This window comes from Cucurbita pepo, chromosome 1 (genome assembly GCF_057944985.1).
Source record: "Cucurbita pepo subsp. pepo isolate OVF chromosome 1, ASM5794498v1, whole genome shotgun sequence".
Taxonomy (NCBI): domain Eukaryota; kingdom Viridiplantae; phylum Streptophyta; class Magnoliopsida; order Cucurbitales; family Cucurbitaceae; genus Cucurbita; species Cucurbita pepo.
In genome coordinates this window covers 2501-941668 of record NC_141798.1, presented here as the reverse complement: position 1 = coordinate 941668, position 939168 = coordinate 2501, and the positions used below count along the sequence as shown (strand labels likewise).

Here is a 939168-nt window from a genome sequence, read left to right as displayed (position 1 = left end):
TGGCATTGCGCACTCGATCTACCATCCATAGCCTTGGTGCAAATCAAAACGAAATGGCCAGTAAACAAGAAATATTGCATAAACTAGAAATCGTTAAAATTAGCACGCATCCCAGGGAAACAAGAATTACCTAGACCAGAACAAATTCGAAATCGAAATGATACAGAGGCGGCGTCGGAGCTGAATTTACCGGAGCGACGGTAGTCGAACGGCGGGAAGCCGTTAGGGAGGCGACGGCCGGCGAGGGGTGGGGGATCTCCTTGCGACTGGAGGAGGGAGGTTGTGAAGAAGAGGAAAGAAAATTTGAGAGAAAAAAAAAAAAGTTCAGTAAGTTGAAACTTTATGAATTTACTATTTCATTTTCATTTTCATTTTTCTTAAAACTTTTATTGAATTTTACTAATTTTCTTTAATCTATGAACCCATATTTATTTAAATACATAAGAAAATTTAAGTTTTTATTTCACTCACTAAAAAAAATTAATATAATTTTTTTAAAAAAATATATTAAAATTTTAAACTTCCGAGTGTCGTCATGGTTTTGTTTTGTTTTTCATTCGTCATCATCTAATTTCATCAACTCATGCCACCGATTGATGGATCTGAGACGTTAAATTAGTTTATCTTCACAAATTCGTATGACTTTACCTTTGAATTCACGTGTGATGATTCAAATGTAAGGTTTTTGTTTTTCTTTAGCCGCAAACAATAATCAACATTGTCACCTCCTCCGATTAGTATACTTCACAAATCGCTCATTTGAATTCATGTTATCGTGTTCCTTACACATAAACGTTATTCAAATTAAAAGAAATTGCTTGAGAAAACAACATTAGGAGCCAGAGAGCCGCGCAGGTCCAATTCAATTGGTTGGAATTGGGCAAATACCTCTCGTTAAATGGAGATTGGGAGTGGACGAGAAGTTTTTGCTTAAAATTTGACCAAGGTAAAGAACAATAACGTATGCACATGATTGGTCTATGATAATCAATAATTCTACACATCATTCAAATATATTGCAAGACTATTACGAGACCCATGTTTTAACATGATTCGATTGCACGTGTTCAATCGATATAAAGATAATTGCACGTGTAATTGATCAATGTCATCGTACAAATTCAATTAGATTTCCATGTGTTAACTAGGATAAAGCTAGACGATCTTAATTCAAGACAGGTCATAAGCGAAGATCGTCTCTTCTATTTATAAAACTGTATCGTATATGTTGTGTAAATGTCCAACCTCGACACGTAAAATATTAAAATCAACCTTACCCAAATAATAATAACCTAATTCAAAGAAGGGAAACATGAAATAATATATCTAAATATAGGTTGATAGTAAAGACATTTTAGGTGGCAACCAAAATGACAAAAAGACAATACACATTAATTTTCTCACGTTTTAATAATATAATTAAAGGTCAACGAGCATGACTTTTTTTACGTGTTTTCTTAAACTATATAAAAAATAAATCATATTTCAATGTTAAGTTTGAAATTTATAAGCACATTAATTTAAATTTTATTTAATACACGTCACCATTTAAAAAAAAAAAATCATTGGTTTAAATATTTAATTGGAAATAAAAGATTTTAAAATATATTAACAACTTCAATAATATAATATTTTAATATGTTGAATTAATTAATTCCTTTATAAAAAAAAATTAATTAAAAATAATAAAAAAAGAAACCCCTTTTTTCCTCCATATATAGCATTTTTGCCCCCAAAAAAGAAAACTCCATTCTTCTCCAATGGCAGAAACTCATCATCTATGGAGACAAATCCTCAACTACTCCAACACCTTCAAACCGTCGCCATCCTGGGAGGAGAAGGCCTTCGCCGAGGACACCGCCGCCGCCGTCTGGCCGCCGAGGTCCTACTCCTGCAACTTCTGTATGAGACAATTCCGGTCAGCTCAGGCCCTCGGTGGCCACATGAACGTGCATCGAAGAGACCGTGCTCGTCTCCAAAACAATCCCAACCGTTCATTTCTCATCAAACCAACTCCCACCCTCGATCTTCAAACTCACCCTTTTTGTCCCAAAAACAACAGATCAGATTCTGGGTCGTGTCTCAAACGAGCCAAAGTTTGTGTCTCTGAAGAGCAGCTTGACCTTGAGCTCAAGCTATAGCCATGGCTATGGCTAGCTACTAAAGTTTTAATTTTTTTTTTTCTTTTTTCCATCTTCCCTCGTCTCTTTTTTTAATTAAGTACTGAATATATCTGAATGGAAGCGAACAATTTATCAATGGAAAACATCTCGTTCGTTCGTTCATTTATCTCTTTCGATAATTTTATTTCTTTCTCGAAAATATTACGTCATAAATACGAGATAAACAATCGAAAATAGCATAAAGTTATTTTAAACTAACTTATATATAAAAAAAATTTGTTTTACGACCGAAAATTTGAATATTTAATCTCTTCATCGAATTCGAATATATCTTGAAATGCATGCAATCGCGAGTAAGAACGATTATGTTAATATAAACAAGTTTCTCGAATAGACTATTTTTTTTTTTTAGGTTATTTATGGTATAAAATGATAGGGAATTAATTATATTTTTTGGAGGGAAATTTTTTTAATAGTTTATAATTGATTTATTTTTCTTATTTAATGTTAAATCGTTTGGATTTTTTCAATTAATCATTTGTTTGAAATTGATTCTTTAAATATTTTGTATTAATTGAACAAGTTGAGTTTTAATAACAAACAAAACTTATTTAATTCATTTTTAAATTCCTAAAATGCACGAGAATTCTTTTAGTTACTAATTTAGAAAATGTTTCAAATAACTAATTTTTTTAGTTAAAGTAAATCCTCAAAACCCTAATTGAAACCCTACAAAAAGTAAAAGTAAAAAAAGTGACACATTTTAACTTGATTTTGTAAAAAAAAAAAAAATTACCCCATATTTTAGCTAGATTTCACGAGGTTCGAAGAGAAAAACAAGTTTACGATTTGAGTTCTCGTTAAACTCGATCGACCCAGATTGAAGATGATCTGGTAGGGTAAAAAAGTGAGTAAAAAAAGTGTGATGGCTGTGATGTATACTAAAACAGCAAACAGCATTGAAAGTAATGAGAATTTTACAGTGAGGAGAAATGGAAGGCGAAGGCGAAGGGTTTTGTGATGAGATTTGAGAGCTCTTTTGTTTTCTGTTGGCATAGTGAGTAGCAGTGGATTTAACACACGGATCAGAATAAGATTTAAAAAAATAATAATAATAAAATAAAATAGATAGTAACTTCTGATATTAAAAGGTCACAGTCAGCTACATTAACATCCCCCAGATGACTGATAGTAAGGAACATACCTCACCACCTTGAAATACCCTTTTAACTGTTTTATTACCTTACCATCTTCTTCTCTTTTTCCTTTTCATTCCCCATAAATTCCCTTCTTTTTCTCTCACTACATGTCTTCTCAAAATAAGTAAAATTATAACCTACTAAGGCCCGAGATCCATGTTAGTTGGAGATGAGAACAAAGAAGCCTCCCCTGTAGAAACATCTCCCTAGTAGACGTGTTTTAAAACTGTGAGACTAATAACGATACATAACAGACAATATTTACTAACACTAAACTTGAGTCGTTACAAATGATATTAGAAGCAGATGTATGCAAGTGAAACGAAACATTCTCTATAAAAATATGAAACCCTCTCCGCTGTTGAAGCTGATGACGATACATAATGAGTTGAAATGGACAATATTTGTTAGCAGTGGACTTGAGCGGTTACAAACCGTATGTTATTAACAATTTAAAAAGTGGAAAGATTAGTTTATGTAAAAAAGACAACAAAAAAGTCTTGTCTCTCCATCAGTGCCACTATTTACGCGTCCTTTTTGTGGTTGTGTTGCTTTAAGATACTGTGTATGTGGTCTATGTCTTTATATATACACAATATTGTTGATATATACGAACAAACCTATGGTTTTCAAATTCAATACCTATGCATGTAACATTAGAATTCAACCCTATTGTTTATTTTTTTGTTTAAACTAAGGTGGATAATCATTAATCCCATAGCTGGGTGTAGGCATGTGCATGTAACCTTACTTTTCAACTCTTTTCTCGATGTTGTTAAACGTTAATGTTTTCTTTTTTGGCTATCGTTGTTCTGTGTTTGAGGAACTAGATTTGTCTTTCTAAACCTACGACAGCTCCTGTGGTTCTGGATAATGTCTTTTTGGTCTCAACTATGGATCAAACCTAAAGGGTATGGTTTTAGAGACAACATGTAATAGCCTAAGTCCACCGTTTGTCCTCTTTGACCAGTTACGTATTCCTGTCAGTTTCACTGTTTTAAAACATGTATTAGGGAGAGGTTTCTACACCTTTATAACGAATGTTTTGTTCCTCTCCCTAACCGATGATACTAGCGTTCTTGCTTGCACACCGCCCGGTATCTGGCTTTAATACCATTTGTAACAGTCTAAACCCACTGTTAACAGATATTGTCCGTTGTGGTTCTTTACGTATCGATGTCAGCCTCACGGTTTTAAAACACGTTTGTTAGGGATAGGCTTCCACACTCTTATAAGAAATGTTTTGTTCTCCCCTCCAATTGATGTTGAGATCTCACAATCCACCCATTTGGGGCCAACATCTTTATTGACACACCGTCCCGTGTTTAGCTCTGATACCATTTGTAACAATTCAAACTCACTATGAGCAGATATTGTCTGCTTTGACTCATTACATATCGATGTCAGCCTCAGTTTTAAAACGCGTTTGTTAGGGAGAGGTTTCCACACCCTTATAACGAATGTTTTGTGCTCCCTTCCAATCGATATAGGATCTCACAATCCACCCCTTTGGGAGCCAACATCTTTATTGACACACCGCCCCATGTCTAGCTCTGATATCATTTGTAACAGCCCAAGCTCACCGCTAGTAATATATTATCTGCTTTGGCCCGTTATGTATCACCATCGGCCTCATAATTTTAAAATGCGTATGTTAGTGAGAGTGTTTTATTCCCGTACTCCAACCGACGTGGGGAGGATTTCACACAACAACAGAGGGAGGTGGGTAGGGAGGTGGGTTTGGATTACACAGGAGGGGGCATATAGGCAAAAAAGAAAGGAGTGTTGTTCATTCCATTGACTTGTTCTCCATAAGGAAAATTGAGGAAACATGAGTTATGAGTTAAATGGGTTTGTGAGGGGGAGAGAGCATTGGTGTACATAGAGGGAATTTTATGGAACTCACCGTTAATGCCCACAAAGTAGTGGAGTCACTTTGACATAAGAATGGGAGAGAATTTAGAGGAAGAGGCTCAGAATTGCCTGGTGTGTGTAAGAGATATTTGAAAGAGGTGAAAAGAGAAAGAAGGGTCTCAGAGATTGCACATGGCCTGGGCTGGGCTTGATTGATATGCTATATGCCTATTTTGGCTGTTGCAGTGATGCCTATGCGCCATATTTATGGAGCTGTTTTGCTTGGAAGGTTCATTGGGGAATTTCGTCGAACAGGTTGCGGGGAATAAATGCTCACCACCTTTCTTTTCTTCTTCTTCTTCTTCTTCTTCTTTTTCTCTCATTCTCATTTATGGGGTTTTCTTTTTTTGGGGTCTGAAGCTTTCGTTGTATTAGCCTTTGTTTTGGGATTTGTAAACCCTTTTGCTTTTATTTATTTATTTATATTATTTATATTATTTATTGGTTTCTCACGTGAACTTACCTTTTTCTTTTTTTTGTTCTAATTTCTTTGTCTCTCTCTCTATATATATGGCTACAACACTGTCTTCCATGTTTGGTTCACTTGATTTTACTTTTTGGATAACAGCACGTATTTCTTTAAAAAAAAAATTCAAAAATATTTTTATCCGTCAACTTTTAAAAGTAATATTAAAAAATTTTGAGATAATCTAAGATGTTAATATACATTTTTCGTCCATAAGTTGACGATAATGATTGTTTTGAACATTTTTTTTATGATTGTGAAGGAAGTTAATGTTATTTTTAAATTTTTATGGTATTTTTTTAGCTTAATATTAATGGTAAGGGTATTTTTGAACTTTTTAAATTTTTAAATTTTTAAGAGAATTAGTGAAAGGGTATTTTTGAAACACTGTTAAAAGTTAAGTGACAAAATACTATGTTTCCATCCAAAATTAACAACAAAAGTATTTTTTAGACTTCTTTTTTAGTTTAAGCATGTTATTAAAACTTTTTATTACTAGACATCCACGAACATAGCCATGAGATTGGATATAAACAACACTAGTAACAAAGTGAAGTAGCAAAATTGAGCGTTGTTTGTCGACCATTTAAAGTCTTACAAAATTTCTTTATTTAATTAGAAGGGGAACGACACATTTTTTATAAAAAAAAAAAAAGTTAGCCATGGTGGCACAAAAGTGTTGGTTGTGAATGGGCCAAGGCCAATATGAGCAGCCATTGGGCTGCACCCTGGTATGCACATATCACTTGGAGCCTGAGAGTGCCCATCATGATTGCATCCATATTCATCAAATTTGTTTTATGTTTTAAATTTCATTTGGGTCTTTATATTTTATTTTAGTTTTAAATTTAGTTATTCATTTAAGAAAAAGGAAAGAAAAATCGATAAAAAAACAAAACAATATTTAATATCATCATAATAGTGGAGCGTCATCACGGAACAGATAATTTAGTTTATCCAAAAAAGGTAATACTCGATCCAGAAATTAGACACGCGATTGTTGTGCACATGATTAACGAGATTATACGTTATCGTGTTCTAGATTTGAGGTCTTAGGAATCTTCAACCGTTCTTTGATGTCATAGATCACATTTTAATAAATTCGAGTTGATATATATATATATATATATATTCTGATAAATTGGACAAAAAATAAAAAGAAAAAAAAAGAAAATATAAATGACGACCTTAAATTGACCTCTCGCCCTGTACCCAACAACCAACGAAACCCTTCTACCTAAGCAAAGCTCTTCTCGGTACTGTCTCTTCAACTCCATTTGACTATAAAGAAAGTAAGTGGTTAGGCAAGGCCATCTTCACTGGCTGACCCAGAAGATCATTAAATAGCGCAAGAGGCTTCGGGGTATTCACCCTTCTCATCTTTGATTCTCGCCTTTTTGCTTTGGGTAATCGTTTCTTGTTTCCTTTTTTCTGATGAGTTTATCTTGATTTCTCTTAATTTTTGAGTTCTGATTGAAATTCAACCAGGTTTTGTTACGTAAAGTGGGTGTGTTAAATCTTACTTGCTTTGTGTATTGTGTTTGGGATTGTGGGGGGTTTTTAGTTGTAGATGCTTCATCATTCCCATATTAGCTGAATTCTCCGAAACTGGTTTTATTTGAATTTGTTGAGTTGTGGATGCTTGTTTCAGAATTCGACTTCGATTTAGAGCAAGTAGAAGTACTCGAGGAAGGCACTAAATTATGCAGAGAACTTGAGGTGGAGAACAACAATTGCAATTTCATAACGCTTTCATTTTTGTGAGATTAGCATTTTGCTTTAACTTCGTCTGATTCTCTTGCAGATTGTTGCTTGTTGACACTTTGAGATTGTGTCTGTATTTATAGAGAGTCAAAATGAATGGTTACATGCTGGATCGTGTCATCAAGGATATACTAACTGTGGTTGAGCCGTTGCAAGATGATTGGGCAGCGCGGTTTCAAATCATTAACGAGTTGCGGGATGTCGTGCAATCTGTTGAAATTCTGCGAGGTTCTTCTTGTGATCTTCAGAGTTACTTTTTCAAACTTTGTTCAATCAATGACATGACATTGTTACTTGAGGTTGTTAGCTTTTCATATATGAGATTTTGATTATCTGGTCAAATCAGGTGCAACAATTGACCCATTTGGGTCCTTTGTATCTAACCTATTTTCTCGTTGGGGAGACTTGGATATCTCTGTTCAATTGCACAATGGTTCTTATGTTTCAACTGCGGGGAAGAAGCTTAAGCAGACTTTACTGAAAGATGTTCAAAAAGCATTGAGGAAAAAAGGTGCTCTTCTAATACATTTTACTTCTTTCATTTTCCCCCCATAATTTGCTAACTTAGGAACTCGTAAGACGTTGCTAGGAACGTTTAGGTTAAATCTTTCTTCACATGGTGAAGTATTGTTTCCCTTTTACCATATAGAGTTCCCAAGTCATTGACACAAATAGAAAAGGAGGTTGGTATCCTGGTGTATAATGAATGTAGGTTATTTTTTAGCAATAGAATGTGTTAGCCACCTTGCTACAGGACCAGCCTGCCTATTTATAATCGGGTTACTCCGAGTGTGGTGAGTGTTGGCTGCGCGGGAGGATCGATTTCTTTTGGATTTATGTTTTCTTATTCCTTGAGAATTTCTTTCTGCAGGTGGATGGTACAAGCTACAATTAATCGCTCATGCAAGAGTTCCCATTTTGAAGATCGAAAATATTCAGCACAACATTTCTTGTGATATTTCCATTGATAATCTTGTGGGGCAAATCAAGTCTAAAATTTTGTTGTGGCTTAATGACATAGATGGGCGCTTCCATGATATGGTTATGCTTGTATGTTCTTTTGGCATTGTCGAACTTGTCAACTCCCTTTCCAAAAAGTGCTTCAATGTAGTAATTATCCTCTCTAGCTTTGTGTAGGTCAAAGAATGGGCAAAAGCGCATGACATCAACAATCCAAAACAGGGGACTTTCAATTCATACTCTCTCAGTTTGCTTGTGATCTTTCATTTGCAGGTGGTTTTTCTTCCAATGCTGTTATGTCAAATGCTAAAATTTATGAACCTTACATCTTAGATTGCTTGAGCTTAGTACATATCTGCTATGACATACTTGAATCCATTGTTCATGCCCTTCTTGGGCGATCTTCGATTTCTGCTTTTTTTTTTTTCTTCCTTCACTAGCTTACTTGAAGTTTTTTGCAGACATGCTCCCCGGCCATCTTTCCTCCTCTTAAAGACATATATCCAGGAAATGTTGCCGACAATCTCAAAGGTACTTTTGCTTAGAATTTGTTGTCTTGTGCATTCTTAATTGCTTTATCTGGCAAGGATGAGGAATGCTTATGAACATTCGAATGATAGATGTTTCTAATCCTTTAATCAATTAAGCTATGCTAAGGTCAATATGTACTTAGAACTTATGCAAATACATTTGTAACTCAAAGGAATACTCGTGTGTATTAGTCGAGGTGTGTGCATAAAAGAAATGAGACCGATCAATAAGTCTAAAATATTAGTTTATGAATTGAAATACGAAGTAATGTGGCATGTATGTATTTAACCAGGTGTGAGGGCTGAAGTTGAGCAAGAAATTGCACAGACATGTGCAGCCAACATAGCCAGGTTCAAATCAAGAACAGTCAACAAAAGTTCTTTGTCTGACCTTTTCATTTCATTCCTTGCAAAGGTAATATCTTAGTTAAATTATTGTTCTTGCATCTTGTTAGTTTTAACATTTGTTGAATTATAATCTCTATACTTTTGTAAAATGATCCATTTCAGCTTCTAGTTAAATAGAGCATGCAATAATTATATTGTTTTGGCACCTGATTTTGTGATGATAATTAGCTAGCTAGTCATGTTTGTTGTCTCTGTAACTATCACAATCTTTCATTGTTATTGCTTTGTCTTGTGCAGTTTTCAGATTTAAGTTCAAAGGCATCGGAGCTAGGAATTTGTCCTTACACGGGACAATGGTTGGAAATAGAAAGCAATATGAGATGGTTGCCAAAAACATATACAATATTTGTAATATCTCTCTCCCTCTCTTTATGTCATCTCATGCTTTACATAAGCGGCATTTCATTTGCCTATGATCTGATGTTGTGGTGGGGTTCGGGATGGCTGTACAGATTGAAGATCCATTTGAGCAACCAGAAAATACAGCCAGGGGTATTAATGCGAGGCAATTGATGAAGATTTCTGAAGCATTTCAGAGCACCCATTTTAGGCTCACCTCAGCTCATCTGCATCCAAATTATATCCTAAATGATTTAGCCCGACCTCATGTATCGCAATTGATCATTAAGTCATCTGGATCTGCTAGTGTCCCAGCGTTTAATATTGGTAATTACCCCCCAATTCGTCCACAGTTTCACCAAGCCAGAGTTACACACTCCCGTCCATATATTCAACATCAGTTCCAAAACAATGCCCCAAGGTTCACTATGGGAAACTCCCCCTCAATCAACGCACAGGTACCCCATACTGGAACTACACAGTCTCGCCCATCAGTTCAACACAAACCCCCGAATGGCGTACGTGTGAGCAATCCTAATAGTTCGAAAGTGGGGGAGCCCTCAAAACCCTCGAGGAGTTCTAATGGTCAAGGCCAGCAAAAGTGGAGGCCAAGATTTCAGAGACAGGTACTGTGAACTACATTGTTTGACCTTTGCTTTTGTACACATACTTGGCTAAGAAAGCTCAATTGCTCCCCACATGGCCATTCTCTGTTACATTATCCTTTTCGTTGCATTTCTTTGTGCTTACACAGCTGGGGTTTGATAGGGAGGTCACTCAAGCCATTAATATCCCATTTTTAGTTGAGAGACATTGCTTGTAATGATACCCCATTTTTCTGTTAATCTATACCTTTATTCTGTCTCCTCCATCGAGGTTAAAGACCGAGTATGACTAGATGGGGTATAGAATTTCTAGCATTGGCATTTAATTTAACTTGCGAGTTAAACAATTACAGCAAATGGCCTATTCGTGGTTTCCATCATTTACTTTCTCGTTGTCTCACATTAGCATTGTGGCCCTCTGGTTTTCATTTGTCTTTAATTTCTGTTCCTATCTTGTTGGTTTAAACCCTTTCAGTTGATCATCGACTCGAAACATGTCAATAGAAAATAGATTTCAAGTAATGCCCTTCAATTGCACCTGAAGTTTTAGGACATTTTTAGTGATCTACCTTCAAAAGGTCATAAGCGCAAACTGGCCCACAATTTTATTGTAGATATCAGAACAAATGCATATAAACAGCAATGGCGGCACTACAGCAAAATCTTTTCAGAGCGATTGAATGCGTTAATGATAATTGATGAGTATGATGAATTGTTGCACAATCTCTAGTTCTGCAATGATGCTATGTCACATTCTCTTTATACCGAAGTATGCATTAGTTTGATGCTTTCTTGGCCTCTGGAGATGGACATTAGCCTGTGTTTACCTGATTCTCATTTTCAGGAATGAGCTGAAGAAACTGTGCTTAAGATGTCCAGAAATCTTCACGCACGCAGGAGGCGTTTTCCCCCAATCAGTATCCTATAGCTCGCGTGGGATCCTTCGGAGGTAACACGCCAACCCATCGCCTTTCCGATTGCCTGAAGCTCATCCATGATACCAACAGGGCCACATTATCTAAGTATTCTTTCATTCACCCAACTCTCCGTAATCTCAGGTTCGTAATCCCCCACCTCAAATTCATCAGCCATCCTTCCATTCTCGTTCACGATCCCGAATCTCTGCACTCAAACAGGTGCCGGATCTCTACAATAACTTCGATACCGCCAATGTTAATATTTTACACGTTCTACATAATACTTTGTTTTAATTCAACCAATAGAACTAGTGCAATTCATTCATTCGCCCTGCGAACCAATAAAAAATCAGTTAAAGAAAAATTATTTAATCGAGCTAGAAATAGTACATTATCTTAAATATATTTGATATGGCAACAGAGTTCTGTAAGATGTCAAACATATTATTCGCCTATGGTAATGCATGAATCGAGACCATCATCCCAAATATAAGCAGAAAAAAGAAAGGTCAATGCAGCAGATTGAGGACGAAACATATTTTACTCCAAAACCAACATACTCGTCTAACATTATCCACCAAAAGAAAACTTTATAGTGATAGTTATGATATTACATCAAGATTCTTCAAATCACCATTTATAAGCCTAAAACACTTGAATATAAGAGAAAGTGTTCTAACTTATAAGATGTGGTATAAATATAATCTACCTCAATCAGGAACTGCTATCTACTGTCCCCATTACTACTTTATAGGATTTCTTCCTAATAGCCTCTGACCATTAAAGAATGAGTACATACATAAATGTACATGCACATGGATGAAAGCTATTGTCTATGCATTTACAATTGAATCTAACATTTTGAAAGGAGGGGCAGCTAACTAACAAAACTTTGTCCAATGTCGGAAAGAGGGTCGGAATTCAGGTGGGTGATTCGGCCAGAAGCAGGGTGTGCCACCATCCACAGGCAACGTTCGTAGGAGTCCAATTTTCGATCGGGACTTCAACAGGGATATTACGGTCGATTACATCACCCAAACCCAGCTGCAGTGTGTAAATGGAAACTTCTAAGAAAACAACTTATAAACATGCATTTATGAAGAGGACATGAAAAACTGCAGAATATTTGTGACAGTATTTTTAAGGAACAAGAAAACAAGGAATCAAACCAACATACCTGGCCATACTTGTTCCAACCCCAGCAGAACACTTTCCCATTGTCTAGAAATTGGAGAAAGAAGACGTTAGAATGAATATCACAAAAATGAGTATCCAACAATCCAAATTCTTAGTGCATAAAGTTTAGAGAAGTCCAGTTATAACATAGTTCTTTAGAAGTTCTTGGTGACCCTTCGACTTAAACAGGTATATCTTCCTCCTTTCTTCCTTGCGTTCTACTAGATGTCTTCTAAAAACAGACAATTACTTCAGAACCTAGAGGTTTAAAAGAAGAAAAAAAACACAGATCGACTAGATCTTCTATGAAGTTCTAACATAAAATGTCTATCTCTCCCCAACAAATAATGTAACACTTCAAGCCCATCAAGCCCAAGCCCACCATTAGCAAATATTGTCCTCTTTGACTTTCCCCTTCGGGCTTCCCCTCAAGATTTTAAAATGCGTATGTAAGGGAGAAGTTTCCAATTCCCCTCTCCAACTGACGTGGGATCTCACAATACACCCCCTTTGAGGGCCTAGCGTCCTCGCTGACACACCGCCCAGTGTCTGGCTATGATACCATCTGATACAGCCCAAACCCACCGATGGCACATATTGTCTCTTTGGGATTTCCCTTTCGAGCTTCCCCTCAAGGTTTTAAAACGCAACTGCTATGGATTGGTTTCCACACCCTTATAAGGAATGCTTTGTTCCCCTCACCAACCGATGTGAGATCTCATATTTGATGATGACTAGCTTTTAGTTTTAGTCTGTTCCTAAAGTTTTGTGAATTCCCACCGGAAGCACCAACAAGCTTTGGACTTCTGTACCATTATTGCTTATAATTTCTCACTTCTAATTTAAAGTTCAGAAATTTGAACTTTTTCATCCCAGTAAATTAAAGACTGGGTCTTATGAATCAAAAAGCACATAGAATAGTACCAAGTAAACAATGAAGTACCTGTTACTATAGCACTATGACGAGCCCCACACGATACAACCTTTGCGTTTACATTTTCCACACTTGCTGCATCTAGAAGTCTTGGAAGTGTCTGAATGAATGGTTGGAAACAAAAGAAGACATAGCCATAAATTACTTTGTTCTGCTTTAGAATGCATACTATCATAGAAATCTGATCGAGGATGCCTGCTGGCATGATCTGACAAGTTGAAGCGGTTAGTAAAGCATACCTCAGCTTGATCAGCACCTGTTCCTAACTGCCCAAACTGATTTCCTCCAAATGAGTATACATCACCATCAGCAGATATACAGACTGTGTGCCACAGTCCAGCAGCAACACTCTCGATCCGGATACCGAGTAACGAGGATACACATGTTGGACTTAACTCATCATCTGTACACCCTTGCCCACACTGTAAGACATAAATTAAGCCAAAAATATAGCAGCAGCACAAGAAGTAGAGATAAAGTCCAGGAAAAGGAACAGAAAGAATTATCTCTTTTCAATTGAACTTGATCTTGATCTACGTATCTTTTTCTCCACCATTTTCTACTTTACCTACAGATGGATTCTGAAGATTGATCAATTGTCAAAATATTAAACTCCAGCTGATGTTGGGTCGTACAAAGGATCAAACTATTTAACTTGCAAATGAAATAGACATGGCTATTAGGTAATAAGTGAAAAAGAACAGAAAAAGAAATTAATGAATAGAACATGTCTAGCACACCAAATTGTAATAGCGTACTTCACGGTGGAAAAGGCTAAGGCATGAACAACCAGCACAAGAAAGATGCCCACATATTGTCTTACCGCAAATGAAGTACGCATGATCATGTAACAAAAAGGAAATTCTCACAATGAGAAGTGATGGAATGGAATGAAGACGGCAGGAGGAAAGTACTAAAACGAAATGAAGCACGTGATTAACATGATAAATTCACCTGTCCATACAGTCCCCAACCGAATGTTAGCAGCGCTCCAGCATCTGTGGCATAAAAAATCAAATACATGAAGCTTATCACTTAAAGTGGACAATATGACAAACATAGATGTATAGGTTAATCAAGCATCATATTTCATAAGGATACAGCGACTGATGAAGCAACAGAAAGTTTATGCAGCTACTTTATGTCAGGAAAAGAAACATCACAAAACCTGTAACTGCTGCACTATGACGTCCTCCACAAGCAATTCCCTTCACATAGCTTCCTGGAATTCTACTACCGTGACCCTCTAAACTTGCACTTCCTCGAGCAAGAGCCATGGCTCTATCTTTGCCAAAAGAAGGTGACTCGATGCAAGGTATAGGATGTGGAGAGGAAACCATACGTATGCGGGAACCCAAACCTAGCTGTCCTTCTCCACCATAGCCCCAACCCCAGACCTGTCCCATATCTGAAACTTTGAAGACATTAGGGTGCATTATATGCTTTGTATTTCATGTTATTCTAATAAAGTATTCCAAGTTCCTTGACCAATTAATTTTTTATGACTCCAAAATACAACTTAAGTGGATCAAATAGAATCAGCTAGGAAAAGTTTGGACCAAATTGAGTTCGAATACATGAGGGGGACGAGTGGACAGAATTTATATATACTAAACCAGACTTACCTGACAATGCTAGCGTATGACGCCCTCCAGCTGATACAGAGGTTATTCTCACCCCAGGATTAAGAGTGACAAGACAGGGAAGTGCAGAGAGAGTGTCATCACTTGACGACGAGCTCTCAGCTGCAAGCTTTGCCGATGAAACCCGTCTCCTCTTTGTACTTTCTGCTCCACCACCTCTAGCTTCAATATTGGAAACAACACCACCAGTAGATCGTGCAGCTTGTAAACGAGGACTTGCTGCCACAAAGAACATGAAAGGGCAGTGAGAAAAACTTTGAAGATCCCCTTATGATAACTAAGTTCGTGCAGTACCTTGATCTATCACGGAAGAGGACTGCCTTTCTAATACATCCTTTTCATAGCCAGCCCCAACAGACAGATCACCCAAGATCTTTCCAGAGGGAACACATTCTTTCCATCCCCATGTGTAGACCTCTCCTCTATCTGTACATACACAGTAGAAAATGCACTAGAAAGGTTCACTTAGCAATACAATAATCATTCAAACTATCTCACAGATCTCATAGGAAATAAAAATCCTCTTTTCGCTAAATGACAAGCCATCTAATTCCTTCATATATAAAAATTCATTTACATTTTCTATTGTGTGCATTTATTATTATTACCATTATTTGGGGGGGGACTTTGCGCTTAAGGAAATGATGCGTCTCGCACTTTCAAATCACTAGAAATGGTTTACCTGTAATTGCAACACAATGGGCCCAACCAGCTGCTGCTTTTACTATAGAAACTTCTGTTGGAAGAGGAAAAGGCTCCGGAGTTTCCTTGAGAAAAACATTGAAATATGCTCACAGGTAAGAACATTAAGAACTAACTGTAAAACATTTAAATTCAATGCACATTGTGTATGGCTTATACCCCATGCTTCCCAGATGTCACATAGCTTTGACCAAGATCATCTGTAGAGCCCCATGTAATGAGTTTTCCAGATGCTGATTAAATGAGAAAAACATAAGAGTAAATATCAAATAAAAGAAAGAACTACAATGTGAAGAAAACTATATAATCCATTATTCGCAGTCATAAACAATCATTGAAGGCAACAAACGTGAGGACCGGTAGTTAAATGAAGTGTTGAGTACACGATAGAGAACAAAATGTAATTAATAGAACTACACAGATCAAGAACTGAAAAGACATTGGGAAGTAAAATTGTTATGGATTAAAGAAGAAAAACAATGCATAAGAAACAACAATTCCTCGTCAAATAAAAAGAAGAAGATACACCGCTTCAATCTAGAGAAGGGAAAGAAAAAACTCACAGGAAAGAATACAGATTGAGTCAAGACGAATAAAAATCAGCACCTCGCTCAGAAATTACAGGGGAACAAAAAAGAACTCTATTCGCTCTATGCAAATATAAGTTCAATCAAAACAAAACATCGAAAACAAGAAAAAACTCTGAAGCAAAATGAGTTTTGAGTATTAACCATTTCAGAACAAGCATTTTCAGATTTCCAAAATCCCCAAGAACTCAAAACTCACTTCCTCGCTACATTGAACAAAATTTCAGCCGCCAAAAAGCACACCCCACAACATAATAGACTTACATTCACCATATCAACAAAATCCAGCAATGCAAGAACTCACAAAACCCCGACACAAACCAGAACAAGACACACACACACACACATACACACAATCCCAAAAATAATAACAAAAAAGAAAAGAAAAGATGATTCAAAGAAAAATCACCAGAAATGGCCATGGCGAACCCACAACCGCCACCACAGACATCCCTCCAAACTTGACCGTCAGTGCCATCCTTTCCCGGAAGTCGAACCACCACCGGACACAGCAACGGTGTCCTCTGCGGCAAAGCTCCGGGAAGATACCCCCACATAAACACAATCTTGTTCTCTTTAACATCCTCTTCCATTTTCACTATCCCTTCTTCTCCTCTGTTCCCCTCGCCAATCATATCGATTTACTCCAAAGAAAAAGAGTAAATTACGAAAGATCCAACAAAGCAAAGGTGCCAGTTTCTTTCGAGGTCTCGGATTTTGGTGCGGTTTCCACGCAAACAGAGAGCAATTTCAATTTGGAGTTTGGTGGACTTGAGGAAGTGATATGGAAGAAGAATGAAGTGCCCTAAGTTCAACACACTAAAAAAAAAAAAAAAAAAAAAAAAAAAAAAAACATAAAAGGAACCGTATCATTTTCAGGGGAATGGAGAGTGCCACGTCGGATGCTTATGTGGTACTCTTGACACATGGCGCGATTTGAGCCATCAGATCCCTCAATGATTTGTAGCCAGGAATTACCGGGAAGTTTCTGGAAGGTCAGCTCCTTTTTCCCCCCCTCAAACCTTCACAGGCCATGTTTGGTCTGTGTCGTGGCAGTTTCTTAGCCTTTCACGTGTCGGAAATTCGCTCGAAGTCTAATCATTATGAATTGCCACGTTTTGGTTTCAGCTACTGGACCCCTTTAACGCACCTATATACGTCATCGGTGTGGGGTCCTGTCTATTTTGCCAATAGTTCGTTTATTTTATTTATTTTTATTTATTTTTTAATGAAAATTGAGTACCAAAAAGGGGTAAAAGTGGTTAAAATTATTATATGTTAAAAAAGCCTGAATATATCGAATAGAAAAGCGTTACAGAACAACACATGATGAAATCTCAACCACTAAATAAATTGTCTTTTAAAAAATAAAAAATAAATAAAAAGTTAGTGGTGAATTGATGGATAGGGCTTATACAAAGCCACGAGATTCGGGCTATTGACGCTTCTTGATTTTGGGCCTCAAATTATGGGCCCGCTCCATCCTATCGGGCCCATATTTGAATGACGTGTAACTCCGACACCGTTTTGTTCATCGATCAAATGATTAGGTGCGGCTGGTCCCACGGGAAGATCCGATAGGCATTCAGTGGCTTCTTTACGATCATGAATCAAGTGGTGCATAGGGCCTCGACGAATGCATTATTCTTGAGCGGTTGAGATTCAATGATTGAATGGGTCAGCTGAACGACATGTGGTTATAGTCTTAAATTTTCCCTTCGACATGTCGCCCCTACCACTATCACTTAACGCAAAGCTCCCGCTTCTAGCCAATTAGAAATTCTCCCCGTGCATTCCGTACATTTGGGGGTTGAATTATTGAAGAATTATTTTTATTCAATTTAATTTTATTTAAACAATCCCATTTTTATTTTATAAGCTTATTAAAAATAAGTCGAGACAAGCATAGAATTAATTGCAATATAAAATAATTAGATTCTTTCCAAAAAAAAAAAAAAACAATTTTTAGCACGTAAATCTATCATAAAATAAAATTTATGCCTTTTAATGTAAATTTAACGAATAATTCAATAAAATTAAAAATTTAGCGTAATAATTTTAGGGATAAAATTATATTTAACCGAAATAAAATTAATAGTAAATAAAATAAATAAATAAAAAGTCAAAGATCGGCAATTTATTAAAATAATTTTTTTTAACAACTTTTTCTTGAAGTTAAAGGATAGGATATTTGTAATATCATTATATCCCAACAAACAAGTGGATGTGTTTGGTTTTCTAAGACATATTTATCAAAATTTTATAACAATTATTATATAGATTATTTAATATGTCACGTAATTGATTTGTCGGCTAATTTTTTATTAATTAATTATTATCAACAAAATATATATATATATATACTTTTATTATATTAATTTATGATAATTATTGATTAGAAGTTAAAAAACAATTAGAAGTTTTACCTTGTAAATAAATATGTTAATGATGTCTCCTTCAAAGTTTTGAAATTTCGAAGATAAATTAAAAAATTCCAAACTTAAATAAAAATATTAACTTTCAAATGAGACTTAAAAATTAGCAAATTATATAAAAAATATTAAAATAACAAATTTGATCATCTTTAAGGAACCCAAGTAGGGACATTTGTTAAAGGACGAAATAGAAAATGGAATAAATAGAGAAAATGGTGTCTGAGCCCGGGTTCGAACCGGGGACCTCTAGTGTGTGAGACTAGCGTGATAACCAACTACACCACCCAGACTGATATGTTCAATTGTTATTTTTAAAATATAATTAACCATGTCTACACGCCAATGGATACCATCACAAGATGTCTAAGATTTATTAAACTATATTATTATATCAATATTTGAATTGAAATAATTCTATATTTTCAATTCGAGTGCATTATGATTAATTATTATTATTATCGAAGATCATTTTAATTATGGAGAAGTACACCATCCATCAGTTTTAAGATTTTTTTAGATGTTATTTAATTTTAGTTAAAAAAAATTCAAAGTATGATTATTATTTTTTAATTCATTTTTATAATACAGTTTGAATAATTTTAGTTAGTAGATAATCTAAAATAAAAAGAATCTCAATTATTGAGATTAGGGTACACAGTTTTTTTTATTATTTAACAAATATTATTTTTATGCATTTATTTATCAAATATTAAATCATGTTTAATGCCACTATTATTATAATAGATCATCATTAATCACCATGTTGTTGGTAATTAAATATTTTCAGGTTCATTGACGTTCAAAATTATGAGAGAATATATTTTTTAAAATTAAGATCTTAAAATTTAACCAAATGGAAGAGGGGTTACGAAAAGTCATAAATGCCCCATCAGTTCGAAAAAGTAAAAGAAAAAAAAAATACGTATGTCTGAGCCCGGGTTCGAACCGGGGACCTCTAGTGTGTGAGACTAGCGTGATAACCAACTACACCACCCAGACTCTTTTGTTTAGGAGTAACATCTAAAATAATATATAGTATTTTTGTTAATTTATTATAAAAGAATCGTATTTCTTCCGATATATTCAAAATGGACAAGAATTAATAATTAATAATTTTAAAGGAAACTGTCAAAGTTGTGTTTGATTAAGAAAGGTTGAAAATAAAATTTTCTCCGACCATTTTTCTTCTTTAGGTAAAAAAATTAACCTTCTAGTTTAATGAGGAAGAAGAATAGTCTTTCCATTTCTTACCTTTTTTTATCTTTAAATAAGGTTAAGACGAGTTAGACGAGATTAAATTAGAATGTCTTGAAATGGAACACGTATAATTCTTGCCTCTTTAAAAGACCTATAACAAGGTCGACTTCAACGTCACAATGAAACTAACTATAGGATCGACCTAAACTTTACCGGGCAAGATTGGTGAGTTCCATTTGGGCTTCTTCTTCTACTCTCCTCTATATCGTGACTCAATTTTTTGTGTTGACTTAAATTTATCCTCCGTTAAAATTTTCTTATGAATTTCACGTATGATTTTTTTTGTAATTTCAACGTTTATTTCAACGTTTTATTATGTTGAAAAAAATAAAAAACGTGGGTCATGGTTATGGATTTTAAATTTTCTAAAGTTCTTTTAATATATGAATATTATATTTGAAGGTTGATTTGAAGTTTTGTCAAAAACAATTAACTACAAAGACAAACATATATTTAAAATAAATAAATAAATAAATAAATATATATAGATAAACATGAAAGTTGACTAAATATTAAAAAAAGATGAAATAAAATTGAGAGCAATAGCCAATCTGATTCATTAATTAGTGAATCGGATCACATGTGCTTAGCTTAATCCATTTTGTTTTAAAATTGTATGTATTTAAAAAAATATATATAATGAATAAATTGAAGAAAAATACCCAAAATATTACGATAAAAGGCGTAAGGAAAGAGGCAGTGAGGAGGAGGCGGCGGCGGGCAGAGTGGCGTTGCCCGCATTTGACAATTCCAATTTCCAATTCAAAATTCAATTTCCAATTCAAAATTAATCAAATCCCATCTTCTTCAACCTCAATTCCCCTCTGCAACTTCCTCCCTCCCTCTCTCATCCTTCAACAATGGCTTCCTACATCACTTTCTCTCTCCTCCTCTCTCTCTCTCTTCTCTCCGCCGCCTCCCCTTCCCCCTATCTCTCCCCCATTTTCTCCAGAAACTATAACGCCATGTCCACAACGTTAAAGATCTTCACCTACATCCCATTCAAACCTGTCTCCTTTCCTTCCCCTGCCGAATCGCTTTTCTACAAATCGCTTCTCGACAGCCCCTACTCTACTCACGATCCTGACCACGCGCACTTCTTTTTTATTCCTTTTTCTCCCGATACTTCCACGCGCTCTCTTGCGCGTTTGATTCGCACGCTCCGTTCTGAGTTGCCCTATTGGAATCGGACTCTTGGCGCTGATCACTTCTTTCTCTCGTCGTCTGGCGTTCGCTATGTCTCTGATCGGAACATTGTCGAATTGAAGAAGAATGCTATTCAGGTCTCTGGTGGGCCCGTGCCGGTTGGGAATTTTATTTCTCATAAGGACATTACGTTGCCGCCGGTTTTCGATTCGTCGGAGTTTTCTTCTTCTTGGGTTCCGGCTCCGGGGACGGAGAGGGTGTTGGGTTTCGTCGGGTATGGGTGGGTGAGAGATCGGGTTTTGGTGAAGGAGTTGATTGAGGATCCTGAGTTTTTTATGGAGTCTGAGCCGCCGCCGTCGTCGCCGTCGGAGAGGAGGAATTACGGGGAGAGATTGGGGAAAAGTGATTTTTGTTTGTTTGAATACGGCGGTGGGGGTGTTGTTTTGAGGATTGGGGAGGTGTTGCGATATGGGTGTGTGCCGGTGGTTATTTCTGACCGTCCGATTCAGGACTTGCCGTTGATGGACGTGTTACGGTGGCAGGACATGGCGGTGTTCGTCAATGGCGGCAAAGGAATTGAAGGAGTGAAGAGAGTATTGAGGCGCGTGGATGAGGAGAGTCTCGTAAAAATGAAGAGACTGGGTGCGGCGGCGGCACAGCATTTTGTGTGGAACTCACCGCCTCAGCCGTTGGATGCTTTCAATACGGTGGCGTATCAGCTTTGGTTGAGAAGGCATACCATCAGATACGCCGAGAGAAAAGAGTGGGCCCAGAGTTGAAAAATGGAAGTTACGTTTGCATGGGGTTTGGACTTTTAATTAATTGTAATTTTTTTAGTGAATATATGAAAAAAAAAAAATAATAATAATAGTAGTAGTTGAATTTTTTGTTAAAAATATTTAATGTGAAAATAAACATGTACTGCATTAATAAAGTTGGGTTATATGAATTGGTCTAGATTTAAATAAATTAAAATTTTAATGATTTTTTTTTAATTCATGAATTGAATTGAATTGTCTATATTTCTTAATTAAAAATATCTATTTTTATAAGCCATATATTTAAACGTGAAGGTAGGGTAAAAAAAAATTGACATACGCAAATTTGATATATATATATATATATATCATGAACCAAGAGTTTGGAGGTTCAAATCTCCATCTCTACGTATAGTTGAACTAAAAAAATAATTGATAGGTAATTCGATGCAACATGTCACTTAAATTAAGCAAGATGACATAATAAAAACATAACATGAGAACACGAGTAGGTAGGTCATAGTTGGGACATTGATATGATAACAAAACTCGTGTCAGTAAAGTAGAGTAATTACAAACCTAGTGGATGTGAGTAGAAATGTCTATAGATGCACGGAATAGGCATAGCTTGACTTGACTTGTGGAGTCCTCACACCCTTGCCGTTTTAAATAAGTCAATTTAACCCCTTTTTAACTAAGTATTACTCCGCATAAACCATAGTCGGGTTAAATTTTTTTTAGTTTGAGTTAAATTTTTGAAAAACAAAAAATTAGACTCAAGCATATTGCCATTTTTTTTATTTGGTCAACTCGACTGAACGTAAAATTATAATCAAACTCTACCCTACACAACAGCATACATTCTCGAACCCAACAGCTCTTTGTTTGAACTTTCACTGTCCTCGAACACAAACCTCGTAAAACAACTACACATCATAACGTTATCAATATCCAAGCATGTCCAACAACATCATTCATTCAGATTCACAACAAACAATGGAATGAAAGAGCTTTTTAAAAGGAAAAAAGAAAGAAGTGAGAAATATCAGAACAAGGGTAACGAGGGCGACTTTACCGAACCATAGTACGAGAAGTTATTGAGAGGGTTGACCACAATGTGGTCGTCGTTTCTCTCATATATCTAACCGTTATGGAAGCGACAACCACAAAAAACAGAAGCTACATTAAATAATTTCTCCAAGTCAAGAATAATAGAAAGAAATATAGTGCGAGTGATGAATAAAGCAAGAAAAGTGTAATGTTGATTAGATAGAAATGTAGCCACAACAACACAATCTTAGTTAGTACTAATATTCTACAATCATACTCATGCTACCAAAGAAAATTTCATACTCATGCTACCAAAGAAAATTTCTAAGCTCATCATAATTGCATTTGGCCTCACCACTCACACCATACATGTATGTATCTCTCTTCTTGAGTTGCAGAATGTTTTGAAGCTCAGCAACTTTGTTACCCCTCACCACTTCCCCCAGCTGAAGAGCTAAACACGCCTGCCTGCCTGTAAAATTCAAGCATTATTCAACCACCTGAAAATCGATACATTGAGTACCAAGGAAGAAGCTGGACCGAGCACGCATGACATGGTCAATGTACTAACGTTTAAACCGGTTTTGATATTTCATATACATGCAGATTCGCGCAGTGGCTTAAACATTGAAAACGAGAAAGACCTCCAATCTAGAAAAAAAATAAGGCCTTGGTCTCTTTGGGTTTTCCCTCAACGTGTATGCTAGGGAGAGATTTCCACACCCTTATAAAGAATGTTTCGTTCACCTCCCGAACCGATGTGGGATGCAATTAAGCCTATAATAAGGATGAAACGCGTTTACGCAAATAGAAATAGGAGCATTTACCAAAAGATACAATGGTGAGTTTACCTTGGTTAAGACCAGGACAAAATGCATTCTGCCATTACGTTCTTGCTGGCACCATGAATTTACTACCCTTTTTGTCAGCTGGCTTAAGAATCTGGAAAGAGCACATCAATTCTTCGTCAACGCTCATCAGAGCACCGGCATTGTCAAATTCACCACAGTAGTTTGGAGCTGAAAATATCGTGACAAGCCGTCTATCGGCAAAGAATTCATATCCATCCTCCACAACCTAAGCCAACAACATAGTTATCTCAGAACTCGGAGAAGAAAAATCAGTGAGAAAAATGAGCGAGGTCGAAAGTGTTGCTGATTCTACCTGATGCGCACGACAGACAAGATCCAAGTCATGTGTTGTTAAGAACTCTGCCACTTTATCAGGGCCAAAGGTGTATGAAACTCCTCTATCATTCATTCCCCAACCTTTGACATCTTTACAAGGATCCGACCAGAGCAAATCACAAAGCAAGCCAGTGTCGGGAATGACTGTCGGACGAGACAGGTTTCGTATTTGATCCAAGTTTGTGAGATCAGGGGAGAGACCACCGTGCATACACAATATTTTGTCATCAATTAAAGCCGCAACAGGAAGACAGTTGAACGAGTCGGTAAACGCTTTCCACAGTCTCACATTAAAACGTCGCTTACATTCATCATAAAACCCATAAATCCTATTAATAGAAGCGCATTCGTGATTTCCTCTAAGAAGGAAAAAGTTTTCAGGATACTTGATCTTGTAAGCAAGCAAAAGACATATGGTTTCTAGACTCTGCTTGCCACGATCAACATAGTCGCCAAGAAACAAATAATTCGCACTAGGAGGAAACCCCCCATACTCAAAAAGCCTCAACAAATCCGAGAACTGCCCATGAATGTCACCTGCAAGTGCAAAACAAAAATGAAAGCCATTCTTTGTACAAGAACAAAAGATTTCATTCATGATATGAATCCCCATGCTACTACTTCTTGAACTCTAGCTAATCGAAAGTTCATTCTCGGGGGATTCATATCAACAATGTTCATCAAAGACGCTAGCTAATCGAGAGTTGCACAATGTTAACTAGAATCAAGAACAACCAAGAAACGAGAAACAGAAAAAAAGGGAACCCATCAAACATAATCTCATACTTCACACGAACATGTAATCATTCTCAAAGCAACAACTAAATCGAACATATTAATCCAACTCCCTCCAAGAAAACACGAGGGGTCAAAGCTAGGTCAGAGACAGATTGACTTCGAACGAAGAATCAAGTTCATTGTGTTGAAAGAAGAAGAAAAAAAACGAAAGGGGCAGATTAAAACGGACCGCAGATTTTGATGGGTGCTTCGAGCTCGAGCAAATTGGGTTGCTGAACGAAAACCTCCCTGGAAGAAGCACAGAGAAGCTTGATTTCGTTCTCGGAAAGCTGAACCTGTTTGCCTGGTCGCGCTAACCGGACTTCGGTGAGGCGTCTGATAATGTCGTCCAATAAAGCAGGGTCGATTCCTCCCTGCCCTTGCGAGGCCATTCAATACCCAATCTGCGAATTCGAAGTTTCTCGGGTTTTTCTCTTTTTCCGCCCTTTGTTCAACAGACAGAGAGCTTCGAACGAAAACCTAGAAATCGAATCGAATTGAATTGATTTGAAAGGAAGGTTTTTTCTTAACATTTTCGTCTCATCTCTCTCTCTCTCTCTCTCCCTTTTTAATTCTTTTCTATCCGTTTCTTTGCTTTCATTTACTTTTCTTATTCTTATAAATGACCCAACTTACGATTCAAATTTTAAAAATGGCTCATTAGTTCATCATTGTAGCTTTGAATTTGGACTAATTTGAGATCAAAATACCATTTTTCTAGAAATATATATTATTCATTAGAAATTCGATTCTTTCACCTACATATTATAAGATAAAAAGAATGATACAAACGAAAAAATGATGTATACTAAAATATTGTGTGAACCCTTTAAGTCTAGCTAGTTCGATACCTTCTCGGTTTATAATGAACCCTCGTTTGGAATCTATATTCTGTACTAGCTTCCTTCAATCCGCTACTTTTTTCCACCTACAACCCATGTGGGTTTGTTCATATGCACTGAACTTAATACCTATTTCATGCCTTGATAGCCACTCTTTCCTTTGCTATTCCTCACAAACACATCCATGCTTTACACTATTTAGAGTATAGGCGTGGCACAAAGTTTGTCTAGTCCATAGGACAATTGTGTTACAACTATTGTCGAGCTTTCGGTGTTTCTATTAATGTTTGTGCTTAGTTGATAAGAGATCATTGTGTTGATGAAATGTACCATAGTTTGATGTCGTAGAAGAATCTTTGAGCATAAGCTCTCATTGTGCATCCCCAAAAGGCCTCGTGCCAATGTTTTCCCCAACCTATACAAGAAGGGGGTGGTAATGAATGAATAGAGATCTTCCGCCAGCTGTCTTCTCTTCCTATCACTGAACTTCGTTCGAGGGATCTGATCTCATCGGGTCTCACCAAGGCGAATGGATAATATTTCTTGATTATAAACCCATGATCATTCCTTAAATTAGTCGATGTGGGGCTTCCAACAAGGAGAACCTCTCAACAACGCCTAGATGGTGTCTCTCACCGTCCTATTAAACCTCATACAAATATAATCAAATCCAAAAGCAAAAGAATCAAATTTTATGAATATGGCATTTGCTTTGCTTTCTTCAACCAAGAACAAATGCCTATCAAATTGGGACTTTTGTTTATTTATTTATTTATTGGACTCACTTCTTTTTGTTGGGTTTAGTTTATTGAGAGAAGAGACGTAGAGAGATACCTTGTTAATTGGATTGCTTTAAAAGTAGGGTTTTTGACATGATGTGTTGGGTTGTTCTATGTATATATTCTATACAACCTAAAGCCTTGGTTTCGAGGTTGTCAAAAACAAAAGCGTTCTTCCCATTCATTCAAATATGTCGAAGAATAATTTTATGGATAAGATGGGTGACAAAAACTAACGTGGTCGTTGACTTTTAACATTGGTGACAACATATATAGCTTTGAAAATCGTGAATAACAACAAATATGTGACAAAAGTCAACATTAGTTTTTGTCACCACTTTTATTGTTCATTAAAAAAAATCACGATTGTCGTTAGTTCATTTACAACTCAACGCTCGTATCAATTTACATCATTTCTCGCTATAAATATATACGTGAATAAATATTATGATAAATTATATTGAAAAAAAGAAGTAGGAATGTAGAAAGAATAATAGAAGCATGTGGAGAAGTATATAGGTTTAATTAATTTGAAGATTAAAGTGGATTCCTTCTGCAAAATTAGAATCTGTGGTATATATATATATATATATATTTTTTTTTGGATATTGTACTGAAAGTGGTCTTATGGGAGTAGAGATGTAATCTCTCCTTATATTTATTAATCACGGATATCCATGTTTCATTAATCACGGATATCTACAATCATATTTATCTCAACATGCTTCATGCCAGTTATAAACCTACGATCTTTCTTTCTTTTAATGGAACTCTTGTCAACAATCCTCAGCCTGAGGATTGGTTGGGGTTGGGGTTGGGACAAAGTAATGTAATCCGTGTATCCAATCCCCTATCTTGAGTCGTGTTTGAATAGAGATTTCATGTTCCAATTGGATATCTCTAATTACTATAGTCAACTAATACAACCAACTCATTTTCGTGTAAACATAAAAGGTGTCACAAATTCAATAAGATATTAAGAATGAGTAAGAACATAAATCAATTGATAATATGGGTAAAAAATGAAAGAATTGTAGCGGGAAAAGTTTGAAAGGAATAGGTTTAGGCATTGATGGCGACGTCTTTCTTTGTCCTGGCTTGGATTACAAGTCTGATGAAAAAAGGGAACCATGAAGAAGAAGAAGAAGAAGAAGAAGAAGAAGAAAATGGAAGAATATGCTCTGAGAGTATGTCAACCATGGCGCAAAGATTTTCCTGTTTTGTGCGCTGTAGAAAAAGCAAAGCAAAAGCGTGTTCAAACCCATCTTCAATTTCAATCTCCATCTCTCTGTACAAAACCTGGGCGCTCACTCTCTCTAAAAGATGGCTTTTCCTTTATGCCCATTTCATGATTCTCAGCCCTTCTTCCACCGTTGCTTTATTTTATCTTACCCTCTTCATTGCTTTCCCAAGCCAAGAATCTCTCATCACTTCCTTTCTCTCCTCTACAGATTCTCCTCTTTCCCCTTCTCTCTTCGCGCTGCTGCTTTAAACCATGCCTAATTCCTCGTTCTTCAATCCCTTTTCTTCCAACCCCTTATTTCCCTTTCTCTCTCTCCGTGTCCTTTTCGGTTTCTCAACCCCTTTTCGCTCGGATCCTATTCCGCCGATTCATACACAATCAAAGACCCTTTATCGGGTTCCATGGCTCCTTCTGCTGTCAACAATCTATCTCACCCTTGCATTTCCGGTATTTCCAATGCTTCATTTCTAGACACTTTCATCGTTTTTGTTTTCAACTCACTGGAGTAATCTCCCTGACCCTTCATTTTGATTTTTGATTTGAGGGTTTAAGGAACAGCAGTATTTGGGGTTTTGGGTCTATTGGGATTTTTCCTCATCGATTTCTTTTTCGTCTTCTTCCTCATATGCAGAGAAAAAATCTGGGTGGATGAAATGGTTGAGCAGAATTTTCCGGTCAGGACCCAACAGGGGAGGCGGCGGCAGTGGCAGTGACAGTGGCAGTAGCAGTGGCGGCCGCCTTCCACAGCAGCTTATTGGTGATCAGGAAAACATATTCTGGCGAGCTCCGGCGAGATCAACGGTGAACCTCTGTTTTTCCTTCCCCCCACCCTCTCTTGAATTTGATCTTCCTTGATTGGCTTACCATTGAGATAATATTCAACTTTTGGAATGAGGTTTGATACATTACTGGACAAAGCATATGATGTAACTGGCTGATGTTGGTTGACTTTTTCACTTTTTGAGTGATTTTCGGATTATGTAGCTTATTGGAAGTACTTCAAAACCTTTTGTCTTTTTTCTTTTGGAAAGAACTAAAGTTGTCTTTGAACAGAGACCAACTTGATTATTAATCAATCAGTTGCATATTCATTCAGGTTTAGTACTTGGAACAATCTTTGAACCATGTTTTCCTGGTGTGCTTGTGTTGTGTTTAAGCAAGCCCATCATAGTGTAAAACAGGACGAATAAGGAATTCTGTTTCATGTTTCATGTTGGGGAAGGATTTACTTGCTCGGTTGAATGACGATTCTTTATTGAGTTGTTATTGAACAGGACGATCCTTCTAGAGCTCATAAGGAGAAAGAAGAACTAGACCACACAATTGCACTCTCCTTAGCTGAAGATTTGAAAAAGCGAAACCGTATGATTCGTTAACTGAAATCGGACTTGAAACATTTTTCTCTTTTACTGAACAAAATCATTAAGATTGATTCATTCTTCCTTTTGTTCGTCAGGGTATCGTCGACGTACCGAAAATGATGAAGCCATTTCTAGAGAACTGCAGGACAAGATGAATTTATCTCCTTATCCTTCCGTTGCCCCTCCTCAGTTCCATCCTGGCAACTATAGGTATAACGTTATCTTATTCAATCCACTCACTTGTATATGACTCCAGCTTAACTACACAACCAATTCCTATTTGAAACATAGGATTTCGGGATTAGTTCATATAATGGTCTCCTCCTAATCGTTTAACTGATATATACATAATCATGTCTTAATGTCGCAGATATTGCAGTGGCTGCAATCGTGCCATCGGCTATGGAAATTATTTGGGATGCATGGGTACCTACTTCCATCCTGGGTGTTTTTGTTGTCGTTCTTGCGGTTGTCCTATTACCGAGCACGAGGTATTCTAACATTCTATCTTTCCCTTGGCCACAAGATCCTACCTGTGATTTCCTTCTCCTAACATGCACAAATTTACCGCTTAATAACTATGTCGAACATTTGTATTATATAGTTTCTCACTAGTTCCCTTTTTCTCTGTTGATTCAAGTTTTCATTGTCTGGGAAACATCCATATCACAAGTCTTGTTTCAAAGAGCCGACTCATCCTAGGTGTGAAGTCTGCCACCAATTTGTAAGAATTTCATTACTACTGGTAGATTGTGAGAAACAACAACATTGGTATCTTGCATTAACTAGTTTGAAAGAACTTGGATCCAACATTTATTCTTTGATCAAATAGATCTTCTTGATTCTTCCGTTCTCAACTTTCAGATCCCTACAAATCGAGTTGGTTTGATCGAGTACAGATGTCATCCCTTTTGGTCTCAAAAGTATTGTCCATCACATGAACATGACAACACAGCTCGTTGTTGTAGTTGCGAACGTTTGGAGGTATGAATTAAAATAATTGAGATAAATTCCCAAATCATTAATTTTTTACCTCCATACAGAGCTTGGATGAGGATGAGGATGAGGTTTCTCCCTCTAGTGCTGACTACACTTCCATATAATTTTTAGTCTTGGAATGCAAGATATATCTCTTTGGGAGACGGACGGAGCCTATGCCTAGAATGCATGGAGTCTGCTATCATGGACACCGGAGACTGCCAACCGCTCTACCACTCGATCCGAGACTATTATGAGGGAATGAACATGAGAATAGATCAGCAAATTCCCATGCTTCTAGTTGAAAGACAAGCTCTAAATGAAGCTATCGTTGGGGAGAAACATGTAATAAACTACCTTTCCTTTTCCTCCTCTTCTTTTTCATTCTTTATTTTACTATCAAGCATTTCCTCTAATCAGTACTTATTCTTTACAGGGCTTTCATCACATGCCCGAGACCAGAGGTTTATGCCTTTCTGAAGAGCAGACTGTCACCAGTGTATGCTTTCGTAGAGTTGAAATACTCTTTCTATTTTTTTATTAATACTAGTGATTGGGGATTCTATGGGTATTCAACTTGTTCTTGTTAATCATGTGCAGATCCTCAAGAGGCCAAAAATTGGAGGGCATCGACTCGTAGGAATGAGAACTCAACCACAGAAGTTGATCCGTAGATGCGATGTTACTGCCATTCTTGTTCTTTATGGTCTCCCAAGGTAACCATTCTAATATTCATACTCTGAAACACCCATCGATGATTTTGAAGTTTGTATGATTATATTTCAAATGGGAGATAAGATGAACTTATATTGGGAGTACTTAGAATTGGTTTTAAAGGTCAAGATCTTTGAGCTTTCTAAGATTTATAGGCAGAGTGGAACATTGACAATAGTAGAGCATACTTTTATTTTTGGTGTCCACCATTTTTATGCTCTTAGCTTTTACAGATTACTAACAGGATCTATTCTAGCACACGAGCTAATGCATGGCTGGTTACGGCTAAAGGGTGAAGCTCAATTTTTTTCCCCTTTCTCTTTAAATGAATCTTAATCCATTGCTTACCTTGAGTGCTGATAAAACTGGAACTATGTTAGGATATCGCAACCTTAACCCGGAGGTAGAAGAAGGTATCTGTCAAGTGCTTTCATACATGTGGCTCGAATCTGAAGTAATGCCAGGGTTTAGATCAGGACCTTCAACATCAGCTGCGTCCTCATCTTCTTCCTCTTCATCATCAAAGAAAGGTGGTAGATCTTTTGCTGAAAAGAAACTGGGTGAGTTTTTCATGCACCAAATAGCCAATGATGCCTCAACATCTTATGGGGATGGTTTCAGAACTGCTAATGCTGCAGTGAATAAATATGGGTTACGTCGAACGCTCGACCATATTCACATGACTGGAAGTTTTCCTGTGTAATGAAAACATGTCTTTTGGATAGTTTGATGTTGGGAGACATTGTTTATGTTACCAGATTGAGCTCAATATAGAGAGTTTTAGACAGGATCTGGTTCAAAAGCAGTCACTTTTCCATGGTTTCAGATCTTTGGGAAAAGAAAAGAAATAAGCAAAAGGGTTGCAAACTACAAAAACAAAATGATCAACTAGTTTTACTTCACTCATGGACGTGGGAAAAAGTAAAAAGACCAACAAAAATGTTTGGTTGAATATATCTGTTAGATGAGCCTAGAAATCTTCAAAGGCAGATTTGAAGTCAACAAAAAAGATTGTCTATAGTAGAAGAAGAAGAAGAAGAAGAAAAAGAAAAAGGAAGACGTGTGTCTGCAGTTTGCAATTTGCAGAAGAAAGTAATGAACAGAGAGGAACCTCTCAATAAAGCCGAGATGATCTTTTCACCACCATGATTAAATCCTATACAAATCAAATCAAATCCAAAAGCAAAGAATCAAATTTCATAGATATGGCTTTTGCTTTGTTCTATGTATATATTCTGTACAACCTAAAAAGTGTGGTTTTGCGATTGTGGAAGAAAAGGTTAAATCATCCAACTCCCAAGCATACGAATCAATTTTAAAAGGCCAAACTAGAAATAAAACTTTAAAACTTTTTACAATTGAAACCCAACTTCAAAGTGAAGATATTTGAATAATAGAAGCATGTGGTGAAGTATATAGGTCCAGTTACCCTAATTTTATTACCAAAACAAAACAAAGTAGCTACGATATGTGGTGAATAATAGAAGCATGTGGTGAAGTCCACAAAAGCGTGTGCATGTTTTTTTTTTCTTTTTTTCTTTTTTGTGCCCGACTTTGTAGCTTCATGTGACCTTAGGCAAGGTTCCCTATCGTCAACCAAACATAACTAATGTGGAATCTAAGTTTGTTCGGCCACACACATTACTTGTGTATGCATGTTTAATCATCTGCGACTCTATCTAACTCGCTTCTACTCTAAGCCAAGTCAATTTGCTTGACCTTGCCTCTATTCTAGGCCAAGATCTTACAAGACATGTATGCATATACTAAACTTGTCTTTCATAGTTAACCTGTCTTATCAATGTCTTATAAACATAGAGTAAACATACTAACATAATATATGTGGTATGGACATGTGGAGGCTTTATGCCTCATATAAAATTGATATCACAAAGTAGTTTCATAATATAACATAATCATATCATAGTATAATTCATATCCTAGCATAAATCGTCATATCACATATCAAACATCATAACATCCTAAAATATGACACGTAAATGGGGGCCACAAGATATGTGTCATTCATACAGCATACAAGTCATTCAACCAAATTCGTGTCCAACAGTAGAACCGTTTACTTAATTGACTTGAGATGATGTTAATAATTATACATGGGTCACAATATAAGGTTAGAACATGTTAAAGGGTTTAATTAGCCTAATTACATCAATTAGTCATCTACTTTAATTAAAGTATTGACCTCAAATACTTTCAGTAACGCAAAAACAGCTTTGGGACGGTGTAAGATAATAAGCAAAGGAAGCCAGGGTGGAGCCGTAAAAAGCACCACAGTCGAGGTGGAGCCGCATATTGGAGGGAAAACTTTCAAAGGGATAGAATTAGCCATTGATGGCAACGTCTTTCTTTGCCCTTGCTCGGATTATAAGTCTCATGAAAGAATAAATCTCTGTTTGTTGAAGAAGGAAGGGAACATGAAGAAGAAGAAAGACGGGCAATGCAGAAGAAGAAATTGGAAGAATATCCTCAGAGTATATCAACCACTTCTCTGTTCTCACGGCGCAAAGATTTTCCTTTTTCGCGCGCTGTATAAAACGCAAAGCAAAATCGATTTAAGCTGTTAGAGGGAAGGGGAAAAACTCCTTCGAGTTCCAATCCAAAGCGTGTTCAATCCCGTTTTCAATCTCAATCTCTCTCTCTCTGTAAAAAAAAACTTGGGCGCTCACACTTTCTAAAAGATGCCTTCTTCTATGCCCATTTGATGAGCCCTTCTTCTTCCACCGTTGCTTTATCGATCTTCGCCTTTGCAGATTCCCCTCCAGTTTTTTTTGCTCTTCATTGCTTTCCCAGGCCGAGAATTTCTCATCACTTCCTTTCTCTCTTAGAGATTCTCCTCTTCCCCTTCTCTCTCCGTGCTGCTTTTAACGATGCCTAATTCATTGTTCTTCAATCCCTTTTCTTCCAAGCCGTTAATTTCCCTTTCTCTCTCTCTGGGTCCTTTTCGGTTTCTCAACCCCTCTTCTGTTGGGTCGTGTTCCGCCAATTGATATACAATCAAAAACCCTATATCGGGTTCCATGGCTACTTCTGATGTCAACAATCTATCTCATCCTTGCATTTCCGGTATTTCTAATTGTTCATTTCTATACACTTCCATCGTTTTTGTTTATGAACTCACTGGAGTAATCTCCCTGACCCTTCATTTTGATTTTTGATTTGAGGGTTTAAGAAACTGCAGTATTTGGGATTTTGGGTCTGTTGGGATTTTTCCTCATCGATTTCTTTTTCTTCTTTTTGACGAGAAGGGGATTTTTCTTCCTCATATGCAGAGAAAAAATCTGGTGGATGAAATGGTTGAGCAAAATTTTCCGGCCAGGACCCAACAGGGGAGGCGGCGGCAGTGGCAGTGGTGGCCGCCTTCCACAGCAGCTTCTTGGTGATCAGGAGAACATAGTCTGGCGAGCTCCGGCGAGATCAACGGTGAACTTCTGTTTTTCCTTCCCCCACCTTCTATGGAATTTGATCTTCTTTGATTAGCTATCATTGAGATTTTCAACTTTTGTAACGAGGTTTGATATATTACTGGACAAAGCATATGATGTAACTGGCTGATGTTGGTTGACTTTTTCACTTTTTGAGAGATTTTGGGATTATGTAGCTTATTGTAGATTAATCAAGTTGGTTTTCAACTTTCTTGGGATTTTTGGATAATAATTTGTTTGCTCTTTATCCATATAGCTTACTGGAAGCTGAAAACCTTTTTTCTTTTTCCTTTTGGAACGAACTAAAGTTGTTGATGGCGATCATAGTCACAGAAGTATATTGGTCCAACAATGGCTTAGTTGGTCTTTACCGACTTGAACAGAAACCAACTTGATTATTAATCAATCAGTGGTGTGTTCATTCATTTTTTTAACGGGTTTAGTACTTGAACAATCTTTGAACCATGATTTCTTGGGTGATTGTGTGGTAAGTAGGCAAGGGGTTATGTTTAAGCAAGCCCACCATAGAGTAAAACAGGCTTTGAACCATGATTTCTTGGGTGATTGTGTGGTAAGTAGGCAAGGGGTTATGTTTAAGCAAGCCCACCATAGAGTAAAACAGGACGAATAAGGAATTCTGTTTCACTTAAATAATGTTGGGGAAGAACTTACTTTGAATGATAATGGTTCTTTATCGAGTAGTTATTTGAATAGGACGATCCTTCTAGAGCTCAGAAGGAGAAAGAAGAACTAGACCATGCAATTGCACTCTCCTTAGCTGAAGATTTGAAAAGGCAAAACCATATGATTTGCTAACTAAACTTGGATTTTAAATGTTTCGCTCTTTTAACTCTTCTCTCTAACAGAATCATCTGATTCATTCTTCTTTTTGTTCGTCTGGATATTGTTGGCATACAGAAAATGATGAAGCAATTTCTACCGAACTGCAGGGCAAGATGAATTTATCGCCTTATCCTTATATTGCCCCTCCTCAGTTTCTTCCTGGTTACTATAGGTATAATGTCATCTTATTCATCTATATGACTGTATCATATTAGCAAACGAATCTTATTCAATTATCTTTTGAATCCAATCACTTGTATATGACTTTAGCTTAAATAGACAAAAAGTTCCTATTTGAAACATAGGAATCCAAGATTATAGTTCATATAATGGTCTCCTAATCGTTTAACTGATATATGCATAATCATGCCTTCATGTCTCAAATATTGCCGTTGCTGCAATCGTGCAATCGACTATGGAAATTATTTGGGATACATGGGCACCTACTTCCATCCCGGGTGCATTTGTTGTCGTTCGTGCAGCTTTCCAGTTACCGAGCACGAGGTATTCTAATATTCTATCTTTCCTTTGGTCACAAGATCCTAGCAATGCTTTTCTTATCCTAATTATGCTTCCCATTCAGTTTCCTTTTTCCTTCTCATTCAGCACTAATTTATTGCTTAAGAACAATGTTGAGCATATGTATGTAGTTTCTCACCAGTTCCTTTTTTCTATGTTGATTCAAGTTTTCAATGTCTGGGAATTATCATATCACCAGTCTTGTTTCGTTGTTTCAAAGAGCTGACCAATCTTAAGTGTGAAGTCTGCCACCAATTTGTAAGACTTTCATTTGTCTTCATGGCTCATTACTTTTTGTGTATCATGATACTGGTATTGTGAGAAACAACAATATTGGTATCTTGCATTAGCTAGTTTGAAAGAACTTAGATCCATCATTTATCTTTGATCAAATAGATCGTCTTGATTCTTCAGTCCTCAACTTTCAGATCCCTACAAATCGAGCTAGTTTGACTGTACACAGATGTAGTCGCTTTTGGTCTAAAAAGTATTGTCTATCACATGAACTTGACAAGACAGCCTATTGTTGTAGTTGCAGACATTTGGAGGTATCAATTAAAATACTTGAGATCAATTCCCAAGTCATTAATTTTTTACCTCCATATCGAGTTTGGACGAGGTTGAGGTTTCTCCCTCTAGTGCTGACTACAATTCTATATAATTTTTAGTCTTGGAATGCAAGATATATCTCTTTGGGTGACGGGCGGAGCCTGTGCCTAGAATGTATGGAGTCTGCTATCATGGACACCGGAGACTGCCAACTGCTCTACTACTCCATTCGAGACTATTACGAGGGAATGAACATGAGAATAGATCAGCAAATTCCCATGTTTCTAGGTGGAAGACAAGTTCTAAATGAATCTATTGTTGAGGAGAAACATGTAATAAACTTTCCCTTTCTTCTTCCTAAAAAAAACTAGAAACCAATTCCTCTTAACTACAAATCAATTCCTCTAAACAATACTTATTCTTTACAGGGCAACCGTCGCATGCCTGAGACTAGAGGTGTATGCCTTTCTGAAGTACAACATATCACAAGTGTATGTTTTTTGTGGAGTTAAAATATTCTTATTTTTTTATTCAAATTTTTAGAGTACTTGTTCTTAATCATGTTCAGATCGTCAAGAGGCCAAAAATTGAAGGGCATAGACTTGTAGGAATGAGAACTCAACGGCAGAAGCTGATTCGTAATTCTGAAGTTATAGCCATTCTTGTTCTTTTTGGTTTCCCAAGGTAACCATTCTATTTTTCGTACTCTGAAACATTCATCCATGATTTTAAAATTTGTATGATTATATCTCAAGTGGGAGATAAAATTAACTTTGTCAATAGTCGAGCATACATTTATTTTTGCCATCCACCATTTTTATGCTCTTGCTTTTACAGATTACTAACAAGATCTATTCTGGCACACGAGTTGATGCATAGCTGGTTACGGCTAAAGGGTGAAGCTCCATCTTCTTCCCTTTCTATTTATATGAATCTTAATCCATTGCTTACCTTGAATACTGATAAAACTGGAAATTATGTTAGGATATCGCAACATTAACCTAGAGGTGGAAGAAGGTATCTGTCAAGTGCTTTCCTACATGTGGCTCCAATCTGAAGTAATGTCAGGGTTTAGATCAAGACCTTCGTCATCAGCTGCGTCCTCATCTTCTTCCTCTTCCTCGTCTCACTACTCTTCATCATCAAAGAAAGGTGGTAATTCTTTTACGGAAAAGAAACTGGGCGAGTTTTTCATGTACCAAATAGTAAACAGTCCTTCAAAAGTTTATGGGGATGGTTTCAGAGCTGCTAAGTTGCAGTGAATAAATATGGGTTGCGTCGGACACTCGACCATATACGCATGACCGGAAGTTTCCCTATATAATAAAAACACGCTGTCTAGATGGTTTGATGTGGGAAGACATGATTTCTATTACCAGATTGAGCTCAATATAGAGAGTTTTAGATAGATCTGGTTCAAAAGCAACATGTATTTCTTCTTCTAACTTGGCATTACAAGTTTCCACTCTTTTGCTTTCTTCTGGTTACTTTTTCATTCTTTTATTTTTCTTTTTTGTTACCTCTTTTTCAACCCCATTCTTGGCTAAAAGTTTTTAAATTTTATTTTAATCATATGCTAATCATATGCTTTTGTACTCATATTATCTTAATTCTTAAAAAGGTTTTTAACTCATATAATGCTATTACTTTTGACTGTCTAGAGGTCAATTTAGTGTTCCTATCAATCTCAAGTACAGAATTATGAGGATTCCCACCAACAAATTCGCTTTGTTATTTGCCACGAAATCCCATTTCTATCCACAAGTCATTTCAGCCATTTGTATCTGCTAAAAGGCTCTTAAGTGTTTCATATGTCATGAAGCAAATGCCCACCCCAGGCACAACCTTGTAATACTTGGACAAAATACCCCCCGATGGAAACCACAGAAGCCTTCTGTCCTCAATATGTGCCTGAAGACACCAATAAGGCCTGTTGTATACACCCGTGCTCGGCCACAGGCTCCTTCCAACTGCTTCCGCCTACTCACTAGGTCCAGAGGGAAGGTCACGGCAAACTAAAGGGGCAACAATATATAAACCAAGCTGTTCGTTTTACTATTTTGATATGCTTAATTTTAAATCTTATGCTTCAAAAACAAACCGACATATGCACAGAGCACTAAACAAGAATCAACCACGTCAGTTTCAAATTAGAAGAGCAAAATGCAATCATGCCTTGCTAGTTCGTTTGCATCATCACTAAGTTTCCACAAGAACTAGTATATTCTAATACACATATTAATAGACATGACGAAGTCCTCAAAGAGACAAAGATGTACTACTGAGGCCTCAAGGATTGACAAATCCAACAAAAGTAAAAGAGAGCCCAAGTGAGAAGCATACCTCAGATGGGGCACCTCTAACACCTGAAAATGATATTCTAGTCTATGTATATGATTAATAGTGTCAAACTCCACTATAACCCACCGCAATGCTCGGGAAGACTTCTACTAAAACCAATTTTATGCAACATTTCTATAAGTTGACATAAAAAAGTAAAAAAAATAAATTAAGGTGATAATATGGAATTGATGGATTAATTTGAACATTCTTACCTACGAACTGCCAGAAGGACCTCAAGCTTTCATACACTGAAAAGCTGATAGCGATGTTGGGACCGACACCCTGCATCGAAGACAGAATTTGTTGAGCTATATTTTCAAAACAGTGCTTGTATTCCTAATATAACAACTCAGAAACCCATGCCATTACTGTTGCTCCAAGTCCCTTGTAAAGACCTAGAAAACCCTCATCTCTACAAATTGTTCGCAAAGTATGCCAAATACCTTTGCAATAGATCACTTTCGTCTGCAAAGCACACAAGTGCCAATGCTAACATATGATCTAAAATTATGCTGATTCATTCAAAAGATGTCTTAAATAAAAGATGAACAAATCAAGCAAAATCAGATATGAATGTATAAGACCACAGATGTCATCGCAAATGAGCCTGTCTGGCGGCAAACAAGTGAAAATGGGAAGATCACACACTGCCAAGCTCATGGAATTTAAGATCAGTCTAATGACAAATCAAAACTACTGCTCAAGGTTAACCATCATACAAAATTAATTGTAACAAATAGTTGTTTACAAGAAGTTGCAAATCATATGATCTCACCTGAGCAGCAAGGCGAGTCCTTACAAGGTCTAGTGGATATGTAGTTGATGCTGCCGTTATACCTGCCAAGCCACCACCCAGGAAGTGAACTAACAGGTTTGCACTCATGTGATCCCTATGACGTTCAAAACCTGGGATCATGTGTAGTAACTACATAACATATAAACAATTAGTTAAGCCCAAAAAAGAAAATCAAACGGATAATAACTCTACATATGAATCTCTATGATGGTATTTATTTATAAAATGGATAACACCAACCTTTTTGTAGTGCTCATATGCATAGAAATTGATTGAAGAATAAGGCAGACGATGAGCAATTGTAACAGAAAGCTCTTATTCCTTCTTCAAGAGCAATTCGTGAAAGCCTCGTGCCAAGAGTGCATCCCTTGCACCTGATATGGTAACAATTAACAAGGCAATTATACACCCATCAATGAAGAATAAAAAGCACAAGCCGTACAAACTCATTATAGCCTAGACAGAATGACAGCAACCCAAAATGATAACAGAGACATGAACATAACACTAAATTGACAGGCCAATATACCAGTTTTTAAGAAATCAGGACACAGGCACAGTTGAGGACATGTTTGTTACAATGCACTTTCTCTATTTTGTTTTATTTCGAATAACGAAACCTGAAAGAGAATCGTGAGGCGGGCGAGTGGCGCCGTGCAGGTCTTACTAAAAGCACCAGCAACGCCATTAGATTGAAGCTGTGACACCGTCCGAATCTGCGATTGCTGAAGCGATGATGGTTTTTCGGAGCGACAGAAACCACTCCACCACGACCAGAACTGAGAGCTCTCTGCCTTCCTTCCATCATCACACCAACCCTAGCCTCCGTTTGCATGGCAAAATGAACCAATCCCTCTTCAACCCTCTCCTCCGTTAACAAAAATCTCAAATCCGATAGAGATCAGAACTTGGAACCAAGAAATTTGTCCTGTTCTAGGTTTCGAATCTCATTGCTTTGCTAAAACCCTGCGTTAAATTGAAAGCCCCGGGAAGACAGAAACGCTCCATACGTTGTCCGTTAGCGTCAAAACTAGAGATGCCAACTGCGAGGACGTGACCCGCCCAAACGGGGCTCTCCCTTTCCGGGAATAAGAATATAAGTGGAGACAGAGATTATATTTAATATAAATATATTTTTAACCTATATTTAAAAAAAAAAATATATATATATATATATATATATATAATTAATTTTTATAATATTTAAATTAAAGATTATGGGTTGTTTTTTTTTATTATTATTATTTAACCCTGTACTTTTAAATTTTGAATTTTTAAAAATTACGTTGGAATAACCTTGTATATATTAGTTTGGGTAATATTTTGATTTAATATGATTTTTTAAAATTGTTTTAATAAAGATTATGCCGAAGAAAATAAAAACTTTAAAATAATTATATTTTTTAAAAAATAGATAAAGAATAATTATTTGTAAATAATCGGACTAAATAAATAGAGAATTTCACGGGATGAAGAATGAAATAGGTAGTGGGAATAAGGACGAATAAAGCTTTCTTGTCCCTATTCTGCCTCGTGTACCTCTCCAATAAAAACAAATTCTAGAATATCATTATTTTATCACCAATCTTATGAGTCTTAATCTTAATACTATACCGGCATTTTATTGTGTCATTGAGTTGTAATGTGCTTAAAATACTATTGTTGCACTGGATTGTATTAATAAACTCTAAAAACTATTTAACATGTTTTATAACTTTAAATTTTATTACACATTTTGTGTCGAATAGAACATAATTTTTTAATATCAAATTGGTATCAAATAAGTTTACAAAATTTAATATTTAAAAATTAATTTAAGAATTTACTATATTTTATTAAAAAAAATTATTAATTTTTAAATTTAACAAACTTGGAAATTATAAGAATTAAATTTAATTATAGTTTGACCAAAAATCAATCGTTAACTTCGAAAATTATAGCGTCAAAACGAACATGAAGATACTATTATAAATTTTGAAATGGTAATGACGACAAAATCAAAATAAATTTAAAAACTAGGAGCTAAAAGTAAACCAAACTCGAACGATAATCCATTAAATTTATACAAATATAATGTCATACGCATTTAAATAAATTATTCATATTAAATAATATTGACTATAACTATTATATTTTTTAATATAATTAGTAATATAAAATATAGTTTTATATATACATGTCACTTTAAGTTTGTTGATTGGATTATTTAGTCATAACTTTTCTGTAACAGAATTAAATGACTTTTTATAAAATTAATTTACTAAATTTCTTTTATCGACGATTACTATAAAGACCAAAATTATAATATTATAAGGTCAACTCTGGGAAATAATATTTAGTTTCTTAAATTTTCCTAATTCTACTAAATAATATTTAAAATTAAGTTATTAAGAAAAACACGCTATCTTATTTGACATTAAATTTTAGTATAATATACACATTTTTATTTTATTTTATTAGGCGTCTCTTAATATTATTAAATGGACATACCATTTAAATTATTATTATTATACGACATACATTGAAAGAATTAGTTTTTTAGGAGTTGGTTGAGTTTTTATGTGCGATCATATATGTTTTGGTCGGGTTTTGGTCATATTCTTTCATAAAATTTATGATGGAAGGTAAAACATTGTGTTTTGGTCACTCTTACAACTAATTTGAGATACAGTATAGTGTTGTAGCTAAATCGTACGAGAATACTGAAATCTTATGATGAAGGTATCAACGGGACGACCGAGCTAAGAAGGAGACATCGGCATGCCAAATGGTTAAGCTGACACCCGTTTCGACCAAATCAAACCATATTAAAACAAGTTGTCTACTTCAACATGCTCAAGAAGTTGAAGTTCTTGGAGATATGATTGTTTGAAGGCAATAGGGTTGAAAGGGTCAGCTGCTACAACCTGGTCTTTTTTTAATGTTGAATTATATCATTCTGCTTCCCAGAAAGTTGAGTGGTTGGAGATATGACTTTGTTCAAGCTTTGTATATAAAGGCCCTTCCTAAGCTGATCATATTTATGTTTCCAGTCATGATCATGGCAGGAAATAATGCGTCTTCTTCTTTGATCTTCAAGCTCGTCGTTCTAAACCTTGTTTGTTGTCTGCTCGCTTCTAGCTTTGGTAACGATGGCCGAAAGGTATAGAACATTCAAGTTTGAAATGTATATTTGGTTTGTTTGGTATAAAAATTTTGTTGGATAAAACCTTGCAGGTTTATATTGTGTACATGGGAAACAAGCGGGAGGATACGGCTTCAACTCCATCACATCATATGAGAATGTTGGAAGAAACGATTGGAAGGTTCATCATCTTTCATTTTTTTTTCTTTTTTTCTTATGAACAAGAAAGTTTCATGCATTAATTTATGCGATTTTCGTGTTCTTAGCACGTTCGCTCCCGAAGCTTTGCTCCATAGCTACAAGAGAAGTTTCAATGGATTCGTGGTTAGGCTCACTGAAGAAGAAGCTCAAAAGATTTCTGGTATTTATGACTATTCCAACGTCTTTAAATTCTTAGCCTTCGAAACTGTAACAACTCAAACTCACTACTGACAGATATTGTATTTTCTTGTGTTTTCTGGTTTTTAAAACGTGTCTACTAAGAAGAGATTTCCATACACTTACAAAAAATGTTTTGTTCTCTTCCCCAATAGACGTGGGATCTCACAATTCACCCCCTTTGGGGCTAGTGTTCTTGCTGACACACTGCCTCGTGTCCACCCCCTTCGCTCGTATATCACCTTGTGTCTAACTCAAGCCAACCGCTTACAGATATTGTCCTCTTTGGACTTTTCCTCGAAGTTTTTTAAAAGACATTTATTAGGGAGAGATTTCCACAACCTTGTAAAGGATGTTTTATTCTCCTTCCCAATAGATGTGGGATTTCACACGGACTGAATGTATAATTTGACATATTTCAGCTAAGGAGGGTGTTGTCTCTGTGTTTCCAAACGAAAAGAAGTATCCTCATACGACAAGATCGTGGGATTTCATGGGTTTTACTACAAATGTTCCTCGTGTAAAACAAGTTGAAAGCGACATCGTAGTGGGAGTTTTGGACACAGGAATCTGGCCGGAGTCTCCGAGCTTTAGTGACGTAGGCTATGGCCCTCCACCGGCTAAATGGAAGGGCGCTTGCCAAGCCTCTACCAACTTCCGTTGCAACAAGTAAACACTAATAAAACTTTGTCGCTAAATATATAGATTTAGTAATTCACCGTTAAAAATGGTTCGAACTAATTGTCAGAAAAATCATCGGAGCTCGAGCATACCGTAGTGACAACAATTTTCCTCCCGAAGACTTCAAAAGTCCAAGAGATTCAGGAGGCCACGGGACACACACGGCATCGACTGTGGCCGGTGGTCTCGTGAGCCAGGCAAGTTTATTCGGTCTTGCGCTTGGCACAGCTAGAGGAGGGGTTCCTTCCGCGCGCATTGCTGTGTACAAGATATGTTGGTCTGATGGGTGCTACGATGCCGATATTCTTGCTGCATTCGACGACGCAATTGCCGATGGTGTCGATATCATATCTCTTTCAGTTGGGGGGAACGAACCCAAGTTTTACTTCAACGATTCAATTGCCATTGGAGCTTTCCATTCCATGAAGAATGGAATATTGACCTCCAACTCCGCTGGGAATGATGGCCCTGACTTCCTCACCATCAGAAATTTCTCTCCATGGTCTCTTTCTGTGGCTGCAAGCTCCATCGACAGAAAGTTGGTATCAAAAGTGCAGCTTGGCAACAATAATATCTTTCAGGTCATACTTTTTATCTTATGTTCCTATCTCCCTTTGGTTTAAGGATAATTAACAAAAAAAAAAAAATTTGGGTGCAGGGATTTACGATTAACACGTTTGATCTTCAACAAAAACAATTTCCCCTAATTTATGCCGGGAATGCACCCAATATCTTGGGAGGCTTCACTGGTGCTACCTCCAGGTAATTAAGTTCTTGTTATGAATCATGACCCTCCACAATGGTATGATATTGTTCACGCTGAGTAATGTTCCTTGTTTATAAACTTGTGATGTTCCTCTTCATTAGCCAATGTGGACTACTCCGCTTAATAATCATCAACAATTCTCTCATTGAACAAAGTACACCATAGATTCTTCCCTGAGGCCTATGGAGCCCACTTCTTATCTTGAGCCTTCGAATAAAGTACACTATTTGTTCGACACTTGAGTCACTTTTGACTACACTTTCGAGGGTTTCAACTTCTTTGTTACACATTTGAGGATTCTATTACTTGACTAAGTTTAGAGCATGACTCTTATACCATATTAGGAACCACAACTCTCTACAATAGTATGATATTGTCTACTTTGAGTATAAACTCTAGTGGCTTTTCTTTTGATTTCCCCAAAAAGCCTTGTGCCAATGGAGAAACTGTTCTTAATTATAAATCCGTGATTTTCCTCTTAATTAGCTAAGGTAAGACTATTCCTCTTAATGATCCTCAACAGTTGTAGGGTTTCTTTTACCAATATTTTACACATGATTTAAAACAGATTTTGTTCGAGGAACTCAGTCGATCGCAACTTGGTGAAAGGAAAAATCCTTGTTTGCGATTCCATAGTATCTCCTTCAACATTTGCATCCTTCAGTAGCGCAGTTGGTGTTGTTATGAATGATGCTGGCGTGAAAGATAATGTGAGATCCTATCCCTTGCCTTCTTCCTACTTGGGCACAGTGGCCGGTAACAACATCAAAACCTACATGGGATCAAACAAGTACGATTCAACATCCATATTAAATAGTTTTACTAGCGCTATATGTTCGGATATTGACTCGGCTTGATTTCTGAATCGATAGCTTTCCGACTGCAACGATTTTCAAGAGCAATGCAGTGAACGATACATCTGCTCCTATAGTCGTTTCCTTCTCCTCAAGAGGACCCAATCCTGAAACCTTGGACATTCTCAAGGTTACATTCCTCTGCTTGTTTTCAATTGGTTTGTTCAATTCTGTAACTCATTTGTCTTCATGAACTTGCATGCATGCAGCCTGATTTGACTGCTCCTGGAGTTGAAATTCTCGCTGCATGGCCTCCCGATGCACCGGTCTCCAGCGGAATCAGAGATTCGAGGTCGACGCTCTATAATATAATCTCGGGGACGTCGATGTCTTGCCCACATGCCACCGCAGCTGCAGTGTACGTAAAAACATTCCATCCCACCTGGTCTCCCGCTGCCATTAAGTCAGCTCTTATGACAACCGGTAATGTTTCATTTGATAACCATTTGATTTCGCGAAAAATAAACCAAACTAAATTATGTCAATTCACTTTTACAGCTATGCCCTTGAACGTGGAACTCAATCCACAAGCAGAGTTCGCATATGGTGCTGGCCACATCGACCCACTAAAGGCAACAAATCCAGGGTTGGTCTACGATGCCAATGAGACCGACTACGTGAACTTCTTGTGTGGCCAGGGCTACTCCACCGCCATGGTACGGCGTCTGACCGGCGACGGCAGTGTTTGTACCGCCGCCAACTCCGGCAGAGTTTGGGATCTAAACTATCCCTCCTTTGCACTGTCCACCACTCCTTCAGAATCCATCAACCAATTCTTCACAAGAACACTCACAAACGTGGACACGGAAGCCTCCACATATACATCTAAGATCCTTGGCGCCCCAGAAGGGCTCACAATCACAGTGGACCCGCCGGCTCTGTCATTCAATGGCATTGGAGACAAGAAATCATTCACGTTAACCATTGATGGAACCATCATCCAATCCATAGTGTCTGCTTCTGTGGTGTGGAGCGATGGCTCTCACAACGTGAGAAGTCCTATTACAATATATATTGTCAACAAAGCTTAATTTGGTTTGTGTTTTTATTTAAAGTTGAAGCTAATGAGACACTCTTTACATGTTGGAGAATAAACCGGTAATTTCGTTTACCATGCAAAATTTAACGTTGTTTTTCTGTTTTCCTAGGTTTATTACAATAATTATTGGTAATATGAAAATATAAATTGTTTCCCTCCATTTTTCTTCTTTTAAATTAGTTGTACATGTCAAATTTTTTACGACCCAATTTTCAATTTTTCTAGTCACTCGTGCATCGTGTCATTGCAAAACATTTTGAAAATTGTCTTTAATGGATATGCATCCACACATAATAATGACGATTTTTCTTTTAAAAATGGGACAATTACTCATAAATGGCCTTAAATTATGATCTTTTAGTTCAACCCTAACTATCATGTAAAGACGTTAACCATTCATTTCGCATGCTTGGAGTCGGTTCCTAAAAACCATGAATCATCACGATATGCCCAAAATCAAAGCTCTAATTCCCTTTCCGACCTTGGATCACCTTTCTAGTAACCCTAATGGCTAATTATTCAATCAGGGTGCACGTGATACCATAAAATCATTTATAATATGTTAATCAGTTCATGTAAATTATATGAACAAGTGATACATAATCGATATAGAGTTTCATAAATTAATCACATGCATACGAGTCTAACAAGTTTAAAGATAAGAACAATATTTATCGTCCAACAACATTGTTCTCCTTAATTAAAACGTAAATCCATGATAATCTAGTTTTAAATAAGGAAAATCGAGATATGTTATCTTGAAAATCGAACATGGACAAGAAAAAGTGGCATGATCACCAACTGGTTTGAGGTCTAATTGAATCATACATTAAACCAGTACAACCGAATCATCAAGCATAGGATCCAACCATGAAACAACTCGAACAAATTAAGAACATAGTTATTTTGCGAGCTAAAATGAATTGGATGGGTTAAGTTTGAGAAACCCACAAAAAGTAAGTGTCAAAGTTTCGGTTTTTGTTTGGTATATTTAAAAGCAAATGCATGAACATGTAATATTATCAAATTAGGGTTCTAAATAAACCTAGAAACAATGGAATATTGGCATGGACGATTCTCTTTCAATTGCAGCCTTTTGCTAATGGCTTTTGCCTGCACCTTGCTTTTCACCTCCCAAGCAGCTGATGATAATGATAGAAAGGCATGTTATTTTCAAATTTTCAAGTTCCATATATTCAATCTTGTTCTTGATTTTGTCTGTGTTTAATCATTTTGTTTAGAATTTGCAGGTGTATGTTGTGTACATGGGTACATCATTTGAACCAGATTATTCAACAGCGTCTAACCAACATATCAATATGCTTCAACAAGTTCTTACCATCAGGTTACCACGCCAATTCATCAATCAATATGTTTATCTATCAACATTAAAAAAAATAACACATGAATTTGATTATCAACTTTCATCTCAGTGATGCATCCAAGTCTCTAATTTATAGCTACCACCGGAGCTTCAGCGGCTTTGCAGCGACGCTCAACCACGAGGAGGCTCGGAAACTTGCCGGTGGGTTCTCCTATATATATATGGTAAACTGTAATTCAGTACTAAATAGTCTTATGGAGCTTTGAATTTTTAGAAATGGATAGAGTTGTATCTGTGTTTGTGAGTGAGAAGAAACATTTACAAACGACAAGATCATGGGATTTCATGGGTTTGTTCGAAGGAGCTTCAAGAACGAGGTTGGAGAGCGAGTTGATTATCGGAATCTTGGATACTGGGATATGGCCGGAATCTGAAAGCTTTTCCGATGAAGGGTTTGGCCCACCGCCGGCGAAATGGAAAGGCGAATGCCAATCGTCTTACAATTTCACCTGCAACAAGTAATTCCGTTTTTTTTTTTTTTTTTTAATTTTTTTTTATAATCTTTATGTTTATTTAATTATCTAAATTGGTAGATTTTTTGATTAATTAAATGGTTAGGGAATTTAATTTAAAAGTATAAGACTCAACTAATTAAGGAGTTCTAAGCAACGAAAATCATTGTTATGAAGTAAAATAATCGGAGCTCGATCTTTCCGGAGCGGGGCGATCGTCAACTGCGAACACGACAATCTTTCTCCGAGAGATACAGAAGGCCATGGAACCCTCACCTCATCCACCGCCGCCGGAAATTTGGTCACCGGCGCCAGCCTCTTCGGTCTCGGCCTTGGCACCTCTCGTGGTGGCTCTCCTTCTGCCCGCATTGCCGTCTACAAGATCTGCTGGTCCGAGGGTTGCTTCGATGCCGACATTCTCGCAGCTTTCGACCATGCAATCGCTGATGGGGTCGACATCATCTCCCTTTCCGTTGCAGGTTCTGACCTCAAGGATTACTTCGAGGATTCCATTGCAATTGGGGCTTTTCACGCGATGAAGAATGGGATTCTGACTTCGAATGCCGGTGGGAATAGTGGCCCTTTATTTGGTACTATTCAGAATGTTTCTCCATGGTCGCTATCGGTGGCTGCGAGCACCATTGATAGGAAATTTGTGACAAATGTGAAGTTGGGTAATGGAGATTCCTTTCTGGTGAGCCCTAGATTGCTTTGTTCTTTCATGAAAGTGTTCTATCTGTTTTTGCAATATTCAGTCGTTGATTAGTTTGCACACCACCTGTTTGTTAGGGGATCTCTGTGAACACCTTCCAACTTGGAGATAAGTTGTTTCCACTCATATATGCTGGTGATGCTCCTAATACCACTGCAGGCTTCGATGGATCATCATCAAGGTAATTGAAGCTAAAAAGATTGCTTACTTTATGGACTTGTTAGAATAATGGGTGGCTGACTGATGTTACTCTGTGAAGATTTTATGATAAGTGAAGTCTAAATGTGCTGTGTTTTTCCCAAGTTGAAGAACAAGTCTTGGGTTTAAAGGAATTGAATTCTGGTGTTGAAATGCAGGTTCTGCTTCAATGGTTCTTTGGACGTGAACCTAATTCAGGGGAAGATTGTTTTATGCGATGGGATTGCTGATGGAGTAGTTAGTAGTGGCGCGGTTGGTATGATAATGCAAGATGATACTCTCCAAGAAGCGGCCCTTCTTTTCCCACTACCTGCTTCCCAGTTAGACTTCAACGCTGGAAAGAATGTTTTCCAGTACATGAGATCAACCAGGTATAATGGCACCATGCTGAAAGGATACATAGTATTTAAATCCTATATCCAATTTTGAGTTTGTTAGCTTAAAATGGTTTGAAACCATCCTTCTTAATAAAGTGTTTTTACTTTGATAGTAATCCAGTAGCTAGCATAGAGAAGAGTACTGCCACTAAGGATCTATTAGCTCCATATGTTGTTTCCTTCTCATCAAGGGGGCCTAACCTACTTACACCGGATATTCTCAAGGTAACTCTTCTCACTCAGTTTTCTCCTCACGGCTTGTTAATGCTTCATTGGATTTTGACTTATAAGAAATCTCTTGTAGCCCGATTTGGCAGCACCAGGAGTGGATATACTAGCATCTTGGCCTGAAGGTTCAGCAATTACAGGTTTTACAGGGGATAACAGAAAAGCTCCATTTAACATAGTCTCTGGCACATCCATCGCTTGCCCACATGCAACAGGAGCCGCTGCCTATGTCAAATCTTTCCACCCAACTTGGTCTCCAGCTGCTATTAAGTCTGCACTTATGACAACAGGTAATAGTTTGAGCTTAGTTTTTTTAGTACCAGTAATTTAACTTAAATCCTATTTTAGTAGTTAATTCGGTTGCCAGTCTAAGCATAATTCAATGGGTCCTTATGCACTTACCTAATCTTAATCTTTTATCTCTTATCAGCTCTTCCCATGACCCCAAAGGTAAACGCAGAAGCTGAGTTCGCATATGGAGCAGGTCATTTAAATCCAGTAAATGCCACTAACCCCGGTTTAGTCTATGATGCCCAATATATTGATTACATAGAGTTCTTATGTGGGCAAGGATATAGTACAGAAAATCTTCGTCTTGTTACCGGTGACCAAATCAACTGTTCAGATGTTAGAAAAACTGCTGCATCACATCTAAACTATCCATCTTTTGCTCTATTGATCAAATCTCAAAGATTGGCTACTTGTATCTACCGCAGGACAGTCACGAACGTCGGGCTGTCAGTGTCGACATATAAAGCAGTTATTCAAGCTCCTTCTGGGCTCAAAGTTAGAGTATACCCTACTACTCTTTCCTTCAGTTCTCTTGGACAAAAGATATCTTTCACTGTAAGGGTTGAGGTAGAATCTGATGAGAAGATGCTTTCTGGTAGCCTAACCTGGGATGATGGACTGCATCTGGTGAGGAGCCCCATTGTTGCTTATCATTTGCCATCATAGGCTTATTATTGTTGGGAAGTCCCCTATATTTCCTTTTGTTATTGTGCTGAGTTTAAACTTGTTTATGAAATTTGAGTATTATATCTACTCCTAAAAAAAATTCAATCCAAAGTATAATATTTAAGTCATCGATTACCGTTCTAAAGATTAATGATTTGATTCTTCGGTCCATATTTCTTTTACTCTATAGTTCAAAATAGCAACAGCAATTCCAATTGTGAAAGACAATCATCATACCAACTACTTTTGGAGCAAAACCTTCAAATTTCTCTATATACAATGCTTAAAGATACCAAAAGTGTTCCTCATACTTTTCAATTGAAGAATAAAAAAGATGTTGTTACCAACTATTCCTTATTGAATAGGATTAATTATCCTTTCCTAAATAATTGTCCTGGATTTGTTCTGCGGTATCTTTGTTCAGTTATCATTCTTGCCTTTACAACTTAGAATCTTATCCCTGAATCTGAATGCCTTCATGTTTATCCGATCATAAATCGCCACCCAATCCTCTCCCAATGGTCACAACTCCCCACAATCACAAAACCATATATTCCACTTCCCAATTCTCAGAATATTTGCTTCCATAGACATTAGAAGAAGATGCAGTGGGAAGTATATCTGATTTATTTAAGAATTTAGCATATCAGAAGAAATGGGAATCCTTCAAGTTGCCCTCAACCCCCTTATCCAACGAGACGACCACAACTCCTTTTCTCTCGAGGATCAATAAGGCACAGTTAGTGAAGACAGGGGAAAAGGAGGGGATTTGGTGAACCCACAAGATGGATTGGATGGGACAATGAAACATGCACATCAGACAGGGAAAAAACACAGGTCAAAGAGATTGGTAGGGGACGTGGCGGATTTAATCCAGGGAATTGCAGAAGGACCACTTGGAACCATGTTAGAATTGAATGTGGGCACATGGAGCTGAAGAATCATCGATTTGTACTGTCTTTTTTGGGCTTATAAATGGGATTGAACTGTTTCAGGTCTTGCGTGTCTGAAATCTTCACGTGGGTCTGCTTAATCTCTTTCTGTTTTTGATACATATTATCTGTATGTCTGTTTGTCTGACTGGAAAATCTTATCAAGTTCCCTGTTTTGTTTTGTTTTTGGTTTTTTTTTTTTTCTTTTCTTTTGCTTTTTGTGTATATGGGTGTGGGCCGTTAAGAGATAACCATCAGGTTTGGGGAGTAGTTTTGTTCGTTGTCTGACAGAGAAAGCTCCAATTGTTAGCACTATGGAGAACAAGAAGCAAGTGGCTGCCTCTTCATCTTCAACTTCGGATCTTCTTTTTGGTCCCATGGACTCAAATTCAGCGTCTTCAACATCCACCACTGGATATTTTGGCTCTATTTTCCCACAACTGGTTGGTTCTTTAATTTCAACTACTACTAGTTCTTTGTTTTTTTAATCTCCCTTTCTCTCTCAAGATGTGAGTTTCCTGATTTGGGTCATTTTCAGCATTTGCTTCTTGATTTTGCATGTTTCAAGTTGATGATATGACAGCTTAAAAATTCGCAGAATAGGAACGAGAAAGCTTCTAAGCTAGGGAAACAAAGTAATGGAACCTTAATTTCTTCTAGTGGAGATAAAAACTACTTGTTAAAGGGACTCCAAAAGTGGTTCTGTTCTGTTCTGTGTGAAATTTTTTTATGGGATTTCTAAAGCATGCATTGAACTTTTCTTCTCTGGTTTCAGGTTGTGGAAAGAGAGAAAAATCAGGATGTTGGGCCTGGAAAAGTTGGGAATCCAGGTTTCTTTAGCCTTCTAAAACTAGAATTTGAAATTTTGAACACATCTCCCTCACAAAGGATAAGAAGCCTATGTCTACCTTAGCAATCTCTCATGATTTTCTCTGTTGAATGGCTTTACAAACAATATTATCTCCTCCATTTAAGTAAAACTCGTTTTTTATCCTCTCAGATAATGCTTCTGTAAATTGCATGAATGGAACTGGTGGTGCAAATGGGAAAGGTGAAAGCTCCATCTATCTGAACGAAACTATGGAACCAAGTTACTTTAGTTCCTCCATCTTTTACGGTGGCCAAGAAAACTACTCCCCAAGAACTAAACTCTCAGAATCTCACCATAATGTAAGCATTTCAGTATGATGACATGCCATCTTTCTAATAGTTTTCTGTCGTATTTGGATAAAACTAGAAGGCCTTTTGTTGGGATCGTAATGAACAAATAGAATGATTTGATATTGATCGAGTAATATTGGTTTGTTATGTGTCACTGTTGCGTTGATTACTTGATTGCTACTTAATGATGTTATGAACTCAAATACTTTATCAGTTTAAGAAAGAAGAGGACAACGATGCAATTGGAAGCAATTCAAACTCTGCTTCAAGAGGAAACTGGTGGAAGGGTATGACAACTTCCATGGATTTGCTCTTGGAAAAACAAGAGACGATGATGGTTGAGACAATTTTTAACTTGCTATTCTGTTTTTCAGGTTCTCTTTATTACTGACACCCCATCATCCTGGGATTTCCAGCTGCATAGGTAATACCAAACTATCCTCTTCGTTACTCATCGGCGAAACTCGTTCGTCTCTATCATCCATCTAGTTGGCTGACATTCAGTTACTTGATAATGTTTCAGGGCTTGATTATATTATCATTTACAAGTGAAACTACCATATAGAAATAAAGTAGAGTTTGAAGAGGTCCCATGGGTTTGGTCAATGAATGAAAGCTTGTATGGTTCATATAGTGTGGGGATGTTAGTGAATTTTGGCAAGTGTGCGTTCCAAAGCTGAAGAATGCTCTGATGTAGCTTTCTTCTGCATCCAACTTGAACTCTTTTCAATATCTCCATCTTAATCTTTCCTTATTATCTGTTACTGTAATAACTATGTTCACACAGTATCTGATGAGTCTAGTTCAGTTTACTATTATTGTTCCTGCTGCTCCTGCTTGTGATTCCATGGTGATCTAAAGAGAGCCCTTTAAAACCAACCTCCCACTTATGCTTGATGGATATGAACTTCATGAGGTAGGACAATGTTTTAATGATGTGGGTATAACGATAGCAGGTCGTGTTGCTTCGAAACACGATTCGGAGTAATCTTGTTTTCGAGTGCAACATGATAGCTTGTTGGATCGTAACAACTTATTTTCATTTTCTAAGTCAACTACTAATAACTTTCGTATTAAGTTTGGTGTGTTACCTTTTCATTATTGGCCATGATATTTTCTAATCTTCAATCACGAGATAGAGACGATCGTGTAAAATTTTCCTTTTGGATTTTTCGTCAAGGTTTTTAAAACGTGCCTGTTATAAAAAGGTTTTTATTTTTATAGAAAATGATTTGTTGGCACATCACCTAGTGTCTGGCTCTAATAATATTTGCAACAATCCAAACTCACTACTATTAGATATTATCCTCTTTGAGCTTTCCTTTCGAGCTTCTCCTCAAGGTTCTTAAAACACGTTTGTTAGGGAGATGTTTTCACACTCTCCTTAAGAATGTTTGGATCCCACAATCCACCCTCTCCCTTCAGAGCCCAGCGTCCTTGCTAGTGCTCGTTCCTCTCTCTAACTGATGCAATTTAATTTCGAAAATCCAAGAAGACGAAATTTAGTTGAATTATTTTAAAATAATAAAATCCAAGACGAAATTTAGTTGAATTATTTTTAAATAATTATGGATGAGACGTCAAACATTAGTCCTTGAAAAAAGTAACATGTCTTTAAAAAAAATAGTAAAATAGGAAATAATACAATTATTATTATTATTATATAATATATAAAATTGTATTTATGTTTGGTGCGTGAAAAGAGAAGAATGTGGAAGGTGACCGGCCGACAAGACCCACGACCTCCGAAGATGTATGTCACTCAACTCACACATTTTAACATTCAAAATTATTGGACACCCCAAACTATATTATAAATTTTAACATCACAAAACCATACATTAAAATCAACTTTATCATTTAATTTGAACATTTTCTTTATTTCTATATATTATAGTATGATATTTATGATGTACGTCAATATTTTAATTATGCAAGCTAAACAATGGTAAGTTATGTTAGTTTGAAGAACATGGGCCTCGTGTATTACGATCTTCCTTATTAATGTCACAATCTTTTCAGACTTCAACATAATCTACATTTAGACATGCTGAGGATTCAGACAAGGATTCAAAATCTATGTCTTACAATTCCTTTGCATCCCTTACGAAATCGTTACGATACTTGCTACTCACTTCTAAGAGTGAAAATTATCTCCACAAACTAACGCGAAATATTTCAGCATGTTATATTCTCACTCACAGACATCCTATGAAAATTTATAAAAGATCACCCAAAATAAAATTGCATCAAGCAAAATACGCTAAAATCTATAAAGTTCAAATGATTGAGTCATCGAAAAGAATGTGATCTTAATTCATTCATGTACTCATATTTTCCTCGTGTATCAAACTTTTGTCTTTTCTATACGACAATTTTGTCTTTTTCAATTACACGTGAGAGATTCAAATCAAAGGTGGATTGTAATATTTTGTCAAAATTAAAAGAGAATAATGGTTGTTCAATCATAATTATAATTATAATACGCAATAGTAATAACTATAGGGCCCCACAAGTGGCCACTTGTGGCATAAAATACTTATTTAACTATAATTAATAGACGGATTTCGACTCCGGCCAATAAGAGAGGAGTGTTATTTGACGGCGTTGTGTTAAAAGACGGAAACATTAACTGCGCTCCAAAAAAAAAAAAAAAAAAAAAAAACATTTCACGGGTTTTCTGTGACACGTAGATCCTCTCCTTTTTTTAATACTCCATCTTTATCTCAAATTTATTTCTCTCTTTAAATTAGAAAAATATTTATGTTAAATTTATGCCGACATTTTTATGTCTGCTATTTCGACGTCATAATGGGAGAACATTTTAATTATATTTTTAAATATTAAAATGACCCAATACTTTAATTAAATATTTAAAATCAAATTCAAACTTATTTTAAGAGTATTGATATTGTTAATTTAATACTTCAAATAAAATTCAAACTTAAAGTATTTTAATAAATATATATTTCTCTATCGATTAAATATTTTTTAATTAAATTTTATTAAAAGAAATATATATTAATTATCGTTAAATAAAGAATTGTGGGGTGGATAAGGAGATGATTTGGGATAAATCATTTCTCATGATTGAACTTAATCATTCCTGATCACGGTCATAAACTTTAATTATCCACACAAAGAGGAATAATTAAGGGCTGACTTCGTTTAATATTTGACTAAAATTAAAGTTCAAATCCATTAAAATATAATAATAATATATTTTTTTAAATAATATTAAGTCCTTTTCCTATATATTATTTTGGTTACATTATTTAAAATAATATAGATTTGCTAAATAAATATTAAACTGATTTATATAATTAATTAAAAAGAAGATTATTTGAAGAAAAAAAAAAAGTCAAATAATGATAATTATTTAATTTTGCCTCTTAAAATTTGAAACCTTAATCAAAAGCAAACCCTGTCATCAACAGTCACTCACTATCTCTCCGACCTTTTGTTGGGCCCATTTTCTTCCTTCGAACTCCCTCCATTATTAAATGAATCTCCTCTTCCTTCAATCTTCGCCAATTCCTTCTTCACTTTCAAATCCCCATGGCTTCCGATTCCACTTTCTGGCTTCCCCCCCACTTTCTCTCCGATCACCACACCCTCCCCGGAAAACCCATCTCCGCTCTTCATTCTCCCCTTCAATCTGACCTTCTGAACGACGACGATCAGGAAGACTTTCTTGCCGGCTTGACGCAACGCCTTACTCACTCCACCCTTCGTGATCGTCACAAACTTGTCTCTCTCCACGAATTCGAAGTACCCATCTCTTTAATTTTTTGATTGGCTCGATTTTTGTGATGGGTTTCTGATTTTCCGGTGGCTCTGTTTTTTTTTTTTTTTTTTTTTTTCAGGCGAAGACTGGATCTCCTCAGTCTACTCTTAGTGGGTTTGGGAGTTGGTCGGCTTGGAGTTCGGTGTCCAGCGACGGCAGCCCAAACGGGCCATCTCAGGCGCCGTCGCCGCCGGTAACCCCTTTTGGCAGCGATGACAACACTTGGGATCTTATCTATGCTGCTGCGAAACAAGTTGCTAGGCTCAAAGTGAACAGTAGCAGAGATGGGGTTATTGGTCCTTCTCAAAGTTCGTCAAATCTTGTTTCTTCTGTCAAAGACGTTGGATTTTACTCCCACGCTTCGCAGGTGAAGTTCATTAGCTTCGGTTTTTCACTCCCCTGTTCTCTGTTTTGCTGTGTTTTTTTATATGAAGTTGTTCGACTCTGTTTTTTGTTTTCCTCTGTTTCAGTTCGGAACAGAGCTTCCGATTCGTAAACCGGAGAGCAGTGTCAACTGGGGAAGACAAGTGAAGGCTGAGAAACAGCGGATCCATTGCGGAGGCGGAGATTTTCATCATGAAAATGGGAGAATTGTTGTTCGTCCTGTAGATTTTTCTCAATCCACATGGTCATCTATGCAACGCAATCACCAAAGAAACCCTTCTCAATCGTGTGCTCCAGCCGTGCCCTCCACCTTCCATGGAGGCGGATCTGCCCCCAAAAAGGAATGCGCCGGAACGGGTGTCTTCTTGCCTCGTCGATACGACAACAACCCACCACAACCTCGCAAAAGAGCAGGTACTTTTAACAAATTGCAAACTTGGGTTCCTCAAATTTGAACATGAATTTTAATATTTGCTCTCTGTTCCTTCAGATTATGGCTCGATTGCTATGTTACCAAGGAGAAACGTACAGGACATGAACCGATCTGTTCCCCAAATGACGTCGAATCGCCGGAGCCAGGGTGAGCTCGTTGAAACGATTCACCAATCTGGAGATCTGTTAAAAAGTAGTTTCCTAATAAGCTTTTAATTTTGGTTTCGCAGAAGCTATAATGGCTCAAAGAAACGCCATTTTCGCAGAGCAGAGGCTAAGCTATTCCCGGCCGGCTGAGAGAGGCAAAAGCTATGAGTTTCTTCTTCCTCAGGAGTGGACATACTGAATTAACACTTACGAAATCTGAATGTAGTTCAAGTGTTTCTTTAGATTAGTGAACTATAAAGAAATGAATTAAGGGTTGTAATTTAAGAAGGGAAAAGGGGATTTGTTTGCAGGACTTCAGTTACCAGTTAGTTTTTTATAGATGAAGAACAGAGTATGCAGTGTTCATCATTCATCAGACAGCGGGGAAAGAGAAAAGGATATTTATTGAACAATGGGTTTTAGGAAACGAGTGAAAGAGAGATTGTAATAATTTTTGTGGGTTTCTTAATTGAAATACATAGCTATAGCTATTAACCCTTCTAAGATTAATAAATTATTTGTTGATTTATCATTAGAAGCAGAGTTTATTCCACTGAATTTTCAATTTTAAGAACCTTAAACTTGAACATAATATATTCTTGACCAAGAGGTCGAAGATTCCGGCCTCCTCATCTCCATTTGCATAATCCATCAGATAAAACATATATTACTTTCAATAAGGTCAAAAGTTCCAACATTCTATAGCGTTAAAAGTGCAATCTTGATCATCACAATTCTTGAATTCCAAAAGAAAAAAGAACCATATCATTTTCACATCAGATATTCATGGAAGACTACATTACAAATTAAAGTCGAACACTATTCTAAAGATAGGGACTAGTAAAGATACACTCGTTTGTTAATCTACGCATAGTTCAGTGGTTAATGAGGCATAAACCCACGAGCCTCACGACTAATCTCAATGATACTAACTTCAAGTGAGTGTTCGAGATAATTTGTGCATACTTCTATCAATCTTAGATAATTGCCTAAGTTGCTAAGAAACTTGCAGAATATTAAATGTTAGGTAGGTGGTCATGCCCATACCATCTGTCCATGCCAACCGTATGTTTTATGAATAGTTTTTTGTCGGAGAAATGGGACTGTCCTCAGTACTTAAACAGAAATGGCATCCATTTCAATCTGGATCTAGGATGTTGTTTCAAATTTCATGGAATGGATCTAAACTAATAAACAATTATGCAGTAAAGCATTACAAGAACATCCAAATCTAGTTTATATAATTAAGAGTGTATCAAAATCTTCTGCTGCTGTCCTTAAAGGCTATTCACTCTACTTGGTGCAACTCAACCATAAAATCTACTCTTCACGACCAAAAGTATGATATTATGTCATCTATTGAGTTAGTTGGGATTGTTCAAATCTATCTTACCTAACTATACTCACTCCACTTTTCTTTTCTTTTTTTCCATGATCCTAGCAGTGATTTGACCAAAAGCTTGTCTACAACTGTTGCTTCAGAATGAAGATTTAAAGCTTGATGTGAAATTTACTCAACCTTCACTATACCTTTTCTACTGTTTCCATACGTAGGCAAAAGCAAAAGATGTGCAAATCTTATCTGATTTGACAAACGGGTAGTTCATCCCCATGAAATCTACTTGATTCTGACTCCATTTGCTGCTTAGGTCCCACATCGGTTGGGGAAGAGAACGAAACATTCTTTATAAGAGTGTGGAAACATCTCCCTAGCAGACGCGTTTTTAAAAATCTTGAGGGGAAACTCAAAGAGGACAATATTTGCTAACGATGGGCTTAGGCTGTTCCAAATGGAATTAGAGTCAGACACCAGGCGATGTGCCAGCAAGGAGGCTGAGCCCTGAAGGAGGTGAACACGAGGCGGTGTGCCAGCAAGGACGCTGGGCCCCAAAGAGGGGTGGATTGGGGGGTCTCACATCGATTGGAGAAGGGAACGAATGCCAACGAGGACGCTAGGCCCCAGAGGGGTGGATTGGGGGTCCCACATCGATTGGAGAAGGAAACGAGTGCCAACGAGGACCCTGGGCCCTGTAGGGAGGTGGATTGTGAGATCTCACATCGGTTGGGGAGGAGAACGAAGCATTCTTTATAAGGGTGTGGAAACCTCTCCCTAATAGATGTGTTTTAAAAACCTTGAGAGGAAGCCCGAAAGAGAAAATCCAAAGAGAACAATATCTGCTAGCGGTGGGCTTTGGCTCTTACAATACCTCCTCAAGCTAAAAGAGAACCATGGTTCTAGAAAACAAACTTGCTCCAAACATGATAGATAAATTCCTTGATTAACATATACACTACCTTTTTCATATCATATTAATATATTACAGTGTTTGCATTATCTCTGTTACTACTGCTAAGATGTTCAAATAGAACAGAGGAGAAAAATAGACTGCAAATAAAACGCATATAATTAACGGCAATTGGTAGATAAATACCTTGTGAGCTAATCCATGTTGAAGTTCAGGAGTCTCTGCCCTTCAATTCTTTTCTTTCAGTCTGGTTCATTTATCATCTTCATCCCATCCATCTCTTCTCACTCTAACCCTCTCACCCTTGAAATGTATGTATTTCCATTTGCAGCCATATCTTTTATAGACCAGTTTCCCGTTTTCTTCTTGACCTAGTTTTCGAAAGGCGTGGGCTACTCTTCTAACTGTGTCTTCATCTGGCCTTACTCCCAACTCTTCCATGTCTGCAAATATCTGTACCAAGAGATGGAAAAAATTGAAGCAGGTCATTGATATGGTATGAAGAGAAGATTGCATAGGGTGGTACAAGCGAGACGTGAGAGTCCCCACTCCCAATACCTCAATAATCTTATCTTGCAAGTCATGATGGTCATATAAAGAGATCATCCTAGAAAACAGTCGCTTAGAGATGGAACGAGTATGTGCATGCAAAATCATGTTCCATAAAGATTCGGCTTCATCCACCCTCTTGTCCATATCAAATGCTAGAAGAAGAGTGTCATAGGTACCCATTGTGGCTCCTTGACCCTTGCTTAGCATCCACTTTGCCACCTGAGTAATAAGAAGCATTGATTGTATACAGAAACCTCTTCATAAATATTTATAAGCTCAAACTTTACAACGGAAAAGGAAGAACTTTAAGCAACCAACATAGGCAAAAGACAACAGATTTTCTTCTTCCAACTTTTCTTGTTAATCTGAGATAATCTTTTTAAATTCGAACCTTCCCTAATCGAAGGGTTCCAACATCAACCCCTCCACCCATTCAAACCAGTGAGAACCCCCACTCAGGTCACGAGCCCATGTTACCGAACTAGGCTAATCAGAGATGATCCTTTCACATGCCAATCTCACAAGTAACTTGCAAGTCCAACACTGAAGCTTCCAATGCCAGAAGTAGTTCGGTGTTATATTTCGACAAACATTTTTCTCAAAGATAAGAACTCATTGCTGTTTCATCATTCCCAATTATGGAACCAACAACCACGAGTTCTCTGTCCATAAAGCTAAATCTAAAACAGGAATAATAAAATTTGATGCATCAACCAAATCCGAAGTGTTGTCTTGTTTCTTGAGTCATATTTTAAGCACAAGGAAGTCTAAATGACCAAGTTTCAAGATCAAACTTCAATATAAAAACTGAACAAACCACAACTTATCAAATAAATGCAAAACTAACAATGAATAGTTTAGTTTGGCTAGCTTGTCCGTTTCAGACACTCAAACATTCCAACACTTGTTGGACACGTATTGAACACTTGTTAGCACAATAGATATGAGCTAGATGTCACAACCCCGTGACACTAGACACTAGTTGTACAAAGTCAATATAAGTCTATATTAAATACATACATAAAAATATAGGACAATGAGTAAGAGTATACTTTTTCATACTTGAATGACGCGCTTCCATTGACTTCTCTTCCTCAGTATTCTTAAAGCCTTAGAAGCTGCAATCAATGGAAACTCCGTCTCCCAAGCTATCCACTTATTCAATTCTCCATATACAGCTTCTTTCTCATTGGGGCATTGGGAAACCTACAAGATGTTAAACATTCTCATTGTTTCCTCTCAATATTAGAAAGGCACTAAGAGAGAAGATTCAACGAAATGCAGCTTACAATTCTAACAAGATTCAGAGCTTTTTGGCCAGAGCCAGCAGAATCTCTTTTCTTCCATAAATGGTGGGCCTCCTTCCCAACCTTCTTCTTAACAATACGTCTATATTTAATCAAAGCAACATCAAAATCAAAGTTCTGGGGTTGAAAGCAAAATCAGAAAGCAATATTAGAGAAGAAAAACAAGAACACCTCTCAGCTGTGGTGGAACTTGTAAGCGACTGCGCAGCTTGCTTGTGGACACACTTGACACTGGCAGCTCTAAATGCCAATTTGTTGTAATTGTAAATGCAAACTTTCTACAAGGGAAATGGGAAAATTATGTGATTAAACACTTAGATATTGTTAAAACGAAATTGGCGAAGTTGGAAGTTTCCTGCTTACCTTCGGCACGAGGGCATCGAACCCAGTTGAGCTTCCACGGTAAGCAAGCATCAGATTTTTCAAATTTCAGCGCTTAATGTATTGGGTATTAAGTATAATAAAGAATTTGAGCTGTGGCCGAAGGGGTTGATTCATTCAGGATAAAGAAGGGCTCTACGGCTGAGAAGATATGCGAAACAACTACAGGAATTAAACAAAGCGCACCGAAGCTGGAGACATACAAAAACTCTACCTGCACAAGCTTTGGATGATGATCGTTCTTTGGGGAACGAACGAAACGGAAAATTGGAGCTAGCGGCTAGCGCCTTATCTTAGAGACAACCCAGGGACAATTGGGCTGATTTAATTGAAGAAGGACCAAGAATTGGGCTGATTCAATTGTTTTGGGGCTCGATTTGAATGTTCTTTACAAATGTCCTGTCCATGTATTTGTCAATCTCGGGGCTCAAAATATGTAGGCCTAAACTTCAAATAGTCCAACTTCATGCTCTTCATGATCAACTTTAACTATTTCTTTTCAATTATTTCTTTTAATTGTAGTAATATTATTCGTTTTAATTTATAGTTTAAAACGAGTCTATTATGGAGAGGGTCTAACCCCTTTTAGATCGGTGCCTTGTATCATCTAGTGACTGTCTCTAATATCGATTGTTGTGACCTTGTAATGACCTAAAGGTCGCCACTAACCGATATTGTCTGTTAGGGAGAGAAAAACAAAACATTTATTGTAACCATTTACGGGCTCTTATAAAAAATCACTCTCCAAACTAAAATAGTAATAGTATTAATAATTAGCTCAAAATCTTAAGCATTCAAATCGAGTAGTGTTTCATATTAATTAGAAATTTTATTTAATAAAGTAATAATAATCAGTTACATCAAACATAATTATTTAGGAATGTTTATATTGATTGAAGCTTATGACTCTCTACCATGATATGGTATTGTAACCGTTTTTATATCAATTTTACTAATTTGTAGACAAAATAATGAACGTGAAGAACTGCGGAACAAAATATATAACTTTACTAATTTTCAGTGTTGGAGCAGTTGAAGAATGTGTATTGTTCATGGCGTTTAACGCACAATTTTAACCTTAAAAGGCATCGATTCTTGTCTGTTTTTTGTTCGTCCCATGAATGTGGGTTTTGTCTTTTCCTTATTTTTTTCTACTTTATTACAACTAATATTGTTGTTCATTTTCACGTGTAGTTGACGTTGTGTAATTTTCTTCACCTTTCTATCTTTATTCCTCAATCGACCATCAATAAATATACATGGATTTCATCAATATTGTATATCACACGAGCATAGATTGTTTCTCCAGTATATTATATCGCATGCACTATGATATTATACGTGTTTTCTTCTTTTTTATTGGTTTTCGGCCGCACGAGCATTCACTAGCTGTAGTTAGGCCAAAATATACGTATACAAGCTCATCTAATGGATTTGACGTACATACGTGAACCATATGTAGAAAAGTGCCATACATTCAACTTTACTTTAAAAAAAATGAAAATAAAGTCCAAAATAAAAGTAGATCTCACTAATCATGAAGTACGTCGTATATGTTAGCATTGTTCGACTCCAATAGTAGAGTCATTTATCGAGTATTCTCACTTATCTGAACCGATCACATATTATTTTTAAAAAGAAAATTAAAAAGGTTGAATTCATTTTTGATAAATATATTGTCACAATCTTTTCAGATTTGTGGTTTTTATTCCAATCCCATATTGCAATGTTATTTAATGGCTAGAAGACTACGAAAATTCTTTTCTAGCATTCCACATTCAGAATTCTTAATTATAATAAATTTTTTGAATATATTCTCTGCCTTAATTAAATATCAAACCCGGGTTTATAGTTGGTTTGGAAGAACAAAAGATTTATTAATTCAGAGAGGGTTGGTTGATAGCCATGACAAAGATTCACTGACCGTCTCCATAGAACATAAACGTGTAAATTTGTTGCACAACATTTCATGTTTCTTTGCAGCATTGTTGTTTATTTATGAAAAGCAAACTCTGATAAGAAGACCAGCTTCATGCGGTATGTTTGGACACGGTGTTGAGCAATACATCTTTCTTTGCGCCCACGAACTTGTCCACCAACTGTCCGTTCTTGAAGAATTGAAACGATGGAAGGGCGCCCACTCCTAACTCATTGGCCACACTCTACAATGATAATCACGGTTATTGTTACGGTTGTTGCGTCCTTGAAGTAAGTGAATTTCTCAGTTCGAAGAGTTTGGAACATACCATGAGTTCATCAACGTCGACTTTCAAGAACGTCACGTTATTGCACGATTTCTTTGCTAAATCGTCGAGCAGTGGAGCCATGGCACGACACGGGCGGCACCATGTTGCAGTGAAATTGACAACCAGCTGTTGAAAAGAATAGTAGAATGAGATTTGTTGTATGCGTGGTGAAAAGAGAAAGGAAGGAAAAAAGAGTACCAGTTTGTTGTGTTGTTTGGCTTTGAGGAACTGTTTCTTCCATGAGGCAACTGTAGGGCAAGAAACCACTTTCCCCATGTCCGCCATTTTAGTCGCTTACAGAAGAAAAGGAAAAGGAAAAGGAAGAAGAAATGGGAACTGTGTATTAAACCGAATGGAGAGTTGAGAGCTGAGCGGGTGAATTTATAGGAGTTGAAGAGGAGGGGAAATTGAGAAATAGCGATGTGGGACTGGAGAATTTCAGGACCACGCAGCTCTGGAAAGCACCATTCGCCCGTTTCGTAGTTTTATGTATAAATATTTCAAATGCTTTACTCGTTTCCCCATTTTTTTATACATTGAATGGGTATTGTTTGTTTGACTTCTTTATGTATTTCAATATTTCAAAATGTTCTTCACCTTTGTAAAGAAGAGAAAGAATATGTCCCTTCTCTCTTTAATCTTCTGATTGCTTCCACTCTCGCTAGCATTCATATAAAAGTGTAAAAATCTCTCGTTAACATATGCGTTTTAAAATCTTCTTAAGAAGCTTAGAAGAAAGAGTCGAAAGAGAACAATATTTAGATAGTAATGAGTTTAGGCTATTACAAATGATATCAAAATCAAACATCGAACAATGTGACAGCAAATGATGCCTGTACCAAGTGGGTGAATGTGATCCCAAGAAAGGTAAATATGTCAGCGTCCCTGATGGTGTGTTTCTGGCATTTAAAAACAAGGAACAGAGTGTTGCGGTGCTTCTCGATGGATTTGGGCCGAGTGTGAAGAACAGTGGAGGCCCAGTAGATTGTTGGAAGTTAATAACATTTAATTGGGCCTACACTGTGACCCTTTTATTGCTTCCAAGAAGGTTTGTGTAATAAGGGGCAGAATGATGGGGGCCTCTGACTAATGGAAGACTTCCCTCCTCCCATAAACATTATCATTTCTTTTCAAACACACCCAGACATGCACCAAATTTGTCACACCCCCACCATATTATAAAATATTTATTCAAATAATTAACCCATGCTTTTCATCATATGTTCAATTTTCGCATTTTAATCATAAAGTTTAGGCATTTCAACAACATGGGTCCAAACCAAAAACAAAATCTTTTTTTTTTTTTTTTTGTCGTCGTCCTTGAAGCTACTTTGTGCGCTCTGATAGTAAGACATGTTCATTGTAATGACATAAGTTCACTGCTAACAGATATAGTTCATTTTAAAAGCATCTGTTAGGAAGAGGTTTCAATGTTTTATTCTTCTTTCCAACCGACGTGGGATTTCATAGAAGTTAATAAAAAACTAGGGTACATTACAAACTCAAATAAACACAGAAGTTTGAACAAAATGGTTACCCACCGAGTGAAAAAGTTATTATTAGATGGAACGTTAACGAAAAGAGAGTATACCCGTAAATTATTGAAGATAGAGAGCGTAATGAAGGGTGTGGAGAGCATGTGAGAATGAGAAGAGACCGTATCACATTTGAGAGTTGGGGAGTCATGTGTGTTGGATAATGGAAGTCCCACATCGACTAATTTAGGGAATGATCATGGGTTTATAAGTGAGGAATACTAACTCCATTGGAATGAGGCTTTTTGGGGAAACCCAAAGCAAAGCCATGAGAGCTTAGACTCAAAGTGGACAATATCATACCATTGTAGAGAGTCGTGTTCGTCTAACAATGTTCTAACTTACTTTTAAATTTCCTAACTTTTTTTTTTCTTTTAATTCATAATTCATTTCTCGTATAAAAAAAATAATTAAAATTTTATCTTTATAATTGACAGAACATTTTTAAAGTCAAGAAATCAGATCTAGATCTCGACTCATCCAAACGAACATACAAATCTATATCAAAAGAGGTAAGCAGTGGAAGAGAAGGGGGGAAACGTACTTGAGATGCAAAAGCTTTAGTGGGGTTGCCGGAAAGTTTGAGATGGAGGGGCGGCGAGACGGCGGAGTGCGGTGGAGGGTAGAGGGGGTTGAAATTAAAGGAACTACCTAAAGGAGGAATCCGAAGGGATAGCATGATCCAAAATTATATGTAGAAGAAGCTGTAAGTATATATGTGTGTATATATATATATATATAAGTTGGGATCAATGCGATCCCTTTGGATGCTTCCTCTAGTTGCAGAGAATTGTCGATCGGAGAAGAACCTCCATTTTTGTCTCTCTCTCTCTCTTTCTCTCTCTAGATCTTGAAGTTGAAACTCCGTTGAAGGGGGGAGCCTTCAATATAAAAGACCTACTTGAGTGCTTAAACAACGACCATTTTTCTTTTTAAATTTTTAAAAAAAAAATCTTCGGTTTAAATTATAATAATTATTCTAAGTAAAACACGTTTAATATGAAATCTCTATGATTAAGTCATTGAAAATATATTTTTTTTTTGTCTCGATTAAATTTAAAAAAGAAAAGGAGGGAAGTGTTATATAAATAATTTTGAATAGTATAATATTTTTTTTTAAAAAAAAATGAGGATTTTGTAGGTTTAAAAAGAAAATTAATTTGTGAAAGGGGATGTATACGTGGTCCAATATGGTTGGTTAGCCACACCCATAACTTGTGTTTGTTGGTTTGATAGTTTGTGGTAAGGGCAAAAACACATTCCCCTCATAGTACACCTTTTTGGTTCATCCAAACTTATAGTTGAAGAGACAGGTAGAATCTAACCAAACATAATTACATTTATTTTTATTTACTTCTTTTTAATATATTTTTTTATCAATTTTATTTATTTATTTATGGTTGATTCTCCCTTAATTTATTTCAAAATCATTTAATTTGATGGAGGTTGATACTCTCTTCATTAGTATGAGACTTTTTAGGGAAGTCCAAAGCATTGTGCGTGAAAGGATGTGGGAGGATGGAGAAAAACGAGGTGGGCAACATGGAGGCGACAAAGAAGGGGTTGATGGGGTTTTGAAAGCTTCCTCCATAATGCAGAATGGTGGGTAGCTTATAAATGGTGCACATGGAAAGGTACCACCCTAATCTTAGCTATGCTCATGCTCATGCTCATTTTTTTCATACCCTTTGAAAAAGACTGGATTTTTATGATGCCCTTTTAGAATTACTGGGAGTTCAAACCCAGAAATGTGGGGATTGGTGGTGGGAGGGATGAGTGTTCACTATCACAAACACAGTTCCAAAAGAAGAAGCTTGAATCAGGAGCGTTGGATTGGTGGGGCATAGGGTGAAGAATCCTATGAGGGGTTTCTTCTTCTTGTTGTTGTTGTTGTTCTTGAGAGATCATGATGTATGGTGCTAGATCTTGTCCACACTAGTGAAGCACATTGGACCACGAACCCTGAGTGCAGGCTTTTGCAAACAAATGGGTGCTATTCTATTAACACCCCACACCCCACAAATACCCCACAAATACCCCACAAATACCCCACATAATATAATAATGCAATATCAACTCAAACAAACCAAGTGGGGTCAGTTTTGTGGTTGCCTTATACTGCCCCTGCTCATCAGGAACCAAACCCAGGGTGGGTTTGGTTCTTGCTCTCATTATTGGCCCATTCATGTTCCTCATTTTCCGGACAAATTTTGTTATTTCTTCTCAGGCCTTGTAACCCAATTGGTGGTGCATGAAGGACCATCAATCTTTGCACCTCCCACTACCCCTTTCTCTTTCCATCTTTCCTTTTATCTCCTTTTATCTCCAACCCTCAAAATGATGTTTTCTCACTTTTCAACACTCGTATAGCGAAGATATTTGAATCGAGACAACAATTCGAATCACACATCTATCCATGTTAATATGAATGTATGATTAAGTGATTAATTTAGTGGACCAATGTACAAAGATAAAGGCAATTAGTTCGAGTGGTATGCCTTTAATATTTGGATGTACAACATTTGGACCACAACTTGTATTGGTTGGGTGCATCCTCCAGAGTTCGTCACTGAGTTTCTTGCTACCATGCCCCAACATTCATACCTTTCATCGACTCCCAATTATTTTTACATTTTGGCCCTTATACTTGAGAATTTGTAAGAATTAAAGTCCTCCAAATTTTGGATTTTGCAACTTGGTCCTTGTAGTTTAAAGTTTGTAATGATTGAACCTTAACGAACAAAAAAAAAAATCTCGTGAAGGTGAAAAGTGAACTTTTATTAGATTATACAATTGTGTCCCTTTTAACATATAAATGCATGTGGTCCTTGAGTGATCATTGTGTAAAATGTCTGTAAAAGATTGTCGAGATTTGAATTGTTATGAATTAAAAGTTATAAAGACTAAATTGTTATTCGTATATAAATATAAAAGTATTAATATTAATTATTCATAATAAAAATAGATGAGGATGACCATGAATATCCAACCACAAATGAAAATGATAGGAAAAAACTTAAATGATAAATCTTAAGTTATATTCTTGGTCCGAGTCACCATCTATCATGTCAGTTGAGAGAACATATAGACAGACATGTAATATCAATAATTGTTACTACTAAACTTGTTCAATCCACCCCATTTCACACGTTAATGGATATGACTTACACGTGTTCACATAATTCGATAATTCTAACGATTCAAACGGTTAAATTTTTTTTCGATTTGGATTTATTTAAATATTTGCAAGATCGAAAATTGAAATGGGTTCCTGGGTTAGATTTTTTTGACTAATCAACAGGATCAATTTGAAAATAGGGTTACAATCCAACCAAACAATCGAAAATAGGGTTATAATCTTTCAAGTTTGATTATGAACTCTATTTGTGTGACTCGAGTCACTAATGTTTTTTAATAGGTAACCTCGGAGAGGAAACACCGAAAGCATGTTCAAATCTGAAAGAGGTAGTGAAGCCATAAGGGAGGGGGAGGGGGAGGGGGAGGGGGGACTCTCCCTGTTAAAGGACAACTCAATTGAATCAATCCCATATAAGGACACCCTCCACTACCCCACAGCCTGCTTCAACCCCACCTCACTTAATTTGACTTTGGACGAAGTAATGCAGCAAGGAAGTCATAAAAAATTCAATCTTTACAGAAACCCATTAAGAACATATGCGGATCCGAGTGTGACCTCAAAATGGATATCTGCTTTGCTTTGATTGCCATCAGGACAGCATATGCGCGCGGGACATTCCGTGGCGGCCCTGTTGCACAAAATAATAATAAAGCTTCGGCCTTTGGCCCTCTGCATGAGCACCCTTAGTGGGCCTGTTGGAACTTCATGTAGCCCAATTCGGAGGCTTTGAAATCCAAAAACACACCCCAAATATTATAGTGCTCTACCAACAACAAAATACAATCGACGTACAATTTGTATTGTTCTACTTTATATTCAACATGTTCAACTTGTGACGTAATTTTGTATCTCTCACGCGTTCATGATTCAAAAGTTAAATTATAGAAACACGGGTCCCAACGTTCTAATCTTTTCGATGCCCTTTTAAGATCATATTAATCTGTAACAGTTTAAGTTCACCGCTAATAAATATTGTTCGCTTTAGTTTGTTACGTATCGCAATCAATCTCATGACTTTAAAACGTCTATTAAAGATATGTTTTCACATTTTTACAACGAATGTATTGTTCCTCTCTCCAGCCAATATGGTGTCTCACAATCTACCCCCTTAAGACCCACCGTCTTTGTTGGCACACTGCTTAATGTTTGACTATGATATCATTTGTAATAGCTCAAATCCTCTTTTAGTAGATATTGTCTATTTTAGCTTGTTACATATCGTCATCAGTCTTACGATACTAAAGTGTGTCAACTAGAGAGATGTTTCCACACCCTCATAATCGTTCCCCTCTACAATTAATGTGGGATCTCACACAACCTCATGTTCAAGCTGGTCGAGCTTCTTTTACTAGCGGGCATCAGCGTGTCTTTCCTCAACACTCCGATGTCATCTTCCGCTTCTCTTCCTTTCCCCACTTTGGCTTATTAACCATCGAAGCTTCACCGGAGCTTCACCGGAGCTTCGACTACCGCGCGGAGATGTCATTCTCTCCTTTCTGTTCCTCCGATGTCACACTCCCATGCCATCTTTCTGTTCCTCATCTCATTCAAGACCGCCAGCTTTATAATTTTTTTTAAGACAATAGGCCTATATATAATATCACTATAGTTGCTCATTTAAAAATATATTGGTTTCTTTATTAGGTTAAATTAACAAAAATACATTTATCTCAAAATTCTTATAAAAGTTGAATAATGTTTTAATTTTTTTAAAAAAATTCTAAAAAAAAATTCTTACGCTTAGTTTTAGATAGAAATGGTTAATATTTAATTTAAAAATATATGTGAGCTTTTAATATTAGTTTTAAAATATCTCATTAATACTATTCAAAAATTTTAAAAATTTCAAAAATACACTTACAGATAATATTATATTTAAAAAATGTCTATGAAATTTTAAAAATAGTATTACGACCATCTAACTTTATAATATATATATAATTCTTATCATTATGGATAATAATAGTCTATCAAGATCTCGAAAATTATCTCCAAACTTTCTAATATTACTTTTAAAAGTTTAGGATAATTTTGAAACATAACATTATTTTGAACTTTTTAAGAAAGTATAATGGTGTTTTTGAAATTTTTAAACCTTTTGAAGTGTTTTTGAAATAAAATATTAACCATTTTCATTTAAAATTAAGGTAAGGTTATTTTTTATTTTTTTATTTTTAAATTTAAGGGTATATATATATATATATATATATATATATATATATATATATATATATATATATATATATATATTAAAGTTTAACAATATTATTAAAAATTTTATAAATTTAAGATATTTTTAGATCGAATATAAAATTTAAATTATTTTTATCTGAAAATCCTCTCATTTAAATACTTTTATCTACAAATATATAAAACAATGAAAGAAAAAAAGTAATATTATTCTGTTCTTTTTTTTGTCTTAATTTATTCTTTAAATTTTTTCTAGATATCAAATATAAATAAAATGAATACAAATATTTTAAAATTTAGTAAATTATTTAAAAAAAAAAATTAATTACAAGATACTAATAAAACAGGAAATAGATGTACTTTTCATTTTAAATTTTATGTATCCTTATATTTTTTTAATTAAATAAATTAATATGATATATTAAATTGGTGACATCACAACAGATCTATCGTAAAAAGTTATTGAAAATACTTAAAGTTTTAGATACTTTAACCAAAATAGTCGTTAACTGTCATAGTGTACGAATAATGAAACATTCGTAATAATCTTTTTCCATCTCCGACACATTTTTCACCTTCGAAAAAATTATAAGTTTTTCCTCGTTATTTTTTTCCCATGGAATGAAATTTTTTTGTATTCTTAAAAATTGATGCGTTTTTTTTTTTAATTTGTCATTTTATGTTTGTTTTTTATTTTTATTATTATTTAATTTTTACAACATAAATTTAAATTAAATCTATAATTCTTCCCAATATATTAAAAACAATTATATTATTTATTCTAATACAATAAAGTATTCTTATATTATAAATTAATATGATTGAACATGGTTTGATTCCTTAAATCTTTTTTACCGGTAATCTAATCATTTATTTATTTAAATTATTAATTCTTTTTGTAAAAAAATTATTTACTAATTATTACTTAATAATAATGAAAAGGTTATATTTATTCAATTAAAAATGCAGTAAAATTGTAAATTTATATATTTTTAATATTATAGTAAAAAATTTAAAATCAATTAATTTATATAAAATAAATGCAAATAACATTGATTTTTAACAAAAATTTACCCATATAACATAAAAACAAAATAAATTGTTATTAAATATATTAAATTAATACAATTATTTATGCACCTCAATCCTATTAAATTAATAATAATTTGATTATTTGTTCAACTGATTTTCTTTTTACCAAAATTTGTTTGGTGATATAAATTAAAAAATCTAAAATTTAAAGTTTTATTAATTAAATAAAAATAAAATGACTACAATTGTGAAATTTTTTAAAAATAATATGAAATTTTGATTTTTGATGTTATTCTGAAGCATTTTATTTTTATTCAGGCATCTTACAGCTATTTAATTAGTGAACAAAAAACATTATTTAAATCAAATTTGGTGTTTTGAGTAATCACATGAACACGATGGAAGGAGAATCACACACACAAATTCCCCACGTTCTGATCTTTCCACTGCCATTTCAAGGCCATATCAACCCCATGCTCAAGCTCGCCGAGCTTCTTTCACTCGCCGGCATCACCGTCACTTTCCTCAACACGCCTCACTCCCACCGCCACCTCACTCTCCACTCCGACGTCCTCTCCCGCTTCTCCCGCTTTCCCGCCTTCCGCTTCCTAACCATCACCGACGGCCTTCCCCCCGACCACCCTCGGACCTTCGACTACTGCGCCGACTTCATCACTTCATTCGAAACCGTCACCAAGCCCATTCTCAGAGACTTTCTCGTTTCCGGACATTTTGGGTCCGATCTCACTTGCGTTATACTCGATGGGTTCTTTAAGTTTCTTGTTGATGCGGACGATGCTGAAATTAAGATACCCATTTTTGGTTTCCGTCTACTCAGTGCTTGCTCTGTTTGGACTTATTTTTGTGTTCATGATCTCATTCAAGATGGACAGCTTCCTATTCGAGGTTTCTTCTTCGACCCATTGCGAATTGGAAATAAATGTTTATTTGTTTCTTGAACTCTGTTTTATGTGTTGAAATTACAGGAGAGGAAGACATGGACAGAGTGTTGACAAACGTACCAGGAATGGAGAATGTTCTGAGATGCAGAGACCTCCCAAGTGCCTGTCGGGTTACAGACATGAACGACTCTGTTCTGCAATTCAATATCAAACAAACCCAACGAAGCTCTGAATTTCACTCTGTTATCTTCAACTCATTCGAAGATTTGGAAGGACCCATTCTCGAAAAGATTCGTACTCTGTGTCCCAATCTCTACGCCATTGGACCCCTTCACGCCCTTCTCAAAGCCAAACTCCCCAATGAAACAGAGTGTTTGAACAATCTGTGGGAGGTGGACCGGAGTTGTTTGAAATGGCTGGACAATCAGCCGGCGGGATCCGTGATTTATGTCAGTTTTGGAAGCATTACGGTAATGGGAAGGGAGCAGTTCATGGAGTTTTGGCATGGGTTGGTGGAAAGTGGGAGGAATTTTTTGTGGGTTATAAGGCCAGACCTGGTGAGGGGCAAAAATGGGGACGTTGAAATTCCGGCGGAGTTGGAGGAGGGGACGAGAAAGAGAGGGTACACGGTGGGTTGGGCGCCGCAAGAGGAAGTGCTTGCCCACGAAGCCGTTGGAGGGTTTTTGACGCATAGTGGTTGGAACTCCACTTTGGAGAGCGTGGTAGCGGGGAAGCCAATGATCTGTTGGTCTTATATTTCGGATCAGCTGGTGAACAGTAGATTTGTGAGCAATGTGTGGAAATTGGGGTTGGATATGAAGGATGTGTGCGATAGAGGAACCGTGGCGAAAATGGTGAACGAGCTTTTGGTGGATCCAAAAGAGGAATTCATGAGATCCGCGGCGGAAATGGCTAATTTGGCTAAACGAAGTGTGAGCCCTGGTGGATCGTCGTATGCTGATTTTGACCGTCTCGTCCAAGACATTAGATTGCTGAGCCAATAGACAACAGCAGAGAGCTGATATTATTGAGGGTGATTTGTAGCATGCGTGTAAGAGTCATTTGTGCATTTGTTTAACAAAGTACACTTGGTGCATAATTTAACTCGCTCACAATAATGCTTCCTTTGAACAAAGTAACAAGTTTCCTCCACCTATAATTGCTTACATTGAATATTCTAACTACAAAACAAAAAAAAGAAAAAGAAAGGGCCGCCTTCCACCTTCCCCATCCCAATAAAATCCGACCACAATCCCTAACAGAGTCATCCAATTTCCAATGTCAATTGCCATGGAAACACAAACAAACCCTCATGTTCTTCTCTTCCCGGCCCCCGCCCAAGGCCACATCAACCCTATGCTCAAGCTGGCCGAGCTCCTTTCTCTAGCCGCCATTCCAGTCACATTCCTCACCACCGAACACTCCCACCGCCAACTCACCCTCCACTCCGACGTCCTCCTTCGCTTCTCTCGCTTTCCGACCTTCCAATTCCAAACCATCGCCGACGGCCTCCCCGACTCCCACCCTCGCACCTTCTCCCAACACCTCCCTGACATGTTATCCTCCTTCATATCCGTAATCAAGCCCCTCTTCAGAGACATGCTGGCCTCCTCCCATTTCACCCCAAATCTCACCTGCCTCATCCTCGACGGCTTCTTCAGCTTCCTTGTTGATATCAACGACGATTTCGTTAAAGTCCCCATCTTTTGTTTCCGTTCTTTGAGTGCTTGTTCTTCCTGGGCCACTCTCTCCATTCCTAATCTCATCCAACACGGCCAACTTCCTATTAAAGGTACTCTGTTATAATCCTTCGATCACATCTTAATTATTTGAGCTATATCTTAAATTGAACATGTGAAAATTGCAGGGGAGGAAGATATGGATAGGATCATAGATAAGATTCCAGGTATGGAGAATCTTCTCAGATGCAGGGATCTGCCTGGCTTCTGCCGAGCTGCTGACCCAAATAATGACCCAGTTCTGCAATTCGTCGTGAATCAGTCGATTCGAAGCACAAAATTCGACGCTCTCATTTTGAACTCATTCGAAGATTTGGAAGGACCCATTCTCTCAAAGTTTCGAACTTTATACTCCACAATCTACCCCATTGGACCCCTTCATGCCCTTCTCAAAGCCAAACTCGCCAACGAAGAAACAGAGTCGTTGAACAGTATGCGGGAGGTCGACCAGAGCTGTTTGCCGTGGCTTGACAATCAGCCGCCGGGATCCGTGATTTACGTCAGTTTCGGAAGCATTACGGTAATGGGGGATCACGAGGTGATGGAGTTTTGGCATGGGTTGATCGATAGCGGGAGGAGGTTTTTGTGGGTTGTGCGGCCGGACCTCGTGAGGGGCAAAAATGGGGATGTCGAAATCCCGGCGGAGTTGGAAGAGGGGACGAGACAGAGAGGGTACATGGTGGGATGGGCGCCGCAAGAGAAAGTTCTTTCCCACGAAGCGGTCGGAGGATTTTTGACCCACAGCGGTTGGAATTCGAGCTTGGAGAGCATAGTGGCAGGGAAGCCGATGATTTGTTGGTCGAATGCATTCGATCAGCAAGTGAACAGTCGATTTGTGAGCAATGTGTGGAAGTTGGGTCTGGACATGAAGGATTTGTGCGACAGAGAAACAGTGGCGAAAATGGTGAATGAACTCATGGTGTATAGAAAAGAGGAATTCATGAGATCGGCTGCTGAAATGGCTAATTTGGCTAAACGAAGTGTGAGCCCTGCTGGATCATCGCACCTCAATCTTGACCGTCTCATCCAAGACATTAGGATTTTGAGCCGACAACCAAAGATGCCCAATTAGTCGTCTCAAGGGTCACTAGATAGTTGAAGGATCACTAGTAGATACGTGTATGAATAGATATATGTGTTGAAGGGTCACTTACTTTTATTTATTTATTTATATATATATATATATATATATTCTAAAAATACATGTATGAATAGATTCATTAGTTCATAATTAAATAGGTGCATGGTTTTTGGATAATGAATGGTAACAGAGGATGTACGTTGGCATTGGTGGAAGTATTCGTTCATAGTTGTTCAAAGTTCTTTTCACTCAAAGAATTCTATCAAATTTCTCTGTTGTCACTTAGTGACCTTATATCATCGTTAAGCATTATTCAATCATGTTAATAAATGTGCACTTATAATAACCACAAAAATTAAAAAATTTAATTGCATTAATAGGAATAGGATAGCGTCAATCAAACAACATTCAATTAATTAAACCATTAAGAGTCATTGACTACAACAGTCTCTAAGAACAAATAATATTGTATTTTGATTAAATACGAGAATAAGATAATTAAATTAATATTGTATTTTGATTCTTTAAAACATATCTCATTTTTATAATTTTTATTTTTTAAAAACACATCATTAATCTAGTGAAAATTATTTTAGATTGTTTTATTGTTAAAAAGAATTTTTTTTTTAAAGATATTTTAAAACTCATTGAAAATGTCCACCTTTTCAAAAACACCATTAAAAAAATAAACTTTTAAAAAAATTATATATATTTATCAACATTTAAAACATTAATTATTCAACTTTGAAATTATTTTATTATAAATGTGTTTACACATATTTTAAATAAAAACTTTTGACTTTTGAGTTAAAAGATGTGAATGCTTTATATTATACTTTTTTTAAAATTTTAAATAGGGTGATTTTTTTAAATTTAAAATATATATTTTAAATAATTGAATAATAGTAAAAATAATCTTTATATTATTGATATGATATCACGATTTAACGAAAAAGCATTGGAATCGAATTTTTATTTTTATTTTTAATCGAATGGTTCGCTAAAAAGATTCTTTTTTCATAATGGAGCATAAAGTCATTTTAATGGTTACGTTACTATTGTTTGACTTCTTATCAATATTATATATATTATTATTATTATTTTAATTTATATGGGTAAAGTAATTCATTTTAAACATGATTAAAGTATCTATTAATTTATAATACATTAAAATCAAAAAGTCTCGTCAACAATTATTCACATCTTCTTATCACTAATAAAGGTGTTTTTGACAACCGTCTAATTAAATTTGAAATCCTTTTTTAAATTACAAAGAAAATATAGATATAAAGTAGAAGGCAAACACGTCGATATATATATATATATATATTTCATGTCATGTGTGGTATGTGGTAAGGTGAAAATAAATGAATTTTAAATGTTTGTAAAAGTCGAAAAATATTATTAAAATATTTTAAAACAAATATATATTTTGTATAATGGGAAAAAGATTTAGGCAACTGAAGAACTGATGCCAATTAAGTGGGACCATCTGTCCCTTTCCAAATGTGACATTTTGGACTGCCATCAATGGACCAAAAGAAAAACTGTTTTTTTTTTTAAATTTTGATTTTAAATTAATAATATCTCTTGGCGGATTATATATATAATATTATTTTTTGGAAACCGCATATAATCAATTATTTGATTTTAGAATAAATAATTTATTTTGCCTTTATATTTGTAATTTTATTTCCTTTTATGTATCCTCTTGTTTTTTATCCTAACCATTTCCCAAATATAGAAATCAATTAATTTACATAAATTTTAGAAAGAAAAACAATAAAAAACTTACCTACTAAATTTAAATTTACAACTCACTTTTTTAGTTCTTAGTTCGGACTGTTTAAAACATGTCATTGGTTTGAAATTATGGATCAATGGTTCGAAGTTTTGGAGGATCAAACTCAATCAACTGGATCTGTAGAATTCAAGCGGATCTGACCATAAATTCAAGTTCAGGTATCATAGTATGTCCAGATTGAAAAGGAAGTTCAATTATTAAAAAGGATTAAAGGAACGATTCAACTTGAATATGTTTTTTTTTTTTAATCTAAAATACAAATGTGAAAAGAAAGAGTCGTGGTTGGACTATAGTGTTTTTATATTAAGTTTTTTTATTTTTTGCCATTCACAAAATTCAAATATTTCATGCATATTTGAATCAGCAGTTGCTGAAAAGCATATAATAATATAAAATGGGAATCTACTTATGAAAATTTGTAAGGTGTAGAGAGGAGGAATATAAAAAATAATTTTTGTACGTTTTTTAATGAGAAAAGGGAATAGTTATCGTCGACGAAGATATTAAAGAGGCCGCTGCCTTTGAATTCCCACTTGAAATCGGGGAAATTTTAGTCCATTGACGGAGATTCTTCTTCGTTCTTTGTTTTTCGTTCTTGGGTCGTGCAAGAATTTGCGGCCGACATCATACCCGCCAGCGCCTAGTTGATGTGTGAATTGTGAGAAAAACAGGGGAAGCAAGCAGAGACTGACATATTTGTATGTTGAATTTAGATTTGCAGAAATGGTAGAATATTTAATACGGAACTTGTGCTTATTTTGATTTTTGGGAACAACAACGTGCAGCAGAGCCACACCACAACGGCGCCCTCCTGGATTTGACTTGCATATACGAAGAGCGGGGGGCAGATAGCAGATCCCTCGCGGCTAAACGCCGGACGCAGGAGGAACACCCGCTAATGGCACGGACCAATGACGCCGATGTGGAAAAACTGGAGGTTGATGTACCGGAAACTGCCCATCAGATCAGCAGTGGTTCGTTTTTCTTCGTTTTCGTCTTCATTTTTAGCTTTTCTGATGTGGGTCTTTCTGTTTCTGGATTTTGATTCCTTCGGCTCTTTTAGGATGCCCTTTTGTGAAATTAAAGAACGACTATGATCAAACGAAGTTCATGTTCATTTCTTAGAGGATAAACTTCAATTTCTTGTTCGTCTGACATTGGTTGTTTAGATTTCAATGAAATTTTCCTTAAACTTGATCTTAAGATTAGGGGTTTGCCCTCTCCAGACCCCCTTTGAGCTAACTTGATTGGTTTTTGCAATTTCCAGATTCATGGTTTCAAGTAGGTTTTGTTCTTACCACTGGTATCAACAGTGCTTATGTTCTGGGATACTCGGGTACTATAATGGTTCCTCTGGGTTGGATATCTGGAGTAGTTGGATTAATTGCAGCCACAGCCATTTCATTATATGCAAATACTCTTATTGCCAAGCTCCATGAACTTGGTGGGAAGAGACATATCAGATACAGAGATCTAGCAGGCTTTGTATATGGTATGAGAAGAGACCAAACTAAGGGAGTTCTTGCTTTGCTTCCTTTTTCATTACCCCTTTCTTATGGCTTTCTTCTTGCAGGTAGGAGGGCTTATGCTCTTACATGGGGATTGCAGTATGTCAATCTTTTCATGATTAATGTGGGATTCATCATCTTAGCTGGCCAGGCCTTGAAGGTGAGATCATTAGAATTACACTGATCTTACTTTTAAACTCATGAAATTGCCGAGTCTTTGTAACGTACGAGTCGAATAGCTTGAAAAGTATTATTGAAGTGTTGGGGTAGGTGGCCTGCTTTGACTATGATCCTTCCTTTGCTCCATGTTTGTTGGCTTTCGCATAAAAGTCGAGCAAATTACATCGGTTGCCATCTTTGTTTCTTCATATCCAACTTAATATGTCTTTGTTTCCTATGAAAAAGTCTTGGTGTTGGCGTGTATCAAGTTGGAATGAAACTTTTGACCTATTGAAATCTTGTCTGATGAGAGTACCTTGCCAATAATCTTTCGAACTTCGATGGACCGAGATTCATGGAGAAATGGATTAAGAAAGTCAGGGTCCATTCATTTTGCTGTGGATTATAATTAAAGAACGAAAGCAAGCACGAAAACAAAAAGTCGGGTTTTCTTATGAACAATCGAAACAGGTCACTTTTATCGAAAACTAAGTTACTCGACAATTCGTTCTGTTTGTATCTTATGTTGTCTTGTTGGATAAATGATGAAATATGGAATCCTTTTTGTTTTGTAACCCACGAGATTGATTACTTGAATGTTGTGCAGGCTGTTTATATCCTTTTCAAGGATGACAATGTGATGAAACTTCCCTATTTTATAGCCATTGCTGGCTTCATTTGTGCGTTGTTTGCAATATCAATACCCCATTTATCAGCTCTAAGACTTTGGCTGGGATTCTCAACTCTCTTCAGTTTGATATACATCCTTGTTGCATTCATATTGTCTGTTCGGGATGGTAAGTTTCACTTTCCATTGTCTGGGGTTCGTTCAATACAATATTTTCAATGAAATGGATCTTGAACTTAGAGGATCATTATGTATGGTTTCTGCTATTTTAGGAGTTAAAGCACCTGCAAGAGATTATAGCATTCCAGGATCGTCGACGAGCAAAGTCTTTACGACGATAGGGGCAGCTGCTAATTTGGTTTTTGCCTTTAATACTGGAATGCTTCCTGAGATTCAGGTATGGCAAGAACTTAAGTTCCCTGAATAAGATTGTTACCAGATTCGTATGGTTTCGAACTTATCTTCTTCAAACCTTCATTGCTGAAAAAAATTGTTGTTGTAGGCGACGGTGAGGCAGCCGGTAGTCAAGAACATGCTAAAGGCTCTGTACTTCCAGTTCACGGTCGGGGTTTTGCCGATGTATGCTGTTACTTTTGCTGGATACTGGGCATATGGGTCATCCACCTCAGCTTACTTACTCAACAACGTAAACGGTCCAGTTTGGATTAAGGCAATGGCAAACATATCGGCGTTCCTTCAAACAGTCATCGCTCTGCACGTAATTGTCTTCAATCTTGTGTTTGATGATCTATAAAGTTGAGAGATAGATGAGGTTGTGAAGAGGGTTTATATTATTTTGATGCAGATATTTGCAAGCCCGATGTACGAGTATTTGGACACGAAGTACGGGATCAAAGGAAGCGCGCTGAACGTGAAGAACTTGTCGTTCAGAATAGCGGTGAGAGGAGGGTACCTGGGCATAACAGCACTGGTGTCAGCTATGCTTCCTTTCCTTGGAGACTTCATGAGCCTTACAGGAGCAGTCAGCACATTCCCTCTAACATTTATCCTCGCAAATCATATGTACTTTGTGGCAAAGAAGGCCAAACTCAACTCTGCACAGAAGCTTTGGCATTGGATTAATGTTGGCTTCTTTGGGTGCATGTCTTTAGCTGCAGCAGTTGCGGCTTTGAGGCTCATAGCAGTTGACTCCAAAAACTTCAGTTTATTTGCTGATCTTTGATCATATCATATCATATCATATGCCCAATCTAATCATCATTTTCAGCTCTTGAAATCTCTCACAGTTTCTTCTCATATGGATAAGATAGTATTATAGTGTAGCCCAGCTTAGGTTACAATTTCCTCCTTCTCTCATTCTTTCCTTTTAAGTTTCTTTTGATTTTCCCCACTCTTTAATATTATGTGTCATAATTGTAGTTTTGTGCTTACTACTTTGTAAGGATGAAAGGTGGAATATTAAAAAAAAAAAAAGTCAAAATAAAATAAAATAAAAAGATTTAGCTTCATTTGGTTGGCTCGTTTTGATGTGATTGTCGTGTTGGTTCACATAACTAACAATACTGCTAACACAACTTTTTTTGGGGAAACACTTGCACTTTTTCTCAACACTAATCGATAATAGATCACAAGAAACTCTATAGAGACCACTGTCGTGCTTGAGATTTCATCTTGATAGGGTGAAGCCACTTTATTGTGCTCGGGATTTATTGGGATGAAAAACCTTGATAGGATGGAAGAGTATTTATAGTATAAAAACCTCTTTATAGTATAAGCAAAGTAGTATTTATATTCCTAAAATATCTAACCATATCTTTTTCGAAATATATATACCATTGACTCATATAATTATTGGGTTTGACCCTATGACTAATGGTTGATATTTTAATCAATAATGCCTAATATTTTTTTAAATTTTTTTAAATTTTTTAAACTTTAATTTTACCTTTAATGTTTTAAATATTTTTCGGTAGAAGTTATAAAGGATCGAGTAAATGTAAATAAAGTCAAATTTGCAAGAGTTGTGCAAATAAGTATGCTCTTTTTTTTTAATGATACATAAATATGTGATGACATAGGTAATTAATATGATTTTAAAGTTAAATGTAAATATGTGATGACATAGGTAATTAATATGATTTTAAAGTTAAATGGGTAATTTATTGTTATAGTATTTTATGTTGTAATTTATTTAAAGAAGGTATTAAATATAATTGAGATCGAACTCAAATATTTAGCGTTGGGGACGATATATTGATCTGGGCCGAGCCCGAGTTAGAGGTTTAAAGCCCAACTATGTGTTCCCAACCCATCCATCAACAAAGCCCACAAACACGGTGCCTATAACTTCGCAGAATTAGGGTTTTAGAGAGACTGATACGCAAGTTCGTCACTTCGTCGCCCGTCCAAGCTCTGTAGCTGAAGGAGAAACTAGACGCCGAAGATGGTGAAAGGAAGACAAGGAGAGAGGGTCAGGTCTGTAAACTAAACCTACGCAATATCAACTTTCTTCACTTCCTCTTTCTATGATTTTAACCTTATAATTGTTTTCATTCGTCTTCGTGTCCGTTTTTCGTTGGAATCAGACTCTACGTCAGGGGAACAATTCTCGGCTACAAGAGGTAATCAAGCATTGCCGTCTATCCACTTTTTCAATCATATTTTGTTGCTTTCTGTAAACTCGACGAAGGAATTATTGTTATTTTGCCGATATAATATTGGAAAATGAAAGTAGATCATGTCCGAACTGTTAAAAGGGTGTTAATGCCAAGAATGTGATTTGTTCCGAAGCTAAGGATGATTGGTGTTGTGTTAGGTCGAAGTCGAACCAGTACCCAAACACTTCTTTACTCCAGATCGAGGGTGTTAATTCCAAGGATGAGGTTTCCTGGTACCATGGAAAGCGCTTGGCATACATCTACAAGGCTAAAGTGAAGAAGAACGGATCCCACTATCGTTGCATCTGGGGCAAGGTTGCTCGGGCTCATGGTAACAGTGGCATCGTTAGAGCGAAGTTCAAGTCTAACCTACCACCGAAGTCCATGGTATGACTTGTTGTAAAGAAGAAAAAAAAAACTAGCTGATGTGTTCCTCTCTTTGTTTTGGTTTTAACAAGTTTCTAACTTCTCTGCAGGGTGACAGAGTCAGAGTGTTCATGTATCCCAGCAATATTTAAGGTAACTAGTTTCTTTTTATGCTTGAAACTTTTAGACTCTGATGTTTCTCTTTATTTTTCACGCTCTCTGTATTTGTATGTAACATGTTCTGATGCTGTTTATTGTGGATTTTGTCTTTAGTATCAAATGCATTAGTTTAGTTTTCTATCTTAGCTGGTAGTTGCAATGTTCTTCCATAACCATATTGTTGTACAATGTGGGATGTCTGCGTCCCTTTCCCAAAAGGCTTCATCCCTACGAGCCCTGCTTGCATTCATCTGATAGTAGGCTCCATTACATGTTTAGATTTAGTGGGTTTGATCGTTTAGATCTTTTGTTTTTAACCATGTATTTACTAGTCCATAACATTTGTGATATCACCTTTATGGTGCGTCCTTTTCTTACTACCCAATGTTGTCCAATTTTTGGCTTGGTAATATAAAGGGTTGAAGGATGAGTAGGGATAAAAGATGTAGAATATGTCTATCAAATGTCTACTGCACTCCCTCCTTTCTGATCCTATTCAAAGCTTCGTTCTTGGATTTTGACCCAAAAAAATCTAAAGGGTCAAGTGCTCCAGCCCCTTTTAATCATGACTACTAATAAAATCAGACTAAAAGACAAACCCAGATGGAATAGTAGAATCGATGGTTAAAAGGATAGGAAATTAATGAGTGAAATAATACCTAATTTCTCATGTTTTGATTTTGCCTACATACCTTAAAATGGAATGAATGAAAGGAGAAAGAGTAGGTTTGACCTTCATGCGAGGAGAAGTATCAAGATCATAAAGTATTTTCTAGGTAGAGTTCGATGATGGAGAAAACCCAATGTTGCAGCTTGGATGCATTTTGTTGAGTAGTTTATTAGACTACGACACAAGTCATGAAGTGAAAGCCAGTTGTTGGTGTTTATGTAGTGTTTGTATATCATGTTTTGACCAATTAATCAATTTAAAAATATTTTTTTGCCTTGGGTCATTGTCGTGTTTCCTTTATTGGTAGTTCTTGTATTGGTTGTGGTCAGTATTTGAATTTTAGTAAGACGAAATTCATAAATTGTACATGGATATACATAATAAATGTGGTCGTTGCTACATTTAATTGTATTGTTACAGTGACTTCTTTGTTGTTGAGAGAGGATCTTGTTATTGTCAGACTTGTTTTTAATCAGGAGCTACGTATGCTTCTGAGTCCTTCATTTGTTGTATATTGTATTATGATGATGTTGCATTGACTCTTGTTTTTGCTGTTAGATAATTACTGATATGAACAGACGTGATGTTTGAACTTTCTCAGACTAACGGGCTCCAAATGTTTTGATTTTTTGTTGGGGGGTGGGGATGTGGAAATTAGTTCACTACACTACTTAGACAATCTAGTTTTCCATTTCACTACTGCTGATTATATTACTTAGCTTCTGTTTGTTTACCAATGCTTATTTTGTCTTTGCAGCAATGCCTTGCCTGGATGAAACGAGTGGGTGGGTGTTACATGAAGGGATTTATATTTTAGTTACATTTTGTGAGCTAAGATAGAACCATTTTCTGTTTCTGAACTGAGTCATTTTTGCTATTTAGGCAATGTTTCACCGTCATGTAGTTGAACAGAGTTTTAAAACCATTCGTTATTAACATTTTCATGTGTCAAGTTATTAAGTTGCACTCTTCTCAAGTGGGTTTCCCGTATACAAACCCTCGACGTACTTGTGGTCTTAAGTTATTATGAAGTTAGGGCTAATGTTCTCATGGTTAATACTCTGATTTCCCTTTCTTCTCTATCCTATTATGGATAATGGAGGTCAAAGTAAATACTTTGATGTTATCAAGCTTGTGATATTGGTCAATTAGTTAAATGAATTGTGAAGACCTAGTGATCAAAACTCATGTCGAATTTTATAATTGTTGGCATTATCTGGACAACAAAAGGTTGTGTTTGTCAAATTGAACAGAGGATTGGTGTGCCATCTACTTTGTAGATTGGAAGCTACCATGTGGAGAAGAAGTGGTGATATGATGCATTTATCAAAGGAAAGTCAACATATCTATATGCCTTCTTTGAAAGCTATCTGAAGGGATTCATTAAAGTTACGTTCTCTTAGATGTAAGCAACTTGATGAATTTCTCGTAAAGTAAGGGTTGACATGCAAAGTAAAGAGATTTGATGTTTTGTTTGTCACTTGTTATAAAACGCTTTGGTATCTAATGAGCTGGTGATTTGAATGAATTTAAATGCAAGTTTTTCCTCCAGGATCACTCCGAATAATTTAGCTGTCACCTGGTGTCACCTGCCCTTACATTTTTATTTCTCGACTCCTATTGATTAATCATATTACACTAAATTTGATGATATTGAATAGTTTTACTAAGTTGTGATAATCTCAAATTACGGAAGGAAAATTGATGATTACAAACTGCTTCTTTTTGCTTCTAAAACAAGTATGATTTTCTTTTTAAAAATGATTCTACAAATAAAAGATTGGAATTTATGGATAAATAATGGTAAATTTCACCCTAAAAAAGACATTTTTTAATGTAATGAAACTACTCATTATTAGTTATTATTAGTTAGTATAAATAAATATGTGGATGTTGGGATGAAATGATTGAAACATAGGGTTTGAGTTCTGACAGTCTGCATAAATGACTCTCGAACATGGATATAAGGATTCATCCTTAATACTCGGTTGGACAGATGTCTTAATCATCGAAGTTGACTTGTAGATCATTCTCATTAAACGTGTTGGAGTGAGTAGCGAAGGTCGATGATATCCAAAGTTCAAGATGACATCATGAGGTATTAGTGCAACTTGGGAGTTCTGGATTCGTACTATATTGAGCCAAAAATGTCCCAATTAATGGATCAATAAGTTTCATTTTACCCAATTATCTCTCAGTAAGTGTCATAAGTGTCACAATGTCTAAATAAATCTTGATAAGTGTTGAAAATCATTATGTAAACTTCAATGGAGTATTTGAAGGTTGTTTTGATCTAATAAATGGCCTAAACGCAATCTAGTGAAGTTTCATATCGATATGAAAGTCGAATAAAACTTAATTTCGGTAAGTAATATTTTATCGACAAAGAAATAAACTCACTTATGGTTTGACAAAACCGAATAAATAAATAAGTATAACAAGAAAATAAATAAGTATATATTTTCTCCTTACTTAAAAAAAAAAAAAAAAATTAACAAGAAAAAAGTAATAAATAATAATAATTAACATATTGTAGGAATATGAATCCCTCGTCCTTCCCCTTCCTCGTCGGCCATCCTGAAAGCTCGATTGCTTCCCATTTGACGAAGACCCATTTCTCCAATTTCCCCTTTTCAACTTTCTCCTCCTCTCTTCACACCACCCCCCAATTCTCCCATGGAATTCTGTTCTCAGATCCATGGAAAACCCCACCTTCCTTCCTCTGTAATGTGTCTCTTTCTCGCTTCACTTTTCTAGATTTGACTTCCAGATCCATGTGCTAGCGTCCCCAATCGGAGCTCCAATCGACGAGTTTCAAAAATCTCCGCCCTCCATCGAGACCGACAGCCGAAATGAAAGGTTCGAGTCGTTTTTTCACGATCGGGCTTGTCATTTCCTGGTACTCGTCCAACATTGGCGTTCTTTTGTTGAACAAGTATTTGCTTAGCAACTATGGCTTCAAGTACCCGATCTTCTTGACTATGTGCCACATGACTGCTTGCTCTTTGCTTAGCTATGTTGCGATTGCTTGGTTGAAGATGGTTCCGATGCAGACTATTCGATCTCGGATCCAATTTATGAAGATTTCGGCTCTTAGCTTTGTGTTTTGTATTTCTGTTGTCTTTGGCAACATTTCTCTTAGATATCTGCCAGTCTCGTTCAATCAGGCTGTTGGGGCTACCACGCCTTTCTTTACGGCGGTTTTTGCTTACCTCATGACGATGAAGAGGGAAGCTTGGCTCACTTATGTTACTCTCATCCCTGTTGTTACTGGCGTCATTATTGCTAGTGGGGTAAGAAGAACGAACACCTTCTACTTTTTTGCTAATCCAAATTGCTGTGATCTTTGTGCGAGGGTTGCTTGATTCTTAGCTATTGTAATTACTTGCTAATTGGGATTAAAATGCTCCTGTCTTGGTATTTGCTAATTGTTTCAACAACTTCGTTCAGCGAATTTTGTCAGTTTGGTTCTAGGGTTTTTTTTGTCCATGATTCAACAGGATAAGCATATGTAAGTGTCTGATCTGGGGTTGGAAATTTTGTTTGATATTTCTAAGTCAATGGCCGATATGGTTTGTGGCCTTGTGATTCTTTTAGGGGTTGTTTCAAGGATTATTCCGTATGAATGGTCACTTCATGCATTTTTTTAAAACAAAAAAAAAAAAAAAAACAAAAAATGATTGTTGCTTCGAGGAGTATTTCTCTCATCTTCTCTCTTTCTATTGGTGTTGGGAGGACTTTGGGTGGGAAAATGGAGATAGATGAGTTAGTTGTTGTTCTAGTCCTGCTTGAATGATTGTTGCCTTTAGAAAAATTGGTTGTTATAATTAATGTTGTTTCTCTACTTTCCAGCTTTGTGTTACTGATTCTTTGTAGTGTCAATCGATATCAGGGTGAACCAAGTTTCCATCTGTTTGGATTTATAATATGTATCGCAGCTACGGCTGCAAGGGCACTCAAATCAGTACTGCAAGGAATTTTGCTTTCTTCTGAAGGGTAAGGGAGTTTTTGTTTTGTGATTTAATTGTGAATGGGAGAAAAATGAATAATTTGTTTTTAACTGAGAGCTGGGACATTTATCTTATCTTTCTCAGAGAGAAGCTGAATTCCATGAATCTTCTTCTGTATATGGCTCCTATAGCCGTTGTGTTTCTGCTGCCTGCAGCACTTTTCATGGAAGAAAATGTGGTCGGTATCACTCTGGCTCTTGCTCGAGAAGATAAAAAGATCATCTGGTATCTGCTATTCAACTCTGCACTTGCGTACTTTGTAAATCTAACCAACTTTTTGGTTACCAAACACACCAGTGCCTTGACACTTCAGGTATGCCTACTTTCTTCACTCATACTTATGTTTCTCTCATCTTATCCTTAGTAGTTTCTTTTTTTTTTTTTCTGTTTTCTTTTGGAAGTCCCCAGTAAATCCTATTTGAATGATGCATCCTTGGAGGGGGAGGAGTCTTCTTTTTGATCTTTTTGATCCATTCAAATGATGATTCCTTAGGAGTTATTATGCTCTATCCTTTTTTTTAACCATGTTTTGTTTTTTTTTGTATTCCTTTGAGAGTCTCCAACAATTACATCATTAAAATGATCACACCCTTACAAGAAGTGATCTATGTTCTCTTCCTATATTCAAGTGTTTGTTTTTGGAGGGTTGAGACATTAGCATAAACCATTTGAGGTATTGTTATTGAAGGATTTGTGAAAGCTCGCCTCAACAGTTTAATGTATTTGGGCTCTGTAGTACAGAAATTTTCTTTGTCGCTGTGCTTCGAAATATAAGTGTCGTCTCCTCCCTCAAAACCCAAACTCTATCATATAATTCATGAGCTGTTGTTCGTTTCAGGTTCTTGGAAATGCTAAGGGGGCTGTTGCTGTGGTGATCTCAATTTTAATTTTTAGAAATCCGGTGTCAGTTACAGGAATGCTTGGTTACTTACTCACAGTTATTGGAGTTATCCTCTACAGCGAATCCAAGAAAAGAAGCAAATGAGAATAATGCAAACTGAAGTGCATTTTCTCACTCGTTTTTTGCACGGTGGCAGGCAGTAGCCTCAATACCGGAGGCAGTGGGTGTAGATCGGCCTGTTATAACTGCTCTTGACTATATAGCCTCCAAATTCTTTTTTCCCCTGAAAGCTTATTAGCTTAGGCATTGGTTTATATCTGTATCATCCTCACAAGATCTGTCACAAAATAGAGAATTTAATAAGGAAGAATTATGGGACAAGGCTTTACTTCTTTAGAAAGGATTAATAGAACTGATTATTTACATAAAACTCGCCTGTTATTGTCACTCCTTGATCAATTAAGGGGGAAAAACCACGTTTAATATGTTAATTCCTAGTTACTCTGAACTTTGTTACAGGGTAATTCTGCTTGGTTGCAAGAAAATACAGAAATACATCAACTTCTCATTTCTCCTTCCATGGTCAGGATTTGGATGAAATGGTAACCAATCCTGACCCCAAAATATTAGTCTAGATTCTTACAATAGATTCCAAAAACATATAGCCACCAATTGTTGCATTTATGTCACAAAAATTACCCCTTGCTACTAACCTAATCAACAGGAGTTAAGAAGTGGCTAACGTTTCCTACTACCTAACTAATTTCACTTCGGGCATCACTCAAAGTTCCATCGTTTCAATCTTCGGTTCCTTGGGAGTATTAGTTTCCTCTTCAGCATTGAATTCATTTACAGACTCATTGTCCTCGTCAATCTTCATCTCTGATTCAGGTTTAGGCTTGACCTTCGGCTTCAAATCTGCTTTAGGCTTTGCTTTTTCTGTATTCTTGGGCTCTATCTCAGGTCTGCGAATCGCTTCAGCTGCAGCTTCTTCTTCTTCTTCATCGATCTTAGGAGCCAAGTAGTATCTTATATAACCCATACCTTCAATTCTGTATTCAATCACCATAGGTAGGTCTGAAGACATGCTAATGGTCACCTGAGTTGCCAGAGGGGTTGCCTTTGTGAAAGAGTTGAGGTACCTCAGGGCGAAGGTTAAGCTAACTGGTTCTTCCATCTCTATTATGACATCTTCTTCAGGCTGTGAAATTTCAATTCACAAAGAAATAAGCCATCAAAACAATTGATCGACATTGATAAACCATTGTCCTACATTTTTTTAGAACAGAACAGGGCCCATAACATTCCCAGAATCAATTGTAATGAATTGTTTGTGCTATGTGATCGAGTTAAAAACCTTATCAACTGTGGTATTTCGTCTGCAAACGATATTGGCAGTGGCCATATCTCCTCTGGTTGAGAATTGAACTCCTTCCTTGGACACAGAGATCAGAACTGAGACAAATCGGTTATTCGTTAACCTATACATGTTCGAATAATGCCTCCTAAAAGAAACGAAATGATTCAAATGATTACCAGTATCGCCAATGGTGCTGAGATCCCTGCAAATCCTCGCAAACTCAGCTGCTGGCATTCTAACAATTGACTGATATTCGGCATCAGGGATTCCGAGATGCTCGCTATCAATGTCCATCAACTTCATCTCAAAATCAGCTATCTTATCTTGCGCTAAACACGGAAACGAACAATTATGAGTCAGAATAACTATTTCCTAACTCATCACTGAGATTCATACATTGCATTGCTCATTGACGGAATCTAAAACTAGTCTACTAACTTCCATTGAGTTCATTCAAAACCAGTGGATTAGTATTTCACCTACAATGTCCGGAAACATTTCTCAGTAAGTCCTCGTTAGAAATTGTCCACGATCGAAGTACGTCGAAACAAATAACTGAAGCTGCTTTATTAATTCTTTTTTCTTTTTTTTTGTTCTTCGTCTTTTGGTTGTTGTAAATAATATAAATCTCATTGAGTATTTATGAGAGTGATTGCATAACTACTGAATCTTTAAATCTTTCTAATCTATCTCTAAACTTATCCAAAATCGCTGTAGTTAATAACTTGTTTTGGTAAAAAAAATAAAAAGGAAGGAAATGGGGTAGTTTACTGACAAGGGTTTTCGAACATGAAGGTGATGCAATCGCTACCATCATCGGCCTTGAGCGTAACGATGTCGTCGTTGCCAGCGCAGCGAAGCATCTTAGCCATATTGTTGAGGTTCATACCCATGGAGACGTTGCGATCGCAGCGATAGTGCTCGAAACCCTCTGAGCGGAGAAGGAGAGAGACCAAAGCAACGTGACTAGAATCCATGGCTTGGAGAGAGAAACCAGTAGGGGAACAATCAAAATTGGCGTCGTTGACGAGATCCTTCATGGCTTCAAGAACCTTCTTCAGAAGACCCCCTTGGAGTAGACGGAGCTCCAACATTTTTCTTTCGCAGAGAGTTAATGGCGGATTTTGGGGTTTCTTCGGTGATCGAGAAATGAAATAAATCGTACAACGGATACGAAGAGACCCTCGTTGGGCGGGAGTGGGGACTCGGATTCCCGCCAGATCATCTACGACGTCGTTTTAGTTTAAAAATGTTAAAATTAATAAAAATATTTATTTAATGTTTATAAAATACTTTTAAAAATTTCAATAATATTTATAAATTTTTAAAAAATAAAAAATATTTTATGGATGAAAATGATTAACATTTAATCTTAAAAACTCTATCTTCTAAAATTTCATTAATACTCTAAAAAAAATTTAAAAGTAAAACAAATCCTTTAATTTTTTTTTAAATTAAAAAAAATATAATTACAGATAAAAGAAACTATTTGTACCTATTTGTACCATGTTTCATAATATTCATGAATTTTTAAAAGTAATATCAATACCCTTAAACGTATGAGCGGGAAAATCATGAAAATCATGGAAGTTTCTTTTCTGTTTCCCATCACGAACCCGTGAGGATCAAAGTAGAACATACTAGGGAAGGGGGGAGGAAAAGGACAATTGACTCAACGAAACGACAATCGGAAGTTTATAACTCGACCTTTGAAGCGTCGGGATCGGAGATCGCTGCTTGACGTTTCATTGATGCAGACTTGATCAGATGGTTGTAGCTTCCCTTTTCCTTGAAAAGCTGGGAGAAGTGGTGTTTGCAGTACAAAATTCCATCAAGTGCAGCATAGTTTGACGGAGATAAAGAACAGCCACCGTGTGAGCACTTAAAACACGACTTGTGATACGCTTGGCTCTCAACTGTCACCTGCATACAAGCAATTCCCGCAATCCGTCACCAATAAAGGAACATCCGTGCAGATGCATTCAAAGTACCAGCCCAGCAAAACTACTCCTCAAACAAGAGCCACATTCAAGCCTTCAGAAAACCAATTTATTGAAGTAACATTCACTCTGTAAGAGTCTAATCCCACCGCTAGCAGACATTGTCCTCTTTAAACTTCCTCTTTTGCGCTTCCACTCAAGGTTTTAAAACGCGTTTGATAGGGAGAGGTTTCCATACCCTTATAAGGAATGTTTCGTTCCCCTCTCCAACCGATGTGGGATCTCACAATCCACCTCCCTTGGGGGGGGCCAGCGTCCTTGCTGGCACACCGCCCCGTGATTGGCTCTGATACCATTTGTAACAGCCCAAGCCCATGGCTAGTAAATATTATCCTCTTTGAGCTTTCTCTTTTATGCTTCCCACAAGGTTTTAAAATGTGTCTGCTAGGGAGAGTTTTCACACTCTTACAAGGAATGCTTTGTTCCCCTCTACAACCAATTTGGGATCTCACAGCTCCTTTCTTTTAGAGGTCGATATGTAAATGTCGAAAACGATAGCATACAGAAGAAAGTCAAACCCCAGCAGAAAAGATAATTCATTGCATCATAAGACAATGAACAATTGATGCGATTAAGCGGGTTTTAACTGTTTGAATATCTTTCTAACGTCTTCTAAACTAACCTTCTCTAAAGGATATGCAGTTTTTCCACATGTAGCACATTTTTCTTGTGTCCCAGAAAACATGCCGGCAGCTTTGCTTGGTGACCTAGTCTGGAGCCAACAAGAGGCTATGAGATGAGCGGCTGTTTATAAATATAATCACAACTAGTTGCAGCATTGGGGTTAAACTTACCAGTTATGGGGTTGGCTTGTCGGCGGACTTTGCAGCTGTAGAAAAAGAAAAATTTAGAAATGTTGGTAAAAAGCAATAGCTAAATGATCAAATGTAAGTTTGGAACATACGAGATAGAAAGTTCTTGCTGAAATTTCCAGTCTCCTTGAAGAGCTGCTCAAAATGAGGCTTACAGTATAGAACACCTTCCATTGAAGAATAATTACTCAGCTGAAAGCATTGGACAAGTCATTTCAGAAAAGTTCCCACATTCTGACCCACAAAAATGCTCGGTAAACATGCATAATCATGCTGAAGTGAGGCAAGAAACTTAAAGATTTCAATAAATGAGTCCTGAAAATGAAGTGATGTACCTTAAGAGTTCCTTTGCAATGGCTACATTTGAAACATAGCTTGTGGAAAGCAACTCCATCAGCCGATAACTGATCTACAGGGTACACGGTCTTCTCACAAGCTTTGCACTTCTGTTGGGTGCCAATAAACGACATAGCTAAGCCTTGAAGTAGATCCGACTGTCGTCAACCAATCAAAATCTCGTCCAATTCAAACCCACAAAGCGATCCCGACCAAACAAACTTCCTTTTCCTAATGGCATTTCATCAAACACGTTCAATGCACAAAAAACCCAGAATCAAATTCAGACGGAAAAAAAAAGTAATACATAAGAGAAGTTGCATCCAATGATCTGATAATCTAGGAAAACCAAATCCAAGAGCTCAACACACTTCAAAATGTACCGAAGAAAACGATCAAACCCAGAATCATGAACAAGCAAGATCTAGGTCAGAGATGAAATGCAATCGAAATCGAAGATGGGTACCTCAAATCAAGGAAGTAAGGAAATGAATCGGTTGTTTTTAGGATGTAGCAAGTGGAGCGAAGAAGAAGAAGATAGTGAAACGCAAGATGTAGCGAAAGGCAGAAACAAATAATTTATGATATATTGATTATTCACAGCGTCAAATTTGTTTACAGGGAAAAAAGAAAGTGATAAAGTGAAAAGGGATGCGAGAAAATATCTTTGCCGGAAAGACACACATGCTTGCTTAAACTTTACTCCGTCCCGGTGCGACTTTCTTCTTCACCTTTTTCAGTACTGGAGATGCACCATCGGCATCGTGCAAGTAATTGTCGTTTTATCCTTGTTTTTCTGATTTAGCATTCTGTCTTTAAACCAAACATGATTCTCTTTCAGTAAACTGAATTATCTTCATGAAAACAGATCATAAGGTTAAGAAAAGGATGCACTAATTCCATACCTGAACTGCCTGAAGCTTCACATTGTTTACTTGACAGAGGCAAAAACCCCTTAGATCAACCTGAAAAACGAAACCAATCAAAACCCATCTACTGTTAGTCCAGGTAGACAGATATCAAACGATTCACGATCAAAATAGAACATCATATCAATAATTTTGCTGAATAAGCAAACAGTGACCCACTTGAACACACAATTCTATTATGGGTCCTAAGCTATCTAAAGATAGAGCTAAAAATGAAGTGATTTATTTTATATAAAATTATAAATTTTGAATTTGTTTAGTGAGTTTAAAAAACTTAAAAAAGTAATATTATTATGTTTCTAGAGTCAACCTTCGGCCCATCACAAGGAAAAATCCAAGGCCCATTTTCACGTTAATAGAAGCTACACTAAATTCGTCCCACATCGGAAACACGGAGAAAGGAAGAGGTTAGATGCAGTATATAAAGGAAGGAACTAGTGCCGTTGAAACATACTTACCTGGACGGGATCAATGGGCGATCAGTAAGGCTCATGGTCTAGGTTGGTGACCTCCATTGCACTTCGGAGGGGTGCCCGTCTAAGGTCTGCCCAAAGTGGCAGAACCTACGTCATAATTTGTGGTAGTGGGGGCCTGCGTTCGCGCGGCCCCTCCAATGCCAGTATTATATAATATTTTTCGATAATTTTTCTGTGTTCGGTAAGTTTCTTGTGAAATATCTTCTACAACTCGCTCTCTTTTTCTTGTTCTATTTAATCTGTACATGGAAATTGAGGATAGTGGTTATTTTTCTAGTGAACCACCATCCTTACTAAATTTGAGGGTAGTGGTCTATATCGTCACACTAGCTGTGTAAGTCTAAAAATTGTGTCGGACATTTTTCTTATAGCCGCAGGCAGCTCAGACCACTTCGATGTTGAGTCCTAGCCGCAGCTAACCCGTCAAGATGATAGATGATAGCCACTTCAATGTTGAGTCGGGGCACGCGAACTGACTAAAAGACCTTCGCTAAGACGCGAACTGACTACCTTCGCCAAGACGCGAACTGACTAAAAGACCTTCCCTAAGACGCAAAAGACCTTCCCTAAGACGCGAACTGACTAAAAGACCTTCGGAAGACGTAATACGACCCAGGACCCAGGAGCAGACTTCTTTAGTAATATCAGTGTGAAATTCTCCTCCACAAGACTCTTTTTCCAGGACCAGGACTAAAAGACACTTTTTTCACGACTTGGGGACGAGAACATAATGTTTGCAGTTACACTGTAGAAAAGATTATCTATCTGAATGAGTTTCTCCAATTAACCACACTCAAAATACACAAACACTTCCCTTCACAAACTTCAGGCCTTTTTTATTAAGCTTCATAAATATTATGGGAGGCTTGAATGGAAGTTATATACTCAAATGTTCAAAATTTGTAGAACTGTGGAATTTGTAAATACTTAAAAATGTGGCCTGCCCCCCAGAGTTTAGAAGACCTCTCCCCTGCTCACAAGATTCAAGGCCATGTCTACATCCCTGGCCAATTCAACCGCTGCCCCAACATAGCTCTGAGGCGTTAGATCCAACAGATTGGTCTTTGCTTCCTTCGGTATTTCCAACCCTTCAATAAACCTCCTTATACTTTCTTTGCTCACCGTCTTTCCTCTCGTTAATTCCTTTAGCTTCTCGTAAGGCTCCGGAACACCGTATCTTCGCATGACCTGTTGACATGGATAGCAGATGAGATATAATTATATACGAGGAAAGCAAATATACGTTCATCGCACGTTTTTTCTTTCCTTTTGTTATATTCAGGAGTGTTCAAACCAGCTTGCGTGCAACACGAGTATTCTCATGGGACAATTGCCTAATCCTAATACATTTGGTTGCCAAAGTAATTCGTCACAGATTATTAACTCTAAACACATGACCAGCAATAATCCCAGGAGAACTTACACAACACTAGCACAACAGACAGAAGCAATAAATCAGAGATGTACAGAATGACACATACAGTCTGTATTGGTTCAGCAAGGACCTCCCATGATTGGTCCAAATCATCGTTGATACGACTTTCATTAACCTACAATGCAGCAGTAATCAAGTTAAAGGGAAACCCCACATAGAAGATGGCCAACAAGAACCAGGAGGAAGAAACTTTATGTTTTGAAACCATAAAACAAGAGTTAAACAGCATGGAAGATAATAGGTTGCATTGTGCTAGAAATTGCCCAGAATAAGACTGAAAAGACAATTTGTGCTTTCTTGTAGCCAGTTAACAAGCTTCTAAGTTTCATTCGTACCATGTAATCAATAGTTAAAAATTAGTTGTTAACTTGACCGCATATGAAGTGACCAATTTGTTAGGATTCTTCTAGCAAGAAATACCCATAATCGAACTATACCCACCTAAAAAGTAGAAGTTGCTTTATTACATGCCATCAGAGGGAACATCTTTCACAAAACTAATAATGATTATGATGATTATTTTGAGTACCTGAAGCTTTCCTATTCCTTGAAGTGTACTTTTGTAGGCAAGAAGAGAATGTCCAAGTCCAACACCCATGTTCCTTATAACAGTAGAATCAGTCAAGTCACGCTGCAAAAGAGAAGTATTTTTCATCAAACTCCTCCAAGTTAAATACAATCATTGAGTAGCCTACATGAAGTGAAAATTTTTCATTTTTAACACAAAACTTTAGAAAGCATGATTATGTAACACTACAGCCCACATTTACATGGTCACATCTCACATCAATAACCATCTACCGACTCAAAGCATAGAAGATCAAACGTCCAAATAAAGGCATACCTGCCACCGAGATATAGGTAACTTTTCACTTAATTGTGCCAATGCTCCATTAGCCACACCAAGATTACCTTCACTATTTTCAAAATCAATAGGATTTACTTTGTGAGGCATTGTTGAAGAACCGATTTCACCAGCCTTCGTTATCTGCCCAAAATAATAAATAATCATATAACACGCTTTTTCTTTCATAGATATTAATAAGGACGAGACACATTAAGATACTCACCTGTTTAAAGTAGCCCAAAGATATGTAACTCCAAATATCTCTGTCAAAATCAATCAAGATGTTGTTGTATCTCACAATGGTAAAAAAGAGTCTTGCCATGTAGTCATGCGTTTCAATCTGAAAAAGGAGTATATTTATACAGTTAGGATTTCAGGATAATAATCAAATCATTCTATTTGTAAGTCTAATAGCTTATCCATCTAATGTCCAATTCTTACGTCCATAAGTCGTTTTCTGAAGATCATCATTACATCCTCAAACACAGAAACAGATTAACATGCTTGTTATTCAAAGTAAAGGAAAACCCACAAACAACATCCTATATACATTTCGCCACTTAAATGGCAAAGAAAAATATGTAGATTAAAGTATTATGAACAGTTGAATAGATAACAAACGAACAACAGAAGATAAATAAGCCTAGACAAGACTTCTCGTCAAAAAGGAAAACCGAATCTTTATATAAAGACAAACCTGAGTTACGTAGGGATTGAAACTCAAATCCAAAGAGTTTACAAACTCTTCGGCCACTTTAGGCCAGTTAACATTTGGATATGCAACAAGATGAGCATTATAATTTCCAACTGCACCAGCAAACTTCCCCATTATCTTCACCTTAGAAACTTCCAACCTTTCTCTACTTAGTCTGACTGCAAATATTGCCATTTCCTTCCCTAAGGTTGAAGGTGACGCTGGCTACGAAATGAAAAAAGACACGTTCGGGGTTTGTTCACGAGAATAAAACATATTTCAAGTCACTCAAAAATCAAGACCAAGAATGACACAAGCACCAAACCATGAAACAGTTTATATTTTAAACAGTCAAAAGATGAATACACCATATATATCGTCAGCCAAAAACCTGTCCATGGGTACGGCAAAGAATCGGAATGTGAGCGTTATCTTTGGCCATGGTGCTTATTGCATTTGTCAGCTTGTCCATAAAAGGGAGCACAATGTTTTCTAATGACTCTTTCAGCATGAGTCCATGGGCAAGATTGTTAATATCCTCGGATGTGCAAGAGAAATGAAAGAATTCAAGCACCTGAATTGCAGAACAGAATAGTTATAAGAGATCTAAAAAAGTTTTAAGAACACATACAAGAAAAGAAAAACAATTTTTAACAAACGGAGAACAGCAAGGTAAGTCCCACCTTACAAATCTCAGGATGTGATTGACACCTCTGTTTTAAGAAATATTCAACTGCTTTTACATCATGATTCGTGACTTTTTCAATGCTTTTAATCTCCAAGGCATCATCCTCGCAGAAATTATCAATTAATCCTTGTAAAAAAGCAGAAGCATCTTCACTGAATCTTGGGACCTCTACGATTTCAGGAATTTGCGATAGCTTCAGTAACCACTTGATCTAATGACAAGTAGGAAAAAGAAAAGTCCATGATCAATCAGGTATTATAAGAACAAAGAATCAAAACAACACTTAGACATTGAAAAGCACAAACATCTTTCCTCAGCTGTAAAAGAACAATAAATTTAAAAGAAACAGATTTTACAAATCAATCAATCAAATTTAAGAAGTACCTCAACCAGAACCCGGTAGAAGATCAACCCATATTCGCTTAGATAGGGGGCCAAGTCCTTGACCTTACCCCAATAACGACCATCTAAGGGAGACAAAGCCACCAAACTTGAGAGCTCATCTACAACATTGATTTTCTTCTGAGTAAAAGAAAAACAAAACAAAATATCACAACCAAAATATAAGAAACGGAAATAGTTCATTGATCATCATCTTGGAGTAAAAATTCTAAAACACCATCAAGTTGAGCTTAATAAGCGCAGAAGAACTACCTTTTCCACCGGTACCTGGAAATCTTGTAGAATGGCTTTGCAACCAAAATTTCTGTGGGGCTTACGATAAAAGGAACCATTTCGAAAAACACTTGAGGGTTCTTTAGATTTTTGAAAACCCATTGCCGCGCAAATGAATCGGGGCTGGTCCAAAACCCTACAGTTCGCTCCGACCTCCATGGATGAGTAAAGAGTAGTGAGAGCTAAAACCCTTTTTCTGCTTCCTTTCACCTGTGGTTTGGTTCGACCTTTTCAAGAGAACACGAACTTCATTCTTCATGTAAGTGTATTTGCACACGTGTCCTACCACGTCACAATTTTTTAAATTAGAATTTCTCTCTTATACATCTAATTGTACAAGACTATTAGCTTTATTACGGGATTTATTGGTGTACATTTTGGCGCCGCAGTAAAGGAACGGGAGTGCCAATATCCAAACGGTAATAATGAACTCCCAAAAACTTGAATTCTACGAGCGAAGTTCAAAGCCAATAGAGAACGAGAGTGACGACCATATCTGTTTTCAGGACAATAGCAGAGCCACATATGAACGAATGATCCAAATTGGCCTCACCCACTTGAACAGCCCTTCAAGTAACCACAACCCATGCGGCAAAAACTCCTTCACCGCCTTATCTACTCTCATCCCTGCAACTTTGCAGCTCCATGTCCACCTTCCATGTCCAATTAGAATAGTAGGTTGAGAGAATCAGAGTCCAATACTACTTGGGTCGGCTATGGAGACTGGAATTGCTTGCTGTGCTCGTGGGGTTTTTCTCCCCAATCTTTCTTCCCGGCATTCAACTCCTCTCCTGTCTCCTTTCGCCACCAGGGTATGTACAAACGAAACCCATCTCTCCATTTTTCAAGATTTTGGAAATGTGTGGCTGAAGTTTGATGATGGGTGTGTGATGAAATTGCATGATAGAGTCTAAAAGCGAGCTCGCTATTTGGGGAGTCATTAAGGCAAATTCCCAAGTCATCAGTGAAAGTGGCATCAAGGCCAAGGAGTGTTCCTTCCAAAACCAGATGTGAGATTGGTGATAGTCTGGTGAGTGCGTTTGTGTTTTAATGCCTGCAATGTATTGTGATATTGCTTGTTTGATAATGAAAGGAGTATGTGATTGTAGGAAGAGTTTCTCACCAAAGCAACCCCTGATAAGGGATTGATCAGATTGTTGACGTGCATGGGAGAAGCTTTGAGGACCATTTCCTTCAAAGTCAGGACGGCTTCTTGTGGAGGAACTGCCTGTATCAACTCCTTTGGAGATGAACAGCTTGCTGTTGATATGCTTGCGGATAAGCTTCTATTCGAGGTCAGCCTTCGATTAATCTCGAATGACAATATTAGAGTTTTGATTCAGGTGTTGGTTTCTAAGGAGAACATTCTGACAACTATAGTTTATATGAATCCATTTCTCCAAATTTGCTCTTAAGATCCTGTACTAAGTTATGTTTTTAATGAATAGGCCTTGAGATACTCACACTCATGCAGATATGCTTGCTCTGAAGAAGTGCCAGAGCTTCAAGACATGGGAGGCCCTGTTGAAGGTCAGGCATCTCAAATTATAAGAAAACGACCAAATGGTGATTCAATGACTACTAACACTTTGTATTAAAAATAAGCAGGAGGGTTCAGTGTTGCATTTGACCCGCTTGATGGTTCAAGTATTGTTGACACGAACTTTAGTGTTGGCACCATCTTTGGAGTGTGGCCAGGTGATAAGTTAACTGGAGTGAAGGGAAGTGACCAAGCTGCTGCAGCCATGGGAGTTTACGGTCCTCGCACGACATATGTTCTTGCTCTGAAAGACTTCCCTGGCACTCATGAGTTCCTTCTTCTTGACGAAGGTTACTCTTTACAACTAAACTGAATTAAAAGCTTTTTCTTAATTAAGAGAATGGCTGGCAGTTCTCAATCCAAAACCTTGACTTCTTGCTTTAACGATGGCGGTCGAATAGGAAAATGGCAACACGTTAAAGAGACGACAGAGATTGGGGAAGGAAAACTGTTCTCTCCAGGAAATTTGAGAGCCACATTTGATAACCCTGACTATGACAAGGTTTCATTTCATTTTACCACTTCTAAAAGGCTTGAGAAGAGTATTAATGTTCTTTTTAAACCATTTCTTACTGTCTTTTGTGTGTTCCAATTCAACAGCTGATCAACTACTATGTGAAGGAAAAATACACATTAAGATACACTGGTGGAATGGTTCCTGATGTCAACCAGGTTTTCGACTTTTCGGATCAATGTTCTTTGGAATTCTTTTGTTGGAATGATTGAAAAGTAGGAATATTTGTTTGAATCCACAGATTATTGTGAAAGAGAAGGGGATTTTCACAAATGTGACATCTCCCTCAACCAAAGCTAAGCTGAGGCTGTTATTTGAGGTAGCTCCTTTGGGATTTTTAGTGGAGAAAGCAGGAGGTTACAGCAGCGATGGTCGTCAGTCTGTGCTCGACAAGGTGATCGAGAATCTCGACGAAAGGACCCAAGTTGCTTATGGGTCTAAAGAAGAGATCATTCGTTTCGAAGAAACGCTCTATGGATCGTCAAGGTTTAAGTCAGGGGTGCCAGTTGGTGGTGCAGTTTAAACAGTGAAAGAACATTCCCCACCATCTTTTCTTTGCTTGTTGAAAACAGAAATTTAATCGGTCAGCAGAAGCTTATATGACTTGTATGATAGAAATGAAAATGTTGAAGCTTGTTTGAAGTTTGACACCACAGCTTCCAAGGTTAGACCTTTCTTACAACAGTAAAATTCGAAAAGCCAAACGAACTGGCTTCACTGAGCACGGTTTCTGAATAAGATGAATGATGGCTTTATTCTTTCTAAGATATATACTGAGAAATTTTACTGTCATCTGAGATCATTTGGAGTAGAGGGACTGACATGAGCTTGGTGAGCTGAAACTAACTGTTTGTATTATGCCAACAAAACATCCATTATGTTTCAGTTTCCAGATTTTTCCAGTTTATATGAGATCGATACTCGTTCTGCGAAGGCATATCAGGGAAGAACGGGAAATGGCAAGCATTAGTAGTGACCCTTGGTGACTCAATTCCAATGGAGGCTCTACATTCAAGTGGTGTCAGGGTTCATGAAGCGGTTGTCCATGGACATAGAAATAAAATTGTGTTAGGTAGAGGTCGAACCTACAATTTTCTGCTTAGAAAATAGACGCACTATTCAATGCGCTATAAGCACCGATGGTCAAGAGATGGTCAAGAGATGCTCCAACATACAAAGGCGTGTACAAGCACAGCACCAGTACCAACATACAAAGGCGTGTACAAGCACAGCACCAGTACCACATACAAAGGCGTGTACAAGCACAGCACCAGTACCACATACAAAGGCGTGTACAAGCACAGCACCAGTACCACATACAAAGGCATGTACAAGCACAGCACCGGTACCAACATACAAAGGCATGTACAAGCACAGCACCGGTACCAACATACAAAGGCGTGTACAAGCACCCGTTGTCAAGAGATGTACCAACATACAAAGTTCATGTTGTCAAATAAAATCACATTAGATAGGGGTCGAACCTACAACTTCCTTGTTCGGAAACAGACACTGTACCCACTGAACTACAAGCACCAATGATCAAACCTACCAACATACAAAGGCACTAGTGGTCAAGAGATACACCAACATACAAAGGTGTCAAACCTACGACTTTCTACTTAGGAAACAGACGCTCGAGCTACAAGCGCCAATGGTCAAGAGATGCACAAACATACAAAGGCGTCCCATGCTCTACATACAAAGTTCATGTTCGAGAAGCTGTTGTCCATGGACTTATGTTAAAATTAAAATCGCGCCAAGTAGAGGTTGGAACCTACAAGTTTTTGCTTAGAAAACAAACGCTCTATCCACTGAGCTACAAGCGCCAATGATCAAGTGATGCACCAACATTGAACTATAGGCACTAGTAGTCAAGAGATGCACCAACATACGAAGGCACTAGTGGTCAACATACGAAGGGACCCCGATAGGGGTCGAACCTACGACTTTCTGCTTAGGAAGCAGACGCTCTATCCACTGAGCTACAAGCGCCAATGATCAAGTGATGCACCAACATTGAGCTATAGGCACTAGTGGTCAAGAGATGCACCAACATACGAAGACACTAGTGGTCAACATACGAAGGGGCTCTACATACAAAGTTCATGTTTGAGAAGCTGTTGTCCATGGACTTATGTTAAAATTAAAATCGCGCCAAATAGGGGTCAAAACTACAACTTTCTGCTTAGGAAACAAACGCTCTATCCACTAAGCTACAAGCACCCATGGTCAAGAGATGCACCAACATATGAAGGCACTAGTGGTTAACATACGAAGGGGCCCATGCTCTACCTACAAAGTTCATGTTCGAGAAGATGTGGTCCATGGACCTAATTTAAAATTAAAATCAAATTAAAATCGCGCCAGGTAAGGGTCGAACCTACGACTTTCTGCTTAGGAAACAGATGCTCTATCCACTGAGCTACAAGCGCCAACGGTCAAGAGATGCACCAAAATATGAAGGCACTAGTGGTCAACATACGAAGGGGCCATGCTCTACCTACAAAGTTCATGTTCAAAATTAAAATCGCGCCAGGTAGGGGTCGAACCTACGACTTTCTGCTTAGGAAACAGACGCTCTATCCACTGAGCTACAAGCGCCAGTAATCAAGTGATGCACCAACATTAAGCTATAGGCACTAGTGGTCAAGAGATGCACCAACATACGAAGGCACTAGTGGTCAACATACGAAGGGACCCCATGCTCTACATACGAAGTTCATGTTTGCTATTGTCCATGGACTTATAGGTAGGGGTCAAACCTACAACTTTTTGCTTAGGAAACAAACGCTCTATCCACTAAGCTACAAGCACCAATGGTCAAGAGATGCATCAACATATGAAGGCACTAGTGCTTAACATACGAAGGGGCCCCATGCTCTACCTACAAAGTTCATGTTCGAGAAGCTGTGGTCCATGGACTTAATTTAAAATTAAAATCATGCCAGGTAGGGGTCGAACCTACAACTTTCTGCTTGGAAAACAGCTCTATCCACTTAGCTACAAGCACCAGTGGTCAAGAGATGCACCAAAATGACCACCAAAATGACCACCAAAATACGAAGGCACTAGTGGTCAACATACGAAGGGGCCCCATGCTCTACATACAAAGTTCATGTTCGAGAAGCAGTTGAAATTAAAATCACGCCAGGTAGGGGTCAAACCTACAACTTTCTGCTTAGGAAACAGACACTCTATCCACTGAGCTACAAGCGCCAATGATCAAGTAATGCACCAACATTGAGCTATAGGCACTAGTGGTCAAGAGATGCACCAACATACGAAGGGACCCCATGCTCTACATACAAAGTTCATGTTTGAGAAGCTGTTGTCCATGGACCTATGTTAAAATTAAAATCGCGCCAGGTAGGGGTCAAACCTACAACTTTCTGCTTAGGAAACAAACGCTCTATCCACTAAGCTACAAGCGCCAATGGTCAAGAGATGCACCAACATATGAAGGCACTAGTATTTAACATACGAAGGGGCCCATGCTCTACATACAAAGTTCATGTTCGAGAGGGGTCAAACCTACAACTTTCTGCTTAGGAAACAGACGCTCTATCCACTGAGCTACAAGCGCCAATGGTCAAGCAATGCACCAACATTGAGCTACAGGTGCCAATGGTTAAGAGATACACAAACATACAAAGGTGTCCCATGGACTTATGTTAAAAATAAAATCGTGTCGGGTCAAACCTACAACTTTCTACTTAGGAAACGCTCTACCCACTGAGCTACAAGTGCCAATGGTCAAGAGACACTTTATCCAATGGCGCTTCCGATGGTCAAGAGACACTTTATCCAATGGCGCTTCCGATGGTCAACAGATGCACAAACTTACTAAGGCGTTCCATTCTCTACATACAAAGTTCATGTTCCCATAAGAGAAGCCGTTGTCCATGGACTTATGGACAAAATAAAATCACACTAGGTAGGTGTTGAACCTACAACTTTCTACTTAGGAAACAAACACTATCCACTAAGCTACAAGCACCAATTGTCAAGTGATGCACAAACATACAAAGACATCCTAGGCTCTACATACAAAGGCGACTTGTCCATGGGTAAATAGCACCAGGTAAGGGTCAAACCTACCAACATACAAAGGCACCAATGGTCCAGAAGATGCACCAACATACAAAGGAGTCATGCTCTACATACAAAAGAGGGTTCATGTTCCCAAAAGAGAAGTTGTTGTCCATGGACGTGTTAAAAATAAAATAGCCAACAACAAAAGCGTCTCAGGCTCTACATTCAAAGGATGTCAGAGTTCATATTCCTAAAAGATATAAAGGCGAGGTTCTACATACAAAGGTCCATGATCAAGAGATACTCCAATATATAAGGCATTGTCCATAAACGCGAGGTAGGGATCAAACCTATATTCAACATACAAAGGCTATAAGGGTTCATGTAATGCACCAACATATAAGGCACTGTCCAAGACACTAGATAGGGGTCGAACCTATGCTCTACACACGAAGGCTATCAAAGCTATGTGATGCATCAACATATAAGGTGCAGGCGTTGTCCATGAATGCAGGTAGGGGTAACCTAGAAACAAATGCTCTTTCCACTAAGCTACAGGCACCAATAGTTAGGAGATGCACCAACATACAAACGTGTTGCATGAGCTACTAGCATACAAACACATCCCATCTATTCACTGGCACCAGCACCAACATACAAACGCGTCCCAGTTGTAGGCACCAATGGCAAAAAAAACCTTCTAAAAATAAAAGAAATATAATCGTGCCAGATAGGGGTCATACATATGACTTTCTACTTAGGAACTCTATCCACTGAGCTGCAGGCACTCCCATGAGCTACCAACATACAAACGTGTCCCAGCTCTAGGCACCAATGGTTAAAAACCTTCTAAAAATAAAAGAAATAAAATCGCGCCAGATAGGGGTCAAACCTATGACTTTTTGCTTAGGAAACAAACACTTCATCCATTAAGCTAACATACAAACGTGTCCCGGCTGTAGGTACCAATGGTAAAAAAAACCTTTAGCGCCAGGTAGGGGTCGAAACGCATCCCAAAATATAACACCACGCCAAATAGGGGTCAAACCTATAACTTTTTGCTTAGGAAACAAACGCTCTATCCACTTAGCTACAAGCGCTCCCATGAGCTACCAACATACAAACGTGTTCCATCTGTATCCACCAATGGTAAAAAACCCGTCTAAAAATAAAAGAAATAAAACGGCGAGGGTCGAAACACATCCATAGGGTATATTTTAGTCTTAAAACACTAAAATAATGATGATAATAATAAACTATTATGTTTTCTTATTACAGCGTTAAGTAATTTTATACCTCACAATTTGATTTTAGAAAGGAGAAAAGTTCCGTTTTTATTTCTAAACTTGTCAAGTTACTTTCAATTTCGTTAAATTGTAATTAAAAAAATGTTGCAATTGTTTTTACCTCCTAAAAATCTTTTATAAGGAAAAATAAGTGAAAATTTCAAATTATAATTTAAGCTTTTTTTTTTTTTTTCTTTTTTCGAGGAAAAAAATGTTGTCGCTTTTTTATTATTGTTTTTTGGTTTCTAGAAAAATGATAATTTATAATAATGAAGAATTCTAAAATGGGCGAGGAGGAAGAAATGGAATGATTGATGACCAATAAAACCAACGGACTGCGACGAATGTTATCATCATTCCGCAGAAAAGTTGAAGGAAGTCAGCCTCCGCCGCCTCCGCCACCTCCGCCACCTCCGCTACCTCCCCCTCACATACTCATAACTCGTCTTCTTCAATCTTCATCACTGTACTCAAATTTCCACCATTACAGACGAACGGAGCTCCTTCTTCCACTGCGTTTTTGTATTTTACATTCTCACTCTCAATTTCCTTTGTGGGTTTCAATCTCTGTTCTCAAATTCGCCCTTCTCGAACTCTCCATTTCCATTAAACAAATGGGTGAAAAAGAAAATTAAAAGAAAAATGATGATCTGAGAGCTCGAGGGGCATGATTCTTTTCGATTCTGAAAAGCGAGTCGCTCCCCTTTTTATAAGATTCTTTAGCCATTTGTGAAAGGAGATTCTTGATTCCCTCGTAATGATTCCGATTTAAACGCCCCCTTTTCAAAATCGCTCTAAAAAGCCTCAATGTCTCTTGCCCTTTCCCCTTCCTCTTGACTTCAAAATCAAAACCCCTTTTCCAAATGGACTTATAAATGACCTCCTAACCCACACCCTTCACAAACTTACCTCCTTCCGGGCCACACCCATGGAGACTCTGTACCCATCTTCCCACCTCTCCACTTCCGCCTGGTTCCTGCTTCATAATCCAACCACAAAGTGGACCAAGGAAGAGAACAAGATGTTTGAGAGCGCCCTCGCTATATATGATAAGGAAACGCCTGACAGATGGCTCAAGGTTGCGGCCATGATCCCTGGAAAGACTGTGGGAGATGTGATTAAGCAATATAGAGAGCTTGAAGAAGATGTTTGTGAAATAGAAGCTGGGAGATTCCCAATCCCAGGTTATGATCTCGCCTCTTCTTTTTCGTTTGAGTTCGTGGATGATCGAAATTTCGATGTGTATAGAAGGAAATCTTGTGTTGGTAGGGGCTCTGATCATGAAAGGAAGAAAGGGGTTCCATGGACAGAGGAAGAACACAAGTAAATTTTCATTTATGAACTCTTCTGATACCATAATTCACTGTTTGGATACAGATTTTTGATGGGTTTGTTTGTGAATTCGTTTTGTTATAGGCAATTCCTGAGGGGACTTTTGAAATATGGAAAAGGGGATTGGAGGAACATTTCAAGAAACTTTGTGAACTCAAAAACACCAACCCAAGTGGCAAGCCATGCCCAAAAGTACTTCATGAGGCAGCTATCAGGAGGGAAGGACAAGAGACGGCCAAGCATCCATGACATCACGACCGTGAATCTCACAGAAGCCACAGCATCAGAGAATGAGAAACTGTTGCCTTGTTTGGATCAGAATGAGAAGGCAGGCTGCTATCAAAAGGTGTTGTTTGATTGGAAAGGAGCCACCAACGGGGGACTGCTCGGTTTAGGACCTAACTATAGCGATTGTGTTGTGTCATTCCCATCTGGGATTGTTGCAAATGGAGTAAAGAAGGAGCAACATCATCAAGAACTGAAGGATGCATATTATGGAACTTACTCCATATTGCATCAAATTTACAGATAAGGTAGATGCATAGCATATGGATGTTCGTGTTTATGTTGGGTCGATGTAAACGCCAAGTCCAATAATCAATACTTCTTTTGTGATGTTATGTTTATGAAGATTAAAAGGTTCATAGATTCTGTTGTTGATCATTAAAGACATGTATGCCATATGAAATGGAAAGCAAAAAAAACTTAGCATTTGTTCTTGGATTTCCTGCATTCCTGTTTGAAACTCAACACTTTATGAACCATAGATTACATCTGTTATGTTACATACAAAAACGACACGACCATGAAGAACAACACCGAAATCGCTCCCGAACACGACATTATGGAGTGAAAGATGTAAAGAAAGAGAGTGATGATGAATTTGAAGGATGTTGAGGCAGATATTTTGATATAATTGCAGCTTTAATTTGTGGTTTTGCATAGAAGATGCCATGTCAGGAAGTGATGTGGCCAAACCATGCTGAGTCATGAAGCACTTGGACAGCCTAAAAGGGGAGCAAACATCTTAAATATTTATATGTTTGTGAATGGCAATATGGGCAAGTTGACCATGTCTGATCAAATCACTTAGTTGGAGCTGAGTTTGAATCCCACTTCTTTCTTTATGCTTAATATGCTTCTGCATAAATAGTGTTCTTGCATTCACTTTTTTAACCCACCATCATCTCTCTCTTCTTAACCCGACATCCTATATTTTGGACCCATTATTATCAAAGTCAGACACCGAACAGTGTACTACACTAGCTTTCAATAAAGTAAATTGTGAGATCTCACATTAGTTGTAGAGTGGAATAAAACATTCTTTTGTATTAGTTGTGGACTTCAATTGGGTCGTTGCGATTACCGGTTCAATGTCTAATTGTCCAGGCGGTAATGATAGTATCTTGTACTTGAACCGGTGGCTCACTTTTTCTAAGCAATGGGGAAGAGGACCGAAACATGCCATTGAAAGACTCTATTGAGACAAAGATGGATTGTCAAGAACATAGAGGAGGTAGGATGGGCAGTTGGTTAGATCTAGTATGGATCGTACATGGATGGTAGTTGGGGATCCCTGGGTAAGAGGATCAAGTTGGCCCTTGCGAACAGCTTGATACACTATCTCCCTTCAACCCTTTGAGCGAAATGCGGCAAAAAGAAGGAAAATCCATGGACCGACCCCATCGTCTCCACCCCGTAGGAACTACGAGATCACTCCAAGGACGCCTTCGGTATCCAGGGGTCGCGGACCGACTATAGAATCCTATTCAATAAGTGGAACGCATTAGCTGTCCGCTATCCGATTGGGCAGTAAGGGTCGGAAAAGGGGCTGTTACAAAATTTTACTTTTTTTAAAAAAAATTTGTAGTGGATATGGAAATTCAATTTTTTTATTTTCATTTATATCTAATAATTTTATGGACCAATGAAAAATGAACAACAAATACTAAAATAGATTACTTATATGTACAATTTAGGATTAAAGCAACAAATTGGAAAATTTTGATAAATAAAATGGAATCAATTATTAAAGTAATAGACGAAAATAGGTTTAGAATTTATATTTTTCCTTTATTTATTTATTATTATTATCAGAAAATCCCAATTGTGGCATAGTAGGTAGCATCAGCAAGGTTCTTCACTTTACCTATTTATTAAGCATCTTTCTTTATATTTATATTTATATTTATATTTATATTTTATTTTATTTTATTTTATTTCATACATCTTTGTTTTGTAAAGGCTAAAGGTGCGCTCTGATTTCCTCCACATTTCTATGTCTCATTGACATAAAATAAAGTATATTCTATTAAAAGCGTTTGTCTCTCAAAATTAAATAAAGTGGATATCTGGTTCGATAACGATATATTTCTAGTTTTTTTTTTAAATATTTATTTTTGTTATAAATTAATTTTATTCATAAATGTTTTTTTTTCCAACCATTTTAATATTTATTCTATATATTTAGATGTTTATAGAAAGATTTATATGTGTTTAAAATTAAATTGAATATTGTAACGTTATCTAAAATGTTTTAAAGGGATTAGTTAGAGACAGCAAGAGATAGAGATAAAGATAAAGATGAAACACTATAATAAAGAAACCATATATTATAATTATAATATATGCTGTTTACTGTTAATTTTCATGCTAACCATTGTGAATTTTTTGTGTGTGTTTTTTTTTTTTTTTTTTTTTCCCAAGCACATATAAAGCATTTTTTTCCCTTCCAAAGTTAAATAAACAGCATCCATATTTTTATTTACTTTTGTGTGGTAAATCACATAATGAGTGTGGTAAATGAGATAATGAATCATTCATATATACAATTATTTTCATATTATTAATTAATTACTGACTTAGTAAAGAAAATGAAGATAAGGTGATGAAGGGATATGAGGTTGAAAGATGCCATGGTTGTACCACTAAATCAAAACAAACAAAATACCAATTCTACTTTATTATCATTTATTATTTATCATCCACTTTCTACTTTCTTCCATTATTATTATTTTTTAAATATTGGAAATTAGTGGAGCATTTCTCTAAATTTGTTTAATTTGAGTTGAATTTGAGTTAAAAAAATAAATGATTTAATTATCGATTAAAATGAGTTAAACTTTAATATAAATGTCAAATGGGAACATAATTGGAAAAAATAAAATCAATAATTTATAATATAAAAGGATTTGTGTTAAAGCATATAGAACAGCAAATGAAAAATGAGTTTATGCGCTTTAATTTAACTTTATTACATCACAAAATTTTCTTTATTTCTTTGTTTTTTTTGGTTTAATGGACAAAAGATTCCTCCTTTACGAAAAGGGAGAATTCTTACAAAATTTTTAAATGGGTTTTGGTATTCAATATTTCAAAATTTTACTCGATTTAGTAAATTTAAATTATACTTTTAAAGAAAAAAAAATTTAAAAGACAATTGAAAATTCAAAAAATGAAAAGATTAATGGATTTGAAATATATATTTTAAAGGCAAATAAAAGGAATAAAAAAAGAAACAAAATTGAGTGAGAGGGGACCTCAGATTTTAATAGGTCCCAAAAAAAAGTGTATGTCTTTATGATGGGGTCTTTCCCTTTCAACCAAAAGCCACCACTCATACATTCATTTGGACAACCTGAATTCTGTCCCCTTCACCTCATCATCTCTTCCTTATACTTTTCAACTAAAACAACGCTGTCTAAAATTGTATTCGTTTATAATATATATTACTTAGAGGTTCGAATCCTCCCATCTCTACGGATTAACCATAGAGAGAAATTGTGTTTCGTATATTCACAACCGGCACAAACCATACTCCAAACCCCACCATTCAACTCATTCAACTCAGAAAGAGAAATAATACACTAGAACCAAAAGGCTTCTTCAAAATGGGAAAAAGGGAAAGGGAAAGGGGAAGGGGAAGTCTTTGCATAAATAGTCAAACTGCCTTCCATCATAATCATCATCATCATGGTTCCATAACGAAAAACACAGCCTTATTACAACATTAAAATCGTCTTTCTTTGTCTCTCTATCTGTCTGTCTATACGACTACAACAAAATCACATTTGAAACACATTCCTAACTGAATTCTATTAACAGGACGTGCCAAAATGGGGAGGTAGCAAGAAGAAAGGAGAGGTCGATGTTGTTGTTGTTGATGTTGTTGTATGTACAGCCATGCTCTATGCAGCGATCAAGGACGATGAATCTAGCGGCACGACACTGTCTGGAAAATCGGTTCTTGGCCCTGCTAGGGAGTAGTATGCCAGTATATGTGCAGGGTGCTCAACCACCACCCTACCCCCGACTTGATCAACCACCACGACTCGTCTCGATGGAATCAATTCGATGTTCCAGAACGGGCGTGCCATTGCCAGAAGATCTCGGCCTGAGGAGGACCCTCTGTAGCCTTGAACCCAGAGGTACCTGAGGGAAGTGAGTTGCATGACGGAGGCTGCCAATGCATGCTCACTAAAGAAACAGCCTCTCATCTCAAGCTTCTGCAGGCTGGGACAGCCGCGAGAGAATTCCAACAGCCCAGCATCAGACTGCCCCACATAACCAAGAAGCATCCATCTTACATTTGGGCTGTACCTCCCTATGTAACCAAGACCAACGTCCGTCAATCCACCAGGCCGAAGATACAAAGCAAATCTTCTCAGCTTTTCAGAACACCCTCTCAACAGAGCTTGAACTCCATTGTCAAGTGGCAAATCTGTTATACTCGCTTCTCGATCAAGCAGGACGAGGCGAAAATCGCAGAGATTTTTCGAGTACCTGCCGATGTACTCGAGAGAAGAATTTGTGATATCGGATACATAGACAGCCAAGTATTCCAGTTTCAGACAGCCTTGAGCCAAAGCAATCAATCCTCTTTGTGAAACAAGCCCTTCCTCGTCCTCCAATCCCTGCTCATCCGCCCCTCGCTCAATTCTAAGCCTTTTAAGTTTCTTACAATGCCGTGCAAGTACTTCTAACCCTCTATCTCCAATGACGTTTCTAGTCTGCTCAGGGAAACAAAATACAATATTATTACCCAATACTAAAGATTCCAGTACACTTTCTAAAGTTGCTCACAAAGCCTTGGCTCAGGGATTTTCGCCTTGTCCTACCCTTATTGGGAATGCTATTATAATATCAAAGCAAATAGCACATATCCCCATCAGATATTCAGAATTAAACTGAGATGGCAAAGCAAGGACAGATGGGCAAATCAAAGAAAACATAGAAAATGAATGAAGTTGATCAGCAGCATACCTCAAGCACTTCTAAGTTGGGGCATCTCTGAATCAAAGTACAATGGTCCTCCGTATGAAGGAGAGCATACAAGAGGTCCAACTTCTTGAGTAGGTTTGCAAAAGGGAAGACTATTGGCATTTCATTCCTTCCCATGTATGAAAGACCCAAACTGCGGAGACTCTGTGGCAAGGCTACAGCAGCATACCTCTCTGGTTGATCATTGAAGGAACCTCCACAAAATTCCTCCAAAGAACCAACAGCTCGAAAGAACCCCACAAGATCAAGGATTTCACAATCACTAATTTTCACAGAAATTAAGGAACGGCAGTTTCTGGCTATAAGTTCAAGATCTTGAAATCTGACTTTGACAAGATCTGTCATGTAAAAATTCAACGTTTCAAGAACTGTGTTGTTGGTCGCAAGTTCGTGTAGCCATTCCCCATCTTTCTCATCTATTGAGCTCTCCTCCAGAAACAACGTTTTTAAATTCCTGAAAAGACGCAACAAAAAAAAAAAACATAACAAGAAACATTAAAGATGATGAATTATAATGAGCAGTGCAGTCAGAAGTCACTTTATACATTACAACACAGGTAAAGTGATATTATCAGTTCACAGAAGTAATATATTGGCTGAAATTGAAGGATCAATCCAAATGAGGTTTATTTAAGATTACTTAGAACACTTCCCAAAATGTTAAACCTTCTTTATGAATGTTGTAAGTTAGCAGACACTTTCGCTGTGTTTCAGCTTCTCATCTTTTACGTTTAAAAGTTAAGAGCAGCAAAGCATAGAATATGTATATATATATATAATCAACGACCCAGAAAAAGTTAAAAAAAGAAAAAGAAATGGAAACCCCACAACGACAAGAACAAGGAAACAAACGAAATAATATAGTAATACTAACAAGCAAACCAAGAATAAAAGTAAAACATTAATAGAAACTATCAGGTGGTTTGAGCTTTTATTAGTCATCGCTGACCCTGAATGAACATTAATTCGTTCTCAGCATCTCATTATTTTCAATGGCCAGAAATTTAAGGTATAACAAATCCCAGAACAGAAGGTAGAAATTATCTCAAAATTCTCCATAGTACAGTGAAATTGATACCGAGCCTGAACTACAAACAGATGAAATCTGGATTTAAAATCTTGAAGATGGTTTGGAAGCCAGATACCTGCAGGATCGTCCAATATGAAATAGTCCATCTGTGGAGAATCCAGAGCACTTGTCGAGTTTAAGCGAGTGAAGAACACGGCCACGTGCACGAGCAAGAACCTCCAGATCCGAATCGACGACAATCATACGGCGGAAGTGGAGATACTTCAAGCAATTGAAAGAATCAGCAATCTCTTTCACCCAAGGGGTCACAAACCCTCCCCAATCCTCCGGTATCAAATTAAACATCGCCGCCCTGGGTTTGCCCTTCAATTCCAAGGATTCGAGATGGACAAACCGCCGTCGTAGCCGTTCAGGCGTGGTGGTGTAGCAAAGAGCGATGGTAACGTGCTTGCGAGTAAGCGCATCCAGTTCGTGCCATCTCCGGCAAACCTGAGAGATAGCGTCACGATCTTTGGGGTCATGAATATAGGGCATTACACAGCCAAGAACCTCATCCGACATCCCCGTATTCATTCTACAAACGTTCCGTTCCTCCATAACTCGGATTTAATTCAAACAACACTCAGCAGTCCTAAAATACTCCTCAACTCCAAACTCCAAGTAGAATCAGAATATGAAGAACTCCAAGTTGTGGCTTAAAGATCCATCTCTCAAACTAAAATTCTTACAAAAGTCAGCCGGATATACAACTCTTAGAACACACAATAAAATAAAATCCCCCTCCCAAAAATAGAAAAGAAGATTAAGCTACGTGTAAAACAAAAACAAAAACTCCTCAAATCGACGGTTAAAAAGAGAAGACAGCCGAAAATCCGTTAGGGACTAAAAACAATCTAGAAAACTCCCCGGTAGAATGAAGGTGAAGATGCCAGAAAGAGGATCCGAGACGGTGAATTGGAGGAGTCAGAGAAGTGGAGGAGAGAATCGGATCGAGAAGGAATCAGCGGACGCAGCAGTCGGAAGCCGACGGATCATGGAGGCGATGTAGGGTCTGAAGAGGGAGCAGGGAGGGCGGAGATCGGCGGGGGGAAGCATCGACGACGGGGAGAACGGAAGAATTGAGAGAAGTGGGGATTGGATCAGAGCAAAAATTGCGAAGAGTAAACTAGAATGGTTAAGAAGAAGAAGAAGAAGAAGAAGAAGAAAAGAAAAAAAAAAAAAAAAGAAAAGGGGGTTTTTGGGAATGGGAAAATGAGGAGAGTGGTGGAAGTAGACAAAAGAAGAAACGACAAGGATATATAATTCACCAATAGGGTTTCAGCGTTCCAAAAGCTGAGATGCGTTAGATGCTCATTACTGGCCCTTACTCTCTTACGTGGCCTATTCTCATTGCCTCCTTACTCTGCTCCTCTCCCTATCTAATTCCTGCCCCTTCCTACTTTTACTTCTCCCGTTAACTTTATAACACCAATATAGAAATTTTCTCCTTTTTTTTTCTCTTTTTTATTTTTATTTTTATTTATTTTTTTTTTTAATTTAATTCATTACTTAACATTGTTTAGCCCATAACAACTCCTATTACCCCCTTCACTCTCCACCCATGGTTCAGGGTCACCACCTATTAACTTAGTCACAATTGAGTCCACCCACGTAATTTAATTCATATGGAAATTTTGAAATAAAAGACTTCAAATTTTAATTTTATATTTATAAAAATGTATGTCTTTATCAATTTAAGATTTTTAATTGATTTCGAATTTCAAAATATATACAACCTATGTGTCAAATTTGTAAGCTTCTGTAGTCTTAGTTAATATATAGTTGTATGTAACTCGAACATTAACCATGATCTCAAAGATAGTAGGTTGCTTATGTGGAAGATGATCTCAAAGGCTGTAGGTTGCTGATGTGGAAGATGATCTCAAAGGCCGTAGGTTGCGGATGTGGAAGGTGGTACACATCAATCGTAAAGAATAATCAGGTACGATGGGTAGAAAAAAAAACTTGGATACTCCCAAAACATGGATTTATCATTCCACTCCACGTAGTACAATTAAGATCGGTGAAATTTACACGTAATTTACATGTATAAAGAAAAGAAAATATGATACTAACTAATTTGAATATAAGTTCTCGTGACTTTACTTTTACTTTCATCAAAAGATTTGATATAAATATACTCGTGATTTTTCTATTAATGTACCGAGTCTAACCATAAATAATTTCAATTTCAATTAATTCTAACATTTAAAATGGTAGATAATATAATTTTATATTTTAATTTAAAATATTTAAAACAATAGATAAAGCTTCATAAGTAATGGTTGGTAGGAGATAAGGCTTCATGTATGGGTCCAAACAGTGATAATTTTGGAAGTAAAAGGGTACAATTTAAACTCTTTCCATAGGATCTAGAATTAGGGTTTATATAAAGATTTAATATACTAAATTTTAAAATTCGAGAAAATATAATTTTTTTTTTTAATCTTTTTAATAAAATACTCTTAATATTCTTTCGCATCTAATTAATATAAAACTAAAAAATTAATAACAATCAATCATATCTTGTCAACAAAATAAGGACAAATTTTGACCAAACTTTATATACATCAAACTAAATATGAATAGACATATAGATATATGTCTAGAATGTTAAATAGATTAATGACTAATCATTCGTTCAAAATAGATTAATGACTAATCTGGGTTTTATAATCGCTTTTAATCCCGTTAATTATGCTTTTAGCCGCTAAACATCTTTGAATTTTTTATCTTTTTAAAAAAAAGTTATGTATTTTTCAAAACTATATTCTTACACCATACTACGAATGAATTTTCTTTTTTCTATATCATTTCATAGCTATTTTGTATTTTAATTTTATATTTTCTTTTTCTTTTTCTATTTAAAAAAAACGTCAAAATATGATCATTAGACCTCACTCAACATCAAAAGGCTTGACAATGTTATTTGATTCTCACAGTGTTCATCCAACAATGTGGGGTTTTAGTTCAAATAAGATGAGATTTGGGTCACGAGTATAAGGAATATTATCGCACAAAACCCACATGTATTAGTCTAAAGAAGTCAACTAAACATTGTACGTGTAAGTTCAGCATAGTCAAAAGGGTCAGGTCTACAGTGAAGCGTTGATCCCACCCTAATTTGTTTCTCAAATTCATTAATCTAAGGTATTTGCAATGACTTAGAATCACACCAATGGTTAGCCCTCAGTTGTCTTTGCAAGGACTCGGTTTGATTCTCGGGACATATATTAAAATTTAATTAAAAAAAGAAAGTAGAATTAAATTAAGGAGTTGTTGGGAAGTTTGATTGAAGGAAGGTGTAATTATGATATTGATTTTATTGCAAAACAACTTCCATTATTATTTTATTTGACTATTATAAACCAAAGTCATAAATAGCTGAATTATTAATTGTCCTTACCCTATAATATATATTAATAATATATTGCCCTTCAACTTGACTATATTATATATACATATTTTATTTTATTTTTCCTTATTGGACCTTAGAATCTCTTATTCTATGCAAAAAAATGGATTTGGACGCAAATATTATTATTATTATTGTTATTATTTCTTTAAATTATATTTCGCTACGTAATCCTCTTTTCCCTTCCATCTCAACTTTAAAATTATATTTTTAAAATAATTTATGTATTTCTTATTGTATTAATAAATTTATAAATTTTAAAAAATATTGAATACGATCGATTAAAAGATTTATTATTATTCCTTAAAAAAAAAAAGATAGAATAAAATAAATACAAAAAAAGAATATTATTTGAGAAAATAAAATAAAATATTTAGTGGCCAATGTATTGATTTTCGAATTTATTGCAATTTAATTGTTTATTTAAAAAAAATACTAAAATAATTTTCCACGTTTTATTATTAAAATAAATTTTCCGTATTTATTGAAAAAATTCGAGTCCAAAAATGTTTAAAACACACATTCATGTATTTATATAAAATACTCGAGGTTGTAATTTCTAAAATAAAAAATGTATTAAATAACGATAAAATTGTGTCATAAAGTAATAAAAATTTAATAATGTCTGTGTAATTAATATTTTTCCTTTTTGAATATATACAAATAATTTAATTTTTTTAATTATATTTAAATAAAATAATTTTATGTCGATTTTCTGTACCATGTCACGTTTAACATTCTATCAAATTTTAACGTGAAAATAATAAAAATGTAATTAAAAAATTTAGAAGTTTAGAAAAAATAATAAAAATTAGAAATAAATTAGAAAAAAAAAAAAGGAATTAGATGCTTAATTAATTAGAAGAAAGTAAACCATATCTTTGGTAAAATTTTGACCCAAAAAAACAAAGAAAAATGGGTAATGGGTGCTTTTCTTTTGAATTAAATTATATAAATATTTAGATTAGGGAATAATAATTAATCACTTTTAAACTTTTTGACAATTGGTGCACTCCACTTTCACAATTCTTCTAATTTCCCACAATTCAATAATAATAATAATAATAAATTTATTCGGCCCACTAAATAAATTTTAATACGCTCTTCAAACTTTTGTACCAGTCAAAATTTACTGTCGGTAGATATTATCTGTTTTAACTTATTGTGCATTGTTGTTAACTTTACAGTTTTAAAATTTATGAACTCACTAAATTTTTTTTTACGTATGCTAATATGTTTTCTTGGAATTGAATTATAAGGAACCATAAAATTCTACGTTATGGGTAGCTTCACCTACATATGCTATGCTTTATAGCCTTGTAAAAAAATGTAAAGTTTAATTAGAATATATGCTTACCACCAAACACATTTTAGAATATGATTTCTCCTACATTTAGGGTACATTTATTTATTTGAGAATATTCAAATTGAGTGGAGAAGAGCATAAGCTTACTTCTACACTGGTATCCCACATTAGCTAATAGTTTATGGGTATAGACGTGACTGACACTATTTCTATTGGTAAGAGTTTAAGTCTATTGTAAGCAGATATTGTCATTTTTGGGCATTTCCTTTACGGCTTCCCGTTTTTAAAATGCATTTGGTAGGGAGAGATTTCCATACCCTTCTAAAGATTGTTTAGTTTCCCTTTCTAACCGAATTTTTGTGAACGGAGAAGGGTAAATATGGAAGAAATGTGCAAAATGGTCCCCAAAGTGTAGAAGAGATGGAAACTTGCTGTATTCAATTTCAACACAAACTTCCTTTCACTCTAAATTATTATTTGGTTCTACAAACAAACAAATTTAATTTAATTTGATTTAATGGGCATTGGGAAAAGAATTAGATTTCTTATTGCAATAAATAATTGAAGGGGTTGATGTTACCCCAAGTGAATGTGACAAAATAATTATTAAATTGTTGATGCTATTACCTCTCATCAATTTCTAACCCTTTTTTTAGGATTATAAGCTAATTCATTAAATCAGACTCTTCACCCCACATCGCCCACTCCATCATGGGGGAAGTTTGAGTGAAAAAATGATATTGAAAAAGGGGAAATTGAATGTAATGAATAATGGTTGAAATTGGGAAACAAAAATAAAGTTGGAGAGGGCAATGAGTATGAACAGTGAGAATAGGGGTATTGATAATGAGTTGTTGTGTGGATCAACACAATTTCACATGCCTATGCTTCTTATCTTACTACCATATCATATAAATTTATATTCTTTTTATATTACATCAACTTAGGAGGACTATACACATTATTTCTAAATATTAAATATATTGTAACTTTGTTGATACTAAATATTATCCAATCTTCTAGAGGATGGACCATTGCTTTGTTTTCATTTTTTTTTTTTTTTTTTTTTTTTTTTAAATTTTGAGTTATGAGTAAGAATAGAATCATATTTTATTCTCTAAAATCTCACTTTCTATGCTATTGGTATTTTTGGGGGTCGTTACTTAAAATAACTTTGATAATATAGCTTTTAATTATTGAAAAATTAATTTTTATATTATGAAAAAACTCATTTAAAAGTGTAAAATTAAACACTTGGAAATGTATGTAAAATATTGTTTTTTGGGTGGGTCATGCCTAAAAGTGGGCAATAGACCCCATCAGGTCTACTCGATACAAATACAGGTGACTCAATTTGTTACATTATTGTTCAATTAAAGAGCCCAAATTAACTTCTTTATTTATTTTGGCATTTGTTTTGTTTCTAGAATAGAAGTGGTCTTCATTCCCCACTGAAAATGCAATGATAATCTTAATCTAAATAGTATGGCTCAGGAATGGTTTTCTCAGCTTAATTCTCATAAGAAACCTTCTAGAATAAATATTTATCTGTCCTTGAATTCATGGTTCGGGTACGCATAACATTCTCGACTCGACATGAATGATACCGTATGTTCCCATCTTGTTCGAAAGGTACTACACAGAATTTTCATCAAAGCAATCATCAAGGGGTGAAAATTCGACTTTGTTGAAAGGATCGGGAAGAAGTTCAAGAAGCATTTAAAAAACTCAACATTTTCACCTTCTCACAGCATTTTTAGTGTTGAATTCAAACATCATGCACTAGGATGAAAACAGCCATGTCACTTGCTGTTTTCATATGGGAAAAGACTTTCAGAAAGTATTCCTATTAGCATTAAAGAGATTAGAGAAATGTGGGATCATCCTGTTTAGCTTCTAAAGTCTATTAATCAAGGAAACGATAAGTAATATCTTCTGGGGATCTATAAAGCACAATAAAAATTGAAAGCAGTTACTTTCCTCGAACATAAGATCCCCTATAATACGAGGTTTGTGTAAGAAATCACTTGCTCTTCTTCGGTTCATTTGCATAATCATCGATCAGTGCTTCAACATCTTTCCAGAAGAGACCCTCAACTAAAACTCCATCCTTAGTGAACCTGCAAAGATCGTATATTTTGGGTTGGTTATACAGTAAATATTTTAGAAACTAGATTCCAGAATAGTGTAGAGAAAGAAAGAGACCACCGGGTGACACTCTTGGTAAATTCCACAGGCTTATTAGCGGAGATTGATTCGGGATCTGAACTAGATATGCTCAGTGTATACAGATCAGAGAATCTGGGCAACTTTGAAGAGACCACCAATCCTGTGCTGGTGAAGGATCCCTATGTGCAGAGAAATTGCAACACAAGATTACCAATGACCTCAACAAGTTCAGCATGTATGTAGTTTCAGAAAGCAGGATCATTTTCATGCATAAATAGAATTGGCCATCATTACTTTATAAGATGCAGAATCCAAATTGTCCCGAGATTCTTAGAACCTAAGTACACATGATATCATTCAATTATCATCCTTCAAATGAGGGGAAAAAAACATAAATGTAACCCTCCTTTCTTCCCAACCCCCAGAAATATCCAAATAACAAACTCTAGACATGAAAGGACACTGATTAATACAATATACAATAGCTCCAGAAGAAGAAAAAAAAGGCTAAAAGAAAACCTTCCAGATTACTAGTCACTGAGAGGCAAAGAGTTTGATTCTTCTGAAATGTCGCATTTTACTCGGAAAAAATTATCGACAGAGAAAACCAACCCAGTGACTAACTTCAGTGCCATTTGACACGGGGCAGTTCGAAATTTAACATAAAAGTGCAGAACTCAATAACTGTTCTAAAAAGCAGTTCGCTGTTTTTCTGTTATCAAAATTGTCTGTATGAATAACTTTCAGGCAACTAGAAAAGATCAAACTTGCAATTGTTATTCACAAGCCGATGAAATTGGAGGTAAGAACTTTGGTTATTCTAAAAACGTATCATCTCTGTCTTATCCAAACGACGTATTATCTAGGAAAACAAACTAAAAGAGAAAGGGAAAAGGTTGCTTCAGAACCAATTACACAAACAATCTTTCAAATCATCTTCGTTCTAAAAGGCATAAGGGATTTTTTTTTTTTTTTTTTTCCTTTTTTCTTTTAAGAAGCCAAACTTTATTGACTATATGGAAGAATACAAGGGCATATAAAAAAACAAGCCCAAAATGACCTAGTGACCGACGCCAACAAGGTGACATTAAATCTAACAATCTCCAAAACATACTCACTTTTTTTTCTCTTCATTTAAAAAATCCTATTGTTCCACTCATGCCAAATACCCCACAACAATGGAAAGGAGCTAACCTACCACAAATGCCTCATCCCCTAAAAGGAGGATGCATAAGCACCTCTTCCAACATAGAACGTCCATCTCTATCACACGCCCCACTTACCCCAAGCGATCTCCTCCAAAAATCCCAGAGGTTGTTAGCAAACTGGCAATCCCAAAGCATGATCCAAAAGTCCCTCACATGTCTCCAACAAGGATACACCATTGCAGGTACAACACTAAGGAAGAGTATCTTTTAGAACATGATCTAAAGTGTTAACCTTTCTAAATAAAACTTCTCGCGCAAAAAAAAAAAAAAAAAAAAAATCTTCTCTTTAGGAATATTAACATTCTAGAGAGAGGAAAAAGATAGAAGCCTCCAATGCATCAACTGAAGCATGGGAGAGAGACATAGAGTGGAAATAGAAATGACAGGAGAAACCCCTAGAAGGATCAAGGCTCCAAATTCATACATTCCTCCTCCCAGAAATAATAAACTAATGAAAAAAGATAGAAAAGACTCATCAAATCAACCGCCACCCTACCAATAAGAGGACACCAAAAACTGAAGGAAATGATGAAGGATGGGATAACACAGAGACCACTGAATACAACCTCTTCTCCAAAAGGAAATGCAAAGAGGTTTATCGCCCACCCAATGGTCCTCCCAAAAATAAATACCTGAGCCATCCCCAACATGGCTCCACATGAATCCAAGCAATTCATGCTCCACATGAACTCGAAACTGCTAGACCATCCAGAAGACAGAAAACTACCTGAAGAGTTCTGCCAAGCTTATTCTGAAGTCAAAACTCATTCTAAACGCAAGTTGGGCATAGATGATAGAACAACAAAAAAAAAACGTACAGCTTTGGCAATGCTCGTAGAACTTTTGTGGTTCTTTGAGCTTGTTATATCATAAACCCTAAAATGTAGCCAAATAGGCATTACATATCTCAAGAGCCCCAAAAACAATGCACGACTATCATATACAATCATGATGTTAAAGCTTTTCTTTAGTGGTCATAGACATTCAAATGGGCTAGAAAACACAATTGTTATAGAAGTTGAACAAACTTACCGCAGGAGGATAGGTGAACAAAATTGCGTTCTTCTCCTTGGTGTAGACGATAAACTGCAAGATCCCGTTAAATACTACATACTTGCCAGAGTTAAAGATCACATGAGAGCACCAGAAAAAACATCTACATTTACATTTTCATTAAACGAAACAAGACCTAGTAAACTAAGAACATGACGTCAAATTCATCGTACAACACGCGCCCGAACATGTATATGAACAAAAGAAAATAAAGGGGAAAGAAGAGAAAACATCCACCATTTAACCCAATATACATTCACATTGAATAACGGAATCAAAAAAATGAAATTCAATCCCTCAACGGGAGATCTAAACTTAAAACGCGCAATTCAGACAAACCGTGATCATACGAAAAGAAAAAGGATATAATATAATGCAGCCGATCAAGAAATCGCGATTCTCAGGGAATTTCTTTTTGTAAAACTGAGCAACCAAAGCTATGATTATGATGACAGTGCCCATAATCAATTTGACATTACTCAACCTCACGTCTTCAACATACCCGCGACTCGTCACAATCTGCAACGCATCGCGCAAATAAAGGTGGATTTCAGAGAGAAAAAAAAAAAAGAAACCTAGAGAAAAATTGACGCGAAGAGGATCTGACGAAAGCGAGAATGATCGATTCAATTACCTCAGAGACGGATTCGTCGAGTAGGTGTTTGAGGGAGTGGTGATCCAGGAGATTGGCCTTCTTCGCGTTTTTGGTCGCCATTTTTTGATATCTTCGGGTTTCAGTTCTCTTCGCCGCCTGCGAACTGAAAATGCGTTTGTCTGACTTCAGAGAAAGAGAGGTCTTTTTTCTTTAAAAGAAAAATTAAATTGCAAATTTGGTTATTAATAAAAATAAATAAATAAAATTAGTCATTAAACTAATTTCATAAATTATTTTAAATTCTCTAATTTGTTTGCTTAATCTGCTAACCCTAAATAAATTTAATTTTAGAGAATTTGAAAAGATACCATTATGTCTTACAATCTTTCAAATCTGTATTCTTTAAAAATAAGATTAGGGTTAGTGTATATTTAAAGCTTGAGTTTTTTTTTTTTTAAATTATTTTTTGGTACGAGATTATAAAAAATCAATTAGTTCTAATTTCTTCCTAATTTTGCCATTTTAATGTTTATACCACCGACCCAAAATTAGTTCACTATATAATTTTTAAATAATACAATTAATATATGTGTGACATCTACGTAGAGACGTGATACGTGAATTAGAGTATAAAATATGAGTACAATTTATTAATATGAAAGTAACTATATAATATAATCCCAAAATACAATAAGATCTTGTTTATCATTATGACTAAAATATTCTTATTTCCAGCCCAAATCTTAAGCCTATTTTTCCAGGACACAAATTACCTAACAATTTCCAACAAGGGTTTGGTTAAGAATACTTTACTAAGATGAATAGGAAAGATTGTAGAGAGAAATTGCAGCCTTGGATAGCTTCTTAAAGACCTGTAATGGAGTCATATAAGCATTATCAGATCATTGAGGCTTTGATTTTGCTCTGCCAATGGCACCCTTGGTGAGAAGGAATCGAGTACTCCGAACCAGTTCTTCCTTCACCATGAACAAGACTGCAGCAGCCAGAACACTCTGGACGATTTTCGTGCCCATTCCTTTGTAAAATCCGTATACTCCTTCGTATCGGATCATTTTGATGATGGCATCAAATGTGCCTGGATAAGAAGTGTTAGATCAATTTGCAGGACAAGAACATTGGTGACTTGCACCAGAGAATAATGCAGAAAGAACTTGCGACCGACGCTGGTAGCTGCGGTGAGTTTAAAACAACCTAGGCCAACCGATTCGTCTCTCGAAACCTTCCTTGCTTACACATATAACTAAAATGGCCAACTACGCCAACCGGTGATCTTCCCTTATTCATTTTCGTATAATCGTGTTTTTCATCTTTTAGTAGTGGTTTTTAATGGTGGAAGATACCATGTTCAGAATAACGAACCTTTGTACTGATGTCTTTTGTCTCCAGCCACGACCTGTTTTGCCTGAAGCCGAGCCTGCAAAGAGAAGAACTTCGATGAGATAATTTAAACAAATGCATGCGAGAGAAAAATAAACACGAATCAACGTTCGAACATAATATGAAAAAGTATTTACGAACGGATCGAACTTTTTTAAACTATTTTCTTCGCAAGCTTTTGTTTCTAGGATTATTGAAATACCTTCACAACTAGAAGAGGATAGGTTACTACAGTAGCTCCAAGTTTTGCCAAGGCACCAAGTAGAAATATCTGCACAAGTAACCAAATGTGTTGGCTTGTAGTCAACACGCAGTGACGTTGAGAATTGCAGGTGAGGGTAAAGGTTACCTCCAATGCAGTAACTCCACTGCCAACTTTACGTAAGGCGCGTTGTTTCTTCAACTTGTTCAACATTGTTTCATACAGCATGAACTGTATAGAAGGGTTGCTAACCTGTGATCAAGAAAGGAGTATTTAGTAGTGTCTCGTCAGGCATCAACTCAAAAGTTTCTTTCCCACACGTACCATGATCAGTGTTGGGATTACCCCTTTCCAGAAACCCCTGATTCCAGCTTCATCATAAAGCTCCTGAATCTGAAATATCGATTCATGTTTTTTGAAGAAAAAAACTGGGTCAAATATATCCAGATTCAAGTCTGTTTATCATGATAAATCGAAAAAGAGACAACTTCAATGAGAGAAAAGACATACTTTAACTAATAAGTTAGAGCTGAAAGATATAAAAAGAGAAAATGAGTAGTGCTTTTAGGTTTGGGGCTTAAAGAGATATCAGTTAGTCTTTTCAATCTTGAGCAATCGGTTTACTTCAGAGGGACAGCTGCTAGCAGTCATTATTTTCAGCTACTTTGGGACAACCATTCAGATGTCAGTAAAAATTTGTCCACTGAAGGGAGGAAGGGAAAGAAATCGTTATGTGACAGCCCAAGCCCAAGCCCAAGCCCAAGCCCTCCACTAGCAGATATTGTCCACTTTGGTCTGTTATGTATTGCCGTCAGCCTCACGGTTTTAAAACATGTCTGCTAGGGAGAGGTTTCTACACCCTTATAAAGAATACTTCTTTCCCCTCTCCAACTGATGTGGGTCTTATAGTCCACCCCCTTCGAGGCCCAACGTCCTCACTGACACTCGTTCCCCTCTCTAACCGATGTGGGATCTCACAATCCACCCCCTTCGAGGCCTAGCGTCCTCACTAGCACACTGCCTAATGTATGCCTCTAAAATACCATTTGTAACAACCTAAGCCCATTGCTAGCAAATATCGTCTGCTTTGGCCCATTGCATATCATCGTCAGCCTCACGATTTGAAAATATGTCTACTAGGGAGACGTTTCTACACCCTTATAAAGAATGTTTTGTTTCCCTCTACCAACGTGGAATCTCACACATTATGACTAAGAAACCATAGTAGCTGACTATTACTCAAGCAGTTCAGTCCAGATAAAACATGTCTGCCATCATTCATGCAACAAAGATTCATAACTACTACGGAAACTAGTACATAGGATATTTTTTTACTTACAGCATGAGTGGTTCTGTAGGAAGGAGGATTGACTGCTGCCGGAACCGTTTCATCTAGTGGAGTCAAAGGTGCTCCACCAGGTAGAGACGGCTTTGAGACCTTTTTATGTGTCTGAAGAATGAAAACACAAATGTTGTCATTAAAAACTTTAAAATCATGACACTGCTACTTACAGTAGTTTAGTTTACGATGATCTTGAGGAAAACCAACATCAATAAGTGCAATTAAATAGAATTTTGGATGTACACAGATACAAGGAATAGCTTTAAGATTTCTAGCCCCCATCTTTTTCTTTAAACCAACTTTCATTAAGATGAATCGAAGAATCCGAACAACTAAGGAACCAGAAAATGCAAAGCCAAGAGCAGGGCTTACAAGAAGAAGCAGGAGAACAACCAACACTTTGTAGTAGAGAAAATAAAGGCAAGGCTATCACTAGAGGTTTAAATTCAAGTTACTGAATTGAATCCAAAAGGGCTTAGATACTATTCTCAACCCTTAAGGGTAACATGAAGAATACATAACTATATCATTACCTGCATCCGTGTAACAACCACCCATATCGGATTTGTCAACAGTACGTTAACGCACCTAAAGAATCAAAATATTGTAGACAAATTAGAGGGGAAATAATAAAAAACTGAATATTGCAGATGTTTTGCTACCTATTTTAGTTGCATTTGAAGAGGTTTAAACTGGCTGAAGTAGATAATTAAATATAATGGAATAACGCATTCGAAAATGGACACAAGATCTGCAAACATAGGATGCAATCCAAATTCTCCATGTTTAATCTCAGTGCTTTTCATCCGCTTTCTTGTCTATAGTATCCCTTTTCTTTGGTTAGAAATGAAGGTGTAACAGCTCAAGCCCACCGCTAGCAGATATTGCCCTCTTTGGGCTTTCCCTCAAGGTTTTAGAACGCGTCTACTAGGGGGAGGTTTCCACACCCTTATAAGAATGTTTCGCTCCCCTCTCCAACCGATGTGGGATCTCATAATCCACTCCCCTTGGGGGCCAGCATCCTCGCTGGCACACCGCCCGATGTCGGGCTCTGACACCATTTGTAACAGCCCAAGCCCCACCGCTAGCAAATATTGTCCTCTTTGGGTTTTCTCTTGAGGTTTTAAAACGCATCTACTAGGGAGAGGTTTCCACACCCTTATAAGAATGCTTCACTCTCCTCTCCAATCGATGTGGGATCTCACAAAAGGTGTTTACTATGAAAATAATAAGGAACTCAAATCAAAACCACTCTACTAACAAACCCAGATACAGCAGCCACCAGAAGAGAGGAAAGCATCCCAACTGATCCGTCTCCAATCCCCGCCTTCATTCGTTCAAGAGAAGCAGCTTCAGCCTTGCTCCTGAATATTTGGTAGAAATAATAGTAAACACCCTGTACCAACAAAAATGTTTGTTCAAATGTAAGATGTCATGAATGTAAACAAAGAACACAAACTTGTTCAGAAGTTCAAACAAAAATCTCTTTACTGGACCCAAATGGGCAATATAGAAAAGCTAAACATATATCATTATAGTTTTTCCTTCATAGAATAAGTAACAAGCTCAAGAAAGTTCTATGTCATTCATCACTGACAATGAATGAATTGGATGCTTAGAAACACAAGTTGTTGCCTTCTAAATATACAAAACAGATTGAAACTGCTCGTTCTCTAATTCTTTGTACCTATATAATCTTCACATTCTAATCCTAACAAAGATCATATATCAACAACACCCACTTTGTCATTAAAATTTGGAAGTGTATGATATCATAGTATTAAGTAGACCAATCAAATGGGTTCTCACCTGAGACACAGACGTACCCACCAGAGACGGCCCCAAGCCACCATACAGCCGGTCCCATCCTTCATGTTTTACAACCTGCTCATGAATCAATCAGATAAGTCATTTCCCCACCCATTAGGCAGACATTTATACTGTCACTGCTCGAATTGAGTTCGGAAATCAGCAGCATGGTTTTCCAACAAGAACAGTATATCAAATATTGTAGAAAAGGAAATTTCGAAAGCACCTGACACATCAGCTGCAATGTTCCAAGTTTCCTCTTCTCGTTCTTCACATCGCGCTCTGTTTGCTGCCGAGTATTCACCTGCAGAACAAACCAAACGCCTCTTGAATTCAACAACCCAATCAAATTTTAGGGTCTATAAACATGAAATTTAGTGGAAGATTTTACAGTTTGAAGAGGGTATGTGATGAGTTGAGCAATGACCCCTCCTCCAGCTCCAGCCAATCCATTGATCAACGCATCCGACATACTTTCCCGCTAAAACCCAACACGAGAAAGCGAAAAAAGGGTATATCAGAGGACAGAAATTGAAGCAAAAGCGCAATTAATTCCCCGGGAAAGTGCACCGGAGCATTGACGGGAAACAGAGAGATCTAACTCAAACTTATTTGGAGAGAAACCATGTACGACTTTGGCTGTGTTCTACCCGAATGAAATTGACATTTCGATGGCCTTGGCTATGTGAGAAAATCTCGACGACTTGAAGATGGGAAATAACGCATTATTTTCTAATAAATTGAGGGAAAGGGCAGGTTTTAATTAATGGGTTGTTGATTAAAAATCAATTTATTGGTTCTTCATTATTCATGTGCTCAACTTCAAAAATGTGAATCTTTAAAATTTCAAATTAAAATGAACTAATTATATATTTCTTTTTTCACGTTTAAATAGATATAATTTCATATGATATCGACATAAATATTGAATTGACGTTGTTATCCTTAAAAAACTTATTGGAACATGAAAATAAAATTAATAATAAATATTATAATTTTTTAGTGTTATTTTTCTAAGAACATCGATGGGAGGCATCAATATATCAATTTTAATATAATTAGACTGAATTAAGTATTGTATTTTAAATTAAAATTTATTATAAAATGAAAAAGGAAAAAAGAAAATGTTGGACAAAAGTGGAAAATTGACCATTTTACCCTTTAGAATGAGGGTATAAAAGTAAATACGAAAATAGTAGTCAATGGAGTCTATCCGATGAACTTCTTGAGACGTGTGCCGGGACGTGACGTAACTTGTTCCGGAAACGCATTCTGTTATGCTTAGTGACAAAATCCTACCCTTTTTTTTTTTTTTAATAAAAAAATATCTATTTTTTATAAAAATACTCAACCAATAAAAATTAAGAATATTATATAACATATTTTTCTCAATATGTAACTAAATTGAAATCATTTCTTAAATTAACGTTGTGGGCCGAGAAAGGCCCAATGGAATAAATGGGATAAGCCTCGTGGACCTAAGCCCAGCCCATCAGAATTTTAGGATATAAATCCCTTGCCTTGCCTTCGTAGTCTTCATGGGAAAATTGAATTATTGTAAGGAGAAGCTTACTTGCATGTGGTTAACTAGAGATTCAATAATGATCGTGTTGGGTGATGAATGTCCCACATCGACTAATTTAGAGAATGATCATAGATTTATAATCAAGGAATACTATCTTCATTCGTAAAGAAAAGTCATGAAAGCTTACGCTCAAATTGTACAATATTGTGGAGAGTCTAAGAGTGATTTAACAAAATCAAGAAGCTTCTAGCTAAAACAAGCTTGTCTCGCCTTTTGTCTGATTTGATTTTTTTAGCGGGTTTTTTCTCTTCCAAAAATTAAAGAAGAAAAAAAGAAGAGGTAGTTAATGAGTTAATTTTATATAAACAAAGTCTTGAGAATTAATTATTGATTCAATCTTATCCCTTCCCATTATTTATATTTCATTGTCATCACACTATTATTCATTTCCAAAAATAATAATAAATTTAAATTAAAAAAAAAAAAAAAGCATTAATATACAATAATATCCTGTTTGCCACCACAATAGCGATAGAGATGGGTTGAGAAGTAGGCCTATAATTGTCTTTTACGTAACCAATATTCGCACAAAGAAAGCAGGTGGAAGAGAGTGGGTTTCATTATTTTCTCCAATTTTTTTTTTCCCCTTAAATTGACCATACATGCATTCATAGCCACACACACACATCCATAATTACACATCACGCTCCATTCACTTACAAATTGAGGGCCCCACGCTTCGAATCTCCATAAACATACACAAAAACCAAAACACACAAACGAAATGAAGGGCTATGATTCGATCACGTTTCACTTCGACTTGAACGGAATGGCTCTGATCACAACTTGGTGGTACAGAGCTGCCAGAGCAGCGCCAATGAATGGTCCCACCCAGAAAATCCACTGCAGGTAATCAAAATTGAGATTAAGTTAAAATTAAGATTAGGATTAGGATTAAGATTAAGATTAAGATTAAGCAACCCACATGATCATCCCAGGCTTTGTCATTGTTGTAGATGATGGCAGCACCCAAGCTTCGGGCTGGGTTGATGCCGGTGCCGGTGATTGGGATGGTGGCCAAGTGAACTAAGAACACCGCGAACCCAATTGGTAACGGGGCCAGGATCTGTTCAAACATTTTGAATTCTTTTAGTTTTAGCTCAATATATGTTTTAGATTTTGATTTTAATTTTAATTTTTTGTTCTGCTTACGGGAACGTGGGAGTCTCTGGCGCTACGTTTGGCATCGGTGGCAGAGAAGACGGTGTAAACAAGGATAAAGGTGCCGACAATCTCGGCACCGAGGCCATCGCCTTTGGTGTACCCTTTGCTGACCATGTTAGCACCACCGCCGAGCCTGTTGTAGGGCTTGGGTTGGAAGCCCTTTACAACCCCGGCGCCGCAGATGGCTCCTAGGCACTGCATCACCATGTAGAAAATCGCCCTGGTCAACGACAGCTTCCTCGCTAGAAAAAGCCCAAAAGTCACCGCTGGGTTGATGTGTCCACCGGAGATTCCAGCCGTGCAATAAACCAGCGCAAAAATCATACCACCAAAAGCCCAAGCGATGCCCTGAATTCCAACGGTCTTGCACGTGTTGCCGTTGGCTTCATTGGACCGGACGACGCCCATGACAGTCAAAACGGTGATGTAAAGGAAGAGGAAAGTGGCGAAGAACTCCGCGATACCGGCTCTGTAAAAGGACCATGAAGTCAGCTCCTCTGGCTCGAACAGTGGCGCCGGTGGTGGCTCCTTATAGTCCTTAGCATCGTCCTGGCTCTGCGCCGCCGTTCCAATCGGCTGCCTCTCGTTGAACTTGTTGGCTCCGAGCCTTACATCTTCTTCCTTCCCTTCCATTTCTCTAAACTCCTCTGTTTCTCACGGCGGCGGTGGGCTGTGGTTGTCTTTAGCCAATGGCAGTAGTGAGGAAAGCGATGAGGAGGAGTAGGGTTATAAATAGTAACGCAAGTGAATTTAGTGATGAAAATAACGGGACCCATTTAAAATTAAAAGAAAAAAAAAATGGTATTTTCAAGTAATTAAATTATTTTAAAATAATAATCACAACCGACCAATCATTTCTCTGGGGTTTTCTGGAGAACGGTGCAAAATGACAGAGAAGGGCGGTCGGTTTGGCAGATAAGTGTGACACGTGGCAAAATAATAGCCACAAGGGAGTGGTAGAGTGGAATATGTGGAATAATGCGGCCAGACGGTGAACTAATGTCTCATGTAATCATAAGGTTATGATTGTAGTTTCGAGTGTTTACTGGGGGTAATTATGGAATTTCACCAGTTGGGACCGAGTTGGAAGTTTCGAGATGAATCTGTGGCTGGAATTTAATTGGATACGAATATAGACTGAGAATTTTGGAAATTTGATGTATTATTGTTTACTTTAAGGGTTTTAATTGGATAATATTGTTTTTTTTAAATAAATAGCAAATATTTAAAAGCATACATTTATAGACAATTATTGCCCCAATTCTACCGAATTCTTTTGACTTTTTTGTTTTATAAAACTAAATTTATGTTATAATATATAATCAATATTGCAATTCAAATAAATGATAAATGAGACGTTTGAAAAAGAAAAAAATCAAAAAATGAAGTATTGGTTAAAAGAAAATAAATATTCATTATTAGTCGAGAGTAAATAGATAATTAATCTAAATTAATTAATGTACAATTAATTAAAAAACGATGGGTTGGCCGATGATAACTTATGTTATCGACCTCACACAATCTATTTAATATATTAAGGTTAAATTATTAAAAATAAATAGTATAAATTTTTTAACATCTATTAATATTCAATCTAAAAATTTTGGAAATTTATCGAGAAAATTATTGTTATTATTTATTTAGTTTTTTTTTTTTTTTTTAATGACCTCTTATTAAAAATATATGTATTTTAAATTAAAAGTGGAATGAAAAGAAAATATGACCAAATAAATATAATTTTTGAAGGAGGTTGTGGGAAAAATGGAATGACAATGAATCATCCGTTGGGCTGCAGCCGCCAGCTGATGGTTGGCCATACACTTGTAAAGCTATTGGGACAATCACTCCACATGGCATTAGCTGGTTGGGCCTTGATTTTTTAAGTGTATTATTAAAAGTTTTGAAAAATTATGTATTATTTTTTATTTTTTATTAATTTGGCCTAAATATAATATAATTTATATTAATTTTATTTAGAGAAGAGTTTTTATTATCACAAATCTTGAACACTTAATCCATTAAATTCACACTTGATTTCATACGAAAACATAGATCATAAAGAGGTAGGCATAAAATTAAATGGGGATTTCGACAATTGATTGATGATGAACAAAGGCATTATTATTTAACCATAATCTGAAAATCTTCACTTGGACTTGAAGGGTATGGCTCTGATCACCACCTGGTGGTACAAAGCTGCCAATCCTGCTCCAATGAACGGTCCAACCCAGAAAATCCACTGCAAAACACAAAATCAAATACGGTTTAAATAACCCAACATTAACATTAACATTAACATTATGATTAAAACACCCACGTGGTCATCCCAGGCTTTCTCGTTGTTGTAGATGATGGCAGCTCCCAAACTCCGAGCAGGGTTGATGCCGGTGCCGGTGATCGGAATGGTAGCCAAGTGAACTAAGAACACTGCGAACCCAATTGGTAGCGGTGCCAAAATCTGTTCAAAACATTTCCTTTAGTTCTTATAATAAATATTCTGTTGTTTTTAAGCACGATTCTACGATCATATGATATTGTTTATAAATTCATGATAATTACTTAAGTTAGTAAACGTGGGACTTTCATTATCCAATAATTTTTACTTACTGGAACATGCGAGTCTCTAGCGCTACGTTTGGCGTCAGTGGCGGAGAAGACGGTGTAAACAAGGATAAAGGTACCGACGATCTCAGCGCCGAGGCCGTCTCCTTTAGTGTATCCCTTGCTGACCACGTTAGCTCCACCGCCGAGCCTGTCGTACGGCTTGGGTTGGAACCCCTTCACAACACCCGCGCCGCAGATGGCGCCAAGGCACTGCATCACCATATAGAAAATGGCCCTGGTCAACGACAGCTTCCTCGCCAGAAACAGCCCAAAAGTCACCGCCGGGTTGATGTGGCCACCGGAGATCCCAGCGGTGCAGTAAACCAACGCAAAAATCATACCACCAAAAGCCCAAGCAATGCCCTGAATTCCAACGGTCTTACACGTGTTGCCGTTGGCTTCATTGGACCGAACCACGCCCATGACCGTCAAAACGGTTATGTAAAGGAAGAGGAAAGTCGCGAAGAACTCCGCGATTCCAGCTCTGTAAAACGACCATGAGGTCAGCTCCCCCGGCTCGAATAACGGCGCCGGCGGTGGCTCCTTGTAGTCTTTGCCATCGTCTTGGCTCTGCGCCGCCGTTCCAATGGGCTGCCTCTCGTTGAACTTGTTGGCTCCCAATCGTACATCTTCTTCCTTTCCCTCCATTATTTTCACTTCTTCTTAGATCTCTGTGCTACGATCCAGCCATTGGTGAGGGTTATATATATATATATATATATATATATTAATTTTCTAACGATTTATCGAATTTAATTAATATAAAACTTGAAGCAAAAATTCAATTTCCCATAATTTCGTCGCAAATAAGTTATACGGGCTGAGATAGAAAAACATATCGTGACAGCGTGTCATGGTTGAAATTAAATTTGGGGAAAAAACCCGTAATTTGGGGTGGATGAGGTGACAGAGCTACAGCCACCTGTCAGAATATACACATGTGTTATGCACCATTGGGATTCTTTTTTAAATTATTATAGACAACTGTGCCCTCTAATCTCCGTATGATTTGACAACTCTTATCAATAATGCATTTAACCAAAAATCAATTTAATATATTAATAATAGATACGTTTACTATTTTATCCCTATCTCCAAGCTTTCACTTAAAACTCAATAAACGTAAAAATAAAGGAAAAAATATATTGTAATTGTTTAAATTATTAAATAAATTTAAATAAAAATTTGGAGTTGGAAAAAGGAAATAATTATTGAATTAAAAAAAGAAATGGTTGTTAGGGATTAGTGAATGATTGGATAAGGTTAATTAATATAATTAAAAACAAAATTAAAATATAGTTTGGAGATAAGATTCGAAATTCAGCTATACGACAACAATACTTTTTTACGCTTGCAACCGCCTTTTTTTTTTTCGGCCATTTATTTCATTAAAATAATATTACCTGGCAATCACATGATGGTGGGACCCTGGGTCCCAACCACTTCTTTTTCCACAATTTCATTTTTTTTTATTTAAAAAATTAGATTATTATTTATTGCTTACATACCCTAATCTTTTTAAATATTTTCTTCAAATTCTTTCTGCTTCATTAAAGTAGTTGGGATTAAATTATTCGAATATTTAATGTCCGACAATTTCTGGTTAATTTTTTTTTTACTTTAAAAGTTAAAAAAATTTAACTATATAGTATGAGGTTGAAACAGTGGAATTTTCATTAAATTGCAAGTTGCACCAACATTTGTGACTTTTTAAAATTTGTCCCAACGACTCTTTATTCCGACATTTTTGTTTGTTTGTTTTTTTTTTTTTTTTTTTTTGTCAATAATGTTTATTATAATATTTTGGGTGGCTCGATAAGAAGCCAAAAAATAATTATTTTGGTTTCAGGCCTAACCATTGTTTTGGGTTTTTTTTTTTTAATTGTTTTATGTATTTGTCTATTTGGGAGCCCTGAATTTAATTAATTTTAGGACCTTGGAACTTGGTCTCAAAGGTGGTTTTTGTAACTTGTTTTTTCGAACATGAAATTGTCTCGAGGGCTTTACAAAAATTAATAATAAAAATACATGGAGAAACTAAGGGTGTACACTCAACTTGAGAATGCAAAATTCAACCCGACTCAACCTGAATTATAAGGGTTGGGTTCATGTCAGCCCGACCCATCCCAAAACATTAAAAAAAACAAAAAAAAACAAAAAAAAACAAATATTCAATTTATTGGATTCCTATTGGTACTTAATTTATTTTCAAATTTTGGTATTTTCCTATTTTTGTATATATTATAAAGTTTCTTTTAATATTTAATTTTAATAAATTTTAGAACTTTTAAAAAATTGTATTAACTAAAAAGCATGAAATTTAAATTATAAAAAATATATTTACAAAAATTTGAAATTTACTATTTTTTAAAAAAATATACAAAGTATATGTACACTTTTATTTTTTAACAAATGCGCATTTTAGCATGAACATGTTTCGGAGGGGTCTGTTGAGGCTGTGAAACAATGAATAATGAAATAAATCTATTCAAGCTTTGGTTGCATGCACGGCCGGCGCCGCTTGTCACTGTGCGTGTATGCATGCAGCAGATAAACTTCCGCTTCACAAGTCCTTTGAATGATATGAAAAATAACACCATTGCTAAGGAGTTGTTTTTGTCACATAAGAACAAAATTCTTAAAATTCTCAAAAACATTATGAAATCTTAAATTTAGTAAACATATTAATTGAACAAGCTGAAACCCATGTCATCATCAGACTCTTCTGCTGGCTCTTCCTTCTTCTCTTCCACTGCTGCAGCAGCTGCCGTGGCAGAGCTAGAATCAGCAACAGCATAAACGGCCACAGCCGCCGCAAACTTACTTGGATCCTGTACAACAGCAGCTAGGTATCACCAACAGCAGCTAAAGCAAACAAGATAGATTCAAAGAAAGGCATGAACTTTGTAAAGATGTGAGACAGTACCTCGAGATACTCCTTAACTTTCTCGGCTTGTGGGAACGAGTAGTCGGTGGCAACTGCAACAGCAAGAAGATTTTTGTATGCATTGATGAGCATGTGTGGTGCAGCAGCCAGAGTTGGGTATGAAACGGCCAATGACAAGGATGTAACCATGGAAACACCCAAGGCAAACTTCTCGAGGAGATCGTCCTCGGTTAGATCAAGCACCTCAGGGCTGAAGACTGAACAATTGTCATAAGCAGATAGAACGACCAGACCATATGAGAATGGCCTAATTCCTAGCTTGGCAAGGAGAGCAGCCTCAGACGATCCAACCTTCTCACCCTTCTTAATAAGCTCCACGGTAGTGATAATTTCAACAGTACCCTTGTTAATCTAGGTAGGAATGTTAAGAACCTGTATGGCGAAGAATTAAAAAAAACTCAGATATCATTCATGGAAACTGGTGGGTTACTTTGTAATCAAATTTACAAACCTGGAAGAAGGACGTCTGTGATGGATCAAGCCCTGTGTTGCCTGGTGGAACAATGACATCAATGGGAGCAACCAAACCAACACGAGCAGGCGCTCCAACCTACATAATTTACAAAATCACTTGAACTTCAATGATATATCACAGACTAAACATCTAATACTAGGAAGAAAGATGCACCCTACCCAATTCATGGAAAATTTTGAAAAAATTACAAGAAGAGAATGGATAGTACATGATCTCAATCAAATCAATGCCCGCCCAAACACTCAAGTGACGAGACAGAATTTTCAAAATCATTAACGATGACATATTCTACAATAACAATCTAATTGACAATACAAAACCAAAACAGTAACTTCAAGGATAGAATGTGTTGAATTTGAAGCAAATTAACAAAAACAAAATGATTGAATAAATGCATGATGTGAAAGATTCAAAATAATAATTAATCATTCAGCGTTAAAGAGAAATGCCGCTTAGAATCTCAAACTTAATGTGGTTATCCCATTGAAGTATTATCTATATGGAACACTAAGAGAGTATCTATCCAATGTAAACACCGAAAAGAACAGCAAGTAGTAGTCTGCACACCTTGTATTTGGCCACCTCTTCACTGACTTCCTTCAAATCACCCTTTGTGAAGATCAACCCAACATTTCCCTAATACAATCAATTACCAACGTACCATGTCAAACACTTCAATATGACAACAGAAAAATGGAAATTGGAATCAAAATACAAAACCCAGAATTTTACTTACCACAAGAAGGGGAAGAAGACTGAGGTAAGCCTTGTTTCCAGTCTTCTCAGAGTGAATCCTCACAGAACGCTTCATCATGGTGTTTTATCCCATGAGCACAATAGAATCACCACGGAGACCCTTCCTAATGTTCTGGAGCTGGTTTGATCCGACATTGTCAGCGGCCACAATCAAGACCTGACTGTAATCATCGAGAAGCTGGCAGAGCTTGGCGTCGTATGCGACCTTTTTTTCAGTCTTGGTAAATTTCACCATTGAATTGTGTTTCTGAAAGAATTCTAAGATAAAACAAAAAAAGGTTAATGGAATAAAGAACAAAGCAAAACCGAGGGCCAAGACGAAGCCGAGGGTTCTGTCAAGGCGGACAGCGGAAGCTATGCCGTCTCTTTAACCTCAGTTAATTTAGGGTTTTGGACAACTCCTGGGGAGCTTAACAGACTGGTGGAAGATGACAATGGGCGCCGGTTCGGTTTTATATTATGTATTTTGAAAATTCGGATTTCGTATAAACCTAGATCCAACGGTCAATGTCCAATATGGGCCATACGCTTTAAGAGCCCAATAAGATAGGCCCAAGAAGAATAGCCCAATGTAATGACGAATCGGCCCAAGCCCATTAGATTCACCCATCGTCGTCGTTGGCCAGCGATCATCAAGGTGTGTTTCGACAGGTGCGTCTAACTAACCAACGAACATCAATTTCAATCCAATGCCTTGAGTTTTCAGTAGTACCGGCAACGGCAAATGGTTTCCATATATCGTGATCGGACGTCGGAGTTTCGGTCGCTGTCGGATACGTTGAGGAAGATTGCCGGAGTCACAGCCGACGTCCATCCAGTTCAAAATGAACCATCGGCGTCAGTACTCTCCGGATCACCGGGCTTTGCACGGTCTGAATTCAGCAGGAAGGCATCTCTTATCGGCTGGGGTATCCAAGAAGCCTCTCAGAAGATCGCGAGGCTTGCTCAGTGTATGCATTAAAGATATGGCTTTAATTTACCCTCTTTTGCTTCGTGTATCTTTTCCAGTTCTGTTTGGATGGTATCTGGGTTGATTTTCTGTTTGTTTGTTTGTTTGTTTATAATTTAGCAATTACAAACACATATTAAGAATGATAACTAGGGCACTTTTTGTCCTTCTGAACTCTGCAGTAGCAAAAAGATCGTCGATGTTTGATGATCCAATCAGGGAAATCCAGGAAATGACTGCTTTGATTAAGAATGATATTACATCATTGAATGTAGCTATCTCAGATTTGCAAGCCATCCAAACGATGGAGATAGCAGAGGGGAATTATTCTGAGGACAGAGTGGTTCATTCAACCGCTGTCTGTGATGACCTTAAGAGTAAACTTATGGGAGCTACAAAACAACTTCAAGATGTGTTAACTGCAAGAACAGAGGTCTGTGTGAACAATACATTCTTTACATACTCAAATTAGTCGGCTAGCTTCCAAATTATTTCAATCCATGGTGTAGTTATAGTTTTTCTACAGAATATCAAGGCCAATGAGAGCCGGAGACAAATATTCTCTGCAAATGCAACCAGAGAAAGTCCTTTTCAAAATCAAGCTAAAACTGTAACTCAACCTCCACCTTGGTTAAGTAATACATCTGAAAGTGATCAATCATCCTTGTGAGTATTCATTGTGTGACATGATGATAGGACAATTTCCCCCTTTCAACTTTGTTACTTATGCTTTATCTTATTGTCAGGTTGTCATCAAATGGAGGTCAAGCTGGGGGTCAATTGAGGTTTGTTTGATGCTACTTACCATGCCCTGTGTTCTTGTTTGATGTATATCTGGTTGCTTATTGTGAGATCCCACGTCTGTTGGAGAGGGGAACGAAGCATTCTTTATCAGGGTGTGGAAACCTCTTCCTAACAGACGTGTTTTAAAAACCGTGAGGCTGGCAACGATACGTAACAAATCAAAGCAGACAATATCTGTTAGCGGTGGGCTTGAGTCGTTACAAATAGTATCATAGCTAGACACCAAGCAATGTGCCAGAGAGAACGTTGGGTCTCCAAGGGAGGTGGATTGTGAGATCCCACATCGGTTGCAAAGGAGAACGAAACATTCCTTATAAGAGTGTGGAAACCTCTCCTGGTGGACGCGTTTTAAAATCTTGAAGGCTCAAAAAGGATAATATTTATTAGCGGTGGACTTGGGCGGTTATAGTTAAGAAAACTCTTTTTTTTTTTTAAATGTTTTTTATCCTGTTGGTTAGTAGATGCAGTGCAGTAGAATAATGTGCTTGTTCATAACTATTTATATTGTGTCTTGTTAAGTCAGACGAAGGCTAGCTGTGGAGGTCACCCCATCACAGCAAATGGAGATGTCAATGTTACAGCAGGTGGTTCCTAGGCAGGAAAACTATTTACAAAGTCGGGCAGGTGCTCTCCACAATGTGGAATCCACCATCTCAGAACTGGGTGGAATTTTTACACATCTTGCCACAATGGTAGCACATCAAGGAGAACTTGCTATCAGGTATTATGTCCTAATTGATTAGCCTCCGCCCTCTGAATTAAGTTTGATTATTGGTTCATCACTTAATTCAGGATTGATGACAACATGGATGAATCAATGGCGAATGTAGAAGGTGCTCGAACCTCTCTCTTTAGGCATCTTAACCAGATATCATCAAACAGATGGCTTCTTATCAAAATATTTGTTATTCTAATAATTTTCTTGATGCTCTTTATTTTCTTGGCATAAACATCAGCCAACTTCTAAATTTTTTGCCCACTTTTCTCCATGTCTATCCTGTAGATTCAATGATATTCCTTTGCTTAGAGGTTCTGTTAAGTTTGGGTGTACACGAACGCAGCATCTTGTTATATATCTTTTACAAAAGTAAGCATATATAATATACTGTATTGCGGGAGTTTGGACTTGGATTTGTTTGTGCACATATCAGAATCTAAATCATAATAATTTAATTCTCCTTGCTCTATGCTTCATAGCTTGAGAATCATACCAGTTTATATATATATATATAGATGCCTTTTTCTAATTTGTTTTTTTATCACTTATCCTTGAGTTCCCGACCTTCGCCTTAATGATTGTTCAAATAAAGAAAAGTTAGTCTTCGTCTCGGTAGGGCTATTTTTTGTTTTTGATAGAGAGGTAAGACACTAATTATCATTTTAAAAGTTGACGATTCGATCTCCCACTAATTATCTTAAAAAGAGCAATTAAAAGGAGGAGAAGAGGAGAATAATTTACTTTTGCTTTTATGGCTGCATTAAATGTTGGATCTATCTTTGTTTAATATATGATTAAGGTTGGATCTTTGTTTAATAATGATATGATTAATGGTAAAGCTGCCCTTATTGTCCCATACCATACAAAAAATATATAGAAGCAAACCCTTTCCAGCTAGCGTGTTTGACTAACCTATGCTTTATTTTAATTTCGATTAATCTTGTTATGATGATTCGTGACGCGTCGTTAATATTTTCTAAAAGCAAGCGATCTTTGATAGATTACCACTTTTACCTATGGTTGGTATAAAATGATACCTAATAAGTAGCTATCAATTAACTTCGTGGATATCAGACATTAATTATCATTCCAAATCGTCTTCATGTCTCACCATGAAATTGAAAATCTTGTAAAAGAATGAGTATTTAAAAATAATCAATAAATGACTCGATAGCTAGCATTGAAAAATGAATTCACATACAATGTCTCCAAAAAAAAAAAAAAAAAATCTTCACGTCATATTTCTCTTTTTTAATACCCGTGTTAACCTCATAATAATGGAATAAATTAATGTGATATTAGCTTCATCGGATAAGATTCAAAGTAGAGTTACAAAATTTTGGGACCTTTCTTTTCCATATTCTCTTAAGGATTTGTTTTAGAGCACGTTAATAAGTTCCTAATATTATCTATATATATATAAAAAGAGGTTATATGGAAGGATTCTTTCGAGTTAACACTAACACAAAAATTAGGGCTTCACGAGGATTTATTTAGAAGAACTAAGATACTTAAATGTAACCGTTTAATTTAGAACTATAGTGATATATCGTCGATGGTAATAATCCAAGTTTCAAATATAATTAAAATATATACATAAATAATTATTTTAGGTAAATTTAAAAATATGTTGGTGTGACAATTTTTTACATTTTTTAACCGTCACCAATTACCTCTCATCTTATTAAAGAGTTTATTTTTTATTGTTTAATGTTGACCCACTTAGAGCAATAAATAATTAAAAATATTTATATATGGGGAAGTGTGAAAGAAGTTAAACATGAATTAATTTATATGATGATAATTAAATTATTAATTAAAACAAAGGGGGGAATGAAATTGTGAGAATAATATGATAGTAATATTAAAATATGGGAAATTGCATGATGATTTATGTAAAGCATGGAAGAAAATGATGAACATCATCATCATTATTTTGAACTCCTTTTTTAACTGTACCAAAATCATCGTTATTCTCGCTAATCTCAAATATCGTTTATTTTTTAATTTTTTATAATCTCAAATCGAAAATATATATATAGAATTCTAAGAGGGTGCGAAAGAAATAATTAAATTAGATTATCACGAGAGTCCCATCTAACAAAATTCCTTCTTTTTTTTTTTTAAACTTTGAATTATTATATTACGTGAGGCATTGATTATTTGATAAGACGTTTAAAGGAATATGAAGGGGAAAGGCTCATCAATTTTCAAATCTTCTTTACTTTTTTAAACTATAGAGAATGTTTTTGGAACAAAATTATGATTATCGAATATTTATGTAATTAATAAAAAATTTTAAAAATTGCTATCGTTTTTGTTGATTTAAAAGGATCGATATTGCAAAAAAGAAGATCGAATTCTATAAGAACCACAAATTGTAAAGTGAAATATTATAATTTAATCTTGGTATTCACACTTTATTATAAATTGATGATGGAATTGTGCCTAATTTTGTTAAACAAGATTCCAAATAGAAGTCAGTGTCTAAAATAAAATGTGCCCACTTCCAAATCACTCATCTAACTAACAACATTACTTCCATTTTAATCCATAATCCCTTTCCTTAATCATTTTTTTTTGTTCGATTATCCAATAAAAATTTAAAAAGATTCAATTTCGATCCGTATATATATCTTAATTTATTGAGATTTAGGTTTAAATTATGAGTATCATGAGTCCTTAAAATTAAATTAGCTTAATTATTGAACTTAAGCATATCTTCTTTAAATGAAAAATCGTTGAATACCTACTTTAAACTTCGAAACTAAAAAAAATATTTACGACGTTGAAAAGAATGTTTACCTACCCAAACAATTTCATTTCATCGACTTCGAGTGAATTTTACTTCCTAAATCCAACCTATATTTACCACGGGGATTTTTTTTGAGACTTTAAATAATAGTTCACTCTTTGAAGTTTTCGAATTTAATTTAATTTTTTTTTTTTTTCGAGTACTTGATTGATTCGAACTTCTAATTTTTTAATCCGGATGTTGGGGGTAAGAAAAAGGAATTGCTTTCCTGAATTTTATATATTATTCATACCAAGGCACGAAGTTTTGAATGAATGGGGTTGGGGTTGCTCTGCGTAAAGGACTCTCCTCTGTTTTCCTCTGCTTTCCTCTGTTCTCTGCAAACTCTCCAACTCCAACGAAAATCACACAATCCAACGAACCCGAGATGAGGTTCTTTTTTGTTTTTGGGTTTTCTTCTTACATTTCGTTCCTTCTTCTACTTTCTTGAAACTCCCAAAATTCAGTTTTCATTTCATTCCAGTGGGTAACAACCAAGAAAGTAGCTCAACCACAGAGTTTTAAGCTTTAAAGCACTGCCAAACCTTCCCATTTCCTAAAATTCTCCCTAACCTATCTTCTCAAGCAAACCTCTAAATCTTACCTCAAATCCCCCATCGCTGCTTGCGGGTTCCTTTCGAATTACGAGCCACCCCGCCTCTCAAATGCCCCTCTTCACAAGTTTAAACCCACAACCCAACTGAACCCACTTTGAATCTTTCGTTTTCGGTTTCTGGGTTTTGTTCCTTTGAGGGAATAATGGCGCCTGCCAAACAGAGTACAGAGGAAGCCATCGTTCCGAGCTTCAATCAGACGACGGAACAAGAAGAATACAGAGAAGAACAGAGGGAGGAAGGAGATGAATCTTTGGTCGGATTCAAGAGCTTTCTGTGGCATGGTGGCTCTGTCTATGATGCTTGGTTCAGCTGTGCCTCCAATCAGGTACCGTATTACATGGCCTTAACCTTTCAAGTTCCATAGAAAATCACAAGATTTAGTCATTCTCAGCATTTTCTTTTGCAGGTGGCTCAAGTTCTGTTGACTCTGCCCTACTCTTTCTCTCAACTGGGGATGCTTTCGGGGATCATTTTGCAAATTTTTTACGGATTTCTCGGGAGCTGGACGGCTTATTTGATCAGTATTTTGTATGTCGAGTACAGAGGGAGGAAGGAGAAGGAGAACATTAGCTTCAAAAACCACGTCATTCAGGTTAAAAAAAAAAAAAAAAAAAAAAAAAAAAAACAGAGTTTGTAAGTCTGGTCTCTGTTTTTCTTAACAAAATTGTTGATTATTTTATCAAATGTCTGGTGTTTTGACAGTGGTTTGAAGTTCTAGATGGTCTTCTCGGGCCGTGGTGGAAAGCAATTGGATTGGCTTTTAACTGTACTTTCCTCCTCTTCGGCTCTGTCATTCAGCTCATTGCTTGTGCAAGGTCCTTGTGGTTTCTTTTCTTCTTTTCCTCCTCCTTCTTTGAAAACATTTGGACAATGAAATATGGGGTTTTGTTGCAGTAATATATATTACATAAATGACAAATTAGACAAGAGGACATGGACTTACATATTTGGAGCTTGCTGTGCCACCACTGTGTTCATACCCTCATTCCACAACTACAGAATCTGGTCGTTCCTTGGCCTTGGAATGACCACCTACACCGCCTGGTATTTGACTCTGGCTGCGCTCCTTCACGGTCAGGTAATTCCGACATCAAACCAACCAATCCCTATCTATCAACCCCTCGGTAACATGTCGTTTTGTTGTAGGTCGAGGGTGTCAAGCATTCAGCTCCCACTGAGCTGGTTCTGTATTTCACCGGCGCCACCAACATTCTTTACACATTCGGTGGCCATGCCGTCACAGTGTACATACGCCTTGTCATGATCATTGCCGTATGATCTTAATTCCTGTGCTTGAAATTGGAGTTTGTTTTTGCAGAGAAATTATGCACGCGATGTGGAAGCCTCAGAAGTTCAAGTATATATACTTAGTGGCCACTCTGTATGTCTTTACGCTCACCCTGCCTTCCGCCACCGCCGTCTACTGGGCTTTTGGCGACCAACTTCTCACCCATTCCAATGCCTTTTCACTCCTCCCTCGCTCCCCGTGGAGGGACGCTGGCGTTATTCTCATGCTCATTCACCAGGTTAACTAATTTAGAGAATACTAATGGACTTTTAAGACTCTGCTCCAATTGATTTGGTAACAGGGGAAACATTTGATTTTTGATGGCAGTTCATAACATTTGGGTTTGCTTGTACGCCGCTGTACTTCGTGTGGGAGAAAGTGATAGGAATGCACGACACGAAGAGCTTATGTTTAAGGGCGCTTGTTCGGCTGCCGGTGGTGATACCCATATGGTTTTTGGCGATTATATTCCCATTCTTTGGCCCTATAAACTCCGCCGTCGGAGCCCTTCTCGTTAGCTTCACTGTTTATATCATCCCTGCTTTGGCTCATATCCTCACTTATCGATCCGCTTCTGCCCGGCAGGTAAAAAACTCAATCTACTTTGAACTTGATTTTAATCCAAATTGGTCAAATGGGTTTCTTTTTCCTGTTGTAGAATGCATCGGAGAAACCTCCGGCGGTGTTGGGGAGGAGCTGGACGGCGATGTTTGTGGTGAACGCGTGCATAGTCACGTGGGTTCTGGTCGTCGGATTCGGGTTCGGCGGGTGGGCCAGTATGGCCAATTTCATCAAACAAGTTGACACATTCGGACTCTTCGCCAAGTGCTACCAGTGCCATTCCAAAGCGCCGTCGTCCGCGGCGGCTCATGGCTGATCAATTCCATACTTGTTTCTTTGCTGCTTTTTTCTTACACCATAATCTTTTGTTATTATTATCTTCTTCAGTCCTTGTGAATGTAAGTTTGCGTCATCAATATAAACAAACTCTATATATATATATATATATATATATATATATATATATACATATTTGTGTAATACATAAATATTTGTAATACAAATACTAATTTGAAAATTAAATATAGACAAACAAAAATTACTTGGACTAAACATACAGGACAAGAAACTTAGGGAAGGAAAAAAGAAAAAAAAAAAGGTTGAAAAGGGCCCAACCGGGTTCGAACCGGTGACCTCTTGATCTGCAGTCAAATGCTCTACCACTGAGCTATGGACCCGTTGTTGTTCGTTGGTTGATATATTTAATGAAATTAAAATATTACGAATTTCCATTTTATTTATTTAAAAATTAAAACGTACGGCAATTTGATTGGGCTTTGGGGCCCAATACTTAAGTCCTTAAAGTCCCCCTTCAAGAAGATTGAAGCCCAACAACAAGTACGACATGTCGAACTCGATGGCCATGCAAGTTTAGATGATCAATTCAAAACGATAGTAGAAAATAAATCAAACATAATCCCCTTTCTAATTATCCTTATGTTATTTAAACACAAATTAGAAAGCAAGAATTAAAAAAGAAAAATAAAAAGAGGGATATTATAATAGGAACAAGAGAGAGAGAGCACGCACGTGCAGTGCAGGTGTGGCAGGAGGGAAAGAGAAAGGTCAGACATACCCATTGTTGATAATATTGATGTTGATGTGCTCGGAAACCTCCAAGTTTCTCAGCTTACACACGTCTGCTTCAGACCTCGTGTCACCTAATCATAAAGAAATTTAATTAGATAAACACGACTCTTTACATTGGTAGAATATTTACATAAGCTCTCATAACTTTGTTTTGTGCTTCCAAAAAATTGTCATACGAATGAGATAATATTGTTTGATTATAAACTCATGATCATTTTACGGCGGACGACTTTCATCCAACACTTTATCAGTAAGACACCCGTGCGCTCTGCCTCATCCCTGTTTTTCCCTTGAAAACAACAATTCCACACTTTCTCTCTCTTCATCTCTCTCTCTAAAGATCGGATTTTTATTTATTTCCCTTCCATGTCTCCAAATTTGGTCTAGAACCCATTTCCCCTTTTCCATTTTCAGTTCAATCCCCCATGGCTTTCTTCTTCTTCTTCTTCTTCTTACTTTTTTCCTCTCTTTTCGCCTCTTCTCTCTTTCTCTTCCTCCGCTCCGCCACATTCCGGCGAGGGCGTCTGCCGCCGGGAACTCTCGGCCTCCCCTTAATCGGTGAGACCCTTCACCTCATCTCCGCCTACAAGACTGAGAACCCCGAACCCTTCATTGACGAGCGGGTTCGCCGCTTTGGACCGGTTTTTACTACTCATTTGTTTGGCGAGCCGACGGTTTTCTCGGCCGACTTGGAGACGAACCGGTTCATTCTTCAGAATGAGGAGAAGCTTTTTGAATGTAGCTACCCCGGTTCCATTTCCAACTTGCTTGGGAACCATTCTTTGTTGCTTATGAAAGGTAGTTTGCACAAGAGAATGCATTCTTTGACTATGAGCTTTGCCAATTCGTCCATTATTCGCGACCGTCTTTTGGTCGATGTGGACCGGTTGATTCGGCTCAACTTGCAATCCTGGACCGGCCGGATCTTCCTCTTGGAGGAGGCCAAAAAGGTACTCTAAAACCATTTATTTTTTTCCCTTTTTTCTAATTAAAATGGAATTCCATTTCAATAAAAAAAAAAAAAAAAAAAAAAAAAATTATTATTTATCAATGTCGGGAGCCCCCCCAAGAGATTCCCGGCGCACGTTAGCAACAAAAACAAGAAAAAACCTATAATTCTATTTCCAGTACAGATCATGCAAGTTTTTTTTTTTTTTTTTTTTTTTTTTTTCTTAATTATGTATTTTTGTGTATATTAAAATAGAATTTAATTTTTGAAAAAAATTCAGATAACGTTTGAGTTAGCCGTGAAGCAATTGATGAGCTTTGATCGGTGTGAATGGACACAAAATCTGATGAAGGAATATCTTCTGGTCATTGAAGGATTTTTTACCGTCCCTCTCCCTCTCTTTTCCACCACTTACCGTCGAGCCATTGAGGTAACTTTTTCGAGTTGACCCGACACTAGAATTAGACCAAAAGGCATAATATTTACTAACATAGATGTTGACCTCAATCGTAAATAATTGAGATACTTTTTTCACGTAATAATTCTTTCATGGGCCCATATGATTTGGAAATAATATTGATATTATAAGTTCAGTGTATTCTTGAGATTTCATTATCAAACGTCACGTCATACATGAATTAGAGATACGACAAATGAAATGGTACATACGAGTATTTATTTAATTAAGTTAAGCTTTTGAAATTAGGCGCGGAGGAAGGTGGCGGAGCAATTGGGGACGGTGGTGCGGCAGCGGAGAAAAGAGAGGGAGGGTGGAGTGAAGAAGAAGGACATGCTGGGAGCGTTGCTGGCCGGAGAGAACTCCCTCTCCGATGAGCAAATAGTAGATTTCTTATTGGCTCTATTGGTGGCGGGGTATGAAACGACGTCAACTACCATGACGCTGGCCGTCAAGTTTCTGACGGAGACTCCACTGGCTTTAGCCCAATTACAGGTCACTTTCCGGTCCCCTTAATTTATTTATTTTCAATTATGGAATAGTGGGGGCGGAAAATTCCAATATCAATGCCATTTACTTTTCTGTCCTTCACTTCAACCTCATATCCATTATCTCTAATTTCAATATTTTTCTTTTAAAAAAAAACAATATATATATATATCTTGTGAGACCGTAGATCCTACTTGGATATTGATGATGTGGATTTTTGTATTTGTTTAAAGCTATCCACGTGCACCTCTTAATAAACTATTTTTTTTAATTGAAATTAGTTTATTATGTTATTTATTTATTTATTTATTTATGATTATTATTATTATTATTATTATTATTATTATTATATTGACTTAGATACATGAATTTAAAAAAAGAAAAAGAAGAAAAGAAACAAGAAAGGGTAAAAGAGTCAAAAGAGTGAAAGGGAAGAGATGGAAGAAAGTACATAAAATAGCAGAAGACAGAGAGAAGGGGATATTACATTATAATTAATATTTTTTGGTAAAAGTCAAAGGTAAGACCCAAATCCACTTAATTTCTTCTCTTTTTTTTTTTTTTTTTAATTTATAAGAAAAAAAAATGTGAAATTACAAATTTGGTCACTCTGTCCCGTCGCCTGAAATTACAAAAATACCCTTCTATTGTCCTCTACCCTCCTCCCGGGTCACCACCATCCATCCTCAGACGATATTTAGAAACTTTTAATGTTTTAGTAGATAGTATATAACTAAACTAGTTGAGTTGTGTTGAAGTTGATATATATTAGTACTAAAAACGATAATAGGGGCAAATTGGTAATTTGAGATTGTCGTGATTGATGTGGTTGTTGAGGATAATGTTGATTGAAACAAAAGGAATGGGGGTGGTTACAGGAAGAGCAGGAGAAAATCAAAGGAAGGAAGAAGGAATCAGAGCAACAGCTCCTCCAATGGAATGATTACAAGTCCATGCCTTTCACCCAATGTGTGAGTATGTTTTATACCCTAAATTAAATATTTTAATAATTTCATATTCATTCCTTTATTATTTCTTTCTATAATAAAGGTTGTAAATGAAACATTGAGAGTCGGCAACATAATCAGTGGAGTTTTTAGGAGAGCAATCACTGATGTGAATATCAAAGGTAACTAACTACATACTAATTCTTCGATCCTTATTATATGAATCAAACATACGTCTACCTAACAACATTGATTGATTCAGGTGGTTATACAATTCCAAAGGGATGGAGGGTTTTTGCATCGTTTCGTGCCGTTCATATGAACCATCATCATTTCAACGATGCTCACTCCTTCAACCCATGGAGATGGCAGCAACAGGTACAATCTGTCAAATCTCAATCCTCTCTATACTTTACCATTCCTAACTTTTATCTCTGCAACCGAGCAGAACGGCTTGGGGTCGACCACAAATGCATTTACACCATTTGGAGGAGGTCCGAGGTTATGCCCTGGTTACGAGCTTGCCAGAGTAGAACTCTCTGTTTTCCTTCATCATCTTGTTACGCAATTCAGGTATTAGTAATGTCTTGAACAAAGTTTTAAATATGGAAGCAACTCTACTAAAGATCTATGATTTTCAGATGGGTTCCAGCAGAAGATGATAAGTTGGTGTTTTTCCCGACTACAAGAACACAGAAACGCTATCCTATCTACGTCACCCGTAAGGACGAAACAACACAATGTAAAGACACTCATCTATGACTTGGGGTTTCAATCTATCTCTCTCTTGATCTTGTATGAATAAGATTATATGGTAAATTAATGAGTTTTAGTACACACAATATGAAGCAGTAACTCAAACAGTACACAGCCAATGAATCACTTCTCTCGGCGGCCACTTCCCAAGAGCACCAATTTTCTAGCCAATCAAAATCAAACACTGCCTTCTACCTACAAATCTTCTGGTCAGATGATCTCCTGGCTTCAAAATTCAGATGATTTGAGTTGAATATGTGCAGTATGTGGGGTTAGAGACAGGCTTCTTCACAGAAAGTCAGTCAGACAACAATCGCAATTCCATTGCACATACTCAAATACTCAAACACAGAGAAGATATCAGCATCGGTTCGCTTCCTTGCTTTTGATTGTAGATTCAACTAGTTTAACCTTTTTGGCATTCTCGGCATTGAGAAGGGAGAGTTTCTCAAGCGACGATTTGAGTTGGGAGATCTGAGAGCCTTGAACACAGGTGTTTCTCCTGTGAATTTTGTGCTGTTGGTTTACTAGATTGTTGTTCTTTGAAGAATTGGTGTACCTCCTTAGTCTTGCAGTTAGCGTATCGATTGAAGTATGCAAAGCATCCACCTCCACACCTGTAAAGTGGTCTGGATGGCAACAAAGTATTATCTTGTTATAATATGAAATTTATGAACTCAACTCTATATTTGGGTTTCTCTTCATTTTCAAGAAATGGGCAAATCTAAAAGTTCGAAGTTCATAATATATTTAAACCCATTTCTTCTATACATGCTTAACTAAGTAACCAAACACTTCTCACCCTTTCAAATATCAAATGAAATTGATTTTAATAAGTCATAAGCAAGCAAACAGATTCAAGTATCGTGGCTGAGAATTTATTACCAAGTGTCGATTTGAACTCTCTTTCTGCTTTGGACAATGGCCTTTTGTGAGCTCCTGGCAAGTTCTTCAACCGATGTATCCGTTCTTCCAGAACATTGTGCAGTTTGATTGCACGTTCTATCCTGTCCTCCAATAGTTCCTGTTTCCCTCCTACTTTTAAGAGCTTTTGTTGTGCCTCTCTTAAACGAGCTTGCTGATCGTCAATTAACCTCTTCAACTCGGGCCCATGCTGCTTGAGCTCATAGTATACCTGCAGGAGGTAGAAGGTAAGAAGGAAGGGGAAATTTTGATATTACACACACAGCGCTGAACTATCTAAAATTATCTGAAGAAGTTGACAAAACACTTCATAGTTCTGCAGTAAATTTGCAATTACCGTGTGTGCATACTCCACATAATTTTCATGGAAGAGCTTGAAATACTGATGAAGCATGGACCGACCTTCGATCGAATCAGCAGTCACAGAACGCATATTTGATGAGGATTGAGGAAGGAGAACCACCTTAGGTCCGCTGAGAAGATTTTTGCTTATAATTTCGGATCTTTCACTTTCGTTCTTCTCTCCTGTCGCTGTGGCAGCTAATTTCCCCTCATTTAGGAAATTGCTAAACTGAACTGGGACTTGAAGGTTCCAAGTCTTCATTTCTAGAACAATACATTCCTGAGAAATGGTGACTCCCACAATCCAAGAATATCCAAATGAATCGGATAATGAGGCAAAACCACAAAGCGGAAATGGGTTGGAAGTGTCTCCCTGGCAGGTATTCAGAACAGGATGAACAGAGGGAGTTTTCATAGTCTGGTCCTGTCCTCTGCTTTGACTTGTGAATGGGAGAAAATGCAATATAATTGAGTCTATACCTCCATTATGAAGAGCATAAATTCTTTCATCCATAAGTTTATCGACAAACATCATTATCAGAGAACATCTCTCCATCTTCTTTGGAAGGGCCAGATCTACAATAGCCAGTCTCAGCAAAGGGGGAGGGAGCCCCAACCAAACTGTGTAATCAAGTGGTTGATCAAGCTTCACCTCGGAGAGCTTCCCGGTGATCAGTTCACATATCATAGCATGTCCAAGAATATTGTCGTTCGGATCAACATGTACACGTGGGGGACTACCAAGATTCCAGACAGGTTGAATTTCATCCGCAAGGGCGTCTATCTGCAGTTGCCCACCACTCCACGCTGTCACAAGAACTGAGTCTTTGCTGATTAGCTTATATAGTAAACTTACTGCACGACCTTCACATTCTGCACCTTTAATTGATATATCTCCTTCATTTCCATTATTACATGCTCTCCTCAAAGGCCCCTGGAAGACCATGTCATATGAAGATTAAGGATTCCACTAAACCCAGAACTAAGAGTATACTACAACCCATGCACATGCCATACCACTAAAAATTTGATAATAACACACACACACATATAGATATATAGATATATATAATCTAGGGACACTGCCAACCACCAAATGCATCCACTGAAAATGTCTCATACCTGCAATGCAAGTGACGCATCAAATAAAGCACAAGGATGGGCTACTATCACAGTCATATCTCCTCCATCTGTTGCTTGAACTAAGTTTGGAAAAGTTTCTTCCAACCAAGAGATTGCAAGACTGGAATTACTGACAGCTGTTGGATTGGCTGATTTTAACCCAAAGGACTGAGCATCATTATAAATCTCCAATATAGATTCGCACTTGTAAGTGCTGTCAAGGACAAAGCACCGACTTAGAGATAGTAATATATATAGTTCTATCCATTAATCGACTTAGAAACCATAAGGCACTAGTCAGACACAAGATTTTCTTGTAGTTCAAAAGTGGAAACTTGACTCATCATTTATGATTTCATGATAGAAGATGGGGGAAAGCATCCCCTCTGAATATCATCTTGACATGTTTTACACAACTAAATATGTGAAGAACGAGAAACAAATAAGTGTCTGTCTTCAGTAATTGTAATTGAATGTTCTTGATATCCAATAGTCATTTAAAGGATAGATGTGAGAAATTGAGTACCTTCTAAATGGAACAACAGGGCAGAGGATGTAAATTGAACCATCGCTGAATAAAACGAACACCTGCAGGTATAGTGCGTGAGTGGATTTTTTAAATTGTAATGTTGGTCCTTAAACTGTTTAAGGGATGAATCTTAGCCACTCGCCATGGTATAATGAAGAAAGCAACAGTTTTTCATGCATTGAGAAGTAGAACTAACATCAGATTTAAGATCCTACATATTGAGAAGTTTACTGAAATATCCTGAATGTATACATTTTAATGCATAGCAAGATATAAAAATTTAATCTGGCTTGAGATTACCGATTCTAAAGGCATAGTGGTGCACCAAATGGACAGAACATAGAAAGTTAGTAGAGGAGATTGCAAAAAAAGTCATAAGAACAGGTTGAACTTTTGATTTATGTGTTGACACAACATCAAATTAATCATAAAAAATTTAGAATGCTCAAAGTAAATATCTGGGCAAGATAAAACGGAAAGCCAATGAGATAAGTTTTCATCATTATAAAGAAAAAATATTAAATTATCCAAATTTGAGATGACAAATTTCCAATGAATGTTCTTACACTGAACTTATCCCACAAGTGATCTCCCCCAAATGAAAAATCAACAGGGCAGATTGACGAGGCATTTTTAGATTGACCAGGTTCCACTGGCTGTAGATAATATTCTTGCTCTGGTTGCACACCATCTGCAGACAAATTGAAAAGCCTGAAAGGAAAAGGAGTTGAACAATAAGCCACCCCAGATCAGATGTTCAGGAAAAACTAAGTTGCAATGGCAACATTTAGAAGGAATTTGATTTTTATGGTTAATCAACCACGCACGTTGGAGCAAACATAGACAAACTTCATATTTTGAAATATCAGCACCATCTCTACAAAGAGGAATCTTATACTTAATTATTTGCAACAAGCTACATATAGTTTTCTGAATGCAATCTTGAACGAGAAAAAGGGAGTCCATTCAGGACAGGTGATCAGTGAACTGTTCTTAAGCCACAACCGGAAAAGGTGAATAACGAACAAAAATTCTACTCTCCATTCCCAGTAGACTAGTAGTAACAAGATTTTGTCAATGCAAGAGAAAGAGCAAAGAGAAACCATCAATAACTCTGAAATAAAACTAACTGAAAAATGAACCATTCCCCATACGGATGTGTAAGTTGAAACCTAGCCCACAAAGCAACATGAATATGAGTTTAAGTTGGTCTTAAAAAGATTGACAGACCCCAAATTACCAATTTCTATAAACGTAAGAAAGCAGGAAGGGGAGAGCTATGTAATGAGTAGGGGACAGGTACATGCCTTCGTAGTTTTGTGGAGCCCAAAGAATAATTTTAGTTGAGAGGAGAGTTGTGAGGTGAGTTTTTCTTGGGTTTTAAGGGAACCTTCAGCAAAGAGAGGAGGTATATTTTTGGTATCGATAGAAAGACTCGTGCTTTGAGTGTCTTGGAGGGTTGGGGGGTTCTCAAATCTCCCTTTGTTTACTGATCCGTTCATAAAAAAATTGAGTCTCACCAAAGACCTGATCAAAATTTAGCCCATGCAGTTATATTTGGGTCTTTGGCATTAAACATGACATTATAAGGACATTGGTTGAAGCCACATATTGAAATATTTGACAGGAATAACAACAAGAACTCAAGCAGCAAAGCATGACTCCAAACCTTTAAAAAGCTACAATATGTTGAAAACCTACCCCTAAGCCTCGATGATTATACTCAAGTTGACTTGTAAGGCCCATAAAATGTCTAACTAAGTATTCAAAATGAAATTGCAGTAGATATAAGCATTTCCTTCATGAAATATGCATAAAATGTCTTTATTCAGGAAATTTAGTACCTGAAAACAGAATCAGATGAAAGGACTCCAAGATGGAAGTTACTATATGGGTGCCAAGAAACTTGAAGCGTGCGTATGACATCGTGGTCACCATTGTAGATTTGTGGACCAACTCTAACAGTCCTGTAAGCAATTGACAGATTCTTTAAGAAAGAACTTGGTGGAAAACGTGTTATGACATCCTTTTACATAAAATGGGAAACATAAGAACAAGACGTATGAATCTTTGAAGCTTAACATAAGCAAACAACAACATATAAGAAAAAACTTAAAGCATTAACTAAGGCAGTGCCTCCTCCTCACCTACAGATGACAGTGCTACTATCTCTGGTCGAACTGTGACCATAGAGGTACATTATCCACAACCCGCCTGGACCCACAAGGGCTATTGCCGATCCATTCTTATTGATGGAAATCTTATGCACCACGAAGTCGAGTGGCACATCTGGTTGCAACACCTGTTCAAAGCAACTGAGATTATGAAGAATGACTAGAAAAAATGGGGGAAAACATAACATAGAACAGTTCAGAACAAAGGGATTTGCTCTCTAAAATCTGCTTCAGAAAGAGAAACGAGGGAAGTGAACCGACTTTAGAAGGAGAAGCGGCGAGGACGGAGGTGGGTTCAGGTTCTCCGAGGCGGATGGAAATCCGGTGCAAGCAAAGTTTAGTGGAGTCCCAAAAGTAGAGACGAGAGGCGCCGTCCGAGACCAGAAGGCTTCTGAGAGGCGGAGAAACAGAATCGCCATAGTCGACGGCAGTGGCGGCGGTGAAAACGGGGTGGGTCTTGAGAGGAACCCAATCGACGTCCAGTTTTGGGGTTAGAGATCGACGGGGTTCAGAATCAGCTTCGTTCAGGTCCACATTATACCTCATCGTCGTTCTGGAACCGTGTTATCGCCGATCTTGCTCTCGAATGGAGAAGCCGAAGTTCTTGTCGAAGTTAGAGGCGCATTAACTTAGCTTTGATACATTTTTTAAATTAGTCATTAAATTTTGAAAATTTACATTTTTTAAATTCCAAAATATTAGAAACATAATTTAAAAAAAAAAAAAAATTAATAGACATATAATTAAAATCAATTAATTATAAATAAATTAAAATTATCATTAAATTTTTATTTTATTTTTGAGCTGATATTGTTTTCTCCCCGTCTAATTTGCTTTTAGATGTTATTTACGTATCTTAAACGATCTTTAAATATATTCAGTGACTATTTAATTATATAACAATACAAACAAACATCTTCAATTTCATGAAAATTGTATGTCGGCAAAAGAATCGAGAGGGAGATTGAAGCTGAACGAACCATCATAATAAGATCACAAAAGGTTCTTTACCATTTTATTTGTTCTGATCCAAACTATACATTTTACATCACATAAACTTGATGCTTAAATATGAGGTAAATTTATCGTATGTTTCTATATCACCAGTATGACCCAACCAACAAATTTACAGACAACATTAAGATGTTAGTAAGCTTTGCACCTCCAGAATCTCCAAAACCACTGATTTCAAGTCATTACCTAAAAATCTGTATCACAAAAAAACAGGTTGAAATCAGATCCCAAATAAGATTGCTTCGAGAATGAAAAACTTGTGTGCACTTTCTCTATTCTCAACGTGTTTAACATAACTCAATTTTGTAATGTTTTTGTTGGCGGATGTTAAAGAAAATGTGTAGAAATTTTTCATAACCTCACCTGAATCTGAAGACTGGGGTGAAACAAGTTAGATGGAAACAAGCTTTGATCTCCTGAGATGGTGTTTTTACTTCACTCTTTCCTCTTGAAGAATCTTTTGGTACCTAGGAAAACCACTATTGCAAGCCGAAACCTGAGACAAAAACAAGGAAAAAAGTTAGTTTGTGATAGAGTAACATCGCGTCGGTGATGAGAGCCGAAATCAGTTAAAAGTAGTAACGATCTAGGCATATAAAGACAACTCTTTTGGTATAAAAACTCGTAGGAGCTAGAGTCCAAACAAGACAACGTTATAATATGGAGAGGTCCATTGTTCTAACAATAATCAATCTCTCAGAGTCTTTTCTATGTAATCTAGAAGAAGTTGGTCGACAATAATTAGGAAGGATAACGTTCTCCCAAGTCCTTGGAAGCTCAGCTTATGATATGCCAAAAGGTGGCCTCAGAAGCACATGGCATATGATCAAGAGCTTGATGCTATTACAGCTCTATGACAACTACGATTGAATATAATTGCCAACCCATATCAATTCTCTTATTAAAAAGATTATCAATCATGGAGAGAATATCATAATGGAATAAATAAAGATTAGTTTATATCAATAATTCATTGACATAGTCATAAATAAAGATTAGTTCAAAAGAATTTGGAAGCAATGTTTCTCAGAGGCAAAACATCGAACACTTACCGCTTCGATATCAATCTTGTAAACCAGAAGCTTCCTCCTCTCTCTGCAACTCGTTCTATACGCCACAGCGACATGTCCAACAGCCAAAGCCAAAGAGCACATAAACAAAGCCACTTCCATGCCTCTCGCATACCCTCCTCCTCGACGGACATCCGACAAGCCACCATCAAACACAAACGAAGCCTTCAACGAAACATAAACCAAAGAAATCACAGAACAAAACGTCGTGATCCCCAAATACGGCCCTCGTGAGAGCCTGGGTCCATCGCAAAAGCTATAAACACCTACACCCAAACAGAGGAATTGAATCAAAACCCAATCCCAGAAACAAACGAACAAACAAACTCAATTCCACCCACATGGGTGTGTCTTAATTAGAACTTACAAATAATTATGGCGGATCTGGCGAATGAAATCAGGGGGATATCGATAAGGGAGGATCGAAAATCGTAGTTTTTGAGATGGGAAGGGAGGGAGTTGAGGGAAAAAGAGTAAGGGTAAAGAGAAGCAGAGAGAAGGGCATCGGCAATAACGAGAAGAACAGGGGCAGAGAAAAGGAGAAGGGAAATCAACATGGTGATTAAGAAGAAAAGGGTCTTGATTCCTCTCCATAAACGCTTCGATTTCTCTTCCTTTAAGAAACCCATTTGTCCGAATTGGATTGCTTCTGCTCTGTTCTTGGGGGGGTTTTGCTCTGTTTCTTTAGAGCTCTGGCTTGCCCTGTTCTTGGTGCTGTGGTGGTGGGTATGTAGAACGAAGGTGGGTGAAGGAAAATGGGGAGTCGGACATTTTTAAGCTCGTCAAAGAAGAGGACTAAAGAGAGAGAGGGGGGGAAGTTGTTGACTCAAATTGTGGGCATCGCAAATACCTTCAACATTACACAGTCCAAAGGGAACTCCTTTTATTTTCTGCGTGTTGCGCCCAATTCCCCGTCTTAACGGCAATACCTAGATAGGTTACCCTCACATTTTACTCCATCTTCAGGAAAAACTTGTAGAGAAAAACTCAAAGAGAACAATATCCTCCGTCCTAAAAGGGATGGACAAGAGGCAGTATGTCAACAAGGACGATAGAGCCCGAAGGAGATAGATTTGAGAGGTCCGATATCAATTAGAGAAATAATAAGTGTCAGCGAGAACGCTCGATCTCGAATGGAGTAAATTATGATATCTCACATCAATTAGAGAGGATAACCTTATGGAAACTGGGTCCACAAAGGGATGAATTGTGAAATCTTACCACCTTTATAAGCGTGTGAAAGCCTAAAAACGTGTTAACAGTGGCTTGAAGAGTGTAATAATATGACGGTTGCTCTTTTAATTATCACTCTATTTTATTACATTAATAATTTAAATGGAATGATTTTATATATATTATTTACTCTTTTAAGAGAATCATAAATCTTGATTTTAAGCCATGTGATCACGTGGATCAATTTTTGTGATTGAGAATTGTAATTATTTGGAGTGTAATATAATTTTAATATTTAAATCACATCTTAATCAATATTTTAATTCCTTTTTTCTGACTGGATTAATCATAATTTAATTTAAATTTAACACCTACTTCAATATATTCTTTAACGTCGTCGTTTAAAATAATACAATTTTTTAAATTAATTAAACTATATATTAATTTACTGAAATTTGTTAGATTAAAAGAGTGGTTGGATTTGGTATTAAGATCCGTTTATTCTTATCTTAACCAATCCATTTACATGAAATTAAAAAAATATATGGAGATCTTAGTCTCGAAATATTTCACAAATTTAACCATTTTTAATATCAATTAATAAAAAAAAAAATTAATTACTCGTTCAATTATTTTAAATTAATTCATTAAAAATAAATAAATTATGAGTCTTTTTTTTTAAGTGAATAATTAGCTAATTTCTTCTCGAATAAAAAATTAGTATCGTCACAAGGAATGCTAACACGTTTCATTTATTATTTTTATTAAATTAAACAAATTTCCATCATCAGCATCAATATTATAAAAATAAATTCAGAAAAGATTTAAATTTTTTATTAAAAAAATTAGATTTTATGAAATTAAATATATCTATATATATCTTTTAATAAGTTAGATCATTGCGTGTGTCATAAAGCTTGTGGAATTAAGATTGTGTACGTAACAAGATAATCAAAACCCACAATTTTTTTATTTTTTTTTTAATTTTAGAATTTCAAAGGAAAAAAACATTTTTTTCTTGTTATACCAAATAATGATCAAATAAAGTCAAAAATGGATGTTCCACTCCGACACGTAGACGATTATCTCGGTATGAGTCAAAATTAACAACTGATATTATAGTTTTAAAACATGTCTCTAAGTATTTACTATAAATACAGATCGAAAAAATCTGACCAACTACTCTTAATGAATTTTTAGATAAAATTGAAATTATGAAGTTACATAAAGGTTTAAAATTAATTTGTGGGAAAACTTCGACTTCAGAACCTACTTTAGACACTATGAGACACGTTTAAGTTTGTTGTATATCGATTATCGAATCACCACATGATAAATTTGATCAAATTTCAAATTCTAGGGTTAGGTCATTTAATAAATCCAAACCTAAGATGGGATAGTCCACTAATCTTCCCCTAACTAAAGTAACATTTAATTATAATTGACAATTGATTAATCAATCAATAAATAAGGAAACCAAATTGTCTATCAGCTATTTTACCATAATATAGATACTAATTTGATTTTTTTTTTTTTTTTTTTAATTTGGATGGATTTTTAGAAATATAAGTTTCTGTAAATAAAAATATATTATTTTATCATTCTTTAATTCTTTATTTAATGTCGGCTAAATTAATAAAAAATACCCATAAATATATTTTTTTAAATTTGGATAGTTAAATATTTATAAATAATTTTCAACTTTTAATAAAATAAAAATACCTTAATTTTTAAAAAAAATTATTAATACCTATCACAATTTCTAAAAGTTATAAAATACATTTACACGTACTAATAAATACTCATAAAATTTTAAAAGTAACAATAATAAACTTTTATGAAAAAAAAATTAAAAAATTATTACTCTCGGGTTTTAATATTTATTTTTTATTTTTTCTAAATATTTAAAGAGTTTTATTTTTTAAAGTTTATAGATATATTTAAAACGTGGTACTAACAATTTCGTTCATATACTGATCTACCGACATTATTGAAGTTTTTAAACGAGTTAAAAGCTGTTTTTGAAGTTTTTATTTTGAGACAACGTATAAAATTTACCGACATTTTTATTAATTTAGTCTAAAATATATAATAGAACGAGTTATCGAACACTTGAAGCTTTGTTTCTTTTGTACTAAACTCGGCTCGGATTGATATTTGGATGAATATTTTAATCTCTATGTTTGTGTTTTAAAATTGAGCAAAAAATGGAAAAGAAAAACGAGGAATTAAGGTGATAAATATTTGGTGGGGGTTGACAAATTAGAGCAGTCAATGAAGAACGCAAGAAACGATAATAGCCCCCATTTGACAACAATATTATTATATTATCATATATTTATTAATATTTTGACTTTTTTTTTTTTCTTTTTTGCTAAAATAACAACAACAATAATAAATAAAATGACCCTAAAATAGATAATTTGGATATGGCTTCCCTTGTACAAAACGCCACGTGTCATGACGATACAATAGTCACGTGGCACGTGGAAATGTAATCACCCATGACGTTATAAGAACAAAAACATCCACGTGGCTTTGGCTTGACAACACGAACCCCAAGCATACCTCAGCTCAGAAGACACGTGACTGTATGATGTGGCCCACACACGCATACCACACGCATAAAAATTCACCCTCCTTTTCCCTTCACATCTTTACGTGTATCTTCATTTGTAAGTTTTTTTTTTCTTTTTTCCTTTGCTTAATTTCTAGAATACACGTTTTGTGTTTTTTAAAATTCGAGGGTTTTTCTTTTTAATAATAGGGTTCAAATAAATCCTAAGCTCGAACTGAATGATCGACAATGACATACAACTTGATCAAATATGCTGCATTGTCCGTCCGAAACGAAGAACTTTCGTAATTATTTTCTCCTATTCATATAGAATTGATAGACGGAACGAAACTTATCGGTCTTATCTCGAGTATTTATATATTTCATAATTAGGGTTTTGATTGAATACAAGACTTCTAAAGATGGGGTTATATATGGGTAGTTGAATACAAAATGAGCCCAAGTTGTACCAATTATAAAGCCCCATCCTTTGCTGCTCCATTGGGCTGTGAAATCTTCTACTTGATTGTGTGTAAGAGGTTCGAATCCCTACCAAAATTATATATATTTATTTTCAAATGGAAATAAGGACTCCTCATTTAATGATAAGTTGGTTGATTTTAGATAGGTATGGTGGTTTTAAGACATGTCAAACCCTTGACCCATCCATATTTGCTTCTAACTATGTCTGCTTTTTTTTCCACCCCCTACATGAAACTTGCCCCAAACATCTCGATCACTTTCTACCACAAAAGAATCATTATCTTATATCGATTCAGTAGACATGTGTTACAATATCTATTAGGATAGACTTAGACTATTACAAATGATATCAGAACTAGACAACAAAGGGTGTGTCAACAAGGACGTTGACTCCCAGAAGTGGATTGCGAAACCCCACATCGATGAGAGAAGAGAACAAAACATTCAAGGTGTGGAAATCTCTTCCTATTATATGTAATAGATCAAAACAGACAAGATCTACTAGCTTAGGTTGTTAGGTAGAAAATTGTGTTTTGTTTGGTTAGATGAACAAATAATGTATTTATATCGAATGAATGAGTTTGTGTAACGGGTCGAGCCGTACTAGGTTAATTTGTTAATCAAACTAGTACTAGGTTAATTAAATATAATGTAGTAGTTGATTTATTCTCTTATGTCACATCATAATGACTAGCTAATTTTAATGTAACTTGTTGAAGTTATACACTAATATTTTGAGATCTAAATTGTGAGAGGTGTTCAACTAAAATAACAACTTTTTTTTTTTTTTTTTTTCTCTGAAAATTTTAGTATTTTTATGGAAAGATTAAAAAAAGTGAAATCGGTGGGAGGTAAGATATGGCGGAGCGCAACAAGATGAGCGGTTTATAAAATGTGTGAAATGAATGTTGTGGAGCAGCTGCAACCCATTTTCAAATTTCATTTTCAATTTGATCCGTCTTCTCTCTCTCTCGTAGTCGTCGCCTTAACTTTCTCCGGGTAAGAGGGAGTAGAATCGGCGTTTCCTCCTCTGTTTCTTCTTTTTCCTTTCCTCTTTTTGGATGTTTCCGTTCGATTGAGTGACAACCGACATGGTAGGACCTTCCAGACCTCAGTTTGTTCTTTTTGGATCTTCCATTACTCAGTTCAGCTTCTCCAATGGCGGTTGGGGTGCTACTCTCGCCGATGTTTATGCCCGCAAAGTAACCCTTCTTTCTTTTTTCTCTCTATTTTTTCTTTTGGTTTTGCTTTGTTGGAATGTTTAGGCTCTTGTGCTACTTTTAGAATGCCCACAAGGGAAATCCACCACCAGTTTGATGACTCTGTTGAATTTGATTTGTTCTTTTTGCTTTTGTTGCTCTGTGATCTGTTGAATGCTTGATATGAAGGGAGATTGTACATGGAAGCCCTTTTGTTACGTTTGGATTTTGATGCTTCTCCTGTGAAGCCTGAAAATAGAATTTGTGCTCTATTTTATCATCATCATCATCATTATTATTTTACCTAGTTGAATGTGTTCGAGCCATGATTCTCACCTACCTAAGATTTAATATCTCACTTTATTTTGGCAACTAAATGGAGTAGAATCATACTGTTGTCGCATGAAAGTAGTTGAATGGCGTGCAAGCTTAGAGACTAATAGATGTTTTCGAGCGTTGGGTGCCAGCATCCTAGCTAGCACACCGCCCGGTGTCTGGCTCTGATATCCTAGCCGATATTGTTCGCTTTGGCCCGTTACGTACTAGGGTGAGGCTTCCACACCCTTATAATGTTTTGTTCCCCTTTCCACACCTTTTGGGACTCAGCGTCCTCTCTGGCACACCATCCGGCTGGAGAGGGGAACGAAACATTCCTTACATGGGTATGAAAACCTTTCTCTAGTAGACACATTTTAAAACCGTGAGGCTGACGACGATATGTAACGAGCCAAAGCGGACAATATCTACAAACGGTGGGCTTGGGCTATTGCATTCCCCTTGAATGGGTAGAAATCCTTAGCCTCCGGAAAGAGAAGTGGGATGATCCTTAGCCTCCGGAAAGAGAAGTGGGATGATCTAACATGGGGAATGAACATGAAATTGATGGTAGTGCTAAAGGCTTTCTGTCTTGTAGGCTTCCAGACTGAAATCAAATTGTTGCTACTCTGTTTGTGATTTTGAGTTCTGTACCTGCATTATTGTATGCTTTGTGACAATTTTATCTTGAGCCTCCTTCCCTTCAGGCTGATATTCTTCTCCGAGGGTACTTAAGTTGGAACTCTCGGCGTGCCATACAGGTTCTTGATCAGATTTTTCCAAAGGTATTGTGTTAAATGCTTCGGAATTTGTCAGTGTCTGTTTATACTCGCGATATCCTTAAGAATGCTAGAATTATATGACTGTTTGACTATTTTTCCTCCGGTAAAAATTACTAAAAATTGTGCTTACGATCTATATAGTACTAAAATATGTAGAATAATTGAGTTTGTTATCTTATTGTGTCTGTATTATATGAATTATGATTACACCATTGGCACATATAGAGTTATAATACAATAAATATAGTTTGATACCATGTGCATAATATATGGATTTATTATTTATATGATAGATTTTGAATAATGAGTTCTATAATTCTTAATCATTTTAGGGATCAGAGAACAATAGAATGGTATCTGTCATAACTTATCTTAATTATTTGGGTTTTTTAAGTTATTGTATAGTTGTATGATAAGTGGACAATAAAATTCTTTCATCTGATTGGAATGATGTAAATGAAGTATAAAGAGATAAGAGACTCCAACTAAAGTGTAAAGGGATTACATCCCAAGAGAAGTCAAAATTCATTCCTTTATTTTGGAAGATTCCTTTCTCTCCATCAAAAGCTCCCATAGAACAGAAGAAATATGGCTTATCCATAAAACTGAAGAAATGGTCTCTATCTTCCTTGCTCTCTTTTTCCAAAGGACACCTGAGAAAAGGGGATAGAGAATGAAAGGAATTCTTGTGAGATCCCATATTGGTTGGAAAAAGGAACGAAACATTGTTTATAAGGGTGTGGAAACCTCTCCCTCAAAGACGTTTTTAAAACATTGGAGGGAAGCTCGGAAGGGAAGTCCAAAGAGGACAATATCTGCTAGCGGTGGGCTTGGGCTGTTACAAATAGTATCAGAGCCAGACATTGGGTGGTGTGTCAGCGAGGACGTTGGGCCCCCAAGGGGGTTGGATTGTGAGATCCCATATCGGTTGGAAAGAGGACAATACTTGCTAGCGGTGGGATTGGGCTGTCACAATTTGGATTTCTTTTAATGTTACTTTTGATTGCATTCCAACTTTTCTTTTCTTTTATCTTTATTGTCGATACCATAAATATAAGGGGCAGCTTCTTGTTCAAAAATGAATATTTGGACAACTTACACACACTTTAATCTCACGGGAGAATGGTTTGAAACCACATATAGTTGTAAGAAAATTGGTAGGATTGATACTCCATGTAGATGGCTTTGTGGGGGTTCATACTTTGTGTATAAGATTGTACAAGATTTCTATCCCTCCCATATTAATCTGCACAATTACCCATATCAAGAAAAGCGTTGACAGTGATTGAACTTGATATCATTTATCAACAAAGAGAGTACAAACTCAAGGACAATTTGAGGGCCTGCATTTTCCCCTAGCCCTGACGCCCTCAGTTCACTAAAACATACCTTCTTCCTTCCTCCTTTTCAATTTTTATTATGGAATTTGAATTATCTTGGTATGAGGTTGGTATGAGGTTGGTCTATGTAATCCTGAGACGGTAGTATTAAATCGCCAATCAATCCAAAAGTTTAAACAGTTCGTGGAAGGCTGAGGAAATCAAGATCAATTAGTGAGGAACGATCATACAATAGTTCAAGTATAAGACCTTGCTCTTACTGTTGTTGCTATATCATTTATTTATTTATAATCTCAGGATGCTGCTGTACAGCCTTCTTTGGTAATAGTTTATTTTGGTGGTAATGATTCAATGGGTCCCCATGCTTCGGGCCTTGGCCCTCATGTACCACTTCCTGAATACGTCGATAACATGAGAAAAATTGCTACTCATATCCAGGTATTACAAATACAAGCTTGATATTAACATCAGCCCACTATCTTCTTATGTTAACTATTGTTGATGCATATTCTAATGTAAATCCTCAAAAACCAGAGCCTTTCAGATGAAACACGCCTTATCTTTCTAACCTGCCCGCCTGTGAACGAAACCAAAGTTCGTGAATCTCACAGGTGCCCAAAAATGCATTTTTCTCCGACGTTTGTTTACTTACTTTATGTTCTTATTCTAAGATGGTTCAGTTTTGATTATGATTGAGCAGCAAGTTTCTGAGTGAACTGGTGAGAACAAATGAATTGTGCAAAGCATATTCTCAAGCTTGTATAAAACTGTGCCAAGAAATGGATATAAAAGTGGTTGATCTTTTTACTGCCATCCAGCAACGAGACGATTGGATGAACGTTTGCTTCACGTAAGTTCGTATTCGAAGATAGATTGCAATTTATCTGTCTTCATTCTGATTGAGAAATTATTTACTTTATATTTCCCCATTTAGCAGAGATGGGATTCATTTGTCAGCTGAAGGAAGCAAAGTAGTAGTGGAAGAGGTTATGAAAATCCTCAAGGAAGCTGAATGGAAGCCATCTCTCTTCTGGAAGTCCCTTCCGACAGAATTTGCAGAAGACTCGCCTTACGATCTCGTTACAGCTGATGGCACGAAAACCCTCAACGGGTCCGATTGGGTCATTCACCGAGACACTATGTGGGACTAGTTTTGTCATCAACATCCATTTCATTGCCGCCCATTGCAGCTGTCTTACAGAAATCACTTGCTCAGCTCAGCAATGGCAGGCATGCAAGAACTCCATTGAAGAACGAAGGAATTTTGAAGTGTGCAGTACTTAAATCTTTCATTGTTGCAATAACAAGCAGCAGAAAATTTTGATCTATGTGAAACCAGAAATTAGGAATAAGATCTTCATAAACTTGTTAGAAACCTATTTTTACGCATATTAGCTCTCCATTATATGAAATTTATTTGCCGACTGACATTATAATCCAAAAAAATTCCAACGATAATATCAATATGTTGGAGACTCCTTTTTAATATAAGTATAAACCTCCCATTGAAAACAACGATCATAAGAAAATCTCGGAGACTAATTTGTTTTTAATGTCGAGTGAAAGTTATAGAAAACACCGAGAATCTTCCAAGTCAATATTTTTTTTGAAAGTATTGTTTAAGAATATTATTTTCGTGAGAACGTAAATATTCTTAAATAAAAATATTTAATGTCAGAAGTTTGAATTATTTTCTTCTCGTTTACTTTATAAATAAAACAAGAATAATTTTGACTTTTGAAATTACGACATTTTTCTCAGATTTGTTTCGGAATATTAATTTTTGTTCCATTTATTATCAAATTTTAAGACTTTCCTTTCTTTTATTTTTCTTGAATCCAAAGCAAAAAATGAGAGAATATTCCAACTGAGGATGTAAATTAGTATTATTAAATGCATTTCTGATACAAATTTGTTAATTTAATTTAACTTTTAGTATATTTAATTATTACCAAATAAAATAGATGAATATGAGACAACATGAAAGACGTGTAAATATTTTTTTAATATTTAAAGTCAAGGGTCAAAATGGTAATTCAATATATTTATTTTCTAATATATTTTGATGAATGATTATCATGGAATTAATTAGTGTTTGTGATTTAAATAAAAGAAAAATAAAAAATTAAATAAACATAATTAAAAAAAAGAAAAAAAAGAAAAAAGAAAATAATAATAAAAGGTCAACGAAATGGTGGAAAATAAAAGAGGTTACTGGTGGAAGGGAAGGGGGAAAAAGTGGGCCCCACCCTTCTCCTCTATTACTCTCTTAAAAACGCATCTCCATCGCTTTTATTGTCTTCCACTTCGCCCCTTTCCGTTTTCTTCTTCTTCTTCTTCTTCTTCTTCTGCATTTTCTCTATCTCTCTCTAAACCTCCATTTCTCTCTCTCTCTCTCTCTCTTTCCATTTCCAATTCTTCTCTTCCATGTCCAAGCAGACCTACAGAGTGTGTTTCTGCTTCCGCCGGCGGTTCAAGATGACCGCCGGCGAGGCTCCTGACGAGATCAAGATTCTCTTTGACCAGTACTCCGAGAATGGAATCATGAACCCTGATCATTTCCAGAGATTCTTGATCGACGTTCAGAAGGAGGTCGAGACCACTAGAGATGATGCTCAGAATATCATTGAGCGTTGTACTAGTGAGCTCAAGCACTTGAACATCTTCCATCGGAAAGTCCTCAATCTTGAAGCCTTTTTCAAGTACCTCTTCAGCGATCTTAACCCTCCGCTCGAGTCTCTTGGGGTAATTTTCATTCGATTTTAGTTTCTTTATGTGTTTTTGGCTCAATTTTTGGCGGTGGATGACGGGTGTTACTGTCATGTGATGTGGAATTTAATTATTTGATGAATCCACTTTGTGTTCTTGCTTGTATTGAAAAGGATCTTGGGTCTCCTTGTTTTGCTGTCCCTTTCCCTGTGTCGGTGTGTGTTTGTTTATCAAATATAATTTTTGTTTTCGGCATTTCTTGGGGTAAAGCATCTTGTTACTTTGTAAGTTGTACGAGGATAAGTTCGGCATTACCACTGAACATGGAATGGGATATATTCTGTTTTTCAGGTGCACCATGATATGTCTGCTCCTTTATCGCATTATTACATATATACCGGTCACAATTCGTACTTGACTGGGAATCAGCTCAGCAGTGACTGCAGTGATGTGCCCATCATACAAGCCCTGCAGAGAGGAGTTAGAGTAATTGAATTGGATCTATGGCCGAATTCGTCAAAGGATAATATAGATGTTCTTCATGGCAGGTGTGATTTGTTTCTTTTGTTACGGTAATGGGCACCTTTTGTTATTCCACTAGTAAATCCTAATTGGAAGATTGCTTTCCAGGACCCTTACTACCCCTGTGGAGCTCATTAAATGTTTGAAATCTATTAAGGAGCATGCCTTTGTTACATCTGAATATCCAGTTGTAATAACATTGGAAGACCATCTTCCGCCTCATCTTCAGGCTAAAGTGGCAGAGGTGCGCACTGGTTTGGTTTCTGTTGCCCCTCCCCTGTTGATCTTATAATAATTTTCTGAACTGTTCTAGATGGTAACAAAAACATTTGGAGACATTCTGTTCACTCCTGGCTCTGAATGCTTAAAGCAATTTCCTTCTCCCGAATCACTGAAGAAAAGAATTATTATATCAACTAAACCACCTAAGAAGTACCTTAAGACCAAAGATGTTCCTAAAGAGGGTGAGCCACAGAAGGAAAAAACTTCTTCTAATGATAAAGATACATCAGCATGGGGAAGAGAAGTGTCCAGCTTGAAAGGTGGCATTGTAACTGACTACAAGGTCTGTGATGGTGCCCATGAATTTCGTTATCCTTGTGATTTTTTAAACTGGTTTTGGCCTAATGCTTGGTTTCTACATCACAGCCAGATTTGGAAGAAGATAGTAACGAAGAGGAAGATCCTGAGGATGGAGATCCCAAGTCTACAGACTCTACACAGAATATTGCACCTGAATATAAAAATTTGATTGCTATTCATGCGGGAAAGCCTAAAGGTGGAATTGATGCATGCCTCGAAGTGGATCCCGAGAAAGTTAGACGCCTGAGCTTGAGTGAGCAGCAACTGGGAAAGGCAGTGCTTACTCATGGAAAACAAATTGTGAGGTATGAACAAAATCTATGTTTTCAACAAAAAAACATTCGTAGTATTTAGCGTCTAGTTAATGATCTCTGACAAGCAGATATCTAAATGGGCTATGTAAACATACATTTCAATGGGCTTACATTTAGGAGGTCCAAATTCTTTTGAAGTGTTTCTGTGTTTATTAAAAAGTCAGAGTCGGTGTGCATAAAGTCGTTCTTTTCATTGATTGAGATACGGAAATTGTTGGAGTCTAAACGCCCTAAAGTTCAGTGATTGTGTAATTAATGGATGAATAGTTAGGGATAAGGATGGTGCAGTTTTTGTTATCTGTACACCTGTTTAGGCAGAGAACCGTGGGAGGTAGAGGAGTTTGGTATTTACTGTGATTTACAAACATTAGAAAAGAGAAGTTTCTTTCTTTTCCTTTTTCCTATTGAAGTAACATTGTTACGGTGTTTATCTCTTCACATAGTTCATATGTTGTTTCTCTTAGGTTGTTTATTCTAGGAAAATTTTGTTAATTATAGCAAGTTTTCTCTTCTTACTTGCCGTAGGTTTACTCAGCAGAACATTTTGAGAGTCTATCCAAAGGGGATCAGAGTTGACTCATCCAATTATAACCCAATGATTGGATGGATTCATGGTGCTCAAATGGTTGCGCTCAACATGCAGGTCCTTTCGTCTTCTGCCTTATACTGAATCAGAAATCTAGATATAAATCGTTTCCATACCAAATTTCTTTTATTCATTCTTTCCCATTTTTCTTTTTTTTTTGTTTGTTAGGAATAAGGATGTCTGACCCCTAGCAGTTTGAGATGAAAGATTATCTAATATCTGTACTTATTGTTAACCAGTTAATTGGATACTATCAAATGAAACTTAGAATCCCCTTCCTAAACTTTGGCTGCTGACTAGAAATGGGGTTGAATATCATTTTTCTCTAATTAAACTTCTCCAATGACCCAATTTTCTCAGTCAAGCATTTTGTTTCTTTTTATCGGTCATAATTTGTTTCTCCAATTTTTCAATCACTGAAAATAGGATTATGTGTGAATTATCACAGGGTTATGGTAGGTCACTATGGTTGATGCATGGGATGTTCAGAGCTAATGGCGGGTGTGGTTATGTAAAAAAACCAGATTTTATGCTGAAGCCTGGTTCAGATGATCAGATCTTTGATCCAAAAGTTAGGTTGCCTGTGAAAACAATTTTGAAAGTAAGGGCTCCGCAACTATTTTTCGTCCCTCTTATTTGACTGTGCTTCAGATTCCTGTAGCCACTGGTCAAGTGTAAATGTAACTTCGCTTATTGTACTTGACTGTACTGATAGTTTTGATTATATTTCTGTTGAGAAGGTGACTGTGTACATGGGAGAAGGATGGTATTATGATTTCCATCACACACACTTTGATGCTTACTCCCCACCAGACTTTTATACGAGGGTATGTCAATGAAGTTTTGCAATATTCTAATTGAATATAGCTAAAACCTTTAGGTTGTTTCAATAAAAGAAAAATTGCTAAAACCTGTTCTTTTTGCACTGGGATTGTTCGATTATGTATGCAGGTGGGAATTGCTGGAGTTCCAGCTGATACTGTAATGAAAAAGACGAAAACATTAGAGGATAACTGGGTGCCTGCTTGGAATGAGGAATTTGAGTTTCCACTATCCGTCCCAGAACTCGCTTTGCTTCGAATCGAAGTTCACGAGTACGACATGTCAGAGAAGGACGATTTTGGAGGCCAGACATGCCTGCCTGTTGCGGAACTAAGAAAAGGGATTCGAGCAATTCCGCTCCGCAACGTCAAGGGAGAGAAGTACAAGTCAGTCAAGCTTCTGATGGGATTTGAATTCGTTTAACAATGAAGGCAAGTTCTACAACATCAAAAGAATGTACAGCTTCAAATTAGTAAGCTTTTCTTGCTCCTCTCCTTGATTCTATTTTATTGGTATTGGTGTTTAGTTTTCTTTTTGTGAGGATCCATTGGCTGGCCGAGTATCAATCATATCATATGTATTGCTGTAGTAGTTGTTTTGATATGGAAGAAGAGGCTGTATTTCCTTATGTAGAGAAGCTAGTCCATGACAATTCCTCTCACTGTTCAATCAAGTATTTGTTCTTTTTGTTAATTGGCTGTTTCAACATGTGTCTCTACTTTCTTTAAGTGCACTGCAAAAGTTTCTCTGTTGCCCCACACATGTGTTGATGAATTGTTGATTATTAGAAAAGGTTTCTTGGACGTTATTTGTGACAGATGTGTTATTGCTCAACTTTATTTACAAAAATATCATTTTTGGATAAGGTAGCTGAGCTTTCCACCAATCAGCATTCAAATGTCATAACAACCATTTTATCCTGGCTGTGCTACGATCTCCAAAGGTTGTTTAATCATATCATATCATATGGGACGTCCATGGTTGTTACAAGGGAATGACCAATTTAACGCTAGAGCGGCCTCCATTGAATTCGAACATAATAAGGTGCCAAAATTTTCAAAAATGTTGACTCCCATTGAAAAGCCTTTCCCATGGCCGGCCTCCCTTTGATTTTTTTGCCATCACAAATAAATGCAACTCCTATTTCTATTCCTATTCCTCTCAACATTGACCCTTTGGTCCTTTCATTGTCCATTATTCTTATTCATTTACTATTACACATAATACACCTTTCTTCTATTGGCCCACTTCTCCTTTTTTCCCCTTTATTTCATTTGTTGGCCCCTAAATTTTCATTATTCCCTTTTGGGGTCAATATTTTGGAGAACACATGAGGACCCTCCAAAGGCACATGGAATATCATCTCCATTACCCAACAAATCTCATTTCACATTCAATCTCCTCCCTCCTACTTTTCTTTTTGTGTTCCACATGAAATCATTGGCATGTCCTTCATGTTTCCTCAATATTCTTTGAACATAGTGGTTTTTTTATCGATCAAAATGTCCGTGATGGTCCCATGATCTCGAACTGTTGGTTTGGTTGGGAACGGTCGTACCGAACAAAGATATGCACAAACAGTGTGAAATGAAAGGTTCTAGGAAATATTGTGAGTTGCAGAGTGAAAGAAATGATAAGGTTTGTGGGGTGCTGTTTTCAGCTCAAAACTTTCGTTCTTTTCTCTGAAATTTTCATGAAGAATTTTTGAAGAATTTCACTCTGAAACAATGGAAATTCCACCACTAGAGCTGTTGCCATGACTATCATCACAAAGATTCAAAGCTCGTTCCAAATTCACAACAATGTCAATCATCGTTGGCCGATCTTTCCCTTCCAAACGCACGCAGTGCATCGCTGTGTAAGCCACAAGCTCTACTGCCTCTGCTTCGTTCATCTGCGGCGGCCCGACTCTTGGATCCAAAATCCTCCCCAGTTCTCCGATCGTAATCGCTGGCACTGCAAAATCGACCACGCTCACCAGTGTCCCTCCTTGCTCATCATCCTTAAATATAGCTCTCTTCCCTGTCAAAAGCTCCAGCAACACCACCCCAAGCCCATACACATCACTCTTAGCAGTCAAAACGTTCAGTCCATAGTACTCAGGATCAATGTAACCAACTGTCCCAGCTGCCTTCGTCGGTCGGTAGTCAAGGTCTGACCCGGGGCTCATCAACGACAACCCGAAATCGGATACTCTCGCTGTCCAATTCGAATCGAGAAGAATGTTGGATGATTTGATATCCCTATGGATTATAGGAGGGACTGCATAGTTATGAAGATATTCAATTCCTCTTGCTGCATCTAAAGCAATTTTGATCCTCATTTTCCAAGAGTTCACAACACTGCTACCCTTTTCAGAGTTGGTCTTGTCATGAAGATGATTGTAAAGTGCACCATTCTTCATATACTCATAAACCAAAAGCCGCTCATCTTTCTCCTCACAATACCCCACAAGCCTCACCAAATGCTTGTGATGAAGTCTAGACAAGAACGCCAATTCTGAATCAAAAGCACTCTCCTTCTCCTGAAACTTCTTCGTCTTCGGCCCTGTTTCGCCTCTCTTGATCGCAACCTCCCGCCCATCGCCGAGTTTCCCACGGTACACAATGCCAAAGCTCCCTTCACCAATCTTGTTCTCATGGGAGAAGTCATTGGTAGCCAAAGCAAGCTCAGCCAGAGTGAATTCTTCTGCTCTATCGGCGTGCTTCGAGGACGTACCACTCCTTTGCCTCCGCATTATTCGAGACCCTTGTCGCCGAATCGTCGACGACCGCGATGGTGGGCTGTTGTTCGTGTTTGACGTTGTCGTCCCCCCATTTGAACTAGCAGCTCGAGTAATGGTCGGCTGAACAGAGTTGTGTATCTTCTTATGACCAAAACAAACACCAGTCCATAAACAGTAAACAACTGTACAAATCCCAGCAACGGCCCCAACTGAGCCCACAATAGCAAAAGCCAGCAAACCCTTTCTCAATGCCGCTGGAGGAGGTGATGGGGTCACCACCATTGGCGGCGGCGAGGGTGGAGGAGGCGAAAACGGCGTTGAAACAGTAACCAAACAACGATTACAGACATTCCCAGAATCAGAACAGAGCGTTTGAGAGAGAGGATAAACACCACAATCCCGACAAGAAGATTGAACACAAGGACCAGGAAGAATCTTAGGAAGAGAAAGTGAAAAAAGACCAGAAGAATCGTTCGACCAGCCAGGCCCCCAACAAAGAACAGAGAAATTACTCGTTGTTAATCCACAAACGAAATCCGATCCCGAAGAAATTAACTCAAAAGAAGTTTCTCGAATTGAATCCACAGAGAAATCTGAGCTTCCCCAACAAACCACCGATCGATTCGAGAGCAAAATCCCACAGCTATGGCGTTCGCCGAGGGCCAATTCAGAGAACCCTCTGGATGAATTAGAAGGAAAATCCAACTGCCCAAAATCGTTGTTCCCCCTACAAACTAACCCACCGGAGATATTCAATCCACAAGCATGAAACCCACCGGCGACGATGGTCGACATTGAGATATTTCGAAACCCATTTTCGATTAGGGCCGCAATCGACGCATTCCGACCCCAACATCGAACGGATTGATTACCCTTCAAAATTCCGCAAGAAAATCCAAACCCAGAAGAAATTGAATCGAATTGAAGAGAAGAAAATCCAACTCGCACGTTGTTACCATCGCGCCAGCAAGTTGCATTGCCGGCACCGACCACGGTGGCACAGATTTGGTCGTCACCGACGGCGAGATTCTCGAGAAGGACAGTGGAGTTGAAGTAAAGCCTTCTCCGGGAAAACGCAGCGGTATTTTGATCAAAGTCCCAGCAGAGAAGAGTATAGCCGCCGGCTCTTATGCCACAGAAGGTATCCCGACCGCCGGAGACGACGGAGAAGGAGATATTTGGGTCAATAAAAATGGTTTGACCGCGACGGAAGCAGAGAATCCTTTGCGTGGGCTGCTCAGCGACGATGCCGCAGACGGTGGCGGAACCGTAGCTGACAGCAAGCGTGGAGGCAGAGCCGAGAGCTAAGGTCGCCGGAAGCAGAGAGAAAACAACAACGATGAAAGAGAGGACGGGGATAGCGGCGGTGAGAAGGGGTAATCTCGTCATTTAAAAGAGGAGAGAGAGAGAGGAAAGGGGTTTTGTTGCGTTGTAGCCTGGCGTACTTCATTGGGAGTCTCAGCCATGCGCAGAGGAGAGAGAAAACAGGAGACCCAGATGAAGAGAGAGAGAGAGAGAGAGAGAGAGAGAGAGGGAAAAAAGAGGGTATGAATTTATTACAGTGAAATTCTAGAGAAAAACAATCTTAACGGCGACCCAAACTGGTTCTAAGCACAATGTAGAAACATAAACACGTCCACACCAGCCATATAAGAGCCACGTCAGCGATACTGGAGAAAAGGAGAAACACGTGGCATGCAGTCAATGGAGTACGCGCCTACGAGGTGAACCACGTGCGTGACCTTCATTTTGTTTCAGAAACCGCAGCTGCCCGACTTTGACCTTTCAAAACAAGTAAGACTCTGCCACTCACTCCTCCATTATTATTATTATTATTATTATTATTCTAAGTTATTAATTTTAATTTATTATTATTATTTTTTTTAATAAATAAATAATCTATGTCGTTTGTTAGGTTAGTTTGATTCTTTTTATGTTGTTTTATCATTTTTAGTTTAATAGGTAGACCACATTGTTTCAAACATATATATATATATGTTAATTCATCGAGATAATATCTCATGTACCTAAAGTCACATAGTTGGATGGATATAGATCGATGAAGTTGATATTAACACTTGAGTTCAACTTTGTAGCTTCTCGTTAATATAATATAAGAACGTTCATTTTTCTTCTTCTTTATAATCCGATTTAAAACCCATGAGAAAAATAATAAAAATTGAAATTGAAGTTTGGCAGTGGTCAAAAGAAATAAATATGAGAATAAATGGAGCAGCAGCAGAAAGTGAAAGAAAATGAGTTTGATATGTAAAGACTGACTCAAATTCAAATTCAAATTCAAATTCAAATTCAAATTCCTTCCATATAAATATCTCTTCAAAAAGTTCTTTAACATTTAGTGCAGACTTCACAATTTCCGATGCATATCATTCTCTCACCTTTGCTTTTCTTTTCTAACATTATTGTATAGGTAAAATTTTGTATATTCTGGAAAATAATGAAAAAAATTACTAGATAATTAATAAAATTAAGAAATCTATTAGATAAAAGAAAAAAAAATTGTGGAAGGGCTGAATGGTAATTTAAAAATATATATTTGACCAAAAAAGTTTAATTGAAAAGCTGACAACACACAAATGTGGAAAGGACAGAGCATACCATGAAAACAGAATCTTCCAAAAGCAAATAAGAACAGCTCAAACAAACATAATCAATAAATCTTTTCTTTAAAAAAATAATAAAATAGCAATAAACAGCATGAAATGTTGGATTTATTTGATGGGGGAAAATATTAAAATATTAAAATGAAATTAAAAAGAAAAAATGTAAATGGGGTATTGAGTAGAGGGTGTGAGGGCAATCATGGGTGTTCGTGAAGAGGATAGCATTACTTATATATTCCAAATATAATTAGTTCTTCACCAACACATTCCTTTTTCCCTTCTTTTTTACTCTTAACTCTTCTAAATACCTTAATTTTTAATATTCTGGAGAAGCCACAAAACAGTTAAAGCAACCAAAGGGAGGAAACAACTGATATTTATTGGTAAAAAGTTCAAGAAAATTCCTACAAACATATCCAACAACACTGCATTAATAAATTACAAATCAGAATTCCTACAAATTTACAATCTTAATACTACTATGATTTTCAAACAATTGGATGCAACTTTTCAGGATCATATCCACGATGTACAACATGAAGCTATACAGAAGTTCAAGAATCAGAATCTGACTCCTAAATGTGCTCTGCCCTTCTGAACAAGCAAGCTAACTGTGTTAACTGGAGCATGAGCAGAGAAGAATGTACCTTTCTCCTTGGCACAGATTTTCGTTGAATTTAGGTTGGAATTCCATGCTTCTGAAACCATTCAGGCATATGGAATCTTTCGTACAGCACTGATCTGACGTCGTTCTGCAGCGAGAGGTGCTTTAGGAGTGGAAGAATGACATCTAGAAGCTGTATATGGAGAACAAGGAAGATGGTCACTAAATGAATTATTGTGAAGATGTACTGTTGTTGGAAGATTCAGAATTTTCATTGTTTTCCCACCTGTGAATCGTGTGGTTGCCCTGCAGAAAATGGAATGCAAGGAATTCCATTCACAGGTTGCAATAAAAAACTGAAAGGATTGTTATCAACGATGACTGTTCTTCTTAGATCCTTTGATAGGCAGCTGAGATCCTTCACGTGATCTCGATATTCCCTGTAGATTACATACCAGAACCATGGGTTTTACAGAGAATAGACACAATTGAGATACTTAGCTTTGAAGTAAGTGCTTTTAGCTTAACTTGAAATGGGTAAAAAAAAAACACTTTGAAAGTGAGTGCTTTTAACTTCTGTGAGGATCTAAATAATGTACTAAGTGAAAGCTCAGTTTCTTACCAAAATAATAACAATAATAACTCAGGTTCCATCTAATCTTGAAAAAATTAACTTCTGACTAAACAAACTTATCAACAATTGGGGCATGTTTATGTCCTATCCAAAATCACTGCCAAACATATGCACTTAGATCACTGCATTCAATATCAATAAAGAATGGACTTAAGGATATAAATACATGTACATGAACAAATTCTTATTCGAACTCCTGAATAATTCAAACTTGTTTTTGGAAAGGGTGTGTTCAATAATCATAATAGTATAATGTCTTTCCACACTTGAAGCGTCAATAGACTTAAATACTGCCAATCTAGATAAGGAGTAAACATTGCAAATAGTTGCTATGCTGATCGAATAGAAAAGAAGAAAATAGCAGAAAAGTACTTACGTGCTAATTGTTGAAGGCCTATAAAGTCGAAGACTAAATCGATTTTCTTCATCTATCCTGTCAACAAGAGGTCTTGCATATCCTGAAGCATACACGTAGATGACATCCTTCAGATTCTCTTTTATTTTTCTATTATGGGCAAGGATATTACTTGATAATATAATGGATAGTAAAGTGTACAAACCTTCAAGACCAGCCGTGAATAGTACAAGATCTGCAAAGCTGCCTAGTTGATTTAAGAAATCATGCAAACCCGGACGCTCAAAGACAGTGACATAGTTGACCTTAGGCTTCCCTTCACAGTCCTTCAAATAGCAGCATACCCAGGTAAGATGGTTTAACTAAAACTCACAAAACCAAATCAATACAAGGTTACTGGAAAGTAAACTACCTTATCTGAAGAAAAACACTCGAGTTCAAAACACTTCAGTCCAGCTTCTATTGCTTGATTACGAACAACAGCAGGCAGAGTGGATGTCTCATATGCACATATGAGAGTTTCATCCAAATCGAGAACTATCTGTAATTGTCCAATGCCAGATGTGGAATTAATAAAGGAAGCACACAAGGGAAACAAAAGGAAGATAAAAGAGGAATGAGCCATATGTAATTTCTTGAAACGACTTTAACTTCACATCTTCACACGGCATCTCCACAAACTTCTAACATCAGAAGCTTTACATAGCACAGGAAAACATTTTCAAATCATAAAATTCAGTTCTAAAATGGACGAATATAGTTCGTCCAGATTGGAATAATCATTTACAGAGTCCCAGAGCTAGATTCTTTCATCTACTACTAATGAATCATCAAAATGAAATACTGCAGAACCATAGGGAATGAAGTTGAAGCTTTCCTGTCCCTATTTTCATCAAGAAAAGGCTCGTCTCCTCTTCCCCAAAATGATATCAATAATTTTCTCACGTACACCAGGGCCAAGCCGGGTTAAACATTACTCCCAAACTCTCACAAACATTAAACGAACTTAAGCATATCTGTTGAAATCATTGCCATAGACGAATAATTGCAAAATCAAGCAAACCTAATCAGCGCAACAATTGCACAGTTTCATGAAAAAAAACCAGCACAAATAGAATCCAAACACAAATTCTTTCCAGCAAACAAATTTGGGGGGAAAAAACGATGTTCACAACGAGAAATCAACAAGAAAATCACAATACCGTCAGTTTCTCCATAAGCCCGTCGGACTCCTCCTCATCTTCAACAGAGGCAATATCAACGGCAGAGGCAGCAAGAAATTCATGATCAGGAAGCTCAACGACCGGCAAAGGCTTAAAAGACGGAGACGAAGAATCAGAATCAGAAGAAGAAAGAAGCCGAAGGTGTCCAAAAGCTCTGAGGATCTGAACGAAGATCTGGAAGAAGAAAGCCAACCAGTTCAACAACGTCTTCCACACCTGCAGAGTCCTCAGCGAGTAGACCTCAGGCTGAGTCAACTCAGCCATGGAGTAACTGATCGGAACCGCCTCTCCGACAACCAAAATGCACCGAAAGAGCTTCTCCCGCACCAACGGAAGATAGAACCAGTCGATTTTGGAATCTTCCAACCTGCTACGTATAGACAATGGGTCCGCAACGGCGGCGGAAGAGGAGGTGGAGGTGGAGGAGGAGGAAGGTGGGGGCACGCAGGGGAAGAGGGTTGGAGTTTTTATGAAGAGAGAAGATGGCGCGTAAGGAGAACGCGCGTGAGTGAGATCGGGGAGAAGAAAGAGGATTTTTGAGAAGAGGGGAAAGTGAAAGAATGAGCCAATAAGAAAAGACAATTCTGGTCCTTCCTATAATGTCCTTCGTAATTATTAATTATACAGAGACTCCAATTCCCTACTTCCGAGACCACTTGAAACCGACTATTTTAAATAATTATATCCTAATTTTCTTATTTATTAATCATAACACTGTTGGTTTGAGCTTTAAATTTTATTGGTTGACTTTCTTTTATTTAAATTTTTGGTTTTCCTCCATTCTAATTGGTTCATTAAAAAATAAATTAAACAATTCCTCCAATTTTACTTATTATTATTATTTTTATTATTCAAGTAAATATTTATCTAAATTGGATTAAAAATTAAAATTACCCTCGATTATCTTTTAAGAATATTTGATTATGAAAGATATTAATATTTCCATCCATTACTTTGTTTTGGATAAGATCATTGACAAATAAATAATGTATTTTATTATCGTTATTATCTAACACGGTAGCATTTATGACTTTTTTTTATTATTATTTTTTGACAAAAGCAAAGATGTCTATTTAATAAAATTTATTTGTTGCATAAACAATTCATGTTAATCATAAATATAATTAATTATTCTTTAATAAAATTTATTTGTTGCATAAACAATTCATGTTAATCATAAATATAATTAATTATTATATGAGGTAATAAAATAGAATACGTGTAATCAAAATCATTCCAAATTTTGTTATCTATTTTATTTTTATAAATATTTTTTAAAATCCGACTTAATTTTTGAAAAATTTAAAACTACGTTTTGAATTAAAAAAAGAATTCAAAATGTTTTCGTAAAAAAATATGAGACAAAATAATCATGATATTAAAAAAAATTAAAGGTTAAAAATTAGGATACACTTTAATCTAATATATTTCACTTTTGTTGTTTCCTCTCTCGAGAATTCAACAAAATCAACTTTATTTTGAATGTAAAAGAAAAATCATTTAATATTTTTTTTAAAAGCAAAAATGAAAGAAAATTGTAGCAAATTAAGACCATTCAAACTAAACAATAAATAAATAAATAACAACAAAACAAAACTTATATTTATTGAATATGACCTTTAAAGTCATTTAATTAACTACTGACCATACAATTCACAACTCTTTTATTTTTATTATTTTTATTATTTTTTTATTTTTTGAATGTTTTGACCTCATTCTATTTTGAAAATTTTAGATTATATCAGACAAATATATATATATATATATATATATATATATATATATATATATATATATATATATATAGTTAATTATTTTTTATAAAAATTTGATTGTTTTTTGACAATTTCATAGTTCTTAATAAAATATTATAACTTTTAATTAAATTCTAAAATTAAGACAAAATTTAAAGAACTGTCTTTAATTTTCAAACACGGATTTAATTATTTGTGTGGAGTAATATTTATAAATTTTGAAAGGAAAAAAACTAAATAATTATTAAATTGAGTCTAAATTTTTAATTTTTAATTTATTTATTAGATGACTTAATTATTTAATTACAATTATAAGTTTTAAGTTGGATTGTATAATTTAATTTTGATATATACAAAAATATAGATAAGAGTGTTTTAAGCGACAATTGAATGGACACAAGGAATTAAAAATCAATTAAGCATTTTGTGTTAATTAATGATTAGAATTAAGTTTAAAGTACATCATAATTTTTTTTTTTTTTTTTTTTTTTTTTAATTTTATATAAATACTAATAGTGCGGAAGAACTAAAGCCAAAATCATAAGCTATAGCATTCTGACAAACATTTTTCTTTCTTTTTTTGAGGTTCCAAGTTTACTGGGCAGTGATCACTCCGATCTCTTCCACTTCTGCAAATTTCCCTCCAATTCTCTCAAATCAATCTATGGCTTCAATCTCTTTCAGCCCTCGCACCGTCGAAGACATCTTCAAGGATTACAGCGCTCGACGCACTGGCCTCGTGCGAGCCCTTACTTATGGTGATTTCTCTCTCGTACTTCTCACCGTGATGTTTTTATGGCTTTTTTTTTGGGAATGTGTTCGAGGAATTGGGTTTTGATTTTGATCTGCCGTTTGGTTCTTGTCTTGCAGATGTCGATGACTTCTACTCGCTTTGCGATCCTGGTGAGTGTTTGTTCTTTCGAGTTTCTTAGTTTTATGTTTGATTGGTTTGAGAAAGGTGGGATGATTGCGTTGTTGTGAAGTTTTGCGCTTAGGGTTTTAGTTTGCTTTGTGAAAATATGTTTGTGTTTTATTTTATTTTGTTCTGCCATGTTCTTCGCGAGCGTCGAATTGGCGGGAGAAACTTGCGGTTTTGTTTGGCTTTTGACCTAATTTTGGGGTTGGTTTTGATGTTGAGTTCCTGATGTTCTTTTTCCAGAGAAGGAGAATTTGTGTTTGTACGGACACCCGAATGAGTCTTGGGAGGTGACTTTGCCTGCCGAGGAGGTGCCATCCGAGCTTCCTGAGCCTGCGTTGGGGATCAATTTTGCTAGAGATGGGATGAAGCGCAGAGATTGGCTTTCGTTGGTGGCTGTACACAGTGATTGTTGGTTGCTTTCTGTGGCGTTTTACCTCGGTGCTCGACTCAACTGCAATGAGCGGTAAGTTATATACCTTTAGGAGCATGAGAATCTAGTGAATCTTAATTTCATGATGGAGCATGAGGACGGTTTGCCAACTGCTGCCTCAATGATCTTTGTTTCACATCCTCCTGCACTGGTACAATGCGTATAGCACTCATGCATTCCAATTATATGCAGCTTTTTAGGTGTGTATACGATATCCTAATTTGTTTGATGACTAAGGTCCATTTTACTTGGGCTTGATCTCTCATCCTGTTATGGTATATAGTCAGTTGGGAAGTTGGAAAGATCATATTCTTCTCGTCATTGTGAAGAAAATTCTTCTACACAGGGTTGCATTATGCGTTTTAAGACGCCAAGTTAGAAATAGAATTACCTGAGTTAACTGTTACAAACCTGCAATCTTTCCTTCCAATTTGCTTGACTTCCTCAACCTGTTCTGGCTCTTTCTCTCTGTGTGTATATGCATCTCCGCCTCCAAAATTCTTAGCAGAATCTTTCTTTTGCAAGTGAAGAAACAACTGCCATTTAAATATGTATCTGATAGGGTCTCGGTGTCCATGTTGACTGCATGATTGCAGTCTTTAAAATGCTCTTTGAGATAAATGCCTCTTCTATTTTCATTTTCATTTTCTTATGATTGGTAAGAATCATTTTTTGTGGATGAGATGAATTTTGGTCTCGTAATATAAAAATTCACACTTGTAGCTTCCTTACTAAGAGTTTTACTAGGCTTTTGGCTATTTGTTTTTGGGTTCGTGAAGTCACACTGTGGCTAGTTATTTTAGGGCTCATGCATTCACTTGTGGCTAACTATTTTTTGGCTGGATGACTCTCTCATTTCCAATGAGTTTATTATTGAATGGGCTGGAAAGAAGTGAAAGGGGGTGTTGCAATCAAGCCTTATCTTTAAAAAGTTGACGTGGAACATGATAGATTGAGATGTCCTAGGTGCTATTCCTTTTGCAAAGAGCTTTGGACATTGTTGGAGACAATGATTGGGGAATGTATCAGTAGTATCGAACTTTTGTCATCAACAACAAACCCATAGACAAAATTCTACCAAGGGCCTAAAGACAGGCCAGCCCACTCCCCCTCCCTATTGACTAATTGGTGCCTTACTTAGGTAGACTCATTTTACATGGTTCCTTGGTTTGATTAATGGCTTCAATTTGGAGATGCTTTGTTGTTCACCCACTGTACCCAATTTGCAGTATTTGGAGATGTCTTGGGGAAGGTTGGTCTATAACCTGGGTCAATGCCTCTCTTTTGGAGTATTTGACAAAAGCGTTTTATTATGCATCTTTATCTCTTAGTTGGGGCTCTTTCATATAGTTTTTGGTTTCTCTTGGCTTGGGTTGTTGTTGATGACGTTTTTGTTGCTCAGTTGTATATCCTTTCACTCTATTTTTGAAATTTTTGAAGAAAGAAAAAAATATACATATCAACGCCTCTGATTCTAGTAATCTATCCAGGAGAAGATTCTTACACATGCTTGACCATGTGAACTCCCCATTACTCTGAAAATTCAACCAGCCCAAAGTCTTCCGTCAGATTGAGGAATTTTCACTTGTGCTTCTTCCTCAGTTGGGTATCTCTTTTGATGTTCCATTTATGTAGAAATCATCTCCTGAAGGTGTTGACAACTATCTCCTTTAGTCAGGATAGTGAGTGATAGAAGTGAAGTTTGATCACTTTTGACCTCCTCTCACCTTCAGTTCTATTTATGAACCCTCACTAAATTCTTTTTTTCCTTAAAAAAAAAAAGAAACTTTTCTATGTGGAATCTAATATTAAGAATCTTCCCTCCTTTAATTGGAGTTTCTTCTTTTCTGGGACTCCCTTCTTGGAACTACGTAGACTTGTTGAAGATGGGTACTAAATGTTAGGCCTCTTGCTCCATAACAACCTTCTTGGCTATCTCCCAGTCCTTCTCAAGATCCCTAACCCCTTCGAGTACAGTGATATCCTTATTGCCAAGCAAATTTGGATTTCTGTAGATTTTGACTTTCCTTCCTCAATAGCTAGACCCTTCACTGTGCTATCTTATTTATATCCTTTAACCATGTTGACTAGTCAGTTATGTTTCTTATGATGAAGGAAAAATGTTAACAATTTCAATTTAGTATGCCTATCGAAAGTATCTTACGGAAAGGAAGTGGTGAAAGTAAGCAGGAATATCCTGTGCATTGGAAAGCTGTTTTGATGTGTAAATTGTTTGTAGTGTTTGAGGTGTTGATTATGTAAATTTTGAAATAAATTACTCTATTTTAAGTTGTGCTTTATACTAACATCAAACATAACTTATATATATATATATATATTATACTGGACACAGCCTTGAAGTTAACTAAAGAATTGAATTTATAGGAGAAAATTTTGGAATTCCTTTTCCTCAGTAGAAGCCAAGGTCTTTGAAGTTAATAAAATAGTCGAACTTATAGGAGAAATTTTTTAAATTCCTTTTTTTTCGTAGAAGGAATTTAATAAAACAATCAACTTACCGGAGCAAAATTTGTAATTTTTTTTTTCTTCCATAGAAGCCAAAGAATACACTTAATAGCATTAGACCAACGCACCTTAGCATTGACAGTTAACCTCTTACAAAGACAGTGATGCTGTCATCTATCCTTTTGGCAGGGCACCAAATTTAGTAAAAAAAGACTGCAGATAAAATTCCTAACCATTTCTGGCGAAAGAACTGAAGCAAAAAAAAAAAAAAAAAAAAAAAAAAAAAGAAGAAAAAAGGTTTTGTGATTCATCTCTGTTGCTGCACATTTGGCAGATTGGAGGGGAAAATAATTATATGAGGATTACTCCTTTGAACCTTATACGAAGTGTTGTGGCCACTCTGAGTTGGGGAACAAATCAAGAATTTGGCTTTCTTGGGTCTATTGCCTTTTCAAATGAGCTTGCTAAGATTCTTGTCTTGAAAGTGGATTTCTCGAGAGAGTTTGTCATTGGCTAACTTCAAAAAGAGTCTTCTCAGTATTGTTAGGGGTCCAAAATTTTTTATCCTTGGCTTGGCTTGGGAGGATGTCTTGGAACACACCCCAGTTGGCTGGCATTCCTCCATTTGTCTGCCTAGCCAGGCCACTTCTCAAATGAACATTTGAAGTCTTACTATCATCATACCAACACGTATGAATAGAGATGAACTTGGAATTAGCAACAACATAAATAGAAGGGAAGGAAGTTCCAAGAGGCAGTGATGTGACCCAATATAATCCTCCCAAAATTTAATCTTTCTTCCATCACCATGCATAAGACAATTATTCTTTTTAAAAGATTGGCTGGTCTTCAAAATATCTTTTCAAGGGCTGCAAACAAACTTTGAAGCCGTCCACTTGACTTGTACATTTGTAGTGAGATTAGGTGGTGGACTAGTGTTTCCAGATGTAGACAGTAGGTGGAGGAGGTGTAGGGTATGCAATTTAGGATTTAGTTTTGAGGACAGGCCAAACCTCTCAAGGTGCTTGGTAACCTGTCATATCCCTTTCTTATTTCAGGAGCAATTTTACTTAATTTCTATATCATCTTCTGGTTTTCATGAGTTCTATTGGTTGCTTAAGAAAGGGTATCAATACAATATTTCCCCTGCTCCATTTGCTAGAATGTTATGGTTGAATTACGAAAGCTCACTTGGCCAAAATCACCCGTGATTGTTTGGAAAAGAAAAGAGAAAGGAAGTTAATGTAGTGATCATTGTTATTTTAGATCCACTCTCTTTGAAGCTAGGATTCCGGTGATCAACATTGCATTTGGATGTGCATATTAGCTGATTAGCTGGTCCTAACGACTTGGGATTGAGGTAAGGCAGTTGGAAGCGAGGAATGGATATAAGTTGTGATGTTTTCCTGCACCAAATTCATAGACTTTATAGAGTTATAATACATTTAGCAGGGGGCAGAGGTTAGTCATTGTGAATCTGTGATGGGTTTTGAAGTAGGTAAGAGGAAAAGAAAGATCTAATGCCCAATTGAGTTGGGATTAAAATGGATAACAGTAAGAACGGAAGGATGAAAGCAATGTGAAAAACGGGGCCTCCAGTTCACAAACTAAGGCTGAATACTTCAGAACTTCTTCGTTTGCCTGTTGGAAAATAAATTTCATGAATAAATGAAATATTCAAGAGGCCAAAGCCTACTGGTCATGGGTTATTTTAAGACTTCCATACTGATTCTGATTATTGTAATAGTTTTTTTTATTTATTATTTTTATATAGGAAATGATAAAATATAGATCAAAGAGATCATTACAAAAAAAGGGAATAAGCTAATACCTACATGACACTGGTGCAAAAAAGAGCCCTAGTTGGCAATGATACTCACAAGGTCTTAATTACAAAAGTCATTGGAGAGGGCACCTAGTAGAAGCAAAGACAGTCTCTTAAGTCCCAAAAGCCCATGAAGTTCGTCTCCAATCCCTTGAAATTTTTTTGGTTCCGAACCAAACCCTCCATGCTGATTCCGAATTGATTTCACAGAACTGAGGCTTTCCCCTTGAAAGGAGAACTGCCCTCGAGGGAGTACCACATCTTGTAGTCAAAGGTGAAACATTAACTAAAACTGAAAGTATCTAGAAGCTTGCCCCTATTTTTGTTGGCGAACCCACAATGAAAGAACAAATGGTGGGGATTTTCCAGATTAGATTTTTACCCGAAACGCACTAGTAGGAAGAAATCAAGAAATTCACAAACCTTATTTGGAGCTTATCACAAATATTTTAGCTTTCCCTGAATAAGAGTCCATAGGAAAACTTGCCTTACATAAAATGTTTCATTGAATAATGAAATAGAGAAAGGTGGAGGCATTTCTCTAGTTAAATGAATTACTAAAACAATCCAAGACGAGAGGACAATAAATATGTTTTAGTATGGAATCATTTGTGTTTCAATAATATTTTCCTTATGAAACCAGATGAATTTTGTATCCAAGTCCTTTCTAAGGAAAGAATGTTGTAATATGCCTAGAGCTGCATTTGTGCTTTATTATGTTCGTGTACGTGGGCTGTTGAGTAAGTGCTGTCAGCAGGAGTTCTATGAGGCCTGGGTCAACCGTTCTGTAGTGTACTGTCGGGAGTTGGATAGGAGTAAAAGAGAAGTGAGGAAGGTAAGGAAGTAGTTGAGTGTTTTGGGAGAGAAGTAGATCTCTTGAAGGTTTGATAGTTTGTGATTTTCCTTTCTTTTTCAACTCTCGCTTTGTGTGTATGAGAGAAGCTTCATTTTTCTTTTAGCTCAAGCTCATTTAAGAGCATAGATATTTCTCTCGTGTCCACCACATCTTTTGTTTGCCCTGCTCTGAACTTATGTATTATAGTAGGAGGTCAACCGAGGCATTTGAAATCATGCTCTGATTGAATGTGCTCTCTCTCACTGCTGTCATTTTACCAGCTTCTTTAAGTTTAACAAAATAGTTCCATTCTTTGGTGCTTTTTATTTTTGTGGGTAAAAACTTGTTTCATTGAATTAACAAGAGATTTTTCTGTAAATTGGTGTAGAGCCTCTTCTTGCATATTTTCAGGCAATTTAACATCATCCTAAGTCTATGTGACGTTTTAGCACTAGAGATCATGGACGAACTTCATTGTTACTTTCTTTTATCATCCATGTGATTAAAACAGAACAACAATTGGGTTGATCTAACAGTAAACAACATGTGCTCTCGTCTTTCCACAGGAAGCGACTATTTAGTATGATTAATGATCTACCCACTCTATTTGAAGTTGCTTCTGGAAGGAAAGCTGTTAAAGACAAACCCAGTATGGATAGTGGAAGTAAATCCAGAAACAGCTCAAAGGTGAAATGGTCTAGTTTTCCGAAGCTGCAATTTTTATTTTATTGTATGCTTTTTCCCTTGTCTGAGAACTTTAGGACAACAACCAATTTTATAATTGCAGAGGTCACTAGATGGGTCAATTAGAATCAGCAATCCAAAGATAATCGATGAGAGTTATGGAGAGGATGAGGATGAGCATGGTGATACTCTGTGTGGAAGCTGTGGGGGGAACTACAACGCAGATGAGTTTTGGATTGGATGCGACATCTGTGAAAGGTGGTTCCATGGAAAATGTGTGCGGATAACACCAGCCAAGGCAGACAATATCAAGCAGTATAAATGCCCCTCTTGCAGCACAAAGAAAGGAAGACCATAGCGCGCGGAGATACCACAATGTAAAGCATTTTGTGGGAGTTAACCTTTATGTTCTGCGAAAACTCGTGGTAAAGACCGAAAGAAGTGAAGGTACATGTTAGGGGATTTACTTGTGAGGGTTTATTATAGGGTTTATAAAGTTAGCATGCTAACGGATAATTAAGCATGAGTTAAAGCTAGTTTTCGTTTCGGTTTTTTCATACATGTTCGAGCCGTATAGTTCAGAGTTTAAAGATTGATCTTGCCTTCCTTATAATGATATGAAAATATCGTTCATGTTAGGCTTTACTTGTGGGTGGTTTTGGGGCATCATTATTATTTAACATACAAGTGAGCATGGGTTGATTGCTACCTTCCATTACAGAATCTCTATCTTTGCGTTCTTTGCCATGGCCTTAGGTTTCTGCTAGATTTATGGCCTTCAAGTTCTCTCTCTTTTTCTTTTTAACCATTTCATTAGGCTAATTTATAGCAGTCTAAGCCACTCCTTTTAGGCTTGGACTGAACTTATTTGATACTTATCTTCTGGTATGATTTAATGGCTCAAATTGGCCACCAATAGTTTTTGGGTTTCTAAAAAATATCATATCCCAATGACTGGTAGGTTTCATTTTCTTTTCTATTGTCCACAAGTCGAAAAGATATTGTTTTTGTATATGCTTCGCCTTCGTATTCAAGTTAGTTATCAATATTTAAGATGTCATATTCAATTTTGTTATCAGTATCTATTAGGTCTTTTAATTAAATTAATTTTTAATTTTGTGTTTAATATATTTTTGATTTATTTGTTATTTTTAAAATATTCATAGAATAATTTTAGACGTAATCCTGTATCTAATAAATTGTTAATTTTTTTTTAATATACCAAGAACAGTTTATGGTTTAGGTTTTAATATATCAACATATTAAACCTAGAGTTTAGTTTATTAAAGATAAGATTTTTTAACATTTATGAACGTGTTAGACACACACCTAAAAGCTACCCGACAACCCAATTTGGTAATCGATTATATCAATGTTGAATTTTTCTGGGCTACCGAAAATTTAATATGTGAAATAAATTAGGAAAGTAGCTATGTAGATGGAATTCAATTGTGAGATGATTTAGAAAAAGAAATTTGTTATTTAGGTTGAGATATTAAAAGTTAAAAGTGACCTGACATATCTTTTCAAATATTGCAATATGGTCCTTTCTTTTCTCTTAATTTCAAGTAGGTCTTCATGATTGAGAGACGAAAGAAGCGAACTTAGAAGAAAGAAGATATATATCTTCGTCTCTTAATCAAAACTTTGTGAAGTTATGATATGCAATTAATCATAGTACTGAATTAACTATAAAGAGCCAATATTTAATTATTCTCATCATTAAAATATTGATATAAGATTAATTGATCAGAACTCATAAGTTTAAACGACTTTTAAGTTGAGTCATGGTATGAGTTCAAACGTACCTGTCTAACCAAATAAAACACGTAACCTAATTTTCACGTGGGCGTTTAACTAAATAAGATGGACAACTTTACAATGAGGAGAACTTTTAAAGGAATAAATCACAGCGGAAGGAAAAATAATTCAAAAAGAGATGATCTTTTTTAAAAAAAAAAATAGACAAATCATATAAATCTTATCTTTAATAAACTAAAGGAATATGATGGGTAGATAGATCGTGAGCTTCGATAGATTCGCTCGTAGGAATTGCATTTTCAATATGGCGAAAAGCTAACATGATTGGACAAATAACTACGTGTTTATAACGCTTTGTATGAGTTAGAGATTATATTCCTACCCTCTCGACTAATTAAATTTTTCTCTCAAATTTTAAAATATTAAATTAAATTATAAGAACTTTTAAATTTTAAAAAGCGTCTCATCAATTCTTTTTTTTTTTTTAATTAATAGCCTCTAAGACATAATATTGAATTTTCCATAATATACCACACGTGCTGCTTTATTTATTTATTTATGTTTTTTTTTTAATGTCTGCTGTGCACGTGGGTTTTAAGCACTGTGTTCTCTCTTTCCGGCCTATTGATGGAATTGTATTCCCTAACTCTTATCAGCAAACATACCCCACCATTACCTATCTTCAACTCTCCTTCCATATTTCATAGACGATTAGAGATAGGTGGACGGTCTGTCGGTGTTGTGAGAGGAACATCGGGATAGAGACATATTGTGACAGAGACTAAGGAAAAAAGAAGGCTAGTTTCGAGCATTTAATCATATAATGTTAATAACGTTTATTTAATATCTAAGTCACTAATGGGTACAATAATCATCGTCATTTATTTTGATACTAATTCTCAAAGGGACACTTTTCTATTCCTGATTGGACGGAAAGGACCTTTAATACTTATTCTTTTGTCACTCTTTTCTTAATTTCCACCCTATAAAGTGTATGGTTATCGATCTTTATATCCTTTCAATCAAAACGTTCTAACTCGTTGATTGCACGTTTGATTAATCTATGTGATTCTTTTTTATAGATAAAATATATGACCATCGTAAAAAAAAATATTAATTTGAAATTCAAATTCGACCCTGGATGATTTCTGGCACATCTATGATCTAAAATTTAAAAATTATTATTAGGAAATAATATTTTTTAAAAATAAAAAAATATTAGGATAATATATTTATATAAAAATGGTAGGAAATTTCAAAGCAAATAAACTATTCCATGAATCATGATGTAATCTGAAAATTATTATTTTATATTTGTCTCATTTTCCACCAAGGGACATAATTATTACCCAATTATCTTTTTACTATAAAATATATAATTTTTTTAAAAAAAAAAATTCAAAAGGCAATCAAGCACGTGCTAAATTATTTTCTTTATATATATATATATATATATATATATATATATATTTGATGGATTTGATATAATTAATTATAATAATATTTCTTTTTAAATTTGAGCAATTTCCGTTCTTGACTTTTGTGGCGAAATGATTGGTCCGTAGTAATTTCATAATCTACTAAACTTCGTTATTTTCTATTTGCTTTTGGATAAAAATGGTCGAGGAGCGTTGTAGTAGTTCAATGCCTCGTATAAAAATGGTCAAGAGTTGAACACTCAGCGTCTAGGTAAAGATGGTCTCGACGTAACTTGAAGGAGTTGGTGTTAGAAAGTTTCGAGCAAACTAAATATGAGTTTTGAGTTACTCAATGGAGTCGAGTGAGTTAGTTGAGCTTGAGTAAGGCTCGAGTATGCATGGCAGGACGTCTTCGTTCAATGTGATGAACATGCTGAGTGTTTTATTTCATTTATACAGAAGCATCATGTTTGGTATATATATATATATATACAAAAACGTATATGATTTATAATTATTGTTATTGATTAAAATTTTAATTTATAATTTGTACAAACCACTCATAATTATAATTATTTTGGCGACTTTAATGATTCTACTTGAGATTTGCCTTGAGGACCTCTCATCCTAATGTAAACCCTATATTCATCGAATGTCATTGGGGAATAAAGCGCAGGTTTATCCGGTGTGACTAGCTCTTTTATCGGTCCTATCGGAATGTTGCTTTTCGGGTTGTAAAAGAAGGCCAACGAAACTCGTTCCTTATCCGAGTTCACAATCACTCTATGCTCCACGCTTTTGTATATTGCATTACTTAGAACCTGACAAAAAAAAGACACACATTTTGAAGAAATGGTCGAGCAAAACAAGACTCCTCCATGTGGAGATAGACATAGAGGATTTTGAGAAACGTTTCCTTTTGAGGCACGTTTATGTAATTGAGTTAATGATTGACAAAACAAACCTGAACTTGATCGCCCACGTTGACTATAATAGCATGGCGGGCTGGCTTGACTGTGATCCAATTATCGTCCTTTCGAACTTGAAGTCCAGCGACTCGATCGTCGGGCAAGAGTAGCGTTAATCCGCCGGGGTCGGAGTGCGAGGACAGCCCCAACGTGAGGTCGGGCTGGGGGCATTTTGGGTAATAATTGACTCTCAAACATGCTCCAACATCTTCTCCTCCAAATGCATTTTGAAGATAGGCTTGATGAAGCCCCAAGTTGAGTGATAAAAGCTTCAACAATCTTGCCCCTAACTTCACCACTTCTTCCCCATACTCCTCAATCAAATCCCTGCATTATTCAAACACAAAAATCCCTTTAAATTCCTCTAATTTTGTTTTTGTTCGTATTATTAGCTCAATGGATTAAACGGGTTAGGTTGGGTTGGGTTGGATGGTTACCCGAGGCTCGGAGGGTGAGCAGGCCACTTATTGTGGTCTTTGAGGCGAGGAGGAAGATAGTGAAGAAAAAAGTAGTCACTCCAATCAAGAATAGCTCCTTTTTGAACGCCAAGCCGGCTGCCATACCCTTCATAAGTCCTAGGATTGTTGGCATAGCCCTGTTTACTTTCCACCGGCAAGTGGAAGAAATCATACCAGGCACGGCGGACGCCGTCGAGAAGCTCCAGTCGGATGCCGTGGTTGACAATTTGGAAGAACCCCCAGTTGCGGCAGGCATCGGAGACTTGGGCAAGAACGGTGGCTCGAAGCTCTGGCTGGTCGAGATTGAAAGCGTGGACGTCGATGATAGGGATGTTGAGGGCGGAGGTAACGGCGGAGGCTGAGGGGCGGTCCGTGGGTGGCTTGATGTAGCGGCTGGGAAGGAGGGGGCAGCCGCTTTCGGACAGGGATTGGACACGGACAATGGGTTCGGGCCAGTCATGGTCGAGAGTAGTCATCACGCCCAAGGAGGCTTTCCAGATTCCAATGTTGTCTCTATTTATAAAAATCAAATTTTTTAAATCCAAACCCTATTCCTTTTCTTTTTTAAAAAACACAACCAAGTACGATGAATCACTTACCTATATATATATACACACACATACAAACTACTCTTTCTCTTCATCCTTCTAAAAAAAATTAAAAAAATTAAAAATAAAAATAATATTTGAATTGATACGAGTTTGTTAAATTTTTGTTATTAAAATATATTTTTTAACATTTTAGTCGATGATACATATAAATTAACACTGTAGATTTGGATATACTTATATTAAATGATGTTAATTTAGGCACATAGGTGATTAGGTTAGTCACATTTTCTTCTTTCTTTAGTGATAATACTCGTAAATAAAAAGCTACTTTTTGTGCAAAGTTTTGGTGTGATATAGAAGCTTTATAAGTTTAGGAACAAAAGCGAATATATAAAACGCTAGAGATAAAAAAAAGAAATAAGTACGAAAAGTGGAGAGCTACCGAAATGAGACATGTGCTCTTTATTTTGCATTTTAAATAAAAAAAAAATGGATTGGAAAGTTAAATACGCTGTCAAACCTTCTAGATCTTCAAAATTGAAAGTTCAAAGTCTAAAAAAATGTCATCAAAGATTAATAAAGTAAAAAAGGAAAGAAGGACTTAGGTCTAGGTTTTAGGTAGGGTGAGTTAATGGATCGAATTCGAAAACGTGAATATCATGGGACATTGGATCTAAACATCCAGACGAAATTTCGAAATTTTGAATGACAAACTTTAAGTTTCAACATATTATAATTCTAACAGACCCTCGTTTGGTTAAATGTTGATCCAAACGTCGAGAAAAATTTTAATGGGGAAGATTTTGTGATTTTTAACTCTCATATACCCTTTTGAATAGATATTTGAACGGATGAACGAAGTTTGAATTTCTAACTCTGTGTAGCGCTAACACGAATTCTAAAAAGATTTATTGGAATATATTGGTTTGGAGGGTAGTTTGGGGATTTTGCAATAGTGAGTGGTTGATGGGGGCAAATGAAAGTGACATGGCCGACACGCAGCAAAGAAAATTTCATATTCTTTAAACATGAATAAATATGTATATAATTTCGGATTATTTATTTTTTTAAAAAAAGTATTTGTATCAATTTCGACGTAACACGGAACTGTCCATTATTCTAGATTTATATATAAAATAAAGTATTTTTATTTTACTTTTTCCATTTTGTATTTTATTTACTTTTTCCATTTTATATTTGGTCGCCAATAATAAAAAATAGAATAAGATATTGAACTAACTTAATACTAATTCAATGTTCGTAACATTTTTAATAAAATAATCGAAATAAAAAAAATGTTATTTAAAAACGTACGCGTTGCTATTATTATTATTATTATATTATAGTAAATGATCCACGTAACAATCCAACTTCTAAAATATAATTAGACTAAACTGTATTCGCTACCGTATGTGTAGATATTTAAACTCTCAAAACAAAAGATATTTTTATTTGGTATTTAATTCGCTTTGGCATACGCAACACGTAGGCAATATTATTTAAGAATTACATGATAGACTAATGCCATGTAGATTTAGATATTAAACCGGAAATTATAGGTAGATAAAATTAAAAGCGCTATTAATAATTTTTTAAATATAAAAATTAAATAAACAAGCTGTGTTTGGAGACTTATTTATTTTAAAACTCTTCTAATTGTAATAATTAAAATGAATTTATTAATGCGAAATAATTGCATTGACTAAAATAAAATAAGAAATAGAATTTAAATACGAGAACTAAAAAAACTGAATTAAGACATTTATAACTCGTGCCTTTGGATGGTAGGGTCCACACATGGCGCCGTTTCTTTTGATTTTTTAAATTTAAAAATTTAAAATTTTCCAAAAATAACAAAAGAAAAAAAAAATTGTAAATTAATAAAATGATTTAATTGAATTAGAGTAAGAACAATATTGGTTGTTATTTCTGGGTAGCTTTAAGTATATTTAATATAAAAAGTTGGATAATTAATATATATATTAATATTGGGTGTTACTCAAAATTATTTCATTTAATTAATATTTAAACAAAAAATAAATAAATAAATTTAGAGAGGTGGACCAGATTGTCCTTGCCTCGCTTATGTGAAAATTGTAGAGGATGGGCAGACCTACGATAATTTTTATTTAATTAAATATTTAATTTCTTGAAAAAAAAAATACAACCTTTCAAAGGAAAAAAAAAAAAAAGACAAGAAAAGAAAAGTTATTTTTTTATTTATTTAAATGGCATAAATTCCACAATTATTCTTCTCGTGTATGAAAAAGAAAGTTCAAAATTAAGAATGAGAGATACATGGAATAAATCCAAATTAATGCTTAATTTTGCTTCTAATTAACGTCCATATACATAAGTGGCTCTTTAAAAAACATGGATTTATTTTATATTCATGAAAGGATATAATTTGCTATCGTGTCAAAAAAGAAAAATCTTTATAAGATTTGAATTATAAAAGAATTTATTTTAAAAATATAATTAATTTCGAGTTAGCTATATACGTAGAGGAGTCGCCTAAGAAACTTACTAATTTTTTTTTATTTGGGATTTTCGAAAATGATAGTTATGTTTGAATTTGGGAATAAGGAGATAAATGGTTGTATTACTATAAATGTATTTTTGGTGTTATTTCTAATTGGATAAGTTATTTTAATTTTGCAAGTAACTACCCAATTGAGTGGCCATATACATATAAAATATGGTTTATTTAATTTTAATTTTTTAATAAGAGTTATTCGCTCTTAATTTTGATTTTGAATTGAGAGTCGATATCTAAAAATTTGTTAAATTTGAGTAATTTAAAGTTGTTCTATCAACATTACTCGTTGCATCTTACTAGGACGATTGTTATAATATGCTTGTCACTTGCACGGAGCATATAATTGTCATCCATACAATGTTTTTTTTTTTTTTTTTTTTTTTTTTTGTAATTATTACAAATGATTCGATCTAGATCTGTCGTGTAGAGACATGTAGATAAAAGTAATTTATACAATGAATTTGTTGGACCGCAAGATGTTTACTTTTTTATATATATATAAATTTATAAAATTACAAAAAAAAAAATTTGATGTTGTCTGTTTTAAGGGTATTATAGTCTTTTTACTCATATTTTATGTAACAACTCAATATTGTTTTCTTTAGGTTTTACCTTTTGGGCTTTTCGGGCTTCCTGTCAATGTAGGGAGAGGTTTCCTCTCTAATATTTGTAGCGTGTCTTCGTTAGCACACTACCCCGTGTTTGGCTCTTATACTATTTGTAACAATTAAGCCTCACCACTAGCATATATTGTCCTCCTTAGGCTTTTTCTTTTGAGTTTCTCTAAAGGTTTTTAAAACGCGTCTACTTAGAAGAGGTTTCCATGCCCTTATAAAAAATGTTTTGTTCTTCCCTCTAACCAACGTGAGATCTCACATTTAGAAGTTGATACCTTTAGGTCAAGACGATTCTCACTTACTTTTTTCTCGATTTTCTCTCCTTGAAAAGATCGTAACACAAAAACAAATGAGGGTTCATGTCAAAGTCAACTATTAATATCATGAGATGTGGATCAATCGGCACCACATACCGTTATCATTATTTAATCAAACTTTAAAAAATTAATTGACATCTGACAAGTGGTACCTACACCAAAAGGGGAAAAAAAAAAAAAATCAAATTGGCACATGTTTAAGCAATGCACTATAAAAAAGAGAGGTTCAAGTTGGTATTTATGGGGACGACAATAACGTGAAATGGTAAGGGTTTTTGTAGGGTATGGTTTGGTGGTGTCCTGTCCTTATTAACTCTCCGTCAAAAGATATGAACGTTCCGACTTACTTACAAAGCAAATTACTAAGTTTATATTTAAATCGGTAAGATTTATCTTATTTGAACGTGTCGTTCTAACTTATCTTCGATCGTTAAGAATTTAAAAATAAATTAATTCTAACTTCAATTTTGATTACAAGGCTAAACCTAAGAAGTTGATACTGGGCTCCTACTTTAGGCCCAGGCCCATTATACTTTTAAGGCTACAAATAAACCCAGGCCCAATAGCTTAAGAAAGGCTAAACCTAAGAAGTTGATACCGGGCTTCTACTTTAGGCCCAGGCCCATTATATTTTTAAGGCTACAAATAAACCCAGGCCCAATAGCTTAAGAAGGCTACATGCTTGTAGATGAATGAACCCGTTTTCCCATATACCTATTATAAAACATATCACTTATGTCTAATAATGACATCAATTATGTTTTAATAATATTTTTTAGATTAAACTATAAAAAATACTCCTCAACTTTGAGGTAGAGTTCGATTATATTTTTAAAATTTTTTATTTTAACCATCAGAACTTGTTAGGTTAAATTATAAGTTAATTCACGAGCTTCTAATAATCGAGACATGACAAAGCCTGCGAGAGTATGAGCCATGTCAATATAGTATGTCTCCCCCAAAAAATTCAAAAAATGCAGCCCAAAATGTGTTTGGTATATAATGAATGTCTAGAATCAATGATGTTATAACAGCCCAAATCCATTGCCAGTAGATATTGTATTATTTGAACTTTTACATTCAGGCTTCTCCTTAAATTTTTAAAACGCATTAGGGAGAGGTTTACACATCCTTGTAAGAAATGTTTCGTTGTCCTCTCTAGTCGATAACGCTAACCCTGAAGGGGTATAGACGGTACCTATCGATAGTGGACTTGGGCTATTACGTCGGATTGAAGATATTGAGAAGCAAAAAGTGGTGAAATATTAAAATTTTAATTTATTCTTATTATATCAAAAGGTTAAGAGAATCATAATGATAGTGCTCTAATCCCAAAAAAAAAAAAAAAAAGAAAAAGAAAAAGAAAAAAGGACGCTCCTAATTTTTAAAGAAAAAGACAAAATCCAATCAGTGGAAGGCGGAGTCGGATATATTCTGTCAGCCACTCAAATCACTGAACACCACACCCACTCTGGCGCGTCAACGAATCTCTTTGCAGTTCATACAAAAAAACAAAGGATCGGATTGCTTTCCATCTCAGTCCAATTTCAACTTCATTTCCCATTTCATTTGGGTTTCATTTGGATTTCTTGGTGCGACGAAGGAACCACGCTTTGGGTCGAATTTGGATAGCCAATGTGGGGCCTTCATTTCACTCTGCTTTGACTTTGACTGTTGCGGTGAAGCCGCTACGAAGAAAACTCCCACCTTCCTCCCACTTTCCTTCGTTCTTTACCCTTTTGTGTTCTTAATCGTCTGGATAAAACCCCCATTTCCTCCATTCTTAGCTCCTCAAACTCCCTCCTCGATTCGAGGCCTTCCCGATTTCCCTCTTTTTCCCCTTTGGCGCTCAGTAATTTCAACCATTCTAGCTGTTCTTTGGTTCAATTTACTTCAGGTAGGAATGTTGTTTCGATTTTTATCTTGAATCGATCTGTTCTTCTGGCTTGTTTTTTGTGTTTTCCATGTGGGTTTTGTTAATTTTTGAGTTTCTGTTCTGGATTTTCATGTTTTGACTGTTTTCCATCTTGTTCTTCTTCTGGGTCTGTCTAGAAGTTGTTTAAAAACGACATGTCAGTGGAATAAATTTCTTGAATCTCGTTTTTCTCTGGAGGATTCGAGGAAATTTTCAAATAAAGTTCGATTGCGTTTATGAAATGATTTTTTCTTTGAAAACCCATATTTCAAACGCCTGATTTGTATAGGTTTCTTAGCTTTGGGGGTTTAAATCTTGCAGGAATTGGATGTGTAGTGGCTCAAAGAATAAAGTTACTTCCTCGAATTCGGCCATGGACGCCAAGTTTCAGAAGCTTAACCATGGTTCTTTCTTCTCTGCGAGTTCAATTTTGCTTGAACTATCGGCTTCTGATGATGTAGAAGGGTTCAAGAGAGAGGTTGAAGAAAATGGTTTGGATGTTGATGAACCAAGCTGCTGGTATGGCAGAGGAATTGGATCAAAGAAGATGGCTTTTGAAAAAAGAACTCCATTGATGATTGCTGCCATGTTTGGAAGCTCCAAGGTTGTCAAGCACTTAATTGGGACAGGCAAGGTTGATGTCAACAGGGCTTGTGGTTCAGATATGGTCACTGCTCTTCACTGTGGCACTGCTGGTGGCTCTGGTTCTTCCCTTGAGACCATCAAGCTCTTACTCAATGGATCGGCCGATGTTGATTGTGTTGATGCTTATGGGAGAAAGCCTGTTGATTTGATTGTTTCGGCTTGCAGGATGGTGAGTAATTCAGGAAGAAAGGCTATGGAGATGTTGTTGAGAGGAGATGGTATGGCTGGGGAAGGTGATTTGAGCCTTTACCTTGAAGAAGACCAGCAGAAGATTATAGCTTCCCCGTCTGCAAAAGAAGGAAGTGACAAGAAAGAGTATCCGGTCGATGTATCACTGCCTGATATCAACAGCGGGATGTACGGTACCGATGATTTCAGGATGTATACCTTCAAAGTGAAGCCTTGTTCGAGGGCATATTCACACGATTGGACCGAGTGTCCTTTCGTTCATCCTGGTGAGAACGCTAGGCGTAGAGACCCCAAGAAGTACCCATATAGCTGCGTTCCGTGCCCCGAATTCCGTAAGGGGGCTTGCCCAAAGGGGGATTCCTGTGAGTATGCACATGGTGTCTTTGAGTCCTGGCTTCACCCTGCTCAATACCGAACCCGACTCTGCAAGGATGAGACTGGCTGCAACAGGAAAGTTTGCTTCTTTGCTCACAAACCTGAAGATTTGCGCCCTGTATATGCTTCAACAGGCTCAGGCATGCCTTCACCCAGGTCTCTTTCGAGCAGCGCAGCGGATATGTCTACCATGAGCACATTGACTCTTGGTTCGTCATCGTTGTCATTACCGACAACTTCAACACCTCCCATGTCTCCCTTAGCATCAGTGTCTTCCCCTACGAATGGAAACTTGTGGCAGAACAAGATTAACCTTACCCCTCCTGCTCTGCAACTCTCTGGTAGTCGGTTAAAGACCACCTTGAGTGCAAGAGATTTGGATTTTGAGATGGAATTGCTCGGGTTGGAAAAGAACGCGAGCCAGCTACAACATCAGCAGCAGTTGATCGACGAGATATCTCGACTTTCCACTCCTAATTACTGGAGTGGAGATGTAAGCAGGAGTGCCGAGTTGAAGCCGTCAAACCTTGATGACATGTTTGGATCATTAGATTCTTCCTTGTCGTCTCAGTTACAGGGTGGCTCGCTAAAAACCTCTCAGGTTCAATCTCCGACCGGGATGCAGATGCGCCAAAATATGAACCAACTCCGTGCAAGTTACCCGGCTAACTTAGCATCCTCACCTGTAAAGAAGCCCGCCTCTTTTGGCTTTGATTCATCAAGTGCAGTGGCAGCTGCTGTGATGAACTCAAGGTCTGCTGCCTTTGCAAAACGAAGCCAAAGTTTCATCGATCGAGCTGCAGTGCCTCGTCTTCCCGGGTTTACCACAGCTGCAAACTCTGCAGCTACAATGTCTTCCCATCTCTCCGGTTGGAACTCACCCGATGGCAAACTAGACTGGGGAGTACACAGCAACAATCTCAACAAACTCCAGAAATCTGCTTCGTTTGCCATCCGAAACAATGGCACAGGAGGTCCCACAACCTTTGCACCATCCGCAGGGGAGCCCGACGTCTCTTGGGTTAACTCCTTGGTTAAAGACGTTCCCTCCGACAGCTTCGAGCAGTTCGGTGCGAAGAAGAGGCAATACAACCTCAAAAGAGAAATCAACGAGATGCTCCCATCCTGGATGGAGCAGCAGTTGTATGCAGAGCAGGAGCAGATAGTGGCATAAGCAAAAACTGGCCAAATCCTTTCCCTACATTATATTATGCTAACAATATCAAGTTGATCACATTTCATTCAATATTTGATTACAGAAATTATAGCTTAAGTTATTAGTAAAGAGACGATTCTAGTTCAAGAAAAGCCCTGAAGTTTCGGTAGGGTGTCGATCGATCTTCAGAAAGATCAATAACAATCTGATGATCGGATCAGTAAGATATGTTCGTATTCATTTCATTGTATTATATTATATTTGTTAATTTTTTTTCTTTCTCCATTTTGGGGCTGATTATAAGATGAACATGTATCTTTTTCACTCTAGTATAATGAGAAAAACATATAATGTTTCCAGTAACTCTGCATTGTTCTTCAGATTATCTGAGTGACTTAACTAAGACAAGAAAATCATTACCAGAAGAGTGAAGAAGATGATAATGGAGGATGGCAGCCAGGCAGGCACAGACAGAACCAGAAGAGTGACAGCAAACCAAAACCTTTGCTGCTATTATTGTTTAGGATTGGGACAGATTTGAGGTTGTCGGATTGGGCTGTGGCCTCACTTGGTTCTTTTTCTTAGCCGCCCATAACATTTTTTTCTTCAAGATTCCTGTTTGTAGCTGACTTTTCTGGTTCAAAGGCTCCTCAACGGATATAATGTAATATAAGATCCCACGACCGTTGGAGAGGAGAACGAAATGTTCTATATAAAGGGTGTCGAAACCTCTCCTTAGTAGACACATTTTAAAAACCTTGAGGACAAGCCCGAGAGGAAAAAGCTAGAGAGGACAATATCTGCTGCCGGTAAGCTTGGACCATTACAAATGGTATCAGAGACAGACACTGGGTGATGTGCTAGCGAAGAGGTTGAGCCCCGAAGGGGGTGGACATGAGGCGGTGTGCCAGCAAGGACGCTGGGCCCCGAAGGGGGTGGATTGGGCGGTCCCACATTGATTAGAGAAGGTAATGAGTCTTGAAGGGGGGTGGACACGAGGGGGTGTGTTAGCAAAAATGCTAGGCTCCAAAGGAGGTGGATTGGACGATTCCACATTTATTAGAGAAGGGAATAAGTGGCATCGAGGACGTTGGGCCGTAAAGAAGTGGATTGTGAGATCCCATATCTGTTGGAGAGGAGAAAGAAACATTCCTTATAAGAGTGTGAAAACTTCTTACTAGCATTTTTGGCAGACGCATTTTGAAAATCCCGAGCAAAAACTCGAAAGAGAAATTCTAAATAGCTGTAGCCTTAAGCAATTACATTACATTGTAATAAATATATAATTAAAAAAGAAATTGAATTGTGGAGTTAAGCAAACAAGAATTGACTTGTATTTATTGTTTTAGTTTTCTTATTTACTCCAACCAGCATTTATCACAAGACATCTAGTTTCACCTTTCGTTTATGAACACGAAGCACACAGCATTATCTCCAAATTTCCAGTCGCTTTGGCTTCAAATCAGGTAATTCTTTCACCTCATTACGAATCCATTTCACTAATTTCAACGAGGGTTTGTCAAATTTTAGTTGCATTTTTGTTTTTCAGTTTACCCATTGAGAATAAGTTTCACCGGCTAAGCAAATCAATAATTGATTGCTCATTCATTTGAATCATAGTGGATTAGAAATAAGAACGTGAAGAAAAGGGGCAGAACAATGATTTCAGGTATGATTATACAATTTTGTTCTTGATTGTTTGAGGTTTTTCCATTCACCTGCAATGCCCACTAACTGTTCGACGAATTGCCCAAATGACTTGCATTGCATTCTCACTGCTTCTCCACCGCTTTAATATCCCCTCATGGCGGTCATATGAGGGTTCGTATATGATTCACCACTGTCAAATGGAGTTTGAAAGAAGGAGTGTATGCCATTTAATTGTTTTTTTATTTTGTCTTTCTAATTATTTAGAATCTCTTTAATAGATTTATATATTAAATTACCCACACGAACAACTGCATTCTGGAGGTGTTTTCTTTGCTGTTCAAATCGAACTGTTTGATTCTTTGATGGGGTTTCCCAACATTTTCCCATGAACAAATTGCCTTTCCTTATAGTTTAAACCACTGATATCATAATCTTTTTCATATTGCCAGGCTTGACCATTGGAAGCTGCTTTCGGCCAAAAGTTGTGAATGTGTATAGAAAGCACCAGTTTCAAGGTATGTGTTTGCTCCATTTATCTTCAGTACCTCAATATCTGAAGGTTCCAATTAAGATATGCTCAACTTAACAATGTTCACTCATTTCTGAACCACTGCTCTGCCTTTTACTTGGTTTTTTGACATCAATTTATGGATGTTGGAAAAATTTTGCTTTCTGCTCTTACATTAGTTTTGTTTCTTTGCAGGTTTGAATAGGGACAGTTCACGCATTGGGAGAAAGTGGCCTTTTCAAAAGAAAAAGGTTACCTGTAGCGTTTCTAATCAAGAGAATGTATCTTCAAACCTTGAACATCATAGAAAGGACAAGGTTCTTGTTAAGATGTGCGGTATTGCATCAGCGAAAGATGCCGCTTTGGCAGCAGAATCTGGTGCTGATTTCATTGGGATGATCATTTGGCCAAACTCAAAGCGTTCTGTTTCATTCTCAGTTGCCAAGGAGATATCCAGAATTGCAAGACAAAATGGTGCACAGCCTGTCGGAGTGTTTGTCGATGACGATGTCGAAACAATATCTCGAGCTGCTCATACATGTGACCTTGAATTTGTGCAGGTACGTCTCTTTGTTGACCTGATCTCCTTGTGTACAGAAATAGCTAGCTTTCTTACTCCGAATGATTTGGATTCACAGCTTCATGGAGATGAGTCACGGGAAGCAATGCCCCTTCTAGTTAAAGATCATAGAATTATTTATGTTCTGAATGCAAATGAAGATGGAAGCCTTCTAAATGCGATCTCTACTGAGGACTGTTCTTTAGTAGATTGGGTTCTTGTTGACAGTGCCAAAGGTGGCAGGTACCTTCAAACTTCCTCCTCAATGTGCTGGTTTAAAACAAATTTGTTAATATGTCTCCAAATATCTACATGGTGTTATAAGATTTTCATTAAATAAACCACACTACCCTAGAGTTGACAACTTGAGCAACTAGTTAAGGTATCTATTCTCAACTAAATTGTGAGATCCCACATCGGTTGGAGAGAATAACGAAGCATTTTTATAAGGGTGTGGAAACCTCCCCTAGAAGACGCGTTTTAAAAACCTTTAGAGGAAGCTCGAAAGAGAGCCTAAAGAAGACACTATATGTTAGCGGTGGGCCTGGACCATTACAAATGGTATCAGAGCCAGACACCGGACGATGTGTCAGCAAAGAAGTTGTGCCCGGAAGGGGGGTGGACACGAGACGGTGTGCCAGCAAGGACGCTGGCTCCCGAAGGGGGGTGAATCTTGAGATCTCACATCGGTTGGGGAGGAGAATTGAGCATCTTTTGTAAGGGTGTGGAAACTTCTCCCTAATGAGGGGAAGCCCAAAAGTAAAAGTCAAAAGAGAACAATATTATAGACTTAAACCATTACATAAATGGTTAAAAGTTGAAATCTGCACTAACTAATACATATTGCCATACCCAAAAAAATCCAAGAAGTGAATTTTATGTTAAGTTGAATGGCTATGTTAAAATATTGGAAAGCACTGTTCGGAGTCCTAAATAAACAAGGATTTAGACTCTTATTTCCACGACCAATCACATCAGCTACTGGAATGAATTATTTCTACGTGTTTATTTTGATGTATTAGCTACCCATTCCTATCGAAACCCTCTAATAAATTGACAGAGCGTGTTGATTTTGACTTCGTAGCAGCAGCCATGAAATTTTCCTGCATGTCACATGGCCAAATTTATTAACTATTTCCTTCTCTGTTGAATGCAGTGGGAAGGGATTCAATTGGGCCCAGTTTGAGGTACCAATAATTAGAAGTAAACAAGGTTGGCTCTTGGCTGGAGGGATCAATCCAGCGAATGTGTCTCAAGCCCTATCCCTTCTGAACCCTCAAGGCGTTGATGTTAGCAGTGGAATTTGTGGCTCAGATGGGATTCAGAAGGATCTTACTCGAATCAACTCATTTCTTAAGGCTGTTCATTCAGTGAAGTCTTGATCAACAAAGTTGAGTATCCGATTTTCTTAATAATCACTTTGTTAATTTTCTGCTTCTGCTTTGAGTTTAGTTCATGAAATTGTGGGATTTACTGAATGTTTTGGAACAATTTAAAAACAAATGACTCATCCCATGTAATGTAACACCATTGTGATTGGTGTTACAGCATCCATATATTTTCACTAATAGTTATTAAACAGAATTCAAGCAAAACTAATGCCAATTTTTGTTCTATATGGCAATAATAATATGTAAATATGAATACTATCATCATGAACAGAGCTTCTTCTCCCTTGGAAGTTTATTCAAGGTCAAACTCGAATGGCTCACGAACTATTAGAAAAGAATTTTGATATACTGGTGATGAACAGTATCTCAGTCTTGTTGCTTTGATCAAGAAAGGTCGGGATCGGTCTGATAATATACAATGTCCCCAGAATCGCTCACAAAGTGATCCTTTTTCATGCTTTTTACTAGAACTCCCAATAAGTGGAAGGGGAGAGGCCATGATTTCTCTGGTTGCCGATAATACTTTCCGAGCACTGGTTTTGTTGCCTCGGTCTAACACGATAAGATTGCAGTTTCGATGAGAATTTAGAAAATATAGGGTAAAGACAAGTTTTGAGTTTCAGATACAAGATTGAGAAGAATACTCACTGCTTCTAATAGGTGATAGTGTGGGATCTGAGGGAAGAGATGGTGAATGACATGGGTTCCAATGTCGTGGTGAATGTTGTTGATCCATCCGTAATCGCGATCGAGAGTGGTTAATCCTCCTCTTAAGTAACTCCATTCCTGTTCGATCATCAAATATAGAGCCAGACAAGTTCATAAATGGTGTCAAACATAACACTTTATGATGTGTTCTTGTTCAAAAAGATCGATAAGCGTACCTCTCCACGATACCAAGGAAGTTTATCGTCGTGACCATGGTGATGCAGGTATGTGACCACATCCAGCCACATGACAAACATCTACATTTGGAAAACATTCAGACAAGTGTACAAGTGAATGATTGTATCCAAAGAAGTATTCACCACGAACTCGTGATCGAAACTGAACTCACCACGTAGGGAATTCCGTAAAGTTTGAGGATTTGGAGAGGACCCATCACTACAGATAAACACCCAAGCAGAGCAAGCATTGCAGTCCAACATACAGTAGATGTAATGATATCATTCCGCTCGCTCGGGACAAACAAATCACTACTCGGGTCGAAATGAGAGCCCTTCTTACCAGGACTTCTACTCCACTGTAATATCACCAACAGGATGCATTAGAATCCATCATGGCAGAACATTGAAGTTCATACAAAATGATGACGAAACAGAGTGTACCAACCAGATAGATGGGGTATGCAAGCATGGGGAAAGGCAAAGTGAACCTCAATGTTTTTGTTGCTTTATCCAAAGTCTTATAGATTTTCTCAGACAACTACAAAACAGATATGAACACATTGCTATTGAATGAGGCTCAACAAAATGATCATCTCTAGTTACAAACTGCTTCCTTGAGATAAAGAATCCAGAAGGGCTAGACTATAAAGAACTTACAGGATGCCATGATTCGTCGTTTTCGACATGGCCGTGGTTCTGGTGATGAGTTCTGTGGCTTATTCTCCTGAGTTAAAGAACAAGATAAGATATTACAACTTTGAAGAACATTATAACTTTGAAGTGATCAGAAACTAACCATCCATGATATGGAACTAGAATTGAAGAATGAAGAATATGGCCAACAACACTATTGAGTTTTGGATCGTTGGAGAAACTTCCATGGCCACTGCACATTCACCAACCAAAGCAAACCACATAGAGTTCAGGCATAGGAATTCCAAGACAAAAAGCAAGTAAAGATATTCAATAGCTTCAATGGAGAAAGCTTACCAATCATGACCAAGAACAAAAAGAGCCCAAAACATGGTCCCTTGAGCAAACCAGTAAAGAGGCCAAACAACCCAATTGTTGAAGTAAGCAGCAACAGCCGCCAAGCCAAACACCACAACCACATCCCTCACAACATAGCTCATTGATCTCCAAGGATCCTTAACCCAACAATGCTTTGGAATGGCAGCCCGAATATCGGCCAACCGAAACGGCGGTGCAGCAGCCGGGTCGAATCCACCCTCATTCTCAACCCCATCAACCTTATCCTTCTCATTATCCTCATCAACAGAAGCAACTCTCACGGGAGCACTCACATTCAGCGCCCAACTCTTCCCCTTAGTGGAAAGACTCAAAGAAGAACGGAGAAAGTGGGGTTTAGAGGGCACCGACGAGGACCTAATCTCAGACACCATGTAAGTCCTAGAAGCAAGTCCATTCCTAGAAGGGCGAGGGTAGATCCTGGGGAGGGACTTAACACCACATTCAGATAAGACCCACCTCGCCATTAGAGACCCAGATGAGAAAAACACAGGTATCCTCCTCAAGTGGCTCAAGATAAAGAAGAAAAACAGATGGGGCAACACACACAAACCCTAAAATAAAAAGGAAATCAGAAGAAGATATGAGATAACACAGCCAAGAATCTGGCTCATTCACTTACAACCATAAATCCCAACTTGTGCTTCTTGTTGATTGTCCTCTAAATTGGTCCCTCTCTCTCTCTCTCTCTCTCTGTCTAATTTATAGTCCACCATTCATATCAATGACTGTTCCTCCTCCGTCTACAAGGCAACTTTTTAGACGTTGATTGGAATTTCCAAGCAAATGGGTCGGGCTTCAGATTTCAGAGAGGCATACCCACTAAAAGAAAAGTTGTGAAAAACGTAAAAATGTGCAGATTTGAAAGGGACGTAACGATCTGTAATTGGGTAATTGAAGGGTGGGGTGGGAAGGGAGGAGGACGGTGACGTGGTCAAATCGATATCGTAAAATTTGGCCATGTTTTTCTAATTGATTGTATTTTGGAGGCCGACTACTGAGTAGGGGTCGGAATTTGAAAGTCAAGTTTCACACCTCTGGAAAAATTATGATATTCTCCTATGAACTCTGAAGCCTTTTATTTTAGGTTGAATTTGAACCACTTTTCTCCGTCCAATTCTCGAATCTCCCGAGTATTCAAATCTTTTTCATTCCTTCTCCTAGGATCCTCTATATGCATATATTATACGAATTTAGCCTTTATAATTTGAAAACAAATTAAAATTTGATCCACTATTAGTCAAAGGATAATTAATGTGAGCTTTATGATTGTTATTATTATTCTTGTTAAAACATTAACTTTTTCTCTCTTCTTCTCTAATTAATTATCTCAAAAATGTTTTTACTTTTAGTTTCGAATAGAACTATTCGTGCTTTGTTTCAAAAATACTTTTACATTGGGTTGTGCTTTGTTGCTAATAACTAGATGCAACGTTTGGAGGCATGGCTAAGGCATATGACACGCAATCCTGATTGAGCAAAGCAGAGCCAATGGCACCAAGCTGGTTCAATCTAGCAAGAACAAAAGAGTTTTTATGACTCCAACCAAATACCTGCTATCTCATAGTTGCCACCATTTATGAGCCACTTCCTTGCCCATATCTGCGAAGTAAGAGGTATGGATTGAACAAGAAAAGTAAGAATCAAACATGGTATGTTGAATGCTCTAAATTCCACACTAAATTGAATAGGAGCAGAATCAAACATGGTGATCATCCTAACTTGTTTTGCGGTTGGCTATGGCTACATTATGTTGTTTCAGAAGTCCAAAGAAGAGAATCAGTTTGGAGCAAATGCAGTAGTTTGCTATCAGAACCTAAATCTCTTGAACTTAGGCTTCAATATTTCCTGACACACCTAAACGGTAAGATCCCATATTGAGTGGAGAAAAACGAGTGTCAGCAAAAATGTTGGGCTCCGAAGGTGGATTGTGAGATCCCACATCGGTTGGAGAGGAAAACGAAACATTCTTTATAAGGGTGTGAAAACCTCTCCTTAGCATATGCGTTTTAAAAACTTTGAGGGAAAAGCCAAAAAATGGCAATATCTGCTAGTAGTACAATCGATTTATCACTCCGTTAAACAGCATTTTGATGAAATTCATATCTTATGAGCGACCAAAACCTATTATGTTCCTGGGAAGATGTAAAGATAGAAGGAGGTTGTAATTGAAAAACATACATCAAGGGAGAGGTTTCCTTTTGGCTATTATTTCCATTTGGCTTTTCTTTGGGGTTTTTAAAAGACGTCTGCTAGGGAGAGGTTTCCACACACTTATAGAAAATGTTTCGTTCTCCTCTCCAACCGACGTGCAATCTCACAATTCACCCCCTTTCGGGGCCAACGTCCTCGCTGGCACTTGTTCCCCTCTCTAATTAGGATCTCACCATTCACTCCCTTTAGGACCCAGCGTCCTCACTGGATGTTGGCACACGTTTTTCTCTCTAATCGACGTGGGATCTCACAATCCACCCATTTTGGGGCCCATCGTCCTTGCTGGCACACCACTCTGTCTCTACTCTCTTTGGGTCCCAACTTCCTTTCACCGCACGGTGTCACTCCCTTTGGGACTCAGCGTTCTCGCTGACACCCAAAAGGGAAAGCCAAAAAATGACAATATCTACTAGCTGTGGACTTAGGTCGTTACACTAAACGAGCACAGTAAAAGCACAAGAACAGAATCTATAAGCGGTGGAAAATCCAGAGCTTATAGGGAACTGCCTATTCTCCACATCCCAAACTTATCATTATCAAAGACATATGAAGCAGATGAGTTGCTGGTGGAAAAGAAAGTACAGAAACCCAATGCCCATTTGTGGTGGTATGCTAAACACAATCTAAATGACCCATAACATACCTCTGGGTAGGCAACTCCTTGGGAGCTGATATGCAAAACATGAGAATTCAGAAGAAGCACCCCAACCAGACAACAAACAACTTACAGGCTACCTACTACATTTGATTGCTACAAAATTCATTTAAACTTTTGTTAACCCAATTGGCAAACTAGAACATAGCTTAATTAACAGCCCTAGCACTGAGATAAAGAAACCATGCGATCTTTAGCTCAATGTAAGTGTCCCCATGATCGCACCAGAGCTCAAATGGGTGTGGAGCAAGTGAACGTTAAAAACCAGAAAGGGGGGGGGGGGGGGGGGGGGGGGAAATAATTGAAAACAAAAGAGAGGCGAGAGAGAGAGGAGTAAAAGATAAGGTTTTGGAGGGAAGAGGAAGGCCCCGTGCTATACAAAACCTGTTTTTTGGAGGGAAGAGGAAGGCCCCGTGCTATACAAAACCTGCACCAAACACTGCCTCACATTCCTCCAACACTCTGCCTCCCATAATACCTGCTGCCTCCCCAAATTTTTATTTTTATTTTTAATTTTTTTATTATTTTTCTTTAATATCACAAATTCCCATTAATTTAATTTCCTTTAATGCTCTTCTTCCCATTGCTAGCTGTCTATTTAGATTTTTTCCCCCCTATTTTTGTTTTTGTTTTCTACTTATTTTTATTCCTTTATTTTATTAATTTTGTTTTCCAAATGTTGGGGGATGGATATCCCACATCGGCTAATTTAGATAACGAACATGTGTTTATAAACAAAAAAAAATACTCTCTCCATTGATATGAGATCTTTTGGAGAAGTCCAAAATAAAATTATCAGAGAGGGTAGGGACAATATAAATATTTCTTTTTTAATTTTGACTTTTTTTTTTTAATTTTATGATTAGGAAAATGGAAAATTACGCAATAATTGGGCAATGAAAGTGAGGGGACAAAAAAGTCCCTGAAAATAGCACGACTCCCAACATACGTTCAAACTATCTAGAGGTAGTTTGAATTACTTTCTAATTTAAATACTTTTTAAAAGAATATTTATAAAAATATTATTATTATTTTATTTCATATTTAATAATCCATCTATTTACTCATTTCCTACTATAATTTACATTTATTTTATCAACGTTATTTTGAACCTTACTTTATTTTCTTAATTTTAATATTTTGATTGAAGAAATAATGTCTCGTGTTATTATTTTATAATTTAATTTCAAAAATAATATTCAAAGATTAAATACTACCATATCTAATAATTGAAATATTTTTTTAAGTATATAACTTTACACGTGTGAAGTGATTTGATATTAAATGAATAAAGCGACACATATTGGCGTTAGGCATTTTCGTCTTTTCCTTTTATGGAGTTGAAAAAGAAAAAGAAAAAGAAAAAGAAAATTGTTATTTTTTCGTCTTTATTTATTACCAACTCTGAAACATTTTTATTCATTTAAATATTCATTCCTTCGTGTTCTTCTTCACTTCCTCTCAATGGCTTCCTCAGTTGATCACAATAAGTTACCAAACATCTGCGGCGGCGCCACCGCAGCTCCTCCGCCCACCCCTTCCTCACAAACCAACCACCTCTCCACCTCTGCCGCTGCCGAAGCTCTCTCCAGGCTCCTCCATCGCCTCCCCCCCAAACTCTCTCTTCCTACGCGCCGTTCCTCGTCCGTTATATCACCACCAACGATTTCCTTCTCAGATTCTCCCGATGACGAGTTTTCCAGTAGGCTAATCTCCGCCGTCTCCGAATTCGGCTTCTTCCAAATCACTGATCATAAAATATCCTCGCATCTCGTTCTCTCAGCCGAGTCGGAGTCTGCCGCTCTATTCGACATTCAGGCGGAGAAGAAGGAAGCACTGTTTCCGAAGGACTGGGGATTTATAGGCGACGAAGACGAAGAATCGGACGGAGCCGGTGAATCATTCTGCTTCGATCCGAGGCTGTGCTTGCCTTATTCGGACGAAATTTGTTTACAAGCTTTGCAAGAGCTCGTGCCAGCGATGGAGTATCTCGGACTGAAGATCGTCGAGCCTCTATTTCGTGCGATTGGCCTCGAGAATCCAATCGGTGAGGATCGAAGCAGATTCCGGTCGCTGATATGGATATCGAAAGGTTCTCGAAGCGCTGAGCCGGCAGTGACCTGTGGATTTTACCCATACATTGTCGGATTGCATTATCAGAGCAAGAACCAGAGGTGTTCTGTATTAGGAGATTCCGGCTGGGTTGCGACGGCGGCAACGGCGGCGGATTCTGTGATGGTTTCAATCGGAGATATTGCGCAAGTAAGACTATACGCTGTCGTTTTGTTAATTTAATCTCTTTTTTTTTTTAATGAATAGAAAATGATAATTAATGGGTAAGGATATTTGATAATTAATAATTAAAAAGCTGTTTGATTGCACGAACTGAGAGGCATTGGTCACGTGCGTTCATTCGTGACAAATATGCTGCTTGTTTCACAAATCCACACAAACCTAATTTCTCGAAATTATTGATTTAATATTCTAAAAAGAAATTATTAGAGGAAGAGAAATTTAGCATTAAAATTTTGAAAATGTATTTTTAAAATAAAATTATTTCCGATTGTTTATCAAAATTTGAAGGTGTGGAGCAATGGAAAGGTAAAGAAAGTGAGAGGCAGGGCAGTAGCGGCGGCGGCGGCTGACGGCAGCGACAACTCAGGCACCATCTCAATATCACTACTCATTACTCTTCCTTTGGATACCCAAGTCTCTCCTCTTCTTCCACCGACCGACGAAAACACAGACGCAGAAGCAAAAGAGGACGGCGGCGGCAACGAGGCAGAGAAGAAAACGGCGGTGTTTCGTTCTTTTAGCTTTGAAGAGTACGCGTGGAAAGTGTATCAGAATCGGTGCTTTCTGCTCAGAGATCCACTGGCCGGATACCGAATCTGAATCGATGGATCGGAGAATTGCCCCATTGTTGATCAATCGACCCATTGAATTCCCACGGTTTTCTGCAGAGGCGTTGAGTACGTAGTTCTCCTTTTTCTTTTTCTTGTTTATTTTGAACAGTTTTTGGATTATTCTTGCGAGTGCTGTGTGATTTTGTTACAAATTTGAATAATCCCAAAAACAATATATTTAAATATTATATGGATAATCAACTTGAGGTTCATTTTTCTTTGAGAAAATTTGTGTTGGGTTTGAATTATAAAAAAAAAAAAAAAAAAAAAAAAAAAAAAAAAAAAAAAAGTAAATGATTTGTGGTTATGATAGTAGGAACTTAAAAAACTGACCAAAACAGATTTGCATGCCATTGTTCAACCAACTTTCACCACTAGACCAAACTCCACAAATCTATACGCTAAATAAATTTATAAATTTAATCGAATGATTTAAAGACTACCAATAAGAGTTTTATCAAATAATGACTATTTAAGAGCTTTTTATGAAAGAAAAAAGACTTACTGCCTTCACAACTTAGGTCTGGCAGCTGAGTGGGTGAAAATGAAGATTCATTCATCTCAAAACACACAGCATAACACAAATTGAATGAAATGTGTTTAGATATTTTGAAAATTCGCTGCTTGGCTTAAGTAGAGACATCACCATAACTTGCAAAATGAATGAAATGTTAAAAACAAGATTGCTTTTGACAGCAAATTTCAAACGGATATGCTTTTTAATTTACACAATAAAGCTACAACTACAAAAAAAGGGTGACAATGATTCAGTATCAATCCTGAACTTGTGCCCAGTTGAATAGTCAGGCTTGGCACCTACATCTTCACCTAGCTTAACCCGTAAACAGCCTGTTACTTCTCTTCCCAAGCTCATGGACTCGGTTTATGGAGCATAACGAGCAATTTGACTACACCAAATCTGCTACTTCTCTTTGACACTAAGGCATAACTATTCTACAAATATAGTCAACAGCTCCCACCAACATTGACTAATATCCACTGCTCACAGAACGAACAGAGCTATAAGACATTTCTGTTGAAGCCTGCATTGCTCACATTACCGCTTTTAGGTCAGAACTGAATCCCAAAAAACCTACTCAAATTGCAACCGAAGTATCCAAACCACTTGATCCCCCTTTTAACGGAGTCCAACTTCGTTCAAGTCGCCTAAACCTACTTATTCTACCTGGTTCGTTTAGTCCACAACCAATCAGTTCTTGACCATCTGAGAAGAAACTGCAACAATTAATATTATTTGGAGAGAATTTTCACCCACAACTCAACTCCCTTCAACTGACCTCATTCAGGTAGCATACAGGCAACTTAAACTGAAAATAAAGCCTTATCCATCTCGAGAATTGCATTTAAATGGGTTCGTGGGAATAGCAAGCTCAACAAGGGAACTACAGATGATGATTGAAATTTCGGTTTGATTTTTCGCATGGCTATCTTGATTAAAGATGAATCTGGTATGCTATACCACTGAAGATACCAAGATAGGAATACTGTACTTCTCACTCCTTGTATATCTCCACTTGGCCACCTTCCAGAATCCAAGTAATTGCGAAAATCATTCTTCAAGCTCTGACAACAACTTAGAATTTCTTCTACCCGCTTCCTGAGAGACCCCAAAAAATTAGACTGCACAATGCTGCCTCTTGAAGTGGTCAATTTTCCACTCAACAGAGCCTCATTATATGCTATCGCAAGCTGCAAGAAACATAAAATAAGAAGTCACGTTCTCCGATACATATAGATGTAAATTGTAAGAAACTGATAGTTGATAGAACTTTACTAAAATCTTTTATAGATAAACAATTCAAATGGATGATGGAGTGCCACGTAAAGATAGCCAACCTTTAGGTCAAATAAACAGAGTGAGTCACCAAGAATAACCGCACCACCCTTGGCCTGATCAATCATCAAAGAAACCGTTGTATATAATGACAAATAAACCTGCATTGGGGTAAACAGAAAACCACGAAGGACTTAATTCTCAAAGAACGAGTTGCAGCATCCACTTCAGTGGATAGCTTACCAAGCTACACTTTTCTACAATGTGTTAAAAATGACAAGGACTTCAAAAAAATGTAATAGAACTTCCTGCATATTTTCTCAAATTGGAAGACCAAATACATAGAGATGCATTAGAAGCAGTAAAGTTTTCGACTTTTCAACAGACTGCATTTACCTGCAAAAGAGCTGGTCTGTCCTTGCTCACACACTCAAACAGAACTTGCAAGCAAAATTCCTGAAAATCAACGTCCAATCTGCATTCATATGCTCATACCATTTATTATTGATACCTTTGGTTCAATAAACAGGATACTTTGAAAGAGAAAAAGTACTTAGCAGAGGAAACCAATGATATCAAAAGACAAAAGCTGGAATATACATGAATCAGTATTATTTGTCAGGTTCAATCGGTAATTTTTTTCCCAACTAACTGAACGACCTGGCCATTAGGCGGTTAGCTTACCTAATTCAAACCTATGATTCCAAATAGAATCTCTTGAGTTATAGTTCAAAATGCAAAATCATAATAATAATAAAGTTTGAAAGCACTTTATTCATGTTTAAGAAAAAATTAGTGTGGATCATCTGAAATTTTTAACTTCAGGTGTGCAGTTCTCAATCTACTGAGTTACTATTGAAGCTTATGATAGGGCATGATTTGAAGGCAAAAGCAAATCTACACATACTATCTTTACTATTTGTCAATGTACTTTTTTAGTTACACCACAGCTTTCCATTTACATCACAGCCAACCTAAGAAGCTTTACCAAGTCATGACCGACACCACCTGTAGAGCACATTACTTCATGATCTTAAGACTCAACTCGATGCCTCAAATTGAGTTTTTTACTCATGTGGTTAAAGTAAACTTGATTAAAATGGTCATGGTAGCAAAGAAAATAACTGTAATAATACAAAATGTCGTATGATCAAAATGGTCGAGTAACTAGATCAAAATGATTAAGGAAGAAAACTAAAATGTTGCCTAATCAAGGAAAATAGACATCTAAAACAAAAAGGTGAATGAAAATGTGAAGATTTGGACTAAGTAACGAACACACTGAGTTAGGAAATCCAACATATTACTAAATAGCCTACTTGCCTGCCATCCCATGAAGGGTCACAGCACAGTTGCGCAAATGCAATCAAACTAGGATCTGACGAGAAGGTACCAATCAACTGATCTACGCTTGCATAATTAGGTCTGCTAGGGCCACTATTACACAAATTGCGTGATGATAGACCCCTGGACCCAAAAACCTGTACAGAGAGAATTGCGTTATCCACAATGATACCACTAGAACTCTCAATAGATGCAAAGGATGAATTTACCTTGTGCATTACTCGTGATAACAGTGACTGACAGCCTATAGGGTCATCAATGTACGAACAAGCTCCAACTTTCTGCTTGATGTATAAAACACCAGAGCTAAATGGATTATTTTTGTCCCCAACATTCCACCAAGATTTATCTGGTGGAAAAAAATAGAAATTTAAGTATCTGATACACCAAAGAAAATAGAACAGAGAATAAACATGAATGAAAGTCATGGAACAACAAGGTAAGTAATTTTTTTAAAAAAGAATGAATTGGTATGTAAACAAGAAAGAAAAGAAGCCAACCACCAACCTTCGGGGGCAAGTTCTATTACTTGAGGCCAATACCGAGGACTACATATGCGTAGGGTCTTTAACTGTGAGAACAAATAAAATTGGATATTTAATTTCAAATAGAAGGAACAATGCAGACGCTTTTACATAAATTATTGCGGAAACAATGATAACATTGGTGGTCCACTATTTCACATGGACACATCTACATGTGGCATACAAATCAAAACAATGCAAAGGAAAATGACTGAAGGCATTTTTTTAGAAAATAAAATGTGCAGATCAGTCAATTCTCATATAGAACATCTAGAACTTACAGTAGCACGTTCAGGTAGAAGACAAGGAGTAACTTCACAGAAGGTAGTTTCGGCATAATACTCAGTTTCTGTTACAGTGATTTCAAGAGGAGCATAGACTGGCAGACCACTGTCTACATCCACAGTCTGAATCCAGCGAGCCTCAGTTGCAAGAACATATAAATGTCGGAATGCCTGACAAGAGAGAACCTTTCAGTAAAATATGCTATTGATTAAGTTTTTTTTTTTTTTCTTGGATAAGAAACCTGAACATGTACTGCTAGGGAGGAAAAGACTACTGATAACGAAAGTTAGAAAACACAGGAGAAAGATACACAACCACTTCTTTTAAGAGTAATTTCATTAAACGCAGCAAAAGTTTGGACCTCTTTCCATTGAATAAATACCTACTAGAACTACTTGTATTTTGAATATAAAGCTACAAAGTGACTTCACTCTCTCCTTCCCTGTAATGTATATTTGTATGAGCTACATAATGTGATAGACAATATATGAGAGAATGTTTCGATCCATTCCAGTACTCGAGTTTCATATATGTCTATACCTAAAACTATTAGTGTAAAAATACAATAATGAATAGAGGACAAGAAACTAATAAACTCCTATTTACAACAATAAACATGCTCTAACAACACATATGATAGTACTAATGAAGCATTATTACTTTAGTTTGGAGAACACACAAGTGTCAGACAGTATCAGACACTTGAACTAGAGTGTTCAATTATTATTTATTCTTGTTTGAAAATTTTAATGGGTTCATTCATAAAAAGAAATATAAGAAATTAATTTATGGGAGTTAAAAACATCATATTTTTGTAAACATATATAATATGTGAACTAAATGATTTCCAAGTCCCTACCACAAGACTAATAATGAGATTTTATCAAATCATAAGAACAAAATTCTAACTTTTAAGATAATAGGGACTAAATTCTAACTTTTCCAAACTATAGGGACTAAATTTATAATTTTATCTAAAAATATACAAATATATTTAAATATATACAGTTTCACAAATATATTTGCCAAGGCTATGGCCTTATTATCTTTTCATAAATTATGAATCATTGTATCAACATGATGAATCATCACCAAAAATATCGAATGCCCATGATCCATATTTGGGCAAGTGCTTCTCACATCAGACATACGCATCTTGATTGTTGGCCAGACTACGGAAATTTCCATTCGGAATTGGTAGCCGGTTATTATTTTAAGGCTGCAGGACTACCAGAGTGGTTAAGGGAAAAAAAAAAACTTCTCTCCATTACTTTCATAAGAAATTATACATTCCTTTCTCACTCTGCAGCTAGTTATAAGCTGTACAATAAGTAAATAAATAAGAGTAAATTATTATCCTATGAATAATTATACCTGGAGGTGACATCGATTGTCATTTGGACCAGTAGGCAAGCGTGGGTAAAGAGTTATTAGCAATGCAGCAACAGCACCGTTACTAGTTGAAAACGTCCGTGTACCTCCCCCAAGAAACAAGAATCCAATAGCTAAGCTTACCTGAAGATTATTTAGAGTTTCAACAACTATGAAGAGAATTTCATTTTATATAATTCAACTCAGTCTTCCATAAAACCATATTATCTCAGACAAAGAAACAATATCATAAAGTTGATATTGAGTTGATCATTGAATCTTACACAATAACCTATACTTCTGATCCCACATCGAGGTGCAACTATCAAATAACATAGAAATTACTGTAGGTGAAGAAACTTGCAGACTCACAACACTTATCCACTGAGTTATCTGATTGTTTTAGGGTACGATTGTTTAACTTTCCAACCAGTGATCTCTCAAAATCTTTTAAATAACTCTCCAATCTTCTTTCTGAAGTTTGAAATTAAGCATCATTGGAATAATACAAAGCTTAGCCTCTAATTTTTCAATCTTAGATATCAGGTGTGAGCTTGACGATCCGTAAGAAAAGCCAAGAGTAGAAGCAGAAGAGGAAAAGATGATCGATTGTATCTTCCTTTTTGCTAAGAACACGCCAGCTGAGGCTAAGAAGGTGTTAATTTTCCTTTTCAAAGAACAAAATAGGCTGTTCATACTCTACTTTGTTCCCATTGATTCAACGCTTACGTGAACTCCTCAACATAGCTGTTTACTGATTCATTTTGCAAGAGAATGTCAAAATTAAGTAAGCGTTTGTTTCAGACAGTCACACATTCAAGTAGTCCTTTCAATTAATACTTTGGAAAGGAAAGCTTTAGAAACAATGACATGCATGATCAATGACCTAGTTTACACCCTTCAGTATCAGTAAGATTTTACATACTTATAGTTGATTACAAGGATCCTTTTAGGTTTACATGTAGAAAGCAAGATCCAAATTAACTTAGAAAACTTACTGCCATCTGAATGCCGTAGTTAGCATGACCATCAGTAGAATTTCTACTGCGCAAGAATCTTAAGAGGCGAAAGGTTTGTAAATTTCCAGAGCCAGCCATTACCTGTTCACAAAGTCATCACCTGGGATTTAAATCCTACATTTATGAAGATGGGTGAGAGGAAACAAAGAAAGATTCTGCTTACCACGGACAAGGAAAGAGCAATTAAATGGACACATGTCTCCAAAGTGCCTCGATCAATGTAGCGAGACAATCCCTTTGGGAAGGGACTTTCCTTCTCTATGGAGATAGGTTTGATCTGCAAAACAGGAAAAATGTCATACAAGAATTAAACGGCCTAGAGGTGCAACAGCTAGTTCAGCGTCTGACCTCATTTAGAAAGTAGACGGCATAGTTATAAAGTAACTCCTGCGCATCTCCATTCTTTGTACCAGCAAACCTCAAACCTGTCCCAGAGCTCACAATTAAGACTCCCAAGTTTACATGTAAAATGCTTGTCTCACAATAATTTAAAGCAAGAAGGCCAAATTCTAGATTTCTTGAATATGCATTAATCAAAGATAGGTAGGATGCTCTGAAGAAGCACGGACATGGACATTCAGCAATAATATGGAAGAACATGAAGATGAAAAGAAAATAAGGCATAAAAATGCTTGTAGTTACATGCATGTTTCGTGCACATATAAGATGCTACCAGAGGTGCATTTCTGTTTGACATATATCACAAGTCTCAGTGAGATTTAAGCAGAAACACACGTGACTATTGTTGGTCATATTAAATCCATAAAAATGACATCTTACCAATAGAAATACATGCTCCGATTATTATGTTGACATAAGCTTGAACAAATGCTTCGGCATCCAATTCATCATTATCATTATCATCACTCTTGAGGCACTTGACAACATTCTTAACAATTTCAGGAATCTGAGATTCGACCCAGTTTCTGGATGGATGAACCCTACAATAGTTTATTTCATCAACATATGATCTTAATGAAGGAATAGGACATCTGATTGCTGCAAATCTGATTAAAAATTGGTACCTGCTCCACATTATAAGATTTCGAGCTATGACACGAATCATGATAAAGTCAGGTCTCACATATTGCAAGTCAAAATTTGTCTTAGGGATGGATAGCTTTGACATAATCGCAACTGATTCAGTCTGTCAGACACGCCAAGCAGAAAACAAGTTTAATTCCACTCATGCATATAATTATATTATTTTATGCTGTTTCAGACCAGCAAAAATAGATAGTTTCATATAATTACTTTCAAGAACATTAACGCGAGAGCAATAGTAGCTCCAGGGGCAGTGACATCAACGTTGACCACGGTCCCATCCACCATCTAAATGAGAGCAAGAAAACAATATATCAGATTGCTTGCACTAGATACACATTTCATTGACAATATCTGGATGAAGGATTATTTTAGAGAACAGTAAGTACAAAAATCAACCCGTATTTTTTTAACAAGAAATGAAAGTTTTCATCGATGAAATAAGACTAATGCTCAAAAGTGACAAACTCCACAAGGGAGTGAATAATAAGAAAAAAAGGCATACAACGGAGAAGTAAAAGCATGTAAAATGAGACATCAATCTTGGATAGAATGCCCAGCAAAGAGGTTGGTGAGAGCACAGAAAGAAGAAGCCTTCAAACGAGCCTAAATGAACCGATCTGACCAAAGAGGATTCTTGTTATTGAAAATCCTTTGATTTCTTTCAAAACTAACTATCAATGCAGAAACTTTTAACCATATTGATAAGAGTGATGGAGAAGACAACTTGCTCCTTAAATACGACAAAGGAATTTGAGGAATCATAAATACGTGGTTGGATTCTTTGAGAAATTCAAGAGTCCAACCTTAATTGATCCAATAAGATGAAGAGTCGTGCAAAAAAATACCAATAAAGGATTTTAAACATCATATTCTAACGTCACAGTTAGATTAATCAACTCTCAAGAACCCCATCATCGATGCATTAAATGTTTCTTAACCACCAGCAACTCTTCATGCAAGGGACCTAAGAAGTAATAAATAACTTTTCCAAGGAATCTCCAGTAATAGAACTCCCACCAAGGACTCTTCAAACAAGGAAAAAATTGAAACTATTCCTTAACTTCATACAACCTGTGTGATCATACGGTTGTGCTCCTCTGTAGAGAAAAGAGAAATTTCTGGCTAAAGAATAAGACAGGAACAGATTCAGATAAACTATAAAATCAAGTTCATCATACCTTGCAATTTTTCAGTTTAAGAGAAGTACAAATAACAAAATAAAAGATCAAGAGCGTGAGACCTTACATTACAAACTTCTTTTCCACCAATGTAGTTGAATAATCGATCAACTATTGAATCTGTAAAACCAACTGATTCTTTGCCTCGACCTTCATTTGACAGAACAAATTTTAGTATTTACTGTTCACACCTTCAGTTTCCAATTCGCAATGATTAGAATAAAACTAATCATACCCAATGCAACAAGACCCAAGGAAAAGCCTGCTGAAACAGCATAACCCTCTCGTTCAAGGACATTATCACCTCCACTTCGCCGGCCTATTTCTCCCTGTAACATAAATATCAAACAGGTAAGATTTAATGATGAAAGAATACAATTTTTTTCTATTTCAATATATTTATATTTTTTTTTAAATGAAGAAGAATAAGTCTAACTAGGTATAAGTACGTATAGACACCCCCCCCCCGAAAGAAAAAAAAAAGGACACAAGATGCAGGGATAATTCACCCAAACATGTAACCAGCAAAATTTTCAATACTTGGGTTGGATGAAGAATAATGTAACTTTACAGAAATCCCAGAAAATACCAAAAGTATCTGCATTGTTTGTGGATGTGCTGATCCTTCATAAAGAAGTCCCAAGGACATTAGTGCTGCTGACTGGAAAAAGAAAGAAATACATGGTCAAAATCTACTGATTGCCATAGATAGAGATATAGTCATTAACTGTGGGTTAATCTCTACAAAAAAAAAAAAAAAAAAAAAAAGAAGAAGAAGAAGAAGAAAGAAAGAAAGAAAGAACTATATGTATACCTGCAAAAGTGTTGGTAACTCCAACTCTGAGTAGGAATATGGATGGCGTGAAGGTATATGAACATAGAGAGACTGGCACATAATCACAAGTTATATATTGTCAAATAATACACATGAATAAAAAAGAACATATGACTGAAGAATACAGAAAAAGGTAGTTCAGTGGTAATACTTATATAACTATGGACAGTGCAAATTATAGCCATGGTTATCAGCAAAAGTAAAGAAGGTTGACAAGAAAATATTGAAAGACCAAACAAAAGACTAAAGAAAAATTTGAATCGTCAATAGAAACTGAGAATACACCTTAGATATTGAAGGTTGCATTGTGCCCCTGTAAGATGCAGCCAAGCCAAGCATCAATCCAACTGTTGTGGCTTCATGTTGCTAAAAGGAAGTTGAAGAAGAAAATTATAACATTAACTTCAGGACTGATCAAAAATGCCAAAACACAAATATAATTAAAGTGCAATTATGGCATTAAACTAATCCCATGTGGTATACTCATGTTATAGAAACAATGGAACGTGGTAATATGCAAACAACATGTGTGTGTGTGTGCGCGCGCGTGCGCAAAGAAGGATCAAAGTTAGAAGTTACACCATCAAAAGAAAATTAGACAGGTGAAACAACATAATAAAGACACAACAGTTGAGATTTATACTACAGATAATCTTATATACAATATGTTCTGTATTGCCTCAATTCCTCCCAACAATGCTCTACCCATAGAAAACTTTGTAGCTATTCTCCTAACCGGAGCCTAGGACTCACAACTTCAGGAGGTGGCAGGGAAGATGTCTTATCTTCCTTGTTTTCTTTCAATGGAAGTACTTTTTGCCTTCTTGAATGAATAAATGGCAGCACAGCAATTGGAATAACCAAAAGTGGTAAAGTTCAAGTGGGGTTCTGAAGATGGAGTTTGGATGCACACAAGATCAAGCAATTCAAGACTATGATTGAGTAGACTAACGCATCAGTATGAATTAGTAGGAATTTAAATTATTTGAACCAAGGACACCTTACCGGTGCATAGTATTGGTATATATCAGTAATTGTTAAAACACACAGATAACCATGTAATCCCAGAGCAAGAAGAAGTCCAGCATGAACGGCATTAGGCTCCTCAGGTCTATTATAAATAATCCATGTCCTCGACATCTTCCCCTGGAAATAATAATGTTGAAGAATCATTGAAGTCGATGATGTACTAGTAGCATATGACAAAGATATGAACATAAAACAGTTAATTCTTTTTAGAATAAATATTCGTATTAAAATCAAAAAAGAAAAAAGAAGGCTGAGGGAATAAGTATTGCCCAAGCTCAGGATCTGGAGCTCACGAAGAAATTCTCCAATAAGCTGAAATCAGAAATATTTGAAGAGAAACCACTTAATGTAAGGTCACCCATTGCTTTTTTTTTCTTTAAAAAAAAGGGAACAAAAGATAGAACCTGAGTTCTACACAAAGGTACGGAGAAGAAATTGTGCAGTGTTTAAAAGTGGTTCAGCTTAGACGTCCACTGGAATAATCAGTCAGTCGAGATTTTATTACAAGCCCTTCAGAAGAGAAAATAACAATCAACCAGGAATTTTCTCTTGATTGTTCAACAGCATAGGAGAATATGCTGTAGTAACTCACTTTGCTCCTTATTTCTCCTCAGAAAATTCTTCTATTCCAATATTTCTGTCTCCAAACTGCTTTCGTGATTCAATTTGACCATGAAAAAGCTAAATCTGCTGATCCCTTTTGGTACTCCAGCCAAATGGCATAAAATATCGTTTAACGAAAGGACAGTAATAAATAATAAATGGATATGAGGAAATAGGCAATAGCTTATTAAGGAATTTGATTCTTAATATTCTAACAAAGGGACAGTTATAAATAAAATTATAAATGGATGTGAGGAAAGAAGAAAATCGCCTAATAGGCACAACTTTCTTAGTCCTCAGTAAGTGCTTCATGTAATGTAACCACAACGAGGTAAAATATGAAATACAATGGACGGTAAAGAAAAGAATGGATGTTTTACTTCTAGAATGATTTAATTCCAACCTGGAGAGGGGCCAATCTTAGTCCAGCAGCAACGGCATTATGAAACTCAGGCCATGTTCTGATCTCTGCTACATTCCTGACATTTGGATCCAAATTAACCTGTACAGGATAGGGGTGGAGGCATGTGTTGAGAGAAGATGTTCGAAAAATATTCCAATCAAAAGGAAGATAAATAATATAACTAACACGCGTGGAAGTAAATGCAAGGTAAAGAGGAATTTTCCTTCTCACAAAACATTTCTTTCGTTCCATAGAAGGGAAAATATTTTTCCTTGGCTGTATAAGATGAATATTTATAATTTATGAGCAATGGATATCAAACTTTAGTATAGGGTTTCTTTTAGTAACTTTTGTAGCAAAATAATTTCCCATGCATACAAGTCAAGCGAATGATAAACTAAAAACATGATACAGCATAATCATACTCATACCGTTGCATTCTGTTGTGCAGGCAGCCGCCCAGCCAATACAAGCTTTGGTACTACAAAGGCCTACAGAAGTATTTTGACAGATCGATAAGAAAAATGCATCTCAGACAATATAATACAAGTTAAGCTTCGCAAATAGTAAAAAATCACATCCATCCAAGAAGGCTTATGCATGATGGAAAAAGGAAAAACCTCTGTTAGAAGAGTATATATGGTTGCAAGAGTAAATGCACCACGGCCAAAGGGAAGAGAAGTCGTCCTTTGCGCAAGTTGCCAGAGCTGGGCCTTTAGAAACAGAGATATTTATAAGTTGTTCAGAAATCATTAGCAGCTGAATAATATAACAATTATTAACAAAAGACGATTAATTTTATTTTCAATATAATAAAAAAACATACCAATGGAAAATAAAGAAAACAACTATACTGGAATAGATGATTTTCTCGAGTGTCAAAGGGAAGTAAATGTCACCAACAGAAAAAATGTCTGAAAATCCCCATTGAGTTGCTTAAGGCGTTTCAATTATTTATTGATATATCCCTACAGCATCTCTTTCAATGCTAAAAAATATGACTCTTTCTAAAACCCTAGCCTCACTTAGAAGACAAACCCCAAACTGATTAAAAAATCTTAGACAAGGCTCTGACCCCAAGAAAATCAGTTCATCATTATGAGAGAATACTCATTGTAAATTCGTGGGTTGGAATCCAAGACTTCAATAAAGGACAAATGATCAAGTAAATAACTATTTTCGCACTTCAACTATCATATACCTGATTAAGAGTTCTATGATTTAAAAGAGGAGACCAAAGGTTAAACATAGAATTACCTGTTGTAGGTCCTGATCGGAAGCACTAGGGTTAACAGATGTCTGAATTGCTACAGGTCTTGCAGAGCACAGAAGTCTTCTAACCTAGTAGAAGAAAGAACAGCAATGAAAATCCTAGAATATATCATGATATTGGAAAATTATTCAAACCAAGAAAGATCCAATCCCACCAGTCAATTGAAATTCTTGGCAACCACAAATACAGAAATGATGTTAGTTCAATAAAGATAATACAAACATTCTTGCAACAATAAACATGCAGTAGCCATCGGGTCCTAAGCATAACAATTTTTGGTTTTCCTTCCACAACGATTTCAATAAGGCTGCCTTGTTCCAGAACTTCTCCAGGTCTTTCTCTCATTCAGACTAGAAGCAAACTTTGTGGCTCCTTTCTATCGTTGCTATTTGTTGGGTTATCTAGCTAAAAGAGACAAGCATGTTTTTTGTGGAATAGAGAGCTCCTTTAATCAACTGGGGGAAGATGTTAGCTATTTTACGGCTCTGTGGGCTCTCAAATAAAACACGTGTTGTAATTATCTTTATCCTTTTACTTTGCTTCTGCTCTTATATAAGCTCCCACCCTCTGCTCATACCATTATCCTCATCAATACAACTCCCATTATATATCTAGAAAACGCATCCAACATTAGAGACAAAGCACATACCTCATTTAATCTTAGGTCCCGGCCATATTGCAACCGTGTGCTAGAGTTAAAAATATGCTCCATACCATCTGTTGTAGATCCTTCAATAGAATCTGCATCCTCAATCTTGCCGGCGTCCAGTCCCATTGTATCACAAACTGCCGAAGGGATTGTTACCGGATGCAGATGCAGCATGTATGGAGTAGACATAGAAATTAAATTCATATTTGTTTGTGTCTCAAATTCCTTATGTTTGCAAGAACGTGCCAAACTGGACATGGCCAAATCTTCCCGGCCAAGAAGTGCATATGCAGCAGCAGGCCAGTCATTTGGGGGAGATTCCCGGCACTTATCCAATGCCTATGAAGTTTAAAAGCCAATAGTTCAGATAAGTAAAATTGCAATTGAAGAGAATAAGAAACCAATTGGGGTAAAACGCCTAAATTGTTTTTAATAAAAATAAGAGGATATAGAGTTCACTGCATTGCCGTCCTTATAAAACATTAAAGCGATCGAGGATAAAAGAAATTCCTCTTTCATTTATTACCTAGAATAAATACGATCATTTTATTACCTAGAATAAATACATGCATATATGACAAAAATACTGAAATCCCGTAAACAGCACTACACATGCTATTTTCGGTTCATACATTATGAATTCTTGATATCTTTGAAACCAAAGCAATTACATGCATCAATTTCCAGACATGACGGGACGAACATCTTAAATAACGAAACTGCTTCTATAACATAACTTACGTGTCTCAAGGGAAGAGATACACCGGAAGGCAATAGGTCCAGCTGCTGCTGCCCAAATGCCTCCCCAACCATTGCTAAAACCACGAGCTCCTCATTTGTGCTATGTGATCCCGTTGCAATATTACAGTAAACACCGGTAGAGAGTTTTTTCTCTATCTGCTTTGAACCAGCTAGCAAACTATAGAACGAGACTATTTTTCTTGACCAGCTTACCACAGAACTTTCCTCATTAAGGATTAAAGATGGCAGATCAATTAACTTAGCAGAAGTATGACCATGTAGCAAGCAATTCTCCAGCCATCTGAATAAACTAGGAGGCTTTTTCTGAGAGCTTGTGGTCATGCAAACTCCAACTTGTTTAGCAAGAGAAGGGAAATCGCGAATGTAATGATCCAAATAGCTTTGCTGACCCAGAAACCATGAGATATCACATAATAATGTAGACAGAAGTTCCAAATCCCTAGGAAAAAAATAATTAGGGACGAATAAAGTAGAATAAATGCACAGAAGTGAAAAAAAAAGAAGTATTATGACTCATGTATACAGAAGGTTCCGATAAAACTGCAACTGCAATCCTTTAAAAGCACTAAACCCCAAATTCATTCGTCGGTGCAAGAATTATTAATATATAAATGCAGGAAAAATAATTGCTTTACGTGCATATTAAAGAAGACAACCAGCATTCTAGGCATGAAGAAAACACCCATCCTATTCAGATACTTAATGACAAACTTTGATTTCTTTTTTCAATACTCAAGTGCGTACACACAATTGATTTCGTGGGACAACTACCTAACCTTGTAACATTCGGTTGACAAGGAAATTCCTAGGAATCTAAAACCAAGGTAAATAATCATGGTTTGTACTCATTCCATATAAGCCCCTTAACATTTTTCACTAGCCTCAATGATCATTAAGCTAAGGAAACTCATAGGAACCTAAAAGGGGCTGGACTACTGTTGTTGGGCTGGTTTTTCATGTGTCCTTGTATTTATTTTCATTATTTCCAATGAAAGTTTTGTTTTTCCTAAAAAATATAACCATTAGGCCAACTTATTCTAAATAATAACAAGACGTGACTTGAGGCTATTATTGGTTTCCAAGTAAGGAATCACAAAGCATCGTGCTTTTCAATTATAATTTTGAAACTAGAAGTTGCCAATCCTGCAGAATACTGTATGAACACCACTTCGCTGGAGTGACTACCTCTCACTCGCTGGATAACGGGTTATTCAAATATTAAAGCAACAATTTAAAAGAGAAGCGTAAAAGAAGCAACATTCACACGGAAAACAAAATAAAGAGTTACCTTTTACGAAGCTTCTCAAGTTTCAAATTCTCATATACTGCATGCAAACAATCAAGACTCTCTGCCAATAACTGGGAGTAAAACGGTTTTTCTGAACTCTGGGTACTGTCTAGAGTTATGCAAGAAGGCTCCAATTTGTGTGTGTCACTTGACGTTCCAAACCACGTACCATTTATAAAATTACGTTCCCCGAAGCTCTTGTGAAAATTGCTGCTCACTAGAAACTCCCATGATGTGCGTGGCTTCAAATTTGAAAGATCTTTCTGGAGACCATTATACTTCTTACATATTTGCATAATAACACTGCTAAAGGAGTCCCATTCTGTGGTCAACATAGAGTTGGCCCCTGCTGAACTGGAAGATTCTCCATCTTCCCAAAGAAGACCAAAAAAGTGATTGTAAAAGGATGAAGTAAGCCCCTGAGACAATGCTGCAATGCAATCACTGACCAACAAAGACAAAGGACTTCTGCGTAATGAACACCTAAATATCTGCAGAACAAAAAATTAATAGATCTGCTAAAGTCACAAAGGCCCCAAAGAAATGGGAGAAGGAAATGATAAATAATGAACAACAGAAGACATAACAGCCTACCTGACCATTGTTTGTTATTATGTTGAGACGCTCCTCAACGGCATCAGTCAGTTCAATTATTTTGGACTCATGGGAAACAGATGCTGAATCAGGAAGGTCTGAAATGTGGGTTAACGGTCCTTTACACACAGGTGGTAGCATGTAACGGCACAAGCATTGCTTTCCTGACTGCATATTGCCAAATGTATTTGATTATGAACTTCACTTCGATGCGAACTTTATTTAAAAAAAGTTCAATCCACAAAAGGAAAATAGAAAGATGAGGTGGGCAAAAGATTATCAAAAGCCAAGGTAAATTTGAAAAAATGTTGCATGAAAAGTCTTTTTCATGGTCAGAAACTTTCGTGTCAAGAAAAACACGTACTTTAATACATGGCTAATAATTTCTCCATTTAGCTTTTACAAGTAAAACTCACATTATTGTGAACAACAAATTCTAAATGATGTAAACCTGAATGCTGCAGTATCTCTTTCTTTTAACTAAAGAACAAATAGTTAGCATTAGCTGAACAGAAGTTATTCGACCATGCATTGAAATCATACCAACATCAAACCCATTCCCATAAACCTTGGGGAAGTTACCTAGTCATTCCTCAACATAAAAGGAGGAACCACTAGGGAAAACTTCTGAACAGTTGAAGTGCTCAAAGAGATTCACTAAAAAAATTATTTTTCGCGGTCAGTTTCTAGTTGAGGTGTGTTTTTTTTTTTTCAAAATAAGTTCTCATTTCACTGTCCAAATCAATATTCACCATTATTTTAATAGCAATTGGGCCACCTTGTTGACCCAAGACACAGATAGGATCAATGTCACACAATTCAATATGTGCTCACTGCAATGACATTCCTGCCTTTAACTTTCAGCCCACCCAAGCTGAACATAGCCCATTTTTCTAATAGGTTATTCTAAATCTCAAAATAAAAAATAAAAATGCTCTGGTGGTTTGTTGATTTTCTTCCTTTCATCCAAGGAAAGAAAAATATGCTTAGACCTTAGCAAGATAGAGATTCTGACCAAAAAGGAAGCGTAGGCACATACAACAAAGCATGAGGAAGGGAAGATGCAAGAAAAATTCCCAAAAATGTTCGTTAAAAAAACATGGAAAAGAGAGAAGAGAAAGGGAAAAAAAAGGTCCCAACTATTCAGTACCATAAGCACTACTAGAACTTACATATAGAAAAAGAGTACTGTCTGGCGCCAAAGCTATGATATCTGAATAAGGCAAAAGGCCCACCTTAACTCTGGAAGAGAAAAAAATGCAGATGCTTATCTTCACATAGTGGAAATACAAATTGACCAAGAAAATAAACAAAAAAGAGCAATTGCTCTACCTTGGGCGCGTTACACGCACAGATGCAGCTGCAATGGCAGATATGCTCCAACTCATGTCAGGTTTAACCTCGAAGAGTATCTCATTATTTATTTCAGCACTCTGAAGCCTTATACACAACAACTTCTTTTGTTCTTTATGAAGAAAACATATAATAGGAGAATTGTCGTCGTCGGTCGCTAAAAAAACCTATTTAACAATTTGCATAAAAAGTCAGGCAAGGGACAACAAAACTATAAAAAAAAAAAAAAAAAAAAAAAAAAAAAAAAAAAAAAAAAAAAAAAAAAATGATAGTATATATACATAAAGATCAAACAGTGTAGATCAAATATTATTAAAATATAGAAACCATTATGTAAAATGTCTTTATATAACTATGCAAAGAATGTACTGAGTAAATTATTACCTTACAAGCAGCAGTATGGGCACCCTTCCCCTGCCATATTCTTTGAAAAGATAAATATTTTGGCAATACACCATGAGGGACTGCATCCGATGAACTAATGTTTTCCATTATGTGGTTGGAATTCATGTAATGTGCAACCCACACAGAATGTTGCATTTTTCCTACACATAAGATGATAACATGAATGGTATATGTAGGCATAGATGTCTACAATGTAGAAGGAATAAGCAAAATGATATTAATAAACCTCTGTTATAAGATGCCATCAGAGGAATCTGATCACTTGTCCAAATTGTTCTTTCATCAAACTCCTTCATGATATTCAGCTTTCCTCTTTCCTCGATATAAGTTGGCTGCAGTAATCAACAAAGTTTATCTCGAATCTTTTTTTTTTTTTTTTTTTTTTTGGTGGGGTGGGGGGGACAGTAAACAACTTCAGTGATATTTAGAAAGTTACATAGTTTGATTCCCTTTAGGAGTTAGCAAGAAAACACCCAATAATTAACCAGCAATGCATACTGAGAAGAAGCTTGAAAGTTAGCAATATCTATCCATCCCTCCCACTCCAAGAAAAATCTTTGGTTTCTATACCAAAACACCCAGATGATGGCTTTAATGGCATTAATAATGCTCTCAAGTGTAAGAGAGTTTCCTATTTTAATTTATTTCTTAGTACTGTTTCATCTTATGTAAGATTCCCTTGCACTTAATTGTCATAACTACCAATCACCTTAAACATTCTTCTTAATGCGACCCTCCAAATTCTTTAGTTTCCACAAAATTTCAAAGTTTGCAACTTTAGTGCTCTCCCAGCCAGCTATCCTTAACCACTTATACCAACTCCTTAATTAGTAGGCAAGTGTTGACAAACTGAAAATATGAAGGACCCCAAGACAAATTCTTATGATTCACAATTTATTAACTGTCCTAGAATCCCCAAAACAAGAAGCCCACTCATTTGACACTAAGAACTTATCAAACAAGATTGAGTTGGTTAGCCCTGCATATTGTGACCAGGTAAACTTCTCATTAGCAAAAGGAATTTTTAATTGACATGAGCCTTCTATTGACATAAATTTCCTCATGTCTAGTACCAGTTTGGCTTTAATAAACAAATAAACATTTTATACCATGTGTCGTCCTGTCTCCATCAAAATTTTCAGAAAGCCAGTAGGTATCATAGAAACCTCTCCCATACAATAAATTATTAAGAAATAGTAATAAATTAGAGGAGATAGAAAACCCATGAATCCCCGTCTATGATGAAAATTTTATAAAATAGCAAGACTAAATTAAAAAGTATCATTAAATGAGAGAAGAAAACGCTATTAATACAGAATGTATTTCAAGTAAAAAAAAGATAGCCATCGAAAGAGACCTGTGGTGATTCTAAAGGATCCTTCAGGATGAGATGTGTGGATATAGAACTTGTGTCACCTTTGAAAATATGATCAAATGTACTAGGAAAACTGGCATTGCTTTGCGGACTATATCCAGTTTCTCTTCTAGAACGAGCGACATCACGTATCCCTACTAATGGGCTTGAGGATGAAAATGGAACATGAACAGGGGAACTTGCCTCAACTGCTTGTTCCATCAATAGACCAAACGGAAATGACCATATTGATGTAATGGTGCAAGAAATAGGAATCGTTACAACTTCACCTGTCAAAGAAAAATAGCATTTCATTTTTATCGGCAAGCAGAATTCACCTATTAAATTTGGAGAATAAAGAAAACCAATCAAATCAGAAAGAATAGGCTCACGCTTGATTTCATAACTTATTATATAGGAATATTGTGTGCCTTATTATATAGGGACTGGACTACCTACCATATAAAATTGGTGGAAACCTTTTCTTCCAGTTTTTTGCAATTTTATAACTGTTCTATTCTAGAATATAAGTCTATGCTTGCTCCTCAGCATTCCAAGGTATAAAGACCCATCAGTTCTCATGAAATTTTATCAATAGACCACATAACTTTTTATAAGATAAGAAAAAATAACTTTCATGAAAGAAAGGATTGCTGTAGAACGACTTTGATTTTAAAAGAAAGAGGATAACTGGATAAGAAACAAGAACTTCCAAATGAAAGAATGAGATCGAATTAAAGTTGAATAAGGCATCCAGTTTTGACGAGAGCATACACAAAAAGCATGCATGTAAGGTGGAAGAATCTTAGCTTGATGCTAAGAACTTTGGTTGAACCTGAACAGGCCATCACACAAATACAAGGAGCAGCTCAAGTACACTAACGTCAAGTATAATATTAAAGCATCTATAAATTTTTCATCGTTCTTTGATTCCATCCCAACCATATCTTATAGTGGCAGAAAATGCAGCAAAGATATAAACGCTTATAATCAACACACGTGTGCATATATATTTTTTCTTTTCTTTTAGATATGACATAAAGAGAAATGTTAAAAGATGCGTCAAAAACTAAACAATGTTCGTCTTTGGATGTCTCTTGGTCGTTTTACCTGATGTGTTGTAGATTGTTAACGAAGCAGATTGTAGGACACAAAGAAGAGCTTCAGTCATATCCCCCAAACGACACCAGCAAACCTATTTTGAGCCAAAAACAAAGAAGCGGTTGAAGAAAATTAAGCAGGTATAAAAGGTATTAAATCAGATATCAAGGAAATTTGACTTAGATCACCCCCTCGCTGCTGTGCTGAAAACAGTAACTTGAGAAAAAAGATGACAAAGTCGTCTGTTCCTATAACTAAGAAATATGTTTAAGAATAGACGCAAAATGCTGAACCTGTTGACTTAAAGTATAACCATCAAGGTAGAGGCCACTTGTCTTTAAGTCATGACCTCATAAGAATTAAGAACTGACCCAACAGCAAGCAGGAGAATCATAAGGAAGATGACGGGAAAGAGAAAGGGAAGAAACTGAATGCCGAAAAAATGAAAATCTCATCCAGTACAAAATTGTATGTCTAGAAAAAGAATTTTGAACTGGAAAACGAATTACCTTGATAATTGGAGATGGTAAGGTAAATCTCTTGAACACTCTCGCACCAGTAGACCAAATGATTCTGCCATGGACAAGAACCAATTCACTCAATAGTCAAGGACCAAACCAAGAAGCATAACTTCAAAACAACTCAGCTACTTAACAAATTCCATCGACGAAAGCAACACAGTCCAACGAACTAATTTAAGATTATTCCAATCAAATACAGCATTCTGCATTTCAACTCCAGTTTCATCAACAAACTGAACTGAACTGGAAATTAGAAGTAACATTTACCGGTTTCCTCTAATAAAGAGCTCGTGATCACTTTGATTGCTAGTGGAGAGGCAGGATGCAATGGTACCGTCAGTTTCATCGCGCTCCCGAGCAATTTCGGGATCGAAAAGAAAGTAATCGTAGTGGTGAGGAACACTGTGGGCGGGCTTTCCATCGAGAGCTTCGGCGATCAAACCAAATGGCTTGAAGTTGCCAAGCACCGTCAGCTGGCGAACGCCCGGCGACATTTCTTGGAGGAGCCGCAACAATGGGCGCGGGACTGGAGTGTCGTCTTCTCTCCCGCGCTCTGTTTCTGGTTTCATTCTTTTTCTTTTTTTCATTTTTTATATTTCTCAAGATTTTCATTTTTCCCCTCTTTTTCGTTTTAGATATTATTATTATTATTTTATTTATTATTTTGGCTGTTCAAGTCTTGCAGAAGCGGGTAGCGATAGTGGCATGACAAGTTTTAAATTGATAGAACCCTAGAGTTTGGTGTTTGGATGCGCAGATAACTAATTCTTGTCCACGCTAAAAATCCATCCCGTCCCGCTCGACTGGATTTTTCCTTTTTTTTTTTTTTTTTTTTTTTCATTTATAGATCAGCTATTGTGGATATTAAACTTGTTGATGGTATAAAGTTTTTATAAGTTCGAATTATATTTAAATTATTTTTTTTTCTCGCTAAATTCACTTTACATTAAAATAAAATATAATAGTTTATTGATGTTTTTGCGAAAACTTATGGTACTACAAATACCTCTTTCTTATATTCACGTAATAAATTTTGTTTTATACATAATTTTTTTTTAATATAATTAAACTTTGTATGATTTAAAAACAACATTAACATAATTGACCACCGATATAAGTAGGGTTAATGTTGGGTTTTGGTTTGTAAGTCTAATTAGTTATCGAGCTCGTGTTCAAATTGGTGGTGGATTTTGGTTTATAGGCCTAATTAGTTATGGAACTCGTGTCCGCGTGTAGCATCCACCAACTTGTTACCTTGTTTCAAAGTCTCGTGAGCGTTTCAAAGATTAAAATGTAGCGTTTAATCCTGTGGGGTATTCTCTTCTAGATCTTTTGAATGCCCACAATGAAATATGACATTCTAGACTTGGTTCACCTTGGACCCAACCTTTCAACTTGCTTGGGTTTATTTGGGGTTGACCCATTCATCTTCTATGGGCTTGGATTGCTTGAGTTTGCCCAAGTCCTAACACTTTTACTCGCCACATGCCACGATCTTGCATTACTCGTTAAATGTCTATCAATAAACAAGTTATATTTTTTCGAAAGGTGATCTTGTCACGTTTATATATATCTTAACAAATTAATATATGAAATGATAATTAAAATCTCATTAGACGAGATACGGTCAAATTGACTGTATACTCAAATCTATATTTACGAAACATGTTACTTTTACCGAACATTTGAAAGGTTAGTAATAGTAAGTGAGTAAATTATTTTATAGTTTATATTTAAACTTTTGAAGTTTAAGATAATTACACGCGATTCTATCAAATATTCTAAATTTATTCGTGATATTACTTTTGGACGCGTCAAATTTACGACTACTTTTACGAAACACGTTTAAGATTTTAATACGTGATTTTATTAAATTTGAAAATGACGGGAGATTTTCTTCTAGAACCTTCTAATTAATTAATTTTTGAAAAATAAAAAACCAAACTAAGAATAATAATATTGATAGATAAAATGGAAAATTCAAAATGTTTTTTTTTTTCTTCTAAAAAGACGGAATTAGATTCTTTGGTAAACTAATATAAAAGTTGTACTAACAAGATTTTACAAAATCTATTTGGAATATTATTTTGCTTCAAAAAAAAAAAAAACACAATATTTCTATAATTAAAACAAAATAGAGATTTCTTTTAAAAATAAATATTATACGATTTAGAGGATCTAAGACGTAACTTTAATATAAGACAAGGGAAAGTTCTAGACACAAGAACAACATAAATCTGGATCGCACGACACTTATAGCAAACATCTCAATCAATCGTTTTGTATGTTCTTTCTTTTATTTGATTTTTATTTTTGAAAAACCAGTATTATAAATATCTAGTAGGGTTAATATGCATACCCATCAAACAGACATGCACCACACATATGTGAGGCTTAAATCATTTCTGTCTCGCACGTGTCATTTATATGTGGGGGCAACGTAGACAATAAACCTATTTTACTGAGGTATACTAATTTTTTTGTAGTGTATAAATGAGAATTTTGGTAACAAAGTCGTGTCGAGTTATATTGTTTCTTGATATTAAATGGATAACTAAAATACAAGTCATTCACATTCATACATGAAGTTCCATGACTGAGTTATAATACGTGCACTTATATTACGTTCGCATATAACATACATCATCAACAACTTTTGAACGTAGATTATAAGTTAAAAAATAAAAATAAGACTTAAAAGAAGAATAATTTATCCTTATCTTATCCTACAAGGTTACAATGTTTGACGAAGCTAAAAAGTCAAAAGCATAGGTGAAATATGGAAGATTCAAAGATCACATGCAATATTTGATTCTGGACTATTGAATTAGTCTGAACGCCAAAATAAATGCTCAACCGCCATTCCACCACAATGTAGGGCGCCGGAGCTGTATTTTGACCTTTTTAAGAAAACAGGGAAAAATTCAACTAAATTATTTTTAAATATATTTTAGTAAAATTATTCTTATATTTTCAATTAGTTTCCTATTATTTGGATTTTTGTTTCAATTTAGTTGTGAATTTGGTGCTTATTTAAATGTTTGTAATTAAAGAAATTAACTCAATAAATAGAAAGAAAATATTGAGATAAGATGGATAATTACTGTGCGGTATTTTTTGCTTTTTTTTTTCTTTTTTTTTTTTTGTTAATCTGGTATGATTATAAAAAAAAGAAGATAATTTTAAATTGAATTAAGTGAAAATAATAACGAATCAGTAATAAAATATTTTATTAATTTATTTATAAAAATATAAAGTTATAATGGATATAATTATTAGTTTTAATTAATGAGATGAAAGCAAATTAAAAGTATATTAAAAATTGATATAATTTTGGGGTGTGAAATGTGAAAGTCAACAGAAAATAATACACAAGAAATGGATGTTATGGAAAGTAAATAATAAATAAAGAAGAAAAGAATTTATTCCAAGGAAAATAAAAAAAAAGGGGATAAAAGGACAGGCATGTTTTAATTCCACCGCACACCGACGACCGTGGACGGTGCGAAACCACAAATAAAATAAAATAAAATAAAAATAATAATAGTGCTCACTGGAAACAGGAAACTGGAAAAGGCGGTAATCTTTTTAAAGATCTACGACCAACACGTGGAGCAATCAAAATCTGCCACGAACCTAAGTGGGTGGTTGCTATAGTTTCCTTCCAAATGGAAAGGTATAGAGCCGGAGGTGACAAATATAGACCCGGTCAAACCGCTCAGGGCCAGACAATTTTAGACGTGTTTGACTTTTGAATTCTTCGGTTTTTTTTTTTTTTTTTTTAATTTTTTTTATACTTATTACGACTGTTTAATTAAAATTATTATTTTTGAAATGTAAAAATTCAAAATAAGCCCCCACCTACAACTAGAAGCCTTGATATTTCTCAGCACTGAACCGGCGCGTGTTATGCACGACATGTATAAATTATTGTTATTATTCTCCTTTTTAACCATTTATTGAAATTTAAAAATTGGCATTATTTGAGAATTTTTAACATTAGAAATAAAATATATATAGAAAAAACTCGCCCACACACTTATTATTATATTATTAATCAATTATATTAATAATAAGAAGGAAGTTAAAATCTTTTTAAAAAAAAGAAAAGAAAAAAAAGAAGTAATTGGCTACACGGACCCGGTAAGAGCGTGAAGCTGGATCCATTCAGTTCTTCGTGCATGTTGCATCAGACTGCATTGAAAATGAACCATTTAAAAAATCAAAATGAATAATAAATAATAAATAATATTATTAATAATAGGTAAGTAAAAAAAATTGACTTTTATTAGTATGAGAGTCAACCAAAAATATAATATTGGTTCTTGGAGAAATTGCAGCCTAAGAAATCCAAACGCGATTGAGACGTAAGAAACTCCCAGTATAAATACAACTCTCGTTCCCCCTTCGGATTCAAATTCATGGTTCACAAATAGAAATACGAGAGAAAAAGAAACGGAAAACAAAAAGTCTAACAGTATGTGCGCAGTTGCAGTGCCGAAGACGACGACGACGATGACGAATTCATTATTCTCATCTCCAAAAATTGCTTCACTACTCTACAAGTCCTCGCTGAATTATTGTTGTTCTTCTCCTTCTTCTTCTTCTTCTTCTTCTTCTTCTTCTTCTTCGCCGAGATCGGTGTCCAGTCCTAGGAAGCTTCATGTTTCTGCTTCCTCACCGTCGCTGTTGCCATCGACGCCGCAACTTCCGCCTTCTGTTTCGCCGTTGGCTGTTGATACGGTTTTGAAGAGGAAGAGGCCGGCAAGGATCAATGTTCCGCAGTCGATTGATTTTATTGGGTTTGGATTTGAGCAACCGGAGGTGATGGAGGAGGAAGAGGAAGAATACTCGGTTTATTGTAAAAGAGGAAGAAGACGCATCGCCGTGGAGGATCGATTCTCAGCCACTGTTGGAATTCAAGGAGATTCTCGACAGGTATTCGAAAATTCAGATCTCAAATTGCATCTTCCTTCTGTTTGATTTCAACGTCAACACAGAAGATTAGATTTATGTTTATTTTGGTGCTGAACTTTCACTTTCACTTTCAGGCTTTCTTCGGAGTTTACGACGGGCATGGCGGAGCAAAAGTGGCGGAAATCGCAGCGAAAAGAATGAGCGAGAACGTGATCGATCAAGTGACGAGAAGAACCGATTCGGAACTTGAGGAAGCAATCAAAGACGGCTATCTCGCCACCGATCGGGAAGTATCAGAGGAAGGCGTCAGTGGCGGAGCCTGTTGCGTGGCCGCATTGATTCGGAACGGAAATCTCGCAGTCTCAAACGTCGGCGATTGTCGTGCCGTGTTGAGCCGAAGGGGAAAAGCCGAAGCCCTAACCTCGGATCACCGCCCGTGCAGAGAAGACGAGAGAAACCGGATCGAAAATTTGGTAAGAATCGGAAGCTCTTGTTGGTGGATAAAATTGATGGAGAGCTCGTTCTTAATTTGCGTGTTGTGTATGTGTAGGGCGGTTACGTAGACTATTGTCGTGGTGCGTGGAGAGTTCAAGGAACATTAGCTGTATCGCGAGCCATTGGAGACGATCATCTGAAACAGTGGGTGATATCGGAACCAGAGACGAGAATGGTGAAGATTGAGGACGATTGTGATTTCTTGATCCTTGCTTCTGATGGATTTTGGGACAAGGTGAGCTTCATGATGATTTCAACTCTCCAGTTTTAAATTGATCATACAACATACACTCAACGACAATCAGGTTTCTAAAACAACTTTCGATTTTCAGGTTAAAAATCAGGAAGCAGTAGACATAGTACAGAGCCTTTGCGGCGTAGAGATGGAGAAGCCAAAGCTATTCGCAGCCTGCAAAGAGCTAGCCGCCTTGTCAACATCACGAGGCTCAGTGGACGACACCACTGTTATGATCATCAAATTGTCCTCATTTCTCTGACTCAGATACTCTCATCACCACCCCCTTCCTTCTAACTAACAACTCACAGAAGTCGCAGAATGAGCAGTGGCATGATCTAGCAAGGGCGCGGCCCCGGTATGGCAGCACTGGCTTCGACGTTTTCCCATTCGAAACACTCAACTGACGCCATTTCTGACTTCAAACCAACCAAGTGGCTGAATCACAATCTTCTTTCTTCTTCCACAGCGAATTAATTCAAATATGCAATAAACTTCTGAATTTGTGTCTTCTAATACATGTCAGTAACTTCAATTTGACTATTTGACATGTTCAAATTTTTTTCTTAATATGATCAGCATGTAGGTTGTGAGGACCACCTCAACAATATCAATAGAAACCAAAAAGACATAATATATAGATAATATTTTTGTGTTTACACAACAAAGAGTCATTGCGAGAAGAATATGACCAAAATGATAGTTCCAAGCAAACTCTAATGCCAATTAAAACCAACCAATTCCAAAAACCTCATATTTGAATCAACAAGTAATCAAACAAACATCTCCCCACATACTTTGGTTGATTTTCTTCCCTTTGTTTAAATTTTTTAAAAAATTAAATATTTTAAATCCAAACAAACCCATTTAATCTAAATTTCTATCTAGTCCATAACTTTGATTTTCTCTGTAGCCAAACACTAAAATCTGAAAAGCAACCAACCATAAATTGACGGCTAAGAACATAGAAAGGGAAATTACTCAGTATCTTGGACTCCTGAATCCAGCCCAGGCCCAATATTAGGCCCAATTGAAAGCCCACCATGGGCCCGTAAACTGTCTATGTAATTTCGGACCTCCCGAGCAATCATCCTCTGCATTATCGTTGCCATACAACTCTCGTCCATTTCCCTTTTCCGGTTCCCTTTCTCCTCCGCCGTCGCCGTCGCCGCCACCGTCACATGACGCCGTCCATCGTTCTCCTCGCTATCCACTGTCACCTCCTCTTTCACCTTGACACACGCCGCCGGCACCACCACCTCCCCCGGCAATGACAGCCTCAGCGACGTCTCCGGTCCTTCTCCTTCTCCTTCTCCTTCTCCGCCGCCGTTCCGCTCCACAGCCATTCCAAAGCACCTCCGTTTGAACGATCCTTCCGAATCATCATCATCCGACGCCGATCTCGAAACTTCACAACTCGGCCGCTTCATAAACGCCGTGGAATCGGAAGAAAAATCGGCATCGCGGCGGCGCCTGAGCGTCGAGTTCCAGTGATTCTTAATCGCATTGTCGGTCCGACCAGGCAAGAGGCGAGCAATCGTGGACCACTTGTTACCGTGGACGGCGTGCGCCTGAACAATCAGAGAGTCCTCCGCCGGCGTGAACGGACGGTGCTGAACCGCCGGACTGAGCTGATTACACCAGCGCAAACGGCAGGACTTGCCAGAGCGACCAGGAATTCCTGTACTGATCAAAGACCAATTTCTCGGGCCGTGTTCCTCCACCAATTTGATTAAGGTAGCGTCCTCTTGAGGACTCCACGATCCTTTAATCCGATTACTGTTACTGTTACTGGTTCGATTTGAGAGGGGAATTCCGATTAGAACCATGGCTTTCGTGGATAGGAAGAAAGGGGATTTTGATTCATTAGAGAGTTAGGGTTTTGAAGGATTTTTTGTTTTTTTGAGTTCGAAGAAGACGATAAATAAATGGGGCGTTGATTTGGTAACCGTTTCGGAAAGAGGGTTGTTGGGCATGAACCGTAAAACCGCTACTTCAAATAACGGCTTTGTCACTACTCGGAACTTGTAACAACAAAAACAACAACAAACTAAACGCGTTTTCTTTGCCCCTTTAATTTTTTTTTTTTTTAAATTTTTAAATTTCCATTCAAATTATTATATTTCCATCTCTGTCCCCATTCTTCCAGATTTATTTCCAATTCATCCCTCAATTTTAAATTATTTATTTCAATAGTTTGGATTTTGAAAAGTTAGGGTCGAATATGGGAAAAGCCTAATTATTTAGGGAGTAAAATGAAAATAGGTTAAACTATTAGATGGGATGAGAAGAGGAGTAGGTGGAAAGAGTGAATTGGATGGGGGGGGGGGGCAAGTAACAGAAGGATGTAACGGGTAACGAGCATCCGTTACATAAATAATAAGGTTCGATAACACACGCGTAGATTTCTTGGACGCTTCCTAACAACTTTCTATGTTCTTATATTCTACTTTCTACCATCCAAATTTAAACACTTTTTTCCTCCAACACAACAATAGCTGAGGTGGCAGATTTTTTTTCCACCAAAATTTAAATAAAACTCCATTTTTACTCTAACAAAATAAGAGAAAAAAAAAAGAATATTTATGGCCGTATGAATTTCATTTTCTTTTAGGAGTGAAACATTTTTATAGGTTTAGTTTTTAAACATAAAAAACTAAATAGTTATCAAATAGGGCTTATATGACATAAATTTGATAATTTGAGAATACGATTTAAATCGACTTAAAGGGTTTATATTTTATGCCAATATGTCTTGTAATTTTATATACCAATCATTTTGATAATTGGAACACAGATGGCGAATTTTCAGTCTAAAAATAAAAATTAGGAAGAAAATTAGGTTAGAAAATGAATTGGAGAAAGGGAAAGTATTAAGCATACATAAGTAAGTACAATTGCATATGTTTTCCTAGGTTAGTGATTGGTTAGGTGTTGGTGGTTATGACTTTTAACAAATAGTTGGGTAGTGGTTACTAATTAGTTGGATCACTCTTTTTTATAGATATTTCCTTATTTATTAATATATATTTTTTAATGGTAGAAGAACCGTTTATTAAAACTTAGAGTAACTAATTTGAGTACATAATATTTTAATATCCGCTAATTAGATAATGGTGTTTGTATTATACCTGAATTTTGGATGGATAATAATTAGTATCGATTCATTTTTATTTCAACTATTATATATTAGGTCGAAAAAAAATCTTAAATAGGACTATTCCATTTTGGGAAATGTGTGTATATATAAAATTTGATATTTTATTCTTTTAGAGTTATATAGATTTTTTTGGGTCATAAAATAGCATTAAAAAGTAAATATATGGTTGGAAGTTAGGTTTTAAGAACAGCTTTACCTAAAAAAAGAAACCTTTATGTAGAAAACTTGTTTTATAAGATAATTTCTAAACAGGATTGAAAACAGTTCTATTTTTTTTTTTCTGAAAAAAAAGATGCTTTTTAAAATTTTAAAATATATATTTATATAACTTCTAATATACATACATACATTAAAAATAAAATAGCAAAAAAAAAAAAAATAATAATAATAATACTAATAATAAATAAAAATAAAAATATTTATATATAAAAGGCGAACACCGCAATCATTTTTAATGTTTTTTTTTTACATCAACACCTCTTTTTAAGGTTATTTCCATTTTTTTTCACACATAACTCTCGTATATTTTTCTTAATTTAGCCCCCAAAAAAGAAAAAAAAAAGAAAAGGAAAAAACTAAACTCTAACAAGGAATATGGCAAGAGAGGAGTTAGCAGATAAAGATGGATTGTGTAATATCAATTTCTCGACCTTATCATCGAAAACGGCTTCTAATTGCTCGGTGTGTTTTGGGACCATTTTTATTAGCCTAGTCATGAACTACTCTAGTTGGAGCCATGGTCTACCCAACATTGTTTCATATCCTCCTTGCTCTTTGTCTAAGATTAAACTAAAGCTTTAATCAGGGGCATGACATCATGACATCTGAGTTTTTTTTTTTTCTTTTGGCTAAGAAGCTAGTAGGTTGTGCGCCAACCATACGTAACTTGCACTATGATGCCTATAATGCTTAGCTATTGTCAATCGCTAGCTAATGTTTTCCAATGAGTATTGGGGGATGAGGGGTGAGGGGTGGGGGTGGGCTTTTTGAGGCTCCAGCCGAAGAGTTAAAGCAAAAGGCCACGGAGTTGTGAATCATCACTCCATGCCGGTGGATGAAGAGTTAGATGTGGGGCTAACAATCAACGTTCTCTTGGTGAAGAAGAGAGAGACATGATTGGAATCTGGGACACTCACAAGATTGAACCCCCACCTCGAGTTCAGATTCTCTGGTGAGATGATTTTAACGAAAATATTCCAACCCCTAACATTACTCTTTGAATGCCCAAACGAGAAGGAGTAAGTAGCTCGAGAAGAAGAGAATAGGTTCAAGCAATGAAATTGTGAAACCGAGTTGGAGAGGTAAAGATATTTATGGAACAAATTTAAAAGTTAAAAAGAATAGAAAATGAAATTTTTTTAAAGCTTTTGTATAAATTTTTATACAATTTAACAACATTTTGAAAAGTTTCAAGGCCAAATTACCAAGTACATAAAATAGGAACTTCTCAAGACAAAAATTACAAAGTGTAAGGATGAAAATGATGTTTTTTCCAGATGAAATCAAATGAATTCACAAAGTTGAGCTTCAATTGTAGTTTCCTGTTTAAGAACTGGAACAAAATTACAGAAATCAAAATGAGCAAAAGGCTTCTGTACATTCAAGGCTATGAAAACATTAAAGACTGGGATCTAGCAAAATATGAGCATCCAAGTGTTTCATTATAGAGGGAGATCAAAAGAATTATTTGTAGCAAGTGGCAGCTTTAAGAGAGAATGAACTAACCTCTTTGCAGAACACTTCAGTACTCATTAAAATGGATTGCACCAACTTTCCACACAATGTAAGTGGTAGCAAACATTACTGTGCTAATGAAAACGAACGAGAAGGCAATGACGAGCAGATCTGAACCCCCAGGGAACTGAAAAGTCAAGCCTGCTTTTGGCATCCCTCGCTTGCTGTCATCAAACAAATTAGTAGGCGCTTCGGGAAGCCTCGACCTTTTCTTCCCACGATCACTCTCTCGTAACGCTTCCAATACTTTGCTGCCCATGTCTGATTTGGTGGTCTTTGATTCGTTGTAACGGCTAAGAACACGGGCTGCCCTTAGTCTTTCTCTTGCAGTTAGAGGAGATTTTCTTGTGGATTGTGGATCAGGAGATGAACTTGCATCTGAAGACATTACTTGTTCATTGGAAGCTTCAGAAGATTGAGAAGAAGACTCCTCATTGTTAACGTTTAGTTGAGGATTTCTATTCTCATCTGAAGGCGATTGACTCACAGCTGAGGAAATGTTATCAGAAGGAGTTCTTCCAGTAATTCCAGCACTCTTCTCATTGGTGTCTGTGTCTACCTGGTTGCTGCCTGTAGCTGCAAGTGAGCGAGACAGTCTTTGTCTTCTCTCCTTTGCAATTCCTCTTGTTGTGCCATACGTTGCATACAAGGATGTCAATTTGCTGACCTTCGGAAATGTGGATCTCGAAATGTTCTCGTAAGTGGCTTGCAACTTCTGGTGAATATCAATAGGCATAATTAAGGAAACTACATTCACCAAGATCAAATTGAATGTAGCTGAACAAAGAGAAATGAATAGGCATGAGAGGAAGCTTCAAGGCATCAGATGGACCCAGTGACAATTCAAATGAATGTCCAGTACTTGATTTTCTAAGCCAAATTAAGTATTAAAAACTCATTAGTGAGTCAAACTTCTTATTTTAACAGGATATGTATAGGATACGTATAGGAGGTTCAAACCTTTAACCTCTTGGTCGAAAGTATATTCTTTAACTAGTTAACTATGTTCGGGTTAACCATCATACTAGTCGAACTTAAAGCTTGGAAGGATCTTCTTTGATAACTTTTACGACTGGGTTTCTTCTACCGTGGCCCCTAAGTTGTTTATATGGTGTCTTTCTCCTGAATATAGTCTTACAAAAACTTGAGGCTTGGAATCCAGATGTCCTTCCTAGTTTATCATAGCAATGAAAGATGACATAATCTCTACAGATCACTAGCTGTTCAAAGACAGTGCAACCATTGAGTGTATAGATTTGAAATTGAAAGGGCCAATAGAACTAAGCTGCGAAATCAACTTTTCATTGCAATTTTCCCGTTCATCTCAGGATAATGCTCCGGTGCTGCCATTCTAAAGTGAGGCACCTCACTTATTTCCAGAGAGAGTTTCCTTTATTGTTCTAATGATGGAGTTCTCAGATCCTAATTCCATGATTTGGCGGTTCTCTCTGTTAGACGAACACGACTCTTCACAATGGTATGATATTGTCCACTTTGAGCATAAGCTCTCATGGCTTTGCTTTGGGTTTCCCCAAAAGGCCGCATACCAATGGAGTTAGTATTCCTCACTTATAAACCCATGATCATTTCCTAAATTAGTTGATGTGCGACTTCCATCATCCAACACTCTCTACAATATCTCAATCAAGACGAGGAATCCTCAAGCTCATCATAATTATATAATATCACAGATTAGTAAACAAAGCTTGCAGTATAAATATTTGCACTCCCTAGGTTTCAAAGCTCTTGTGCAATCATTCAGTGAATGTTTATAAACTTAGAGCCAAAAGGAAAAAAGAAGTCTCCGCCAAAAAGAAGATAGAAATTGAAGATTCTAAGAAAGGGAATATTTCATTTCAAACCGTCGAATTTCTCAAAAAGCAGCGACCAGTTCCTTTTCTTTCCTAGAGTATGGGAGTTCGAATCATCGTGTTGAACTCGAACAAACCTAAAGCACAGAACCAGAAACACTATGCCGAACACTGAATTCTTCAACTCTCACTGATATTTAAAGCATCTTTCCGAGTTTAGGTCGATTTATCATCCAATTCCAAACAAAATCGCCGTAAAGGAAGTAATAGATTCTCTCCCAAACAAATCGTAAAACACACTTTCGAGCAGAGAAATTCAAAACAAACAATAACGATAATGGAATGCAGAACTCGAAAAGAGAAAATTACAAGAAGAAATTACACATTCGAAGTTCAAAGAAGAGGAGATTCCTCCATAGATATTGAAGAGGGTAAAGAGATCGATACCGTCGAGTTGAAGCCGGTGAGAAGATTCAGAGAAACTGCCATAATTGTGAGAAGTTTTCAAGGCTCAACCATAGAGGAGGATTCAGAGAGGAGGACAGCTCCTCCAATGGCCGATGATTCTCTCTTTTCTGATATTCTTATGGGTAAAATGGTGGATGGCCTGTAATCAGAATCAAGAGGATCAGGGTTTTCCCCGTTCACGCTGCATTTTGGCGCGTGTATCACAATCCTGGTCTGAGCTTGATGATATCGGCTCGATTTTAGGCCAAAAACCGAGAACCGAACCGACCGATTTGCTACAATAGGAACCGAACCAATGTCGAATAAAAGACAAAACCGTCAGTTTGGTTTTCCCTCGGTTCGGTTCGATGAAAATCCTATTGTTGCAACGGTGAGATGGAGAAAAATTGTATACAGACCATATAAATTCCAATATGTTCAAAATATGTTCAAATTCTATCATAAAAATTGTTGGGCTCTTTCCTCGTTAGTGGTTACCTTCATCGGTTATGCACGTTGCCGAGGGAGATGCCGAGATGACCTTATTTGCAATGTCGGTTGTTGGTCAACGTGAGAGAGACAGAGAATCAAGATGGTAGCGAATAGACAAAGGAGTCGGCGTGGCTAAGAGGGAGACAGAGAATCGAGAATGAGATGGTTGATGATGTCATTGGACTAATAGGAAGAATGCATTTATTTGATTTTATGTTTGGTATCCGTGAGTGTCTAAGTCAGTTTTAGTACACTTCGACTAATCTTACAAGACAATCTAACCTTACTATAACTCGTAGAATACTAAATCTCAATTAAGTTAAAGACATGTCAATCCTCAATCATCTCTTCTCAACTCACTTAGTCACAAGATCACAGTTCATACCCGATGAAACATAAAAAAAAAATGTTAGATTTGAGGAAAAGATTTGACTTTTAAGTTATATTTTAGAATATTTCTTTTCTCCAGTCTATTAGAATCAGATCTCCTTTATCTTTATCAAAGTATTTAGATTTTTTTGTTAGCATTTTAAGTTATAGAAATTAGGTTAGAATGAATAAGATGTTAGTTAGCATTTAAGTCAGATCAATAGCCAAACAATTCATTAAAAATTAGCCAATAATATATGTTTACAGAATTAAAATAGTAAATAAGTCAAATCAATAGCCAAACAATTGATTAAAAAATTGACGAATAATATATATTTACCGAATTAAAATAAATATAGGAAAGATTTGATGAATATTAGTAAATATAAGAAGGTAACAAACTTTGATCAAAGTTATCGGATAACAACATCTCTCCCTGAGAATAGAAAATACATATTTAATGAAAATAATTATATATAATAAACTATATAATAATAAAAAAATTAATTAAAAAAAAAAAAGAAAAAAAAAAGCTAGCTTGGGAACTTCAAATTTGAGTTGATAGTCTTGAATATTTAATAAACTAAATCATCCCTTTTATGGCTGAATTTTATAGTTAGCACCTTTATTTTTATTTTATTTTAATAAACTTATATCAATGTAACTGTGGCACGTGAGATAAATAAACTAAAAATAATTCGGTAGAAAAATACAAAAAAAAAAAAAAGAAAAAAGTTTGAATTTTAAAACATGTTATAATAACATGTTGGTGTAGTAACTTTAAATATGTCGAATCAAACAATAATTTCTATAAGACACGGAACACTAATTTTTATAATAAAGTTGGGGAAAAGTTGAATTAAAAATTTTTAATTTAGAGATCAAAATTAAAAAAAAAAATGAAAAAAATTAATTAAAGCATGTGTAGAATAGGACTAAAATAAAATTTCAGCTACCCACATTAATTATATATATATATAACAAATAAAGAATCTGAATAAGGAATCAATGGTTAAGATCATGATTCCATTTTTGGAGTGCGGATGGTATATATATATATATATATATATGGCTTATGATGTAATTACAAATTTTGTATCTTAAAATAAATTAATTGTATTTTTATTAAAAAATGGTAAAATAAATATAAATTTTTTAATCTTTGTTATTCATCAAACAATACTAAAATTAATACTAAAAAAAGCGAACATATAAACTTTTATTTTTTTTAATGAACGTATATAATGATCGACTACTTGAATTATTTAAATTAATTTAGTTTAAAAAACATGAAAGATAAAAGTATATAGTGTATCCTGGGATTAAAAACTATTGGTTTAAATATTATAAACCAATCATTTTTATCTCATGACACAATAATACACATGCATATAAAATGATAATTTTATGAATGAATGTTAAAAATTATTGTTGAGAGAGAACGGACATGTTGTTATAGACATTGAAATTAAAAATTTATTTTCCTTCCAACAAAGCATTTAAGTTAGATCGATGAAGAAGATAAAAGATGCATATGGTATTTTAATATATGATATATCTAAATATTACATATCTCAACTACTTTAGATTATATTCATCGCTTTTTATTTGGATTTTTATATCATGTTCGACTTCAAATGTTCTACCAAGTCAATTATACAAATTATTGAATTTTTAATGAATCACATTTTATATATAAGCTAAAAGACAAAAAAAAAAAAAAAAATCAAAATCAAAATCAAAATTTGGGTACAATTAAAATGATAATTAATTAAAATGGGTAACTGAATTTAGTCTCGTGGATCAAATTTAACCAGAGCTGATAGAAATATGGATAAATTATTGTCTTTTTTTTTTTTGTTTTTTTTTTTAATTTTTATTTTTGATAAAATTAATAGGGGAAGAGCTAGATGTTCAGAGGTTGTATGTATATACTCCATTGACGAAATAGATACCCTAGGAAAGAATAAAAAAAAATAACGAGGTACATGTGCAAAAAAAAAATAATAATAAAAAAAAATAACGAGGTACATGTGCTTATCCCCAAGGGATCCATGCAAGTGGTGCCATCCATCTGATTCTCAAAATGGACGGTCATGATGTTCCCATCTTAGATGCATGATTTTACGTTACCTTCCTTTATGGGTCACATTAAGTCTGTTTAGTCTGTTCAAGAGAAGTTTACACATTTATAATAAGAAATGTTTTGTTTCTCTCTCCTATTTTTCGTATAAGTTCTCATGAATTCTTTTTTTTTTTTTAAATTTTTTTAGACTATACACTTATAAACAATGATAATCTTTAAATATTGCTAATCCGGATTAGATTAAATTAAATTAAATTAAATTAAATTAAATTAAAAAGAAAAAAAGTTTCTCTCTTATTTTGATTTCCCAAAATGTTGCCTACAAATTCACTCCCAATTCTTCTCTCAAATTCACTGATTTCCCATCTTCCTTTCTTCTTCTTCTTCTTTCTTCTCCTCTCATGGCGGCTTTCAATTCCGTCGAGGTTAAGCACGTCCACGTCATCACTCCGGCCGAACCCCCTCCACCGTGTCTCCTCCCCCTCTCCTCCATTGATTCCCAGCTCATGCTTCGCTTCCCCAATGAGTATCTTCTCATTTACAATCCCTCCCCTGCTTTAGATCGCTCCACCATTTCTTCTTCCTTTCGAGCCGCTTTGTCCCAAGTTTTGGTTTCCTACTTCCCTCTTTCCGGTCGGGTTCGGGAGAGGCCCGACGCCTCCGGTCTGGAGGTTGTTTCTCGCTCTCAGGGGGCGCTTTTTCTTGAGGCCGTTTCGGATTGCTACTCGGCCGCCGACTTCGACCGCCCGCCTCCCTCTATCGCCAAGTGGCGGGGTTTTTTGACGTTTCCTGAGGAGGATGCGTTGGATGGATCTCCACCCTTGGTTGTTCAGCTGACGTGGCTTAAGGATGGAGCGGCGGCGGTTGGGGTTGGGCTTAGTCATTCTCTTTGCGATGGAATTGGTAGCGCCGAGTTTCTCAACTCCTTTGCGGATTTCGCTGCCGGGAGACTCCGCGCCGCCTCTGAGTTGAAACCGCCTCCGGTTTGGGATCGGCATTTACTCAATCCGCAACCCCAATTTTGCCGCCGTCGGTATTCATCTCCGCCGCCGGAGTTCCAGCGTGTACCCGATCTCTGCCGGTTCATGTCCCTGTTTACCGACGAACCGCTTGTTCCCACTGCTGTTACGTTCGGGAAAACGCATATCACGAGCCTGAAGTCGCTCGCTCACTCCACGCGCCGCCCCGGTGTATCGGCGTTCACGGCGTTTGAGGTTCTTGCTGCTCATATATGGCGGAGCTGGGCTAGATCCTTGAAGCTCCCTCCAAATCAAACGCTGAAGCTTCTCTTTAGCATTAATGTACGGAAACGGATCAAGCCGAATCTCCCCTCTGGTTACTACGGCAACGCCTTCGTCCTCGGCTGCGCTCAGACCACCGCCGGCGAGCTGGCGGAGAAGAAGCTGGACCATGCCGCCAGTTTAGTGAGGAAGGCGAAAGAGAGAGTCGGAGACGAGCACGTGAGACACGTGGCTGAGACATTGAGCGAGTCGAGGGTGTGTCCAGACTTGATCGGCGTTCTGATACTTACCCAGTGGTCAAGGTTGGGGTTAGAGAAGGTTGACTTCGGAATGGGCCGGCCGGTTCACGTAGGCCCGATCTGCAGTGACCGGCACTGCTTTTTGTTGCCGGTTAACAATCAGACGGACGCTGTAAAAACGATGTTGGCGGTCCCCACGTCCGCCGTTGACAAGTATGAATCAATGGTCAGAAACGTGGCCACGTGAACTCACTTGATCTTGACACGTGGTTGAGTTGACTTGCAAAAAAATGTCTCTTGTTTTTTTCCTTCTTTTTTGCGTTCTAATATTTTTATTTATTTAGTTTTTCTGTCCTTCGATTGCACTTGCAAAAATTGTCAACTAGTACTCAATGTCTCTATGGAATATTTCTGTGTTTATGAATACACAACATGCCCCAGATCCCTTTAATTCTCATTTTACTTTAGCCTCGTCTTTTTGTTACATTAATAACACATACTCCTTTGATATTTATATTAACGTCATTTTCATGCTTTTAGATTGTGTCCTATATCGGTCTAGCGACATGATGCAATATGATCCTCATCATCATACAACATGCTTAATATGGAAAACATCGTTATATTAAGATAAACATCATGTCATCATTATACTCATCGTTTTACCATAAAATGCATCAAACATATCAAGTACGTCATAAATCGAAGTCTATATATTACACACATCATCATGCATCATAACTCATACATCAGCATATACTAGTATACGGCATCATACGATACAACTCATACATTAGCATATATTCATACATCATCATATGCTAGTATACGACATCATACGATGCAGTTCATACATCGTCATAACTCATACAATTTCTAGTCTATCCTATAGTAAGACCACTTGGTTAGTCTTGGCCGAATTACTCCATAAATTAACTAAACGTAAGCTCCTGTTCCTCAAGAGCTACTCCAAAGGTTGCTGGAGTTCATTTCTTATCATACTGTTCGTCACCTTTCAATATTATTTCACAATTAAATTAATAATTCATTAATAAATGTGAAATACAGCTCCAAAATGTCCACAATTACCTTATCGGGGCTAAAAACAGGTCAAGGAGGGTCAAAACAATAGAAACTAGGTCAAAAGTTGAAAACTGAGCTGAATAGCCGTCCGGAGCCACCCTCGCCGCACCGTCCAAGCCGAAGGACTGCTTACGTCGTGGCTTGACACGTGGCAGAACCAGAGCGGGCCACGACAGCGAAGATGTCTCGGGTCGAGGCGCGGGTTGGATCGCGGGTCCAGGCGCGGTTCGGGTTTCGAATTCGGGTTGGCTCGAGGGTCGTCGGCTGTAGATGGGCTTACTGGACTTCAGTTCTCGGGCTGGGCCGCGGATGAGTTTGGGCTACTGGGCTGGTTTTTGGGTTTTGGGTCGAGCCAAAATTGGGCCTCAGGTCTGTAGGTTGGTTTCGGGTTGCAGAGCGGGCGCGGGTTGGACCGGCCTCTTCGACTCTCACTGCTATTTAAAGCATCTTTCCGATTTCAGGTCGATTTATCATCCAATTCCAAACAAAATCGCCGCAAAGAAAGTAATAGATTCTCTCCCAAACAAATCGTAAAACACACTCTCGAGCAGAGAAATGCAAAACAAACAAAAATGATAATGGAATGCAGAACTCGAAAAGAGAAAATTACAAGAAGAAATTACACATTCGAAGTTCAAAGAAGAGGAGATTCCTCCATAGATATTGAAGAGGGTAAAGAGATCGATACCGTTGAGTTGAAGCCGGTGAGAAGATTCAGAGAAACTGCCATATTTGTGAGTAGGTTTCAAGGCTCAACCATAGAGGAGGATTCAGAGAGGAGGGCAGCTCCTCCAATGGCCGATGATTCTCTCTTTTTTGATATTTTTATGGGTCAAATGGTGGATGGCCTGTAATCAGAATCGAGAGGATCAGGGATTTCCCCGTTCACGCTGCATTTTGGCGCGTGTATCACAATCCTGGTCTGAGCTTGATAATATCGGCTCGATTTTAGGGAAAAAATCGAGAACCGAACTGAACCAATGTCGAATGAAAGACAAAACCAACAGTTTGGTTTTTCCTCGGCTCGGTTCTCGATTCTCATTTTTTAAATCTCAATTCATTGAAGAAAAATTGATGAAAATCCTATTGTTGCAATGATGAGATGGAGAAAAATTGTGTACACACCATATAAATTTCAATGTGTTCAAATTTAATTTGGAATCACAACATTTCTATCATAAAAATTGTTGGGATCTTTCCTGGTATGTAGGTTGCCGAGGGAGATGCCGAGATGACCTTACTTGCAACGTCGTTTGTTGGTCAATCTAAGAGAGACAGAAAAGTAAGATGGTGGCGAATGGACAAAGGAATCGGCATGGCTAAGAGGGAGATGATGTCATTGGACTAATAGGAGAAAAGCACGTATTTGATTTTGTTCGATATCCATGAGTGTTTAAGTGAGTTTTAGTACACTTTAACCTTGAGCATTCCACCATTAGAGGAAAGAACCCACACATCTAGATCTAGACAACATTGAATCAGAGTTTACTTAGCCACACCATCCTTCAGAATTAGGTTCTAATATGACAGAACTTAAAATTTTGAAGTCAAAATCAGCTAAGCTAGGCATTAAAGTTAAAAAATGAACTTTTATAATTCATTGCGAGTTTATTGTTCTGTAGAGTTAACTTTTTCTACCATGAAAAATCAGAACTATATAAAACACAATAATACCTAAGAACCGTATGATTTCCATTCCTAATTGTTGGGAGTCCATGGTACAGTGGGAGATGGAGTTTCTAAACCAAAATTTGAGAAATCAGAGTTTGTCACATTACCCGGAGAGAACAACCATACCGGAATCCTCCTGCCTTGTTTAGACTTCAGAAACTCGTATAAAGAAGCAGATCAGTTACAGTGTTCGAGTATTCTCACCTCGAACTTGAGCCTAAAATTGGTCGGATTGCTGCCTTGAAATCTTCATAAAACTTCTGCTCAGAAAATCTCTCTGCACGCCTCCTTGCCGCAGCAGCCATTTTGAGTCTCTCAATTTCTGGCATTTTTACAACCTGTAGAATAGCATCTGCATATTCATTCACATTGGTGGCAAGGAATCCAGTTTGTTGTTCGTCTTCTTCGAGAACTATGTCCATCTTTGGTCCAGCAGAGTTATGAGCTGAAAGTAAAGTAGAAATATGAGCCTCACATTAATACACCTGTAAGAATATTCAGCAAAGATCTTAAACCAAAGAAATATAAATAAAAAGTCTCCCACCAATTGGGATTGCTCCTGCAGCCATGTATTCTACCACGCTTATTCCAAAATGTTCATCTGTCATGGAATGAATTCCCGCCACAGCACCTCCTAGAAGTCCCACCAAGTCTCTGCATGAGTCCAAGAGTTTCAGCGTTTATATAGAAAACAGAAAAGGTTCGCAGTTTGCAGTTTAAGATACAGTAAAAAGCCCAAATCAGGAATTACGGCGGTGCTGTAACCAATGGAGCTGGTCTACCATAAAGCAGCAATGACGAAAGGTCGTAATGGGTACCAGTCAGGGACAAAGGAAATATTTGGAATTTGAGGTAGAATTCATTTAATCATAAGATGTTCCAGTGGCAGCAGAGTCCAGGAAGAATCATCGTTTATCGTTGTCATATATGCATAGGCTTTTACTAGGGAGTGTTTAGATCCTAGGTTGAAAGTTAGCTTGCAAAGTTTACTTGTATGGGGGTTATCTTGTTTCATGGGCTTTTTCATAGAGGCGGTTGACTGGCTAACCAAACTTCTTTGTACCCTTCATTTCATAGATATTTTTCTTATGAGAATGACAAATTGCTCTCAAGATGGTACATAAAAGTATGTAACTGACAATGAATTACTCCCCAATTTAACTAAGAATATTTTGAACTCCACATCCTAATCATGCAGATTAATAGCCATATTACGAGGAACACCAGAGGCCAGTAATGAGGAACCTTTCCTACACTACAACAGTGCTAAAGGAAACTTTTCTCCAGAGGCACTGACCTGTACATTAAATTCTTGTAGAATTCCACATCCTCGTCAACCTTCAGTTCAATAGCCTTGTTTTTCAAACTTTGGAGTCTTTCTTCATCTGATTTATTGCGACAACTGCCCACAAACTGGAGCTTAGGCCGCACTGAACTTGAATCTAATTTCTTGATGGCAGCTGAAAATGCCTCAAGTTGGAGTAAATGCGCCTGAGATGATCAATTTTAGTCATCAAAGATTAGCTAACTGCTGAAGGCCCTAAGAATGAGCCAATAGAATTTTAGTACCTTGGATTATAAGGTTCATATAAGAGGGCCCACCTTTTCTGGACGAAATTGAGCAACAGATATAATTATGGGAGTTCTAGTGGGTCGTTCTAAAGGAAGTGCCTGTGCAGATAACAACTTGTTACACGCAGCTGTTGGAGTCAACTCATCAATAGAGAAGAATGAAGGGAGAGAGAGAACTGAAAACTACGAGGAGCAAATAAAACCCAACAAAATTTCTTCAGGGAAAACCAGAGGACGGACCTGTAATACAGAAGTATCACATGGGGGATAGACTCGTTTTATACGGTCAGGAATTCTCCATAATTTTTCGATGTGAGATTGAGTCCATGAAGAATTGACCATCGCAAGTTGTGTAAATGAGCCCACAAATCCATACATCCAGCTAAAAAGAACATAATAGATAACTTTGCACTGAGAAAGCCACGAGCTGACACAGAGAAAACTTGTTACACACAACATCAAAGAACACAATATTTGCTAGAAAGTTCTCCATGAGACAAACACAATTATATGGACTAAAAGATCACCAAATAACAAGGATGTCAGATGATTCGGAACATGCAAGACGAATATGGACAATAAGATTGCTAAAGCACCAAATTCACAGTTGTTATACTACAGATGAGTAGTCATGTCCCAGCCCAAGGAAACAAGAAGGAAAAAAGAACATAAAAAGTTGGGGGAAAGTGAATCCAATTAAGTAGTACTTGCTATCACATAAATTCAACATCAAATAAAAAGAGTACAAATTTATTGCTAACCATCTAGGCTTTCTAGAAATCCGTCCTGCGATCAGTAATAGGGGACAAATTAGTTGAATGAACACCAAAAACATTAAGGCCACAATCATAAATAACTTTGAGGACATCCACTGTTTCTAATAAGAAGTTAAGAAACAGACCTCTTAGCAATTAAGGCGTCATTGTTATACATTGAACTCCTCCCACGAACCCGAGATAGCATGTCTAAGCTGATTGTCGGATAATGTGTATAACAAACAACAATGCAACCGAACAACCGGGCAAGGGGATAAGTAAAGGCATATCCACTAGTGTCAAAATAATACAGAGGAGTGAATTTGCATAAGGCCTCCCATGAGAGATAGATAGAGCCAAAACTCTGACCAATCATAGTGAAGCGAGGATAAGTTGTTTCTTCAATCCACTTCCTTTTACAAAGATGCACAACCTGAGCGATAAATGAATTGAACAGAAGAACAAAGTAAATCGAATTTCCTTAGCAACACCAGTGAATCGGATATAGTTTCAGTGAAACGAAAAGAGGGAAAATGATATAGAAACTCGCTTCAAGAAGATTCAACTGCACAAATGGTTCCAAACTAGATTATTCTAGAAATATGCCTAATCTAGGGCGGCGATTTCAAAGAAAGACAAAAAATCACCTTAGGTGGAAAAAGAAGTTTGACGCCAAATCGATCGACAGCACGAGCCATCAAGCTCTCTGGTGAAGCATCATGATCGCCAGTGAAGACGACGCATTCAAGGCTAGGGTTTTCATCCTGAATAGCTTTGACGGCGCACCACAGAACTCTCTCACCCCCTCCGCCATCGTTGGTGTAGGGATGGAAGAATCCGACTGCTCTCTTCCGGTTTCGACGGCTGTTCAGAATTCCTAAACTAATTCTTCGAATTATGGCAACGAGAGCTATGAGCAACGCCCACAGCAGCACCTCTCCAGCCATAAGCTTCAAATGTCGCAAGAAATACGATCGGAAGCTCTTGAGATGAATCGAATTCACGCAGTAGGTTATCGATCATCTATCTTTCCCTTTTCAGGCCGGGACATTGCGGTCAGTCGGCAGGGTATATTGGTCTTTACACTTTTCTCCCATTTCCTTTTTTTTTTTTTTTTTTTTTAAATCCATTTATTTCTCTAATACGTTTAAGTAATTTTCACGTTTTGTTCTTCTATTTTTCTTCACTTTTTCTATTTTTTTTTTTACTAGTTTGGTAAAACAATAATTAAACTTTTTAAAAATAAAATCAAGTGAAATAATTAAAAATCATTAATATGACTTTTAGGTGAAGGTGATAATATTTTATCGAGTTTGAACTATATTTTATTTTCCAGATTCGTTCAATATTTCGTACATACTAAATTTCTTATTTATTTTTTAAATTGATTGAACTAAAAGAATTTAGCGGAATTATAGTTGGTAGGTTCATTTATAAAGTCAACAACATACTATAATCCGAACCTAAAGTAATATTTGTATGAAAATTTTGGTTGTTTTCATATTTTTAATTATATTACAAAATATAAAATACAACTCTATTCACGTGCCACAACACATTAGCATGCTTCCCTTGCAACTCATTTCAAAAGTTTTGTTATTGTTATAGAGCTTCCACGCATGTAGTCCACGTGGCATATGTTTACTTTTAATAGGGCGTTTTTTAATTAAAGAAAATCCCAGAGAAAAAAAAAAGAAAGGGTAAAAATGGAATTTCCTTCTAGTTAAAACTATCTTCCAGCTCATTACTTATGGTCATCAGCCTAGTAATTTTAAAACATGTGTTTTGCATAGAGGTTTTCAGACTCTTATAAGCAATGTTTCGTTCCCCTATCCAATCGGTGTGAGATCTCACAATTCACGTCTTGAGGGAGTTAACGTATTCGCTGACACATCATTGTTTAACTCAAATACCATTTGTAACATCAGAAGTGGTATCTCACAAAAAGAAACTCAAATATAGGGTTGAAAAGGATAAATACATTATTTACAAACATGCCTCCAAATATTCTAAGAAAAGTTAAGGATCTACGTCTCATAATCGGATCGGATCAGATTTATAAATATTCTTAGCATTATTCATAAATATTAATAAAAATATAATACAAAAACAATAAATTTTACAGTTTGTAATTAATTATTATTAAAGCAGAATTTGACTAAATTTACAGTAATCTATGGACTCAAATCTTTGAATTCGATTATGTGTAACCTCACACCATTTGAAGATTGTTTGAGTTATCGGCGGCGCGGAGGGAGATCCGACAAAGCGGGCAGCTCGACTGCAACCGGAGCCACTGGTCCACGCACTCTGAGTGGAAACAATGATGGCACAGCGCCAGAATCTTAACCTTCTCCCCGTCTTCAAACACGCCCAAGCAAATACAGCACTCCGCCGCGGTGGCGGCGGCGTCTACTTCCTCCGCCGCCTTGTACAGAGTTATTGATTGGCAGTTAATTGTCGCCTGGTCGAGCCCCTGTTGCGGCGGCGACCTGGAGGACCGGACGCCAGGGACGGAAGCAGAGAAGGTCGTGAGGCTATGGTATCGGCAGACCCATCGAGCGTAAAGGAAAATAAAAGTCACGAGAAGGATGACGGCGAATAGAACGGCGATGAAGAAGAAAGTCCGGCCGCGGATTTGGAAGATCCGATCGTCGAGCTCCGTGAAGTGCCAGTGGACGGACGGGGGGGCTTGGAGTGTCGCCATTACAACCTCCAACTCATCAACACAAACAGAAACAGAGGAATCCCCACGGCGGCGGATACGGTGTCCGGAGAATCGTAGCGGCGGAGGAAAAGGGAAGGAGGAAGAAGGGGAAAGGTTCTTGGGCTTTTGGAACAGTGTCAGATATTTTTTTCCCCCAAAGAGTAAATAATTGAGAGTTTAGATTTTTTTTTTTTTTTTTTTTTTTTTTTTTTTTTTTTTTTTTTTGTCGATAAGGATAGTTACGTTTTGGTCGTACAGATATTATTCAAAATATCATAGCGTGCTCACTCGCATAAAAAGCGCGTGTATAACACGACTTCATACTTTAATTAAGGTAATTATAAAAAAAAAACATTAATTAGGTCGAAAAGTATTGTTAAAATGATTTAACATATTATAAACATATATGGACATATATGTATACAATTTCAACAAATTTTGACCCACGGTCGCAAAAGTCTTATATGTTGGCTGCCTATGTTGTCAAACATGAATTTAATGAAATCGTTAAGGTAAGAATTAAATGTTGTGTTTAACAATTTGGGACTATTGTATTGACATGTTTTGTGATGACTTATGTTTAAGATTCGATATCTAATGATTCTGATATTTTTCTACATCTCTTGTAACATGGTCTTGCTTTTAATAGTGAAGATTATTCCAATACACCAACACAGGTATTTTCAGCATGTTTTTTTTTCACTCACGTGTTTTCTGATGAAATTTGCAAGCGATCATCCAACATAGGATTGCTCTAAGCAAAACACGTTTAAATTTAAAGTTTTTATGATTTAATCACTAAAAAAGTTCAGCATCAGAATGGGTTGGACTTGGAGTAGGCTTGGAGGATCAGCTCAATAGTGGTTTCGATAGTTGAAAACAAATGTCTATAGCATCATTCCGAGAACTAACCCGAGCTTTCATTATCTAACTTTTAAGAGGGTGAGATAAAAAAATAAAAAAAATCAAATACTTATTAGACCTTTTTTAAAATAAAATAAAAAAACGAGGTATCTATTATATATATAATATTCCAAAAAAAGCATTTTAAATATTTTTCTAAGTAAGCATCGAGAACTCTGTACTCTTAGGCCCATGGGCTAATTGTTTTGGTTCTTTTTTCAAACACTATTTTCGTTCATATAAATTATTATATTTGTTAGTTATATAATTCTTTCGGACCAATATGTTCTTTTTTTTCAAACATTTTCTTTTATATGCTTTCCATGAGTATATATAAATATAATAATTTGAGGATTATAGCTCGAAAACTTGATTGTTTATCGGTTGTCGATTTATAACAATTGAGGGTAGACCCCACGTGGATCGTCATTGGTAACTCTCCCTCTTCGACATACACGATGAAACACATGCACCTAATTAAGCTATGAGATCTATGCCAACATGTTTTCAGGCCTATAGACGAAAAAAGGGATTTTTTTTTTTAATCTAACTACCTAATTTATGGGTCGAAATCCTTCGATGAAATCAAGACCTCAATCTTTTAAAAGATATGTTCACCAACATTGACTAAGATTTTGTGAGACATTACAGATCAGACCACAGCTCGACATGGTTAAAATTGTTGGGCAAATAATTGAGAAACAATGAACCAAACAAACGAACGAATTGAGCTACTTTTGCGAGGAAGACACGTGAAGGGTAAAACATGAAACAGAGACAAACAAGTTTAGGCCAAAACAACAGCAAAGACAGAAGTTGTTGCCTATGATCCATGCAAATCCATGCACATAAAATATACACACAACACCATTTTTATTTATTTATTTATATATTTATTTGGGTTTTAATTATTTAAAAAGAAAAAACAGAAAAGAAAAGAGAAAATCATGTGTGTTCTTATCTCCGACCTAAAATCCCATATCTGAGATTGCTTTTGGAAAGGGGTTTATGGCTTTTTGAGAGATATGAATCAATATCTTTTGGGGCCCTACTCCATTTTGACCTCTTATTTGCTTTCTTATCGTCCCTTTTCCGTTCTGATATCATATTCAAAAATGTCTTAAAATATGTGTCGATACATAGATGGATCTACAAATTTACTATTGATATTAGATTATGATCGACGTACGGTACAATATATTCATTGACATATATCTCTATCGCTAATGACTATGATATTAAGTCAGCTTGTACATATCTCAACTAGTTTAGAATATTATTACCTCGACCCTTCTTAAAAGATGTCTTTGCCTTCTCTCTCTAGGATCATGTTGAAAGATGCCTTCGCCCCTTTGTGTCTCTCTTCGAGGTCAGACAGACAAAAAAGAAGATGGTGAGTAATTAGGGGCATTACAAATTTTATTGTAATTAAAATGGTATATATATATATATATATATCATCACAATTACTCCAACTTTAAATTCCATCTTTATGTTATTTTTTTCTAAAGATATAAAGTTAGCAAAATCTTTGAAAAATAAAACCCAAAAAAAGGGGGGAAAAAGTAGCTTACTTGGGAACTTCAATTTGAGTTGATAGTCTTGAATATTTAATAAACTAAATCATCCCTTTTATTACTTTTGTAATTATATAGTTTAAATAAATAATTTTTTTAATTTTTTTTTTAATAAATTTATATCATCATGATTTGATATAAATAAACTAAAAATAACGGGTAGAAAAATACAAAAAAGTTTGAATTTTGAGACATGTTATTATGACATGTTGCTGTAGTAACTTTAGACGTGTCGAATGCAAGACACAAATTTAACAATAATTTCTGTAAGAAAGTTTTCGAAAAGTTAGAATGAAAAAGTTTGAATTTGGAGATCAAAACAAAAAAAAAAATGAAAAAATTAATTAAGGCATGTGTAGAGTACGAAAGTGTAGAGACTAGAATAAAAATTCAGTTACCGACATTAATTTTATATATATATAATTTATAATAACAAATCAAGAATCCTTGCCCTCTATCTTTTTAGGAACTTTAATTGTGATTTTTAATGAACATGAATAAGGAATCAATGATTAAGATCATGATTCCATTTTTGGAGTGCCAATGGTATATATATATGTGGCTTATGATGTAATTAAAAATTTTGTATCTTAAAATATATTAATTATATTTTTTTAATTAAAAAATAGTGAAAGATCTACGCTAAAATTAATATTAAAAAATTTGATTTTTTTTTTTTGTGAAAATATATAGTGATCGGCTAAAACGGACAATATCTGCTAGAGGTGGTCTTGGGTTGTTACAAATGGTATCAGAGCCAGACACCGAGCAATGTGTCTAGCAGTGGGCTTGGGTTGTTACACGTGCAACCCAATAAGCCTAAGAGAAACTCAATTCAACTCTGAGACCAAGTAAAGAATCTACTGAGATAAGAAGCTTGAAAGCCTGCCTCGAATATTATAGGATAAAAATTATTGGTCTATCCCATGGTACAATAATACACACATAAACACGACATATATAAAAATGAATATACGAAGATGATAATTTTATAAATAAATGAACATTAAAAATTATTGTTGGGAGAGGACCAATATGTCACATGGGTTGTTATAGACATCGAAATTAAAAAATTATTTTCCTTCCAACTAAGCATTTAAATTAGATGCATACCGTATTTTAATACATCATATATCTAAATATTGCATATCTCAACCACTTTAGATTATATTCATCTTATTGAACTTTAATATCATGATTGACTTCAAATGTTCAGCAAAGTCAATTATATAAATTATTGTGTTTTTTAATGAATCATATCTTATTATATCTATGACTTAAAATAAAACATTTAAAAAATTATCAACATTTGGGTATGATTAAAAATGATAATGACAATTAATTAAGATGGGTAATCGAGACTATGCTCGTAGATCAAATTTAACTATTTTGAGTCTCTCGAGCGGATAGAAATATGAATAAAATATCGTGTTTTTTTTTTTTTTTTTTTTTTTTTTTTTTTTGATGAGATTCATGTTTATATGAAAGTGGAAATAAGGAGGGGGGGAAGAACCAGATGTTCACAGGCTGTATGTATATCCTCCATTGACAAAATAGATACCCTAAGAAAGAAAGGAAAAAAAAAAGATTTAATGAAGTATATGTGCTCATCCCAAAGGGATCCATGCAAGTGGGGCCGTCTGATTCTCAAAATGGACGGCCATGATGCTCCCATTTCAAGATGCTTAATTAAGGTACATGATTTTAGGTTACCTTACTTTATAGGTCACACTGTTAATTCTATTTTTTTTTTCTTTTTTAAATATCCATATCTCATCTAAATCTACCTTAAGAATAAAGGGTTATCTTGAAAAGACTGCAAATCTAATAAAACCATCATTTTATTTTTTTTACTTGCTTTTTTTTAAATATACCATTTATTTTTATTAATTTTAATGTGAGGAATAGATTTTTCTAGCGAAAGTGACCAAATCTTATGGTATAATTTTATTTATTATTCTTTTTTTTATGTTTATTTCAATCATAAAATAAAATTGTCACACCCTTTCATAAAAGTATATAATATATAAAAATAATCAATCAAACATGTGGCCTAAAATCTATGGTGCTGGTTTCAAATTTTCAACACAATAAAAACAAATCAACCGGTTGCCATCATCACTAATTGGTTTATTATTATTATTATTGTTTTTTCTTTCCCAATTTTTTTTTTTAAATAGTAATAAAATAATTACTAAATAGGTAGAGAAAAATGAAAAGAAAAACCTAGTTAGGGTAAAAAAGATTTAATATTTGAATTTTAAAGGGGGAGTTATAGAATTAAGGAATATTCCAAAGTGGGAAAGATGAAAAAGTAAAAAAATAAAGGGGGAAAATGAAAAGTTTTTCTTTAATGTGATCTCTTGGAGTCATCTCGTCTCCGATGGGTTCCACCGCCCCCCAACAACCGCCGCTGGCCCACCGCTGGCCCACCGCTGGCCCACCGCCCCATCAATATTCTTCTCCCCATCTCATTATCATTTTAATTAAATGTTTTTCCAATTTTATGCATTACAAATAATATCATCAAAATTACTATTTTACATAATCTCCCATTTAAGTGCGGTTACAAGTTTAACATTTTATATTATTATTATTTTTAATATATATTATAATTTAATCTGTTAAGACCACGAAACCTATCTCAACAGCCGATTCTTTCATTGTTTCTTTTCTTTTAGAATAATCCCGCCTACTCAGTTGAATCAAACAAAAAATTTGGCCAATCGAATCGAAAGTTTAGTCATTTTGAAGTTAATCCAATTTATAATTATAATGGTTCGAGACATCATATTATTTGTACATTTTTATCTATATTATAAAAATTATTCGAATAAATGAATTTTTTATCCTAAATATGAAGAATATTTATTTTTGAGATAAAAGAGAAAATATATCAAATGCTTGAGAATAATTAATCTTTAGTTTTTCATTACTTAAATCATAAAAACATTGCAATAATGACGCATGTGGAATAACTTTGCATTCGTTTTCCGATTTATTTATTTTTATTTTTTTTCATGTTAAGAATATGTATAGTGTAGATAAATGTGTGTATTTATCTAAATATTATAATAACTATTAATTTATTTCCGGAATTAAAAAAACCCCACTAATTGGTCAATGAAAACTTGACGTTTATTTCCTTAATTTAACCAAGGTTTTTATTTTATTTTATTTTTTTATTTACTTTGGATCGAGACAATAAATGTTAGTATATTACGGAGAATCTACGAGCCAATTGTAACGATTCCAATTATTTTGCAATCAGGAAATGAAATAGAGGTAGAGACGGAAATTGAAATTCTAGTTCATCCCGATGTTATTCCTAGTGAACGACCATCTTCGTAACATCCAAAAATAGTTTGAAAATAGAAGAAAAAACTATTTGCCAATCTCAAACAATCATCACATGAATTATATTCGAAAGCAATTAAAAGAAGAAAAAAAAGAAAAAGAAGAAGAAAATGAGTTATGTTCATAATAGTTTAGGAATGGTTGGGTGAAAGGGAATCAAACAAGCCACATGGGCAGGCAAATTCTTAGGTCAATTTAAGCAGTACCATCCCCATAAATAATTATTAAAAATATATTTTATTTTTACCCTATTGCCATTAACTTTTCTCCAAAGCAAAAAAAAAATAATAATAATAATAATAATTCCCAAAATGCCATTTTCAATTAATTAGTGGGGCCCACAGAATGTCCAGTGAAAATCACTTTTTTTTTTTTTAATATTATTATTATTTAAAAAAAAAAAAAAAAAAAAAAATATATATATATATATATATATATATATATATATATATATATATAATTAAAAAAGACAAACAAACAAACATTATTCGGAACGCAACACAACTGCGATCACATTCATACTTCCGTCCCCACCTTTTCACTTGTGAGTATCACTGTTTTGTCACTGTGTTTTTTCCTCTTTTCTATTTTTCTAAATTCAAAATTACCTTATTTACGCTTTTCAAGTCTGATTTTTTAATTAAAAAAAATGTTCATAAATGTGTAGACTTGGTTAAAACCAATTTTCAAAATTCTTAAATTCCAATTTAGCAAATTCCTAAATTTAAAATTTAATGTTAAAAATAATTTCCCTATACTATATATATAAAAAAAAGTTACAACATACAATTTTGTCTTCTAGTAAAACAAAAATGTTATTTACGATCCCTAAAGTAATTAATTTTATATATTAATCGAACTTTATGAATTGATTGATTTGATACAACGTGACATAAAATAAATTACAAGCGTTAAAAATTAATACTTAGCCACATAATTAATCGATATATTATATAAACTCATCCGTAACTGAATAAAAATATAATAATAATTAATAACTTTATGTAGGTTAGATATTTAAAAAAAAAAAAGAGAAATTAGTACGGATTATTTATTTGCCATCTTATCAAGTAAAAAGGAATTCCAATATCCCCACAGTATTTATTCGCTTCCTTCACAATTAAATACTCAAAATTACTGATAGGATAGAAAGGCTTAAAAGATACACAAAAAAAGAAACAAAATAAAAGAGGCTTTTTATTTATTTATTTTTGTTTAGAAACAATTTGTCAAACATTTAGCAGTAGACACTAGAAATCCTTGTTTCTTATCTTATCCTACTAAACCTTATATTAACATTAATATTTAATTTAATTAATTTAATTTAATTTAATTTAATTTAATTAAAAGAAAAAAAAGAAAATGGAAATGGAAATGGGAGTGAAGCGCGAGGTTTGAGAATCTACTTGCAAATCTTCTCTACAGTTGTGTTAATCAATTCCCCAAAATGTTGTCTTCAAATTCATTGCCAATTCTTCTCTGTTTCCCTCATTTCTCATCTTTCTTTCTTCTTCTTCTTCTAGCATGGCGGCTTCCAATTCCGTCCAGGTTAAGCACGTCCACGTCATCACTCCGGCCGACCCTCCTCCTCCCTGTCTCCTCCCCCTCTCCGCCATTGACTCCCAGCTCTTCCTTCGCTTCACCATTGAGTATCTTCTCATTTACACTCCCTCCTCTGCTTTAGATCGCTCCACCATTTCTTCCTCCTTTCGAGCTGCTTTGTCCCAACTTTTGGTTTTCTACTTCCCTCTTTCCGGTCGGGTTCGGGAGAGGCCCGACGCCTCCGGTCTCGAGGTTGTTTCTCGATCTCAGGGTGCGCTTTTTCTTGAGGCTGTTTCGGATTGCTACTCGGCGGCGGATTTCGACCGCCCGCCACGCTCTGTCGCCGAGTGGCGGAGGTTTTTGGCGTTTTCTGTGGAGGATGTTTTGGATGGATCTCCACCCTTGGTTGTTCAGCTGACGTGGCTTAAGGATGGAGCGGCGGCGGTTGGGGTTGGGTTTAATCATTGTATTTGCGATGGAATTGGCAGCGCCGAGTTTCTCAACTCCTTTGCGGATTTAGCTGCCGGAAGACTCCGCGCCGCCTCTGAGTTGAAACCGACTCCGGTTTGGGATCGGCATCTACTCAATCCACAACCCCAATTTTGCCACCGTCGGTCTTCATCTCCGCCGCCGGAGTTCCAGCGTGTACCCGATCTCTGCCGGTTCATGTCCCGGTTTACTGACGAACCGCTTGTTCCTACTGCTGTTACGTTCGGGAAAACGCATCTCACGCGCCTGAAGTCGCTCGCTCACTCCACGCGCCGCCCTGGTGTAGCGGCGTTCACGGCGTTTGAGGTTCTTGCTGCTCATATATGGCGGAGCTGGGCTAGATCCTTGAAGCTCCCTTCGAATCAAACGCTGAAGCTTCTCTTTAGCATTAATGTACGGAAACGGATCAAACCGAATCTCCCCGCTGGTTACTACGGCAACGCCTTCGTCCTCGGCTGCGCTCAGGCCACCGCCGGCGAGCTGGCGGAGAAGAAGCTGGACCATGCCGCCAGTTTAGTGAAGAAGGCGAAAGAGAGAGTCGGAGACGAGCACGTGAGACACGTGGCTGAGTCAGTGAGCGAGTCGAGGGCGTGTCCAGACTCGGTCGGCGTCCTTATACTTTCCCAATGGTCAAGGTTGGGGTTAGAGAAGGTTGACTTCGGCATGGGCCGGCCGGTTCACGTAGGCCCGGTCTGTAGTGACCGGTACTGCATTTTGTTGCCGGTTTACAATCAGACGGACGCTGTAAAAACGATGTTGGCGGTCCCCACGTCGGCCGTTGACAAGTATGAATCACTGGTCAGAAACGTGGCCACGTGAACTCACTGGATCGTGACACGTGGTGGAGTTGACTTGTAAAAAAATGTTTGACTCCTGTTTTTTTTTTTTTTTTTTTTTTGCGTTCTGATATTTTTATTTATTTAATTTTTTTTTGTCCTTCCATTTTACTACTTTCCTAATATGCCCCTCGGAGAAATGCCACGTGGATTCCACGATAAGGAAAAGTTTTGTCGATGTGTTTTAAAGCCCGCTGTCCTAACTTTGGGCGGCACAACGTGGCCGCTTAGATGCCCTCCTCCTTTTACTGTTTAACCAAATCTTTTCCGTAAAAGATTTAATAATATAAACACAAAAAGAAAAATGAAAACTAAATACCAAAATGCAAATAATTTAAGTAAACTATCAGGGGACCGGTTGGATTGGGTCGAAGAAATTGTTTTAAACCAATGCAAAAGTTCGGGTTTGTTGGACTGCTAATTCTTGACTCTAAAATAAAATATATTAAAAGTTTAGAGACAGACACAAATTAATCTATAATATATGTTTTATAAAATTTAATAAGTTTGGGTGTTTAATGAACCCGAAATCGAATCAAATCTATTTAGGTTCAGAAAATTAATTCAACCCAATCCAACTCCTATAACTCGGGATAGGGTCGGATAGGGTTGATTTAGGTTGTCGGGCCAATATACACCCGTGTAAAGTATATTATTGAAATGTATATATATATAAATAAATCATAATTTTTATATTATTGATAAAAAAAAAAAAAAAAAAAAAAGAATAAAATATTAGCATTATATTCTCATTCCCGATGATCGGGTTAGAAGGACATCAAATTGCAATTACATTTAGCATCAAATAAACTCCAAAACCCCAATAAAAAGGAACAAAAGAAACACAACCAATCAAAACAGAACACAGAGAGGTTTAATTCGTTGGACGGACAATTTAATGTCCTAATAATGTCTAGAGACATTTTTCAGGGTGGAAAGCCAACGGCCCGGCGGAGTAAACCGCCGCCCGATACTTGGGGCCGATGACGAACTTCTTGTCGTATCGGAGCGGCGCTCCGGCAATGCCATAGTTGAGATTGGTGAGAAGGTCACAGTCGGGCAGAGGAGAAGAAATGGGCTTGACTTTGCAGGCTTGGAGCGGGTGGTCAAGAACCGGGTGGGGCATTTTGTAGCCCACTAACTCGGCGTAAAAATACCCATATTTGTTGGTTTCGTACACCTTGTAGAAGCTCACTTGGTTGTTGTGATTCTTGCAAATCACGCTGATTTTCGCACCGGCGATCGGCTTCGCGCCTGTCAGCGACCAGCTTCCGATTTTCTGGCAGTTTTGGCAGTACACCATGCCCTCCACGGCGATAGCCACTGGCTTGGGGGTGGGTCGGGGTGGGTTTGCGGCGGCGATGTGGAGGAGGAGGAGGAGGAGGGAGAGGGAGAGGAGGCTTTTGGCTGCCATTTTGTGTTTTCTTTATGGGGTTTTTGTGTTCTTGAAGATGGGGTGAAGGGAAATTGGAAATGGAGATGGGATTTATATATTTGAAGGAGTTGAGAGATTTGAAGACGTGGGTGCAACTAATCTGACACCAATTTTGTTTTCTGATTGTACGTGAGAGCCACTTCGATTTGTGATGAACACAGTGATTAATCATTTTGTTCATCTTTTCTTATTAATCTTTCAATTTATCGATTTGTTTGATCTCATTGATCGATCGTGTTTATGGATCGTGTTGGATTGACAATTTGCTTGTTGATCTTCTTGAAGAATTAATCGAATCGAAGTCTTGTATGGTCGTATTCAACTTAATTATCAACGAATTAAGATACATCGACAAAATCACATCATTTCGTTAATGAATTAAGTCGTTAATCAAATCAAACCAAGAACAAAAAAGTAAGGAAAGAGCCTAAAACTTGTAATTTGTATGTGTATGTATATGTATATATATATGAACTATCTCACATATATACAAGCAAAACCTCTAAAGTGAAGATATCCACAGTATGATCCAGCAGAAAACTAGACAACATACAGAAGAAGTTCTGCTCATACTTGCAACAACAATCGAGTTTCGACACCTTATCGTCCTTCCGACGCAATCTCGAGCTCAGCCCACCAAAGAGGAGAAAGCCTCGGGATCGCTTCATCCGGGGTTATCCCAGTTATTAATCTCAACCTTGCAGTGATGAACTTCATTGTTGGTCTCTGCTCTGGATTGGAATGTAAGCATGTTTTTAGTAACTGACCGATCTGCTCCAACTGCTCCTCTTGGAACGATGCGAGAGTCGGATCGACGAGGTCCTTGAGAAGTTGGTCGAATCTTAAGTATTGTATTGCCCATTCTTCAAGTGAACCATTTTCTTCTGAATGGGGAATTCTACCTGTCATTAGTTCTAACAATACTAACCCAAAGCTGTAGATTTGGCTTTCTGGACCTCCTGATGAAGTGTTTAAGAGATGTCCGCTCGTGTAGTTCCGGACCTCTGCGACGATTTCGTTTTGTAAACTGCATTCGGCAATCTTTGCTGCGTAATCCTCGGTCAGATTGACAGCGGATGATGTAAGGTTGAGTTGGATTAGCGGCGCGGTCTGCTGCTCGTGCAAATATTCGAGGCAGTAAGCCATGCCCATTGCTATTCTCATTCGCATTTTCCAGTTCAAGTGCTCGAATTCTTCATCTGCAGAGCAAAAGAGAACGAAAAGACTCGATCAAATTTCTATCGAAACTATAGTATTGCTTGAATCGAACGTGGTCGTGATTACAAATGTGACGAAACGAACTCCTATGTCATCCTCATATAAGGAATAAGAACATAGAAAAATCCCATAGTGTTTATCCATGAATGAATGATATTTAGCATTCTAGCCTCGTCAACATAGTGCTGTTAGGGAACACGAACCTCCACAATGGTATGATATTATCCACTTTGAGCGAAAGCTCTCGTGGGTTTGTTTTTGTTTTTCCCGAAAGGCCTCATACCAATAGAGATGTATTCCTTACTTATAAACCCATGACCATCCCCTTAATTAGTCGATGTGGACTCCCGCCCAATAATCCTCCCCTCGAACAAAGTACACCATAGAGCCTCCCTTGAGGTCTATGGAGCCCTCGAACAACCTCCCCTTAATTGAGACTCGACTCCTCTCTTTGGAGCCCTCGAACAAATATACCATTTGTTTGACACTTGAATCACTTTTTGACTGTTGACATGGCTAAGTTAAGGGCACAACTCTCATACCATGTTAGGAATCACAAATCCTCGTATTGTCCACTTTGAGCATAAGCTCTCGTGGCTTTGCTTTTGATTTTCCCAAAAAGCCTCGTACCAATGGAGATATATTCCTTACTTATAAACCCATGATCATCTCCTTAATTAGTCGATGTGGGACTCCCGTCCAACAATCCTCAACAGCTAAAACTGGCCCACGACTCGGTTTTTCCACTATGCCCACGAGCTATAGACATGGACAGTTTCACAGCTAAAACTGACTACATTTGAATATAAGCATATCAAGCTGATTCTAGCTCGTGCCTGATACTTACCATGAAGATGTTCAAACAGCGTTCCGTTCGGAGCATATTCGAAAACCATCATTCGGCTGAAGGGCTCCTCTTCCTCGCAATACCCAATAAGGTTGACGAAGTTCTTGTGATTTACCTTCGACAGCGTATCGATCTACAACGAGGTAATACGCAATGTTAGAAACATCAGACTTGACAAAGAGGAAATGTGGGTCAGTGGGATTCAAATATCATCTATACCTTTTTCCTGAACTGAGTTTCCAACGCCATTGACCAATCTTTAGAAGACTTCACGGAAATGACGTTCACAGCTATCTCAACCCCGCTCGACAACGTCCCTTTATACACCGGACCAATGGGTGAATAACCGATTACGTTACTGAAATCCTCACAAGATACTTCAAGCTCTGATTTTTTCAGCTTTGGCACACCTGAAAACATATCCCACAAATTAACAAGAAGATGTTGTTGCCATAAACACTCTATCTAATCTATCCATGTAAAACCCATTAAACAGCCTAAGAGATTGATCTTTCTGTTTGAACTCAAGCAAGCCTAATCAGTTTCAAATTGGTATATCCAACAAGAAAGCAAAACTAATGAATGAAGAATACCAGTAACGAATGCTTTCTGAAGCTGTCCGCTTAATCCCGTCGCCCATGGCTTGACAGTGGCTTTATTGCTGGTCCAGAAGTAAATGGCAACGGCCGATGCGATAATGAATATGGCAGCCCCTGCACTTGCTCCTAAAACTACACCGAGTGAAGATGATTTATCGCTTTTTTCGGGTGAGTTTGAAGAAGGCGGTGGTGGAGGTAACACCTTGGGTGTTGCAGGTGAGGGGCTTGGAGGAGGTTGCTGGGACGGTGGATGTGAACTGTTTCCATTTGAGATAGATACATTGGTAGGTGGTGGTGGTGGTGGTGGTGGTTTTGAAACACTTCCATCCGATGATGACCCTTGAGTAACTTTAGCTTCTGCATCTGTAGGCTGCAGTTGCGACTGTATTTGAGTAGCTGGCGCTCGAAGCTGTCGTCTTCCTCTACTTTCTTTTATTTGAACATCATCACTAGCAAAAACGAAACATATAAATAAATTAAACTGTTTCTCAAACCATAAACATCGACAGAACAACGATTTGATTTCAAAAGGACATGTTTTCGAAGGAAGTCATCCATGATCGTGCACAAAAAGGTAGTTCTTCATTTCAATAATCCACAAGAACAGCAAATAACATTTCCAGTCATGGCATTTGTCTTCCAGTTCTTCCAAAATTTAACCAAAACATGCATAAGGTTCATCCTATTCAGTTAAGATCGACCTGTGATCAAATGAACCGTGCTGACATACCATGAAATCGATTTCTTGTTGCATAATGGCCCTTCAGCTGTATTAGAAAGCTGGTTTTCATCAACTTGAAACTCCGAAAGCAATTGAAGCTGATGAATTTCAGGAGATAAGCTAACAAGATGCTTGTTGTTATCCAACAGACTGCACAGATAAGAAACTAAGTTATTAAAGGCTTGGTGAAAGAGCTAACTCTCAAATTGTTGTAGCCAAAACATACAGAATTCCCAGTGAGAGATTGGTGCCAAGATCAGCTGGAAGTGGCCCACAGAAGTTGTTGTATCCTAAATCTAGCTCCTCCAGTTCTTCAAGTCCTCCTAATCCATCAGGGATGGTTCCAGTGAACGAATTGTTTCGCAAAATACTGCACGACGAGGTAGAAATCGAAGGTAAAACCGCGGTTAGCTGTTGCAGCTAGAACAAAACACAACTAAGAAAACAGAAATTGAGATCAAAGAGCTAAGTTCTTACATAGATTTTATATGGATTAAGTTCTTGAGCTCAGGAGCAAGTGTTCCTTCAAGACAAAGATTCTGCAAATTCCTGCATATCATATAATTCTACTTCAATATCATCTTCAGAGGGAAGGGGAGCAGGAACAGGATCAAAAATGAAGAACATACAGGGAAATAACTTTGCCATCTGAACATTCAACTCCAAACCAAAAACATGGATTAATATCTTCTTTGTGATCATTCCAATTTGACAAAGAATCAAATGGATCATTCACAACTCTCTCTCTGAACTTGAGAAGAGTCAAACCTGCCCAAGAACAACACACAAAGCAACTCAAAAACCCTTCAAACGTTCATCAAACCAGGGCATTAAAAAGGTTAAGAACTCACCTTCTTCATTCAGCGACCAACACAAATGAAAACTCTGAAACAGAAGACACGTTACAACCAACCCATAAACCCGAAATCGAAGCCTGAAGCGATGAAAACTCGGATTCTCAACCTTACCCATTTCAATCAAAGCAACGAAAGCCAAAACCAACACAAACCCAATAGAGTTTTAGCCAAATTCAAGCACCCAATGAGTTCAAAACGTCAAAATGAGCACAACAAAATGGGAAAGGATCAAAAGGAAAATGGATGAAACAGCGTTCTAATCAAAGAAAGCTAAAGCAAACCAGCCAACCACCAACGAAACTTCAAGTTAAAACGCGTAGTCCATTTCTAATTCATCTTTGCACAGAGATTTGGAATTTTTGAGGGCGAAAAGAACACATGCGGAGAGAAAATCAGCACGCCGCCGCAAGAAGACAAGTGGGAAGGACTGAGTCTAAATTTCAGAAACAGGGCCGGGCGGGCGGGCGAGGGGCCGAGCATTCAAGTGAACGACAAACGAAAGCTGCCTTTGGATGATGGCAATGGCATATCATTTTTCCCTTTGACTTCGTCAAACCCCATTCTTCTTTATGAGTTGACTGACTTCCGATATACGTATTTCTTCTTTTACATTACCCATTTTTATTTAATATAGTTTTAATCAAAATTTATTTATTTTCCTTAATAAAAAAAAAAAATTATTTGTAAGATTACTTCAAATCACAATAATTCTCATTTAATCAAAAATGGAAATTGACTTAATTAAAATAATATTAAAAAAACATTAATCAATAATTATTATTCTCTATATTTCTTTTATAGTACAAGGTAAGAAAATTCTTTAAGAAATTAAATAAATGTCAATTATTAGATGATATTCTATAATTATTTAAATCATTTAGCTAGAAATAAAAATGGTTTATTAAAGATTTCTATTTTTAAAATAAAATTACTTTAAATGAAAAAAAAAATATTGGGTAATTTCATACATCATGGACTTTTATTTAAAAAATTAAATGATTTTTGGGTATTATTTATAATTAAATAAAGTTGAGTATCTTTCCTGGAAGTTTCCTGCCCCGAATTATTAATTAATATAGATTAAATAAGATGGTGGTATTAGTACATCCAAGCGGGCTAGGACGAGTTCATAATATAAAATTATTAAATTATAATATTTTTAATTATTGTCTTATTGATTCTAAATTAGGTGAATCGGATTTTTTTGTGGGAAAAATTAATTAAAAAATAATTAGTTATTACTTTACGAGATTTTTGTATTAAAGAAATAAAAAGTTAAAATTGCTTCAAATTTAATTTAAATTTTGGCTTGTGTGTCCCACTGTTCCGTAATTTACAAAGCAAAATAATTTTTAAAATATATTATATTATATTATTAGTTTAGTTAGAATTGTATCTCATATATATAATTTTCTTTTAATTTTATATCTAAAAAAATAAATTTAAAAAAAAAAACTACAACTAAACCTAATTTATTTAATATTCAAAGTATGATTATGTTAAATTAAATATAATTATAAAATTATGAGACCATTTTTAATGTTACTACTTTTGAACTTCTAAATGATATAAATTTGTTGTTTACACCATTAATTTAGTTTTTAAATTTTTTTATGATAGAAACTATTTTTTCTTTAAATAATTTTATTGTTAATATTAAACTCTAGCCATACAACTAAGAGGTGTTTATATGATTTTGGGTCAATTCATAGGTCGACATTTTTTATCGGGTCAACTTGATTGATTTGAAAACGTGGTTATAACTCAACCCAACACTACCTGATATTAGTGATCGTTATGAAGTTTAAAAATATTTTATGTATATAATCAATATTAATGATGCGTTATGATTTATTGAATGTTTGATATTTGAACTTTACGAGTTTTAATCATTAGTAAAACATATTTTGTGATTAATATATATATATATATATATATATATTTTTTTTTTTAATCTTTCTTAAAAATAGTGATATAAGCTGCTCGGGTCACCAACCTAATCAACCCAAAATTTTATGTTGATCCAAAAAAAATTCCAATGGACTCGTGTATACACTTATATAAAACATAGATTTAAAAGTTACTAAATAATTTATAAATGATGAAAAAAATATCAAACCTTTTATTTGTGTTTATAAAGAAAAGAAAAAGGCATGGAAATTGATTTAATGATGGCAACAAAATGGTAAATTAATGTATTTGAGGGAAAAAGTCAAATCTTATCCACATTAAATATCATTAATATTTGTATCCAGGTTTTCTATATTTTGAATGGTTAATATTTAAATTAATGATAGCCGACTTATTGTTGAGGTTTGACCAAGTCTTACTCGATTCACAATTGAATATGGAAGTTGTAAGATTATCTATGCGTTCAATGCTGACTAAGACGCAAAATTCTCCTATTTTATTTTATAAACAAAAATTGGTATAATTATCGATTAAAACTATATACTAAGATTTTTAATTAAATTGAGTGTGTATTGAATTATATGGAAGTATTATGTATATCATCTCATTGAAACATAATTTTAATATAGGAACTCCTGCATATTGTATGTCATATGAACACATGTTATGTACGAATGCATGCATCACTACATCATTCACGTTCTTTTCTTTTTGGTTAGTTTTTGGCACAATGATCGTGCACTAGCCTATAGTCAAGTCTAAATGGTTCGTTAAAGTGCTTGCCTAATAGGTTCATGCACGTGCACATAAATTGTGTATAGATAAAGAATATGCATCCATCCTTACTCAAAAAAGAAACTAAAGTCCAAATAACAGTAATGAAAAGTATACCCTACTAATCATGATATATATTATATGTGAATTCATTTTTCGATCTCAATGAGCATTTTCATCACATTATACTGATGATGGTGTTTGTTGAGAGATCATGGAATAAAGCCATAGACCCTTTATTCCTCAATTTAGTCATGTTTCCAGTTAAGAGAGAGTAATAATGTATATCAGTTTTGAACCTTATTATCAAATCATGGATTGCAAGTTTATGAATATTTAATTCTATGACAAATGTTAAAATAAAATATTTTAAAATAGTTTTTCGACCATGGAAAAAAAAAAAAAGTAGAAATTTAATCAAATTTGATGGGCTCCAACAAAAGATGGATAAAGTGGAAGGTGTGCTTTTGTTAGCAAATAGATAATATTCAAATAATATTTTAAAGAACTAAAAAAAACATGGACAATAATATGTGGGCTAATAATAATACTAAATAAAACCACTTAACATTCTAAAATGACCCACTTGGCTTCTAGAAAGTATTTAAAAATTATAGTGTTTTTATTTGGTAAATCCACATAAATTGTCTAATAAATAAAATAGTGAAGAAGAACCATAGTATATACTCTAAAATCCTCTATTAAATGAATAATTAAAAAAAAAAAAGAGTAGAATTATCAAATTAATCCGAGATTAAAAAGTGTTGTTATAATAATAATAATTATTATTATTTGTTCAATTTTACTTGAAATTCATGTAGGTAGGTATAGCTTAGAGATTTCCCCCCTAAGCCCGTGGGCTCAAATATTAGATGAAGCCCAAAATGGAGACCCACATGTTGAAGAGCCCAACACTAAAGCCCAAAAAGATCACATGTTGAAGAGCCCAACACTAAAGCCCAAAAAAGAATCACATGTTGAAGAGCCCAACGCTGAGCGGCCCAATTTTAGGGAAATTGTAACAGATCTATACCTTCTAATAAAAGGAAGCATCAATGTAGGTATAGGGTCGGGTCGGGTCGGGTCCGGGATCAGGGTCAAGACGAGAATTATACAAAATGACACAAAATTAAAAAGAAAAAATTGAAGAAAATTTTTAAACTATAACAAATATGAATGTGGAAATAAAGATTTGAACAAAATTGGAATGTGAAATTAAGTTTAAAAGTTAAAAGGCAAAAATTGAGGGATTATGAAATTGATATTAAGGGAACAAAACTTTTTAAAAATTTGTAAATTTAATGTGACAAAAAATTTTATTTGACTCTAAAAAAAACATACAAAATCAGAATCAAACAAAGGAAAGAGAAATTAAATCTCTCAGACGCTAAAAAGAAAAACATACAGAGATCGAAGATTTCAAATTCTCTACCATTTTACAATTACAATCAAATCTAAACTAAACTAAACTGTGTTACAAATTTCCATGGAAAATGGTTAATATCATTATTGATTTTATTTGTTTGATCCTTTATTTAAAATCTATTGATCAGTGTGTTAAGAACCTGTGTTTCGCAGCCGAATCGATGAACACGAAGGGCACCGAATCAAGCCGTTGATGTTGCAAGCATTGCACGTTCTGAATCCGAGCCTCTTGACGTAGATCTTGTGGCTTCCATCGCAATCTTCGCAAACAACGAATCGAATCCCTCCGCAAATCTCGCAAGACCTCGAAACCGCCTCCGGAAGGCCGTGGATGAGTCTCTTCAACTCACCGTTCTCATTCATCAGCCTGATTTCCTCGGCTCCGCCAATGTATCGTCCGCCGATGAAGACTCTAGGAAGAGTAAGATTCTTCTGACCGATCGCATCCTGCAACTCGTCGAGGAAACTAGAGTCCATGGAGAGATCGCGCTCGTCGATCGGGACGCGGAAGCATCTGAGAATGGATCGAACGGCGCGGCAGTCCTCGAAAGTGCGGCGGACGACGCGAAGGGAGGTGTAGTAGAGGACGATCCGGTGGTCGGAGTCAGGGATGAGGCGGTGGGACCAGGAGCGAAAGAGGGAGGTGGAGAGACGGACGCGGTGGAAAATGGAGGGCTTCTTGGGAGTGTTGGGAGGGGAATCGTAAACAGAATCTTCGCGACAGAGGTCTTGAATGTCTTTGAAGGAAGAACAGGAGAAGTGGCGATGATTTGGCTTGGCCGGAGATTGGACTCTGGCCGGCGAACTCAGCCATTGAGACCACATGGAGAGAAACACAGTGTGACACAAGGGGAGAAGAAGGGGCAGTATTAAGTAAAGGCGAGAGAGATTCAATATTTAAAGATAATTTAATAAAATTACGAAACCCTAAATCAGAAATTTGGGAATTTGGGAATTTGGGTGTCTTTTTAAAGGAATACTATAAATTCACGAGTTTTATGTCCAAATATAAGTATCTAAACTATAATAAAATTTAAAATTCTAACCATTCAAATTTTTTTATAATAATTCCCAAATTTTAAATGTGCAATAAATTTAAAAATTCCAATTTCGTGCATAATATATAATTATGATTTGAATCCTTTTAAGGTAAATATTTTAAAAAGTAGAGTAAACTAAATTTATGAATGAATTATTTTTAAAATTTGAAGATAAAGCACCTCTTTGCTGACGAAGTTATCTTTTTTGTTATTTTGACAGAAATGGTAATTTTGAAGTGAAAATTCGGTATTTAAATTTATACCAAAATTTGTGCTAATTAAATTAAAAATCGGGTTGGTTTAATATTTTGCAGAATTATTCAAAGATCGGACCCAATTTATGATTGAAGTAAAATTTATATGAAAAAAAAAAAGTTATAAAAATATGGATTTTATAATATGATGCGATTCCTTTTCATTTACGGCATGCCGAATCTATATCTAGGGAGGCGAAGAAGATAAGAGTATGGAGAAATTAGTGTGCGAGACCTAACTACCTATGATTTTTTAAAGATGAATTAAATTTATTTAACTTTATTTGTGTTACATGTTATATGATGTTTATTTATATTTAAATAAATAAAAATGAATTAGTTATTTGTGTTACATGTTATATTATGTTATAAAATCTAATTGATTCAATTTTATGACCTAGTATTCTTTACCATTTATGTTACATGTTATATTATGTTAAAAATTACACTTATAACAAACTATAAAATCAATTAGTTAGGTAAAAATAAAATTTAGTAAGATAAAATTGAGTAACAAATCCTTAAAATTTGTATTAAAAAAAATGGTAATAAAATTTTTATTCAAATAAATGGTAATGATGAACTAATATAATTCTTCTAGTGTGGTTGCTTCTTCACCGAGAACCGTTCTGTCTTGATTATTATCTACGTTAAATAGCAAATATTGATAAATTATTTAAAATGCTAGCATTGTAATTATTTTTAGCCAAATATATTTTTAAATTTTAAATAAAGCTAGATATTCAAGGTTAGTAAAAGAACTGTTAATTAGTTGTGTGAAATTGATATATATCTTAATAGGGATTGGGGAAATATTAAAATGATAGGAGGGTCGTGTGAGATGATCTGGGACAAAGAAATATTTCCGAATTAAGTAAGTTGATATTAAAGTGGGATGTGGATTTATATGTTAAACTGAAATGAAGAGTCTTCAAGATTGAGAATTGATTTAATAAATTGAAGAAATTAGCATTTATGGTAAAGTATGCATGCACATGCACATGCCTCATAATTTGTCACAATAATCATTAATTAATTATATATGGAGAATAACATGAGTTGTAAATGAGTGGATAACAAGGTATTCAACCAGAATTTCAATTTAGTGCATAATGGTGTACAACTAGTAGATCAATAATTTGTATAAACTCATCAATATCAGTTTCAATGGTTCATTAATGTACCTGAGAAGAAGAAATAAAACTATCATCTAAAACCCATAAATTATCATCAAGGATGGAATGTGGGTTGTTTCTGAGATTGAGGTGGGAACTGATTGGGGGACAAAAGGAGACAAATAGGACCATCCTAGTCTTGTGGTGTCTATGGATTTGCAGGAATTAGAAAATTAAAGGTTAAAAAGAGGGGTAACCAAAAAAGCCTCAATTTTTTGGTGTTCTTCCCTTTCATTAATCAAAGTAGGACTCCTCTTCCAACAATCTTTTTCAATGGTCAATAAAAATAAAATTATTAGAAATTCAGACCACCACAGAAATAACCATAAATGGATCACTTGTCCTCTAAGTTGAATTCATATGCATCTTGGAGCGAGGAAGCGGTGAAAGGGGGAGTGAGTTGGGTTATTCACGACTCTCTAGGCTCTTCAATTTGCATCGAATGTAAGGAATTTAGGAGAAAATGGCTGGTGAAAATGCTGGAGGGAAAGGCAATGATTGAAGGACTGAAGACTTACCTATTGATTAGAGAGACTGTTTCATATTCTCATCGTCCAATCATATTCCTTCAACTCGCACGGATCCTAAACAATACCCACATGGATCTGATTGAATTGTCGAATGTGGTTGATGAAATCTTTGATTTGGAATTATTGGCAGGGATTATCTCTTTTTTCCAAGTGCCATCAATCAAGAAATAGAGTAGCTCATCTACTAGCGCACAATGCTGTGACACAGTTTTTAACTTTTTTTTTCTATTCTTTTTGTGGAGAAATAGGTCAGTTCTACCCCATGTGGATTTCTTCTTTTAATGAAGAAATTTGTTGTACCTAACTTGGTTTGTGGTTTGAAGGTTTCAGTTTTCAACAAAAAAAAAAAAAAAAAAAAGAAAGAAAGAAAACCAGTGACGGGAACAACTCTGCAATTCCGCTAGATTTTGCAGCAAAATAGAAAGCAGTAACAATAGATTTTACTATTGGACAAGAGTAATGGACATTGATCATATTATATATAATTACAACTCGTAATGTTTCTTTCTGACCTTTTCTAATTTACTTTTGCAAATTCTCAAATTTAAGGCTATAGATCCCGTAATTCTTTGTTCTAAATTTTGATGGAAGACATTATAATATGCTACTTTAGTAAAAATTATAGTGGCAGCATATATGTGCTAGTAGGTTTAAGATACTGACCTGAACACTCCTGTCACATTTTTGTTCCTTTCGAGATGAAAATATCTCCAAATGGAACTTGTTGGTCGACTTTTAAATAATCACTTGAAGCTAGAACTGTACAAGAAAGGAGAAAGTCGTTTGAGGTTAATTTCTTGTGGGTATAACAGGCAAGAGTATAAAGCATTAAACTATCATTTTAGTATTTTGCTTTTTTTATTTAAAAAATAGACAAACCAAATTTATATTTCTAAGCTTGGCTGTATCACTAAAATTAATAATTATATCAATTTAAATTTTTAACTTTCCATATATGTTTGATTTATACATATTCTCTTAAATTATATTTTAAAATGTTGGTTTATAAATGTGTACTTAAAAATGTTGGTTTATAAATGTGTACACATACCCTAAGTGAATCAATTTAAACATTCAAATGAGTGATTGAATTAATAACAAACCATCCTTTTATAGAAAATAAAATAAAAGGTAAATATCACAAAATTTTCTTTTTTTAATCTATTGATATAATAAATTAATGATAAAACTCATCAACCATCCTAGATTAAAAAAAATAAAAGTTGAATAGTTTTTGTTTTATTGATAATGATATATCTATCACCTAAATTTTTCCGTATTTGCATATACTCCTTTTAACCAAATTACTTATTTGCGCAGAGATTTAACCTTATCTGTGAGACCAATGACTCGAGACTTCCTAATAATATCAAGAACAGCAGAGCAAAAATAGAGAAAAATTGAGGAAATTTGCGATAAAAAGATACCGCAAGTATGATAGAAGAGCATGGCTGCTGCTTTGCAGTTCATTCCAGCAGTCAAGTTGTTTAAAGATTCTGTTGGTGCGGCTCCTGGCGTATCAAAATGTGCTTTCATTTGCCTTCATCATTAAAATGGTCAAGAGGGAGATAAGAATTTTGTTAGCAATAAATCATGAAACAACTAAAACGCACACTTCAGAGCCCCCCCCCCCCCCCCCCCCCCCCCCCCCCAAAATAATAATAATAATAATAATAATAAAAGAATTACATTCGAATGGAATCAGTTATCTTGTCAGCAGGAGAATGCTTGATCGCGGGTTGAGTTACTTGAGTTTGCGTCCGTGCAGTTTCTACCAATAAATCTGTGAGAAAATTATCAATTATAGCGTGTAAGTAGAGCTAAGTAGAAAAATAAGCCCAAAGCGATTGTTTAGGCTATGATTAGATTAGTGTTTTACTTACCTGTATCATTTTCAGACAACCTCGCTAACTTGAAATTTGGATCAGAGTGATGCCATTGATTTTCCTCATCTACAGGTTCGAGACCTCCGCTACTATGTCTCGACGAAGAATAAGGCCTTTTCTTGTTGGAACTATTGACCGTTAATACTTCAATCTTAGTGATTTAAACGCAAAACAAATTCTTGTTTTGGGTTCAAAAGGGAATGTTTTGAAGCTAATGTACTACTAACCGTGCAGAATTGGTCTCTGAATTATATGAGAATACACCATGTTCAGATGCTGAGCTTGAAACTGGCCTCATTCCAATTCCTATTTATTCGGATGAACAGTGTTTTTTAAAAAAGAAGTTGTGACCATCTCAAAGTTCTTATTATGGACCTGGAATGAAGTGTGTAACTGTTTAAGCTGAGATGAAGAAAACGGACCAGAATTTCCAGGTGTAACCACCTGATTTCTTTCAGCCAGCCTCATTACATTGTCCATAAAGTTGGGTCTGAGTTCTCCCAGAAGGATCTCGGCTTGAATGTCTTCGTTGACTGGTTTGGTTCTTAGCTTCTCTATTGAAGCTCCAAATGACTGAGAACCAACGCCACTGTGATGATCTTCAAAAGGCTTTATAATTCACATTTAAGAATTCGTAAGATAGAAGATTATATTCGTCCAACATTCAAAATAAATTAAATCTGTAGAGTTGGTTAAACGGCTTACAAAATCCATATGATCTGGAAAGTTTACTCTCTCTGGCTGTGAAGACAGTGATGGCTCAGGGGGTAATACTGCAGAGTTCCTCGCTGCAGGAAATAAATGATCATTTTCCTTTTCCCCCTAAATATATATTTTCAAGGGAAATATCGAGTTACGGAAAATACTAACCAGAAGGTGAGTCACGGGGGTTCCTGATACTTTTCATCCACAACTCTAGCAGAGGAGCTGGATAATAGACTTCTCTACCTCCATCTGAGAATAAGCGACCACTTAACACCACCGGTGGAAGATCCATCAGATTAGCTACCTTCGTAGAGGACCTTGCGCCTGTCCGCTGCAACACAAGAATATGAAATTTCTTTATATCAATCTTATCAGTTGATAGTTTTTGTTATCTATCTTGCGCAATATCAATCTTATCACAACTATCAATGTCACATCAGAATAAGCATCTAAGACATACCATTGCGGTCGGTAGTCAAGCGCACTGATACTTGTGAGAAAATTTCGTAAGAATTGAGTAGTTCATAAGTGTAATTATCTATGTTCACCAATACATAAAATGAAATAAACTGAGAATTGCATGTTGGAGACTAAGGTGAACCTTTCTTTTTCTTCCTCTTCTAGAGACCAGATCCGAGACATCTTGAAGCCAAGATTGGTATATGTATCCAGGAACCATGGTCTGTTCATAGTCCATCTGAGAGGCTGCTGTCCTTTTTGTTTTCCTTTTTATTGCCACCTTCTTCACCTGGTGCGGAATGGATACTTTCATTGTCTGGTAAGCCTGCATTGCGTAGTTAATGTATTCTTTATTAAGTATACTAGTAGAATACCTGTCTGAGCTCCTTGGGTTCATAGGCTTGCTGCATGACATTGCGTTCAAGATGTTGGTCCTGGACTTCAGCATCCGGAGGGCCTGGAGGTGAGAATGCATAAACATGTGAAATTTATTCTAAATTTGACATTCAAAGATGAAAGTCCTTTGGAAATGAAGTAGCAAGTTAAATCGAATTGTGACTATGAATCGATCAGTTTGTGTTCATTAAGTCGAAATATAGCAGACTCTGATCTGTAAAAGATGTTAAAAGGAAGGAAAAGAAGAATGTACTGAGAGAGATGAGAGACAGAAGAGATGAGGCTATTTATAGTTTTTCTTCCCTCAGGCCATGAGCTTGGAACAGATGCCCACATTTCTGGGATGCTGTGGTTACAAACAAGTAGATGAAACGTTCATATGTTCACATCTATTTCATTCCTCACAAGGTAAAAATAAATAGCTTGACATGTACCGACTCCAAAATATAAAACCAGTAAATGATGGGACGAGAAGGTTGAACTTAAAACTGTATGTTCTTACAATTTATGAATATGGAATACTGACTCAATTGACGGCGTTTTAAGTACCAAATCGTGATAATATATCTTACCTTCTAGATAGTTGTCAAGAGGAGGGGAAGATCTTGGAATAACTGGAATTTGTGTTTGATCTACAGAAGCAAAATTCAGCTGTGTGTCCTCATCTTCTTCGATATCAAATCTACAAATCCAGCACAAGAAATAAATGTTGTGGCTTCTTTTTACCATTCCAGAGGGATTTCAAATAGCGAGTTGGATTATCACTACGGTGCAAGTGAGAGCTTCATAATTTGAGATTTGTGTATGTGTAGCAAGCGTCAATGAACACAAATGTTTTGCCCACTCAAATTCTTGAGAAAGCGGAAGTTGCAAAGGAAATTATACAAGTTGTATGCATGCAGGTAAGAATTCACCTTTCAAACCGATTGAACGTATTTGTATTTGATTGATACTCATCTAAACGCTCGAGCAAGGTTATATTTTCAGCATCAGCTGAGAAACAGAATAACTAAGATCATTAGTAGGTAGAACGCATTATGAATTAATTAGTTGTGCAGAAAATAAGTGATAATGAGTTCAAGCAACAGAACAAACTTTGATGGAAGTTTTGTGACGGATCATCTTCCATTGTTTTGTCATTGATATATGGTTCATCCACACTGTCGAGCCGCTGCAAACGCAGAAAGATCTATCAATCAATAGTCGGTAATTGAGCTCCTATAATTTTCTTTGAAGAACATAAAATAGTATGACAATCACCAAACAAATCAGTTCCCTTCTTAGACAATATTCATCAGTGTCATTTTTCTCGTCTTTCTCGTAAGATCATTCTTAGTATAACTTAATATGATTAAAATCTGCCAATTCCACTTCTACAGTGGTCTGGATTGGCATGGAACATATACCTAGATGGGAACTACTGACTGAATTTCTATAAACTGTTGAACCCAAAAAAAAAAAGGCATTCTTCTCTACGGCTTACCAAAGTAAAAAATGCGGTTTGTTGAAACCTCATTGGAGAGGTGCTGCGGGAGAAGTTAATGGACTGTGATTCATGATCTCCGATGTCTCTCGGATCCTTCTTAGGCCGAGTGACTGCCTGCTTCCTGAGTACATGTGGACGTATATAATACAAATCATACCCAGATAAAATATGAGTCAAGATCGCCTTCTTAACCCGCCAAATACTCATTATTTTGTACTGTGGAGATACGAAAGCATAACCAAACAAATTCAGAGCGAAAATTACCCTCTCAACTCAGACCCAAGTCATTTTATTTTCGACTGTGAACCTATGAAAATCACCACCTAACAGAGTCGAAATCATCTTCTTAACCTGCCCCAATCTCATCTTACATTTTGGACAATGGACCTATAAAAAGCATTTCAAAACTGTGGGAATGAAAATCCTAAACAGACAAACTGAGAGTCAAAATCACTCTCTTAATCCACCCCAAGCTCATCTTACTTTGGACTATAAGCAAATGAAAATGATAATCATACAAATTCAGAGCCAAAATCACCTTCTTAGTCCGCCCAGAACCCATCTTATTTTGGGCCCGGAAGCAACCCGGACATCTATTCAAGTTATTCATAGTTTCAGATGCACACGCATTCCTTTTCGAAATAAATAAATAATTAAATGATCGTGCATTTCCATAAGAAGAAGGAAAGGAGTAACGAACTTGGCCAGAGATTTTCCTTTGGGAATAACGGTGGGCTCTGTAACTGTTTTCACCTTCCACGCTTCGTTTATCTCAACCTGAGAAAATTCATTTCAGAAAATAAACTTATAAAACATAGTCATTATAAGATGCAAACAGTAATCTGTAGATAGAACTCAAACTTGAGTAATTACCAGAAGGCGAGTTACATCCTCTGTGATAAAACAGAAAAACAAAGAGCGCAATTCTTCAGAAACAGCGTTTGAACTCTAAAACAATGCACTCCTTAATAAAGGTAATCAAAAGGTTACCGTAAAGGATTTTAACTTTTCGTTCATAGACAATGACAACGCCACCTGAGAATAGTGAAGAAGAGAGCCACTGCCTCTGTTACTTAGATGAAGCAGAGCGTTAAAGTTATTGAGAATTCGAAGAGATTGAAGGACGATTACCCATGAGAATCCCCGAGAGTCTGAGAGCCATTGGAACTGAAGGATTCAAAATCTCCTCACTGCAATATCCCGCACAACAATCAAAACTAAACAAACATCGATCAATTGAAGAAACTTAGCTCCATCTGTTTTTTCCATTACCAAATTTTGATAATGTTCAACTTGTCGAGCTTTCTCCGATTGATCTTCGCGTGCATTGTTGCAGCCATCCTTAGTAACAGAGATACAGAAAATAATAGAATACATCAAAACACATATAATACAATTTGTACAAGCCATCGATGCAGGACTGGGCCTGTCAAAGCAGGACACATCAACAACATCCGAAATAACTCAAACAAGAACACAAATAACCAAATGAAGAGTTTCATAAACACACACTCGTTGATTCGAACATATTTAGATCCAGAAGCGTACTCCAATCCGCTTACCAGATTTGGCCGAGTGGAGCCTTGCGAGCCAGTAGCTGATGCGAGTAAAACATAGTCGATCAACTTCTTTTCGCCGCTGTTGCAACTTGAAACTCTTCAATCAGACTTCAATCAGAAGAAGAAGAAGAAAAGAAGAGAAGAACAAACAAAGTGGAGTTTTCGTTTGCGATCACTTTGGCTTCCGCTAATAACTAACTAAAAGAGCCCGCCATTGTCACAGAGCTTCATGCACAGACGACGCCGTGGACGATAAACTCACTCGGAAGGCACAGAAACTTCTGTACTACCGAAGTAAATAGAACAAACAAACTCACCGTGAAATGTTAAAAGACGCAAGTTTTGGTGAAACTACGGGTGAAATTACCATTGCTAAGTGCTTCAGTTGCTTGCGAGCTCACGGAATTACCCCCCAAGTAATTAATTTCGGTAAAATTTTAACAGAATTTACAATAACCATACAGACTATTTTTTAATTACAAAAACTAGTCATTTTTAGTCACTTACACGGCCAAATTTGTCGCTTCATTTTATTAATTATTAAATAAAAGAGAGAGCATTTACATAAATAGCATAAAAATAAAAAAAGAATACATTATTTGATTCCATATTAATTTATTTTACATGTTTCATGATTTTATTATTTTTTACTGCATGTGTCAATTATTTACAAGAATTGCAATAATAAATTTAATGCAATTTAGGTTACAATTCATATCACTGGTAGAAAAACTAAAAATTCTAAAATTGTAGAGAATTTAATTTACATATTTTATTATATTCTTTAAAGATAAATACAATTTGAAATTAATTTGTGACTTCATTGAAATAACAAGATTTTTTTTTTAGATGGAATCATCAGTAAATTAAAAAAAAAAAATTGAAATATATAAATATATTTATTTAGAAACATTTTAGTTCATGTGATTAATTTTGTAGACTTGGATTTGATTGGATAGTCCAGCTTACCAGTGGAATAAAATTAATTCAATTACATCGATAAATTTCATTTCCTAACTTTAAATTTAAAAATATAATAATTAAATTTGAACATTTAAAAGTACAAACACTAAAATAATGTCAATTCTAAAAATTATAAAATAATATTTTAAACAATTTTAATGAATTTTTTAACCCATTATAAATATTCATTTCCTGAAATTATTAAACATTTTCTAAAATGAAGCTAAAAAAAAGGATGGCTATATGATAACATACACTCAAGATATTAACCTCATATGTATTTTGTTTTAGAATTGAAAATGAGTAAAATATGTAAAGAAAGGGAAAACTATGGCAAAGAGTTCAAACTATCTGTGCTTTTCACTTGGAATGAGGGGCTGATGGCCGCCAAAATCCCTTTTTTCCAACAAGAAACTCATCTTCATATACAGAAACAGACCAGTGAAGTGAGCGAAACATGGGACCAAGCTCCTTTATTACCTCCAGGCTTTCCTGAATCAGAACATATCCGCCTGGCCTCACTATTCTATCCATCTCCACGACCGTATCTACCACGTCGCATCTGAAAGGATAACCGAAGTCGTCGAAACTTAGAAACTCAGAACTCAAGTAACTATGTAAAACACAATGTTCATATCCATGTATCGATTAGCTTAAGCATTGGATTTAGTGTAATTTAACAAGGTATAAAGTCGAGAAATTTGAAGTTCGATCTCGTGTTGAATTCCAAATCAACGGGTGTTAAGAATATGCATAGGAAGATCAAATATGCTATAACATGTCTTACCTTCTCTTAAGAACTGTGAAGAGAAAGCTCGAATGTAGAAGGTCGTAGGTTCGAGGGTAGGTGTTTAAGGACTCGCACCAGTCGTGGTAGAGACCGATCAATCCTCTATCGAAAATGATGGACAAAGTATCCGGTACGTCTATGGGGACAACATTCATAACCCAAAGTGGTAGATCAATTAGTGCAGCTGCAAACCTGCAAATTAGGGAATTATTGAAAGTGAGAGTAAGCATTTGAACTTGAAAGGTTCATAAGAAGAACAAACTGAATGGTAACATCTGGTCTGAGTGTTGCATCTTTCCCACATCAGTATATCCAAAAGCAATGAAACTAAACTAAGATCATACTAGATTAACCGTAAGATCTCACATCAGTTGGAGAGGAAAATAAAACATTCTTTATAGGAGTGTGGAAACCTCTCTCTAGACGCGTTTTAACAATATCTGCTAGTGGTGGGCTTGGACCGTTACATTAACTGGACAAGGGCATTTTAAAAGGAGTCTTCCATAATATAAAGAAGACTTCAAAAGAGCAATTTAACAAAACTAAAGATCAAAAGAGGAACTTAATGCTTATATTAATTATTTGTATAAGTTTTACCCTCCATAGCCAGCATTCATATCCAGCACGTTTCGGATACTCGACCAGTCTATGCCGACATTAACTCGATAAACATCTGATACAACAGTAGACCAATGTTTGGTATCCTCCAAGAATTTCTCCTCAGCATTTGATTCAACAGACAAGCTAAGAGGTTTGCTAGTTAGTCTCTGCGGCCATGGCGAAGGCCAAGCATAATAGTTGCCTTTGCTATCAACTGGAAGCTGGGAAATACATCTAGTCAGGGGCACATACCTATCAAAGAACAGAAACAAAATGATCGTACCCGTTACATATAACCGTGTTGCTGCCAAAGAAAACGGTAGAGACAGGCAAGGAGTTCCAAGAAATACCAAGAATTATTTCTCTTGTTCTTTTCATCACATATGGGAGGATCATTTTCACTACGTTTGTCATAACAAGACGTTGTCGTGGGCTTCTGATATATTACGAGGCCGACCCCAGATGAATCAGAAGTCTTTTTCACAACCTTCCAGCACATCGACTTCGTTAGCAACACCATTGCTGTAAGTTATCAATTCAAACAATCTTAACAATGTCGTCCACTGAAAATAAAATACAGATATTGTTTACGAAACAAACCATTCCAGACATCCTTGTCTCGTTCATCGTCACGATAAACCGGTGTAGCAGACCAAATGAAGTATCCTCCAGGCCTGAGAATCCTATTGAGCTCCAATAATGGTTTCCCACCTGGAATATATACCAAAATGTTCATAAGATTAGTTGATTACTACTGACAAACAAGACTCGGTTGATCAAAGATTACCATCTGCATCCCAATGGACCCTGCAACGAGCACAATGGATCAAATCATAAACGTTGTCTGGAAATGTCAGCCTCTGTGTTCCAATGACTGAAAGAGTAGCAGGAATTCCCCGTTCTAAAGCAAATTGTATCTGTGCTTCATGTTCATCCTTTGGGGCAAAGGACATGGCAAGAACATTCTTCTGCAGTAAATAGCCACCAAAGCTGGCAACACCACAGCCAACATCTAGAATAACTCTGATGTTCTTCCCCCACTTAATGGCCGATAAAGTCTGTCCCAAATTCAGTCAAAGCGATACGAAATCAAGCTTAGATTAGTACAAATTATAGTGAGGGATCCTAAATTACAATAAGAATGTGTTTGCAATTTTGCCGAGTCAAAACACCTTCTGAATGAAGTCAATGTAGCGATCAACTCCATCCTTGAACTGTGTGCCTCCTCCAGGAAAGTTAAGATAATCGCCCGACTTAACTACCCAATGTTGATCTTTCTTGTATTCAACAAGCTTCGGATGAGGAACATTATCATACCAAATCTAAAAAAAACAGGGTTTCCAATATAATTAATAATCACCACCAGTTTCCAACAAGACGAACACAAAACTTGCCAAGAATGACCAGTACAGTGAGCCGCAATTTCAAGGGAAAACACATACACACACAGTAAACCAAGAAATCTTCTAAGAAAAACAAGATTATCAACAAACCTTGGAAAAGAATCAAGCTCACCATGTCCCTACTCTTGGGCCAGGGAACCGGCACCTTATAACCACTCGGAAGAGGAATCAAACAGCGGGGACTGGGACTAGGGCAATGCCGTTCACGGTGCTCCATATGCTTCCTCGACTCCAAAGCCTTGATCGCCTTGAAATTATCCAAACAGGGAACAAAATCAACCGCCACAGAGCCATTACAGAGGTTCCAAGTGAAATTCGCCGCCAAAGAAGAAGAATCAAGATCGTGAGAAAGAACAGAATCCGAATAAACCCCAGAAGAAGATGGGGTTTCAGAAGGGGATCGAAGTGCGGAGTAAGTACGTACGAGAGGGTTGAGAGAAAAGGAGTTGGTGAAGAAGAGAATGAGAAAGCAAAAGAGAAGGACAGAGAGGGTGAAGAAGAAAGGGACTTTGCGTTCTTGAATGAAGGTTCGGAGTGAAACCGCCATTGATGAGCAGAAGCGTGGATCTGAGAGGAGAAAGTGAGATACAGAGAGAGATGAGAGAAGAAAAAGAGCACGGACGTCGTCTGGACAAATGAAAACACGCCACGTCACTTAATTATTTAGTGGACCCCACTGTATTATACGATAAAGAACTGTTTTTATACAATTCAGATAAAATTTATACTTCTGATATTAAATTATAAATTATTATAAATTTGAAAATTAAAAAAAAATATTTCTTACTAATTATAATTTACTAAAGCGTTATTAAAAATTAAAGGCAACTTAATAAGGGTGAGATTATATTTATAAAAAAGAAAAAAAGGTGAGATTAAATTATTGGACTTATTTTCCACCGACAATTGAAGACATTATTAATCATAATTAATTAATACAGGTGCTTGAAAAGGACCACACTCTTTATTCTTCCCAAATTTTGTATACTGTTTTTATTTTATAAATTTATATATTTAGGGCTCATTTGAATCATTTGCTCTTTTTTTTTAAATAAAAACTAAATTAATATGTAAATAAATATCTCGAACTTTATTCAAACATTTGTTATTTAAATGTTGGAAAATTACTTAAAAGTAAAAAATATTTGTTATAATTCAAAAATAATTTGTTATTTAAATGTTCGAAAATTACTTTAGAGTAAAAAATATTTGTTATAATTCAAAAATAATTTGTTATTTAAATGTTCGGAAATTACTTTATAGAGTAAAAAATATTTGTTAAAATGTTAAACGTGCATTATTTTAAGCATATAAGCCACCACCACGTCATTTCTAATTATTGTCACGCCAATTTTGACTTTTTAAAATTTGCAAAATTTGGGCTTATTTTTCACCCTTCTTAATAATATTTTTCATCTTATTTTAAGCAGAAGTAAAAATTAAAAACTTAGCAACAAAATGAAGAAACTTATGATAAAAATCAATTTAATTCCATATTTTTATTGAATTTATTCAAATTTCCAAAAACTACCTATAATGAAAACATATATCTAAATTAATAAGAATACCCCTTAACTTTATAAATATAACTAGAAAAATAAAATGTGTGTCTAAAACGGTCAAAATCAAAATCAAAATCAAAATCAAAATCATTTGAATGTTGAACAAAGACTTCCACAAAGCTTAATCATTGAATATCAAGAAAAAGCATTAAATAAGAGCAATACACAGACTTCCCAATTTACCCAATTGTAATAACTCAAGTATTATAGGTGTCTTACCTCACAAAAAAAGGGGATTTTTCTCAAAATTGTGTCAATCTCTAGGTAAAGTGGCAAGAAAGAATTGAACAGCTCTCAGAACTACAGACCTTCTTCAACTTACAAGGGCAAATGATTCCTGCAACTATCTTTACTCAGTGATCCCAGAACCTGCCTTTTCGACATCGACTTCTCCCATTCCCGTGTCTTCCTCTTCCTCACTATCCTCATCGCCACTGATCTCTTCGTTGTCTTGTCGTAGCTTCGCCATGTGCTCAGCAAGTAATTTGTCGTCTCTTTCACTCACCTACAATAGTAATTGGACAAGATTGGATGTCAGCTGATGAGAAGGATGTAATCATTAATATTAGATATGAACAGATGTTGAGACTCACCGCTCTAGGTGCCTCCTTCACTACAAGCTTTCCCTTGTGATGCTCGATTGCCTCCGTGCAGGCAGTGATTGCTTTTTCAAGAACAGTGATTCCTTGCTCCTATTCAACACAAAATAACAAATGAATAACTTAAACAAAGCTGCCAATCGAAAAATGTAAAATAGTCGAAAACAATTTAAACACGTCAAGTGGTGGCATATGTAGTCATCAGTATTCCAGATATATGGTTCTTATCTCCGTTGCAGAAAAGAGATCCCTTCCCCCCGCTCTGATTGATTGAACTTTAGTAAACGAGGCTGACAGAACCAGAAGGGTCCCTTGTTTCAAAGAGAGGAGGCGAAAATTTGGTATTTGGATATTATTTGCATCAACGGAGAATGAATCTTGAGGATCAGAGAAAGAGAAAGAAGGAATCGAGAAGGAGAAAGAATCCATAGGTTCCGGCCGCGCCTAGGAGGGCAGCGCGGGGACGCAGAGGAGCAATCTTACCTCGGTCAATCAGTCAAAGGTGTAGGTCAGGCAGAGAATAGGGGTTCCGGTTCAATAGTTCAGGTAATCTCGGGGAAGGAGAAAGAAGAAAAAGAAGAAATAGGGTCAGAGAAAGAGTTTACAAGCAATAATACCTTCAATCTTAAAGACTCGAGACCAATCATCTTACTCTCATCGCCAAGCTCATCCCAAAAGAAGAAAGGGGAAGAGACACTTTTTGGTTGGAGACGAAAGAAATTAAGAAGTCACCAAATTAAAGAATATTAAGAACATCTCGAGCTTTTTTTCTTTTCAAACAACCAAGGTGTTTGAGAGTTCACTCCTTGCATTATGCTCATAGCTCACATCCACTAAATGCTAGAGAAAAGCTTGCCTACCCCCATATCAGTTCATAAGCCAACAAGCTTTTTTAAGTGATTAAATTTAGAAAATCCAGATTCTTAAAGAGTACATATCACCAGAGATGAATATATATATAGATGTTCAGGAGATTGATAGTTGGAAAATTCTTTGTATCTCAAATTGCAAATATCTCCATGAATAACAGACAACAATTCATCACATCATGGGAGGACTGTACTAACCTTGTCAAGTGTCTGGGTCGTAAGAACATAGAGTGGAGGAGCAACCAATTTAATCTTAACAGGACAATCATCATTCCCAGCGGCCTCAGCTTTCCGCATTGCTTCCTGCAAATTTAGACAAGTCCGTGTTTACATTTTTCACGAAAGAACTTCAACAAGGAAAACAAATAAAAATCAGAGAAGGTAAAAGTAGTCAAACAAAGACCTTAATGTGAAGAACACCGTCAAACTGGAAACACTTCATCTCAATATCAGCCCGAACCTTCAGGGGTTGAGGAGTCATTCTTCTTCTAATATTTTTTATTAGCGCATCTTTTACATCCTCAGACATTGCGGGAACTACCTTAGTTACCTAAAATACAAGACTAAGTTAGAATGTAATCCAAACTTAGAGAATAGCACCTCAATTTTCTTGGACCAATGCTACCTCTTGCCCATCAGGACCAGCTTCCTTGACTTCACGGGTGAGAGAATTCAACACTGTATCAGGATCAGTTACAATAACCTTGAATGCCTGCACAAAAGATAATTCAATTCCAGTTCAAGCCCCTAAATTCTTCCAGAAGATAAATTGTTCTCTTAGCACACAAACCAAAAAACATACCTCAAAAGCATGACCATATTTCCGGTATAGAGGCCAGCCAACATGGATATACAGGTCCTATAAGAAGAATGAAATCACCTTAATATAATAATTTAGCATTTTGACAACCTTGCTTTAATACAACAGAATATTAAGGCTTTGGAAGATCTTCACATAAAGAAGCATTTTGCATCTTTTTTTTTTTTTTTCCGGAGCTTGTGTGCATGAGAGGAGGGGGGGGGGGGGGGGGGGGGGGGGGGGGGGGACAGATTCTGGAACACGCACAAATCATTTTTTTTTTCTAGAATAGATCATTATTAGCAATTAATGTCGAACTAATATATAGCTAAAACAAACCAAGGGTTAAAGGCCATATCACAATTAACGAGGTACTTCCTTTCACTGTTTCATCAAACTCTAGGTTCCTTAAGGGGGAATGGATGAAATAACTCAAAAAGATACAATACATAGGAGACAATAAAGTGTGCTCGAGGTTTCCAAGGCGCAATGTACAAAGTGCAGACCAAAATGTTGAGCTACTTGATCATTAGGAGACGAGTACATATGCATCACGCAGCAAAACTAAGTGATTTAGTTTACATAAATAGAAGTTAATATAGATCAATGAATCAAAAAGAGAATTAAGCCATAAATAAAGAAATATTAATATCAATACTTAACATATCAATATTCGATACATCACAATCTATAGTTTCTTGAACTTAATATATCAATATTTAATAAATCACAATGTATAGTTTCTTAAACTTATTCTATTCAATCAAAAGAGAGAATTGGAAAGATGGATGCAAGGAGAGACTTAAAACCTATTGGTTTTTCTGTTTAAGGGATGAAAACGAATTCTTTGAGGGAATCAAAAGAAGAAACATTAACATACGAAGAAAGGAGAATTTTGTTAAATTAAGAAGGAAAGTACAACCCCTTTTGCTAGTGGCATTTTTATTTTTATTTTTGGATTTAAAGGCTTTCAAGGCTTACAACTTCAGATAGGGCTCAAAATTTAAATCTCAAGGCGTTCGAGGACTAACACCTACATGAGAATGCACTCAAACAAAGTCATTGTGGCATGTGATTCAAAGAATTTTTATATAAACTTAATGTATATTCTTCAAGATATAAAAGTCCAAATATGAACAAGAGCTGTGGTTATTTGGCCTTTTACTAACTTTACAACTAATACCTAATAAAGTACAAAAAATAAAAATTAAAGAAAAGGTTAATCCTATCAATGATAATAATGATGATGAGAATGACCTTTACAACATGATGGATGTGTTTACTAGTGCATGGCTTACATTTTTACAATTTTTATCATTATTATTATTATTTGTATTTACATCAATGCATACACCACATAGACCTTCAAGTCTTATGCCTCCCCTTCTAAAACAAAGCCTCGAAGCCACCTTAGGAAACTAGTGATGAGTGTCCTGAATTTAAACCCAAGAAAATGGTGATTGCCATTTTCCATGAACTTGGTGATCAAAGTGTGCCCCATTGCACAAGGAATATGCATTTGCTCACCCCTCACTCATCACCGTGTGCTTGAATTCATCGCAGAAACATTGAATAACACAATCTTGGCTAGTTTTAAGCCCTTCACCAATTGTTAAATACCTGCCCCTTTGATCCAATGTTGTTAATCCAAAGGAGCCAAATCCAACTCTCTTCGTACACTAAGGAACTTTTTTCTACATATCTATGTATCGAGTAGTCAACTTAGGCACGCCCCACTAATTAACCACAAGAAACTATTATATTTGGTGGTTGTCAAGAAACACGCAGAATTTTTTAAGTCAAAGGCGACCACTGGCCACCATAGTTTTGAACCACAGCCTAGGAGAACTTCACCTTCCCTTTCCCTACTCCAATAATCACTAGGTCAATTCAGAGTGCTTACACGTATAATATTAGTTAACTCAAACAAAAAGAATACACGAAAACAAATTCAAACATCACCCAAGAAAATAAAACTTCAACAAACTCCTAAAACAGCCATCAAAGCAATACAGCCAATAATGAGAAAAAGAGCCAGCAAAAAGAAAGCCAGAAAACGAGAAACTACCTCCAAATCAATATTTTCAGTCTCAGCAACATGGCGCATTATAGAGTGAACAAGCTTGCTCTTGTTATACCTCTCCTCACATGCCTGAATATCCTCCTCAGAAACCCTCCTCTTACTCAAATCAATGTACCCCTTCTCCTTATCGACCCTGAGGACCATGACGGGCTCGATTCGACCGACCCTAATTAAGCTGCTGACACTACGAATACGACGGCGAGAGAGCTCGGAGAAGAGAATCATACCCTCGATGTTGTTGTACTCAAGAAGAGAGACGTAAGCGCCCATGTCAGCAATGTTCTTGACCTGGATCATGACGGCCATGTCGACCTCGGGGTACTTGGCTTCGTACATCCGACACTCGAGATTAGGGGAATGGGAAGCCATTGAAGAGAGTATTTCAGAGAATTGAAGGATTCTGTGAAGAAGGGTTTAAGAGAAGAAATGGGGTTTTCTTTTGGGGGAATTTAGGGCTAATTGTTAGAGAGAGAGAGAGAGAGAGAGAGAGGGAGTTTGATGTAGAAGATAGAGAATTTCAGACAATCGAATTGAGGCTTCGTTTTTATGGGTGGGGAGATAATGGGAAAAATGAGAAATTGAGGGGTTTAAATGAAAATAATGAAAGAAAGAGGGGGTGGGGGGTGAAAATGAAAATAATGAAAGAAAGAGGGGGTGGGGGGTGAAAGAAAGCGTGGATCTGACGCAACAAGCAAATGAAGAGAGATTAAAAAAATAACAAAAGCGTCGACAGCAGGATTCGAACCTGCGCAGGCAAAGCCCAACAGATTTCGAGTCTGTCTCCTTAACCACTCGGACATATCGACGGAATTGAGAAACCGAAGACTAGTTTATTTATATATTTCTAATTGAAAAACAAGCAGAACGCTTGAATTTTTGAAGTAAATTAATTAATCACCAGGTCTTTAAAAAAAAGGTTTTAATTACCTCATTTTACTTAAATCAATTAAATTTAAGTATATATTTTACACTTTTTATTTACAACCATTTTTTTTAATTTTAATTGATTGAATCGTATTATTTTTGCTAATTAGAAAAATTATTTGTTGCAAATCAATTTAATTTATAGGTGCCGCTAAGAAAGTTATGAATTAAGCTTTTGCACGACTAACTAGGTTCTTTATTTAATTTAAATGATTTCTTTAGGTTCTTTATTTGATTTAAATCAGTTCTTTATTTAATTTAAATGATTTCTTTAGGTTCTTTTATTTGATTTAAATGATTTCAGAAGCTTAGGGTCGAAGTGCTTTCTTTATTTTGTTTTCTTTATTTTGTTGAGATATGCAAAAATTGACAAAGTCTCTCTTCATTACTATAACATAGTTATTTTAATGACAGATATTTTAAAAGAGTTTGGACAATTATGGTAAAAGAATGAACAAGCTCAATTCTTTCTTAGAATATACATACAGATTACGTATTGTAAAGAATAACCTAATCTTGTATAATTTAGGAGTACAGAAGGTGAAGCACGTGCCTTGTGTGGTAAAACAAAACATCCAAGCAAATGCCAAATGCTCAATGTTGAGTCTAAATCTTTGAATCAAAGACGTGTGAAACAGATGCAAGCTCAAGATCCAGATAAAATGAAACTCGAAATTAGCACGGAAAACGAGTAAACTCCTGCCTACAAGTAAAACCTGGGTTTGGTGCCTGTTGATTATATGCACATTAAGAAAACAATGTCAAGGACAAAGATGTATAATTAGTAAGCACCATCTATTACAATTCAACTTTTCGGGGTTGTTTATCGTCATTGCGTGGCCCGAAGAGCCAACGGAACAGTGAGAACTTACTCGTTTCAGGCTCCGACGCAGGTTCTTCAAGATTTGCAGCGCACAATGTGTTGAAATCATGCTTGAGATGAGGAGCTACAATTTTCTCCTGGAAAGAGAGGAAAAGTTTTAGGATCTATTCTTGCAATTATGTGTGCCCTGTACATTATTTCATCTAAAAGCTCGGTTTCTTAATATATATATGGTGTGTGCGTGCGTGGATGTGGTAATTTTACCTTGAAGTCTTTGAAGGAGCAAAAATCCGAACCATCACAACCCTATTCAAGCAAATACAAAAGATTAGTAAGAATTGTAATATGAACAAGGTAATAGGTCAGCTCGAGAAGTGAACTAAAGGAAACTTTGAGATGAAAATCCACAATTCGCCATCGGGAATTGAACGATCAATGAATGTAGATCTTGTGAAACTAGCAGTAGTAACATTTAATTTTAGACATTTTATGCATTGGTGACAAAAGAGTGGAAACTTTATGGAAGTTCAAACATGAGCTAAAAATAAGAAATGGGTTGCCTTAGGAATGGAGAGGATGCTTACCGGCATTGCTATGGGTTCTTCATTATGCAAAACTCGCACGAAGTACTGATCCGACGAGTTAGCAGGGCAGTTATAGAGAACAAGCATGTTATTCCCAGCAAAAGGTGCAACAGCGCTCCCCTTCCATATTCTACTAGCTGGAGGCCGTGGAGGAAGTTCCAAAGGCTGCTCCCTTTGTATTTTTCTGAAATCTGTTATATTCAGGTAACAAAATTTCAAAACTAAGAAAGGGACTGCCACAGACACGCATAATTTACAAGTTATTAAAAGCACTTACCAGGTCCTTCGAGGAAGAGCCCGAGCAAACATGTGAATGGAAGCACAGTTTCGGCATGAGCAAAACGAAGTCTTGCCTTCTCGTAGCTGCCAGGAACTTGCTTTTCTACCAGTACAGAACATGAAAAACTTAGAAACAAAGATAGATAAGAACACTACTTTATAACTTCCAACATTGGTCATTCAGAATTTCCATTGGAAAAAGAAATGGGAACTTGATTATTAAAAAGAAATTGTAGGGTATTTTGTTTGGGATGAAAAACTGAACTTTAATTGAGATAAATGAATGAAAAAAAGGGCATACAAAAAAACCCACCAGAAAAAGCCGACACAACTATACAGAAGAAGAAACCTAGCAGACCATTACAAAAGTCTTTTGAAATGACCGCAGAAACTAAGCCATTAAGCCTAACACTCGGACCATACCTCCTCCCAAGATGTCAGAATAGAACTCAGTGATCTGACACGAAAATTTATAGCTAAAAGAAAATGTACAAAGGTATGGGGAGTGTGAACAATAAAATAAAGCAGCAGATGTATAAATATACCTTCTTTGGCCTTGATAGCTTGCTCCATGGATTGAACAATATCTGCCAACAAAGGAACTCCCATTTTATAGTTTAATGAATTACCATAACCCTTCAATATAAACACCTCCACATCATCCGTCCACTCCAACAAAGCAACCTGAGCACGTAGAAAAAGATTGCAAGCTGAGAATCATGAAATGCAGAACCACCAAACATTATAACTGCAGCATGCTAAGCTAAACCCAAAATAATTCAACAAAAGATTCTTTTATGAGTAGATTAGAAAGAACTGGAAAATCTGGTTGGATTAATAGAAAAATATTCCCTGGTGCAAGCTAAGCTCACATACGAGCTCACTGGCTATTGAAGAAGGACACCACACTCCTGGTGTACTGCTTTCCTAGTTGTTAGAAAAGCAGTATGCTGGTTTTGTTGGCAATAACATTTAAAAGCTTCAATTTCAATGAAGTTAATTTGTTATACTGTCTTTAGATGAATATTTAAATTCTCTTTGTTTTAATGGTTTAATTTGAATTTGATATCAATGTTTAAATATTTCTTGTAGTTCTTTGAAACGCAGGTTACTTCAAATTCATATGAGGTCAGAATAATTTTTTAAAATAATTTTGTTTATGAAGGATTTTGGTCTGTCTTTCACATGTTTTCTGAATTGCACAGTTTTTACCTTTTCAATTGTGTATAATTCCTAATTTGATCAATTTGACACTTTGTTTGGACTTCTATCCTGAAATCTCATAAAATCACTCCTACAACACTCATAACGTTCATAGTGTTCTTAACTTCCATCTTAATTGGAGCATAAATCTTGTGATAATAACTGTCATATTATGTTATTACAACCATGATTGTTTTCCTGGATGCCAAATTGAACTCATCAAGGAATTTAGACATTCGTATGAGATCTTATGCAAGTCTTATTCTCCTTGAAATAACCCCATAACCTAGCACTTTGACGGTGAAACTTTCAAGCTACATAGACTTTCTTTTAGCATCACTCTACGAGCGCTATTGGGATGTTTTTAAATTTAGTCTTGGAAGAAGACTAAACACTCCAAAGAATTCAGTAGACAGTCGACACATAAGGAGCTCATCCAAAAGGAAGGGTGGCAATGAAAAACATTTGGTTGTGTTGTGAATTTTAATTTCTAAACGTGACCCATGGATGTAGCTTCACAGAAATAGAGCCACGTTAAAACATCTCATCGGCCATTTCTTTTCTCTCAACCCTTAAGTTTGAGCCAACTGCAAGCCTTTCAGATTTGAATGAAGGAAACTAGAATACATAAATACGTACTCAGATTTTCTGTTCCTTCTAGTAAAGCTTAATTTTGGCAGCTATATGCATAAGGAAGTGCGAAGTAATAAGCTAAGCCTCCTCGTCAGGTATGAGTCTTTAAAATACATTTGAAACCAATCCTACTATTGGTATGACAGTAGATAAATCCCATTGAGATAATAATTCAAATACCTCGGAAGGGCTGAACAGTCCACAAGCTTGATCCGTTATGTCCAATAAGGATGCCTCCTGCAAATGATAGAAGAGAGTAAAAAAATTAACATTAGAGTAAAAACAAAAATGTATTACATTAAAAATAATTGTAGAGCTACAAAAGGACAAGGGGTTCTCTTAGAGTCATAAACTTATTTTTTTAAAAAGTGTCCATCTAGAAACTAAGAGAAGACAGAGGGTTGAGGGGAGAATAACTGAAGACCTGACATTTCTTCACAAACAATAAGTGAAAATTTAACCTATTTTCAATATTATCGTAAATTAAAGATTTTCTTGTTACTTTCCAAATACATAAACCAAGAATTAAAAAAATGACCGTAAATTTCAAAATACATTTTTAATAGATAGTCTTGCCAAGGGCTAAACTTTTTTGTAATTCTATGTAGTTCAAATTGCATGTTTAGAATCCAAGATCAGTCTTGCTTGTGGAGTGATTCGAATCTCAAACAAGTTCTTGTCTTGAGATATTCGATCAACAAGGTAATCCGAATCGATCCTGAATATTTTACAAGGGGACTTTAACTTCCTGTGTTTAAGTGCATTTGTGAAGAATCACCTGCTTACAGAGAAACCAAAGAGATGCAATGTGCTGCCGTGTAAAATTCAGATTATAACGTTCACTGAGTGACTTAGTTATATCATCAAGTACAGGTTCTTTGAGCTTGTCAACAGCAGGTTCCTGATGCTTCCTATAATCCTGCACAGAAAATTGATAGTGATCAGTGACATCAACCAGTCAACAATTAAATATCTATTTTAATACTTTGATGATTTAAAAATAGTTGGCATGCGTGAAAATTGATTAAGTAATGAAAGAGCTAAACGGAAGGGAAGCCTCCAAGGACAATGAGGGTTCAGAAATCCCCTCAAATATCAGTAATGGATAGTCTAAAAAAACAAAAACATTTTGACGTTTGCATCAAAAGCCAGCAGAAAACAACGATGAGTAAAACTTCTCCCCGTTCAACCAAAAGGTCTGTGGTTTCTCTAAAGCCATGTATTCCTCTTAGCAAATCTAGCCAAAAGAGGCTGCCCTCCTTCTTGGAGGGTTGTGCCAGTAGAAGGATATGAAGGTCGGCCAAAGTTTTTCAATGGAGGGGCATAACCCATCCAAAATTGCCAAGAAGAGAACTCCCAGAAAAAAACATGGGAAAGGAACAGTGGACAAAAAGGTGGCCTTGTGATTCTGAGTTTCGCTAGCAAATATGACATCACATGGGTGAGAGATCAATGGCTATTATATATACAGGCAACAGCCTGGTTTATTTTTATTTTATTTTTAATTCATCACCACGTAATCACAAGTTTTAAAGACCTTGAAGAAATAGACAGCATGAAGAAAAACAGCTGAAAATTAGACATTTTAATACGTGTTCAGGAGGGCATAAGTGCTTGAATATCACGCACAAACTGACACATAACAACAACAGAAGTTCAAAACCGTAAACAAGAACATGATTTTAATAATAATAATAATACGCAATCAAAGTTTGGCCAATTTAGACCATATCAAACAGAAGACAATCAAGAATTCACAGTTACCTCGTATCTTTGACAACAATCAAAAAACCTAAGCATGGTATCACTGGCACGGCTCTCGCTGATGACAGAAAAGGCTCGATGATGATCTGATCCAAGGCTTCCTCGCCCACTAAATAGCCCCATACCATATGCCACAGCACTAGCTGACGCTCGAGGAACCTAATTATTTATGGAGGAACGAGAATAAGCATTCTGATTCTAGTTCAAACAATAAATGGAACTCCAAGTCTACAACTTCCCAGTCCAACAATAATTAATGTGAACAATTAAAATTGGAGGTACACAACAAAAACAGTGCCAAAACAGGAAATAACCTGAGTTGCTTTAATGGTATAAACTTCCGGGTGATAATCATCGCTGAACAAGTCAGGGAACATCTTTCTTGTTCGGATTCCAAGATCATACAATTCTTCCTCTCCTTTAGGAATTAATTCTCCACCCTTCACTTTTCCTCTCCAAGGAGATTTCCATAACTTCAACCAGGAAGGAAGTTTATGCAGAGACAACCCATTTTCTACTGCCTCTCTTATAAGCATCTCCAATTGACTTTCCAAGTTGTTCAACTCTCGAATACGTTTTTTGGTTGGAGCACGGGTACCGTGCCTGGCCTGAGAAAGAAAACCATTAAATGTATAAATTCCTTTGGAATATTTAACTTTCAAAGAAATTAAGTCTAATAAAGTCTTGTTATTAGAAAGCAAGAACACAAATTGCAAGTTAAGCATACAAAAAACTCTGTAATAGAATCCCAAGTTATGCTATGAAGTATTAGTAGATTCACTTACACACCAAACAAACATACTTTCTGAAACAAACCACGGCAGGAATTGAATCTTGCATGCATACCTCCCCCTACAATTAACTACTATTATGGTATCATTTGCCATTTGGGTTCATACAAGCAACTTAATACACATTGAACGAATAACAAACTGACACCCTAATCATTCAAGCCTCTCAATAAAATTCTGAAATATAGATCTTTTACTTTAACCTAATGTTTTTATGCTCATGGAAGGAATAATTCCCTATTAAGAAAAAGCATGAAAGATAATTGACCAAATGGTTCTTGGAAACCAACAATTTTGAAATGTAGCTTACCACAAGATTTAAATGAATTGGAACACAACCATCAGGCGCGGGAGCATAGTTACTATCACGAACACCTTTCGAAGCACCATATCTGTCCAGAAATATCAAAATTAGAAGTTATCTTTTACGCTGTGACACTGAAGTTCATGACTATTGAAAACTGCATCACGCTTCCACATAGAACATAAGGCATTGCCTTTTTTTAAACAAACTTTTTGCTTATATTTGAAAAGTTACAAAAATATTAGACACGCGAGCCCCTCTAGGCTGCACGCAAGTTGCTAGCAGCCTAGGAATACAACAATAAATAAAGTTTCCTGAATATCAAACGAGTAAGCCTCTCAAGACAAATCAAAATTGCAGCCTCATTACAAAAAAGCTTTTCAATTACAAATAACCACATTGATTGAATAATTTTTCAAATATCTGGAAAAGGCGATCACTGTTACATATAATGGCAATCTAAAATCTGGTTGCCGGGACTCGTAATCCCTTACGCAACCCGATATATCAAGTTCCTCCACCAAAATCGAGACGTGAAAAAAAAAAAAAAAAAAAAAAAAAAGCATACGTGATAAGGCCATTGACTTTCTTTTCAATGTTCAAGGAACTTTAGCAAAATCTAAAAATGTAAGGAATCAATCTTCCATTTCACTCGTTCAATTAGAAACAGTAATGTCCAAATCCGCTTACAAAAACACATCGAGATCGAAAGATGTTGCTCGTGAAACCAATCATCAATCACTCACATAAATACTTAAATCCACACAAAAACACACACGCACACAGATAGACTGAAAATAAACCAATTTGAACAGCAGAAAAATCGCGAAATGAGTGAGAAAGATGATTGAGAGAGAACCTGGTGACGGTCGATAGATGTTGCTTGATACCGAACGATACTTCTTCGGCTACAGAATTAGTGAACAAGAACAAGAAAAGTAGAAGAAAAACCGCCATTACAGTTTGCTTCGCTCCTGCCGCCTATCCGTGCCCAGAGAATTCAAGAATATATATAATATAACGGAAGGGAAAGCACCGAAAAATTCTCTCCCACCAAATGTGAATTAAAAAAATAAAAAATAAAAAAATAAATACAGAAGGGCTTTTTTTCTGCAAACGCGGCAAGGCACGACCGAAAGTTAATTGGCGCTATGACGTGGCTTCTCACTTAAATGCTTTTTTTTTTATTATTTTATTTGTACAATAAATTAATTTGAATCTTAATCGGGAAGGCTTGTTAGGTCAATTTTATTTTAACAATCAAACAAAACAAGGTTTGATTAGTATACGAATCAAATATTTAATAATTTTATAAAACACTTATAAATTTCAACGAGGTTTGAGCAATAATATAGTTTTTTATTCCTTCTATTAATTCTATATTTGGAATAATAATTGATTATAAAATTAAAGTTGCGCTTAAGAAATTAAAATTTTAGAGGAAACATTAATACAACAAAAACATTATGTAATTGAGTGGATAAAGTAGTATGGGGTGTATAATAGAACCAAACAACCTGAATCAATCCAACCAATATTACAAGGGTTGGGTTGGGTTGGGTTGGGTTAGATATGTGTTACCAAGGTGGGTTGAGTTTCGTTTTATAGGAATCGAGTGGGTCCAAGTTCAATATGTTTAAGCCTAGTTTGACCCAACTCGAAGTAGAAAAATATATTATACAACGTGGCCTTTGTCTAATGTCGTGCCCTATTCACAATGTCGATACTAGCTTACAGCAACAGTGTAGTTAAACCCAACAAATTAATATAAAAAAAAGTATGTATTTAAAGGTATTTATTGACTTTTGGAATAATTTATTTTGTACTTATCATATTAAAGTTTAAAATCTAGTTGAAACTTTGAACCTTTACGTTCAAGTGGGCCTGCCGTAAGCCCAAGCCCAAGAACCCAAACGATGTAGATTCAGTTCTTCCACAAAGCCCAGCCCAAATCTTAATGACATACCAGTTATTGGCCCAAGAACTTTGCCCTAATTTCAGTTCTCTCTCTCTCTCTCTCAAATAACCTCCTTCTTCTCTGTTTGCTTCAAGCTTTCATGTAACATATAGTACCGCCATTGTTCCAACTCCTTTCTTCGCGTCTGCAGAAGCTCTAGCTCACTCCCCGCAGCCGCCAGCAGCAATCTCACTTCCGTCGAACTTCGTTTTGAAAATATGGTCAGTGGATCTCTTTACAAACTCTCTTCTCCTTTGCTTGATATGCTATATCCATTTTCGTTCTAGGTTAAGATGGTCTATACTCTTGTTTCCATCTCCATCTCCATAGTGATTTTTTTGTTTGTTATGTTTGTATCGTTATTAGGTGATTCGATAGAATGCGATTTTTTTTAATGCTATCTGTTTGAGACTTGCGAGCTCTAACCTGTAAAACCACTACAGTAAAGGGTTCGGCTCATTCATCCACGATTCTCGAACTCTCACTCTCAACTGAGTTTCCAGTGTTCTATATGTTCGCATTATTTAGGGTTTTTTTTACTCTTTTTTTGTGAGAATTGTTGTTCATACAGGAATTACGGGCTCAGAGATGTCTATCAACTGCCTACACGAGTTATTTTCGTGATATATTGCTCTAGAGTGTGTGGATGTGTTCTGTTCTGCTACCATCCATCATTTAAATTTAAGTTCACCATTTCATTGAACCCCAAAAACACAATTAGTTTGGTCGTCCCTCAATCCCTATTCATCCGCATATTTTTGTTAACTTTCATTTCGGTGTTCAGAATTGTTAAATTTGCGTATGAAATTAATGTCTATGGTTTTGACAGGCAAGAGGGTTGAAGAAGCATTTGAAGAGGCTCAATGCTCCTAAGCATTGGATGCTCGACAAACTTGGTGGTGCATTTGTGAGTGAAATTTATAGTTCCCGATTCAGTTTACTTTTTCATTTAGCTTCACATTTTGCTTGTTTCTGACATCTAGTTCTACCTTTTAAATACCTTTATAGGCCCCCAAACCTTCGTCTGGACCACATAAATCAAGGGAATGTCTCCCATTGATCCTTATCTTGCGAAACCGATTGAAATATGCTCTCACATACCGTGAGGTCATTGCAATATTGATGCAACGGCATGTATTGGTCGATGGGAAGGTTAGGACAGATAAGACCTATCCTGCTGGTTTCATGGGTATGATGATCTTAAACATTGTATTTTATACCATTGTTTCAGTTTCAATATTTATTGAGCATTTCTCATAGTTCCATTGCTCCCCCTCACCCTCCTAATAACTACTACCCTTATGTTGTTGTATGTCTTTGTTTTCAACTCTTCTCCTTATTCTTGTTAATCAAAGTCAAAAGAACTTTCAATCAATTTTTTTCCCATAAGGAGTATAGTCTGAAACAAACGAGGCGGAGTATAGGGAATGCATCTTCAACTTTTCCAGCCAAATTTCCATTTGCAAACAAGATACTTAACAGTAACCCGATATACAATATGTTCCAATGATTTGATTGTCTACTCTCATCAAAATTATTATCTTAAACACATGGTATTGCTTTGTCTCTTTGTTGCTTAATATGTGATCCGTTTATTATTTTAGATACATTTTAACTATAATGCTTTTGCTTCTTTTTGTTTTAGATGTTGTGTCGATCCCCAAAACAAATGAGAATTTCCGGCTCCTCTATGACACAAAAGGCCGATTCCGTTTGCACTCAATCAGGGACGAGGAGTCTAAGGTTAGTTGCTGTCATTTGCATGGAGCTCTGATCTGTTATTTCTTATGACAATCCTGTTGTATAGAATCTATTTTAGTATGACTCTGATATTGTTTTTGCAGTTTAAGCTCTGCAAAGTTCGCTCAGTGCAATTTGGGCAGAAGGGAATCCCTTATCTGAACACTTACGACGGACGTACAATCCGTTATCCCGACCCCTTGATCAAGGCAAACGACACCATCAAGCTGGACCTCGACTCAAACAAGATCGCTGATTTCATCAAGTTCGATGTCGGAAATGTTGTGATGGTGACCGGTGGAAGAAATCGTGGACGAGTCGGAGTGATTAAAAACAGGGAGAAGCACAAGGGAAGCTTTGAGACTATTCACGTTCAGGATGCAACTGGGCACGAATTTGCCACTAGGCTGTGCAATGTCTTCACCATCGGGAAGGGGACGAAGCCATGGGTATCCCTTCCGAAGGGCAAGGGTATCAAACTATCCATCATTGAAGAGGCCAGGAAGAGGCTTGCCAGCCAAACCGCAGCCACGGCTTAAGAGTTTGAGTATTGTAGTAGTAGTCATGATTTGAAGACAGTTTTTGTCAAATTTTTGCACTCTTCTTAGTTATTATTATGAGTAAAATAGATCTTAAGACTGTTTAATTCTACTAGAAATGTGATGAACACACTGCTTCTATGATTTTGTTGTTGGAAAACACCGTTATAATATAGACTGAACAATTTTTTTTTTTTTTCCAAGTATCATGTAGTAGGGGTGTACATGGTCCGGGTTGGGAGGTTTTTTTTTATCCAACCCAAAAGTTCGGGTTGGTCGAATTGGTAACCCAACCCGACTTAAAAATTTTCACAACCCAACCCTCTATTTTCGTTGGGTTGGGTTCTGGCTAACTTTGTTTTAAGTTTTTTTAATTTTATTTATTTATTTATAATTCATACTATACAAAATATTAAAAGTTACTAACACAAATCAATTAAGTTCACCAACACAAATCAATTTATTATTAAAAATCAAATTCATCAATAAAAAAAGAAATAGATAGATTATGAAATTAAAAAATGATAAAAATAAACTATTTATGAAATTAAAAAATCATAAAAATAAACTATTCATAACAAAAAAAAAAAGTAAGAACAAATTATAAAATTAAAAAATATAAATAGATTAAAATAAAATTTATAGATAATATGAAATATCAAATCATATTAAATAATCTATCATAAATAATATTTTTAAATTAAAAAATAATATAAAATATTAAATTATATTAAATAACCTATCATAAATAATATTTTTAAATTAAAAAAATAATATGAAATATTAAATCATATTAAATAATCTATCATAAATAATATTTTTAAATTAAAATAAAACTCATTAGAGATTTGTTTGTTCTTGAGAATGATTTGTTTGTTTATTCCTATTATAAATATAATATAAAATGAATAAATCGATATTTGTTAATTTATTCGAACAATATGTTTAAAAATAAAATGAAATATTGAAGTTTTTTTTTTTTTTTTGTTAATTTATTTACCGTTAATGTGAATAAAAAATAATATAAAATATTAAAATAATTTTTTATATTTAAATGAAACTAAAAATACTAAAAAACTCAAATTGCCACCTGACAAACTAGATATAAACAAATTATCAACGTTATTTATAAGTTTACTCAATTTCGGATTTTTTATCTTATGAACCAAAAACCGAACCAAGACACTCTAGGTCCAGAAAAAGTAACCCAACCAAGAGACTAATCCAACCCAACCCAACCCCTATAATTCGGGTTGGGTTGGTCCAGGTTGTCGAGTTAGATGTACACCCATATCATGTAGTCTGTCAAATTTATCCATTTTTCTAATATTCGGGTTGGGTTGGTCCGGGTTGTCGGGTTAGATACACCCCTATAATGTAGTCGGTCAAATCTCCATTTTTCTAGTATTATTATTTTATATTTCTTTTAGGAATTTTTTTTCATGAAGTATCTCCTTTTGTTTCATAGGAAACAAAAATAAATAGGATAATAATATTGTTATTTTTAATTTTTATTTTTAAATTCAACCGGAGGGATAAATGTTCAATCTATTAAGATAAAACATTTGAAACAAAAATAACAAAGAAACACAAATTTGTAACACCTAATATCATATCCATAGCACAGCACAGAACTGAACTATTTTATTTTCATATTTCACTAAACTTAACTCTATGCAGCCCCTACCAAACCAGCACCATTGTTGACTTCCCATCCTCATGCATGGAGGAACATCTGATCGAAGTGCCAAACTCCTGAAAATGTTTTCATTCATATGGGTTAGGATCGACAATCTATTCCGATCAATGTAGAACGAGAAAGACGAGCAGGCGGTGTATTCTTACCGTGTCCCTTCCCCACTCTCCTTAGCTGAGCAACATACTCTGAGATTTTCTTGATTGCTTCCACCTACAAAGTTTGAAGAACAATTGTGAATATTTCAGCTCATTTGTGAACAACCATCATCATCAATAATTAATACCTGTTCTACCAAAAACTCGCTTTCGACAAACTCGGTCAGCTGCACGTCTTTATTCTCTTCAGCTACCTAATGACAAAGCAGATGATATCAACACATTTCAAACACTTACGAACTCGGGCAACACGAGGGGTGAGAACGTGAAAGCTAAACTCTACCTTGTGCAAGTGAAGCAGTTTATCATTTGTTAGCTTCTCAAGGGACAAAGCAAGCTCCATTGCTGAAAAGAGAGAATTCATATTATTACAGCCAACCAAATATCACCAAAGAGGAGAAAAAACAAAGCAAAACTAACCATATAAGGCATCTCCTTTTTGCTCATTGTCATATTCAGACAAGGGCTTAATCATACTCTGCAATATTACTCTTCCACCTCGTTTGTTCTAGAAAACAAGTCCAAAATCATTTAAAAAACAGATTCAAAAACCAATATCAACTTCACTCGATCTTATCTACCTGATATTCCATCAATTTTTCAGCATGACCCCTCTCTTCTTCACTTGATTCCTTGAAAAACCTTTGAATAACACCATTTTTCATCTCAGTTTAAGGATAAAAAGATCAAGAAGAAGAATTAACTCAAATGGGATGAGATGTAAAAACTCACTTGGCCAATCCCTTGAGTGCTACATTGTCTCTATCAAAGTAGGCAAACATGGAATGGTATACATATGACACATTGTATTCAACACTGTTATCAAATCATACCTTGTTAGCTACAGAAACATCAAATCAGATAGAAACGGAACAGAAACTCAAATGGGTTCAAATTATCTATCTCACAAAGGCAGATCAGAAAATATGGAAATAATACAGCAGAGAACTATAAAACCAAGCACCCGAATCTCATGAACAGAAGATCATCACCACATAAAGACCCTTTCCAAAAACAGAACAGAAACCACAAAAAACCAACCAAATACGTGAAAACAATACCATCAAGAGAAATCACACGTACAAATCCATCTCAAAAACAGAACCAAACTCACTTGATTTGCTCGTTGATTGCAGCCTCACAGGCATCGCTATACTTCTGGCGAGCAAGAGAGATTTGAGGGGCAGTAGGAATAAGACTCAACTCCTTCTTGACTTCTTCAAATGGCTCGAAAATCACCCCCGTCAATGGCCGAGTGTTGGAACCTCCTTTCGAGGCCGAAATGACCAATCCACCACCATTTCTGGCCGGAGAAAGCTTCAGAATCGAAGAATAAGAAGAAGAAAACAAAGGAACAACATTCTCCCGACGGGAATTAACGACAGAGAAAGCGGAAGGAGCTGGAAGAAGCATGATTGACGAACTGAAAAAGACCAGAAATGAAAACGAAGATTTGATTTGAGGGTTTGAGAGGAGAGTGCGTGTGGTAGAAGAGGATGAGGATGTAGATGGAAGAGGAAAAGAGAGTTGGGGGAGAATATAAAGGAAACGGAAAATGAAGGAAAGCCGTTGGATTAAGAGAAACGTGGACGGCTGAGATTGAGAAGCGGAGACGAGCGCGTGTCAAGCTCATGCCCTGTTGTGAAATGGATGTGGTTACTCTCTCTTCCGCCGTAAATATCTCGAGACTTTTGATTTTCCAATTACGAATCTCTCCTTTTTCCCTATTTAAACAATTAAATTAAAAATTTTATTTTAAATTAAATATATATTTTAGTTTGCTTTTTTTAGGATAAGGTTTAATATTATTAATTATGCATCAAATTGACTATTTATTAATGATAAGGACAAAAGAAATAGAAATATATAAATAAATAAAAAAACTGTTTTAGTGTCCAAATTTGATTGGTTATCATTATATTTGTTTTTTTTTTAAATTTAATTTTCAAAGTTTATCCTTTTTAAGAAATATGGAAAAATTCAAACACATGCCTTTCAAAGTACTCATTCCTGGAATTTATCTCATTAATAGAATTATTTTCATAAGAAATGAAATTAAAAAAAATAATAATATTTGTATTTTTAAATTGAATAATTTAATAAAAAAATAAAATTAAAAGTTACCTTTAAAACTTCAAAATGTGCTTTACGTATTAAATACGACATAGACATGTCGGTTAATTTTTATTGTTCTCTAAAACGATAAACTAAAATATAAAATATTATATTGAAAATAGTTTTTAAATTTAAATATCCAAAATTTTTAATACATTTTATAATTTAAAAACAATAAAATATTTATATATAAAAAAAACTTTGTCTTCTTCCTCCAAATCTAGAACTTTGGCGATTCGTAAAGAGTCCCATTCCACTTTTTTTCTTTTTAAAAAGTATTTTGAAAAATAGAAACTCGAGAAAAGTCATTATTATAAAAATGAAAAATTAAATATGGTTGACAAACAGACATTAAAAGTTAATTAATAATAATAATAATTAATTAGTTATGATCCATTAAGGTAATACCATTTATTCATAATTAATTTAAGAAAAAATACGTATTATTTTTAATAATTTACGATCCAAGACTGTTTGAAAAAAAATTATATTAAAAATACCTAATAAATAATCTCGAGCATATAACACACATATATGAGACCTAATTATTACTATATAATTGTTGTTTTCTAAAAGAAGAATTAAATATTAAAAATGCATTAATCTCCTTGGTGGATCATTCATAGGGCCCACAATTTATTTCTGAAGTTGGGCCTTGGCCCAAATCAAAAACCCTATTGAGATTTTGAAAGCCCAGCTTACATATAGTCCAAATAAGAGAATGGGGTATTTACCACCAATAATGTTTTCAATATATATATTAATAAACTATATTTGTCAACTAAAGCATTGAATTGCAAGAATTTAATGTAATGTTTTTTTTTTTAATTAAAAAAATATAATATTATTTATCTTCAAGCATCTTTCACTTGTGGATATGATTTAATTTATGTAGAAGACGTGTGAGATTTAGCATAGAGGATTTATTATTTTTAATAATTTATTGATTAATTAATTATATGTCTGAGATTTGGTTTGGAATCCTGTTCTTATGAGTTGTTTTTTTTTTTATTTTTTTTTTTATATAATTATTATAATTTTTGTAACTATTTAGGTACAATATTCCGCATTATCCGACATGATCACATTACCTACTTATTTCTTAAGAGTAAATGCTATATTCACAGACTAATACGAGTCTTTTCAACTTGTTTTGTCTTCACTTACATGCATTCTATAATTTTTTTTAAGAGTTCACGATGACATAGAACTGTTTCAACTAAAACAAGCTTAACCATGAAGTTCCTATAATTAAGCCACCGAAAAAAAAAAAAAAAAAAAAAAGTGCACCGTGTTGGTATAGATAACGACTTTCAATTTTTTAAGTCTTTTCTAAGTATCTTATTCTCAAGATTGCGCTCATTCGCATGTGGTCTTGGTTCATTCATGTATTTTTTCTTTATTCGGTGGTCGTCACAGTCTTAACTTTAGTATACTTGAGTATTTTCGAAATTGCGCTAATAAATATTTTTTTAATTAACTCTTAAAAAAAATATTTCTTTAGCTAATTTTTGAAAAATATATTTTTCTCTCTCTCACGCATTGTGGTTGTTTGTGATCTGATGATAGATATGGAAGCAATCATATTTGATTGGGTCAACTTCACGAGGACTGATTTCTTTTCTTTCTTTACCTAATTAGCACTTGGATTATATTAAACTACAAACAAACATTTCCAACCATATTTGATTTCGGTTTTATAAATTTAAATCGTTGACCTATTACACGTGATCTTGACACGCTCACGATCAGTCTTAAGAGACATCAATAAATAAAATGCTTTTAAAAAAATACATCAAATTAAACTTTAAAATTAGAGACGATCGTTTAATCTATAAGGCTGAATCTTCGCAAGGTTTGAGGTGGAGAATGGAGAGGTTGACCCAGCTGTAATTCCCTACTTGCCTCACATATTGCCCGAGTCATGACTGACTCAAATTCTAGTTAACTAACCCAAAGTAATTGGGATATAGTCAGAGAGAAATTAAATTATTAAAATTTAAAAATTAATATAAAATTTATTTATTTAAAAAAAAAAAGAAGCAATTATTAAGTAATTATCATCTCTATTTTTGTTGGGCAATTAATGTGTAATTATAAGTAATCTATTTTGTGTTTTAATAATCACTCGCTTTTGGCCACACGCGTTGGTCTCCCATTATAAATATACACTCTTCAACCTCTTTTTTCTTCAACAATATTAACTCTCTCTCTCTCTCTTTCTCTCCGCCGTCTGTTTCTCTCTCTTAAATATTTTCCGGCAAAAAACAAGGAAAAAATGGGTGGCGGTTCGCCCTGCGCGTCGTGCAAACTCCTCCGGCGACGGTGCGCAAAAGAGTGCATTTTTGCCCCTTATTTCCCCTCCGATGACCCCCACAAATTTGCTATTGTTCATAAGGTTTTTGGTGCCAGCAATGTCAGCAAAATGTTGCAGGAACTGCCGGTGCAACAAAGAGGCGACGCCGTGATAAGCCTAGTTTATGAGGCAACTGCAAGAGTGCGGGACCCAGTTTATGGTTGTGTAGGGGCAATTTCGTACTTACAAAACCAAGTTTCTCAGCTACAAATGCAATTAGCTGTTGCTCAATCTGAGATACTTTGCTTCCAAATGCAACAAGACCACCTTGTTTTCCCAAATTGCCCTCAGATTACTCCGACGAGAAACCGCCGTCTCTCCAACTCCCGCCGCCGTCTCCTCCCCGGTCTCAGTGCTTCAACTTTGCTTCCTCTCCCAATGTAATCTATGACACCATTTTTGGACATGACATTGTTTCTTAAATTTTTAATTGATAATGTAAAAAAAAAAAAAAAACAAAAAAGCAAAAAAACTTTCTATTAATAAATTTAATGGTGTGTAAGAAAATGTTTACTGCAACTAAATATTTTTTAAAGAAGTTACCGAGATTAATTAAAAAGGTTCCAAACATAAACATATTAAATTAATTATATTATTAAGAAGTTTAAAGATTTTTAATCTCTTTCCTAATATATTATTAAACTAAAAGAGATAAAAAAAAAACACTTTAAAAGTGAAAGAACCAAATTAAAAATATAGTAAATTATAGATGTTATTTGCGGAATAAAATTTAGAAAATTTGGAAATATATTTATATAGTACATGAATTTTATTATAATTATTATTTAACTAATTTTTATAAAAATTAATTTCAATAAAGACTAATTTAAAAAAAAATGGAAGTAAAAGAATTAAAATTAAATATTTAAAAATATAAAAGGAATATAATATCGAGTAAATTGTTATAAGGCTAAATTACTAAATATACCCTTAAACATTCTATTTTGTTTAAAAAGATTATAGTTTCAATAATAAACTTTAAAAAAAATCTAAAAAATATTCACTACGGCTTTATTTCAAAAATATCGTTATCTTTAAAAAGCTTCGTTAATACCCTAATTTATTTAAAAAGTTTAAAAATACTCGTACCTTTTGTAACAGCTCATACCTAGGAATCCAATTCTACACATGATGATCTCGACATTCCTCTGCATCCTTTTCAACATGGTCATGTTACTTACTATTCACTTCTGAGAGTGAAAACTATCATCATAGACCAACAAGAGTCCTTCCAACAGGATCTTTCCTCACTCGCATGCTCATCTAACATAGAATTGTTCGAGACAAAACACACGGTTCCTATAATTTAGGTACCGAAAAGGAAGGTGCACCTTATTTGTATAGGTAATGACCTTTAATTCTTCTAGGCCTTTTTCATTCATATGTGGTCTCAATTTATTCATATTCTTTACTCAAGTGTCACACCGTTATTAATATGTTAAAAAAAATTTCCATGAAAATTTAAAAGTAGCTCGATGATGAAACTATGAACATGTCAATGAAAATGCTTACCTATACCAATAATAATAATAATAATAATAATTGTGACGTATATCTATTGAAACCTAAAATTTAAATACTAAAAGTTGTAATTAAATCTTTAAACAATTAATGGTAAAATAATTTATGAGAATAAAAAATAGTTATTTTTATAAGTTCAAATACAATAAATCTCGAGAATTTAAAAATTAAAATAAAATGTTTGAACAAATTTGAGCATATAAGAATTAAAAAAATTGAAAATAATAACAATAATTAAAAATGGTTGATGTGTTTCATGTTTGAACCATTTATTTATTTCTAGCTCTTTACTCATGACTTGTGATCCATTTTCTACGTGTCCAAATTTAAATCATATATATATATATATATATATATATATATATATATATTATGGTACAATGAAAATGTTTAAGAATTATTCACACTTTTATTTATTTATTTATTTATTTATAAATGAAGATCTTATTTATTAGTGGGATTTAAATATGAAAAATGAAAGTATGATGCTACCTAGCTACTTATATAGTGCAGTCTAGTATTATTGATAAGACACCATAAATAATTGCTATTTGGCCCTTTGTCTTTATTTAATTATGAATGTTGTCAAAAAGTTGACCAACTTTCAAATTTTCATTTCCTTAAAATGGTTTGACTTTTGGGGACTGAATGAGAAATTAAGGTACTTCAAAAAGAAAGAGAATGAGTGAGTTTTGAATGGACAACCTTTTCAGCCATGAACCAACAGCACTAATCACAGTTTTTGGCTTTATTATATCATTCTTCCTCTTTCGATGCAACGAATTTCAATTAAAAAATATTCGAACATTGGTTAGGGGCTCGGTGTTTAAAAAAACTCGATCATCTAAAAATGAGTGGTGAAAGGTCGATTTGATCTCACCAATAAATATAAGTTATAATTGAAATATATAATGAATAAGCCATTGAACCAAAGCATGCTCTTATAGTCTCTTCCAAAATTAGTTTTATTTCTATTCATAAATAGTGTTCAAAAAAGGAAGTTTCTATATTTATTTATTTGTGTTTGGTTCTTTCTATTCATAGCTTACTCGAAGCTTTTGGAGTGAAAAATAGTTTTTCCAATGTTTTTCTTCCACAAAAAGACTAGTACTTTAAAAAAAAAAAAAAAAAAAAAAAAAAAAAAAAAAAAAAAAAAAAAAATATATATATATATATATATATATAGCCTGATTGACTCGACTAATTTCTTTACCTTACCTCATCGATAAAATTATTTAGGAAAACTATGAGCTAGAACATATATTCCTATTTCATTCGTCTTTCAGCTAACTGTCCTCGACTTCTTCAATTTCATGAAGCTATTCTACGCTCAATCGTGTGACTATATCCCAAACATCAAGAGTGAGTTTCAACAGTTCAATAGAACCATAGGGAGGAAGATTTAGATCTTGACAATGTGGGCTCTAATCCACTTGTAGAGTAACGGTCCAAGCCCGCCGTTAGCAGATATTGTCTGGATCTCACAATTTAGCACCTTTGGGGCTATCCTCTCTCTCTTAATCGATGTGGGTAGGCTGCAACATAACAAACAACCTTATGCCTCCTCGTCCGTGCCGATTTCATTAGGCATTCACTAACATTAGAAAAATGATCATCTTTGAAATTGGCATATGTAAATGCCAAGCGTTCAAATATTATTAAGAGAACAGGGCAATCCGCCGGTCTCAATTTATTGCGTCTAACATATTAAAAACTGACACATACCAATAGATTAAGCGCCGTCAGAGCACCACTCTCGAGCGTTTTGAAACATCCGCAACCATGGGCTTGGACCTTCTTTGCTCACATTCCACTGCTTTGGATACCAAGGGAACTGCCACATCAAGAAGCAACGCTCTGGATGAGGCATCATAGCAAGGTGCCTACCATCTGGGGAACAAATTGCTGCAACTCCCAGAGGAGATCCATTCAGATTGAAAGGGTAAACTTCAGTAGGATTCCCATCATCGTCACAGTATCGTAACGGAGCCAAGTCCGAATGGAGAAGACGGTCGAGAATGCCATCATCAGGGAAGTAAGCTCTCCCCTCGCCGTGGGCAGACCATACACCCAAAGTACTGCCTTCCATTCCTCTTAACATTATAGCAGGCGAATCCTTTATGGTCACACTCGTGAAACGACACTCGAACCGTCCTGATTCGTTATGAACGAATCTTGGTTGTGACGGATCCCCACCAACACCATGCACACCACCAACTTGAGGGCCTGGCACCCACCCTAAAAGAGCCATGAGCTGACACCCATTGCATACTCCAAGGCTGAAGGTGTCTCGCCGTTTATAAAACTCTTGAAATTGGTTCAGCAAGGGTTGGTTGAATCGGATTGAAGCGGACCAACCTTTTGCAGAATCAAGCACATCCGCATAGCTAAAACCTCCAACAAATACTATTCCACGGAACTGCTGTAAAGTGATAGCCCCATTCAAGAGATCGGACATTGTCACGTCCCATGGCTCGAAGCCAGCGGCATAGAACGCAGCAGACATTTCCCTGTCTCCGTTGCTGCCTTCCTCACGGATTACAGCTACTTTGGGCTTAGAGGTTGAAGACAAATACTTCTCATCAGTAGAGGAAGGAACAAAAGACAATTCCCATGAAGGTTCATGTCTAGCTTTGAGTCCTTCCTTTTCTGATTCTACACAAGAAGCCAATCTTTGAAGTTTGTCCAGCTCAAAACTAGTTTCTTCCCACATATCTCTAAGTACAGAAGTTCCTTCATTCAAATGAGAAACCCCATCAACCTTGACTTCAATGGAAGGAGTAGCAGTTACTCGTCCAATGATATCAGCAGTAACACCTAGAGACGTTAACTTTCTCGTCACTACATCCAAATTCTCCGTGCTTACCTCGAGTACGAGTCCTAGCTCTTCTGCATAAAGGGTTTGGAAAACACTCTTCCCGCGTGATGCCAAGTCCAAGGTGATGCCACAATTTCCAGCAAATGCCATCTCCAAGGCGGAAACCAGCAAGCCACCATCACTAATATCATGGCCTGCAGAGATCAAGTCTTCAGCAAGAAGGTCTTGAATGCTCTCAAAAACTCTTTTGAAGTAAGGGACATCATCAAGATCAGGACATGAGTCTCCAATTTGGTCAAAGGCTTGGGCAAGAGCAGATCCACCTAATCGTCGCTCTCCCTTTCCCAAATCGATGTGAAGGATAACGCCTTTATCCCCGAGCTTCAAATCAGGAGTGACTGTTTTTGTTATGTCGGGACAAGTAACATAAGCACTAATTACGAGATTTCCAGGAGCCTTGACCACCTCTCCACCAGCTTGGGCTGCCATTGACAAACTATCTTTACCTCCATCAATAGCTATGCCGAGTTCAATCATTGCCTCCGAAAGAGCCACAGCTGCATCATACATGGCTGCACCTTCCCCATCAAGCTTGGCAGCATACATCCAATTTCCACTTGCTTTAACATCAGAAAGACTGGAAATTTTAGCCCAAACAAGATTTGTGAGTGCTTCTCCAACTGCTAATCTAGCCATTGCTTTGGGATCAAGTAGGCCTTTTATGGGCTGCTCTCCTATTGCACATGCTCCTCCAGTCAAGCCTGAATAAGTTTGTGCAATAACTGCAACGTCCGAAAGAGTAATCTGCAATGGACCTACCGTTTGCTGTTGAGATACGAGACCTGTTACACATCTATCTACTTTCGTTGTCAAGAATCGTTTCGAACATACCGACGGAAGCCTCAACACTCTCTTAAGAGAGTCTGCCACTGTCGTTCCAGGAGCGATATCAAGTGGCTCTAGCGCATGAACAACCCGTTGGAATTCAAAGGTTTTTTGAGGCATGTCTCCAAGCACTTTCTCAAGCTCAAGATCCACAGCAGGCGGAGGGAGAGGAAGTCCACTTGAAATGCATCTTTGGGTAGCAATACTATCAACTAGAACACAGCGACCACTACCACTTATCACACCAATTACAGCCATAGATAACCTCTCTCTATCGCAAATTGATTGTAACAAGCTGCGACATTCTGGCTTAACTAAAATAGCATCTTGTTCCTGATATTCTGCACCCCAAATCTCTAACACAGACATTGTATGATCACCGACAACAATTGCTCGAATATCGATTTCAGCTCCTTTTGGATATATAATTTCCTTCACAACGTTACAATTCCCACCGGCTCCCTGGTCATGAATACTAATTATTGGGTTATTTTCCCCCATCTCCACACAAGCACGGACGACACGGTAAAGTTTTTGGGCCATCTCAGCATCTCCACGCTGTACAGCGTTAAAATCAAGTTCAGCATCATTCTGACCACTAACCATGCTTGATGCAGCCCCACCTCCCATACCAATGCGATAAGCAGGGCCTCCAATTTTCACAACTAGCATTCCAATGTCGGGCTCTTCCTTTGAGATGTGAATATGATCAATTTGTCCAATTGCTGCACTGAACATGATTGGCTTCAACCACTCCCGCCTTTCACCACTCGGTAGTCTCATACCGAATGTTCTAGTATAACCTTGAATTAGTGGCTCCCCGAACTTATTACCATAGTCAGATGCACCATTACTTGCATCAATCAAGATCTTCAAAGGCGAAGCCAAGTTTGGGGGATAGGCAAAAGATGAATCTTCCCATGGAGCATAGGACCCCTCCATATTGAGATTTCCTACACAATAACCCGCTGTAGCTGCCACAACAAAAGACCCCTTCCCGGTTGCATGTGTATCCCTTATTCGTCCTCCTACACCAGTTTCTGCACCAGGATAGGGAGCCACTGCACACGGAAAATTATGAGTCTCAGCTGTAAATAAAATATCAAGATCGCGATTACTTTCTTCTAAAGGGCTTGTTGAACCAGGATAAACAGGTCGCAATTGATTAACCAAGAATCCCCGAATTGCGCTTGAATTATCCTTAAATCCGATCACGGAATTGCTAGGATTTGCCTTCAAAGTGCTCTTCACAATCTGCATAAGCGTTCGGCTCATAGGTTTTCCATCAATAACAAGTTTTCCAGTGAAAAACCAATGTCTACTATGCTCACTATTGGATTGAGCAATATCAAACAACTCCACGGTTGTTGGATTCCGCTTTATTTCCTCACTGAAAAGCTTGGTGTAGTATTGAAGATCTTGTTCATCAAATGCCAATCCCATCTCTTGATTAATCTCCTCAAGTGCCTTCCGACCTCGCTCTAAAACAGGCACAATGCGAAACTCTTCAGGTACCACACTAGTCTGAAACGACGTAAGCCTCTGAACATAAACACATTCAGTCATCCTATCATGAACCATTGCAGCAAACTCATTAATCTGATGTTCCTGTAACGCCCCTTTACTATACAACAAATACCTCCTCGAACGTTCCATACGTGCCACCTCTGTTAATCCACATGCTTGGCAGATCGACACGGCATTAGAGGACCAAGCCGTGGTGAAAGACAAACGGGGTCCAACCTCAATTATAACAGAATCCAGTCCTCGCCGCTGCTTCTTCTCAAGAAAGCTCTCAGTCCCCAAATTCTCAGGCTCATAAGTTTCCTGAAGAAGCCATCTAAGAACAGATAGCTTTTCATTTGAAATCTCAGACTGAATACCAACGTTGAAACACTGCTCAGTTTGTAAACCAATAATCTGATTTGAAATCTTTGCTTGGACGGACTTCAGAAGCTCAGAAGTGGCACTTCCCTGAATCAAAGGAACTCGGAAATAATGAATAACCTCTGCAGTGGGCTTCTCAATCAAGCTTGACGCCTCTACTGGATTAGCCACAACCTTACAATCCACAGCTCTGGCTTTGCTCGATGCACGACATCTCAAAGGAACATATCTTCTGCTTGAACTAAGCGATCCTACAGCTGAACTGTGCAGCATCCCCCACAATCCACGTCGTTTACAGTGAGAATAGCTCTGTAAAAACAATTTCTGCCTACGCCCGCCCTATCAAAAGCAGAAAAATCTCCCTCAGCAAAGTGAATATGAGAACAACAACCATTATTTACCTTCCAAAACCCTAAATTAACTTCACAAACTCCATTATGAAATTCCTCAGAAGCCAAAACAACAATCAAAGAAAACAAAACATACTTGCAGGAACTCGGCGGCAGTAATTTCCCCGGCAGTAGCCATTCAGCTAGCCTGTAAGATCAACTCCGCCTGTAAACAACTAAACATCATTTATTTCCGTTCTCTAACAATAGAAATGAAGACATTGAAGACAAGCCCTTTACATGAATATGCGAAGGAATAAGACGGAATTAATCAAATCGTTTCGAAAGCTAAAAGAAAAGGTCGAAACGCTAAAATCTTAGCCACTCACCGTAGAAGCGTAGAGAAAGAGTGACGGCGCCGGCGAGGGTTCAAAAAGGATTTTGATTAGCGAAGGCGACAGAGGGACTGAAGAAGGGGAAGAGATTCCCCGAGTAATTGAAGTATGTTGCCTTTACCCGAGATGACGGCATGTTTAGTGTTTGAAAAATTCAATCATTTTTAATAATAAAAATGGTTTTTTTTTTTTTTTTTTTTTTTTTTTTTTTTTTTTTTTTTTTTTTTTTTTAAATTTAGACTAGATTTAATCAAATAAAATTAGAACATTTTTCCTTTATAAAATATACTAAATTAATGTAATTAGTGTCTTTATCAAAACAATTAATAAAATTATACATTCATTACTAAGACATAAAAAAGACGAAAAAAAAATTCATTTATAATTATAAAAATTAGGAAAACAGACCTCCAAATCTACAATTTTGTCTACTTTGGCCAGTTATATATCGTATCAACGTCATTGGTACGGAAAAGTTCACACTCTTATCAAGAATATTTCATTCTTCTTTCCAACTGAGATATCTCATAATCCACCTCCCTCGGGGGCCTAACGTCATCCCTGACACACCATTCGATGTTTGGCTCTGATGTCATTTGTAACAGTCCTAACCCCACCATGGGCAGATATTGTCTATTTTAACTTGTTATGTAGCAAATATTGTCTAGTCCTAACCCTCCATGGGGAGATATTATCTATTTTAGCATGTTATGCAGCAGGTATTGTCTGTTACGTATCATCGTCAACCTCACGATTTTAAAATGTGTTTGGTAGGAAAAAATTTCTACAACCTTATAAAGAATGTTTCATTCCCCTTTCCCCTCTCTCAATTCCAGACCCACAAAAAATCTTTTGATTTCCACAAAAAAATCTTTTGATTTGGAGGTAGATTGGGGAGAGCGGGGTGAATGAGGCCCATGTCTTATTAGATAACTGATATCTTGTCATTCCAACTATTAAAGAACACAAAATTATCCTCCAGTGAAGCCTGAGAAAGGGGATTTACAAACAAAAACACTGCAAATGTTTTCTCTATAACATACAAATTTAGAAACAAAAAGAACTTAATACTCTTAAGAATGTCAGTAGACAAATCAGTATCAGTTGAGCAAAACCTGTTCCACCTGAAACCAAAGCTTTAAACCATAAAGCTTCCTCCAAAGATTCCCATTGAAGAGCTGGTTCCTTTTCCACAGCATAACATCTCCAAATAAACTTCCAGAATGTTATGAATTCTCTCTGGTTTAAGGAAGAATACCGACCTTCTCCAATGCTCGAGACTCTCGATAGATCGTAAACGTCCTGAGATTTCGCAGGATCTTAGCATTTACTCATACATTTCACAGTAGCTCCTCGGTCCCAGTTAGCTTGGCATATTCAGCTTCATCGATGGTTCCCTTTTTGAGTTTTTTCAACAATCGATATTCGCGCGTCAACTCATCCTCGTCTTCAGCTGTCTGTACAGCACGTCTCTGTCGAGCTGTTTTCTTTCTTAAGATGGGAGCTGCGGCATTTGGATCTTTCTTTGGTTCAGGTTTAGGCTGTTGCTTCTGCGCTTCCTTCTTAGCTTGGAGGTTTTTCTTCCGTTGTTTTTCTCGAGATTTATCCCTAATAAGACACGCTTGTAAGCTAGTGGTAAACTTCTACTTTGCAATATCACATAGAACAAGGAACATCAAGATGGTTAGGCTAATCACAGAAATGTATGTAAGATCTTGCAACACGAAATTCATAAAGCATTTGGTTTATAAGTTCGAAAAGCTCAACTCTGTTTATGGCCTAAGGCCCGATTATATAGCCAAGTTTCATAAGCCTAAATTTACAAATTGTGTAGCTCAGAACGTGAATTTACAAAGCCAATGCAATCTTTTTGTTCCATTCCACAATTCACACACATTCACAAGACTATTTCAATGCATGAATTAACATATCATAAAGAAAATATTGAGATAGTAGCAGCCACTTTCATTACTACCTCTATTTTTCTCTACTCATTTAGTAATAATATTTAATAAGTTTGAGTTGCTATTAAATAGAATTGATTGAAATTAGTTAAGTCTAAATTATTCACTAATGAAGGTTTCGAGTTTTAATTGATACTGGTTGTACTGATTTAACTAGCAAAGTTTTAGGAGTACAAATTGTAATTTTCACTAAATTTTATTACTCGTCTGCAGCACAAAAGTCATTAAAGAACTAGCAAATCAAGAGGAAGACAGCAGCCTATAACTTAAAGACTAACAAATTGCTTGAAAATGTTCAAAAAATAAGGCAGTAAAAGTCAAGATTCTGAAGGCTCCTTACTTGAATTTAACCTCCTCAAAGTTAATATCTTCAATGGGAACAAAACCCTCGGTTGAAAGGGAGTGGCGTTTCACCTCGGACATCAAAGGCAGCTGCAACAAACCATACGCCATGGCCAACTTCCCTATTTCCAGTTCTTTCCACCTGAATGAGGAAGATGAAACCTCAGAAAGCATGAGAATTTGCAGATTGCTTTAAAATATATAAAAGAAATATCATTAGGCACCTGAAAATGAAAGAGCAGTGGTGCTCTTTATAAGCACGTATAAAAGAAACAAATGCCTTGACTCCCTTCTCCATGACATCACGATCCTTTTTTGCTGCAGTTCGTATCTATAACAGGTTTTGTTCAACATTGAGTAGTTTGGTGAAAGTAAAATAACCTGAACTTTCACTGCTAAAATAAACACTAAAAATTTAAGAATGAATGGAAACACTCATAAAAAAAATCAATCTCCTCACCTGTGGGACTATATCTAAGGCATCACTACAACAAATTCTCTCTTGAATGGGAACCCTTCTTATGGAAAGGAATTCTATATAAGCTTCTTCCTACACAAATCAGTCAATCAGAATGTTAGTGTTATATTAACAACCACTAAAAACAAAGAAGAATTTTTTTTTTCAATTTCCTTATTTGAAGGGACTTGGAGGATTCAATGTTACAATGTTCGTTCTTTGTACTAATATATGATGCAAAAACTATTAAGAACCAAACAGCACAAACCACACCTTCGGCAAAAGAAAAACAATGGCATTTCCTTCTCTACCCAATCGAGCAGTGCGACCAACCCTATGTACAAATACATTAGGATCTTGAGGAGGATCATACTGCAATACCAGACAAAAAGTAGATTGATTTAGCGCAAGGATATATGCACGTTCAAAAAAAATCTTTTTTATTAAAGCATAATTTCTTTGGGAGAAGTTTTATATGCAGAAGAATATGGACTGGTAACCATGGCCAACCTGTAGTATACAATCAACGCCAGGAATGTCAAGTCCACGGGCTGCAACATCTGTGCATAGAAGAACACCACTTGAGAGGGATACAAATGAGGCTAGTGCTTTCTCCCGGGCAGTCTATTGAGCATAGAAGATATAGGTCATCAAAATGCAAAACTCATTGCTTGAGCTTTCAAATTTTTAATTATAATGTACATCATATGACCTCTAAAAAGGTACCTGTTTCATCTTTCCATGTAGAGGGATCAAGGAAAATCCTTTTAAAAGGGTAAGCTGTGGTAGAACAACTCCCCAATAGTCAACACATGCACAAGTCATGAAGTATCTGTACAACACCATACCTTACTAAAATGAGGGGAAAACATTGCCAATTTATATATTTTAAGTATTCAAATCCAACAGTTAACTTACACTATGATTTTTTTGGATTTGTTCTTAACAAGAATGTCGACAAGTTGGGTGGATTTCTTGTCTGCTTCACATTCCAAATACTGCAGAATCAGAAGGAAAAGAAAATTTATCAAAAGGAAACTGCAGGACATACAAGCAAAACTGCTAACGAATAATTGTCTTCGAGCATGTGTGCTATGGTTCCAAACAAATCCTCGACTTTTCCTTCTTTACTATAGGGCATAATCCGATCCACACTGCTTGACCACCCATAACATTTTCACGGGCATAAAGTATTGATTGTGAACTTTTCATAGTCCTCCATAAAGAACTTCAATAAGAGCAAGATTATAGTCTTCATAATACTGATCTTCATTATGTATGGACGGAACTAAAGAAGCGTAAATAGAAATCTATAAAATTCACATATACATCATTTACTCCATGCATCGAGTTATTAAATTGAAACATGCAAATTAGACTGAACTGAAAACAAGTTGCATAGGATACCTCAATATGAAGACTAGATGGAGTTCTCGAAGGTGCAAGTTGTGTTTCTGCCCTTACTTCGACCCTGATAGGATTCCTTAGCCCTGCCTTAGAAAGTTCTTCAACTGCCTCAGTTTGTGTAGCTGAAAAAAGACCAGTCCTACGAAGCTTAGGCAAACGAGATATAATTGAAGTTATCTGCCTTTGAAATCCCATGTCCAGGAGCCTATCTGCTTCATCCAATATCAGAACCTGTGGATAGATAACCAAAGCTATATATAACTTTGTGTTCCTATAAATTTAGTTCCAGACATCATATAATACCACGAAAATATTCCAAGAAATCGACTGAAAGGTTGAAAGTATACATGCAAAACTGACTTTAAAGAAAAAATCACTTAATATAAAACATAAACAGGAGAACAGAATGAGAGAGAAGTGTTGGCGTTAATCTAATAATAAGCTCAGACAATCCAGTAGCCAGGAACATGTTCTTGAGGTTGGAGGATACCTCAAAGTTCCGAAAATCCAAGTTCTCCATACGTTCCATCATATCAAATAGCCTTCCTGGGGTCCCAATCAACAAGTTTGCACCTTCTTCTTCTATCTTATTCATGTCTTCTTTTACATCGGCGCCTCCAACGAGAAGCACCGATTTGATATTCGACAATGTAGAAACGATAGGAAGAGCAACACTGTAAATTTGTGAGGAAAGCTCCCTGGTTGGGGAAATTATAATCCCCATTACCTGCAGAGGAACCGTACATAAAGAACCAGTATGGAAATACAATTTGCACGCTCTTTTTAAGTCAATACTAAGACGAATTCACTCAAATGGGCTTGAGACAAACAGAGTAGAGAGACGAACCTGGTGAGGTTTGGGGCGACTGCTAGAACATCGTCGGAGGATTTCGACGACCGGAACTACAAACGCTAGGGTTTTCCCCGAACCAGTGGCGGCGTCGACGGCGACGTCCTTGTGGCTGCATAGCAACGGAATTGTGGCGGCTTGAACTGGAGTACAGAATTCAAAACCTAATTGGGCTAACGCCTCTAGAACTGGTTCTGAGAGGGGAGGTTCAAGGTCGGAGAACCGGGTGCTGGTCAAGGCTTGGTTTCCATCGCCGCCGTCCATGTTTTTCCCGGCGTAGAGCACGTGTGAGAGAGGAAGACGGAAAAAGCGGGAGCTAGGTTTCCACTTTCTCTTCCGGTCTCTTAACTTGTCAATTATTTAATAAGTTTTAAAATTAAAATTTCTCTTCCTTTTAATTGTACGAAGTATTTGAACTATTTTAAAAATTCATAAATAATTAAACACATAATTTTAAAGTTTAATATTTTATAGAACAAATATTTTTATTTTTGTCCAATTTAATTTTAAAATATGTTGGCTATCTCATTAATTTATTAAACACAAAATAATAATAAATTTTAGAAATTTGTTTTTTTTTTTAATATTGCAAAATTTTAATTCACATCATTTTTGAGAAAGAAAGAGTCGTAACAAGGTCTTCGTAGGTGAACCTGCCTAAACATTAAACGACTCGTAAACGCGTTCTACCATTCCATACTTTTTTTAGCACGACATATATGAGGTGTAAGAATTTGAACTTCTAGTCTCAAACAAAGAAGAACACGTCAATTGCCATTGAACTTCCTCATTTATATTTTATATGAAAATACGAGAATTTGAATATTTGAAGAAAAAAATGCTTTAAATATGGTTAAAATATACTCCTTTTTAACCTATTTCATTTATTTATCGTAAAAGTAAAATAATGGTATTATAGAAATTAAATAATCATTTAAGTTAAATTATAAATTAAAGAAAAAAATTGTATTTAATGAAAATTAAAAAAATTTGTAACTTTGTTTTTCAGACAATTTTGCAATTAAACCTATTATTATTAAAAATAAATAAATAAAATAAAATAAAATAAAATGAAAACCCCGCGAATTCCTCTATAGGAACGGCATGGTTCTTTCGACCACTCGGGTGCGGTCTCATTTCTGCAAATCGAGAAATTCGGTTCTCGCAAAGCCATAATCTGTACGGGGATTATTGTTACAAGAAATCAGGCTGCAAGAAAACTGGCACGAAATGTTAGCAGGAGGAAAATGATGCGTAGAATCAATTTTGTGGAATGAGCTACCATTTTCTTCATGATTCTGCGCCTAATTCTGCCCTTCGATTCGGTCTTTTCCATTTGCGAGTTCGGTTTCGTTAACAATGGCAAGATGTATAACTTCGATCCGGCATTGTATATCTCCGAGTTCCCGCATGGAGTCCTCAGCGAAGACGGATATTGCTAATCTTCCTCTGCCTCTGGTTTGATAGTTAAAAGGAAGAGTGATTTATATCAGAATGTTATTTCTCTTCCTACGCGTTGTTCATTTCTTCTCACTTTTCTATTTTATTTATGCTATTCATTTCTGTTAGGTTTTACAGAGTAGCAGAAAATGATACTATTGCCTGGTTTCAGGTTTGCTCCATCAGGTTACAAATTATTTTTTCATTGAGTATCAAATACTTTCTTATAAATTGTCATCCTTCCTGTATATTGACAATTTCAACAGATATGTGAGACTAGCTCAATATTCGGCAAAAATAAGCATATTCTTTGTGTGATTAGGAAACTAGATCTTATTTCCTTTGAACTATAGCTTTGCAGTTTCTTCCTGTTCCTTAGTAGCTCGTATATACACCTACATATTTATAATCAATAGATATGAAAAAGATGCACTCAAGCACCCTGCATATGATAACTCTAGTATCATTCTTATAATTCTTGGCATGATTTTGGAAGTCTATTATTTGATCACTTACTTGTTTTTGTGATCAATTTTAATTTTTGTCTCATATCACAAGCCTAAATATTTTGTACCTAGAACCAGCTGATTGATTGTTTTCTTCAAACTTGACCTCTGAGTATCAAACGGTTGATATGTCTGGATCCTTCGTAAAACTGATAAGATGATAGTTGCGCATGGAACATGAAAAGCTTCATCATTTTGACATTCAGCAGATTTTTTCTTGTGTGTCTTTTATTTAATAAGGTAGTTTACTTGTTTAACTTCGTGATATCTTTTATGCTGTTGTGGAGCAGCTATGGGATGGGATGATTTTCAATCATGATCCACCTATGTATTTGATTGCTTGGTATGTGCACCTCATGTTCCTGCAGGTTAGTTTTTTTGTTTTTGTTTTTGTTTTTTTATTGCATTTTCTAGTATTGTGGGGACACTCGTGGTATATATACCCACTATCTGGTACGGAGTCTGTAAATGACATGGCATGGACACGGAAGGGTCGAATGCCTCGATAAAATCTGGATGGATGGATGTTTGGGATCCCTCGATGGTATAAGCAACACATGAGTCCAATCTTGATGGACATGATCGAGTGAGCTACGAGGATCGATGACATGCCAAGATTTGGGATGACATCAAGACATGTAGACCGTATTAATTTGGGAACCAAGATGACAAGATGAGATGCAACATTGTATGTGAGAGACCTAATTTGGCAACCAAGATGACAAGATGAGATGCAACGTTGCATGTGAGAGACCTTGGCCTCGAGTAGAAGCAAAGCCGAACCAAATACTTGGCCTAGTGTAGAGGCAAGTCGGATAGGTTGCATACGATTGAACATGCACGCATGGGTGGCGTGTGTAGCCGAACAAGCTTAGATTCTGCATGAATTGTGTTCAGTTGACGAAAACAAACCTTACCTAAATTCTAATGAAGCCACAAATACGGACAAAAAATAAATATGGGGCTTAGGTTCTCTTTAAGGCTTGTCATGATGCCGCACCGTTAAAAATGTACTTACTATCTCTACTGCAGCCTTTTCAAGATCATTTTTGATTTATGAACGCAGTTCAGATCTCTACAACCGTTCTAATATATCCTCTCTCCACCTCCTTTTCCTATCAGGTTATTCCCAACCCGGAATTCTGGCTTAGCCTACCTCATAAAATTCAGGTATAATACTGTTTTTCTCTTCTTCTCTGTCTCAATCTCCCTGTATCTCTTGCACATGCTTGGAACTTATATCACATTGCAGAGTTTGTTTGCATCTCTGGTCCAAAAATTGAAGGGACCCTCGCAAGGTCATCGAGATATTTATTCTCCGGTAAACTTCTGATCACACACATTTTGTGCTTCAAATTGCCGGTGAGACTCCTTGTTTTGTTTGCTCTCTTACCATGAATTTTTTGGAGATCAAGTTCTAATGGGTTTGTTTGGTTAGGCAAATACAGCCACAAGAGGTCATCCTGAAATTGCGCCAGCAACCCTATACCTCTGCTATAGATCTGCATCTTGTACTTGAGAAGCTTAGGGAGAGAGAGAGAGAGAGAGATAGCTCCTGTCGGGTAGCCCTTCGCTCCATAACCCAGTCTTCTACCCACTCGAGCGAGAGATCGAGATGCAAATGAACGTGATCACATGCTTATGGTATGTCTATTTTATAACGTAATTCCATGGTTTAAAACTATTTTTATGCTAAATTGTGCAAAGGTTCCTCTGATTTATGTGGTTGTCAAGTATGCACTTAATATTGTTTGCTTTTCAATTTTACCCTCAACCTTTTTAGTTTGTATAACAACAGTCCCTTGGCCATTTCCAACATAATTGAAAATTTTACATCTCTGAAGGAAACTTCCAAACCAAGTACTTAGGTGGTTGAAAATGAAACCAAATACTTTTACAAATTGTCCATAATGTATGCATTTTGATTTTGTCCCTAATATTTTAAAATTTTGTATCTTCATTGAAGGTTTAAATCTCGGTATCGTATTTTTTATATTAATTCATATTGTCAGTATAGTTTAATTGTTAGAGCATACTATATCTATTTTAAATTCTGCTTGAATCTCTTCTCCTATCTTCTTGAACCAAACAATGGAAAAAGAGAACGAATAAGATTTGAACCCAATAAAATAATCTTATATAGCCTTGGCGAGTCAACCATTAAAATGAAGAGATTTATTTTTTCTTTTTCATTTTCATTTTCAATACCTTAAAGACAATGACTTATATACCCTTGGCAAGTCAAACCCAATATAAAACATGCCCTACCCTTGATGCCAACTTTTAACCTATTTACCAATAAGCCTTATTTTAATCTATATTATAATGTATATTCTATTGCTTTTAAGAGCAAATTCATTCATTTAATTGAGGCGAAATTGCCAATAAACCAAAACTTATGGGTACATATATTATTAGCATCAACGTTTTTGTCTAACATTAAAACTTCTAATTTTGCCTTTTTTTTTTTTGCTCTCAAATGAAGCCTCCTCCTCCCAACTCTTCCTCCTCCATCCTCAGGAAATCTCGCTTCTCCCCATACCTCTTCACTCTCGTGGTCTTCATCTTCTTCGTCTCCATCCTTCGTAAAGACCTTGCCTGCGTCTTCAGCCAGCAACTCCAGCTCGACCTCGCCCCCGCCACTGCTCCACCCGCCACAGGTGAGTTCTTCTCCCTTTTACTTTTCATTGAGAATTAATATACCGTAACTTAAAAGCTTCAAAGCCTTCGGATTTAGTTGCAATGACTTTAGAGTTGGAGGTCTTCTTATTAATATTGGATAGTCGCATTTGTTTTATGGTTCTATGGTAGTTTCCATGTACTTAAGCTTCAACGTGATATTAAACCCATAATGATTGAAATCCATAAATTTGAAGTAATTTGATCCTGGTTTGATTTGTGGGTGTGGAGTGGTTAGAGAAGAAGAGGGATAAATTGGCATTTGAGATAGGGAAATTGGAGGAGGGGTGTGACGTGTTCAGTGGGAGCTGGGTTAGGGACGAGGTGACTCGGCCGCTATATGATGAGTCGGATTGTCCGTACATTCCGCCGCAGCTGACGTGTCAGAAGCACGGCCGGCCGGACCGGAGTTATCAGTACTGGCGGTGGCAGCCCCACGGCTGCAATCTTCCCAGGTATCCCTTTTCTCTCTCTGTTTTTTCTTTTTTGTTTGATTTTATTTTCTACCTTTCATTTTCCATCTATGTAGATAAAACGGTTGTTGAGATTTAACTTAATCCCCAAAAAAGAAAGGAAATATATATATATATATATTATTTCTAATGCTTTAAAAATTTTAATTTTAATCCCTTTTAATTTTGGGCATTTAATTTTTTTTAATAGGAAGGTCATTTTCCATGCATATATCTTACCTAAGTTAGCATCAAAATTGTTTTTTTTTTTTAAAGTTAGAAAGAATGAAATAGAAAATAATAAAAAAAAAAAACAATTAGGGAGTATAATAAAAATTATTTATAAGAAAAGAAATTACGAAAATAATAAAACCGAGTATCGGTTCAATGACAACAGGTTTGACCAAAGTAAAACTGTATTATTAATTTCAATTTGTCCAATATTAAAATATCGATTCAATTTTTTTATGAACAAAAAGTCAATGAAAGTTTCTATTAAAATATTATATAGTTTTGAGTTATTCCAGATTTTTCAAATGATTCCGTAAACGGCCATGCAATTATTAAAAAATAAAATTGGGACGAAACGACAACGTATGGTGGCATTAGTATAAGGTCCGGCCGATAGTCACGAGGGTGACGTGCAGAACCAAATTGGAGAATATATGTGGATATTTTTAGAAATATGTGGATTTAAATTATTTGTAGAATTAATATTATATTAAAAATTAAATCTTGATCTAGAAAGAATATCCCATAAATGAAGCAACTTGTTGCAAGTGGTTGGTTTTAAATTAGATTTTGACATGATAATAACTTTAGGTTTTTTTTTTTTTTTTTTTCCTTTTCTTGATTGATTTTTTAGGCTTTGTACAAGTATTTTTGTAAATTTATTTAGGATATTTTGTTTTTATTTAAAATTTAAATAAAATTTATTGGTTAGAAGTTTGTATCTCTTATCCGATAAGAATTAAAAAAAGAAGTGAAATATTAGTAAAATTAAATAATACATATTAAATTGATTGAGCTTTTAAAATTGTTTTGTTTGTTTTTTTTTTAATGAAGGTTTAATGCGAGCATGATGCTAGAAACCTTAAGGGGAAAGAGGATGATGTTCGTTGGAGATTCTCTAAATAGAGGGCAATATGTTTCAATGGTTTGTCTTCTTCACTCTCTAATTTCCAACGATGCCAAATCCATGGAAACATTCGGTTCACTCACTGTCTTCACCGCCAAGGTATGTATGCTAACTTTTATGTTTCTCAAGTTTTTTAGCAAAATATAGACTTTTAATAACTATTAATTGATATTGAATGATATAGGAGTACAATATGACAATCGAGTTCTATTGGGCGCCGTTTCTCTTGGAATCGAACTCGGATAATGCAGTGATCCACCGAATTTCGGATCGGATAGTGAAAAGAGATTCAATTAATAAACATGGAAGGCATTGGAAAAAGGTTGATATTATGGTTTTCAATACTTATCTTTGGTGGATTACTGGCTCGAACATGAAAATCCTGTAAGAGATGTTCTTTCCCTAACCTACTTTCTTTCTCAATATACATTTGAACAGACTATATAATGGTTGTTGAATGAATGAAATGAAATTTTACAGACAAGGGTCTTTCGGGGACGAAGCACAGGACATAGTAGAGTTGCCCACAAAGGATGCTTATCGCATGGCAATGAAGAGCATGTTGAGATGGGTTAGGAAGAACATGGACCCCAAAAAGACTAGGGTTTTCTTCACTGCCATGTCCCCTTCTCATGGAAAGTTAGTTCTCTCTTTTCAGACTCGAATATAATGTGACATCTGATTTTACACGAAAAATTATTTTGAGGATAGCACATATTTGTAGCGGTTATATTGAATAATGTTTTTTTGTCATAGCCATCGTAACATAACCAAGCTTTCATTTGGCTCTACAGGAGTATTGATTGGGGTGGTGAAGAGGGTGGCAACTGCTACAACCAAACGACTCTAATTGAAGATCCAAACTATTGGGAATCCGATTCGAAAAAAAGCATAATGGAAGTGATTGGAGAAGTTTTCAACATGTCGAAGTTTCCTATCACATTTCTTAACATCACACAACTCTCGAGCTATCGTAGAGATGCACACACATCGATTTACAAGAAGCAATGGTCACCATTGACACCAGAGCAGCTAGCGAACCCGGTAAGCTACGCGGATTGCATCCATTGGTGCATGCCTGGTCTCCAAGATACTTGGAATGAGCTTCTTTTTACCAAACTTTTCTATCCTCATTAATTGATGTTAAAATTCATCTGGGTTCCCTCAAATCCTCTTTGTTTCATGTGGGTTTGTGAGATTTGGGATTGGTTGGTTTTGATAAAAGATGAGAAAATCAATTGAAAGATAGAGAGTGAATGATCACTATCACGGTCATATATCTTCAATCGTACGAAGTTGTGATTTTGAGATGCTTACGACAAGTCTTAAGGGGACTCAAGCTCCATTCATATATTTCGTCTGGCTTTGTGGCTTCGTCGTATCGTCGACAAGGTTTGCTTTCACCAATTGAACACAACTTATGTGGAATCTAAGCTCGTTCAGTCACACATGTCGTTCGTGTGTGCGTGTTCAATCACGTCGCATCTCAATATCATCTTGGTTCCCAACAATACAATTCATACGTCGTGATGTTGAATACATGCCTCTAGACACATCTATTCATGTGAAATTCAAAGGGAGAGCTGAGTTTTTTTTTTGGGAAGGGAATTTCTTTTATTAAAACAATGTCTGACATGTTTGTTTTTGGAAAAGAAATGTAAAATTATCAATTAATTAATTGAAGAAAATATAATGATTTAAGTCATCAATCGCACAATTCCTCTAAAAACTAAAATACTTATTTTCTTATTTAAGATACCTAAAAATGCATTAATCTTTTTTCATTATTTTCAAATTTTCACATCTACATATTATGACTAATTAATATCGATATAAAACTATGAATAATTGATAATTTAATTTATTCCCTTTTAGTTGAAGATAATAGACTACAAAAAGTATTTAGAGAGAGAAAAATTATGAAAAATATTTAGAAGAGAAAATTAATAGAGTAGTTTATTTATTTGAAACAAATATATATATATATATATATATATATATATATATATATATATATATATATATATAAGTGTCTTTATATGGGCAAGTTGGTTAAGCAAGTTGCAAAGTTTTTTTGAAAATATGAAAAATAATTAAATTGTGAGAATATTTAGATACATATATTATATTTATATTAAATTAAAGAAAATAAAAACAGAGGCAACTTGCAATGGGCCTCTTGTTTTTCCACAACCTCTTAATTGCAGCTGTTTGATTCCTCCTTGCTTTTATTCGCTATTTTAATTCCATTTGTAAATATTTAAACTATTTAATTTATATTTATTAACCAATCAAATCTCCCCTCCTTGTTCATGCCTCGATTAACTAAATAATTGTACTCTATTGGAATTTGAACTCTGAACCTCCCCCTAATATGAACTTTTCCAAGCAACCATGGAGAAGAGGATTTCAATAAATGGCCAAATTTCAGAAGAAAGAGCCATATAACTGGACGCATAAACGAAGAACAAATTTGTAGATACAACAATTCGTACGGACAAAAGGAAAAAGTAAATCAGGGGGTGTATGAATCTGCAGAGATCGGTTTCAAAGGGGGGAAAAAGAGGCTGCAATCGTGAATGTATGTGTGTGTGTGTGTTAATAATGATTCACAGTGCGATTAAAATCCACTTGCACACCTGTATCACAAAAACAAGTAGAAGAAGAAATGGATCCAAATTTTAGGAAGTTTTGGCCATGTTCTCAGCGATGTGTGCGAGAGATTGGAGATTGCACCGTACGATCGTATCAACGAAATCGCACGTTTCTTCTCTGGTATTGCCTTGCGGTACATCAACTGCATAAGATTCCACCACAACCGTCAACGATTTCGATTCGTTGTTTGAATTTGATGATGATGATGAAATCGTATGCAGTGTGGTAACGGATCGGTAGTTTCGTAGGCGGTGGTCTCCACCTACGACGCAAAAGCTCATCACGTGTCTCTCGTCGTCTAGAATCTCCAGGCGCTCTGTGCTCGAGGCGGCGGGAAGACCGGAGACGACTTGGACCTGCCGGAGAGTGCCGACGGTGCCGTCACCGTAGATGACGTGGCAGCTTTTGAGAAAGTGCTTGTACGCCTGAGGATTGTCGAACCGTCGCACCACGGACCACACTGTTGAAACCGGAGCGTCGATGATCTGGATCACGGCGGAGCAGCACTGTTCTGATCCGACGTCGTGCGCATGGTACCGAGCCACCGCGTCGGGTACCGGCACCGGCGCCCCGTCCCTCAGCGGAATGTTCGTCCTCTGCCGCACCACCTCCACCGCCGCGGCGCTTCTGTGACAGTTCATCATCGTTGCCGCGGAGGCGGCACCTCCGCCGGGATTGTTGCTCGGATTGATCCGGTGAAGGTGAACCGAAGAAGGCATTCTTCAAAAAACCGTGTAGAACCAGTGATTTCTTTTCTCTTTTTGGCAGAGTTAGGGCTGATTTGAGAAGACGAATAGACAACCGCAAAATGGGCCTTTCCCCATATATATATAATCGCGTAATGCGAAAAAAGAGGAGAGAGAAAGAAGTGAGAGAAAGAGATTTTTTTTTTCTTTCTAAAACAATATTCTTAAATTTTTAAAAATTTCAATAATATTTTAAATTTTTAAATAAAAATTATTAACACTTTATTTCAAAAACATCATTAAAAACTTTAATGGTTTCGAAAATATTTTTTTAACTTTAAAATTGATTAAAAATTACCATTGAATTTTCTCAATTTTCATTAATATCTTTTTAATTTTTCTAGAAAATTAAAGTCCAAAATTTGAAAATAATTTATGAACTTTCAATATAAGATTTTCGTTTATATATTGACCGTAAGAATTTTTTTATTTTTTAATAAAAAATAGAGAGTATTAATACTAATTTTAAAATTTTTTAAAATTTAAGAATATTTTTTTAAAACTAAGAGTATTTTTGAAATAAATCAAGATTTTCATTTAAAACTAACTATATTTTTTTTAGATTTTTTTAAAGTTTAAATATTTTTGAAAATTTTAAAGGTTTTTGGAGTATTTTCAATAATTGAATATATATATATATATATATATATATATATATATTAAAAATTATTAATCATAAAGCTTACGCCGGACTTGCAAGTGGATAATCAACTTGCGCGCCTTTGGACACCAACTAATTGCCATTTACTTTACTTAATTGCAACTTTCTCATTTTTTTTATTTTATTTTTATTAAATTTTGTATTATTGTATTTTTTTTAATTATATTTGGTGCTATTAAAAAATAAAAAAGATACGAGCTAGTTGCTGTTTTTTTTTTTTTTTTTTTTTTTTTTCTAATAACTTAAATTGAAAAAAACGTGAAAAGCTAGGAATATGGATACCTTAAGCATGCTATTTTTTTTTATAATGATATTAAAAATTAAAATTAGCCAAAGTTTTGTTTTTTTATTAGGTAGAAAATTTAATTATAATACATAATTTTAAATGGGTTAGAAATTTCAAAAGTTTTATAAATTTTTATAGCTCTACAATTAGGCTATTCCACCATTTTTTTAATACCATCTTCACCTCCATGCTATTTTAAGGATAATATTGTAAATTTGTCGGATTGAAGCAGTCAAATCTGTCCAATTCAACAGATCAATGAGGTCAACACTCAATGCAGTCAAACTGATCCTCTTCTTCTATGCTAATCCCGCCGTGGCAAATACTCATGGCAAAAAAAAAAAAAGTTTCTTAACCTCCATGAAGACAAAACAAAAACGAAAGACGCTTGGTTGACGGTTTGGTTTCCATAAAAGAACACAATTTCGAAACACAAAAGCATTTTTGTGAAAATTTCTCTCTAATATGAACTTTATCGGCTGAGAGTGAGCTTGGACTGTTATAATTTTAAATCTGAAACTTTCTTGGTAAGTAAAGCCCAACCCTATTCCTAGAGGCGTCTTTAATTAATAAATTAATAATTTTAAATCCAAAAAACTGTTAATAAACAATAACAAAGGAATAATATTTTCATTTCAATTGATTTTCATTCCAACTCCAACTTTATGTCAATTGGGTCTTAGTTCTTAATGTTACTTTTGGCACCAAATATTCACCCACTACTACGCACTTGGACAACTTATGTGGCTCTAATTCCGTCCATATTCGTATGAGCACATTAATAAGCATATATGCGACCATGCAATCTATTAAATAATTAATGTGGCAAACTAGAAACATCTTAGAAATTTTAAAAACCAAATTGAGATTTTAAATTTGTTATGAAATAATATATTTATGTGTTATTTCAAATTTAAAGCTGGAAAAAAGTAAGAATTAAGTAAATAAAAAATAAATGCATTCCAATTTCCCAAATTTTCTAACACTGATCCTTCTTCCTACTTTCCATGCTGATGCGTACGGACCACTTTGATCACTATCTCTCATAAATTATTGCCCAATTGAAGCTTCAATAATTCATTAAATTATTGCTGCCTCTAAGATTTCGTACCTATTCATACTCGGAAAAAAAGTTATTATACTAACTTTTTATTTGTAGAATATCCCATCAATCTGGACCGTCAATACTAGAAGTTAGTTAGCAATCTTGCAATTGTCCTCACAAGTGCTTGATAACATAACATGAGGGGAGCCAACCTCGTGTCTGCACCAACTACTAAAATACATAGGTAGACTCAATTTCAATACTGGAGGTTAATTGGTTACTCTCTAATAGTCTCACATAGATACTTGACAATATCTACTATTAGTTAGCAATCCTCTAATTCTTCTCACAAGTGCTTGATAACATAACATGAAGGGAGCGACCACGTGTCTCGACCAACCACTGAGATATATATGTAAACTCAATTCAATACTAGAGGTTAGTTGGTAACTCCCCAATAGTCTCACATAGTAACCTGATAATACCTACTATTAGTTAGCAATCCTCTAATTCTCCTCACAAGTGCTTGATAACATAACATGAAGGGAGAGACCTCATGGCTCGACTAACCACTGAGATATATATGTAGACTCAATTCAATACCAGAGGTTAGTTGGTAACTCTCTAGTAGTCTCACATAGTAATTTGATAATACCTGCTATTGAGATACATATGCAGACTATGTCAATCTAACATACTACCAAGATATATATGCAGACTATGTTAATCTAGACCGTTCAATACTAGAGATTAGTTAGTGGCCCTTTAAATAGTCTCTAGAGTGTAACCTGATAACATGAACATAAGAAGACACATAATCGTACATCAATATCAATATATATAGTTGATACAATTAGTCATATTGCATACAGCTATTAAAAGACGGAATATAATTAACACAATCACGCGTAACACCATAATTAATATAAAAGCATTAGATAATCTTGTTTTAATTAGTAAACAATCTAGAAATTAGAAGAGAGGAAAGGTAACGCAAATTAAATGGATTTTGAGAAGACAATTCAAACCCTTCAGCTAAAGGAAAAAGATTAATAAAGTTGTGAATGAGGCGTGTCAGATGTAAAGCAAATATGGCAAATCAAATTCCCAAAACATGAATTTCCAAGATCAGCAGCTTGTGATAAGCAAAATGATTGAGAAAATAGTTCATCAAGTCACAACTAGGCAGTTAATTCTACTAAAGTTCAAAATTGCACAACAGATGATTATTGGTAAAGAATGACACAATTTTCATCTTATTATACAAACATCTATTTAATAAACATGAGAGGAGAGGAAGCAGTCATTATTCATACATATGATATGATATGATATGAGACAGAGAAGAAGAGAGATAACTTACCAGGATATTGTGAGGCTAATCCTTTTCTCTGATCACAGTAGAAGCCTTCTCGTTTTTCATAATCATATGAAACGATTTGACTCTATCTTCCTCCACCATCTCCCTAAGAACTTCATCTTCAATCTTTTCTGCTTGCCATTTAGAAGGATCCTCCACAAACGCCTCACTGAAAATCATACTTGACACCCATTCCTTCCATGTAGTTCTCTTGTGCTTGTCCTCTTCCAATGTGCCAGTTACCAGTAGTTGATAGACATAGACCACCTTAAGCTGGCCTGGACGGAATGCTCGAGCGATGGCCTGCTTTGTCTTCGAAGGATTCCACTCGGAGTCTAGTAAGATGACTCGTGAAGCTGCAGTCAAACTAATGCCTTCTGCGCAAGCAGTAATTGAAGCAAGCAAGACTTTGGATGGCCCTAAGGGATCTTCAAACTTATCCATCACTTTTCCTCGTTCGAATAGCTCAAGGTCCCCTGTGAGGGCCAAGATTTCTCGGCCTCTCTTCCACCTAAATACGTTCTCAAACAGCTCTATGAATAGTTTGACAGGTGCAATGTTGTGGCAGAAGATTAGAATTTTTTCCTTCTTGACGACACGGTACACAAGATTCAGAACAAACATCACCTTTGAACCTTTCCTCAAATCGAATTTGTATCCTTCTAGTTCCATCAGATCCCTCTCACTGAAAAATTTGCTAGCACAAACCGCAGTTTTTACTAACCAAGGATGGATTGAACCGAGAGTTATGAGGAGCTCTAACTCAAGGGGATATCCAGGGTATTTAGCCATTATTTTATGAAGTTTATTCAAAATTTGTTGCTGTATGTCAGTTGTGTTCATTAGTAAGGTGTAAATTTGTAAACCAGGAAGGCCATCCTTACTTCCACCTTCATAAACATCAATAAACGCACTTGTCATATTTCTTAGCATGTTCAGACCTTCCTGCCTCTCTTCTCCATCACCTGCATCGATTTTCCGAGCTATCTTATCTAAAAAGAATTTCCTTGCCCGAGCTTCTTGCAAGTGTGGAGCTTTTCTTTTCTTCCTCTTGAATTTGGGATCTAGTTTCTTCAACACTTCATTCACAAACCTAGGTCTTGCCAAACAAAGAGTATTGAAATATTCACAGAAATTATTTTGAAACAAGGTACCTGAGAGGAGTATTCTGAGGTCTGTTTCAACTTTCATCAAAACCTTCCTCAGCCTGGACTTAGTACTCCTGGGGTTATGCCCCTCATCCAATATTAAGATACCGGGGCTTTGGCGCAAAACTTTGGCCATGTACTTTCTGTGAGCAAATTTTGCATCTTCCCTCATTAATGTAAGAAATGATGTATAGCCCATAACAAGAACACTTGGATGTGCATGCCACTTCTTTATCTTTTCCAGGCAATCCAAGATGTGCATGACATCATCTGTCGGCCTTGGACCTCCAGCAAATGTGACTGGTTTTGAGTTCGACCGGAAAACTCGGTACGTTCTACGACCATGTATTAGATGAATTGGTACTGGAACTTCCCACTTAATAAATTCCTTATACCATGTATAAAGAGTTGTCTTTGGAGCAAGGACAAGGGGCCTTTTCCCTGGAAACAGTTTCAAGTAACTAACGAGGAATGAGATGATCAGAAAGGTTTTTCCAGCTCCTGGTGTATGGGATATCACACAACCACCTATTTTACGAGATGCTTGATCCATGAGAGCTGGAACCATAGAACCAGCAACATTTTTCCACAGGAACTCGAATGCTTTCTTTTGGTGGAGATGTAATTTCCTTCTGAATTCAGGGATCAAGGCCCAGACATTGTCATTTTCTTCCGATAAGGTACCATCAGAAGAAGGCAGGCCACAGAAAATATTCATCTCCTCCTCATCGTCAGTATTGTGCTCATCTTTTTCTTCAATCCTCCGCTCTTCGGAATTCCAGCTCATGTGTTGCATCTATAGAGAGAAAAAAGTTGTCAATATCTGTTGAGATAGCATAAAAAAGGAACACCAGCCATAATTTACAACATTTTAGAAGCAATATAAGGATGGGATCAAACACAACATAGTTGAAAAATATGCAAATAACAATTTGCACAAAAGAAAAATGAGGGCCAGATAGACCAATGATGCAGAATTACAGAGGGTACAGCCAGAATGAAACTATAGATGTCATTTCAAATCATAAAACAACATTTTACGAGCATATCCTACAGCACATTATTTCATTCGTAGAAGAGTATGCACATGGAGTGATACTAAGATATCAAAAGTTTCACATGGAGCAATACTATGATATCAAAAGTTTCCCAGCCAAGATAGGCGGAGTGAAAGATTACTGAAGAATATGATAAAAACATTCCAGCATTCTAGTGTTTTGAATTTGACTTACAAATGGTGCTGAGACATCTTTAATTTCAGTGCTCACAAAGCCACATATATGGCAGAGCATCCCTATCTCTTCATTCAACTTGAACTCATGCTGGCACCATTTGCTTACTTTCTGTTCAGGCTCCACTGATGTTCCATTACTAAAACCCTGTAAAACCAAATCTTTGCAATCTGAATGAGCATCATCATGAATATCCATTTAACTATAACAAATCTAAGATCATTTATGTTTAATTAGTTTACCTGGTTAGCATCAATAAGGTAACTTGAGGCAAGGGATATTTCCATCTCTCTCCACAGCATTTCAATCTCAGAGTTTTCTTCCTTCTCCTCATTAGAGGGCAGTTCCATCTCGTTCCTCTTATCCAAGGAAGTTTTGTTCTTAAATTCTTTCCATTGATCAATTATCTGTGGCTCTTCTTTTTGAATTGTTGAGTCAATATTCTTCAGGAAGGAATTGATCAAATCCTTGTATGCACCTGCACCTAAGGACCGTTTCTGCCAAGTTCTTTCTTTGGGAGAACCATCCTCTTTATAACATATGGAATGATACCTGGTCTTCCTACCTTTACTACTCGAAGCCTTTCCCCAGCTACCATTCTCAAAGTTCTCGTCTTCAAAGTCTGAAAAGTTTCTTTTCCGGACTTTGCGTTTATTGTTAATGTAGTAATACCTAGCTGACATTTCAGTTATCTGTTTCGTAAAGTTACCACAACCATTGGCATCATCAGGATATGGATCAGATGCTATTGGCTGTTCATCAATTACAGGAACTATAGCAAGTTGATTTTTATCTTCTACTTCATCACTCATTTCCAATGATCTTAGTCTGCTCTTGAAATCAGAGAGATCATCATGTACACTCAATTGATTGAAATGATTGTTGCTTTCATTTTCCGTCTTTACTTTTGAAGGACCTGCATTCGTGGCAAACAGGTAAGCAAGTGGTAATGTCATCTCATCATCATCATTCAATTGCTCTGTTTTATATATCCTGGTTCCGCTGTAGTCAATTTCTGATTCATTGATACTATCACAGCCAAGAAAACGATCAGGTTGGACATTACGGCGTTTTGAACGCCTCAAGTCCATAAGATCGGTGAATGAGTGCAATTGACTGTCAAATGCATCATCTGCAGGAGACATCTCAATCCTATCAGATGAATTTAGCTGATGTATTATTGGAATAAACATACCATCATCATTTCTAAAGTTTACAACGTATAAAATCTTGTCAGAAGCTACTGAAGTGCCCTTTTGATTACTTTCCAACACTTGGTACAAGATCTTGTTATCCACTGATCTTACGTCAAAAGTGACATGTTTCAATGCTGATGTTACTACTAACCAAGAAAGATCGGACAGAAATTTTCCCAGAAGCAGTTTTGTTTTTGGCAACAGTGCGCAGTCCTCAGAGAAATCCCATCGGTAGTGTTGATCTTCACAGAAGTGTTTCCTAACCTTTTGGAGTACAAAGATCTGATCAATTCCCATTGCTATGATTTCTTTACAAAGCGATCCCTTCTCTGAACCAAGGGGTTTTTTATCAGCAGCATATAATTGGACATAAAACTGGCATGAACACCCAGAATCATGAGGCTTCCGCTCAATTGAGCTTATTTTAGCATCGATCCACACCTAAGAAACCAACCCTGTTGATTAAGCTCTAGATAAAGAACAAGAGCTCTCCAAATATAAATCATTCACGAGTCAAAAACATAAATCAATAGGTGAATGAGAGACCACCATCCATTTCAACATTGTAGTGTTGTCTAATAGAAACTTCAGTATTTTAGTAAGTTTATTATTGACATTTCTTTCCATAGACCTGGCAGTGAAACAAAGTCTATATTACACAGTTTGAAGTTATCTTTCTTTTCCTGAATAATAGGTACCATGTTAATCTTAATAGCAGAAGTACCATGTAGATATCATTAGCAGAAGAAATAGCAATCTATGAACAGACAGAGGTTCAGAGAAACTGCAGTTAATTAACCTGTACAAGAAACTTGAAACTTTGAGAAAGGCATAATATGAGCCTACCAAATTTCCATTGAAAATTATTCAAATAGTTAACAAACAAGAAATGACAACACATTTCAAATGAGCCAGAACAAAGCTATAGGAAAAGGAACACACACATGGCATTAACATTAAAAAAACACTTCAAATATATCAAAACTTCAATTAATAGGACAGACAAAGAGCATCAAATCCAGAATTGAAACAAATATGAGACAAAACAAGAATATAGTTTTAGAAGAAATGTTATACTTTCCTAAAACAAAATCATTTCATAAGAAATTTGATGTTGAAGGAGTTCTACTGATTGAATAAAACAAGAACTATTATCCCTCCATGAACCTGACATTTCATATGTTAGAGCACAATAATGGGGGAATGCTATATTAACAAAAAATGCAAACTAAATATAGCTCAGAAAATTGAATAGAAGGTCGCTTACAGGCTCTGAACCTTGCACATCAGTATTTTCCGTGCTGTGAGAGGAAGAGAGGACACAAATATCAACACCAGGTCGTAGAAAACAGGTGCAGTCAGACGAAGTCGCTTGTCTCGACCTAATGCGGAAGTCTGTGTAAGGACCTCTTTCCAGAATCATGAACTGATCATTCACTAAATGAAGGGTGATTGAACCATTCCTAATTCTTATCTTCTCCGCAGCTTGCCAAGAACCACAGCACATCGCCTCGAAAGCTTTCAGAAAGAAATCAGAATTTTAACTGAAAAGTTGAACTTAGGAAATACATATGAAGGCAGAGTAAAAAATAGATGACATTGCCCTAATGAACTGAATGTACTGAATTATGCAATATCTGAAAGGATTTATCAGACATACGAACAACAGAGATAACATGTATGATATTGGATTGTTAACATCCAGATCTGAGACCACGAAATAGTTGGAGGTCATCATATTACTACCATTGCAACATCGAGAACGTAAAAAGAAAGAAGGAGAGGCAAATATTACGGTAATCATTGAATGGATGCTTGAATTCATATAAACGTCTTTTAACCATCCTTTATCGCCACCCAAACAGCAGAGCCGCTTTAACAATTTCCACTAAGAAAAACAAGTCGATTATCTGCAAGAATGAAACCCAACAAGAACTCATGTTAATAACTCTGCTCTTATGTAGTCTTGCACAACGTAAGAATCATCGCAGTTACAAAAATGGTACTCAAATAGTAATTTTTTCTTAAAAAAAAAATCCCCTTCGTATTTCTAAACCTTCTGCGCAAAATTCACAGCCCACTATCACTTCAGACGTTACAACACTAATCATAGCTTTCATTTTAAAAGATAATCCTGCGAATTTAATTCGGAAAAAAAACCCCCCATCATTCAATCATGTAAACTTACAGAAATTCAGCAAAAAATCGAAAATGACACGACAAGCAAGGTCATCGTCATGTAGCTGATTTTCACTGCTCCACTCCTGAAAACACCAATACCATCATCAGTAAAAATGGAGAACCGTTCAATAATAATGTCGTCAGCTGGAAACACAGAAGAAATTAGTATCCCCATAATCGACAGAAACAGAGATATTAAACAAAACACAGAAAGAGAGAAAAACACAAACAGGCATGAAAATACCTATAATTTGAGCTGAAAACAAACAAGACCAATCAACAATTAACCGTCGCCATTACAAAAACAATCATCCTCCTTAACAAAATACACACCGTTCATCACCATCATCGTCACCGCAATCACACTCCACACCAAAAACAATCCAAACAAAAATCGAGAGAAACAAAGTCCGATCAAATCACAGACCTGATTAACCACAATAGGAACTCAACCGGTGGCGATCATCCCCCGGCGGACGAAGAACCGCCACAAAAACGAGACGAACAGAGGTGGAAATGCAATGCGAAAACGAGAGAGAAATACCTGAAAGCTCGAAAGGGAGAGAGAGAGGGGAGTGAAGTGACTGAGGCGGAGCAATCCAAAGCCCAAAAGTGCTAAAAAGCTCCTCGGAATCCGTTCCATTACTTTGCATGAATGGTAAAAAAAAGAGAGGGCCGTAGACTAGTAGCGGCAAAGAGGCGGGGGAGTGTAAATAAGGAAAGAGGGAGAGGGTAATTTGGGAAATAGAAAAATGGAAGATCAGAGGGCTTAGATTGACGTGATCGGAAGGGAATCTGAGGGTCCAGATGATGAAATTGATGAGATAAGCCTGAGAACGGCCACGTGTGATCAGAAACTTGTGGCGTTGGCTTTTGGTTGGAAATTGGGATTGTAAGTCGAAACAACCAATAAATTTGTCCACCTAAGTTCCCTCCGTTTTTCCCAATTTTTCACCTCCTCCGTAATTTTATTTCCTCTAAATTACCCTTTTCGGAGCAGTAATTTTTCAAGTTTCGAGTTTCAACGCTTCCTTTTTTATACTTTTAACATTTATTACATTTACTGTACTTTTTAACTGAAGGATAAAAGGTTACTAAATTTTAACCTAAAATTTAATTCTTAATTTTTTTTTTTACGTAATAACGCACTTTTAATTTTATAATAATTTAGATTTAATGCAAATTTTTAACCTATAAATTGAGCGGTGGTTAAATATATTTATAAGAAAATACCAAATTCGTACGTAATAAAAATTGAATTTAATTTGATCCATCTTTTATGGTAAAGAATAAAAATAGTTGTAAATTTTAAAAACATGGAAATTAAATTGTTGCATATTAAAATTTAAGAATTAAATTTTTTAGGTAAAATAATTATTTATTAAATTATAGAGGATTAATTTAAACATAGAAATTGTTTTCTTAATAATTTTGGTTAAAATACACCGAAATTATTATTTACCAAAATATGTCAGTCGAAAAGGTACTTAAAAAATGAAACTTTATAACAATTTATTCTCTGTCGATTTCTTTCTGATTTTGTTCATCGATGTTTTCTCTATATTTATTATCTCTCTTTGGTCTCTCTCGATTAGATTATCGATGATTGTTGTCACCTCTCTTCTAGCTACCATGCTCACGACCAGCCTTGAAACTCAAGCCCTATTCATATTTTTTGGGCAGCTTTGTGGCTTCGTCAAACTGTCAAACATCATTTGTGCGAAATTCAAGCTTGTTTAGCCACACACACTGTTTGTGCTTGCATGTTCAATCATTGCGATACAACAATTCCATATCTCATTGTCATCTCGGTTCCTAACAACACGACCCATGCATCTGTCGTCTCATGTCCTGGGACACATCAACCTCTTGGCTTGTTCGGACACAACTATTGGGAATTGACATATGTATCAATCATCTCATCGAGACATTCCGAACATCTATCTATTCGGGTTCACTCGAGCGTCAGAGTCGCCCGTGTCTATACTACCGGATTCGCTTGATTGCAGCCAATAAAAAGCTTATCTCATAGAGTTATTGCTTATCATTTGATAAAATTGTGGTATAAGCATAATTCTAATATTTAAAATTACATAGACTAAATTATATATATTATTTTTATTTTTTAAATTTCCATAAAATATTTAATTCGGAAAAAAATAATCTAAAACGGATAAGGTGAAGAAGTTTTAACAATATTTTGTCTTTAAATCCCACCTGACTCACTAAATAAATACACGAGTTAAGACATTCATCAACTCGGCAAACCCGTACACTGAGTCGACTCAGTCTGAATCCCTCGATAACCCTCGAGTTCTTCGTAATCTTATTCTCACCCACGTGGTGACTCACTGCCTCGGCTCCCGTGTTCGTTCGTCTCCATATGCGGGGAAAATTTTCGTATGCTCTTCCATTTCTTTCAACTACCCACCGTTTGCCCCACTAGTTCTTCGAATTCGATGGTGTTTAGACTTCGAATTTGATGAATCTTGTGTTGATTTAGGCCTTTTTTTTTGTTGTCTTTTCCTAATCTCGTTTGTTTTTATGTTATTTTCTCGTTGTTCGATTCGATATGATGATGAGTAATGGAGATCAGGAGGAGGAGGAGGCGGGCCTCCACTCGTCTCGTGAAGAAATGGAGAGTTTGGTTCTTGACGATCCTCCCGTCACCCAATCTCAAGGTCGGAACAGTCAATTGAGTCGGCCGGTGACGATTAACTACGATCCCTTGCTTTCGTCGTCGCCCTCTTATGCGGACCGTCAAAGCCCTGATTCGCCTTTCGATTCGTTTCTTGAGCCTCCTTCTTATGCTGAGGCGATTTTCACGTCTTTTGATTCATCGTCCAATGGTCGCGATGGTAGCCCTGACTTCTCCACTACAGCGAACGCTTTGAGCTCTGAGTTCTTGAGTATTTCGGTTTCGGATCCGCAGAGAATGGATGAGCTGAACAATTCGTTGGTTCCCGGTGGAAGTGGTTTTTACACGTATCTGATTACGACGAGGACGAATCTTCCTGAATACGGGGGACCTGGATCCGAATTTGGTGTTCGAAGGCGTTTCAAGGATGTTGTCGCATTGTCTGATCGGTTGCTGGAGACGTACCGTGGGTTTTTCATACCGATGAGGCCGGATAAGAACGTGGTGGAGAGCCAAATGATGCAGAAACAGGAGTTTGTGGAGCATAGGAGGGTTGCATTAGAGAAGTATTTGAGGAAATTGGCATTGCATCCAGTAATTCGGAAAAGTGAGGAGTTGAGAATGTTTTTGGAGGCGAAGGGGTCATTACCATTAGTTAGAAGCACTGATGTAGCTTCAAGGATGCTTGATGGAGCGGTGAAGCTGCCGAGGCAGCTATTTGGGGAACCAACTGCGGCTGTGGATTTGCAGGAAGTGGCAAAACCTGCAAAAGGGGGCAGAGATTTGTTGAGAATCTTCAAGGAATTGAAGCAATCAATGTCCAACGATTGGGTTGGGGCGAAGCCGATGGTGGTGGAAGAAGATAAGGAGTTTTTGGAGAAGAAAGAGAAATTAATGGACATTGAACAGCAACTTATCGATTTGTCTCTACAGGTGTGAATCTAGTGCTATAAAGGTTTTCATACTTATCTCTATCATGTATAACTAGAGAATTTTAGATACCATGGCGTTTGGATTAGGAGTAATTAATATAAGCATTTTGAGAAGCTATCTTGAACTACAGTTTTCTTGTCCAGCTTGATTTACGTTGGAAGACAAAATTTCTGCTAGGAAGAATAGGATTAAGTTGTGATTAATTCTGAAATATATTGCTGAATGCCCTTCATTTTTTATTGAGAAAATAAATGGGGCTCGTTTCTTTATACTTTCTAGTAATGTTGCTTGTGTATATACCATTGTTTTGAAGGCCGAATCACTTGTGAAAGCTCAGCAAGACATCGGAGAGACAATGGGAGAACTGGGTTTAGCATTTGTAAAGTTGTCCAAATTTGAGACTGAAGAAGCTATCTTCGAGTCTCAAAGAGTACGAGCTGCTGACATGAAAAATTTGGCCACTGCTGCTGTTAAAAGTAGCAGATTGTATAGAGAACTAAATTCACAAACAGTGAAGCATTTGGTAAGTGCTAAGAAACTTGTTGCAAGATGAAATAGTATGCACACTTTGGAAAGTTATAAAACTCGTTTCAAAATGATTGATTAAGCGAATTTTGAAAGTTCTTTGAAGGAGACTGAATCCATCAATTGATTGTTCTTTTCGTGAATCCATTGCAGGATAAGCTTCACGATTATCTTGGAGTTATGTTAGCTGTCAACGGTGCATTTTCTGACCGAGCAAGTGCGCTGCTGACAGTTCAGACCCTATCATCAGATCTATCTTCCTTGCAAACGAGGATCGAGAAGCTTGAGGTTGCTTCGTCCAAGATATTTGGTGGAGACAGGTCCAGGTTGCGGAAAATTGAAGAGTTGAAAGATACTGTGCATGTTACAGAGGATGCTAAGACTCGTGCAGTAAGAGAATATGACCGCATCAAGGTAGATTAGATTGCCTCTTGTTTGTCCCATTTTTCTGTGTGTATTATTTCTACTTAGTATTTCACTTTGGACGATATAAAAAATGATTACATGGAAAATCGAATGCACCCGGTTACACTTCAAGGCATCCGTATTACAAATACCACCCATATGTGTGTATGTAATTGGCTGAATTGTTTGAAATTATAGTCTTCAGATGCTCGAGATCTTTTGGTTCTAGAGAGCTGCATGAAGTGTTAAGTATAAGTATACTTTGAGTGCAGGAAAACAATAGGAGTGAGCTCGAGAGGCTCGACAGGGAGATGCAAGAAGACTTCAAGAATATGTTAAAAGGCTTTGTCCTTAATCAGGTTGGATTATTTTGACAACATTTACACAACCGAAAGCAAGCTTTCGTCATGTAACTGGTTTGGAGTACCTTAATTCAAAGTTCATTTTTGCAGGTGGGATATGCAGAGAAAATGGCAAAGGCTTGGGAGAATCTTGCAGAAGAAACTAGAGGTTATGTAAAAGAGAGCAGCTGAAAAGTATGTAGCTTTTTACAAGTATGTATACAAACATATACCTTTTGCATTTATGAGGAGTTTCTTGTAGATTTAGCGAGCGGTTCGAGCGATTCGGTGTACGTACCTTGTGATCGTGTAAACTCTATATCTTTGAGTCTAAAATATATTGTATTCAATAAAAACTACTTGCAAATTAATTTACTCTCGCAGAAAACACCCTTAAAAGAATTGAAAGAATCACAGAAGCCTCTCTTGTTCTATCCACTAACTAAACTAACTAACTAACCAACACTCTGCTTGCCTATTTGGATATAGCCCAGCAGCCCTTTTTCACTCACTTGTTGAAGGGGGTCCTCCTCCTCCTCCAGCTCCGTCGTCCCCAGAACTGGGAGCAGTTTCTGGCCTAATCTCCTCCAGTTGTTGTAGAACTTGTTGAACTTCTGGTCTTGCCGACGGTGATGGATCGACGCAATGCAAAGCGAGTTTTAGCGTGTTCAGCAACTCATCTCCAATGGTAGAGGCATCCCTCATCAGTTCCATATCGAAAACTTCATTGGTCCACTCCTCTTTGACAATTGATGCAACCCATTGCGGCAAATCGACTCCGTTCATGGCTTCACCGGGGGACTTTCCAGTCAGGAGTTCCAATATGATCACTCCAAGGCTGTAAATGTCAGTTTTCGTATTCGCTTTCTTCAGCTTTGAAAGCTCTGGCGCTCGGTACCCGAGTGCCCCTGCAGTTGCTATCACATTTGAGCTTGCAGCGGCTGTCATCAACCTTGACAGGCCAAAATCTGCAATCTTAGCATTTATGTACTCATCAAGTAGAATGTTGCTGGATGTTAGGTTTCCATGGATGCTGTTCTCGTGTGCGTGAAGGTGACACAGGCCACGAGTCATACCCTGAGCTATCTTCATCCTCGTCGGCCAATCGATGAATGTTTCCGGTCCACGAGCTGTAGATTTCAAAGAAGTTAGAGCAAGCAAGCTTACCGTACATACACACATTATTACCTTAAGACGTAAAACAAGATATGAAATTTGCAGTTACCGTGCAGGAACGTTGCTAGGCTCCCGTTCGGCATGTAATCGAAAACAAGAAGCTTTTCTCCTTTAGGTCCCAAGTAATAAGCCCTCAAAGCTAGAAGATTTGGATGCCTGATCTTTCCAAGTATATTGACCTCTGCTTCAAATTCCTTCTGGCTCTTAGTGATCTTCTCTCTCAATCTCTTTACTGCAACTTGACTTCCATCCTCCAATGTAGCCTTGTAAACAGTCCCATAAGTACTCTTCCCCATTATTTCTGCTGTTGCACACAAAAGATCATCTGCTGTGAACACCGTTTGCCCCTCGAAATGGACGAGCTTTCCTCCAGCATCCCCTCCCGCTTCAACTTCACTGCTCGTCGGAGGGACGCCCTTCTCAGTACTCACAGCCCCGGCTGCTGCAGCCTCACCGCCATCCTTTTCTTTCGAAGCAGCTCTTTTCCTTATCAAGCAGCACAGCAGTACAAAGAAAACTATAACCAATACTACAAGGAGGGATCCTGCTGCTATGAGGATTATATCTTTAGTACTTAATTTCCGATGTCGGGATGTCGAACTTTCCAGCGGAGGAGCAGGAACTTCTTGAGAAGGGGCAGGGGACAGGCACTGAATCGCACCACTGAACCCACAGAGCTGAATGTTCCCAACAAAGGAACTCGCATTGAATTTTTCGGCAAGGGCCACCGGTACCGAACCCGAAAGGTTGTTATACGAGACGTTTAAGGATTGAAGAGCTTGCAAATCAGCAAGAGAAGCTGGGATTTCTCCACTTAGATTGTTCTGAGATAGATCAAGTTGAGTAAGTGTTGAAATGTTCCCTAAAGTTGAAGGTATATGACCATTGAATCTGTTTCTACTCAAGTTGAGAACAGACAGATTTCTCAATCCATCAAAACTTTGGGGTATGCTTCCATTAAGGAAATTATTAGAAACATCCAAAGTTTTGAGCAAAGAAAGCCTACTAAGTTCATCAGGAAGGCCACCATTTAGCCTATTGTGGCTAAGGGAAACCACTTGAACCTTACTTAACTTGCTTAAAGAAGTTGGTATGGTACCTGAGAGGAGGTTGTCATCAAGAGTCAAAGACTTGAGCTGAAACACCTGGTTTCGCTCGGTGGCATCGCTTCCCCACGAGTCGGGAATGCTGCCTGAGAGATTGTTGTGTTGAAGAGCGAGGAAAGTAAGGGACACCGATCGAGTGAGACTCGTCGGGATCGGACCGGAAAACGAGTTATAGCTCAAGTTAAGCCAATAGAGTTTGGTGGAGTTAGCCAAACTAGATGGGATTGTTCCGGTGAGCAAATTGTTACTAATGTGAAGAGTTTGAAGCAGAGGACAACGCCCCAATGAAGGCGGGAGCGACCCCGAAAATCGATTATTGAACAACTGAACTCCTCTAAGATTTGGAAGAAGCCCCAATGAAGAAGGGATGGATCCAGCAATGAAGTTGTCATGTAAACTGAGCTTCCTAAGGGCCTGAAGTTGGCCAATCTTCTCAGTGATTCGACCTCCTAATCCCTTCCATGGAAGCTGTATCACAATAACCTGTCCCTTGGCGCATTTAATCCCAACCCAACCACCAGAACAAGCACCAAATCCACTATCATTCCAACTCTTCAAGAACCCTTTAGGATCATCAAGTTCTTGCTTGAATGCCTGAAGGGATTGAAAATCAGCCTGAGTCACAACCACGCCGTCCCAATCCTGGCTCAAAACAGGCTGAACACAGACAAAACTGACCACAAAAAGGAACAAAACTAATCCAAAATGAAGAGAAGAAACAAACCCATGGGGGGTTTTCCTCGAAAACCTCCGTTTCTTCTCATTCTTCCCTGGAAAACAGAGCCAATCGGCAGTTTCCGACAACAAAACACTAAAATCTCGAAGTGGGTATTTCCAACAAGAGTTGGAATCAAATGGGGTTTGGATTTCATCCATGGAAAGCTAAAGAAGAGGAAAGAAAAACTTGAAAAAAGATGAAAATGGAACGGAATGGAGCATAGGGAAACAAGAATGAAACAGAGGAAGGAGAGATTTTGGTTGGTGGAAAAGGGTTTCGTAGAGAGAATAAGAAGAGGAGGAGGCCAAGTTTGTGAAGAGAAGGGCACGTGAATGCCTGAGAGAGAGAGAGAGAGAGAGAGAGAGAGAGACACAAATGTCAGGTGGGTTGCAATAAGATACCAGAGGCTCTTCCTCTTCCTCTGCTTCTGTGTTTCTCTCTCTTGTTTGATGAGCTTAACGGCTAGTTTTATTTTTTATTTTTTATTTTTTTTATATTTTTGGTTCTCGATGTTTGTTTCTCTCTCTTGTTTGACTGCTTTGGAAGAGTGAAAATGGGAGAGAGAGAGAGAGAGAGAGAGAGAGAGAGAGAGAGAGAGAGAGAGAGAGAGAGAGAGAGAGGGTCTTGGGGGTTTAGTGGAAACACCGCTCCTCCAACGGCTATATCTCTTCAGTGTTTCAGTGATTGGATCCACCGGCTAAGGACATGGGAGTGTATTATTCCTTGGGAAAAGAGTGATATTACAAACTTAATCATAAATTTGTTGCATATTAAATATTGATACTCATCTTCATGAAAGTGTTATCATAAGATTATAACATTATACATTAAATTTCATAAACTAAATTGAACCAAGTCTTAATAAAATCAAATGTGTTTATTTTGGATGCCTTAAGGTTTTGATAATGGGACCCACTACAAACAAAGGTTTCTTCCTGGGAAATGGGGGGACGTTAGAAAGAAGCTCACCCCACCCCAATTGGCTCGTTTGATTCATGAGTTTCTTTTGTCCTTTTCAAAAAGAAAAAATTATTATATTCACTTCGTTTGGTTCAAAAGGTCAAATTATTCATTTCTTTTCATGTTGTCTTCTATTTGTTTAATCATATGGTTAAGTATCTTGTTCTTTTTATAATAAATTTATTTTTGTTGGTTTCGATCTTTATTTATTGTACTACATAAATATAACAAATTTTCACGACATTTTTTTAATAACGTGGGGCTAAACGTGGATGCCCGTGTAAAACCAAAATGAACCAAAGCTAGAGTATGCAAACCGGTTTGGACGTTTAAAAAGGAGAAGAATTAAAATACATAACTATGGGGTAGGATTTCTCATACTTCATAGAGATATATCAAACGCGTCCAAGAACACGAACACGAACACAAACTAGAAAAACATTTGAAACCAATAACTACTGTAAAATTGCATCGAACCTGCAAATTGAAGGATTGAACAAGCCGAAATCTATCTGGATATAACTCATATCAGGTTGCTGACAACAAGTGAAGCCTAGGAAGACTCAAATGGGTTGGAAACTTGATGGTTTTCTCCAGTTCCCCTTCAGCATTAGTTCCTTGAAATAGAGGTCAACTCAACTTGTCCAACCAAGTCACCAACTCAACACAATCACCCACTTACATAATAGCAGTTTTGACCATAAGATTCAGTGAAGGCACGTCTTTGCTCAACTCAGTGTCTAGCCTAAGGCACTTCGACTTGAATGTGGTAAAATGCCTTTGCTTCATGACTGCCATATTAAGTGACAACCAAAGTGACACACTTCTCAAGTAATCAGACAAGAAAATGTATATCTCTACATCCATATGATTACGCTTATTTGCACAGCTATAAATTGTAATACCATGTGAATAAAGCTACATTGGTCCAAATATAAGCCTGAGTCAACCATTCTTGATGTTTCTCATTCTAACAGCGACAGTTAATAGATATCAATCAACCAACCTTGGCCAAGCCAGTTCCACAAATCAACACAAAACTTAGGGGGGCAAACAATGAATGCTCTCAACACTTGCAACACTTACATCCATGTTAACTTGGCACTTTGAGCATTACTTGTTACTCTATCAAATTATTCTCTCGAAATACTGACTCTAACAGAGCTCTTTTAATCAATATAACAAGTCACAACAATGTTCCTAAACTCTCAGACTACTCCACTTTGTGTTGCAAGTGATGAGACATGACAACTTACACTCATTCATGTACAATGCAATCCAATTCAAGCCAAGTAAGCTATTTAGGTGGGGCATTGTGAGATCCCACACCGGTTGAAGAGGGGAAACCTCTCCCTAACGCGTTTTAAAATCTTAAGAGGAAGCCTAGAAGGGAAAACCCAAAGAGGACAATAACGGTTAGCAATGAACTTGGGTTGTTAGAGTCAATGTGAAATGGGTAACCATGTGATTGTTCACAACAGGCAAATCCATCTCATTGAACTAAAACATGAGGTACTTCCAGGCTTCCTTTCTTTCCGGTATGTTGTTCTATATGCCCTAGTATTCTTTCATTTGTTCAATGGAAGTTAGAAAAAAAAGATAAAGGGACTACCAAATCTTGAGTGTGAAGATGTGAATTAAAGGGACTAGAAGGAGAGAAAACATAGGGGCCAATGTATACTGTTACCCTTTTCTTTCTCTCTTCATCATTTCCCTCTCCTTTACCATTACCCTTTCCATTCTCAAAACTCCCCTTCCATACAACTTGAAAGAAAGTGATGCTAAATGAAACGATAATCTGTACAAGATCCCTGAATAAATAATCTGGAGAGCAAGCAATTATGAATTTCACTAAATTCAAAGAAATCTAATCCAAAATCTCCTACAAAAGAAAATGAACATGAATGACAGTGTAACCCCTTCCCAGAAGCCCCCACAACCCAACCCCTGCAAATACACATATCATTTTGGTAATAATATCACGATGTGAAGCGCAGTACACAACCATATTCATCCAGCAACTACATAAAAAGAGCAGCATGAAAGGAAACAGTCCCATAACAACCGAATTATTGACATACTTTGAATTCCATTAGAAGATAACAAAATCTGGCATTAAACATAACCGTAATAGCAACATACATGATAATGGGGTTCTTCAGGCCTTAGATTAAGAGATGAGAGACTATGGTAAAAGAATTGCGTAATAATCGCCCTAAGTAATACCGACTCCAATTTATGATATTGTATATAGAACAAACTAAACAAAATTTGATCTATAAGCTTGCAGAATCTTCAGATACAATCTACATAAGAGAGAACAAACCCTAATCCAGTTCTTTCAGATCACAAGAAACACGATCTTCCCCGCAGCCAAAGAATTCAAATTGCAAAGAGTACAACAGGTAAGACTAACCCATGATTAAACTGCCATCCGGCGCCGATCAGGATCTGGCTATACACGAGCTGCAATTGCAGGACCTGCGGCTGAAGCAGCGGAGGCCGCGCCACCGAGAAATGATAGGAACCCTCCATTTGCAGGCTCTTGGTCATCAAGGAAAAGATCCTCTGGAAGCCTAAACGCACCGTGAATGCACACAATGGAAAATCCAATCATCGACGCCGATATCAGAAGCGATCCAACACTAGTGAGAAACACAACAATCACAGTCAGAACCCCCAACCCGACCAACGTCTCGAAATCGGAAAAAGTACGGCCGCGAATAACCAAAGGCTGATCGGAAGGACGGAAAATGTAGAGAAAACTCCAAGCCGCGAGGAGGGCAAGAAGAGTCAAGAGAGAGAACGGATGGGAGAGGAGAGAAAAGGCGAGAACAAGGGTCAAGAGAGTGATATAATTGACACGGAAATATGAAAAGTTCTTGCGGATCCGGGAATAGGCTTCGGATAGATTGAGGGGACGAGCCAAGGAGCTCCGATCGACGAGCTCCGACCAGGGGCGGCGTTGGGAGAAGCCTTGGCGGACGGAGGAAGTTAACCGAGAGAGAAATGCGCGGAAGGCCGGGGTGGCGATGGGCGGCTGAGATGGAGCTCCGGTGGCCGACTGATGGCCGGAAATCGGAAGTGTCGGTGGAGAAGCCATTGGTGGAGGAGAGTGAGATCTGGCGGTACGCTGCAAAATTAATACCGCTGGGTTTCAGAGAATTTATTTGTTCGTAGAAAAACCCAAAGGAATTGAGACCCTTCACGCGGTTGTCTATATATATATTTATATATATATATATAGGTGGGCAAGTTGCAACTTCGCCCTTAAAAAGAGTTTTTATTTTATTTTTACATCTTTAGAAGGGATCATGAGGTTCATATTTATAGTTTCGATCGCACTCATATTCATACGGTGCATCCATTCAATATATAGACATTGAAGTCTCGTTTGAATCTTAACCAATGTTAAACAACATTTTAAGAATCGAATAATACTGATACATTAAGCATCAAACAAAAATAGAATAGATTGTCATTGTCTAGCTTAAGCTGACCACATTGAAAAAGAAATTTCCAACCATGAACTTAAGTGATAGACTAAAAACCAAGAGACTAATCTCACGGGAGCGGTCATTGGCCTCCATGAACAAAGTTGACCCCTCGAGTGTCGACTGCAAGCTATGAAGTTGAGAGGCTAATAAAGAATTATTATTATTATTATTTTTTGTAAGTTTATAGTTAGCTTTTGAACAATAGAATAATTATATAATATAGATAAGAAGATATAGATGGAAAGAAGAAGGGAATAAAAGAGAAAATATAAATAATTATGACCTAAATTAAATGGGAATCTGTGGGGGTTGGGCAGAATAATGAAAGTATTCATTGTTATCCAAATCAAAAATAACAAAACATTATAAACAAATAAGACAACATTTATAGTAAAAATGTGTATAATTAAAGAGATATGGGATCCCATCATAAAGTTAAAAAATTGATCGCTAAAGTTAAAATATAATTAATTTCATGCAACAATTTAAATTTAATTTAATTTTTTTTATACTTATTTCTTCACAAATAATTAAAAACTTGGGAATTTAAATGCTACAAGTAGATAATTGAATTAATCTTAGAATACATTTGGTTAAAAAAAAAAAAAAAGTATATAAAATCTATAGTGTTTAGCAACCATTCAAAATGACATTTTAATTAATAAATAAATAAATAAATTAGAGAAATAAGTCACTTTTAGAGAAATACTTGAAATAATTTTTTGAAAAAAATATTTTTTAGTGTTTAACATGTAATCCGTACCAATTTTTTTATAGACCTCTCACATTGGTGACCATCAAAGCCCCTGCCGTTGCTACCGACAAGTTTGACGATCTCTGAAGAAAAAAAAAAAAATCTAGCAACCATCTTCCATGTCCACCTCCAGCTACAACCCTAATGACTACATTGACAACGACCTGTTAATCAACTGTTATAGCGTTTTAAATACAATATTTAACTTACTAGTTCATATTAATAGTGGTTTTCTTATGGTAATTTAATATTAATAGAAACATTTTAGATATTGCAAATCAAATAAATTTGTGTCTTAAAATAATTTTGAAAAAAAAATGTAACTAAGCCTACTAGTGTTTTCGTTAATTTATATAAATATTTATGAATAAAAAAATATTTGGATAAAACGAATGAACATTATTGAAGACAGAACATACAAGATAAAAGGCTTTTTTCAATATTTTATAAATATGGTAATTTCTCATTTTTCAAGATTCTTTGAAGTCTAAGGTGTTGTAGACCCCAGAAGGAATTAGATGCCTACTCATATAGACTTCTATTTTTTATTAAAAAAAAAAAAGAAAAAAAGTTAAATATGCATTCATAAACTTTCAAATATATGAATTTGGTATTTTTCAAATTTGGGTCTAAGAAATTTATGTTTTATAAGTTTTTCAACCAAATTATCTATCTAATATAGAACCTAAACCTTCATGTTTTATAGGTGTTTAAACTTTAAGGAGCGTTTAATAAGTTTTTAAACTATTAAGTATGTATCTAATGAGTTTTGTATTTTCAAATTATGGACCTATTAAACTTTAAATTATAAGTTTAAGATCTTGTTAGATACCTATTTCAATTTTGTCTAATATGAATTTTAACATTTTGAAGTTCAGAGAGGAATAACAGATACAAAACTGACAGTTAAGACACATACCTATTAGACACGTTTTAAAGTTCAGGGAGATAAGAGGTTATTAATAGATACCTCTATCAATATAATAAAGATACATATCCATATAATAAACAAATAAATAAAAGATGGGCTGTGGGTGAAGAGTTCTCCCTGATTAGAAGGTATCTGTCAATAACCTCTTCATTTGCACATCTATCCAACCTTATCAACTTCTTTTATATTTTCTCTCCTCATTCTTGATGCCAATGCTCGCAATAATCGCCTTTTTACCTAACTTTTCCTCCAAGAATCTTTACTTTGCTTTACTTCCCTTCATGAAAGAGTCTACAAATATGAGAGAGACAACATCCACATTTGTTCTTACAAGAGAGAAAAGGAGAGTTCAATCTTTTGTTAATTAACTTGTTGCATGCTCCCATGGCCTCTTGTAGCTTTCCTGATGTCTATTCCTGGATACAGACCCTTCCACCCCTTTCTCAATGGAAAACTACTTCCATTTCTACATCCATATGCACTTCAACCTCAAACAGCTCCTCTCTCAAAATTGTTGCTGCCAAAAACCTTCATTCCCCAACCATTACTCTCTCAATTATTGCAGATTTCAGCTTTCCAATCTCCCTGTGGACCTCAAAACCCTTGAAGACCAGCACCAATTCCTCAAATTTATTCGATGAAGAAACCATGTCCACTCTCTTGCTTAATTGTGTTCATGATGTTCTTTACTATGGCTCAAACCAAAGAAAGAATTCTAGCCATTACTCCCTCAAACTCGATATCACTTCCAGCTCAAGAGAAATCTTCAATCTCGCGTTTCTTACTCTCATATTCCTAATCTGCATCTATGAAGCTCCCACCGATCTCCGTTCAAATTGTCTTATGACTCTCAAGCATCATTTGGCAAATTCTACGTCGAGGCAGATATCCAAGGTGCTTATGAAACTGTTGGGGTCGAATCTAGAACAGCAATGGATGAGGTCGATGAACCTTGCAATCACCAACTGGGTATTGGAGCTCAAGGCCAACGGCCGTACTTTAAAAACACCCTCACCTTTGTACTCTTATTCATTTTCATCGCATGGGCTGTGGAAAGTTCAACTCTATTGCCCCATCATTGCAATGGACAACATTGAGAACTCCAGCAATCCTTCAACAGATGAAAGATTGCAATTTTCTTTAAATTATCACCAGCTTGAAGGGGTTCTGCAGTTCAATTACCAGCTTGTGGTTCGAGATAAGTGGATTGATATGAGGGTACACGTTGATAACATAAGGTACGTTGAGTTTTGAAGCTATTACTTCCTTACTGCTAAGAACTAATCCCTTCTCTCTCATTGGAATTACAACAAAAACAGAGGCAATTTCTACAGATGCAAAACTGATCTTTCAAGCTATTAGAAGTAGCTGGTGTTATGTCTTTGATAACTGAGTTTAAAAAGTCTATCGGATTCTTTCAGGTGCGACATCATCAGGCTTGTGAACGAGACTCTCTTGTCAGAACGTGGAGTTGGTGCATCAGAAAAACATTTTCCATCACGAATTTCACTGCAACTCACTCCAACTTCCCACACAAACATAATGAGTGTCTCAGTAAGCAAATCTTCAAATAACCCTAAAATTGAGGTTGGAACTGAAAGAACCTTTGAAGCTGGATTCGAACCCTCAACGCCTTACCCAGGCCTCAAATTATCAGTTGGGGAGACTGCAATGGTGAGCTTGAAGCCATGGAAATTTGAGCAGTTCGTCCATGGGAATGCTGCAACCCTTAACTGGTACCTTCACGACAGTTCGGATGGGAAAGAGGTGGCCTCCACCAAGCCATCAAAACTTGCACTCATAAACCCTAAAGCTTGGTTTCGGGACCGTTACTCGAGTGCTCACAGACCTTTTAACAAACAGGGAGGGGTCATATTCGCAGGCGACGAGTATGGAGAGAATGTGTGGTGGAAGATTGATGGAAAGGCAAGAGGGAAAACTATGGAGTGGGAGATTAGAGGCTGGATCTGGTTAACATATTGGCCAAACAAACATAAGACATTTTACACCGAAACCAAGAGGCTGGAATTCAAAGAGATTCTCCATCTTTCAATTCCTTAGCTCATAAGAAATCATTGGAAATGGATAGAGACTAATCGTCTGAGGTCTCTTTTCCACTTATTATCTTTCTAAGCAACAAACAAGGCAGATCTAGATTTTTATACATGCAAATAAAATTAAACTACACATTGGAATTTCTTCGTCAGTAAAAGTTTATGTAGCTTCATTGATAATTGTATCTAGTTAAGTACATTTTCACTTTAAACTTTTTAATTTATCTTTAATTTTTTTTTTCATATCAGACACAATTTCATTATTGTTACTATTATTATAAAATACCGAACTTTCAATGAGAAAAATGAAATAACAAGCATATACAAAAAAGAAGCCTACAAAAAGGGGTTCAAATTGAGGAAGACAAGGTCTATCAAATAGTTACAAAAAAAGAATCTTCAACTTTGAAATCCAAAAAAAAAAAAAAAAAAATCTAATCAGAGACCACACATCACTAAAAGATCCCCGAAACGATTCCATCAATGATTAAAAAAGAAAAAAAACTCTCCAACTGGATAATAGAGAAGAAAAGATGAAAGAAATGAAAGAAGGGGGAACGTTCACACCTAGAAATAGCCAAAAAAAAAATTATAGCTTAAAGAAAACGAACGCAGGTAAGCTCCTTATCTCTAAAAATTTTGTAATTTATTTCTTGCCTAGTGGGAAATAGAAAGCCTTGATGACGTGGAGCTCTAAAAGCTTTCGATTTCATCCAATGGAATATCAAACTCCTACAAGTGATAAAATTAGAATTACTATGCTTTCATAACTAATTTAGAAGATTACTCCATCACACCAAACACAACAAATACTTAAAATCAAAAGTAAAAAAATGTCCAAATTCAACCCTGAAAATACCCACTATAACCTATTAATGACTTCCTCTGATATATCTAACTTCAAGTGGGATCTACAGACGTATTCTAATAAAAAAGGATTTGCTTTATTTTAATTGATTTTGATAGTCTTTTATTAATATCTCCAGAAGTTGTGTTAAATGTTTTTATCGCTTTTATGAGGATTCTTTTTGGTGTTATAGGCTGCAGCCCCTAAATGCCTAATATTATATAGAGAATTGAACTCTTGATCAAAGATTGTTGGGTTTGTGTGAAGAGTTATCCTCAATTAAAAGGTGAAATGCCTATCATCTCTTTTCTATGCAGAACCATCCAATCTTATCGTGTTCTTTACCTTTTCTCTCTTCTTTCTTGATGCCAATGGATCACTTTTCCAGTTGACTTTTCCACGTTCTAGAAACTTTGCTTTACTAAAATTCCATTCATCAAAGAGTCTATAAATATAGAAGAAAATAACATCCTTACCCCTACAGAGAGGAAAAGGAGTTCAATCTTGCTAACTTACTGCATGGCTCCTTGTAGCTTTCCTGATGTTTATTCCTGGATACAGAACCTACCACCACTTTCTCAATGGAAAACAACTTCCATTTCTACATCCATATGCTCTTCAAGCTCAAGCAACTCCTCCCTCAATGTTGTTGCAGCCAAAAGCCTTCACTCCGCAACCATTACTTTATCGGTTATTGCAGATTTTAGCCTTCCTATCTCTCTTTGGAGTTCAGAACCCTTAAAGACCAGCACCAAATCCTCAAATTTATTAGATGACCAAGAAAGCATATCCAGTCTCTTGCTTAATTGCATTCGCGATGTTCTTCATTATGGCTCAGACCAGCAAAAGAATTTTAGCTTTGGTTTCCTCAAACTCAACATTACTTTCAACCCAAAAGAAATTTTCAATGTTACATTTCTTAACCTTCTATTCCTCATTTGCATTTATGAAGCTCCGACCGGTCTGCGTTTGGATTGTCTGACAACTCTCAAGTATCATTTAACCAATTTTCAGTCAAGACAGGCATCAAAGATGCTCATGAAACTGTTGGGGTCTAATATAGAAGAGCAATGGATGAGGTCCATAAACCTTGCAATCACCAACTGGATAGTCGAGCTCAAAGCCAACAGCTGCATGCTCAAAACACCCTCACCTTTGTTCTCTTATTCATTTTCAACACATGGATTGTGGAAAGTTCAACTCTATTGCCCTGTCATTGCAATGGATTGCATTGAGAACTCACGCAATCCTTCGACTGATGAAAGATTGCAACTCTCTCTAAATTATCACCAGCTAGAAGGGGTTCTGCAGTTTAATTACAAGGCTGAGGTTCGAGAAAAGTGGATTAATCTGAGAGTTCACGTTGACAACATAAGGTATGTTGAACTTCGAAGCTAACTTCTGTGCTGCTAAGAACGAATTTTTTCTCTCTCACACACTAGACGTAACGAAAAAGAAGGATAAATTCTTGCAAAATTGATTCCAAACTGATCTTTCAAGCTATTAGAAGTAATCGATGTTAAGGATTCTCACGCATCTTCCACAATTGAGTTTAAACTTCTTCTCTATTGCACTAAAAGTAACGACTAAGACAGAAAGGCAAATTCTTGAAAAAAAAAACGATTCCGAAACTGATCTATCATGCTGCTAGAAGTAATTAATAGTGAAGATTCTCACGTATCTTTGGCATTGGAGTTCAAAACGTACCTCGAATTTTTACAGGTGCAACATCATCCCGCTCGTGAACAACATGCTCTTGTCCAAACGAGGAGTCGGCGGATCAGAGAAGTATTTTCCATCACGGATCTCCTTGCAGCTCACTCCAACTCTACAAACAAACATAATGAGCGTCTCAGTAAGCAAATCATCAGACAACCCTATAATAGAAGTCGGAGCCGAGAAAACCCTAGAAGCCGGATTCGAACCCTCAAATCCTTACCCAGGCCTCAAATTAGCAGTCGGAGAGACCGTAACGGCAAGCTTGAAGCCATGGAAATTCGAGCAGTCCGTCTATGGCAACACCGGAATCCTGAACTGGTACCTCCACGACAGCTCCGATGGCAAAGAGGTGGCCTCGAGGAAGCCATCGAAACTTGCACTGATAAACCCTAGAGCTTGGTTCCGGGACCGGTACTCGAGCGCTTTCCGGCCATTCAACAGACAGGGAGGCGTCATATTCGCCGGAGATGAGTACGGAGAGAGTGTTTGGTGGAAGATCGACGGAACGGCGAGAAGGAAAACCTTGGAATGGGAGATCAGAGGTTGGATTTGGTTAACGTATTGGCCAAACAAACACAAGACGTTCTACACTGAAACCAGGAGACTGGAATTCAAGGAGATGCTTCATATTTCAATTCCTTAGCTTTGAAGAAGTCAATAGAAATGGAGGGAAAATTAAAAAGTTCGAAACAATTTGTTAGTTACCATGTCATGCTCACTTTCCCAAACCCTTAAATCAATCTATACTCGCTTTTACTTGTAAGTTGCTATCTATTTTCACATGAATAAAGTCCCTAATTTCGTAATTTTGAACCGTCCGCCTCCTCTTTAATGTAAGATCTCGATGTGAGGCTAAAGGCGATACGTAACGGGCCAAAACGGACAATATCTGCTAGAGGTGGGTTTGGGCTGTTACAAATGGTGTCAGAGCCAAACACGCGGCGGTGCGCCAACAAGGACGCTAGCCCCCAAGGGGGGTGGATTGTGAGATCTCATATTAGTTGGAGGGAGGAACAAATCATTCCTTATAAAGGTATGGAACCTTTCCCTTGTATATGCATTTTAAAACTGTGAAATTGACTGAGATACGTAACGGGTCAAAGTGCAGCTAAATTCCTCGGCTACTCTTAGGGTCGAACTTATCATTTGGAGAGTTCGACTCTTTACATCAGGGTTAGACACCTCTTCTTAGGTTTGAGACACCTCTTCTTAGGGTTGAACTCCTCCACTCGGGAGTTAAGAGCACTTTACATCAGGATTATACTCCTCTCATGGTTCGTCTCAGGTTGGCTTTATTCTATGTCTAAATTATCTCTAGTTACTCAGAGTCATGCTCGTTTTGTAAAATAAAAATTATATTCTATTATAGATAAAAAAAAATACATATGCACCCACTAGCGAACAATTTTTTTTTAATTTTTTTAATTTGACTACAACAATAATATATTATCGTTTCTATATATATATATATATATATATTATTATTATTATTTTTTGTCTTTTGTATTTTTTTTTATTATGAAATATTTTCAAGAATGGAAAAAATGAAAATGATCTAATTAATATAAATCAAACATAATATCATACTCAAAATTAATTTTCAGAAAATGCACACCTAATAATAAAATATTAAAAAATCTAACCATATGCTAAAATTTATTAACAAATTGTATAAATTTCATTACTTTAAAACCTCATCTGTTATGGCTAATTCTGGTTTGATTTGGATGGTTAGAAATCAACACTGAATTCCGAGTCGTTTCAGCGAATCGTAGCCATCCACGTGTCTTCCTTTACTCTCACTACAGCTGCAAAAAAGAAAATGAAAAAAAAAAAAAAAAAAAAAAAAAAAAAAGAGTCGTCAAGGTCTTGCGTGAGTGTTAAGAATTTTTCAGTCCAATTTATCAAACCATTTCATTACCTTAGATTCGCCATTGTTTAAGGCAGCAAAAAATGGGGAACGTTCTCAGGTTCCTCTGCGGTCACTTCTGCAATCCTAACGCTGCCGCCGACGCCGATTCCCTCGGTCCTCATGGCGTCTCGCCGGCCACCGTCGGCGTCTCGGCTCTGGCTCACGATCTCTTTGATTTCGAGATCACCTCGCAGGTATGTTCTCAATCTGAAGCTCATCTTGAGCTGCATTTCTGGTTGATTGAATTTTGAATCGGATTCTGTCTGGTGATCTAGTGAAGTTTGTTGTTCAAACGATCTATGCTTTGGTATTGATGATTTTGATTTGATGAATTTTTGAAAGGTTCCTCAAGGACTTAGTAAGCATGTGGTTTCGTCGAAGAAGGCACAGGCGAATTGGTAAAGTATTTCTGATTATTTGGTTACAGAGTGGAGATTTATGAAAGTAATTGTAGTTACAGAGTGGTGAGATTCTGATTGTTTGTGATGATCTGTGTGTGTGTGTGAAGGTATAGAAAACTGGCTGAAGCTTGGAGGTCGGAGAAACCACCTCCTAAAACGCCTGAAGAAGCATCCAGGCTTGTGATTCAGACACTCAAGAGACACCAGAAGAAAGATGTCGAGGTACAAATAGGAATTCTCTTGCTTGTTTTGTTGGATTGGTAAACTGGGAATCTCTGCAGGTTAAATAGTTCAGTTGATAAGAGTCAAAGTTCATTCTGTCAAATATGAGCATCTCTGATGATAATAAGGAAATGCGTTGTTCTTTCCATTTCGAATTCAAATTTTTAGGAGAGAGAAATCAGATCCATGGGGACTTAGCTAGATGGCTTGTGTAGAACAGTCCAAAATCCAGTGGGGTTGGATCTGATGAACCGAAATGGAAAACAGATTACTTTTTGAAAAGTGTCAAATTACTTTTTGAAAATAGTGTTTTCAAGAACGTTTATGTTTTTAAAAAATAGTTAAATGCTTCCTTTAAAAGCATTTAAGTACTTTCTTTTCATTTTTAAAACTTCTTAACCACTTTTGTTCTTGCAAAATCAAGCTATAAGTTAAAAAAAAATAATAATAATAAAAAAAAAATACAACAACAATTTTAGTCCTCCATTAGCATTTTAAAAGGAATGTCAAACACACTCAATCAAGTTCTTTGTTTTTATTTCTGTTGTTCAACAGGGATTATTGGCTTTCTATGGTCTACCTCTTCCTCATACTCTTGTCGAACTTTCTGCTCCGGCCCCAGTGCCTACATCGCTACCAGATGGAGTCAAGTTTGAGCTGCAGACATTGCCAGTAAGTGAGAAAGGATGCTTTTATGGGAAAGGACCAACCATTTTGTTGATAACAGGTGTGTTCTCATTTCTAAATGTTGAATTCATACCAGGTTGATGCAAAAGCTGTAGCAGATGGTGATACAGTGACAGTGTATGTGAGTACAGCACACCCTCGAGAGTCCTCTTGTATTCCAATTGAGGTTAGGAACGCAGCCATTCAAAGATCACAAGCTAGAAACGCCAAGAACTACGCAAAGGCTGATGCACTTCACAAGACAATAACTGATGCTGGTTACAGGTAAATTATATCTCTTCTCTACTGCATACATACACTTGGACTTTTTCAATAAGTTATTGGGATTTGATGCCTGTTTCTTCTCCCTCAAAAGGGTGCTTACTGTTCAGAATGAGGAGATTCTTGCAAGAAAATACAGGATTCGTCTCAGGTAATTAAAATTAGCACCGTGTGATTTGATTCTTGAACTTTCAGTTTTTTTGTTTTTCATTTTGATGTATACTTTTTCAAATCGTTTGTCTATTTTGATTCATGTAATTTCAAAATGTCTACTTTAATTTTTGTACTATTAAAAAGTTCACTTATTTATATTTTCTCTTTTTTTTTTTTTTCATTGCAATTTCACAGCAACATCATTCCGAATTTACTAAAGATACTCTCGTAACTTTTATTAAATGATGATCATTGTGCATGGAATCATTTTGCAAATAGACTAAAGATTCATTTTTCAAGGGCACCAAATCGAAATACGATTTTAACCTGAATAAAAATAGTGATTGTTCCACACTTGAACGATTTCCAGACTCCATTGACCCTTAGGCTTAGTTGAATTTTGATGATGCAGAGGAATAGATGCACCAGAAAGCGCAATGCCTTATGGGAAAGAGGCAAAAGAAGAGCTGAGAAAGCTTGTTGAAGGCAAGTGTTTGAGAGTACTTGTGTACGGAGAAGATCGGTATAACCGATGTGTGGGTGACCTGTATTGTAATGGAAAATTTATTCAGGTAACACTAATTACACTATTTCCACTTTCCACGATGGATCATATGGCTTCATGTTTCTGGTTATGTAAGAATACGTTTTTGGTTCTCTCTACAGGAAGCAATGCTGAAAAAGGGCTTTGCGTGGCATTACACTGCCTATGACAAACGAGCAGAGCTGGCAAAGGTGCGTTACATTTTGATTTCATTCGTTAAACTTATATCCCATAAACTAAAAGTAACACTTTTGATCCTTGAGATTTAAATTAAACTTCTGTTTGGTCCCTAAAGTTTGAACTAGATTTGTAATTAGTTCTGAAATTTGAAATGCTAACGTGATAGTTAAATATACTTAACTTGCCTTTGCCTTTGATGTATGTATGTTTTAAATGAATTAAATATATATTATGTTTTATAAACGTACCAATTATAAATCAATTTCACATCCACCTCAACATTTAGGAAAAAAGAACTACAATTCAGACAGATATTGTCACATTCAAGTTTACAAACAGTTTTAACAGAGGGAAAGTGTTACGTGTATGCTACTTTACATGATCACTTTACTCGATTCTAAATTTCTAATGGATTCTAATTCATGATTCATAACAGTGGGAGAATGAAGCTCGAGCTAAAAGGATAGGGTTTTGGGCTTCTAGAAACCCAGAGCAGCCATGGGAATGGAGAAAGGGAAAGCGTGAAGGGAAATAGTAGCCGCACCGGCTGCCCTGCTACAATACAAAGCCTTTAATTTATACACAATTTATTTCAAGTCTCTACCAAGAAGAAGAGGAAGGGGACCCAAAACCAACCCGAACAAGGTTTCTTCTGTCTTTAGTATTTATCAACATCTTCAACATTGCTTGTAAATTTGTAACAGAAAATTTGACAAGAAATAGATTATTGTTATACTTTGTAAGACCATATCATTCACTTTTAAAGTTTAATCAGCCAGTACAGCATGAGCATGAGGGAAGGTAGAATACAATAGATAACCATAAGCTTTACATGCTCATACAGAGAAAAGACACCCCATTTTGACTGTGAACTTGGCAGTGAACGGATTACTAACTGCAAAATGAATGACATAAATTAGGAAACAATATGAAATATGAAAAAACTTATTTATAGCTTATCCCAAATTACAATTATGTTATTACACATAACTATCTTCTGAAGAATCTCCTAATTAGAGTAGAAATGGTCTCTCTTTGCAGCCTTAAGATAAGTTGCTAGCAATTTTCTTATAGAAAAAAAAACACGGGGCTCGGGCACCCTACCGTAGTTACTAATATCAGCTCCGACAAATACTTGTCCAAGTAAGTCCGTTAATACACGTCTACAAGTAAGCCCGTTAATACACGTCTACAAGTAAGCCCGTTAATACACGTCTACAAGTAAGCCCGTTAATACACGTCTATCTTATAAACTATATGGCAAAATATCAGCACAAAAATGGAATAAATTTAAAAGGTCAGGTACTAATATGGGATTTCAACCAAAAATGTTATAGTCCATCTAAGATCCGAACTATGCTTAAATAGGTATAATAGACCAAAAACATAAAAACTACATACAAATGAAAGAGATCAATCTCAGCAGACTGAGAAACACAAAACTTATTGTATTTTATACTAAATTACACAAATGTGAATTAGAACCATATAAAGAGTCCAACTCTATTCCATAAAGGATAGAATTCAGAACAACTTACTTGGATTAGTGAAGTTGAGAAAAGGATCGTCTGATGTCATCTCGTTTGACTCTCCTATCGCTTGATTCCGAATCGGTGGCTAAGTAAGCTAAAGAACAACAAAAAGTTTGGAAAACTTAGGAAGCAATTCGAAAAGATTACTATCTCAACTGACTACGCGGAGGACTGGAATACCTGGATGTCTATCGCTTGCTTTCCAAACTGATGCCTGATATTTCGAAGCTCGATTGATCCAAGCAAGCCCCTTAATTCAGAAACCCAACATCCATTTAAACATTAGAATGATATTACTTTTTCCTCTAGAGAAATTTAATTTATATATTCAAAAGGGATTCTGAAAATCAGGACACTATATGAACTGTTGTGGGAAAAAGTAAAGAAAAAATCACCACAAAAAGAAGTGTTGTGGCAGTCAGGCAAGTATGCCCCCATCGTCTAGTAGTTCAAGACATCTCTCTTTCAAGGAGGCAACAAGGATTCGATGTCTAATTCAAGGAGGCAACAAAGATTCGACTTCCCCTGGGGTAGGGTACTACAAAAGGAAGTTGATCATAAAAACGACTCTAGTTATATTTTGGTTCAACAATATGTGGGTGTGGGGATTTAAACCGCTAACTCATAGGTGAATAATATATGCCTTAACTAGTTGAGGTACGCCGGCAAAATGACTCTAGTTATAAAGAATAAGAGGCAAAACCTTTAGAGTCAAACACCTTGAAAGGCTTATTGTTTCTCCCAAGCCAAAAATTACGTAATAGCAAAGAACAATGCCCATTAAAGAGCCTCCCCCAATCTCGATTCAATATCGAACAATACAACCTATAGAATAATCTCAGCAGCTCTTAAAATACACCCCCACTAATTCAATGGAATTCTTGAATGAACTTAATCCAGTAAGAACCTACATTCTCTTAACCAACAGATTAACCGAAATATAATCACAATCCTTCAAGGTTCCTCTCAAATCACACAAAAATCGTCTCTAATTCCCCAAATCCATTCATCCGCAAGAAATCAACACGAATACTCAAAATGTAGAAATCAAAACGAAAAGCAAACCTTCCGAGTGTCCTTGGGAACTCCATAGCCAGAGCAGAACATCTGCCCTACCAAGACCTGCATTGCCGTATCGCCGGCGTTTGCCTCCTTGAGCGTGTCCTGGAACCACCGTTTGGCGCAGTCCGACACCACATCGGCCAATGGAATTCGATTCTTCACCTCCATATTCTTCTTCGGCTGCGCCGGTTCCGAGATGACTCGGACGGAATCGGAGATCGGAGTTTCAGGCGGCGAAACTCGGATCTTGGGCTTCTGCCTCGCCGTGGGTGATTGGGGCTTTTTGGAGGAGACGACGACCTTGGCGAATTGTTGAAGGCGAGACGCCAATGGAAGCGATTTTGCCATCAAACAAAGGATTGTTGAGCCGATGGGATTGTGAACCGCCGCTTTTGGCCTCTCCAAATCGCAGGCTTGCTCATGGATTTACAAAAACATTTCATTTGAGAGGAAAGCATTACCAGCTTCCTTTTCCTTTTCCACCTTTTTCATTTAACCTCTAAATTCTTTTAAAATATTAATTTCAGTAATTTTATTCAATTTATTATTATTATTATCATATTTTTATTTACTTCACTATTTAACTTTTGTATTATAGTTAATTATTAAATTTGATGAGTATACTAATTACAATTAATATTTTTTGTATATAATTTTATTAAAAATATTTATTTTAAAAAAATTATTAATAGGGATGGCTAAACAAACTTACAACCTATTTAATGCATATTATTTATACTATATTTATTAGTAAATGAAAATAAAATAAAATTAAAGGTAGATTTAGTATTTTATTAATAAATTATTTCATTTATATAATTTTTTCCATTATATACAAATATAAGTTCACTTAATATTTACTATTAAAATTTATATAATTTTATTAAAATCGTTTATTAATTTCAACTACCTCAAATTTAAGATAAATAATAAATTAGTTAAAATTATTTTGAGAAGGTATAAAGCATTTTGGTAAATTAGTATTAATCAATGTGATTTAATTATGGTAACCAAATTATTAGGGGGAATAATTGTATGAGAAAAAGTATTAACAAATTTTAATTTCAATTAAAAATAATAATAAATATATTAAAATAATAATAAAGTATTAACAAAGCATCTATCCATCATCTTGGCCTCATACATCTCCCTCTCTCTCTTTCTTTTTAATATTAATTTAGTTTAAATATTTTTTTTTTGTTTTTATTTAAAATTTAAAATATATTAAAGAAAAAAAAACTATTAATCATTTTTGCAAATGGCAAGCATCTGTCTATCATCTCGGCTTCGTACATCTCTCTCTCTTTAAATATTATTTGGTTTTTGTTTAAATGTTATATTTTTTTAAATATATTTTAAAAATTAAATTAATAAAAATACTATTTAATTTTAAAAGTTTTAATAATAGATTAAACTTTTTTTTAGATGAAACTGAATATATTTTTTTAAAGTTTTAAAAAATAACTCCTTAGAATATAATAGCCACACCCTACGTCGCAGGAGATTTGACATATTTGCCCTCCCCCTCCGTCTTCTTCTTTTCCTTCTCTTTCGGCGTTTTTCTCTCCGGTTCATCATCGACTCCTCGCCGGGATGTCGCCGGAATACGTACCTCTACTGCCGGCGTCGAGGTCCTCTCCGAGAACTGCGTCGGTCTCTGGCGCCGTGTTCAATGTCTCGACCAGCATAATTGGCGCTGGAATCATGTCGATTCCCTTCGCTCTTAAGATCCTCGGCATTATCCCCGCCCTCCTCCTGATCGCGTTTGTCGCTTTCTTGACAGACATTTCTGTGGAGATTTTGGTCAGATTCACTCATTCTGGCGACTCGACGACGTACGCCGGCGTGATGAAGGAGTCGTTCGGCCCGATTGGTTCGATTGCTACTCAAGTTTGTGTCATGATTACCAATCTCGGTGGCTTGATTATATACCAGATTATAATAGGTTTGTTTTATCGGACACTGGAGTTCTCAATCGCTCGTTGATTTCACTTGTTTTCTAGGCAGAAATTAGTGCACGAATTAGAAATTCTTCATTATGTTCGATTGGCGTAGCAATCATGAGCCATGGAATTTAGGGAAATGATTCGTGAATCGCTAATCGTTTTCGATTCTCTCATTTTTCTTTGATTTTGAGATTAATTTTTCCGATTGATTCTCCTAATCAATTAATCTCTGTTTTTGCTCTGTGGAATTTCCAGGGGACGTGTTATCCGGAAATAAGGAAGGGGAAAAAATGCATTCAGGAGTATTGCAAGAATGGTTCGGTGATCAATGGTGGAACGCGAGAGAGTTCTCGATCCTTTTCACCGCCGTCTTAATTCTGCTTCCTCTGGTTCTTTTCCGACGAGTCGGTCAGTAGCCGGAAACTATCGAATCAATTAAACTGATGATATTATGATTGTTTTAATGGCGATCGTTTTGGATTCTGCGATGTGTTTCAGATTCTCTGAGATTCAGTTCGTTCATATCCGTTGTTCTGGCCGTCGTTTTTGTCGGAATAAGCTCTGTAATGGCGATCATGGCGATCGTTCATGGCAAAACGAAGAGCGCCAGATTGATACCGAAGCTGGACAAGGACACCTCCGTCTTCGACCTTTTCACAGCTGTACCAGTTATCGTCACAGCCTTCACTTTCCATTTCAATGGTACGCAATAGCATCCAACCTTACTCCTTTACTGGTCGGTTTGGGTTCGGTTCGGTTTTGCATTGAACCGAACCGACATAGAGTAGGCCGGGATAATTTGTCCTTATATTTTATATTATATATTTATTTATTTCGTAAATAAATTAATATATTTTTTAAAAGTTTAAAAATACTCTATTTTATTGAAATTTGAGGGTTTAAAAATTATATTTATTATTATATTATTTTTTTGTAAAATATTATTAAATTTATTAGAATGTTATACCTTTTTAATAAAAATTAATCATTAAAAATTTTATTTAAAAAATATAAAAATTAGATAATTTTCGAAAAATTCTTACCTCAATTTCCATAAAAATAAACGGAGAATTTCGTTAGGGATAGACATATACTCACAAGGATTAAAATATTATTTTGATGCTTATGATAAAATCAGTGAGTATATTGTAAAATATTAATATCTTGATGAATATTTATAAAAAATATTAAAGATACCGATTAATCTTTAATGTTCGTGGGTCGAACCAATTGGTCGACTTTTGTCTTTGAATTAGTATCATTAGTTTTGCTGGTTTTAATTCGTTACCTCATTTAAAAAGAAATAGTGAGAATTGTTTTACTAGTTTTGATTTTTTATTTTTTTAGTTGAGAATATCACTGAAAAATATCTATAATTTTTTAGGTTCCATATTCATTTATTGATTTGTTCGGCCTATTAATCAATATTTCGATTGGTATTAAATATAATTTTTAGAAGAACAAAGTTGATTGATAATTAATGGATCTTCTTTTCTCTCGACAATCATACAGTTCATCCAATAAGTTCTGAGCTTGCAAAGCCATCAAATATGATCATTGCTGTTCGAATCGCGCTTCTTCTCTGCGCGGTTATCTACTTTGCGATCGGAATTTTTGGGTACTTACTGTTTGGAGAGTCGTTAATGTCAGACATTTTGATGAACTTTGATGAGAGTGGTGATGCAGGCGGGGCTGTGTTGAATGATGTGGTGAGATTAAGCTATGCAGTTCATCTGATGCTGGTCTTCCCCTTGCAAAACTTCCCACTGAGGTTGAATATAAATGAATTTCTGTTCCCAAAGAAGGCTCCGTTGGGCACAGATAGAACAAGGTTTGTAGCCATTACAATGCCTTTGTTGGTGTTCTCCTCCTTGGCTGCAATTGCATTCCCAAACATATGGTATATCTTTCAGTTCATGGGCTCCACTTCAGCTACTTGCCTTGCCTTCATCTTCCCCGGCGCCATCGCCCTCAGGTACTTCCTTAAACTGAAAATAATCTCAGCCGAGTTGAATATATATTCTGAGTGTTCTTTTTATGAACTTATACATGTCAACATAAGAACATTAAGCTTTTGACTTAATTTTTAACTCAAATTTGTTTGGGCGTGCAGGGATGTGAATGGAATATCAACAAAAAAGGATAAGGTAGTTGCTACAGTAATGATAATTCTAGCAGTAACAACGAGCATTATTGCCATTTCTATAAACATAAATACTTCATTGAAAAGTGAGAATTCGTTACCATGAATCTTTTTTTTTTTTTTTTTTTTTTTTTTTTTTTTTTTTGGAGATTATGATTTGTTGTAGAGTTTGTAAGTATCTTTCTTTCTTCTTCTTTCATGTTCTAAGTTAAATTTTGTACGTTCGATGATGCATAATCGAATTGTGAGTGAATTTTTGCATAATTGAATTGTGAGCAAAAGAGAAAAAAACATTCTCACACACTTGTATTTGGAAATGAGATCCAAAATTGCAAACGGGAAGAGTCTAAATCTAAAATTAAATCTAAGGAGTTCGATTGTAATACTAAACAAAATGTAGAGAGCTGATTGATTAAAAGTTCATTAGTGTAATTACAACACTTGACAAAGTTCATAACATCCTTAAAATTTTATTCGATATGCTAAGAACAACAATGGGACTCGAGAGAACACGAGACTAAATATTTAAAAAAAATTGTAAATTTTGAGAAGTTTGTTCAATAATTGGTCTTTATGGGTTCGCTCATCTTGTCACCAGAGCAATGGTACTGGCTCTGATGGGTTGGCTCTCTACTATACATTCTCTGTAAGGAAGAAGCCTTGATTTTAATCTTAAAAAGCATAACAAAACTAGTCTCAACTTCTCAGTCCTTCCCAAGATCTCTACATGGTTAAAGTATTTTGAGTGGAAACAACCGATCTCGCAAATGTAAGACACCCCATCTCCTTCAAGATGAAACATCATAGCTAAGATCTCTAAATCTCTTCATTAGGTTTGACTTGTACTCGTTTACTTGCGTATCTTCAGCTGAATCCGGGGTCGATTTAATAACCAAGATCGCCCCTGCTTTATGCAAAGCACCAACAGCTTCATCTGGAAAATTAAATATGAAAAAACGAGCGTTTCAAAATGGATGTAGAACCACCTATATCATCGCAATTTCTAGACATACAAGGAAGCTCTAAATCATTGTGTAGTTTCAAGATCAGGACGTAACCTTCTACAGAACATCAGAAATCCAGATGTGTTACATGTTTATGCACCCAACTCCCAGGTTAATAAGATCGAAACTATAGCGTAGATAATAAATTAAAGAAGTATCTGTGGAGATTAGAATTTGAACCTGAATGTGAGATGGCATGTAAAGCCTTCAAAGCTTCCTTACGTGTACGGTCGTCTTTGGCAGCCCCGAGCATGTTTAAGAGCTCTTGAGCCCCACCGATCTCCACTATTTTCATCCTTTTTTCATCTGTAGTTGCAAATAAAGAAAAAAAAAATGTAATAATCAGATCTCAGCAATAAATTCAACAGGCTTGCCCTGACTAGAGAAGTTACCAATAAAAGTGCAATCAGATAAAACTAGAGACAAGACTGTCCAAGCCCACCACTAGAAGATATTGTCATCTTTGGGCGGGCATTTCCTCAAAGTTTTTAAAACGTGTCTGCTAGGGACAGGTTTCCACATCCTGATAAAGAATGCTTCTCGTTCCCCTCTCCATCCGATGTGGGATCTCACATACAGAATGTTTTTTCAGTTAAGAGTCAGGCTGCTAAAGTAGAAAGAATGCAAATCTAAAATCCGTTCTTGAAAGATGCTTCTTTTATTGTCCAATGCAGTTGGAAGTTTCTGACCCAGCAATTTAGCCTGCTAACATTCTTATTTTACCCTTTTCTAAGTTAGGGGAGCAAAGGAGCTTCATCATTAGTTCGAAAACCTTCGTTAGCTATTAGCATACGTATTTACGTCAGTATCATGATTACAGAATCTCAATAAAAGGTCTTAACACAATTTCTTAGAATCCTGGCGAGAAAAAATATGATGGGCTAACAAGATTTACTGCAGCAAGACAGCAGGCAAGGGATTATATGCCCCACGACACAAAGTTTCAACACGATAGAAAAGTTCGAGACAAGTATCTAGAACTCACAGTTACGCAATCTATAGAACAAATCCTGTAAGTAAGGGCAGAGTTTGAGACAAGTTTTACCATCAATAGTTAAAAGCCTTAAACAATTCAGGAGGGGAAAAGGTGAGGAGATACCATCAATCGAAAAGCGAGCCAATCTTGATGCTCCCATCCTCTTAAACAGTGGATCCTTGACTTGCAAGAGGGAAACAGATTGCTGCAACAAGTTATCCCCTATAAGAACAAATTTAACTCAAGATTACACCCTGAAAGAATTGAAAACTACAAACATTTAACATCCAAAGAAATCAAAAGTAACTTAGAGATATAATTTTCTGACCCATGTATGGAAAAATGTGGTAACCCAGAAATGTGGCAGTCCCAGCAAAGATTAGTTTTAATAACCATCCTACTTTTCTTTCAGCCTCCTTCTCGATCTCTGAAATTAACTCAATCTCAATCAGGCATTCAACAACAATGACAATAAGTATGAACTCATCTATTTACTTTTACAGATTGCAAACATTCCTTTTGGATCAAAGAGTAAAACAAAGGCCACAGATAAATGAACATATGAAAATAAGACCAAAAGCGTACTGTCCCCTAACACTTCGTTGTTAGAACAAGTAATATAATGTTCATCAACATAATAATATTTCCATTGATACTATCATAATCAAAGGTTCAACATTGATATTAGAGATTAGCCAACATTGCTAACATACTATACAAATATCAAGAAAGATCAACAGTAGAAATATAGATACTAACAATAAGATTGACTGCTTAATTATGTCCACATCCATATTTTACTCATATTTCTATCAATTTTTCCATAAAATTAAGGGATAAGAATTCCCGTCAATAACGTTTTAATCCAATCTCTGCTTAGAGCACAATGCGATTAATTTCTTTTCGATACAAGCAACCGGATTCCAATATCCAAACAGAAAAACGCAACGATAGCCATCGAATAGGCATCAAACGAAAAAATAAACCCTTAAATTCCATTTTATATGCATCATCTGAGAAGCCGAACAATCCGTCCCTTCAGCTAACAAAAAGAAAAAGAGATCGATAATTTCAAACAAGATTTACCACGTTCGTCGTAAGCTGAAAAAGGGCGAAATTGCAGGGTCCGCGCAGGTTCCCTTCTGCAGAGATGCTGAAACTAATGCAAGTAAGGGGAAAAACCATGGAGGAAATTTCTGAAAACAGAAAGCTCGAGAGAGAGAGAGCAGAATTTTACGGAGGTGAGCTTCGATACAATTATGCGCATGGTGCACAATTAGCCGCCGGCTCCGGCAGTGTGGGTCGACTCCGTTTGTGAACTGCAACTCACTCCGCCGCTACCCAAATTTATGGCTTTGAGTTTTGGGCCGAAGTATGAAATGGCTCAATTTCAGATAAATTTGAATGGAGATTATAAATATAATTTTGTTAATCAGTAATTAATTTAATATATCTTTTTTATTTCAACATTATCATCTAATTTCTATAATCCATTTGTTTTATAAAATTATTATTCATTTCTTCATTTACTTTGATTATTGTTTAAAAATTATGTGCATACATACACTTTAATTAACTTTAAATATTTTTAACCAGTTAATTCCATTTTTTTGTCTTTAAAACTTTTTTTTAGTTATTATTATATTGCATAAAATCGCCACTAATTAGTTCAACCAATCACAAAAAAGAAAAATTGAAAAATAAAATCATGTAATATAATAAACAATTATAAATTCTTTTTTTCTCGACAAAAATCAATTACATACTTCAACATGTATAAGAACAATCGCTAATAAAATTAAAAACCAGAGTAAAACACAAAATTGAAAAGTCAAAAACAATTCAGTATAGGAGGAACCATATATTTAAAGGCTCTTCATGGCGATATATATATTTATGTTGTTCAACCTTGTTGCTTTTAACTATATCTATCACCATTACCCTGTCGAATTCGCCATAGATGTCTTTAGAGTTCTCGAGTTCAACAAGAGAAACTATGTATAAAAGGAAATAAAAACAGAAAACTACGTCTCAAAGGCCCGTCATGTCGATACGTATTTATGTTGTTCAACCTCGCTGCTTTAAACTATACCTATCATCATTACCTTGTCGAATTCACCATAGATGTCTCTCGAGTTCTCGAGTTCAACAATAGAACAAATTTACTTCCATAGATGTCTCTCAAGTTCAACAAACGAACAAATCTACTTCTATTTCCTGTCGAAAAGAGGTGCAATTTCGTAAGAAAGTTACGAAGGTTTCATCATAAAAGAAGCAGAAGATTGTGAAAAGAACTAATTACTAACCTTCTGCTCTTCTTGGCAGTAGGGGCAATTATTCCTCTTTTCTCTAAGCTTTTGAACCTGTCCTTAACAAGGGTGCAGCAGCCCTGCATTTATACAAAATAACCAACCACAATGCTCTTTTAGTAGTTCACATCTAAATTTCAGAACACAACTACTTTGATAGAAAGGAGTGTATTCAGGAATGATGAACATGGAAATTAATTACTGCACCTTCAGCTTACGGAGTGATCCAGTTATTTCCTCGGATAGGAGAACTTGAACCGGAGCAGGCTCGAACCTGAAAGTAACACCATGCAATTCAAAAGGCAACAAATCGATTGATTACTAATCTTTCAATTTAGTACTAAACAGAACTATTTAAGAGTTGTGTAATAGGACGTACTTGTGCCTCCCCAAGCGAGGTGGGCATGACTTTAATCTCTCCTGTTTGGCTATTGTTCGTCGGATAAGTCTGTTTTGTCTCTCCTCGTCCTCTTTAGCTATTTCTTGAAGGATATCAGGCAAGCTTCATACACGAGCAAAAGTAAAGTTACATTGAACGTCTGATAGCTATGGAGGAGAAAAGATACTAATGTATACCTGTCAATCTCTTTGGAAATTCCTTTCAACTTCTTTGATTCGGCTTCCTTTCTGCGCTGTTCTTTGTTTCTAGCTCTCTTATTCAACTCAACTCGAGTCACCCTTTTTGTCCTCAAAGGCCTGTGTAACAAGCTTAGCTTTTTTAGAAAAAGAACAAAAGAACACTTGAAATACATTGTTTCAAAATTGCGAAAAAGATTGCCCTGCTGTTGGAAAAGCACAACACGTTTTAAGTTCTAATAGATCCATACAGAAAATCAATTATGTACACCTAAAGGACAGACTAGCATAAGAGGGCCAAGAAAATTGATCCAAACTACTTGAAAAATCTGCAAGCTTTAAAACAATTATTCTCCAATAAATGAAACCTTTTTTCAATATCATCCTCATCCATTTCGTCCAAATTGGTTTCGTCATCAGTATCATTATCAGCATCCAAAAATAACATCTGCAAAACACAAATTAAATGTAATCTCTTAAATCAAGAAAAGTTACTGAAAGTAAAAAGTATATTTTGTATTGAGGAGAGAGTATTCCAATACAATTCAAGTTTATGGATCAAAATACTCACATCTTCTTCACTAATAGCTTCTCCTGTGACTGTTAAGGGAACTGGCTCAGGCCCCAGCTCATTTCGGTATACTTTCTGCATTTCTTCTGCAACAGCACGGGCAAGTACATCCTGGATCGGTAAAATGGGAAGTTTAAGGGAAAAAGGATATGATAACGACTTTGAGGGGGGGAAAACACACTTTAAACATCAATTATCGAAAGGTTACCAGAACATTCTTCAACTTCTTTCACAAGAAACAAAGGTTGGAATTATTACATCTTACCTGATGACTCTCATGTGGAGGATTGAACGAACATCCCGAGGGCTCAACTTCTACTGCTGGAATAATGGATGGCTTCGATGATTTCTGTCCAAGATTACATTAACGTTACTTGTTATCTTCCTGCAACAAAATCCACATTTCTTTTTCCTTTTTTTTTATATTATTTCTTTTTTATTCCCCTCGTCTTTTCTTCTTTCTGCCCTTTTGCATAAGGATAAGAATCTAATATCTTTAGAAATCAATATTACATGATATACAAAAAATATAAGACTTGTTATTAATTAACCAGTTAGGGTACCGTACCTTACTTTTTTTGCTTTTATTTTCACCTACAGGAACAACAAAAACAAGTGATTAGTGTTTGATTAATTTTTTCCCATTAAAATGGTTGTTGAGAACAAAAGTGAGATACAGATCACAAGAGTAATGAGAGGGACAAAATAAGCACCTTTATCACTCCACATGTCAAACATGCCAACCTTAGCACCATCTTCAGAGGTTTCTTTAGCTTTAGAACCCTCTTCCAGTTTTTTCTTGGATTTCTTATTAATTGAAGAAGGCACAGCTTGGACAAAAGGATTCTTTGTTAATATGCTGTCACAGTAAAGTACCTTTTCACGTTTCTTTTCAATTTTCCGCTTCACAGAAAGATCTACACAGAAAACAGAGAAAACAATTAATAATCAGTTCAAACAATGACATGTCCTTTGTCTATTTACAACTATTGTTAATGTTAACGAATCAGTCCTTCCAAAGTAAATACAGATGTGTTTGCTCGTCCAACCTTCTTTTACAGATTTTGAGCACAAAGATGGAACATAGTGATATTTAGTTCAAAAGGCACCATAAGTATCGTAATGTAAGAAGAACTACTCGAAATTCTCTATTTGAAGTATTCTTTTATAATATAATGGTGAAATTAAGAAGAGCTTTGCCGCAGAAGTTTGATTCAGCGTCCGACGCATTTTACAGACTTTTAATAGCTTTTGTGGATACTTCAGTTAACGTCCTCATAACCCAATGTCAGAATTTTCACTCTACGGTTCAGCACTTCAACTTCAAACTCACTGAAAAACGATAAGTTTTCTTTACACAAAACAGACCACACTACAATTCGGTGGGAAGCATGAATCAAACGCGAAAATAACCATTAGAGAATCAATGCAAGAAATATCAAAATCAACCAAAAAGACAGAACACAAATGCTAGAACAAGAACAGAAACCGGCAAAGTGAAATAGGCAAGATTTCAAGGTAATAGAAATAAGAGTATAATAACCAGCAGTACCTCGAGACTTATCGACGACGAAAAGAGAATCACTGGGAACGGCGGAAAGAGAACCGCCGGAGAGAGCGTCCTTTGTAGACTTCTCGAAGAAATCCTCAATGTCCGCAGAGCTTATATTGGCTCTCCAGGCCTTCTTCCCCTTCCTAGATCCCTTTGATTTCTTTCCCATTGCTCTGAAACTGAAGATTGAAGATCGAAGATTGACAGCACTGGGCGGAAGAGGAGGTGGGTAGGGTTTATGTCGTTTCTATTTTTCTATTTTTCTTTTTCCTTTATTTTAAAATATATCTATAATTACAATTACAACCATTTATTTTGGCCAAATTATATATATATAAATAAATAAAATAAAAATAAAAACATTTTTATTCTTTATTCCGAGTCAAAGGAAAAAAGTCAACCTACCTAATAAGACCGTTTTTTTTTATTCTTTATTCTAAAACATTTTAAGGCGAGTCGAAGCAAAATAGTCAACCTACATAATACAACGGTAAGGAAAAAGTCAACCTACACTATACAGCCGATTTTTTAAACTTAATCTAAGAAAACATTTCAAACATCGTTACATCATTGTACGTCACTTTAGTCAGCTTTTCCTCCAACATTTCGATCCATTTCGAGTTCAAAGTAATTAAGAAAAAAAAAAAAAAATCAATATTATGAAGAATCAGTCTCTCTACATGCTGTTGGAGATTCAACAAAGAAGAATGAATAAGTTTACAACACTACAAAAATTCAACTAAATCTCAGACAGCCACTAATATCTAATTCCTTTAGCAACCTCAAAGAAATGAGCTACATTTTCCTCAGGTGTACCAACTACAATACCATGGCCTAGATTCAGAATGTGCTTCCCTTTACCTGCCTTCTTCACAGTATCATTAATCCTTTTGGTGATGAATTCCTTGGAACCGAAGAGAACGCCGGGGTCGACGTTACCCTGAACTGCTATGTCTGCTCCTAATCGCCTCCTACCTTCAGCCATATCGACCGTCCAGTCTAAGCTAACAACGTCGACACCGGTTGATGCCAGCCTTTCAAGTAAGCCCCCGGATCCACTGGCATAAAGAATCAATGGGAGGTCTGGATGTGTTCTCTTCACAGATTCGACAATCTGCTTTAAGTATGGGAGACTGAATTCTTCGAAGTCCACAGGGCTGAGCTCTGTGGCCCATGAATCGAAGATTTGAACCGCTTGCGCTCCGTTATCTGCTTGGTATTGAATGTACCTCGCCATTGAGCTTGTAAACTTCTGAAGCAATGCATGAAGAATCTGCAGGAGAAATAATAGGTCTATGCTTACTATGCTTGCTTAACTAACCAGAAGGCGGGACGTGGGATTTTGGGAAGTTGGATGAAGGTATCTGTTTATCAACCGAAGATATGGAGACAAATTTACAAATATTGTTTGTTTGGGCTTTCCCCTCAAGGTTTCTAAAATGCGTATGCTAAGGAGAGGTTTCCACACGCTTATAAAGAATGCTTTGTCTCCTCTTTAATCGATGTGGGATCTCACAATCTACCCCCCTTCGGTGCCCAGCGTCTTCGCTGGCACTCGTTCCCCTTTCAAAGCGATGTGGGACCCCCCAATCCATCCCCCCTTCAGGACCCAAAGTCCTTGCTGGCACGCCGCCTCGTGTCCACCCCCTTCAGGTCTCAGCCTCCTCCCTGGCACATTGTCCAATGTCTGGCTCTGATACTATTTGAAACAACCCAAACCCACCGCTAGCAGATATTGTACTCTTTGGGATTTTCCTTTCGGGCTTACCCTCAAGGTTTTTAAAACATGTCTGCTAGGGAGAGGTTTCTACACCCTAATAAAGAATGTTTCGTTCTTCTCCCCAACCGACGTGGGATCTCACAGTGTCTAAGTCAAAACAAAGGTAACTTTACGATGGGTCCCAAGTTATAATGTGGCATTACCTGTGGCTGAGAAAATGCAAGCCTTTTTATTTTCGAGAAGTGCTTCGAAGAACCACCTTCAACCACGTATGATGCAAGGGTAAACGGAGCCCCAACGAAACCTAGAACTGCAGCTTTGTTGTCAACCTGGAAAGAAAAACACATGATAAGTATACCAAAGGTTGAAAAGCTAAGACATTACATAAAATGAACTCTAGACTGAAAACAATACATGACATCTAAGACCTCTTTTCGCAGAATTGTCAAAGCTTCCCCAACATATGGAACATTCTCTTCAGGGACAAATTCCCTCACTTGTTCAACTTGAGCAGCCTCACTAATGGGATTGGCAATGATTGGACCTTTACCTTTGACAATGTCGAACGGAATATTCATCCCGGAAAGTGGAGTGAGAATATCCGAGAATAAGATCACCTGTCGCAAACATCAACACAAATGAAATCTGATTACAATGACAATGAACTAACTCAGCTATAAATGTTAGAACAAAATAATGCTTTCTTGATATGATAGAGCTCACCCCATCAGGCTTAAAGACATTCCAAGGCTGAAGAGAAATTTCCACAACAAGATCTGTATTCTCTGACCTTTGACGAAATGAAGGGTATTTTTCGCAAATAATTTGGTAACTCTGTTGCAAAAGGCGTGCATAATATCAGATCCAAGTTTAAAAGAAGTTTCAAATTTCAAAGAGAACAACAATTCATAGGAAATCATTTTATGCATACTCAAAATCTTTCTAATAGAAATGACAGAATTTCGTTTTCTTTTTCCATCTTTTATTTGCAGATTGTCTCACCAAATATTTTTCAGCAAAGAATTTGTTAAATCTATCAACTCATCTTTTCTGTTCATATCTACATCAATCAGAAGACAAAGACATGTCTAGACTCAAAAGCATCAAGGAAAGCAGCCAAAGGAATGTCAAAACTAAAATGGAGCTATGATTTAAATGACGATGAACAGCATCGTTAGGAGGCTAAATAGAAACAGATTTTTGCAGAAAGGAATTTTGGGTGAACTAACCAAATAGATTCCCAGATCGCTTTATGTGAGATCCCACATCGGCTGGGAGGAGAACGAAGCATTCTTTATAAGGGTGTGGAAATCTCTATCTAGTAGACGCATTTTAAAAACTTTAAAGGAAAGTTTGGAAGGGAAATCTCAAAGAGGACAATATCTGCTAGCGGTGGGTTTAGGCCGTTTACAATGATATTAGAACCAGAATCTCCGGAGGGGGTGGACATGAGGCGGTGTACTAGGAGGTGGATTGGGGGGTCCTCCATCGGTTGGGGAGAAGAACGAAGTCTTTTTTATGAGGGTGTGGAAACTTTTCCCTAACATAAGAGTTTTAAAAACGTTAAAGGAAAATTCGGAAGGAAAGCCTAAAGAGGATAATATCTGAGAGTGGGCTTGAGCCATTTAACTATAACTATCCAGTTCATGGGCTTTAAATCCCACCAAAATCCTCCACAGACTGCAAGAGGTACAGTCTTCTCTAGAAAAATGATGTAAAAGGTACTACAACCATTTCGATTGAGAAAACCGACCATCACAATATAATGAGGATAATCTATAAATTTAGGATCTAGTTTACTCGAACCATTTGAAGAAAAACAAAATCTCTAAGCCAAGGTATGTGAAAATGTTAAAAAAAAGACGGTTTACAGAAATCTTTAGCCAAATAAACCTGCCTTCATGTACCTCCCAGCTTGCCTCATCAACCAAACTGGGGGCCTTTCCACATCTTCTCCACGAACGGCATTAAGCAACAATGGTTCAGTAGAAGTGGTAGATTTTGGCTCTGCTACAGTTCCTGGATGTGATTATCTTGCATTACAATCATTATTCTCATGATGCTAACACATAACCCGAGAAGCACTTTCTGATGATAGCAAAACCCATCCACATTTCCCCAAATCCAACCATTAAAAACCAAACTCGAATTAGGAAAATGAGCGAAATCCAATTCTTAAGAAGGATCATACCTCCAAGAGCACAGTGGATTCGCGGCTTAAAAGAAGCGCATCGATTTCTTCTAGGGTAAGAAGAAGAGGAAGCAGAGAAACAAGGTAATGGCCTATTGTGAATGCACGACATGATCTTGTTGTAGAGCAGAAATTCAAAAGCTCAGAGAGATGAAAATCGTGTATATCATCTCCCTCTGAACCTGCAAAATTGTTGACTGGTCCGATGCGTTGGAGAAGAAGACAGAGGAAAGGGAATGGAAATCGCATTTGGATAAAAAGGATAAGGCCTTTTACCATAAATCGCCTTATCTCTCCCTACCAGTATTATCATTTGCAATAATAAATATTTCAAAATAATTACACCGATGCGACTAATCATCAATTTTTATCTTTGTCACTATAGTCGATTTTTCATTTGTAATTGATCAATTTTATATATTAATCGGACTTAATTTTACCTAAATTATTATAAACGGGTCAAATTTCGAAACTTTTTTCTTAGAAAGTTTTTGTTTTAGCCCTTACAACTATTTTTCTCGAAAGAGTGCGCTATACTCATTGATCGAGTGCTCTTGCACTGAAGATAAACGAGGCTAAACAATTTGCCGAACCTGTAAGATGTAAAAAAATGCATCGGTAGGGAAGCATTTTACCTTGGAGGAAAGCACCCGTGCAAGAATGTCAGCTTGAGTAACACAAACATTGGTGAGAGTCCAATGCCCCGACAAGGTTCATCCACAGAGGGTAAGCCAAGACATGAGATCAAGCCGAAAGGCGTAGTTCCTATATTACCCCTCATTAGTCCCGAGAGACGAAGGAAGCTAGATCACACCCGTGATTATTTTTTTTCGGTCCATCGAACACTAAAGTTTTTTTTTTCCCCCTAAAAAACAATGGTAAAGATGAAAATCCTAAAACAATTGCAATCCATAGATTTTAAGCCATATTCATCTATGAACTATTCTAACTCCATTCGGAAGTTTTCAGGTAAGAGAGAGGTCAACAAAAGAATTGACACACCATGATGAACTTATAAACATGGAAAAGAACTGAGGAATGCACGAAAACGAATCAGAATATCGTATCGATCCTAAGCTTTCTCTTCGACGGAGCTTTCTCGGCACTCTGTTTCTGCAGTTCCATAAACGTCGAACCCTTGTTAGCAAATAGTCTCCGCAGATTGATCACCGAGAGCTCGTTGAAGCTACCAACTGCAAGATCAGCCTGCACTAGATCATATCTGCACATTGTCGTTCAGGTGTCTATATCAGTCGATGATCGAGATGATCGTTAAGAAATGTGCATAGAATTAGGCACGTACGCGGGGTGGGCACCGATTAATGCTATAGCCATCATTGTACAATTGTGAGCAGCGGTTATGCCCCGAGGATCATCCTCGAACACTACACACTTTGAAGGCTTTCGATCCAGCTGAAACAAGTAATCTATGAGCCATGGAAAATGTGCAACAATGGAAAATGTGCTGGTTTTGCTTCCTATGGTCATTACCTTGACAGCAGCAGACAGGAATCTATGAGCCATCGACTCCATATCGTCTTCTTCCGTTACGATTGCCTGCAAAAACGGGAAACCACTCAACCTTGGAACCACCTAATTGTCATCTTTCTATGTAACCATACAACACATAATGATATGAACTGAGAGACAACAATCAAACTTTATTCTTCTTCAATGTAGCATGAATTGAAACATATTTTGATAATTTTGACAATCTTTTCTTCACATCTTCATTGAAGTATATTGTATGATTGATGTCTCTCAGTTCATATCACATAATCTGTAAGAACGCAAACCAAGCTCACTATTAGCAAATATTGTCCATTTTGGCCCGTTACGTATCGCCGTCAACCTCCACAGAGAGGTTTTCCGCACCCTTATAAGGAATGTTTCATTCTCCTCTCTAATCGATGCAGGATCTCACAATCCACCTCTCTTGGGGCCCAATGTCCTCGCTAGCACACCACTCGGTGTCTGGCTTTGATACCATTTGTAGCAGTCCAAACTCACCGCTAGTAGATATTGTCCGCTTTTGGTCCGTTACGTATCGTCGTCAGCCTCACGATTTTAAAACGCGTCCACTAGGGAGAGATTTCCACACCCTTATAAGTAATGTTCCGTTTCCCTCTCCAACCGTGGGATCTCACACATCCCTTATTCCGAATTCTAGCTTTGTACGAAAGAGAAGGTTTGAGGAATCAGTATACCAACCTGAAAGTATTTCTTCAAACTCATTCGGTCTAATGCTTCGAGCATGTGTATCCGATCAAGACTCGAGACAATGGCACAGGGGATGCGAGCTGTAGACACAGCATCCAGCCACTCTTTGAGGCCATCAACAGGCGTTTTAAGCTGAATAACAAAAATATTTGAATTATTTCCATGATCAATGTAATGAACAAGAGAGCGTATAAAAATATTTTAATGAAATAACTCACCGAAAGAAGACCTCTGTAATACAACTCTGAAAACCTCAGTTTCAGTCTATCCAGCTCACTTTCTGCCATGCCCCAAAGTAGAAGCTGAAGGGTCGAACAGAGTTATCGAAAGCGTTTCAAAAACATGAAATTGTTGCTAACTGACAAAAAAGTGCAGGAACATAGACCAAAAAAGTAGACAAGGAACAACGGAACAATGACAGTAAAATAAACAGTTACAATCATCACACCGTATTTGAGCTACCATGATCCAATGTTTTCAAGGCACAGCTGGGTGAAGAGTTAAGAGGTAAACCGGTTACTGTCAGTTGGCTTAGATTATTATGTTGTGGGAGATTTAAACGTACGACCAGTTAAAGGGAGTAATGATTTAATCATTGAGTTCCCAAATTCATCCCCGGCCCACTGTTAGCAGATATTGTCCTCTTTGGGCTTTCCCTTACAGGCTTCCCCTCAGGGCTTTAAAACGCGTCTTTCAGAGTTACATAGTGGAATCGGTGCTCATCCAGATAATGTCCTCTTTGGGCGTTCCCTTATGGGCTTCCCCACTACGCGTCTGCTAGGGAAAGGTTTCCACACCCTTATAAAGGGTGTTTCGTTCTCCTCCCCAACCAATCTGGGATCACATGAATCCATGGCCAGACAAGAGACAACTTGAGAAACTGAAACATCTTAGTAGCTAGAGGAAAAGAAAGCAAAAGTGATTCTCGTAGTAGTAGAGAGCAAAATGGGAGCAGTCTAAATGATGAGAACGGGGTTGTGGGAGAGCAATACAAGTGTCATGCTGCTAGGCGAAGCGATGGAGTGCTGCACCCAAGATGGCGAGAGTCCAGTTGCCAAAAGCATCACTAGTTTGCACTCTAATCCGAGTAGCATAGGTTGTATCCAAGATGACAAAGGTTATGGAAGTTGGTGAACAGAAGCGTCAACTCCTCAAGGACAAACATAGAATCTACGGATTAATGCAATCAAATCCATTCATGTGGTGTATGGAGCTTGTAGCAGGAAACAAAAAACCACAATGTTTTTTAAGGTAAGGCAGAGGATAGTTTAGAAGTATCTGAGAACACAGCAACCTTTTTAATCCCAATTCCCGACCAAACAATCGACATAGAATTTGTTTTATTTTTTTTTTCAAGTGATGGTCAATTAGAGTGCATTTTTCACAAAGCTAACGTCACAGAACACGAGTTACTTCTTCAACAAAACAAAAGACGATGCAAACCTTCTGCAACACTTGATCCGCACCCGCATAAAGCATTAGTTTCTGCACATCACCATCTTCGGGAACTCTTTTTCCTATAGCAATTATAATTCAAAATTTAAAACAAGAAAACAAAAGTTTAAAGGTTTCTTAATTCAAATAGCCTCCAAATAAAGGAAGCTAAACTAGAAAGAGTTCATATCTCTCCATTTCATAGGTTAAGGGACGACTCAAAACTCTTTGTCTCTCCACACCCTTATAAAAAATGCTTCGTTCCTCTCTCTAATCGATGTGGGATCTCACAATCTACCCTCTTCAGGACCCAGCGTCCTTGGTGGCACTTGTTCCCCTCTCCAATAGATGTGGGATCTCACAATCCACCTCCTTTCAGGGCCTAACGTCCTCGTTGGCACACCATCCGGTGTCTGGCTCTAATACCATTTGTAACAGCCCAAACTCACCACTAACATATATGTCCTGTTTGGGTTTTCTCTTTCGGGCTTCCCCTCAAGGTTTTTAAAACGCATATACTAGGGAAAGGTTTCCACACCCTTACAAAGAATGTTTCGTTCCCTTCTCCAACTGATGTGGGATCTCACAATCCACTCCTTCGAAGCCCAGCATCATTGCTATCGAGGGGAACGACTGCTTCTAAGACATGCATCTATACAGTCAATTCCAAAAAAACGTACATAATTTTCTTGTTTCCCTTACTAATTTCCACTTCAAAGACATGCATCTATACCGTCAGTTCCAAAAAAGAAAAAACAATAAGAACAGCACCTTCTTCTGAGGCAAGTTGCTTCCATGCGTTTAACTTCAAAGCTTGAGTATCTGCCTGAAAATAATTGTATCCATCATCAACTCAGAACGTGTGGTTATATGGGAACGAAGTGAATTCATAAGAACATAGAGTTTACCACAACATTATCCCAAGAGAAAACTAAGCCATATGCTTCATCTGGTTTCATAGAATAACGAATTCTTTTAAGAAATCCTTCTTGCAATCTGTCGTTCAAAAAATCCTGGTTGCAACAAGGAAGGACCAAAACTCTCATAATGAAGCTAACCAGAACATTCAAACAAACAAAGAACCAGAAGAAAACTAGCCCAATATAGTCCATTTTTTCTTTACCACGTCCACTTTCATCGGACCATCTGGTCTAAAAGATTCAAATCCTTCCCCATATTCAGCTCCAATTGCCTAACATACAAACATGTTACAAAACATAAACAAGCGCCCAACATAGCTCAACTAGTTAAGAAATTATCTAGACAAATCAGTACCTCCTGCATGAAAAGCTTATTGGGTGTAAGGGGAAACCTAGCGAGGGAGCCATTTTCACCAGACCCAGAAACGCTCATCGCCACCATGGAATGTTTAATCGAGTTCAAACGCTTCAAATTCTACAAAAATTAGAACAATCAACCATAAAAGCAAAAGGGGGGGAGGGGGTGCAAAGAAGGGGGAAAAGGGTACCCGAAATTTGAGCTTCGAAGTGGAAGTGGGTATCCATGAAAAAGGAGCAGTGGAGGTTCTGAAATTGCTGCAAGTGCAGTCCATTGTGTACGATGAAGGGGGCGAGAGCTCGAGAGCGTGAAAGCCCCAAAAAAACGATGTTTGTTGGAGAGGGTTTTGGCCCTTTTTCTTTTGTGAAGGAGAAGCTCGTGGAGTCGTAACGAATCCACCGGACAATCCGTGCCCCGTGTGTTCGCCAAGAATTGGGATAATTGTGGATTTGGATACGGCAGTGTTGGCAAAATTCTCTAATATAATAATGCCACCTCCTGTTTTATTCTCATCGCCCTTATCCTAAACAACATATATCCCAAAATTCTTATTTGACCATCAAATTCGAGCACTAATTTCATAGATAAACAACAATTTCCACTGATTTCATTTGATTAAGTCCAAATTTGGGTGAAATCGAGCACTAATTTCATAGATAAATTACAATTTGCACTAATTTTATTTGATCAAGTCCAAATTTTGGATGAAATTAGGTGATACCCAAAATCCCGTTTACTTTTATATATAATTTCTTGGTCTTTTTGTTTGTAGATCTGTCGTGGAATCCTCGTACACCACGAATGGACATGACCCAGTTCATCTTTCACCATTAAAATCTACTTGAGCTTCACTTCTTTCTATTTCTCCTTTCTTCTTCTTCCCTCTCTGCTTAGCTTCTTCTTGGTTAACTTGAAGAGCAGAGCATGCCAGCTGAATGTCCAAAGAAAGGTAAGAAAATCCATCTCTTTCTCTCTCTCGAGATCGAATAATTTAGTCGACAATTTCTTTTTGTTCCTCAAAATATTATACTACAATTTGAGCTGGACGATTTCGATTATAATTCTTGATTCTCGTTACAATGTCACAAGCACTTTAAAAGATAATAGAAACAATGACTTATAAGGTTGACATTGAGTTATGTTCAAATTAGTTGTATACATGGATGGAGATAGATCGGAGGAGTTGGGGAAGAAGAGAAAGCGAGCAGTATCATCAAACATTCCTCCACGACACACACTGCACGGTCCTCCTAGGACTCTCAACGCCATTACTCCATGCGCAGCCTGCAAGCTCCTAAGAAGAAGATGTGGTCAACAATGTCCCTTCGCCCCATACTTCTCCCCCCACGAGCCTCACAAGTTCGCCTCGGTCCACAAGGTCTTCGGCGCCAGCAATGTCTCCAAGATGCTCAAGGTAACGGTAACGATAAGAATTTATTAATATAAAATTGAAAGTTTAAAGACCGTGATAGAATATTTTTTTTTACAGGAAGTTCCGAAAAATGAAAGAGATAATACTGCGAATAGTCTAAAGCTAATGTGAGGCTGAGAGATCCTGTGTATGGCTGCATGGGCGCCATTTCATGTCTACAACACCAAGTCCAAGCGTTACAAGCTACACTCACTGCAGTTAGAGCTGAGATACTGAGATGCAAATATAGACAAGGTAATATGGTTTCCATTGCCCTACCACCACCGCCACTGCCGCCTCCCGAGCTACCTCCGCCGCCTCTTCAGGATGCTTCTTCCTCTTCCTCCACCTTGTACAACCGGCCCACGGTGGCTGCTGATTCATCCTTTTTCGCATTTTAGTTTTTTCTTTTTTTTCTTTTTTTTCTTTGGCTAAATTATCTTATATTTTTATTTTGATAATAATTTATAGTTTCTTATTTCTACGAGTAAAAAATAAATATATGAATAAACGAAGACAATATACCGATCAGAGTAATTATAAGAATAAGAATATGATAATTAAGAAAATCTAAAAAATAATTAAAATTTATTATCTATACCAACGAAGTATTTTTATTTTTATTTTTCACAATTTCAATCAGAAAACTCCAAAATAATTATATATTGAGTGATTTTTTTTTTCTTAAATAAGTGAATAAAGACAAAACATCTTTCCAGACAAATAGGTAACGTGTTGAAGAATTTTATATATTATTAATTAAAAACATCATATAATACTAAACAATCAATAATAATTTTAATTTTTTCAACTTAACCGAGAACGTTATATATTATTATAATTTTGTATTTATTAAGAAAAAACTTGTCAATCTTTTTTCATCGACACGAGACTTCAACCGCTCGTAGTTGGCAGCTAACAAGGTAGAGTGATAATTGAGAGATGTGAGATTAAATTTGGTTGACTAAAAAGAGTGATAGCACATGGAAGTGAATATGTAGCATTCAAGGATGGGATCTAAAATCTCAATTATTATTGTTTATTTTTAAATAATTTAAAATGTTGCCTAATAGGGAGACAATTTAATTGAAATTGTTGGGAGTGTCTGACTATGATATCATTTATAATGATCCAACCTCACTGATAGTAGAGATCGTCCGTTTTAGCCCGTTACGTATCGTCGTTAGTCTTACGATTTTAAAACGTGTATGCTATAAAGAGGTTTTCACATCTTGTAAAAAATGATTCGTTTCCCTCTCCAACCGACGTGGGACATCACACTTTCGCCCCTTTTTTTCTAGCTATTTTACATTCTCAATAGTAATGGAAAAACGTCCGTGTCATAGAGCTGCTCGTGTCTACTAATACCATTCAAATGCTTGTAACTCGGCGTAAATCTTAAAACATCCCATCTTTTAATGACCAATTTGATTGATTATTTGTCTTAGTTCTAAGTTTTGATGGGTTACAAAGATTGATAGCAATATTAGCCTCCATCAAACTTGTAGCCCAAGAGATGTATCCAACGCTTTGGATTCAATGCCATCTTTAGCTTCAATGGCTTCCTTCTTGTAAATATACAAACTTGACACCCACAAGAACACCCCCAAATTGAGTGTAGATATGACCAAAAGAAAGCCATAGTAGTAATCCAAATGGGAGTCATTCAAGTTGTTCCCAATCCAACTCTTCCTGCCGTTTTCTCCGGTGAGTTTATCGACGACGGTGACGAGAAAACTATTGAGGAAGTTTCCGACTCCGATCCCGCTTGTGAAGAATGTAGTTCCAAGGCTTTGCATGTCTTCCGGGGACTGGTCGTAGAAAAACTCGAGCAACCCAATTGCAATGAAAACGTCTGCAAAGCCGAGGAGGATGTATTGTGGCAACAGCCAGAGGATGCTCATGGGAACGACTTGGTTTGGTTGCGTAATATAGTTGGTTCGAACGACGTGCATCCTTCGAACCTCGATTGCATAGGCAATAGCAATGGCTATGATTTGGATGACGAAGCCGACTCCTAGTCTTTGGAGTAGAGTGATACCTCGAGGGTTTCCGGTTTTTCGACGCATGAACGGGACGAAGTAGCGGTCGTACAATGGGACGGAGAGGAGCATGGAGAGGGTGACAAAGCTGCCGAGGGAGGCTGCTGGGATGGAGAAGGCATGGAAAAGGGTTCGGTTTAAGGTGGTGCCTTGTTTGACAAAGAGGGTGTTGATTTGAGCCCAAATGGTGCTTGGGACAAGGGTGGCTAGCCAGATTATGACCATGCCTAAGACCAGCTTGGTTCCTTCCACTTGAGTCACTGTGCATTTGGGCCTTGAGGAATTTGTGGCATCTTTAATTGCAGCTCGGTCCAAGAACCTGAGGGCAGTTCCAATAACTTGTTAGAAGTGGGTTCATACAATATTGGAGGGTCGGCATAATGGAAAGGGAAAATAGCTGTGGATCATTGAATATGGGGTTTGTTTTGGTGCGCCCACCATGATGCTGCCCACTTAGTGAAGGTGGGACGAAAGCCGAAACAGGTGGTTTGTGTCGAATATTGTTGGGAGAGGAGTCTCACATCCGCTAATTAAAGAATTGAAAGTTACAAAAGTTTATGCTCAAAGTAGACAATATCATACTATATTATAAAGAATCGTGATTCCTAACATGATATTAGAGTCATGTCCTTAACTTAATTATGTCAATAGAATTTTGAACAAATAAGTTTTGAGCTTTGAAGATGCGTCAAAAGTGATTGAAGTGTCGAACAAATGGTGTATTTTGTTCAAAGGCTCTAAAGAAAAAATCGAGCCTCGATTAAGGGGAGAAGGCGTTCGAGGGCTCCATATGTTTCAGGAGAATTGTCCCATATCAGGCAATTAAGGAATTGATGATGAGTTTATAAGTAAGAAATAAATCTCTATTGATATGAGTAATAGTGTCTCGCAGAGGAAAGGGTACCTGAAAATGGGAGTATGCTGGACCAGCCTTTTTCCGGCGCCGGAGTAACCCTGCAGCTCCACCTCATAAAGCTCACTGGGGCTAGCCGGAAGCTGGAGCTTTCTGTTACGAAACGCTGCGAGTGGCACCCGAATCAAGTCCTTGGCGGGACTCCGAGATTTTCTAACCTTATGCCGGTAAAGGGGAGTTCCCAAATAGAAGATGAAGAGAGAAAACAGAAGGCCAACGGTCGGAATACCATAGCCGAGGCCCCAGCCGAGGTTCTCTTGGATGTAGACGAGGCCAAGAGTGGCAAAGAGAGCGCCCACGAATGAGCTAAACATCCACCAGTTGAAAAATGAGACCTTCATCTGCTTCTCAGCTGGGTTGAAGTCGTCGAACTGGTCAGCACCGAATGTCGAGATGTTTGGTTTTGTGCCACCGGCGCCGAGGGCGATGGTGTAGAGAGATATGTAGAAGAAGGTTATTTGTGAGGGCGTGGCTTTGCTGCAGACGCCATTGTTGCACGTTGGTTTTAAGGTCTTTACTGATACTGCCATAGTCAGAAACACCATTCCCTGATACAAAATTGTGTATAAATGCCTCAACTTTAATTTTGATACTAATTTGTATATCATCAATGAAAACATTAGAATTTATTAGGATAATTTTGTGATCGAAAACTCTCACGAACAGAGATTTTGCTCTGTTAGCTAAAATAGATCGGAGACCGAGACTGATAATCTTCATCCCCTCCCCTGCCCCATACCCTGTCTAAATCCCTGACCCCTCACTCTACTCTGATCACTATAAATTTTTCATGGAGAATTCTCGTAAAAGTAAATGAAGAATTTGATGGAGATGAAGATTGAAATAAGAGGAAGAAACGAGAACGGTTTTCGCCCTGCCCTGTGAACATCTCTAAATAGGACTGAACACGAGAAGATGGAGGGTTTACCATGACATAGATGAGAGATGAGAAGGTGAAAGTCCAAAAGCGGCCAAGGAAAGAATCAGCTATGTAAGCTCCAAGGATGGGAGTAAGCCAAACAGATCCCGACCAATTATTAACATTTCTAACCGACGACACCGTGTCTTCATGAAGTTGGGTCGTTAGATAATTCACCAAATTCGAAGCTATACCATAAAACGCCATCCTTTCAAACGCTTCATATCCTAAAAACAAATTAAACCAAAAGCAAATTTACGCGAGTTTAAATTCAAATAAGCAAACAATATCAGTGACTCGTACCTACAAGAAAAGCACAGGCTTTCCATTTTCCAGTCGTCGAAGCAAGAACGGGTTGGCCACGAAGATCCACAGTCCCATCTTGGGTGACATCTTTGGTCTCCATTAGAGAAGCCAAGAGCTTGGCTTCGGGAAAATTAAGATTAAAAAAAAACAGGGAGAGAAAGAAGAAAGAGAAGAATCAAGGTCCTTGGATGTGCTCATAGATCTGTCAAAATGGCTATAAATAAGCTGATACACGTATTCAGTACCTCTAAACTGTGTGTTTGTGACGAGATTTATTAGTGGTGTGGTTGGCTCATGGAGTTGCAATCTTGGGGACCCCTTGCGCCTAAATTGAACCCACTTTTATTTCACCACGACACTAGTCTAACCGACCCAAGGCAACCTATATGGTCTAGACCCCAATTTGGACGATCTTGTCTAACCGACACAACCGCACCACATAGACTTTGGCTCGATTTAACTCAATATACGCAACATATAAAATAAAAGAAAATATATATATCCATAGTAAAAAAAAACGCTTTAATGAACACTGAATTCTTATATAACTTAAAATTGGTTTAAATTATGAGCGAAAATTATTATTAATCTACTTTACTCGAGATAATGTTAATAAATAAATAAAGAAAAAGAAAAGTGTATCCACCAAAAGTATGCCACTTTTACCGATAAGAAACCCATATCCTCATTATTATTTTTTTCCAAGAGAATATTTCTTTAATTAAAAAAAAAAAAATATCTTAGAAATGATTTAATTAAACTTGTGGTTCTTATCATTTAGAAGCTATCCAATGAATCTACGCTCCAATAAGCTAAATGAGACAGTAAATAGGTCAAAAAACAAAAAATGACGAGACGTTTGAGTGATAATCGAAGTGAATCACAAATCCATTAAGTAATAGTTGTAGCTTAGCTAGGACAAGACGAGCAATAATTATATACCTAAACAGTGAGATTTCACATCGATCGGAGAAGCAAACGAAACATTTTTTTTATAAGGGTGTGGAAACCTCTTCTTAATAGATGCGTTTTAAAACTGTGAGGTTGATTATATTCAGTGTTGTCATATTCACCTCTAACTGAGTTGATACATTTAATCAGTTCAACCGAGTCCACATTCAGTGCAACTAAGAACGAAAAAGGTAAAAAAAAATTGAATAATTTGTTTTGGGTTTATAAAATAATGAAAAATGTCCTAAAAAAAGAAGTTATCCCACCAGGCCCTCTCTCCCACATAAGTATGTTAATGTATTGAAAAGTTTGGAAAGTGAGTAGTGGGTTATCTCTCAAGCACATAAAGATGGCTACTCATTTGTCAGCTTATAGCAACTTGTGCAACGCGTGCCTCCCACTCTCTCCCACATTTCTACCGACGTTTCTTATAAGGATGTGTGATCGTTTTAAAAAATTTGAAGCTGACGACAATACGTAACGAGCTAAAGTGACAATATTTGTTATAAATGATATCATAGGCAGACAATGGACGATGTGTCAATGCAGACACTAGTCTTTAACGAAGTAGATTATGAGATCTCACATAGGAGACACCGAGCGGTGTAACTTTGTCATTTATGTAAATTGTTCCCCACTTAGTGTATTCTTCTTTATAAATGATTGTAAAAAGAAACTAAATCAAATAAATCATAAGCAAACCCACCAATATTTTGTAACTTTTCAATTTTTTTAAGATGGATAAATAGTTGATTAGCTTAATATTAAAAGATAAAAGATCAAAATTAACAATTTTTAGAATAGTTTATTCAATAAGTTTCGTAGACATTGACAAATCAACGATATTAAATGTTGGAAGCTGATCTTTCGCCAATCTTTAACTGATATTATTTGGAATCTCTTTATGTTTTTTGTGTTGGGTTTCTAATGCTGGACCGCTGAGTAGGGTTATTAGGTATGGAGTCGTTGAATAATTGATATTTGGAATAATGAGAAACAACGACCTCTATATTGATATGATATTATCCACTTTGACTTTGATTTTCATCTTAATTAACCAACGTGGGGCTCGAACAATCCTCCCTCGAACAAAATACACAATCGGGCCTTCTTGGGTTTCCATAGTTTGTGCAAAACGCACACCACCCACAAGTGAATTGCTCGATTTTTAGACCCAATTGAGTCAAAGATTTGACTTTTCGTCAAGAAAATGAAGAATATAATCAATTCATCGTGAAAATTAACCATAGAGAGATGCTTAAATACACACTACACAAATTGAGTTGTATGTATACTCGGGATTTACGAGTCATTTGAAGAAGAATTTGGTGAAGAAATTGGGCGATGAAGAATTGGATTTTTCCAAACAAGCAACATGAGCATATCGTCCAAGCTTGTCGACTTGTCTTGCCTCGCCCCTTGTGTCTTTCTTGCACACCTTGCATGTCTTGTCCACCCACCCTTCTTCAACGTATTGCCCATCCACTAAATTTCATAAAAACCCCAATTTTATTTTCCTATTTTTATAATTATAATTAATTTAAATAAATAAATAAATAACATAATTTTTTTACTTACCTTCTATGTAGGATTTGAAGAAGTCCTTGTAAGTCCCTCCTATTTTCCTTCTTAGAGCTCCATACTACGTCATAAAAAAAAAATCACTACAAATTTTAATTTATTTTTTTGTAATATTACGTCATAAACAAAATCTATTTGAAATATTTATAAATATATATTTCGTTAAATTGTGAAAGTAATAATTAAATTATGTGTTAAAGTAAGTTTTTAGTCTATTTGACCGTTTTTTAATTATTTTATTAAATATAAAAAATTATAATTGCGGGATTTAAAGTTTTTTTTTTTTTTTTTTTTTTTTTTGTAATTATTTTATATTTTTAATTAGACCGAATAATAAATTAACTGTGAGTAACGTTTACCTGTTCCCGGCTCATTCTACCGCCGGCTTTGGTGGCCTGGCGGGCGTCATCGAGAAGCTCAGCGTCGCGACTCGACCGGACCTGAGAGAAATCCAACGCCTCCGTCACGCTGCTAAACAGCGACTGCTTGTTCTTCCTTTCACCGGCGTCTTCTTTCTCCTCGCCCTTCTCCGTCGCTTTTGCTGATACTCTCAGATTCGAGCTTCTGACGGGAGTCATCTCCCTCGCCGTCTTCCATCCCTGCCCGAATTGCGATGTGAATCCGACGTGCGATGGAGAAATCGCCACCATCGCTGCCGTTTGGTTGAGGCTGAGATTCGAAGAATTGGCGGGGATCTTGACGATTTCGCTGTGGACGAGGAGTCGCTCTGTTTTATAAGTGAGTGAAAAAAGAAAAATAGTGAGATTAGAGGTCGGCAGAGATTGGGCGCTGTGGTTGCTGTGGAGCTACGTGGTTGTGTTTCTTACTCTTGATCTCTTGGTTTTCTAGGGCCACTTGATTTTGTTTTTCTTTTTTGTCGTTCAATTATCTGTTGAGAATGCCACTCTTTCTTTTCTAGGGCCACTTGGTTATGAATCTTAGGAATTTGTTTAGTAGTTAAGTTATGGCTGTGATTGTGGTAGAGCTTGAGTCTTGGATCCACATGTTTGTGTAGGGACACAATCCAAACGAGACTCTAAAGGACATAGGAATTAGCACAATTTCTACGAGGCTTAGTTTCGATTTAGCATCACATATTGGAATTAGCATCGTTTTTAGGTTTAAGGGAAGATAATTCATCTGGGTTTGTAAGAGAATTACATGGTCGAATACTTAGCTTTAATTCAAGGAAGCAGTATCTTTACAAAATGAGCAGAGACAGAGAACAGAAAGAACAGTTGAGGGCTATACAACATAAACCATGCCAACTTCAAGAAGAGACACTGGTGGCACCTTAAGAGCAACGTCTGCGCCTCTGCAGTTCCTTCTCAGAAAGTTATAGCCATAGTTAATGGCCAGTCTCTTCAACAGAGACGATCCCTGTTTAGCTCGGACATGTGAATGCCCGAGAATGAACGCCGTCCCTGATTGCTGGGCTGCTACGAGATCTTCTAGCTCTTCCTGCAGAAGGGCTTCTGTTTCAGCTTGGGAGTCACCTTCAAAGTCATCGTCTATAGCGAACCTGACTCTCTTTTTTTCTCCCAGTGGCTCCATTTCGATCACATCAGTGATGCTGTCGACAGTTTGGAACCCGACTGATCCGCTTGCAGGCTGCATAGTCTCTTCATAAGCAGATGCGCCTGCAAATGCTACGGTTCCGATCACAGCCAGCCTACGCTCACTTGTTGATTCATTTGAACGTGATGCATCGTCCTCACTGCTAGAGTTGCCTCTTTGTTTTCTGTACCAGTCATAGCTGATGAAGTCTGCCAGTTTCTTGACTAATTCAGATTCAAACGAATCCACGTCCTGGTGATTATCACGGTAGCCATATCGAACAATGCACCGGTATGACCGATGTGCTGCTGGGCCTACTCGTCCAACAAGATACCGCTCAGCAGGAGGTACAAAAGGAACTGGTACTGACTTTATACACACAAAGACAAGGATGCGATGAAATGCTGGGAGGTTAGTGACGAACCGGGAGAAGTTGGCAGGAATACCAGAGGTGAGATCAGTGAAGACTAATCCGATGCCAGGGACGCGAGCAATCCCAAGGCTTGGTCCCAATGCTAGCAACCATTCTAATGAAACCTTGTTGTGAAGATCATATTCATACTTCTTGATGGTTGCATAGTGCCAAACAAACATAATGGTCATGAGGAACAGAGCTAAAAGAATGGGGAGCCAAGCGCCCTCCCTGAACTTGGTCAGTGAAGCTGAGAAGTAGAGCAATTCAACAGACCCAAAGAAGATCAAAAAGGAGAGAGCCAAAAGGGGAGTTTTGTTCCAACAGAGAACAATCACCAAAGATGTAAGACATGTTGTCACAAGCATCACAGTCATTACAGCTAGACCTGCAAAGTAAAAATAAGTGGCCAACTGCTATCAGTACTTTATGGTTTCGACCGTCCTTTTTAAACTTTGAAGCAAGCTAATATCTATCATAGGCAATCAGGAAGAATGGAGCAAGAGTCTGCAACACTTGGTAATTACGGTATCGGTGTGGAAAGTTTGCGAACAAGATTGTTAGGAATGGAATATTTGTATTTCAAGTGGGCAAAACCGAGCTTAAGACGTCTGAAAATGAAGTATGGATAGCGACTAACTCACCCGATGCATTTCCGAGGTGTTTTATGTCTCTAAATCCAATGGTAACAGCAACACAGAGAATCATAAGAGCCCAATTGATCTCCGGAATGTAGATTTGGCCATGGATCTTATCAGAAGTATGAACAACCTTCACCTTAGGGAAGCACCCAAGGGACTGGCTCTGGTTAATAATGGAGAATGTTCCACTGATGATTGCTTGGCTTCCAACTACTGATGCAAGTATGGCAATTATAAGCACTGGCCATCTCACACTCTCTGTTTCCAAAAGCCATTATCAGTAGTCTCCTAAAAATAGCTCGCAAGGAATCGAAACAGTTGAAGAACATCACACTACTTCTAGAATGATAGCTTGGAGATTCTTTTATCAGTGATTGATACCTGGAACAGAATCGTAGAAGCCAATGTTGTTGGTGGTGGTGTGATGTTGAGATAAGTAAGCAGCTTGGCCCATGTATGCCAATATGAGCGCTGGATACACCAGAAAGGTGAAAGCAATCTGAAGGGAGGTGAGGCAGACAGGACAGAGCAGGATTGTCAGTCCATTTGTTTATGAGAATGATTTCTATCCATGTTTTGAACCAACTGAAAAGGAAAGTTAGAACTTAAGAAACCATTGAAAACTGAATAACCTGTATTGCAGTGTATGAGAAGTGACCAAGATCAGCAAACATTGCTTCTGAGCCTGCAATTCAATCAAAATTTGTTTTGGCTTTCCAGCACAGGAAACCAATGATAAGCCCGCAAAACCTCATAAGCATTCTATGTATTAATCTTACCTGTTATGCACAACAATATTCCGCCCAATGACATCCAACCGCTCTTCCTTGTCTTCTCCAAAAACTTGAACATGTAATACGGAGAAAGAGCCTGATAAACATGTGGATTCCATTGTATAATATTGTATATGCCAAGGGTACTGATGCAGAGTAGCCATATCAATACAACGGGAGCGAAGAAGAAGCCAACACGATGCGTGCCATAGTGTTGAAGTGCAAATAGACAAACCAAGATAAAGCATGTGATTGGAACCACTGCATCTGCACAAAGGTAACCTCCTGATTTTAGCTATATAACTTGTATTGAGCTATATAATATGTAATGTTAAACATGTTAACATGTATAGCTCATAGATTATTAATACACTCATAGCTTTTATGAACAGCTTGTCCTGATGTTACTTGACCAAGTCCATGAACAGTTTGTCCTAATGTTATTTGACCAAGTCCAACATTCCTACAACATCTACAAATAGTCAGAGGTACACCAAAACAATCATAGTCCTCGATGTTTGGTCTTTTGTTTTTCTTTGGCATGTTTGGTCTCTTGTTCCACTGATGATTGCTAATAGGATGTTAAATCTTCAGTAGGAGGACACTAAGCTTAAACTCATTTTCTCAAAAAGGTGCTTACACTGATGGTGAGCCTTGGTCATGGATAACTCAAGTCCAGAAACAGCTGAGAAAACTGGACAAAACAAAAACCAAAACCAAAACAATCAAATGCTTGAATGGACTGAAAGAAAATGGAAAAAGAAGAAGATGAAGAACAGTACCAGAAATGGCTGGAGTGAGAAGCCCATCTCCAATAACCATACAAGTCCCAACAAGAACAAGAATCAACAAGGCAGTGTGCAGAGCACTGTGCTTCTCCAGCAGCAATTTAACCTTCGATTGCTTCTTCTTCTCCGGTGGATGTTCAAGTAAATAAGTGGAAAGTGCTTCATCTGCTACTTGTCTGTTGGGAAGAAGGCTCACTTTGGCATGTCTGCAAATTAACGAGTACAGAGCAAAAGTCCCACCTGCAATGGCGATTTGAAAGCAATTCATCATCTGGGTATTGGTTCTTTTTCAATTCTAAGCACATCTGCTTCTTCTTCTTCTTACCTTCACCATTGTCATCCGCTCTGAGAACTACGAAGACGTATTTGAAAAGGGGGACAATAGTGAGAGTCCAGAAGACAAATGACAGAACACCATAGATTTCTTCATTGGTCTCTGAATGTTGGATGTCTTCAGCAAAAGTGCTTCTGTAAACGTAGAGCGGAGAGATGCTCAAATCGCCATAGACGACGCCAAGACTTTGATAGGCCAATACAAGAACCGTTCTCCAAGAACCCTTCTGAAAGAAACCCAAAATTAGAGCCGATTCAACAACTGGGTGTTTCTAGAAATGAAGAAAGAAAGTGAAGTTGAAGCACAGTGAGTCGATTGAACACAAACCTTGTCAGTGTCCCAACAGTTTCCATGCTCAAGATCCATAGCTTCTTTATCTCGATCTTCAAGCTAAATCCTGATGTGGGGCTCAGTTAGCTGTAGATCTAAATGAAATTCAAAGGAAAAAGAAGAAAAAAGAGCTTACAGAAAACCCCTCATTCACCTGCAAATGGAGATAAGATACGAAAAGAAAAGTTATATCAGTTATATCCCTCACTTTTCAGTAAACCCACTTGATATCTATATCAGGACCGCCATTAAAACTCAAAAACAGAGTAGTTTTTGTATATTAAGGATATTTTGGCAAAGGGGCTCATAAATGCAGAATGGAGATGATGGGCCCTCATCATTACATGACAAGATTCTAAGCAACTTCTCTCTTTCCAGTTGGTAAAACAGAAAACTCACTGTTAGTGTTAGCCTCTGTTCTTCAGAGAAGAGAAGAAAACAAGCTTCTCCTTCAATGGCGTCTGAAATTCCTCCTCACAATAAAGAAGAAGTGGGAATCAGAAATGGCAGAATGAAAAGGAAAGAAGATCACGTGAGCTCATGACAGTTGCAAATTAGTCTCACACAAACGAAGCGTCCACCAAAACGTCCGTTTCTCTCTCCTCTCTCCTCTCTCTCTCTCTCTCTTCTAGTTTTTTTTTTTTTTTTTTTGCTAGAAACTTCACAGGATGAAGAAATCAAGGCCTACCCGTCCAAAGATTGAGGAAGATCGTGCAGAACATGCCCTTTATTACATCAAATGCTTGTTTCAATGCCCTTCTTCGTTTCAGTGTTCCACCATTTTTTAAGTTTTACTTTGCTGAAACTCTCTAGCTTTTATCTTTCTTTTGGTGGTGATGTTGATGACCCACTTAATCAGAACCTCCATTTTTGGATATACATAAAGCTTCTGAGTTGTTCTTCAATGGTGATGGGCTTGATGATGGCGATGTCAGTTTTTTTTTTCTTTTCCCCCTTTTGGGCTTATATTTTGAAAGCTTTGGGAATGGTGAATGTGGCTCACAGACAAGAAGGCTTTTTGGGGGGAAAAAGTAAAGATAAATTCAATAAAATTAATCAAACCACTTAAGGAAAAAAAAAACATTAAAAAGACCTAAATTTTAGAAAAAATGAATTTAAATCCTACCAAAATTTAAAAAAAAAAATCATAATAATTGAGTTCAAACCTTGATTATGTTGATAAATAAATTCTAATTTAAGTAAGAAAACATAAAAAAAAACATTTAATTAGGGTAGAGTAAAACCATAAATTAGTAATGGGCCAAGATCCCAATGGGCCAGGAATAGAAATTGAATTGGGGACTCATGGCCCATTAGGCCCATTAGAAAATGACTTTTTCGCAAATAATTTTTTTAGTGAGTAAAATTCGACAAAGTTATTATTATTATTATATATTTATATACATAAAAAAAAAAAAGAATTTATAAGAGTTTTATCAAATCATATTAATATTTAATATCTTTATCATTTTCTTCTTATAAAAATATGTCAAATTAAATTTATTATATGATGTTATACAATCAAATGCTACTCTCTCTTAAATAAAGTCATAGGCAAGTCCATTGCATATTTGATTTTGACATGAAAAGATGGGGTCGATATATACATAAAGTATATTATTAAAAGAGCGGTACCAATAGTGAGTACTCATATGTATTAAAAAGTTGAAAGATCCATGTAAGTTTAACAATAATGTGTATGTCATACGTGTGGCCCGATACTCAACTTTAGAACTTCATTAAAGATGGTAGGTATCATTTTAGAGGACCATGTTACGAACACGAGCCGACCCAATAGCTCATATTAATTTAAACCTATGTCTTAGGTTATTTGTGTTAACAATAAAAAACTTGTTATGGATGAGGCTCTAAATAGCTCCGAGAAAACGTAACCTTAACTATTTATACAATATAAAACTGAGTGGGAGTGGTTCAAATTGCTACCTTAAATAAGCTCTTTGCTTTCAAAGATACAACGACCGTAGGTATCTTATCATCAAATATCGACGGTTGTCTTTTAACATTGCCAGCAAGTCAACCGGCAAGTCAAAACTTGTCAAGCAACCGATCTAACTGTTGTTCCCCATTTCAAAAAAAGTTCAAAAAAAAAAAAAAAAAAAAAAAACATAATGGGAGAAGCAATAATATATAACAAACCACTGTATTCATTTATTAATTTACACTAAAACATGAACTGTAATAATTTCACCAAAACCCCACAAAAATTGAAGAAAAAGGAGAGGTAGAAAAAATAAATACAAAGATTATTCCAAATCTGCAAATCTCCCATACACCGTGTATATATAAATATATATATCTATATATATCTATAGATATATAGATATATAGATATGAAAAATAGAAGCTTTTTCAGTGACCAACACCGGGGCTTGGAACATCACCATACATTCGGTAAGGATCATTGTCCTTTGTTTCATCATCCAAAGCTCCCTCTTCCATGTCTTCATCATGTTCTTGAGCTGTGGTGACAGCCACGCCATAGCACGGTGGACGGCAGGCAGCGTTGCAAACTCGAGCAGCGAAGACGAAGACGGTGAGGGCAAGAAGTAGAAGGGCTCTGATCCTGATGATGTTGGGATGAGCCATGTTGGAGGCTTTGGGTATGGAGGAGGAGAGAAGTGGGTTTGCTTTTGTTCCTTTTGGAGATGAAAATGGGGGATGGTAAAGTGGTTTTATAGAGAGGATCATGATGAGGAACAAGGATGAAGATGGTGTATTTATTAGGATCTTCAAGTGGGTCCTTCATTCCATTCATTGTGCTTTCTAAACTTAATTTAGTTCTTTCGTTCTTTCGTTCGTTCGTTTACCCTAAGTTATTATATATTTATATAAAAGAGTGAAATAGGTAGGGCAGCTCGAAACAAGGAATGCAATCTCGTCCCTGTTTCCATTTAGCTCAGGACGGGAAATTCTCTTTTAACACTGAAATTTCCCGTCTCATTAAAAGACCTGTAAGTTAAATGAACGTCTCTGTATACAATATTATAGAACACAGTTTTCATTCTCTCGATTATCATCTCATTCTCTCTCCTCTTTCTTTCACTCATGGACTTTAGAAAACAGAGGAACACTAATGGTGAAAGTAATGATAGAGTTTGACCACATTTTGCTTCTCTTTGTCTTATTACTTTATTGGGTTCAATTACGCCTTTTGTTTGAGTATTAGTAGGTGGAAGTGTGAGATTTCACAGCTATTGAAGATAGAAACGAACCGTTCTTTATAAGAGTATGAAAGCCTCTCCCTAGCAAACGTGTTTTAAAATCGTGAGACTGACGACAATACTTAACGAGCTAAAACAGATAATATTTGTTAATGGTAGGCTTGAGCTGTTACAAATAGTATCAAAGTCAATCACCTGTGTGAGGCACTGGTCAAGCGTTTCAAAACTGTGTAACGGGCCAAAAAAACAATATCTACTACCGATGAGCTTAAAATCGTGAGGCTAACGACGACACGAGCTCGTATGATAGCAACTTACCGTGTTACGATGTCCTCTAATTCCATCAAATTTAAACCACGCAACCAACCTTCCTTTTCTTTTCCCACTTTTGCCTTCCTTTTTTCTAAATGTTTTCTCTTTCTTTTTGGTGGGGAAAGGGAGAAGGTTATGATGATTAGGGTTTATAAGAAGAAACAAATGAGATTCATTCTTATGCATGTCTTTTCTTTCGGCCACACCAAAAAGTAAACCATCGTCTATTGTGTACTCTTTCCTCCAAAATATCTATTCAAATTCTGATCTTTGTAGAGCTAAAGTTGACTTTAGGGTTTTTGTAATTTAGTTTCGAGTTATTATCATCAGCTTCTTGCACCGTTCAATAGTCGAGTGACCACCTACGTAAAACCCTCTTCTTTGTTCATATCCTCACCCTGTTACGAAGCACGAGCACTTGTTACGCCCTACAACCCTTTATTTTCTCCACCGAACGACTCTCGATCATTCCATCACTGTGAATGTCCAACGAGTACAATTACGATGTGTTAGTTCTTGAGACAATTGACACATCGTAAAGCTCGTATTTATTTATTTATAATTAAAAGGTAAAGTTATGAATGGAATTATGATATATGGATGACGTGATTATGCATGCAACAAGGACAGGGACATTTTGGAGTTTTTAATGAAGTTTGTTAAAGATTTGGAGGATTGAGGATGACGGTGCATGTTAATCAGCCACTATAAAATTATTATATTTATCCCAAACCAAATCATTTCAATCCACGTGGATACTTATTTATTGGCTGTCTAATTTCTAATAATTAAAGCAAAGAAAATAATATTTCACTATTTGCCTGCCGCCTTAACGACCTCTATTAAATGTCCCTTTTAACCTTAAATATCATTCATAAAATTAATTGTTTTGAAATAAATTTTATAAATAAGTAATTTATTATTTTTTTTTTGTCAAAATAAATTATTATATATTTAAGTACATTATTACTGATTTATTAATTATAATAATTTAAAATAAAATAAATTAAGATAGAGAATGTTATCATAATTTTAAATAATATATTTTTATTTCTCATAATTACTTGTAAGAATTTTATTGTATTAATTAACTTCATAATAGTTATTTTTATTAAGCAAAATTATTAATAATCAATTACATTTTAATTTAATTTGCAACGCATATTATAAATAATAAGTATAAACAATATTAATAATTTTTTAATAAAATCGTACAAATTTTTAATTAATTTATTTTACTCCTTTTAACACGTCTCCTTCTATAATAGGTTGATACAATTGATATATATCTTAATCTACGTAGGATCGACATCATTCAATATGTGCGATATTAATTACCATCTTTTAAAGATTCTAATTAAGTTATAATATATTTCTTCTGAACTTCATTCTTTTGATTATCATATATGTTCGGCCTATTGTTATAACATAGATGTTCTCTGACTATAGACTGTCAAGAAGTCAAGCTAGCACATCGGGGGAGGAATTTCCTTATCTGTTCGATTGGATTTTGAATTCTCAATCTTTAATTTCTTGTCATTGTATTTTATGGTACTTAGGTGAGCTAAAAAATCAATCGTATATTAAAAAATATATATATTTTGAGTTAAAAGAGTTTTATGACAGAGAAAAAAATATATTATAAAACATTGAGACAAGAATAAAGTTTTAGGCTTTAGAGAAAAATGCACGAAACGTTTCGAACACGATCGAGAATATGTTCATGGAATAAATAAAAAATTATTATAAATAAAAAAAAGAAAAAAAAAAAAAAGAGAGATTAAGAAATAGAAATATGTCTTAAAACGGACAAAAAAGGAATAATAATAAAGTTTAATTACAAATAAAAACAATATCTTTTAACTTTGAAATCGGGTTACCCTATTTTTCAAAAATTAAATATTTCTTTTAATTAGTTTTCTTTCTCAAAACAATTTTCTACAAAAATTAATTCTGAATGTAAATTAGAAAAGAAAAAGTATATATATATATATAAATCTAATTAATAAAAATACTTCTAGAACTCTCTATTTTCTTTGGAAGAAAATATTTTAAAAAGTTTCAATAATATTCTTACATTTTTTTAAATATATATTTTTAAATATCTTTAAATTAAAAATATATATATATATATATATATATATATATATATATATATATATATATATTTTTTTTTTTTTTTTTTTGTGAATTTTCAAAAATAAAAAATATTCGACTTTAGAAACTAAAATACTCATAAAGTTTTTTCTAATTTCAAAAATATTTTAACTTTTTGTTTAAAAATACTCTTACCTTAAATATTCTATTTCAAAATAATCTTGAACTTTCAAATATAATATTAAAAAACGAGATAATGGGACCATATTTAAAAAATAACCTTAAACTTTCAAATATAATATTACAAAAAGAGATAATCTATGAGGTGTGGTCCCGTTCATATATTGAATGTAAGAACTTTTTTGAACATTTTTTTTATAAAAGTTGAGAGTGTTAATGTTATTTTTAAACTTTTATGGGTATTTTTTAAACATAATATAAAAAATAAGGGTATTTTCTAACTTTTTTTTAAAAAATGAAGAGTACCAATAAAAAAATTAATTTAAAGATATTTTTTGAAGCATGATTAAAATTTAGAATATTTTTTAAACATCATCCAAAGTTATTTATTGAAAGTTCAAGTGTATTTTTAAAATAATTTTCATCCAAAATTAATAGTAATAATATCTTGTCGCATATATTTTTTAAAGTTTTAAGAATAATATAGAAACCTTTTCAAATTTAAATATTTTAATGAAGTTGGGGATATTTTTATTAATTTTTTGAAAATGTAATAACAAATTGGGTTATTTAAGGATTATTCCCTAAAAGAATCTAATAAATATTACACAACTTGTCAGAAGTTGATCAGGAAGAATAATTTCGATCACGATCAAAACATGACTAATAAAATATATTGAGCTTTTTTTTTATTAAAAAGAAATTTATATAAAATTATGAGGCAAAAAATAAAATTATACTCTTTAAATTAATAATTATATCCATTAAATTTAGCAACTTTTATATCTTAATCAATTTAGTCTTGTCATCGGGTCATTACTTTCTTAAGTGTATAAAAAGAATTTAAATGCAGGAATTACGATTAAATGTTGGAATCAAATAAATAATTCTTGAAATTAGGGTTATAAATTGATTTTAGCCATAAAATTATTAGGCATCAAAGCGATTAAAGACATTAATTTTAACACATTCAACTAGTTAAGTTATTATAATCTCAATTAAAAAATCAACCGTTTGAAACTTCAATCTAAAGATAAAGATACATTTGCTGCCTAATCACTTAAACATAAGTCGTCATCCGAGAACGCCACTTATTACACAAGCATAGCTTATTTCCTATTCTTTATTAAAGTCTTACAAGCTCATAAAATGGAAATTCTTCACAGTTTTCTCAGCCTGAAGAGCCAGCGGAATAAGAAAACCCTAACTATTTATCAATCAATCGACACCGACATAAGAAAGTTAGAAGGGAAAGGTGTAAAAGTTTGGACGATTAGATATCTTAAACTTTAGGGGACACGAAAATATATAAAAACTTTGACACATATCCAAACATAACATATTATATATTTAAGCAAACATAGTACTCAAAGTTCATCCCTCTTTACATGAGAGTGACCATTATTTATTTGTTACTATTATAATTAGTATTACATAACCCATAAGCTTAGAGTGAAAGAGGGGAAACAAAGCTCAAATCTATGCGTATAGATAGCATTATTACTGAAGGTAAGATTCAAGGCTCTTGGTGAGGCCATTCATGAGATCAATATACTTGTAAGGAGAAGGACAGTCAGCACGTAGTTTCTCATATTTCAGTATCATAACTGCCAGACAATGGTTTGGTCCTTTTGGCACAACTTTATACGTTGCTTTGAAGGATTTGTAATGCTCGAACATATCTCCATCCAATCCAACCAAAAGCATTGCCATATTCTTATCATCGAATTCCACTCGTTCTTTGAAAAACCCAGCCTTACCGTCTTAACAAATCACATGAACAAAAAGAGGTCAATTACTTAGGAGCTAGAGGGCATTCATGAAAGCAAATGAAAACAAAAACAAAAATGGTAATACTTATACATACCGATAGAGTAATGCCAGATCTTGACTGAGCCATGGCCATGGCTGTCCCAATCCCCTTCATGAACTTCAACTTTTTGGATGTATTTTGGACAAATCTTGGGAACATGAGAAACTTCGTGTTTCCAGATTTTGTAGTATTTCTCAGCTGCTACGTTTATTTTTACTTCACTCACTAACTTTCCAGCAAGAGCCATGGTTTCAATGCTTTCAAAACTCTCTCTCACAAGTAGATTGCCTTACAAAAATACTCAATGCCCTCCCCTATTTATTCATCCTAGTGATAAATTATTTTATCATTTTATTACCTTTTCTATTATTATTATATACACATATAGCATATATTCTTCGTTCTTATGGTGTGGATAGGGACTAACACGTAGTGTTTGCTTTATCATACGCTAATCCAATCAACTCTGCTTAACCACCAATCAACCTAAAAGTTTAACCAAATGGGTTATGGTAAATTTGATTATATCAATGTTTTAACACTCTCTGGTCTGATACCATAATCTTGGAAAATGAATTTAATTTTAGCGCCCTTCCAAATGATATCACTAATGGAGGGAGGGCAGCATGTCAGGTTTCGAGCATGGTAAAATGACTAATTAAGAGAACAGCCAATCTAAACAATAAACTGAAAAGAAAAACAATTAAATTAACTCAATAAACATGGTTTGTAGCTCCTTCTAAGTTGCAGATTTGTCGGTAAGTTTCCATTTGATTCTAAAATTCACTTTCATCCACAGGAGATAAAACCCAACTATAATAGAGTGACTATTAACAAAATTCCTACGAATTGCTTATAAAAGCCATAAAAAGACTTCCTTACACACGAGCAGGATTTCCAGCTCCAACAGGACGAGGTGCTTGGCCTGGCTGACCTGGCTGACCTGGCTTTGGCTGATCATCCTGAAACAAACACAAATAGAATAAGGTAACAAAGAATCAGAGGCCACTCCAAGTATGGCTGCTGAATCAAAGTATTAGACAGACAGATGATACATGATCCAATTAAGGAGCTTGACATGTCAAACTGCAACAAGTGTAGGGGAACCATTTGACCAAGTTGTTAAAAATACAATAATTTGTGGATTCATTTGATAACAAGCATGCGAACACAAAGTACCAAATGCAAAAGTCTCCGAGAAGTCTCCATATTAAATAATCTTTTAAAAATTGTGGCTGGATCCTATGAAGAGTTTCACATATCCATCAATGATAATAGAGAAGCAACAACATTATGATGCACATACTCTTTCCGCTGCCCATCATAAAAATTTAAGAGCATCAAATAATAAGAGTAAATAAAGATGAACAAACTTCATCAAATTCACGGTGAACATTGTGACTTCATGATGACTCAAAGCTATAAATATTTTATGCCAAGATCAACTCATTATAAATCAAAGTTAATATGGTTACTTTTCATTTTAAATCAAAGTTAATATGGTTACTTTTCATTTTAAATCAAAGTTAAAAATATTTTATGCAAAGACTAACCCTGCGTCTGAGGAAGCGCTGTGGTGGTTGCCGATTCCTTCTGTCAGTACGAGATCGAACTCTCACAACATGTGAGTGAATAGCACAGGAAACACAGTATTGCATCTTGGCATAAAGCTTTGGTAGAGTGTATTCTGTACAGAAAACAAAAAACTATATTAGACACTGAATAAAGACATCGTTGATATATGAAGTAAACAAAACGATAGTATGAATGGACAGAATAACTTACGATCATAGACACAGGCTTCTTGGACATCCCTCACAGCAGCCTGCTCAACAATATTCCTCACAAGAAATCTCTTGATCGCCTTGTCCTATTCTCATCAATCAAAACTCATGAAGTTAGATTTAATCATCTTCTCACCTCTTGCTAAAGTATAATTGAATTGCTGTGGTTCAATAGTCAATGAACACTCAAAAGTCACTTTGTCCCGAACTTCAATGTGTTTGAAGCTTAGATAGTCAAATACTAAGTGGTAGAATTGCCACAACTTATTTATTAGCATTACATACATATTCGAACCTTTATTATTTTTGAAAAATTGGGGCTAACTATAATTCTTCTAATCCTTTTAAGAATTGTAAAGACTTTAAGCCTTAGTGTTCTTTCAGAGAAGCTCAAGCTTCCGGTACGAGAGGTACAAACCTCTTATGGTCCAAAGAAGCCATAAGTTTCGAGAAGTTAGAATCTTGCCTCCAGGCACACCTCATCGGATAAGCCATAAGCACTGATTTTCAGTTTAAGAAAACTTACAGGAATTGTAATTTTAACGAAACATTTTCCCCACATTCTGGAAAAAAGAATGCTACTGAAGTGTTTCATCGAAGAGCATTTTAAAATGTAGCAAAATATCAAATCTAGCTCTTTAACTTATCGAGAAAAAAACGCAAACTAAGAATAAAAAACTCATAGACATACTAACATTGTACATAAAAAATCATATCCCCTGAACGTGGCGGACACTTGTACTTTGGCTCGCTCGCAATGGATAGATCAACAAAACAATAAATACACCAGCATTGCACTCAATCAGAAAATCAAAACTAATTAAACACAAAAGGACCAAATTTCGCCGGAAACATTTGCGCGCCATAGAGATTTGACTCCCGCCATAACACTATCTATATATTCATGCAAGAACTGCGGAGAAAGATGAGTACAAGAATAACCTTGGGGCAGCACTTGCCGCAGTTGGAGCAGCGGATGAACTTAACGTGTCCACGACCGTGCTTGTTACGTCCGCCATTCCTGCGCTTGAAAGTCTGGAAGAACCAGTGGTAAAAAGATGAACAGAGAACGATTTACAACAAGAATATCCAGAGAAAAGAGCAATGGGCGAATGATCTTACCATTGTTTCAAAGCTTTAGGTCTTGAGAAGCAGAGAGAGAGAGAGAGAGAGAGAGAGAGAGAGAAGAAACAGCCGATTAGGGTTTTTGCAGTTAGATGTTGAGCAACGGTTCGGAGCTTTTAACCGGTAAACGCGTTATATAAATCGCCAGTCCCGCCGAGCACAACCAACAAAGAGAAAAGAAAATTTGCAAAAATACCCTTTTAACTTAAGGTTTAGTACAATGACCCCTCCAAATTTTCAGTTTTATACATTACACCCCTTCGTCAAGTTTTAGAATTAAATATTTGCTCAATTATATAAAGTATTTATGAACTTCATGCATTGAGTTCTTTTAATTTAAATTATGTCCCTATCGTTTCAAAATTTTCATTTTTACCCTAAATCTTTGAAATTATTTCAAATAGTTACATATCATTATTTCATTTTAGTCCTTTTATTTTTCAATTTTAATAATTTTAAATTTTATATTTTCGAGTTTTATCAATTTTAATCCTTACTTTTGAACATCGATCCTTCTAACTTTAAAATTTGAATATTTAGGCCTTTATTTATAAAATTATGAGATAAATTCTATTAACAATAAAAATAGTCGAATAAAAATGAATTTTTCAAAAGATTTATCAACTCATATAATTATCATTTAAAAGTATAAAATAATACGACAAGTTAATTTGGCGGCCTTTAAAAATTAATATTTTTTATATTAAAAAAAAAAACTCTTATGATCATTGCATTAATGTACAAATATTTAAAGCCATGTTATTTTGACAATGATAGAAAAATAATAAAAATAAATGAAATTGACAATTTACCAACTAAAAATGCATTTTAAATTTTAAATATTATTTATATAATCATTATCATTATATATCATATATATATATATATATATATATATATATATATATATATATATATATATATATATATATATATATATATATATATATATATGAGTGTAAAAGCCTAGCGGGTGCCTGATTATAACACCACAGCAATGGAGGTGCCATTACAAGGCAATAATTTCATACAGCATACCCCCTTCTCTATCCCTACCGCCATCACCGCCGCCGCCGCCGCCGGACACTCACCGGAGACTTCTTAAAAAAAAAAAAAAAAAAAAAAAACAGGAAATTTAAAGGTTGTTCCTTTTTTTCGAAAAAAACTTGAAAAGGAAAGGTTTGTGTGTTGTAATGTTTAGAATTGGGGGCCTTCGAAGGTTTGGCCAAACTGCCAATTGGAAGGGACCAGATTGTTGGCTGTGAGAGTGCTGCCATCGCTGAGTGTGACTTGAAAGGAGAGCCCTTGCCCATTCAAATAGTTGTTGCTCTGCCAGTTTTGCCCCCAATTTCGTGACATCGCTTGCCATCCCGTTCGTGACCCCTTTATGGACACGGAGTGAACGTCCCCCGCCCCGCCCACGTTCGTGATCAGGACAAGGTTGAAGTAGGAATGACCGTTAATTGTGAACCTCACTCCCCCTTTCTTCACACACGACACTCTGTACAAGGGCCCACATGTCAGTATAAAATGAACAACATCATACCATTGTGGAGATCTAATACGATTTACCTTCGGAAGGAGACGGGGACGATTCCAGCGCGGTACTGAGCGATCTGGAGGAAGGCGGGCTCGGCCATGTCGAAGTGCTGGAGGGGAGGGTTGCACCAGCCGCCGTTGTTATTGGGGAGGGCGAAATTGGGGGGGCAGAAGTTGGTGGCAGTGACCTTGATGGTGCCAGGTAGGCACCATTTAGGGTCATTTGTGCAAGTCATTTCGTAGCATGCGCCGCAGCTAAGGCCGTTGTTGAATAGCACTGTGCTTAGCGCCACAGTGTTGGTGCCGTACCCTTGGCTGTACAAGTTGCCATACCCACAAGCTCCGCCCATAGTACCGGAGGCGTCACCGCCGCCATAGAAGGTGGCATGGCCGCTCTCCCAGCCGCCGTAGTCGGCGGAGGCGGAGGGAAAAGAGAGGTGGAAGAGGAAGAAAGGAAGGAGAAGAAGAGAGGGAAATGGTGAAGAAGAAGCCATGAGGGTTTGTGGGTATAGAAGGGAAGAAAGGGAGATTTATAGAGAAAGAGGAAACAGGCCATGTGTGTGATATTCAAAATCAAAGAGGCTTGCATTGGAAACAGAGGAGAAAAATCACATAAATTTAGAACAATTTCAAACCCAAAAAATTAGTTTTTAATTTTTTTATTTTTTTTAAATTTTTTTAAATTTTAAATTTTGGTTGAACCCATTTACGAGGGGATCGTAAGAGCACATGCAAATGTTTGGGATAGGGCTCTCAAAGCTCTGCTATGAACCTCAGGCCCCACTCATTACCTCTCTCCTTAGTTGTAGACGGTAATTGGAGATAGCAAATACGACGCTACCACACTTTTAGATAATAATTAGTGTCTGCTCATGAACTATACAATTAGTCTAATAAAATCGCGACACTTCGGATGGTAACTAGTATAAAGTTGATAGAACTGTGATATTTTTAGATAGCAATTAGTATTAGGTTGATGAGCTATAAAATTAGTCTCATACAGTTGTTATATTTTTAGATTATAATTAGTATTGATTAAATGGTTGGATGAGCTATGCTTAAATTGACAATAGCCGTCAGAAAATTTATATTTTTTAAAAAAATTGAAGTAAATTATCTTTTAACTTCACTTTTGAACTTAATTATATATCATAAAAAGCATATTTGAAAGTCAACCAATAAAAAAAAAAAATCAAGATATATATTTCTGAATGTATTTTAGAGTAATTAAAAACGTATGTTTTATTTTTATTTAATACATGGTATTAATCGAGAATAAAATAAATATGGTCTAATTTTTTTAGTTGATTATCGAGAAAGATAAGAATAAGTTAATACAGAAAAAGAATTTAAAATTAAATAAAATTAGTGTAATTAAAGTGATTTTAGAGATTCGATATAAGCCTCCTCACTCTTATTATTCACTCAGTGTTTGCTCTTTGAGAGCCAAATCAATTTGTTAAAGCAAAAGGTTAAAAAGAAATGTAAATGGTACAATCGAGATTGATTTGGGTCACGAAGCGTACCAACAAATTTGATACCGGAAAGTTAGTTAGTACATAAATATCAGTCTAATTTTGAAAGGAACAGTACATCTAAACGAGAGTGATTTTTGTGATTTATACTAACAATGTGCACCTTCTTTTTTCCGTAACTCGATTAATATTTAATTATGAAAACAATATTAAAAATTCATCATTTTAAAATATATTTTGTACCATGAAATAACAATAAAATATAATTTAAAGAATATTATAATTTGTTAATATCTTTGCGTAATCCATAAGACTTGACCTTTCCAAACCTAAATTAATGCACCGATAACTCTGGCTCATTTCATACCAAGATAAAAATTAATATTTTTTTATAAATTAAAAAAAAATAATAATAAATAAATAAAGTTCATATGTGTGTCGGTTACCCTAAAATAACCGCTGTAATCGTAGATAATAAATTAATTCAGTGAAGAAAATTCATTTTTTACCAAAGATAAAAAAAATAAAAAATAAATTATATTTAAATAAATGTTACTATTTTTTAATTTATTTTTCTTTATTTTCTTTTTTTAAGTCAATAATTTAATTTATTTATTTTGAAACAAAATCTTTGATTTTGTCTCTTTATAAACTTTGTAAAGTTTTGCTTTTTTTTTTCTTCAATCAAACTTTTATTTAGTTTTGTCAGTTTGATATACCATTTTATTATTTCTTAATAATATACGTTATGTGAGATCCCATGTCAGTTGGAGAAGGGAACGAAATATTTTTTTGGTGTAGAAACCTCTCTTTCTAGTGACGTGTTTTAAAATTGTGAGACTGACGATGATACATAACAGGTCAAAGTAGACAATATCTATTAGTGGTGCACTTAGATTGTTACAATACATAAATATCGTGGCCTAGTGTTCAAAATGAGTTAAAATGTGTTAGAAGGGCACGTAGATGTGTTGGAAAATGAATGGATGAGAAGAAACGAGGTGAGGTGTGGTGTGGTGTGGCCGTCAATTGTACAAAAAGAGACCGAATTACTGTTCGGCACACACCCATTTTAAAGGCCCTTTTCATCATCTCAAAAAGTGCTTTTTCATTAATTATAAGTCGCTTTGAAAGCAAATCGAAGCTCGATTGAACGAACTTTGAATATAGATACCGACAAATAGCTCGCGCCTTCAGCTGTTGCCATTTTGTACTTGTACGAATATAGTTAACGTTGTTACGTCATAACAATTACAATTTATTGAACACGAAATTAAAAATTGAACGGGTAAGTTTAGCGATGGTGAAGAAAGTCATTATTGAAATGGGCCTAAGAGTAGCAGCCACATATGTCAGTCACATGAGGTTTTCCCTTTGAAGCAGATTTAAGGGCTGTTGGATGAGTGGCCTACCATGTGCCCTTTAATGGCAGCCCCATGAGGGACCCCATGATCCTTAAAACGTGGACAATAATAATAGTAGCAATAATAATAATAACAACAATAAAACAGAGCAATGTAAACAAAAACTGGAGCTGAGATAAATAAAGAATGAAGAACATGATGAATTGCTTGAAAGAGGATCAAGAGTGACAGTAAATGGGAGTATGAAACAGAGATTCAACCAAGAGAGCTTATCTTTCGATCACAAGAATGATTTTTTCTATCCCGTCGAGTATGACGAAGGAACGAACGAACGACATATGAATGTGGAAAAAGATTGTCTGTTAACAGGGTCAATCTATGAACAAGCCACCTTTTTTTTCGTTACGGGGAGGTCGATGCGTAGGTTGGCGAAAAAATTGGGTTAAAATGTGCTGCTACTTCCACAAATGGATATGGAGGAGGTTTCGGGCTATATTTCTGCGCCTTGGCTACCGATATCGAGACCCTGCAATCGGCTGATAGGATCCTGCTGAAACATTTCTGTCAAGGCGTGTGGTTGGTGGGATGCAACGAACATAGCTTGATGCGGGTTTGGTAAACTAGAATGGAATGGATGAACTTGGGGTCTTTGAGTCCTTTGCGGGTTGTGTCGTTCGGGTTGCGGTTGGGGCTGAAAGCAAGATTGGGGATGTGAAACTTGAAGCATTCCGAAGTTATATGAATCTGTAGCTGTCATTAGTTCCCCGGTCGCAATCTTAAGGCGCTCGACTTCCTTTTTCAATGCTTCGTTAAGAGCTGTATTTTAGAAAACGTCGTCACGTTATTTTTCGTTCAATGGTAAAGGAAAAGTAGGAGTATAATGCACAATAAAAGCTGGCCCAAGGCCAAGACTTTCTGCTGTTACCTAAGGGGAAGTATAATGATACCAAACTCATGACCAAATATAGGTATCATCAATAGCTCTTAAATTCAAACATCTACTCAAGAACAATAAGTTTTAGCAAAGGGAGCATCAAAGTAGGCGAATTTAAAGCAGATGAGAGCAAGTGGATATCATATTATTCATGGACATCTGAAAGCTAAACGAGGAGGGCTAGGTCGTTAATAATACGTAGACGGGGTATATGTGGATGCATACCGTCACGTAAATGCGCTTGCTGTTCCATGGTTTGTAAGCGAAGTTTGAGCTCGGTGTTTTCGGTTGAAAGCCCTGTGGTATCTCTCTGGTAGAAAGAACAAGAAAACAAGATGAAATGGTCAAAGGAAAAAAAGTATGAATCGTTTTCACCGACGCTCAAAGAGAAAAAGAATGAAGAAAACATGTCACCGACGCACAAAGAGAACCGTTATCTCGACCACACTCTAGAAAGATTCCTCTAAGGATTCTATGGTACCCTCTCGCCCCAAAGGCCTCACATCGATGCACACAACCCCGTTTGCCACAAAAACCTTCCTCTCGAAAAGGCGGATGAGGAGGAACTTCTCGATCATCTCGTTATAACATCTCTATTTGGCACACCGAAAACCAAACACCTAAAAGAAAAAATCTCCGACTCCATTTATTGTGAAAATCCAAGTGTTTTTCTAGAGCTTTTTGTAACAGTCCAAGTCCACCGCTAGCAGATATTGTCTTTTTTGGGTCTTCCTTTTGTAACGTGTCTGTTGGGGAGAGGTTTCCACACCCTTATAAGAAATGCTTCGTTCCCCTCTCCAACCGACGTGGGATCTCATATTTTAACCATAGAACTTAGAGGGCAACTCTAAACATCTCAAGCCCTCAGCCCTAAACCCTCGAAAAAAAGTCTACAATTTCAAGAGGAATAATTACCAAGTGTATAACGACTAGAACATCTAGTGGTTTCATCGAGGTCTCCGGTTGAAAAGATGGCCCTACGAGTTCGGTTATCACTTTCTAACCAACTAGCCCAAATAACCACACCCACCAAAGATCTTATCAGGGTAGCTAAAGAAACGTAGACTCAACATCGAACCGCTCGGGCCTAACTAAATAGCATCCTACAGAACTGAAGAACCATCAGCCACAAATCTTTAGAAATAATAACAAATCAAAACTCAACGTGAACTTGGCAAAAAAATTAAAACCTGGTACAATGTGAGCTGCGCAGAAAGAGTTGTCGCTTCGGTTTGAAGGCTTTGAACTTTTCTCTCAAGCTCCATTATGTAGCGAGCTTTCCTCTCTTTCGACCGAGCAGCAGACTGTCTATTCGCCAAAATCCTGCAAGCGAAGTTCGGTTCTATTACCGCCCCTATCTTTGAAAAGACGATAAAACCAGCTGCAAATATCTTAACGAACTAGAAACAGGAAATGCTCATAAAGACAGCTGCATGAACAGTTAAACAAGCTCAGAATGTCCAACCAAACATCAGACATAAACGATATTATGAAGTTCCAAGTGCTTAAGAACACTTTTTTAGGTCGTTAGAAAGTTATTCCAAACAAGCCCTATCGTTCTTCTCCGTTTCTTTGATTCATAAGGTAGTGACCCTACAATATTTGGTTGTCACAAACCTAGTAAGCTTTAATCTCACAAGAATCTCTCCTAAATCTCATATATAGCTAAATCCGCCCGACTCGTAACTAATGATCACGAAATCGATCTCCATACATCGGTATTTAACATGGTATCAGATCCGAAGATCCTGAGTTTGAACGTTCCTCCCCAATTAATAGTGATTTTCACTTGTAGGCCAACCATCTGAATTTGAACTAGTTCCCATTTACTCAAACGAAATCAACATTCAGTAATTCGATCTTCCAGCTATGAAGCAAAAGTCCAAGCGACAAGCAAGCAACATATGTAAGGATCAGATTACACAGACACATTGCCATTACAGAGCCTAAAACCAAAAGGGCACATTAGAATAGAATGGTACAGTACCTCTTAGCTCGCTTAGGATCAATAGTCCACAACTCTGCAAGTTTATCGGGATCCATGGCCTTCTTAGCCTCAATAGACTCCATAATGGAAGACCCATCAGCGGAATTGCTATGACGGTGTCTCGGGCGGGAGATTTTCTCCCCATCGACATTCTCCGCCGTAGCACCGCCGCCGTCTGCCATTTCAGATTTCGACGACGACCGATTGTCGATTTTGGATCCGATCTTCTCAATGTCCATAAAGGTGCACAATAGATCATCCTCGAAGCCCAGATCTCCAAATCCAGAGGAGGGACCATCGAAAGGGTCCGAGACGAGATCGAGATCACTCGGAATCCGGAAATGGACCTCGGAATGGGCTCGGCGGTGGAATGAACCGCGAATAGGGGCGGTGGGATTGGAAGAGGAAGCCATTTGGTTGGAAGGGTCAGGGATTTCCATGGAATTGAAGGTTTTGAGCTTCCTCTTACAGAGAGAGGGTGTTGATGGTGTTGTTTGGGAAATCAAAGTGGGTCATGTCCCTCCATACTCGTGCTTTGTTTTTGGGCGCACAGAGAACTTTTTTGGGTTTGTTAGAATTTTTTATTTATATGGAACAGACACAAGAACGCGGCGCAGATGGAAATTGGAATTGGAATATGTTCTTTATTACCAAAATCATATGCAAATGTCTCTCTCTCTTACAGTTGAACTCAAAATAAATGATAAAAAAGTAAAAGATTGTTCTTATAGCATTTCCTTTCTTTTTCAAAAAACCCTTTTCATTTAATAATATGTTAAAGATAAAAATTCGACTCGATATCATATTTGAAATCATGAATTTTTAGAATCGTATGATATTGTCCAATTGATTATAAACTCCATTGTATTTGATATTGTCATAGTTCAATGTGGGATCATTTATCTTTATACATTTTGTTAATTATGATGTTATTTGTTGAATGTTTAAATATCGGATCTTTTGTTGTTTAACCTTGTGTCTGCCATGGGGGGCCTTGCATGGTGTATATATATATATTGTAAGAAACAAATTCCATTGAAGACACGTTAATAATTGGAGCCCTCCATTTTGGCGATGGTGCACTATTTTCAAAATCCATCCCGCTCTCTTCCCATCACTCTAATTCAAATCGCCATTACTTTCTTTTTGTCCTCATCTTAAAAGAAATTTGCAAATTTCAAATTCTGTAGATTTGCAGCTTAAAAAAACCCTAACCCACGACGTCTTTAATCGGTTCGTCAACTCTAATCCTCTTCCATTTTCATGCTTTTCTACACTACTTTGGGATTGCGCGCCAAAGATTTGAACTCGCCTGAAAAATTCGCTCCTATTTCTTCGTTATTCGAACAACCGATGACATTTCTTTGATTTTTTTTTAACGCGATTCTCTGTGATTTTAACTGGGTTTTAAGCTAATGGATGATCGGTGCGATTCCAGACCCGTTTCTGACCCGTTTCCGTCATCACCCAGATCGAAAACTAAGGTGAGTTCTTTGGTTTTACAGTTTTCTTTAGTTTATACTTGTTTGAATCGGTTTCCCCCTTGTCTTAGACTTTGGGCGAGAAGAGGAGTAGCCGTAATTTTGAAGAACAGTGTGAGGCTGATCTTAACAGGATAAAATTGCGAGATTCTGGATCAATGTGTGGTTCTCCAGGTAGGAATTCTGAATCTTGATCTTGGGTTTCTCTTGAAATCAATGAATGAAGCTTAAATTCTCAGAATTTTGGTATGAAATTGCTGGTTCTGTAATTTACTTTCTGGGTGTTCATTTTCAATGGCTTTTCATAGCCTTTTGGATTGTTCTCTTCTGTTCATATCAAGATTGTTCATCTTATTCTCAAACTGGTCTGGCAGCATTAAATGTTCATCAGGGGAATTGTTTGAAAATGAAAGAAGCTAGTGATGAATGTCAGATGTTTGAAGAACGGAGGCCTCGAGCGATTGGTGTGCCTATGAGATTGGCTGAGGAGATTAATACTGAAGTTTGTGTTCCTAAAAGTTCAGGTTCTGATAATATGGATTTGGCTAACATTTCTGAAAAACAACACGAGTTTAGGAATGATAATGGCACTCATTTAGCTCCAAGAGGGATTGATTTAGACCTCAATGTAGAAGATGTTTCTAGCTCTGTAAACCTCGAAATCGCTCGCCCTTTGAAGAAACGTAATGTGTTGAAGTCACAGCGTTCTTCTGAATGCGCTAGCTCTACGGGTCGATTGGGAGAGAAAGATCCATTAAGAATTTGGAAGGAGATGAAGCAAAATGGATTTCTTTCGGCTTCTCATGGAGGCATACCGGCACCGAAGCAACGTGGGAGGAGAAGTAAAAACGATAGTGTTAATAAGAAGATGGAGATTGCTAAAAGAGAGAAAAAGTTGGAGCTTGCAAAGAAGGAGCAGATCGATCGGTTTACAAAGATTGCTGCTCCAAGTGGTTTGCTTACTGAACTGAATCCCGGGATCATAAACCATGTAAGAAATCGAAAACAGGTCCATTCGATTATCGAGGCAATTGTACGGTCTGAGAAACAAGAAAACGAACAAAACGAACGCCTAGCAAATAAGCTTCTAGCAGAAAGGAAACATGCTGCTAAAGCAGGAACCAAAAGGGATCTTGACAATACCAATGATCCTGAGAGGAATGTATTTGGTTCTTCTCAAAAGTATGGCCCTCCACACAATGTTCCTGCTAGCAGGCAAAAAAGTGGATGCTCCTTGACAAGATCTGTAATAACGGACGCCGAAGGTGTGGACTATAGAGAAATCATGTTGGATCGAGCCTCCGAATCGAGCACTATGAACGACAAAGAAACTCTTGCACCCGAGCTGTCATCGTCACATGCTGTGTCTGAGAATGCTTGTCCAGTGTCTAATGATGATGAAGAAGAAGAAAACTTGACCTGTATTTCATCTCTTTCTCTTAAAGGTCAGTAGTATCTCCTCTAGTATACTTCGTTACTCTTTAACCGTTTCGAAATATGGCTTATTACTCTATGTCGTTACACGTGCACGATTGTTATTCAGCTGCTACCGTTGCTTCTCAATGGTTGGAACTGATACACCAAGACATTAAAGGACGTCTCTCAGGTAAGTTTCTTGTTCTTTTGTAGTCTGCATTTGGCTGTTACGAATAAATCCAACCGACATATGTCTTTATGCAGCTCTACGACGTAGTAAAAAAAGGGTTCGAGCTGTAATTTCTACAGAGTTGTCGTTTCTAATAGCTAAAGAATTTCCGTGTAATGAAGAGAACGATCCTTATGTTGCGAAGGGTTCACTCGACAAAACTTCGGTTATGTCCACTGCTGATCTCCATCAAGCAAGATGGGCTAAACTGTTTAATGAGATGGATAAAGCTCTTGCTGAAGAAGAGAAACAACTAGTAAGTTACTACTCGACATTGTTCTATTCGGTTACTTCCGTTCATACGAATTTTCCTCGGCAACGAATCCGATCAATGCGTTTTGGACTCAGGAAAGTTGGTTGAACCAAGTAAAAGAAATGCAGATGCACTCTGATCAGGGGCTGAACCATGTTCAATCGAGGGGGGCGGCTTTCGGCTCGCAGCAATCGGGAGAAACACAAAACGACTCGAGGTTTGGCTCCAACTTTATTCCTTGTGCTTTCAAAAGCTTAGATATCTCTATCATTAACGAGGAATTTCATAAACTCAACCAAACAAAGGTTTTTCAATCGTGTCTGCTAGGGAGAAGTTTCCACACCCTTATAAAAAATGCTTCGTTCTCTTTCTCAACCGATGTAGGATCTCACAATCCACCTCCCTTCGGGGCCCAGCATTCTCGCTGGCACTCGTTCCCTTCTCCAATCGACGTAGGACCCCCCAATTCACCCTCCTTTGAGGCCCAGCATCCTTTCTAGCATACCGCCTCATGTCCACCCTCCTTTCGGGGCTCAGTCTCCTCGCTAGCGCATCGCCCAGTGTCTGGCTCTGATACCATTGGTAACAGCCCAAGCTCACCGCTAGCAAATATTGTCTTCATTGGGCTTTCCCTTTCAGGCTTCCTCTCAAGATTTTTAAAACGCGTAGGCTAGGAGAAGGTTTCCACACCCTTATAAAAATTGCTTCATTCTCCTCCTCAACTGAGGTGAGACCTTCACACATAGAGTACATGGACGACAGTGACATTATAAGGGTAACTCTTGACGGGGTTATGCAGTTTTCTCGTGAGAATAGTTGAGATGCGTGCAAGTGGGCTCGAGCACTCACGGAAATGTTGTTGTTTTTGCAGAACAAGGGAAGAGAGAGCATTAGCTGTGGGGGCAGCTGCAGCTTCCATATATTCAACCTGCAACTTTCTGTTCTCAGAGAATGTGTCCTGTTTCTGAGAAGGAAAGGAAAACAAATCTTTTTTACTTTGCAATTTGCCAACATTTTCTTTTCCTGTTTTTTTGGGGACTTCTTGTTTGCATTATGAGCTTATTTATTGTAATAAGTTAATTTCAAATAAATTATTGTTAATTCAATCAGGACTAATTAAGTTTTTTTAAAATAAATATACAAATTTTAAAACGGATTATTTGTTTAATTTTTTAAACTTTCAATAATACCTTTAAAAAAATTTAAAACGGATTATAATTTGTTTCAAAAATACTTTTAAGCTTTAGTATCACGTTTAAAAAAAATACGTATGGAATTTTAAAGGTTATATTAGAAAGTTTTAAGATAATTTATAAGATGTTGATAGACAGATAAAGCAAGATCAACTCGAGTTAAATTACAAAGGATTCACAACCGAATGAAATGAATATTGAAAAAGCATCCAAACCTCCCAACCACATCAAAATTTAGTTGAGATCTTTACTTAAGAACACAAAAGGCTAATCCTATCTCAAAACTCATCCTCTACCTCTCCTCAAACCCAACAACTATATTTACATAATATCACTCTCTTCTTCTATGTGTGTTCTAAATACAACATAATCAGCCTCGAAAAACTAGGCTTCTAATGCGTCTCGAACTCAAGTTTCTATAATCTTTATATTTCGCAAGGCTAAACCCAATTAGGTGCTATCTTACTTGTTGTCGTTTTTGATGCTCCATCGTTCGGAACCTTCGCAAGCGAGCGGTATTGCAACTTTACACTCTCTGCATTGTCTAGTGTTTTCACCACGTACCTGCAACAAAGAGTAGATACATTCATGTCTTCCTCCTTAAACTTTTCGACTTTTTAAGTCCTTATTTTTCGCTCTTCAACTATCAGATGTTAGGTTTTATTATATCAAAGTTCTTGAACAAGAAGATAAACTATGATCAGATTTAAACCCACAAAAAGATAAAATGATGACTAACCATCCATTCAAACACTGTGTTGTAACAACAGCTTCACGTCCCACGAAACGCAGCGGTGTCCTCTTGTTCCCCTAATCCATTTTTAGTTGCGATATTAGTTTTGACGTGCTATAATATAGGAACTAAATAAGAGTTTGGTTTGTTGCGCACCTTGATAATTACCCGATCTGTCACTGCAAAAGGAAACTGAACGCCTCGACCCCTTCGAGTACCCATAGTCGAATCGCTATAGCCAACCTTGTCCTACATAGAACTTGCCACAAGTGAACTGAATATAGTGGTTGAGTGATGGAAAAGACTAGAAACGTGAGATCCCACATCAGTTAGGAGGAGAATGAAGCACCCTTTGTAAGGGTGTGGAAACTTCTCCCTAGAAAACGCGTTTTAAAAACCTTGAAGGAAAGCCCAAAAGGGAAAGTCCAAAGAGGACAATATGTGCTAGCGGTGGGCTTAGGCCATTACACTATTCCCGGCCTTCCCCTTTGATTTTAGTATCTCATATTAGCAGGCTTAAGAAACTACAGTCCTGAGGTACAATGGAAATACCTGCTCAAACCTCTCCCTTCTCCTTTTCGGTGAGCGGTAAAATAACAATTCTTCTTCCCGACGAAATGCTCGGACTGCAGCTTGAAGAGCTGAAGATACAAATATCACGATATGAAAAAGACGATCACTTAACGTTCACATAATTTTGTAAATAATCTTTAAAGACTATATCGATCTATACATTACTTCGTCGTTCTGGGGGATACAAAACCTTCTCCTATATTTTTATTTTTAAAATGTACTTTGGGATCTAACAATGTGAGATTAGAACAATGGAAATTCTTGCAACCTACAGTCCTGACTTCTAGGAGCACTTACAACAAAACACGAGCAATTAAACCTCGAAAAACATCGAGCATTTTTTGGGAATAGCAGTACAGAGATGTTAAAAGTTACAAGTGCAGAAAAACTCACATAAGTTTTGGGCAATTAAGTCTTCAGAAACCAACTGAGAACACGTGTAACAAGATTTCTGGGAAGACATCACGAGAAATGCAAAAACGCTATGAAACCGAGGTCATCAAGGTACTTAACTGATTCATATCAACAGAGCAGCCAAATAGCAATGCATATCGAGGTGCATAAGTCAGGTAAGACACATGCTTGCAACAGAGAGAACATTCATAAATCGTAGTTTTCAAAAACTTGTTTTTGTTTATGGAATTTGGCTAGGAATTCAAATGTTCATATAAGAAAGATGAAACTCATCGTAGAGAAACGAGGAAAAAAAAAACAAGCACAATATTCAAAGCCAAAAACCAAAAATCAAACGGGACTTGAGAGTTCGAGCGTTTCTGCTGCACACGAGTTAGTAGACTCAGTTTTATAGCACAGAGCACATATTTGAAATAGTTTTTGCATAGAAGAACCTCGACCACGGCGTCGACATATTTCAAAGACTATACTAGACTGAAATTCTGGAAATAAATCAGCATGGATCGAAACGAAGGATGAGTAAAACAACTTCAAATCCAAAGCCAACTTTACAATGTTTTGACATTAATATGCTCGCAATCAATACAAAACGTAACGATACTAGACACCAAACAGTTTCAATGTGCCTCCTACATTTGAATATGTTGAAAAAAAATGGTAGATAACATAATGAAAAGGAATTTCGGTAAATATGAGCAGTAATCTTGGCAGTAACTCACTAGTCTAAGCACATGTTCTATTCCACCGCTACCGAAGGAATGCCCACACGGTAATATCATTGCATCATCCATTAGAGAGCCCCTGATTCCATGAAGAACAATAAACCAAAGTAAATATATTACCAGAAACAATTGAGATGAGAAAAAAAAAGAGTCAGAAACTACACATTTTGATGCAAGAACAAGTAAGAACAAGTAATGAAACATAATGGAAACACTAAGAACTCACGTCACAGGGTCTGTGAGAATTGCTCTGAGAGACTCTCCAGGCTCACCCAAAAGAAAAACATCCCTTCTCCCAAACCCACATCCATTTTCCATAGCCAAATCCTTGTGTCCAGAAGCAGACCCCTCAGTGCCTTGCAAGTATTGGGAATAATACATTTCACTGTCATGTTCGGCAATTGTAACCGCATTTGGGTAATTCCCCAACCTTCCCTGTTGGTGATTCTCACTCTGAGCTTCTCCTGTGTTACTCCCTGAAGGGGGAGCCATCCCATCCTTGACCAACAAAGTTCCACCTAAAGCCCATGAGAAAAATCAACAAAACTTCCCAAATTGGAGCATTCTAGAATCATTTTCTATTCGGGAAATGAAAGTTGAAAGTACAAATCCCTTACCAAAAGAAGAATGTTGCTTAGGCTTCCCATTGCCCAATTTGTTCGTCCCATTCTTCAAGCCCCCACCACTCTGATCGCTTCTCTCATTGTTGCTGCTATTGGGGTTACCAGTTTTTCTGGACTTATTAACATCATCCAAAGAAACAAGTCCTTCAACATCGCCATCGTCATCATCGACTTCATCTTCGTCGTCGTCATCATCATCATCCTCATCTTCTTCATCCGATCCTTTCCCACTTCCAGTCCTCCCACTCCCATTCCCATTCCAATTCCGGCCATCACAAAACAAACTCTGGCGAAAATCGCCACCCTGATGGGCGAAGAATCGATCTCGTTCTGCAGGGAAGAGCTTGTCGTCCATGAAACCGCAGAGCTCGCGGGTTTTGGGAGCTGGGTCGGTGACGCGGCGCTGCGACGTGGTGGAGGAATTGAAGGGGATGGCTTCGTGTTGGAAGAGGAGGTGGGAGTTGAGGGCATTGATGTGTTGGGAGGACATGTTTGAGGAGGTGGGGTTGGATTGGAATTGGAAATCGGATGTTATGGCGAAGGGGGCATGGTGGGTTTTGAGAGAGTGGAATTTGGGACAAAGGGAAGCTGGGAATTGAAGAATTTCTCAGAGAGAAGGTTAAGGGTCAGGTTCTGAAAGAGTGATGGGTTCTGGGTTCCGTCAGAATATGGGTGTGTTCCTTCCAACAAAGGAAACAAATTTGGAAATTGGAACGAATTGCCGCACCGCCCTTCTCCATCTTTTCTCTGATATTCTTTTATTTTTCCTTCAAATTATATCAATTTTCTCTTATTTATTTATTTATTAAAATTCAAGTGGATTTTGAAAACTAAAAAATAGTTTTTAATTAAAAAAAAATTAAATATTTCTTTTAAAAAATGGATGAGAAAAACAGTACCATTTTTTAAAATAAAAAATAAAGCAGCATTATCCGTCAGCATTTAAATAATAGGCTTCCAAATTCTAAATATTCTCTCATATAAGAGATAACCAAATAGCTCCAAGTTGTCATTATACTAATTTTGATTAAATTTTCTCTATTATTTACTTTATGATAAATAAATAATAATAAAAAACTTTTAAGAATTCTTTAAAAGGCACAATAATCAGGGGCTAAATTATTAATTCAACCCCTCTATTATCAGAATTTTATATTCTCTTACACTCTTAATTAAAGAATTCCAAAGGGCCATGTGGTTGATAATTGAATTAATTGTAATCAAATGCCCACTGCTACCTAATATTTGAGTTTTAATGAGTTTCTAAATGGTACCTAAGTAGAGTTGACCACGGGTTGGTTCAAAAAGTAGTAGGTTTGGAAACTCGGAAATCAAATAGCTACTAAAGTTCGAATTTCAATGACTAAAAAGTCTATTTTAGCCTCAAAGAATAATAAGGTGGAGGGAATTGAAAACAACAAGGAAGAAACAAATAAGTTTAATAGAAAATTGGGAGACAATTAAGACATAGGTATTTAAATATTGAAAACAATTAAAAAAAAACTTAAATTATTATAAGATCTCACTCACCAGATTGGATTTATTCCTTTGTTTTGAAGTGGGTTTGAGAATCTTGGCTCTGGAGCCCCTCTGACCTTCTCCATTGTACTTCTTTTCATTTTCCATTGAGATTCAAAACCCACAATTTTGACCAATGGAGATAAGTCAAAGCCTGTCTTTTCCCAACAGAAAGCTGCCAAGAACAGCAAAACCTGAAAAAGAAAAGTTACCTCAGAGAAGAGAGAGTTTAAAAATGTCCTGAGAGAATCTGATGAAGTTGCCTCCTCAGCTTTTATCATAGAAAATGCAGATCATAATCAGGCTGAGAGTAAATCAAAGCAATCCAAGTAAAAATGGCTGAATCCTGTGACTTCTCAAGGAAAATAAATTACAGTAAGAAGGAAAAAAGTACAGTATGCCAAAAACTACTGGATCCAAGCAAATCCCGGGTTAATCTACTGTTGTTTCCTTGGTTGAGTTTATCCCAACTCTTGTAATTCGGATGGGCATTTGATCATCTCCAGTATCTTGACCATTTCTCTCATTTCGGGTCGGTTTGATGGCACGTGGGAGGTGCAGATCAAGCCTAATTTTAATACGGGAACGGCCTCTTCGGCTGGGAAATTCCCCCTCAGCTTACTGTCGATGCATTCTTCGGCTCTTCCTTCGTCCACTGCTACTCTGACCATGTCACAGAGGACTGCTACGTCGTCTTCCATGTACTCGACAGGCCTCTTTCCTGTAACTATCTCCAGAATCAAGATACCAAAGGCGTACATGTCGCATTTTTCAGTTATCTTCACTGTCCTGCAAGCGAACTCTGGTGCCATGTAACCGAGCGCACTCTGGATCTTGCTGCTTAAAACATAACGGTCTAACATTGGGAGCAATCTTGCTAGACCATAGTCTCCCACCTTAGGATGACCATTGCAATCAATAAGAATATTGCTGGATTTTATGTTATAGTGGATTGTGTTTGATTGGTGTAAGTGAGCCAGTCCTTTTGCTGTGCCGAGAATTATGTTGAACCTCTCATTCCATGGCAGGACATTGTCATCCGATGCTTCATGTAGCAGTCCATACAAGCTACCTCCAGAGACATATTCGTATATAAGGAGCTGTAGCGACGGAGTCCAATAATAGCCTTCGAGTGTCACCAGATTTTGGTGCCTGACATTCCCAAACTTCCTAACTTCCCTCTCGAAATCTTCTTGGGACTTGATGAGGCTAGAAACTGTGAGCTTCTTGATTGCAACAGAGTGTCCATCCCGCAGAACGGTATGGTAAACTGCTCCAAACCCACCGCACCCGAGCTCACAATCCTTGTTCAGCAGGGCATGTGCTCCTGCGCTAAAGTCAAGCTCTCCTGACAACACCACAAGCTTTCCCGAATTCGCATCAGGGCTGGAGGAATGACTGAAATCATCCCCTATGGACAATGCAAGTGCAGCTGCAGACAAAGAAGACGTGGGCGGTTTAACACGACTGTTGAGGATGGTGATCAATATGATGCCTATGATGATGAAAGCAGCGGCGCCAATGGCAACCAGTGCAGAAATGCTGAGGATATTTCTATTTCTTCTGAGATTAGTACTTGGAGGCAGTGAGCTGGAAATGGAATCTGAAGTGGAGTTGGGATCGAGCACAATAGGTTTTGGAAGAACAGAAGGGCAAGACTTATTAACGACAGAGCCACAAAGGGATGGATTTCCAGCTACGGATGAAGGGGAGATGGTGTTAAAGAATACACCACCAGGCAGCTCACCCTTGAGGTCGTTATGAGAAATATTGAACAAAAGAAGGTTTGGAAGATTAGACAACTGCTTTGGAAGAGTACCATTGAGGTTGTTAAAGGATAAGTCGAGATTTCGGAGATAAGTGAGTTTAGCTAACTCCACAGGTATCGGGCCAGTTAAGTTATTGTGCGATGTGAACCTGCAAAGTTTCACAAAGATAAATGTATCAAACGGAATCATATTCAAAGCTAAGCAACCTCCAGATTCTAACCAGCCTTTCAGAAACTAAGAACAAAATGAATGGAACTAACGAAAGTCATAAGATTAACTGCAACCCAATCCAAGCAAAAGATAACAGTTTTGGTGCATCTTGAACAAGTAGATATATCCAACAAATGCCTAAGTTTCTTAGTCATAAATTGCACTGCCATAAATGGTTTCGGAGTCATATTATTTAGCTGGAAATCCAACAATGAAATGGTTTATAGATAATGCAATGCTGGAAAATGCATATGGAAATTTAAACAATCAAAAGTAGACAAGAAAACCAGGATAGAAAACTCACAAAGTTGTAAGGGAAGAACAGTGACCAATTGAAGAGGGAAGTTCACCCCCTAGAAAATTTTCATCCAGCTTCAGTTCCATTAGGGACACAGCTCCTCCAATCGCTTCGGGAATGCTTTCATTCAGACGATTTCTGCTCAAATCAAGAACGCTCAAAGCTTTCAGATCTCCAATAGTTTCTGGAATAGGTCCAACAAAAGAATTCCCAGACAGGTTCAGAAACTGCAGCTTCGCTAAACTTCCAATCGCTGGAAGATTACCCATGATGAAATTATGACTGATATCTATTGCCAGAAGGTTTTGGCATTTCATCACAGATTCTGGAAAGCTATCAGTAAAGCCATTTGAAGAGAGATTTAATACTTTTAGATATTGAAGATTCCCCATTGTAGTTGGAATATGACCAGTGAAATTGTTCCCAGAAAAGTCCAGAGTTTCAAGGCCTTTCATTTCTCCTATCCACTCTGGAACATTTCCTTCGAACAAATTCCTGCTCAAAATCAGATCACTACAAAGAACAAGTTTCTGCATAGTCTGAGGAAGGTTCCCAGAGAATGAATTCTCGCTAAGATCAATGGACCTCAGAAGCAAGCAGCTGCCAATACCATCAGGAATCTGTGCAGAAAATCGATTCTTCCTCAAGTTAAGAGTCCGCAGGTTATATAAATTCTCAATTACCTTCGGAATTTCACCCACCAGAGCATTATCAGACAAGTCCAATGATCGAAGCCCACTGAGAGACAAAATCCCAGAGGGCAAAGGACCCGAAAACTGATTCGAGGACAAGTTAACAGCAATAAGACTCCCACACGAGCTCAAACTATCAGGAACTTTCCCATCAAATTTGTTGTTGGCCAAAGAAACAACTCTCAAAGACCCACATTGACGGAAAAAATCATCTGGAACAGTTCCAGACAAATTATTCCCGCTCAAATCAATCACCTGAAGATTATCCACACGAGCAAAATTGGGGCTTAAATTTCCACTGAGATTGTTCTTTGATAACGACAATCTCTGCAGAAACTCCAACTGGAAAAGCCCTCGACCGAGCCGACCCGAGAGAGAGAATCCATCGAGGTTGAGCTCGACAACCCGTTTGGATCTGGGACTGCATTGAACACCAGTCCAGTTGCAGGGACTATCGTCATCTTCGTCCCAGGTCGCGAGGTTCTGCTTTGGATCTTCAACAGCGGCTTTAAACACTATCAGGCCCAAAACGTCGTCGTTTAGAGATAGGTTTAGACATCTCGCACAGAGTGGAGCCAAAACGAACAACACAAAGAGCTCAAGCAGCCGTTTCATCTTCAACAATGCTCGCATAATCCACTAACTTCGAACACAAAGCCAGCACAAAAAAGCCATAGATGGAAGATACTGATACCAAACAGATAAACACCACAATTACAGAGACCTCGGAGAAATTCCTCTGATAAAAAAAAACTCAAAAATGGCGCAAACTGAGAATAAATTAACTAGAAACTAAGCTAGTTCGCTATACACCACATAAATACAAACAAAATCTCAGAAGCCAGAAACGAAAAACGAAAAGGACTCTTCAAAACGTAGAGAAACGAAGAAAAACCAAATCCAAGGTGCAGCAAGAGCACATTAAAAGAAATATCGGTCGGAGTTTACGAAGATTGTCGAAGAGAAAAAGCAGAGAACCGTTAAAGAGAGTTGCAGAGCGAAGATTCTTCAGACTAAAAAGAATGCGGTAACGAACACTGAGAGAAGAAACTCGTACAGCTCCGAAACAGTGTCAGGAAGGGGATGAGGAACCCGGCGGTTAGTTGAGGGAAGTAGTCGGAACAGCCGTCATCGCCGCCGCCGCCGCCGTCGCCGGTGGATTTGTGAAGTTGACAGTAAAAACAGAGTTCTGTAATTGCTTTAGAGAGAAGGGGGAATTTGGGGGGTTTTAATAAGTGGAAGAGCGAGAGAGAGAGAGAACACGTAGATAGGTCGAGACAATTAAATAGGCCGTCTGGCACGTGGTTAGATCTACGCATTTTCAGGGGATCCTAGTTGGATGCTGACGTGGCTTATCTTACTGTAGTTGACCCATCATCAATTTAATTCAACAGGGCTGCCTGTCCTCAACCAAAAGCCTGAGACTGTATTTTTTTTAATAATTTTTATGAATTAATTAAATATTTTTTTTTCTTTTGTAAAAAAATATACTTTTTATGTAATATTTATGTGGTTTAAAAAAAAGATTATTTTTTTTAGACAAAAGAAAAATTAAGCATTAAGTTAAAATAATGTAGAGTAAAAAAACATTAATTTAACCTATACAGTACCTTTAAACTTTAAAAAAAAAATTTACATGAAATATGTTACTACTTTGTTTCAAAAATATCATTATCTTTAAATAATATTTCAAAAACACCCTTAAACTTTAAAAATATTTATTAATATCTTTCAATTTAAAAAAAATATTATTTACCCATTACTATTAATACTGTATTTAGAAAATACTCCAAATTTTAAGAGTAACATCAACACACTTTAATTTTATAAATAAAATTACTGTTGTCGATATATTACGAAAATTGTCTATTAACATCTCATAGATTATTTACGAATGTTTAAATGTTGCTTTTAAAAGTTTATGAGTACTGTGAGATGTGGTACCAACAGTAAATGTATTTTTTTACTTAAAAAAATTAAAAGTTGTTTTTAAAATTATTAAATTTTTTTTAAAGGATATTAATTAAACTTTGAAAACTAGGTGTATTTTTTAAACTACGGTAAAAGTTATAAAGTATTTTTTAAGTAGTGGTGTTTTTTTAGCATTTTAAAAAATATTAAGGATATTTTAAACTTTTTAAAAATTAAAAAAAAAAATGTTATTTTTATTTTTATTTTTAAGACAAGTTTTAAAGTTGTAAGAGTATTTTTAGTAATTTATAATCTAATTTAAAAGTATGAAGAATTTAAATAATTAATTATGTACAATGTTAATTTCGTCAATATATTCATAAATTTGAAATTTCACATAATATCAAAATTAATGTTCTAGAAGAAGAGCACAATAAATGGTAGAAGGTAGGTAATGAGGGTTGGTCGAGGGAATTAATTACTCCTCTCTTTAATTTAATGCAAAGTCCCACACCATTTTGACCCTGTGAACAACACAACTTTGTAGTAATTTATCGGTTTTGGTCTAGGTATAGTTTATATCCACTTTAGCCCATTGAGGCTAAGAACAATACGTAACTGGATAACATGAATAATTTATGTTATTACAAATGATATCAGAGTTAGATACTGGATGGTGTGCGAGTGAAAATACTAACTCCCAGAGGTAGATTGTGAGATCCCACATCCGTTAAAGAGGGGAACAAAAATTCTTTATAAGGTCATACAAATCTCTCCCTAACATACGCATTTTAAAACTGTAATCTGACGACGATACGTAATGGGTCAAAACAAATAATATTTGGTAGCAGTGGCGTTAGACAATTTTTTTTTAGGTTAAAAATCCAAAATATGTTGGCCAGCATTATAAAATTTAAATTAATATTGATAAGATTTAAAAAAAAAAAACATCTAATTAATTTTGTTGTTGAGTATTAATGAAGTGGGGGCGAAGTTTGAAAAATTTAAGAATTTTATTTTAAAATATAGCCATAAATATCAATAATTCGATGAATAAATATTTATGAAAATGACCATTAAAATTAAATAAACTTTACACTACCCATTATGGGCATTCATTATTGGTAGGGAAAGGTTCGAAAATTTAAAAACAATATAAATTAAAAGTGAATTAAATGCATCCCAAAAATGGCCCAAGGAGCCATCTTTTCAGTACACATAGATTGATGTTATTTATAAATGATATTAAACTCCTAGATTGAAGCTTGGTAGTCATTTGAATTTCAAAAAATGTTTCTATTTAAGACAACTTTAATTAATTATTATTTTTTAAGTTATGAACAGACTTAAAATAATTAAAAATTACTATCAATATCAATACTAACCAGATGTATAAAGGAAACTCCAGATAAAATGTGATTTGTTTAAAACAATTTTATGTTGGACGACTTTCTGGGATTATTTTAGGATGCACGCAAATGATGACAAAAACATGTTGGAAAGACTCGTGTTGGTTTGTAGGGATAATCTTCACTAATAAAAATGAGAAGTAGGTAACGTGACATTGCCATAAGAGATGCATAGAAAAGTCAGGAGCAAAATTTTAAAAATTTGAAAAAAAAAAATTATTTTTAGAATTTGATCAGAAAAATATTTTCTTTAAAAAAAAAATGAAATTATTATTAAAAATTTGTGAGAGCTAAAAATATAGTTATAAGTGAAACTGTAAATTATTAGATTAAATGGTGTTGAAGTTTTTTTTTTTTTTTTTTTTTTTTTTTTAAAGCGAAATATATATTAAAAAATTATTAAAAAAATAATGGAACAGAAAGCAGTTATTGGGCCAATTGCTTGATGGGCCGTGCCTTTGAAGTCCGTGACCATAACAAAGAAGAGCCATTAGCAAAGCTTCTGAAAATTGAAAAACCCTATCAGTGATTGATCGACTCACCGAGTAGAAAGAATTCTCAGCAGTTCATCGCTGAAAAGCTTGAAATGGCTGCCAATGGAGGTTCTGCGTTAGATAGGAAGCAGTTGGTCGCATCGGCGCTGGCTAAACACTTCTCCTTAGATTCTGTAAGCTTCTTCTCTCTTAACTTGCTGTCGAACGCTGTGAATCTCTGATCTTATATGGACCAATCTTCTCTCTTGTTTCACTCGACATTTATTGGTATTGGCTGCTCCATATTGTGAAATTCATTTGACTTTACGTGTAGGAGGAATAATTCTATGCACTGTATTATTTTATGGATATGATCATGGTTTGTCTAGTTTCTCTTCGGAGTTAGATGAAGTCGTGGAATCATCTCCAGACAAAGAATTTTCGCAGTAAAATATGTTAATGTAGTTTCCGTTGATTGCCTCGTTTGTTTTTTGAAATGATTCATCCGTCCAACGATTACGAGCTTCGGTACCACTTGTTTACAATCTTTCTTTTCCGTGTTGTGCATTGTCATTGGAATTTTGTTACTGAAGTTAAATTGCTATTTGTTTCAGAGTTCATTAACCGGAGAAAGTATGGATTTTAAGACCTATGTAGTAAACCTCTTGAAAACATCAAGGAATCGTGCTTCTGTCGATGATAATGATGAGGTAAGGTCGAATATTTTTCACTATGCTGACTGTACTCGAATTTCATATCGTTAGAAATTTTTTATAGGGGCACGAATTTTCATGGAAGTGAAAAGAGTACAAATGATAAGAAAAGAATCCACCCCAATTTCACAAAGGAGATTTTCGCAAAGCTCTCCAATTGGGCAAAATTAGAAGAAACAGATCAGTTTCTAGAATCCTTTGAGAGAAGACATCAATGATAACAGTTGAAAACAATAGTGCCTCAAGAGTCCTCCCAAGTTCTTTATGAGCCTTGAAGCTATACTCTTTTCTCAATCCAAACTTTACAAAGATTAGGAAAAATACAGTTTAACTGAAGAGTGTTAGCTTTTATTGTATTGGGGTCAGGGATGCCTGATGACGCGAGGGAAATAGAAAATCTCAAATATCGGTAGACCAACCAAAGTTCAAATTGAAGGTATTAAGGATTTTCTCCCAAACGTGCTTAACCAATGGACCAACCAATAAAAATTAATATGTATCCTCACAAGCAGACTTGCACCAGACACTAAGCGGGGAACAAGAAAATATGTGGGAATTTGTGTTCTGCACTCTCTATCAAATGTAGATTCACTGCTAGAAAAGGGACCAAACGAAAGCTTTAACCTTCTGCATGCACTTAGTAGCGTCCATAGAGAAGATCTTTCTTCCCAAGGAACCTTGCCAATACATGTATTATGAAGGCCAGATATGCAGCCGTTTGAAATTTTTATGTTTTAGATTTCCCGAAGGGACATCTGATAAAATTGAAAATTTATGTTTTAGTGCAACTTTTTGTTTTATCATTACCATAACGGTTATGATGGTTGCTGCAGGTGATGAAATGGATTACATTTGCAGACAGCTTTCCTGTAGATTCTAAGGCATGCCTTGAGGTTCTCAAACAATTAAATGAAGAATTAGTTCAAAAGTCTGTACTTTTGGGTAATGGATTGAAGACATCTGAAGCTGATGTAATTGTGTTTTCAGTACTACACCCTTCTGTGGTAAGCATTCTTGCATTTTATGACAAAATGTCTATATTTAAAATCATTCTTTTCTTTCAAGAATGTCATCATTTCTTCATATAATGTATACACATTTCATTTCACGTTTTCATGCTTAGATCCTTGTTCAAATGGCCGATGGATCTTTTGCATGCGGTTCTTGGATTTCAAGGACTAGTTTTGCATAGGATTTCAAAAAATAACTTTTAGATTGACCAAAGTAGAGATTCCAGTGAGATCTGACCTTATTGGTTACTGCTAGATTGGCCTTTCAACAGCAGAGAGAGAAAAGTTGCCACACATTTTAAGATGGATAGATTATATCCAGGTAGGTCTACTTCTTTAATGCCTTGACTGCTTACCAATTGCATCTGAGAATATTTCTGGTTTTAATTGTTGATTTTATCGCAGACATGCAAAAATGAGTATTAATATTGGTTCTTTAGTCGTTTATTTATAATTTGAATCCACTTTTATTCTGGCTTCAATATTATTGTGGTTTAGTTCCATGACTTGAGCTAATTAATACTTGCATCATTTTGTGTTTTTAACAGAACAAAGAGAATATTGGGGAGTTGTTTCAAAAGATACAGCTAGAGAAATGCAACTTTGATCCTCCAGTAAGTGCGCAATTAATTCTTTTGCATCTGCTAGAGTTTTGCTCTTTAAGGAGCAAGGATGTTAAGTTCCAAAGTGAAAAGTATATTGTTTGCACTATCATACCATTTATCATTAGAAACATCCAAGTTATGCCAAAAAATTATGTTTGGTTCACATAATATGGACTATAAATTTCCAGATCAAGTCAGCTAGTATTCTTCCCTTGTATGACCTAGCTACAATTTGACTTTGAAATTTGAATATTCGTTATTCATTGTTTTTCTCTATTCTAGTTGATTATCCTTGGGTTCTGTACTGTGTTGTCATTGTTCTTTGATTTTACCTGTTTGATATTGTTAACTTCAAACTGCCAGTTGCTTTCACATTGTTTTCACTTCACTCTCAAATTGCAAGTTCTTGTTGGTTTCTAGTATTTGTGAATTTCGTTGTGCTTTTGCCCTGTTTTTGTGAGTTCCTCCATTTCTGGCTTAGCTGAAGCATCTAAACTTTTTAAGGTAGATGGATATTTCATAAAATATATTTTTTTCTCTCAAAAAACTAAAAGCTAGATTGATTTTTTCAAGTTTCATACAAATTCATGGAGTTTGTTCCCAAGAAGTGTGCATTTGAATTACTGATGGTTAATAACTCACATTTTGAGAAATTCCGTTGCATGAACAAATTAAAAGTCTTATTAATTATAGTTGCAGGGCAAAGTTGTTGCCAACAATGTGGAGGAAGATTCAAACGCCAAGAAGTCTTCGCAAAGCACCAAGGTTTCAGATAAGCCTCAACTGAACCCAGACACTAAGAAAGCTGATCCGGGGGTAAAGCCTACATTTCTTTATTGGCCTGCCTACTCATATTTTGGTAATATAAACTATTGAAAAAATGTTGCAAAGACCTTTATTGAAGGGAAATTGTATTCTGTTCTATTTTTCATATCTTTTGAATAGTTTGGAGAGAATTCTCTCATCTTGTGAGAGAACATTACTTGTGCACTGCTTCAAATTTTGGGCAGAATTGGTGCTTTGATAGAATAGTGAAGGAAAATATTTTACAGTTGTTGCATAGCCCAGCCGTGGTTTTAAGAAAAAGAAATCCTTTCTTTGTGAACTTTGGTTAGAGAGGAATCAGTGAATCTTTAACAATAAAAGCAGGAGCAGGGTTGATGTTTTTGAATTGGCCCTGGTTTTATTCTAATCGGTGTACACTTTCAAATTCTTTTGATAATTATACCTCCTTTATAATCAATTTTAATTGGATCAGATTATTGTGATGCCATATGGGGTATGTTGATATAGATCTTTTGGTTTCTTTTATTTTAACTTTTAATAAATTCAGTGAAAAGTTTGTTTAGAAAAAAGAAGTAAAGGTAGAAGAATGTTTTCTTTTGAACCAATATATTACTTACACATAGTTGATAGTTCTATTTTAGTATTCAATGTATATCGACTTGTTGTGACCTGTTCAATTTCTGTGGTATAACTTGATATCCTCTAACTATTCTTTACTCCTGCCTTTTCTCATCATCATCATCTTTTTTGCAATTCATTCATTTACATATTTGTTTTTAATTTTATGAAACTGTTAGAAAAAAGAGAAGGACAAAAAAGAAGCTGCACCTGAAAAGAAGAAACCACTTGAAACAGAAACAACGGATAAAGAAAAGGAAGTTAGCGTTAGTTTGTTGAATATACGTGTTGGGCTTATTCGAAAAGCGTGGAAACATCCATCTGCTGACAGGTATGGTCTTCTGCGATAGCATTATTTACGTTGATCTATTGAAGTTCATTATTCTCCTCTGAGCTTAAATTTGTATCAATCATACTGTGGTGATCCAGTTTGCTGGTTGAGGAGATAGATGTTGGAGAGGCCAATGTGCGACAGGTTGTCAGTGGTCTGGCAAAGTTCTGTAGTCCAGAGGAATTGACGGTATAGTTACATTTACATGTTGGTCATGAGGAACTTGTAATGGATCCGCTGTAGAAACAGAATTCAAAGTTTGATGTATTATTGCATTAATCTGTGCAGAACCGCCACGTTGTTCTTATTACTAATGTAAAACCCGGAAAGCTACGAGATGTGATGTCCCAGGGATTGGTATTTTCTCTTTCCTTGGCAGTCTGTTTTTTTTTTTTTTTTGGACATACCATAATTGATTATTTTTATCTTTTTTTAGGCTCCTGTACTTTACTGTGACGTATATGGATTAATATGAAGTTGCCTTTCATTTTATATGTGAATACACTAAATTCTTAGCACTATTTCTCTAGTTCTGGTCTGGTTTCAGTTATTTCTTCTTACATTTTCAATGTGGATTTTGGATGTTTCATATGTTGTGTGGAAGTTGAGTTGATATGCTCACTTGTACATGGATTCATAAATCCCTCTCTCAGGTGTTATGTGCGTCTAATGAAGATCACACCATCGTGGAGCCTTTGCTTCCTCCTGAAGGAGCCAAAATTGGTGAACAAATTTCATTTGCAGGGTAAGTTTTTCAGAGACAACTCAATTTAACTGCATTACCTGACTTGCACTTCTATGAATTTTTGTGTAGAGTAGCTGTGTATATATATATTATACACTAGAAGATGTTTCAAGAATCTTTTTCTTATTCAAAAGGGGGAAATTAGGTCTTGTCCTTGGTAAATGTAAATTCCCCCTTCGGTGTATCATTGAGTATCTGACTGTTTTTCTTGGTTGTTTTATAATTAATCTCTATTTGAATTGGGTCTCTGCTGTTATGTGGTGTATTGATTATCTCGTAATTTGATTTAGGGTTGATGGGAAGCCAGAAGATGTTCTCAACCCCAAAAAGAAACAACTGGATAAGATAACACCGGTACGTCCACTTTTAACCTTCCCTGTCCAAATAGGTTCAAAAGTTTCAGGATGATGCAAAAAAAAAAAAAAAAAAAAAAAAAAAAGCAACCGTTTTAAATGACAAGGTCATAAAGTGGATGTGTTTTGAACAAAATAGGCAAGGTTGAACACTTACCTTTTATTCTCTGGCTAAAGGGTCGTGGATTGTTGTGCCTTCTTAAATTGCATGCATTTAAACGTAAGAAGGGCGATTCAAAGGTCTTGTGTTGGGCAAACGAAATGAAAGCAGCAGCCAGTGTATTTGGAATAACTTTTGAAAAAAATGATTTTTAAATAATTTTTTTTTAAAGAAAATAATAATCCATTTAACTTATGGAAGGATTTTAGATGACCAAAAGTGTTCTTTAATAAATGATAAGCACTTTAAGAATTGAATTAGTTTTAAACCTATTTTTGAAAAAACATTCGAGATATACATACATATATATATATATATATATATATATATATATATATATATATATATATATAGAAGTCCTGGAAGTGATTAATAAAAAAACAGCAGTAAAAAAAAAAATCACATGTAGTTAATATAATCACTTTTAAATGTTGTGGATCCACTAAACGCACCTTTTATCTTGCTCGCCCAGCTGCAATCTATGCCTACTCACATCTTTCATTTTGCACCTATTATACTCAAATGGTTGTTATTTGGATGGATTCAGCATCTTTTCACAGACGACAAGGGCGTGGCGATGTACAAAGGAATACCGTTCATGACATCTGCAGGAGCATGCACGTCGTCGATCCCGAAGGCAAGCATCAAATGATAGCAGCATAGCCATGGTAGAGGAGAGCTTCACAGCCAGAAGGATCCCTGAACACTGCGTTACTTGGCAAACCAAACTGAGTCACTTTTGAAGAGATTTGGCACTGGTTCATCAAATCAAATGGGCCTTCATTATTTCAGGTAATGTATCCTTGTAGTTCTTTTTGGTCTTAAAAATGACATTCTGTTTTGAATTTATGATATTTAGAATTGACATTATGTTCGTATGATGTAAAAGGGTCACATTTTTGTTTTAGATAAATCTCAATCTCCCAACAACCATATTTTGTTTATCTAACTTCGAATTACCCGTAAATATAATTTCGATTTCAATTAATCTGTGTGTTTTTTTAACGTGTTTGGTAGCATATATAGAATTTGGTTCTCAATTTAATTTCAATTGTTTATATGTGTAAGCCATGAAAATAGTTGGTCAAATCTCTATTAGGCAGTAGTATAAAAGTGGGTTTGGATTTTTTTTTAAAAAAAACCTACATTTTCTGAAGGTGATTTTTGGTCACACAATCGACTAAATGTGACTTTTAATAATTTAGTACTTCAAAAAACCATTTTTTTAAAATCAAACATTTATAGTTACAAAGTGACCCAAATGCAATAATAATACATCACTTTGGGCGAACATAAGAAGTTCAAAAAAGCACTCAAAATTATGTCAAAGTCATAACTTTAATTAATTAATTAATTAATTATATAGTGATTGAATTGGGTTGACTGAAATGAAAAGACTGTTTGGGTAAAGGAATAGGGTACTCTGTCCAAGATTCCCTTAACCCTAAACCTGTTTAGTTTAGGTTTGACTTTACCAAACTCTGACTCCCAAAATCATTCCGTATCTTAAATCAAATAAAATCCACTAACATGTCCCTTTCTTTGGATTTTAGATTCACCCAATCACTTCCTTCAATTTTTTAAATAATAATAATATTATTAGAGTCTAATTCACGGTTTACGTATTCAAATTTCAAATTTTTATTTTGATATCTGTATTAATTCAGCTGTACTTGAGAAAGATGGAGACGAGAAGTCGAGGGAGATGACAACATTATTTGGTTCATACCGTTCGATTAAACCTCAAAAAATTCAACTAATTTATCTTTTCTCCTACGTCGAATAAAAGTCTTCAAACTCTTTTGCTATTGAAATAGATCGTAGATCATAAGGAATATGCAAGTTCCCACATCGTTTGGAGAAGGGAACGAAACATTCATTATAGGTGTGTTCCCACATCGTTTGGAGAAGGGAACGAAACATTCATTATAGGTGTGTTAGAAACTTCTCCCACATAAACGCGTTCTAAAACCATGACGCTAACGGCCATACAAAATGGACAAAAACAAATAATATCTATTAGTAATGAGTTTGATCTTAATCGGTCTCTCACTCTCCATCTCTCTTTCAATTCCTAAGCAAACAATTAGTAAACGGGTATTGGTCACACCCACATAACCCCATCATAGCTATCTGTTTGGAGAGGAGGAAGTTCTTGAGATCATGGGCCAATGTGATTGAATTGTAAAAGAAGAGAAAAAAAGAACAAATATTGGAAGGGCATGGGCATCTTAGAAATCCAACCTATCACATAGGTTTGAAAATTAGATAGCACATTCGATACCTTTCTACATGTGATGTTATTACCAAATGAATGGAGAATGTTAATCCCAATTTTCAAAATGATATCAATGTGCTTATAGTATCGTTTACACTTTGATCTCTAAAATATTCCGATATCATAAATTTGGTACATTGTACCAATTTTCACTATAAAAAGACTTTCGATTTAATCAACTTCGAAAAACATAGTGCAACTTATAAGAGTTTTCCGTAAACTCACTAATTAAATAAAAATAAATAGAAAATTTCAAATTTGTGGATGGATTGAAGAAAGTAAGAGAGAGAGAGAGAGAGAGAGAAAAAGAAGGTAATATAATGTAATGGGGGGAAAATTTAAGGTTGGAAGGTGTCAAAAAGATTTGAACACTGTTTGGTTCTGGCAAATCATTAATATTCGTTTGTGTGTGATGGTCTCCCCATGGTGGCTTTGCAGAAACAATAAAATCTACATAGCTCTGAGCCTCTTCAGACATTCATACAAATAATGATATCATTGAATCAAATCTCCACCCTTACCCACAAAGGATCTCCAAAGATTCTCCCTCTCCCTCTCCCTCTCCCTCTTCTCCATGTTTTCTACATGTTAAATGCTTCGGATGCCTTTCTCGTCCTTTCTTGCCTTCCAATTTATAATCTCGACCACACGGTTTTAATACCCTTCCTTCTCTTGCTCTCGTTTTCAATACCGAGAATAGGGTTCTTGTAACATTGTCATGTTCTAGTAGTATGACGACTTATCTTAAACTTTGACCCTAGGGTTTTAGCTTTTAGGGTTCTGGTAATAATGTACCAAGTTCTAGTAGCATGAGTGTAAGATCTCACATCAGTTGAAGAGAGAAACGAAATATTTCTTATAAAAGCATGAAAATCTCACCTTAGTAGACGCATTTTAAAACTATGAGACTGATGACGATATGTAACAGGCTAAAGTGGGGTATTGAGTTGTTATAACGAGGATTTCTCCTAATCTCTGACTATAGGGTTTTAATTCTCTTCCTTGCCTCGACCCTGTGTTTGAATATTGAAATTAGGGTTCTTGCAATAATGTCGAGTTCTCGTGACCTGTGTGACTTGCCTCGAGCTTGTTTTGAATATCGGAATTCGGGTTTGTTAAAAGGATACGAAGATCCCTAACTAAGAGGGTTACAAAAATGATATAGAAAAAGAAAAGAAGAATCTTGAGAAGTACACCAAACATTTGGCATTAGTTATGGTTTGGGTTACACTCATTTAATCCTATAAATACCCAACAAACAACTCACACAATTCAATTCATCTCTCTCTTGTGACTTTCTGATTCTCTTACGTTTCTTTCTTGCTCTGACAACCTCGTTTTCCTCTCTCTATTTCTAACCCTAAATTCAATTTCCTCTCTATTGCAACCCTTCCATGGAGGCTGCCGGTTCCTCTTCTTCTCAAAATGGGTACCAACCCCATGTTCTTGCTGTTGATGATAATCTCGTTGATCGTAAACTCGTTGAGAAATTGCTCAAAAACTCCTCTTTTAAAGGTAAAAATACAAAAGTTTTCATTTTTTTCATTCAAAACAGGATTTCAGAATCTGGGCAAGAAAAAAAAAGCAATCTTTTTGTTTGTTTGGTTGTTTGTTTGTTTGTTTGTTTGTGCAGTGACAACAGCAGAAAATGGTCGCAGTGCTCTGGAGTTTCTGGGTTTGTTGGATGAACATGAACACAACAACATAGAATGCGGTGATGTAAGTTAAAGATTGTGTTTGGTTGGTGAGAAAACGAAGGAAAATCCCCCAGAAAATTGGAGATGTTTTAATGGAATCTTTGTCGTTATTGCAGAGGTCGAAGGTGAACATGATCATCACGGATTACTGCATGCCCGGAATGTCCGGATATGAACTTCTCAAGAAAATCAAGGTTCCATTTTTATTTTTATTTTTATTCTTTCTTAAATTTATCGAAAAAAAAGAAAAAAAAAAATAATCTTGTTTGTGTTGCAGAGATGTTCTAGGATGAAGGAAGTTCCTGTAGTGGTGGTTTCATCAGAGAATGTGCCCACTCGCATCAACAAGTTAGTTAATTTAGTTAATTTAGTTAATTTAAATCCATCCATCTTTATCCATACTATTATATTTTCAAAAAAAAATTAATAAAAAAAAAAATGAATTTGGTTAGGTGTTTGGAGGAAGGAGCAGAGATGTTCATGCTCAAACCTTTGAAGCAATCTGATGTGGTGAAGCTCAAGTGCCAGCTGATGATGAACTGAACCTTTTTTTTTTTTTTTTTTTTTTTTTTTTTTTTATAATTTTAATTTTTAGTTGAAACATTTGAAATGGCTTAGGATATTAGTTGCATCCAGTTCTTGTGTTTTTTTTTTCTTTTTTGTTCAATGGATTTTAATTCCAATAATTTTGATCTCTATGTCCATCCAATCTTTTCTTTTATTATTTTTAGTTCATAAAAAAAATTAAAACATATATATATATATATATATATATATATTTAATTTAGTAATTTATAATATATATGGATTATTAATTTAGAGATATAAATTGTTTTTATTTTTTAATTTTTTGTAAAATGGTCTGATTTGGTAATTTAATAATTGAAAAAAAGAAAAAGAAAAAAGAATTCCATCTGATATTCTCGACGTTTTACCTGTTATCTTCTTCTTTCTGTGATTCCCAAGCTTCTTGCAACGCTTCACAAAACCTTCCAAAGCTTCTCTTTGTTTCAATGGAGACGCCATTGCTCGATCTTTCTTCCCGCAACGCATTTTTCACGCCCAAGAATTATTCCTTGTACTACACAAAACCTTCCAAATTAACCAATCTTAGCCTCTGTTGTCCCGATAAACCCACCACTTCCCATCGCCGGTTCTGCGCCGATGAATCGCCGCCTCCGATTCTTGAAGACACTGACGTAGTTCTAGATTTGGTCACTGAAAAAACCCCGAACCGCCGTAGGATTGTTCGACTTGCCTGGGAGAAGTTGGTGCGGTGGTCCAGGTCTTGGCGATTCAAGGCAAAGACCGACGTTCTTGAGCGCACGAACAAGGTGGGTTTTAATCCGCTCCTCATCTTTTTCCTAATTTTATCTTTTTTTAGCCTGTTGAAGATGTGGGTTGATCTTTTGGAGGATTAGTCTTGCGTGATTTGATAATGTGACTTCAACCTGTTTGATAAAATGCCGCAGAGAAGTTCGTTGTAGTATCTTGTTTTTTCTTTACTTTTTATTCAATTTGTTACCGAAATCCCTTGTTTTTTCACTGTAATTACCTCATTGTACTCTCTTGTAAGTTATAATATGAACGAGGCCCCTTGTATGGCATTGTTGGGTCTGGAGAATTATGACTATTATTAGTCTGGGAAATGATAACCCCTAGAAAACGAATCAACACCATATTACTTGAATTTCGGCTTCAAAATAAGTATATTAGTCGATGTGTCTTGAACCCAGTTAATTATCAGCAAAAGCTTAAACATTCCATTCGTCATCAAGGTCCAGGCAGGACTATGCTGAACTTGAAAAAGTACATCTTATGTTTTGGGAGATAAATGTCAAACTTAAAGCATTAGAACTATAGACAGTTTATTCACTGATATTTGTTTATAGCATATTCCACTTGCGAAATCTCTGTTCGCTTCATATTTAGAGTTCATTGTCTGAATTCTATCAGGTGGCTGTGCTTGGAGGCGGATCTTTTGGCACAGCGATGGCTGCCCATATTGCTGGTAGAAAGCCACAATTGGAAGTGAACATGCTTCTCCGTGATCCTCAAGTATGCCAGTCCATTAACGATAGTCACTACAATAGGTAAGTTATTCTGCAAAGAACTTCCCTTTTTCACCTATTTCAGCTTAAATCCATGCGTAATTAGCTGAAGTTCACTTACAATACGTATATGTGTTTGTGTGTGTGTGTGAGAGAGAGAGCTTGTGTAAATGTTTGTGTGGTCTCAGATGAAAGTTTGCTTGATTGCATTTAACTTGAGGACATTTATTTTCAGTAAGTACTTCCCAGGGCACAAGCTACCGATAAATGTTATTGCTACAACTGATGCCAAAGCTGCTTTGCTAGGTGCTGATTTCTGTTTTCACGCTGTACCTGTGCAGGTCTTTCACTACTCTATTGAAATTTCTTCATTAATATTTGTTTGCTCTTCGTAATTATGAATTCCTAAGGGGAAAAACTTATAATACAGTCCTTTCTTTACAGACTCAGATATAGGATCTTGGGAATTTTTAATAATTTTTTATCCATTTCTTTAACCGTGGGTGGTTATATGTTTTATTACTATTCATTTACTTTAAGTTGTTTCTTTCTTGTTAAAAGCTTTTATCACGTGGTAAAGGGCTTCTTTATTTTTGGTTAGGTAGCTATTTTCAGTGAGGGTTTTTTTTAGCCTATAAATATGGCTGCTGTACTCTCTTTAAGGCCTTTGAATAGTTGCTGAATTATTTGGAACTTGAGTGCATCAGATTCTTGCAAATAATTCAAATTTCTTTCATATGGTTTTTTAATTGTAGATGTCACAAATAATTTTCATATGGGCCTTCAGTTTTAGATGTCAGAAATATTAATTACTAATTTTGCGTGATTTAAGGATTTTTTTTTTTTTTTTTTTTTTAAATACTATTGCAGTTCAGCTCGTCCTTTCTTGAGAGCATTGCTGACCATGTTGATCCACATGTGCCATTCATATCTCTAAGCAAAGGGTTGGAACTTAATACCTTGAGGATGATGTCACAGATTATTCCCCATGCATTGAGAAATCCTCGACAACCCTTTGTTGCTCTTTCAGGACCTTCATTTGCTTCAGAATTAATGAATAAATTGCCGACAGGTGATATTGACGCACATTTTGCAGTGCTTTTTTGAATTGTATTGTTTTAAAATTGTTATGAACCTCTATCTTGGTTTTCCAGCAATGGTAGTGGCATCAAAGGACAAAAAATTGGCAAATGCAGCTCAGCAACTACTAGCTTCTAGTTATCTAAGAATAAGCACTTCGAGGTAGATATAATTACTGAACAATGAGGCTTACTTTTCTTGAAAATTGTAATTTAAAATACCCTTTGGTAGGAAACTTTGATTTATCCTACTAGTATTATCATCTTATCAAGCATCTAACTTCACATTTAGTCATTTATCCAGTTTCTCCGTTGCTACCTTATTCTTTGTTTATTTCTCCATTGTCTGATCACAAATTCCCTCCCAAAGTATTTTATCTTAAGAAAATAAAATATACCAAAATGAAAAGGTACTTGTAAGCTCTGTAAGCCAGTAATTTACTTAGCTTGTAACTTCTGATGACTCAGTGATGTGACAGGGGTGGAGATTGCAGGTGCATTGAAGAATGTCCTTGCGATAGCAGCAGGAATTGTTGAGGGGATGAATCTTGGTAACAACTCTATGGCAGCTCTTGTAGCACAAGGTTGTTCTGAGATCCGTTGGCTAGCAACAAAGGTATGCTTTTATTCAGTATTACTTGCTTTGAAGATTGAATGTGATTCATTTACGTCACAAGCCCAAAAACTAGATTTTGTTGTTTCTTAATAAAATTGTACATAATTTTAGGAAAAGTCTCAAATGAGAAATGGAAAATGTGTTGCAGTTAACAAATGTTTATATTTTTCAAAACTGAACACAATTGAGAGATACTGGAACGATACCTAATGACCTCTTACGTATTTTTCTCAATGGCATTTCAATATGGTGCTACCGTATGGACCCATTGTGAGATCCCACATTGGTTGGGAGGAGAACAAAACATTCTTTATAAGGGTGTGGAAAAACCTTGAGGGGACCCCTTTCCCCTAGCAGACGCATTTTAAAAACCTTGAGGGGAAGTCCGGAAGGGAAAAATCAAAGAGGACAATATCTGCTAGCGATGGGTTTGGGCTTGGGCTGTTACACCCATTATCGTGTAAGCTAAGAGTAAGAACTTTAATGGAGTCTTTTCTCTCTGCTGCGAATTCAGATTGTTACTAAATGTTCTCTGCCTGATTATTGGCCTCTTACGTATTTTTCTCAATGGCGCTTCAATATGGTGCTACCTTATGGATCCATTATCGTGTAAAAGCTGAGAGTAAGAGCTTTAATGGAGTCTTTTATCTCTGCTGCCAAATCAGATTGTTACTGAAAGTTCTCTGCTCGTTTATTGTTTCTGTTCCAATTTCCGTTGGATGGTCCAGAAGATGTTGGCTTCACGTTCCTACATTCAATAATAGTTCAAGCCTTATCTAATACATCAAACACTCGCCTACTTTTCTTATCTTATCTAATTGTCTGATTGCATTCCTGACATTCTGATAACTTTTGCCTTCAATTTTTTATTAAAGATGGGCGCGAAGCCAACGACAATTACTGGACTCTCAGGCACAGGGGACATTATGCTCACATGCTTTGTCAACCTCTCTCGAAATCGCACTGTAGGAGTACGACTAGGGTCTGGTGAGAATCTGGATGATATATTGAGCTCAATGAATCAGGTACTACCTGGGTAGCCTTTAAGCATGTCTGGAAATATTTGGTTTTCATTCAATGCTAATGTGTTGTTAAGGTCCCCCCCGTATGCAACAGGTTGCAGAAGGTGTATCAACTGCTGGGGCTGTTATTGCGTTGGCCCAGAAATATAATGTTAAGATGCCAGTTTTGACAGCGGTGGCCCGAATTATCGATAACGAGCTAACACCACAAAAAGCCGTTCTTGAATTGATGGGACTTCCTCAGGTAACCCTTAGCTCTCATTGAACTGATAGATAGGAAGTTTATTACCTTCATCAGACTGCTTGAATGCTCATGTGAACTTCATTTAGGTGGAAGAGGTCTGATGATACCTGGGGGCTTCAGAGATATTAAGGCATTGTTATCACAATAAATATTTGGCATGAAACCATGATGCCATCAACCATTTTACTAGAACGTTGATCATAAGTTCTATGAAACTTGCCACTGAAGACCAAAGGTGAAACTATCTTTGGTTCTCATTAATCAAATTCAGTGATTTTGATTTTGTGAAGTCAGTCGTAAAAAACTGCCATCATTCTGTCTGATTTATTTAATTGTTATGTGAAGGATCAACATCGGTATCTATCATTTAATGATCAAATGTGATCATGTAATATGATTCACAATTGACTCAAAAGTTCATTGTCAATATGGCGTTCATCAGGTTTGCATATTTTTGTGACCTTGTTGCAGACTCATGGGCGACCGACTTTTATGATTTCTCTAAGGACCATTACTATGTTACAACATGCAGGTTCGGTAAAATTTCGTGAAAAGGTACTTAGAGGTGTACACTTGTTGGATTAGCATAAATTTTTGGGTGACCCAAACTGGGTTCTTGGTATGTTTTATTTATTTATTATTCATTAAGTATAACTACTCGACTTTTTAAACATAGATAGGTCAAGATCGTTATTAAATGTATGCCATTGTTGTTTCAAAACTTAGGAAAGGAAATTATAAAACTTGATAAGCATGAATAACTTCCAACAAATAACTCCCGTCCTAGAATTAGATATTTAGATATGCATATACATACTAGTCTCTAAACAGAAATCATCTAATTTGTAGTCAAAATCCCTTAAAAAAAATATATAAGATCATTTGGGTTGTGACCCTTCTCAAAAAAATATCGACTATCCAACTTGGGATCAATATTAAATATGAACCATCTAGCTTATGACTAAAAAATCAAAATGCATGTCATCTAACTTGTGACCATGGTGGTACAATCTAGAGATGTGTTATTTTTTTAAAAAAGAAATATAATAGATAAAACTGTTGACCGAACCAAACCATTCAATCTTTTCAATCGTTTTCTTGAACACTCCTACATATGGAGATAAATGGGCACAACTATTAAAACTTGAGAGACCAAACTTATACGATAAGAAATAAAATAGTAATTGATGGACGATTTTGCCCTTTTAAAGATAAATATGCTCTTAGAAAAGGTTGAAGAAAAGTAGGGCATGAGGCCCCACAAAAGCACACCAATTCCTTGTTTCAATTGAGACATAGTTTAACCCTTCCTTCACACACACTACAACCAATAGGAGCAGAAGAAGAAGTCATCAAATTAAAAGTTGCAAATGCTAACACAATTTCCCTCACAAAACTTTAGCTTTTCACACATTTAAATCTTTAAAAAAAAAAAATTTAAAAATGACCTTAAACTTCAAAAAAAAAAAATAATAATAATAATATAGAAATACACCCTACTATGAATCTCATTTAAATTTTAAAATGTTAAAAAAAATAAAAAAGATTCAAATAAAAGTCATAAACAAATACCATAGTTGTTAAGACGTATCCACGCGACAGTGGCCACATAAGATAGTTTCTCCCTTTCTTACAACGTAATAACAAAAATATTTTTCCACGTAGGAAAAAGAAAAAAAAAAAAAAAAGAAAACTCCATAATTGTACTTAGTCTTTGGTCAAAATATTGTAAAACCCTTCAAACCCCAATAGGAAGAATCTTTTTGAATGGAAGAAGAAGAACTGAAGAAGCCCAAAGTCTTCCTGTAGACCAATTCCCCCTTTTTCCCAGTAATAACCACCACCTCTTTATTTTATTCAATTCATTCATTTTTGTACCCTTTTCATCCAACATGCCATACCATACATACATACCATACCATACCATACCATACCATACATACATATATATATATATTTGTTGGCGATCTTCAATTTCTCTCCATTATTGTGGGCTATGGAGGTAAATCCGGGCATGGAGGAGGCCCTTTCTTTGATTCTTCGAGGGTGTTCCTTGGCCAGAGATTTTGAATCCAATCCTTTGAATTTCCGCAATAATATTAATTTCCTCGCTCGTTTTTGTGATGAGATTTTGGGTGTTTTCTCCGCCGCCAAGGAGCGCCTCAGTCGCCCTCAAAACGAGTGCCTCAGGACCAGTACCTCCCAATCTATGGACTTGCCGCGGATTCAGATCAGGCCGCCGCCGCCGCCGCCGTTCGACGATTCCGGGAATCTACCGCCAATGCGTTTTGGTTCTTCTTCTTCTTCTTATTCTTCTTATTCTTCTTATTCTTCCACGTCAACCAAGGCTCGAAGACGGTATTGGTTAAATTATGAATTCTTTATTCATTCGAAAGTAAAAGTAAAAGTAAAAGTAAAAAAAGTTAAGTAAAAAAAGTAAAAGTAAAAGAGATTGTTTTTTTGTGAAATGGGTTTAACCAGAAAAGATGGAATGGCGAAGAGGACGGTGAGAGTGGCGGCGCCGCGCATCGGAAACACAGAGCTGCCACCGGACGACGGCTTCACATGGCGGAAATATGGACAGAAGGAGATTCTTGGCTCCAGGTTTCCCAGGTTTGTTTTGTTACTAATTTAATTACGTTGCTAAATTTGGCTTAAGATTTTATTTATTTATTCAAATTAAAATCATAACAACACAAATAATTCAAAAAAAAGTTGAAATTATTATTCACAAACACATATTTAAATATTTAAGTTGAATTAGAATAACTTCATTTATTATTAAAAGTTTTCATTTTAACAAATAATAAACCAAAAAGTAAATAAAACCTTTAATCATAATATTCAACTTGAGTTCCCACGTTGGTTGGAGAGAAAAACTAATAATTTCGTGTAAGGTGTGGAAATCTCTCCCTAAATGACACACGTTTTAAAATCGTAAGATGAAAACAACATGTAACGAACCAAAGCAGATAATATCTACTAGCGGTGGCATCAGACTATTATAAATGTTATTAGAGTTAGAAACTAGGCGGTATACCAGCGAGGACGCTGACCCCCAATGAGATGAAACCTCTCCCATATAGGGGTGGAGAGTGATTTTTTTTTTCTTTTAAATCGTGAAGCTGACGACTATAGGTAACTAGCTAAAATGAATAATATCTAATAATGGTGATGTAAGGCTCTTATACAGTCCAACTATTAAAAAAAAAAATCTTAAATCAATATAAAATAATAATAATTCAAATTAACTAACTAATTAAGTTGCTAATTTAATATTTATGAATAAAAATTACAAGTTGTAAATTTATATTTATTCTTTGGAAATTTAAAATTTATAAAACGATTTTTTTATTTAAAACAAAGATTTTTTTTTTTCAGTGAAACAAAAAAAAATTATTTTTTAATTTTGTTAGGGGAAATTGATTTATAAAATAATCGAAGGTTTGACCGATTTAATTGAAAACAAATGTGGGACACCTTTGTTGACTTTCTGACTCATTCTTCGGTCAATAATTCTTCAATATTATTATTATTATTATTTGTTTATTATTAAATGTCTTTATCTATTATTAATAAACCCTTTCTATTTTCAAATTTTAATTTTATTTGATTAACCACTCACATTTTACTAACTAATTTCAATAATTAAATTTATTATTAAATATTTAATTTTCACAAAATAAATAAATAAATAAATAAATAAAATGTTGCAGAGGCTACTTCAGATGCACCCACCAGAAGCTCTACCACTGCCCAGCCAAAAAGCACGTGCAGCGCCTCGATCACGATCCCCACACGTTCGAAGTCGCCTACCTTGGTGACCACACGTGCCACATGTCCGCCACCGCCCCCTCCGCTCCACCACCGCCATCGCCGCTGCCGGAAGTTGCCGGGCTACACATGACCCAGTTTCCTCCCCCCTCTGCCGGATGGCTTTCGATGGAGTACGGGGGTCCGGCTACCATCCGGTCCAGCAAAGACGTCGGCGATCAGTTTCCGGTGTTGGACATGGTGGACGCCATGTTCAACTCCGGCACCGGCAGCAGTAACAGTGTAGACTCCATCTTCGGCGCTAATGTGGGGGAAGAACAACATCAGCATCTCAAGTGGGAGAAAGACAACAAGAAGAATTAGTACAATTATTATTTTTCAAATTACAATTTTTGCTCTCTAATATTTTGTTTCAAAATATTCTTAATACGCTCCATAATTTTTTTTAATTATATTTTTTTAGAATTTTAATTATATTTTTTTAGAATTTTATTTTAATACATGTAATGCATCACACAACAATATCTTTCAATTTTATTATACTTGGTTGTCGAAGTTTTATAAACAATTTCAGATCAAATGACAGTATGAATATGACCTTTAAGATTTTATCGATGAAAATGAGTCCTAATGTTAGTGTTACATACATAGAATATCAATTTATGAGACCACATGCATGAACATGAATGATATGTATTACCCTAATTATTTGATGTTTTGAGATATTATGATGAGTAAAACTTAGTTCTACTAACTGAGTGTCAATTCTCATTAGGTGAGAGTAAAGTCTCCCGAAACTTCTTTTTTTTTTTTTTTTTTTTTTTTTTTTTTGCTGATTTTCCGTTGCATCACTACCATCATTGTTGATTTAGGCATAAGGTTGCTCCCTTTATGTTTATGATATTACTAGGTTACGATGTTGGAGCTATTGGAGGGTAGCTAATTAACCTCCAGTAATGAAAAGTTTATAATGATGGACTCATATATCTATCGTAGTTGATTCAAAATGGGGGCGCTCTCCACATCTTTAATATGATTTTTAACGAGAATTGACTTTGTAATTTAGGTGGTCGCCAACCAACTCCTAATAGTACATGATTTATCATGACTAGACCGATATAAAAAAGCCATTAAAGTCAATTATATATTAGATGAGAAGAGTCTATGATATTTCGATGTAACTAAGCATTCTTACTGGTTCCTAAACCTGTATGGCATTGTGACTGGATCGTTCTTCTTTTGTAAAATCCTTAATTTTACAAAAAAGTTAGTTCGTCTTAAGATTGTTAGAAATATATAACTATGTAATTTTCTTTTTTCTTTTTATATAATAACAGTTAGTATGAAAGTTTCTGATGGAAAATATATTAAACATTTTTTTAAGTTATAATATTTACTCGAAAAAAAAAGTCTTAATCACTAAATTTATAATTTTAAATGACAAAAAAAGAGGAATAGTTATTAAAAGAAAAGGAAAATAAGAGAATAAATAATGGAGTGACGGGGTTATGTGGAAGGAAAACTGTAGGCTAATTGACGTAAGCATGCTGACGTAATCGTATACACGTAAGCGCAGTAGGGAGGCAGTAATTGCTTCGGATAGTGGAAGAGGCTGCCACTAATATTTCCTCAAACCATAAGTCTCCCATTTGTTGGTTGTATTATTATTTATATTATAATTTAATTTTAGGGTTTACTTCAAATATAATTTTTTTAGGACCCTAATTTTGTATTTAGTTAAATTTTATTTTATTTAAAAAAATTAAAGTTGGAGAATAGATCAAATTATCCTTTTATGAATGCAACATTTCAACAAATATTATTTTATGGAGCAGATCAAACTTCAAAAAGAAAAAATGTGCACTAATTAGTCGCGATCCTTCGATAAATTGATTATCAATTTTTTAAAAATGAAAAGATTTAATCAAGAAATGAACAAAATGATACAAATCATGGAATTCAAGAAGTTCCACTAAATAATGCTTCATTCTCTCTCTAACCGATGTGAGATCTTACAATCCATCTCTTTAGAGTCTAGTGTCCTCGCTAACACATCACTCGGTGTCTTGACTCTAATACCATTTGTAACAGTCTAAACCTATCGCTAGCAGATATTGTCTGCTTTAGCCCGTTACGTATCTATCGTCAGCTTCATGGTTTGAAAGGTTTTCACACTCTTATAAAGAATGGTTCGTCCACCTCTCCAACCGATGTAGGATCTTACACCCGCTAAAACAGGGGTAACAACCTTAATCTTCCAAATTCACCAAATTCAGTTTGAACTTTTCATGTTTGTATTAGGGGAACCATACAATGAGCAGATCAAATTACCTTTCCTCCACCCTACTTATTCTGTCTTCTGTGTAATATACCGTTTGGAACTTGTTCTTTATTGAATGAACTTTCATGCTCCCACATCGGAAGACTTTCTTCTGTCTCTCTGTTTTTATGACACTTAAGAAACATAGGGAGCTGAAAAGTGATGAGAACAGACAAAGATTCGTGTCACTAAATTTGGTACAAGTATGGTTCGTGTTGAGCTAACAGATAGAAAAACATACAAGAAATGATTACAGGTGAAAAGGGATTGTTGAAGTTCCTCAGCCCAAAGCTCCGGAACCTCCTGCTTCTGTCTGTTCTCTAATGGTACTAGGGAAGGGTTATAAATACTTTTCTTCTCTGTTTGAAACTGAAAAGCTTGCAGCCATTTGGCTGGTTGAAGAAGGTTTGGGAGGAGATGAATAAGAAAAAGAAGTGTTTCAAAGAGCTGTAAAGAAGGAACTCTGATGTGATGTCAAATAAGTTTGGTAACTCCGAATAAGATCTCATATGAACATGTTCATCCTTCTTCTTCCTCTCTCTCTCTCTCTCTTCAGATTCATCATCAGAATGTTGCTTAAGAGCTTGAAAAACTCTAGAACTGGTACTGAAAATCTTAGCCCTCCTATGGTAATCAGTAGGGTCTCGCCCTTCATCTTCCCCCATAATGGCTTCTCTTTCCAAAGATTCAAGCAACTCCACCATTCCTTTTCCTCCACTGCCGCATTTCTCCTCTAGCCTCCCTAGCTTCAGCCACTCTTCTCCCTCCACCGACAATTCTCTCTCCAGCTCCGCCACAGAGCTCCCCCAGCCACCCTGACTAACACATCTCGGTGCCGCAGCCTGACGGCGGAGCCATGGAGGGGAAACCGTTGAAACTGGCCTGAATTTGGGGAAGACGACGGCGGATGGGCGGTGGAAGAAGGTGAGACTTGCATCGTTGGTGTTGGTGGGGTGTTGATAAAGTGATGGACTTTATTAATGTTATGGGGAGAGATTTTGGAGAGGAGTTTGAAATATAGAGAATATTGCGGGGAGAGAGGCGGCGACACTGGCCACCGTTTGACGTGGAAGTCGGAGAATCAGTGGAACGGACGTGGTGGCCAAATCAGGTAAAAATATTCTTTGGTGTAGTGAAATATATTGCTCATGACGTTGATAGACAAATTCTAAATCTTTTAATATATATGTTCTTACTTTTATGAGGGTTGTGGCACTAGATGCCTTGAAATTTGTGTAAGGTACTTAAGATTTGATAGGTTTTTGAAAGCAACAGGAGAGAAATGTGGTCCAAATTAGCAATTTGTCTTAATGTATGGTTCAAGAAGTTCATGAATGTATTCTTCTTTCCTAGGCTCTCAGTCTTACTTCATTTTAGGACTTCAATGAAAAATACAAAACTCAAGTTGCAAGGAAGGACCATTTTACTAGTGATCATTATTCAGAAGTATTCAATACTTACGGTTCTAAAACGCAAACTTTCTGATTATATAGACTAAGGACTGATGTTCTATGCAAAAGCATACCTGTACTGTGTACCCTGAAGTTTATGAACTTTGTCGGCTACGAACACAAAAGTTTGTTCATTTGCCTCTCGTCTACGAGTATATTTGCAGCAACAGCAGTTGAATCTTTCCTTCCTATCGCTATTTCAGTATCCAAATCCTGCGTTGATACAATGAGAACAAATTGATTTAGGATACTTTTGTTAAATTCTGTTCATATACTATGACAAAAAATGGAGAATATTCTTATGAAAAAAGAAGAGATGTTACCTCACTTTAATGACCTTCTAGAAAACTAACATGTTTTTTTTTAGTTAATTTGAATGAATCAAATAAAAGCATATTCCAAAAGGAGCCAAGATCTCTGGCAAAGGCCACAGCATTGACGTCATTGTTCGTGGCACCCATTTGGATGAGGGCAGATGCCATCGGTTCATAATCTTCAGATGAAATTGATGCCAAAAATACGTCCATCGCAGCCCATGTTTCTGGAGATATACACCCAACTATTCCTGTAGGTATATATATATATTTACACATCAAGAAATGTGGCTATCCATTCCGAAGTCCCAAACAAATGGTGGTTGCAATTTGTAAATGGCTGTCTAAGAAAATAAGACTAGAACTTATGGCAAGTAATTTAAGGCATTGGCGAACATCCTTATTAATGGATTCCTACAAACAACTAGCATTTCGTCAAATGTGCTGAGAAATAATACAAGTTCAAGAAAATGGATATCTGTAACTCCAAGAATGGAAATTCAAAATTAACATTGAAGGGAGGGAAGAGGAGTAGAGTTCAGAAAAAAGAGAAATTTCAACCACATTAACCCAGAAAGCTCTGAACTCCAACCCCACAATCATTCTATACATATCCCACAGCCATTTAATTATGGAAGGACGTGGGATTGGGCCAGATGGTAAAAGCGAAATAACCATTCAAATGATACCAGGCATATCAAATGAAATTAACGAACTCTATAATGGAGAAGAATGGTTAATATATTTTTTTTTCCCGAGGGCTCTCTCTCATAAACTAATTCCAAAGTCTATCTAATTCCTTCTCCACCTCTTCTTCCTTCCTATTTTTAACCTCCTGCCCATGTCAAACTCCTCCCATGGCTGGCTTGGCTAACAAACTCATCTCCCATCTTGGATACTCTAACCAACCCATTCTTTTAGTTAAATCTATCAACTGACTTATATAAGTTAGATTCCTAACACTACCTAAATCCCGAATATCAATTCTTTCTTCTTTCTTAGAGAAGAAAAAAAATATCAATCATTCAATGATCAATACTCCAAGACTTTAGATGGTCACCTTGAGACTTTATAGTAAGCTCCGGAAGTGGTCTCACGATGTCAAACTGAATGGTAAGCTGTTTCATTCTTCGTTGTCAGCCAAAACATGAATGTTTTGTAGACTATTCTTCGATCATCACATACAACATCTCAAATTACTTTCATTATCTTAATTAAGACTGATGCGTTTATTTAGAGGGTTGGGGGTGGATTGCTGCTTGTGTTTTTTAAAATCATGTGGTTTCTTTCAAGTCAAGTTACCCAAAAATAATACTGACGCACATTGGCAGAGAGATTTAACCTAATAGGGAGTCGTTCAATGGCTGGAATCATGGACAGAGGATGACACCAACAAACGCTGTACTCTTGTAAAAGAAGATGACAAGGTTCAGAGTAGCTTATACAGTGGAAGAACAGATAGTTTGAATCCTCTAAAATCTAGGTAACAAAGAAGACATATAAAGGAGAAAGCAGCTTTTAGAAATATTTTAAGCGAAGTTCAAGCTCCCCAAAGAGAGGAACCAGGTAGGAATCTTCCTTTACAAGCGACTACTGGTTATCAATAACCTTATAGACATGTTGATTAAGGATGGAGCTCCTATGTGACTAAGAAACATGTACAAATAACAGTTGTAGATGTTAGAATTGAAAAGGTCCCAACTTACCCATCCTCGCCCAAATCAGGATGGTTGATTCAGAAAACAAAAAAAAAAAAAAAAAAAAATCTCACACGTAAACTAGCTATATGTACGAGTTTAGTGAATTCCCTTCATATAAAATCTTCTTTATTGTCAAGAAATGATTTAAGAATTCATTTGGAAGATGATCTCTGCCTAGACAAAAGAGCATGTTAAGAAACGACGATTACGAACACAAAGTTAAAGAGACTGGATAAAATCTGAAAGAACCAATACCTGTGCACATCTGCAGGCCGCTCTCAACCAACTCCAATAAATGCTTGAATACTTTGAGCTAGGCTTATGGGACCCCTTGAACCTGTGTTTATGGATGCAATGGCCCAAGCTCACCGCTAGTAGATATTGTGCTCTTTGGGTTTTTCCAAATTTTCTTTTTGGTTTCCGCTCAAGGTTTTTAAAACGCCTCGACTAGAGGGAGAGGTTTTGATACCCTTATGAGGAATGCTTTGTTCCCCTCTCCAACTAGTGTGGATCTCACAATGGAAGTCTTCGTAATGTCTTCCAATAGTTTAGGCAGATTTTCCATACTAGCTGAGAATTACATAGGCATTTTGTTAGATTTTGACGAGGACGGAGTCAAACAGATGAAATCCAAACACACATTCATTAGGTAGGAAAAAGTTGCCGATTAAATTACAAGTTCTTGCCCGTGAGTCCTGGTTAAAGTGATTTCGGAAAGGGGGAAAAGTTCTCAAGTTCCTTCTTTATTGAGTAGGTAAGAAAAAGTTGCTGTTAACTTCAGGAGTAAAGAAGAAGCACTTTCCTTCTCCTTCTTCCCTAAACATACACACGATTCTCTAGAGGAAAAACAAAAAGTCAGTAGCCTTAATTTAATCCGAATTGTTCCGCACTCTAATCGGAAGATGCAATGAAGTTTTCAACAGACGCCATCGCCTCCAAAGGAGAAAGTTCGAACAATCAAACTCCATAACATTTCCGAAAAGGCAATCGCAATTAGAGAAGAATAAGAAAAAGAAGAACAAGAAGAAGAAGAAGAAGAAGAAGAAGGCAACTTCACCTTGAAGGCGCGAATCGAAGAGGTCCTGAGCTGGAGTGTAACGAACAAGGAGACGAAAGGCGGTGGGGCTGAAGGCATGGTGGGAATTCTTGATAGCTATGGCGGGCAATTAAATTGCTTTATTTAGTTTTCATTTACTTTTTTTATTATTATTATTATAAGAGTAAATTAAAAGGAGGACCCAACGGTTCAACGGTCGGCTTGGTTCGTATGTGTCGCCGAGCCGACTAAGCTGAATTAGTCGCATTTTTTGTGCCTAATACGATACGATATTATTACGATACGATACGATACGATAAGACTCGGCTTCCACGCGCACTCCCTTCTCCTCCACTATTTGCCTCTCTCTACGTTTCGCATTCAATTCTCCATTTTTTTTTTCCCAACCTATTTCTTCGTTTCCTTTTTCCTTCCCCAAATTCCCCCGGCGACCCACCTCCCTCCGCCCCCTTCCGACCGGATCACCGCCATTTCCGGCTCCAAACGCCACATTTATTCTTGCCCATCATCCTTGTTTTTTTTCCTTTCAGGTGGTGGGATTTCGAAGGGGTTGAATCGGTACAGGTTTTGCAAGGAGGGGGAAGGTCGAACATCATTTTGGGCTTTTGCCTTTTGCCTTTTGGTCACTACCAATGGAGACCTCGGCTTCCAATTCTGATCCTTATTCCAATTCTTCTTCACCCACAACTTCTCCTACCTCCTCCAGATTTGGGGTCTCGATCCCTTCGCTCAATTTCTTCCGTTCGCCTCTGTCCGTCATTTTGGATTACTCTGGAATTCTTCCCACTAGGGCTGTTCCTCATGAATCGGAACCTATAATCAACGGCTCTGCCACCCCTGATTTGCGGGTTTATTCTCAAAATCAGAATCACTTGATGACTACCACTTCTTCTTCTTCTTCTTCTTCTAGTACTAGTCCCACCTCCTCCTCCTCCGGTAATACCAGCCCCTCTGGGGAGGTTTCGATTAGGATTATTGGGTCTGGTGAGCAAGATCCTTCTCCGGCTCTGGTTGGACAAGCTGGCTATGAGCAAAATGGTGGACTTCCTGTTTCTGGGGATCAGCCGGAATCCCCTGATGAGGAACGAGTTCCTTTGGTGTCCACTGCTTCTTCGTCTATTCAATCTGGAAGCAGTCGTGTTTCAGAATCTGGAAATGGCGTGGAAGAGAGTGTTAATAGAGATTCGTCTTATCAGAGATACGATATCCAGCAGGTTGCCAGGTGGATTGAACAGATTCTTCCTTTCTCTTTGCTACTGCTGATAGTCTTTATCCGTCAGCATTTGGAAGGTGCTCTCTTTTGTCCTCTCTTTTGTTGGACCGATTATATTTTTCGATTTTCATTGCCCTTTGCACTTGGCACCACTTTGACGTATTGTTCATTTTCGTTATCGAATTTCATATAGTGCTGGTAGTAACTAGTCCTTGTTAAGATCTAATTAAGTGGGAATGCTGGCCATTGTTTACTCAGGACTTCCGTTGTATCTATTAAAATTTCACCCTCGTTAGTTCTTATACCTTTTAGATGACTTACAGCGTGATTGTAGAGGATAATGTTTGATTTGAATACTGGTGTGGTGTGGTAAATTGCCCCGGATGTTTTTTTTTTTTCCTTTCCGTACTTGAGTACTGAAATTGCATCGCTGTAGCCGTAAAAGCTACTGTAGTATATTGTAGGGTTTCTTGCAAGGCGGTTGTTGTAAGATGTAGTGATAGAATCATCCAAGAATTTGGAGACCAGAGTTTTTTTAAAGCGTTGGAACTATCTTACTATCAAATGCATATAATTTTCAATGAAGAAAAATAACTGGATTAACTTTGTTGACAATTGGGTTCTGCTATTAACACATGTTTTCATGTATTGAAAAATAAATATGCGTTGAAAAGGCAGCTCTCGGGAGTGGGGAGGAAGGTGTTGAGAAAGAAGTAGAGGAATACTGTGGAAACAGTTATGTTAGCATCAGATCATTTGGTTTGGAGATGACACTTTGCCATAAATCTTTGGAACATACTTTTGGACACGTTTGTTTGGTAGTCGACATATACATTAATTATCTTCCACTACCTAACCTAATAAGGGAGTTGCATTACACTGTTAGGTGTAATCACAAAGACAAGTAGTGATCATCTTGTAATCTTCTCCCTTTTACTCTCTTGCTGTAACATTCTTCTGATTGGTGAGAATTTATTTCTTTGATATTTCCAGGTTTTTTCATCACAATTTGTATATCAGCTGTTATGTATAAGTCGAACGATATTGTCAAGAAACAGACTGCTCTAAAGGTGGTGTAAACCTAAACCCAAACTTATCTTATCTATTAGTACCTTATTTCTTTTTCAACTTCACTGAGAATCCACTTGCAAGAAATATACACTGAAGAATTTACTCTCCTTTTCAGGGGGAGAGGAAAATTTCTGTCCTTGCTGGGACATCTATTGCATTTTTGGTTCATGTTATTGGAATTTACTGGTGGTGCCATAGTGATGATCTTCTACACCCGTTAGTCATGCTTCCACCAAAGACAGTACCACCATTTTGGCATGCCTTGTTCATAATCTTAGTTAACGGTACAGATTTTCCCTTGCTTTGGCTTATTAAGTTTCTGTAGATATAATGATTGAATTAACATATGGAATGGAGCTTCAAAAAATGTATGCAGAAAATTCTTAAGTGTCACAGTGCGATTTCTAATTAGTTAGCTTGAATGGTGATATAACAAGGGCATAAATATGGTTTATTATCTTTGTGTTATCTATATGGATCTTGCAAACATAGTTTTTAAGACAGGATTCAGGATAATTGCCAAAAATTGAAAGAATGATATTGTGGTTTTTTCTTTTTCTTTTATTATTATTATTTTTTTAATGGTTCAACCTTCCTCTTATTCCAACTTCTTTGTTGTATTTCTCTCACAATTTTTTGTACAATTTTTCATACACTTGATTTTAATGTTCTCATTCTTTGATTTTGGACTCTATTGTGTTGCCATGCCAGATACGATGGCGAGGCAGGTTGCAATGGCTCTCAAATGTCTTCTTCTTATTTACTACAAGAATGGCAGAGGCCATAATTTTCGCCGGCAGGTATTATGAGATCTCAAATTTAGCTTAATCATGTTTTGTGTTTATCTTGTATTAACCATTAATATTATTGAAATGTCTGACAATTACTTTGTTTTAGTTCTTTGATTGTTTATGATTCATGTTTCAGGGTCAAATTTTAACTCTCATGGAATACACTCTTCTGTTGTATCGTGCATTATTACCGACACCTGTATGGTACCGGTTCTTCTTGAACAAAGATCAAGGGAGCCTTTTTTCATCACTGACAACAGGATTGTATTTAACTTTCAAGCTAACGTCTGTTGTTGAGAAGGTATGGTTTAAAACATGAATATTCATACCTTAATAAGCACTAAAAATTTTAATATTATGTCATAGTTCGTGGAAACCAACCTTGTTCATATACTATCTATTTTGTTATTTTCTCTTTAGATTCAATCATTCGTGGCTGCATTTAAGGCTCTATCACAAAAAGAAGTCCATTATGGATCATATGCCACATCAGAACAGGCAAGTATATACATACCTGTCTATTGTAGTCTCTTTCGAAATTTACCATTTTAAAACAGCTTTGTGTTTCTTCTTGCACTTAACTTCACGCATCTGTTTTCACATTCTATTTAATGTATCCCGCAAATAACGAAATAACATAAATATTTGTGGAACCCTTTAAGATGATTGAATGTCTCCTTTTTTAATGCTTTCTTAATGTTACAAGGTATTCCCTCTATAGTTCATGTTAACGGGATTCCCTCATTACATTCTCATGAATACGTGATACTATTACTAGCCTACAGGATATGGTGGGAGAAGTGACCTAGAATTTTTCTTAGATAAGATAAACCAATGTGTCACTATCTTTCATTGGTGTGGCGACATAACTTTTGTACCTTTTGAAGTTACATGATTGACTCTTCTATATGTAACCTTTTTTTTTCTTTCTTTCTCTCTTTCTTTCTTTGCTACTTCCCTTTTATAATTCTGGCTAATTGGAGTGATTCATTTTAAATACCTTTTGGTCTTTATTTGGTTGGGTATTGAAATTTTAGTTTTTATGTTAAAAAGCTGCATTTCAATGAAAGTTTTAGGGGTACAAGTAAAATTTGCTTTTTTCTTTTATATTTCTGTAGTTACTCGTATCAGGCCGTACATCTTGAGATGCTATTTTTGAGGTGTGCTTTTTTCATTTTTTTGATGCATCAAGAGATTAAAAAAAAAAAAGTATAATCGTGATTTGGCAATTAGCGCCCGTAATTTCCTGCGTGTCACCAACATTGAAGCAGGAAAAGTTCTCGACATTAGTATTGTTATGTACATGATTAGTTGAATGTAATCTCTCCTCCCTGATAAGTATCTATGTCCTGTGATTTCTCTAGCATTGCATGATCTAATAGTAACTTCATGCATTAATTAAATTCCTTCAAGTCTTCCTTATACTTTATTTTACAGGTAAGTGCTGCGGGAGACCTCTGTGCTATTTGCCAGGAGAAGATGAATGCTCCAATCCTGTTACGCTGTAAGCACATCTTCTGTGAAGATTGTGTTTCTGAATGGTCAGTATGATGACTTCACATCTCTTGTGTTTTCTGAATACTACCAGCATTGCATTACTATATTCATATCAGACCTCCATAGGACCAATATATAGATTATAACAGGGAGACAAACATTCTAATTTGAACTCTTAGGTACTACAGTAATTATCTACCTTGTTATGAGCCAAAAAGTCGTGCTCTTGGCTGAGAAAAACTGAATTTGTTCATCAGGTATCGAGGAATTAGTTCAGTTTATTTTTAAATTCTTTTACTGGATGGCCTATCATATAAAGTAGAGGTATATAATTTTTAGAGTTTTTTTGCAAATCCAAACACATCACGTTATCATTCCATCTTCATATGTATCTTGTGAATCCTTAGGACTTAACCATGCTGCAGTCATTAATATTAGAAATGATCTCTATGGTCATATCATTCTTATTATTAGTGCAGGGGATTGTCTATGTCTGACTAGTATGGCTACGGCATTTATTTGACTGAGACTATGCTGTGTTGCCCACATTTTTTTTCATTTACTCCTGCGCACGCACACGACAATGGACCTACTCGTTCGCACAGAGATGAAGGAACCAAAAGAAAAAAAAAAATGAAGAAAGGACAGAACCCCTTGAATCTTGATTAATAGTGGCACGATTCTTTCGACTGGGCATAAGTCTAGTGCTTAGGAATTAGTTTTAGCTCTAACAAATGTCATTGCATTTCCATTTACTGGTTCAAGTACTTGTGTTTTCAGGTTTGAAAGAGAAAGAACTTGCCCTCTCTGCCGGGCGCTGGTAAAGCCAGCAGAACTCCGAACATTTGGCGACGGGTCGACCAGCTTACTCTTCCAGTTGTTTTAAACAACCATTTGGCATTTCTGGACGTAACAGCTCTATCAGCTTGACAAAGAAACATATTGTTTATTGGATGGACACAGGGGGGAAGAAAAAGAACAAAGAGAAGGGGAAAGAAGAGAAAAAGAAAAAGGGAAACATAACATAACATCCAGATGAGTTTAAAGATGCTGTCAAATTCAAAACTGGATTAGTATTATATTAATGCTTTGTAATCATTGTGACGAGTTGAGTTAGATGTCCAAACAGAAGATGGATTTAATAAAATCCCATTTCATCATTAAATTCAATGAAATCTAATTCTTAACGAAAAGAATCCCACTGTGAAAACTGCATGTTACTTGAAGACTGATGAGTATTCCCCGTAGAGTTTAGGCCTGGAAACAGCTGCCATGTTGAATGTGTTCAGTCTGCAGTGATTATGTAAACACAAATAATTGTTGTTCATGTACTGTTCTACAGGTTTCAAGTGTGAGGCGTCACCATCTTATGACCTGTTCATACTGTTTCTGAGGCCTTTTTTCTGTGCTCTGAACAGTGAAGTTATGAAATCATCAAAATTGAACTATTTGTTGCAATGATCAAAGCCAAGTAGTATATATGCAACTATTTGTTTCATGTTCTTATTTTTTAAAGTTTGATACTTATGTCTCGGACTAGTGCTTATATCTATTTATTTTGTTTAAGAATCGTTGTCGGTAAACTAGAGAATGATAAAGTTGGGTTCCCTTGAAGAAGATCTAGATCTATCCTGACTCTCGTGGGCTCATTAACAAATACAGAGAATGTTGAGTATTATGATTATTCAGAAAGTGACTCCACCTCTTAGACCATAAAACAAAATCACGTGCAATCATAATTTAGATTAATACGAGTATAGTGGAGTTGATATACGTCACTTTCATACATAGATATATATCACTTTTATGTACATAAAACCCGTAAACATGCATCAATTTCCCATAGTCATGTCTTCCAAATAGAGATGATTGAGAGAGTTGAAAGAGATCAAGAGATAAAACCATAAACTTAAACTTAAAAGTTAAAAGTTAGCACAAGATCAACTAATCATTAGATTACAATATGGGTTAGAGATAAAAATACTTAAAATTCGTTGATATTATGTATTAAATCATTTATAAACCCGTAAACTTTCTGCCTTTGCACTCGAGGGCCAATTTCCGTCTGGTCCGAGGAAACCTTTGCACGCCTCCGTTACCTTTTGGGAGGCCTACGCCCCATAGAAACTGTCTACCTGAGACTGTCCCTTGACCCGTAGGTCCTGACACAAGATTAGAATTCTAGCTCTTCCAGAGTGGTATCTCACTGATGGCTCGGGCCCCCCGGAAGGGGGCCTTCTTCGCCCTCCACCTAAGCTGCACAGGAAAGGCCTAAAGCCAATCCCAAGAAACAGTGAAGCTCCATAAGATTTTTTTGTCGAGGTGCAAGTAGTCAGCATCTTCACAGAGTATATAATTTCATGTGTATGTAAAAAAAAAGAAATACTTTTTACTTTATTTAAAATAAAAATAGCTATAAAATTCTGTCTCTCTCACTTTAATGTCCCAAACTCTTATGGCATGGCAGCCTATGTCCCATCATCTCCATATATTTCCCTTTTCTTTTCTCCTTTATTACCCTTCTTTCTTTTTCCCTCTTTCCCTTCAAACGCTGTTCCTCCATTGTTTAGGGTTTCATGTCCTCCACTCATCATCATGCTGCCTCTTCCAGGTTAAAGCTTCTAACTTTCTTCTTGTTTGTTTGGGAATTTGTGTTTGTATATATTATGTTGATTATAGAGTCATGTTTTGGTTGTTTTGGAGGTTTTTGAGACAACCCATGTCCAAAAAAGTGTGTAATGAAGGATATATTGCATGAAGAAATGGAGAGAGAGAGCTTCCCTCAGCCCACTCATGGAAGGACTCAAAGGGGTTGCTGAACTAACTGCCGACTCATTCACTCAAACACTCAGTACTATTCTTTCCTCTCTACTGTGACTGCGTGAATGAAGCGGGAGATATTTTGCACTCTCTCTTTTTCTTTGCTTGGACTGAAGGGAGCTCCTCCTTTCCTACTTCTCCATATAAAACTCTTAGCCCAATTCAACTCTCGCCTTCTTTGCCCTACCCGACCCTGATGAGTTCCGGACGACTTTTTGGGAGGGTGAACTCACCTTGTTAGCCCTAGTCGACCCTGATGAGCTCGGGACGACTTTTGGGACAATCAACTGACCTTGTTTACCCTAGTCGACCCTGATGAGTTCGAGACGACTTTAGGGAGGATGAATTGACCTTGTTTGCCCTAGTCGACCCTGATAAGCTCAGGACGGCTTTTGGGACAATCAACTGACCTTGTTTACCCTAGTCGACCCTGATGAGTTCGAGACGACTTTAGGGAGGATGAACTGACCTTGTTTGCCCTAGTCGACCCTGATAAGCTCAGGACGGCTTTTGGGACAATCAACTGACCTTGTTTGCCCTAGTCGACCCTGATGAGTTCGAGACGACTTTAGGGAGGATGAACTGACCTTGTTTGCCCTAGTCGACCCTGATGAGTTCGAGACGACTTTAGGGAGGATGAACTGACCTTGTTTGCCCTAGTCGACCCTGATGAGCTCAAGACGGCTTTTGGGACAATCAACTTACCTTGTTTACCCTAATCAATAAGTTCGAGATACTTTTCGATGTTGGACATTGAAATATTCGAGATCTCTCCAGACGTTTCAGATTTTCTTGGATTGAAATGATTTAATAATGGTATGATTTAGAACAATGTCCACAAATGTAGAGGTAAGAATGTATGGAGACCCTAACTTAGCTCAATTATTGCATTTTTCTTCATTTTGTGAGGTTCCCATTTCATTCTTTTTCACTTTTACTCTCTCTGATTGTGCTCTTTCAGGCAAGGCTTTCACAGCTATCAGCAAACCCTGTCCCCAAAAAGGTAACTTTTTGGTACCCATCTCTCACCATTCGCTTTGATAACGAGTTGGCTCGGTTCGGTTCGGTTCAATTCGGTTCCATTTTCATTAGAAACTTGTTCATATGCTCCATTTGTTGAAGCAAATGGTTAGAAAAGTTAAGGCCTCTGAAATGTGCATCAAAAAACAACAAAATCAAGACATGCAAAGAGGTTAAAATTATGCAATTTCAACACAATTTAGTAAAAAAAAAAAAAAAAAAAAAAAAAAATGAAGGAAGAAGTGGGCAATTGGAAATATTATTCCTTTGAAAAGCTTCATGTTTGATGATGGCAGATAAAGTTAGGTTACATGAGAATTTGGCAGTCCTTCACCAGCTTTCTTCCCTTTCCTTTTTTTCCCATTTTCCCTCCCAAATTAATTCAACACTTTACACTAAACCATTAAGCTTTTTAGGAGCGTTCATATGACTCGATTACCCGATTAACCGGATTAGGTTAGATTTTTTCTTTTTTTGAGTTGGGTTGAACTTTTTGAAAACCGAAAATTGATTGTGACTTTTATAACTCAAAAACTGACTGTGAACTCTGATGAGATTAATTTTGAGTTAATATACATTTTTATAACTTTCGATTTTATCAAATTAAATTATAGATACGTGAAGTGGCATTCGAGAGGATATACACTAAGGTCAAAATTAAATATATAAAAAAATATCTAAACCCCCATGAAATTTTGAAAATTTTAATTCCACAAATCAAAAAAGAATCTATAAAAGTAAATAAAATATAAGATTTATATTTATATTTATATTTATATATTATGTTTTATGAGTTTGATTTTATATAAAAACGCGCCGTTTTGGTCCACTTGGATTTATAGTAATATCTTTTTTTTTTATAATATTATTGTAAACAACTGTCATGTTTTTATATATTTCCTTTCTGGACGTTACATCATTTTGTCTCCCATCTCATAATATATTTTCTTTTCTAAAATTCATTTAATTAATTTAATTAAAAATTCAAATATTTTAGTAGCTGGTATAATTAATAAACTTGTACTGTTTCATAAATAAGAGCTCACACTAAACTTCTGATAAACCCTAATTTAAACCCTTTTGAAGATGATCTTCATCCCATTGGCCGGCTCTACGATCATCCTATACGACGGAGAATGACGATATTCAGGAGATAGTGAGAATCTAAACTTGGAAACTATCAGAGAAATAATGATCTTCAACTGAACCAACGCAAAGTTCTTTCCTAAGCATAGTCGAGGTCCTGCCCCAAATGGCACGTACGCTTGAGGAAACTTGCAAGCCTTGGCTATGCCATTCACGAACCGTTCTGGCTTAAACTCATTCGCGTTTTCTCCCCATATTTCAACCTCTCTATGCAAAGTCGGAATCAAAGTCCATAAGTAGACACCCTTTGGAATCACTATGTTCCCTAGTCGCGTCTCAGAAAATGTCTCCCTCGCCACAAACGCCGCCGGTGGGTACAATCGCAATGTTTCTTGGACCACCATACTCACCGATTTGAGTTGAGAGATGGTTGTCATGTTGACACGACCGTCGGGGCAAGCTTGAGTAAACTCGGACCGAATACGGTCTTGCCATTCGGGGTGGAGAGCGAGGAGCATCAAGGACCAGGTGGCGGCGACGGCGGTGGACTCATGGCCGGCGAAGTAGATACTCTTGCAGTTGTCAACGATGAACTGTTTAGGGGACTCGTTACAATTGGCGCCTACGGTTGGGTCATTCATGGCGGCTTCCATTATGAGCTGCAAGAGATCCTTATCCGACGACGTTTTGGAGCATTCTTTTTGGCGTTGTTGAACTGTTTCCCAGATTAATGATTCGATCTCCTTCTCCAGCTTCTTGATTCTTCTGTGTTTGGTTTGTTGAAATAATCGGTCGCTGTTCATAATTTATATTTTAATTTAGATTTTTATTTGAATTAATTAATAAATAAATAAAAAAAAAAAAGAGAAAAAACGAACCTGAGAGAAACGTAGCCAAACAGGAAATTCCCTTCGCTAAGCAGCTTCTGAAGAACCCTAAGCTTGGAAAAAATCCGCTTCCCCTTCTCATACGAGCTCCCAAAGCAAGCCCTAGAAATCACATCCGCCGAGAATTCTCTAAGAGCCTCATCCACGTCGATCTCCGCCGTGGCTCCGTCTCCTTCGCCGATCCTCCCCTCCCATTTCTGCAGCATCGCAGCCGCCGCCTCGGTCATCAGCGCCGCCATGACCCGGACCCGGTCCATGAAGAACTCGGGCGCTATGATCTTGCGCTGCAGGGCCCAGACAGGGCCGTTGGCTCGGACCACGCTGTGGCCGAGGATTGGGGCGAGCTTCTTGGTGACGTAGGAGGGCTTGCCCAAGTGGAGATGGTTGGTGAGGCTCAAGTCCTTTACCAGGTCCACGTGGTTCGCGTACAGATGCTGCCTCGTCCCTGTCGAGTATGTGTATAATGGGCCTGCCAACCAATTTTAGGATCACTTTTGGGCCTCTTTATTTACTCATCCACGGCCCAGTCTTTTATCAACATTAATAAATATTATTGTATTATAATAAGAGATTTCTATTTACTTTGAATAAATAAATAATTACAAGTTTATAAAATTAGTATATTAGCTTGTGTAACTAAATTTAAAAGGTTAAAGGGTTTTTTTTTTTTTTTTTTTTTTTTTGTATGGAATAAATTAATAAAAATAGAAAATAAGGTTGAAAATTATTAATATTTTATTTCAAAAATATTATTAAAATTAAAAATAAATAAAAATACCATTAAATTTTCAATAACTAAATTTTTTAAAAAATTTCAAAACCACCTGAAGTTCTTTAAAAACTTCAAAAATAGTTTAAATTTAAAAAAAAAATATTCAAAAATACTTTTACTCGTTAATGATTAATCATTAGTATCCTGCATTTAAAAATATATATGAACTTTCAAAAGTAATATTAACAAATTTAAATATTTTATTTTAAGTAGATGGATATTAATGAAACTTTTTAAAGTTTAATGATATTTTTAAACAAAAAAATATTAACGTTAAAAATTAATGATAATGTTATTTTTATTTTTATTTTTTTAAGTTTAAGTGTATTGTAAATGGTGTTTTTTTAAAATAAAATATAATGTTTATGGAGATTTTATCAATTTAGACTTTTTGTATTTGAAAATTAAACCTATAAACCCTATTTATATCTATAAAATTTCTTCATTTATTATTTATTATTTACGTATATTTAAAAAAATAATAAAATAAATAAAGTGTAGTCTACTAAAAATATATATTTTTTTCAATTTTTCTTTTTTTAAAACGTCACTAAAAATTTAAAACTTATCTTAATAAAGATAAAGCTTATTATAAATAAATGACGAAAAAACAAGAAATATTTAAAACACTAAGTCAAATGAGTATCAAATAGAACCGTATTTGCTATAAATCGAAAATCTCCACTCATAATATTATAATATTATTAAAAATGATTATAAATTTAATAGATATTTTAATTTTGAATTATAAATAAGAAAAATAGAATTTAAGTCAGGTTACAATTAGTTTTTAATAAATCTTTTATAAATAGTCTTTATTTATGGACGATTTATGACATTTTTATTAAACTAGTAGAAAAAATTCTAACATTTAAAATTATAAAAAAAAAAAAAAAAAAAAAGCATAATTAATTTAAATTTCATTGACCAAGTGAGACGACTTTCACATTTCTCAAAGCTCGGAAAACTTCAAACGTACAACACTATTTAATATAACATTTCATTATCTAAAAATTAAACTTTAAAAGTTAAAAACTTTTTTAAAAAATTATTGAATAATTTTGAGAAATTTTATTTATGTTAATGTTAACATTACATGATTAAATCTGTTTTCTTAAAGAAAAAATTGACACCAAAATATGCACAACATGAACACGAGGAAATTTAATTGTAATTTAACAAAATAATAATAATAATAATAATAATAATAATAATAATAATAAAATAATACCGTATTGTTTTCTCCACTTGACGAAATAAGGGAAGAGAGTGGAGGTATAATCGTGAGCAACAATCACCGACGCATGATGTGGCGGAGAAGCCATGGCCGCCGGCGCCTCCAACTGGATCTTCTGCATCTCCGGCAAGTTTCCGTACAGAAGTGAGGGCGGTGGTCCCGTCACTCCCTGTGCTCGTAGCTTCCTCCTAATCTCCGCCGTCCTCCTCCACACTCCATAGTAAAAATGGACCACCACTGCCACCACCGCCACTGCAACGGCGGCGAAAAGAACCGACCCGAAACCGCCCATTACAACCCCCGTCTTTTTGTTACGCTCAATTGCTTGAATGGTTGTTGGTATTATATAGAAAAAGAAAAAGTCAAATGTGGGAGTGATGGAAGAGAGAGAAGGAGGTGAATGGGGAGTGAAAACTACGTTGGATAAAAGGGAGAGGAACAAAACTACAAGCCCCACTTCACATGTGATCTATTATCATTACCAATCCGTGGTCGAGATCTTATCGGCAATCACATCAATACTTTTACACGGTTCAATATACGATGTTTATGATCGAGTTAAGCTCTTTGCACTCGTGGTCCGTCAATGCAAGCATCGCCTCTTTTTTTTTCCAAAATTTATCTATATTTTGTTCCCCTTTTTAACCGACATCATTTCTCTCGTTTAGATGGAAATGGTTACTATTTTATTTTAAAATTATCTGAATTTCTTTTAATTTTTTTTTTTAAATTGATATTTTATTTCAAAAACATTCCATGGGTTAGAGTATCATAATTTTTTAAAATAAATTAATTTATATCTTGAAAATATTAGCGACTAAAACCTTAAACTAACTATTATTTTAAGATTATTAATACATAAAAATTTTACTCACAAAATATAAATAAATTCAAACCATAAAAGACAGAAATAATAATGTGTCGTATTAATTACTGTTAAGTTTGGATAAGAAAAAAAAAAAGAATGATAAGAATGAAGGAGAGAGTTGGGTGGAAACATTGATGGAGGAAAGTGTATTAAATAGTGTATTAAATATTTGTCACGCATTTATAATATCCATCCTTTTTCAATTTTTTATTTAACAAAAAAAATATTTTTTTTAATCTAAAATACATCGTTCACGAGTTGAATTGAACGGTAAACCTACTGTATTTTTTATAATTTGTTAAAGTTTAGATCTCTTACGTTGTGACACTCTTCTCCAATAATTTATCAGATCTCACTATTCTCTAATAATTTATTATATCTCTCTAATATTAAATATTGAAATCTCGAGATGCGGATAAATTCAACGTAATATTATTTAATTATTTTCATATTAAAAATATTTAAATAAAAAAAAATTCAAGCTTTGAATTTGCGACGCAATGAAGTTGAGAGGTTGACTACAAACTTGAGTTGGATTGGGACCAACCCCCTCTCTCTTCACCATCACTATAATCGGTGTATATATCACATTATTTTTCTTTTCTTTTGCCAAACTTTTTTTTTTTTTTTTTTTTATTTAAATTAATTATCAATATATTAATTCACTAATATAAATAAATTAATGCTTTAACTTTATTATTTATCTAAAAATAACTCAAAAAAAATAAAAATTAAATTAATTTGAGGCGTTTTTGTGGGAAGTTGTAGGGGAGAGGCATAGGCCCCACATAGCTGTACAATTGTAACAACTCCACACCTAATATTTAATATCTCATACATCACTTTCAATATCCCCATCCCTTTTCATATAATAATATATATATATATTAATTCTATGTACATCTATTTATATTCATTGAACCATCACTTCCCTTTCAAACTCCTTTTTCTTTTTATATTATTTTAATACTTATTTTTATATTAACCTCAAAAAATATTTTTAAAAAAAAAAGAACACCATCCAAATAAAGAGTTTTCTTTATTCATTAATTAATTTTAATTTTTTTAAAAAAATTATAATCTATTTCAATCAAGTTGATCGAGCTTTTTTTTTTATTATTATTTTTAAACTCGAACACCGAGTAATTGGTAAATCTTTTTTTGTTGATAAAAAAAATGAAAGGAAAAAAATTTGGATTTGATGTTGAGATTCTAGACGCATATTTTGATAAGATGAGATCGTAGTACATCCACATACAAAGATTGTACGATGAAGACAACTTAAATCAATATCCAAATCGGTAACAATGACCACAAGCTTTAAATTTTGAGTTATCGAAATATTGGTTGACGTGTCGATATGTATATCCACTCTTTTTGTAAAATAAAATGGTCTATGTTCGTTTAAGGATATCATATTAGAAATATGTTCGTGAATTCGAATATAATGTAATTTTCACTTGTCGATAAAAGATTATATCTTTTTTTTCATTTAATAGTGCGTAGATTTAAAAATTTATATATTAACTAGTTGATTTATGTTTAATGTCAATTATACCCTTCTCAAATCAAAATAGGGATTTTGCTTTAAATTAATTAGAAATTACATTTAATAAATACTTCAAAGATATATTTTATCATAATCATAAAAATATATTAAACTAAGTAAAAACAAATTGATACTTAATTCATGATTATAACATCACCGAGATCAAAATGTGACTGTAAAACAAAACTAACCAACACTTGTATAAATCATTTACACTCCGGTGAGATCTCACATTAATTGGAAAGAGGAATGAAACATTTCTTATAAAAGTGTAAAAACCTTTCTCTAGCATATGCGTTTTAAAATTGTAAAGGTCAAAACAGACAATATCTACTAGCGGTAGGCTTGAGTTGTAAAAAATGGTATCAGAGCTCAAGGAGAATGGATTACGAGATCCCACATCAGTTTAGGTGGTGTGTCAGCGAGGACGTTGGGATGATAGGTTTGGGCTGTTACAAATGGTATTAGAGTCATATATCGGGCGGTGTGCTAGCGAGAACACTGGAACTTCAAGGGGGGTGGATTGTGAAATCTCACGTCGGTTGGAGAGGGAAACCTTATAAGAGTGTGAAAACCTCCTCTTAGCAAGCGTATTTTAAAATCGTGAGACTAATAACGATAGGTAATAGACCAAAGCGGACAATTTCTAATAGCGATGAGCTTGAATTGTTACACCGACGCTACGTTTGTAGAGAGTTATATGTGTTTTACCGTGTAAGTTGGTCTGTTGTCATATTTATTTTACGTGGGCCTAAGTTTATTATAATAAATCATTGAGCCCAAAAAATTGGCCCATTTGAAACAACATGTTTAGCTTGGGCTCAATGAGAGTGGACTACGCAGACAACATATCATAATGCATTTATTATTTATTATTATTATCTATTATTTTATTATAACTTCACATTTTTTTTCGGCACATTATTGGGCTGGCGGGCGGGCGGGTTTGAAGTTTGAACTTACAAGTCCAGCAACGTCCACATCCAACAAAACCAACGGTCTTTAAATGCAATATATAATTACCAATAATGCATGCAAATTTAGCAATCGCTTTACGACATGTCGACCTCAATTCCCTCTCCTTCTTAATCATTTTACCTTTTGGTCCCCGCTTTAATAAATGAAACCAGAGATAAATGCACATCTCCAAGAATAGAAAAAATAAAAAATAAAAAATAAAATAGTTAGGAAAGAGAGTATTTTAGTATATAAATAAATATAAAAATAAAAACTTGAAGATCATAAATTTAAATACTTTTTATTTTTAAAATATAAGATAAATGTTCAAACTTATAATTTATTTATAAGAAGTTGAGATATGTTAATTAATAATATAGTTACTGAAAATAATGAAAATGATGTAATGATTCTCCAATGATAACAAAATAAAGAGAGGGAAAAAAACGACAGGAAATAAAAAATAAAAAGTTAATAAGAATAAATGGAAACCGACATAACTCTGCTGATGGAAGCATGGTCGTTTGGAAGAAAAAAAATGGAGGATAGAGCGTGAGCTTCACGCGTTCAGTGGAATTATCAGTTTCGTAACTTCGAAGATTTTTTTTTTTTTTTTTTAATTTTTTAATTTTTTAATTATTAAACTGAAGCTCTCGATCGAATTCGCTCCCCATCGCTCATTTTCTTTTTTCCGATAAATTTCTCCGTCTATGTTCCGCCTTGCTCCGTCATCCCCGGCCGGATTGCAAAACCCAGGTACCATTTCAATGTATTTCATCAATGTAGTTGAAGAATTCGCCGTTTGAGTGAGTTCTGTGCGAGAAAATGCATTTGAAGAGAACTGGGAATTTGCCGTTGCTTTGTTTTAGTGGGTTTTTTCTGGTGAACTGATGGGTTTTGCAGGGATTTTCCAGATCTGGGCTGTGTTTGTTTGCTTGGGTTTGATGGGTAGGATTTGTTTATCTGGAAGTTGTAAATTGTTAACGAGTGATTGTCTAATGATATATGCTTCATGATTTTGACGACCTGTTCTTCTAATTTGTGTTGCTTGTTCTGTTGAACTTAGTAGCATTGTGTTTGTTTCAGTATCTGCTTCTTTGTTTAGCTGATCGAAATGAGTGGTGGAGATGATGATGGGCCTTTAGATTATGCCACCATTCAGATCATACCTTCTCAGAACAGGTTTTCCTCTTTCTTTTTTACCATTTCTGTTTGAAACAACAATGTAGATGAGATTCTGCTTGTACAAAACATGTTCTACCATTACTCTCGGTCAACGTCGATTCAATTACATGATGAACACGAGGAACGAGTATCATAGGTTTTGTGAGATCCCACATCGATTGGGGAGATGGGAAGGAGAACGAAACATTCTTTATAAGGGTGTGGAAACCTTTCTCTAGTAGACGAGAGTCTCCCCGGTGTCTGGCTTCTCCTCACTATCACTTTGTTCAATAAAATTTCATATTTTCGTGTCCTGAAAGTTTTTCCCCTATTTGATGGGAATGAGTGTGAACAGATATGAGGCATTTGCTTCCTGTGGCAATAAGGTAGATGCTCTGGCTGATGGGATTCTGGATACCCTTTTGCCACATTTACCGGAACTACAAGAGCTGAATGCCAAAGAATCTAAAGCGAGCATTAAACTCCAATCACCAGCTTCTTCAGCTGGTTCAGCATGGTTCACAAAATCTACTCTAACCAGGTTGTTCTAACTACATTATTTCGATTTTCAGCTGAAGGGTGCATTTTTGTTAATACTCTTACTTCTCTACTCAGGTTCCTCCATCTAGTTGGCTCGCCAGAGTTAACGAAAATCACGAAAACGATGAATGAGATGGCTCAACTAGAAGAAACCAGGAGATTTCATGTTTCTTTATATGGTCAGGTAGTGGTTCATGCTATCTTTTGAAGCCATTTTCCTATAATGTTTCCTTGCTGGTGAAGTTTAATTTATTGTGTTGACAGTCTGGAGCTGAATTTACTTCATCAGCTGAATCTAAGTAGGTTATTTGAATTCTTAATTATCTGTTCTGTTTCTTACAAAACATAGAATTGGTTTGTTCAACTGTGAACTATGCAAACATGAATGCCAGAAACGAATTGTTGCGAGCTATGGAATTGAGGCTTACAGCATTGAATAAGGACTTCACTGCATCATTTGAAAAGGGTTGCAATGCAACCTGCAGTTCTAAGGAAATCAGTCATTTAGTGAAGTTTATGGAACATTTCGGAGCTACAAATTTGAAGTAGGTTAATCCTGGTAAAAGCTTGCCTGTGTTGTTAACAAAATGAAAACAAACTTCATTTCTGATATATCCGTTAACTCAGTATGTGCTCAATCTTCACAACTCTGCAGAAATTGTGCATACAAATATTTGGAACTAAATCCAAAGAGTGATAGTATCGATCCTGTTGATGACGACGACGATGATGATAATAGGCACACGGTTACATCGAATTCGTCAACTCAAGTGAATTATGGTGTTTCACCTGCAAAAGTTGCACAGGTTGAGCGACAGGATTCATCAGAAAGTGAGGAGTCTGATGAAAATGGGACACTGGTAGAAAGAAGTAGAACAATGGCACGGTCAGCACCTCCGAGAAGGTCAGCATCACCCATGAGAAGGGTTCAGATAGGAAGAACGGGATCCCGCCGAGCACCTGCGATAATGATTAGGAGTCTGCAAACAAGAGACAGTAGTTTTTCTCAAGGAGATATAGCAGCTAATAGTGATGAGGAAGGATCAGAACCTACCAGTAAAACAGCTGATAGCAATGTAGATAGAATATCAGTTCAGGATGCTATCAATCTTTTCGAAAGCAAACAGAGAAACGATGCTTCCGAAGTCGAGAAACAAAGATCATTAACAAGCATAACCATTGGTGCAAATAAATTTGTATTGAGAAGATGGAGTACAGGCATGGGAGATGCTTCTACAAAATGCCACTCAGAGCTTGTTAGTGATGAACCTGATACAATCAGCCGTGATTTTGATGAAGATGTGCCAAAGAGTAAGGTAGCGGAGGAAACAGCTTGTACAACTGCTGGAGTTGTAGAGCTTAAAGCTTCTGATCCACCAGAGGCTCAAGCAGGCTCTCCCATTAGCGAACCACGGGAAGTTGTCGAAAAAGTATCTTCAAATTCAGAATGGAGCCGGAGAAAGGAAGCAGAATTGGATCAAATGATGAAAAAAGTGATGGAAAGTAAACGTGTAGCACAAAATAATACTCAAGTGAATCGAAAGAAAGATGTCTGTTCTGAGCAAAGGGGTGAATTATATGATCAATACAAGGCGAAGAGAGACGAAAAGCGTCGAGCTGAGGAAGCTAAGGTACGTACGAATAAAGAGGTAAAAACGAAGGGAATGCGACGTGTTGCAGATGATAGGAGATCCAAGATAGCCTCTGCTGAAGTTAATGTAACAAAAAAACGTGCTACACGGAAGCCTGAAGTTCTTCCACCAGCAAATTTATCAAAATCAGAAAAACCATCCAAGGTTTCATCTAGAACAAAACCAATAGCTGCCACACGTAAGTCATGGCCATGTTCTGGGATTACACCAGCCAGTGTGAATCCAACTCGTCCGACAGCTCAACCAGTGTTGTCGTTTAATCGATCGAGTGCTAAAACAGAAAGATCCCATGTGCAGAAGAAAAACATCAAGGAAACTAATGACAGTACGAGAAACTCGAGGCGTGTGAATGAGAAGAAGGAAATGGTGCAGACAAAGACTGGAACAATAACAAAAACAAAAGTTACACCTTCTAGAGATGCCAATGTTCCTGTGAAGTCCAGTATCCGTGACAGGATAGCCAAAAAAAGCAGCATAGTGCCACTAGAATCAAAGTCCTTCCGTAAGGGTTCGAGAAATAGCTTAGACAATAGTAGTCCAATGGCTAACAAGACAAAGCCTTCAAAACTTTCTAAGACTGCTGATTCTTCAAAGAACAGCAAAAAATTGACTCATGATCAAGAAGTTGAGGTTGCAGATCCTGATAAAGGGGATGCTTTGTCACCAGCTCGTTGTGATATCGAAACTGTTGTGAATGATGAACAGGATAGTGAGATGCTTACTTCAAATGTTGTAGATGCTGATCATGGTGATGCTCTACATTTACCAAATGAAGAGAAATCTTCTTTGGAAATTGTAGCTGAAGGAGAATCAATGATCCCATCAAAGTCCATAGAGGAAATAGAAGAGTTTGAAGAGATACCAGCCATCAATGATGGGCCACCTCATCTTGCATCACTGGAAAATGCTGCACCAATCGAAAATTGCCCCGTTCGTCTCTCTTTGTCTCAAATGCTGCAGGAAGAAAATAACGAACTTGATAATAATGATTGGGGCATTGCAGAAAATCCTCCCATGATGAACTATCAAAGGGGTGCACCGAAAGGATTTAAGAGACTCCTAAAATTTGCAAGGAAAAACAAGGGAGAAGCAAACAATGGTGGTTGGTCGAGCCCTTCCGTGGTTTCTGAGGGTGAGGATGATTCTGAAGAATCTAAATCTCTGAACACAAAAAAGATGGACAGTCTATTGATGAAAGCTACACTTAACTCTGGTCTTGTAAAGGCTTCTCTTGACAAAAGCTTTGATCATGACAAACTATACTCAGGTTTTGATCCTTCCCCTTATTGTTGCAATTTATTTACTTACGCTTCTCTAGTGTTTTTGTGAGATCCCACATCGATTGAAGAGAGGAACGAGTGCCAGCGAGGACGCTGGACCCCAAGGAGGGTGGATTGTGAGATCCCACATCAGTTGGAGAGAAGAACGAAACATTAGCAGACGCGTTTTAAAATTTTTGAGAGGAAGTCCGAAAGGAAAAATAAAAAAGGACAATACCGGCTAGTAGTGAATTTGACATTAATCTGATTCTTAAAGCTCTAACGCTTGAACTATGAACACAAATGGGGAAGAAAATTCATATATACGCTTAACATGTGGACTCGTTGATATGTAGGTACATATGGTGCACCGAATTTTAGTTCCAAGTTCCAAGAAAGCCATGATCATGCTACAGTTTCTTCTACTAAAGGTTAGAGATATGTATGAGTTGCATTCTTGTTTTCCCATTGCTTGCAAACGCATGGATTTTAACTCTTTGTTGTTTATACTCATGTGGCAGTAGGCAGGTCTTTCTTCTCTCTATCTGCTTTTAGGGGTAGCAAATAGAAAGAATGAACCAAAAGCTGCATTAATTCTGGGATGACAATGGATATTACCATATCATTCTCTGCCATCTTCTTCTTCAAGGTGAATATTGTGAGTGAAGCTTTCCCTCTCTTCCATACTACAAAATTTGTATTGTATCTCTCTGAACATAAAGATTGACTAACACGTAGTATTCGATAGCTTTTCTAAGCATTTTGATCTTCAATTCTTGTGGACCTACTGAATATACTGAATATACTGATGAACACTGAAACTGACTGAGAATTTGATATTAAAAGCTGGAATTTAGTCCTCTTTATAAGGAAGTTCCGGAAATTACCCAGAATGAGGAATTTTTAAAGGCGATGCAAAGGGACGGAAGAGCCCATCCGGCCCGTTACGTACCGCCATCAGTTTCACTGTTTCAAAATGCGTCTACTAGGGAGAGGTTTCCATACCTTATAAGGAATGTTTCGTTCTCCTCTCTAACCAATGTGAAATCTCATCATCCACTTTCGTGGGGGTTAGTGTACTTGTTAGCACACTGTTCGATGTCTAGCTCTGATACCATTTGTAATTGCCCTAGCTCATTGCTAATAGATATTGTCCGCTTCGGCCGGTTATGTGTTGCTGTCAGCCTGATGGTTTTAAAATGTGTCTACTAGGGAGAGATTTTCACCCCTTATAAGGAATGTTTCGTTCGATTTGATGATTTTGTCCTTTTATGGTATTATTATTATTATGCTTTTACGTAACCATCAGACTTTTTGGGCTTTGACTAATTGAGATCGTTATTACATGTATGATAAATGTCATTCTAACTTGACACTTGTGTCTATTTATTCTTTAAACTTTCGGGTCTTAAGTAAGATAGTTACTACATGCATGGTAAATGTCGTTTGTAACAACCCATTTGACCCGTTATGTATCACCATTAGCATTACGTTTTTAAAACGTGTTTACTAGGGAGAGGTTTCCATTCCTTATAAGGAATGTCTGGTTCTCCTCTCCAACCAATGTGGAACCTCACACTCCACTTCCTTGGGGTTAGCATCCTCGCTGGCACACCGCTCGATGTCTAGCTCTGATACCATTTGTAACAACTCTAGCTCACCGCTAGTAGATATTGTTTGCTTTAGCTAGTTACTTATCGTCATCAATCTCATGGTTTTAAAACGCGTCTACTATTGAGAGATTTTCACATCTTATAAGAAATGTTTCATTCGACTAGATGATTGTTTTTTTTTTTTTTTTTTTTTTTTTTTTAATGGTATTATTATTATTTTGCTTTTAATTACTAAAATATATGTAACCATCCGACTTTTTGGGCGTTGACTAATTGAGATCGTTATTACATGCATGATAAATGTCATTCTAACTTGACACTTGTGCCTATTTATTCTTTTAACTTCCGGGTCTTAATCGAGATTATTACTACATATATGGTAAATGTCGTTTGTAACACCTCATTCGACCCATTATATATTACCGTCAACCTTACGGTTTTAAGACGCATTTACTAGGGAGAGGTTTCCACATCTTATGAGGAATGTTTCGTTCTTCTCTCCAACTAACGTGAAATCTCACCATTTATCTTCTTGGGGCCAGGGTTCTCACCGGCACATTACTCAGTGTCTGGCTATTATACCATTTATAACAGTTCTAGCTCACCGTTAGTAAATTATCATTGTCAGTCTCACGATTTTTAAACGCATCTATTATGGAGAGATTTTCACACCTTATACAAAATTCACACCTTATAAAAAAATTTTGTTCGACTTAATGATTATATCTTTTTATGGTATTATTATTATTATTATTATTATTTTGCTTTTAGTTACTAAAATATACACGTAACCATCTGACTTTTTGACTTCCGGGTCTTAATTAATTTTAACCGATATATATATATATATATATATATATATATAATTTTATTTTTTATTTTTTGTAAACCTTAGAATATAATAGATAAATAAAAAAGAATGATGGTGGGGCCAACTTGAGCATAAATAAATAGTGATAAAATGAGTAAAATTATTCGACTATAGTACTATATATTATTATTTTTTTAAAAAGTATATTATAAACTTTGATAATATATTACTTCAATCATTTAAAATGTAATGACTTTACTTTTTACTCTTTTTCAAAAAAATAATTTATTAAAATCAAAATCGAATATTAATAGAGAAACTAATAAAGCTAGAAATTACAAAAAAAATTAAATTAACTTCTAATTTCCGGGCTCAGTCTGCAGACATCTATTTCTATGGGAAGATGATTGTGTGCAGCCTAAGAAAATAAAAAATAAATAAAGGACGACTCAAATTTTGACTTGTGGTGACAATGGTCGCTTCAATTCGTTGTCCATCCAAATTCTTCCCCTCCATTGGACCCTCTTCTTGTAATTTATAGTTGTCCATCCAGTTTCTGTTCTTCACTCTGTTTTATGATCTTCTTTGCTTTTCTGGGTTCATCCATAAACACCCTTTTAAGAATTTCAAGTTTTGGGCTTAGCAATTTGTAGCTCTTGGAGTGTGTTTCTGCTGCTCCTGGATCGTCTCTGGCTTACGGTTTGGTTGATCAATATATACCTGTTTGAGGACATTCATGCGTTTATCTGTGTGGGTTTGTAACTCTGTTCTTCATCATCAAGTCCTGGTGCTCTGCTCATTTTCTTGCCTCTTTTGAACCTTTTTTAGTTGGGGTTTGGTTTCTTTGAGCACCCAAGTTGGAAACTCCAGCATTCAAAATGTTTTTCTTGGTGTCTGTATGTCTCTGTATTTTGGGTTACTTTTCTTTTTCATTCCATTTAATGTAAGACGTTTTTTTCTTTTGTAGGGACTACTTCATGGCTAAGAAATTTTCATTCCAAGTGGAATTCTCCCTTCACAATGGAATCATAACGCAATCATAGAACATAGAAGGGAAGCCTTTTCTAATCTATAGCTTGATTTGGTAAAACAGGGAAGGAGTGAACAATTTGTTTGATCTTATGGGGAAAACGGTTCATATTAGTGGATTTCCTTCACATGCCACGGCAGATTCCGTGAAGAGTTTTCTGGAGCTTCGTACAGGTTTAGGAACTGTCTATGCCATTAAGGTTAGACCACCTAAAAGGGGAGGAAGTAGAGTATATGCTATTGTCCAATTCATTGGTGCTGCACAAGCTGAGTTGATCATTTCCTTAGCTAATCAACGCCTATGGTATGGATCTTCGTATCTTAAGGCTCGAGCGGCTGATGTCGATATTGTACCGAAGCCTAGGACATATGTGCATACCTTGGAAGACTTGACATTGTGCTTTGGCTGTCAGGTCTCCAGTGAAAAGTTTCATGTTCTATGGGAAGGAGATGTTGAGTTGGTGACTTTTGGAGTTGAAATGCGAAAAATGAACTTTCATTTGATTCATAATTTCGTTGAGTACAGGTTTCAGCTTTCCTATGAGAACATTTGGCAGATACAACTCCACCGTCTGCAACATCAGTCTATGAAATGTCTTCTGATTCAGGTTCTTGTCTCGTGTGAAAAGCATTGTTATCCCTTTTAAACTTTAAAATTTTTGCCATGTTTAAGCATTGTTTCAATTATATCCTTGTTGAAAAATATTGCAATGGCTTGAATAAGGGTAATTGTGAGATCCCACGTCGGTTGGGGAGGAGAACGAAGCATTCTTTATAAGGGTGTGGAAACCTCTCTGTAGCATACACATTTTAAAAACTTTGAGGAAAAGCCCGAAAGGGAAAACTCAAAGAGGACAATATCTACTAGCAGTGGGCTTGGGTTGTTACAAATGATATCAGAGCCAGACATCGGGCGATATACCAGTAAGATGGCTGAGTCCCGAAGGAGGTGGACACGAGGCGGTGTGCTAGCAAGGATGCTGGCCTCGAAGGGGTGGATTGGGGGGTTCCACATCAATTGGAGAAGGAAACGAATGTCAACAAGGACGCTGGGCCCTGAAGGGGAGTGGATTGTGAGATCCCACATTGGTTGGGGAGGAGAACGAAGCATTCTTTTTAAGAGTGTAGAGATCTCTCTCTAATATACGCGTTTTAAAAACCTTGAGGGGAAGTTCGAAAGGGAAAACCCAAAGAGGACAATATCTACTAGCAGTGGGCTTGAGTTGTTACAAATGATATCAAAGCCAGACATTAGGCGATATACCAACGAGGTGGCTGAGTCCCGAAGGGGGAGGACACGAGGCGGTGTGCTAGCAAGGACGCTAGCCTCGAAGGGGTGGATTGAGGGGTCCCACATCGATTGGAGAAGGGAACGAGTATCAGCGATGACGCTGGACTCCAGAAGGGGGTGGCTTGTGAGATCCCACGTCGGTTTGGAGGAGAACGAAACATTCTTTATAAGGGTATGGAAACCTCTATCTAGCATACGTGTTTTAAAAACCTTGAGGGGAAATCCGAAAGAAAAACCCAAAAAGGACAATATCTGCTAGTAGTGGACTTGAGTTGTTACAACTTTCTCCTTGAAAAGAAGATAGTTCTTAATATACCCCAAAAAAGAGCATGGAAGAAACTAACGATGACTTCCATGGCCATATATCATACTAAATGTTGATACTAACAACACTGCTTTTGTTATGGTTGACCTTGAACTTTATAGGTGTGTAATTTTGTCATTTTGACTGTTGAATGTAGTGGATTCTGTCTTGACTGTTATTAATATCTAGTAGAGATTTTTGGTTTCTGCCATGATTATTACCATTATCTTAGCTGCTGGTGTTCTTCATTTACAATATCTGCTGCTGGATTTTGATACAGTTCAAAATGATAATTGTTATGTTTTTCTCATCAGTTATATGGAGCTCCTCGGATATATAAAAAAGTTGCACCCTCTAGTGGACAAATCTTTGATGATCCTCTTTTTAACTTCTTTAAAGAAGTACCTGATGATCAATGGGTTAGAACAGCTGATTTTACTCCATCAAACTCTATTGGACAATCTTCTTCTTTATGTTTGAAGCTACCTAATGGCCGTCAACTTCCCAACTTTAGGCGACATTTTGCTTATTATGAAGAATTTGAAGATGAATTCAAACTGGTGGATGGAGGCAACGGTGTTTCTTGCTCCGACGATCTTGTTCCCGTGGTCGATTCTCGTCCTAATGTTCTTCTGCCATATGAAATAATCTTTAAAGTAAATGTATTGGTTCAAAATGGTTGCATTCCAGGGCCATCACTCGAAACTGGTTTCTATCGGTTGGTTGATCCGAGTCGAATAAGAGTTGAGTATGTAGAAAATGCATTAGAAAAACTGTTCCATTTGAAGGAATGCTGCTATGAGCCATCAAGCTTTCTTACTGAACAGTACAAAAAGTATGCAAAGCATCCTTCAAACTCTCCTGCTATAGCCTTGGATGCTGGATTGGTTTATGTCCGTAGGGTTCAAATAACACCTTGTAAGGTGTACTTCTGTGGTCCTGAAGTCAATGTTTCGAACCGGGTGTTGCGCCATTTTTCTCGAGATTTAGATAACTTTCTTCGTGTATCCTTTGTTGATGAAGAGTGGGATAAAATGCGTTCGACGGATTTATTGCCACGGATGGCTTCTTCGATCGAGAATGGTAAAACTGATATCTACAGGAGAATCCTCTCTGTTCTTAAAAATGGCATAGCCATTGGTGATAAAAAGTTTAAGTTTCTTGCATTCTCATCAAGTCAACTAAGAGAGAATTCTTTGTGGATGTTTGCTTCCAGACCTGGCCTTGATGCAGCTGTTATTAGAGAGTGGATGGGTGATTTTCGACATATCAAGAATCCAGCAAAGTACGCTGCTAGATTGGGACAATCGTTCGGCTCATCGACCGAGACTCTTTCGGTTGGTAGACATGAAAGGGAAATCATTCCTGACATAGAGGTTCAACATGGGGAAGTCAAGTATGTCTTTTCTGATGGAATTGGCAAAATATCAAGTGATTTTGCCAAAAGGGTTGCTTCAAAATGCGTGCTAGCGTTCACTCCGTCTGCTTTTCAGATTCGTTATGGTGGATATAAGGGTGTCGTTGCTCTTGATCCGCGCTCGTCTGTAAAGTTATCTCTGAGGAAGAGTATGTGCAAATTTGAATCAGACAACACGAAACTCGACGTCTTAGGCTATAGCAAATATCAACCATGCTTCCTGAATCGTCAGCTGATAACTCTTTTGTCGACTCTAGGCGTTAAAGATGAGGTTTTTGAGAAGAAACAAAGTGAAGCTTTAGAACAATTGGATGCCATTTTAACAGATCCACTGAAGGCTCAAGAAGCCTTGGAGTTGATGTCTCCTGGAGAGAATACTAACATTCTCAAGGAGATGCTCAAATGTGGCTATAAACCAGATGTTGAGCCTTATCTATCAATGATGTTACAGACTTTCCGGGAGTCGAAGTTGCTAGAATTACGAACCAAATCGAGAATCTTTATTCCGAATGGGCGAGCGATGATGGGATGTCTAGACGAGACTGGGACCTTGGAGTATGGACAGGTATTTGTACAAATCTCCAGTGCTAGGCATAGACATGTATCTGATACTTCTGCATTCGATATGAGCGATTCGGAAGACCATTTAGTTATCGTGGGAAACGTAACTGTTGCGAAAAATCCCTGCCTGCACCCCGGCGATGTTCGTGTGCTAAACGCTGTAAATGTACCTCTGTTGTATCATATGGTTGACTGTGTTGTTTTTCCACAAAAAGGATCAAGGTTAGTACATTGACATATGCTGATTCTTTCTTGATTTTGTATTGAAGATTAACTAGATGCTGTACTTGTTAATATAGACCTCATCCAAACGAATGCTCGGGTAGCGATTTGGACGGTGATATATACTTCGTCTGTTGGGACACTGAATTGATCCCGCCTCGACAAATTCCGCCGATGGATTATACTCCTGCACCACCTATTCAGTTAGATCGTGATGTCACAATCGAGGTATCTCCACACAAGCACTGACTCGATCATGTTTCGTTCTTCAAACGTGTCGTCTTTTTAAGTGTTTTATCTCAATTTCTAGAAGAGGAACCGTTCCTATATGTGTGGTTTTAGTACTAATTTGAAAGTACTGTTCTTTACAACAGGATGTTCAAGAATATTTTGTGAACTACATGGTTAATGACAGCCTTGGAATCATTGCCAATGCTCACACTGCGTTTGCAGATAAAGAGCCCTTTAAAGCAAGAAGTGCTCCTTGTATAGAGCTTGCAAAGCTATTCTCCATTGCTGTGGACTTCCCAAAAACTGGAGTACCTGCTATAATACCTTCACATTTGAATGTCAAAGAGTTTCCCGACTTTATGGAGAAGCCCGAGAGGCCCTCATATGAATCAAAGAACGTGATCGGAAAACTTTTCCGGGCAGTAAAGGGCATTGCACCAAATATAAGCTACATTAGGTCGTTTACTCGAGATGTAGCAATGCGGTGTTACGACTCCGATATGGAAGCTGAAGGCTTTGAAGATTACGTTGAAGATGCCATCTATCATAAAACTATATATGATTACAAGTTGGGGAATTTGCTTGATTATTACGGGATCAAGTCCGAGTCCGAGATATTTAGTGGCAATATTATGAGAATGTCGAAGTCTTTCACGAGGAGAAGAGACGCAGAAGCCATCAACTTGGCTGCAAGGTCTCTAAGAAAGGAGGCTAGGACATGGTTCAATACGAAAGAAAGCGGTCCGGATTCGGGCTCGGATGATTTATTTGCCAAAGCTTCGGCGTGGTACCATGTCACTTATCATCATTCGTATTGGGGCTCCTATAACGACGGAATGAAACGCGACCATTATTTGAGCTTCCCATGGTGTGTTTACCACAAACTGATGCAAGTCAAGGAGAATAATTTGAGGAGAAGAGAGAAAGCTTCAAGATTGGCGACTCTTGATAGATTCAGCCGTGCCTTAAATCTCGATGGATGTTGAAGAACACGATCGACACCGGTTGGTTTCCTGTCCTACCTCCCTCTGATATATCTGATGGTCTTTATCTGTAGTTTTGTGAATATACTTGGCTTTGGCTTTGGCTCTGGTTTGCTACTCTTTTGAGAGCTTCTTAGTTTGAATAGTCACCTTTTTCTTTACTATGTAATATCTACTCTATACATTGGCCAGTGTTCATGAAATCTGAAATCTTAGCCTACTTTTCTCAAACACAAGCTCGTCCCCGTCCTGTTGCAGGTATACGTATGACTTGTTCATATCATGGTCCGACGCAAGAAAGAAGCATAAATTTTTCTTTGAGTGATCAGTACTATAATGATGATCGTTTTTTTTTCCAATGAGGTCACAATGTACTTGCCAGCAAGTAATCGTTGAATTCGAAAATCTACGTGCCTTCTAATGACCATCGGATACAAATTTAACTTCTACGTGATTTGACGATTTGGGACTCGACACAACGTGCATATTGACAAAATTCATAGTTTGCTTCAACCCACAATCTAGACATGATTTAGCTTGATCTTTAACTGAAACAAAGTTCATTGATCTTCCATTAAGCTAGTTTCTACAACTCTCCTTCTTCACATTCCTAGCTGCTTGGCCATTAGTAGGTATCAAGTCCAATGCTTTAGTATTAACATTATAACATGATTGATAACGAAGATCGTGTATATAATATCTGAGTTGATATTACTAACTATGTCAAATCTTGTACGTGAGTGTTCAAGCTAGCTTCGCGCACACTTCAACATAATCAAAGAGTCAATATTCTGTCCTTCGGTGTGTTCTTCGGTGCGTTCATAAAGTTATTGAAGTAAAACATTGGATGGAAGAGTTGCAAGAAGGCTAAAAGTGATTAGTAAAAAATAAGGTGTCTGCCACAACTATGCCAAGTTGATTGTTGTTCTTAACTCAAGTGAAATATACTAAAACTTCATGAAGATTCACGGTGCGAGAAACTTACCGATGGCGAGCTCGAGCACCAATCTTGCGCTTCTTGATACGGATGAGCTTGTCGTAAACACACCATGGAAAGCTGAGAAAATGGCTTTCATTCTTCTCCCCATACCAGCCCCAGTAGCTGTAATGATATGTAACAAAATACCATGCTGAAGCTCTTGCATACGCATTGTTGTCATGTCCAAAATGCAAGCCAGCATTCTCATTGAACCATCCCCTCGCCTCCTTTCGCAGGGACTTAACAGCCATGATGATAGATTCCGCTTCATTTTTCTTAGTAAAAGAAGATGATTTTGTCAAACTAACCCCACTGATTAGCTCTGCCTCAGTTTTGATCTTATAATATTTCATCAAATTCCCCAACCTCATGTCGTAATTGTTCTTGTGATAAAGCGCATCGTCGAGGTACTCCTCGAAGCCGTCGACTTCCATGTCGGGGTCATAAGCTTGCCGAGCTATCTCCCGAGTAAACTTCACGGACTTGATGCTAATCCTTGGTTCAATGTCATCCAACATTCTGAACAGCTTCCCCAGTACATTATGTGACTTGTAGCTCTGTTTGTCGGGTTTGTCCATGAAATCAGGATATACTTGTACTCTTAGATCAGCAGATATCAAAGCAGGAACGCCAGTTTTGGGGAAGTCCACTGCAATTGAGAACAGTTTTGCAAGCTTTATACAAGGCTCGCTCATTGCTTTCTCTGGCCTACTATCTGCAAATGCTGTATGAGCATTGGCAATGATTCCTAGACTGTCATTGACCATATAATTTGCAAAATACTCTTGAACTTCCTCCATTGTGACGTCATGATCTAGTAATCTGCTAAGCACGGGGGTATAATCCATTGGTTCGACTTGTTGAGGTGGAATCAAATCAGGATCCCAGCACACGAAGTATATATCGCCATCGAGATCGCTTCCCGAGCATTCATTCGGATGAGGTCTTGTACAGAAAAGAAAGTTTCCAATATCAGCAGAATTACTAGCAGACATGAGTTTAAGCATAAACAAGATTAGATCATTTACCTTGGTCCCTTCTGTGGAAAAACCAGACAATCCACCATGTGATGTAGAGATGGTACATCCACAGCGGTTAAGACACGCACGTCACCTGGGTGCAAGCACGGGTTCTTCGCCACGACTACCGTTCCTGTTACGATGAAATGTTGATTTGATTTGCTTCTTTTAAAGATAATATGATCATTATGCAGCTGCTGGTGAGCAGAACACTGCACAAATACCTCTCCATATTCTAAGTTTCCAGTTTCATCAAGACATCCCATCATTGCTCTTCCATTTGGGATAAAGATTCTAGATTTTCTCCGCAATTCTAACAACTTCGATTCTCGGAATGTATGCAACATCATAGATAAGAAAGGTTCGGAATCAGGTCGGTAACCGCACGAGATTATTTCCTTCAGAATGTTGGTATTCTCTCCCGGAGACATTAGCTCAAGGGCCTGCTGAGCCTTCAATGGATCCATAAAAATGGTGTCCAATTGATCTATCAATTCCTTTTGTTTACTCTCAAAGATATCATCCTGAACTCCAAGTGTAGACAGAAGAGTAATCAACTGACGATTAAGATAACAAGGATGATATCTACTCCAAGATAAGACATCGAGCTTCGTGTCGGTCGACTCATACTTTAGCATGCTGTTCCTGAGCGATAATTTTACGAATGAGGTTGGATCGACCGAAATAACACCTTTAAAACCAGCATAACGAATCTGAAAAGCAGATGGTGTATGCCTGATGCGGCATTTTCTAGCCACTTCTCTAGCAAAACTAGCTGATATTTTCCCAATCCCATCAGAGAAGACATAATTGATACCAGCATCTGATTTAACCTCGATATCAGGAATAACCTCGACTTCGCGTCGACTGACACTTGCAGTTTCTGTGGATGAACCAAAGGATTGGCCTAGTCTAGCAGCATACTTGGCTACATTTCTTATACTATGAAAATCTCCCATCCATTTCCTTATTTTAGCTGCAGTAATCCCATCTCTTGGAGCAAACATCCACACGGCATTTTCCCGTAATTGACTCGAAGAATACGCAAGAAACTCGAACTTCTTATCACCAATGGTAATGCCATCTTTCAGAACTGAAAGGATTCTTTTAAATATTTTCGTCTTTCCATCCTCCAAGGAAGAAGATTCTCGTGGAGACAATTCAGTTGAATACAGTTTATCCAATTCCTCGTCGACAAACGAAACACGCAAAAAGTTGTCAAGATATTCGGGATAACGACGCAATACACGATTCGAAACATTAACCTCTGGACCACAAAAGTACACTCTACAAGGTGTCACTTGAACCCTGTGTACATAGACTAACCCTTCATCTAAGGACAAGTTAGGTGGCTGGGGCGGATTCGTTAACTTGGAGTACTTCCTGTACTCCTCACCTAACCATTTTGAAGGGTTATAGCAACACTCTTTCAAGTCATAGAGTTTCCTTAAAGCACGATCTATGAAGGCAATATTGTGTATCTGAGGATCAACCATCTCATAGAAACTGATATCAAGAGCTGGGCCTGGAAGACACCCCTGTTGTACCAACAAGTTTATCTTAAACAAAATGGCATATGGCAAGTGGATGCTCAGAGGAGGTCTAACTACAGGTACCAAGTTTACATTGGACGAATAAGTAGAGCCGCTGGCCAGTGTAAATTTACCCTTTATTTCTTTGAAGTAAGCAAATTTATCATGAAAATTAGGGAGCAGGCGACCGTAAGGAATCTCCAAGCATAAAGCTCCAGATTGTCCAATACAGCATGATGGAGTGAAATCGGTTGCTCGAAACCATTCGGTGTCCATTTCCTTAGAAAAGCTCAAGAAGGGGTCTTCAGAAATATGTCCAAAAAGCTTTGTATCTCTCTCATAAATCCGCGGAGCACCAACTAACTACCAATACAGAGAGGTCATAGTTAGAATAGTATGCAAAATGAAATGAAAATGGGTAAAGAAAGCATGTCCTGACAGCACCTATATGACGTGAATGCAGGCGAGGACCAAAGGTCCCAAAAACTTAATGAAGCTAAGCATTACTCTATCTACAGCTAAGTTCAATTATTGCTCTTTCCATCTTATGGTACCAAGTCCACCGCTAGCAGATATTGTCCACTTTAGCTTATTACGTATTGCCGTTAGTCACATGGTTTTAAAACGCGTCTACTAGGGAGATGTTTCCACACCCTTATAAGTAATGATTCATTTCCCTCTCCAACCGATGTGAGATCTCACAATCCACCCCCCTTGGGAGGCCAGCATCCTCGTTGGCACACCGCCCGGTCTCTGATTCTGATACCATTTGTAACAACCCAAATCCACTACTAGCAGTTACTCATCATCGTCAGCCTCACGGTTTTAAAACGCCTATGCTAGGGAGAGGTTTCCACACCCTTATAAGGAATGCTTCGTTCCCCTCTCCAACCGATGTAGGATCTCACACCTCTAATCAAGAATAGTACATGCATCATTTGAGTGAAAATTTTCGGTCAAATGTCCTTGTATGAATGCATGATATTTACCAATAGTGAAGAGAAAAGAAAACATTGTTCAAAGTTTATGGATGAACCTGAATCAGAAGATAATCTATAGATTGGCCTGGTGGCTTGTGTAGCTCAACTTGCCAAATGTTCTCATAGCGCAATACCAGCATGTAGTCAGCATGAGAATGAGATATGAAAAACTTAAGATCACGCCGCTCAAACTCGAAATTCACAGACACATTTGACTCTCTCCATAACACAAAAAATTCCTCCCTTGATATCTGACAACCAAGATGGAGTTCTAAGCCTTTGAAATTGTATTCAAAGACTAGTGGATCTTGTAGAATATCCTGCTTCCACTCCCTTGCCTTCAGATAAGAAGTTCCATAGCGGAGGCTTGCATTAGCCAAAGATATAATTAACTTAGCACCTACATCGTCAATAAACTGGATGATTGCATACAATCGCTTTCCTCTTCCCCTTGAACGTTTTACATTTATGGCATCTATACTTCCTTCGCCTGTAAATCTCTCTACAAACGCCTTAACCGATTCTTGTAATACACCAGAAGGGAATCCATAAAGCTGAATTGTTTTACCCATTCAATCCAATGAGATCAACAGCAAACTTTTTCCTGTAATCCCAAACAAATTGATTGTAATGCATACTCATTTGGGGAGGAGCATGAATGCATAATAATGGTAGTTTATGCAGGGCCAAGCACCAATTCATGCTCATGTGAGATTTTAAGCTCAATCTAGTCCTCAAAAGTTGTATGATATGAAGAAAAACTGAGAATAAGTGTAAAAAAGTATCAGGATTCTATGAAAAGAAAGCTTTAATTCATGAAACTAAGGAGAGTTTCTCAAAGATATTGCCTCCCACAAAGCTTTGAAAAGAAATGGGTCTTATCATTTCCATTTTCCTCACATGTTCTGCTTGAAGGAATTAAATCAAAACTCTGTTTCTTCATAAATCAAACACAAAATGATAGCTAAACATGGAAGACAAGGAACAGCCATAGATCATAAGCAACCCAGAAACAGTAAGAATCAGCGAAGGGACAAGATGGAGCTACATAGTACAATCACAGATACAGTACGGAGAGGGAAAAAAAATAGAAGAAAACAAGGATCAGAAAGAACCCAGATGAAGAAAAACAAAAAGAAAGAGGATTAGCTTACCAAAGCAAGAACAGATCAATAACCCATGTGAACAATGGGAAGAACGATTAGGTAAAAAGAAAGCAGAATTTTGATAGAAAGAGCAACACCCAGTTCAGAAAATGTAGTACTATACTGCAAAGCAACGCAGTGGATGAACATAGAAAAAGAAAATGCAGGAACGAAGGCAAATGATTCCACAATTGGCGGGCCCTTACCTTAAGCATAAAGAAAGACTTTCATTTACCAAGTCATCCTTTTCTCCACCACTCTAAAAACCGTACCTCTTAACTGTTATATTAACAATTAACAAGTAATAAAAAAATTCTCTCCTTGAGTGCAATTCTTTCCCTTTTTAAAGAAATGTCTTTAACGCATTTCGCATTCTCTATTAAACACAAATCATTTTTCTCTCTTTTTTTTAATATTTTATACGTAAAGTAATTAGAAAAAGAGAACAAAATGACGTGGAAAATTGTTGGGACATCCTTTTCCCCACCTCCTCCCCTCTAAAAAAAAAGACATTATAGTACAAACATGCAATAATTTATTATTTATGGGTCAAAAAACAATTTTAAAAAAAGTGTTTCAACCTATGGAGGTAAATATTCTATCATTTGATTTTTCTTTACTTTTTTTAATTTTTTTATTTATATCTTTTAATGTATTTATATTTTTACCCTATATTATATATATATATATATATATATATATATTATATAAAGACTTTAGAAAACAGACGTTTATCTATAAAGATAAATAAGATCCAACAGACGTCCATAAAGATAAATAAAATCTAAAGGTGTCATTTAAATAAAAATATAACATATTAATTTATTCCTTAATGATTAGTTTAGAGACTTTTAAATTAAAAATTTATGTTTTCATTGAATTAAATTTATTTTTACCTATTAACATTTTTATCAATATTTTAATTCAATTAAAAAGTATGAAATATTTATTTATTGATTTAAATATCTTTTCAGATTTTTTTATTTTTTTTTTTTTTTAAATATTTTGATGGACGTTTTCCTTAATTTTTTTCAGTACATGCAAGAGTGCTACGTTTTCGTTTCTTTCCCGCGCGTGGTTTCTGGAAGTTCCGCCAAACCTTGGATTTGGTTCTGCTGTCTGGCTTCGATTCATGACACTGTCGTCCGTTAGGGCTCAAACGAGTTCATATTTGAGCCACGCGGCTCTTTTCTCCCAATGCACCAATGCTCGAATCTCCAATCACCGGCATGTGCAACGATCATTCGCGTTTAGGGTTTTGTTGAGGCTCTGCTTCAGTTGATCTTTCTGTAGAGGTACGCCTTCTCCTCCGACAACTTCGTCGAATTTAAGTTTAGTGGTGTTGGGCTCTGATTTATGCCTATTTTAGGGAAATTCAGCTAAATTGAGGTCTTTTCGCAAGAATCACTAATTGGTATTTTTCTCCTTTCTGAAGGTTGTTGAAAAGTAAATAATGGGCCTGTCAACTGCTACTACTGCCGTTTCCGAGGCCATTAAACTCTGCGTATTTGATTCAAGGAGAGGACAACAGGAGGGTCAAGAGCTGGATAAGATATTGTTTTTCTATCCAGCCGATTTACCCTTTACAAAACAATTGTATATTATTGGGCTCAGTGAAGGACTTGTCACATTTACAAGGTCAGTATAATTTTTTCCCCCTTTTTTCAATCGGTAACCACCGTGCAGAAACATTTGAAGAGTAGATATAAGAAATAAGAATGACAGAAATTGCTCATTGAACATCGAGAACAGGTTGTGAAATAATCGAATAGACATTTTCTCTAATAAAACTTCTTGCTTTGTTTATATTGTTAATCTGTCACATTTTTGCAACTTTTAAATTTTGTTGTTTTCAATTTTATTTGTACTCGTATGTTGTAATATATGTATGAAAGACAAACGAACCTATTATTCATGCATATTTTTCTTTTGGGTTGAAAATAATCCTCACCAAACAAGGTCCTTGTGCACTCCTCCAGTTACGTTCTTTAGTAAAATATTTAGAGAGTTACTCAGGCCTGCTTCTATTGTAGTTTTAATGAGATAACAAAGTAAAACCTAGTCGAACTGAGTTATGTTCAAAGATTCCTTAAATATATTTACATTTTCTTGTTTGTTGTTGGTAGCTAAATGAAAAATGAAAACTTAATGCAGAACATTCTCCCCAGAGGCAGCTTGTGAGGTCATTGAAGCAGAGAAGCACTCTCATGTATTTTTTGAGGCGGAGCCAGATATATGGATGGTTTTGGTACAGTTTTGTTTGAAATCGTGTATCAGTAAATGGTAGTAGTATTATTTTGTTTGGGGATCGCATTCATATGGTCTCATATTTTATGTTTATTATCCATGCAAACTTTGATGGAAACATTTTTTTATCTGGTTCAATAATTTCTTTACACATTACTTTAAAACATCGACTACTTTATTTTGGTTTTTTCCCTCCATTCTTTACTGCTAATATTACTTGTTAAATGTCCTTATTTTTACAAAATAACCAGTGTTTTATCCTAGAATTCAGATTTACTTTCAGCCTTGTGGCATTAGAGTTTTGTTTTTAATACTTCTTGATTATTTATGGTGACATCTCTGTTTGTTTTGACATATATTCAAATGAAACGTTCAACGTTCACATTTTACTCTAGGCTTCTTAGGGTTAAAGGAAGTTCAATATGGTAGAATTAAAGGCTTACCACTTATCAAGTTTCTTTTTGAGAAAAGAAAAAGTACCTTACCCTTTTTCTTTGGTCTCTTTTATTTCAACCATGAATGTAGTTGCAACTGATCTGTGCACTGTTTCCAGTCATGCTTGGTAGTTCTCTAAAAAAAACATTCTCAAGCTTTATTTTCTCTGTCTTTCTAACGAGTTATCTATGCTGGGGTAGGTAGTGGAGAAAAACAAGGAGGTACAAGCAACTTGGCGGATGGATGCATTGCAGAAGCTTCTGAAGGAAATTCACTCTCTTTTTCTAATGTTTCACGGTCCTATAAGGTTATTACTTGAGAAAGAACCCACTGGAGAAGTTTCCAGATCACATTTGTATTCCTTCATCATGGATTATTTGAGTGGTAAGTCATTTACAGCCACTTTTCATCTAAATTACCTTTTCATGAAGTCAAGTATATGTTACCGTTGTGTCAAAACGTTGCATTATAAGTTACTAATTGTCAGCATGTCAAAAACGGTCTGCATTGGATAGGTGCTGCTGTGGTAATATTGACGTTGTTGAATGTCAGATTGAGATTGAAGTTACTGTATCTCATGCCTAACTCTTGCATCTCTTTTGATGCAGATTTTCTTGTTGGGAAGAAATTGCAGTTGCCATCATTTGTTGACTGTTTAAAGGAACGTGGAACTGTACATATGCTGACCATAGGGCGGGATGCTGCCATTGAAGTTCAGGTTTGTCCTTGTAAAGAACTTCAAGTACTTGTATGCGTGCCATGCACTTAATTATTATTATTTTTATTCCCCTCCCCCCCGTTTTCTCTTTTTATTAAGAAACAGAGAATCAGAAACAAAAGAATATAGTGATTCTCTGTTTTTTCGCTAACAAGAAACAGAGATGATGTATATTAATACTCAGGAGGAAGAAACAAGAGCAGAGTCTCCCAATCATTAATAATCTTTAGGAGGCTGTAGTTGAAAAAGAATTCCTTGCGGTTGGAGCACCAATGAGATGATATATGTGGTACATTGTTACAAAAAATCCCTCCAAAACCACCTCGTCTTCAAAAGTCCAATTATTTCACTTTGAGTCATAGAGCTTTAAGGCTTTAGATCAATCTGTTTTAATTCCTCTGAAACCACCACAATGTTTGCTGTACATTGTTAAAAAGGAAGGAGCGCTCATGAGAGATCTACATTGTGCCTTTCCTTGGGTTACTTTTGGGATCTTTTTATGTTATTTCAGTTAGAGTTGTAGAGCTTTAAGTCTTGATATCAATCTGTCTTTAAATCTAAATATGAATTGTTGACAATGAATTTGAATTTTAAGAACTGTCAACTTAACGTTATGGAGAAACTATTTGGTTTCAATGCTACCCTGATACGTCAGGAAAAAAGAAAGTAGCTTAGAGTTGGAGCGTCGTTGGCATTTTTAATTTTGTTCATCGGAGTTAATTGCATTATATACTTTTGTGCAGGCACTTGTTAGAACACTTGATTCTTGCATTGGAAACGCATCATGCTGCTCTCTGATTTTATTTCAGGACTTACTGGTGTCTACATCGCTTTCACCTGTATGGTTTGATCTCCAGTATTTAATGTTCATCATAACTTATTGTACTATTCAATTTTCATATTATAAAACCTAAAGCACTTGGGGATGCTAAAGTCCTAATACATATCCATAACTGAATTTTATTTTGAAATATAGTATAGATCATTCAAAATTTTAAAGCTGTTCATTTCAAGCTCTTTTTCAGGAGGATACTACAAATTTATTTTCATATGCTGTTCTGAGGTTAACTCCAAGTGTCTTATCTTCTAGCGCAAGTTCTTGGTCCTATTTAATTAGAGGCAATACTGTTTCTCATGTCACCCAACATGGAGGAAATGTTGGTAATCATGTCATACGACCCTTGCAGCATGGAAAATGGTCAAAAGGAAAGGATGGTTTTCTAGAAACTGATATTTGGGGTATGGAGGCAAGTGGCCGGGTCAATTCTACCCCAAAAATCTGGCCTTTTCAAACAGAGAAGCAAATGTACTTGTATGTACATCAGCATAAAAGCCTGACTCTGATTCTTCTTGTTCCTGCTTCATCAATACCTAATGGGGAACAAGGCATTTCAATCATCAGGCAGTATTTTCTTGAAAATGTTAGTTTCTCATCTCTTCTAATTGATTTTATTATCTTGCTACCATTTTTTTTTCTAAATGATTCTCTCCCTATGTGGATATAGTTGTTGCTTGTGAAATGGTGATTTATGCCAAAGCAGTACATGTTGGACAGATTGAAAGGGAAGAATAAGAACAGTACGAGGACAAGAGAAGAGAGGAAATATCATTTATTTACATTGGGAGAAGAATGTAAAAAATTGGACAATAAATAGAGTTTAGAGGAAGAGAGGAGCACAGGGAGAAAATATAGGGTTCCAATATTTATTGATTCTCAATTATCATCTCGTTTTTGTCTTTTAATGGAGTCTAAACCAAGTTAAGGAAACTTAGAAGAATAAAATTTACCAAAATAAATGTAAAAACGTAGTCAGCATCGTGATAGGTTTAAACTGATTTATGAATCTTCTGTTTGAATTCCTTCCACTCATTGGATGCATTTCTTGCTATCTTCTAGGCTTCCCTGAAGATCATGACCGTTGAAGAAAAATTGTCAAAAGGCTGGGGTGGGGAAAATGCGTATCATGTTGGTGGGTATCGTTATTTACTGATAGATGGTGATAGACAAATATCCAGGGCCTCACCTCCAGGAAAAGTTACCACCCTCACAAAGGAATCTTTACTTGCCATGAGCAAACTCAGAGAAAAGGTTGATCTGGAGAAGAGTGGAGCAAAACAGGATGGTGTTGGTGAGGAAAAGGAGCTGGAAGTAACTATTAGAGCAAAAAACAACGCATGGGTTATTTCTCGAATCACAAGAAGGAAAGAGCTTTATATGGTTCTGGAGAAAGCCAACGATACTGTACTCTATGCCTCTGATATGGTGGAGAAATTCAGCAACAGGTATTGTTTTATGTTTGATTTTAATTTTAATTTTCAACGTGGATGCCTAAAATACATGACATTATGTATGATGAATGATACTAGTAGTCAACTACCATGGATTTATATTCGGGTTAAAAGGCATGTAAATAATAAAGAAGTTAGAGGAGATGGGTTTGGTTACTTACTTAGGTTTTAATATTACGAGTTACCTTAACAACCAAATGTATTAGGAATGTAGAATAAGACAATTGAGTCATGAGAATAATTGAAGTCATTTTCTATTGATTGACGGACGATGAAAGGGCCCTTATTTTACTAAGAGAAATGGAATATGTCATAAGATTGATGAAAATACTGGAGCCACCCCTAAGGCAAACGAGCTTGGTCAGAACATTGCAAAGAGAGTAGTTACATAAAAGTTTACTTAGCCTATGTCAAGAAGCTGCACAAAGAGGATTTTTGCCAAAAAAGATGAAAAATCTCTTTATCTTTGCCTACAAACTGAGAAGTTATTTTGTATTTGGGCTCTACAGGTACTGCAATGGAGCATTCTCCTTGGATTAGAGGCACGTGCTTCCAGTGTCGTGTATACAAACCTGTATAACGAAGAGCAGAGGTTAGAGGGATGTGCGGAGTTCCTAGTTTTTCTGCTTCGTAAATGTAATCTCCCTTCTGTAAATTCCTATTAACAATAAGATGAAAATCCTCTCACTTTCTGTAGAGAAGAGGAAAATGTGAAATGGACATCGGCCTTCAATTATGGAGAGAAAGAACAGCTAAGTTAAAAGCATGCATTTAGTCCAATTCATTTATTTTAGGAGCTGTTTAAAACTCGAGTTTCTTCCTTTTTGGTGAACTTTCTAAAGAAAATTGTATATTTCTTTTAATACTAAAAAATTGTGAAGGATCTAAACGAGAACTCAAAGGATTTACCATTATTTTCGCTTTGGATATTGTATTCCCGGTCTTAAAAGGCGACGTGACTGTGCTAGTCACTTGACCACCCCATATTATGGCATTTTGCGATGTGCCAATTTTGAAGTCCCATGAGGTTCATGACTTAGGTGAGTGATGTACAATTTTTCAGTAACATTTTGGATTGTATATTTCATTTTCTGAGGATCTACTTGCTATAGTCTACAAAATATAGATATGATCTTTAGTGTTGAAAGCCTTATACCAAAATATAGGAATGAATACATAAACGAAACCATCGACAAAGAATTTCTATATTTATCATTTTTCAAGCAAAGTTTTAACTAATAACTTAAAAACGACCAACTTAAAAAGCGATCAAAACATTACAAATATTCAAAGAATAAAGAAAAATGAACAAATATCGTGTGAGATATGTGTGCATGAGCACGCACATGCAAGAGAGATAATGAACATCAAATAAATTTAATATCTAGTGATCATAACAGAGGAGTGTCTGCCAAGCTATACAGAAAAACATATGGCAAAGGCAGGCAAGAAGCAGTTGAGAAACCACTTCTTCAAAATTGATAATATATATATATATATATATAGACTGTGTGTGCATTAAAATTGTAACAATGCCCACAAGATATAATGCTTGCAAGTTGAAACAAAAACATTACCTTGAGGCTATCACCAACAAAAAGATGGCCGAAATTCCTAAACCTGTTTGAAATTCAATACTCTGCTCAAGACATTGAAATAGCAGCAGCAGCAGCAGCCTTATCACCATAACTTCATAGCCAACCAATGGGTACTTGGTATGGATGGTGAAGACAAAAGAAACTTATACTGATCTTTGAGATTTAAATCCATGAAGAAACATAATCCGCCTAAAAAGCATCTAATTCTTTTAATGGCCTTGCATCTTCGGCGGTGTTTCATATAGGATTTCTTGATCAGATGCCATAAGTTCCATAAGATTAACAGTATTTGATTTCTCGATATACGATTCATCCAACCTTGGTTGCAACCCGAAATTTTCACCTTTCTCCATTTGTTTGATTAGAAGTTCGAAATCTTGCAGATTCTCTTCATGAGTTCGAGTATCAATTGTTTCCATATCCAGTTCATGGTCCTCATGGTCCATAGGCTCCCGTTCGTCGTCAACTTTTCTAACATTATCTGAATTACAAGAAACAGTGCTCGCTAAAAGAAGCTGCTCCCATGCGACATCCTGTACATCTGGTAGAACAAATTGGCTGTGATTGTCTAACTTTTCATCCATAAGTACTTTCATGAAGTCGGAATTAAGGAAAAAGTCCTTCATTCCATCAGGGAATGGATCAGATTCTTGTTGTTTCCCCAGACCCGACACTGGAGGAAGTAGAGGTGCTGGCAGTTCATCTATTGGACGTTGATACCTGACTATCAAACCATTTGAAGGTACTTGATTATCATCTGGAATTTGTTCTAACATATTGGCAGCATCAGCCATGCGCCAATTCTTCTCTTTTGGTTGAAGAAACTGAACCAAAAATCCAGGGCTTTGCACTGCCATTACTAAGAATGATAGCATCTGCTGTTGATTCTTTTCCATACCTTGAAGGCGGTCTCTCAATAGGAGCATCTTGTTCTCTGAAGTTTCCTGCTGCTGCCTAAGTTTAACCAATTCCTGCATTACAGCATTTTTATCTATTTTAAGATTCTCAACTTCCTTCCACAGCCCTGTATAATCATGTAGTTCACCTTGTCCCTCAGAATTGTCTTGGGGCTGTGACGCTTTACGCTGATCTGTGCCCTGAATGTTTTTCCTTCGGTAGATGTTCTTCAACAGATGTTTTTGTCCTTTAACGAATCCATCAGTTGCAAATTCCCAGCAATCTGTCTCAATTTTCCGAAAACCCTGAAATATAAGACGCCATTTGTTATATAACTAAGATGTGACAATTCAAAACTAAATGGAGAAAATGTAGTTGTTTCTCCTCTAGTTCGCCATTATGTTGAACAGTTTTTCCCTTTTCCACAAGGGCCTAAAAGTAAAAACATGCATTACGAACCACAACTAACTAGCTTGACTGAAAAGATTTCTCAATGAATAATAGCATCAGGAACAAAACACCCATTCTAAAAAATAAACAAATAAATAAATAAAAGAGAAGAAATAAACAAGGAAAGAAAATGACACTTGGAGTCTATTTCTGCAGACTGCATTATGACTTAATCAAGAGTCGATAAGAAGTATTTGTAGAGAATATACCAGAAAGGGATAAGAGAAAAGGCAATAGACGAAGGAAATATAATTTAAGTAGGATAAAAAGTGAGATGTTTGTGAAATTTCTCCGTCGCCCCAACCCCAACCACTCAATGATCAACCTGCTCGGGGGAATGAATTTAGAAGGACAAAAATTCACTTGTTTAATTGGTCTTCGAGGACTTTATCAGAAAACCTAAGAGCTGCATAAGGCATGCGTCCAAGTAGTGACAAGATAGAGCCATTTCTCTCTTCATCCCTATTTCAGAATGCCAAATACTAAAATCACATGTACGTTGGTGGGGTTAAATAGATCGTGTGGCAATGTTAGGATTTGGCGAACTTCAATGCTTCCTCTTCAGGCTCCTAATTCAAATTTGTTTTATAATTATTCTTCACTTCTGATTAACAAAACCCGATTAGTTCATTTCGCATGGCAAATGCCAAAATAGAACTTCTGATTAGTTTGTCTTTGTCTGGCAAGCCTTGGGGCTCATCCATGAACCAGCACCTAAGAGTGAAACACAAGAAGAATTTAAAAATGTATACTATGGGTAGTGCAACAAGTTTGGGATTCAGAAAATTCTCCTCAAGTATTCAGCCAATCAATACAAGAAAAAGGATGATCTATCATATTTTGATGGCCACCATCACATAGAAGATTTTCTTGAATGTACATGCAGTAGAAAATTATGCACGGGAATATGAACATACTAAAAGAAAAAAAGAGTTAAAATGATTGCTCGGAAATTGTGGGTGGAGGGGACCAGCAGCCTAGTGAGCAATTTCAACTGAATAGAACTCATGAAGAAAGGAAAACACATACACGTCTAGTTGAGGATGAAACATCAACTCAGAGCCAGGTTTCTTCCTCTACCAGAAAATTTGAATAAAAAAAATCTGAAATACCCTCAACGATATACCGAACATAATCAGACAGTAAATAGTATGTTGAAGAGTGGTTTTATCCAAGCGGTTCATTACATTAGCAACCCTGCAAGAATCCCTTAGGAATCACTTTAATCATCCTAGAAAATGAGCTTCTCTCAATGACTACAAACCTTGCCTAATGACCCAACGCACAATGCCCTTTCTGTGGCCAAAGACAAAAACAACTTGGTGAGCATTTATGACAATGGAAAAACCCCAATACGAAACTCCTGCCCAATGGTACTCCACCCAAATCCCCTTTTGACAATAGCCAACCTTCAAAACCTCCATGGACGCCCCTTCAATCCAGTAGCATCATCACCCACGTGCTAGTCCCAACTCCTAATGACAGTACCAACCACAAGCAACCTACGCTAGTAGATGGAAATAAAGAGTCCTTTGAGCTTCCAACTAATACTTTTGATGAAAAGAATTAGAATATGATGATAACGAATTTGAAGAAGAGGAAGCTGGTAACTATGTCATGATGTATGGTGCAGCTCCTCTTATTAGGCCCTGAGCAAGCTGGTTCTAATAAATAGTATATGTTATTTGGCATTTACTAAAAAAAGGATTTGCAATGTTTTTGTTGATAACACAGTACTGAACGTGTTGTTGAAAAAGAAAGGGCTAAGGTTCCCCCTGTGTGGAGGCAAAATTCTCCTCTGAGCTTACCATTAACCAAAACAGAGTAATTAAGCGACCTAACATAATTTCAATCAAGTCCCCATCGAAGCCTTTTCCAAGTCAATCTTGAATATAACTCCTCCCAGTTCGTGAATACCTATAATCCTCAATTGCGTTATTACCAATTAGGGCAACTAGAAAGAAGATGAGTCCACGACAGAGCAACTTTCCCATTTAATCAGAACTCAAGAACAACAAATGACGACTGCATAAACAAGATAAGATATATCGCAAGTCTATTAGAGTGAATACCAGAGAAGAAAAATCAGCAAGGCCAAAAAAAAAAAAAAAAAAAAAAAACAGAACACAAACATCGCATCGAAAATTTCAAACGACAATAAAACAAACAAGAAACTCACATAGATGTTAAGCTGCCGCATAAAGCTAGAGAAATTACTGTGCTTAAAGTACTTAGGAAGCAAGTGGACAGAGAAATGAGTCATGTCCAAAATCGTAAAGCTATCATCCCTCGGACTCCACGAGATAATGGAATTGGTTGCCTCATCGTCGACCATCTCGTACAATTTCTTCAGAAAAGGCGCCACCGAAGATCCCTGCCGCTCCCCCGCGGATTTCACCATCGCAAAATTCTCGAAGTCCGATGAGATTAGATAGCGTAATTAGGAGGAAAGCAAAAGGATAAAGGAAGAAATTAGAAGGAAAGCATAGAAAAATGATTCGGGGAATTGGGTAGAACAGGAAGAATTTTGGGGTTTATCCCTTGTTTGCCGCGTCGTGTGGTTGGGTTATTGAGAGGCAGGCATGTCAGTGGACGCTTCTCTTCTCCGCGGTTTGCTTTCGCCATCGGTGCTGTTCTAAAGAGAGATCTTGTAGTAATTTCACCACTTACATCGTGCCACGTGCATTTTGGTTTTCTTAATCCAATTTCAAACCCTCAATTAATTATATTTCCTTTTTTTGTTCGACAGTTATCTTGGGCAGCACTCAAAACGCTGGTATCTGCCCTGGATGATCTCAACAAATCTAGTGTCACAATTTATGTATTGTGTTTCGCCACTCGAGCTAGTTAAGTTAATTTTGATTCATTTCGTCTACCGTCGAACAACGTATGCTCAAACCTCTGACTATGTTTCACGAATGTGAGGCTTCATTATCATCATCTTTATCATTAAGAAATTGAAAAATGGAAATTCCTGAAAAGAAAATTTCAGAATTTGGGCTGAGAGATTTTGTAACGAGGGTTTGAAAGCAATATTATAGACTATAAAAAAAGACAACAGAACCGCTTAGAAAGCATATAACTTTAGGTACGAAGAATTGACGATTAGGTGCATCCCCTATAATATATTTTGAGGCGATTCACGTATGACAATCGTAAACATGATTTCACCAAACAGTCATACAAAATCTAGGCAGGAGGAGTTGACGACTAGTCGCATCCTTTATGGTACATTTTGAGGTGATTCCGATTTAGCAGGCCTAGACATGATTTTGTCGAATAATCATATAAACAGAAAATACAATAGTAAGACAATACAACATGAAATCAAATAAAGGGTTTAGCATGGCATGGGCATGCAGGACAACATGTCCTGCACGAGCATGACTATGACACCAAGCACCCAATATATCTATTTAGCTTGATGGCTAAAATCACCATTTAAACCAAAAAAATGAGGTAGAAATTTGGAAAGATTTCTTTCTATAAACTAAATGGAGTTGGAGACAAGAATCATATTCTCGGTCTTGCCCCGCCCCAATCCATGAAAAAAATAATAATAATTCGAGATGATAGAGATAGTCCTGACTCACCTCGTGAACATCTCTATGATCTCATCGAGAGCAAGTTGGATAAGGTTTAAGTTGATCAGTTGAAATTCATGTCCTAAAAACTCAAAATTGATATTTTTTTACCATTTATAATATCCATCCATATAAAGATTATAGGTTATTAATTTAATTTTAAATAGTCAATAATTGACATAGGAGAAAATTATACTAACTTAACAAAATTATTACATATGGATAATATTGAATGTTCTGCATTATTGAAACGACCTAAAGTTTATCATTATTGTATAATTAAATTTTATTAAAGAAAAGTTAATAAATATGCATTAAAGAAAATTAAAGCTATCTTGCTTGTACCAAAATTTTAGTATATTTTGTTGAATAATGTTGATTAAAAAAAAATGGTTGAATTTTATTGCACATTAAATTATTAATAATCACCCTTCTTATTGCCATAATTTTTAGGTAAGTTTGCATTTAAAATTAATTTTATAAATTAATCTTCCATTATAAAATTGACTTTGAAATTTTTAAATAAATAATCACAAACATAGTAACTAAATAAATAGTTATAGCTCTAGGAAAAATAAAAATACATGGAAAATATAATATGATAATAAAAAAACATTTTTTTTCACATATCTTTTTTTTAAGTTCATCAAAGCCCCGCTCATTTACATCTTTTACTTTCTTCCTTGCGTGGAACTGCAGCAATATGTACATTGACGAATAAAAAACTTCAAGCTTATGCACCTTGTTCTTCAGCTTGGGGATGGATAAGGCGGGACGTTCGGCCTCGACACCGAAGCCAAACCATGCATCAGCCTAGCAATTTCCGATGGATCGTCGAGGTAATACTTGGCTTTGCTCGGTTTCTTCCCTACCGTACAAGCAAAAATTTCAGCTCGGGGTGCAACCGATGGACCTGCCATGGAACTTGAGATCACCTTGAACATGTCTTCATCTGATCGGTCGTCGCCAATGCAGAGAACAAAATCTGCAGGAGTCCCCTTATCTTGCATTGCAGAGAGTAGTCGTTTCGCTACGAGACCCTTGCTGACGCCCTACGATCATCAGGTCATCCATTGTTAAGGTTGATAGGAAAAAATACTCCTCAGTTAAAATCAACGGTTTTGTTAGTTACCGGTCGATAATCGAACGAATAGTTTCTAAGGATTTCGAATAAAGTTATGACAGTACACATGATTATAGCCAGTCCTAAAGTAACTCATATTTAGTAAATTAATGGACTACGAAGATCAGAAACAATGATAATTAAACGATGATGGCAATGAGTTTGTACCTGTGGTTTAACTTCCACAATGCTTTGACCACTTTTTACGGTAACTGGCTCATTGGCTAGTACGCTTTCGAGATGATCAAGGAGCTCCTTAGCTTGACACGAACCGAAATCTGGATCTGCATCTTCATAACACCATCCGAGTGCAGTTTCTCGATCTTCGATTGTCGATCCATCGGTCGTTTCAGTGTAGAGTTTCATCACTGGCTGCACAATCTGTTTCCAACAGCAATCTGCAACTGGCAAACTGGTCTCCCATTCCTCATCCTGCTTTAGCCTGAAAGAAGAGGAGAACAATCGCTTTAATTTCGGATGTACGATCAATGGAACGATACAAGAGAACGTATTCATCGTGTGAGAATTCACCTAATAAAGTATCCGTGCTCGGCAGCAATGCTGAGTTTTTCGCAAGGGCCAAACCATTCAGCAAGTGTTTTTCGAGTTTTTGCACTCACAATGAACACCGTGTTTTTCTTATCTCGACACAAGGTATCAAGAGTTTCGAGGCATTTTGAAGTAGGGCCCTTGTCAATTGAAGCTTGAGGCATTAACGTACCATCGTAGTCCAAAAGAATAGCCCGAGACTTCGTCCTCTTATAAGTCGAAATTATGTGTTCCATAGCGAGCTTCCTGAAGTTCAGATCAAGGGCCACAACTCTAAAACTTAAACCGAACCCGATACCCCAACATCTCTGCCTCACATGATCCCTACAAGTCCTCTCCAAATCTTGTAGGAAACTCCGAGCCCAATACCCGACGTCGTGCGTGCTCACATATCTAAAATGCTTCTCATGGCGGAGCTGCTTCTCTGCATCTGCCATCTCCAATGCACATTCCATTGCATCAGCTACAGCATCGATATTCCAGGGATTAACTCGAATCGCTCCACTTAAGGATGGAGAGCACCCGATGAACTCGGATAGAACCAACATACTCTTCTTCGGAGCTGATGATTCCCAGCCCATGAGTTTATCCAACTTATCATTCCCTTGACGACTGACAATGTACTCGTATGGAATGAGATTCATACCGTCCCGAACCGCTGTGACCAAACAACATTCAGCAACCGTATAATATGCAATTCTCTCATAGAATTTGAGTGGTTCCTCAATCAACACGATTGGCTCGTACCCAGGTCTCCCAAACGTATCGTTAATCCGCCTAACAGTTGCCTTCATCTCGTCCCGAACTTCCTTAACATCTTTCCCTCTACCTCTTGCAGGGTTGGCAATCTGCACCAACACAACCTTGCCCTCCCACTCAGGGTGCGTCATCAACAACTGCTCCATAGCCAAAAGCTTCAAACTTATCCCCTTAAATATGTCCATATCGTCCACACCGAGCAACATGATCCGATCCCGATCACGAAACTGCTTAATAACCTCACTAACCTTCTCCTCAGTCTTCCCAAGACTCAAAACAGATTGAAGCTGACCCATATGAATCCCAACAGGAAGGATCTTAATACTAATCGTTCGACCGTAATACTCTATCCCGATATAACCCCGTTTCGACTCATACGTTAGACCGAACATTCGACTACAACAAGATAGAAAATGCCTAGCATAATCAAAAGTATGAAACCCTATCAAATCTGAATTCAGGAGTGCTCGTAAGAGCTCTTCCCGGATCGGAAGTGTTCGATATATCTCCGACGATGGGAAAGGGCTATGCAAAAAGAATCCAAGCTTAACCCTATTGAATCTCTTCCTCAAAAAAGTAGGCAGTACCATAAGATGATAATCATGAATCCAAACAAAATCGTCTTCAGGATTGATCACTTCCATGATCTTATCAGCAAAGATTTTATTAACTTTAACATAAGCCTGCCATAGTGGTCGATTGAATCGACCGCCGAGGTCAGGCGACAGAGGCAACATGTAATGAAACAGAGGCCATAGCTGCTGCTTGCAGAAGCCATGGTAGTACCTTGTGTAAAGATCTTGAGTGAGAAATGTTGGCACGCATTTGAAAGTCTCTAGAAGTATTTGAGAGACTTCATCTTGTTCATTTGGGTGAATATCTTCCTTAAGACAACCCACATAAAACACTTCAAAATCATCATCTCCCAGCCCGTCTTTCAGCTGGAGGAGAAGGGAATTTTCATCCCAGCTGAAAGTCCAGTTGGTGGTGGCTCCGCCGTTGCCGGATATCCGGTGGGCTCTGATGGGAAGCTCATTGGCGACGATGATAATCCGGTCGCGAGAGGTGGAGGAGGAGGACGGCTCCGAGGAGACGCTCTCGGATGGGTCGTTGTCGACGTCGGAGATTAAGCCGGCGACGGTCACAATCCGGGGGATTTGGCGGTTTATACGGCCGAAAGACGGCGATTCTCCGGTGGCGAGTTCGAGTAAATTGGAATACGACCTGGAAACCATGGATTCTGAAGGGATTTCAGTCTGTAAGATCAATCCATGAAACTGAGGGAAATGGGTATTTCAAAAACCCGTTTAAAACTAGGGAAAAAGCGACTGAAATCGAACCAAAACCAGAACGAGAAATTGAAAATCCGGGGTTGAAAGAAAATGTTGGGGAGAATTGATTACGGGGGTTTGGTTCTACTTCTAGAAGGCTTCCGACTGGATTCAGACAAGAAAGAAAAGAGAAGAACATGAACACAAACACACACTGTCTCTCCCAGAGTACTGAGATGATGAATCCACTGAGACCCCGAAGAAAAGGATACACAAATCCAAATTTCAACTTTTTTTTTTAAATAATTTACCAATTTGGAGAGGAAATACAAAAAATAAAAAATGAAACAACGCTCAAGTGGTGGGAAGAAGCATATTCGGAATTCAGTGATCCAAAAGAGGAGAGAGAGAGAGAGAGAGAGAGAGAGAGATGAAGAGGAGAATGAACAGATGGGTCAGATCAAATCAGATTGGACGGTGGAGAAGTAAAGAGTGTGGGTTTTGATGGTACATCTGAGTAGCACTGGATAAATTCCCACCCCCTTGTTCTTATCCTTTTCTTTTTTTTTTCTTTTTTTTTTTTTTTTGCTCCGTTGGTGAGTCCGCTATTGCCATTGTTATTGTTGCCAATGCCACGAGCATTGAACTGGTGAGTAGGGCCCACTTAGGAGCCCTTTTTTCCCTTCTTCTAGTAATTATTTAAGAGCGTTGCACAGAGGCAGTTTTATATTATAAATTTTCTACTAATTATTATCTTATAATATCATAAAAAATACTCTGGTTCTCACATTAAAAAGTTGTTTTGAATTTTTTTTTGTAATAAAAGTAAAGAATGAATGTAATATTTAAAATTTTATATTTTAACTTTAAAAAAAAATTAAAAAATATATTAACGAAACTAGTATTTTTTAAACGCAGTTTATATAGAACGTGATATTATTGTTTATAATGAAACACGCCTTGAATGAATTGGTTTATATATGTGAAATTTTTATTTATTTATTAAATAACATTTTTAAAATTACATACTGTCCAAACAATTTTTTTTAATAACAAAAAGTTGATAATATATTTAATTAGTGATTAATAAATTATTTTTTATGCCCGACCATTGTGATTACATAAAATAAAATATACTAATTATAGGATGAGTCGGATAAGTGATTAACATTTTTTTTAAAAAATACTAAACTTTGTAATTGTTTTTTATATTGTTATATTTATAATTATTTTAATATATAAAAAAGAAAATAAATAAGTATATATGGATATTTTATAAAATCAACCTATGTATTTAACATTTCCAAATAAATCACATTCTTATACGCATAGAGCAACCAAACAAATAATATTAAGGGGTGATGATTTGACGTGGCATAGTAATAAGATAATTAATTACAATATCTCAAAACTTTATGGATTAAATAAAATAAAGCCATTCCGTTTCTCCGGCGTGAGATGGTCCTTTCATATGGGTCACATGGATGGGGTTAAAAAAATAATACCGAGAGGTAAATTATTTAAAATTTAAATTCAAATAAAAAGAAAAAAAAGGGGTACATCGGAGATTGGGAACAGCCAGCCACACCCACCTGACTCCAGCTGGACGTCACATTGACCGAAAATGCCACGTAAGCCCAAGGGGGCTCTACAAGTAAGAGGATAAATTGAAAACATGGATAATGTACTTAATCCATCTAATGCGTAAATTGGGGTCTTGGTTTCTGACGTGGATAAGCACGAAGCACAGGATGGTACACCTGGCACGCTCTTCTCAGTTTAGCTATTATTTTTAATTTTATTTTATTTTTAATTTCGCATGAGAGAAAATAAATAAATAAAAATTATGATAGCGATGCAGCAAAATGGATAACGAAGAAATGGGAGTGAAAATAAACCAAAAAACCAGCGGGCAGCAGCACGTTTCTCAACTAAACCGGATAAGGTTTTTGGATTAAATAAGTTGCAATTGTCTGTGCTGCCACTCCATGGTTATTATGCTGCTCACTCCTTACGTGGCATCATCCTTGTCGTTGATCTACTCATAACAACTTTTTTTTTTTTTTTTTTTTTAAATAATAGCGACAATAATTGAGACAAACGAATACATATATTAATTGAAAAGATTTATAATTCATATGCAAAATTAGTTTATCCCTAAGTTTGGAGAATGATTTTAGTTCTAAGCATTGCATATGAAGGGATATGATTGATGTTCCCCTAAATGGAACCCAAGGAGCTCTTAATTAATAAAAGGTTATATATGGATTAATTGCTTTGATTCAATCATTTTTATATGCCTTAATAATATTAATTTATTCGTCTTATCCCTAAGCTTCTTAAAATGCAACAATTTTAATATAGGCTGGATTTTGAATTCGAGTTTGGAATTACATTTTTATCCCTTCCCTGGAATTTACAATAATGGACTTTGGAACTTGGGCTGATGACTGAGATTGTGCTAGGCCCATTGTAGTATAATTGGGCCGATGACTGAGGTTGTGCTAGGCCCATTGTAGTATTAACGGACTTCTTATATAAATGTAGCCTTCAAGTGCCCATTTTCTTATAATATATTACATATATTAAAAAAAACTTAAATAAATATATTTTATGAGGAAAATTCAAGAGGTATTTGGAACAATCAATAATCTAATAGATAATCTTATCTTCTTTTTATATTATCTTTGATCTCATCCTGTTTTTTTTTTTTTTTTTAAATTAAATAAACATATTTTAAACAACTCATATATTTATGACTTGAAATAAACGTTTTTATGTGGATAAAGGAAATATGAATTTTTTTCCATAATTTTTATATAAACAATAAGATTTAATTAGAGATATTGAAATATTAATTTTAGAGGTAATGATTATCTAAATATTTTTTTAATGCAAACATTTTACTACGCTCATTTTGCTGGTTCAAATTCCACCTCTCATTGTCACACCGAATCAATTGTGTTACGATCATTTTTGTCCAAGGTGTGTTGCCTATGGTAGCGTGTCAAATATCTTAGTTATGTTTATTCAGGACGTGTGGTCCATGGTTGCATGTATGTTTCAAAGTCTCTTTTACTTGCTTTCATGTATGACTAGACTTTTACTATTCATGTCATGTCAATAGTGCGCGACTGTTCACTAAAATTATGTTTACGCTCAATAGACTAAAATGCCCTAAAATGTACTATGGAGGATTTGACTCGTCGTCAATTCTTTATACCCGGATTATATGCTATCAAAATTGTGGTAGTTGCTCATTTGCTTTGAGCCCATAACATTGCTTTCTTACCAATTGTTTTTAAAGCATTTCCTCCTCACGTTTTTCAAAACACTTTCTCTCAAACGTGCTCGAGGTTCGATTATACATCCGAATTGTCCATGACTTACAATTTTTATACCGTTGACTTATTTATCATATTAGAACAAGTGTCGTACAATCGTTGTTTTGCTATCACAAGAGTACAATTGTGACACACTGTGCTTTCCCTTGTCAAGATCATTCGAAAATTTTGTGCATAAAAACATTAGTTATTTATGATTTTGTTGGTCTAAATCATTCAATAAAGTGTAACTCACAAATTAATTTGAATATACAGACAAATGTATAAATGATATACAAACATTATATTGATATTTAAGTAATAAATCATAAATTAATTGATGTAGATATGGTGTTGATTATGAGATAATATAGAACAATGATATGATTAATAACAAACTAGTATCCAAATAATCAAAATGAAGCTAATATAAATAAAATATTTGGAAATTAAAAATGAATTAATAACCAAGATCAAGTACGCCCACTCATCTTCAAATCCTAAACACGCCAGACTTCCTAACAGAATACACATGAAGAAAGACTTGTGTTGCACATAATTACTAAAGAGCCTCTCAGAACTCCATTAACTCACTTCCAAATTCCAATTCACAACTTCCATAACTGCTTCTATCACCAAACTCATCTGCATAGCCTCCTCTTCCTTCTCCTCGCGATGAAATCCAAGAAGCGAAGGTCGAAGCCGAAACCGCAATCGGAGTGTCCTCCCAAGAAGAAGCTTCGTTCTCAGCTTCCTCGCAGGAGACGCGCTCGGATTTCTCCTGTTTTCTGCTTGCCGGAGTCGGATTCGGCTGCTCCGTGTACGAGTGTTGGTCTTGTTTCTTCTTCCGTTGCTGCGGCTGAGTCCAGCTGCGGTTCCTTCCAGGGAGGAGGAGGAGGAGGTGAGGTTTCTAGTCAACTCAATGCGGTTTTTGAATTGGAGAGTGGTGCTGTGAACGCGAGGACGAATTTGCGGAAGACGCGATTTGGTTCGAGTGCCGAGTTTATTGAAGTGAATTTGGATTCTGCTTCCAATGGAGTAGCGAGAGATTGCTTTAACGAGGATTGTGAGGTTAAGAAGGGAAGGAATGAGGCTAACGTCGAAGTTTCTGAATCGTCTTGCGTGGAGTCGAATTCTGGAGTTGATTTTGTTGTTCTCGGAAGGAGTAGCTCGAAGTTGAAGATTAGGAGTGGTTTTAGGAGAACCGTAGAGGAAAATGAAGATCAAGCCGATCAAGCGGAAAATGGAGCTCTGAAGTTCGAACTGACTGATGCGGATGTCTCGTCGAAGCTTTGTGGAAAGGGAGCTGTGCCACTCACTCCTTGTGTAGAGTCTTGGGCTGAATCTATCTTCGAGAGCGTCTGTTCGTTCGAAGAGGAAGGATTAGAGGTTGCGGAGAACAGAGTGTGGGAATTTCAGGTACCGGAGATACCGAGGGATGAGGTCAATGAAACTTTCACTATTTCGAAGTCGGATTCGACAATAGAACAGTGGCCTAACAGCTTGAAGTTTGAATCGGATCTTGCTTGCACGGAGCAATTATCTTACGAGGACGTTTCGGAATACTCTAGCCAGGACTTGCGCGAGCTTCAGTCAACTATTCTAATGGGGATTTCTGATACGGACTGCTCAGATTACACTCCTTCAAATTTCTTGGAATCCGGAAGCGACTTTTCAGAGAAATCGAACGAAGATGCAGCTCCTTCATCAGCATTTAGCATGTTACTGCAGTTCAGAAGCGATTTTTTAAGATCATGTGCCTCTCAAGACATCAGAACTAGCTCGTCAATTGAAGAAGAGAACGCAGGTCAATCTTTGGTAATACTCCAATTTCATGATTCCTTAGCGTTTCATCGGCAACAAACCTGCAGCTAATCAAACAACTTACATATTTTTTTTATTTATTTAAAATTAGTTTTTGAGATTGGAAGGATTGGACGATGAAGAAACCTATCGAATATTCAGAACCAGAGAAAGACGCCAATTGATTATTCGCGACTACGTTGATGAGTACCGGTCCACGACGGATTATGGCGATCTCATCCTCCAGCAACGATCAAATATGGTTCAATGGATAGTTGAAGTAAGTCCTTGAACTAGAAACCACCGCGTTTCTCTCAATAATTCGTTAATTAGCATAAGATATTGCACAGAAATTCCATTTTAAACGTTAATAGCTTGCTAATCTGAGACATTGGTAACTGTACAGAGGTACGTTTGAGGCACTGTCATATTTCAGTGTCAACTGAATGACTAAGTCATTCTTAACAGGTCATCAAATTAGTTCTCTGCCTCATTTGATATGAAACTTAATCCAACAATGCACTTTTCTGGTATTGGCACAATATTCACTGCTACCATCTAATGTATTTTCATGTATGCAAATCCTATCGCCTCTTTGGTTTAAACGTAACTGTAATTTATCAGTGAAAATTACTAAGTACTATAATATTTCACTACTTAAAGCCAGTTGTTCATGATTTTGCTCCTGTTAAATAGTTGAACCGTCAAGTTATAATAAGCACTTTCTAACGAATGAGGCTTGCCGCGCGTCCAACGCTTTTGGCGCCTAGAATCAGTCAAGTTTGACGGACTGCGCAGCATCTAGCCCATTTTTTCATTTCATTTCTTACTTCTGCTTGGTTACATTATCAGTTTATTTTTATCTTGATAATATTTTGCATATTCGTAGCAGCGAGATTTGTGTTCATATGGACGGGAAAGTTGAGATTTTCTCAGGAATCCTTTAGTTTCATATCAACTGTTCCAGTCCACGAAATGCATTCTTTATAATTTTTTAATTCCTTTTCATGCTTAGGACTTGTCGACTTGTCATCAATCATTTCGTCAAACTTTTTTCATTATGTAGCTTTATTTTGTTGAATAATGTAGCGATCGAGAGATACCAAACTTCATCAGGAGACGACATTTTTAGGAGTAACCCTTCTCGACCAGATTCTGAGCAAAGGATTCTTCAAAGCTGGAAGACACCTTCAAATTCTGGGCGTAGCATGTCTAACTTTGGCCACTAGAATTGAAGAAAATCAATCATACAGCTGGTAATTTCTTTTTCTTTGTTTATTTGTGTGCATCTCAGTTTTAACTTTAACAAGTGTAGTTGCTATATACTATAAGTTCTTAACTTCGTTGGTCTATTTTTTATGAATATTGTTTGGAAACAAACTGTATGCGTGTTTGTCTTCTTTTGTCGATCTACGAGTGTAAAATTGAGTAAGTTGAGGTCGTGTGATAATTAGTACTAGAGTGTGAAGTAATTGAATCTAATAGTCTTGAATGTCCTCCTTAAGTTCAAATTGCCGGGTCCGATAGCTTTGCGTTCACATGGACAAAATAATGTTGTCACATTGTGATTATATTGTAGGTCCTCTTTCAGCCGCTATGTAACAAATAATAGCCATTTACTAATGACGGTACACCACCCATCCAAGATTGCAATAATAGTATCTTATAGTTCTCAAGTTAACAACTCATGTGCACAGAAGAGACCCGACCCAACAGGGAAACATTTTATAGTGAAACACTTCAATCACATGGTCAGACCGCAGACAATAAAATGCTGATCTGAGCTCTAAGCCGAGCCGAGTCAAATATGAATCAGCTTTATAGCAATTCTTTTCTTCTATTTTCTTTCTTCAAACTTGCTTTATCAGGTCTTCATTTATCTTTGACTAGTACTTCACATGCAAAATGTTAAATTTATCGTCTGTTTCATTAAATAGAGCCTTGAGAATTGAGAAGGTATCCAAGCCAGTGGGTCTCGAGCTTGGTGGATATATTGAAAAAGCTATAGCATATTGATTGGTTTTATTTTCGGCATTTCAGGATGCAGCAAAGGAGCATCCGTGTAGGGGACAACACCTATAGAAGATCTGAAGTTGTTGGCATGGAATGGCTTGTTCAAGAAGTCCTAAAGTTCCAGTGTTTCCTGCCAACTGTTTACAACTTCTTGGGGTACATCTTCCTTCGACTAACTTAACAATTTATGGGACATTCTTTCTCCTTCCGCCCACTTACAATTTGAATCTACTGCGAATAACTTACTCTAATATCGCATTTTGATAATGGGTGTTTGAAAATAATATTAGGTTCTACCTGAAAGCTGCTGGAGGGGACTCAGATTTGGAGAATCGAGCTAAGAACTTCGCAGTGCTCGTTCTTACAGATCAAGTCCAATTTTGTTATTTCCCTTCAACTATTGCAGCTGCGGTTGTCCTCCTGGCATCCCTCGGAGAAACACAAGATTTACCAAATCAACGAGTCATCGAGGTTAAAATTCAAATACCTGCTAGACAAATTCACTTTATCTATTTATATACCTAATAGAATAATAATATAAGTATTTGTTTTCAAATCTAGAAGTAGAAAATTTAAAATTTTACAAAAATAGCATAATCTATATCCAACTAGAATCAATTATAATGTAAAGTACATATTTAAAATTTTCATATTTGTTTTGAATGCATAATTAAATTTATGTCGGTAAAATTTCTATTGTTAATCTCGTGCATATTTCCTACTGACTTGAAGAATATCTAGTCCCGGTAAATCTGGTTCTTGAAAATTCCAGATTATGCATTTTTTTTTTTCCCTTTTCTGAACAAAATTGAAAGTATAGTGGAGGTACATATGGTTCTTTTTTTAAATAATTTATTTTCTTATTCATTTTCTGTGTTGTGAACTCACGAACCTACTGATCACATTGACAAAACTATCACAGTTTTGTTTTGGAAATCTTTCGAGAATTACTACTTCGAAATTTTTCTCGAGTTCTAGAATAATGGAAAGGACCCTTTTATTAGACTCTATGCATCTATCTCATAATATTTGGTGCATTTTGTGGTTTTGCAGACGCATGTCAGAACAGAAAGTGATGATCTTCCCGAATGTATCGAGGTATAAATAGTCAACTAGACAGGATTTGCAAGAACTTTAAAAAAAAAAAAAAAAACTATATTATTGCATTGAACTTGATTCCATAGATTCACTTTTAAGTCAACATGAGCAAAAGTTACTGATGCTGTATTAAATTTAACAGAGCTTGGAGTGGCTATTGAAGTTTGTATGATGCAAGCATCATATCCTGACAGAAATTAGATCTACATTCGATTCTATTCTTTCACCAATAGAATGAAAAGTATATGATGGATTGCCAAAAATCCTCTTTGGCCTAAAGGTCCGATAAGTTTTTCTCAAATTTTTATACGAGAATCATATTAAGACCTACTCAAGTTCATACCAATTAGCATTTGAATTTCATCTACATGCTTCAATAATTCATCAATATCGTTTGTATTTAGTGTTGAATTACAACTTGTATGCGTTTGATACTCAGAGATATGACTCGGTACGATGAGATTTTTAGTACCCAAGTGATTGGCTTTAAAATGTAAATGATTACGATCAAGTTTAGATGTCACTGCTAAGCATACTTAAACTCTGCTAGTTTTGCCATCTTATTAGGTTTGTTTGTGTTTTAGAAGCTTTAGTTGGCTTATTGCTTATTACAGAAAAATCTGAGATGAGATGAAATAGACAACAAAAGTACTGATATTCTTCACAAATCAATTTATGTTCTACGTTTGCAAATATGCCAATTCATATTACCCTAAAATCAAAAGAAACGGTAAAAGAAAACGAGACAATAATCTATATTTGTAAATTACAAATTACATTAGTTAAGTGAAACGGTATACAATCAAGTATCCAAAAAGTAATTTTTTTGTACCCAAAAGAATGTCGCAACATTTCAACATCTAGATGAAATGTATATCATACAGCAAAATGAGTAAGCAAAGTAATTCACAAGTGTAGGATTTCTGCTTTCATGAATATGATGCACAACTTACTGTTTATCTATCAGCTGAATTAACTGGAACAATAGCAGGCTCCCCTGGTAATGGCTCGTCGAGATGGAGCTCGGCGAAGTTGTTGATGATCCCAGTTCTTTCGCGGTATATACTCTCCTTTTTCTCCTCCTCGGCTTTCTCGACTTTCGCCTTGGTCATCTGAGTCACTTCCTCAGCAGCTTTTGTAACAGCAGTTACTGCATTTGAAAACCATGCTGCTCCAGTAAACACATAATAGTTATTCATGAGCGCAGTTCCTGCACTGCTTGCCTTCTGCTCGGCCACTGCGAGAGCGGATTTCGTCTTTTCAGAAACCTGGAACTTTTCATCCATCTCCCTGACCTTTTCATTTACTACTGCTGTGCCTGCAGTTATCTTCTCCGTTATGCCCATCTTGCGATCTATGGACGTGACGGTCGCAGAAGCATTCGATGTCAACTGGTGTCGTTCATCGAACGCTTTTGCCTTATTGACAGCATCCTTCCCCAAGATGAAGCCCTTAGCAAGCATTGTACTTACGACGTCTTCTGCCTGATTCGGAGCATTCCCAGTAACAGTTTGCCTTTTATCCTTCAAAAGATCATTACATTTAAGACAGTGTAAGTAGTCTGAAAGCCCTCTTTCTAGACAAAAACAGCTACTTGATTTCCCTAAGATCCTCAAGAATTCAAAACCTTTTCAAACAGCTGAAGAAGCTGATAATAGCATGAAGAACTTTGAACCAAATGATTTCAAGAACTCGCAATGACCAAAACACGTAATTCGCTTACGTGCATAAACTCGAGCATCGACAATGCATACACACAAGACATTTGATAATGATAAACAAGGCAGAATTACCAGGATTGATGACATTGCGTCTGGGGGAAGATGATAATTCTCAACCAGACCAATTGTTACAGATAGATCACCAATTTTTGCTCCCTGAGATATCCAAAGAGGAAGGGGAAAAAAAAGTTAAAAACATAATTATAAATTAAAAAAAAAAAAGATCAAAGTTCATAAAGGAACATACTGTCAAAAGGATTGCAGTATCTGCTCCTTGAGAATCCTTGTATGTAACATAAGCAACCTGAGTATTTTCAGTTTCTCTACAAACAAAATCAAATTCTTCAGCATGCTTTTTTTTTTTTTTTTTTTTTTTTTTTTTTTCCAAATAAATCAACACATAGAACAGAATCATTAACCTTTGCATTTCAACATAAAGGATTTCACCAGAGAATGAAAAGAACTCTTCGATATCTCTCTCCGAAGTAGCCTTCGAGATATTGCTGACCTTCACAGTTCTCATCTGCATCGGATTTTAAAAACAATGAAGAAATGCAAGTGTTCGTGTTAAGAATATGTATATGTATAAAAGATTAAATTTTCGACATCAATCAATCTAAGATTGATGTTCAAGCCTAAACCTCTGCATTTGAAGTTTTACAATGTTATTTCTTCCTCCATGAACACTGATAATTCTCGAGTCAAATTAATACTCAATTCACATCCTAAGAAAATGTATAAAACAAATTTAAGCTTTTGGGTTTAGAGATAATTCAACAGTTTATAACTTCCACTCCATTCAGTTCATCATCAAAGTGAAAGAACAAGGATTAGATTCAAGTAGCTGATTTCAGAAAAAGAAAATTAAGAACAAAAAATTGGGTTTAGCAGTGAGTTAACCATTAGTAATTCTCACTTCCATTCAGTTCAACATTTCAAAGAGAAATCAAAATAGGAAGGAAAAAGAAGTTGGGAATTGGGATATACAGCTGAGCTGATTTGAGGAGGAGGAATAGACGAAGAGACTGTTCATGAATTATGGATAGAATGAGAATCTAAACCTTTTCTCGATAAATTCCAAATTCCAAATTCCAATAAGAAGCAAATCGAGCGAGAAAAATGTACGAAAGAAGAACGAATGCATCAACAGCAGTAGAAATCTTCTCACAAACTGTAGGAACAAGAGAATACAGAAACAGAGATCTTGAAAAATCAAAATCATAAACCATATTCCACATTACAATCACAAATCCCTAAATCACCATCACAACCATTCACAATGAGGAAAAACAAATTAGCAAACGCGAATGCGGCAGATCTGCATCAAAGATTGACAGACAAAAAGAAGATGATGAACTCACCGACATTTGTGCGCGGCAAAAGAAAGGTTGGAGAGGGAATTAGCTATGGCGGAAGATGATGAGATGAAGGCGGGAAGAGAAGATAATAAATTGTTGCGAGGAAGGGGAAGTGATTTTTGGATTTGGATTTGGATTTAGTTTTTTTGGGTAGTTCGGTTCTGGAAATGGATACGATTTGTTTGCGAAGTTTTTTCATTTTTGTTTGTTCAGTAAGAGCGACACAATTTCAGGTTTGACTTGGTTTCCTATACCTCTCTGATCTGTATATAACTGTGACGCAACTCGATACTTTCTTTTTTTTTTTCTTTTTTTTTTAATTTAAAACTTCTTCTCTAACCATTTAATTCCTTTATTTTAAAATTTGTAAAAATTATGGTTCAAATTTAATATAATTTATTACATAAATAGATTAATATATTAATTAAAAATTTAATAAGTTTAAGTTGTTAAATAATAAAAACGGGGGAGTGGTCTACTTAGCTCAATAAGAACCTTTAGATCTAATCTTTCGATCTCATAACGCTTTAGAAAAAACTATGATGGGCATGGGCCTCATATAAGGTTGGGCTTGGGCTGGAAACTTGGGCCAACTTCCTTCATTTTTCAACTCATTTTATTCTAGTTTTTCTTTTTTTTTTCTTTTTTTTTTTTAATTGTTCTTTATTGTCTAATTTCATTCGTAATATAAAAGATATACTTTGTTAGTGGTAAAAGAAATAAAGAATATACCAAGTGGGAAATATTTCCATGTAACAAATTTACAAACTAATATGACGACTAGTTTAGCCACCATTATTATTTTTCCAAAAAAAATCTCTTTTTAAAACAAATCCAAAATCTTTACTTATAAATCAAACATTTAATAAATAATAATTCAGAGAACTTTTTTTTTTCTTTATTTCATAAATGTCAACATAATATTCTATCTAAACAATTAAGGCATATGCTCAAAGTCGGAGGCCGAATTCCTCACGTGCAAATTGTCAAACAAAAAAAAAAAAAAAAAAAAACACAATAGATTCTACGATTTTAACAAAGAAGCAAGTTGTTTAATCAAAAGGGAAGTATTATTCCATTTAATCTCCCCCACCTAATATGAACTCTTCTTGCACCAAGCTCTTTCTCTATTAGGATTCTTTCATACAAAAAGAAAAAATAAAATAATGTATAGTTAATTAAATGCTATATATGAATTAGTTGTGACAAAGCATTAGTATTAGTGGTGGGAAAGTTGGAGGGTTGTGGGTCATGACTCGTGCTTATATTTAGAATTCTTTAATTGCTCCAAAAACAGCTACTATTAGTTCTACCAGATTAGAGAATGAGTTAGAGATAAATTTCCACCACATGCTTCCTTTTAATAATGATTAATGCATACTTAAAAATTTATATGTGCTGATGTAAAATTATTAACCACATTTAATGGCAGTCTTCTGTGGGTAAAAAAGATATGACCATTTCCATAATTAAGCCGCATTTTAAATTAACAAAATAAATAAAATCAATTGCATGGTACCGACGATGCCTGTCTTTAAGCTTTATCTCCTATTTCACTTGTGGGATTGGCCATATTCTGTCTGCCATATTCTCGTGGAAAAAAAAATCACATAGAAAAGCCTGCTTTCATCATTCAAATAAAGGTGAGGAGGGATAGAGGGGCCCCTCTTTTAATAGCTACCAAATATTGACACACCGACCCAAAAGGTAAAAAGTTTATTACTATTTTGAAATTTATTCTACCTATCTTCAAATTTAGTACCACTTTTTTATTCTTTTTTAATCCTAAAAATTATTGAAAAAGTCTCTAACATCTCCTCCCTAAACTTTAGATTTATTGGATCTAAAAAGATTAAATTAAATAAAACATTTAAAGAATACATGAACCGAAAGGAAGTGAGTCCCAAGTTAGTCAACAAAGACAAAAGGAAGCTCTAATTCCATGGCGGCCATACAGCAAAAAGAGAGAAAAAGAAAAAGAAAAAGAAAAAGAAAAAGTGGGAAAGCAAACTTTCGTGTAAACACATCTACAAACATTCTCATCAATAATAAGACCCATACTCACATGCTAATTGTAGTGATGAAGAATAGCTATGTTTAACCATTTCAGACAGAAAATGCAATCACATGGACATTAAAAATTCTTCAGAATGGGTCAAAAATGTCTGTTCATGTCAGCTTTCTCAAGCAGCTAATGTTTCTAGTCAAAGCTGTAGAAAGAAATTTTAGAAATCATGCGAGTAGTGAGAATGCATTGTGTTCTAAAATTCAGACTTTTATATTGATGATTTCACTACTAGGCATTTCATGTAAAGAGTCATGGCAAATAAAATTTAAGAAGCGTACCATTTGAGAGCCACAAGGAAGTTAAAAAGAAGATGAAAATGTTGGATCTTATCAGAAGGATGGAGATCTGTGAGGGGTGTCTTTCCTTCTGCGTTTTCTTGGCTGTGAAGATGATGAAGGGCTAGCTTTGGTCTCTTCCCTGGACTCTGCAATTGATATGGTTGATTCCAATTCGCTTGCATTTGTTTCGGCGCTAGTTTTTTCCTTGAACGATAAGTTACCGAAATCCGGGCTCAGAGATACGATGGTTCTTATGCTCTGGTCTTTAAGCTTTGAGTTCACAGAAACCTGATGTTTTTGCAGCAGTTGAATTGTTAGCAATATGTGCATGATGTAATTAAATTGCTTAGAATATGGTCTCTTAGTCTAAGCAATCTACCGAGTAGCAGAGTTGTGATATGGCTCATGTTTTTATATACCTTGCAAGCAATTGAACAGAAGCGATTGGGATATTGTACATATCTACCACAGTCTTCACAAGAACCACCGGACTTCGTTTTTGGTGGTTTGGCGTCGACGGATTGACCACGGGAGTTTAGATGAACAGATATTTCACCATTGACTTTATATGTCTGCAGAATCAAGCAATAGAGGTTTCAAGTTAGAAGACATAGAGATGAAATGCCATAGGAGAAAGGGAATGTTAGAAATAGTTCGGTTTGATCATTTTCAACAAGCAGAAAAGAAAGCAAACAAATTGATAACAAACAAACTTTATTCCTAAAACTAAAATGGAATCAGACGGGACTCAGATTAACAAAAACAATATGATTTGTTCATTCAAAATGGTAAAGATCAAAATCAAACTTCTGAGATTTCCTCTACAAACGGTCACCTCGGATTCGATCCTTACAAGAAGTGGTTGAAAACCAGATAGATTCGGCTAAAGAATTAAAAGTTGTGTTAGAATAAAATAAGAACTTATCTCAAATCTCAATGATTTCAACTTCATAAAATCAAAAAGATCAGCAACACAAAGATTGAATTCAGAAATCTTTTCTATGGAAGACTATTAAATCGATATCTTACTGGAGTTGTAATAAGGGAAAAAATGTTTTATACATGAATCTCTGAACAGCGAAAGTATTTCTCCGCGTCCTGAACGCGAACAACTTCGTGATAGACATATTTCCAGATATGAACCTGCCGATGAAGATCATGTACTGTACAATTCTTGCAGAAGCTAACACTACAATCAATGCAGAATTTATTTTTCTCATTTTTCCTGAGATTAGGATGAAGATCGCAAGAACCGAAGAATTTCGTATTCAAAAGCGTACCAAGCCAGTCCGTTTCCATTCTCTTCACTAAAGAGCTCGCATAATTATAACCTACAAAACCAAAGAAATCCATCACTCCGTAAGATTCCGATCCTCTTTCACAAAATTTCATCCAATTCTTGAGAAAAACTGCAGACAAATTCAGAGTTGAACTAATTAATTTAACGGCCATTCAAGTAACCGAGCTCGAATTGAAGTTCAATATACACAATATAACAATCAATCGCATAAGTAGAGAGATTCAAAAATCAAAAGTATCAATCGCGGAAGCCAACAGACACTATAAAGTACACATCATAAAATCTCCCCAAACAAAAGAAAAAAAAAACAGTAAGCAAGTGAATTCAATACTCATTCCCGTGGAAGAATCAAACAAAAACGAAAGAAAAAGAGTTCGAAAACTGCACATTCACCGAAAAGGACTAAAATACTCACAGATTCTTCCGATTGCAGGACGAAGACTGAAACCAGTACAAGGACACAGAGGAAGCGGCGGACAAATTGGATTAAGCGCTGCAAATGGAGGAAGAAAGAAGAGGAAGAACGAAGATTAAAGTGAAAATGGAAACAGAAATCTTTAGGATCTTTTTTATTATTATTATTTGGTTTGATAAACAAAAATCTTTTATGAGTGTTTGCGTGTGTACATATTTGCACTTATTAGGCAACAGAGGGATGTGGGCTACGATCGCCATGAAGGTGAAGGCATGCTGGCCGTTGGATTGTCGCCATCGGACGGCTAAGCTTTTTTTTTTCTTTTCAATTTAGAGTTTAAACAATTCCAATATAGCCTCTCACATTTAACTATTTTGGAATAATTTTTTTTTTCACTTTTCTTTTAATTATTTAAGCATATTTCAATTAATTTAGTCGTATGATATTAATAAAAAAATTATATATTCGAATCAGTCCAAACGTGACTAATTAAAAATTTTGAAGATATATTTGATATTTATTATTTTTTTAAATAAAAAATTAAGTTTTTTTTTTTTAAAAAAAAAAAATTCAAATTTTTGCTTACTAGAAATTTAGAGGAGAAGGTATGAATTTTTTCTTGGTTATTTTCTTGCTCTAAATTTCTATAAGCTCAATAAGAATTACGGCATAAATATTAATTTTAATATTTACCAATTGATAGGGGCAAAAATGGGAATTTTGTAATTTGAAGGACTAAATGGTAACTTACTAAAATACTAGGATTAAGTTGAAAACAACCCAAAAAATTTGTTATTTGGAAGAAATGTGAATGGTTCTTTCCGGTCGTGTGGGGCCGAGAAGTAAAGGTGGTTTACATTGACACGTGGCGACTCATGGGGCGCAGCGAGTCATTGACCGCCGAAAAAGGCGCGAGATTTTAGGACGTGGCATTTCCTTTTGACATGCGGCCGGATTTTTTGCGGTTGGATCTTAATTAGCTATTATTAATTATTAGTTTATATTGTCGGTCTATGTACCTAAGAATAGTTGAAGTAAAATAAATAAAATAAAATAAAACACGTGTTAAATAGAAATTTAAAAGTAAGTATATATAACAATTGAGATGATGTGAGGTTTTAAAAATAATAATAAATTATCAGAAAATTAGAAAATGAAAAAAACATAACTTAAAAAAAAATTCTAATACTTGCGACTTTTAAAAAGAGCATCAACATCTTCGAGCTTTATTAAAAAAAAAATTATCGCTAATATAAATAAGAAATTCTATTTACCTCTTCTATCGTATATTAATAGTAAAAGTATTTTTTAACATTTTAAAAAATATATTTTTTAAATATTAATGAAATTTTATAAAGTTTAAAATATTTTAAAGATGTTTATAGAATAAAGTATTAATTAATTAATTAATTTTTTTAAGTTTAATAATACTTTATTTAAGAATATTATTAAAAGTTTTTAGAGAATGAGAAGTTTATATTCGTTTTATTAATTTAGCCAATTTATTATGTATTTTAACTTTTGAAATTGGACCTTTGACTTACCTGCTTTAATTTATACCCTTTACCCAAATTAGCTATTTTACCTATTAATTTTTAACAAAAAGCAATATATTTTTTACGTGAAAAATGTAATATAAAATATTTGCTAATTTCAACCATATCTATCAATAAATAAATTAACGATAAAATAATACAAAAATGTTTATTATACTAATTTTCAAACAAAAAAAAAAATTGAATTATTAATTTTATTATTATTCTTAATTTCCCATTTTTTGTTTATTACCTAAATTTCTACCCACACAAAATTAATTTCTTCGATTTATTTGTAAATGATACGTGGCTTTATGAAGGCATTGAAAAAAGTTTTTTTTGGTATAAAATAAATTATAATATTGCACGTTTAACATATCCCTTGAACTTAAATAAAAAACATATTTAATAGAATTTTAAACATGAAAGTGACTAGCTCGAGAATGTGGCGAGAATCTCACCTCACATCAAATTTGAAATAACTAAGTAAGAAATGAGGTGTGTAATTAGCTAACCAGTGATGGAGACTAGTGGAGATCTACCTTAAATAGTGGGAGATTCCCTGTTTAGATGGAGACTAAATAAGACTGGAGGCATAGATTATATTTAATATAAATATAAATATATTTTCAAATAGAAATTTTCTAAATTATACTTAATGTGTGGCTTTCAAATATTACATTAATTTAGAAAATAATGGAGGTAACTAAAGAGGAATATTGCATAAAAAAAAAAAAAAAAAGGAAAAAGAAAAAACCTAAAACCCTGTTTTTCCAACACGAGCAAATTCATGTTTACGGTCTATGGGAATATTAAGAACAATACATGAAGTATCTAAGCTTCCAAATTCAGTGGCCCGCCCCTTATTCTTCAGGGGAGTCTGAATAGATAAATCTACTAGGGCCAGAGAGATTTAACTGTGTAGAAGAAGCACTAGCGGCGGCGGCGGAGGATTTGCAGTGAAACAAGAGTAATATGGAGAAGGCAGAGTCGGAGAGAAAGGTAGAGGAATCTGTGGAAGAAGATGATCAGGTTGTAAATCCATGGCAAGTTTCGGCTAAAGATGGAGGAAAAATCGATTACGATAAGCTAATTGACAAATTCGGCTGCCAGAGGCTCGACCAGTCTCTCGTTGACCGAGTCCAGCGCCTTACTTCTCGTCCTCCCCATGTCTTCCTTCGCCGCGGCGTCTTCTTTGCCCATCGGTTTCTCTCTTTCTCTGTCTCTCTCGACATTTATTTTTTCTTTTCAGTTCGACAAATTGTGCTTAACTTTATTTTACTCTCTCAGGGACTTCGAAGAAATTTTGAATGCGTACGAGAGGGGGGAGAAATTCTACTTGTATACTGGAAGAGGACCTTCGTCTGAAGCATTGCATTTGGGGCATCTCGTTCCTTTTATGTTTACCAAGTGTGTTTCAGTTTCTAATGCTTTGGCCTTTATAAGTATATACGTATTTATTTAAACTACTTGAATTGCGAATGCTGTCTATTTCCTGGGGCAATTGACTGGTAAACTTTACGAGGGTGGATGATGATACTATGGATTTCGTGTCTTTTTGAACAATGGCATGAAAATCCATTTGAGTTTTGTGTGACATTTCACGTTTCTTAATTGATTGTGCTTTAACTTGAGTTTTTGGATTACGAGGTCCATTTTTTTTTTATCCATGTTCTAAGTATAGGTGTTGGATGCTTTTGTAGATATTTGCAAGATGCATTTAAGGTGCCCCTTGTGATACAACTCACTGACGACGAGAAATGCATGTGGAAAAATCTTTCTGTGGAAGAGAGCCAGAGACTTGCTCGTGAGAATGCAAAAGACATCATTGCTTGTGGTTTTGATATTTCCAAAACCTTTATCTTCTCTGATTTTGATTACGTTGGTGGGTGAGTATGATATGAGCGAACTCATCTTTTATAAGAGAAGAAACATCTAACAGTCATTGAGTTTGAACTGGCGGAATGTCTTATACATATTTCTAGGAGTGATTTATATGCTCGCTACATGGAGTTGTTTATGATTTTACAAGTGTAAATTTGTTGTTAGATTCAAAAGATTGAAGTGTTTACACTTCCTAACTTGGTTTATTCTGCGAGTTATTTCACAGTGCTTTTTATAAGAACATGGTGAAAGTTGCCAAATGTGTTACATACAATAAGGTACTCACTTATAATCTAATCGTCTTTGGTATTTTTCATTTTTAAGATTTCTTTATTAATATTATTATTACTATTTTGCTTATTTTGATACATTCTTTTGCTAGGTTGTTGGTATTTTCGGGTTTACTGGTGAAGATCATATTGGAAAAGTTAGTTTTCCACCAGTGCAGGTATGTGCCGCAACTTATAATGGGAGTAATGAGTAATTCTTATTGAATTCTATTTTTTTGTCACTACATTAATTTTATATCAGAATGGTCTCATATCCAATCCAATTTATGATCCTTTTTATTTGAGATGAATTACTTTGATCATGCACTCTCTTTGTATCTCTCATGCAATAGGTGCATTGTATATACTTAAGATTTTGAATGAAATAGTTTATAATGAACTTCTCTAAAATGAAACTTATTTGTCGCGTGCCCAATAACTCCATTTCTATGAAGAAATGACTCAGATACGCAAGTGTTTCATCTTAAGAAGAAAACTTGTTAGTACAAAACAAAAAGAATAGCCGATTGGCATAGATCATAAGTATCATATAAAATTTTCCAGAGAGTGCCAAGATAAACTATAAATCTCAATAAGTCAAAGGACTCGTTGAGTTACATTACATTCAAATTAAATGAACTGGAACCTTACCACTGCAACATAAATTACAAAAACAACCAGAGCACTCTTTATACCACAAATCACAAAAACAGTAACAGCACTCTATATACAGTAAGTTACGAGAAAACTAAAAGTGGAAATCATTTTTTGTTGATCTTCTTGAATTTTTCTCCCTCTGCATCATTATGACAGCATTACTACATTGTCTATGGAATTAATCATTTTTTTTTTTCTTTCATCATCATCCCAATCTGATGCAGGCAGTTCCTTCATTTCCGAGTTCATTTCCACATCTTTTCTCTGGCAAGGATGATCTTCGGTGCTTAGTACCTTGTGCTATTGATCAGGTATTGTTGATTGTTTCTCCTAGCACAGGTATTGTTCACCTTGTTAAATAGCATGCACCATGTTGTTGTAGTAATTATATAGTCTGGGTTGGTATTTTATTTATTTGGTCTGTGATTAAAATTTTCTCTAATTATGTGATTTTTTTGGTTGATTCTCCAGGATCCTTATTTTCGAATGACAAGGGATGTTGCTCCTCGCTTAGGTTATCATAAACCTGCACTGATCGAATCTTCTTTCTTTCCTGCTCTGCAGGTAACACCATAATTCTTTTGTTTCATCATGTTAAATTTACCATTCAATATTGATTAATTTATAGAATCTTTTTAGAACACAAGAAAAAATGATTATGAACACGGTTGATATATCACTTGCCAGAATACATGGGCTTCGGTTTAGACTTGTGAATGATGTTTTTGATTGCACGACTATATGTTAGAGTTGTCATGGTCATAGATGTTTTATTTATTTTTCTTGTACCCATTTATTTCTTCTTAAAAAGTTTGGTGCGTACTCAAAGTTTTGCATCCCTAGTTTTATAAAAAGTATAGCACCTGCAATTTTGTTTGGTTAAGATCCCTGATGGTTCTTGTTTGCATAATATGTGTGTTGTGCAATTACTTTCTTATTATGTCAGTGTTTGATCTGCAGGGCGAGACAGGAAAGATGTCCGCTAGTGATCCAAATTCTGCAATATATGTGACTGATTCCGCAAAGGAAATAAAAAACAAGGTCCAGATTCTTTATCTTATAATTTGTTTTCTATTGAAATAGTTCAATTTGTCTCTGAAGCTTACTTTAAGATGTAGAAATTGGGTTGGGTGTCCATGTTTTTCTAATTTTTTTTTTTTTTTTTTTTGGGGGGGGGGGTAATGAAATAATATAGTTACCTAAGGAAAATGTTTCCAAGAAAAGTGTATGAGATATGCTCTAGCCTCGAAAATAGGGGAAAATTACAAGTATGCTCTCCTTCTAGGTTACCCAGAAGTTGTAAGCATTTGTCCAAACAACACACATAAATTGATAATTCTGCACTTCATTTTCGTTTTTAATAGAGTTCCTAACTCACTAGGTTAGGTGTACTCTTCTTGTTCACCCCCTTCTTTTTGTCTGTAATGACTTGTTTCATTACTAGGCTTTTTCTACTACTATTTAGCCCCAAGAAAGTAGAAATATGAATTATCTCACCCTCCCTAATAAGAGCACATAATATGAAGCTACGTTATAATTTTAAAAGTTCCACTCTCCAGTTTTTTGTGATATTGCTAATTTATTTTTATGTCTGGCAATTTTATTATTTGTGATGATAGTAGCATGTATTGTGTAGTTCTCTAGTTATGTGTAGTAGTGATTCTTAAATTTGTATGGCTATATGCTGACATTCTCTTGTTTGTTAACTGGGAAAGTATGCCCATTTCATCCAATACTCTTGCAATGGCATTAATTTTTATTTACGTTTGCCATTGGGGATTATGTTTATTATACAGGTAAACAGATATGCATTCTCCGGTGGCCAAGATTCTATAGAGAAGCACAGATTATATGGAGCAAATCTCGAGGTACAAATTATTTCATTTATTGTTGTCCCATAAAGTTAACATTTAAAAAAAGAAAAAGAAAAAACAATGCTGTATTAAATTTTACACATGATCCACGCAAGGAAATAGACTGATTTTATTGTCTTTAGTCTTTCTATTCATTTTAAGCTTAATGTATTAGTTTGCAATTAAGCACTGTTGACATATAGACCAAGATACAACATGGTACAGAATTACTATTATCTGGATAGGTTCTTATCGTGCATATCACCAAAAGGATTTTATAATTATTCCTCTTTGGTTTCTTCAAATTGGAATGCCCTTTTTACATCCTTGAAATTTCCATATCTGTTTAATTTATTTATTTGCAAATGAAATCTTTGTTTCTTATCATAAAAGGTATTTAAAAGAAGTTTTGATGTTGTTCAAAGTTCAAATGCGTGCTATGCATGGATACATTCTTGTTATGCCCCCCCTGCTTCCAAGAGTCTAGCCAACATTCAAGTTGGGTGTCTGAAGAAAATAGGAACTTGAAAATTAAGATTGCAAATTTCTAATGTGGTTTTTATCAATTGTACTATAAACCATACAGGTAGATATACCCATCAAATATTTGAACTTTTTCCTTGATGATGATGCTGAACTTGAACACATAACAAAGGTGAGATCTCTCATTCTATGGAGTTGGAATTTTATGCCTCCTTTTTCATCTTTACAGAGGCTTGGCATGAGTAAAGAGCCTTTAGAAAAATAAAATAATTTTTAACATATTATTTTTCTCTTCAGGAGTATGGTGCTGGACGCATGCTAACAGGTGAAGTGAAGCAGCGCCTAATACAAGTATTGACTGAAATGGTAGAAAGACATCGTAGAGCTCGGGCTTCTGTGACAGATGAGGTAAGTTTGTTGCATTATTTGTGTGAGGCATATTCATCCTCAAGTAGCCCTTTATCCTCTGCTCATGCCATCATAGTTATAAGCTCATAAGCTTCCGCCTGCTTATAGTTGTTGCATCTCCTTTCAGATGGTGGATGCGTTTATGGCAGTCAGACCCCTCCCTAATATGTTTGACTGAAGTAGTCGACATTCTTCGAACCGCTATTTATCATGGACCTGCATTGGATGCGACACGAAAGGGTGGGGGTTCATGTCTCTCGCTCGACCCACCAGTCGGATTGATTGTCTTAACTCGAACCATTTTTGAACACGAGGGTTTTTTCTTTTCCAACATAAACTTTCTATAGCCTATATTTATCCAAATTTTATATTGTTAGGGAAGCTATTGTTAACATAAACTTTCTATAGACCAATTAAAACCTTTACAAGAAATCTAAATTTGAGAACTAAAAAAAAGCACGAGGGAGACTTGAATAAAAATAAAATATTTTGAAAGAAAAACACAAACGTTTTGATAAGAAGTGATCGGTGCCGTTGAAAAGCAATGGAAAGACGATGGATTTGATGCCAACCGTTGAATTTCTTATTTTATTTTATTTTTCTTTTTATTGCCCACATTTGCCTCGACATTGACTATTTAGCCCATAGATCTTGACCATAACGTTCTTTTTTTCTTTTTGCCTCGTATGAATAATATGTTTTTTCTCTCTCTCTCTCTCTAAAAATATTGTTTCTCACTATTTTTAGTACGGCCTCTTTAGTTCTAACATGACAATTTAACTAATTTTGATTTTGAAAAAAAATATATTTAAAATGTGATTTTCCAACTTTTAAAAATTAATTATTTTAAAATTATTCCTAAATAGAAAATTTTGGGAGCCCACCTAATGAAACAGTCATATATATATATTTTGGTGCAACCTTAGGGCTAGGGCCAAGACTTTATATTGTCATTTTCATTATATGTTCATCTACTTTTCAAAGGATTAAGATTTAATGCTTACGGAAGTGGACTTGGACTAGTTCTAGGTGTCTCGACTTCTTTATAGAGACACCTCGACTTCTATTTGTTTGGTTCCATATGAATATAATCTAGGTACTGATTCAACAAGTTCACGTAAATATAATTTTAAAATTAAAAATATATCTGTTTGGTTATTAAAAATGTATCTAATAGAATGTTAAACTTTCTCTTCTGTGTCTAATATCATTAGTCATTCAACATGTTTGAATATCCACTCACTTTCTAGGCACAAATCTGAAAGTTTAAAAATATTATAATTTTATTTTTTGAAAAACATTATTTTCATCTTCAAATATTCATACGTTTATACTTTTTGTAGTTGATTTATTGACTCCAATATATGTCTTAGTACACGTTTACGAACCTACATTATAATTTTCTAAACAATACCCGTCAAAATGGTCAAAGATTAAAAATAAAATAAAATAATATAAGCTAAAAGTCAAAAAAATGAGAGAGGTTATAAATTTGATTTAGGAAGAAAAAAAAAAACAGGCAAGCTGAAATATGGATTCAAACTAAAAGACTTTGACTAAGTATTTTTCAATAAATAAATAATTTAAATAAAGAAAGAAAAAAAAAGAATTATACACAACTTAGTCATAAATACTATAAAATATGAATGAATCATAAAATAAAAGCATGGGTTATACATTAATAATAATGTCAGTGGGGCCATGCATTAAATACGTTGTGTTTGATTTTTCTACCTACAAGACTACATCTAAAGACCAAGTCTATTAAAAGCAAATGAATAATAATAATAAAAAAAAACTAATTAAAATGTTCTATTTAATTCTTTTCGCTTTTAATTTTTATTTATTTTAGTTATATCGTAAGGTTATAATTCTTTAATACGAGCGTAAGGTTATATTTCAAGAAATTTAGTTATTGTTAAAATTACGATTCTAAAGAAAAGAAAAATAATAATATTTAAAAAATATAAGAATTAAAATAATAATATTTAAAAATATAAGGGTTAAAATGAAAAATTTTGGTTTGTTTTTTTTATTTATTATTATTAAATAAAGAGGCCTCATGCCTAAAAGCTTCAATTTTGACACATGTTTTACACAATAATTATGCTGATTTACTTTGTTCTTCACAAAAATGATTACCTCAACAACCAAAGTTGTTCAAACATCTCCTAATTTCCCATGTGAATTTTGTTTTGCTTTTCAATCTTTTGAAACGTTTTGGCACTATGGTTGAATCGACCTCTGATCTTAAAGAGAGATTCATATGATTGTGTACGTACTCTTAAATAAGTTTTTATCGAGCAAACGTTGATATGTTTTCAAGAGTATACACTATATGCATTGAGGTAATACAAGAGAAGTACGTATACACTACGAGCTCGTTCAAGAAGTCTCGTATTTCTACGCAAGATGCATTAGCATGAAAACCGACCTATTTAAGTTTATGAGCGGTTGTTTTATGTCTAAAATACCCTCCTTTTGTTTTAGTGTTTACAACAACAAAATGGTCATGAATTCAAAAGGGTCTTTTGATACCCTTAAAGTCCAATGAATCAATACATTCTAACCTATCCCTGTGAAGATTATTCAATAGTTTCAACAACTCAGTTGCTTTCTCCTTTGTCCATTCACTACAACCAACTTGCAACAACAACAATAGCTTTTGAAACGCTCCCACTTGAAGTGCTTCTACTTTAACCCTTCCATCTTCTTCTTCTTCTTCACTCTCATGCTTTACAAGCTTCCAAACAATCGACACCGATAACTCCGTCGCTAAATCCGAAACTCGAAGTATCTTTTTCACTATCACGGGCATCGTCAACGCGTGCGCGTACGCCTCTTCTCTTCCTTCTTTGCTCTCGCAAATCCCATCGAACGCTCCCAACGCCCTCTCGCAAACGCTTCTCTCGGCGTCGACGAGCGTTTCGAGTAGCAAAGAGACAAACCCCATTTCTAAAAGGGCTTTTGTGAATCTTTGTGGATTGGAAGATGAAGCTATGATGTGATATGTTATGAAAAGTGAGGCTTTTTTTGATGATGAACAAATGGGCTCTTTTATGAGCTTCACTAATCCCTCTAATGCTCCTTGGATTTCACCTAATTTTGTTGCTTTTTGTGGGTATGATGAAATGATTTCTTTCAATATCAAAATTGAATTTCTTCTTCTTGATAAATCTCCTCCTTTCATGAACAACACGAGGGCTTGCAATGAAGCTTTTGATTTGAGGTTTTTAATGGATTCTTCTTGGAGAGGGAACATGATTGCCATGGCTGATATCATTTCTTCTAAAATCTCTATGCTTTTCTCCAATGGTTCTTGTTTTGACAACGCTTGGAATGCTGATGATATCACATGGCTTGCTCCATTGCCCATAATGCATTTCTTGTTCCTTTCACTTTCTTTTGCCAACATCTTGATCTTCTCGACCGACGACTTACATCCGTCGCCATCCCCCCGCCGTGCTGCAGCGGTAATCTTCTCGAGAATGTCCCCAATCTGCACGGGACTCACCGGAACCCTCGGCGTCGGAATTCTCTCGACCCCGTAATCCTTGTTTTCAACACACCAATCTTGAATCATTTTCCTTATGTTATGATTTGGAATGGAATCAAGGGTTTGTAATGGCTGGTTGGTGATGGGGCAGCTGAAATTCCCTCCTTCTATCCATGTCTCAATACTAGCACGATCATATGTGATTCCAGTAGACAAAGTCACTGGATCTTTCATCATGTCCAGCGAAATTGGACACCGGAAATGGCTCGGGATCGTCAGCTCTCTCATGTCACTGCCGGTGCCCCTCGCTGTTCGCCGGGTGGCCCTCCGTCGTCTCCAAGAGGAAATCATGGTGAAAAGAAGAGATGGAATTGTGTTAAAGAGAAAAATGAGAGGAGATTGAGAGAGAGGGGGGAGTTTATATGTGAATGGAGATTATAAAAATTAGGATGAAGAAAGAGAGAGAGATTAATAGAAGTTTGAATGTTGACCAAATTAGAGAGGAAAAAGAAAGGGAAGTTTGAAATGGTAAAAAGAGTTTTATTTTATTTTATTTATTTATTTATTTATTTATGAAATAATTGTTAAGAGAGAGAAAGAGAAAGGGTCCGAATGGATGAAAGACTTTAAGGATTTTCAAAAAATCAAAGGTTTGACGTAAAAGGAGATGACCGTCCACATAACCTCTGGTCGGTGGCTCTTTTCGCTGACTCTCACTACTAATATTGCTTTCTCAATTCTATATCTCCCATGCTTAAAATCCCCTCCAATTCTTTATAATATATATATATAAAAGGTGGGTGGGACGGGAATTGGAGCGGGGTCAAGAGAGGATGAGAAATATAATCTTTATCCTCAAACCCGTTTAGCTAATGAAAAGAAATCTCTTATCGATCTCTTTCTCATTCCCGATTTAGATGGACATCATCCTTCTCTCATTAGAACTGGGTCCAAATAGATTATAACTCTTAATTTGTTCACCTAACCAATTACAACTATCCTAAAAAATCTATAATCTAACTTGAATGTTGGGTTAGAAAGAACAATAACTTGACTAAGGGGAAGAAATTGTTTCAATAACGTTTTTTATAGGGTGGAATCATCAAATATGTATCGAAATATATTATAAATTGAATTATAAATTTGATGTTAAGAAGAAAAATGTTTGACTATAATGTTTTAATCTTATATTAAGAAGTTTGAATTTGAAGAATGTTGTGTGTTAGGTTAATGAGAAAATAGAAAAAATGGTAAAACAAAGGCGCAATCTGAAACAAAGGCATCTACGCGCTATAGACGCGCAGTTTGAATCCGCGGCTTTCATTTGTTGGGCACTAAATTCGGCTTTCCCTTTATCACACCAAAAATATGTATCTTATATGTTCCAGGATGACCCACAGATACCCTATTTAAACCAACAATTCAGAAACAAACCAAAATGACTTCAAACATTAATTCCAAAATTTTCCTTCAAACAACAGATCTAAATGCAAAATTATGCTCTAAGTTAAGACTCGAGAGACATCCTCCTATGATATCATTCATAGTAATAAGAAACACTTTTTGTAATTGTACCCCGATGATCTGCAATGGATAGAACAAACTACAGTAACATCTCAGCAATCTGAACGGCATTAAGCGCGGCGCCCTTTCGTATTTGATCACCACAGATGAAGATATCCAACCTACATACAGACGAGTCCCGTTAGTTTGTCTCATTTAACTTTTTCAATCAGGAAAATAAACAGAGAGCTATGAAACAGGTTGTGGATGGATGAGTCAGTCTAACCCTTTATTTCCATCTAGTGAAATATCCTGTCGGATCCTCCCAACTGCAACGTCGTCTTTGTTCGATACCTTCAGCGGTGTCGGAAATTGGTTGGCGGCCCGGTCGTCAATAATGACAACTCCAGGAGCATTTTTTAGAATCTCTCTAGCTGCGTCCTGCATAATATAGATATGATATAAGCATAATGAAATTACAACTTCTATAGAGAAGAAGAGGGATTCTGGGTTGATCTACTGATACATGATGTTCGAAATTTGAAGTAATATTACACCGTCTATGACCTCTCCCTAGTAGACTCGTTTTTAAAACCATGAGGCTAATAGCGTATGTAACAGGCCAAAGCAGAGAACATTTGTTAACGGTGGACTAGGATCGTTACAGTTTATCTTTCATCCAACAAGTAAAATTCTCGATTGATTTACGCATCAGGAGTGTGGGTTAAGGAACCAACATTGAGTAAACAAATTCGAGGGAAGAGAGAACACAAAATTTGGCCATGAACATATGCTACAAATTCTATAGAAACTAACTAGCATCGTAATCAATCAAAGAGTTTCTGATACAGTGAATTTCAAAACGTGTTCAGTTCATCCTTGAAAGCATTGGAGCTCATCTCCAAACATCCCAAGCCATTACCTTCAAGACTACCCCTTGGGGGTCCTAACATGATATTTTCACAACTATGGTGGATTTCCGTTCCCCACTCGCAAGTCTGAGAAAAGACACTTCGTTTTCTTTTTATTATAAGAAACCTAGTTTTCATTAAGAACAATGAGAGAAAATACAAGGGCATCCAAAAAAAACAAGCCCACCGATGGAGCCATCAACAAAAAGCACTTCAAAATCATTACCTTCTCAACCAAAAATACTATGCAATCAATAGAATCTCAAGCAGCATATGCAGTAGTATTATAGTACTGATCAAAACAATATTATCAAAATAAAATCTTACCTCATCAAGGGGATTCTCAAATTGAAGATTCACACTCTCAGCATGCGCACGCATGACAGGAACTCGAATACAAGTGGCAGTAACTTTAACATTTGCATCGCTCTTGAGGGGAATAAAGCAGTCAGTCAGTGTAAGAAAGGATTCCATTTACCAATTTCCAAAGGAGAAAAAATTCACAAAAAGGTAATGCAAGTAAGGGTCAGGTCAGGATGTAAGTGGCATCCATATTTCACAAATCAACACTTACCCAAATTTTCCGAGTCTCTTTTACTAATTTCATTTCCTCTTCATTGTATCCATTTGAAAGAACAGATGCATTGTGGGAGAACAAATTGAAAGCATACTGCACCAAGTAGAAGAAGCTAAGAAAATTGCTACAGAAACTTGACCCTCAAAAAAGACACATAAAAGAAACTGACCTGATCCCTAAATATATTACAGGTTGGTGGTTTTCCTTCCAGAACCTTCAGAAAAGGGAAGAAACGAAAAATAGTTTACAGCCATTGGAATGGACTAAATAGAACATCCAAAAGATAAGATGACGAGTAAAATACAATCCAAATTATGAGATAGATTAAGAAAAAGAAAAAAACCTCACGAGTTTGTTGCACAAGCTCTTCCATGGCAGCTGCACCAGCACCACTAGCTGCTTGATACGTACTAACAACCATGCGTAACACCTGCCATTTTCAATAGCAATCAATCAATCCAACATTAAGGGTGAGCTTGAATTGACACTTGGAACTTCTTAAGAATTCCATAGTATTTGGTTAAATAAGATAAATCCATTTAAAAAATACTAAAACCGCTAAAAGAAACACTAAAATGCCTCATCCCTAAGAACATTGAGCTTTCTTCTAGTCTGCTATACAATATTTTCTAATCTTAACATTTAAATGCTTGTAAAAGAAGCATTTCTAGAAGTGCTTCCACTTGATAGCAATATTAAGGGAACATAGCTTGCGTACCGTTACCAAAAATGTAAACAGACAAAAGAAATGAAATAGTCGACCTCAAAACCTTAGCGTAACGATGCAGAGGAGTGACCGCCATCAAGCAAATGATGGTAGAACAATTGGGATTAGCAATCAAAGCGCCCTTGCCGGTCCCGACCTTAATCCCCTTCATGGCGTCGGGATTAACCTCCGGAATAACAAGTGGCACATTCTCATCCATCCGAAAGGCAGAGCTATTATCAACCACAATCGTCCCCTTCTCAACGGCGAGCGGTCCAAACTTCTTGCTGATGGATCCCCCAGCGCTGAAGAGAGCAATGTCGACACCGTCGAAGCTATCCGCAGTGAGCTCCTCAACAATATGCTCTTCGCCATGGAAGTGAACGGACTTTCCAGCGGAGCGCTTGGAGGCCAGCATCTTGATTGAGCTATAAGGAAAGCCGCGATCGGAAAGGACGGAGAGAAATTCCTGGCCGACAGCGCCAGTGACACCGACGACAGCAAGAGAGGGTCCGTTCTCTTGATACGCCATGCGAACAAGTCTAGAGATGCGCCTTGGTTTAGGTTGAGGAGAAACAGGGGAGAAGAAGAAGGTGGTTCGTGAAGAAGCTAGCGCCGCCATTGTAGAGACAGAAAAAGCTTCAACGGAGCTGAGGCGGCCGGGGAACCCACAGAGTATCAGTGAAAACTGGAAGTGTGCCTGGTTTAGGGGTGTTATTATTTATAAGGCCCACGAATAAGAAGTCTTCCTCGAATCAGATGCGCCGAATAAGATGCTTACTCAATAAATAAATATTATATTAATATAAAATATTTTTAAATTTACTTTTTTTTTCTCCCAAAAATATATTCTTAAAACTTTTAAAACCCTTCCATATATTAAAAAATATACTTACCATTTTCTTTTATAAATTTAAATAGTATTCTTAAAATACCCACCTTTTAAATTTTTTAGAAATTTTAATATATCTCTACGTCGGTACTATATTTAAAAAGTATTTAATTAGTACCTTTAACTGTGTTAAAAAAATTTATCTGTACCTCATAGATCATTTTTAAGTTTTTTATTTTTTATTTTTTATTTTTTTAAAGTTAAAAGGGTATTAACATTTTTTTTATTTATTAACATTGTCAAAAAAAAAATTTCAATATATATATATACCATCAATCTACGATAGAAATAGAAAACGTCTTTGAGATATGAATATTTGGTCGCCTCGTTTAGGCACTCTTTCAGATGGGCTTGGGTTTTGCAATTTGAGCCAATGTCAATAGGGCCCAATGGTCCATTTAGCTGCCTCATAATTCTCATTTAGCTCGTCTTAAACTCTTGCTTTAGTAAGTATATATAATCAAATTAAAAGAAAAATAGTATAGATGAATATAAAAATGGTAAGTAAGTAATGTAAGTTCTAAAGTTTTATGTCTAGTTTTATTTCATACTTCATACTTCAATACCATGATCGGAGATCTTAAATTTTCTAGAAACACTAGCCACCAGGCTCTATTAGCTCTTTAATTTGCATTTATTTTGCGTCTTTATAGGGATAGATCGATTATCTTTATATCAAATAGTCGACAAATTAAAAGTCACAATCATGTTTTGTTGTAGGCCAGGCAAGATAGACTTATCCGTACTCAATGGGTCCGCTCAAGTAAATATGGATGCTAAGTTAGAGAATCTTTACCTAACTTTAACATTATGGAAGACTTAAAATTTTGCACAACCCTCTCTCTATTATCTGGGCTTTAATTACATTCAAATGAAATTACTATTTCGAATATGTTGAGCATCTTCTCAATAAATCTAAAAATTTAAGTTGCTTGGTTTTAATGATTCAGGCATCCAAGTGAGGAAGAACAGCATCTTGAAGAGCAATAAACTTTGCCTTTCCACCGTACTCTTCTGGCAATACTTCTTCTCCAACTTCCTCTATCATACTTCTTCTTTCTTCTTCATTGCTCACAATTAAAATCTGAAAATCATCGTTTATGCATGCATATATATATAAATAATGTTACGTATAAGATTAAATGTAAGATTTTAATTTTTTCATATTCTATATTCTATTCATGACATTTTATTCTTTTGTTTCAACTTTTGCCTATTTTTTAACTATAAAAGATGGGGGGGATTCTACTTTAAATTTTAAACATACTTATTTTATGTAGTCAAACAAATTTAATGCTTTATTTTAGTTTCTGAATCAAAATAAAAATGTATTTTAAAATTAGCATAGTATTATAATAATTTTGTCTGGTCCTTTATACGTGTTGTTGTCTTAACAAACTTGGAGCTAAGTGGCAGCTTAATACCTATGGAGGTTTTGTAAGAAAGGAAGAGGTAACAACCAACCAACAAAAGAAATAGATGGGAGGGGCGTAATAAGACCCTAAAGCTTTGAGATGACTTGTCTGAAACAGACGTAACACCCACCCAAAAACTTCAAATACCCCCATAAAACTCAAACCTCAAACGGGTCCATTTTCATTAAATTTTTTCACAATTTGTAAGGAGGAGTTCTATATTAGTTAATTAAAGAAATGATCCCGAGTAAAAAAATATATCTACATGTCAAGGAAAGTTTATGCTTAAAGGAGACAATATCATACCATTTTTAAAAGTCATGATTTCTAATCTGACTCTCTCCTATCAAGGGAATGGAATTGGATGTTTGATATAGGAGGTGGGGACGAACCCGAGTGAGTGAGACAAAAGAATTGGGTACAAAGTGGAAAAATGAAGGGCCTTTGAAGCATATAAGTAAAATGTTTTTATGATTATTATTTTTTTTTTTTAGTGGTAAGACATATAAAGTGAAAGTTGGAAGAAATTAATATTGGAAATGAAAAGAAGGAAGGGAAGGGAAGGGCTTACGTTTTTGAGCGTTGCAGGGTCCACGAAACGAGAAACCATTCTCCAAATGCTAACGAAAAACCATGGCATGTTTAAAATGAAGCATTTACCCAAGCGTTCTGGGTAGTAATTCTGCAACATTTTTTTTTATATGCACACTAAAACGTTTCAATGTACTATTAAATCCACAAGGACTTGAAATTTATTTAAATATGATTTACCTGTAGAAATTGAAACCCTGTTATGAGTCCACGCATATCAACATTCTTGTATGAGATTTGGTGAAGATCGACAATAGCAATCCACTTTTCGTTTCCAATTTCTTTTCCTTTGCTACCACTGTTCACATATGCAAATCCTTAAGTTTTTTTATCTTTACTTAACTTTCAAAATCCATTTGTTTTCCAAAAAAAACTACATTAATAAAAACATTCTTTAATTTTTTTTAGTATCTAAAAATTTTAAAAATTTTAATAATACCCATCAATTAAAAAAAATATCAAAAATACTTTAAACTTTCAAATATACTGTTAATTTTGGATAGAAATGGTTCATGGTTTATACTTTTCTTGAAGAGAACTGTTTCAAAAATACCTTCAATTTTCAAAATTGTTTCAATTATACCTTTAAATTTTCAAAACTTGTGTTAATAATTTTTTTTTTAAAACTTTAAAAACATTTTTAAACTTTTTTGAAAATTTTCAAAAGAATTATTACCTTGTATTACATTTCAAAAATACTAATAAATTTCCAAAACTAATATTAAAAAGTTTTGAGATAATTTATGCGGTTTTGGAGACTATTACCATATATTGACAAGAATAAAAGTGAAAGGTATGAATGAAACTTTTTAAAGCTTAATGAGTATTATGGAGTATTTTTATTAATTTAGCTAATTAAAAAATTATTTCAAAAAACAACTAAAAAAATTAGATTCAATTATCTAGAAGTAGTTAATGATATATTTAAAATCCTGTATAAATGATCTAGAAGTAGTTAATGTTTAAAAACCTATATAAATAATTTGTAAAAAGATGAAAATAACGATAAATTTTTAAAATGCATTTTTTATTCATGATTAAAATTGAGTAGGTCACCTTGCAATGACCTTGTCCAAGAGATGAACCAGGAATTCTGCATAGAACAGAGAGAGGAGTGTGAATTAGATTCAGGCAAACAAATAATCAAAACATTCACAATCTATTTTTGTTTAAACTTGAAGAAAAGAACTCCAAATAATTTCAAAATTACAATTAGAAGAAAAGAAGAAGAAGAAGAACGAAATCAGAACACTAACTCTTGAACTGGAGTGGATCCTTGGAAGAAAAATGGCGTTTAGCCATAACAATCATCACAGCCAGTCCTGTCTTGGACAATCCCTGCAAGAAAATCTTCTTAGCCTCCAACTCCTCCTTCACCTCCGATTCACAAATAAAACCCTTCGGAACCACCGCATCTCTCCATTTCCGCCATTGTACGAACATCTTCGCTCCTTTCGAAGGCTCCATAGACCTCGCGATCAAGAATCTCATCATCGTCGCATCGCAGTACTCCTGTCGAAACACTCACAGAGTCAGAAATCCATCAGCTAATCGAACGAAAAAACGAATAGATCAGGATTTTGATTTCTTGTTACTTGTGTGTTGATGCCTGATTTCTCGACGGCTTTCCTCATCTGGATTAGCGCATTGGCGCGAGAATCCTCCATCTCGGAATCCGTGGAGGTAAGGTGAATCGACGTCGGCGACGGGCAGAGGTTAGGTGATGAGATCAGGCGTGGAACCGAATTGAGGACGAACTGATAGGAGAATGCAGAGAGTGTGAGAGAGGGAATAAATGAGTTGGAAGAGAGGTGAGGAGGAGAGTTTCTGGTGCAGTCGTAGCTATGGTCCCTGGTCTATTTTGCTGATATATATATATATTCCAATTTTTGTAGAAATAAAAAATAACAATAATAAATTTTAACTCCCAATTTCTCAATTTATTTTAAATTTTATTTTTTAATTAATTTATACTAATTCACCCACTAATACTTTTATTTTATAAAATTATCTCAATTTTTAGTCTCATGGCAATATTTTTTAATATTAATCAGACTAATAATTAATAATTTAGTACTTATACATAGTTTCACATATAACCAAGATAATAATAATAATAACAATAGTGTTTCACCTAGAGTTTTGTAAATAGTGTATAATTTTGTCCTTTATTTATGAATTAATAAAGAGGTTGCGGGCTAAGTTTGACAAGGAGGGCCAAATTTAACCTTTAATTTTGGGTAATATATAAATATAATATAGAAAAGTTATGTCCTAAACCATACTAACAAGATGAAGTTTAATATATTACTGGAGTTGAGGAATTAATTTGATTTAGTTCAATTTAACTTTATTTTTACTGTTTTTTTAACGAATTTCAACGAAGGTAATATTGAATACATTATATTATACGTTAGGTATGATTTATATATACATTAGTTTAACATATGTAAAAGTAATTATATAGTATTTGAAATTTAATTTATAATAATTTAATTTATAAATTTTAATTGGGTGAATTTTCAAATTTGAAATTTTAATAAAGAAAAATTATAATTTAATTATCTTATATAAAACTTAATAGAAAGCTCCAAATAACTACTTTCAAATCTCCAAATAACTACTTACAGCTCATCATCAATGCACCTCAATCATAAGACAGTTATTTTGTATTTTAAAATTTTAATTTTATATTTTCAATTAATTTTAAAATAGACACTTTAAAGGGAAGGTAAAGGTAAAATATATGGTTTTTATTTTATTTATTTTTATTTCCTTCAAATAAATGATGCAATTAATGTTATTAATTGCACATTAAATGAAGTAGATGGAGGAGTTGGGGCGGATGAGAGACAACTTGACAACATTTATGTCTATTTCTTTCCCTCTTAAGTTAACCTCAGATCTTATATCGATTAATGAAGAGGACGAATATCAGTGAAGACACTGGTCTTGGGTGGATTGTAATATCTCACGTCGGTAGAAGAGAGGAACTAAATATTCTTTATAAGAGCGTGAAAATCTCTTACCAACCGACGCATGTTAAAACCTTGAATGAGAAACCCAAAAAAGACAATATTTTATAGTAATAAACTTAGCCGGTTACACTTGTTAAGTTAGATATAAAAGTTTAATACTTCGAGAAGGGTTTATGGTTAAGTGAATAAGAGGTGAGTATGATGGTTATTCAAAGTGGTTGAGATAAGGTAGAGGGTTGTAGTCATGAATGACTTGAAGAAGTTAGACCTAACCACGAACATACGTACTCTGGTCGAGTAAACACGTTTTCTTGAGCTATTCTTTTGTCCATGCTATGACGTTGTACATTACCACATGATGTGCATATGATATTATTAGATGCGTCGGTCCAACCATAAAAAATGTGTGTGGAGCAGATACGATACGTCTATAACTATTTTCCTTCACTCATTGTATATCGTGTCCTATGGAGAGTGTTTGAGACATTTTTCGAGAGGATCTTGATTAAGAACTCATAAACTTGCACATCTTTTAATGGAAGTTCAGGATTTTAATTAATGCAACTTTGGTTCATCGAGTTTTGAAGTTGTTTTACTTTATTCCATTCATTTTTTTTTTGTTCTCGTACTTTCAAAACCTTTGTGTTTTTTTCTGTGATAGTTTAGTTTTATTTACCAAACTTAATTTTATAAGAATTTTAGTAAAATTATTGTTGCCAAATAAAATGAAAATGAAAACAATAAAATAGTCATTTTTTTAAATGGTTTACAATAAATTTTGTTTCGAAGTTAATAACGTCATAGAAATCAACCAAACTAAACAAATTAAAAAACTAATTTGACTGGTTATCAAAATGTTACGACAGGTTTGTTGAAATTACACCTAATCTTATGTGCTTGTGCAGGTGACGTGTTTTGATGTGTTACGAACAAATTAAGATTATAATGTAAAGTTTAAAATAGAAATTAGACAATTTCCTCATTAGTCTTAAGATATAAAAGAAATTAATAATAATTTAATTAGTCATTGGTAACAATTTAAATTATATATTTTAATTCTATAAAATATATATTTTATACTTTGAAAGTTTTAGTTAAAATTAAATATTTATTTTTATTAAATAAGGATTTAATCTATAAAATCTAAATTCCACTAATGGTCGTTTTTATAGCTATTTAGTTTTTTTTATTTATAAAAAATTGTAGCTTTTCGCAACGAATTTATTATGTTTTTAGCATTTGAGTTAGGAATTTCAATAGTAAAAAAAATAAAAATAAAAAAATAAAAAAGAACAGAAAAATAAGTTTTTAAAAGGGCACATGTATGAGCATGAGAAAGGCATGTGGCAGATGGTGGGACCACACAGGCATGTCAGAAGGAATTCTGTTCCCGAAGAAAATATCTTATCTAACGAGTTTGATGGTGACGTGGCACTTTCGTAGTCGCCTCTAAAATGTCAGATATTTTCTACCTCCAAATATCATTCCCACGCGTGTTCCCCACTCTCTCTTACGTGGACTCTCACTCCTTTCTTTCACCCCTCTTTTTTATCCTTAATTACGTTATTGCCATTTCTTTTTTACGAACATATACATCTATTTAATGTGTAATGCCTTTAATTATATTTAGTTAAATATTCTATTGTAATAAATATATAAATAAATAATTATATATTTATTTAGTTCATTTTTATTGATCGAAATATATCAAATTAAAGTAATTAAATATAGTTACTAAAAGTATCAACCAATTAATAGTACTTATAATAAATCATTTAATTAAAATGGTTCTTTTATTATTAACTAATTTAAATTTTTAATATTTTATTTATTAGCCTATTAAAATACAATAATTTTTATTCAAATTTTCAAACATCCATTACAATTTTGTCGGAACAAATTATATATATTTAAATTTTATTTAGTAAACAATAAGAACTTGATTAAATAAAAACTAATTATATAGAATATGAAATTTGCATTTAATTTAAAAATTGAAAACAAGGTATTATAATTTTGAATAAGAATCTTGGGGCATAATTTAATGGATAATACTTTTAATAATTAGAGTTTTGAGGGTCTTAGTTTAATTTCTTGAATTAAAAAAATTAAAATGAAAATAATAATTTTAGTCTTGTACTAATGTTAGTATGTGGCAAATTCGTGATTTTCGAGTGGGATAGGGGCATTTTCCTTCACCGCCATTGAGCAAATAAATATCTCGGAGGCCAATTCAATCACTTCCATTTTCAGGCTCTGACGGAAGAAAGAAAGCGGCGAAAGCCAATGGCGAGAAACGATGATGAACCGGAGGTTCAGAGCTCCGGCAAGAGGCTAAAATGCTCCAAGCACGATGACGAACAACTCGAACATGAAGAAGAAGAAGAAGAAGAGCAAGTGAGCGAGCTTCCATTAAAGCCTGGCCTGTTCTTTTACCCAATGACTCCAACTTCCTTCGTGGTCTCCGATGCTCTTGAGCCCGAATTCCCCATCATCTACGTCAATAAAGTCTTTGAGATCTACACCGGATACCGCGCCGATGAGGTCCTCGGCCAGAATTGGTATGACGAGACTCAATTGCGTGATGATTTTTTTTTTTTTTTTTTTTTTTTTGGCTGTTTTTAGCTTTCCGTTTTTGGTATTGGAGGCTGTGGTAATTTTGGTTTACGAATGGATTCAGAATGTAATTTACGGTAGGAGGAACTTTTGGATGCTTGGGACAGTTGTTTGGAATGAATTAATCCAGGAGAATTAGATTTGTGCTTCTGTTTGTTTGTAGTTAAGGCAATTTATGTGCCCTTTTGTGTTGTGATTTGATTCAATTTTCAGTAGGAATTCCTTTTTGCAAAATCAGTTTTTCATGGTGTTTCCTGTTGCGATGTGTTGTGCTTGTTGAGGGTGGCTTCTCTGTGCTGGCTGATTCCTTAAGCAAACGACTGTTGAGTCCCTTTATTTACAAGTTACTATATGAAACAGAAGCACATTTGTATGATTTGAGACTAAATTCTGATTGGCACCCTGTTAGGAAAGATAGAGGGGGAAGAAAGTGGAGCCCATTTTGATTTCCTTGTCTAATTATCTCAAATGGCGATGGCTCAGTGCGAACCTTAGGTGACTCTGATTAAGGAGATTGCTGTAATGTATCCCCTGACTCTATCCAGATCAAGGTCTGTTATTGGTTTTCTCCTCCGAGCTCTTATCTGTCTACAATTGTTGTGCTCTTTTTTTGGTGGGGCGGTGGGGGGATTTACCATTTGATTACCTTAATCCACATTAATGCCTGATTTAGTTGCATTTCAGTGTTTACCCAGCATGACCTGATCCCAGGTTTTGTAATTATTCTTGTTTGTAAAGTTTTATCAACTCATATGGAAACTTTTTGTTTCAGTCGGTTCTTACAATATAGAGATCCTCGTGCACAAAGGCGACACCCTTTGGTAGATCCGGTGGTTGTTTCTGAAATCAGAAGATGCCTTGAAGAAGGTGTTGAATTCCAAGGTGAACTTCTCAATTTCAGAAAGGACGGCACCCCTATGGTGAATAGGCTAAGGCTTGCACCCATACATGATGATGATGGCACCGTAACACACATTATAGGAATTCAAGTGTTTTCTGAGACAAAGATAGACCTTAATCGGTTGTCGTATCCTGTTTTCAAAGAAACTTGCGCCAAAAAATATGATCTATCAGGCAAAAGTGCTCATCTGATTGATCAACCACCTTTTGGTCAGCTTAAAGAAATCTGTTGGATACTGCAGCTTTCAGATGAAGTCTTGGCCCATAACATTTTATCGCGCTTGACACCAAGAGATGTTGCATCTATTGGATCAGTTTGCCGAAGGACTCGTCAATTGACAAAGAATGAGCACTTAAGGAAGATGGTATGTCAGAATGCATGGGGAAGAGAAGTGACTGGAACATTGGAACAAATGACAAAGAAACTTGGTTGGGGGCGCTTGGCCCGGGAACTTACTACTCTTGAAGCTGTATGTTGGAGAAAACTGACGGTCGGGGGAGCTGTGGAACCTTTACGTTGCAATTTTAGTGCTTGTGCCGCAGGTAATCGACTTGTATTATTTGGTGGGGAAGGAGTCAATATGCAACCCATGGACGATACCTTTGTTCTCAATCTTGATGCTGCAAATCCTGAGTGGCGCAGAGTAAGCGTGAAATCCTCCCCACCTGGACGTTGGGGCCACACTCTATCTTGTTTGAATGGTTCTTGGTTAGTTGTTTTTGGTGGATGTGGTAGTCAAGGATTGCTCAACGATGTTTTTGTACTTGATTTGGATGCTCAGCAACCAACATGGAAAGAAATCTCTGGTGGAGCTCCTCCATTGCCTAGATCCTGGCATAGCTCCTGTATGATCGAAGGTTCTAAACTGGTTGTTTCAGGTGGATGTACAGATGCCGGGGTCCTTCTCAGCGACACATACTTGTTGGATCTAACAATAGACAATCCAACCTGGAGAGAGATTCCCACATCCGGGACTCCCCCTTCTAGATTGGGACATTCTCTTTCAGTTTATGGTCGAACAAAAATTCTAATGTTTGGTGGCCTTGCCAAGAGTGGACACTTACGCTTACGATCAGGCGAGGCGTACACCATAGATCTAGAAGAGGAAGAACCGCGGTGGAGGCAACTTGAATGCAGTGCATTGACTGGCATTGGTGGTCAGAGTGCCGTGGTTCCTCCACCAAGACTCGATCACGTAGCAGTCAGCATGCCCTGTGGAAGGATTATCATTTTCGGAGGGTCCATTGCGGGGTTACATTCGCCTTCTCAACTATTCCTTTTGGATCCAGCTGAGGAGAAACCGTCATGGAGGATTCTCAACGTTCCTGGACAGCCACCTAAATTTTCTTGGGGCCACAGTACTTGCGTGGTTGGAGGGACAAGAGTCTTGGTATTGGGCGGCCACACTGGGGAAGAATGGATCCTCAATGAATTGCACGAACTCCGCTTAGCTAGCAAGCAAGACTCAGATCTTTGATACTATTTTTATCAAGCAGCAAACAACACTCCAAAGGAAAAGTTGCTCGAATGGTTCGAGATTCCTCATATTATAGCTACTGTAAGAACAGAAATTTCCCAGTACTTAGCTACATTATGATTTTGTTTTGTTTTTCTTCACTTTGGTTTGTGTTTAAATTTTGGTCTTCTGTATATATGTATTTATATATGATATAGGTCGTGTTTTTGTTACCTTTCTTTGTGGTTCTGTCTTTTACTTCTAAATGGCCATATGTTCACTTTGTATTGGGAAGCACCTTTTGTGTACATGTTTTCTCTTGATTTGCAGAAGCATATACATACGCATTTTTTAAGTTCTGACAAACAGGACCTCCATTTTTGTTTTGATTTGTATTAGTGAAATGTTTTTCCATCTCCAATATGCTGCGACCATAAGGATTGTTCAATCACAAAATGTTGCTTAGATGCCTAACTCGTTTGTTATAAACGTAGATTTGCATTTTGCACTTTATATTGCTTTGAAAAACAATCAAATTTTCATGTTAATGTGCTTGGATTAGACATGTAGAATCAAACCTTATTGAACTTTTTGGCCCTTGTTCTTGAGGGTGGATTTTAGTCCACTGTTGTATTAAGCGTATTCTGTTACTACTACAAAGGAACAATCAATTGTGTGTATTAAATGTATATATCCTGAAAAACAAAGATCAACCTTCAATGGATAATTCTATTTCGATTGAGAGATTCTTCATAAGCAACAATTCCTATGTGTGTGTGGTGTTTATTTGGGTTTACTACAAATCTTCAATGGATTCAATAAAGATTTAGAAAGCTCTGGCTTGCAAGAATAGGTATTTTTCTTCAGTAGCAGCTGACGACTTGAAATTCTCCAACACTACAGCAACCATCAGGTGCCATCTCAAGCAATGTCATGTCTATTCCCAGATCTCATGTTGCAGCTACTCAGCAAGAGGAGAAGAAGCACCAAATCTGCCAAACAGAGAGCATGAGATCATAGAGATGCAAATTGGTTGCGTAGAAGTCTAGAGTTCAATTTTGTTTACATGTGATCGATAGTAGATATCGAAACAGCACCTTATGTCGATGACCCACATGTGAACAGCATGATTTAAAACCTTTGGGAGCATTTGAAACCTGCAATAAGCAACGCAATATATGGAGGAATATATGACTTGGAATCTCTCTAATTTCGATACCGTCTGATGCCAATCACATGCCTCTTGGCTTCTCGTAAGGAAGGTTCCGGTATAAATTGAAGGATTAGACCCGGCATCGAATCTCGTGTATTAATGTTCAATAACAATTCCTCTCGTTCTCATTTCATCGTGTAGACCTGAAATCGCAACTACATTACCCTGATTATGATACCCTCTTATAAGGATGTCATAAGCAACAGAATCTGGAGTGATTCCTGCATTTAACATGTCATCAAAAACCTGTTTGGCTTCTATCATTAGTCCCTTCTCCGCCAAACCACCAATCAGGGAACTGTAGGTTAATAAATCAGGTTCAATGTTCTCTTGAACCATCCTTTTCTTGACCGTGAAAGCCTTGAGCAAATTTCCTTGCTTGCAAAGCTCTGCAATCCAAGAAGTATACACATATTTATCAGGAACAAACCCTGCCTCACACATTTCCTTAATGGTTCTCTCAGCTTCATCTAAATTACCCTCCTTACACAGTGCATCTATAAGCACTGTATATAGAATTTCATTGGCCTTTTCTTTGACCACGTACCGTCTAGCCTCCTGCAAGTATCCGTTCTTGCATAGACCATCTATTAGAGTGGATAGAGTCACGGTATCAGGCTCAAAACCCCTAGCGAGTAATATTCTGTACGCATTCAAAGCTTCTTTTAAGTTTCCAGCTTTGAAATGCACATCCATAATAGCTGTTAGTATTATCCTATCAGGAAGTAATCCATTCTTCACCACATTTTCTGCAGCTTCCATTGCCTTATGCAACCTACCAACTCTACGGAAGCCCGAGATAACTACCGTATATGCTGTTAGATCGAGTCCTATTTCTCGATCGAACATCCTGTTTATATACTTCAACGCATTGTCTACATTTCCCTTCTTAAAATGTCCGTCTATTATCGAAGTATGAACCGTACAATTAGGCAGAATACCAACACTCAACATCTCTTCAAACAAAAAGTCAGCTCTTTCCAACATCCCCTGCTTGCAACAACCATCAATCAACGTTGAATATGTGAACTCGTTCGGCTGAACCGAACATTGTTGCATTCTCTCTAAGTATCCAAATGCAACATCCAAACTCCCAGCCTTGCAATACCCATCAATCAAGGAGCTAAAAGCAACCAAATTAGGCACAACCCCCACCTTCATCATATCAAAAAACATTTTGTTACCCACTTCCATATCCCCCATCTTACAGAACATATCAACAAGTGTACCATAAGTAACAACATTAGGCAAACAGGATTTCCACATCAAACCCAGATACATAAACGCCTCATTCTTCATATAAGCCTTAGCAAACCCATTAAACAGTATATTAAACATAACCAAATCAGGATTCAACACACCCCCACGAACTCTATTAACAAGAAAACAAGCCTCTCTAATCTTATAACTCGCACAATACCCATGTAACAGAGAATTGTAAGACACAATATCAGGCGAGCACCCGAATCTGGGCATTGAATTCAAAATCCGTTCGGCATATTTTATGTTCCCTAATTTACAGAAAAAGGAGATGATGGAATTGAAAGACGATGCATGAGGAGTATACCCTTTGGAGAGAAAGTGGAAAAGCACTTTGGCGGAGAGCTCGCCGCAGCCGGAGTTGATGAGAGAGTGGACAAGCTTGTTGCAGGTGAAAGGGGAGGGAAAGCCGGAGATTCGCCGCAGGTGAGCCAAGAATTGGAGGGCTTCTTTGACCATGCGAAGATGGGTTTGAATGGTAGCGATTTGAGGAAAGACATTCGAGGCTTGAGAGAGCTAGGAGACCGAGATTGAGGAAGTTTTGGGTTTAAGGCCGGGTTCTTAAACCCTAGCGGCCATTCACAAAAGCTTTGGAATTTCCTTTTGAATTTTTTTTCCAATAAAAATTACTTTTGAATTGTTCAGTGTTTTTAAAATATTTAAAAATATCATTTTTTTTTTAATTAATTGGTAATAACATTATATGTTTGGGTTAGCACTTACGTGGTTGTAAGTGGGTCTACAAAGCCAAGTATAACGCTATCGAGTCTATTGAGTGATGCAAGGCTCGTGCCCTTGTAAACGGTTACAATCAATAAAAAAAGTTCAAATTTTTTTAAACTGTCTATCTCGTGACCAAGATTGTAATTACGCGTGTGCTTCTCATTAAGGGGGAGCATTTGGTATGTATGCTCCATACGTCTAGGCATCTCGACAACAACTTGCAAATTCTCGAACTTCGGGTTATATTCAATCCAAGGCAAACTATTCATTGTTCGTTCTTATATCTTACTAGCGACCCTTGCACACACACGACGAGATATGTATTTCAATATTTATATAAGTTCAAAATTTAATTTCGCATCTAAATTTGAAAAAATGAAATTGTTATCCTACGAGATATTATATACAAAAAAAGAATATATAAAACTCGAATCATTATTATATTATAACAAAATATACACATGCATGTGTTGAGACTGACGTATGACCACGTTTATAAAGAGACGGCCCATTAATTTATACATAAAACAAAAAGAAGTCCCACACGCAAAATTAAAACCCTAAACCTAAAATATAAGCATGAAAGATATTTATTGAACAAATAGCACATAGATTGGCGCTATACCCTTTCCGTTATAATGTCAGCATCGCTTATATAGCATTTTGATTCTTTTGCATTATATCTTCAACCAATACATAAATGTTTTTTATCTTTACTGTAACAGTCAAAGTCTACCACTAGTAGATACTATCCACTTCAACTCGTTTCGTATCGATTATGTAACATCAGCTCGCACACCATTTAGAAAGGGTAATGGGTTGAGATTAATTTTGGGCCCATTACCCATAATTCTATCAATCATTATTTTTATTTATCCTTTACCACAATATTTATAAGGTAATATTTTATATTATTGTAATATAAATGAGTTAAACAATTAAAATTTAACAAAAAAAAAAAAAAATTTATGTGTGATGTTCCATATTGACTGGGTAGGTAGGGAGGACAACAAACTACCATTTATTAAAAATCTTGAGGAGAAGTCTGGAGGGAAAGTAAAAAAAAGACTGCTAGCGTGGATTTGAGCTATTACATTATTGATGTTTTCTGTATTTTTATAGCCCTTCCCACACGGGACGAGGAACAAATAAGACAAATACATAAATGAAATATATTTTAAAAAAAGAGGGATTATTGCAGAAACGTCTTTTTCAATATAAATACATTTTAAAGAAAAGTGGAGGGGCAAACATTTTGTTACATAATGTTTAAAATCTAAGGGACAATATTAGTTGGCAATCTATAAGTATATAGTTTTTATTTGCTTTATTAATTACTAATTTTAAATAATTTAAAAATAAAAAAAAACCTAATTTATCTTTTTAAATTTAGATAATGATAATTAACAATAAATTAAAGAGTATATTTTTGATATTATTGTTGTGGATAATGAATTATTAATTAATTAGAGGGAACAAAATTAGCTCTTTCTCTTTTTCAGTCACTCACTCGCTCTCTTTCTATCTGTCTCTGTCTGTGTGTCTCTCTCTAAACAGAGTTTCCCCACACACTGACACGGCCTCTCGAATTTGTAGAGAGAGAGGGAGGGAGAGGGAGAGAGAGAGGGAGAGAGAAACGCGCGGGCAGAGGAAGCAGAGCTCCCATTTCCCATCTTTTTCTCTCTAGACTCATTTATTCCATTCGTAGAGAGAGGATTTTAGCCTTATTTAACGAACCCAATTCCTGATTTCTACTCTCCTCCTTTCTTTTTCTTTTTCTTTTTCTTTTTTCTCTCTCTTTCTTCAGATTTCGTCTGTATTTGTATCCATACCTGAGTTTAAGGGTATAATATTGTTCTGTTTCTCTTTGTTTTTTTGTTCTTAATTATGTGGTGAATGTAATGTACCATTTTTGAGATTGGAGCGGAAGCGTTTTTGGATCCTGGGTTGGACTTGCACTGAATGTGAAGGGGGGGAGAAGGGAGAGATTTGGGTAGATCAGGTTATGGCGGAGATATCTGGTGATGGAGATGGGTTTTTGTCGGAGGTTAGTAACGGACGGGCGGTGGATTCTCAGGCTACGTCGACGCCGATTTCGGCACCGAATCCGACGCCGTTGACGGTTTCGGGATCTTTCAGGGAGGGGAAAAGCTCGTCGCGGCGGCGGACGTCGGTTAGGCCGAGTATGGACGCTGACGACTTCTTGAACTTGTTTCATGGCTCGGATCCGGTGAAGGTGGAGCTCAATCGACTTGAGAATGAAGTGCGAGGTGCGAAATGTGGTTCGATCTGGTGTTTCTTTAGAGGGATTTTAAGGGGATTTTGCTCGTTTTGTCAAGTGTTCGTGTTTGATTCGATATATATATTTTTTTTGAGTGGGGTTTCTGTTTTCTGTTTTTTGTTTGCAGATAAGGATAGAGAGCTCGGGGAAGCTCAGGCGAAGATCAAGGCTTTGAAGTTGTCTGAGCGGCTTAGAGAGAAGGCAGTTGAAGAGGTTAATATTTTGATCACTTGAATGTTTGTGGGACATAAAATGCTGTTAATTTTGAGGATTCTTCTCGAATAGTTTAAGGGACTCACGAAATTACTTGAAATTCAACACCTCTTCATAATTGGAGACCACCACAAAACTAACTGCGGTGTTTGTAAAGTGTAGGATGGAGTATTTTTCTACTAGTAGTTTGGGTTTGCTTTTTGTATAGTTGAGATCTAGGCTTCCCAATAAGAATCCCTTAATTGTTCTTATTTCTATTTTGTGGGCATTCTCTTGATAATTATTGGTGGGTTGTTCCCATTTTTGGTATGCCAGTTTCTCTTTGGCAATGTGGATCGGTAAGTTCCATCCCTAAGTGGGGAAGAAGTATATCCGTATACCAATTTCTAGAACCAAGCATTCTGGAAATTACTTTTGATTTTCCAAGCTTTCCCTTTATTTGTACAATGCTTCTTATGGGTTCCATTCATTCTTCCTCATAGGCCTCTTGATTCTCTAAAATATTTTAAAGTTGGCTACACATTGTAAGTTAGCTTTAGGGGTCTCCTTTGATTTTAGAACTTTTAGTGCTCAGGTTTATCCTTCTTCATAAGGATCTTCTGTCAATGAAGTACCCAGCCCCCTTCCCCTCAAATGCTCTCTCCTCTTTCGTCCTCCATTTTTAGTTCTATCCTCCTTCTCCAGCTGGACTTAACCTTCCTGGTTGTTTCATTTGAGTATCCGCTGCCTGTTTAATTATCATGGAATTAGAGAGTTGCTGTATTCGTAAATTTTCTTGCTGCATTTGGTTTGCAGATGACAAATTCTTTATATTTTATGAGAGTACTTCCTCCATCTGAATTTCATCTTCGTTGGTTTGAATGTTCTTTGGTTGAGCTTCTTCATCTTCCAGTGTGTTTGCCGTTTTTAAACAAGATAGAGATGAGAATGGGACATCTCACTTGGCCAAGTCCAGTTATCTCCATAACATATTCATGGATTGTGACATTTGGCCTCCTACATATCTTTTCTTATCAAGACAAGAAAGGCTGGCCTTCTGGGAAATGTTGAGGACTTTCGTTGAAATATGAGGAAAAGTTGATAGATGTTTCATTTTTCCTCAAACTCCCTTGGTTTGTGCTTCCTCCAAACCAGATCCTATCTATGTAAAGTAGTCTTCATTAAGTTAGGCGGAGGTGGTTCGGTTAAAGAAGGGTGTGCTTCAATCCAATCATCAATCTTCAGTCTTTCAATTCTGGGTTCCGGGTGAAATGAAAATAATGTCTTGTCAATAATTTTAGTAAGTTATTGGTAGTTTCAAGATTATTTTCTCACAGTTCATGGAAGGAAATGCATAGTGTTTTAGAGTCTCATTTTCATAATAATTTCTCCATCAACTCTTTCATGGATGATATGACCTGGTTTTCTTCGAAATCTTTGATGGAAAATGCAAAATTATTGGTGATTTGTATTTAAGGATCAAATTTTGGTCAAGGGAAAAGCATTCTTATCCTGAATTCATTATCGGCTATAGTGGTTGGATTTCTTTGAAGAATCTTCCATTAACATACTGGGAACGCAACACATTTGAAGCCATCAGTAAACGTTTCGGGGTCTGATTCTTCCCAGACTTTAATTTAATTGATTGTTCTGAAATTTGAATTGAAGTAAAGAGTTGGCGAAAATCCAGTGGAAAGGTTATTGAGGTCTGGGGTATTCATCTTCTCACTAATTAACTGACAGGTTTTTGGTTTCAAAAGAATGAGACAATTTATTTGATAATTCCAAGAGTTTGGGGCAGTAATTGAGAAATCTCTCCTTCTAAGATCGTTCTTATTAAAATTTGGTAAAAATGAAGTCAGGGTTAGTAGTTTGACCATTTTTTCTTGGAGGATGAGCACTTTGGTCTGTTGTCCTTGTTGCCACCTTGATCTCTATGCGTATTGCAGTTGTTTCGAATGTTTTTCTTGATGACATTGTTGGAGGTCGGTTCCTGATTTTCTTTGAAAAGAGTATAGTAGCTTTCGGTGTTACGTGACTGGCAGAGATCTTTTTCGCAGCTTCAGTTTTTGTTCGCAAGCTCTCCAAGTCTTTCAGGCGAAGATATTGAGAAGTTTTTGTTTTTTCATTACTTTTTTTCATGGTTAAATCTCTATATGGGTATGCGTGTCTTTGTTGCTTTAATTCTTTGTTGTTTGGTTAAATCTCTTTCGCTGTTACGAGTTATTTTGTATTCATTTTCATTATTTCAATGAGAAGTTGTTTCGTGTTTAAAAAAAAAAAAAAAAAATTATTTTGTAACTTTTGAAGTTCACTAAAGAATTGGCTTTTCTGCTTGGCTTTATTCAGAAAGGCTTTACTGGTTTTCCTTGAGCAACATTAATGATATCCGAGTCACTTACTTTTGACCAATGTATGTATGTTCTGGAAATTTTATTGTATGAAAATTGTTGATTGGGTTTTTTAATTGGCATATAGCTGACGGAAGAACTATCAAAGGCCGAGGAGAAATTAAAGTTGACAGAATCTCTTCTTGAAAGCAAGGTATTCACTGATCCCTTTTTTAACCTTATTTACTCCATTTTTTTTTTTTTTTTTTTTTGAAGATTATAATAATTTATCATGTAACTTCTTTCAGAATCTTGAAATAAAGAAAATCAATGATGAGAAGAAGGCTTCAATGGCAGCTCAATTTGCCGCTGAAGCCACTCTTAGGAGGGTACATGCTGCTCAAAAGGATGATGACATGCCTCCAATCGAAGCCATTCTTGCACCTTTGGAGGCTGAGCTCAAGCTTGCACGACAGGAGGTACTGTTCATTAAATATGGCACGATAAGCATATATACCGAGTGAAAAAGAAAATTACTATGGGCTTATATTTGTTGTCTTGGTTGATTTCAAGATCACAAAGCTTCAAGATGACAACAAAGCATTGGATCGTCTAACCAAATCAAAGGAAGCAGCTTTGGTTGATGCTGAGAGGACTGTTCAAAGTGCCCTTGCCAAGGCCTCTATGGTGGACGATTTACAGAACAAAAATCAAGAGTTAATGAAACAGATAGAGATTTGTCAGGTAATGTTTCTCGGCATGATGCTTAACATTTAAACGTTTCAGCTGTTTCATTCGTTGTTTTATGGGTTGCTTTAGGAAGAAAACAAAATCTTGGACAAGATGCACCGACAGAAAGTTGCAGAGGTTGAAAAATTAACACAAACTGTGAGGGAGCTGGAGGAGGCTGTCCTTGCTGGTGGTGCGGCAGCAAATGCTGTGAGAGATTATCAGCGCAAAGTTCAGGAGATGAATGTAATGTGCCAAGATATTTGAATCAGAATTGTCTTTTATTTTACATGTACTACTTATTTTGGATCTTGGAGCTCATTACCGAAATAGCTGAGGTTTATTTCTGTTTTCTTCAGGAGGAAAGGAAAACTCTAGACAGAGAGTTGGCTCGTGCAAAGGTATCAGCCAACAGAGTGGCTGTAGTAGTAGCAAATGAATGGAAAGATTCAAATGACAAGGTTATGCCAGTAAAACAATGGCTGGAAGAACGAAGATTTTTGCAGGTAAATTGAGTTTGTTGACTCTTTTCAACCCAATATTTTGCTCTGGGCTTATCTTCTTGTTGTTGTGCTATTGCTTCTATTTCTAGGGAGAAATGCAGCAACTTCGTGATAAACTTACTATATCTGAGCGAGCTGCAAGGTCTGAAGCACAATTGAAGGTAACCCAATTTTATCTCAATCACTGTAATTCACTATACATGGTTCACCGTTACCAGAAACTAAAAGCCTCACTGCTACTGTTTGCAGGAGAAGTATCAACTGCGACTTAGAGTGCTTGAAGAGAGTTTGAGAGGGTCATCTGGTAGTAGTAATCGAAGTGCTCCTCCAGAGGGGAGAAGTGTAAGCAATGGCCCCTCTCGTCGACAGTCTCTCGGGGGAATTGACAATGTTTCGAAATTAACTTCCAATGGTCTTTTACCCAAAAGGACACCAGGTTCTCAGTTTAGATCTTTGTCCTCAAGCAGTAGCACAGTGTTGAAACATGCTAAGGGCACGTCAAAATCATTTGATGGAGGCACAAGGTCATTGGACCGAGGGAAGGTGTCATTGAATGGACTTCTACCCAGTTATTCATTCAATCGGTCCTGTGATGCAAGTAAGGACAGTGAAGTAAATAATGATTGGAAAAGTAATCCTGATGAAAAGGGAAATGAGTCTCCAACACCTGGGACTGAAGACAGTGTTCCAGGCATGTTGTATGATTTACTCCAAAAGGAGGTTATAGCATTGAGAAAAGCTGGTCATGAGAAAGATCAGAGCCTTAAAGACAAGGATGATGCCATTGAGGTTGATTGTTTCTAAACAAGTTCTTTGAAGTCTTATGTGATTTATTCTTCATCTATGAGTTAAATAGATGTTAACTTCTATTCTGGCATTGGTGCTCGATGTTTTTCAGATGTTAGCAAAGAAGGTAGAGACACTGACGAAAGCAATGGAGGTTGAGGCAAAGAAGATGAGAAGGGAAGTAGCTGTCATGGAGAAGGAGGTAGCAGCCATGCGCGTAGAGAAAGAGCAGGAGAACAGGGCAAAGCGATTTGGTGGTAGCACCAAGGGCCCCGTTACTGCAGCACAATTACTTCCCGGAAGGTATTAATTCAGATTCCTGTCATGTACAAAACTAATAAATGAATCAACGCTGTTATTCTCAAAACGCTACTGCTGTGTACTCAATGACTGTATTATGATTGCATATCTGTGATGTGATTCTTTTTTTCTTTTGTGGAAGATGCTAATTTAAGTAATTTAGATTGCTTATTATGATATGCTCCTTAATTTATGTAATATCATTATGTTTCTGCCACTTAATCGGTGTCTTCAAGTAATATGATGTATGTTTTGGGATTAAATGTTGGGAACATTCCCAATATCCGGAAGGCAATTCTTGAGATGTTGAGACTGAACTGCTGAAGGAAATGGAAAGTTGTTTCAAATTCCACCTGTGATGTCTTTTCTTTAAGCTATCCTTTTTCTTTCATGTCCTGGGAGATGTGCATATGGACACATGCACATTATGATGCTCTTATTCAAGGTTGGAGATCATGAACTGTAGACTGTTCGTTAAACCATTTATATTGTTCTGATGATACCCAGACCATTGTATGAACTGTAAGTGACCCCAAGAGGACGATAATCCTAGCCATGCTGTTTGGAGTTTGAAATTTTCATTAGCCAAAAGTATAAACATTAATATTAGTAATCGAAGAACCCAAAATGAAATTACAGAATGATCTCGTTCCCCGATCTCTGGCACCTTCTGTCATGAGTTACTGATGAAATTCTCCCATCTCACCTCTAGATCTCTGGTAAGTTCGTAATCACTATGTTTGTCCTGAAGATCTTGTCCACTCTTAACACTACAGGTGGGGCCTTGGCCATTTAATTTAGGAAATCATTTGGCAACCTGAGCCCCAGCCAGCAGAGATAAAGAAAATTCAGAACCTTTGACCTAAAATGGGTAAAAGGTCTAGGCATTCAACTCAACTCTGCTAGTTTACTAGGAGAATCTCTTTTTTTTTTCTTTGAGTTCACACACAGTAGTGATGAATTTCTCCTGAGCTTACAAGCCAGGTAATGAATTGAATTTGTCTTTGGACCATGATCATGCATTTATAGGTATGCCCCTCAACCGAAGGTAGAAAGCTTGTTCCCCCCATTTTCCTATCAGATAGCCCTCAACAAGTGATCTAAAAGAATTTGCAAGGACCATGATCAAGCATCAACAATGGAGAATGATAGGGAAGTTCCTCAATAGATGTAGAGAGCTTGTTCCCAATTTTTCTATGAGATTGTCCCTCTAGTATAGTATATATAGACCCAACACAAGGAGAAGTTAGAACACACTACAGCGAATCGAGTGGCTAACCAAGTAGCTCCACTACTACTTGAGCAACAAATTTTAAACATGATTATTATCATTTGTTGATCTGTGATAATCGTGCCCCAAATTTTTGAATCTTGTTATATTGACTGTTTTCTTATAATACAGTAGAGTTGTACCCCATTCTGGAGATGTCTTAAAAGGTTGACTAACATCTTTCATATTTTCCAGAAGCATTGGACGAGGTGGGTTGAATCGCAGCACTCAATGACACGAAACCAAATCTGCATTTGTTCGACCACGAGTTTCCACATGGCTTATGATCCTTGATCTTTTTTCTTCCTTACTCTATATTCTATTTTCTTCCTCATGATTGATGATAGTAGTGTAACCCGCACGCCGATGACTCCCTGTGTATGTTAGAATTGTTGCCTTACAGAAAAAAAAGGAAAGATTTGGAAAGACGACGCTTCGTTCACGAGGAGGTAATTGGTAACGCATCTGACTTAGGATTGTCATCCCTCTGTTTAAAGATGAGAAAAGAAGGGGAGAAAGAAAAGGTTAAAAGGGAAGAATAGTTGACTTGTTGTCTAACCCACCTTCTGTGAAGTTTGTTTGTGAGTGATCCAGTGATTGTGTGATTTGTATAGGTAGCCTCCCTACTTATTGGAATTTTTTACTTTGTTTCTTCTATTGTCATATTCAGTTGATATATGATTATGTAATCTGCAATGTGTGTTGTTGGTTAATATATTCTTGTTGTCACACCATACTATTGTCTTTTATCCTCTTTTTCTTCATTTACTGCTTCTTCTGCATAGTTTGTCAATCTATGACAAAATTATTGTTCCCTTTTCCTCTTTGATTTACACTCAATAGGGCAGTTTTTTTTTTTTTTTTTTGGGAGTACTATAACAGTTTAAACTCACCGCTAGGGGATATTGCCCGTTTTGGCCCATTACGTATCTTTGACAGTCTCACAGTTATGTGTCTACTAGGGAGAGCTTTCCACACCCTTACAAACTTAGAAGGGATGCTTCGTTCTCCTCTCTAATGAATGTGAGATTTCACAATCCATTTCTCTTAGATCCAGCGTCCTTTGTAACAGACAAAGCCTTTAGCTAATATTGTTCGTTACGTATCATTCATCTTACAATTTGAGGCTTTAAAACACGTTCAGTGGGGAGGGGCTTAACACTCTTATAACGAAAAAAATGCTTCGTTTCATTGTTTCCTCGTTTCTCTCTTTAATGAGGTGTGATCTTACCAGCACCCTAAATGTTTTATTATTTTTTAAAGTTTAGAGATGGGTTAAACCACGAAGCAACAATTACAAAGAGATGGGTTAAACCAAGTAATTTAGTTCAACCTTATCTTTTACTCACGGGTCAAAGTTTCTCAATGCAACGTTAGGTCTCATTATGTTATCTCAGTTTCCAATCAACGTGACACACATGTCTTGATGCTATCCCAAGTCCTGCGATGTTATCGATCATCATAGTTCGCTCAGTCATGGTTATTGAGAACGGACCTATGTATTGTTCGTATCATTGGGGCATTCCGAACATCTATTGATTTGAGTTATATCGAGGCATAGGACCCTCCCATGTCCATGCTAGTTCATTTATGGAAATCCTTCCCGGGTGCATTAGGACCCTCCCATGTCCATGCTAGTTCATTTATGGAATTCCTTCCCGGGTGCATGATCCAACCTTAGGCACATTAACTGGACGCTTCCATACTATTATTGGAAAAAATTTACCAATTATTCCCTATTTTTAATGAATTTTATTTTATTTTTGGAAAATAAAAAGGCTATGAAACGTATCTCCTGAAATGTTTCTAATTTGTTTTTTTTTTCCCATTATTCACTCAAGTTGTAGCCATTCACTATAAAAATGAAATATCCAATTTCCTTTTTTTAAAAAAAAAAGAAAAAGAAAGAAAAGTAAAGGAAAGTAGTTGTGCATATCATGAGAAGTATGTGGTTGATTTTTCTTTTCTCAATCCACATGTATATATTTATTGGTTGTAGGAAAAAAAAAAGTATAGAGTAATTTATATATATACAAATAAGAATAAATTTAATTTTTAAAATTTTGACCGAACGAACAAAACGAAATAAAGTAATGACTATAAATATTGCATAACCCGCATAGATCATACAAAATATATTATAAACATAAATATACACATAAAACTATATTATATAAAACGAACTATATTATATAAAACCATATTATATATAGTATAAGTAATAATCCTATCATAAATACATAAATCAAGCTTGAAATAAATTATTAAACAAAAGTTTTTTTTTGTTTTTTTTAATTCAAGACGGGAAAAGATTCAAACTTGATCGGTCTAAAATGTACAGTTAGGTGAGTAAGAGAAATTAGAAGTAGAATTCAGCTGAAATAAAAATAAAAATAAAAATAAAAATAGGAAGAAAATGAAATTAGGCCTGGAGGAGATTGGGTCCGTTGGGTGAAGAATGGACAAGGCAGAGTGGCCTAAGTTGTGTGTCCACCGGTGTGGTTCCTCCTACACTAACAATGCCATGTAGTTCCACAAAGCGAACACAAAGCGAACACAAAGAGAGAGAGGGAAAAGAAAAGTCTTTGCATAAAATGAGTCAGTCCCCTGAACCCAGAAAAAGAAAAGGGGGCAAAATGTGAAGAAAACTCCTCACGACGAATTGATTTTTATTAATATTTTGTTCTCTTTTTCAATTTGGGTCTTTGTCGGATTGGATTGTATTGGATTGGATTGGATTTGGGTTGCCAACTTTTACTATTAATTCCTTGGAATTTGGCCGAGTTCTAATCCCGATTGCCCCTTTCCATTGTTGGTGTTCTGTTTAATTTCATTGGTTTTGGTTCTTCTTTTTGCAATTTTATTATTGGGAAAACTTCCGAGCAGAGATGTTCCGATTCGAGCAGGAGAAGCTCCGAAAACGCATTTGATATTTCCCTATCGGTTTCTTTGATCACTTGAATTTGTTCAGTGCTCTTAGGGTCTGATATGGCTGATGCTCACTTTGTCATGCCGGCATTTGTGCTACGAAACCTCTCTGATAAACTCTATGAGAAACGGAAGAACGCTGCTCTTGAGGTCTACTTCCCAACCCGCTCCATCAATTTAAAATTTCTAGGGTTTTCATTGTCTGTAATCTTTCAAGGCCTGCATTGCGCTTGTAGGTTGAGGGAGTTGTGAAGCAACTTGCTTCGGCTGGAGATCATGAGAGGATTACGGCAGTTATTAATCTGCTCACCAACGAATTCACTATGTCTCCCCAAGCGAATCATAGAAAGGTATGAGCTGAATGCCAAAATGAATGCTTCTGATGGTTCAGGTTTGCCTTTGAGACTTCGTGTACTTGGTGAAGTCTTCATTTTATTATCATTAAATTTCGGTTTATTATCATTTTAAACTTTTTTTGGAATTTGCTTGATTTTAAACTTCCAATTTCATTTTCTAGGGAGGATTGATAGGACTTGCAGCTGCAACTGTTGGCTTGACTTCCGATGCGTCCCAACATCTCGAGGTTAGATTTTCTTAGGCGATTTTGTAATTGAGTTTTATAGTTTAGTTCATCACTGATTTCTCATAGGCTATTGCCGTCACTTGGTATAAATAAGTATTTAGTAAATGTACTTGAAGAGTTTATTTGTTAGAAGATGGATATGTTATCGACAAAGATTGTGTTTGGTTTATTAGGTGGATATGTTATCCCAACTCTGCTGCTTGTAGCCTCAAACTATTGAATTGTAGAGATTCTGACTAACAATTTGGGAGAATGGCATATGAAACTTGATCTGTTTCTTATCTCTCTTCAAGTGGTGCAATTTTAAGAGCTTTTTCTTGTTGTTGATATATAACTTGTATCGTTGCGAAATAAATCAGACATATTTTTTTTTTCTGTTTTGTTCCATTTTGGCGATGTTATCATGTTCTAGTTTTTCCGTCTAACATGATTAACTTTACAGCAAATTGTACCTCCTGTGCTCAATTCTTTTTCTGATCAAGATAGCAGAGTACGATATTATGCATGTGAAGCTCTATACAACATTGCAAAGGTGAGAAAAATTATCAGATCTGTTAATATGCTTTTGGGACTAAGCTGAATGTACTTCTATTGCTGCAGGTTGTTAGAGGGGATTTTATAGTTTTCTTTAACCAGATATTTGATGCCTTATGTAAGCTTTCAGCTGATTCAGATGCCAACGTACAAAGTGCTGCTCATCTATTAGATCGACTTGTCAAGGTACTCTCAATTATGACTAACACACCCCCCCACCCCCCCCAAAAAAAAAAAAAAAAAAAAATAAAATAAAAAAAAAATAATAAAATAAAAAGAAAAAGAAAGAAGAAGAATTCCATGTTTCAGACATTCTCTGATTCACCATGGACTGAGTGGAACACCACAATATTTGAAGAATACAAGCAGTTGTGTTTATCTTTGGATCTTGTACAACATATGCCCTCTTTTGGGCTGCTTTACATGTATGCATATGGTCTATTGTATTTAGTCTGCCTACCTCGTTGATGTAAATTTTCCCTCCCTAAAGATTAGGGAGATGTCTTGTTTCCTTTCTCTCTGTTTTGACATCCACTTTGTCTGAATGGGAATTTTCCCTTGTTTATAACTAATTTTATAAATTAAATGGAACAGGATATCGTTACTGAAAGTGACCAGTTCAGGTACGCCATCATTTCTCAAACTGCATGGTTTGAAATTGTATTGCAAAGATGTATTTGTTTATACATTCTTTTCTGGTGATCTTCTTTCTACAGCATCGAAGAGTTTATTCCATTGCTTAGGGAGCGTATGAATGTCCTAAATCCATATGTCCGTCAGTTTTTGGTTGGATGGATCACTGTACTTGATAGTGTGCCAGATATCGATATGCTGGGTTTTCTTCCTGATTTTCTTGATGGTGATTGTTTCTGTTAATGACATTTCTTTTAATATGTAATTTCTTCTCTTTTGTTTATTGAATGTAGAGTAAATGGTTTGAAGAGCGATATTAATATAAAGTTTTTTCTGCTAAATGTTTACAATTTACGAATCTGTGATGAATCTCAGGCTTGTTTAATATGTTGAGTGATTCAAGTCATGAAATCCGGCAACAAGCTGATTCTGCTCTTTCTGAGTTTCTCCAAGAGATCGAGAATTCTCCAGTAAGGTTACTTAGCCTGAAATTGATGCACTCTTTTATAATTACTCTGTAACCAGAGGCATTTTCATTATTTCGCTGATGGGAGTTCTTTTAGTTTTTATTAGCTTTTTGGCTCTAGGTGTTGGTGTCTCTTCTTTTGTATTTTTCTTGTTTTGATTGAAGATTTTTGGCTTCTTATATGAAAAGAAAATTAATTTCACATTTTTACTATTGATAATTACAATTTGTATGGCCAACAGCAAAATCAGAAAAAATCACAAGAAAAATTTAGGCTTAGGGATAACTACAATATTTTTTATACTCCGTTTTAGGCTTAGGGATAACTACAATATTTTTTATACTCCGTTTTAGGCTTTTAGGGATTCCTCATCCCTAAGGCCTTTATGCTGCTCTCTTCCTCTCTTGATGTTTATTTGATTTCCTTGTTTCCCATTAAAAACGAGGAATTACGCGCAACCCATGCAAATGTAAAAATTGATTTAATAATTACCATCTATTTTTTCAATTTTTTTCCCTTGTATGTTCAAAATTTATTTGTTCATTTAACAATTTTCTGACTCGAGCAGTGCTACTCTTGAAGTCTGTAGATTATGGCCGAATGGTTGAGATTCTTGTCCAGAGGGCTTCTTCTTCAGATGAATTTACTCGCTTAACAGCCATTATATGGGTATGGGTACTTTGGACTTGACCATCCATCATTTATTATTTTAATTTCTCTAAGATTCAACAAAACTTGACACATTCTCACTTTATTATGGGATCCTTCCTAATTCTCTCAAGAACCGATAGAGATTTCTTTATATTGTGCATTAATTTTAAAAATTTATAGTTTTCTTGTATTTGCAGATTAACGAGTTTGTGAAACTTGGTGGAGATCAGCTAGTACCTTATTATGCAGATATTCTAGGAGCAATTCTACCTTCCATAGCCGACAAAGAAGAGAAGATTAGAGTGGTAAGATTTATCTTCCCCCTTTTTATTGTTACTTGCTATGGACGCATACGATGCACGTAATTTGATCCTGTTATTTATGCTTTTATGTCTGTTTTAACCATCAATTATAGTGTTTATAGTATGTTTTTCATTATATTTTATATAAGATTGTTGCAATGAAATATTAGAGATATATTATAGAGGAGGACTCATCAACCAACATTGAACTTACGAGTTTCTATCAATTTTTTCTTGCACAAACATGATTGGTTGACTAATATTAAATGGGGTGGTAAGGTGAGGATAGTATAAAAACTGTCTTGCACAACAAAATTTTTATTTACAAAGAGAATGAGTGAATGTAAAAATCATATGGAATACAAATTTGTGCTTAGTGAGAAGAAAATCAATATTTACATAGAAGTAGAAATATATGAGAAAACAGAGCCGTTGATTTCATCTTCATATTGTGATTTTATTTTTTCTAAGTTAACAATAAGGAATATTTATGAGCTGAGTATTATTTGTTAGTCAGAATATAATTTTCATTCTAAAATTTGATTTTTTTTTTCTACGTGTTTATTTTTTTTTAAAAAAAGTTCTATATTTATGCATGTACAATTTCATATTTATACTCCAATTTTTTTTAAAAGTAAATATTCATGCTATGAATTGTAAGCGACGGTTCAAGAGAATGATAAATTGAATAAGATTCCAATTTTATAAAAGTTTTTCCTTTTGATTTAAAAATAAAAACACAAAATGTTTAAAAGAAAACTGTAGAATTATATTTTTTTAATTTTTAACTTAGGCCTAGTGGTCTAGAAAGGCCATGCAAAAAGTAAAGGGGTTAGAGGAAACAGATTCAAGCTATGGTGGCTACCTACCTATCTTGGATTTAGTATCATATAACTTACCTTAATAACTAAATGTACTAGGGTCAGATAGTTGTCCCGTGAGAATAGTGAAGATGTACGAAAGCTGATCCAAACACTTATGAATATTAAATTTTTTTATTATATTCTTTGTTACTTTGAAATGATTAACTTTGTAGAGTTTGCAATTGTAAAATCTTAGTGAGTGAATTAAAATATCTCTAACGATTTGTATCCGGCTAGTTTAGACAAATATTTAAACACTAAGGTTAGTTCTTTTGACTTCATATGATTACGAAGGCTAACATGGAGCCTAAAGAGAATTCAAAAGGCTCTCTTTAAGTCCTCTTTGGATATATTATGGTGCAGTATAGAGTTCCCTTCCCATTTTACACCTCACGGTGAGGGGGCTTGATGGTTTTTATGAGAATTTAAAGCAACTGATTTCCTTGCATTATGTTTGAAGGTTGCTCGGGAAACTAATGAAGAACTTCGCAATATCAAGGCAGCTCCATCCGAAGGATTTGATGTAGGTGCTATCCTTTCTATTGCTAGGAGGTACAGCTCCCCCCTTCACTTTCCTTGCCCCTCCGTCCACACATCTTCCTTGGAGAAAATGTGTTCACAATTTTTTCTGCAATGACACCGTTTGGATTGTAGTGTTCCTGCCTCATTGAGGCTATGCTGATTTTTTATTTGACGTAAGCTTCCTGCTTTCATTACATTTTCATGATTGTTGTTTCGTTGATTGATCAGACAACTATCTAGTGAACACGAGGCTACTAGGATTGAAGCATTGCATTGGATATCAACACTTTTAAACAGACATCGAACTGAGGTGACTATCATGGTCCATTTTCTTTCTTGTGTGTTATAGATGATTTGTCTTCAACATATGCATTAACCTATTACTTATCCTTTGCATTATCTTATTTATCTCGATATTATTTATTCCCTCCCCCCCCCCCCCCAAAAAAAAAAAAAAGGAAGAAGAAAACGAAGTTTTTTCTGTTTGACCTGTAATTTTAATATTTGATCATGAGCAAGAAAACCTTTCTATTTGCTATTGGCTTTATCCAAACGTAATGGTGGCAAGTGATAACCTCCCATCATCACTTTGATATTTCTAGATGAATGCAGTGTGCTGCATAGGACGACAATCTTTCAGTATGTAAGGCAATTGAAATTATCTAATACATTGGCTGTAGCCATGACATGGGATTGGTACTCGTGTGTATCAAAATTAGAAACCTGTTGACCTTTTCAACTTTCTATTTTCTAAAATTTGGGTGGTTCCCTTTTCTCTTCTGAGATAAACAGTGTACTCCTTAGAGTTTTATCCCATTGAAATAAATTACATCATAATTTTTCACTGGCCATATATTGTTCAAAAGTTGTTAAGTTTCAGGAAAAGTTGTCGACCTTTTCCTATTGTGAGTAAAGCTTAACACACTTTCTATTGCCTCGATGTATTTTGAGAACCATGAACCTTTGCAACTCTTACCAGAGAAAGATTACCCATGTGGTAAATCACACTTGGCACTAAGACCTTGGAGACTGAAGCTTGTGTACTTTGGACTTCATTTAAGCTTCAACCATTTTGAGGAGGCCAATGGTTTTTTTAGTACATTCTAAGCTACCTCTGCCCACATCTCTTATTTCTTTTACATAATTAGAGGGATATTTGATTTTGATCCAACCTTCAAAAGTAGCGCTAGCAGTTGTCTTTATGGCTGATGATCTGGTCTTAGTGGGTATAGTGATTTCCTAGTGATAATGAGTCATTGAGTCCCATTGTTTGAAATGGCGACAATGGCAAGTTGATTTGCTAAAGAACACAAAGTTATCTCCCAAATGCAGGTTGGTAGCGGTTGCAATATATCATTGTGGGATTACTTAGTTTCATAAAAGGAATCTATCAGAAATGGAATTGAGTGGCTCTTAATAGACTTCGAATAATGTTTCCATGTGTTTTGATGAAGTATGGTCCCAATGTTCCTAACAAGAAAAAGACCACCTCCACAGCTTCAAAGAAGAAAATTAAACGAGTAAGGAAGATACAGAATTTACAATCCTCGGTTAGTTACAATAAATCATTGAAGATACAGAATTCACCCACTCTTTATCATCACACATGTGGCTAACTGTCAAATGTTTGATGCCTCCCTTATTACCAACGAGATCATTGATGAGTTAAATAAAAGGAAAAAGAGTAGGAGTGGTCACAAAACTTGATTTAGAGATGACATCTGATATGGCGGATTGGAACTCTTTTGATGACATCCTTTGAGCTGATGGCTTTGGGCGAACTTGGAGGAAATGGAATAGAGGGTGCATGTCAATCAATGAATTTCTCCATTATTATCAATGGTAAGCCTAGAGTTAAAATTCGAGGAGAGGCCTTCATTGAGGAGATCCTTCTTCTCCTTTGTATTGGGCATTGTAGGATGCTCTTATTGACAAAACGAAAAGGATTGGTTGAAGGTTTTCAGGTTGGAAAGAATCCACATAAAAATCTCCATCACTCACCTCCAATTTGCTGATGATACAATACTTTTTCCTTCTTTAGACGAAGCTCATCTCCAGTCTTTTTCGTACTACTCGTCAGTCTGAGGTAGCTTCAGGGCTGAACACAAATTGTCAGAAATATGAATTCTTGGGGATGATTATCAGTCTGTCTCGCTTCTCTTGTTCTACATATTAGGTGCATTCTTATGTGTGGTTAATCTTCATTCCTTTTTGGACAGGTCTTGATCTATTTGAATGATATACTTGACAGCCTTCTTCAAGCCCTATCTGATTCTTCTGACAAGGTAATAATTTCTTCTCATGATTTGATTTCATGTTCTCTTCAACAAAAATTCAGTGATTTTGCATGTTAGTTTGTGATCGCATTATATTGGTTCCCGTTATCTGTTACATTCTGATGCGTCATTTTGTAAATTTTTCCACGCTTGGCAATTCTAATTCTAATTTGTAGACATGTCTCATCATCTTTTGATTGCTTGATTATACATCTGTTATTATTATTATTTTTATTTTGGTTAACGGGCTATAATGTGTCTCTAGATTATTTAATCTTTAGTGTTGTGTTCATACTTTATTTTAGAAAATGTTAATAAAAATAATTGAGAGAAAAATAATTTAACCAGATAATCAAGGTGTCCCAACACTTGTGAAGGCAGACTTGCTTGGAGCTCGAGAGAAATAATAATTTAACCTTGCTTGGAGCTCGAGACGATGCAAATACATGTCTGCTTCTTATATTAAAAAAAAAGTTAAAAGTTTTGTACAAGGATTTTTGTTTATGTTTTTATTATAGTTACTTTTAATGAAGAGAACGAATCAACTGGGTTCACTAGCTTTTAATGTTTTCCTCGAGAATGAGCATGTAAACAATAAAATGGTTAAAGAGAATGAGTTCAAGCCATGATATCATTTATTCAGTATTTAATATCATATGAGTTACTTTGCAACCAAATGTAATAGGGTCAGATAGTCGTCCTTTGAAAATAGTCGGGGTGCACATAAGCTAGCTCGAATACTCACAAATATTCTTTTAAAAAAAAAAAACAGCTTTTAATATCTTTCTTTCAAGCTTCAGTATCAGTCCCAATTATTTTTTACGTTAACAGATTTTGAACGATTGTTACCATGAAAGATTAAAGTTAATGAAGAATTTGATGTGCTGCTAAAACTGAATTTACTCGTTATTTTTTGGCCGTTCTGTTCATATTTTTTATTGCTAATTATTTTCATTCCTTGTTTCTGCTGTTAACTTACAGTTTTACATTGGATTCTGTCCCAGGTAGTTCTCCTTGTTCTTGATGTTCATGCTTGCATAGCAAAAGATCAGCAACATTTTCGCCAACTTGTTGTCTTCCTAGTGCAGAATTTTCGGATCAATAATTCTCTTCTGGAGAAGTGAGTTTTCTTTTCCTCTCCTCTGCTTATTTGTTGTTGTACACAAAAATATGATATCTATTGATATTGGATTTATAATCTACAAAACATATGTTATTTCATTTCTTTCCTAGGCGTGGTGCATTGATAATACGCCGCTTATGTGTACTTTTAAATGCTGAACGGGTCTACCGTGAGCTTTCTACAATATTGGAAGGAGAATCAGATCTGGATTTCGCTTCTATTATGGTTCAGGTTGCTATCTCATCTGTAATTTATTTTTGTGTTATTTATAAACCTTGCATAGGTAGCTGACGAAAAGAATTGCTGATGTATAAGACAAGAAACATCTATTGCGATCAATTAAAAATTTTGAAGTTTAGATAACTTTTATTTTAATTGCCTAATAATGGGGTGTGTTTGGGAACATAGTTTTTATTTTTCCGAGACAATTTCATTGGTGATTGAAATTTACAAAAAAAAAAAAGATAGTATACAAAAACCTTCCCAATTAAAAATATTAGATTACACCAAGGTATAGCTTGGTAAACAACATTGTCGAAAAGTTTTGTACAAGTCTGTGTCTTTCCTACAAATATTCTTTAATTTTTTTTTTCTTTTGGTAGATTCCAACAGAAAGCCTTGATGAGGTTTTTTTCATAATAGGGCTTTTGCATTCTTGAAAGGGTGATACATTAAAGCCATGTCCAATTGACCCTTTTATCTCCTTAGGAAATGTGAGATGCCATCCAAATATATTGAGAATCCTTGTCCAGAAATTTTGAGCGTATGTGCATTGCATAAATAAGTGACTTTGTGATTCGTATCCTTTTTTGCATGATGGACACCAATTTGGAGAAAGAGTGATGTAAGCTATGTGCTATTTCTCAAATGAAGAACTTCACCTTTTTAGGGTGATGTCCTTACCCTACTACCTTTTTAGGGTGACGTCCTTACCATATTGTCTTTGCTAGCTTGAGATTTATTGCTTCTACTTTTTCCACTATGTCCATCATCAAGGATTTTGTAGAGAAGACCCCGTCAACCATGGGTCGGTCCAAAATGATGTGCTTCCTCCATCACCCACCCTATGGCAAGTTCGGTTGGTGATGTGGAGGGGGTTGATTTTTTGTTTGATGTAGGAGTATATTTAGCCTTTATAAGATTTTTCCACAACGCCTTTTTTTCGTGATGATATCTCCATATCCATTGTCGAAGAGAGTTTTGTTCTTCTTTATTGAGAAAAGACCGAGACCTCCCTTTTCTATTGAGAGGTTTATAATATTCCATCGAACAAGGTGTGGGCCATCTTTTCACAAGTATTTTATGAATAATCTTTCTATATCCGAAGCCACTTTTTGTGGCATTGCAAATAGAGACATGTAGTAAGTGGGGAGGTTGGATAATGTGGCTTGTATTAGGGCGAGTCTTCAGCCTTTTGAGTGAAGTATAACATGATGCCCATTTGGACAATGTGGACAGTGTGATTATTTAGGAATTTTCAACATTGCTTGTTGTTCTTCACGATACGAAATGGTAGCATAACAATTATATCTTAAACTAGAGGGTAGTTTCAAATATGCTTTTATTATGAGCACTTTATATCAAACACTCTAATAGCAGGTCAAAGGTGCTGAATTTTATTCCTTTTCTTCACAAGTTCACAATCCTAAATTACTAACGTTGAAACCCTAGTTATTGAATTTCAGTTGTGTTCCCCATCTTTAGTTAATTTCTTTTTCTCTAATTCGTTGTATTTTTTGTTACAAAGTCGACCACCTTTCCACTATCATGGGTTAACCTAGTGTCAAAAAGAGCCATGTAAATAATATAAAGGATTTATAGGGAATTGGTTCAAGCCATGGTGACCACCTACCTAGGATTCAATATCCTACGAGTAACCATTACAACCAAATGTAGTAGGGTCAGGCAATTGTCCCGTGAGAATAGTCGAGGTGTGCGCAAGCTGACTCGGACACTGATGGATATAAAAAAAAAGTTGGCTATCTTTCTGTTTCAGTGAGTTTACTCTTTGTTTCTTTTTCAGGCACTCAATTTGATTTTGCTGACTTCCTCTGAGTTATCTGATCTTCGAGATCTTTTAAAGAAATCATTGGTGCATGCAGCTGGGAAGGACCTATTTGTTTCTTTATATGCATCATGGTGTCATTCCCCAATGGCTATTTTAAGTCTTTGCTTAGTAGCACAGGTAACGTTTCAATGTTACTTCAGTTCTGTATTAAACTATGTCTCAATATCTAACTGTTTAATTTTTTTATTTATTTTTGCATCACAGACATACCAGCATGCAAGTGCAGTGATTCAGTCTTTGGTGGAGGAAGATATTAATGTGAAATTTTTAGTTCAGCTGGATAAACTGATTCGCCTTCTGGAGACTCCAGTCTTTGCTTATCTAAGATTGCAGGTGGGAATGACTTAATATAGTTCACTTTCCTATTGAGTATTTGAAATGAGAATTCTATAGTAGTTTTTTTTCTTTTGCAATTTCATCATTTTAAAAAGAAGTAATCACATTTTATAGATATTTACTTCCATCATTCACTGTGCTTGCATACCTGGGACTTGTAGATTACAGAAAGATGATAGGTTCTTCTTCTTTTTTGTATTATGTGAGGGAAAGCCTTTTGATTTTGGAGATTGTAAAATAATGTCATGAATAATGATTTGTCTTTCTATTTTGGGATAAGAAATTGAAATGATGTCATCCCATGTGGAAAAAGAGGAAGGTAGATAAGTTGCCCTCTCAACCTAAAGCCAGCGAGCTTATGAAAAATTAAACCTATTGGGTCCTACTAAAAAAGACGAGAGAGAAAAAAAAGAACCATTTGTGATTAAGAAAAAAGTTGTGGAAGAATGTAATGGAAGAACACAACAGAACTCTCACAATCAATGCATTGTAAACATTCCTGAAAGCTAAATTATTTTATTGGACAGTTTGAATTTTCATACCATTTTGTAAGGCAGGCTACTTATCTTCCCGGTCTCGTTATTTTCTTGGGGAAATACAATATTTTCATGCAAGCATCTTGGATTGTCAATTTCTTCTTGAATTTGATATATCTTTGGGTTTCTTGCAGCTTCTTGAACCTGGAAGATATATATGGCTACTAAAAGTATTATACGGTCTTCTAATGTTACTTCCCCAGGTATGCCTTCTTAATCTCCAGTTGCTCCTTTTTCTACCTTATTAACGTTATAACTTGGACAGTGTTGGTTTTTTCCCCCTATATATTATTAAGGGGGCTATGCAGTTTCTTTGTATTCATTGTTCTTCTGGTCTTAGTAGGATGATCGGATTTGGGCATAAAATTTTGGAAGCTTTATCTATTATTGTACTTTGACCTTGTGAAATCGTACTTAGAATATGTAGATCTCGGATATTTGACTGTATACAATATTCTTATTTTTGAAATTCAAGGATTGAGTGGGTCTGGGATTCAATCCCGGGAGCTAGGTTATTGGATAGTTTCCAATGCCATAGAATGGCTGCTTGGACAAGAGTCGCTTGGTCTGCATGTTTGGTGGGCTGTAGTGGTGACAAACTAGATCATTGTAGTCTACGAGTTCATGCACCCTTGTTTCCAGTGAATTTCAGGCGAGTTACACATAAGACATGACCTATGATTACCCACGACGAATGAATAGCTCGGGTTATAAAGCTTGAAATTTTACAAACTAGCACAATTCAAATCAAACTCAAATTCATTTGGTATAAAATACAATTAGATAAGTTACAGAAAAACAAAAGATTGCAACATTCTTGTAAGCTTCAGGTGTTGAAGTTTATACGTAGGCTTCAAAACCATGTTTATCCAGGAAGGAGGTGATTCACATATTCCTATTATTATGATATTATCTAAAGTTTAAAACAATTTTCTTTCTTTCTTCATTGAGTGAAAAATTCAAGAAAGAGAATGGTTGTGATTGGTGTAAATCATTGCTATAGCTTTTCTTCCCTCATAATCGGAGAGATCTTTTGTAAATCTCCCTGTAGTAGGCCTCCTCTCTTTTACAATTTCATTTAGTTTTTTATCTAAAAAAAAAAGAAAATCCGTAGACATGGAAGTGTTACAAATTCTTGGTTGATCATGTCTTTTGGTTATTATTAGCTGTGATGATGACTTTGGTTTCTTATACATGGTGTTACGTCATTTAGTAGGGAAAAACTAATGATTAGTTCGTGTTACGATAAAATGTTGATTTTAATAATGGAAATAAACGTCGTTGACCAGTGGGCAAATAGTATTAGCGATATCAATTTTCAAGCTGATGAATTTGATATAGTAGTAAATACTTGAATGGTTTCTTTTTTCTGCTAACCTTTACCTGTGTCAATGCTAAAAAAAGATTGTTCACGTCTGTAATGAATGATAACACTCTTGTGGTGCATTAATAGACTCTTCGTTTTCCTTATGACAGCAAAGTGCTGCCTTTAAGATACTGCAAACACGTCTGAAAACAGTGCCTCCATACTCATTTAGTGGTGAGCACTTCAAGCAATTATCATCTGGGAACTCCTACTCCACCCTGATGCACATGTCTGGTTTGAATATAAATGAAGATGGTGATGTAAGCCAGAATGATGGGAACTCTCATAATGGAATTGACTTTGCTGCTAGGCTACAACAGTTTGAGCACATGCAGCATCGACATCGCTTACGTTCAAAAGAGCAGACACTGTCACGGACCAGTCCTCCGCCTCAGATGACGGCAAGTGTTTTTTACATAAATTCATTGTTGCCAGAATCCTTTAGCTTTAACTACCATCATCCGTATCAACCAAGAAAAGAGTATTGATATTGGTTTTGATGCAGGAAGTTAAGATCCCAGAAGAAACAAGGCAGTCAGGCTCAGGTGAAGGAGCAGAAATAAATAGGCCTCCTTCAAGATCATCAAGGAGAGGGGCTGGGCAATAGTTATGATTATATATGCTTGCCTCCATTATATATATATACAGTGGGGTCTCAGTGATGGTAGTTTGTAAAATTGTATATCATAGTAGAGAGTTTGGTTTAAAAATACATTCTTCTTTAGCTGTGTGATTGGGGACGGCTAGTTTATTAAACAAAAATTGAGATGAGCTCAGTTTTTGGCTGAGATATTGTTTTTTTTTTTTTTTTTTCACTCTGTAAAAGGGGATATTTTTACCCATGTGGTTGTGTTCTTTTTTTTGTTGAAGCCATTATGGGTAAAAAGAGGGTGAAGGTACTTAGAAGAAGAAGAAGAAGAAGAAGAAGAAGAAGAAGGTTCAGTTCTTCGTTTTTTTTTTTCTTATTATTTCTACTTGTTTTGCTTGTTTGTCGTCGACCTTGTAACAATCTTCTTGAATAAGTTCAAGCTAATTCATGTACAGACACTTCTCGTGGGTGTTATTGTTATTTACTTCTTCAACCAATGCATCTTCCAATCAATTGTAAGCTTTTTAGGATTGTTTTGCTTGGATTCATTGTAAGCTTTTTAGACTAATCAACAAAAGGAAAGGGTTTGAGCTGTGGCAGACAATGTCTCGTCTTCACATTCATCAAATGCCAAACTTGGTTGAGTTAGGCTAAGTGTGTTAATAATCCAAGTTCACGCCCCAAGCACAATAAATAAATAAATGCACTAATTTTTCACAATAATCGAGTTGAGTCAGTACACTATTAAATTTTTTAGAAGAAACCTAATCATTAAGTTACTTCCGAGAAGAAACCTTTACATCGTAATAAAATAATATTTAACCGCATAAATATTACTAAATGTTTTGTTATTATTCAAAAAAAAAATACTAAAAATGAATTTGTAAGTAAAAAACTTGCACAGAAAAAAATCATCGTATGGCTAGTAAATCAATTGTAACAACTCATTTTGTTGAAAAATTAAAAAAAAAAGAAAAAAGAAAAAAAAAGAAAGGGAGTTTATTGTTATTATTTTTAAAAATGATGATAAAATCCCAAGAGAAAAATGAAAACAAAGAAAATACTTGGTGGAAGAACTTGCAAATACTTCGTCAGAGAACAGAAGGAAAAAAAAGAAAACATATTCGAATTATGGCAAACTATATGCACATTCCTCACGAAACCCGCCGGCCGACTATCATACTCAACCGCCTGCGACGGAGAGCCCAGCCGACATCATTACCTTGAACTCATCGAAGCTAATCAGTCCGTCGCCGTTTCTATCGACGCCGCTGATCATCTGCCGGCAATCTGCCACCGAGCAATCGTCCCCCAAGCTCCTCATAACCTTATGCAGTTCCTCCGCCGAGATCGATCCATTTCCATCGATATCGTAAACCGAAAATGCCTCTCTCAGATTATCCAACAACTCCTCGGGATCGATTTCTTTAGTGTTTAACTCCACAAATTCCTGCAGATTAATGAATCCGTCGCCATCCGCGTCGAATACCTCGATCATCTTAGCGAGCTCTTCTTCCGTGGCCTTGTGCCCTAGGCTCCCCATAATCGAGCCTAATTCGGCAGAGGAGATCTTTCCGTCACCGTTCACATCGAATTTCTTGAAAACCTCCTCGAGTTCCGCGTTCCGAGAGTGTGAATCTCTGGATGAGGAGCGAGGTCCATTCGTCGAGGGCGAGGAGACGATGGAAGAAGTGACGGAGGCGAAGGGCTTCTTTTTCCAGCAGAAGAGACATTTGAATCTCATGGTTGATTCCGCTCTCTGGTGCGAAAAAAACAATCTACCACCCACAACCGAAACAGATTTTCAGACGGAATTGCAAACGGGAGGATTGAGTATGAAGATGAAGCAGAAAGGGAACATGATCACAATCAGACAATTTGGGGGAAAACTTGAATCCGCGAATGAAATTGGGATTTCGAATTGGTTACAGAGTGTTGATTTCCAAATATAGAACCACAAACAGAGAGAAGAGAACTGCACTAATTCAGGTTCACATTTATTTTTTTATTTTATTTTATTTTATTTTTTATTACATCATTTCGATGCTATGTAGATTAGACGCTCAAGCTCGGAGGTTTGAAAATGAAATTAAAATTTGTGGTTCCAATAAAATGCCATATTATTAGGCTCTAATAAACACATGAATCGTAACTAACTAAACCAATTAACCATGCTTTAATGGTCTAATCAATAACTAAATTCATATAGCTGTATTCAAATCGGCGGAGTATCAAAATAGGTAAATTTTACAAGAAATTAGCACAAACATTAATAATAAACAACAAACAAACAAACAAACATAAGGTTACGTAAGTATATGCCTTTTGGAGAGTTCAAATTCGATAATGGTTGGGCAAAGATTTGCCATCTAGCTCCTTGTTGAAGAACCTTGTTATGTAATCATCGTAGGTGAATTCACCATAAACTGCAGGTGTCTCCGGTGTGATTAGCTCCGGGAGTGGTCCGTATAAGTTGTCTCTGATTTCAGGGTTGTAGAACACTGCAATCGAAATCCGTGCTTCTGGCTTCCCATTCGCCAGGACTCTATGCTCCACGCTCTTGTACACGTCATTTGATGCAATCTATAAAAAAAAAAGAATGAAAATTTTATTATAATTTTGTTTTAATACAACTGCAATATGGATTCTGGTTGATTCAAGAACGACCTAATTGTTCTTATCCAAAGAAACAGTCCCGATCTCTAGAGAGGTTACCTGAAGCAAATCGCCAATGTTAATAACAAGAGCACCGGCGACAGGCTCCACATCCACCCATCCGCCGCCGTGCCGGATCTGCAAACCGCCGATGTGGTCCTGCAGAAGCACAGTCAAAACTCCAGGATCCGTGTGTGATTTAATCCCCACCGTCAGATCCGGCTGCGGGCAGTACGGATAGTAATGCCCTACCATCATCCGCCTTTCTCCGTACGTTGCCTCCTTAAGCCGCTCTGATTTCAGCCCTAATCCCTCAGACAGTAACTCCTCCAACACAAACCCTAACCTCTCCGTCTCCGACGCCCACTCCGCAACCGCCGCCCTACAGACCTCTGGAATATTCTCCGCCGCCGCTGCGGCCTTCGCCGGTCCTATCCCTATCTGAAGCGTGTCTCTCCAACTCGCCGCCTTCGCTTTGAACAGATCAATGTTCGACAAGTACGACACTCCGGTCCCAACGTTCCTCTGGTAGTACGGCGATTTCGCCTCCGATGGCAGTTCGTGAAAAGCCCTAATCGAATCGATTATATCATCGAGCACTTTCTGCGGAACTCCATGGTTGATTATTTGGAAGAATCCGAAGGTCGATGAGGCGTTTCGAATCTGGTCGACGATCGAGGGGCGGAGATCAGGGGAGTCGAGGCCGCCAAGGTCGATCGTTGGAATGACAACGGCTTCGCCGGAGGATTTAGGGGTTGGTTTGAGGTCGGAGAGAGTTTCGGGCGGGTGGATGAAGATGCGAGGGATTTGATTAAGGCCAGCATCGAGAAGGCCTTTGACGCCGGCTTTGGTTTCATCGAATTGCTTCAATTCGGCGGCGCGATCGAAATCGGTGGCCATTTTGACGATGTGGAGTTTGTTAATAGAAGTCCGACTATGGTTTCTGGTGGGGAAGGTGGGCTGAAATAGAGAGAGGGGTGTTGAGTTGCAGAGGCCGTGCATGGCAGAGAGAGAGAGAGAGAGGAAGAAGACGCAGAAATTAAAATATTGCAATTAAAGAATTATATGTATATAGACGCACATTTTATTTGACTTTTGTTTTTTAAATTTTCATTCATATTTCTAGTCAATTCTGCACTTTTCTAAAAACAAAATTGTCTACAAAATATAACATATAATATTAACAATAAAATGGTAAAATTATATTTATAATTTTTCAATAAATATATGTATACTTCCATAAAATATTAGTTTTTTATTTTTCTTTTTAAGAAAATATTTGAATTATTAATCTTACTTGATTTTTTAAAATATAGATAAAAAGTAAATTAAAAAATATATTAAAATTAAATTTATAAATCTAATTTTTAGAAATCAAAAACTAGAAAATCTAAATAATCACTAAAGGAGACAATTTTTAATTTTATTTAAGAAGCATGTAAATTTTAAAAACCTTTTTAAATTTTATACCAATTTAATAAATTACTAAAATTTTAAATTAAGAAATCCATTACATATAAAACTAAATAATATGCGTTAATTTTATAAATTTTATAAATTTTAGAATAATCAAACACAATTATGTAATTATTTATTAAATAAAAAGTAATGTATTAGTCATTTTTTAATTTTTTTTTTAAATTATAATTATAATTTACCCGAAAAAATGTTATGAAAATTTTAAAATGATTTTGGACCACAAAAATAGCTTATAAACGTAACAAAAAATTATGGCCATTGGATACAAGATATTTTGGTGAGAAACAACTAGAGAATACCAAATTGGACTCTATACAAAACGAGGGGCAAACCCGTAATTTCCTTCCTAACGTCCTCAAGTACTGCTGCATTTTAATTTTTTTGACGTCACAATAGTTAAAACCTTTTATCTTTTATTTAATTTTAATTAATACAGACTACTAATTATTTAACAAAAACAAAATAAATTTTTTATATTACTGATTTTTTTTTTTTCTTACGATTATATGATTATATGGAGGGAGAAATAACTTTTAACTACCCACATTTTATTTTAAAAAATAAAAATAAATTTCGTAATTGATTATTTAAGTTTTAAAAAATTACGTTAATGACATTATTGTCCTTGTAAATTGGGGAAAAAAGAGTTTAAAACGTACACGTTATAAATCAGAAAACACGAGGAAGTGACAAATTCGCAAGTCAGAACAAGGAAGGGGCAATACCGTAATTTCAAGAAAGACACCCAACCTGTTATTATATCCCACGTCATCACCTTAAATTGACAGGGTGGAAATCTTATTTTGTTTAAAACAAAGAAAATATACCTATATTTAAAAGATAATTTTAATTTAAGTGATAGTTAAACTTATTACCATATTATAACTTTTTTTTTTTTTTTTTTTTTTTTTATGGATGATTTGTTTGTCTATCCTATTTTCATTTATATAATTTTAAAATTATCATTTAAACAAAAGTTTTATAATTTGATGTGCATTCGCGTACAATTAATAATAAAAAAAATATATATCAACTTTAAATATGTTAAAATATTTACTACCGACGAAAAAATATGAGATCTATTGATAAATGTACAAAATTTAATAATGAATACTGTTCAACAAATTAACGTTCGTTCTGTTTCTGTAGAAAGAAGATATATTTCTAGCTTTTCAGTAAATAATGATAAAGTGTCTTGTCTTGCTTGAGTCTTGACTGACGTGAACGAGAAAGAATGTTGAGGAGTAGAGTTTCTCAATAATGAACATGATTGTTTTTCTATACCCATCCTCAAAATTTAGCAAGAGAAAAAAAGGAATGTGTCGAGAGTTTTCTATAAAGAAAATGGATATCTCTATAACCATATGCAAACTAACACGTTGTGGCTTCTAAATGTTGACGAATAGAATTATAACTTCTACAAGTTTCAGTCCAATTCACATTGCCCATAAATTTTCACACGCTCAAATATGAAGCCCAAACCCTAATCCTCGATTTTATATTATTCACATCAAATAATTGTCACCATCAAAATAATTCAATATTTAAACTATACCTTTCTTCAAAGGTCGTAATTCTTTATTTGTTTCGGCTTTAATATAATTCAAGGTAGTATATAAAATTTATTAACTCCATATAACGTCTCATTCAAAAGAAAATAAAAATTATTTACGTTAAATGCTCTTAAATAATTAGGGTTTTTTTTTTCTCACATCATCATCTCTTCTATCCTAAGTTCTCTCTTTTAAAACTTTTTTTTTCACCAATTAATTAGAACATAATTGTGTAAAGAAAAAGGAAAAAAATATCATAAGCTTCTCTTTCTTGCAAGAATTTATGCCAAAATGCTTTTCTTTATACTCAAATGCTTTTATTTATTATTTATTATTATTATTATTATGCACAAGGTCTGAAAAGAGGCAAAATTTGACTTCCAGGTGACTGACTTATTCGCTGGGTTAGAATCAATGTCGCACATATCCTCATGCCATAAGAGAGCGATTGTGACACCATACATGCTCTTGACTTGTGGTATCTTAGTTCGATCCCATTTGATTAATAATTAACCTAATTCATACGAAATTCTAGAGGGTTTTAATATAAATAATTATCTTCTACCGGAAGAAAATAAAACTCTTCCTTATTTCTAAAACCCTTATTACACACAAAATTCTTTAAATTGGTATGTCAACATCATATGGATATGCAATTTTTGCTGTTCCTGCCTCAAAAGTAATGTTTGCTTTTGGTGTCAACAACATATTTAAATATCAATAAAATATTGATAGATATTTTTAAAATTTTAAAAAAGTAATAAGAAAATATCTAAATTAATAAATGAGCCTTTCAAACGTAGGGTGTGCATTAGTGTTCGATATTTTTATTATATTTCGTTTATTTTTTCAAGATGTAACAATGCAATAAATTAATAAAAAATTGCATAGACTAAAATTATAATATTTTTCATTTGTCATATTAATATAAACGTCTATTTCTGAATTTTATGAAAAATATGGACTATAGGTATTAATGTTCTTAAAATTATAAAAAGAAATATATTTTTAACTAATAAATACCAAACAACCATTCCACTATTTATAAATAAATTAAAAGTTCAAATTATTAATATGATGTTGATATCTACTTTATTTTTAATTTTGATGGTAGGATGGGAATCTTGATTGGATACGTGTAGGGCCGAGATGTGAAGGCATATGAGAGCATGGATGGATCGGTTCACTGAGAATAAAAAGTACGGACTGCGTCTTTCTTCTGCCAGCGAAACTGGCGAAAACAGCAGTCATTTAGTAGGTGGGACTGCGATCTTCTTTTGTCCAATCTTATGGCCGATGCCGCTTCGGCTTAATTATCTCTCACCCATTTTTCAACCAAGCCTCTTTACTTTCTTTCCTTCGTTTCTTCATTCATTCATTAATTATTTTCTTCTCCTTTCTCTCTAGAAATTCTCTGAACCTCTCTCTGCATTCTATGCTTCATGGGCTCTGAAGGATCCAGGGTGGTTGGTGAGTTCTTCAAAACCCCTTTTCTCTTCTCTCTGTTCCTTTCCTTTCTGGGTTTTCTGTTTTTGTTTCAATCTTCGCTTAATTGCGCGATTGATCGTTGTTTTCGAAGTTGTTGGGTTTATTGGGACTTTTGGAATTGTGGGTTTTCTTGTTTGGAGTTTGGGTTTTGATGGAATTGTTGTTTAGTGATCGTTTAGTGATGGGGTTGATTCCTTAGATTCGAATTCTTATTGGCCGTGTGTTTGATTGAATTATTTGGTGGTCTTTTAAATAACAATGAAGCTTCTCTAACCTATTTCACCAAGCTATTTAAATTTATTGTTGGTTATGAGTCATGGATGATCGAATTAGTTCATATAACGAAAGGGATGAATGCAATTTTAAACTTGGAACTGTGGATCCGCGGCTGATGAATTTTGAGAAGGAACCTAAGTTCTAATTGACTAATGACCCTTTTCCAATCTCCTGACGAACTTCAAAAATATCACAACCACTTCAGGTTATGACCGTGGCATGCTAGTCTTTAGAAGTAGGGTGAATGTTCTTTGCTTATCTCTCAGAAACAACTTATGTGGAACTGTTAAGTATCAAATCATCTAGTCCTCTATAATCTTCATCTTGTTAATTTGAAGATATTTTTCATTTTTATGCTTGTTTGAACTAATTACTGCTCTGAGAATGTTTTGTCTGCTTGGATTACTGCACTGTGATGTTGATTTCAGTCATTTAGAGTTGTAAAATATTTCGTTTTCCTACAAGTTCATGTACCTTGTTATTGCAACCTGGTTGAAATCAAGATTGCACAGTTGGTATGTATCACTCTGCATTCTGCATGCACAACAACCTATTTCAACGATCAAGTTGCCTTCGAATCTACGTCAATCTTGCTAAGAATGATGTCAGGCCCTATAAAGCTTCTTCCTATATATCGATATTGGTATCCACTCCAAATTAGCAAGTTGATTGAATTTTGGAAGGAAAATACAAGTAAGATTAAGAGAAAAAAAGATGGATAATGAAAGCCTAGTGAACTTAGATTCAGTTAGTGCAACTGCCAACACAATACCCACGAAGGAACATCTAGCTGGAACTCGACTACAATTTGCTAGCCAGGATTGTTGCTCGGAGTGCAAGGGTACTGGTGTTAATTTCAACCCTGTAAACAGTAACCCCGTTTCAGACATCTCTTGATGACTAGTGGTTAGATAGCTTAGTGGGGGTTGGATAATATTCACCTTTATATGTAGACGTTCCAACAACTAAGGATATTAATCATTATGTTTTCGAATGCAAGTCTGACTTATGATCAATTGTGGAGGCTTAGAAAAAGGGGTCGAGAATATATAGATACAGGAGGGTGATGAAAATTTCCCTCCCATTGATTATCCATGTACAGAAGGAAAAGAAAGCTAACTTGTGGATTAGCTAATGAAAATGGTAGCTCCTTGGTGAGGGAGGAAGATATTGAACCTATGATTATCATGAGCTGGGTTTTTACCTTCACATCTATTTTATTCAGACCCTCAACTCTCGTCTCTTGTATTCAATTAGTTTTTGGCAACAACAATTGCCATTTACTGGTTGAAAATCAAAATAACTGGAAGCAAATTTAGTTCCTCATTGTTTATTCCATTGTCCGCTACTTTTTGCGGTTTGTGTGACATAGTCCTCAATGATATTTCTTTTTATCATTGCTTTGCCTAAATCAACCTTATAAACTGAGTGGTCCAACCTGCCTTGATCCTGAACCTCTAGTGCTTCATCATGTAGCCTCTATGAATTGACAATATGATCGAACTGTTGGTTCAACATTTAACCAGTGCTTGGAGTGACTCGTTTTCTTATTCCTTATTTTCTTTCCACTTTTGTGGTTTGGTTCCGATTTAGTCAGAAAATCTAATCCAATTGAATCGAACTGCATACACCTTTAGAGACAGCTACTATGTGTTGCAACTTTGAAGTATGATAGCAATTATTGTCTTCGCTTGACTGATCCATACGTCTGTTTGTTTGCAGTTCCTAGGAATTTTAGATTATTGGAAGAGCTCGAGAGAGGTGAAAAAGGGATCGGTGATGGAACTGTGAGCTATGGCATGGATGATCCAGATGACTTATTAATGCAGTCTTGGACTGGGACCATTATAGGTCCACCTAATGTAAGTTTCAAGTTTTTTGCTTTTGAGTTGCCATCTTTTTCTTGTTTGCCTGAAATTTTGGAGTACTCAATTCAAGTTTGAAGTCGATGTCTTCGAGTTCTCAGAGAAAGTGGATTTTATTTGCTCCTAAGTTGCACTTTTTATGAAGATCTTGTCATATTTAAAAAAAAAATGTATGGAAAGAAAATTGATGCCCTGATGTGTTGTGTGTTTTTAGACTGTTCATGAAGGGAGAATCTACCAATTGAAGCTATTCTGTGGAAAGGATTATCCAGATAATCCACCGGCTGTTAGATTCCAAAGTAGGATAAACATGTCCTGTGTCAATCCAGAAACTGGAATGGTATGAACCATTTCTCTAGCCTTTTGTAGCCATTTCATAATTTGAAATAATGAATGCTTGCTGTAATTACCAGGTTGAAAGGAACCTTCTCCCCATGCTTGCTAAATGGCAAAGAGAATATACAATGGAGGATATATTGACTCAACTGAAGAAAGAAATGATGTCATCTCATAATCGGAAGCTGGTTCAGCCTCTTGAAGGTTCTTACTTTACTTTCCAATTAAAATTGTTCATAGAATTGCTTAAGAGACGAGACATCTATAACAGTTAGAATTAACATGTATTAGTCTCTTAATTCTATTTAGTTTGTGTCTAGCTTAAGTTGTATTTCTTGGATTTCTTTGTTTAAAATCATTTTTCAAACTGATGATTTAAATCGGCTTCTCGTGTTTTAAATCTTGTTTATTTTTCCACTTATAAATTTTTAAAATACCACCCCATTCTTAAATTGTTTTTACCATTTTAAGACCTTACTTCGTGACTGTAACAGCTCAAACCCACCACTGACAGATATTATCGACTTTAGGCTTTTCCTTTCGGGTTTCCCCTCAAGATTTTTAAATCACGTCTTTTAGGGGGAGGTTTCCACACTCTTGTAAAGAATGTTTCGTTCTCCTCCCCAATCGATGTGGGATCTCACAATCCATCCCCCTTCGAGGCCTAGCGTCCTCGTTGGCACTCGTTCCCTTCTTCAATCTATGTGCAACCTCCCAATCTACTCCCCTTCGGGTCCCAGCGTCCTTGTTGGCACACCACCTCGTGTCCACCCCTTTTGGGGCTTAGCCTCCCTGCTGGCACATCGCCCGGTGTTTGCCTTTGATACCATTTGTAACAGTCCAAGCCCACTGCTAGCAGATATTGTCCTATTTGGGCTCTTTTTCAAACTTCCTCTCAAGGTTTTTAAAATGTGTCTACTAGGGAGAGGTTTTCACACCCTTATAAGGAATGTTTCGGTCTCTTCCCTAACCGATGTGGAATCTCATGATGATAATACTTTGTGTACTCTTCTTACTGCTAGCTTGGGTATGAAGCGTGCATGACATTCTGTGGTTAAGTTAGTATATCATCTATCAGGTTTGTGATGATTTAATGACATTTTCAGGGAATGAAGAGGGAAGGACGGAGCAAAAGGGTCTGGTCCTGAAATGTTGCATTCTTTGATTCAGGTCAGAATTTGATGGAACATAATTGCATTTCATCATTAAGTTATGATCAGGGAGATCAACATAACTGGTGACTGATACCATATTTCATCTCCAATTCTCTTTCGACAGCGCATATAATTTTTAAACCTGACCCCATTGTCATGATAGACTGCATTTACATGATGTTTTCATTATGCATTGCATCATATCTTCAAATTGAACCGAATATGAACATATGGACCCAGAACAAAGCATGTTTCCTTTATTAAGTGTTTGATTAAATTATAGGTATAGTCCTTAGGATTGTGTCTATTCAGCACCCACACTTTAACGAGTTTCTAAGAGGTCTCTACGTTGAGCTCGGTTAGCCCTCCAGAGTTTAATATCAGTTAGTTGACTGACAGAATTGATTATAGTAGCCTATTAACAGATTTGGTGTCTAAAATCTTGAAAATCCTATTAGAAATGTAGACATATTCTGAAAAGTTGAGGGACCAAATTTGTAAGTAATCGTATGTTGATAACCGTAACTGCAGATTTTGGGAAAGACTGAGGCGTACAAGGAGCATCAGATAGCAGTATGGCAAAGGCTTGTTGTAGTTTCAGCTACCTCCGTTTATAGCTGTTAACATAGCAATATGAATTTGGTAAGCTCTCAAAGAGCAAGCTTGGTTTCTAAAGTAAATGATGTGTTATCTTATATATGAATCTCGAAGATTGATGGATTTTCTGATATGATCCGGTCTGTGTAAATGAGTTATATATCAAAGTTTGAAGTTGAAAAATATCACTATGGTTATGGGATTTACAAAACGAACGCACATATAAATACGGAATTCCTCTATTAATTTGTGACACAAACTAGCGATGTTCATTTTTCTTGTTTCTTGTTCTCGAATAAATGTTTTTTTTTTAATATTAAAATTTAAGATTTTATTAATGGTTAAATGTGTTATGAGATATTGTTTGAACCATGGTAGACTCTTTTATACTATAATTAATAAATATTATTTTTGTTTCATTTAAAAGGTCTTTTTAGGATTTTGCATAAAAGAATGTAAAAAAAAAAAAAAATGATAAAATAATATAAAGTAAGGGGTATAATAGTCTTGTTAGAAGAAAAGAGGAGACGTGGCGTGAAATCCACGCTCCATTGGTTCCATTTTCCGTTCTTCCCTAGTTTAAATGTACACGCAATCCCCTTATTACCCCTAAAACCCTAAAGAACAGTTTTATGGGTTCCCATTATATTGGAATTGGTTGGGTTACCCATTAAGATTGTTTTTAATTGTGAGTTAATTAGAGAGTATAATGGAGCGTAGATATAGAAATATTGAAAATATACAAATGAAGAAAGTGATAGCGATAAATACCGACGGTTTAGATCCAACCTCCAAATCAATTTGATTCAAAATTGTTAAATGCATCTGATTTAAATAATAAATAAATGGATAATGAATGTTCTTAAATGCCCTTTTATCTTTTACCCCCCTCTACATCTTTCTATGCCCTTTTCAGTCCAAAAATCATACTAACAATAAATAATATCACATGCACACCAACCAGGTGTACTCCACTTCCTCAATTATTACTATAATAATTAAAGTAAATTAACAATTATTTCGGGTTACAGCTCAGTAGTTTTCATGGCATCCTAAAAATTTAACTCTCTAATTTACATTGTTAAGCATATAAAATAACAAAGTGATAAATAACTCAAGCTTAATTACATGATATTTGAATTTTTTTTCTATTTGATTATTGAAATTTTAAAATTGATACTTTAGTCTCCAAGATTTGAAAAATGATTCTTAATGCTTCATTACCTTAATTAACAATAAAATAAAACAATAAAATAAAACATTGTTTGAATACGGTTTTTTATTTTTGGATAAAAAATAGTTTGAAATGAAGTTTGTTAGAGATGAAATGCAAACCAAACATAAACTTTACCAACCATAACCATCATTATATTATATTTGAAAGCATCTTTCTATTTTGCTTTACACGTACTCTAACTTTAAATTACAAAATAATTATAAATATTATCTATCGACTCCTTATAAAATAATTATTTTAACTTATGTACTGAAAATTTTATTTTAAAAAAAACTAATTTTTCAAAAAGCAAATTCCTTATTAATTATAGGGGGTAAAAAAAAGGTAAGCAGATAAATAATAATAAGTGCCTGGAAAGGAAGTTAGCTGTATGCCCAAAGTATTAATTTCTTCAGTTTTGTACGAAATAAAATATATATATTATCATGTGTTATTCTTATAGCTAACACGAATGTTTCTTAACTATTAAGACATTAAATTGAAAAGATTTCTAAATTTAAAATGAACGATTTTACACTCAATTTTAAAAGATTTTGGTAATTGGGTTTGTTATTTAGATACCTAATACGTATTTATTTACATAATTAAAGCTCATGCACTCTCCATTTATTCCAAACAAAGATAAAAATAATGCCTAAAATATTTGCTTTTTTCCAAAGGACTAAAGTGAAAAAGATATGAACGTACTTATTACAAAAAAAATTATGGCCATTCACAAGATGACACGTGGAATATTAGACAAAATGACACCACACAATTCACGAATTAAAAAAAAGAAAAAAAAGAAATCCAAAAAGATCTTTATATAATGCTAACTAATGATTCCATTTTCTTCCCCACGAAAACGAAAGCTCCCTCTCGAGTCCCCCATCCTCTCTGTTTAAACGCACCGTTTCGTTCCCAAACCAAAGTTTACAGAGAAAGGCCTTCTTCTTCTTCTTCTTCTTCTTCTTCTCCGATGGCTGAACTCTCGAATCTCTCCTCGAGCCCCAGTGAAGAAAGTAATTCGAAAACCACCCCCAGAAATTCTAGAAATTGCATTTCTGTCCTCTTCTTTTTTCTTCTGAGTTAACCTTTTTACTGTCACCCATGTTTGTACGCAGGCGAGAAGAACGTGCTGCAGAAACACGTGGCGTTCTTCGATAGGAACCATGACGGCGTCGTTTATCCATGGGAAACCTTCAAAGGCTTCCGAGCGATCGGGGCGGGTTTGTTTCTGTCCTCCGTCAGTGCTGTTTTTATTAACATCGGACTCAGCTCCAAAACCCGACCCGTAATTTCCTCTCCTATTATTCTCTTCTTTTTTTTTTTTATTTAATAAATATATTTCATTTTTCTTCCTTCTTGCTTTTAATTTTAATTTTAATTTTAATTTCATTTTATTCATTTATTTAAATAACTTTAATTATTCACTACTTTAGCTTTAATTGGGTTGATCTTTCTTTTCCTTCCTTATATTTTTATTTTTGAATTTTATTTACCTTCTAAAAAAATTAACCCTTTATGTTTTTTTGAAATTAATTGACAATTAATTTCTTTTAACTAATATTTTTAATATATAAAAAGATCAAAAAAAATTTATATGGGAACACAATTCTCGCAAAAATGAATAGAGACAGAGAAGGATATAGTATTAATATAAATTTTGATGCATTACTTTGCAGGGGAAATGTCCCAACTTTTTATTCCCAATTGTGATAAACAACATTCACCTTGCCAAACATGGAAGTGATTCAGGTGTATATGATTCCGAAGGAAGGTATAATGGCATCGAACTTTGCTTTCTAGGACTCGAGCTTGGTTATTTAGACGTTTGATTTAGTCTTTATATTCTTGATTTTAAATGATAGGTTCGTTACATTAAAATTTGAAGAAATTTTCAAAAAGCATGCACTAACGTATCCGGATGCCTTAACCGAAAAAGAGCTTAAAGCAATGCTGAAAGCAAATAGAGAGCCGAAGGACTACAAGGGATGGTTGGTTTTGTTTCTTATTCATTCCCAAACTCTGACATTTACTTGTTTATTTTGGAGAAGACATTAATTATTGGTTTGGTTTGGTTTGGTTTGGTATTGTTAGGATTGGTGCATGGGCAGAGTGGACAGCTCTGTACATCCTTTGCAAAGACGATAATGGATTGCTTACAAAGCAAACGGTGAAGGGTGTTTACGATGGAAGCTTATTCCAACATATGGAGGAAGACAGAGTATCAAAGAAGAAGAAATGATAACAAATCTTATGCTAAGTTGTTGTTGGATTTGATTTGGTGTGAAATTGAGAACAACAGTAATAAACTTGTTTTTAATTTGGAAATGCAAATTGAGCCAATCAAAGTACGCGGTGAAAAAAACGTGAGTTACGATCAATATTTTTCAACATTGTTATGAGAAATATTCAGATTCAATGATTATGACACATACGAAAAAAAATGTTTTTCTCTTGATTTTCTGCGAGGTACCATTTTAGTTTTCTGTTCACGTTTTAAGACATGTTCGAAAAATTACTCTCTAATATTCTCGCAATACACACTATCTAGACTTGGATTTCGAAAGTCTATAATGCTCCATATATGAACTTAAAACCAAAAGCTTAGTTGATCCAATGTTTTGATAAATAGATTAATTAATTTATAATATTTAAATTAAAGATTTAGTAAATTTTTTTAATTATCAAAAAAATTATGTCAGAATATGAAATATATTAATTTATTAAAAAATTACCATTTCTTTTTAATAAAGATTATATTAAAAATGAAAATTTTAAAATATTTATTTATTCAAAAGAGTAATAAGCGGAAGAAAATTACTTACGTAAAACAAATGAAGAATTTCATAGAGAGAGAAAATAAAAGAAATGACGAGCAGGGGAATGGAGAAGATTTCTCGATCCCCACCTCATAAATATCTCTAGTAAATTCGATTTGGTAAAATATTAAGATAAGGTTTAAAATTAAAACTTAATAATGATCTTATATATAGATGAATCATTAATTAAATTATTCACATCAAAACTCAAGGCTCAACGCAACCCACCCATAGTTATGTACATAAAATAATAATAAAAATAATAAATAAATAAATAAAAGAATGGTCACATCAGAAGCAGTTGATAAAACACACATTCAATTGCTTATTTGAAAAAACATTCACTTTCAAAATGCTTTCAACTTTTTTGAACACTCTTTTCAAAGGCTAATAAATACAAATTAAAATTTTTTATTTAATCATCCAATCAAATATTTAACTAATTAATGTGTAATAAAATCATTTTTAGTAATTTAATAATAAATTATTTTGACGTTTGGTTCTATATTTCTAAAGCGTTTTTTTTTAACACTTGTGAATGAAGCTCCAAGGATAAAAAAACTCTACCATTGCTTTGCCATCTCTTTTTTGACTATTCTTTTTAAAGTAACTTTGAAGCTAATTCTCCCGACATAATGATTTTAAATGAGAAATATTTTTGGTCCAATCCTTCTAAAAAGTGTGTTTTCTTCGTATTCAACAATTTCACTAAATTATTTATTTTAAACATCCATCTAAACAATATTGTCATTGGTTTTCAAGTCGTAGATTCAAACATTTGGTTTAGTAATGAAACATAAATAATATTAAGATTTTGTTAAAAAAAATGGAATTTTACGTGAAAGGAAGGATAAACAACATTCACTCCCAAGCTTTGATTCAGATTCTCATTGTTATAGAAATTAAATTTTTGAAACTTGGGTAACTTTTTGAAGTAATGTGTTCCCTTTTTTATGTTTATTTTTGTAACTTTTTCTTTTATATTTCCATTTGATTGTCTATACATTTAATGGGCATCACAAGAAATGGAAATAATGAATTTTGAAACATTTTAAATATTTTCTTTTCACTAATTCGACCAAGAAATAAAATTTAATTTAATTTCTTGGTCTGCCCATGCTTGGAACTATGTTTATTTCTACAATTATTTCAAGCTTTGTTACTAATAAACCAAGATTTCAAATTAACATTACTTATTTTGGAGGCAATTTCGTTGGGCTTAGTCAAAACAGATCGGTCAAAGTCAAATTTAAGTTTTTTTTTTTTTACTAAATTAAAATTTATATTTCTTTCATTTCAATTAATAATTTTATATTAATTTCTAATTGTCTTGATAGGACAAGACCCAATCAGACAATGGGTCGGTAGTGAGAGGACTCTTAGTATATGCAACGATTAAGAAACATACTTCTTCCTTATTTTCTTGCTTATCGTTTATAGTGGGGAAGGAGTCTATGTATGTGCAAAATTGAGTTTTTGGTCCTTTGAATCTGATCTATAGTATAAATCAACGTATCTTTATAACCCATTCAAATTAGTGAAGGGGTTGGATGCATAAGGGAAATGCTCGTTTGTGAGGTTAGTTGGGATGCAAAGGGAAGTCAACCTACGAGTACGGATGAGTGTGGTACCACAGCTCCTCTCTAAGTAAAGGTCGGTCTGTTTTAATATTGAGGAGTAAATGATAATTAAGGGGGTATGACTTGACTTTATTATAGTATGAAAATGAAACTTAAATTGGAGCATTCCAATGACCTAATATAAAAGGCCCATTCAAAGCCTTCACCCACACACCAAACCTATTCTCTTCTTCATCGCATTGTCCCTCTCCACAAAAATGCCTTCATTTCTCCTCCTCTTTCTCGTCACTTCCGCCCTATCGCCGCCGTCCTCGGCGACAACCACCGCCGAGTCCTTCGTCTACGGTGGCTGTTCCCAAACCAAATACACTTCCGGTTCAACCTATGAGTCAAATCTCAATTCCATCCTCACCTCTCTTATAAATTCTGCCTCCTTCACATTATACACTAACTCCACCGTCGCCGGCGCCGGCGACGGCGACACTGTGTACGGACTGTTCCAGTGCCGGGGCGACTTCCAAAACGCGGCCTGTGCCAAGTGCGTGGCCCACGCTGTCGCCCAGCTGGGCTCGATCTGTCTAGACGCGTGTGGTGGCGCGTTGCAGTTGGAGGGGTGTTTTGTGAAGTACGACAATGTTAGCTTTTTGGGAGTGGAGGACAAGACGGTCGTGGTGAAGAAGTGTGGGGCGGTGATGGGGTATGATTCTGGTGGGTGGGCTAGAAGGGATGCGGTGTTAGCGTATTTGGCGGCGGCGGATGGCAGCGGTGGTGGATATCAGCCGTTTAGAGTGGGTGGGTCCGGGGATGTTCAAGGGGTGGCGCAATGCGTTGGGGATTTGGATGCTGGAGAGTGCCAGGACTGTGTGGTGACGGCCGTGGGACGGCTGAAGGCGGAGTGTGCGGCGGCGGGGTGGGGGGATGTGTTCTTGGGGAAGTGCTATGCGAGGTTTTCTCATGGCGGTATCCGCCCCCACGGCGGCGGCGGCGGAAATGGTCAGTTAGTTTATTCTTACACTTTTTAAGTGCATATAAAAAGGTGTGAATTGTTGGATTATTGAGTGAATGAGATGATTGCCATTCTTTTTGCTTTCACGTCTTTCCATGCATTTATATATATATATATATATATATAATATAATCCAATAAATAAATTAATATATTTGAAATTTGAAAGACGGTAGAAATACGGACGTGGAGATAGAGAAGACTTTGGCGGTAATAATAGGACTCATTGCTGGGATTGCGTTTATTGTTGTGTTCCTCGCTTTCCTAAGCCATTACTGTGAGAAACGAAAAGGTAATTCATTCCATCCAATCCAATTCAATTAATTTAACCTTGTTCTTGATTTGGTTCGGTATTTGAATCTCGACCAGGTGGCAAATGATGTGGATGATTCAACGATCAGATTTCTGGGTCTGTTCTTTTAAATTCTTGTGTGTGTTTAAAAGAAACCCAGAGAGAGTAATATAAAAAGAAGTGATGTATGTGCATGGCGTAAAAGGATTGTTGATGAACAAAGGAGAGAATGATTATTTATTCGACATGTCGGACCCACCTCACCACTTAATCTTCAAAAGGGGATTCATATATATATGTATTGAGAATATTTCTTTTTGATTGAATCCCCTTTTTCTATTTTTTTTTTTCCTTTATGAAAAAGAATATATTCTCCTTGGTGGGTTGTTGTTCTATCTTCTTCTAAATTAAACATTTATTTCATTAATCAAACCGTTTTATGATTGATTCGCTTACATGTCCATCTTTCTAATCTTTATTTGTCAGTTAAGAAGAGGAGAAGAGATGTCAGAACACATTTTTCTATATTTATTTAGAATTCTAAAATTTGAAGTAATTTAGTTCAAGATATTATAATTATAAACCAATTATGGAGGAGCTTAATATTGGGATCCACCATGGTCCATGACCTTAGATCTTAATATTTTTATATAATCCCAATGAGATCCAAATAGAATTGATATATGGTTGGTGGGCCCTTTTTATTTAACGATAAAGCTATATTATTCTCATATTCTTAATAAATTTTTATTTTTCAATTAGGTCAAACCCGATAGTTATATGAGCCAATTGTCTACAAAGATTAGGAATGAATGTCAAGCAGTCTTATGTACAGTAAAACATAGTATTCTGCTGGGTGTCTTATAATGTTTTATCGATTAGTTTAAATAAAAAAGTATGAGCGTTTTTTATATGGATACGAGTGCAAAGAATGAAAAGAAGAATGGAAATGGAAAGGAATTTGAAAAGTAAAGAAGGAGAGAATAGAATAGGAAAGAGTTGGGTTTTATGTTAGAACAAAGGTGTGTGTGTATTCCAATGCTTGAAAGGGAAAGGGAGTTTATTCTTGCATAAACCCAAACCCTAAAGCCAAAAAAGCTAGTGGGTATCAATTCTTCCACCTTTGGCTATGGCTACACCTACCAGCCTTTTTTATTATTGTTTATTATTATTATTATTATTATTATTATTATTAGGGTTTTGGCATTGGAATAATCCATGGAGCCTATTTGGATGGTTCTTTGGGCTTTCTTAAGCTTGAAAATGGGCTTTAAGATTGAGCCCAAATATCATATGGTATAATCCATGGAGCCTATTTGGATGGTTCTTTGGGCTTTCTTAAGCTTGAAAATGGGCTTTAAGATTGAGCCCAAATATCATATGGTATAATCCATGGAGCCTATTTGGATGGTTCTTTGGGCTTTCTTAAGCTTGAAAATGGGCTTTAAGATTGAGCCCAAATATCATATGGTATAATCCATGGAGCCTATTTGGATGGTTCTTTGGGCTTTCTTAAGCTTGAAAATGGGCTTTAAGATTGAGCCCAAATATCATATGGTATAATCCATGGAGCCTATTTGGATGGTTCTTTGGGCTTTCTTAAGCTTGAAAATGGGCTTTAAGATTGAGCCCAAATATCATATGGTATAATCCATGGAGCCTATTTGGATGGTTCTTTGGGCTTTCTTAAGCTTGAAAATGGGCTTTAAGATTGAGCCCAAATATCATATGGTTTGAAGTATTAGTCCATCCAATACAAGGTTGCTTCGGAATGGCCTAATAATAAATAAATAAATAAATAAATAAAGTGATTTGAGCGTGCCATATTCACACTTGGCACGTGTCTCAGTAGTCTTCCCCTTCCTTAAGTCATCGAGCCCTCCACCTTTCTTCAAACAGCTACCCAAATCAAACTCCTTCGCCTCGAAGAAAAGCATTCATTTCATTTCATTTCAACGCACTGATCCACCAATTCTCTGCTCAGATCTATCATCAATGGCATTGGAATGGGTCGTTCTTGGCTACGCTGCTGCGGCTGAGGCAATCATGCTCCTCCTCCTCACCATCCCAGGCCTCGATGGACTCCGGAAGGGCCTAATTGCTGTTACTCGCAATCTTCTCAAGCCATTCCTCTCCGTCGTTCCCTTTTGCCTCTTCTTGCTCATGGATATCTACTGGAAATATGAAACTCTCCCCAGTTGTGAATCCGACTCATGCACCCCTTCTGAGTTCCTTCGCCACCAGAAATCGATCATGAAGAGCCAGCGGAATGCGCTCTTGATCGCATCGGCGCTTGTGTTCTACTGGCTGTTGTACTCTGTCACCCATTTGCTTGTCAAGGTTGAGCAATTGAACCAGCGTATTGAGAGGTTGAAGAATCGGGATTGAGAATGGAGATGGAGGGGGAATCAAATCATTGCGTCTGTTCGTTTTCTTTTCTTTTCTTTTCTTTTTGTTTTAATTTCGTTTCTTATGCTATATTATGGAAATTGTGCTCGTTTTATATTCCATTTTGATATTCCTTTTCTAAAACTTGAGACTGATAAGCGACTCTTGAATGTAATTTTTATGGTTGGTTCGAGGGATGGGGATTAAGATTTTCTGTTTTACATCCTCTGGTCTGAGGCATTATTTGGGACTCTGTTGTTCTGTTTGCTTATTTATTTACTGGAATTCTTAGTAAATCATTAGTTATTCGGGGTTGGGATGTTGGGTGTTTCTTTTTCTACTTATTCTATGATTTGATTGTTTTCAGTTGTCTTTTAGTGTTTGCATTAGATTAGGGAAAACCCAAAGGATGAACTATGTTCAATGTTGTTCTTCTTGCTCATTGGATGTTGAATTGATTTGGTTTGCTTGATGTGATGCGATTGACTAGCTCAATAGGGGAATCAGTTGAGGCTGATTCATTTGTTGGCGAGGTAAAAGAGGTAACTCTTGTCCAGGGGAAGCTGTATTAAGTTTCATGATGCCTCCAAGTATAATTGTATACCCCTTTGCAAGTCCTAGGAGTCTGGGTATACCACCAGTAAGCTGAAAGTCTATTTTGAATCATAAAGAGTGATCCTTATTGTAACACTCCAAAGTTTTGATGATCCTTATAAGTAAAAAGCAAAAGTAAAGCCATTTACTTTTCTTTTTTTTAATCGAAGGAACCATGCACTTCACAATGATATGATATTGTCCACTTTAAGCATAAACTCTTATGGTTTTATTTTTTATTTTTTCAAAAAGATCTTGTACTAATGGAGATAGTGTTGTTCTTACTTATAAACTTATGATCTTTCTCTTGATTAGTGAATGTGGAACTACTCTTTTCCCTTCCAACAATTGAGGACCAAAAGTGTCTCCCTACTTGGAAAGACTGTCTTCCTCTAAATGAACATTGTTGATGTTCAGCCCATTTGTCTTGCGTGAGATCCCAACTTCAGTAGTAAAGTGGAGAAAATCAAAGAGTTACCCGTCGCCTCTCTTTTTGTTTGTTGCTTGGTTGGGGATAGACCTCTCTACTCTTTGTTTCATCATTTATTTGATTTATCCTCACTCAAGAACCAATCAGTAGCAGTTTTCTGGTCTCAGCTCATGTTCTCGGGTTCCATCGCCAATATGGAAATGTCAAAGATTATTGACCTTCTTCTTTGTTTGAATGTCGGAGTCAAAATATGGTTTTCAAGTTCAGTTCCAAATGAGTGAAATAAAGAGATGGATAGGCGAGAATGGATGTAGTTGATTTGGAGTTTTTTCCTTCTCAGTCTGACAGTATGAAGATTGAATTGTTGCAATTCCAACTACCTGTCCTTGTGGGAATCTCAAGTCGTCTCTCTAAGTCGGATCTAATTTTTCCTAGCCTCTTCCTATTATCTCCCGCTCGTTTTCAGGTTGGGTTATAGGCAAGAGTTTGTTGCACTTTGTGCAAAAGAGATGTTTGTACTCTTAGTTTGTCTGAAAGGTTTTCATGTAAATCCCTTTTTCTTTGTCAGATATTTATGACCAAAAGACGTTTGATTCTCTTTGGACAGCATTTTGGAAAGTTAATAAGTAATTGGCTTAGAAAAGTAAAGTAATTCTCAAAATAATACAAAAACATTAATAGCTAGAAATTGAAACCTATATCTTACTGTCTGTTCCTCCTTTGATGAACCCACACAACGGCTTGACATCGAAACCCTTTTGTTGTTACCTTAGTAGTGGGGAAAATGTGCTTTCATTTTAAGTGTACCAAACGAAAAAGTTAACATCAACCAATCAAATGATCAAATGTTTTTATAATCAAAAGATTCCCCATCAAAATCAAAATCAAAATCAAAATCAAAATCAAAATCAAAATCAAAATCAAAAGCTTACAGAATCAAGATGATTAACAGCAAGAAAACCAACACCACACCATGTTCTTCAATCAATCTTATCTCTTCAAGCATCAATACCTACTAACCAAATCTTTATCAATACACATAAACAGTCTCATATCATCCAAATGCTATACTAAATAGAATTCTATGATATCTGATTGTTGATCATGAAACAGATATTAATTGAAAACTTTAGAACAGATTTGTATAGGCAAAATATTATTTTAGACGTGGAACTGTTAAAACTTTAGTAGTCAAGGCTCTTGAAGGCTGTTCACATAATAATAGACCATAAGAACCATTAGCTTACATCTTCATCTTTAACTTACAAAACCATCATTCTCTATGTTTTACATCATAAATGATTGTTGTTCTCAGCTTGCCACATTTGCGCTGTTGCTCGTGATAGGACTCGAGAAATTTGCACCGTTGGATTCTGTTGCAGCACACTCGGGATGTTTCTTGCTAAGATTGTATGGAGCAGAGCTCATGACCCTATATGTACATCAAAATGCAGAATAATTTAGAGGGCCACAATTTGGATCTCTATATGTTCTTTGTTGATGTTCTTTTTGTGACAAGATATCATAAAACGACTTACCTTTCCTTGCGCTTTTCTAAGAACCGAGCTAAGGATGCTTTACGAGCCTGTGGAACAGCTGTAGAAGTAAACCAAAAATGAAATATAAGTTGCAACTCAAGAAAGTTCCTACTAATTATACCGTCAGAATGCTTGCTCCCAAATCATTGAACATCCTAAGTTATTGATACATTAATTTGACCTAATTCGTGAATCATCAGCTAAAACAGGCACCATCAATGAATGAAAGAAGAAAAAATGATGGCTCTTGTTGGCGATTGGCATACCAGAGGGCAGCATAGCAGTAGCAGCAACAGGTCCGACTGCATTGACTATTCTTGGAGGCTCTCCTTTGCTGATAGGAGTGGTGGGAAGTCCATTGGTTTTAACTCCTCCCAACTCATCAGAACAACTTGAACCACTCCCAGACTGGGCTCCTGTGTGAGAAGAAACAGACAAGGGGCTAGATAGAGCAGGGCAGGGCAAGGTGCTCACGGGTTGGTTCTTGGGAGCACCATCACTTGCTGCTGCCATTTTTGCACCCATTCCATGAGCTTGAGCTTGAGCTTTTTGATGTGCAATGTTGGATATGGAAGCCCCAGCCCCAGCCAAGAACATTATAGCCTGAGCCTGCAAAAGGGATATCAATCTCAGAGCTCTTCCTTTACTCATGGTACTTCAAAAGAGAACTTGTATGATAATTACCCTTTCAGGGCTAATGTCATCATAGACTTTGACGGTACCACCATAAAAAATAGTCAGTTGAGCTGGAGACCCACCAGTTGGTTTCATGCTATTCCTGAACAGAGGATTAAAAAACTGTCCAAATTACATTCAGTTCTTCCTACAAATGTTCATTAAAGCTTAAGAAAGAAGTTGAAAAGTACAAGTGCAAGAGTGTTACCATGGTTCAGTGATCCCAGAAATGGATCCAAATGGCGGGAAAAATGAATTCAGAGCGCTTGAAACCGGGACTCCTCCAAGTGGTTGTTTGAGGATAGGACCAGCCATCTGAGCAGGAAGAGCAAAAGGGTTCTTCACGGATGGATTACCTAATGAAACAGATATACCTTGATTTGGAACGGAAAATAGTTTCGTTTCGTGAGGACGATGAATCGAATACAAATCAGATTGCATAGGATAAGCTGCCAGGGAAATTTGAGGGCCACCTTGCCTATCCAGATTGAACGTTTTCTAGATTGAAAAAGTGAAGGATACAACCGGAGAAAGAGATACAACCACATCAGCCCAAACAAAAGCAAGCCATACACCTCTAGTTTAGGAGCTACCGCAACTAAAAGCAAACGAGTGAAGGAAGAACATATCAAAAACAAAACCGAGGAACAGATATCAAACCTGGGCATCGGCTGCTCGACGTTGATCCGAAGCAGCCGCAACCGGATACGCAGTCTTGTCCTCAGCAGAAATCTTGAAAGGCATCGGAGGAGGAACACCAGAGCTTTTAGAATACCCTAAAAAAAAAACTCGTGAAGATCAGTGAAATTACCAGACTAGAACACAAGATTATCTTGACTAACAAGAACTAGAAATGAAATTATGGAACTTCAAAACATCAAGGCCCCCAAATTTCTTGGCAGAAAAACAGATTTAAACTGAAATTAAAGAGGATTTGGTCATCCAACAAAATTTCACCGACCAATCACAAACAACCACCACTTAACAAAAAAACATCTCCAATCAAGAACACTATAAATAAAAGAAAATTCCAAACATCAAGATTCAACGAGCCATAAACAGAGAATTAAAAAACAGAAGAAATAAAATGAATCAAACAACGACAAAGTTCGTAAAAGTTCATTGAGGTAAACAAAATGGAATTGGAAAAATAACCAAAACCTTGGGCTCCATCGTTGTCAATTTCCTCTTTCACCTTAGCCAATGGCTCCTCCTTGGAGCTGAGACCTAAAAAATCCCTCTCCATTTCAGACCAAAGTTGACACCAGAAGAAACCTCAAATCCGACCAACTCTGAAACAAAGAGAAGGGCAAAGACGCTGAAGAGAAAATTCAACTGCACCAAAAACGAAAGCAAGCAAGAGAGAAAGAGAGAGGGCGTATTATTGGATCCTGGCCGTCATTGGAATTTAAGCATGCTTTTGAATTAATCGGAAGCGTTTACCGGAAGAGATCCAGTGAGGACGACCGGCTTAGCCGGTAACTCAAAACGTGCGAATTGTGAAAGACCCCTCTTCACCCATCACTACGCTGGTGGAACCACTTGCATTTATTGTCATTCTCTGAGAGGCTGCCACCTGGCTTTCCGCACGTGGCTAACTTATTAATGAATCCGATGTATTTGCCCACCTAATAACGATTTATTGCCCTCAACTCGTCCATCTTTTTCTTTTCCCCTTTTCTTACACAAACGGTAGAATATTAGTATTTATTAGATTTAATTCTTTTAAAGAAATAAAAAATAAAAAAGGAATTGTCGATAGGGTCATAAATCCTTCCTTACGTCCTCTTCTTCTTTTTCGTTTTTTAAAAAGTGTGCCTATATATATATATATATATATTCATTAGACCTTTTATTTTTACCTTGCTAAATTAGAAAGAATATATATTCCCAAGTTTTACCCTTTATTTTAAAAAAGATTCTTATTCTTTTGGACTATTCTTGGATGAGTCGAAAAAATGGTTGGAATGTTGAAGGTTCTTTGAACTTAATCTAGATAGGTCTCCCGTCCTACCCATTTAATTTCATGGAATCAGTATTTAATTTTATTGCTTAATTAAATTTGCCCTTCATGTCTATTTTTAGTATTTTTTTAGATAGATCTCACCCAGTGTCCTATTCTTCATGTACACTCTAATGTAGAGTTAATATGGAATATGGGTTGTGTTGTGCTGAGCATATTTTGGTTTATGCATGAGGAACTTTTATATTTATATCATTCCTCTCCAACATTAGTATCATGACTATATAAAGGGTCTATTGTTGAACGTCTAAAAGGTTGATCTACTCTAGGGTGTCTTCTAGTTTAAGGTAGTTGGTCAAGCTACTCGTTATCGACGAGAGGGGAGCTTGCATGCACTACAATGAAAGGAAGCAAAATAAAAATAAAAAAGAAGTTGTTTTTAACTTGTGTGTTGGTTGGCTGGTGATAACAAAATTTTGGGAGTAGTTTTAATAAAAGAAATGGTTTGTTAAAAACAACATTCATTCCTTCGTCATCATTCAACCTTTACATATCAATTAAAAATGTGTTCCTTCCTATAAAGCTCTTTAAATCCTACCTTTACTCTATTTTTCATCAAATCACTTTACTTTTTTTTTTTTTTTTTTTTTTTGTGATAATTAATGCTTACTTTAAACCACGGTTCATGAAAGAGAAGAAAAATCACAAAATTAGATGGATTCCATGTATTAGAGCGATCTTGAACATAAGATAATAAAAAAAGTTCATAAGAAATGAATATTAATATGTGCGATAGTCTTCACTTTTAATAACAAAAGAGTAAGTAACATGACCATGCTGCAATAGATGCAGGAGAATAGTGAGATTATAATTCTGGTCCAAATCTTAAGCATGGATTATTACAAAAAAAAAAAAAAAAAAAAAAAAAAAAAAAAGAAATATATATATTTTAATTTTTAATTGTATTTCTTGTGCTTATTTTTTAAAGCATATTTTGTGAAATATATTATAAAAAGTATGATATATATATATATAATTAATAGTGTTGATGAATGAGGTGTTTCTTTTATGGTAAAAAGGATATATATAGTTATTTAGTTAAAAAGTAAAAGAATAACATATTTGGGCACATGGATGATGATAGATAGAGATCTTTTCTAATCACATTTACTTAAATCAACTTTGGAGCAAATGGCTTTATTAGAACAAATACCATATTTTTAAATTTACTATTAATATATTCTTTTATATATATGTATATAAATTGACTAATAAATATTTACCATTTCATTAATAACGTTAAATGACGTGGACTCAATAGAAGCGTGAGCAAATGTTTGGAAGTCGTAGTAAAATCTATTAAATTTTATTATAAATTTTAATATTTTGTTTTGGAGCTTTTAAGTGATAAGGACGTGCAAATAATTTAGAAGGGGAAATGTCATCTTTGGTTTTGTTGGGTATTTTTAAAGCAAAAGAAATAAAACAAAAAAAGGGGGTGGAATTGGGCCTCCATCTTCTTGGGCCTCCACCTTCTTGGGCCTCCACCTTCTTGGGCCTCCACCTTCTTGGGCCTTGGTTTCAACCCGATGAATTTATTTATTATCGTCCACATAAGCTCAAATTTATTTATTATGTTCGAATCTTCATAATATATGTGATTGTAGGATTATTGAACCATATGCGAAAATATTAAATCCATTAATTAAAATATATGGATGACGTGGATGAACATGGGTTAGCATATGATGGAAACAAATAATGAGTAGCACATGGATTCTAAGAATATATTCTATTACTTTTATAACCTGTTTTATCTATTTAGTAACCCTCTTTTATAATAAACTAAACTAATATTATTAAGAAAAGAAGCAATGCGTAACCATTAAAAGACAAACACACAAAGCCCACAATTATATTTGACATACCCCCACATTAAGACATGTAGACAAGCTGAGTAGTTTAATTATTTAATGATGATGGAGTATTAATAGGTGCCAATTTATTTATTTATTTATATATATATTTTTTAAAGGAGGGTGTAATTAATGTATGAACTTTATTGAATCTCTATTCATCTTGGAATATATATCACTTTTAATTACTTTAGTTGCTTTATCATCGATTATAGATTTATTATTATTTTTTTTATAGAATTTTTAATTGAAATCACGTCAATTAAAGAAGATTAGGGAGAAAGTGTGTAAAATTATGAAACTGGCGACGATGTAGAATAGACTAAATCGAATAATATTTAGTAAGGCGGGTTTGATTGGTTAGGGAGAGGATTTTTAAATTGTTTTATTTATTTATTTATTTATTATTATTATTATTATTATTATTAAATCTTTGCTGGCACTCGTGCATGTATTGCTTCCTTTCCAACGTCAGCAACAACTTTTGTTTTGACCTTACTTTCAACCTCAAAATTGTTTAATAAAATTAATTAAATAAACGCGTAAATCAAACTAACCAAATGTTTTAACTTTTAACAAAAAAAAGAAAAAAGGAAAAAAAATTGAAGACGACGACCGTTGGGATCCAGCTGGCAGTTTCAGTCCATGTCAGCCACTCTGGTCGCATCCAACTTTGGCTACTTTTCTGTACAGTTTTCAATCTCAACACAAAAGACAAATCACAGCACACTCAGCACTCAACAAAATTAAGAAAAATAAAATTATTTATCATTTTTTCTTTATATCCACACATCTCCAATATAATCCTCCATGGTAACCATCAAGGATTACACTGAACCCTCATCAAATCTCCACCCTTGGATCTCTGACATATCTCTGCACCACTCTCTCAACACACCACAGATATTCCCCCTTTTTTATTCTCCCTCTTCAAAATTTGCTCCTTTTTTTTGTTCTTTGTTCTTCGGGATTCTTCTCCTTTCGGGGTCCGACATAGATTTTGAATTTATGCGGGTTCTGGGGTTTTTGCTACACAGCATTTTTTTCAATCTTTGAGGGTTTTGTTTTCCTTTATTCTATGGCTATGATTTTGCTCTTTTTCCTTCTCGCCGTTTCTGCTGTTTCTGCTGTTTCTGCTGATCAAGGTGACCCCTTCTTCCTTCTTATCTAATCCTGTTCTTCCCATTCTATCAATCTTATGCTTTTCCCTCCTTTTTTAAGCTTTTCTTTTGGGGTTTCTTGTTAGATTTTGCTGTAATTTGTGTTTTTTCACTCTGTCTTTTGTGGGTTTCCCTCCATTTTACTGCAAAGCTTTTTAACATCTATTGGAATTAGTTTCCTGGTTAAAAATGTAGCATGTGGTGTGTAATGGGTATTAAAAGAACTTGATGGGAGGGCGCTTTCCTTACTCAGATTAGCTAAGAACATCAAAATATGGGGAACATCAAATCCTGTTTTGTGTGTTTGAAATTATATTGTTTTCTTTATATAATTGCAGATGCGTTCATTGGTGTAAACCTTGGTATGGATCTTTCTGATATGCCCAACCCCACTCAGGTAGTTGCACTTCTCAAAGCTCAAAATATTAGACATCTCAGGTTATATGATGCCGACCGGGCTATGCTTCTTGCTCTTGCCAACACAGGCATTCAAGTCATTGTTTCTGTACCCAATGACCAACTTCTTGGAATTGGCCAATCCAATGCGACTGCAGCCAACTGGGTTGCTCGGAATGTCATTGCCCATGTTCCTGCCACCAACATCACAGGCATAGCCATTGGCTCTGATGTTCTTACCACTCTTCCAAATGCTGCCCCAATCCTTGTCTCGGCTCTCAAATTCATTCACTCTGCTCTCCTTGCATCCAATCTGGATCGCCAAATCAAAGTTTCTACCCCGCATTCTTCTTCCATTATTCTTGACTCCTTCCCTCCATCACAGGCCTTCTTTAACCGTTCATGGGACCCTGTCATGGTTCCTCTACTTCAATTCTTGCAGTCCACTGGCTCTTATCTCATGCTTAATGTTTATCCTTATTATGATTACATGCAATCAAATGGTGTGATTCCTCTAGACTATGCACTTTTCCGGCCCCTCCCTCCAACCAAGGAGGCTGTTGACGCCAATACCCTATTGCACTATACTAATGTCTTTGATGCGGTTGTTGATGCTGCCTATTTCGCAATGTCTGATTTAAACTTCACGAACATACGAGTCGTTGTTACGGAGTCAGGCTGGCCATCCAAGGGCGATGCATCGGAGCCAGATGCAACTTTGGATAATGCTAACACTTACAATAGCAACTTAATTAGACATGTTCTTAACAACACTGGAACGCCTAAGCATCCGGGTGTTCCTGTTAGTACCTACATATATGAGCTCTACAATGAGGATTTAAGACCTGGTTCAGTCTCAGAAAAGAATTGGGGTCTCTTCAATTCTAATGGAATGCCAGTTTATACCTTGCACTTGACTGGTGCTGGTGCTGTTTTGGCAAACGATACCACAAACCAAACGTTCTGTGTTGCACGAGACGGTGCTGATCGTAGGCTGCTGCAAGCAGCACTGGATTGGGCGTGTGGACCGGGGAAAGTCGATTGTTCCCCGCTGTTGCAGGGGCAGGCATGTTATCAACCAGATAATGTTATAGCCCATTCAACCTATGCTTTCAATGCTTATTACCAGAAAATGGCCAAGTCTCCAGGGACCTGTGATTTTAAAGGAGTGGCTATCATCACCACCACAAACCCAAGTATGAAATCTTGAATGATTGCTAATGATTTGATATGGTTGCTAATGTTCGGTTTGATGTTTCTTGTTGCAGGTCACGGTACGTGTATATTTCCAGGAAGGTAACCGCGAACGACTCTTAAATATCTATATACCGAACTATGTCTGTGACTACTCTTCCTGACTGTTGTGTCCTCGTATTTTTGTCCAATGCAGTAGTGGAAGTAATGGCACTTTAGTAAACAGCACATCTCTGGCTCCATCCTCAAATTCTTCTGATTCAGCTGGTGGCTGCCTTCCAAAGCATCTCCATGGTACCATCCCTTACACAAGTTCAACCATCCTTTGTGTTTTATTAATGACTTTGGCGTTCTTGTGATGCTGCTTGCTAGCATTTGTGTATTTGTATTCATGCATGATCTCCATCACAGTTTGGGATCGTCAAACTGCTGCTTCCCTTGGCTTCCATGCTATTGTAGCATATTTAACCAGTTTTGTATTGCCAAGGGTCGACAGGTGGGGATCGGTCGGTTAATGTGGCTATATATTAGTTCGAGTTCGATGAGTGTTCATAATTTGGATTTTATAGAGAGAAAAATCTAATGATTATTTGTGACTTATTGTGTAACTATCGTCGTTATGCCCCGAAGAAATTGAACTAGAAAATTTAAAAGTTTGAAGATGACATCTAGAGTTTCTCAATCACATACTCGAACATTGGTATTATTTATTGGTCTTAAATGAACTGGAAATTCAATCCAAACAATTGACATCTGAACTTACATACTGCATTGAAACTTGACATGCACAAACCAACACACTAGAAAAGAGGAACTCAATAAAAAGACGCAGACAACGAAATGCAAACAGGAAACAACCATTCTTTTTTTTTTTTAAAAGTCTTTCAAGCTTCAACGTTTCATTTGTCCTTCGACCACGGGCGGGATCTCTAATCCTTGGTTTTGTTTCTGCATGTTTCCTTGCCAACCTGAGCACAATGTTTAATATCATCATTTTCGTAACATAGACTAAATTAATGAAAATATCTTTAAACTTTCAAAAGTTCCAACGATATTTTTAAATTTTTAATAGTATACTTAACATTACCTTTGGAAATGGTTCAAACATCCTCAAAATTTAAAAATACCCTTTTAATAAGATTATCTCAAAACTTTTAATTCTTTTTTAAGTTTAAAAATATTAATATTATTTTAGAAGGTTCAGCAGTATTTTTTAAACGAGGAAGTAACGTGTGTACTAACCATGAGAGTATTTTTTAGCTTAAAATTTGAAACACTTTTGAAAGTTGAAGAGATTGAGATTACCAATATGCATGTCGAAACCACGATTCTTGAGCTCACGATACTCTTGACACATTGCACAGCCCAGACAACAAAAGTGAACACAACAATCGTTGCAAGGAGTTTCTTGAAGTTGATACTTTGCCCTCAATCGAGAACGATAGTAGCAAGTATAAAGGCATATACAGGGCGTTAAGCAAGCTATCACAGTGAAAATCGATGCCTGACCCAAACAAGCTGCACACACACCCATAAACATATAAGCACTTAATATTAGACCCACTTCTTGTAATACTATTACTAGGTTATAGTCAGTTCGGTTTCCCTAATTTTCGACCCAATCGAGAATTGAATCGAACGGATCGGTTCGGTAGAAATGAAAATCGAACTATTTATGAGAGTTTTATATTAGACCCATTTTGATTTTCATATTTATAGTTTGATAAAATCTGTTCGGCTAAATATCAGACGTAGTTTAACAAATGGATGTAATGAAGCTTACAACTTGATCCTTCATCAATAATCTCGGCCGCTCTCCCGAAAGGCACACATGGACACCAAATCGTACAACAACCTGTCAATTAAATTCATAAATATAATTCAACTCGTTGAAATATAAAAATTCTAATTATTAAATATAAGAATGAGAAAATATTACATAAATAATGAGATGAAAGAGGAGAGAATAAGAATGATTGTAATTAATAAAGATGGAGAAGGAGAACGAATTTACATGATCCAATGTCGTCGAAGCAGTCACAGAGGCCAGTGGACCATTGCATTCCGTTGCCTGCATTCACTGGAATACCGCCGGACATCTTCTTCTCCTTCAAATAAGCCTACCAAATTTGCCTTCGAATTCTGGGTTGTGGAGTTCTTCTGTCCTCCAATTTATTGTTTTTTTTTCTTACAACATATTTTTTAAAAAGTTAAGGTGGACAAAATTTTGTTGATGTTTTGTTTGGGTTGGGTTTTAACAATAATGTTGTTTTAGATAATGTTTGTATGTGTGGTCCATATAAGAGTCCTTATCTTTCCTATGTTATATTGATGCAAGCTTTCCGAGACTTATTTCTTTTAAAAATATCTCCATCCATACCTAGTCCTTTCTTCACTGTAAAAACTATCACCTACTAACTAACACAGATTCTTTCAATTTAGATTTTTTAAGAAATCATTCATGTAAAACCAATTAATGAATTACTCCAACTATGATTTAACGTCTATACACAATAAGATAACTAAAATAGACATAAAATTTGAATCGAAAGATAAAAAAATCGTGGAACTCGTTGATAAATATATATGAAGGGGACACATGTTAAATGTTAACAAGTGCAAGCCTACCAAAAGCACAGGAGCGGAATCTTATAGAAAATGAGAGAATTATTAATAATGGCAAAAGTGTATGGGTAACTATCTCAGTATATATATTTGTCTTTTACCTATCATTTATTAATTTTAGTAGGAAAATATTTAAATTTTTTTATAAAAATGTTTGGTTTTAGTGTTGAATGAGAGGGGTAGATGTGAATAGAGGGGTTGTTGAATAGTCACAATCATCCTATTCAAAAATGGGCTAAATTGTACTCGATTGGCGTTGGCATTCATTGAGTGTCACATCCACCCTGTCACTTTCTTCATTTGCTCTTACAGAAAAAAAATAATACAATTTTTTTTTTAATATGATTTAATGCTGTTACAAATTCTTTAATTTGATATAATAAAAACTTTATTATATATATATATATTTTTTTTTTACTTTTCGATTCTCTCGCGGGATCTGAACGTTCCTTATCCTTCGATGACAGAAATGGATATTTTTTAACTTAAACTTTTAATTTATCCTCGATAATTTTCTTCAAGTAATTTTGATTTGTTGATCTTTCTAGATCGATTTTTAACTGGTTGATTTTTTTGAACTGATCATCAATTTATTGATTTTTTGGAATTGGACTATAGTTTCTTAATCTTTTTGAAGACTCCATTCATTTATGTTTTAAGTTCTTACTAATCTTTCGAGAGATTTCAATTTTCAAGTTTTACAAAATATTTTACCGATCTTGAAAGATAGGTAGATCTTACTTTCTTTATAAGAGTTCGGAAACCTCTCCTTAGCATACACGTTTTAAAATCGTGAGACTAACGATAATATATAATGGGTCAAAGCGGACAATATCGGCTAGTGGTAAGTTTAGGTTGTTCACTACCAAGGGTCGACAGATGGGGATAAGTCGGTTAATGTGGCTATATATTCGTTCGAGTTTGATCAAGGTTCATAATTTGGATTTTGTAGAGAGAAAAATCTAATGATTACTTGCGACTTATTGTGTAACTATTATCATCATGCACGGTAGAATTTGAACTAAAAAATTTAAAAGTTTGAAGATGATGTAGTAGAATTGGTCTTAATTGAACTCGAAATTCTATCCAAACCATGACATCCATATTACATTAAAACTTGACCTGAACATACGAATGGTAGAAAAGAGAAACTCAATATAAAGATTCCAACATAGAAATGTAGAGGGGAAACAACCATTCTTATTCCTTCCCTTTCATAAGACTCTTTTTAAGTCTTTCAAACTTCAACGTCTCATTTGTCCTTCGACCACGGGCGGGATCTCTATACCATAATTTTGTTTCTGCATGTTTCCTTGCCAACCTGAGCATGACGATCAATATCATCGCCTTTATAAGATATAGGCTAAAGCAATAAAATAAAGTTAAAAAAAGTTGAAGAGATTGAGATTACCGATATGGGGGTCTAAACCACGATTCTTGAGCTCACGATGCTCTTGACACATTGCACAACTCAAACACCAAAAGTGAACACAGCAATCGTTGCAGGGGGTTTCTTGAAGCTGATACTTTGCCCTCAGTCGGGAACGATAATAGCAAGTATAAAGGAATATGCAGGGCGTAAAGCAAGCTATCACACTGAAAAGCAATGCCTGACCCAAACAGGCTGCATTCACAACCATAAACATATAAACACTTAATATTAGACCCACTTCTTGTAATAATACTATTACGATGGAATACTCAGTTCGGTTTCCTTAGTTTTGGACCCAATCGAGAATCGAATCCAAATGAAAATCGAACTATTTATGGAAGTTTTATATTAAACCTTGATTTTCATATTTATAATTTGATAAAATCTCTTTAGACGTAATTTAGCATTAGATGAAATGAAGCTTACAACTTGATCCTTCATCTATGATCTCGGCAGCTTTTCCGAAAGACGCGCATGGACACCATAACGTACAACAACCTGTAAATTAAATTCATAAATATAATTGAATTGGTTGAGATATAAAATTTTTGAAAAAATATTAGATAAATAATAATTTAAAAGGATAAACATAAACAAAAAGGAGTAAATTATTTTTGAAAATGATTTTATGATTGTAAGTAATAGAGATGGAGAAGGAGAATGAAGTTACATGATCTCATGTCGTCGAAGCAGTCACAGAGGCCGGTGGACCATGGGGTTCCGTTGCCTGCATTCACCGGAATACCGCCGGACATCTTGTTTTCCTTCAAATAATTAAGCCAACCAAATTTGGTTTCCAATTCTGGGTTGTGGAGTTCTTCTGTTCTCCAATTTATTGATGTTTCTTATAACAAAGTTTTTGAAAAGTGAACATTTTTTTTTGGTAACTCTTAAGTCAAAGTCATGCTTCGGCGGTAAGGTTTTAAAAAGCCAACGAGGATAAGATTTTTGGGAAGTGTAAGTCAATGTCTTGCTTGAGTTGGGTTTCTTTTCAAATGTTTGGTCCATTTAAGAATCCTTACCTTATACGATGCAAACTTTGGGAGAATTTTTTTTTTTTTTTTTTTTTAATTTTTTAAATTGTAATATCCCATACTCAACCTTCGTAATTTGGATTCATCGAACACGACATACTCATGTTATTTACTATGAAAACTATCTCCATAAACCAACCCAGATTCTTTCAATATATTTTGTTCTTACTTGTATGCTAACACGAGTCTTTTTAGAATCGTTTGCGACATGGTCTGTCAGAGCAACTTATGTATAGTTTAAATTAGTTATGTAATATATGATTAGTTAGGAAATATACTTAGATATCAGTTAAATTTGATTAGTAGTATATTTTATTTTATTATCAAGATTTAGTTAGTTTATATTTTCGTTATTTGTAGGTATTAATTGGTATCTTGTATCCTATTTAAACGTTGTGGATATCAATGAAGATAAAACCTTCATCCCAACTCACACTTTTGAGTGTCATACATGTTGTTTTATATTTGGTATGAAAATTGGTAAGAAATGAGTTAACCTAAACTTACTCGGAGGGGAGGGGCCGCCAGAGAAAAATAAATGTGAAGTGGTGGTGGTTGGAAAGTCACTGGACATGACATCAACCCTATCACTTCCTTCACATGCTCTTTTGGGGGTTTCCATAATTTTTCTATCACAAATTCAACGCCATATTTGGATCATAGATTATAATTTGGGCCATACAGTTTTCTATATATATATATATTATTAAACGTGATATTGGGGCCATATATTTTACAAAATGAGTTACTCGAACATTAATATTATTGGTCTTAAATGAACCCGAAATTCAATCCAAACAATGGCATTCCTACTTACATACTGCATTAAAATTTGACCTGAACAAACCAACCCAATAAAGATATGCAAACAACTAAATGCAAAGAGGATACCACCATTCTTATTGCTCCTTCCCAAGTCTTTCAAACTTCTAACGTTTCATTTGTCCTTCCACCATAGGCGGGATCTCTAATCCCTTATTTTGTTTCTGCACGTTTCCTTGCCAACCTGAGCACAACGTTCACTATTATCGTTTTTATAAGATACAAGGTTAAAGTAATAAAAATACTCTTAAAATTTTAAAAAAAATTAAAAAAAATATACCTAAGGTAAGTTTTAGAGGAAAATGGTTAATACTTTGTTTCAAAAATATATTAACTCTAAAAAGTTTCATTAATACTGTTGAACTTTTAAAAAAAAAAGTTTGAATGGGTTAATACCATACTTAAAGTTCTTCAAATTTTTAATTTTTTTTTTTCTAAAAGTTTAAAAATATTAATGTTACTTTTGAAAGTTCATGAAAAAAAATGTAGAACGAATGATTTCGTCTATACATACGGTAAGAGTATTATTGAACCTTAATAAAAAGTTTAAAGGTGTTTTTGAAGTTTTTTGAAAGTTGAAGAGATTGAGAATACCGATATGCATGTCGAAACCACGATTCTTGAGCTCACGGTACTCTTGACACATTGCACAACCCAAACACCAAAAATGAACACAGCAATCGTTGCAGGGAGTTTGTTGAAGCTCATACTTTGCCCTCAGTCGAGAACGATAATGGCATGTATAAAGGCATATGCAGGGCGTAAAGCAAGAAATCACAGTGAAAATCGATGCTTGACCTAAACAGGCTGCATCCACAACCATAAACATATAAACTGTTCTGTCATTTTCAGTTCAACACTAAGTGCCTCCAATCATTGCTGCTATCTTGGAAATAATCTCTTCTTTAATGAATACTTTCAATCAATTTTAGGCCCACTTCTTGCAATATTATTGCTACCGAATACTCGGTTCGGTTTCCCTAGTTTTGGATCCGATCCAGAATCGAACCGAACGGATCGGTTTGGTAGGAATAGAAATTGAACTATTATGAGAATTTTATATTAGACTCACTTCTTAAATTTTATATTAGAGTAAAACTGGGAAAAATGACAATATTAACTAGCGGTGGGCTTCAACTGTTATAAATAATATGAGATCCATACATTGAGCCATGTGTCAACGAAGACGCTGGACCTCCAAGTGGGGTGGATTGTGAGATCACATGGGATGTAGAAACTTCTCCCTATAGATGTTAGACTTTTTGTTTTCTTTGGCTAAATATTAGGTTTAGTACAATGTTAGGTTAGCCATGGATGGAATGAAGCTTACAAGTTGATCCTTCATCTATAATCTCCGCGGCTTGCCCGAAAGGCACGCATGGACACCAAAACGTACAGCAACCTGTAAATTAAATTCATAAATATAACTCAATTAGTTAAGATATAAAATTTTCAATTAAATAAATTTATAAATCTTAATTATGAATATAATAATGATAAAATATTACATAAATAATAATTTAAAACCATTAAAAAAAAAATAACAACTGAGATGGAGAAGGAGAATAAAGTTACATGATCCCATGTCGTCGAAGCAGTCACAGAGGCCGGTGGACCATGGCGTTCTGTTTGCTGCGTTCATCGGAGTACCGCGGGACATTTTCTTATCCTTCAAATAACTCTAACAAATGTGGCTTCGAGTTGTGGGTTGTGGACTTCTTCTGTACTCCAATTTATAGTTTTTTCATGCAACCAAGTTTTTGAAAAGTCTAAGTCGATGTCTTGTTTTGGTGTTAAGATTTTGAAAAGTCAAAAGACGACTAAGTCTAAGTCAATCCAGTTGTTTCAATAATGTAGTTTTAGATAAGTTTGTATGTGTGGTCCGTACAAACTATCCCCACAAACTAATATAGATTTTTTCAACAAATACGGCATGATCACTTTACTTAAAATTATTGAACCGGGTCTAGTGGTAGGTAGGTAGATGTGAATTGGTGGTGGTGGTTGGATAGTCCCAGCCATCATCCTATCACTTCCTTCACGTGCTCTTCGGGATTTCCATACATTTTTATATATAAATTCAACCTCATATATTTTTCTATACAAATTCAACGTTTAGCCACTACTTGTATTGATATAATCTTTTTTTTTTCTTTTTAAACATGTGCGTGACTCCAACGTCGAGATGTTTAATTTTGAGGTTGAGCTTTTAACTTTACGCTTGTTGATCTTCTTCGATCAATTTGTAATTTGTTAATCTTCTTTGATCAATCTTAATTTATTGATTTTTGACCACTTGATCTTTCTCAACTTATCTAATCATCAACTTATTGATTTTCTAAATGAAAATCGTGAGGTTGACGATGATACATAACGGGTCAAAACGGATAATATCTACTCGCGGTGAGCTTGAATTGTTATAGATTCTGTCATATAATAAGTTTTTGGACTTTTTTGTTTTTGAGTTCAGTCGTCTTTTTTTATTCAATTGTTATTTGACAATATTGAGATTCACCATTTTTTTTATTTTAAATTTTAACATAGGGACACATGTTATGTGATCGGGTTCAAAGAATAAATAATAAGAAATTGAATTGAATCGATCCAACTACACTCACCAAAATCTTTCCACCTCAACGTGTACTTTGTAATACAAAAGTGGTATACAAAAAGAATGATCCTAGTAGAAGAGGCCTTATCCTTCCACGGGGCGTTTCCCCCGAGTATCGTGTCCTCGACTAACTGAAGAAGCACGAGAATTAATTTCGGTCGCGCTTACAGTATTGGTGGTCAAAGCCGAGGAATAAGATACGCCAGAAGTTCCAACATCGGAGGCGAATGCAGATTTTGTATGTCGAGGACGGAGTATTCTTGGTCTCGTTGGTTCCTCCAAAGTACCAGGTCTCTTTGAGAGGAGCAAAACCACACGTGACATGGTCGGCCGTAGTTTTGGATCACCTTGTGTGCAAAGTAATCCAATCTGAATGCACATTGCCACTTGGTCAGGAACAGCTGAGGATGCTAATGTTGGGTCCATCATCTCCAAACTCCTGCCCTTCTTATATAGCTTGTAAGCCTACACCAAAATTCACGTCTAAGTAAGACCATGCACAATAAAAGGTTTTGCTTCAAACAGCCCTCTTTTCTTTGGCCTTCAGTCGTTCGAGAACGATGCAAGCCACCCACCATATTTCAAATGCTTATTTCACATTAGTGCGACCAAGTTCTTTTGGAGTTGTTTGGCTTACATTCCTATGGTATATACTTCACTTACATGCTTTAAACTAAGTCCCTAAGCTCCACTGCTCCCAGATATTATTCGTTTTGGCCCATTATGTATAGCCGTCCGCCTTACAATTTTAAAGCGTCGTAAAGGTTTCTACACCCTTATAAAAAATGTTTCATTCCTCTCTCCAACAGATGTGGGATCTCACAATCCACCCCCTTGGAAACCAGCGTCCTCGCCGGCACACTGACTGGTGCCTAGCTCTGATACCATTTGCAACTGCTCAAAGCCACCACTAGTAGACATTGTCTACTTTGACTCGTTACGTATCGCTGTCAGTCTTACAATTTTAAAGCGTCTACTGGGGAGAGGTTTCCTTCATTCTTCTCTCCAACCGAGGTGAGATCTCACAATCCACGCCCCTTGGGTGCCAGTGTCTTCGCCGGCACACCGCTTGGTGTCTGACTTTGATACCATTTGCAACCGCCTAAGCTCACCCCTAGTAGATATTGTCCGCTTTGGTCCGTTACATATGGCCACCAGCCTCACGGTTTTAAAACATGTCTCACAGAGAGAGGTTTCCACACCTTTATAAGGAATGCTTCATTCTTCTCTCCAACTGACGTGGGATCTCACAATAACTATGAGACTGATGATGATACGTAACGGATGAAAACGAACAATATATGCTAGCGGTGGGCTTGGACCATTACAATAATTCACTAAACTAAGCTCAAAATGTAAACTACACAGCTCACTCACGGTCGTGTTCTGAATACTCTAAATGAGTAACTGTGGCAGTTGAAATATATTACCCAATCAGTAGATTCTACGTCTAGAATTTGAGTACTTGCGTTGATCTTTATTATAATCAACCAACGCCATGAAAACCTTACCCAATCAGTTAGGTTTTCCGCTTCGAAATATGAGCCAAATGACGAGTTACGCTGGCCACTGATGAGTTCGAGGACCAAAACACCAAAGCTAAAAACATCTACCTTTGCTGATAGACGACCTTGCATTAAATATTCAGGAGCTATATATCCACTATTGTGTTCATGCACAGAAAGAAAAAATAAAAAATGAGTAGAGCCCACCAGTTGGGATTAAAAAATTTGATTGGTTTCCAAACAAACTTACTTTGTACCAGCAATACGAGTATTGACATAAGTTTGATCATCGGGGAAGAGACGGGCCATTCCAAAATCAGCAATCTTAGGGACCCAGTTATCGTCCAACAAAATATTACTAGCTTTAATATCACGATGGACAATGAGATTGTGTGAATCTACGTGAAGATATTGCAAGCCTCGTGCTATGCCAGCGATAATGTCGTACCTCCTCTTCCAATGAAGCTCTCCACGTCTGCTGGATTCTGAGAACATAGAGTGAGTAAGTGAAATGAAAATGGGTTGACAGTTGTTAGGAGAAGTTGTGAGCAGTACTTACTGAAGAGAAGCTTGTCAAGGCTCTCATTGGAGACGTACTCGTAAACCAGTAGCTTCTCAGAACCATGAACACAGTATCCCAACAAAGCAACCACATTTCTGTGCTGCACACCACCCAACAACTTGGCCTCACTCATAAACTCTCTTCTTCCCTGTTTTGAATGATGGGATAACTTTTTAACTGCAATAACTCTTCCATCCTTTAACTTTCCCTGCAACAAACAATTGGTAACAAAAACTTAGACTTTTCCTTTCTACCCCGATGCCACGATCAAATGTTATGATACTCAATTGTTGTAGCAGAAGCGGAAGTAAGATCGATATTGTTTATGCCAATCTCTTTAGGAACTATGATTCTCCACAATAGTATGATATTGTTCATGATCATAAACTCTCGTGGCTTTACTTTGGATTTCACCAAAAGACTTCATATCAATGAAGATGTATTTCTTACTTATAAACTCAGGAACATACTCTAAATTAACCAATGTTGGGAGGTAACCAATGTGGGACTCCCTCCCAACCATCCTCAACACACTCTCACACTACAAAGTTTCTCTTCCAAAATCCTTCCTAATTGTCTACCGGCAAATACAAAATGGCAATGATTCCACCTACTGAAGAAAAGGTGTTAAAAAATTGGGAGACAAATTAGAAACAGCGGTGGCAAAGAAAAGATTGGAGAGAGGGAGTAGATTTGGAAGAAACCTTGTAAACTGGGCCAAAGCCGCCTTCGCCGAGCTTGTGAGTTGGATGAAAATTGTTGGTAGCTTGAGCTAAGGTTTGGAAGGGAATAAGCTTCTGTTCCTTAGCTGCAATCTGCTCCAAATACTCTGCGCCCTGGGTGTCTAATCCAACGCTATCAAAACATACATACATACAGAAAAGAAGGGAATTTGTTGGAGCTACCTCTAGAGGAACCCGATCGGAATGTTGTTTTGAGTTTCTGCAACAAACTCTTGAACTTCGTGGCCATGCTCGTCTACGCCATCAAATAGGGATGGCGTTGCTGCTGTTGTTGCAGAATGGGATGATTGGAGAAGGGGGGGAACAAACAAAAATTCAATTTTGATCTTCCAATTGACTCACTGCTTGACCACTGAAAAACTGGAAGGGCAGGGCAGTTCATCTGGTGGGAACATTAAATGACAAAACTTTTAAGTCAAGAAACAGTCAAACACTCATAAACCCTTTTGTGTTGTCGGACAAACTCTTCTTTTAAGTTATTAATTTGTTTTGATTTTTCTTCGCCTCGCCAAAGTTTTCCACATTCTTCCCAAACATTATTAAATGCCGTCTAACGTTTGAGTTGAAATTATATATTTTATACACGCATCTAAAACAATAGTATAAAGTATATGTGTCCGGTTAGAATTCATATTAATTATGCATGTATACACGTAAAGGAGTTGTTACTTTGGAGGGAATATTAATGGTAATATGCATGTAATATCATTTCTCTTGTCTTTTAATTTTTTGTTTCAAAGTGTAGATTAAGAATGTGAAGGTCTTTCTCGTTCAAAATGAGAAGGATAGGCTTATAGTTTTGTCAACGCAAGATAAGTGAGCAATTCCAAGCAATTGATTTCCTCAATTTTGGTCTTCTACTTCGGTCTAGCTCTTCAGTAGATTAAGAATGTGAAGGTCTTTCTCGTTCGAAATGAGAAGGATAGACTTATAGTTTTGTCAACGCAAGATAAGTGAGCAATTTCAAGCCATTTATTTCCTCAATTTTGGTCTTTTACTCCATTCTTATCTGCTGACGAACCTAGTTGATAAAAAAGTCGAGACTACTTTTCAAAATTGCATTCAATAATTGTCTCTTGTTCTTCTTTTTTTATTAAAAAAGAACATGCTTCTCTTTCCAAATGCATTATTTCTTATTTCTTATTTCTACTGCTCTAAAATTTTAAACTAAATAAAAACAGGATAAATTTTTCATAAAGTTGAAACCTTTATTTTATTACTTAAGAAAAGTAACAGTTATCAAATCAAACAAACAAGGCAATCTGAATTTGGAAAAATTCGTTCACATGTGATAAATAATTAAAAGAAAAGGAGAGCTGGAGCTGCCATTAATGATAATATTAGGCTAATCCAATACGGCAAGTAATTCACGGTTACACTTAATTTAGGCTCCGATTGGCACCATTCAAATTTGACTAAATGTGTACTAAAAGGGACTGAAACTAAAGGTTATCTCGGCCAATACGGAAGAAAAAATTTACATTCTAAATATAAAGATGAGAACATAGACTCCCTCCACTGGATTCTGCCTGCATGGCATCTTGAGGTAAACCTCCACTGGATTCTGCCAGCACGGCATCTTGAGGTAAACCTAAATTCCTGTTGATCAGTGAAATGTAAAAAGAGAATGCAAGAACAATGAAAGGATCTGAAATATGATGACTTGATGAATTATACAAGTATGCATAAATTTTTTAGTAGAATTCTATGCGCAATGCACTCAAAATCAGCCAAACAATAGAACGACAGAGTTCCAGCTAACTCGAAATTGTCATGAATTTCATTTGCTACGTATTACACCCTTCACTATACACTCACTGGAAGTTTCAACCCAAACAAATGTCGCACGCCCCAGAAACAACCATTCATTGCAGCTTCAAGAAAATCGACCCTTTACATCTCGCCAAATATGGTGGAAAACCAAACCTGTAGACTAAATTACACGTTGGAAACAGCCCCACGAGCTCTCTACAGAAGGCCTGTGCTTCCAAATGGATTGTTAGCATTTGGAGGAACAGTATGGTGGTTAGGAGCAGAGAATGCTCCAAAACCTGCATCACCAAAAGGATTTGTAGGATCCATCGTAAATGATTGTTGCTGTGAAAAGGTAGGTTGGTATGGACCAAAGGGATTAGCCTGCTGCTGAGGTATTGGCGCCATTTGAACTGATGGAGCTGGAGCGATGGCATTTGAGTATGCAAATGGATCTTGCACCTCAAATGGATTTGGTGCGGGCTTACCATACACGGGCTGTAGAGAAGCTCTATATGCACCCTCATCATATAGACTGTCGAGAGTGAGTGTGTCCAGCCCACCAGCCTGGTACATCATAGAATGAAAACAACAAAAAAAAAAAAAAAAAAAGATCTATCAATTTGATGGAAGAATATATCACCAGCGTTTACCTACACAATAGTTATATTCCTAATGCCTTAGAACTCTGGATTCCCGTGATCCTAATAATCCCCTTAAACTTCAAAGAATCTAATTCAGAAATGTCCACTAGCTAAATCCAAGACTTGCTCATCTGACAAAAATTCAAGGAAACCCCTAAAAGATTCTTATCAAGGCCCTAACTATGTTCGTTCCATTCCAGAATTGTTCTCAAGTAATAATGGCTAGAAGTTTTACACTGGAGAATGAAATGGTTTGAAATTCACAATCGCATTAAAGCCTACCAGTTGTCTCTCATTAGTTGATGAAAGGTTAGTACTTGGAGTGGTGACCAAGGCAAGCTCCCATCCAGTAGGATCGAAATCCTTTGGCTGTGCACCATTGGAATGAAATGTGGGTGCTGCTGCATCTGATATTAGGTTCGCGATCATTAACAAAAGTGGTTAGTGAAATTTCTCAAGTAACCCAACTAGAAATAGAGACTGAGAATTTACCACCAGAAGGAACTATGGCTAAAGCCAAAGCATTTCTGTCCTCAATCGCAGATACTTCGGTGGTATCAAGACTCAATCCCTGAAGAAACCACCAAGCAAAAAGCTTTATTTATTTGTTGTAATTTTAAAAGGTGGAAAGGATGGTGGATTAAAGCATTTATCATCTATTACCAAAAAAAAAAAAAAAAAAAAAAAAATTATGTCTATACCAATAGATCTCCAGTATCTAAATGCCTTTCAGGAGCAGGAGCTGGTACTGGAGGTGGCAATGGAGCCGAATCAACAGGAGTAATAGAAAGATCATGTGAAGGAGATGCCTCCGTTTCATCAGTGGGTAAGTTCGGATCTTCAGAAGGGGAATCTTCCGGCTTGTAAGTAAGTTGCAACTGTCCAGGATGAGAAAATATAAATTTAAACATTGTGAAACAGAAAATTTCTAATATACATAAATAATATACTCTAGGACACAAACAGACAATAAAAGAGAAAAGAAAGTCACGGTACCCTGTAAAGTAGATTAGAAACACGAAAATAGATCCTAAAAGCAAATTCTCACAAATAAATCCAATTATTGGTATGAAAAGTGGTCAAGAATATACTAACCAGTGGTTCATTTGGTACCGTAACCATTCGTGGTGCCTCCCGAATGTACTCTTCCATCGTATTAAGAAATGACTGCGGAGGCTGGAAGTGGATAACGAAGCATGTAGTAGGGAAGTATAAGTTCATACTATAAGCTTAAACTTGATAAGAAACATAAATCGCTATAATATCATCATTACTTCTCTTAAAACAGGAAACTGGAAATTCCTAGCAAGTTCCAACCCTTTGCAAATATCATAGAAATCTGATAGGCTTCCGGCCTGCAGCATGGAAAAGGCAAGACAAATAAACCCGTAATACCTGTTGGTGTCTGATATAAATAAGGTTGAGAGACATTTGAAGGGAAAACAACCAAAAACAAGAAACCATTGCAAAAGATAACTATAATATTTAGAAACAAAAATGAGTTCAGAAATACCTGTTGGCCAGCTCTTTTGTAGATATCAAGGGCTTTGATAGCCTCATGTCTTGGCATCTCAAAAAACTGTAGGAAATTGAATAACTTTTCTGTCACCAATGCACTCTATGTATCTGAGTCCTAAAGTTTTGATTCCTTAAGATACTTACCTTGTCAACGAGATTTATAATTCCATCATTAATAGCACAATAGATTTTAAAGCTCTCTTTCAATACCTGAAAATAGCATGTCACGGCATTATCAAGACTGGGAATAAAGCAATGTTAATGAAAAGTATACTTTGAGAACAGATACTACACTTGATCTCAGCCAAAAGGCTGAGAGAATTTTAGAACTCTTTCCCACATAACAGAGGATACAGGCATACAAGAACAATGGCTTTTGCCCACATAAAGAGCATTATCCTGGTCCTTACATATGAAACATGGAGAAACAGAGGGCGGCTGGTCAAATAACAAAATCAAAGATGTCCAAGTTTTTTTTTTTTTTAAATTTCACCATGTGAATAAGACACCCCCAACCCCAACAAAGTAGTAAAGCTGTTCATTGAACGTTAAGTAGGATGAGGGGAGGCATGTATCTTTCTTATAACTCTTAAATTTCAATCCATTACGACCTTGCATTTTTTCTTATCCATCGAACGTTAAGTGGACAGGTAAAGGAAAGGAAGTCTAATTACCTATACTAAGCCTACCTAAGAAGCTAAGAAAAAGAGGATATGGCCCAGAAAAGATGAAAAATAATGATAACAACTATAATAATAATAGAGAAAACATTAACATTAATAATATTCTCTGCTACAATAAAAATTATCCTGGAACTGAGATATAAGTAGAAGAAATTCAGCATACCAGTGCCAGGGCATACTGTATAACATAATTCCCAATAGCTGCTCCTTCAGGCTGTAATTTCAACATCAGGTAATTTTCGTACTTAGAAGGTCAAAGTAAAGAGTTCTAAAAAAAAATCCATATTCTGAAAAAGTTTATTTAATTATCAAATGAAAGTTGGAGGTTCACAGGTGTCAAAAAGATACCCTGCAGCCAATAAGACGATACAAAAGCTGTTGCAAGGCAGGCAAATGTTCCAACAGTTCTTCACTGTCCAGTTCCCTGGTTCTGCTGTAGCCCTGCCAACAAAAGGAACCATGGCTAATGAATTTCAAGAATCTATGAACTAAGGACACTCCTTAGCCACTCCAAAATGCATATCTTTGTATGTATAATGACACATGTTTATTATGTTTAATAAATGTTCCAAATGTGCCCTATAACTATCAAACTCATATTCTTATATAGTTTCTTTTTTTTTTTTTTTTTTTTTTTTTTTTTTTTTTTTTTTTGTGGGGGGTAAGAAATCAAGCTTTTGTTGAGAAAAATGAAAAATGACGGTATAATTGGGCAACAAAAAAAAAAATGCAAAACGAACTTCCTAAAAACTATATAAATGGACTAAAAAAAAATATATATATATATATATATATATATATCAAGTCAAGACCATAATTACAAAAAGGTCTAGTGGTTGATATCCACGAAGAGACATTAAACCTAACCACCGTTCAGACCTCATCACAAGATTGCTCCAAATCTCTAAAAGTTTGATTATTTCTTTCAATCCAAACCCCCCACAAAATAGCAAAGAAATTGGCGTGCCATAAAATAATGCAACTCTTAACGAAAAGGCAAAGTTAGACCAAAGGTGGACAACCACCTAGCCCAAAGGGACTGAACAAACCGGCAACCCAATAATACGTGAAGAAGGTCATCAGCCTGACATTTACACCGAATGAATCATTGCAGTGACAACACCAAAGAAGAATATCTCGAAACACAGTCCAAAGTGCTGACTCTTCCATGTATTTCTTTGGTTTGTTTTAATACATATGAAACTATATTATTGTTCTCGTCCAAACCATATTATAGAGACAAAACCAATGCCATTGAGATTGAGGATTAAGGGAAAAGGAAGAATTCTTTACCAAATTTAATTTGTATTGATACTAAATAGAAAGTTCATAGAAAAGCCTTCATTTCTCTTAAAGAGTCCATCCAAAGGATCGTATAAAATGCAGGTTGTAAAACCTGAGTGTCATTTCAGGAAGAGTTGAGCCAGCATTTAACCAATAATAACCTAGAAATTAGGATTCAACCATTCGATTTAACTTGGGTGAAAATAGGCATTTCAGTACTCTACTAGGTCCCCTTGACCATCCAGAGATCATGAAAAATTGTCATTAGGCTAATAAACTTCACCCCCAGTCAACTGAATAAGCTTCCACCTCAGTAGAGGCAACCATATCCATAATTTACAAAAAGAAAAAAAAAATCTCTACGGTTAATTGGGATGTTTATAATAAGAAAACTATAATCACATTATTATTACCGATAGTCAAAAAGGGCATGCATCTTCCATATTATAAACCTGAAAAAGATGTTATAACTCACTCATACATGTACCATGCAAGGAGGCCAGGTGAATTAATAAAATTCTTCAATACAATACCTTCTCCTGACCTTGGGCAGGTCTTGGCAGGCGTTCGGATTCAATGTCATACTTTAGTATCCTGAAACATTCGAGTCGCTCCTCTAAAAACAATGCATATGTGCGTACCCATGCAGAGCAATCCCAAGCTATGAAAAGGATATACGTATCAGTCATCTATTATTATTGATTACACTATTAGTGTATCATTTGTATGAATCACAGAAAAATAAGAGAAGAGGATCTAAAGAATTTTACCGATAGGACTTGAATCATCCTTAAAATTAGACAGTTGAATAATTCGGGCTCTTTGTGTAAAATTCAAAAGCTCTTCCCTAAATGTTGGATCGCCCTCCCTCAAGGTCCTATGTATGACGATCAATGTTTTCAAAGCTACCTGTAAAACATGAAGAAACTTATATAGTGGATGCAAAATGAAATGAAGTCAAAAGAAACAGTAAACAATGAGTCAGCTGATGAGCATTATATTGTGACATTCATTCCACTGACAATCATGGATTATTCAATATCATATTTGTCAAAATGACTATGAGATACAGACATTTCGTTTTGGGAATCAGGAAATATTTCAATCTTCAGGCCACACAGATCATACTTCATTATCATAAATAGATGAGACCCTAGAAATTAGAAACAAAAACTTCAACTAATAAAGGGTTAGACCCAAATGGTATTGTATTTATCATAGCAGGAGAAATATAAATTCACCAGAAATTACAGAAATACGCATTTCCTTTCAAATGGTAATATTAAGAATCAGAAAAAACAAATTACATATCGCAGTTTTCAATCGTGGAGTATCAAAGTTGAAAAACAACGCAGATAATGCAAGTACCAAATCCAATGCAGATAATTAGGAGCACTAAAGAAAAACCAGTTACGTCAGGAACATAACCATTCAAAAGAGAGGATAGCTAACGAAACCGCACATGTTTCTTATACGACAGTTATCATCCAGATAAAAAGAGGCTAATGCCAGAAAGAATAACAAATTCCACAGAGAAATTCAACCAAGGTGAATAAAATTGGTACCGTCCAATTGCGCGTCTTGGACAAGCGTCGAGCGAGGGCATGAATGCAATAAGCAACATCAGCGCGAGGTCTAATTGCAGATGTAGCAATCAAGATTTCTGAAAACACAAACAGAAAATCAGACTAAAACAGTAGATTTGGAATCAGAGAAACAAAACGGATCTAGCAACAGCAATCACTCACTCCTGAGATGTCTCTCTTTCGGCGGGCACTCGACGTGGTTGGTAGATTTGACTATTGCCACATCCAAATCCTAAACTCAGACAAGAATCCCGCAGAATAAGACAAGGCAAAAACGCAGAAATCGGATCAAACACCGATCGACAAAATCGAAAATAAAGAAGAAAAGGAGAGGAGAGAATCTAAAAAAGAAAAATGAGAGAATACCGCGTACTCGCTGTTGACATGGGCAAGGCCGACTTTGGTAGAATCCTTGAGAGCGCCATAGGCTTTCCTCCACGTCTGAAGCGTAGCCATATTCTTGAAGCACTGTCTCTAAAAATTAGCAGTGTTACGTGTTGAGATGGCCTGAATTCTCTGATTACTCTGTGATTCCGTCTCTATGATCCAACGAAGAACGAGAGGATTTATTGTGCGGAGAGGAAGGATCGAATAATGGCCCTTACTCTTCCTACTTTTTTTTTTTTTTTTTTTTTCCTTTTCTGAATTTTGCTCTGATTTCGGAGAAAACGAATTCCAGTTTTTCTGGCCCCATGGTTTGGTATATCATACGTGTCACCGTCATTATTTTTCTATTTTATTTTATTCTGTTTTTATATAATATAATGATAATTAGTTTGATGGGTATTCATATGTTTATATTAAAAATGGTCGACTTTGACTCTGTTGCTCTTTCTCAACCATCAATATTAAATCAACCGTCTTTCTATGAACGGATAATTAAAGAAAAAAAAATGTTATTTTGAAAAACATTATTTTATATTAATACTTCCATCCCCTAAACTCTATCATATATCTCCAAACTTAATTACCACTAAAACTAAATAAAATAAAATTTTAATCTAATAATTTGTAGTGTAAATATTATATTTTAGTCTCCAACATTAAAAATGTGTATTCTTTTAATATATGGGTTTATCGGCTAGCTTGCTTAGCAACCACCTCAACCTTTTCAATAATTGAACTAAAAAAAACAATAATTTTTATTTTGGACTTTTAAAATAATTATTTTAGTTGTTAAACTTCTAAGAAGTGTTCTTGTTCTTTATTGGTATATTATTCGGTCATATAATATTTGTTACCAAACACTCTTATTTATTTATTTATTTTTTAAACGTAAGTGGTTTGAATATATACTCAGCAATAGCAATTACAAGGTAGAGATTGAAACAATTGATCAACTATGTTTTTGTGCCAAAATGATATAAATTAAAACAATATCAACTACTGGCTCCATTTTATAGTACACAAAACGTGAAAAACGTGCAGGAGAGAATTCTAGAAGCTGAGAAAAAGAGCCCTAACACAGCCTTTGCCTCTATGTCCTGCAGCCTAACAAATGAAGAGAAACTGTAATCCAATTTTAAAGCTACAAAAGACTGAAAACATATCGCCAAATAATAACACAAGCTACAAAATTCCATTAAAAATGAAAGAAAAAAAAAACATTATTTCTTCCGAAATTACATGTGTATCCAAACTCCCTTTTTGATCTACTGCCGAGCCTGTGAAGGTTAGAGTGTGCAAATAACTTAAAACAAAACTAACAAATGAGAAAAACCAAATTAAAAGATGCTAAAATGGCTATCCAGTCTTTTTATGCAGTGTTAACTTAAAAAACCCTACTACTTCCACTACTCTTGTATCCCCCACGAGGAACACAAAGGATCTAAAACGACTGACCAACTAGTTGTGCGATTTCGTTACCGACAGGGTTTTGGTTTCCCTGCCCATAGAGGAGCCAAGGTTGCTTTCACGACATTGTCAACTGCTGCTTCATCGGAGGGGAACAAGGTCGGAATTTGAAACCTTGGCAGACAATGCAGGAATGCCGGCTCAGAAAGAGTGTTGTGGGATGAAAGCAGTGAGTTTCTCCCAATCCAAGGACTCTATGTTTGGGGACATGACTGCAGCACCAACACCTAGAGCGATGACTATAAGAGCCATACTTTTCAGACATCCATGGCCTCGCGAAACCCTGTTCAGTATCGACTTGGCATACTTATCTGCCTCCTTGTATTTGGATTGGCAAGCACCCACTTCATCACTAGTCAATGCCTCCTCGTTCTATCAATGTAAAATCGTATGAAAAAAAATGTAATAAGAATGGTCAACAACCAGTTCAATTCTTCAAAAGTATGCGCTGGGTTTTGCTCAAGAATATAGAAACTACCTTGGTTCTGAAACTTTTTAAAGTTTCCCTCAGAGCATCAAAAGGAGATAATTTTAAAGAATGCGCTTTCCAGTCATCAGAAAGTTTTTTCAAAACGGAGACACTGGCTTCGAGATTATCCTCATAAATCTTGTCCTGCAAAAAAACAATTGCATATTCAGAAGGACGGACTTCAATCAGATCGAGAATGGAATTAAAATTGATTATACGTATAGAAAAATAATTCGGAATAGCTCACCCATTGCTTGTAGCAATCAGCATTTTGGGTCAAACACCAAATGAAAATATTAGTAGCTTCACTAGATAGCTCTGAAACACCTGTTAATAGATCTTCTCTCAGTTACTGTTCATGAACAACAAACACGTTCCCTTCATATGAAAAAGGGTAAGGAAAAATGAATAACATACTTTCTCCAGCTGCTTTGGCAGCAAAAATAAATATCTGCTGTGAAACTTGTTTCATTGCTTTACTGCCAGGAGCGCCAGCAAGCGCAACCTCCTTCAAGGTTGGATAGATAGCCTCAAACCTTTCAGTAGCCTGCAAATGGTTCAATGTCAATAAAAACACATACATAGTGTTTTCAGCATATATCTTAGATAATAGCAACAGTTTCCTGAAGTATACTGACCTTCACTCTAGCTGACGATGCAGGGAAAGTAACCCGTAGAAGTGTTTCAAATGAAGAAGGTGGAATCAATCGCTCCCCCTTCCTGACAGCACCATTTACCAGAATAGTACGGGCTTTGGGAGAGGACAAAATTCTGCAGCAAAATAATCTTCCACGGTTAGGAAAGAAAAACTGATAGGGGAGGGAGCGTGGAGGATGAGCTATTATAGCAAAAGGGAAGATAGATGAATTGGGAGATAATCCAGTATTCCCACCTTTCCACTAACTGCAGAATTAGATCTCTAGACTGAGGATTACAACTTCTAGCACTAACTATGGGCAAGAGGTTATGTGCCCAAGCATAAAGCCCAATCGCAAGATCTGCTTGACAAGCCTGGCAAAGGAAAAAGGAAATCCGGTATAAGAAGCATAATAATAAAACCTAAGAATCAATAAATTATGAATTGCATATTATTATTAATTCACCTGAACTATCATCCAGACAAGTACTGGAAGCTTATCCTGTCCTTGATACTTTGAGTTTTCCCTTATGGTTGGCAATACTTGAATCAAGACATCAGGTTTTCTTCGCAATACCATTGCAAGAACTACAAATATGGCAACCTGCAATGTAATAACATGTTAACTCTTGAATCATGCAGAAAATATGTGAACACACCCTCTTACTCCACCCATACCCGCAAAAAGAGAAAGACAAAAGTAATAGTAAAAAATAAATAGAAACCCATAGGCATCTGTACAGCTGATTGTTATTAATAACTAGAGAGTCATGGATTTACAAATTTATGAAGGTCAAACATGTATTCCAGAAGAGTAAACGTTAAAGGACAAGTCACAGAAAATGGTAAAATAAATGCGACCAGAAAATGGAGAACATAGACTATAAACAAATATCAAGAAATAAGAGATGGATAAAAGAGATATGCATCATGATCCATCACCTTCATCCAATCAAATAGTAAATAGATTGCTTGCTTATGGTAAACTTATCCTTTTCCTAGTTGAGTTTATTATTATTATTGTTATTACTAGTTAAGGTTAAGCATTAGTTAATGAAAATTGAGTTCTTCGACGTTACTTTATAATATTATTTTTAACCTCATCTTCTACCTCCTTTGGATCTCTCTTTTCTTGATTTCTATTTTGCAGTGCTTCGAAAAACAGCACAAAAATTTCATATTCCATCAACCTTGATAGCTATCCTTCATCTTAACTAGACAACTATAAATCACTAGATTCTAAAGTCAGCCTGTATCGAATAGAATCAGCTATATTTTAAGATTTATTCTATGAAGGGATCGTATGAGTTTAAGTTAGAGTTCTTCAATTGCTAGAAAATTAAAGAATTAGTTAGAACGAGATCATTTTGCTTCACAAGCTCCAAAAGGAATTAAAAAAAATATTAAAAAAACTTATTTGTCCTTAAAAATTTGGACTTTTTCTACATTTATTAGATCCAACACCTAATTTTAGCTATGGAACCCTAAAAGGTTGTTAACGCTCAAAACCTTAACAAAAAAGCACTAGAGATGGGAGTCATGTTAAACAGAAGAACTCACGTTATCAGTGTTACATGTGGGTTGTGTCAAACCAAATATGAACAAAACAATGCACCGTTATCCCTCCCAATGTACATAAACTTTGAACGAACAAAACAGCGGTGCTACTGATGATACCTGAGATTTAGATGATGCATTTTGTACACCCTTTTTAGAGCCTTTGGCACTAGTTTGTTGGCCCACAAAGTCAGCAAGAATGCTGTCTAAAGACCATAAAACGAAAGAGTTGAGGGCCTCAAGAGAACGTTTATTGAGCCAGTCAACTGATGCCTTATAAACATCCTCCGAAATGTGAGAGAGGGGGATCTGCAAAAGAGTAGATGAAACAATTAGGTCACAAGGTGTCATTTTTTACAAGTTCCATCCATTTTATGTCAAAACACAAGAAAAGAGAATGTAGGTACTTGAGGTCGAGCAATTGGGAAAAATGAAGAAAGAAAGCTCATAACTAGGCAAAACTGGCTTGTATTTCGATTTAACTAATGCTGCACAAACAACTTATAAAACTCGTTTTACTTCTCGAGCAAATCAAACATATCCAATAGCTAATTTAGAAGAATATACTCATGTCACCCAAAACCAAAGACAATACAGAAAAAGTAAGATGCTTTTTCATCCCAAAATTCAGTCCCTCCAATCCAATGAAACCCATGAACAATTATTACAGACAATCAGAGCGGAAAAATCGATGATAACACCAAATATGCATCTACAAAATTATAAAAATAATAATTAAAAAAAATAATTTTGCCCAAAGATTATTCTCCTTCAGAACAAGAGACCTAGAGGGTTAAGTACAACCAATCAGAAATACGCAGCACAGAACTAAGAGAATTCATCCACTTCACGGCGAATTGCAGAGAAATATTACATAGCAAAGATTGCTAAACTCACATCAACAATCTTAGCTACCGAAGACTCCCTCAACATTTTCACCCACGGAAATTGAGAAGCGCTCACGCCCGAGAATGCGCGACCAAAGTAATCCGCAAACCTCATCAGCTGAATATCCTGCTGAGTGTCGTACGAGCCCTATAACCAAACATACAGATGGAAGAAGAAGAAGAAGAAGAAGAGTCAATACAACCAACCGACAGCAAATTCTTTTCCAACCAAGCAGATCAAAATAGATCAGATAAAACCAAGAATGCATCATCGAGCAGATCATTTCGCCATACCGACACATCGGTCAAAAACGCCAACAGATCGTTCACATCGATCTTCGCAGCGGCCTCCGCAACGGAAATCTTAGGCTTCTTCGGCTTCTTCTGCTTCAACTTTTTGGCCTCCTCGTTAGGCTTTTCATTCTCCACACCCTCTCTATCGCTATCATCGCCATCCTCATCGTCAGACCTGATCTTAGATCTAACCGGAGCATCCTCGTCGGCGTCAATAGCCGCGGCCTTCTGCGCCTCGACAATTCTACGGCGGCGCTCCTGCGATTTCTGCTCCAGCGATCGGAAAACGTTGTCCCCAGCGGGAACGGTACCATTAGCCACGATCTTTCCAGAAACTGCATCGGCAGAGGGCTTGGACGTCTTCCTCTGGCGCTTGGCGTAGGTAACCTTCTGCCAACCATGGTCAACATGGGCGTGGGAGAGGGGGGCGTCGTGATCTTCATTAGCAGCGGTGGAATCGAAAGCAACGTGGTTGTCCTCCATGGCTGACGGGTAGGTGGATGATAATAATGATGGGCGCAGGGATTTCAACTGAGAATCAGAAAAGATTCTACTGGTTCCAAATTGAAAAGAAAGGAATTGAGATTGAGAAGAAGAGGGAGGAGAATTGAGTGAAGAAAAAATGATGTGAAATAGAGAAATCGAAGAAGATCCGTGAGATCGAATCGACGATGGGATTCAAAGTCGGAGAAAACAAATTTATAGAGCGTTGACTTCCAACAAAGGCCCATATATTTCACCCTATTTACAGGTGTGCCACAGCCGATTTTTTTTCCCTCTATAATGATCATATTTCATTTCTAATTTTCTGTTTTTAAAAAATTTATTTGACTTCTATCCAAATTCAAGAAAGTTACTCAATACAAAATTTTTTAGATTATTTTTAAATGATTATTAAATACAAAATATCATATATATTAATATCAAAATCAAAGATTAAAAAATCCAACAACATTTCTATATATATTATATATACATCCATTTTAGAGTCAACCAAATATCTATACTATTTTTATTATAAATATCAATTAAATATATTTTTTATTAACAAGTTACCAAATAAATTTTTCTTAATTAATATCTAAAATAATTTTTTATTTATAAAAAATATTAATCAATATTAATTTTTTATGATATATTCATGAATTGTAAATTAAATTTGGAATATATATTTAATAATGTGATGGGCACGTGTAGGATAGAGTTTCCACCTGTTGGGTCCATTATTTATAAAAAAAAATGATAAAATATTTTAAAATTGCAACATAATAACACTATCGTGGATATAAGTATATAATTTAAATCATAATCATTTTAATTTATTTAAAATGTAAAATATTTTGTTCATTAGTAATTTTTCTAATTTTTCTAACATCAACCATATGAATAAAATTAACGGTCTTATTTCAGTAACACTAGTTGGAACTCGATAAAGAGTAGGTAAAGAACAAGAAGGCCTCCCTCAAAAGCCGCCTCATCCTTAAGAAGGCCTCTCTCGGTATATTCTAATAGTGGGGCAGTTCTATTTGTTGAAATCAAGTTCTTCCGTAAATGAGTACTCTTCACACCGGTCTACCATAGCAGTACTCTTCTCAAGAGACCTACCACCTTCTCTCCATTAGAGATCATCGTAGTCTCCGGTCCTCAACCCTCTACTTACTTTGTAGTTATTACAAATGATTTTATTCAAATGTTTAAGTGGAGGTATCCTATACAATGAGCTCGTAAAAATGAAAACACGTATCATTATCTTTTAATTTGATTTGTAATAAAAAATTATGAACGCTATAATGTTTACACGTCTCATAAGGTCATAATACTCAAATTCCAGTGTTTGCGAACTTCTCCACTTCTCCAACGTCAAGGAAACGATCACAGCCGCTGGCCACCAAAAATCTGCCAAAACACAATTAAATACACATCCATTTGAGCATAGATTTGAGCATAGATTTGAGCACAGAGCAGAGGTTAGTAGGAGCATTTATACATACTTATCTCTGAAGTCTGTAGTGATTTGAAGGCAGCCTCCAGGCACAGATGATTGCATGTTCAAAGCAAGGTTTGGATTGTGGATACTCTGCCTTAAATGCACCCACCCAACTTCCCTTCTTTCCTTGTCAAACACTTTAACCCTGCATCAATCAATCAGTCAGTCATGTTGGTACTAACAAGATTGAACTCTCCAAGATTTGGATCATAAATTCTTCAACTTTTAAGCAGACCTGTACATCTGCGCATCAATGGGCTTGGGATGATCATTCATGTCCACCAAGCAGCCCTCACTGACCCAACAATCACCACATGAGTCCAGTTCCCATCCCTCCAGCTTCCCTTCCTGTTAACATTCGTTTTCAAATCTTTAAATCTTCCAATTAATCTTTAAAATCTGTTGATGTTGTTTACCTGGACGAAGTTTCTGAATGTCTCTATGATCTCCACGGCCTTAGCTTTGGCAAATCTTGGCTCTGAGATTACATTCAATCTCAACTCCACAGACTCCAATGGCTCTTCAAGATCTTTTACAAGGCTCCCGATCCCTTCATCCGATCCCTCCAGCTTCATTCTCACCATTTCAATGATAATCTTCACCACCATATAAGCCCCATCGTCCAAAAAATAATTCTCCTTAAACGCCCCATGCCCCGACGTCTCCATCATCAAATGCGTCTCCACCCCATCCTCATTCAGCTGAATTCCTTTGTCGATCACATTACGATACCCGACGCGGTACAAGCAATGCTGCCCACCTCGGTCCGTGATGAACTTGGTGAGCGCAACGCTTGTGCGAGCGTCTGTAACAATACAACTCCCAGGGTGCTCTCGGAGAACAATGGCCGACATTAGAGCAATGAGTTTGTCGCCGTTGATCGGGTTACCCTCACGGTCGACAACGCCACTACGATCGACGTCGGTATCGAAGACGACGCCAAGGTCAGCTCCGTGTTTGAGTACGGCAGCTCGAGTGAGTGACATGGCAATTTTGTCCTCTGGATTGGGGATATGGTTGGGGAACATGCCATCCGGGTTGAGATGGAGAGAGCCAAAGGTGTCTGCGCCAAGCTTGTCCAAGACATCCCACGTAAAGAAGCCTCCCGATCCATTGCCAGCATTCACTATTATCTAGAATAAGGAGAATGGTTACCTTTAACAACCGGCTCAAGTCCACCACTAATAGAAAATAGAAAAAAAAGAAAAAAAAGAAAGAGGAAGGACCTGAAATCCTTTAAGAGGAGTATCGTAATGAGTCGGATGGTTGATTCGTTGCTTAATGATATCTCTGAGATGTCGGGAATAAGCCGCCATGAAATCCACCCTGGACGGCGGCGTTCGGAGAAGGGTGGAGACTTTGACCACTCTATTGGCGTACTTCAGGGCGGCTCTCTCACATATCTCCTCCACCTCCGGCGAGCTTAACCCTCCTTTCTTGGTGAAAAACTTCATCCCATTTCGTGTATAAGGTAAGTGAGATGCTGTCAACTGCAACACATTAAAAACATAAAAAAGTATAACGAACAAATTAAGTGTTGAAGCACAAAAAAGAAAGAATTGTGGCAAATACGAACCATAATGGAAGCATCATAAGAAAAAGGAGGCAACACGGTGCTCATGAAGCACGCAGGCGTGGTGGCAAGACCCATGTCGAACACCAAACACCCCGCACGACTAACTCCCGCGAACACTGCAACACTCAAAGCACTGCCGGAAATCCTCGGGTCTCTCCCCACGGAAACACTCACACGCTGCTCCCCTCGCGGCTCTGTTTCCTTCTCTAACCCCTGAATGATCCAATCCCCAAAGCTCTCGGCAATGGCCTCCACTGTCGCTGCTGTTAGATCCACCGTCCTTCCCTTCTCACCCTCCAGCGCCACCCCTCTCACGTCCGACCCATTCTGCAGCCGCCGGATCTTCCCCATCTCCTCCTCGTCCTCTGCTACTGCACCGCCTTGCTCTGCTGTCCTCCACGTCGCCCTCACTGTCGCTCCCGCCACTCCTCGCCCGGCAGCGCGTTTAAAAAATGCGAAACTAATCACATTCGGATTAAAGGGTCTGTTTGGAATCAGAGTTGGTAATGATTCTGCCCTCGTGATGGGTTTAAGACGTGTTGTTGTTGAAGTGCTCAAAGTGGCGGACGCCATTGTTGCAGAGCTTGGAGAGATTGAAAGAAATAATTTCCTTTTTAAAAAAAAAAAGATTTTGTGTTTGCTGGAAATGAATTGAATTAGGAGATGGCCGGGGAAGATAAGAAGAGGGATATTGAATTAGAACCCTACATTTGAATTTTGTTGGAGAAGAAATATCTATGAACAAAATTCCAAACTTTGTGTGATGGATTTTTTTCTTGTTTGTTTTATGCGTTGTTCGGAACTGATCTATTATATGATCATGTGGATTATTTGAGGAACTGATATTAATGTTTTCTTTTTGTTTGGGTGTCTTTGTGTTGGAAAGCTCTTTGCTTGGAGGATATATATACGAACAAAAATCTAAGAAGAGCCAAGAGATATCTGGAAAGAGAAGGGAAGAAATGATTCAATTTTGTATGATTTGAATAGAATCAATAACCAATTAGAACTCCTTGATTTTGAACGTAACCATCCGACTTTTCGTACAAGAATCAATCATAACAATAAATGATTTTATAATTCAAAAACATAAAAGTTGCTCTAAAAACAAGTAAAATAAAATGTTTTAAAACCCAATAAGTTTGTCAAACAACTTTGGAACGCATGCATTTAAACAAACAAACCAAACAGTGCTAAATTCCATTATAAAGCATCTAAATTCACAATCTTATTTTTTTGTTGTACACTGCAATCATACAAAACCATTAACTCATGGAAAAGGACTCGTGATTATTCGCCACCAAAGTTGTTTAGACTCATGTTGAATAAGAATATTTTAAAAAGTTAGAGAGAGTAGAATAGTTGTCCAAAGTTGTTGGAGAACTTTCTCCAACCTTCCAAATTTCAAAATCTATGGAAGTAAATAATAGAGTAGATTAAGCTTAGGTCAAACAACCCGTTGGAGACACAAACACAACTAATACATTGAAATTTACAATCTTTGTAAGGTCTCTTCGATATTACTCGATGGTGGCTCATTTAATAACCCCACAACTCTCTCTCTCTATATGTGTGTGTGTGTATATATATGTAAAGAAACGAGTTCAATATGATGATTTCTCCAAGACAATGAATCAATTCACACAATCAGTAGCTACTACAGAGAATTAATGTGTCCACGCCTCAAATTAGTACGCAATACAACAATGGAAAAAATAACATTCAAACGAACCAATAATCTGGGGATACAAACTTCTTGTAGGCCAACCAAAATCATTTCACAAGAAACACACACAATGCAAATTTACATTCACGACTAAATCAAACGTATCTGATTTCTGGAATTGGTGTGAAATGAGAAAGCGGAGTAGGAACAGAGCATCGCAATGACGAACACGAACAAATGAAATCAAAGGAGGAGGCGATGTTTTTCAGGATAAAGAGTAGGTTCTCATGCCTTTAATCCCAGAAGCATTGAACAACTGAATCTGAATCGCGATTTCACCACATTCAACATTCTGTAGTCTGAGAGTCATGTCTTGGATGATCTTACCATCGTTCCAAACGCAAGGGCTCTCATCTGCAAGGTTGTTTGATCTGCTTGGTTGGACCCTTTTCACCACACAACCCTTCGGCAGACTCTCTAATCCCATATTCAAACACTCTATGTACGGTTTTATGTCGATCTCTGCATCCCCCATTCCGTCGTCTTTCGTGAACCGATCTTTGTCGAACACTGCCTGAGAATCCAGTGATGGAAACAGATGTCAGTGATTTGTTTCATGTTTGATCACAAGTTCGGAAGATTGTCTGAATTTCTCGGTTTAAAAGCGTGTGATTTGACTTACTAATTTGATTGGTGTGTTGATGTCCGTAATTGAGAGTGTGAATTCCTCGTTCCATTGTGGATTGCAGTTTTTTTTCACCACTCGAGATTTGAATTTCTGTACAAAAAATTAGTATCAAAAGAGTCATGCCATAAGATCAATGAAAAAGAAAAAACGAATAAACTTCATGAATACTCCGAGATCTTCCAATGGAAGTTACGGAGAAATTGCAATCTGCAATCAGAATCGGTTGCATAGTTTCGAAAGGAAAAAACCGAGCAAAAAGATTTTAACGGGGAAAAGTTCGACGAATATTTTGCAAGGAAGAAAGCGCCATCAGAATTTGATCTGTTTGGACAGATTTGAGAGGGAAAATCCGAACAAAAAACCTAAATACTGAAAAAATCGACAAATATTGGCAAGAAAATTCTAGAGAAATCGCAATCAGAATTCAAGCCGCTTGCACAGTTAAGAAAGGGAAAATCTAAACAGCGAAAACCTAAAAATGGAAAAATTTGACAAAGATTTCGAAGGAAAGTCAAAAGAAGGAAATCACAATCAGAAGTCGAAGCAGAAAATCCGAACAGAAACTTAAAATCTGAAAGTCGCAATCCGAATTCGAACAGCTCGCGAAGTTTTGAAAGGAAATTCGAAGGGGAAAATAAGAAAAAACCGGAAAATTTTGAGAAATATTCCTCAGAAAGTTGGAAAAAATAAGAATCCAAATCCAAATCCGGACCGTTTAACACTTGAACAAACAAATATCCTATAACGGGATGGTGGAAGAGAGATCGGTGAAGATGAATCGGAAGTGGAAGAAGGAACCTGGTTAGCGGTGGAGATGACGACGTAGGGATCGCTGCTGCGGGTGGGAGCATCACGAATGGCGAGATTGATGCCTCGCAAGAGGCGAATTCGAAGAAGTCCTGTCCGATTACTCATTTCAAAATCTTCGCATGCTCTTGAACACTTCCCCTTGTCGTCGAAGATTTTGAGAAGAGAATCGAAATACAGACAACGGAACAGAGGAAGAGATTTGTAATATTTATAAAATTGTAAATAATCTTCATATAGAAGAAGCTTGACCTTTTCCTCTTCCATTCCTTCATTTTTTTTTAATTTTAAGAAAAAGAAAATAAAAATAAAAAGTACGAATCTGGACATATTCAAAATGAGGTTTGGTTTATTTTGACAATTTTGACTGCAGGATTCGTAATTATCTTAATTTAAAATATTGTTAAAATAAATACATAGAGGAGCAAATTGGTTTAGTTTCCAAGAGAATTAATAATATTTATTAAAAAAATCCGATAGATTTTAATTTGGTCGACACGTCGGTCAAGGAAAAGAAATGAATTTTACTCGTGGGTTGCCGTGTCGTTTCCCTTGAATTGGTCATAAGTCAACTACCCGCTATATATCCTCATTTAGACGTTATATTATTTTATTTCATAATTGGAAACTTTTTATCATATAAAAATTAATTTATATCTTAATTTATAACTATTCGGTTTAATTGTCCAATTCCCGTCTGATAGTTGTTGAGCAAAAATATATATATATATATATCTAAATAATAATTATTATTGGGCGGTCCGGTCAATGGGCCGTCCAAGTATAATTTAAATGGGTTGGTCCATGGGCTGACCCAATTTAAGAAACCGTTGACTGTAGCATTTGGGCTTCACTTTACTTCACATAGGTTCAAATTCATTTTTCCTGAATTCTTCAAGAAAGAAAAGGGAAAAATGGAATATTAAGGGAACAAAGTGAAGTCCAAATTGGTAATTTCACGACAAATAATGTAAATATATAGATGTCGGGGGACATTATATGTTAGCCAAGGCATGTAAAGTCACATGGGTGGGTTCACAATTAGAACGGCATTCAAAAGAGAGAAAAGATTATAAAAAAAAAAAAAAAAAAAAAAAAAAAAAAAAAAAAAAAAGGATTTTTGGCATTTTGTGTTACTTTAATATTGCTGTACTTGGGCTGTCACTTGGATTTGTTTCATTTTTCTTCCACGCAATTATTAATTATTTTTTGTTTCTTTCTATTATACATCATGTCACTAATTGCTTGACCAGAAATGGAGCATTATTTGTGTTTTCTCATAATTTTATTTCTTTAATCCTTTAATTTATTAGTTTCCTAAATTGTTCTTATTTTATTTGTTTATTGTTCAACAAATTTCTACTTAGACGTTTGATTGATCGTAGAATAGGATACACTTTAAATTATTCACTTTTCAATCTTCATGTTCCTTCATTTCTCTACAATTTTTCCAATCATAACATAACAACGAAGCTTTTACAACACCCCAATAATAATAATAATAATAATAATACTAATAATAAAACTTTTTACCAAAGTCTCCAATGGCCCATTTCATCCACCATAATAAGTTATATGGATGACTAATAATTTCAAAATATTGAATTAATCTTAAACTAAAAGCATATTGATTTATATCTCAAATCAGCAATAAATAAATCAATTTTTTTTTTTTAATGTTTTATCTAATTATAGAGATGACATTCTAACTTTTAAAATTGTAAAAACTAAACAAGTATTGACTAGGAAAGTCAAATACTAAAAATTTATGCTGGAGAATAATAATAGAAGAAATGAACACACAGCGTCAAGGGGCATCAAAACGACGTCGTTGGTGTACAAATGTCGGAAAATTAGGACTTTGGCTGATCCAGTTTTAGCACAAGTCAAGAAGAGAATATAATAATAATAAAAAACCCCCCAAAATGCAACTGCACATTTTATTCTTCGCTTAAGGCCCAACCCTTAATTAATTAATTAATTAACATGATTTAAAATTTAAAGTAATTTTCTATTCTTAAGCTTCTTACCTTTTTTTCCGGGAAGAAAAAGAAAAAATATTTAACGAACCTCAGATCCGAAGAAAATAATAATAATAATAATTAATATGTTCTGTTTGTAGGCTTGAAGAACAAAGATCAAAAGCGGCATTTGAGAACACACACACCCACCCACCCACACTGAACTCTGCCCCTGCAAGAGAGATTTGTGCTTTTCGCTCTTAACACGCTTGCTTCCAGATTCCATAGAGTTACTTGCAAGTGATCTCTCTCAACTTTCATTTCATTCCTTCTTACTGTTTCATCAATAATCTATGGAGCCTCTGCGTCTTCTGGTTTGACGGCTGTGAATCTGAATGTGGCTTACTAAGGTATTTTTGTTCATGATCCAAGTATCTACCAATTTCCGCACTGCTTTCTGTTGTTTCTTTCTCCTTGTGTCATGTGATTTCTTTATTATTATTATTGTTATTTTTATTTAGTGGTTTCTGATGATTGATTGAGCTCATCATGGCTGGAGATCTCGAACAGCCGTTTACCTTCGATTTTCAGGTACTGCTTTCGCTTTTTATCCTTTCTCATTGCCTTACTTCATGTCGAATAAGCGTTTCGTTTCTCAACCTAAATCCGAAATTTTCTTATGCGCACTAACGCCTTCTATGGAAATAGACATCACTGTTGTTTTGGCCATCGTTAGATTTCTCCCGTTCTATTCTTTCTCTCCTAAAAAAAACGCCCACGCTTTCTGTTTGTTGAAACTCTGCTCAACAAGTGCATCATTTATTGTTACTATTATTCATCAGAGTGATTAATTTTACTGATACGGTAAATTGATTTTCTTGCCTAAAAATTTCGTGTGTTGATTGTTATTGTAATTAATTGTCACGAAGAATTTATATAGAGAACTGTGATGAACATAGGTTTCCTAGACAGGTGTTGATGTTGTAGTTATGAGCTTATTAAGCATTGACAGTGAAGTTCAAAAAACTTCGTTCTGTGCTTAGACTGACCTCTAAGCTGCCTATGAACTGTATAATTTTGGGGGTATGCCAGCAAGAGTTGGATACTAAAGTTTTTCCAGTTTTTTCTGGCCTGCGTGATTCTTGTCTAATGCCCTGTTGCATGTTAATTGATCAGGTAGATTCTGCAATCTCAGACTCCATATCATTTGGAAGGTTTGAAAATGAATCATTATCTTGGGAAAGGAGGTCATCGTTCTCCCATAATCGTTACTTAGAAGAGGTAGAGAAATTCTCCAAACCGGGTTCAGTCAATGAGAAAAAGGCTTACTTTGAGGCTCATTTCAAGAAGAAGGGAGGCTTGCTTGGTCAGAATTCAGCAGAGTCCCATACTTTTGACAAGGATGTATTAGAGCTAGTGAATCAAGGAGAGGATAATGAGATTATAAACAAGGAAAATCATGATGACCCTTTCGATGATAGATCTGTCAGTTCACAAAACCATGGGTACCATGTCACAGAAATTGAAGAAATGCCAAAACCTGGAATTTCATCTCCTAATCCTAAATTTGAAAATTCTTTCAGCAGTGTTGGTGGTTCAGTGTCTGGTGATCTTAATGGTGCCAATGCTCAAATAAATGAACAAGATGACAGTGGGGGGAACAAATTCTCAACTTTTGTAGGTGATGATCCAGAGGTTGAAATAAAGCAAGATGTCAACAATATGGGAATGAGTGAGAATACGCCATCTGAAGCCATGGAGTCAGTCCCCAAACTAGTGAAGAAAACTGGCAAATGCAGCTCAGGAAGTCGGCAAACTCTCACTCCGAAGGTGCAGTTCTTCTCTCTAATCTTCATTGTTGTTTTTTCAAGTCAAAAAAACATTCTGGTTCAGTCACGTGGTATCTTTTAAATCCATTTTTCTAGTTAGGGGAGCAGCAGTTAATCTGCTATCTGAATTCTAGCTTAATATTAATTTCCCCTATGCTCCCCACCCCAAAAATATTAGATGACATCTCAAAGGGAAACAAAAGCTTCCAAATCTCTGGCCAACATTCGTCAGAGTCGGAGAAATATTTCTGGTGGTGCAATCAATACTCCTGAAAAAGTGTCCAATAAAAGCAAAGGAGAGACATCACATACAACTTGCACAAATGCGCATTCATCAAAAACTACCACTCTACGTACACATGCTGTCCGTAGAACCCCCAAAGTTGAGGTAATCTATAGCTTTTCATAATGTAACTCGAACTCCTGAAACAAATATTTTTTGAATTTACCGAAGTCTCAATTTAGTAAAGCCAACCTGATTGTTCTTAATTTAAAATTTTCTAGGATTCTAAAGTTCCAAAGGGAAGACTCATTCTCGAGAGTGGACGGTATATGTTCGAGCTCTTGTTTTTTTTTTTTTTTTCTATTTTTTTAATAAAAAAAAAGTTAGCTTGTTTGATGAGAGTTGTGCCCATGAGAAGAATATCCTTTTGATGTAGTGGTGAGAAGATACAAACTTCTGGAGTATCATATTCTTCTCCATCAAAGCTTGAATCTAGATCATACCTAAAGACAACCACCAGGTATTCTCTTCCTTTTAGCTATTGTATTGACGTCAAAATTCTCACGTATTTTTAACTTTATATGGGAGTAGGCAAAATCGGACTGTCAACTCAGCCATGCAAGAGACAGGGAAAAGGGCTTCGGCTTCCAATTTTAGAAGCACTGACAAGGCGCTGTTGTCTCGGGGCAAGGCAAATTCTGAAATTAACAAATTACAGAAGAACCTCGACATCAGATCAAAACCAGTGCCCTCTTCTTATGGTGCAGTTCGACCAGACTCAGATGGGAAGAAGGTAACTGAGAACTGTTTTCCCTGACTGAGCAATTTAATTTCTTTTTCTGCTGTATACATTTTTTAGCTCCAATCTTTAACAATAAACTCCAAAATAAGTATAATTGTGAGCACTTGAAGCGACCTATGAATTCAGTGCAACTTAGAGCCAATATTCTCTTCGTCATTTCTGAATTTTATAAAGGAAAAATTGAATAGCTATCCGTGTCCTGTCATTATAGATTAACTAAAATTTGCAGCTTTCTTCGGTAGTTGTACATGTCTTTCCAAGTTTCATTTGGCAGATACAGTCAACTTAGTTGAGTTAAGTTGAGAAACCGTATAATTTGTTTCTGGCACGGTGCATGCAATATATGGAAACAGCCTTAATAGAGATCGTACCATCTATTCTTCTCAGTGTAGTTAGGAGCAGAGTCGAATTTGCTAAAATTTCTTGAAGTTCATGCTATATGTTGCTTTAGAAGCCTGTAAGGAACACCTGTCTATCTTTAAAAATTGAGGAAAATAACTGAAAAGGAAATTAGTCTCTCAAATATCTTGAGCAATAGAATTTACTTCGTTTTGGTTCATGGTACATTTCAGGCTGTGTTAAGTGGCACCAAAGTAAGAAACACTCTGACGAAGTCCTCAGCCGGGGCGTCATCCTCGCGTTCAAAGTTCGGAAGAGACATCAAGTCTCCACAAGTGAAGCACCAAACACTTCAAAGAACATGAGCTGCCGTTCGGCTGTGCATGTTGAAGCAAGTGTTAATTCTTCGTGTCCATCAGTCAACCAAGAGTGTCTCTCGAAAGCTGTTTCAGAAACTGAAAACAAGACGAAAAAATGATGTAGCAAAAGAGAAAGAACTCAATGTGCAGAAATCCTGAGTTGATGGGAAGCAGAAATTTGGGGCCGGGAGAAGCATGAATTTGATGTGGAGAAGGGAGACATTAAAGGTGTTGCTGGCTTTGGGATGGGTCGGTGTTGTACTCACTTCACAGGTAGTAGGAATGATCTGAATGCATTGTCCAGGTTCTGTAATTGCCATAATTATTTATCACCATTGCTATTATGCTGCATTGTAATTTAGAAGACATGTATGTTAAGGTTGGGCAGGAATAAACAAAAACACTAAATCGTGACTAAATTTCTTTATCTGTTTTGAAAGACTTCATAGATGTATGTTATGTTAAAGTATCTATTAGATTACCATGGTGGATCAGTCGAGAATGAATTCGGAGGGCATATTCTGAATTCGGGAATCCAGGACCTCCTCAACCTGGAGCTTCCAAAAATGAAGAGTGTTATTGATGATTAGAGAACAATGAAAAGCTAAGAAGAAAGGGAATGGTCAAGAAGTGTTCTTATCCATATTCCCAATGAGCTGTTTCATCTGAAATCTCCAAAACAAGAAATAAATCAAACCGAACCCAACCAACACATATATCCAAACCCTCTCTTCTTCACTCTCTTTTGTAGACCTCATTTCCTCAATCCCAAATCTCTCCCTTCCCAAACTACCATTTAGCCCCTCATTCACATACCCATTCAACACATAAACTCTCCCCTCACCTCCCACAGCCACCGCAGTAGCAAACTTCTCTTCATCGAGGTCAATTCCGTCATAAACCACCCCCTCCCCCCAACTGTCCTGACTCTTCAGGAACCACAGCTTTCTGTAACTCACCACCAAAACCACGCCGTCTCTCCTCATCGCTATCCCGTCCGCCCCCTTCAGATCTTCGTTCAGTAGTACCAGCCTCGCCGTCCCGTCGTCAGCGTCGACTTTGTACATCTTTCCGGTGTTCGATTGCACCACCAGAAGGTATCCTTTGCTGACGTAAACGGCGCCGTTTAACCCCGACGAGGAGTAGACTTCATTAGCGGTTACCGGATGGGAACTGTAACTCGCTGATTTTGAGAAGATCGAGGCTGATCCGTGTTTGTCGACCTTCCAGATGAAGTTTTCGGCGGAGTTTGTGACGAAGGCGTTTCCCTTGAAGTCTACTGCAATGCCGTTCGCGACGGGGCGACGATTGGAGTTGGAGGAGGGGAGAAGTGTAAGGGAGATGCGGCGGCGGGATCGGAGGTCGTAGGCGGCGAGAGCGTTGAACTCCGGGAGGGGAGCGGCGGCGTGTACTGCGGCGAGGAGGCGGTTGTTGATGGAATCGATGGCGAGGCCTAAGATCGAGACGTTTTCGGGGAGGTCGGGATCGTGGATTAAATTTTCAGCGACGCCAGCGTCGGAGACAGAGACGAGAGTGCGGTGGTGGAGTGAGCCGACGATGAAATGTTGCGCTGATGAGTCCCATTACGAGGTCCTCCGGATAGAGATTTGGGGATCGGAAATCGATTTGATGGGGCTTTCGAGCTAGGGTTAGCGAGAGAAACAATTGAAAGAAGAAGAAGAGGAAAATTGGAGAGGGTTTAATCGGCGCCATGGGAGTAATTGAGAGAATTTAATTTTATTGGGAGGGTTTGCGTTGTGTCGCTTCAAGCTAGCAGTTTTTTTTTTGGCTAAATTAAAATAATTTTATTTCACAATTGATTGTTTAAAGATTAGGGTTGGCATCAATTGTTCCACGTCAGCTGCACAATAATACTCGATATAAATGCGACCAACCACAGGACTTGGTGAATAATTTCTTATTGTCGAGTGGTCCCCACAAAGCTTTTTGTTTGGTAATAAAAAATTAATAATCTACGATGGAGCGACAAGTCAGCCCAAAATATCTAAAACTGGGAAAAGCAAACGGCCACGTCATTGTTCTCCTTCTCCATTAGAAATTTCTGGAACACTTTCTCTCCTTCTCGTTCACAGATATTTTTCTCTTTAGAATCTTCTGGACTTTCCCAACCCAAGCCTCCCTCCCACATATAAAAATCACTTCCCATTCTGCCTTCTACGCTGTGAATTTCGGACGACAGATTTCTCCATTGTTGAGCGCTCGGAGTTTCTTGATACTCTCTGTCATAACAATCAGGGGAGATGGAGGCTGATTGTGGCTCGACTTCGTATTACAGCATTCTCGGCGTCAGTTCTGGCTGTTCCGTCGATGAAATTCGCAGAGCTTATCGCAAGCTCGCCATGGTATTTCCTTCTCTCTCTCTCTCTCTCTCTCTCTCTCTCTCTCTCTCTCTCTCTCGATTTTGTCTATTATATGAACGACATTATTATTGGAACAATCTGAATTTGTGGGTTCTTTAGAGTTGTGATTGTACTGGAGAATGCAATTCAATCCGAGGAATAAGATTGGAGAGCCTTGGATTTTTCTGGCATTGTTAGTTACTCTGTCTCGAATCTGAAAAAAAAATCACTGTTGCTGAATTTTGGATCCTTCAAGATAATTATGCTAAAAATGCAATTCCACGGAAGAACGAAAACGAAAATCGATTTTCTGGCTCTGTTTGTTGGTTCTTTCTCGAATTTTCGAATTCTTCTTTGTAATTTCGTTATTTGTGGCTGAAAATTCATTGATCGAGTGTTGTATATGCTTGTGGTTTCAGAAATGGCATCCCGATAGATGTGTGAAAAATCCTTTGCCGTTAGGTACAGCCAAACGGAAATTCCAACAAATCCAAGAAGCCTATTCAGGTGTGTTAAAAAGCCCTAATTCCTCCGAAACTAATTCGTCCGTATGTGTTGTTCAGAACTATCCAGAAAAACGAGATCTGATTGTGTTTTATCTTGTTGGATCAGTTCTATCGGATGAGAGAAAGAGAACGCGATACGACGCCGGAATTCAAGATTTTGATGATGACGAAAACGACGAGGTGGTAGTTAGTAAAACCTTAGTAGAACTTATCAGCCTTCTCTTCTGCCTTCAAAAAATGGCACTCTTATCTGACAATTCCTCCATTGTTGTGTTCTCCAGGGAATGTGCGATTTCATGCAAGAACTGTGGTCGCTAATAGCGGAAGACAAGAAGAGAGAGGTAAAATAACAAAGTGCCCTTATACAATACTGCGCCGCTGTTAGTTCTCGTAAATTCGAGGTTTTCCTAAACGGAATCCGCCATTGTTGAGGACAGGAAAAAAGCTGTAGCTTGGAGGAGTTGCAGGGGATGTTGATGGAAATGGCGAAAGGCTTCGATTTCAATTGTTGGCCTTCTTACGGAACTTCTGAGTGTGAAATTACTGAAGGGCCCAAGGAATTACACATGTACCAAGGCTCCGATGTACATGTGTGGAACTGATGAGAACACGTAGTTAGTAGGAGTAGTTTTGTAATTTTCTGAGGATCCCAACAATTTTGGTGTAAATTTCCACGAGTTCAGATCAATGCAGAAAAAGTTCAACTTCCAAGTATTTAGATTCCTTATGTTTTTTTTTTTTCTTTTTCACATATATAATTTTGTACTATATTATATCAATCCAATCTCTCGCGGTGAGCTTGGGTTTGTTATAAGAAACCCAAGTAGAAGTTGGTTAGAAGTAATAACTATTGGGAACTGAAGAAAGGATGTCCCTTTATCATGTAATCAACACTTGATGTCCTGTAAAACAACTGCAATGGCTGCATCTGTATCAAAATACGATCAAGAGGTTGACGTTGTTACTGGATGGTTCATGAATATCAAATCATAGAGTCCTCTGATATAGTTATCCAAACAGTTGGTCTCTGCTAGTTATGCTAAAATCTTCACCATGCAACACAGAAACAATGTCGGAGTTAAAATACATTTCTATTTATAAAAGCTGAAGCAAAGAAGAGAACTTTTGTAGAACGACAGTGGGAATTTCATGGAAAACTTAAGAAAAACAGCCACACAAGTGGGTGGGTACAGAGGTCTCTTTATTTTCACTGGACTGCCTTTACCATCCAATATGATTCCATCTCATCTCATCTGATGCTCTCTCATCAGTGAAGTTTTAAGGTGGATGGCACGTTTGTGGTGTTTATAAAGACACTCAATTATTGGAGCTTGTTTCAGCTTTAACAATTATATGCTTCATCAACCCTTTTTTTCCTTTTCTTTCTTAACATTATTGGTTCTAGCGGGGTTCGAACCCGCGGCCTTCGGCTCATAAGACCAACGCTCTAACCAACTGAGCTACAGAACCTTATATGTTTAAATAAAATTAATACTTAAATCAAAATAACATATTTTATAAAATTATGAAAGAGTTTAATTGATATATAAAAGTTTGTGCGTGCATAAACAAACAGTTGTCAACCCGATACAATTTAGGCTATAAATTGATATTTTACTCATCAAAATTTAGGGTGAAAATTGATGGAGTTATGCTTTTTGGAAAAGGTTTATGAAAAATTAAGCACAAGCACCCCTAAAACAAAATGCTTAAATAGTCTAAGGAGAAACATATTATTTAATATAATGTTTTAAACTTCATTAAAACATTTTTAGATTTGAGAATAATAAGTCTCTATGCATATAAAAAAAAATTCTATCAAGTATTTGAACTTTGAACTTATGTATAATAGGCCTCAATACGTTTAAATTTTTTTAATTTAGTATCTAATTTTTTAATTTAGTATCTAATAAGTTTACGATCCATTTGATACTTTTTCAAATTCATGGAATTGCATACAAAATTAAAACCGTGTTATCACTTTAAACATAAAATTGTAAAATTTATCTTATAGATCTATTAATTTTAAAAGAGGTTCGAGATCATTTGACACAAAATAAAAAAAGTTTAAAAATCAATTACACATTTTAAAAATAAAAGTAAAAGTTAAAACAAATTGAAAGTTTAAAGACGTAGGCATATAAATTTAAAATCTCAAATCTGGTAAGCTATAATTAAACTTATGTTTTAATGGAAAAGAATGAAAAGCTAGGAAGGGCAAAGGGAAAGATACGGACAAATTATGCATCACCTCCCTTCGTTGTTAGCCACATCAGAAAGAGTAGCTTTATGACGTGTCAAATTGTAAAGGATAATATAAAAGTATTTATCAATTTCCCCAATAGCTAAGGAACAAAGGTTGAGAGAGGTTTGGATGTTATTCCCTTGGATTTCAGAGGTGTTAGGAGGTTAGTAGAGTAGCCTACGAAATGTCCAAAACATGGTGGCTGTAATGTGTGGCTGTAAAACTCTTCTTAACATACGTTTCTCTGTCTCTCTTTGTTGCAGGGAGCAGGTGAAATGCCTTTCCCATTGGTTTACACCCACTTTATTGCTCCTCACTCCCTCCATCCTTTCAATCCAAACAAACATTAAATAAGAAAAGAGAGTTGAATTCAATCTTTGAATCATCCCTATCTTCTATTCCTGCAAAACCAAACTGCTTGCCTTTTACAACCCTCATCACATCGATGCTTCCTCATTGCCTTTTATTCACTTTTAATGCTCACCCTCACCTTCACCTTGTTTTCTTGTTCTACTCAAACTAGTCAAGGTTGAGACACGACCCTCACGCTTCCCTGACTAATTTTGACCCTTTAGTACTCTTAGACTCACTCATGCCCCCCATGTGTCATTCTTCAATTCTTCCACGTAGGATCATTGAGGGGTTCTATGAGATCTCACATCACATCGGTTGGAAGGAGAACTAAACATTGTTTACAAGGATGTGGAAACCTCTCTTAATAAATGCGTTTTAAAAACTTGAAGGGAAAGCTCAAAAGGAAAAGTTAGGATAATAGTGGAATTGGGCAGTTTACAAATAGGATCAATGAGAGGTTCTTTCTCTAAGGGTGTAAAAATCTCTCCCGGGTAGACGCGTTTCAAAAACTTTGAGCTTTACAAATAGGATCACTTGTCCTTGTTTTCCATTCTTATTCCCTAAGCCCAAGGCAAAGCTTTCTAAAATACCCTATCATTTTTTTCTACAAATATAAAAGTTATGCTCGTGAATGAGCATCAACATGAATTTACATATTGAATAAAATGGAAATATTGTATTGGTATTTGGTTTGAGAACAAGACTGGTCTAAACTAGGCCCGGATAAAAGCTTACGCTGCTAATGCTAGGAGCTCATACCTCAAATCCAACAGACTTAAGACAGAGGGGGAGGGGGAGGGGGAGTTTTGTCACAAGCTAGGCGTGTGGTTCATAGTTGAGATACCTGATCACACAAAAACACAAAAGAAAAATCCATAATGATTTGAAGGTCTATGTTATTCCCACTTGAAATTGAAGCTTCTCTTCATCAATAATGAAAGCAACTTTTTTTCCTAACCACAGTGATGAGATCAGGAAAACCAAAAGTTTAGGCTGGGCCAAAACAAAGCTATATCCTTGAAATTGGTTTACAGAAAGGCACCACTTATTAACAAAAAAAAAAAAAAAAAAAAAAAAAAAAGAAACTATGGCAAGTGGGGATTGTGCCAAGTCATGTCATTTGGGGTTTTCTAGCCGACCATTCCCCAGAATTTTACATGAATTTGATGGCGATTCTCCTTTTTCCACAAAGGTATCATTACGATCAAACCACAACACACTCCCTAATTTTATTTGACAATTTTGGAAGATGCCTTTCCTCGACGATAATCAATCACAAAGCACTTGAATTTTGGGTTTAGATGCTAATTTTGCTTTAAAGTGGAGGGGAGATAAAATTTTATCTTTCTTCTTTTCTTAGGGAATCATCCAAACCTCAATCCCAAAAATTAATACATAATATCTCTTCTACCATATTTGAGATTAACATAACATAAAATTACTTTTAGAAAAATCAGAAAACCCTCATAAAGTGCTTTTAACCCACGTCCTTGAATTGAGAAGCACTTAAAAACATTCTTGGAAGTATATAACTAAACATTTGAGTAAATGTTTACTAAATAAGTATTTACTAAAAACTACCTATTTCCAAAAATAAAAACATTGCCAAATATATCCATACAGAGTTTGCGATTTTTTTTTTCTCTCTTTGTAAAATAGGATTTGAGATGATTTTAAGATTAGTAGTTTAAAGAAGCACTTTAAAACGATTATTAAGACATTTTCAAAAAGAAAATAAGCTTTTTGGAATTTCCAAAATCAGATTTGACTATATAGCAAAACATCACGAAAATTTTGAAAAGGAGGTACTTTTTACTCTTCCAAAATTCCAATATTATTTATTAAGCGTACAATTAATGAGAATACAAGAAAGACACTTTTAATGGGTCAAAATCACAAGAAGAAAACATTTATGGGTTTAGAAATTTGCAAAATACATAGGAAACACATTAATTAAGCCACAAAAGTCTAAAAGAGAGGGTCACGGTATGAGGTATGAGAAGGGTCCTAAGTGGTTCCCATCCTCATCTTCCAGACCAACATTATCCAAATCATATATTGACTTTAGCTACCACATCTATAATTATACATACAAATGACATATGAGAGGAATCTAACATAAAAAAATATAATCAAATATGTGGGACCAAAGTAGCCCTATCTTGACAAATAATTCGCAATAGAAAACTAAAACATGCAGAGGTTTAAATACGAATTTCCCAACAAAAAGCAGCGATTCAAAGAAGAAAAAAGAGGATACCATACCATAGCATACCATTCACGTGGAGCTGAGTCAGGCATGATGACTAATCCGCCCATGGGCGGCGCAGGCAGTACGTTTCTTTTCACCCACCCGCCCGACCGATGCCATTGGTGTATCAAAAATGACGCAAACATTTTCACAAACACTTGGTGTGCATTTTGGACCATTCGCTTTGTCTAGTCATCTACCTTGAAAAAACGCAATTACAAATCAATCCAGATGCTGTTATTTCAACCTAATGAATCGATTTGCTGCCGAAAGGCTAGAGGAAAACAGAATTGAAGTTAGGGCAGGATGAATGGATTGTAAATGAATAATATTCGAGGAAGGGGCTTATCTTTGGGTGAATCTTGTCAGCATGTACGTCGCTCTCTTAAGACGCTGTTGTATCACCAAACGAAGCTATCCCTGTCGCCATTGCTTTTGCTTTCGCTCTCGCTTCTTCTCTTTTGGTCTCCAACTCATTTCCTTTTAAGACGGAGTCCTTTTATTTTCGAATTTCTTTTTATGATTATTTTGGTAATGCTCCTCTCCACCTTATGGATACCGTTCCAATTTTTATTTTTTTTTATTTCATTTTCCATATAAATGTACAAAATTTAATCTCCAATGCATTTTTTTATTTAAATATTGCTTTTAACAATATATATATATATATATATATATATATATATATATATAGGTTTAAATGGTAGAAATTTGGTGAAATTAAATTTAATGTTCTATTGTTTCTTATATTATTATTATCTAATTTTTAAAAAGTTAAAATTTGAAAATAATTGTTTTAAAATTTTTATTTTATTTTTTAATTTAATTTAGAGTTCAAATGTGTTTTTTAAGAAAAAAATCAAAAGCTTTGAAAAAACAACTATAATTTTAAATAATCATTATTTTGATCGATGACCTAATTTTTTTTTTTAATAAAAAGGAAAGATATTTTTTCTTCATTGGATGATAATGATGTTGGTTATTATTCAAATAGAGAGAATAAAATATCATAAATTTAATATATTTATTTTTTTAATTTAGATCCTATTTTGATTTACAAACTAGCGTACATATTATTTTTTGTTTTTTTTTAATAATCAAAATAGGATATTAAAACAGTTCATACAGAAAATAATATTTAATTTTAAAAATAAATACATTAAAGTTTAAATTTCATTTTTTTGGGTCTCTCATAAGCTCTCAAATGCATATTTTAATTTATGAATAGAAAAAAAAAATATTTTGATTTTCCAATTAAAAAAATGCTTATTTTAATACTATTTACGAATCCAAAACAAACCCATATCTACAAGTTAATAAAAATATCTACAATCACGGTTTTTTTTTTTTTACTTCAACAACACAAGTAGAAAGATTAAATATTTTTAAAGCTTAAATATTAAAATAAAATATATTTTGAAAAAACTAAAATAAGTATTTTGAAAACCCACATAAAAATGGTAGCATTCTAAAAGTTGAAGGCAAATAGCCATAGTTTGGTTGGGTGTAAAATTTGACCGGTTAACCTTTGTCCCAATCCACGTTGTCAAACTCGCATGCAACACATGCGCTCAAAGTGGGCATGGCCTCAAAAAGAACAAAGAAAACTACAATTTTATTATAAAAAAAGTTGTATAATTTCTTTTAGATAATATATTTAATATTAATCTAATTTATATATATGTATACTATATTAAATTTTGTTTTCATTAAAAAAAATATGGAATATTTATTATTGACGTTTTATAAATATTTTAAAAATAATTTGAAATAAAAAAAAATATTAGAATTTTAAAATAGAGTGATAGCCATTAAAATTCTGGTTTAGTTGAAGTTTAAAAAAATAACATTCAAATATAGTCGATGAAAGGTAATATTATAATTTTTAGAAGAATATATGTATTTTTGAAATAATAGAATAAATTAAGGTTATTGTATAGGTGTGTGTATATATATATAAATATAATATAACCTATTTTTGAAGTAATTAAACAAAAGTGAGGGTGAATTAGAGCTGACTGTGCTTCTTCATCTTTCTACGCCGACTTGTTGACCAATCAACAGCATGGATTTGAACTCCAAAACCTTAAATTAAAAAATTAACAAAAAAAAAAAAAAAAAGGACCCAAAATATACAATATGGTGAATTAAAACTTTTCCGTGTATATAATATATATATATATATATTTTACTAAAGTAATGTACAAAAATGAAATAAGCTGAAAACTGAAGGGCTAAGTTGGAATTTAGACGCAAAAGAAAATAGATGTGAGAGAAAAGAAAAGTAGTTTGATGGGTTCGATCATTTTTTTATTTTATTTTTGAGGCACAGCCGCATATGCAGATTTCTTGTTCGATAATTATAAAAGGAAAAGGAAGCAGAGCAGAAGAGAGAGTACAGAGAGAAGAAGAAAAAACCCCGCAAAGAATTGAAGTGAAATCAGAGGGAAACGAAAGAATGGTGGATTAAACCAGCACATGGTTCTTCCGGTGGGAATGACGAACAGTGAGGTTGGTGGTTGTTGGGGTAACAGCAACGGAATTTTCAGCTTCGATATGCGAGCTACTGATTCCGATCGAAAAGGAACCTTCTCCGTACTCCTTCTATACCTCCTTTTGATTCTTATTTTACCAAGCATTTAAAACCCAAATCCTTTTCCAGTTTCTTCTTCTTCTTCTTCACTACCTGCTGTTTCTCCATCTGATCCTGCTTTTTCTTACTCCAATCTGGTCTTCTTTTCGTGTTTCTTCTTCTGGGGGTGCCCAATTTTGACTTGACTTGTGTTTCCTTATGTCTATCGAATCAGGTTAACTCTCTTCGCTGATCTTCGACCCTTTCTTACATATGATCGTTTTTTACTGGATTCTGTCCTTGGGATGCTTAAATCGGTTGCCTGATTCATTCTTGAGGTCTCTGGCATCATTTTGGCTGTAAGGTTTCGTTTTGTGGTTCCTTGTTCTTGTTGTTGTTATTGTTGTAGGCAATGATACTGGTCTTTGTTGGGTTCTCTGGTCTTTGGGGTTGTAACTATGATAGGATTTTGGTGTAAATACTGCTAGATTTTGGGGTATCTCGGGTTTGTTCATAGCTTTCTATATATCCTTCTCTTGATATATTTCCTGGAGGATTTGTTAATTTTTTTCATCTTCTCTGGCTTTTGGCCCCCATTTTGAGAGACAGAAAGAGAGGGGAAGAAATACATAGTATACAGTCTTGAGACTCATACATACACATCCCAAAGCACCCCATCATTTTTAATTGTGGGTAATATCAGTTTCTTCTTTTTTATTGGAACTTTTGTGGGTATTTTGTTTCCAAGGGATAGGTTTTCCTTTTCCTTTTCCGTTTTCTTATTATGTGTGAAAGACAATAAAAGATTTCCATATTTGGAACTTGAAAGAGGAGTGGTCTTATACTGTTTCAATTTTGAGGGGTCATCGAGGTTTTAATTCTTCTTGGATGATTGAATCTTTATGGGAATTCCTGATAGTTCTCTATCAGATCTGATTGAGAAGGTTAGGTCTTGGATTTCCTGGGGACCTGATTCATCAGTGTGCTTATCAGAAGAATTTGTGGCGCCTAACAAAAGTTACAAGATGTGTTGTGAGTGTGATATGAGCTTCTCAAAGACTTCTCTAGTATACCTGTGCCAGAGTTGTAGTCAATCATCTTGCAGAAACTGTATTCGGGGTTATGAATCTTATGTTGTTCAATCAGATGTTATGAAGGTGGGTAATGAAGCTGTGAAGACAACCAAGTCGTGCAAGTTTTGTTCTGATGGCAACCTACGGCATGAAGGTGGAGGGAGACATAGTGAGAAAGTATATTCTTCTGTCTCTCCCAGATATAGCCCAGAAGCTCCTTCTCCCAGTTATCATGGTACATACAAGTCTCCAAAGAAAACCGAATCAATTCCTGATGATCGCTTGTGTCGATATCTTGAGTCACAAGATTGTGGCTATTCTCCTTATGCAGCATCAAATGGGCTTTTAAGCTTGTTCAATGATCATCCATCTCCTATTTCTGTTCACCACTCTCCCAACTGGTAACATTTGATTTGAATTCGAATGCATGTTTCTCCTAATACCTATTGGTATTCTTGTACTTTAAATCAAGAACTCAAATTATATGTAAAATGTTGTTGCCCCTCCTTGATGTTCAAATTCTTCAATTTCCAATACTAATACAGGATAGTGACATGAAATGATTCGATACACTTGTCTCATTTAATCTTATTGTAATAATGTAGGAGTGATGAAGATGATGGAGAGGATTCTGGGAGACATTTTTTTAGCCCATCAAGTGATTATTTTCGTGACAGTTCAGACATAGAGTCAAGTAGTATTAGTACTAGAAACGAGTTCTTTAGTTCTCATTTTGAGGAATCAAGTCCTTCTGCCAGCCCCTCAAGGAGTGATTATACTTCAAATAAAGCTGATCATGTTGTACAGAGTCTAGATCCAGGTCAAAGGTTGAATCTATTGCCTCAAGAGGCTGAGACCATTTTAAATAGGTCTGATGATAATAAACATCCCTTCTCTAGTGTCCTGCCATCCACTCAGAACCAAGATGAAAATGCAGAAACACTTTTAGATTTTGAAAACAATGATCGAATATGGTTCCCTCCACCTCCTGATGATGAAAGTGATGAGTTGGAGAATAATTTCTTTGCCTATGATGATGAAGACGATGATATTGGGGATTCCGGCGCTATGTTCTCTGCGAGCAGAAGCCTTTCTAGCATGTTTCCAGCAAAGCAAAATTTGCATGAGGAGAATAAGGAGCCTCTTAGAGCTATGGTTCAGGGCCACTTTAGGGCTCTTGTTGCCCAACTGTTACAGGGGGAGGATATCAAATCTGGAGGAGATTCTGTTGAGGACTGGGTTGATGTAATTACCACAATAGCCTGGCAAGCTGCAAATTTTGTGAGACCGGATACTAGCAGAGGAGGCAGCATGGATCCTGGGGACTATATAAAAGTAAAATGTGTAGCATCGGGACACCCTCGTGAAAGGTATAACTTATGGCTATTTGATACTGCAGCTTGGAATATCCTTCTGAACACATAGCTTCAATGTCCTTCATGTCTATATCGTATGTTTTGACTAATGTCTTGAAGTTGTTTATCTTTTTTCTGCAGCACACTTATAAAGGGAGTTGTTTGTACAAAAAACATAAAGCACAAACGCATGACCTCACAATTCAAAAATGCTAGGTTACTTCTTTTAGGAGGATCCCTTGAATATCACGAAGTTTCTGACCACTTAGCTTCTTTTAATACATTATTACATCAGGTACTTGTAACTAATTAGTTCGTCTTATTTTTACACATACTTAAGTTTTCTATGCAGACAAAATGCTAGAACTAGTTAGTAGTTTTTTTTCTTTTTTTGACTTCTTATTTTTCTGCATCCTATTTTTGCAGGAAAATGATCATCTGAAAACAATTATTTCAAAAATAGAGTCTCTCCGCCCCAATGTTCTGCTGGTGGAAAAAAGTGTTTCTTCGCGTGCACAGGAATATCTGCTGGCCAAGGAAATATCTCTGGTGCTGAATGTTAAAAGGCCCTTACTAGAGCGTATAGCCCGTTGCACCGGTGCTTCACTTACTCCATCAATTGATCATATGTCCATTTCACGATTAGGACATTGTGAACTTTTCCGGTTAGAGAGAGTGACTGAAGAGTATGGGACTGTCAATCAAAATAAAAAAATGTCCAAGACCTTGATGTTCTTTGAAGGATGTCCAAAGCGCTTGGGTTGCACGGTAATTCTTGCTAGAAAATTATTTGGTTTCTTGTGGATACTTTTTCAAAATGTTTTTGTTGGCTACTTTTGAACACCCTTTTTTCATTGAGGTTTAATTTAGGACTTGTTTAACTTTTCTGTCTTTAGTTATGTTTTCTTACTTATACAAACTAAATAATATAATGCATCAATATTCGCTTATGCTTTAATATGTTGATGAATCTATTTTGGTACCTTGTTGTAATACTTCTACAGTGAGTGTTTTACTATATTGTAACCTTTCAATTTTCTTTAAGATGTTCTTGTTTCGTGTTTAAAAAATGTCGATGAATAGTTATTTAGTAAACAAAAAGACAACTCATGGAAACAAAATATTTGGTTTTTTGGTTATGTAAATAGTTTATGCTTGATTGTCAAAGGAGTCATGATATGAATCCTGTGGACTTAGAAAAATGTTATTTTGTAGAATTTCTGTTTTGCTTCTAATCATGTCACAATTCTTATCATAGGTCTTGCTGAAAGGCATGTGTCGTGAAGAACTTAAAAAAGTTAAACATGTTGTTCAATATGCAGTATTTGCAGCATATCACTTATCTCTTGAGACTTCCTTTCTTGTGGACGAAGGTGCTTCTCTGCCTAAGATGCCTAAGCGCTCTCTTTCTGTTGAAGATAATTCATCATCTGGGAATCCCAATGTTACAATGTCATCCAATTGTCTAGTTGATGTCTCCACTGGATATAAAGTTTCTTCTCTTAGTGCTGAGCTTGAAGAATCTAAAATATATCCAATGTATCACCACCTTGATAATAATAACTTTCTACTGTCTACTGGCTTTGAAGAAGAGTCTAGCATCGTTGATACATTTCCTGGCATATTCAATGATCATTCACCATCCGATGTTGGTCTAAATCCATCTCTTAGTCATTATGAGGAATTAAAGGATGGTGAAACAGTTCCCTTCGATGTTCGAAGTCTTTCTGAATCTGAATTGGCAGAAACTTTGGAACGGAGAAGGGAGAAATCTGGAGGGATTACAGAGTTTCAGAAGTCTGAAAGTTTTGATGAAAACGATCTCTCTAGTGAATGCTTCTCAGCAGCAGATACTCACCAGAGCATTTTGGTATCCTTTTCAAGCCATTGTGTACTTAAAGGAACTGTATGTGAGCGCTCTCGTCTTTTGCGCATAAAGTTTTATGGCCGTTTCGACAAGCCTTTAGGGAAATTCCTATGCGATGATCTCTTTGCCCAGGTTTATTTTATTTCCTTATTCCGTATATATCCAATTGAAACATAAAGTTGACTTCTCTGGGTAGCTGAGTAATTGTGGTTTGGGTTCTTGCTGCAGACATCAAGCTGTCGATCCTGTAAGGAGTCCGCTGAGGCCCACGTTCAGTGTTACACCCATCAGCAGGGTAATCTTACAATTAATGTTAGACGCCTACCCTCTATAAAGCTTCCTGGGGAAGAAGATGGCAGGATATGGATGTGGCACAGGTGCCTCAAGTGCGCCCAAATAGATGGAGTCCCGCCAGCAACTCCTAGGGTTATTATGTCTGATGCTGCCTGGGGGCTTTCTTTTGGAAAATTTTTGGAGCTTAGTTTCTCAAACCATGCAACTGCAAATCGAGTTGCAACTTGTGGTCATTCATTGCAGAGAGACTGCCTCCGTTTCTATGGGTGTGTTGGGCATCTGAGTTCAGCATTAGTTTTAAAATTGTTATTGGATGTTGATTGTCACTGAATACGAAATTTCCACAGGTTTGGGAGCATGGTTGCGTTCTTCAGATATTCGACCATTGATATTCTCTCTGTTACCTTGCCCCCTTCTGTGCTCGAGTTCAATAGCCATGTTCAACAGGAATGGATATCAAAAGAAGCTTCAGAGGTTGTCTTGAGAATTCAGAATGTAATTTACATGATTTTAGAATCTTGCTTTTGTTTACTCAAGTACTTTATTGGCTTTCAATCAGATCATTGGCAAAATGGAAAGCTTGTATGCAGAGATTTCTGATATTGTTGATAGGATGGAACAGAAAAGCAAGTTGTCCATGCAGGAATCGTCAGACTCGAGTGAGATGCAAAGCCACGTCATGCAATTGAAAGAACTGATTCAAAAGGAGCGAAGTGATTATATCGTAAGTGCTGAGAACAATTTGAATATGATAAACTTGTATTTTTGTCATTGCACATTTGTATATGAATCTATGTTTAATATTTACGGGTATCTAATTAATTGCCTGCTTTAATAGGGTTTGCTGAAACCTTTCATGATGGAACCTTCGCTACTGGGGATGATTTCTGTCGACATTCTGGAACTAAATCGCTTGAGGCGTTCCCTATTAATTCATACACACTACTGGGATCACCGCCTTTATTCACTAGATTCTCTCCTTAAAAAGATTTCAAATCCCAAGGCTGATGTATCGTCTCCTCTAAAGAGAGTTTTGAAAAGAGATTCTGCTCAGAGTGATGACAAAATTGAATTTGGCTGCAATGAGAACATTCATGAATCTTGTTTGGTCCACAAGTCTGCTGGAAATGATTTACAATCAATGCAGAAGGAAGAACCCACAGCATTAGAATGCTCCAAATCAACCTTACATCAAGTCTGCAGGGAAGAAGAACATTCAGATGAGGAAATGACTGCCGTAATAGCCTCAATTGAAGGCATTCCTTCTTATGAATCAACTCTCTCTGAGAGAATAGATTGTGCATGGTCTGGTTCCGAGCAATCTGTGACGAAACCACAGGCTGTTTCGACACTGCAAGCACAAGAACCTCCAGACGGGGCAACGAAGCAAATGAGTCAAAATGATAATCCTCAACTGAGAAGGGTATTGATGTCACCTGTGAGAGTTCATTCCTTTGATTCTGCAATAAGAATGCAAGAGAGAATCAGGAAAGGATTGCATCCATCCACTTTTCAGTTGTCAACAATTAGATCTTTCCATGCTTCTGCAGATTACAATAGTATGCTGAGGGATCCTGTTTCCAGTTTAACTAGAGCTCACTCTCAAGTGTTACCATTTGAGACACAAAAGTTAAATTTATTACTCAGTTCAACTCCATCTTTTATCTCAGCATCTCATGTCCCGGAAGGCGTTCGTCTGCTGCTTCCACAGACTGGCAATATTGATGCAGTTATTGCTGTTTACGACAATGAACCTACTAGCATAATTGCATACGCCCTCAACTCTAGAGAGTATGACGACTGGGTTGCTAATAAATTTACCGACAATGAGGGAGGTCGGAATGTCCCTAGGATCATCGACGATTCTCGTCCTTCAACTCTTTCAGCTTGGCAGTCTTTTGGTGCTCTGAACTTGGACTATATTCACTATGGAAACTATGGCTCTGAAGATCCTACAACCCTGAGGACCCTGTTTTCGGATCCCAAAAAATCTCCTCATTTGAGGATTTCGTTCACCGATGAATCTTCAACATCTGGAGGTAAAGTAAATTTCTCTGTGACTTGCTATTTCGCAAAGCAATTTGACATCCTTAGGAAGAAGTGCTGCCCCAAAGGTGTGGATTTTGTGAGGTCTTTAAGTCGGTGTCGTAAATGGAGTGCACAAGGTGGAAAAAGTAATGTATACTTCGCCAAGTCTTTGGATGAAAGATTCATTATAAAACAAGTCACGAGAACAGAGCTTGATTCTTTTGAGGAGTTTGCTCCTCAATATTTCAAGTACTTGTCACAAGCTCTAAACTCTGGAAGTCCAACTTGCCTTGCAAAAATTCTTGGGATCTATCAGGTAAAAATATTTAGGAACTACTTCTAACATTTGAATCCATGTGAACTAAATTCTACCTTAAACCAAATTTATAATTTAACCATTAAATAACTATTTTGGTTTACGAAGTGTTTGGGATATTTGTGGCAGGTGACTGTTAAACACCTGAAAGGTGGGAAAGAAGTGAAGATGGATTTGATGGTGATGGAGAATCTTTTCTTCATGAGAAATATCTCAAAGGTTTATGACCTCAAGGGATCTTCACGATCTCGTTACAACCCGGACACGACTGGGGCAGACAAGGTTCTACTCGATCAGAACCTTTTAGAAGCATTGCGGACAAAACCTATATTTCTTGGAAGCAAGGCCAAAAGAAATCTTGAAAGGGCCATCTGGAATGACACATATTTTTTGGCGGTAAGAAGCTGCATTCTTGAATTCTGATATCAGTCTTTGTTTTTGCATTTGGTTTGGATTAACTGAGCATGAGAACTTGGATGGATGGATGGATGTTTGTTTGCATTCAGTACTTAATAATTTCTTCATGTTGGAGCAAATATACTGATTTTTCACGTTGTTCTTCAGTCAATTGACGTTATGGACTATTCGCTTTTGGTCGGGGTTGACGAGGAGAGGAAGGAGCTTGTGTTAGGCATCATTGATTTCATGAGACAGTATACATGGGACAAGCAGTTAGAGACGTGGGTAAAGGCGTCGGGGATACTCGGAGGGCCGAGGAATGCTTCTCCAACTATCATCTCTCCGATGCAATACAAGAAACGGTTTCGTAAGGCAATGACTTCTTATTTTCTCACAGTTCCTGATCAATGGTGTTCTTGATTTTGTGATGGATCATTGTATTCTTTTGTCCATGAAAGCATTTGTTGATCAATAAAGGGATTGCAATTGCAGATAAATCTGATGGAATCCCTCTCATTCTTTTGTTAAACCCCTTTTCACCTCTTAACAGTTGTGTACAAAGAAACAAAGATTTAATGGGAAATCTTCATTAACATCTAACACGTGGCTGAACTTAGAAAAGAAAATTGTTACGTAAGCCTTACGTACGTGTGTGAGTGTTAGTGTCAATTTTAGTTGCTTTTTTTTTATAATACTTTTTAATCTTAAAATATGCTATGGGTTTGTGTTTTTGTAAAAAGATGTTGGACTAAAACCATTATCTAACCTTTATTTTATTACAAACAATAACTAATCCCATAGTGGACTTAAAAAAGAACATCTAAAATATATATTTTATTGGAACTTTTCAGAAACAAATTTTGTTTCTTTCTCAAGTAGTAATTGTTATCTATATTTAAAATTTTGAAAACTTAATTTTTTTCAAATATTTTGACAAATTGAAATCAACCCTTTTGAGGTGAACTTTGAATCAGAGCTATAATGGATGGTGGGCTTTGAAAAAGTGAAAAAAGTTCACTTCTTTTCTGTTCAAATGGAAGGAGAGAGAGAGAGAGAATAAACAGTTTCTATTTAGAGAGAGAAAAAGTGGTGAAGACTTTTTAGGCATTTTGGTGGTGCGAAGATGGAACTTGGAAGACAAGTAGAGGAAAATATGGGGAAGAGGGGTTGGCCCCATGGAGCATGTTTATTTCAACATGCGCACCTAACTTATATTTAGCAACAATAACAATAGTAGTAATAATGAATGATGCTATACTTTCCTCCTTATTGATTCAATATATGTATGTATATGTGACACCGTCCATCATTGACGAGGTCATATGGTATATAAGAAATATGATGAGCATGTCGTGGCTCCTAAAGGATTCATCCTCGTGTGGTATTAATGACTTGATAATTTCCTAAACCTGAAAGAGAGCACCATCATTTTTAAGCCAACTACAATACACATGTAGTTAGGTCATTAATGATAAACAATTCTCCATTTGTGGTTAGTTAGAAACTCTCTAATTATCCCCGACATAGCATTTTGAAAACGTGTAGAAGCATGTACAAAACATATACATCAATTGACACCACATCATACAAGAAACTCCTCCTATGGTTATGGTTATGGCTACAAATAAATAGATAATTGAGTCTTTTAATTATGTATACAGAATTAACGATAATTTGAAGGTCAAATCTCCGACAAGGTCACTGCAAATTTGGCGTTTTTCAGTGTCCTCAAAATCCTTCTTGTCTTTTTGTGTCTGTTGTGTTCCATACACACACAAAATAATAATAATAATAATAATAATAATAATAATAATAATAATAATAATAATAATAATAATAATAATAATAATAATAATAATATCTGTTATAAAATAAAAAATTGTATTTAAAAATCAAATTTAGAGTTGAAGTAAATGAAAATGAGTGGGGTCGCTATCAAACTGGTTTGGAGGGGTGGAAAGAAGTGTAAGGTTAGGGGAGGGATGTGAAGAATTTAAAGAAACTAATGCTTGGATCTATGCCCGTGATTAACGCCTTCACCAATTCCCATTTTTTAGTAACCTCCCAATAAAACTATTATATAATTACATAAAATACAAAATTAAACTTGAAATTTTGATAAAATATTCTTTTAAAATTTTCATTTTCTTTGTTGATATTTTGTTAATAATTATAAAATTCTACGAGAAATTGAATAATGTGCGAGAGCACGTCTAATAAAATGAGAACATAAGCATAGCTCAAATAGTAGAAAGTATATATTATGGATGAAATCAAGAAGTCTAAGATTATAATATATTTGTTGAGAGGGAAGTTAATGTATGGCCTTAATTGAATTTTCAAACTTTGGCTTCTTTGTTTGACCAAAAAAAGGAAACCAGTTTTTAAGGCATCAAACAAAGTGTTGTATATTATAAGATTGTGTGTTATACGCCACACCCACCGCCTATCTTCTTCGCTCATTCCCTCTTGGGCGCCATGGGAAACGCGTTTGGAGGTAAGAAGACAGTGAAGGTGATGAAGGTCACCGGGGAGACCATGAAGCTAAACACCCCGGTTCAAGCCGGAGATGTTGTGAAAGATTATCCCGGCTTCGTTGTGCTGGATTCGGAGGCCGTGAAGCACTACGGTGTCCGCGCAAAGCCGTTGGAACCCCACCAAAACCTCAGCAGGAAGCGCCTCTATTTTCTGGTGGACCTGCCTAAGCTTCCAAACCAACCGGTAATCAAATTACAAACTTAACTAATTAATATCTCTACGTTTAACCCTTTTATTAATATTTTTAATACAGCCACCACGCCGCATACGTTCCGCAATCCACATGAGCGCCAAGGACAGGCTGGAGAGTTTGATGCTGGCACGCCGCTCCGCATCAGACCTAACTATCATGAAACCAAAGAGTGTGTTGGCGGAGGAGGACGCCGGGGAGGGGTCTTCGGGAGCGGGAACCACACGGCTGAAGGTGAGGCTGCCGAGGGCGGAGGTGGAGAAACTGTTGAAGGAAAGCAAAGATAAGGGAGAGGCGGCGGAGAAGATCGTGGGACTGTACGGACTTTACATGGATAAAACCACACAAAGTGCCTCCAAAAATGCTCCAGAAGAGGAGAAGGAGGATGGCATCAAGCCACGTGAGGTGCGTATGCCTTTTACTTTTTTTTTATCTTTTATTATTATTATTATTATTATTATTATTGCATTTTACTTTAATTAAATTTATAATTCACTTTTAGTGATTTAAATGGATGACCCCAAGTTGACTCACTCACTATCCAATGTTTTTTTTTTTCTTTTTGCCAAAACCACGTCAACATCTTATTATAAATATCCATACAATATTATACCTTCAAATTTGTTTCTTTTTAGAAAATATGTTGACGAGTTCCTAAATGATATTTAAATTGACTATTTTTAATGATTATTAATTTTCAAAATAATAAAAATATATAATTATTTAAAGTTATTTATCTTTTAGATAATCTCCATAGTAATATCATTTATAGTATTTAATAAAATTAGGTTGCCAAAAGTTGAGTCTCACTATCAGATTAGTCCCTTTTGATTTGGTTATTTGGTTATTTGGTTAGTGCTTGGTGTTCTAACCCATTAATTAGTGTAACTTATCTTTAATTATTGGAGTTTGAATTTTCATCTAATTTTATTTTTCAAAATTAATAAAGTTCTTTTACAATTTGAAATTATTTAATGAAAATAAATAAATCTAAAAATAATTATCAACTATTCTCATTTAATTAGTGTTTTTGTCTTCAAATCCCGTTAATGCCAATCTTTTTCTTAGCCTAACCATCTTTGTTTTACATAATTATTTTTTCTACTAAATATGTACCAAAATGAATCTAAATTTTTAATTTAACTTTTTTTTTTTCAATAGTAAAAAAATAAATAAATAATAGTTAGATATCAATCAAATTCATTAAATAGATAGTGTGGGGCCATTAATTGCTCAACTTTTTTTTGTAGAATTTTCTTCCTTCGTATAATAGACGCAACCTTTTCTTTCCCCTAATTATTATTAATATAATTTTGTAAAATCGAAAACTATCATTAATGAAATTTAATATCATTTATTAGTTTATTTCTTCATTCTTTTCCCTCCTACTATTTATGACAAAAATTTTCTAATATTTTTAAATCATAAAAAAAATAGAATTATATAAATTTTTTTTAAAAAAGAATGAGTTGAAAATGCAGAAGCGACGTGTAAGTTTCATGACGACAATGGAAGCAGGGACTGAAATTGCAGTGGCATCTTAATTTTCGAGAAGAACAAGATTCATGAATAAGTATATTGAAGTAATAGAAGTGCTACGTTATGACTTTTACTTCAATTTAAAATATTTGAATCTTGTACGAGCTTGCTTTTGTAGAATATACATAGGTTTACCGCTCCTTGAAGAACTCAGTATGTATTTATTAGTTAACTTCATCATCATACATATGTAGCTATCTATGTTGTGCACGATAATCATTTTTGGCTGAATCTATGGTTTAATGTTCCTCCTTATTTTCACTCAACATGAGAAAATGAATGAGGAACAGTGAGAAAACTGAAAAAATGTTGTTACGAGAAGGAACTGGACAATGAAAAAGGGGGGAAAATAGAGTGAGAAAGTCCAAGTATTCCCAAACAGTAGCTTCTTGTTATAACACAAATTTGTTAAATGAATTTATACACACTTGTACAATATAATGAAGGAATGAAGTAAACAGATTCAAGGAAAGTGGCCATCGTTAGCCATTCATCCCTAATTCCTTGTTAACACAATCAAACAGAAGAAGGAGCTGAAAATGTAATGGGGAACTCAAAGTGGGAAAAATATGGAAAATGCTTGTTCAGAAATCCACACCTTTTCTATAGCTGCTGTAGTTTTCCAAGATGTTCCAACAGTGAGGTAGCCTTCCTTTTTGCTCTCTCTGTGCCGCTCTTGGAGAGTTCAGTCAGCGGAATCTTAGCCCCAAGCCTACTTATGCAACAAAGGTTGTCGGTATCTCGTTTACATAGAGCAAGCAAAATAGCAGCAGCATTTTCTTTGTTGCGAGCCAATCCAGTCCTCAGCAGATCTATTAGAACAGGTATGGTACTGGCTTTCACCATGGCTACTTTTGCTTCTTGATGGCTGGCTAGGACCGACATTATCGTGAGAGCTTCGTCGACCATGGAGTTACCTGAGACGTTGAGCATCCTTAATAGAGCTGGGATGATCCCTGCCCTCACAGCCCTTCCCTTATTCCCCTGATAAATACACAAATTAAATAGTGCGGTTGCAGCATCCTTTTTCCCTCTTGGGCTTCCAGTTTCAAGTAAATCCACAAGAGCCGGAGTGGCCCCAGAAGCACCAATGATTATCCTATTTTCATCAGCAAGAGACAAGCTGAAAAGTGTAGCTGCTGCATTTTCTCTCGCTTCCATGCTCCCAACTCTCAGAACTTGGACAATGGAAGGTACTGCACCAGCAAGCATAATCAATCCCTTGTTGTTCTCATATATTGAAAGGTTGAGAATGGAAGTAACTGCATTCTCTTGTATTAAAACATCATCAGCAGTTAACAAATTGACCAAATTTGGTATTGCTCCTGCTTCAGCTATCAGAATTCTATTATCCGTGCTTCTTTTTGATAGAGATCGAATTTCGGTCACAGAAGCTCTCTGCTCCGCGATCGAATGGCTAGTTAGCTTGCGCACCAGAGTTTCAATGGCTGCCATCTCCTCACACACATCACGGAATGATCCATCACACTTTTTGATCTTTCCATTGGTTAATCCTGTCGGTTGCTCAATATTGTGATCAACACACCATTGAGTAATAAGACTTCGCAGTACATAATTTGGGGTGAGAGTCAAGTTTTGGAGTTTCTGCTGAGTTTTGGGACAAGTAGTATTCCCACAATCTATCCACCTTTGCACATAAGATCTCTCATACGTCTGTGTTGTTAGAAAGAGAACTATTAGAAAAGGCATAAAAGAATCCAAGTTTCTTCAACACTAAGCTCAAATTCATCAAAGGGTAAATTTCTATTTTGGTCCCTATACTTTAAAAGTTAAAATGGAATGAGTTCCAAGTATAAGGGACCAAAATGATAATAGAATTCAAAAGAAATATCTAAGTAATCATTATCATAGAATTCAACTAAGCATACCTGTCCTGTGGACACAATAACAGGATCCCTCATTATTTCCAGGGAAATGGGGCATAAAAAATCATCAGGTATTGAAACTCCATCTGAGTTCTTCACCTGATCTCCACTCTTCTTGGTAGAGTCATCCTGTCCATCAGAACAAGCCTCTGAGGGGGATGGAAGTTTCTTCTCAAGTCCTTCGAAAATCAGCTGATCCACAGCATTATTCGTGAAGCCTCTGCAATTTGGGAATTCATCAAATTTCACTGTAATCTCATGATCAACAACACCATTCTCCTCAACATCAAAGTTATCAGCCCAGTTGTTCAGATTCAACATATCCATGTTTTTCTTTAGCAACTGAGATTGAACAACTGAAGGAGGAATTGCGGTCAGAGAGCCATATTTTTCTGCTGCTCTTCTCAACTGAGCTCTCACTAATTCAACCTACAGAATCAATAGAAGATTTTAGAGTATGCTCAGAATTTGAAAAGTCAAAAACTAGTTTTGTACTTTTTTTCGTCGAAGCCTACCTGTTCTTGAACTTCCTCTGATATATCAAAGCGATCATAAGGAAGATTTCCCAAAGCCTTCTCTAACTTCAGCGTCACACATTGGAATTGGAAGAGTATCTTCCTGGTAACTTCCTCCTTAAAATTAAAACGTAGACAAATTTCAGAAAAGGTAAATTTGGACTTATCAACACCATCCCATTATTGATTCAACAAGAAGAAGATTGGCAAACATCTTAGAAACATTCATGAACGTCAATGTCTGAAATAACGAGTATGATCAAATGGCTACGATCTGCAACTAAACACCTGTGCCGTGGAGATCGTAACAGAACTAACTATGAACACTGATCAATAACCCAGTAATCTAGCGATCTTGTCTTTCCTCATTCTAGATTCTTGATTCGTCTAACTAACACCGTGTACACGACAGATAATAAGTCCATCCAAAAGTAGCATATGTGAAAGCGGTGCCACAGCATTCAAAGTTAAAGTTCATCACAGTTGTCCTCCGAATGACAAAAATCAACATCATCAAAATTTTGTAGAGAAACTAACACCACTAGTGAATGAAAATCAGTAATCAAACATAAGATCGTGAGAAACAAGTGGCCGTTCATTCAATCAGTAGCTCCATAAAGCACAACTTCGAAGCGGAAAGCTATGTTACTAACCAGAAGAAAGTGAAGTGAAATTTAGTTTTAGATGAATGCAGGAGACTGAAAATGATAATAAACACCATCAAGTTGAGATACTACTCTTCAAATTCCTCAAGCTGCTAATTCATCTCCCCCCTCCCAATTTCAACAGAAGTCCAACAGAAAATTAAAAGAAAATTAGACAAAGCGCGTACAGAAGAAGAACTGCAGGACCGGAAAGTCGAGGCGATGAAAACAAGGCGTTTAGTATCCTTCAATGCTGCCACCAAATCACACAGCCACGGACTCGGAGATGAATCACTCCCAGAAGAAGAAGAAGAAGAAGAAGAAGAGCAAGATGTATGAACAGGTCGAAATTGGACGCCATTAAATTCTCTGATTTCCTCAAACAAATGCGTCAAAAGCACGATCCGACGCACGAGATCGGTGCAATCCTTTTTGAAAACCTTTAGACTGTTCGTCCCCGCCGACATTCGAACAACATCTCGAACAAAGTCCAGTAGAGCCACATCTGGTGGACTGTCGCTGTCGCTGGCCACAAATCCGGCCATTATTCCGTCCAAAACTGCCGGCAATTACACAATGTATATGGGTTTATCTTCAGAGAGAGTTGAGGTCTTGTAGAAAACGGAAAAAATGGAAGAAATTTTGGGAGAGAGAGTCTTAAGGTATGAACCAATAGAAAATGAGGGAGAAGAAAACGAAGAGGGTACAGTTGGAAAAAGAATAAAATGATATATATATATATATAAAATATAAATGTTGAGAAAGTCATAATTTATTTTCTATTAAATTATTTTTTCTATAAAACTCCTAAATTTATAATTTAACTTAAAATAATGTTGAAATTATTGAGTCCAATAAATTAAAATTAGGTTTATCTCCCTCTAAACCCCAATTATTTGATTGTGACAATGGTTGAAACAAATTTTATAACATGTATGCAAGTAATGTTGTTTTAAATATATAATTGATACTTATTCATTTGTTTTTAAAAACACTAATATTTGAATCCCTATCAAAAAAAAAAAAAAAAAAAAAAAAAAAAAAAAAACAGCTTAATTTGTTTTAGAAAATATTTTCTCCAATTTTATGCTACAATATTGAAAAGAATATAAAATTGTTAAATTACAAATTGGATTTCTTTGGCTTCAATAAAGTTTGAATTTAGTTAAATAAAACTTTCTTCCATAACTCTTATATGGTACTATGTATTAGTAGTGGCCTGTACTAATGTTTTTTTTTTTTTTTTTGTTGATATTAAGAAAGGGAGATTTAGGTGAGAGTTAAAAAGAGTTGGGAGAAAATGATGGGGGAACGTTAGAAAGAATTGGCGAGAAACAAGGAGAAACAAACATGTTTCTTTTTTGTTGTTTGTTTGTGCAATCCACTCACTCAGCTGAATTCTAATATTAAGCATCATCATCCACTATATTTATCCTCTCCCCTCAACCTTTCCCTTCCCACATTTCTCTGCGAAGAAACAAAAAAAAAAAAACAAACATGTCATCTTTGATCATACCGCCCGTCCTAACTTCACCTCAGGACGATGCTGCCCAACTTCACCGTGCCTTCAAAGGAAAGATTCTACTTCTTTTCTTCTAGTTTCCACTTCTTCTTCTTCTTATTGCGCCTCCTAAATAATTCCATCCATGCAGGCTTTGGCTGTGACACTGCTGCAGTTGTCAACATTCTTGCACATCGAGATGCAACCCAACGTGCTCTCATTCAACGTGAATACAAAGCCATGTATTCCAAGGGTCTCATCAAACACTTGAAATCTGAGCTTAGTGGTAACCTTGAGGTCCGTGTAGATTCATTCGGCTTCTTGGGATTTAGATTCATTCCCTCATTTATTTATTTATTTATTTATTTATTTGCAGAAAGCCGTTTTACTATGGATGTATGATCCGGCAAGCCGAGATGCTGTCATAATAAAGGAGGCTTTATGTGGAGAAACTGTTCATCTCAGACGTGCCACTGAAGTAATGTGTTCTCGTACCTCAACTCAACTTCAGCAGCTTCGACAACTTTACTTGTCCATGTTCCAATCCTACATCGAACATGATATTCAAAATGTTGCTTCCGGGGATCACAAGAAGGTTATATGCATATAATCTTCCCTTCAATACTTTCACAAACCTTCATTTTGATTGCTTATGTTTGATTTTATTGATTTGATTGGCAGCTACTATTGGCTTACGTTAGTAAACCACGGTATGAAGGTCCTGAAATTGACGGCGACATGGTAGCCAAGGATGCAGAGGCTCTGTATAAAGCAGGGGAGAAAAGATGGGGTACTGATGAGGACAAGTTTATACAGATCTTTAGTGAAAGAAGCAGGGCTCATCTTGCTGCTGTTAGCTCTACTTATAAGAACTTATATGGGAACTCTTTGAAAAAGGTGCCATTTATTTATTACTATTCCAATCTTCGGGTTTTACAGTAATCTAAGGATTTTAGATCAACACAAACAAACACCAAAACATATTTGCAGGCAATAAAGAACGAAACTTCAGGGTATTTTGAATTTGGGCTTCAAACAATCGTGCGGTGTGCTGAGAATCCTGGGTTGTACTTTGCAAAGGTATTTTCTTTTTTGAACTTTAGTTGCAGTTAAGCATTGAAGAACATGTTGATTGAGACTGTTTGATTATAGATATTGTACAAGGCAATGAAGGGGTTGGGAACAGATGATACCACACTGATAAGGATAATTGTGACAAGAGCTGAGATAGATATGCAGTATATAAAGACAGAATACCACAGGAAGTATAAGAAAACGCTGCATGATGCTGTTCGTTCAGAGACATCAGGAAGTTACAAGGATTTTCTTCTTTCCTTGTTGGGCTAGGATATTATCATTACACAACAATTATAAATGTGTAATTTTTGTTGAGTATTCATCATGGTTTTGTTTTAGTTTGTAGTAATAAATGTGTATGAAGATCCAATGTTACACATATACACGAAACAACAATTGTTGTATGAGCTTTTCAAGTGTCATAAATGATTGGTTTGTGCCATAATTATAAGCCAAAGGGACTACTCTTGCGATGTTCAGAGAAGCCTGAGTCAACTTTGCAGGGAATAAGTTGGCTAAGAGATATTCTTTGTTGAGAGTCTTCCATGCTTGAGAAATTTTGTTCGTAACATGATGGTGTGTGGCTCCATGGGAGATGCTTGGATGCTCATTCATGTAGTATTTTGCATATGATCCATCTCGCCCCACTTGCTTCTCGTCCTGCGCACGTGTAAATGCATGCTGGTTTATGTTCGACCATTAAAATCAATCGTCATAAATTCTAACTTTTTCCAAATCCTAAAGAGAGGCTTTGTTGAGGCACTGAAAAGGAACTCTATAGATAATCGTGCTTTGTTGAGCCACCAAAAATGTCTGGACCATCTAAATTTTGAATAGTAATTTGAATTCTTGACATGGGTCGTTACTGTTTTAAACGGTGAATGCGTGGTCAAAGTTGGGTAAGTTTATTTTACCTTTGCACTGCCCATGTCATCACAGAGTCGAAGTATGATGGCAGTAGATGAAATAATGTCTGAATCATCTTCCAAAAGCTCTGCAGTTTGGTGGCTTATTTGTTGGCCTAATAGAAAGAAAACATGTACTAAAATAACGTGGATGCCAGTGCTAACAATGCCATTCCTCAAATATTCCTCTGCACTTGGTGAATATCCACAACTCATCCATTCAGTTTCCACTAAGAAGGCCTTGCATAATTTGCCCCACTGCACACAAACGTCAAAACACAACTTTGGGTGACATTATAGAGATCAAACTTGATCCAACAAGTTAAAAATACATACCGCTTTACTTAAGAAACCAATGGGATTCCAGCCATGCTTCTTATAGATCATGGAGCTTATATCATTGGTAACTTCAAATAGAGATTTTAAACAAACTCCCATGCAATCAGGCAATGTTTTAGCAGCACCCAAATCCCATCTACAATGTAGTGAACAATGTTGATTTTAATAGCATGAAATTTCTTATGACATAAGCGACGAATATGGGTTCCAACCTGCAGACAGCTTCAGTGAAGAGGGTGAGTTCATTAAGGTTTCCAAATACATCAAAAAGGTCATCAATGAGAAACACAAAAGAGATGGTCTTTCCAAGTTGGAGTCTTTGTTGGGAATAGCATGAATCTACGAGACAAACTACCGAGGCCATGTACCATTTAATAGGTTCATCTCTTGCAAACTTCAACTCTTTTGCCAAGCCTGTTTCTTTCCACCATCTATAATTAACAGAACATCAAGAAACATGAGGAAGCATCTAAAGATTTTATTTTTTTTTTATTTTTTTTTTCTAATGAAGACAACAATATTATAGATAAACGTTATGTTACTTCAAGAACTGAACAAGTTCGTCTTGGTGTAACAGCTGAGCTGCATTGAAATCCATTTTGGCAACATCTTGCAAAACATGGATCCATTTGTTTGTGCTTTGAATGTCTCCAAAATAGGTAGGCACCATGAACTTAGCAACGCTTTTATGGTGGGGATGAGCTAAAGTGTTGCGCACAAAAGGGACCATATGATGATCAAGATGAGCAAGGCAATGAGTAAGGCCATGGGTGCTGAAAGTTTCAGCTTCTTCAAGTATGTCATCGCCATGCATGCATAGCTGTGAAGCTTCATATAAGCTCATCAGCCCATTCACGTTTTGTGTTAGCCCTTCGTTGAACTTTCCCTTGTTGTCCAAGAAAATTCTGAAACTATCTATTGGTTGAAATTATGAACAAAGATTAGAAAGAGTTAGATTGTGTTTAGGACGGGTAAGTAGCTCACTTGTCCTTTTAGTTGATATAATAGAGTAGTTGGTAGTGACCTGTGGACACGGGATAACCTTGTTGTCTCAAAAGTCGAAAGAGAAGAGAAGTATAATGAAGATTGGTGTCCTGTTGATGGTTGGATGAGGCGTATAGCCTTTGAAGAACAACTTGAATCTCCTGTTGGAAGTGGTAATCAATGCCAAGGCGTTGGGTGGCATCAATAAGGTTCAAGCATTCCAAGGAATAATCTCCAGTTTGGTGTCTCAATAAATGCCTTAAAATATCCAATTTAGCGGGAGCTTCAACAAGCCCAAGGCCATCCTACGCACATGAGTATCAATTCCAAGGACTTAGACAAGGAGTGCAGTTTAGATAGAGAGAAAATAGAAAGAAAGGAGAGAGTTACAAACATACAGCAAAGTTTAAGAGATTGAAGGAAGAAGAATCTGCATGAATGCTCCATTTTTTATCTCCAAAACCTGGTTTCTCAATAGGGTTCTTGAAAAGCCATGAATGGTTGTGAAAAGCTTTTGGAATCTTTGATTGAGACATTAAGGTTATTGGAGGAGGAGGAGGAAGAAAGAAGAGAAGGTTGGCCATTGCAACTTCTGATAAACTCGTCGATCTTGCACTTCTTATATAAAAAATGAATACACTTGCTCCTACAAGACCCTTGGGTCTGGCCTAACTTCTTTCCTTCCCTTCTGCCCAACCATGCTTCTAAGCTTCGACCTTTGTAATGACCCATGCCTACAATTTGGTATTTCATTTCGTATTTCATGGTCCCAACATTCGCCCACATCTTCTACAACATGGATACTTTACCTCTTGCTTTTTTAAGAGTGAGTAGCTCCACAGATTAACACCAATCCTCACAACATTCTTTATCCTTATCCTCACTCACATGCATCCATAAAAAATTTATAGGAGGCGGAAGCCATCTAAAATAGAATTGCTCTAAATTAAACAAATAAGATGTTTCTTAATCATCTTCTCACTCTTATTGTCTTGATTTATTCATAATATCCTTCTTTTATTAAGTAGATTGTCATTAGGCATGTATTTCCTTGATTTTGTTGTTTAGAGTTGTTCCATGGATTCAAAACTAAACATGCTTTGAATTCCTTTTTGGACTTGTTCCTTAATCCAAAATTACTCGTAAGAATGTAAGAATATAATACTGTAACTGCGATGGTCATAGTAGCTAAGCTGTAAGAAGATAAATAAACTTTAAATACTTAAATAAGCTAATAATAGAAGCCTGATTTTGAATAAATTAAAAAATAATTTTAGATGAATAGAAAGAAATCAGTTTTACCAAACAAATTAAACAGTTAAGATTGTTTCCAAGTCAGGTTAAAAAGTCAAATTAAATTGGTAATTCTTCCACATAATGTAAAATGTGTTTTATTTTAAAACAATTAAAAAAAAAAAAAAAAAAAAAAAAAAAGTCAAACACAGTTTTAATACGAAACAATCATATGCATATTGGTTAATTGAATCGTTTGAGTGTCTAAGGTAAATCGAGAAGACACGTAGGTATGGTGAAAGTTGTATACGTTAATTTATTACAAAAGTTAATGCCAAAAGGTAGGGCACAAGTTTATACGTTTACCCAAAGTATTATATTAAATAATCCATTAAAAAGGGAAGTGATAAGTACTAGGAACCGAGGGTGGGCGTAAAAAACAGATCAACAATCCATGACTCATTTCTTAAACTAAATCAAGTTGTGTGTTCTCGATTTTCAAAACATAAACCTCATGGACCTCGACTGTGATTTCATGTTTCACATCTTAGCTTTATGTTGGTATCCATATTTGTTAATATGTTAATTAACATCAAGATAACATTTCTTAATATGTGCTTACAACTTTGGTCTATGCTATGTATTAATAACTCTTGCCTAAGGTAACTAATGATATGATATGTATTAATTATTGGCCTAATACTCCGAATTGATATCGTTTGTAATACCATATTGGTTAATCAAAATGTTTAAAATGTGTTTACTATTTTAGTCTATGGTATGTATTAATAACTCTTACCTAAGGTAACAAATGATATGTATTAATTATTGGCCTATACTATGGTATGTATTAATAACTCTCGGTTATCATGCCTTGTGAAAATAATCCTTGTAAACGCAAACCTACTCATAAATTTATATTTACTATTGTGTCTTGGTTGTCGTACAACTCCGCCGTTTTATGGTATCGTACCATCGTGAACCATGCGCCCAGCCAAGACTTGCACGCAAAAGGCATTGTCCAAGGTAGCGAAGCTGTGATGCTCGTGGGTGGGTGGGGTTCAAAGCTTGAAAAGAAACAGTTAATTTGAACCGTTTCACAATTTCTGATTCAACCAAACATGTAATACTTAGACGTTTCGAGACGTTACTTAAGTTACAAATTTTGTAACTTGAATGGATGTGAAATGATAATTTAGTAACATTATGGTAGTGGCGGGTTACATGATACACACCATGTGTCGCAACAAAAATAATTATTTATAATCACACCTCAAACTAAACGATTATTAGTAATTGATTATCCAAAACACAAAATGTGTAATTCTTACCGCAATTCATCAATCATAATATGCTTATATTAAGTTCCAAAACGGTTATATTCATGATCAATAATGCATAACAACATACGGAACACAAACATATCCATAGTTTTAGAAAAAAAATAATAATTTAAGTTTCAATAGGAAGGTTCCTTTCAAAAAAAGAAGAAAAAGAGAATTTGTAACGATACAAGTTCACCGCTAGCTGATATTGTCTGCTTTGGCCGGTTACTTATCGCCATTAAACGCACGGTTTTAAAACGTGTTCACTATGGAGAGGGTGCAGCCCTACTCTAACCAGTGTCTCGCACCGTCCGATGGCTGGCTCTGATACCATTTGCAACAGGTCAAGCCCACTAGCTGTTATTGTCTGCTTTTATCCATTAAGTATTGTTGTCAGACTCACAGCTTTAAAACACGTTTGTGTATGAGAGGTTTCGACATCTTTTAAAAGAATATTTTGTTTCTCTCTCCAACCCTAAAATCTCACTATTCCTTAAGTCTAAATTGGATAGAGACAAACCCTACATTTAAAATACCTACAATCAAATAGTAACTAAACTTTGTGGTAATGGTGTAAATTGTTATGAAGATGTATTGTTATAAGTCTCATTTAGTTATGTGATGGTTCATATTTTCATTTATTTTGGTTATTAACTCTCATTTAGTTCATAACTCTTTTGGTTCATATTCTGTATATGAGAATTAGTATTGCTACGACTATATAAAAGATTGTCTAGTATGTTTTGAGATGTGGAGTCATTGTCATTTTGTATCTGCCAATTGAGAGAAAGTTTATAAAAGACTTTGTAGCGTGAGAGATACACTTTGTAAGCACTTTAGTTAGAGTGATCGGCTATCTCCCGTGGATGTAAGGCTCTTCAAACCAAGTAAATCTTTGTGTCTTTTTGTTTAATTTATGTTTGTGAGTGTGTGAGTACAATCGATCTTACTTCAAACTTGATAGTACAAGGTGGAGATACAGAGTTGCAACTTGATAGTACAACGCTTTAGGATTTCTTCAAACTAAGAGATTCTATTGTAGAAACTAAATATTTTGTTTTCCAAAATCCCTTAAAAGCATATTTTTATGTGTTGGGGGACCTATGACTGACATAATTTTATGGTGATTACATGTGAATATATATACTCGTTAGTTAGCTGTGAAGGTGAACAAAAGGGTTTAGTTCGCGTCATCTCCTTCTTTAATGTTATTGTTTGATTCGACCATTACGAATTAGTTCATAATTTTTTAGAATCAATTAGAGTGCGATACAAGCATTTATTTAAACATAGCATGGGATAGAAGCATTTATTTAACCATATAGTTGGTACATAGCATATAGTAGTATTGCATAGTTGATAGTAAGGAAGGCCCTCCCACTTAGACAAATGTTGGGCTCCCGGTCCCTACTTTCCTTCCATGAGATGGGCATCAATGTCTTTGGACATCTCCACAACAAACTCAAGCATACTATATGATTCCGGAATGTCTTTATGAAGTTTCTCATATTCCAAACTCCAATGAACCACACTTCCCCTACCCTTGGGAGTGGCTTGGATTGTAAACTTGAAGTTCTTATGATCCTTCAAAAGCTCTCCTTCAATCATTCTTAAAACAACCAGATTCTCATCCGCATCCACGGCTTCAACTAATTGCTTAGCTACTTTAGCCTTTCCATCTGCAGTTTAGCGCTACATTAAATTAATTAACATCCATTCTATGATACATGTATTGAAGTGAAAAAGAAGCAAAAGAAAACAAACCGTGAAAGTAGTTCCAGCAGATGATAGAACCAGCTTGGCCCCATTCACCCTTATGTAGTTCACAGCCTTGTACTTTGTCCCTGGAGGCGTTAGTGACATGGTATGGTCTCTTACAGAACATTTCATGAAACTTTGAAGCCGGAGATTTGATTTCAATGTCCGCCTGCAACTTTCCATACCCACACATTTCTGAGCACTTCAAGTTAGTTCAGAAAGCGATAATGTTTTGGTAACCCTACAAACTTTGACACTATTTATAAAGAGGATGTATATGTGACTCAATGAATTAGGATCATTGAATGTGGTGGTTAAAACAAACACACAAGGCATTTATGTTTGAAAGAAGTTTTGTGCTTTGCTGCGATTTATGTTTCCATATTGGGAATGCATCTAAAACTTGGTTCATAATTTTAAATTTGGTCCCAAGTTTTTATTACTTGGAGAAAAAAAAGTCTCCAGATTAGGTGCAAGTAGTTAATTAATGCTTTATTACTCCTCAGTAATTGAGGAATAATATAACCTCCAGGGCAATTATAATAAGTTTGTAGGAGACAATTTAGACCCACCTATTGTTGTAAAATTTATTTTGAATGGTCCTCCCAACTGTTCCATAATTTGAGTCATAATTTCATCATTGTTGACTGAATGTCCCAAACTTGGCTCCCACGTCTTGTACCAACTACAATCTCTCTCAATGTATTTTAAACATGCGATACAAGCATTTATTTAAACAAAGCATGCGATACAAGCATTTATTTAACCATATAGTTGGTACATCAAGCATTTATTTAAATATTAGCATATAGTAATATTGGATGGGCATCAATGTGTTGGGGCGCTCACAATCCCTACTTTCCTTCCATGAGATGGGCATCGATGTCTCTGGACATGCCCACCACAAACTCCAGCAGACTATATGCCTCTTGAATGTTTTCATGATGTTTCTCATATTCCAAAGTCCAATGAACCATACTTCCCTTACCCTTGGGAGTAGCTTGCATTGTAAACTTGAATTCTTTATGATTCTCCAAAAGGTCTCCTTCAATTTCTCTAAAAACAATCAGATTCTCATCATCATGCACAGCTTCAATTAAGTGCTTAGATACTCTAGCCTTTCCATCTGCAGTTTAGCGCTACATTCAATTAATTAATATCCATTCTATGATATATGTATTGAAGTAAAAAAGAAGAAAAACAGAAAACAAACCATGAAAGTAGTTCCAATAGATGACAGAACCAGCTTTGCCCCATTCGCCCTTATGTAGTTCACAGCTTTGTATTCTGTCCACCGAAGCGTTGCTGACATGGTATGGTCTCTTACAGAACATTTCATAAAACTTTGAAGGGGGAGACTTGATTTCAATGTCCGCCTGCAACTTTCCATACCCGGACATTTTTGAGCTGTCAGTTGATTTCAATGTTTTGCCAACCCTACAGACTTGGACACTATTTATAAACAGGATTTACTCCCAGAAGAGTGGATGTGTATGTCCCAAGTTTTTATTACTTGGAGAAAAAAAAAGTCTCCAGATTAGGTGTAAGTAATTAATTAATTAATTATTGCTTTATTACTCCTCACTAATTGCTGAATAATATAACCTCCAGGGCAATTATAATAACTTCTAAATCAAAAATTTTAACCTAACTATTTTTGTAAATTTTAAATCAACCTCCCCACTGTTCCATAATTTAAAATTAACTGAATGACCCAAAATAAAAGAGATTTCAAACTTTAGAAAAGAAAAAAAAAAAAATAATAAATATAGTTTTGGATAGAAATTTCAAACTTAAACAAAAATTAATTGGCTTATTTGTAGTTGTTGAGGGTATAATGCTTAGTTTATAAATTATCATGCTATTATCCCCCAATAAGTATAGTTGTTATACAAGTAATTAACACCCATAAATTTTTAGGGTTAGAATTATTAATAACATGAATTGTGGAAAAAATGTAAAATCTTGATCCAAAAGATACAGGAACACTGTGTATAAATAAACAAGTGTGGGAGTTTATTTGGTTGTTGGGTTAAGCTACAACTTTAATTTGTATCCTATATCAACAGGATGTCTCTGTTAGGGAAAGTGGAGGCTGATATTGAAATGAAAGCTCCAGCTTCAACGTTCTTCGAAATAATCCACAAGAATCCTCACCATCTTTCCAATGTTTCGGGAGACAAAGTAGAGGGTGTTAGGGAAAAGTTTGTTCTATCATCAACTGCTAGCGGAGGACTTGGACTCTTACATCCATGAGATTTTCCTCCAATTTTCCCATTCCTCGTAGAAAGAATGGGAAGTCGTGTTTTTATGGACTTCGGGGTTAGTAATGTTTTGGTGAAAGTCAATAAATGGCCGAGTTATGACCCTTCGTCATCCTATGTAATTCAACCTTGGGTTGGGTTGGTATTTACGTAAGAACTCACAGTTGTTTGGAGGTGCCAAGCCTCTCGAAGTGGGTGAAGAATGCCAGAAATTGATATCTCAATTTGTGAAGTAATGGGGGGTGAAAGGTTGGAAGATAAGGGTGTATGGGCTATTGATCTCTAGAAGTGGTTTGGATTTGACAAGTTGTTGGTAGACAAAAACAAGTGACCCACTATGGTTGCTCCAGACCCTCTTTGGGAATAAAAGTGCGACACTAAGCTTGTAAATAGGGCATTACCTCTCTTATGAGTTCAACAAGCACATGCCGACTCATTGGGCAACTAAAACAGATGTAATGGGTTTAAATATTGCACTCATGTCTCCCTCAAAACCATCAACAAATCTCATTGGATATATGAATATATTGATTCTAACCCATAAATAGAGTTTGAGAGTGGAGACCATATATCTTTTCAGCATCAGTGAAATTTGATTCCCGATATCTTAATGAATGATGACAAAAGAAGAACGGGATTACTAACACGAGCAATTAAGTTTAAATTATCCCAAATGTAGGTTTTAACAATTTGAAACTTTGTTGGGAATTTATGATCATAACAATTTGGAATTTAATTGAATGTAGTACATGTTTTCTTGATATTCATTATTACATAAATTTTCTAAAATTTAAAATTTAAGATCATATGACGTATATGGATTTGAAGAATCACCTATGTCGTTAGTGCGGTTGAAACGATCATGTTGAGCAATCCTATTATTAAGTTCAAATGAATGATTATTAACTTTTTCAAGAATGATAAAAACTTGTAATTATCATAGATCCATTGATTAAAAAGAAAAGGAACGTATAAAATGAAAAGTAGTCGTGTACTTGAATTAGTACGAATATGACAGTTTTAACTAATTTGTATATCATTTTTCCCCAAAACACCATAAATATGTTCCATAAAACTAATAATTTGGGGCATGTAATGGAATATAATGTTACAAGGGTAATAAATGAAAAGATAATTAGGAAACTATGATATGCATCTTGAATGATTTTAGAAAATGTGCGATTGGGTCTTCCAATTAAAATTGTATGTGCTATTCCACTATGGAGCATTCTAGCCACTAGAGTGAGCCCTTTTTGAGTGGCTCAAAATAGTTGACCTTCGCCTACGTTGGGAATCTATTACAACTAAGAAACCAAATTGTAGACAAGGAGATTTTGCCTTTAAAAGCTGCTTTTGGGATAATTTTTCACTCTTAAAAAGTGAAGGGTGACCATGTCACAGATGAAGAGTGACCATGTGACCGATGATGGCACAAGTAGAACTAGGGTTCAAAGTTTGATATCCAATAAAGTTATGAAAAGAGCATACATTCATGTAGAACTAGGGTTCAAAGTTTGATATCCAATAAAGTTATAAAAAGAGCATACATTCATGTAGAACTAGGGTTCAAAGTTTGATATCCAATAAAGTTATAAAAAGAGCATACATTTAATATAAACTTACAGCAGCGTCCCTACTTTTGGGCTCAAAAATTAGATTACAAATTTGCATGGGAGTGACATAAACATTATTAAATTCTCATAAATGAGAACTCCCACCCTTTTCTACTCCCACCCTTCTCTACTCCCAGTTTACTGCTATAGGACTTCTCACACTATACTTTCCTGACACCCAAACAAGAGACCCAAAAGAAAAGTCACTCAAGCCCTCTCTCTTACCCAATGCAACAAAACTCACTTGGTAGCTCAGCTTCTGTCCAGATCTCCTAAAACTTAGCTTCTTAGGCTTCACACTCACTGCAATTCCACTTGGATTGTTGATTTTGACAGTGTAATCACTTGTTGGGGTACCAACATTTGTGACGGTTCTCTTCAATGTAACATTCTTGGCCCTGTTCTTCATGGAAACAGAGAAAGAAGGGTAGTTCAAGTCCCCTGGCTGAAGAACAGTTCCTTTTGATGGACAACTGAAATTCCCTCTTGAAACTAAACCAACTTGTTTCGACGTGTAGTTCAAGCTACACAAGTAGTTTAGGTAGTCTTGGGGTGCGATATCGTAGACCAATCCCGGGTCCACAGCTTTCTCGGGATCCACATGCCCAGAACCGAACGCGTAAGGATCTGCAGGTCCACCGCTAGGGCGACCCACGTCGGAAATGACACTCCTTTTGTTGTCAGTAACGTAAGCTGTGGTCATGAGTGCGGATTTGATGGCGGCAGGCGACCAATTGTTATGAGCCGATTTAAGCAGAGCAGCTATTCCGCTAACATGGGGACAGGACATAGAAGTTCCCGAAATGATATTGAACAGCACTCTTCTTTTATCAGATTTGAGCTCACTTGGGCTCACAACGGGTGGCCAAGCAGCTAATATGTTAACCCCAGGGGCAGTTATGTCTGGCTTTATCACGTACGGCTCGAAGAAGCTGGGTCCTCTAGAAGAAAAGGCAGCCATTCTGGGTGCTCGACTCCCATATCTGGTCCCTTCAAACAGGATTGAAGCTTTCGGTGGCTGTTTTGATGAAGCTATATAGTTTATGATGGCTTGGCCAGCTGAAGCTCCAAGATTAACGGCAGGTAAAACATGAGAGTCAGCAAAAAGCTCTTCACCTTCAAGTTGTGTGTTGATCAGAATCATTCCAACTCCGCCTGCTAATTTGACTTGCTCTCCTTTTTCAAACCTCGAGTTTGTGCCTCTTTCACATACCACAATTTTGCCCTTCACCATTGATGGGACAAGCGAACCAGCTGTACAAACATTTGCTTCTTCTCCACCCGCAGTTTTGTTATAAACAAGCGGGAGTTGACCTATGCTGTTCCCAGAATGCAAAGAAGAGCCTTCAAATATTTGGCCATTTCCAAGTTTTACAGAGCCTGCGAAGGTTCTGTCAGTGTAGCTTGCAGCGACTGTCATGATCCATGGCGCTACATTACCAACAGTTGACATAAATGGGCCAGAATTACCAGCTGAACATGACACAAAAACCCCATTTCGAACAGCACCAAATGCAGCTATGGCTATTTCATCTTGGTAAAAAAAACCATCACCGCCGCCTAACGAAAGCGACAGAACATCGACTCCATCGACGACAGCGCGGTCTATGGCTGCCAAAATATCGGTGCTGGCGCACCCCTCTGGCCAGCATACTTTATATGCTGCAATCCTATACAGATTGTCAAAGTATAAAGCTTGTTTGGTAATATTGTACAAAATTTGAAAGAAAGTATGGTTCTAAATTGAATACCTTGAAGTGAACCTCATTCCAGTGGCTGCTCCCATGCCTTGGTTGTAAAGGCTTGCTTTGTACACAATGTTCCCAGCAGCAGTGGATGCGGTGTGGGTGCCATGCCCGTCCGAGTCTCGAGCCGACCGAAACGTCCCGGTCGTGTTCAATCGACCGAGGATGGTCTCATAGCCTTTGATGTAGGCTCTTGCGCCAATGAGTTTCTTATTGCAATTTGAACGTGAGAACTTGGGGCCTGCTTGACAGGTGCCTTTCCATTTTTTAGGCACTGGGGGAAGACCCTTGTCCTGAAAGCTTATATGCTCAGGCCAAATGCCAGTGTCAATTACACCAATAATGATATCAGAAGCCAAGTTTGAAGCATTCCAAAGGCCATGTCCTCTTTGTAGGCCCAGAAACTTGGGGGTGTGGGTGGTGTGAAGCTGTAGTAGTTTATCAGGAGTGGCAGATAGAAAGCCAGGGAGTTTACTTAAAGAATGAAGCTTTCTTGTTGAGAGCTTAGCAGAAAACCCTGAAATCAAGATTTTTAAATAAAAAATTTATATTAAAAAAATGATATGAAAATTTGAACATGGATATTTAAAAAAGCTTGCCTGAAATTGCAGTTTTGTAGATATAAAGAATCTCAGCGGCATTTGATGCTTCATTTTGATCGTGGTTGATAGATGAGAGTTGGTTGACGGTATCAATGATGGATGTGTACCATTGTTGAGGGTTGGTTGTGGCCATCTTTGTGGTGTCCATGTGAATTATGTAGGATTGTTGATCCGCAGCAGCAGCAGCAGCTGAAGTTGCAAGCATTATTGATAACAACAGCCAGAGTTCCGTAATGCCCATTGTGTGGCTGCAAACAAATACCAGGATCACGTTGAGGGACCAAAATATGCTTATTTGAAACAAAAATGATATCATACATGACTAAGTCTCTTTAGTCTGGCACGCCTGAAGATTTCACCAAAAACACTTCAAAGTAAGATAGATATTAGATAATCTTTGTGTGTTTAGCCAATGTATGAGAAAACTTGATTGAAAGATGCATGCAAGAATGGAAAAACTTCCAACTTTTTAGTTGTTTATTTTGATTACAAATACCACAGAGCTCAAAACTTCATATGAAGATGAATGCAGAAGAAACATTAGGGGAAAAAAAGGCTTCATTTTTGAGAGAGAGAGAGAGAGAAGGATTTAGTCAGTATACTTGCCTGATCCAGGCAGAGGCTGCAATGGCGAAGGAGGAGATGAATATATATATATATAGATATAAGAAAAAGAGCGACGGCAACAACAAAAAGGGAGCAGCTAAGCTCGTGATTAGTATGCATTCAAATGGTAAGTAATGAATGAAATTAGGTTTGGTTGGATGGGTTTAGTGGGAGTGTAGTAGTGGACGCATTTCCCCACTAAAAGAAAACCCACAAACCAAATCTGTGCGTTTGAAAACAAGATGGATGTCTGTCTCAAAACACAGTGGAACAGTATCTTTCATAATTCCTCATCTTTTTGTTTGCTTAAGTCAACCCTTTCTTCAATTCCACACATTTTGGTCAATTTTCCACTTGCATTGGATGCTTTGCCCTCTTCTCTAAAGTCGCAACTTCTTATAATTAATATATGTTTCATCTGCTCACAAAATTACCACTTAATTGCTACCATAATCATCATGTGCTAATTCATTTACAAACCACCCATTTTCACCATCCATATTATTTTATGGCTATGCTTGATAATCACATTAAATTTTCTAACATAATAAAGTTTTGTGTTTGGATATATAAAATTATCAATGTTTGGAAATTAAATATTCGTGTTTGTAAATGTGGAATAGTTAATATGTAACGTTTGATGCCCAAAATTCGGATCAGGATTCGAAATTCAGATTTGACACTTGATAGTCCCGACATCTTTTAGTTATCATATTCTCATAATTACTCTCATTCGAACGTGGTTCCGGAAAAAATGGTAAGTTTTGTTTTTAGAATTTAAAATATATATTTATGAACTAATTAAAACAATTATTAAAAAAATTAGAAAATTCTAAAAAAAAATTCTTATTTGTGTGGATTTTTTAATTAAATAAATTATGATATGCATAAAAGTATTGAAATTTGGACAACAATTTTCTACCTGGTTTTCTCTCCTATTAAAAGCATTAAATTTAAATATATATTTCATTTAATTATCAATGAAAATTGACAGTTATCTTTTTGAAATTTAGGTAAAAAAAACACATGAAAATTTTAATATATTTCTGGTTTAATTAGATAACGAACATAAAGGTCATTAAATAATCAGGCCCACTTTTTCTCTCTCTTTTACAATAAAATAATATATTTAAATTTCGTTTTGTTTATAGATTAATTAGTTAAATTATTAGATTTAATTCATTAAATATTTATATTAGATAATTATTTAATAAGTAAATAATAATTTAAAACAATTGAAATTAATTTATAGATCAATTAATTAACGAGTACTTTTCTCTCTCTTTTCCTTTTCCTTTTTCCTTCTCATTTCACAAAGAAAAAAGTCAAATAAATTTGATCCTATAATTCAACCCTAAAGTCACTATTTATTTAATATTTTTTAATCATATGGGTCGTTTTCTTTATTAAATACTAACCAAGACTTGAATATCGAGATCTCACATAATCTCAAAATAACTTAAGAAGGATTAAAGTTATGATTTGATCGTAATTAAACAAATTATTCATGAGAGGGTCACTAAAAAAAACAGAATTACAATGATACAATAGAATTATGAGTGGTTGGTAAAATATTATGATGACTTGACAAGTACTCCGCTCACTATATATATAATAATTAGATTCATACATGTTGTTCCACCACTGGGTAATTTATAAGTAAACGATTAATAGTTGAAATAAATACATAGTTGTAATAATGCCCCTAGCGTTGGGGTCGGAGATTACGTTGGCATAATAGATAAATATTTCATGGGATGTGATTATAGTTTGAAGGTTATGTAATTTTTGTTAAAAACTTTGATGGTCCGAAACGCAGCCACATCGATCGCCCATGGCTACTTCCAAGTTACGGCTATAGGACTTCTCACGGCATATTTTGCTGACACCCAAACAAGAGATCCAAAAGAAAATTCACTCACACCTTCTGTTTTACCCAATGCAACGAAGCTCACTTGGTAACTCAGCTTCTGTCCATATCTCCTAAAACTCAACTTCTCAGGCTTCACACTAATCACTATTCCCTTTGGATTCTTGATTTTGACACTGTAATCACTTCTTGGGCCACCAACATTTGTGACCGTTCTCTTCAACGTAACACTAACATTCTTGGCTTTCTTCTTCATGAACACGGAGAAGGAAGGGTAGTTCAAGTTCCCTGGCTGACCAACTCTTCTTTTTGATGGACATGTGAAGTTCCCTCTTGACACTAACCCAATTTGTGTTGAATTATAGTTCAAGCTACAGAAGTAATTTAGGTAGTCTTGGGGCGTGATATCATAGATCAGCCCTGGATCGGAGGCTTTCTCCGGATCCACATGACCAGAACCGAATGCAAAAGGGTTTGCGGGTTTGCCGCTTGCAGACCCAACGTCCGAAATGGGACTCATTCTATTGTCATTAGTGTAGGCTGTGGTCATGAGTGCTGATTTGATGGCTGCAGGTGACCAATCCTTGTGCGCTGATTTAAGAAGTGCAGCTAAGCCACTAACATGGGGGCAGGACATAGAAGTCCCTGAAATGACATTGAACAACACTCTTCTTTTATCAGACTCCAGCTCACTTGGGCTGGCAATGAGTGGCCAAGCAGCTAATATATTAACCCCTGGTGCAGTTACGTCTGGCTTTATCACATCCGGTGCAATTAAGCTCGGCCCTCGAGAAGAAAACGCAGCCACTCTCGGTGCTCTGTTTCCAAATTTGGTCCCTTCAAATGCGATCAAAGCTTTTGGTTGATGCTTGGAGGAAGATATGTAGCGAACGATGGCTTGGCCAGCTGAAGCTCCAAGATTAGCGGCAGGTAACACATGAGGGTCAGCAAAAAGCTCCTCACCTTCAAGTTGTGTGTTGATCAGAATCATTCCAGCACCGCCTGCTAATTTCACTTGCTCTCCTTTCGCTGTTCTCGAGTTTGTTCCTCTTTCACATACCACAATTTTGCCCTTCACCATTGATGGGACGAGTGAGCCAGGTGTACAAACATTTGCTTCTTGTCCGCCAGCAGTATTGTTGTAAACAAGTGGGAGTTGACCTATGTTGTTCCCAGTATACAAAGAAGAGCCTTCAAAAACTTGCCCATTTCCAAGTTTAACAGTGGCTGGGAAGGTTCTATCAGTGTAGCTGGCAGCGACTGTCATGATCCATGGGGCTATATTACTAACCGTTGAGCTAGATGGGCCAGAATTACCAGCTGAACATGACACAAAAACCCCATTTCGAACAGCACCAAATGTAGCTATGGCAATATCATCTTTGTAAAAGGCACTAGCACTGCCACCCAAAGAGAGGGACAGAACATCGACGCCATCGGCAACCGCGCGGTCTATGGCTGCCAAGATGTCGGCATTGGCGCACCCCTCTGTCCAGCAGACTTTGTACGCTGCAATCCTGGAGAGTACCAAGATTTTTTTTTTTTTTTTTTAATATCAAATCGATGAGAATATGTACATATGAACAGAAATTGAATACCTTGAAGTGAACCTCATTCCAGTGGCCACTCCCATGGCTTGGTTGAAAAAGCTAGCTTTGTTGACAATATTTCCAGCAGCAGTGGATGCTGTGTGTGTGCCATGCCCATCCGAGTCTCGGGGCGATCGGAACGTTCCCGTTGCGTTCAATCGACCGACGATTGCTTCGTAGCCTTTAATGTAGGCTATTGCGCCAATGAGTTTCCTGTTGCAATTTGAAGGTGAAAACTTTTGGCCTGGTTGACAAGTGCCTTTCCATTTTTTAGGCACTGGGGGAAGACCCTTGTCCTGAAAGCTTATATGCTCAGGCCAAATTCCAGTGTCAAGCAAACCAATAACAATATCAGAAGCTAAGTTTGAAGAATTCCAAAGGCCATGCTGTCTTTGTAGGCCCAGAAACTGAGGGGAGTGGGTAGTGTGAAGCTGTAGTAGTTCATTAGGAGTGGCTGCCAGAAAGCCAGGAGTCTTGCTTAAAGAATGAAGCTTTTTGGTGGAGAGCTTGGCAGCAAAACCTGGAAATCAATAAAATATGAGTAATACAAGTGGTTTTTTTCACCGACATTGATATTAAAAATGTTACCTGAAATAGCAGTTTTGTAGACGTAAAGAATTTGAGCAGCATTTGATGCTTCTTGTTGGTCGTGTAAAGATGAGATGTCATTGATAGAATGAATCAAGGCTGTGTACCATTGTTCGGGGGTGGGGGCGGCCATCTTGGTGGTGTCCATGTGAATAATGTAGGATTGTTGATCCACAGCAGCAGTGGAGGTTGCAAGGAATATTGACAAAAACAGGCATACTTCCCTAAACCCCATTGTGTGGCTGCATACACAACCAAAATCACCAAACCAATTATCCTTGTTGCACTCTTCATACCCCTCCCTTCAAACAAATACCTTTCAAATCTCCAACTTACTTTTAAATCATCTTTATTACTCATTACTACTATGTGTCACACATTCATGTCTCTCTAGCTAACCCCAAGACTTTTATGCTTTATGTATAACTTTGGTTGCACCCAATAATGAAACACAAATGCATGAAAAGCAAACGTTTTTTTTTTTTTTTTTTATTGGGAGAAGAAAGAGAAAACTTCATACAAGGGTGCATGCAGAAGAAAGATTGGGAGAAGAGAGAGTTTTAGTGAGTGTGCTTGCCTGAACCAGGGAGATGCTTCAGTTGGGAAGAAGATGAATGTATAAATGGCGAAGAAGATGGTTTATATACATGAATAAACTGGAGACATTGAGGCTATATTTCGTAGTTGTTATTATAGATCACAAGTAATGATTCAAAGCTATGCTGGAATCCCTTTGGTGGTAGTGTACTGCACGCCTTCCAACTAAAAAGGAAAATCCAACAACATGGATGTCTGTCTCAAAAGATAGATAGTGGAACCCCCATCTTCTTGGTTGCTTCAGTCAACTCTATGTCTCTTTACTTGGGTACATTTTGTTGCAAGGAAGTGCAAGGAAGTAGAGAGAAAAAGAGAGAATCTTGTTTGTTGTTGTTTAAAATGAGAGGCGATGAGGGTGTGGGGGCGACACCAATGAATTGATCTTGTGATACAAGGTTTGGTTTGAGTGAATTTGAAGGCATGGAAGATGCAATTGAAATCGCTACACAATTTTAATAGTAAGAGTGAAGTTAAAGAAGATGGGTATGATGATGCCAACCAGCTGACCTCGAATGGGGTTTAAAGATGCCAACTTTATCTGTTCTATCTTTTTTTTTTTTTTTTTTTCTTTTTTTTTTTTTTAATAAAAAGAGAGAACAAAAAAATAAGATCTTTTCTTTATTAAAAAAACCAAAACAAAATATGAGAAACATGGCACAATAATTTTAAAATTTTTAGACAATTTCATAAACATTCTGCTTAAACTCTTCAATATTTGAAATTTTGAAACAAAAAATAAAATGAATTGATTTTACTGCTTTAAATATACACAAAATTAAAACTTCTAAACTATATTTAAGTTAATAATTACTGTGTGGTTATTAGATTTGAGAGTACCTTTTCATCTATGTTTTTAGAACTTTTTTAAATTTAAAATTTGGAGGAGTAACGGCTAGTAACCATTTTTATAGTTACATGTAGCTGGCACGTATTTAAGTGGCTATTAATGACATTATAAATGTTGGATTTAATTGGTTTAGTGACTTAATTTAAGTAACCATATTATCTTTCATTCCATCACATCATCACAATTGGTTCCATTATGTAATAATTATAACAAATAAATCCTTATTAATTAAGTAACACAATTGAAAAAAATATATATATATATTTAGACGAACCTAAAATTTTAGATGGGTTGTTGAATTCTACATTATCTATCCCGCGGTTACAAATGTCTCTCCCTAAAACTTAAGCGTCAGATGTTTTCAAATACATATACATAGGAAATGCACTCCAAACTCAGCACCCTTGTCTACTGCCAGGTTACTGCTACAGGACTTCTTACACCATACTTCCCCGACACCCAAACAACAGATCCAAACCAAAACTCACCCAAATCTTCTGCTTCTTCCAATGCAACAATACTCACTCTGTAACTCAACTTCTCTCCTGATCTCTCAAAGCTCAACCTCTTGGGCTTCACAATTATTTCTACTCCTTTTGGATTGTTGATTTGAACGGTGTAATCACTCGTTGGGTAACCCAACGTTTGTGAACACTAACATTTTTGGCCTTCATGGACACAGAGAAAGAAGGGTAGTTCAAGTCCCCTGGCTGAACAACTTCTCCTTTTGATGGGCAACTGAAATTCCCTTTTGAAAGTACACCAATTTGTGTTGAACTATAGTTGAAGCTACATAGAAAAGAAAAAGTAAAACCGACCAAACATATCATCAGAGCATTCAGGGTTTTTTAGTATTGGTTTTACGTAATCTTTTATTTTCAGTACAAATTCAACAAATTACAAAGCTTCATGTAAAGATGCATGCAGGAGAAACATTAGAAAAGAACCAAGTTCATTATCTTTTAGAAGAGATGGGGAGAGAGTTTTACTGACTGTGCTTGTGTGAAGCAGGAAGAGCAGAGGGTTTGTATATATACACAATCATTGGAGGGATTAGTTTTGGATCCCTGAGATGGATGTCTGTCTCAAAAGTGAGTGGAACAGTTTATACACCTTTTCCAATTCCCCAATTCTCAAAAGTCAATTCTCTATTCAAGTCATCCCAACTAGCCGACCCAATTGGGAATCAATGACCTGTTTCTTTTCCAATCTTGCTTGGGTTGAAAACAAGTCCTTCATAATCTTTGCATTTTGAATATTTTTCAGTTTTCATAACCATTGTTTCCATTATGGCATGAGAGTATCACGAGAAATGATGCAAGATTAGAGTTTACGAAGAACGAGCACCTTCCAGTTTATCAAAACAAAAAAACAAAAAAACAAAAAAAGCTTTAATAATCATGTTAATGTTTTTTTTTTTTTTTCCGGCCATAGATAAACAGATTAGTCCAACACATAAGCTTCATACAATCAAACCCTCATCATCTCCTCTCGGTCCTCATATGTGTAAATAACAATCGGACTTCTGACAACGTAGTTACCATCAGCCCACGTAAGCGAACCAGATACCATGTTTTGCGGCGGCAAAGGATTGGCCTTCACAACCACCTTAAAGCTCTGCGTCTGCTGCAAAGACGAGAACGACAGAGACGTTGGTTCCACTGTGATCTTGACCCCAGGGGGAGCCGTGATGGTAGCCTTGTAGACGGAGGCAGGACTACCAACATTGGTGACCTGTCGCCAGAAGACGGCGGTTGTCGGGTGTCGAGTATTATTGAGGCTGAGTTGAAAGGTTGGGTAGTTGAGAGAGTCTTGGCCCTGGGCGGGGATTAGAGTGGAGCAGTCTACGGGTCCTGCTCCGGTGAGGATGGAAATTGAAGATCCGTTGTACCCTTGTGTGCAAAGGTGTTGGATGTACGACATTTTGTCCGCCTCGTAGATTAGCCCCGGTTCTCTGGCTCCATCTGGATTTAGAAGTCCCGCACCGTACCCGAATTCCCCGTCCGGGCTCTGTACTCGACTTAGAGGTTTTGCTTCATAATGCAGATGTTAAAAACATTAGTGTCTAACAACTTCCAATTGTAATTAATTGAACAGAATAGAGGGAGAGCGGGTACCCGTGGTGATCAAGGCGGATCTAATGGCCGCAGGAGACCAAAGAGGGTGGAAAGACTTGACATAGGCGGCGGCGCCGGCCACGTGAGGGCAGGCCATTGAAGTGCCAGACAAGAGAGAGAATTTTGAGTGTTGGGTGTCACCCTTGAGCCCCGTCAGTGAATTCAGTGGTGTGTAGGCTGCCAATATGTTCACTCCTGGTGCGACTATGTCCGGCTGCAACACATCCACAATTATTATAGTATTTATCTAAATTAAAGGGAATCAATTTTGTGTTTATATATACCTTTAGAATGAGTCGGGAGCGTTGATTTGGGCCTCTAGCTGAGAAGGAAGCCACGAATGGAGCAGCTGCTTGCCGTTGCACTGTTCTGTATATCATTGCCGTCGGTGTTCTGCATTCAAATCAATTCCAATACCCAAAATTGTTAACGCCACCCCAACACACAAACCAAAATTATAAAAAGCACAAAAGGTAAAGACTTTTACTTAGTGGACTTGATGTAGGCTTCAATGGTTTGACCAATGGTGCTATTAACCAAGGTGGCTGGAACCATGAAGAGATCGGTATGATCAAGATAGTACTGATCACTTTGAATCACAGCGCCATGGGCACCAGCTGTTTTGACAGCGGAATCAGCGCCCCAGATCATCAATTGACAGAACACAAGCTTGCCATTGGCCTTGGTTGGATCAAGTGAACCCTCCATGCAAAAGTTCGCACTGGTTTCGTCCCCTGGATTCTTGGCCACATCGCCTCCATCAACCAAAGGGTACATTTTTGGTTGCTCATTGAATAGGTTTATTCCTACTCCCTGTTCATATATAATTCATACAAAACCAACTGGAATTCAAACATCATTTCTAAAGTTTAAATCTTGTTTTGACACATTTAAACTATAATGTATATACCAACCATTTAGCAATCAGTTTAGAAGTAAATAAAGAAGTAGTCATGCAATAAACTTACAGAGATGTTCCACCCATTGCCCAACTCCAACTTGGTGACAAATTCCCGATCAATCGTACCGGCAGCAACCGTCACAATCCACGGCGCGGTGTTGACGACACTGCCAGCTGCCGGACCAGTGTTGCCAGCGGCAGCCACAGTGATGATGCCCTTCTGCATGGCCTGAAAGGCGCCAATGGCCATCACGTCCTCAGAGTAATTGCTGAAGCCGGTGCCTGCGATCGATATCGAAATGACATCAACGCCATCGTGTATGGCAGCGTCGAAGGCAGCCAGAATATCCATATCAGAGCACCCAACACCGACCCAGCAGACCTTGTACATGGCAACTCTTGCAGATGGCGCACCACCACGGGCTGTTCCTTCGGCCAGACCGGAGAGACTGGCTCCAGCAATTACATTGCCCGCCGCTGTTGAGGACGTGTGCGTTCCATGGCCGGTGACGTCTACCGGTGCCATAATGTCTTGGGGTCCAGCGCTGCGTTCGAGCATGAAATATCTAGCTCCAATGAGTTTGCTTCAGACCAACAAACAGAGGGACAAAGGAGGAAGAAGTGAGAAGTAAAGCCATGAAAATGTAAGATTTGAAGTAACAAAAATGATATGAAATTTTACTTGTTGCAACCAGAGAAATTGGCAGACGTTTGGCAGATGCCTTTCCATTTTTTAGGTGGAGGACCAAACCCATCATCTTTGAAGCTATCGGCTGTTGGGGAGATCCCTATTTAACAACATGCAAATACAGGACAATTATAAACAGGACGAGGACGATTATAAACAGGACGAGGAAGCTATCCATAGCTTTGCTTTGGACTTCTCCAAAAGGCAGGCATCGTGACAATGTAGATGTATTTCTTACCGGTATCAAATAAACCCACAATAATATTAGACTCGCGGTTGGGCCGTCTTTTTGCATTGGAAGGAAATCCAATGAAGTCCCATGATCGGGTGGTTTGAATCTCTCTACGTCGGTTCGGGATCACATGAGTCACATCGCCCCTCTCTACATCAAACCCATTCATATATATAAAAATGAAAGAGAGGTTGGGAAATTAATGAGTAAAAAATGGAAGTCCAATTCATTACTTGACAATGTGTTGGCTTCCTGTTCTGTAAGCTTGGCTGCAAAAGCATTGAAGCTTTTGGTGTAGCTATACACCATCGCCTCCTTTGCCTCCACATGGCTGTAAAAGGAAAGGGTTTAAAAATGGAATGATTTTAGGATTTGGATTGGTTTCAGAATAACATAACAAGACCCACCTTTCCTTGAGTGACATGAGGACATTGAGATGATTGTCTACTGCATCAACCTCACTCAGAACAGGTTGATTCTCCAGAAAGACAATGAAATGTTTCTGCAAAAAACACGAGCACAGGATGATCAGACAAGAAAGGAAACACCAAAATGCCTCATAAATTATATTCAATCAAAAACCTTTTCCTCCTTGTTCTCTTCGAGGCCAAGGCATCCTACGAAGAACACAACAAGGACGAAAAGGCTAGAGCATCTCAATGTCCTCATCATGAACGTGCAGTCAATAATTCTTGACTTGGATATTCAAACCTGAAGCTGTCCTATTTATAATGTGAACAGGAAAAGGGTGAGAATTGGATGTATTCATAGGAATGAAAAAGTAGAGGCTAGAATTTTTTAGGAAAGCCAGCAGAAAGCTGCGATTATAATGGTTGGCCTTTGAATTGGTTCATGGCTGTCTTTTAGGGCCTTAAAACACTTCAGTTTTTTATTGTTTTAAAGATTGTGACATTTTTGGGAATCATAACTCAAACAACCTTCTATAAATGTAAACATAACCAAAATATTTAATCCTTCAATTATTGGACCCACAAATTTAACTTCCCTTTCTTAGGTGGCCATTAAAAATAGGAAATGTTTACCTCAATAATTTATTTATAAATTTGTATTACGACTAGCGTAAATGTAGAATGTATATGATAACTTAATTATAATTTCTAAATATAGAATATGCGCCATTTACTCTCACTCTCTCTCTCTCACCTAAAATTTAAATTTCAAAGTTGTTATAATAGGTTTTAAAATTTAAATTTCAAAGTTGTTATAATAGGTTTTAAGGTAGATTGTTTTAAAATATCATCACCGGTGGAGAAGTTTAATAAAATAAAAAATAATTAGTATACTTATTGGACCAGCATTATTGTATGTATGCATGGTGTTACACAACATTTGTACGGCGAAGCCCCTCTGGCCCTACTTTAACACTACTTTAACAGGAAAGAGAATTTGGAAGCTAAGTTAGAGAAATGAAGAAAATAATGTTATAGGTTATTTAGTCATGTAACTTCATTGACGACTAGTCCCATTCTACTATAGTATATCTTGAACCATTTCAAAGTAGACATGATTTAAATACAATAAAGAATAAAAATGATGCAATGTAACTAACATGTCAATTTAATTTCATTTAGCGGAAACGTTTGTGACACAAATGTGGTGTTAAGATTCTTCCACCCTTCGAGTGTTATAAGCAAATAAAAACCTAATTTAAAATGTAAAAAGAAAAACCTGATTTAAAATGTAAAAAGAAAAACCCAGCCTTACGGGCGCTTGGCCCATGGGCTTGGCTTCCAGTGGGTTGGGCCTTCGATTTTAATTATAATTTTCTCCAATTTATATTCAATTTTGATATTAATATTCAACTAAATTAAAAAGAAAAGGGAGTCTGAAGCCGCAACTTCGAACCTTCTCCCTTGCGAGTTCCGAGCCCCCAATCGCTCCTAAATTCTCACTAATTCTCAGCTCCCTTTCTTCGGTTTCCCCTCGCCACCGATCTCTCTCTCGAATCTTACTCGCCTGCTTCCACTCCTAGGTTCGTTCACGATTCGATTTTGGTGAGCTTGTAATGACGATTATAATAGCTATACTCCCACTTTTGTCCATTACTGATGTTCAGGGGTCTTCGTTCTTCCAGATATGGGGCTGTATTACGGAGCTAAAGAGGTCCTAAAGATTCAAAAGTTTCGAAGACTTGTGTCCTATACTGGATTCTATCTCTTCGTTTCCGTTTTGAGTTACGCTTATACAAGCAATACGTGAGTTTAGACATTGCTCTTTAATTTTGTCCACTTTTTTGTTCTCTAATTGTTGTCCCGGGTATTGCAGAACTAGAGCTGGGTATTCTCGAGGGGATCAATTTTATGCTTCTTACCCTGCTGGTACAGAGCTCTTGACAGACACTACGAAGGTTTTTGCGTTCTTTGATTTGGGTTTCATACTCTTTTGATGTTCACAACTCTTGTGCTAATTTTCATTTTGTTTGCTGTAGTTGTACAAAGCTGCTCTTGGGAATTGTTTTGAAATAGAAGAATGGGGTCCAATTGAATTCTGCGTCATGGCTAAACATTTTGAACGTCAAGGAAAATCGCCTTATGCATATCATTCTGTAAGTTTGCCTCGTCTTTTGGTTGTTCTCTTTCTAGTTTGGTACGTAATTATGATTCCTGCTGAGTGTTGAATTGTTTTGTATTACACTGATTTCTGGTCAGATTTTTAGTTCAGTTTAATGATTCCAATGTGGGAATTAGGAGAACAAATCATATGGAAGTTATGTAAGTGCATGAAACTCTGAAATTTGCTGCTTTGTTAAAGAGTTAAGAAATGTTGTTAAGATGAAAGAATACCCTTTTATGAAGTCATTGATGACAATGAAATGAGGAGATTATGATAATTTATAGCCTTTGTTCTCTGTTCAACTAGGGAGAAAGATTTATAAAGCTCTATTGCCAGTTTGGAATTAGCTGGAGTGATTATAGTTGTATAGTTGTTCCATCTGTAGGTATACAAATTTTAAGATGCTGTCTAAATGAACTGTAGTCTAATTATGGGCATTAACTATTTCTGAAATGAAGGTCGAGCTATGCAACAAACCAGGGATATAACATGTTAGGATCACAATAACAAGAAAACATTAATAGAACTATATTGCAATATCAATAGAAATTACAATACCAATATAGTCTTTTGAGAGGGCTGTCCCCCAAAATTCCTGCACTAAGACAATGAAGCAAAAACATTTTCCCTTTTCTAAGAAAACCCTAACACCCGGATTTATGACCAATACACACCAGACTAATAACAAATACACCCCTTACTACCACTATATCCTTGCTTATATGTCCAGCTTGTTCCTTACAAGTACTCAAACTCACATGAACACTTGAAGAAAGCTATATATAAGATGGAACGAATATCATCACATGTTTCGGATCAGAAATGGAGCTTTTTCTGGTGCATATTTATCATATCCTCTAACTATGTTTGTGAGGCTGTACAAAATGGAAGTCCACATCCAGGGAATTACCACTATAGCTCATTTTTTGTTTAAATTCTGGCAGCAATACATGGCACATCTTCTGTCTCATGGACAACTTGATGGAAGTGGGTAGGAAAACACCAATCAACAACCAAAGAGCTTTGAGACTTTTTACTACCATGATGGGGCTGCGCACTTCAATACTAAAATTCTAATTTTTTGAAATTGAAGCATTGTTGTAGGTTTGAGCATAGATAGCTCAATTGATCATGATTACACGAATAACTTCACTTATGGGTCTTAGGTTCGAATCGCCCCTTTGTTTGATTTGTATTATTCTTTGAATATATATGGATCGGCTGCTAGGCATTGTATGTTACTAATTATACGAGAACATAAATAAGACTTGATCTTCCCCTCTTCCATTATTCCTAAATAACATATAATAATTATACATTTTCATTTGAAAAATTATATCCAACTTTTACTTAATGATTTCAATAACCATTCAATAACCATACTAGTGGTTGGAAGGAGATCTCTCTAAATCAGTCAACTCCTCCCCCATCATCTTTTCTTAGTTGAGTTGGGTGCTCGTTTTTCCAATTTCTTGATTCATGTATGTTTTTTTTTTAAAAAAAAAAAAAAATGAACCAAGAGATTGGGGGCTTTATTTTTCTCTTTCTATGCATGATATGTTTTAAATTTTCTTTAAAATGAGAAAGAGCAGTATTGAACAAGTACTAGAAGTATATTTCTTACAAACTTAAAATAGTTCTAGGAAGTGATCGAAACAAATCTCCAACCTTACTGAACCCAAATAAAACAAATATTAAAAATGAACCAGTGAAGAAACGCTAAGCCAAAAGGCATAAATTTGATCGTTTGTTCTTACTTTGCATATGTTGTCCACATTTATCCTTTACCAATACATCAGTTATGATAAACTAAAATGGCCCAGAAGTGGAACCATATGAGAGCTTAAAGGTTAAATGGCAAGTTCAAAGCCATATGAATGAGAGACATTTTACAATTTAAGATTCTGAGAAAGGCTAGCAATCTGGCATTCTTTCTGCCTGCAAGGAAAAGCAAACAAGTCATATAATTTGAGAACAATCTGATTTATGTTCACACTATAAGTCATAGAGAAGAAAAAATCCACATCCCTTATAACTAGGATGTTATTTAGAGAGGTCGGTGATTTCAAATTCGTCAAACTGAACAAACGGGAAAACTGAAAGCTACCTCTTGAAGAACACCTTTTCTGAAGAAAATAGTTTGAGAAAAATAGAGTGACCCTTACAGAGAGCTTTGTCAACTCCAGTGAGCATAATTAACTTTCCACAGGTCCTTTCATTGAGCATACAAACCGTACGAAATTTGCGAGAAAGCTTAGCAGCAAGCAAGGTTTCTTTCTTTTTTGCTTTTTTTTTTCTTGGAGGGTTGTGTCTCGGAAGAGAAGTGTAGGTTTTCTTAGTGCAGTGGAATCATAATTCCCCTTAAGACAATAAGCACAAGCCTTCTCACCCTTAACTTATGATTATTAATTTTTCTCTGTTGCTTTGGTTTAAGACACATTATACGAATACACAAATGATTCAAGTGATTGACGAGCATAGGTTTTCAATAAAAGATCCACCCCGCCACCCCCCTAAAACCCTCCGGATTCTTTTTGTAGAGTCAGTGTACTTACCGTGCAACCTTTGCAATTAATCCACCCATTTTGAGCAACTAATACTTGCACTCCTCAACAGGTTGTAATTGCTGCAGTCTACTTGAACAGAACCATTCAGAGCAGTTAATGAATAACCAGGTCGAGGAGTGCTTTGAAGCGCTGCAGGTTCTGCTGAAGTTGCATTCTGTTCTGTTTTACAATTATCATCATCTTCATCTCTTGGTGTACAGATTCGCTCCCTATGATAGTAAAGGATAAGCAAGGAGGGTGATACTAAACCAATTAAATAAAAGATGAAGATTGCAAAACATCACATGCTTTGTTCAAACATTAGTTATACCTAGGCAAGGAGACATACTTCCTCAGGAGCGGACTGCCTCTCTCACCTTTACCAGAGTGTTCCTCCAGATGATCAAATTGACGCTTGAATTGATCAATTCCACTAATTGACACATTTTTTAAGGAAAGAAAATAAATTAATATTAATCTCTTGCAAATAAACAACTAATAAATCAGTCAGAGTTTGTTACCTGGGATACAAGAAGTGACTCTCAGAACCTTGAAGGTATTCCTGTAGCATTTGAGGATGATACTCTAAAATCTGTTACATTTCAAAAGGATAACTTGAGTGGACTAAGCAGAATTGCATAAAACCCAAAACTAAGAAAACACCTGACCACCAAATATATAAAGCAATGATTTTATGAGTCATACTTCTCTATAAATAAGCTCTCTGACATCATTTTTGGTTAACTTTCTCCTTTCAAACTCAAACTCAAGTTTTGAAATGGGTTGCCTCGATGGTTCATCCTCCACATTTGCAAGCCCATGGAAATATGGATCAGCTAATGCCTATACAAAAGGACATTAGAGATGAATAAGTTTCTGCGAAAGTCATGATAGCTAAAAAGCAGTTAAAAATTAGTATCACCGAATCCCACCTCCTCAGCAGAAGGACGATCCTCCGGATCAAATGCAAGCAGACGCTCAAGTAAATGAAGAGCTAGTGGATCTGCATTAGGGAACTTTCTTGACAGAGGAATAGGGTGCTTTTTTTTCATGCTATTCAAGTATCTTTTAGCCTTTTCATTACGAATCTATAAGGAGGGGAAACATCAGTTCATAATCAGGACCAGAGGGTCCAAGATATGAAAATTATGTAAAGACAAATTTTGAAATAGAAACCTTAGCAATGCATTCAGCCGAAGGAGTACCAAGTAAATCAGTTATTAGATCCAGCTCATGCACAACACTATTCCCAGGAAACAATGGCTTGCCTGCCAACATTTCAGCGAATATACATCCTATGCTCCAAATATCAATAGCTGGTGTATACTACAAATCATAGTCAATGAAAATATGTCATGGTAAACTCGGGAAACCTCAGTCAGATCGGCACATGAAGTTCACTTTATTAAACCATGTACAATGATGTTGATTTAACAACGGTATTGATAAGGGTAGAAGAAACCATAAAAATGTTTATTTAGTTTTCTAAAACTAAACTTCAATGTGCCTACACTTATATACTGGATGTTTACAGAGGACAAGAAACTGAAAGGAAGGCGAGTTCATCATAAAGGGCCAGAAGCGTGTATGAAAGAGACAGATACAGATACAGAGAGTCTGCACAACCATAAACATATAAAAAAAAGGCAAAGGCCATCTGTCTGATAGTCCAACTGACTGCTCAGAGGAATGTGTCTGGCTAACCATCTGAGAGGGGAAGAGAGAAGGTGGGGAACGAAGCTTCAAATTAGATCAAAGATTTCCCACGCAGTCACATGATTGGACTTCTTTTGCTTTCCTTTTTAAAAAGGAAAACACACTTAAGAGTACAAGATTATGAAATAAAATTTCCAGCAGCAAAAATGAACAAGAGAAGCAGGCAGACAAACAGAGAACAAAATAAAACAGACAGATAGATAACAAAATCATCAATTACATACTGCAAACACAACATAAATATGGTTGAAAAGCAGAATGTAGAGCAGGATATCCTTTAGTTACCTTTGAGAAAAAGGAGCCACAGAGTTCAGGAGCACGGTACCATCGAGTAGCCACATAATCCTTTGAAGAAGTGATCAAAGTCAGTCAGTTAAATCAAACAGGATTTAATCAATTTACAGAAAGCTTTTAACCCCTAGAATAATTGAAACCATTCTTTATCTTGCCACAAAAAGAATACACACAGTCCAAAAAATAGCAGATGGGGCATCAGTAAAAGATGCACGAGCAAGCCCAAAGTCACAGATCTTCAGTTTGCAGTCTGCATTGGCAAGTATATTCTTTGGCTTCAAATCTCTATGGAACACATGTGCTGGAAAACCCCAAGATAAATCAGATCCTCTGAATGCATAGAAAGATATTTTACCAAAGCCAGAAAAAAATGGAGGCCTAACCTGAATGTATATACTTCAAGGCTCTAAGAAGTTGATACAAGAAAAATTGATGATGTTGAGGGGTGAGATCATCATTAGCTTTGAGTACATGATGAAGGTCAGACTCCATCAACTCAAAAACAATGTACAAATCTTTGAACTCCCTTCTGGAAGGAGGGAGTATTATATGTTTTATGTCAACAATATCAGGATGCCGAAGAAAACGGAGGAGCTTAATTTCTCTAAGAATCCGTGTAGCATCTGAAACATGCTCGAAGACATTATTTATCTTCTTGATGGCAACTTTCTCGCCAGAGTGAGTGTCTATGGCAGATGCAACAACCCCATAGCTCCCTTTGCCTATAACTTCTTCAATTTCATATTGAGTAGCTTCACCATATTCGGTGAAAAATTCCTTGTCAACCATCTTCTGATTGAAATGATAGAAGTTAGAATCAGTAGAACAAAATATAAAATAAGTAATAACGTCAAGACAACAAACAAATTGCAGCAAAAACCGCTCTTTCTTGAACTACGGATATAAAACAATTACAGTAATCAGACCGTGAGAGATTTCAGCAAAAATGCCTTCCCAGTCAATTTCTCCCAGAGATCTTCACACAAGCCGAACAGAAAGCGTCAAAATTGACGCAATTGTATCTCCATAGAGAAGAGGCAGTACAACTTTGAAATGTTCCACTCAATTATATTCACAAACAACGAATATTATTGAACTGTTGTTCTATTTCCATATTTCTCCCCCCAACTTGGAAGAGTCAACTCACATGGAATTCAGAAATATTCACCACAAGAAAGTGATACGATCGAACACGATCATCCATTACAGAGTGCAATCGGTTATGGAAAACGACAAATAAACGAAACCCTTAAAGCAAACAAACAGAGTCCTCGAAGTGCGGACCTTATCCTCTGAAATTCTGATTGCGAGAAAGCCGGTTATGGCGAATAAACTAACCTTGTGAGGGTCCACAGAGGCGTGTGAGTGATGGAGATTATTCCTCTGGAGAACCTTGATGGTCTTCAACGCTAAAAGAAATGAGAATCGTAATCGAAGACCGTATAAACGCCCTTACTCATGGTGCCGGGTTCCCCAGAAGAAGAAGAAGAAGAGAAACGCAGAAAGGAATGAAGAGAAGGATCCGTGATCGATGACTCCATTGAAGACCAAGTTGAAGCTCTGGTACAAAATCAGTTTCCTCTCTCTTTCTGTCGGCGTCTTTTTCAAATAAATTGGAAGCAGTTGAATGACTTTTTTGCTTAATTCAATTACACGTTTGAAACGTCTCAAAATAATTTTATATGTATATATATGAAATTGTGAATAATAAAAATAAAATTCCACTCAATCCCATCCATCACCCCCTCCATCTTTTTTCTTCCACCCAATCTACCTAAAAAAAAAAAATCTATGGATACGGAGAATTTATAAATTTAATGGCTCGTTATAAATTTATTATTTAAGAAGATTAATATCTCACTCACAAAATAATGATATATGAATCAATCTTAATTTTGAGTGAGTTGTAAATTCCCGCGTATAAGAGTTTATCATTTAATTTGCATAGGTAGAAACGATTTTTATAACGGATAATGAATAGTTTTAACATTTCCCCTGACAAATTTGTCATTAAAATTTAAACATGGAGTCGGAGTCGAATATGAAGTTTTTGTGGTAGTTTGAAAGCGATGATATGGCTAATCAAAAGTCTCCCATTTGGTTGTCACCAGCGATTCAGAATTCCTTAGAGCTTCCTTCACTATGCTGGTACAGTGCTGCTTTGGGTGCAACCTTTGGTTTCCCTTTGCATTGGTGGAAGTAAAAGCATGGGCATTATGTGAGTCTCCACCTCCATTGCTGCAGAGTTGCAGCTTCATCATGTCAAGGCTTTCTATTTGCTTTTGAACTTCCCTCACCTTTTCCAATTGAAATGAATTAGAGTTGAAGTATGTGAGTTTCTGTGAATATTATTGAAGTCGTTTCATTACCTGTTCTCTTCTTTGCAGCCTCAGGTCTCCCACCACTTGAATTTCATCCAACGCAATCAATTGTCTCATAAGCATTTCAGTCAAATTCTCCACTTCAGTTTCTGACACTCTCCCATCCTTACAACCTTTCATGTGAAGAGATTCAACCTATCAAACACCAAATACAAAACCCCTTTTGAAAGCTCTTATGAACGAAACGACGAAGGAAAAAGAATCCAAATTTGATACCTCTTGAGACAGCTTTTTCACTTCCAAGCTAAGTTGTTTTAGCAATTTTGAGGAGTTTTGAAAGTTTGCATCTTTAAGCATCTCAAGGCGTCGTCTTTCCTTGCTTAAAGTGTCTTCAACCAACACAAGTTTTGAGCCATTTCTGAGTCTTGCCACATCTAGATAGGTTTTTGAATCCCTCACTTTGTTTTTGTATATTACCTTTTGCTCTTCTGGGTGCAGACCAGTTGGTTCTGCCAACATCTTTTTTAATTCACCTGCCAAAATTATGCATTTATCAACAACACTCATCAATCTCTTTCCAAGATAATATGATATCAAATATAGTGTTAGCTGGTGGACATTGGACTCTAGAAAATGATATCAATATGAACCCAACTCAAAGCTTTTGATTTGATAAGTAATGAAGAACTCGGAATCATATTGACACCCAAAAAATGAAGGAAATTGAATAGATGCAAAGAGAAAGATGATATTACCGAAGCTTGCATGGGAGCTGATATGAAGGTGATGGTAAGAAGACCCAAATTTGACCTTAAGTTTGATGGTGGGAGGAGAGGGATTTGGATTTGGATTTGGATTCAAATCTCTGATTTGAACAAACATTCCTCCAGGCCTAACTTCCAATCCTTGCCTCTGGTTTCCATCAATGGATGATGAGTTATTCTGAGTTGAAACCATGGTGCAACCCTTTGATTTTGGTGCCTTCGCCTCTCTCTTTCTCTCTTCGTTTCACATTGCTTTATTAACAACACCAGAGGAAACCCATAGGAAGAAGAAAGAATCTTGGAGTTTGCCAAAAGTTCAATCATGGAATCACAAAAAGGAAGCCTGTTTTTGATTATTCATTGCTTTACAACAAAAACATAAGAAAGGTTAGGGAAGAGAGAATATGGGAACTTAAAAGATAAAAGAGAAAGTGAGAGAGTAATGGCCAGAGAACAAGTTTTGAGTTTTTGAGTGAGGGAAGGAAGAATCTAATCTGTAAATATTTGATTTTTGAATTTTATAAAATTTTAATTACTAATAAACACGTATTTAGACCCAAGAAAAAAAAAAGTTTTCCATTAAAAAGTGTGGCCATTTTTGAGTAAAGACTTAACTGTTTGATCTTTTAAGAGTATGGATAACTCTAAGAATGAAGAGTTTATGGTCCCTAACCCGATATCTGTATCTAATTCTACACCAAACCAAATTGGTTTGATGTTCATGATGTGTTATTCTCAAATAATTAGGAGTTAGGGCCCAATAATGGTGTATCATATAATATAATCTGAGTTATTTCACATTGTATTCATCAATAATGCATTGTTGGTTGTGTAATGTATGGAAAAAGGGGTTCCTGATCGTCACCTCCAAACTGCTTGGCTGCTCAATCATATCATCTCCTCCTCCATGAACCGACAACCAAACTTTCTGGCTCGACGCCACCCTACACAACCTTCATTATTTTTATTTACATTTGCCCTAACTTTTACACGTGTCCATTGTCCATTGGCATACTCAAAGTCATTGAAACCCTAGAATTTTGAACACCCAAATCAATTTTGTAGGCAAAATTGGAGTTTAGGGACCAAAACAAAATAAATACAAAAAGAAAAAGTTGAATTTTTTGGTTGTGTTTCTTTTCTGTTATTATTTGTCTGCTGATATGCCATTTACATCTATATTTGAGTTAACCTTTTGGATCTTCAATTTTGTTGTTCTACTTTACCTTTCTCTCTCTCTCTCTCTCTCCTCCCCCACCTCTTAAAACTGCCTATTTCTTCTTCTTTTTGGTTTGCAAAGCTTCATCAACAGACTTCCATGGCGGTTCTACCAACCAACTCTTCAAGATTGGATCTCACCATCTCTGTACCTGGCTTCACTTCATTCTCATCATCACCACCACTTCCTCCATCTGGTACACCAACATCTTTCTTTTCCTCAATCTAATTCAACTCGGATCTTTTTCGGTTTTAATTAAAATCACCTAAAAGTGTTATAATAAGTTTTGAACGGATGATTGAAGGTGTAATAATTTTTGGTTGCAGCGGTGCGAGATTTGGACATGAATAGAGCGCCGGATGAAGAGGAATGGATGATGGGAAGCATGGAGGAAGATGAAGAAAACAACAGTGGAAGCCATCCAAGGAAGAAGCTACGTTTAACAAAGGAACAGTCTCATCTTCTTGAACAAAGCTTCAGACAAAACCATACCTTAAACCCAGTACTACAATTCTCCTTCTTCTTCTTTTCTTTATTTAATCTCTCAAAACCCCATTATTTCAATACCTTTTTTTCCTCCATTTTTTTTTTTGGTTAGAATCAAAAGGAGACTCTTGCGGAAGTGCTGAAGCTGAAGCCAAGGCAGGTTGAGGTTTGGTTTCAGAACCGAAGGGCCAGGTGAATCAACTTATATCCTATGCATGTTTTTGGTGATTCTATTATAATTCTTCAAAACCTAACAAAGGAAACATTTAATCCAAACTGAATGTGAATAAAAGAAGAAGAGGTTTCAGAATAGGAATAGGGATAATCCAAACAAGTGTTGTTAATTAAACTATATAACATAATAATAATAATAATAATAATAATAATAATAATAATAATAATAATAATAATAATAATAATAATAATAATAATAATAATAATAATAATAATAATGGAATTATGGGGTAATAAGATATGCAACGCCACCAAGAGACAATAGGTGAGCAAAATTATGAACAAGTTATGATGTGGTTTCCCCATGAGTTTAAATATTTCAATAACACATACAATGTCGAGGCTGCTCCCCCTCGCCGCCTCGTGTGTGTGGCTTCACTCCCCATATGCATATCATATTATATATTTTATTCCATCTTTTTCCTTACCCATATGTTTATCAGCTCAACATTTGCATATCTAATTCTCCTATGTGTTGGATTCCGAGTATTAAAATCATTCAAGTTTCGAACCCATTACAACTCATTATTGTGTCAGCCTATTATGGGTACAAAGATGAAGTGACAATAAGGTGATTAAAGTAAATTTGCATACACCATTTAATTTGGTTGGGTAATAATTAGAATCCAAGAAGACAATAATGATGTTCTTGTCTTTCATGTAAAAGGGTTTCAATTTGCATTTATTTCACTTTCATATATCTTTTTTGTCACCCACAATTATTCGTATTTTTTGTAGTCACAACATACTATTTTTCAAACTATATTATTATTGCATTTACTTTTGCTTTTGTATTAATTAAGCATTTATTTGGGTGTGAATTTAAAAAAACAAAATAATATATCCATAATCACTCCATTAATTGATTTACATTTAATTATTCATTAGGAGCAAGCTGAAGCAGACCGAGATGGAGTGCGAGTATCTGAAGAGATGGTTCGGGCTCTTGACGGAGCAAAACAAGAAACTGCAGAAGGAGGTGGAGGAGCTGAGGGCGATGAAGGTGGCGCCCCCGACGGTGATTTCACCACACAGCTGCGAGCCGCTGCCGGCGTCGAACCTCACAATGTGTCCACGCTGCGAGCGCGTGACCACTACCACCCTCGACAAGACCCGCATTGTCGTTTAAGCTGGTCGGCCGCTGCCCATTATTGCCTTTTCTTTTTTTTTTTTTTTTTTTTTGTTCCCCCCCTCATGCGGAATCATCACTCCATCTTAATCAAAATATGATTCACTCTCTTCGTTTTATCTTCTTTTTTTCGGCGTTTTAATTTTAGATACACATATAGTCATATCAAAAATATATATAATTATATAGATCCTGTCTAGTCTATAAGGGGGTGCTTTGTTTGTGTCTATGTTTGAAATTGGATTGTGTCTCGTTGTTCTCGTCTTTTGAAAGGTGTGTTTTGGTTCTTATTTTAGCTTGTTAAATTTGACCTGAAACTTGATACAATTTGAAGTAATGTAAGCAAGTCGAAATCATAAAACCATGATAAAATGGGGCATGCTTTAGAGGGGGTAATGCTTAAAATGATGAAGAATGATATGATATTTGTGCATAAAGTGGTTTGAAAATGTTGCACAAAGTGGTAGCCAAAAACATCCATTGTTGTTGTAGGCAGCAGAGGGAAGGTAGGGGGTACGTAAAAGCAACAACAGCACAAAAGGCATAATGGAAACACATTGGAAGGCCATTGGACCCATTTTGTCTGAATGCTTTTGTGAATTCGGCGCCGCAGCCGACGATCCAGCTCCTTTAGGCTTCAATTATGCAAAATGTCTCCATATATCCTTTATCTTTAACTTTCAGTTAGGTTAATTAAGTGAAATATTTCTTAAGTTTCAAATACTACACTGTCTCTCTTTTTAATCTTCAAAACCTAAATCATTACTTAATACAACTTTAAGAACAAAAGTACGACACATTTCTTGTGTTTTATTTTTTTTTTGTTTTATTTTATTTATTTTTTTGTTTTTGCCCTTCCCTATGGCATTAAATAGCATTAAAATATAGTATTTATTGCATGAATCGTCATCAATAATTTAACATTTAATTTCTAGATTCTCTCTTTTTCTAGATTTTATATATATTTCTGGTTTCTTTTTTTTTTTTTTTAATTCTCATTATTATTATTATTGAATTATTTTAACTTCTGACATTATTTGAACTTTCTATTGAAGGCTTTCCTTTGCGATTTTAAAATAAGTCTTCTATTAAAAAAAAATAATAAAAAAAAATTCATACACTTATATGCTTTCTTTTCTTCTACAACGGATATGGGATCTAAAAATTCACCTTCTTTGGGGGCTTAACATTATCACTGACACACCATCCCGCGTCTAATTATGATACTATTTTTAACCGCTCAACTCCACCGCTAGCAAATATTTTTTTTCCCTCTCATACTTCTCTTCAATGTTTTAAAATGTGTGTACTACAGAGAGAGTCTAACTCTATTCCAACCAATATCTTGCATCGTCGATGATTGACTCTGATACTATTTATAACAGCTCAAACTCACTACTAACAAATATTGTCTACTTTGACTGGTTGTATGAAATTTGTCTTACTCGTAGAATTTACATAGGGAAAAGAAAAATTGAAATCTAAGCAAAAACAATTTAAATGGAAAACCAATTATTATTTGACTTGCAAATGTTCAAAATTGATATGTTTTAGAGATTGAGAAATAAAATTTTGTTAGGTCATAGATATGTAAGAGAGGAGGTAAATGAAATTTTTTTGTTTATTAATAATAATAACTTTTTTTAAAAAATCTGAAAATAAATAATATTTTTTCGATATCAATATATACCAACAAAAATTAGATTTTTTTTTTTTAAAGATCAAAAGTGTTGTAAACATTTAAAAATTTGAAATAATGTTGGACAAAATTGACGGTAGAGGCAGTTTTGATTTTTTTTTTTTTTTTTTTTAAAAAAATTAAGGGTATAATTAAAACATTTGATTTATTTTGGGTGTATTTTTATAAATTATATTAAATAATTTTCTTTTTTAAAAAGGCAACCCCACGGCCTCGCCCTTGGCTATAAATAGGGGCACCAGGTCATTTAGGGTTCCGCCTCCTAAGACTTCCTCCTATACCTCGAGCACATCCAGGTAAAATCTAGAAATTTCCATCTTCTTCATTTCGCATTAGGGTTTAGGCTTTCTTAATTTCATTCAATCCATTCTGAATAATCGAGAAATCGATAGAGGGCTGAGGCATTTAAAGGGGAGAGCATTAACATCGGTGGCTCTGAATAACCTGTAGGTTCTCTGCAGGTTGCCCTGCTTCTCTAGCCCTCAACAGCAATTTCCAAATGGTATCATAGTACGGTTGAAGTGCTTTGGAATGGAATCGCTTCAGATTTGTAGCTCTTAAGAGCTTTCTTTTCTGAGTGTGTTCTCGTTCCGATCTTCTACACTCATCCGCCTCCATACGCCATTACATTTTGTATCTCATGTTCTCTGTACGTTGTGAAATTAATTCTGAATCTGGATTGGGTGTTAGGATGTAGTTGTACGTTTAGAGTGTAGTTTGTGAGTGATTGATTTTGTGCGATGATCGTTTTTTAGAACCTTGCCGTAGAATGCTCAAATTATAATCAAACAGCTTTGTTGCTGGTTGAATCGGTCTTTCAAGCATCAAGGTTAAAGGTTCTATACAATTGAATATAAGAACGATATTATTATCTTTTTTAAAGATTGGATTCGATTATGGAAGGAGATGGCAAAATTTGATTTAACACCAATTTATATACAAGTTTTCCCCCAATTTTTGAGTTGTCTGTCTATGGTTTTGCAATCGTTTCTCCATTCATTAGGCTGATGGAATTGAAAGCTTTTTTCAGGATGGATCAGTTGCGGATTAGTTTTGATTTAACCAATGAGTAACCTCTGAGTAGGTAGGGGTATCAAAAGAGTCACAATGGGACACAGCGGAGTAAGAAAAAAGTTTATTATCTGAAGCAACCATACACCATTTAATATAAAGATGTAAGAATATGAATTTGAAAAGCGATTGAGCAACAAAAAGGAGGGACTACTCTACTAATAAAGGGGTGGAAGAATAACAGTGAGAACAACTGTGGCCGCATAGAGAAAAATGAGAAGACCTGTGAAGTTGATGATAAGGTTTTCTTGGGTGTGCCCTAACAAAAACCAAGTGTCCAAGCTTTGAAGCAGCCCTAATTCAGCAGTGCAGGTTGCCATTAAAAAGACGAATATTCCAAAGTAAACGTGCCATGGCATTAAGCTGGCTCTCCTCCTTGATTCTGCTCCGGGGAAGAAGTACGCAAAGAAGCCCACTAACCACTGCGTATCAACATCATAATAATTAGCAAAGAAAGATATCAAAGTCTGGAAAGAGGGAGATGGCTGGGACGACGAACCTGTAGACCATACAAACAAACGGTGATCAAACCAAACCAAGAGTGCAAAGAAACAAGATTCGTCAACTGGATGTCATGGTGAAACTTGAAACTCATACAAATCCCAAAAATTGCAGCAGCTAATGCTATTGCATGCAACCCCAAATGCACCACTTTTCTCCAGTATTTTTTTGCTGGTATTGACTTGTATGCCATTATAGCTGCGCCATATCCCAACCATAAATATTATTAAGGTTTATCATGACTTCAAATCATTAGTAATTTCCCTTACCTTGCCCTCCAAATAGGATGAGTCCAATCACCATTAAAAGCACATGCAGCTGAAGAAGAAGAATGAAAAATTCATCAAACCTTTGCTTGTGAAACCGCTAATTAAAATTATAGAAGAAAGGAAGTACATTTAGAATCTTGAGCTTGTTATCTGATTTGAAAGCAACCCCTTCTCTGAAATGGAGGATCCATACAAGAATCAAGACTGCGATAGATATGGCCACCAAATGACCCAACAAAGTGACTGGCCTCGCCATTATGTTGAAGTTTCGTTTGAACGCCATTGAAATAGCCTAAAAAAGCTGTATAGATTAATGAGAGGTTGAGAAGAATTGGATTGGGAGGCATATATATATATGTATGGATATATACTATGTTGATGTCTCCGATTCAACTTTGTTTATCACAATCAACGACAACCAAAGCCAAAGCCAAAGCAAAACCCACCGCCTAAGGCCGGCAGCTCTCCGCGTGAAAGAACTTTTAATCATCTTATATACAAAAATGCTTCATAAGGTAAATGTTTGTATTTGAAACATTTATTTTTGTCTTTAAGAGTTGATAACATTGACGAACTGCTATCCTGTTCAAAACGACATGTCGTCTACTTTGTTTAAATGCTCGTGGGCCTCTATTTATGTAACTCTCTATCATGGGCTTTTTGTTTACTAAAAGGCCTTTTCACGTAATACATTGTATCCCTATTTTTTTTTTTTTTTTATAATATTCAAATATATTTTTAAAAAAATTTGTAGATCTATTAAATACAAAATTTATAAAATTTTTACAATACATCCATAAATTTTAGATGATACTAATTAGGTCAACCATTCATTAAATACAAACTTGAAAGGTTAGTATTGGTTTTTGTTTTTTTATTTTCGAGAATGGTGTGTTTTATTACCATTTCTTTATATTGTTTTTTTCTTTATGTTTAGAAAATATTTGAATTCAGAGTGAAATTATAAAATAAAAACAAATTCTTAAAAACAAACGAACAAAAATTACATCAATTTTTTTTAAAAAAAAAACAATATTTACTATAAATATATTATATTAAACGTAGTTGCAAAATTTGTATTAAATTCATGGAACTGCGGATATACAACAGACAAGGAGATGTGGAGCCCTACTTTGTTTCCACCAATATTGTGTGTTGTGTTTGGTGGCATTGTGTGAGTGATAATTTATTTAGATCGAATATACATATTCTCAAAATAAACAAATAAATATAAATTCTATTTGTGTATTTTGTGTATTTTTTGAATTCTGAACTTTTAAATAAATCAATAAATTTTCAGATGAGTTATTGGACTGGCAGTTTTTATAATAATGAAAAAAAAAATTGGAAAGAAGACATGTTTTTAAAATTAAGAAATACAGGAGGATTAAAAAATAGAACAAAAAGGAAAAAAAAGAAAACCAATTAATAATTAAAAGGGGAAGAGAGAGGAATTTGTGAAATTTGTAAATTGTATGTGGGACCCAGGACACGCCAGATGTCTCTAACGGCTACTTCTTGTTGTTCTTTTATTTATTAAAAAATAAATAAAAAGAAAGAAGGAAAAAAACAAAAAATGTGGTGGGGGAGAGGTTCAAGGTTCAAGGTTCGTCATCGTAATCACCGACTGCCACCTGCGTTGTGGCAGTAAGTAACCAAAATTGACACGTTGCAAATCCTACATTCGGTGGCCCCACTTTCCCCCCTTCCTTCATTTTCCTTTTTCATTTTCCTTTTTCATTTTCCTTTTTCATTTTCCTTTTTCATTTTCCTTTTTCATTTTCCTTTTTCATTTTCCTTTTTCATTTTCCCTTTTCATCTTCAAAATATATCATATTCTTCAATTGAAAAAACATTCTATTTATGTTTCTTTTTTCTTAATTATTCATGCAATTTAGTGAATGGGTAGAGTTACGATATGTTATGTCTTCAACATACAATACATGATACACTTTGAATTCATTTCTTTCCACCACTTTTTTCTGTGTGTTATGTTTCGTTTTATTTATTAATTTATTTTTTATAATTTGGGTAGAAAAATTCCAAGAGAGAATTAATGAGAAATAAATTTAGTTTTAAATATGCAAAAAAAGTCACCTATAACATACACTCCCATATAATATTATATTCATTTACATTACTTGGACTATTAATCATGTCTTTTTAAGAAATTAATTCAATTACTGGAATTACTCCTCACCCAATACCAGTTTTTTATTTTATTATTTTTTTAAAAAATGATAGTTTGTCCAAAAATTATGTATTCTAACCACTGTTTTGTTGAGAAATAATAGTAAGATATCATGTTTCTGAAATTACACAAAAATATATTATATTTGAGTACGTAAATTTGAATGAAATATTTAAATTATATAGATATATATATATATATATATATAAAAGAATAAAAAAAAAGGAATTTTGAAGCATCTTTTGAAGGAAGACAAATTTGGTTCCATCGGTGCTTGCCCTTCCCTTCCACTTACATTACACGCCAACAAAGCGCCTCTTCTGCAACCTTTTTCTACCCATTTTCTTCCATCTTTTTCCACTCCTCTTTCTCTCTTCTTCTTTTCTCCCCATGGCCTTCTCTTCTTTCTCCTTCCTCTGTTTTCCCCTTTCCTTCATTCTTCTCCTCCTTCCCTCTTCTTCTTCCCCTCCAAATCTTCCAACCCTCTTCTTCGACGAAGCCTACACCCACTTGTTCGGCGATGACAATCTCCTTGTTCTCAAGGATGGGAAATCGGTGCATCTGCATCTAGATGAACGAACAGGTTCTCTCTTTCTCTCTTTCTTACTTCCCTTTCATTTTCTCTCTTTTTTGCTCGTTTTTTTTTTATTTTTAATTTTGTTTCAGGCGCGGGATTTGTGTCCCAGGACCTTTATCTTCATGGGTTCTTCAGTGCTTCCATTAAATTGCCTGCGGATTACTCTGCTGGTGTTGTGGTTGCTTTTTATGTGAGTATGGAAATTGGAATTCATTGGGTTTTTTTTTTTTTTTTTTTCTTTCTGGAAATGTACCCTGTTTAAGTTCTTAATAATCTTGAACTGTTTCCATCCATGAGTTTCTCATGATTTGACAATATGGGTGTTTTTCTTCATTTGATTTTGTTCTGTATTCTTTTACTCTGTTTTCCGTGTGTATTAGTGGGGCTGTTAATGTGTTAGGATTGTGATAAAGAACTTACTAAACGCAACTTACTAGTTTCTACCCTCTGATAATGGTTTTAAGTTCTCATCCAACAAACACTTTCAGAGTTTTTAAATGTGATTAAATACATTGCTTTTAAGGGGTCACCTAACAAACACTTCAGTTCTTAGACACAACCATAGGGCACCTAACAAACACTTTTTATGTTCAAAGTGTTTTTGGAAAGAATTATAGCAAATCCCAAACATACTCTTAGTTGTTCAGGTTAAAATTTTAACTTCCATTGCTGCGAATTGGATGTTGGACTCAACCTGTAAGTTGAGTTGAATTTGTTCAGTTGTTGGGGTAATTTATTCAGAATTTTGTTAAAAAGTGCGGAAATGTTAGTAACTGGGATAAGTAACTGTGGGATGACAGATGTCGAATGGCGATATGTTTGAGAACAACCACGATGAGATAGATTTCGAGTTCTTAGGGAATATCAGAGGAAAAGAATGGAGGGTTCAGACCAACATTTACGGGAATGGAAGCACCAACGTTGGCAGAGAAGAAAGATATGGCCTTTGGTTTGATCCAGCTGAAGATTTTCATCAGTACAGCATTCTTTGGACTGATTCTGTCATTATGTAAGCTATTTCATATGTTTTTTTTTTTTTCTTCTCACAGAGTTTGGAATCTCCCATGTTTTGTTTTGTTTTTTTTAATGATGTTTTTCCAGTGCCATTAGCCATGGGGGGTGTGAAAAAGTTCATTTGGAAAGTTGATTCAGAAAGTCTATGGTTTATGTGCATAGCCCAAAGGATTTGATGTTCTAAAATTTGTTCTTTCTTTTGGTTCCTAAACTTTCATGTGTTTTGTTAAAATGGTGTCTAAGCTTTCAGATGTTCTATTTTGGTCCCTCTAACTTTCAATTCAACTACTTCGTAAAAAGAATGAATCATTGATATATTGCTGAATGCTTCCACTGTTTTGTTATATGTAGATTTTATGTGGATGAAGTTCCTATAAGAGAAGTTAAAAGAACAGCTTCAATGGGTGGTGACTTTCCATCCAAGCCAATGACTTTGTATGCAACAATTTGGGATGGTTCAGGCTGGGCCACCAATGGAGGCAAATACAAGGTAAACTACAAATATGCACCCTATATCGCCCAGTTCTCCAAATTTGTATTGCATGGTTGCACAGTCGATCCGATCGATCTGCACTTCTCCAAGTGCGACGACCTTACACAGAACTCCGAAGCCACCATCCCCAATGACATCACAACTGCTAAAACAAGAAAAATGGAGAGTTTCAGGAGGAAGCACATGACATACTCGTATTGCTATGATCGTCTTCGATACAAGATCCCTCCTGCAGAATGTGTCATTGTACCTCAAGAAGCCGAGCGACTTCGAAAGTTCGACCCTGTAACATTTGGAAAAGGGCGGCGGCACCACCGTGGGAAACACCATCACTCTAGCCGCCAGGCTGAGTTCACTTCTGCTTGAGAAGGCTGTCATTGTTTCAATTTTTTTTTTTGGGCAATAATTTCCGGCTGTTTGATTTAGATGGGTCTGTTCTTTTTTGTGTATAAAAATATATAGAGACAGTTGAAGGAGTATAGATTTTATTTAGGAATCAGATGTGTTTCATGCGGTTTGTTTATTATGTATAGTTAACACCATTAGGATTTTCCATTGATGTTATAGGTGGTTGTTGACTTTACATCAATTTTTTTTTCTTGAATTTAATAATGATTTATGTTTTTTTTTGTGAATTTACTTTAAATAACATAAATTAAATGAGTTTGAAAGACAAGTCAATGAACCCAAAAAAATAAAAATAAAAAACTACTGAACTCCATAAAATTGCTTTTGATGTCTCAAAACAAAATCAATATGTAGTTAGCTGCATGACCGCAAGGCTAATGCTGGTGCTATCCTTTCCACTTCATGGAAATCTTTGAAATTTACATACAAAAATTGAAGGCAATTGTATAATTTAACCAATTTTTTATATAACATAGGAGATAAAAGGACATCCATTTGAAATTACGTTAAAGAGTGTGGTTAATCTTCATCCATGATATACCAGAGTTATGTTTCTACATTTGGAAAGTATAAAATATAGTGACTTTTCAAAATCTCTCTTAAAGAAGAAGAAGATAATATCCAAAGTGGCATTAGGAATGAGTTTTCCCATCTAACCAATAATTGTTTTGGACAACAGAAAAAAGGAATGAAGTAAAGGATTTTGAAATGGAACTCCCCTTGTTCTCCTTGATGGTAGTAGCAGTTTGATGGTAGTAGCAGTCTTTGAATGTTGCCGCTATCACATTTTGCTTGTAACTCATTCAAGTCTGCAGCCGACCTGCTTTTCTTCTCTCTTTTCCTTTTCTCTTTAAGTAATGCATTTTCCTCTGTCTTTAAGCTTCTCCACCTCCTGCATTTTGGGCCTCCACATTCTCATTTTTCTCCTCCTCCTCCTGCTGCTGCTTTGGTTGTTCTTCCTCCGTCTTCTTACAACTCCCACTTCCATCCATGCTTCCATTGCATTCTTGTCTTTGAGGTTTTGCTTCAGATTTTTCCCCTGGAGAAGCACCTGCATTGTGATCAGATTCCGTCGGACCATTTTCCTTTTCTGCAAGGGAACTCGTCTCCACTGCGGAGTTTGGCATCTGTTGAGGAGATGGAGCACTGGAAGAACCTGGAGGAAAGAATACTCCAGTGCCAGGAACAGGGAGACGAGGCGGAGGATGCCTTGGATGAGCAGCAGGCCATGCAGGTGGACCAGTTGGAATTGACACGGGAGGGAAAGGCATAGGTGGTGGTGCTACAGGAGCCACCATTATTGGTGGGATGCCATTTGGTGGTGGCAATTGGGGACGAATGGGTGGCACAGGTAGAACGCCTGTCGATGGACCCATAGGGTAATGCTTCTGTCCCGGGCAAGGACGAGCATTGGGTGATCTAGCAGATGGAGGGCCCCAACTGGAATATGAACCTACATTCAAAGATGTGCGTTGCCCATCAGCTGGTCCTGCTCTTTTTGGTTGTGATTTGGTCAAGGTAACAAGTATCCGTTGCTTGCGCATAGCAAGAATTGCATGCTTAGCAAAATCTGCAGATTTTCCTTGCGCCACAAGGAGGCTCCTGTGTTTTACAATAAAACACAGACAGTACATATCAGGAAGAGGACGATCAACATAAGAAAGTAAAAGTAAACAGAAAAAATGTAAACATGAGGCAGAGGATGAAAGAAGGTTCAGAGAAATATGCAGATTAAGAATAAAATAATTACCCACCCCGGTGCAAGGGACAATGTCTTAGCCCCTCTATAATTGCCAGAATGGTCTGAACCAATTACTCTACCAAAGGTCATTTCACATTCAGTCAAAAGGAGGACACCAACAGGCCTCCCAAACCATGGTGGCCAGACATGAGGTTGAGAATGATCACCCTGAGGATATCAACCAATAAGAATATTAGTCTGGAACATACACTAACGAAAACTTGCAAAAAAAAAAAAAAAAAAAAACAAGTATGCGTTTGATTAGTGACCTCGTTATAAAAGTCAATGATGCAGGAATCTGGTTTCACTGTCATCGCTTGCTCCCGAACCAAGCAATCAATGAGATCTTGAAGCAATGAGGGGATGGATTCTATTCTTCTATCTGTAAAATTCACTAAAAATGGAGATTTAAAATACTACATCGAACAGAAACTAACATCAACATATATTTTCATGGCTATATAGCTCAACTAAATTTCAAAAATTACAATCCAAATCAAAGATAATGGTAAATGCCTTTTGAGAGCCCTGAAGAATTGTCGTCATCATGAGCTGCATCTGCAATCGGAAAGCCTAGCTGGATCATCTCTCTCCCATGACCCTTCATCGGTCTTTTTGAGACAATATATGTCGGGCCTGATTTTGTGGCAGAGAAAAATATAATATTATTCAGTTTAAGAAAATTACGAAATATAAAGAAGTTGTCCATCCTTATGTACCATTCACTTGCATAATTGTAGGGTATTAAGATATCAAAGTAGTTCATTAGATTTTCAACATCCTTATGTACCATTCATTTAAGTGATAGTTCCCATTCTTCAATTCATTATCTCGAGGCTGTATGTAATACAATTGTCATCTGGTTCAAAATTGGATAAACCTTCACAAAATCCATATTAATTGAAATTTATTTTGATAACTTCCTTGAAAAAGATGATAATCAATTTTCTTAAAGTAACATAAATATAGTCAAGCTGAGTTAGAAAGAACAAGAACTTGCCTTGGAGTTGCCCTCTCTTTCCAGAAGCCCTCAAATCATTCACCAATGAAAGCAGCTTTGAAACCTCAATATCATCCAATAATTCTTCATACAATTTCAATCCATCCATCACATTAAGCTATATTAGAAGAAGAATAAAATAATAAGAAGTGAATCAGTCTACCATGTCAAGCTAAATGTGAAAGACTCTTTCCTTCACAGAATCTCACAACAAAGAATCCAAGAACCAAATTCAGGATAAAACTAAGCAGTTTTACCGTCTTTCCATCAAATATCTCATTGGCAACAAAGGTTCTTGGGGCTGTGGCAGCATACTGCTTTCCATTCCGGCTTTGAACAGACTGCAGCTCCTTATCTGGGGAAAGAGTTGGTTGATAACAGATTATAATGATGCCCTTTCATTAGTAAAAAATATATTTTTGATAATTCCACTACCAGTGGGATAAAGCAGCAAAATTAAAATAAATTATGATTTATGATACAATTGTTTGTAATTTCTAACTAGATCAACTACAAATATGATTTAAGGAGCAGGTACTCACCTCTTTGACTTGAAGAACACCCATCATCAGTAGGTTCAACTTGAGATTCTTTATTGCTTGCATTGTCTTTTAAATTTTCTGCACACTTGGGTTTGCTATTACTTTGGTCCTTCCCATGAGAATCTACCCAACAAACAAGCTTGTAAAAATTAAGATGTACTCCTATTTTCAACAACATAATATATAGCTGAAGTAATTCAAACCTCTAGGAATGAGATAGAAATAACAAGAATCATGTACATTTCAGTTACGCTCAAAGTCAATCCTTAAAATTGAATAAAAAGTTTGGTCCTTGCACTTTCAAAACCTATTAACTTTGAAGTGTCCAATAGGCCTTGAACTTTTAAGGTTCACAGTCTGATTAGACATCGTCCATGAACAAAACTTCTAATTTAGCCAAAAAATAAAGTTCATGCACTAATAAACGTTGATAGTGGAACAAAAGGCTACCTTTTATGTCCTCAGCTGACCCTGAATCTTTATCGTTCAATTTTCCATCCTCCCCCGTTGCATTGCTTTCCTCACATGTATTATTACTTACTTGCTCAACCTTCCTACAGCCTACAAAACTTGAAGAATTCCCACCATTACAAGACTCTGCACAAGTGACCATCTCTTCCTTGACTGTGGCTTCAACGCGATGGCCATGCTGCTGATGCTGCTGCTTAAATGCTGGCCCAGGTCTCCTAAACAACTTCGACCCCACTTTCATAGGATCAACAAACCTCTGCTGCCTTCTAGAGGTGACCTGCTGAAGTGCAAACATCACTTCTGCCACTGAAAAGTACTGCTGCATATGAAGCACCGGCGTCCAATTACACCGCCGTTGCTGTATACACCCAATAACAACATCATATTCCCCAGGCTCTCCCACAGCACGCAAATGATGGCAAAGGGCATCAATGATCGCATTCGAAGCAGCAAATTCGCCTCGGAACCATGAGATAAGCCCATCACGCTCATCAGGATACCAGGGACGGGGGCGGTGCTGATGGATCTCACCACCGCCATTGCCTCCACCACCGCTCTGAAACGGAACTTTATCGGAAACACCCACATTTCCCGACGGCATTGCCATGAGAATCCCTAACGAGAAAAAAACACTAAACCCGCATATAGAGTAGAATATCCTCAAATTTGAGATCCAATATGAAACAGTACGAAATGAATGCCTTAAAGAAAGAAAAAAAAAAGACACAAAAACAGTCCAAATGTTGAATTAGAGGTCAGAAACTCAAATGTGACAAGAATTGCTTAAAATCACCACTACCCATTAATCATAAACAAAAGTGAGTAATGTAGAAACTAAAAGAACACACATTCAAAGTGAGTTATAATCTATTGGCTTTCCTACATATTCAAGCGATCCAAGGAAATTACCTGAACCATAAATTAAGAAGCTTGATTCTGGGAATTGAATAACGAGGCACAGAAGAATTTAGCCGCCATGGATCGTAATTGTATGAGATCTGCAAAATGGGGTTTGAGAGAAAGGTTGTTTAGAATCTGTGCTTGTGAATAATGAAAAAAGCGAGAATTAAGATTAGGGTTTGGAAAGTGAAGAGTGGGGATGGATTTATTGAATACATGAGTCTTAAATGGTCTCTCTCACTGCTAAAGAAAAAAAACTGGTAATCGGAGAGAGGGACCGGTTAAGACTACTCTCAAATTCTTCAACTCAAAAGGGTATTTTGGTAACTTTATATTTAAGAGCTCCCGGACTTTATTGCCTTTGATGAAGTTCAAAGATTTAAGCTTTTTAAGTAAATCTTCATTTATTGTGAATAAGATTTCCTTATTTTATTTTAAATTCGGACTTTTACCCTAAAACTCTTTATAATAAATCATTTGTAAATTCATTGTATAATTTGTTTTCATTCCCTACCTTTTGGATTTACATTATATAAAAATAATATATATTTCATTAGGATATTAGCTTCATTTTGAAAACAAATATTGATCATTTATTTTTTTAAATTGACTATAGTAATAAAAAAAATATTATTTGATACAGTAAAAGTAATTTTATTTTGTTTTTTTTTTTTAGATAATTAATATAGCTAAGTTAATTCTCTTGATAACTATATCTCTTACTCCATTCGTTCTAATATCTTTATCACACTGAAGTAATATATATTTAAATTGTTTTACAATTTTTTTATGGAAATTGATATTAAAGGTGGATTTAATATTTAAAAATAAAAATAAAAATGTAATATTTTTAAAAATATTAAATATTTTTAAAAACTTTTATGCATATATTTCATTTATATTATTTCCATGTACGCCATACTCTTTAGGCATGCATCACTTTCATACACACTGACACTAAAAAGTTTTATATACTTTTGAAGCATCAAACATTAATCACTTTTGTGTACTCAAAACTTATAGACTTTCACGTGCATAAGATCTCATATACAAAATATCAATTTAATCATAAAATATCATTATTTAACATATATGATATACATGGTTATTTTCGTTATCAACACATGAATGACATATGGTTATTTCACAAACAAACCTATAAACACATGTTAATTAAGGTAAAGTAACCAACCTAGCTAGCATTAGGACATTTTAACAAGTAAAATCACGTGCGTCTGTGTTGACAACTCGGGAAGACAACCCATTGTTCAAATTGGAAACGAAATTCTAACTCTCTCTTTTTTTTTTTACATAGAAAAAATTGTAATTTAAATTATTGAAGTTGCAAAAATGGAGTGAAGGAGTAGTTGGTGGTACACTATTCATTTAGCATTCATGAGGGGTTGGTGAATAAAATAAAATAAAATCATTTTTTATTGCTTTTATTGACCACATGATCTTTGAGTTTTCATTAATAATTTATAAATGGCCCCGACCCTATTTTAAAATTTGCACTTTTTACTCTTTAGTTTATTATTTTTCATTTTGGTCGAGAAATTTGGTGATGGAAGAGGGGAGTGGCTCTTACGATTTCATGGATCAACCAAAAGCATTTCCCATTTATCAATCTGTCTCTCTCTCTTTATTTACTTATTTCCCCATTTTTAAAGATTATCATAAGTTAATTAATATGAATACGTAAGTTTAGTTTAATTTTTAGTTAATTTTTGGTGAGGGTTGTGAATTTGTTAGAGCGTTCGAATTGGGATAAAAGTAATATCCAAAATCTGAAAAATATCAGACTAAATTGGTAATAGAAACAAAAATGAATAAATGAAAAGACGTGTCAGAGTGTGGAGCCCCCGTTTTCGAGTTCCCAGTCCCACCCCACACATACTAATTTAATTAATGTTTTAGCATTGGGAGCCTCTTCTTTTCCTTTCCCATTCAATTCATTCACCAATTTCCTGACCCTCTCTTTCATGCATTATTAGTGTCACGCAGGCAGTACAGATCCATGCCAATGCCCCCGCTTCTTCAATCTCCAATTATAACTCCTCTAATTCCTCTTCCTTTCCTTCTCCCAATTTCATTCCTCAACCACACCACCTCTTTCTGTTCGATCTACCAGCTTCACCCACTGGACATGCCAATGCCAGCTTGTTAATCCACGGAAGACCTCCTCGGTATCGCAGTTCGGAACTCCCCGGTTTCTGTCCAAGTTTGAGAATCGGTGTGGGTTTTTTGTTTAGTGGTTCGAGATATTTTGGATTCGTTTAGGCTTTTGTTTCAGTGTTTTTTGAAGTTTGGTTTTGGGGGATTCAACTGTGTCCGCACGTTTTGAATAAAGCATTAGAAGCGAACCATGGGGAGGAGAGGTGCGTCGTTTTATTTCTCGTTGGCGAGTTCAGAGAGGGGTTCACGTGAAGGATTTGACACGATGTCCGTGAGTTTTTACCGGTGAACGAGCGTCTCCAGTCGGTGGTTTCCCGAGGGCGTCCCCATTGGAGGGCATCTTGTTCTGAACTTCATGTCTACAGAAGGTGAAACTGTTTGCAATTCCAATCCGAGTGAGGTCCAAGTGGTAGATGACTCTGTTTTTTTTCCTTGTTTTGGTCAAAGATACTTAAGACTATGAAAAGGACTGGACTCTGTGAGTATGATGGGAGTTTGAAGGTACAGTGAAGAAAAAGGTAGCGAGCAGATGAAACAGAGGGGAATATTGCTTGCTTTGAAGATGTTTAATCCATTTTTGCATCGGTTGTTAGCTTGATTGCTGTTCTTGGTGATACGGGAGGATCTACTTCGCAGTTGAGATCGTGATTTTCAAGGTGTTTTCTGCGATGAAACTTATGGTTTTGAGGTATTCTCCATTTTTCTTGGTCTTGTTGGTTTGTGTACTGCCTCTGGTTCGAGCTGGAGATGCAGAAGCTCTGTTAGCATTGAAAGCATCTCTCGACCCTGGGAACTCGCTGCCATGGCGAGGAAGTTCCATCTGCAACTGGCAAGGCGTAAAAGAGTGCACAAATGGACGGGTAACTAAGCTCGTTTTGGAACATCTAAATCTCTCTGGTGTTCTTAACGACAAAATTTTGAATCGTTTAGATCAGCTTCGTGTTCTTAGTTTCAAAGGAAATTCACTTTCCGGTCAAATCCCTGACCTTTCGGGTCTCGTTAATCTCAAATCCCTCTATCTAAGTGACAACAACTTTTCCGGCGAGTTTCCGAGCTCCATCTCCGACCTTCACCGCCTGAAGGTCGTCGTCGTTTCCGGTAACCAAATATCTGGCCCCATTCCAGACTCGCTGCTGAAACTCCGGCGTCTCTATGTTCTACACCTTCAGGACAACCAATTCAGTGGCTCCATCCCTCCTTTCAAGCAAACCAGTCTTCGATTCTTCAATGTCTCTAACAACCGACTCTCCGGCGACATCCCAGTAACCCCCACCTTGGTCCGCTTCAATGTGTCGTCATTTTCCGGCAACCTGGAACTTTGCGGAGAACAAATTCAGAAGCCCTGTGGAAATGTTGCCATTGCGCCATCATCGAGTCCCTCTTATCCGCAAATCACTGGCTCAAGCTCGTCTTCAAGACGCACCAAATTGGTCAAGATAATAGCAGGAAGCGTTGGTGGGTTTGTCGGACTTCTATTGATCATTCTTCTACTGTTTATGATTTGCAAATCCAGGGAAAGAAAGAGCCTATCCGAGGTCAGAAACAAAGGAATCGACGACGAGGGAATGAGGATGGAGGAAGCATCTGGAATCTCCGCCGGCGGCAGAGGAGGTAATAATGGAGGAAAGCAAGGGGGATTTTCATGGGAAAGTGAAGGACTAGGAAGCCTAGTGTTCTGCGGAGCAGGGGATCAGAAAATGACTTATAGCTTGGAAGATCTGTTGAAAGCTTCGGCGGAGACTTTGGGCAGAGGGACCATGGGAAGCACATACAAGGCTGTGATGGAATCTGGGTATATTGTTACAGTGAAACGGCTGAAGGATGCAAGGTACCCTCGAGCAGAGGAGTTCGGACGGCAGATGGAGGTTCTTGGGCGGCTCAGACACCCCAACTTGGTCCCTCTCAGGGCCTATTTCCAGGCTAAGGAAGAACGCTTGCTCGTATATGATTATTTCCCTAATGGCAGTCTCTTCTCTCTCATCCACGGTAAGTGTCGGCCACCCTCTATTACACTTTTTAATCATTTCTTTGTTGAAATTTTACTGAATAATTTCTGCCACGAGTTGGGTTCTTACCGATTGTGAACTGCAAATGGGTATTGCAAAGGAACAAAAAGACAATGGTCTTCCGTAGGTTATAACAATTAGGACAAAATTCATGCTAAAGTGTAGATATATAAACTTTAAATTCGCGTAAAATTAGGGCAAGTCAAGAGGGCAGGATACTCTGGGAATTCACAGAAAAGCGTGGGGGACGCTCTAGTAAAGCTAACCTCGTGTTTTGCGGTAGACTTGGGGCAAAAGTTGAGCTTAAGACACACGGATCACGTGGCTTTCCCACACTTCCCGTTGCCTCTCAACTTTTGCCAGTTTTGACCTGTCCTCCAGTGGTTTTACCTTGTTGGGCCCTGATTTAGTTGACGTGCTTTGTTCGTCATCCACCCCTTTCATGTTCTTTTTCTTGGAACACATTGCTGGATGGATGTTAAAAGGATAATGAAAAGAAAGGATTAAATATGGGTGAAAAGTCTTAATCTTTGTGCCCCTGAGAATGATCGTGGAGATGATTATCCATTCATTATTGTATCATTGTCGAGTGGTGGGCCGCGCATCATAACGATACCGTAGTACTCTACTGCATTCTACTACACATTATGTTTTCCCATTACATAGATCTGCCATATTTTGGAAGGATTGCCATCCAGCTTAATAACGACAATGTTCATTATTTTCCTGTCCCCATTTTCCAAATAACTGAATATGATTAAATAGTGTTATTGATTTGGGAAAGAGAAGAATATTAACCTTCTTCTGCCTGACAACTCATCTTTCAAAACCTCAGCTTCTTATGCTGGCGTTTCCTGTAGCCCTCCCCACTAGTCTCCTGTCCATTTAGAGTTATGTGCTTAAAATATGCAATTGTTTTCATGCTACTCATAGTTCTTAGCACTTTACTTTATTCCCTTGATTTTCTCTCTCTTGTCTTTTTTCACTGGGATTTTCATCCCAACTCTGAGCTTGCCGAGTTGCTGACCGGTAAATTTGTCTGAACTTCTAGGCTAGTTGAGCTTAAGGTTATCCAACTCCTTTTTATCATTATTTTATTCTTCGCATCTTCTTTCATTGTGTAATGTACATGTAAAATGTACACTATTAATATGCCCAAATAATTTAGGAGATATAATGTTTATTTTATGTCTACCCTTCTGGGACGCCAGTCATTAGAGAATACTAAACTGAGAATAAATCATCATGGATACTAACTGTTTGACACAGATTGATAAGAAAGCCACACTCCCTCGTTCTTTTCTATATAATCTAGTTTGAGGTTGGTAGTTTTAGATAGTTCAGGCTGTTAGTTATTTTGTTTACTATTCATGATTAGAATTATTTTGGGTTTTTACTTTTGTAATCTTTCACTTATCAATGAAAATTTTTGTTTCTTCTAAAAGCATTCGTGATACTTTTATGATTGTTTTCTGGAATTTCTAAATCCATTAAGGGGCATCAACATAATGCTTATCCGGGCATTCTTAGTAAATTCCTCTTGCTTTCACCAATAATTTGTTTGACTCCCATTAACAGGATCGAGAACTTCAGGCGGAGGAAAGCCTCTTCATTGGACATCCTGCCTTAAAATAGCTGAAGACTTGGCCAATGGTTTGTTGTATATCCACCAGAACCCTGGCTTAACCCATGGAAACCTGAAATCCTCAAATGTACTACTAGGATCTGATTTCGAGTCATGTCTTACTGATTACGGACTTAACTTATTCCGAGATCCTGATTCACTTGAAGAATCTAGTGCAACTTCACTCTTTTACCGAGCTCCTGAATGCCGTGACATCCGTAAGCCAACCACACAACAAGCCGACATCTATAGCTTTGGCGTTCTTCTGTTGGAGCTTCTAACAGGGAAAACACCATTTCAAGATCTAGTCCAAGAACATGGTTCTGACATTCCCAAGTGGGTTAATTCCGTTAGAGAAGAGGAGACAGAGTCTGGGGATGATCCTGCATCTGGGAATGAGGCATCGGAAGAGAAACTTCAAGCTCTTTTGAACATTGCAATGGCTTGTGTTTCGCTTATGCCACAAAACCGACCAATGATGAGAGAAGTTCTAAAGATGATAAGAGATACAAGAGCAGAGGCTCAAATCTCATCCAACAGTAGTGACCATTCACCAGGTAGCTGGTCTGATATTGTCCAGAGTTTGCCCAGGGATGAACATTTAGGTATTTGAATGGCCTCCAAATTTACAAGTTTACATTTTGATTATCATTGTTGTTGTCGTTGCTATTCTTGATTTTCATTTTCAAGGCATATTTTATTATTATTCTTCTTGGATGGTAGAGAGTGTAAAGTTGTTAGATTTTATTGGTAAAGTGTTTCTTCTTTGGGCTAGTTTCAACAAAACAAGAAGCAGAGAAGGAGCGAGCTGATGCACTTGGTTCATCCTCGTCTTGCCGTTCATTTGATAGGAAATAAGTAATTCATCCATCAGACGAACAGAAAGAGAGTGTAGAGCATGTTTAGGTGATTCAATGTCATTAGTCCAATTCCAATGAATAAGTATTTTTTTTCCAAGAAAGAAGACAATTTTTCCCATAGTAACTATTTCTCAATTTTTTGTTCTTTGCAAGTTTGTACACTCAATTTTTAAATTAAAAAACAAAAGTATATTTTAGTTAAAGTGTGAATTTAGTTCTTATGATTTTAAGAGTTAGAGGTTTGTCCTTACAGTTTGATAAAATATCATCATTACTTTTTACGATTGGATCTTAATTTTTGTGAGCAAATCTAAGATATCTTGCAATAGCAATTGGCTACAGTGTGGAAATAATAGTTGGGAGTAATATCATATCTTCAAGATTACAAAAGTTGAAGTGCTCTTACACTCTAGCCACTTTGCAAGCTCAAAAGTGTGGTGGCTTTGGAACATACATCATATGAGTCCGAGCTAAGGTTGAAGTCATGTCAACAGGATTCTCTCTGCTTGCTCAGGTTAGAGAAAGGACTTGTTTTGTAAGCATTAGGATGGATCTGCAAGGAAGGTAAAAAGAAGTTAATTAAACTTAAACACAACTCATTATTTATAAGCTTAAGAATGATATTCCATTAGGCAAACATCTCATTCACTAGATCACCTCTCCAAATAGGAATATAGTATGGTTAATATGAAAGGGATAATGAGAGTCCAATTTAGGATCCCTCATACGGACTACAACAATTAGAATGAGATTGTGTACTCAAAGGATAGAACATTTCAACTATCAAAGGATAGAACATTTCAACTATCAACATTTAAAATCAAATGACAATTAACACTACAATCAACTTACACTACATGCAAGAAATTAAGTAAAATAAGGTAAAAAGGATAGAATAAACAACCACCCAAATAGTGAATTGGCATTCAAGAGAGGTGTAGGAGGAAAAGACTAGTAAGTATCGAATATAAATTTTGTAATATTATATTTTAATCATATTAGACCGCGAAAATGACGTGGCTTGTTGGTCATGGGAGCATTTGAGGCATATGGGAAAAGGACAAAATTATAAACTATTAACTTCTCTGAAATTGCTAAGCTTAGCATTGCTTATGGACTTTATAAAACAATTCTAACCATTCTTAGTATTTGATAAAAGTGACTATAAAAAAGAGGCATGATTTTAAAAGTTAGAGACATGCCTGTAAATTATCGACCCCGTCTTTCATCCATCTGCCAAACAGAGAAGAGAGGTAAAAAACATAAAAACTGACAAAACCAATGAAGAATCCAGAAATGGCAGGTTTGGTTAGGTTGGGTGCAGAAGAAAAGGACAACGTGGTTTTAGAGGAACTAGTCACCAATTATGCACAAAGGAAAGAACCAGCAGAGCATAAACAATTACTTAAAAGAAACTAAATAAACAATCAGAGAAAAATAGAACATTCTATTTCATATGGGCCTACTGCCAATTGGGGACAAACTTGCTAGACGACAACCAAAGGGCCCCCATGTAAACTTTTCTTGTCCCCCAAAAGTCAAAAAGTTGAAGGCAGTTTTGGATGTTTCCCTCGCATCGTTTTCCACTTTATAGAGGCTTGGTCACCCATCGCTATAATATTAAAAGAAATTGAGAACGACCTTGCCTTCATAAATATGGAAGAACATGGAAGGAGAGAGAAACAATATTTTCGCGACAATTGTCACTACATGGTAGCCCCTTAACAATGTCCTCTTCTCTTCTCTTTGTTTTCTTCCACTTGTGCTCTTCCTCCTCCCCACAATTTAACAACTTTTTCTTTCTTTCCAAAAACAGAATATAAACAGCACTTCTCAGTTTAATAACTTTTGTAGGAAAGCCATATGTTTAAGGAAGATACCACAATGATGAACTCCAATCCACCACTCTTCCAACAATATGAGTTGCTTTTGCAATCCACAGCTCATTTACAGCCACTTCACAATGGCTATCAACCAACTAGCTCTGTCCTGGAGGAATGTCAGCTCCCTCTTGTCGATCTTAAAGGTTTGGAAAGTGGCAAAGAAAAAGAGAGGATGGCTTGCAGTAGAGAGATTTTTGAAGCATCTGCAGAGTGGGGATTTTTCCAAGTGATTAACCATGGGATACGCTCAGAGCTGCTGAGCAGAATGAGCAAAGAACAAATGAAGTTGTTTGCGGTGCCCTTTGAGAAAAAATCTACAAGTGGGATTTTGGATAATTCTTACAGATGGGGAGCAGCCACTGCAACCCAACCAAACCAGTTCTCTTGGTCTGAAGCTTTTCACATTCCCCTCACAAAGGTCTCTGAAGCTGACTGCTATGGCGACTTCATTCACTTAAGGTATAGATTTTATCACCCTTCTTCCAACTAGAAACTTCTCTTGAGCATTGTGTCAAATTTATTTAGTTCATATGCTTAAAACACAGTCTATTTAGCCTTTGAACTTAACAAAAAAAAAAAAAAAAAAAAAAAAAAAAAACCATTTCACTCAAGATTATGTTTTTCTTTGTTAACATCAGAATGCTTAATATGACAGGCTGTTGGCCTGTCCAGTTGTTTGCTATAATATCGCACCAACTCAGCTAAGAGTCATATAAAAACATGTCACGATAGCATTCCTTGATAGTTTCAATGACAATCACTAAATAAAAGCATAATTCAAAATTTAACAATATAATAAAACAAATCCAAAACCCAACGTCTAAGGACTATACTTGTATCTTTAACATTGAAATATTCATGCACTTGAAGATTTTAGGTCTTCTAGACATTTTCACAAACAGTTCGACAGCAAAAGTAATGCACTTCGATATCACAATCAACCAATGTACTAGATTACAAAAACAAAGAGAGTGCATTGCTCACTGACCTTACATCCTCGAACGCCAGGGAAGTGATGGAGGAACTGGCAACCGCCATGTCGAGGCTCGCAAGATCTCTAGCAGGAGTTTTAGTGGAGAGTTTGGGCCACCGGAAGGAAGTATTTGAAGATATGTGCGATGAAAGCACATGCTTCCTCCGGTTGAATCACTACCCAATCTGTCCGTTTCCCGGCGAAGTTACCGGCCTGGTGCCCCACACCGATAGCGATTATCTGACCATACTTCATCAAGATTCCGGCGGCGGGCTTCAGCTGATGAAAGGATCGCAATGGGTGGCCGTGAAACCCATTCCGGAAGCCCTTGTCGTCAACATTGGAGATCTTCTACAGGTACAAACTGAAACTCTTTCGAAGTATAATGGTTTGGTAGAGCAAGTAGAAAGTGGGTATAAAAATATAGTTTGAAATGCAGGCTTGGAGCAACGATACGTACAAGAGTGTGAAGCATAGGGTGGTGGCTAACTCGGTGCGGGAGAGATATTCGACAGCATACTTCCTCTGCCCATCTAACCATTCTGGAATCGGGAGTTGCCGGCAGCCTTCACCATACAGACACTTCACTTTTGGAGAGTACAGGAAGCAAGTGAGAGATGATGTGGAAAAAACTGGGTACAAAGTAGGGCTTTCCAGATTTCGGCTGTAAATCACTCCAATAACAAATGGAAGTATCAATTTCAAGTGTGCATAAACATCCAATCCAAACAATTAAGAACAATCACGCGCATACGTATCTATCAAACCTTTAAAAATAAGGGTTTAACCAGTACACATATACATATCTAATCAGTGAGCTAATGCCACTTCCAATCTAATAAGAAGGCGAACGGTTAAGATTCTCAAGGGCAATAGGAGAGAGAGGCGAGCAAGCTACAGAGACTAGAAACAAAATAATGCAAATTAGGAAGAATCAATGCCGTCTAGAGTGAAGAAAAGTTCAATCAAGACTTGGAAAAGATTGTTAAGTAGATGATTTGATGTTTTACTCTTTTGAACTTTTTTTTATGAATGTAATGAAGTTTTATTTCGTCTCTCATCATTATTCGTTTATATATCTATGCGAATATTATGGATACTTTTATGTTTTTCGGATTTATATATAAAATAGAAAAATATGGGTTAAGTTATAACCAAATTAGAATATATGTTTTAATTAACACCTCTTAAATTCCTTTTAAAATTATATAAATTGAACTTTTAAACCTTTTATTTTAACTGTAGGACAAATTTATAATTTAACATCTTATTTTCTATTTATTTTCCCTATATTTTTCCTTTTATTTATTATTTTAATTGCTTTTAACCCGCGTTCCGCCACCTCCTCCCTCCCATTTCCACCCGCTGCTTCCCGTCCCTCCGCACGTCGTTCCTGCCCGACGCCATTTCTGCTGCTTCCGCTGCAAGCTACAGTGTCAACCTTCTGTGAAATCGCCGCTGCCCCTGTCTCTCTGAGCTAACAGAGTAAGTTCTCTGTTTTTTTTCTTCTCAGAAACACAGCGGTTCAACCCTTAACCGCATCGCCGCCACTCATTTTTCAAAACCCAAGGTCTTATCTTCTGTTTTGTTTTTTAATTTGTTTCTTAGGGTTACGTTGATTTATTCTTTCACCGACGAAGAAGAACATCAATAACTTTTTTTTTCTTCGTTCATTTTATCTTCAACCTATGTTGAATTAGTCCAAATGAAAACGTAAAACTAAGAACGTAAACCGATTGAATCAATAAAACAAACTATAATTCTTATCCGAGTTAATTTATAAAGAGGAAAAAATAACTCACCTTTAGTTTGGTTGGCTATCAAAAACCCGTTGGAATCGAGATGCTGCATTTGAAAAGATTGAAATTAATGTTATCGGTCGAAAAACTAATTGAGTTTGAGTTTGATTGAATGGCGTTGAATCTTCTTGAATATAGAAGAAACTAGGGATGCCCATGAACTGGCATAGGGAGTTCCAAATCACGGCTGACTACAATTTTTTTTCTTGCATCCAAACACGTTCAAGGATTTCGAATTAGAACTGATTTGAAATCCTTCCAAATTTAGAGGTTGAAACAGCGGTAAAGGAGAATAGAAAAAGGTTAATGAAACCCTAGCCCCTTCTTTTTCCCTCTCCCTTGAGTTTTGATTTTGTTTAATAATGGGAAAGTCTGTTTCTGCTGCAAATTCTTGAAAATTTTATGCTGTTACGTTATATATATATAGTAATACCCCTCATCAGGAAAATGAAATCGGAGAAAGAAAGAAAATGCATCAAACAGTCTATATTCATGGCGCAAGATAATATCAGGGAGAAAGAGATGGTGAGAGTTGCTTCTGATGGAGGAACTGGACGTCGTTTACCGCAGTGGATGCTGGGAGTTCGTGCTGATGACCAAATACAGAGATCTAATGATGTAGATAACAACAAGAAGAGTCTTGAGGAAGAACTTGAATCTCAAGCTTCCCTAGCCAAGGAAGCAAATTCATTTAAGCGTCCTCAAAAATCTGTGTTACACCAACAGAAAGAGACTTCGGTGGAAAATTTATGCACCCCAGAATGTGTTTCTAAGAAAAGAAAGGGAAGAAAACGAAAATCAAGTCGAATTGATGAGGCTGAGGATGCTGATGACCCTGAGGCAGTCCCAGCTATGAAATCAAATAGACTTAGAAGGAAGCTTGTGGACTCTGCTTTGGGAAAAAGAAAAATACCAAAAAACCTGGGCACCAGAAGTGATGATGATATGGAACTGACAGTGGAAGATCTAATAGTCATTGCCAAAGAGGTTAGCCACTTTACCCTCTCTTGCATATAAAAGAAGACAACTTTATTTTCTTTCAATTCCAAGTAGTAATCAAGTCATGCTATGCCTAACGTTATTGTATGATTGTATGATTGTATGATTAGAGGATGACAGATACTTGAGATATAATGATTTCGTCTTTTGTTTTTTGTTTATGAATTTTCTGTTGGTTTCTCCACAATTTCTTTACTATGATTTTCATGTTTCTTGAAAAAACAATTGAAGTCTCCGTTAAATTCAAAAAGCAAAAACAAGTTTGTAAAAACTACTCGTTGGTAGTTTTTTAAAACATTTGCTGAAAGTTTTTTTTCTTTTTTTTTCTTAAATTTACAACTTCATTGGTTGAAGGTAATTAACAAAACAAAGAAGCTTAGAGGTGGAAGTAGTTGCTTAGATCTCATTTGATAATCATTTGGTTTTGGTTTTTTGTAAGTGTGCTTGTTTTCTCTTCATTTTCATTTCTCTGCTGTGTTTAATCTTTCTTATGAAAAAAAATTGAATTCTTAGTCAAATTCCAAAAACAAAGCATGTTTTTGAAATTATCTTTCTTATTTTTCAAAAAAACAAAAACAAAATTTTGAAAACATGTTTGGTGTACAACTATTTATGCTTTTAATATACTGTCCACTAGTTTTCAGGGATATAATTATTTTCATTTGCATGCAGTTTGTTGAAACTGACAACTTGTTTTCAGAGATATAATTATTTTCATTTGCATGCAGTATGTTGAAGCTGATAAGGATAGGGCCCATAAACACGAATTACATGGAGAACGTGAATCTAGTAGCATAAATCCAAGAACATGCCACGCCAGGAATCAATCTGAAGGATCTTTTAATACTAATAATGATAAGAAGCAGAGTTCTGTGGATCTTAGTACTTCAATTCCTCATGATTCAACTGCAATTTCAGGTGGTGAAAAGATTGATATAGGTGTGAGGACAACGGGAGATCCTGCTAAGGACATGCTGAATTTATTTTTGGGTCCTTTGCTTAAGAAGTCTGTAGAGAATGAGCAACCCAAATTTGTTACAACTGATGTACAATTTTCTTGTGATTTAAAGAGTCAAAATCAAAGGCATAATGAAAATGTTGGAGATGTGGTCTCAGTAATGAAGAAGAAGAGCAGCCTGAAAGATAAGGTAGCAATGTTTCTTGGATAAAGCAGATATATCTGACACCGTGATGTTTCAGGATGTCAAGATGTTTCTTGATACGGAATAATTGAACTTCAAGGTGGCTGATCCTTGCAGTTATCAGTGATATCATCAAGATGATGAATATGAGGTATGCATCTTTCACATGCCACTAGTTACATTTTGTTTCATATATGAGAGGAAAGGAAAGGAAAGAAGGTTTGGAGTTGGTATGAATTTAGTTCTTTTATGTATTTGAGTTGGCTAAATTTTGATGTTTGTTGTTGGGTCTTTGTAGGAACTTAATTGGGGTGGATTTGTTTGAAGACATGTATGTTCGTTTGCTTCCCCCAATTTCCCTCATGGATTTAATTGAGGTCGTGGACGCTGTTCATGAGGTTGTAATACTACTTTTCACTGTTGTTTTTTTTTATTTAAACGAGCAAACTGACACCTCCAAATAATACAATTTTCAGGTCACACAGCATTGAGGCTGAAGAATAAAGTGTAAGAAGACCTTTGGATGGAATCCACATTGTTGATTTTTAATTGAATTTATTGGATGTATGGTTAAATGTCATCCTGCTGAGTTCAAGCTAACGAATTAAGTAATTAGTTGTGGGTTATTCACTGTGGAGGATAATACTCTATTGCTTACAAAATCAAGTTACAATAGGTTTTTTAAAAGACTAGTTCGTTAATGGTTGTTGTACGTTAAATATTGGTTCTCTAAATTAACAAATGGTCTGATTTGGGCGTAAAGTTGGGTTGGGTTGGATCGATTAGAAATTTAACTCTACATTTGGGCCTTTGAAAAGGCAAAATATTGGTTGTTTTTTTTTTTAAAACAATTTTTGGTATATTTGGAACAACTTTTGGTTTTTTCAAAGTTTGGGTTATTTCAAATTTTGGTAAATTTTTTACTGGGATCTTTCAACCTCTCATAGTTTGAAGAACTTTTATAGTATATTTTAGTCTAGAACAAACAGATTGTGAAAGACATGCAGAACAAACCATTTCTTCATTACTATTCATTACTATTACTTGATTATCGTGTTTAGCAAATATCATGCCACAGGGTTGGACGTAAAACCCTTTCAAATATGGCATAAAACGTTTTTTTTGAGCAAATGGAAGATGATCAGAGTATTTCATCCTAGAATCACCATCACTCAATGAAAGTAATACCAACCTGCAATCATATTCAAACTGAAGCATAGTCACCACTGAGAAAAAAAAAACTTTCTTTTCACTCGTAAGAGATTGACGTTGTATGGACGATAATGGATGAAGGTGATAAACTACAACTCGTTTTAGATGGATGTCAACCATTTCACGTCACGATATACCAACAACAAATAAAAAAAAATACAAAATTCATCTTAAAATGATTTACAACTTTAGAAACATCAACCACATCAATTTGGGCTTTACATATATAATTAATTAGCCCACCACCTATACTATCAAAGTCGTTCAACATATTTATAGTTAATTTATCCAACTATCTTAGCCTTTTATTATTGCTAGTGTCACACTAATTTTTATTTATAATTAAAATTCTCAAATAATTAAGATAATAATTATTATTGTTGTATTGAAAAGAAAAAACAAGTCCGGACCGGTGAATTTTAAAATTAAGAAAAAGGGATGCCGTCAGTGGGGTGAGGTAGAGGGGCATTTTGGTGAATGTGAAAATAATTGACAAATAATGGGAAAGGGAGGACATTTGGAAGGGTGAGCTGGGGCTTTGTTTTGTTGGCCATAATGACCAAGGAGCCCTCCACGTGCACAATAATGGAAGCCTCGTTTCTTCCCTATCGCCATGGCTGAATCTCATCATACTCTCAGCTGCTAAACAAGACGCAAAAACATACCGGCAGATTTTGCGCTCTCACATACGCAACCCACCGTCGGAATGGGGACGTTTATCAAACTCGAGGACTCTCCTATGTTCTTGAAACAGGTTCCTTCCTTTTATCGATCCAACTGCTCGATTCTTGTTTGTATGTTCCTGTCAAATTCCGTAGGTTGCTGGATTTGTGGTTAGCGACGAATTGGTTTCGCTTGCGAGCTTGTTTGCTGTCCTATGTGCAGCTGCAGTAATTTCTTTCTACTCTGGAAAGATTTGATTCTGTTGTTTGTACATGACCTTGCTTTTGTATTCGTCTGGCTTCCGTGTACCTTTGCGGACTTGGCATTTTCTTTTTCTTGTTTTTATCGAATAAGGATTATCGATACACTGTTTTCTCCTTTTAGTTGCCAATGGGCTGTAATGTTAAAAATCTGGTCAGCTACTAGTTCTGCTAAACTCGAAACCCGAAGGCCGAACATGATTGCTTTTAAGTGGAACTATGGAGTTTGAGGAGTCAAACAAAAAAAAAAAAAAAAAAAAAAAAAAAATCGTGAATGCTTCTCCTTTCGCTTGTTTTCTGTCCTTCATATTTTTGTTATTGGTGCTTATAAACTTGTAGTCCTTCATATTTTTGTTATTGGTGCTTATAAACTTGTCTATCTTCTTCCATGGCTCATTTTGAGTGGAAGCCGTATTTTGAAAGTTGACACAGTTGACAGCTGTTAATGTTAAATCTTGTAGAACTTATATTGCTTTGTGAATGACTTCTACTCTCCAGCTCTGGATGGGAACATTTAGTTTTCATGAATCGAAATAAGAATAAGGATGTTCCAGTTTCTCTTGACTATGCACGTTCTCAATCTCTTGCCCCTGCACTAGTATTAGCGTTTCCTCAAAATTCTTACAGTAAATTGTCTTTGTTCCCCTTTGGAAGCTCTTCTTGTAAAACTTAGATTTTACCTCATTTGGCAATCAGATAACTTTCCTTACCTTTTGTTTTATCTTCCAATTATTTTTAGATATTTTCTTTAGAACGAACAACTGATGAGTTGGAAGAACGATGCAGAAGACTACAAAATGGATGTACGATGTTTATGTAAGTGCTGCATTTTTATTTTTTCCATCATCCATGTTAAGGATGTTCCAAATGGAGACGGGAGGAATGAGCATCTTCATTATTTTTTATTAGTTGGGTAGTTGTGATTAAAAAATGTGTGAATTTCTTCATTATCATGCCAATCTTTGATTTATTCATTATTGTATTAATAATTTCATACAACTTGAATTTCTTAACTTCTGTGTAGACATTTTATTTCTTCTCTGTCATATGTGAATTCGGACATTTTCTTATTGAAAGAGATCAAATTGAATAGTTTATAGAGAAATGGTGAAATTTGTATAGAGTTCAAAATGAAACAGAGTACATTGAAGTAGAAGGTTTAGAGGGGTCCAATAAATGAAACTGGTAATGAGGAAGGAATTGAGGGGTCCAATATTTATGGCACTCCCAATAATAGAGATTTTTTTAAAAAAAAAAATTATAAGAAACAATACTTTCTGTATCAAAAAGAGGCTACAAAAAGTGGAGATGAGGGTTTCCCATCAAGCCAAGATGACTACAAAAGAGCCACCTGATTACAGAGATAGAAAGGATTTTGGTGATTAGGTGGTGATTTCAATGTACAAAAGTGGTCTTTTGGAGGGAAGAACAAAGAGCCTGCGAAAGTTGTGCAATATGATAGACATGCTGAGCTTGATGGAAGTCTTGTTTTCCTTTTCTTTCTTTCTTTTTTTATTTTTATTTTTATTTTTATTGTAGACCATGCTTTAATTTAGAAGGAATGAAAGAATACAAAGGGCATGCAAAAGGTCTTACTAAAGAGCCAAACTAAAACAAAAAAGGGATCCAATATACCAAAATAAAACCTAAAGAATAATTGAAAAAGTTATTCCAAAGTAAAATATTAAGCCTTACTAGAGACCAGACGTCCTCCCCCAGTCTCTCAAACTCCCTAAAAGTTCTATTGTTTCTCTCAAGCCAAAGGTGCCACATAATCACACAAGCTCCAGCACGCCACAAAAAGGACCCTTATTTTGAAAGGCCGAGGGAAGAAGGAACTCCTATACTGTGGAGCTATACTCTTCGGATTGAATCCTATAAACACCAAATATCTAGAAAAAACAATTCTAATCCGAAGAGGCAAACTGGTAGTTTCCAAAAGTGTGATGAAGATCCTTTCTTGACCTCCTACAAAGGATACAATACCGTGGTCTTGTAGAAAACTTCCTCGTGATACTATACAAATAATTAACTATGTCGTAGAGGACTTACCACGAAAAGCTTAACCTTAGAAAATCTTGTTGAATTATGGCACAGGAAAAATGTCTCCCTTGGTTTAATGGATTTGGTTCTTTTATATTGAAAAAGAAGCCCTTTAGAGAGATGAGTTACTGCAATAAAATATGGTTCTACTCACTTCAATAGTTGACCGGGTATGGAGTCTTTATATTACTCAATGGGCCCTTGGAAGTCTATTGAAAAATTGCTGCAGCTGATTTTCAGTCGTATTGAAGTTAGAGTGCAAAAGAGAGAGATAAGACTATGTTCTGGAAGGATATTTGGTTGGGTAAGCAAAATTTTCAATCAAAGTATCCTGTTCTTTATCATCTCACATTAAAAAAGGAGGCATTCATTGCTGATTTTGGAATTCGGATACTCAATCTTTGAATCTTTTTATGAGAAGAAACTTAAATGATGTGGAAATTGAGGAATGGACATCCTTATCCCATCTATTGTTGTCCTTCAATTTCAAGAATCAAGAGGACTGCTTGACATGGGGCTTAGAAAAGGATAAATTTTTTACACCAAGCTCATTAACTAAGAAGCCTGCATCTGCTGGAAATTTGGAAAATTCTGTTCGTTACAATCAATTATGGGAGGGATGCTCACTCGAAATATTAAGATTCTATATTTGGTAGCTTATTCATGATTGCACAACCGAAAATCCCATGGGTTGATATTTCTCCAAGCTGCTGCCACATTTGTATGAAGGATCAATAAACTCATATTCATCTTTGCAACTGTCCCTTTGCCTCCCCTTTTTGAGCTTTCTTTCAAGATGCTTTTGGATGGTTTCTTACAAGACCTGGAGAGATCTTCAGCCCCCTTAACATGCCCCTCAGGCCATCCCTTCAAGGAGAAGACAATCCTTTGGTGCAATTTTATCTTTGCCTTCTGTTGGAACTTATGGTTAGGAAGGACCGCTAGCATCTTCTCAGTTGTTCTGGCTCGTAATGGGGGATGCTCTTTGTTTGAGGAGGTTCTCATGAGTTCTTTTGAAGTTACTTGCCTTGTATACCTTCAAGGCGCTTAGGAGCTCTAGTTTGTGGAATTTTTTTTTCCTCCGACTTGTGGCTGTTTTTGTTGCTTGGTGGCAGCTTAGTTTGGTCCTTGTAATTTTTTTGGATTGGTTGGCTGGTTTGTGGCTGCTATTTTATTTTTTCGTGATATTTTTGGGGTTTCTCCTCTTTTTGGTTGTAGCTGGTTCTTTTTGGTGTTTTTTACTTTTCTCCCTCTTTGGGAGGTTCTATTCTTGATCTTTTTCTGCCTTCTCATATATCAATGAAAAGTTTGTCACAATGGTTTGGTTTGACCATTGGGATGCATCCACTCTCTCATGAAATATCCCCTCGAATGTTTACTTTATTCAAGACACGTGCCTGCCTTTATCTAGGTTAATTTTTTTTAATAATATTTTCACCTTGTCACCATATCATATCATCATTTTTCTCAAAAGTATTTTTTTATTTATATTGTTTGTGCAAATGTCGACTTTTGTAGGGAAACTCTCGGAGAAGCTTGTAATGGAGACATTTCTTTTGCAGATTCTTTGGAAGGATTTGGTGGTGGGCAGGATGATCCTGTCAGTGTGTCCATTGGAGGTTGTAAGATCTCTTTATACTATTCATTATCTTTACCTCAACTAATGAAGAAGCCATAGGTTATTGTCTATAAAGTGCGGTGGTGCAAGTTGCCTAAGTGACTCCTCTTTTAAGAGAAGTCCTTATCAATATTTATAAATTGTCTCCTGATTTTAAGTCGTCACATTAACGTGGGTTGGCAAGGAAAGTGAAAAGTAAACCTTTATATCAGCCATGATAATATTTTAGGATTCGTATATTAAGAAAACAACTCTTAACACTTGATAATAAACAAAAGAATATATTAATGAGAAAAGATCACACAAAAGGGGAGTTGAGATAACCCACAAAGCCAAAGAGTTACAAAAATGACTCCCAATTAGCCGAAACATGAACAGATTGTAATTTATTTATGGAACAGGAAACAAATCTTTTCATTGAAAAAATGAAAAGAGGCTGATGCTCAAAACATACAAACTCCCTAAGGTAGTGAAAAGAAACAAAAAGTATGCAAACAAATTACATAGGAGATATAGATGCATTCCAAATCAGTAACGAACTATCAAGGTAAGAAAGGGCTTAGAAAGAGAACACCAAAAAGAACTTCTAATGCTATCAATCTTGAAGACTCTATTCAATCAAGACAAGGAAGACTCAGAAATTCTTGACCATCCAAAAATTTGGAGGAGGAAACCCATGAATCGAGCCAGAAGGATCCTTAGACCAAATTCTTGAAACAGTAAGTGAACCAACCTTCAAAGAAGAATCACATGACCAAAAAACATTCGAGACCAGCCAAAGACTAACATTCTCCCAACTAATGACTTTGAAAGAGCACCAAATGGATGCAACAAGTAATTATTCTAGAACTATGTTGCAAATTTGCAATATCAAAGATAAATTGCAATAACAATAGCCTTTCAAATAGTTTGCCTCTCTCCCAAGTCTCATAATAGACTTATTCCTCGTTGGCATTACTTTCTATATTTATAAGCCTGATCCCTAGTTAATTACCATTATGCAAATATCCCTGTGGTGTCATTGAGATAAGAGATGTCGTTTCTAGTCTATCTGTTTCTATTTCTATTTCTATATATATGGAAAGTGAAAAAATTATCATATATATAATAATCCAGAAATTGCAATAGAAAAGAAAAAGGGAGGTTTGTGATGATTTTAAAATCTTTTATACTAGGTAATCTAGTATCCTTATGCATGAAGATAATCAATTCGGTCGTTGTGGTCGGACTCTATTATGGATTTCTGACCACATCCTAATAACATTAAGAAACTGTTGAAAGGCTTTCCCTAGAAATACTCTCTCCTCTCTTCTCCTCCTCCCCTCTTCTCCATTCTCAGCCTTCAACCTCCGGTCTCAGCTGTCAATCATCTTCTTCTTCTTGAGTTTTGGTTACCAAATAAATATTCTTATTTAGTTAAGTCATCTACTTCTTCTTGGATTTTGGTTACAAGATAAGAGTTCTCTTCCAGTTTGGAATTGTTCATCCAGCTAAGTTATTTTGCATGGTTTAGTTAACGTCATTCATATTACTTCTTTTTGCTATGAAAGTGAGAAGTTGTTGTGTTAACAATTTGTTAATTTGTATTTGGTTCGAAGATGATACATATTTTTTGTTGAGGATACAAAGAACAGGTTGATAATCCCCCTTGCTCAAAATCATTCGCATTGGTTTGAGAGTTTGCTCGTTGATCTTTGTACTTTCTTGTGCCTTTCCCTTCTTTAAGCAAGTCAGGGTTGAAGAGGAACAATTTGTTTGCCCAAATGATGATTTTCTATATGTTGGTTTATCTAATCCGTTGCATGATTTGTCAAATGCATTGCATGGCCAAGATTATTGCTATTATTCATGGTTTTAATGCTTTTAATTGGCATAGGGGAAGGAAAAAAAATAGAGTGAGTCTTCGAAGTTCATGGGTAAGTGTTTCAAAGGTATGGGTGCGAACGAATTCTCTTGCTCACTATAAATTAGGCAACTTTGTAGAATTTTTTCTAGCAAGAACCATGGTTTATCAAATATCCTTTGAAGCTTCGATTCCCCGATTGTTTGGCATTTCTCTGCTTCACATGGTTCGGTTTTTTGAATATTGGACATCCACAACCCTTTTTTGGAATATTATTAGTAGAAGATTGTTAAAGGAAGAGGAAATCAAGGATTTATGGATGCTCTTGGGTTGTCTATGTCCAGTACATGTAGGCTCTTTGGATGATTCTAGAAGTTGGTCACTTGGAACCATCAAGTCTTGTCTCAGTCACCTTATCTCGGCATTTGGGATCATCTTCTCAATGTATAAGGGGGTCTACTTTGCTTTATGGAAGTCCAAAAGTCTTAAGCGAGTTAATATTCTTATGTGGATTATGATCAATGTAAGCTTGAATTGTTTAAGGGGTTTTACAACGGAAGTTCCCTTCTCATTATATTTTGCCTTTGGTTTGCTCACGTTGTCTCTTGGACGAGTATGCTCTTCTCCTTATCTTGTTTTTTATTGTTCTTATTATTTGTCTTGATGGATCTAACTATTCTTAGTCTTCAATCTTCTGTGGGTTTTCTCCCTTACATTTAAGGATAACGTTCTTCAATTATTAATGGGCCATTTTTGGCTCTATAGTCCGAAGTTTTGTGGATTATTGCAGTTAAAGTTCTTTCTTTTGAATTATGGTTAAAAAGAAACTAATGATCTTATTGCATCTTCCTTAGATCAATTTGAATAAGTTTGTCTGAGGCTTCATTGTGCTCTCTTTCTAAGCCCTTTCCGATTTTAAATTACAATATTAATTGGAATGCATTTATATTTTCCTTCTAACCTGCCATTTCATTTTATATTTATTGCTTTCGTTAATGTTTTTATTCTGATTCTCTTGGAAGTTCGTATCCTTTGAGGCTATATCGAAGAAAAGTTATTTTTTTCTTGCTCAGAATTTTTTTTCTCATTTTCTCAACTCAATTTTCTTGTCCTGAGGGATGTTTTACATGTGGTAGTTAAATAGCCAATTTGACAGCGAGGTTCTATAGTGGTAGTAGGCATGTAAGATTCGGACTTGTTTTGAAAGAGCTAGAGTACGCCTTTATTTATTTAATTTTATTGTTATTGATAAGAAACCTGGAAGTATATTAAAGGCAAATTATGACTTTTTATTTGCACGATTAATTTGTTCCAGGTCCAGTTATATCCAAGTTTATCACTGCATTTCGTGAACTTGCTACCTACAAAGAACTACTGCGTTCCCAGGTTGTTTCTACATCCTTTTTATGGGCTGTTTAGAAAGTTCTTATTTTTAATTATTTACTTTTATAGTATTGGGGGTATAAGAGTTTAAGGTTTAGTACTTTTTGGCTTGTGCATTAAGCGCAAGACCTTAGCATAGAAGATGAGCGCTCATATGGACTTTTCTTTGTAATCTTTCATATTTATTTAGAAATATTTTTGCAGGTAGAACATGTATTATCGGATCGGTTGATGCAGTTCCTGAATGAGGATTTACAAGGAGTAAAGGTAAGTTCTATAAGAAAGATGAGAACTTGTGTCATTATCTAAGCCATCTTTTTATGAGATATGAGTATGTGACCTAGAGGTAAATTTGATTGCTGGAGGTATTATAAAATGACATCTTCTTTCTCTTATCCTTTTTATCTTGCTGGTGGATAATCTCATAATGGGGGTTAGCTTCCATATGGTATTTAAGGAGAAATTTGTCTTCTTCATCATCCTTGTTGATATGGTTAGAAGTTTATGCATCGATAGTTTGAAAGGAATCAAAGAATTTCAACCACAAGAATCCTCTTTGGTCAGATTGGTTAGTTTAGGCTCGTTTGAAGGCCTCTTCTTTGTGTGCTCTCACCAACTTCTTTGTTAGATATTCTATCTAATATTCATCTCATTTGACATGCTTTTATTTTTCCGTTGTAATCTTTCTATTTTCACATTATTCACTCCCTTGTGAAGTTTGTAACTTTTGAGCATTTGTCTCTTTTCATGTTCAAAAAAGAAATGAAAATTTTGCCATTTGAGGAGCTTAACCATGCTCTAGACTCGTTGATTGTATAATTTCTCATAAAGCTGTTGAATAGAAGCCTATTCTCAGTGGGCACAATTGTAAACTTGCCGAGTTTTTCTTTAAAATATGCTTCTGCCTTTGCAGGACTCTCGCCAACGCTTCAATAAAGCTATGCACGAGTACGATCAGGTGTTGCATATCATTCAGAATAATAATTGTGTTTGGTTGTTTATACGTGTATACTTGCTTTTTTTGTTTGTCCTTGGCTTGAAGCCTTCTTGCCAGATGATACATGTTTCTGAAAATTGGTATAGTTGGTGGTTTTTCCAGTAAACTGAAATCCTTTAGTAGGGGAAATTTTACCGATGGATGGAACCTAAACCCTAAATTTACGTATATAATAAATAAATGTAAATTTTCTCCGACTCTGTTAATTTTCATTTGAAATATACTTCATTGCTAGGCTCGCGAAAAGTTTATGTCACTGAAAAAGAACACACGAGGGGACATCGTTGCAGAATTTGAAGAGGTATGCTTTGCTATATTGATATTAAATTTTAAATAGTTTCTCTTGGATAGTCTCTCTCACTTCCTGGGCCATTGATATACACAAACTTTCGAAATTGTACCCTTAAATGGAATTTCAATTGTTTTGATGTACTTTTGTTTGAGAAACTGTATGTAGTTTAACAACACAAACAAGGTCTTTTTTAATTTAATTTTAATTAGATAATCAATTTATTTTTTCTGAAGTAAAAAGGTTAATTAATTAATTAATAATAAGATACGAGAAAGATCTCATTCTATTTGGGGAGTTACAAGAAAATTCGAATTCAACCATCATCTTTGGTAACTAACTCTTGTAAAATTGAACCGACCTATTCAACCAAGGCAGTTGCACAGGAGTGCGTAATGTTTATTTATTAATTTTTTTTTTAATAAGAAATAATTTCATTAATATGCGAATTTACCAAAGAAGGGAGAGTAGCTCTAGGTGTTTAAAAAATCTTTCCCAATTTGTTTAGAGGGAAGCATAACTATAGAAATTAAGTAAAGAAGACAACTAACACCAGCATTATAGATGACATAATAAAAAACGATCTCCAAAGTATGTTTCTTATCAACCAAATTCTTTTGTTCCTTTTCATCTAAAGAGCTCTTAAAAGATCTCAAAAGAAGGCTCTAGTAATGTGCATCCACGGAATTAAAAGAATTTTGTAATAACCCCATCCCAACATTAACCCATAGTAACTAAGAGAGTCAAGAAACATAAGCCTACATCAAACCCACCCCACCAAAATTAAACTCGCCTTTGAGTCCTAATAGCTAAAAGGAACTCATCTGCCGCAAAATAGGGAAGATATCTGAAACATTGAAGATGTTACTAATGCGCATGGAGGATGGAAGTTCTAAACTGTAGGCATTGGGGTTGATTTTGTACAAAATAGGGAAAAGACCAATCTTCTTGTTGGTTAATTTAGAGTGAATTCTAGAGGGTAAGTGAGATTTCTTTAAATGCACCATGACCAGGTCTCCAATTTTGAAATCCATAGCATGCTGTTGAGCATCTTCTCGGGCCTTATAGGAAGCATTAGCCTCCTCAAGATGATGACAAACCTCTTGGTGTAATTCAACTCGGTCAGCCATGAACTCAGCCTCAGCACTAAGATCAACTAAAGAGGGTGAATTAGCAAGACCAAAAGTTAAGCGAGGGATACAAGTGTATACAATCTCAAATGGAGACTTTTCTGTGGAACAGTTCACTGTATGGTTGAAAGGAAATTTGGCTTGGGCGAGAGAGGTCCCATTTTCGTGGTTTATCACCACTTCAGCAAGGCAAGAAGTTCTAAGAGTTCTATTAGTGATATCTGTTTGTGGATGAGTAGTGGTGCTAAAAGAAGGTTGGTTCCAAATTGTTTCCAAAGAATTTGCCAAAAATTTCTCATGAACTTAGCATTCCTATCCGAAACAACAGTCTTAGGAATTCTATGGAGTCTAACACTTTCACAAAAAAAAAAACAAGTTAGCAATATTCAAGGCATCGTGAGTCTTTTTACAAGCAATAAAATAAGCCATCTTGCTAAATTAATCCAGGACAACTAAAACCGAGTCAAAACCATGTTGAGTTCTAGGTAAACCAAGTATTAAATCCATAGAAAGGTGTCGGAAGATTAGCCTTAAGTTAGGAGATATTTGTGTAATTCATGAGTTAGTATCCAAGCTGAAAATGAAGGATATCTATTACTCAGCTTGAGGATTGATAAATGAAACATACAAAAGGGGAGGAAAGAGGCCTCTCACTCACCCAAAGTGGATTAAAAAAAATGTACTACTAGTAACAAGAGTTTTGATATTTTTTTTGAGTGATTATCTTTTCTAGCCCTAACTTGGTATAAAATGCTAGTTTCTTTAGCAATTATGACGTAGCTACTCTATGGCTCATTGGAAGATTAATTTTTTTTTTTTTTTAATTTTTTTAATTTTTAATTTTTTATAATTCCTTTGGCTTTGACTATCTGTTCATCTCATTCCTACGGATGTTTCTCTTAAAAAAATAAAAAAGTAATAAGAGTAGCAAGGTTGTTAATGACTTGGTCAAGTCCAACTATGAAAAAAATGAAATGATTTTGAAAATCTGTACAATCACTTTTGGGTGTTGTCATTCTTATCTTCCCTGTTAATTTGTCATGGTTTCTTATTGTTTTTTGGAGAAGGTCTATTTTCTTCTATATAATATTTGTGAAGTATTTTATTGATGACCTCCCAGTGTTATTTCAGGACCTCCTGAATTCAAAGTCAGCATTTGAGAAAAGCCGCTTCAATCTAGTAGGTTAACTATTAGACCGTTTTTAGCTGTCCTGATCTCTTTCAGGCTTTTTACTGACTAACGTTTTTACTGTTTCGAGGGCGGTAGGTGAATGCTCTTATGAACGTTGAAGCAAAGAAGAAGTATGAGTTCTTAGAATCTATAAGTGCACTGATGGATGCTCATTTGAGATATTTTAAGCTAGTATGCTCTTTAAATCATTTGACGATAATCTATTTTATGATTTGAGTGTTTTTACCATTATGATGTGGACTAAGTCATGTTTATTTATTCATGAGTTAGGGCTATGATTTATTTGGCCAGATGGAACCATTCATTCATCAGGTATGCTTCTATATTTCCGAATCATTGAAATTTCTGGTGTGGAGAACCTATCACAGATCAATATAACTAGAGATGAAGGCATTAGTAACGCAATCATCTAGTTTAATCTCTCTGGTGGGACATTTGAGATGATAGAGCGGCCCCTATATTGGGGCTATGATATTTCATTTGGTTATCTGGCATGTTTCTGCATCAAGTATCGTCTTTTATTGGAGTTGAAGTCTGTCTGTCATTATCGGCTTGGACAAGTTTCCTCCTTTTTTTTGATAACATAGTGAACCTTATTCTAATCTTGCACTAGTGAATTACTTTTTTCCTCGTAATTTTTACATTCCGTTGTTTAAGGTTCTAACATATGCACAACAATCTAAAGAGCTGGCCAACATTGAACAAGACAAACTTGCAAAAAGGATTCAGGAATTCAGGACACAGGCACAGCTGGACAATTTGCAAGCTTCCGATTGTTTAGACCCTTCTGTCGTTTTTGATGGCATTCGTGGTAGTGGTGTTATCTCCTACAGAAATGTTGAAGCAACTCCTAATTCCATTGTGAATGGGAAGGTAAATAGCGTTTTTTTTTTTTCCTTTTCAGTTACTTTTAAATAGCTGTAAATGTATGCGAAGTTACAAAAACTTAAGGTCCTTTCGGCTGTTATACTCACTTGGAGCATCCATATATTTGATTCTACTGATTTGGAAGATGAATTTCAACATAGCAACCCTACCGATACTCAAGTTTTATATTGGAATTCTTATTTTAGTACTCTAGTGATTCCGAAGAAAGTCGTGATACAAATTCAAGAATGTTCAAGAAGTTGCCATTTACAAAATTTCACAGCACAAGAAAAAAGTTTAAGGCCAGAAAAATTTCCGTCAGATGTGGGTCACACTCAATGGAGGCAAAAATTGAAGGAAATCAGGACCGACGCTTGCAGTTGGAGTAAATTAGAGAAGGGTTGATGGATGTTGAGGGTGTGTTGGGGGAATTAATTCACAATTCGGATTAATGTTCGACAAATCGACAAGTTCAATGCAGAGAAGTATTCACCTGAAGCCAAGGACTCATAGATCATATGAGAAATATTCATCAAAATACAGTGGGGAGGCCTCTTGAACATCAATTTTCAAGATTATGAATGTTCAAGAAAAGAAGATTTCTACCATGGAGATATACACCAAAATTGTGGAGATAGACAAGAAAAAGTGATCCAAAGAACGTAAATCCCACCTTACAGAAAATGTTAAGAGCCTTTTTCATCAAGATAAACTCCAAGAATGCTTAAATGAAGGTTTCTTGGTTCTTGATTCCAATTGTTCCAGCTAAGGAGATTTTTTCAGCCAAGAAGAGGAGTGTTTTCTAAAATTTAAAAATTATTTTGATGAGGAAGATGAAGTTGAGAAAAATTGATGGACACGGTTGATGATTCTCCTTTTTATTTGGCTCAGATGTTCTTTGCAGTTGAAGTGCAAGACGTCAGTGGGCATAATTCTTTAATCTTTCAAGAAGATGTACAAACAAAACAGGAAACTGAGAAGGAGAATGAGAATGAGAATGAGAATGAGAATGAGAAGGAAGCCAAATCAATTTCTCACCCTTCATATGAAATTTACCCATTTGAATATGTCAACATTATATTTCAAGATTCATATTCTACTGGACAACCAAACCAATCTGCTTGTTCTTCTCCAGATGTATTATGCATACCCATCCTTCTTGACGTGAATTTATTATCAAGGAATTACATAGTGGGGGGCTAGCTGGACATTTTGAAAAGAATAGGACTTTTTATCATGTTTCAACACATTATTTCTGGCCTCAAATGAGAAAGGATGTTCATAATTTTGTTCAATGTTGCTACATCAAGACCAATCTGATAATACTGGATTATACATTCCTTTTCCTATCCCTAAATCTATTTGGAAAGACCTTTATGGATTTTGTTCTAGGATTACCATTCACCGAGCATGGTTTCGATTCAATAGTTGTTATGGTGGGTCGATTCTGTAAAATGACACATTTCTTGCCTTGTTGAAAAACTTCTGATAAGTTGGAATTGATTTTCTTAAGGAGATCGTAAGACTCCATGGGATACCTAGTCCATTGTATCCGATCAGGATGTCAAATTAAGCCATTTTTGGCGAACCTTATGGAAAAAAATTGATACTAGCCTCTGTTTTAGTATTACTGGACACCCACCAACAAACGGACAAATTTAGGTTACTAATAGGACAATTGGAAACCTTCTTCGGTGTCATAGTGCAAGTTGACCTAAACAGTGAGAATTGGCAATACTACAGGTAGAGTTTGCATTGAATCAGATGAAGAATAGATTGCAGGGAAGTAGTCTATACAAAACTTCCAGTTTAACCACTCATCTTGTAACCTTACCTACTTCACTTGATTTCTGCCCGGAAGCCGAGGACATGGCTGATTGGTATACTGCTCTTCAGAAGGAAGTTCAAGATCATTTAGAGCAAACTAATCTCCAGTACAAGGCTTCTGTAGATAAATACAGAAGAGAGCAAAAGTTCCGTGAAGGGGATTTAGTGATGATACATATCTTTAAAGCTTGATTACCGCATGGATGATTTAGCAAACTCCAGCCAAAACAGATTGGTCCCTATCCAATTTTGCAACAAAGTGGGACCGATGCATAAAAATTGATCTCCCTCCATAAGTTAAGATTTCTTCCACTTTTAATGTACCAGACCTTTCTGCATATCATCTGCTCGATGTTTTCTCCTTATCCAAGTAAACTCGAGGACCTATAAATACTGATTAAGGACTTTGTAAAGAGATCAACTTTGAAATCAGAAATAAAATCTTGGACCTTCGGATTGCGTCAAGAGACTTTCTGCTTCGCTATAAACTGCGTTTTCTACTGGCATTTTTTTTTTTTTTTTGTTAACTTTGATCGTTATGTTAAGAAGTTCTATTTATTTATTTCTTATTTTTTTATGAGACCATAGTAATTTAAAATGATTTCATGTATCCAGTGATGTCAATTAACTATTCTTTTTGTAATCTTTGTATCTGTAGGTTCAAACAATAAAACAAGGATATCTTTTGAAACGATCTTCAGGTTCAAGGGGAGATTGGAAAAGGATGTTTTTTGTACTTGACGGTCAAGGTGCTCTCTATTATTATAAAAACAAGGCAAGCAAATATGTGGTGTGTTTAATTGTTAAATTTGTAGACTTGCAAGGGATCTTCTGTATTGAGCATTTTTTTTTTCTTTCTAAATAGAGCATTTTCAATACCTTGACTTCCAGCAAGGCAGCAACTAAGATAAATATCTCAAGAATTATTTTTAGTGGAATATGTGTTTCTATATACATGAACGCTTTACAAGCCCCTTTTTTGTGCTACATGCTTAAGCCCCAAAGGTCCATTGTGCTTTAATGCACTTAGTGCCTTAAAAGACGTCCTGGGAGGAATTGTTAAAAAGCATCTCCTTGACATTGGATCAGTAAGCTTTTGTTTTTTGTTTAATGGGGTCCTATCTACAGTCAATGTTTTTATTTGGTTATAGGTTAAGGAAGCGTTAGCACCATTTTTCGTGGTTTAAGTTTCTAGAAGAATTTGAACCGAACCCTTTTATCCTTTTCGATTCTACATGTTGGGCTTGTAACTCAAATGATTGTATTGTGTAAAAGGGTGGTCGTTTGTAATAGAAAAAGAAGAAAAATCAAAATTCAATGCTCAATAACTAGAAAGTTTTTTCTAATAAAAAAAATATAAATATTGTATCTTTATTCCTTGAACATTTGTCGACCTTTTCACCTATCAAAGAAAATTTTGTTATGGTTAAAAAAGATTTTTAAAAAAGTTCTAAAAAATAAAATAAAATAGAATTGAAAACAAAATTATTTATGGTCCAAGAATCCAATTTGATATGGATAATTTTTTTTTTCCTATGATACTACTCTGATTGTTGATGATTAATCAATTTTTAGCTTGAATTTTTTTATTCATGATATTTTGGTACGATTGGATATCTATGAGATGTAATTTGTCCCACTGAATTTTCATGCAAAAAAAAATTTGTCCGTGGGATGAAATTCTGATTTATTGTGAAATAAGGAAAAATGAAATGGATGAGATTCTCTACTGGAAGTCAATATTTTGAACATTGTTTTTCAATGGAATTTATATGAAGCTCAAATTTGGCTGCTGGTGTGAAGTTGTTATATCCTATTCTTTTTGCTTGAAAGGTTAATGTGAATTATATAAATAATATCTTACATATTCTATGCGCATTCAAATCACCTTTTTATTGTCATTTATTTTCTTTCTAGGTGGAAACCTTTTACTCGAGCATTTCCTTTGTGTATGAGTAATATTTGTAGTATTCTCGACAATGATTATGGAGATAGAAATATAAATAATTATAAGAAGCTTCCTTGAGATCTGATCTCCGGATTTTGGTAAATCTAGTGTGTTTAATATCTCTTCAGGGCCCTCAATCTCATAGTTTCAATCGTTCAGATGAACACAACAACAGTGTCTTTGGCAGATTCCGTTCAAGGCACACTAGGACATCATCACTCAATGAAGAAATTTTGCATTGTTCTAAAGTTAATCTGCATACATCTACAATAAAGATGGATGCAGAGGATTCAGATCTTCGACTTTGCTTCAGAATAATTTCTCCTTCTAAGACCTATACTTTGCAGGTAATGGTTGACTTAGCTATCCTGATGTACTTTTTAAGAAATTTTGGCTTGATGTTGAGTTCTCTAATTTTGAGTGCATATATCCATGATCTGCACTTTCTAGTTCGACCTTGCTATATGCTAGCAACCTCTTATAGTCTTTTCTGTTTTTGTTTCCTTTTTATGTCCTTAGTCTGAAAATGACAGAATTTTCCATCTCTTATGCTGCAATGAGCATTGATATGAAATGTGAGTTCTACTTTGTGATCTATCACATTGTGTTGTTTTACAATAGAAAAATATTTCTTTGAATATTGAACTCATTCATATTGTATAGCCCTAGAATTCAAAGGGAGAAGTTTGCAACAAAAGGAAAATATAATGGGAAAATAAATGCAAGGTAAGTGAGGGAAATCTGGTAACTAAGGGAGGAGAAGACAATAATTCCAGAATATTTTCTAGGATATGTCCATAAAGATCAATACCATAAATGGTTATTATCAACATTTTGAAATGAGCCAAAGGACAATACAAGAATAGGAGGTGGAAGGGCACTTATCATGGATAGACTACTACAATTGGAATAAAAATTTTATTGTTTAAACTTTTGGGCTCTCTTAATTAATGAATGGAAATAAGACCATTTTGTTCAACATAAACTTTGTTGATACTTTTTTTTTTTCTTTGGGCCAGGCTGAAAATGAGGCAGATAGGATGGACTGGGTCAATAAAATCATGGGGGCTATCACATCTCTTTTCAATTCTTATTTTCTTCAACAGGTTTGTTCCCAGTAGCTCTTTTGTTTATGCATGTGTGAGTGCAAAGGATTAAAGCATGGATGCTTATTATACAGCCATTTGAATCTTCTGCAGCCATTCCTGGAAGCAAAACATCCGGAGAATGATAAAAACCATTTTGATAATTATAATGTTCAGACACAACATCAAAAAAGAATAGAAGATGGCAGCCAAGGAGATTCTGTTTCTAAGATACTAAGAGAAATTCCTGGAAATGATATATGTGCTGAGTGTGGCACTCCAGAACCTGAATGGGCATCTCTGAACCTTGGCATTTTATTGTGCATAGAATGCTCTGGTGTGCACCGTAATCTTGGTGTCCATATTTCAAAGGTATTCAAATCAAGTTCAATTTTGTTAGTTGTTAACTCTATGGATTTTGGTTTTTGTGCTAGTGGGTTGGGTTTTCCTCAGACACGTTTCTCTAGTCTTTGAAAAATATTGGCCAATCATTCAATGTAATGTTATCTTTGAACTCCAAAGTTCGGAACATGTATATGGCAAAAATGATATTGTTCTACTATGAAAATAATGAAATAAATGTCTTGTGTCCAATATCTACAAGAAACATATGGAGAGGAACATTGGACGCTCAGCAGAAACAATTGTTAAAATATTAGGAAATGAGAATGTTAATGCCCTTGTACTATCAAATGACAAAATTATACTTGTTATTTATTTATTCCTACGTACAGAGAAGCTACTTTTATTTTTTCTGTTAATGTTTGTTATTTATTTTTCTATACGGGTTAATAGGGTGTCATGAGATGAGAAAAGTCCAGGTCTCTTTTCTCAAAAGAAGTTTCTGCTAAAAAAACGTATGTATATAAATAAATAAAGACGTCGGGGTTCCTTTGCCTCTTATGAAGTATAAGAATGAATCTTACTGCAAGTACTTAAATTAAGTGATTTGAGAGCTCAAGATTGGTTAATCTAACAAAGTGCTCTCAAAAAACTAAAAATGTTCTAGTTTTAAAAATCGGTGATTAGTTTAAATTAGTGACATGATATCAAAATAAGAGAACTGAAGGACTCTCCCAAAGTAACAAATATAACCAGACGTAATATTTTTCCTTCAACGAGGTCTATAGTCAACGTTTTTAAGAATTGTCAGCCATTGCAATTTATGTGTTTGTGAGGAAAATATTAATCTTATCTTGTGAAAAGAAAAACTGATGGGCTTATACTCTGGCTCATGCAGGTGAGATCCATAATATTAGATGTCAAAGTTTGGGAGCCTTCAATACTGGACTTGTTTAGGAACTTGGGGAATGCTTATTGTAACTCTATTTGGGAGGGATTGCTTCTTGCTGATATTGGAAGGTAATATTTCCTTGAATCGTATTGGTCACTTGATGCTCAAATATATTTCAAATTTTTATTGTTCGTACAATCTTACATAGTGTAGCAAAATATTCCTACAGTATCTCTTATTCTCAAGGTAGTAGATATTTACATCATTTTTTAGGCAGCGTACTGATGAGGAAACAGGTTTGTATACAATTTAGTTGTAGTTAATGAATGGAACCATGTAAAGAATATAATCCACATGAGGACGAAGAAATGGAAAGGATCGGCCAGCTGTTGGCATAATTTTACTAAAAACTGTAGGCAGCAGCAAGTATATGAATATTCCAGAGCTGGTATCGATGCCGGATACATATTTCCACCTCTATGGACTTTACTCTTCTGCTGCAGAGAGTATCGTTGCCAGACATTTTTGGCCAATCCCAAGTTTGTGGGAGGGAACCGGTTATCAAAAAATTGATGGAACGAGGTAGTGGAAGAGAGTTTATCACTTTAATTGTATATGTGGTAGTCGTTTCTTACGCTATACAATTTTCATATGATTCCTCCAACTTGTAGTGGGCCATGGATAGAATTCATTTTGGTTGGAGCATGCTAAACTTTGTTTTAGTGTGATAATTATTTCCCGCCTTAATAATACTTTTGTAGTTTAATGTTACAGAAAAGCAATTAAAGTTATTGGTTTTCTTAAATAATAATAATAATAAAAAAATAATAATAATAAAAAAAAAGAAATGGACTTGTCATGGATTGTATTGAAAAATTACGATGGAAGGTACCAAAACTTGCAAAAAAAAAAAAAAAAATACATAATAGCCAAAACCCCAACTACACAGCATAAGAGAACAATACAGTCCAAAACCTGAAGCTAACGGTAACACTAACAAAAGACAACAAACTTAGTGAGTGTTGAAGTTTTCCTCTTTTTGTATTATGGCTGGTAGTCGATATCCATGTATAATCACTGTTCTTGAGTCTGTTGTCTCAAAGAATGCAATTCTAGGCTTATTTAGTGTTTACATGCTGAAGCATTGGACCACTTTGTTGTAAAATGTTCTCTTTGGCTATATGGAATATTGAAAACTTGCAGTTCAAATGAAATAAGCTGTAGCATGTGACGATTGAGGAATATTACCTCCCCTAAAACCAATCGGGAATGGGCAAAATTAACGTCACTGAGGAGCTACATAATAAGACAATAATTATCTCGAAAGATAAAAAGGTAATAGAACACAACAAGAAACTCTCAATTAGTTCAAGGTCCTTGTACCATCTTCTCTTTAGGCACACTCAAGATCAAACCACTACAATATTGCCTGCCTGCCTCAAAGCCCGACCCTTCTATTTATAACAAGTATTGTCTAATAACTCTCAACAGACTACTTTGCTAATTGTATTGCTCTTTTCTATTAAGAGATATCATGCCAATGCGGCTGTGCTTAGCTTCTGGTTAAATATTTTTGCATATTGTATGTAATGATTTAAGTACGTATATATTCCCTTTTTGTTCAACTTACTTTGATCAATAAAATTATAAATGTTAGGTTAAAAGAAGACACTAAATAGTTTGTAATGAAATCCCGAAGTTTCGAGTTGACAATTCTTTCTCCTAGCGATGGTTTCAGAAAGTGGGAACAAAAAATGTTTTGATCACTTTATTTTTCTCATGGATGCCATCTTTAACTTTTCATTTCTCTTCTATTGAATTCTAAAATCAAGAACTTTTTGCAGTGATAACACACAACATGCTGTAGTCACTTCGATTCCGAAACCAAGTCCCAAGGATGCCATACAGCGTAGGGAGAAATACATTCAGGCTAAGGTAGAATGCACTTTTCCTCTGCATTTTCCACATTTGCTAAATAGTGTATAAGGCCTGTAATTCATTTCCCATTTTTCATATATATTTTTAATTTAATTATTCATAATTCCTTGCAAGCAACCCCACTGCATTATTTTTGGCCCCAATTGTGATTACCTAATCTAGGAGGGGTAGCAAGGAAAAAGACCTCCAGAAATTTCGTTAGTGGAACGTGTGGTATGATTAGTTAGTTTGGGAAGGGCACGGATATTAGTACTGTGTTTGTTGACGGATAGGCCTCGACAATTGTCTGGGCTGTCTTGTATATATCTTGTAATCGCACTTCTGTTTTTCAATACAATCAGAGAGTAAGGTAGTATCCTTCCACATTATTATTATAATATCTACACATTATTGTTATTGGTCACTGTTCTAGAAGATCATTTAAATATTTTTGTTTTCACTGCATTGATGACTTTCTCTTGGGATATGTTTGTATTTTCATATTTCTCTCATATGAAGCTCACAGTACCTTTTCACAAGTTTTGTCATATAAGTTTATTATTTGTAGCTTCTGTTTCTTGAATAGTATGTAGAGAAACTGCTTTTGGTCAAGGATACCGAAGCATCCGGCAACAATTCTTATGCAAAAAGTATCTGGGAAGCTGTCCAAACAAATGACTTGCGAGAAGTCTACCGCCTCATTGCAGTTTCGGCAGTGTCAATTGTCAACAAAACTTATGATCATGCGGTCAGTGTCAGTTCAAGCCCGAATTTGGATGAGGAACCCTCGGGAGGTAATCGAGAATCACATAATCCATCATCGTGCGGGAGAGATATGGATTCTAATGAGTCAAGGAGCAGTCTTCAAGGTTGCTCATTATTGCATCTCGCTTGTCAAAATGACAACCAAGTGATGCTTGAATTGTTATTGCAATTTGGTGCTGATATAAATGTACGCGACTCTCATGGAAGGACGCCTCTACACCAATGCATCTCCCAGAAAAACAACACGCTGGCTAAGTTGCTACTGAGAAGGTACAATCTGTTCTCTTCTTTTTTTTTTTCCTTTCTTTATGTTGGAGCTGTTTATTTTTGTGGTGTTTTGTTGTTGGGTGAGGGTGGCTGTTGCTACTTAGAGAACTACCCTTTTGTTGATTATTAGAAAATATAGGTGTCAAGTATCCCCAATCCAAAAGCCTAAGCTAATAGGTTAAGGTAGAGTCTTATATCAATACTTCCAACTCTCCTTTACACGGTTTGGATATTAGTACAAAATCCAACAACTGGTGATTGGTATTAATTGGGAGAAAATGACATTACAAATGTGTGAACATAGAACCTCCTACTATGATATTACGTTAAATCAGCACTCCACAAAAACTTAATCTAATGGGCTGTGATAATTTAATCTTTTACTTTAACAATGTAGCAATCTTTTACTGGCAAGAAGTAATGGAGTCTAGAGGGGTAAACACTTGATTTGCTCATTCTAACTTTTCTCTGCATTACTCAAGTAAGAGATGTAGTTCGCAATTTCTCATAAACATTGAGGAAGAACTCTTCATCTGGTCCCAAAGTGACATTATAAGCTTTTAATTCCATTCTTTTCATCCTAACGTAAAAATAGATTTACAACATTTTTTTAACAAAAGGCAATTGACATGTAGCTGGAAGGTTTTCTGATGTCAATGGTGGAACTTTATAACGTTTGATGACGACGGAACAATTTGACACAAATCTTAATGAACAAATCAAATTTTAAAAAATACTGGGGACCAATGTGAAAATTATTTGTTAGAGTGGCTTGATCAAGCTAGAAGTGTATATTATTTTAAATGACATTGATAGTGGTGTTCTTATGCAATCTTATTATCTGTGTCCCTGCTTCTTATAACTTTATGAACAGAGGTGCTCGACAATCAATTAAAGATGGTGGAGGATTAAGTGCGTTAGAAAGAGCAATGGAAATGGGATCAATTACCGATGATGAGCTATTTCTTTTGCTTACAGGATCCGAATAAAGCATATGGACACTTTTGATTTATCATTAATATTAACACCATTGTTTATTGTGTAACTTACTGTATTCCTTTTTCTGTTAATCGAATCTAAAGATTTGTTGAGCTATTTTTCAAAAGACCTAAAGTTTTGTAATTATTGTTAACTTCTGCTATCTCTTCATTGTTGATGATGATAAGAATAATTTATTAATTTCCAGTGAAGATGCTATCTTTGGACAAAAAATCTCAATTTGGTATGGTTCTTCTTTCTTCTCGATTTTTGGATCCACAATAATTTGTAAGAATAATCCGAGTAAATAGATGATAAACCATCTGCAAGAAGTTTGACAAATTTCCTTGAAAACTGATCCATGATCATTATCAAGAAGAAAAGAGAATCGAACTCTCCACAATCTCTTTCCAACGTTTTAACAACTCTTCTTCTCGTTATGGTTCTTGTTTATGTTTTCAATTCCACTCTTGAAATTGCTGGAATTTTTTCAAGAAGGAGCTGGATTGCCAGATTATTCTCAGTCTTGCCCATCGTTGAATTCAAGCATGGCAAAAGGAAACAAAGTTTTAAATGGTTCTTTGAACTTATAACTTCGACACCATGAAATTTTAATTTGTCTTGCAAGAGAACTCTCTATGCTTTTCACATATTTACATATTTACATATTTACATATTTACATATTTTGTGTACGGATGCAGTGTTAACTCCCTCGACTGAGATGAATTCGATTACTTGACCCCACCCAGTAATTCACATCTCTGGTAGGCCATAAGTATAACCGAAAGATACGTAATATCTAAGATAGACCCAAAGATATGTAATATCTAAGATAGTCATCAATCAAATATTGACAACCGTATGCCTATTTATTTTGTTCTAACATATTTATGTGAATATATGTAATATTGGTTGTTCTCCTTTATTTTCTATACTACTATAAATATATATATATATTCTTTTTGTTTACATTTATTTTTCTTAAAATTAGTATGCGTTAGTAATAACGGATCGTGATTTGAGTTCTTTGATAAGCAAGATGTCACGGTAGCATATCAAAAGATAACATTTTATTATATAACTGAGAGAATACACGAGAATCTAGTCTGCATGAGGATACTTATTTAGTTTATAGAAAATCCTCACAAACATAGAGAACCATAGGTAATAAGTACAAACATACACATCAAGTCTAGAAGATATGTAGATTGGGAGCAAAAACACAACTAAGACACAACATACTCAATCATATTATAATATGAATGAGATGAAGCTCGAATAGAGACATATAGAGGTTTATTTATCTTTAAGGTGGGATTCAATGTCCTTGATCAAGTTGTTCAAGAATCCAACGTACTTGTCTGGATTAGGAGAGTTATGGTCAAGTTTCTCATATTTCATGCGCAAAACTACCGAGCTAAGTTTAGGTCCCTTTGGTAGAACTTGAAAAATAACGTCAAAGGCCTTGTAATACTTGAACATATCTCCTCCCACTCCAATCATGGATATGAGTAGGTCGTTATCGTCGAATTCCTCTCGTTCTTTGTAAATTTCAGCTTCACCATCTTAGCCAACCACATAGCAAAACAAGAGGAGATGAATGGTTTAGAATATGGTATAAAAGAAGTGAAAAGAAAAGTGAGTGTGTATGTATGTATGTATGTAGGCATACCGACTGTGTAATACCAGAACGTGATGGAATCGTGAACTTCAACTTTCTGGATGGACTGAGAAATATTTGGGAGATTGAAAGAATGGTGTCTGAAGATGTTGTAGAATTCAGTTGCAGCTGCCTTTATTTCTACTTCCCTCGAAAGCTCTTCAACAAGAGGCATGGTTTCAGGACTATCCTATGTATAGCTTGATTGCCTTACTCAAACAAACCCACAAACAACTATGCCCCATGCCTTCCCCTATTTATACGCCCACTCCTCAACTCTTCTTTCTTGCTCTTCAGGTATCCTGCACGATTGCTTCCAGTTAAAACAAAAAAGTAGCTGCTTTTTCGAATAACTTTTTTTTTTTTTTTTTTTTTTTTTTAAAAAAAAAGAATGTTTCTTTAGAACATTACAGAACAATACGTACGAGGTGGAGGTAGAGAGACATGTTTGTTATTCCTTCCGAATGGAAAACAGGAACGTTCCATCTGTCTGAATTTATTAGGCGGACTCATACAGACCTCTAGGTTTAGCTATAGGCTAGTGCATACACACGCGGTTGAAAACTAACAAAAAGAAAGGAGCGCATATCATATCAAAGTGTATGTATTCGTAAATAACATACTCATGTAACATGCATGAGATCCCGCTTTTTAAATTATGTAACATGGTCATGATGTACATAATACTTTCATACATTTCATTACGGAATTTTTTATGCTTGTACGTCTCCCTAACCACTTTATTACCAAAGAAAAAAAAAAATTAATGTGAATTAGAGAACTTGGAAAGATACTTCTTTTGAAAAAAATAATAAAATTAGGCTCTCTCAAAAAATCCTATCAAACCCTGGAAATGGTAATTTAAGAATTTGTTCTTTAAAACAATTTTCAAATAATTATAACTTTTTATTACGACAAATAAAGTATAAAATAAAGTATGTAGATTTGAAACTTTAATATATATATTAAATGTATGCATATCTATAACCTTTAAGCTACCTCCATACAAAAATGTTTAATCCATTTTATTTTTATATAAAAAATTATTAATGGCTAAAGAAAAATTATTATTTAAAAAAAACTGCAAAAAAGCAATATGTAAATGTGTAACAAAGTATTAAGACACCAAATCAAAGAAAAAATAAATATTGGCTTTATTTTAAAGTTTATTGATCACCCGGGACACTATTTTTAGTGAATGATTATTTAATTTTCTCAAGTTTATTTGGAAAGTATGACCCATGCATATATTTTGAGCAACTATTTATAAATTTATTAATCCTAATAAAAAAAATTATAAATTTGAAATGGTTAAAAAACTTGGAATAATTTAAAAAATACTTGGATTCTTTTGGAAACAATAACTGCTATTAGTCATATTTAATTGGTTGCGGGGTTTTTTGTTTATATTTTTCTTTATTCAACTTGTGGTTGGCATAATCTTAGGTGGCGGGGGGTTGGAATAAATTAGTTGGTGTGTTGTGTCACTAAATTAAAATTAAACATTCTTATATATTATTTTTTTTTTTTAAAGCTAATGGCCATAAATTTTTGTTTTAGGCATTAAAGATAATTAAAATAATATTATTGACTTCTTGAATTCAGCCCTTCTCACATTGCTAGATTAATCTATCTTACAGCTTAAAACAATAAAGTTAACTATTGTAGATAGTTCACAATGGTAAACAGTAGTTGGACTAAATTATAAAAAAATTCAGCGGCGACCTAATTGTGACTACCTCCACGAAGCTACGACCACAATCAGATGATGCTGCAATCAAGAACAATCTGAGGATGAGGAAGTGGAATCGACCATGGATTAAAAGCTAAATCCAACAATCTCACCCACCGTTGTTCAATTGAAGCTGGTGCGAGCAATGGAGATGGACGGAGACAATTCTAAAGCAAGGTTGAAATCAAAGAAGTGAACAGAGAAGTTGTACTGTAAAATCATGAATCATGAGTAAAATACAAATGAAAAAGTTGTATATAACAACTATTTTCCTTCGAGTATAATGATTTATTTGAACCCATGTAAAAATGTTTTTTTAATGGAAAACTTTAAGCCTAAAGTTTCTAAATTTTTTTAGGGTATTGTAGTACTCATCTAAATTTGGAATGGAATTTCTTTGGATCGAAAAGCTTAAGCTAACAAAATTTACTTGGAACGATGATGGGAAATGAAGTGAGATATGTTGTGTTTGCTTTACCATTTACAAAAAAAAATTGATCATATACATAATAATGTAGGAAGCAAAAACCAGAGCGGGAGGCGTACTCCGCGAAAAGATTCGGAGGCAGAATTGAAAGGCGTAAAGCTTGACAATCATGTCCGGCACCAATCCCTTTTTCTTCTTTACGATTTTCCGTGTCCATTTTCTCGTCTCTCGAATTCGTTTCTGTTCTTCAATTTGATTGGCTTCTTCAACACGCAAGCCCCTCGTATAAGTACTTGCTGACGTTTTTGGGAATTGGGACATCTTTTTTCTCCGCCGATCGAAAATGGATGACGAGGTGGTCCAGCGGGTTCTCCAAGAAGGCAGAGATTTCTACCAAAAACAGCCCTCCACTTCCACCTCTTCCTCCTCCATCCTTCAATCACTGCCGCTACATGTGGTGTGTTTGATTAATCGCCTGAATTCTGGTTTTTGTTGACTTGTATGACTGTTTTGTTACTGATTCGAGCGAATTGGACTGGGATTTTTTCTTTGATTCTATTTTTGTATGGGGTGTTCTTGGTAATCTCTAAAATTCCACTTTTTTTTTTCTTTCTTATTATTATTTGTGTGTTTGTGGGTTTGTGTATACTGGTTTAGTGCTGTGCTGAATTGATGCTGGTTATTCTTCATAATTTTCGTCATGCAAAGCACATTGTAAACTGGTAACTTCGACTTTCTCGTTCACTTGGGGAGGAATTTTTTAACCTTTGACATTTTAGTTGAGGATATAGTATGATGAGATGAGTATGCTCAGGCTGGTTCTTTGTATTTATCCTCAACTATGTCTGTTTGTATCTCGCTGTCATACATTATTGGGAAAGGATAGTTCTGCTAATTCTGTGAGTCCACTAATATGTATCTAATGATACACTCTGAAACCTTGTGAATGAGGTTAATCATTTCTGAATTGACATATGCAGTCTTTCGATCATGGATATTATCTATTAGTAAAATCCATCCAAGAACTTAGAGAGAAGAAAGATGGACTTGTAACAGTTGGAATTGGTGGTCCAAGCGGTTCTGGTAAAACCAGGTATAACATTTTTTTTCCCCTTCTTTTTCACCCTGGTGAGAAAACATTGGTTAGGGTTTACTTACCATCTTTCAATTGCTCTGATATGTCATGTATGTGGTTTTGTTGAAGCTTAGCAGAGAAAGTGGCATCTGTAATTGGCTGTAATGTTATATCGATGGAAAATTATCGTGATGGAGTTGACGAGGGGAATGATTTGGATTCTATAGACTTTGACCTTCTAGTGCAGAATCTTGAGGTTTTTTTTCTTTATTATTATTATTATTTTTTATATGTCTGCCCAACTTGGCTCTATTAAGTTTTTAATATTAGTTTCCAGAAACTTAATGTTTTACAATGTCCCTACTTTTCCAGTCAATATTTATGAATGGGCTCTACAATTCTGTTCGCAGGATTTGACAAATGGAAAAGACACCATGATCCCAGTTTTTGACTTTCATCTGAAGAAACGGGTCAGTTCAAAAGTAATAAAGAGTGCTTCGTCTGGGGTGGTAAGTGGTGATTACTTTGGCTTGTGTGATGTATTGATTATTTTGGATTGATTTCTCTGCATTTTTTGTATAGGTAATCATCGATGGAACCTACGCATTACATGCAAAATTACGTTCTTTGCTAGATATTCGGGTTGCAGTGGTAACTTCTTATTCTATTCTTCATTTCTAATGTATGGGGTGAATGTGAATTTTTGTATGCAACTTTTTTTGAGAAGTTTCCAATCTACTGGTCACATGGATGTTTTCATATCAAAGATAAAATTATGATATAAGATTCACTAATGTGCTCTAGGGAAGACTGTAGCCCTTTTGATGTTTCTTTTAGTAATAAGATGTTGAAGTAGCAGTTTATTGATTTATTTTTGGCAAATTAGGTTGGCGGAGTTCATTTTAACCTTCTCTTCAAAGTTCGGCATGATATTGGAGATTCGTGTTCATTGGATTACCTTATTGATAGCATATTTCCTTTGTTTAGAAAGCACATAGAGCCAGACCTCCATCATGCCCAGGTTGGTATATCGACTTATCTCTGTTATTGTATCTGAAACATCAGCTTTACAATTATATTTGTGTTTTAATATTGCAGATAAGAATTAACAACAGCTTTGTCTCATCATTTAGGGAAGCAATATACAAGCTGAAATGTAGAAGTGAGGTCTGTACTAATCCTTTTGGTTTATGCTAACAAAACCTATTTTTGTATAGCAAAGATGGGATTGATTATTCTACTGTTTTGCCCCCTAATCTTATGCAAAGGATGTTTTCATGTTTCGTTTTCCCAAGGTATAAATTTGTTTTAGAGTAGTTTTGTCAAAAAACGAATGCTCTGATTTTGTCGTCATGCAAGATTAGCTTGATACTTTGAAATTTTTTTAATACATGTCAAGGAAGATACTTTGGCTTCACTTTAAACCAGAGGGCCTTCGAAGAGAAATCTTGTAGCCTCAAAGCCAATGGGATAGAATTCCTTGCGAATTCGAGTTTCAGCAATCATACCATCGCTTTCGAAAAAGCGTGTTCCTCAGGAAAGTGGCTTCGGCTCCTTCACCTCTCCAATAGGAATGACTAAACTGATTGTCCCAGGAAGAAAGTTAATGAAAACAAAGGTCAAAAATATCTTGGTTTAACAGAAGTTAGTTAAAATCTTACTTGTCTCTATCGTACTATGATTGCTCTCTATTTATAAATAAACGGGTGAGTTGATGCTATGGTGGTGCCTGACCCTAGTTTCTTTTTTGTCATAGCTGAGGGAACAAATTTTTTTCCTAGGAGAAAAGGGCAACCTATCTGACTATTAAGAAAAAGGGGGTGAGATAGGCCTTTGGAAGAGGAACACAAACCTATTTACGCTTTGTCTCCATCTGATGTTTTCTCTCTAATTCTTCTTGTAATTATGATCTTGTCCATGTTGTGGTCAATCAGGAGCCCATTCTGTAACCCTTTGGCTTAGTGGGGATTTCTCATCTCCCATTCTGTAACCCTAAACCTTCTGTATATCTTTTGAGCATTATATGTTCGTTTGTTTCTTATAAATTCTTTTTTTTTTGGAATCTATGGCTTGACAAGAACAGCAGAATTTCCAATAGTTTGGAAAATACTTTTTTTCCTTTTAATTCTGAAATTGTTTGGTTTCCTATAAAAAAATAGAATCTTAATAAATTCTTCGTACTTTCTAATGTCCCGTAGAAAGGAATATATTAAGTTTTTTTTTCTTCTTCTTATTCCTTATTCAAACAAACCGTTATGACCTTGCCATGATTTTAAGTTCCTCAACGTGGGCAACAGTTATCATATGCATGCTCACTTACTCTAAAACTGTCGTCTTTTCTGACAGTTCCCAGATGTAGATTCTGCTCATCTTTTTAAAGGAAATCAACCGCATACAGACAAGTAGGTCTATCAGTACATATTTATTTCAAGTTGCTACTTGTCAATATTGGGTTGGTTTCAGTGCTTAATTTTGTTTAGATTCCAGTTTTATTGAGATGTATCTTAGGCCTCCATCTGCAAGTGAAGAAGCGCGCATAAATGACTGGATTAAAGTGCGACAATCTGGTATTAAGTACTATCTATCACTTGGTGATCAGAGGATAGTCGACAAAAATTTTATCATCAGACCTAAAGCTGAATTTGAGGTAACGTATCTTATTCATAAGATGAAGCACTAGATTTGTTTTATAGTGATCCATTAATCATTGGAATAATATCAAATAGCAATATTGCCTTACCAGAGTTTGCTATAACATTTCACTACTTTCTTTGCTCGTGTTTGCGTGCATGTTGTTTGCAATTATCTTCAAAATACTTATCAGCAATAAATTCTTCGAATACTCATCACTAATAGGTAGCTTAGCAATTTTGATTCGAGGTGGATTCCTTTTTTTGTTTACTTTTACAAGTCGAGTAAAAAAAAATTTAAATCTTGATTGCTAGTTTATTTAGGGTTCTCACACTAACCTGTTAAAATGTGCGTTAACATCAAAGAATCTCGGTTTTTGATGTAGTTGCCATAAGTTTGTTTTTTTTTTTTTTCTGTCGAGATTGGGTTGGTGTTTTGTGTTCCATTAATACAAGATTGAAACGAATTGATTTATCTTCAAAAAATTGCCTAGTCATTAACAAATGGCCAAGGGATTAATAGAAGATAGCAAAACTCCTGCTACCTTTTGCTTAATTATTAATAACTCTCTGAATTGTTTATGGCCGTGACAATGTTGTTTTGACTACTCTGTAAGTCTTCTGCATTAGTTATACATAGGCAAATTTGTCTTGGTACAGAAAGGGATAAATTTGTAGGGGACCTCTTTGGTGGAGTTCAAAATGATTATGACATTTATGCAAGGAGTGGGATGTTTAACCTTGAGGATAGTATGGTTTTTAAGATGCACACAGTATGGTTGGAAAATATTGAACCTTGGAAGCCTGTAAAAGGCAGATCCCTTCATGTATTTGTCATATAGTATTTACCATTTAGCATTTCTTTATTTAATTTTTTTTTATTATATCTTTTGTGATATTGGTTGTGTAGTATGTCTGTATTTATTATTTATATTACTAATATTTTTTCCTTATAGGTAGATGGTCTTTTTTCTATATAAGATCTTGTATTTGATTCAGTATGTAGAAGAAATACAATCATTTTTAACTCTTCCAAAAACTAAGTTGGTATCTGAGTAGGAGCTTGAGCCTTTTACAAATTTTTAGGTCTATAAGCGAGAGGAAATGTTAGAGTATTAATATAATTAAATTTACCATAACTCATCGATTTAACAATTATATCCTTTGCCTTTGTTTTAGAACTTAGAAGTTAGCATCTATAGATATATTATTTTGTTGCTTATAGATCCCTTCACACTTCAGTTGATTTTACTTGTTCTATCTTAAATTGAGCAGGTTGGACGGATGACTTTAGGTGGTTTGCTGGACTTGGGGTATACAGTAGTTGTTGGTTATAAAAGGGCTTCTATATCAGTAAATAAGGGCAATGTTTCTGTGTCGCTTGAAACAATTGATTCTCTTGGTGAGACATTCATGGTGCTGAGAAGCTCAAATCGAAAAGTAGGCACTGATTATCCTTTTATAAGTCCTATTTATTTTCCCTTGTAGGCTGGTTTTGGTATTGCCACCACCTTTTAGTGTAGTCTGACTGTTCAAACCATTTTCAGATTAGAACCATGCTCTCTCTCTCTCTCTGATTGCATCTATCTTATTCCATTTTTCATGATAAAATCCTTCTTGCTATATTCATAGTTTTGGGTGAATTAGTCTATGAAGGATTAGTGGTGGCAAGTATTACATGTATACTGATAGCGGACATGTTTTTCATTTCATGGCTTCTCCTTTCTCTTTTCCTTTCCTTTTTAGACAGTCGGAGAAGAAGTGTTGAGGATGGGTATCAGAGGATCTTGGATTACAAAGTCATACCTGGAGATGATTCTTGAAAGAAAAGGTAGAAACGACAAGCTTCAAATGTGGACCCTAGTATTCCTTGCTCTGCTATCCTTTTCTTTTCTTTTCCCTCTCTCTCTTTCTTTCTCATTCCATCTCTTTAGTTTCAGGTTATCTTGCTTTCTCTGAATTTCTTTTGGCCGGGGGGTTATTTTCTATAAGGCATACTTGTGCATCCCTTTAAACACTATTGTTTTTTGTTGTTTTCTTCATTTTTTTCAAATTTAGTTCTTTTTTTTTTTTTTTTCAAATCTTATTTTTAGTAACCTCTCCTGCAGGTGTACCACGATTAAATACCCCTCCACTTTTACCAAATACATCTGTGGCTAATAACCAAGAAAAGGTTGTCATTGCTCCAAGGCCTATCCGTGTTACTTCAAACCCTGTTTCTCGACTTGAGGATCTTTCTCAGCCATGGACTCGATCTCCAACAAAATCTCAAATGGAACCAGTAGTTGCAACATGGCAATTTATTATTCCTCCCCGATCTGATAGTTTAACGACTGGTATATTTCCTTAAGTTTTAGCATTTATATGATCAAATTTGTACGGGTGTTCTATTAGAATGATACATGTTTAGATTACTCTCATGAAGCAACCACAGATCCTGCCTCTTTCAGGGACTATATGAGGCTTGCTCCAATGCCTGATTCATGTGACCTGGATAGAGGTTTGCTTTTAGCTGTTCAAGCGATTCAGGTAGTAATGCTATATGAGTTGGTAGAGAACAGTTTAGGACTTCATATTACTGTCCGCATTAACTGCAGGTTTGGTATTGTTTCAGGCGTTATTGGAGAATAAAGATCTTCCTGTTATTGTTGGAATTGGTATGACATACTTATTATCTTAGTAGATATTTTGTCATTCCCTTTAATTTTTTCGTGTTCATGAGGTAATTTTATTCAGATCATGGTTGTGTTTCTGTCTTTGGGTCCTTGAGCTTTCATAAAGTTAAAATTTACTCCCTGAAGTTTAGTTTATAGTTTATAATGATCTAGTCCTTGCAACTTTGTGACAATTTAGTCCTTCTAGTTTTGGTCATTAGGCCTTTGTGTAATTATGATCTTGGTCTTGGGTTCTATTTTTGTAATTTGTTTTGTGCCTTTTGTTTGAATTTGTTTTCTTATGTGCCCTTGTATTCTTTCATTTTCTCAATGGAAGATCAAATTTGTACTCAAAACTCTGTAACAATTTGGTCCTTCTAGTTTTTTATATTCCCTCGTATTCTTTCATTTTTATTAATATGTAACAATTTAGTCTCCATATTTTAAAATTTGCAACATTTAGTCCCTAGTTTGAAATATATTATTAAGATTCAATAGAATTTCTTATATATGTAGAATGATAAACTGATTAGAGACTAAATATGTTCATAAATTATAAACACTAAATTGTTACATTATATATGAATGAGAGTTTTTGAAGTAGGGATTAAGTTGTTACAAATTTGGAAGTAGTGATACTAAATTGTTGTATGTTAAACTTCAAAGACTAAATTGTTACAAATTTAATAGTACATGGACTGAATCGTTATCATCTCATGTTACGAGACTATACTGTTACTTTCATGAAAAGTTCGAAAACCAAATTTTTTTTTGTAGCCTTCTGCTTTTAAGCAATAAAAAGTTAACATGCTATAACGCCTATTGGATTTTTGAAGTTAACATGAAACTCCTTGAGAAGATTCCAACTCGACTACCTTCTAGCTTGAAAACATAGCTAACAGCAGATCGTATTGTCTGTGACAACCTGGCAATGGAAACTAGTATATATAGATCAAGAACGAGGTTGATAACTTTTTGACGGAGCTACCACCCCTTCACATTCTAACCCTAATTATTCTCCCTTCACTGCCCCTTTATATAATGGAATATCTATTCTGTAAAGGGGTTGAGAAATCGATTAAGGAGTTCTGTGAGGTGATTAGATTACTTGTCTTTGTGGGCTGTCAATGGATTGAGTTGCGTTCTTATAATTAGCTTTGGGTTTCTTTTTTTTTTTTTTTTTTTTTTTTTTTTTTTTTTTTTTTTTTTTTTACCTTTGTTTTTTGTATGTCCTTATATTCTTATATTTTTCTTAGTGAAAGTTCCGTTTTTTCAGGAAGAATTGTTAGGAAATGCTAACTATCCCACATAACTAACTAAGAAAACCTTATATACCAAGTAAATTTCATCGCCTACTTCCGCCCATGTATCAACATCTTAGCCTCAAGTTGATGAGAAATAACCCAGATTTTAAGTTACGTTCATTTCGTACAACTGAGTTACTATTGAATCTTATACTTCCCATAAGTTATTCAACTATTCTTCATTCCCGATGCTACTGTTTCAGGTGGTCCAAGTGGGTCAGGGAAGACTAGTTTAGCTCATAAAATGGCTAATATTGTTGGATGTGAAGTAATTTCTCTCGAGAGTTATTACAAATCGGAGCAAGTGAAGGATTTCAAGTATGATGATTTCAGCACGCTTGATCTGCCGCTGCTGTCCAAGGTTGAAGATGCGTGTGTTTTCTGATTTCGTCCGAAGTGGTCATTTTATTGCTATTTATATCCTTTAAACAGCTGCAGTATGTAGCTTCTTTGTGAACTCATATTTATCCTTTTTCAAATGCATCTTTTCAAAGATTGAATAAATAACTAATGGCTAGAAAAGGAAAAACTCACTGAGGTTTCTCAAGGAAGAGCATTATATGAGTTAGCCATGACCAAAATTACATATGAAGATACAGTCACAAATCATTGTTGTAGTTGTCTTACGCTTGTTATTTTTATTATGCATTTTCAGAATATTGATGACATGAGAAATGGTCGAAGAACAAAAGTACCGGTATTTGACCTGGAGACTGGTGCTCGAAGTGGTTTTAAGGATCTTGAAGTTTCTGAAGATTGTGGAGTGGTCTGTTATTTCACTTTTCTCTTAACTTTAAATGAATATAAAAGGTTTGGAAAGGGATAGCAAGGGACGGTTCCTGAGTAAGGGCTTCCATCAATCATGGATTTGGTGATGTAAAAGAAAAGAAATAATAGAAAATCAATAGAGTGAATGATTTTCTTGAATTGTTTTTATGCTTAGTTAATTAGCTTTCATTAATTATTTATATATCTATTTCCCCTACCGATTTTCTTTTTAAGGAATCTTAGCTCCTATACAATTCCTGTGTAGAAATGACGAGTCCCAATGAGTAGAAGGATATAGACGAGTTACAATGAATAGAAGGATATAGTACTGCTTATGTCTATTTTTTATGAAGTGGAAAAACTTGCAGTTTGAATTCTAATCATCAACGAAATTTTCCATTGAGCCTTCCCTTGTAACATGGTTTGTAATGAAGTTCACTGAGCTCTGTTGACCTTACAGCATATGTTTAATTTTTACCCATGATGTTTTATAAAGGAGATATTATTTGGGCACGTTCTGCATATATAGAGAAAAAGATTACAAAGTTGTGTGTCAAATGCATCACTTATTATTGTTGTGAGATGGAAAATAACAGAACTGACCTTCAAAAGAAAGAACGAACCTAATCCACCAAGGGGCAGTGCTGTTGGTTAAGGCCTGTAGTCTTTGAGTAACATTTTCGAGACATTTTCTCTCAAGTGAGCTTAATAAGGAAAACTCTTAATGTTTCTAGAGTTCGGGCGTGGAGAAGACATAGACTTCAAAAAACTAACTTAGTGAAATTTCAAAATTAATAGTCATGACTTGGGATGTGAACTACAATTTTTGTGATGCATATTTTTTGTTCCATTACCAAATTGTTCTTCCGAAGACCCGTATTATTCTCCTTTTCTGTACTGACAATTTTTCTTGTAAATATGAAATTAATGGTTATGATATTTAACTGTTTTTATGCGATGAAGATGCTCGAACTCACTGCAGTAAATACCTTTGAGATAATAGCTATTCTTCTCATTAGCATTCTTATTCCCATTTTATTATAGAAGGGTAAAGTACTTTATATACTAGGCTTGATAAGTACGGTCAGAGCATTTTCTTTTGAAGCTGACAGTTCCTATAGTTCATAAGTGAGAACTAAATAAATTTTGTTGGCAACTATCAACTCTTGGTTTTTTGAGTTGATAGGACTTATTTTATTTTTTGTACCAGATCATTTTTGAAGGAGTATATGCTTTACATCCGGACATCAGGAAATCACTTGACCTGTGGATTGCTGTTGTAAGAATGGAAAACTACATTTTTATGGTTTATTATCATAGTTTTAATCAGTTGATTATTTTCTAATGTCTGACTCTGTATGCTTCAAATATTCCTCTAGGTTCACATTTCTCTAATTTCCATTTTGTTTATTTTTGTGAAACAGGTTGGAGGTGTTCATTCACATCTGATTTCTCGAGTCCAAAGAGATAAATGCAAAGCAGGGTGTTTCATGTCACAAAATGACATAATGATGACAGTTTTCCCTATGTTCCAGCAGCACATTGAACCACATCTTGTTCACGCGCATGTTAGTAAACATAAAGTCACCTAAGATTAATCCAATTTCTTATGTTGAGGATTATTTTAATGCCTCTTGCCTATTATACTCGCAGGTTTTGCTAACTTAAACCAAATCGCTTGTTTTTGAGATTTGATGTGCATTTGAACATTTTTGTCCTTTAATGAATCTGAAAGAATAATATTTGGATAACGAAAACCAACAAATAAATAAATAAATTTGTGTCAAAAATAATTTTTGGATAGCAACAAACACCAAATAGAAACTAGTAACTAATTGTGGCCACTACTATGTTTCTGCTAGATACCAGATTGGGAACTGTTGGCTTTATTAGGACTGGACCTCTTACGTATCAACATTTTACTCCACTCACTTTTCATGTTAAAATTTCCATGAATTGTGCTGATTATGCAACTATTTTGGCCCCTTTTTGAAAATACATCTTATGCAGTAAGCATCTTTACGTGATGATAAAAAGCATATTGTTTTGGCTTGGTAGTGGTTCACAATATCTATAATGATGCCACATTGTTTACTTTCTTTTATACAGCTCAAAATACGGAATGACTTTGATCCTGTGCTTTCTCCTGAGAGCTCTCTATTTGTGCTGAAGAGTAACAAGCAGGTGAGAGCTTTTCTGGACATGGACTTTGTATTTGTGAAAACCTTGAGCTTGATAAACTTTTTTGTTTCTTATTTCATTACAGGTGGCTTATCAAGATATAGTCAAAATTCTTGAATCATCAAAGGTCTGTAGTTCTATACAAAATTTCATCGACATATATTTGAGGCTTCCAGGAATTCCTACAAATGGGCAGTTAACAGAGAGTGATTGTATACGAGTTAGAATATGTGAAGGCCGATTTGCATTGTTGATACGGGAGGTTGGTTACAGTTTACATAATTTTCTTCAACTTGACCATCCCATGCTCATTTATGAATTTGATGTGATCTATGTTTTTTATTTTTTCCCTGAATCTTATTGTAGCCTATAAGAGAAGGGAATTTCATCATTCAACCGAAGGTGGACTTTGACATTAGTATTAGTACAGTTGCTGGCCTTCTTAATCTGGGGTAAGCTAGAGAACCATGAGCCTTCAGTTTTAAGATCTTGCACCAAATCTTTTGAATTAGGATCAACTTATGCAAATTGTTATAAGATTATTCTGTTCATCCTTCAGTTTTTTTTCTTTTTTTTTTTTTTTTTGGATAAAAACTAAACTTTCATTGAAAAAAATGAAAGATTACACTAACATCCAAAAAAACCAAGCCCACAAAGGGGAACTCCACTAAAGAAAGGGGCTCCAATCAAATAAAATAAGACAAAGAATAACTCACAAAACAACCTCATCACCAACTTGTTTACCATTCAATATTGGCTTTTAATTGACTTGTTTAACAAGTCGGTTAATCTTTTATTTAAAGGGGCTAGAATTGGGTCTGGTCACTTATTTTCGATGATGAACTACTCAGTGGCTGATGTGTTGCCTAACATTCAGACCGCTCTAGCCTATTCTGGGGCTTTAGCGTCCTTTGTTTAATAAAGAAACGTTGGATGTTGTTGCCCTCCTTCCATTGGTGGGGGAGTTTCATTTTAAGCTGGTGGAAGGGATACTCGTTTGTGGAGTCTTTATTGGTCTAAGGCTTTTCTTGCAAATCCTTCTTTCTTTGCTTCGTCAATCCCTCTCCCACAAGTTGCGTCTTTCACTTGTGGATGGTGAATATTTGAAAGAGGGTTAAGTTCTTTATGTGGCAGGTTCTCCATAAAAGGGTTAACACCTTGGATCAAGTCTTGAGAAAGCTGTCCAATTTAGTTGGGCTATTCTGTTGTATTCTTTGCAAGAGGGCAGCTGAGGACGTTGATCATGGAGTTGTGATTTAAGATGTTTCTTTGAGGCGTTTGGCTTCAGCTTGTCTAGACAGGGATTGCAGAGAGATGATCGAGAAGTTCATTTTTCACTTTCCTTGTCAGGTTGAGGTGTGTGTGTTGTTGTGTGAGGTTTGTGGGAGATAGAAATAACAGTGCTTTCAATGGGATTGAGAGATCTTGGAGGGAATGTGACCTCTTATTAGGTTCAACGTTGTACGTTGTTGACGGGCAATTGGGAGGTTGTGATTTAGGTGTCCGTACCTTGCGTGCCACCTCCAAGATACTTCTTTGGTCCTGGCCGAGAAGCTGACTGGTTGCTTTATCTCCAACCCCGGGATGTAAAGACGATTTGTCGTGCACCGAACTTGTGTGAGCAACCGTCGTCGATCATCGCGGATCTTGAGTAGCCTGTGCTTGATGGAAATGTGGTAGCCGGCCTCATCGAGTTGACCCAGGCTCACAAGGTTAGCCTTAAGCCTCGGGATGAAGTAGATGTCGGTCAGCTTGTAGTGCTCGCCTCCCTTGCCGATGAACAGGATGGTGCCACCCCCTTCGATCTTGACGACGGAGCCATCGCTGAACTTAACCGTCCCGCGAATCCCTGAGTCGAGCTCGGAGAACGCAAACTTGGCCCCGGTCATATGGTTTGTCGCCCCTGTGTCGAGGACCCATCGTCGGTGCTCTTATTGCTCGTCCCGCCGATCTGAGCGAACATTCGCTCCTCCTTTAGTTGAATTGGCTCCTCAGCCGATGCCTTTAGGGACAGGTAGGACTGATGCACTCACCATGAAAAGAGCCGGCTCATCCTCCTCGGATTGAGCCACATGGGCCTTCTCGGCCGTCTCCTTGCTCCTGAGCTTGTTCCAGCAATTCTTGCTTAGGTGACCTCTCTTCCCACAGTACAAGCACTGGATTGGACCGTCGTCAGTCGACTCCTTTTGATCTGCCTCTTTCCTGCGCATGCACCTGCGAGATTTCCATAGCTTCTTACCGCCTTTGCGGCTGAAGGACCCGTTGCTCTCGTCGGTGTTGTCGCGGAGCTTTAGGCATGCAAGTCATTTCTCCTCTATGAGGAGTAGACGACCCTCCTTGTCGACAGCTGAAGCGGCATTCTTCTTCCGCTGCTCGACATTACGTAGTCTTTCGGTCACCTCTTCCATTGTTAGGTCGTTCACATCAAGTAATGTCGATTGAAATCGCGACTTGCTCGAGGTGATCAGGGACGACCCCGTGATCCGCATTGAAAAATCATCGATGGATTCGCCGGTCCTTAAAGCGGATCTCCCAGAGCTCCTTCCGCAGCTGCTCGATGTTGGATTCCCGCACTCGCTGCACACCAACCCGACGGGATTTGATTTCCTCCCAGGCTGATTGCGCGGTGCGCTTGGTGGAGAGAGACGTCAGCATCTCTGGGGGCACAGACCGTAAAATATGGCGGCGAATGCCAACCGATCCTCCCGGTACTCTTCCTCTGGCTCGACAGCGTGCCATAACCCTTGTGCCTGTAGGTTGCGCCTGTAGTTGGACCTTGTCAGCATCGGGTACTGAGGTCGTCGTCTCCCTGATCACTCGCTCAACGACAATTTGACGCCCGTCATCACGGCGTCGGCCTCTTTGTGGCGGTGATGGAGATGCCGGCACACGACGGCGGCGTGGAGGAGTGAGTGAGCCTGCCCGAGATGGACCCCACACGATGTGTGTATTTTCGCGTTTTGTATTTTCTTCTACTCAACCTGAGACCTGTGTGTTGTTAGGTCGACGCTCTAACCACTTGAGCTATTCAACTGTTGATAAAGTTGGCTCCTCCGCAATGATATACCACCGATGACTTCAACCAGACTCTCACTTGTTGACTTCTGGCAATTGGGAGGAAAATGTCGACGAAAAAAACCGAGAGATTTGCTGAAGACTGGATGATTACATTTGTTAGTTGGGATATTTAAATAACAAATTATCCTAAAATAGGAAAAGTAAATGGCAACTTAACTAACGCTCTTCCACTGGACGTGTATTTCCCACTTACTTCAATTGTGTGGGTTTAACGTAAAAATAGTTATCTAACAAAAAATGGTTAACGGTTAACTAAAAGTTAGGGATCACATTCACTCGCTAACAAACGTGTCTGTACGGGACTCCATGGATACCTCTTTATAATTATTGGTTAGATCTTAATTTTGCTCGACTGTAAGCTCTTTCTTTAGTTTTCCTCCCTTTTTCTTTTCCTTTTTGTGGACTCTCATGTTTTTGTATGCCTTTGTATTCTTTTTCATTTTTTCACAATTAAATTTTTGGTTATTCACTAAAAAGAATCTATATATATATATATTTCTTTTTTTTTCTTTTTTTTTTTTTAAATTGTAGTTTTTTGAGATGTTTTGATGAGCCCCTAATGAATTGTTTGTAATTTTTCTTACATTCTTTCATAATATAATATCAAGGAAAGGTTTATTTCCTTTACATAAAAGTAAATATGAACCTTTCAAAGACACATCCCTACTCAATCATATTCAATTCGAGATGCCTTTGCTTGGGCATGGTGGCATGCCTCATCTCTCCGCTTACTACATACCACCTTCTCAAGTCAAAATTAGGTTCTCTGTTAGTCTTAATTTTCATACAACTAACTGCTACCAACTCTTGACTTTATCTATGACACGCTCCCATCTAATCTTTAACTCTTGTAAATATCTCGAGTCTCATATTTATCATGATCTCCCAGTGTGATACGGAACCTTACTTATGTAGAGATTAGTAACACTCAGATAGGTTCTCTAGGAGATCAAACAAGGATCTGAAATATTTTGTTCTTTAATCAATATATAATTTTAGTCAAGATGCAAATCTTTTGGTTGCGAGACTGTTTACCTGGTTAATGAATATCTGTTTATTTGTTTCCTGTTTTTCTTCTTTGATAGTTTGTCCTGACAATAGTTTTACTACTATTCATTTTTTAACAAAGTTTTACTACCGTTTATTATCTATACAACATGATGTGTGTGTGTGTGTGTGTGTTTTCCTTTTTCTTTTTTCTCTTCTTTTTTCCTTTGTGCGGCCAGGTATCAAGCCATGGCTTATATTGAAGCATCTGCGTACATATACCAAGATGGGAAGGTACTAGTATAATAAACTTTCACACCTGTTCTGTTCTAGTCCCTCAACTTTCAGAATTTTTTGTTTTAGTCACTACACCTTGTATTTGAGATAATCTGTCCTTACTATTCATTTTTATAAATTATTTAACAAAAATTAGAATCCTTTTTTAAAATTGACCTTTGACCTATTATTGACATGTGGCTTTGAACACTTGTTTCTGGTAGAAATCTGTAAATCAAATAAATGAATCAAAGACGTATCAATGTATTGATTATATTAAATAATTTTAAAAAGTTAGTAACTAGGACTAAAATAAATTTTATACAAGGTTCAAAGGCAAACAAAACATATGATAGCCTAGAGATCCAAATAGAATTACTATGAAAATTCAGGCCAGGTTGTTATAGAGGTCCTTACAGAAAAAGCATTTGCTTATCTTGATTAATTAGTTCAGTCGTTTTAGATATCATGTTTGCAAACCCTTTATTAATCTATTTTTAATTTGAAATTTATGTCCCTTTTTAGATTCTAGTTGAGGTTGACCATCTACAAGATGCTCCTTGTCCTTACCTACAAATAAAAGGGGTGGATAAAGAGGCTGTTGCGGCAGCTGGTTCCATGCTTGAATTGAATGATTCATATACTACAAAGGTTCTGCTTTACTACGTGCACATTGTTCTTTGATTTATAGGATTTCTCCATTTGTTGTAAATTGATTTTCTTTTAGAAAAATCAGAGAATTAGGACCAGCATTTATTTTAGGTCTGCGTGAATGTATTTTATAGATAGTGACATTTTTTTATACAAGAAACAACTTTGTACATGACTAATTCCTCTAGACTTTTATATGAAAATCTCATCATCATCTCTAGTTTGCTTGAGAAAGTTCATAGACCATGGAAGAAACAAAAGATCCACAAGCAGCCCTTCCAACCAGTGCAAATGAGATAACCAGAGAGGAATAGTCAACTTGTTCTTCAGATCTTGAACAAATAACACACCATCTTCAAACCAAATGCTAAAGTACTTATTATCAACATAGTAACTCCTCTCAACCGTAACGGAAGCAAAAAAAAAAAAAGAACGAAGCTTAGAATCCTTTGGCCAGCAGCCAGATGAACTGTTATGAAACTGATGGATGGTGGCGAAAACAATGGCCGAGAAAAAACAGTGTTGATGGCATAAGTGGCGACGACACACACTTGACGAAGCTTACCCATCGAGGAGAATGAAGAGATTTTGCAAACTAGACCCAAAGAATAAGATTGCCTATGAGGATGGATGCTGAAGCTGAGTTCACAAATGAGGACAGTGGACAAAAGCAGCCAGTCCATGGCAGTAGGACAATTACGAATTGAACCAACGATGGTTCGACTAGGTTCGACGATGGTGGTGGCTAATGTTAGGTTTGATGGCAGCGGCTAGGGTTGGTGATTGAAAGCAAGATGCGAAGTTATTTCATCTAATGTAGTCAAAGCTATCCTTTAATACATATGTAGATTGTTACACTTATAATTAATCTTTGGAATTTGCCATTGTGGTTCTAGAAAATTAGGAAAGAAAGCTATCCAAAGCTATGCCAAATAGTAAAAATATAACAATATATCTGGTTTGGTTTGCTCTCCTTATATGATGGTTTGATAGTGTTTAAAGGGGAAGAGTCTAGCTGGGAAGCTTTATATGATTTTGTGCAAATCTTCTTTCTTACAAAATATTTTATTTGAGTTACAATGGATACAAGCATGAAAGCAGAACATTCTTCTTTGTACTTCAAACTGACAGTTCCCTTTTCTATTTTAGAGCTATCTTCAAATAATTTTGGAAAGTTTGCCAGAAAATAGGAGTTCTGGCCTAATCCATAATCATCAAGCTGCAAGGCTGCAAGAACTTGTGGAATTTATTCAATCTCAGGTATGTTGAATTTATTGGATAATTCAAGCCTTAATATTATCAGAAGACTATAAACTACGATTATTATTTAGTAATATTTAGTATGAAGGCCGTTTTTTTCCTCCAAAACTGTCCTTGTTATTGCAACTCAGATTTAGGAACATTCCATCCGCTGATCTTTGGTTGTTCTTATTTTAAGTTTAAGTGAATTTATTATGAGTGGATGTTAATTAACATTGTTGAAACATGCATTTTGTTCATCGCATAGTATGTGTTACCTAGAGATTTAAGCAAGTTGGTTTAGTTCGAATTTTGGCCAGAACCAACATTGAAACCAAACCCAAACTCACTTTCTGGCAAAAACGAACTAAACTGACTGCAAGGGGCACCGAGCTGACAAAAATTGAACCGATAAAGTCTATCTGAATTGAACTAACCAAATATTTTTCAGTTTTGGTTTGCACTCCTTTATTTTCCAATCTAGAGGGTTATTGATGTCATAATATACTCTTTGAGAGGCAGATCTTATAAAAACTAGTTAAAAAGCTTCCTCGTTGGTTTTTGGTCGTTTTGCTGTTTAGGTAGCGCTTATTTGATTATTTGTCGGCTCTCAACTTTTTTTTTTTTGGTGCGGGTGTAGTGAGCTTCGGTTTTGTGTAAATTCTGTTATCATTATGTGGTTGAGGTTTGAATGCTTACTGTTCTGTTGGTTTCTTTGGTTGGTTGAGCTGTTTTTGTTCCATTGTTTTATTTTTTTTCTTTTATCTGCGTAATTTTTCATTTTATCAATGAAAATTCAAGTTTCCTTGTTAAAAGGAGGAAAAAAACCTGTAAAAAACTTTTTGCAAATGTTGATAATGTGTGGAAACATGATTGGATCAGGGAAGTAGTACAGCTTCAGAGTCATCCCCTAGTAGGGAGGCATCATCTCCACTGGAAGGGATCATCGAAGACATGCAGTCCAGAATCAGAAGGCTTGAACGTTGGCTCGCAATTAATACGGTAAGAGACAGGACAGGACAGGACTTTTCTGCCGATATTTCATTTCGACAAGCACTAATACTCTTTTTAAGCCTAAAAAATATTTGGATTATGGCAGGTTTTGTGGACCTTTTTTGTTTCGGCCCTTGTTGGTTATTCACTCTACCGGAGTAAGCGTCAGTGATCGTGCTTTTTTACGGAGCGAGTCAACAAGCTTACATCCCTCTTTGAATGCATGGTTTTGGTGAAGCTTTCAACCTGCGTATACAGAAGAAAAGAAAATAGGTAATAGAAGCAAGCTAACCACAATAGCAACAACTTGTACAAACTCATTGTTTTCAATTTATGCTATCCATTGAAGATAGTGAATGATATTTTCATTTGAATATAAATGTCACCATTGTGTTAAGTTAGTACCTCCTCTTTCCAAGTTGTTTGTGGATGGTTTTTTTGTGAGCATTCTTGTTGGTGGTTCAATCGCTTTACCAAAGCATGACCAATTACTTTTTTTTTTTCTTTTTTTTTTTCTTTTGTGTGCGCGCGCGCGCTATTCTTGTTGGTTAATTTATAGTATGGTTTCTTTTAATTTTTATTTCTAATTTAATTTACTTAACAATCTCGTATGGAGGTTTGAAGAAGTTGCTGATGCTTTGACTGATTGAGAGCTGTGTTTAAACTGACTAAGCTAGATCAGTCTATATTTTGTAAATTGTTTATAAAGTTGCCTTAATTAGAATGAAATGCATCGACTTCACTAGCTGTTATTGTCACATGCCTGTAAAGCTCTCAATGTCTCCCATAGCATATAGAAGCGTTGTGAAATACATACCAAAGCTTATTCTTAAAATTTTTGGGTCCTATGTTTATGAGATTTACAAAATACACTTCCAATTGGTTAAAAGAAAAGCAAAGATATTAAACCATGTACACCCAGATTTAGAAAGAAATAAAAAATTACATAGTAAGGTTGAAGAAAGTAACCTTGTAGTTTATGGATAATCCTTATGACAGCCACATTCATTTCTTTTGACAAGCATCCAAAAATCATATTCATAGGATGTGAATTACACTATTTAATGTTGGAGAGGGGAAAGATTAGAAAAGCGACCAACTTAAGAGAGTAGGTGCAGGAAGATGTCAATTTTGAACATTAACAGAAATGAAGGAATTTTACCTATGACATAGAATTAGAACACTGCTTATTTGAATTTGAATATAATAAATACTAATGAAGATGAAATTAGAGTACCAATTCAAATTGTGTGAGTATGGAAGTTTCTTGATCGCTCGATTTTCATTTACTATGGGAAAAGCTGGGAAGCTCAAGCTTGAGAATTTCAGCATTGATAAAATATGCAGCAATGGCGATAAGCAAGATGAATATGATGACCCACAAGCTCATTCCTGCAGGGAAAATCAATCGTGGTTTAGTGATACCTCTGGCTTCAGTTGGCTTATAGATTAATTTAGTTTATTAACGATGTGCAAATTTTTACTCTTATGTACAAGTCATTGTACTACATAAATTAAATATCAAGTTTAGGTTAAAACGCAATATATGAAGTTGGGACTTCTCACTAATTACCTTTACTCCATTTGCTGAATACACCATGAATGAATAACATTTTCCCAAGTTCAATGTTAATAGACATACAAGCCAATGTAACTAATTACTAAAAGCCGACAACTTGAATGTCAAAATCAGTACTTCACGACAGTGCCTTCGCTAACAAAAAAAAAAACTGAAGGTGCACAGAGGAGGAGGAGTGGGGAGTAGACAAGGGTGAGACAGCTCCACTAATAAGCACCTAGCCATCTCAATTCCCCCTAATAGGTGAGACAGCTCCACTAAAGGCACCTAGCCATCTCAATTCCCCCTTTTCAATCACTCTCTTCTTATTCCTTGTGTCATTTTCAGTTAAATGAGAGAACATTTGAGAAAACAGACTTTTTTCTAATAATATTTTTAAGTTAAATAGTTCCACATCTGCAACGTCAAGCACATTGTACCTTGACCCATTAACAACCGTGACCGACCAGAACAATCAACATAAAATCCTTCAAACAAATCACGCTGTATCTAAACAAGCCTGATATTAGTGATTGTGCAGTGGGGTTAGATATCATTCTTTATCTAGTCCATAAAGGTCAAGAGCAGTGAGGTGACAATTTACAAATGGCGGAAATGAAATGGTATACACTTGAATTATCAGAGTAGAAAGCAAGGATATAAGTACCTTTTTTCTGTTTCTCTTCAATTACAGTCACCCTAGCACTCGAGTCCATTGATGCGGAAGCCAAAGCCCTGTACTCAGAAGAATAATATCCTTGGTAATCGATATAAGTATGATGATATCTTATCATGTTAAATGGATATATTGGATTAAAACCTTGAATCGCGAGAAAAGCTCAGTGCAGTTACAAAACCAAGGTGTGCCTTTTTAACTATCTGTTGAACTCGCATGCTGGTTGAATTTATGACCAGAACATCACCCTGAGTTGTGCCACTACACCAATAATGAAGCAGAAACTGTTAGTCAAATGTATTAAAATACAACACTTTCAGATATAAAAGTAATGCATATTCAAGGGTAGCCAAGCCACTAGGGTAATAACAGAAAAAACGTTCCTTTGTTTATTTGGAACAGAAAAATTACTATTCGAGGCATAATGTTGAAAGGACTATCAGAAACAATTTTTTAGTCTCAACTTGATCTCATTTGTGATAACCTTTTGGACTTCCACAAGGGACAAACAGTTCAAAATAATTAACCATGAATATATTTTTCTGATAAACACAAAGGTAAGATGAGATTTAATAAAAGAAAAAGTAACCGAGTAAGTTGGCAATAACCTATTGAAAGCCTGAAGTATGAACCGACGAGACAGACAGAGGGGGAGGAGAATTGAAATTTTGAAGATATACCATGCATAAAGAGGAGTGTTTTCTTCCAACCACTTAATAGGTCTTATTCTCTCAATAATCGGACCCGGTTAAGTAACCAATATCACATTGCAGCTAAACGAAGGCCCAGGCAAATCATGGGCAACATGACATAGAACAGCCTAAAAGGTAGAACACCTTGGTAGCTGGTATTTCACTTCTTATTTAATGGCATCTGATATTTTCTAAACACGGGCATTAAAATAGGAGGCACGACTAAAGTGTTTTGAGTGTCAAAATAGCAGATCACTTTCAAGAGAAAAAAAAATCCCTTTATTTTATTACCAGGCAAGGAGTTTTCCATTAGTCGAAACATTGAATGCAGTAATATTATCACGAGTAATGAGCTTTGAGGCTACCCTCCTCCACGTGGTTGCATTCCAGGTTATAATGCTTCCACCTCTGCCTATTCAACACAATCCTCAACAAGATTAGATAACAGTAGGATTATCGTGCAAACACAAGTCAGAAGAAATTCTTTACCAGTCACTGCAGCAGTATATAAAACCATATTTCCATCAATGGCCATTGAAAATCTACATGAGATAAAAACCTCATCCTACAAACCGCACCAAGTCCTTAAATCAGAATAAAGAGAAATAAGAGTTGTAAATATTGTCAGGGTGGTTGAGGCATGAGATGACATCTACACCCATAGGGGTCCAAATATCCTGGGCATACCGTAAAGAACTTCTTCAAACATAGATGCAAGCACCTATAATACATCATAAAAGTCACTACATCTTCAAAATAATAAAACAACTATTTGCTTACATTTTCTTTTGTAAGAGAAGTTACTACACTTGATGAAGTCACATCCCACACTCTACAAGGGCCACCTAAGGAGACCAGATATTTACCATCATAACTGCAAAAATAAAACAACACCTATCACCATAACTTCATCGCAAAAAGAAGTTTTCATAGACAAATAAAATACTTGTATCATAATAACGTTGCAGACCTGAAATCCAAGTCCTTCACACTAGAATGGGCACTGGGCTCATTGAGAATAATGTCCAAGCTAGGCCACTTGAAGACCCTTAAATTTCCATCCTGTACTGCATTAAAATCAGAGAATAATAGTACAAGCTACATCTAAATAATACTAAAACACCATTCAGCATTTTAACATATGCAAGCAATGAAATAGATGCAAAAAAACGACAAAATAACGGAACATATATGAAGCTATAGAAAAGAAAAATGAATGAACACTTATAATCAATAAAGAGAAAGTATACAGTTGCAGCCTGCGTGCCACTTGAAGAAATGCATAAGCTATTAACATTCTAGGTTCGTAAGTTATAGAATTTCGTGAGCTCCATTTGGCTTCTTTGAGAGATACCTTGCCTCCTCCTCTCATTTTAAATTATGTACGGCTATGCAAAGTTAGTGTAGCCTAAAGAGACGGAAGAGAATTCTCTACGAATCAATCTCTAAACTTTTATGAGGGATGAAAGTGTGTCGAATGCATGAGAGAAACCCTTTATTTATAGGGATTTAGAGAGCAAACTAAAATCCAAGAATAAAAAAGGATAGTTAAAAGAGGATTAATCAAGGAATTACTCCAAGATTAACCTAATCCTACTACATCAATTCTATCCCTTCTGAAAACAATTCGTCCTCGAGTTTTAAATCGAGACTTAAAACAGGATGAAACAAACAAAAGGGAAACGCGATGGTTGCACAATACTCCAACTGAAATTTGCTTTCTAAATTCAGCAACATGCCAATAAAGCAGACCCAGGTGGTCACTGCTTATCATCATGAAAAATTATTCTTGAATCAGCTGCTTGGGGTACCGGAATTCCTCCAAATACACAAACTTGTTCACAAAAATAATTTGCCAAGGAGCAGACATTTGAAATTTGTCGTATGTTTTCTTTAAACCTACTTGATTCGTCAGCCAAACTAAAGAAGAAAATCTTGGTTCTTTAACTTCCTCCCCAATGGCAGCAACTTTTTACCAATATGTCCTCTCCAAGAATTTGAGGTTTTCAATTCAATAATTGCTCCTCAAGCTTAATACCATCACGTAACAACGTAGAATTAGATGTGTGATGAAATTTTCTTAAAAATCCTCCTTATGTTCCAAATGCAATCATATTGGCTTCCTGTAAATTTTTCCAACGTTAAACTCACAGGTTTCAACAGGATTTTCCTCAAAGTCAACTTCATGGGTATTAATTTGATAATTTTCCAACCCATAACAGAATAAAACTTCATCTACATCAAAATATGTAACAAAATTTAAAAGAAATTCATCCTCTAAATCATTTGAACTTATCTGATGGTGTTCCTCTGGGTAGAAATCATTGGGACCAAGAAAAGAAATTCCTTGTATTTCAATCAATTCACCCCAATCAAGATCTTGAATAGAATTTCCAGCTGTACCACATATCACCAATTAACCCATGAGATTCGTTGTTCAATGGCCATTCTCATTTCGAAAGTTCTTGCTATAACAGCTTTTTCTTGGTTTGGCAACAGTTCTCTAATTTATGGTTCTTCCATTGTTGATTGATTCTGGATGTTACCATGCAAGTAATACGCATCAAACAAATTTGAAAGACAGTACAATGCAAGGTTTGGGAGGAACTTGAATGAGGAATGGTGCAACAATGGAAGCATCGTGGAAGAATGTTGGAACGAAAGTTCTGTTTATTCCTAAGAACATAATGAAAAACCACCCTCATAGGTTGGGTTGAGCGGATCTTGAATAAAAAAAACACAACTTTCGCCAAGTTTGCAATGATGACGCGTCCTTTCTTCTTCAACATGGAATTTTCTTAGGGTTTGGCATACTTTGACTGCAATTTCATAGAGGTTTCGTGCCTTGTGAAAGGATAATTTTCATCTGCGATTTCACAACTTCGGATGGGTATCAACTCCCACTCATTCCAGTGCCTCAAACTCTCTTTTGAGTCCCCATATTGTGTTGTTGTTCTTTCAAACTCTTTCGCAACTCCTTTTACCTTGTTTTGATAAACCATTTGACCAAATTGTTGGGCATCTTTTTGATAAACTCTTTATTTTCTTTCGGTTCCTTTGAAAGCTTTGTAATCGACAATATTCGCCATATTTTCCTTCATATTCTGAATCGCTAACTAAATAATCAGAGGAGTCTCAACTCTCACATCAAATTCTTGAAGGACTAGTTTGGTTAAATTGTTGAGCACTTTCTTTGCATTGTCTGGACTTGGTTATGTTCCAAATTACATCAAAATCTTCTTTGGAATAACTAGAATTGCTAGAATCAAGATTTTAATATAGATCTTCATAGGATTCTTTGAAAAAATCGAACATGGTGAGGTTGCTAGGCTGAAATTCCTCTTCTGAACCACTTGAATAAAATTACTTGAATCATAATAACAGCACTGTTTTTTAGTGTATTTATGGTTTTCTTGCATATACAAGTTGTTGTATCTTCCTTTCGTCACCTTTCTTTTGTTGTAAATTTTTAAATCTTTGCAATTTTTTGAACGTTTTTGAAGTTTCTTCTCTTTTTTTTGAAAAATAATACTCTCAAAGGTTCAAAAGTTCCCTCTTGCAATTGGTGTCAACACCAGGTCTTCCACCGACAAGAGCCAACATTTTACCCAAGTGATTGCTCTGATACCAATTTTAGCCTAACGAGACTAAGGAGAGAATTCTCTAAGAATCAATCTCTAAATCTTCATTATGGATGAAAGTGTGTCGATAACATAAGAGAAGCCCTCCATTTATAGGGATTTAGGGAGGAAACTAGAACGAAAAATAAAAAAGGATAGTTAAAAAGAGGGTTAATCAAGGAATTGTCCAAATTATACAAGATTAACCTATCCTACTACATCATTTCCTTTCCAAGAAAATCAACCAAATAGAAAAAATTCCTACCTCACCACCTGTAGCAAGCAAAGAGCCCTCATTATTAAATGCCAAAGCTAATTGTAGTCCAACATCTTCCAACTGGCTGAGCACCTCCTGAGAGAGTTTTAGCCCAAGTTTATTGTCTCCAGCGTCCTTTTTGGTATCCAATTTAAACAAGCTGAATAAGGAAAGCACAATATTAGTTACAAATTGACACTTCTCAAGTTACACCATGATACAATAGATGCCTCAATCAAATTAACCACAGGGTATGACTCTACACTGTAGTTAAATAGTATAGGACAATAACTTCTCTTAACAAAAACTTCGACTAACATATCAAATTATTGCAACTTTATTTTTCTGACATACATCATACATGCCTACCTAAAATAGTTATTAGTAATTTAAGATTTAAGCTGCCCATAGGTTCGTCCGAGAAAGAACTAATTAGCCTCATTTTCGGTTTATATCAATTTGTATGGTATACCTGCAACTTTTTGGCAAAGAACATATAATTCCATCTCCAGCTGGATGAACAGCCATTCTGTAAGGCAAATCAGAACCAGTACCATATTTTGCAACCTGGAAAGATAGATTACTAATGAATGCACAATGATAGAAAATGAAACTGAGAAGCAGTTCCATGAGAATTGCGTAAGTGATACCAAAAGATAGCACAAAAATATTGCTAAAAGTTACCAAGGAAAAAGCTTTCTACATGATCCAGATAAATCTAGAAAATTATGAAACTTTATGAATTAGAACAAACTAAAGAGGGGATATGAAAAGTCCTCCAAAGTTGACTAAATGGTGCAGATTTTTTATTGAAGATGAAATTCTTTGGCATAAGATCATTGTGAGCAAGAATGACCCTCTCAACAGAACTATGAGATTATATTTCCAAGGGTTTTGGATGACTGTAGTTAATAAATGCAAACCCATAACACAAACTATGATTAAAATGGTTCATATGTTCTCCTTTACTTATAGTTCAACATCATGTGAGGGTGGCAATCTCTATCCTCCTAGTGGAGAGTATATGTTTTAAATTCTCCTTTGTTGCTCCATGAAAAGGACATGATTGGTTGAATTGAATTAAGCTCGATAAATCAAACTGAATCTCCGATACTCACAAATACATAGTTGACCTAGCCAGCACACTCCAAAGCTAACTTAAACATAACACACTCCAAAGCTTTCTCATTATCTTATCACAAGTACTGATAGCTCCCAGTATAAGATTCGACACTGAGTAACCACTTTCTGATATTTGGTTCCCCACATCTTACATGAGTTTTTAGGAATAGCTTCATGGTTTTCCACTACATCAACAAAAAGGATTCGGCTAGTTAGAAACTGAAAATTCTACCGCCTCCGCGCATAAGAATCTCCTACTTGTTTAGGGTGAAAATTCTCGATCATATTGGTTAGGAAACCATCGATAACTATCTTGACCAGATTTCTTCTAAAATATAGGCCAAATATGCTGCCGAATCATATTGAGGTAGGAAAAATCAATGTACGCAAGCGACCCCTTAGATTCTCAAATCTTGTCCTATGCATACTTGGATATACTCGTGAAAAGCAATCGCCAGAAAACATACCAAACAAGATCATAAATTTAAAGGAAGTAGTGTATAGCGCCTAATGAGCAAGAAAATGAACGTTAGAAAAAAGTTCATAATTCATCCCGTTTCTGCTTCACATTGGAACTCAAGAACACAGTTGTACAACCTATTGAAGTAGTAACATTTTGTGCTCCACTTAATAGCACAGACCTAAAAGAAAATAACGCAAACATTCCAGGAAAAGAAAAATTCGAGAAAGCAAGAACACGATAGATAATGAGCGAAGAGTAGGAAGGGAGAGAAAGAATTTACAGGCTGATCAGAGAGAGAGCGGGATTCGAAATCGAAATAAGCGAGTAGGAGGGCATTGGAAATTCCACTCCGACCTTCTCCGCCACCGCCAGCAGCGGCTATGTAGTAATTAAGTGCGGCGGTTGGGTGAGATGGAGGAGATTTGTGGTTGGCGGAAATGTGAGCATCATTGGACTGATCTGGATGATCATTTTCAGATTGTGGAGGTTCCTGGTGGGAGTTGAGAGAAGTGAAAGGCAGCCAAGCGGCTGCGTAGAAAGGGACGCCGTACTTGCGGGAATTGGAAGGATCGGGGGTTTCCATTTATCTCCCTCGAAGCTTTGTCTCTCTGCCCTCTGCTTCCGTTGTGTCTGATTTGCTACAAATTTAGCGCGAATCTAGTCTCCTTCCGCCTTTTCTTTTTAAATCTTTTCTTTTCTTTTCTTTTCTTTTTTTTTTTTTTTAATCCAATTTTGACTTTTTCAACTTGTATCAAAATTATGAAATTAGATCTTAAAATGTAACCTAAAAGTAAAGATGGATTTATATAACTTTTAAAATGTAACCTAAAAGTTTGTGTATTTAAGATTATAACCTCCACAACATTAAACCCATAACCAACAGCTACTTAAATCAAACCTATAAGTCATCAAAAGTATTTACAAAAAAACAAAAAATTACTTCTTCTTACATCAACCTTTTTCTCATTTTACAAAACATGTACAACTGTTTCACTTTTTTTCCGACAAAACAAGACAAAGTTGTGTAGTTAGATTGTTATGATTTTGATTCCTTACACTTAAAAGAATGGTGTAGTAACATTTCTACTTCTGGTTTTATGTTTCTTAGTAGATAGACATTGGAGATGGAGGCATCGTTATCCCTCATAGATAGCCTTCCACCAAGGATAGTGATTGGTGGTTGATATCGATATCACTAAACCTTTCGGTTTGCATAAATATGGATGATTAGGTTGATGGATGGGCAATGCGGGTGGAAGCATCATCACATAATGGGAAAAAGGTTCCACTAATGATGGTGGAAGGGGTCCCAAGGTTTGGAAGAGAGGCGAGAAAAGTGCATATGGAAAGAAGAAAGATAATGAAAAAGAGAGTGAAAAAAAACACCTCACCTCCAAGTTGTAAGTTGTGTTAGTAGTATGCCAAAAGCATGCATAGTGGGTGTATGCCTCAAATGATCTGAACCAAACAATGCCCCAGTCACGGAAGCCTTCTCTTTTTCAACATTTCGGCTTTATCCAGACCCTATTTCCCCCAACTATTTTATTTTATGGTTCACATTCTGAAGCCCATCCCTTCACTAAACATAGTGCTCAATGCCCTTCTTCTTTTTTTCTTTAAAAAAAAAAAAAGGTTTCCCTGAATGCTTTTGGACCATAATACCATAAATACCTCTTTTTTATTATTATTATTATTTTTTTTTTTTCTATTCTTTTATTAAATAAAAATATATTAGAAAAGCATTAAACAAAAAGTTGATTATAAAAATAAGGAAAGAAGATTATATTCCTTCCTAATCAAACTTTGAAACAAATATATCTAAAAAAGCTGTCATATGGAAGAGAAGATGGGGAAGTCGAGATAATTGAAACAAAAATATGTTTTATGGTTTTAGTATTATAATGCCTTTGTTTATATATATATATATATATATATATATATATATATATATATATATATTCAAAACAAAACAAAACAAAAAAAAGAAAAAAAAAAGAAAAAAAAAAAAAGTAGATTGTTTTTATTGACATGTGAATTTCATCAAGTGGCTGTATTATTACCCAAAAAAATAATGCCCTTCCCCACCCCCCCACTCACTCTAAACCCTTCCAACCGGATTATCATTTATTTTTTATTTATTTTTTAAAAAATTAAACTTATAAATATTATACTCTTAATTATTCTAAGACAAAAAAGGAAAAAACAATACCATAAATTCTCGTGAATAAATTAGTATATTTCTTTTTTTGTTGATTAGTCTATATATAAAGCCCATATCTTCCAGCTGAATCCTCCGTGAAAGGTCAAATAAAGTTTTTTAACATTCTTTGACTAAAGGTTTGTGAATTCCGTCGGTCTTATTAAATTTTTAAAACGTATTATTATTAATTAATTTAATTTAAATAAAGTCATGCATGTTAATTTTAAAATAAATCAAGGTAGTAGAAAGTTTCAATTGATCTTTGTTTAAGAAAAAAAAAATGGAACTTTTAGTTTTAATTTCATTAAGAAAAGAAATAATAAAATAAATGAAGTGCGAATGTCATAGAGTCGCTTCCTCCAAGATTCCGCACTAATCTTCGTGATCTGTTTTGTACAGCACCGGGCCCCACCCAAGATTCCAGAATCTTTTTTTTTTAATATAAAAATGAGACTTCATTTTATATGTTTTGATCCATTTTATTTATACTTGGATATATACGTGTTTTTTCCGAAAACTAACAACAGGTGGGCGTGCCGGAGTGGTTATCGGGCATGACTAGAAATCATGTGGGCTCTGCCCGCGCAGGTTCGAATCCTGCCGCTCACGTTTTTTGTCCTTTTCATTTATTCATTTATTCTATTATGTAGCCATTGTCTTCCCACCACGTTCCGTCATCACCCAACAACCTAAAACAAGTGTAACCAGGAATTGGTTTGAAGTTTAGTTAATATTTTTATTTAGCGTAATATAGATATTAATTTGGCCACTTATTTCCATTTATGATGGAATCCAATGAAATAGAAGATTATTATATATTTTGAAAAAAAGTTAATGTCTTCTCCAACACATTTTCACCTTTTTTTATTTAACTATTTCTTTATTTCCCCCACCAAATTTTCCGTAATAAATAATTATCCTTTTTTCCTCTCAAGATTATTATATATGATTTTTTTCAATTTTAAAAAATATATTAGCTTTGTTATTTATAATTTTTTAAAAAAATAATATTTCAAAAGGTTCATTTAAATTTAACATTTTTTTTTTATTATACATAAATTAAGTAAGTTGCGTGATCTATTTTTATATGATAATGTGTTGGGCCATATTCCTTGACCAACCAAGATTGGTACTTAAATTTGGCAACCACCAGACAAGTATTTTTGTGTATTTTTGTGTGGTTCTAATTTCTGCATGTTTCCGATTTTCATGATGCTACGTGGGGTGCTCTTCAATTTGGTCATTATAAAATAGATTTGGAGAATAAAAGTGATGAGATCTCACGATTGGTTAGTTCGAGAGGAAAACAAAACATTATTTATAAGGGCGTGGAAACCTTCCCTTTATGAACGTGTTTAAACAACATAAAGCGGTTAAAATAAGTAACATATTAAAACGGTTAATATGAAAAAGTAGGAAAAGAATGGAAAAGAATAATAGAAGGAATATGCGTGGTAAAGGTAAAGAGAAAGTAGGATGAAATGAAAGGTAACCAATGATCTTTAATTTTTAATTTTAGACAAAAGCATTTAAAATCATTTTGGGACTTCCTTTTTCTTTCTTCCTCTTCTTTTTCCTCTAAAGTTTTTTCTTCACGTTGAAATCATATCTTTTGTATTATTTATTGATGTATGACATTTGCTGCTACATTTGTAGAAGTAATAACTTTTTTTTTTTTTTTTTTTTTTTTTTTTTTTTGTCTTCCACTTTATTACATTAAATTTACATTAAATAAGAAGACTAGAAATAGAGAATCTAGATGCCCTATTATTCTTTTTCTCATTTCATCTAATCTAATTCGATACAGACAATTGACATATGGAACAACCTATTACGTGCGTGACTAACTTGTAGTAAAGGTGGTAAACTCCATTGATCCATAATTTAATACGTAGTATACTCCGAAACAAACAAAAATGATTGATCAAGATAAGAGTAGAATCTCTTTAAGAATGCAAACAAATTTTATTTTTATTTTTATTTTTTAACATAAAATGTACAATGTTAAGGAAGATGTTGTCGCTTACTTATTTATATATTTAATGCGCTCAACTTTATTTAATTAAATTAATTTAATTTAATTAATTTAGAAGATTATGAGGAGGAGGAGGAGGATAAATTGAAACTCCATTATTAGTTGAAGAAAAGTAGTGCATCACATCACATTCTATTATGACCAATGATTCAATTGTGATAAGGTCGGAGCCCCCAAAAGACCAATCATCTATGTATATATATATGAATAAAGTAGGGCAATATAAAGGCAAGGCAAGGCAAGGCAACCCCCCATTGTTCTGAAACAAGGAACCTACCTAAGGCTGAATTATTATGAGCAAGTCCAAAATGGGCGACCCCGACAACAGTAATAATAATAATAGCAATAGCAATAGCAATAGCAATGCCAGGAGTGGTCCGGCGGCGGAGCACTGTGTGGACATAGTTCATCCCGTGGTTCCCCCTCCGCACAGAAGCGGGTTGCAGAGGCTAGGCAACCGGCTGAAGGAGACGTTTTTCCCCGATGACCCTCTTCGGCAGTTCAAAGGGCAGTCTCCGGCGAGGAAATGGGTGATCGGGGCTCAGTATATTTTCCCGATTCTTGAATGGGGGCCTCATTATAATCTCAGGCTCTTCAAATCTGATGTTGTCGCTGGCCTCACCATTGCAAGCTTGGCCATCCCTCAGGTGTGAGTTTGGATCGAGATTAATTATAAGCTGGATTGATTATAAGGTTATTTTTGTTTTGTTTTGTTATGTTCTGTTTTCAGGGTATTAGCTACGCTAAGCTTGCTAATCTGCCTCCCATTGTTGGGCTTTGTGAGTGTTTTCTTTTCTCTTCTTTGTGTTTGTTTCCATCACATGTTTGTTGCAAGTAGAGATTTGAAGCATTTATTTGTGGTTAAATTTTAATGGAAGATTCAAGCTTTGTTCCACCACTGGTGTATGCTGTTCTTGGAAGCTCAAGAGACCTGGCGGTTGGGCCTGTATCAATAGCATCGCTAATACTGGGATCCATGCTGAGGCAAGAAGTGTCCCCCCTCAAACATCCCATACTCTTTCTCCAACTCGCCTTCACCTCCACCTTCTTCGCCGGCCTCTTCCAGGCCTCCCTCGGCTTCCTAAGGTCATAATACACATATGGGCTTCTTAATTAATCCAATTATTGTTATTATTAAAAAAAAAAAAAAAAAAAAAAAAATCTACTACTTTTCTTTTCTTGGCATGCATGCAGACTTGGGTTCATAATCGATTTTCTGTCCAAGGCGACTTTGATTGGGTTCATGGCGGGGGCGGCCATTATTGTGTCTCTGCAGCAGCTTAAAGGCTTGCTTGGAATTACCCATTTCACCAAACAGATGGGTTTGCTTCCTGTTTTGACCTCAGTTTTTCATCACACTCACGAGGTATAACTCTTTTTTTTCTTTTTTTCTTTTTTCTTTTTTTAAAAAAAGAATATAAGAGAACGCAGACATGGGTAGAGACAACAAACATATGTACATGGATCACATGTAAAAGCTTAACACTGATTCTTTTGGTAATCACGTTAATTATTAGAGATTAATTATTAGAAATAAATTTAAAATCTCCGACCGCAAAAAAAAAAAAAAAAAAAAAAGCAAAAAGAAGAATTAAATAAACAATAATGAAAAAGTTGGTGACCTTTTGTTTTGTTTTGTTTTGTTTTGTTTTGTTTGTTGGTATTTGTGTGCAGTGGTCGTGGCAGACTATACTGATGGGCTTTTGTTTCCTTCTCTTCCTTCTAATCACAAGACACATTGTACTTTTCTCTCTCCTCTTTTCTTCTCTCCTCCTCCCATTATTTAACAATAACTTCAAATTAAAATAATTACATACAGAGCATAAGAAAGCCGAAGCTGTTCTGGATATCAGCCGGAGCTCCTCTAGTGTCTGTCATTCTTTCAACCATATTGGTGTTTGCATTCAAGGCCGATGGCCATGGCATCAGCACAGTAAGTTGGAGTTCAGAAAACTTAATTGGGAAATTGTGTCTTAGAATAATAATGATGGGCAATTGGGGAATTGTTTCAGATTGGGAAATTGCAACAAGGCTTGAACCCACCTTCATGGAACATGCTCCGTTTCCAACACTCCCATCTCCCCCTTGTTATTAAGACTGGCCTCGTCACCGGCATCATCTCGCTCACGGTCTGCACCTTACAACATTCGCTTCCCGCAATCATTGTTTCATTTTCGCCTTCCCTTAAATATATATACACATATATGCAGGAAGGAATAGCCGTGGGTCGGACATTTGCAGCTATAAAAGACTACCGCGTGGACGGCAACAAGGAAATGATCGCCATCGGCCTCATGAACGTCCTCGGCTCTTTCACTTCTTGCTATGTCACCACAGGTTTGTTTTATCCCTAAATCTCCACTTTGTTTTCTTTAATGCAATGGAATCGAATCGACTCAGGTGGTGCATTTCATTTGTAGGCGCCTTCTCCAGGTCCGCGGTGAACCATAACGCGGGGGCCAAAACCGCCGTGTCTAACATCATAATGTCCGTCACAATAATGGTCACGCTCCTGTTTCTGATGCCTCTGTTTCAGTACACGCCCAATCTGGTGCTGGCCGCCATCATCGTCACCGCCGTCATTGGCCTCATCGACGTCCCCGCCGCCTACGCCATTTGGAAGGTGGATAAGTTCGACTTTGTTGTCATGCTCTGTGCCTTCTTCGGCGTCATTCTCATCTCTGTTCAACACGGTCTCGCCATTGCTGTAACTTCTCCTCTTAAAACTCACTCACTTGTGTTAGTAATACAAAAATAAAATTGATATCTATCTAAAAATCCATTTGGGGTCTGGATGATCGATCAGGTTGGCATATCCATTTTCAAAATCATCCTGCAAATCACAAGGCCAAAAACAGTGATGTTGGGGAACATACCTGGAACAGACATATACAGAAACCTTCACCATTACAAGGATGCAATGAGCGTCCGAGGTTTCCTCATCTTGGGCATTGAAGCTCCAATCAACTTTGCCAACGCTACATATCTCAACGAAAGGTTCTTCTTATAACCCCTCACATTCAAATCCTATGTTAAGGAAGGAAGGAAGGAAGCCTAAATATATATAATACTCATCTCTCCATTTGGCCCTTTGGTTTGTGAAGGATTTTGAGATGGATAGAAGAGTATGAAGCTGAGGATGACGTGAAGAAGGAGGGCGGTGGCCTGCAGTTTGTTGTTTTAGAATTGTCAGGTGAGCTAAGTAATTCTATTTTGTGTTGAAGAATATGGAGGTGGATGATGTAAAGTTAAATTGTAAATTGTTGTTGCAGCCGTGAGTGGTATAGACACCAGTGGAGTCCTGCTCTTCAAGGATCTAAGAAGAGCATTGGAAAAGAAGGATGTTGAGGCAAGTACCTTCACTACTTCATCTCGGTCACTACTTTCGATAATATAACTTCTCATCCATTCATACAGCTTGTGTTGGTGAATCCATTGGGTGAAGTGTTGGAAAAGTTGCAAAAAGCAGATGAAAATGGAGAGATTTTGAGGCCAAATAATGTGTACTTGACAGTGGGAGAGGCGGTTGCTTCGCTATCAGCAACAATGAAGGGACAATGCTCAACTACTATATAGGAACCAATCAATCACGATTACTCTCTTTTATTTGTGTCGCCTTTGCTATACTTTCAAATAGCTAGGTACAACACAACAACAATACCATAACCTGAATGTTTGTGTTTTCCTCTCCACGTCCAAATGGGTATAAAAGAAAAAAAAAAAAAGGTTTTATATTTTTTCCTAATTAGAATTTATAATATATGATAAGGATTATTGATAGAAGATAAAATTAATTAGTGATTGCAAATGGGAGGTTTGTGAAGAAAGAAATGAACTATTATTATTATTAGTATCTATTTTCCCGCATGCACATTACCCCCAACCATTCATTATTCCTGCGTTGAACGCTTCTTCATCCCGCAAACCCACAACTAAAATAGCAATTCCTTCCTTCAAAATTACATCCGAAACCCCCTCCCCTTTGCCGCCACTGCTGTCTCCTCGCCCAGATGATGAAGCTATGGCGCAGGACTGCCGGAGCAATCAAGGACCGAAACAGCATTTGGCTGGCCACCCTTTCACCCCGCACGCCCTACCGCCACCCCGACCTCGAGGCTGCCATCATCCGAGCCACCAGCCATGACGGTGCTAAAATAGACTACGCCAATGCCCGCCGCGTCTTTCAATGGATCCGAACCTCTCCCGTCTACCTCAAGCCTCTCGCCTTGGGCCTCTCCTCCCGTATGGAGAAGACACGAAGCTGGGTTGTCGCTCTAAAGGGTCTTATGCTCATCCATGGCGTTTTTTGTTGCCAAATTCCCTCCGTCCAGCGCATGGGCCGTCTGCCTTTCGATCTCTCTGCCTTCGAAGATGCCCATTCCAATTCATCCAAGACTTGGGGTTATAACGCCTTCGTCAGGAGCTATTACGCATATCTGGATCAGAAGTCCTCGCTTATTTCTTCTGAAGCCAAGAATGCGAAGAAAGGGTTGAAGCCGCTATTGTTGGATGAGTTGATTAAGCTTCAAACTTGGCAGTCCATGTTGGATATGTTGCTTCAAGTTCGACCCTTGGATGAGGATATGAAGGTGCGTTAAATTCTGTTGACTTCACCCCTTCTTCCAATTATGCCATATTAAACTATCAACCACCCAAAAATGTGGTAAATTAATCTTCTTCATTGATCACATTCTAACAGGGGGGCTTAGTTTTGGAGGCCATGAACAATCTCATCTTTGAGATTTTTGACGTTTACAGCCAAATCTGCAACGGAATTGCTCAAGTTCTGTTGAACATTTACGAGACACCAGCGAAACCCGAAGCATCATTGGCACTTCAAGTTGTCAAAAAAGCAGCAACTCACGTAGAAGATTTGACTCAATACTTTGAGATATGTAGAGAAATGGGTGTTTTGAATGCATCTCAGAGCCTAAAATTGGAGAAGATCCCAGAAGAAGATATCAAAGATCTTGAGAAAATTATCAATGGAAGCCTTAATTTAAAAGGGAAAGATAATGGAGGAGAGATGAGGAGCGAGCTTGGAAATGGATCAAAGAGGGGGTTGAAGACAGTGATTACAGACAAATGGGAGAGATTTGATGCAGATTGTTGTTCATCAACCACTTTACAAGCCCCTTTTGCAAGCTGTTCTTCTTCCCATTTGAGCCTTGTTTCTAAACCAGTACATAAACAAGACTTACCTGACCTGATCACTTTCTAGGCCTCTTGAAATTATCAGATATGTACATGCTTCGTCAGTTACCAGATAATTCCCTTTTACCAAAGAAAGGAGGAACTAAGTTGTGTATACTCTCTCTTTCTCTAATCTCTTTATATTAGTTCTTCCATTACTTTGAATGGATGTCATTGTATTTGTTGGTTAAGTTTTCAGATAATAATATTCCAACAGACATTTAGAGTGCCAATACTTCTACTCAAATGATATTTAAAGGCAACCTTGAAAACAAATACTCCTAGGGGCACTAGTGAGAGACAGACAATCTTCCGATGGATCAATGACAACCAATAACTTGAGATAATACTATTCAAGGGGGCATCGCGTAACTCATTTTATTCCTTGTGACGCTAGCAGTAAAAGCATGAGCGGTGTACCAAATTATCCAAAAATAATAATTTGATTAAAAAAATGAGAATGAAAAGGATGTGTAACGAGAAACAATCATGCTTCAGCTTGTTTTCTCCTTCAGCATTGCATCACAAAGCCTCACTGCATCCACATTATCTCTTACGTTATGTACTCTAGCTATGTTTGCACCACCGAGAACCCCTATGGTAACTGCAGCAACTGTAGCGGGATCTCGCTTCGTTGCAATCGGTTGCGAACATACTTCGCCGAGAAATTTCTTTCTCGAAGGTCCAATCAACATGGGAGCATGAGACAATCCCAAGCTTCTCCTTGCAATTTCTGCTCGAATCTTTGGTACGCCTCCTAGAATTTCCAGGTTTTGCTTTGTGTTCTTCGAGAATCCAATCCCAGGATCAACAATTATCCTCCAAGCTGGGATGCCTGATAATTCTGCATCTCTAATCCTAGAGTGTAGCTCAGAGGCAATTTCATTGCAAACATCATCATACTGTAAATTCTCATTGTTTTGCATTGTAGATGGATCTCCTCTCATGTGCATTGCAATATAAGGCACCTTAAGCTGAGCAACAACCCTGTGCATTTGAGGATCCAACTGGCCCGCTGATACGTCATTTACAATATGTGCCCCTCTCTTTACAGCTTCCAAAGCGACTTCTGAATAAAACGTATCCACTGATATGAGCTTTCCACTCATCTCTGGCATTCCTGTAACAGCTTCCAAAACGGGAACTAATCTATCCAATTCTTCTTCAACAGAAATCATAGGTGCCATGGGCCGTGTTGACTGAGCACCAATGTCAATCATATCAGCACCATCTGAAACCATCGAACGCACCTGAGAAACTGCAGCTTCAATAGGTTGAAACTTGCCACCATCGCTAAAACTGTCAGGTGTCAAATTAAGAACCCCCATGATGGAAGTCTTGCAGGACCAATCCCATAAGTTGTTTCCAATGGGCAAAACCCTTCTCATTCCTTCTTTACCAATAAGAGATTCACCACCCATTTTCTCCCATAACTCAAAAAGCCCGCCACGATCAGCAGCTAAAGAATGCCAGCAAGCAACATCATCGGTATCAACATCTGAACCCAGCAAATCAATCAAAGGAGCCAGCACAAACGGCCTTTCCCAGATTCTTTCATGAGGGACAGTGAGAGTATCTGAGTGTACTTTATATCTTCCATACAACAAGATATCTAAGTCAATCGGCCTCGGGCCGTAGCGTATACCAGCAGTACGACCCAGCTGTTTCTCTATGTTCTTAACTGCACTCAGTAGTTCATGTGGTCCAAGCTTTGTGACAGCTCTAACAGCGGAGTTGAGAAATTGAGGTTGATTAGTGACATAAGCAGGTGCTGTCTCATACAAACAAGCATGTCTTGTAATGTGTATCCCTGCCTTTTTCATCAACTGCAAAGCTTCGTTGAAATTCTGCAGTCTATCACCCACATTGCTTCCTAAAGCAATCACTATTTCTTGCTCTTGAGAACAAACTTCCAGCACTGCGTCTTGCGATGAATGAACGAACGAACTTTGCAATGCTACAATGTACAAATGGTTCATCAGCAACAAGCTGAGATGCTAATTCAAGCGGGAGGAGCTTTCTTTCACTACTTAAATTCTTAGTCTAAAAAAAAAGGGCTCAGCAGAATGTAGAACTTATCAAGAAGCCAGAGAAAAAAAATATTGTTTCTCCATAGTCATTTGGAGCATATTAACTATCCTTTTGCTGGATTTGAACAATTTTGACTACTGAATCATCATAATGACTGGACAGAGGAATCCAAAAACTAATAGTTACTTACTCCAACCCCTCACTCTATTTTGAAACCATTGTAATCCAAAAAAGTCGATCAAGCAAATACATGAGGTAAGCAGAAAAGAAAAAGGGGGGAACAGAAACGAATGTGCGTCTAACATTTGAACGAGAATCCAAAAACCAGAGTCTCAAAATTAGAGATGAACATACAGTACCTCCACCATATCTGAATCCTCGCCTGCTGATAATTGGATGCTTCAAAATGTTCATTTGCGAGAAGCCCAGAAAATGAAGCAAAAATTACGGTGTTCCAGTTCCAACAAGTTTATACGCCAGGAATTAGGGCAGCATCGGAAGAGGACGGGGGAATGTCTTTTATGCCCTTGAGCCCTTAATAAAAACGGTGAAGAATTCATCAAGGGTGGGGTTTAGTTGGTTGAAGGGAGTGGTTTAGTTGAACCAAACCGGTCCAACCAGTTTTCTTGTCTTGTTTCGATTTCCAAAGTTAATACCTCATGAGTCATCGTGACGTATGGATTTGGAGATAAAAATAGATTGAAATGAAACACAAAGTTTACCAAACTTTATATTAGTGAAAATAGATTGAAATTTATTAAGATGCACACTTCTTTGCTCAAAGGTTTAAACGTCTCAATTATGGTTTTAAATAATACATTACTAAGCCCACCTAACCCTTAAATACAAAATTAATAATAATAACTTAATTACAAAACTTGGTCAAACTAAAATGATTTTACAAAATCAAGGCTCGTCTTCAGAATATGGTGATAAAAAATATTTAAAAATAATTAATAATCATTATCTATGCCGGTCAAGTGTACCTCTTTTTTGATAGATCAATTATAAAAAAAAATTAAAATTAAACGTATTTAGTTTATGTTGGGTGATCTTGTATGAATGTTAAAAAAAAAAACAATGTGATTGAGGATAAAATATACTAAAAAACTGTCTTGGATGGTGGAGACCGTCTTCACTCTTCTAAATAAATTATGATAAATAGATAATGTGTACACGTAGCAAGTTGCTAGGAAGACTATCAAGTGACGAATGTATACTAGACATTAGAGGACAAATCTATATTCCAAGTTTTGGTCAGAATTTTAGGGCGAGGTGTTACAACATTAAAGAGAGAAAACTATGTGTAATGCATGCAACAACCACCTTTATTTATTTTTGTTTCTTATCATATAAGTTTAAACCAAATTTGTCTCCACGCAAATAAATTAAGAGAATTGGAAAGACGGAAGAACCAAAATCTACTTCATCTCTCAACTTTAAAACTCTTAAAACAAAAAATCATTTATTAACATTTATATCTTTGAACTCTTAACAACCTAAAGCTGATGCATTTTTTGGAATTTATTTATTTAAATAATTAATATATATATATATATTTTTTTTTTTTTTGTTATTGCTCTGTTGCCATACATGTTGTAATTTATTATTCAGATTTATATTTATATTTGTTTGGCGCTCCCCAAACAAAGAAATAATAAGATATTTTGTTAGTCCGTTCACGATAATACAAAATGAAAAACATCGGTTCTCACGGCTAACTGCCAGCCTATTATCCTACCTGTATAATGTAATATAATATTCTCAAACATAAAATAAACAAGTTTTAATGAATGATAATCTCACGTAAAGTAGGTAATCAACTAGAGTTTGCTTTGGTTGTCCTTTTAATAATTAACCAGAGTTAATGAAACCTAATAGAATAGTATTATAAATTTATATCATCATACTCAATCAAAGTCAACCCTCTTTTATACCTCATCAATGGTTATATGAAAATATTAATACAATCATGCCTTACATGTTTGAGTATAAAATGAGGTGAAGAGGAGGAGGCTTTCACAAAGCGTGGCTAGAAATGGCAACGGTTCCGATGGCAAGTTTGAGCAACGGGCAGTTGATTCCGGTGATGGGGATGGGGACAATGTCGGCAGCGGGACCAGAGGCGACGAGAACCGCCATCGTGGAGGCGATCCGGGCCGGGTATCGTCATTTCGACACGTCGTATTCGTACGGGACGGAGAAACCACTTGGGGAGGGGATCAGGGAGGCGTTGGAGGCTGGACTTATAAAGTCCAGAGACGAGCTGTTCATTACCTCCAAGCTGTCTTGTGGTTTTGCTGATCCGCCTGTTGTTGTGGATGGGATTAGGGGCAGCCTCAGGTAACAAATGATGCTCTCTGTTTCTTTGTGTTTATGCGGATGCATGCAAATAACTTGGGCGAAACAAAACAACAGGAACTTGGGATTGGAGTATGTGGACATGTATCTGATCCACATGCCATTGAAGCTGAATCCTCAAGTGCGTCGAATCCCAGTCGCAAAGGAGGACATTTTTGCGATGGATCTCAAAGGGGTTTGGGAGGGAATGGAAGAAGGCCAAAGGCTGGGCCTCACCAAAGCCATCGGCGTCAGCAATTTCTCTCCCAGAAGGCTTCAAGAACTGCTTTCCTTTGCCCAAATACCCCCAGTGATCAATCAAGTAACTCCTCCTTCCGTACCCTCTTAAACACGTATGTACATATAGTTATTTGATTGAAGGTTAAGTGAATAGGTGGAGATGAGCCCACTTTGGCATCAGAACAAACTAAGGGAGTTTTGTAAACAGAAAGGCATTCATATAACAGCCTATTCTCCTCTGGGTGCCGTCGGGACATTCTGGGGCCATAATAAAATTGTGGATTCTGATGTTATAGCTGAAATAGCCAAGCTTAAGGGGAAAACGAGTGCTCAGGTGAATGAAATTTATTATTATTTATTTATTTATTTATTTATTTCTTTATTTATTTTGTGTAATTAAATTATAGATTGCATTGAGATGGGTTTATGAGAAAGGGGTGAGCATAGTGGCAAAGAGCTTCGACAAGGAGAGAATGAGACAGAACATTGACATCTTTGACTGGTCGTTGACCGAGGAGGAATCGGCTAAGATCGATCAACTTCCTCAGCACAAAGCTGTTGTGTTCGCCAATATTTATGGGCCTCATGACGTGGTACTCGACCTTGACGCAGAGCTTTGAACTATATATTTTCTCCTACCTAATTTGTACTCAATCTATGGACTCTCTTCTCAATCTATCTTATAACCTCCTTTTCTTCTCTTCAAATCAAATTACCCAACATATTTAATTAAGAATCATGTCAATTATCATTAAGCTGAATTCACGACGATCGTCACATAAGTAAAAAGGATCAATTTACGATTCATAATCAAGAATTTCAATTAAAATACAAGTTTAAACCCTCTTGCCTCTTATTTTATTTATAAATTTACAAATAGTTATCATAACTCTTTTTTCGTTTTCTCCAACGTAGTTTGAATGATCTATTTGGCATTATAAGTTTTGAATGTTTTAAATTTTAGAATTAAAATAATCTTATAGTAATATAATAATATATGGAGAAATTAGAATGGTTGGTTTGGAATGCAGTTTTTGGTAGGTATTATTATATCACACTCCATTTGTGCGAATCTCCATTTCTTTACCTCTTTACGTCCAAATCTGTTTATGTATATTAAAGTGGGCAGACGGGGGAAGTCCCCTTGAGGCTTAAAACAACCAAACATGGCCGGCCGTGTCAAAAGTGCGAAACACAAGCTAAGTGGGTGCTCTGTTCTTTATCCATATCCTCTTCCACCTTTAATTATTATACCTTCTTTCTTTATCATCCCAAATCTCAACTCCCCATTTCTCATCTCAAAACCCACCCAAAACCCACCCAAAACCCCCCCTCCTCTTTTCTTAATTCATAAGAAACTAAAATCCCCCGCCCTCTCATAAATCCAACCCCTTCTCCACTTCATGTGTGACACTACTCGAACACAATGCTGGTGAGTCGCCCTCTTTCCCTGTTTAGAAAGTCGCCGAGCAGCCTGTCCATACCGCCAGGGGAGAGTCCGTTTTCGGGGCTTTTTGTGGTGAAAGATGAAGAAGCGGAGGCTGAAGATTCGTACTGTTGGGGGATTTGCAGGCGGAGGAGGATTAAGAAGCCGCCGTTTCCACAGGATAGAATTTTGACCATTCTTCATACCTCTTCTCAGTATCAACAAACTACTGACTCCACCAAAGTTTGGTTGCTCCCTGTTCTTGATCGCCCTCTTTCTTCTAATCGCTATTACATTATCAAAGCTGGAGGCAAGCATAAAGGGTGACTCACTCACTCACTCACTCACTCACTCACTCACTCACTCTGTTTTCCTTTTCTTTTCTCTCTGTACTTTTTATTCTTCTATCTATCTATCTATCTATCTTTCTTTCTTTTAGGAAAGCATTCAAATGCTCAAGAGAAGATGACATAACATCCTGTTGCTTTGGGGACGTTTTGAGCGACAACAGCCCATCCCCCTTCAACTTCAAAGACATCTACCAGCAGTTTCAGATACACCGCTACCACGGCGGTGGTTTCTTCGCTCAGGCCGTCGCTCCCGACGGCGTTCCGCCGAAGTTTCTGAGAACCAAAGGATGGAAACTTCGTTCTTCTTCATCCTCGAGTTTGAACCTTCCATTTGAGGAAGCTCTCGGCTTAGACTCCTGTCGTAGAGAGCTTCTTCCCGACTTTAACTTCCCCATCTTTACTGCTCGCTCTATCCCTGTGGTGGTCGGGAAATGGTAACCCTCTTCTTTCCTTCTCTGCTTTGATCCCTTGATTTCTGTTGGATTGATTATACAATATGATTCTTCAAATCTATGATCCCTGTATGATCAAATTTCAAATAGGTTCTGCCCGTTTGTTTTTGTGAGGGAGAACTCAATCAGCATAAAAACTCAAATGAAAGTGTCACCACTTTACTCGCTCACTCTAGAACAATGCTGGGAAGAGATATTCTCTTGTGAGAGCCCCAACAGTGAACCCAGCTCGGTCGTGACGGTCGCCGTGGACGTGGCTAGAGAGGTGGTGTTGGTGGCAGAGAGAGGAGCAGAGAGAGAGGAAGGAGATGAGCGTGGAAAAGGGGGGTTTGTTTGGTTCAAGGCTTCTAATCGTTTGGAGGGCGGAAGGAAGGGTATGAGCGTGGGACTAAGCGTGGCGGTGGTAGAGAAGATGAAATGGGTGCAAGAAGCGGGCGGTTGGGTGGGTGGGTTCGGCGACAACGGCGGAGAGAAAGTAGTGCGAGTGGAGAAAGTAGAAGAAATTAGAAGTGAGAGTGGGTGGAGAAGATTTAGCCTTTATATGTTGGTGGAGAGCTTTGTTCTTCGGAGATTGAATGGAGTTTTGGTTTGGAAATATAATTTCAGGCACACTCATACCCTTAGATGTAAATGGGAGTAGCAACTAAATATTCTTCATTTGTAACATAATATCTTAAAAAACATATGCTACTTCATTATCCAAACTTACTACTGCAATATGTTTAGATTTAAAATGTAATTTAGAGTCGAGTCTTTTGTATCTTTTAGATTTGAGTTAAATAATTTAGGAAGTATCCATGCATATCCAAGACAATTGTCCCAACTCGATGCAAATGCACCTACTTATGCATCTAGCCACCTACACATACCTCGTTTCAAATAAGTTTCAAATAGTGCCCTTACTCAAGTAGGTTAGCACAATAACTTTTACAAAGTCCCTCTAGCTTTGAGGATGGTTGGGAGAAAAATCCTACATCGGCTAACTAAGAGGTTGATTATAGGTTTATAAGTAAGATTGACTTTTGGGGAAACCAATAGCAAAATCACGAGAGTTTATACTTAAAGTGGAGCATATTACACCATTTTAGAGGTCTGTGATTTATAACGCACCAAAATGCCTATAAAACCTCTAAATACTAACCCATGCATGCCCTTCATAACCAACAACTCACCTTCTTCTACTAAGAAATAACCTCTAAATGGTCTAACTACTATTTTTGAAGTCATATTTTATTTATCTTGTAATTCTTTTGGATTTGTCTTTTTATGTTTTTTTTTTATATCATTATAAAAAAGTATAAGTTCGTTTATATTTGACTAATCAAGAACCTTGATCATTTTAATTGATTCATGTTGTTTGGTTCGGTTAAAGTGTGATTTATAACTTTCATAAATAAACGAAGATGTAATTTGGATAAGAATGCTTTTGATTAACTAAAAATATATGTATTATTCGTTCGTATATTATTGTAATAAATCTAAATTAAACCTAACTAGGTCCATTAAAAAATTAACTAGTATTAAACAGTTTTGTTGGTGTAACAGATAGAAAAATGTCGGTCTTGATTTTTCAACTAACCATTCATGTTCATCGAAATTTATGATGACTTCAGAACCTTTTCCATTTGAAGGAGGAGAAAAAAAAAAAAAAAAAGGTGAATGTTTGTGAAACCATGTTAAAGACTAAAAAGTAAAAATGAAGCGTTGAAACCTAAGGGCGTTATTTTATGAGATAATTTAACCTAAAATCTCTAGCTTTAACTTTTCATTCTAACTATTTAAAACATTTTCTCAAAAGGAGTCAAAATTCCTTCCATTTGTCAATCCGTCAAGATCCAATAAGGAAAAAAATGCGGAGACCCAGCTTCAAGAAAACAAGGCTTCAAATTCCACTGGTGCCACCATAACACAATTCCAAGCTCCAATTGCACAGTTCATCCGTCAAATTCTGTATGAAGTTTCGAATTGAAGAGAGAGATTCTCATTCCTGGTGTGAAATTCCAGCATGATCGATTGTTCCAGGTATCATAATGCAGCAGCAGCAGCAGCAGCAGCAGCAGCAGCAGCAATCCTCTTCTGCAGTTTCACCTCACCATATCAGTCCTCCGCCTTCATCTCTTAGGTCACCTTCATCCGTACCCGCCGCCGCCGCCGCCGCGCAGTCACCACTGGCTCTCGCTCCTCTGACGACCCACATCTCCAATTCCCATCGGGAGTCGCTTCCTCCGCCGCCTCCTCCGCCATCGGACCATGTTGCCGGACCAGTGGTGCCGGTTGCGGCGGCCCAATCCGCCGGTGATTCTGTTGTAACTATGGCTTGCCCGCTGGCTAGGGTTCGCCTGTCTGATATTTCCCCTTACGACGGCGCGCCTGGGGGGTCCTACGTGAGGGCTGTTGAGGCTTTGTCTGGATCCTTGATGAGATATAATGCAGCTGTGATTGAATTGGAGAATGAAGGTGCTGCTCTCACTCGGTGCGGTCTTGAAGCGGCTAGGTTGTTTCTCAAGAGCCGGGCGCAGAGTGGTGGAAAAGGGCGAGGTGTTTATATGTATAGAGCCGGAAGGTTATTATAGCTTATACTCTCGTTTTTACCATGTTGATTGTTTAGCTCTCATGGAACGCTTTGTGGAACCGGGAAAGTAGATACTTCCTGGGATCTACCTTCTTGGAACTGTTTGTGGAACAAGGAAATTATTCATGCTGATTTATGCAGCTTTACATCAGCTCAAATAGATATGTTAGTCAACTAGTTTACTCTAATTAAAGGGGAAAACCTGAACGAAGTGGCTTTCTGATTGTTAGTTCCATCAGCTGGAAGCTTGACAAATTTAGTTAGTTTAAACAAAGAAAAATCGATTTTGTACCCTCTCCCTTAAATTGTACCCTTTTCGTTAAAAGTGAATTTGGTAAATTGTCTTGCCAAATCTTAATGCTAAGGTTCAAGAGAGAAGCCCTTTATCTCCAACTTGGTGTGTGATGTGCTATGTACAAGCCCTTTCTCCAACTTGGTGTGTGATGTGCTATGTACAAGATGAGTCCCAGTCACTTATTCCCATCATGTTCCTTTACCTACAGTGTATAGTCCATCAACAGAATTTTTTTTCTTGAATTTATGGTTTGAGAGAAACAATTGTATCTCAAGATTTAGGGGAGTTCAGAATATTTTCATTAAAGATAATGCAGAGATCAACGAAGACCTATTTCCAGAAAGAGACAATTAAATGGGCAAGTGAAGATCTAACTTTAAGCGTTATAATAGCATGTTTGTCATAGATTCCAAATAAATTTGTTTACATTTATAGATATTCTGACTCTAATGTGGTTCAACTAGAAAATAAACCATGGTAGAGTGAGCATGGATATTGTGAGGTTTTTTCTTCTTTCAATTTTTAACTTTTAATAAGAAACTAACCTTCTAATAAGAAAGTGAGCTTTTTTTTTTTTTTTTTTTTTTTTTTTTTTTTTTTGTGTGTGTGTGTGTGTGTGTGTGTGTGTGTGTGTGTGTGTGTGTGTGATAAAGTACAAAAGGGAATCCAGATGCAACCAAAGTAGGTATTGTTGTGTAGTTGATGTGAGCATATTGTCATGAGGTGAGTACTGGCAAACCTGTGGTGCCTAGGATGCTTTCTTAGTACGACGATCCTTAGTCAAACTTTGAGAATCGAAGAATAGTGCTTTTACTGTAACAAGGATGTATATAAGGGGGAGGCCCTAGGAGAGCTTCTTCGTTGTTCTGCTTTGTTACTTTTTGTGTTGCTTGTGCTGCAAGTTATGTGATGGAGGCCTCACGCTTTTGTGATGGATAAGTCAGTTATTCTTATGTATGCTAAATTATAATTTTGAGCTATTTTTATTGCAGAGCTGTGGAAGATTGGGAGTCTTGTCCTCCATGTATGGCTGATATTTTTAGATGTATGGGTAAAGCAGCTCGGGCTGCTTTATGTGCAATAGCCAGGCATCTTCGTTTGAGAAGCGAGTAAGAATGCTGTGAATATTCAGTTTTTTTTTGGTTAACTATGTTGAACTTATGTACCATGCAAATAAATACTCTGCAGTGTTTTCAATAATTTGCTTGATGATTCTCCACTTCCTGCTACTGAGGTATCCTCATCAGTGCTTGTTGCAATGCACCTGCATAATAGCTCTTTGCACAACTGCAAGGGTTATGGTGGGGGAGGAAAGTCAGCAATGAATGTTGAAGTTGAGAAGGGTTTACTGACATTGATTTCCTCAGACAATCCTGGTTTACAGGTGTACTTCAATGACCTTGATAACTGATCTCATTTAGATATTGATAGTTCATATATAGTTTCCAACACTGAAAACTTAGTGCATTAAAGTTTTATGGTATTGTATGGAACTTTTGTAATGACCTATACGGGTAACTTTTCTCATTGGTAGGTTTGTGATCCCAACGGTCGCTGGTACCTAGCAGATGCTGTGTTGGCTCCTGGGGATCTGTTACTGCTTACTGGCAAGGCACTCAGCCATGCTACAGCTGGCCTTCGTCCTGCTGCATCATATAAAGCTGCTCCTGATCATTCCTTGGGATCAAATTGTGGTGGGAGGTATGTAACTTTATATAAACTCTCTCTCTCTCTCTTGTGGTATATCTATGCTGTATGAGCATACCCTTTTAATTGTTGCTTGGATTGAATTACTTTATTCAGCATTGTGGTTGTAGGACTTCCCTTGCATTTAGACTCATGCCACAAACCAATGCCATATTAGACTGTTCTCCCATTGCAGCAGCTGGTCATGTTATTCCTCAAAGATATGGTCCAGTCTCTGTTAGCCAATTCATGGATGTTCTTTCCGCTGAGGAAGATGTATTATGTACTCATCTGGATAAGGACAACAATTGTGTAAGTCTTATAATCTGATTTTTTATAGAAACCCTGTTCAACTTTTTCTTGTCATGACAATCCATGGTTAAGATTCATAGTATGAAAAACTTCGGTGCATATTTAACACTGTTTTGCTTCTTTTTTCTTTACTGATATTTAATTCACTTAGTTGATTCTTTTCTCCATGTGGTTTTTGTTTTGTGCTTGCTGGTGCTTTAGTCAGGTTCAGTTTTTTCTTCATAAGTTCATATAAGTTGGAAATATAAGTGATTCGCACCTTAAAGCTATCAACATTTACACTTAAGTATATTCTAATTTTGGATCCTATCCAAATATCCTTCAATATTTTTTTAGTAATCCTACTGGGAGATGATCAAGAGTCAAACAGGAGAACGAATAGTGGTTGAATTATGGTATTTTTAAGAATTAATTTCCATTATATTAGCTAAATATATTGATTAATATGATATTTTAAAAAATTAATTTCAATTTTTTACCATGATGTTCGAGCCTAGTTAAGCCCACATACTTAGTGGCACTTTATTATTGAATTTTATATTTTGCATTATGACAGCATTTACATTTTATTAATATATTCTTCTTAATGTACAGATAGCTCGAAATGATCAAAATAAGGAGGCCTCATTAAGAAGTGTTCTCTCGGATCCGTTATCGTGAGTGACTTTCAATGGTGCTTACTATTGCTTTTCTTTTGAGCTTTTTTGTAATCTGTTCTGAAATTCAAAATTTGATCAAACCTTTCAAGCCTCCATTGGTTAGTGATGTCTGTGGAAATAAAATATCTATTGCTTTGTGCTATCACTATCATATGCCCTACAACATTTGATCGTTCAGTACTCTTTTCAGATAGCAACCCAAAATTTGGGTGAGTTAGGGAAGGATCTGGACTCTTCAACTAGGAATTCTTCTTAACATAAATTTTTGTAGTAGTTTCAACGGGAGAAATTTTGTACTGTAAAAAGGTTTTATCACAAGGATGTTTCTTGCAACAATATATTTAGAAAAATTTATTGCAGTGCTTATTTTTTACCATATGATCACTGTTTTCAATCATCCCTTGATACTGTGGAAAGTTTTCGACGTGGAGCCTGTATTAGAGAAATTACTCTTGGACTTCTGTTTGTACCAATTGGAAGGTCATTACAGACCTCCTAACCTATTCTCGTTTTTGTATATTTGATATAGTTCATTAAAGTTGTTTCTAATATACAAAAATGTATGTTTCGTGGACTGGGATATTGTTTTAACTTAATACCTACCCTTCACTTGTGAATATTGTTGTTATTAGTATTATTTATTACTTAAGATGACCGGGGGGGGGGGGGGGGGGTGGTGGTGGTTAGAAAACTAGACTTCTTTTTTTTCTTTCTAAAGATTGAAGATCACAATAAAGTATAGTATAGAGGATTCTTCCCAACCAAATGTAGATTACCCCCAAAAAGGGGGGGAGAGAGAGAGAGAGAGGAGAATCTTGGTATATAATTTGTATATATTTTATTGTTTTTTATTAAGGAGAAAAAGAAAGTTGAGATCTCACATAGGAAAAAAAAAAACATGGTGATACCACTTGAAAAAAATATCAGATCTAACTTTCGCATCCACTTTGTCTCTAATTTATTGTTTTTATATTGTAACTATCTGTGTGGAAGTTAGGACTTCTCGTTGTGGCTACTTTCATATAATCAAATTCAGAATTACGTGAAGTTGTGCATGGTTCCATAAAAATTTCGTATTGACCAATGTTGGGAGAACTTCATGTTTTGATGTTTCTCCATTTTCTCTTTTTCTCTACTCCCAGTGGTGCATTCCTTGAGGATGCAATGTTTGTTTCGTGTGGACATTCATTTGGTGGTCTTATGCTGAGGAGGGTCATTGAGACGGTACGGGCATTCTTCTCCTAATTTATCCTCTTTTCTTATGGTATTTCCGCTATTGTTTATATCTTCGGGATATGTGTTTGATCTTTCTCACTTTCCACAGATTTAAAAAGCATGCCTTATCAATATTTATTCCCTTTGCTACTGTGAGTTAAATGAAGAATATCTAAAATTTAGGAGAGCCCATTTGGTATCCTTTCGCTTTTAGTTTTATTCGCTGCTTGCTATTTTGTTGTGTGTGTGTGTGTGTATATATATATATATATATATTTTTTTTTCTTTTTTTTTGCAATTTTTTTAGTGAGAAACCAAAATTTCAGTTTAAGATGAAGGGACGAAAGTATGGGCGAGATTTTGATGATGCTCGCTGTAGAAGGGAGCCAATGTAAAACAATAGCAAAAAACATAAAGGGAAATTACCGTGAAAGGTTACCAAATGAATTAACTTGAGCATGCTCAGCTGGTTAAGGTAATATATTTTCAACCAAAAGGTCAAATGGTTGAATTTCCACCTTGAACTATTGTTGAATCAGAAAAATTAGAAACAAAGGATAATTACAAAGACTTCTCGGTGGTAAGGCATTCAAGGAGAGGCATCGATGTAAGCCAAGACCCACGCCTCCACCCACAAATTTCTAACCCCTAAAATTTATCTTTTTTTAAGTTAAGTGCTCCGTGGAATATCCAAAAAGGAAAAAAGAAAAAGAAAAAAAACTTTATCTCAGGAAGGGGGATGGAGCACCACTGTCATCATCGACTGATAAGCCCTATTACAAACCAAAAAATTCACTGTGCACATGAAACAAATTCTCAAACAAAATTACTCTGAACACACCACAGAGGCTTTGAGATAATAGAATTCACCATGGAATGAAGTCAATGATGTTAATCTCTCTGCGAACAATAAGCCAAGCAAAAAATTGAACTTTCTTAGAGATTTTAAATTTCCAAGGTGAAGTAAACAGGAAGGAAAACGATTTGGCTGGGCACTCAAATGGGAAAAACCTACATGAAAATACATGTGCGTGACTTTGTTTCTTTTTGGGGAAAAAAAGAGAAGATATTCCTATTGGGTGAGGAAATCACCTTAGAAGATTATTTCCTCTCTAGAATTTTATTAAATCCATTCATGTCTAACAAGGCTTCGATTTGAGAGTAAGTTTCAATGATAAGTGGAGGCTTATGGGCAATCTTCATTTGAAAATTGAGCATTGGTCCGACAAGAAACACACCCTCCTGGAGTTTGTAAAGAGCTACGGAGGATGGATCTCCTTAAAGATTTTATCTTTTCCGTATTGGAAATGTTCTTTCTTTGAGGCAATAGGACAACACTTTTGTAATTTGGTAAACATTTCCTCCCAAGCAATTAATCACCCTAATAAAAGTAGAGGAAAATATTTGTGGCTTCATCCGAGCAGATATTGAAGTTAAGGGTGGTAATATTAGAAAATTTTCCCTCTGTTTTGGTGACATTGTTGCAACAGACTGTCCTAGCATGAGAAACTTTAATCGTGATGTTTTATCTATTGAAGAATTTTTGAATTTGGTGGTTGTAAGGAGATTTAATCAGGTAATGGAAGATGAAGGGTTCACTTTCTCAAACAAAGATGATTTGATGACAAGAGTTCATAGTTTAAAGTCCCTTCAGTGCATGATAAGATCGATATTTTGAATGATCTTTCTGAGCAACAATAATTTTGTGAGATACAAAACATTACATGTCGGTTTCTTGCACAAACAAAATAAATTGCCATTTTCATAAGGTGTTATTTCTCCTAATTTTATTGGACCAACTTTTGATGGAAGTGATTTGGATTTAAATAATGGAAGTGAACACCCAACGATCAATGTTATTAAAGACCATTTTATTGTTACTTATTCGAAATTTTATACAAGAAAAAATCATCTGACAATTCAATTTTCATGGTTCCAAACCCTTTCAATTTTATTAAGGCAGTTAAATTTTTGATGCTTTGGCAGTCAGATCCTATTGTATCATTAGTTGCAACCAACTGATTTTCATTTGGTAACTCAAGATGATGTTCTATGATCTGATAGGATAAGTCTTGAAAAAACAGGTTTAGAAATTTTAAAGACTAACGTATATTTTGTTGAAGATGTTTGCCTACACCTTGTGGTTCCTCTGATTCAGTCAGCTTCCCTTTGGAATTGGAGTCTTTGTAGCAAACGTTGCATAAGCCTTCTCATAATTTTGTTCATTTGTCATTCTCCATTCTAGGTTCAGACTTAATTCTGAAAAAAGGTGCATGACTTTCCTCCAAATTTTCAGATGTTCCATCATATTTTTCACAATTTGTTGACTCTAGTGTTGAATCATTAATCAGTGTAAGCATTGAGGAATAAAAAAACTGATCAAGAAATCCATTGTGAGAATGATAATCTTGAACAATCCTTAGCGCTCCTTTTTTCAGAAGATGTTGTACCTTCTCTAAAGTTTGTGGATGACCAGGTTAGAGAAGGTTCCAAGTGGAGTCCACCCTCTTGGTTACTAAAAAAATTTCATCTCTTATTGAGATTTACTGTTCTACTAGTCTAATATCATTTCTTGCCTTCATTTTCTTGAGCTGCTTTTCTGAATTTAAAGCCTTTGTGTCTTTGTTTTACTTTCCTCCATAAGAGTTTCTGCATTTTTAGCCAGAGTGGGAGCTCTTTCTTGCAGATTATTTGCTGTATTTTTGTTTGTTTCGCTAGTTGTTTTTCATTGTTTTATCCTCTTGTATTTTTAGGCTTACTTTTTGTATTTATTTTTTCGTTTTCATCGGGAACTTGTACCATTGAACTTCTCCTCATTTCCAATACATCAATGAATAGTTGTTTCTTGTTTTAAAAAAAAAATCCAGATGGGATTATGAATTTTTTATTTGATATCGTTTTATGAATTTCTAATGTCAAGGTACCAATAAGTACAAATGGTAACTTGAACTTTTGTTTGCTTTGACAGTCAAGATGCACATTATGCAACTCGGAAATTGATGCTGGGTCTCTGATTCCTAATATAGGTTCGTTAACATCATACTTGTGAACTTTGCGTCATGAACCCTCCCCCCTCTCTCTCTCTCTCTCTCTCTTAACTTTGATTTCTTGTATAGTGTTTCTCCTTTTGTAATATTTCATAGCTTCCTTTATATATGTGAGTGAAATTGGTGAAATCATTTACTTTTCATGATTTGGAATCCCTTAAAAGAACTCTACCAAACAAATAATCAAGATCAAATAAATAATTCAGTGTTCGTATAAAAATGCATATATAATTAAATTTGTGTGTTAGAAAATATCTGTAATTGTTTTGTTATGTTGTCTAATTGTCTTCCTTTTATTGAAATTGTAACACTGTAACTTCGTGTTGAACAAATTAAGAGGTATAAGGCAGTGTTTGAGACACGTCTAATAGAACACAAAATGTTTCTGCTTCATAGGTATTATTTTTCAACTTTTTTGAAGTTCTCTTGACCCCATTGATTCAAACTTGGATTTGACCAGATGGTTGGTGTGAAATTTTCTGAGATCATTTTAACCCATAAGAAAATCTGTCTTGGTAATGATTCAAAGTGAGTTGCTGAGAACAATAAAAGTGAAGAAAACAGAGCATTTGAAAACTTCATCGAATGATGTTTGTGGAGGAAGGAAAAAGAAAAAAAAAGGCGTTTAATTGTTTATCAGTAATTTATTTTAAAATTATAACAGTATCAAGAATGCATTGGTTCTTTCAAAAACGTCAGATATTAGTTAAACTTAAAATGTTTCATAAACTATTGGAACATATGAAAGAAAAGAAAAAGGTGACACTTGGAATAATAAATTACTTATTTATTTTACCAAAATTCTTAACCAAAATAATTAAATTTTCTTCGTAACAGAATTGAAAATATAAGAAACTTAGAAGGGGGAATGGAAAATACAAATAACTCTTAACATTTGTCTTTGCTCTTCTTCCGAGTAAAACATTATGTTTAATCACATATCTAAAAAGTCATAAATAGGTATAAGAGTCATATAGTAGTCAAAGTGTCGAAGCTGGTGAACAGTGAGATTTGGGAGTTCTGGTTATAAGAATAAAAGTATCAAGTATGTTAAGGACTATAAAACATAAATGAGAATAAAGTACTATTTTCTGTTTTTGTGGTTTCCCTTAATATCAATTAATCCATCAACTACGCCTTCTTCTTTTTCTTCTTTTTCTTCTTCTTCAACTTCTTTTTTTTTTTTTTTTTTCCTTTTGATAAGACAGTTGTGAGAAGTGTTTTCCTTTTTAAAAAAGTTCATGTTATAGAAGTGTAATTCCATCTGCAGCACTTAGAGCCGCAGCTTCAGCTGTGAAGCAAGAAGATGACAGGAGGCTATTCCACAATGCAGCATTGAGGAAGCGTCGGAAGGAAATGGGCGACCAGATGGATCCAATGAGAAGATTAAACAGGGTAATTTATTTATTTATTATTATTATTATCTTTTTTTGTGAAGAACATCAATAATACTGGTGGGAAGTTGGAAATTGGAAATTGTGACCTCAAATAATAGAATTGGCTTTGACCGAAAGAATCATCCATGCAAGATGTTTATCTAATTCTGAAGTGCCATCCGGGAAATTGGACTTAAAAACATAGTTACAAATGTAAAAATTGGGGGAGGAAACTTCTAAGCCATAAAAGACTCGGTGTTTCTATCTTTCCTGTCTAATCGTATATATGTAAACAGCTTATACATTTTGGAAATCATGTTTCATCATGCCTGTCGAGGAGTAGGTTTAAAGTACGCACGTCATTTTATATAACTGTAAGTTGAGATAACATGGCTTGAAAAAATGTTATACGGCTGTTTGATTTTTATCCTAAAACTGATCCTAATGATTTGTAAAAGGAAACCATGATATAATCGATCTGATATTATATGAATTTTAGCTTGGTAGCAGATGCCTTTTAGTATTGTAGGCTTTCATACAGTTAGCAAGAACTTGATTACTGATGTGTAATTTGATCGAAGATGTCAACATTTTGACCATCTGAAAAACTTGAGTGAAACGATTGGTTCAGTCTACGACAAGGTATCATAAATCAATTGTTTGAGTTCTCAATTGCAACCTAAATTATGTATGTTGCAACTTGAAAAGAAAAGAATTCCTTGAGCTCCTGGCTATTTGGTATTCTAAATAATCTTTATGCGCTATGTTCAAGATTTCAGATGCAAGACATTGCTTAATGTTGTAATTTTTCTAGTTTATAAAGACCTAATACAATCATCTTCAGGAAAACGGTGATATTGCCATCGATGATGGAATCCATCGAGGAGTTCAATATCCCTTTGCAGTAAATGAAAAGGTCCTAATAAAGGTGAACAATTTTCTATCATATTCTGACTTTTTTCTTTTTAACTACTTGATGAAGTTCAGAATTTGAGAAGCGTTCTGGTATATCTTAGGGAAATAGGAGAACACCAGAAAAATTTGTTGGGAAAGAAGCGGTCATCACATCCCAGTGTCTGAATGGCTGGTTAGTACGTCATATTACAAAGTGATAGTTCATGTTCTTCTATAGGACTACATAGTTCGTTGTCTCATCAGACATTGTAGTTATAATTTTCTTCCTTAACCTTCAGGTATTTACTAAAAATCATTGGGACTGGAGAAAATGTTCGGTTGCAATATCGGTCTCTTAGGAAGATTCTGAACACGACACCAGCTAACGAGGATAGCTGTCCCTCACAGCCCCTTCAGCACAGCAGCTCATAAAACTCTCTGGATGTTGATGATTAGTCCGGAGCAACAAGTTGAATTCAAATCACGGTTTGGTCAGCAGAAGATTGTGAATTTGTTTGGACGGTGATATATTTATCATCAAGCATCAGAACAGCAGCTGTTAGTTGGTTTTAGGTTTCTGTTACATGCTTAAAAAAATTCTGGGAAGTGTATTTAGATTTTTGTTTAGTACGTGAAGTATCATTAAATTATAGGCCCCAAGAAGACCTCTCGATGTATCATTAGGCTTGAGATGAGAGACAAATTATATGCAAATTGAGACTTGAGGCATGGATTGTGGGCCGAGAACACTTGGCACATCCTATCAACTAAAGCTTTTTATTGGAAGCCTGCCGTGAGTAATTTTCAATCAACGGAGCACATTTAGGTTCTTAAGCATAGTCCCTTTTTGTTAAAAAGAACTAATTTAGGCTTTCTAAAGCCGCACGGATTTAATTTTCATAAACCTTTTGAGATCCCATGTCGTTTCCCATGTCGTTTGAGGAGTAGAACGAAACATTTTTTATAAGAGTGAAAATCTCTTCTTAAGAGACTGCATTTTAAACACCTGAAAAAGACAGTGCAAAGAAGACAATATCTGTTAGTGGTGGGCTTGAGTTGTTATAAATGGCATAAGAGTCAGACACTGGGTGATATTCAAGCGAGGAAGTTGAGCTCCGAAGGGGGTGGACACAAGGTGATGTGTCAGCAAGGACACTGGCCCCGAAGTGGGGTGGATTGTGAGATCTCACATCGGCGGAGAGGAGAACGAAACATTCTTTACAAGAATAGAAATTTCTCCCTAGCAAATGCGTTTTAAAATTTTTGGGGGAAAGTAAAAAAAAAGACAATATTTGCTAGCGGTGAGGATAGACTGTTATACTTGGGTCATATCTGCTAGCAGTAAGCCTGAACTGTTATACTTTGGATTAACATGCTCATAAGATGCTAAAACTACGTCTCCCTAAATCCTAAATCTTAAATATTGATTTTTAGTGCTTCCCCCACCGCTCATCCTCCTAAACCCTAAACCCTAAATATTGATTTTTAGTGCTTCCCCCCACAGCTCATCTAGCTAAATATAACACGACTTTTAATTGGCTTGGGAATATATTGATTTTAGGCGATGTTTCTTACAGCACACTTTCGTTAGTTTATGAGCTAGCCTGTAAAATTTTAATTGAATGTAATTAGAAAACCTTCACTAATGCGACTTTAAAATTCTATTTATAATCAATTTATATTGGTAGGTAGACAACCAAATCACATTTAGTTAAAGAGATTGCATACACTCGGCTTGATTTAAATGCAAATTGCTTGGGAAGATGTCCATTAAATATGAAACGCAAAGACTAATGTTACATTTCAAAAAATAGAAAGGTCAAGTGTTACAAAAAAAAAAAAAAAAAAAAAACATTGAAAGTCAAAACAGAGGCAGACGTACACTTTAACCATGTCGTGCAACCACACAACCTAGCCACCTGAAATCATTCGCCATGGTTTATAATTGAATTGACAAATATGAGGTAAGAAGGGAAAAAAGGAAAAAAGGAAAAAAGAAAAAAATCTAGTCTCCAGCCGCCATGCCCTTGTGGTTGTAGGTCAAAAACTTCAATAAGGGCGGAATTTTCTAGCAGCTCTCAATTGCTGTATCCGTTTCTTGTCTTGCTCAAATTTACTTTGTAACATCAGAATCTCTGCAACAAATAAGATATTAAGCGAAGTCAAATCTTATGTTTCTTTCACTTGTAACAATCCACTTGTATGAGAAATTGACGAATGAAATTAGAATAGAATATCCAGTGTTTATCGCACCCCAAGTTAGCAGCTATGTGTTAGCACATTCCCAAAAGAAATAACCCTCCTAGAAGGAAAATACTAGAGTTGAGTAAAACAAAATCCAAGAAGAAAACATTTAATTTTGAACCAATAAAATTTGCATGCATGCAGACCAACCACTGATATGGCCCCAAGCATGCAGACCAACCATTGATATGGCCCCAACTGAATACAGAAAGCTCAAGGAAAACAATGGCGAACACATAGCACAACAGATTAAAAAAAAAAAAAAAAAAGGTTAAAATGAATGAGACATTAGGCAATGACACTGCACACACAATCTCCATTCCAATAGTTGCTTGGGACTACTTTCTCCAGTACCACGAAATATAAAAATCCCAAGGAATGCTGAAATATGAAAGTGTGAATAAAATCTATTATGATTTTAGGAGTATAACTGTCCATACCATTCCTCTGTGCTTCTCTTCTTTGGAACCGATAGAAATCCAGCCCAACTTCTTTCCGCTTCTTTTTGGAAATTTTATCCTCTACAGCATTTTGCGCTACCGAACCCACAGTAACCCCACTTTCAGCATCCGTGGTCTTTTTTCTCCCTTTCTGATGTACAACAACTGTCCATCCCCCTTCAGCTGCTTGAGCCTCCCTTTCTTCCTTTTCCTGTGTGACAACAAAGTGAAACAGCTCAATACACGGCTAAATATGCACATCTGATGCATGACTGTTATTAGATGACATAATCAATGCTCAAGTATCTTCAGCATCTTAAAAGTATTTTGGTGTTCTTCATCCTAAAGGGATATATAGCTCCAAATCACACTCAAAATTCATGAAATCAGTTTAAGAGGCAGAACTTGCCATGATAAACAAGGATGTACGGTTTAGGTAGAGTCATTGCTCAAGGAAACATTCATTACCTGTTCTAGGCGTGCCTCATGTGCAGTTATATAATCATCTATACGTTGTTGCAGTACCTTCAATCCCGGTCTACTTTCATAATATTCTTTGATCCATTCTGCAGCCCAAAATGTTCTCAATGTGAAATTTAAAAGACCCAACAGAATATTTTATTAAAATGTGAATGATACAGTAATCTCCCTCTAAACTCGCAAAGCAGGCCAATGCTTCAGCAAATGATTAAGAAAAAGTCAAAGAGAACTTGAAAGGTTTATTTCACAGCCATCAGGAGAGGGAAGGGCGGGTTATTACAACCGAGGCACTAATAATAAAAAATAATTCTGACAATAAGCGGGAAGATTGGGCAGCATTGAGATAAAATGACATTATGCCCATAATTCTTACTTTTCATCCCTTTTGAAGTGTCTTCATCTCCAACAGAAACTTGATAGACATCATTTTCATTAACATCATCACTTGATTCTATCGACTTCTTGGGATCCAGAGAACTTGAATCATTTCTTTTCTTTTTGGAAGATTTTTTGGCCTTGCCTACAAGAAACTTTTCTGTTAGTACATCAGTTCAAGAGATATTCTAGTAGTAAAATATATCACTTAAACTCCATCCCTATTTTTAATACCTTTCAAGAATGCACCACTGTCCTCCAGGGGCCGATAAGCTTCCGGCTGCGTAGCTCTTCCATTATCTAATGAGTTTTCACAATTGTTTGAGGATTTGCGGTTCTTTTTATTTTTCCTTTCTTTCTTTACTTCATCTACAAATAAAACTACCAGTTATGTCTAAAGACTCCCAAGGTAGCACACACAGCAACAGTAACATTGACTGACAGCTGCAAAAAAGGTTGAGGCAGTTTAAGTACCAGTTTTCCTGGGCTTTTCAGCATCTTCTCCCTCCACATCAAATTGATCCGAATCTTCCTTGACTACACTTATGCCTTAAATTGCAGGACGAAGATAAACAAGTTAATAAATTTCATGACAGGGACAAAGAAGTACAGAAAGAAAATAATGAAAGGATAGTTGGTAGAATTCTAAAAGAAGACATATTAATTACACAACTCCTTGGTCACGTAAACCCAAAGAGACAAATAGAACTTAACCCAGTCTGATCACTCAAAAAATTATATTATTCATCTCATGCCAATGCTTCATAAGGGAACAAGAATGAACACACCAAAGCATCCTCTAGTTTTGAAGGTGTGCTAAGCAATGTTCCTTGGCACAACAATTGTCTCGGGCACCCTCAGAAGCACTAGTACACAAAACAAACTGCTAGACCCCAAAGATCAAATACGACAACTTCTGGATCAGTTTTCTTCTTCTTTTTTTTTTTTTTTTTTAATGACAAATCAAACTTTCATTGACCATAATGAAGCAATATACAAGGGGGGAAAAAAAAAACAGCCCCACAACAGGAGTCCAAACACTATCTAAGAAACAGATTCCAGTTTGAAAGAATAAGAGCTATCTAATAATTTAAAAAAATGGAGCAACCAACACCCACAACAAAAAGACATCACATCTAACAATATCCCTGAGACTATGCTAATATTAGTAGAGCTGTAATACTTCAAATATATTAATCATACTGTCCTTTATCAACCTATTTGCATTCTATTATTTAGGTGTTATTCTTTTGGATTGGGATTGCTTTCTGTAGTTTGTTAGATGCTGTTTGTTTGTTTTTTAGTCTCTTGTACAAATTATATTTCTCAATGAAACCTTGGATTATTATAGTACAAGATACCTCTCTCATCTAACTCGCTGAAACACATCATCCAACTCTACCTTCACCAAGTCACTCACAACCACAACCATCTTCCTAATCTCTTCCAGTATGAAAAAGGGCCCCTAGACTTCCCCTATCCTTGTCTAAACTTGGCACCATTTTAAGGCTTTCAGTCTTCCACAAAGGGGCAAAGTGTACAAGAAAAGTACAGAAGACAATATTTCCCCCTTAACTGATTTGTTCCCCACTCTATGTGAAACACCTATTGATTTACCTTGACTCCCACTGATAACAGCTCCTGTTTTTTTTTTTTTACTTACAACCCTCAAACACATCACTATTCCTGTTCCAGACTCTTAGGACCAACTTTACCGAGAACAACTTTCACATAATTGAAAACCCTCCCACCATCATCATCGACACACCCCCACTAGGAAAGGAGAGATTTTTTTGTTGACATGAAACCAAGCTTTTATTGAAAAAAGTAAACAATGGCTTAACCAACTCAACTGGCAAATTGAAATCCCTCACCAAACTCGCCTAATCATCAAGATATTAAACAAGAAAACAATGGCTTAACCAACTCAACTGGCAATACCCCATGCATATCCAAAGCAACAAGCCTCAAACCACCCTTGTTTAAGATGAGACCAAAGAAAGCAAAAGCTTCATAGCAACAATAAAAAAGAAAGTTAACGCATGCTATCAGAGGACGTAGATAGAATATACCAATTAACAACAAAATAATTTATTTTCACAAGGACCTAAAGGGTTGCGGTACTGAACTTAGGAAGTTGACATACCGTTACGTGCTTCTAAAGCATTTACTGCCTTAACATTGAGTTGATCGGTCTCATCGGAAGACGTTTGTTGAAGTCTCCTCTTCGATGACCTTTTCCGCTTCTTTTCTTCGTCAACTTCAGTGGCGATACTGCCTGAAAAAACAAAAGAAATGAAATTCAGTAACGATACGAGATGACCAATAATATTAAACCCCTTCGATTCTAGAAAATAAAGGAATGAACGAAAGTGGACATGGATGAAAACAGAGCATGAGGATTAAATAGGTAACCCCATCACCCATAGGGGTAAGGACTAAAAACCAATAAACAAAAACATGCTGTGCCGAAGGAAGGAAGACACAATTAGGAGTTCAAGATATTAATGGAGTCCAGAAGCAGATATTCTTCAACGTTTGTTCTAGTCCGTTCGAAGATAACTGAAGAAGTAATGAGAAAGTAAGCATATAGTATACAAGGTAGCAAGAAAAAAACAAACCCTTTGCAACGGCAGGTTCGGTGTTACTCTCGCGAAGCCTTTTGTCGCGCTTCTTCGTCCGTCTATCCATCTCACTCTGTGCTCACGAAACACAAGCAAAGAATAAGTTAATTATTAGCAAAAGATATAGAGATGATGAAAGCCCAATTGACAGACATATGTCAGAAATAAAAATGCAGCATACGTCTTAATCCGAATAGTTCAATCGAGAAAAAAGACGCACATGAAGACTGGGAGAATAGCAGCAACAAGAAGAGAGTAGAAAATCAGAGAAAATCCGCTAGGAGGGAGGCTGCGGCGGCACTGTCGGAAGACAGAACAGAGCTACTAAAAGGGAGGAGCAGCCGGCGAGAGGAAGGAGGAGAAGGTGGAGCACGTGAGAGAGAGAATGATGGAAAGGGTTTAGGGTTGCCAAATTCCTTTTTGAAGCATTTTTCTATTTTGTATTATTAAAAATAATATGTTTAAATTTAATTCACTTTTTTTTTTTTTTTTTTTTTTTAATATAAAAGAAAAGAAAAGGCATTTAGCTAATTTTATGCATATAGCTTGACTATTGTTGAAATCCGTGTGTTAAAAAGATTATTAATTCTTTTATCCTACAAATTCTTTCAATTTTTCTGATTTTTATTTTTATTTTTAATATATGTATAAACCGTGTTTAATATCTATTCTGTTCTCTATTTAAATTTTGTACCGGCTTCATCGATGGCGCGTGTTTATGAGAGAGGGATACATAGAGAAGCAGCAGTCGCCTCGCCATAGAGGATTTCATTCGATTGTTGTTGCAAATTGGGATATCGCTTTCGGTAATTCTCTCTCCAAAACCTGTAATCCCCAATTGACTCTCCTTAATATTATAGGAATACTTGGAATCATTTCTCAAACAGCACAGTTGAACATTGTTTTATATATGTCACACAAATCGTTGTATCTTTGTATATGTTGAAGGTATATTTTTATGGTCAAGGGCATTCCATCCGATTACTGCCATCGAAACGAGAGACGGAGAATTGGATGAAAATGGGAGACGAAGCGGAGATCAATCAGCGGCGGCGTCTCATTCTGGAAAATTTCTTAACCCTCGAAGAATGCAGGGAACTGGAGTTCATCCATAAGAGCTGCTGTACGGTGGGTTATAGACCATACGTCTTCTCCACCACTCTCTTGCATCTTGTTGTCTCTAATTCTGCTCATTTGATCATGCCTTTTGTTTCGATTAGAGGTATGACCACCCATTCCTCCATTTTCTCCATTGTTTCCTTTTTGGTAATGTTTATGCCTAATTTTGATTAGAGTTCAATATTTGTGACAGAGCGGTTGAAGGAGAAAGCGGAGGAGTTCTTTGGCTGTGAATATGAGCTCTTCGTCGAGTTCACTGGCTTGATAAGGTTATTCTTTTTCCTCCTTATGTGTTAAAGGCTTAAATGGGTGTTGTCTCTTTTTGCGTAAACCCCAAAATTTGAAGAATGAACATAGGGAGTAAGACGGCCATTAATTAGAAGGCTGAGTCTTTCTTTGTCATTGAAATCGTCTATATGGTTAACTTTAGTTCAGGGAGTCTGACGGCCATGTTACTGGAGTACTTTATAATCAGCCCAGTCTGGTATGGGCCTTCGCAGGTTGGTTCTTGTGATCCACGGTTTAATTTCTGTGTGTTTAGCATGACCCGTGGAAGGACTAAATCTTGGAATTTCAACGACTTACCTAGACCTGAATACATAAAAAGTTCAAAATCTTGCTTCATAGTTTGTTACAGTGATTGGTTCTTCCTAAAAACATGATTACCTTTTAAAAAATACTTGCAATAATACTGGGTTGGTTGAATGCCATTACAACCGTTTCTTTTGAATATTTGGATGGAATGGAATAAAAGAAATTCTCAAGATTGATACAAAAATCATAGTGAAATTTGGGATTCATTCTATCTTGTTTTTTTTTTATTCACTTGGGAGTGTTCTTTTCTTTCTTGTTCTGGCAATCTCATTTGTGATTAATGTCTATATATTTTTCAATGAAATATCTTTCTTTTCGCTCTCTTTTGTGAACTATATAGAATACTTCATTTGATTTACTTTTCATTTTTAAAAAAAGTGTAGTAGAATCTGTATTTTTCTTCTAACATTCTGTCGTAGTTCAGCTGGACCAGGGGAGCAAGGATTGGATGGCATAGTGACGACAACCGGCCCTATCTAAAACAACGTGAATTTACAGTATGTGAACCAATTTTTCCTGGGAAAGTCAGATGTCATTTGTTGCTATCCCTTCGACAACCTATTCTTTCATTTCAATTGTAGTTTTATATCCTTTTTATTCTCTCTTGGACTTCTTTTCTGTTTTTCTTTCTGACAAGGGGGAGGGTGGTTCAATTCCTATAGTACCTTCTCCCTGAAATTCATTTGGTATTTCTTCTCCATTATTACAGTACTCTAGCTGATGGTTGTCTTCGTGTATTTGGCAAAAGGCAGTGTGTTACTTGAATAGTTATGGAGTAGATTTCGAAGGTGGGCTGTTTCACTTTCAGGACGGGGAACCAAAAACTATCTCGCCTCTTTGTGGAGTAAGTTGATTGATAAAAGCTTTTGACCTCTTCCATTTATTTTACTCGGTACATACAGCACTTTTTCTTATAAAAAAAATTGTAAATTTCTATATTTCTATGTTTGATGATTGTAGCTCAATTGGTTAAGACATTAAAACCTCAATTAAAAGGCGGAGGTTCAAATCTCATCCTCACATATTGTAGAACTCGAAAATGGTACATATGCTTCTTTTTTGAGCGAAGCAATCTTCAGTATTTTTTGGTCAATAGAAATAATAAGTGGAATTTAATCCTCGGCAGTATGAATTATAGCCCATGTTTCATTGCTGTTCTTATAGTTCCCTTTCTAATTATTTTAGTAATTATGCCTTCTTTTTAAATTATAATTAATTCTAATTGTGGGGATATTCTATAAGAACGTTTGACTTTGATGTAAATGGAGACGAGTCATGCAGAAAAGGGCATCTTCTCTGAATTGTTGGATTTCGGTGATAGGTTTTTAGTTCATTTTTCTATATCAATGAAAAGTTGTTTTTCCTCTTACAAGAAATGCCATATTAGTCTGAATAATTGAAGGTGGTGGATTATATTTGCTAGTAGTTTGAAACAATGTACCAATCAAGTATAGTTAATACATGTTTCGCTTTATCAGGATTGTGTGATGTACACGGCTGACAGCCTCAATGTTCATTCTGTTGATGAGGTATGTCCAAACACTCTGGCCCTCTGAATCTGCATGTGAAATCATTGTTTAAATGAATAACATCAAATCTCTCCCATGGTTCTTTGAGGAACAATCTAACTTTCATTGAGAAGAAATGAAACAATACAAGTTATATAAAATTAAAGCCTACAAATGGGAGTCAAACTATATAAAAAAGGCTTCAATCCAGTAAAATAAGATCAAAGGGTAATTCAAAAAAGCCTCGTCATCGAAGCCGAGAGAGAGCACATTAATTCTTTCTTGCTGTTTTTCTTTTACTGTAACTGAGGGATCATGCATGTTGATTAATCCTCAAGAGAGTCGCTAGTAGCCCTCTCGTAGACAGCTGTACTTCATCTTGCTTACCACGTGGTTTCCTTGGATAGGTAACCAGTGGAGAAAGACTTACGCTGACATTATGGTTCACCCGTGATAGTTCCCATGATGAAGATGCAAAACTTCTTTCCCTTCTTTCACAAAGCCATTTACACGATCGTCTTCCTGACTCATGCCTACCTCAGCCTCCATCCTGTAATATGTATTGGTTTTCACCAAAAGACGATCCAAATTTCAAGTTCGGTTTTGATATATGTTGGGCAAGACTGCATGCGCTAGGATACGGCATTTATTTTCCTCAGGACCATAGTTTGTCAGAGTATCCAGATTTATTCTCACAGGATGTACAATTAGTACGTGGTAATAAGATCTTCTCTCAGAAGTTTGATAGCATTTTGCATGCACTTCAGGTATTCCGTCGAAATCACCCTCAACATTAGTCCCCCTTGTGATTATATAGCAGAATCTGGTCGTTTTTCACCTAACGAGAAAAAAAAGTTGTCATATTCAGAATCGTCAAATACTATGATTAATTCACTTCGTTTTATGTAGTTTCCTCATTGAAAAAGTCTGCTAAAACGAGTTACCTACACCTGCTTAAACAGGTAGTGCAATTTCTATATTGGAAAGGCAAAGAATTGGATTCTACTAACTCCAAGGAAGATTCAAGCTATGCAGAAGGTTTATCTCCAAAGAGAAATGTGGGAGTCGATTACTTTAAATCCGAGTTCTCAAAGGACAATGCACTGGCGGAGTCAGTCTTCTTGTATGCTAGTTCTGATGTCAAGGAGAAGCAACACCGGTTGGGGTGGGCTAAGCTTGCTGCAGTAGCAGCAGCTTGGGAAGATTATGCTTCTAATTTAAGGAGAGAACTCCTTCGGAGCTTCGTCCATTGGAGAACCAGTCAATCCATATACAGTGTTCCATATGGTAGTTGACTCTTCCACTTCTGGGATAGTGGCAGTCTCAAATGCTAAAAGTAGCTGAGCTTCAAGGTTAGTTATGGGCCTTTGTACAGCTTAACTAGATTTTACTTGTCCCAAGTGTGCAATCCTTTGTGTTATATTCTTACCCTTTTCAACGATTTAGCCATTTTTCACAGTTTTTAAAGGGATATCATTTCTGTTTCTAGAAAACTTGGTTCTCGTTTTAGTTTCTTAGTATCCTTCTCATATATGGTTTTCAACCAAAAAACCAAATATTTTTAAAGCATAAGCGCCTAAATATAATACTTCAAAACCCGAAAAAAAAAAAAAAAAAAAAAAAAAAAAAAAAAAAAAAAAAAAAAAAAAAAAAAACTAAGAAACCTAAATTGACTAAAGGAACAACACTGTTTACATTATAAAGAAGTGAAGGAAAACAAGGAGGCCTCAACTATCTGTTTTAAGCATGCTAGAAAGTGTTTGTGAGCATAGGAGATGTGCTCCCAGAATAGGTAGTTGGCGTGGATGGCATGGCAGATTTGGCAATATGGCAAGGGCTGAATAGCGAACATGCACATGCACACATCGGTGGCATTGGTAGCGCACATAGCTGGATTTGATGTTTGTGTGGCTGTGCGAGAGTTTCTCTCTTGATATGTTTAATATCGAGTTGAGCAAAAAGTAGTCATCTTGGAAGTGTAGCATGATCATCAAAGATGACTACAGCCTAATTTAACCATTGCAATCACTCCTATCAAGGATGACTTGGAAAATGGTTTAAATTCTTTGTAGATCCATCCTTTCTTTCTCTAAAGCCTAACTTAACGATTGCAAATCACTTTGGGAAAGCACCGTTTCAAGAAATTAAAATTCCTTCTCGATCAGTTCTTTGCTTTTTGTTAAGGATTATTGAACTCAATCGAAACTAAATTTCACCACATACATAATAAGGTTAGAGAGATGTTGTGTGTAATTCTTATAAAAAGCAAGACAAATATTGATATTCCACTTCAAATGGGTAAAAGACGTTTACTACAGAAAACAAATATAAAGGCAAACAAAAAAAGCTTTATTGAATTGTTATCTATCGCTTGCAATATTTATGTACTTTTGGTAAAAAAAAAATAAAAAAAAAAAAGAGAAAAAAAGTATGATGTGAAGAATAGGGGGAGGGAACAAATGAACCAATGAGGGTAAGCTTAGGCAGACAAAAAGCTGCAACAGCACAACATCCTTGTCTTTTACAAAATACACATACAGGTAAAAGGGAATTGCATGTGCATTTCAACCTCTCTCTCTCTCGATCAATCAATAACGGTTGGATCTGTCTTTTTTCTCTCTCTTATTTTATATGATAGTTTTATACTATTCAACATATGATTGTGTATAAATTTTGTTAAGTTTGTATTCAAGAAAGAACTGCAGCGGTGGTAGGTTTTCGAATGTTAACAACAGATACCTAATAGAAGGATGATGTGATGGTTAACACAGACTTCACCAAAACAAAAACTAAATTCAAATGTTAGACTAACACTATACAAAAACTAGGTAAGTTGAAATCCAAAATCTTCACCAAAACCAAGGAGGATAAAGACAGAAAAGAGGAAGCATAAATGGCAAGATTTTCAAAGAAACAGCCTGCTGTTCCTTAAAGCAACAAAGTTAAAGAAACCAAAGAAAATGAAGAAATTAAAGAAAATCCCAAAAAGAAGAAGAGGGTGGGGGAATCTTTCTTCCTCTTAAGTGCCACAAGTGAACCCCACAAACGCCATCTCTCTTTGGGACTGCTCCTTTTGATGCACTTTCTTGTTTTTCCCCTCTCCTAACCCAAAAGATTTTCTGTGTTTTCCTGTCATTTCATTTCTTAACCCCTTCCATACCATTCATTCATTTTCCATCTCTTTGAGAACACTGTGTTTGAGGCTCCCTTTTTCTGAACTTGTTGTTCAGTTGAGAGAAATGCAAAGCAGCAGCGTTTCAGAAACAGAAGAGGGAAGCATTAAGGCTGAAAGAAGATCAGGAATGGAAGCTCAGGTGGTTGAAGTGGACATGGAGTTTTGGCCATTGCAGCATCCCACGGAACCTGATGATGAAGACCGCCCTGTCGTTTGCCCAATGCCCAACTCTTCTTCCATTCTTGACGTAACACTTCTTTTTCATTTACTTCCACCACGCCATGTGTTATGATCACACCTACCTCACACCTTCATCTCACAACAACTATAACTGTTTGTTAAACTGATGTTTGAAATGGAAAACAGGAAGGAACCATGCATAACGGCAAGAGGGCACCAGAAAGCTGGAGGAAAAGAGCAGAAGTGTCTAGAGAAGTTAAAGCATCAGCCGAGACGGCGGTGAGGGTGGTGCGGAAGCGACACCACCATACGCTCAGCCGACCCGACCACCTGATGGGAGGAATGTCGCCGGTTCCTCTTCTGCCGACCACCCAGAACTTCACCATCTTCCAAATGCTTCAGCAGTTGGACAAATTTGAGTCTTGACAATGAAACATAAAGGCACGGCAGCTATAAGGTCAAATTACCAAAGTGACTGATAATGCAAATATATTTTGATATGTTTAGTGATTATTATTTTATATCTATAGATATGGATATGGATATGGATATTTTGTGTTGAGAGATATGATATGGGTGTGAATTAGAAGACATATTTTGTGTTTGGTTTTTGTGTATTTGGTAAAGTTGAAACTGTGCCGTTGTGGACTCCAATTGTTAAAGTGAAGTATGGAGGGGTTTGGTATAAAGGAAAAAGTAAATTTACTGAGAAGGGAGTGGGAGACATGGACTCAAATATATAATGCAAACCCACACACATTACCTTTTCTAACCTAATATCCATTCTCCTCTCCTCCCCAATTGTCAAAATAGATAATTTTAATTCTATATCGAAATAGACCCTTTTACTATTAGAAAGAAATCAATATACATAATAATAATAATAACTAGATTTCATGTCTACTAGGACTCTAATAACTTTCTTTTAATCTAATAAGTGAATGTTTTTTTAAAAAAATATCTAAAAGACAAGAATTTATTAAAAAAAGAAAAATTGAAAGCTCAAATACATTAAGCACTTCTAAAATTCAATGACCAATTAAATACAAAACTAAAAAACTAAAAGTATGGCATGAGCATAAATTTAGAAGGTAAACTCCATTGCATTTTTAATTAGATGAATTCGAGGGATGGATATGTTTGAGAAAGAATGTTAAATTCGAAAGAGAAATAAAGGCTAAGAGAGAAGGCATATAAATCTTGCAAAAGAACACGTATCTGCGAGTCTCCCATTATAAGATCAACGGCTGTATCTTTCAATTGCCATTCCTTCGAACTACACTAATTGATGGTTACTAAACAGATACAAAAATGGATCAAATATGAACATATTTAGTTTAATCAGTGTGTATATGCGGGGAGCCAAGTACAGATATGAACACATAGAGCCCACCTAAATGTACTCTGATTTATTCAACAAGTGAAATACCAAGCGCGACAGCCATTCCCAGTACAAGTGAAGTTAATTGAAGCGCGGTTGTTCTTACTGTTGGTTTACTGTTACTATTCATTTCGGCAAGCACTCCAGCAACCGCAATGTATATGAAGCCACCAGCGGTGAAGCCCTGAGGATGTTTAAATCGTCTCAATAAGAATTAGTCCTAAGCGAACACAATACAGAGTTTCAGCAGCTATTTCTCACCTCGATCAAAGATGAGTGTCCTGGATCCTTCCCCATTAGCAGTGCCTACAGATGTCATAGTAGATCGATAATTGAATGGTCTATTCACCTTCATGGAATGATATTATGCAGCGCTTACAGAGAAAGTACTTACTAATGCAGTTCCTGCAAGAGCCACGAGTGCTGAGAGGAAGTTGAAGAAAAGGGCTTTGACAACACTGAAACCGGATCTGACCAAAATACCAAAATCGCCAATCTGTACCAAAAGCAGACACTCAAAAACTAAACAAACACATAAAACGAGAAATGAAACAATGAAAAGGAGATACGTGTTGCATCATAAGAACATACTGACAAAAAAAAACTGAAGTTCATAAATCATGGGTGCTGTCCGGTTTGTAACGCTACAATGTCCCGTGCAAGGCAGCAATCATGACTGGTGACTAGTGGGATATTGCAGAGTTACATAAATTCGTAATAAGCTCACAAGGTAGAGACAGATGGTTCAACCAACGATGGTTCAATTGGCAAAGTATAGCTGATTTTTAGTTTTTATTTGTACCTCCATTAAGAAAAAAAAAAAAAAAAAAAAATGAAGTACACATGTAGATGATTTAACCAAACCGCAAGAATGAGATTCATAAACGAACATACCTTCCAATTTTACAAATTTCTCTAGCTGAGCTTAACGACATCACTCAATAGCATGATTTATGAAGTACATGGAGCTATTGTACAGGAAGAACCACATTTGCTAATTTTATCCTCGGGATTATGTGACTACAAATCATGCGCATGCCAAGGGACAGGAAAGTAAGGGAACATAAATATTGAATCCAAAACCCATTGTTTAAAGCTAGAACTTAGAAGCTTGGTCAAAACTGATATAAGAAAAGAAGAAAAGGGGCATAAATCCCAGGGTTAAAGACAGACAGGCACGCCTTTTACGAAAAATTGGGGAAATAAAGAAGACAATTTAATCAAAGATGAAATGTAATTTTAACGTGAAAAAGTATCAGGCAGCACGGCTTGACTTGACCAGAGGATGTTATCTTTCTCAGTTACCAAGCTGATCAAATGAAGTGCCTGATATTCCAATAATGATAGTCAAGAAAGAAGATGAACCTCTTGCGGGAGCTCGTGTGCAAGCAGAAACACAGTTCTGGACCACCCACCAACTGATCCATATAGTAAGAAAGCACTTCCTAAGGCCATCCCATCAGTGAAATTGTGCTGCAACGCCAACAAATATTAACCCTCAAGTATATATCAATAGTCTCCTAGCACTGGATTATATTGAAGTTAAATCATTTTTACAGGAAAATAATAAAAATTAAACAGGAAGTTTGAACACCAATATGGAAGAAGTTAAGCATCGAGATAAACATACAACGCCATCTGAGAAGAGATTGAGATAACCAAACACTAAATTTGACGGTGTCTTAGCTGGGAATTCTTGTAATGTTTTGACATCAGCAGTGGTGCCGTTAGCAGCATCTAGATCTTGCTTAACATCTCTGGAAGCAGATTTTCCAATTCTCTGCATAAGTCTAGTAAGTCAGAGAAGATATATCAAAAACTTAGGTACATTCATCTAATGAAGTCGTCCTGTAATTAGTAGTTCAACCAAATACCCCAATAGTGACACTTGACAATTTTATAATAAGAATAGTAACATTTCACGATTATATGAACATGTAAATCTTCGTAGTTATTGACTATTAGTGACGTTGACATCAGAAGTCTGTTCAAGACGTCAACAAATTTGATATAAAAGTCTTCAGGGGTGCCATGGCTGAACCATACAAACCTGAGAATGGTTTTCATTGAAATACAACAAAAGGAAACCCAGTTGCCACAAATGGTTATAATATTGATAGTAAAAGGAACATCTTCATTCTGTCTCTAGAAACAATGTCACCTACGACTTTTGGAAGTGCTTTCAGATAAGTGCTTGAAGCAGAAAGCTAGAATTTTGTCGAATACTGCTCTGAGGACTTGATTTGGTCCTTGTGGTTAGAAAGAATTAATAGAATCTATAAACTGACTTGAGTTTTTCAATGACTTCTGGAAAATGCACAGCAGTTACCAATGCCAATCATAGTGACTTCTAATTACAGCAGCATTTTTATTAATTTAGATTGAAGGAGCTTCTTCTATTCCTCCTAGGCAGATAGATCTATACATTATATTCATTACAAATATAATATTAAATTTATATGAGGCCAATCTGTTTCCTAAAAAGATCAATCACAAGTTCTATATTGCTATATAAAAGGTTATGCCAACTCAACAGCTTACCTTCTGAGGGATGGATCTCTGTGGATTAACCTTATCTTCTTTCGAGTTATTTGGCACTGCATCCAATTCCAGTTTGGCCTTGCTTTTTTTATCAGTGGTGTCATGATAATCGCTATCATCCTTCCATTTTTTATTGTTATGGTGGTGGTGATGACCATGGCTCCATTCATTTCCTCCTGCAGAATTATCTTCCACATACCTTACTACCTTCTCCACTAGAAGAAAAAGGACAATTCCAGCTGCATCACCAATTCAGTATATAGTTACTCAAAAAATGCTTTACAGTCCAGATTTCATTTTTGAAAGGGGAAATAAACAAAACCTAAATGAGAGGAAAGTAAAAGATGAAATAATTATTGATCACTTCTGATGCACTTTAATCAATATCTAACTAATAAAACGAATTTTACCTTTGTGTTCTTTTCATAGAATGGTGATCTTTTAATAATATTACCACACAATAAAATATATAATCAAGGAACTAGACAAGATCTCACCCTTAATTAGTAAGAATACATTAAAAAAAAACTTCTAAATAAGGCCACACACCATTATTTTCTCTTCACGATAGAAGACACCAATACACTAATCTCACAAGACAACCAACTAGCAACCATATTAGTAGGCTAGAAACTCTAGGAATTTAATATCCTAGATAAGTTGACACCATAGGTTTGATCTCATTCCCCAAAAATCTTCTTATTTTTATCATATGTCGTGGTATCACTAACTCGATCCATGGTAGTTCTTTACACCATCGGAGCTTACACACCAAGGCCCAAAGGTGGACATGGAACCTAACAAGGAATTTCAACCCTTCTATTAACTCTATTCTTTCTTTCACTTCAAACACCACATAAAATAGCACAAAAGATGGCAAGCCACAAAAAAACAACCCTTATCACGAAAGGGTTGAGTGAAGGAAAAACTCCTCCAACATGGAGCTACAATCTCTAGATTGAACCAAGCTAAGACTGAAGAACCGAAAAATATAACTCCAAACTGACCAAGTGAACACACAAGTCTGGAAAAATGATCGAGGTCTTCAGGTACTCCCTATCCAGGGTATTAACTCTGCATGAAGGACCTGTCATACAATAAGCTTATTTTAATTACCTTTTAGGTCCTGACAGATTGTGCTAGAAGTCTACCCTATTATGCATAATAATTATTTTCCACTTCAGCTTCTATGAATTTTATCTAGAATCAGTTTCCTTAGCTTATGTTTGAGTTATCCTCTAGGGGGATGCCAAGATAACTCAGAGGGAGAGTTCCAACTATGAATTGAAAGGCCCTTTCCGCACCTTCAGTTTCCTCACAGCTAGTGTTGGTGCGTACATTCAACGTTTAGATAACTTGAAAGATGTTTACAATCAAAGGGAAAACCAGAGGCGGTTACGGGCTAGGTTAAGTGAGGCCATAATTGGACAAAGCAAACAAGCTGGGGAAAGGGCTTACATAGCAAAAGAAGAGAAACATGGCGAGCAATATTGCCTTAAAATAGAGGAGTGAAAAATTTAACAAAGCTTGAATCAAACTCAATTATAACCACAAACTAAGCTCGATGGACAAGATATGTCATTATGAACCCTGTCCATGGAGCAATACCTCAAGTAATATACAATAAAAGTAAAATAAAATTCAATGGGTAGATGTCACTAATACTCTTTAAAAAATTCAGCACCAATTTGCCATCTCCATTATATCTCCATGGAATCATTCTTCCAAATCTGCATCACGTTTAGTTCTAAATGTGAATTGCCTTGGCAAATAAAAAAATGCATATCAGACTGTGTCCCAGTATGCCCTTTATTCTCCATTGAAGTCTTTCTCATACGCATCTAATATTGATAAATTGTGGACCAATATAAATTTTTCAGCAGATAACAAAGACATAAAGAAGCATAGAAACAGAACCAATTAAAGTAAACTTAACAAAATTAAAACTTTGCGTGCTCCTCTAAACAACTGAAACAGAGATAAATGCACTAAAAGTCCCACATTTACAACTAGCAAGCATAATAAATAACAAATCAAGTTTCTTTAAGAAAACTAACAACATGATGTATGGAACAATGTCTGTAAAACACATGATGTAAGAAACTAACCAAGGACAGATATTCCTACAGAAAGATCTTCCAAAGAATGAGCATGTGAATGGTTTTCTCCTGAATGACCATGATGTTGATGGTCAGCATGCGAGTGGGAGTGCTTGTCACCACCTGCCAGATAAAAACCGATCCCATAAAAAAATTTGCAAGAAAATAAAATTTATTGCTGAATCATGGATGTTCTCATCGCAAAAAAGCACCATGTTTCATTCTTTATAATGGACAACTTTGCATTGCAGACTCGATAAAATATAAAGAAAGAGAGGATAAGCCATCTCACGATTCTTTTAAAAAATGAGGAACAGTTCCATCAACCAGCTATCGAAAAAGAAGACACATTACAGAATACAGTTTGATAAAAGTTACCACCTAAAAACAAGAAAAAAAAAAAAAAAAGAAGCTCTTTTCCTTCTTATTTTCATATAATTTAGAAACTTGAGGGATATATAGATCCTAAAGAGCTCATACAAAAAATGGAATGAGCTGTCCTCATAAAGCCAATGGATTATAAGGATTTCCCATGGGAATTGATCCGTGCGAAGATACAGTCACAAAAATTACAGGTAAAAGAGTACCAACTAGAGGAAACACACTGACTAAGTCCCAAAAACCTTAAATTTTTGTCTTCCCTTGGTAGACTTTTAGATTTATTTCAAGCCACAACCTCCAAATCAGAGCAGCCATTGCATTAAACCAGAGGACCAAGGGAGACCCAAATAAGAGATGATGAACGACAACCTTCCAGCTAGCTGGGAAACTGCAACTCAGACCAAAGACGTTCAAGAGTCTATACCACATGGCAACAGCAAATGAGCACTGGAAGAACAAATGCAGATGATTTTCCCAACCTGATCTAAACAAAACACACCAGGCAGGGGTTATTCTCAACTGAGGGTTTCTCCTTTGAATCCAATCACATGTATTCATTTTATCTTGGCAAATGTTGTGTGTACCTCTTCATAAAATTCCTACATTACAAAATTCCAACTACCCCTTCTGGTCTTCGGATTCTTCTTCTTCTTCTTGTTTTGATTCCATTATCGAGAAGCATATCTACGGTTTCTTGTATCAATTGTTAAATCACCAATGCTAAAGTTGAAGGGCGATGGAAAATTTAATCTTATATCAATTGCTCTATACTTTAACACACCTTAATTGTGGGCTTAGAAATTAATAGAAGGTCTAACAAGGGGAATCAATATTCAGGAAATAACATTATAGGCAGGACCTCCTGCTTTCATGCCATGCTCAATCATCAATTAACCCAAAAGTTTAAGCTGATGGATTATGGTAAATTTAGTACTATATCAAGTACTTTAACACCAATTTCTCTTGACACATTGCATATTCTTCTAACATCTACTTGTTGTTAATAGATCAATAAGAATACTGTTCGGATAGATAACTCTTTCTACAAAGGTGAGTGCCTAGGCTATCACATAAATAACGTCAATAGGGGTAGGCAAGGGCCTTGTTGAGGACTGCAATATGGGTAAGCATTGCCTTGTGACTTGCTCTGCATTCAGCCAACACTCCTCTACTACTCTTGATAGCATTCCTAGAACTTTGTCATCTAATAATTTTGCATATATCTGAAGCCTGAAGCCCGAAGACCTTGAGCAGTCCAACCTAATTCTTCCTTTCTCTAAAGTTTTAACTCATAGCCTCTTGCAAGTACTGAGAACCCGTGGGTGGGAGCCAAGACTTCAACACAATTGACACTACACTATCTCTGATGCTAAGTAATGAGAACTACAACTACCCTATCATCATAGACATTATGACACAGTTTTCTATTCTCTTGTAGGCTTTCATGGTTCAACTCAGCACCAAAAAAACATCTCTAAAAGACCACTACAAAATTTCATTATCTCACCATCTTGGACCATGCAGTGACATGATTCTACCTAAACCATAGTCAACAATAGGGCTACTCTAGACCAAAAACTCACATCTTGAGCATTTCTAGATCCATAAAACTTAAGACAAAGTTCTTTATCCTTTGGATGAACTCTTTAGCTCGCATAAAATTGCATCTTAAGCATTCACTCAAACTGCCGACATGGATAAGCATCCCTCAGCTTATCGTTAGCCTAACCTCAAGGTTGTGCTAACAACTATGCACACATCTCTTTAGACTCTTGGACGTGCACATTACCCATATGTGCATTTTTCTTAACAACACCTCTACCTAACTGGCCTCTACTACAAGCCACGACCAAAGATTTCATTGACCTTTACATTGAGCCACAATCCCTTGAATACTCTGTCATGGCCATTGCATCGACAACTTTTTATGGCTCCATGATCATTTTGCTCCTACACCGAGTCATGACTCCTTTAAGATGAATCTTACATCTCACCTAGACCACGACCATTTTATTACATTTTGTCTCATGCCGACTAATGCTTTATGAGGTCGCATCGACCAAAATCATGACAAGAGGGGTTGTCTCACTATACTTCATGCCAAGGAGCATTTACAAGTAACTAGCCCAAGACTCTGTGTATTGTGTTAAGGGTGGTCTTGAACATCCATTTGGGCTTCGTGAAGCATGTTGACACCCATGCCCATGTCGTTTCACTTTTAGATACTCATCTCTAAACTCCATTCTAGTATCAAACCTTTAAACCATTGAAAGGAGTAGAATATCAGTATATGCGCACGCAAACCACCCAACATTTTCCTCAAAGTTTCCATTCCCATAGAAAGACACTCCTCAACTCCAATATGTATCATGGGTAGCCCATTTAAGTCCCATGTGACCCTAAAAAAGTAGTAAACCAACGTCAGCACACAATCCCCCAAGGCACACATATACATGCAGGGTGGCAATACGTTACTCACGTCCATGAACCTAATTCACGGCATACTAGCAATGTACCCATATAACGTGTCTTTGAGGTAACATTTGCTTGACTAAAAGCGGGCATCCAAAGATGCCAAGTATCTAAATTTCCTCCAAATGGTCCCCCATGTTGTTGAATTAAAAAAAAAAAAAAAAAAAAAAAAAAAAAAAAAAAAAAAAAACCCTGGATACACCCTATATTTACGATTTAAAACCATGCAATAAGCAATAATCACTAGATGCTCAATACATTTGCAATTACTAATTCGTTCGGTGCATCCCACCACATTTTTGCACATACTGACCTTTAATTTAATAGTAGGAAACATAAACAATAATTGTAAAAGGTGAGGGGCTAGGGAAGACATTTTCAAGATATTGAAATGGCATCGATCTGTTTCCTTACCAAATGCATGAGGCAACTGATGGAGAAAGGCATCCCCTAACATAGCCCCTGCCTACAACAGAAAAAAATCAGTTTATATGAGCATCAAAGTGGAATCTAGAAACTATAGAGACCATCTCCTGGTTAGAACCTCAAGTTAAAACATTTCAGTCCTTTATTCTCCCTCCAGATTTCTATAAAACTGTCCACCTACTGTAAGTATATTTCCACAACTCAAGTTTATGTGTTCGAGCCTTCTAGGCTAGTATGGTGTTGAAGGTTAGAGAAAAGGGTACACATCTGGATGAAAATATGTGTCCCCGAGCTAAAGGAACAGTAATGTGATTTAAAAGGCATCATCGATTTAATTGCTAGCAGCACAGGAACCTTTTTCATATTTTACACACTTATAAATAAATTAAAATTAAAAGTTACAAGATATAGAAACCAAATAAAATCATCTGAAAGTTAAGCTACACAGCTCCATTGCCTTATAAACATACTTCAAATATCAAGGTAAATAGACCAATGTGAATACGAAACCCCAAGACCATGCTTCCCCTCACATAACAGAAATATCTTCGTCATTTCAGCATAGCTCATTATAAAACAAAATACATACAGTTGACATTAAAATCAGAACTTCATAAATCAAGTTATTAAGCAATTAAAAAATTCCTATTAGGAATAAGAGGCTAAAAGAGTCTGACCCCAAACAGTGCCAATGAGTCGACGATTCCTTTGGATGGTTTGCCTCGAACTACAATAATTCAACATTTCAGTTGTCGGGATGGCATAAGTTTTTCTTACCAATAAAACACCACATTAGACTAAAAAAAAAGTCAATTACATAAGCCATGAGATAAGAAATACATGTGCATTTAACGCAAAGTCACTCACCAAAAATCACTGGAAGGAGTACTAGGCAAATAAGAGATGCCATGCTAATCAACAGTGAACAGCCCAATGCACGAACCCAAAGACCTATAGGGAAAAATTACAAAAAAAAAAAAAAAAAAGACCAATGCTTAACCATCACTGGAGAAACAGAGAAGTTGTACTAAATGCAACTACCATACATAAGAAACAAGAATGGTACTTGAATTATTTTACTGCAAGATTACCGAAGAACCAGATAACTAAAAAGCAAGATGAATGAGCGTGGATGGTATTTTATCATACATCAAACGGAAATAAGTTCAAGCAGAACATAAACAGTTGTGCGTGAAGTTGGAAGGATCCTTGGAGATAGAAACAACCGACTTAGTTCCAGCAGGCATAGCTTCCATTTCCTATATGATGTTTTACATCTCCCACTGATGTGTTCATCGAATGCCGAAACGCCTACGCATTTACTATAATGCAACTTCTAATTCAAACAATCGAGATTGAGAACTATCTATCTTCCCCGGAAAACACAAAAACACTAGAATTAGGAGTTTTCGGAGCACCAGCATAGCACAGAACAAAATAACCGAATATAAACTCCAAAGAATTACGCAGAAAATAAAACAGAATGCACATCCATTAAGACGCAATTGAAGAAAGTACCCAAACCAGAGAGCTCGGAAGATTCAACACTTTGATGATCAACATTGATATAGGGTCTGCCAAACCCAAAAAGCTTCATATCCTCCTCCTCCGCCAGCTCCTCCGGCAGCAGCTTGGACCGAACGGACAGATCCTCCCCATGCCGATGGTGATGGTGATGGTGATCGTGATCGTGATGATCGTGGGCGTGGGAGTGGGAGTGGTCTCCGTGGGCATGGGTACAATGGTGATGCCCGTGGGAGGCGTGCGCAAAGGTGAGATCCAAAAGGAACCCTAAGAGAAGAAGAGAAGCAGAAATGAGGAGAAGAAGATTCCGGTTGGGCATGTTGTGAAGAGGGTGAGAAGGAGATTGAATAAAGGAGAATCCAGGCGGGGCGGAGGATCGAGTGAGTAGTAAATGGATGGATTGGAGAGAAGGTAGAAGAAGGATTAGGCGGATTTGCAGGTGCCCTGAATGGTGATGTAGCAAATGGCCACTAAGAAGAGGAGGATTATGCCGACAATGATGCCGAACGTCACTACATCCATTTTTATCTCTCCCTCTCCCTCTCTCTCTCTCTCTCTCTCTCCCCGAGTATTTTTTGTTTCAGCAGAGAGACCTTGACGCGATCTTAGGGATGCTGAATTTTCTTTTCTTTTCTTCCCTTTCTTATTGTTTCTAATATTTTTATTTACATATTACTTTTATTCTCATATCTAACTTTATTAAATTGTTACATTTTAATTAATTTATCTTCAATTTTTAAATATTTCTAGAAGCCCGAATAATTTTCCTTTTTATCTGCTTATATTTCAATTTTTTAATACATAAATGGTATTAATTGAGAACTACTAAAAAAATTTGAAAACTAATAAAAAAATTTGAAAACTACTAAAAAAATTACTATATTTAAGTGCATCTATAGCTCATTACTGTATTAGTCCAGGAAGAGAACGACCCACTAATGTTGGTTTTTCTAATCATGATTTCCGCACCATTAATAACTTCCAATTTTAACATTAATTACAACCCTAAAAAGTGGACCACCAATACTCATGTTTTTTTTACCACTTTTTCCATTCTTCAATTAAGAAATTTCAGAGGTGTTCATTTACTAAAATATGTGTATTACTTTTCCTCAATTCAAAATTTAATTGAATTTAAAAAATAAAATAAAAAAATCAAAATTACAAGATCATTCGTGCATCCTCCATGCATTCAAATTCTTCACTCATCATATCCTGTTCAACAGAATTATACAAAATCAGCTACAAGACCTTCTTTTTGACAAGGCAAGCATATAATAATCATAATGAATGTACACCCTTTACAGCCCCCAGCACAAAAGCCACAACTAAAAGGTGCCAACAGCACAGCACAGCACATACAAGGAAGATGCAGCAGCAGCAGCAGCAGGGTCTGACAGTAATGTAGAAATGCCCAGAAGTACAACATTTTGGTCAAAAATGATGGCCCCTTCCATTGATCAAGATTCCTTGAAATCAAGCCTTGTGAGCATCTGCTCTAAAATGTACTAACCAACCCAGAACAAATGTCCTTCCACTGACTTCACACTTTCATCCACCTCAAAATCCATGACTCAAGAATCCGTGATGGCCTTTAAATCGAAACACTTGGAAACTGCCTGGTACAGATTCTCTTCCTCGAATGGTTTTGATACGTATCCATCCATCCCACTTGCCTGGCACTTGTCGCACGTTGCGTGAATAACGTCCGCGGTCATGGCTAATATTGGAACATGCCACTCATCTTTCCTTGCATTTTCTTTCCCACCAGATTCTCTAACCACTGCTTCCTTTGCCTTGCTCTCCATCAGCCTGATTCTTCGGGTCACTTCGAATCTGCAGTTGAAGAAGACGCATTCCATTAATACATTCAAATTAAATGCATAACAAAAGGAAAGGGAACAAATTCTCATGACCTCCTGTCCGTGCTATTCACTATCTCATCACCTAAAACTCATTGTTGCTATTTAATATGTTTTGATCTTGACAGTGATAACAGTTCGGGGGAAATTATTGGCAATAGAGAAAAACTGCTGAACATACCCATCCATTTCTGGCATCTGAATATCCATAAAGCAAGCGTCAAAACTGTGTGGAAGTTGAAGCAATGTCAGAGCAGCTTTTCCACTCTCAGCACACTCTACATCGGCACCAAATTTCTTCAAGGCACCTGCAGCGACTCTTCGGTTCACCATATTGTCATCAACGACCAATATTTTCTTACCTCTAAGAAAGTTGGACCCATTTGCCGTGCCCTTTCCAAGCTGCCGTTTCTTTCCCGAGCCAAGCACCTGTTGAAGACATGCACCTATCATGCTTGCTCTTAGTGGTTTCATGACCAAGGTGTCTGAAAAACCTGCTTCCTTCGCTTTATCAAATTCATCCGTGCTTATGCTGGTCGCGAGAAGGATTAATTTCGGCAACTTAAAGGCATGACCATTCTGCTTCCAGTCTAGTTGATGAAGTAGATTAGAAGAACCACGTTCCTCACTTGAAAAAAAGATATCTTTCTCAAGAAAAATTACGTCCGGCTGAAAGATATTACTGCAATACACAACAAACAATTCGTGTCACAAAACCGCACCATAATATATCTACAAGAGGATCTTAATTGTGCATAATCTTAGTTATGAAATATATTAATGAAGAACTGAAGCTTTTTTTATCAACCCCATATGTGTGTTCTTTAAGAAAATTACTGAACTTACTGCAATTAAACATGATAACAATATTCTTGTACAAAATTATGCAACTCGTTTCTAATGTATTGACGAATTGAGGTTAACGGTGCTTACCTTGATCTAACAGAGCCATTTTTTCCCCATAAAGCTGCAGCCATCTTGACACTACTGGCAACTTCCACCAGGATGCCAAGTCTCTTCAAATGGTATTTGGTCACAGCAGCTCTAACTGGTTTCCCATCAATTACGACAGATTTCAGTCCTCTAAATGCAGAAGGGAGTTCCTCCAAATTAGGCTTTTTAATGTCGACTGTCGCTTTCTTCTCACATTTTCCAAACACAGCAGTGAATGAGAAGGTGCTTCCAACCTCGGGACGGCTTACAAAGGTTATCTGACCGCCCATTAGTTCTACCAGACACTTACTGATGCTTAAGCCAATACCAGTTCCACCATAGTTTCTAGAGGTTGAGCTATCTGCTTGCATGAAGGGCGTAAAGACTCGACCTTGGGCACATAAGGGAATCCCGATTCCTGTATCTTCCACCGATATCATAACAGTAACAATATCAGAACTTTCATTCGTAACCGTAAAATTGCTTGAAGTGTTTGGCCGTTCGTCATTTGCAATGAGATGCTTGAAAGTATCCCAACTGTTTTGGTTATCAGCGGCCTCACATCCACTTAAGGTTTGAAACTGATGCTTATTGTAGGATGCACCATCATCTAAGTTTCCGTTCACATGAGTTTCAGATTTGATATTCGTAGAAGCCATTGATTGTTCGGCTAATTGGACTTTGACAAATATATGTCCTTGTTCTGTGAACTGTCAAATGCCCCAAGTAATGAAACATCAGTCATATTAAGAGAGACTTTAAACTAATCATAAAGGTCAAATTTCGAAAAACATACATTTGGTCAAAAACCATGAAGTCCTAATAATTATAGTTGAAAAGTAGAATGACAACAAGATTTGGTCAAAAACATACATTTGAGAGTCCATGAGGGTGACTCGTGGGAGAACAGAAAGAAAATCTTACTTTTACAGAGTTGCCCACAAGATTTGTGATTACTTGTCTGAACCTTCCAGGATCCCCCATAACGATTTCAGGAACTCTGTCAGAAACAAACACTGCCAACTTCATGTCCACAACGAGAGCCGGCCATCCCGAACCGCACAAAAGCCACCATGAGAAAAAGCAGACAAGAGAGCAAGATTAATCAAAGGATATCAGATTTCAAGAAGAAAACAAAAACAATAATAATCGTCTTCTTCCTCGTCCATAAAGATGGATGCCGATTTTATTTATAATGTCAAGGAGAAAGCTTCGTTAGTCCAGCGTGTTCTATCTAGTGCTATGCTAGAAAATATTTACAGCAAAATAACTTGCTCATAATTAGCAGGATCTTACCTCTACTCCCTTGTGCCGTGACTTTTCAGAAAACAAAGACAGAACATCATCTAGTATCAATCTAAGGTCAAAAGGAACCGCCTCAAGCTCCAACTTCCCTGCTTCAATTTTCGCCCGGTCAAGCACTTCATTTATTAGCGCTATCAGTGCTTTTCCACAGGCCTTGGCAGTTTGAGCGTAATCCCTTTGAGTTGAACTCAATTCCGTATCTAGAAGTAGAGCAAGCATTCCTATAATTGAAAGTAAAGAGTAAATTGGCGGGAATCCAATAAATATATTGGTAACGAAGAATATGCAAAAAGATATACACCCTTTATCCCCTCCCACTCTCTCTATTTATAATCTACTCCTACTAACAAACTCTTTAGCTAATATCTAATAATATTCAAACCACCCCAATGTCATTCCTAACAAAGTCATTGCCTATACACATCTAATAGCTAATACCCTTCCAAAATAATTCCAAGAGAGACAAATACTCACCAAGGATGCCATTCATGGGTGTCCTGATTTCATGAGAGACGGTGGCAAGAAACTGGCACAAGATGAGAACGTTAGGTATGAAAAGTGTAGCAAGAAGTTGGGGAATGAAAGGCAAAGGCTTCAAGAAATACCTGAGATTTTGCAACATCAGCAGCTTCAGCTAGAACTTTCAATTCTTGCATTTCATGGAAATCGTCCTCGACTTTAACGATATGAGTTGCTGCACCGTATAATATATATCCCACTAACAATCCAATCACAAAGAATAAGAATGCAGTAGTAAGTGCCGTCCATAATGTTGGTGCTTTCTGATGATATCTGCTCAAAACTCCATCCGTAAGACCATTGGGAAAAATGCACAGATATATTCCAGCTACAACTTAAAAGATTTGACCTTGCAGTTACCTGCATATCATCTCATGCTTCCTAAATGGATCTCCAAAATCTAATTTGCTTTCGTGCAAAAGAGACATGTCTCCATCTTCATATTGATGACCATACATTACTAGGGGATCAGAATAGTTCGTGATATCGTATACATGCACCAAAATAGCCTGATTTCCAGCAAGTTGCCCAAGCAAATTTTCGACAAGTGATTCCACATCAAATGCTCCACCAAGGTAACTGCTTTACCAAAAATTATGAAGCCATCAAGAAGCATAACAAACCATAATATTTTGAAGGGGAAAGCGTGAGAGATGATCCTTCTCATTCTACCAAAATACTAGATTACAATAACATGCTTCAAGAATAAAGATTTCACAGCCAAATACATTCATGCAAACTAATGGAAAAGTAATTTGATTCACCGAGCTAGAGTATCTACGGTAAGGGGTTAGAAAGGGAATTAGTGGTTAGAAGAATGAAGGGGTCGAGACCCATGTAACTAACTCTAATCAGTGTAAGTAAATAGTAGCAACCGGAGATATAGAGGACCTCCTCAGTTGTAACCATTATCTTTCGGCCTATGAATGAAACTCCAACCTTACATTTCTACAGGACTAGGCATTAGAGGGACTGTAAGAATTGTATAGAACATACATAGTACCAGGGCACGAGGAAGTGATATTCTAGAAATTTTGTTATTGGCATGTAATATGGGTTGGCGGGTGCCCAACGGAATTGGATAGTTGACTGCGACAGCGCATAAGCAGAAAGGAAATATTTTGACTGTGAGGGCAGATCTAAAATTATACTAACTACCCCAAGGGATAGCATGTTGGACACATGCCCTATTCCTCCACCACATTTGGGGTGGAGGATTTCAACATTTGACCCCTCATTGCTTTTCACATGGTGCTTATTCAACAGCCTACTATATGCAATCAACACCAACTTTCAAGCTCACAAGTATGTAGAGCCAATTGTTTTTTTATCATCTGATCAGATAGCTCTTTTTTTCTTTGTTCTTCATTACTTAAATTCGTATCATTGGGAATACGAATACATTTCTTTCCTTCAGTGCATTATTTGGGTCTTCACAATTTCTCATTTTTGCGAATCCTTTTTTCCTAGCCTCCTCTTGAAACTCTTTATTGAGGCATCTTTTACTCAATGAAAGCTAGTTCCCACCCCTTCAAATGGAAGTTGGCTTTTGTCCCCCCCTCACCCACACACACAGGAAAAGGAAAAGGAAAAGGAAAAGGAAAAACCACTTGCGAAACTTACCCTGCTGTTGCTCGAGTTCGCTCATCCATAGTTGGATTTGCCGGAAGCTTGGTTTTATAAACAGGGATCGTCAGCACAACTCCAAGATGGTGAGAACCCAGTAGTCTGAAAGGGCTCGTTAAAACAGCTTTACCTGTTTCTCTTGATCTCAAAATGTTTTCACGGTCCTCCTGCAATGAAAGGCATCATAGGACAAATTATATTTGGAGGAGGTACCGAAGTCAACACAAAAAAAAAAAAAAAAAAAAAAAAAAAAAAAAACACTCCCTTAACTAACTATGACTATGATTATAATTCAAACTACCTCTCCAGACATCATATCAAGAGATTCAATGTAGGAAACAGTTTCCTGGGAAAATATGACTGGCGCATACTCATCCCTTATAGGCGATGCTTCCCTTTCCATCGTTTTTATAGTCCAACCATGTTGCATCTCGAATTTCTCTCGCTCCGAGTGCACCACTCTTTGCGCAAATGCCACACCACTGAGCAAAGGCCGCTCGAAAGCAGTTCTGGCTGTGTACTCAGCAAAAGTTTCCTGCATTCAAACAATCAAACACCCCTAGAAACTGAGAATCAAGACACCAAAGTAATTTCTAGACGAAAACAAGAAAATATGAATACTCTCTCACACATAAATAAACCCAACTGATTTAAATCAAAGACAGAAACCGAAACCTGAATACCTGATCGATTGCTGATATGTTCTTGAAGTAGTGGAAAGTGGAAATGAGAATAGCCAAAGCATGGACGTGGTTGACACTGACACTGAATTGATCCTGAAGCATCCTTGCCCTCTGGTCACACATGCTCCCCAAGACTTCCCTTCTTCTAACCTTGTTGTCAGCCTCCATTCCCTTGTAGATCAGCATACTAATGAATGCCACCAACAGAACCCAAAGCAACAAGAACTTGGGAAGCCAAGCCCTGTTGGCTTGAATGAAGGTGACCCCTTTTTTGCTTCCAATTTGCTCATTATACCTCACAGCCACTGAGTGGTGGCCCTGCTGCATCTTCATACTCATCTCAGCACTTGTCTTTTCTACCATTCCTCTTCCTCCTTTGTCTCCCCCACTCTCAGCAACCTCATACTAAAGTCCCACAGAAAGACACAATTATAAGCTCGCTTTTTGTGTAAACAAACTGACAATTACTCAAGAAACCCCCAAATTTCTTCTCCCTCCAAGACTTCCCTCGATCTCACGGAGACCCCATTACGAAAATAGGAAGGAGGAGTGCATAGAGAGGCATAATTGAAGAAGAGAAGAAAACAAAAGAAGTTCCCAGTTCCCAGTTCCCAGTTCCCAATTCCCAATTCCCAATTCCCAATTCCCAGAAGAAGCAAGACTCTCAAAAGATGGGAACAAAAAAGAAGGGGAAAAGCCCAAACTTCAAAGTATTCCCTCTTTATTTGAACGAGTTTCCCAACTCTTAAAATTTACATGTCACAGCAAAACAATGGGTCTAGGTTTTGAGCAGAAGAAGAAGATGGAATGGGGAAAGAGGAATAAGAAAGAAGAAGTAAAAAAGAAATTGTAAGAATACAAAACTGCAATCATGTGCTCCCTGGAACGTGAAGCTTAGTTGAGGAAGCGGCAATCTGACAAGGAGGAGCACGTTTCAGTGTGTTGGCAGCATAAAATAATAAAATTCAAAGAGAGTTGGAAGGGCAAAGGGAAAAGGGGACAAAATATTATATATAAAACGCAAACAGCTCAGCAGAGGATTGGGAGTTCAGAAACAGAGGAACATGAAAATGAGGGGACAAAAAGGGGAGGGATGGGTTGTTTGACAGAGCAAAATTGAGAGGATTCGGAAGAAGAAGAAGAAGAAGAAGAAGAAGAAGAGCAAAAATGGGATCTTATGCTCTCTCCTCCCTCCCTTTCCCCTTTGCTTTTTGAAGCAAAAACAAATATCCAAAATTTGGGATTTTTTAGGATTTTCAAAGATACGCTGTTGTCTCCCTCGCACTTATTTTGTATTCTCTCTCTCCTCTTTTTCTCTCTAGCTTCATCATTAATTTTAAACTCAACTGCTCAACATAATAAATACCCTTTCCATCTAAAATTTAGAGCTTCCGGTGTTTTTACTCACCTCAAAAAAAATTAAAATCAGTAATATTAATAAAAATATTCCTAAACTCTATATTTTTTTTTAAATTATTAATATATTTTTTTTAAATCTAAAAAATGTCTTCATCTTTCATTTGGGATGGAAATCAAAACTAATTTATTTTTAACCATTTTTAACCTTACATAAAAATGTTCAAAAAAAAATTTATCATTGTCTATTGACACCTCATAAATTATATCTAAATTTTTTTAATTTTGAAAATTCATGATTTTTTTTTTTTAAGTTTTTAAAACATATTAATGGAACTTGAAAAATTCAATGGTATTTTTCAAACCCCTCTAAAAAATGGTTAATAATTTCCATCCAAAAATATATTTTTTAGTTTTTTTTTTTTTAAGTTTATTATTTTATTATTAATTTAGCCTAATTAATCTTATATTTTTCATCTGAAAGTTAATATTTAAATTGTCCGACTCCATATATTGATGTTGTTATTCCAAACAAGAAAATTCGCATATTGCCGATTTCCTTTATAAAAAAGTTCAAATAGTAACTTAGCCTTTACTAATATTTTGCAGTTCTCAATCTTATTGAAATTTAAGATAGTTAATTAATTAATAAAAAAAAATTCAACTTTTTTTATTTTTATTTTTTATGAAATGACGTGACTGAAATTTTCTCATCGATTAGATCATTAAATGAATTCGCCCATTTTTTAAGTATAAGAACTTTTAATAAAGTTGTTTTTCGATAGCTACAAAATGTTGGGTGAGAAGTGCATTTTGACATGATTTTTAATTCTAAAAATGATTTAATCACGATGTTATGTTTTCCCCTTTTTATTATTGTTCTTATTATTATTATGTAATTTTAGTTGACTTGAAAAACAAAACATGGGTTTCAAACTTTAGATTGAGTAGAAAAAACTCTCAATTTTTTTCTTCTAAAATAATTATTCTTATTGTAATTCGAGTACATATAGAAATTAATATTACATCTGAATGAGAGTGATTCCAATTCTAGATATAAGAGGATTAAGGTATATTTGAGTAATTATATTTTTGGTGACACGTTAAAACTTTTTAGATAATATTCATTTTTAGAAAAAAAATTATTTTATTTGAAATTAGAAGTTTAAATTAAGTAATTGTATAGAAAAAAAAAAGTTTCATAATATTCAGTTACTTCAACGAAGGAATAATTCTATTTTAGTTTTAGTTAACAGAACTTTCCATCTATTAATTAAAGTATCCACTGTCCAAAGGTATTACTTTCAATAATCTATTTGAAAAAGTAATACTTCTCACAATAATTTTAAGTAATTAGAGGTCTTAAAAAAAAAAAAAAAATCAACCCCTTTCTTAATTTGTTTGAATTATTGAACTTATTAAATTACCACAAACTACGTAGTTTTTATTATTAATTTCATGTCATTAAATCTCTCCCAAATATATATGTACGCAGATTGGTAGACGCCCATAAAAAAATTAATATAAATGATTAGGTACCATTCTTAAATATTAAGACTACACCCAAATACTTATTATAAAAATATCATTATCAAATAAATTAGATTTGAATGTATTCATTATTTCCTAAAACTATATTATTCTTGCTATCCCTCTCTATATCATATCATAAACATAGGAAGAAAGAGAAGATATATTAATAAAAAAAAAATATATATATATATATTTGTGATGGTGTATGAGAATAATGGCAAATTTAGGGTTATAAACAAATATTTTATGAATTGGTTAGAAAAAAAGAAAATAATAATAATAATAAATAAATAAAAATTGGAAAGAGAAAGGGAATCGAATTGGTTGGAAGAGAGGGACTGGAAATCGCTATCAGAAATCTATGTGATGATGACTCGGCGACAAGCCCCGGATTCTTATTCGCCTCCCCCTTTTATTTCCAATCCCACCTTCTTTCTCTCTTTTTCCCCCTCCTATTTTCTCTTCTCAATCTCAATATTTTTAATTTATTTTTGTAAAATCTTCATTTATTAAATTATTGTTTCATTAATATATTAAATTACACTATCCGACATTGGATAAATCACACTATAGCAATAAGTAGTTTTCTAAACCGATATAAGTGTTTTAGTTCAATTCAAAATTTTAACTTATTGATGAAATAATAATTTTTTAACAATTTGAGTTATGTGATGTGAATTAAAATGTGAATGTCTCCCTCTATGAGTATATATATAATTTATTAAAAAAAAAAGCATCTAACTATTTTTAAATAAGTTTATATTTGTTAGATTCAGATATTTTGGGGATATTTTGAGAGGATTTTTGTATAATATGATTGGACATTTGATAAGTGATGTGAAAATTGTTACAAAAATTAAAGACTGGAGTCAATTTTATAGGTTTAAAGATAGAGTAATTGTAGGTGAATAAATAATAAAAAAAAAAGAAGAAATATTTAATAATTTGACGAGAGAGAGAGAGAGGGAGAGAGAGAGAGAGCAATAAATATAAGGCAAGTGTCCCTATAAACAACGAAACAGAGAGGGAGAGAGAGAGAGAGAGCAGTAAGTATAAGGCAAGTGTCCCTATAAACAACGAAACATTCACCCAATTGGAAGTAAAGAAAAATTTGGGAAATCCAAAAACCATACTGTTTTCTTGTGAAATCATAATAAAACCAAATTCAATTGCTTTCATGCCATTTCTTTTTTACTTTGAGATCCCATTAAAACAACAAAGCATGAGAATGAAGGGGTAAATAAAGGATGAACCGTTTTTGTGGCACTCGCATTAATATTTAGGAACATGAAAAGTGTAAAGTGAATGGGTAGTTGGTATATTAAAATTTGTAATTATTTTGTGGGTTATGGCTATGTAACAGGGCTGTAGGTTTCATTTTCACATTTTCACATTAGTTTTAGGTTTCAATGTTTCAATGTCTCAATCATTTCTTTTACTCCAATTTAATTTGTGTACCCCACCCCATAAATTGTTCACACCAAATTACACTTACCCATTCACTTTACCCACCACAACCATTCAACTCCTCATTAATTACCTTCCCGAATGTATCCACGTCTTCTATTTATACACTCTTCTTCTTCTTCTTCCTTTTTCTTCGAGGGAGAATTCAAACCAACCCTGGGTACCAATGCTACCTCCTATTGGATTATGATGTTCCTGCTTTTATAGAAAAAGTGTATTTTAAAGCTTTTTAAATAATGGAGAAATAATGGTTGGATGAAATCATGAGTTGTTATAATTTTCAAAGGGGCTACATTTTTGCATTTTCCTTTCATTTAAACCTTTAAAATAATGGAAAAATAATTCTAAACTTAAATCATCACTTTATTCCTTGTACGTCTCACAAAATTGATTGCTCTCTTCCATTCATATAAAAAAAAAAGATGGGTAAAATCCATAATTACCTTGAACTTTACATAGTTTACCCATTTAGTTTTTTTCCATTTTATGTTTCCCTTTGATTTGATTCCGATTTCCTAAAATGAAAGATGAGGACCAAATTGATATTTGGGCCCAATGGGGAAATATGGGCACAAGAGTTTGTTATTGTTTTAAAACTGTGTTGGGTGGGGTGAAGGTGAAGCCCATTCATGAATGTTTGCACATTGTATTGAATTGGCAATCAGAATTCCACATTCATGATTGCCTCACATCCCCCCTTTCCCCACCACAATGGCATCAACAAATTCAAATTGGGTTCTCTATTTCCCTTTCCTTTCCTACTACTACAACACCCTCACCTCACTCTCAAGCCTCTACAAAATTCATATGGAATTGATTGAGGAGTTGTGTTTTGTAATTATTTCCCATAAAAATTTATCTAACATTACCATAAAAATTTAAGATTATTAAAATCTAGTCATTAGAGTAATAGAGTGATTTTGAAGTTATTTGTAACAATTCAATTAAAACGAGTAATTGAATTTTTTGAAGATCACCCAAATATTTTTTTTGGTTAAAATTAAATGTTGAGGTTGCTATAGTTCATCTCAATTTAACGTCATCCTGCGAAAGGAAAGAGTAATTCAATCTTTTTTTCTTCTACAAATCCATTGAATTTAAAAGATGTTATTCTAAAATTGATAGGAGAAAACAATGGTAGTGATTTTAGAAAGAGGTGCAAATTTAAAGTCTAACTAGCTAAAAGTTACCCATTAAACAGAAGTTGGAAAAGGTAAGAACTTTAGTTATCACCATATTTAGACCTAACATCAATAATTTATCCTTTGGTTTAATCTGCGAGCCCTTTTCCCCACCACCATGAGTTGAAAGTTGAAACAAATTGGGTGTCACCATATGTCCCCTTGTCTGTGCTTCTCTATTTCCTTTTCGTAGCACTACATCCATCACCTTGTCTGTGCGTCTCTGTTTCCTTTTCCTAGTACTACATCACCACTCTACTCCACAAACTCACTCTCAATCCTCTACAACTTCATCTACCCCTACATCCCATTTTTGTGCCCACAAATGGTAAGAACCTACTTCTCTTTTCTCCATTTTTGCTTCATGGGATTTCAGTTTCTTGCGAACCTTTCATCTGGGTGTCTGTTTTCTGTTCTTTTTCTTTTTGGGATTTTCTGTCCTTCTCTGTACTTGAATTTGTGGTTTCTGGGGGTTTTCATCTCTTGAATTTGGAATCAGGACCCTTTTGTTTCCTTTTCTTCTTCTGTTCTTAAGAGGGTCTTCCAAATTTACCAATAATTCTCCTTAGAAATGGATATTTCTGAATTTTCCCTCTGTTTTGAACTTGGGAGCAAGCTATGAAGGGGGAAACAACGGCGATGGAGACTCGTTTGCTTCTTCTTCTCCGTTTTACCTTTTCTTTTTTGGTTATTTTCTGGAGTAACTGTTGACTTAAATTATTTGGAATTGGTTATTTATTTATTTATTTTTTGATGAGTTTAGCTTGTAGTATAGATTTTAATAAATTATCTCATTTCTCTGTATTAGACACAATAAGATTAGGTTGAAAATTGAAGATGGTGAGTTCCTTAATGCCAATCATTGTAGAAGGTTGAGTAAGTATTTGAAATGATTGGAAACTAATGCTATACTAGAATACTAGAATAATGTTTAGGTTAAGTAATGGTGTATTAGGTTTTGTAGGCTAATTAATTCAAGAGGCCGCTATTTAACTCCACTTGAGAAGATCTTCTCATGTATAAAAAGGAGTATCGATAAGAACTTGTTTGGGATAATTCAAGAGATCTCGGACTAACAGATGCACTGCCTGGGATAATACAAGCCCTTGCATAAGCACTGTTCGTGAACAGATGCACTGTTTTGCCACTTATGACTAATGGTAAGACCTTCTTTAAACTTCCTTTTTAACTACTCTTGAAAGTTGATGAGTATTTTTGCAATGCGGTATTGACGCTTATATACTAACAGTATGAAGTTTCTAACAATATGAAGTTTCTTCGACTTTTTAAAAAAGTTTAAAGGAATTTTTTTAAGGAATTCTCATAAGTTGCATTAGATTAAGCTTTCATTGTTTATGCAGGTTATTTACATGAGTGACAGCCAACATCGACTTATTTGGCGTTTCTTATTGTCAACCAAATAATCAACCGTCTAATTCTAAATCCTATTTCCAATATGCAATCACCAAAGTTGAATTTGGAATGGGAAGAAGATTCAGAAGTGAGCACCCAAGTTGCTTCTGACATGGCTGTACCTGAAGCAACCTCTAATCCCTCGAAGGACAGTAGTAGTACATCCTGCCTCACCAACTCGATAAAAGGTAATACCAATCAAGGTTTGGTTTCTGTTGACCTGACACTTCATTTCAACCCAAATGATGTCGACGCAAATGGTAGTGGTGAGACTAGTAGTGAAGCAGTTGGCCATGTTTCTGGCTCAACAAACCCCAGGATGTTCTCTTGCAATTACTGTCGACGTAAATTCTTTAGCTCTCAGGCCTTGGGTGGCCACCAGAATGCTCATAAAAGGGAGAGGACAATGGCAAAGCGAGCGATGCGGATGGGTATGTTCTCTAATAGATATACTAGCTTGGCTTCACTTCCACTTCATGGTTCTGCATATCGGTCGCTCGGGATCCAAGCTCATGCTGCAGTGCACCATAAAATCTTACCTGCACAACGGCCATTTATTGCTAGAAATGGAGTCACGTTTGATGAAGGGTACATTGGAATGCCATTTTTTATGGAAGATGAGGATGTTGCTCCATTTTGGCCTGGGAGTTTCCGACGAGTAAACGAGAGATCTACTGGTTCTATGCCTGGGGAAGTATCTCAAGTTCCAAGTCCAAAATCTGGTACGAGCATGGCACCGCCGAAAATGAGTTGTTCGCCTGATCTTACTTTAAGACTCTAAGCTTTTTTGGTTTTGTTGCCTTGATTCTAAATATTTTCCCCATATTGGTAATTATGTAGAGTGATGTGCGGTGCAAGCTTTTCATTGAGTCATGTATGTAATTCTTCTCCGTCTACCATAACTTGACATCTTAAGGAACACTCTTATTTGGATGGATGTGGTGTTAGTTGATTCATATATGATTAACCTTAACCTTTTTGGAAGGATGAGGTGTATATATATATTTTGAAGAGAGAGAGAGAGAGAGAGAGAGAGAGGAAAGAAGTAGAAAATTGTTGTAGAAATGAACTGAATTAGAGGGAAGAATCCGATGTCCTTGTCCCAACATATTCCAAATGGAAAAGCGTGGAAAGAGAAGGAATTTGTGATAGTTCCAAGTCAATTGAGGGTCTTCCCGTGCTTCCTTGGCAGAGGGTTTTCCTCTACAATTCCATTTCACTCTTCTCCAACACAAAGATTCACAACTTGTATAAATTTGTGATATGGCTTCTCATATCTTCATTCTCACAAACCTCTCCATCTCTCTCTCGTTTCATTCCTATAAACCACTTTTCTCTCTCTACAAAATGGAAGGAGGAGAAAGTTGTAGAAGCCACAAAGCAAGTAGTGCCAAGGACTCCAATGGTCTCATTGATGTTTTGTTTTCTTGGGAGTTGACAAATGTGTTCAATCAAAACTTGTATAAACTCAAGGTATGTCTTCTTACATTCTTGCCTTCCTCTCCTATGCATCTTCACTCGTCACAATTCACATTTCTTCCAACGTTTCCATATTAGTGGATATTTTAATGAGATTAAATAACTAATGCCCAATTCTACGAAAATGTTCAGGTGGGGAATATTCCAAAATCATTTGAATCAGAGGAACACTACAGAGGCTCATACTTGTTCCCTTTGTTAGAAGAAACAAGGGCAGAGTTGTGCTCAAGTTTGAAGGCAATTCACAAAGCACCTTCTGCTCAAGTGGTTTCCATTGAAGAGTCAAACGCAAAAAGAGGCAAAATCTTGTTCAATGTGAATGTTAGCCCTTGGAGAAGCACTGATGGGAAGGGGCAGCAGCCGTACAAAGCACTTCCAGGCGATATTTTTATAATCTTGGACTCTGATCCTCAAACTACCGATAGTGATTATTTGGAACGCTCAGAATTCAACTGGGCATTTGCTTGGTTGGGACAAATCACCGACAATAGTATCCCTACTCATCTCAACCTTCATGTTTCTAAAAACATCACAGCTCACGGTGACATCCTCAAATCAACAACACTTTTCATTGTTTTTCTGATGAATGTGACAACCAACTTGAGAATATGGAAGGCGTTACAATGTTCTGCTGGTGGGGGCATCATTGGGCGTGTTTTGGGCACAACGTGGCTGGTATGTTTTCTATATATATTTGATGCTAAGATTTTGCTTGATAACGATTTTGAATTTAGTATTACTTTTGAAATGGTACAAAGTTAGTCTCCATTATAATATTTATAAACCTAGCTCTTATTGTGTGAAGTTTTTGAAGTGGATTGTTTTGTAATATGTCAGGGAAACCATCAAAGCTGCACAGAATGCACTCAAAATGATCAAGAAGATCCCACGCAAGATTACCCTACACCACACCCTTCTTCATTGAATGAATCCCAAAAGGTTGCAATAGAAACTTGTATCCAAAATACTCTCTGCCAACACAAGCCTTCAATAGACCTTATATGGGGCCCACCCGGAACAGGCAAAACCAAAACTACCAGTATATTACTTTGGAGAATCTTAACAATGAAGCACCAAATTAGGACTCTTGCTTGTTCGCCCACAAATGTTGCCATTACAAATCTTGCCTCACAAGTTGTGAAGTTGCTAAAAGACGAGTCTTTTCGTAAAGACCACATCTTTTGCCCTTTGGGACAATTGCTTTTATTTGGGAACAAAGATAGACTTAAAGTTGATTCTCAGCTGGAAGAGATTTATGTAGAGCATAGAGTTGAAAAACTTATCAAGTGTTTAGGAGCAAATGGCTGGAAGTTTCAAATAACATCCATGATAGAGATTCTTCAAGGATGCAAATTTCCAAGATTGAAGAGAATGTTCAAATCCATTGCTTCATCACTTTTAGAATGTGTTCACATTTTAACCACTCACGTCCCTCAAGAAGTCATTATGGAGCATAATTTGAAAAAAATGGAGATTCTTGTTGAGTTGATTGGTGATATTGGGACCCTTCTGAGTGAAGATGATGATAAAGTGAGAGGAACTTTGATTGGTTTGAGGGGTCAATGTGTTTTGGTTTTGCAGACTCTTTTGATGTCGCTTGATCAGGTTGAAGTTCCAAGTAAAGTAAGCAGAAACTCGATCGAGAAGTTTTGTTTTCAGCAAGCTTCTTTGATATTTAGCACAGCTTCAAACTCTTTCAAGTTGAAGAATGTGAAAAAGAATTCACTCAACTTGTTAGTTGTTGATGAAGCTGCTCAATTGAAGGAATGTGAATCACTCATACCTTTGCAACTTCCTGATATAAGGCATGCTATTCTTATTGGCGATGAGTTCCAATTACCAGCAACAGTAAGCAGCAAGGTAATTTATGGTTATCTTATCTTCTTCCTTCTTTGCTCTAACATGAAACACAATTGTTGATTGGCTTTAATTTTGATCAAACCCAATCCTTTTTGTATTAGGTTTCTGAGGCAGCTGGATTTGGTACAAGCCTTTTTGAGAGGCTTAGTGTCTTAGGACACTTCAAGCACCTATTGAACACACAATATAGGATGCATCCGTCTGTGAGCCACTTCCCAAATTCCAAATTCTATGGCAATCAAATTCTGGATGCTTCCATTGTTATGAATAAGCAGCTGTATGAAGAATATTACCTTCCTAGTCCTCTGTTCGGTCCATATTCTTTCATCAATGTTTCTGGTGGACAAGAGGAGAGCAATGATGATGGACAAAGCAAGAAGAACATGTTTGAGGTAGTTGTTGTGGCCCAAATAATACAAATGCTTTACAAAGGTATTGCCAGTTTATATTTTAACATTTTCAATGTTTTGTCTTGCTCACTAAATATCTTGTCACCTACACTTATGTTTTAAAACAAAACAATGGAGACTAAAATATATATATTCGAGCGAGAATTTTAAAATATAAATGGTCGTCATTCAAATATAGCATGGTCCAACAAGAAGAAGGATATTAGCATTGGGGTGATATCTCCTTACGCTGCACAAGTTTCATCAATCCAACACAAACTTGGAAGAAAATATGAGAAGAAGGAAGGTTTTACAATAAAAGTGAAGTCTGTTGATGGATTCCAAGGTGGCGAAGAGGATGTGATTATAATATCTACAGTTAGATCCAACCGTGGAAACAACATTGGATTCCTCTCAAGCTCACAAAGAACCAATGTTGCTCTCACAAGAGCTAGGTATGATCTTCTTCTTATTTCATTTACAATATTTTCAACTCAAGCAACTCATAAATTTTTTGTCCAGGCATTGTCTTTGGATCGTGGGAGATGCAACAACCTTAGGAAAAAGTAATTCAGAATGGCGAGAAGTTATTAAGGACGCCAAGTCTCGCAAATGCTTGTTTAACGTTGAAGAGGACAAAGAGTTGGGAGATGCAATGAAAACGATGAAGACTTGGCAAATGTCTGATATCAACCAAGAGATTCTCAACCTTGACAATATTTACAACAGTGATCACAAGAAGAAATCAGATGGGGTTTGATTGCTCTTACACACTTCAATTGTTATTAGTGTGATATGTTTATGAACTTTAAATTAGCACGCCTCGTTTAGTTCTGGGGTTTGGCTTATAAGTCATTTTCCAATATTAATTAATAGGGGCAGCGATATCTTGAATATATTCAATAAGTTAATTAGATTAGTTATCACAGCAACTCAACTAAATACTTCCCCCACGTTAGGAATAGCCATGCATTATCATTTAACTCCTACGACCCTTTCCCCTCTTGTTGTTCTTTGACTTCCCTTTCCCTTTCCCTTTCCCTTTCCCATTCCCATTCCCGTTCCCGTTCCCGTTCCCATTCCCGTTCCCTTTCCCGTTCCCTTTCCCTTTCCCCTTCTTATCCAAAACAGCCTCAGCTTTTCCTCCTTCACAATCTTGATCATCAATCGACCTCTGATCCACTTCCACTTCAGGATCATCATGTAGTAGTAGTAGTAGTAGTTTACTCAAGATAGGCTCCAACTCCATCCTCCTCGAATAGACTCTCTTTGATATCGATACCACTTGAGATACATTTTCCTTGGGATCGCTGGCATCAAATTCGTTTGGCAACAGAATGTTAGCATTACGATAGAAGAAGCAAGAAGATTATGAACAGAATGTAAAACAGTTTGATACCTCATGCTTAAAGCAGTAGATAGTAAATTTAATTCCATAACCAACCCATCCACTACTTCAAAACGAATCTCCTCATCCGCTTTGCTTCTTGCGGCACTTAAATGCTTAACCCATCTCTCCACATCCATCTGCAACAATAAGCCACGCAAAAGGGATATGTTGTTTTCAATTACATGCTTCATCTGATGTCAAAAACAACGACATGAGCGTTAATGTTACCTTGATTTGCAAGGCGTTTGACAGATTGCTCTTCCCCTCCATTTCATTCTCCAACATTCTCAATGCTTCAAACATTTCCCAAAAACCGACAGACATGGGTGAATATCCATCATTTTCACTATTATTAGATTTCATCCTCTTGTTTTCATCCAAAGCCAAGCTAGAAGAGGATGGAATAGCCATGCATCCCACTTTCGATGCTACCATTTTGCTGGTTGTTATACCTGTTGAGGATTATTGGGATTGGGAGTGTCCCACATTGGTTAATTTAGTGGAAGATCATGGGTTTATAAGTGAGGAATACTATCTCCATTGGTATGAGGCCTTTTGGGGAAGCCCAAAGCAAAGCCATGAGAGCTTATGCTCAAAGTGGACAATATCATACCATTGTGGAGAGTCGTGATTCCTAACATGGTATCAGAGCCATGCCCTAAACTTAACCATGCCAATAAAATCCTCAAATATCGAACAAAGAATGGCGAGCCTCGAAGGTGTAGTCAAAAGTGACTAAAGTGTCGAACAAATGGTGTACTTTGTTCGAGGGCTCCAGAGAAAGGAGTCGAGCCTCAATTAAGGGGAGGCTATTCGAGAGCTCCATAAGCCTCAGGGGAGGCTTATAGTGTGCTTTGTTCGAGGGGAGGATTGTTGAGGATTATTGGGATTGGGAGTGTCCCACATTGGTTAATTTAGTGGAAGATCATGGGTTTATAAGTGAGGAATACTATCTCCATTGGTATGAGGCCTTTTGGGGAAGCCCAAAGCAAAGCCATGAGAGCTTATGCTCAAAGTGGACAATATCATACCATTGTGGAGAGTCGTGATTCCTAACAAATGTTGAACACAACTCACTGTGGGAAACACTCGCACTCTTTATTAACACTGATCGAGAAGAGAATACAGGACACTCTGTAGAATACTTCTGCTTTTTATTGTTTTTGGATTTCTTGGATGAATAACCTAGGTAGGGTGGAGAGGTATTTATACTAAGAGTAAACAATCTATATTTAACCAATCTAAATCTAGACCTAACCGATTTTAACCTAGACCTAACAAATTTGAATCTTTCTCCTAAAATATCTAGATCTCTTTCTCCTAAAATCTCTACTAAAATAAATATACTGGGCTCGTACAATAATTGGGCTTGACTCTATTGGGCTAGTACAATTATTGGGCTTGACTCTATTAGGCTAGTGATGATATTTCAACACTCCCCCTCAGCACTAGTCCTCATTCGCTGCACCATGTTGAGTTGACAGTGAAAGCTCTCATGTTTGCCAGTATTCAGCCCTTTTGTAAACAAGTCTGCCACTTGGTCATCTGTCTTGATTTGCTGCATCTCGATTTCTTCCTTTAGGACCTTCTCTCTAATGAAATGGTAGTGCACCTCCACATGCTTTGTTCTAGCATGAAACACCGGATTTTCTGCTAGGTGAATCGCAGATTGGTTGTCGCAATGAAGTGGTATTGGATACTCAATTTTCTGGTGCCAATCTTCCATCAAAAGTTTTAACCATGTATTTTCCTGAGCTGCTCTATACTCTGCTTCTGTAGTTGATAATGATACTGCTGGTTGTCTCTTGCTACACCAAGAAATTGTTCCTGAACCAAACTTGAATACATACCAAGTGGTTGGCCTCCAAGTATCATGGTCTCCTGCATAGTCAGCATCACTGTATCCAGCGTGCTTCCAGTCTTCGCTTCTTTTGTATAAACGATCGTAATTGATTGTACCTTTGACATATCTCAAGGTTCGTCGAGACGCATCCAAATGAGCCTTCTTCAGATTTTGCATATATTGATCAATGACTCCAACTTCATTTTCAAATTTCTTCGGTTGGATCATGTAGAACTCTCTGTTTAACTCTCCATGCAAGAAAGCATTATTCATATCCATCTGCCATAATTTCCAATCTTTATTTACCGTAAGTACTGGAGGAACTTGTACGATAATGATCTTTGCCAATGGACTGAACGTTTCATCATAGTCTAGTCCATGTTCTTTAGAGAACCTTGAATCTATAGTCTGAGCTTTGTATCTCACGATTGATCCATTCGGGGTACACATTATTTCGTAAGCCCACTTGCAAGAGATGAGTTTGGTATCTCTTGGTCTTGGCACTAACTCCCAAGTCTGATTTTGTTCCAGAGCTATAGTTTCTTCCTCCATTGCTTTCTGCCAAGCTGAGTTTTGTGATGCTTCTTCATATGTCTCCGGCACATTAACTTCGTCTTCTACTGCGTTGGCATACTCTGGATATGCCTTTAGGATTATTTCTGAATGTCTGAGTTGTTGAGGTGTCATTTTATTTTCACTAGGCTCGCTTGGTTGAGTCACTTCTTGCTCACCAACACTAGTGTCACTTGAACCTTCAGGCACATCAGCACTTGAGCAAATGTGTACAATTTGCTCCCCCGTCTTTTGTGGAAGAATCTCTTCAGTTTGCTCCTCTGTGTTCTGTAAAAGAATTTCTTCAGTTTGCTCCCCCGTGTTCTGTAGAAGAATTTCTTCAATTTGCTCAAGGCCTGGTAATACTTCCTTCTCTGAGGGCCACCCCTCTTCTATTGCACCGCTTTGATCGTCAATCATGTGGTTTAAGCATCCTGAATCAATGATCCAGTCATCCTCGTAATCGATATGCTCTTCCATCATTGCCATGAGTGCTTGCTCGTCTTCTACTATTGGACATAGTACCTCTGCATCCCATTCATCCTCTTCCTTTTTGGAGATTGCCACATTGCTTTCAACAGACTTTTTCTTGGACCAACAATCTCTAGACATGTGGCCCTTTTTCCCGCAATTATAGCAAATACCTCCAAATCTCTTTCCTTGCAAACTCTTGTTGTCGTTCTTCTGAGCTCTCTCAGGTTGTGCAATCCCTTGGTGGCTTCTTCTTTTGTCACCATTGTATCCATGTTTGGTAGACGGCCTATTATTGCTCCGACTTTCACTCGTGTAGAGTGCTTCTTCTTCACCCTTCAATGTGAAGTCTCCCATTTGTTTAGCCATGGCTTCTTGGCTGGCTAACAAATTTTCGAACTCTACAAGTGTTGGTTGAGTGGACCATCCTTGTACAGCAGTAATGAAGCTTCGATATTCCGGTCGTAATCCGTGGATTATAATCCTCTTCATTCGAGATTCTACAATGGCGGACTTTGGGTCTAGTTCAGTAATCTCCCGACAGATTGATTTGACCTTGTGGAAGTACTGAGCAATTGTCATATCACGTTGTGTAATTGACAACAACTCATTCTCCAGAAGTTGTAGCCTCGTATCGTTCTTCTTTGAGAACAACATCACGAACGTATCCCATGCTTCTTTCGGTGTCTTGTCATCCCAAATATGTTCTAACATCTCTTCTCCGATGGTGGTCTTCAAGGCAAACATTGCTTTGCCTGCTTTGATTCTCCATTTGCGCAAGGCGCCGTTAGAATCCTCCTCTGGCGGCGTAGTTTCACACCCGCCAACGATCTCCCAAAGATCCTGTCCTTGTAAATAGGACATCATGCATGTTGCCCACGTGTTGTAGTTGTTGTTGTTGAGTTTCTTAATTCCTCCAACGATTTGGAAATCACTCATCGTGTTGGCCATACCTCAGTAATACCAAACAAGTTCTTTTGACACAAGACTTGCAGAGTCACAGACTTCTCACGACACAAAAGAAACTCACTCACCACTAATCTCAAGAAATCGTTTCTGATGTGGAAGATCAGGCAGAGCTGCAACCACAGAGCATACTAAGGATTCCAAGAGATCAGGTAACCTATACTAACCTCGCTCTGATACCAAATGTTGAACACAACTCACTGTGGGAAACACTCGCACTCTTTATTAACACTGATCGAGAAGAGAATACAGGACACTCTGTAGAATACTTCTGCTTTTTATTGTTTTTGGATTTCTTGGATGAATAACCTAGGTAGGGTGGAGAGGTATTTATACTAAGAGTAAACAATCTATATTTAACCAATCTAAATCTAGACCTAACCGATTTTAACCTAGACCTAACAAATTTGAATCTTTCTCCTAAAATATCTAGATCTCTTTCTCCTAAAATCTCTACTAAAATAAATATACTGGGCTCGTACAATAATTGGGCTTGACTCTATTGGGCTAGTACAATTATTGGGCTTGACTCTATTAGGCTAGTGATGATATTTCAACAATACCAACATCTTGCCCTTTGGGAGCTTCGACTCGAGGTTGCGAACTTTCAACTTCCTTTGGGAATAAAGCCTTCAGTACATCATCCATACAACGACTGACATTCAAGTTGACAGTAGTTGCATCTCTACAAGTGAGTTGTTGGAAATTTCCATCCAAACTCACAATAACCATTGGGTTTCCAATTCCCTTGAAGAATCCGGCAATCATATTTAAGTTATCAGTTGGTACATAAAAACTTTTGTTTCCCTTAAGCACGTTGCAAAATTCCGTGGGTAAATGCTCAGTGATGTAGTTGCGACCAAGCAGATTGCGGAGTACATCGAAGCAAATGCCAAAGTTCAGATGAAGCAAACATGTGACAACCACCAACCTCCTTACCAGTATCGGATAGCAGTTCAAGTTTGTATGTGTCTTCCTCAACCACTCCATTGTTGCTCTCCTGTCGAAAAGAAGTTCCTGATGAATTTGAGCCAAAAACAAAAGCGTCGGTTGAAAAGAATGTTGTGTTTGAGCTCCCAGCATGGAAATTATATCGGAATTTCCTTCATGGAAGATGAGCCATTCAAGAAAAGAGGAGTTTGTAGTGATAAGGTATCCCCCTTTCATGAATGATACCATAATCAGAAGCCTTTCGACCAGGTACATGAAACAGAAAGGCGAAATATAATCCCGCATGTGGACCCAGTTCGTATTGTACGTGTCCCTCAGAGCTTCATGAAACCTCCACACAAGAGATATCTCTTTTGCGGGGTTCCTCCTTGCTTCATTCTCTGCGCTCCTACTGTTGCAAAGCTCTTGAATGAATGCACTCCAAGGAGGATTCTCCTTTGACCATTCTGCTATTTGTTCACACAACTTCTTATCGAGTTTGCCAGATCCAAGAATAAGCATTGCAACGCTTCCAACTCGGCCATAAGTTAGTTGATTCTGTAAGCTAACCTTCTCGGCCACAATTTCATTCATCATATTACGATAAACCCCAGTAACTCGTAGAGATATCACACTCTCCTTCAAAGAAACTACACAATCTGGTGGAAATAAATGAGTTTGGATTTCCGATATTGCCAACTTACAGAATCTCTCTAACTGCTGTTTATCATGGTATCTATGTTCCAAATATGGGCTATCTAGAAGGAGTTTTGCAACCTCAAACATGTGAGTGAGAAGCCTACACCGGCTGAACGTCAAGAAACCGATACGGTTGGAGAAATTATAAAGGTGATCTAGATTTTCTAAAACCTCGAGTCCAGAAGAAAACAGTTCTAAGCTCCAATAGTTCCTGGCAGATAATGAAAATTGGGTAACATCAATGGACACCAATTTACCGTTCCTATGAACGAACCTTTCATCAACTTTTTTGGCCCAATCAGCATCAGAGTTGAGCAATACGTGTCTGTTGTTCAGTCTCCAAACTCCAAAGAAATTTAAACAGAACTCGCCATAAGGGTCCGCATCGTTCACACCAACACACCTAAGACTCTCGAGAACATTCAAAATTCTATCCTTCCAGCAATGCCAAAAGTAAACCAAAGTTTCAACGGACACCTGATTCTTTGAAACCATTTCTTCTGAATGCTTGGTCAGATCAGAAACCAATTCACCTTCCCAAGTGTATTTTGATGTTTTCAAATGCAAATGGGCATCCACAATCTTTCTAACACATATCATTTCTCCACGAACACTGTCGTGGTTCCTAGAAGCAGTTAGATATCCTGTCAGAGCTTCCACGTTTCCATTTTCATCAGACAAAATATCAGCCTCTATACAAATGCAGTCGTATAATTCTTTAGAGTCATTTTCCGCTAACAACCTGGCCTTTCTCAAAAGATCCTTCTTTCCTTCAAAATCCTTCAAGGGCCAACCTTTGCTTCCTGGTGACCAAAGAGAGTTGGCGAGGACGTAGCGTACAAGAAGCGTGGATGCCTCACTAAAATTTCCTGCCTTGCCATGAAGATCAGCCACATGAACCAGATCAGCTTTTGACTCTGCAATCTTTACAGCTTCCAAAAAGTTTCCCAGTTCTTCTTCCAACACAAGAAGCTCATCGAGGCAATTCAAGGACTTCAAGAAGTTACGCATCAAATCTACGGATCGAAAACTTTTAACAGACTTTATCATGGATCTACTGTCCCCGCAGTTGTGAAAATGAAGAGCACATTTTTGTATGAATTCTTGTTCAAGGTCCTCTATTTCCTTACTTCTGGATGCATGGTGTTCGAGTCCGGCATCTTGTTTCCAGGATAAAATGTATTGCAAACCAACGTCAAACAATTTCCCTTTAGAGCAAGTATTCAAGCACGCAGAGAAACAATTTGCCCTGGCAAATAAATCAGCAGCACGGTTGTAGCACTTTGCTAGAAGAAAACACTCTCCTGCCCTCTCTAGCTGCCCACATTTCTCCTCAAAAATTGCCCCTGCAGGAATCACGTTTTCACAACGTTCTAATTACTACTTATATCCCTAAAACAATCATTACGAAAACATAGGGGGAAAGGGAAAGGACATCATCAAAGATTGAATTCTAAAACCAAATATTCTGACCAACATCTCCAGCAAGGAGAAAAAAAGCAATAAACACTCTGCTTTGCTCTTATTACAGGAATAGTTGAAACTTGGAAGGAGATCAAACAAACAGGTTTAAACCCAATACAGGAAACAAAGAAAACAAGGAATTGCACGTACCTCCCCTTTCAAACTCTCCTATATCGAAAAAGCATTGGGCAGCGGTATCAGCCTTCCCAATTGCTTCAAATATTTCTGCTGCTTCTCTTAGGATTGCCTTTGATTCCACAGGCTTTGCATTGTGGATCTGTTCTGCAAAAGCTCTAAGACCAGAGGCCTTGGATCTTCTTTCCCAATAAACATCTTCAGCCTTCTCAAAACACATTGTTGCCATTTTGTAGTTGCCCTCATGATATAGCTGTGTAAGAGATGGAAGAATTAGACTTTGGGCAAGGATAAAATCTATATACATCCTTCACAACCTCCTGCAAAGAAAACTAGCATGTTTCTGATAGAAAATGGAATAAAAAGAAGAGAATCAATACTAAGAAATTCGAAAAACAGTAACCACCAACAAAATCTGAGTCAAAGAACTAGAATTGGATGACATCCTAACCTTGAGCCCTTGTGATCTCCAGTCCTCCTTACTGCATGAGGCTAGCATGGATTGAGCAAGGGAATCATTCAACTGTTGAACTTGCACCACACACTTTATCTTCCAATACTCAAACAGAGGTTCAGAATGCTGTTTTGTATCCTCACAAAACCAGAGTCTCTGCCTTGTGCGAGTCACCGCAACGTACAATTGCTTCAGCTCAGAGCACAAAATGTTATGTTTTGACATACTAAATTGTGGGATGGAGTGAGGCAGGCTGGAGTCAAGCATGTCCAGTTCCTCCATATATTTGTAAATAACCCTCCACTTATTTTTCAAAGGCGAGGAACCGAAAAAATTGTATAATAGCACATCCTACAGATACATGTAGGAAACTAGAATAGTGAGGGCGCTACAACTTTTTAGGTATGTTAGAAGAAACCTCATCTGATCATCTAATAGTAAAACATAAAAGAAGTTTTTTACCTGAAACTCAAGCCCTTTGCACTCCACTATAGTAAGAACAAGTGCCTTCTTTCCAACAATGTTCAAGATCTCTTTCTGGGCAGATTCATCCCGTACCAATATTACCTGCTCAGCTCCAAACCCTTCCATACTACTGCTGCCAACACTACTTCTATTTCCAAATATCAATTTTATTGCATTTTCATTGTTTCCACATTCAAGCAGCACTGGGGATTCTCCAGCAATGAGGCTCGTCTCGGGTTTCAAAATGTCAAGGGATTGTGGGAAAAAATGATAGAGAAGATCAATTACGCTCTGCGATAGATTTAGAACTCCGGAATGGGTTCGGAAATTTTGACTTAGACAAAAAATCTCCGAGATGCATCCTTTATCTTTTCTTTCACAACCTCCACTAATTATGTTGGGTTGCACAAACTTTTTGTAAAACAAAGACCTTATATCCTGGAACCTAAAATCAATCCCCCTAGCAATGGTCTGAGCTGTGTCACCTGAAAACACAAACCCCTCTTCAACATTTCTGCACACATAACTGAAAAGAGCAATTTGAGTCATGCTCAAATCCTGCACTTCATCAATGTAAATAAAATCCATTTTGTCACCCTCATATCCTTGACTTCTAAGGCGACGATGCAAATCCATAACAAAGTCACCCAAATCGAACTCTCTGTTATTCATCTTCATTTTTTCGTAACTTTGGAAGATATCATAAATGATCTCTCTCTCCACCCTACTTAAGCTGGATGTTCGGCCCTCAGACAGTAGAACATAAGCTTGTTTACTTAGTTTACCATCACCTGCATCAATGGCTCGAGGATCACCTTTTATATGTGAAATAATCTCAGTGAACACTCTATAACAGTCTAGCCTTTTCGTTAGTTGTGCATTGAAATGGGGCCAATAAGAAGAACTAAAACGATCATAGTTAACTTCGTTCTTCCGGATAAAAGATTGCAAGGCAACAGACCTTGAACCGCGAGTTTGAGCATATAACAGATGTCTTGCATCACAAAATCTCTCAAAATACGGATCGCGCAAAGTTCCATCAAGCATCATCAAGAACTTGTAGAAAGTTGTCACAAGAGGATATGAGTTGGTTGGAATATTGGTTAAGGAATCTGGGACATCCATGAATTCAGTTTCTAAGTCATCCATATTTTCCATATTAAAATCAGCCTTTCGCTTAGAATCCCCACCACAGGCATAGCTGTAAATAAAGGAGTAAATTGCATTAAATTCAATAAAGCATAGTCAAGACCAAACATAAATTATAGTTTATAAATCAAATTAAATATTGAAAAGGTGGGGACCTTTTCAAGTGAGATACATGCTGCCTAACAGCATAACAAAGTTTTGGACTAACTGTGAGGAAAAACTGCCGCAAAACAGCTTCATTTTTCTGTATTGTACTCGTTGAAATCTCACTTTTTGTAGTAACATCACCTTCGACGCCATATGATCCTGCTGCCAAATAATGCAACTTCTCCTTCTGATATAACTTCATGGTCAATACAGTAGTTTTCCCAGTTCCAGAGCGTCCAAGTATGAAACTGCTCCTGGGATAAAGAATAATCCCTAGTTCTTCCTCTGTCACTTCAAATGGGAGATCCAACTCAACGTCATCTCTATCAGAAAGCAAATGACTTAGCACACCAGATGTTAAGGAGTAAAATTTCATCAGTAACAAACTATCTTTGACTTTCGAATTCTCAACATAACTTCTCCCACCGTAATCAACGCCTCGTAAGTCATCCCTATTAGAATTGTCAGTATTGCTCTTGTACCGTACAAGCTCTGATAAGAATGCCCAAGTCTTGGGAACTTCCAAAAAACCCCTTAACAATAAAGGAAAATTCAAAACGATAAGAGACCATTTGGAAGTAAAGCAAAAGATTTAAATCAGAATATATAAAATCTTTTTCCTAATCACCACCACACACTCACTCATCATAGCATATCTCTTCACAAAGATTGATGTATTCATCAGTGTAGGAGCGGAATAAGTTGCCAAGATGTTTGACCAATTTTGAAATATCCTCCAACGGCAGCACATCCCAAATCCTTAAAACTTGCATGTACGCTGCCTCTTTCATTATATCAATGGCACAGATAACATAGAGGCATTCGACCTTGATTTTCTTCAAAATCCTCGTTGAACTTCCACATACCAGATTTAAGTCCCTCCTTTTGGGCCTCCATCCACCGGAAAGTTTGAGTAGAAGATTCAATATCTTCTTCTTCATCTCCATGGTTGACGATTTCTTGAATGATTTCAAAAATCTATCACTGAATAGAACCTATGCATGTCAAACGAAGAAATTAAGAGATCGCTAGTGGAGCAAACAAAAATAAATAAAATGATGAGAAACTATGAGAGTCTTGAACCTTCCATCTAGCATTTCTGAAAAGAATACTGTCTCCTTTCAATAAATCATCAAGTTGATTGAATTCTTCCTTGATATCCAATATAGCTTTGGCCAAGTTCTCGTCATCGTCAGCATTAAAGAAACAACCACGATTCTTAGCATCACGAACCAAATGAGCCCAAGAAGACTCGCTATTCGACAATGTTTTATCATTCCCTAATATCCATAGACAATATCTGATGTATACCAATAGGCAGTAAGTCTTCACCCAATATATGATGAAGCAAATATAGAATTACAAAGAAGAAGGGTAAGCAACAGTACCTAGCTCTTGTAAGAGCTACATTTGTCCTCTGATCACATGATAAGAATCCAAGTGAAGAACCTGTATTTGATCTAACAGTAGATATAATGATTATATCCTCTTCCCCACCTTGAAAGCCATCAACAGTTTTCACCTTCACACTAAACCCATCAAGGTTATCGTATCTGTGTCCAATTTTCTCTTTAATAGTGGTTACTTGAGCAGAATATGGTGATATAACACCAATGCTTAGATTCCCTTCTGAGTTTTTCCACTCTACAAAAAGAGTGATAAAAACAAAAATACAACGCTGTATAATCTTCTGTATTCATAAGATAAAAAACTAAAAGAAAAGTTAAAAATTCCAGTCATGCTCTTCAAAAGCCAGTCAAAACAGAAGCTTTCAATACTGCTGTTCTATAGTCCCACAAACAGTCTCCCTAGTACACATTTTCACATACTAATCTTTTTCTGATCTTTCTATAGTTTTTTTCCCTAAATGTTGCTTCTCAACTACCTATCAAACAAAGAAATTTTCTGTTAGAGATTCATTCAACGTCTCTGTTGATTTCACAGGATTGCACATGTTTTTCAATGACAATTCACTAACATTATCACAACAAAGAGGAATTATAACAACAATGTAGCATGAAACAATTTGATGAAAACGAAACTTGGAAAGCCCGATCGTACTTGAGACAAAACTCAATTGAAAAGAAAAAAAGAAATACGTGATAAAAGTTGCAGGAGAGTGAAGTAGACAAACCTTTATACAATCTTTGCACTATTTTCGAAGCAACAGCCACCTCGAGCATATTCTTTCGACTATGTCCAATATCATCTTTCTCCTCTCTTCCATAACCTATGTTTATGAAAGAATATGGCCCAAACATGGATTTAAAAAGATAGTTCTTCTGATAGTTTAAACTCGTAACATTTGGACCATCTAAAATCTGACTAAAATAGAATTTTGAATTAGGGAATAAACTAATAGATGGATGCATTCTGTACTGCACATTCAGAAGGTGTCTTGGGTGGCCCAAAGAGCTGAACCTCTCGAATAAACTTCTTCCAAAGCCAGCATCATCAGCAAGCTTTAAAAGAAAGGAGTAAAAAGGTCAGAACTCAAGTATCTAAAACAGTAATTGTTGAGAAATAAAATATTGTACCTTGCTTTCAACCATTGCTGGTAATTGGCACTCGTCGCCTATGAGTATAACATGCTTGATATACGGAAGTCGTAATGCAATCAACGACTCGCACTCTTTTAGTTGTGCTGCTTCATCAATTACTAATACTTTGAAAGGGTCTATCGACATAGAATGTAACCTATACGAACTTGAAGCGGTGGAAAAGACCAAAGTCGCATTCTGAAAGAAAAAATGCTCAATTGACAGTCTGTCTGTGACTTTTGGAAGCTTGAGTGCAGTTAAGGAGCAATGAAGAGATTTTAAAATAGAAAGGCAGTCACTTCTTGTCATGTTGAACAAGCACGCAAAATCTGTACATGTATGAAGAGCTTCACCATCAGTGGGACATGAAAAAACATCCTCAAGTGCTTCAGAATCAAGGGATTCTCGAGACAGTAAATCTTCAAAACAATCTAGTTTTTTAACAAGAGAAGTCACATCCTTAAAATCATGCTCCGAAAGGCATTTCCTAGGTAAATGGGTAATGAAGAATGCAAGACAAGCTCGGAGTCGAGAACCAAGAAACACGACTCTCTCTCTCGCAAATTCAAGAAGAGATTTGCCAACCACCTTATCATCTTTAGCTTCCCTTACACAGCCCTTCTCATCAGTTTCTTTATCATCGACATCATCTTGTTTTACTTCATTTTCCAAAAACATATTGTACTGAGAAACACAATCTTCAAGAAAATCAGTCATGGATGCAAAGCAATGCCTCCAACCAGTGAGGAACTCCACAAGTTTCCCAACTCGAAAATCTAAAAAGATTTCCTCAACGTTTGAATCAACTTTGAGCCTCTCATTATTTCCAAATAAAAGAATATCTCCCAAAGAATATAATGAACAATCGGGTCCATATTCTAGTTCATGCAGCTCCTTGACCAAATTAAGGACTCTTGAGGCCACTTCCACAATGGCAACATTTGTTGGAGCTACTATGATAGTTCTGCATCTATTCTGCATTAAATTTAAGAGCAATACACTGACCGTTTTCGTCTTTCCAGTCCCAGGTGGCCCCCATATAAGGTCAACAGAAGATTCCTGCACAAGACTCACTTTGTTAAGGCATGACAAAACCGCTCTCACTTGAGAGTCATTCAAGGACGATAGAAAACCGGCATTCAATTTTCGATCCAAAAGCCTGGACATGTCGTGATTTTCATTATCCTGTTGTGCAAAAAAGGGAAAAAAAAAAAAAGTTCTTTACTTTTGAAGAAACACAAGAGTAAAAGCATTAGCAATATATAGAATCATATCATAGCAGAAAATTTAGTATCTTCTAAAAAATAAAAGAAAAATAGATCAACAATATTTTGGTGTTCATGTTAGAAAAAAGAAAAAAGAAGGATCTTAAAATGCTAAAACAACTCAAAGTAAATTTTGAGATGATACCATTTCTGTCTCTCTGGCTTGGCGCAAATTCCACCACCTATTGTTTAGTTGTAGTTGAACAAAATTTTATGTGAATTGAAATAGTTTATTGTAATCTTCTCATAACATGGCCAACCCTTTTTACAATTTTACCCCAATTTTGATGAAAGAATACTTTCATTTCTTACAGTAAAACAAATAAACCGCTAACTCAAACATTTGACTTTTTTGTGTAAGAACAAAGTTGACTCACCAACTGAGAGGGGCATAGAATTTTCAAGATGATCTTCGACTTGACATTCATCTGTAATGCATTCCATATTCTTGTTATTGGAAGTATGTTGAACAAATATACCACAAACATCGATTTGTCGATCATTTCCAAGTTATTTACAGATACTTTCACTTTAAAAGAAGTGGAGTTGAGATCATCCTCGCTCTCATCATAATTGGAGATTTTATGAACAACACCTAAACTCCAAGATTTCCCCATTCTTTCGAAATCCGTAGCAACTTCAGGTTTGATATCTGCCAAAATAATTACATCGCCAGGTAAAACTTTGTAAGACTCCTTGCCGATACGGTTAAATCTTTTCTTCCATCCATTAACTTTGCAGTCATATGATGCGGTATTATGCGGCCTACATTCTTCAAAACTAATCACTTCAGCAAACGGCGCAGCTGATATAGCATCGATGCCCATACAAGAACAGAGATGAGCTCTTGTCTCCTCCAGTAAAGGGTACAGAAATGATCCAAAATAGCTCTCCACATTGTCAAAAGACTGTGGAATCTTTTCAATCTACCAAAAAACAAAGGATAAAAATCAAGTGAAGACTTTATCCAAAATAAAACCATATTTATGATATAGTCATGTGGAAAGAATCATTTAATCCGATAAAAAAAAAAAAAAAAAAAAAATGGGAAGCACAACAAGCAGCAAACTTAATCAGATTGAAGAGCAACTACTTCGGAATAAGTTATTTAGAGAAACAACAAATGACCTTATCTTGGAACAAGTTCTCATTGAAAATATCTTCAAGTGACCAAGAAAACACAATATCATCCATGCTCCTTCCTCGGTGATCTGCAGAAACCAAGATGTTACTAAAACAAAACCCATTTCAAAAAGGAACTAAAACAACCGACACCCTAATAAAATATCATTTCTTAAAGTGAAAGAAAGAAAGAAGGAAGAAGAAGAGTAAAAGAAATGGGCATGAAAAGGGGAAAAAGTGAGAAAAAGAAGAGAAGTGTACGTGAAAACAATCTGAATACGTACACACTTAGTGGTTATTGTTGGGGTGTTGGTGAATATGTATGTAGTGAGGAGCTTGGCTTGCAGCTTCGGAAACTCCATTCTTGGGACCATTTGTCTGATTTTCCCACTGACGACAACCGAACCCACACTGACTGTCGTAGAACCATAATTTTATTTGTACGGTCAACGGTTTCTTCGCCATGAAGAATTTTTATGATAGGACCATATCCTTTTCTATAACATACACTTTTTTCTTTTTTAATGTTCAATAAAATTTCATATATTCAATATTTTGTTTCTTTTCTAGACAACAAAATGCAATTTTTTTATTAAGAAAAGTAAAAAAAAAAAAAAAAAAAAAAAAAAAAATTGTTTTAATTTAAAATGTTTAAAATCAAGAAAAAAAAAATGTGTTTGAACAATTGTAAATGCATGTTATTAATAAGAAGATGAAAGGTTTTGTGGTGTTGGGAGAATAGTAAAAACAAAGAAATAAATATTGATAAATGCTTTTATTCAATCTGGAAGCGAGTAAAGAAGATGGAAGGTTTTGTTGTGTTGGGAGATCAATAAAAATAAATAGATATTAGAGAGAGAGGAGGGGAAAGGTTGGAGGTGTAATTAAATAAATAAACAAATCACATTCCGAGAATGAAACTATTTTAATGACTAGAAAATGAAACTATTTTAAAGTATTTTGTTTTACTGTATCATATTCATTAAATTTAAACCAATTTTTTACTCTAATACTTTAAATGGCTCGAATACAATTTCCTCACCAATGTGTACATGGCTACAATTTTTTTTTCTTCCATATTACTCTTAGTACAGTTCTGCAGATCTTTTTAATAAGAGACTAAAATGAGAAAAAGAAGCTTTTGTAAAGTCTCAATCACAATTGCTTGAAAAGAAAGGAAAAAAAAGGCAATGGTTTCCTATGGAGACTGAGGGAACTGTATTTGATAGTAAAACAGAGTCTTAATCTCAACCTCAACCACAGATCACCATATTCATTCAGCAGAATCAACTTGGGATACCTCGAAATATCACAGGCATAAGGCTGAGAGTACTTGATAGGCATCTGCCAAATCCCACCATATTCGTAAGTCCGCAACTTTTTGCATTCCCTTTTTCTTTATCAGAATCCCTCAGGTAGCCATAGAATTGAGCATTTAATCCAATACATGGCTTGCATTGAGCTTGAATGCAACCTTAATTGGGTTCTATAAATTAGATGTCTCAACCAAACTCATAGAATGTGACAATAATGTTTCATCGTATTATCGCATCTTCAATTCGTGGACTCCAATAGCTCACTTATCACATCCATCATTCAAAACTTAAATATAAAAGATCAGAAAGACTTCACGGGGGCAAAAAGATAAAAAGGGCAACTTAATAAACAATGAGAAACCAGATGATGTTTTCTTCTCCACCTAACAAAAATGGTTCCAAGAAACTGTCTAACTTCGCACATTTTCCTTAGTTCTGAAATTTAACTCCTCACTCGCTTCTTCTTGATTCTAACCTTTTTCTAGGAATAACTCAAATGGGGCAAGGGGGAACGTCGAGGGTCGTTCCAGCTTGAATTTGACCCCAGCCAATAAGACGCCAGTGCTTCTCAACTCGACGACTTAGAGCAATCTTCTCCCCCTTGCTGGTGCAAACAGGAGAGGTAAGCTGCAACTTTGCTAAATCATTCTTAACTGCAAGTACTCTAGCTCCTGTAGACATGGATCCTATGTTCAACATTAGAATCTCTCCCTTAGCCAATTTTGATACTTTTCCCTGCCTTTCTGATCCTTTCGTCCTGACACCTAGGAGCCGCCGCAGAAGGAAAAAGTTCACCTACAAAGACAAGGAGGACAAATCTCAAAACAGGAAATTTTTAAGGACAATTGCCCTCCAGCTCTTTGAGACCAATTCGTTCACAAATTCTCATTACAATGTCCAAACCAGCGAATCAGAGCAACAGAGGAACTTCGAGAAACTGAGAATGAAATTTATTCTTACCGAAAACTGAGTTTTTATAGCGTAAAATGAAATAATACAAATATACACAACTAAATTAGCTATACAAAAAAAGAGCTCTAACCCTAGATAATAAGACCCAACAAATAATTAAAAAAATGATGGGAGGCCATTGCCTAAAGAGAAGCATTACACAGGATCAAACCTCTTGTCGAAGTTCTGTCAAAACCTCTATAAAATTCTACACAGAACTGTAAGAAGGCAGCGTGCCATAAGATTTAGCCCTTATAATCAAAAGGTGAAAAAAAAAACAACAGTCCAGAAGAAGCTGAGGGCTCTAAAGAATCTTAGAAGTAGTCCTGGGTTGGACCTAAAGGTATTTCATCCATGAAATAATAAAACATTCAAATTTTAAGAGCTTTACCTCTAGCTCAACAAAAACATCAGGAAGTGATCCGACTTCTCCAAGAACCTGACCAACCAATCTGTCAGCACGAGTCAAAGTGGGATCCATGGTTGTGCCAACTCCAATAAGACCTCCAGGGACTGCAAATTGCAGCTCATTTTGCTCAGCATACAAAGAAACAATCCTCGAGTATATTGGGGTGCACTTGATGTTACCACTTTCATCCTTAACCACAATCCCCGGACGAACTTCAATAAATTGATTCACCTTTAAAACACCCTGGAAAGAACATATTTTCAAATTTGTTAGCCATGTATAATGCACCACCAAAACTGTGGACAAATTTTCCAAAGGTAAAATGGGTTAAGAAAATGTTAAGTGATGACATGAATTCCTTACAAAAACATTATTCAAAACAGGTTCAACTGCAAAATTCAGGGAGGTCAAAACATCCAACCACCAAACTAAAACTTAGAGAATTTTTGTTTTACTACTTTTTACATTTTTGATCGAACTAGTATCCTAATAACTCAAACCAATCCGAAACTTGTATAAAGTTCACAACTGCACGTAACTCTACCTATTTAACAATATCACCTACATGAAAAGTCAAAACCCTCTTTTCAACCATAAGCATTAGGATGCTGCCTTAAGTACTTCATAGCATCTGAAAGCTGCTTCAGGTACTCCATAGCATCACAATTTAAACAAAACCTGACGATAATTTTTTTCAGAAAAAAGTAACAAGTATACCCGTAATATGCTACCACCAGCCACACCACCTTTGATCTCGTCAACTTCAAATCCAGGTTTGTTAACATCAAAAGATCGAATCACAATCATATTAGGCGGAGAGACAAAATTCCTTTCAGGAATTGGAATCTTTTTCACTATATACTCGCAAACGACATCAATATTGTACTTCAGCTGAGCAGAAATTGGTACTACTGGTGCACCATCGGCAACAGTTCCCTATCAAAGATAAACTGAACACAGTGAAAATCGTTTCATATGAAAATATCAACATCTTGAGACAATAGAGTAAAAAAAAATCTAACTTGAATAAATTTTTGAATTGCTTCATGTTGATTGATTGCTACATTTTCTTGAATAAGATCAACTTTATTCTGGAGGATTATAATATGTTGAAGGCGCATAATTTCAACAGCAGCAAGGTGCTCAGAGGTTTGAGGTTGAGGGCAGCTTTCATTTGCTGCTATCAGAAGTAATGCTCCATCCATAATGGCTGCTCCATTAAGCATGGTAGCCATAAGAATATCGTGACCCTAGAGACAAAAAAAAAAAAAAAAAACCGTGTTATGGTAGTAGTGCAGAAATAAGCTTTGGCTACATGCATGATACTAACCCACCAAACAATAAAATCAAAGAGTAAAAAATCATGAAACTCATAAGAAAATATAACTTATCTCATTCCTATTTATAAAGTATCCGAGGATTACTTTACTAACTTTCTTTGTCTCCTGTCATGCTTTATACAATTTCTTAGCTACACATATACAACAATTCAAAGCCTTACCGGGCAGTCAACAAAGGATACGTGTCGCAATAGTTTCATCCTGCAATTTTCAAACCCAGGTACATCACATACAGGACTGTCTTCCTTTCCACTTCCATACGCCCTACCAAAAGCATGTTGAGTATGTTAATCAAATACTGGAAGTTAATTGACCTTTTAAGTACAAGTACATGTTGTGTATGCAGGCAATATATAAAAATAGAAGAAACACTCACTTGTAGCACATTGGACGAGGGCACTTGTCATCTTCACATTTGTATATCTTTGCATTAGCATATCCCAGCTTAATGGTAATGTTACGCTCCAACTCATTCTTAAAACGTACTGTCTGCAGATTGACATTTCATGAATAAATCCATCAAGAATGAACAAGTTACCATGATTTTCTAGGGAAATTGTACTCTTATCAATTAAAACTTCTACTGGAAAATCACTTTAAATCTGTGTTTCTGGCTGTAAGCTAAATCCAGCATAGAATAAAGAATCCATGCAAATAATACATGTTATTGAAGCCATTGTGAATATAGACATAAACTACTAACAACAATTTTTTCTTCACCAATCATTAAGAAGCAGAAAGAGATAAAGTAGAAGGCAAAACAAAGTTTCTGTGTCTACAGATAATTCAAGCTACATCTATGGAACTTAAAATTCAACCAACAATCACGCTAAAGGAGGAAGACAGAATAATTCTATAAAGAACTTCAACCAAGAGTAACCATCAGTAATGGAATAAATAATCACCTGGACTCCTGAAATTGCTTTTACAACAGTAGATTTCCCATGTGCCACATGACCAATAGTACCTGGAAAAGATTAATTTAGTAATGGATAGTTAGCTTTAATAGTAAGATAAGATCCACAAGACTAATTTTCTAGTATACAGTGTAATGAGGGGGAATAATGCGCAATAGAAAAATCATAAAGAAGAGAGAAGTTACCAATATTAATGGTAGCTTGACGAGATATAACTTCTGGTGATAGTGGATGGAGCTTTGTCACATCCAATTTCTTTAAGTCCTGTTCCATCAAACCCTTCCGTGACATCTTGGCTGAATGTCCGTGTCCAAACAAGTTACGGATGTCTTAGTTGGTTCTTTGTGAAGTTAAGACAAGAGAGAAACCAGTCTGCCTCCAATCCCAAAAAGAGAAAAAAACGTAATTATCAGGATGCCACCAAGAAGCTAACAAAATAAACAAACACAATAGTCTAGACTCTAAACAGAGAGCATCTACTGAAAAAAGTACTAGCCCCACATCAGAATGCAAATCAGTGGAACAAATTGCATACTTGAAAACTCAAACTAATAAAACACCAAGGAAAATATATTGAATCATAATAATAAGCTACTTCACATTAAAAAATCACAAACGATTTTGGGTCCAAAATTGTTTATATAAAATCAAACATGTATGCAGCATTAAGAAAATGACACTGAATAATAATTCACAAACTTCAAATAATTTGTGCACTAAAAAAACAAAACAAAAAAAAAAAAAAAAAGATCTTTGGAACTTTAGATTAAAGATATAGGAACGCAGCCAAAAACTACCGAAAATGATCGGTGGAAAGAACTTGCGCCTGCGAACTGAGAGATTCTGAAGACTGAGCAAAAACCCGACGTAGCGCTTGGAAGGAAGGGGCAGGCAAAGGTGATACCGTCGAGAGAAACTGGCTATTAGGTTTTTTTTTTTTTTTTTTTTTTTTTTGCATTGAAATTGGCTGTCAAGTTAGGGATATTATTTCTCTTTTTTTTTTTCTCTCTCTCTCTCTCTATAGAATGGTTTGCTTCCGTGGGTCGTATTGGGTCGAATTTGCGAATACTTAAAGACCCAACACTTCAAAATGTAGATTATTTTGGACCAAAAACCCTTCCCTATGCTATAAACTCAAACCAAACCAACCCCTAAAAATTCGATCAAAATGGAGTTGGATTGGTTCGGTCTCATATGTTTGAACTTAACAACATGATTCACCCACCAAAAATCATTTCAGCTAAAAGTTGAAGATATCAAGTACCTAGTTGCAATTTCTTAAAATTAAAAAAAAAAATGATAAATAGGATTCATCAATGGAGTACAATAGAAGTTCGAATACACACGATCCATACATCAAAATTAAGCCAAAACTTCTATAAAGAAAAGATGCAGGAAGCAACTGTTGTTCATCGGAGCTGCTGATGCTTAAACTGAAATATCTTGCGTTGAGGGAGAGAGAGATTACCGGCGGCGGCGAGTTGTGAATACGAGAGAGAGAGAGGGATCACCGGCGTGCAGTAGAGAGATAGAGAGACAACAGACAGCTTACATAGGCTAGGGCTTGGCTTCAAGAAATGGGCAGCATAAGAGGGGCGTGAGTGGGTTAAAATTTGTCTGCTTCATCTTTTTTGGTCATATTGTGGGTAGAGTTTTTAATTATTTAAAATCAATTCGATGCTTTTTATCATAAGAAATGGAATGATATTTTTATGTAAAAATAATTTTCTTACCAAAAAAAAAAAAAAAAAAAAAAAAAAAAATCATATTTTGAAATTTTTCCTTAGTTTTTTTTTTTTTTTTTTTTTTTTTTTTTATAATTTTGTTAGTGTTATGGTATTTTAATTAAGGTTTAGATTTCTTGGATAAGATCTAATACAATTTGAAGCCCTAAACAAATAAATTAAAATTAGGAATAAGTTTTTTTTGAATTTTTCAAAGGTACCTATTTGAAAATTGATAAAACTGAAAATGGACAAATAATGGCCGGTGAAAAAATCTTTTGGGATGTATTTTTTTTATTTAATATTTTCGCTATGATTCATTTGAATTTGCCAAAGATACTCTATTTTTTTCTACCCATCTGCTTCCAATGATTCATTTGAAATTTCTAATTAATCTTTTTTAGTGTTAGGATCTTTAATTTACAACCTAAATTAAAATTATAGAGAAATCTTTTTGAGAAAAAAAATGATGACACTCCTTTTAAAAATCATGAAAAATAATCCAAGAAAAAAGGTTTTGAAACATTCTTTTCTTAAAAATGTGTTAAATTCATCAATATTTTGAAAAATATTGACAATAACTAAGGTTTTATCCCTTAACCATTTTAGAATTTCTGTATAGCTTTTGGGTACGAGTGTCTTTTATTTAAGCTTGAGTTTTAAATCTTTTGGATTTTTGGCATAGTCATCTCCGAAATTAAAAAAATGTAAAATGAAAAACAAGTTTTTTATGAACTTACCCTTGGTACGCATTTGAAAAATGAAAGCTACGAAAAGTGGGCAAGGGTACACATTTAAAAATTGACAAAAAAATTAGTCCAAAGAAATGACACTCATTTTATACCCACTTTTATTTGAGTAACACAATAGAGGAGTCGCTCTCTTGCACAATGGGAGGAGAACACAACTTTTCCAGCTGAGAATGAAACGATTTTGCTACAAAGTTTAAGAAAGCACGCAAAGAAGAGGTGAAAGCAGTCAGATCAGTAATTACAATAAAAGAAAAATCCAAAAGGTTCATCATAATGTAAATTCCATTTCCAACTAAACAAGCTTTTTTGTACAATGCAAACTTGAACGATCAATTTCCAATTCCGATTGATCTCTCAATCTTACAGCATAAAACTGTAGGAAGAAACATAACTCCAAATGATGTGCCTTTCCTGGGCGGATCCTTAGCTAAAAGCTATGACGATCCTTCGGCTAACGTCCTCTTTGAAGTACTGATATATAGAACTGCATTAAGAAATTGATGTTCATATTGATCTCAAAACATCAATAATATCATCACAGATATTATTTTGATATTTACCATTATTTCCACGGATAAAAGCATCACCATATTTGTTCTTCAACTGTCCATTAACGTATTCTTCAGTTTGCTCCATTGCTATATTCATGTACCCATCAAGACAAGCTAGAATACCTATACAATGAAAAGTATAATGGGATCTTCTCATCAGAATTCAAAATAGATAACATCTGTTTTTCATCAGTTATACTGCACGAGATAAGACAAAAATACAAAGGTCTATAAATGGTCATGTTTAAAATCAAAACAACATTTGCGGTTAATGTGGGAGGGTGTTGGCCAAGGGGATAGTTCACATTTGGTTGGTTGGGAGAGGGTTAGGAGACCTATTGAGTTTCGAGGGATAGGTGTTGGCAATTTGAGGATTTGCAATGAAGCTCTTCGGCTAAATTATTGTAGTGTTTTGCTTTGGAGCTGAATACTTTAAGTGAACAGGTATAGCACATCCCTTCTTTCCGAAACCCTTGGAAAGCCATGTCTTTAGGTCCCTTTTTTCCAACTTCATTAATCACTGCCAGGAATGGTTCAAAGACCTATGTCTGGGAGGACCACTTGGTGGGTGATAAACCCTTTCATAACTTGTTTCCTCCTTTGTACATACTTTCCTCTTTGACTTTAGTCATTTCTTGGGCAGGTAATTCAATTCATTTAACTTTAGCATTCGATATCACCTTTTGAACAAGGAAGCTTTGGATGTGTCCGCACTACTTCCTCTATTGAGAAGAGACCAACTTCACCCATAGAGATATTTGCTTTTGGTTACATTCCCACAACACTCCTCAATCCTATCTTTTCGTTGTTACGGAAGGAAAAAGTCCCCAGCAAGGTCAAGCTCTTTGCCTGGCAGATTTTGCATGGAAAACGCTAACCGCATCTAGATATACACATCCTTTGTGCTTAAGCCACAATTGAGGTGTTTGAGCACATGGGTCATATTCTTTGGGATTGAGGTTAGCTATCTCAATTTGGAACTCTCTTTTGGAGACTTTTGATGTGTGCCCAACTCGTAATAGTTATTGTTGCCTCGAGGTGGAAGTCTTATTCCATCCATCTTTTCAAGATAAGGGTCGTACCCTATGGTAGACTAGTTTCTTTTGCTACTTGAATGGAAATGAACACGAGAATTTCTAGAAGGATCGAGAGGTCATGGGAAGATCTGTGGGCTCTTGACAAAGTTTAATGCCAATCCCTAAGCATATATTTCATTTTGCAGATATTCTCTTGGAGCCCCTTTTATCCTGTGATAGGGTCAGCATTTTTCTTGGGCTCTGCTTTTTGGGCACTTTTTTTTTTTTTTTTTGCCCCTTTTGCATTCTTCCATTTCTTCCCCCTAAAAGCTTGATTTTCTAAAATTTAAAAAGAAGAAAACATTTTTCACAAACGAGACATGTTTGAAGGACAAGGAATTGAAGGAGAGATTATATGAACGCAAGAACAAAAATCAACCTATAGAATATATCATGTTCAAGTAATGTCATAATAAAAGCGATTATGTAGAGAGAAAAAAATATATGAAAAATGACGCCAAAGAAAATACGTGAATTAAAAAAAAAAAAAAAAAAAAAAAAAAAAAAAAGAAGAAAAAAAATAAGGATAGTGCATCAACATTTGCAGGTAATTTTTTACATCATCTATCAGATTCTTAGTAATACAATTCTGGGAATAGAAATGAAACAAGATTGAACATGTGGAGACTTATCCAGGGGAAAAGAAAAGTAGAAGCAAACATACCTCGATAGTCAACACCAGAATTGAGTTTCACGACTACAGGATGGCCCCGAATTGATTTGAGAAAGTCTGCTGGTGTCTTTGTTGATGCAGAACCTTTTTCACCACCAATACTCATCTCTGGTTTTCTTCTATCTGCACAACCAACTTGTTATAGCTAATCAGATATAAGTAGTCAAATTTATTCAGGACCATCACCGAACATAGAAGAACTTATGTGCAATTTTCATTTAACAGCCACTAAATATATATTTCAAATGAACTATGACACACCCCCATAGTTAAAAGGAACAAGGGCTCAAACAGAAAAATCTGCATGTCTCAAAAATGAAATTGAGAATCCATTGAGGTAATGAACGTCTAAACAATAATGAGGATTCACAAAGGAAACATTATGTAAAAGCTAGAAATTGAAAAAGATTCAAGTACATTGTGGATTTCTTAAATCTAAAGCAAATATGAATATGAACAGCCATTTATAAGCATCGTAGACTAAGGGCATAAGGATACAAAATTAATAGTCCAAACTAAACCAAACAGAAACAAATTCCTTTTGTTTAATGTAGTTTTTTTAAAAATTTCATTTCCGTAAGTTTTTGGTGAGCCAAAACGAACCAAAAAACGCTGTCAGTCTTCCCAAATCACAGCAGTTGAGAAATTTGAACCAAAAAAATCAGAAGACGAAGAAACGGAAAGTAAAAGAAAGATAAAGAAACGATATAATATCAAAAGATATGGATACGAGAAAACGGAAGACCTGGTGTGGATATCCCTCTCAACTGCTGGCTGCGAAGGTGGATGAGGAAGAGAAAAACAGAGAGAGCGTCACGGTACGAGGGACTGTCTAAGAGAAACAAAAACAAAAGGACGAAGATTAGGGCAAAAGTATTGTTTGTCTTTCCTTTCATATTTTATTTATAATTGCTGAAAGTAACATTTGGATCTTTTGTGATTTGAGTTTTATTATGTAAAATTTTAACGGACAGTGATATCTTAAGCTTCGTTACTTTGGAATTAAACAATTTTTATTCTTTAAATCCGCGTGAAGATGAAAACTTTCGTTGACCATTTTTCAAATGAAAGACTAGGGGAAGTTCAAAAATTAAATTTTGTATTTTATAGGACTTTAATACAATTGTAGAGTTGGAAGATTTATTTGATATTTGGCAAATAATGTTTTAATTTATTCGGTTAGTATTATTACGCATACACGTGACAAAACCTGTATTTCCCTTTTGTTGTACCCACTATTTCTTAGAGAAGTAAATACTTAAACACCCATTTGATTGGAGATTTTAGAGTTAAATTACATTATCCACCATTAAAATCATTCTATCATTTCATCAAACACCAAATTAAAATCATTCTATCATTTCATCAAACACCAAACACCGTCGTCCTGGTCCATATGTGGTTTTGCTTATTTCACAACTAATGTTGTTTTTTTTAATGAAATAGTTCAAGAATCAAAGTTATTGTTATTTTTCCAGTTATTATCCCAATTGAATATTTATTGTTTTGATACTTAAGATATTAATAGCAACACTTTAGGGCAACTAATGCTTATTTAGAATTAGGTGGGACAGTCGGTGATAGTGAAGGACAATACCTTGTGCTGTAAACCAAATGGATGATGCCTCTCTCTGATTAATGTTTCTATTCCTGCAGTTTGGGATAAATGAGCATCGTCAAAGACAACTCTCAACATTTAGAACTTTATATATATTATCAATAAGCCTCAAAGGTTGTCCAGTGAATCCAGTTTACATTTCTCGGATTTTAAGATTGCAAAACGACACCGCAAAAAGCCACCAGAAATTTTCCATTGTTACCACTACCCATAATAAAGTCAGATAGACCAGCACCACATCCACGCTCACATGCATGGGAGGGGGGGAAGCAGAGAATGGTAAATTCAACTCCTGTAATATAAAGAGTAGTCACAACCCTGCCCCTTTTGTAGGGCGAAATGGAAAAAGAAAAAGAAATAGCACAAAATACAGTGAGTGACTACTTACACACAACTCCCCAACTATGTTGATTCTCAGTCCCAAGTGACAGAGATCATTGAGTTGGCAAGCCCTGATTCCTCAAATGTCATTTTGGTATCATAGTCTAGAAACTCTGTAGCTCCTGGTATTGCATGTGTCAACTTGAAAAGTTTCGTCTCCCCTTCCTCTAACTGAGAAGAACAGAAAGACCAAAGCAACTGCAACAGAAAAACGCCCTCAGAGATGTACCTTCGTTATGCAGAAGTGGTTGAAACCCCAATCATAAGAGTTGGATTCAATTATAAGACCATGTTTGTTCACGCTGAGTTGGGTTAAAATAAAATTAAAAAAAATAATAATAATAGAAAAAACTACTTTTGGTTGTGCTTGAAATCATATAATTGTTTAGTAGTCTACATAGTTGGACCAAAGCAAAGGAAAAGAATGAAAAGTAACAAGTACAAGTTGCAGCAAATTCTGAGGCCCAAGTGGATGAATTAACCGAAGAAATTTAGAATGCAATTGCAGCTCTCAAGAATCAGTATTACCTGGATTGGATCCGTCCGGAGAAAATTCCTTTGGCATCTACGTCCATTAGGAAGACGGACTCCAATCCTGCAAAGAAGATTTCTGTCACCTTTGGGTTCTTCGGCCAATGGTGGATAAGTTGGGCGCCTCTCTTCTTCCTTCTCAGTAGTTTTTGCATCCTTGTTATCCTCAGAAGATAATTTGACCATTTCTTTTATGCCTTCCAGAGAAACTGCCAATGCACGTTGCACTTCCTCATCCTCCTCATGATCCTCTTCTGCACATAATTATGAATAAAAATTTCAAAAATTTTACTCATCTATCAGATTATCTGCATTTGTTTCAATAACATTGGCGAATCAATAGTTACAAGTTAAAATAGCTGTTCAGTTAGTTGAGAGGTTGTCGGTAAATTAGGTAGAAGGCTTCAGGTAACATTAAATCACATAAAGGTTGGTTTTTTTTAATGGAATATGTTCTGTCTTCAGTTTTCAGATGAAAATGGGAGAGGCAAAAACAAACGAATAGCATTTAAATCTATCAAATTTAAACTCCCAAAATAAAAGAGAACATTCATCATCAATCTGCCATATTTACAATCCCATCAGACAAGAAAAGGCCTAAGAAGAATAAATAACCAAACATTAGTGAGATAAATAAAAAACTAGACCTTTAACTTTCGGTGGAGTCAAGGAACTCTCCCTTGGACGTTTATGAGATAAGGTGACATGATGATACTTTGGACATCCATCCATGAAGGGCAATAGATCCTGCAGGACACAAGATACATTTTTCAGATAAACCGAACCCATTATTGAGATAATGATAATTAAAATCTCTAGGATATTCACCTCAAGTAAACGTTCAGGTTGAACCATTCCAAACCAAGAGTGCATTTTTTGACCTGTGATGGGGTCGATGACAAGAACAGCAGGAATTGATTCTAGTTTATAATAGGTGCAAACCTTTTGGCCTTCAGTTGAATCGTCATATACCTGTGTAAAAATAACAGAATATGATTTAAAAATTTAAACTGAATACATAACCAAGAAAAACTAATATATATAAATGGGAAAAAAAGTGAGATCAAACTTTTTTATTAAAGACGGAAAAATTTCCACTAAAAGACAGTTCTGTAATCGATAAATCTCTCTTACCATAAAGGGAACGGAAATAATCTTACAGAAGAGCACATTTGGAATGATTCTGAGAATGTACTTGTCTAAACTGTGCCGATGTTTCTAAATCCCCAAAAAATTTAGAAAAAGAAAACAAGATAGTTGCATTGCAGAGGATGGTGGAGTGGTTGGGGATAAGGCTAACGATGATGGTTACTTTTCAAGATATAGCTGTCGGTGGATCAGGCCTCTGAGTTTTTGGCTTGATTGTTGCTGTAAAGATCTCTGAATGAAGAGTTTGGAGGTGGTTGAGGAGCCGTGTTTTTTCTTAGAGATTGTTGAAGTGTGGCTATCTCAATTCCAGCATTTTTGTGGTTCTTGGCTTCAAGGAGGTGCTGCATGGTCATAAAGAGTTCATCTTCAACATTTTTCTGCTGTTGATGTGGCCTTAGCAATTCTGTGGTTCGTTCGTCGTCAATTTTTTGCTCCAATTGAGGATGAAGCCCTTTTAACGTGGTTAGTTTCTATTTGGTGCTAGTGTACTGGTTGCTTTCCAGTATTTGTTAAGTTCTTAGACGGTCTACTTTTGTTAGTATAGTTTGGATTTGGTTTTAGTTCAAGTTTTATGGGTTTGAGTCTTGTAAGTTAGTATTTGATTAGTAGTTTTTCCTTATGTACAATGAAGATACTCTTATGTAATTTTTAATCAAATTTCCCTGTGTGAAAAATTATTCTGTTTCCTTCTTTTTCAACAAATAAAATTCCATACAGATACTTCTATACGGATGTTGAGAGGTCATGCACTAAGTGCAAATAAGATCTGATTCTTATAAACAACTACAGGAAGTAGTAAATTTAAGAACATTGTGAATCTACCCTAGAATTAAGCTCACCTGCCAAAAAATAAAATTGGTAGTTATGGTTTGAGAAACAGCTTCATTTGCCCATGTATCCCGGTTAAGCTACACAAACAAAATAGTAATACCAAGTAAGTGCATATTAAAAAGGTAAACGTACCAAGACAGAAGAATCAGAATGGCAGAAGATATTACCATGTGCGAGCTGAATTCCTTGGTGGACTGCAGATTTACAACCAGCCACTTGTCCTGGACGCAGGCAGCACCTTTTGCCTGAAGAAGATAAAACATCCAGTAAATTGAAGAATGGCATAAATGCACAAAAAAAAAATTGAATCACAACCCACGAATCACATACAGATGAAAGTGGAATAGGGAGGATGTGTGTTGACATATCAGCCCAATCAGAAAATTCTTCCTCCATTGGGTTCCTACTAAGGGATAGGTCTCAAAAACCCCTATCGTTTTTCCAGATCTCATGAATGGAAGCTGTCTTGGTAGAAAAGTGGAAAGACATCACTATCTCTAAAGACGGACATGTTACCTTAGCTCAATCCGTGCCAAGTAGCCTTCCTTGCTATCGCTTCTCTACTAAGGGATCCTAAAATTGTTCTAAATTGGGTTGGAAAAGAGTATTAGGGACTCTGTATGGAGTGATAGAAAGTACAAGCTGACCACTTATCTTTAGTTGGAAGTGGACCATTCTGTCCACAGATTATGGGGACTTGGGATCGACTCTTTATACCAGAAAAAGGAATTCCTTCTGATGAAATGGATGTGGAGGTTTACTCGAGAAGAAGGGGCGATATGGAGAAAAGTGATTGGAATTATTTACAGGGTAGAGCAAAGAAGTTGGAAGGTTGCCAAATTCTGCTAGTAAGAAAGGGCAGAGAGACTTTGGTCCATTATCACCAAAAACAAATCAGTGTTCTAAGTTTCTGGAGTTCAAAATGGGAAATGGCAAAAGGATTGTGTTTTGGGAAGACAGTTGGGTGGGTTCATCTCCTTTGTCTAGCTCCTTCCCAGACATTTACCCTGTTTCACTCAGAAAAGAAGCCATGGTACCTGATTCTTGGTGTGAAGAGCAGCAAACACAGGACCTTGGTCTGAGAAAGGGGTTATTTCACAGAATTAGAAAGCTGGAACAACCTAATCCAGGTTTAAACTCCGCAAAGACAAATGTTAAAAGTGATGAGGTAAAGTGGAAGTTGGAGCCTTCGAGTTCTTGTCAACGAAGTCTACTTTCCTTAGACTAAAGATGGGACGGTAAGTCAGTAGTTTTCACACAAAATTTGGAAAAGCAAAGTTCCAAAGAAGACCAGAGTTTTTTTACATCGTCAGTGGCTTCTTGAAGCTTAAATATCTATGAGAGATAACAAAAAAAAGTTCCTAATTGGGCAATTTCACCCTCTGTGTTCTCTGTCAAAATAGTGAAAAGTCCCCAGATCATATCCTCCTTCATAGTCCGTTTGCTTATAAAGGGTGGTCAGTCATCTATAAGGAGTTTGGGGTCGTTGATTGTTTGCCAAGGAGGGTCAATGATTGGCTTTTGGAAATGATGGATGGTTGATGCTTCAAAGGAAAAGAGAAGACAGTTTGGCAGTGTGCTGTAGAGCGCTTTTGTGGAATCTATAGAGAGAGAAACCGAAGGACCTTTGAAGATAAGTTTGTCTTTTTATTCCTTTTGTATGTATGTGTAGCATAGTGCCTCTTGGTGGTGCACAATTCACACAAAGAGCCCATTGAACATGATTATTAATAACTGGAAGGCCATCCTGTAGTTGACCTTTGGGAACGGGTCCTCTCTACCCCTTCCTCTTGGGGTTGTCTTTGTGTGAATATATTTCCTTTAATAAAAATAAAAAGAGAAGGCAGAAACAATGTAAAATAAGGGACATAATACTGACCTTTTCAAAGGGCCCATTGAACATCAAATGGTTAGGAGGGCGGTATAGAGAAGCCAAATTATCTCGAGAATTGCCACTTGTTGATGCTGCACCTTCTTCCGAGTTCCAAACATCATGATGTTTCACTTCATTTTGCAAGTTCCGGAATCCTACTGATGAGCCAGATTCATTTGGCAGATAGCTCATAGTTGTTCTGGATAAAGTTAACCAATATCCGCATGTCAGGAAATACAGCTAATCGATTAACAGGTTCAGAACTGCATGTCGTATCATGTAGGAACAAAAATATGCAACACAAAGGCTTGTAGAAATGAAGAGCTTGTAAAATCTAATTTAAACATAAAATGGAAAGATCACACAAAGATACAAATGCTAGAAAAATTGAATTATACTGCAGCTGGTGGTTCATACTAAGATGCAAAGTTATTGGGACTAATGCAATCAGAACTCTTCTTCGGTATATTTGGAAAGAAAGAAATTCCAGAACTTACTCAGATAAGTACAATTCTCTTATCATTTTTTATGACCACTTAGCATCAGTATGGACTGCCCTATACAATCCTTTTTTGTACCATACCTCTTTTATTGATCAACTTAGATTGAAGGCCTTTTGTTTGCATCCTCCCTTTTCATTGTCGCTCATTTAAAAAAAAAAATAAACTTTTTGAGGCAGCCCATTCAAACGAGTAATGCTTTGGTATTCACTTGACAAGTTACCTCATTAAAGGATCCAAGGCTTAATTAATTCAGGGAAATCAAAAGTTACATATCAATGATATGTAGTCATTAGGCGATCAAAAGAAACATATAAATACATGATCCCATGGCACACACCACATTACATTTATGAAATACAAAGTATAAACTCCATTGCTTTTGACCAACTTTATATCAAATTTTTTTCTGGAGTTCACCTTCATCCGATAAACTTAATTACTTAATGAATATGTTATGAAAGGATAAGTAATGATTAAGAAAGTCTGCAGATGAGGCAGCTGCCCGTTGAAATTATATTAATTTCTAATGGAAACTAGCAATCAAATAATCTAGAGTAGAATTAGTAATAGAAGAAAAATCATCACAGGTACAACTAAAGGACATAAGAAAGAAGAAAGAGAGTGAAAAAGATGCATACCCATACAGCATTGCATCATCATAAAGAGCTTCCCTTATAACAGGTAAGGGAGGGCGGACCTGATCCTCATATTGTCCAAATGTACCAGCTCCCACATGTTTTCCAGATTCACTGAGCCAATTGTAGAACAAATGTTAAAAAACTATGAATCGAACTCCAGCAACCCGGTAGTAACAAACATAAACAAATGGGTGGCGAACATACTTGAATGTCTGACCGGTTGAAGAATTGATTTGTTCATTTGTAGTGGGTGGAGAAGGTATAGAGGGTGGTCCAGCCGCTCCTCCTTCATTACCGACATAAAACAGCTGAATAGCATCCTCAAGCTTCCAACTCGTGGCCTGTCCATACAAAATTGAATATGTGGAGTAATAAAAAGAGTTTAGAAGTAGAAGTTGTGGTCACAATGTTCCGAATCTAAGAGAAAAAGGAGAAGAAGAAGAAGATGATGCAGAAGCTTCCAACATCTTGTTGACAGTGGGAAATTCACTCAACAAATAGGGAGGTGTTAATGTAGTAGCGAAACCATGAAACAAGGACTTTAAAAACCCCATGAATGTGGAATTGAACCGGAGAAGAATGGATCATCAGAAAAAAGAAATTAGGCAATTCCATGTGTAATGTTAAACGTAAGAAACGTAAGAAAAGTAAGAAAAGGAAGGGGGAAAACCTGCAAAAATAGGGTAGCAGTCTCAGCAGTTTGGCCAACAGCAATCTCGAGGAAGGAGGAGACCATACTCTGCTGATCGGTGGGTAAGAGCAGGCCTTCCATTTCCCCACTCCCTCCCGAAATCGGATGGCAAGGATCCGCAGGAAGGCAAAGTAGAGTTGACGCGAGAAAGAAGGAAGAAAGGTTGGAAAGGTTGTTGGTGGATTGTTTTTTTGTTTGGTTTGGAAGGGTGAATTTGTTGCGACAGTCAAATAGGCGGTGCGAATCTAATGGTGGATCAGTTGAGGAATATATGAGGAGAACGAGAGAAAGAGGATTGGGAATACTTGAGGAGACATCGGCCATTACAATGACAATTACAATTACGATTACAATTACAATTACAATTACGATTACAATTACAATTACAATTGATTGGATGTTGGAAGGATCTCTTCATACTGTACACCACCACTTATAAAATCACTCCACGTCAAGTTTTACGATGGACCCCACTTTCACCTTCCACCTGGCACTCTTCTACTTCTAGCTCCGACGCAACAGAACTTTTACTTCAACCAAATTTTTGATAGGTTTTTGTACTTTTAATTTATTCTCCATTTAGTTCTTTCTTTTTTTTTTTTTTTTTTTTTTAATCTCAATTGAATCAAATAGTTTTTTAAAATACTTAATTTCTCATTAGACATTTCCATGATCGTCAACTAGATAGTTAATTCTTCCAAAACAATCATTATTTATAAATAGAAACTTTAAACCTCATAAGAAATCATATCATCTAATTATGCATATTATTCAAACATATCTAAATTATTAATAATAAAACTTTATATATATAATTAGAAAAAAAAATCAATAAATGAAGGGGGGATGGGAAGTACAAAAGGCATCCTATTAAAGAGTGAGTATGTAATAAATTATTAAACTTGATGTCAAATAAATTATTGATATAAAAAGATGTATTATATTTGACATAAGTTAAAATTGAATATTTGTTGATTTCTTAGATGCAGTTGATGACATAAATATAAAAGGGTAAAGTTGTAATTAAATTTTAGGATAAATATACAAAAATAAAAATGATAGAGAAGTTGTAACTTACAAAAAATGATAAGGAAAAAGGAAAAAATAAGCAATAAAATTAATAGTATTAAGACAGAGAGAGAGGGAGAGAAAAGGAAGGAAAAACTTTCACTTCTTTTCTCTCTACTTCTCTCTTTTTCCTCTATCCATTCCTGAGTCTCTGAGATGCCAAAGCCATGTCGGAGCCTCCGACGACATCAACGGAGCCACAGCGTCAGCATCAGCATCAGTATGAGCAGCAGCAACATCCCCACCATCTCCTACATTTACCCCTAATCCACGGTGGCGCATCCACGGGCACCACTGCCCGAATCAACACTGCAGCAGCAACCTCACCCTCGACAGTAATAGTCCGAGAGTACCGCAAAGGGAACTGGAATCTCCAAGAGACGATGATTCTGATAACCGCGAAAAAGCTGGACGAGGAACGGCGGAACAAGGCGGAGCAAGGAACGGCCAGAAAGGGCAGCGAGCTGCGGTGGAAGTGGGTGGAAAACTACTGCTGGAGCCAGGGGTGCCAGCGGAGCCAAAATCAGTGCAACGACAAGTGGGATAACCTACTCCGCGACTACAAAAAAGTCCGGGAGCACGAATCCCGCGCGTGCGATCAATCCCAAATTCCGTCTTACTGGAAAATGGAAAAGCATGAGCGTAAGGACAACAATCTTCCTTCTAACATGGCCTTTGAGGTGTATCAGGCCTTAAACGACGTGGTTCAGAGGAAGCTCAGAGGTGTGTCTGTTGCTGTTGTTGCTGGTCCTCCGCCTCCTCCTTCCCCCGCCGAGGGCGAGGCTGCGGCGGGGACTAGTTCCCCGGCGGCTTCAGGTGAGTGTGTTTTTGTTTGTGTGTGGGTGTGTGTGGGGTACTATTAAATTTGATTTTATTATATTATTTTCGGCCCGGACCTTTCGTTTTCGGCCTGGTTCGAGTTAATAGTGTGGGTCAAAGTTGCAGGGTTTGACTCTGCCACAATTTTGAATAGGACCCTCCTTCCTCCTTTTCATTTCGTTATTCGCTTTCTAATCCTCTACGGACGCCTCTACCATCTGCAGATGGGGCCTCCAAATCTTATCCCTCCGATTACGTTGGGTGATACAGTCATCCATATGAATTTAATATAAGTGGGATTAATTTTGCAATCATGATTAATACAAATCTAAGCATGCAATCCCATAAGTAAATATTTATTGTTTACTTACTAATTTTGTCTTCTTCTTCTTTTTAAAATCTCTCTTATTTTACCGCTTCTTTAAAATTTATGGATGGATATATTTACCAAATGCAGATTCTTGAGCTTTATGTATATATATATATTTGAAATTTGATTGTGTGGGCATATGTGTATATATATATACAGAGTCGTCGTCGTCGTCGTCGGGGCAGAAGAAAGAGAAGAGGGAGAGAAAGAGGAGAAGAGTGGGAAGAAGCATTGAGAGAAGCGCGTCGGCGGTGGCTCAAACGCTGCGGACCTGCGAGGAGCAGAGGGAGATCCGACACCAACAACTGATGGAGCTTAAGAAACGGCGCCTTCAAATCCAAGAAGCCCGCAACCACATTCAGGGTCAAGGCATCGCCGACCTCGTGGCCGCGGTTGCCAACCTCTCCGGTACATGTGCATATGTATATATATATATATATATAAATAAGAAAAAGAAAGGAATTAGGGTTTATGTTGACTTGGTGGGGGGATGTTTTGAGTGTAGGCATAAACAATAGAAGAAGAAGAAGAAGATCAGAAGAGTATGAATGTTTATACAGTGGAGAAGAGGTGAGAATGTTGAAAGAACAAAATGAGGCAATGCAGGCTGAGCTTTCGAGCGTCAAGACTGAGCTTTCTCAACTCCGAGACCAAATGCCCTCTCTCGTGCGAACCATGATGCACAATGCGATGCACAACATCCCTCCTCCTCCTCCTCCTCCTTCCATGGTACTCTCTCCCTCTCCCTCTCCCTCCCTATGCATCCATCCATATTATTCTAAATAATATATATAATATTGACTATATGTTCTGTTCATCTTTGTTTGTATAGGACCCAGGTGGAGATGGTTACAAATAATTGGTTATTAATTCATTCACAAAATTACTACAATTCATCATTGTTTCATATCATATGGAGTTTAATGATTTTGTAAAACTTGTTTAATATAATTTATTTTTATTATTATTCCCCATACACAACCACAACCAACGCTGAGCATCCAAAATGAAATGCCAGAGTACCACGGACTTAAATATGAGAGAGATCACACTGTGTTTTTGCAGACTCTGTCAGAACGACTGGTCAAACCTTGTGAATTCCATTTTCACCACATTTACCCCTGCCCCCTCCCCACCATGTTCTGCCCTCCACCTGACACTTCCGCCTTTTCTTTTCTTTTTTTTTTTTTTTTTTTTTTTTTTTTTTTTTTTTTTTGCATCACAAACAAACACCATAACCTTTTTCAGGGCTTATTATTTTCCCTTTCTCAAATGACCCTTTTACCCCTTCTCCCTTTTCTTTTCTTTTCTTTTCTTTTCTTTTCTTTTCTTTTCTTTTCTTTTCTTTTCTTTTCTTTTCTTCTCACCGCCCATTCGAACGCTTTCGTTTCTTTTCCTCCCAATTTATCGTTTCCCAAAATATCGGCAAAACGGGGTAATGGTAATGAGTAATTGACATTTACCTTTCGTGAGTCAAACGTGTTGCCTTGCCACGTCAACTACCGTCACCCTTTGACACCACCTTTTTTTTTTTTTTTTTTTAAGTAAAAAAAGTTTATAATATCCCTTTTTTATATTTGTTTTTATATGTAAGCTTATTTATCCAAGTCATAGTGATCAAATCTAGAGGTCTTTTTTTCTTAGCTTTCAGAAGTCTGTTGTCGCTTGTACCTTCATTCAGTTTACTAACATTTGTATTAAAAATATCTACCTACCAGCGTAATCCACTACTACTGTTTTCACGGATGAATCTCTCTCTTTTAATAAGTCACAGAAGTAGTGCAGAAGCAGTGTAGTGCATAATACAATTAAATTACACATAGTGCAATATATATTTACTAAAAAACTAGCCCAAATAGTTTCACTGTTGTCCCTTTTTCGGTCATTCTCCATATTATTATTGTGATTTTTTTCTTTATTCAAACTAGTGAAATTGGGACGTCCTTTTACTGTATTCACTAGAAATTGTACGAAGATTGAAATAAAAATATATAGTTATGTGCATAAGATCTCACCATCCAAACTTTCTCGAGAAGACTCTATTCGAGTCATTATGTTAAATAAAAATGAACTAGGGTTAGTATATTTTAACCATGTTATGAGAAATATTCAAATTTAATGAATTTTGGGTCGTTTACTGCGGGGCTACAATTGTTTTTTTTTTTTTTCTTTTTCATTTTTTGTTTTAGTCACTTGCTATGTTGTAATATTTTTTTGTTCTTGTTTTCGAAACTGAGTTTTCTTTGTAACCTGTCTTGTGTATACACCTGTTTTTTGATCTCCTTCCAAGTTTCATCTACTCCTTTAGGAGCAAAGCAGAGCATTTATTGCTTTTGATTCTTGTTTATACCCAAAAGTCTCCCCGGTCCTGAAGGGCAAAAAATGAGAATATCATCGACAAATTGGAGGTGAACAATCAAAAGGACAGAAATGAACCACAAATAAAAGACTTGGAAATAAAAAGAGGATCACGGGAAGTTGATGTTGAAAGGTGCATAAGAATATCAATTTTCTTATTCAACTTTCTACTCTTACACCATTCACTCTCGCCAACTGCAACATACTTTTACTTCGTTTCGACTGGTGAGCACGACTACATGCCTCAAGCATAACCAACATCTCCCATTCAAATCAGGGTTGTTAAAATATAATTAAAGCAGGAAAATAAATCAAGTAAAAAGACGGTTCTCTTCCAATTAATACAAGAGGAGTGTCCAATAATTGATGGTTCAGAAGATTATTCATTGCAGCCACCAACATGTACTCAATCTTGAACTGACCATGCAAGTCCTCAGAAACAAAATGTTCATAGCAAAGAGCATGAGTGATCTGCGCTGCTCATGATCGTGATCATGACATGACACCAATTTTTTTGGCAAAGTCATCTCCATCTTCATCGTCCATGTATTCTTCTTCAGGATTTATGTTCTCACCTTCTTCGTAATTGTATTCCCCATAGTCGACTTGCTCGTACTTGTATTCACAATCTCTCTGATCATCTCCTTCATATTCATGATCCTCCTCCAGTGTTTCATCGTAAGCTTCAATCTCGTGGCCATCAGTCGAATGCATAAGCTGAGAAGAAAGGTGATGAGATACGTCGATATTTTCCTCTAGCCCAAAAGCTTCAGCTGGAGAGGACTTGGTTCCTTCAAGACTGTTCGATTCTTGCTTGGCCGTTGATGATAGACCACTTTGCTTCAAGAGGGGAGTAGTGGAGCGTTCAATTGATCCGACACAGCGTTCTCTTTCATCATTATTCACAAGAGGGTCAACATCAGATTTAACTTGTCTCTTCTTTTTAAGAATCTCACCAAGAGACTTCGGTCCCTCAAACGAAAGTTCACCTCCAGATTGTTCATTATCTGAGCCTTTTCTTTTGCCAAGGGTTTGCTGCTCCTTAGTACCCACATGCTTGTCTTTCAGCGCAGCCAGACTTTTTGGAGCAGCAAAGTCCGACGTTCCATCCATCCTATCCCTTCTAGAACTAAGACCATTGAAATTTCTACCCTCATTGTTATAATCTTCTTCCAGTCTGCCTTTCATTTCATCTCTGTTGCTTCCCTCATGAGACAAGGACTGTGACCTTCCAGGTAGCAATCTTCCCCAGGGTCTACCCCGGTTTAAATCTCTTTCTGGCTGCAAATTGCTATTCCTAACTGGAGACGGTATCCTTGGGAGCTTTATCCTACCTCGGAGACGGTTACTCGTGGAGTTCTCTTGAGAGAGGTGAGAATCTCTCCTAGGAGCGTGATAGTTTCGCTCTTCAGGGTGACCAGCAGTATGCTCATTATTGATCACAGATCTCAAACCATTTCCCCTTCTCTGCTTGTTTAAACGATGACGTAAATCCATAGTCTGAATATGTTCTGGACTGTTAGATTTTGGGAAAAGTCTCTTATCCATCTGCGCTGACCCCATCGAAAACTTCTCAGATGAGGACCTATGCCGATCCCAACCATACTGCCCTTGCCTACTGTCATAGTCATAGTCAATTACATTGTTATAAACATCATGATCAACATCAGAAATCATCTTATAATCAGAAGAATGACCAATTTCATAGTCATTCATAGAAATCATATTTGTTCCCTCGTGACCTCTTGTTCTCCCGTACTGTTCTTCACTTTCATAATAACCAGAGCCTCTCAGCTCATCATCAACAAGAACATCAAAACCTGGAGAGGTCTCTCTCAAAAACTCATCAGCATCCTTACCATTCTGTAACCCATAATCATCTATTACATGACTCGGTTGCAGTCGACTGGCCCTACTTAATGAGCTTTCATTTAAAACAGGAAGAGAATTTGTAGCCTTGTACCTTGAACCATCATCAGCCACTTCTGCAGGTGGTCCACTCTTCTCATTGACGTCACCAACATTTGACGGCACAGTTTCATCTTTTGTTGCAAGCTTAAGAGGTGCCCCATCAATTGACTTCGAACAATCTGCTCGAGGTATCTTCTGCTCTTGACCACTTCTCAGGGTACCACCAGAAACTTTCTTGACACTCGGTGGCTTGCCAGTTTGGGCATTTGCTGTTGTCTGAGGGACTTTGTTCATTGGAACAGGAGAAGGCCCATGCAAGAATGCACATCGATCTCCTTTAAGACACAAACCCTTCTGGAAGAAAATGCAGGGGACTCCTTGTTTACTCGAATTGACAGGAGCGGATGGAATTGCTGAAGTTTGGGAAGGAATCTGAGAACTCGAATTTGTTGAATGAGGTGTTCCTACCAAGCCATCAAGAGGCTAAAAGAAAATCATAACAAGAAAGATAGGAAGATGAAAATCAGTCAAAAAAGAAACTAGTTCCACTTGAAATTATAAACACGGATTTACTTAGAAACATAAACAGTTGCTACAAGCAAATGTATAGAACTTACTGGATGTCGGAATGAACATTTTGGATTCAAGCAGTTACCATTCAACCAGAACCAGCAATCCCTAGGATTGACCCGGGCATATTCACTATGGCGATACTCGCATTCACTCCCCTGTTGGAAATCACATAGAAAGATATTACGGACACAATTCAACATCAATGATAAATATAATTGTATCCACAGTGTATTTTCAACAAACATCAATTGTCTTGATCATGGGATATAGTGTTATCAAAGGATTTTCTTTCTAATACTACGTGAATGCCAAATAACTGCCTTGATTAATAGGACATAACCAAATTAAGTTTAGGAAGAGGAACCTATTAGTTAGAGAAATATATTGAAACATATTAGATTTTTTTTTTATACTCATGGTTGTTTATAACCCTACAACACAAATCAGATGTTTTCAATTGAGGATTTACAAAAATGTAACTCAAGGGGAAAAGGTAGGAAAAAAATCCAATGAGTTCGAATCCTCGAGAAGTGATGAAATATGTATGTGTATTTAAAAGGATACTAAAAACTACTATGTATACCTAACCAGGAATTAAAAAGTGGTCAATTAACATCTCGATCCGGTATTAAATACCAAGAATTTGCAAACTTAAGTTGGGACACATGATAAATTTGAGGAAATATTCTACAACAATCATACCTTAGATTTAAATTCCATGCATTCAATTACAAGCTACAAGATCATACATCTACACATACACGTGACAATCAAGAACAAACAGTTTTCCTCCCAAAGTTGCACAATAACGTTAAGTGGCTAACAACGCCACAATTTGACCCTAAGTTAAGGAGAACTATGAAATTGACAACAAAATTTCTCCAGAAGCTAACATAGGAATTACAGTAAGTCCCTAGTGACTTGGGTGAAATAAACATCAAACGCATTCAAAAAGGACTTCTAAGTGAACTAGCTCAATTTCCACAACCTAATCCTCACTAGCCAACTCTCGGGATCTTAACCTACACAGATCTCATTCAAAGAAAAAAAGAAAGAGCAAACGCAACCAAAAAATTCAAAGATAGAAGGGCAAAAGAGTGTCGAATCAAGCAAAATCTGAGTAAAAGAAAAGAAACCTTTTTACAAGTCAAAGGTGAAGCAAGAAAGTAAACACAGTCGGTGTTCCTCTTAACGGCCTCCTCGTTGGCAGCCGATAGGGGTTGAGGCAGAGATTGCTGTTGCTGCTCAAGAACTTGAGGTCCGCCTCCTACCATACCGATCGAAAAGAAAAAAAAGACCCCACAATACCGCTTCGCTCACAGATCCAAGAACACCCCAAAAATCCCAATAGCGATTCTGATCCAAAAGAACGACCAGCAAACGAAATCAGAAACAAAAGAGCCAACTGAGAAAGCGATGGAATGGCGAGAATTATACCAAAAAAAGGGAAAAACAAGCTGAAGCTCGAAGGAAAGTATTGTTAGCGAAGATTAAGAGGAGATATAGTGAAAAAAATGAATCTAAAGGAGAAATCCATAAGGGAAGAGAAGATGTAAGCGGTGGTGGAGGAAGAAGATGAAGGATATGAAGAAGAGCAGCGAGTATCTTACAGAATTTGGGGAAAAGGCAAAATCCCTAATTCAAGAAGGAAAGGGCAAAGAGAATGGCTGAGATGCAATTCAAGGCTCTCTATGTGTGCATGTGCGCCATTTTATGTGTTTAAATCCTGATTTCTTTTGGATTCCTAGATATTTGTAATAAAAATAATTTTGAAAACAAATTTTATTTTTACATGTATATTATTTTTTAAAAAATATAAATGACAAATTTGTGTGAATATTTAATTTATACCGAACAATCTTACCGCTAATAATTTATAACTATTTTCCCTTAATTTCATATAAATTAACTTAAAATCTTTAAAAAAAATTAAGAGAAAAGGTTTAATGTTTAATTGACATCATTATTATTAATTTGAGATCTTAGTATACCCATATAAATTAATTTTTTTCTATCTTCACTTCCACTCCTTTTTAAAATACTCTTAAAACTTCAATTAATCTTACACTAGTTCATAATTTGATTAGTAATTGATGAGTGGATTGATTAGTAATTGATTAGTGGATTTACAAGTACTTGTCAATGGCTCATTTTGATCTAGAGCTTGCGAGCTTGCATGGGAAGTTGGTGGGTATCATGTCTGATAAGATCTATTCGTCGAGGGTCATATCATGCATTGGATTAATAGTTATCAAGCATTAGATAATCAATCCCAAACAAATTCAAAATACTTTTATAATTTATCTCATTCATCCAATGAGACAAAACTATGAATCACATGGTAACAGACCTCCGAAATGATTTTTCATATTTTTGGCACCTCTTTGAAAACATAAAAGTGATAATGTACAAAATATGAAGCAGCCCATATCTTTTCTTCTATAAGCGCATATAGAAACTAAACAAACCATGCAATAACCGGAATTTGTATACAGTATGGACAGTACATAGACAAATAGTGAAAAAAAAAAAAAAAAAAAAAAAAAAAAAAAAAAAAAAAAAAACTCTCAATTTTTAAGAGCAACAATAGCAGCAGGAAAATAAAGAAGGGATGCGACCAGTTTGGCGAATATAATCTGCTTGCTGCTCAGCTATTGTAGCTTGGCGGTTTCTCTTGACCTCTGCTGCTGCTAGCTTTTCTTCAGCTTTGTGTCTAACTGCCGCTAGTTTGTTCATCAGCTTATCGTGCGCCTGTCCTCTCATCCTCTCTATTTTAACCTGCATAACCCCAAGTACTAATTCAATGCATAATTTCATTATCAAAAGATTGACTTGATATTTGAGTTTCTTGGCTGGAAATTTTCCAACGTTAATCAGGAATGAGTATATGTGACGTATTATGGGAGTTCAACTATTCATGGTATTACAGAAGTATTTCTACAACGGAATACTCGTGCTTTCCACTCCCCCTAGACATGAGCCAAAACCAAAACTTGCTTCTCCTCGCCATTCGTAATGTCTATAAACATGCTTACATCATAACTAACTTACCACATGAAGGCACGACTCTTAACGAATACTCAAATAGGCTCAAACACTGACCTTATGAGGAGGAAACAGTAGGAATTTGAACATCTAACTTTACGAGGAGTAAATGCTTTAACCGCTAAGCTACCTTATGTTGGCCTTTATATGTACACATTTGAAAAGAAAGAACATTTGACTAACCAAAACCCAATAAAAAGTTGGCCTGAGTTAAAATGTTGATAGGCGAACTCATTCTCCAAATTTCCTTTTACTCTTTTCTCACATATCCCAAAGCCACTGGATCCAGGAGGTTAACAACTCACTGAAAACTCAACAGCCAAAACATATAATGTCATTCAAGAATAGCATCAAGTAGTATGCACAAACCTCAACTCTCCTCATTTCAGCTTCTGTTTTCGCTTTCTGATGATTTTCCCATGCTTGAATTTTCATCTCTTCACGTTTGAACCTGATGAATTTTCATCATCATTAGTTATTGTAACCAATGGACCCAATACTTTTCCATGCCAAAGTATAGTACTTAAGATCTGAATAGGGATATGGATTGGAATAGGAACAAAAACAAAGGACTGAAACTACCAAACTTTAGTTTTATTTTTCTGAAAGATTTGAAAGACTCGGCACGCGGTAAAATGATAGAAAAGATTACCTAGCCATATACTTGGCTTTCTCAGCATCCTCCCATGCTGCAGCTCGTGTTTCTATCACACTTTTAGCTGGTCGTTCGGTTGCAACAGTTTTAAGTGACGTTGAAGCATCTTTATCCTCCTCCTCCTTGCTAGCCCATGCAGCAATGTTCAGTTTCCCCAATTGTGTGCCGAGAACCATTATCTCTCTTCTAGTTTTTAATTGCATCTCCTTCTCAGATAACTCCTGGTCAGTATCTACACGATCATTAGCTGCGGTGGTCGGAGATGAGATTGGTGCACCTCTCCCAGGAGTTGATGGAAGAGAAGAATTTGGACTACGCATTGGTGTTGTTGCTCTCACAGGAGTTCCAGTCCTAGAAGGTTCTTGACTTGCAATAGGTGTCATCTCTGTACCCATATCTCTCATCGAGACAGAACGAGCAGTCGTGGGAGGAGGAATAAATGTAGTTGCAGTCTGAATGGCCAAAGATGAATCATGTTGGCTAAGACTAACTGCAAAACATGTACAGAACAAACAAAAAAAAAGGTGAAATCCAATTTACTTTTAAGTATATATATATATATTTTTTTTCCTTTCTGCAAAGGGATTCACATTAAAGATCATATGAAACAGCTATAAATCAGCATGGTCAACATCAGAGTTCAAATAATTATTTTCCAGTGGATGCCATGTCTTGTAAGAAAAATTATTGGTAACTACGATGGGCAGGGGATGAAGAAAAACAAGTTCCATAGTTCATGTTTTCTTCAAATAAAATTATTTTACACTAGTTTCAAAATGAGTTTACAATCCAACATTTCATAGAAGTGAAAGCAATATAAGCATTGTTGAAGCCCACCTGAGGTTATAAAACAGCTACTTTTCAAAACTACTTTATCAATGACTACGAACAAATAATTTCATAAGAAATAGAACTCAACCTCGGTAGCCAACTGGTGTTTGTCTTATTAATCGCAAAAAACAATGACAAAGGATGAAGCAGAGTATGTCTCTAAAAGAAATTAATCATTCAGAAATGTTCCACCTTCTCTACCTCCCAAGTTCAAACACAGACTACTATTCTTCAGATTCATTAAAGTACATAAACTTTACAAGCAGTCCAAGAGAAGGTACATGAGAGGAGTTCAAAATGATCAATCTGTAACTACAAATTCAGTAGAGCAGAGAAATGGATAGCCAAAATATTGCGGATAAAACTACCAAATGTAAAGAAACAACTACCAGTTCATTTTTGGGTACTCATTTCCAACTTCGAAGTCCAAGAATTAGAGTACGAACATATTTGAAAGCCTTCCTAGCATTTCCTTATTTAAGTTGGTGATTCATAATTTATTCTGCAAAATAGTCCCGAAAGCATGCTACATGCCATAACCACCAGAAAGATAATTTAACAATAAAGGCCAAATATTGTAAAAGTTCTGGAAACCTTTAATCTATAAATATGAGAGTTAACAACTAAATCTTTAACGGCCATTTCCTGGCTAGACTAATGAGATAACAGTTAAGAATACTGTAAGACCAAAATTTATTAAGAACTACATCTTCTTACTTGCTGACTCTCCAACAGAGTTCTCAATCATCAACATAGGCTTGCCATGTGTATCTGCTACTGTGTATGGATTAGCATCCCAAGTAACAAACTTCTGGGCAACACTTCCAAAGTTAGCTTCACTATCAATCTGCTTTGTATCTGGTTCTTCAAAAGCAGCCACTTTCCGATCTGGAACCTCAACCACGATCTTCAGAGATGGTTGACGATTCCCAATACCAATACCTAATTTTCGTGATCCAAAAAGATGTCCAGCCTGCATCTGAGATTGCCCTGTTTTGGGTCTATTTGAGGTAGGGCTTGCGATCCATTTCTGAGCATCATCCCATTTGGATGGTGCTGGCTTAGAGAAGGGCCCCAGGGTAACTCGTGTGGACCTCTCTGACTTCTGGAACTCAAAGGTTGAAGTGAGCAGAGTGGAAGCATCCTGTCCACTATCATAATCTAGAGAAGGCTCGTCCTGCATCCTAAGTCGTGAATTATGAGTGTTGTCCTTCAACCTGTGCTCATTAATCATCTCCGAGTCCAGTGAATCAGCCTTTTTTGAAGTCGAGCATTCTGGAAGGACACTGACCACATCCACATCTTTGCAAATATCAGATCCGCTAGTGCCTATTAAAAACATCTCAACTTCAATAAAACAGGATACTCACTCACTGTAAAATTCAGAAGTTCAGTTTAAATCATGTGCATTTCACTTATAAACTATATATCCTTGTAAATAGCACCTCAAGAAGCAACAACGTAAAGAAGTACAAAAGATCAAGCCTTTTCTCTTAGTGAAGCAGACATCTGAACATTGAAAATGGGAGAATAATGCATCATTTTGTCTGGAATAGACATGAGTTAACAGGAACTTGTTAGCTAAAAGATATATGGAAACATGGGAGATATTACGCCCTCTTTAGCTGGCTAAAAGCACCACTTTCTTACGCCCTCTTTAACGGTACTTCAGAGACATTAAGTTTTCCTCATTACACTCAATGATTCGACATCGCGACCTCTGGATAAGTGTTATACAGAGACAGTAGGGCTTCCTAACGGCCCTCTCTGGGGTCTTTAGTACTTCTACCTCTTATGGAAGCTTTAATTTCCATTTTTTTTCTATTTGGAGCCTTCAGAGCATCCAATCCGTTCGAGGGTCAAAATGAAACTTCATAGAAAACAAATCCTTAACATTTTCAGCTTACCAGCTTCATCGATCGGCAAAGGTTGAGATCTCAAGTCGTAAGTGGATCCAAGCTCTTCCTCCTCTTCCTTCCTCTTTTTCTCCAACCCAAGCAGCATATTCCTAAGCTTCCCGGGCGAAAACCCCCCTCCACCGGCAGCCTGCCGAAAATGAAGTCATCAGATAACAACACAAGACAACACAAGCATAAAAGAAAAACGAACATGAAAATACAAATCAATTCCTCGGTAACTCTGCATCGTCCCCTCATGATGGGTCATGGAAATACAGGCAGCGAGAAGAGAGAGAAACAGAAGAGAACGAAGCAAAAACCTGAGGCTTCTGGATCCTCTCGTAGTCCATGAAATAAATTCGTCGTCTGGGATTAGCAGAAGGAGAAGAAACGAAGGGATTTCGAGCAATGCTACAAGCCTTCGCGCAAAGGCGAGTTCAGAAGAGTGGGTTGTGGAGGGAATTAATGGGTGGAGATTGAGATTTCATGGTCAAAGCTCAGAAAGAGGAAGAGGAGTGAAGGGAAGTTCCATCACTTCCGCTATGAGACTGAGAGATAAGGCAACAAGCATGTGTGTGTGTGTGTGTGCGCGCGCTGCTTCAATTCATCTGTACACTGAACCGTTCTCTGCCTCTGCATCTTCAGCTATTTCGTCTTCTACTAAGACCATGGAAAAGGACCTTTATTCTCTTTCTCCTTTTTTTCACTTCAAATCCTTTTACTTTCTTATATTCTCTACTTTGGTCCCTCTACTTTCAAAGAGTTCATTTTATGGTTCTTAATATTTCAAATTTTGTCCACTAAAGTTTCCATATATTTTTTTGAAAATACCTTTTGGAAACGTTCATCTTTGTTCCTTTATTTTAAAAAGTAACCAACTCAAAATTTTAACACAAATTACATGCCCAACCAAAAAAAAAAAAAAAAATCTTTAATATAAAATTATTACTGCATTTCAAAATTTTATTGAGTTAATATTATGCTAAAATTATAATAAAAATAGAGTTTAAAAAAATAAAAGAAACCAAAACAACACTTGATTAAAACTTTATTATGAACCCAGAATATAAATATATGAATTTGTATTCAAATTTTGAAAAAAGAATGAATGATCACTTTTCAAAAATGGGTAAAAAAAAATCATGATATTTATAAATAAAAAAAATACTGTTTGTCATCCTTTCCTTTTAAGTTTAAATTTGAATTTCTTGCTTCAATTAAAATATAAAATAAATTGAAATTACTGCTTCAAGTAAAAGTAAAACGACAGAGAATGATTTGCATATACCTATATATATATTTTTTTATTATTATTATTATTTTTTTTTTTTGGGTAATGTTTTGAGAATTTTGGTATCCAATGTCTTGTATAATTGCTGACTTTTAGGTGGTGAATAACTAAGTTGACCTCTCAGACCACACCAACTTTTTCTATCTCACTACTAATTTCAAAACTCTCATGTGAAGTAGGAGGTAACGGTCAATTTCATAGAAAATCTTTATTTTTAGGTGGTGATTTTTTTTTTATCAACAAATCTCTATTTTGACCTTAGTTGATCAACCGAATGTATAAGTAGTTTTGAAAGGAAGACATTTAGTCATTCTATCACTCCTATTATTTTTAGTGCTCAAATTGGTATACAGCTTTTATTCTCACGGAAAAGAAGATAGAATTCTGACTATCACAAAAAAGAATGTTGACCCGGAACTATTTGACTAATGACTCTATCTATAATCTTCAACAATCCTCCCCTCACACTTTAGTTACTTTTAATTACACTTTCGAGGCTCACAATTCTTTGTTCGATATTTGAGGATTCTATTGACATGGTTAAGTTTAGAGAATGACTCTAATACCATGTCAGGAATTGATATTGTCCACTTTGAGTATAAGCTCTGATGATTTTGTTTTTTGCGTCTTCAAAAGGCCTCATACCAATGAAGATAATATTCCTCACTTATAAACCCATGATCTTCCACTAAATTAACGAACGTGGGATTCACTCCCAATAATCCTCAACAAACAGTACCTCACAAGCTTCGATTGAACTACTTTCCAATTTTATTTTTTAGGATTGCTCAAATATTTACAAGTTGCAATAACTACCTAGGATAAATCTAAGACATGTGCAAACTATTGCATACACGAAATATTCAACTACACTCAATATAAAACTCGAGATATATAATCAATCTCATCATTTGAGTGTAGACACAAGGCATATGAGTTGCAACAAACAACATTTTTACCTTGAGGAAGCTCCAAAGTTTCCATTTATCATTCTTGTATATCGACTCAATTCCTTCTTAGCATTACAATTATCCACTTTGACCCAAATTTCATCTATGTAATAAGAAAGCGGTAGGTACTAGAGGTGTAGTTGTCATAACTACTCTAACATTAACCATAACCCAACAACAATCTTCTCTTTCCAAAGCATCTTAAATTTTTTTTTATCTAACATTGGATCTTTGTCTCGCCTTTCTTCTCGTGAGCAAGACACTAACATCTCAGAAATTCTCAATAAAACTTCTTCAACTCCCTTTGGACAAGCACTTCATTTAACGTTGATTTTATTTAAAAGCTTTTTTTTTTTTTTTTTTTTTTTTTTTGAATAGTTTCATTGGTTGGTGTGTCAATCCGAAAATGACGGTGTGGGTAAGGTTAGCAAGTAGGAGCTTTGTCCATTTCTTTCTTTGACATTATTTTGTCCGTTTCATTAATATCTTTGATAATAATTATTATTCCAATTGGCGGTGGTCACCTGGGTAGGGCCAAGAAATCCAACGAATAGATAGATTCAACATAAATTGGAGGCATGTGGGTCAAAATGTCACATGAATGGTTGCCTTTTCTTAAGAGGGGTTTTAAATCTTTATACTTTTCGCCTACATCCATTTTGGTGGATAGCTTAAACACAACCAAATTATTGATCAAAACTTAAACAATAGGAAATGAAATGAGAAATTAGTGTACAAAAATGATGTAGGAAAAAAAAAATGAGGACAAGGGTTCAACATTTAAGGCACCATTTACTTTCCTTCACGTCGGAGTTCAAGTTTCAATCCCTGTTGCACTAAAAAAAAAAAGAAGAAAAGAGCGGCTAGTTTAAAAATGTCAAGTCTTGGGTTTGAATTCCTCCGCCTCTAATGGCTTTTGTCGCAAAAAATTAACGAGTCATAGAGCATGAGTTATAAAAGCAGAATTCAGATGCAATTGTTGGGTATATATACAGGGAAAAGCATTTAGAAATGTCACTGTTTCTCTTGCTATTATTGAACCAAAAAGGCAACAACAAGAGATCCAGCGAGTTAGGTTAAATCATATGCCACACCAACACTAATCTCGGGCCTGTACCTCTTCATTTCTATTTAAACACAACTCCAAATGCCTCAGGCATGTTTCCCTAGAAAGCATGTACCTTTTCATTCCCAATTCTTCCGCTTCCTTCTGATGCAAGAAGTTGAAACCTTGACCACACTTTCTTTTTCTTCCTCAACCCTTTCAGCGGATAGGATGGTACTGCGTAATTCCTCGTTTGGGAGGCAGCTTTCTCAGAATGAAGAGGACCAGAGAAGAAGGTAAAATCTCAACCAACTGCATACATGGAAACACAAGTAAGAACTCATACTTTTGAAAGAGAATGACGTTCCACATTTTCCTGAACAAAAAGAAGTAGAAAATACTAAGGAACAACGTATTCCGTTCAAAGAATAACCCATCTCCCATCGAGGAGAATATTATAATTTTAAGGGTAAGGCTTCACCTTTATGAAAAGGCACCAAGTCCCAAGCTTAACGTTGAGACTTGAACTAAATTCATCATCATAGAACACTAATAGAATGCAGGAAACTCATCATATTGATTAGAATACCCCAATTGACTAGTAATACAAACAACCACAAGCGAAATATCATAGGTAAATCCGAATTTACCAGGTAGTATATAAAATTTAGAACAGGATGATCCAAAACATCAAGGTCTGCAGCTTGATCAAAAGCATTAAAGCACATCTACAGCGCAAGAAAATTAAACCAAGATTAAAACGAATGAGTATGAATATAAAGCAATTGAAAGGCAAAACAACATGTTGTTCATTTCACTGTATAGTATATGCATAAAACAGCGATTAAATAATACACAAGTAATAGCTACAAGGATAAGCCTATATGTAACTCTATTACGTTATGCTTAATCCTTGAGGACGGCGTTAGGCTTTCCTTGATGATTGGTTAAGGACCCAAACGAAAATGAATTTGAAGTTCATTATAATACCCAGGCCCGGCCTAGTTACTGGTGCGGTAAAACATGTAGGTAACCGCCGATACAACTAACCTTCTTGAGTTGCTTGTCTTCATATCTTATTAAAACATTATTCTATGCTAATTTTCATGCACATCAAGTAACAAAAGCTGATTATAATAGTTAGCACCTCCATTATAAATTACAATTGTCCAACTTCTTAAACTTGTCACAAATATTTTTAAAAATTTGATCAATCATAATGAGCGAGATGTTTGTTCTACACACCGATTGTAAGTATGATAACATACTAACTCTACAAGGCAGAATATCTAATGCAATCACTCCCAATGGTACAGCATAACAACATTGGAGAGAAGTAAACTCACCATGATGCATCTGACGAGGAAACAAGAAAAACATATAGTTGTCACATAGCCAACCTGTCCCACCCAAAACAAATAAAAGTTAAAAGAGAGAATCTATGGGAAAGATTAAAACGAATCAAAATTCTAAAAAGAAGTCTATAACATCCTACCTCTTGCAACTTCTTACGTCTTCCTTTGGATTCCACAGGAAAGCGCTGTAACATCAAGAACAATCTACCCAGAGACAGTTAAAGTAACCATTAGCAAATTACAAGTAATGTCACAGACAGGGAATTTCCAAGTCTGCCAGATGCCAATAGTGCACCAAAAGAGAAAAGCCAACGGAAGTGAAAACTACTGAAGATCACATGATTTAATAATTCTGCACGAAAAGGGTTATCATATGACAAGAAAAGTGAACCTTCCTCAACTCTTAAATTATTTTTGGCAAACAAGAAACCACTCCAAAACTAAACATTGGTACTGTCACGCCCAACTTTGAATCTAAAAAATTACTCCTAAAAATTTGAAAATATTACATACCCTATAGCTATATCTCCATTAGTCATTGGATTTAAATTTCATAAGTATGAAGGCAAATAATTGCAGCAACCCTCGCAATTTAGAAATACCTTGGGATTCCAACCTTTAAAATTCAGTGCTAGTATGCATATTGCTAAAGTTCAACTATTTGTAGTTATAACAGCACCGTTTCCCTAAAAATAATAAGAATAATCTAACTCCTTTAATATTTTTAAATATAGATTTAAAAAAGTCTTGCCAAGACGCTAACTTATTTATGGTTGACTTTCTAACCATAAGGTCCATAACCAACAAAAAGCCTTGTGCTGTAAATATTTTAAAAAAAACTTCAGGGTAGAGATTGGGGTCAAAGCAAGGTTACATTCTGCCCCCCATCCTTGAAATTGTTTTGAGGAAAAAAAGGATTCTCCAACCCCAATTAAACTGAGAATTTCAGGGGGGAAAATATCATACGACTCACACAGAGAGAACAATTGAAGAATGGCTCGCCTTCAATCGCTCTGTCCACGTTTTTGGTTCTCAGTGTTTTCTGTTTCCTGGATTAAATTTGAAATGACAGGAGCCTTTCGTTTTAACTTTGTTGTGGCTCCCTTGTTCCTTTGGCTTATGTTCTGTTGGTGTATTCTTTCATGAAAGTAGTTTCTTCTCTCTCTCTCTCTCTCTCACACACACACACACACAACACCAAAAAAAGAAAAAACCCTTCTAGAAGTCTTCATTAACTTTTCAGAATTGATTAGGGTCGTCTCAACCGATTCATCTCAGGTTCTCCAATCTCAATGACCGGTATCCATCAACACCGGAAGAAATGAAATTATTCAACTGGAAGAACCACTCACTGGGGACCAGTGAGCTGCAACTTTATATTCCACCTTTAATAATTAAATCTATAGGCAAATGGATTTTTACTCGGACATATACAGCTTCCCTAAGCTATAAATCATATCTGGCACATATACCTTTAAAATACAGCAGCCATTAACAAAATTACTCCCCAATTAAAGAAACACAAGGCCCGTTTAGAAGTTCATGATCACAAACTTCCCTTGTAGTGTATGGGTTCTATAAGCAATAAACATAGATTTTTTTCTTACTCCTCCATCACAGAAAAAAGGATTATTTAAATGTATGTAAATCATAAAGAAACAGAGAAAAAGCAGATGCTAATATTACCTTCCCCCATAAATAAGAAACCCGAGGGCAGCAAACAAAGAGACACTGGCAAAGAACATCTTAGAAAGGGTGGCCAGAACATGAACAGGATTCCACCACAATATCAGCCACAAAACAATCTGCAAGCAACTCAATCAAACTTTTAGAAAAAGAAGGGTTAAATATATTAATCGGTTAACATGCTGGCTATTGACTATGAATAATGATCCACGTAGTAGGCAGAATGCAAAATACAGCCGACACATGTATGGTTAGTTACACGTTGAGTCAATGGTCTGCTTTACCATCCAACATGCTTAAGGACGCATTATTCTCACTCATATTCACTAGATTATGAAATTAATAACTGGTGTTATGAATCAAATGATTGTTGATGTCGTTAATTGAAATGGCCACAACGAGCCAACACCCTGATACACATTTTTTTTTAAAATGAAAAAATCAGAAAAGATGAAAGAGGACAAGAGAGCTAACAAGGGACGAAAACACGAGCCAATAAAAAACGGGCCTACAAAACAACCACCTAAAAGGAGGCTGATGATACCTAGCTTGGCGGCCTAGGAAAGAGCTACCATTTAGAATAATAAGACCTAACTTAATAATTGCAAAACTCCTTCAACATGGACGCCCAAAATGAGGCGTCAAACCTTGCTAAAGACCAAACCTCCTCCCCTGAACTCTCCTCGCCCCTAATATTCTATTCTTCATCTCTCAATCGTGATATAGCAATGAGCCTCACCTGAATAATATAGACCACTGCATTTACCGTAAGGAAAGTTGGTCTCAACCCATCAGTTGATACAGCACGTGCCTGAGGAAAGTTTTTGTAAGGTGTGTATATATAGTCTTTCCATATTCGCAAAAAGAACATTATGAATTCAAAAATAAAAATGTCCACCTGGTAGTAAATCTCTGCCCAAAACAAAACCAATAGAGCATAAGTTGTGAAGAAGGCAAGGCTTGGCATGTCAAGCAAGATATGATGGAGAATCTATTAAGACAGACAAACAAGGGAAACATTAAACATGTGATGGGAAAAAGAAATCAGAACAACCAATTAAGAACCAAACCACACCGGTGGTTCCAAACTCTGTACGTCACGACGGAATACAAAAACGACTGCCCGCACTGCAGTGAGATACATTTAATCACTTAGCCCAGAGATTCACAGAACTCACAACAATTAAAGAAAAGGTAAGTGGAAAAAGGAAAAACAAAACCGATGAAATAAACCTCCGTTCACCAAGAAATTGAGAAAATGGAAGACCTTCTGCGTGGTCCAACCATACTCCGGCACCCTCAATTGTATACGAACTAGTTGAACCTAAAACCAGGCACAAACATCCTAACATTAAACATTTAAGAACCCCAACAACGATTCATACAATCGAATTCATTATCTCATCCATTCTTTTTCCATTGCCTAAAACCAGAGAGTCCCCACTACAGTTTTTCATTCTAAAGAAACAATTAAGGATCAAAAGTAGAATGACAAAGAAAGCTCCATGTTTGCTAGCTCTTCGTTCTTTTCCTAGCACAGAGATAGGGATTATGAATCAGAAACAACAAAATCCTTAAATAAAACCCCATATTCAAGTCCAGGTGAATTAGATGTGCAATGAGCAAATAACCCAATACAACAACGAAATTAAGGAAACCAGAAACAAGGGACACCATGAAAATCAAATATTCAGTCTAGTAAACAAAAACCCAATTCCCCAAATTCAATTCCGACGAGAGATTAACAACAGAAAACACAAGGACAAGGACGGGAACAGAAGGGTATAGAAACAGAGAGAAGGAGCCTACAAGAGCGACGATGGCGACGATGCCATAAAGAGCGGCAAGGGTGAGGAAGATATGATCCTGCCAAAGGAGAGAATCATTGATTTCTTGCCACCAAGTGGTTGCGTCGATCAACAAAAACGCCTTCGCCGGCGAATTATCCATGCCGACGCTGCTAGTCTCCATTAATCCTCCTCCCCTTTCACGTGGAAACGAATTATAGAGAATCGTCGTTCCTCCGCGAAATTCAACGACGAAAAAGAAAACAGCAATGCGATCAATCGAGCAAATAATGTAGCTGTGTTGTGAGTGAATATTCTTGGTTCTTCGTTTTGGGGCAAATAATCTAGGTGTGTTGCGGCATTTTAACGAAATTGGGGAAATACAGAATGTGCAGCAAAAATAGAGAGATCCCGAAAGTGAGATGGGAAAACTACGCGCAAACAGAGATTTCTCTTATGGGCTGATGGATGCTAAAGTATTCATTTGCTTGGGTTTAATTTAAGGTTATGGCGGGTGTTTTGGTTTTGTTTTTTAGCTCTTCGACCACATTTAGGAATGTGTATTTGGGTGTTGAGTTATTTAGGTGGGTTAAAAGAGTCCATATGTTAGGACTTAAATTGTGGACTCCATTTGTAGTTCCAGTTACAAACAATTCAAATTTGTTCCTTTCTTGTTTTTATTTCCTATTTTAACATTTATAGTTTCTAATGCACTGATGAAACAAATTAAATATTACAACATTTAGTTTCTAGATAATTTGTCATTTTCTCTCTCCGAAGATTTCATCTCCATAACCATTTAGGGGGCATTTATTGTTTGGGATGGGACTTGAGATGGGAAATGACATGGGTTCCTAAAACCTATGTTTGGGGCATGGGACTTAATTTATTGCTTGGGAAAGCTCTTTTCATAGCCATAAAAAATGTGGGTATGGGAAGGTATTTAAAATCCACTTATTTATTTGTTTTATTACCTTTTTCCTTTTTCTTTTATTTTCTTTGTTATTTTTCTAAATGTCATTTTTTTTCCGATTATTTATTTTTTGTATTGCTTCTCTGAGTTATTCTCCTTTTTTTTTCTTTTTTTTTTCTTTTTCTTTTAGTTGAATGTATTTTATTTTAAAATATAATTAATTGATTGAAATTAAAATTAAAAATACTAATAATAAATATAATTAGTAAAAAATAAGTATTATATCGTAATAATTATTACATTCTATTGCATTTTTTTTTCCAATCGCCCTTTAGCATTGGTTGAAGAATTTTTTTACAAGCCTACAGAAATAAATAAAAAGATCATTTTTTTCCTTCTATCAAGTCTAAAAACTAGCATGCTATCTTTCCAAACAAGAAGAAAAAAGCAGTAAGCAAAATGACTTTGGTAGTATTCTAGATATTGAACAACGCATCTCTTGTATGTTAGGAATGAGCAAACATACAAGCTTAAACTCAAGTAATTTTGGAATAAACTGTCAGCTTCATTAAATAAATATAAAAAAAAAAAAAAAAAAAAAAAAAAAAAAAAAAAGACAACGTGAAGGACCAGCTCATGCAAACTGAGAAGGATCTCTAAACCATTGGTCCTAATGACCGACCACACCTAGTGGGGTTGGGTTAGTTGACTGGCCATACTGCCATATATATTGAGAAGTCAACAGTTTTACAGAGAAGAATTTAGAAGTGTGACAACGGTATTCGAAAACAACTAATACAAAAGATTCGATCGTATTCCACAAGTATTTTGAACTCAGTCAACCAGAGTGGCTAATTATTACCAATATATTATATAAAAAAGCAGCTAAAAGAGTCCCCACAAGATGCACTCAAATATCTAAACAAAATTGTCACAACTAATCTGAGAAAAAAAAAAAAAAAAAAAAAAACTCCCCTAGGACGATTAGATAATTCCAATCTTGTTTGCCACGTCTAGAGCATCATAATCTGGGGTTAACCTAACATATGCCTTCTTTGTTCCATCAGGCCTGCATACCAAGAATATAGTTAGGACACTAGTCATAACCTAACATATGCATTTAAGAAATCAATTTTAACTTTATTCATTATGAAAAATATCTGAAAATAAAATGGCATGCACTATCGAACCCAAACAGCCAAGCAGTTATAGCTAATGTATTGCCATTGGCGAAGCTAGAAAGAATCATACGAACTATTATTTCTTCTGTTCCATGCCACCTAGGTAAATGATGATGGTAAACTTTGGTGGCAAGTGTAACTTCTAAATTCATACATGCGTACCTGATTAAAGTGTTCACTTTCTTGGTCTGAATGTCATACATCTTCTTCACAGCATCTTTAATTTTTTTCTTGTCGGCACGAATATCGACAATAAAAACAAGTGTGTTATTATCCTCAATCTTCTTCATTGCAGACTCAGTGGTCAATGGATATTTAAGAATTTGGTATTGGTCTAACTTATGTCTAGGAGTCGCACTGATCCGAGGATACTTGGGATTCCTATCCTTCTTCAATGTCTTGGGGCGATGGAATGTGACCGATGTTCTGATCTTCTTAGCCTTCTTGAAAGTTGGTCCAGACTTGACCGCCTTGGCTGTCTTCAGGGCTTGTGCTTTAGGATCAGTCTTCTTGGTGTTGTCAGCTGCAAAACCATCAATTTAGAATAGAACACAACAAAGAATTGCAACAGCTCAAGAGCAACCAGTTAGTACAGTACATTAAGAGCTCAGATGCCATTCTTCCAGTATATTCTCAAAACAATTCAAATTTAGAACATCAATTTGTTTTCCATCAAACGAGGAGAAAACAACTAAATGAAAGAGGACATAATGCACTAACAATTTCTAGGATCGGTACCAACTATACTGGAAAATATAGAGAGCATTGGTCACAACTAACTAATCTTCACAGCAATATAATATGTTTAAATCCTAACACCAAATTGTATACATAGGAATAGAAGAAAATAAATTTCTATAAACACCAGGCACATAGAAATCCACTGACCCATGTAACTCAGAGCAGAAGTGGATATCATAAATTTTCGAGTAATATCCCCGTACTAGATTACAATGGAACTCACTGATTCGAATAAACGAACATTGCGTACTGAAACCACAAAAACACAATGCGCACATACCTTTAGGTGCCATCGCTGAAACCCTGTATCAAAATTACCCTCCTGCCCGAACCAAACAACGAAACGGGAGGAAATTTATCAATAAGAATAGCACTAATAAACGAAATCAAGGATGAAAACACAACACTCTAACTGTAACAAACAAATCAAAACAATAGGCAAGACTTAAGGGAAAGATCCCGAAGTCTTGAGGCAATAGATAAATTGAACAAGACTGTTGATTCTTGTCAGTAAAAGACGGAAATATTTTCTTGTTTTGAGTACACAAAGACAGAAAGAAAACATAACGATGAAAACGAAAAAACGAACGGGCATTCAAGAGAGAGAAGAAGAGAGGGGTTACCGGCGGCTACGAGCGGAGTGCTGCTAGTGCTGCTGCCCTAGAAAGAAGAATGAAGGTATTTGCGAGAAGGCGGCCTCAAAAGAAATAAACAGGTTTCGATTTTCACTTACATGGGCTGGGCTGGGCTGGGCTGGGCTGGGCTGGGCTGGGCTGGCTATCTATTTTTCATTTCTGTCCAAAAATCTTAAAATTTTCATATTAAAACAATTGATCTTTTTAATTCTTTCTTAAAATCATTCGTTGTAACCACTAACCACGTCTCAAAAGAGGAAGACCCAACTTGTTTCTTGTTTTTCTGTCTTTGCCGACAACGCCCAACCATCTTCCTTGCATTTGGGGGATCTCATCAGAAAATCATCCATTCACACTCCATTTCTGTTACAATCACACTAATCTTTATGTGTGTGTGGTAATAATATGCGTGTGTCTGGTATATATACATTAAACAAAGGTTGCTTATCGTCTTATAACAAGTCAAACCCAAAATCCTAATAAAAAAAAGTGGAAGCTAATATTATGGGATAAAATTGGACAAAGAAAACAAGAAATCATAGGCGAAACATACAAAGCCCAATGCGAGAAAACTTTGGGCCAACACATATAGATAAAGAAAATGAAAATTTTGGCCGAACTCCAAATGCAACTCCACTCCCTGACTTGTGGCATTCCAGTTTTGTCTTTTGATTTCAAGAGAAAAAAGATAAAATAAAAAATGTTTGTTTTACTTACTTTCAGAATGCTTCATATGTTTCGATATAGAATCGGGCAAACACTTTGATCTCAAATTGTGGCTAACATGAATGAGTACCAATAACGATTTTCCAAACTTTACATTAAAAAAATTATACACCAAATAGGCATAGAAAAAAAAATCAATAGATTTATGTATATTTAGAATATTATTGACCATTTCCGATTATTCTATTAACAAAAAAGATTGATTTGACTACATTTAATAATGGTGTGACCTCACAAATTTGACAAATGTGGTCATGGAATTTCCATATTTGACCATCTTTTATCATTCCTTCCTATCCCTTCATTGGTCAAATTTCCATCTTTATTTAGAATCAAATGTCAAACCATTTCGCTATCTCAATCAAATCTTATGTTTGAAAAACTCAATATTTATTTATTATTATTATTATTATTATTTTATGGTAGAAAATACTCCATAACGTGGATAAGCACAATTGAAACCTGCTCTAAAATGGGAGCCACAAAATTTATTCCTTACATACACAAAATGATCTCTACTCCTCTAAATGATTCTTACTTTTTGTCATTTAAAATTCGCAGATTTTGCCCTCACATATTAAAAAATTTCAATTCCACCATTTAGTTTGGAGAAAGAAGAGGGAAAAAGGGGGGGAAAATTGTTAATCAAAAGTAGGCATCAAATATTGGTCGATCCATGAAGCCTAATCTGACCCTCAACAAAAGTTTTAAAGATATATATTGAGAGTTATCTAAAATTTTAGAGAACATTATTCAAAGTCTAGCCTATGAACCCAAAATACAATTCATAGTTCCGCACAAGGGAAAATCAACGTTATCTTATTAGTCAAAAGTGAGACTTTTTAGGCTCCTTTCAACAACTTATCTACTTTTAGTTTACAAGTTTTCAAAATATTACTATTTAATCTCAAAATGAAGCTTCACATCTTCAATTGAGACTGCTGGATGTGCATATGTACACAAGAGAATTACCGTGTGGAATATATGCAGTATACTAAAATGTACAAATGTTTGAGTTGAGAAGCTTGGGAGATTTAACCTACTCTATCAAGCCAACAAACCAGCTGTTGAGTTGAAGGCCTCTCTTTAGGTACCTTGCATAAGCAAAGGCATGCTATATCAAGAACTTCAGACATCGCTGTCTCATGCTGCTTATTGTATATTAATGGATCGAACACCTCACTTACTTTTCTGTCTTCCCTTATTTGAAACACCCAAGAGATCAAGTCTCGAACTCCTTTCGGTCTGCACATATCGATTGGCCTTTTACCAGTCAAAAGCTCTAATAGAACAACTCCAAAACTATACACGTCCCCTTTGTAAGTTGCCACCGAGGATTGCCCGTACTCTGGTGGAATGTAGCCCAGTGTACCAACAAGATCGGTTGTGACGTGGGAATCATAGGGAAGAATGAGCCTGGCAAGACCAAAATCGGCTAAGTGAGCTTTGAAGTTTTTGTCTAAAAGAATGTTACTCGACTTTATATCTCGATGGAGGATATGAGGTTCACAGGATTGATGCAAATAAGCCAGCCCTGCAGCTGCCCCCCGAGCAATCTGCAGTCTGGTATCCCAATTAAGGCAAGACGGACCATCAAGTTTTTCATGTAACCAGTAATCTAAGCTACCGTTCTCCATGAAAGAGTAAATCAGAAGCCTGTCATTTTTATACAAACAATACCCTAGAAGAAGAACAAGATTCTGATGCTGAGCACCAGAAAGCGTTTCGATTTCCGCCCGAAATTCTCTGTCCATTTGACCACAATCACCAGATAGCCGTTTTATGGCAACCTTTCTGCCGTCAGGAAGGGTTGCTTTGTAAACTAAACCAAAACCCCCACATCCTATGATGTTTTCTTGATCAAAATCATTTGTCCATTTCAAAATGTCCTCCAGCGAGAGGCTTCCATTGTTATTGTTTTGGAACAGAACTACCAATCCTGACCTGCCTTCCTCCAAGTCTTTATCATCAGTATTAGACACTTCATTTTCGGGATCTCCAACTCTTCCCCGAGGAGCCCGAAGCATAAACACAACCATAAGAGTTATAAGAAACATGATCCCGAACACAATACCGATAACAATACCTACAATACTCCCTATATCCATTCTTGATTTGTGGGATGGCACGAGAGGATCAATTGACGTACATATACGGTCTCGGACACAAAAATTGTTTCCTTCAAAGCTAGAGTTATCAAAGCTATGAAACTGACCTCCTTCAGGAATTGCCCCATGTAAATGATTGTATGCAACACTGAACTTAGACAAAAAATTGAGATTTTGCAGTGAAGGAGGAATTATTCCTGAAAGATTGTTGTGAGAAAGATCCAGAGTCTCTAAGCTAACCATCCCCGAAAGGCTGCTCGGAATCGATCCCGAAAGGCTGTTGATTTTCAGATCAAGAACTAGAATCTCCTTAAGATTTCCAAACTCTGGCGAGATTGGCCCACTGAGATTGTTGAGACTGAGATTCAAAGTGGGTGGAAACCTCCATACTTGATTGTACTGCAATCCAGTTCCATTTCTTGTCACAAAAAGGGAAAAATCTAGTGAGGAAGGTTCATCGGGCGAGAATTTTCTGTCAATGAAACTCCTCATTATAGTCATCTCTTTAGGGATATATCCAGTGAATGAATTATTAGATAAATCCAAGTAAAACAAGGACTGCAACTCGCTGAACCAGGGTGGAATAGTTCCTCCAAGACGGTTCCACGACAAATCCAACAACTGCAGCTTCCTAGAACCTCTCAACCACTGGGGTATGATTCCCTTCAATCCACAATTAGCAATTATAAAAACTTGGAGGCTCTTGAAATGCAAGTTAGGATCATCTTCCAACACTTCACCACGAAAATTAAAGGTAAGGACCATTGTACTCAAATTCTTGCAATGTTGCAAGATGTTAAGAGCAGACGAAACATTAACAATGCTCGTATTCGTAAGTGATAAATACGAGAGGCTCTGAAAATTCCTAAAGCTTTCGGGGATCTGACCGCCAAGGTTGTTCCTAGCAAGGTTTATACTTCTCAGTTGAGTACAAGAGGGAAGATTACTTGGTATAGAGCCATGAAACCTATTAGTGCCTAAATCAAGTGTAACCAGGCTTTTCATTGCTGAACAGTTGAGATCAAGAGTTCCCTGTATTGAATTGTTCCTCAAATTTAGGACAGTGAGTGAAGCAGAGTTTGACAAAGAATTGGGAATCTTTCCGCTAAACCTATTAGATTCGGTAGCAAAATAACTCAAATTCACAGAGTTATAAAAAACATCTGGAATTTCGCCGAAAAACCCATTAGATGACAAATCCAATCGAACAAGGTTTGTGAGATTCCCAACAACACCATTCAAAGAACCAGAAAGCTTGTTATTCTGAACACAAAAATGTGTCAATTTCCTCAATCCAGAAGCCTCATCAGGTATCCCACCACTGAGTAAATTCGATTCCACAAACAGTCTCTTCAAGGAAACACATTCAGCAAGCTCAACAGGAAACATGCCAGTGAAACGATTGAAACCCAGATTCAGAATCTCGATTCTAGAGGAGTTAACACAAACCCCAAGTGGAAGACTTCCATTAAAGTTATTATGAGAAACGTTAAGAAGCCGGATGGAAGGCAAATTAATGGTACCTGATGAGATGCTCCCAACCAAATCGTTGAAACTGAGATCAAGAACTTCCAAGTATGGTAGATGAAACAGAGCCAAGGGAATGGACCCATTGAGAGAATTAGAAGACAGATTGAGAACTCTGAGGTGTTCCAATCTCGCAATCGAGTAAGGTAACTGACCCTTGATCTTCCTACCACCAAGCTCCAGCTTCACAACCCGTCCAGAAGAGTCACAAGTGAGGCCAATACAACTGCAGCAATTCGTCGAACAGCCGGTGTGCCATCCGTCGATTTGGGAATCAAACGCGCTGTGGAAGTCCTGCAAGGCCTTGAAATCATCGGAATGGCAAATTGTGGGGTTCTGGGAAAGGGAGAGGCGGAATTGGAAGAAGAAAGAGACGGGAAGAAGGATTAAGAAGAAGCTATGAAGACCCATCGGGGAGAATTGGGATTAAGGGTCTGGGGTTTCAGGGAAAAAGATCGCAGGAAATGGGGAGAGAGAGAGAGAGAAAGAGAGAGAGAGAGAGAGAGAGAGAGAGAGAGAGATGGGGAGAGAAACAGAGAAATATGGGATGAAATGATGTAACGGTGAAGCTCCATTGTCAAAGCTGGACGACGGTGGCAAGAGTCAAATGGTTGGTGGCTGAGCTCATCGTTATCACGTGCACGTCGAAGGTAGGCCTTATTTATTCCTATTATTATTATTATTTAGTTTGAAACAAAATTTTAGTAATTAATGATTCGATGTGGACTGGAGTGATCACGTGCCATCGACTTTTTTTTTTTTTCTTTCTTCTAAATATACTTTTTTAAGTTTTTGTTTATAGTTTAGACTAGATTTGCAAGGGACAAAACTATTTTTTTGTTTGGCAAGTTTAATTCTTTAGGGCACTTTAATAACTTGGTTGAAGTTCCATCCTAATAATATGTAAAATATGTAAGTATATAATGCACCTAACTTTTGTCTTAATTTTGCTAAATTAAGATTAATTTGTTTTAAAGTTGGTTCTTCCCAACTCAAAATAACCTATAATTAAAATAGGTAAGTATCAAGAATATTAATAAATATTTTGAAAGTTAATTTTCGATCACATTTGAAAGTTAGTAACTTTGAAACCAAATATTAAAAGTTTTCATTTAAAACAAAAGCATTTTTTCAAATTTTAGAGTATTTTAGACCAATTACTAAATTAAAGGATACTTTTATTAATTCATCACACTTTTTGTTCTTAATTTGTCATTTTAAGCTATAGAAAGAATTTGATCCGAGGTTTATCTAAAATGTTTGAGAATAAACCAAGAAAAATAAGAAAAAAAATAAATAATTGTGTTTGGTGTAATACTATCAAATTTTCGTGTAAACAATTTACTTCAATTGCGATGGACGGCCATTGATATTCACAGTCAAGCTCACGAACCGGGGCGACAGCCGAAGAGAGTAGATCATTATGGAAGTCTCGGGCTCCTCGAAGAAGATGATAGCGACGCAGGCTGAGATGGTCGAGGCTAGGGTTCCAATCCCTTACCGAGACCAGTGCGCTCACTTGTCGCCAATCAGAGTTCTACCTCCCATGGAAATGCGAAAACGAGCGCCATTCCTACGAGAAGTGTGAATATGAGCTCGTTATGGAGAGGATGCTTCAGATGCTTCAGATGCTGAAGATCCGTGAGGAGGAGGCCAACTTGAAGAAGGGTATTAATCTCATTCCCAAAACTGCCAATGTATGACGTCAATCTTCAATTAGGTTAGTTCGTCTTTACCTCTTTAATCTCCTTGAACATTATTGTTCGATTCTATTGCCCTTTTCTTTTTACCGTGTCATCGTTCTTATTCTCTGGGTTCGATTGTTTAAAATTGTTCTTCTTTTTTCTATTTTGCTTCTTTTTTTAGGGCTGTAATCATTTTGAGCTGATACCGGTTCATGGTTTGACCTATAGCATGGTTTGGATCTATTTCTCTCGACTTGTGCTGTTGCTATGGATAAGAAAACCCATAAACTTAGGGATGAAGGCGTTTATACTACTATGATTGACACGTAGCAATTTGTGTGCGTCATACGCCAAAATCGGTTGTACGAAACAGTCCGAGATTTGAGAAAAAGGAAGAACGTGTCCTGTTTCATAAAATAAATTAGATAAAGAGGATCATTATTTCCCAAACTTGGGCACTACCAAGGAAACCAGTTATTTCCTAAGCTTGGGCTCTGGAAGCATAAGCTCTTATTGGGTGTCAAAACGGTACTAAAATTGGCCAAGTTGTTTTGAAAACAATTGGATATATCATAAGTCTTTCAAATGAACTTACTCGATTGACTACTTGATAAAGGTCCATTCATCATTTCTTCTGGTCAACTCAAGACTCTTAAAATTCACCTCGAGCTTTATTTGTGAGAGGGACTGATCTTTTGTACCAATTTCTTAAGATTTAATAGTAGTACCTTTTGTAAGGTTGGGCTACTGGAAGTTCTGTTAGACTCTTAGGATAGTAAAAGGAAATTATGAATGATCCACCCCAAAATGATTATATATTTTCCTCTTCTACCGTTTTAGAGTATGAATCTTTCATGGAAAGTGGGTTATCCTAGTTGCAAAAGATGCTTAAAAGTTACAACCTACAAGGATCTATTTTTCAGTGAACAAAGGATTATTTTCACTTATCATACTGGCCATAAAAGTTTTATCGTTATTTAATCTATGCTCTCAGTGCTCATTTTTGTTCAGTTAGAAAAAGAATTCCTCCCTCAGATGACTCAAGGAATGCTTGGTATATCAAATACGAAAGGTTAGTTGACTGTTCTATTTGTTCGGTGTTCACTGCTTGGTTCTTAGTTCTAAGGGAACTCTAAAAATTTTAGCGATGAAGTTCCATATGAAACGAACATTTTATGATATTGTATAAAGTTATGAAGAGATAACGACAACTCCCATTCACAATATGTAAGAAAAGATAGCATTGTAGTACATCTTCAAAAACTCTTCCCAAATATGCATCTCCAAAGCCTCAAGATAAAACTATCCTATCTCGAATTTATATAGAGTAATTTATTACAAAAAAAAAAAAAAAAGAAAAAAAGAAAAAAAAAAAAGGATAGCAATTGAACTCTCTTTCTAAAGTAACCCGAAAGGAATAATTTTCTTTCTTCTTCTTCCTTGATTTTTTTTTTTTTTTTTTTTTTTTTGCAACAATCCTTAGAGACCTCATTAAACCACCTTTATTCCTTTCCAACCATATGTTTCTTTAGAAAGTTTTTAAAGCATTAGATGAAGACTATCAAAGTGAGTATAGCTCAATAATAATTGACATGTACTCTTGACCAAGAGTTAGAAGTTTGAATCTCCCTTCCCAAATGTTGTTAATTTTTTTTATAAAATTAACTGAAGGCCTTTTTACGATTTCGTTGAACAAGATTATGCATAACAATTGCTTCACATTTTCTATTAAAGAATGATTAAAACACCAAGAGAACCCAAAGATTGGCAATACAGAGTTGCACATTTTCTTGCAAAAAGGACGTAAAGCATAGAAGAGCCATATCTTCATACTTCTTTAGACACAATGTACATTGAGAAGGATTCAAAATCAAAGAATGAATTCTTCGTTGAATTATGTTCATCGTATCAAGACTCTCATATAGCGTTTTCAAGGTGCACTCAAGTGATTGCATATGGTGAGAGATGATATGAGACATCAATTTCTTGAGTGATATCCTAAGTGAGTGGGCTTAATACCTTTCACCCACGAGAGGAGAAGATCAGTCAAATAAAGAAGAGTGGTAAGGGGTGGAGGAGGAAGAGGCAAAAGGCAAAAGGCAAAAGGCAAAAGGCTCTTTCTTACATTTCCTAGAAGCACTACTGAAGTGCTCACTCACGTCTCCTATAAAAAAAAAAAAAAAAAAAAAAAAAAGGAAAAAAAAAAAAAAGAAGAAGTGCTAATTGCATGTTAGTCAACAAATGTAAGTGTTTTTATTTATAACTTTATTGAGATGGTTGCTTGAGGCACAAGACTAGGTGTGGTTTTTGTGCAAATCTAGATGTGGGAGAGAATTAGAAGCAACGATGTTTGGATGGCTTTCCATGGGCTTAGATAACTAGGTTTCATGGGTCTTCTGAGTATATTTTTTAAAAAATAAACATAAAAGACAGAATTAAACTGATAGGGTTCTTTTAGGTGAGTGCCTAATTGGAGGTGCTTGCCCAGCCTAATGTTGATGCGCAAAGGTTCTCGGTGCGCAGGCTCCAAGATGTTGTGTAATCATGTCTATACTATTGATGCAATGACCATTGTTCTCACTCATAGGTAGTTTTATATAAAGAGCTGCCCCTAAGCTTGAGTCAGAGAGGGAAAAATAGGAAAAGAGATCATTGCTTACGTTAATAGTCCAACGCACAAGTAGCTTCCTCATTCCATATGAATGCATCTTTCTTCAACCCCTAAGTGAGGGGAACAATTTTCCATATTTAGTGGGAAGTCGTTGGTAGAATCTTATCAATCCAAAGTACGTCCTAACACCTTCGATGATTTCAATGTAAGCTACTGTAGCATTCCTTGGATTTTGGTTGGATCCACTTCAACTCCCCTGCTATAATCTGGTGTCCCAAGCACTCCACCTTTGGCTGAGGGAATTGACACTTCTTGAGGTTTACATAAGCTCCCTTACCTTCAAAATTGAGAAAAGGGCTTCCAATTGTAATCCTTGAGAATCTAGATCAACATTGTGGATAAGGATTGTTTAATCAATGCAAACATGCCAACTACCATTTTTTTTATTAACCAGGAGGATCAGAATGGTGTTGGTGTTGGGTTCTTGCTGGGGGGGATGTGTGGAGGGAGTAGGCGATGAAGGAGTCTTGAGGGGGTGGGTTTGGGATTGGAATTACATTGAAGAAGACTTGGAAGTTGATCTTTCAACTTTATTGCATTGAAAAAATGGGCTTGGACTTCTGCAGGGAAAATTGTCTTGAAGAAAAGATCTATTTTGGATTAATGTGAAATCTAAAATACTTTGGGTGTCGAATTGTAACAACTTGGGTGATTAACTTTGCATCATGTCGAGTTACTTGTTGATTGTTTCACCTAAATCTGACAGGATATCATAAATTACTGACATGTCAAGGTTCGCTATTTCCTGCTGCCAGCAATAGGAAGGTATTTGAAAACGTAAACGACTTTTAAATCTGTTGGGCATATCCCTTATTCAGCATTTAGAATAAAGTTATCCCTTACCAAAAATTATAAACTTAATCCTTTGATTTCTTTGTTCGGCATCCTTTATTCAGCATTTCTATTTTATTCAGCATCTGAATGTTGTTGATGTGTACTGAATTGCGAATATCCTTCCCGATGTTGATTTGTTACGTTTCAAATTCTTAACATCATTACTGATATCAATGGTTTCATAACTTTTCAGATACAATTTTTCCAAGTTCAAGTTTGAAAAGAAATTAAGAGAGTTGTAACTAATCGAGTTTTATGCTCCTCAGGAATTGGATTTGAATTTAGGTCTGTGAAGGGATGTCTTTGATGGGGTTGGTTTTCTGTATCTAGAAAAAAGATGACGAGTTCTCTGCTGTATTTTAAGTTCAAAGTTTTCCTTTTGATTTATGAATTTAAACCACATTATCGTTTCCTTCCACCAAATTTCAAATACTCAAAAAATTGACATATAAGAATTGGATTCTTGGAACTGCAATTAAAACTATTGATATATTTTATATAGGGTTGTCTGAATTTGAAATCTAACCCAAGACAATATAATGATTTTCAGCTAAATAAGAATGCAACCAAATTCGTAGGTGTGCGTAGTATCTTAAGTCACTTCTTTAAATTACAAATTTATGATTGATGCGGTAAGAGTACACTTTCGATTTGATTAAATTGTGATGGAGAGATGGTAAAAGAAAAAGAAAAAACCCAATTCCGATAAACAAACAATATATTTAGACGTAATCATTTCAAAGTAGAAAAAGAAAAGGAAACAAAACATTCACAAGATCTCCCTCTCTCTCTTAACAGACAGAATTTGATTTGGGTGGCAGGGTAATGATACATGTATTTGTTGTTTGTTGAACAGTGGCAGTACACAGAAAAAAGCAGGAGCAGAACAGCAGGTAATTTTATCAGAAGTCTTTAAGGAATTTTCAGACTGGGCTTCGTATTTTCCCTTTCTCGTGATCTTCTTTTCCCTCCCTCTCTTTAAACCCTTTTCCTTCTTCAGGCTAAGCTAACTAGCTAAGAGAGTTCAAAGCTATTCGAGTCCAGAAAGATGAGTAGGTGTGGTAGAACTGGAAATGTGAGACAGTACATATAGATCCAAAGTCCCAAGATTGAGATGGACTCCTGAGCTTCATCACTCCTTTGTTCTTGCCATTCAAACACTTGGTGGCCATCAAAGTAACTTCTTTTTCTCACTTCTACTCCTTTTACAGTTCAAACACATGGAAGTCTAAAGTTCTTTCATTTTGGATTCATGGTTTTTGTTTGGTTGAATTAGAAGCTACGCCTAAGCTTGTTCTACAGCTGATGGATGCCAAGGGACTCACCATTTCACACGTAAAGAGCCATCTCCAGGTCTTGTCTTTCTCTCTCTCGCGCTAAATAAAAGTCAACACATTTCTCATTTGGGTTGGATTCATATTCTTCTATATATGTTTCTTTGGGACAGATGTATAGGAGTGTGAGGGTTGATATGGGAAGACAAGGTACAATAATTATAATTTAGGCCATACCGACATGGTTTTCTTTGACCTTTTTTGGGTTATTTAGAAAATAAGAAAACAATTCATGTTTATGAATCTATCTTTACAACATCACGATCATCATTCAAGCACTGAAATCTGTGAGGCAATTTCTTCTCCTCGTTCAAAGTTGGATAAAAATAATTACAATCACAGAGATTGTTGGAGTTGGTGTTCTATAAGGCAACAGCCGAAAATTGGTGTGAATTTAGAGTTGTCAATGGCGCATTTTGGTGGCTAATCAGAACTTGTGTGAATTCAATCAGTTTGGAATTTTCTTTTTAGGTCTTATCTCTCGCTTCCAATATTTCGGGTTGCATTTATTTTGCATGGGAAATGGGTATTTTAAATTTAGGGACAGAGTTGTAGTTTTTATTCTAGTTCTAGTTATAGCCCAACTTTCATAAACTTGGACATAATCAAGGGGCCTTCTCCCTATTGAACTTAAATAAAAATACAATACTAATTCAAGTTAAGTTAAATAATACTATAATTATACAAATTTAAAGTAAAAAGGGTAAGATTTATCTAAATAATCCTATGTTTCACGGTAAAAATTATTTGTTTAAAATATTTTTAAATCACTCCTCTTCCCTCCCTCCAATCCTCCACTTTCTAGATCTAAATAATAATATTAATAATAAATCCAAATATATAATTCTAAGAAAGAAAAACCACGTCACTATAGAGAGATTGATAACTTAAAAAAGCCACATTATATTTAAAATACCATGAAATCATCACCGGTGACGCTCACGAGGGTATATGAAATATGTTTAAATGATATTATAGCTTGCTGCAGTTGAGGGGCAAAATCTTATAATCAAGATCCAAAATGGAGGATGACCAACCTATGACTATGCTTGACAAATAATAGCGCCAATTTCATTTAGAAATACCATGTCACTCAAAACATACAAGAGACTTCATAATCACGTTTTACAATTACATGCAATCATATATACTACAACAAGCCTTCGTGCACACAAACAAGTCACTGCACTCGTGGAGAAGACTTTGAAAGCACCAATGGCAGGTACAATCTTCAAGTCAGAAATCTTGGTAATGGGAACTCTGTGAACGCAATTTTTTCCCTCTCCAACTGATTTATTGGCTAAGAAACACTTTTATAATATATTAAGCATGCTCTTATTGTTTGAGCTTGCAAGGAATTCCTTACTGTTCTATTGCAAAATATTAACCAACCAACACAAATCAGAGTTAGAAGGAACTAATCTGTAACATCTTAACTGGGTTGACATTTGCATGTGTAGTGACATGACTTCTAATTGCAATTTGCATGTAAATTCACATGTAAATCACAAAACACCACCGAAAGGAAGAGAGAAGAAGCTGAACCCTAAACCCTTCTTGAAGACCACCGGACGGATGTGATTCTGCTGAAGTTTTTGAGGGCGAGGGAGTTCAAAGTGAGGGATGCATTCCTTATGTTCCGAAACACAATTCGATGGAGGGAGGAATTTGGTATCGACTCCGTTGTGGACGAGAATCTGGAGGATGATCTTTTCTTTCATTACCGAGATCTCAATTGTTTTGCCTAATTAATTGATATGATCTTCTCATTGTCATTTCAATCTTTGATTGTTTGGCTTGCATAGAGCCCCGAGATTTTTTATTATTTAATTTTCAAATTCTGAAGTATTGTGTTGGGATCCGCAGCAGCCAAGCGGGATCCGCAGCAGCCAAGCGGGATCAACTCCTGAGAAGACAATTCCTTTATATTCTCTGATCGCTCCAAGATTGGTAAGCGACTCAGCGTTATTTCCATCGTGTACGCTTTCTATAGTCGCGTTGAAATGCAGTGTCGAAACACGTGTTCCTCTACATGTACTACGTGTCGAAACACGTGTACTACGTGTCACTTCTGGTTGTGCAGCATCTTCCTGGTTGTCACTTCTGGTTGTACAGCATCTTTCTGTTTTCGACACCTTCAACATCATCATCATGCCCAACCTATTCGCGTTGTGTCTGGTCATTACTTCTTTATCTGCAGCGGGACTCTGGTCTCCTTCCCTGGCGCCCCGGCAAGAGCAGGAGCAGGATGTTATCGTTAAAGAAGGTCACCGAGTGGTTGTGGTCGAGTATGGCGACCAAGGACAACACAATACTAAGGTTTCCATCTCTTCCGAACCCACCAAAGACGCCGAAACGCACCGCACCAGAGATCGTATTTGCGATGCCTTGGGCAAATGTAAGCATAAGATAGCCAGTGCTGTGGGAAAGGCTAAAGTTATGGTTTCGGAGACGGCGCAGGAGGCCCACGACGTCGGAGAAAGGGCATCGTTAAAGGATATGAATCAATAAAGCGAGACATGAAATACGGAAACCATTCTACTAAAGATTGATGTTTAGCAAGTCTACTAAAAAGAAGTTTCCTTCAAACCTGGAGACGAAAATAAGTGGAATAACTGGAATTAATTACATCATCATCATGGATCAGTTAAAAGGAAGTAAGTAGGGTTTAGGGTTCTTGCTCCCTTCTTGCTTGTTCTAATTTCTATGATTTTCCTTTATCATTTTTTCCATTCTGCTTGTTTGTTCCTATTTTGTAGTCAGCACGTGCAACTTGCAAACTTCGTGAAGTTTTGGGCGAGTCCATTTCATCTTATCATCAAGTCCTCCTCCAATCATACATGGGAGGTATAGTTATATGATTTTAACTTCTTACCCAAATGCAATATGCTGTATCATTTTCAGGAATAGGACTCATCTAACTTTGAAGTTTTTGCATATATTTTAGTTTGACAAACATGGCATTAAGAAGAGGATTCTGGTATTTTAACAGAATAATGGTAAAAATCTGAGCTAGCAATGACAGGAATTGATTAGCTTTGCTTTCTTTTTCTTGCTTTGACAAGGAGAAGATACCATATTATATGCACTGGGTGCTATTTAAACTGTCTGCCACAAATTTATTTCTTCTGCAGATACTGCCTTGACCAATGCCATCGTAAACCAGGTATCTTCCTCCTGCACCAAGAAAGTAAAGAAATTACGAGAACCAGCGTTTACTTGTCTGGAGTAGGTTAAAATGATGTATTGAAGGAAGGCAAAGCACGTGAATCGAAAGAGGACTCTAGGGTTCGGGGTTTGGGGTTTAGGGTTTAGGGTTTAGGTTTGGGGTCGAGGGTCGATGGTCGAGGGGTTTAGGGGTTGGGGTCGAGGGTCGATGGTCGAGGGGTTTAGGGGTTGGGGGTTTGGGGTTTTTGGGGGTTTTGGGGGTTTGGGTTTTCGGGTTTTCGGGTTTTCGGGTTTTAGGGGTTAGGGGTTTAGGGGTTTAGGGTTTAGGGTTTAGGGTTTAGGGTTTAGGGTTTAGGGTTTAGGGTTTAGGGTTTAGGGTTTAGGGTTTAGGGTTTAGGGTTTAGGGTTTAGGGGGTTAGGGGGTTAGGGGGTTAGGGGGTTAGGGGGTTAGGGTTAGGGGTTTAGGGTTAAGGGTTTAGGGTTTAGGGTTTAGGGTTTAGGGTTTAGGGTTTAGGGTTTAGGGTTTAGGGTTTAGGGTTTAGGGTTTAGGGTTTAGGGTTTAGGGTTTAGGGTTTAGGGTTTAGGGTTTAGGGTTTAGGGTTTAGGGTTTAGGGTTTAGGGTTTAGGGTTTAGGGTTTAGGGTTTAGGGTTTAGGGTTTAGGGTTTAGGGTTTAGGGTTTAGGGTTTAGGGTTTAGGGTTTAGGGTTTAGGGTTTAGGGTTTAGGGTTTAGGGTTTAGGGTTTAGGGTTTAGGGTTTAGGGTTTAGGGTTTAGGGTTTAGGGTTTAGGGTTTAGGGTTTAGGGTTTAGGGTTTAGGGTTTAGGGTTTAGGGTTTAGGGTTTAGGGTTTAGGGTTTAGGGTTTAGGGTTTAGGGTTTAGGGTTTAGGGTTTAGGGTTTAGGGTTTAGGGTTTAGGGTTTAGGGTTTAGGGTTTAGGGTTTAGGGTTTAGGGTTTAGGGTTTAGGGTTTAGGGTTTAGGGTTTTAGGGTTTAGGGTTTAGGGTTTAGGGTTTAGGGTTTAGGGTTTAGGGTTTAGGGTTTAGGGTTTAGGGTTTAGGGTTTAGGGTTTAGGGTTTAGGGTTTAGGGTTTAGGGTTTAGGGTTTAGGGTTTAGGGTTTAGGGTTTAGGGTTTAGGGTTTAGGGTTTAGGGTTTAGGGTTTAGGGTTTAGGGTTTAGGGTTTAGGGTTTAGGGTTTAGGGTTTAGGGTTTAGGGTTTAGGGTTTAGGGTTTAGGGTTTAGGGTTTAGGGTTTAGGGTTTAGGGTTTAGGGTTTAGGGTTTAGGGTTTAGGGTTTAGGGTTTAGGGTTTAGGGTTTAGGGTTTAGGGTTTAGGGTTTAGGGTTTAGGGTTTAGGGTTTAGGGTTTAGGGTTTAGGGTTTAGGGTTTAGGGTTTAGGGTTTAGGGTTTAGGGTTTAGGGTTTAGGGTTTAGGGTTTAGGGTTTAGGGTTTAGGGTTTAGGGTTTAGGGTTTAGGGTTTAGGGTTTAGGGTTTAGGGTTTAGGGTTTAGGGTTTAGGGTTTAGGGTTTAGGGTTTAGGGTTTAGGGTTTAGGGTTTAGGGTTTAGGGTTTAGGGTTTAGGGTTTAGGGTTTAGGGTTTAGGGTTTAGGGTTTAGGGTTTAGGGTTTAGGGTTTAGGGTTTAGGGTTTAGGGTTTAGGGTTTAGGGTTTAGGGTTTAGGGTTTAGGGTTTAGGGTTTAGGGTTTAGGGTTTAGGGTTTAGGGTTTAGGGTTTAGGGTTTAGGGTTTAGGGTTTAGGGTTTAGGGTTTAGGGTTTAGGGTTTAGGGTTTAGGGTTTAGGGTTTAGGGTTTAGGGTTTAGGGTTTAGGGTTTAGGGTTTAGGGTTTAGGGTTTAGGGTTTAGGGTTTAGGGTTTAGGGTTTAGGGTTTAGGGTTTAGGGTTTAGGGTTTAGGGTTTAGGGTTTAGGGTTTAGGGTTTAGGGTTTAGGGTTTAGGGTTTAGGGTTTAGGGTTTAGGGTTTAGGGTTTAGGGTTTAGGGTTTAGGGTTTAGGGTTTAGGGTTTAGGGTTTAGGGTTTAGGGTTTAGGGTTTAGGGTTTAGGGTTTAGGGTTTAGGGTTTAGGGTTTAGGGTTTAGGGTTTAGGGTTTAGGGTTTAGGGTTTAGGGTTTAGGGTTTAGGGTTTAGGGTTTAGGGTTTAGGGTTTAGGGTTTAGGGTTTAGGGTTTAGGGTTTAGGGTTTAGGGTTTAGGGTTTAGGGTTTAGGGTTTAGGGTTTAGGGTTTAGGGTTTAGGGTTTAGGGTTTAGGGTTTAGGGTTTAGGGTTTAGGGTTTAGGGTTTAGGGTTTAGGGTTTAGGGTTTAGGGTTTAGGGTTTAGGGTTTAGGGTTTAGGGTTTAGGGTTTAGGGTTTAGGGTTTAGGGTTTAGGGTTTAGGGTTTAGGGTTTAGGGTTTAGGGTTTAGGGTTTAGGGTTTAGGGTTTAGGGTTTAGGGTTTAGGGTTTAGGGTTTAGGGTTTAGGGTTTAGGGTTTAGGGTTTAGGGTTTAGGGTTTAGGGTTTAGGGTTTAGGGTTTAGGGTTTAGGGTTTAGGGTTTAGGGTTTAGGGTTTAGGGTTTAGGGTTTAGGGTTTAGGGTTTAGGGTTTAGGGTTTAGGGTTTAGGGTTTAGGGTTTAGGGTTTAGGGTTTAGGGTTTAGGGTTTAGGGTTTAGGGTTTAGGGTTTAGGGTTTAGGGTTTAGGGTTTAGGGTTTAGGGTTTAGGGTTTAGGGTTTAGGGTTTAGGGTTTAGGGTTTAGGGTTTAGGGTTTAGGGTTTAGGGTTTAGGGTTTAGGGTTTAGGGTTTAGGGTTTAGGGTTTAGGGTTTAGGGTTTAGGGTTTAGGGTTTAGGGTTTAGGGTTTAGGGTTTAGGGTTTAGGGTTTAGGGTTTAGGGTTTAGGGTTTAGGGTTTAGGGTTTAGGGTTTAGGGTTTAGGGTTTAGGGTTTAGGGTTTAGGGTTTAGGGTTTAGGGTTTAGGGTTTAGGGTTTAGGGTTTAGGGTTTAGGGTTTAGGGTTTAGGGTTTAGGGTTTAGGGTTTAGGGTTTAGGGTTTAGGGTTTAGGGTTTAGGGTTTAGGGTTTAGGGTTTAGGGTTTAGGGTTTAGGGTTTAGGGTTTAGGGTTTAGGGTTTAGGGTTTAGGGTTTAGGGTTTAGGGTTTAGGGTTTAGGGTTTAGGGTTTAGGGTTTAGGGTTTAGGGTTTAGGGTTTAGGGTTTAGGGTTTAGGGTTTAGGGTTTAGGGTTTAGGGTTTAGGGTTTAGGGTTTAGGGTTTAGGGTTTAGGGTTTAGGGTTTAGGGTTTAGGGTTTAGGGTTTAGGGTTTAGGGTTTAGGGTTTAGGGTTTAGGGTTTAGGGTTTAGGGTTTAGGGTTTAGGGTTTAGGGTTTAGGGTTTAGGGTTTAGGGTTTAGGGTTTAGGGTTTAGGGTTTAGGGTTTAGGGTTTAGGGTTTAGGGTTTAGGGTTTAGGGTTTAGGGTTTAGGGTTTAGGGTTTAGGGTTTAGGGTTTAGGGTTTAGGGTTTAGGGTTTAGGGTTTAGGGTTTAGGGTTTAGGGTTTAGGGTTTAGGGTTTAGGGTTTAGGGTTTAGGGTTTAGGGTTTAGGGTTTAGGGTTTAGGGTTTAGGGTTTAGGGTTTAGGGTTTAGGGTTTAGGGTTTAGGGTTTAGGGTTTAGGGTTTAGGGTTTAGGGTTTAGGGTTTAGGGTTTAGGGTTTAGGGTTTAGGGTTTAGGGTTTAGGGTTTAGGGTTTAGGGTTTAGGGTTTAGGGTTTAGGGTTTAGGGTTTAGGGTTTAGGGTTTAGGGTTTAGGGTTTAGGGTTTAGGGTTTAGGGTTTAGGGTTTAGGGTTTAGGGTTTAGGGTTTAGGGTTTAGGGTTTAGGGTTTAGGGTTTAGGGTTTAGGGTTTAGGGTTTAGGGTTTAGGGTTTAGGGTTTAGGGTTTAGGGTTTAGGGTTTAGGGTTTAGGGTTTAGGGTTTAGGGTTTAGGGTTTAGGGTTTAGGGTTTAGGGTTTAGGGTTTAGGGTTTAGGGTTTAGGGTTTAGGGTTTAGGGTTTAGGGTTTAGGGTTTAGGGTTTAGGGTTTAGGGTTTAGGGTTTAGGGTTTAGGGTTTAGGGTTTAGGGTTTAGGGTTTAGGGTTTAGGGTTTAGGGTTTAGGGTTTAGGGTTTAGGGTTTAGGGTTTAGGGTTTAGGGTTTAGGGTTTAGGGTTTAGGGTTTAGGGTTTAGGGTTTAGGGTTTAGGGTTTAGGGTTTAGGGTTTAGGGTTTAGGGTTTAGGGTTTAGGGTTTAGGGTTTAGGGTTTAGGGTTTAGGGTTTAGGGTTTAGGGTTTAGGGTTTAGGGTTTAGGGTTTAGGGTTTAGGGTTTAGGGTTTAGGGTTTAGGGTTTAGGGTTTAGGGTTTAGGGTTTAGGGTTTAGGGTTTAGGGTTTAGGGTTTAGGGTTTAGGGTTTAGGGTTTAGGGTTTAGGGTTTAGGGTTTAGGGTTTAGGGTTTAGGGTTTAGGGTTTAGGGTTTAGGGTTTAGGGTTTAGGGTTTAGGGTTTAGGGTTTAGGGTTTAGGGTTTAGGGTTTAGGGTTTAGGGTTTAGGGTTTAGGGTTTAGGGTTTAGGGTTTAGGGTTTAGGGTTTAGGGTTTAGGGTTTAGGGTTTAGGGTTTAGGGTTTAGGGTTTAGGGTTTAGGGTTTAGGGTTTAGGGTTTAGGGTTTAGGGTTTAGGGTTTAGGGTTTAGGGTTTAGGGTTTAGGGTTTAGGGTTTAGGGTTTAGGGTTTAGGGTTTAGGGTTTAGGGTTTAGGGTTTAGGGTTTAGGGTTTAGGGTTTAGGGTTTAGGGTTTAGGGTTTAGGGTTTAGGGTTTAGGGTTTAGGGTTTAGGGTTTAGGGTTTAGGGTTTAGGGTTTAGGGTTTAGGGTTTAGGGTTTAGGGTTTAGGGTTTAGGGTTTAGGGTTTAGGGTTTAGGGTTTAGGGTTTAGGGTTTAGGGTTTAGGGTTTAGGGTTTAGGGTTTAGGGTTTAGGGTTTAGGGTTTAGGGTTTAGGGTTTAGGGTTTAGGGTTTAGGGTTTAGGGTTTAGGGTTTAGGGTTTAGGGTTTAGGGTTTAGGGTTTAGGGTTTAGGGTTTAGGGTTTAGGGTTTAGGGTTTAGGGTTTAGGGTTTAGGGTTTAGGGTTTAGGGTTTAGGGTTTAGGGTTTAGGGTTTAGGGTTTAGGGTTTAGGGTTTAGGGTTTAGGGTTTAGGGTTTAGGGTTTAGGGTTTAGGGTTTAGGGTTTAGGGTTTAGGGTTTAGGGTTTAGGGTTTAGGGTTTAGGGTTTAGGGTTTAGGGTTTAGGGTTTAGGGTTTAGGGTTTAGGGTTTAGGGTTTAGGGTTTAGGGTTTAGGGTTTAGGGTTTAGGGTTTAGGGTTTAGGGTTTAGGGTTTAGGGTTTAGGGTTTAGGGTTTAGGGTTTAGGGTTTAGGGTTTAGGGTTTAGGGTTTAGGGTTTAGGGTTTAGGGTTTAGGGTTTAGGGTTTAGGGTTTAGGGTTTAGGGTTTAGGGTTTAGGGTTTAGGGTTTAGGG

General features: G+C 36.3%; 170 protein-coding genes, 5 long non-coding RNA genes, 10 other non-coding genes and 12 pseudogenes across 298 annotated transcripts; 85 read left to right on the top strand and 112 right to left on the bottom strand.

Annotated features, from left to right (window-relative positions):
* The first annotated feature begins 1760 nt into the window (after positions 1 to 1760).
* LOC111802154 (zinc finger protein 10-like) lies at positions 1761 to 2141 on the top strand. The gene has a single exon (XM_023686422.1). The coding sequence runs from the start codon at positions 1761 to 1763 to the stop codon at positions 2139 to 2141; it is 381 nt and encodes a 126-aa protein (XP_023542190.1).
* A 4769-nt stretch (positions 2142 to 6910) lies between these two features.
* HESO1 (Nucleotidyltransferase family protein) lies at positions 6911 to 11577 on the top strand. 3 transcript variants are annotated; one of them, XM_087121828.1, is made up of 11 exons: positions 6911 to 7108; positions 7354 to 7421; positions 7507 to 7694; positions 7813 to 7977; positions 8338 to 8516; positions 8604 to 8699; positions 8888 to 8957; positions 9250 to 9371; positions 9602 to 9712; positions 9817 to 10329; positions 11153 to 11577. In XM_087121828.1, exons 3-11 carry the CDS (start codon positions 7559 to 7561, stop codon positions 11156 to 11158), a joined length of 1398 nt encoding a protein of 465 aa, XP_086977954.1. In that variant the 5' UTR covers positions 6911 to 7108; positions 7354 to 7421; positions 7507 to 7558; the 3' UTR covers positions 11159 to 11577. The 3 variants fall into 3 exon arrangements, with proteins under 3 accessions (XP_086977954.1, XP_023553678.2, XP_023553685.2); XM_023697910.2 differs by lacking the exon at positions 11153 to 11577 and having other exon boundaries at positions 9817 to 10688; XM_023697917.2 differs by lacking the exon at positions 11153 to 11577 and having other exon boundaries at positions 6914 to 7065; positions 9817 to 10688.
* Positions 11578 to 11795: 218 nt separating this feature from the next.
* LOC111801933 (ultraviolet-B receptor UVR8) lies at positions 11796 to 17080 on the bottom strand. The gene is made up of 11 exons (XM_023686177.2): positions 16677 to 17080; positions 15840 to 15913; positions 15661 to 15745; positions 15273 to 15404; positions 14961 to 15197; positions 14504 to 14743; positions 14290 to 14333; positions 13575 to 13757; positions 13345 to 13435; positions 12403 to 12446; positions 11796 to 12269 (listed from the first exon to the last, which is right to left on the bottom strand). Exons 1-11 carry the CDS (start codon positions 16900 to 16902, stop codon positions 12147 to 12149), a joined length of 1479 nt encoding a protein of 492 aa, XP_023541945.2. The 5' UTR covers positions 16903 to 17080; the 3' UTR covers positions 11796 to 12146.
* A 1838-nt stretch (positions 17081 to 18918) lies between these two features.
* On the bottom strand, positions 18919 to 18992 carry TRNAV-CAC (transfer RNA valine (anticodon CAC)). Its single transcript has one exon. It is a non-coding gene; the product is annotated as a tRNA-Val (tRNA).
* Positions 18993 to 19627: 635 nt separating this feature from the next.
* TRNAV-CAC (transfer RNA valine (anticodon CAC)) lies at positions 19628 to 19701 on the bottom strand. Its single transcript has one exon. It is a non-coding gene; the product is annotated as a tRNA-Val (tRNA).
* A 1223-nt stretch (positions 19702 to 20924) lies between these two features.
* On the top strand, positions 20925 to 21884 carry LOC111802028 (putative glycosyltransferase At5g03795). Its single transcript, XM_023686289.2, has one exon. The coding sequence runs from the start codon at positions 20925 to 20927 to the stop codon at positions 21882 to 21884; it is 960 nt and encodes a 319-aa protein (XP_023542057.2).
* A 1219-nt stretch (positions 21885 to 23103) lies between these two features.
* LOC111805727 (serine/threonine-protein phosphatase PP1 isozyme 4) lies at positions 23104 to 25452 on the bottom strand. Its single transcript, XM_023690939.2, has 4 exons — positions 25068 to 25452; positions 24078 to 24637; positions 23765 to 23990; positions 23104 to 23385 (listed from the first exon to the last, which is right to left on the bottom strand). Exons 1-3 carry the CDS (start codon positions 25267 to 25269, stop codon positions 23799 to 23801), a joined length of 954 nt encoding a protein of 317 aa, XP_023546707.1. The 5' UTR covers positions 25270 to 25452; the 3' UTR covers positions 23104 to 23385; positions 23765 to 23798.
* A 2281-nt stretch (positions 25453 to 27733) lies between these two features.
* LOC111805717 (protein DA1-related 2) lies at positions 27734 to 31611 on the top strand. Of its 3 annotated transcripts, XM_023690917.2 has the most exons (12): positions 27734 to 28188; positions 28373 to 28542; positions 29016 to 29103; positions 29198 to 29312; positions 29473 to 29593; positions 29743 to 29826; positions 29967 to 30086; positions 30213 to 30425; positions 30517 to 30579; positions 30681 to 30796; positions 31028 to 31086; positions 31175 to 31611. In XM_023690917.2, exons 1-12 carry the CDS (start codon positions 28143 to 28145, stop codon positions 31495 to 31497), a joined length of 1518 nt encoding a protein of 505 aa, XP_023546685.1. In that variant the 5' UTR covers positions 27734 to 28142; the 3' UTR covers positions 31498 to 31611. The 3 variants fall into 3 exon arrangements, with proteins under 3 accessions (XP_023546685.1, XP_086985506.1, XP_023546695.2); XM_087129380.1 differs by lacking the exon at positions 31028 to 31086 and having other exon boundaries at positions 31175 to 31325; XM_023690927.2 differs by lacking the exons at positions 27734 to 28188; positions 28373 to 28542; positions 29016 to 29103 and having other exon boundaries at positions 29189 to 29312.
* A 1673-nt stretch (positions 31612 to 33284) lies between these two features.
* On the top strand, positions 33285 to 37625 carry LOC111805752 (protein DA1-related 2-like; annotated as a pseudogene). The gene is made up of 12 exons (XR_015423275.1): positions 33285 to 33878; positions 34061 to 34235; positions 34952 to 35039; positions 35138 to 35251; positions 35457 to 35584; positions 35767 to 35857; positions 36028 to 36147; positions 36268 to 36480; positions 36577 to 36639; positions 36717 to 36832; positions 36986 to 37044; positions 37133 to 37625. The product of XR_015423275.1 is annotated as a protein DA1-related 2-like (transcript).
* Positions 37626 to 38781: 1156 nt separating this feature from the next.
* On the bottom strand, positions 38782 to 40376 carry LOC111805732 (uncharacterized; annotated as a pseudogene). The gene is made up of 4 exons (XR_015423271.1): positions 39908 to 40376; positions 39528 to 39661; positions 39267 to 39416; positions 38782 to 38956 (listed from the first exon to the last, which is right to left on the bottom strand). The product of XR_015423271.1 is annotated as an uncharacterized LOC111805732 (transcript).
* Positions 40377 to 42328: 1952 nt separating this feature from the next.
* Positions 42329 to 46274, top strand: LOC111805704 (cucumisin-like). The gene is made up of 10 exons (XM_023690891.2): positions 42329 to 42429; positions 42504 to 42592; positions 42678 to 42772; positions 43212 to 43458; positions 43538 to 44051; positions 44129 to 44232; positions 44805 to 45026; positions 45109 to 45220; positions 45300 to 45513; positions 45589 to 46274. Exons 2-10 carry the CDS (start codon positions 42519 to 42521, stop codon positions 46119 to 46121), a joined length of 2115 nt encoding a protein of 704 aa, XP_023546659.2. The 5' UTR covers positions 42329 to 42429; positions 42504 to 42518; the 3' UTR covers positions 46122 to 46274.
* Positions 46275 to 47379: 1105 nt separating this feature from the next.
* Positions 47380 to 51815, top strand: LOC111805708 (cucumisin). Of its 2 annotated transcripts, XM_023690904.2 has the most exons (9): positions 47380 to 47474; positions 47563 to 47654; positions 47728 to 47971; positions 48143 to 48659; positions 48755 to 48858; positions 49034 to 49246; positions 49366 to 49477; positions 49557 to 49770; positions 49911 to 50588. In XM_023690904.2, the coding sequence occupies exons 1-9, from the start codon at positions 47395 to 47397 to the stop codon at positions 50435 to 50437; spliced, it is 2103 nt and encodes a 700-aa protein (XP_023546672.2). In that variant the 5' UTR covers positions 47380 to 47394; the 3' UTR covers positions 50438 to 50588. The 2 variants fall into 2 exon arrangements, with proteins under 2 accessions (XP_023546672.2, XP_086985692.1); XM_087129566.1 differs by lacking the exons at positions 47380 to 47474; positions 47563 to 47654 and adding an exon at positions 51615 to 51815 and having other exon boundaries at positions 47715 to 47971; positions 49911 to 50398.
* LOC111805742 (uncharacterized) lies at positions 51680 to 53348 on the top strand. Its single transcript, XM_023690962.2, has 6 exons — positions 51680 to 51812; positions 52145 to 52199; positions 52370 to 52539; positions 52745 to 52817; positions 52905 to 52954; positions 53054 to 53348. The coding sequence occupies exons 1-5, from the start codon at positions 51684 to 51686 to the stop codon at positions 52919 to 52921; spliced, it is 444 nt and encodes a 147-aa protein (XP_023546730.1). The 5' UTR covers positions 51680 to 51683; the 3' UTR covers positions 52922 to 52954; positions 53054 to 53348.
* A 2539-nt stretch (positions 53349 to 55887) lies between these two features.
* On the bottom strand, positions 55888 to 62017 carry LOC111801712 (Pentatricopeptide repeat (PPR) superfamily protein). Of its 2 annotated transcripts, XR_002816171.2 has the most exons (7): positions 61749 to 62017; positions 61557 to 61663; positions 61368 to 61467; positions 61141 to 61284; positions 60085 to 60297; positions 59713 to 59979; positions 55888 to 57316 (listed from the first exon to the last, which is right to left on the bottom strand). XR_002816171.2 is itself a non-coding variant. In XM_023685827.2 (6 exons), the coding sequence occupies exons 1-6, from the start codon at positions 61797 to 61799 to the stop codon at positions 59779 to 59781; spliced, it is 816 nt and encodes a 271-aa protein (XP_023541595.1). In that variant the 5' UTR covers positions 61800 to 62017; the 3' UTR covers positions 59556 to 59778. The 2 variants fall into 2 exon arrangements, 1 of the variants encoding a protein (XP_023541595.1); XM_023685827.2 differs by lacking the exon at positions 55888 to 57316 and having other exon boundaries at positions 59556 to 59979.
* On the top strand, positions 56089 to 57818 carry LOC111801704 (uncharacterized). Its single transcript, XM_023685815.2, has 5 exons — positions 56089 to 56301; positions 56397 to 56684; positions 56788 to 57115; positions 57192 to 57281; positions 57364 to 57818. Exons 1-5 carry the CDS (start codon positions 56089 to 56091, stop codon positions 57477 to 57479), a joined length of 1035 nt encoding a protein of 344 aa, XP_023541583.1. The 3' UTR covers positions 57480 to 57818.
* A 1605-nt stretch (positions 62018 to 63622) lies between the features above and the next one.
* On the bottom strand, positions 63623 to 64451 carry LOC111807618 (thioredoxin H4). The gene is made up of 3 exons (XM_023693423.2): positions 64211 to 64451; positions 64013 to 64138; positions 63623 to 63928 (listed from the first exon to the last, which is right to left on the bottom strand). The coding sequence occupies exons 1-3, from the start codon at positions 64295 to 64297 to the stop codon at positions 63797 to 63799; spliced, it is 345 nt and encodes a 114-aa protein (XP_023549191.1). The 5' UTR covers positions 64298 to 64451; the 3' UTR covers positions 63623 to 63796.
* Positions 64452 to 65724: 1273 nt separating this feature from the next.
* On the bottom strand, positions 65725 to 138174 carry LOC111801958 (large ribosomal subunit protein uL10-like; annotated as a pseudogene). The gene is made up of 6 exons (XR_015411507.1): positions 137710 to 138174; positions 137541 to 137609; positions 136950 to 137048; positions 136478 to 136870; positions 136265 to 136382; positions 65725 to 65880 (listed from the first exon to the last, which is right to left on the bottom strand). The product of XR_015411507.1 is annotated as a large ribosomal subunit protein uL10-like (transcript).
* On the top strand, positions 72293 to 73922 carry LOC111802008 (7-deoxyloganetic acid glucosyltransferase). The gene is made up of 2 exons (XM_023686269.2): positions 72293 to 72814; positions 72895 to 73922. Exons 1-2 carry the CDS (start codon positions 72298 to 72300, stop codon positions 73812 to 73814), a joined length of 1437 nt encoding a protein of 478 aa, XP_023542037.2. The 5' UTR covers positions 72293 to 72297; the 3' UTR covers positions 73815 to 73922.
* On the top strand, positions 73974 to 75801 carry LOC111807610 (7-deoxyloganetic acid glucosyltransferase). The gene is made up of 2 exons (XM_023693411.2): positions 73974 to 74602; positions 74678 to 75801. Exons 1-2 carry the CDS (start codon positions 74089 to 74091, stop codon positions 75619 to 75621), a joined length of 1458 nt encoding a protein of 485 aa, XP_023549179.2. The 5' UTR covers positions 73974 to 74088; the 3' UTR covers positions 75622 to 75801.
* On the top strand, positions 77906 to 81198 carry LOC111807597 (proline transporter 1). 2 transcript variants are annotated; one of them, XM_023693400.2, is made up of 8 exons: positions 77906 to 78132; positions 78223 to 78408; positions 78702 to 78926; positions 79008 to 79102; positions 79709 to 79898; positions 80002 to 80126; positions 80232 to 80447; positions 80535 to 81198. In XM_023693400.2, the coding sequence occupies exons 2-8, from the start codon at positions 78333 to 78335 to the stop codon at positions 80910 to 80912; spliced, it is 1305 nt and encodes a 434-aa protein (XP_023549168.1). In that variant the 5' UTR covers positions 77906 to 78132; positions 78223 to 78332; the 3' UTR covers positions 80913 to 81198. The 2 variants fall into 2 exon arrangements, with proteins under 2 accessions (XP_023549168.1, XP_023549159.1); XM_023693391.2 differs by having other exon boundaries at positions 78220 to 78408.
* On the top strand, positions 82022 to 85093 carry LOC111807590 (large ribosomal subunit protein eL33w). 2 transcript variants are annotated; one of them, XM_087121989.1, is made up of 5 exons: positions 82022 to 82165; positions 82276 to 82311; positions 82506 to 82734; positions 82824 to 82866; positions 84823 to 85093. In XM_087121989.1, the coding sequence occupies exons 1-4, from the start codon at positions 82134 to 82136 to the stop codon at positions 82863 to 82865; spliced, it is 339 nt and encodes a 112-aa protein (XP_086978115.1). In that variant the 5' UTR covers positions 82022 to 82133; the 3' UTR covers position 82866; positions 84823 to 85093. The 2 variants fall into 2 exon arrangements, with proteins under 2 accessions (XP_086978115.1, XP_023549147.1); XM_023693379.2 differs by lacking the exon at positions 84823 to 85093 and adding an exon at positions 84300 to 84480 and having other exon boundaries at positions 82025 to 82165.
* LOC111807584 (putative sugar phosphate/phosphate translocator At3g11320) lies at positions 86079 to 88785 on the top strand. Its single transcript, XM_023693366.2, has 4 exons — positions 86079 to 86835; positions 87435 to 87538; positions 87637 to 87865; positions 88391 to 88785. The coding sequence occupies exons 1-4, from the start codon at positions 86395 to 86397 to the stop codon at positions 88535 to 88537; spliced, it is 921 nt and encodes a 306-aa protein (XP_023549134.1). The 5' UTR covers positions 86079 to 86394; the 3' UTR covers positions 88538 to 88785.
* LOC111807575 (DNA sliding clamp PCNA) lies at positions 88939 to 90909 on the bottom strand. The gene is made up of 4 exons (XM_023693359.2): positions 90529 to 90909; positions 89930 to 90082; positions 89751 to 89848; positions 88939 to 89594 (listed from the first exon to the last, which is right to left on the bottom strand). The coding sequence occupies exons 1-4, from the start codon at positions 90845 to 90847 to the stop codon at positions 89175 to 89177; spliced, it is 990 nt and encodes a 329-aa protein (XP_023549127.2). The 5' UTR covers positions 90848 to 90909; the 3' UTR covers positions 88939 to 89174.
* Positions 91312 to 94009, bottom strand: LOC111807546 (LIM domain-containing protein WLIM2b). The gene is given in 6 exon segments (XM_023693314.2): positions 91312 to 91676; positions 92376 to 92465; positions 92548 to 92582; positions 92658 to 92757; positions 92901 to 93714; positions 93807 to 94009. Coding segments are annotated over 5 exon segments (588 nt in total). The 5' UTR covers positions 93036 to 93714; positions 93807 to 94009; the 3' UTR covers positions 91312 to 91448.
* On the top strand, positions 94281 to 94442 carry LOC111782840 (U1 spliceosomal RNA). Its single transcript, XR_002813206.1, has one exon. It is a non-coding gene; the product is annotated as a U1 spliceosomal RNA (small nuclear RNA).
* LOC111808242 (uncharacterized) lies at positions 95122 to 98887 on the bottom strand. Of its 2 annotated transcripts, none has more exons than XM_087127826.1 (10): positions 98640 to 98887; positions 98355 to 98492; positions 97966 to 98181; positions 97674 to 97856; positions 97286 to 97507; positions 96812 to 96928; positions 96586 to 96729; positions 96271 to 96372; positions 95788 to 95856; positions 95122 to 95494 (listed from the first exon to the last, which is right to left on the bottom strand). In XM_087127826.1, exons 1-10 carry the CDS (start codon positions 98802 to 98804, stop codon positions 95261 to 95263), a joined length of 1590 nt encoding a protein of 529 aa, XP_086983952.1. In that variant the 5' UTR covers positions 98805 to 98887; the 3' UTR covers positions 95122 to 95260. The 2 variants fall into 2 exon arrangements, with proteins under 2 accessions (XP_086983952.1, XP_023549880.2); XM_023694112.2 differs by having other exon boundaries at positions 98625 to 98886.
* On the top strand, positions 99183 to 101466 carry LOC111789185 (sedoheptulose-1,7-bisphosphatase, chloroplastic). Its single transcript, XM_023669864.2, has 8 exons — positions 99183 to 99457; positions 99553 to 99675; positions 99755 to 99940; positions 100094 to 100175; positions 100254 to 100475; positions 100587 to 100687; positions 100786 to 100857; positions 100941 to 101466. The coding sequence occupies exons 1-8, from the start codon at positions 99362 to 99364 to the stop codon at positions 101220 to 101222; spliced, it is 1164 nt and encodes a 387-aa protein (XP_023525632.2). The 5' UTR covers positions 99183 to 99361; the 3' UTR covers positions 101223 to 101466.
* Positions 102622 to 102695, bottom strand: TRNAR-CCU (transfer RNA arginine (anticodon CCU)). Its single transcript has one exon. It is a non-coding gene; the product is annotated as a tRNA-Arg (tRNA).
* Positions 103062 to 103134, bottom strand: TRNAR-CCU (transfer RNA arginine (anticodon CCU)). Its single transcript has one exon. It is a non-coding gene; the product is annotated as a tRNA-Arg (tRNA).
* Positions 103231 to 103303, bottom strand: TRNAR-CCU (transfer RNA arginine (anticodon CCU)). The gene has a single exon. It is a non-coding gene; the product is annotated as a tRNA-Arg (tRNA).
* LOC111811835 (transcription factor DIVARICATA) lies at positions 106323 to 108075 on the top strand. The gene is made up of 2 exons (XM_023698881.2): positions 106323 to 107343; positions 107437 to 108075. The coding sequence occupies exons 1-2, from the start codon at positions 106949 to 106951 to the stop codon at positions 107882 to 107884; spliced, it is 843 nt and encodes a 280-aa protein (XP_023554649.2). The 5' UTR covers positions 106323 to 106948; the 3' UTR covers positions 107885 to 108075.
* On the bottom strand, positions 111280 to 114846 carry LOC111791975 (coronatine-insensitive protein 1). Its single transcript, XM_023673432.2, has 3 exons — positions 113778 to 114846; positions 112615 to 113086; positions 111280 to 112361 (listed from the first exon to the last, which is right to left on the bottom strand). The coding sequence occupies exons 1-3, from the start codon at positions 114257 to 114259 to the stop codon at positions 111540 to 111542; spliced, it is 1776 nt and encodes a 591-aa protein (XP_023529200.2). The 5' UTR covers positions 114260 to 114846; the 3' UTR covers positions 111280 to 111539.
* LOC111791992 (signal peptidase complex subunit 2) lies at positions 120254 to 123648 on the bottom strand. Its single transcript, XM_023673433.2, has 5 exons — positions 123487 to 123648; positions 123220 to 123371; positions 122832 to 122913; positions 120628 to 120770; positions 120254 to 120542 (listed from the first exon to the last, which is right to left on the bottom strand). The coding sequence occupies exons 1-5, from the start codon at positions 123565 to 123567 to the stop codon at positions 120446 to 120448; spliced, it is 555 nt and encodes a 184-aa protein (XP_023529201.1). The 5' UTR covers positions 123568 to 123648; the 3' UTR covers positions 120254 to 120445.
* On the bottom strand, positions 124070 to 128971 carry LOC111778819 (peroxisomal nicotinamide adenine dinucleotide carrier). 3 transcript variants are annotated; one of them, XM_087117313.1, is made up of 12 exons: positions 128823 to 128971; positions 128590 to 128679; positions 128425 to 128502; positions 128199 to 128273; positions 127655 to 127785; positions 126923 to 126977; positions 126387 to 126497; positions 125372 to 125440; positions 125195 to 125299; positions 125048 to 125116; positions 124828 to 124882; positions 124070 to 124543 (listed from the first exon to the last, which is right to left on the bottom strand). In XM_087117313.1, exons 1-12 carry the CDS (start codon positions 128823 to 128825, stop codon positions 124350 to 124352), a joined length of 1035 nt encoding a protein of 344 aa, XP_086973439.1. In that variant the 5' UTR covers positions 128826 to 128971; the 3' UTR covers positions 124070 to 124349. The 3 variants fall into 3 exon arrangements, with proteins under 3 accessions (XP_086973439.1, XP_086973445.1, XP_086973442.1); XM_087117319.1 differs by having other exon boundaries at positions 128849 to 128964; XM_087117316.1 differs by having other exon boundaries at positions 128801 to 128961.
* Positions 130320 to 131696, bottom strand: LOC111801205 (aquaporin PIP1-2). Its single transcript, XM_023685228.2, has 3 exons — positions 130936 to 131696; positions 130709 to 130849; positions 130320 to 130626 (listed from the first exon to the last, which is right to left on the bottom strand). Exons 1-3 carry the CDS (start codon positions 131578 to 131580, stop codon positions 130534 to 130536), a joined length of 879 nt encoding a protein of 292 aa, XP_023540996.1. The 5' UTR covers positions 131581 to 131696; the 3' UTR covers positions 130320 to 130533.
* LOC111782218 (aquaporin PIP1-2) lies at positions 132932 to 134262 on the bottom strand. The gene is made up of 3 exons (XM_023663047.2): positions 133555 to 134262; positions 133265 to 133405; positions 132932 to 133186 (listed from the first exon to the last, which is right to left on the bottom strand). The coding sequence occupies exons 1-3, from the start codon at positions 134197 to 134199 to the stop codon at positions 133094 to 133096; spliced, it is 879 nt and encodes a 292-aa protein (XP_023518815.1). The 5' UTR covers positions 134200 to 134262; the 3' UTR covers positions 132932 to 133093.
* A 152-nt stretch (positions 138175 to 138326) lies between the features above and the next one.
* On the top strand, positions 138327 to 140607 carry LOC111782209 (syntaxin-31). The gene is made up of 6 exons (XM_023663036.2): positions 138327 to 138679; positions 138861 to 139111; positions 139205 to 139344; positions 139425 to 139463; positions 140006 to 140203; positions 140275 to 140607. The coding sequence occupies exons 1-6, from the start codon at positions 138454 to 138456 to the stop codon at positions 140429 to 140431; spliced, it is 1011 nt and encodes a 336-aa protein (XP_023518804.2). The 5' UTR covers positions 138327 to 138453; the 3' UTR covers positions 140432 to 140607.
* Positions 140608 to 143223: 2616 nt separating this feature from the next.
* On the top strand, positions 143224 to 145919 carry LOC111782199 (auxin transporter-like protein 1). The gene is made up of 8 exons (XM_023663024.2): positions 143224 to 143936; positions 144018 to 144203; positions 144314 to 144426; positions 144506 to 144689; positions 144758 to 144855; positions 144930 to 145137; positions 145227 to 145484; positions 145558 to 145919. Exons 1-8 carry the CDS (start codon positions 143754 to 143756, stop codon positions 145774 to 145776), a joined length of 1449 nt encoding a protein of 482 aa, XP_023518792.2. The 5' UTR covers positions 143224 to 143753; the 3' UTR covers positions 145777 to 145919.
* Positions 145920 to 146065: 146 nt separating this feature from the next.
* TRNAC-GCA (transfer RNA cysteine (anticodon GCA)) lies at positions 146066 to 146137 on the bottom strand. Its single transcript has one exon. It is a non-coding gene; the product is annotated as a tRNA-Cys (tRNA).
* A 689-nt stretch (positions 146138 to 146826) lies between these two features.
* Positions 146827 to 150893, top strand: LOC111782190 (3beta,22alpha-dihydroxysteroid 3-dehydrogenase). Its single transcript, XM_023663013.2, has 9 exons — positions 146827 to 147499; positions 147779 to 147928; positions 148205 to 148450; positions 149323 to 149415; positions 149495 to 149573; positions 149654 to 149769; positions 149840 to 149964; positions 150033 to 150133; positions 150241 to 150893. Exons 1-9 carry the CDS (start codon positions 146975 to 146977, stop codon positions 150267 to 150269), a joined length of 1464 nt encoding a protein of 487 aa, XP_023518781.2. The 5' UTR covers positions 146827 to 146974; the 3' UTR covers positions 150270 to 150893.
* Positions 150155 to 155870, bottom strand: LOC111782181 (nuclear pore complex protein NUP88). The gene is made up of 9 exons (XM_023663003.2): positions 155500 to 155870; positions 155212 to 155366; positions 154909 to 155031; positions 153631 to 153775; positions 153062 to 153123; positions 152536 to 152749; positions 151409 to 152347; positions 151033 to 151282; positions 150155 to 150776 (listed from the first exon to the last, which is right to left on the bottom strand). The coding sequence occupies exons 1-9, from the start codon at positions 155782 to 155784 to the stop codon at positions 150508 to 150510; spliced, it is 2442 nt and encodes an 813-aa protein (XP_023518771.2). The 5' UTR covers positions 155785 to 155870; the 3' UTR covers positions 150155 to 150507.
* Positions 155871 to 156226: 356 nt separating this feature from the next.
* On the bottom strand, positions 156227 to 158187 carry LOC111782172 (uncharacterized). Its single transcript, XM_023662991.2, has 4 exons — positions 157690 to 158187; positions 157305 to 157588; positions 156616 to 156748; positions 156227 to 156446 (listed from the first exon to the last, which is right to left on the bottom strand). The coding sequence occupies exons 1-3, from the start codon at positions 157949 to 157951 to the stop codon at positions 156683 to 156685; spliced, it is 612 nt and encodes a 203-aa protein (XP_023518759.2). The 5' UTR covers positions 157952 to 158187; the 3' UTR covers positions 156227 to 156446; positions 156616 to 156682.
* Positions 158188 to 162369: 4182 nt separating this feature from the next.
* On the top strand, positions 162370 to 166599 carry LOC111782165 (GDSL esterase/lipase WDL1). Its single transcript, XM_023662978.2, has 6 exons — positions 162370 to 162737; positions 163757 to 163834; positions 165469 to 165609; positions 165706 to 165782; positions 165872 to 166021; positions 166109 to 166599. The coding sequence occupies exons 1-6, from the start codon at positions 162627 to 162629 to the stop codon at positions 166320 to 166322; spliced, it is 771 nt and encodes a 256-aa protein (XP_023518746.1). The 5' UTR covers positions 162370 to 162626; the 3' UTR covers positions 166323 to 166599.
* An 881-nt stretch (positions 166600 to 167480) lies between these two features.
* On the top strand, positions 167481 to 171399 carry LOC111782155 (phosphoinositide phospholipase C 2). The gene is made up of 9 exons (XM_023662966.2): positions 167481 to 167916; positions 168232 to 168428; positions 168511 to 168646; positions 168716 to 168967; positions 169051 to 169289; positions 169824 to 169941; positions 170333 to 170485; positions 170625 to 170711; positions 170836 to 171399. The coding sequence occupies exons 1-9, from the start codon at positions 167599 to 167601 to the stop codon at positions 171127 to 171129; spliced, it is 1794 nt and encodes a 597-aa protein (XP_023518734.2). The 5' UTR covers positions 167481 to 167598; the 3' UTR covers positions 171130 to 171399.
* A 744-nt stretch (positions 171400 to 172143) lies between these two features.
* On the bottom strand, positions 172144 to 175394 carry LOC111782147 (putative serine/threonine-protein kinase-like protein CCR3). Its single transcript, XM_023662954.2, has one exon. It carries the CDS (start codon positions 174818 to 174820, stop codon positions 172421 to 172423), a length of 2400 nt encoding a protein of 799 aa, XP_023518722.2. The 5' UTR covers positions 174821 to 175394; the 3' UTR covers positions 172144 to 172420.
* A 1020-nt stretch (positions 175395 to 176414) lies between these two features.
* On the bottom strand, positions 176415 to 179435 carry LOC111782132 (uncharacterized). The gene is made up of 6 exons (XM_023662941.2): positions 178851 to 179435; positions 178061 to 178189; positions 177854 to 177974; positions 177670 to 177751; positions 176946 to 177099; positions 176415 to 176852 (listed from the first exon to the last, which is right to left on the bottom strand). The coding sequence occupies exons 1-6, from the start codon at positions 179133 to 179135 to the stop codon at positions 176733 to 176735; spliced, it is 891 nt and encodes a 296-aa protein (XP_023518709.2). The 5' UTR covers positions 179136 to 179435; the 3' UTR covers positions 176415 to 176732.
* Positions 179436 to 181155: 1720 nt separating this feature from the next.
* On the top strand, positions 181156 to 188429 carry LOC111782123 (PHD finger protein ALFIN-LIKE 2). The gene is made up of 5 exons (XM_023662924.2): positions 181156 to 181383; positions 181496 to 181528; positions 181785 to 182007; positions 187667 to 187787; positions 187888 to 188429. Exons 1-5 carry the CDS (start codon positions 181290 to 181292, stop codon positions 188140 to 188142), a joined length of 726 nt encoding a protein of 241 aa, XP_023518692.1. The 5' UTR covers positions 181156 to 181289; the 3' UTR covers positions 188143 to 188429.
* A 3038-nt stretch (positions 188430 to 191467) lies between these two features.
* Positions 191468 to 192973, bottom strand: LOC111805447 (jasmonate-induced oxygenase 2). Its single transcript, XM_023690558.2, has 3 exons — positions 192369 to 192973; positions 191928 to 192258; positions 191468 to 191784 (listed from the first exon to the last, which is right to left on the bottom strand). Exons 1-3 carry the CDS (start codon positions 192863 to 192865, stop codon positions 191536 to 191538), a joined length of 1077 nt encoding a protein of 358 aa, XP_023546326.2. The 5' UTR covers positions 192866 to 192973; the 3' UTR covers positions 191468 to 191535.
* Positions 192974 to 198130: 5157 nt separating this feature from the next.
* LOC111800473 (zinc finger CCCH domain-containing protein 29) lies at positions 198131 to 201056 on the top strand. The gene is made up of 2 exons (XM_023684184.2): positions 198131 to 198310; positions 198650 to 201056. Exon 2 carries the CDS (start codon positions 198657 to 198659, stop codon positions 200709 to 200711), a length of 2055 nt encoding a protein of 684 aa, XP_023539952.2. The 5' UTR covers positions 198131 to 198310; positions 198650 to 198656; the 3' UTR covers positions 200712 to 201056.
* A 944-nt stretch (positions 201057 to 202000) lies between these two features.
* LOC111806689 (N-(5'-phosphoribosyl)anthranilate isomerase 1, chloroplastic) lies at positions 202001 to 205005 on the top strand. 3 transcript variants are annotated; one of them, XM_023692089.2, is made up of 6 exons: positions 202001 to 202159; positions 202243 to 202362; positions 202793 to 202858; positions 203047 to 203411; positions 203490 to 203653; positions 204567 to 205005. In XM_023692089.2, the coding sequence occupies exons 2-6, from the start codon at positions 202353 to 202355 to the stop codon at positions 204790 to 204792; spliced, it is 831 nt and encodes a 276-aa protein (XP_023547857.2). In that variant the 5' UTR covers positions 202001 to 202159; positions 202243 to 202352; the 3' UTR covers positions 204793 to 205005. The 3 variants fall into 3 exon arrangements, with proteins under 3 accessions (XP_023547857.2, XP_023547865.2, XP_086975485.1); XM_023692097.2 differs by having other exon boundaries at positions 202030 to 202159; positions 202314 to 202362; XM_087119359.1 differs by lacking the exons at positions 202001 to 202159; positions 202243 to 202362 and adding an exon at positions 202385 to 202514.
* LOC111806684 (omega-3 fatty acid desaturase, chloroplastic) lies at positions 204926 to 207557 on the bottom strand. Its single transcript, XM_023692075.2, has 8 exons — positions 206679 to 207557; positions 206485 to 206574; positions 206346 to 206412; positions 206134 to 206226; positions 205859 to 206044; positions 205686 to 205766; positions 205450 to 205587; positions 204926 to 205353 (listed from the first exon to the last, which is right to left on the bottom strand). Exons 1-8 carry the CDS (start codon positions 207182 to 207184, stop codon positions 205186 to 205188), a joined length of 1329 nt encoding a protein of 442 aa, XP_023547843.2. The 5' UTR covers positions 207185 to 207557; the 3' UTR covers positions 204926 to 205185.
* A 3451-nt stretch (positions 207558 to 211008) lies between these two features.
* On the top strand, positions 211009 to 212704 carry LOC111788537 (2-oxoglutarate (2OG) and Fe(II)-dependent oxygenase superfamily protein). Its single transcript, XM_023668884.2, has 2 exons — positions 211009 to 211848; positions 212170 to 212704. Exons 1-2 carry the CDS (start codon positions 211051 to 211053, stop codon positions 212479 to 212481), a joined length of 1110 nt encoding a protein of 369 aa, XP_023524652.2. The 5' UTR covers positions 211009 to 211050; the 3' UTR covers positions 212482 to 212704.
* A 364-nt stretch (positions 212705 to 213068) lies between these two features.
* EMB2771 (E3 ubiquitin ligase) lies at positions 213069 to 233826 on the bottom strand. Of its 2 annotated transcripts, XM_023685026.2 has the most exons (37): positions 233493 to 233826; positions 233214 to 233277; positions 232714 to 232798; positions 231607 to 231893; positions 230476 to 230581; positions 230229 to 230389; positions 229824 to 230011; positions 229664 to 229733; positions 228492 to 228659; positions 227898 to 228388; positions 226589 to 227048; positions 225848 to 226186; positions 225183 to 225266; positions 224546 to 224638; positions 224357 to 224416; positions 223926 to 224024; positions 222896 to 223036; positions 222176 to 222256; positions 221870 to 221941; positions 221645 to 221716; positions 221291 to 221384; positions 221123 to 221205; positions 220949 to 220999; positions 220085 to 220162; positions 219856 to 219977; positions 219611 to 219771; positions 219179 to 219255; positions 218994 to 219107; positions 218810 to 218911; positions 217815 to 217955; positions 216437 to 216610; positions 216139 to 216202; positions 215841 to 215980; positions 215611 to 215768; positions 214684 to 214762; positions 214350 to 214448; positions 213069 to 214202 (listed from the first exon to the last, which is right to left on the bottom strand). In XM_023685026.2, the coding sequence occupies exons 1-37, from the start codon at positions 233810 to 233812 to the stop codon at positions 213816 to 213818; spliced, it is 5565 nt and encodes a 1854-aa protein (XP_023540794.2). In that variant the 5' UTR covers positions 233813 to 233826; the 3' UTR covers positions 213069 to 213815. The 2 variants fall into 2 exon arrangements, with proteins under 2 accessions (XP_023540794.2, XP_023540801.2); XM_023685033.2 differs by lacking the exon at positions 220949 to 220999.
* A 3800-nt stretch (positions 233827 to 237626) lies between these two features.
* Positions 237627 to 239442, top strand: LOC111790147 (putative protein phosphatase 2C 53). The gene is made up of 4 exons (XM_023670980.2): positions 237627 to 238163; positions 238277 to 238615; positions 238693 to 238872; positions 238970 to 239442. Exons 1-4 carry the CDS (start codon positions 237705 to 237707, stop codon positions 239132 to 239134), a joined length of 1143 nt encoding a protein of 380 aa, XP_023526748.2. The 5' UTR covers positions 237627 to 237704; the 3' UTR covers positions 239135 to 239442.
* Positions 239443 to 239486: 44 nt separating this feature from the next.
* On the bottom strand, positions 239487 to 240738 carry LOC111790154 (transcription factor MYB119). The gene has a single exon (XM_023670992.2). The coding sequence runs from the start codon at positions 240699 to 240701 to the stop codon at positions 239850 to 239852; it is 852 nt and encodes a 283-aa protein (XP_023526760.2). The 5' UTR covers positions 240702 to 240738; the 3' UTR covers positions 239487 to 239849.
* A 2805-nt stretch (positions 240739 to 243543) lies between these two features.
* LOC111777420 (uncharacterized) lies at positions 243544 to 252374 on the bottom strand. 4 transcript variants are annotated; one of them, XM_023657020.2, is made up of 2 exons: positions 252223 to 252374; positions 243544 to 244481 (listed from the first exon to the last, which is right to left on the bottom strand). In XM_023657020.2, the coding sequence occupies exons 1-2, from the start codon at positions 252262 to 252264 to the stop codon at positions 243774 to 243776; spliced, it is 750 nt and encodes a 249-aa protein (XP_023512788.1). In that variant the 5' UTR covers positions 252265 to 252374; the 3' UTR covers positions 243544 to 243773. The 4 variants fall into 4 exon arrangements, with proteins under 4 accessions (XP_023512788.1, XP_023512804.1, XP_023512779.1 ...); XM_023657036.2 differs by having other exon boundaries at positions 243544 to 244478; positions 252223 to 252279; XM_023657011.2 differs by lacking the exon at positions 252223 to 252374 and adding an exon at positions 246025 to 246184.
* On the top strand, positions 249348 to 250894 carry LOC111777413 (alcohol acyltransferase 9 pseudogene; annotated as a pseudogene).
* A 735-nt stretch (positions 252375 to 253109) lies between the features above and the next one.
* LEW3 (UDP-Glycosyltransferase superfamily protein) lies at positions 253110 to 256621 on the bottom strand. Its single transcript, XM_023698685.2, has 7 exons — positions 256180 to 256621; positions 255679 to 255965; positions 255018 to 255204; positions 254808 to 254876; positions 254503 to 254696; positions 253750 to 253859; positions 253110 to 253650 (listed from the first exon to the last, which is right to left on the bottom strand). The coding sequence occupies exons 1-7, from the start codon at positions 256477 to 256479 to the stop codon at positions 253406 to 253408; spliced, it is 1392 nt and encodes a 463-aa protein (XP_023554453.2). The 5' UTR covers positions 256480 to 256621; the 3' UTR covers positions 253110 to 253405.
* Positions 256622 to 257566: 945 nt separating this feature from the next.
* LOC111776421 (RING/U-box superfamily protein) lies at positions 257567 to 258452 on the bottom strand. The gene has a single exon (XM_023655860.2). It carries the CDS (start codon positions 258237 to 258239, stop codon positions 257745 to 257747), a length of 495 nt encoding a protein of 164 aa, XP_023511628.1. The 5' UTR covers positions 258240 to 258452; the 3' UTR covers positions 257567 to 257744.
* A 7008-nt stretch (positions 258453 to 265460) lies between these two features.
* LOC111804517 (HXXXD-type acyl-transferase family protein) lies at positions 265461 to 267119 on the top strand. Its single transcript, XM_023689352.2, has one exon. The coding sequence runs from the start codon at positions 265601 to 265603 to the stop codon at positions 266924 to 266926; it is 1326 nt and encodes a 441-aa protein (XP_023545120.2). The 5' UTR covers positions 265461 to 265600; the 3' UTR covers positions 266927 to 267119.
* Positions 267120 to 267685: 566 nt separating this feature from the next.
* MOP10 (Pollen Ole e 1 allergen and extensin family protein) lies at positions 267686 to 268633 on the bottom strand. The gene has a single exon (XM_023686200.2). It carries the CDS (start codon positions 268355 to 268357, stop codon positions 267857 to 267859), a length of 501 nt encoding a protein of 166 aa, XP_023541968.2. The 5' UTR covers positions 268358 to 268633; the 3' UTR covers positions 267686 to 267856.
* Positions 268634 to 268800: 167 nt separating this feature from the next.
* On the bottom strand, positions 268801 to 273110 carry LOC111802915 (putative inactive receptor-like protein kinase At3g56050). The gene is made up of 9 exons (XM_023687266.2): positions 272615 to 273110; positions 272393 to 272531; positions 272241 to 272312; positions 271990 to 272133; positions 271773 to 271913; positions 271037 to 271491; positions 270663 to 270853; positions 270444 to 270576; positions 268801 to 269577 (listed from the first exon to the last, which is right to left on the bottom strand). Exons 1-9 carry the CDS (start codon positions 272733 to 272735, stop codon positions 268979 to 268981), a joined length of 1995 nt encoding a protein of 664 aa, XP_023543034.2. The 5' UTR covers positions 272736 to 273110; the 3' UTR covers positions 268801 to 268978.
* Positions 273111 to 276688: 3578 nt separating this feature from the next.
* Positions 276689 to 277666, bottom strand: LOC111803099 (uncharacterized protein At5g39865-like). Its single transcript, XM_023687375.2, has one exon. It carries the CDS (start codon positions 277553 to 277555, stop codon positions 276863 to 276865), a length of 693 nt encoding a protein of 230 aa, XP_023543143.1. The 5' UTR covers positions 277556 to 277666; the 3' UTR covers positions 276689 to 276862.
* A 2583-nt stretch (positions 277667 to 280249) lies between these two features.
* Positions 280250 to 286276, bottom strand: SYN1 (Rad21/Rec8-like family protein). The gene is given in 20 exon segments (XM_087126649.1): positions 280250 to 280488; positions 281157 to 281269; positions 281419 to 281512; positions 281613 to 281733; positions 281839 to 281916; positions 281919 to 282224; positions 282321 to 282403; positions 282486 to 282651; positions 282922 to 283104; positions 283154 to 283236; positions 283748 to 283857; positions 284090 to 284168; positions 284271 to 284346; positions 284659 to 284782; positions 285362 to 285438; positions 285535 to 285554; positions 285652 to 285696; positions 285793 to 285851; positions 285934 to 286002; positions 286224 to 286276. Coding segments are annotated over 20 exon segments (2022 nt in total). The 3' UTR covers positions 280250 to 280405.
* Positions 286277 to 287435: 1159 nt separating this feature from the next.
* LOC111802932 (putative methyltransferase PMT23) lies at positions 287436 to 290568 on the bottom strand. Its single transcript, XM_023687267.2, has 8 exons — positions 290089 to 290568; positions 289746 to 289895; positions 289361 to 289631; positions 289174 to 289284; positions 288924 to 289095; positions 288571 to 288825; positions 287971 to 288165; positions 287436 to 287745 (listed from the first exon to the last, which is right to left on the bottom strand). The coding sequence occupies exons 1-8, from the start codon at positions 290521 to 290523 to the stop codon at positions 287544 to 287546; spliced, it is 1791 nt and encodes a 596-aa protein (XP_023543035.2). The 5' UTR covers positions 290524 to 290568; the 3' UTR covers positions 287436 to 287543.
* Positions 290569 to 291648: 1080 nt separating this feature from the next.
* On the bottom strand, positions 291649 to 296401 carry LOC111803072 (eukaryotic translation initiation factor 2 subunit alpha homolog). The gene is made up of 7 exons (XM_023687339.2): positions 295874 to 296401; positions 293809 to 293865; positions 293632 to 293718; positions 293410 to 293556; positions 293205 to 293309; positions 292132 to 292230; positions 291649 to 292043 (listed from the first exon to the last, which is right to left on the bottom strand). Exons 1-7 carry the CDS (start codon positions 296255 to 296257, stop codon positions 291888 to 291890), a joined length of 1035 nt encoding a protein of 344 aa, XP_023543107.2. The 5' UTR covers positions 296258 to 296401; the 3' UTR covers positions 291649 to 291887.
* A 211-nt stretch (positions 296402 to 296612) lies between these two features.
* Positions 296613 to 296694, bottom strand: TRNAS-CGA (transfer RNA serine (anticodon CGA)). Its single transcript has one exon. It is a non-coding gene; the product is annotated as a tRNA-Ser (tRNA).
* Positions 296695 to 297396: 702 nt separating this feature from the next.
* On the bottom strand, positions 297397 to 304251 carry LOC111802997 (uncharacterized). 2 transcript variants are annotated; one of them, XM_023687272.2, is made up of 12 exons: positions 304053 to 304251; positions 303200 to 303281; positions 302413 to 302706; positions 302099 to 302257; positions 301113 to 301253; positions 300515 to 300571; positions 299044 to 299182; positions 298497 to 298601; positions 298220 to 298410; positions 297900 to 297941; positions 297685 to 297772; positions 297397 to 297541 (listed from the first exon to the last, which is right to left on the bottom strand). In XM_023687272.2, the coding sequence occupies exons 1-12, from the start codon at positions 304148 to 304150 to the stop codon at positions 297516 to 297518; spliced, it is 1422 nt and encodes a 473-aa protein (XP_023543040.2). In that variant the 5' UTR covers positions 304151 to 304251; the 3' UTR covers positions 297397 to 297515. The 2 variants fall into 2 exon arrangements, with proteins under 2 accessions (XP_023543040.2, XP_023543039.2); XM_023687271.2 differs by having other exon boundaries at positions 297397 to 297772.
* Positions 304252 to 305209: 958 nt separating this feature from the next.
* Positions 305210 to 307623, top strand: LOC111803090 (small ribosomal subunit protein eS4x). Its single transcript, XM_023687363.2, has 5 exons — positions 305210 to 305371; positions 305980 to 306057; positions 306159 to 306339; positions 306796 to 306893; positions 306995 to 307623. The coding sequence occupies exons 1-5, from the start codon at positions 305369 to 305371 to the stop codon at positions 307427 to 307429; spliced, it is 795 nt and encodes a 264-aa protein (XP_023543131.2). The 5' UTR covers positions 305210 to 305368; the 3' UTR covers positions 307430 to 307623.
* A 1338-nt stretch (positions 307624 to 308961) lies between these two features.
* LOC111803078 (ferritin-3, chloroplastic) lies at positions 308962 to 310803 on the bottom strand. The gene is made up of 8 exons (XM_023687352.2): positions 310398 to 310803; positions 310016 to 310099; positions 309865 to 309925; positions 309704 to 309791; positions 309567 to 309628; positions 309412 to 309477; positions 309275 to 309338; positions 308962 to 309184 (listed from the first exon to the last, which is right to left on the bottom strand). The coding sequence occupies exons 1-8, from the start codon at positions 310694 to 310696 to the stop codon at positions 309147 to 309149; spliced, it is 762 nt and encodes a 253-aa protein (XP_023543120.2). The 5' UTR covers positions 310697 to 310803; the 3' UTR covers positions 308962 to 309146.
* Positions 310804 to 313623: 2820 nt separating this feature from the next.
* LOC111803118 (LOB domain-containing protein 12 pseudogene) lies at positions 313624 to 314176 on the top strand (annotated as a pseudogene).
* A 2694-nt stretch (positions 314177 to 316870) lies between these two features.
* LOC111802847 (putative phosphoribosylformylglycinamidine synthase, chloroplastic/mitochondrial) lies at positions 316871 to 321742 on the bottom strand. Its single transcript, XM_023687261.2, has 3 exons — positions 321584 to 321742; positions 321352 to 321420; positions 316871 to 321204 (listed from the first exon to the last, which is right to left on the bottom strand). The coding sequence occupies exons 2-3, from the start codon at positions 321391 to 321393 to the stop codon at positions 317008 to 317010; spliced, it is 4239 nt and encodes a 1412-aa protein (XP_023543029.2). The 5' UTR covers positions 321394 to 321420; positions 321584 to 321742; the 3' UTR covers positions 316871 to 317007.
* Positions 321743 to 322511: 769 nt separating this feature from the next.
* Positions 322512 to 326968, bottom strand: LOC111802948 (P-loop containing nucleoside triphosphate hydrolases superfamily protein). The gene is made up of 11 exons (XM_023687268.2): positions 326607 to 326968; positions 326250 to 326486; positions 325760 to 325990; positions 325271 to 325350; positions 325079 to 325184; positions 324863 to 324976; positions 324626 to 324724; positions 324356 to 324445; positions 324120 to 324226; positions 323894 to 324037; positions 322512 to 323197 (listed from the first exon to the last, which is right to left on the bottom strand). The coding sequence occupies exons 1-11, from the start codon at positions 326871 to 326873 to the stop codon at positions 322930 to 322932; spliced, it is 1743 nt and encodes a 580-aa protein (XP_023543036.2). The 5' UTR covers positions 326874 to 326968; the 3' UTR covers positions 322512 to 322929.
* Positions 326969 to 327723: 755 nt separating this feature from the next.
* Positions 327724 to 334115, top strand: LOC111803023 (protein trichome birefringence-like 33). 3 transcript variants are annotated; one of them, XM_023687320.2, is made up of 10 exons: positions 327724 to 329565; positions 329678 to 329725; positions 329808 to 329917; positions 329994 to 330199; positions 331041 to 331215; positions 331473 to 331689; positions 332752 to 332923; positions 333009 to 333208; positions 333305 to 333463; positions 333619 to 334115. In XM_023687320.2, exons 4-10 carry the CDS (start codon positions 330191 to 330193, stop codon positions 333959 to 333961), a joined length of 1275 nt encoding a protein of 424 aa, XP_023543088.2. In that variant the 5' UTR covers positions 327724 to 329565; positions 329678 to 329725; positions 329808 to 329917; positions 329994 to 330190; the 3' UTR covers positions 333962 to 334115. The 3 variants fall into 3 exon arrangements, with proteins under 3 accessions (XP_023543088.2, XP_086983093.1, XP_023543095.2); XM_087126967.1 differs by having other exon boundaries at positions 331466 to 331689; XM_023687327.2 differs by lacking the exons at positions 327724 to 329565; positions 329678 to 329725; positions 329808 to 329917; positions 329994 to 330199 and having other exon boundaries at positions 331035 to 331215.
* Positions 334116 to 335249: 1134 nt separating this feature from the next.
* On the bottom strand, positions 335250 to 336286 carry LOC111803109 (abscisic acid receptor PYL4). The gene has a single exon (XM_023687386.2). The coding sequence runs from the start codon at positions 336196 to 336198 to the stop codon at positions 335506 to 335508; it is 693 nt and encodes a 230-aa protein (XP_023543154.1). The 5' UTR covers positions 336199 to 336286; the 3' UTR covers positions 335250 to 335505.
* Positions 336287 to 339383: 3097 nt separating this feature from the next.
* Positions 339384 to 346026, bottom strand: LOC111802863 (SNF2 domain-containing protein CLASSY 1). 3 transcript variants are annotated; one of them, XM_023687263.2, is made up of 8 exons: positions 345762 to 345984; positions 345579 to 345650; positions 345342 to 345417; positions 344949 to 345063; positions 344421 to 344671; positions 342200 to 343594; positions 341958 to 342104; positions 339384 to 341521 (listed from the first exon to the last, which is right to left on the bottom strand). In XM_023687263.2, exons 4-8 carry the CDS (start codon positions 344995 to 344997, stop codon positions 339596 to 339598), a joined length of 3768 nt encoding a protein of 1255 aa, XP_023543031.2. In that variant the 5' UTR covers positions 344998 to 345063; positions 345342 to 345417; positions 345579 to 345650; positions 345762 to 345984; the 3' UTR covers positions 339384 to 339595. The 3 variants fall into 3 exon arrangements, with proteins under 3 accessions (XP_023543031.2, XP_023543032.2, XP_023543030.2); XM_023687264.2 differs by lacking the exon at positions 345579 to 345650 and having other exon boundaries at positions 345879 to 346026; XM_023687262.2 differs by lacking the exon at positions 345579 to 345650.
* Positions 346027 to 347602: 1576 nt separating this feature from the next.
* On the top strand, positions 347603 to 350547 carry LOC111802964 (sorting nexin 2B). The gene is made up of 5 exons (XM_023687269.2): positions 347603 to 348905; positions 349219 to 349428; positions 349584 to 349844; positions 350108 to 350194; positions 350288 to 350547. Exons 1-5 carry the CDS (start codon positions 347907 to 347909, stop codon positions 350366 to 350368), a joined length of 1638 nt encoding a protein of 545 aa, XP_023543037.2. The 5' UTR covers positions 347603 to 347906; the 3' UTR covers positions 350369 to 350547.
* LOC111802899 (putative leucine-rich repeat receptor-like protein kinase IMK3) lies at positions 350500 to 353564 on the bottom strand. The gene is made up of 2 exons (XM_023687265.2): positions 351402 to 353564; positions 350500 to 351306 (listed from the first exon to the last, which is right to left on the bottom strand). The coding sequence occupies exons 1-2, from the start codon at positions 353332 to 353334 to the stop codon at positions 350681 to 350683; spliced, it is 2559 nt and encodes an 852-aa protein (XP_023543033.2). The 5' UTR covers positions 353335 to 353564; the 3' UTR covers positions 350500 to 350680.
* A 795-nt stretch (positions 353565 to 354359) lies between these two features.
* On the bottom strand, positions 354360 to 357356 carry LOC111777987 (PRA1 family protein B3). Its single transcript, XM_023657644.2, has 2 exons — positions 356553 to 357356; positions 354360 to 354927 (listed from the first exon to the last, which is right to left on the bottom strand). Exon 1 carries the CDS (start codon positions 357237 to 357239, stop codon positions 356592 to 356594), a length of 648 nt encoding a protein of 215 aa, XP_023513412.1. The 5' UTR covers positions 357240 to 357356; the 3' UTR covers positions 354360 to 354927; positions 356553 to 356591.
* A 2276-nt stretch (positions 357357 to 359632) lies between these two features.
* Positions 359633 to 361615, top strand: LOC111804061 (uncharacterized). The gene is made up of 2 exons (XM_023688746.2): positions 359633 to 360556; positions 360740 to 361615. The coding sequence occupies exons 1-2, from the start codon at positions 359703 to 359705 to the stop codon at positions 361377 to 361379; spliced, it is 1494 nt and encodes a 497-aa protein (XP_023544514.2). The 5' UTR covers positions 359633 to 359702; the 3' UTR covers positions 361380 to 361615.
* A 1106-nt stretch (positions 361616 to 362721) lies between these two features.
* LOC111804047 (uncharacterized) lies at positions 362722 to 364744 on the top strand. The gene is made up of 2 exons (XM_023688720.2): positions 362722 to 363595; positions 363942 to 364744. Exons 1-2 carry the CDS (start codon positions 362739 to 362741, stop codon positions 364579 to 364581), a joined length of 1497 nt encoding a protein of 498 aa, XP_023544488.2. The 5' UTR covers positions 362722 to 362738; the 3' UTR covers positions 364582 to 364744.
* Positions 364745 to 365583: 839 nt separating this feature from the next.
* On the bottom strand, positions 365584 to 366231 carry LOC147793753 (uncharacterized). The gene is made up of 2 exons (XR_015423184.1): positions 365860 to 366231; positions 365584 to 365746 (listed from the first exon to the last, which is right to left on the bottom strand). It is a non-coding gene; the product is annotated as an uncharacterized LOC147793753 (long non-coding RNA).
* Positions 365807 to 369046, top strand: LOC111810230 (staphylococcal-like nuclease CAN2). Its single transcript, XM_023696877.2, has 9 exons — positions 365807 to 366044; positions 366193 to 366248; positions 366359 to 366473; positions 367029 to 367145; positions 367237 to 367424; positions 367516 to 367572; positions 367987 to 368146; positions 368241 to 368309; positions 368735 to 369046. Exons 1-9 carry the CDS (start codon positions 365892 to 365894, stop codon positions 368831 to 368833), a joined length of 1014 nt encoding a protein of 337 aa, XP_023552645.2. The 5' UTR covers positions 365807 to 365891; the 3' UTR covers positions 368834 to 369046.
* LOC111810237 (uncharacterized) lies at positions 369007 to 371377 on the bottom strand. 2 transcript variants are annotated; one of them, XR_015423169.1, is made up of 5 exons: positions 370896 to 371377; positions 370011 to 370080; positions 369836 to 369924; positions 369403 to 369446; positions 369007 to 369193 (listed from the first exon to the last, which is right to left on the bottom strand). XR_015423169.1 is itself a non-coding variant. In XM_023696889.2 (4 exons), exons 1-3 carry the CDS (start codon positions 371238 to 371240, stop codon positions 369842 to 369844), a joined length of 498 nt encoding a protein of 165 aa, XP_023552657.1. In that variant the 5' UTR covers positions 371241 to 371376; the 3' UTR covers positions 369007 to 369193; positions 369837 to 369841. The 2 variants fall into 2 exon arrangements, 1 of the variants encoding a protein (XP_023552657.1); XM_023696889.2 differs by lacking the exon at positions 369403 to 369446 and having other exon boundaries at positions 369837 to 369924; positions 370896 to 371376.
* Positions 371378 to 372470: 1093 nt separating this feature from the next.
* On the top strand, positions 372471 to 375232 carry LOC111809547 (Transmembrane amino acid transporter family protein). Of its 2 annotated transcripts, XM_087129006.1 has the most exons (6): positions 372471 to 372837; positions 373094 to 373246; positions 373337 to 373540; positions 374351 to 374669; positions 374752 to 374813; positions 374952 to 375090. In XM_087129006.1, exons 1-6 carry the CDS (start codon positions 372486 to 372488, stop codon positions 374957 to 374959), a joined length of 1098 nt encoding a protein of 365 aa, XP_086985132.1. In that variant the 5' UTR covers positions 372471 to 372485; the 3' UTR covers positions 374960 to 375090. The 2 variants fall into 2 exon arrangements, with proteins under 2 accessions (XP_086985132.1, XP_023551708.2); XM_023695940.2 differs by having other exon boundaries at positions 374351 to 374813; positions 374952 to 375232.
* A 135-nt stretch (positions 375233 to 375367) lies between these two features.
* Positions 375368 to 378359, bottom strand: LOC111790336 (ARM repeat superfamily protein). Of its 2 annotated transcripts, none has more exons than XM_023671215.2 (6): positions 378199 to 378359; positions 378048 to 378114; positions 377290 to 377388; positions 377085 to 377183; positions 376166 to 376291; positions 375368 to 375915 (listed from the first exon to the last, which is right to left on the bottom strand). In XM_023671215.2, the coding sequence occupies exons 1-6, from the start codon at positions 378226 to 378228 to the stop codon at positions 375770 to 375772; spliced, it is 567 nt and encodes a 188-aa protein (XP_023526983.2). In that variant the 5' UTR covers positions 378229 to 378359; the 3' UTR covers positions 375368 to 375769. The 2 variants fall into 2 exon arrangements, with proteins under 2 accessions (XP_023526983.2, XP_023526974.2); XM_023671206.2 differs by having other exon boundaries at positions 378048 to 378120; positions 378199 to 378346.
* A 377-nt stretch (positions 378360 to 378736) lies between these two features.
* Positions 378737 to 382231, bottom strand: LOC111798584 (ribosome biogenesis protein NOP53). Of its 2 annotated transcripts, XM_087129032.1 has the most exons (12): positions 381970 to 382230; positions 381131 to 381334; positions 380986 to 381011; positions 380683 to 380766; positions 380418 to 380528; positions 380215 to 380294; positions 379847 to 379966; positions 379650 to 379772; positions 379478 to 379544; positions 379268 to 379350; positions 379156 to 379178; positions 378737 to 379113 (listed from the first exon to the last, which is right to left on the bottom strand). In XM_087129032.1, exons 1-11 carry the CDS (start codon positions 382136 to 382138, stop codon positions 379172 to 379174), a joined length of 1074 nt encoding a protein of 357 aa, XP_086985158.1. In that variant the 5' UTR covers positions 382139 to 382230; the 3' UTR covers positions 378737 to 379113; positions 379156 to 379171. The 2 variants fall into 2 exon arrangements, with proteins under 2 accessions (XP_086985158.1, XP_023537970.1); XM_023682202.2 differs by having other exon boundaries at positions 378737 to 379178; positions 381970 to 382231.
* Positions 382232 to 382605: 374 nt separating this feature from the next.
* Positions 382606 to 386130, bottom strand: LOC111801269 (uroporphyrinogen decarboxylase). Its single transcript, XM_023685258.2, has 6 exons — positions 385881 to 386130; positions 385587 to 385708; positions 384413 to 384523; positions 384118 to 384306; positions 383893 to 384018; positions 382606 to 383242 (listed from the first exon to the last, which is right to left on the bottom strand). Exons 1-6 carry the CDS (start codon positions 385990 to 385992, stop codon positions 382727 to 382729), a joined length of 1176 nt encoding a protein of 391 aa, XP_023541026.2. The 5' UTR covers positions 385993 to 386130; the 3' UTR covers positions 382606 to 382726.
* Positions 386131 to 386774: 644 nt separating this feature from the next.
* LOC111801243 (5-amino-6-(5-phospho-D-ribitylamino)uracil phosphatase, chloroplastic) lies at positions 386775 to 391279 on the bottom strand. Of its 2 annotated transcripts, none has more exons than XM_023685257.2 (11): positions 391003 to 391279; positions 390810 to 390920; positions 390658 to 390726; positions 390443 to 390547; positions 390306 to 390360; positions 389544 to 389617; positions 388319 to 388402; positions 388092 to 388232; positions 387372 to 387437; positions 387184 to 387293; positions 386775 to 387102 (listed from the first exon to the last, which is right to left on the bottom strand). In XM_023685257.2, exons 1-11 carry the CDS (start codon positions 391084 to 391086, stop codon positions 386934 to 386936), a joined length of 1068 nt encoding a protein of 355 aa, XP_023541025.2. In that variant the 5' UTR covers positions 391087 to 391279; the 3' UTR covers positions 386775 to 386933. The 2 variants fall into 2 exon arrangements, with proteins under 2 accessions (XP_023541025.2, XP_023541024.2); XM_023685256.2 differs by having other exon boundaries at positions 390810 to 390929; positions 391003 to 391278.
* Positions 391280 to 391601: 322 nt separating this feature from the next.
* On the top strand, positions 391602 to 392701 carry LOC111801926 (LOB domain-containing protein 15-like; annotated as a pseudogene). The gene is made up of 3 exons (XR_015423165.1): positions 391602 to 391761; positions 391964 to 392226; positions 392302 to 392701. The product of XR_015423165.1 is annotated as an LOB domain-containing protein 15-like (transcript).
* A 918-nt stretch (positions 392702 to 393619) lies between these two features.
* Positions 393620 to 396607, bottom strand: LOC111794633 (protein NRT1/ PTR FAMILY 5.1). Of its 2 annotated transcripts, XM_023676720.2 has the most exons (4): positions 396401 to 396607; positions 396107 to 396324; positions 395170 to 395726; positions 393620 to 394584 (listed from the first exon to the last, which is right to left on the bottom strand). In XM_023676720.2, exons 1-4 carry the CDS (start codon positions 396501 to 396503, stop codon positions 393720 to 393722), a joined length of 1743 nt encoding a protein of 580 aa, XP_023532488.2. In that variant the 5' UTR covers positions 396504 to 396607; the 3' UTR covers positions 393620 to 393719. The 2 variants fall into 2 exon arrangements, with proteins under 2 accessions (XP_023532488.2, XP_023532497.2); XM_023676729.2 differs by lacking the exon at positions 396107 to 396324 and having other exon boundaries at positions 396401 to 396545.
* A 1952-nt stretch (positions 396608 to 398559) lies between these two features.
* On the bottom strand, positions 398560 to 399667 carry LOC111794620 (potassium transporter). The gene is made up of 3 exons (XM_023676697.2): positions 399295 to 399667; positions 398933 to 398996; positions 398560 to 398839 (listed from the first exon to the last, which is right to left on the bottom strand). The coding sequence occupies exons 1-3, from the start codon at positions 399583 to 399585 to the stop codon at positions 398664 to 398666; spliced, it is 531 nt and encodes a 176-aa protein (XP_023532465.1). The 5' UTR covers positions 399586 to 399667; the 3' UTR covers positions 398560 to 398663.
* Positions 399668 to 400097: 430 nt separating this feature from the next.
* On the bottom strand, positions 400098 to 404600 carry LOC111794557 (potassium transporter 2). 11 transcript variants are annotated; one of them, XM_023676609.2, is made up of 12 exons: positions 404459 to 404600; positions 404170 to 404231; positions 403907 to 403924; positions 403768 to 403837; positions 403432 to 403666; positions 403101 to 403346; positions 402959 to 403012; positions 402325 to 402585; positions 402178 to 402230; positions 401927 to 402044; positions 401549 to 401803; positions 400098 to 401292 (listed from the first exon to the last, which is right to left on the bottom strand). In XM_023676609.2, exons 4-12 carry the CDS (start codon positions 403804 to 403806, stop codon positions 400181 to 400183), a joined length of 2373 nt encoding a protein of 790 aa, XP_023532377.1. In that variant the 5' UTR covers positions 403807 to 403837; positions 403907 to 403924; positions 404170 to 404231; positions 404459 to 404600; the 3' UTR covers positions 400098 to 400180. The 11 variants fall into 11 exon arrangements, with proteins under 11 accessions (XP_023532377.1, XP_023532410.1, XP_086985088.1 ...); XM_023676642.2 differs by lacking the exon at positions 403907 to 403924; XM_087128962.1 differs by lacking the exon at positions 404170 to 404231 and having other exon boundaries at positions 403432 to 403663; positions 404459 to 404561.
* Positions 402454 to 404675, top strand: LOC111794625 (uncharacterized). 2 transcript variants are annotated; one of them, XR_002815121.2, is made up of 3 exons: positions 402454 to 402595; positions 402711 to 402806; positions 402951 to 404675. It is a non-coding gene; the product is annotated as an uncharacterized LOC111794625 (long non-coding RNA). The 2 variants fall into 2 exon arrangements; XR_002815118.2 differs by having other exon boundaries at positions 402913 to 404675.
* Positions 404676 to 410866: 6191 nt separating this feature from the next.
* On the bottom strand, positions 410867 to 411886 carry LOC111794534 (MLP-like protein 328). Its single transcript, XM_023676571.2, has 2 exons — positions 411409 to 411886; positions 410867 to 411304 (listed from the first exon to the last, which is right to left on the bottom strand). The coding sequence occupies exons 1-2, from the start codon at positions 411599 to 411601 to the stop codon at positions 411042 to 411044; spliced, it is 456 nt and encodes a 151-aa protein (XP_023532339.2). The 5' UTR covers positions 411602 to 411886; the 3' UTR covers positions 410867 to 411041.
* Positions 411887 to 412030: 144 nt separating this feature from the next.
* Positions 412031 to 414423, bottom strand: LOC111794546 (small ribosomal subunit protein eS26x-like). The gene is made up of 5 exons (XM_023676582.2): positions 414261 to 414423; positions 414081 to 414173; positions 413140 to 413224; positions 412908 to 413041; positions 412031 to 412316 (listed from the first exon to the last, which is right to left on the bottom strand). The coding sequence occupies exons 1-5, from the start codon at positions 414261 to 414263 to the stop codon at positions 412233 to 412235; spliced, it is 399 nt and encodes a 132-aa protein (XP_023532350.1). The 5' UTR covers positions 414264 to 414423; the 3' UTR covers positions 412031 to 412232.
* A 949-nt stretch (positions 414424 to 415372) lies between these two features.
* Positions 415373 to 416326, bottom strand: EXPA8 (expansin A8). Its single transcript, XM_023676570.2, has 2 exons — positions 415836 to 416326; positions 415373 to 415764 (listed from the first exon to the last, which is right to left on the bottom strand). The coding sequence occupies exons 1-2, from the start codon at positions 416294 to 416296 to the stop codon at positions 415461 to 415463; spliced, it is 765 nt and encodes a 254-aa protein (XP_023532338.2). The 5' UTR covers positions 416297 to 416326; the 3' UTR covers positions 415373 to 415460.
* A 2486-nt stretch (positions 416327 to 418812) lies between these two features.
* LOC111794513 (bZIP transcription factor 18) lies at positions 418813 to 422155 on the bottom strand. Its single transcript, XM_023676559.2, has 4 exons — positions 421563 to 422155; positions 420766 to 420898; positions 419801 to 419885; positions 418813 to 419457 (listed from the first exon to the last, which is right to left on the bottom strand). Exons 1-4 carry the CDS (start codon positions 422000 to 422002, stop codon positions 419132 to 419134), a joined length of 984 nt encoding a protein of 327 aa, XP_023532327.2. The 5' UTR covers positions 422003 to 422155; the 3' UTR covers positions 418813 to 419131.
* Positions 422156 to 422597: 442 nt separating this feature from the next.
* Positions 422598 to 426047, top strand: LOC111794504 (uncharacterized). The gene is made up of 7 exons (XM_023676548.2): positions 422598 to 423046; positions 423115 to 423217; positions 423418 to 424488; positions 424587 to 424649; positions 424724 to 424944; positions 425037 to 425158; positions 425813 to 426047. The coding sequence occupies exons 1-7, from the start codon at positions 422978 to 422980 to the stop codon at positions 425907 to 425909; spliced, it is 1746 nt and encodes a 581-aa protein (XP_023532316.2). The 5' UTR covers positions 422598 to 422977; the 3' UTR covers positions 425910 to 426047.
* A 261-nt stretch (positions 426048 to 426308) lies between these two features.
* Positions 426309 to 430867, bottom strand: LOC111794495 (U-box domain-containing protein 62). The gene is made up of 9 exons (XM_023676537.2): positions 430730 to 430867; positions 429194 to 429966; positions 428803 to 429094; positions 428574 to 428655; positions 427834 to 427891; positions 427420 to 427508; positions 427024 to 427116; positions 426874 to 426944; positions 426309 to 426698 (listed from the first exon to the last, which is right to left on the bottom strand). The coding sequence occupies exons 2-9, from the start codon at positions 429687 to 429689 to the stop codon at positions 426575 to 426577; spliced, it is 1305 nt and encodes a 434-aa protein (XP_023532305.1). The 5' UTR covers positions 429690 to 429966; positions 430730 to 430867; the 3' UTR covers positions 426309 to 426574.
* Positions 430729 to 434941, bottom strand: LOC111794480 (uncharacterized). 2 transcript variants are annotated; one of them, XR_015423133.1, is made up of 3 exons: positions 433001 to 434941; positions 430930 to 432634; positions 430729 to 430807 (listed from the first exon to the last, which is right to left on the bottom strand). XR_015423133.1 is itself a non-coding variant. In XM_023676525.2 (3 exons), exons 2-3 carry the CDS (start codon positions 434317 to 434319, stop codon positions 431179 to 431181), a joined length of 2775 nt encoding a protein of 924 aa, XP_023532293.2. In that variant the 5' UTR covers positions 434320 to 434373; positions 434744 to 434941; the 3' UTR covers positions 430959 to 431178. The 2 variants fall into 2 exon arrangements, 1 of the variants encoding a protein (XP_023532293.2); XM_023676525.2 differs by lacking the exon at positions 430729 to 430807 and having other exon boundaries at positions 430959 to 432634; positions 433001 to 434373; positions 434744 to 434941.
* Positions 434942 to 437511: 2570 nt separating this feature from the next.
* Positions 437512 to 443788, top strand: LOC111811308 (Nucleic acid-binding, OB-fold-like protein). Of its 2 annotated transcripts, none has more exons than XM_023698099.2 (12): positions 437512 to 437673; positions 438094 to 438189; positions 439026 to 439196; positions 439459 to 439524; positions 439751 to 439816; positions 440507 to 440623; positions 441391 to 441542; positions 441641 to 441731; positions 441831 to 441899; positions 442196 to 442287; positions 442578 to 442641; positions 443348 to 443788. In XM_023698099.2, the coding sequence occupies exons 1-12, from the start codon at positions 437593 to 437595 to the stop codon at positions 443450 to 443452; spliced, it is 1170 nt and encodes a 389-aa protein (XP_023553867.1). In that variant the 5' UTR covers positions 437512 to 437592; the 3' UTR covers positions 443453 to 443788. The 2 variants fall into 2 exon arrangements, with proteins under 2 accessions (XP_023553867.1, XP_023553860.1); XM_023698092.2 differs by having other exon boundaries at positions 440501 to 440623.
* A 2583-nt stretch (positions 443789 to 446371) lies between these two features.
* LOC111811326 (two-component response regulator ARR17) lies at positions 446372 to 447477 on the top strand. The gene is made up of 5 exons (XM_023698119.2): positions 446372 to 446593; positions 446712 to 446797; positions 446892 to 446969; positions 447053 to 447123; positions 447228 to 447477. The coding sequence occupies exons 1-5, from the start codon at positions 446473 to 446475 to the stop codon at positions 447316 to 447318; spliced, it is 447 nt and encodes a 148-aa protein (XP_023553887.2). The 5' UTR covers positions 446372 to 446472; the 3' UTR covers positions 447319 to 447477.
* A 205-nt stretch (positions 447478 to 447682) lies between these two features.
* GLY1 (NAD-dependent glycerol-3-phosphate dehydrogenase family protein) lies at positions 447683 to 452458 on the top strand. 4 transcript variants are annotated; one of them, XR_002814067.2, is made up of 10 exons: positions 447686 to 448109; positions 448732 to 448868; positions 449062 to 449167; positions 449697 to 449898; positions 449981 to 450068; positions 450374 to 450521; positions 451397 to 451546; positions 451638 to 451787; positions 451874 to 452022; positions 452259 to 452458. XR_002814067.2 is itself a non-coding variant. In XM_023668069.2 (9 exons), the coding sequence occupies exons 1-9, from the start codon at positions 447789 to 447791 to the stop codon at positions 451886 to 451888; spliced, it is 1317 nt and encodes a 438-aa protein (XP_023523837.2). In that variant the 5' UTR covers positions 447686 to 447788; the 3' UTR covers positions 451889 to 452202. The 4 variants fall into 4 exon arrangements, 1 of the variants encoding a protein (XP_023523837.2); XR_002814066.2 differs by lacking the exon at positions 452259 to 452458 and adding an exon at positions 452133 to 452202; XR_002814068.2 differs by lacking the exon at positions 452259 to 452458 and having other exon boundaries at positions 447683 to 448109; positions 451618 to 451787; positions 451874 to 452202.
* An 889-nt stretch (positions 452459 to 453347) lies between these two features.
* Positions 453348 to 456065, top strand: WRKY55 (WRKY DNA-binding protein 55). The gene is made up of 3 exons (XM_023659186.2): positions 453348 to 454145; positions 454269 to 454400; positions 455504 to 456065. The coding sequence occupies exons 1-3, from the start codon at positions 453784 to 453786 to the stop codon at positions 455922 to 455924; spliced, it is 915 nt and encodes a 304-aa protein (XP_023514954.2). The 5' UTR covers positions 453348 to 453783; the 3' UTR covers positions 455925 to 456065.
* A 1470-nt stretch (positions 456066 to 457535) lies between these two features.
* Positions 457536 to 462584, bottom strand: LOC147793752 (uncharacterized). Of its 3 annotated transcripts, XR_015421747.1 has the most exons (6): positions 462404 to 462584; positions 462023 to 462182; positions 461602 to 461916; positions 459656 to 459897; positions 459407 to 459545; positions 457536 to 458033 (listed from the first exon to the last, which is right to left on the bottom strand). It is a non-coding gene; the product is annotated as an uncharacterized LOC147793752 (long non-coding RNA). The 3 variants fall into 3 exon arrangements; XR_015421745.1 differs by lacking the exon at positions 457536 to 458033 and having other exon boundaries at positions 459287 to 459545; XR_015421746.1 differs by lacking the exons at positions 457536 to 458033; positions 462023 to 462182 and having other exon boundaries at positions 459287 to 459545; positions 462404 to 462549.
* Positions 462585 to 462788: 204 nt separating this feature from the next.
* On the top strand, positions 462789 to 468140 carry LOC111798071 (uncharacterized). 2 transcript variants are annotated; one of them, XM_087125658.1, is made up of 8 exons: positions 462789 to 463693; positions 464610 to 464686; positions 464803 to 464971; positions 465399 to 465487; positions 465615 to 465779; positions 465899 to 465976; positions 466916 to 467019; positions 467455 to 467627. In XM_087125658.1, the coding sequence occupies exons 1-8, from the start codon at positions 463036 to 463038 to the stop codon at positions 467474 to 467476; spliced, it is 1362 nt and encodes a 453-aa protein (XP_086981784.1). In that variant the 5' UTR covers positions 462789 to 463035; the 3' UTR covers positions 467477 to 467627. The 2 variants fall into 2 exon arrangements, with proteins under 2 accessions (XP_086981784.1, XP_023536798.2); XM_023681030.2 differs by lacking the exon at positions 467455 to 467627 and adding an exon at positions 467756 to 468140 and having other exon boundaries at positions 462792 to 463693.
* Positions 468141 to 469359: 1219 nt separating this feature from the next.
* Positions 469360 to 470932, top strand: LOC111780655 (uncharacterized). Its single transcript, XR_015412032.1, has 2 exons — positions 469360 to 469586; positions 469679 to 470932. It is a non-coding gene; the product is annotated as an uncharacterized LOC111780655 (long non-coding RNA).
* Positions 470933 to 471751: 819 nt separating this feature from the next.
* Positions 471752 to 475298, bottom strand: LOC111780647 (cytochrome P450 714A1). Its single transcript, XM_023661113.2, has 3 exons — positions 474792 to 475298; positions 472780 to 473257; positions 471752 to 472696 (listed from the first exon to the last, which is right to left on the bottom strand). The coding sequence occupies exons 1-3, from the start codon at positions 475087 to 475089 to the stop codon at positions 471886 to 471888; spliced, it is 1587 nt and encodes a 528-aa protein (XP_023516881.2). The 5' UTR covers positions 475090 to 475298; the 3' UTR covers positions 471752 to 471885.
* A 3414-nt stretch (positions 475299 to 478712) lies between these two features.
* Positions 478713 to 483559, top strand: LOC111791836 (uncharacterized). Of its 3 annotated transcripts, none has more exons than XM_023673335.2 (9): positions 478713 to 478927; positions 479258 to 479353; positions 479691 to 479876; positions 479951 to 480059; positions 480140 to 480174; positions 480268 to 480420; positions 480531 to 482794; positions 483143 to 483217; positions 483311 to 483559. In XM_023673335.2, exons 2-9 carry the CDS (start codon positions 479286 to 479288, stop codon positions 483352 to 483354), a joined length of 2934 nt encoding a protein of 977 aa, XP_023529103.2. In that variant the 5' UTR covers positions 478713 to 478927; positions 479258 to 479285; the 3' UTR covers positions 483355 to 483559. The 3 variants fall into 3 exon arrangements, with proteins under 3 accessions (XP_023529103.2, XP_086973841.1, XP_086973847.1); XM_087117715.1 differs by having other exon boundaries at positions 478715 to 478927; positions 483308 to 483559; XM_087117721.1 differs by lacking the exons at positions 478713 to 478927; positions 479258 to 479353; positions 479691 to 479876; positions 480140 to 480174 and having other exon boundaries at positions 480225 to 480420; positions 483308 to 483559.
* A 2041-nt stretch (positions 483560 to 485600) lies between these two features.
* On the top strand, positions 485601 to 491479 carry LOC111791825 (putative RNA-dependent RNA polymerase 1). 2 transcript variants are annotated; one of them, XM_023673321.2, is made up of 5 exons: positions 485601 to 485960; positions 486178 to 486847; positions 488149 to 490034; positions 490112 to 490262; positions 490409 to 491479. In XM_023673321.2, the coding sequence occupies exons 2-5, from the start codon at positions 486332 to 486334 to the stop codon at positions 491249 to 491251; spliced, it is 3396 nt and encodes a 1131-aa protein (XP_023529089.2). In that variant the 5' UTR covers positions 485601 to 485960; positions 486178 to 486331; the 3' UTR covers positions 491252 to 491479. The 2 variants fall into 2 exon arrangements, with proteins under 2 accessions (XP_023529089.2, XP_023529080.2); XM_023673312.2 differs by having other exon boundaries at positions 485601 to 485964.
* Positions 491480 to 492104: 625 nt separating this feature from the next.
* On the bottom strand, positions 492105 to 497212 carry LOC111800381 (RNA-dependent RNA polymerase 1). Of its 2 annotated transcripts, none has more exons than XM_087124924.1 (4): positions 497110 to 497212; positions 495815 to 496362; positions 493256 to 495141; positions 492105 to 493172 (listed from the first exon to the last, which is right to left on the bottom strand). In XM_087124924.1, the coding sequence occupies exons 2-4, from the start codon at positions 496328 to 496330 to the stop codon at positions 492230 to 492232; spliced, it is 3345 nt and encodes a 1114-aa protein (XP_086981050.1). In that variant the 5' UTR covers positions 496331 to 496362; positions 497110 to 497212; the 3' UTR covers positions 492105 to 492229. The 2 variants fall into 2 exon arrangements, with proteins under 2 accessions (XP_086981050.1, XP_023539816.1); XM_023684048.2 differs by lacking the exon at positions 497110 to 497212 and adding an exon at positions 496913 to 497094.
* Positions 497213 to 497926: 714 nt separating this feature from the next.
* Positions 497927 to 503401, top strand: LOC111797412 (vacuolar fusion protein CCZ1 homolog B). 2 transcript variants are annotated; one of them, XM_023680402.2, is made up of 9 exons: positions 497927 to 498198; positions 498339 to 498541; positions 499058 to 499151; positions 499786 to 499969; positions 500194 to 500303; positions 501047 to 501142; positions 501329 to 501724; positions 502201 to 502586; positions 503102 to 503401. In XM_023680402.2, exons 2-9 carry the CDS (start codon positions 498357 to 498359, stop codon positions 503130 to 503132), a joined length of 1482 nt encoding a protein of 493 aa, XP_023536170.2. In that variant the 5' UTR covers positions 497927 to 498198; positions 498339 to 498356; the 3' UTR covers positions 503133 to 503401. The 2 variants fall into 2 exon arrangements, with proteins under 2 accessions (XP_023536170.2, XP_086982395.1); XM_087126269.1 differs by lacking the exons at positions 497927 to 498198; positions 498339 to 498541 and having other exon boundaries at positions 499056 to 499186.
* LOC111797423 (heat stress transcription factor A-8) lies at positions 502825 to 508166 on the bottom strand. 4 transcript variants are annotated; one of them, XR_002815537.2, is made up of 4 exons: positions 507717 to 508166; positions 504170 to 505392; positions 503502 to 503705; positions 502825 to 503164 (listed from the first exon to the last, which is right to left on the bottom strand). XR_002815537.2 is itself a non-coding variant. In XM_023680426.2 (3 exons), exons 2-3 carry the CDS (start codon positions 507379 to 507381, stop codon positions 504400 to 504402), a joined length of 1029 nt encoding a protein of 342 aa, XP_023536194.2. In that variant the 5' UTR covers positions 507382 to 507562; positions 507717 to 507859; the 3' UTR covers positions 503946 to 504399. The 4 variants fall into 4 exon arrangements, 2 of the variants coding, with proteins under 2 accessions (XP_023536194.2, XP_023536181.2); XR_002815536.2 differs by lacking the exon at positions 503502 to 503705; XM_023680426.2 differs by lacking the exons at positions 502825 to 503164; positions 503502 to 503705 and adding an exon at positions 507346 to 507562 and having other exon boundaries at positions 503946 to 505392; positions 507717 to 507859.
* Positions 508167 to 509702: 1536 nt separating this feature from the next.
* LOC111801845 (alpha,alpha-trehalose-phosphate synthase [UDP-forming] 6) lies at positions 509703 to 513277 on the bottom strand. The gene is made up of 3 exons (XM_023686042.2): positions 510776 to 513277; positions 510413 to 510686; positions 509703 to 510173 (listed from the first exon to the last, which is right to left on the bottom strand). The coding sequence occupies exons 1-3, from the start codon at positions 512785 to 512787 to the stop codon at positions 509871 to 509873; spliced, it is 2589 nt and encodes an 862-aa protein (XP_023541810.1). The 5' UTR covers positions 512788 to 513277; the 3' UTR covers positions 509703 to 509870.
* A 3396-nt stretch (positions 513278 to 516673) lies between these two features.
* LOC111810283 (cyclin-SDS) lies at positions 516674 to 521618 on the top strand. Its single transcript, XM_023696967.2, has 7 exons — positions 516674 to 517964; positions 518062 to 518229; positions 519039 to 519205; positions 519990 to 520118; positions 520253 to 520433; positions 521016 to 521060; positions 521203 to 521618. The coding sequence occupies exons 1-7, from the start codon at positions 516822 to 516824 to the stop codon at positions 521230 to 521232; spliced, it is 1863 nt and encodes a 620-aa protein (XP_023552735.1). The 5' UTR covers positions 516674 to 516821; the 3' UTR covers positions 521233 to 521618.
* Positions 521619 to 521791: 173 nt separating this feature from the next.
* LOC111783289 (binding partner of ACD11 1) lies at positions 521792 to 526622 on the bottom strand. Of its 3 annotated transcripts, none has more exons than XM_087117791.1 (5): positions 526486 to 526622; positions 523201 to 523304; positions 523029 to 523104; positions 522854 to 522937; positions 521792 to 522583 (listed from the first exon to the last, which is right to left on the bottom strand). In XM_087117791.1, exons 1-5 carry the CDS (start codon positions 526486 to 526488, stop codon positions 522017 to 522019), a joined length of 834 nt encoding a protein of 277 aa, XP_086973917.1. In that variant the 5' UTR covers positions 526489 to 526622; the 3' UTR covers positions 521792 to 522016. The 3 variants fall into 3 exon arrangements, with proteins under 3 accessions (XP_086973917.1, XP_023520082.1, XP_086973915.1); XM_023664314.2 differs by lacking the exon at positions 526486 to 526622 and adding an exon at positions 524143 to 524406; XM_087117789.1 differs by lacking the exon at positions 526486 to 526622 and having other exon boundaries at positions 523201 to 523310.
* Positions 525125 to 528390, bottom strand: LOC111807405 (protein RGF1 INDUCIBLE TRANSCRIPTION FACTOR 1). Of its 4 annotated transcripts, XR_015411888.1 has the most exons (5): positions 528201 to 528390; positions 527548 to 527894; positions 526905 to 527057; positions 526486 to 526773; positions 525125 to 525719 (listed from the first exon to the last, which is right to left on the bottom strand). XR_015411888.1 is itself a non-coding variant. In XM_087117793.1 (4 exons), exons 2-4 carry the CDS (start codon positions 527875 to 527877, stop codon positions 526537 to 526539), a joined length of 720 nt encoding a protein of 239 aa, XP_086973919.1. In that variant the 5' UTR covers positions 527878 to 527894; positions 528201 to 528390; the 3' UTR covers positions 525982 to 526536. The 4 variants fall into 4 exon arrangements, 3 of the variants coding, with proteins under 3 accessions (XP_086973919.1, XP_023548890.1, XP_086973924.1); XM_087117793.1 differs by lacking the exon at positions 525125 to 525719 and having other exon boundaries at positions 525982 to 526773; XM_023693122.2 differs by lacking the exon at positions 525125 to 525719 and having other exon boundaries at positions 525982 to 526773; positions 527548 to 527816.
* Positions 528391 to 530541: 2151 nt separating this feature from the next.
* LOC111807397 (tryptophan--tRNA ligase, cytoplasmic) lies at positions 530542 to 535670 on the top strand. Its single transcript, XM_023693111.2, has 12 exons — positions 530542 to 530940; positions 531026 to 531145; positions 531439 to 531624; positions 531846 to 531897; positions 532002 to 532067; positions 532770 to 532856; positions 533017 to 533109; positions 533506 to 533586; positions 534342 to 534413; positions 534985 to 535053; positions 535179 to 535289; positions 535417 to 535670. The coding sequence occupies exons 1-12, from the start codon at positions 530711 to 530713 to the stop codon at positions 535465 to 535467; spliced, it is 1218 nt and encodes a 405-aa protein (XP_023548879.1). The 5' UTR covers positions 530542 to 530710; the 3' UTR covers positions 535468 to 535670.
* Positions 535671 to 537802: 2132 nt separating this feature from the next.
* Positions 537803 to 539194, bottom strand: LOC111777398 (U-box domain-containing protein 21 pseudogene; annotated as a pseudogene).
* Positions 539195 to 540124: 930 nt separating this feature from the next.
* On the bottom strand, positions 540125 to 543200 carry LOC111781535 (uncharacterized). Its single transcript, XM_023662191.2, has 7 exons — positions 542547 to 543200; positions 542120 to 542206; positions 541946 to 541990; positions 541774 to 541869; positions 541527 to 541628; positions 540575 to 540729; positions 540125 to 540470 (listed from the first exon to the last, which is right to left on the bottom strand). The coding sequence occupies exons 1-7, from the start codon at positions 543102 to 543104 to the stop codon at positions 540389 to 540391; spliced, it is 1125 nt and encodes a 374-aa protein (XP_023517959.1). The 5' UTR covers positions 543105 to 543200; the 3' UTR covers positions 540125 to 540388.
* An 872-nt stretch (positions 543201 to 544072) lies between these two features.
* On the bottom strand, positions 544073 to 547228 carry LOC111798411 (sec14 cytosolic factor). The gene is made up of 6 exons (XM_023681536.2): positions 546976 to 547228; positions 546637 to 546892; positions 546437 to 546473; positions 545561 to 545678; positions 545361 to 545471; positions 544073 to 544458 (listed from the first exon to the last, which is right to left on the bottom strand). The coding sequence occupies exons 1-6, from the start codon at positions 547045 to 547047 to the stop codon at positions 544321 to 544323; spliced, it is 732 nt and encodes a 243-aa protein (XP_023537304.2). The 5' UTR covers positions 547048 to 547228; the 3' UTR covers positions 544073 to 544320.
* Positions 547229 to 550597: 3369 nt separating this feature from the next.
* LOC111798398 (adagio protein 3) lies at positions 550598 to 553628 on the top strand. 3 transcript variants are annotated; one of them, XM_023681523.2, is made up of 3 exons: positions 550778 to 550919; positions 551389 to 551525; positions 551747 to 553628. In XM_023681523.2, exons 2-3 carry the CDS (start codon positions 551497 to 551499, stop codon positions 553350 to 553352), a joined length of 1635 nt encoding a protein of 544 aa, XP_023537291.1. In that variant the 5' UTR covers positions 550778 to 550919; positions 551389 to 551496; the 3' UTR covers positions 553353 to 553628. The 3 variants fall into 3 exon arrangements, with proteins under 3 accessions (XP_023537282.1, XP_023537291.1, XP_086979927.1); XM_087123801.1 differs by having other exon boundaries at positions 550779 to 550919; positions 551384 to 551525; XM_023681514.2 differs by lacking the exon at positions 551389 to 551525 and having other exon boundaries at positions 550598 to 550919.
* Positions 553629 to 554042: 414 nt separating this feature from the next.
* On the bottom strand, positions 554043 to 556416 carry LOC111798386 (Tetratricopeptide repeat (TPR)-like superfamily protein). Of its 2 annotated transcripts, none has more exons than XM_023681492.2 (2): positions 554398 to 556416; positions 554043 to 554323 (listed from the first exon to the last, which is right to left on the bottom strand). In XM_023681492.2, the coding sequence occupies exon 1, from the start codon at positions 556261 to 556263 to the stop codon at positions 554641 to 554643; it is 1623 nt and encodes a 540-aa protein (XP_023537260.1). In that variant the 5' UTR covers positions 556264 to 556416; the 3' UTR covers positions 554043 to 554323; positions 554398 to 554640. The 2 variants fall into 2 exon arrangements, with proteins under 2 accessions (XP_023537260.1, XP_023537269.1); XM_023681501.2 differs by having other exon boundaries at positions 554429 to 556416.
* A 1672-nt stretch (positions 556417 to 558088) lies between these two features.
* Positions 558089 to 565652, top strand: LOC111798379 (microtubule-associated protein 70-1). The gene is made up of 11 exons (XM_023681481.2): positions 558089 to 558797; positions 558936 to 559021; positions 561479 to 561544; positions 561639 to 561809; positions 561904 to 562074; positions 562150 to 562305; positions 562419 to 562565; positions 562652 to 562723; positions 562812 to 563351; positions 563461 to 563651; positions 565114 to 565652. Exons 1-11 carry the CDS (start codon positions 558533 to 558535, stop codon positions 565151 to 565153), a joined length of 1905 nt encoding a protein of 634 aa, XP_023537249.1. The 5' UTR covers positions 558089 to 558532; the 3' UTR covers positions 565154 to 565652.
* A 1747-nt stretch (positions 565653 to 567399) lies between these two features.
* Positions 567400 to 581175, top strand: LOC111798371 (protein VAC14 homolog). 2 transcript variants are annotated; one of them, XM_087116857.1, is made up of 20 exons: positions 567400 to 567996; positions 568083 to 568196; positions 568364 to 568429; positions 568872 to 568961; positions 569030 to 569149; positions 569558 to 569586; positions 569680 to 569822; positions 569972 to 570066; positions 570646 to 570732; positions 570912 to 571019; positions 572340 to 572431; positions 572630 to 572711; positions 574621 to 574686; positions 575682 to 575797; positions 575911 to 576031; positions 577824 to 577985; positions 578073 to 578201; positions 578875 to 578943; positions 580217 to 580511; positions 580616 to 581175. In XM_087116857.1, the coding sequence occupies exons 1-20, from the start codon at positions 567907 to 567909 to the stop codon at positions 580711 to 580713; spliced, it is 2172 nt and encodes a 723-aa protein (XP_086972983.1). In that variant the 5' UTR covers positions 567400 to 567906; the 3' UTR covers positions 580714 to 581175. The 2 variants fall into 2 exon arrangements, with proteins under 2 accessions (XP_086972983.1, XP_023537238.1); XM_023681470.2 differs by having other exon boundaries at positions 567407 to 567996; positions 580217 to 580507; positions 580612 to 581175.
* Positions 581176 to 581674: 499 nt separating this feature from the next.
* On the bottom strand, positions 581675 to 582738 carry LOC111808258 (putative calcium-binding protein CML25 pseudogene; annotated as a pseudogene).
* A 142-nt stretch (positions 582739 to 582880) lies between these two features.
* On the bottom strand, positions 582881 to 584375 carry LOC111808250 (1-aminocyclopropane-1-carboxylate oxidase homolog 3). Its single transcript, XM_023694124.2, has 2 exons — positions 583411 to 584375; positions 582881 to 583278 (listed from the first exon to the last, which is right to left on the bottom strand). Exons 1-2 carry the CDS (start codon positions 584350 to 584352, stop codon positions 583030 to 583032), a joined length of 1191 nt encoding a protein of 396 aa, XP_023549892.1. The 5' UTR covers positions 584353 to 584375; the 3' UTR covers positions 582881 to 583029.
* A 3202-nt stretch (positions 584376 to 587577) lies between these two features.
* LOC111779730 (ubiquitin-conjugating enzyme E2 variant 1B) lies at positions 587578 to 592283 on the top strand. Its single transcript, XM_023660986.2, has 7 exons — positions 587578 to 587640; positions 587790 to 587852; positions 589869 to 590008; positions 590226 to 590351; positions 590425 to 590551; positions 591454 to 591517; positions 592033 to 592283. The coding sequence occupies exons 2-6, from the start codon at positions 587825 to 587827 to the stop codon at positions 591510 to 591512; spliced, it is 480 nt and encodes a 159-aa protein (XP_023516754.1). The 5' UTR covers positions 587578 to 587640; positions 587790 to 587824; the 3' UTR covers positions 591513 to 591517; positions 592033 to 592283.
* Positions 592284 to 594158: 1875 nt separating this feature from the next.
* LOC111789817 (putative peroxygenase 4) lies at positions 594159 to 595648 on the top strand. The gene is made up of 5 exons (XM_023670519.2): positions 594159 to 594336; positions 594439 to 594608; positions 595000 to 595094; positions 595186 to 595311; positions 595415 to 595648. Exons 1-5 carry the CDS (start codon positions 594294 to 594296, stop codon positions 595560 to 595562), a joined length of 582 nt encoding a protein of 193 aa, XP_023526287.1. The 5' UTR covers positions 594159 to 594293; the 3' UTR covers positions 595563 to 595648.
* Positions 595649 to 597906: 2258 nt separating this feature from the next.
* LOC111789920 (plasmodesmata-located protein 6) lies at positions 597907 to 599471 on the top strand. 2 transcript variants are annotated; one of them, XM_023670654.2, is made up of 3 exons: positions 597907 to 598712; positions 598894 to 599016; positions 599094 to 599471. In XM_023670654.2, exons 1-3 carry the CDS (start codon positions 597977 to 597979, stop codon positions 599102 to 599104), a joined length of 870 nt encoding a protein of 289 aa, XP_023526422.1. In that variant the 5' UTR covers positions 597907 to 597976; the 3' UTR covers positions 599105 to 599471. The 2 variants fall into 2 exon arrangements, with proteins under 2 accessions (XP_023526422.1, XP_023526414.1); XM_023670646.2 differs by having other exon boundaries at positions 597909 to 598712; positions 598894 to 599471.
* Positions 599472 to 600893: 1422 nt separating this feature from the next.
* On the top strand, positions 600894 to 601627 carry LOC111790398 (uncharacterized). The gene has a single exon (XM_023671283.2). The coding sequence runs from the start codon at positions 601012 to 601014 to the stop codon at positions 601402 to 601404; it is 393 nt and encodes a 130-aa protein (XP_023527051.1). The 5' UTR covers positions 600894 to 601011; the 3' UTR covers positions 601405 to 601627.
* Positions 601628 to 603544: 1917 nt separating this feature from the next.
* On the bottom strand, positions 603545 to 606052 carry LOC111790357 (protein TIFY 6B). Of its 2 annotated transcripts, none has more exons than XM_023671252.2 (7): positions 605803 to 606052; positions 605302 to 605417; positions 604850 to 604956; positions 604651 to 604744; positions 604233 to 604575; positions 603967 to 604024; positions 603545 to 603860 (listed from the first exon to the last, which is right to left on the bottom strand). In XM_023671252.2, the coding sequence occupies exons 1-7, from the start codon at positions 605885 to 605887 to the stop codon at positions 603740 to 603742; spliced, it is 924 nt and encodes a 307-aa protein (XP_023527020.1). In that variant the 5' UTR covers positions 605888 to 606052; the 3' UTR covers positions 603545 to 603739. The 2 variants fall into 2 exon arrangements, with proteins under 2 accessions (XP_023527020.1, XP_023527006.1); XM_023671238.2 differs by having other exon boundaries at positions 604850 to 605139; positions 605803 to 606051.
* Positions 606053 to 609337: 3285 nt separating this feature from the next.
* LOC111790348 (glucan endo-1,3-beta-glucosidase 3) lies at positions 609338 to 611878 on the top strand. Its single transcript, XM_023671227.2, has 4 exons — positions 609338 to 609665; positions 610019 to 611272; positions 611345 to 611372; positions 611467 to 611878. The coding sequence occupies exons 1-4, from the start codon at positions 609599 to 609601 to the stop codon at positions 611627 to 611629; spliced, it is 1512 nt and encodes a 503-aa protein (XP_023526995.2). The 5' UTR covers positions 609338 to 609598; the 3' UTR covers positions 611630 to 611878.
* A 252-nt stretch (positions 611879 to 612130) lies between these two features.
* Positions 612131 to 613504, bottom strand: LOC111790376 (cell number regulator 2-like). Its single transcript, XM_023671264.2, has 4 exons — positions 613285 to 613504; positions 613054 to 613125; positions 612576 to 612788; positions 612131 to 612238 (listed from the first exon to the last, which is right to left on the bottom strand). Exons 1-4 carry the CDS (start codon positions 613367 to 613369, stop codon positions 612162 to 612164), a joined length of 447 nt encoding a protein of 148 aa, XP_023527032.1. The 5' UTR covers positions 613370 to 613504; the 3' UTR covers positions 612131 to 612161.
* Positions 613505 to 614945: 1441 nt separating this feature from the next.
* On the bottom strand, positions 614946 to 616225 carry LOC111790386 (cell number regulator 2). The gene is made up of 4 exons (XM_023671275.2): positions 615998 to 616225; positions 615754 to 615825; positions 615307 to 615519; positions 614946 to 615216 (listed from the first exon to the last, which is right to left on the bottom strand). The coding sequence occupies exons 1-4, from the start codon at positions 616080 to 616082 to the stop codon at positions 615140 to 615142; spliced, it is 447 nt and encodes a 148-aa protein (XP_023527043.1). The 5' UTR covers positions 616083 to 616225; the 3' UTR covers positions 614946 to 615139.
* Positions 616226 to 617275: 1050 nt separating this feature from the next.
* On the bottom strand, positions 617276 to 618914 carry LOC111810260 (cell number regulator 2). Its single transcript, XM_023696918.2, has 4 exons — positions 618759 to 618914; positions 618514 to 618585; positions 617778 to 617990; positions 617276 to 617367 (listed from the first exon to the last, which is right to left on the bottom strand). Exons 1-4 carry the CDS (start codon positions 618841 to 618843, stop codon positions 617291 to 617293), a joined length of 447 nt encoding a protein of 148 aa, XP_023552686.1. The 5' UTR covers positions 618844 to 618914; the 3' UTR covers positions 617276 to 617290.
* Positions 618915 to 619758: 844 nt separating this feature from the next.
* On the bottom strand, positions 619759 to 623120 carry LOC111787562 (cysteine-rich receptor-like protein kinase 43). Its single transcript, XM_087121625.1, has 6 exons — positions 622767 to 623120; positions 622566 to 622705; positions 621859 to 622069; positions 621550 to 621784; positions 621306 to 621456; positions 619759 to 620259 (listed from the first exon to the last, which is right to left on the bottom strand). The coding sequence occupies exons 1-6, from the start codon at positions 622831 to 622833 to the stop codon at positions 619879 to 619881; spliced, it is 1185 nt and encodes a 394-aa protein (XP_086977751.1). The 5' UTR covers positions 622834 to 623120; the 3' UTR covers positions 619759 to 619878.
* A 1129-nt stretch (positions 623121 to 624249) lies between these two features.
* Positions 624250 to 630716, bottom strand: LOC111805488 (putative clathrin assembly protein At2g01600). 2 transcript variants are annotated; one of them, XM_023690601.2, is made up of 15 exons: positions 630438 to 630716; positions 630234 to 630303; positions 630051 to 630148; positions 629256 to 629394; positions 629019 to 629146; positions 627550 to 627642; positions 627365 to 627415; positions 626663 to 626728; positions 626514 to 626579; positions 626275 to 626355; positions 626096 to 626176; positions 625702 to 625878; positions 625496 to 625571; positions 625283 to 625407; positions 624250 to 624923 (listed from the first exon to the last, which is right to left on the bottom strand). In XM_023690601.2, exons 1-15 carry the CDS (start codon positions 630525 to 630527, stop codon positions 624573 to 624575), a joined length of 1692 nt encoding a protein of 563 aa, XP_023546369.1. In that variant the 5' UTR covers positions 630528 to 630716; the 3' UTR covers positions 624250 to 624572. The 2 variants fall into 2 exon arrangements, with proteins under 2 accessions (XP_023546369.1, XP_023546362.1); XM_023690594.2 differs by having other exon boundaries at positions 625493 to 625571; positions 630438 to 630715.
* LOC111782852 (U2 spliceosomal RNA) lies at positions 626669 to 626842 on the bottom strand (annotated as a pseudogene).
* A 912-nt stretch (positions 630717 to 631628) lies between the features above and the next one.
* LOC111803518 (transmembrane protein (Protein of unknown function DUF2359, transmembrane)) lies at positions 631629 to 636456 on the bottom strand. The gene is made up of 10 exons (XM_023687960.2): positions 635770 to 636456; positions 635486 to 635623; positions 634709 to 634897; positions 633498 to 633635; positions 633287 to 633405; positions 633033 to 633165; positions 632812 to 632941; positions 632642 to 632721; positions 632404 to 632538; positions 631629 to 632297 (listed from the first exon to the last, which is right to left on the bottom strand). Exons 1-10 carry the CDS (start codon positions 636250 to 636252, stop codon positions 632067 to 632069), a joined length of 1776 nt encoding a protein of 591 aa, XP_023543728.1. The 5' UTR covers positions 636253 to 636456; the 3' UTR covers positions 631629 to 632066.
* Positions 636457 to 637494: 1038 nt separating this feature from the next.
* LOC111791358 (phosphoglucomutase, putative / glucose phosphomutase) lies at positions 637495 to 640005 on the bottom strand. 2 transcript variants are annotated; one of them, XM_023672657.2, is made up of 6 exons: positions 639333 to 640000; positions 638983 to 639246; positions 638173 to 638889; positions 637992 to 638104; positions 637761 to 637901; positions 637495 to 637665 (listed from the first exon to the last, which is right to left on the bottom strand). In XM_023672657.2, exons 1-6 carry the CDS (start codon positions 639903 to 639905, stop codon positions 637590 to 637592), a joined length of 1884 nt encoding a protein of 627 aa, XP_023528425.1. In that variant the 5' UTR covers positions 639906 to 640000; the 3' UTR covers positions 637495 to 637589. The 2 variants fall into 2 exon arrangements, with proteins under 2 accessions (XP_023528425.1, XP_023528434.1); XM_023672666.2 differs by lacking the exons at positions 637495 to 637665; positions 637761 to 637901 and having other exon boundaries at positions 637990 to 638126; positions 639333 to 640005.
* A 940-nt stretch (positions 640006 to 640945) lies between these two features.
* Positions 640946 to 642716, bottom strand: LOC111787796 (protein C2-DOMAIN ABA-RELATED 10). Its single transcript, XM_023667852.2, has 3 exons — positions 642485 to 642716; positions 641681 to 641776; positions 640946 to 641572 (listed from the first exon to the last, which is right to left on the bottom strand). The coding sequence occupies exons 1-3, from the start codon at positions 642599 to 642601 to the stop codon at positions 641264 to 641266; spliced, it is 522 nt and encodes a 173-aa protein (XP_023523620.2). The 5' UTR covers positions 642602 to 642716; the 3' UTR covers positions 640946 to 641263.
* Positions 642717 to 644624: 1908 nt separating this feature from the next.
* On the top strand, positions 644625 to 648433 carry LOC111804119 (uncharacterized; annotated as a pseudogene). Its single transcript, XR_015422811.1, has 8 exons — positions 644625 to 644864; positions 644976 to 645045; positions 645631 to 646284; positions 646462 to 646671; positions 646788 to 646831; positions 646943 to 647026; positions 647098 to 647299; positions 647881 to 648433. The product of XR_015422811.1 is annotated as an uncharacterized LOC111804119 (transcript).
* On the bottom strand, positions 647441 to 649858 carry LOC111804128 (uncharacterized; annotated as a pseudogene). Its single transcript, XR_015422812.1, has 3 exons — positions 648489 to 649858; positions 647854 to 648352; positions 647441 to 647763 (listed from the first exon to the last, which is right to left on the bottom strand). The product of XR_015422812.1 is annotated as an uncharacterized LOC111804128 (transcript).
* Positions 649859 to 650064: 206 nt separating this feature from the next.
* Positions 650065 to 651586, top strand: LOC111779094 (uncharacterized). The gene is made up of 5 exons (XM_023659161.2): positions 650065 to 650369; positions 650786 to 650873; positions 650979 to 651052; positions 651154 to 651213; positions 651310 to 651586. The coding sequence occupies exons 1-5, from the start codon at positions 650268 to 650270 to the stop codon at positions 651472 to 651474; spliced, it is 489 nt and encodes a 162-aa protein (XP_023514929.2). The 5' UTR covers positions 650065 to 650267; the 3' UTR covers positions 651475 to 651586.
* Positions 651587 to 652268: 682 nt separating this feature from the next.
* TRNAI-UAU (transfer RNA isoleucine (anticodon UAU)) lies at positions 652269 to 652342 on the bottom strand. Its single transcript has one exon. It is a non-coding gene; the product is annotated as a tRNA-Ile (tRNA).
* Positions 652343 to 658038: 5696 nt separating this feature from the next.
* Positions 658039 to 666123, top strand: LOC111779085 (putative 1-phosphatidylinositol-3-phosphate 5-kinase FAB1C). Its single transcript, XM_087121336.1, has 12 exons — positions 658039 to 658317; positions 658530 to 659768; positions 659973 to 660737; positions 660864 to 661017; positions 661149 to 661490; positions 661981 to 662721; positions 662818 to 663149; positions 663231 to 663357; positions 663443 to 663607; positions 663722 to 665227; positions 665357 to 665623; positions 665792 to 666123. The coding sequence occupies exons 2-12, from the start codon at positions 659197 to 659199 to the stop codon at positions 666044 to 666046; spliced, it is 5226 nt and encodes a 1741-aa protein (XP_086977462.1). The 5' UTR covers positions 658039 to 658317; positions 658530 to 659196; the 3' UTR covers positions 666047 to 666123.
* Positions 666124 to 667994: 1871 nt separating this feature from the next.
* Positions 667995 to 670154, top strand: LOC111776640 (uncharacterized protein At1g66480). Its single transcript, XM_023656000.2, has 3 exons — positions 667995 to 668347; positions 668418 to 668759; positions 669836 to 670154. The coding sequence occupies exons 1-3, from the start codon at positions 668105 to 668107 to the stop codon at positions 669896 to 669898; spliced, it is 648 nt and encodes a 215-aa protein (XP_023511768.2). The 5' UTR covers positions 667995 to 668104; the 3' UTR covers positions 669899 to 670154.
* A 108-nt stretch (positions 670155 to 670262) lies between these two features.
* LOC111776624 (U-box domain-containing protein 11) lies at positions 670263 to 673651 on the bottom strand. Its single transcript, XM_023655999.2, has 4 exons — positions 673127 to 673651; positions 672295 to 672411; positions 671783 to 672208; positions 670263 to 671567 (listed from the first exon to the last, which is right to left on the bottom strand). Exons 1-4 carry the CDS (start codon positions 673481 to 673483, stop codon positions 670497 to 670499), a joined length of 1971 nt encoding a protein of 656 aa, XP_023511767.2. The 5' UTR covers positions 673484 to 673651; the 3' UTR covers positions 670263 to 670496.
* Positions 673652 to 674420: 769 nt separating this feature from the next.
* Positions 674421 to 675923, top strand: LOC111778744 (annexin D5). Of its 2 annotated transcripts, XM_087119132.1 has the most exons (6): positions 674421 to 674509; positions 674589 to 674736; positions 674816 to 675034; positions 675121 to 675336; positions 675430 to 675519; positions 675592 to 675923. In XM_087119132.1, exons 1-6 carry the CDS (start codon positions 674436 to 674438, stop codon positions 675784 to 675786), a joined length of 942 nt encoding a protein of 313 aa, XP_086975258.1. In that variant the 5' UTR covers positions 674421 to 674435; the 3' UTR covers positions 675787 to 675923. The 2 variants fall into 2 exon arrangements, with proteins under 2 accessions (XP_086975258.1, XP_086975226.1); XM_087119100.1 differs by having other exon boundaries at positions 674425 to 674736.
* Positions 675889 to 678415, bottom strand: LOC111778733 ((3S,6E)-nerolidol synthase 1-like). The gene is made up of 7 exons (XM_087119159.1): positions 678143 to 678415; positions 677785 to 678049; positions 677303 to 677675; positions 676973 to 677191; positions 676758 to 676896; positions 676431 to 676679; positions 675889 to 676176 (listed from the first exon to the last, which is right to left on the bottom strand). The coding sequence occupies exons 1-7, from the start codon at positions 678326 to 678328 to the stop codon at positions 675889 to 675891; spliced, it is 1719 nt and encodes a 572-aa protein (XP_086975285.1). The 5' UTR covers positions 678329 to 678415.
* Positions 678416 to 681580: 3165 nt separating this feature from the next.
* LOC111790849 (MLP-like protein 31) lies at positions 681581 to 682312 on the bottom strand. Its single transcript, XM_023671950.2, has 2 exons — positions 682067 to 682312; positions 681581 to 681981 (listed from the first exon to the last, which is right to left on the bottom strand). The coding sequence occupies exons 1-2, from the start codon at positions 682251 to 682253 to the stop codon at positions 681710 to 681712; spliced, it is 459 nt and encodes a 152-aa protein (XP_023527718.2). The 5' UTR covers positions 682254 to 682312; the 3' UTR covers positions 681581 to 681709.
* A 451-nt stretch (positions 682313 to 682763) lies between these two features.
* Positions 682764 to 683504, bottom strand: LOC111790856 (MLP-like protein 31). Its single transcript, XM_023671963.2, has 2 exons — positions 683274 to 683504; positions 682764 to 683186 (listed from the first exon to the last, which is right to left on the bottom strand). Exons 1-2 carry the CDS (start codon positions 683458 to 683460, stop codon positions 682915 to 682917), a joined length of 459 nt encoding a protein of 152 aa, XP_023527731.2. The 5' UTR covers positions 683461 to 683504; the 3' UTR covers positions 682764 to 682914.
* A 2385-nt stretch (positions 683505 to 685889) lies between these two features.
* On the bottom strand, positions 685890 to 688876 carry LOC111804247 (subtilisin-like protease SBT1.1). The gene is made up of 4 exons (XM_023688984.2): positions 688603 to 688876; positions 688282 to 688532; positions 687689 to 688199; positions 685890 to 687607 (listed from the first exon to the last, which is right to left on the bottom strand). The coding sequence occupies exons 2-4, from the start codon at positions 688523 to 688525 to the stop codon at positions 686065 to 686067; spliced, it is 2298 nt and encodes a 765-aa protein (XP_023544752.2). The 5' UTR covers positions 688526 to 688532; positions 688603 to 688876; the 3' UTR covers positions 685890 to 686064.
* A 1596-nt stretch (positions 688877 to 690472) lies between these two features.
* On the bottom strand, positions 690473 to 693669 carry LOC111804237 (subtilisin-like protease SBT1.1). 2 transcript variants are annotated; one of them, XM_023688972.2, is made up of 4 exons: positions 693515 to 693669; positions 692938 to 693179; positions 692359 to 692869; positions 690473 to 692277 (listed from the first exon to the last, which is right to left on the bottom strand). In XM_023688972.2, exons 2-4 carry the CDS (start codon positions 693170 to 693172, stop codon positions 690729 to 690731), a joined length of 2295 nt encoding a protein of 764 aa, XP_023544740.2. In that variant the 5' UTR covers positions 693173 to 693179; positions 693515 to 693669; the 3' UTR covers positions 690473 to 690728. The 2 variants fall into 2 exon arrangements, with proteins under 2 accessions (XP_023544740.2, XP_086978252.1); XM_087122126.1 differs by lacking the exon at positions 693515 to 693669 and having other exon boundaries at positions 692938 to 693478.
* A 1955-nt stretch (positions 693670 to 695624) lies between these two features.
* LOC111808297 (subtilisin-like protease SBT4.14) lies at positions 695625 to 699058 on the bottom strand. The gene is made up of 10 exons (XM_023694200.2): positions 698902 to 699058; positions 698727 to 698821; positions 698553 to 698650; positions 698326 to 698469; positions 698082 to 698187; positions 697467 to 697983; positions 696986 to 697311; positions 696783 to 696891; positions 696499 to 696712; positions 695625 to 696414 (listed from the first exon to the last, which is right to left on the bottom strand). The coding sequence occupies exons 1-10, from the start codon at positions 698989 to 698991 to the stop codon at positions 695852 to 695854; spliced, it is 2262 nt and encodes a 753-aa protein (XP_023549968.2). The 5' UTR covers positions 698992 to 699058; the 3' UTR covers positions 695625 to 695851.
* Positions 699059 to 700152: 1094 nt separating this feature from the next.
* LOC111795941 (uncharacterized) lies at positions 700153 to 702175 on the top strand. 2 transcript variants are annotated; one of them, XM_023678588.2, is made up of 5 exons: positions 700153 to 700312; positions 700415 to 700535; positions 700606 to 700687; positions 700769 to 700885; positions 701838 to 702175. In XM_023678588.2, the coding sequence occupies exons 2-5, from the start codon at positions 700417 to 700419 to the stop codon at positions 701886 to 701888; spliced, it is 369 nt and encodes a 122-aa protein (XP_023534356.1). In that variant the 5' UTR covers positions 700153 to 700312; positions 700415 to 700416; the 3' UTR covers positions 701889 to 702175. The 2 variants fall into 2 exon arrangements, with proteins under 2 accessions (XP_023534356.1, XP_023534363.1); XM_023678595.2 differs by having other exon boundaries at positions 700153 to 700334.
* Positions 702176 to 702602: 427 nt separating this feature from the next.
* On the bottom strand, positions 702603 to 707106 carry LOC111795898 (mitogen-activated protein kinase 9). Of its 7 annotated transcripts, none has more exons than XR_015420321.1 (11): positions 706788 to 707106; positions 705833 to 706238; positions 705623 to 705750; positions 705441 to 705500; positions 704616 to 704765; positions 704372 to 704527; positions 704145 to 704282; positions 703961 to 704031; positions 703771 to 703872; positions 703001 to 703669; positions 702603 to 702831 (listed from the first exon to the last, which is right to left on the bottom strand). XR_015420321.1 is itself a non-coding variant. In XM_087122324.1 (11 exons), exons 2-10 carry the CDS (start codon positions 706236 to 706238, stop codon positions 703465 to 703467), a joined length of 1416 nt encoding a protein of 471 aa, XP_086978450.1. In that variant the 5' UTR covers positions 706239 to 706241; positions 706734 to 707106; the 3' UTR covers positions 702603 to 702831; positions 703449 to 703464. The 7 variants fall into 7 exon arrangements, 6 of the variants coding, with proteins under 6 accessions (XP_086978450.1, XP_086978443.1, XP_023534308.2 ...); XM_087122324.1 differs by having other exon boundaries at positions 703449 to 703669; positions 705833 to 706241; positions 706734 to 707106; XM_087122317.1 differs by having other exon boundaries at positions 703449 to 703669; positions 706734 to 707106.
* A 293-nt stretch (positions 707107 to 707399) lies between these two features.
* LOC111795922 (BAG family molecular chaperone regulator 1) lies at positions 707400 to 708846 on the bottom strand. Its single transcript, XM_023678566.2, has 4 exons — positions 708526 to 708846; positions 708047 to 708303; positions 707819 to 707965; positions 707400 to 707746 (listed from the first exon to the last, which is right to left on the bottom strand). The coding sequence occupies exons 1-4, from the start codon at positions 708725 to 708727 to the stop codon at positions 707528 to 707530; spliced, it is 825 nt and encodes a 274-aa protein (XP_023534334.2). The 5' UTR covers positions 708728 to 708846; the 3' UTR covers positions 707400 to 707527.
* Positions 708847 to 709774: 928 nt separating this feature from the next.
* On the top strand, positions 709775 to 711838 carry LOC111795933 (homeobox-leucine zipper protein HOX3-like). Its single transcript, XM_023678577.2, has 4 exons — positions 709775 to 709949; positions 710080 to 710255; positions 710352 to 710431; positions 711362 to 711838. The coding sequence occupies exons 1-4, from the start codon at positions 709853 to 709855 to the stop codon at positions 711600 to 711602; spliced, it is 594 nt and encodes a 197-aa protein (XP_023534345.2). The 5' UTR covers positions 709775 to 709852; the 3' UTR covers positions 711603 to 711838.
* A 2692-nt stretch (positions 711839 to 714530) lies between these two features.
* LOC147793750 (putative ascorbate-specific transmembrane electron transporter 1) lies at positions 714531 to 715425 on the bottom strand. The gene is made up of 4 exons (XM_087126618.1): positions 715270 to 715425; positions 715143 to 715191; positions 714872 to 715071; positions 714531 to 714794 (listed from the first exon to the last, which is right to left on the bottom strand). Exons 1-4 carry the CDS (start codon positions 715423 to 715425, stop codon positions 714531 to 714533), a joined length of 669 nt encoding a protein of 222 aa, XP_086982744.1.
* Positions 715426 to 717613: 2188 nt separating this feature from the next.
* LOC111777847 (putative xyloglucan endotransglucosylase/hydrolase protein 28) lies at positions 717614 to 720041 on the top strand. Its single transcript, XM_023657574.2, has 4 exons — positions 717614 to 717916; positions 718000 to 718100; positions 718711 to 718919; positions 719276 to 720041. Exons 1-4 carry the CDS (start codon positions 717724 to 717726, stop codon positions 719781 to 719783), a joined length of 1011 nt encoding a protein of 336 aa, XP_023513342.2. The 5' UTR covers positions 717614 to 717723; the 3' UTR covers positions 719784 to 720041.
* A 285-nt stretch (positions 720042 to 720326) lies between these two features.
* On the bottom strand, positions 720327 to 724733 carry LOC111802330 (RNA demethylase ALKBH10B). Of its 3 annotated transcripts, none has more exons than XM_023686656.2 (9): positions 724489 to 724733; positions 723559 to 724280; positions 723109 to 723231; positions 722824 to 722921; positions 722567 to 722684; positions 722083 to 722202; positions 721836 to 721948; positions 721580 to 721734; positions 720327 to 721427 (listed from the first exon to the last, which is right to left on the bottom strand). In XM_023686656.2, the coding sequence occupies exons 2-9, from the start codon at positions 724184 to 724186 to the stop codon at positions 720701 to 720703; spliced, it is 2082 nt and encodes a 693-aa protein (XP_023542424.2). In that variant the 5' UTR covers positions 724187 to 724280; positions 724489 to 724733; the 3' UTR covers positions 720327 to 720700. The 3 variants fall into 3 exon arrangements, with proteins under 3 accessions (XP_023542424.2, XP_023542440.2, XP_023542433.2); XM_023686672.2 differs by having other exon boundaries at positions 723559 to 724211; XM_023686665.2 differs by having other exon boundaries at positions 723559 to 724194.
* Positions 724734 to 726443: 1710 nt separating this feature from the next.
* LOC111805435 (inactive leucine-rich repeat receptor-like serine/threonine-protein kinase At1g60630) lies at positions 726444 to 731347 on the top strand. Of its 2 annotated transcripts, XM_023690540.2 has the most exons (3): positions 726444 to 728640; positions 730239 to 730889; positions 731060 to 731347. In XM_023690540.2, the coding sequence occupies exons 1-3, from the start codon at positions 727323 to 727325 to the stop codon at positions 731140 to 731142; spliced, it is 2052 nt and encodes a 683-aa protein (XP_023546308.2). In that variant the 5' UTR covers positions 726444 to 727322; the 3' UTR covers positions 731143 to 731347. The 2 variants fall into 2 exon arrangements, with proteins under 2 accessions (XP_023546308.2, XP_023546316.2); XM_023690548.2 differs by lacking the exon at positions 731060 to 731347 and having other exon boundaries at positions 726446 to 728640; positions 730239 to 731058.
* A 1083-nt stretch (positions 731348 to 732430) lies between these two features.
* On the top strand, positions 732431 to 734707 carry LOC111778704 (gibberellin 2-beta-dioxygenase 6-like). The gene is made up of 3 exons (XM_023658680.2): positions 732431 to 733486; positions 734036 to 734357; positions 734440 to 734707. Exons 1-3 carry the CDS (start codon positions 733008 to 733010, stop codon positions 734668 to 734670), a joined length of 1032 nt encoding a protein of 343 aa, XP_023514448.2. The 5' UTR covers positions 732431 to 733007; the 3' UTR covers positions 734671 to 734707.
* Positions 734708 to 735310: 603 nt separating this feature from the next.
* On the top strand, positions 735311 to 738627 carry LOC111789338 (uncharacterized). Of its 4 annotated transcripts, none has more exons than XM_023670083.2 (5): positions 735311 to 735485; positions 736243 to 736786; positions 737527 to 738091; positions 738239 to 738317; positions 738417 to 738627. In XM_023670083.2, exons 2-3 carry the CDS (start codon positions 736247 to 736249, stop codon positions 737965 to 737967), a joined length of 981 nt encoding a protein of 326 aa, XP_023525851.2. In that variant the 5' UTR covers positions 735311 to 735485; positions 736243 to 736246; the 3' UTR covers positions 737968 to 738091; positions 738239 to 738317; positions 738417 to 738627. The 4 variants fall into 4 exon arrangements, with proteins under 4 accessions (XP_023525851.2, XP_023525842.2, XP_086978484.1 ...); XM_023670074.2 differs by having other exon boundaries at positions 738239 to 738338; XM_087122358.1 differs by having other exon boundaries at positions 735311 to 735570; positions 736312 to 736786.
* Positions 738628 to 739681: 1054 nt separating this feature from the next.
* LOC111790642 (ADP-ribosylation factor GTPase-activating protein AGD4) lies at positions 739682 to 761621 on the top strand. 6 transcript variants are annotated; one of them, XM_087121412.1, is made up of 19 exons: positions 739682 to 739906; positions 740815 to 740891; positions 743637 to 743740; positions 746895 to 746965; positions 747167 to 747229; positions 747876 to 747920; positions 748195 to 748260; positions 750510 to 750557; positions 750646 to 750741; positions 750841 to 750882; positions 751228 to 751443; positions 753923 to 754054; positions 755341 to 755559; positions 756232 to 756318; positions 756412 to 756669; positions 757538 to 757659; positions 759376 to 759466; positions 760035 to 760483; positions 761355 to 761621. In XM_087121412.1, exons 1-19 carry the CDS (start codon positions 739859 to 739861, stop codon positions 761467 to 761469), a joined length of 2349 nt encoding a protein of 782 aa, XP_086977538.1. In that variant the 5' UTR covers positions 739682 to 739858; the 3' UTR covers positions 761470 to 761621. The 6 variants fall into 6 exon arrangements, with proteins under 6 accessions (XP_086977538.1, XP_086977539.1, XP_023527405.2 ...); XM_087121413.1 differs by having other exon boundaries at positions 739683 to 739906; positions 743637 to 743737; XM_023671637.2 differs by having other exon boundaries at positions 739683 to 739906; positions 753923 to 754039.
* Positions 761622 to 762512: 891 nt separating this feature from the next.
* LOC111809056 (MLP-like protein 329) lies at positions 762513 to 763368 on the bottom strand. The gene is made up of 2 exons (XM_087117896.1): positions 763132 to 763368; positions 762513 to 763024 (listed from the first exon to the last, which is right to left on the bottom strand). The coding sequence occupies exons 1-2, from the start codon at positions 763292 to 763294 to the stop codon at positions 762756 to 762758; spliced, it is 432 nt and encodes a 143-aa protein (XP_086974022.1). The 5' UTR covers positions 763295 to 763368; the 3' UTR covers positions 762513 to 762755.
* Positions 763369 to 765340: 1972 nt separating this feature from the next.
* Positions 765341 to 783511, top strand: LOC111780612 (P-loop containing nucleoside triphosphate hydrolases superfamily protein). 5 transcript variants are annotated; one of them, XM_087119748.1, is made up of 26 exons: positions 765341 to 765735; positions 766259 to 766371; positions 766483 to 766609; positions 766764 to 766862; positions 766936 to 767004; positions 767240 to 767374; positions 767452 to 767520; positions 768700 to 768755; positions 768862 to 769000; positions 770259 to 770423; positions 770730 to 770814; positions 771092 to 771319; positions 771394 to 771512; positions 771598 to 771640; positions 773145 to 773302; positions 773597 to 773707; positions 774920 to 774988; positions 775134 to 775277; positions 775819 to 775893; positions 775976 to 776152; positions 776257 to 776342; positions 780195 to 780249; positions 780757 to 780882; positions 782032 to 782142; positions 783004 to 783123; positions 783221 to 783511. In XM_087119748.1, the coding sequence occupies exons 1-26, from the start codon at positions 765622 to 765624 to the stop codon at positions 783284 to 783286; spliced, it is 2859 nt and encodes a 952-aa protein (XP_086975874.1). In that variant the 5' UTR covers positions 765341 to 765621; the 3' UTR covers positions 783287 to 783511. The 5 variants fall into 5 exon arrangements, with proteins under 5 accessions (XP_086975874.1, XP_086975860.1, XP_023516823.1 ...); XM_087119734.1 differs by having other exon boundaries at positions 765342 to 765735; positions 768841 to 769000; XM_023661055.2 differs by having other exon boundaries at positions 765344 to 765735; positions 768841 to 769000; positions 771418 to 771512.
* A 506-nt stretch (positions 783512 to 784017) lies between these two features.
* Positions 784018 to 792170, bottom strand: LOC111780601 (SEC12-like protein 2). The gene is made up of 10 exons (XM_023661046.2): positions 791782 to 792170; positions 790389 to 790483; positions 789926 to 790076; positions 787011 to 787102; positions 786821 to 786914; positions 786530 to 786605; positions 786332 to 786452; positions 785493 to 785609; positions 785340 to 785407; positions 784018 to 784506 (listed from the first exon to the last, which is right to left on the bottom strand). Exons 1-10 carry the CDS (start codon positions 792082 to 792084, stop codon positions 784397 to 784399), a joined length of 1227 nt encoding a protein of 408 aa, XP_023516814.2. The 5' UTR covers positions 792085 to 792170; the 3' UTR covers positions 784018 to 784396.
* A 2058-nt stretch (positions 792171 to 794228) lies between these two features.
* Positions 794229 to 794310, top strand: TRNAS-AGA (transfer RNA serine (anticodon AGA)). Its single transcript has one exon. It is a non-coding gene; the product is annotated as a tRNA-Ser (tRNA).
* A 1656-nt stretch (positions 794311 to 795966) lies between these two features.
* Positions 795967 to 799412, top strand: AST91 (sulfate transporter 91). Of its 3 annotated transcripts, none has more exons than XM_023680548.2 (13): positions 795970 to 796383; positions 796467 to 796515; positions 796615 to 796822; positions 796931 to 797102; positions 797411 to 797476; positions 797556 to 797669; positions 797749 to 797865; positions 797947 to 798073; positions 798157 to 798443; positions 798543 to 798733; positions 798841 to 798929; positions 799009 to 799085; positions 799154 to 799412. In XM_023680548.2, the coding sequence occupies exons 1-13, from the start codon at positions 796030 to 796032 to the stop codon at positions 799310 to 799312; spliced, it is 2010 nt and encodes a 669-aa protein (XP_023536316.2). In that variant the 5' UTR covers positions 795970 to 796029; the 3' UTR covers positions 799313 to 799412. The 3 variants fall into 3 exon arrangements, 2 of the variants coding, with proteins under 2 accessions (XP_023536316.2, XP_086975928.1); XM_087119802.1 differs by having other exon boundaries at positions 796312 to 796383; positions 796622 to 796822; XR_002815555.2 differs by lacking the exon at positions 799154 to 799412 and having other exon boundaries at positions 795967 to 796383; positions 798157 to 798429; positions 799009 to 799058.
* A 153-nt stretch (positions 799413 to 799565) lies between these two features.
* On the top strand, positions 799566 to 801162 carry LOC111797540 (putative clathrin assembly protein At1g25240). The gene is made up of 2 exons (XM_023680577.2): positions 799566 to 800325; positions 800436 to 801162. Exons 1-2 carry the CDS (start codon positions 799747 to 799749, stop codon positions 800955 to 800957), a joined length of 1101 nt encoding a protein of 366 aa, XP_023536345.2. The 5' UTR covers positions 799566 to 799746; the 3' UTR covers positions 800958 to 801162.
* Positions 801163 to 801245: 83 nt separating this feature from the next.
* On the bottom strand, positions 801246 to 803480 carry LOC111797533 (folate synthesis bifunctional protein, mitochondrial). Its single transcript, XM_023680565.2, has 2 exons — positions 803320 to 803480; positions 801246 to 802886 (listed from the first exon to the last, which is right to left on the bottom strand). Exons 1-2 carry the CDS (start codon positions 803372 to 803374, stop codon positions 801424 to 801426), a joined length of 1518 nt encoding a protein of 505 aa, XP_023536333.2. The 5' UTR covers positions 803375 to 803480; the 3' UTR covers positions 801246 to 801423.
* Positions 803481 to 804888: 1408 nt separating this feature from the next.
* Positions 804889 to 806401, top strand: LOC111776980 (D-galacturonate reductase). The gene is made up of 4 exons (XM_023656412.2): positions 804889 to 805303; positions 805379 to 805622; positions 805695 to 805874; positions 805948 to 806401. The coding sequence occupies exons 1-4, from the start codon at positions 804999 to 805001 to the stop codon at positions 806158 to 806160; spliced, it is 942 nt and encodes a 313-aa protein (XP_023512180.2). The 5' UTR covers positions 804889 to 804998; the 3' UTR covers positions 806161 to 806401.
* Positions 806402 to 806558: 157 nt separating this feature from the next.
* LOC111776971 (uncharacterized) lies at positions 806559 to 808591 on the top strand. Its single transcript, XM_023656403.2, has 3 exons — positions 806559 to 807289; positions 807406 to 807750; positions 807859 to 808591. The coding sequence occupies exons 1-3, from the start codon at positions 806967 to 806969 to the stop codon at positions 808406 to 808408; spliced, it is 1218 nt and encodes a 405-aa protein (XP_023512171.1). The 5' UTR covers positions 806559 to 806966; the 3' UTR covers positions 808409 to 808591.
* A 971-nt stretch (positions 808592 to 809562) lies between these two features.
* LOC111776223 (RING/U-box superfamily protein) lies at positions 809563 to 820632 on the top strand. The gene is made up of 12 exons (XM_023655971.2): positions 809563 to 810331; positions 811628 to 811744; positions 811824 to 812019; positions 812170 to 812336; positions 812453 to 812633; positions 813228 to 813289; positions 814435 to 814516; positions 817476 to 817533; positions 818825 to 818949; positions 819775 to 819858; positions 819947 to 820017; positions 820124 to 820632. The coding sequence occupies exons 1-12, from the start codon at positions 809799 to 809801 to the stop codon at positions 820254 to 820256; spliced, it is 1809 nt and encodes a 602-aa protein (XP_023511739.1). The 5' UTR covers positions 809563 to 809798; the 3' UTR covers positions 820257 to 820632.
* Positions 820633 to 821594: 962 nt separating this feature from the next.
* Positions 821595 to 826367, bottom strand: LOC111810513 (ribosomal RNA-processing 7 protein). 2 transcript variants are annotated; one of them, XM_023697598.2, is made up of 9 exons: positions 826208 to 826367; positions 825985 to 826060; positions 825510 to 825641; positions 823838 to 823912; positions 823598 to 823732; positions 823362 to 823508; positions 822977 to 823074; positions 822509 to 822719; positions 821595 to 821959 (listed from the first exon to the last, which is right to left on the bottom strand). In XM_023697598.2, the coding sequence occupies exons 2-9, from the start codon at positions 826052 to 826054 to the stop codon at positions 821874 to 821876; spliced, it is 954 nt and encodes a 317-aa protein (XP_023553366.1). In that variant the 5' UTR covers positions 826055 to 826060; positions 826208 to 826367; the 3' UTR covers positions 821595 to 821873. The 2 variants fall into 2 exon arrangements, with proteins under 2 accessions (XP_023553366.1, XP_023554046.1); XM_023698278.2 differs by having other exon boundaries at positions 826169 to 826328.
* Positions 826368 to 826586: 219 nt separating this feature from the next.
* On the top strand, positions 826587 to 830701 carry LOC111809701 (2-oxoglutarate (2OG) and Fe(II)-dependent oxygenase superfamily protein). The gene is made up of 8 exons (XM_023696471.2): positions 826587 to 826793; positions 826936 to 827209; positions 827300 to 827375; positions 828125 to 828197; positions 828449 to 828544; positions 829179 to 829229; positions 829616 to 829975; positions 830171 to 830701. The coding sequence occupies exons 2-8, from the start codon at positions 827002 to 827004 to the stop codon at positions 830501 to 830503; spliced, it is 1197 nt and encodes a 398-aa protein (XP_023552239.1). The 5' UTR covers positions 826587 to 826793; positions 826936 to 827001; the 3' UTR covers positions 830504 to 830701.
* A 1493-nt stretch (positions 830702 to 832194) lies between these two features.
* Positions 832195 to 833264, top strand: LOC111808825 (uncharacterized). The gene is made up of 2 exons (XM_023695424.2): positions 832195 to 832630; positions 832750 to 833264. Exons 1-2 carry the CDS (start codon positions 832448 to 832450, stop codon positions 832987 to 832989), a joined length of 423 nt encoding a protein of 140 aa, XP_023551192.1. The 5' UTR covers positions 832195 to 832447; the 3' UTR covers positions 832990 to 833264.
* A 499-nt stretch (positions 833265 to 833763) lies between these two features.
* Positions 833764 to 844013, bottom strand: IAR1 (ZIP metal ion transporter family). Of its 2 annotated transcripts, none has more exons than XM_023694255.2 (11): positions 843388 to 844013; positions 842731 to 842814; positions 842541 to 842590; positions 841852 to 841903; positions 838594 to 838707; positions 836486 to 836724; positions 835575 to 835724; positions 835310 to 835417; positions 834339 to 834440; positions 834206 to 834250; positions 833764 to 834128 (listed from the first exon to the last, which is right to left on the bottom strand). In XM_023694255.2, exons 1-11 carry the CDS (start codon positions 843704 to 843706, stop codon positions 833973 to 833975), a joined length of 1419 nt encoding a protein of 472 aa, XP_023550023.1. In that variant the 5' UTR covers positions 843707 to 844013; the 3' UTR covers positions 833764 to 833972. The 2 variants fall into 2 exon arrangements, with proteins under 2 accessions (XP_023550023.1, XP_023549336.1); XM_023693568.2 differs by having other exon boundaries at positions 843382 to 844012.
* Positions 844014 to 844548: 535 nt separating this feature from the next.
* Positions 844549 to 851566, bottom strand: WOL (CHASE domain containing histidine kinase protein). Its single transcript, XM_023692435.2, has 11 exons — positions 850316 to 851566; positions 849934 to 850167; positions 849630 to 849799; positions 848367 to 848585; positions 848093 to 848279; positions 847962 to 848013; positions 847479 to 847708; positions 847107 to 847205; positions 846183 to 846892; positions 845431 to 845931; positions 844549 to 845223 (listed from the first exon to the last, which is right to left on the bottom strand). The coding sequence occupies exons 1-11, from the start codon at positions 850676 to 850678 to the stop codon at positions 844962 to 844964; spliced, it is 3027 nt and encodes a 1008-aa protein (XP_023548203.1). The 5' UTR covers positions 850679 to 851566; the 3' UTR covers positions 844549 to 844961.
* A 4402-nt stretch (positions 851567 to 855968) lies between these two features.
* LOC111781351 (zinc finger protein 7) lies at positions 855969 to 858198 on the top strand. 6 transcript variants are annotated; one of them, XM_087126238.1, is made up of 4 exons: positions 855969 to 856180; positions 856661 to 856728; positions 856817 to 857012; positions 857214 to 858198. In XM_087126238.1, exon 4 carries the CDS (start codon positions 857309 to 857311, stop codon positions 858044 to 858046), a length of 738 nt encoding a protein of 245 aa, XP_086982364.1. In that variant the 5' UTR covers positions 855969 to 856180; positions 856661 to 856728; positions 856817 to 857012; positions 857214 to 857308; the 3' UTR covers positions 858047 to 858198. The 6 variants fall into 6 exon arrangements, with proteins under 6 accessions (XP_086982364.1, XP_086982362.1, XP_023517695.1 ...); XM_087126236.1 differs by having other exon boundaries at positions 856808 to 857012; XM_023661927.2 differs by lacking the exon at positions 856661 to 856728.
* A 98-nt stretch (positions 858199 to 858296) lies between these two features.
* LOC111781341 (helicase SEN1-like) lies at positions 858297 to 861844 on the top strand. Its single transcript, XM_023661882.2, has 6 exons — positions 858297 to 858738; positions 858877 to 859419; positions 859582 to 860604; positions 860706 to 861036; positions 861193 to 861448; positions 861516 to 861844. The coding sequence occupies exons 1-6, from the start codon at positions 858529 to 858531 to the stop codon at positions 861751 to 861753; spliced, it is 2601 nt and encodes an 866-aa protein (XP_023517650.1). The 5' UTR covers positions 858297 to 858528; the 3' UTR covers positions 861754 to 861844.
* Positions 861845 to 861878: 34 nt separating this feature from the next.
* Positions 861879 to 876888, bottom strand: LOC111781335 (uncharacterized). Of its 3 annotated transcripts, none has more exons than XM_087126202.1 (16): positions 876870 to 876888; positions 876592 to 876674; positions 875841 to 876389; positions 874196 to 875383; positions 873793 to 874120; positions 873047 to 873302; positions 872742 to 872958; positions 872301 to 872653; positions 871667 to 872191; positions 870360 to 871563; positions 869895 to 870248; positions 869459 to 869696; positions 866779 to 869190; positions 862612 to 862835; positions 862393 to 862520; positions 861879 to 862303 (listed from the first exon to the last, which is right to left on the bottom strand). In XM_087126202.1, exons 2-16 carry the CDS (start codon positions 876655 to 876657, stop codon positions 861973 to 861975), a joined length of 8373 nt encoding a protein of 2790 aa, XP_086982328.1. In that variant the 5' UTR covers positions 876658 to 876674; positions 876870 to 876888; the 3' UTR covers positions 861879 to 861972. The 3 variants fall into 3 exon arrangements, with proteins under 3 accessions (XP_086982328.1, XP_086982326.1, XP_086982333.1); XM_087126200.1 differs by lacking the exon at positions 876870 to 876888 and adding an exon at positions 876847 to 876862; XM_087126207.1 differs by lacking the exon at positions 876870 to 876888 and having other exon boundaries at positions 874196 to 875257; positions 876592 to 876785.
* Positions 876889 to 878218: 1330 nt separating this feature from the next.
* On the bottom strand, positions 878219 to 883149 carry LOC111802583 (eukaryotic translation initiation factor 2 subunit gamma-like). The gene is made up of 9 exons (XM_023687019.2): positions 882987 to 883149; positions 881704 to 881890; positions 881507 to 881568; positions 880978 to 881090; positions 880763 to 880865; positions 880284 to 880511; positions 879979 to 880197; positions 879244 to 879504; positions 878219 to 878696 (listed from the first exon to the last, which is right to left on the bottom strand). Exons 2-9 carry the CDS (start codon positions 881807 to 881809, stop codon positions 878394 to 878396), a joined length of 1395 nt encoding a protein of 464 aa, XP_023542787.1. The 5' UTR covers positions 881810 to 881890; positions 882987 to 883149; the 3' UTR covers positions 878219 to 878393.
* Positions 883150 to 884207: 1058 nt separating this feature from the next.
* On the bottom strand, positions 884208 to 888183 carry LOC111800438 (uncharacterized). Its single transcript, XM_023684131.2, has 6 exons — positions 888050 to 888183; positions 887892 to 887944; positions 887040 to 887126; positions 886286 to 886417; positions 884555 to 884668; positions 884208 to 884478 (listed from the first exon to the last, which is right to left on the bottom strand). Exons 1-6 carry the CDS (start codon positions 888166 to 888168, stop codon positions 884429 to 884431), a joined length of 555 nt encoding a protein of 184 aa, XP_023539899.1. The 5' UTR covers positions 888169 to 888183; the 3' UTR covers positions 884208 to 884428.
* Positions 887976 to 894770, bottom strand: LOC111800431 (plant UBX domain-containing protein 7). The gene is made up of 11 exons (XM_023684120.2): positions 894489 to 894770; positions 894023 to 894159; positions 893819 to 893929; positions 892684 to 892876; positions 890972 to 891049; positions 890813 to 890881; positions 889653 to 889796; positions 889472 to 889571; positions 888822 to 889078; positions 888301 to 888491; positions 887976 to 888204 (listed from the first exon to the last, which is right to left on the bottom strand). Exons 1-10 carry the CDS (start codon positions 894588 to 894590, stop codon positions 888327 to 888329), a joined length of 1356 nt encoding a protein of 451 aa, XP_023539888.1. The 5' UTR covers positions 894591 to 894770; the 3' UTR covers positions 887976 to 888204; positions 888301 to 888326.
* A 795-nt stretch (positions 894771 to 895565) lies between these two features.
* Positions 895566 to 897733, top strand: LOC111800420 (uncharacterized). Its single transcript, XM_023684109.2, has 4 exons — positions 895566 to 896393; positions 896926 to 897174; positions 897272 to 897495; positions 897599 to 897733. Exons 1-4 carry the CDS (start codon positions 895745 to 895747, stop codon positions 897623 to 897625), a joined length of 1149 nt encoding a protein of 382 aa, XP_023539877.1. The 5' UTR covers positions 895566 to 895744; the 3' UTR covers positions 897626 to 897733.
* Positions 897734 to 899244: 1511 nt separating this feature from the next.
* Positions 899245 to 903332, bottom strand: LOC111800409 (CCCH-type zinc finger family protein). 2 transcript variants are annotated; one of them, XM_023684102.2, is made up of 4 exons: positions 903219 to 903332; positions 902745 to 902964; positions 901653 to 901763; positions 899245 to 901518 (listed from the first exon to the last, which is right to left on the bottom strand). In XM_023684102.2, the coding sequence occupies exons 2-4, from the start codon at positions 902880 to 902882 to the stop codon at positions 899617 to 899619; spliced, it is 2151 nt and encodes a 716-aa protein (XP_023539870.1). In that variant the 5' UTR covers positions 902883 to 902964; positions 903219 to 903332; the 3' UTR covers positions 899245 to 899616. The 2 variants fall into 2 exon arrangements, with proteins under 2 accessions (XP_023539870.1, XP_023539862.1); XM_023684094.2 differs by having other exon boundaries at positions 903046 to 903314.
* Positions 903333 to 904062: 730 nt separating this feature from the next.
* LOC111801797 (Remorin family protein) lies at positions 904063 to 908732 on the bottom strand. The gene is made up of 6 exons (XM_087120992.1): positions 908358 to 908732; positions 908047 to 908185; positions 906857 to 907468; positions 905306 to 905798; positions 905023 to 905104; positions 904063 to 904386 (listed from the first exon to the last, which is right to left on the bottom strand). The coding sequence occupies exons 1-6, from the start codon at positions 908385 to 908387 to the stop codon at positions 904183 to 904185; spliced, it is 1560 nt and encodes a 519-aa protein (XP_086977118.1). The 5' UTR covers positions 908388 to 908732; the 3' UTR covers positions 904063 to 904182.
* Positions 908733 to 911225: 2493 nt separating this feature from the next.
* Positions 911226 to 916643, bottom strand: LOC111800401 (tobamovirus multiplication protein 3). 3 transcript variants are annotated; one of them, XM_087120996.1, is made up of 11 exons: positions 916174 to 916642; positions 915598 to 915688; positions 915440 to 915492; positions 915263 to 915355; positions 915104 to 915175; positions 914365 to 914483; positions 912819 to 912882; positions 912670 to 912723; positions 911974 to 912051; positions 911805 to 911872; positions 911226 to 911635 (listed from the first exon to the last, which is right to left on the bottom strand). In XM_087120996.1, exons 1-10 carry the CDS (start codon positions 916333 to 916335, stop codon positions 911807 to 911809), a joined length of 852 nt encoding a protein of 283 aa, XP_086977122.1. In that variant the 5' UTR covers positions 916336 to 916642; the 3' UTR covers positions 911226 to 911635; positions 911805 to 911806. The 3 variants fall into 3 exon arrangements, with proteins under 3 accessions (XP_086977122.1, XP_023539850.1, XP_086977123.1); XM_023684082.2 differs by lacking the exon at positions 911805 to 911872 and having other exon boundaries at positions 916174 to 916639; XM_087120997.1 differs by lacking the exons at positions 911805 to 911872; positions 911974 to 912051 and having other exon boundaries at positions 916174 to 916643.
* A 1269-nt stretch (positions 916644 to 917912) lies between these two features.
* LOC111801766 (large ribosomal subunit protein uL23) lies at positions 917913 to 919705 on the bottom strand. Its single transcript, XM_023685917.2, has 4 exons — positions 919610 to 919705; positions 919267 to 919308; positions 918408 to 918768; positions 917913 to 918133 (listed from the first exon to the last, which is right to left on the bottom strand). The coding sequence occupies exons 2-4, from the start codon at positions 919277 to 919279 to the stop codon at positions 918049 to 918051; spliced, it is 459 nt and encodes a 152-aa protein (XP_023541685.2). The 5' UTR covers positions 919280 to 919308; positions 919610 to 919705; the 3' UTR covers positions 917913 to 918048.
* A 1410-nt stretch (positions 919706 to 921115) lies between these two features.
* Positions 921116 to 924539, bottom strand: PSKR1 (phytosulfokin receptor 1). Its single transcript, XM_023661639.2, has one exon. The coding sequence runs from the start codon at positions 924391 to 924393 to the stop codon at positions 921382 to 921384; it is 3012 nt and encodes a 1003-aa protein (XP_023517407.2). The 5' UTR covers positions 924394 to 924539; the 3' UTR covers positions 921116 to 921381.
* A 717-nt stretch (positions 924540 to 925256) lies between these two features.
* On the top strand, positions 925257 to 930967 carry LOC111790738 (NADH dehydrogenase [ubiquinone] 1 beta subcomplex subunit 7 pseudogene; annotated as a pseudogene). The gene is made up of 4 exons (XR_015417719.1): positions 925257 to 925702; positions 929994 to 930065; positions 930173 to 930348; positions 930449 to 930967. The product of XR_015417719.1 is annotated as an NADH dehydrogenase [ubiquinone] 1 beta subcomplex subunit 7 pseudogene (transcript).
* Positions 930968 to 933016: 2049 nt separating this feature from the next.
* LOC111779212 (uncharacterized) lies at positions 933017 to 933806 on the top strand. The gene is made up of 3 exons (XR_002812667.2): positions 933017 to 933163; positions 933266 to 933353; positions 933641 to 933806. It is a non-coding gene; the product is annotated as an uncharacterized LOC111779212 (long non-coding RNA).
* The last annotated feature ends 5362 nt before the right edge of the window (positions 933807 to 939168 follow it).

Bases quoted from the DNA above. Each gene is read 5' to 3' on its own strand.
- LOC111802154 (XM_023686422.1), top strand. From the start codon at position 1,761: ATGGCAGAAACTCATCATCTATGGAGACAAATCCTCAACTACTCCAAC.
- HESO1 (XM_023697910.2), top strand. From the start codon at position 7,559: ATGAATGGTTACATGCTGGATCGTGTCATCAAGGATATACTAACTGTG. The intron at 7,978-8,337 runs GTGCTCTTCTAA...TTCTTTCTGCAG, and splicing joins AAAAGCATTGAGGAAAAAAG to GTGGATGGTACAAGCTACAA. The intron at 8,958-9,249 runs GTACTTTTGCTT...GTATTTAACCAG, and splicing joins TGTTGCCGACAATCTCAAAG to GTGTGAGGGCTGAAGTTGAG.
- LOC111801933 (XM_023686177.2), bottom strand. From the start codon at position 16,902: ATGATTGGCGAGGGGAACAGAGGAGAAGAAGGGATAGTGAAAATGGAA. The intron at 15,914-16,676 runs GTGATTTTTCTT...TCATTTAATCAG, and splicing joins GTTCGCCATGGCCATTTCTG to CATCTGGAAAACTCATTACA. The intron at 12,270-12,402 runs GTATGTTGGTTT...TACACACTGCAG, and splicing joins GTTGGAACAAGTATGGCCAG to CTGGGTTTGGGTGATGTAAT.
- LOC111802028 (XM_023686289.2), top strand. From the start codon at position 20,925: ATGTCCACAACGTTAAAGATCTTCACCTACATCCCATTCAAACCTGTC.
- LOC111805727 (XM_023690939.2), bottom strand. From the start codon at position 25,269: ATGGCCTCGCAAGGGCAGGGAGGAATCGACCCTGCTTTATTGGACGAC. The intron at 24,638-25,067 runs GTCCGTTTTAAT...TTGCACTTGCAG, and splicing joins AGCACCCATCAAAATCTGCG to GTGACATTCATGGGCAGTTC. The intron at 23,991-24,077 runs GTAGAATCAGCA...TTGTTGGCTTAG, and splicing joins TTGTCTGTCGTGCGCATCAG to GTTGTGGAGGATGGATATGA.
- LOC111805717 (XM_023690917.2), top strand. From the start codon at position 28,143: ATGGCTCCTTCTGCTGTCAACAATCTATCTCACCCTTGCATTTCCG. The intron at 29,594-29,742 runs GTATTCTAACAT...TGTTGATTCAAG, and splicing joins GTCCTATTACCGAGCACGAG to TTTTCATTGTCTGGGAAACA. The intron at 30,087-30,212 runs GTATGAATTAAA...TATAATTTTTAG, and splicing joins GTAGTTGCGAACGTTTGGAG to TCTTGGAATGCAAGATATAT.
- LOC111805704 (XM_023690891.2), top strand. From the start codon at position 42,519: ATGGGAAACAAGCGGGAGGATACGGCTTCAACTCCATCACATCATATG. The intron at 42,593-42,677 runs GTTCATCATCTT...TCGTGTTCTTAG, and splicing joins TTGGAAGAAACGATTGGAAG to CACGTTCGCTCCCGAAGCTT. The intron at 45,514-45,588 runs GTAATGTTTCAT...TCACTTTTACAG, and splicing joins GTCAGCTCTTATGACAACCG to CTATGCCCTTGAACGTGGAA.
- LOC111805708 (XM_023690904.2), top strand. From the start codon at position 47,395: ATGGGTACATCATTTGAACCAGATTATTCAACAGCGTCTAACCAACAT. The intron at 47,475-47,562 runs GTTACCACGCCA...CTTTCATCTCAG, and splicing joins CAACAAGTTCTTACCATCAG to TGATGCATCCAAGTCTCTAA. The intron at 49,247-49,365 runs GTATAATGGCAC...TTACTTTGATAG, and splicing joins CAGTACATGAGATCAACCAG to TAATCCAGTAGCTAGCATAG.
- LOC111805742 (XM_023690962.2), top strand. From the start codon at position 51,684: ATGGAGAACAAGAAGCAAGTGGCTGCCTCTTCATCTTCAACTTCGGAT. The intron at 51,813-52,144 runs GTTGGTTCTTTA...CTCTGGTTTCAG, and splicing joins GCTCTATTTTCCCACAACTG to GTTGTGGAAAGAGAGAAAAA. The intron at 52,540-52,744 runs GTAAGCATTTCA...ATACTTTATCAG, and splicing joins TCTCAGAATCTCACCATAAT to TTTAAGAAAGAAGAGGACAA.
- LOC111801704 (XM_023685815.2), top strand. From the start codon at position 56,089: ATGGCTTCCGATTCCACTTTCTGGCTTCCCCCCCACTTTCTCTCCGAT. The intron at 56,302-56,396 runs GTACCCATCTCT...TTTTTTTTTCAG, and splicing joins TCTCTCTCCACGAATTCGAA to GCGAAGACTGGATCTCCTCA. The intron at 57,116-57,191 runs GTACTTTTAACA...CTGTTCCTTCAG, and splicing joins ACAACCTCGCAAAAGAGCAG to ATTATGGCTCGATTGCTATG.
- LOC111801712 (XM_023685827.2), bottom strand. From the start codon at position 61,799: ATGCTTGCTTACCGTGGAAGCTCAACTGGGTTCGATGCCCTCGTGCCG. The intron at 61,468-61,556 runs GTGTTCTTGTTT...GATTAAATATAG, and splicing joins AGTTCCACCACAGCTGAGAG to ACGTATTGTTAAGAAGAAGG. The intron at 59,980-60,084 runs GTATTGGGAGTG...CTCTTGGTACAG, and splicing joins TGCAAGATAAGATTATTGAG to ATATTTGCAGACATGGAAGA.
- LOC111807618 (XM_023693423.2), bottom strand. From the start codon at position 64,297: ATGGCGGACATGGGGAAAGTGGTTTCTTGCCCTACAGTTGCCTCATGG. The intron at 64,139-64,210 runs GTACTCTTTTTT...TCTTTTCAACAG, and splicing joins CCAAACAACACAACAAACTG to CTGGTTGTCAATTTCACTGC. The intron at 63,929-64,012 runs GTATGTTCCAAA...TTATCATTGTAG, and splicing joins TCGACGTTGATGAACTCATG to AGTGTGGCCAATGAGTTAGG.
- LOC111802008 (XM_023686269.2), top strand. From the start codon at position 72,298: ATGAACACGATGGAAGGAGAATCACACACACAAATTCCCCACGTTCTG. The intron at 72,815-72,894 runs GTTTCTTCTTCG...TTGAAATTACAG, and splicing joins TGGACAGCTTCCTATTCGAG to GAGAGGAAGACATGGACAGA.
- LOC111807610 (XM_023693411.2), top strand. From the start codon at position 74,089: ATGTCAATTGCCATGGAAACACAAACAAACCCTCATGTTCTTCTCTTC. The intron at 74,603-74,677 runs GTACTCTGTTAT...TGAAAATTGCAG, and splicing joins CGGCCAACTTCCTATTAAAG to GGGAGGAAGATATGGATAGG.
- LOC111807597 (XM_023693400.2), top strand. From the start codon at position 78,333: ATGGCACGGACCAATGACGCCGATGTGGAAAAACTGGAGGTTGATGTA. The intron at 79,103-79,708 runs GTGAGATCATTA...AATGTTGTGCAG, and splicing joins TAGCTGGCCAGGCCTTGAAG to GCTGTTTATATCCTTTTCAA. The intron at 80,127-80,231 runs GTATGGCAAGAA...TTGTTGTTGTAG, and splicing joins GAATGCTTCCTGAGATTCAG to GCGACGGTGAGGCAGCCGGT.
- LOC111807590 (XM_087121989.1), top strand. From the start codon at position 82,134: ATGGTGAAAGGAAGACAAGGAGAGAGGGTCAG. The intron at 82,312-82,505 runs GTAATCAAGCAT...GTGTTGTGTTAG, and splicing joins ACAATTCTCGGCTACAAGAG to GTCGAAGTCGAACCAGTACC. The intron at 82,735-82,823 runs GTATGACTTGTT...ACTTCTCTGCAG, and splicing joins ACCTACCACCGAAGTCCATG to GGTGACAGAGTCAGAGTGTT.
- LOC111807584 (XM_023693366.2), top strand. From the start codon at position 86,395: ATGAAAGGTTCGAGTCGTTTTTTCACGATCGGGCTTGTCATTTCCTGG. The intron at 86,836-87,434 runs GTAAGAAGAACG...AATCGATATCAG, and splicing joins GCGTCATTATTGCTAGTGGG to GGTGAACCAAGTTTCCATCT. The intron at 87,539-87,636 runs GTAAGGGAGTTT...TATCTTTCTCAG, and splicing joins ATTTTGCTTTCTTCTGAAGG to AGAGAAGCTGAATTCCATGA.
- LOC111807575 (XM_023693359.2), bottom strand. From the start codon at position 90,847: ATGTTGGAGCTCCGTCTACTCCAAGGGGGTCTTCTGAAGAAGGTTCTT. The intron at 90,083-90,528 runs GTCAGTAAACTA...TTCCGTGTTTAG, and splicing joins CTTCATGTTCGAAAACCCTT to CGCAAGATAAGATAGCTGAT. The intron at 89,849-89,929 runs GTAATCATTTGA...GATTTGTCTCAG, and splicing joins CAGCACCATTGGCGATACTG to TTCTGATCTCTGTGTCCAAG.
- LOC111808242 (XM_023694112.2), bottom strand. From the start codon at position 98,804: ATGGAGGTCGGAGCGAACTGTAGGGTTTTGGACCAGCCCCGATTCATT. The intron at 96,373-96,585 runs GTATGCCTTTAT...TCTCTTTTGCAG, and splicing joins TACCTATATCTCGGTGGCAG to CGTGACTTGACTGATTCTAC. The intron at 95,495-95,787 runs GTATGTGTCATT...CCATGTCAACAG, and splicing joins TTGCTGAACCAATACAGACT to GTCATGCGAAGATACGGTGT.
- LOC111789185 (XM_023669864.2), top strand. From the start codon at position 99,362: ATGGAGACTGGAATTGCTTGCTGTGCTCGTGGGGTTTTTCTCCCCAAT. The intron at 99,458-99,552 runs GTATGTACAAAC...ATTGCATGATAG, and splicing joins TGTCTCCTTTCGCCACCAGG to AGTCTAAAAGCGAGCTCGCT. The intron at 99,941-100,093 runs GTCAGCCTTCGA...TTTAATGAATAG, and splicing joins CGGATAAGCTTCTATTCGAG to GCCTTGAGATACTCACACTC.
- LOC111811835 (XM_023698881.2), top strand. From the start codon at position 106,949: ATGGAGACTCTGTACCCATCTTCCCACCTCTCCACTTCCGCCTGGTTC. The intron at 107,344-107,436 runs GTAAATTTTCAT...GTTTTGTTATAG, and splicing joins TGGACAGAGGAAGAACACAA to GCAATTCCTGAGGGGACTTT.
- LOC111791975 (XM_023673432.2), bottom strand. From the start codon at position 114,259: ATGGAGGAACGGAACGTTTGTAGAATGAATACGGGGATGTCGGATGAG. The intron at 113,087-113,777 runs GTATCTGGCTTC...GCGTCTTTTCAG, and splicing joins CATATTGGACGATCCTGCAG to GAATTTAAAAACGTTGTTTC. The intron at 112,362-112,614 runs GTATGCTGCTGA...TTCCCTGAGCAG, and splicing joins CCAACTTAGAAGTGCTTGAG to ACTAGAAACGTCATTGGAGA.
- LOC111791992 (XM_023673433.2), bottom strand. From the start codon at position 123,567: ATGGCGACCAAAAACGCGAAGAAGGCCAATCTCCTGGATCACCACTCC. The intron at 123,372-123,486 runs GTAATTGAATCG...GATGCGTTGCAG, and splicing joins TCGACGAATCCGTCTCTGAG to ATTGTGACGAGTCGCGGGTA. The intron at 120,771-122,831 runs GTAAGTTTGTTC...CTCTGCACATAG, and splicing joins TGTTCACCTATCCTCCTGCG to GGATCCTTCACCAGCACAGG.
- LOC111778819 (XM_087117313.1), bottom strand. The intron at 126,498-126,922 runs GTAATGATATAG...TTCATTCTTCAG, and splicing joins TGGTTGTTACACGGATGCAG to ACACATAAAAAGGTCTCAAA. The intron at 125,117-125,194 runs GTAACCTTTACC...TTACTTGTGCAG, and splicing joins GTGGAGTTACTGCATTGGAG to ATATTTCTACTTGGTGCCTT.
- LOC111801205 (XM_023685228.2), bottom strand. From the start codon at position 131,580: ATGGAAGGGAAGGAAGAAGATGTAAGGCTCGGAGCCAACAAGTTCAAC. The intron at 130,850-130,935 runs GTAAGCAGAACA...ATGTTTGAACAG, and splicing joins CCAGAGACTCCCACGTTCCC to ATCCTGGCCCCGTTACCAAT. The intron at 130,627-130,708 runs GTGGGTTGCTTA...GATTACCTGCAG, and splicing joins ACAAAGCCTGGGATGATCAT to TGGATTTTCTGGGTGGGACC.
- LOC111782218 (XM_023663047.2), bottom strand. From the start codon at position 134,199: ATGGAGGGAAAGGAAGAAGATGTACGATTGGGAGCCAACAAGTTCAAC. The intron at 133,406-133,554 runs GTAAGTAAAAAT...TGTTTTGAACAG, and splicing joins CTAGAGACTCGCATGTTCCA to ATTTTGGCACCGCTACCAAT. The intron at 133,187-133,264 runs GTGGGTGTTTTA...TGTGTTTTGCAG, and splicing joins AGAAAGCCTGGGATGACCAC to TGGATTTTCTGGGTTGGACC.
- LOC111782209 (XM_023663036.2), top strand. From the start codon at position 138,454: ATGGTTTCCATATATCGTGATCGGACGTCGGAGTTTCGGTCGCTGTCG. The intron at 139,112-139,204 runs GTCTGTGTGAAC...GTTTTTCTACAG, and splicing joins TGTTAACTGCAAGAACAGAG to AATATCAAGGCCAATGAGAG. The intron at 139,464-140,005 runs GTTTGTTTGATG...TTGTTAAGTCAG, and splicing joins CAAGCTGGGGGTCAATTGAG to ACGAAGGCTAGCTGTGGAGG.
- LOC111782199 (XM_023663024.2), top strand. From the start codon at position 143,754: ATGGCGCCTGCCAAACAGAGTACAGAGGAAGCCATCGTTCCGAGCTTC. The intron at 143,937-144,017 runs GTACCGTATTAC...TTTCTTTTGCAG, and splicing joins TCAGCTGTGCCTCCAATCAG to GTGGCTCAAGTTCTGTTGAC. The intron at 145,485-145,557 runs GTAAAAAACTCA...TTCCTGTTGTAG, and splicing joins GATCCGCTTCTGCCCGGCAG to AATGCATCGGAGAAACCTCC.
- LOC111782190 (XM_023663013.2), top strand. From the start codon at position 146,975: ATGGCTTTCTTCTTCTTCTTCTTCTTCTTACTTTTTTCCTCTCTTTTC. The intron at 147,500-147,778 runs GTACTCTAAAAC...AAAAAAATTCAG, and splicing joins TCTTGGAGGAGGCCAAAAAG to ATAACGTTTGAGTTAGCCGT. The intron at 147,929-148,204 runs GTAACTTTTTCG...TTTTGAAATTAG, and splicing joins CTTACCGTCGAGCCATTGAG to GCGCGGAGGAAGGTGGCGGA.
- LOC111782181 (XM_023663003.2), bottom strand. From the start codon at position 155,784: ATGAGGTATAATGTGGACCTGAACGAAGCTGATTCTGAACCCCGTCGA. The intron at 152,750-153,061 runs GTACTCAATTTC...TGTCCTTGACAG, and splicing joins CCTGTTGTTCCATTTAGAAG to CACTTACAAGTGCGAATCTA. The intron at 150,777-151,032 runs GTAATAAATTCT...GTTGCCATCCAG, and splicing joins AGAGTTCAAATCGACACTTG to ACCACTTTACAGGTGTGGAG.
- LOC111782172 (XM_023662991.2), bottom strand. From the start codon at position 157,951: ATGGGTTTCTTAAAGGAAGAGAAATCGAAGCGTTTATGGAGAGGAATC. The intron at 157,589-157,689 runs GTAAGTTCTAAT...GTTTGGGTGTAG, and splicing joins CAGATCCGCCATAATTATTT to GTGTTTATAGCTTTTGCGAT. The intron at 156,749-157,304 runs GTAAGTGTTCGA...TTTTTGTCTCAG, and splicing joins ACAAGATTGATATCGAAGCG to GTTTCGGCTTGCAATAGTGG.
- LOC111782165 (XM_023662978.2), top strand. From the start codon at position 162,627: ATGGTAGGACCTTCCAGACCTCAGTTTGTTCTTTTTGGATCTTCCATT. The intron at 163,835-165,468 runs GTATTGTGTTAA...TTATAATCTCAG, and splicing joins TTGATCAGATTTTTCCAAAG to GATGCTGCTGTACAGCCTTC. The intron at 166,022-166,108 runs GTAAGTTCGTAT...CCCATTTAGCAG, and splicing joins TGGATGAACGTTTGCTTCAC to AGATGGGATTCATTTGTCAG.
- LOC111782155 (XM_023662966.2), top strand. From the start codon at position 167,599: ATGTCCAAGCAGACCTACAGAGTGTGTTTCTGCTTCCGCCGGCGGTTC. The intron at 168,968-169,050 runs GTCTGTGATGGT...TCTACATCACAG, and splicing joins GCATTGTAACTGACTACAAG to CCAGATTTGGAAGAAGATAG. The intron at 170,712-170,835 runs GTATGTCAATGA...TTATGTATGCAG, and splicing joins CACCAGACTTTTATACGAGG to GTGGGAATTGCTGGAGTTCC.
- LOC111782147 (XM_023662954.2), bottom strand. From the start codon at position 174,820: ATGACGAGATTACCCCTTCTCACCGCCGCTATCCCCGTCCTCTCTTTC.
- LOC111782132 (XM_023662941.2), bottom strand. From the start codon at position 179,135: ATGGCTGAGTTGACTCAGCCTGAGGTCTACTCGCTGAGGACTCTGCAG. The intron at 178,190-178,850 runs GTATTGTGATTT...GGACAATTACAG, and splicing joins GGCTTATGGAGAAACTGACG to ATAGTTCTCGATTTGGATGA. The intron at 176,853-176,945 runs GTGGGAAAACAA...CTCCATATACAG, and splicing joins GGCAACCACACGATTCACAG to CTTCTAGATGTCATTCTTCC.
- LOC111782123 (XM_023662924.2), top strand. From the start codon at position 181,290: ATGGCTTCAATCTCTTTCAGCCCTCGCACCGTCGAAGACATCTTCAAG. The intron at 181,529-181,784 runs GTGAGTGTTTGT...TTCTTTTTCCAG, and splicing joins CTACTCGCTTTGCGATCCTG to AGAAGGAGAATTTGTGTTTG. The intron at 187,788-187,887 runs GTGAAATGGTCT...TTATAATTGCAG, and splicing joins AATCCAGAAACAGCTCAAAG to AGGTCACTAGATGGGTCAAT.
- LOC111805447 (XM_023690558.2), bottom strand. From the start codon at position 192,865: ATGACTACTCTCGACCATGACTGGCCCGAACCCATTGTCCGTGTCCAA. The intron at 192,259-192,368 runs GTAACCATCCAA...TGAATAATGCAG, and splicing joins GCTCACCCTCCGAGCCTCGG to GGATTTGATTGAGGAGTATG. The intron at 191,785-191,927 runs GTTTGTTTTGTC...TTTTTTTGTCAG, and splicing joins ACGTGGGCGATCAAGTTCAG to GTTCTAAGTAATGCAATATA.
- LOC111800473 (XM_023684184.2), top strand. From the start codon at position 198,657: ATGTGTAGTGGCTCAAAGAATAAAGTTACTTCCTCGAATTCGGCCATG.
- LOC111806689 (XM_087119359.1), top strand. From the start codon at position 202,448: ATGACTTGCATTGCATTCTCACTGCTTCTCCACCGCTTTAATATCCCC. The intron at 203,412-203,489 runs GTACGTCTCTTT...TTGGATTCACAG, and splicing joins GTGACCTTGAATTTGTGCAG to CTTCATGGAGATGAGTCACG. The intron at 203,654-204,566 runs GTACCTTCAAAC...TGTTGAATGCAG, and splicing joins GACAGTGCCAAAGGTGGCAG to TGGGAAGGGATTCAATTGGG.
- LOC111806684 (XM_023692075.2), bottom strand. From the start codon at position 207,184: ATGGCGAGGTGGGTCTTATCTGAATGTGGTGTTAAGTCCCTCCCCAGG. The intron at 206,575-206,678 runs GTAAGCTTTCTC...GTGAATGTGCAG, and splicing joins TTTGTTCTTGGTCATGATTG to TGGCCATGGAAGTTTCTCCA. The intron at 205,767-205,858 runs GTGAGTTCAGTT...TTCCAAATGTAG, and splicing joins TTTACGGAATTCCCTACGTG to ATGTTTGTCATGTGGCTGGA.
- LOC111788537 (XM_023668884.2), top strand. From the start codon at position 211,051: ATGGCTTCCTCAGTTGATCACAATAAGTTACCAAACATCTGCGGCGGC. The intron at 211,849-212,169 runs GTAAGACTATAC...CAAAATTTGAAG, and splicing joins CAATCGGAGATATTGCGCAA to GTGTGGAGCAATGGAAAGGT.
- EMB2771 (XM_023685026.2), bottom strand. From the start codon at position 233,812: ATGAAAAAAAGAAAAAGAATGAAACCAGAAACAGAGCGCGGGAGAGAA. The intron at 232,799-233,213 runs GTAATTCGTTTT...GGCTCAAAATAG, and splicing joins TACCATCTCCAATTATCAAG to GTTTGCTGGTGTCGTTTGGG. The intron at 221,942-222,175 runs GTGTATTCTCAG...ATTATGTGCCAG, and splicing joins TGCAACCTTCAATATCTAAG to TCTCTCTATGTTCATATACC.
- LOC111790147 (XM_023670980.2), top strand. From the start codon at position 237,705: ATGTGCGCAGTTGCAGTGCCGAAGACGACGACGACGATGACGAATTCA. The intron at 238,164-238,276 runs GTATTCGAAAAT...TTTCACTTTCAG, and splicing joins TTCAAGGAGATTCTCGACAG to GCTTTCTTCGGAGTTTACGA. The intron at 238,873-238,969 runs GTGAGCTTCATG...TTCGATTTTCAG, and splicing joins CTGATGGATTTTGGGACAAG to GTTAAAAATCAGGAAGCAGT.
- LOC111790154 (XM_023670992.2), bottom strand. From the start codon at position 240,701: ATGGTTCTAATCGGAATTCCCCTCTCAAATCGAACCAGTAACAGTAAC.
- LOC111777420 (XM_023657020.2), bottom strand. From the start codon at position 252,264: ATGGCAGTTTCTCTGAATCTTCTCACCGGCTTCAACTCAACG. The intron at 244,482-252,222 runs GTATCGATCTCT...GATATTCACCAG, and splicing joins TCACCGGCTTCAACTCAACG to AAGTTGCAAGCCACTTACGA.
- LEW3 (XM_023698685.2), bottom strand. From the start codon at position 256,479: ATGGCTGGAGAGGTGCTGCTGTGGGCGTTGCTCATAGCTCTCGTTGCC. The intron at 255,205-255,678 runs GTCTGTTTCTTA...TCTCTGTGTCAG, and splicing joins GACGCCTTAATTGCTAAGAG to CTCGTGGCTTTCTCAGTGCA. The intron at 253,651-253,749 runs GTGGGAGACTTT...CTTTACTTTCAG, and splicing joins TGCAGGAGCAATCCCAATTG to CTCATAACTCTGCTGGACCA.
- LOC111776421 (XM_023655860.2), bottom strand. From the start codon at position 258,239: ATGGCGACACTCCAAGCCCCCCCGTCCGTCCACTGGCACTTCACGGAG.
- LOC111804517 (XM_023689352.2), top strand. From the start codon at position 265,601: ATGGCGGCTTCCAATTCCGTCCAGGTTAAGCACGTCCACGTCATCACT.
- MOP10 (XM_023686200.2), bottom strand. From the start codon at position 268,357: ATGGCAGCCAAAAGCCTCCTCTCCCTCTCCCTCCTCCTCCTCCTCCTC.
- LOC111802915 (XM_023687266.2), bottom strand. From the start codon at position 272,735: ATGGGTAAGGTTGAGAATCCGAGTTTTCATCGCTTCAGGCTTCGATTT. The intron at 270,577-270,662 runs GTATAGATGATA...ACCTCGTTGTAG, and splicing joins AAACTCAGTTCAGGAAAAAG to ATCGATACGCTGTCGAAGGT. The intron at 269,578-270,443 runs GTAAGTATCAGG...TTTGCTCTGCAG, and splicing joins GCTGTTTGAACATCTTCATG to ATGAAGAATTCGAGCACTTG.
- LOC111803099 (XM_023687375.2), bottom strand. From the start codon at position 277,555: ATGTGGTCTCAATGGCTGAGTTCGCCGGCCAGAGTCCAATCTCCGGCC.
- LOC111802932 (XM_023687267.2), bottom strand. From the start codon at position 290,523: ATGGCGGTTTCACTCCGAACCTTCATTCAAGAACGCAAAGTCCCTTTC. The intron at 289,896-290,088 runs GTGAGCTTGATT...TGTTTTTTTTAG, and splicing joins GGCCCAAGAGTAGGGACATG to ATTTGGTATGATAATGTTCC. The intron at 289,632-289,745 runs GTGTTTTGACTC...AATTTGGGACAG, and splicing joins ACATTGACTTCATTCAGAAG to ACTTTATCGGCCATTAAGTG.
- LOC111803072 (XM_023687339.2), bottom strand. From the start codon at position 296,257: ATGGCTTCCCATTCCCCTAATCTCGAGTGTCGGATGTACGAAGCCAAG. The intron at 293,719-293,808 runs GTATGTTTTTTG...TCTTTTGTGCAG, and splicing joins AATATGGTCATGCTTTTGAG to GCATTCAAGGTTATTGTAAC. The intron at 293,310-293,409 runs GTCTTTGTTTGA...CTAAATTTGCAG, and splicing joins ACGGTGTTCTTCACATTAAG to GAAGCAATGCGGAAAGCTGA.
- LOC111802997 (XM_023687271.2), bottom strand. From the start codon at position 304,150: ATGGCGGTTTTTCTTCTACTTTTCTTGTTCTTGTTCACTAATTCTGTA. The intron at 303,282-304,052 runs GTTCTCTCTCAA...ATTTCTGGACAG, and splicing joins CATCTATCGACCGTCACCAG to ATATGGTGCTTCGAAAGGTG. The intron at 299,183-300,514 runs GTATTTGAATTA...CTACGTGCTCAG, and splicing joins GACTGTTCAGCCCTTCCGAG to GTTGCTTTGTTGGAGTGGAC.
- LOC111803090 (XM_023687363.2), top strand. The intron at 306,058-306,158 runs GTGAGTGAAATT...ATACCTTTATAG, and splicing joins ACAAACTTGGTGGTGCATTT to GCCCCCAAACCTTCGTCTGG. The intron at 306,894-306,994 runs GTTAGTTGCTGT...TTGTTTTTGCAG, and splicing joins TCAGGGACGAGGAGTCTAAG to TTTAAGCTCTGCAAAGTTCG.
- LOC111803078 (XM_023687352.2), bottom strand. From the start codon at position 310,696: ATGCTTCTTCCAGCTCCTTCCGCTTTCTCTGTCGTTAATTCCCGTCGG. The intron at 309,926-310,015 runs GTGAGTTTTTAC...TGTTATTCAAAG, and splicing joins GCACTCAAGGGATTGGCCAA to GTTTTTCAAGGAATCAAGTG. The intron at 309,629-309,703 runs GTTAGTTTTGCT...CTCTCTTTTCAG, and splicing joins AAAAGGAGATGCCTTATATG to CAATGGAGCTTGCTTTGTCC.
- LOC111802847 (XM_023687261.2), bottom strand. From the start codon at position 321,393: ATGGCTACTGCCGGGGAAATTACTGCCGCCGAGTTCCTGCAA. The intron at 321,205-321,351 runs GTATGTTTTGTT...TGCTTTTGATAG, and splicing joins CTGCCGCCGAGTTCCTGCAA to GGCGGGCGTAGGCAGAAATT.
- LOC111802948 (XM_023687268.2), bottom strand. From the start codon at position 326,873: ATGGACGGCGGCGATGGAAACCAAGCCTTGACCAGCACCCGGTTCTCC. The intron at 326,487-326,606 runs GTTCGTCTCTCT...GTTCCTCTGCAG, and splicing joins GTCGCCCCAAACCTCACCAG to GTAATGGGGATTATAATTTC. The intron at 324,446-324,625 runs GTGTGGTTTGTG...TGATTTGTGTAG, and splicing joins TTGTTTTTCTTTTGCCGAAG to GAAGAAGCTTATATAGAATT.
- LOC111803023 (XM_087126967.1), top strand. From the start codon at position 330,171: ATGCAAATGAACGTGATCACATGCTTATG. The intron at 331,216-331,465 runs GTGAGTTCTTCT...GTGGGTGTGGAG, and splicing joins CACTGCTCCACCCGCCACAG to TGGTTAGAGAAGAAGAGGGA. The intron at 333,209-333,304 runs GTAAGAGATGTT...GAAATTTTACAG, and splicing joins GGCTCGAACATGAAAATCCT to ACAAGGGTCTTTCGGGGACG.
- LOC111803109 (XM_023687386.2), bottom strand. From the start codon at position 336,198: ATGCCTTCTTCGGTTCACCTTCACCGGATCAATCCGAGCAACAATCCC.
- LOC111802863 (XM_023687264.2), bottom strand. From the start codon at position 344,997: ATGGTTAAAAGACGTTTATATGAATTCAAGCATCCATTCAATGATTAC. The intron at 344,672-344,948 runs GTAATATTTGCC...TCTTTCTGAAAG, and splicing joins GCATCCATTCAATGATTACC to CTTTCGAGGCGATGTGCTGT. The intron at 343,595-344,420 runs GTAAGCGACCTT...TTGGTTTCTTAG, and splicing joins ATGTGCAAGGTTCAGAGCCT to GTGTGGATCGATGCTAAAAT.
- LOC111802964 (XM_023687269.2), top strand. From the start codon at position 347,907: ATGATGATGAGTAATGGAGATCAGGAGGAGGAGGAGGCGGGCCTCCAC. The intron at 349,429-349,583 runs GTAAGTGCTAAG...AATCCATTGCAG, and splicing joins CACAAACAGTGAAGCATTTG to GATAAGCTTCACGATTATCT. The intron at 350,195-350,287 runs GTTGGATTATTT...TCATTTTTGCAG, and splicing joins AAGGCTTTGTCCTTAATCAG to GTGGGATATGCAGAGAAAAT.
- LOC111802899 (XM_023687265.2), bottom strand. From the start codon at position 353,334: ATGGATGAAATCCAAACCCCATTTGATTCCAACTCTTGTTGGAAATAC. The intron at 351,307-351,401 runs GTAACTGCAAAT...TGAAATCTACAG, and splicing joins CCTAGCAACGTTCCTGCACG to CTCGTGGACCGGAAACATTC.
- LOC111777987 (XM_023657644.2), bottom strand. From the start codon at position 357,239: ATGGCTTCTCCACCGACACTTCCGATTTCCGGCCATCAGTCGGCCACC.
- LOC111804061 (XM_023688746.2), top strand. From the start codon at position 359,703: ATGGCCTCTTGTAGCTTTCCTGATGTCTATTCCTGGATACAGACCCTT. The intron at 360,557-360,739 runs GTACGTTGAGTT...GGATTCTTTCAG, and splicing joins GTACACGTTGATAACATAAG to GTGCGACATCATCAGGCTTG.
- LOC111804047 (XM_023688720.2), top strand. From the start codon at position 362,739: ATGGCTCCTTGTAGCTTTCCTGATGTTTATTCCTGGATACAGAACCTA. The intron at 363,596-363,941 runs GTATGTTGAACT...GAATTTTTACAG, and splicing joins GTTCACGTTGACAACATAAG to GTGCAACATCATCCCGCTCG.
- LOC111810230 (XM_023696877.2), top strand. From the start codon at position 365,892: ATGGGGAACGTTCTCAGGTTCCTCTGCGGTCACTTCTGCAATCCTAAC. The intron at 366,249-366,358 runs GTAAAGTATTTC...GTGTGTGTGAAG, and splicing joins AAGAAGGCACAGGCGAATTG to GTATAGAAAACTGGCTGAAG. The intron at 368,310-368,734 runs GTGCGTTACATT...GATTCATAACAG, and splicing joins AACGAGCAGAGCTGGCAAAG to TGGGAGAATGAAGCTCGAGC.
- LOC111810237 (XM_023696889.2), bottom strand. From the start codon at position 371,240: ATGGCAAAATCGCTTCCATTGGCGTCTCGCCTTCAACAATTCGCCAAG. The intron at 370,081-370,895 runs GTTTGCTTTTCG...TTCTGAATTAAG, and splicing joins TTCCCAAGGACACTCGGAAG to GGGCTTGCTTGGATCAATCG. The intron at 369,925-370,010 runs GTATTCCAGTCC...GTTGTTCTTTAG, and splicing joins AGCAAGCGATAGACATCCAG to CTTACTTAGCCACCGATTCG.
- LOC111809547 (XM_023695940.2), top strand. From the start codon at position 372,486: ATGTCGCCGGAATACGTACCTCTACTGCCGGCGTCGAGGTCCTCTCCG. The intron at 372,838-373,093 runs GTTTGTTTTATC...TGGAATTTCCAG, and splicing joins TATATACCAGATTATAATAG to GGGACGTGTTATCCGGAAAT. The intron at 373,247-373,336 runs GTCAGTAGCCGG...GATGTGTTTCAG, and splicing joins GGTTCTTTTCCGACGAGTCG to ATTCTCTGAGATTCAGTTCG.
- LOC111790336 (XM_023671206.2), bottom strand. From the start codon at position 378,228: ATGCGCATAATTGTATCGAAGCTCACCTCC. The intron at 377,184-377,289 runs GTCAGAAAATTA...TTGTTCTTATAG, and splicing joins CCACATTTTTCCATACATGG to GGGATAACTTGTTGCAGCAA. The intron at 376,292-377,084 runs GTATCTCCTCAC...TTGCAACTACAG, and splicing joins GGCTCGCTTTTCGATTGATG to ATGAAAAAAGGATGAAAATA.
- LOC111798584 (XM_023682202.2), bottom strand. From the start codon at position 382,138: ATGGGAAAGAAATCAAAGGGATCTAGGAAGGGGAAGAAGGCCTGGAGA. The intron at 380,295-380,417 runs GTGAGTATTTTG...TGTGTTTTGCAG, and splicing joins AAGCTATTAGTGAAGAAGAT to ATGTTATTTTTGGATGCTGA. The intron at 379,545-379,649 runs GTACGTCCTATT...TGTTACTTTCAG, and splicing joins CCTCGCTTGGGGAGGCACAA to GTTCGAGCCTGCTCCGGTTC.
- LOC111801269 (XM_023685258.2), bottom strand. From the start codon at position 385,992: ATGTCGTGCATTCACAATAGGCCATTACCTTGTTTCTCTGCTTCCTCT. The intron at 385,709-385,880 runs GTATGATCCTTC...AATCACATCCAG, and splicing joins AATCCACTGTGCTCTTGGAG to GAACTGTAGCAGAGCCAAAA. The intron at 384,019-384,117 runs GTCTTAGATGTC...TTTTCTTTCCAG, and splicing joins TGACAATTCTGCGAAAAGAG to GTTGACAACAAAGCTGCAGT.
- LOC111801243 (XM_023685256.2), bottom strand. From the start codon at position 391,086: ATGGACTGCACTTGCAGCAATTTCAGAACCTCCACTGCTCCTTTTTCA. The intron at 390,930-391,002 runs GTACCCTTTTCC...TAATTTTTGTAG, and splicing joins CTTCGAAGCTCAAATTTCGG to AATTTGAAGCGTTTGAACTC. The intron at 390,361-390,442 runs GTAAACTCTATG...AATTATTTTCAG, and splicing joins TCTCTTGGGATAATGTTGTG to GCAGATACTCAAGCTTTGAA.
- LOC111794633 (XM_023676720.2), bottom strand. From the start codon at position 396,503: ATGGAGACCAAAGATGTCACCCAAGATGGGACTGTGGATCTTCGTGGC. The intron at 396,325-396,400 runs GTACGAGTCACT...ATTTGTTTTTAG, and splicing joins AGCCTGTGCTTTTCTTGTAG to GATATGAAGCGTTTGAAAGG. The intron at 394,585-395,169 runs GTACCCTTTCCT...AACTGCCCTCAG, and splicing joins CAGCATACTCCCATTTTCAG to GTTCTTGGACCGAGCTGCAA.
- LOC111794620 (XM_023676697.2), bottom strand. From the start codon at position 399,585: ATGGTGGCGATTTCTCCATCGCACGTCGGATTCACATCGCAATTCGGG. The intron at 398,997-399,294 runs GTAAACGTTACT...TTTATGACGTAG, and splicing joins GTAGAATGAGCCGGGAACAG to TATGGAGCTCTAAGAAGGAA. The intron at 398,840-398,932 runs GTAAGTAAAAAA...TATGAAATTTAG, and splicing joins CTTCAAATCCTACATAGAAG to TGGATGGGCAATACGTTGAA.
- LOC111794557 (XM_023676609.2), bottom strand. From the start codon at position 403,806: ATGGATCTTGAGCATGGAAACTGTTGGGACACTGACAAG. The intron at 401,804-401,926 runs GTATCAATCACT...TTTTGGAAACAG, and splicing joins CTTCTACGATTCTGTTCCAG to AGAGTGTGAGATGGCCAGTG. The intron at 401,293-401,548 runs GTGAGTTAGTCG...TTTACTTTGCAG, and splicing joins ACACCTCGGAAATGCATCGG to GTCTAGCTGTAATGACTGTG.
- LOC111794534 (XM_023676571.2), bottom strand. From the start codon at position 411,601: ATGGCTCTTGCTGGAAAGTTAGTGAGTGAAGTAAAAATAAACGTAGCA. The intron at 411,305-411,408 runs GTATGTATAAGT...TGATTTGTTAAG, and splicing joins GATCTGGCATTACTCTATCG to ACGGTAAGGCTGGGTTTTTC.
- LOC111794546 (XM_023676582.2), bottom strand. The intron at 413,042-413,139 runs GTAAGTTATTCT...TTTTCTGTACAG, and splicing joins AGAAGCCTGTGTCTATGATC to AATACACTCTACCAAAGCTT. The intron at 412,317-412,907 runs GTTAGTCTTTGC...TGTTTGTTTCAG, and splicing joins AGCGCTTCCTCAGACGCAGG to GATGATCAGCCAAAGCCAGG.
- EXPA8 (XM_023676570.2), bottom strand. From the start codon at position 416,296: ATGGCTTCTTCTTCACCATTTCCCTCTCTTCTTCTCCTTCCTTTCTTC. The intron at 415,765-415,835 runs GTAAATCGTATT...GCCCTTGTACAG, and splicing joins GTCCCCGTCTCCTTCCGAAG to AGTGTCGTGTGTGAAGAAAG.
- LOC111794513 (XM_023676559.2), bottom strand. From the start codon at position 422,002: ATGGAAATCCCTGACCCTTCCAACCAAATGGCTTCCTCTTCCAATCCC. The intron at 420,899-421,562 runs GTACTGTACCAT...CTTCGCTTGCAG, and splicing joins GATCCTAAGCGAGCTAAGAG to GATTTTGGCGAATAGACAGT. The intron at 419,886-420,765 runs GTTTTAATTTTT...TCTTTCTACCAG, and splicing joins CGCAGCTCACATTGTACCAG to AGAGATACCACAGGGCTTTC.
- LOC111794504 (XM_023676548.2), top strand. From the start codon at position 422,978: ATGGATGATCGGTGCGATTCCAGACCCGTTTCTGACCCGTTTCCGTCA. The intron at 424,650-424,723 runs GTAAGTTTCTTG...GTCTTTATGCAG, and splicing joins CATTAAAGGACGTCTCTCAG to CTCTACGACGTAGTAAAAAA. The intron at 425,159-425,812 runs GTTTGGCTCCAA...TTGTTTTTGCAG, and splicing joins GAAACACAAAACGACTCGAG to AACAAGGGAAGAGAGAGCAT.
- LOC111794495 (XM_023676537.2), bottom strand. From the start codon at position 429,689: ATGTCCTCCCAACACATCAATGCCCTCAACTCCCACCTCCTCTTCCAA. The intron at 427,892-428,573 runs GTGAGTTACTGC...ATGTCTTCCCAG, and splicing joins TAGAACATGTGCTTAGACTA to AAATCTTGTTACACGTGTTC. The intron at 426,699-426,873 runs GTTAGTCATCAT...TCTTTGTTGCAG, and splicing joins ACACAGTGTTTGAATGGATG to GTACGTGGTGAAAACACTAG.
- LOC111794480 (XM_023676525.2), bottom strand. From the start codon at position 434,319: ATGCGAGCATTGTTGAAGATGAAACGGCTGCTTGAGCTCTTTGTGTTG. The intron at 432,635-433,000 runs GTGAGTTTTCTA...GAAACTTTGCAG, and splicing joins TGTTCTTCCCTTACAACTTT to GTTCACATCGCACAATAACT.
- LOC111811308 (XM_023698092.2), top strand. From the start codon at position 437,593: ATGGCTGCCAATGGAGGTTCTGCGTTAGATAGGAAGCAGTTGGTCGCA. The intron at 439,525-439,750 runs GTAGGTCTACTT...TGTTTTTAACAG, and splicing joins GATGGATAGATTATATCCAG to AACAAAGAGAATATTGGGGA. The intron at 441,900-442,195 runs GTATTTTCTCTT...TCCCTCTCTCAG, and splicing joins ATGTGATGTCCCAGGGATTG to GTGTTATGTGCGTCTAATGA.
- LOC111811326 (XM_023698119.2), top strand. From the start codon at position 446,473: ATGGAGGCTGCCGGTTCCTCTTCTTCTCAAAATGGGTACCAACCCCAT. The intron at 446,798-446,891 runs GTAAGTTAAAGA...TCGTTATTGCAG, and splicing joins ACAACATAGAATGCGGTGAT to AGGTCGAAGGTGAACATGAT. The intron at 447,124-447,227 runs GTTAGTTAATTT...GAATTTGGTTAG, and splicing joins GTGCCCACTCGCATCAACAA to GTGTTTGGAGGAAGGAGCAG.
- GLY1 (XM_023668069.2), top strand. From the start codon at position 447,789: ATGGAGACGCCATTGCTCGATCTTTCTTCCCGCAACGCATTTTTCACG. The intron at 448,869-449,061 runs GTAAGTTATTCT...ATTTATTTTCAG, and splicing joins AACGATAGTCACTACAATAG to TAAGTACTTCCCAGGGCACA. The intron at 449,168-449,696 runs GTCTTTCACTAC...ATACTATTGCAG, and splicing joins TTCACGCTGTACCTGTGCAG to TTCAGCTCGTCCTTTCTTGA.
- WRKY55 (XM_023659186.2), top strand. From the start codon at position 453,784: ATGGAGGTAAATCCGGGCATGGAGGAGGCCCTTTCTTTGATTCTTCGA. The intron at 454,146-454,268 runs GTATTGGTTAAA...GGGTTTAACCAG, and splicing joins TCAACCAAGGCTCGAAGACG to AAAAGATGGAATGGCGAAGA. The intron at 454,401-455,503 runs GTTTGTTTTGTT...AAAATGTTGCAG, and splicing joins CTTGGCTCCAGGTTTCCCAG to AGGCTACTTCAGATGCACCC.
- LOC111798071 (XM_023681030.2), top strand. From the start codon at position 463,036: ATGGAGACCTCGGCTTCCAATTCTGATCCTTATTCCAATTCTTCTTCA. The intron at 464,972-465,398 runs GTACAGATTTTC...TTGCCATGCCAG, and splicing joins GTTCATAATCTTAGTTAACG to ATACGATGGCGAGGCAGGTT. The intron at 465,780-465,898 runs GTATGGTTTAAA...TTTTCTCTTTAG, and splicing joins TAACGTCTGTTGTTGAGAAG to ATTCAATCATTCGTGGCTGC.
- LOC111780647 (XM_023661113.2), bottom strand. From the start codon at position 475,089: ATGGGCGGTTTCGGGTCGGTTCTTTTCGCCGCCGTTGCAGTGGCGGTG. The intron at 473,258-474,791 runs GTATTATTTTAT...ATTGGTTGGCAG, and splicing joins CAAGTGGAGAAAACAATACG to GCCCATTATACACATACTCG. The intron at 472,697-472,779 runs GTTCGTTTTTTC...AATTATGAACAG, and splicing joins TTTGGCTACGTTTCTCTCAG to CGACCGATTATTTCAACAAA.
- LOC111791836 (XM_087117715.1), top strand. From the start codon at position 479,286: ATGAGTGGTGGAGATGATGATGGGCCTTTAGATTATGCCACCATTCAG. The intron at 479,354-479,690 runs GTTTTCCTCTTT...GAGTGTGAACAG, and splicing joins ATCATACCTTCTCAGAACAG to ATATGAGGCATTTGCTTCCT. The intron at 480,175-480,267 runs GTAGGTTATTTG...CATGAATGCCAG, and splicing joins ACTTCATCAGCTGAATCTAA to AAACGAATTGTTGCGAGCTA.
- LOC111791825 (XM_023673321.2), top strand. From the start codon at position 486,332: ATGGGGAAAACGGTTCATATTAGTGGATTTCCTTCACATGCCACGGCA. The intron at 490,035-490,111 runs GTTAGTACATTG...TTGTTAATATAG, and splicing joins TTTCCACAAAAAGGATCAAG to ACCTCATCCAAACGAATGCT. The intron at 490,263-490,408 runs GTATCTCCACAC...TCTTTACAACAG, and splicing joins ATCGTGATGTCACAATCGAG to GATGTTCAAGAATATTTTGT.
- LOC111800381 (XM_087124924.1), bottom strand. From the start codon at position 496,330: ATGGGTAAAACAATTCAGCTTTATGGATTCCCTTCTGGTGTATTACAA. The intron at 495,142-495,814 runs GTTCATCCATAA...CTGTATTGGTAG, and splicing joins TAGATTATCTTCTGATTCAG to TTAGTTGGTGCTCCGCGGAT. The intron at 493,173-493,255 runs GTAAATGATCTA...TTTCTGTACAAG, and splicing joins TTTCCACAGAAGGGACCAAG to ACCTCATCCGAATGAATGCT.
- LOC111797412 (XM_023680402.2), top strand. From the start codon at position 498,357: ATGGGCCTGTCAACTGCTACTACTGCCGTTTCCGAGGCCATTAAACTC. The intron at 499,152-499,785 runs GTACAGTTTTGT...ATGCTGGGGTAG, and splicing joins CAGATATATGGATGGTTTTG to GTAGTGGAGAAAAACAAGGA. The intron at 500,304-501,046 runs GTTTGTCCTTGT...ACTTTTGTGCAG, and splicing joins ATGCTGCCATTGAAGTTCAG to GCACTTGTTAGAACACTTGA.
- LOC111797423 (XM_023680413.2), bottom strand. From the start codon at position 507,938: ATGGTGAAATCCGCGGGGGAGCGGCAGGGATCTTCGGTGGCGCCTTTT. The intron at 505,393-507,716 runs GTGAGTTTCTTG...CTTATATTTCAG, and splicing joins TGCGGCAGCTTAACATCTAT to GGTTTTCGGAAAATTGAGAC.
- LOC111801845 (XM_023686042.2), bottom strand. From the start codon at position 512,787: ATGGTTTCCAGGTCGTATTCCAATTTACTCGAACTCGCCACCGGAGAA. The intron at 510,687-510,775 runs GTGAATTCTCAC...CTCTTCTTTCAG, and splicing joins GAGCACGGATACTTTATTAG to GCTAAAGCAGGATGAGGAAT. The intron at 510,174-510,412 runs GTACAAACTCAT...TGATGATCGTAG, and splicing joins TTGTGGAAGTTAAACCACAG to GGCGTCAGCAAGGGTCTCGT.
- LOC111810283 (XM_023696967.2), top strand. From the start codon at position 516,822: ATGAAATCCAAGAAGCGAAGGTCGAAGCCGAAACCGCAATCGGAGTGT. The intron at 518,230-519,038 runs GTAAGTCCTTGA...TGAATAATGTAG, and splicing joins TGGTTCAATGGATAGTTGAA to CGATCGAGAGATACCAAACT. The intron at 520,434-521,015 runs GTTAAAATTCAA...GTGGTTTTGCAG, and splicing joins CAAATCAACGAGTCATCGAG to ACGCATGTCAGAACAGAAAG.
- LOC111783289 (XM_023664314.2), bottom strand. The intron at 523,105-523,200 runs GTTAATGATTCT...TTTTGTTTGTAG, and splicing joins CTTTATGTTGAAATGCAAAG to AGAAACTGAAAATACTCAGG. The intron at 522,584-522,853 runs GTAATTCTGCCT...GATCTTTTGAAG, and splicing joins ACGCAATGTCATCAATCCTG to GATAAAAGGCAAACTGTTAC.
- LOC111807405 (XM_087117793.1), bottom strand. From the start codon at position 527,877: ATGAAATTTTGTGAAAGAGGATCGGAATCTTACGGAGTGATGGATTTC. The intron at 527,058-527,547 runs GTATAAAACATT...TTGATTCTGCAG, and splicing joins TTCGCTGTTCAGAGATTCAT to ACATATAAAGTCAATGGTGA. The intron at 526,774-526,904 runs GTATATAAAAAC...CAAAAACATCAG, and splicing joins TCTGTTCAATTGCTTGCAAG to GTTTCTGTGAACTCAAAGCT.
- LOC111807397 (XM_023693111.2), top strand. From the start codon at position 530,711: ATGGAGAAGGCAGAGTCGGAGAGAAAGGTAGAGGAATCTGTGGAAGAA. The intron at 531,625-531,845 runs GTGAGTATGATA...GTTATTTCACAG, and splicing joins GATTTTGATTACGTTGGTGG to TGCTTTTTATAAGAACATGG. The intron at 532,068-532,769 runs GTATGTGCCGCA...AATCTGATGCAG, and splicing joins TTAGTTTTCCACCAGTGCAG to GCAGTTCCTTCATTTCCGAG.
- LOC111781535 (XM_023662191.2), bottom strand. From the start codon at position 543,104: ATGGCGGCGCTAGCTTCTTCACGAACCACCTTCTTCTTCTCCCCTGTT. The intron at 541,991-542,119 runs GTTTTTTTCTTT...CCTTTTCTGAAG, and splicing joins TTGTGCAACAAACTCGTGAG to GTTCTGGAAGGAAAACCACC. The intron at 541,629-541,773 runs GTAAGTGTTGAT...ATTCCCCTCAAG, and splicing joins AAGAGACTCGGAAAATTTGG to AGCGATGCAAATGTTAAAGT.
- LOC111798411 (XM_023681536.2), bottom strand. From the start codon at position 547,047: ATGGAGGATTCTCGCGCCAATGCGCTAATCCAGATGAGGAAAGCCGTC. The intron at 545,472-545,560 runs GTAAATCATATT...AAAATGTTGCAG, and splicing joins CAGGGTTTCAATTTCTACAG to AATTACTACCCAGAACGCTT. The intron at 544,459-545,360 runs GTAAGCCCTTCC...GATGATTTTCAG, and splicing joins ACCCTGCAACGCTCAAAAAC to ATTTTAATTGTGAGCAATGA.
- LOC111798398 (XM_023681514.2), top strand. From the start codon at position 550,645: ATGGCGAGAAACGATGATGAACCGGAGGTTCAGAGCTCCGGCAAGAGG. The intron at 550,920-551,746 runs GTATGACGAGAC...TTTTTGTTTCAG, and splicing joins GAGGTCCTCGGCCAGAATTG to TCGGTTCTTACAATATAGAG.
- LOC111798386 (XM_023681492.2), bottom strand. From the start codon at position 556,263: ATGGTCAAAGAAGCCCTCCAATTCTTGGCTCACCTGCGGCGAATCTCC.
- LOC111798379 (XM_023681481.2), top strand. From the start codon at position 558,533: ATGGCGGAGATATCTGGTGATGGAGATGGGTTTTTGTCGGAGGTTAGT. The intron at 561,545-561,638 runs GTATTCACTGAT...AACTTCTTTCAG, and splicing joins AATCTCTTCTTGAAAGCAAG to AATCTTGAAATAAAGAAAAT. The intron at 562,724-562,811 runs GTAACCCAATTT...TACTGTTTGCAG, and splicing joins GGTCTGAAGCACAATTGAAG to GAGAAGTATCAACTGCGACT.
- LOC111798371 (XM_087116857.1), top strand. From the start codon at position 567,907: ATGGCTGATGCTCACTTTGTCATGCCGGCATTTGTGCTACGAAACCTC. The intron at 568,430-568,871 runs GTTAGATTTTCT...TTAACTTTACAG, and splicing joins ATGCGTCCCAACATCTCGAG to CAAATTGTACCTCCTGTGCT. The intron at 580,512-580,615 runs GTGTTTTTTACA...TGATGCAGGAAG, and splicing joins TCCGCCTCAGATGACGGCAA to TTAAGATCCCAGAAGAAACA.
- LOC111808250 (XM_023694124.2), bottom strand. From the start codon at position 584,352: ATGCACGGCCTCTGCAACTCAACACCCCTCTCTCTATTTCAGCCCACC. The intron at 583,279-583,410 runs GTAACCTCTCTA...TTTTTTTTATAG, and splicing joins ACATTGGCGATTTGCTTCAG to ATTGCATCAAATGACGTGTA.
- LOC111779730 (XM_023660986.2), top strand. From the start codon at position 587,825: ATGGGCTCTGAAGGATCCAGGGTGGTTG. The intron at 587,853-589,868 runs GTGAGTTCTTCA...GTTTGTTTGCAG, and splicing joins TGAAGGATCCAGGGTGGTTG to TTCCTAGGAATTTTAGATTA. The intron at 590,009-590,225 runs GTAAGTTTCAAG...GTGTGTTTTTAG, and splicing joins CCATTATAGGTCCACCTAAT to ACTGTTCATGAAGGGAGAAT.
- LOC111789817 (XM_023670519.2), top strand. From the start codon at position 594,294: ATGGCTGAACTCTCGAATCTCTCCTCGAGCCCCAGTGAAGAAA. The intron at 594,609-594,999 runs GTAATTTCCTCT...ATTACTTTGCAG, and splicing joins TCAGCTCCAAAACCCGACCC to GGGAAATGTCCCAACTTTTT. The intron at 595,095-595,185 runs GTATAATGGCAT...TTTAAATGATAG, and splicing joins GTATATGATTCCGAAGGAAG to GTTCGTTACATTAAAATTTG.
- LOC111789920 (XM_023670646.2), top strand. From the start codon at position 597,977: ATGCCTTCATTTCTCCTCCTCTTTCTCGTCACTTCCGCCCTATCGCCG. The intron at 598,713-598,893 runs GTCAGTTAGTTT...GAAATTTGAAAG, and splicing joins CGGCGGCGGCGGCGGAAATG to ACGGTAGAAATACGGACGTG.
- LOC111790398 (XM_023671283.2), top strand. From the start codon at position 601,012: ATGGCATTGGAATGGGTCGTTCTTGGCTACGCTGCTGCGGCTGAGGCA.
- LOC111790357 (XM_023671238.2), bottom strand. From the start codon at position 605,887: ATGGAGAGGGATTTTTTAGGTCTCAGCTCCAAGGAGGAGCCATTGGCT. The intron at 605,140-605,301 runs GTTTGATATCTG...TTTTCAATCTAG, and splicing joins GTCGAGCAGCCGATGCCCAG to AAAACGTTCAATCTGGATAG. The intron at 604,576-604,650 runs GTAATTATCATA...TCCCTTTTGCAG, and splicing joins ATGACATTAGCCCTGAAAGG to GCTCAGGCTATAATGTTCTT.
- LOC111790348 (XM_023671227.2), top strand. From the start codon at position 609,599: ATGGCTATGATTTTGCTCTTTTTCCTTCTCGCCGTTTCTGCTGTTTCT. The intron at 609,666-610,018 runs GTGACCCCTTCT...ATATAATTGCAG, and splicing joins TGCTGTTTCTGCTGATCAAG to ATGCGTTCATTGGTGTAAAC. The intron at 611,373-611,466 runs GTAACCGCGAAC...TGTCCAATGCAG, and splicing joins ACGTGTATATTTCCAGGAAG to TAGTGGAAGTAATGGCACTT.
- LOC111790376 (XM_023671264.2), bottom strand. From the start codon at position 613,369: ATGTCCGGCGGTATTCCAGTGAATGCAGGCAACGGAATGCAATGGTCC. The intron at 612,789-613,053 runs GTAAGCTTCATT...GTGTGTGTGCAG, and splicing joins TATTGATGAAGGATCAAGTT to CTTGTTTGGGTCAGGCATCG. The intron at 612,239-612,575 runs GTAATCTCAATC...CATTGTGCTCAG, and splicing joins TGGTTTCGACATGCATATTG to GTTGGCAAGGAAACATGCAG.
- LOC111790386 (XM_023671275.2), bottom strand. From the start codon at position 616,082: ATGTCCGGCGGTATTCCGGTGAATGCAGGCAACGGAACCCCATGGTCC. The intron at 615,826-615,997 runs GTAACTTCATTC...TTTAATTTACAG, and splicing joins CTTCGACGACATGAGATCAT to GTTGTTGTACGTTATGGTGT. The intron at 615,520-615,753 runs GTAAGCTTCATT...TTGTGAATGCAG, and splicing joins CATAGATGAAGGATCAAGTT to CCTGTTTGGGTCAGGCATTG.
- LOC111810260 (XM_023696918.2), bottom strand. From the start codon at position 618,843: ATGTCCCGCGGTACTCCGATGAACGCAGCAAACAGAACGCCATGGTCC. The intron at 618,586-618,758 runs GTAACTTTATTC...TTTAATTTACAG, and splicing joins CTTCGACGACATGGGATCAT to GTTGCTGTACGTTTTGGTGT. The intron at 617,368-617,777 runs GTATTCTCAATC...CGTTGTGCTCAG, and splicing joins TGGTTTCGACATGCATATCG to GTTGGCAAGGAAACGTGCAG.
- LOC111787562 (XM_087121625.1), bottom strand. From the start codon at position 622,833: ATGGCCACGAAGTTCAAGAGTTTGTTGCAGAAACTCAAAACAACATTC. The intron at 622,070-622,565 runs GTTTCTTCCAAA...TGTTTGTTGCAG, and splicing joins GCTTTGGCCCAGTTTACAAG to GGAAAGTTAAAGGATGGAAG. The intron at 621,457-621,549 runs GTAAGTTTGTTT...TGAACACAATAG, and splicing joins ACTCGTATTGCTGGTACAAA to TGGATATATAGCTCCTGAAT.
- LOC111805488 (XM_023690594.2), bottom strand. From the start codon at position 630,527: ATGGCTACGCTTCAGACGTGGAGGAAAGCCTATGGCGCTCTCAAGGAT. The intron at 627,416-627,549 runs GTATCTTTTTGA...TTGAAATTACAG, and splicing joins ATCGTCTTATTGGCTGCAGG to CCTGAAGGAGCAGCTATTGG. The intron at 625,879-626,095 runs GTTAGTATATTC...CATCCTGGACAG, and splicing joins CGGTACCAAATGAACCACTG to TTGCAACTTACTTACAAGCC.
- LOC111803518 (XM_023687960.2), bottom strand. From the start codon at position 636,252: ATGGAGGACAACCACGTTGCTTTCGATTCCACCGCTGCTAATGAAGAT. The intron at 633,636-634,708 runs GTATCATCAGTA...ATTACATTGCAG, and splicing joins ATGCATCATCTAAATCTCAG to GTTGCCATATTTGTAGTTCT. The intron at 632,722-632,811 runs GTATGTTATTCA...ATCTATTAACAG, and splicing joins TGCCAAAGCAGCTGGAGAAA to GTGTTTCAGAGCTATCTAGT.
- LOC111791358 (XM_023672657.2), bottom strand. From the start codon at position 639,905: ATGGCGTCCGCCACTTTGAGCACTTCAACAACAACACGTCTTAAACCC. The intron at 638,890-638,982 runs GTCCTTCCTCTT...TCCTTATTCTAG, and splicing joins CTCCTCTTAAAGGATTTCAG to ATAATAGTGAATGCTGGCAA. The intron at 637,666-637,760 runs GTATGTATAAAT...GTGTTTTGGCAG, and splicing joins ACTACAGACTTCAGAGATAA to ATTTTTGGTGGCCAGCGGCT.
- LOC111787796 (XM_023667852.2), bottom strand. From the start codon at position 642,601: ATGAGTAATCGGACAGGACTTCTTCGAATTCGCCTCTTGCGAGGCATC. The intron at 641,777-642,484 runs GTTCCTTCTTCC...TTTTTTGTACAG, and splicing joins TCATCTCCACCGCTAACCAG to AAATTCAAATCTCGAGTGGT. The intron at 641,573-641,680 runs GTAAGTCAAATC...CTGGATTCTCAG, and splicing joins TCAACACACCAATCAAATTA to GCAGTGTTCGACAAAGATCG.
- LOC111779094 (XM_023659161.2), top strand. From the start codon at position 650,268: ATGGAGGCTGATTGTGGCTCGACTTCGTATTACAGCATTCTCGGCGTC. The intron at 651,053-651,153 runs GTGGTAGTTAGT...TGTGTTCTCCAG, and splicing joins ATGATGACGAAAACGACGAG to GGAATGTGCGATTTCATGCA. The intron at 651,214-651,309 runs GTAAAATAACAA...TGTTGAGGACAG, and splicing joins CGGAAGACAAGAAGAGAGAG to GAAAAAAGCTGTAGCTTGGA.
- LOC111779085 (XM_087121336.1), top strand. From the start codon at position 659,197: ATGGGAATTCCTGATAGTTCTCTATCAGATCTGATTGAGAAGGTTAGG. The intron at 660,738-660,863 runs GTATAACTTATG...TTTTTTCTGCAG, and splicing joins TCGGGACACCCTCGTGAAAG to CACACTTATAAAGGGAGTTG. The intron at 663,150-663,230 runs GTGTGTTGGGCA...AAATTTCCACAG, and splicing joins GACTGCCTCCGTTTCTATGG to GTTTGGGAGCATGGTTGCGT.
- LOC111776640 (XM_023656000.2), top strand. From the start codon at position 668,105: ATGGGAAACGCGTTTGGAGGTAAGAAGACAGTGAAGGTGATGAAGGTC. The intron at 668,348-668,417 runs GTAATCAAATTA...TTTTTAATACAG, and splicing joins CTAAGCTTCCAAACCAACCG to CCACCACGCCGCATACGTTC. The intron at 668,760-669,835 runs GTGCGTATGCCT...TTGAAAATGCAG, and splicing joins ATGGCATCAAGCCACGTGAG to AAGCGACGTGTAAGTTTCAT.
- LOC111776624 (XM_023655999.2), bottom strand. From the start codon at position 673,483: ATGGCCGGATTTGTGGCCAGCGACAGCGACAGTCCACCAGATGTGGCT. The intron at 672,412-673,126 runs GTACGCGCTTTG...TTTAATTTTAAG, and splicing joins GGTCCTGCAGTTCTTCTTCT to GAGGAAGTTACCAGGAAGAT. The intron at 671,568-671,782 runs GTATGCTTAGTT...CTAACAACACAG, and splicing joins TTATTGTGTCCACAGGACAG to ACGTATGAGAGATCTTATGT.
- LOC111778744 (XM_087119100.1), top strand. From the start codon at position 674,482: ATGCTGCCCAACTTCACCGTGCCTTCAAAGGAAAGATTCTACTTCTTT. The intron at 675,035-675,120 runs GTTATATGCATA...TTTGATTGGCAG, and splicing joins CTTCCGGGGATCACAAGAAG to CTACTATTGGCTTACGTTAG. The intron at 675,520-675,591 runs GTATTTTCTTTT...GTTTGATTATAG, and splicing joins CTGGGTTGTACTTTGCAAAG to ATATTGTACAAGGCAATGAA.
- LOC111778733 (XM_087119159.1), bottom strand. From the start codon at position 678,328: ATGGCCAACCTTCTCTTCTTTCTTCCTCCTCCTCCTCCAATAACCTTA. The intron at 678,050-678,142 runs GTATGTTTGTAA...TCATGTGCGTAG, and splicing joins TCAATCTCTTAAACTTTGCT to GATGGCCTTGGGCTTGTTGA. The intron at 677,676-677,784 runs GTCACTACCAAC...TTCAACCAATAG, and splicing joins AGGTTATCCCGTGTCCACAG to ATAGTTTCAGAATTTTCTTG.
- LOC111790849 (XM_023671950.2), bottom strand. From the start codon at position 682,253: ATGTGTGGGTATGGAAAGTTGCAGGCGGACATTGAAATCAAATCTCCG. The intron at 681,982-682,066 runs GTTTGTTTTCTT...GCTAAACTGCAG, and splicing joins CTGCTGGAACTACTTTCACG to ATGGAAAGGCTAAAGTAGCT.
- LOC111790856 (XM_023671963.2), bottom strand. From the start codon at position 683,460: ATGTCCGGGTATGGAAAGTTGCAGGCGGACATTGAAATCAAGTCTCCC. The intron at 683,187-683,273 runs GTTTGTTTTCTG...GCTAAACTGCAG, and splicing joins CTATTGGAACTACTTTCATG to ATGGAAAGGCTAGAGTATCT.
- LOC111804247 (XM_023688984.2), bottom strand. From the start codon at position 688,525: ATGGGCATTACGGAACTCTGGCTGTTGTTATCAATAATGCTTGCAACT. The intron at 688,200-688,281 runs GCAAGCTTTTTT...TCTTGATTTCAG, and splicing joins CTACAAAACTGCAATTTCAG to GGTTTTCTGCTAAGCTCTCA. The intron at 687,608-687,688 runs GTATTCAATTTA...CAATCTGTATAG, and splicing joins GGAATGAGGTTCACTTCAAG to GATTGCAGCATATAAAGTAT.
- LOC111804237 (XM_023688972.2), bottom strand. From the start codon at position 693,172: ATGGGGTTTAGGGAAGTATGCCTGTTTTTGTCAATATTCCTTGCAACC. The intron at 692,870-692,937 runs GTAACATTTTTA...ATTGATTTCCAG, and splicing joins CTACAAAACTGCTATTTCAG to GTTTTGCTGCCAAGCTCTCC. The intron at 692,278-692,358 runs GTATTCAATTTC...GGTACTCTCCAG, and splicing joins GGAATGAGGTTCACTTCAAG to GATTGCAGCGTACAAAGTCT.
- LOC111808297 (XM_023694200.2), bottom strand. From the start codon at position 698,991: ATGATGAGGACATTGAGATGCTCTAGCCTTTTCGTCCTTGTTGTGTTC. The intron at 698,822-698,901 runs GTTTTTGATTGA...TGTTTTTTGCAG, and splicing joins AAGAGAACAAGGAGGAAAAG to AAACATTTCATTGTCTTTCT. The intron at 697,984-698,081 runs GTAAAATTTCAT...GTTGGTCTGAAG, and splicing joins AATTTCTCTGGTTGCAACAA to CAAACTCATTGGAGCTAGAT.
- LOC111795941 (XM_023678588.2), top strand. From the start codon at position 700,417: ATGGGGCTGTATTACGGAGCTAAAGAGGTCCTAAAGATTCAAAAGTTT. The intron at 700,536-700,605 runs GTGAGTTTAGAC...CGGGTATTGCAG, and splicing joins TACGCTTATACAAGCAATAC to AACTAGAGCTGGGTATTCTC. The intron at 700,688-700,768 runs GTTTTTGCGTTC...TGTTTGCTGTAG, and splicing joins TCTTGACAGACACTACGAAG to TTGTACAAAGCTGCTCTTGG.
- LOC111795898 (XM_087122324.1), bottom strand. From the start codon at position 706,238: ATGGTTGACAAGGAATTTTTCACCGAATATGGTGAAGCTACTCAATAT. The intron at 705,501-705,622 runs GTGTGTATTCTT...ACTTCTTCAAAG, and splicing joins CATCTGCTATTTTTTGGACT to GATTATGTGGCTACTCGATG. The intron at 704,528-704,615 runs GTTTCTATTTCA...CCCTCCTTATAG, and splicing joins CGGCTGAATGCATTGCTAAG to ATTCGTAATGAAAAGGCTAA.
- LOC111795922 (XM_023678566.2), bottom strand. From the start codon at position 708,727: ATGGTTTCAACTCAGAATAACTCATCATCCATTGATGGAAACCAGAGG. The intron at 708,304-708,525 runs GTAATATCATCT...TAATTTTGGCAG, and splicing joins CAGCTCCCATGCAAGCTTCG to GTGAATTAAAAAAGATGTTG. The intron at 707,966-708,046 runs GTATCAAATTTG...GGTGTTTGATAG, and splicing joins TGAAAAAGCTGTCTCAAGAG to GTTGAATCTCTTCACATGAA.
- LOC111795933 (XM_023678577.2), top strand. From the start codon at position 709,853: ATGGCGGTTCTACCAACCAACTCTTCAAGATTGGATCTCACCATCTCT. The intron at 709,950-710,079 runs GTACACCAACAT...TTTTGGTTGCAG, and splicing joins ACCACCACTTCCTCCATCTG to CGGTGCGAGATTTGGACATG. The intron at 710,432-711,361 runs GTGAATCAACTT...ATTATTCATTAG, and splicing joins TTTCAGAACCGAAGGGCCAG to GAGCAAGCTGAAGCAGACCG.
- LOC147793750 (XM_087126618.1), bottom strand. From the start codon at position 715,425: ATGGCGTTCAAACGAAACTTCAACATAATGGCGAGGCCAGTCACTTTG. The intron at 715,072-715,142 runs GTAAGGGAAATT...GATATGGCGCAG, and splicing joins CATCCTATTTGGAGGGCAAG to CTATAATGGCATACAAGTCA. The intron at 714,795-714,871 runs GTTCGTCGTCCC...GTTGATACGCAG, and splicing joins TTTGTTTGTATGGTCTACAG to TGGTTAGTGGGCTTCTTTGC.
- LOC111777847 (XM_023657574.2), top strand. From the start codon at position 717,724: ATGGCCTTCTCTTCTTTCTCCTTCCTCTGTTTTCCCCTTTCCTTCATT. The intron at 717,917-717,999 runs GTTCTCTCTTTC...ATTTTGTTTCAG, and splicing joins GCATCTAGATGAACGAACAG to GCGCGGGATTTGTGTCCCAG. The intron at 718,920-719,275 runs GTAAGCTATTTC...TGTTATATGTAG, and splicing joins TGGACTGATTCTGTCATTAT to ATTTTATGTGGATGAAGTTC.
- LOC111802330 (XM_023686656.2), bottom strand. From the start codon at position 724,186: ATGGCAATGCCGTCGGGAAATGTGGGTGTTTCCGATAAAGTTCCGTTT. The intron at 722,685-722,823 runs GTAAAACTGCTT...CTTCTAATATAG, and splicing joins AGATATTTGATGGAAAGACG to CTTAATGTGATGGATGGATT. The intron at 721,428-721,579 runs GTGGGTAATTAT...TGTAAAACACAG, and splicing joins ACATTGTCCCTTGCACCGGG to GAGCCTCCTTGTGGCGCAAG.
- LOC111805435 (XM_023690540.2), top strand. From the start codon at position 727,323: ATGAAACTTATGGTTTTGAGGTATTCTCCATTTTTCTTGGTCTTGTTG. The intron at 728,641-730,238 runs GTAAGTGTCGGC...TCCCATTAACAG, and splicing joins TCTCTTCTCTCTCATCCACG to GATCGAGAACTTCAGGCGGA. The intron at 730,890-731,059 runs GTATTTGAATGG...TCTTTGGGCTAG, and splicing joins GCCCAGGGATGAACATTTAG to TTTCAACAAAACAAGAAGCA.
- LOC111778704 (XM_023658680.2), top strand. From the start codon at position 733,008: ATGTTTAAGGAAGATACCACAATGATGAACTCCAATCCACCACTCTTC. The intron at 733,487-734,035 runs GTATAGATTTTA...CTCGAACGCCAG, and splicing joins GGCGACTTCATTCACTTAAG to GGAAGTGATGGAGGAACTGG. The intron at 734,358-734,439 runs GTACAAACTGAA...TTTGAAATGCAG, and splicing joins ACATTGGAGATCTTCTACAG to GCTTGGAGCAACGATACGTA.
- LOC111789338 (XM_023670083.2), top strand. From the start codon at position 736,247: ATGAAATCGGAGAAAGAAAGAAAATGCATCAAACAGTCTATATTCATG. The intron at 736,787-737,526 runs GTTAGCCACTTT...ATTTGCATGCAG, and splicing joins TAATAGTCATTGCCAAAGAG to TATGTTGAAGCTGATAAGGA.
- LOC111790642 (XM_087121412.1), top strand. From the start codon at position 739,859: ATGGGGACGTTTATCAAACTCGAGGACTCTCCTATGTTCTTGAAACAG. The intron at 746,966-747,166 runs GTTGTTTCTACA...ATATTTTTGCAG, and splicing joins AAGAACTACTGCGTTCCCAG to GTAGAACATGTATTATCGGA. The intron at 747,230-747,875 runs GTAAGTTCTATA...CTGCCTTTGCAG, and splicing joins AGGATTTACAAGGAGTAAAG to GACTCTCGCCAACGCTTCAA.
- LOC111809056 (XM_087117896.1), bottom strand. From the start codon at position 763,294: ATGCCTCTTGTTGAAGAGCTTTCGAGGGAAGTAGAAATAAAGGCAGCT. The intron at 763,025-763,131 runs GTATGCCTACAT...TGGTTGGCTAAG, and splicing joins GTTCTGGTATTACACAGTCG to ATGGTGAAGCTGAAATTTAC.
- LOC111780612 (XM_087119734.1), top strand. From the start codon at position 765,622: ATGGATGACGAGGTGGTCCAGCGGGTTCTCCAAGAAGGCAGAGATTTC. The intron at 767,375-767,451 runs GTTGGTATATCG...TTAATATTGCAG, and splicing joins CAGACCTCCATCATGCCCAG to ATAAGAATTAACAACAGCTT. The intron at 775,894-775,975 runs GTGAGAGCTTTT...ATTTCATTACAG, and splicing joins TGCTGAAGAGTAACAAGCAG to GTGGCTTATCAAGATATAGT.
- LOC111780601 (XM_023661046.2), bottom strand. From the start codon at position 792,084: ATGGAAACCCCCGATCCTTCCAATTCCCGCAAGTACGGCGTCCCTTTC. The intron at 790,484-791,781 runs GTAAATTCTTTC...CTATCTTTCCAG, and splicing joins GCTCTCTCTCTGATCAGCCT to GTTGCAAAATATGGTACTGG. The intron at 786,915-787,010 runs GTCTGCAACGTT...TTATTTTTGCAG, and splicing joins GTGAAGGACTTGGATTTCAG to TTATGATGGTAAATATCTGG.
- AST91 (XM_023680548.2), top strand. From the start codon at position 796,030: ATGAGCAAGTCCAAAATGGGCGACCCCGACAACAGTAATAATAATAAT. The intron at 796,516-796,614 runs GTGAGTGTTTTC...TTTTAATGGAAG, and splicing joins GCCTCCCATTGTTGGGCTTT to ATTCAAGCTTTGTTCCACCA. The intron at 797,866-797,946 runs GTCTGCACCTTA...ACATATATGCAG, and splicing joins CCGGCATCATCTCGCTCACG to GAAGGAATAGCCGTGGGTCG.
- LOC111797540 (XM_023680577.2), top strand. From the start codon at position 799,747: ATGATGAAGCTATGGCGCAGGACTGCCGGAGCAATCAAGGACCGAAAC. The intron at 800,326-800,435 runs GTGCGTTAAATT...ACATTCTAACAG, and splicing joins CCTTGGATGAGGATATGAAG to GGGGGCTTAGTTTTGGAGGC.
- LOC111797533 (XM_023680565.2), bottom strand. From the start codon at position 803,374: ATGAACATTTTGAAGCATCCAATTATCAGCAGGCGAGGATTCAGATAT. The intron at 802,887-803,319 runs GTACTGTATGTT...TGTACATTGTAG, and splicing joins AGGATTCAGATATGGTGGAG to CATTGCAAAGTTCGTTCGTT.
- LOC111776980 (XM_023656412.2), top strand. From the start codon at position 804,999: ATGGCAACGGTTCCGATGGCAAGTTTGAGCAACGGGCAGTTGATTCCG. The intron at 805,623-805,694 runs GTAACTCCTCCT...TTAAGTGAATAG, and splicing joins TACCCCCAGTGATCAATCAA to GTGGAGATGAGCCCACTTTG. The intron at 805,875-805,947 runs GTGAATGAAATT...ATTAAATTATAG, and splicing joins AGGGGAAAACGAGTGCTCAG to ATTGCATTGAGATGGGTTTA.
- LOC111776971 (XM_023656403.2), top strand. From the start codon at position 806,967: ATGCTGGTGAGTCGCCCTCTTTCCCTGTTTAGAAAGTCGCCGAGCAGC. The intron at 807,290-807,405 runs GTGACTCACTCA...TCTTTCTTTTAG, and splicing joins GCTGGAGGCAAGCATAAAGG to GAAAGCATTCAAATGCTCAA. The intron at 807,751-807,858 runs GTAACCCTCTTC...AATTTCAAATAG, and splicing joins CCTGTGGTGGTCGGGAAATG to GTTCTGCCCGTTTGTTTTTG.
- LOC111776223 (XM_023655971.2), top strand. From the start codon at position 809,799: ATGCAGCAGCAGCAGCAGCAGCAGCAGCAGCAGCAGCAATCCTCTTCT. The intron at 810,332-811,627 runs GTTATTATAGCT...TTTTTATTGCAG, and splicing joins TATATGTATAGAGCCGGAAG to AGCTGTGGAAGATTGGGAGT. The intron at 814,517-817,475 runs GTACGGGCATTC...TTGCTTTGACAG, and splicing joins TGAGGAGGGTCATTGAGACG to TCAAGATGCACATTATGCAA.
- LOC111810513 (XM_023697598.2), bottom strand. From the start codon at position 826,054: ATGGATAGACGGACGAAGAAGCGCGACAAAAGGCTTCGCGAGAGTAAC. The intron at 823,509-823,597 runs GTATTAAAAATA...AGTTTCTTGTAG, and splicing joins CAGTGGTGCATTCTTGAAAG to GCAAGGCCAAAAAATCTTCC. The intron at 822,720-822,976 runs GTAATGAATGTT...GTTGTCACACAG, and splicing joins ATGAGGCACGCCTAGAACAG to GAAAAGGAAGAAAGGGAGGC.
- LOC111809701 (XM_023696471.2), top strand. From the start codon at position 827,002: ATGAAAATGGGAGACGAAGCGGAGATCAATCAGCGGCGGCGTCTCATT. The intron at 827,376-828,124 runs GTTATTCTTTTT...GTCGTAGTTCAG, and splicing joins GAGTTCACTGGCTTGATAAG to CTGGACCAGGGGAGCAAGGA. The intron at 829,976-830,170 runs GTATTCCGTCGA...CTGCTTAAACAG, and splicing joins GCATTTTGCATGCACTTCAG to GTAGTGCAATTTCTATATTG.
- LOC111808825 (XM_023695424.2), top strand. From the start codon at position 832,448: ATGCAAAGCAGCAGCGTTTCAGAAACAGAAGAGGGAAGCATTAAGGCT. The intron at 832,631-832,749 runs GTAACACTTCTT...AATGGAAAACAG, and splicing joins ACTCTTCTTCCATTCTTGAC to GAAGGAACCATGCATAACGG.
- IAR1 (XM_023693568.2), bottom strand. From the start codon at position 843,706: ATGCCCAACCGGAATCTTCTTCTCCTCATTTCTGCTTCTCTTCTTCTC. The intron at 838,708-841,851 runs GTAAGGAAACAG...TTTATCTGGCAG, and splicing joins TCAGTTGCCTCATGCATTTG to GTGGTGACAAGCACTCCCAC. The intron at 835,725-836,485 runs GTAAGCTGTTGA...AGACTTATGCAG, and splicing joins AGAGATCCATCCCTCAGAAG to AGAATTGGAAAATCTGCTTC.
- WOL (XM_023692435.2), bottom strand. From the start codon at position 850,678: ATGGTAGAAAAGACAAGTGCTGAGATGAGTATGAAGATGCAGCAGGGC. The intron at 850,168-850,315 runs GTATTCAGGTTT...GTTTGAATGCAG, and splicing joins ACATATCAGCAATCGATCAG to GAAACTTTTGCTGAGTACAC. The intron at 848,014-848,092 runs GTATTTCTTGAA...ATCTTGTGCCAG, and splicing joins CTGATGTTGCAAAATCTCAG to TTTCTTGCCACCGTCTCTCA.
- LOC111781351 (XM_023661944.2), top strand. From the start codon at position 857,309: ATGCAATCACCAAAGTTGAATTTGGAATGGGAAGAAGATTCAGAAGTG.
- LOC111781341 (XM_023661882.2), top strand. From the start codon at position 858,529: ATGGCTTCTCATATCTTCATTCTCACAAACCTCTCCATCTCTCTCTCG. The intron at 859,420-859,581 runs GTATGTTTTCTA...GTAATATGTCAG, and splicing joins TTTTGGGCACAACGTGGCTG to GGAAACCATCAAAGCTGCAC. The intron at 861,037-861,192 runs GTATTGCCAGTT...ATTCAAATATAG, and splicing joins AATACAAATGCTTTACAAAG to CATGGTCCAACAAGAAGAAG.
- LOC111781335 (XM_087126202.1), bottom strand. From the start codon at position 876,657: ATGGATGATATTGTGTTTTCTTGGTCACTTGAAGATATTTTCAATGAG. The intron at 871,564-871,666 runs GTCCCCACCTTT...CTTTATTTACAG, and splicing joins CATGTATCTCACTTGAAAAG to CTATGCCTGTGGTGGGGATT. The intron at 870,249-870,359 runs GTAAAAAACTTC...ATGTATCTGTAG, and splicing joins GCAAAGGGCTTGAGTTTCAG to GATGTGCTATTATACAATTT.
- LOC111802583 (XM_023687019.2), bottom strand. From the start codon at position 881,809: ATGTCACGGAAGGGTTTGATGGAACAGGACTTAAAGAAATTGGATGTG. The intron at 881,569-881,703 runs GTAACTTCTCTC...AATCTTTTCCAG, and splicing joins TCAAGCTACCATTAATATTG to GTACTATTGGTCATGTGGCA. The intron at 878,697-879,243 runs GTAAAGCTCTTA...TTGTCTTTGTAG, and splicing joins ATGTTTTTGTTGAGCTAGAG to GTGAACTTTTTCCTTCTGCG.
- LOC111800438 (XM_023684131.2), bottom strand. From the start codon at position 888,168: ATGCATGTGAGCGTGGATGTGGTGCTGGTCTATCTGACTTTATTATGG. The intron at 887,127-887,891 runs GTATTGTCCTTC...TGTTTCTCTTAG, and splicing joins CATTTGGTTTACAGCACAAG to ACAGTCCCTCGTACCGTGAC. The intron at 884,669-886,285 runs GTATGTTTGCTT...TTCATTGTATAG, and splicing joins TTCTGGTGTTGACTATCGAG to GTATTCTAGCTTGTCTTGAT.
- LOC111800431 (XM_023684120.2), bottom strand. From the start codon at position 894,590: ATGGAAGGCCTGCTCTTACCCACCGATCAGCAGAGTATGGTCTCCTCC. The intron at 893,930-894,022 runs GTATGTTCGCCA...CAATTGGCTCAG, and splicing joins TCAACCGGTCAGACATTCAA to TGAATCTGGAAAACATGTGG. The intron at 888,492-888,821 runs GTAATACTGATT...TTTCTGTTGCAG, and splicing joins TCCGGACGGATCCAATCCAG to TTGCTTTGGTCTTTCTGTTC.
- LOC111800420 (XM_023684109.2), top strand. From the start codon at position 895,745: ATGTCGGAGCCTCCGACGACATCAACGGAGCCACAGCGTCAGCATCAG. The intron at 896,394-896,925 runs GTGAGTGTGTTT...ATATATATACAG, and splicing joins TAGTTCCCCGGCGGCTTCAG to AGTCGTCGTCGTCGTCGTCG. The intron at 897,496-897,598 runs GTACTCTCTCCC...TTGTTTGTATAG, and splicing joins CTCCTCCTCCTCCTTCCATG to GACCCAGGTGGAGATGGTTA.
- LOC111800409 (XM_023684102.2), bottom strand. From the start codon at position 902,882: ATGGTAGGAGGCGGACCTCAAGTTCTTGAGCAGCAACAGCAATCTCTG. The intron at 901,764-902,744 runs GTTTCTTTTCTT...GATTTCCAACAG, and splicing joins CACCTTTGACTTGTAAAAAG to GGGAGTGAATGCGAGTATCG. The intron at 901,519-901,652 runs GTAAGTTCTATA...ATTTTCTTTTAG, and splicing joins AATGTTCATTCCGACATCCA to CCTCTTGATGGCTTGGTAGG.
- LOC111801797 (XM_087120992.1), bottom strand. From the start codon at position 908,387: ATGGACTACGAGAGGATCCAGAAGCCTCAG. The intron at 908,186-908,357 runs GTTTTTGCTTCG...CATTTTCGGCAG, and splicing joins AGAGGATCCAGAAGCCTCAG to GCTGCCGGTGGAGGGGGGTT. The intron at 907,469-908,046 runs GTAAGCTGAAAA...TGTTTTTAATAG, and splicing joins TTTGCCGATCGATGAAGCTG to GCACTAGCGGATCTGATATT.
- LOC111800401 (XM_023684082.2), bottom strand. From the start codon at position 916,335: ATGGAGACTAGCAGCGTCGGCATGGATAATTCGCCGGCGAAGGCGTTT. The intron at 912,883-914,364 runs GTAATATTAGCA...GTCTCTGGGTAG, and splicing joins TTTCTTATTTATGGGGGAAG to ATTGTTCTTGATGTTACAGC. The intron at 912,724-912,818 runs GTAGGATGTTAT...TGGGTGGGACAG, and splicing joins GACGTAAGAAGTTGCAAGAG to GTTGGCTATGTGACAACTAT.
- LOC111801766 (XM_023685917.2), bottom strand. The intron at 918,134-918,407 runs GTACGCATGTAT...CTTGGTATGCAG, and splicing joins AAAGTGAACACTTTAATCAG to GCCTGATGGAACAAAGAAGG.
- PSKR1 (XM_023661639.2), bottom strand. From the start codon at position 924,393: ATGGGTCTTCATAGCTTCTTCTTAATCCTTCTTCCCGTCTCTTTCTTC.